The sequence below is a fragment of the Pogona vitticeps genome, chromosome 7, assembly GCF_051106095.1.
Source record: "Pogona vitticeps strain Pit_001003342236 chromosome 7, PviZW2.1, whole genome shotgun sequence".
Taxonomy (NCBI): Eukaryota; Metazoa; Chordata; class Lepidosauria; order Squamata; family Agamidae; genus Pogona; species Pogona vitticeps.
In genome coordinates, this window is record NC_135789.1 from 29,640,139 (window position 1) to 30,740,203 (window position 1,100,065).

At 44.3% G+C, this 1,100,065-nt stretch overlaps 16 protein-coding genes, 6 long non-coding RNA genes and 1 pseudogene across 57 annotated transcripts; 8 read left to right on the forward strand and 15 right to left on the reverse strand.

The window, feature by feature from the left end:
- Positions 1–18,092: 18,092 nt before the first annotated feature.
- On the reverse strand, positions 18,093–30,422 carry MRM1 (mitochondrial rRNA methyltransferase 1). Its single transcript, XM_020786953.3, has 6 exons — positions 30,235–30,422; positions 28,517–29,380; positions 27,591–27,684; positions 24,433–24,553; positions 21,686–21,805; positions 18,093–21,547 (listed from the first exon to the last, which is right to left on the reverse strand). The coding sequence occupies exons 2-6, from the start codon at positions 29,341–29,343 to the stop codon at positions 21,501–21,503; spliced, it is 1,209 nt and encodes a 402-aa protein (XP_020642612.3). The 5' UTR covers positions 29,344–29,380; positions 30,235–30,422; the 3' UTR covers positions 18,093–21,500.
- Positions 30,423–32,017: 1,595 nt separating this feature from the next.
- DHRS11 (dehydrogenase/reductase 11) lies at positions 32,018–50,503 on the reverse strand. The gene is made up of 7 exons (XM_072978531.2): positions 50,234–50,503; positions 38,677–38,886; positions 37,170–37,264; positions 36,324–36,453; positions 35,525–35,617; positions 34,777–34,842; positions 32,018–33,415 (listed from the first exon to the last, which is right to left on the reverse strand). Exons 1-7 carry the CDS (start codon positions 50,363–50,365, stop codon positions 33,374–33,376), a joined length of 768 nt encoding a protein of 255 aa, XP_072834632.2. The 5' UTR covers positions 50,366–50,503; the 3' UTR covers positions 32,018–33,373.
- Positions 50,504–52,841: 2,338 nt separating this feature from the next.
- GGNBP2 (gametogenetin binding protein 2) lies at positions 52,842–78,959 on the reverse strand. 3 transcript variants are annotated; one of them, XM_072978522.2, is made up of 15 exons: positions 78,527–78,959; positions 75,659–75,796; positions 67,667–67,747; positions 66,346–66,599; positions 65,379–65,477; positions 63,635–63,760; positions 62,270–62,383; positions 61,366–61,575; positions 59,270–59,444; positions 58,501–58,698; positions 57,215–57,359; positions 55,770–55,895; positions 55,134–55,279; positions 54,217–54,462; positions 52,842–53,645 (listed from the first exon to the last, which is right to left on the reverse strand). In XM_072978522.2, exons 2-15 carry the CDS (start codon positions 75,749–75,751, stop codon positions 53,442–53,444), a joined length of 2,217 nt encoding a protein of 738 aa, XP_072834623.2. In that variant the 5' UTR covers positions 75,752–75,796; positions 78,527–78,959; the 3' UTR covers positions 52,842–53,441. The 3 variants fall into 3 exon arrangements, with proteins under 3 accessions (XP_072834623.2, XP_072834626.2, XP_078235408.1); XM_072978525.2 differs by lacking the exon at positions 78,527–78,959 and adding an exon at positions 78,255–78,395; XM_078379282.1 differs by lacking the exon at positions 63,635–63,760 and having other exon boundaries at positions 61,372–61,575.
- A 2,214-nt stretch (positions 78,960–81,173) lies between these two features.
- Positions 81,174–83,922, reverse strand: PIGW (phosphatidylinositol glycan anchor biosynthesis class W). Its single transcript, XM_078379283.1, has one exon. The coding sequence runs from the start codon at positions 83,920–83,922 to the stop codon at positions 82,423–82,425; it is 1,500 nt and encodes a 499-aa protein (XP_078235409.1). The 3' UTR covers positions 81,174–82,422.
- MYO19 (myosin XIX) lies at positions 81,397–109,034 on the forward strand. Of its 6 annotated transcripts, none has more exons than XM_078379279.1 (25): positions 81,397–81,510; positions 90,544–90,685; positions 91,642–91,789; positions 92,331–92,479; positions 93,580–93,693; positions 94,836–94,968; positions 96,001–96,070; positions 96,675–96,777; positions 97,479–97,575; positions 98,255–98,331; positions 98,868–98,958; positions 99,559–99,730; positions 100,272–100,345; positions 101,197–101,318; positions 101,438–101,551; positions 102,093–102,269; positions 102,530–102,679; positions 103,435–103,542; positions 103,984–104,054; positions 104,509–104,621; positions 105,653–105,804; positions 106,000–106,129; positions 106,246–106,331; positions 107,523–107,831; positions 108,241–109,034. In XM_078379279.1, the coding sequence occupies exons 2-25, from the start codon at positions 90,626–90,628 to the stop codon at positions 108,367–108,369; spliced, it is 2,949 nt and encodes a 982-aa protein (XP_078235405.1). In that variant the 5' UTR covers positions 81,397–81,510; positions 90,544–90,625; the 3' UTR covers positions 108,370–109,034. The 6 variants fall into 6 exon arrangements, 5 of the variants coding, with proteins under 5 accessions (XP_078235405.1, XP_078235404.1, XP_078235406.1 ...); XM_020786892.3 differs by lacking the exon at positions 81,397–81,510 and adding an exon at positions 88,557–88,691; XM_078379278.1 differs by lacking the exons at positions 81,397–81,510; positions 90,544–90,685 and adding an exon at positions 88,400–88,691.
- Positions 108,685–113,199, reverse strand: ZNHIT3 (zinc finger HIT-type containing 3). Its single transcript, XM_020786903.3, has 5 exons — positions 113,041–113,199; positions 112,176–112,207; positions 110,959–111,051; positions 110,374–110,454; positions 108,685–109,944 (listed from the first exon to the last, which is right to left on the reverse strand). The coding sequence occupies exons 1-5, from the start codon at positions 113,133–113,135 to the stop codon at positions 109,751–109,753; spliced, it is 495 nt and encodes a 164-aa protein (XP_020642562.3). The 5' UTR covers positions 113,136–113,199; the 3' UTR covers positions 108,685–109,750.
- A 2,345-nt stretch (positions 113,200–115,544) lies between these two features.
- Positions 115,545–123,717, reverse strand: LOC110075502 (lysophosphatidic acid receptor 1). The gene has a single exon (XM_078379284.1). The coding sequence runs from the start codon at positions 117,377–117,379 to the stop codon at positions 116,414–116,416; it is 966 nt and encodes a 321-aa protein (XP_078235410.1). The 5' UTR covers positions 117,380–123,717; the 3' UTR covers positions 115,545–116,413.
- Positions 123,718–134,016: 10,299 nt separating this feature from the next.
- CA4 (carbonic anhydrase 4) lies at positions 134,017–155,102 on the forward strand. Its single transcript, XM_020786965.3, has 8 exons — positions 134,017–134,759; positions 147,909–147,962; positions 148,324–148,494; positions 148,886–149,052; positions 150,184–150,273; positions 151,425–151,488; positions 152,143–152,306; positions 152,765–155,102. The coding sequence occupies exons 1-8, from the start codon at positions 134,699–134,701 to the stop codon at positions 152,954–152,956; spliced, it is 963 nt and encodes a 320-aa protein (XP_020642624.3). The 5' UTR covers positions 134,017–134,698; the 3' UTR covers positions 152,957–155,102.
- On the reverse strand, positions 135,241–136,662 carry LOC144584064 (uncharacterized). Its single transcript, XR_013538079.1, has 2 exons — positions 136,625–136,662; positions 135,241–135,440 (listed from the first exon to the last, which is right to left on the reverse strand). It is a non-coding gene; the product is annotated as an uncharacterized LOC144584064 (long non-coding RNA).
- A 7,829-nt stretch (positions 155,103–162,931) lies between the features above and the next one.
- USP32 (ubiquitin specific peptidase 32) lies at positions 162,932–262,337 on the reverse strand. Of its 4 annotated transcripts, none has more exons than XM_072978533.2 (34): positions 262,015–262,337; positions 230,704–230,831; positions 222,672–222,777; positions 221,654–221,772; positions 214,873–215,032; positions 205,993–206,124; positions 205,787–205,894; positions 202,745–202,860; positions 202,130–202,192; positions 201,762–201,845; positions 200,137–200,198; positions 199,690–199,792; positions 192,493–192,655; positions 191,085–191,260; positions 190,605–190,745; positions 188,774–188,933; positions 185,123–185,277; positions 184,609–184,690; positions 183,020–183,094; positions 182,359–182,497; positions 181,887–181,992; positions 180,380–180,553; positions 179,585–179,759; positions 178,632–178,783; positions 177,975–178,089; positions 177,081–177,295; positions 176,289–176,473; positions 175,524–175,610; positions 174,983–175,103; positions 172,638–172,829; positions 171,803–172,097; positions 169,178–169,611; positions 168,399–168,491; positions 162,932–167,390 (listed from the first exon to the last, which is right to left on the reverse strand). In XM_072978533.2, the coding sequence occupies exons 1-34, from the start codon at positions 262,070–262,072 to the stop codon at positions 167,217–167,219; spliced, it is 4,848 nt and encodes a 1,615-aa protein (XP_072834634.2). In that variant the 5' UTR covers positions 262,073–262,337; the 3' UTR covers positions 162,932–167,216. The 4 variants fall into 4 exon arrangements, with proteins under 4 accessions (XP_072834634.2, XP_072834637.2, XP_072834635.2 ...); XM_072978536.2 differs by having other exon boundaries at positions 192,610–192,655; positions 262,015–262,181; XM_072978534.2 differs by having other exon boundaries at positions 188,816–188,933; positions 262,015–262,181.
- On the forward strand, positions 262,090–276,015 carry CHCT1 (CHD1 helical C-terminal domain containing 1). Its single transcript, XM_072978543.2, has 6 exons — positions 262,090–262,245; positions 270,664–270,795; positions 271,679–271,854; positions 273,317–273,416; positions 273,650–273,828; positions 274,448–276,015. The coding sequence occupies exons 1-6, from the start codon at positions 262,090–262,092 to the stop codon at positions 274,596–274,598; spliced, it is 894 nt and encodes a 297-aa protein (XP_072834644.2). The 3' UTR covers positions 274,599–276,015.
- APPBP2 (amyloid beta precursor protein binding protein 2) lies at positions 275,594–320,616 on the reverse strand. Its single transcript, XM_020786885.3, has 13 exons — positions 320,397–320,616; positions 299,223–299,311; positions 297,015–297,166; positions 295,637–295,760; positions 293,948–294,116; positions 292,693–292,782; positions 291,712–291,779; positions 291,499–291,604; positions 290,452–290,576; positions 286,871–286,956; positions 285,595–285,785; positions 284,583–284,748; positions 275,594–283,041 (listed from the first exon to the last, which is right to left on the reverse strand). Exons 1-13 carry the CDS (start codon positions 320,535–320,537, stop codon positions 282,788–282,790), a joined length of 1,761 nt encoding a protein of 586 aa, XP_020642544.1. The 5' UTR covers positions 320,538–320,616; the 3' UTR covers positions 275,594–282,787.
- A 1,149-nt stretch (positions 320,617–321,765) lies between these two features.
- Positions 321,766–323,960, reverse strand: LOC144584065 (uncharacterized). Its single transcript, XR_013538083.1, has 2 exons — positions 323,843–323,960; positions 321,766–323,305 (listed from the first exon to the last, which is right to left on the reverse strand). It is a non-coding gene; the product is annotated as an uncharacterized LOC144584065 (long non-coding RNA).
- Positions 323,297–324,850, forward strand: LOC110075524 (uncharacterized). The gene is made up of 3 exons (XR_002299980.3): positions 323,297–323,815; positions 323,928–324,048; positions 324,585–324,850. It is a non-coding gene; the product is annotated as an uncharacterized LOC110075524 (long non-coding RNA).
- Positions 324,851–327,392: 2,542 nt separating this feature from the next.
- Positions 327,393–350,093, forward strand: PPM1D (protein phosphatase, Mg2+/Mn2+ dependent 1D). Its single transcript, XM_020786824.3, has 6 exons — positions 327,393–328,471; positions 332,860–333,088; positions 334,894–335,018; positions 340,628–340,818; positions 341,012–341,254; positions 348,815–350,093. The coding sequence occupies exons 1-6, from the start codon at positions 327,973–327,975 to the stop codon at positions 349,370–349,372; spliced, it is 1,845 nt and encodes a 614-aa protein (XP_020642483.3). The 5' UTR covers positions 327,393–327,972; the 3' UTR covers positions 349,373–350,093.
- Positions 349,474–352,131, reverse strand: LOC140701750 (uncharacterized). Its single transcript, XR_012080714.2, has 2 exons — positions 351,996–352,131; positions 349,474–351,739 (listed from the first exon to the last, which is right to left on the reverse strand). It is a non-coding gene; the product is annotated as an uncharacterized LOC140701750 (long non-coding RNA).
- Positions 352,132–352,252: 121 nt separating this feature from the next.
- On the forward strand, positions 352,253–763,096 carry BCAS3 (BCAS3 microtubule associated cell migration factor). 5 transcript variants are annotated; one of them, XM_072978539.2, is made up of 25 exons: positions 352,253–352,382; positions 355,231–355,318; positions 356,373–356,427; positions 357,379–357,454; positions 358,801–358,907; positions 365,883–365,964; positions 375,432–375,504; positions 399,268–399,375; positions 403,255–403,331; positions 414,677–414,753; positions 416,441–416,524; positions 424,612–424,782; positions 438,097–438,190; positions 456,699–456,832; positions 471,402–471,666; positions 504,015–504,165; positions 522,372–522,416; positions 529,750–529,874; positions 530,893–531,058; positions 533,503–533,603; positions 551,614–551,714; positions 554,036–554,232; positions 556,018–556,115; positions 737,002–737,218; positions 761,875–763,096. In XM_072978539.2, coding segments are annotated over exons 2-25 (2,676 nt in total). In that variant the 5' UTR covers positions 352,253–352,382; positions 355,231–355,247; the 3' UTR covers positions 761,876–763,096. The 5 variants fall into 5 exon arrangements, with proteins under 5 accessions (XP_072834640.2, XP_072834638.2, XP_072834639.2 ...); XM_072978537.2 differs by having other exon boundaries at positions 737,002–737,169; XM_078379287.1 differs by having other exon boundaries at positions 352,289–352,367; positions 737,002–737,169.
- Positions 615,586–753,987, reverse strand: LOC110075519 (uncharacterized). Of its 4 annotated transcripts, none has more exons than XR_013538082.1 (8): positions 737,480–753,987; positions 736,976–737,160; positions 723,633–723,773; positions 716,892–716,999; positions 651,236–657,481; positions 650,573–650,700; positions 638,000–638,111; positions 615,586–625,951 (listed from the first exon to the last, which is right to left on the reverse strand). It is a non-coding gene; the product is annotated as an uncharacterized LOC110075519 (long non-coding RNA). The 4 variants fall into 4 exon arrangements; XR_013538081.1 differs by having other exon boundaries at positions 620,848–630,853; XR_013538080.1 differs by lacking the exon at positions 615,586–625,951 and having other exon boundaries at positions 630,205–638,111; positions 651,236–651,316; positions 655,159–657,481.
- Positions 763,097–775,765: 12,669 nt separating the features above from the next.
- LOC140701752 (uncharacterized) lies at positions 775,766–797,061 on the reverse strand. Its single transcript, XR_012080718.2, has 2 exons — positions 795,376–797,061; positions 775,766–776,525 (listed from the first exon to the last, which is right to left on the reverse strand). It is a non-coding gene; the product is annotated as an uncharacterized LOC140701752 (long non-coding RNA).
- Positions 797,062–797,809: 748 nt separating this feature from the next.
- On the forward strand, positions 797,810–827,805 carry TBX2 (T-box transcription factor 2). 2 transcript variants are annotated; one of them, XM_020786836.3, is made up of 7 exons: positions 797,810–799,307; positions 801,790–802,057; positions 810,191–810,337; positions 814,505–814,581; positions 815,407–815,576; positions 818,960–819,591; positions 825,619–827,805. In XM_020786836.3, exons 1-7 carry the CDS (start codon positions 798,937–798,939, stop codon positions 826,066–826,068), a joined length of 2,115 nt encoding a protein of 704 aa, XP_020642495.3. In that variant the 5' UTR covers positions 797,810–798,936; the 3' UTR covers positions 826,069–827,805. The 2 variants fall into 2 exon arrangements, with proteins under 2 accessions (XP_020642495.3, XP_020642494.2); XM_020786835.3 differs by lacking the exon at positions 797,810–799,307 and adding an exon at positions 800,523–801,416.
- Positions 827,806–840,748: 12,943 nt separating this feature from the next.
- Positions 840,749–944,612, forward strand: TBX4 (T-box transcription factor 4). Of its 15 annotated transcripts, XM_078379293.1 has the most exons (14): positions 840,749–840,820; positions 847,410–847,628; positions 848,757–848,970; positions 849,246–854,644; positions 856,281–856,353; positions 857,607–857,640; positions 906,394–906,552; positions 911,068–911,162; positions 922,154–922,273; positions 922,839–922,986; positions 933,517–933,669; positions 939,420–939,508; positions 940,973–941,214; positions 942,990–944,612. In XM_078379293.1, exons 4-14 carry the CDS (start codon positions 854,617–854,619, stop codon positions 943,616–943,618), a joined length of 1,770 nt encoding a protein of 589 aa, XP_078235419.1. In that variant the 5' UTR covers positions 840,749–840,820; positions 847,410–847,628; positions 848,757–848,970; positions 849,246–854,616; the 3' UTR covers positions 943,619–944,612. The 15 variants fall into 15 exon arrangements, with proteins under 15 accessions (XP_078235419.1, XP_078235426.1, XP_078235420.1 ...); XM_078379294.1 differs by lacking the exon at positions 840,749–840,820 and having other exon boundaries at positions 846,642–847,628; positions 856,285–856,353; XM_078379295.1 differs by lacking the exon at positions 840,749–840,820 and having other exon boundaries at positions 846,642–847,628; positions 849,246–854,504; positions 856,285–856,353.
- Positions 928,642–1,098,741, reverse strand: LOC140701753 (Fanconi anemia group J protein homolog). 4 transcript variants are annotated; one of them, XR_013538084.1, is made up of 24 exons: positions 1,098,610–1,098,741; positions 1,096,223–1,096,338; positions 1,094,920–1,095,031; positions 1,091,983–1,092,177; positions 1,090,348–1,090,502; positions 1,090,016–1,090,141; positions 1,069,975–1,070,271; positions 1,066,838–1,067,059; positions 1,066,504–1,066,703; positions 1,063,584–1,063,716; positions 1,062,742–1,062,896; positions 1,062,008–1,062,173; positions 1,061,449–1,061,589; positions 1,060,326–1,060,487; positions 1,039,658–1,039,817; positions 1,038,696–1,038,817; positions 1,022,164–1,022,276; positions 1,018,517–1,018,599; positions 1,015,314–1,015,619; positions 1,013,184–1,014,017; positions 1,012,168–1,012,244; positions 1,011,273–1,011,354; positions 960,124–960,271; positions 928,642–930,316 (listed from the first exon to the last, which is right to left on the reverse strand). XR_013538084.1 is itself a non-coding variant. In XM_078379290.1 (23 exons), the coding sequence occupies exons 2-23, from the start codon at positions 1,096,307–1,096,309 to the stop codon at positions 960,216–960,218; spliced, it is 3,984 nt and encodes a 1,327-aa protein (XP_078235416.1). In that variant the 5' UTR covers positions 1,096,310–1,096,338; positions 1,098,610–1,098,741; the 3' UTR covers positions 955,451–960,215. The 4 variants fall into 4 exon arrangements, 1 of the variants encoding a protein (XP_078235416.1); XR_013538085.1 differs by lacking the exon at positions 928,642–930,316 and adding an exon at positions 942,667–945,210; XM_078379290.1 differs by lacking the exon at positions 928,642–930,316 and having other exon boundaries at positions 955,451–960,271.
- LOC140701817 (U2 spliceosomal RNA) lies at positions 995,673–995,826 on the reverse strand (annotated as a pseudogene).
- Positions 1,098,742–1,100,065: the final 1,324 nt, after the last annotated feature.

Consider the following 1,100,065-nt stretch of genomic DNA (forward strand, 5'->3'; position numbering starts at 1 on the left):
CTGTGACCTCTGGTGACCCCTTGGAAGAGTGACCTCCACAGCGTCCTGCCCTCAACTGCCCCGCTCAGCTCTTACAAACCATGATCTCATGGCTTCCTTTATGGAATCGATCCATCTCATATTTAGTCTTACTTTTTCCCTTGGAGACCATCGCCTGCCATCATGGCGATGAAGCTTTTCCACACACCTACTGCACCAATCTATGAAGGGAGCTGTTTGAGACACGGCAGACTTACTCCAATCTCTAAGGTCCGTTGTATAGGGTCATGTTATATCTGGGCAAAAACCAAGGATGGGGCATCAAGTCACATTATCGCTATTTTGGTTTCCCCATGCAAGTGAACAAGGTGCTAACAAACTGAATCAGAACCAGGGCACAAACTGAACCTGATGGAGCAGTTTCAAAGGGCAGCGGGGCGACCCTCCAAAGCCCCAGACTGGCATCCAGAATGGAACAAGGGACCCCTGCATCATCACCACCCCCCTGGCTGCCCGTCAGAGCTGGCTCATTATGAAGCTCCTCCTTACATCCCTCCTTTCTCCACCTTGAGCTTCATTGCTTGGGTTGCTATGAACAGGGTGGACTTTCTGAGCTGAAAGGATGGTTTATCCCGGACGCCTCAGTCGGTAAACAGATAAACAGAACAACGTTCTGCACAAGGACATAAAACAAGCCTTTAAACTGCTGGCACACTTCTTCTTTTTTTGTGAGTCTGCACATGTTTCAAGAGAGATTCCCATTCCACCCAGGTGGACAGCCATGCAAATAGTATATATTCACAAGTTACAACCCATTTCCCCTAACTTATTAACACATAGTCAGGATTAATCAAGCAAAGAAGCACTGAAGCAGGCCCGCTAATTAGTCGCTGATGATAACTATATTTGTCATCCCTCCACAATTAGTCCCCTGTACATTTCTGGAGTTTTAATTGCACCTTGTTCTTCATTTAGACGTCACCCTCCCCCGCCCCCCGTTTGCCTCTCCTCCTAATTCTTCCACAAATTTGACAAAAATTTGACATTAAATATAGATTATCTTTAGATTTTCATAATTAACACAACGGAACCAGCCTTTGGTCGAAATGCTTCCCCTTTGGACGATAAATCTCAGTGTTCCCACCGAGCGGTAGGCTTATTAAACGAGCTGCATAGAAGTATTTCAGGTCTCGAAAAAGGCCGCAGTGCATAGAAATCTTTGCTAAATCCACGACTCCAAGATATCGTGGTTGCCCAGGGGTTGGGTGGCTTCCCAGTGAACTAGACAAATACATGTGGTGGGAAGCCGTTGAGTTGATTCATTCTCATTAGATGATTCATTCTCATTAGTTAAGGCCAGGATGGGCAACCACCAGAATTCTGGGGGTCACCAAACCACATACCAGGACCTGGGAGGGCTGCATCCAATCCCATAATCCACACCTCCAAAAGATTCTTACAAAAATGCCAAGGAGATGAATAGCATTTCTATCCCACTCTATACCTAACATGGCTCTCAGAGCAGCTTATATTTCAATGAAGGAAGGCAAAGCAAGCTGTCTTTTAGACTTACTAAAAAGGCATGACACAAAAGGAAAACAGGATCAGGAGGGTAAAGGAAAATAAGAAAGCTTAGATCTTAATACTATGAGCTTCTTCAGCTTGAAAGAATGGTCTCTGAGTAGAGGTAGACCCTGATGGAGAGAAATGTTCTGGATGCAAACCCCATCATCCCCGGCTCTCTGGAATCAGTGGGAGTTGTAGTCCAAAAAAATCTGGAAAGCACTGGGCCAGGGAATGATGATCGATTCAGTATCACCCAAACGCTAACTTGACAAGTCTGCTGAAGGTGCGATGCCAATATTCAAGTTGGAAACACCGGCAAAAATAAATTTCACACCTCCTTACAGGTTGTGCTTGACGGAGAAACCTGAACATTTCTGTGCCGTGATTGTCTAGAGTTACAAAGAGAGAAATGACATACGGAAAGAGCAGAAGCAAGCCTGCCTGTTTCTCAGCAGCTCTGCATTCCATGTTATCATTTCTGGACATCTTTGCAAGTCTGAGGGAGAGAGATTTTCTCATTGTCGTCGTATGAGGTACGGAGACCACATCTCTGTCATCAAAAGAGAGGATCTGCATTCCTAAGAGAGATGCCACGGATTGGTATCAAACACACAAAATGTATAAAATGCTCATTTATGTGTATTTGATACCTTTAGAGACATAATCGCTGTAATTTAAACAGAGTAAAATGTGAAAGGCTACCACTTCCGACTTGATTTGGTTCCCACCCTCACTACTGCGTGTCTTGGGTATGTAAACCTGTGATATTATATTATTTTATATTATAAACCTTAAATATTATATCTGAGAAAGTGGACAGTAATCCATGAATGCTCACACCCAATTAAATCTGTTAGCCTTAAAGCTTCCACAAGACTACATTTTGTGTTGTAATACAGGGTGAAAGAGACCCTCACACCTACCCCTTCTGAAAGCAGGCCACCTGTACAACTGCTGGTTAGCTGGCTGGCTATCCAGATGTTTTGATAGCTTTCATATAAAAATTAGAGGGAAGCAAAATCCTTAACACACTGCTGTACAACTTGCTTCAAGATCTGAATTCAAAGCCTTCCCAAAAATATGGTTTCCAAACTGGATTTGGAAACCACGCCGCTGTTGTTCGTCCAAACTGCCATGTCTTTTAAAATATCCTGTCTAAAAGGGAGCGCTCACATTGTATTAGAAATACAGATTTCTGTACTGCTGGTTCAGAGAGACCGTTGTCAACAGCCAGCCCTCACTCCATCTGGTCCAATTCACCTCCAACAGGGCCCAGATTAGAAGATACTCAATATATTGACAGAGAGAAGCCAGTCGGTGAAACGTGATGCCCAGTGACCCATTCTTTGGTCTGCCCTGACAGCGTTAACCCTATCAATGCTGCACAAAAGTTTTCTGGACATCCCACATCCAGTTGAGAAGCCAAAGAAATATATTTTCGCGTCACGTGGTCCAAATCAGAGTCACCTTGACCTAGCAAGGTTTGAGCAAAAGCATTGTTTTTGGATGAGACCGTCCATAATTTCTTCTTGCTTTTTCAGATGGCAATTTCCAGAAGCTTCCAGCTCTCCCCTACATGTCACGTAGGCTTGGTAGGATGTGTATCTTTTTTTCTTAATCAGTATCAGAGCATTGCACGATTTAAAATGATGGACATACATAAAATATAGGTAACGTTAAACGCCAGTTAAACACCTTAAGATCATTAAACTGCTTTTGACCAGAAGTGGGCTACTTCAATAGCGCTATCTTGGCCATTTGTTTGATCTTCTTTTGTACTCATGGTGGGGACATAAATTGCATGCCCATGAGTGCTGCCTTGATTGAATTTCTCCACAGTCCCAGAAAAATTGTTCTGTATCTAAGTAGCCTCATTTTACTTGATCATTCCTTAATCTTCCTACTTCTCTTCAAAGTCTATTAAGCAATGTCCAGATGGTTCAGCTAGTATATTGTCCTGGTGGGAGACACTCTTCAGCATTCGTCCCTCTGGCAAGCTATGCTCTTCATAAATTTAGCCTAATCTTTTAGGGTTTAATACTTAGAGCTTCAGCTGCCCTAGGATTGCATCTGAACCATTTGTAAGGCCATATCTGTTAGCTCCTATGAATATTCACTATTACCTTTTGAAAGATGTAGAAGGAGATCTTACTGATGGAGTAGAGGCTTCTTACAGGCAGCCTCTACCATTTTCAGCTGAGAAACATCACTTTAAGGACGAGAAACATTTCTTTCCGGTCTAGACAAATCTGGTCAGTTCAAACAAAACTTAGTTAGATGGACAAACTGCCTGAACAGCCCCATAGTTTGATAAAGAGTCATAAGCTCTTGGAAAGCTCAGCATACCACAGCATGGAAAGTTACTTTTATAAAGTAATAGATGACACTTACAGATCCAAGGTTTCCCAAAAGTTAGTTGTTACCCTTATAGTTTTAAAAAGTAACTCGTGATTCCCCATCTGTCAAAAGCAAATAACATTTATACTTTCAATTACTTTTTTTAAAAAAAATCTGAATTCTTCAACCCCTTGGTCTGTGGTAAAAATCTGATTTCCCTCCTACCATTAAAATCTCAGCAACTAAAACGTTGTCGCTGCCTGAAAAAAGAGAAATGTAGGAGTTGAGGAGGATTAGATGCATAATACATAATACATCAAGAGGCTTAAACAGAGATGAGGGCTTCTTAATATACTATGGCTATCATCCAGTTGCTTCGCCCCAATTTAAGCAGACCCACGGATTCAACGGCATTCATATAAGTCTTGAATTAATTTTCAATAGTTAATTCAACAGGTCTATTCTCTGTTTGAAACAAAGATAGCTGAAGAAATTTATTCATGAATGACTTTCTCTACAATCCAACACATAGCTAAAAAAAATTTTCCAGAAAAATTTTAGCATCAGCACAACAAAAGTTTTCCTGATAGCAAAAGTGATAACTTGAGCACTTCAGAAACGAAAGCAGAACCGTAGTTACAGCAGTCAACAGACAATTTGCATCAGCTAATTACTTTATCTGTTTATGTAATCAACACTTTGAAAGTTCATTACCTGTGTTAATAATGCTGTTCTCACATTCTGTATCACATTTAATTTGGTGTTTATCTCATAGCCAAGTACATGATACATATAAATGAGTAGCATATATATTGTTCTCCACGTGATTGAGAAAGTGGATTATAATCCACAAAATAAATCTGTTAGTCTTCAAGGTTTGAAAATATGTGGGGTTTTGATTTTCGTAATACTGCAGAAGGAGCGACATTCTTCCGATGTAACTAATTACTTTTAAACAGTTACCTCCAAGCTCTGAGTGATTAGGTGCCAGTGTAGTTCCCAGGTTCAACCCTTAGTGTTCCAAGGTAAAAGGAAAAGATTACCTGTCGTGCAAAAGATGCTTATTTTCCTGATACCTCCCACAGCTGCTGCCAGTCAGAACATGCGCTGTATTGGGCTGGATGCGCAAACTGTGGCATGATACAAATACAGTGTCCTAAGAGCCCCTGGGAAGAAATGAAAACATACTTTTCTAGTTACTGAAGGCAGCCAGTCTCAGAGTATGGAAAAGTCATGCGGCATACCTAGGGGATTCTGGATGTTGTTGTCCAAAAGAAAGAAAGAAAGAAAGAAAGAAAGAAAGAAAGAAAGAAAGAAAGAAAGAAAGAAAGAAAGAAAGAAAGAAAGAAAGAAAGAAAGAAAGAAAGAAAGAAAAGAAAAGAAAAGAAAAGAAAAGAAAAGAAAAGAAAAGAAAAGAAAAATTCTCAAGCTCTGAAGGCCCACAAAAATATATTTCAATCTCTAGTGCGATTCGACCCATGTGCAAAATTTGGATTGGCTCCGTCAAGCTCATGGTTGGGCACTTTCTCCACGGAAGAAGCAGCGACCTTATTCATTCTGATGCCAGAAAAACTTGCTTGGGGCCTTGAGTCACACAACTATGGTGACGCAAGCTCCAAGTTAAGATCGTTTTGAATGTTCACTGGCTTTGAATTATCCCATTGGGTTTTCATTCACGTATAACTTTTCTTTTCTTTTTAGGTTCAACTTGTTATGGTATTAACACTATTCTTTTTTTAATATCGCGAGCCACTTTGGGTCCCCTTCTCAGGAGAAAGGTGGCCCATTAAAATGAATGGATGGATGGATGGATGGATGAATGAATGAATGAATGAATGAATGAATGAATGAATGAATAAACAAACAAACAAACAAACAAACAAACAAACAAACCCTGGCATTTGACCGGCCTGGGGATCTCTCTCCCCAAGAGCACTTATTGTCCATTAAATCCATGCCATACAAGAATTTTGCTGCTTCTCCAGAAGTAGGCAAGACAAGACCCCAAGCCATAATATTCACTGCCGTTGGGTGGGTGGGTGAGCAATAAGAAGGATGAAAAAAAGAGGGAAGACAATGAAAAAGAGGGGGGAAGGGGTGAGGGGAAAGACCATCTTAAAGTCCATATATGTGTTAAAAGCAGATTTGGAAGGGGATCAACGGCATGTAATTAGATTTTTATCTCTCTCTTGGTCTCCCTCCCACCTTGTCTTTCTTTTAGTGAGGGTGGTGTGTGTGTGTGTGTGTGTGTGTGTGTGTGTGTGTGTGTGTTTATAAATAGAATTTCCCCCTGAAAGGAACAAGGGAGATTAAATGGCAGGAGAACCCAGGTGTCATTTCCTGAGATGAGAGGCAGTAAACCATGACAGCTCCATCACGGCCGGTCAGGAGATGAGCTCAAGATGGGAAGAGGGGGGGGAGATGGAAAAAAAGGTGATAAAGAAAGAAGCCATCGAGGAGAGGAAAAACTGAGAGGAGAGACCATCGTTTAGCTCTGAGAACAAATAAAAGAGGTTCTTACAGCTCATATATTGTTCTTACCCATGCAGTGGAAGGTTCCCTGTGCAGCTACGCCACGATATACATTTTGCAGCCTTAAAAAGTGAGGGTAAAACATGATGAAACAATTAATGCCACCTTTAGAAGCCGTGCTTCTAGGAGGGACAACTGTGATGGGCCTTGCATAAAACTCTTCTAAGCTCTGAAATTTTGCAGATTGATCGCAGACAAGAGGAAAACACTGGGTTTTGCAGGTCCGATTGTTTATAACCAGAGATCTTAAGGAATTGAAAGAGAAAAAAGATGCTAATTTAGCCCAGAATGTCTTTTTAATCAAGGACCTCCCTTGCTAAAGGACATATGAAGACGGCAGTATCCATGGGTGATCGGTTCTAAAACCACCACCTCCAGTGCTGAAAACCGTGGAAATAACCAACGCTATACATTGCATGATCTCTGGCTCCTTCTAGTGGCAAGTACCAACACTGTGGAAGAGACTTGTCACATGTCTACTAGGAGGGAGATCCACAACAAAGTGGCCACCACCAAGAAGGCCCGGTTCTGGATTATTGATTTCCGGGTCTCCCTTGGGGGGGCACCCATAACAACCTGGACTCAGAGGTGGGACAGGAGAATATATATATATTTGATTGGTTTAGGAAGCATCAAGAATTGATCCGAAGGACAAAGTTCAATCCACCGAGCTTAGAACGTTTCTTAGTCACCATTTTTGAAACCAGGTTTCCAACAATACTGATAATATAGCAGTTCCTCATTTCAACAGAAGAGAGATCCTAAAGGTTTTGAAATCAACTTTTGCGGTTCTCTTTCTGCAGAGTGGAGGCCCGGGATTGCCCTTATGCATGACGCATCTCCTTCATATGCAAATACCTCAAAATGTAAGGCTGATTGTTCCGCTCTCCTATCCATGCGCTCCTGCGATGTTATTATTTGATAAAATACCTTCTCCAGAAATCCACCACTCTTCTGTTCCACTGTTACATGAAATGCCCCAAAAGCTGCATTTCAGGCCCTTCCTGAAGATCATTTGACAGGAGATGTTTGGCACCATTCAGCCAACGATCTGTCTCGCCGTAGATGCACATTATAACCAGGGGTAGAGGGAGAGACGAATCCCGCCCTGTGCCGCCGACGCTCCGGCTTTCTGCCGACAAATACAGTCACAGCCCCATCTTCGGAGATAAGCCGTCCGTTATGTAAATGTTTGTTTAACTCCATTTGCCAGAGGAAATAAAAAAAAGGCGGGGGTGGGAAGTTGGATCCAAAGGCATTAAATGATAAAATGGCATTATTTTCATGTGCATAAGTGTGTTTTGTACCACTGTCACCAATATACATTTGGGGAGCCATGTGGGGATATGGAGGAAGAGAGAATGGGAAAATATGCATGCCAAGATAATTTCACACCAATGGAAAGTTCTTGTCGAGAGCCATTTAAAAAAATAACACCTACAAGGTTCTCTTTTGTGCTAGGTTGAGGATGTGAAGCAGAGGCATACATTGTGTGTACGTCTGGATGCGGAGAGAGAGATACTATATATACATATGTATATGTACCATGTTTCCCTGAAAATAAGACAGGGTTTTATATTCATTTTTGCTCCAAAAAAATGCATCAGAGCTTCTTTTCAGGGGATGTTTTATTTTTTTTCATGGACAACAATCAACATTTATTCAAATACAGTCATGTCATCTTGTGGATGCTGCTCAAGACTCCCAAGCTTTAGCTCCACAGCCAGGGACCTCAACCACTCCTCATATCCTTACAACGATCCTGTAAGGTCAATCAGGTTAGATGTGTGATGGCCCAAAGTCTGTTTCTTGTCCAAGCAGAGATTTTAATCCAGTTTTCTCAAATCCAAGATGAAAATTCTAACCACTAAACCACATGCTAAGTAAGCCACAGTTTACAGCCTCAAAATATGGGAAACCCCAAGAGAGAGAGAGAAAGAGAGAAAACTGCATGTTCTCTTTTGAAAGAAGTTCACTGTGTAAATAATTTCTTGTAAATAATTACTTTCAAGCACTGGAAGGAGACACCACCGAATCCACCAGGACAAAGATCAGCCAATTCAATTTTAGGTTCTCCTCCAACCTTCTTGATTTAAGTTCAAGAAGGTGAAGCTCTTTTCCGTTCAAGATGAGAGGCCACGCCAAGCTCTTCTCACTTTTTTCTTTAAAAACCCAACCGAACCAAACGTTCTACCCTTTAACCTTGAAAAATTAAGCTAAAGTGTTTTTTTCTGTACACATGACTTGCTAAAATAAATTGCTTCCTTCATAATGAACACCCTCTGTTTCCCTTGTGCTCCGGGCAACGCTGGATCAGCGGACACCTCCCTTCTCTAATGAGCAGTTATCGAACATGCTAACGACAATCAGCCCTAATTAAATACTCAGATGCGGAGAGGGAGACCGCATTCCTCCAAAATGCAAAAAGAGAAACAAACAAATAAATTAATAAATAAAAAGAGCGGCCCTCGTCTTCTGTTTTCAATAATTAGTTAACAATATTCCCCGGGCAGCTTTTGGGAATTGAAGGGAGATTTATTCCCATCTGTTTTGACACTCACCCACCCACCCAGGAAAAAAGGGGGGGGAGGAATAGACACCCCACCTTTAATAACCCTATAACCTCCATCTCACATCTTCACCCAGTCTCCAAAGACAAATTGCAATTGTTTCATTTAAAAACGAGGAAACCTGTTAAGAGAAGAACCAGCTCTGAGTCCAACTTGGATGGAGCACAAAGACCATCTAAAACAATAAGGGAAGGTGCCCAAGGATCCAAGCCGGCCATGTTCTTTTTGTCCCTAATCCCACCCTCCCCTTTATATTTCTTGTCAATAAAAATATGGTAGTAATGAATGAAATCAGTAGACATTTGCTGCCTAAGACAACTGCCACACTCTGCCCGACATTAGAGCTGGCCTTGGTTGGTTGAATTGCTTGTTTTCTCCTTGTTTTCAGGTGAGGACGTTAGCATCAGATGCTGTTGCTCCTTTGAACCCATCCAAAATGGAAGGCTGTCTAGTGATTTTTCTTTTCTCGGGGGGGCACTTTTGCTCTTCTCAGTGGCTCCCCATTGGGATCCTCCATCATCTGTACATTTCCAGCACATGCCCCATGTCAGCAACACTATGCCGCCATCTTGCGTTGCGGAGGGGAAACATGGGGCCCAAGCAGCTGCCATTGCAGGCAGCCAAGATGGAGAAGTCCACCATTCCCTTTCCCCTGGCCCGTGATCTAGAGGTGACCCATGACTTTATGCCACCTGAGACAAAGTCTAGGGTGGCACTCTGAACTAAGCTGGCCACTGTATGTTATTTCAGCACCTGCATCCTTATCCACCCCTGAGCTGGTTTAGGAGGTGCCAATGAAGAGTCCATGAGGTTATTCCCCAGGGGGTCACCTGGGATTGCCAATGCTGGCCCCTGACATTTGTCCCCTGAGGTGGGTGGCCCATTTTGCCCAAGAGCAGGACCGGCCCTCTAACACAGTTTCGTTACCTAGCATTGTTTAAAGGGTGTTCTGGGAGAGGGGAAAACAGTAGATACCTAGGTATCTCAGATTTCTAGAGGGTAGCTGTGGTAGTCTATCGTAGGGGGAAACCCAACAATTAAAGAGTCTGGTAACATCTTAAAGACCAGCATATCTAATTCGGCAGGTGCGTTTGCAAACTACCTACCACTGTCCTTGATAAAATGGGGTGCAATCCACTAGATCTTACATCAAATGAGTCCTGCAGGTATTTAAAGGATCACCAGATGCTTCATCTTGTTTCATGGTCTCTTTTCCCATCCAAAGGAAGAAGAGAAAAAGAGGAATCAGTACTGAGGACAGAGAGCAGATTATTATTATTATTATTATTATTATTATTATTATTATTATTATTATTATTATTATTATTATTATTATTATTATTATTATTATTATTATTATTATTATTATTATTATTATTATTATTATTGGTCAGGAGAACAGAAAGCAACCAAGGAAGGGGAACACATTTGGATGATGTTACGGGTCTCCCTCGCGGGGTTGTTCGAAAGGCATTTGCCGAACTGGGAAACCTCTCATAGAAAAGTGAAAATCAGAAGGGGTTCTCTGGTTTCTTCAGATGGCTGCTTTGGGGAACGAGAAGGCGAAGGGGTAAATAAATCTGATAATGATTTTTGAGATGGCTTCCCCCCCTCCCCCTGGCACACCACAAACCCCTAGGTCTGCATGCGAGTCTCCCCAGCCCCTCTCTCCCCTCCCACCCATCCACTAGCTCAATTCCCTATCCAGCAGCCGTCTGCTCCCATAATAGGATCCTGATAGCCAATTCAAGCTGTCAATAGTCAGCCGAGTCACCAGGGAGGGAGAGCGAATTCTAGCTCCAAGCATTCCTGCCCGGAGGATCAATAAGGCAGCTGTGGTTGCTATTGATGCTTCCTCCGTGTGTGTGTGTCTGTTGAGTTGTGTTTTCTGCACTGAGAGCCTGACCAGCGGGGTGGCTTCGTGGCCAGCCCCAACTTGTTGACTGAGCTGACATACACTCCACACCCTGAAAAACCCAAATAAACGTGTTTTTCCTCCCTGCTGTTCAGCTTCTCAGAGACTAAAGATAAGTCTGTTCCTTTTCAAGGGCCTGCTACTTTCACAGGTGGGCTCTTAAATCCATGCCGTGCACAAGAGCCAGTCATATTTCTTTAAAAAATACGCACACAGATACATACGAAACAAAAAACGGCTTTTAAACGCACTTCCAAAGGTGTTTTCTGTCCAAAATACACATTTCTACAAAGGGACGTCTACCTTCTTCCGGGTTAATCCGTTCCACATGCCATCACAAAGTTTGTCCTACAGTTCAGCCAGAATCAACTTCCTTGTAGTTTGGGTCCATCCATTCAAGTCCTTTGGGCCAACAGCCCAACCGTGGCTTGTGTCGTCTTCCATCCAAAGGCCCTTCATATATTTAAAAGATCATCTCTCAAGTCTCTCCTTCTTTAAACGCGCCCATGGTTTCTTCAACCGCTCCTCACAAAGCTTGGTTTCCAGGCGCTTCCCCATCTTCATTGCTCTCTTGGAAACTGATTTGTTTCCATTTCTTCCTTTCTACGCTGGACAGGCCGCCATTTTAAAGCAGGACTTCCTAAGCAAAAGTCTACCATTGGAAAGGCTCTCCAGCCCAAGTCTGATTTAGAGTCAAAGAATCAAAGATCAGGAGCCCTGAAGCCACCCTTTGGCAGTGAACAGGCTGTAGACACCAACAGACTCTGTATAGCTCACCCCGTCACTGTCTTCCCTCCTTGAGTGATCCACGAGGATTCTATTTAAATTATAAGCACCACTCCTAAGCTGTAGACATGACTCAGTGCATGCAACTCTAGGCACGCCAGAAGAGCAAGCAGCCTTCCAGCAGCAAATGTTTAGCTTGGTGAGTTAGGTCTCTGGTGGCAGAGTGAGAGTTTGGGAGTTTGATTCCCCATTGTGGATCCTTTGAGTGAGGCCAACCTGGGTAGCCTTGGGCAAGCTGCACAGTCCTGGGGCAATTCCCCAGGAGAAGGGAATGGTCACCTTATTCAACAGTGCAGCAAACCAGCCTTGCTGCTCAGAGGAAGGCATTCCCTCTTACTCTACCAACTGTGGCCCAGAACATCATTCCCCCCCCAAAAAAAATGCTATGCTGATGGCACCACTGCATGAACAGAGGCCTCCATATATTGCCTCAGAGCTTCTTCTTGCTTTAAAATGGCTGCAGGAAGCTGAATGGCCGTTCATCTTTCAACATGGAAGCTGAATGTAATGTTCATGAAATTATTTCATGGCTAGTAGTGGTCTTAGGTCTGCAGGATTTAGCTTTACAGCTATCTGTCCGGTGGATTTGGGAATAAATATATGCCTTTACAGTCCAACATGATTCATCCTAAATGCCTGTCTCATTCAGAGACACACCGGTTGTTCAGTAAACAATCTCATTTCTAAGGGAAGCACCAGCTGGTCAAGAGTGCTCCCAGAAATTGAATATTATAATGATTTTTTGGACAGGAGGGGGGAAATGATTTACATAATAATCTTTTTGAGAGTCCGGCAGCAAAAATTCCAAGTAAGAAAATGCTTCCTTCTCTTTCTTTTCTTTTTTCAGAGAGAGGATATTTTTACACACACACACACACACACACACACACACACACACACACACACACACACACACACACACACACACACACACACACACACACACACACACACACACACACACACACACACACACACACACACACACACAAAAGTACTTCGGTTCTAAACTCTCCTCTAATTCAGATCCTGAAATGAAACTGAAAATATCTGCTAGCTAGGCAGAGCTCCAAACTCACACATGATAAGGAATTCCTCTCTGGCTATAGCCATCAGACAAGGGATATGATGATACCTCCCACACACCGCCCAGAAAACTCAACCAAAAGACCCCGGTGGAAACCCTGGAGCACCATGTTGGATTTGTTGCGTTCAAGTTTGTTCTAGGCCAGTTTATAGGTTAACACACTGCGCGGCAATATACCTTCATGGGGAAATAAATGCCAGGGCGTTCAGTCGGTTTACTCATTCTTCTAACTACCTGATTTGTGCTTTAGATGTTGTAAAGAAGGGCTGTAGCTTAGAGTGGAACACTGGGGCCAAATTTAGAAGGCACAAAATTCCAGAGGTGAATATCATCATCTTTGTCATCATCACCATCGCCATTATCATGATATGCCGATCAAGTCATCTTGGACTTATAGTGATCCTTTCCAAGATTTCCCAGGTAGAGGGAATACTCAGAAGTGGTTGGCCATTCCCTTCTTCCAGGGGCATCCTGGTACCATGCAGCTTGCCCAAGGCTACACAGGCTGACTCTATTTGCAAGGGGCAGGGGATCCAGCTCCCAACCAGATAACTAAACCACCTAATCTATCCAGCCAATTAATAACCACATACCCTCAAGTCCATTCTGATGGTGACCCTTTCCAGGGTCTTCTAGGTAGAGAGTTCCCAGGGGTGTTTGTCATTCCTTTCTTCCGGGAGTGTCCTGGGGCTCTGCAGCTTGACCAAGGCTACACAGGGTGGGTCTTCTCCTGGGAGGCGTAGTGGCGAACTGAATTCCAAACCTAAACTACTGAGCAATCCAGCCACTGATCTGGAGGTGAACCTACAGGTGAATATTAGGGAAGTAAAAGGGAACCCTGTCCACTGCAATATAATTACAACTATTTAGCTTGTGGTGGTGGCATTTTTATTGCGACACAGGAGGGGAGGTCCAAGTAGACATTTCTGCTTCAGATGCTACAATGATGCGGCTGGCTTGAGGAGGGAAAGGGTAGATGCTACAGACCTTGACTAAGGTTGGTGCCATTTTCCCACTCCCACTTGCCCTATAGTGGCTACAGGAGAGCTTTGCAGATACCCTGAATGGCCAGAAAGGCAAACAAGGGGGTCCTCGATTGAATCCAGCCTGAACTGTCTCTGGAGGCAAAAATGTTGACACTGAGGCTGTCTGATTTTGGGCACATCATGAAAAGACAGTGGAAAAGACAAAGATGTTGGGAAAGGTGGGAGGCAGCAGGAAAAGAGGAAGATCAAATACGAGATGCACTGACTCCCTAATGGACGCCACAGGCTTGAGTTTACAAGAGCTGAGGACAGGACATTTTGGAGGTCACTCGTTCATAGGGTCACCATAAGTCAGGGGCACCTTGATGGCACTTCACAACAAGCCCTAGAGGTCAAGCCTAGTTCACATGACTGGATGAATAGGGGCCAAACACCAGGGTCGGAATGCAAGTGGCCATATTGGTTCCATCCTGGCTCTAGCCTTAGCCTGTTTTGTGCATTGCCTTCTGCCTCGGATAGAGCGGCCTGAGGCCATATACTGTACCTGTCAGGAGAGGCAGGTTCGCAGCCTTCCAGCGGCAAAATTTTGCACCCTCGAATTTTCGTCATCCCGAGACAAAGCCCCGAATCTCCCCCTCCGAGTTACAGCTCTGATTTCTACCCGCAGGCAGCAACAAAGGCCACTGCGTTAAGAACACTGTCATAAAAGTGAGAGGACACCCGCGGAAACATAAAGGCAACCTCGTAGGACAGTTAAATAAAGTGAAATATCACTGGGTAAAATAAACCAGAACCATATTAAAACAATTCTGTTCGCAGAAGTACAACCCGGCAATGGGTTTTCAATGTCGATGTGGATATTCATCAAAGTCCCATCCTTTCCTTCCTCCTTCATTTCAGAACTTTCCATTTTTTTTAAAAAAAAGAAAACCAACAACATTAGATGTGGAAGCCGAGCAGTCGTTTAGAAACAGTGTTTGTATAAAAATGTATATTAGCCGGCAATGCTAATGGAGAGAAAATGCGCCACGATGATGGCGGCTCAAATAAGCACCTCTTATTCAAGGGAGGCATTAATGAGGTTAGGTAAAAAGCTGTGAACACACTGACAGAAACGATCGCCTAATTTATTCTGGTGGCTAAAACGAGCCCTAGCGCATCTTATTTGATTCTCCGTTAGATTTTAACCCTCATTGCTCCGTGGAAGGTCTTCCTGCCTCTTGAACAGGAAATGGGCAGGTTTGAACGCGGGTAGCCCTGTTGATGAATTAGTTAAAAAGTAATGTATTCCTTCTATTGGCCATATATTCGGTATAACTTAGTTACAATACCATTGTAATTTAGTAAGAGGGTAAGGGGCCTTGAAACTGTAACGGTAACTAATCCCCAGAAATGAGATTACGGTAGGACCCCCTTATCCACCGGATCAGTATCCACTGATTCACTTATCCACAGTCATGAAAATATTAAAAGAAAAGAATCTGGAAAAAGCTATTTTTACTGTATATGGGGATTACTTACATCATACAATTGGACAGGACAGACATTAGAAGAGACCAGTCCAATCATTCTAATTTAGCACCTAGCATCCCACAATTGTTTCTAGGAAAGCTGATATACAGTGTATGGAAACTGGTGGACATTTCCTCCTGCCTGATACCACTAGTGTTCAGAGGTGGACTGTATCTGATCATGGAGGTTCAAAAACAAAAGCCCACAATAGAAGCGGTAAACTTTTAAAAGTCTAATTTTTAATGCATTTCCAATCCACGTGTGTGACTTCCATACCCTCGGGACCCATTTATCTTTGTCTTTAATTCTGCTTTAAAAGCTGCTTTATTTCAGGATTTCTCCGAGAGCCAAACAAGCTCTAACATATTTCATATTTTTTTTTAACAAATGCTCTTCTTTCGAAAAATTGTAGTATTTCTTTGTCACATCAATATCTAGCGTGATGGTTTTTTTTTTTCAAAGAAAGATTTCCAGTTCATTAACACATCACTTAATTTGGGAGGGGGGGCCTTTAAAGGGAGGGGGTGACTTTTAAAGCTCGCCATATGTCGCTCCCAACCATGTTTTAATTTTTCCCTTTCCAGTTCACAGTTGGCACCTCGATTCCTTGGCAATTAGTTTCCACTTAGCAGTGGTGACCTCCCAGCTTTGAATCTGTCATCACTACAGCTGGTTCGGAGTTTAACAACACTTTTAAATTATGAAAACAATCCCCCCCACAAAAAAAATGTTCACCGCATTAACAGCAGGGCACGGGGCACCTTCCATCAAAGAGGTGTGTGTTTATATTTCCACTTCTTAATGGGACGTGCACACCTTATTTTCCAAATTAAAGGGAGAGGGACCCACAAATTGGGGGGGGGCGGCGTGGGGGAACCAGCTCGGAAATAAGTGCCAACATATTTTTTAACACGTTGTAGCATATTTGTAAACATCGTTAATCATGGATTAGCAGATGGTAATGTTAATTGCACCTGTGAAAGTAACAAGACCTCAAGGTTGATTACATTTACAAACGCCGATTATCACTCTGGCGTGGCTTGAGAATTCCACGTTACCCAAAGGTACTGTTTATTCTGTATGAAGAGTCTGAGAAGGGAGAAGAAAACAATAACAACAACAAGAACAATCATCATCATCATCTGCAGATCTCTGAAATAAAACCACCAGAACTGCAAAAAAAATGGCAATTTTAGGAACAACACACACATTACACAGATATTTAACGGATACTTAGGTTGTCGGTGAAAAGTTGTATCTGTTATAAAATCCCAGTCAATGTTTTTATGATTTTTGTTTGTGTTTGACTGTGTTTTATATTTTCAAATATTTAAATTATTATTAGGGAGAGGATTTCTATGACGTGGCATATTTTTTCTGCAACCTATGTTTGAGCTGATTGAGTGGGCTTTAAACATGCTTAGGATGATCTGGTGAGAAAGGCAGGATCAGTCGTACACATGTTTAAACTTGCTGATGGGTTCAAATGTAGGTTGCAGAGAAAATGTGAAATGTCATAGAAATCATCCCCCTAATTTGTTGTTTTTGTTGCTGCTGCTGCTGCTGTTTCCAACAGCTGAAAAGCTGCCACTCCATGTATGAGAGGATGTTAGGATGTCAAGAGAGCTAGGATAGAGTATATGGTGTGTGTGTTTTAAATCCGATGCGCCACATAAGGTTGATGGTGTGGTGGATACTGACAAGAGTAGGACTCTGGAGATCTGGGTTCAAAACCCCACTCAGCCATGGAAAGTGACTAGGGTGTAGAACTGGTTAAACCGCACCTTAAATATCTCAAAAACCCTGTTAGGGTCACTATAAGTTTGTGCGGACTTGACGGCACATAACAACAAGAAGGATGACGGTGGTCGTTTCAAAGTGGACATTTCAGGATTTTGCTCAGTTCACATTCACAAGCCAGCCAACCTGAACTGTCCCAATGCAGGATTCGAAAGAAAGTCTGTCCGAATTTACAGCTTTCCAAATTTTGTGGCGTTGTTCTTGACTAAACCCCACTCCCATCACTGTAGACCCAAATGCATATAAGATGTATTTCTGAAAAGATAAAATAAATCTGTTGAGAGCTGGTGTGGTGTAGCGAGTTCAGATCCATGCTTAGCCATGGAAACTCACCCGGGGTCCCCAGGTGTTCTTGAACTGCAACTCCCAGAAGCCTTTACCACTACCTGTGCTGGCTAGGATTTCTGGGAGTTGTAGTTCAAGAACATCTGGGCTACCCAAGGTTGGGAACTACTGCTCTAAAAGGAAGCCTCCCAGTGAGCTACCTTTCCCACAGAGCCCTGGGATAAATCCCAGGAAGTAATGGAATGAAACAATGGCAGAAGAAAGACATCTCTTTCGCCTTCTGGTTTCCAATCTCTCTGTCCCAGAAGGAGAGCCGAGTTCAAATCTCCACGCAGCAACGGTGATCTTGGGCCAGCTGCCCTCTCTAAGCCTCGCCTACCTGATAGGGCTGTTGTGAGGAAAAAAGTAAGGAGAAGCATGCTTTACATCAGCTAACTGAAGGGAAGGTGGGACCTAAAGTGATAAATATACATTCATTAGCCATATAAGTTGTGAGAAAATAAATTCAAAGTATTGTGCTTCTGATACGATTCGTCATATCTTGTTGTTTAATTATTGGCAGCTGCTTCGAACATTTTGACCAAGTGGAAAAGCAAAGGGACAGTTTTAAGCACCGCAACATTGTGAGAGAAACTGCCCTCAAGAAAATTCTGTCTTTACTCTTCCGAAATGGGAACTAAACATTTCCTGCCATTTTGACGACAATAACGGCGTCCAAAATGACGTCCAAACTGAACCCAAGAAAAAACAAGCCCTTTATTTGATTTTGATTTTCAAAGCTTTCATTAACAAGCATTTCAGAGAAGGAATTAATAAACCAAACCAAAAAAAATCCTCAGTTCCCCCCCCCACCGAAAAAAAACAAAACACCTTTTTAGATCCATTTTGTTGGTTAATTTTTTTGATAGGAAAACAGCCCTGAAACAAACTCACAACAACGCGACAAACACAGCGAGAACAGTGGCTTTCAAATTACCATCAGACAATTATGACTTTCTCGTTGGGTGCAAAAGAAAGGGCTGTGTGATAAAACATAAGCAATCAAAAAACGAGTCTCTGATCTTGCTGATGAGCACAGAAGTGACAATTAATGTTCTCTGTTATGATACAGTTAGGATTTTTTTAAAACAAAAAAATTAAACATACATTTATATAACAAGGACTGTTACATTCAGATGAAATTTTTTTTCAGGGAAAACGGAATAGTATATAAATGACATTATAAAATGTCTAGGAAATTCGTTATGGCCAAGGAAGAGCAGGCAACCATCCAATAAATGGATCGCACTATAAAAAGGAACAGAGAAATGAGGTCCGAAAGCCAATTCATCACCTCAACCAGAGAAGACCCATTCAAACGATGGGAATTGCGCAAGTGATTGAGTGCTAAGCAATGGGTGGAAGGAGTGAACTCCAGCAACTAGACTTTAGTGATGGGGGCTTGTGGTCACTCTGATGGTTGCTGGGACTTTTTCTTCCTAACGTTTCAGCAGTCTCTGTGGCCAGCATCTTCAGAGGACAGGAGTTAGAACTCTGTCTGTGTCCTGGTGCAGCTTGTGGGACAGTTGAGTATTTATAGCTGTGGGATCAGCTTTTGTCCTTTTCAGGAGATTGGGTGATTATGATGTTCAGCATGTTTTTTGTTGTTGTGGGTGTATTGTTGTGATAAGGGGGAGAGATGATCTGTCACTGTGATTGATGGGTGTCATTAGCTGGTCTTTTGTGTGCAGTGATCACCGGTCCTTGTGGCTGGGTAGAGTTCATTGACCTTTTGCAGGCTGTGTTTTTCAGTGCTGGGAGCCAGGCCACTCTGACTCCATGGGCAGCAGTGAAGGAACCTGGCTCCCACTTCAGAAGTCCTAAAACTATGGGGAGGGAGAGATAAGGCACAGCACATTGACAGCTGGGATCCAAGCGATCTCAAGGTCCACGTCTCCCTTTATGAGCCTGCTTAGGCTGTTAAGATCATCGGGGGAGGCCTTTACCTCAGTCCCGCCACCTTCACAGGTGTGTTTGGTGGGAACACACAGGAGAGGGCCTTCTTGGTAGCTGCTCCCAGACTGTGGAACTCCCTCCCACTGGAGGCCAAAACTGGTCCCATCTTAATGGCTGGCTACCTGAGTAGGGTTTTAAATGGATAGTTGTGCCTTGCTACTTTGAATGTATCTTTGGTGTTATCTTTGTTTGCCATCTTTTAGTGTGGTATCTGATCCTTTTTAGCATTTATTTGATCCTTTTCATTGTAGCACTGTTTTTAGCTTGAAACACTGTGCTTTAATGATGTAAGGGTTCTTTTTAAGGAGAAAAGCAGGGTAAATTTTCTTAAAAAATAATAATAAAGTTCAGACCAAAAACCGAAGCAGAGTCTCCAGCCTCAAGTGACACAAACGGGGGGGGGGGGGGGGGAAGAGACGCACATGGTGACTTTCTGATCCAAAATAAACCACAAAACAACACTGTAGGGCAAGAAAGAGATCCAGGACAATTAACTCTTTACAAAAAAATTTACATGGCGGGCCACAAAATCCTGATGGAACCTTCAGTTCTAAAATAAGAAATTAAATAATCAAAGGGGAACTGCTGGATAGCTCAGGGGTTGAGGTCTCAGGCTGTGGACCCAGAGGTTGGGAGTTCGATTCCCCCCGTGGGGTCTCCTTGAGCGGAGCTGGACTTGATCCCTAAGGTCCCTTTCCAGCTCTGCAGTTCTAAGATTGTTATTATTATTATTAATTAGAATGGGGTGCTAGCCTACATATCCAAGTCAGGAACACACAGGTACGTTTTCAGACCGCAAGCACACGGGGGAACTGTAGTTACACAACAACACACATCGGCACACTTTTTGGTTATCACACAACACTTAGCCGAATGAACCAGGAGATCTAGTCATACCTCCCATTTCACTATATCCATTTTTCTTGTGGGAAACCCGCTGCCCCTTAAAGAAAAAAAGGGGGGAGGCGAATTAGCAACACTGGACCATGCTAGCCTTCAACAATGTACATTTTATGCATATATTTTTTTAAAAACAGTGAAATGAAGCCTGTGAAAAAATACACAGAAAGCAGGATCAGGACGCCACAGATGAAGTGTGTTTTATTCTCATCTTCTCTTGGGCCTCCCAGAAAGGAGGTTATAATGTCTTCTTCCAACCTATTTCGTTCTTTCGTGGGGTTCCCCCCCCTTCTCCTACAATAGACCTAAATCAAATCATGTATCACCAGCACCCCCACATGGACAGAATAGGGTCCATTCTCTCTTCTTTCAATGCAACTCAACACCCGATTGTTAAGATTACTGATCTATCATTTCTCATTCCCTTGAACCTTCATGATACTGCTTTAAAAACGACACCGCCCTTCTCTGGACGATCAGTAAACCTTCTGTCACCCGCAAATGTGTAAACCCTTCGGACGATGCCCCCCCTCGTTCACACCCGTCCCCCACCTGGATCTCGTGCTTAAGAAGGGAGAGGCCGTCTCCCTCGGCTTGGGTGGTGGTCATTCCACCCGTCCTACCTCACAGGGTCACCGTAGGATAAAATAGGAGGAAAAGCTATGAGAGGTAGGATGCTGATAAAACCAGTAACAATGAATAGGAGAGATCTAATGCTATTTTTACTTACTTACTCACTCATTCACCTCTTTGAACCTCCCTGCAGAAGAGACAGCGGACAGACAAGAAGCATGACGGTCATAAAATGCAGCCATAACAAAGGGTCAAGTTGAAGTCAAGCATCACACTTATCAGAATTAAACAGCGGTCAAACTGTGGATACCTAAATTTAGAGGAGCCCCCTGTGTTTCTCCCCAATAATCAACCATCTCAGAACCCCTCTGAGGATAGTGAACGAAAGAAGATCGATCCATCCGGTACTTTGGTTCTGGGCCCTACAGATCAAAGTCAGAAGTGTTACGTGAGTACATTATTATAGATGTCTCAGTAGCTGTATGGTGGCCGTTTTCAAGGGCAGCACCATGTAAAATGCACTGCAGTAGTCCAGCTGCCAGTTTCTACTCCATGAAATTCCTCCGTATGTCATGAGCTTCCTTCTTGCCTAGATGTCTTCTTGACAAAGGCCACAGACCCAATGGGAAATGTTCCTACAGTTACTGGGTTACTCTCCCTACATTTCTGTAAAAACTTCATGGTGCTTTCATTTTCTGCCTACATATTGAGTGCAAAAGAATTCCTAGGAGGGAAAAATGAAAGAAAGAAAAGACAGATAGACATTAGGAGAGTTTAACTGATTCCAAGCTTTTTGTTTTGCTTTCTTTCTCAAACATGAAATAAACCAAGAGCTGGTTGATTCAAGAGCAGAATTACTTACCAGCTGCAACGGAGACATTTAAACATTCTATCCCAGCCTCTAACTCTCTTCCTGGAGGGATGGTTAGCATCCTGTGACATAAACTTCTTATCTCTGGAGAAAGCCCAGAACCTTCATTTCCTACAAACACAAAAATCACTATTTTAGCCATTTTTTAAAAATCAGTTTTATCCATAAATATCATTTTTTCCCAAAAATAAGTATTATATTGCTGTAATTGGAGGCCTGCACTGCGAGAAAACCAAAACACAAAAAAATAACACAGAAAGTGCCATTCACCATGTCATCTACAGACAAAATAATTTGTGAGGAAGACATACTGAATTATAACTCCTAGGATTTTTGTGGGAAGTCATGATGGTCTACACAGGGTTGCAGCTCCCTCACGATTTGGTCCTAGAAATTTTAGAGGGCAGCATGATGTGTCGGAGAAAACACTCAAATAATTAAAATTAAATCACCAATAGGATTCCGGCCATAATTTTATTTCTTTTAGGCCACCTTTTGCCAATGTGAGTAATGAAAATTTATGCTAAAATAAGTTCTAATATCGAAACACAATTAAGCCAATTGGTGGCTGGAATTGAACCAACAGTGAACTTGTGGATGGCATCATTCCTGTTACCCAGGCACGACAGGATTTCAGCCCTCATTACTGAATTAAGGGTGAACTTTAAAAAAAAAAATCATAACTGTGCCTGTGCCAAAGACATCAGATTATTTCATAACTGTGGGGGGGAACAGGCCGACAGCTATGGGGCAGAAGAGATTTTGCAGGAGGCGGATGCTTTATGATCCTCCAAATTGCACTCGTTTATTTACTTCAGTCCCTCAAATTCTGCCACCGCAACGTTCTGTGTATACTGACAGAGGCAACATCTTCCCAAATTCTCTTGCACTTGACACTGTTCAATTTTCTTTTCGGCTAAGAGTTAGTGCTCAACAGAGAGCCAGCACCGTGGATGGAGGGAAAAACAAAAAGCCGAGGAAAATCTTTACATGAGCCTCTACCAATCAGCCTCTGCTCTCCCTCCACGGAAGAGATTATTCGGATTTTCTCGCAGAGAACTCCCTCGTCCTTCAAAGTAACGACGTCGGCTGTCACCACCTCGCTCGAGTTCCTACTGACGCCCTCCTTCCCGAGATGGATTTCTCCACAGTCCATCATCTGCCCCATCTCTCTCCCCCCCCCCTTTGGCAGCAGTCCCATCGTCTCTGTAATGCAAAGATACCCCGTCCTGCAGAAAGACGCAATTTCCTGTCAGTGGTTCCGCGTGCAATGAACATTTCAATTCAAGATGAGGCTTCCTGCATGGGGAAACAGGGCCATGGGATGGGAATTACAGCCCCATCAGAAAGAAGAAGTAAAAAACCAAATCACCCTCTGCGCCTTCCAGGTTGATGACAAACAGCGGCCGGCGTTCAGCCGAGGAACACCTGCCTTGCTGAAGATAAAACACCAGAACATTTATTTGAATAGAGTGGCATACAGATCTTCCAGCCTGACCTGTAGGTTGATTTAGGGCTTTGGAATGTACCCTGCATTGCCTGGGCCCCGTCGGATTCATCCGGGCCTGGCATCCGAGCCAATCTGTAAGCCTCCTACTCCCATGTAATAGTGGGCTCAAGCCACAGGAAACCAGATTGAGGCTGAGTATCAGGGAAAACTCCTTAACTGTTAGAGCAGTAAGACAACGGAACCCATAACCTCGGGAGGGGGTGAGCGCTCGATTGCTAGAGCACTCAAGAGAAAACTGGACAACCCTCCATAGGATCTGCTTTGATTTGGATTCCTGCCTTGAGATGGGGAGCCAGACTCGATGGTCTTATAGGCCCCTTCCAACTCTTCTATAATTCTATGACCCGACACAGGGAAACGAAAACGGCTGTAACTTTTTCCCGGTTTTGCACGGATGAAAATGGTATTTAGAAATGGGACAGGCCCTCAAAAGGGCAGGAGCCCTGCTGAGCTTCAAACCGCGAGCTTCAAGGGTTTGTACCTTTAAAATTTTGCTTTAAAGGAAAAAAAGCTGAAGCAATTTGAACCCACTCTGATTCAGTCTATGCTCTGGGTGATAAATCGGCATGTAAATCCACTTCATTATAGCCCAGAAATAAATTCCACTCCATTTCAGATCTCATACAGAAATTGATCCAAATTAGCCCGATTCCGTTCAGAAACTGGGGTTTGTCCAAATCCAGAAGTTTACCCTAGTTTTGACTACGCAAAGGTCCACGTTAAGCCTTGATGCAGACTCGTACAATCTCCTCCACAAGAATCCAGATTCTCCCTGGTGGAAGGGATCCCCTTCCACCAGGACGTCCCAACGGGACGCAGAGACTAAAAGGCTGGTGGAGGTCACAGAAGAGGGAGAACTTTGGGAAGTTCCTTTTTTTGAGATCAAAAGGAGCTCGTATTCCTTCCACCCAGTACAGGATGGATATTACAGTCCCTTCTGGAAAGCACGGTTCCTAAGAATAATTCTGCTTCCAGATCTGGACAGTTTTGGCAACTGTAGCCTTAAAAAGGAACTTGACCAAGATCTGAAAGAGAGCCAAAGCATAAAGCAATATTTCCCAAAAGGCACTAGGCCATTTTTAATTCTAGTACTGTAACTTCCATTGCTCCTAGCCAGCACAGCCCACGATGATGGATGATGGGACCTGTGATCCCACACTACCTAGAGGGCTACACGTTACCCATCCCTGGGCTAGACCTGTTTTAAACACCACAATGGTTTACCTACCCAGCATCAACACCGTGGGGCTTGTCCACCGGAAATCTAAGCAGCTCACGATGGGGATGTCATCTGGGGGTCTCTTGGCCCCGATGGTGCCCAGGATCTCCCAGCCCTGATCCGATTTCGTCTTCCAGGGAGAAGAGTTATGTGGGGGGGGGGGGAGAGACAAAGAAGTCAAAAGAAAAAGATAAAAGTTTCCCCAAAGTTTACACTTGGCCACATTTTTTTACAAACAAGCTACAATTCTCTTATTGAACGCAGCAAAGAAGGAAAATACGTCCATGGATTATTTATTGAATAAACAAATCAACCTTTTTTTAAAAAAAAAATCATAGTCTAGAGAAGACTTTCTGTGTTGCAGCTTTCCTCGGCTCCTCCTGACGTGGGATTCTGAGTCCAAGAATCCTCCACTGCTACAGTTAGAGGAGCCTCGACTCATTTGGAAGACTCCAGAAGGGCACAGGCAGCAGACCTGGGACTCTGGACGTTTCAGACGCGGAAAATTAAGCCACAGCCATCAAAGCTCGGGAAAGGGAACGCCAGAGTAGAATAAATGGAAGGTGGAGGAAGACACCATTTAAAGGGGACCAGCATCTGCTGTATCAATGTAAAGACAGTACTGAAGGACCTTCCTATCCATGGGATCAGTATCCACGGATTCCCTTATCTGCTACCTGAAAATACTAACACATACACCCCAAATACATATTTATATGTACTTCCAGGGTGTATGTACCAGAACTGGCCATTAGAGGGAGTCAGAGACCATGCAATGTATAGTGTTCAATACATTCACGTTTTTCGGCATCCACAAGGGGGCAGGGTTGGAACCGATCCCTCCTGCAGATATAGTGGTCCTACCGTATTTATTTCCAGTGTGCTGGCCTCAATATGTGTCAGTGTGAGATGGACAGAGGGCTGAAACTGGACCAGAGAGACCCCAGTTCAAATCCCTGCGGCCTGTGGTTTTCTCTTTCAGACTGGCCTACCTCGCTGGCTTGTTGTGTTTGATTTTTCAAAAAGCTATACTCCTGGCATATTTGGGGGAAATTAAGAAATGCTTTGAGAAACTATACTTGTCTGTCTGTCCTGACCTCAGCAACTGGGATGTGTCTGCTTATCCAAGCTTTCCTAAAAATGGTACCCTATAAACCAAGACCGGGCATACTGTTGGGCCCAAGGGTTAAACTCAATTTTATTGGGGGAGGGGTCCCTTCCCTTGGCAGGCATGGCTAAAGGGGAGGAGCCAACAATCCCAGATTATTTTGGTTTAATGCTCCAGCTGTCAGGAACCCAGCCTCTCTGGCACAAATTAAACCTTAGGAAAAGCACGTGGAGGCTTCCAAATGAGGAAAAATCTGTACAAAAATGGGAAACGATGATGCTGTTCCAGAGACAGGCTAACAGCCATCTAAGGAACTTAGTAGTTGATCTCAAGCCTTGGACCCAAGATATTGTTGTACTTATGTACTCATCATCCCCAGTCAGCATGGGGACAATAGGAGCTGTAGTCCAAGAACATGGCAGGGTTCCTACCTTCTATGTTAAATCTTTCATCCAGAAGAAAGCAAACTTTGGGACCTATTCCTGCTGCCGAGGCTATAATCAAAAAAGTATATAGCGGAAATCCAGAAAGCTGGACTTTTTCCACCTCGTTTCGACCCAAGAAGGCAGCTCTTCAATCTTATTATATATATTTATGCTTCCAGTTCATTCATCGGCGCACAGGGTGGTGTACCCAATTAACTACAAAATCCATTTTAGCTCCCCAAAAAAGGTGGGATGTGAAATCTTGGCAACCTAACTATCTCATTTTCTGAAAAATCGGCAGTTTTGCAGGCCATAACCATGTCGAAATTTATACCCACGAAGTGGCAGAGGTTAAGCTGGCCGATGTGGACCCAATTAAAGAGACAGCCCAAATGTTCATAAATTGTACTTTATGGTAAAGGAAGTGAGAAGCGCGGATGTTTCAATTAAGTAGCAACACCCTTTTTATGGGCTCTTTATTATGTCCTCGCAAAAGGAGGGAAGAGGGCTGGCACAGATCAGACAGAAAGTAGATGTCTGGGTGGTCAGATAAGTAGATAATGGCATTACAGTACTGTATTTCCTTGAAAATCAAACCATGCGTGGACCTCTCAGGCTTTCAGGACTGTCTTACAGTCTCCTTGGCGCTTCGTTATATATCCCAGGTGTCCAAATTTAACAGACAAATGCTCCTCTGGTCATATGGTTTCAAATCCTGCTTTCATTTTGCCCCCCCACCCCCACCCAGATAGAATTCAAAATATTTCAAACGTGTTGCACAATGCTGCCATCATGTGGCCAAACAGTGGTCTCTTTCTTTTTGTCTATCCTCCCATGCTCAGATAAGGATATAAAAGGGGCCTTGCTAGATAAGGACATTGGTTTCCCTTGGTCAACAAATAGTAACAGCTCTGAATTTGTTATTATGATTACAATTATTAAGATTACAATGATGATTATTAAAAATATAAGACACAGTCTTTGAATGGTATCATATAACAGATATAATTTTAACCAAAAACCTAAGTATCAATTAAATACAGTGGTGCCCCGCATAGCGACAATGATCTGTGCCGAAAAAATTGTTGCTATCCGGATTCGTCGCTATGCGGGGGGAAAAACCCCATAGGAACTCATTAAAACACGTTTAATGCGTTCCTATGGGGGAAAAACTCACCGCTATGCGGAAATCCCCCATCTGGCCGCCATTTTCGCTGCCTGGGCGCAAAAACACTGCGGGCAGCCATTTTTTCCCCTGGTGGCCATTTTGGAACCACCAATCAGATGTTTTTAAAACATCGCTATGCGAATATCGGTAAGCGAAACGCTTACTGATCATCGCAAAGCAATGTTTTGCCATATAAAACATCGCAATGTGATCGCTTTTGCGATTGCAAAAACCTCATCGCTATGCGGATTCGTTGTTAAACAGGGCACTCATTAAGCGAGGCACCACTATATTGTTTATGCCTTTTTTTCCATTTCTGATGGTATTACTTCAGAGCTCTCCAGCTGATTATAATATTATATAAAATTACACAGCCTTGTTCCCAATGCCTCGATGACTGTGAGGACCCCTGAAATGTGTTTCATCCACCAGCAAGTTATTATCCTTCTATTATTGTGACTATTACCTTAAGAAAGCTTTGAAGGTCGTCGGTGGCAAACACATCTAAAACTTCCATGGCCCCAGAACTGGCTTTGCTGACGACGGGTGTCAGAGGGCAGCTGTGAGGGAAAGCAGAAGGGTGTTAAGACATCTCCCCAAACTAACACCAAATGTTATCAATTCACAGTGAAGCAGGGGTGTAATGCTCATCATGGCATATCCCCCACTACCATGCCCACCAAGAGATTCCCAAAATGCCATTGGCTGGATGAACCAATCAGTTCTCACAACTTTCAGCTCTGAAAGAAGCAGGCCTTTTGTAAAGCTAATGGCTCTTCCTTGCCATTCAAGACCCAACCACCCCTAGGCATCTACTCTTTTAGCTTTTCAGGGCATTCCCTTGAGGATGACTTCCAAATTGTGCTTGCCCACCCACTTATTCTCTGATGTTGATGAATGATTTATGTTTATTGGTTTGACTTGCTTTCTTATATTTCCTTTATTATTGTTATATTACTTCTCTGTTAACTGCTCAGAGTAGTGCTTCACACTAATCAGGCAGGATAGAAGTTCAAGAAATAAATATATAAATAAATTTAAATTCCGCTGCTTTGAACGCCTTTCTCCACAATCAATACTGCAAGCATTTTTTAAAAAAATTATGGTAGAAGAAGATTCTGGGAGACACCTAAAACCTGGTGTAAATTTCCCAATTTACATCCCACCTTTCCTTAAATGCATGCAAGACAAGCCAATCTTCTGACCCATTTGTCTTCAGTACAACCTTGTGAGGTAGGGCAGGCCAGCTCAAGACCCTCGGGTGAATTCCAGTATTCAGCAGCCGTCTCCCAAGTCCCAACTCAGCAGCTTTCAACAGCAGTCAAAACTAGAAGGTCCCTCCAAAACTCTTTAGATAAGAATATTAATAAATAATATTCTGGAAAGACTGACCTGTTTTTCTGACTCATCACAATCCTGTCGACACCCAGGAAGTGAGCAGAGCGCAGGATCGCCCCCAGGTTCATGGGGTCTAATATCCTCTCTAAAACTAGCCAGAGGAGTTGGGACCCTTCGCTCACGGTGGCGCCCTCACTCTGGAGGGGCGTCCCTTCTTGCCAGCCAACGGGCTGAAGGGGCGTGGCTTCCAGGCAAACCCCCTGATGAACGCCGCCCTTGCAGAGGGCATTCAGAACCTTCCGACTGACCCACTTCGTGGGAATCCCACGATCCTGGGCTTGCTGGGAGAAGTCCATCATGGCGGGAGAGGCGTCGCCTTTGCTCACCTTGAGGAACAGCTGGAAAAAATTCCTCTTTGACCTCTGCAGGGCTAAACTGCAAGGAGCAAACCCGAATAGGATCTCCGAGCCTTCGGTCCTTTCGACAGATAATGGAATTTGCTGGATCCGGCTCTTCTTCCGGGGGAAATCATCATTTCTCAAGTTCACAAACTCCTCGTTGCTGGGTGGCGCATTCTGTTTACGAAACTGAGGCCAGAATTTCTTCACTGGAGTGCCGTCTGCGTCGGTCTTCAGAACGGGATGCGATTTCAAATCCGAGTGACTCTCTTCTTCCTGCGTGGCCTGTTGAGGCCGCGGATCCTCCTGCAAGGAAGTCACTCCTCTCCCATCCCCTCTGCTACGCGGCTTGCGAGCCACCAGTAGTGGCTTTCCCCATCCTGAGAAACACCGGACCGTCCTCGAAGGGCGGTGGTGAGGAAAAGCAGAAGATAACCTCAGAGCATCCCAGGAGGCCAACCTGACATACTGCAAAGGTCCCATTTTTCATCCCATCAAATCCTTTTATTCGCTGTGTGCTCTATTTAAAAAGAACAATCATGATGAAGTTGGTCAAAGCATAGCATAACGTGGGTTTTCCAAATTATGAATTTATCATTTGAATTTATAAACTGTATATATTCAAATAATTTGAATTTATAATTTCCCCCCCCCGGGAAGTTTTCCCTAGCTTTCTTGAGGAAGTCTGATCCAACCGACCGTCCTTCAAAGGTCCTGGACTACAACTCCCATTATTCCTGGAGATGACAGAAGTTGTAGTCTAGTCCACTGCGGGAAGAAGGCTGGGGGTTCTGGTTCAGCATGTCTGATTTGTATTTAGTAAACGAAACATGTCGATGGTCGGCCAAAGGAAGCCCAAGAGTTCCATGGCACTTCCTCCCAGTTCAGTGGCTGCAGGATGAGCGACCATGTCTAGCCTTGGAATATATGGCTGTGATGGATGGCGCTCTCTCTCTCTCTCTCTCACCCATCGACCTCAGGGATGGGCAACTACGGCCCTCCCCATGTTCTGAGCCGGATTCTCCTACAGGGACCCCAAAGATGCCGCTGCTGGCTGGGGATGATGGGATTGGCAGTCCAGCCGCCCTCAAAAGCTCCAGGCTGTACATTTTGCAGCGGTCTCACAGGGGTCATTAGGAAAAGCCTCGCAGCCGCAGCAGGATCCTCGCCTACTACCAGGTTGTTCCAAGACATACCCAGTATCCTAATGCGTGTCCTGTAGGTGTGAATGCGGTTTCCCTTTTGGGTAAACTAAATTTCTAGAAGACCCGTGAAGATAAGAAAGTTTCCCCATAAACTCTGATAAAACCCTGGGAATCTTCAGCCTTGGCACCTCTCTGGCCCCACATATAGTAAGTATAGTTCAACACCTACCGGGTAATCCACGTGGGCGCCCTTTCAGCTCGACCGGAAGTGCCTCCGGCCATAGAGACGAGGCAGAAGTCGAGAAAGAGCGCCCGCGAGCGAGCCCTTGTTCTACAGCGCCACCAGCTGAGCGCTATCAGGAGCGGTAGCCGTGTGAGTCTGTGCAAGCATATCAGGCAAAATTCAAAGAAACAAATCAAAGTAAAACGAAACAAGACAAAAATATATATGCCACTTTAAAGACTATTATATTTTAATGTGAGCTTTCGTGGACAAGTCCACCTGGTCAGACATAGAGAAAAAATATGAAAAAGTATTTCATCGAATATTTCATTCCCCCCCCATGTCTGATGAAGTGGACTTGTCCACGAAAGCTCACATTAAAATATAATAGTCTTTAAGATGCCACTGGTTTTTGCCTTGTTTTATTTTACTTTGATTTGTTTCTTTGGATTTTGCCTGATATGTTGGGCGGTAGACACTCATTTTGCTGGGGATAAGTGAATCAGTGTATCCTGAAGAGTGATTGAAACTAAAGGGTGAACCCATGGAGTCCTATTTTCTCTCTCCTGAGCACTTTCTACTGCAGGTCACAGATTCTCAGCTTAGCAGGCTTACCATACGAGAATAACAGTGGACCACCTTACTAGACTATTGTAGTGATTACAGAAACAATGTATGCAGACATTTGTTGAGCATTCTTTTTCCTTGGGAGCAGCCCCAAAGAATATAGTGAAACTGGCTTTCTGAATGATGATGATGATGATGATATGCTCTCAAGTTGATTCTGAATTGTGACCCTTTTCAGGGTTTTCCAGGTAGGAATATACAGAAGTGGTTGATTCTTCCCGGGGTGCCCTGAGTCTGTGCAGTTTGCCCAAGGCCACCCGGGCTGGCTCTCCTCCTAACGGGAGGGTCAGTGGCGGAATCGAACTCACAACTTCTGGCTCCACAGCCAGAGCTCTAACTCACTGAGCTACCCAGCCAGCTCTTTGTGAATAAGCCTGCACTTAATGGTCTCATAAAATGCTATACTGTGCAAACTCGGTGGGTACTTGTAGCAATCAGAGAAAAAGAAAAAGGGAGAGTGCGTGTAAACAAAGAAGATTGATTGTAGACATTTCTCCCTTTGTTTTTATTTACAATTCCCATTGTGAAACATATCAATATGTTATATCATTTCAGGGGGACCAAACTGCCATCGGGCAACCTGTCTTTGAGGGGGTTTGTGTGTGTATCTAAACACACCTGCTCAGTTTATTCCCTTATTCCCTGAGGATCCAGTTAGAAAACCTGGATGTTACCCCCTCATTCTGCCCTGCTATATATATATATATATATATATATATATATATATATATATATATATATATATATATATATATATATATAGAGCAGGGCAGAATGAGGGGGTAACATCCAGGTTTTCTAACTGGATCCTCAGGTCAGCATTTATCAGAACTGCTGGTATGTAAAAGACAGAATAGTACATGGAAGTATGGAGGGTTGGGTGTAAAGGTGTAGAATTTCCGAAAATTTCCATTTTTTTCTGGAAAAAGAACAGAGAACAAAAATGGCTTTTTTACCAGAAAAAATGGAGATTTTCGGAAATTGTACATCTCTAATTTGGTGAAACAGCCAGTGTGGTGTCATGGACAGAGTGTCGGATTAGGAACGAGGAGACCCAGGTTCAAATCCCGCTCAGAAACTCCCTGGAGAGTAGCCATGGTGGGTCATTCCTTGAATATTTCACATGTGTTTCCTGGGGATAGACAGAGCCAAAGATAAAAAGGATGAATCCAAAATGACTAATATATTATGTCCTAAACATCTTGCTGGTTGTAGGAAGTAGCATTTCAACCTGTATAAGGTGTGGGAGGGAATGTACAAAAGTTGAGGAACCAATGAATGATAATATTACAGGGAAAGGAATGTGGCCATCTGAGGAACTCTGGTCAGATTTGGCCCAGGAGTCTGATGTTCCACACCCCTGAATTGTTTTTTCCTGCTGAATGCCCCAAACAAAAAGAAAAACAAAATTTCTCACAGCTCTAGTTTGGGACTCTAACAACATGGATAGTCACAACAGTTTCCAACCCGATTTTCTCCATCTTTGCTCTTCAAGATTGCTGGAGGCATCCCTTCCGTCTGGTTGTGCAACCTCCCTTCTCCTGTGCTGGAGCGCACAACCAAAGTTAGTGAAAAAAATACTTTTTAAAAAAAATAGCAGTGTGAATCCCTTTAAACATAAACATACCTACGCAACTCTCATAAAGACACCATTTCTCTCCACACCCTATAATTTATAAGAAAGAATAAGATACTATTTCCAAACAGTAATGCTTTTAGCTGAATGTTCACAGTATATAATAGCTGCAACCACTAGTTCATATTACCCAGACAGGGACAGATCCACATTATGGATGTTAAATCATTGTTCCCTCTTCCCAAAGGATCCTGGGAAGTGTAGTTTTGTGAAAGGGGAAAGTTTCCCCAGAATGTTTTTTTTTAAAAAAAGAGAGACAGATGGAATATTTGATATGAAGATTGAAGTGTAGAGCCACTGGACAGGTATTAAGGGGAAAACTCAGCCTCTAGTATTCCCAGAACAAACGGTCTTTGCAGGAATCATATCCATGCAGGAGGAATTGAGATACTGACACCTGGGACGCATTATGCAAAGACAACAGAAAAAAACAAAAAAGGACAGTAGAAACAATTTGTGTCCCATTTAGTTGTGTTGGGACAACCCAGGTGTGTCAGCGAGAGAGACACAGGATTGTTGGATAAACTGCTCCACAAACATCAGCACAGGTCCATCTTGTGTTGAATCTCCATGACATCACTTCTTGACGAGGACAGTGTGTGTTACAGGGAGTCCGTTCTGAAGTCGCCTCCAGAATTAACTTCAATTTAAGGAATGGAACCAAGTTATACAGTCCCCAACAGGCAACCTCGGCAACTCTCTGTTCTGAGTTTACCCCCAAATGGGTGTCGGGTTAGAAAGAGGAAAGTAACGGGGAAATACCGTATTCATTCTTCACCTGCGGCCCTCAGAACGGCCCCAGATAGCTGAAGAAAAAAACCCCATGGTCGAAGGGTCTGTCTCTCTCCCTCTCGCGGCACAGAATCGAGTGCGAATCTTCCACTACGACACCTGCTCGGTCGGCCTCATTTGAATGTCACCGATCTGAAAAAGACCATTGAACACTCGAGCAGTCAGTTTGTCTTTGTGAGGCGATAAAGAGAAAGCCTGAAGAACGACAGGAGGTTGGTTTTCTCCATTCGGAGAGAAGCTTGAGAAAGTTGGGGGATTTTTTGATTGCTGTTCCCAGAATCTTAGAAATTCTGGGAGCACTAGTTCAAAAACAGAATCCGAAATGGCATCCAGAAATGTATAGTTTACAGTCTCCCATCTGGGGACTCTAAAATCTTCCAAGCACATCCCCTTGGCACGCTTTCAGAAATAACAACATGGTGCCCAGCCTTCTCTTCCCACCTCCATGACCCAAATTATTTCACTGCCTGAGGCAAAGGGCAGGGTTTATCCACCCACCCAAATCCTATACATGGAAGCAGAGCAGAGCCGACAAGCAACGTCAGGTGTGCTACCCCACCTGAGGGATGCTTGGGAAAGAAACAGATCTTTCTGAGTCAAGACGGAGTCCTTCCCCTCCCCCTTTATTGTGGACGTCAGTTCCCAAAAGACCCATCTAACATGGCCAGGAGTGGAAAAGGCCTTTGTGGGAGTTGTATTCCAAAATCTCAGGAGGGCCGTGCTGCTGTCCTCTCCTCTAAGGGGCTCCTCCAGATAACAGCTGGCCATACATGAATGCCATCTTGCTGCTTCATTTGACCCCAGGGATGGGAACCACGTGCCCCCTGGACCGCATGCAGCCACCTAATGCAGCCCCATTGACAATGATAATCATGTGCCAATATGTCAATTCTGACTTATGCCAACACGGTCTTCGGGGTTATCTTGTTAAAGAATACACAGAAGTGGTTTTTACCATTCCCTTCCTCTAGGGGTGCTGTGGGACGGTGCAGCTTGCCCACGGGCACCCAGGCTGGCTCTTCTCCCAAGAGTTGAACTCCCAACTTCTGGTTCCTCAGCCAAATACCTAAGCACTGAATTGGTGGAGTCCTCTTGCCCCTCTCCCCGATAACAGGGGAAACTGAGATCTAAAAATGAACAATTTGCCCTCTATTTCATGGTGTGCACCTTTTTGAGCACAATATACCATTTATTGTTTTCAACACTTGAAAGGGCTGTGACTTGCTAAGATCCTGCTCCAATCCGAACGAAAGGGTCACCCTCCAGGGCCCTGTTTTTCTGGGAACAGGAGCTGAGGTGGAGGCTTAAGAGATGCCAATTAGGAACGATGAGATCGAGCGAAGGGAAAACGTCCTCTATTCTCTTCTTGAACTATACAAGAGCCGATGCTTAGTTTCAGTCAGAATTGTACAAATTGCCTGTTCTGAATGGCAGCTTCCAAAATTGACTCCCGGGCTCTCTGGCTACAGAGAGGAACCCAGCTCTCTACCTACCTGGACGTGAGGAGGAGCGCTGAGGACATATATGACCGCGTTGGCCAGATCTTCGGCTTTTAGACACTGGGGAAAAAAGAGGAAAAAGCAAAGTATTACAGATTAGTTTGAGGCTGGAGGGTGGCCATGAGGACAGAGGATCAAGCTTCAAGATACTGTATGGTGGTTCCTGACCTCAGGTCTCCAGATGTTCTTGGACTACAACTCCCAGAAGCCTTCACCACTCGCTGTGCTGGCCAGGATTTCCGGGCGTTGTAATCCAAGAACATCTGGGCTACCCAAGGATGGGAACCCCTAGTCCAACCGGTCTACTCTCAGGCCTTCTCCTGACATTCCCCCAACTCACCTCCTGTTTCCAGTTCGAGATTTTAGCTTTTCCCCCACAAAAGCAACTGGGCCGATGACTGTCCGGCTTTTCCATCAACGGGCAGGGGCAGCCCAAGATGTTTTAATCATACCATCCAGGGGTCATCAGGTCAATTCTGACTTATGGCAACTCTTTTCATCATTTTCCAGGCAGAGAATACTCAGAAGTGGTTCACCATTCCCTTCTTGTGGGGGTAGCTCTGGGACTCTGCCGCTTGCCCAAGGCTACCCAGGCTGGCAGATTAATTCAGGGGTGCAGAACAGATGCACATATATGCCTGCGTATGTGAACCCACACACCCACGCAGCTCTGCCTTTCCAAAAACCTTCATCCCCTCTCCTCTTCCACCAACACCCAAAATCCACAGGCTCCACAGCCTACCATAATGCTTTCATACGTTGCTGCCGCCTGCTCTGGATCGTTATCGTGGAGTTTAAAAGCAAATCCAGTTTCTACCAGTCCTGGAGATATACACTAAGAAAAGAAAAGAGGAAGGGGACAGAAAAAGAAGAAAAGAATTAAAACACTATCCTAGGAGAATTAGCAACTCTTTCCCCCATTACAATGCCAACAAAGTAACCTTTGCTCCGTCATCATCACATCATAATTAGTGCAAAAGCAGGGAAATGCCAGGGGAATATCCCAATCACAATAGTTGATTCAAATAGGCAAAGATGTACTGAAATGATCATGTCTGGACACAGGAGAGGGCCTTCTCTGTTGCTCCTCCCAGACTATGGAACTCCTCCCCACTGGAGGCCAGCCAGGCCCTAACTCTGCTGTCCTTTGGCAAGCAGGCCAAGATCTTTCCCTTCAGGGAGGCTCTCCCTCAATGACTGGTTAGCTGAGTGGGGCTATTACATGGATCGTTGTGCCTTACCGCTTCAAACGTGTTGCGTTTGTTTACCATTTTCTGGTGCAGAATTCATGCAATCCTTTTTAGTTATTTGTATACTCATTTTTTAAAGTTTTTAAATATTGTCTTTTCATGGTCAATTTTTATCTACTATTAACTGGTTGGAATGGCTATCCAGAAGGATAACCAGGGAAGCGTCCTCTATAGCCCCAGCTTTGCCTGATTCCTTTTCAACCAAAAGAGGCCAGATGTTGACCATGGGAGCAGCTCGCCCTGCAACACGGGTGGTCAGAGCTGCAACTCTCTCCCACCAGCGGGACTCACCGTGGCTCGTATATGCGTCCCGGCTTCTCTGAGTTCTTGCCGTAGCCCTTCGGTCAACGCCGTGACCGCGTATTTGGTAGCACTGTAAAAATGCACGACGGACTGAGGGACCACACTGTGGCCATTCATGCTGGGAAGGAGCAGGGGAGCAAAAAGAGCCAGAAGCGAACAAGTGAAAAAATTGTATACAGATGGGGGGGGGGGGTTAATTATTAAAAAGAAACCTACTTTTATTGAATATTTGGATCTGCTTCTAAGGAATGTCTTGAATCCACTCTTAAATGTTTTTAGATGTTTTAATCTACAGTAGATTATCTGTAATATCCCCATATCTGTAGGGAATTGGTTCCAAGCCCCTCCTGTAGATGCTGAAACCATGGATAATAGCACATAAGATGATAAAAGGAAAAAAAATACAGAATTTCCCCCATGTATTACCAGAATTAGCCACTAGAGGGTGCAATGTATTCTTCAGCAACAAAATGTTGTTATATTCTTCAACAACAAAAACACAACGTGGTCTGTGCCTCTTAGTGGCCAATTCTGGGAAATATATTGAGAATATATGTATTTCTCATTTTCTTCTTTTAATATTTTCAGACTACAGATAAGAGAAACCACAGATACCGATTCTGCGGATACGGGGGTGCTACTGTGTAGACATTCATATAGGGAGCTTTGCTGGGGAGAAAAGCAGTAGACAGCTGCTCACAAACAAACCAACCATTTAGGACATGAGCCCCAGCAAAACTAACTTCTGATGTTACCGCCTCCCCACCAGCCCTTTTGGACTACAACACCCATCTTCCCCACCTAGCACGCACCCCCCCCCTCCAGATCTCCCACCTGTTGATGTTAATGATATGGCCATCATCGACGTTTCTCTCTTTCATAGACTGGTAAGCTTCCCGTGTGCAGATGCTGACCGCCATCACATTGACCTGAAAAAGCAGACGGGGAAAGCTGTTTACAGGCACAGCGATCAGAGCTTGGAAAAGTTTTTTTTTCTTGTTTTAAAGGACTACATCACTCACAATCCTTTAGCCAGTATGACATTTCATGCCTTTGAGGAAATGTTAGCTTGGTGTGATGAAAGTTGCAGCTTCCCCCACACACACACACACCTTCCTCCTTAAAAGGGCCTGAGGCAGCTTCCACCAAAGTACAATACAGTATTTAAAAGCTGAAAGCAACAAGCATGCAAATATTTTAAAATAATTAAACAAAGATTATATTAAAAACAGTAAATAAATTCAATACTAAAAGCACAAAGTTATCTGAGATGGCTTGTTTGAAGCATGCTAATCCCTTCAAAATAAAGTTTCACGGCCATGGGGGGGGGGCGGAGGACAGCGTCCAAAGATCAACGCAGAGTCCGGCCAAGGAAGTGTTCAAAGGGGACGGGTGCAAACAAATAGCCCCATTGCCCAGGGCTGGGAGTTCCCCTGCTGGAGCAGGGAAGACCCAGGCGGAAAAGTACTTTGCCCAGAACTGTTTGGGCTGCCAAGTTCCAAACAAACTCTTGGCAGGGCCAAGGAGCAGGAGGAGGATGGAGGTTGTTATCCAGAGCTTCTGGAGGCCAACGGAATGGCAGCTTGCATCAACCCCAAGCAAGATCACAAGGAGTGGTTGGGGACAACGGGAGTTCTAGTGCACTGGGGGCAACCATCGTCATCAAGAAATTGAGAATGGCATTTCTAGACTCCTCAAAGGGAAGCCACAGTTCTTCTTTAAAGGAAGGACTGCTCAGTGGTTTAGCTCTCTGACTGCGGAGGCAGCGGTTGGGAGTTCAGTTCCTCACTGTGCCTCATAGGATCCGAATGCTGCAACCCCCAAGATTCCCAATGCCACTACACCCCTGAATGCAGAGGACAAAACAAGGGCCTCCCACCCCTTGTGGATCTTCCCAAAACATCTGGCTGACCAAAAGGTCCTGGGATAAGAAGGCCTCCTTGGGTTTGTCCCACCCTGCACCCTCCATTTCTCTCAGAATTAGACTCGTTTGGATCCAGGGAGGGAATGGGGCACCAGCACTGTGTCTTCTGAACCTTCTTGGTGCAGAAGCCAGAACAGCAGTGGTGCAGAGCAGGGCAGGGGGAGGGGGAGGGGAGGTAACCCTCCCAACCCTTCCATGCCTTGACCTCCTGTGACATCACAACCCAACCCTCTGACATCATAAGGATCCACCTCTTGGCCTCAGGTTTTGGCCCCTAAATCACATGTAATGGGGATGCTGTTCTGCTGGCTTTAGCCATAAAATCTCTTTGCAAATCCTGCTGCCTTATTGGTCCCCCACGTCGTCGGCCTTGGATTCATTTGGATCCAATCACAAATCCCGGTCTTCTCTACTCACATCAATCATGGTCCTCCAACCCTCTGTCTTGCCAGATAGCAAGGGTTCTGGCCGCGCCAAGCCGGCGTTGTTGATGCACACGTCCACACCTTGGTGGAGGGTCTTGATGGCAGAGAACATGGAGAGGATTTCCTCCTCGACCGAAAGGTCACACTTGTAGGGGATGAGGACGCCCAGATAACCAGCGCTCTGGCACTCCGCTGCCAATTTCTAGAACAGAACAAGAGAAAAGAGGAAACGGAGAAGGTCAAGATCAAAACCGGCCATGACTGGAAGCCCGCAGGGGAGGATCATGACCTTCCTGCTATAAGAGAAGAACAAGGCAAGACAAAATTCAGTGGCAGTTGGGTAGATGGGATGTGTAGTCTCCAGAAAATGAATTATGGGAATTGTAGCCCCTAAAAAAAAAAGAACTCTGGGGGGTTGTAATCCCCCCAAAAAAGAATTATGGGATATGTAGTCCCTCCCAAAAAGCAATTTTCCCCAAGCTCTGAGGAAAGCTGGTCATCCTCAGAAAGTGTTCTGAAAGAGGATCTAAGAAAGAAGGAAACTTTGAAAATAACTGCCCCTTCTTCTTTCCTTTATGGTCTGCTCAAGTCACACATCAGACTGCCCTATCTCTGCCCCATGTCAAGATTTCAAATATTTGTCAGAGACGGCCACCGTGGGGCTCAGAAATCTTCCATTCTGGCTTCCAGCTGGCGCAGAGGGGCCAGAAGCCCTTCTCCTCAGAGATGTGAGGCAAATTCACAGCGCGAGAGTTTTCTGCAAGCCCTAACTCTCCATTTGCACCGTCTTGCCGAAACTGGCCTCCCTCTCGCCCAGAGTACAGTCAATAATAGAAGGAGGGGCAGAGGTGCGGCGGGACAGAAAAACGGAGCTGTGCCCCAAAGATTTAGGAGTAACTAACACATAGCAAATACATCGTCCTCTCCAGCCAGCACAGCTCATAGTGAGGAACGATCAGAGTTACAATCTGGAGAATTATATATTACCCACCCATGTTATAGGGCAGACTCAGATATGGTAACTTTCCTTCACAAGGAAGTAGCTACAACGTTCGATCACATGGTTGTCCTCTTCTGCACCTCTCCTGCATGGTGACCTGAACCTCACACAGTATCCCAGACGTGGTCACTCTACAGATGTGTATAATCAAGGGGGTTCACCTAGATGATCTCTAAGGGACCTCTGAATAATAATAAAAATTTATTGTCATTGTAAGTATATACATAGTATACCCATACAACAAAATTCACAATACCGGGTGCGAGCAGGCACAAATAATGTTCCTAAATCTCTTTATGGCTATCTCTTTGGCCATGGGATGTTAAAAGGTTTTCCCTGTTTTCTCTGAATAAGCAATAATTAATTTTAAAAAAATAGAAACCGTGCCGATCAATCACGATGTTGGTTGTAAGAACCGATCTGTAGTACCGCTAGGTCAGGAGAATTACGGGAGATATTCCCTCAAGAGCATTTAATACGGCGCTTTTGGGATGGCAAGTGTTCTGGCAGAGCATCAGCAAAGCACTCTGAGGCAAAACTGGAGATTAAAGTTCCCACCGTTCAGCCCTGTCAAGATGGAATTGATTGGGGTGGCAGGATAGCTAAGGGTAAAATGGTACACAAACACACACACACTCAAATCAACTCACTTTCCATCCTGATCAATTAAGAGCAAACCAACTCAGAACCCGGGAAGAAGTCTCGCTTTGTATTACAATTCCCAGACTCCACTAGCCGCGTTGGGATTTGTAATCCCACAAGCACTTTTTTCCCCATCTCTGGCTTTCGACGGTCACGGACACCTTTCATTTTGATGTCCATGCTATATTTTAATTGCCATTTTGAAAAGAATTAAGTTAAGCAACGTGCCCGCTTGAAGCCTCACCTCCAGAAAAGGTGGGATGTAAACAGAGTGAGCTTCGACATGAATAAATGTTAAATGTTAAAAAGCACTCAATAGGGCCAGTACAAAAAGCAGAGAACTCGTGATCGTGATCAATCAATGCCACTGACTGTTTTAATTAAAACAAAACATAGCCGTCGCAAAGTCAAATGCAACAAGAGTCTAGAGACAGTGAAAAAATCAACATATTTTGTTTGGCAAGGGGTTTCATGGAGTGCACTACAAGGGTAGCTCAGTGAGTTCGGCACCTGGCTGCGGAGCGAGAGGTTGGGAGTTCGATTCTCGCACTGGGCCTCCTGGGAGAAGAGCCATCCTGGGTAGCCATGGGCAAGCTGCACAGTCCCAAAGGGTCTGCAGAGAAAGGAAATGGGAAACCACTTCTGAACTGGTTGGATAACTTGGTAATTTAGTTATCTGGCTGAGGAAGCCAGAGGTTGGGAGTTCGATCCCTCCACTGTGCCTCCTGCGAAGTATAGCCAGCCTGGGTGGCCTTGGGCGAGCTGCACAGTCCCAGGACACCCCAGAAGAAGGGAATGGGGAATGATTTCTGAGTATTCTCTGCCTAGAAAACCCTGAAAAGGGGCGCTATAACTCAGCATGGACTTGATGGCACACGATTACAGTATTACTATTCTTTTTTAATGGCCTGCTGGAAAGCATATCTGACAAAGGGAGCTGCTGGCGACGAAACCAGGTGCCAAATACCACGGTGTCAAATCATTGTTTATTGTGACTCATAGATTATCCTGCAGACCTTTGATTAGGATTGGATACAAATGAAACCACTGTTGTTTTTTAAACAGAGGAATGTAACTCTGGTCTAGAAATCTTTGACCTTGGTTAAAACCATAACTATTGAGGTGGGTTTTTTAAAAATGCTTCTTATTTTCCTCTGTTAACGGGGGGGGGGGGGGGGGAGAGGAAACAACCTCAGGTCTATGACTTTGATATTTCATGCTTTATTTGCCCCCCATACCGCCAAGCGGTGGAATCCAGACATCATGTGACATCTCCTCTCATTCTGAAACCTTCTCGCAGACATTCGGGGCTGACAGGCCATAGACGGGATGTTCGTTCTCATTAGCATCAAAGCCTTCCAGAAGATGAGGGGAAAAGGGCATCCGCATACAGGGAGGGGGTAATGTTTGAGCTGGCGGAATAATTAACCGTTCTCAGCCAGCCGGGCTGTACATCTCTTCCGTTTGTCTCCTGCTTCCTGCGTCGCATTTAGGGGAGACTTTGGAATTATCAGGATGAAAACCCGATGGAGGGGAAGAGGAAAAGAATTTTTAAAAAGGAAGGAAAATGTTGTGGCCTAAATCCAACAGTTCGCTCCCACCCCTATAGATTCAAGGAATTAGTAAAAGGTCAACCAACACCACAGATTCAATGGGTTTACTCAGGAACTGGAAACAGACTCTTTGATTTTAGGATACCTTTCATGGGATGGAGCAGGAAAATGAGCTGAAGACAGCTTAGACCACAATATGGTACGCTTTTTTTTTCTGGGAAGAAGGCTTCATGGCCAGCTTGCTAAATATAGACATCTCAGCTCTTTTTTCTTTTCATGTTTTCATGACCATTGACTACACCTTTGACTACACAAAATGATGACAATAATTCTGTGCTGTCAAGACAGTTCTGATTAAGGCAGCACTTTCTAGGGTTTTCGAGGTACAGAGCACCTCAGAAGTGATTTACCTGTGGCTTGCTTGCAGCTGAATGAGTGCCCGTTCTAAATCCTGATTTTTACTTCTTTCCGCAATTTAATTCCCACTTTCTTACTGCCACTGAGGGGGCTGAAGGTCACTATCCAAACGTTATGTCCCTAAGACTTCCACACGAAGAAGTTTCAAGCTTTCTAGGAGGACTGTGCAAGGAGAAATAGCAAGACTAGCCTTGATGAGTTAAACCGGATATTAAGGAAATATATATTCTCTCTCACAAATCAATTTTCCTTGCTGGAATTCCCCAGAGATATGGGCCTGAGCAACCAGACTTGAAATCTATGCCCCTGTTCACCTTTCAGTGATCAGTCAGAAAGCCCAACACACTAAATGCAAGATACAAGGACTTTTACCAGGCTCTGGGCAGGAATATGCAGGATTATGCAATGGCAAATTAAGAAAATTGTTCCAAATGCTGGAAACTATCAAGGGCAAGGCTAGCTTTCTTTCTGCAGCACAATCGAGACAAAAGGTGCTGAATCACCCCCAGTGGTACTTAGGAGGGCCTCACAAGGAACGTGCATCTTCTTCTACATGAGCAATTTTTGGTGCTAATGACATTCTTACCCCTGCAGGGCTGAAACTCAGCAGGACAATGAAAACAAGGTGTGCGTTCCCCATGCACCTTGTTTTGGGATGGAAACTTAGGGGTTTTTGCTGCTTCAGCGCCACCATTCAGTGGGGCAGAAGCACAAAAACAAGCAAGGCCACGTGTGGCTTATACCAGCACCTACTTTACTCACTCACTGTTGATATGCAAAACGTTTTGGTCACCATTGCATCCTATCTCATCCTTAAGATGGTTCCAACCACATCATGGAAAGCCCGATCCAAATGATCCCTACCCAAGCTGGGACGACCTCTGTCCCTGACATTTGATACACAAGAACCGATTTCTCTGAGATATGGACTCTCCTCTCTCCTTAGGGCTGCTGCAGCTCAGTCATTTAAGCATCTGGTTGGGAGTTCTTCACTGGGCCTCCTTGACAGGGACTGGACTCCATGGTTCCTAGGGTCCCTTCCAGCTCTGTTAGGATGATGGTGACGATGATGATTCAAAACACCAGGCACAGTCAATCAAAATTATAAAAAGCATTGCTATTATATAACTCATACAAGTTTTAGCCAAAATTCCTAAGTATCTGTTAAATATTGGCACAATATGTATTTAACAGAGACTTAGGTTTTTGGTTGTTGCTGTTGTTGTTGCTGTTGCTGCTGTTATACTCTTAGTGACTGTGAGTAAGATGAACCTTCCTCCCTTAACCATGGCATAAGGAATACTCAAATACCTCTGAAATACCAAGCCGTACACAGCTTTTAACTCACCAGCGTGCTTCCCCCAACTTCTGGTTTCTGATATACCTGATTCTTAAAGCTCTGCCCCACCCCAAGGTCAATGACCTTGCGAGACAGGATTTCAGGAACAGCCGATAACCCCAACAGTTCCTTGGGTGTGTACTGTGGCAGCTAAATATAGATTGGACCTTGAACTCCAAGATAGGAGTCCCTAGAGCTATTTTCAGTAGACATTATCTTTCTAAGGCAAACGGCTACCAAAACTAGCTTTTCAAAGAGTCACTGTTTGCCAAGTTCCTGATAACCCGGCAGGGCCGGCCCTACCATGAGGTATGGTGAGACGGTCAGATTTATGACCTTGTGCAGTAATAAAATGGTTGATTTCTTTGTCCCTGCGCCATTTTATGGGGGAGAAGAATTTGTGGGAGCTTCTGCTACCTGTCTCTTGAGTCCTGTGCCTTTAGGTTTTGGGGGGGGGGGGTGCTGCTCTGCCTCAGGCGGCCAAATGTCTTGAGACGTCCCATAACTGCATTAGAAGAAAAGTGTCAATAATGAGAATGCTTTGGCAGTGGACGAGGCTGCCTTAGGAGGTAAGGGTCGAGACACTTCAGAGTGAGCGTTAGTTGGCCCTTTGGCAACGATGCTGTAATTGTGCATTTCCTCACAAGCAGAAGAGTGCGAGCGAGGACAACTCTGGAGGTGCCAAACACCACATTTCAGCCCCTCCCAAATCCTCTCCTGGATGCATCACAAGGTGGATTCTTTCTGGGTTCTCGCAATAGGACAGGGGGTTAAAGCAAGATGCACCGTGTGCATCTTGTTTTTAGAGTGGAAGTGCATGTCCAGGAAGCTTGTGAAGGTATAATTTGGGGGGGGGGGGCTGAAAAAAATAATAGGATGACAACAGGGGTTCTGGCTCTTCCATAGAGGAGGAGGAGAATCTTGCCTATCTTTTAAACCAGAGAAAAATTATGTGCAATACTTTTAAAAAATGGTCAAGCTGTGGTGTAATGGGGAAGGGGCATGGCCATCAGAAGGAAGCGTGGGAGAAAGGATTGGGACCCCAGGAGGGCCAGATTGAGTCCCAGGGCTGTATGTTCCCCACCCCGGCGCTATGCTTCTGTTCCTCAGTTCTAGTCTGGATGGCGCCTGAGTAGCCGCTGTACCTGTCATAAAATAGGAGGGTGAATTTTTACAGCTGATCGTTCAGATCTTTCTTCCACCTTCCTGGCATGCCAATTCCTTTTCATTCCTCCACAGAGCCGTCTGGGCTGCTCGGCCACAGAGTCTGTAATGCCACGCTGATCATGGCCTCGTTTCGCCGTGAGCTTGTACCTTGGCAGTGCCACCCAGAACCATAAACGGCACCTTTGATCAGGGCCGCTATCAAGGACATCTCTTACTCTCGTGCCTTTGAGCAGATGTCCTTTTCCCAAACCACAGAACTGCAGCAGCACAGCTTGGAAAAGTTACTCTTTTGGACTACCGTGCCCCAGATCTTGCAGCCAAAGATTTTGGGAGGTGTCCTGCAGAAAGGGATATTCTCCCAGCTGTGTGCAAGATTTGCACGGAACTGTGAATAATGCGCACAGATAGGTTTGTGAGCTCCCAAAGGGATCCCTCTTAACAATTTTACAGATTTCTTTGTTTGTTGCCCTTGCTTGGTGCTGTAGAGGTGTCAGGGGCCTGAAGCTTGGGATTCTGTCATGAGAAAAGACAAAATCATCCACCATCACTACCACCACCTAACATTCTCAGCCCAGCCTCGTTAGAACTTGGAAGCACCAAGTATTTTGGTTGGATTGGTCTTCAATGGGCAATTCATATTCCTTAGATCTACAAAATACTCGTCCTTGATGGAGATGCAAACTGGTGGAACTAACTGGTCAATGTAGACCAATGTACCAGTTTTGAACTTTCCTTGCAGGCATAGCGATGGGAACTCCCATGGTTTTGTCGCCTGCTTTTCAAAAGCTACTATGCTACTGCCCGTACGGGAGCAGGATTTGGAGCACAGAAATGAAGAAGAGCAGCTGACAAAACTAGTTTTCTGCTTAGTATTTGAGTTTCATTTTGGTTTTTTGAAATTGGGAGGCTAAAGCCCAACATCAACAAAACCGAAGTCACTTGCTTTCTCCGGAGCAACAGACAAGCTGACTTGTACTCCGAAAGTGGAACTTAGGAATCAGTTGCTAAAAAGTCCAGCTGTAATGGCAGGATTTGAACTTGGCTCTCTCTGATCCTGGGGGAATTGATGGCGCTGCGGGCTAAACCGCAGAAGCCTGTGCTGCAGGGTCAGAAGACCAGCAGTCATAAGATCGAATCCACGCGATGGAGTGAGCTCCCGTCGCTTGTCCCAGCTCCTGCCAACCTAGCGGTTTGAAAGCATGCAAATGCAAGAAGATAAATAGGGACCACCTTGGTGGGAAGGTAACAGCGTTCCGTGTCTAAGTCGCACTGGCCATGTGACCACGGTAAGATTGTCTTTGGACAAACGCTGGCTCTATTGCTTGGAGACGGGGATGAGCACTGCCCCCTAGAGTCGAACACGACTGGACAAAAATTGTGAAGGGGAACCTTTACCTTTACCTCTCTGATCCTGGTTAGCCATTCTAACCACAGAACAATGCCCTTCCAGAAACAGAATGGCAAGCCAAATGATGAGCCTTAGAGATTACAACGAATGGAGCTGCACAATTAGTTCATTTACAGTAATTCTTCTGGCAGGTTTTGTTTTCCTGTTATATGCGGCCCTACCACCCACCGAGGTGGGTTATTAATAAATGAATTAGTGCTGACAATTTATCAGTAATAGACCTAGTTAAATGAACACCACTATTGCAGCTAAAGGCTTCACCACCAGAAATTCTCACCACCCTGAAGCAAAAGCAGTAAAGTAGCAAAAATTTAATATCTCCATATCCCTCGGGAACTCCATGGTTTCGGTGTGCTTTATACCACCAGCTTCTTTCTTATCAAGGAGTGGGAGAAAGACTGTTAGTATTTCTGTGGCATTCTAATAAAACGGACTTTTTAAAAAATACACACCATTATACCACCAAGTATAGATCAGTAGGTTAGGCATCTGGCTGCGGAGCTAGAAGTTGGGAGTTTGATTCCCCCACTGGGTCTCCAGGGAGAAGAGCCAGCCTGGGTAGCCTTGGGCAAGTTTCACAGACCTAGGATGACCCCAGAAGAAAGGAATGGTCAACCACTTCTGAGCGCTTTCTACCTAGAATGCCCTGAAAAAGGGTCGCCATCCATCAGAATTGACTTGACAGGACACAATTATTTATTATATCACCAAGCAACAAGAAGCTGGTGTGTAAATAGATCAGGGATGGGCAAAATGTGTCCCCCATCATGGCCGTGAAAAAAAATAAAAAAAATAAAAATGTGTTATTCTGACTCCGGAGCTGAGTTCGAGATTGTGGCCTAGCAGCTGAGCTATGTAAACTTCAGAATGCCACTAGGAGTTTGGTTGGAGGTAACGTCTGAGTGTGGTTCCAGCTCATGCCTGTTGGAATCCTGACACCCTCCTACTACACTCCATGTTGTGCAGGATTTGGGGGGCTTGTCTGTCTGCACTTTTTGAACTCTTTCCCTTGGTTTTCTCAAAGCAGTTGGACTCGACTCGGAATTGCTCCTTGATATTTAAAGTTTGGCTTCTGGATGGACTCTGTTTTCCCAGACCTCTTCATTGCTTTTACCCCAATTCTGGGCACCCTTCTTCTTCATCATCATCACCACCACCATCCTCTTAGAACAGAAGAGCAGGAAAGAACCCTTATGGTCTGGATCATCAAGTCCAGCCCCTATCAAAAAGGCCCACTGGGGAATCGAACTGCCAACCTCTGGCTCTGCAGCCAGAAACTTAAACCACAGATCTATCCCGCAGTTCTTCCTTGCCAGAGTCAGTTTTCCTGTCTTAGCCTGCCAAGACTTCATATTCGGGACCAGACCACTGGAGGACAGATCAGGAGGCGGTCCCTGAAGTCAGCAAGAGAAGATCATTCCTCAGATTCCATCATCCTACACCCTGCTTCACCCACAGATGCTCTATGAAGCTCCCCAGGTACCATGAAGACACATCAGCCTTGCTGCTGGTCCCCCACAAAGCCCCCCCCCGGCTTCTTCCCTCTCTTGGGGGACAGAGTCATGTGCCTCACACAGCTTGTCCTGCGACCCCTGGATTTGCCTGCTGCCCTCAGGAGTGAAGAGGCAGTGCAGTGTAGTGGATAGGGAACCAGACTGGGACACAGGAAACACGAGTTCATATCTCTGCTCAGCCTTTGGAGGAAGCAAATATAACACCACTCTTTGAACAGCCCACTTGCCTCAAAAACACTAACAAGGTCGCCCACTTCTCCAGTGTTGAAATAAGGCTCAGGGGCCAGTCTAATCAGATTCTATGCGTGGAAGAGGAATGCCTTTCACCTCAGGCTGTCAGGGAGAATTCGGTGGATTGTTACTCCAAGGTCTGCTTGTACTTTCAGAAAGACGTCTCCCCTTTTAAGCCAGCAACATCTCAGAACAGCTTATTTCATCATGTTAACTTCTGAAAATCTCTACTCCGAAGTTTAAACAAACACACACATATATAGCTTGGAAACATCAATATTGACCTCTGCCACAATAGTCCAGTGATATCTCGAATGTGGCCCCCAAGCACAAATAGAACATCCAACAAGCGTTAAGCCTTCAATTATTATTTTTTTTGGAAACTTTTACTGTCAAGACGACTGATTTTTTTTCCAAAACAGTAAAACACACAAACACGTCACAACCTAAATACTGTAGTGCTTTCTCTAAATTAAGAGTCTTCTGGTCTTACCATCTCTGGCTGACAAACTCAGTGCTTTAGGGTCTCTGGCTGCACAGCCAGAAGTTGGAAGTTTGATTCCCCCCCACACACATACACACCTGGGAGAAAAGCCAGCCTGGGTAGCCTTGGGCAAGCTGCACAGTCCCAGGGCACCCCTGGAAGAAAGGAATGGGAAACCACTTCTGCATATTCTCTGCCTGCAAAACCCTGAAAAAGGGTTGCCCTAAATCAGAATTGACTTGATGGCAGATGGTTACGGATCTCTGCTTGTCTGGGGAGACTGCAGGAAGACGCATGATGCCATTTTGACTGGATACTATTCCTCTTCAAACCTCAATGGGCTACAACTCCCAGAAATCCTGGCCAGTACAGCTGATGGTGAAACTTTCCAGGAGTTTTAGGCCACGAACAACTGGGGACCCAAGGTTGGGAACCATAGTCCCACACCACCGGGAAGAACGCAGGCCATCCTTCCTTCCGTATGCAGCTGTGACATCTGATCTCTAGAACTTGGAACCGTTCCCTTCCTGGGCTGCCTTTCCTAGCTGCTTTGCTTTATTTTTCTTTGCTTACACGACACACGACAGAAATTGAATATAGGGCCATTCTCCTGGAGTGATAAACATGCTGTAGTCCTTTTGCGAAGTGCAGGATTGATCTCTGAAAGCAGTCATCATTGGAAGCAAAGTGACCTGGAACAGCCCTAGGACTGTATTTCTTTTTATCGTTTCTTCTTCATCTTTTTTTTTAATTTTTTATTTGGCAATAATGCCAGCACGGATTCAGAAACCCGCTTCCTTCATTTGCAACCAGATCAAGCCTCCAAGAGGCTTCAGAGGCTCGGAAAGAGATCACCTGCCCTAGTAAAGCCATCCCACCTGCACGCCCGAAAGGAAAGTTAAGTGGGGGCCGCCCATGGACCAGCAAGGAGCCCGTCCTCAATGGACAACGCCTGGCCCGAAATTCAAGGCAGGGAGGCACTTTTTTAAATCCGGCCCTACAAGACGAGACTCCTTCCTTGGAGGGGGGGGGGGTAGAAAGGGGGTACCAAGGATGTTCGCCACCCTTTCAAGGCGAGATCAGAAAAGAAGCTTAGAGCGTGCCCCTTGTTTTGAATGGCACAGAAAATCTCTTTAAAAGTATATTCCCCGGACCTAAAGAAAAAAGGGGGAGGATGCTCGGGGAGGGGCTATTTTCGGATCCTTCCCTTCTTCAGACAAAAGGAGATGAAAATCGGAGCAAACCCCCCCCCCCGCTCCTCCTTCCCCGACAGGTGCCCAGCCTCCCCGCTCCCTGCACTTCTCACCTCTCCGACCCAGACACGTGTTCCCTGGGCAGGGAGGCCCCCACGGCGGATCCCCCTCCCCTCCCCACAGCACTAGGCCGGAGGGAGGGGGGGTCCCCAGCATTGTCTCCCGAAGGATGAAAGAGAGAGAGAGAGAGAGAGAGGGAGGGAGGGAGAGAGGGAGAGGAGGGGGGAGCAGAGAAAGAAAGAAAGAAAACTAAGAGGGAGGAGGCTCTCTTCCCCCCCCCTAAAAAGACGGGGCCCCCATCTTTTCCTCCCCTCCTCCGAATCAGTCCCACCCAAGGAGTCCCCCGCCTTTCCCCCCACCCCTCTTTCCTCTCCCAGGGCCCCCTCCCTGCGTTTCGATCTCCCCCCAAATCTTCTTCCCCCTTTTCCTCCCCTTGCCCTCTCCCCTCTTCTTCCCGGGGGGAAAGTCCCCCTTCCTTCCTTCCTTCCTTCCTTCCTTCCTTCCTTCCTTCCTTCCCCCGCTCTCGCGTCTCCGCGCCTACCTCGATCTTGTCCACCCGCCGGGCGCAGCCCACCACCTGCATCCCCCGCTGGACCAGCGCCCGGGCCACCGCCGCCCCGATGCCCCCGGAGGCGCCCGTCACCAGCGCCACCCGCCCCTGCCAGCGCTCCATGGCCCCGCTCGCCCGCCCGCCCCGGCCGGCCGGCTGGCTCTCCGCTCGCTGGGGCCCCGGGAGCGGCTGCCTCAACCGCCCTCGAGACCCCGGCAGGGGCAGCGAGAAGAGGAGGAGGAGGAGGAGGGACGCCGCCCGGCGGCGGCTGCTGCCTCTGATCCGCCTCCCTCCGTCTCCGGCCAGCCTCTCCAAGAAGCCAGAGGAGGGGAGGACACACACACAGAGAGCGAGAGAGAGCGAGATCGAGAGCGAGCCTCCCTGCCTTTCTCCCGAGCCAGTCAAACAGGTCTTGCGGGGGGGGGGGGGAAGGAAGCCTTGGCTGGAGGTCCAGCGGGCCTCCCTCCTGCCCTGCCAGTTTCCCCCTCGCAGGAGGAAGGCTTTCGGGACCACACGCGGCTCTTCTGCCTCTCTCGCTGCTTGGGAAGACGCTCCAGGATGTCCCAAGAGCCGGCAGAGATCTGTGGGTGGTTTGTTTTCAACTACAACACCCATCATTCCGAGAGCTGCCGTCCAAAGAAGAAGAACCACCACCACAGCACACCCGGGGCTCGGTACGGTTCTCCTTGTCTGGTTTGGGTTCAGAAGCTAAGCATTTCCAGCCTGATTGATGTGTGCCTGGAAAACCAAAAATGAATCACCTCCATCATCATCGTCGTCTAAGAATTACAAAGCTGGAAGGGACCCCAGAAGATCATCAAGTCCAGCCCTCTGTCAAGGAGGCCCAGGGGGAAATCAAACTCCCAGCCTCGGCTCCGCAGACAGAACAACTTCAGTGTATAAAAGACCTCCTGCAATCCCAAGAAAATAAATACTATCCAATACCAGAATCTACAGGATTTAGAAGAAATGGAAAGCATCCAAAAAATGACAGGGCTGTTAGATCATTTCAGACTCATGATTTAATGACCATCCAGCCCATCCACCTTCAAGCGTCCCTCTAAGATGGATGCAAGGATGGATGCTGAGTGGCCACAACACATTGAGTTTCTAACTAAGGAAGGATGGACAGGAACCCTCAAAAAGAAGATAGGGCTTGCAGAGAGATTTCAGGATCAGCTGGCATTCACGACCAGGCTATTTCGTAGGGAAATTTGAAATCCTGCCTTCCTGGAAACAACCCGGACTCAAAACATTTGAGTCTATGCTTGGCATATCAGGAGCTGGTCAAGCCAACAGGCTGCCCAGCGGTGAATTTTTCTTTAAAACCGAATTTTTCTTACATATCTTGGCCTCACCCTCCTCCCCAAAGAACATTTGGTCCTTTGACACCTTGATCTTCTCCTTGTTTAAATCCAAGTAAATTTACTTGTGTACACCAGGGGTTTTCTCCTAGAATGTCTATTTAGGATCAGAGTGTGAAATATCTAAGGGGAAGAAGTCTTTTTAAAAAGGTGATAAGCCATACTGTATTCCTGCATCAGACAGGCTGCATGGGAGCTGCTTCTGTGTGTGGCTAAAAATCTAACAATAGGCTGGATTCAAAAATGCCTCAACATTGTAGCCCGGGAGTAGGTAAACCAGAGCGGAGGGGGAGAATCTTTGACGCTTTCATCTACCTACTGCATTTCTTTGTTGAAACCCATTCTGGAAGATTCAAGCAGAGAATCTGCCCAATAGTGGCAGACAAAACCCCCATGAGGGCCCACAAACCATGCCCATCACAGTAGTTCTGCTGTAAGATCCATCTGTATAGGACACACACAAAAGAAAGTTTGTTTTTGTAGGACTAGCAGCAGGAAAAGAGGAAGACCATAGATGAGATGGACTGATCTGCTAAAGGAAGTCATAGGGTTGAGTTTGCAAGAGAGCAGCTGAGGATGGGGCATTTTGGAGATTGCTCATTCATGGGGCCAGAAGTTGGAGGTGACTTGTCAGCACATAGCGGAAGTCCTAGAAATTCCCAAGTCAGTACAGAAATAAAAGCCAGTCTTTAATGAGATTTTGTTCGTGGTGGTGGGAGTGATGCTTCCTATTTATATTTACAGGTACTTATGTCCCGTTCTTTCATCTAAGGAGTTCAAATTGGTATACAGTATATGGTTCTCTTAATAACAACTCTATGAGTTGTAGTGAATTTTATGGCCGAGTGGGCATTTAAACATTGGTCCTTAGTCCAGCACTCATTTCACTGGTAACTCCTTAGACAGAACCATCAACATTTAAAACGAGTCACTGTAATATGTTTTAAGTATATTGGGTATAATAATAATTATTATCTGGCGTCAAGTCCGTTCTGCAGCCGGCCCAAGCCCACCCAGGCTGGCTCTTTTTCCTGGAGGCACCGGGGGGGGGGGGGGGATCAAACTCCCAACCTCTGGCTATGCAGCCAGAGACCTTAACCACTGAGTTATCCAGCCAGCTCAGATATAGTGAGTTTTTTAAAAAAATTAACCCCTGGAAGTTACCACTGCATTGCAAGCCATTTCAAAACCATTTGATGATAAGGACTGTTATCCCTTAGTAGAAACATGCACACTTTTTGTTTTACTATGCATATTAATAAATATTCTTTATTTTTAAATTTTGCACATTGCGCTTCAACATATTACATCCAGAACAATTTCTCTTTTGCAAATGGATGTCTACTTTGTAAAATCTCGAGCTCATTTGTCATTTCTGTACAGAATTATAAGTACAACATTACTTTTGCCACTAAGTTTGTAGGGTTGGTATTTTTTTGTTTTTTGTTGGTTAAGTGTCACAGTTAAGAGAAACATTAAATGAAAGGAAAGAGAGGAAGAGAGAAGGAGAGGTGGGCTTGATTTATGAAAGCCTAGGTTTGCCCTCAATCTGGTAAAAAAAAAAAAAAAACAAAACAACAACTAAAGATGAAAGCCAGAAAGGAGGCGGGGAAAAGATCAGAAATTAAAGGTATTAACTCCACCAGCCTCCTGCAAAGGGGAAAAAAAAAGGAAAACAGGAAAGAAAACAGCCACGTTGATTTTGCTTTTTTTAAAAAAAGTAAGATTTAGTTTAGTTGCTAAAGAAAGGGTTCTTTTTCCCCCCCTTCTGAACAGAGAAAAGGCGCAGTACGCATCTTCAAAATTTCATTGAAAGACAACTAATTTTATTGGGTTTAGTTTGCTCCCGCTGTTGTTAACCAGCCACTGCACACTGGCCCCTTGTGATCATTCAAACGGCAGTATTTGTTAAATTTCTCCTTCAGGTGCTGTCGGTATTGTTCTCTATTGCTGTAGAAAGACTTGTTGTTCGCCATAAAGGACTGGATCTCATCTTGTGAGATGAACATTTCGTCGTCAGAAGTGCATTCAGATTCATCCTGGGGGGCAAAAAAGGTTAACAGGGGTGGAACAGATTGCAAGAAAACTTCCAATACCTCCTGCTTTCATCTTGGATTTAATTGAGGTGAACTAATTTCATTTAGTGGAATCCTCCCGTCTTCAAACCTTTTACACTAGCAGTGCGAAAGCACTTGCAGGCTAAGGACCAAATTAGAGGTTCAGAGGGGGTAACATTCCAGGTGGGTGGAGCCACAGACAAAAGAGCAGGAACCCAAATACAAGCAGAGTCTACCTTAACATTCTTTCCTATCAATAATTAAGCTTCAGGAGAACCGTTTCAATCTTTCTGGAAGGAGGGGACTGACCTGTGCAAGATCTGGGAGAACACAGAGAGGTAGTGACACAGGAAAGGGGGTCTAACCACATGGGGAACTCGGGAGGGCAATTGGCCCCACGCTCCCTGATCTTGGTCTGGAGAATCACCCCTAGTCAAATATGTACTCAGGAGGGTTCCCTGCAGATTATCCGGACTACAGCCCCCATGATCCTTCAGTCATCTGTTCTTGCCTCTGTGGGCTCTGGACACCCCTCCCCTCCCCGTTGACTTACAAGGAGCTCCACCAAGCTTTTTGCACCCTTCCCGGAGTCGGTGGCTGTCTCTGGAGGATTCGCACAGGGTGGCACCATCTTCCTGCGCTCCGACCAAGGCACTGGCTGCCCTGCCTTTTCTGTGCGGCAACACGTTTCGGCGTGCGGGTCTTTAGTCTTGTCCCGGTGGAACTCTGTGTGGGTGGCGGCAGTGCCCGAGGTCTCGTGATTACGCATCTCGACAAGGCAGCTCCCCAGCTGTTGACTCTGAAACACACGCCAGGGTCAAGATGAATGCTGTGGCAAGCCACTCCTGCTCCCCTCCCTCCATCCCAACCAGAGCTTCCAACCATTAGCCTGGCTGGCTTACAGCTTCTGGGAATCAGGAGTCCCATGCTCCCATTTAAACACATAAAGGCACTCTACACAATTCCCCCTAAATTGCTCAAAAACAAGCAGGACGCGAAGTCCTGGGAAGAGAAGAGATCCGGTTCTGTGCTGGAGGGTAAACTCCCGTTTCCCTCCCACTCTCGGCCTCTCCCATCCACCAAAAGCAAGGGCGCCCCCTTCGCATCCGTGGCCAGAATCCTTTGAAGTACTGGTGTGTGGCAGGATATATCGCAACTAACTCCAGACGTAAACCTCCAGCATCTCCAGCTAAAAATGATCTCGGGGGGCCTAACCCAAGCTGCTTTCTCTGCCTGACAAATCCCATGACTTGACATAAAGAAGGTTTCCGTATTTATATGTATTGGTCACCTATGACTGAGAGAGTCATGATCTCTTTCTCCAACAGGTGCTTGAACGGGGCTTCACAACAGATACGTGGATCAGCGGAATGTGTCAGCCCTTCAGCTGCAAGCCGAGGGAAGAGGAAAACCTTTTCCGAGCCCCTGAGATTCCCCTCAAGACAGAGGTCCTCGAACCCCCGCGCTTACATGCTCGGCCTCACACTTCTTATTTTTCTTTTTCTTCTTCTTGTTTTTCCCTTTCAGGCTGCTGTCCTCGGCGTTCGCCCAGCACTCCAAGCAACTGTCCCCATCCTCCTCTTTGTCTTCGCAGCGGTGGATGCAAGGGTCGTCGCCTGCAAGAGAGGACCCTCAAATCAGGGTCTGGCCGAGGAAGGGCCCAGCGGCCGCTTCCTTCACGTGAGCCAAGCTCCAGGGAAAAAAAGGATCAAGAGGAAGGAGGTAAGGAGGAGTCGCAGAGGGGCAAATTCAAGGAGCCCTCTGGCCTTCAGGGTGCCCACCATCCCGTATCCTTGGCTATGTTGGTTGGGGCTTTGGCAAGAGCAGTGGTTTGCAACCTTGGGTCCCCAGATGTTCGTAGACTAAAAAGTCCAGAAACCTTCATCGCTAGCCAGGATTTCTGGGAGTTGTAGTCCAAGATCCTCTGGGGACCCCAGGCTGAGAAGCACTGCTCTAGGGGGACAGACAGTCCACCAGTTGAGGGAACTACGAAGATGGAAAAGGCTCTCTGTGCCACAAACAATCAGGGGAGAAGGTTCTCTCGGGAGCATAAGTTCGTTCAGAGCACTGGGAGAAGGGGGCGAGGGAGGTCGGCTCCCCGCTTACCGTTTTCATCGTGGTTGCAAATTCCTTCAGTGCAGGCAATGTCCGAGCCCTCCCGTGATCCTGTCTCACTGCCCTCCATGCTGGAGGAATAGCCACAGTCACTGCCGTTACAATGGGCAGATAAACCTAGAAGGATGTCAGGACGAAAAACGATTGCTTAGGGGAACAGAATAAAGGCAGCAAAGACTGGAGTTTTATGCCACAAAACACAGAAAAACATCCCAAACTGATATTTAAGGCCTCTGTTAATGGAAGTTCTCTGAGGTCTCACTACCTCCTTTTGCACATCACAATATACTGTATTGTATTTCACAATTCTAATAACCAGACAATTTTAACCAGGGTTCATGTGCTCCATCTACCCAACTTTCCTGGCCCAGCTACAAAGAATTAAAGTGTGTTTTTTGGCATTGGTTAAATGTACCCTTTTGTGTTCTGAAATTGCAAATCATCACGACTAATCTTAACTGCGGCTGATTTGAAACAAGACGACTTCACAACCCATGGTTTATGGAGTTGGCTTGTTCGGAACAAACCACAGTTTAAGTTTAACCAGAGGAAAGAGGTTGGGCTTAACACTGAAATGTGGATAACTAAGGTTGGAAATGAAAGGATGACTTCCCAGCAAAAAAATAAAAAATAAAAAATTTAAAAGGTGAAGGCTGAGCCAGTGAAGAAGCCAAGACTAGACTCATGCTAGTAACAATAAACCATGGTTATAAGTGTTTTTCTTTGGGTAACTGTAAGCACAGACAAAAGTTCCTACAGGTCCTTTTTTCTTTCATTTGCTCTCTTTCTCTCTCAAAAAAACCTGTGTTTGCTAGAAATAACTGAGATTTTGAGGCCACCTCCCTCGGGCCTTCCACCCCTACTGCCATGCCCAGCAATGCACAATGGTGAGAGCCAAAGTGGCAGGCAAAGTTATTCCAACCCTGCTGGACAACGGCTGCTTTCCCCCCCTTCCCTCCTCAGTCCTTTTTCCTCGTATCATGCGGCTTTTTAAATTGCAAGTCTTTGGGGCATTTAACAAAATTGCGCGAGAGCTAGTCCAATAAGGTTTCTTGACGGGAAGCAAGAAACCACCACCACCCCTGCTATAAATGAACCTTTTCAAGTGCAAGGGGCAAAGATATACCACGTCTAAGTCAAGGTGCATTTTCAGAAATACAGTCGGATCTGCTTATCCACAAAATCGGTATCCGTGTATTCACTTCGTTGCCATCTGACTGTGTTTCGTCTTCCCACACCTTTCTGAGGAGCCCTCTCAAGAACTCATGATGGCTCAGGAGTAGTTCAAAAAAGGAACTTCTCTAAGCTGTGGTTGGAATACATGGATGTTTTAGCAAAGCTAAGAAAGCTGCTCTCAGAAGCTACAACGAAGAACACTCGGAATTTTGCTGTTTGTTACGGGGAGGGGGGGGAACAACCTGGCCAGCTTCACACACCTTTCTTTATTTTTGGCGAACCCAGCAGAGCGCCACCGGCAGGACATGAGCAAGAAGTGTTCTCGCTGGTGACAATGACCTCAACACAGTCGCTCCGCTCCTCTGCGCCGCCACAGGCTCTGCAACCACTTTCCAAGAAATTTTCCTGCAAAGAGAGTGAAAGCGAAGACGCATGAAGGGTGACAGAGAGGGACAGACAAGAGACGGGGTGCCTACATGCGCCGGGCGATGAATGTTTGTGTGTCTGAATTAAAAAGGGCACTGGAGAAATTTTGTTGTTCGCTATCGGAGGTGGATCTTGGAGACAGGGGGCTGATAAGAAGATCTCCTCTTATTTATTTTTATTCCTTTTGTTAAAGGAGCAAGCCACGTGTGCGGGGCAGGGGGAACCTCCTGTAACAAACCTACATCACAATACACAGCCTACATTGAACGAACCTCGACACCCGACCCACTGAATTGACGGCTGAACGATCAAGCCCATACTCAGACAAACCCTACTGATTCCACGGGTCTCCTCTAGTTGGGACAAGCAAATGGTCTGGGGTCCCCCCTTCCTTTTTATTCTGCTATGCCAACCTTTGGGAGGAAATTCTTACACAAGGTATTTTTGTAATTCAAAGAGATTTCACATCTTGATGAGATTTTGAATCCACGTTTCCTTAGCCCTAACCCAGCGTTCCAACTGGGGATTCCACATCCTGATACTCTCCCCTCCTCTTTGGACTACGAAGTTGTAGTCTTTGGACTACAACAGCCATTCTCCTTGACTACCAGCCCTACTGCCTTGGGCAATAGGTCTACGTATGGAATCGTTCACAGGTCATGAAGTTGGAAAAAGCACCTATCCCCATTCAAACACACCACGCTTTCCATCTAGAAAGAGACCCCTGTGGCTGAGCCTATTTATCTGACGAGTCAAGAGGAACATCCCAGTTTTCCTGGCATAGCTTGGTGGGTTGGAGCACCCAAGCTGCAGAGCCAGGAGCTCAAATGGCCACGATGTCTCTTAGGAGAAGAGGCAGGCAAGGTCCCCTGAAGCATGCGCAGAGGTTGGGTCATGCGCCCGGCCGCCTGTGTAGCCTTGGGCAAGCTGCACGGTGGCCCCAGGGCACCCCTGAAGGACTGGTGACCCACTGGTGACCCCTTGAAAACCCTAGAAGGGCCACCGTGCATCTCCTCCCCACTAAAATGCTCTCCCCAGAAAAACCAAACAAGCTAGGTCAAGGTGCTTCAGTGGCTGAGGGTCACCCAGTGGGACCCCGTGGGGAGAAGAACCCAAATACCTTGTCCTGCCTCGCCTCCTTCTCTTCTGCTCCCACTTGCAAGGGAGCAGGGGGTTCACAGGCACACTTATTTTTCCTCCTGTTCTTTCGCTTCTGCCGCTTCTTCTCCTGCTTGAGCTCCCGCACTCGCTCCTCTTCGGAAAACTCCTCGCACAGCTGCTCCAGACGGCTGATGCCTTGCACTCTTTCAACGGCCATCTGCAAGGAAACAGGAAACACTCAGGCTGGACCCCTCAGAGCAGACACCGGCCCCACTTTGCATCTGGGGCCACGCCACTGAGGACGGCAAAGGGAGTTGATGGAGCTCTTGCAGTGGCATTCCGCACAAACTCTGTGCAAAATGCAAAAGGGCCCCCATTTGCACAAACAACCCTCAACTAGGATACCTGCTTTTGTTACATCCTTCTCTGTAATTTGCCCAAAATGGCCTCACTGCCCCTTCCGCTTGGGGAGGAAAAGGACCCAGCCACACAGGACTGGATAGTGGTTAAGAAAGATGCAAGCAGCCTATCGAGAGCTTTGAAGCCGCAACCCTCTAAGTCTGGGGCGATCTGGGACATCTGTGCAAAACCTTGTTCTTGTCAATGCAAGAACGGTATCCAAAGTGACATAAAATTCCCCGTCCTCCTCAGCAAGACAGAGCAGGAAGGTGTTGTTTTTCTTCTTCACACACCAGGAGGAGACATAGATCAACCGCCGTAGACATGCCCTCCCATCAGAAAAAAACAACAACATGATCCTTCATGTGCATTCACAGAAGTGCTTGTACCTCAAAGCTTTTACGCAGGGCATCGACACCCAGACAGAAGAGCATCTGCCACGTCTGTTCCTCCGCCCGGAGCTTCTGCCAGATGCGGTGCAGCCGTTCATAAAGGTGGATGCCTAGGCAGGTGAGAACCTCCTCTTGAGCGATGTCTATGGTTTTGGCATGTCTCTCTCTTCTCCTGGAGGCAGAGAGTGTCATGTTGACGGGTTACATTCATGGCATCACCCAAATAAGGAACAATGTGCTACGGAGACTCAAGATACCCACAAGTTTTGGGCAAGCTCCTTGACCCAAACTTTCGGGACACCGAGGTGGAATCACGGACACTTTGTGGTGGAACCAGGTTTAGGGAGACTGCTCCCAATGGACATCTCAGCCACTTCTTTCTCAGTTCAACCACTCCGATTCCCTTAAAACACCACAACGGAATAGACTGAGCTGTGGTGTGGAAATGGAGGAGGAAGCCCAAGACCCAAATCTCAGGTAGAACCTGCTGGGAGAAAAGCCATTCCACTAGCAAAGAAATGAGGCCCTTCCTGGGGACCAAATTCCCCAGAAGGCACACATCGTCATCAGAGTGGTTTCCAGTTTTGTATTTTTCGGGCACTTTTTCCATTCAAGAGAGCTCACAAAATGGGACACCTTCTATGACCTGTACGTGTCTATGCAGGATAAAACACAACAGGATTTTGGCTTTGATCAATTCTTTACACCCCAAAAGTATGTTTCTCAATTGAACCTGAGAGGGGGAGGTCAGGGGAAATGGAAGGCGACTGGAACCCATGAAAAAGAAAAGACCAACCCGTAAGTAGAACCAACATGGTGATTTAGCATTTCGCTAGCTTACTAGAAAAGGAAAAGCGCCGATGAGATTTTAGATAAACAGGTGGCTTTTTAAGGAAAATGAATTATTGTTATTGTCCTTTATAGCTTGATAGTTCATTGTACTTTCAGTCACCAGCCCAACGGCCCCTTGAATGGACACAGCGGCCTCTTCAAGAAGAGCAAATCCATCAAATCGATTCCACTTGCATAAGGACCAGCAACTCAATGGGTCCAACTCCGCTTGGATTTGGGACAAAGGCTGGAATCATTGGTGTGTTTCAGGGGAACATATTTAACTCCTTTTGATCACATTATGGGGAGAAAGCCCTCAGATGGAAGTAGATTTTTTTAAAAAATAAAATAACATTGTTCTTCATTAGATTTTGCAGAACCCCTCCCATTCCCAGATTAAGACTGGGGAGTGATGAAGATCTAAGCCAGTGGTTCCCAATCTTGGTTCCCCAGATGTTCTTGGACTGCAACTCCCAGAACCCTTCACCACTCGCTGTGCTGGCCGGGATTTCTGGGAGTGGTACTCCAAGAACATCTGGGGACCCCAGGCTGGGAACCGCTGATCTAGTGTGTGACTATAGGGGGAGTCCCTATTCTCTTCTCCTAGTCTAGGGCTGTCAGGCGGAAAAAAAAATGTGGTGGGAAGAAGAGAACCCCACACTGAACCGCCTTGAACAAAATGCAGAATATACACATAATAATACAAGAAAATTTAAGAAGATCAGACCCTCCCCCTACAGCGGAGAGTGGGAAAATTCCATAACTGGAATACGGTATCTGTTAGAAATGAAAAATCAAGAAAGCTACTCCCTGCCTCCATTTCTTTGTCTCTATAAGGATGGGCAACCTCCAGGGCTTCAGAAGTATCAGAGGGACCCTACCCATCCACCCACCCACCCAATTCTGTTTTATTCTAAGAGCCCACCACGTCACGCCCCAACGAAGGTAGGGTCCACAAAATGGTGAAAGAGTGAAAAGACTCGGAGGGGGGTCTTTTTAAGAGAAACAAGGTGGGGTGCCGCCCGTGGGAACAGGGGTGCCGGGGCACATCCTGTGCCTCTGTCCTTGTATTGAAGATTCCCCCAAGTCAGCTTTCCTGCCAAAAGCAAGCAGGGAAGGGAGAACCAGAGACGAGCACATCGATACACCATGTATCCTGCGGCTGAAATACACATTCAAATCACCAATTTGCGGTCCATGCTGTTGATGTTACTTTAAAGGAAGCAAAAACGCTAGACAGCCCACTCTAGCAAATTACATACTCATACCCTCCTGCGAACTCGGGTTCGGCGCGGCCGAGGAGGTGGGCAATGAAGTCGGTCTCGCAGCAGACGTGGATGTGCCGCTCGTGCGGGCAGCAGCGCAGCCCCTCGTAGAGCGCCGCGCAGTAGCCTTTCTCCTTGCTGCAGTCCAGCTCACCGATGAGGATGGTGTAGGCCCGCAAAACTTTGTTCTTGCAGTCGGTGCAAAATCTGTTGCAACGTCGGGTGGGGGGGGGGAAGAAGGGGTAAAAAGGCAGGAGTTGGGAAACTTAGTTGCTTGGACTACAGCTCCCATAATTCCCAGCCAGTCAGCATCAGTAACCCATCTCCTCCAGTTTGGAGCATTGATTGCTGTGTTTGCCACGGACACAACCTGTGACATCGGGTATAAAATCAAAGCAAGCACAGCTCCCCTGGCCCCTTTCATTCAGCCAAGCAGGCCCTACCGTTGGGCAGAGCGAGACAATGGCCTTCAGTGGCAAATCTGGGAAGAGCAAGCAGGGCAAAAGCAAGAAATGGCCGGATGCTTTTCCTGAACTCCCTGGCTCTTCCCCACTGTTGGGAGTAAGATTAAACCACTAGTTCGGCTGGATTTGGTATATGGCATGAAGTACGTTCTGCCCTTCCTTTCAGCCAGCAAAGCAGTTCTTAGACTTTGTAACAAGGCAGGAAAAACCCTACATCCTTCGTGGGGTAGCTACCTGTCAGAAGGAACCTCCTAAAAGCCCGGGAGAGTACCTCTGCGTTGGGAGTTCCCTTCCACTCCATGAATCCGCCTCTTGAAAACCAAATCTTACCCAAACAGGGGAGAGATTTCTTTGCATTCCTTCCCTAACCAGGCAGGGGATCAACTGGTGGCGTAAGGGACAAAAGGAAGGTGCCGCTTACCACCTGGGCTGCTCACCTGTGTTTTCGCAGGTATGTTTCTAAGGTTTCTAGAAGGCAGCTAGAGTCAATTAAGACAACCTCGTCCCTGCATTCTTGGGACATCAGCTCCCATACATCCATCCAGCAACCCCTGTGGAGTCGGGGGGGGGGAGAGATAGTTTAGGTTAATGAAACAGAGCCTCCCCCACACATAACACCCAACATCACCAAATACACTCAACAGACCATGATGCTTAACTCAGATACGTCCACGTCCTTTTCAAACTGTCAAGTTTCAATCTCTCTGGAAACTGGTGGCCCTCCAGAAGTTGGACTCCAATTCTGAATTGAAGAGTGAGGGACGATGGGAACTGGAATCCAGCAAACATGTGGAGGACCACAGGTTCCCTACTCTCACTATGAAGCTGTACATGGCTTGCAATCCGGTAAGAGCTGAGAAAAGTTATTTGGGGGATGGGGACTACAGCTTCCAAAATCCCCCCTCAACATGGGTAATGTGGATTCTGGAAGTTGTAGTCCAAGGACTTCTTCTGTCCCTTCTCCCCTCCGTTCAAGTGCCTTAAGGTCATCTATGCAAGCGTTCCCCTGAACACCCCACAAATTGGGTATCTGAAGGCTGGCGACAAAGGGGGGGGGGGCAGAGCCTTTTCAGTGGTGGCCATCTGGTTATGAAACTTGATCACTTGTTGCCTACATTATTTTCCTATCTGGATCAAGTGATGCAATTAAAAAAAAATCCTTCAGGCTCTGAAACAGATCCTGTTTTAGCCTCTGCGGTGTGTGCTAGATTCTTCACTTAGGCAATTCCTGTCCTGTTTACCTGCTTTGGGCTTGGTGGGTTGGAACTTTAAAGTTTTATTACTCAATTTTTGTTTCCTGGTTTAATGGTTGCTGGCTTTCAATAGCCTGGTTGGTGTTTTAAATCCATGTCTTCCTAGAACAAGAATGGGCAACACATGGCCCCATGGGGAAATGTTCTGCACCCCTTGGATTCACTCTGGAATCCTCCCCCACCAAAAATAAAGTTTTCAACATAAAGAAGTTTTAACAGGAGAGTCCTGTTTTTTTTCTCAGATCTGTGACATTCCACTCATTAGCAGTATGGAAAATAGAGGGTGAGGAACATGGGGCTGATCTTCCCCACAGCAGCTCTCAGGGGGAACACCATCACAGAAGTGCACAGCTGTGTTATTGAATTACAACTCCCAGACACCAGCAGGCCAGATCGCCTGTGGAATTCTGGTCGCTGTCATCCCAAAACACAAGACACATACACCGCTGACCACAACGGATCTCCAGACCTACCAAAGAGGCCCACCCTGGCCTAAGTGGACTTGTATCTAATTTGAGCCATTTGAACAAACTTCCCGGCCCCATTTACCTTGCAGTTCCCCGGAAGGGTCCGTAGCCGAATGTGATCCTACACCTGTTCTCCTTCCTCTCGTCTTCACTACTTCTCTTATCTGCACCTAACTTCTCTGTACTCGGGGCACTACCATTCCCTTCGCTGGAGCATATATCATGTCAAAAGAAATTTTAATAACTATGTAAAGGCAACTGTGCATCTCTCTCCCTGACCCATGGCCTCCCATTGCCCACAGCATTCTGCTGCTAAAACCTGCTGACTAAAATCCTATTGGCACAAGTGACTCCGCTTAAGGCTGATGACATCAGAAGCTGCAGATATAATTTTTTAAAGAAAACATTTCTAATTCCTGTCCCAAAGCTTCCAAGGCTCTGGTGTGAACCTGTTTCTCACCAAGAAAACCTGGAAGCCGCAAAACAGGAGGAGGAAGTCTTTTCATTTCCAAAATCACTGCTAGTGGGATCACTTTAGCAGCGACAGCAAATTTCAGTAATTAAAGCCCTTCCCTCTGCCCCATGGCTTCCCAACAATTAAAAAGATGACACAGGAGCCTTGGGGCAGAAATCAGAAATGTTCGATTTTTTTTAAAAAAAACCCACCACAGATGGCAATGGCATCAGCCTTATGCAGTGTATGTTACACCAACAGGATTTCAGCCATGATATAAGAGACTCAGTTTCAACCAGGAAAAGAAAATGCAACACATACTCAGTTAAAGTCCCCTTTCAAAGCAGGAAAAGCAGCATGTTAAATAAGTAGTGAGGATGAACTACAGAAGGACTACAGAATTAAGAGGAGGGGGGAAATCCCTTGCGCCCATAATCATGGTGCCAGGCCTGTAATGTCGTAGGCTGAGCTGACACCTCTTGACCAAAATGCCTGGACTAGTTCTAAGCTTCTTTTTCTTCTCTTTTCCTCTTCTTTTTTGTGCCACCTCACCTAAGAAAGTAAGCTGGGGAACTTCCCTGGCCCTAGCCTTGTGGCACAGTGGTTAAACTGCAGTACTGCAGTGAAGACTCTACTCACAACCTGAGTTCGATCCTGGCGGACTCAGTTAGCCGGCATAAGGTTGATGCAACCTTCCATCCTTCTGAGGGTGGTAAAATGAGTACCCAGCTCACTGGGGAGGGGTGAGAGAACACAATAATGTACTCTGCACAATTAAATTGTGAATCATCCAGAAACTGCTTTAAGCACTATGGGGCAGCACATAAGCAGCACACTTTGATTTTTCCTTTGCTTTACCGCCCTCGACGATCAGTTTCTTGCAGGCTGGAATGTAAATTCCAAGCACAACATGATAACTGGGCACGTTCTTATTAACGCTGCCTTCATCGAAGAGAACGGCATAAGCCCATCTCTGAAATCGGCTCTCCCTGGCTTTGGGTGGGTCCACAATACCAACTCCTTAGTGTTTTTTGTTCTGTTTGACTCTGTTGTCATCGTCGCTAAAACAAATCCCGGCCAGGCAATCTAGGAAGACATTCCACCTATAGCAGGAGCAACCAACCTCTGGGTGGAAGCGGGAAACAATCTGCCCATCTCTGATTTCTAAGCCTGGTTTTCAAGCTTGCCTTCTTAGACTTCGAGAACCAAACATACACTATTTCGGCTACCCCAAATTTCTACTTTTTGGCTCCACTTCCGTTAGTCTACAAATACAGCCGTACTTCGGGAAGATTCTCCGCCCTGTCACCCAGGAGTCTCACGACGCCTTGTTATTTACAAGTGCAATTATTGTTATTTTTAAAATGCTTACCCCAAAGGTTTAGGCTTGTGTGTATCCAAGGAGTGTAGCTGGCATCTTTTGTTCTTCTTACTTTTCGGAATTGCATCTATCATTTCGTTTAATTTGGACCTTTGAGAGGGTAAAAAAAGGCCGGCCAATAAGAAAGACAGGACAACACAGGAGCCTGCCGGCTGTCACTACGTCCTGCTCAGTGTAACATTCATGGCTGAACACATGGACAGTATTTGGGTGTCTCCTAATTCCCTGCCACTCTTCTTTAACAAATCATCATCATCCTAGAACTGCAGAGCCGGAAGGGACCCGACTGATGATGGAGTCCAGCCCCTGTTAAAGAGACCTCATGGAGGAATCGAACTCCCAACCTCTGGACTCTCAGCCAGAGACCTAAACCACTGAGATATCCAGCAGAACTTTTTTCATTGATTAAGCACCGTAGGCTATGCGGTGCTTTTACAAGAACACAGAAAGCTGCCTGACGGTGAGCCAGGGTATTGATCCATCCAGCCCTCTACTGCCGCCTCTGACCGGCAGCAACGACCGTCCTGGGTTCTGGGCCGAAATCACTGCCACCTCTATCTGCAGATCCTGAAAGTTGAACCTGGGGCCTTCTGAAGGCAGAGTGGTTGCTCCATTACTAAGCTCATAGGTCCTGCCTGCAACTTTCCCATATGTTTTGGACAATCACTCCAATCAACCATAGCCAACTTGGCCTAGGGTGAGAGATAATGGGAGCTGTAGTCCCTGTTTGTTTACCTCAATCTGGGTTGACAGATGCTTTCTCTCGGTGGCTCCTGACCAACCCTTTCCTCCAAACCAGAGTTTGGAACAATTATTTCTGGAAAGCTCAAATCCAACGGTTAATTCCCCACCCTCATCAGAGATAGAGAAAGTTCCTTTTATTTTTTATTTTTTTCAAATCTCAACTCTCTGGATTCCAAAAAAGGGCAAGTTGGCCACCCTCGGCCTCAGACCTTACCCATGCACGTAGAAGAGCGTGTAAAGCTTCTTTGCATCTCGCATGCAGCTCGGAGTCACGGAGAGGACGCCCTTCGACCCGACCGTCAGGGGCTCCAGGGCAGGATTCCCCGACTCCACGAGCTGGGAAAACAGGCGCTCCACGCTGCGCCGGCAGCCGACACAGGGGACGAGCTGAGAGAGCGCGCTCAAGACTTCCCGCGAGGTCACCATCATGGCGATATTCAGGTCCTGCTGCTTCAGCATGCTATGCCGCTGAGGAGGGGAAAACGTTCGTTTAGTTACTTTACAAGGTACCATCCCACTGGAACACACAGCACAGCAATGATAAAAGACCAGGGAATAAAATATATACTTTGCTTGCTTTCCACCCCCACGAAGTGCAGCTCTTTCCCTACAGACTGTTCAATTGCCAAATGGCTTATCTAGGGAAGGATTTGTGCTAACAGCAGAAGGATGGGAGCCACCTTAGCTTCCCATGAAAAGCAGCCCCACGCCCCTGGAGCAGCCACTGAAAAAAAAGACCCTTTCCAGGACAGACCAGACCTTGGGAAAAAAGTACTTTCTGGACCACCAACACCCAGGCTAGCCTCCAAAAAGTAACTTTTTAGAGCTCTGGGACCCACATCTCTGCCCCAAAAGTGAGCTTCTCAGAAGGCGTTCACAGGCTAGGTGGTACCAAAAGCTGTTTTTTAACCGCAACAAGGAAACAATGATCACAAACAACGTTCAGGAAGGTACTGGAAGGAGCAAAGGAATCCAAAACTGATAGAATTAATTGTGTTTTAGACTAGTGGTTCCCAAACTTGGGTGCCCAGAGGTCTTGGACTACAACTCCCACAAACCCTGGCCAGGGCAGTTCACGGTGAAGGCTTCTGGGAGTTTTAGTCCAAGAACATCAATGGACCCAAGGGTGGGAACCACTGTTAAGATAGACAGGACCGTTAGAATTCAATTTATTTAGGGCTGGTTGGACCTTTAGCCCACTTGGCACAGTATGATCAACAACAGAGGTGGGGCAACTTGCCACCTTACAGGTGTTGCTGGGACGACAACTACCCTCATCCTTCACCACTGGCTATGCTGATGGGAAGCGATGGGAATTCCAGTTCACCAACCTCCAGAGGTCCATAAGTGGCTTGCCCTTCTACTGAAAGTACTTCCCACTGGAAGTTCAGCTTGAGTGGACCCCCTTCACCGCTTTCCTTACTCCACAGACATTTCTCTTTTAAGCTTCTTCTCCCTTTTTCCTAAACGACCATCACTGGAGCACCTGCTTCTTGAATTCTGACATGCACGACAAGAATGAATTAAAGCAGTACCTGAATGAACTGCTTTAATTGAGCTCCATTATTCTGATGTCCATCAAGGTTTAACATGTTGTCCGGAAACTCCATCACCATCTGCGCAAGAACAAAAACACACTGGTTATCCCTCTGAGAGGAGCTGAAGCCACAAGCCAACTTCACGGGCAGACAATGATCTCTGGTCTCTGAAGCAAACTGAACAATTCGTTGTTGTTGTTGTTGTTGTTGTATGTCATCAAGATGCCTCTGACTTACACTGACTCTATGAGTGGCATCCAAAATGCCCCATCCTTAGCCCCCCTGCTCAGCTCTTGCGAACTCAAGCTTGTGGCTTCCTTTAGGGAGTCAATCCATCTTGTATTGGGTCTTCCTCTTTTCCTGCTGCTTTCAACAATCTGTAGTATCCTGCTGTGCCGTGTTCTTGCAACACAAAACATCTTTGCATTCCTTATCCATTCCGTAGCTTCACCTCTGTCCCCATGTATCACACATCTAGATGCTTTTACACCCCACACACCAAAGTCCAGCACTGGTCAAAATCCTAGTAACCATTACATCCATTACTAGCTGAAGTCTAAAAAAATCCCCGTGTCCATCAGCAGCCCTCGATGCCCCCAAAATAACACAGCCTTGCGCCCATCAATATCTAATGTATGGATTTGCAAACAGAAGGTACACAGGAGTTCAACTACCCGCTACTACAGTGGTTCCCACCCTTGGGTCCCCAGAAGTTCTTGGACTAAAACTCCCAGAAGCCTTCACCATGAGCTGCGTTGTCCAGGACTTCTGGGAGTTGCAGTCCAAGAACATCATTTGGGGAGCTAAGGTTGGGAACCACCGGGATAGACGAAATGATACACGCAGCAATATCTCAAATTTAGCCAAATAGTGATTAGAGCAACACAATGCATTAAAAACCAACCAGCCTCTTTCCCTGCAGTTACTGATTCCTCGACATCTCTTCCGCAACGTCATTTCACAAAGCGCCAGCAGCAACCCAACAGCGCCTTTACCGCCAGCAGCGTCTATGACACTCAAAGGGCGAGCGCAGCTTTTAAGTTAAAGGGGTTGCAAGACCCCACACACAGGAATAAGTGATCTAATAGCTTAATTACAGCAACAAAATTATAGGGCAGCCGTCACACACCCGTGGCAGCGTAATGACCTGCAGAGGAGAAGGGAAAGTCAATTTTCCTGAAGTGCCAATTTATGAGGAGTGTGTTAATTAAAACGAGCAACTCCAAGGTCTAGTTTCCCTGCTCACAAGATGGAACCTGCAAGCTATTTCAAGGAAGACCAATCAGCATTGGCAGCGGAAGGTGTGGCAACGCTTCCTGGTAGATGGAGAAGCCAACAGGGCTCCTGACACCACACGAAGGGTGGGCAAATTAAGGATCTGAAATTTCCAGGACCTTTAGGGAGGCAGGAGGGAGTGTGAAATACAAACAGGGATGAAGGGTCAAACTACAGAGCAAATGGGGCAAAGGGGGGCTTTAGGGGTCGGAAGTAAGAACGAAGGCAAGGTAGAGCAAAGCAGCATCCTTCAAGACATTGTTGGCCGCCGATTCCCAGGCTCCGTCATCACCGGCTATGCTGGAAGGGCTGATGGGGTTTGTAGTCCAGCAACATGTGGAGGGGTGCATCCTGCCCTGATACAGAGAAAGGGCAGCACCAACAGGAGCTCAGAGGAACCGTGTCATCACTTAGGGTTACAAGCAAGTCAACAAGTCCTACCAGGACTTATAACAACAACAACAACCATAAAGGAACGTTTCCAACCTCAACTTTCCTCTACGAAGGAGAACGTTGCTCTCTTGAAAGGTCAGAGGTCACAGATTCAAGAATGAATCATCCAAACCAAAGGCGTGAACTTGGGTTTGACAGAACATTTCTCTCCCTGGGAGAAGGACTACAGGCAGTCTTGGTCTCTCTTCGCAACACACAATGGCCTTATCTTTCCTAAACAACCGATACAATAAGGTCTAAAAAAATGTGTGTCGCAACCAGATGGGCAGCAGCTGTTTTCCACATTGGACCATCCCACATCATGTACCTAAACAGATCACTTCCTCTCTCCAGAGAGAGGGCCACCCGAGACCAAATGCAACCTCCGGGGAAATGGGGTTCTACATGCATAAAACCCCACATTCTGTGGATAGGATCTCCAGGTGAAAGGGGCCAGTAGGGGCTGACGCAAGGAGGTGGACCTTTAAGCCCTCTAGAGCACTGGTTCTTAACCTTGGGTTACTCAGGAGTTTTGGACTGCAACTCCCAGAAGCCTTCACCACCAGCTGTCCTGACTGGGGTTTCTGGGAGTTGCAGTTCAAAAGCATCCGAGTAACAAAGGTTAAGAACCACTGCTCTAGAGCACTGGTTCCCAACCTTGAGTCCCCAGATGTTCCGGGACTACAACTCCCAGAAATCTTGGCCAGCACAACTCGCAGTGAAGGCGTTGGGGAGCTGCAGCCCAAGAACCTTCGGGGAACCACTGCTCTATAGAGACTTTGGACTTTATAATCCCCACCTGCTCCAGCCGGCATGGTGACCAGCAAGGAGGTTGAGGGAAGAATGCCCCAAAGCATCTGGAGAACCAAGGGTCCATCACACTTAAGGAAACAGCTGCTTGAGAGGAGCTTGCTCTGTCAAATTTTGCTGCCAACCTGAGACTACAATCCTGGATTAGATGGGCAAGGATTCTGACCCAGTGGAAGGCTGTTTACTGCATTTCCTTCACTGCAGTGGGTCATTCTTCACAGCATGACCCACTTCTTGGGATTCCTTGTCTATTTAATAATAACCACCATGTGTGGTCAAGTCAATGCTGATTTATGGCGACCCCTTTCAGAGTTTCCTAGATAGAGAGTACTCGGAAGTATTCCCTTTTCTGGGGGGGGGGGTGCCCTGGGACTGTGCTGTTTGCCCAAGGCTACACAGGCTGCCTCTACTCCCTAGAGGCCCTGTGGGGAACCGAACTGCCAACCTCTGGCTCTGCAGCCAGAAACCCAAACCACGGCAGCTGCCCAGCCAGCCCTCAGTCTACATACAACACCTGTAACCTAAGGTCCACCTCACTCTTGCACAGAGATGAAAGGGTTCTTTTTTTAAAAAATCTTAAATAGTTTCTGATGGGGTGGAATTTCTACTGGGGAAAAAATCCTTTTCATTTTCTTTATCACATTAACTCCTGCTGTCCTGAAGCTACTGTGATCTCCTGCCAACAGAGGAAACAAAAATATTGGCAGCTACGTTACCAGGAACAGTAATGGGAGATACATTTCTCGGCTTCATATCTTGATGCAACTTTATTTAATTGGCTCTTTCCGAGCCAGTACACAAACGGGCAGGCAGGGAGAATTCCACCCAATTGGTTTTTTTTTCTGAATTCTCCAAATCAAATGGACACAGGACCCTGTGTACAACGGCACAGATACGGACCAGCTCAAATCCAGCAGCAAATCACAACTAGAATAGACCCCGTTGAATCAGTGGGGATCTGATGAGTCAATGCCGATACACATCCCACTGATTCAACCGTTTCTAGTTGTGACTTACCACTGGATTTCAGCTGTACATGTTCGCCAAAGCAACGTGCAAAAAAGCATATTCTGTTTGAGAAGATTGCAAAAGAAAAAAAATCACAATTTAGGAAGAGTTGTGTGCATAAATACACACAAATGTTAATGTTGTGGAACGCACTGCCGGAGGCTCCCTTCCTCTTGACCTTCAGGAAACTAGTAGAATCAGAGGTTTTTTAGGCGGCCTTCAGAACTATCCTCCCCCTATGATTTTCTTGCTGGCTCTGGCACAAACTAAATTGAGCTTGAATTTAGTTTGCCATTGCCTTTGAGGGTTTCTCTTTTTTTCTTGTTGTTTTTAATGATCCGTCTGTTTTCTATGCATGGCTTATAGGCTCCTTTGTTGCTAGCTGCTCAGAGTAGTGGCTTGACTCTAAATGGGTGGGATATATGGGTAATAAAGAAAGTGGACTTTTCTGAAATGCAGACAGTCAAGACTCTGCTCATGGCCTGTGTTCGAACCCAGCAGATTCAGGTAGCTGGCTCAAGGCTGACCCATCCTTTCAAAGTCTGTAAATTGAGGACTCAGTTCGCTGGAGGGACAATATGTAGCCTGCAAAATTAAATTGTAAATCTTCCCCAGAGAGTGCTTTAAGCACTATGGGGCACTGGATATGAGCAGAACACTTTTTAATCTGGACTTCTGTTAAAAACCCCCATAAATGGGGAGCAATGAGGATGGATACCGTTGCCTGCACCAGAGGTTCGTCAGCAACAGTGGGCAAACGATGCCAGTTGCAGAGATAAGAGGCCATTCTGATTAATACTAGATTATCTCACAAGCTAGAAAAGCACTAGTCTAGGGCTCAAGGATCCCAGAATACATATTAATGCACATCACAATGTTTTTCCTAAATATTTATTGGTTGAAAACAACCACTGCTGAACCTAGCTAAGGCTAAAGTTGACAAAAATTACACCAAGCATTACAGAAATTTACTCACAAAAACAGCCCTCTTAACTGCCTTGTTTTTATTTATTTTCAGCATTTATCTCCTGCGTACTTCCTTGAAAGGGAATTCAACTCAGAAGTATTTTAAAGACCTGAAGAATCAACAGCTACTACTTTGAAACAGCCATAAGGACTGATACGTAGGTTAGTAACACTTTTCACTTAATGCTTTTTAATATGGCAACTAAAATAGTATAACAGAGGAAAGCAAATATCCAGGTATGTGTGGTTGGGAGAAGCCGGTCCGTGGACCCTGGAGGGCTGCACCAGCAACCTTGCCCACCATTTCACAAAAGGTTTTTTTTACAAAAAAATATTTTGAACTGAAAAGAACACTTGTACCCTCTAGTGGCCAAAATCTTTTTTTAAAAAAATTGATGGAGTATGAGGGATGCCCCTATTGTTTAGTCGTGTCTGACTCTTCGTGACCCCATGAACCAGAGAATGCCAGGCCCTCCTGTCTTCCACTGCCTCCCGGAGTTGGGTCAAATTCATGTTGGTCGCTTTAATGACACTGTCCAACCATCTCATCCTCTGTTGTCCCCTTCTCCTCTTGCCTTCACACTTTCCCAAAATCAGGGTCTTTTCCAGGGAGTCTTCTCATGAGATGGCCAAAGTATCAGAGCCTCAGCTTCAGGATCTGTCCTTCCAGTGAGCACTCAGGGTTGATTTTCTTTAGAACTGATAGGTTTGTTCTCCTTGCAGTCCAGGGGACTCTCAAGGGTCTCCTCCAGCACCACAATTCAAAAGCATCAATGACGGATGCCCCTAGAATATGGCAAAATTAAGTACCTGCCGCACCTTCACTTTCAGGGCATATGGAACATTTTAAAAAGAGGTGAGGATTGCTGGGAGCATTGGAGGGGCACACAAGGGCCATCTGTAGCTACACACAACTTACAGAGCCTGCCTTATCTGTGTTGGTGAAAGACTCTACTGTATGTGGAATCGAAAACGCAGTGGTCCCCAACCTTGGGCCTCCAGATGTTCTTGGACTTCAACTCCCAGAAATCCTGGCCAGCAGAGTTGGTGGCAAAGGCTTTTGGGAGTTGTAGTTCAATAACATCTGGAGGCCCAACGTTGAGGACCATTGGACCGGTCAAAAGGCTGACCACAAACCCCCTCATCTAGCTAATCAGCCTAGCAATGATACATCTAGTATGTTGGGAGTCACATCCTATAACATCCTATAAGCCCATTCCTGGTCTCGATGTAACGATCACATGCTCAACTTCATGAGGCTGAGAGATATGAGATAGTGTTTGTAAGGCTGGAAGGAAATTCCAGCCTCAGGAGTAGTAGGACCAAGCTTTTCTTAAAGGAGAAAGACAGAACAAGGAGGGGAGAGCGCTCCTGTGAGCTTCCATTTTGGAACCCTGAGGCAGCCTGAACACGACAGAACCTTAAAGAAACAGATTTACTTTAAAGCATATGGACAAAAGGTGAGTAACACACACCCAAGAAAATGCAAAAGTCACTACCTTGAGATCATGGAGTGAAGGATGATGCAAAGGAAGAAGTGACATGATTTTTAAAAAATTTCTCCTCCCATGAATGCTACCCTGAAAGCATAACAAGTCTCAATAGGACTCTGCATCACAGCTGAGCCTTAACTCTGGCACAGTCTCCTTGAACTTGGCACTCTATGGGCAGACTGGTCTATATACCCCCATCCTCCTCATATCTCACAAACTGGGAATGATGGGAGTTGACGCCTTACAACGGGACTTGAGGGCAGGAGGAGAACCAGGAACCTCATATGCATTCACTGAAGGAAAGGCAGATCAGAAATGTCCCTAATAAATAAAGAATAATAAATAAGTATTGTCTAGCCCAGTGGCCCCCAACCTAGGGTCCACAGATGTTCTTGGACCACAACTCCCAGAAATCCTGGCCAGCGCAGCTGGTCGTGAAGGTTTATGGGAGAGTTCTAGTCCAAGAACATCTTGGGACCCACGGTTGGGATCCATAAGGCTCTCCAAAGGCATATCTCAAGAACCTGAATGACTTGAGAATCTTGTTTCTCCTAATAAAATCCTACCTCCTGCGACAGTAATTTAAAAGGACGAACCTGCCACTAGTCAGAGAAAGGATATTACCTCTGGAACAGATTTTGGCTCGCAAAAAATGGGCAGCAAATTGCTAGTTAGTTGATGTCTTTTTAATTGCATTTTCACTGCCACAGAGGAGCAGTGCGGCTTGTGGAATCTTATGTCATTTCGTTCATTTATTTTTTTGCTTCAGATGCCAGTTGTGACATCCTGATTTTGGCCCTAGGTAGCTTAGCTATAGGGGAAAGGATCCAGAAGCTACTATGCCTTAGACAGTAAATTACCCTGGGTTAAATCAAATGCCAGACTCCACCCAATATTCCGGTTTCTTCCCTTAATCCAACCAAGTAGTCTCATGGCCAGGTAGAAGTTGGAAGGGAAGAGACCCCTTCCCACCACTGAAAAAAAAGAAAATTCTAAAGATCAGGAACTCCATTGTCAAGAACAAAAGCACTAAAAGTGGGAAGGAGGGAAGAGATTAAACAGACACGCCTCTCCCAAAAGCTAAGGGGGAAAACCTGCAGCAATGAGGGGTTTTTTTAAACCCAGAACAATTCCAAAGTCCCAGGTCTAAGGCAGAAATATTCCTCTTTAGGGTATCCTGCCAAAGGCTGAAGATCAGAACAGAACTTTCTGTACGAAAATAAGAACCCAGATTTGTTTCCCCGCTTGCATGGTGGAGTCTGGAAAGATTACATTGCTCAGGCAACACGGAAACCTGGGTAGTAGTAAATTAAGCAGGCGGAACTCCACTGCTCTCCACATGAAGGAAAGTGTGCAATTTCCCTTTTACACCATTGCAAGAGGGGTTGAATGCACAGCCCAGAGGAAAAAAAAATATGCACGGCGATCCCAGGAAAACACAGCCCGTGCACAGGCACAGTCAGAGCCCCCCAACCTTGCAAAGTTCATGAACTGATTTGGAAATTTGGGAGACGGAGAAAGGTGGTGGAAACCCAGGAAATCTTGGCCTCTGGGGCTTTTTAATTTTTTTTTTTTAATGGCAACCCCCCACCGCCACCACCAGAGGCCCGGCCGCTTCTCCCAGCCACCAGCTTCCAAAATGGCTCCGATTATTTTTGAGTTAGGCCTTCTGTGTGTCTCGGTGCGAGGGTTCCCCCTCCCCACCGCCTTCCACTGCATGTGTGCGCACGTATGTGCCCGAGCACTGGCGAGCGGAGGGAAGGGGGGAAAGCGCATTTCCAGGAGCCGTGTGCAAGCTTTGTGGCCCAAGGCTGAGCCCTGGCACTTCCTGGGAGGCCTCGCAAAGCGGAGCCCAAGGCGCCTGGCTTGAAGGGCGGTGGAAAAGGAAGGCTGGGGTGGGAAAAGGGGGGGGGCGCTGGCTTTGGGATTGCAAAACACCTCGGGCTCAAACGCCACCCCTTGCACCCTGCCCGGGTGGAGCTCTGCCCCCCTGGCACCGACTCACCGTAAGGGTGTCATCAATGTAGAGCGGGATCTGCCGCCTCTCGAAAGGAAATTCTTCTTCCCCGTCTCTGCAAACTGCCACCAGCCGCGCCATCGTAGCTCCTGCTGCTGCTCTGGCTTCTTCCTCCCAGCTTCTCGCCTGAAAACAGCCAAACCCCGAGCAAGTAAATACCAACTTGGCCTTCCCATCCACACTTTCGCCACCAGAGGGGTAAAAGCTGCACGCAGCCACCCATCGGCTGATTCCACACACAAGGAGCAGCGCCCAGCTGCCCAGGGCCTGGAGAGAAAGTGGCTTTGGGGTGGGGGTTATAGAGAGGATCCTCTAAAAAAGCCAGCCGGGTCAGGAACCCGGCTGGCTGTGAGCCTGCAGTCCCACCCAATAAGTAACTTTCCTCAAGTTACTTATTTCCAGGGACATAGCCAGAGAATTCATACAGGGCAGCTGCTGACACGGCTGGCAGGAAAGTATCTGGAAATAACAGAGTACAAAAGAAAAAAAAAGACTTTCCCCAAATTCTGTGGCTATTGATGCCTTCATAAATATAAACCACAGCCCCCCCCCCCTTTTCTTCAGAAGAGGCAACTAAAAATACGGGATCACTTCCCACCCATTTCTAAGATCTGGGTTTTTTAATCCCGCAGAGGCCAAGATTTTATCACACTTGAGAGATTTCTAGCAGGTCAGACACAAACTCTTTTTATGCCAGAGAAATGCCCCAGAGTGGGGGATTGGAGGGGTCTGAGCCAGCAAACTGTAGGCCAGGATGAGGGGTTCGGTTAGGCAGGTGCAAAAGTCTTTAGCAAGAAGACAGGCGAGAAAGAGACCTTTGGGCAGCCCCCATGCGTGCCTGCTACAAAGCTTTCTGCACAAACTGAACAGAAAAAAACTATATTATTATTACAGCACGTCCCGGCTCTTTAAACGCTGTATAGAACGGAGAGCAGTGGCCCAGAAAAGGCCTCATTTTAGCCATTAAAAACAACAACTGGACTCTCTACCAGGAAACACAGTCTGAAGTATGTTAATCGTTTTCTTTTCCTCACATGAACAGCTCAACCCGAGCTAAGAGCAACTACTACAAGCAAACCACCCAAGGGTAACTGAACAAATTTTTCTGCACAGAGACCAAGCCTGACAAGGCAGGAAGGGGACAAGACAAGACAATGATGCTAGGTAACTACTGCTCAATAGTCATATAATGGGGTGGGGAGCTCCCCTTAAACGTTTTTTCTGCAGAAGCCTCTTTTCAGCCACCAAACACTCTGTGAACCCAACGTCGAACCTTAGAGACAAGCTGCACCAAGAGCTATGATTTCAACATTCAGAGTAGGATCAAGGAACTTCTGGCACTAGCTGGCAAAGCCCAAGATGAAGGATGATGGAACCTGCAGTTAAAAATATATGGGGAAAAACAAGTTGCCCACCCACATACCCCACTCCACCCCAAGAGCCACCACTTTAAAGCAAAACCAGCTCTAAAACTGAAGTGGTAAAGAAATGTAGTGTTCTTGAACAGGAGTCCTAGGTAACAGAAATTAGTTTTAACGAATTACCCAATAAAAACAACAGTTCCTGCTTTCCTTAAAGTTACAACCATACCAGGGTCCAGTGCATTATATTTTAAAACCTACGTAGAAGAAATGTTTTAGATCTACAACTAAAACAAAGTAGTAATGAATAAATGACACCAATATGTGACACATGAAGCAGGGGGTAAAGCTCATCCTTTCCCCAGAACACACTTATATTTTGCTACTAGATACAGTCACATCAAACTACCACGGAACCCAGCTCTCTAATGAGCCTGCCAGAAATAACGAATTTTCCACAATCATATTTAGTCTTCCTGGGAACATTTTTAGAGAGATGCACAGAACCAAGTGGCTTCCAGACACCAAGTTTGCAAAGGGCCAACAAACATTTTGGAAATGTAAAAAAATAACTACATAATGTTTTGGGTATGCAGGGGTCAGTCACTTTTGCTACTGCTGTTGCAATCAACTGGAAGCTTGACATAGAACAGCAGACAAGGTATTTATCAAGGTATTTTACAGAAACATTCCCCTTCCATCTCCTCTGTTGCTTCACCTGTGCCACCTTTCTTTTAAAAATTGTAAGCTCCTCAGGGCAGGGATCTGTCCTTTGTAAAAACCCCACCCGATCACTCAAAAGTGCTCAAAAGCCAAACAAACTCAAGACCTTTTCTCTCTTCCCCATTTCCCCCCCCAACCCCGAAATTAGAAGCTTTGGGGATTTGAGAAAGAAAAGGGTGGGGGTGGGGAAGCAAGAATTACAGTACAAAGTCTGCATTTTGTGCATTCAGAGGCCAAAAAAAAGGGGAGGCTGCGTGAAGTTTCCCTAAGAATAAATCAAGAATTTTTAAAAAAGGAGGAAATCTTTTAAATAAATACATCAAAAATGAATATTTTTTCCCTGCTCCCCCCCCGAACCGTTGCTTGGCAGTTTGCACTTCTATTTAAATTTACTTTTCCTCCCCCCCACCCCAAAATCCGTTCCTCCCATTGGCCGGGACATTCCTCCCCCCCCAACCGGCCTTTCCTCCTCTGCTTTCGGTAAGGGCGATCAAACACACCTCCAAAAGGCTCGAGACGGGGGGGGTGGGGGTGGGGGTGGGTGCTTTTTGGCCCCTCTCGCTCGCCTTCCCCGCCCTCCCCTCTCCAAAGGGCAACGCCAAGGCCTCCTCGCCCGCTTGGGTTCCGCCCCTCGCCCTCCTTCTTCTCTCGCGAGAGGCGGAAGAGCCCCGCCTGACCCCACCCACCGCCCCCCCCGACCAACCGCTCGGAAGGCCACGCCCCCCTCGGCCCTTCCCGACCCCTCCCCCACCGCTACGCCTCGTCCTATTACCGGCCACGCAGAGCCCCGCCCTCTCACTCAGCTTTCCCTTGATTCGCCCTCTTCTTCTTCTTTTCCCCAAGCTCCACCCTCCGTCGCCCTCATCTTATGTAAATATCCTCTGCGAGCTCCGCCCTCTCCTTTACCGCTACCATTTCCGCTTGGAGGCCGTTATTTTGCCCCCCCTTCTCCTCCCCCTTCTCCTCCTCGCGCTCCCTCATAGGGTTGTGAGGAGGAAAGGGGCGGGGCAAAGAATGGAGCTTCCCTTTTTCCTATATATAAAACTGAGGAAAGGGCTTAATAATCATTTGCGCATGCGCCGGGGACCAGGCGCCCGTTAAGTAACGCGGAAGGACACCTATCAATCAATCCAGCAATAAAGCTAATAACCCCGCCTCCTCTCTCGGGGCGAGGGACGGAGTGTCACAAATAGGGAGCCCTTGAGAAGGCGGCGCGCGAACGCGCATGCGTAATGCGATGCGACATTCTGATTCCCTCAGCCTCAGAAAGTAGTGCGCGCCCCTGAGGGAACGCTTTTCATTTTCAATTAATTACCCAATTCTGTACCTGGTTCCCTGGCAGTAAGGGGCCTCACGCTCCGTGGGGTGTACTTCTGAGGAGACTTTTGTGGCTTTTAGCTGTAAGTCTTTTGCTCACACAGGCTTCCCTCCCAAAATAACTTTAAAAGACTAATTTTTTTTTTACACATGCAGTAAAGCCTCTTTTATTTTTATTACGCAGTAAGACTTCCATTATTTTAACGCCTATGCAGAAAACGCTGCATAGCACTTATATTTATTATTCAGCAAAGGGATTACTTACTTAAAATATTTTATTTATTTATTTATTTATTTATTTAACTTATATGCCGCCCACACTACCCGAAGGTCTCTGGGCGGCTTACAGCATTTAAAATACAATAAAAGGGCAAAATAAAAGGGCAAAATAATTAAAATGCAATTAAAATATATATTCTAAAAATTGCCATCAGACCTACAGCTGATATTATTTCAGTTAAAAGCCATTTTAACCTGCCTTTCTCTTTGCAAAGCACCCAAGGTGACTTACATCATTAAAAAGATGGTATTTAATCTGATTAATGATACTTACACCTTGTCCATACTTATATTTATATTTTTAATACAATAATAGCAATAAATTAATTTCAAATACCATTTTTAAGACTGGTCTAATCTATGCTCTTGTGTACAGTCTGAGGGGCTATAATGCAATAAAATATGTAGGTATGTCATATACAGGTATTACTAATACTTGTGTAGCAGCCTTTGCCTTAAAAAGATGTTTAAATATTAAATCTTAAATATCCATGAACATGGTCCCTCTCCCAGCCCTTACAAGAAGTCTATATGAGGTAGGGCTGATATTTTGACTCCTCAAAAGCAGAGGAAAAATATATGAAATAAACAGAACAAAAGTGTCTGGTGCTTAGCCTTTCTGACTAGCAAGAGAAGGTCCTGGGTTCGAGTTCCTGCTCACCCAGGAACCTAGACTACCTCACTGGGTTGCCGTGAACCCCAATTCCCATTCAGAGCTGAAGCTCTCTGGGTGACGGGCCCTTGTATAAAAACTAGGCTCCATTGAAAAGTTATTGTGAGAATTTTAAAAAGTATAAGTTGTTGCGAATCCCTTGCAGAAAAGAGGAGAAAATGCAGAAGATTAAAAATGCAGAAGATTAAAATATTTTCTGAATTTGTAATTAATGAACACTAACTTCACTGTCATTATTGACACTTATCGTTAACACTCTTATATGTCATTAACACGATCAGGGTCGCTATGAGTCAGTTCTGACTTGGTGGCACAGAAGAGTCACACAAAACATTGTGGAGGCTAAAGAGGGTTTGTGGGGTTTTTTTGCCTTAGGCTGACAACAAATGGAAAAAGTTACTTTTTTGAACCGATACCATAATAATCAGGCTTGTCTGTGTTATTCTGAGAACTGGAGTCTAAAAAAAGGACTTAATGAATATCCACACATGAATTATGTAAACTACCATTGTATACTGATTCTTTTTAGCTTTAAAGCATTGTCTTTTAATGATGCCTTGGGTCATTTTTAAGGAGAAAAGGAGGGTATGTATGTATGATTGAAATAATAATCTGACCGGATAAACCCAAATTAATTATATATAAGTGACTTCAATGTATGATTTTTCTACCAGTGACAGCAGCTGGTAAATATTTTCTATTTATTCAGGAAATCATTTTATGGCTAATAGATGTAGCCTCTTAAGTGCCAAAAAAGTACATTCTATGTGCATCTATTAAGAAGCTGGGCCTATTAAGGTCAGAGGGGGATACACCTAGGTAAGAATGTATAAGATTGCAGCCTTAGCCAGAGATCTGTATATTTCCCCTATAGTAAGTTCCACATACTGTAATAAAATTATGATGAAATTTACATTTCAGTGACCTTGCATAGGATTGTAATGGACAGACCACACATAGGAATCCAAAAAATCAGAAAATACTCAGTCATATAGTGTTTTGACATAAAATGAATTTTGAATTATTTAAAAGGTATAGTTAGAGGACATTATGTACCTCACTAACAACGTATGATTATGCTATATGCCAGCAACGTTCTCCAACAACAACCAGTTAATCTTTTAATTATGGGTAATATAACAGAGGTCAATTGTTAGTTTCATACTCATTCAGTATGAATGACTTACTTTATTACATAGTGTGGAAAATGGCAGATTATCCCATAATGACTTTCGCTGGCCATGGTTCCACTCTGGATTGCTCATTGTTCAGGCCGTGACATCAGAAATGAGGGCCAATCTGGTTTCATTTCTTGTTATTCACACGTCAAAATCCCATTGGTTAACTGTTTGCTTCTTCTTATTCCTTCCTAGCCAATGGTGAACAGCAATCCAACCAGTGACTGAAAAATGACTGTTCCAAAATTGCCAACAGAAGCATCCGTGTTTATGTTTGGTACTTACTCGCTGGCCATGATTCCACCACAGGTATATCTTTCATTACGTTCACCTCTGTTTATTGAAGGTTTCGGAATACAAATACATGGGAACAAATAATGACAAGTCAGTGCGCATACACTGAAGAGTTGCAAAAATATTTTGAAAAAAACACAATACAGTAATTTATTTCCTTTCAGGCTTGGACACAATTAACTGACAAATGACCATCCTGTTTGAGTTCACTACATCAGCAGTATACCATCTTTCTTCCCTCCTGAGTCATTAATAGAGAAAAGTGCGATCACGCATGCAATAATCTTAAGCACTAAATTTCAGGCATTTATAGTTCAGTGGTTTAGGTCTCTGGCTGTGGAGCCAGAGGTTGGGAGTTCAAGTTCTCACTGTGACGAGGGCTGGACTCGATCCATATGGTCCCTTCCAGCTCTAAGAATATTATTTTCATTTTCCCATAAAGTTGGAAAGAAGCCATAAACAGTCTTCTATTTAGCAACCTCATTGAAACAGAGGCAAACACCCTAAAATTAGAGTCACTATCCAGGATTCAATGCTTCCCATTGTTTCAGTGTTCCAGACTTTAGCCCTGGGAGGGAGAACATGGGACCCTCTGGAAGGTATTGGAACACAACTGCCATTATCTCTCACCACTGGCTGTTAAAAAAGGCAACACAACATCTGTGTCACCTGCATATTCCCCCATTCATGCTGTAGTTCTTCCCATCATCCAATAAGAATCAATTATTTGCTTTAAAGGTAAGAGCGATTTCAGCTGGAGAAAGAATAGCGGGATGGTTGCAGGTCAGCTTAGTGGGCCATACAGTACAAGATCTCCAAATAACCCAATACAGAGAGATTCCAGTCTTGCATGCAGAAGATCAGGAAAATTAGTGAGCTTTTGTGTTCTTTAAAATCAGTCTTTTTTACGATACAACCTCAGTAACATTACCACCACTTCAATATTATATTTTGTGCTTGCAATATATGCATAATTAAACAGTTTGTAAACATATACAGGTGCAAAATGAACATGGCAGAGGGACCGTTGCAGTGAACGGTGTCAACTGCCATATTCACAAGGCCAGTGAAAATGTTTGCCAGTACGAAATACAGGAGCTGGTTTTTGTTAACGGCACTGATCATACACCCACTTTGAGGTATCTGTTTTCTGTCCAAATCTTGTTTCTTACTCGTTGGCTGCACAAAATGCCAACTACAAGGAATATGGGCCCCATCCACTAGAAGTTTGACAAACACCAGAATGAGGTCAGTGGCTAAGAAACAACTGAAGAGTGACAAACAGTGAGCAACCATCCAGATACAAAAAGAGAGGTTTGCCATCCGCCGGGATACAGCCTCGACGTTGGTTTGAGTTACGTGCAGACATATAAAGAGGAAGAAAACAGCCAAGAGAAAGGATTGGATGACTCCGAGCCACTCCTTAACTGTGTTTCTCTTTTTTATTAAGTATAAACCGACCTGCACACTAGCCATGTAGATGGCAAGGTAGCCAATGACAGAAAAGATGCCTTCTCTGTTGGCATTCAGAAACCCGTCCCTTGAATCTTTACCATCGCTCCCATGCAAGATGAATGTTTTCAGAGGCAGCATGTTGAGAAGGCATTCATACACTACAGCTAGTGTCACTGCAACAACCCACGCATTGTGAGGAAGGAAGAGAGTCAAAAGTAGTGATGCGGCCATTCGAACAGCAGCCAGTGTGAAGAAGAAGTTCCAGTGCACACCATATTCGGTGACATGTTCGTAGTACTCCACTGCCTTCACGCTCATGAGTCGTCCAAAGCCGAGCACGAGAAGGGGCCATACGCTAAAGAACTGCTTTGCCAGATAAAAGAATTTGCTTCGTACCATACCAGGTTTCAAACGGACTTCAGGACAAACCACAGCATTGCCGAAAACAAAAGAGCCGACTCCGAAATCCATCACTCCTGTTCCGTAGGTCTCCGTTTTGGCATACCTTCGGGGGTATTGAGGAAAATCCACAGCCAGGATGCTGATGGAGGTCAGCACATTGACAAACACTCGGAATGCTGTTATCGAAGGAATGTGCACCGTTTCCAAACGTGTCCTCGAAAAATCGCTTAGAATTTGATTCAGGGGAACTTTGACATAATTCGTTCTCCTCCTGTATATGACAGAAACCAGTCCTGCACAAAACGCAATGATGGAAATTATCACCCAAGACAGGACGGGAGATAAGACTGTGCAAGAGAGCACGGGAGGGACGACTAAAACAGTAAAGTCTAAAAGAAAAAGGCCACTTCTGGAGCACAAAGGGTTTTTACCAATGAGGAAGTACAAGGTCAACAGAAGCCCCCTGGACAGAAGACATAAGGGGGCGAGGGGTAAGCCAATGGAGATCTCCAGCAAGGTAGTTCCATTCAGGTTGCTTATGAAGTCTTGCTTCACTTGCTGCTGTGACATGTTTCTTTCTCTGCATTTTTTTTCAAAAGATGGAAAATGAATTATTATTTACATTTATTGTCCCACCTTTATTCTCATAAGCCCAGTAACTGTACATGGCTCTCCACCCCCCCTCCTATGTATCTTCCCAACAGTCTGAAGGAGGAGTGTCAGGATGAGAGAGATTGATGTACGCAGGGTCACCCAGCAAGTTTCATGACTCAGCACAGACTGGGACCTGGATCTGCAAAATTCCAAGTCCAGCACTCTAACCATTACACCACACTGTTCTTCATTCAGAATCTGCAGCAACCAACCAACACCAGGCTGGGCAGCAGCGTCTACTGTATGACAAAACTTTCTACACCACAAAAGTTCACAACCTAATCCAGAAGCCTCCATCTTGGAATTTAACCATTCTTTTAGTTCTACAGAATTCAGGGTGTTTTAGCTGAAGGATGATTCTGGTCCTGGGGGATTCGTCTGGTATCAAGGAAGGAGACAGGCTTCTGAGCAGGGCAAAACGGCTGGGAGGCCAACCTCTGAAGTTCAGAGGAAGGTGACGTCTTCATGCCTTTTGTGGTATAATTATAGCCTCTCGTTATAGTTTGCTGAGGCGATGACAAGGTGGACAGAAAGGAAGTGTGTTGTGCATCGCAGGCCAGCAACTTACAGGCTTCAGACGTTTTTAGAATTAGCTAAAAGTGAGTCCTTGAGCTATGATCCAAGGTGGCCTACAGCGTCTTGAAATTATACTTGCAACCCTTTACTTGTTAAACTCAGTTTTTGAAGGAAAGCAGGAGCAGGCAATAGACACAGGATACAGACCACGAGACAATGATGGGAGGCACCAGAAGCTCATTGTTGAAATGTCTGCTCTTGCACACAAGGAGACTCGGGCTCAGAACCCCAGCATCTCCAGGTAGCTGGTAACGGGGGGAAAAATATTCTCTGCCTGAGATCCTGGAGAGTTCTACCAAGCAGAGAACAACCTATTAAGACAGATGGACCTGGTGTCAAACAGGTCCTGTGAAGAAGGCTGGACTTTTTGGGTCCTCTTGGCAGGCATGACAAAGTGCTCACCAGCTTCAGTCAGTCTGGGAGAGACATTTTAGCAATGGGTGTTAACATGTATTTGCACAAGACAATTGTAATAAATTAAAAAGCTTACCTAGATCGCTAGTGAAGTATACCAGAGGATTCTGACGTATGATTACTTTTATTTGGGCACGCAAGTGAACACCTGGGGGGGGGGAATTAAGAACCAGGGCTTAATTTTAATAAGAAAAGATTTTAATTTTTTAAAAGAACAATATTTTAAAAATTACAATTTTAAAAATATTTTGAAAAAAAGTATAATTTACAGGATTTGGCAGTTTACACTCATAGAATGATTGCAGTGAAATCGTCTATATTTAATTAGGATCATCAGCCTATTTTTGACAAAGGAAGAAGAGAAGACCTACTGTAGATCCTACAAGTGATTTAAAAGACACATCTCCTAACCAGATTTTGGAAGAGTCACTTTTTTCTAACTACATAATAAATAAATAAAACAGCAAGATTTAAAAGCCCCAGGTTTTTAAGGCCGTTTACAATTCAGTTACCGCCCTCATCTTTTCCATGAAAACATTTCTGCAATACATGTCTTTGTACAGGGCATGTTTTTGCTTGCCAGGGAGAGGCTTCTCTGATGAATCTTTTTATCTTAATTTATTTTTATATTATATGTAAACCGCCCAAAGTAGATCCGTTCTAGATGGGCAGTATATAAAACTAATAAATAAATAAAGGAAGTAAAGATCAGACTCCAACCACACCCTGGTCTCCTAGCACTGCAAAATCTTTAAAAACTATACAGTTCTCTCTCTCTCAGCATTCTCTCTCTCTCTCTCTCTCTCAGCATTACTGCCTAGATTAAGATGGCATCCTTATTCAAAGGGCAGCTTAGGATCTCCTGAAAACTCATAGAAAATTCCCACCCAGTTCAGTGAAATTGACTCCCAGGAATAGCAGTGAAATTGGCCATAGACTGTGTCTCTGTTCCTCCCAAATCTCCTTGTCAAATCTTAGATTAATAGCACATTGGGGGCAGATATCTTTATTTCTCTTTCCATTTTAAGTATGCAGAAGACCAGGCGCACATCAATATCTGCTGTATTAACATGATTTGCTTCTTTTCCTCCTCCTTTCTCCCGTTTTATGTTTTGCCCCTTTTCAAATCTTGCATATTAGACTGCCTTGAAGGAAAAGGTGGCCCCATGATGGCACTTAGTTAAGGAACACACACATAGAAACGAGTGATGTGCAGTTAGGAAAGGGAGGAAGGTTTCTGCAAAGATTCAAACCAGCTTTCCTCAACCTGGCACCTTCTAAATGTTTCGATCTACATCTCCCATCATTCCAAGCCAGCATGATTAGCAGTAAGCATTATGGGGCCTGTAGCCCCAAACATCTGGCAGGCACCAAGTTTGGGAGGGCTGGGGAACCTTTTTCACTCTCCAGATGTTTTGGCCTACACTCTTTTTATCATGGGCCACCCTGGAGTGGAGGAGCTACTCAGAGTTAAGTCCTGAAGCATCCAGAGAAACAAAGGTTCCCCACTGAACCCCCTGATAACCCTTTTAAATATAATTTGTAGTGGAATCCTGTTTATATCTCTTTAGTAGACAGACCGTGAGGTTTCTAGGTAAGCAGGCATGGGATTGCTGTAAGGGAATGAAAGAAACCCAGTGTTTGGAAATGTTACCTCTGAGGAAATTACAATTCCCAGAATCCTATTGCCTCAAGCCATGCTGAGTAGGGAATTCTGGAATTTACAATAAAAAGAAACATTTTCAAGCATTCAGGAAAATGTACAAAATAACAATAGTTGTTTAAAAATATTACCTGCATTATTCAATACACAGCGCTTTGCATTTGAGGACTTGAGAGATCAAAGTATTCTCACCATAATGGTTCGATCCAATTGCATTTGTTTGGGGGGGGGGGAATGCATGTAAAATCCCAGCTCCACAATTCTTGCTGGGCTGCTCATATTTACTTCCTGCAGCCCCTTAAAAAGTAAAAGAGAGATCCGTTTCTCCGCCAGCATTTTCGTCACCAAACAGCCTGCTAAATCGCATCGCCCGATTCGCCAAGACGCAGAGCGCCAAGGTGGCGGCCGGGCACTCACTGAGCGGATACAGTAGCAGCCCCTCTCAAAGCAGAGTTGCAGCCTGCTCTTGTGTCTTGCTTATTCGGTCCAGCTTAAAGAAAAGGGAAGCTTGTGGAGCCTTGACGGCTTGGTTTTATGGTGGCGGGAGCTTTAGTGCCTATTTCCATCTTTAATTTCCAACCCAGTCGCCCTAACATGTCGGTGTGAATGGGGCAATAGGAAAGAAAAATACAGTTACTGTATTACAATACTGTACCTTGAAAGGCGAACCGCGTGAGCTATTCTGGATCAACATCCGCCTCTTCCTTCTTCAGAAGAAACCGATCTTGATCCACAAAAACTCTCGCTGAAATAAATCTTAAGTCTTTCAAGTGGGGGGGGGGACCACAGACCTTCCCTTAAGCAAGCACATTGAAGGGGATGCAGCCCGCTGAAGATAAATACAGTAATAAATAAATCGGAACATTGCTCAAGAAATGAACTCGTCTTTCCTTTTTTTGCGGTTCCTTTTCGGGTGATCTACCTTTTCTCGACTGTGCTCGCTTTCGGCGTGCAAAGGACGAGGTTTCCGAAACTTGGGGGTAGCGGAGAGCGGACGCCAAAAGTGGGATTTTAAAGCCCCGTCTCGGTCCCGGAGTGGGATCGCTGCCTCCGCTCCCGCCGGTAGGGCGAGCCACGTGTTCGCTCGGTCTCCACGTGCTCGGGTTAAGGCTCGGCTCTCGCTTCTGCTCCGTTGCTTCGCGATCTGAAGGGGAGTTAAGCTGCGGGGCGGCGGCGGCGCTGAATTCAGTGGGACTTACTCCCGAGTAAGCATGGCTGGGCCTCTTGGAAGAGGTCGACCTTGCAGCCGTGGGCCACCCGCTGGCTTACTTCCGAGTAGGGAACGCTTCGGATGATGGGGTGCCAGCCACTGAACGAAGCGGGACTTTACTCCCAAGTAAGCCAGCTTGCGGCTGGAAGTCTTCGGTTTTTGTTTCTGAAGCCTGTGGGAACTTCCTTCCAGGGACCCGAGGAGAGCTGCATCCTGCGAAACCTACTCCGCAAGTTTTGGGGCCGGGGCTGCGATCCCACGCACCTTGTCTAGGGATCTGGTAGGAGCCCTGATGGCCGCCTGGGCGAGGCACTTAGTTTCGGACCTCCTTTTGTATTGGGCTTTCTCCCTAGCCAGCGTGGCACGAAGAGTCGGACCACGACTTAACCACTAAACAACAGCAAAAGCGTGGCATGACTGGGGGAGAGCCTGATCGTCCGGGGTGGTGGGGGGGAGAGAGGAAAAAAGGAACTTTTTCCAAGCGGGGCAGCTGAGAGGCGGCGATCTCGCTCGGCCACTTTTCTCGGCAGGGAAGCCTCCGGGGGTCCAGCCGCCGCTCGCTCCCCCCAAATCCGCGCGCACCCAGGAGAGGGTGGATCCCTTCCGAGCCAGACCCTCCCGGGATTTCGCGGTGGGTGGATCCCGCAGGCGGGACACCCAACGCCTCATCTTCCCAGGATGCAAAATCAGGGCCGATTCAAAATTGAGCAACCCGGCCTTCGGCTCCGCCTTTGCCGGGTCCGCCAGCCCGTCGCTGGAGGACGTTTCCTTGCCGCCCGGGTCAGATCTTTCTTTTCCTCTCCGGCCAGATCTCTGGAAGAGGTGAGCCCTTCTGAGCCAGAAGCTCTTTAATATCCAGGGATTTCGTTACTGTAGATTCCTCGTTTCTCCCCTTCCGCCGGGATAACAGCTACCTCCCCCTCCCCTCCTTGGCTAAAGTCCAAGACCCCCGACTCTGGAGCCTAGTCCCACCTGGCTGCTCCCGAAGCAAGAGTACCTCTGAGCATGTCCAAGTTTCCTTCCCATTCTGTGTTTTTGGAACCAGGAGCACTTGGGGGGGGGAGAATAACCTTGCCAAACTATGAAGGGGTGGGGAAAGCAGGACCTGGGGGACAAAAGCAGTGGTTTGCTGAGATTTTAGCATGTGTGGTTGTGCCTGTTATAAATCTATAAATAAGTCTGGCTATTAATGTGTTGCCTGTTATTTTCCAAACTGTTCTCCTTCTGCTGATTTTTGACCTTGTCTTTGGTAAACAATCACTGGGAGTTTGCTTGAACAATAGAATGGATAATACCTTTGATAAGCATAGGAGTAAGAGTAATAATAAGGTTAATATCTCTGGTTTTAATAGAGCCCCCAACTGCTATGGACAGCCACTCTTTTGAACCCTACCTATTCAACATCCAATACAGTATCTTGTTTTGAAATTTAAGCATTTTTTGTTGTTAATACCTTGGGTGTTTGCCTGCTTATTTAAAACATTTATAGCTTTTCTACCTCGTAGATGGGTTTTAGCAATGCAGGGTGCTTTCTCTGCTGGAAGACCTCAGAGTACTTTGCCTTCAGCAACCTGGCCAGGGAACAGTGGATGTCTAATAATCATCATGAATAAAACAGTCTTATAAATAAGCCCACAAAGGCTCCTAGTGATCTATAAAAATGTCTACTAGCTGGCTAAGAGAAAGGCAGCCTGTGTTTCCCATACTGGAACTGGCTATGCCGGCTGGGAATTCTGCACCTTGCGTCCCAAAAAGTAAGTCCTCCCAAGGCTGCACCGTACTAGCCTCGGGGCAGGGGACGTGTTTTGCTTTCAAGTGTGCTGATTCAGAAGAAGCCGGGCCGCCTGCCTGCTCACTCTGTTTCATTGACTTTGAGGTGTAATAAATGAGTTATAGAATTCAATCTGGGTTATACTATAAAGTTTCCTTGTTGTACAGTGTCATTCCAAAAATGAAGTTATGGAAAATTTAAAAACAAGAGGGCCCTGGCTCAGTTGTAAATCTGTTGACTGCTATTCGCTGAGTTTTAATGGACCTGGATGAAACTGCTATTTTTGCAAGTGGGCTGGGTTTTTTTGGGTATATAACTTTCCACTAGCCACACCTGTGCAACAATTCTCTGCAGGCCTTCCTTCTCTTGCCAGCACCAGTCTTTTTATAACAGCTAGGAAATCTGCTTTTAAGGCCATGGAGATTCTATTTTGATTACAGTATTCTTAATTATCTGGCAGTCCAAAGAAACACCAGTTTCATTTGTCTTGCAGACAAATAGTTCTGCTAACTAGCATTTCACTTGCAACTGTGTGTGCGTACATTTTCCGATGCATACATTTTCCATTAAAATAAAGTAACTAAAAGAGTTACTTTGAAAACATCAGCATGCTTTAAGTCTTTGGCACAACATACAGTACTCAGAATGAGCCATAAATCCACATACCCTTGTAATTGTAAAAAGGAAGTAAAATAGATAGTTACACTGGAAAAGAAATAAGTGTGTTTGTCCTTAACGTACTTACACTTGATAATGCAACTTACTTGTACCCTAATTGATATTAAAAGGAATTTAATTGCATGTAAATTATTATCTGCAGGACATCCAGGGAGTTTAATCCAGAGTGGAGTCATAATGCAGGTTACTAAAACGTCTTGAAATAACCACCGTTGTCATTTTTAGGGCACCTGGTTTCTCCTTGCTCAGTGTTTCTGTGATCTAAAGGCCCTCTGTGTAGGGTTTCCAACCCAGTTATTGGAACTGAATGATTTCTCCTGCACAAACCTCAACGTGCCCCAAAATGAGGAGGGAAGTGTCCAAACAGGTATAATCTCATAAACATTAAGAGGGAAAGGAAGGATTGGTAGCTGCTTTGAGTCCTTTACTGAGTATGTGTTAAAGGAAAACAAAATCTTCCAGCTATCCCCACAACCAATGTGGCACAGCAGACAGAGCGATGAGCTGCAGAATGGCAGTAAGTTATTGCTATAAAGAACTTCTGGTTTTTAAAGAACATCTGTATAGATGTTCTGAAATAATGCTCCAAGTTTTATGCCCTTTAACAATCTCCCCACTTCAAATACAGTGGTGCCTCGCTTAATTTATTTATTTTATTTATATCCCACCTATCTAGTCACTTAAGACCACAATGAAAACACTTGACGATGAGGTTTTTGCGATCGCAAAACGATGTCCTAATAGGAAAAATTTGCTTCGCGATCAGTTCCCTGCTTCAAGGAACCGATTTTTCGCTAGACGACGATTTTCAAACAGCTGATCGCTGGCTCTAAAATGGCCGCCCACTGTGCAAAATGGCTCCCTGCTGTGCTTTAGGACAGATTCCTCACTATACAGGCACCGGAAAATGGCTGCTCTATGGAGGATCTTTGCTTTATGATGAGGTATTTAGCCCATTGGAACACATTGAAGGGTTTTCAATGCATTTCAATGGGTTTTTTTAATTCGCTTGATGACGATTTCGCTTAACAGCAATTTCGCTGGAACGGATTTATGTCGTCAAGCAAGACACCACTGCAATGGAAAATAATTTTTAAAGCCACACATACTGTGAGTAATCTAATAAGTTACTCAGTTATTTCTGTGATAGCCTAATGAGTAACAGCAACAAATTACTCTTTATGCACTCTTAAGGAGTAACTTTCCAGGCTCTGACACCAAGGCAGTTCCTGGTGTCCCTTACCTTTTAAGAACTGGTGCTCTGGCTGAAAGGGGCTGAGCAGCACCATAGTATTTGGAATTTTCTGCCATTTCTGCTTTCAGGTAAATGGTGCAAAGGGAGATCTAGTTGTCAGTTCCTGCAATGACAATCACAGTCTTGGGGAAGATGTTGAATCATTTCTGAGTAATGAACAGCAGCTGCATCTCTTTGATGACCTTACAAAAGTGAATCCTGTAACCACCACAACTGGTATGAGTTCAGAACTCTTCAAAACTCTTATGGGAAGGCAGAATTTCCTGGAATGGGGGGCAGTGAGTGAGTGTAACTGCATTGGACCTCCCAGAACACAACAGCAGTCCAGTCCCCTAGGCTCTGCCCGGGACCAATTTAAACTCTAATCCTTGTCCCTGATCAGCTGACTCTTTGGACTGAAACAGCTATGGGGGAGGCTTTTTTGGGAGATTTTAGTCCCCTCCTCACTGCAAAAAAAAAAAAAATTCATTCTTCCCACCTCTGAGTCGGGCAACATGGGGGGGCTGAACTAAGAAGTCCCTCAGGGGTTGGGGGCAACCCCTGCTCCTTCCCTCCCCTCATCTCCCAAATCATCAGAGCTTGGAAAAGTGCACATTTTTGAATGGCACTCCCAAAGTCCCACAGCAATTTTTTTAAAAAAAAAACTGGTTTTCTGAGACCTGTGTTTATTCTAGAAAAGGAGGTTCTGACGTGGGGAGTTTGAAAGGCCTGCTTCGTCTTCATGACCTGTGTTGACCTAACCTTTTCCCTTCCTCAGTCCTGAAGTGCCTACAAGCGCGATACGCCATCGATGTGTTTTACACCAACGCCGGCTGCAGCCTGGTGGCCGTCAACCCGTTCCGCCCACTCCCACGGCTTTACTCACAGGAACTGATGAAGGAGTACCACGCGGCCACCTGCCTTCAGGTGCAAAGAGCGAACCGGTGGCCCTCGGGTTGTCCTTGGCTGCAGCAGCTTCCATCATTCCTTGCCCTTGATGAGGCCGGCTAGGAGTGATGGGAGGTGTAGTCCAGCATGTTCCCCAACAGCGGGCTGAAACAGGAACAGAAGAGGCTGGGCTGGGCTAAGCCAGAGCTTTGGTGTGTCTGGTTCCATGGTGGGGAATATAGGATTATCCAACATCCTGTTCCTCCCCCGCTCTTGAAAAAATCATCAGTCTTAAAGATCAGGCAGGATCCAGAGGCAGGAAGCTTCCAGGGCCGGCGAAGGCTCTTTTACAGCCCTGCTGCTGGAGCTCCTCCCAGTACGCAGCTGCAGGTATTCAGGCAGCAAAGAGAAGGACTCACCTACAAGGGTCTCCGTGAGAGGAAAGAGCTTACTTGTGAGGAGGCCACATCCGTGGGCCCATGAGGAGAGCTTCCCTAGAGTCAGGCTTGGGCCTTGATCCTTCTTCACTCCCGAGCAGTGGGTGGGATGGGGGCTCACCTTGGACCCGACACCTGAACCCCCACCATCTGTCGGCTCTGGCTCCAGATTCCTTGAACGTCCAAGGATTGGCAGGCTCTGGAGTGTCACATTCATTGGGCTTGTCATCACTTTGCTGGAGTCATGGCACTGACCCATGACCTCAGGCCTGGTCCCCTGTTAGCCCATTTCTTTTTCCCAGGGGTCACCGGGCCTCATTCTTTTGCCCACGATTGGATCCGGGCAGGGAGAGATTGGTGGACTGGAGACAGAAGCCTTCACGACCTGCTGTGCTGGCCAGGGTTTCTGGGAGTTGTAGTCCAAGAACACTTGGGTAACCCAAGGTTGTGAAACACAGGCCTAAAGTATGCAAATGAATAGTCAGTGAAGGCAAGGCCAGGGGGCTCCAGGAACTGGCAGAGAACCCCTGTTACAATGTGAGTGTGAGCAGGTGCCCATTGATGCCAGCCTCTGGCCCCAGCCCGTACCTTATTTCAACTCTGGTTCTGATTCCCTTCATGTGAAGCCCCTGGTAGAATTGGCCCTGACTGCAGCCTGTTTCTTTCTAAACACCCCTCTGTGTGCTCCCTCCACTCAATTAGGAATTAAATCCGCACGTTTTTGTGGTGGCAGAGGAGACCTACAGAAATGTCCAAAGCCAGATTCCACCAGTAAACCAATCCATCATCGTTAGCGGCGAAAGCGGTGCAGGGAAGGTAAGGGGAATCAATGTATTTTAAACTCATCTCTCCAATTGGCTGTTGGAAATGGCCTCTTGCCAGCTACATTATCAGAGTGGCATGCATATGCGAACAACAGGCAGAACCTTTTGCATCATGTCAAAACAGGGAGCTTTTCAAATTTACACCAAGTTCCCTACAGTTGGAAAACTTGAATGTTTGCAATGAGATGTAGTGAACTCACTAACATGCTAGTTTGGCAAACACAGGGAGTTGTTCTCTGGTGTTTTTTTAAAAAAGTAAACCAGATTTTTCTGCTTTATCTGAACTCAGAAAAAATGAGTCTGATTCTAATCATCGGCCAGGTTGGAATATAATGCCAAGTAGCCTGTGGTTGTGGTTTGTTGCATTGTCACTTCATGTCGGATCTGATCCTGTTCTTGCAAAGAAATCATAATTTGTAAGCCAGCTACAATTCACGTTAGGGGGCTGTGGTTTGTTATTGGTTTTACACATTCTGGCTTGTTTAAGCCACGGCATAGTTATATCTCAAGTCAGATCTGCGCCTTTGCCTTGGTTTGTTTCTGCAGCTGCTCACCTGGCAGAAGACCTGATGAATGTGGCTAGAGAGAAACAAACCAAAAATGGGTAGAAGAAAGAGACGTTTCTGTGGTCATTTGTGGGACAATTCATGTTTAAAGAAACAAACTGGAGCTAGCATAAACTACTGCTAACATAAACCATGGTTTAGTGCAAGGGTAGGCAAGACATGTCCAGATGTTTTGGAAGTGCTGTTTTCTGCATTCCTCACCAGTGCCTGTGCTGGCTGGGGTGGATGGGAGTTGTAATTCCACAGTATTTGGAAGGGACACCCACTGACTTATTATGAGTGGAGTGATACTGGTTTGATAAGTAGCTCCAGTTAGACAGATCACAATTCTGACTGAATGGAAAGCTGCTTTTGAACTTTGCTGTCGTACAAAAACAAGGGAAAGGGGTGGGCTGTGTTGGCCATTTGGGGCTGAGTGGCATCTGCAAATCATTTTGTATGTATAAACAATCCCATAATGTAGACGCTCTTCGCATGACCTTGCCAAAGCCGTCTTTCTTCTCTTTCACATGAATGTCTGACTAAGTTATTGTCAAGCAGTGGCTTATACCCCAAGCTCTGTTTCTAGACCTGGACATCTCGTTGCCTGATGAAATTCTATGCTACCGTGGCTGCTTCGTCTGCTGTTCCGAAAGGTAGCATAACCGTGGAAAGAATAGAGAGGAGAGTGCTGGACTCCAATCCTGTGATGGAAGCTTTTGGTAAGGATGTCTATTTGAGAAACAAGAAATACACAGCTGTCAATACAACAGCTCAGCACTCAAACTGTATTAAACTGCAGTTTAGGTTAACCATGGATTGAAGTGAAACCATAATTGGTACAACAGCCAAACCACAATCTTTCAGCTGCTTCCTTTTATTTTTCATTTGCTCAACACTCCTATCTCTGGATGCGGTGCTTCCCTTAGAGTGGTGTCTGTAACAATAGCCAGTCAGTTCTGATGTCACTCCAAACCAGGATTAGCACAAAGTAGAGTTTATGTATAAACTTGTAAGAAATGTGCTTTCTGGAATCTGTTCCTCTGGCCAACTATGAAGCACGATTTGATGATTCACATATGATGCCAGACCATTAAACTTACCAAAGATGACACTTCTGAGTTTTTACAGTTGGCAGGAAAGATATTGCAGGCCAGCATTACCCATGTTACAAATCTAAATAGATGAGAAAAGTGGCAACCATCTAGCAAATTCAGAAAAAAACCTCACCTGTCTCTTTTTTCCTTCCTCATCCTTGTTCCATCTTCTGTATTGTGTCTTTTTGCATGGTAAGCCTGAGATAAGGGACTGTCTTGTCCTTTTTTAACAGATCAGCTGCTCTGAGTGTCTTTCTAGATACGTGTGGCCTCGGATCCTGTTGCTTAGTTATGCCTGCAGAAGGCTGGCGCACACACAGAAATCCAAGTGGGGATTTCTTAATTGGCAGTTAGAAGCCACTGCAAGTCACCTTTGCAGGCGTAACTAAGGAACAGGATCTCGGCCACTACAGTGTGTAAAAAAAAATTGTAGGTAAGTTGTGAACATAGTTGCTCACAGCTCGCCTGCTTGATCTCAGAGCTCCTGTGGTGTTAGAGGGATGGCCATCCTTCCCATTTGGACGACATCTGGTCTGCATGAGCCTCTTTGACTCCTACGAAGGGGAAGAACCACACCGATTCGTGTTGTCCCCTTTATTCTGTTGGAATTGGGGGGGGGGTACCTTCCCGGTTTCCCATTCAGGCTTTATTTTGCAGGGAACGCATGTACGCTGCGGAACAACAACAGCAGCCGTTTTGGGAAATACATCCAGCTTCAGTTAAACAGGTATGACTTTTAAAAGCCCACCTATATTGCCGCGAACTAGCAGTCGATGGCGTTACCAGTTACAAGAGATGTGCTTTATAGGGTGCCAAGTTCTCTGGAAATAAAACAGGAAGGTGGGGGGATAGTGAAAAATTTAAAATGTACAGTATCTGGTTTCCAGTCTACATCAACAGAAGTGTGTATAAATGACAGGCATCACATTCTCTCTGCTTTTTCCCTTTATACGCACATAAATATACAGAGCTAAAAGGAGATACAAAACCTGTTTTGTTCAGTGAGTGAAATGTGTGACCTTATAAAATAGACAAAAAAAACAATGTGTGTCCTAGGAAAGTGTGGGCTGAAATATGCACCGATTTTAACAGCTGGGCAGCGGAAGTATCATGTAATCTGATACAGAACTTCCGAGGGACAGAAATCTTGGTGGGGCTCTAAGGAATGGTGTGGAGATGAAACAAGGAGACTTCCACGTGCTTGTCATCCCAGGTCCACACTTTCAGCCTTAGAGCCGAAGTCTGGTCCAGAGACATTCTTGGGGGCTCACCTTCCAGGGGCAGAGTCTTAGGGTGGATTTATCATTGTGTTCAATCCTGACCTTCTCCAGATCCCAGCTTCTAACCAGTGCTTCCATTCAGACATTCCTGCTGGAAAAAACAAGGGTTGCCTATCAAGCCCCACAGGAGAGGAATTTCCATATTTTTTACCAGGTCAGTGCCATCAACATGTCTGTTGATTTTTAATTCAGGCTCGTGACGGTTCCATTTTGGGTTTGTGGGTTGGAGGCTGCGCAAGAGACATCAACCTTTTCGTCTTTCACTGAGGATCCTAGTCCTTCGAATCCTACTGTAGTTTCACACAGCAAGCTCCCCCTAGGGATGGGGAGGCAAAACCCAAAGGCCAGCTTGCCGCCACCACCCACCCTAGGTGCATGCCGGAAAGGTGAGGGGGAATGGCTTTTTGATGTGGGGAGGGGTTCCTCCTGTCCTGATCATCTTTCTCCTCCCCAAGTTCCCTTATTTTTTTGTTTACCCAAAACTGATACTGGATGGTTTCAAGCTTAGTTCGGTTTAACTTAGTTTATTGTCACATTTCAGTTGATAAACCATGGTTTGTATGTAACAAGGTATTAGTGCTAGAATTTTATTGAAGAGCACACAAACATGGTTTGGGTCAGGTATGACTTGGGGTGGGATGATGGCCAAATTGTTTTCCTTCAGTCATGGGAAGGAATTTATGAAACCTAGGCAAACCATTGTTTTGTAAGGATGTGTGAAGTGTGGCACTTGTAAGCAAGACGATTTCCCCTTCCTGCCTCTCTTCGTTGTTTCTTTCCCCCTTCATTACTGGTCTACTCCTTACTGGTTAGAATACGACTGGAGACGAGATGAGCTTTTCTCTCCCCTTCCAGATTGCAAAAGGCGCCACCCTAGAAGAACGACAAGAATGGAGTCTCCTTGAAGGCACAGAATTCTCCTGGCTGCCAAATTCTAAGAAAACTCTAGAAGGTACAGTTGAAAAATCTAAATGTTATAAACCACCCTGAGCCTTTTAAAGTAAAAGAGGAGGAAGTTTTAAGAACAAAGAAAGCAAAACCATTGTTATTTCTTTAAAGTTCTGTTAAAAAACAACACCAGCAACAAAGCATTAGACAGAAACTTTGGGGAAAGCTCTGAGAAGATACCAAGTCAGCATAAAAAGGATAAGGAAAGGATGATTTAAAAAAACTTATGTAAATTAGTGGAGCTCAAACCGTACCTTGCACTGTCATATGATTCCAAACCATGATTTATGTTCAACCAAAGATGCCTTTATATTTTGTATCTCTGCCTTAAGGACTCCCAGGTACCTTTTCCTCAAGAAACCTCTGAGGAAATCATAGTTTGTTAATTTGCAAATGACGCCAAACTATAAATTTGCAAAACCCGTTGCTTGCAGTGCATGGCTTGTTCACCTGTTCACATCTTCCCATGGTGGTTGGCAGCCACTCAGAAACCCCAGTTTGTCCTGGGCTATAAGCCCAGGCATCGCAACAAGCCATGCTTAGGTCTCACAAACTGGCTGGGTTTTATACATTAAAGTTTTGTAAGCTATGCTGTAGCATTAAGGCAGAATCACCTTATTGTCTCATTGGGGATGTTGTTCTGAGAGAGGTGATGTATATGTCTTTCTCTCCCCCCCCACCAGAGGACTGCTTTGATGTGACAAGAGAGGCCATGTCCCACTTAGGAATTGACAGCTGCACACAGAATAATATTTTCAAGGTCAGTTCAAACACGCTTTGACAAGGGTTGGGTTCTTCTGTTTTAAACCATGATGATAACTAGCAGGCAGGCCTGGGACAGACCTTAAGGACTCCCGGGTACCTTTTCCTCAAGAAACCTCCAAGGAAATCGTAGTCCTGCTTTTCCACTGATCATCTTATGCCAAAGATGGGCAAGGTAATTTTGCCAAGGGGTCTCCCATGGGCTGTACCCCATCCCAAAATACATTTATTTCACATTTTTTAAAAACTGAAAGGTATTATAATTTCACTGCTGGTTTTGGGGGGTGGCGGCGTGGGAACACTGGCAATGCCACTCACACATGAGCCTTTCACCTTGCTTGAGAAGGGAATCGCAGTGCGTGGAGGTTTTCCAGAGTGAATCAGATCCCCCACATCTGGCTTAAACCTTCAAGGAGTATCAGTGGCTTCCTCTCCCTTTCCTCCAGGAATATTTGGAAAGCTGGGTGTGTGTTTCTCCGAAACATCCCACCTGCCTGTTCCTCAGTGCTGAATAACACCGTCTCCCCGTTACAGATGTTGGCAGGATTGCTCCACGTAGGCAACATCCACTTTTCTGAGTCAGAGGATGAGTCACAGCCTTGTGAACTCAAAGATGGTGTTGGAGGTGAGAAATGCAAGATCCTTTCTTGTCTGCGGCTTTAGTTTTAGAATCTCCTTGTGAATACAGCAATGAGGCTGAAGTATTGGCACAAAGCATTCCTAACCCTCCGAAGCAAAAAAGGAAATAAAGAAAGAAAAGCCAGTAAAGTCTGGGATCTTCCTTGCCATCAGCTTTTAAGAAGAAAGGGGCAAAAATATTTTAAATAAATAAATTGAAAATTAGCAGCATGAAACATAGGGAGCGGGTAGGGGTGTGTGTGGAGGTGGGAGACAGTTCAGGTCTTATCATGACCCGCTGGCTGGAAACAGTTCCAGGGGCCTGTCTGGAACCTTTTTCCTTGGTGACGGGAAAGGAAGGGCCCAAGGGGGCCAGTCTGAAGTGGAGACGCCGGGTCGCCTTCTCTCCCTCTCTTTGGCATCCAGCTGGAATTGATGCCCAGAGGTGAGAAGGTGGGAGAGTCTGAAACAGCAAAGGGGATGCTATTGAGTGGCAGCTGAAAGAGCCTTTTGTTTTATTTCTTAATCCTATGCCTCTTAGAATATGTTATAATTAGGTAAAATTAAATAACCTGTTGCTTTTGTTGTTTTTAATGAATAAAAACAGTTTTCGCAAAGACTGCTTCCAGGTTGTTACAAGTGGTGGAAGATGAGCTGCTGGAAACACTGAGGATCCGTACGATCACAGCTGGCAAACAACGGCAGGTCTTCAAGAAGGCCTGCCCCAAAGGAGAATGTGAGACGAGGAGAGACTGCTTGGCCAAAGTGATTTACGCCAGGTAAATGCTTTGGTGCTCCCCTTGGGATATGTCGCTGTGTCCGGCCCTTCCTCCCACTCACAAACTTCTTTGCACCCCGTACACCAGCCCTGTGGGGTAGATCAGCCTGGACGAGAGAGCATTCGCCGTCCTAGCCCCATCGGGATTTGACTCCTGGGTTTCCAAGTTCTGCCGTAGGCACGGATGGAGGAATAAAATCTCAGATCCCGTCACCCATCAGGACACTCCCTGTAGCCGCACAGTTTGCCTCTAAAGCTGGGTCCCTGCGGGTCATGTGCTTTGTGAGAGATGGCAATAAAGAAGGAAGGCTTCTAAGTCTCAAGAGGCCAACCTCCGCCCGAGCTGTTCCTTTCCCTTCCGCATCTGGGATGGTTTGCGTTTCTCTGCCTGTGTGCTGCGTACGCGTTCTGTCCTTGGACTTGCCCAAAGCTGAGTCTGCAAATGGAGCGTAAGGTGAACAAGACCGTGACCCCCAGCCCCCTTTGGCTCCACCGCTTTCTGCAGCTGACAGGAGGCGGGCCACATTCTGTTTTTGCTACAGGATCTTTGACTGGCTGGTGGCCGTGATAAATGGAAGTATCTATGCAGAGCCTTCCGTGTGGAGCAGTTTCATAGGTACCTTTTTGTCAAACCTCCCCCCCTTGCATGCAGGCCATTGATGACATTACCAGTTAGTGGAGGTGTGCTTTCTAGGGTGCCAAGTTCTCTGCAGGCCATTGACAGAATTGCTTACACTCTGCACCAGTGGTTCCAGACCTTGGGTCACCCCGGTGTTCTTGGGCTGCAACTCCCAGGAATCCTGGCCAGCCCAGCTGGAAGTGAAGGCTTTTGGCAACTGCAGTCCAAGAACACCGGGATGGGTGTTCCAAGGCGGGGAACCACTGCTCTATCCTAAACATGTATAAACTGTAATTCTGCACCCTCTCTAGCCATTATGTGTATAATGTAAACAACAACTGCAACAAGTATTAAGACGTTGTGCCAAACAGTTCTTGTTACTTTCAATAAAACTATAATGGAAGTTTATAAATAGAAGGAACAGAAATGGTTTGGCACCAAGCGTTCAGTCATTCTTATAACCTTCCTTTATTTGTTTAATAAAAGCACGTGGGACCCTGAAAAAGGGTCCCCCGGGGAGCCTTCCAAGAGGACTAAAGATCAAAGTCTCTTCTTTAGGCTTTTGGTCTTCAGGGCTCAGCACAAAAGCAATAAAGAGTTTGAAAGAGGCGTAGGAGCCCCCACAGTTTGTTCCAAAGTCCCTACGAATTGTCTTTCTGGAAGGAAAGAAAAATCATGAAAAGAGAAGACAGTACGTGGACTTTGAAGGGTATACTTTTGTGTCATGTTCCTTGTGGGATGGATGGAAAGGGCTGATGTTCAGAGTGGCAGAATGGGAAAATGCTGCCTGAACCCTGTGTCTCTTTTCCTCCCGCCTCCTACCACAACCTCGCCCGAACCCATCCCAGGTCTGTTGGATGTTTATGGCTTTGAATCCTTTTCCGACAACCACTTGGAACAGCTGTGCATCAACTACGCCAACGAAAAGCTTCAGCAGCATTTTGTCGGCCACTTTCTGAAGGCCCAGCAGGTAAAGGCCCTTCTGGGGATTCTGCCATCAGGCCGTCCTGCACCGGCTGATGTGAGGTGGGGAGCTTGGCCCTAGGGTCTTCCTCTTCCCTCACCCCACTGTGTGCACTTCCCCCACAGGAAGAATACACCACAGAAGGTCTCCAGTGGTCTTTCGTCAACTACCAGGATAATCAAAACTGTCTGGACGTGATAGAAGGCGCTCCTGTTAGCATCTTCTCCTTGCTCAATGAGGTGAGTCCCATGTTCTGGTTTCCATGTCCAGGCTTTGCCTGATTTGCTCACAAGTTGGGCAACCATGCGTCCGTCAGTCTCAACGTTGTGCTGGACCATTCACGGGTGAGCCGATTGTATAACAGGTCAAAAGCCCCACGTAGGAACTAAAAGTGGGAAAGCCCTAGTTTGTATCTTGCTGAGGCATAAAGCCAGAATGGTGATCAACGAAGGGCGAGGCAGAGAGAAGTCTGACCTCCCTGTGAGTGGAAAACAGAGCCATGCGCCCTGTTTTGAGACCGAGGGAGGCTGAGATGGTGAGGTGCCTCCTCCCTCCTCCTCTGAGCCTCCCTCCTGACTGCCATCATCTGCTCTTGTTCTCTTCTCTCCTTACCACGGTCACCACCTGTTGGCTAATTTGTTTTGAAAAACTGTTTGTGGCCTCCAAATTTCCTTTCTTGTTTGGGCTGGAGCAGCAAGAGGCAGAGGGGCGAGCAGGTCTCGGCAGTGAAAAAAAGGAAGGTCTATGTGTTGTTGTCAGCTTTCTCCTCTTCTTTGACAGGAATGTCGCCTCAACAGATTCTCTGATGCCAGGCAGCTCCAAAGCCGGATCGAGCTGGCTTTTCCCAATAACCCGTGTGTCAGCCAGGACAGGTTTCGAAAGGAGCCAAATTTTGTCATTTCCCATTACGCGGGCAACGTCTGCTATCAGGTGGAAGGCATGGTGGAGAAAAACAAGGTAAAGCTCAGTAAACTTTCCTTGTCCACAAATCCCCTCGAGAGAGAGACTTGAGGGCTGGGAGGGTGCCGCCCCGGGAAACAAGGCCTTACCGCCTGAGGTTTTTTAGGGGGGGAGAGAGACTGTGCAGCACCAAGGGAAATGGAGTGGAAAGAAGATGCAGAGATGGGAAACATTTCATTTTTGGCCCTGCTGACTGTCTTTGTTTACTGTTAAACACAACAAATATTTACAATGATGTGTTTGTTGTTCAAAAAAAGGACCCTGTCCCCCCAGAATTGATTCAGCTGCTGCAGCGCTCCCAAGATCCTCTGCTTCAGAAATTATTTCCACCGAGCCAAAAAGCAAACAACAGCAATGTCAAGACTCAGACGAAGCCAGCCGTTGCCACTGTGGTCTCCAAATTCAAGGTTTGTCCCTTTGGGGGATTTTAAAAATAGATTTAAGCACGGCAAAGCACACTCCGGTATCTTTTCCTTTTCCCTCCGACAGCTTCTCTCTGCCACAGTCAAGGGTAAAGGACTGTATTGGAAACGAAAAGCTACCCAACCATATTTTGAAAATGAAATGAAAACTGAGATTCTCAGCAGAGGAAGCCATGGGCATAAGGCAGAAGGGCTTGGTGTGCTTTGCACCACAGGCCATAGCTTGTAGCTCTCAGGGTGAATTATGTTAATTAAAAGTAACTTATTTCTTCATCATGGTCTCTGTACATTCAAAGACCCATCAGGGTGACTAGACAGAAAATCTCTCAAAGAGCAAACATCACAAGAATCAGCCTCTTTAAATGAATGAGAAACTTGAAACAATTACTTTTTACTGTTAGTGGAAATATAGGAGTGTAGTAAGTGAACAAAAATTTAAATGACTGAACTTCTGCATAAGTACTCTTTGAACAATCCTGTAGAGTGCAAGAATCCTGATAGAACACAGTTTCACAACATATGGACTAGAAACTTGACTTGAAACCAGAACCTGGTTTAATTTTCAGTATTGAGAAGACTGACCACAGCCGCCTTTTCTTTCTTTCTTTCTTTCTTTCTTTCTCTTTCTTTCTTTCTTTCTTTCTTTCTTTCTTTCTTTCTTTCTTTCTTTCTTTCTTTCTTTCTTTCTTTCTTTCTTTCTTTCTTTCTTTCTTTCTTTCTTTCTTTCTTTCTGCTCATAGGGTTCCCTTGAACAGCTGGTGGGGATCCTGAACAGCACTACCCCACACTACATCAGGTGCATCAAGCCCAATACGGATTGCCAAGCAGCTCTTTTCCAAAAAGATGAGGTAATAATCCTCTCAGACCCTTGAGTGTCTGAAGGTGAGCTTGGTCTCTGGTGCTGGACATCGATGTACAGGTTGTCACTCTGGGACCAGCCGTCAGCACTAGACTTGTTGAACAAACACGGAAAGCTGAGCGGGTTGAGGTCCTGCAGGGATGTGCCGTTTGCAAACCCCGTCAGAACCTTCAGGGCATTCCACCCTTTTGCACCCCGAAACCCTTTTTTTCTTTTGAAATTCCTTTCTGTCATCGACTGGGCATGGATGCAGTCCCACAACATCTTTCTCCCCTGCTTCTTTCTGTTGTGCAGTTGTTGCCCATTTTGCAGATGTAAATGCTAAGGCTAAGAGCCTGGTGAGGTTCAGACTAGGCACTTTTTTGATTTTGGAACCCATTTCTCTGGTCGCTAGAGTGCATCTTTCTTTAAAACCACCCTTTCCTCTCAGGTTCTGCGTCAGCTGGAGGCTTGTGGCATTGTGGAAACTATCAACATCAGTGCTGCTGGCTTTCCAATTAGGTAAGAACACACAAATAAAGTTTCACTTATTCCCATTTGAGACTTCTGTAACATTAGATGTATTCACCACTCATAATAAACCATGGTTGGAGGCTTAAGCCATGACAGACAACCAAACAAACCATGGCTTGTTTCCCTCACTGCTGGTTTCTTTTTAGCCCCTTTTGCCAGCTTCTGTTTCAGGGGCAAGGAAAAAAAGCCAAGGATAAGTTGCGATTGTGGTTTCAGACACTGCAAGAACATGGTGGGTAAGCCAGAGTTCTTAACCCAACAGCAGGTTGTGGTTTGTGGCTGGTTAACAAAGTGTCTCATTAGCAGTGGCAAGTTCATGCATCACAAGCCGTGGGTTGTGCAAACATAGGTGTTACAATTTTGCCCTTGTGCTTTCCTTCATAGCCTTTACGTCTTTATTACTCTCTTAGGCTGATATCTCTTCCTTCTCCACTTCGGGCAGGATTTCCTTTGGAAGCTTTCTGGAACGTTATGGCATGCTTAAAAAATCACAAAGGTGGAGCTCAGAAGCCACAAGACATCAAGAAAATGGCTTTCCCCAAGTTTTGGGAAATGGTATGTTCTGAAACTTAAAAGTTTTTCCATTGTAGCATGGAATATGTCTGAAATTAACAGGACGTTCCAAGTTGGCGCTTCCATACTTCTGTCTTTTTCATTTTTCATTTTTCTCTTTTCACTTTCATACTGTCTGCTATGCCTGTGATCCTATGAAAAAGCAGAGAAAGTTGTATTGAAAGATGAGATTTCTGACAGTCTCTCACTTTTAGGTTAAGCAGGAGTGAGCGAAGTGCAGCCTGCAGGACATCTATGCCCCCCACCTGGGCTCTCACTGCAGCAGCCACACACCCCTAACAACCTAATTCCCATTTTTCACTTTAAAAAAGAACTGTTATGTGCCAGTGTCAAAACTGGAAGGTCGGGAGGACTGTCACCGTTGCATTAAAAAAAAACCCCACAAAACCTCAGAGATGCTGTCTCTGGAGAGAAGTGTTGTTATTTTTCTTGGGGTGTTCTCTGTTCACGTTCGTGCTTTTTGGTCTCTCTAGCTCTCCCTGGATTCTTCTCCTCTTGCCAAACCTGCTTTCCTCTACAGAAAACTCTCTTCCAAGCAACCGGCTTCCCTTCTTTCTCTTTGCTCTTATAGAACCAGACCAGCTGGCAAAAGGTAAGCTTCGGTCTGGGCCTTCTGAATGAAGTGAGACAGCAGCCCTCTTCCCTGGTCGGGATTAACGCGATAAGAGTTTTTAAAGCTAGAACTAAAACGCTCCCATTTGGCGGATTTAAACCTCACTGTATGGGCCAAGAGTGACATTTCAGGGCCAGGCTCTTCCTTCTTTCTGCGCTGTCTGGCTTTCAGGTGACAACCAGCAGGGGTTTCATTTCTCAGAGCAGCGTGGAAAAGTTCCTTTTTCCGGTCTTGAGAAGTCAGTGTGAATACTGATTATACTGCTTGTGTGCATGTGAGAGAGTGTTGTGGTCTTAACTTTCCCAAGGATGTGGTACCTTTTTCTAGCACACTATTATAATTGGCATTTTTTCCCCTTTCTTATCTCCTCGGGTGCGGGGGTGTGTGACTCCTCCTGCAGAAGAGGAAGGCCGACCTCTACGCCATACCATCCAGGAAGTCTTGCGGGGCATTGGCCCCAGCGCTGCAACCCTTAAACCTGCCGAGGGCAAGTCCTGTGTTACTGCACCGGTTTACTGTGGCAAAACCAAAGTATTTCTGACAAATTCCATGGTAAGCAATGCTCGTGATGAGAAAAGAAGCTGGTGGTTCAGGAATTGGGCCAGCATGGGTCTCGCCCAAAATGTGACTCTGTGCCGTTCTGTTCTCAGAGATTCACATCCTGGGAATCTTTGAGAAGCAGATTCAGAGCCTTCACGGCTGCGAAGAGAGGTTTCAAATTGTTACTATTTTTTTTTAAATTTGCAGCTGGAGCTACTCGAGGCGCAGAGGGCTGGCTTCTTGTCCGAGAAAGCATTCTGTATCCAGTGTTGCTGGCGGAGATTTAAGCGTCAGAAGCTGGCTAAAGAGAGCCGTTCAGCCACGATCATCCAGTCAGGTGAGAAGGAAAAGGGGAGCCAGGTGAGAAGGAAGGGGGAGTTCCAGAGGCCCGGGCAGACCCCAGCAGATTTCCTTGACCCCGTTTCTCTCCTTCATTCCTACCACCTTCCTCAGCCATCCGCTCGTGGCTAGCCAGGAATCGCTTCCGGAGACTACAAAGGGCCGCTACCGTTATTAAACGGGCCTGGAAGACATGGAAGGTAAGCGAGCCACACGTGGCCAGGGAGATGAAAAGGATAAAGCCCCTTCCTGAGTGGCAGCTTTTAAGCAGGAAAACAGACGTTGACCGACCCCTCTCATGCTGGCTAAACCGAGGGAGGCTGGAGTCCAAAATGCCTGGAGGGAACTCCACAGGAGGGGTGCTGGGAGGTGTCACGTCTTCACCCACCCCCAGCGAATCAAAGCAGAAGTAACTTCTGTAAACAGCCGCAAGAGCAGAAGCAATGACATGAAGCGACCATCTGTATTGGACCCCCTGCAGTTGGGGTTGCCGCACTCCCATGCTTTAATAGCAGCAGTGGGGTTTTAAGCAAATTCTATACGAGGAAGCATCCTGGAGTTTTCTGGAAATGTTTTCTAATTCCGTAGATTAGAATTAAACCGGAGGTGGGCATACAGGAGCACCGAAGCAAGACTGGGATTTTCCTAACCAACAAGTATTTATATCAGCTGACAGTGTTTGTTTTCAAATTTCTTAACCATGAAATAGATTTAGACAGAGCCCATTTTAATAATATGTCAGGTCGACTTGTATTTAGATCTATATGCAGAATTTTAGAAAATCAAAAATTAATAGGATGCTTAAGCATTTCAAAGGCATTTGAATTGCTTAAAAATGAAACCAGTAAGGCCCAGTTAATGTGGTTTAGCATACTCCCACTACAGGATGGCTTTGCCCAATGTCTTGGTTAAATAAAGCCAAACTTTGAAGTGGAAATCATTTCTGTTGAAAACCTTGTGAATATTTGAGCCATGCAACGGAATCGCTTAGCTCCCTCCATGTTACATTTTACAAAGCATGAGGTGCATTAAAAATGGTTAACCAACTAGTAGTCTACTGAAAGTGCAGCGTGCTGAGGGTTCCTTGGGAAGTTTCATCAAAAACATGAGGTTACAATTTTGGAACAATATGCACTGTGATTAGGAAAACAGTGTATTTTAGAACATTTTCCCCACAGAAAAAATAAAGGAATAGAAACTTTTCCGGCCCTCATGACTGCTCTTAGTGATGGCTGATGTTATCAGACCCGGAGGTAGCCTGAAAACCACCTTTTACCTGCCAATTATCCCAGGTCCTCAGCATACCATTCATGATTAATTCAGAGCACACCTACCCCTCAACTCTTCCTGTTTCCTTATTCACGTCTGGAATCCTTTTTCGCCTCCCACAGGCCAAGATGAACATGCTGGCTGCGGAGGAACTGGACGAGACCAATGGAAAACCCCTCCTTGCTTCCTCTGGAGCAGCCATTTCCTCAAGCCAGACTCGGCGCGAATGGGAAAAGCCGTGGCCGTTAGGTGCCATAATCCAGTTCTGGCCTCTCGGGCTTGTCCTCTCAAGTGCCCCCGTGACGGGAGGGGGGCTCCAGAGAGAGGCCGCGCTCCTGATGTGCCTCCGCGTCCTGCAGAAGAAGGATTGGTGCAAGGCAGAGACCAAGCCCACGGTGCCTGGCGTCATCTCCATCAGAGCCATCCCTCAGGTAAGGGCCACAAGAGTCCCCAAAGGACCGGGGCCCCTCCCCTGACAGCTAGAAAAACCACCCTTCATACCTTTCATCCCACGTGGTTTATGCAGCAAAGTATTGCCCTCCCTTTTGCACCCATCTTGTTTCAATGGCTTGTATGTCTTGACAAGCGCTAACCTCAACATCAAGAGGAATGTGTGTCTTTGGCAAGTCTTCCTCCGAGGCATGGTACAATCAACCTAGTTGCAAATTAAGTCTGGTTACTTCCCAGCCATGCAACAAAGGAGGACACGTAGATAAAGAAAACCCCATACTGTGGCAGCGTCCGCGTGATGGACCTGGGGTGCTAATAACTGAACAAGTTCAGAAGCCGAATGCCTGGCCTTTGCCTAGACCCTAACACAAGTTTGCTTTTCTTCCCCAGGGCTCCATCAAATTCCACTGCAAGAAGTCCCCGCTGCTTTATGCTGACACCAGGCCACACATTCACGGCAGCACCATCACCGGCTTCAACCAGATTCTCCTGGACCAGTGTGAGCTGCTCTCTGCTTGAACGTGGACCTGGGCACTCTATGTCTTATTTATTGCACTTTCAACTCTGCCAGCCAAGCCACCTCCTTCTCTTCTCTGTTTTAATGCCCATTTTTCTCTAGAACTGTGCAGGCAGCCTCAGACTTTGGGAAACCAACTGTGTAATCAAGATCCAAGCTCATCCATTCACATTTAGAGAGTTCACATGTTTTTAAAACCATGCCTTTACAGTGACGTTACCTACAAAGAGGACACAGGAGCTATTTTCCTTTGGTGGTGGATGGGGGTAGGGTGGCATCATCTGTTTAAAAAAAAGGCAAGGAAATTCATACCACGGTTTTGGATTTATAATGAAAGTCACCTTTTTAATATCAAGAAGATTCTTAACAGTATTCTTCAACTGCCTCTACTAAACAACTAGGTTGTTCTTGATACAACCAAAAATAACTTTTAAGAATTCCTCAGGCTGATGTGCAGCTGTTCCCCTCAAACTTCTCATTCTGTGTTCCAAAAACCAAACGAGTGAAAGAGTACCAAAGATTCACCGTGCAATACTTTTGCTTGTCCTGTGGTGTAAAAGGTCTTTTATTCTTTTAATCCTGGGGCTCCTTGTAATTTGGTGGATTGGTTTCAAAAGACCTGAACAATTTTCTACAGATCAAGACTTAATAAACCTTGACGATTTTACTACAGGCTTAGCCGTCATTTTGTTTCAATTCCGCTTCCACCACTGTCTCCATTACTGGTCGGGAAGCCCAGTTCATTGCATCTCAGTCCTCCCAAGAACAGGCAGGCCGTACCTTGGCAGGGAGTCAGCTCCGATCCATGGTCTCTCCCTTGTGATTTCCCCCAACCCGACTGCACAAAACAGAAGGACCTGGAAACTGGAGTCCCTCCCACCCAAATTCAAACAGAGAGGAAGAAAAGGAATCAACAAACTTGGGAGCAAGCGCTAAAAGAAGGGAGGTTTGGGACAAAAGAACAAAAGAAAACTGCGACTCTTGGTCTTCCAGTCGCCCACGTTGGAAATCTGGAAGCTGTAACTCAACAGGCATTTTCCCCCAATTTCTAAAGGTTCCTCTTCTTTTATAGCAAACGCTGGAGGGAAAGGGTACGGCCTGGTGAGAGCTAACGAGGGGTGTTCCCCCAGAGTACCTGGAAGATTCCCTGGCACAAGCTGGATCTTTTTCCCCCCACAAAGGATGCCCTTTGAAAATATTTGACTTGGGCTCAAACACAAGAGGTTGGAGCATCGGAACACACACAGAAAGAGAAGTTCCCTTTCCACAAAACCAGGGTGGTGGACGTTTGGAGGGGCAGGCCTGCCCCCGAAAGGGCAGCCTGGGAGTTCTCTTTACTGCCCACCGCAACCCCCCTCGCCCCCACCGGCTCCTCCCCCAATATCAGCCAGGGAGCTCCTCCCCTTCCCCTTCCGGGGGCTCAACGGTCCGCAGGCAGCAGTCGGCAAACTCGACAAAGAGGGGCTCCTGCATGCACGTCTTCAGGAGGGCGTTCTTGTCTTCGGCTCGGTCCACGCTGAGAAGAAGCTGCCGGAGGTGGGGGTTGCCTAGAATACCTCTGAGTTCTTCTGATTCCTCTGGTTTTGTTTCAAAAAAGGGAAGAAAGAAAGAAAGGGTTAGAAGAGAGAGAGAGAGAGAGAGAGAGAGACGCCTTTTGAGGTACACGGACAGGAGCTAAGCCCTCTTCGGTCATGCTGTCAGAGCGTCTAAGCCAGGTGGGCCAAGGCGTGTATGGCTGGCCCTGTCGTCATTAAACGCTAGCCTGAAGAAGGGGTGACCTCATGGCATCCGGGTACTCTCTCCTTATGAATCAAGGATCCCAGAAAAGCGGGGCTCTGGCTTGTGTGGAAAGGAGCCGGGGGGGGGGGGTGTTGAGCCTCCAGTTATGAAGAGAGCCAGCAGCAGGGTCACAAGAAAAAAAAACTCTTCATGGGTGAGCATCTGAAAAGGGGAAACTTGTGTTTGGACAAATAAAAGCCACCACGTTTTCAAACCAGAAAGCTCACCCAAGAGCTGAAGTTTCTGGAGAGGCACCTTATCGCCATCGTCCTCTTCCGTCAAGATATCATCCACAGACCAAGGGCTTCCTAAGGAAAAACCGGGACAGAGTTAAGTGGCAACCTTAACAAGAATGAAACAAAATCATAGACGGCTGGTCACTGCTTTTTGGCAGCATGGTTATCTGGCTCCGTGCTCTGGAAAACAAAAGCAGGAAAGGGCCACTCCCCTACCCATGTTGGCTCATTTCATTTCAGCATCTGGCTGGCTACTGTGGCAACAGAATATTGAAACAGGTAAGACTCAAGCTCCAATCCAACAGGGCAATGATCATGGCAGTCAGTGTGGCTAACTTATTTCACCAGAAATCTTGGGACCTGGATTCAAATCCCCATTCAGCCATGTAACACTGGGTGCCTCAGGCCACCCAGTCACTCTCTCACAGCCTGAACCACCTCGGTTTCTGCCTGAGAAGAAAACAAGGCGTTGTAGACTACCTTAAGCTCAATGAAAAACTCAAATCGTTTTCTGCTACTACTACAAACCTACATAACTCTCTCCTTTAACAAGCAGGCTAGAGAAGTGGTAAATACCTTCAGCGTCCAACGATTTCTCTCTCCAGGTACTCTGGGGAGCATCTGTGTTTGCAGGCTGTGGATGAAGATCTGCTTTGGGCCTGCAATGATCTGTTCAAATGCCAAACACATCTCATTAACTCCAAACAGGAACATTAAAAGTGAAAAATAAAGGCTAGCTTGGGCCCCCTTTGTGGTGGCTCGGCAAATTTGTCCACAAAGTCTCTCCTGCAGGCTCAGGCTTGATTTGTTTACGTGGAACTGACTAACGGTGTGGCATCGTGGTCAGACTCTCAGGGATTGATTGGGACTCCAGAGATCTAAATGCAAGTCCTTGTAAAACTCACTGGGTGACCTTGTGGGGGCAACCACTCCCCCTCTCTCACAGGGTGGCTGTATCTTGTGCTCATGGGAGGGAAAGTGGATTTTTCATTAACAACTCAATAAAGAGTAAGTATACCTATTCAGAGAGGTTGGCTGGTGTTCGACAACAAGACCCACCAGCTCCAGCCCCACAGCATCTGGGGGGGCCTCATGTTGCCCACTCCTGCACGTGGAGCTGATGTAAATTAGAGCCTGTGAGGTCAACCACAGAACCTCTACTTTTACTCCTGCTTCAGAATTAAGCAGGGAAGTGGGTGTTCTCCAGACATCCTTTGATTCCCAACCCATCAAGCTGCACAGAAAAACTGAAATGATGCGATCTGCAGTGGAACAAAAATGGTCCTCCTCTACACCTTGGCCAGACTTAAACAAGGCCCTCCTCAATCTGACCTGGTGGGATTAATGACAGAAAATATGGATTTTCAACATTTCTGCCCAGCATTTGAGGGGCAAGGGGGAAATGGCAGAAACCATGGTGGTTTAAGGAGGAGGAGGAGGCATTCATCAGGGGTGGCAGGGGTGTTTCCTTTGACTTCAGTACCTCTGGATAAACAACAAAACCACTCAAGGAGCACAGGGCAGTCATCCTAACTACTGCCAAATGGAGGGCTTTAGTCCTTTCTCTAGTCACGAGGGCTTCTGGTTGCAGTCCTTGGACAAAGCGGACCCCATCTGCCCAGCCCTGCTAGACACCCTAACACTGCCCCGTAGGATGAGTGGGCAGGTTCCTGACCACTAGGCCTGCCATCCTCTCCGTCTGTCTGTTCAGAATCACCACCCAGAGAGCTGCAGTGGCAGGACTCCAGCAGGGTGGGGGTGGCGCAAAACGGGGCAAGGGGATCTGAACCCACCTTTGTGCTTCTTGCAGCAAGACACGGAGCAGCTGAAACAGAACAAAAAAAGATTAAGTGGATTGGAGACGCAAGTAAAAGGCGAAGGGATGAGAGTGCGTCTGGGAGATGGTTACAGAAGTTGATTAGGGTCTCCCACAGAACCCAACATGACATGATTATACTGTACGTTCTTCCTTCTAGAAAGCTAGCATGAACGCCCAACCTGAAAAATGTTACTTTTTCACAGTTTATTTGCTTTTCCCCCCTTTGTTCTTTTATGATATGTGAGATGTTGGTGCTCTCCCCGTGCTGCCCCCTCCCATTCCAGGTTTTGTCCTTATACAGGTTGACTGTGACTGCAAGTGATTTTATTAGGGTTCTGACTTCATGATAAAGGGGAGGGAGGGCAAGGTTTGGCAGGCAGGGCTCTCCAGATGTTGGACTCCAACTCCCACGATCCCCCACTGCTGAAGACTGATGGGAGAGGGCGTCCAAGAGCATCGGGAGGTTTGCCACGCATTGCCTAACGCACTTTTAAGGTTAATCCAAGATTTAAAAAAGAAGAAATACATGGGAAGGCACTTTTTTTTTTTTTTTTGCAAACCCACAGCTCTCCCACTGTAGGGCTGCCCCCTCTGAGCACGCACAAAGCGTTTCTTCCTCCTACCCATACGCAGCCCATCTTTACCTGCAGACACCCCCTCCAAAAATAAACATACACAAAGACTCAGGACAAGCACATGTCAACCCACCCACGCCGCTTTCCCAACCCAAGTGAGGCTATGCCCCCTGTGTACTGCAACGCCTATCATCCCCTGGGCGAGATAGGATGATGGAAGCTGTAGTCCAAGCCCCATCATGGGCTTCGATGCCTGAGACTCACTATCTCTCCCGGCAAGCCGGGCAGCGGTATTTAGCGACGCTCCGGCCGCCCTTCCCGCAAACGACGCAGCGGCACCCGCCCGCCGGTCTCTCCATGGTTCAGCCCGGGAGCGGGGAAAGGGATCCACGTGGGTCGGGCCCTCGCTCACTTCCGGCTTCGCCCCCTCCTGGGCGGGGCTTCGGCTCCAGGCCGAATCAGCCGCTCATCCGAGCGAGTCGATCTCCTCTCCCCCCCTCCAGCTTTGTGCCCAAGCTCTTAGCCTCCCAATTGGAACCCAAATCGCATTGGTTTGCGGGACCAGCTCAGAAAGAAAGACAGATATTTTGTTTTATTTCTCAGCCGCACCATCTTGTGGCCTTGGCACTCCCTGCTCTGGCTGGTTTCCCTTCTGGAGGTTAAACGTAAAAGATCACAATGGAAACCCAACCCACAAACCGAACTCGGAAGAACTAAAAACAAACCGGTTTAAAAGACAAGAAAAGGTAAAAACGCTAAACCCGACAAGCGCTGGAAAAGGGCGAGGCCAGCCGGGAAAGCCAAAGAGGTGGACGTGGGAATAGCTAAACCTCCCAGGAGTCCGCCTGCACAAGATTAAGTTCCAGCCCCGTTGTTAACGCGCGTTGTGCGCCAAGCGCATCTTGACGTTACTCCTCGCCGGCTGCACGGATGCGCCAGCAGATCTAATTAGTTACGCCCGGTTTAGCTTTTTTGCAATAAAGGTTGATGATTCTGAAAGAAGGAAGTGCAGTTTATTAACTCTACAGCCCCAAGCCAAACAAGGCATTTCCACTCCACCCGACCCCCCGTCAGCAAAAATGATGTAATAAAGGTGAGGAGATAAAAACATGTTTGCTTTAATTAAAAAAAAACAACAACCAACCCTGTGGGACCAAGTCTGACTCCTGAGAAGATGTAGAAGGATTTCCCTGTTTTCCTCCTTATATTGACTCAGGATTCTGAGGTGGATATAGATTAACAGTTTAACTCTAAGCCACACCGCATGCTGTCAAAACATCATACTGTGCACCTCACAACAACTGGATGTTACTTTTATTTATTTTCCCCCCAATCATAGTCTTTCAAACCAATTTTCCATTGAACTGAGAAGTTTCCATTAATGAAAAGAAATCAGGTTATGAATGCATAATAAATCATTTAATAACTACCGCGTCCCAAAATGTTGACTTTTATTTACTATAACTGTTCACATGTCTACTCTGACCCGCATCAAATGAGCTCAAGGCAGTGTAACGGGCAAGGCCTCTCCTCTCTCCCAGTCCCCCACTTTAATTTCACAACACTCCTATAAGGTAGGTCAACTTGAGGGATACAGAGGGAAAAGGAGGGAGGGAGAGAGAGACTGGACACCTCACAGCTCAGTGCAACTTGAACCTGGATCTCTCAAGTCCTAGTCAAGCAATTGGACCACAACTCCCAGCGACCCTAGCTACCATATTGTGTATACAGGGGGTGCTGGGGGTTGTAGTCCAACACCACATCCTTGCTGTAAACTGTCACTCCAGCCCACACTGAATTAAATAAGAGACATACTTCTGTCTTACACATAAGCCCATTTACGAAAATGGGATCATCTGTTGGATTTGCCTTCAAGGCCCAATAAAGGTTGTGATCCTATACTCCATTTAAGTCAATGGGTTTTAGTTCTAAGTTGGCGAGCATGCATGCAATCATGCACTTTGTCCCTTATTCCTTCTCCCTCCACAAGAGTTAAAGCCTGCATCAAGCATCTTTCTGTCATATTGAACCCATGGGATGCCGAGCTCAGAACGGTGTACGGAGGGAAGGTGGGTTGATCTAAATAGTAAACTGTGGCGCATAAGGCTTCCAGTGGAAGACCGCAGCTTCTCTGGTTGGGGAAATTACCATTTCATTTGTGACCCAGGCATCACAAATGAAGCAACAGTGCCCAGCAACAGTGGGGCCAACCTGTGGTCCTCCAAGTGTGTTTGGACTGCAGGACTCCTCGGAAGCACAGCTGGTGTTTCCTCAGAAGAGCCAGATGTTGTCTGTGTTCATGGGCAGCTCGGCTTCCATACCAACAGATATTGTCTCTCCTGGATTTCAGGCTGGAGAACATTACCAGGAGATGCTGGGGAGATAGCTGGGAGTCTTCTGGGAAGCTTGGGCTTCCTCACTGACAGACAGATTTCTTAAAGCCTCATCCAAGACTTAAACCATTATACCACACAGCCTTTCGTGATCAGAAATGAGAAACACTGTTTTTCTGGTCTATAGAAACCCACAGCTAACAATGCCACTGCAATGTAGTCCAAATTCTGGGATTTGTAATTGTCAAAAAAAACCTTCTCTACTTCTGCTCATGATCCATGACTGCAATAAAGGTGCACACAATTTGCGGCTTACTGCATCACTCGACAAATATACATATTACATTTCTACTTTGGTTTTTAAGAAAACAGACCAGATTTCTGTTTTTTTTCCCCATTTTTAAAAAAGAAAATCTTTTCACTATGTAAACCTCATTTTTCCTGTTTCATGAGATAAGCTGGTCATATAAAAGCTGACAAACATTAATGTAATAAATATACACTGCAATCAAATAAACAGATGTGCAATCAACCCAGAAGAAATGACAAAACCCTTTGATTAATAATGAACAACAACCATAACAACAACAATTCTTTCTCAGACCAATATAATACTTTGATTCTAATAAGAAGGGGAGGTAAAAAATGTATTAACAGCCAGAATCATTTTGGGGCTTTATACTGGAACAAGTGTAATTACATAGAGTTGTGACTTGAATTGTTGCTTGCATTTCTCATAAAAAAACAAGTCACATAACTGGCACAAAATGAGGAACACAAGGGGCAACTCATAAATCAGTGGAAATTTGTTGCCACAATTTATGCAATTATACTTAAAGCTAGCGCAAATCCCCAGCAAGATTTTGGTGAAGGTCCTTTGGCAGACATTACATGGCTGGAGCGTCTTGCTGATAACTCACTCTGAAAATAGTCCTCATTAAGATCTTTATATTTTCACCACGAGTAATTCTTTTCATGAATCTAAGTACATGTACATCTTCCAAGTATGATCCAGATGGGAACAGGGAATCCTTTATTACCATCTTTCTTTCCCTTGGGAGCTGTCCAGCCGGTTTGGTGCTGACGTTCATCAGATTTTGAGGTGAACTACTCTTTTTTCCCCGTATAGAGATTTCAAGCTGCAATCCTAGACATGCCTACCTGGGATAAAGTCCCAATAAACATAGCACTGATTCTGAGTAGACATGTACAGGATTGCGCCCATCTTCATGCACCAATGTGGGTATTTCAAGTTGCTTGGATGGAAACCCTCAGACTTTCAGTTCTTCTGGTTTGGGGCACTCTCACATTTTCCCTATAGCTTGGACTTCAATCCGATTGTTGGAAGGGCACCTCAGAGACCTGAGCCTGTCACCCAGCCTCTTCACATTGAGAGTATATATGATGGGGTTTCCCAATGAATTAATGGTTATCATCATAGCTGTCAAGTTTCGGAAGATGTAGATGCCTGGGAAGAGATCTCTGAGGCAGCGCTGAGTAGCAGAATCGAACACGGCACCTACAAAGAAGGGTGTGTAAGAAAGCAAAGTCAGGACCCAGATTAGCACGCTGGTCCTCACAACCTGGATCTCAGCCAGACGGTAGGTGGTATGGTGTTGGCCCAGCGCTCCCATTGACTTATTCTGCTTTCTCAAAAAGCCAATGATGCTGATGTAGGTGAAAAATGGAAGGATCAAAGCCACTGCACTATGAGGAATGGCAATGAAGAGAAGATAGTCAATGCATAGGGGCCCATAAAGAGCAGAGATGTTCTCCTGCTCCAGGCAATTCCACCCCATCAGAGGCATGAATCCTAGGAAGAAGGCGAACACCCAAATGACAAAGACAACTCCTAAGATCTGGTTTCTGGTGATCCGGTGCCTTGTCCACAGGCTTTCAGTCACAGCCAGGTAGCGCTCAATCCCAATGGCCACTAGGTTGTAGATGGTGGCCAAGATGGAGATGATGTAGAAAGTGTATGCTTTGAGGAGGTCCTTGGTCCCAACCATGGTGCTTTCGGGGTTCATGATAAACATGGTGGCAATCCAGAAGCCCGAGGAGCTGGTGAGAAAGTCAGAGACAGCTAAGTTGCAGAAGAGAATGCAGATGGGTTTGTGTAGGTCTTTGGAACATGTCACAACAAGGATGACGACAGAGTTGAAGACCACAGAGGTGAAGGTCATTGCCATTTGAGGAACTCCTAAAGCATACACCAGGGGCCTGCTCCAAATCTCAGTCGTGCGGTTGTGACAGTTGTAATGCTGAATCATGATGGAAATCAGAGCTGCAACTCTGTGGAGGGCTCAGAAGGGAGCTTGGATCCAGAGGCTGCACCGGGTGTGTGTGTGTGTGTGTGTGTGTGTGTGTGTGTGTGTGTGTGTGTGTGTGTGTCAGAAATGAGAGCGAGAGCCAGGAATCAGAGTCCAAAGTCAGAACCAAAAGCTGAGGTCCGAACCCAGGAGTCACAAATGGAGGCCTCAATGAGGAGTCGATGCCAAAGATTGGAACCAGGAGGCAAAGCCAAGGATCAAACCTGAAGGCTGGAGAGAGTACTGAGGACTTCTCCTTCTGTGTCCTGTGATTCCTGATTATGACCTATGAAGGCGCACTGAAATTTTAAGTCAACCGAGACCCTTCTTATTTCCTTGTCTTGCAGCTGGATGAAAAACAGATGGACTTCCAGCCTTGCGGCTCTAAGTGAAGAGGCTCCACATCGCGCATTCCTGTTTCTAGAATACCGCCTGAGCTTTGGATTAAACGTTAACTCTTGTGCATCATAGCATTTTGGTCTTCGTCTGTCTTCCCTGAGGTTGCTAGGATGAACTAGGCAGCAAAAGCATCCAATAAACTCATACTAATCTCCCTGTTGATTCTTGGTCAGGAACCTCAATTTGGCTGTGTGGAGTAGAACTGCACCAATTAATTGCACACACATATGTACACATACATTACTGTAGTGTTTTAAAACACACAGGATGAAATCCTGTTGTCTAGCATAGTAACTTGTACTAAAGTAGGCCTACTGAATCAATGGGGATTGGGTGAGTCAGCTCCTCCATAAGTCCCATGGATTCTAATGGGCCTACTCTAATTGTGTCTTATTTTAGCATATTAAGTCGTAGAGAGCAGATCCATTAAAATCCATGGGATTTATGGAGGACTGCACTCATCCGATCCCCATTGATTCAATGGGCCTGCTCTAGTGTGGTTTACTATACTAAGCAACAGGATTTCAGCCATCCTTGTCTTGTAGCACCATAAACAAGGGATCTCTTACGGTTACCCAAGCTGAGCTGAGCTACTGAATGGTCGCTGCCTGTACTTTTTGCAGTAATCTAGGTTTTTTTGAAACTATCCTCACTCCATGCCACAGTGTTCCTCAGAACATTTTAGTACTATACAGATAAAAGGAACTTCTAATTCATTTTAAAGCACGCCCCATTTCCCTGCATATTATACCTTAGTTTGGTTTTGAATCTATGTGTCCACAGAGAGACCCATGAGAAAGCACCTGATACGTCACAAATCTGGATGTTCCCTTTTGAAGTGGTTGGTGCAACAAAACGCAGCACAAGACCCTTGCATTTTCATTGGGATATAAGCCATTTGCAGCTCTTGGGAGGCGACAAATTGAAAAACTGCTTGCCATTTTGGTTGCATCAAAATGATGGGACGTAGCTGGCAGGGTGTTGATGGACGATTTACATGCCATACTTGGGCAGCAGAGGGCGCTATAGCAAAAGGAAACCTTCCATATGCCAATCCTGCATCTCTCTCTCTCTCTGGAAGGAAGGAAATCCCGCACATTTCACTTCTCTAAAGAAAAACATGTTGCAGGAAGGGTCAGCTAGGCATACGTGGGACCAGCATAAATTCACGTGCAAAGACAAACATTTAAACACAAACAGCCTCGTATCATTAAGCTAGGAAATGGCATGAGCAGCAAATTTGACAGGCAAAATGGGGCCTCAAATGTAACACGTTAACAACATAACAAACCTTCCTTTCAGCGATGAGAAATCCCTAATACTTTCCAGATTAAGGTAACAAGGGCAGGGAACATTGTTTTCCCCAGCAGTGAGAATGAGAGTTTCTGCATTACTCACCGGGGGGGGGCAATTTGTATAGAGTTTGAGCGCTAGAGTGCAACAGTGCTATATAATGTTACAGCATGCATGCACTCTAGCGTTAAAGCACACTAGTCAGGGATTATGAGTTTTAATTCAAAATGTACAGAGAGCACCACATGGCCCAGTCACAGACAATATTAGAAGTAAACTAACAAAGCAATGTAAGGCTGATTCCTGTGATGCCACAGGGCTTCCGTGGAAGCACATTATTAATTGAAAAGAGTTCATAAGGTTGCTACTGCTTCTGTTAAGTGCGCTCATAACCCTCCAAGGAATGTGGTACTATTTTGTTGGTTTTCTGTGAACTAAAACTGAAGAACCAGAGATCCAAAGGAAAAGTGGGAGAGGAAGCAAATAAACCGATATAGTTACCAACTTTTCCCAAAGTGTTATGTAATGACTAAATGCTAGAACTGTAGCGGTCCCTCTGGGATAAGTGATGCCATCTTGCAGCTTGTTTCACAAGCAGTCTGTGCTCCTTGTCTGTCTCCTGCATCTGCTAACGAGACACATTTCTGGGGGGAGAGTGGTGCAGCAAAAACAGCCCTAAGCAGAGTGAAAAGGGGACCTTGCGGTCTCGCCCCTCTTTCCGCCAATCAAAGGTGGCCCATTTAGGCAGTTCTGGGGAATGGAGGGGCCCAAAAGTATCTGATTGCAGGCAATACTCTAATTCTGGGGCAGGGCAAGGTTGAAATAGCTCCAGAAAGAGTTCTGGAACAGGAGGGAGCAGACCATATTCTCCCCATCAACAACTTGAACAACATGAAAAGAGGTCAGAGGCAGAGGTAGCTACCCCACTCCAGAGCACAGAATCTTGGAACCAGAGAACCCCATTCATCATCTTAAAAAAGGCAACTTTTCCAAGTTCTGGGATGCTTGCTTTCTTTGTGAACTCCGGCATCTGCCAAATGGATTACCTTCCTTGTTAGACAATGTCAGTTCCTGCTCGGGGTAAGAAAGGCTAAATTCCCACTGGAAACATCCTTCAAACAAAGGAGTTTTGCAGAGAGTTGTGCACGCATCCAAGTGGGTTGTGCGCCATTGTGAAGAAAGGTCATTTGATCCCAGAAACAAATTAAGGCTGTCCAGAACCGACACACCCACCTTCAAAAAGATTACATGAGGATGGAAGAAGTGCCTTAGGAATCATCCTCCTTTAACATGTCACAGGTTATTGGGTGCTCAAAAAGGTAGCCTGTTTTTGGCAGGCTAGGGGAGTTGGTTGCTGTGGGAAAACCAGCCCTGGGAAAAGTCAAGAGGTGCTTCTCAAAATAATGGCTATTCATTTCTTGTCCTCATTCTGAGGAGCCAACAGTGTGATCTCAGAAACACCATCTCAGCATTGACTCAGTGCCTTCTTAGTGGTTGCTCCCAGGCTCTGGAGCTCCCTTTCAAGAAAGGCTAGGTTTGAACCATCACGTCTCCACTTCTGTCGACAGGCAAAGAGTTTTTCTATTTGAAAGTTGACTACCTGTCGAGAAAGGGGAGCTTTCAACAAAACGTGCTCCATTTTTGATCCCTCCTTAGCATTCGTTATCTTTAAACCAGATCTTGCAAAGTTCGGTCTGTCAAGCAGAGGATTGAGATAGATCTGTGCTTCTCGGCCTCTGGTCCTCCAGATGTTTTGGGTGTCTGTTCCCAAAAGCCCCGGGTGGAATGACAAACACTCAGGGATTTTGGGAAGGGAAGCACAAAACATGTAGATGGCCAAATGTTGAGAACCACTGAAATAGAGGAGTAGATTCTGGGATGCAGCATGTGAGCATGACAGCTTCAATTACCTGTAAGAATCTGGACTTATTTATTTTTTTAATCTCTCCACGATTCCCACAATTCTTATCATAAACCTCAGCTTCCCAGCTGTAAACACAGCTTTAACAGCTGGGGTGAGCTACAGGATATCAATTTCAGAAAGACTAAGATAAATTGCAGGGAAGAATTCAGGGACATTCATGGTTATAAACCATCTCATTTCTTCTTCTTCTAAAGGATAGGGAAATTATACTCTATCCATCATTCCTGGCTAATATTGTTTGGAAATATTGGAAGGAAGCACAGAGAATGGAACATTTATAAATCAATTAAATGTGTAACATGCTTTGGAGTATAAATAAAACAGGACAGATAAAGAAGAATACTTGAAGCAGGTGAAACCTGTTTTTATATGCCTTCTTACCAAGCAATGTCTTTTTTTATAAAAGGAAATTAGTTGGGTTGGGGACAGACACGCTACCCAATTGCACACAGCTTCTTAACAGATCAAATTATTTTAAATTGGTTAATCTGTTTAACGACTACTGTGGCTCAGCTGAAGAGACGGGTGCATTGCAGCCCTCCAGAAGTTGTCGGTCTACAACTCCCAACATCCCTCACCATTGGCTAGGCTGTCTAGGTTTGATGGGTTTTGTAGTCCCAGAAAGTTTGCAGGATCACATGATGCCCTGGCCATGGAGCACACACAGAGAAGCACAGCGAAAGTAAACGCTCATTGTCCCATTATCCAGTTTATGTTTCTCTCACCCCTCTTAAAGCGGATTAAAGTCTTCCTTTTCGGCCATGAAAGAAGGTGGGGGGAAGCACTGTTTGTGATCTTTCTTTTCAGCTTTGCTTTAAGAATCCATGTTTTTTCCTCCAGCCAACTCAATGGAATTCCTACATCTTAAAGGCTTTGACTCCTCGGTGCCCATGTGCCTCCTTCCGACTCTCCTCCAGACGGTGGGCAATTCCCACGCTCTAAAACAATCTCATAGGGATGAAAGATCATAACAACACTGGGGAGGGACTCATCCAACTCATCCTGAGCACAGCAGGACCTAAAAGTCCTGTACGTATCTCAATGTCTGGAGAAAAACAAGCAACGGAACCTGGGATGTATTAGAGAGATTTAAAACTGCCATAAAATTACTGTATGCTGACAGAGCACATTGCATTATGGGGCACGTTGTGTTTGAATTTGTTTTAAAGTCTTGTTTCTTTGTTCATTTGTTTTCCAAAGAAAGAAAAAGAGAAACTCAGAAGATAAAAGCATAGTCCTTGATAGGCCCTTATCTGCACTTTACTAGAAATGATTAAACAACTAAAAGTACACCAGGTTTAAAGGCAAGAGAATGAAGGCGTATGAGCAAATATTAAATCTTACAGTCCTAACAAAGGGCATAACATTTAAAGGAAGTGGCCCAATCTTATTGATTTATACAAACACATAAGGGCAGTCACATGTTCCTCCCGGCAAACTCCCCTTTACACATCCAATCTGGTTGTGAGATCTGGTGTGCATCTGGTTGTGCAAAGGGGAGTCTGCTGGAGGGAGAAAGCTGCGTTTTAACCCCAGCTGGATTTCGTTTATAGCTCTTCATCATCTTGGAAGCTAACATTTCAGTAATGAACAATCCAATCCCAGTTTTATCTGCTGTTACTCTTTCATTCCTTATTATTTTTTTTTAAATGCCCATTTCCACACACAAAGCTATTGGCCATTCTCTACATCACAAAGCAGGCTGAAGAGTTGCCTTTAGTCATGCTGTTCTTTAGAGCAGCAGCAGCCAACAGATCCGAGATCAATTCTGCATCTTCAGCTAGAAGAGAACCCTCCACAACAGAACTACTGGGTTGCATCCATTGGCTTAATTCTCTTTGTCTGGGTTTTGTTGCGCCAAGAGTAGATCTGGGAAAACGATGACCATATCAAGAGGTTGTAACCTAACTTTTCATGTGCTAGCTAGGTGTTTTGCTTGTATTATCTCTAGGAGCTAAAAATGAGAATTCCTCCAAATCACCCTACATGACCCTCCCAGTTAGGAAGGAGTAACAGACTTTGCCTGGGCTCCATCCTGCCCAGAAGAGTACTGTAGAGATAACAGGTGAAAACCCAACCTGTTAAAAGGTGCCAACTGGAAGAAAGCTTTAGCCAGAACAGTGCCAGCTTTGAGGATGAAGCAAGTAAGCCATTGAAGAACAACGTAGACCAGATGGAGGATGAGAAGTTACTGAGAGACGTGAGTTTTATTCTAGTTGACTGTAAATATCTGTATCCTGTCTTTTGATAAGGCAGTCTTCAATACAAAATAAGAATGTTGGACTGACCTTTCATAATACTGTATTTGAGAATCTAACTAAAACACACATGTAAACCAAGAGGTAGAAAACCAAGCACTCAGCCAACTTTTTTTAAAAAAGAAAGAAAGATGAAGACATAGTGTTCTGACATGTCAAAAACTGGAAAGAAGAACAGTTTCAAATTGGCCTCCATAACTCTGAAAGGGCCAGGCAGGTGTTTCTGCAGGACTTGTGACATAATTCCAAAGAATGCTGTCAAACAGGAGTGAGGACAGAATCAGGGTGGATGGCAGAAGTTTATACAATGGTGCTGGGTGTGATGAGAGTCAATGGGTCCATGTTCCACCACAATTCAGGGTGGTTTTTTTCAAAAGAAATTGATTGCCATGCATTTCAAAACCAGACAATAAAGGAAACCACTTCTCTGTACAACATGCAAAACCTGTGGCACTCAATAGTCTTCAAGACGAGCGTGCCTGCTGACAGAGGGAACAAGAGACCATCTGCCGGCCACAGCCCACTGGGTGAGAGGCAGTGGAACTGTGGTCGGCTCCCTGTTGGATGCCAGCCCTTTCTCAAGGGAGCTGGCTCAACCTTCCCCTGTGCTGGCAGGATCAGGCCCTGCTGCTCCCGGCTGCCTCATCTCCTACCAACACCGGCCACCTGGCCCAGGGGGAGAGAAAGGTTTTAACCGGAGCTTCCTTTGGGACCTGACCGGACGAGCGTGCCTGCTGACAGAGGGAACAAGAGACCATCTGCCGGCCACAGCCCACTGGGTGAGAGGCAGTGGAACTGTGGTCGGCCCCCTGTTGGATGCCAGCCCTTTCTCAAGGGAGCTGGCTCAACCTTCCCCTGTGCTGGCAGGATCAGGCCCTGCTGCTCCCGGCTGCCTCATCTCCTACCAACACCGGCCACCTGGCCCAGGGGGAGAGAAAGGTTTTAACCGGAGCTTCCTTTGGGACCTGACCGGACGAGCGTGCCTGCTGACAGAGGGAACAAGAGACCATCTGCCGGCCACAGCCCACTGGGTGAGAGGCAGTGGAACTGTGGTCGGGCCCCTGTTGGATGCCAGCCCTTTCTCAAGGGAGCTGGCTCAACCTTCCCCTGTGCTGGCAGGATCAGGCCCTGCTGCTCCCGGCTGCCTCATCTCCTACCAACACCGGCCACCTGGCCCAGGGGGAGAGAAAGGTTTTAACCGGAGCTTCCTTTGGGACCTGACCGGACGAGCGTGCCTGCTGACAGAGGGAACAAGAGACCATCTGCCGGCCACAGCCCACTGGGTGAGAGGCAGTGGAACTGTGGTCGGGCCCCTGTTGGATGCCAGCCCTTTCTCAAGGGAGCTGGCTCAACCTTCCCCTGTGCTGGCAGGATCAGGCCCTGCTGCTCCCGGCTGCCTCATCCCCTACCAACACCGGCCACCTGGCCCAGGGGGAGAGAAAGGTTTTAACCGGAGCTTCCTTTGGGACCTGACCGGACGAGCGTGCCTGCTGACAGAGGGAACAAGAGACCATCTGCCGGCCACAGCCCACTGGGTGAGAGGCAGTGGAACTGTGGTCGGCCCCCTGTTGGATGCCAGCCCTTTCTCAAGGGAGCTGGCTCAACCTTCCCCTGTGCTGGCAGGATCAGGCCCTGCTGCTCCCGGCTGCCTCATCTCCTACCAACACCGGCCACCTGGCCCAGGGGGAGAGAAAGGTTTTAACCGGAGCTTCCTTTGGGACCTGACCGGACGAGCGTGCCTGCTGACAGAGGGAACAAGAGACCATCTGCCGGCCACAGCCCACTGGGTGAGAGGCAGTGGAACTGTGGTCGGGCCCCTGTTGGATGCCAGCCCTTTCTCAAGGGAGCTGGCTCAACCTTCCCCTGTGCTGGCAGGATCAGGCCCTGCTGCTCCCGGCTGCCTCATCCCCCTCTCAACATGAGCTACATGGCTGGGAGGGAGAGAAGGGGCTTTAGAAAAGTTTTATTTTATATATGTTTTAAATGTTTTTAAATTGTTATTAATTGCCCTCAGTGAAGAAGAGACCCACAGTGGATCTAATGGAACAGGAAGGGGGGAGGGTGTTGGAGGGGGCAGCCATTGAGGTGGTGCTGGGTAGGGGAAGGAATGGCGGTGGGGGTAGGACATGCCCGCGTAGGAGAAGAGAGGTTAGATATCTTACATCTATCCCCTCTTCTAGTTCTACCCCCAACCAGATGGTATCAGGCGACCATATCAGCAAACCCTCGAGCCACACGGTGCTGTTGATGAACGCCAGGTCAGTACAAAATAAAACTGCCCTCATCCATGATGTAATTCTGGATGAGGGGTCTGACCTGGCGTGCATTACTGAGACCTGGGTGGGAGAGGAGGGTGGTGTTCCCCTCTCCCAGCTATGTCCGCCTGGGTACTCAGTCCAGCACCAGGGTCGCTCAGAGGGTCGGGGAGGGGGAGTTGCTATAGTCTATAGGAGTTCTATCTCCTTGACCAGGCTTCCTGTCCCTTTGAGAGGAGGTCTCGAGGGCCTGTATTGTGTGTTGGGCTCGCGAGACAGGTTAGGGATTCTGTTGGTGTACCGCCCACCCTGCTGCGTACCAACAGTCTCCCTGCCTGAGCTGACAGAGGTAGTCTCGGACCTGATGTTGAGGACTCCCAGGCTGTTGGTGCTGGGGGACTTCAACATCCATGCCGAGGCTGCCTTGACTGGGGCGGCTCAGGACTTCATGGCCACCATGACAACCATGGGGCTGTCTCAATGTGTCATCGGTCCGACGCATGAGAAGGGCCACACCTTGGACCTGGTTTTCTCAACGGGACTGGAAGATGGTGGTTTGGATGTGGAGGGGCTGGTCGTGACCCCATTGTCATGGTCAGACCACTTCCTGGTCAAGTTCAGTCTATTAGCGTCTTCTTCCCTCTGCAAGGGTGGGGGATCTATTAAGATGATCCGCCCTCGGAGACTAATGGATCCAGATGGATTCCTGAATGCTCTGGGGGATTATCCGTCTGATATGGTCGGCGCTCCTGTCGAAGCTCAGGTCACCCTATGGAATAGGGAGATGACCCGGGCAGTTGACACGATTGCGCCTAAGCGTCCTCTCCCTGCTCGCCGAGCCCAGACAGCTCCTTGGTATACTTCTGAACTGCGGGCGATGAAGCGAGAGGGGAGACGGCTGGAGCGCAGGTGGAGGAAATCCCGCTGGGAGTCCGATCGAACACGACTTAGAGCCCATTATCGGGCCTATTTCGTGGCAATACGGCTGGCGAAACGGCAATATTTCTCCAGCCGTATTGCTTCCTCAGAATGTCGTCCAGCAGAGCTGTTTCGGGTGGTCCGGGATCTTCTTCAACCGGGAAATCCGGTGGAGGTCCCGGACTGCTCATCAGCTCGCTGTGATGAGTTTGCTATACATTTTGAGGGAAAAATCGCTCAGATTCGCAGTGGGTTGGACTCCACAGTTACTGCAGAATCAGAGGATGTGTCCAGTGCGCCGTGCTTAGGTCCAGTATTAATGGATGAGTTTCAATTGTTGAGACCTGATGATGTGGACAGGGTGCTTGGATCTGTCCGTTCTACCACCACTCCGCTCGACCCTTGCCCATCCTGGCTAATTGGAAGATCAGCCAGGGGGGTTCGCACCTGGGTCCAGGAGGCCGTGAATGCCTCTCTGAGAGAGGGAGTGGTCCCTACCGCCTTGAAAGAGGCGGTGATTCGACCACTCCTTAAAAAGCCTAACCTGGACCCAATGCTGGTGGTCAACTACCGACCAGTGGCGAACCTCCCTTACTTGGGCAAGGTGTTGGAGCGGGTTGTGGCTGGGCAACTCCAGGCGCTGCTGGATGAAACGGATTTTCTGGATCCATTTCAATCGGGTTTCAGGCCAGGTTTTGGTACAGAGACTGCCTTGGTCGCCCTGTACGATGACCTTTGCCGGGAGAGAGACAGGGGGAGTGTGACCCTGTTGATACTCCTGGACCTCTCAGCGGCTTTCGACACCATCGACCATGGTGTCCTTCTGGATAGGCTGGCTGGGTTGGGAGTTGGGGGCACTGTTTTACAGTGGTTCCGCTCCTTCCTGGCTGACCGTGTCCAGAGGGTGGTGCTGGGGGACAGTTGCTCTGCCCCATGGCAGTTATGTCATGGGGTTCCTCAGGGCTCAATACTGTCCCCCATGCTGTTCAACATCTACATGAAACCGCTGGGAGAGGTCATCAGGAGGTTTGGGCTGAGGAGTCAGCAATATGCTGACGATACTCAGCTCTACCTCTCGTTTTCCACCAATCCAGGTGAGGCAGTTTCTGTGCTGAACTCGTGTCTGGACCTGATAATGGACTGGATGAGGGTTAATAAATTGAAACTCAATCCAGACAAGACGGAAGTGCTGTTAGTGGGTGCTTCGCCGGACAGGCTGGAGGGCCATTTCCCCGCCCTGAATGGGGTTACACTCCCCCTAAGGGACAGGGTCCGCAGCTTGGGGGTGCTCCTGGACCCCAGTCTAACACTGGAAGCCCAGGTGGACTCGGTGGCCAGGGGCGCCTTCCTTCAGCTGCGGAAATTATACCAGCTACGGCCCTACCTGGACGAGCGGAGTCTCATGACAGTCACACATGCACTGGTAACATCCCGCATAGATTACTGCAATGCGCTTTACGTGGGGCTGCCTTTGAAGACGGTCCGGCGATTGCAACTGGTCCAGAATCGAGCTGCGCGGCTGGTGAGTGGTGCAGCTGCCACGGAACATATCAAGCCGATTCTGTATAAGTTACATTGGCTACCAGTTGCTGCCCGGGCCCAATTCAAAGTGCTTGTTTTGACATATAAAGCCCTAAACGGCTTGGGCCCTGGATACCTGAAGGACCGCCTCCTTCCATATGAACCTACCCGGCAGTTAAGATCTAGCCAGGGGGCCCTTTTGAAAGAGCCGTCCCTTAAGGAGGTAAGAGGGACGGCTTGTAGACAAAGGGCCTTTTCGGCAGCTGCCCCCAGACTATGGAATGCCCTCCCGACTGAGATTCGTCTGGCGCCGACGCTGATGACATTTCGGCGCCAGGTCAAAACCTTCCTGTTCCAGAAGGCTTTTAATTGAAATTATATTAGCTGTGGGTCTGATGGCAATTTTAATTGTATTTTAATTGTATTTTAATTATTTTATCTTTTGCTATATTGAATTTTAATTATTGTAAGCCGCCCAGAGACCTCTGGGTAGTTTGGGCGGCATATAAATTGAATAAATAAATAAATAAATAAATAAAGATGGTGGCAATGTCCACCAGGATCAATTCATGAAGGGGGAAAAAGGTGTGTGAACAGCCCCTGGCCATGAGGATTAATAATAATCTTAGAATACCATTAATAATCTTTGAATTGCAGAGCTGCAAGGGACCCGATGGATCATGGAGTCCAACCCCAGTGGGGGAATCAAACTCTCAGCTTCTGGCTCTGCACCCAGAGACCTAACCCTCTGAGCAACCTACCATGTTCAGGGAGATGACATGCCATGTATACTATTCAGGGGCCGGCCCCAGCAGAAGACAAACTGAGGTGGTGCCCTCAAGCAGGAGATAATTTACAGGTGGCAGCAGTGTAAGGAGCCGAATACCATATGGCTCATCCTGAACCCCCTAAAGTGGTTTACTGCCTACAGGTCTCCTGGAGCACGCCCTCCACTGCCAGTGTTAAAGAAACGTTTCCTCTCTTGCCCAGTTCACTTACTGGAGGCACTTACTTGACCACAAAGGGAAGCAAAATGCTGGGCTGGAAGTACTCTTTTTTTTCTGATGATATCCAGCATGCTACAATGGTCACATTCTGAAACTAAGCAGGGCCCAGTTTGGTTAGTGCTGGGACGAGAGATCCCCTCCCAAATACAGATCTCCAGGGAAGACTAAGAAAGAATCCTGCCCAGAACCCAGGGAGGCTCATGGCTGCCGTTCATGAGCTTCCCTGGGTTCTGGACCCTACTGGGCTGGATGGCGTCAAGGTCTGATTCTGCATAAGGCAGCTTCCTACATTCCTGAGATACACTATAGAATGTGACAGTTTCAAAGGTACTTTTTTCGGGGGGGGGGAGAAGAAAGCTCTTGCAATCTGATACAGAGGTTGAATGAGAGACTAGGATGCTGGTGGGGTTTGGAGAAATGCAAGAGAAAACAGAACTGGCAGGATTTCATATCCCTACAGCAGAGTTAAGGTGCCGAACTCATCACTAGGACTTCTGCCGGCACCTGGACGTGGCACAGCCCCTCTTTTTCTGCTCTTGCCCTTTTGCCAGGGCACCATCTGCTTGGCTCTGCATTCATCCCCAGTGAAACCCTGGATCCAGTAGCCTCCAGGCTTCTCTCTGGTCTTTGGCAATACACATGCAAATGATCCGTTTATTAACTCATGAATTTCTTGCCAATAAGGAAGGCACTGAGTTTGTCTCTTTGGGGATGGGGGAATTCTCAGAACTGCAAGCTAAAAACTCCTGCTTTCCGCAGGACTGGGGAGGATTAACGGCAAGACCACATCACTAGTACCTGAGTGGAAACTGGGCTCATAAAATCGAACTAACGGGACTTTTTGATCAGCAGAGACAATGACATCTGTCACCCCTTGGAGACTTTCCTTCTTCTACTCAATGGTCCAGAGGTGGTAGGGGATATTTTCCTGCAGACATACATCTGGTCTCAAACAGGTTACTAAGACCCAATAGCTTTGCAAAACAAAACCCCACTCCTGAGGGAGATGCTGGAACTGGTTCATCAATACAGACCAACACAGCAGCCTGCCCTTCAGAAACTGCTTGAACTTCATGCCCTGTTTGCCTTTTTAAAAGTCAAGGCCAGCCCAAGACCTTCTGCTGCCTGAGAAAAGGTGCAGAATAGCATCAAGCTTCCATCCACATCCTCTTCTCCTTCACCTTCCTTCCTCAGCTCACTCGAGGACAAGCAGGAGTTTTATCTGCAGATACCAAATTGAATTCTTGTTTCCTCTTCCCCTTGGGAATTTGTGTGTGTGTGTGTGTGTGTGTGCAGCCGCCTAGAGACGAAGCTGTTTTGTGCTGGGCTGGCTTCTTCACCCTCGCTGTCACGTGTCTCTTGCAGAGCAATGCATACACAGAGAGCGAAAGAGAGGAGAAGACTGGCTAAGGTCAGGATGATGGATGTGTTCTTAAATATGGGGTCCAGGCAATGGATGGAAGGAGAAGATGCTCAGATCTCTAAAGTCGGCATGCTTTCAGAGAGACAGGGTTGCAAAGTGATTAGAGACTCACTCAAGGCAAGTCTTCACCTTGGCAGAATCTCCGAAGAACATTCACGAAATGTGGTGCTGAAGGAGAGCTTTGTGGATAACCCTGGACGTCCAGAAAGGCGTCCAGAAAGTGAATCTGAGAGCAAATAAAGCCTCAATGATCTCTGGAGGCAAAAATGCTGAAACTGAGGCTGTCCTATTTTGGACCCATCAGAGAAGGCAGGATTCTCTGGAAAAGACAATAACGCTGGGAAAGGAGGAAGACAGCAGGAAAGAGGTTGGCCAAATATGAGACGGATTGACTCCCTAAAGGAAATCACAGGATTGAGTTTACAAGCACTGAGCAGGGCTGTTGAGAACAGGACATTTTGGAGAGCACTCGTTCATAGGGTCACCATAATAAGTCAGAGGCAACTTGATAACATAACAACAGCAGCAGCAGCATTTTCCCCGTAGTACTAGGGCAGTAGCAGAGTAAATTGCTTTTTACCCACAATTGATTGAAGTCCTTCATTTTGGTGTCCACATGATGTAGAGTTGCAAGTAGGGTTTAAAAAGTCAGGGGGGCAAAAACACCAGGTTTCTGGGGGCAGGGGAGTTACACCATTGTCAAATGGAGTTCCTTCTTGTTCTGCTTTGAACTGCTCTTGTTGACCCCAGAACCCCACTGCTGCACGCTGATCCGTACACATTGAGGGTTTGTGTGAGCAATCCTGGATAAACCATACCAATAAGTATAAAGACCTAGTGAGAAAACTCATGTTTTTAGTGAAATGGTCAGTTGTCATCATCATCAATTTTTTGTGGTTTGTTGGTTTCTTTGTTTTACATTTTTACTTCTGTATTTTGAGAGGTTGGGTGGGGGGCATTAGGATAAAAAGAGCTGCTGGTCCTATGACCTCTGTACCATATGTGCAAGCCAAAGAAATAACAACCACTGTTAAAAACACCCAAGAAGGGGTTTTAAGCTGTTGTTTGAGCTTTTCAGTTTACAGATTCTGACAAATTCTGTCTACATTAATCAAAGCGTGAAAGCATAAGATTTGGCTGGAAACCAGTCACTTGATTGTACGTATGATTTTGCATATAGACATGGTTCTTTTCTGCCACATGCTAGACAATTAAATTACCGTACTTTCTTGCCTAAAATGTGTGCATTATATGGTTTCCTTTCTAAGTCATGGGACCTGCTGCATGTTCTATTCATAAAGGGCTCCGTGATCTTTTCATTGTAGGGCCTCTAAAGGTCTTAATCCAGCCCTGTCAGTGTGTGTCATCTGGTGACATTTTCTTAACCATGTATTTCTGCTGTCTAATCCCCACCTTAATGCCACTTCCGTTTAGCTTCCTTTTGGGTATCAGCTGTTCCTTCCCTTTGAGAAACCACAACCGGGCTCCCTCCTTGAAACAGACAGACAGGTTAAAAAGTGCGAAGGTTTGAGAACGGAGGCTGGTTGGAACAAGGGAGGGCAGGGGAGACAGGCAGAAGGGGAATGGCCATTCGTGTTGGGACAGAAGTGTCAGGAAGGAAAATACCTGAGCAACCCCAGAATGAAACACCACAATCTCTGGTCACGATAAGCCATTTCTTCGTAGGCTGCGGGGTCAATTGTTTTGTCTGAGGGGGACGCCTGGCTGTCATCAGGAACATGCTGCCCTTTCACAATCTCGCTGCCGCCAAGTGCCTGGGACCTTGAAATGTGGGGTCTGCTGGTCATCTACTCGAAAAGTTTGCATCTGAACCAAAGGATCAACCCAGAGGAAGAACTAGAAAACAAACCAGGAATGCAGACCAAAGGACAAACCGAGACAAGAATCTAGGAGCCTCAGGAAGACCTTGTTGTTCTAACAAGGCGGACCTCAAAATGGGAAGTCTGTCCCATCTGGGGTGGCCTGGGTGCCCTTCACTAAGAAGGCTGGCGATTCAAAGGTTCAATACTTGGAGTGACTGCACACAAATGCAATCTTGTTGTTGTTTTTATCAGCCAGAAGGAGGGAAGTGCAGACGAACCAAGGACAGACCTCACTGAGTCCATAGGACAGACATTGTAGAATAAGCTGATGAACGATGATGCCATAGAGCCACCTCCCAAAGAGGCAACGTCCGGAAGAGTGCCTAACGAAGAAACACAGGGATCCTCTTAAGGACAGGTAATTCTGCTGTCTCTCTATGCGCCTGGAGTACACTAAGGCTCACTCTCTTTATAGACTTATAAAGCAGGGAAAACCCCAGGAATTGCTAGGCTGGATCGCAAGAGCTGAAGCCGCTGCTCCCCCCCCCCCCCGCGTGCCTAGAACAGGAACTCAGGTAGAGGCGTGGTGGGAATGGACGGGTCCTCTGGACTGAGCGGTAACTTTTCAAAGCGGTAGCCATGTTAGTCCGTGAAAGCAACAAAACAAACAAACAAAAAGACAAAAATGTTGTGGCCTCTTAAAGACTAACTGCTCTATTTTAATCCGAGCGTTTGTGGATCAAGTCCCCTGCTTCAGAAATAAGAGAGAGACTATATGGTAACCATTCCCAGGTTGGGAAACAGAAGGACAAAGGGACCACAGTTGTTTCGTAGAGTAGACCCAAGGACTTGATCCACAAAAGCTCACATTAAAATGCAATAGGGCCACCGTATTCATGGAGGTTTGGTTCCAAGCCCACCCACCCCCTTGTCTGATCTGTTGATTGTAATAATGGAACTGAAAACTGAAACCTTCAGCCCGCACCCTGCACCCCGGTGACTACCAAGAACCAAGGGAGTTTTGAATGCTACACCTTGCATGGTCTCTTTCTCTAGTAGCCAGTTCTGGTAAATACATCGTGGACATACGTATAAATACACACAGGGAGGGGGTGTTATTTAGTATTTTCAGGCAGTGGATAAGTGGAGAGTGATCCCATGGATAGAGGATTCCTACCGTATTTAAAGTCTTTAAAGTGTCACAACACTTTTTGTTTTGTTTTGTTTCTTGTCTGATGTGGACTGAGGTTTTCTATACAGTATATGCTATAATAAATAATCTAGGTAAAGTCTGATATGGGCTGAGGGTTTTATCTACACACAGTCTGATACGGACTGATATACAGTCCTTGTTATATCAAATGATAACAAGATTATTTGTGACAGCATGCAAATTTGGGAATTTTCAAGATTTCTTGTCCTCATCCTGGAAAGCAACGATTGAGTCCCTTTTAAGGATAAAAGTGGGATGTAAATATTTTAAATAAATAAGTTAAATACATTTTTGGGTTCATCTCCCTCCACGCTCTAGCCTGGGAGAGGAGAACATGCTGTCTGGTTCTCATCAGCCTCAGCCAGCATGGCCAAGAGTTCAGAATGGTTGGGTTTACATCTCTGGCTTGGGAGCTAGAAGTTGGGAGTTCGATTCCCCCCATGGGGCCTCCTTGATGGGGCTGAACTGGATGATCTCTAGGGTACCCTTCCAGCTCTGCATTTCTAAGATGACATAGTTCATCAACGTCTAGATGACTGCTGACGCCCTCCCATCTCTACACCAACTTGTACATTCGCCCTATGACAAGAACCCAAATCTCTTTGTATTTCAGATTCTCTCAAAACAAAAACATAAACGCGGCTGACATTTCTGCGTGCCGTGATCTTTTGAAGCCAGAAGGAGGGGGTCCGTGGGTTTATTCTTACCTCAATGTTTTATTTCTCGGGCTATTTATTCCAGCTATTTATGTCGCTGCTCTCGTCCCAAATGGGGACCGCAGAGAAAAGTCAAGCTGTATCACAACCTTAATAAGAGATGAATCTTATCTAACAGCAACCTCGGGTCAAGAAGCAACCAGGAAGAAAGGAGGTGGAATGAGAAAGGAAAAGGGGAAAGTTTCGATCCACTAATAAGTTAACAAGTTATCGACTCTGCACATAGACAGGCTACTTTGGGGCCGGAGGAAAACCTCGCCGTGTCAAGAACAACTGCTTAAGGGGTGTGGAGGAAATGAGGATGCCTGTAAGGGGACAGAAACTCTATTACAGTTTATAACTGGAGGAATTTAAAATACACACAGACGCAGACACACACACACACTCAGAGGGAGGAGTTCCTCTCCCCCCCTTCTTAAGGCCAGGAAAGGTGATCCTATATAAAAACCGTGAAACAGGTCTGTGGCCATGTACCCGGACACCTAAATCAATGCAATCACATCCTCAAAACTGCATCTGGAAGAGAGATCATGCATTTACTCCCCTACCTATGCTGGCTCTCCCTTTATTCCCTTGCTGCAGCCAAAGAGGGTAAGTTGTTTTGGTTTTTTGCTTTAATATGCCCTTGTTTACTTCAGGATGCTAAACTCTGATGCTTGTTTACTTCAGGATGCTAAACTCCACTTGTAAATATCACAAAACATTATGTCTGAAATATCTTTGGCAGCCTCTCTTGCTAACTGGCAATAACCGTCATGATTCTAATAGTAATAATGATCCATTGTAATACCGCTTTTATTTTTAACCTATCCTATCAATTCCGGCTTAGCAAGCATAGATGTGTATAATCATATATTTATTGCTCCTTGTTTGAGTTTGCATGTCTTGTACTCTGTCCTCGTCAGGGGCTGTGGTTGCTAAGAGGGACATTTCATTTGAAATAACAGGGATAACTATATATCCACAAATAAATGTTTGCCAAAGTGCAAGTAAAAAAAAATAAAGGGAAAGTGTGGTTTTTATTTCAGCCTCTCTTCTTCTGTTCTTGCAATTTGCCATCATTTTAATGGGATTTTTATTTACTTTTTAATGATGCATGGTAAACTGACTTGTGGGGGAACAGTTAAATGAGGAGTGGAATATGTGATACCTGTATATTAAAGAAAGATAGCAAACATGTGCTTGAAATGAAGGTCACCTATAGATACTTTACATTATCTTCCCATTTTGGTGGTGTTGTGCTTGATGGCATGAGTTACATCAGATTTCACTCTGAAGAAAAAAGACAGACAGAGAGATCTAGCTGGTGCTTTCCAGCCTCTGATTCTGCCTTACACCTCCGTAAGGAAGGTGCAGCTTTCAGAGTATAAAAGATTTAAGTTAGACATCAGTGGTTGGTTGTAACAGAGGAGAGACTCCGTCTCAAAGGTTGTGCATTTGCTTGCGTTAACGAAGTTCAAGCGCCTCGGCATCTCCATTATAAGAATCAAGGGGAACATAATGGGAAAGATCCTTCTTTGCTTAAAACTCTGAAAAGTGGACACCAGACAGAGCTAGATAAATCTAAAGCTTCCTCCGAATTAAATAACTTGCTTAGTTATTAGTTACATTTCATTCATTGAGCTCCAAGGGACATAAACGGCTTCTTCCCTTCTTCCCACTTTTTTGCACAGTATCCCTGTAAGGTAGACCAGGCTGAGGTCAAAGGAAGAGGAATGTCTGGTCTATGGTCACCCAGTGAGTTTGACAGCTCAGTGAGGACTAGAACCTTAAGTACAGTCTAGTATTCTAGTTACCAGACCACCGTTAAATAATTTCCTTCAATATTCTTAGAGAAAACTTTATTCTCCAGAAACTATATTTCATTGCACAGATGTATCTTACTTTTTCTGTAAGAAAGCTCCACCCATAACTATAACTTGGGGCTACCCAAACTCTTTTGAACCCAGTCGCTGCACAGAAGTTTGATGAAGATATTTTTAAAAGCAGGCTTACACAACTTAAAAAATATCCCCACTCATCAAACTGACAAGAGTCCATACTTTTCAGTACATTTATCTGAGCAGTTAGAGAACAGAGGTTTGCCCTGATGCAGCTTGCCAAATCAGAATAAAAGACATTAAACTCAAAGAGTACAGTATTCACTAGATTTCTTTGCAAATAACATCCACCAGCGTTCAGGGGAGGGTTGCTCAGTGGAATGTGTGTTTGAACATGGTAGCCTAGCATCCATAAAGGATGTGTTTATAGTTTTTTTAAAAAAATTATCTTGATATAGCACCATTGTTTAGAAAAACGTAAAGGAATTTGAGGGTGCTTTTCTTGGATAAGAGAAAAATAGTGGCTGAGTAAATATCCTATCTTGCTGTCTGTACAAGCTTGGCAGAGACCCAGAAATCATCTCCATCCTTAAGAGATGTATGTGCATAGATTTGTATGTAGAAAACAAAACTCACCAAAACGGAGAAGCAGCAGCACTGACCCAAGACATCCGGCTGCCTGAGGCAGAGCAGCCTTTGTTACCCTACAGGTAGGCATCCTTGATAAGGTCCCTGGCATCTCAGATAGCTGCCTTGATTTATCACAGGTGGCTTTTATTTAGTTACTCCCTCCCTGGAATGACAAAACAAGAGCAACACATTAAATAAGCCAAAGTTTTGATCTGCTGCCTGAGTCTTCTCAAGCAATAATCCTTTTTAACTCTGAGGTGGTTTACAAAAATCACAAGAATAAACAGCTAAAAAATCAAAAAGGAGCAAGAATGTGTAAACATGAACATCTGAGAAAACAGATGCATAAATCATGTATGACAGATATTTGGAAGCTAAAACGTACACAACAGAGCATACTTACCCCCACACCACAGTAAAAACAAATCGCAAAATCCAGACTTCAGAAATAGAAAGAAATAACCAAATACTTTGAAATAACTACATGTATGCCATAGCATAATTCATACTGACCTCAATCTTTCTGGGTAGTCAACACAACTTGCTTTTCTATTGGCCTTTAACCATGAGGACTAGCAGCATTTTTTAAAATGAATGTAAGAACAACCTCACTTTCAGATAAAATTGTAATCTGGGGTAAATGAACACCCAAAGTGTTTCTTATGATTGCACTTTCTCCAGATAAGTAAGTTGGGAGGCTGAGGGAAAGGGGAGATGATAATGCTTTTTCCCCCCTCTGATTTTAATCTGCTTCCTCGCTTTGCAAGAGCAGTAAAAATATTAAAGGATGAACCTTGCCATTCAGGCTTTGAGATATAAGCAAACATTAACTAACACACTTAAAGAAGAGATTATTAAAAGCTAACAACAGCCTAAGAGAAGTTCATAGTCAAGGAAAACAAACTATATCCACGTTTACTCCTAACCACCCCCCTTTTAGAAGCAACTTCAGGGGCTGCAGGTCTGTTTCCAGGCACAATTCAAAGTGCTGGTTTCAACCTATAAAGCCCTAAAGGGCTTGGATCCAAGCCTCTCTTGCCTTTTGGCAAGGGTCTCGGATGGCTCTGCCCTCAATGACCTCACAAAAGGGCTCAGCCCTCTCCCCGAAGTCTCAGGGACTGGTCCCTAGCGTGGGATGATGCAGATGACTTGACAACCCTCCTCTTTCATAACTGGGCACAATTTTCATTTGGAAAATTCAGCTTTTTGCAGTGGCCCTGCTGACTGCTGGATTCTGAGGACCACAGTCCTAAAAATGTACTTTTCCAAGTACAGCTGTCCCAGGTGGCAAGTTTCGAGCATCATAAAAGGGCATCAAAAAGATGCTTACTTTGGCATAATTGTGTTTTGATGTTCAGGGGCAGAGATGGGCACTTCACAGAGATTTATATTTTGACTGGCTTTAGTTACAAAGCACTTCGATTTGGGTGGGTGAGTGAAGGGGCCATTCTCTCTCTGACCTCAGACTGCAAAGCAGTTTAAAGCAGGTGCTTGGGCACTCTGCACATGCCCAAGAGCCACTGCCCCCTGTGACAAAGAGATTGTGCTGTTCAAATCTGGCTCAGATTCTGGCCTACAGAAGACACAATGGGTCACGATCACTCACCACTTGCCAAACTCTGCCAGTTTAAAGTCCATCACCTTCCTCCGCCCTGCACTGAGCTAGTGTTTTGCTTTGGGTAAAGGTAGTTAATGAGTGAGCAGGAGGTTTCGACCCCTCGCCCCACACCAGCTGGCCCACTTTTCCTCTCATGCTGTACTAAGGATGAACCGGATCTTAATGCGCCCCACCTTCGCCTCCCAGACTTTTCTGCCAGAGTGTTGTGTTGATCCTGACAACACGTTGTGTTGCTGTCATTTATCCTGATCCTATTCAGTTATTTCCTGTTTCTCCAGAACAGGCTGAACTTCCTCCTCCTTCTAGCCCCATCTGATTTATCCATAATGACTGATTTGTTGCATCTACTACTGTGTTCCTTTGCTTTCCGTTTCGTGGCATCCGTGGCTCACCTTCTCCATATTTTAACCACAACCCTGTGAGTTACAGGCTGTCAGATAGAGTGGCTATCCTAAAGTGACCTTGAGGGATTAGAACTTGGATCCCTTGAGATGGGAAACACTATTAGATGGACATAACCTGGAATACTTTGTCCATTTCTGGCCTCAGTATTTCAGAAGGCTGACCCACAACCTTTTGCTAGAACTTCAAGACATTACTAATTTAGGACTATTATTTGCCTTAATAATTCCCTAGGGAATTTGGGCGCTGCCGTTCAAGAACAGTACTGTTTCTAAGCTTTGCATTATGTTCCCCGATCCATAGTTTTTTGACTGCCGGTATTTTTTTACCAAGAAGAGGTAAATGGGCAAGCAGTAATATATCTCCTCTCCTAGCTGCATCTCTCTCCGCCTCATTGTTCCTTATCTGTAAAATTAGTAACCTAATGCACTGATTTTGAAAAAAATGTTTGTAGATTTTGTTGCCTTTATTTATATACAAAGGTGTGTCCACATATTTTTATTTGCCTTTAGTCTATGGCCCATATGCTTCCTCATGTGACCCACATTTTAGGACACAGGTAGGCAGACGGAAGATTAAAAGCGGCTGCTGATTTACTATACATTTGCAAGGATCCGTGGCGCCTGATGATTTTACAGTGAAGTAACAAAAGGGCTCCTCCTTCACCCTAAATTATGTTGTAGAGGGATTACCCAAACATTACAGAGCGGCAGTTATGAGAAGCTGAACTTTGTTAGTGTTTCATATGACTTTTATGACTGAGCTCTCTTACCTCCTATTGATCAATCACAGCACAAAGCAAGTCAACCGACAAACTACAGGAAGTGTGAAAAGGAGCTGTGATAATCAGATGTCCTCAGCACTTAAGGAAGCGCCTTTCCCAACAACAGGATATTTGTGACATATAATTTTGCCCTTAAACAAGTTGGGTAAGAAGGAATGGTTTTGTGTGTAGAAAGACGGGGAGATCCTCTTTTTTCCCCTAGCACACAAAACAAAGCTCTGGGATCTGAATTATTTTCACTACAGCTGAAAAGAAAGGTCAAAAATGATATACAAAAGTAAAAGGATAAAAACGTCCCAATTAAAGTAGGATAGTGCCAAAGTACACTCAAGCAGTGACAAGTTCGATATTGAAGGGCCGGTCCTACCATTAGCAGACAGAGGCATTCTGTAAGTTGGAATTTCCCACCCTTGACCGTTAAGTGAAGTAATGTAGTCCATGGTACTAACCCTTATTTTTTTTTTTTTCAAATCTTTTATGATACTAGAATTCAGGGATGCTCGTAGACACTGGCAGGCGGTAGATACGGGACAGACAATAGAAAATCCTGCTCTATAGAGCACATTATTGATTGGGTTTTTTTGCCTTGGACAGCCTGGATGCCTTTGGATGACGCTGAATACTTATTTGCTAGTCAACACAAGGAAATGAAACCAATGGCAGAAAAAGAGAGCTCCTGAATTAGTGTTTCAAAATCCTCATTAGCAATTTGGCTCTCTGAACAGAGTGGAAACGGCTTTCTCTCTATGTGCCAGATGATGGTTCCCATCATCCGCAGCCACCATGAGAAGTGTAGCTCCATGCTGCCAACTCTGACTGGCAGGGAGTCCACGTTTTCAGACAGAGAAGACTCCTTAAGTCTTACTTGGAGATCCTAGGAGGTTAAACCTTCACAATTCCCGAGAGGCAGATGATGGCAGTTGTTCGTTGTCAGTCAAAAGGTAGTACTGGTGGGGGTGGTGATATTTTCATAGTTCAAAACCAAGTCAAGAAGCAGTCGAAGTGGGGGCAGAAAAAAAAACCCATAATAATGATTTGATGCTGAAGCACCAAGTAGGTACTCCCTTGTTAAATAGGTGTGTCCAGAATGCAACTTGACAGGCAGGAGGGGCTTTAAATGACTGGGTTTAAAAGCATAATGGAGGTGCAAAAATAGTAAATTTGGATTGATTCTTTTGAAGAAAGTTATGTCCTGATGTTGAAGAGATATTGCCGAGGGATAAAACTGTCCTTAAAACAAACAGTACCTTTTGCAGGTCTCCAAAGGATCCCAAGTCATGCCATTGTGAGACAAATTTCTCCAGAACTCTGGAGAGAGAAGCTGAGAACTAGACCTCCCTTCGCATAAGGCTGTGTCTTGGGTTGCTAAGAAAAGAAGGAACAGCAGCAGGAAAGAACTCCCATCGCTGAAAGCATAAATAAATAAATAGATTCACCCAAGGCCAGCCAGATCCATCTGGAACATAGGGGAAGACCGTAACCCAATTGCTTCTTCTCAATCTCAGCAGTAAAACATATAATAGTAAAAAATAAGGCTGGGTCCTGCCCGAACTGTCTCTGTTCCCAGTATTATGAAGCAATAAAGGCTACTAGAAAACTCTATTTGTGAGGATTTCTCATGCACTTGAGTGCCCTGAACAAAACAGGCAGACCTCCGGGTTTCGGAGTTGGGTGTCCTGTCCTGTACGGTTGCCACGTAGATGGAAACGTGTTACCGATGCAACAGTGCAAGTAGATGTGGTATTTTAAACGGCAGGTCCCTGCTGGGGGGGGGGGCCTTCCAATTAACCCTTCAACAGCAGAGCCAAAAGGGAGATGGGATTCCGAGTTAAACATAGACTTGTGAGAGACAGCCATCCCTAAAAGAAAAATATGAAAAACAAAAGATACAATTTATGGACAACGGAGAAGTGAGAAAGATAAAGGAGGAGCATTGTCCTATTTCACAAATAAATCTAGCCATCCTAAAGCAGCTTATGGTGGTATTGGTGGGGGGGGGTGATGGGAGGCTTCACCATTTTTCTCTGCCCACCCTTTGACCTTCGCCACCTGAGACAGCCCATTTGGGTTATAGCACTGGGATGCTGAACCACAACTCAGGAGACCTGAGTTCAAATTCATGTTTGGCCTTGAAGCTCACCTTCCGGCAGCCACTCTGTCTGACAGCCTTGCCTGTCTCTGCAGGGCTGTGGTTAGGTGGGGTTTAAAGGCGGAGGAGAAAAGCCATGGAGGAAGAGCGAAGCATATAGGAAACAAAAAAATTAATTATGGACCATGTTAAATGTAGGGGGGGGGAGTTTGCCACTTTTGTCACAGACGGGAAAAATAAAACTCTAGATATGCTCAGAGGCACTCATTCTCTAGCAATGAGGCCGGTGCTGAAACAGAGCTGGGAGGGCGGTAGGATCTCAAGCAATTTTCGACATCAACGTAACCTCCGGCCCTAAGAAACAACGGTAGCAGCCACAAACCACAGATTGGAGGGAGGTGCATAAAACATCTTTTTCCTCCCTGGTTGCCAAGTCGCCACTGATAAATGAAACAGAACTGTTTGCATCTCTAATTTAAATAACACACACCATTGCATTGTCTTGTTACACAGGAACTAAAGGTGGGGGGGAGGCAGAAATAGGCTAGGAAATGGCAAGGTCGAGGAGGAGGAGGGGGGAGGAATTGTAAATTTGGATCAAGGACAAACAGCAACAGAGATGAAAAGAAAAATTTGCTCAAACTGTTCACTCCCTCTGGCTAACAGGTCAGTAATTCAGACTCTGGGGCCTGACTCCAGCCCTCCTGGGATTGCCCCAGATGGCCACAGCCTTTTTCCTGTTCGACAATCCATCCCAGCTTCGGTGGGTCTGCCCCCCACCCCGTGATTCTAGAAGGCTGAAAGACTTCTAGCAATGCTTAGACTTTCTTGGGTCGAGAGGCTGACCAACAAAGACATATTAAAACAAAATAATGAATCATAAAAGAGTTAACATGGAGAAAGCTGGAATAATGTGTTCATGTACATAAGAAGTATCTCTAGGCTGAAGAGCATCAAAAAATGGTTGACTCCATGCAACATCACAGTTTAAGGTCAGAACAGATACGATGAAATCCAACCTCTGGCAGGAGAGGAGCAGCAATGAGAAAGTGGATCAGTTACTGAGCTTGAAGCAAAACCTTGCTTGGGCCCCATTGATGTTTTTGTAGCTTGGGACTACAACTCCCAGAATCCCCAGCCAATTTCTTGGGTAACCTATCAGCTCCATTTCATATGGCATACTGTGGCCCATTCCTGTCAGCCCTGTGGATCTATGTCAACAAACCATTTCAATGCTGTTTATGCTCATCATTCAGCAGCAGATCTTTTATAAACTTAATGACTCTTAATTGCCAATCCAAGACCAGACCTGAAATACTTTGCATTCCGAGAGATTCAGCTACAACAATACTCCCTTGCAGGGAAAATCAATTTCCCCTGGAACAACCCTGAGGGATTGCAGCTAAGCTCACAGAGAACAGGTGAGACAAAAGGATGGCCTGTTTAGTGTTCCTCTCCTCATCAAAACACGCTGGTACTTTTGACCCGGCAAATCTACAACATCACAGACAGAGATGGGGAAAGTGCAGAAAAATGTAGCAGCCAAGGGGTAGAGTATTACCCCACCATCGAAAAAGTACACACTTTTTTTTTGTATAACAACTGAAAGAAAACTGAAATTCACGAAGTGGGGAGCTTTTAAAAAATATAAAATGTATGCATGAAATACAGGGGAAAGGGGAGAAAAAAGTCTTTGGCTCCATTTTGACGTCTTGCAGTCCAACTGACTGGTAATGATGTCCTTTCCACAAGTGTGGTTTGCACAGGCAAGATATGGGATTAACAGAAGAGGTGCCTTTCCCCTGCTTTCAGTCTGGATTTGCCTACGGGTAGCCACGTTATGCTACGGCAGCTAAACAACAGAAGATCTTGAAACTGGGTGAGGACACACTTTTACACACACACACACACACACACACACACGTCACATGGATTCCACTTGAGGTTCTATTGTGCATGTTTCCATTCTTGGTCTTTTGGCAGAGAGATGTACACACCTGGGGGACAGTGGTGTATGTGTGTGTGAGAGAGATGCTATTTCCTTGCATTGTCCTAAGTTAGGGACAGAGTAAAATTGGAAAGTCTGGAGAGCAATCCACCCCATGAATGAGACGGGACAAAGGGCAGGTTTGTTGTGGGGTGGGAAGGGGGTCCCATTATGCTCTTGTTATCGACTCTGTGAACCCCAAATGGCCTTTAAGCATTCGTTTTCCGCAACAGCTTTCTGAAAGATCTGATATCTTGGGAACAAAAGTGTCTAAATTGCATCATCCCTTGAAAAAAAGAGAGGGAAAGCAGACATCATTTATGGCATTTTGGGAAGGAACTAAAAAAATAATCAGGGAAAGAAACACATAAATCCCACGGGAGTAGCCCAAGACATTTTGCTGCCTGGGGAAACAAATGGAGTGATCATCTACAGAAGGAGACGTCACTGGCTCTTCCATGCTTCTCCCGCCACGGTTTGGGTGGAGGCAGCCCTTCCTTTCATCTGGGGAGGCATAAATATGTGGGGTCCCCCTCGGCCCGAAGACAGACGCAGGGAGGTGGGCATGAATCATTCACCCTGGAGGCTAAGTCCAGTTCATGCCTAGCACAGCAGAATGGGATAATCTGAGAAAAAAAAACACCGCTCATTCTGGAGAAACATAAATCAAAATAGGAGTAACTGAAAAAAAGGTACATTATTCCTAGTCCCTAGTTGCCCCAAACCCCAGTTTTTAAAAAATTAATTTAAATAAACACATACAAATAACTAGAAGGAAAGTTTTTTTTAACCAGGGCCAGTCTTTTGAGGCAGCAGCTTTTGGAAAAATTACTTTTAAACAGTAATTATATACAGTCACAGTTCCAAGGCTGTAAAGAAGTAGGTAGTTACCATCATTATTAATTTTTTTTAAAGACTTGTTGTCTTTTGTAGATATTTCCCCCAAAAAAAGTGCATCAGAATGGGGCAAGCGACTAGCTTACAGTCCAAAACACATTAATAACCTACACACTAGGCTGCGCCCTTTTAACTAGAGCAATAACTAAAACTAGTTAGGGTTACACTGCAGAAGGAATGCTATTATCCCTCATTATGCTCTTGTTCTAAAGTAACTTCAGGCTTTTCTAGATGGGGAAAAATTTCTCCACCTCTTTCTCCCACCTCTTGTCTCTGCTCTTCATGCAGATGCACAAGGCTTACCGGGATTCTTGTCCACACAGCCATTTTAAAAGCAGCCTTTAAAAAAAAACCTACAGTACTCTTCAGAAAATCGAGAAGTTATTTTTAAAATGTTGTTTTTATGCACCAATAAGTCGCATCTGACTTATGACCAATCCGGTGAATTACAGAAGTATGGCTAAAAAAAATTGCAGTCCCTTGCCAGAGAACCGCTCATAAGAGTGGTTCCCTACCTTGGGTCACCCAGATGTTCTTGGACTACACTTCCCAGAAGCCTTCACCACTAGCTGTGCCAGCTGGAATTTCTGGGAGTTTTAGTCCAAGAACACCTGAGTGGGGAATGCCTGCCACTGAACTTTTGTGTGTATGGTGTGTATTTCCCATTTATTAACTGATTGCAAAAAGAAAGCAATATCCAGATTGGTAAGCTGTAAAGATGGAAAGGAACCTAAAAGTAAGACCCCCCACGCAGCTAAATTCTTCCCTGTCCCTCAAACAGCACCCTAAAAAAAATATGCGCCTTCATCAGGGAAATGAAACAAAACAACTCCTACAGGAAATCAAGAGTTTTGTCACCTTGCTTATGCAGTAAGGACTGCAATCAAAAATGGATGCCAAGTAACTCGTTATTTGTCAAAGGACAAAAGTCCGTGAGGAAACAAACTGGACTACAATTCCCAAGCGGAATGGGGGTTCTGGGAGCTGTAGTCCAACCCGAACCTTTTCCAAGTTCTTCCAAGGACACAGCTGGGCACGACACGCGTTGTCCTGTCCCCAGTGCTGAAATTAGATTTTACTGCATGTTCTGGACACAGAAAGGAGGCTGCTTTTTGCTTCAGGCAGGAAAATCTCTTGGGCTGCTGCGATTCCTTTCCCTTTGCCACCAGGCGCTCCCAATTCAAACCGACAGAATGCCTTCAAGATGACAGCGTTCCTCCTTGAGTGAAGGAGAGATGTCAAGCAAAGTCTCAGGCGTTTATGGAAAGTAACAAAGGTCAGAGAGAGTGAGAACAAACCATTTCTTCAAGAAAACTATTCCCCAGCATATCAACACGGATGCCTATCACCACCTCAAATTACACCTGGCTTCCAGGGGAATCTCTCGCTCATCATCCCCAGAAATCTCGGGCTGATTCGAGTGCAAAGGCTGACAGGGGAGAAAAAAGAGACACCCAGCAGGGACATTTCAATGAATTATTGAGTAGGATACAAAATTTCTGCTGACGGAGAAAATGTGCTTTTGCTTGCCTGAGCAATCTCCAGTGACCTTTAAAAGAACTTTCCTTTTTCAAGGAAGATTCTCTGACTTTGGTGAGGATGCTGCAATGCTGTGGGGCTGGGTGGGGACTCTGAATGCACCAATTCTGCCTTCCCCTGAGACTCGTCCTGCGTCACAGAACGAGGGTCTGTTTTCCCCCCCTTCCAAATAACAAGAGTGTCGAAGTGGCAGGTTGTTATAAATAACCCAATTAACTTTAACAAGTTCCTTTGCAGTAACAAAGTTACACTTCGAGGCCCAAAGCTATTTTCCTGGAGCAACTTTCTCCTTTTCAAAAGTTACTTTTAGAGGGGCGTATCCAGTTTTTTGGGGGAAAATTTGACAGGGGTTTTCATTCTCACTTCTCTTTTTGTTTATGTTTTTTTGTAAAGCAGAAAGTAATGCACAAGGAACCGGCAGCGAAGTTAAATAACACAAGTTTCTTTTTCAATAGAGCTGTAGGGTATAATGACATCAAATTATTTTGCGACTAAACTACTGTTGCAAGTAATGGAAACACATTACTTCTCAAGTGTAACTTTCTGAGCTATTTGAGAAAGACTGTTACAAGATCGCCTAATGAGCTTATAAAACAAGCTCTCCCTCATGCCTACACTGATGCCTTAACCACTACACCATGCCGTCTAGAAAAAATGCTGGTCCAAACCAGATAGCTTGCAAATCTGCAGCTCAGAAGGCCTCTAAGTGCTAACAGTTCAACCCGACTGAGCCCAGTCAAGGTCAAAAACCTTAAAAGAGGTGCAAAGTGAGCTGAGGTAGTGATTGTTTTATTACAAAAAAGTGTTTAATCTTCATTAAAGGAAGGTAATTGTAGAGGGGACACATTTTATTGCCCTGTTATAAAGAAGAAGGTTAAAGATTTGTTATCATTCCATAACTTTCCAGTATTTAGACTGGGAAGGCCATATACTTGCATTTAATGTTGTCTTTTAATGATGTGAGCCACCCTGGGCCCTTTTTAAGGAGAAAGATGGATGGATGGATGGATGGATGGATGGATGGATGGATGGATGGATGGATGGATGGATGGATGGATGGATGGATAGATGGATAGATGGATGGATGGATGGATAGATAGATAGATAGATAGATAGATAGATAGATAGATAGATAGATAGATAGATAGATAGATAGATAGATAGATAGATAGATAGATAGATAGATAGATAGATAGATAGATAGATAGATAGATACTTATTGTTGGTATATTCTGCCAAGTGACCTCTGACATATGGCAAACCTATGAATGAGTGATCTCCCAAAGGTCCTGTCTTTAATAGTCCTGCTCAGCTTTTGTAAACAAAAGGGTGTGGCTTCCTTTATAGAGCTGATCCATCTCGTATTTGCTCATCGTCTTTTCCTGCTGCTTTCCACCTTTCCCAGCATTATTGTCTTTTCCAGGGAACCTAGCCTTCTCATGAAGTGCCCAAAGGAGAACAAGCTGAGTTTCATCATTTTTGCTTCCAGAGATCATTCAGGCTTGATTTGAAAAAATGGAAAAGGCTCAATAATGGTAGGATGCTGACTGTCCACCAGCGAGACCAACAGGGAGAAAAACGAGGAAAAAGGGAGAATGGAACAAAGTGCACTGAAAGAAAACATGGTGGTTTGAACACTGGCCACAATCACTACATACTACAATATTTTTAATTTCAGGACCTTCCCACTTATCTGAAAATTAACGTGTTTGCTCATATTCTATATTCCTGAACTGAAACTAGAACAGCACTGCTTTGGAACTTGGCAAGAAGTTTCTAGAAACATTTCTTGCTTATGGGAAGAACTACCAGCTTTTTCTTCATACTCTTCTTTGAAGGTTCTTGAGAAAATTCCAGGTTCTTCAAATTGTGAAAAGGTTTCGTTCTTATTTGGCAGGAGGGGCCAACCATCAGACAATCTTAACAAACAAACAAGGAAGGAAGTCTAAGAGCTGTTTATTATCTCTCTTGCAGGTAAAGAGCACTGGTGCTACCTTTCCCAGAAATGTAAAGAACCAGAATGCAAAGGTAATTAAAAAAAAAAAACACACAGCTTTCCAATGGACTTAAGCCTGCTTAGGTGTATGCTGGATTTGGCTCAAAATGATTGCTCTCTTGAGAATATACCTGTGGCCAAGCTAAGACTACTCAGCTGAATGCAAACACATAAAAAAGAAAGATGCTGTAAATCAAACAGGGGATGTCTGTGGAAATGTGGAAACCATTCAAGGGGTTAAGACTGAATGGGGTTTTTTTTTGGGGGGGGGGAAGACTGCAGCTGATTGATTGACTTGCCAACCATGGTTTGCAGGGATCCATTGGTTCGGGTTCGTTCATGCTCACCTTTTGAAGCTTTTTCTCCTTCCTCTTCCCATCCTGCTCCCAAAAGAACCTCGCCAGTGGGATCAGTTAGACAATGATTGTGGCAAGGATAAGCAGTCCCCCATCAACATCCTCACCAGCAAAGTGGAGTACGACTGGAACCTCGCGCCCTTCCGCTTTGAAAAGTACAACACCGAGCAGTCGTCCCCCTGGACCGTATCAAACAACGGCCACACGGGTGAGAGGCCAGACGTGTTTTGCCCATCAAGGTTGTGTGAACGTTCAGTCTGTCATTTGCCTTATCGTTTACATTTGCTAAGGGGGTTTAGGGAAGCTTGTTTGGTTTTTAAACAGTTCTTTTTGGGGGGGGGGGTCGTCTCAGCCATTCTCTCCAACGCCCTGGAAAGAGGCTTTCCCTTCTAAGTAGAAGGAAGGGGGAAAAATACTTTCCAGGCTGCCCTTTGCAGTCCCCCCCCCCCCCGGGGTTTATGAGAGCTGCAGATCATTGAAAACTGGAGGGCCATAATTATTCCACCCTGGATTTGAGTTTCATTTATAGCTTTCTTTACTGCACACGGGCATAATTATCCTGTGCATAATAACGAGACCAGATCTCTTGCCTTCTTCAGTCCAGGTCGATTTGGATGGCTCGGCAAAGATTGAGGCTGGTGGCCTTCAGGGTAAATACAAGGCAATACAATTTCACTTCCATTGGGGGAACGATGACAGCCAGCAAAACAGAAGGGTCAGCCCCGGATCTGAGCACAGCATTGATGGAGAGAGATATGCCATGGAGGTAAAGACATGCAGAAATTTGCAGCATCAACCAGACTGTTCTTTGTTCGAATCAGCTCTTGTTTTACTGGCAGATGATTCCCGCAGGGCAATCATCACTCTGGAAACTCTTCCAGTTCTAGCTTCTGAACACCCTAATCCTCCAGTTTCTCTGGCACAAGCAACACTTTCCCGAGTAACTTCCATATTTTGAATGTAGACTGCTTTATAGAAATGTACCAGTTGTACACATCCTGCTATTGCAGCTCTCTGTGTACAGTGTTCGCATTGACAATGCTGCAGAACCAGGGCTTCTTTATTAGCAGAAACTTCCCTGTTCCTTCTCTGTTGAGTTTATCTACAGTCTTTATAAGAGAAGGAGAGGCAGATGGCAAGAGTATCGTGTTCTGAGAGTAGCCATCCTTCAGTCTCAAGAGACTACGGTAACCACGCTCTGAATAGAGATCTTGTTGTTCTAAGTCATCCCTATCTGCCACTTTGAGCCATGCCTGTTGTTAGGCAAAGTCTCTTAGGCTTGAGCTTCAATAGGTGATTAAGGCTTGTTAGCTTTACAAAAGACCTGCTCCTGTTCGAAATTTGCAACTCCCTGATTACAAAATTTGCAAAATCTTATCACAGTGAATGGAAACATACAAAATGAGCCCTTTTTATTAGCAATGGATCTCCTTTCATTGGCTTCTGTTGAAGGACACATATCTCATGGAGACACAGGCCTTTCTTATTAGGTGTTAGGTAAATTTCTCTTGAGAACCAGCCCGAATATCATCCTCAGAGTTTTTTTTTTCATAGTTCAACCAGAAAAAGCCAGGAAAACTCTCATAGCTGCCCCCCCCCCCCCACAGGCCAACATAGTCACCGATTAGGACATGCTGGGAAGTGTGGTTTAAAAAAGTAATTTTGAAAAAATTGCTGTTATGTGTTTACTTACTTTATTTCCTATGTACTACTGCTCTAAAAACATTTTGTATTGCATTTTAATGGTGCAGTGCTTAATACAAATTAAGAAATAAAAAGTTTGGTATGCTCTCTCCCCCCAATATTTAAAATAATGTTTTTCAATAGATAGGACTCCTGATTTCTCTTTCATCCACACTTCCTCCCACCCCCTCATCCCTCTCTCCCTTTTTCACAGCTCCATATTGTGCACATCAAGGAACAATTTAAGGATATAAAGGCAGCCCTGGCAGAGAACGGCGTGGCGGTGCTGGGATTCTTCATAGAGGTAGGAAAGGAATTTAGTTTGGTTTTAAAAATCTTGCTTCGAAACGGGAAGCTGTCAGGCTGGGTTGGAGGATTTTCTCAGAGCCCCTCCGTTCTGATGATGGCGCTACAGTTCAGTTTGTTTATTGATCGATCTGATTTATATACCACCCGACTTAGTGGAAACCTATGACTTTGGGTAGTGGGTGCAAAAGAAATTAAACCCACAGTACAGTCCCACAAGCCACAGTCGCTTTGCAAGACGAAACACATTGGTCACTCGGAGAAACGTGATAAGACATTATCGCATCCCTATATGGTTTTTGCACAGATGGTGTTGGTGATAATTTCATTAAAAACAAACTTAAACTTACTTAAATCATGGTGCGGGGAAAAAAGTGACCATACACCTTTACAAGGATAATAAATTCACAGCACATTGTCTTACAAGCTTGGTATCCTTGTAAGTATGGTAGCTGTTGCAGCACTCACTTATTTTGGAGAAATCCCAAGAAGTTTTTTAAAAAAAATTGGTTGAAATATGCTGAGCTGTTTTATCCAATAACCTCTGTTTTATTGCCAGTGTATTACACCTTATCTTTCTTTGGATTCTGTGTCACTGGATGTTTCCAGCTGATAACAGGTTTTAGACAAGCCCAGACAGAAAAGTGATTTTTATAGCATTCCCGGTCTACCTTTCTCACATTGCGTTGGGTTTTCACGTATTATTGAACAACCAGAAAGCTTCCGGGAGTGTCTGGGAAATGCAGAGCAGAAGAGGGGAGCAGCAGAGGCTGCCTTGAGGGGGTGAGGGTGATGACCCTGTTTGTCCAGTCGTTGGACCAGTTTTACTCTGTATTACGAATCTTTGCTGGCAGCAGATTCCACTAGCTGAAGATGTGCATGCAGGAGAGCGTGCATGCATTTCCCCAGGGAAATATGGGCATGTGTTAAAAATAAATTATGCCAAATGGCAAGCTTACATTTTCATTTTAAAAAAAACAACACAAGGTTTTGGCTTCAAAGTTAAAAACAACAACCACCAACTGCCAGAATTGGCCGTCTGAGGTTGGATGGACCAGCAAGCTGAAAACGCAGAGATGGAAGGGGGGTGGGGCGGGAATCAGAATTTCTAAAATGGCCACATTTCAAAATTATTTTTGTCTGTTATAGGTGGGCAAACGGAACGAAAACTACACTCCTCTCATTTCATGGCTCAAAAATATTTCTTTCAATGGTAAGGAGTGGCTGAGGCTCAACGAATGCAAAGTCAGTCTTAAAAGTAACAATACATGACAATAATAAATGTACAATATTTTGGAACTTCCACAGGAAGTTAGACTCCCTCTCTCCTTACTGACTTTCTGCCCTCAGGCAAAATTCCATTTTTATTTAAACAGCCCTTTAGCCATTAAATGACCAAAAGCTGAGCCCAACTTTTAATGCTGGGTGTTGTGTGTGTGTGTTTTGCTGCTGTTCTTTTAAAACTTTTCCAAATAGTTTGACTCTAGTGTTTTTAACATGCTGATAATCAATTTAATGCTGTTTTTATATAGTGACTTAATGTGTTTTTCATTTTGTTCTTTAAAAGATTCATTGTGAGGTGCCTTAGGTCTTACAAGGAGGAGAAGCGGGATAAAAATTAAATGAATGAATGAATGAATAAAATTCAGGACAGAACCAGCTGGGACATTGCAGGGCTGGGGGTGTGTGTGGAAAAGGTAGTTGTGTTCTTGGAGGAATAAAACATATTTTGCTCTGCCTCAGGCAGCAAAATAGCTTGGACGGCACCTGGCCTCTGGACGAAAAGTAGACTAGCAGAAGGGATAATCAGGAGGCTGTGGAGTCCATGACTCTCTCTCTCTCTCTCTCTCTGTGGTTATGTCCTTAGGAAATGAAATCAAGGTGCCAGCTTTGCGCTTGGATTCCCTCATTCCTAAAACAGAGGACCTCACCAGCTTCTACCGGTACACTGGTTCTCTGACCACGCCTGGATGTAACGAGAATGTCGTTTGGACTCTGTTTGAAAAAAACATAGAACTCCAGTTGGGGCAGGTAAGGCAATGGGAAATTACCAAAGAATAAGCAAAAGTGGTGGGTTTTTCCCCCCAGGTTCCTGCCTAGTCACCAAATGTTACTAACTGGCACGGTGTTTATCTCTTTACCTGTGCCCGTCCATGAAGCACTGGCAAATAAATAAATCAACAGTTCCTCCTGCTGCTAGTTAACATTGAAGACTGTTCTTCAATGCAGTCTTGTGCTGTCCAGTTAACTCCAGTGCATTTGGGGAGGGGGAATGGATTCCGATTCACATTCTCCACTATTGAAAGGAGCAGCTTTGAGTGACTTTTTTAAAGGTAGGAAAGCCTATAGACTGGTGATAATATATGGAAAGAAAAGACTACCCCCATAACTCTTGGGCTCCCAGATAGGGAGAGAAATACCACTCTATCCTAGAAGACCGGGCTGCGGGAGACAGAAAATCAAGCTTTTGTTTCCTTGGTGTTTCACAGGTCCAAGAATTTTGGATGCAGCTGTATTTTGGCACAAGCAAGAACGATTCATGGATGGTGGACACCTTTCGGCCAGTCCAGCCTTTGGGTGACAGGATCGTCTATAAATCTGACTCAAACCACTTTTCACCTCCGGCAAACATATTGCTGCTAATCCCCACAACCACGTACATCATCCTTTCTCTCATCTAGGGGAGGGCCGGTTGGATATTTAAAAATAAGTCTTTTAATTACAAAGTTCCCAGTTCTTGAAAAGTCTTGGCTTTAAAAATTCAAACCCCAAAGTTGTGGTGCTGGACTTACATGAATGAAAAGGGACTATAAACCTCACAGCTAATTATAGCTATAGTTCTGGGACATCCTTAAGTCTGACACATTTACTGTAGTTTGATTTGTTTTAAATATATAGAACATATAATCCCTTTCATCAGATGCATGATGTATCATCTTAGGGCCGTCTGCTGAGCAGATGCTGGACTTGGATAACAGATGCTCATCCCAGTTCTAGCAGGGAGGCACAACTGAATACAAACAAAGCCAATTAAAATAAACATGTAGTTTACTATCTCACTTATTGCCAGGCGATGTTAAAACTGGACATCCACAGTTTTGGCAACGGCCAGCATTAATAATAACAATTTCAACATCAAGTTTGCTCTGATTTCCACCCCCACTAGGTACACGGTATAAAATGTATTGGGTTTACATTTTATACATCTTGCAAAGGGAATTTTAAACTTTATTTAAAGGGGGGGGGGAAAGTCAGGGTATCATAACAGAGTCTTAGACTCCTCTAAAACCTAGTACAGTGGTGCCCCACTTGACAATTACTTTGCTGGACGCTGAGGTATTTTGCCCATTGGAATGCACTGAACCGGTTTTCAATGCATTTCAATGGGTTTTTTACTTTCGCTTGACAACAATTTCGTTCTACAGCAATTTTGCTGGAACGGATTATCCTCGTCAAGCGAGGCACCACTGTATGTTTTATTTGATGTAAGGCTTCATGGACTGTAGGTGGATTTCCAAAGATGTGGTTCAGAAGAAGTAAACCACAGTCTGGCCAAATATGTGCCCAATCAAACCTAAAAGTTGCTAAAGACCATCAGGATCTTAGCTGCTTTTCTTGCAACAGACAAACATGGCCTCCCATTTGGAAAAATCATGCTGCCATCAATGCATGAGTCTTAAAAATGCCACACCATGCTTTTGCTTTCTGCAAAACTAGCTCAGCTTCGTCTTTCGACCTATACATTTTCAAGCCGGCTTTCAGGTGACGGATACTCTGCGTTGAATACTCCTAGTTCAGCCACACAGAGAGCTGATTGTACGGGCTAAAACAAAATAAAAATAAATTAAAAAAGAACTCTGGAACTAAATTCTCCTGCAGTAACTAGCAAATAATAACCTAGGAATGTTTCTCTTGGGTTATTATTTCCTGGCACCAATTATGGGTGCTTTTACAGCAGCTTGCTCCAACCTAGTCTTAATTATTACAAGTCACCTATGGAGCTATTCACAGCAGAAGAGAGAGAAACAACACAGTCACATGTAAAATACTGTACAGAACAGAGATATTTTTCATGACAACTCAGTCACTGAAATTTTGTCAACTAAGTGCAACTTTCAGGGGTGATAGACATTGTAATTCAATAGTTTTTAGAACTCTCATTATCTACCTTTGGTCTGCGTAGGTTTCTTTCCTGTTTTTTGCCTGATGCATGGGGCGGGTACAGTTTTCAATCAATGGCTTTTTAATTAACTGTTTGATTAATCCAACTGGTTAATTAATTAAGGGCGCTGCTGAGAACTGGTCGTGGGTGTAAAGGGAGCAGTGCTCCTCTGTTGTATGGAGTCCATCCTTTACACTGGAATGCTTTCCAGTGAGCATGGGTGAAAATAACGTAGAAATAGGGTTGTGTGATATAGCCTTGACCATTTGCCATCAAATCTGCAGGCTCCACATGGGATTGTCAACTCCAGGAGGGGGGGAAACAGTTGCTGGCTTACCGAGTCCTTTTTGTACCCACTTATCTTCTGAAAAGATCCAGGCCCTAACATGGTAACTTTAAAATGTAAAGCAAACAGAAATATTTTCATATTTGCATTCAGTGTAAAAGGAGGGGAAAAAATCTTAAAAGAAAAGCCAAAATGTTTGAGAGAGAGAATTCATTTTCTTAAAGGGGGGGGGGGAACTGTAAGAAAGAACAAATGTATATTTATATATCTGAGGTAAATACACAAAGCTGTTTTCCGTATTTTTGTATTATTTAAGATCTCTTTGTCTGGAATGAGGAATAAAAAATAAATAAATAAATAAAAGACTGCAACGGAGAAATGCTGTTCAGGTTAGTTTCCCGCCACACACATACACACCTTTCCCACCCATGGGTAATCCAATTCCCCCCAGCCAAGCCAAAGAGGCCACCCTGGCCCTTTAAACCCCCAGCTAGCCACCTGTTCCACAACCACCACCCTGGCTAATAATATCTGCCAGGCTGGGAGCTGTCCAGTCGTGTCCGAGGAATCACGACATAGACCAGTGATTCAGACACTCTCTACTCCATCTTCAGCTTGGTTTGTCTCCAGAGAGAATTGGCCAACTACGCCCACGCCAAGAATAGACCCCCATCATGTTGATGTTGGACTCGTGCCGTTTTCTAACTCGGGCGACAAACACACATGCCGAAAAGTATGTTTAGATTTTGACCAGCCGTCCGGGGAGCCTGGCTTAAGGACAAGGGCCGGCCGTTTATTTTATCAGAGATAAACTTCCTCTCTTTGGCCATTCGCATGGCGCCAATTTGGGCCTTCGGAGTTTAGGTTGGCATGCGCACTGCCTCGTTTCCTGCGGCTGCCTTTCTCCCCTGCAGGACATCCACGTTCGTAGACAGGATGAAACAAAAGAACTTCCACTGTTGACTGTTGTGGCAACGTTTTTGGGTGTGTGTGTATGTGTGTGCGTGCACACGGAATGATGAATGAACTCTTTCAAACTCTTAGATGGGGGGGAAGTTACAGGATGAAAGTTTAATGCAGGGCACTGCAAGAAAAAAGCTTCCATCAGACCACATTGTTGAAAAATTTTTAAATTTCTTTTTCTGAATGCTCGTTTATTGGAAGCTATTCCAAGAAAGTTATTGTGGGGCAGTATATGAACAAATTAAACAGATCACGAGGGCCAGACAGGGACGGGACACCTCTGGGGATGAGCCATTGGGCCCCAGCCCGGGCCTGAGGACTGTAACCAGGCTGACCCAAACCCAGGTCCTCTGGAGATGAGTCCTACAGCTTCTGGGAAAGATCCTCACACCAGCGACAGTTAAACCCATACGGAGGACCTGAATGTGGAGGAGGTAACGGAAACCCCAGCCAGAGGAGAAATACCCCTAGGGAGGCAGAATGGAGCAAGCCTGGAACTGTGGGGTACAGGATTTAAAGGAGGTGCTGGAGGCAGTAGGGTTTTTTTAAGATTTAAGAGAGAGAAAAATTAAAGGAACTGATACATCCATTTGAGATTAGGGTGAGCAATGAAAGGGATCTGAAAAGGGTTTTTTTTGGGGGGGGCGGTGAGTTAATTTCATAGAAGTTCAGTTTGATACCCATTATCACTACAAAGAAATACTTTTTTGGACCTAACCGGAAAGAAAGAGGTTGACTATACTCCATGGGTGGGGACTTAAATTGCAGGACTTGGTGATCAAGTCAGACTTTAAGTCACATGAGTGACTTGACTAGGACTTGTTTTTCCCCCTTTTTCTTTCAATAACTCAGATGCAATTCGCAACTCATAACCCACCCTACCTCTCCCTTTTTTTCTGGGGGGGGGACTTGTTTTTAATAGGGACTCGGGACTTGGCAGCAAAGACCCAGAATTAAGAGACAGACCCCAAAACTTGCCGAAGTCCCTGTAATCACACCACTCTGTACAGAAAACCTTCGGACCGTCATATGTATCTCTGATTTGACGGTTTCCATCCTAGATCCTTAAGAGGTCAAAAAGACACTTGTGCACATATCAGGAAGACTTCTTCTGAGAAGTCCTAGATTAAACCGTCTGTTACAGGTGGTGGCTTTTCACCTGGTGCAGATTACAGATTGAACCAGAAAAGAAAGGATCCCAGCTCTTAATATCAGCCTATAAAACACTAACCCAGCTGCCACAGCTACAGATTTACTGTAGCCGTTTGTAAAAAAATTTATGAGCAACTTATTTCAGGCCTTTGTTTGGAGAGCTGGATGGAAAATTCCAGCCAAAAGCTACTGGAGGTGAAGTTCAAAACCATACACCCCCAAAAGCCACTTGCAGCCATCGTTTGACCTCACCTGTGAATTTCTGGGACCTTTGTAATTTTTCTGCACTATGGCCTGAAGAAGTGAACTTGACCCATGAAAGTTCGCTGTCTGCTCACGTGGCCTTTTTTTACATTTTATTTTAGTGGCCAATAAAGGCATCGTCTACTCTTGAATGTACTGTATATACAGTATTTTAAAAAGTTATTCTATGGTATCTCAGGCACTCACATAAAGAGGTAATAAGAGAAACCAGGGTCATAGACATGCATACTCCAACTACTGTATTTACCTCTCCCGTTTATGAGAGACAACTCAGTTCTTTCCAGAACTTGTAAAAGTTAATTTTGGGACATGTTCTGCTTAGGGGATTCTGGGAGTCATCATCTGTATGGTCTGCTTTTTTTAAAAAAAGCTCTGCTTTTCCACTTTTAGTGCATCAGCTTTATTTTTAACCATATACTGTATTATAAAAGCAAGCAAACAAACAAAATGGGAGATGCTCAAGACCAAATCTCTATGCACAATGCAGGGACTCAACCACTGAGTCACGACTACCTCTCAGTCAATATAAGGATGGAAGTTACAAATCTAATTTAAGGAGGAGGTAGACTCCCCCCACTGACACCCCAACATGGCACATGTTCCCTTTTTGTCTACTGGGCAGAATAAGGCAACTCAAGCAATAAATGCAAAAATCTGGGCCATTCTACAGCCCACTTTACCCTGATTGTACCAAGCCACAGAACCTTCTAAATGAAATAAATCTGAATAAAATTCTGTGCTTTTTTTTTCTTTCTTACTTACAATTCATATTCCTTTGAACCCAATCAAAGGAGTAAGACTAACTTCTAAGACCCCCAACAAGACTGGTTGGGTGTATAATTTTTAAAACAACTGGGATAACTCTGGATATACTGGATCGTGAATTCCAACCCTCTAGTGGGGTGTGTGTGTGTGATGGGCTCTGTAATCCAACACAGCAGGCAGGGAGAGGCTGTTTGGAGCACAGGTCTTTCCACTGAGCCGCAGCCCCTCCCTCCTTCTTCCCAAAATATCCTTGCTAAGAGTTAATCTATCCCGTATAAGACAAATCGACAAGGAGCAATTGTGGAAGGAGGTCAATATAGCCAAATATTATGTGAGCAAGGGGATTCTGGGATTTGTTGTTCCCTTAAATGAACTTGCCAAAGCTGTGGTCTTTTGACCTTCCTCTGGGTTTCTCATTAAGGCACCTGGCCAGCCACCCTTGGAAACAGGATGCTGGACTACATAGGCCATTGTCCTGGTCCATGTTCGGGGCTCTTGTTACCCTCTTAAGTGGCGACAAGAGAAGAGGTTGAGGAAATGACTATCAGGAAGTAACTCGGTGAATCAGAAAGGGAGGCAGACGGGCAGAGCAGCTGAAGCAGGTTTATTTCAGAGTTTAGAAGTCTTTGTTTGAGGTCCTTTCTTGGGTGAAAGTAACTGAATCTGCTCCAGCAAGAAACCTCGTCCCTTTTCTACTACCCCCAGTGGTGTAAGCAAGCTTTTAAAATAAAACCACAGCGTTATATACCTGCCACTCGCTTTTTATTATTTATTTATTTTAAATATTTGTAACTGGGAATTTATGTTTGAAGTTCTAGAAACAATAGAAGTAGGAGATAATTTTTAAATGGATAAAAAGCATATATAGCAAACAAAATGCAAGAATAATAGTAAATGGAGAGAAAACAACCTAATCAATGTCAGATTTCTAGAGGAACACGCCAAGGATGTCTACTCTCACTCCTGTTGTTCTTAACTACATTAGAAGTACTACTAAGGAAAATAAGAAAAGAGGAACAAATTTATGGTTTAAAAATTGAGAAGCAACACTTTAAAGTAAGAGCCTTCGCAGATGATCTGGTAATCTTTCTGGAAGACCCATCATGTAGAACAGTATTATGAAACTTAAAGAAATGATCAGTGACTTTGGAGAATGAGCAGGTTTAATTATAAATGAATCACCAAGCTGCAAAGTTATATAAACTATTATTGGAAAGAAATATGGAACAGGAAGTAGTTAAAGAAAATAGGATAAAATGGATGCAGGAATTAGGTAAAACAATTCAAACAGAGGATTGGTTTAGAGCATGGAACAATAACCAAAAACTATTAATAAGTACAGATTTGAAGGAAAATTATATGAAAATATTATATAGATGGTATATGACACCAGAGAAATTGGCAAAGGTGAAGAAAAATGAGAAAGATAAATGTTGGAGGTGTAAGTGGTTATATGTCAATGTGAGCTTTTGTGGATACTTCTTCAGTGAATCGAAAAAGCTCTCTGGGTGCCACTCTCACCGCCTGAGCCTACCTTGCAGGGCTGTTGTGAGGAAAAAGTAGGGGAGGCGGCAAGCCAAGGGGGAAGTTGGGATCCACATGTCAAGAAAAAGTCTCCCCGTGATGTCTTCCTTGGAAGAAGGATGTGAAAGAAATATTAGTTCTTTTAAAAAAATCTTTCAAAGACATAAAAGATTGTTACTCTCCACAAATGGGTCCCTTCATGCACAGGATGGAAGGGTTTCTGGGCATGCAAAGCAATCAGGCCCCCCGACATGTGGGAGTGAAGGTTATGGGGTCCCCCAAAACCGAGAGGTCTGTGAGGGAGGAAAAAAACTGAATTAAAACACATTTATTATGGGGATAAACTGTCTAAACTGTACCTCATGAAGGGATGTGGTGTTGAGAGGGATAGGTGGGAGATTTGTGGGGGTGGGTGTCCCAAAAACGTTGTTTTAGCCTCCCCTTAAATATTAATCTTTTGCACTGAATCCTATTATTTAAATCTTGATGCCACTCCTTCCTTTCTCCCCAAACTGGTCCACAAGATGGAGAAACGGGTCCAGAGAAAAGGCACAGGCCAGAAAGAAGAGCTTTGGTCAAGAGGAGGGCAACGAAACCAAGGATAATATAAAATATACGATGCAAAAGAATTTTCCTTCAAAAGTGAGCGAAAGGTCATTAAAACATGCCCGCCTGGCAAGTTGACTTTGCTTTTGTCCTCAAAAGCCTCATTTATCTTTATCAAAAAAATAAAAAAAAATAATTAAAAAATCCTGCCAGGAGGAGAAAAATAAATGGCAGCCTTCCTTCCCATCCACCCCATTCCTGAGGGAAAAAGTCCTAAACGGTTTGGTTCCCACTCACCTGGGGAAGCCGGCATCTCCTCAGGCAGCGTCCGGCGGCCATTTTGAGGCCTTCTTCCCTCCTTCAGGGGAGGCTCAGGTGTCCCTCGTTGGCAGCTAACGAGGTGCCTCAAAATGTCCCAGTTTTAACAGTAAAACCCACCCAAAGAAAGGCCCGTCTGTATGGCATCGTTACATCACTTTGGTCCTGCTTCCACAGGCAGGATGGCACCTTGCTTGGGGATCCTGGGAGTTGTAGTATCAGGAGAGACCCAACACTTGGGAGGCGCAGTGGCCAATTCCCGGGATTCAGAGCAGGGATGATTGCCTCGGCAAACCTTAAAATGGAGCTAAATGGATATCCAATTTCTATACCAAAGTGATGTCGGTAGTAGAGCCTGAGAAGGCTAATTAAAATATATACTGTATATATATTAAATTAGCATTAAATATATTAAAGCGTTAAAAATATACAGTACAGTATTTAAAACATGAAAGTTCACACAATCCCCAAGGAGCATGGGAGTTATAGGACACACACACATGAAAATTTCCCAGGTTTGTTCGCCACACACTTAAAAGAGTCTCACAGCAGCTTATTACTTAATAAATTGTATTTCACGCAAGATTTCCATCGACCACATGCCTTGTCCAAATCATTTCTTTGCTCATCCATGCTTTCGCTTTTTAAAAATCTCAAACTATCTGTTTGGGCAGGTGCATACTTTGATACCATTTAAACGCATTTTCCGTGCTTCCTCCAACCTGAGAGGCCTCTGTGCATGCTGGATTACAAATCCCATCAAAGCTGGCTGGGATGATGGAGGCTGTAGTTTAGCCTGTCTGATTTCCTTCCTTTCTTCCCTCCAAATATAAATAAATAAATAAATAATTTGTTTAATTATATGCCATCTTTCTCCTTAATGGTTCCAAGGTGGCTTATAGTATTACAAGAAACAAAGATAAAAGATAAATAATAAATTATTGCAATATCAAGAAAGCATTATTAAATAGATGATCATATGAAGGAGTGAGGAAAGCACAAATTTTCTCAAAAAGACATTATTTGAAATGGATGCGGAAACATCTCACAGCTCCCAAAGTGCACTGTAACCTTTGGAAAAGAACAATATATTCTAAATAGATACCTGTTCAAATATAAGCAAGTGCACCTCTTTTACAAAGCCTCCCTTTATAAATTGATTATTCTTGGAAGCCAATCAAAAAGGCTCTTGCCCCAGCAGAGATTTAGGCAGGGCGATCAATCTTTCGAGATAGACAAGACGTAATTCTTCATGACCAGAGAAAGCAGAAATTCAGCAAACTCCTGGCAGAAATTAAAACTGGATCTGTTTAAGTTTGTTGGAAAAATGTAAACTAGACAGAGAAAAAGGCATATTTTATAAAATGTGATGGATGAGGGGGGGGGATTAATAACTGCCCGACCTTCGGACAGCACTTGGCTGCAACTCCCAGCATCCTTCATGCCTAAGGCAGATGGGAATTGCAGTCCACAGGCTACTTTGACATTGTAAATTATAGGATTTTAAAAAAGTTCCAACCCTTTCAAGAGACAATATTCACAAGATGTCTTCAGTCGCGGTGGGTTGCCTCGGCACTTCCTGGGGAAATATCTGCGCCAGCCCAAGACCTGATCCTGGAGACTCCCTGGGGAAAACTTTGGACACATTTAATCCCAGGGCTCTTCCTATAGACCCAAACTGTTGCTCCCTTTCCCAGGACGCCTCCAGGATCAAGCCTTGGGCTGGTACAGATATTTTTACAGAAAGAATGGAGGAAAAAACCCACCAGGGACAAAATAACATCTATTTATCTCTAGCCAGCTGGAGAGCTCAGTGGTTTAGGGTAAGGGGTTGGGAGTTCGATTCCCCACTGAAAGAAAAAGAGCCAGCCTGGGTAGCCTTGGGCAAGCTGCCCAGTGATCCCAGGGCTCCCCTGGAAGAATGGAATGGGAAACCACTTCTGAGTCCTCTCTGCCTGGAAAACCCGGAGTCAGAATTGACTTGATAGCATAGGGTATTTTAACTCACATTAAGTGGACTGGGCATAAATTTGCAAAGGGGACACTACTGCTCTCTACCGGCTGTGGGCCAGCCTGCATCCGAAACCAGGGAGCATTTCTGACCGCAGTTCTGTGGCTGCCTTTTGCCACAAGTTGTTGATTTTTGCCAACACTTCCACATGCAACAAAATGCACGAAATGATAATATGAGAAAGCAGGGTGTTTAGAGACAATGCCAACCATCGGCACATTCCTCCCTCTTTCCGGCAGCATCTGAGTGTAAGACAAACACGGTCACTCTTTGATGCCATGGTTGTTGTGTTTCGGACCGACTCTGAGTTCACAACAGTTTTCACTAGAGGTGTGCAGATGTGTTTTCAAAAAAACCTGCAAATCTGCACAACCGTCTTTATTGTGAGTCTGCAGCTGCCACTCCCACAATAATACTGAATTTCAATTACAACCACTTAGTGGGGGGGGGGGGAACCAAAGGTAGTATTTGGGGACCATTTTCACACAGGAGCATATCAACCTGACACCCTCTCCAGGTAGATTTACCTACAACTTCCCCAGCCAGAAGTCAGTATGTGGATGATGGAAGTTGCAGGCCAACCCATCTTGAGAGAGGGAGCCAGGCTGAGAAAGGTGGATTTAGAAAAACCTAGTTTTTAAAAACAAATATTTCAGGCAATGAACTGCAGCTGCATCCACAGTATTTAATGGGTCTGGATAATATAGTTACAGATAAACAGGTTCACTCCATATACAGTTACTTGGACCTTTTTTTTATACAGTTCATATTCCAATACATTAATAGTTCTTTAAATTATTTACAAAGTAGGTATGTACATGGTCTTTCTAAATTCAGTGCAATGTCATAAGTTTTTTTTATACAACAATATACAAAGTGAATGTGGTTAAAGAGTTAACTTAATAGATTTTTGTGTTAAATTTAGTAATTAATTTAAATTTGTTTTTCTTTTTAAAAAATTACAACCAAAGTAACAAAAGAAGGACAGGTTAAAATGACGTTAGTCAATAGATCGTGATACCTGCTAAAATAGGGGGGGGCCATCCCTCCCCCCCAAAAAAGCATCTGAAAAGAAAGCAAATCTGAAAATGTCTGCAGAAGAGTTCAACAGAGGGATACAGAAGTCATTGTCAGAATCCGGAAATCTCCCCTTAGAAAAGGAAAAAAAAAGGCTTTGATTTCACCCGTCTCATTGCAGGAAAAGCTAGGGGAGAGCAGTGCATCATGGGACTGGTGTTTCCTCCCCACTAGGTCATACTACCCACCCAAATCAGATTCCAGTCGTTGGGGTTTGCATCAACAGCTGGCTACCCCTTTGGCAAAGCTTAAAATCTTGGGCTAGGAATAACAGGACTGAGGCACAGGGATTTAAAAAGAGAGAGAGAATGGGGATGAATTCAAATTTGGCTTCTGAGGGGGTTGAGATTTCCTAAGGGCTGGTTCAGACCCTTGTCCGTTGCTGTGGCCCACAAGGCGGAAGACGGCGTTGACTGTCTCCCTAAGATGACACAGAAAACCCATGACTCCAGATTTTGGGGACAATGCTGCCCCCCCGCCCACAATCCTGTATCATCAGCTCTTGTTTCTGGTCAAAAGTAACTGGCCATCGCACGTGACATCACATGGGATGCTGGTGGGGATCAGGGTGGCCACTAAGAGCCATGTCTTAATTCACCATTCATATCATCCCCACCCCACCCCATCCCGCTCTCGTTTGGGGCAGAGGGGAAAGCATCACACGAAGGGAAGCGTCTGGCTGTTTTAGACCATCCCACAGGTAGCACGGCTCCCAGAAAGCTTAAGTACCGTTGTCCTAAAATCAAACGCTTTCTCAACTTTGGACACAGTGGCTGAAATCTAGTATATATTCCAATGATTCAGTGGCCCTGCTTTATTTAGGACTTTACTGCTGGATTTCTGCGGATGGCAAAAGAGCTTCGGAAAGTTGCTTTTTTTTTTGTGACTACAAAAATCTCCAAATCCATTTGGCTGTGAGATTCTGGAAGGATTGGTTTTAAAAAAAGTAACTTTTCCAAGATCTGTCCCATTCCCCACCATCACTTTCTCTGGCTATGGATGTGAAACCCCCCACGACCACACTCTGGTTCTGCAGTGGGGCATGGCTGACCCACTCTGTGACTTTCTGGGCCTGGAAATTAGGGGCCTCGGTTGGCAAATGTGGAGGTGGGGGGGGGGAAGCATTTTTGCAAAGCTATATATAAGGTTTGGCTCGAAATGGCCACTGAAGGGTCATCAGGAAATGGCAACACCCCCCCCCCCCTGCAGCCAGCCCTAAAGGAGGCAGCCAGGCGCACAGGTGGCAAAATAAAGCAAAGTTGGGTGGGTGGGAGAATTTAAAATAAATGCTGAAGGTCAGCCACAGAGAAAGACCAAAGAGGAAAACTTTTCCCTCCGTGGAAATAAGCTCATGAAGGTTTGGCTTCAGAAAAAAAGAGGCAAGAAAGCACACCGAAAAAGACCTATATAAATAATGTGATTTTGGCTCAGACTGCACCACGGCAAAATGCCAGGAAAACAGAGGGTTCCTCTCTACAACATACTGATTTTTAAAGTCCTCCACCAAGAAATCTACTTAAAAAAAAAGGGTTGACTAGTTTTCCACGGGCCAGACGTTTTCTCTGAAAGGAGGCCGTTTCCTTGCCCCCTTTCCAAGCCCAAATTTCAAATCCGAACCCAAATCCACATGTTTGGCAAGAACTAAATCGGTCTTCCAGTTTTTAAAATAAAGATGGCCTGGCTGTCTCCGGCTCGTTCAGACACTTGACAATCTGAGAAACGACCACCCTTGTCATCAAGGTCCGGCAACCTTATGAAATCATCTGCTGGATGAGAATCCGGATTAAACCAATTAGGGTCCTAGTTCTCCCCCCCCCCCCCAATACCTCTGTAAGAAGTGGATCAGAGGCAGGTGGCTAGAAATGTGGATTTCCACCTGTCTGCCTGGGTAGGTCGAATATTCTTCTGTCCAAAGGCATTCAAAGACCTACCCGCCGCCTCAGACCTCTCCAGGGAAATCGGAAAATTCAGATGCAACCTGTCTTTTGCAGAGCCAGCGATCCAGCATCCGACAGGAACAGACCACAAACCTGCCTGAACGGCGTCCCAGCCCTGATGGGGAAGTTCTCGGTTCATTCTGCTTCTCAGGCGACAAATGAATACTCGTTTTGTTCCCAGAAGAAATGCAAGCCACCGTTTTTCTCAGGGCGATGGCGGAGAGAAGGCAGCCAGTTCTGCCAGGCTGTCAGAAAATTTCGGGGAAACTTCAGCTCCCCGAATACCTCCCCCCCCCCCCCAGGGAGCAGAGCCACGGACCGTGGGATTGTGGAGTTAAGGATTTTTGAGCTTGAGACTTAAAAACACTGTTTTAAATCTCTGTGATCCAGACACAATGTTTTGCTCGTCATAGGAAAACGGGTGGCTAAGTCGCTCCCCCCCATTTTCTCCCCAAACCAAACTACATTAATATAATAAAGTAGGCTTTCTCTGACCTTTTTTTTAAAAGTGCAGTTCTAAAAAACTAAAGCAAAACCCACACAACCAGACATAAAGGGGAAGGTGGCCTGAAATGGGGAGGGTAGTTTTCTCCTTCAACCGGCTAATGCCAGCCGTCTTTTGACCGTTCAGAGAGGCCGCCCCACCTCCATTTTATCTGACGCAAGTTTCTCCAAGCCCTGCCCTGTGTTCCAATTTTACCTTGGCACAGAGATGGCAAACGCTGCCTCTGGAAACAGCCTCCGGAAGTGGCGAGGCGGGCTGCGGACGTCTGGGGAATTGTAGTTTTAAAAAAGCACCTCCCATTGGCACCGACAGTAAACTAGGACTCCCTCTGACTCGGCAGCTGGGTTAGGTTAGAAGGGGCGATTCACATAATCCCCTGTGAAATTCTGTTCTGGAGATCACCAAAGATGATGCCCCTCGCCAGTGGGCTCTGGCAGATTTTAAGGTGGGTCGACGGTGATATGTCTGCACACCCACCAAGTGCAGTTGGCAGGATCTGGGACACAGCTTGTGCCCTCAAGCCAGCAAAAGATATGTAAAACCCGCTCTGTGAACGTCAGGTCTGAAAGGAAGAATCTCCACCACCAATTTCCTCTCCTCAGAACCTCTCCACCGACCCAAGGTCATCTCATCTCGGCTCTGAAAGGTCAGAGGTCTCAAGAAAATAAAAATATAAATTCAGAGCTCATTTTGAAATACACCAGGACAGCACCGCAGCAGACTGGAGTCGAAAAGGCCGTCCTGTTCTCAAGGCAATGTAAAGGAACAGCCATGAGAGAGAAACACACGCTCCAACCGAGACGGGGACCTGCAGGATTAAACAATTAAAATCCCCTAGGATTTTTTTTTTGGTCCTGCGTTCCTCGTCTGGCTGCTGAAAGGGAACAAAACATCGGGGGGGAAAGGAGGTAGGCGTTTCGTGCCGTCGCAAAGACAACACTACAAGTTAATCATCCAAAATCAGAGCAGAGCATTCAAAAGGTCATTCCCCCCATCACCACCCCATATTTTCTTCCTTAAAATGATACAAAAAGCAGCCAGATGAGTCTCTTACGCAAGTTATCCAAGACGTGAATGGACTTGGCCCTCATTTTGCTGGCGCCAAACCAGTTTAAAAGATGGAAGGCAAAAGATCAGGGTGTTTTCGCTGAGGGGGGGGGGTGGCCACGTGAAAAATCTGAACAAATTCAATATTATTCCATAGTGTCAACTGCCATTTAATCAGGGCTATTTTTTTCTCTTCTCCCCACACCTCCCTTGCCACCTTTCTTCATGTTGTGCTTTCTGACCAGGAGAGGAAAATAAAAACAAAGTTAAAACTGCATTCCGCTCTTCCACTTGGTTAAAAAAAACAAATAAACTTTTTGTGTGTGTGTGTCAAACAATGCGGTGGAAGCGACCCTTTTTCTGACCGATGTTGGCAGACACTGCTCATTGCAGGACGCAATACTTCTTGTAATCGGACTCAAAGTCTTCGTCCATGCTGCTGGTGTCAGCCATGTTCTTGCCATCGATCCTGGGCAAAAACTGTCCATAATCCACCCCTTGCTGCTCATAGAAAAGGATGTAGGCAGAGTCCGTGTCGATTTCGTCCGGATGCGATTCCTGGCGGAAGGAGGGACAGAGGGGAGAGATGGTTGTGCGTTTGGTTAAATAAAAAAAAAAACCCTCATGTTTTAAAACACGTTACGGTTCCAAAGGAATCAAGGCTTCATTGCTTTACAGCCCACCAGGCTCTGTGCAAGAGCCTGGATTAAACCGGTCCTAAAAACAGTATCTGACCTCTACAATAAGTATATATAAACAACCAGAGAAACGTGGAATAATAATAATAAAATAAGCATTCTCAAATAAGTGCCAAGCTGTGCAACTGACTTGAAGAGCTTCGGAAGCAGGCCATGAGTTCTGTCCTTCCGCGGCTCGTTTAATTAATGTAGAGGTTGTATAGGAAATAGAGCTGTCTGCGCCAGCTCACAGAAATAAAACTGGACCTAAAGGGGAATTGTTTTTCATCCCAGATGTTAAGGGTTTAAGATACAGATTCGTCACATCTGCATGCAGAGGACAGTCTGTTAGGAAATATACCACGTCTTCCTGATTTCGTCTATAGTGTGTGTGTAATCGGTACCACCCATTTAATTTTTTTTGTTTATCCGGGGGGCACAGGAAAAGGAAGGTCCCTGGTTGTGGCCGGTCCACCCTTTCAGTCTCTGCATTGCATTATTCCTGCTCTTGATGGGATGTCCATCCAGGTCTTCTGGACAAGGTAAGCCAAGCCACCAAGTTCACAACTGAGTCCTGTAGGATCTCCAAAAGCAGTAGTTCCCAAACCTGGGGTCCCCAGATGTTCTTGGCCTACAACTCCCAGAAATCCTAGTCAGCACGGTGAATGGGGTGAAGGCTTCTGGGAGTTTGAGTCCCAGAACATCGGGGGGGGGACCCAAAGCTGGGAACTACTATGACCTAAGAGGGCAAGGAAGGATCAAGGCTTTGCTATCGGACATTGAGGGCCACCTAGATTTCCTCCTGGGGCCACGAGCAGCCTTCGGGTCCCCCCAGAAGGTCTTCGGCTTCTCTCCCCAGCTTCGTGGAAGGGCGTCGTGCACACCTTACCTTACAGCTGCTGTCGTTGTAACAGTACCACTTCTCGTTGGGGTTTTTGGCATAGGTGACGTAGTGACCTCCTCCCATGATTCCTGAATGGCACTGGAAAGAAAGGGCAACGTGTCAGCGGCAGGCCAAGGGAGAACCTTTTTTTGGCCAAGACACAAGCAACACCTCCTTTAATTTAGTGAGGAAAGACTAACTTCTAGTTCTGATCATACCAGTTATTATGTTACGCCCTGGCACCATGTACAGTAGAACCCCCATATCTGTGGGGGATTGGCTCCAAGCCCTCCTGTGGATGCTGAAAACCGTGGATAATAGCAAACCTTTTACATATTATGGCCTGGCTCTCTCTAGTGGCCAGTTCTGGGAATTACATGATGGAAATACATATTTTTATAGCAAGCCCTATGCATACCATGGTTTTTGGCTCCCTTTAGGGGCCACGTCTGGTAAATACATTGTGGAAATGCACATTTTGAAGTTTCTTCTTTTAATGTTTTTAGACCGCAGATAAGTAAAACTGTGGATACTGATCCCTCGGATATGGGGGTCCTGCTGTATACCACTGAGTGGGAACTACTCTTCCAAAATACACAGGATTGGGCCAATTCAGACTGTTCTATCTGCTTGTTTTCCTTCCTTTTAGCCATCTTTGTTGGGTTCCTTCGTTCCACCCAGTTGTGAACCCATCTCTGCCATCCGTGCCAAGCCCTGCAATGGACTTTCCACCCTTCGATGGAATCCTGGCTCTCTGGACTGTTGGAATTTTCCCCTGCACTTACCGAAATTGCATATAGGTTGTAGATGGGGTTGACGCAGATCTCGCCTCTTTGGTCGTCCATCACCTCCTCCTCCCCGCGCATCTCCAGCTGGCCGTCGAGGCTGCCGTTGCTGTGGGCGTTCTGCTCGCAAAGGTAGCCGTTGGCCAAAGTCCCCTGGCTGTCCTGGGGGGCACACAACTCCCCTTGGCTGCCCCCCAAGCCATGACTGTGGCCTAAGGAGTCTCCTGGGTCAGGCAGAACCTTCGCGTCCGGGTCTGTACCGTTCTCGCGGCCGACGTCCAAGTTCTCTTTGCTGCTGGAGAGTTTGTTTTTACTCAGCTGGGGCAGCCGGAGCCGCCCCACGCTTCGGCCCAAAGTCCTCGGGCTTCCAGATGAATTAATGCTTTTGTTAGGCGGGCCGCTGGAGGCGAACCTCCGCCCGGACGACGGAGACGCTGGAATCGGAAAGAGAGAGAGAGAACCGTAAAAGACAGACAGGCAAGTCGGAGAACAGCCTGTATGTGGATAAGACCAAACCAAAAGTTTCCAGTTTTATTATTTTTAAGTGCTGTTAATCCATATTCATGGGGATTCATGGTGTGGAAAGACACACTTTTACAGAATCTCAAGGAAATGGCCGATGTTTGATAGTAAACCTGAACCGTAGAGCTTCTTTGATACGAACGGTCATAAAATACGCAAAATAGCCATATACATAGGTATATTGAAAAGTTTATCCAAAAATGCCTTTAAAACTAGGTAAAAACCTACCATAGCACCAAAAGTATTTGAAACAAGGAGGGCTTTCTTCACAGTTAAGGGCCACTCCCCACCTCACACACAAACACACAATCCTTCATATTTATGGATTGTTTCTGAGTCAGACTTAGAATGCTCTACCTATTAAATTCCTATAACTCTGCTTTTATGTAAGGGGAGTGAGTCACCGATGGCAGGAGGACTGATTTCCCATCCTCGGGAGGAGTTGCGCTTAAGGTGTACAAAATGGACAACCGCCCCCCTCCAGCCTGACCCAACCAAGAGGTGTCCAGAAAGCCAGATCCAGGTTTCAAAAAGAGTCATTTAAAAATTGATCCAGGAAGACACTGCCATTCCTTTGAAAGGTAAGTCACCACTCCTGCTTCCAAGATAGCTGGGAGCCTGGGATCCTCAGGGAGCAGCAAAAATAGACTGGGAGAAAGGGGAACGGGAGCCTTACATCCTCTTACAGCGACCTTTTCCCTGTGCATTTATCAAGTGGCCCTCAAAATGCCCCTTAAAAGGCACACACGTCAGAGCTGTTGCTTTCGGCCTGGAGCAATATCGAATGCGCGCATTGCCCGAGGACTCCCCTGAGAGTCAGTGTCTCTTGTTGAGCGTCTGCTTCAAAAATTCCAGAAAAGATTTAATCATGCCTGGCAGAGAAAAATGCAGCGTGACTCACCCCTGGGCAGAGCGGGAGGAAAAGGAGGGAGGGAGGCACAGCACAAGGAATCATGCAGAGATACAACAGGCACCCCCCCAAAAAGACAGCCACGCTGTGGTGAAGGGGAGGGAAGCCACGGCACATAGGCTGAAGCCCAAGGTTTCCTGATGAGCAAAGAGGCTAAACGGATCGCCCATTCCCACCAAGGTCTCCTGTTTCTTCAAAGCAACTCCCGACGGCGGCTACAAGGAACATGGATAATTGCTGCAACAGCTGTTCCTGTTGTCATGCGATGTATTTCAAGATGGATCTTGGATGGGAATGAAGACCCGTTTGCTTTACAAAAGACCCGACACAGAGAGAGAGAGAGAGAGAGAGAGAAATGGCTGGAAGTGATGTATGGGGATGGACAGGTGTTTCTGAGTTCTCGGCAGGCTACAAGGACTGTCGTGATGAGTGCCTGCACCTATTCACTATCCTGCAGCGCGTATTCTCTCCGGTGAGCCTCTGAAGACAGAGTGTCGTCCAACAGACAGGTCCTCATTTGCCATCCCGCTTTCAAATTGGGCCTGTGTTTACACTCCAGCGACCAATCCGAGAGCAAAGGATGCTAAATGCAAGACACACAGGTGAAGAAAAATCACAGGATGACTGCAGTGTCTGCGGGAAGTCAGTTCCAGCCCTCTTAACGCAGTGGTTCCCAACCTTGAGAAAACCAGGTGTTCTTGGACTGCAACTCCCACAAAAGCCCAGCCTGCACAGCTGCTGGTGAAGGCTTCTGGGAATTGCAGTCCAGCAACGCTTGGGTTACCCAAGGATGGGAACCCCTCCTCTAACGGATGCCAAAAACGGCGGAAATAGCAAACCCTATACAGAGCATGGTCTCTGGCTCCCCCCAGTGGCCAGTTCTGGTAAATACACAAGGGAACGACATAGTTAATATTTTCAGGCAGTGGCTAAGTGAATCCGTGGATACAGATCCTGTGGATAAGGGGGTCCTGGTGTATTATGAGAAACGGATCTCTTTCACCACTTGAAGGAGTCCCTCTTCCAGAAGCAATGCAAAATGACCCTCCCTCTGCCACAATGACCATTGCCACTGCCAAAAAGCGCTGGTGTGGCCGAATCCTGCGCCTTTTGTAGCAGAGCTAGACAGAGCGAGCTTCCGCATGTGAAACCTCCCTCTGCTTTCGGCACAAAAACCTTGGTCTCCCTCCTACCTTTGCTATTATTCAGAAGGCTCGAAGCATTGAGCGAGGAGGGGCTTCGGACCAGGGCGTCCCCCTCCCCAGCCATCGCAGGGTTCGGTGCCTCTGTCCTCCGGCACTCCTCCAGGAAGCCCTGTGGCTCAGAAAGGTCGTCCACTTGGAGGGCCAGAGACTTCTGGGGCCAGCAGTTCGGATCTCGCGGCATGAGGAAGGCACTCGGGTCAAAATTCTCTCGGGGAAACTTGACAATTTTCTGGGATTTTATCCAGCGCCCGTTGACGAACTGGAAGCGTTTCAAGTGGATGATCTGGGGGTGGAGAAACGAGGAGGAGAGACAACGGGGTGAATACTTTCTCTCGAGTCAGGGCAAGGAAGCGTTTGCTCCCCACGGAGTGGATTACAACTCCCATCATCCACGGGCTATGCAGGCCAGGGTGCAGGAGAACTTCTCTCATAGCAGCGCCCTGAACGTGACTGATCTTTTCTGATGTGAGAACCGGTCTATTCTGGAGAATAACGGGATGGGAGAACTCTCAGGGGAAAACCAGATGATCTGCTACACGAGGAGCATCGCTCCACCATCAGAAAGTTGCCAGTCTGATGGGTGTGTGTGATGAGCACCCTTCTCTGTCTAAAAACCCAGAGGGGCTCCCGGTGATCAAAACAGGCCTCGCAATCTACCTCCCTCAAGCCAGCGCTCTAGCAGTGTGTTTAGACTACAATCCCCATCATCCTCAGCCGGCATCGCTTTGATTGAAAGGAGAACTCTTGTCTCGGGAAGTCTCCCAAAATTACAATTCCTTCCTCCTCTTCTCCAGAGAAGGCTCAGTGGAATTCGCACTCGTACCAGGATAGGGGGAAGCCTCCACAGGTCCAGTTTCTTGGTGGCCAGGCAGTGAGCCTTGCATTTGGAGCAGTAGTACATCTCGTCCTCCCCGAGCTCCTCCTCGCCGGTGAAGGCCCGCAGGCAGCTGTCCAGGTTGATGGGCTCCGCCTGAGCCCGCCGGCTTTGCTCCACGCTCTTGTGCTCTTCCGCTATCTGCGGGGGGGGGGCGGGAGGAGGAGGAGACACAAAAGAGGAGAGGGATAGCACGACGTCCCACTCTTCTTCTGCCAAGGTGGGCAATTTTTTTGGGGGGGGGGTGTCTCGGGGGTCCCCATCCCCCCTCCGGGGTAGATCAGGGGCCACCCCCAAGGGACGATCCCATTCTTATGGCCGGCGATTGCTCCGTCGTGGTTGTGGATCTTTTTTATAGGTTGAGTTTTTAAGTTGTTTTTTTTCCCCCTTGTTTCATGTTCTTCTCAGTTGTCGTTTCTTATGGAATTTCGGTTCGCGGGGTGGATTGCTTTCACTGTAAGCTGACCAGAGCAAGGGGGGGGGCAGGCTAGGTGTACGGGCCAAAAGCCAATTAAATAAATAAATAAAACCCCACAACAGGTGTGAAAAGTTTGAGAAAATACAGCTTGGATTTTTTGGTGGGTTTGGGAGATTTTTGGGGGTGAGAGCTGGCGTGCTGGGCACACCTTTCTAACTGCAAAGCCTTTTTAACCCTTCAAAACTCGCTGGAGCAGAAAATGATTTTTGTTTTTGACCGGGGACGACGTGATCACCCACTGGACTCTCTCATTTTACAAAGGTCCGAGCTCACAATCTGCAAGTTTCTTTTTCCTAAGATCTAAGGAGGGAACAGAGAACCCAGTGTGATGCAGTGGACAGAGTCACAGACTAGGACCCTTGGAGTCCTGCGTTCGAATCCCCGCTAGCCAGAGAAACTCATGGGATGTGTGTGGAACTGGTAAAGCCGTTCCTTAAATATCCCACTTCCCTTGAAAGCCCCATTTGGGTCGCTGTGAGTCGGTTCTGGCTTGACGGCACGCAGAAACATAAGGAGAAGGGAACCGCTGAGCTTGAACAGACCGAAAAGCCTTTAGAATTGGGCTGGGCACAGCGAGACCCTCCCGAACGACGGCTCCCATCCAGCCCGTCGTCAGCGCAGCTGCTGGCAGAGAATGATGGGAGCTGTGGTTCTGTATTTGGACAGCCCCATGGCCATCTTCAGTCCTGGGGGATTCGGCCGTCTCGGGTCTCCTCCTCTCTCGCTTGCCGAGATCTCAGAAGGAGCCCTGAGGCGCTCCGAAGGGACTGTCAGAAGCTGTCCCAAAGCGTTTCGCAGAGACAGCTTGAGCAGCCTGACTCGACGCGACAGCCGACAAAAGCCACCGAAGCCCAGACGACACGGGCGGCTCACGGCCAAGATGCCGGCAGAAGGCCAGCCCCGTCAAGCCAAAGAAAAAGCTCCCGGTCTGGGTGGAGATCGTAAAAGACCAGCAGTGTGACAGAAAGATGTGAGAAAACAGCCAAAAAGGAACAGTGTAGAGTTGGAAAAGCGGGTCCATCAGGGACACAGAAGAGGGACTTCTCTGCTGCTGCTCTCAGTCTGTGGAACTCCCTCCCACTGGAGGCCTGGCAGGCCCCCTCTTGGCTGCCCTTCCGCAAGCAGGCCAAGACCTTTCACTTCAGGCAGGTTTTCCTTTACATCACTGGTTCTTAACCTTGGGTTACTCAGGAGTTTTGGACTGCAACTCCCAGAAGCCTTCACCACCAGCTGTCCTGACTGGGGTTTCTGGGAGTTGCAGTTCAAAAGCATCCGAGTAACAAAGGTTAAGAACCACTGCTTTACATGACCGGTTGACCAAGGGGATTTCTTTTAAAAAGAGATTATTTTATTCTGTTGTTTAATTGTGTTTTTGATATTGCTCTCATATTATGAGTTTTAATATATCTGTTTGATGCTTTTCAAATACAGTAATAACTTATTATTTAGCATTTTACTTTGTTTCTTTTAATACCGTGAGCTGCCTTGGACCCTTTAGGATGAATGTAGCAGATACTCCATCATCCTCTGGAGTAGCTTGTCCTATAATCAGAAAGCTCTTCCTGTCAAGAAGATCTGCCTAAGGTTTAGGCAAAATCTCCTCCATGACTACGGGAGCTACCTTACAGACCTTGACAATGCTGCATTGGCTAGCGGCCTGATTCGCTATAAAACACGGATCTGTGTTCCGAAGGAGGGTGAAGATAAAAAGCAACAGACATGTACCTTTATTGTTGGAGTGTGTGTGTTTTTTTCTTCCTTTACCCTCCCCATCCCGCTTCCTCTATGCTCATCACCCACTGGGGAAATGCCTTACCCGTTCCTGTGACGTCTGGTAGCGGAGGTGAAGCGCCGTGGGGTCCCAGTCGACGGCCAGGTTAGCGTTGCCCATGTGCGCCCTCTCTTCCGTGCAGTCGATTTTGCAGCCGTGGCAAAACCTAGACGGGAACGATGGAGGGAGGAGGTGGCAAAAACAAAAGGGGGCGGGTGGGGCAGCTGTCCCATCCGGACGCAGCAACAAAATGTTGTCACGTCCGTTGGTGCAGAATAACGAGAGGGGGGCCATCTAAGAAAAGTCAACCCGGCTCTTCACAGAGCTGTCTGTTCTTTTTGTTTTTATTTATGGACTCGATTTAGAGGCTGGCCATCGAACCAGAAGCCCCTCAGGGGGAGATGCAGGGACCCAAGACGAGAAGGGGGCAGAGGGGATGATGGCAGCAAGCGAAGATGTCCCTTGGCTGAGGAAACGCAGCCCGAGCTCAACAGAAGCACACAGCTCCCGTTTGGGGGGGCCTTCGGCTGCTGGCCCCCCATCTCCCGCCCTCCCCATTTTCTCAGCTCCAGGGACTGTGCCTTACCTATACCACGGGCACCACGCGCAAGAGTTGCCGTCCTTCTGAACGACCCGCAGGGTGAAGGGGTACTGGTAGCCCATGCTGTCATCGCTTGAAAAAAAAAGAACAGACAGACACAAGGAGCACCTGACAATTATTGTCAAGGGGTGACGTCGCCAACGATGCCTAGAGGTGCTCATTTATCTTCCTTGGCAAGCGGGTCAGTGGGTGGGTTTCAATTCTCAAAAACTCTTTTTACGGGAGCCCGATTCATTCAGAGTGATCAGACGGGTTACTGGGGAGGAAGAAATGAGGGGGTGGGGGGTGTTGACAAGGCGGCCCCTTGAGAAGCAAGGGTGTGTGTGTTGTTCAACAGAATATCACCCACCTCCAAGAGAGAGAGAGAGGATCAGCAACACAGCAGTCCTATAAAAACGGGTCTTTTTTAACTTAAAAAAGGCGCCTTGCCCCCTCTAGTGGCCATTCTTTTTTCAAAACAAACAAAAACAAAAAATCAAAAACCCAACACATACATACATACATTAGAGGGCACACAGTAACTTTTCCTTTTAAAATATGCATGTGTGTGTGTGTGGGGGGGGGTTGGGGGTGGGTTCCAGGGGGCCACCCCTGCTTTACCATATCAAACAGACTCTTTTCTCTCCTAACATGCAGCTTGGCTCGCTTCCTTAAGATACCTACAGAACTTGCCCTGCCAGTATCCAGCCGCCATCCCGCCCACTCCCACTGTGCTGACCTCTCTCCCCCCCCCCGCAACCCTGAACTCACCAGTCCTGAGCGTGGTTACTGGCTTCCTGAGGAGGGAGAGGACTCGCAAGGCGGGAGACCTGGATCCACACCGCGTCGTACAAGTCTTTTTTCCGTGTGCGAACCGTGCACGGGACAATCAGAGGCATGCCGAAGAGGCTCGGCCGATTCTTTTGAGACGAAAGGAAATACATTTCCGTCCGCATCTAAATTCGGTTTGGGGGGGGAGGCAAAAAAATAAACAAAACATAATCACAAAATGTCATTTACCTTTGAAAGATTGGGAAGGAGGTGCACATGGCTTTGATTATTTAAGCAACTTAGTGTTTCCTGTCCACAAAAAGTTATCAGCAAGCACAGCTAAGGGCAAGGAATGCTGGAAGGTATAGTCCAGCCATTTACAGAGGCCCCCAGCTTGTCCAACCTGAAATGAGCCAGACACAGAGCCTGGCAGAACTGGGAGAGGCCTTCCATGGCTCTCTAGAGAGACAATGCCAGAGGGAGAGAGAGAAAGGATGATTACTGAGTGAGACTAGGAGCTAGAACTGGCATAAAACGTCTTCCTGCTCTCTGAAACATACTTCTGTTGTCATGAGATCTAGCAACTCAGTTTTCAAATTTAAAGACAAACCCCAGAACCAACCCTGACACTCGCATATAAATCCGAATCTCTGAGACCTCCTGGAGCCAAAAAACAAGCTCATAACACGATCTACCCTTTTCCAAAAAAACAAAAAACAAAAAAACCCCAAAAGTCTCCTGCCTCTATACATCTGTTTACAGCTTGCTGACCGTCTGTAAGTCTCTACGAACCATTTTCCGGTGGACCGCGATGATGTAACCGGTGAAGGGGCTGTCAGAAGACGGCGAGGTGACGTGGCCGTTCGCGAAGGAGCCGGGGAAGCCGTTTTCCGGTCTGCACGGCACCACCGTGTTCGGCATCCCGTTCGGGATCAGGGTGGAGCGGGGAAGATCGCCGTTCATCAGCACGCTGACCATCCCGTTGGCCGATGGCCCATTGCTAAGGTCTTTAAGAGCCAAGGACAAGGACGGAATTAGTCGTTCTGACACCCGTTTTTTCAGATGCTGGCGATGCTCACGAAACACACAGAGACGCCACGAGAGATTCAATTCCTTCTCTCCCAGAATCCACTAGAACTGTGCATCATGTGAATGTGTTACATGGGGGGGGGGGAACCTAATATGGGAACCCACTCTTCTCGCCCATCCTTTTCCTGGTGTGTAATCTATTATGTTAATACAGCGCTTTTCTTCCAGTAAGCTTAAGGCAGAGTATGCGACACTCACGCTTTACGTTTTATTCTCTGCTGGGCAGGGCAGGTGGAGAGAAAGTGACGACAGAAGGCTACCCAGGGAATAGGCCAAAATCTAGCCAGCTGGATAACTCAGTGGTTTAGGGATCTGGCCACAGAGCCAGAAGTTGGGAGTTTGATTCTCCACCGTTTTGACTCTCCTGTGAGTAGAGCCAGCCTGGGTAGCCTTGGGCAAGCTGCACAGTCCCAGAGAACAAGAGAATGGGAAACCACTTCTGAAGATGCTCTACCTGGAAAACTCCCTGAAAAGGGTTGCCCTGAGTTAGAATTGACTTGACGCCTAATGATGGTGACGATGACCTTGAAATCTACTAGTACATCAGGTAGAATATCCGGCTGGAGACAACCAAAAGACCAAAAGGTTTTACCCTACCTGTTTGCACAGGACTTGAAGAGGCCGACGTGGGAGACCCAGGAACGGGGATCTCGAACGCGCACAAGGAGGCACTTGTAGAGTGCCGAACCTTCTGGTTGTCCTGAGGAAAGTTCTTTCGAAAGCAAAGAGAGAGAGAGAAGAGGAATGAATGAGCATTCTGGATCCCTGTAAATGGACCACGCTGTTAAAGCCTGTCCTTTCCCCCAAAAACACACGCACAAAACATTTCTTGTGGATCTCTTAGGATCTGCAATCACCCTTAATTACCAGTTAATAATCAGTGATCAGTAACGGCGACGACAATTCGGAGAAGTGCTCAGCAGGCCTCGCATCACTTCCCATCCTACACCGCCACCCCCCCACACACCGATGACAGCGGTTCTGCGCACTTTTTGACAGATTTCCAACACCTCGGGGAGCACCCTAAGGGGCTGCCAACCGTTTAGACTAATATTTCCCCAATACCTCCTCATTAGCCACCCATCAACCTGGCCCTACCAAAGAATTCAACACCCCCTCCGGTAAGAGTCCGGCCCCGCAGCATTTGCTGGGAGCGCGCGGCACTCTGAAGCTCGAGCCGCCCTTCTTAGACCAAGCCCGTCGTTCTGAACACCGTGAGTTGAAAACAACGGCGATGGGTGAAGCAGCTCGTACCTTTATGTTGGAGCTGTGTACTTCCGCCAGCAGGATCTGCTCCGGTTTTAGCCCACAGAGTTCGCTGAGATGTTTTTTCAAGCCTGTGTATTTCTCGTCCATATTCAGCCTCAAGCCGTATCGGACTGGGGTGCTCCCATCCAACTTAGTAACTTAAAGAGCGGGAGAGGAGAGAAGAGAGAGCTTCTAAAAACCTGATTCCATGATCTCAAAGGACCGGTTCGTTCTTTCTGCCAAACAAGCACGTGGCGTGTCCCTCACTTATTTAAGCTGCGGTGAATTCTAAATAATCACTTTCAAAGGAGAGCAGAAGCCTTCCAACCCATCAAAAAAAATCTTTTCAAAAAACAAAAATCACACGCAGCCAAGTTTTTCTACACTTCGTCCTGTCAAGGTCAAGCATTTTTGTCTGTTTGAAGTCAGTTCTTTCTGACTTCGGATTTCTTCTACAGGAGAGAGGAATTGTATTGAAAGAAACCTGTAGGGCCTTCCTTTCAAAGGTTATGAGATCAGTTCTTCAGAGGTAAGCACATCAAAGCTCAGAAAAATGACTATAACACCCAAAATCCCCACCCACTAGCACGCTGGCTCAACATTCTGGAAGCTGTCCAAACAGTAACGTTTTCCAGTTATGCAGCAGACAAAGGCCTAGCTAATATTTCTATTTTTAAAAAGTGTTATAAATTTCAGTTCATTGATATTCATCACATTTTCCAACTATATGCCTAATTTATATGTGAAACCTAACTATGTATATTTGTGTATTATACATACAGAAAAGGAATGGTTTGCGGTGGGGGTTGTGTGCTGTAATTTGCCCAGTTAAAAAGACGCAACACAAAAGGAAAAGGCGACGGGGAGGGAAAAGGAAAATGTTTGTAGGAATACTTTGTGACATTTGGGGGCAGCTAAAAGGTAAAGCTTCCAACTAGAACCGGAATCTTATTACTCACCTATAATTTCTATATGCATGTAGCTGTCCATCGGGAGGGGCAGAGATAAAAAATTAAAAGGGTCAAAGCGCACGCTGATATGGCCACAGGTCTTGCATTTGACTTGAGACCTCAGCTGCCCGTGGAATAAGTCCACCACAATGGAGCGGTTTCTTCTCAGATGATTTTCCCAGGCCTGAAATAAACGGAGCAAGAGGAGGAGGAGGAGGAAAGGAAGACGGTAAGGATGACATTTAGGTGCTCCCGGATTTGGCCGGCTACAGCGCAGTTCTCAACCCCGGTGGCTGACTTGTATATATGGGTTATTTCACATCAAATTGTTGGAGAAGGGATCACACCATGGTAAGCAGTGAGTAACAACAGTAATATCAATAAAAAACAATGTGCCAATTTTCTAGGCCTAGAAATTAACACAACGCACAATTGATTTTTTTAAGCCCCTGAGTCACATGCTTGCAGGAGACTCAGACAAACTACAGCAGACTCGGCACCACAAGCCTTCCTTCACCACTTAAGGCCACTTTCTTGAACCCAGGGCCTCCTCTCTGCAGGCACCGGACTACAACTCCCATCATCCTCACCAAACATGTCCCCTGTCCTTGCTGTGTGGACGATGGGACCCCTGGTTCAACCGATCCAGAGGTGGGGCTTGTTTGGGGGGGAAAGGGCTGCTTCAAGGAAGGATTCGGTTGAAAGAATGGGGAGCAGTTTCCCTAGGGGTGGGGTGGGGTGGGGGTCAGGAAAGGAAGCTTGGAAAACCGGAAAAACCTGCGCCCTCCAGCCCAGCCCGCTCACCTCCGCCGCCACCTCCCAGTCTGGCCGGCCGTCGCTGTCTTTCAGCTCCACGTAGGGTTTATCGTGGACTCGGTTCAAATCTTCGTGGAGGCCGTCCAGAAGAAACGCCAAGAGTTCTTGCGAGTCCTGCTGCTGGAATCCGTTGAACCTGGGGGCGTACTTCGCGATCGTCCACTGTTAAGGAAGTAGACGCGTCCGTTCATTCATCGGCTCAAGGGGCTCCTCTCAGGGGCAATCCAACCAGGAGCCCCCGGGGGATGACGCACCAGGGTGGGGGGCGGCTCATGTCAAGACCCCCCACAGCATGGCACAGCCCTTTCCCGAGTCGGTGGGAGCCCCGATGAGCTTGAACATCAGAGGGCGAAGCGAGCTGCTTCTTCCGGCGACCACCCGCTTGGGCGGAAAATCCACGCGGAAAGCCACAAAAGGCTCACACATCAGAATGAAGCCGCCGACGGAGGTCTCCGGTTTTTGAAAACGCACACCACCACCCAAGCCAACGGCCTCCCATACTCAAGCAAGTCACTTCCGTTTTCTCAAAAAGACCCCTCTGGATCTAAAAGAGCTTGGAGACTGGTGGGAATGTGTGTGTGTGTGTGTGTGTGTGTGTGTGTTTTAAATAGGACTACTGTTATTTTTCTTGTTCTTGTTAGTTCAAAAGTGTTCTTGTTCCGGTTTTTATCTATTAGCCTTAGCAGTATATTTGTCGAGTTCTTGTTATATACAGTATATATTGCAATAATATATTATTTCAGCTTCGTTTCTTTTAATCCTGTAAACTGGCCTTGGGTCCTTCTTAAGAAAGATGGCGTATAAATATTTTAAATAAACAAACAGATCATAAAAGTGCCTCTACGTCCTCCACCTGGGGGAGCAAGAGGGCCTAGGCATTCCCCCCCCCATTATATCGACGGAGGCTGTCTAACCCGCCCCACAGTCCAGTTTCTTCTAATTAGTTAATGTGTCATCAAGTTGAATCCAAGTTTTGATGGCGGCAGAAGGGTTTCCAAGGTTTTATACCCGTCCCAAAGGCCAAGTGGGGATTCAAACCCACGTCTCTTGAGTCCTAGTCTGTCCTAGGCTTTACTCTTATCACTTGACCCACGAGACACCACCCTGTGTCCTCTCCTGAGTGCTAATCTTTAACACGTCCCCTGCCTTTTCCTCACTCCTACTCAAGGGCGGCACATCTGTAGTACTCTTGACTTAGCCTGAAGTGGAACCGTCTAGGAAGGAGTATCCCTTAGGTCCAATGCTTCTCCAGATGTTTTTGGACTACAATGCCCAGAAATCCCGGCCAGCACAGCTGGTGGGGAAGGCTTCTGGGAGTTGTAGTCCAAGAACATCTGGGGACCCTCGGTTGGAAAGCACTGCCCTAGAACATCACCTTCCTCTAAGACATGCATTACACATCTGGATTTCTGAAATGTCCCAAAGTTCTATCTCAGAAAGAAGAAAACCACACAGTTTATTAAACCTCCAAATAAGACCGGCTGCTCCTCCTTACCCGCAGCTTTAAAGGTGCGACGTTCTTCTGAGTCCCGCTCCACAGCTCTTGAATCAAATCCCCGTAGCATTTGGCCATGTGCCCTTTCATCCCGATGGGATTAGTCCTGGAATTTAAAGACGGGATCCATCAAACCCCTTGGTTACCTGTTTGCGCCTGCTTTTCAAACAGGGAAGAGGTGTAAAGAAGCCTTGCCTTCCACGCCACGTGGTTGTCTGCCAGGGTCCCGAAGCTGCACCCAGGACCACATGTTCAGAGCATCCCCATTTAAAATGGGAGAGAGGGAGGTGCTCCCTCCTGCTTCAAGCCACAGGCTAGCCGTAGCTCAAGGGCCATCTGAACCCAGGATTTACATGGCCATTCAGAAAAGAGCAAGGGTCAAAATCCCGGACGCCTAGGGCGGTTCCCCATGCACTCCTGGGAGCTAATGGGAGCGTTTCTAGTCCTCATGGTTCCAAAACGCGAACGTTACCTGTTGAGCTCGTACAAGTGCCTGCCTGAAATGAAATACTCGGTGAGGGGCTGGGTGTTGCTGACGCACTGGATGCTAGAATTCATGAAGCAGGTGTTGCCCAGATTACTCAGGCCGGTGGCCCCCTTTTCGGTAGGAACTGCAAAGAAGGAAAGAGATTTTAGGTTCATGGATGGATGTCTGCCTACGCCATGGACATACATGCTGTTGTTTTTAGGTCCCGTCAAGTCACCCTCGGCTTAAGACTGGCTGACGTCCCTTTGGAGCTTAGCTGAAATTCTCACGGATTTTCCCAGGGGTTACCAATGGCGCCTTTGCTCCAGTGGGAAGCAACTGGGGTAATCAAGACCCATAAGCTTTACAAAAGACCTGCTCACAGGGGAGACGAAAAGGGGCAGAACTGGTCCTTGGGTGAAAAATCTAGGAGGATGATTCAGACGCAACACGGGGATTAGAGCAGGAGTCGGGCAGTGACACTGTCCATTAGGAGAGGAAACGGTAGTAAAATGGGTTTATTGACTTTGAGAGAGAAGTGGTTTTCCCAGGGCTCAGGAAAGAACAGATTTTGGACCTTCTCGTGGTGACAACTTAAGGTGAGTGCCTGTATTTCAAAACCAACCCTTTCCCCGATGGGTTCAGCATGGGTTGGGTCTTCACTTACCCTTGTGCCGGTCTATTTTACTGCTGTTTGCGATGAAAGACATCTCCTCCGGCCAGCTCATGTCTTTGTTACGAACTGCAAAAACAACCCCCCCCACACACAAACACAGCCGAGTTTAGTTGTCAATGACTCTCTCGATTTAAAACTGAGCAGATCATGAAATATGCAGATACCGACAGGCGCGAGGAGAAACTTAAATATATAGAAGGATCCCCGTTTACAAAAGAAGCAGATGTCTTCGTTTGCCTCAGCACAGTGAGTAAAAAAAAAGGGAAATGGCTATTCATGTCAGCCCGAACTCGTGGGAAGATCAAGGCAGAATAGGAAGGTAATTACTATCCAACTAAAAGAATAAACAACACAGGAAGTTCTTGCAAGAATCAAGATTTTAACTGCCCAAGCAAAAGAGCGAGTGCTGCCACCACGTTGAGGCAGAAGAGGAGACAGACGATGGAATGCAACCCCTATCATCCCCGACTCCTGACTAAGGCAGATGGGAGTTGCAGTCCAGGAGCATCTGCCAGGCCACAGACACCCCTCAACCCTCTCCTATTCCTGGAGACAGGAAACGTGGTTGTCTTTTTCCATCCACAGATCCCAGAATCCCCTCGTTGGCGTTTTGGGGATACTGAGAAATGTTGTCCAAGCTCCGCATCAGGGACAGGCAAAGTATAGCCCTCTGGATTGAGTTGGACTACAACTCCCATCGTCCCTTGCCCACAGGGAAGCACACCGGGACAGCCCTACTCTGCCCATTCTGGCAGGACCCGTTCTCCACTCAGCTGCTTCGACACGGCCTCCCAAAGCCTGCCCAGGAAATAAAAGGGTTTTTTAAAATAGAGGGATCCCAGCTCCTCGAAGGAGCATCTACCTGAATTCTCATGGACCCAGTAAGTACCGCTTCTCTTTTAAAGGAAAAGAACCACTGCCTTTCCTCCTTTCTCCTGCAAGGGAGACAGGACTCCTCGGAAGACAGCACGGCAAAGTGAGAGCCCCTGTGGAAGACTACCAAGGCGTGGGGCAAAGAGACTCCCTTCTTTCAAATGCAGAAATCAAGAAAAGCAGGGGTGGGTGGGCTGAGCAATTTTTAACAAGGAGGGGCAGAAGTACCCAGGAATTGCAAGAGAGAGGGGAGGGTGGGCCACTTGAAAGCAAAAAAACCCAGCTTTCACAGGAGAGCCCACAAACAAACTCCTTGAGTTCTCCTGGGAGGCAACCACCCCAGATCTCTATCAAGTCCAGGTTTGACAACATCAAATTTGCAAACAAATCCCACATTAGCAAAGGAATCCGGAGGCTTGCTTCGGGCTGAAGCCTCCCATTTTCGAATGACAGAATAAAGTCACACCCTTGTCTTGAATTTCTAAGCCTTCCGGCATCTCTTCGTTTCCACTCCTGTAAGCTCTCTGTTAAAGGAAGATAACGCCATCAACGCATAGTGGGGTTTAGCCCTCAAGGCAAGCATCTGGGGAGTGGCAAGCACAAAAATACCTGCAGGGCAACCCACCCCTCAAGTATTTCTTAAGGTGCCATCAGACCTTCTGCTGATGAAACGACCCCTGTTCGCTTATGTCCTCCTTTAAACCCACCTTCTATTATTAAGTGCTGCTCATCTTGGATGTTCAGGTACTCCAGCGTGTGATCCTCGTCATCCAGAAGCGTCAGGTAGTTCTGCAATGAGAAACCGTGGCAGTGGGTTTCCGTTTTAGGGCCCTGGAGGGGTAGGTCTGGCTGTCTGTCCATGCAAAGAAGCCTCGGGGGCTGTTTCGTGACAAAAGCCTCTGCTAAGGCAATCCTCCGCGCTGCCGTCCCTTTCGCATGTCCGTCACCATCTTAGCCCTCTCTCACATGGGGCCACCCTCCTGGTTTTCAACAAATCCCTGGGGTTGGGCAAAGTAAGCACTGCTGCCTCCCAGATGCTTTCAGACTTCAACTGCCATCATCCTTCACAGCTGGTAATGCTGCCTAGGGGGGATGGGAGTTGCAGGCCAAAACGGGGAGGAAGGGTGGCCGGCCCCCTTCACCGCCTTGCCTTACATACACTGGGCCGGCCTGAATGTTTGGTGTTTCTTTTTTTAAACCAGGGACCCCTTCAAACTTTACCTCACTGTTGTACAGCCACAGGCGCATGTCCTCTTCTTTGATCCGTAGCCTCTGCGACAGGTACTCATGGATCTCCTGGATGGTCTGCATGCGACTGAAGCAGCCGGTGTAGGCCAAGACCCTCTTTAAGGGAGCGCTGGGCGAGGGGACATTCCCTGCGTTTACAGAAGGGAGACACACACACAGGCCATGGCTATGAGTGGCAGCGGTAGAAAAGGATGCGCTCTATCAGCACAGCACTATGTCACTTTTCTCAGGGCAAAGGCAAACCCTGCTTTTTGAGCCGGTCGCTGACTCACTAATGTCTCTGCATAGGTTTTCAGCATCCCAAATGGTGAGTCACCAGATAGGGCTGGACCACAACTCCCACCGTCCTCCACTCCCAGCTAGGCTGCTCGGGGTTCGGGGACTTCTAGTCCAGCGCTTCTTGGTGAGGCAGAGTTTGGACTCTCTGTCCTAAGGCACGACGGCAGGAAGAGGAGGCAGAAAGCCAACCTCGTTTGATTCTTCCCCTCCCAGCGGCTCGATCTGGCCGTGACTTCAGAAGGGCAATTCCATGACAGATTTAAACAGCATGAGAGATTTCGTATCGTGGTCCTTCCAATGGTAAAGGGCCTGAACTTTAAACCATCTTGAATTCTGTAGCTGAACGCCCCTAAGCCTTTGCAGTGGGGGTGAGCTAACTAGAGGTCTCCTGACCTCCTTCCCCATCTAAATATGGCATTTCATGACAGTCACTGTAATTATTTTATATGCACATCTGTAACCTGCAGTAATCGATGACCAGGATCCAGCTGTGTACCTCTGCTGGATCCCGCTGTTTCCCCACAAATGGGTGGTATTGCCTCCCCCTGACAGACCCCCTCCCCATACCCTAAAACAGCGGCTCCCAACCGTGGGCCGCCAGGTGTTCCTGGGCTCAAACTCCCAGAAGCCTTTGCTCCCTCCTGGGCTGGCCGGGATTTCTGGGAGTTGCCGTCCCAGGGCATCGGGGGACCCCAGGTTTGGGAACCCCTGCCTTCAGAACCCTGCTCTGGGGTAGCTGGAAAAATCCTCGGGAGCAGGTTTCGGGAGCCGCGGAGGGCTGCCGGCTGATGAGAGGGGTGGTGGGGTGTCCGTCCTCCAACCAGGAGAATCGAACATTTTGGATTGGGGGTTGCGAACTCAACTAGCGCATTTGTGCCTTAAGGCAGCAAATTCCAAACCTCCCGTTGGATGCAAAAACGAGCCAGGCACCAAGACGTCCCCCGCGTGCACCTCTACACAGGCAGTCCAAACTGAACACAGCTCTTTCTTTGCAAATCGGCAAAAGCATCAGCCCCCCCTGCCCCCACCCTCCGCCAACGGACCCGGCTGCCTCTCCCTTTACCTTAACACACCAAGCAAAAAAAGGGGCTGTCCTTCCCTTCAACGAACACACAAACGAAGCAATTTTACTGCAATTTACAAAGCGAGAGGATTAGGACTAAGATTACAGCAAGAAAGCGTCTGTTTCGGGGGCGGGGCGGATGGGCGGGGAGATTTGAGATTAATAACTGATTCGTAAACCGTTAGTGCAGCGCAGAACAAATCCCAAATCAAGACTGGAAGGCAGCGTTTTGAGAAAGCCCACAAATCGGAATGAAGGACTTGGGGCACGTCCAAGGCAGAGCTGCTTTTGCTGTAGGATGATGCCCAGTGAGATTTTTGAAGGCCAATTAGCTGGTGATTTGTTAATTTTTTTTTCTGCCACAACTGGATCAAGCAAACCAAGCTTGGAACCAAGAAGATCCTGACTCCTTTCACGAGGTGGCAGACCAAGCAGTGGCTTACAAATAATAGTAATAATCAAAGATTTAGAATGAGCATTGAAGCAAAACTCTTATTAAAAGCTGAGAATTCATCAATATTTTCCTTCTGTGCTTGGAACAGCTATGTTTTCGAGTAGGAAGAGCAGTGCATGGGATTCGGGCAATTGTTCGATGTTTTTTTTTTAAAGAACTTTCTGGAGATTTGCTTTCCTCCCAACTGTTGGGCTTATGAAGGCAATATTAATTTGTAATGATAGGAATTCAGCATGGATCTGGGGTCAAGGATTATGAGAGTAGAGCAGTGGTTGGGTCACCCAAATGTTTATTATGTTGTGATTTTATTTAAAATGTTATTTGCTGATTTATCATGTTGCGAACCACCCAGAGTGGCCTTGTAGCCAGATAGGTAGGTAGGTAGGTAGGTAGGTAGGTAGGTAGGTAGGTAGGTAGGTAGGTAGGTAGGTAGGTAGGTAGGTAGGTAGGTAGGTAGGTAGGTAGGAAGGAAGGAAGGAAGGAAGGAAGGAAGGAAGGAAGGAAGGAAGGAAGGAAGGAAGGAAGGAAGGAAGGAAGGAAGGAAGGAAGGAAGGAAGGAAGGAAGGAAGGAAGGAAGGAAGGAAGGAAGGAAGGAAGAGAAAAGATGGATGGATGGATGGATGGATGGATGGATGGATGGATGGATGGATGGATGGATGGATGGATGGATGGATGGATGGATGGATGGATGGATGGATGGATGGAATCCCCGACAAATGGTGAATCGACACCTATGTCAATCCCAACCACTCAATGGGTCTAATTATTTTTAGGGATGAGCGGCCAAGGACATGGTTCTACATCCAGTTAAGTTACCTGATCCTGACACCTCGGTTTGGAAAAAAGGATGAGGAACAAGCAGTTCTCCGGATGGGATGGGATCACAGTGCCCATCATCCACAGCTCTGCCGGCTAGGGCAGAGGAGAACGGTAGCCCCACAACGACTGGAGGGCAAACATGTCACCCTTTCCCAAATCAGGTCACAGTGGACGAGAAAGGCTTTTCTTGGCTGAAGCCTTGGGCGAAACACGCCAGATCTTCCACTGACGGGATTCCTTTTGCCAAGGAACCGCCCCTCAAACTGGAGGAGCGCTTTGCTGGGAAAGGCCAGAAGGTGGGAAAGGCCAGTTTCCCGGGACTTCAACTCCCAGAATCATCCAGCTACCATGAAAGCTGAGGAAGAGTAGCAAAGAAGTTCCAAAAGAGAGGGACACACACCCTGGGCTCAGATTTTTTAAAAAAACAGCACGAGGCTTTCCTCCTTGACTTTCGCTTTTATTTCATGAGTACGGGTTGCTGCGCGGGGAGGTGTCGGCTGGGTCTCAGGATGTCCTCCAGAGGCCCTGAGTTTCAGTTTCCGAAATCTCCTTCCCATCGGCCAGGCCGGCGGAGGCTGCCGGGGACCGGAGGCCCACCTCTCGGAAGCCACGAGCTGAGAACCACCCTGCTGAAGAAGATCCGGAACCCCAGATGACTTTAAAAAGTCTTTAAATCAGATGGCAGCCTACACGGGATTTATTTATGCCTGCACGGTTCAAATGATTTACTGCTCCTCTTTTATTTTTTCCTTGAAAAGGAAAAGAAATGACTTTTGATAAGAGTTTTTTTTCTTTTTTTAAATCATTCTTTTGGAAAGGGGAAGGAGGCGGCCAACCATCACCAACCCTGCTTTCGTATTAAAAAAAAAAAGATCTCGTGAGAATCATAGGTAAGCACGGTGGCAGCCAAGCCGTTGAACCCCCCCCCCCCCCCGGGGTGGTGAGGCCGGCCCTCCTTGGCACCCGATGCGGGAGGAGCAGTGAGATTCTTGCTGTATTCTTACGTTACCTCTCGGCAAATGGTGAGGAAACATCCTCAGGCTCATCATACCCATGTTGACCCAGATGTTGGACTGCTGCGTCCGGGCGGCCGGCTGTTGGCGGAGGAAGAGCAGGTAGCGCGGGAACAGCTCCAGTTCGGGCAGGCGGGTCGCCTTATTCCGGATCACCTGCGGCAGGGGGTGGAAACAAGGAGAAGATTCTCCGTTACGGGTGTCGCGGGAGGGCTCCAAAGGCGACCAGCGGAACTTGGGAGAAGTTCCTTTTCTTTTTAAGAAGGATGCCAAGAAAGAGGGACGGGTTCAGAAGAAGGCAACGGGGGTGATCAGGCCAGCCTGGAGACCAAGCCCTAGGAGGAAAAGCTGAAAGAATTGGACACGTTTAGCCTTGAGAAAAGAAGACGGAAGGGAGATAGGAGATCCCTAAAGACTTGAGAGGCAGTCCTACGGAGGAGGGGCAGGATCTGTTCTTGATCATCCCAGAGCATAGGACATGTCATCATGGGCTCAAACTAACATGAAGCCAGACTGAGGCTGCTTATCAGCAAAAAATGTCTTAACTGTTAGAGCAGTACGACAACAGAGTCAGTTGTCTCAGGAGATGGTGAGCGCTCCGGTGCTAGAGGCGTTCGAGAGAAACTAGACAACCGCCGGTCCCCTTGGCCAACCGGTCATTTAAAGGAAAGCCTGCCTGAAGAGAAAGGTCTTTGTCTGCTTGCAAAAGGATAGCAAGAAGGGGGGGGCAGCCTGGCCTCCAGTGGGAGGGAGTTCCACAGACTGGGAGCAGCCACAGAGAAGGCCCTCTCCCGCGTCCCCACCAAAGGCACCTGTGAAGGTGATGAGACCAAGAGGCAGGCCTCTCCTCATGATCTTAACACCCGAGGAGACGTGGTCCTTGAAAAAAATGTGAACCCAAGCTGTCCACATCAGCTTAAGCCACACCTGCTTATGGACATGTTGAGGCTTTGTATGCACTCTGCACATGCTCTTCCTCCTATTCCCACTGTTTTTTTCCTTGACGATGCAGAGGCTGAGGGCGACCTGGCGCAGAAAAAAAAAAGGCCTGGCCCTTTTCAGGGCAAGAAAGACACTCGTTTCCATGGTGAACGTGTGGGAGAAGCTTGGTGCCAAAAGGGAGCTTTGTGGCTCAGGAACCGACAGCGTCCAACCCTGAACAAGTTTGGCCATAAACATCTGCCTGTGCAGAGGGGCTGAACATTGTCTGCTGCAGTGGGAGGGTTTTAAAATGGTTTTTAATCTCAGTTTTAATCTTGGTATAACCTTAAAGGGTTTTTAATATGGCATCTATATGCGCTTTTAAACCTGTTATTTGTTGTATAGTTTCAGCTGTGGCCGGCTGCCTTGGATCTCCTTTGGGCCAAAAGGCAGCATAAAAATACAATATACAAATACATAAATATTAAATAACTTATTTTTAGATACGCCTCGGTTCTCCAAACTCAGACCTGATCTGCTGGATAGCTCAGTGGTTTAGGGGGTTTCTGGCTGCGAAAGCCCATGGTTGGGCATTTGATTCCCACACGGGGCCTCCTGGACTGAGGCTGGACAAGATGATCTATAGGATCCCTTCTAGCTCTGCAGTTCTAAACGGATGAGGATGAACCAGGGGTACTTGCTGCAGACACATCAACATGGTGAACTGTTTTTAACAACTGAGGGTAATGGGCAGGAAGGAGGAGGGAAGCCAAATAGGCTCTACCTTGAGATCGGTGGAAGAAAAGTGGGACAATAAATGTCACCCAGAAATAAAATAAATGAGAACGGGGGAGAGTTACAGGCATGCAGTCACTCAGGCGAAGGACGTCCCTTTTCAGTACTTACCGGTCTTGGTAAGGACAGATTTGCGCCGTACCAGTGGTAAAGAGCCCTCCACACTGGTTCGGGGACAATTTCATAATCCCTCCCTTGAATTAACTGGGGGGACTGTTTCAGTCGTCCGCCTTCCAGAGTCAACGTTGGAGCCTTCGAACACAAAAAGGGGTGGGGTGGGATGATCAAAGAGGGTCACCGTCTGATGTTTCAGCCCTCCACAGCTGCCGAAAAAGTTATGCAAGCCACGGATTGAAGGAACAGAAGGGTCAGGAAGACAGCCACGGCAAACCGCATGCCATGGATGGGGCCACGGGTGCCTCTAAACAAGGGAGCAAGGGTCGCGCATGCCCTGCCCAGATTTCTATTCCACTCTGGCCAGGTGGGGATGAAGCGTGGCATAAAAACATTTTTTTTCCAAACAAGCAAACTGGGTTCCGCAATCACAGAAGTCCTTCCCACGGGGTATCCGTGGGCTGACGTCACACTTACCTTCACGGGCTCTTGCGTCACGAGCGGCTGGTTATCGATGGCTCCCGGCCGCTGCGGATTGAGCTGCAGCAATATATTCCCGTTAGACCCTAGGAAACACTGATTGTTGTTATCGGAAGAGTTCAGCTGCCGAGCGAAAGACATTTCGGTGCTGGGAGTGGTTGCGTAAGGGAAATCTGGAAGCGGACAGAGGGGAGACGAGGGCTTTAATTTCGCAGAGCGAAAGCCAGGGTATCAGTAATGTTGTGCCCTAGTTTATGGGTGGCAGGCAAATCATTTCCAATATCCAGTTCTATGTTTTTGATTTCCAAATTCTTTGAGCATCCTGGCTTCCAGAAAAGCTCCTATGAGATACTAGCTAGAAACGACTGCCATTTTTCATTTTTTTTAGTCATGGCTTCTCATGGTTTGTACAGTCTCCGATCCAAACCTAAGCTGAATACATCATGCCATTGAGAATGGTTTTCCCGTAAGAGTAAAAAAAGATCTGTTTCTAACAAGCTCGCCATGCTCTGCATGTTGCTTTTATTTTGTTACTGGCCATCAGCTGTTAAGCACCGGCTTCATTTACACATCTGATGGCTCAGGTGCAGAGCTTTGAAGGAATGGTGTTTCTAGTAGGAAAACACTATAACAGCCAGAAAAAAAGGATGCTCAATGGGAGCATCTCTATAGAGGCCTGATCTTTATTTAGTCACGCTAACTCTGCCAACTGCTCCAGGGAAACCAGGGCTGGCAATGAGGGGCAGAAGAGGTTTGCTTTCTGTGGAGTCTGTCTCGTCCCTTGTAAATGGTTACTGACAAGTTAAGTCAACTTTTCATTTGCATAACTCCACCCCCCTCATCTCCATAAATCTTCTCCGGCTCTACGTGACACAGAATAGCAACAGGATAAGAGTACGTCAGAGCATGTTAAGAGCTAACCTCATTCTTCTGCTTCAAATCTGTTTTTAAAACCCACCCTTTGCACTACCTGGCCCGACCCACCTTCCGGCCCCACACTCTCCCAGCGCCACGCATTACTGCAACAATAGCCTGTCTTTATTATCTGCATTTATATTACACCCTCTTTTCCATTCATGAGTTCACGGCAGTAAATGTGGCTCCCTTCCTCCTTCCTTTATTTTCACAACGGCCCTGTCAGGTAGGTTAGGCCGAGACAGAACGACTGACTTCAGGCAATGCAAAAAGCCTCATGAGGACTAGCGCCCAGCTCCTCCATATAATCACCCAACTGCACTGGCTCTCTACAGTTCTTTGCATGCCACCTGCGTCGCTGTCCCTTCACTGCTATCCCCATGTCAGATTATCATTTGCAAACTCTTAACTGCCCGCCCTTTTTCTTTATCCTTCTATGTGCCCTGTCGTACGAGGGTAAGCAGCGGGGGTGTCGTCATTTCATGCTTACTGCTGCTAGTGGTCTCTGAGGCTTCAGATGCGCTGGAAATGTTATCTGAACACTTTTCTGCTCTCTCTTCTCCCTGCTCTGACGTACAGGCAGCGGGACCCAGGAGTGGACTCTTACCTCCGTGTAAGACGGATGAGGGCTCGATCACAACAGGGCTAGCATCCTTTAAAAAGAGAGAAGAGAAGGACAGGTTACTTACCTGTAAACATGGTTCTTCAAGTGGATTCTCCATGAATACACACTAATGGGTTAAGTCAGCACTTGTGCTGGCCTCTCGGAATCTTCTAGAGCTGCAAGAGAAAAGTAACAATGTTCAGGTTGCCCTGCACTGAGCATGCTCAGCCCGCCAACGGCTCAGTTCCCCATGTCCGCCATGTGAAGAGTTGGAAACCAGAACAATCCTCAGTGACGGACAAGTGGGGAGGCCGGGCGGGACGTGTGTATTCATGGAGAATCCACTTGAAGAACCATGTTTACAGGTAAGTAACCTGTCCTTCTTCAACGTGGTTCTCCATGAATCCACACTAATGGGTGACTAGCAAGCACACTTACAGGATGGCGGGCCGTCACTGAAGCAGTGAAGTCAAAACAGCCCTTCCAAATTTGGTCTCTGCTTTAGCCCGAAGGTCCAACTTGTAGTGGGTAACAAAGGTAGAAGCATTGGACCAAGTAGCAGACCGACAAATCTCTTGGATGTCGATTCCCCTTAGCAGGGCCGTAGATGTAGCCATGGCCCTAGTGGAATGGGCTTTGAGACCCTCCGGCACAGGTTTCTGCAGCAGTTCATATGCCAGAGAAATGGTAGAGACTAGCCACCTGGAGAGGGAAGAGGAGGAAGCAGGAGAGCCTTTGCGGGGCCCATAAAAACAAAGAAACAGTCTGTGGGCCTTCCTGAAATCTTTAGTCCTGGTAACATAATAGGCCAGTGCTCTACGAACATCTAAAGCATGGAGCATGCGTTCGACTTCTGTAACTGCATCAGGAAAAAGGGTTGGTAAGATCAACGGCTGGTTAACGTGGAAGGTAGACACAACCTTAGGCAGAAAAGTCACATCAGGATGAAGGACAACCTTATCCTTAAAAAATTGCAAATAAGGAGGATCGGCACGTAGGGCAGCTAACTCACTAGCTCTCCTAGCCGAAGTAATGGCCACCAAAAACAGTGTCTTGAAGGACAAGAATTTCAAGTCACAGGAGGCCATGGGCTCGAAAGGATGCCTTGTAAGACAATGCAAGACAGTCTGCAGCGACCACTGTGGTATTGGTCTTTTGGCCGGAGGGCGCATGTTGTCAAGTCCCTTGAAAAAGGTCTTAAGGGTTGGGTGAGAGAACCATCTGGATGACTCTGAACCCGGAGGTTGAAAAGCCACGATAGCTGCAGTGTAGACCTTCAGCGTTGACTTAGACAGGCCCAAATCGAAAAGATGTCTGAGGTATAACAGCAGAGTCGATAAGGCCACAGGTGAGGAATGCAGCCGACGTTCCTCAGCAAATCTGAGAAAATTTCTCCACTTGTAGCTGTAAAGCAACTTGGTGGCAGGTTTCCGTGCCTTGTCGATGACCTCTGTCAATGATGGGAAATCCTCCACGCAGTCAAGTGGAGTGCATCGAGGTCTGGATGGAGAACATTCCCCCCGCTCTGAGTGAGTAAGGTGGGCTGCAATGGAAGAGTCACCCTGTCCACTGACGCTTGAGACAGAGTGGAGAACCACGGTCGACGTGGCCACCAAGGGGCAATTAGTATGGCTTCTGCCCTCGTCTGTAGTAGTCTGACTATGACCCTCTGAAGAAGTGGCAGAGGAGGAAACAGGTAGATGAGTCCTCTCTTCCATGGTACCATAAACGCGTCTCCGAGGGAGCCTTGTCCTCTGCCCGCGCGGGACGCATAGAGTGGACACTTCGTGTTGTATTGCGTGGCAAACATGTCCACCAGTGGATGTCCCCACCGTTGGCAAAGGGTGGTGAACACCCTCTGGTCCAGTTGCCACTCGTGGGATTGGAATGGGCGACGACTGAGTTCGTCCGCCAACTGGTTGTCTGATGTGGCCACATGGATAGCCACTGGAAAAATGTGCCTCAGGTAGCACCATTCCCAGAAATGTACTGTGAGAAACAGCAGAGACTTGGACCTCGTGCCCCCTTGCTTGTTCAGGTAGTACATCGTGGTGGTATTGTCCGTTACTACCTGTACAGCTGTGCCCCTGAGAAGAGGAAGAAACGCCCTGAAGGCCTTTATCACCGCTAGCATCTCTAGATGGTTGATATGCAGGGATGCTTCCTGTGGGGACCACAGAGCATGTATCTGGTGATGTAGACAATGGGCTCCCCATCCCATCGGGCTGGCGTCCGTTGTCACCTGTATGGTGAGTTGTAGAGGACGAAAGGGTCTTCCGATTAGTAGATGTGGAGGAAAGAGCCACCACTGTAACTGCCTTGCAAGTTCTGGAGTGACCCTGAGGCGCTTGTGATGACTGTCTGTCACAGGGTTGAACAGGGCCATCAGCCAAGATTGTAGAGAGCGCATTTTGAGCCTCGCATGAGGCAAGGTGGCCGTTGTTGAGGCCATGAGGCCTAGCAGGTGTTGTGCTAGCTTTGCAGATACCATCCTCCTTGGCTTGAACTTCAGAACTGCTTTTCTTATTTTGTGGACACGTTCTGGAAGTGTGAACAGGCGGGCTTGCACGGCATCCAGCCTGGCCCCTATGTAGTCCATCACTTGAGAGGGTCGTAAATGAGACTTCTCGTAGTTGATGGATAGGCCTAAGGCCTGTAGGGTCTGCAGAACTTGATGAGTGTCCTGGTAGGCTTGGTGTTTGGACTTTGACACGATCAGCCAATCGTCGATATATGGGTAAATTTGGATCCCCTGGAGACGTAGATAAGCTGCCACTGGGGCCATACACTTGGTAAAGGTCCGTGGGGCGGTGGAGAGGCCGAATGGCAGGGCTACAAATTGGTATATGGTGTCCTGGAAGATCAGTCGAAGGTACTTTCTGTAAGCCTCGTGGATTGTTACATGAAAGTAAGCATCCTTCAGATCCACCACTACAAACCAATCTCCTTTCTTGAGCAGGTGGACGATCCCTTCCAGGGTAACCATCCTGAACTTCCGAGGATTGAGGTAGGTGTTGAGATCTCTCAAATCCAGTATGGGTCGAAGACCCCCGTCCTTCTTTGGAACAGCAAAGTACCGGGAGTAGAACCCGTTCAGAATGTCCCTGTAAGGTACCTTCTGGATGGCTCGCTTCTGTAATAGAGTGAGAATCTCTTCCTCTAGGATGGGATCGAAGGATGTATGCCTGACCCATCCTAGAGGAGGCAATTCTATAAACTCCAGGCGGTAGCCGGAGCTGATAATGTTCAAGACCCAGGTGTCTCGAGTGATCTTGCACCAGTTCTGAAGGAAAGGAGAGAGGCGAGTCAGAGGGTGGTGGATTCGGATGCTGACTGGGAAGTCAAAGGTATTGTTTGAACTTCCGGCCAGAAGGCTTGAATGACTGGCGTTTGCTGTGTGTCTTGAAGCTAGAGGCGGAGGAAGAAGCCTGAGAAGATCTTGCAGGGGGTTGTGGCCTGAACTGGCGATAAGTGGAGGTTGTGCCTTGCTGGTACGACTGTTGTTGAGGCCTGGAGCGCCAGTGAGGTTTTGAAGGCCTCGGCTGTTGCTGTATGGCATAAGATTTTGCCGTTTTCTTACTCTCGTGGAGGGACTTCAGGTTTTCATCCGTTTTTTCGCTGAAAAGACCAGTAGCATCAAAGGCTAAGTTCTTAATCCTGACTTTGATGTCATCCAAGATGTTGGCAGACCTTAACCAGGCGTGCCGCCGCAAGGTAATGATAGATGCCAGATTTCTAGCATTGGCATCTGCCACATGCCGTGAAGCCAGACGTTGATGCTTAGAGACAGTCTGTGCCTCAGCATAAGCATCGAGGCATACTTGCCTGATGTCTTCTGGTGCCACTTGGAGCGCTGGGAGTACTCTCGCCCAAAGTTGTTTTTGATAGGCCCCCATGGCCACCAAGTAGTTGAGGGCTCTGAGGGCAAAGGTGGTCATTGAGTAGAGCCGCCTTCCAAGCACCTCGAGGTCTCTTCCTTCTTTGTTAGTTGGAGTCGGGTGACCTTTGGTGGGCAAACGTCCCGCACTAGATTCCACCACAAGAGAATTAGGGGCTGGGTGTTTCAGAAGGCACTCTGTTTTCGGGCCATGGACCCGATACATGTTCTCAGTCCTCCTGGAAAAGGTGGGAGAATCAGCTGGATGGTCCCAATAACCAGTGATGAGATCCATGAGTTCTGGCACATAAGACAGGCTGACTGGACGAGACCTGTCCTTGTGAATGTCCCCAAAGATGAGGTCATCCTCACGAGAAGGAGATTTTTCCACCTCCATCCTCAAGGTAGCAGCCATTCTCGCGACCATCTGAGGATACGATGAAAAATCCTCCGATGGAGATGACGGATGGATATCAGCCGCATCAGACCCCAAAGGTTCAGCAGGCACCGGTGTCTCCAAGGAGGCGTCTGACGTACCTTCGTCCTCGTGTTCAGAAGAGGAAACCGAGTCAGGTTCCTCCTCCTCCTCCAAAAGCCGAGGGGCGACAGGCTGTGGTATGCCCTCTGTAGGCTTGGGAGGTTTAGTGGGTAACGGTCTACTCGGGTTCGGTAAAGGCGCCGCGGGCTTGTCAGCAGGTGTCGGTGTCGGGACACTGGGCTTGGTAGACCGACCCTCCGCCGGAGTAGCGCGGTCCTCGATATCTGGGCGAAGGTGCTTTCGACGTCGACCCTTTTTTGGAGGCGGCGTGGTGGAAGTAGACGAAGAGGAAGAGTAGGTCCTCTTCCGTCGATGCCGTCTATCCCTCGACGTGGAAGAGGAATCAGACGTATAGTCCCTTTTATGTCGATGACGGCGGCGAGACCTCCGTCTCTCATGGCTGTCATCGGAGTCCGATGAAGAGTACTCTCGACGTCGATGCTTCCGACGTCTATCACCATCCGTAGTACGCTTTCGCTTGCGATGGCGCTTAGGCTTCTTAGGGATGGTGTCCTCCTCGGTCTCGAGCGTTGGGCGTCGAGGAGGGGCCGGTACATTCGGGTCTCCCGGTCTCCTCGGAGAGGGTGTCGGAGACTTAGTAGCCGGCGATCCCGGTGTAGACGACCGGGATCGAGACGCCTGCCCAGGTAGAATTGGGCTCCGAGGCGCATCGGTCAAGCCAGAGATGATTTTGTCAATCTGGCTTGCCGTGGGAGACCTCTCGACGACGACCAATGGTTCTTGTCGTGGAGGAAGAGAGGCTCCGGGCTCCGACGCGGACTCTCGGTCCCTCGAAGAGTCCTCCAGGAACGGAGAAGGGAGTGAGGAGGAGATGGGAGGCACTACCAAAGTAACCTCCTTCGATGTCGATGCTCCCTTCAGCTTTTGCTTCTTCTTTTTCAGGTGCTCCGGCTTCGGGGGAGAGATGGAGGCAGTCGACGCTGAGGTAAGTACCTTCTTGGACGAGGTTTTCGTCTTGGATTTGGTTTTCGCCTTTTTAGGGACGTCCAGGACAGTATCCGATGAGGTGGATTGGACTACCCTAATCTCCGACCGTACTGAGGAGGAGGATTGGGCTACCTCCATTTCAGATGGTTGAGAGGCCGACAACGTTTGTTTCCAAAGGGAATATCTGAGACGTTGCTGCCGAGCCTTCAGAGTCACCTTAGTGAAACTTTTGCAGTGCCGACAGTTGGACACGGAGTGGGATTCTCCAAGGCAGTACAGGCAAAGAGAATGTCCGTCCTGGAAAGGGAGTTTCCGGGAACAGGCGGTACAGAGGCGAAAGGGTCCTCTCCTTGGGGATGGTTTGTCCTTTGGAGGCATAGACTAACCGGTAGATGGAAGTAGACCAGGAGTCCCAAGTAACTGAGCGTTTACTGGGCTTGGTGAAAGCCGGTAGACCAAGAGTCTCGAAGGCTATGGAGCTTTCGACGGACGTGGTGAAGGCAAGTAGACTAGGAGTCTCCGGTAAAGGGAGGTAGGCCAAGACACCGGATGCGAAAAATTGAAGAAATCCGGTAGGCGCGTGGCGCACCGCAGGAGGCCAATTACCGTTGATCGGTATGACCAAACGGCGCGTGGCGCCTCAGAGGGTGGTCTGAAAGGCCAATTAGGCCAAAGAAGGTCTGAGGAAAACCGCCAGAGGCAAAAACGAAGTCAAAAACCAGTCCAGAGTCAGGGCAACAACAGGCAGATCAACGATTTTCAGGAGCTCAGTCCGAGAGGTTCCAACTTTCACAAGCGGAAAAAAGGAACTGAGCCGTTGGCGGGCTGAGCATGCTCAGTGCAGGGCAACCTGAACATTGTTACTTTTCTCTTGCAGCTCTAGAAGATTCCGAGAGGCCAGCACAAGTGCTGACTTAACCCATTAGTGTGGATTCATGGAGAACCACGTTGAAGAACCAGATATAAACAGGAGGGCAAGACTGGACACACACACACACCCCGAGGGAATGCCTCTCTACCGCAAGAAACTCCTTTCATGGGCCTGTGGGTCTCTTGTTCAATTCTTCAAAATCTCCCCCCTTTCAGCATTGTTTCAGCATTTCTAAAATTCTCAAAAGAGATCTAACTGCATCAACCTTTTAAATCCACAGCTTGTTTATTTCAATATTTCATTTCTTTCGTGATTATCTTTATTCAGCGCATTTATATGCTGCTTTGACTCCAGTTTGACCCCTCAGCATCGATGAGTCTCTAAAGAGCCCAAGATTTGTAGGAATGATACATGGCTTGGAGGAGACTAGAACCCAAGACTCAGCCCAGCACTCTTAACTGCTACACCACCACCACCACCCCGGATGTGCCCAACATATTGATCTAACTCCAAGAAACCTCAGCTTTCATGGGGTTGTGGAGCCAAGCTGCTAGTCCTGGTGGGAGACTCCATGAGATACAGCGGTCAGTGGAAGTAGCTGTCCAAATAAGGTCTCTAGATGATCTCAAGAGAAGCCCAGCCTTGCCATCACGGCATCCGTGTCAGGCTGCACTCTCCAGACCGCTGATCTAATAAAACACCCTGCTGGGTTTGGGGGGGGGGGGGGAAGAAACCAGCTGTTCGTCCGTAATGGAGACAGAGGGACATTGACAGCCAGCTCTGTCTCTCCTTTTCTCCGCTGGTCTACTCCCCAATGCGACAAGAGCCGTGCCCTTGGGCGAAACTTACATATTTCACGTATTCTTTCCACTGCTGCCACCATGGCATCGCAACCAGGAACCAGTTGTGCCCGGGCTGAAGGCCGTACCTACTTTCTCGTTCTAGCCAGCCCCTGGGGGGGAGGAGGAGGAGGAGGAAGAGAGGAAAGATCAGAGACGGGTCCAGCCACAACGACAACAGCAAAGTTGGGGGGGTGGGTGTGTCTGGATATGGCAGGAAAGGGCATGGCTGGGCTGCAAATCCCATCATCCTGCCGCATAGCCCACGCCGGCTACACCTGATGGGACCTGAGCGTTCTCTGGGCCCAGACAGATGGGAGCTGTAGTCCGACAGCGAGAGCCGGGAGGGGTTTTTTGTCTTTTCACCATCCGGATGGCAACCCCTCGAGGCAGCGGGAAAAGGACCGCAGGCAGCCATTTTCGAGCATGAGCCACGGGGCGGGTTGGAGAGACCTACCTGATAATCTGTCCTTCCTCTTCCGGAGTCGCGGGTCTTAAACCTAAGACTATGTGGCAGACCTAAAGAGAAAAGGAGAGGGAGGGGTGTGGCGGTAGAAAGAGGAACGGCTGAGTCGCACACCGCAAAGCCCATCTGGGGCTCAGAAATGAAACCCGAGCCTTGTCTGTGGGCTTCCCATTGGGGTGTCCGGTTGGCTGTGGGGTCAAGCCAAGACGCCTGACCCTAAAGGCCTTTGGATCGGGTGCCACGGAATGGCTCCCAGTCCTAGGCCTTGTTAAGAGCGAGGCATGCGTAACCATCGGCTGCTCGGTTGTTTTGAGCATCCCGTTCTTGCGGGAAGCATTGGATACAGAGGTCTTGATCAACACTTGCTGTATCGCTGACCAGCAGAGGTGTGGCGATTTGCGCATTTCCAGACTGTCCAGGATTCGGGGAATGCGACACGGGTGGCTGGAGAATTCTACTTTTTGGGAGTCCAAAAACTCAACTCTCCCCACCTCTGCTTGCCAGCGTCTCCTGCTCGGCTTTCAACAAGGCCGACGAAGCAGAAGTAGTTCTTCTCCTCCTCCCCCCCACTTCATCCTCAAAACAACAACCCGATGAGGCGGGTCAGAGTCAGAGAAAGCCAAAGGTCCAAGGCGAGTTTCAAGTTTCGGTGGAGAACAAAACCAGGATCTCGCAAGCACCTCTTGGAGAGGGTAACCACTAGACCACACTGCCCCAGATAAGAAGCAACTCTGCGATGGATCAGAAGGAAGGTAAAGAGTCTGCGCTCTTGCACTTATTTTATTGAAAATATTTTGAGCCCCGCCTTTCTCCTGAAACAAAAACGACCAAAGGCAGCTCACATCATGGAAAACGACAGGATTAAAAGCTAAATGCAGTAAATGAATCAGATGTTAAAGAAGAATTAATAACTTTATATGAAAAATGTAAGGTGAAAGCATGATGGGGGGGGAAAAAAAACAGATTTCAAAGCGACAAAATATACACCATCCCACCTGCGATCTCTCGGCCAGCCCTTCACTAAAGGGAAAGGCAGCCTGGAGAGGCGGGTCTTGGCTTGCGGAAGGACGTCGAAGAGAAGACCTTTGACACAGGAGGGGGTAGAGCGTGGCACACTCTCAGGTTCTGGAGATGCCATGCAAAGCCCCCCCCCCAAGGCTGTTTCTGTTGCTCCTGAAGCAAACCGTAATAATCCCCCAACTAAAAATTGATGTGGTCTTAAATGGCCCTCAAAGCTTGAGAACTTTATCCATAGAAAGCGCCAGGGTGTTGCTGAGCCACCGAAACACCTCTGGTTTCTTATGCGTGTCTTGTTGCACGGATGCTTCTCAAATTTGAGATGAAATCAGAGCGCGTGCGCCCCCCCCCGACACCAACAGATTGGGCCTGGAGGCATCCCATGACGCCGCCCCAACGTCTGCCGACTCAACGCGGCCTTGGGCAGGCAAAGAGAAGCGTCTTGGAAGAAAACAGACGGAGCCTGGAACGCATCAGCCGAAGAGCTGACGGAGCAACCTGCCATCCTATGCCGGCAAAAGGAGGCAGGAAGGCCCTTGGGAAGGGAGGGGAGGGGGAACATTAATTGCCATGCAAAGGAAGGTCTGTTGGAGACAAACCTGGAAAAGGAGATTCAGGAATTCGTTGGCGAGAGCACTCTTCACGCTCCAGATCTGGTAATCCTCCAGAGTAAGGTGGCCGAGCTGAAGGAAGGAACGAGGGGAAAAGAGGGGAACTGTGAGCAATTGTAACAGCATCTCCTTCCAATGCTCAAAATGTTCAGTTGACATGAGGGTACTCACAGCATATGTGTGTGTGTGTGTGGGGGGGGGATAATAATGCAGGGTGGATAAAAATCAATGATTAAGATAAATTGTGACACAGCCCTGAGCAGGTTTAGACCTGGTCCTGCCAGAAGATGCTCACGATCAAGGATACTGAGATAACCTCAAGGATAAACAACGGCCACACATGGTCCTTTTCTTACCTTGGTGGTGTCATGTGCCTTCAGAACATCTTCTACGATGTCGGGGGGGTTCGTGTGCAACTCCTTAGGAAGGGGAGGAGATGGGAACAAAGAGTGATGCAAACATGGCTAGAAGAGTGACTCAAGGCTACGTGTAAGCGGGGGGGGGGGGGAAAGACTATAATCCTGAGTTGGCTTGAACTCAACAGGTAGACTCATAGAATCAACCGGCCTTAGAAGAAATGTTAACATTCAACCATTTGTTCAATGGAACTGGGGGCACAGTTCAAGCCACAGCCAGAGTAGGCCCACTGAAGTCAACAGGGCTTTGTCGTGACTAAGTGGAAGCCACTGGTTTCAATGGGTCTATTTTGAACAGAACTCCATCTGGGTACCAAAGAAGTCACTCTACTGATTTTATGACTCCACCGATTGACAAGATATAAAGGTCAGTTTTGTTGACAGGAGTTGCATTGATAATAATGCACAAGTAATTACACCACCCTGCACAACCTAAACAATGCAAAGATCAGCACGGATACGGTGGTCCTGTTATACGTATGCTTTCTCCCCAATACCCGTGAAGAATAGCTCTTCCTCTCTTTTTAAAGCCAAGCAATGCTGATAGCGACTTACAGGAATGTCATCAGTACGATTATCTTTCCAAACTTCTAGAAGGGCGATCATCATCTCTTCGAGTTCTCCGCGGGACAAAACACCGTCCCGGTCAATGTCGAAAACCTTGAAGCAAACTAAGGAAGAGAGAGAAAAGTGGTTTTCCAAAGATCTAGAACTAAGGAGCGGCTGCAGCAGCCTTCCAAAACGCGGGGTGCAGTCTAATGGGCCGGACCATAATTCCAAGCACAGCAGTAGTCAAGCCACTTGGGAGCTTTATTTTATATTTCTAATCTGTTGTAAGCCTCTACGAGGCCTACTAAACAATACATAAATTAAAATAAATTTAACTTAACCATGGGCTTAGTATGAAGACGTTTAATTACGTCTTTTAATTTTATACTTTTCTCTGTGTTTAAGTGCATGCATTTCTTAATCTTTTCGTCAGCCACACTGAAGCCCAATGGTGGAAGAAATATAGCACAGTTATTAAGTCAGTCAACCAGTTCATCAGTAAATAAATTAAACCCGCAAACTTTATCCAATGCCTTCATGGCTTGGCTGTCACTTGTCATGTTTTATGTATACGTTTATGAGGTTGTTTTAACTTTGATTTGGAAGTTGCCTTGGAAGTTGCTCTGAATGACAGAAAAGAGAATATCAAGTTTAAAAATAAAATCTGAACTACAGTAGGGCTGTGAGATCCCCGGGGCGTCGGTTCCACGCCCCCTCCTACGGATGCTGAAAAACGTGGAAGTATCAAGCATTATGCACTACATGGTCTCTGATGGCCATTTCTGGCAAATAACCCCTGGAAATACATATGAATTGGTATTTCTGGATTTTTTTTAAGTTATTATTTTCAGCCAATGGATAAGGGAAAAGCAGATACTGGTCCTGTGTGTGGGGGGGGTCCCTAATGTAATTCTTGGTAATCAGCCCTGTAACTGTGCATTCTCTCACAAAAGGGCTCCCATACTGAAAATTTGTAAACCATACAATGTGTTCAGATGGGGAAACTGAAAGTGAACGTAGGGCTTGGAAAATGAAAGGCATGGATATGGAAAAGCAGGGCAGGGGAATAGAAGAGATGGAAGGAAAGAAAAGAGCAGGCAAGAAAGAGTCTTTCTTGATAATGGAGCAGCTTTAAGGAAACTGGAGGACGAAAGCTACCTGCACAGCTTGGAAATATCGGATGAAATCCTGGTGCACTGTTACACCAAAGGTGCAACTTTTAGAGGTGAATTGCCTCAGGTTAAGAAATCTCTGTAGACATTGCCTGTTGCATGCCGAGTCTCATGACTCAGCATGCAACAGGTAATGTCTATGGAGATTTCTTAACATAAGCACTTAGCCTTCAGGAGTTGCACTATTTGCGTAACAGTGCAACAGGATTTCAGCCATTCATTTTTTTAGTCTATAGCTCCCAGTATCCCCCAGCTAGCTTTGGGGCAGGGGATTTTGGGTTCAGCAGTCCTAAAAGGTGGCATTTCCAATCTTCACTACCTGAAAAATGAAGGAAACAAGAAGGCAAAAAGAACCAGAAGATACTATAACATAGAGGAAGCTCTTTAGTTCATTTATATATATATATAAGCAAGTTAACTAGTATTTCCATCATGCAGGTGCTTCAAATGTATTATGAATACTGAGAAAAACAAGTGACTGCAACGTGAGCAGCAGTCTCGGGTGGTGCTTGTGAATATTTTATCAAAGAGAAATTAAAATTCACCAGAAAAGTAAGGTTACTGGCAATCCACCAACAAGATGTCCTTCTCAAGAGAGCTGATGGCACATGGCATGAATACTCAGGGTAATGTTTTGAATTAATACAGGCTGCAGATGATTAGGAATTAGTATTTAAAAGCCCTCGTATTAAAAAGCCATCACATGTGTATTCTCAAGTCCGCATTCACTTCTATGGGGAAGAACAGCGGAGCAAAGAAAGAGGCCTTTAAAAAGTTCGTAAAGCAAAACAGAGCGGCTGGGTTTTTGAAGGTGACCTTAGCACCATTTCACATGTCGCTATGGCTTGCCAAAAATCTGCAAATCACTTTTTGGGGCACTTCAAATCCCAACATCCACCACCCAGCATGGCCAGGGTGAGATCGTAGTCCAAATCTGCCCGGGTTCTGCCACTGCTCACACTCACTCACACATACAGACACACACACGAGGGAGTTGTAAACTGATGTGTACGTGCCGCATTGACGCTCCGGGACCCAGAGCGCCTGTTTAAGCCCTGCTTCGAGTTAGCTCAGAAGATTAATCAAATCTACAGGTCATAAAAGTAATAACATCACCAGAAGGAGCAACCAAGAGCTTTAAATCCCACCCATAAATTCTACTCGTTAGGTAGCAAACGCTTAAACTGAGCCTTCTTTAACCTAGCGCGTTCCAGATGTATCGACTTCCAGCTCTCTAGCATCCCCACTCAGCCTTGCTGGGGACAATGGGAGTTGTAGTCCAAGCCACTTAGGAAATCTGCTTAGAAAGGCGAGCCCTGGCTGCTCCCGAAAACATGGTGAACGGAGTATGTCCCTTTACCTTCAAGGCCAGTAAATATGGCAGTCTGCCTCTCCTCTGAAGGAGATTTGAATACGAGCACAGTGATAGTCCATAAAGAAAGTCCCAGAAGAACATCTTAAGTCAGGGCTGGGGAGCCTCAAACCGCTGCAACTTACTTCCCGTATCACCTTTGTTAAGTTTCCCAGTTTTTGTATGCGGTGGGAAACATCTAAGGCTTAGTTACTAGCAGTCAAAGCTTAGACAATTATATGATGCTTTGGGAAAGGATGATCCATTTGGATTTTCTAGACTCTAAAGTCCTAGAGTTCTCCGTTCCAGAAGGTCCACCTAGCAGGCCGATCTTAAATTTAACTCACCTGGAGAAAGGCCTAGCTCAAAGGCTTCCCGGCCTAGCTCCAGCCTAGCTTCCTGTTAAAACAGGAAGTTGCGGACAAACAGGCGCCCCTCTGGCCAAGGAGCAATCTTAAATGCATGCTTCAAAAGAATACATGGGGCTAAAAAGCCCTTGGGTATTCATAATCACACATAACTCACATTTTTGTCTCTCAGCCAAGGGTCCTCTGCAGCACGCCGAAAGGCCGCAGGAGATTTCTTTGAAGTCTATGTGATTGTCGCGGTTTTCGTCAAAAGCGTTGAAAAGACCTGCAAACGGTCGGCAGCAAAAGCAGCAGATGTGAATTCAACCTGGCACAGAGAGAGAGCGATTCCACCACCACCAGAAATCTAGCAATTTTCCATACCTTCGCCCAGTGACAGGTGAATGGGAGGAGAAACCAAAGGGCCAAAGGTTTCCAAGTCAAAACGCCCCGTCCGTGACTGAGCTTTCAGAAGCCAATACCGTTTCTCGAGATCAATGATATCTGATTCTTCCACTGCATTGGGAAAAAAAACACAAGAAGATTAATATCAGGCAACTTAAATCCTAGTGTTTTATGTCTGCATGCAAGAAGCAGATGCTTTGCACGAGTCGCAAGCTAATTAGGTACTGGCCCAAAAATCTTGGCTGCTTTGGAGTAGAGCGGAGAAAACGTCCGCAGATTCTCTTGCTGTTGTTTCCAATCAGCGACTGGAGACAAGAGGCTATCTTGGGAATTCAGCTCTAGGCCACTGAGCTCTGGCTGGCAGCCTGCACTTTCCAGTGCTTGTGAAACAGTGTACGGGAACCATGGTGCCACAGCTGGATAACAATCCTATAGAGCAGTGGTCCCCAACCTTGGGCCTCTAGATGTTCTTGGACCACAGCTCCCAGAAGCCTTCACCACCACCTCTGCTGGCCAGGATTTCTGGGAGTTGAAGTCCAAGAACATCTGGAGGCCCAAGGTTGGAGACCACTGCTATAGAGCACTGGTTCCCAACTTTGGGTGACCCAGGGGTTTTTTGCACTGCACCTCCCAGAAACCCTGGCTGGCACATCTGGTGGGGAAGGCTTCTGGGAACTGGAGTTCAAGAACACTTGGGTCGCCTAAGGATGGGAACCACCGAAAGAGAGAAAGGTTATTCAGTTACACAAAAATTCTTAACGTGTATTTTCTGATTCACAGCTTGCAATTATAAAGCATTTATACACTAAAATTGGAAGGTCTCGACCATATCCTTAACCAAGCTATTGAGCTTTGAAGGCAGCATCTTGAGTAAAGAAGACAACGTGCAAGCAGAAGATCTGAAGGCCACGACCGGGATCGGGTCCGAGACAGACCCAGCATTTTCCCAATTAAACTTCTGTGAAAGTTACAACGGGGCTGAAACAGGGACACGTTAGGCATCGCCTAAATATCCCATGACAAAGCTGCCTATATTTAACCTCCCCCACGTGTGATCTCATTCCCAGATGGCCCTCAGCCCTTAAAACCCATGCCAGCTTCGTAATAGGATTAAGCTTCAGGTCTGTGGACGGGCTAAGCTCAAAGAAAAACAAAAAAACACGAGGAAGGAATAGCAAACGAAGATCAGGCGAGGCACGAGGAGAAAACACACAAACGTTTATACCTGGCTCGGCCCAGGCTGTCTGTTCAGGGGATCATGTGAGACCCAGAGAGCAAACGGGATACAGTGTAGGATTTCCCCCTCCCGACCAAGTTGCAGTGAAAGTACCCCAATAGCGTAGGTTGTGCTGGGCCTCCGACACCCTCCCTCCCTCCCTCCCCCCTGGATATGTGGGCCTGCATTTCTGGATGCAGGCACCCAGGACATGGTATCGTCATCACCCTCAACATCTTAGAACGGCAGCTCTGGAGGGGGACCCTCTGGATGATCCAGTCCTGCCGCCGTTGGGGAGGCATAAGGGGGCGGGCGGGAATCGAACTCCCAACCTCTGGCTCCTGAGTCAGAAACCTAAACCACTGAGCTATCCAGCTGTTCACAGACGACGTCTCGATTCCTGAAGTACGAGGTCACTTCCCGTTGACATCTGTGGGGCGTTTTAATAAATGCCAGCCCTGTATTTCTACCACAAGGTGGGGCGCTCTGTGTGGGCCCTTTACGTGGGCCCGGGAAGGCAGCCACCCTCTGCCTGAGCCTGCCACCACCAAGGGGAGCCACGACAGGATCCCTCCCAGGAGGACCACATGCTTCCCAAGAGAGTCAAGAAGAAAGGGCCAAGTAAGTTCTCAACGGCTTCCGCTGATCTGTGCATGTGTGCTGAACGTCGAATGAATTACCACTCCCAGAAATCCTGGCCAGCACAGTGAGCGAAGGCTTCTGGGAGTTGTAGTCCAAGAACATCTGGGGACCCAAGGTTGGGGACCATTGTGCTAGAGCAAACCACAGCAGGGTATCAGCATGGGAAGTGCTGGCTCAAAGCCACAGCAACCAGATAGACTCCTCACGGTGGTATCACCCAGCCAAGTGCCCTTTTGGGGTGCCGGACTAAACGTCCCATCATCCCCTATCATGGGGATTTAGGAAACTGTAGACCTGCAAGGGCCCGGGTCAGGAAAGGCTACCATGACATTTTCTTCCCAGTTTCCCGAAACATCTAACAGAGTTCTTCTCTTTTCCCTTTTTCTTTCCTTTTTTAAGTGCAGAAGGCTTGTGATCCAAAAGAACGGACTTTGCCATTCGAGAGCTTCCGATTGAGTCTGAGCGCTGCATTTTTCTCAATCAGTTTTCTGATCCAATGAGTCAAATCGTCAAGATTTGGCAACTACACTGGCCAAGCTGTCTGCCAAACGCACAACAGTCCCCAAACGGCAAGAATAAATAGAATACAAAAGAAGAGGAAGAAATGGTCATTTCATGTACGGATCAGTAAATGAAATTAAAAAAGAGGAAATTCTGCTGGAATGTTATGCATTATAGATATATATTTTACTATGATACTAAAATTGTCACTTTTTACACACCGTTGCAAAACTGCAAAGCCACAACCTTGAACCTAGAAAAGTAACTAAAAGGTTTCAGTTACGCCATGGAAGGAGAGCAGTTACGCCTTTCTTATATCATACCTGCAGTATAACATAGCTATACCTTCATCAGTGGTGGGGAAAGGAACCAATTCCAAGTAACTCGCTGTTTGTAACTTGTGACGTCTAAGCTCAGAATAAAACCCGGCAAATTGAGAGAGCAGTTAGTTATAAGGACAACTTATCTCGAAGTCAAGGCAAAAGGGTTAGCTTGGAGTCACAGCAAGAGTGATGGAGATGAAAGATCATAGCATCTGGCTGCCCGTAAATTCATGAGATTACCCTCAAGCAGCTATTTTCACTGTTCCAGCAGGGTAGAAAACCGAGAAGCCGAAAGTATGCTGAAAATTACAGGCTCCACTTTCTGAAACCAAGTATGGGACTGTACGGGGTGAGCGGAGACCTGCTACGGCTGACTTCTGTTTTCAGACTTCATATGTCTCAGGACTTTCTGCGGCCCAGATGCCACTTGTCTTCTAGAATCCACACTCAGGCAAAGGACAGCAAATGCCTTTGGAGCTGAAGGGGTGGGGAGCATGTGCCCTTTGAGAAAACGCCCGGGGGGGGGGAATGCACACTTCTCAAATGCTCATAAACACTGCTTAAGTCTGCTTCAAACGTCCTACTTTCGGCACATCACAAGAAGGCAGGATTCTCTAGAAGAGACAATAACGCTGGGAAAGGTGGAAGGCAGCAGGAAAAGAGGAAAGACCAAATATGAGACGGACCGACTCCCTAAATGAAGCCATAGTCTTGAGTCTAAAACAGCTCAGCAGAGCTGTGAAGGACGGGACACTTTGGGGATTGTTCATTCAGTGGGTCGCCAGGAGTCGGAGGGACAGGCCATATGATTTGGAAAATACAAAAAAGTACACTTCTTAAACTTCACAGCTGCCTGCCTCTCCATCCCCAGCAGTAAAAAATAAAACAACCACCAGTTAGGTCCCTGACAACTCGCTGCCGTTCAACAACCTGCTCGTATCTACTGCCTCACTCTACCTAAGAGCAGGGCCGGCCCCGCTGGAGAGCATCCCTGGAGAGGATCCTGGTTTTGTTCAACTCTGATCAGGATTTCAAATCTTGCTTCTCTCTTTATGCCATCATAGCTTCTTTAAAAACTTCGGAGGAGGCAGCTGTAAACAGTAACATTACAAAGCATCTAGACCAGTCTCCCAGATTCTTTACTTCCTTCCTGTACCCTGTCCCTGTTTAATTTACCCCGAATGACGAGCTGTAATAATCTCACCAATGACGTATACTCTTCCTCTGACATGTACGCCCAGCTGTCTAGTGTATTACACCTAGGAACACGTACCCCTCCATACACACCTAGGATAATCTCCCCTTCCGGGGACGGACGGACGGACGGACACACACACACAAACACACACACACAGCCTGCTTGGGTGTTTTACCCACCTAATGGGGCAATTCTCCTTGACTCACAACAGTAGCAGCATACCATATTCCCATCATTGTAACCGTCTCCGGCCTCCACCACCAATTCTCGCTACGGGTGACCCCTACTGACGCCGGTGGTGCACCGACACAAACCGATCCGGGTTGCCGAACGAGCCGACCCTCGGCCCACGGGTAGGCCGGGGGTTCTTGTCCCGAACGAATCCCGCCATTCGGTCGCTTTCAACGCGGCAGCCTACCCAAGGGTTTCGACGGGCACAAGAACCGGCTAAGGTGACGAGCGACGACCCAGAAGCTAAGAGGATCAGAAGGTGGAAATAGGGGGATTAAGCTACACCGGGAGGGTTTTGCTGAGCGGGCAGGAAGAGCCGGCGGAAATACTTTCATCCCTCTTCCCTTCTTGTATGGAGTGAACACACCTGCAGGAAATTATTCACTATTTCTTCCCATTACGATGTAGACATCCCCTAAACCACCATGATCTTTTAACCAAATCACTTAAGAGAGAGCGAGACAGGGAGAGAGCATCCAAATAAAGATCTGGAAATAAGTTACTAAATTCCAAAGTATTTATTAGCTCACTTTTCCACATACTGTATATCTATACAGTATTAGTAATCCTTGGTTCATGCATGTTCTGGAGGGTGGGGTTGGAAACTAAGTCTTTTTCATTTTATAAGAGCTTCTTTGCCCAGCAGTCAAGTGGCTGTTGTTACTCGCCACAGGTGACCAGGTGCGTCTCTTCATTTACGGAATAAATCCAATTCAAACCAAATTCAAAGTTATAGATTATGACAAACAAATCCCCTCCATACATGGCTTGTGTTCCAGGCTGATTGAAGGGCTGTACATACACCCAACACGCCCAAGAGTCTCCTAATTTTAAGTTCTTTAAGGCCTTGTCTGGGCCTCACCAACTTCCCAGGCATATCTACTAAGGATTCAAAAGAAGATCTTTTAGGTGGATGCTTTCTGACTGTGGAACTCCCATCCACAGGAAATAAGGTTGGATTCCTCTCCTCACCCCTGCCAAGACCCTTCTTTTTAGCCAAGGTTTTGGCTACTTAGAGGGCCTTAGAATGAAGTTTTAAACAAAGAATGCACACTTCTCTAAATCTGTTTCTTTTAAATGTGTGTTCCCCCCTCAGCTCTTATTTTTATTTTTTTCTATGCTTAATGGTCTTCTAATAGACGTTTCATAGGCCAAACACCCTGTTAGACAGCTCTGCCCGCCCAGCAGGCACAATGTCACTGGAGCTGGCAGCCTGCCGCTAATTAGAGACTCCCTTTTTCGATTCAGAGCTGCAAGCAACTGCGTCTCATTGCAGGCAAGCTATGTGCACCACAAAATCAAAACAGGAAGTCTTTAACCAGTGACAATCTGCGGGTAACAGCGTCATTCGCACTGCACAGGCAGATCTACCCGACATGATACTGGGCATGGCGTTTTTAGTATTTTAATGTATGTACCTGTCTATCCACCCACCCCATTGTGTAAGCCAGCAAGGCTCCCTCACTTGGGCAAGGGCTGAATATAAACTAAATACACACAGGGCTGAGTATTGTTGCTGTAAATAACAAATTCATTTAGTACATTTTCTGTAGGTCCTTTAAGGTGGGCCACATAACCCCCACCACCACCGCAGCGGATCACATGCAAAACAACACATCCCCCCCCCAACTGGTCTTGTTGTTCAATTCCTAGTTGTCAGTTTTGAGCATCTAAGGCACACGCCCTTGTGGTCTGATCCCTGTCAGGCCCAGCTCCACAATGTTTAAAAAATGCCACAGTGCAAGACATCGCACAAGGATTTTGCAGTGATTTATGAGTCACATCGGCTAGAAGGATGCTGCCGGTTGCCTTCCCAGGGCGCCCTTCGGCACAGAAGAAATAAAGGCGTGTTTGCTTCTATCTCACCACCCCCCCCCGCTTAAATGGCCGGCAGCAATCCATTCCCGTTTTTCTGTTTTCACACAGATTTATGGCCCGCTATGGACTAAGGGTTCGGAGCAGGTAACGGCTGGCATAAAACAGCCACAGAGACGTTCGGCTGTCAAAACTGCACAGCTCAATTTAGGAGAGAAGAGTGTGGTGTTAGAACTGAAGAGAAGAAGGGGTTGAGTCAAGAGTCTTGACATAAACTGAATCTGAATACTTGCGTAGCCCCGTAAAATATCCCACTAGGAAAATCTTCCACAAAACAGACGCGGTCAGAATCCTACCAGCAATTTATGCACACGTGAGTGAAATCATCCAAGTGCAACCGGCGTCTTGTTCGCTAGCAGCAATTTTGCAAGGTGTCTCGTGCGATGCCCCTTATGCATGCTTAAGCCAGCAACAGGATTTCTGCCGTTTCTTTCCCTGTTCGCTGCATTATGCCCCACCTTTCTTCCAGTGAGCTCAAGAATAAATATCCCAGGTCTACCATGTCCTTCTATGAACCCTATGTGGGGAAACCTGTAAGTCAGTGAGTGACCAATGAAGTTTCGGGTGAGGACCTGAATCTCAGAAGTCTCTGGCCTGTCTCTCCAACTCTTGGGCAACACTGCCTCCCTGAAGAGCCTTCTTCATGAAACCTTTGAAACTGGGGGGAGAGGAAGGAGGCGAAACAGACCCACTGGTGGTGAAACCCCTGCTCCCCAAAACAGAAGACCCAAAAAACAGGGTGGGGAGGAAGATTTCCCCCTTAAACCCCCCCCCGACTATACTGACTTTCAGCTCCAATTGCTACGTCCTAGAAGGATATTTACGGTTTAAATGAAACGGAACAGAGTTTGATTAGAAATGGCTCATGAGTGCAATGCAACGTGAAACTCCAAGATTTTTTTTTAATATAATTTTGGGCCAGGAAGAAACATAATTAAAGTCATCCGCCTTCCAACATAAACGTTATTTACAAGTGAACATTATTTTTCTTCTTCTTAGAAGAGCAATGTTTTCTTGATATCTTGGCTCATTAAATAAATGAAAACGGAGCTACCGAAGCTTCGCAGGAAACGCTTGGTGTTCCCCCTACCCCACCTCTTGAATCAAAGTTAATAACTTTTTCCCCCCATATTAATCAGAGCTATTTTTCATGCCTCTGCAAACGTTACTCAAGTAGGCTCAACCGGAAACAGAAACGAGGAACGGAGTTTAAAAGTTACAGTAAAACATCACTTGAAAGCAGTAAGGAGGTATAGTTTGCCACCAGCCAAGATAGTCCATGCCATGACTTAATGTCTAAAAGTATCATCATCATCATCATCATCATCATCATCATCATCATCATCATCATCATCATCATCATCATCATCATCATCATCATCATCATGTGCCGTCAACAAAATTCTGACTTATCAACCCTTTTCAGGGTTTTCTCTGAGTACATATACACAGAAGTGGTTTTTACCCTTCCCTTCCACTAGGGGTGCTGTGGGACTGTGCCACTTGCCCAAGGCTACCCAGGCTGGCTCTTCTCCTGGGAGATTCAGTGGGGAATTAAATTTCCAACTCCTGGCTCCACAAGCTGGATACCTAAACCTCAGAGCTATCCCATCAGCCTAAAAATATAGTCATTTTTTTTTTAAAAAAATTGAACTGAACTCACAATCTTGGAAATCAGAAGCCACCAAAACGGCAAGAATAAAGCCAAACACAACTATGGGTCTCTTCTAGGAGAAAGGCAAAGTAAAAAAGAGTTTTAAATAAAATAAATAAAAATCAGATTGTCCAAGACTCCTTGAAAGCGCCCTCAAATTTAGCGAGGAAAACTCTGGATGGAATTCTTACGATCCTTGTTCCCAGAGCTTGGCGGCCAGCACAAAAAAAAACCCCACTCTCCCCTGCTGCTGGGCCCTATCCACCATTCTTGGGTGCGCGCGCATGTGTCCAGCCTCCAAAGCAGAATAAATTCCTATTTCGCTTGTGTGGGAACCCGACAAACCCACCTTCTCCTAGCAAAAGTTCCAGGACGTGCATTATTTCATCCTTGTTTTCTCTCTCCAAGACTCATTTTATTAAGCTCAGACAACCCCAGCTATATTCTCAATTCCTATGCAATCATCTCTGATAATCCACCGTCTAGGGTTGTCTCGCTTTTCTCTCACTGCTCAATCTGTATTGTGCATGTCATAAAGGGACGTGTCTTATGACCTTTGCGATTGAATGGGATAAAGAAGTAGAATAAAGAAGAGAGATAAGCACCGCAAAAATGAAGGGTGAAGGGAAACACTCCCCGGTCTTAAGCTCCCGAGTAGCCATAGATAATTAATTCTCTCTCCTTTGTTGGGGAGGAGGGAGAAGGCAGCGGTTGCCTAGCGACTAGTTTCTGCCAGTCACAAGGAGAGTGAGCGAAAAGAGGACATGTGCCCATCTACCAGAACCATGGCTCCGTGACCATGAAACTTAAGACATCTGAAACTTGGTGTGCATACTAAGCGGATCTACAGACATGCATCTGGAGCCTTATTCTGTAACATAGAGGAATTGTAATTGATTTTAATGTGTTCTGCAGTACCATCTTTGGACATTAGGTGGCAGGCTTTCCTAACCAGAACACAGTTTTGCAGTTAGCGTCAAGCAGGGGCGAGGGATGACCCAAAGGCGAAGATTATAAACTAGCTCTGTCCCCGACTATAGGCCAGCCCCACTCTTATGGGCATGGCATGGGCAAACCTTTTCTTTGGAGGAGGCTGTAAAAGTGTACCACAACAGTAGATATACTTAGGAAGCATGTACTCATAGGGCCACATGAAAATCAAGCCCACCTATGCAGGCTGGCCCAAAAGAAAGTAATTACGACTGGAAGAGTTACTTACAATGTGTGACTCCGGCCAACGTTTGATAGAAGGTGGGCGTGTCGCTGTCATCCGTGAGGGTCACATACACCCCGCCGGACAGTAGCCAGCGGGAAAATGTGAAGGCCTCTTTGTTCTGCAACAGCCAGTTCCGGAACTTCTCGTAGTTCACCTTTTCACCCTAAAATGAAACCAAAATGAGGAGTGAACGGTTGGCGATCGGAGGGATCGGAGGATAGAGAGAGGCTTCAGAAGGAATCATGAGCGCTCTTCTTGATGTCACTTTCCAAATCCTTGAAAGGTAGTCCTACAGAGGAGAGGCAGGATCTGTTCATCGATCATCCCAGAGTGCAAGATACGTAATAATGGGCATAAGCTACAGGAAGCCAGACTTAGGCTGATTATCAGAAAAAAACTTCTTAACTGTTAGAGGAGTACGACAACGGAACAAATGACCTCGGGAGGTGATGAGAGCTCCAAAATTGGAGGCATTCAAGAGAAAACTGGACAACCCACCATCCGATCTGCTTTGGTTTGGATTCCTGCACTGAGGAAGGGGTTGGGTCTTATAGGCCCCCTTCCGACTCAATTATTCTGTGTTTCTATGATTCTTTTGCCCAAAAGGTATTGGGTGTCAAAAGGGTGTTGGGATTCTAATTTACTAAGCCGGGTTCAAATTCTAGTGCTTCCTTCTACCACATCCCAGACTGCCCGGCTCCTCTGTGTCAGAAAAACGACAGCAACGGAAGCAGCCAAGAGGTCTCTGAGCACTGCTGTGACATCACAGCAGCTCATCCAATGGCGCTGAGAGAGGGGCATTCAGGGGCAACGGCAGAAAGGAGCCAGAAATGACTTGCAGAAAATGAAAGAATCCCCAATTGTCTGATACACAGATGCACCAGGCAGCCAGCAGGTAGTAAGGAAAACCATGTTATCAAATGTAGTCCTTGATGTGTTTGAGAGAAAAATTCTCTCTCTTTAGAGTAGCTCAGAGTTGTTATTCTTTCTCTGTCTCCTTGTAACGCAACCATGTCAAGAGTGATATTTATTTCATTTTGGCTTTTTTTTTAAATAGAATTTTACACATTCTTCAAGCACTCCAGGTATCTTGGCTTTTGAAGCAGAGGGTCTTGAAAGACACGGAAAGCCACAACAGTAAAAATAAAATATAGTAAATCCAAGCTTTCCATTAAAAAGGGCTCCCTGTGTTGCTTTCTTTCTTTTTTTTCACCTTATGGTGCCCAGCGGTCAGATCCTGCCGCAAACACGCTTATCAGCAACGCGCAGCTTGGTAAAGAAGAAATATATTCTGCGCGCCAGGCCAGGGAGAAACCGCACAGCTCTCTTGAATGTAATTATGACAAAGTCCCGTGGGCGTTACTTCAGAAAGATCCGACTACAAAGAAACGGGTGTCTTTTTTTTTCCCGGGGTGGCGGGAAAGGAGGAGGGTGCGAGAGGCATCGGGTCTGAGGAGGAAAGATTTTGTGATGTGCTCGTCAGGCGGCTCTCGATAAGGCATCTTGGGAGGCTTGCTGGGAAGGAAAGGCCGAGGCTCGGTGGGAGAGGGTGTGCTTTGCATTCGTAAGGTCTTGGCATCGCAACTCTTCACATCTCCAGGCAGGACCGGGAAAATTTTTGGACAGGAGGAAAATAAAATCTGCCCTCACACAGGGCACTATTTGAGAAAACGGGGGGAAAAAAGAACCGTCAGAAGGTAGAAACACCAAATTATTGCAAGACAGAAAGGCTGTCTCTCCCCCTGTACCACGCATGGCCTTGGAGGGCCAGCCACTGCTTCCCTCAGCAAAGGTAGAACCCCCCCTCCCCAACGCAGGAGCATAAAACTCTGACACTGTTCAGAACAATGGCGCCGGCGCCCCCCCTGAGATTAAGAGGCGGCCGAAAAGCTAGCCGCCTATTTTCATTTCAAAAGGAAATTTGGACAGGATGTTTTTTTTGGGGGGGGGGGCAAAAGACAAACCTGGAGGTTTTATGGCAGACGCCTTTACAACCCTCCCCAATCTTCACAGGAGATGACCTGAGCCGACACCGCCAATGTTTTAATCTGGGCGGCTCGAGTGGCTACATTTTTTTTTCCTGCTTCGGCGGAGGCCCAGATGTTACGGATACCTTAAAATGCCGGCTTGGTGGCGAGCAGTGGGTACACTTAAGACAGATCTAAACAGCTCCCTTGGAGCGCAGGAGAGGGTGAGGCCAAAGACCAGGAAGGCTACCGCTGAGATGGAGCAGCCAACAAGGGTGCTGGACTAGGCTGAGGTTCTATTTCAGCTTTTTTCATTTCCGCAAGGAACTGCGAATCGGTATACTGCACGCAGAGGACAGCAGTGGAAACGGGTGAGCCTGACGGCAGCATTTCTGGACAGCATGGACATCAACAGATAAGCTAGCATACACAGTGGGACCACCATATCCGTGGCATCGGTACCTGTGGTTTCAGTTATCTGCTGTCTGAAAACATTAAGTTAAAAAAAAAACCAGAAATCTGTGTTTCCAAGGCGTATTACCAAAACTGGCCACTAGAGGGAATCAGATAACATTCTCTCTATCTTTCTCTCTAAGGTTTGCATATCTGCATCTGGGGGGGCTGGAACTGATTCCCCACGGATACTGCAGTCTAACTGTAGCCAATTTATTCCAAACTGGTAACTGTGACATTATCCAGTGAAGCTTGACTATCCCTTCAGGTTCAGCCCTGGAGAAGTCTTCTTCAACTTCTGCCTTCTGAGACCTCACCAAAGACGGCCTGCTCGCTTTGGGGCATCTTTCCATAACCCTGAGAGCTAGAAACTTAACTCCAGACAACACTTCCTGAAAAACAGAACCGAGATGCTCAACCGGAATTCTGCGCTTCCCTTTTGAAAGTTTAGTACTTTACACTGCCCCAGATAAGAGGCAGCAGGAACAATGCCCATTCCATCTCGGTTCCTAGCCAGAATGATTTATTTCATCATTTCATCTACAGAACGGCTGATCTCTCCATCGGCCCCACGGCTGTCCACTCCGGCAGGGGTTCTTCTAGATCTCAAGAAGTTTCCACCTTTCCTCCTCAGCCGTGAAAACAGAGGCTGCCTCCCTCGCCCTTTCATACTTTGCTCCACGAACTGTAAAGGCATCGTATTTATTGCACAACATTAATATATACTGCCTTTCTGCCAGTGTTCTCTCTCGCTGGCGATAGTTCATAGTTCTAAAATAATGGCATGCAGCTTTATAGGCATGTGATAAAACGAGGAAAAGGCCACGGAGAGGGGAGCAGGATAAGGGTGCTGTGTGCAAGGGCTGGCGGGTGAAAGAGAAGACATCAGAAGACGGATGGAGGGCACAACGCGGCTTCCAAAGTAGCATATAATTAAATTTGGAAGCACGGGCACTACCCATTACAGTTCCCCATCAGCAGCCGCCACCCCTTGAAAGTCCAAAATCACATGCAGCTGGTGGATCAGACCGTACCAAGAAATAAGGAGCATGTGGTTTATAAAGCTAATAGTCCTTGCCCATTCAAGACCAACCCACTCCTAAATAAGCTGTGCTATGACTGGGATGGCTCGCAATGATCTACCGCTCCTGGGGGTGAAAAGCAGACTCCCTGCTACTCGGAAAATCAGAGGGTGTCAACCCCACAAGCCCTGGGACTACTACATTATGGGATCCTGCCCCTCACTCTGAAGCAGCCAATCAAAATGGCTGATGACAGAAGCAACCCTGGGGAGGCAGGGGGGGTGACATGATGGCACTTGGCCCCACTCCCTCCATGTATGACTGGTGCGCTACACAGGCAACTCATTCTGCATGTGGAAAGGCATACAGCACTTAGCGCAAGAGGATGGATGAACAACAACATTGTTCCATGGAACCTCTGATGGTCAGCCTGCTATATCGCTCAGGAGAAGCTGGTCCCCCTTGCTTTTGAGGGCAGGAGGAATAAGAGTCGGTCACGTAACATAGAAGCAGAAGAGATTATTATTCCAGCCCCATCAAAGCCAGGAGGGTGGGTGGGGGGAGACTGAACTACATCCCTACTGCGAGATTAGCCGCTGAGCAAAGAAACCGCTTTGAAAGAGTACTGCTAAGCAAGTCAATAAAAGTAATAACCCGCCACCATTAATTCAGAGCTCGGAGAGCACTTATTTACTAAAGGGTTCGCTGCGTAGCGTTCATGGTTTTGTAATCCTGTGGAAGAGTTTGCTGGCTTAATCAATCCGTACAGGCAGCTTGCCGATCCCAAGAATCATAAACAGGCCAATCAGCATCAGCAGTCAAGGGGGACATGTGGCGTTCCAGATCATGGTGGACTACGGCTTCCATCATGCTTAGTCACCTCCTGCAGTGGCAAGGGTTTTCTGGAATTACAGAAGGATTATCTACCCTTCCAATACAGCAGCGGTGCCCAATCTTGGGTTTCCCCAGATATTCTTCGACTAAAACTCCCAGAAGCCTTCACCACTAACTGTGCTGGTCAGGATTTCTGGGAGTTGTAGTCCAGGAACATCTGGGGACACAAGGCTGGGAAGCAGTGCATTACAACAAAGATTTTGGGATCTGTAGTTCAATAAAACAAACAAACACCTTCCCATGAGATTCAAAATATTCTTTAGGCACCAAAGCGAAAGTTGTTTTATCTTCCTTGAGTTTTTGATCCCTGGCACCTTGCTCTGCAATTATTACTGCCGGTTGTGTTTGCTCAAGGCAATTTGCTAATGGCTTTCTCCCGTTAATTTCATTTCTGAGCTCCGAAAGCCATCTTGATTGCCTTTTGCAGAAAGACGGGGTAAAATGGAAGATTTGAAACGAAACCTGACCCCAGCTTCTAGAGAGACAGAATTCTGTATCCGGGAGCCGTTTTCTGCCTTTTTAAAAACAAATCAGTTCTTGCACGTCGCCCTGAGCTTCCACGAGGATCTGTTTCCAGAACGGCAGCCAGTTTACCTTTTGCTTCCGCATGCAGAACAAAAAGATCGAAGCAAAAACGAAAAAACCAAGGCACTGTGGCCCTTTAAAGATAGACAATTTATTTCCGGGGGAGCGTCTACAAAACAACTTATAAAGAGGGGAGGTGTTACATACAGCACTGATGTTACCTGTCTGTCATGGGTTTGGAGGGAAAGTTCCATCCTATGGGGAGTGGAAGGCGGGACATCAGGAGGAGGGGCTGTACTGTATATATATGTGGAGTTTGTGTGGAGAGCTGAAGGAGAAGTTTAGGAGAGCTGAAGGAGAGCTGAGAGAAGAAGCTGGAGTGGGAGTCTGTGTGTCAGACAGGGTACTACTGTGTGTCAGTCAGTACCAACCTGATAGGTTCAGGTGTCTGTATGGGTAGCCAGAACTGATAGGTTCAGGGTCTGTGCTTTATTGAAAGGTGTTCTGTGTGAACCAAACTGGTGTATGTATGATTGAGACTAAGCCACGTTACTGTATCTTATTCACTTGATCATTTTATTTTCCCTGTGTGTTATTTAAATAAACCTTGTTCTTTTCGTTGTATGGTATACTGTGTATATACTTACAATGACAATAAATTATATTATTATTATTATTATTATTATTATTATTATTATTATTATTATTATTATTATTATTATTATTATTATTATTATTATTATTATTATTATTATTATTATTATTATTATTATTATTATTATTATTATTATTATTATTATTATTAATAATAATAATAATAATAATAATAATAATAATAATAATAATAATAATAATAATAATAATAATAATAATAATAATAATTATAATCCACCTCCTCAGACCCAGGGAGTGAAATATTTAGCCAGAGGGCGTTGTACACAGGGGTGCAAATCTGTACCAGCGTGCAAACGTTGACAATCACAGTCTCGTGCTCTTTGCAGGATGCAAAGAATCAGCAGGTCTCCTCTGTGATCGTATGCTGAGTTCAGCAGCTGATGGGAACAGGGACTCCAAAAAAGAAGATGAAAAAGGGTGTGGAGGGGGGCCGCAGGGAGACCTGCTGGCATACACAGCTAGTAAAGTGGCCCTTAGCCAAAGAACTCCTCCATCTATTTTGCGCTGGGCAGGGAGAACGCGGGTGATCCACTTCCAGACAATGGGGAGTTTGGATTCGATTTGCGCAGCACAAGAAGAAACAGGCCGATGTCATGCATTACATTCTAAGTCTTGCTTACAGGAGGTCTCGGCATGCCAGCGAGACGCGCTCTCCCACTGCTTCTGATAGAAAGCCTTTTAATGAGCCGTTGTGCTGGTCAGACAAACAGGCCTCCTGACTATGTAAAGGGGAATAGGCTGGGGGAGGGGGACACTTTTTCAAAGCTGGGGTGTTCCAGACTCCTCCTCCTTCGCCACCCCACCTACTCCAATAAGGCCAACAATTCTACAGAACCCAGGATTTGATCCGGCTTCCCTACAGTACATAAACGGGTTTCGTTTTTGCTTTTTCAAAGCTGCCTTGGAAAAAATGGCAGAAAAATGGTGGAAATGCAAAGGCGATCCTTTGGTTTCGGCGTGAACCAGGATGGACGAGACCAAGACTGAAATCCCTCCTAAGCACTGACACTCGGCGCACGATTCTTAGGCCTGCCAATCGCTCTTGGAGCCTCACCTACCTCGTAGGGCTGTTGTGACAACAGAGAAGAGGAAAACCATTCACTCTGGGGGGAAGGGAAGTTATAAATATAATGGATGACAAAAATGGTTGTTGTTGTTGTTGTTGTTGTTTTTTAAATTTAAACAGGACTGCCTAGTCAAAGTATCTGCACTTTCTCCCTGTCATCAGGTAAGAACTGTGGGACGTACCTCCACAAAGCATTTCTTAAGGGACTCTGGAACTTTCCCGTCGACCACCAGAAGCATCCTCTCCATCTCTTCGCGGAGGACATAGCTGCCGGATTCGTTCGAGAACAAGCTGAAAATGTCTAGGGAGGAACAAACAAAGCCGGAGGAACGTTACACTTAAACCCATCGAAGCGCCATCTGTAAACAGAAACGTTGGGTCCCCGCTGATTGTTCGGTCTTTCCAATGGGGAGAAATTACCAGATAGCAAAAAATAAACTGGATAGATGGTTTTCCTCCTGCTATAAACAGGAGGCACTCCGGAGCAAGGGAATTCTGTTCAAAACCATGATGCAATAGAAATCATGGTTCAGCTCCATACCACCGACCAAGCCGTCCTCCTCTCACACACACCCCAGCCACTGCTTAAGGAAAGCTCAACTTTCCATAGCAAACTATATGACGGGCATAATTTCTAGCATCACTCCAACAGGATTTAGGGCCGGGGGGACGGGACACTGTAGACCTCCAGATGGTTCCCCCCCCCCCGGCCTACAATTCCTATCAGCCCCGGCCAGTCTAGTCAAAGGCAAGGAATGACAGGAACTGAAGCCCCAAACACCCGGCTGAGACACTCAGAATACTGGGGGTGTCAAGAAGACAGACTTCCAAATAAGCACCAATTTGAAACTTTTGACTTAGTACCTCCCCTCTGGATTGGAAAAAGAATAATCCAATTATTTGCATTTGGCTTTAAAAGACAATTAAATTGTCTTTAAGGGGAAAAAAACAGAAACCCCCCCCCAACAATGGGCGTTGCTGCTCACTTAGAGCTTTAAAGCCTAAAAGCAGCCTTAGTCGAGTCGCCAAGGACACAGAGCTCAGACAAGGACTGTTTACAACCTGGCTAATAAGGGAATTAATTCAATGATCGCGAAGACTCTTCTCTGCTCTCTGTTCGGGCGGGCGATCTCTCCTGCCCTGCCTAGCTCTCAGAGGTAGAGGTAGAGGTAGAGAGAGAAAGAAAAAGCGGGCACCCACATTTCGCCTTCTCTTCATCTCGTCCCCGGGTCAGGAGCACTAAGCCCACAATCAGGTTGTTGAAATGGAGTCCCTTCGAGGTGCCGCCAAACGAGCAGTAGATGAGCTGCGGAGAAAAGAAGGAAAAAATTTAAAGCCTGACGTCTCTGTGCAAATGAACCTGCCGCCGTCCAGCGGCACGGAGTAGGTGGGGCCCTTCCCTCCCTGCCACCAATGCCTCTAGTTTCCTAGAATTCCTGCCTAGAATTGACCTAGAATGACCTAGAATTCCTGCCGCTTTTCTCTACACTGCACTAAATCCCGCCACGCCAAGTAGGGGGTAGGGGTTAGGGGTAGGGGCCCAGCCTCAACCCTCTGTGGGCCAGATGGCAGCCTCCTCCACGGGCTGGATCAGGCTGGCCAGCCACAATGTAAGGATCACGCGAAACCATCTGGAGGACGGGGGACTTAAAGAGGGCTGTCCATTAAGTGTCACTCTTCTGGGGCTTCCAAACCTCATGCAGGGGCCAAGCCTGGCCACTGCCAGGAGGCAGGAACATGGAGGCACACTCTCAGTGGCACAGCATACGGCTGGAAGGGGAGGGTGCCCGGGATCCTTCGCAATGCCATACAGACGTCTGGGGCAGCCCCAAGCCGTGCAGCAGCCGAGCCGCAGGAACGGGGGGATCAAATCACAAGACCTGCTGTCACGTCGGACTTCAAGTCACACCGGAGACTTGACTCGGGTGTTGTTTTTAATTCAATGACTCAGACTCGACTCTCGACTGTGAACCCACCCAACCTTTCCTTTTTCTTCTGGGGGAAAAAGTGTGTTTTAATAGGGACTCCGTTTTGGGACCTGGTACCAAAGACTCAGACCTGGGACTCTAGACTCCAAGACTTGCCCCCCTCCCTGGCCAGCAGCCTCCCCACTGACACCACAGGACAGACTCGCCAGGACAGGCCACAATGCATGTTCTTAATTCACAGACCATGATAACGGTGCTTATCCTCCCCTCCCCACCCCTTAGGCGACAGGTCCTTACGACCCTTCTTGACTCATCTGCCCTCATACACAGACCTTATATCATGTTTACCCCTCGGGCCAGAGCGCTAGGCAATTATTTATAGGGCAGAGAGTCATGTGAGGAGACCCGGCCGGCCAAATCTCCCCCCCCTCGCCCGACCGTTCTTTAAAATAACCCGGGCACCTCCTGCTTCTACCAGGAGCAAAGCGTGGCGGTGGAAATGCCAGATGGGCCCCCGCACGTCAGTCATGGCTGAAGTTCTTTATCTCAGATTGGTTTATTTATGCAAAAGAGGTCCCCTAAACTAGAATTCCCCCACAGCCTCTCAGGGAAATGCAGATCACGGCACATAAAAATGAACGTGAAATCTGCCTCTTACACACACACACACACACACACACACACACACACACACACACACACACACACACACACACACACACACACACACACACAAACACAGAGAGAGAGAGAGAGAGAGAGAGATCGGTAACCCTTTTGAAGATCGTGCTTGTATTTAAGCAAATGTGATACAGGATCATTAATAGACTTAAAGGCTACCGACCTTCTAAAATTCTCCAAGTTAAGATCCCTTTGTTTCAAAGATGCTGAAGGTTTTTTGGGGGGTGGGTTGGGTCGAGGCACGTATTGACATGGGCCTCTGGCTCCCTGTTGTTGGGTAATGGTTATTTTAGACACCATTACAACGAACTGAGATTGAAAATAATGGCCAGATTCCATCTGGCTACAGCCTTTCCCAGCCTTTTCAAAGGCAGCAGGAAAAGAGGAAGAGCAAATACAAGATGGATTGAGTCCCTAAAGGAAGCCACTGGCTTGAGTCTGCGAGAGCTGAGCAGCAGGAGTTGGAGGACAGGACATTTTGGAAACTGCTCACTGATGGGGTCGTCAGAAGACAAAGGCAATTTGACAGCTCCTAACCATTTTTTAGATTGTTTCCTTGTTCGCTGGCCTTTCTTCGTACGCAATCCTCGGGTGTCTTACAGAAGGAAATATGGAAATACTTCCATTTACGAACACATTGGGTGCCCACTAGAAAGCAAGAAATGAGGGGGAGGAAACGGACAAAACCCCATCAACAAAAAGCTTCCAACATGTTGAACAAGAGGCTTTATTCATTAAAAGGGAGCAATGCATTTCAGCCAACTCACCATGGCCTGTGGGGCTTGCAAAAAATTTTTTTTTAAAGCCAAAGTATAATTTATAAATAGAGCATCTTCTGCCCATTATGACACCTGTTTGCCAGTTCATGAATCTTGGAACCAGGCTGCCAGGAAATCTCTGTAAGCTTTCTTGAATTATTCGCACATATTAATCACTGCGGTTACAGACTTCAATATTTCTAACGCCTGTCTTATGAAATGTTTTCTCATTCTGAGAACCGTTAAACCCCCCCCCCCCGCCCCACTTCTTCCATGTAACAAGGCCACGAAATAATCACTTGGCTGAATTATTTCCACAGTTGCAGGTTTCCTTCTTGTAGACTTGGTACATCAACGCTTCCCTCTCCCAAAAAGTTCGTCTTGATGTGGGAATTTCTGTTTTGGAGTCGGTTTTATGCAAAAACCAGGAGACCGTTCCATACAAGCCAAACCTGGCCAGGTCGCCCAAGGAATTCTACAAAAACAAGCTCAGTAGGTGATAAGGACCGGGAGACAGGCAGATCTGGGAGAAGCAAGAAAGTTCGTGCTAATTCGATGGTTCCTTAGACGGTTCTCAAGAGGAGAAGAAACGGAAGGAGGCAACAAGCCGGAGGATGCTTTGGCTGGCCATGTGGAGGCAAACGAAGAATTATAAGGAATGATCATGTGCCGGAGATGTGACAGCCTTCAACGCCAAGGTCAGGCTACGTCTTACAACCAAACACATGATTAGAAGCTGAAATCACCACCGGAAAAAGGGAGAAAAGCAGCTGTTGGGAGGATCAAATTTCCAGCTTCTTGCGGAATGTATTTTCCCACATCACGTCTCCTCTTCAGTGTAGACCCCAAGGGACCTGAGACTCCCCAGAAGGATGTACATGCAGTGATTCCCCCTTTGCAACATGCCGCTTGTCTGTCCCGGCGTTCTAACCATTACACCGCACTGCCTCAAGCTGGTGTGCGCATGGGTTTCAAGCCCTGTTTATCTCAAACTGAGCCTCAATCTTGGCGCCCCTGAATCTGGTTGACAAGGATAGTGGGGGCCCCTTTTTCTCAGAGCCCCGTATGACCCGCCTGCTGAACAAACTGCAGCAAGATGATTGTTTTTCTGTTGCTGTTCAGCGGCGGCTGCTGTTTTTTAATTTCACTTTGTACTACTTCCATTGCTGGTTTCTTAGGGTTTTGGAATTTAATTTCTTAGCACAGAAGACTGGATCGATAAAAAAAAGCTTCTGGTCAGAAGAAACCAGGGAAGCAGGCAACTTGACGTGGGATGCTAATGAGGCAGCCTACAATCCTGAGAATCAGGTGATCTCCGAGCATCGACGCCTCTGCCTCTGCCGGCTAGACAGATCTCGCTGCTTTCATCTAGGAGCTGGGAACCAATCTTTTATCCAACTGTATTGACTTGATGGTTTTGTCCAGGCTGGCGCTCAGTCAGCACACCTTACTTCGCTGCCAGAGGGAAGTGATGACAAGATGGCGGTCGGTCGCTCAGCAGCAGGACAGTTCAGGGGACGCAGGGCGGATTTTGTGGCACACACAGCTAGGCCCCCCTCCCTCCAAGAGAGGGATGCCTGAGAGCCCAAACGACAACTTGACTGTTTCCATCCTCTCTTTCCTGGTCCACAGGCATGTATCACCCCTGAGACATTTCCTTCCCTCTGCCCGAACACTCTAGAAACGTTTTGTGTTTTTCGGCTCCTGGAATTCTCGGCCAACTAGAGCGGCTGGAGAGACACCTGAAAATTAGCTCCTGGGAGGCCCTTCAAAAAGAAAACAGGAGGTGTGTGGCTGATTTGGTTGGAAAAATGATAATTTTGAGTTCCTAGAACCCCACATCCAGCATAGAAAAGAAGGGACTTTTCCAAATGGTCTTCTGCCTCAAAGCGCAGTTCTTCGGCCTCTGAACCAGGCTACGACACAAACATTTTTAAACACCGGGTTTTCTGGACCTGAGGTCCAAAACCCTGCAGGGACCTTTCTTGCTGACAAATATTATATTTCTTGCTTCTCATGGACACCCCGAAAATATCCTCCTGGCCAGATGGAGATCAATCCGCAGCCCACTTTCAAGATGCAAGCGGCAACTGTCAACACTTTAAACAATTAAGCTGGCAGAGCGCTTTTCACAATATCTACCCACCCTCCCTGATTACCTATCAAGATTTCTCGGTGCTGGAAGAAGGGGGGAAAAAAGCTGACAGCTCCAAACCAAACATGCTGGCGCTGCAGAGTTCAACCTGTCGGCTGCACTGATGGTTCTGGGAAAGGAAGGAAGGATTGCCTCTAACTATGTGAGCTGCTGAGAAGCAACGGCCAGCCTGAATGCCAGGACACTCTCGGACGCAGTGCGAAGTTTACAAGAGTAGCTGTTCCAAGGATAGGGTCATGGAGGAGGCTGCCCGCTATGTCTCTGAAGGATGCTGTGTTTCTCAGCTTGTCCACCTCCAATCACTCTCCAGTGGAAGGAGGCTGTTATGCCATACATTTACATTGGATTAATTCACTTCCTCTCCTAAGGAAGGGCTCAACAGGATGCCCTGGCAGCAGCAGAGGCTGCCCGCTGGATCTCTGCAGGAGTTTCTGCCCTGGCCTGATCTCCTGCCCACATTCTATACACTAAGGGTGCAAACACCGGGCCACTCAACGGCACAGCAATAAACTGGCACTAGTTTAACTAGTCGCTGCTTGCATTCCTCTCCCCTGGTCAGTCCTTGAGTTGGTGCCTGACAAGGAATGCGAGCGGGAGCTCCTTCACTTCACTGCTGCAATTTACGCTCTTGGGCTTTTCGATGGTGTAAAAAAAATCAATAGGCTTCTGGCCGCTGTAGGTTTTAATTGAAACATGCAATATCAGAATAAGCAGCGACCACGTGGGAGTTTGCAGTGTCGTTCGGCTCTTGGGCGAAACGGCATGGTTGCCAAGACGGTTCCTATTCTGCACAATGAAAAATCCCAGCTTCTGCATGCAAAGGATGCAAATATATCACACAGTATGGTGGCAAAGCAGGCCAGAGCTTCTGGAATCTGCCATTTATCTGTTGCCCTCGAAGGATGAAAGTGAAGGGCCATACGGATGCAGAGGGAAAATAAACGAAGCACAAAAACCACATTTTCTCCATTGCATTCAAAAACCCTTCCTCCACTAGACCATGGCCACTTAACTCTCCCTTCTTGCTCTCCTTTGAATTACAAGGTCTAGAAATTTGGCTTGCTTTTCATTAAGCCCAGACTCTGTGCCAGTTTCAACATGGAAGCGAACATATGTGGCCCCCTTTTGTGTCTGTATTCTGTCCCTTCCCATATTTGTGCTTGAAATCTGCTTTTCTTTCGTATGTGCACAGTAGCGCGGGCAAGAGATGCAGGCAGATCTATCAATAATGGCTTCTTCAAGTGACAAGAGAAAAAAAAATCATTAGCCCATTTCGTCTTGAGATAAATAGACTGCACCTCATTCTGACTTCGCTTAATGGGAGATGCCTAATCATTCATACCAGGAAAATCAATAGATGTGCATCTCCCAGGCAGCCCCCAGGATGGAAAGCGTTTTTGAAAAAAAATTATTTAGTACGAGCGCCTGGCATTTTCTGAGCCTTAACTAGAAGCTGTCTTTTCTTTCATGTTTCTGTTCTGTAGTAACTAAGGCTAGCTAGCCCGGAAAACCCAGTTGCAAAGATTCTGTGACTTTCAAATAGTCTTTGATTGGTTTTTTTTTTTTTAAAGCATACTCTATTATTAGTTCTGGGGTACAGGGCAGAGTCGGCTCCCTTAAAAAAAGTAAATAAACACAAACATTGTGACTTAAGAAATGAGCTCACAGAACAAGGACCACGAGGTGGTTCTCTGAGATTCGTGAAGGTGGCAACGAACCAAGCTAGATGAGTACTTTAACAAAAGCAAGGCGAAGCAGAGCGCTTTCTAATAAGCAGAGCGGTCACCCAAAGGCCAGGGTACCTCTTTCGCCATTAGAGGGGCTGCCTGCCTGTGTCCAGATTCCGCCCAAGGTCTGCCAGCTGCCAACCCCTACGTGAAACATGATGATAGCCAGCAGAAAACATAATTCTTTGATTGCTATTTCAATTTCTGGCTCCTGGAGAAGTAATTAGCCAAGAGATGGAGGCAGGTCAGAATCCTACCCTAAGCAGATAAACAAGCTGTGAAGAATGGTCTTTACTAGCAAATTCCCACCTCTTCTAATGTGCAGGTAAGTATTTCTGTTCTTATAAGGGTCTCCTGCAGGATCGCCCTCCCTGGATTCACATATGTGTCCTGTCTCTAATCTGGGCCCTTTTAAGGGATACTTAAAAAACTGCTCTTATGTCACCACCACTGTGGATTACACTTAAATGAAATGGATTTTAAAAGACAATTTAATTTTTTAATTGGATTTTTTTTTAAAAAAAAATTAAATTGGGATTTAAATCACAATTTAAATAACTGATTTTTAACCACACCTCTCAAACCCCCATGAGGACTAGAAACCTGGGCCTGCTTTTTTTAAAAAAAATAAACACAAGCTGGATTTTTCAAGACACTGAAGGGCAGACACCAGGCCACTGCCTACAGAACTGGGGCCCCTGAGAATCCACAAGCGCATTTTCTACTCTGCATTGATTTTATCAGTACATATTACACATGTCACAGATAAGAGGAAATTGGAAAACTAAAGGAATTCACTGAGGAGGGGTTTAAACATTTATGGATGAATGCTTGATAAGTGGGAAAGGAGACGCTGTATTTGTGTTCACTGCCGCTATCTGCTGCATTATTCAGAAACCTGCCTACCTAGCTTCGCCGGAGCAACGGCACAAGTGTTTTATTATGTAAATTAGTTTAGGATAAAGATTTCTCCAGATTCACAAGTACGTTTTCCGGGATCAGCGTCAGTTATCTTCCACGTTTGCAGAAGTCTGAAATGTCTACCCCTTTATTATGATTTCAAAAGGTATATGTAGTGATTTTTTTCACCCAAGAATAACATTTCCAGTTTCCAGCTGTGACACTCGGGTGCCACATCGTTAACTGGCACCACTGCCAAGCCCCCACAACGAAGAATCCAAATATATAGGGTGCTGTGTCAATCCACATCAACAAACCAGGTCTAGCAGTTTGGGGCCCCACAAAGAGCAGGTCTTGAGTTGAGTGTGGGTGGGCATGGGGGAATGGCCATTTTCTTTTCCACTCCATATCTCGTGCCAATCTCATGCTTCCACCCTTCACTTTATCAAGTCCAGCACTTTCAGTCTAGAGGGGTGGTTCTCGAACTTGACTCCCCTTGGATTGCAACGCCCAAAAACCTTCCCCCCCCCAGCGGCGCTGGCTGAGATTTCTGGGAGCTGTAGTCCAAGAACATTTGGGGACCCAACCCCTAGAGGGAGGGGGGGAAAAGGAAACGTCAGCACAGTGGGAGCCAAGAAGGGTCAGCACTTCAGAATCAATTGTAAATTGTCATTTGAAGATTTATGTAAATTTTTTTGTTATTATATTACTTGTCTATGTTATACTGGAAGCCGCCTAGAGTGGTTGTATAGACCAGATGGGCGGGATATCAATCAATCAATCAATCAATCAATCAATCAATCAATCAATCAATCAATCAATCAATCAATCAAATAAATAAATAAATAAAGTCCTGTGAATCTTCACGGCCCCACCTCTACGCAGTGGACATAAAGGGGTCCCAGAACAGACCTGTACGAAGAGCTAGAAATCCCAATGAGCTAACAAGGACAGAGGATTTTGGCCAACTTAGGGTGAGAAATACTGAGTGATGACTTGAACACAGGGTCTTGAACACATGACGATAACTCCCTCCAAGGTTTGCGGAGGAGGGTAGAGGGGGGGACGCACGACGGTCATTACCTCTGCAACCTTCGGAGGGACTCCATCTCCGAGCACATCCCTGATGAAGCAGAGCTGACTCATGTAACACGAAAGCCCGCAGGTCCTCTTGAAGGCATCTTTCAGCCGTTTGATTTCGACATCCGTAACTGGATTGAAAGAGGGAGGGAAAAAAAGCAGGGTGGAATTAGGTAATCAAGACAAATTTTATGATGTTTAGTTTCATTTTATGGAGCATATAAATTACAATGCACCTTGTAAGCCTCCCTCTGAGCTTTTATGACACTCTACGGAAAGATAGCTTCAGCTACGATGAGCCAAGCAAAGGAAGTACATACCACCACCCAGGTCTATACCGAGAGAATTAAGACATAAACACACATCAGGAGCCCTACACCACCTTCTACACGTCCCGGAGGAAAATCAAAAGCCCGACCTGGCTAGCATTTACCCAATATAGGGTCAACTCCAAAATGAAACTAAACCACTGTTGACAATCCTATCATAGTGAATGCCTTGTCTCCACCTATTTATAACTCTCTAAGTTGTTTTGATTGTCCCCATTGCTGTAAACAAAGCTTATCTGCCGGGTTGGCATCCTCTAAGGTCTCAGAAGTCTAGCAAGATTTTTTTGAGTAGAAAAGTCTATTGTAACAGCAGTCTTTGCCATTCTCCAAACTTATATCCCATCCAACTATTGTGAATACCAGCAGTTGCACCTGAGCTAATAATTCGACCATATGGGAATCTGGAGGAAAAACAAAACCATGATTCCACAAAACAAACGGTGAGGTCTGGCATTTCAGGGTGGTGTTCGCCATTTTGTTTTCTGCCCACTGTCTCAAGCTGGAGAACTGTAGGATGATGGGAACACCATCTCTCACTGCAGCATCCCCATTTATTACACTTTAAAGGGGGGCTACTACCACACTACTTGGTGAACCCCATCATCATTATGGGAGAAGCAGCATCTCCACAGGAGAGTTTCCAACAGGAGTGTTTTTCTGAGCTTCCCTTTAAGCATGGAGGTTACTTGGCAAACTTAAATTCGGACTAACTAGTCTCCAACGCAGCAGGCAAGGAAAGTTTTTGAACATGTGAAGAAAACTGCAAAAAGATATTTCCAAAATTGGGGCCGAGTAGGGTGCTGAAATATGAAAACAAACCATCCCAAACTGATCAACTCAGCAAGAGGTGACACAAACGTAATTGGGTGAAATGGAGACTAAAAGATATGGTTGCTGTGCGATGAAGGGTTTTATTGCTTTATGGCATCAACATTTGGCACAGCAGGTTTTACTGACATCCATCACATAACCTGGTATCCATGTGGATGAAGGCTGGTCGGGAAATATATTTCATAATTTAAAAAAAACGCCCAATGGGTCAAAGTACGGTACAGCTGACACTGCTCTTCTCCAACCACATCATGTTCCATGAAAAGGCCATAGGACGTCATCTGCTACAAAGACAGGACATGACAGCCCGTCAAGTCAAGTCATTGATCTAGTCCAACATGGACTAGATCTGAGGTTCTCAACTGTGGTCCTCCAGAGGTTTTGCACTTCCAGACTCCAGAACCCTTGAGCCTGGCCCATGCTAACGTCCGGAAGGCCAAAGGCTCAGAACTAGGAACCTGCCTGTCAGCCGTCCCAACCTTGCATCCCTGTAGATGTACGGAACTGCAACTGCCATAGCGCTACACTCAGGATCTCACACAGAAAGCTTCTCCCACCCTGTCTTCTAGAGGCAAAGCACAGGGTTTAACAAGCGGATGGAAAGTCATGTTTTATGAGGAACCCATAATGCAAATGATACCTTTTCAGCAACCAGATTGCTGCTGCTCAGATTAAGGAATTTGTTGCACTGCACATTATTAAGGACTCGCATGACCAACATGTCAGAAAAAAAAACAGCCAAATACTCTCTGGTTCTCCCTAGTGGTGAACTCTGATACTGCATCTCAGAAAAAAATTCTAACCATTGCTGTCTCAACATAATCACAGAAATCTGTCTTTTAATATATGAAATCAGTTGTCCCTTCACCCAATAGTCCCTGCTTTGACCAGTAGCAGCTTTCTAATACCATCAGAAAGAGAAGAATACTTCCCATCGTATTCCACCTGAGCCTTTGAACTGGAGATGTCTTGGGTATGAACCTGGACCGTCTGCATTAATAATGTGTGCTCAGCAAAGAGCCCCACCCCTACAAACTGTCACCAGTGAAATTTGCGAAGGAGAAGCCATGACAAGAACATGGGATGCATTCCACGTTACCGAACATCACAATGGGGTGAAAGGAAAGAGATAAAGGCGCAGGGCTCTTGAGAGCAGCTATAAGGTCTTATTTCTTGACTAGGCTTACTGAAATCAACAGGAGCGCCATCCCATTCATTTCCCTGGATGCAAATACGATCGGCTCCCTAGACAGCCTGCTTCTGTAAAGGAGGATGGGGTTTTAAAAATGAAACCAAAAGCAGATTCAAGCCAACAACTGGTTCCCTGGATTGAGACACGGCTAGGAAATGATATGCATGCGGCATCCATCTCATAAGACAAAATAACAAGATATCAAAGGGGGAGGGTGCAAATCAGATCAGATGGAGTCGCTTGCAGCTTGCGACACTGACCTTCGGTGCCGAATTAGCCATGTGCCCCTGAGAGATGGGAGCCGGCAAAGACTGCTTCCCCCTCTTAAAGCAAGACTCCTGCACCAAACTGAAAATGGTGACACCATAAATATTGTTAAGAAGGGGAAAGAATAGATGGAGCTATTCATCAAGACTCTTCAAACGCCGCCATGTCGGCCCCTCCTTCCGTCTTCTCCTTCTGCAAGTGCCCCTGGCGGTAAAAACATAGGCTGCCCATTCTTGTCTGCACTCAGAAGGCCGTCCGCAACCACAACGGAAAAATTTCCGAGTCCCGGGGACAAATTCTCATCCGTCTACCAGTCTCCCCCCCATCTATTGCCAGCAAGCGCGCGCACCATGAAGACCGAACCGCCTGATCTGGACTCTTTCCAGGAGGCTGATTTCAACTGTGTCTTTTCCAGTCAAGGCTAGGGCATATCTGGGAAGCTAGATATCTGAAGCCAGCACTTCCGATTCTGATTTTTTAAAAAAAAAAAAATACTGCAAGACCCATGTTCGAATCCCAGCAACTGAAGTTAAAGGAGGGGAAACAGGGAAAAGGTGATGGGGAAAAGACTGGCCAATATCTATGGCTTCCCTGCTTTGGAAGCCTCCGGCAGATCTACAAAAGCTATCTGATTTGTATCCGGTGCCTACTGCCATCCATTTCATTATTGCAGACAGAATTTTAATAGCTAGGACGCTTTTGTTTACATACTCAGAAATGCTATTGATTTAGTTCGGCACGGCAAAGGATGTTTTCTCACCCACTTGCACATGAGGATTTAAGGCCCATTTCCCCCATTTCCACTCCGTCTGCCATTCCCATGCCTGCAAAACGTAGAAAAGCAAGCACATGGGCTAGTACGCATTCAGCCAATATATCTAGGTTGCCCAGGCTTTTTCGATTTCATTCGTCAACTAGTCACCCAATGACAATCTGTCCCCACCAAACACACGCGCTGCGTTTTATTTATCCTTGCCAACCACAAACCTGTGGGCACTTTGAGATGGTTCCACTAGGAACAAGGTACAGTATCTGCAGAGAATCAGCTCCAAAGACCCACTGCAGATGCTGAAAAATGCGGACGAAGCGAGCGCTATACACAGCATTGTCTCTGGCTCCCTCTAGTGGCTAGTTCTGGTGGCTACACCATGGAAATACATATTCCAGTAAATACTGTACGTATTTCTGGGTTTTTTAAAATTTATTTAATATTTTCAGGCAGTGGAGAAGTGAATCCATGGATGCTGATCTAATGGATGAGGGTGGCGGCTATAAAATCAGAAGGCAATTTAGAGGGCCACTTAGTGGAGGATCGCCAGGTTAAATGCCGAAGTAAATAATCAATTGCTAGAATTGAAAAAAAAAGCAGCCACCAGTTCTGGGGGGGGGGAGGGATGTGCTGCCGTCAAAGGAGGAAAAGAAGTGACTCAATGTTGAACTGGAGGGGAAATAAATACGCTGGGGCGAAGGAGAAAGCTTCAGATACACGCACGCACACACACACACACACACACACCGTCCTTCCGAGGTGGGCCATGCAGGATGGATCTGGAGCATGCCCTGAGCAAGCCTGTGGACACAGAACTTTCTCTCCGCAGCCAATACAAAGTCGACAAAATCCTCAGTGGCTCAGAAAACGGGACTGCAAAGCCAAAGATCTGATGGATGGAAGACTTTCTAACCTCAGATGTTGGCCTCCCCTTCTTGTTCCTGATCTGCACATTTGCTGGGACAGGCTCCCTCTTTCCTTTCTCCCCTTTCGGGCCAGAAAGTTTGCAGCCCTTTAGAAAGCCGCTTAAGGGGAGATGAGCAGGGCTGAGCCACTCCCTTGAGGCTCCCTTGGGCAGGCACTCAAGCGAGAGCTTCATTAAGTCTAAGGGAAAAACTGCTGCCTCAGCTAAAATCCCCCTACGAATCATCATCACCACGGTCCTAACAGATCTTCTGCCCGACGCAAACCGTGAGGATCCATTTAGCGATCGAGACGGCAGCGAACGAAGGAGGCGGCTGGAACAAATGCATGGATGGAAATCCACACCCAGCAGGCAAATGCCATTTCAATCAATATTAGGCGGTTCCTAATCCAAAGTCTCCCACCCTTTTTGCCTCTAGGGGACGGGCAAGAGGCTGCAAGACTACAATTCCCAGAACCCCTCCATCATTACTTAGTATTATATAAGAGATCAAACTTTCCACCAAAAACCTAAGTACCAGTTAAATATCAGTGTAATCGATGTATGCTGTTCCAATATTGCCTTTTTTTTTCTTTTCTTTTTTTTGTAGGTCTAATAGTGTTATTGCTCACTGGAAGGACAGACCCTGAAGCTGAGGCTCCAGTACTTTGGCTGTCTCATGAGAAGAGGAGACTCTCTTCTGATGCTGGGAAAGTGTGAAGGCAAGAGGAGAAGGGGGATGACAGAGGACGAGATGGTTGGAGAGTGTCATCGAAGCAACCAACATGAATTTGACCCAACTCCGGGAGGCATTGGAAGACAGGAGGGCCTGGCGTGCTCTGGTCCATGGGGTCACGACGAGTCGGACATGACTTAACGACTAAACAACAAAAAATGGTGTTATTTCTAAGATCTGCATATTTTATAAAATTTCACAGCACGGGCCCCAAAATTGACTGTGCCTGGGTTTGTTTTGTTTTACAATAATGTGGCCATTCCAGGGGATGCCAGAGTTGAAGATAAAGAACTGGAAAACTTAACAAAATACAGAGACCTGGCAATAAAAATGACTCGCTCGTGGATGAAACACATTTCAATTTGAATGTAGAAGACCCCAGATTTCACTCCCGGGATTTCCAGATAAAACATGCCAGGTAGCAGGTGGCAGGGAACATCCTCCCTTCTCAGACACAGAGCAGAAAACACCCAGATATAAGTGACTCTGAGTTGGCACAAGGTGGCCACCTTTCTTCGGAAAGGCTGTATTTACTTTTACATTTCCAGGGCTTTTACCAATGCATTACTGTATTTGCATAAAGGCAGCCAACACCCAGCCTTTGCCCCTTTTGAATAAACAGAAATCTGCCAGAAACATCTCGCTGACCAGCAGCTGGAAAATTTTCCCGACCGTTCGTGGGTTACGAAAGAAGACCAAAGCAAAGCGTGCTGCTTCCACGCTGCCCCAACAGCACTTAAAGAGTCTCAACTGCAATACTGCAGTTTAAGCGCTGCCCCTCTAGACTCCTCACAAGTAAAGGTGCACCATAAAGGAAAGGAAAGCAAAACATGTGGAAGAGAGAAAACAGGGGAAACCGAGAGCATTCAAGGGAGCTAAAAAAAAAATGAACCTTCAGCTACCAGACAGAGAGGAAGCTAAACAAAGCTTCAGACACAGGGTAATTCGGCAAATAAAGCTAGAGAAAATTGCTTAAGCCCTGTTTGCCCAAGTTAAACAAGGAGCAGCCAGCGCTGGAAGATCCGTCTGCTAGACAAAGAGATGGTGTGTGCATTTTCTGAAAGAAGGCAAACACTATGACGATGACAACACCCATATTATATGGTTTTAGGACATGTGGCTTTGTTACATGTGCTAAAGTGAGGTGCAGCTATTTTATATGCCGCTGAGGTTATGGTGAATGTCAGTTATAGTGAGGCTAGGCAACCTGGCCCTTGGCCGGGTGTCCTGGCCGGGTGGATCTGATTTAAATTTAATGTACATTTTGAAAAATCAGATTATTTTTGCTGATTTAAAATTTTCTAATTGATTTTTAAAAACAGCGATTTAAATTGTTCTCTTTTTAAAAATTTAAATAAACACAATGATTTTTATCCACCCTGTGTCCTGGTTGACAAATCCCATAACCCCTCACCGTTGGCCCTTCTGGTCTGAGCTGGTGGGAATTCACAGATATACGACACAGGCCGGCACTCCTTTTCCCACAATGCTTAGGTTTGGATGAACCTATTCTTGGACTACAATGCCCAGAAGGCTTCACCGCTAGTTGTGTGGGCCAGGATTTCTGGGAGTAGCAGTCCAAGAACATCTGCGGACCCCAGGTTGGCAACCACTGGCCTAGACCATCCATTTTTGCTGAACTTTAAATCAAATGAGACTTCAGCCATTGAATGAAGCCAGGGAAACCTGAGTCACATCCAATGCGATGCTTTCCAATGGGCGTTCATAAACTGGTTTATTGGCTTTTCCAAAAATGCTATTATTCAGACTACCAATCCAGCAGGGGAGGTAAGCCACTCAAGGCTGGTGGTCCATACAAAGACACTGAACATCGTTGCAACTGTAAATACTGGCTCAGCCCAGCAGAAGGCAGATGACACAGATGTGGGCTGCAATGCTAAGAATGGCAAAAATGTAGTTTTTAATGAAAGCCTTGAGATTTACCAACCAGAGGCTGCTGCAGGAAAACCCACACACACACAAAAAATCAAATAATCCTGTTTCTGAGCATTCAGACGAAAGGGTGCTCTTCAGAAGCCTTCCTTCCCCCACCCTCTGATTCACCCTTTCATGCACAAACAGAAAATGGGTTATCTCAAACTTTCTACGTTGTGCCAAAAGGGTTTAAGAAAGAGAGAGGAACTTGGCCCGTCAATGTGCACAATCCCTTACTAGTGACTTCCATCGGTCTCAAAGCTCTGTAGGTCCAACGTACAGAATCAGAGAATAATAGAGTTGGGAGGCCATTGAGTCCAATTCCCTCCTCAATGCAGGAATCCAAATCAAAGTAATATCCGACAGACGATGGTGCGATTTTCTCTTAAATACCTCCAGCATTGGAGCCCTCACCACTTCCCGAGGTCATTGTTTCCATTGTTCTACTACTCTAACAGTCAGGAATTTTTTCCCGATATTCAACAGAAATCTGGCTTCCTGTACCATGAGCCGACAGTAATTGTCCTGCACACTTAAGATAACCGAGAACAGATCCTGCCCTTCCTCTATATGACTACCTTTGAAGTATTTGGATAGTGCTATTGTATCTCCCTCTTCTTTTCTCAAGGCGAAACATGCCCATCGCAAGACAAAGCATCTCCAACTCTGCTTTAAGTGGCGAAAGTAAGAGAGGCACCATTGTTGTTGTTGTTGTTGTTGTTGTTGAAGATTGGTGAATCAGAAACCCATGCCCATCTACTGCAGATCAGCCCAAGATTGGCCATCAGATCCGGATGTACCCTCTAATCACTTCTGGTTTAGATGCTGCTCCGGCATGATCACAACACTGGGCAGCAATTCTAACAATATTAAGTGAAATATTTCTACAACGCATGTAAAATGAAATTGCACAAATGAGAAGTAAGGCAAAAAGGAGCCGCAGCTCTCTTTTTTAAAGGCCCCCACATGCTTTCATAAATTTATTATTAAAAATGGCAGTTACAACCCCCAAAATTCTTTTCTGCTCCTCGAAGCCCCAGATGTGGCAGATTTGCAGGAAATCCCAACCCACACCCATACCCTGGGGCGGGGGGGGGGGGAGGAAGAGAGGTATCTGGAAGCAATTCAAAGATTCATAACAGGTCTAATCCCGGAATAAAAGGCGCAGCAGAAAGAGCAAGGGTGAAGGAATCAAGGACATCAAGGCAAATAGAAATCAGTTTCTGGACTATTCTATGTGTCGGTGGGGTTCTGGGAACCTGACCTTCCATGGAAAAAGTCAACTTGGAAAGAGACAAACTCACACCCTCCTTTTATCTCCTGTTCCTGGCCACTTCCAAGAAAGAACACTTCACTGTAGGTTGTTGATGCTCTTCAATGACAGGGCACTGATTAAAAAAAACTTGTAAGCTTATATTTTCTGAAATCAAAGCAGCCTCAAAGGGAGATCTAACACTTGGCCATCCCTCTTTCCCCCCAGGATTATGCAGATTTCGGACCAGGGAACAGGCGCAAGAGATTGTGGGTGACAGGGTTGAAAAAGGCCCATTGACTTGCACAAAGGGGACTTAAGAATACCTGCTTGTTGGCTCTTTGTAGGAGAGACCGTATCCCTGTGCTGTTTGCAAAGCTTTGTAGGTCTAGCCTTGAGGATGGTGATGGAGAACTCTCTCTCTCTGTTTAGGTGTAAGTATGAGATGGGGAGATTAGCTTCCTTATTTTCTGGTGTGTTATCCTTGAATGCTATAAACCTGTAACCACATTTCCTTCTGTATTTTGAGAAACCTTTTCTTATACAGGAATTTTATCCTTTTCGATGGCCCTTTTTCTCTTTCTTTCTAATAAATTACAAAAATGCTCTCAAGCAGTGTGGTCTGGAGTTTTGGCTGAAGAGAGGTGGTGGTGGAACTGAACGCCAGGGCTGGCCTCAACCAGATCCTGAGAGATTCCTGGGTGTTTGTGTGGCAGCTACCTTCACCAGGCTGATGCGTGCTGGCTTTTGTGCGTGCCTAGCCTTGTGGATTTTGGGTTCTGGACTCCCTGGAACATCACCTGGGCTGGGAGAACTGGCAAGTCGAGAGGAATTCAGAACTGGGGGGGGGATTATAGCCATCACCACAATTGACTCTCCTTGGGCTAAGCAGCTATGAAAGGGGAGTCCCTGACCAGGGGTCCATGACAGTCGGAAATCCAAAGGTTGCTTAAATTACTTGTTCTGGGTGTTTGATTCAACTTTCACAGACAGAATATTAGGAACGAACCCACAAACACACTTTCTGCCATTTTGATCTGGGAGGATCAAAATTTCCTTTATCCCAAATTCCTCCACAAACTAGCAGCCAAAGCCTATTATTTAACAAGCGGCAGCTTTGCAGGTTTGATACCAATCTTGCGGGGCAGAAATTAATCTCCAGTGACTAAATTATCTTGGCTGTAATCAACGGCTCAGTGCTCCCTCCCAGGAACTCCTGTCCTACTTATACATGGAAATTGCTGCTGGAGAAAGGACACCGTTGTCAGGCTGATGGCTGTGTTTGAGAATGAGACCAATTTTCTGAGTATTTCCACACACACTCCAAATAATTTGCTAGATCTGAAACAAAGAATATTTGAGAGGGAGATCAGCATCTAGAGCTCGCCAGCTACACCTCATAATGTAACTACAACTTTCTAGTTATTTTTCCGGTTACAGTCGTGCCCCGCTTAACGATTACCCCATATTATGATGAATCTGCTTCACGACGATGTTTTAAATGGGTTTTTTTCGCTTTGCGAAGATCAGTTCCCTGCTTCGGGAACTGATTTTTCGCATTTCGATGATCAAAACAGCTGATTGTCGGCTTTTCAAAATGGCAGCCAGCTGCTCAAAATCGCTCCCCACTGTGTTTTTGGACGGATTCCTCGCTCTACAGGCACCGAAAATTGCCGCCCCTATGGAGGATCTTTGCTGGACGATGAGTTTTTCAGCCCACTGGAATGCATGGAACTGTTTTCAATGCATTTCAATGGGCTTTTTAAATTTCGCTTTATGACATTTTCGCTCTACAGCGATTTCACTGGAACGAATTAACGTCGTTAAGCGAGGCACCACTGTATATTATGGGGATGCAACCTCGGCTGATACTACAAGAGCAATGTCCATGGTTCAAGTACTACCTGCTGGTGCTATCGTCTATAATACTAACCTAGAAGACCCCACTTTCCTCTGACTTGGTGTATTGTCAGAACTGAACTCAGACTAGGAAGCTCCTGGATCTAAGTCCACCTTGGCCAGAAACTCACTGAAGTGACCACAGGCATCCGTTGTTTCATCCCCCAGCCTCACCTCAACCCAACAGTTAATCCTGACCTACATTACACAGTGGCTGTAAGGCTAACAGCTAAGTATTACTGATGCTGCACCAACTCAGTGTAACACTCTTTCCTGCTTTATAAACACAGCCACTCAAAATTCTAAGCTAGGGAAAAGTCGAGGTTATGGATCTGTAGACATTTATTCGAGCCACAAAAGAGGGGGGAAGTTTCCCAAAGAAGACCACGTTTTCCGACATTTTGGATCAGCCACCCAAACCGAGCACTCTTGAAGGGTGTAAAATATCCCCTTCTCTCAGTTGGCATGGCCAACGATGGCCAGAAATGCTTGGCATGAGAACTCTGACACATCTGGAAGGCGTCGGGATGGGAAAGACTCTTTCAAAGAGAAAGGGAGGCGATAGGCGTGTGTGGATTATGGCTTCAAGCCAACATGATTTACAGGGAAGATGATTGGGTGCAGAGTAATTCATTCCCTTGTACATGATGCATTTTATACCTCTCTTCCCTGAGCAGACATGTCCTTCCACGAGGAGCTGCTGGACAAAACTGAGGACACAGATTTGTTCAGTTTTCAATGGCATTTCATCCATTCCCTCTGCTACCAATTTCGCCATACGGAACAAGGAGTTGTTGAAATTTGGTTTGAGGTGGAGGTGTTGCAGAAGTGAGGGAATGATCTGCAGCAACATATCTATTACTGGAAGATTTCCTACCTGCACATCATCAGAACCTTTCACCCGTCTCGCTGCTCTTTTCAGTGCCTAATCCCTGTGGGATTAGACCAAAGATTTATATAATCCAATATTCTATGTACAAGAAATTATATCAGGCTTTTCATTGACGCAAGCCAGCAAGCTCTCTCATTCCTCGCAATCAAGCACCACAGTGATTTCCTGCTTCTATGTCAGGAAACTGAGGCTTCTCTGAGGTTTGTTTGATCAGGTTTATCCCACTGTGGTTAGAGTTTTGGACGGGGACTAGCAAGACCCAAGGTTCTAGTTCTCACTATGTCATGAAATTCTCTAGATGGGGCTGGGACTCTCTCCGAAAACCTGACCTGCTTCAGATGCAGTGTAGATAAAATCAATTATTATTTTGTTTAAAAAAATCAATTTAAATTGTGATTTAAATGTTTAAAAATCAATTTTTGGATTTAAATAGTTTTAAAAATCTGATTTTTAAATTTTTTTTCCAAAGAATTTGATTTAGATCAAACCCCCCTCCCCCTTGCTTATGGGGCTGATGTCTGCATAAAGTGAAGAAAAAGAAAAGCACAGCTTTTCAATCATTATTGCCCACTCACACCCGTATGTCACCGCCTGACAGTAACCCCAGATACGGCAACGCTGAAGGTGAATTCCTTTCACATAACTCAAGATCTTTTTTTTTTGCCAGAGAAACTCCAATACAAAGAGCAAACATATTCCTGATAGTCCCGACACTTGGGAGAAAAGAGGGCCACCTGTTCACCAGCAGGACAAGAAACCCTGGAGAACGCCGAATGGATGCCAAGAAAACCAATTCTAAGAATGAAACAGCCCCCAGTCTGACTTTGGTAAATGACAAGAACCCTCTGTTTCAACAGAGTTAATCTGGAAGGGCAAATACTGCAAAAGGCTTGGCCATTTTTAAAGTTTCCATTTCTACAGTCGCCTTTCCCATTCAGGTGTTTTATCTGAATATCTACAAATGTGTTAAATCACCACACACCAAAGAAAAAAGAGAGAGAGTGCGCACACCCAACCCATGCACTATAAACAGCGCAACCCGCATGTCGCTCATGAGACGGTGGCCTCGTCGTCCTGCCTCTAACTCTTCAGGTTGCGTTCCGAGTGTCTCCGTTGGAAAGGCACAAGATTTTGTGGTGAATATTCAAAACACAGAAAAGTTATTTTCAGGGCAACGAACAGCGAATCTTTGGGCCAGCATGGCCACTGAATGATGCTGCCTTTATAAATTGTCTTAAGATTCCACAAAGCCATCACAAAAGCAGAAATCTTCTCAAGAGAAATAAATAAATGCTGTAATACAATACCTCCCCAGGTGTTCTTGGACTGCAACTCCCAGAAGCCTTCACCACGAGTTGTGCTGCCCAGGAATTCTGGGAGTTGTAGTCCAAGAACATCTGGCGGACCCAAGGCTGAGAACCTCTGGTCTAGAGAACCCTAGACAGACCACATCATCTTCGTATTCACGGATGATAGATTGATACAGTAGCCCTCTTCTGAGGATCTAGCTACTGAGCCTTGGGATTGCAAAAAAGAGAATTGTGTTAATGATCAAAACAATTTCAACCTAGCACATCTGCAAAAAAATAAAAAATTTTCCACACAATTCTGGTCATCTGTGGTGTGCATAAAACGTCCCAAAGGAATCGAGCAGGAAAACTCTGCAGAAGTTGGTTCTTAATTTCCGCACATTTCTGCCGTTATTATTTTTGGACACCAAGGACGACAACGGGTGCGTGGGCAGGCGAGCGATTAAGACATTTTTCGAGAACTTGCGTGAACAGATCCACAAGGCCATTTTCCAAACCGACAGACAGCAGCAGCTACTCCCACTGGTCCAACGCTCAAAATAATTCTGTGGCGCCTATTTTCAGAGATTATCCACAGTGTTCCAGTCCTTTTTCCCCCCCTTTCAAAGAAAGTTTTTAACGGCCCAGCACAGCTGGCCTCGTCAAAAAAGAATAGAATAGAATAAAGGGAACAAAGAAGAGAGGTTTTTTTTGATAAGGCAAACGGAACATGAGAAAGGAACAGATACAAGTGAACGAAAAGGCGAAGACAAGAAAATGAAACCTGGCAGAACTTTTAGTACAGAGGAAGAGAGCAAATGAAAACAGAAGTCCCACATGGGGAGGGCGAATGGCGAATACAGGGACCTGCGAAACCAACTCTTATGAGGTCAGATACTTGGTCCATTTCTGCCAGCATTGTCGACTCGGGCTGGCAGCAGCTCTCCAAGGTTTGAGGCAAGACTCTTGCATGGTGGTCCCCCATCCAAATGCTTCAAATGAGGCCTATGTCAACTATGAGACCCAATGAAAGCGGGTCAATGGATCCATTTGTCAACCGAAAAGCATGGCGCTCAACTGCTTGGCCAAGTTCATCCTCAGGCACGCGCAACGGCATTGCAAGCAAAAGACGACCGTGAGGCAAAGCATAGACTAGAGGGGACAGCTCGCAGACATCTCGCCCCCCCCCGAAGCAAAATAAACGGTGGGTGTGGAACGGATAGCCTTTGCATAGGCTGGCTAGAGGTGGAAAGCCTTCGGTCATCCAGATGTTACAAACCACAGCAACTACCACCCAAGATGTTGAAAGCTCAAACATTCAGAGGGCCAAACATCTGCTCCCCAGGTAGAAAACATAGAAAACAACATCTGTATTGTTCAAGACCTCCTGTGATCCAAAGGCAGAGGTGCTTCTTTGGTTCTGACGGCCAAACTCCGCCCCTCGGCATCTTCTTCTGCTGGCCAGGGCCAAAGGTTGTGACCCAAAGACACCATTAGGTTAAAGCTTCAACTGCCATTACATCTTAGGGACTCAACCGGGGGAAAACCTGAGGATGGGGGTCTCTGGCCTCCAAAAAGCCAGATTTAGCCATAGGGCTTAAGGTTCCTCACCCCTGGTGTAAATCCAGTTTCCTGCACAGCCCCTCATTCTTCAGCATACACTGGCAGTAGAAATACAGCAACCAGGGGCAACTCTACCATTCAGTGTCTTTAGGTGCAGAGACCTGTGAAACGTGCCTTAGGCTGAGAAGGGGACAAATTAAGTCTACCAAGGGAAAGGTGGCGTCATACAAGGTCATGGGGCATGCTGGTGTCTAGAACCTCTACATGCGCCGCCTACACAGGATCAGGTGGGTCCGTTGCTGGGCCTCAGGGTTTGCTTCCTAGAAGAAGCCACGTCAGTTACACCAGCTTCCCAGCCCGAAGGCACCAGAGCGCTCTCTCTTCCAAGCACGCAGGCATTATCTATCGGAGCTTGGAGAAGAAAGCCCACGGCTGCATTTCAGAACTGAACGAAGGCTTCGAGGAGTTGCTGCTGCACGCCCCCTGCCACGCATTAAAAACAGAGGCACACAACCGGAGTGTGTACATAGGCGCCAATCTCATGCCACTGCTCCAGACTTAGGTGGCAGTAGCGCAATCAATGTAACTTCCCAATTATGCAAATTAAGCCAACAGGTAGGGGTAGGGGTAGGGGTAGGGGTAGGGGTAGGGGTAGGGGTAGGTGTGTGTGTGTGTGTGTGTGTGTGTGTGTGTGTGTATTCTTCTATCAGGGCAGCGAGACATTTCCGTCCCTTCTCTTTAGGAGCATTGGTTGAGCTTTAGAGATTTCCACAGATTCTGGGGAAAAGGAGAACGGCTACCTTCTGCTGGAAATAAAATAGCATTAGAAGAAGAGTCCACAGGAACGGAGGTGAGGTGGACCTGAGGTTTTAAATTATCCCTTCCCCTTTTTCCAAATTTGTATTTGTTCTTTTAAAGAAATGGCATAAAGGATTCCCAGTTCTGGAAGCAGCGAGACAGACCATTTTATTTAGAGCTGATGTTTTAGGGTGTGTGCATTTGTTACCAACATAAGCATTGTTCGCTGTTCATTTTCTACAGGTTTGTGATACCAGCTGCCTCAAAGCAAAACAATGAGAGTAATCGGCTGAGAACACTCAAGTGTTTAGCACATTTAATTTATAATTAGAAAACAAAATCAATTAATGCCAGAAGACGTAAGATGCAGAACAAAGAGGGCTTGAATTTTTTATGCAAATTTATAATCTTTGCTTGGAAGTAGAATTGCATTAGCCAAACACGAGTACAAAATTTATGCGAGTCTCCGAACACATTTATTTGTCGTCTCTAAGACTAATAGCAAATGATGGTGCATCTCTTCCAGTTTCCCATCAGTAGATAGAAACCACAAGTGAACTAATACGTCTTTCCTTCTGTTTACTCTTTTTTTTGCATTATATACAAAATAGGATACCAAATAAAAGTATACAACTTTAAACGCACATATTTGAAAAATGCACAGACAAACCTGTCTAAATCAATGAAGAAAATGCATACAAAATGTTTACATTAAGAAAAATGGTGTTGAAAAAAAATACACATATGCATCGCAAAATATGCATCCATGTAAGCACAGACAAAAAAAAATCTTGCAAACAGCTACAAAGGAAGGGCGGGAGGAAAATCCAGGTGAGAATTGGAGAGAAAAACACACATACACACGAAGAACTTAAGACAGGATTTTCCCGTCCTTTCTTGCCTCTCCCATGGATCAATCGCCCTTGGGAGACTTTCCATGCGCCGCAGGCGAGCGGAAGGAAACCCTAAATGGCAAGAGAGAGGTCAAGTGATAAATCTCTTCTGTGCACCAAAAGTGGGTGCGTGGGGAGGGAGGCGACCTGTTTCGGAGACCACGGCTTCCATGACTACCAACCACGCGCCCTGGCTTCCAGCATCTCCCCCACGTTGCAACATCTGCTCGTTTCCAGATGCCCAACTTTAATATAGCAAAAGCGGCAGAAGGCGCGACACCCCAACTTCTCAAAGCGACTGCAGTTCTATTCTTGAAATTCACAGATGCTGTAAAAACGAGGATCTATATATACCTTCCTGGTGATTCCTCCTTTGTCATATGGTGCTGTTTTTAGTTCGACTGGGAAATATCCAGTTTTTAAAAACTGCATCTTTCCTTATCCGGTGGCACATAAAAAGAGACTGACCGTCCTGCAGACCTTCGGCAGCGCTTATGTGTTGGGAGAGCTGCATGGCAATGTTTCTGAACCACAGAATCCCTCAGGCCGGTGGCCAAAGGGCACGCTGGCTGAGGAACCAGTCTATAGTACAAGTAACGTTGCCTTCTTTTGGCTGTTTCGTGGGCTTCTTTTCCAACTCCCTTCAAGAATCCAGACTTCGGGAACGCAGAAAGCCCAAGCTGAGGTTGATAAATCCAACTTGGTAAGACAAGGCTGCCTTGTTCCAATCTCCCAAGATTGGCTAAAAGCGGAGGCTCCTAATGAGATTGTCCAGCTGGCAAAATCTCAGGCAAAAAAAAAGTGGATACAGAGAGAAGCTCATGTTCCCGGCGAACCCTCCCCGAGAAAGGCTACACAAGAATAGCAGTTGTTTTCAAAATTTCTGAGAACAGAGGCAGTCGGTGGGTTTCTACTTGGCTACACGGGCTTCATAGTCTCTGTGTGGCTGTTACTCTCCATCATCTTCTCCTTACAGTGGTGCCTCACTTGATGATGTTAATTCGTTCCAGCGAAATTGCTGTAAAGCGAAAATGTCATAAAGCAAAATAAAAAAGCCAACTGATATGCACTGAAAACCTTTCAATGCGTTCCAATCGGCTGAATAACTCACCGTCCAGCGAAGATCCTCCATAGGGGTGGCCATTTTCCATGCCTGTAGAGCGAGGAATCCGTCCAAAAACACAGCCATTTTGAGCAGCCGGCGGCCATTTTGAAAACCCGACGATCAATTGTTTTGATCGTCGTAATGAGAAGAATCGGTTCCCGAAGCAGGGAACCGATCATCGTCAAATGAAAAAAAAACATTAAAACATCATTTTGCGATCGCAAGGGCGTGAAGCGGATTCGTCATTATACGGGGTAATCGTTAAGCGAGGCACAACTGTATCTGTTTTCCTCTTGTAAAGGAAGTGAAGGGGGACAGAAGGAGTTACTGGGTGACGTACAGTACCTCTGGAACAGCAATCAAGAACAGAACAGTGAAGCCAATTCTGAGCATTTTTCTCCCAGGAAACCCTTGAAGAATTGACTTGACTATGTTATTAGAAATGTCTAGAAACACGGAAGTGTGCCTTGCGGAATTCTTCTGGAAAAGAGAAACAGAAAGCTTCTACAATTCGCTTCTCATTTAAATTACGGTATTTATTTACTTTAAGCAAATCTAATATGTCCTATAAAAACAATCACTCAGCCAAAACAATCTCAAACTATTCAACTGCTTTTCAACAAGAACTCAGGAAAACGAAATCCACACTGCAGAGATAAGCACCTTTTAAAAAAAAAAAAAACAGGTTGCTGTTTAAAAATATATTAAAGCCTACATCTTTATCTCTTAAACATGAAGTCAGCTACTGAGTGTACCCACTGAGCTGAAGTCTGCTCTTCTGTATAAAAGAACCACAGAAACGAAAAGCCAGTTTTTTAAAGTACCAGCATTTCTTCATCCTTTCAAATCCATGTTCCCTTGAAATTTATGATGAATAATAGACCCAGCATGGCCCACTGTGGATGATGCAACAAGCTAGGTATTGAGAAAACAAAAGTATAATGCCCTCAGCCAGTTTTTTAAAACTATATATACAGAGATTGCAACATCGGCTGCTTCCCCAGATCACACACAACTCCTGTACGTCCTGCTGTTTGAGAATCACTGTCTTAAGAGCCTGTAATTTAAGCAGACTCACAAGACAAATGTTCCTATGGCCATGCTTCGCAAGACGAATGTTTTCCTTTTTCTTTTTGTTCCTGCCTCATGTTTGCTGATTTTTAAATGTTTTTCTATGATGTTTAAAAAGTTAGTGTTAAATCATCTGCACAACATGTATGGCTTTAAAGAGAACTTAATAAATCCTTTGTAAACCAAATGTGACTTTGTTCTGACTTTTTTTGCCCATAGGAATGCATTAATTAGATATCAGTGCATTCCTATGGGAAAACATGTTTCGCAAGATGAATTTTTCGCAAGACATTATTAACCGCGGAACGAATTAAATTTGTCTTGCGAGGCAGCACTGTATTCCCTTAACCCGACAGCCCTATAAGTAAATCCTAGCCACAGCCTGAAACTTGCCCACCACCGGACTGCATAATAGTGGGGGATATATGACCCCATATTCCTGTTGAACTACAACCTCCCTCAGCTCAAGGCAGCACAAGTGATAGTGATGGGAGAAGAGAAACATCTGGAGGGCCGAATCGTCCTGATCTCTCTAGCTCTGTGCTGCTCAACCTTGGGGTCCCAGATGTTCTTGGACTACAACTCCCAGAGTCCTTCACCACCCGTTGTGCTGGCTGGGATTTCTGGTAACTGCAGTTCAAGAACATCTGGGTTACCCAAGGTTGTGAATTACTTCTCTAGGAAGAGTCTATCAAACTGTCTACTCACTCCTCATACACTTCATTTTAAAATAGTGACATTGCCTCATTATGGATTTTGAAACTTGTTTTTAAGGGACCGGGGTTACCTTTGTTTCTTATGCTTCCGAAGTCACCAGCTGAACCCAAATGAAGTGTACATCAAATACAGCAACATTACTTATCAAATATGCCTTACCCAGACATTCCGCTGGTTGCAGCAGGATTTTATAAATGTATTCTTTTAAAACCAATGAAACTTTATCGTTAAGTTCCCTTTTTCACTTCCCCTTCTGGCAGAAACCAACCTATTTCACACATGCAGGCATTTGAGGGATTTTTACAAACGCAAGAACTCCAAAGTTGTGAGCAGACTACAAGGACGTCATGGAGTTCAGTGGCATTCGGTAAATCAAAATCTATACTGAGTAAACGTTGCGGGTTTCTTGGCCTTAGAAAAAGAGAAAGAATTTATTTTTAGGCTTAATTCTATACCAGAAGAGTGTCAGGAATAAACCTGAAGGTGAGAGGTAGGAAGTTGTGGTTTATGGAGAGACGTTTGCCAAAGGCCGGCCATGCTACTGCATATGGGCAACCCTAACCACTCAAGCTGCCTTTCAAAATTATAGGGAAAGATGTGCCGATTAAATTTCTTTTTTTCCTGCATTGGGTACGAAGCTGCCTTCGAAGACGGAGCTCCAAGCAAAATTTGCTAAGAAAAGCATAGCTACAAAATAAAATGTGTTTCCACTCTGCCAAGCTTATGATTCACTGTTAATGACTGCAGGCAATTCTCTTTACCTCCTCTGTCACCTTCGTTTCCTCTTACCCTTAATCTCCTCTTGTCAGAAATTAAAAGAGGGCTATTACTGGAATGTTAACAAATCAAGGGTCTTCCTTGGTTACCAACCAAGAACAAATGTCAAAAGAGACCAGGAACCAGACATGGTAGCCGCAGCAACAGGGAATTATTAAATGTACTTGTTTAAACAAAATATCTGTTGCCCAGAATTTAAATCAGCAATAAGGAGAGAGAAAGAAATGCATTATTGGGAAATTAAAGGAATATTATGGGATATATTAAAGGGCTCTTCTTCAATTATTTATGTTGTTGTTTAGTCGTTGAGTCGTGTCCGACTCTTTGTGACCCCATGGACCAGAGCACACCAGGCCCTCCCGTCTTCCACTGCCTCCTGGAGTTTGGTCAAATTCATGTTGGTTGCTTTGATGACACTGTCCAACCATCTCATCCTCTGTCGTCCTCTTCTCCTCTTGCCCTCACACTTTCCCAACATCAGGGTCTTTTCCAGGGAGTCTCCTCTTCTCATGAGATGGCCAAAGTATTGGAGCCTCAGCTTTAGGATCTGTCCTTCCAGTGGGGACTCAGGGCTGATTTCCTGATTTTCCATGATTTATACTGACTGTCAAAAAGGAATGATACTGTATTCTAATATGGAAAATCAGTAAGAAATATCTCCAGTCACTAGGGGGCAGGTTTTCCCAACCAACACATACGTTTGTAGTCGCTGCAACTTGAAGCCAGAGTAGAGCAGTTCAAGGGACAGAGTTAGAAGGCTGTCCCTGAATATTATTGTACGGAAACATGCAGCTATTGGAAAGGAGCACATAGACTCTCCCTTCAGGGGTCTGTACAGACCATCCCAGGGTTTCAGTGTCATCAAGTTAAGAGCAACTGCAACCAATGCAAAGACAGGCATGTTGGGAACATGTGTGATGGTATGTATCTCTAAACCTACTTAGCAACTGTAAAAAAATATTAAAAATTGAAACAAAACAGTTGAACAACACTGTCTTAAAAATAAAACTGTTAAACAAAGCCATTTGACTACAGGGTATTACCGTACTTTCATAATTTTGAATGAAAAAAAAAATAGTTTTAAAACTTTTGTGATAACTGAGTCTTTTTCTGATATAGGAAACTGAAAGTAATACAAAGAGTCTTAAAAGTAACTTTCCAGCTGGTGGACTGTACATAACTTAGATATTGCACTTTAAACACTGCAGTAAGAGAAAAGAATAATGGTGTTCCCTTTTGCATACATGCAACACACACCTTACACAATTAAATCCCACTCCCATGATCAAACAAAAGAGTTGGACGTACAGTAATATTTCGAGAAAGGATTCAGTGCTTAAAGAAAAAATTATAAGCAAGTCCAATCAGAAAATCTACATATGATTCACACTTAGCTATGGTTAAGAGGAGCAGTATTTTTCTGTCCCCAAAATTAACTCGCCACAAATAGCAGAATTAAAGAAATTGGGTCTTCTTTTTTAATTGCTTGTACAAGCTTTCAGCAAGAGCTAGCTTTTGCTGGCAGGCTTTATCTTCTCACTGTCTAAATGACCTTTTCATAGGCGGGAGGGACATGAAGGAACTTATACAAAGCATATCTGAAGCAGAGCAAACATTGCACTGGCATGGGGCCATCAGGACCCTGTTTACCTTAAAACAAAGGGAGTTCATGCAAAACAAGAGGTGGGCAACAGTCTTCAAACACGACCACGCAAGCAAAAAAAAATCAACTGAGATGCTAGGGGGGGTAAACGCACCCAGATAATTTAAATATCTCAGTAGGCGATAACTAACCATGTGCATGAAGAGTCTGTGACTATGTGTAGTATTGGTTGAGTTCATGAAAGGCTCATTTCCCCCTTATCTCGAGAAAGGTGGCCTATAAATGAAACAAATGAGCAACAACAGCAACAATTTTTGTGGAACAGAAGACTCAAAATGTGGAACAACTTACAACAAAGACCAAAAACAAAAGGACAGAGAAAGTGCTTTGCATGCAGAACACCAGCATCGCCTGTAGGGTGGTGAAAAATATATATTGTTTTTTACAAAAAATCAAATTGATTTAAATCATAATTTAAATCAAAAAATCATTTTCTCCTTTAAAGTGTTAAAAAAAATCCATTTTGTTTAATTTAAATTGTGATTTAAAGCATTTTGAATTTGATTTAGATCCACCCAGATTGCCAATTAATAAAATCCTGTTGCAAATACAGTGGCGCCTCGCTAGACAGTTACCCCGCATGACAGTTTTTTCGCTAGACATTGGCTTTTTGCGATCGCTATAGCGATTCTCAAAACAGTGATTCCTATGGGGGAATTTTGCTCGACAATGTTTGGTCCCTGCTTTGCAAACCGATTTTCGCTAGTTAACGATTTTGACAGCTCCCTCCGCGCTCGCAAAACAGGTGTTTTTGGGACCTAAGCTTCGCAAGACAGTGATTTAAACAGCTGATCGGCGGTTTGCAAAGTGGCTTTCCTATGGCCGATCTTCACTAGACAACGACGATTCTTCCCAATTGAAACGCATTAAACAGGTTTCAATGCATTCCAATGGGGAAATGCTTTTCGCTAGACGATGATTTCGCTAAACAGCGATTTCAGTGGAACGGATTATCATCGTCTAGCGAGGCACCACTGTAATGAGAAAGAGACTTTTCTGACCAAGACTCAGGACAGCTGTCACTGGTCCTGGAAGAGAAGAGTATCACAAAGCGACAAGTTTCCTTAGAGGCCAGCTAAACCACCTCTTCGAAATGTCTTTCCAGTCATTCTGCTTCTCACGAATAGCCATCCAAATTCTAAAACAAGGGGCTTTCAATAAGGGAGAGGACCCCACGGGCGAGCGCCCTCCTCACCAAACCAACCTGTCGCCCTCTAAATGGTGATGGGCTTTCAGTCCCATCGTCCCTGATCTTTACAAGTGCTGGACGGGGTCCAAAAAGATCTATCGTTGACTGGCCCTGACTGGAGACAAACATCTACAGTGAAACAATTGCCTGATAGTCTATGAGCTTTGAAAAACGAGCCTTTAAGAAACAGGCATATGGTTTTGATTTAGAGGCGTCAACCTTCATAAGCCCAGGCTGTCTTCACTAGCAAACTCAAAGGCAACCGTGACATTTCGAGAAGGCTGTAGTATTTCAATCACAAAACAGACACAGCGCCCGTCACAGATTTTTCTCCCAGGATGGAGAAGAACACAGTGATGATTCATGACCAGTTTGGTCAATGACCCTCTTAGGGTAAGTCTTTGGAATATCTCAAGACTATCCGCTGGAAAGGGTTGAGAGGGAGGGAATGTAAGGAGGGACCCAAGCTTTCAGGGTTAGCATTCGTATCCCTGGTGGTGATATCAGGGCTGTACCGCTTCAGACTGTCCCGGATGGCACACTTCAATATGGCGCAAAAGGGCGAACAAGCTCTCACTGGTAACAACAGCATTTAATGACATGTTAAGCTTAAACCTAGGCTACACAGGAATGCCTGTGGTAATACTGGAAACGAATGCGCCTAGACACCCTGTCTCATTATGTGCTACTCTTTTTCTAGACCAGCATAGGAGATTTCAGTTCTGGGAGACAACGTGAGCTGACTGGAGAGAACATGGGATATGTATACATAGCGCTGTTCCCTCGGAGTTGCGTGCCCGTGAGGTGCTCGATCAGGGCTGCTCAGCCCAGCCAGTGTTGCTGTCCATTTGCTTCCGGTCGTGACCAGAGCGCCGTGCGCATGGGGGCGAGGCCCCCGCCCAGGGCGCTGGAAAATTAGAGGGAATGTTGACACATAGCCAAAAGATAAGCAATATTTATTTGTTTTGCTGCAGAGAACTCTTGAGAACTCACATCTTGTCCAGTGCCCTTATGCACGCTGCTACAGCAGGCCGTCCTAGCCTTTCGAAAGCCCCAAGAAAGAGTCTGGAAACCCTCATGCAAGGGGTGTCTCATCAAAGAGAGAGCACATAAATTTATTGGCCAGTATCCTATTGCAGATTTACACCTGAATAAATCACAGCAGCAAACTGCCAGTAACAAAGGAGACACTGCTTGCATTCTCAGCCAAATGCCAGTTGTGCAACTTGGCACTTGACTGCAAATGCAATCGGCAACTCGTTAATCGCCACCAACTCACCATGATTTACACTATGACACTTACACCACCAGAACTCCTGCAAGGGGGTGAGTGGGACTTTTCTTTCTTTCATAGCAGCCTACATCCAAGTGTGTACTGTGGATTGGTAAAGGACAGAGAGAGCAGCAGAAAGCGCCTGATACAAACAGTCCATATAAATTGAAGCCCACCCATACCTTTCGACGTTCCCAGTTCCAATCACCACCACAGCCAGTCAAAGCTAGGAAGCTTCGTTTCAAAGCTCAGCTCCTCTTCTCCATCCCAAACACAGAGAAGAACTAATGTCATCCAAGAGAACAACAATCTTATACTTTAGAAAAGGTGAGATGCTAGCAAGGCTGGGAAGCAAGATATGAATCACAGACTAATGGCAGGGGGCTGCTGCAAGGGTACGGGAACGTCAGGTGGCTCCCCAATGTCACGAGACAGCTGCTGATTTGCAAAGAAATCCCAGCCCCCTCCGCACCAACAAAAATGAATGGAGGGAATGCTATAAGGATCATTTTCAAACTCACTTCTCAAATTCCCCGGTTCATTCACAAGAACCTCTCCGTTGGAGACATCCGTCATGGGAAACCCATGCCAACAAGGTCCCTGCGGCAGTACGCTTGATTCTGGCTATCTCTGAACAGTCACTTTATATATCCAAATAATTAAATAAATGAGTTTGAGGGCTGCCTGTCAGCTGTGTGTTTCAGGAAGAAACTTTTGGCATCCCACTCAAATCACAGGAGAAATAAACAGAACGCCTCTCTCTCACACACACACAATTCAAGGCTATTGACGATTGCAGATGCATGTACGCCAAGGCATTTATACAGTGGTGCCTTGCATAACGAGCGCACCGTTTAACGACGAATCTGCATAGCGACATATTTTTTTAGATCGCTAATGCAATCACATTGAGATGTTTTAATGGGCAAAACATCGCATTGCGATGATCGGTAAGCGTTTCGCTTACCAATCTTCGCATTGCGATGTTCCTAAAACAGCTGATCGGCGGTTCCAAAATGGCCACCGGGTGCCCAAAATGGCCGCCGCAACCATTTTCGCGCGGTTTCCTCGCTTACCGAGGGCGCAAAAATGGCGGCGCTATGGAGGAACTTCGCTGAACAATGAGTCTGGGCCCCATAGGAACACATTAAACAAAGTTTAATGCGTTCCTAATGGGTTTTTCCGTTCCGTTTAGTGATGTTTCCACATAGCGACAATTAATCCAGAACAGATTAACGTCGCTATGCGGGGCACCACTGTATTTAGGATTTAACATCCAGAGTTCTCTAGGTCAGGCATAAACCCCAATAAGTTCGGGGAATGTTACTCCCAAGTGAGTATCGATACAGGGATTTCAGCTCTGAATTAACACACAATGCCACAGGTCTCAGGCTGTGGAGCCAGATGGTGGAAGTGCACTTTCCCCACCTTTTCTCCTTGATGATCCTTAGCGTTCCTTCTAGCTCTGCAGTTAAGAGGTGATGAGATAAAACAGGCAGCTAACCATATACTGTACATTTCCTGCATCCTTGGGAAGAGAAACTAGGAAAATCTAGACAACTAGTCTGCAAATTACTTTAAAAAAAATGTTTTGCCAAGTGTCTTAGAGCAACTTGCTCAAGTTGGTGTTCCCCAGATGCAATGACCGATCCCCCACCTCAGCCTTAACCACCATCCCCTAGGTTGGATGCTTCTTAGTGACTTCATAGGATTGGGGGTCGGGGCACGGTTAAACTCAAAAGGAACTTTAAAACAAAACCCCAAAATGTGAATTAAACTTGGCTGCACCTCTCCGGTGCTCCCCAAAGAACCATATCTGGTCAGCTATGCCTTGTTCTTTGGATCTAAATCAGCTGCCGGACCAGGTCTCCGTCAATAAACCAGGACTCTTCACCTGAATGTCAGAGCTGTAAGTAGCCTGGTCTGGGTCGGTGGTGAGATGTCACAACTGATTTTCTGAATATTCAAGCAAACTGGTTCTTTGTCTCCCTGCACCCACCCAATAAATCGGGCCGATCAGAGGTGAGGATGTTGAGGCTGAAAAAATGTTCCTCTGGGCTCCACTTCTGCGAGAATCTTTGCAGGGCAGAATACAGGCAGCATTCAAAATTTAGCACTTTAAAAATAGGGCGTGCCTTGGTCTAAATCTAATTTTAGCCCAACTGGAAAAGGGCCCCTGACATGAATAATATTTATCAATCAACACGAACGCACGTCCCATTGATTTCCATGGGTCTTTCTGAGTTAGAATTAAAACCGAGGTTCGCTCCTAATCTCTGGCTTCTGCGACGATTACGTTTTTGGACAGAAAGGGGAAAATCCGAGGGTCTCGGTTTTCCCCTGGTAGATGTGAGCCTCACTTGAGATAGACAACCAAGCAAAGAACTGGTTGCAGGCTTGCTCTAAAATGAACTGGCAAAGTTTAACATGGGAGGCAGGAAAAATCCCCCACCCCCCAAAAAAATCAGAAAGCTGCCAAGGTAACCCTTTGCATGGATGGAGCTTTCCACAAGCCTATGTAAAAGTTTTATTTTGGTGACATGTAAACACCCTGTGGTCTACTGCTGCGGCTTATAGTGTCATTGTGGGGCTGGAACCAGCACAGCTGAGGTGCCTAATTTGTTTCGCATACTGTTTTCATACACACATGCGCGCGCTCACGGAATGAATCACCAGCTAGGTAAACAGGCAAGTCCTTCAACCAACCCTTAAGCGGTAAAAACCAACCAAAACACCTTTTCTTGGGAATGACAGCTCGGAAAGAAGAGACCACTAAGGAGGTTGCCGACGCAGCTCGCATCACTAAACAGATGTGCCGTGTTCAGGGGCTTCTGGTTTTGCCATGAAACAACATCAACTGGTTTCAAGCCTGATTTGTGTCACTTGCCTCACATCTCCAGGAGGTCAACACAACCTTGCAAGGAAGTGAACAAAAGATACAACTTATGGACTGATACTAGTCCTTCACTCAAAGAAAGCACACTACAAACTTCTGCAAGAAACTTCCTTCTTGGTGGTTGCCTGGATGTTGATATTATTCACCCCAGGAGATTAGCTTCTTACAAGCTTGGACACAGTGGTATTCGTTCCACTCCCCCCCCCCTAGTTTTTCTTCAATCTCCTCCTGCACTATATGAATTTCAAGCCAATTTTCACATCTCGTGTTTTCTTCATTTCCCTTTTTAAAAGATCAAGAGGTTAAGTTTCACAACGAAAACGCAACCAGATTACAGCGCGCGGAAGCCCCAACGAAAGTTCACCTCCACTGCTCTACTGATAAGATTTTCATTGCAGAGTAGGATTTGATTTAAATCAAGGCAACTGTATTTTAACGTGGGGTCAGACCTTTAGAAACAATTAACAGCAACCACTGGGGGGGGGGGGAAATAACTGCTCACCACATTAAAATTTAAGGGCACAGACAAATTCTGCCATGGCTGATTTAAAATAATAAAAAAACTCAACCATTTTTGGAAAATTTCAAACCACACACCCATGCAATTGTGAGAGTGACAGCTGAAGAGATCCACTGATTTAAAATTAAATCTTGGCCTTGGGATTGCTGGAGTCATTTCATATAAAAATAAGAGCAAACCCTAACCCCTACACCGCATTGCCTCTTCTTATAGATCAAGTTCCTTTTACAGGCTAATTTAGTAAAAGTATAATCACACCAAAATGCCCAAATGAGACGTTTTCAATGTGTGGAAAACCTTGTTTCTCCCAAAACCTACGTTCTTTAGAAAACGTCCCAGAAAATGGTAACATGCAAGATATAATAATTTACAGTCCGGTCAAACCCAGCAATCTCAAGAATTTATACATCTGTGACTAGAGCAACCTTTGTTCTGTCAGGGATTTTCTGCACCTGTTTCAGAAAAGGAGCACAAAGATCACAAACACAACATTAGGGAACACAACAGTCACACCCCCTGTTTTATCAAGGGAACAGTACAGGCTGCTCCGAGTCCAGCCACGACCGTAAGGCAAAGGGCAGATTTGATTCTAAGAGAGAGGCAGACCAAGCCAGCTTCTGTCCCATAAGGAAGTAGGACCCTCGGAGGCTGCCTGATGTCACGCCATCGGAAACGAGGGAAACCCGGGGTGTCCCAAAGGGACGCCCTTGAGGCGGGAGGGTGGTCTTCCTCCATCCGGTGCTGCATCTGACCCAGCCTCTTCCAGGGCAGAGGGCCAACCAGAGACTGCTTGATTAGAGAAAAATGCACGCCGTCCAAGACTCAAGAGCCGGCGCCAAAGGGGTGCCACCAGAGTGGGGTCGGTGGCCAGCTGCGGCCCAACATCACCGCCCACTCAAGCCCCGCTCGCTTCCGAGAAAGCGGAGGGTTGCGGCCCCAGCGTCATCCGCCCTCGCCACCCTGTCTCGGTGTCAAAAACGGGCAAGCGCTTTGCACCGTTTTTGCACCGACAGGCACTGACAGCTCAGCAGGGAGGAAGGGGGGGGGGGAGAACATACTTGGCCGGATCCTTCCCCTTCTGCCTTCCCAACGTGACAGGGGTTTACAAGCCGGCTTCTGCTCTCACCCAGTAGCTCAGTTCTCGTTCTGGACTCTGCACATGCCCACCCAAACACACACACACACACACACACACACACACACTAACAATCCAGCTGGTACAGTCTCGCCAACAGGCATGCCACGGTTCAGTCCCGCCACCTGCCTCTCTCTCCTTCCTCCATGGCTCTCGTGAGCATTCCTTCTCCACGTCTTCTGCCCTGAAACCCTCTTACGATCCTGGCTCTCTCCTCTCGCCCGGCAATCTCTTCCTCTCTCTGCTTCCTCGGCCACTTCACCTTAAGGACCAGCCTCCCCACCGCCTCCCTTCTGCAGACGTCTGCAACCTCAAGGCTTCCACGCGCGTTTCCCTGACGCCCCCTCCCCTTTTTGGGATGCTTTCGACACCATCCCCACCCTCTCACTCCAATCGGTTCGGGCCTCCCTCCGGACTGGGGCTGCCTTACGTGCGGTCATGTTGACTTGCGGTGACCCTAACGGGGGGGTTTCTAGCAGAAGTGAAATATTTTCAGGGGTGGTTTTACCAGAGCTACCACTTCCCCATAAAATTTCCATGGTTGAGGGAAGATGTGAACACATCTCCAACCCCTCCTCTGCTTCTAGTTTTTCTCTCTCTCTCTCCACATTCTCCCACAGGAGCTTAGCTTCTCACCTGCAGGCCCACCAGGCCTTCTCCAGATTCTGGTGCTCTCTGCTTATTCTCCTGATTTATTCCAAACATCACCACCTCTAGGCTCTCCCCCGAGGCCTCAAATCTTCCTTCCCGGAGCCTCTCCCAAATCCCTGATCCTACAACACTGAGCCCAGCTTCGCTGATCCGAAGCCCCTTCCTCGTTGTGGACTGCCTACGTACTGGAGCAAATTACATTTACAGGAACCACGAGCGACACCCAATCCCCCCCCCCGACTCTCTCACAGCACCCTCCCGTCAGTCGCACCCACAACAAACTCTTCAGAAAATGTCACTCCAGGTTTGTTGACTTCCTTCACCCAATGACTCTTAGCACTAGGGACTCCATGGACAGCTCAACCAACCACCGAAGTGATCCCTTAAAGGCCCAAACAGAAATTTTATTATTATTTTTTCTACCAGACAGGTCTCTGCCAAGCCCTGCTTTAGCCACAGCTATCAACTGGTTATCCATTCTCTTCGCCGTTCCGTAATATTTTGCCCCACCGTTTCTGACTTTTTGCCTTTTCCGTTTCCCTTTTCACGCTGCCAACCGAAAACAGATTTATACGGCCACCGTTTCGTAAAACCCATCAAGATCGGTGCCTGAATTATGGGGTGCTGGTGGTAAAAAAGGCCTTCACAAAACCCGCAGTCTCCCATGTTAACCAACGCAGGGGCCTCGTACTTTCTGAAGGCGGGCGGCTCACGTGCGTTAATCTGTTTATCTATGCTTTGATGTGCCTCTCACCCACACACTGCCTTCGAGAACAACCACCGTCAAGCCCTGTCACTCCGCCAGGACAGTTAACGGCAACAATTAAGCCCATCACCTTTGCATTTAGATTACATTTCACAATTCCCTCTTCTCCCCTGTTTGTATCCCAGATTCTTTACTGATGTTTTACTCCCTGTACCTATCTGATAAAAGCCAATACACTGCCCATTATACTTATCTGTGCCAAACCAAACTTGGCAATCAGCCAATGTTTATTACACAACCGAAAGATCATTGCACAATGAAATAAAAATCAGATAAAACAATCCAAAAATTGTTACATTTAAAACCGTCACTTAACACTAGACCTGTACAATTTAGAAAGACTTCACATCAAGGGCATCCAGAAATCTCTGCACTACAGGCTAAAATTAACACAGAAAAAAAATGTTGCTGGGCAGCATCTGGCTGCAGGTTAGGAGTTCAATTCCACACTGTGTCTCCTGGGAGAAGAGCCAGCCTGGGTGGCCCTGGGCAAGCTACCCAGTCCCAGGGATACCCCCGGAAGAAGGGAACAGGCAGCTGCTTCTCAGCACTTTCTCCCAGGAAAACATTGAAAACGGCTGCCATAAGTCGGAATCGATTTGAAGGCATGTTATTATTAGTATAAAAATAAAACAATGATTTTAAAAAATACATATCTTAGTTTTACTTCCAGTTCAATTAAAAAGCCCAGGAGACAGTAATATAATATTTGGAAACCTGTAGCATAGAGGTGCAGTATTTGGTGTCCAGGCCACGATATATAGTGCATACATTACACAGCGTACAGTATACACTATATATCTGTCTGATCAAAACTTGCCCATCTTTCCTGTGGTCACGTTGACTCGAAAAAACAGCAATGGGCCTTTCTGGCCCTCTAAAACTCAAACCCTGGTCCTGCTTACTAACTCATTGAAGGATGACAGTATTCCCAAGCGTCAGCTGGCAACTTATACCATGTTTTGACTCAGACAATACTGGCAAAATTGACCCCCCCACCCAACCCAGTGAGTTCTTCTAGTCAACAAGCCACGTCTCAGCAGCCTTGCCCCCCCCCCCACGCACACCCTCAATTGCTCATGTCCCACCCGGACGCATGCCACGGCTTCCACCACAGTCCCACGCTGGGGGGGGGCAGCCTGAGCCACATCCATCCATGCATCTGAATACCCCTCCTCGCACAAACGCACACCAGTACCCGTCGTGATTCGCACGGATGGAGTCCTCTTAACTCTCCAAGAGGCTTCAAATATGGAACCTTAGGAGAAAGGGACCTTGGGGGAGGCCTTCTCCTTCTCTGGCCTCTCTGCCCACATCCTTAAGCCCACATTCTGGGGGCAACCACTCGCCGTGCTCCCCGCCAAATCCTCTCTCTCTCTCTCCCTCCCCCAGCAGCTATCCTGCCAGGGCTCAACCTCTCCTTCCCGACAACCACACTGCCAGCCAACAGCGCAGAAGGGGAGCTCCTGCTCTCACCCTGGCCTACCTCGCAGGGCTGTAGGGAGGACCAAGCGGGGGAGCAGCAGGTCGGCAGCTCCCGTCTCCAGTTGTGGGACGCCCATCGGCACGGGAATGTAAATAAGAAGTCGGTCCTGCCTCATCTTCCTATAAAACCCCAAGTATTTCCCCCACCCCATCTTCTTGGGGGCACACCTGTCTATTTGCATGCCTCGTTAGCTTAACACCCCCCCTTCTCAAAAACCAGAGAGAGAGAGAGAGAGAATCACCCCTCGGGCTCAGCCCATAAAATGATGGGGCTGGAAGGGGGCCCCTAAGGCTATCCAGCCCAACCCCCCCCCCGCCTTGATGCCAAGGCCTCCCCCCACCCACTTTCCCCCTCATTTGCATACCCCCCTTCACTAGCCGGCCTCATTAACATACCCCCACCCCCTTCGCCCCTCTGAAGCCACCTGTCTCCCCCCCAAAGACGCCCCTCCCCTTTATTTGAATACCCTCCCCCTCCCCCTCCCCCACAGGCCCCGCCCACCTGCCTTCCACTCACCCCGGCGCAGGGCCTCGTCGTAGGTGAGGAAACCGATGCGGGACTCCTTGTTGCCCATTGCGTCGCCCTCAGTCCATGGCGGACCGACTGGGCCGCCTCCGCCGCCTCTTTCCGCCCCCGCCCCTCCCCGGCTCGCCTCCGGTCCTAACGCCTCCGGCTCTCCTGGCCCTGGCCCTGGCCTGGCCTCGCCTAGCGCCGCCGCCACCACCGACGCCTCCGGCTCCTGAGGAGGCGAGTCGCCCCGGCCGCTGCCGCCGCCGCCGCCGCCGCTTCCATGCCGAATCACGTGACGTCGCCCATTAACTGACTCCGCCTCCGCCTCCTCTTCCTCCCACCCACCCTGCCCTCTCCGCAGGCCCCGCCCTCCTCCCCGAGGGGGGGGAGGGCTGTCACGTGTCGAGGGAAGTGGGCGGAGGAGGGGCCCCTCCCTCGGGAGGCGGGGCGGCATCCCTAAGAGGTAAGGAAGGAAGGTGGGCTGGCGCCTCCTCACTTCCGGCATCCCTTCGAGCCCGGAAGGAAGGAAGGAGGGAGAAAAAAAAAGGAAAAAGGGCGGCGGTCGCTTCAGAACAGGGCGAGCGTGGACGAGGGAGCGGGTTGGTGCGAGGCTGCGCCGTGTGGCTTCCCTGTGCATGTTGGCAAACAGCACCTACGCCTCCACTCGACCCACTACCCCCCCCCGCACGGGGGTGCCCCTTTATGTGTGTGCGACCCTACAGAAATCTCTCTCGATTCCCAGCCAGAGTAGGCAGCAAACCCGTTTGCTCCGTAGCAAATCAACCGTTGCCTGGCATCTGTTCGCTCGCTACATGTGCTGCGGTTGGGACTTGAAAACACACAATTCCTAGTGTACTGTATTTATGTCGATTGCCGTGTGTGTGTGCGCGCGCACCTTTGTTCAGAAAGTGAGGTGTGGGCACATGTACGTGTCTTTTTAAACTGTGAATGTACACACCAGGACAGCCACCTCTGTATACACTTCTGCGTAGGTAGAAATAAAAATTTCGAATGGACGGATCTAGCCTGCCCCAATCTTGAGGGGGGAGACTGGGCGTCCTGGAGGAGAAATACATCTTGTTAATTCGCGACCCAGCCGATAGCCTGACTCATTTTCCCCTCGAGCTCCGTTGGGAACCTGAAGTGTACAGCCACTGCTGTTTGACAGCGCCCTCTTTCCCCCTTTTGCTTCGGAAGTTGGCCCCTCCTTCCACGGGCTTTGCGCATCACGTGATAGGGGCAGGGCGCCCCCCCCCCCCCCGTTATGGTCTGATCCCGGCGAGAAAGGAGAGAGCGCGCTTTTAGCCTAAGCCGGCCTGGTATTCCGAAGCCCATAGAGATAGAAAATTAGAGTGGCCCGGTCTGATATTCTTCGACCCCAAACTTGGTGAGCACAGCTTCCGAGCTCCACTATATCTCATCTGGTGTCCGTCTACCATCTATCTCTATGGAATTACCCGTCGGAACTCTATGGCTCCCTAAAGGAGAGACCGGCGGCCATCTTATATTACGAGCAGGAGAGCGGGCGATTCACAACATAGAGATCCCAAAATAGTAGAGTGACACGCAGCAGACACCTCCTCAACCCTTAATGCACAGTGTATGACCTTCTGTGTTTAAATTAAATATACATATGGACCATAGTTTTCTCCGTAGGAGTGGCTATTCCTTTAACATGCCTGTCGTGGCAGGAACTAGGAAAAGAGAGTTAGGAAAAACAAAACAGGTTACAATATGTACTGGGACTGTGAACTGAGATTTCTTTCCAATCTTATCCAAATTTCTAGCCTTCAGAGATCTGTGGAAGCTGGAAGTGCTACCTTGGCAGTCCAACTGGTCTAGAGAACATCAGGTTCAGAGAGGCAGATGTCATTGGGTACAGCAGGGTTACAGGTGGGATTCTGACATATGGGGTGAACTCCAAGTCCCATCATCCTCTGTCTACCTCAAGGGGCGTTGTAACCCTAAAATAAGGGAGAGTAGAATCATGTATAGCAACTACCTTGATCACTTGGAGGAAAAGGCAGAATGCAAAATACTTGTATTTAAAAAAGTCTGCAGGCATTAGAACGGAAATCATGTCCTTTCTAGTATTGTTTTAAATGAAGACAAAGACCTATATACGTTTTTATTTACACCACTTACGTGCCCCTTTTTATTTTGAGCTAAAGAATAAGTGTGGGACCGAGGATTAAAATCAATACCAAGACAACAAGCCATCGTAAAAAATCAATTCACTACAATTCACAGAGAAAGAAAGAGAGAGAAATATAGATCATGCAAGCCCCCTCAAAAGCTAAAACAACAATACAAATTTTGAGATGTATAGATTTAACTGGATAGTCTTGAAGCTGCCAAAACAAGAATCCTTGATGTTGCTGTTATAAAAACTGTAATATTGGGGACCCTTGGAAAAACTAAACTCTCACAAGCTATGAAGGTTTTTTTAATCTTTCAAAAATGCTTTCAAGAAATAGGGGGAAAATTATCTCATAGAGTTGAAAATTTACCCAGAATGATGATAGCTTTTGTAATGTGCATTCACTTTAAACAGTTCACAAATAAGTATCATGTTCGTCACATTACTTCTTTTTTTTAGAAACAGAAAAGTATTTTTTTCTCTCTCGTGGTTAAAATGGTAACATGGAAAATCTCCTGGGGTTTTTCTTCCTGTAAAATGCATTTTCTTAAAAAAAAAAAAAAAAAACCCAAACTAGGAGTATACACTTCTCCACAAACTGGATTTAATGTAAATATATAGATACGGAAGATGAAAACAGATTAAATCTAAACTTCTAGGAATTTGTGTGAGAGGTAGAATTCACTAGGAGGAATGTTTGAACACCCCAGAAGGTGATGGAGAAAACACTGCACCTTATTTCCCCATATGAACGTGTTATTTTACTATTTACTATTTATTAGTCATATAACCCCTGCCTGTCCTCCAGGGAGCTCAAAGCAGCATAAAGTGATTCTCCTCCTCACCATTATCCTTGCAAGTGTCTCAGCAGGTAGATCAGGCTGAAATGACATGAGTGATTATTCGCCCAAAGCTACCCAATGAACGTCATGGATCCACAGAGACCGAACCTAAACTCTGTGTCTGCTATTCTTAAGACTACGCCACTCCGGTGGATGCCTCCAACATCTGTTTCAGTGGTGGTGCCGACTGAAGCAAGGGCCAGAAAGAGCGCGCGAGTTTCATCTTTCAACCTCCAGTTTGTATTTGCTGCTTGAGATTTTACTTGGAGAGAGCCTGCTTTCGACTTCACCGCTTTTTGGTGCCCACACGGCCATTGTATTTCTGGACCTTTACTGCAAGAGGACACGCAGGTTGTCCAACGTTTTGTGGTCCTCTGGAGGTCTGAACAGCCCTATAAAAAATTACTGATTGAGAAGTTGAGGCAAAACACCTCGGCTCCAGAATCTCATCTTGGGAGTGACATTTGCCTTTGCCCTTTCTTTACACGTTCGCTTTGGAATCCGACCCCACCTTGACCAGCTTTTGTATTTATTTTGTTCACACATCATGGAAAGCTGTCCGATAAGAAACAGCAGGCTCGTTTTAAAACAAACATTTTCACTGTAAGGAGATAAGATTAAAGCTGGGGACTCTTACAAGGGCCTCATGGCTTTCTTCTTTCTTGTGGAACGATGGCAGTAAAAACTAGCATTTCTAGTTATTAACGAGAATTTGGAGAACTCTTGAGTCTTCTTTTTTTATTATGTTCCAATCCAGCTTCAAGTTTTTCCAGAAAGAAAAGATTAGCTGGAACAGAGAATACTATTTATTTATTTATTTATTTATTTATTTATTTATTTATTTATTTATTTATTTATTTATTCATTCATTCATTCATTCATTCATTCATTCATTCATTCATTCATTCATTCATTCATTCATTTATTTAGTTAGTTAGTTAGTTAGTTAGTTAGTTAGTTTATACCCCGCCTATCTGGTCGTTACGATCACTCTAGGCGGCTTACAACACAAATATAAAACAGATGTATATATAATAGGGAAAAAATAGTTTACACAATTAAGAGAATTTCTACAAGAAAATGGAAAATCATATTAAAAAATGAGGGGAAAGGAATTAGGAATTAACTGGAGGGGGGAAGGCCTGCCTAAACATCCATGTTTTCAGTTGATTTTAAAAAATGCCCAGCGAGGGAGCTGAGCAAATCTCCGGAGGTAAGTTGTTCCAGAGGTGAATCAACCTAAAACTAGTGCAAAGCATGTAAAGATAAACTCTTTTAAACAAGTGAAGACAACTATTATAGCTAATTTGAGTAACAGGAAAGTGATGTTTGTTTTAAAAATGGCAATGAACTATTTTAGAGGCTTAGAACTATATGTGTAACTAATTCCTTTTTAAAAGTAACCCTTTTTAAAAAAAAATCCTTGATGTGCTCCCTCTACCTCTGCGAATTCTGAAAAGAGGAACAGCTTCAAAAAGTTACTTTTTAAAATTACACTCCCTAGCAGGTGTGGCCAATTAATACTTTTTAATCTTCCTTCTCGCATTCTGTTCCCCATTCCTCAAGGGATAGATGAAAGGTTGAAGGAAGTTCAAAGAGATCTGAAAGAAGTGGGGGGGGGGAAACAGAAGTGTCTTCTTGAATCACCTTCCAGGACAAGCCAAACCACGACCTTCATAAGCAGCCTTACATCACAGGAGATGATATGGAAAGAGATAAGGAAACAGAGAGGCAGGGAATCAGCCGGCTTTCACAGATGGGCAAATTGCAGAACCTGTTTCACTGGCTGTTAGATGAAAAATTTGCTCAGGCTGAGTGGTTTTGAAACCTGTACCTTGTATCTTGTTAGCACTGGGGTTGGCAGCTAGAAGCCTGGCTGCTTGATCCGGCCTGGAAGGCCATTTTCTCTCAGTTCTACAAGGGTTTTCTTTCCAACGAAGGTGTGGCAAAAGCACAAAGTATTCTAAGTGTCGGGAATTACAGAATTACCGTTCCCCCCATATTGCGAGAAAAGCAGCCTGTAAAATGAACAAAAACACACAAAGCAAGATTGCACGCACTAATTCTGCTGTGATTTATTCTCTTCCTCCTTTCCGTCCTAGATTTTATTCTTGCAGCAACCATCTGAAGCAGGGCCGGCTGAGCTAATACATTGACCCAAGCTGTAAGGCTGAGTGGGGATTCGAATCTGGGGCATGCTGGGGCTAGTCTAACATGCTGACCACTTCACTCAGCTGGCCCAAACGCGAGAGAAAGACTGGCACCGGAGGAAGAAGGAAGTTCTCCTCTCCCTGATCATACAAAGAAACACTTCCCAACGTCAATTAAGACACCAGGCTGGTTCTTCCTCAAATGAGTCACCAGTAAATTAAAAGGGCAAAAGTCTCACACGTTGCTGAGCCAAGCAAGGTGGATCAAGCCAAACAAAGTGGCTTAAGTAATTTCTGTTATTGACGTGTCTGTGACAGAGTACCTCTCTGGCACTTAATTTAGTTTTCCCAAACATCTGATAATGGAGAGGGACATTCTGTGCTCCTGAATTCAGTATCAGTCTGCTTTCCTCGTCTACTGCTCGGCAGTTTAAGTCTCTGGCTGAGGCGCCAGAGGTTGGGGGTTCGATTCCAAGGGTGGTTCGCTTCCCCTCGGCCTGATTTATTAACCAGACCTGTCTGAGATCTGCACTCTCTTGCCATAGATTTTCTCTTGGAGAAGGGTGGGAGAAGTTACATTCTCAGATTTACAGACGTTATCCAGACAAGAACAAGATGCTCAGGTTAAGAAGGAGCATCTTGTATTGGTCTGGATCACATTAAACTGCCTCTCCCTTTATCGCATCCAGCGGTTCCGGACCTCGGCTCCCCAGATGTTCTTCGACGGCACCTCCCCCCCAAGCCTTTCCCCACCCACCAGCTTCGCTGGACAAAGGTTCTGGGAGTTGTAGTCCAAGAACATCTGGGCTACCCAAAGTTGGGAAGCGCCACGGTCTTACACCAGCGATAAAATGATCCCATCCAGCTTTGGAAGCTAATCAGGATCAGGCTGAGCGCATCATAGGACAGGGTACCATACCTCTCTAGGAAGGTCAGCAAAAGAACTCTGTCTGAAATTCTTCAGGGAGATGGACCAGTGATTCAGGAGAAGGCAGGGCCCTACGTATGTTCCTGTATTCGAAGTCCAAGTCCAAAATTTAAACTGCTTCACTAGGCTACCTATACTACATTGTGCAGTGGTTTAAGTATCTGGTTGGGAGTTCGATTTCTCACTGTGCCTCTTTGACAGGCGGCCGGACTTGATGACCCATAAGATCCCTCGCAGCTCTTCAGTTCTAAGATGATGATGATACAAGCCAGTGTTGTTGTGGAATCAAGGCTTGCAGGCTTTATGTGCTGGGACTTTTTTTTTGTAAATTAAGGGTGAAATACTGCCCTTTTCCTTATGGGGGATCCTTTTAATGCAATGTACTTGGGAGAGACCTGATCTGGTCTGGGCCATTAGGATCCAGTTGTCGGACAAAAGACCAGCACCTGGGAAAGATGGAAACGGAGGCATCTGTTTTGTGGTTAAAAACCAACAGATCAGCCTGCCTTTTGGGACTGAGGTGACGTGCAGGGCAATGGGATCTAAAACAGCAACCTGCTGCGTGTCAGAATTTTCTATTTAAAAAGGCATTTCAAGAGAGACCAGCAGGGAGACAGGGCAAACCTGTAAAAAAAATAATTGCGATTGAGGGTGCATGAATTAAAAGAGTCAAAGCGTAAGAGAGAAAATGTTGAAATGCAAGAGAAGTAACGCGGAGTGGAGAGCTGCCCGAGGGCAGTGGCCTCAGGACCTTTCAGGTCCGGGGGGGGGGGGGGGGAAAGCGTGGAGGCTTTTGAAAGGGAAGACTTCTTAGCAGCTTTGAAACGGAAGAAAAGAAACTGTCCAGGGACTTGGAGGTGAAGAAAATGGACCGAAAAAGCATCATGACCTTTGAGAAAGAAATGAAAAGGAGAGGGATTCTGGATTGGATTGTTATTTTATTTAATTTCCCACCCACCTACCCGAATGAAATCTTGATAAATGTTAACTCTAGCACTGCCGGCCGCAGAAAGATATACCCAAACTTGGAAAAGCGCCGTGTAATAAATCAGTATCAGGCAAATTCAGTATTGAGTCAGAAGCTTCTTTTGCGACCCATCTTATTTATTTCATTTATTTATTTAATTTATATGCCGCCCACACTACCCAAAAGTCCAGGGTTGGTAATTGCCCTGCTTAATATGACTGGGGGGGGGAGAAAGAAAGAGAGGTTCTTAGAAACAAGTACACAATTCTTTTCATGCACTTTTATTTTAAAAAATAATTCATATATTGCAGAATAGCCAAAACCCACCAGCTCTTTCTGGCTGTTGATAAGACTGCTGGTGGCCGATGCCTGTGCGTGTGGCATTGGAAGGGGAAAACAGAAACATTCCCTAAGACCACCCAATATTTTTCTCTCAGCTTCACAGCCTGTCTGGTATCCCCCCCAAAAAAAACCCCCACTAACCTATTGTTCTGAAAGAAAGCTGACAAGAAAATATTGATTTATTTGAAATATGGTGCTAAAGGAGAGCTCTGCTGATACCCTGGAGTGCCGGAAAGACAGGTAAGAGAATCCTAGATCAAACCAAGGCAGAACAATCTCTGGAGGCAAAAAATGCTGAAGCTGAGGCTGCCCTACTTTGGGCGCATCCTGAGAAGGCAGGATTCTCTAGAAGAGACAATCATGCTGGGAAAGGTGGAAGGCAGCAGGAAAAGAGGAAGACCCAATAATATGAGATGGACCGATTCCCTAAAGGAAGCCACAGTCTTGAGTCTACAACAGCTCAGCAGAGCTGTGAAGGACGGGACACTTTGGGGATTCTTCATTCATGGGGTTGCCAGGAGTCGGAGGGACAGACTACATGATTTGGAAAATACAAAAAAAGGAAACTTCTTAAAACGTCGCAGCTGCCTGCCTCTCCATCCCCAGCAGTAAAAATAAAACAACCACCAGTTAATCTCTGACAACTCGCTGCCGTTCAACAACCCGCTCGTATTTACTGCCTCACTCTACCTAAGAGCAGGGCCGGCCCCGCTGGAGAGCATCCCTGGAGAGGATCCTGGTTTTGTTCAACTCTGATCAGGATTTCAAATCTGTGTTGAATCTCCGTTTCCCTCAAAGCTATCTGAAGAGCCAAGATTTCCTTGTCCAGACCCCAACGGCCTCCCTCTTTCGCCTCCGGGGAATGTTCTCCCCGCTTTTTCAGTTGCTGTCGGAATTCGGAATCCGTTGGCTTCAGAGGTGAGGCCACAAAGGGAGGCCAACTCCCACCTGGGCTGAGCTGGGATCTTCAAAGCTCCTTTCATCCGAGGTCCTCTTGGCCACCATGGAGTGCCCAGGAAACCAGGGAGAGGAAGAAGGTGGTCTTTGGCCAACCGAGAAGGCGGGAGAAGAAAACACCGGAAGAGCGGTTGAAGTGGAAGAGGATAACAGAAGCTGCCAGGTCTGAGTAACGGGGGTCTATTTCTGCGGCTAATTACAAAAAAAAAGGGAAAAGGGGAGAAAAGGACCCCCTTGTGGCTTTAAAATTTCCTAAAAAGCTACAAGGCAATGGACTGTGGTCTGAAGCCAATTCTTAGTCCCAACTATTGACATACACATTTTTCTAGGCAGCTGCAAGCGAGTCTTCAAACAGCTGGACCAAGGAAGCATCTTCTGGGGAAACCCTTGCCAAGGTCACGCCCTCCAAAGATGGTCTCGTCTGCTACGCGGAAGGACTGACACAGGACACATTCAAAATAGTGAGACCCGCTAGGAGTTCGAGACTTAAAATGGCAGCTAGACCAGAGCAGATATAGTTATTTTTCCACAAGTAACAAGAAACCGCTATATAATTCCCAGTTCCTTCCAGTAGGCAGTTACTGCCATTACGTTTGTGGCTGTTAAAAAAAAGTAACTTTCTGTATCCCTTGCCTTTATGGATGCAACAGACTATCAGACAAACCGATGGGTTCAAATTAAATCAAGCCTGAACTTTCACTAGAAGCTAAAATGAGCAAGCTTGAGTTATCATCCTTCGGACATATCCAAGGAAACATGACCCACTGGAAAAAGAAAATAGTGTTGAGGAGAGTTGGAAACAGCAGGAAAAGAGGAAATCCATACATGAGAGGGGTTGACTCCATAAAAGAAGCCATCGCTTTGATACTTAGCAAGGCTGTTAATGCTAGGATCATAACCAAAAGCTAGCTTGAGGGCGTGTGATAACAAACCCACACCCTGTTGCAGAGTTTCGAATTTCTAATAAAATTCCTTTTGTTACACAGCAGAAGTACAGAGATTTGCAGAGAATAGCTTCAAGCTCCCCAAATAGTCCTCTCCTGTCTCATTAACAGTCTCAGTAACTCGCTCAGAGACATTTGTAAAAGAAATGTTTAATTAATAATTGTGAACAGATCAACAGCAAGCTAACAGCATTGTTTCCAACAGACTAAAGAGAGGGAATGGAACACTCAGCAAAGAGGCGGGGCTCCCTTTGAATTCAGCGTTGGGAGGGAACAATTGGTTAGCGCTGGATTGATTGACTGTTACCCAGAAAGGTCCCTCCCAATCACTCAAACAACAGGCATCATGCGAGGTTGCAAATAAAACTCCAACAGGCCCTTCTTCTCTTCTGCTCCCCAGTGCAAAGAATTCTTGAGACCCTATAAGAGGTGCCTGCGGAAGCTTAACCTGCCCAAAGATCTTCCCGAGGAGAAGAGGATGCATTGCACCCGAAAGAACCTCTTGATTCTCGGAGATCACATCAACGTGTTCCTTCAACATTACTGCAAGGCGTGGGAGATGAAGCGCTGGAAGAGGTAATGGGCATTGGCCGGCTGTAAAAGCAAAGCACAGCCAGAACTGGGATGTAGGAAAATTTTGTTCTGTTTCGGTAGGAGAACACCTGGTGTAGAAATGGGCTTTTCCAGAATCAACTAGTTGTTAGTTGCCTGCGGATGCTGGAAAATGCAGATTATAGCAAATGCTGTAGTGTTCTGGATAGCACATGCCATTTTAATAGCCAATGCTAGACATAGCATGGTCTCTGGCTCCCTCTAGTGGCCAGTTCTAGTAACTTTACCTTTACAAATATATTTTAATACAGTATTCTTAATATTTTCAGCCTGTGGATAAGTGAATCAGTGGATAAGAGGGTCCTCTGTACTCAGGATGCAGGGGGAGTTGAAGACGGGACCATGGGATAGTAAGAAATAGATCACAGGTTACAACTCTGCATTCTGATCAGAATCCTATAGGGTAGGTCTCAGGGCACTAATCTTTTGTTTGTTTAACCAACATTTAAAGTTTTATAATTGCAACTTGTTTCTCAAGCATCAAAAAAAACCCAGACAAGATCAGCTCATGTAATTTGCATGGGAGTAAATAATTACTGCATTATTTATTTTCCATTATCTTATAGATCAAGGTAGATGGTGGCTTTTGAATTTGCTAAGCGCTGCAAACAGATAACGAGATACTTCCCCCCCCCCGCTTCTAAATGAGTTTGCTCTCTACAACAGCACCGTGAAAGGGGGAAAGGAGAAGATTTATGGAAGGGGGGGGGGGCTGGGCATGGCTTGCAAAATTTAGCAGATCGATACCATCTATAGTTCAATACCTTGTTAAGCAAGAAAACCATTAAGCATTGTTAACGTCCATCAGATGTGACAGGTCTACCACGGCTGCCTAGAAAAATAAGTTACTCAAAGGACAATTATAGTAATTGATTCTGTCCAGTCCGTCAGGCGGAGCAGAGCCCCCAACGATTGTGTTCTAAATTAAGTCAAGTCTGAACTTCCATTAGAAGCTAAAATGACCAAACTGCGCTGTCATCTAAAAGACAAGCAAAGCAGAATCCTTGAGACAATGAGAAATTGGGGGACAGCGGTGGAGGTATGGATTGCATTCTCTGGAAGGCGGGCTGCAGCGTGCATGGCGACTACAATTTTCAACTCCTCCTTTGCATTCTTCTAACCATAGTCTAGAAAAGACAATAATGTGGGGAAAAGTGGAAGGCAGCAGGAAAAGAGGAAGACCAAATACGAGATGAACTAACTCATAAAGGAAGCTCCAGAGTTGGGTTTGCAAGAGCGGAGCAGGGCAGTTGAGGACAATTTGGAGAGTGCTCATTCATGGGGTAACTTTAAGTCAAGGATAACTTGACGGCACAGGAAAGCAAACCCCCTCCCCCCCCCCCGACTAAACCACTCTCTGGCTCCCTTTTTCCATGAAAAGAGGCAAATCTTTAGAGGGCTTGTTTTTTTTTAACCTTGGCTTTAGGATGCTGTGGCGCTTCGTCTCCCTCTTCTCCGTACACGACGAAAAGCAGCTGTGGAAGCTGTACCGGTACAGCAAGAACAACCAGGTGGCTAAATTCCTGGTAAGGAGGACCCACGGGACACGCAGGGTGGGAGAGATTGGCAAGAGGTCAAGTTTTTTGACAAAAAAAAACCCCTGCTCCCAGCCAAACGATAAGGGATGATTTGGTTGGCAGGGGTCAAGTCAAACAATATTTGGGGGGGGGTTTCCCAATGGGGCTTGGTAGGCCACGGGGCACCTCTTAACGAGCATCTACACCTTACCACAAAACGTGTGTTATGGATTTCATTCCAGAAGACCTATATCCGCTTGGAAAAGCCTGCGTCGTCGGCTCTCTCCAAGGACGGCAGCCTAAGGAAAATGTGCGAGAAGTGGGGTCTCCCCAAAGACCCGTCGATGCCGGGGAAGCGGAGACAGGGCCATGCCTTGTATCTAAGCCGTGACCAGCCTGCAGGAGGTTTCTCGAAGAAGAAGTAAGGGGTAGCTGGGAGGGATGACCAGCAGGCCTAGTGGCACCATCAGGGCATGGCTTTGGGGCAGAGGTCCAGGGTTGTTCGATAAATCAGCAAGAGGCATTCCCTCGAATACGAGGGAGGTTGGGTGCCATAGCCCATTTTTTAAGGAACTGAACTATTTATTTAAAAATTTGCATTCCGAGACTCATAAAAATTATTTTTGGGGGGGGGCAGGTGACCATTCCCAAAATGGAGGATTCTGGGAACTCTAGTTCTAAATATAAACATGTCAAGCCCTGTGTGTGACCAGCTTCATGGTAGCCTTTAAGAAAGATGATGAAATCCAAATCTAATTTACTACTGATTCCTGGGGGGTTTGGGAGACAGAAGGTAGCTTAGGAGGGGAGTCCTTCAGAAAAGTCACAATCCTGACTCCCAAAGCAGTGCTTGGAAAAAGTTACATTTTTGGTCTCCAGTTTCTAGAATCCACTGGTCTTGCTGGCTGGCTGGATTCCGGAAGAGGACCCCTAAACAATGTTTTCCAAGTTCAGAGGTCATATTTCTTCTGCAGACTTTGCAAACAGCCCTACCTGAGGTGTCTTCAGACATATTCACAGATTTCACACGGTCTTTTCAGGTTCCGAAAGGCTTCTTCAACCACTGGAAGAAGCCAGGAAGAGGCTGAGCTGATGATGGACCACCGACCTGCGTCTCCTGCTTTTCCAAGAAGTGAAGGAGCAGAAGTTCCTTCCGTGTCTCAAGAAGTTTCTCCAGAACCTGATCCTTGATGGATTCTACATGACTAGGAGGAAGGGAAAAAAAAAGCTTGATAGTTTGCAAAGTAGACTTTAATGGTACCTAGAGCCAAAAAGATAAAAATACACGCTTCCTTAAGTAGCATTTGTGGCATGTATAATTAAACTTTTCCTACCATACGTACGGGGTTGGGCAGATTGGTGTTACGGATCTGTGGCCAAAGCTGAGCGACGTGCGGTAGATGAACAGTGATTCCGGGTGCCTTGCTTGTCAAAAATAACAGCAAAAAAATAATAATAATCCAAATCCTGCTGCTAGAATGAAGAAAGCTTGAGTTAGGCATCTGGCTGAAAGCTGGGAGCTCAGAGTCCCCACTGTGTGTCCCAGAAGAGCCAACCTGGGTTGCCTTGGGCAAGCTGCACAGTCCCAAAGCACCCCCAGAAGAAGGGAAGGGTCAACCATTCCTGAGTACTCTCTTCCTGTGAAAAGGGTCACCATAAGTCTTGATGGCACACAATTTTCATTATTTTTTATTATTACTGGGACGATTGAGGGAGCTTTGTTCCGTTCTGGCACTCACACCCAGAAGCTTGGGATTAAGTCGATACAAACAATTATTTGCCTGTAATTAATTCCAAAGTCCATAGTTAAGGAACATATTTAATGGGATGTTCCAAAACACCATAAAATCTTTGCCAGCTCTAATTTTAGAGGAAGCATCTGAATCCAGACGAAAATGGAGCTAAAGTGACATCTAGCGGCCACTCGCCTGCTGACGCTCACTTTCTTTTAATTAGGGTCTGAATCCAACTGGCCAACTCGACGAGAGGAGAGCCCAGTGAATCAATGGGCTTTCCCGTAAGTGTTGCCTCACTGTCCAGCAAATTAATCAGTTAATTAGCCAAATTAATAAATTAATCAATGGACCAAGTGACTGGATTTAGGCTCATGCCTTTCCATAATGCACAGCAAAGCACGCCCACAAAACACCACCAAAAAAAAAGAAAAGAAAGAAAAAGCCAACAACGCAGGAACACTATATTTATTAAGTCAATAATTAATTTTAGCAATACAATTACAGAATATCACAATGTTGGTTACAAACATACTCGGTATGGTTTGATGGTTACAAAGGATAAAATCGGGCACTGCAGTCCGGTGCGATGTCAGATACAAAAAAAAAAAAAAAAAAAAAAGCTTGACACAAAAGAGAAGGATGATGGCCGAAGAGTGATCAAGATGCCTTCATATAAATAAGTGTGGCACAAAAGAAAGGGGATTTGGAGTTGAGAACCGCGGGGGAAAGATGCGCTCGCTTCGTTTGCTTGCTGTCTTCGTGTCCAGCAACGCTGATGATGTTACAGTGAGTTGATTTATATACATATTTTTAAATCCACTGTTTAAAAACACTTTTTTTAAAGTTCCACGAAGCATTTTGGAGGGGGGGGGGGAACAAACAAATAGTACTGAACTTGGTAATATTCCATAAAAAAATGTGAAAGTTCGTTCACCTCCAAGACATAAGGTTTTTCTCTCTCTTTTTTAAAACTGATTTCTTTAAAATTTTCATGGCAACATTGCTTCCTAGAAAGGAATATACATATATGTAAAGGGAAGCCAGGGGGAGAAAGAAGTTACACATAGGATACCTGCAACGGTTAGTGATCCACAGAAAACTTGTGTGCTGTACAGCAAGTTTCTAGATATCTCTATATATTTATATCGTTTATATATATATTTATATATTTTTTCCCCATCTTAAATTTTTTTTAGTGTTTTGAAACAAAATCAGAATGTGCACTTAAAAACAATTCACTAAGGCCTCTCCATGCTAAAAGGTACCTAGAGTTGCAAAGAAAATTATTTGCTAAAGAGAACTTGGAAATGCATACTTTGATATAATCCGATGGGAAGAAAAAAAAAGGAAACAGTTTTCACTGCCTTAAAACATTCCTGAGTTTGGGGAGGGGTACGACAAAGCATGACCACCAGATCCATCAGAAAGCAGCCCCCGCAAATGTTCTTTCGTGACATTGATCTCTCCCTCCAACAAACAAGCAAATGTCCTGGAAAAAGAATTCCCCAAAAGGCTAAAGAGGTACAACAGGCCAAATTGCATCAAAGACTTTGAAAATAACCACATAACGAAAAAAAGAAGAGACTACGATACAGACTTAATGAACACAAATTTTGCAATTCGTAATAATAGCACTTGATCTGGCAAAGATGGGACGAGGGTGGGTTTGAAGGAAGGCTCGTGGACACGAAGCAAAAGGGATCGAAACCCAAGGGGCTTCTTTGCGAACGGCGAGGGGCTCGGCGACCGGGCGGACTGGGGCACATCCTGCTACGGCAATGGTCCCCAACCTGGGGTCCCCAGATGTTCTCCTTGGACTACAACCCTCAGAAGCCTTCACCATGAGCTGCACTGGCCGGGGTTTCTGGGAGCTGTAGTCCAAGAACGCTAAGGGCCCAACCTTGGGAACCACGGCGCAACCGGGCTGGCTTCCATCATCCTCGCTGCCAGGGGCACCACCGTGGATCCCGCAGCCTCTCTGGAGTAGCTCTGTCTCTCCTTGTGATCTGAGATCCTTCTCCTACACGTATTTCTTCTCCCCTGTTCTAAACAGAGAGGGCAGTGGGGACAACCCACGTTTGACACAAAATAATTTGTAATTTGGTTGCTGTCTTCAAAAACAGATTTTAGGCACAACGCATCAGGTGTCGCAAGAGGTGGGGAGGAGCCCCGGCTAATTCCCTCCTTTCTGCACTGCTCGAAGCTATGTCAACATTGACTTAAGTCAAGCCCAACAGGAACCTGTATCTCCAGCCTGCCAATCCCATTAAGGGATTAAAAGAAGGAAAGAAAAGATTCAACCCATTTTGGAAGCCCCATTCATTTTTCAGTGGGAGATATCTGGACATTACCCGTATGGGGTTCGAAGCTCTTAAATCAGATTTTTCTTTAGAATGCAGCCCTGTTTGGGCAAGATTTTCTACCGAGCCTGCTTCAGGGTTCGCCTTCAACAAACATGTTGAAACGGATGGACTGAGCTGGCAGGAAAACATCCCTCAAAGGGCCGTGTGTCACCTGGGCAACAGGGCGATTTAAAAGTCCATTTAAACAATTCTGCTCTCCTGCCGTCCCGGTCCACCCCAGCCAGAGTAGGGTTTGAACAAGTAGTACTGCATGCAAGTGAACAAACTCCTAAACTGGAAGATGTTCTCAAGAGCCGTCCATTCCTTTGAAACCCGGTTGTTTCACTCCTGTGTAGTGAGTCTTCAGTGGGATGGAAGTTAGGGAATGATAATAATATTAATTAATAATAACCTGTTAGCTCCCTCTCTTCTTATTCATCAACCCTGGTAACCCTCGATGCCTACAATCTGAAAATGTTCATTTTTTAGAAGTTGGGGGGGAGGAGGAGAAAGTAATCAGTGACTTCCTGTTCTACTTCAGACAAAAACATGACAAGAAGGCTAAAGGAAAGATGGACCTGCAAGCAAAGCTGGGGTCCCCAACTATTCAACCATTCACGACCCCAATTAAGAAATGAATCCGATTATTATTTCACAACAATCACATCAGAGAAGCAGCAATCGGAATTGGTTCAAGAAGCTGCAATGCTTAAGCTACCCATCAAGGTTTAATGAGCACGGAACCTTTTAAAAACTCTTCACAATCAAATTACGTGTACGGGAAGCAGGCAAGAAGCCGGAAATCTCAAGAGCGACGAAACAGACTATGGAACTTAATGCCCATGGTTTGTTTAGCGTGACATCCAAGCCCAACATCATGGCTTGTTTCTCCTACCCATCCAAAGCCAGAGAAATAAACAGAAGGCAAATAAACTCTGGGTTATTTCTTGGTCTAAAGAAGAAGGACTAGCTTGTCTGGTAGGGTTTTTTTTTTAGTATCACAGGAAGCAAACCACAAATGCAAGACCTGTCGGCTGGGACTAGCTGCAACCGGTCAGGTACATCTTTACTTTACTTTAATTAGATTTACACCCCGCCCCTCTAGACCAGGTCTACTCGGGGCAGCAATGCTTCCCAGACCAAGGGAAGAGGGTACAGAATTCCGACTTGCCACTGCCTGCAAAACGTGACTGCTGACTGTTTTGCTACCTCTAACATTATTATTTTTAAAAAATTAATTTACTTAAAAAAAAATAATTTTAAACAAAATTTATAGAATCAGTTGCACCAAAAGTCTGAGACAGCAACGTCCAGGTGGCCTCAAAGCCAGAATTATTTTTTTCATGCAAAGTTTACAGTGGTCCACGTATACACATCTATGTTGACGAATCAACCAACCAACCAACCAACCGATCGCAATTCTGTCCATTACAGCAGTGATCCTCAACCTTGGGCCTCCAGATGTTCTTGGACTACAACTCCCAGAAGCCTTCACCACCACTTCTGCTGGCCAGGATTTCTGGGAGTTTAAGTCCAAGAACATCTGGAGGCCCAAGGTTGGGGACCACTGCATTACAGCACGAACTGTACCGGACCTTTCCCTCTATCACAACTTCAGTGGCTGCCAACAGTACTACACCAGGGCACGACAGAACGAATTCTAAAGAGAGGAAACTCAGTAAACATCAATTTTCTGTATTACAGAAGGTAAGTTGTGTTCCTACGTTCTTTGTTGCACTGGAGGCGAGACATAATCCGGGCAATCACCAGAATAAGTAACAAACAGAACAGTACGTGGCTGCACACATCTGGACATAGTATGACTGTGAACACTCAAATCTGCACTGGGGAAGTTTCTTTTTTAAAATCACATCAGTTTGGGGGGGGGGAGGAACATCAGCAACCTTAGGCAACAAGTATCTTGTTATTTATTCCCGAGTAGCTCCACTGAGAATAATGAAGCTACACCACTACATTTAATAAGAGGAATTTCTGCTTGACTTATTACATGCGGGATGGGAATAACACCCTAAGTTTCTTTCCTTAGGGAGCCACTGCATGACCAGGTGTAACAACCAGCCCAAATAGCAGCTCATTCTGCTTGCAGGACTGCTCCTGAGCGATCCCAAAAGCACTGGGGTCTTCGTTTCAGTCTGAATGTTTTTAATAGAGCTTTTCTCCTTCTTAGAACAATGGGGGTTTCTTTCTTCCTTAGAACAATCAGTCTCTTGTCTTAGTTTTTCCCTACAAGGCCATTTAGTCAGCATTATCGTTCTCGGGGTGGGTGTCTTGCTTCCATGATCCCAGGGGTGTGCATCTGGAATGCAACGGGGGCAGTTAACACACACAAAGCAAAACCACCTCATTTAGTGATGGGCAGTAGCAAATAAAAATAAGCTTGTTTATGCCTTTTTTTAAAAAAGGAAGAAAACACCAACCCTCTCGTGAGTCCTTATTATACTCGCAATCATAAAAGATGAGCTGAGGCTACCCCACTGAAAAATTACTCTGAAATCTTGGACAAATTTGCATTTGACTTTCTGACTGGAAGTGGCTTGAAACAGGAAGTCTTGTCTCTTTTTTTAAGGAACCAAAGACAGCCTTTGAATTAATTTAGTCCTGAATGGGTTTTCGGGGGCGAACGTCCATTTCGGGGAACATTTCCGGTTAAAAGCAGCGTTGGTTGAGACGGCCAATGGGGAGAAACATCAAAACAGAAAATAACAAGTATTCTCATCCGTTTTCACATAGACACACTCTGAGCTTGCCCCGTTGCGTATAGGGCATCTTATCCCCCACCTTCACTCCATCTTGGAGGGGGAAAACTTCCTTATTGAATACCAGGAGTACAATCCCTTCCCCAGCTAGAATTCTGACCGATGATACATTAAAAGAAATTAAGCCCGTCGCCTATCTTTTGCAGGCTTTTCGGAGAACCTACCAAAAAAGCACCACGCTGAGAGGTTGCGTCTGACTCTCACAGAGAAGCCAGCTAAAACGTCACCTTCCTGCGCAGCTCCGAAAACTGAGGAAGGTGGCGATTTCTTTGTGACATCTTCCCGAATCCCCCCAGCCGGGACGGCCACTCGGCGGAGAGAATTCTGGAGTTAAAAGAAATGTTAACTTTTCCGTGGTCAGTTTGGGCAACCCGCGAGCCTCTGCCGATTTCTTGTAATACGAAGACCACTTCCAAGGTCAACGTCAAAGTATATATATATATATATATATATATATTTTAAAGGCACTAGTCTGAAAACAAACAAAAGAATCCCTACAAGCTTGCAGTATTCCATGGTAAAGCCAAAACTATTGCTTTAATAAAAGATTAGGAGAAATTACCCATAGCTGTCGGCCAATGACATAAGATGCACACTTATGACAGATTACCTTCTAACCCTGGCACAACCTTCACCAATTAAAACAAGGGAATAACGTCTATTCCGAATATTAGAGAGGCAGGCACCTGCTATCCAGGGCGAGCCCCCTTCCCCGGGCAACATATAAATCCCCCTGAAAATAGGGGGAGGCCATCCCCAAATACATACAGAGACCCTGTCGCTTGGCCCCTGTACTAAGAACTGAGGTAATAATAAGGAACCCCCCCCTCCACTTTCTGATCTAGGTGAGTAGATGCTATGAGAGGTTTCTCAAAACTTCCATTATTACCCCCAGAAGTTAAAAAATTATTTGTTAAAGAAAATTAAAGGGGGGGGGCAGAAACAACACAAACACACACACACACACATACATCCCTCCCCAAATTAAGACAAGCTAGTGAGACAGGCAGAGTTTTGTTTTGTTCTTATATATCTGACAGATTCTTTTCCAAAATTTTTTTTTTAAATTAAATATAAAGTGGATTCTGAGCTATGTTTTTTGTTTTTGCTCAACATTTAAAAAAACAAAAAACAAAACTAGGATGGACAGAAGGGAGGAGATAATAAAAAAAGACCAACTTGTGCTAAAAAAAAATTTGCTGCAGAGCAAGCTGAGCAGCAAATTATCATCTCCACAAACGAGAATAAAATCAGACCAGATTCTTGACCAACATAAAATACTCTAGTGAGCACAAGCACGTCAGAGCCTTTAGCGAGAGCCTATTTCGAAAGAGGAGGGTCGGAAGAAGGGGAGGCAATTTCCGAGCTTTGCTTATGGCATTAACATCTAGTTTTACCTGTGCAACCTTAGTATTTTAAAAGACATGCCGTCAGAACAGCCAAAGAACGCCGAAGCTCCTAGCGATGCTGTCTATTACACGTACGTAAAGTGTTATTACTGGAAATGCATCCTTAATGAAATCTTTCTACTGGATAAACGTGACTCTAGAGAGGGGTCAGAAGGGGAAAACAAAGCCATTGGTCCATGACTCTTTCTAAAATACAAGGCTGGTCCGCTTTGAATTCTCCTGGTGCTGGCACAGGAAAACGGCCGACTTTTACGAAGACAAAAAGAAAAGATAAGAGGGGCTAAGAATAAATAAGCTATCGGTGATCGCTTTCCGGTGAGCACTGGTCCAGTTGAGATGCACGACGGCAGAACGCCAAAGGGCGGTCCCGGTGGCAGCCGAGCGCGGTTCCCAATCCAGTGCTGCTTTTTCTCGGAGTAAATCGTTTGTCACATGTCTCGATAAGGCAGCATAAGGCAAGAAGTGAGAGTTTTCCCCCCCTTTTGCGAACGTGCGAATATCTGATGGATCTTCTGCTGATCCATTACTGAGTAAAACCACCTTTAAAAAAAACACACGTTGTAAAGCAAGTAAACAAATGACTTCCAACGGTCAGGAATACGTGGCAGCCGATGCCCTGCTTTCACAATGAAGAATGCAACTCTTAAAAATCATTAAAGGGTTTTATTTCTCTCTTTTAACTCTTGCAGAAATCTCCGGTAAAGTGGCTCCTTTTGGACAAAATAAAAATGAAAAATAGAGAAGATCGCTAGGGATGTCTACGTTTTTTTCCTTTTATATATGTGTGTAATAGGTTTATATCTTTTTAAGTTGAAAAAGTGAGCCAAAACGAAAACATGCCGTACTCATGCTGGTAAGGATTTTTTTTTTTTTAGCACACATGTTGTCTGTACGGTCACTCCATCAAAAATCAGGATCATCCCCCCCCTGAACAGGGGGATAATTAATTTATGGACTGGACCAGTGTTTCAATGGAAATTTTACAGCCCCTTCCAGGAGGAAAAAAAAAAATAAACTACATGGTTTCAAATTTCACAGTATGACTTTTCCCATGTAAATTCGGGGAAAACAAAAAAAAGAAGAAGAAATAGCCATTGGGAAAGTTGACCATGTTCCTTAGCAAATTTGTCCTTCAACGTTTTGAGACATCAGGAACGACTGGACCACTTCCTCGGTGGACTGAGGGCTGGTGCTGACGTCTTCCAGGGCATCCGTGACCGAAAACTGTCGATCCCGCAACCGGTTCCAGTTGGCCAAAATGTTGTGATATTCAAAGACTTTCTCGTAATTGCCAATCGAGTTGTACAGTTTAATGAGCCCTCGGTAGTCGTATTCTAGTCCGCTGTAGCCTTCCCCAAACAGCTTCTTTCCTAAAATGGGAAAGAGAAATAAGAATGAAGCAAGACTGCTGGCTTTTAAAAATAAAACGGGGTTCGCTGTTATCGCTTTTGGCATCCACCGAGGGGGGCCTTCGGCTGATCTCTCCATGGATAAAGGAGTCCTATTATTATATATTAAAAATGTTCGTGTGTTTTTAAAAAATGATTCTTTTCCCACTCTTTCTTTGGCTTGTCTTATAAGGAGAGAAGGCTACCCTTGTTCGAAGTCCAACCTCTTCCTCCTCCTCAACCAAGGGAAAAAAAAGGAAGTATAAATAACCTGCCATCCAAACGCAGGAGATGATTCCTTCCCTCCACTCTTTTTAACCACCCTAGCGTGCAGAAGCGGCTCTGGACAACATGAAAGTTTGCAAAGTTCCATTAGATTAAAGCTGATCCTCATAAGGACATTGCTCAATTGTGGATTTTGGAAGTTGTTCTCTTTCTTTAAACACTTTTTCAAATCCTCTTTTCCTGTGCCTTCAGTTCCGCACCACAACCCAAATAACTCCTAAACAGACATGGGATATTCGTAGTCTTATCCCTGAGATGCCAATATTCGCATTCGGATACGAATACGAATATCCCGTATCTACTCCTAAATGTTTCCTTACAGCTGTCCACTTTTGCCTTTGCTTCCTCGACGAACTTCGCCTGGGTTGGATCCAACGACCGTCCTAATGTCTCCTCTCGCTACGCACCTCTCCTGGTATCCTTGGAGAGGAGAAGCTATGTAAACAGATGGGAAAACAGAACCATCTTTTCTACTGACTAGTTACTTTCCTTTCATTTCATGATATTTGGCTTAGGAAATGATCTATTACTTGCTCTGGTCTTCCTTTTGGAAAGGAAACACGACGTTAAAATGAATAAATGAAGGGAAAAATTGGATCACACCCACTGTAGGTTCCCTGAAGCAAAAACCAACCCTTCGTGCTTTTTAAATGTGCTTACTTTGTAAAGCACCCTAAATATATTAATCTTTACTTACTATATAAACAACAGTTTATTGGTTTCATCAATGCGATCTAACAGTCGGAGTGTGAGGCTTAAACCCAACTCAACCACAAACCTCCCTTTGGATTGATCACATGCTTTCTTGGCTTCATCTTTCTCACACAGTTATTAGGAGGACAAAAATGACCATCAATTCTTTAGAGCAGAGGCAAACCCATTTCAGTGAAAACTGGGGCCAATTTCCACTACCTGTCTAAACCTGATGTCTTAATGCAGGGTAAGAAAAGGGCAGCACTGAGCAGGTTCTTAGAATGTAACCCCCAGCATTCTTGACCACGTTTCTGTTGCCACTACAGGCTGATGGGAGTTGTACTTCAACAAAATCTGGAAATCTCAACTTCGACCACCTTGTTCCAAACATTACAGGTTGGCCTTCCTATCCCCTCCCCTCATAAACAATTAGCACACGCAGGGAAGGGAACAGACATTATCAAGCCCACTTTTAGTTGTGCATTTCCCAGGATACATTACGACACCCAGCTTCTGTGCTAATGCAAGCCTATGAGTTGACGCACCGATTGCTATGGATCTCAAGTAAAGCTTCTCGGCGTTTTCATACTGATTCATGTCGTAATTGTACAGCGAGGCCAAGTGTCCCACGGAAAGAGCGACTTCGTAATCCTCTTGGCCGAGAAGTTGCTCCTTGATCTGGATCGCTTTGATATGCATTTCCTCCGCTTCCTGAAACACAACCACAATGGGACATCCTCATTATTGCGGCCACTGATTTTTCACATCATGCCCCCAGCATGTGTGTGCAAAAGTGGACAAGGGTTTCTACTCCCGCTAGCGTCTAGCCTGCCATTCCTACAGAATGAAAGTTTCAAGACAAAGCTGGGTAGCTAGTCATCCCTCCGTCGGAAAGACGTAAACAAAAGTAGAAAACATCTTATATACAAAAAGCACGTTTCACACGCAAGTCTTCACAGTATTCAACAATGCCACACGAAGGCAGAAAAACGTGCTTGAATCCTTATTTATTAGAACAAACTTCCAAGCCTTTATACGAGGGAGCCATGCTACCACTGGGTGTGCGAGTTAGAGAATAAGATTTCCAAAGACCCTCTTTGCCTCTCGAAGAGATCAACGGCAACGTAACGTGGATCGCACTGAAACCAAGTGAAGTACTTTAAAAAAAAAAAAAAAGACTCTGGCCTTTGAAAATGTCAAATGTTAATTCTTGGAAATGAATTAACTCACTGCTTTTTTCCCTCCGGATTCAAGAATGAATTTTATGCTGCTCCTTTCAAGATACAGCTTCAACAGGGGTTGTGTTGGACTGTATTAATGTCAGCAGCCCCGGACAGGGCGAGGTGCTGAATGCATCAAATAAGGCAACCATTGAATCCTGCAAGAAAACAAGCACATGTGTGCCTGTCGCTCGTACAGAGGGCGGAATTCTGACCCTTGCTCACCATTTTAAAATGTGCGAGCCTGGCTGAGTTTAAAAACAAACAAACAAACAAAAAAACACAAGACAAAACACAATTAACGAATATTCATGGCCCTGAGCTGAGTTGCAGTTACCTTAAACTTCCTCATCGACTGGTACAGCCGGCCCAGGTTGCCGTAGTGTTTCGCCGTCTGCACGTTGAACTCCCCGAAGGCTTTCTTGGCCAGCTGGAGCGAAGACAGGTGCAAATCGTGGGCTTCCTGGAGCAACCGCTGCTCCGTTTCCTTGTTGTGGCAGTCGATGGCGATCTCTTCCAAGATCAGCGCTGGCATGGCAAAAGTGGGTGGGTGGGGGCGGGGGTGGGGGGAGAAAGCCACGTTAACCCAGCCCGTGCATTACAAGTGACCCTATTAAAGAGGAATCTGCAGTACACTAGGACACACACATATCCCCAATCCATAGAGGACTGATTCCAAACTGGAAAATGCAGATTATATCAAATGCTTATTATAATCGTGAACGCGACACTTGGCACGGTCTCTGCCTCCCTCTAAGCAGCCAGTTCTGGTGGCGTCATCTATATTTATTTTTGGGATTTTTCCTTTAATATTTTCAGATCGTGGATAAATAAATCAGCAGATACTGATCTTGCAGATAAGGAGTTCCTACTGCACCAAGAGCCCTTCCACTCGACACTTGCTTCTTCGTAACTCCAGACTCTTCTGAAGCTCTATGGCAAGCTCAAATATACCTGCCGTGGAGGCACAGACCCCATCGCCACTGCACAGGGAAGGAAGGGATCCCAGCCCTGCTGCTTCCTCCATGACCCTTTCCCCTTATGCCTCCCCTTCCATATTCCCCTGCCCTTGAAATTTCTGACCATGTTTTCGTCATAAGGTCTGGAAACAAAAGCATCCCGTAAAACAGTGGTTTTTAACCTTTTTGAAAGAAACGCCCCCTTGAGCCACTGAGGAAGTTATCATCGCCCCCCTCCATGAGGTGATATCTTTCTTACCTACCTACCTACCTACCTACTACCTACCTACCTACCTACCTGCCTGCCTGCCTGCCTGCCTGCCTACCTACCTACCTTGTCTCCCTCCCCACCCGGGTGCGAGACAGAGGATGAGGACCCAAGAGACCCTTTCCTTCCACCCGATCCACACTCAGTGCTCCCCTAAAGGAGAAAGGTGAGACGTGGCAGGTAGAAAGAGCTGGATCATCTGGCGGCAGCAGCAGCACCGGATCTACTGCCAGCACTGTGTTTGGCTCACTCCAACGCCCCCCTACCGCCCCCTTCTGTTCTTTCGCCCCCACACCGCCCCTTTTCGTTCTACCACCCCCCTGAAAAATGAAATCGCCCCCTGGGGGGCATTATTGCCCACATTAAGAACCACTGCCGTAAAATACCTTTAACTCTTTTGGAGGAAGCGAGGAGAAGATGATCTTCTGGGAGGATGTGGGTGATGATGCCGATGGCACGTTCTGCATGGAATCTGAGACCAAGCAAAACAGGAAGGTGAGGAAAATATACCGCCTCCCTCCCCCTTTCCAGAGTGATTTCGTGGTCAAAGCAAAACAAAGCAAAGACTTAAAAAAAAATAACAGGCGTCACATTCATTTAAAAAAAGAGAATTTCCAAAAGTTGTTCTATACATTTCTGTTTATCCATCTTAGCCCAGAGGTGGGAACAAGAAGACATGGATCTACCGGTAGCTCTCCAAAAAAAACAACCTGCCACAGATCAGCGGATGTTTGATTATTTGACCCGTTTGAAGCTTGCCCAATTAATTATCTGACAATAACAAGTAAAAAGCCTCCCCATCACCCCAGCCACAGAGATACTGAATTAGGGAGCAAGAAAAGATTCCTGAGGGGTGTGAGCAAGAAGAGTGGGTTTCTGCAAAAAAAGGACTTCCGAGCCCCGTTCGAGCGCTGGTTATGGACTCCAGGGAGGAACCCCGAGGTCCTTGATTCGCCGCCTTGATCAACTCACTCTTTTGGACTCTGCTCTGGCTGACAGATCCCAAGGTTGCAAGGACCAGAAAGGCAGATGCTCCAGGAGGAAAACCGGCCGACCTCTGCGTTACTGTACGTGGCGCGGATTTAGGAACACAGGCGGGGGTTTAATACACACCGAGACAACAAAGCAGAGCCCCGAGTTTCAGTGTTTCCATGACAGATCTTGCCCTGCCTGTGGGACTTCTTGGAAAAGGTAGTTTGCTCCTTCTTTTAAATATATATATAAAACGAGACATTTGTCTGCCAGCTGGTTAGGAAGGGGAGAAGATTCCCCCCCCCCCGTGGTGAGTCAACACCTATTTTCCGCTCCCTCCTGTCATCTTCGGCATCACCCAATAAAGCTGGCTGGGCTCGAAGTAGACAAAAGGAAGCATAAAACATTAATCCTCGGCAATGACCTCAAGCTATTGAAAAGGGTGATGACACTGGCTGAAATCCAGGAGCAAGACGCGAGTGGGGCAGGCCCACTGAATCAGTGGGGATTTGCTTCTCTGTCCAGTTCACTCGTGCGATGGGCCTGCTCTAGCGGTGCCTCGCGACTGGATCCCAGCCACTCACCCGGCAAGGCTTACAACAAAATGTTGCCGTGCGTGCGAGGCTCCTCTGCAGGGTTCTAGCCAGCTAGCTATGCTCTCTTCTCGGTTACGTCACTATTTTGCTCCGTCCTGCTCCTCTCCCGTTAAGCAGTCCACGTCCTTTGCACCCTGAATCGGTTCCCACTGGACCGCTCGCATGGCTCTCCCCCTCGCGAAAGTCTTCCTCGCAGTCTTTGTTGGTTAGTTTTTCTCCAAACGTGGGGGTTCCCCACCCCCCAAAAGCCGGCTGATACCGTCCCTCTCGGGAAAACAGCAAAAGACGGGCAAGGCAAGAGCCATTAAGGACAACAGCCCCAAATCTATCAAATGACTTAATACAGAAAGCAAAGGTCTCTCTGGCAAAAGCTGGGCAGGCTGCAGGCTTCGTGTCCTCTCTGACACCTTGGGAAGGCCTTCGCCTGCGCCCTTGCTGGGACAAGCGAGGCTGGACGGCTTGGCGTTCAGGCTGGGCGACCAAATCACTTGTTCCACCCACAAAATCCCAGTTTACAATGTGTTTTGTCCGTCCTTAGCAGGCCTTGTTCTGCCAACGGCGGAGAAAACAACGTGGCTGTTGTCATTACGTGCGGTCAAGTTGTTTCCGACTTATGGCCACCCTAGCACGGTGGTTTCACTCTCTGGCTGTGGAGCCAGAAGTTGGGAGTTCGATTCCCCCATGGTGCCTCCTGATTCACCATTCCTTTCTGCTGGGGGTGCCCTGGGATTATGCAGCTGGCCCGAGGCCATACAGGCTGTCTCTACACGCGGGAGGGATCAAACTCCCAACCGCTGGCTACACAGCCAGAGACCTAATTTACTAAGCTACCCAATCAATGTTTATAGACCTTCAATTCCCATCTCCGCTGGGTTACATTCCGCGCAGTGAGATTTTATCTACCGTGGTTAATGATGTATAATTCTGATTTAGGCACTGATAACTGGGATGTCATGGCAGAACTTCAGGGGATTAGCACCGGCTGTCCAAGTGCCTCCAATTCCCATTTGTCTAACGAAAGAAACAATTAAAACATTTCTCTCTCCCTCTCCATTAGCTTGTTGAAAGAATGTGGGGTGGGGTAACAGCGAGGAGAAACAGGAGCCGATTTGCATGGAGAAAAGGACTTTGAAATGAGTTCTGGTAGCAATTCCAAATTCCTGGGATAAAGATGTTGTCAAAGGCACCCAGCCGATTCCTTCTTCGTGTGAAGTCCGCCTGCCCGGGTCACTATTTTCTGCCTGGTTCTAAGTGGCAGAGTCCCGGGTGCAGGTTAAGCCCAAACGGATCCCACGGGCCTGATGCCCTGGCCAGTCTGGTCTCAAGAGACGCGGTGCCGCCAGGAGTTGAGAAGGAAAGGCCATCGCTTAATGGTGTCTCGAGCGGGGAGTGGATTGGGCAGAAAGCAGGTCAAGAGAGCTTTCTTTGGCCAAGGTGTGAGCTGCAACTTACACACCATGGACACCCATTGCCTTGAGAAGCCCAGGATCGGACACCCTCTTCCCCACCCACCCCGGTGCCCTGCTTGCCGATCCACCTCATTCCTATGCAACAAGGAACATTTCTGATGCCTCAACGCCACGCAGCATCTGCATCCCACAATCAAGTTACTATACCGAGCGACATTTCTGTGGTTTCAAATCTGCATAATGTATTCCGACGGCCGAGGTCTAGGCTGCCTCGGTTGCGCAACCCTCACAGCCGACGTCCGGCAAACAACTGCCCGCAGTTAACAAAGGGGAGCTATGCTGGTCTCTAGCAAAGAGAGAGCCGATTCAGAGGCTTGAGATCCACAGGGAAATGGATAGCGGGAAGCAGCCTGCCCTGGACCGCCACACTTTAGGAGACACAAAAAGACAATATATGCGTATTTTCCTTGTCTCCTGCTATTAAGAAGCCCCCTAATGTAGAAAAGTAGCACTTCAGGAGGTTAAGCCCAGTCTTGCCATATTAAGATTTCTAAGATCCGGAGGCCTGAAGGGAAACGTTTTGCCAAGACACACTCAAACCATCTTTTGAGTAAGCTGGCTCAAAGCACAACAACCAGATGCATAATTTAAAACATGCACAATTTAATGAGCACACAGCGTAAATGAAAAATGGACAGCAACTCAAAAAAAAAACCCCAAACTCTCAGGGAAAGACTCTACCACTGCAAATCTCTCCACGCTGAGTTCTGAAGTGGTTCAGTCCTTGCAAGACTGCACGGCATGCTTTTTCTGAATTACAGGGAAAGGCGGAAGAGTTTTCCCTGGAACTTTCCCCGTTAAGCGGGTCTGGAAGTGGTACGGTCCGAAGAGAACTGTGCCACAGCTTTCGGACACTCCAACTGGCCTCGACAAACTAAAAGAGACAAAACAAAACCCCTTTGGGGTGAAAAGGGAATACACGATACTCACAGCGCATTGTCGAATTTTCCCGAGCTGTACTGGTGCACGTAAGAGGAATAAGCCAAGTCTTCGTGAGCTGTCGCTACGTGGATATTTTTGCCCCCAAACACCGACTGCCTGATGTCCAGTGCTGTCTGAAATGATTTTGTGCAAAGAACGGGCATCAGTTACGTTGGCGGCATTTTCAGATGTTTCCATAACTACGCTATGCTAAATGTGTGAAGCAGGATGGGGCAGCATACATTCTCCGCAAGGGGAAAACTAGCACACAAGGGAGAAAAGTTCTCTGGCAGCCCTTTCCCTGTGTTGCAGTTTTTCTACTTGCCAATGACGTTTCAAGAAAATAAAGCATTTTTTAAAAAGATCATCTCCATTGCCATGAGGATTGAAATGGCAAAATCTATTCAACCCTCAAGGATCTCATTTCTTCTACCTCTGTCTTCAGGGCTTGTTCCACTGGTCTGGATCAGGCCACCTTATCACGTTCTTCCTATATTCTGCAGAAGGTAGTTGCATTTTTGGATGCTGAACCTGAGTCTGGTCTTCACACATTTATAAAAATTATAATATTAATAATAATTTTAGAACTGCACAGCTGGAAGGCACCCTATGGATGCTTTACATGGGGCCAGCTTCTGCACATCACTGACATTCAAACTGCTTTCTGCGGCAGGAAGTTAGATAAATGTTTGTTTATTTAGTCCTTTCTATACAGATTTTAATTCCTACAGCTCAAAACCATTTGCAGTTTTGCCACGTTAAAACCCATTTTCAAAAAATCAAATGGGGATAAAACAGCCAAGTAGTTGATAAAAATAACCAGGAGTAAATGACTTGTCTGGTGATCAGAATACCCGGGCACTCAAATAAGTTCTCTAATGTGGGTAAAAGCACCCTGGAGTGAGCGGCTGCCTGATTTCAAGAGGGAGACTATTACACCGGGAGAGGGTAAGAAGGACCTATTAATAATATAATATTAACTTGCAATAACGAATCATTATGATTTCAACATGCAGCCCCCCCTACAGCATTCCAGACAGAAACCCAGAGCCATACCTGATAAATTGCAACGGACTGGCATATATTGTCTACGTTGAGTAAATAAAACCCATAGTCTAATAGTGTGTCTGAATATTTAGGGTGTTTGGCTCCAAAATGCTCCCTAGAAGATAAAAAAAAAATTATACACACACACTTATACCATAGTCAGAGGTACAGAATATAGAAGGAAAAGCATGCAAAGAGTATTTAGATAAAAGGTTTACTCACCGGGCTAGGTAGACAGCATGTTTTATCAACTGTTCTGCTTTTTTAAATTCACGTTTGACCACACAAGCCTAAACCAGGAGGAAAAGAACGCAGGCATGAGAGATGGTGAACATCCCTTCACAGCTAACGGTGGGCACGATCCAGAACCACCGCCACCTTGAAAGGTGCTTTGGGGAGAAATAGGGGCTGGCCAGAGACAACGGGGAGGGAGTGTCAGGGAAAGCCCATAGGGCGACAGCCCTCAAATGATTCTAAAAAATGTATAAGCCTTGTGCAATGTGTGGAAAATCTCAGCGATCTGTGAGCGCTGTGATGCCGCTCAAATTAAGCAGGTCTCAGCTACCCATGCCTCCCAATTGTGCTTTCGGTGGCTGAGAAATCGCGTATCGCTTGAATCCAGAGGCAAAGATTTCCATCCTGGATGCTCTTCCCTGGCTTTAATTCAAGCTTGAGAAGAATACAGTTCTTTCCCGCCTCGCTCTAACTTTGTTCAGTGGCTGGACAGTGGTTTAAGGACCTCGCTAGCAGCTGGGGGAGTGTGACATGTCCTGGACGTCCTGGGGTGAGGAGGGAGATCTTGCTTTATCTGTTCCATTCCAATCAGACCAGCAAACTGGCTAAAAAGGTGAAGCCTTTTGGTGGGGGAGGAAGTGGCTCGCAGCCAACATTCCCTCTAAGCTGTGCAGCGCTGCATCGGGACCGCACAGCCGAGCCATTTGCTTCCGGTTGTTGCCGTAAGCCAGCGCGCACGGGGCGGGGGCCCCTGCCCGGCGCTCTGGAAAACTAGAGGGAACGTTGCTCACAGGGCCCTCACAATCACAGAACCAAGATGCCGGCAGAATTTGTGGTAGTGGAGAATGACAGATAGAAAAAGGATTTGTTATAACCAATCCCCCTGCGCCTCCACTCATCCAAAATGGGAAACGGTGCCCAGCCCTGCTCTACCGCGTACAGGTATATCTGCAGAAGGGTTAGAGTCACCTTTGAAGCTTGCCGCAAAACATCCACGACTACTTTTACGGGCAAACCCACCGTGATCTCCTTCATGGCTTCTATGCACCATTTGTAAGCCTGCGGAACAGAGAAGGACATGGTTGATCCCATGTTCGGTACCTAAACTTTAAGGGACACACGGAGGTTAAGAAACAAAACAAACCGAAAACTGGTCCCTAATTAGCCATGATTAAACTTTTAGAAAAACAACAACATACAGACACGTCGATCGACGATCAGACCACCTTCAAGCATCAAATAGGAAGGTGTCATACAGCACACTTATGCAACCTAGAATGTTGTGATAGGAGTGTTGCTTTCAAAGAAAAGTGGGAAAGTGGCAAGAAACAAACAACCCCCTCCCCCCCCAAAAAAAATCATCCTCCTCCATGGAGGCGACCGCCTCCCCTCCAGCATGTTCTGAGCAAGTCTCCCCGCCCAGCCATGAAGGGGAATGGCAAAACAGTGCTGGAACAGCAGTGGTGTTGCTGGCATGAGCCTTATCTGTTGAACTCTGGCCTTCTGGCTAAAGAGAGCTGGCCCTTAAGCCATCACTCTGCAGGGGATTATGGAAACCTCGCCCAGTCCCCGAAAACTTGGCTTTCGAACTCTGAACGCTGAGGAAAGGCTACTGTAACCTGGGCATCGGAGTGTCACTCTTGCGGGGCTCAGCCGAGGAGGGTGTGTTGAAATCAGGTGAAGAACAGCATGTTCCGACAGCAATACCTCCTGGCAAACTTGGGGGGGTGTGTGTGTGTGCGAGAACCTTGCCGGAGAACTCCAGGAAACAGCAAGCGTGAGAGTACACAGTGGAGGGCATGAACTCTACCTAAGTTCCCAGCTGCGTCTCGCCACGGCCGAGAAACGCTTCCGTTCCTGCAAACTCTGGCCTTCGAATCCAGGCAAAACCCTAATTTTGGACTGGTTTCATTTCAGGGTGCATTTGATCTAGAAGATGAAATCCATTTTTGAAAAACCCCATTTTTAAAGCATACATTGTGATTTAAAATCACCACTTAAATTATTAAAAATGGGATATATATGTTTTATTTCAATAGTCCAGTATATATATATATATATATAGATAGATACTGTTGCTACATCTCAGTGAGATACCCTTTTGTCTGCCCAGATGTTGCTTTCAAGTTAACCCTCAGGACCTATTTCTTGGGGGGGAATACCTCACCGGCAGGAACAGATTTTAGGTTGATTTTGGGTCTGAAGCCCAACAGAACAAGCTCACCTCATCATAATGGCTCTTGGCGAAGAGCAGAGCGCAGAGTTCTCCGTACAGGGCCGCTTTGTTAGCCTGCTGGCCGTGCTTGGCCAGCTTGTCCATGTAAGACTGTGCCAGTTTGAAGGTCTCCTCTCCCAAATGGTATTTACAGTTGCCGTTCCGAACGTGCAGCAACCTACGAAGGACATGGACAACCTTGAAACCCCGTTGGGTCACCTCCTGCTTATGGAATACTTCTCCATGGGATAATTAAAACAGCATTACAGGTTTGCGATCTTGGATTCCACCCCGCAAAAATACAAAACCAACAAGCAAACAGAGACCCCCAGAAGCCTAAGAAGGTAGAGAGGTTGAGGTCTTTCACCCTGGCCTTAAGCTCTTTTAAGCAATCTTTGAAAAAACCTATGCTGACACACCAGAAGCAGGACACAATAAACCTCCTTAGCTACAGACCTGGGATGGTTCAATAAATCAGTGAGAGATCCATCCATCCATATACTTCTCTTCCCCTCTCTGAGATGCTTTAATGCAAAATTCTGGGTTTGACTTTTTAATACAAATTTCTGCAACCCTTCCAAATAACAACTCTGCAGCTCATTACTAATGTTTTTAATTGTACAGATAACTAGGATAGGAATAGGGTTTGGAGCTTTTTCTTCCCCTTAAATCAGGAAGGTTTTCTTTTAAAGGGCAGCATACAGCACTTCGGGTCAAGACAGTTACGCAGTGCAAGGGACTGCAAGAAACCGCAGCTAAAGCCAACGTCAGCACAATCTAAGGGCCTACACGTCCGCGGTGGAGAGGGACTGCAGGAGGCCCTGGCTCTCACGAGACAGAGAGAGAAGGTCACCTCGTTTGCACATCATCAGCACAGGGCAAAGTCTGGCGAACACCACAGCCCGGCTCCTGAACGCGCACCCCCTACCTCCTGACCCCTGAAATTCAGAGTATGTGCAGAAAGAAGAAGAAGGGGGGGGGAGGCCTTGGCAGGCAAGAGAAAAACAGGCTGCAAAACACAGAGGTGTTGTGGATTTTCGATAGGGTTACTCTTGTGCAGCCACAAGCATGGGATTGCACAGAGACAGTGAAGAACACTTATGCATGCCCTACCAGGAACTTTTTCCCATACTTGAATCACTAACACCGTCTCAACACCCTCGTTGGCCACTCGCTTTTACAAGGGAGTCAGCTTGGGGAGGAGGCGGAGCCAGTCATGAATCCGCCCCATCTCCCCCCCCGCTTCTTCTCCCCATTCGGGAGTGTAAACACCCAGGGCTATCACATGACTCTGGAGGGGTCCGCTCGTTACTTCTTAGTGAGTAAAACTGAGCTATGTGATCTCCATTCCAACAGGCGTCTTCAGTGCGGCCAAGTTGGAACCAACTTATAGGAACCCGAACAGGGCATTCAAAGTGAGACAGAGTCCTGGCCTGTAACTCTACCGTTACACCACACGGAGGATCTCTACGTCCCCCCCATATACTTAACACATTTAGCAAAAATAGATTTAAAAGAGCCACACGTCATGACAACAAGTAAAAGTACTTTGGGGTGCGTAGACTAGTAACATGTCAAAAACTCAGGTCAAGAACCACCGAGAACCAGCTGGGTCCATAGTGGCATGCTATCTATACTATCCACAACTTGACAATTCTTTTGTACGAATCCGGGCCGGCTTGGCAGCGGCGCGCTTACCTGACGCAACACTCGACGGCACGAAACCAGTGGAGCATCTCATCGTGGAGCGTGCACAACTGGAGGCAGGAAAGGAAGACTTTCTCGGCGTCGCTATACCACCCGGCGTCCGAGAGGAACCCTCCTGCAAAGCAGACGGGGACCGAGGGTTTAAAAAAAAGGGGTGGGGAGCTTTTACAGGAAAGGGGGTGGGGGCTTGCATCTCAAAATGAAATCTCTTTATTTAGATTTTTTTTCTCTGGCCTTCCAAACTCTCACAGGAAGAGTCTGTTGGGAACTCCTTCTGGGGTACGAGTCACAATCTGCCCTGGGCAGGACTCTGAACACGCTGATGTGAAAAGCGGGACAAAAGGTACAACGAGGACCTTATGTCACCTAAAAACACAGGACGTTGCCTTACACTGAGTCAGCCTAGTATTATTAGCTCAGAGCGACACCCGGGGCTCTCCAGGGTTTAAGGCAGGCATCTTTCCCAGCTCCATCCGGAGAGGCTAAGGATTTGATCCAAGACCTTCTGCTTTTCCTGAAAGGGACAGCCGGAAGGCACAGCTCACTGAGCCAGAGTCTTTAGAGGACCTGGACTTTTTGCAGTTTGAAGCTCCTTCACAAGACCTTTTAAGGCCACCGGAGACACTGGGGAACGGTGAGTACAAGTGCCATGTTAAGAAACACTCGGTGCACAGAACTCAAGGCAGAGAGGTGCAATGGTCAGAGGCCCAAAACAGAGGTGCTCCAGTGCAAAGCCTGATTTTGCAACCCAACTCTCCAGGCGAGCTTTCGCTAGTCAGACACACACAGACACAACTAGCCTGCCCTCCGTCACGGGGATGCTGAAACTCTCAAGTGAGGAAGACTTCCTGTAGGCCCACCTTAAAAAGTTGGCACATGAGCAGCGTAAACAGTAGATGACCAATGCATGGAGTGACTCAGCACAGTGACTGACAGGAAGTCCCTAATTTTGCTTGTTTATTACATTTTTTTTCATTCCACACCTTTCCCTGAAGATACTCAGAGCAATTTAATATAATTCCGCTCTCTCTCCCTCTGATGCTGACGACAACCCTGCGAGGCAAGCTAGATGGTGACGGCCCTGCTTGCTGTCCCAGAGTCACAAGGTAAGCTATTACTGGCAGGGTTTGGAGCTGAAAACCAAATACCCCAAAACCGCTCTCTCACTCTCTCATTTTAGGCAGACTCTTAAAGTATGCTTAAGGCCAACCTTCCCTCTGCCTCTCGTTCCCTCCACGCTGTTCTCTTACTTTTCACATATCCATCACAAAGGGTTGAATAAGCAAGCCAGCCTCATTTCCCAGTTTCATCATCATCCTCTCTGAATTGCAGAGCTGGAAGGAAACCCAATGGATCGCCCGCACGTTACCTAAGACAAAGCCAATCTGGATCGCCTTTTCCTTTACGGCGGCGTCGGACTCCGCGATGTAGGAGCACCTCCGGCTGAACGAGTAGGCCAAGACGGAGGCCACCTTCACGCCATGATCCATCAGCGCTTGAAAACAGTGGTGAAGCAGGTGCCTGGAAGAAGCAAAAGAAGAAGCAGCAAGAAGAGGGTAAAGGCTTTTCCCCCACCTCGATCAGGAGCACGAAGCCACACACAGGACTTAACGTCTCTGACTGGCCACACTCTGCTCGATCCAAGCGGGGGGGTGGGGCTTACGTCAGGGTCAGAATCATGCGCACAAGGAGAAACGTGGCTCTGAAAGCAGGCCTCCGAACACACACGCAAAAGAAAAAGGTGGGCACCCCCCCAGCAAAACCTCAGTGCATCAGGAGACAGGATTCTCTGCAAAACAAGCAAAGATACCCCCCATCCTCTCTTTCCCTCTTTCTCTTTTTTTAATTAAAGGTGATTTTTATTTGTGTGTGTGTGTGTGTGTGTGTGTGTGTGTACATATATGCGCGCCTGGCCAGCCACAGCTGTTACGTTTCACACTAGGAGAGAAGATTCATGCACTGTCCTTCTTGACAGGTCAAAATGCCCAAAAACTAGTGCAAAAAAAAAAAGCCCACAATTTCCACGAAAATCCCAACACAGCCTCCAGCCTAGATTTACAAAACAGGAAGCAATTCATCATTCGGAATGCAACACGAGGACAGCATTAGCTGTGCAGCAGGGTGCCAACGACACAGAAACAAGGAGCTCTTGAAATCAAACAAACTGCACACATATACACACCGCCTACTCCCCCATCTCTCCCACGCAAAAGTAGCTGGAAGAGCCATGTGATGGCCATTATTTAGCAGGCTCGGAACAAGAGCATTCCTGCCCTCCCCCTTGCAAGGCCAATCCTGCCTGAAACACTCAAGCCTGCTGTCAAATATGCTGACCTAGAGGGAATCTACTACGGTTAACCTCTTCTTGCTAGAAGACAGGGTTCCAAAAATTTTAGCTGCTTTGCTAGAAGACGACGTTCGTGTGCAAAGACGCTGATGTGCTGAGTTGCCTCTCATAGGCCGAGATCCTGTTGGGTAGAGCCTGTCTGCGTAACGGGAACGCCGCCACTGGCAGAAGCAGACAGCATCCGATTCAAAGCTTCCTTTTGTGATTTCAGGCCACACGCAGCGTTGCCACGCTGAGAACCCTGAAGTCCAAAAAGGAAGCCTTGATTCAGCCAGTGATCTGCCACTGCCAACAATGTCACTCTTCTTGCACAGGTGGAGCTACGCAACAGGATTTCAGACCACTATTTCATTCCTGGACACTCCCCCTAAGGAGTAACATTGTTTTAAACTCAGCTGTTTCTTTCATGTGGATTTTTTAAAAAAACTCTACTTGCATCCAAGTTTCTTGTAAAAAAAACAAAAACAGGAAGCCCATGCATTTCAGAAACACAGTATTGTACCAAAACAAAGCAAGCCAAAATATTGGACAATTAAAAAAAACTACAATAACGTTTGAACTGAAGTTGATTCTTGGGGGGGGGAGTCACAATTTCAGTAATAAACAAAATAGAATGTGCCGAAATACAAAACCAATTGAATTAAACAATATTACGGCACAAACATTTTAAGAAAGGAGTAACAGAGCACAATACAGTACTAGTAAAAATTATTTTACACACAGAGGGAGAGAAAGAGAGAGAGACAGCCAACAAACAAACCCAGATTTCTAAATTCCTGTTTCATAAACCATTTACTTTTCCCATGTCATTTTAAACTAAACACGAGGTACCCCAGGTACCTTTCATACCAATATGGAAGGTACCTGGGTTAAGTTGTAACTCATCAGGGAACCCCGATAACAGTTCTCTTTTTTGAATTGAACAAGGCTTTTATGAGGACATGCTAACTCACACAAAACCAAATTAAAAAACATAATCTTCACACCACAACTATAATTTAAGAGGTACTTCTTGCAAAACGGTGGATGTGATTCACCCAAAGCTATCTACTAAAAAATACGCTGATTCTGATACAGAACGAAGAGCGTGCTCAGTTATTCCCAGTGAAAGCACTGATGTTTTAAAGAGTGCTCAGCAACAGCTGGACGGAGGACAAATGTTTTACAGGAAAAAGAGCCCCTCCAAAGTAAAAAATAAATAAAATAAAATCATTTTCAGCTTGGAATTACCTTTTATCTAAAGCTCGGAGCACCTTTGCAAAAACTTCTAGTTCACAAAATTCACTACCCAGTTGACACAGCCGGCCTTGTTGGTAAAGCTGCGGGAAGAGAAGGGGGGGGGGGAAGAAAAAGAAAAACAGAAGACCAGAGTTAATGACTTTTACAAAGTGAAAAATAAGCACAAATGTGAACCCTTATGGATGGCACACAATTTGCTCCCACTCAGGGTGCGGCTGTCCTTCTAAGTCACAAATACCATTTTGTGCATGAACCACACTAGAAAGTACAATGCAGAATTTTAGCAACCTACAGATGTATGCGTACGTCTCGCCCATTTTTTTTTCTGGCGAGACAAAAAAGAGCTGTCCAGAACGTACAGCGCTACCCGCTGGATGCAGTGAGCTGAGTATTTTTCCCACAGGACACAAGAATGGGTGGCCGAAGCTGCATTACAAGACAGACGCACTATATGGAGATTTTGGAGACAGGTTCGCGTCTCCTTTTAGAAATGTCGTACGCTCTTTCGCAGAATCGCGAAATACTTGAGTTGGAAGGGGCCTCTATGGCCATCGAACCCAACCCCCCCCCCGCATAATGTAGGAATCCAAACAAAAGCAGATCAGACAGAGGGCTGTCCCATTTTCTCTTGAGCGCCTGTAGCGTTGGGAGGGCTCACCACTGCCCAAGGTAATGAATGGGTCCCATTGTCGTACTACTCTAAAAGTTCAGACGTTTTTCCTGATACTCAGCCTAAATCTTCATTCCTGTAGCTTGGGGCCATTATTAAATGCCCTGCGCTCTGTGTTGATCAAGAGCAGACCCTGCGCCTCCTCTGTATAATAACCTTTCAATAATTCGAAAAGTGCAATCCTCTCTCCCCTCGGTCTTCTTTTCTCACAGCCAAACCTGCCCAGTTCTTTCAGTCTTTCCTCCTAAGGCTTGGTTTCCAGTCCCCCTGATCATCATTCCAAACCCGAGCCCCTATTAAAAGCAAGCTTTCCCCCCTTGAAACAAGGGGGGGGGGTGAGTCTGAATCACGTCTGAGTCACTGGGGGGGGGGGAACTGAGTCCAGTCCGAGTTGAGTCACTGGTTCGACATAAATCTTGACCTGCTGCCTTAGAAATGCTTATCCCTCTCTCACACTACTAGCACAGACAATAAGAAGGCAAGGGTTGTGTGTGGACGCAGATCATTTTCATCATGGGAAGATCAGAAGGGAAAACACTGGCTACTTAAAACAGCCCAAGGACCCTTCCAAAGAGGTTGGACTGACCCTCCCAGCGGTCAACACCAGCGGAGACATGGATCAAGGCGGAAGGAAGGTGCTGTCCAGCCACCATGGACCTGGAGGACCTCAAGCTGCCAAAAAACCTGACTTCTTGGACTACAAGTTCCAGCATCCCCCGGTCAGCATGGTTGTGACAAACCCAGACCTACTGGGATCTATCACACAGTTACTAAGCTGCCACCAACCATTCCCTATAATAAGTCACACAGACCAGGGATGGATTTTTAAACAACAAAAGAATAAGGTTTATTTTAAATACAAACAGGGTAAATAAAACAATCAGGTGAATAAAATAAAGTAACGTGGCTTATTCTCACACACACAAGCATACAGTTTGGTTCACCTAGAACCTTTAACTTAAAGCACAGACCCTGAACCCATCAGTTCTGGCTAACCCACAGACACCTGAACTTATCAGGTTGGTACTCTGACACACAGTAGTACCCTGTCAGACACCCAGACTCCCACAACAGCTTCTTCTTCCCCAGCTGCTGCTTCGTCCCAACCCAGTGTCTCACAGTCTGTCTCAGCATCTACTCTTCACCACACAGGCATCACATATTTATACAGTACAGCCCCTCCTCCTGATGTCCCGCCTTCCACTCCCCATAGGATGGAACTTTCCCTCCAAACCCATGACAGACAGGTAACATCAGTGCTGTTATGTAACACCTCCCCTCTTTAAAAGTTGTTTTGTAGGGGGAAAGCTAAAAGTGCTTTTCACCAAAAAACAACCTGCATAAAATACACAACAACATTTATACATACCATATAATACTTACATATACTTACACTCCAAGTTAACCATAGCAAATATGCATTTAAACATTTTACCATATACAGTACATCAATTTACCTTTATTAATACCAACCAAATTCAAAACCAGGTACATTTTAACTTTTTGTTTTCATTATATACATATAGTCCATGTTCTTTCGCCGTCTTCAGTCTTCAGGTCTTCTTGATAAGGCGTCAGCAACACAGTTCACTGACCCTCTGACCACCTTCACTTCAAAGTCATAGTCCTGTAAGTTCAAAGCCCACCTCATAAGTTTGCTATTGTGGGTTTTCATTGTCTTTAACCATTGCAATGGTGAATGGTCAGTACACAGAACAAAATGTCTTCCCCAGATGTAAGGCTTGGCCTTCTGGATCGCGTAGACTATGGCCAAACACTCCTTCTCCACGGTTGCCAAATGTCTCTCACCTTTTTGAAGTTTCCTACTCAGGTAGGACACTGGATGCTGGTCACCATTCTCATCCTCCTGGCACAGAACTGCTCCTACCCCGCTGTTAGACGCATCGGTGTAGATGATGAACTCCCGGTCGAAGTCTGGAGCACGCAGGACAGGATAGTTGATTAACGCCTCCTTCAACCTCTGGAACGCCGCCTCACAGTCGCTGGTCCACGGGATGCGGTCATCAGCCGTCTTCCTCGTCAGATCGGTCAGCGGAGCCGCAATCTCGCTAAACCTCGGGATGAACTTTCTGTAGTAGCCCACCAACCCAAGAAATGATTTGACTTTTTTCTTGGTGTTGGGTCTGGGCCAATCACGAACAGCTTCTATTTTGGCCTCCAGGGGTTTTATCATTCCTCCCCCTACCATGTGACCCAAGTATTTTATTTCTGGGCTACCCAGCTGACACTTGCTGGCCTTTACTGTTAGCCCTGCTGCACTTAACCTCTGCAGCACTAACTCCAGGTGTATCAGGTGATCTTCCCAGGTATTACTGAAGATCCCTATGTCGTCAATGTAGGCCACTGTAAAGTCACTGAGCCCTGCCAAGGTCTGGTCCATCAGCCTTTGGAATGTGGCTGGTGCATTTCTAAGACCAAAGCTCAGGACTCGAAACTCATAGAGACCAAAAGGGCTGCAAAAGGCAGTTTTTTCTTGATCCCTGGGATCAATTCTTAATTGCCAATATCCCTTTACCAGGTCCAATGATGAGATGAACCGACAACCCCCTATGGTTTCAATCAGGTTGTCTAACCTGGGCATTGGGTAGGCATCAGGAGTGGTTACACGGTTTAATTTCCTGTAATCGACACAAAACCTAATGCTCCCATCAGGCTTGTCCACAAGGACTATCGGAGAGGACCAAGGACTAGAAGAGGGGACGATTATGTTCTCCCTCAGCATTTCGTCCAGCTCCTTCCGCACCTTGTCCCTATAGGGTCCCGTTACTCGGTATGGGGATACTGCCTGCGGGGGTGCATCCCCTGTGTGGATCCGATGCATCACTCCCTTCACTATCCCCGGCTTGTTGGAAAACACCTGTTGATATTTACTAAGCAGCATTTTTAGTTCTTGCTGCTGGTCTTGGGTGAGTGCAGGACTGATCTTTACCTCCTCTGGGTTGTATTTTACTTCCCCTCTACCCTCCCAGAAGGGTAATTCAGCTTCCTCACTCTCAGCTGCTTTTATCGCGAATAAAACCCTCTGTTCCCCTCTGTAGTAGGGTTTTAGGGCATTCACATGAACCACCCTCCTTGCTTGGTTCTCCTCCTGCTCTATTAGGTAGTTCAGGTCTGACATCTTGGAAATGACCCTATATGGTCCTGCCCATTTGAGCTGCAGTTTGTTCTCTCTGCAGGGCCTAAGCCAAAGCACTTCCTCCCCTGGGTCAAAGTGCCTCTCTCTAGCTTTGTGGTCATACCATGTTTTCTGTCTGACCTTCTGAGCTTGCAGGTTTTCTGCTGCCAGCTCTAGATTTCTCCTTAGGTCATTCATCAAGGTGTCTATGTATGTCACAACGTCTTGTGGGTCATCCTGGGTGATCTGCTCCCAATTTTGTTTGATCAAATCAAGGGGCCCTTTCACCCCTAAGTGTGCAGCAAACATGTCAGAGTGACCCCTTTGTAAAATCATGGGGCGATACTTTTCAGGTACCACCAGCTGACTTCTGATCCCATCTCCCCCTTTTGAGATATTCCTCAGGGTTTCTCTATATAAAATCCCCTTTTTCTCCAGAAATCTCACTGGGGTTTCAGGTGTTAGCTGGGCGTCAGTCACCTGTTCAAAACACTTTTGGAGAGTGGCGTCTGCCTTTTGCTCCTGACCAAATCTGCTGTCTGTGGTTAAGGTTTCCACCACAGCTTCTGAACTCCCCTCTGCTACCGTCTCTGGCTCATCATTACCCCCCTGAACTGTCCCTGTGGTGGCTTGTGAGCGTGTAATCACTAGCACCCGTTTCACATGTTCAGCCAGGTCATTTCCCACGAGCACGGCTGCTGGCAGAGTCGATGAAATCGCTATCCGCCAATCTCCCCTCCAGCCTTGAAAGTTGACAGGTACCTCTGCTACTGGCAGAGAGATTACCTGCCCCTCAATACCTGCCACCTTCATGCTCTCATTTGGGATTATAAACTCCCTAGGGATGATATCTGGATGGCACAGGGTTACCTGGGAACAAGTGTCCCGCAGCCCCCTATACTGACGGTCAAGTATTCCTACGTCCACCCCTGCTGTCTCAAACAACTGAGAATCTGTTTTTATCAGCAAGCAGCGCTTTACCTCCACCAGAGGACCATTTTCCTCAGCCTGCTCAGCAGAGGTAGCTGTTCCAGACTGAGTCGCCATGGCAACAGGCTCCCTCAGTGACACTGAGCTTTGCTCTTTCTGGACACAGAACACAGCTTTTGGCTTGGTCCCACTAGAATTCTGAGGCACCATTCCTTTTAGCTGCTTTAATTTCTCACACTCTGAGATTAGATGACCCTTTCCCTGACAGAAATAACATTTTCTGGTGTATTTTGATTCTCTCTCATCTTGTTTTGGTTTTCCCTCCAAAATCTGAGGTCTTAGTTTCATGTCTGAGGGCTTCCCTTCACCATGGGCCCCTCCCCCTTGCTGGCTTTTCCCTTTTATTCTCAAATCCATCTCCTTTTGCTTGGCCTCAAACTCAGCCCTGATCTGTAAAATTTCTTCCTCAGCCCTTGCTTTTATCTCTTTTACTTTTTCTTCAGTCTTATCTCTGATTTCTTTTAATTTAATGTCTTTTTGCTGAGTATATTTTTCAAGATCTTGCTCACTTTGTCTGACCTGAGCCTCATACTTTTCCTTCTTTGACATTTCTTCCACTGATAAATTGTTAATAAACTTATTTAGGAACTTCAATTCCAATTGTACCAGTCTAATTTGGTGTTTCAGTTCCATCTCTTTTATCCTCATGGCCATTCCCCTTTTCTTGGCATCTGCCTCTGCCTGACAGATTTCAGCTCTTTCTTTTCTTCTGATTTCCATTTCCCTCACCCTCAGTTCATGCTGTTGGGCTAGGAGTAATTTTCTGAGTTCTGGGTCCTGCTCTCCTGTGCTGTCACCTTGCACTGAGCCAAATTCATCCTCAGAACCTTGGTCAATCTGGGGGTCTTTCACTTCACCCATGTCTGTTACTTGACTTCGAGTCAAGGGCATAATCCCCCCTCAGAACAGGCTGCTTTAAAAAGTCAAGCCTCAAAATAAAACGACCACTTTTTTCCTTCTTGCCTCAGAACCAGCTCTCCTAGAGATTGCTGCTGTTCTTCAGCACTAAATTTGCAACAGTATCGAGTCAGAGCCTACCCCCCTCTGCTGGGCCTCTCAGCTGGCAAGCTAGCTCACTGTTGCTACGCAGTTTTGCCTCAGCGTTTTCCCGCCAAAATCAGGCTGCCTCAGAGCACCTTAATCTAAGTCTCCCCAGTTGGCACGTTCTTCTACTAGTGCACCTCCCCGTGAGGTACACCTAGAAGATTACCTACGCGCCTCAGACTGTCCCTGACTAGACCCCCCTTGCTCTGGGCACACTTGCCAAGGCTTTGCTGGACCGCTGGACAACTGGACCAGTCGTATCCCACACGCTGGACACCAATCAATGTGACAAACCCAGACCTACTGGGATCTATCACACAGTTACTAAGCTGCCACCAACCATTCCCTATAATAAGTCACACAGACCAGGGATGGATTTTTAAACAACAAAAGAATAAGGTTTATTTTAAATACAAACAGGGTAAATAAAACAATCAGGTGAATAAAATAAAGTAACGTGGCTTATTCTCACACACACAAGCATACAGTTTGGTTCACCTAGAACCTTTAACTTAAAGCACAGACCCTGAACCCATCAGTTCTGGCTAACCCACAGACACCTGAACTTATCAGGTTGGTACTCTGACACACAGTAGTACCCTGTCAGACACCCAGACTCCCACAACAGCTTCTTCTTCCCCAGCTGCTGCTTCGTCCCAACCCAGTGTCTCACAGTCTGTCTCAGCATCTACTCTTCACCACACAGGCATCACATATTTATACAGTACAGCCCCTCCTCCTGATGTCCCGCCTTCCACTCCCCATAGGATGGAACTTTCCCTCCAAACCCATGACAGACAGGTAACATCAGTGCTGTTATGTAACAATGGTCAATGAGAATTATTCAGGAAGACTAGGAGAATATGCACCTATAGAGGCAGCTACTTCTGACAAGCAGATGATGGGGGGGGAGGGAAACAGCCAGGCACCAGTGAAAAATAAGGTTTAGCAAAAGAATTTTCAAGTTCTCAAAATTGCTTAAGTGAAAACTATAGGATCTCTTTGCTTTTACCTTTCTTCCTTTGCAAAGAATGTTTCTTCCTTAAAAGGGAGAAGGAGGAACTCACAAACCATTTTTTATTGTGCTCCACCCACCCCCATTTGTAACACCCATGTAAACCATTGGGCTTCAAAAGTGCCGTTCTCCTTGAATTGGCAAGCAAAGTGCATTTCTTCCACCATTTTTTTTAAAAAATAGAGCATAAGCCAACAAAAATGTGTTTACTACCTCGTATGTTTCCCTTCAGTGAAACAGTGTACTGTTGTAAGGGAAACAGAACTATGAGACCTTACTAGAAAATGCACTCCTGTCAAAAATGTCTATATGTCTATACTAGGCAATGCTTAAAAAGAGAGAGGGCAGGAGGGAGGACTGTACACATGTGTGTGTATGCACACACACATACAGGCAGGCAGATCGATAAAAAATGGCTTGCTTTTTGTTATCACAGGAAGATTTCTTATAAAACCTCTATTTTATAGATCAATTGTCTATTTCAAGTTATTTTGCGTGTTTTTGGGTGGGCTATCTACACTGATTAGCTATGTTCTCCAAAGTTTCCAAGCTTCACCAGAAGAAATCAAGGATTATAAACCCACCACTGACTAGCTACCTGAGAGAGGGTTTTTTTTTTTTTAAATGGATGGTTGTGCCTTACTCGTTTTGGTGGTAGTTTTTCTTTATCACCTTTTAGTGTGGCATTTGTTTCATCCTTTTTAGTATTTGTATACCTACTGTTTTTTTTAGCTTTAAACATCGTCTTAATGATGCAAACCGCCTTGGGTCCTTCTTAAGGAGAAAGGCTGGGTAAAAAATACTTTCAATAAATCCAAATAAATAAATAAACCATTTGTACATATGCTACGAGCGCTGCTGCTAAGCTAGGGATGGTCTCATCAAACAGTCTGCAAACTTGTTTGCCTCACGACCTGAAGGTAGTTCTTACTCGCCACAGGTGAGTCGAGAGTTTGACTCTGTAACTAGTCGAAAACTCATTGGCTTGGCCTCGACACCAGGGCAGCCTACGCTTCTCCCTAACTAGGGTCTGAAAGTAGAAGACGTGGTTTGAGCTCCCAAAATGACAGAAAGGAATCCCCGTGCGCTAATTCGGCATCTCCCTACTCACTACACCAGGGTCCTCTTGCAGTGGCTCCTAGAGGAAATGAAACCACTCTAACTAAAGGATGTAGATTCAGGGATCACAACATACCCTGTTTAATATTAATCATGGTTTCCAAAAGCTCCTTCGGACCACTGTCTTAGATTCTGGTTTCGTAGCCAAGTGCAAGCTGCAGTTTGTCAGTTCAGACACACACACACAAGCACAGCCCTTCAGCCATAAATTCACTGCAATATCAAAAGGGAATCATGTTCTATATGGGGCCATTGTTTCTATGCATGAATTGGCAATGCCATTTCACTTCAAGGGAGGGGGAGGGTGCTCTGGGCTTTTGATTTCACTTGCCACAACGGCAATCTGGCCCTCAGGACCCGAATACCTTCTGGGTTGCCACATCGAAGGCCTCGAAGCCGGCCAAATCCAAAATCCAGCCAATCACGTTTCGTAATTAACGAAGCTCACGGCAGGATCCTTGAATTCTTATGCCCAACATAAAACTCCGGTTCAGCACGCAGAAAATGCACGGGAAATCTTTAATACTTTCCTTTTACAGCAACTGCAGCGACAGGACATCTTTAACATGCTTTTCCTTAACGGGGAAACAATACTTGGCGATTTGTTGATTAGCGGTTCTTAGTAAGTACCCTATTGCCTAATTAAAGATCCTTGGAGAAGAGGGAACCTTGGATGAAGACTGCCAACCTGATTGTCTTGCAGCCAAACAGAGAAGGAGGGTCATTCCCAGGGGGGCAGTTGAACTCAAAGAAAGTTTGAGAACTTGTTTACTTAAATGTAGTTTTTCGGTCCATCTTCCCCACCCACCAAAGTCTCCCCTTACCGGCCCCTCCAGGGATAAGAGAAAACAGAACGAACCCAATGAGAGCTTCGCTGCTTGCGGATTTGTCGGAATAATGTGTTTTAAGGGGCCAAGTTTACCCAGTGAATTTTGTGCGGACGGGAGCCGGGACCTTCCAAGACTCCGTTTGACACTCCTGTTCAGTGATTCCTGTTCAGCGGTTCCCAGCTGATGTCCTTGGACTACAACTCCCAGAAATCCTGGCCAAAACAGCTCGTGGTGAAGGTCTTTGGGAGTTTTAGTCCAGGAAGATCTGGAGACTCAAGATTTGGAACTACTGCTCTAGTCAAGGCTAAGAACTTAAGGTTACAATCCTATGATTATATATTTTAGAGTTAACTACCAATAAATTTAATGGCTCGGTGTAGCCATAGATGTTCTTTATATCCTAAATTCTGTTTACTCCCTTGAAAGGTTCCTTTAGAATGCTGTGGACCTTGTCACATGTACATCGGCATTAATCCTGATCAATAGCTCTACAGGACAGACATACAACCTCTGCTGACAAATCCTCTTCCAATTGTGGGTTCAAATGATAGTAAAAGGAAGGTTAACTCTGGTTAGTACAGATGAAACGTGCCGTACATACGCATGACGCATTCCAGAGCTAAAGCAAACCATGGGAAAAGAAGGATAATTTCTTAAGCATGAAAGAGGAAATGGACACAAGATACTGCTCCTTCTCTCCCAACACACTGAGATGAACTGGATGGATCGCACCCAAGAAGCAGAAGTCATCACAAGGAAATGTAACTAGAAGGCTAGCGTTAATTTTACTAGAAATGTTGCAAGAAGCACTCCATACATTTACAGGTTATTTATCAGACACACAGCCTGGTTTGGTTGTTTATTCAGCAGGTCCAATGACTCTGTTTGTTAAACAAAAGACACACACAAAAGGTCTAGGTGAGCAAATTTGTATCCAACAAGAAGGCAGCTTGGGTTTCCAACAACCTTATTAGAAAGCCTGGCACCATGTTACATAGATACTAAATTATTTCCCTTAAACACACCAAAGATGCATTTTAAAATCCCCATGTCTCTCTGAATTGCCCCAATGACCACCACAAAATGGTGTTCTTTTAAAGTGCTAAAGTTCCTCTGGCTGTAAAAAGTAAACTGAAGGACTAGCATGAAGTCTGCAGGAGGAGGAGATGATGACAAACAAACTCTTGAAACCCCCCTGTTAACACTACTCTGCACCCCATCCACCTAGCTGGCTATCACGTGCCATTTAAATGATATGTACACTGGAAAAACAAAATATACGGATCAGACCAGGACGTTGACAGGGATGGTGAATCTGGCGCTTTAGACTACATCGCCCAACACCGCGGCCTCTTGGCTATGAAACCTGGTGTGATCCAGACTATGTACAGTACTATTTTCCTGCTCCATTCTGAAACATCTCAAGGTTCAAACCGATAGCCTTCAAGCCCAATTCTATTGGTATGTTTTGCTCTGCTCCTTTTACTTTTAGGCCTGCTCTCTACAGGCACGTAGTCCCAGAAAAAAACTTATTTTTATATTAGTTTGACCTTCAAAATAGTGGTGGTGGGGAAATCCTTGATGTAAATGGAACAGCTTTGGGACAGATCACTCTTCAAAACCACTGGGTGAGAAGCGGGGAATATATTTAAATACCCAACAATTCAAGCTGGTCACTGAATGGCCGGAAGCAGCCTTCTGCCGAAGTTTCCCCGATGGTCTCGAGGGTTACCAGTTCGAAATGAAAACCACGGCCAGAAGGATTCTACTGATTCTACTATAGGATTAAAGCCTTTAATCACAAATCCATGCTGTTCCTGCAGGAAGAGAACAGCACGGCATCCTCTCTCGGGCTGTTACCACTTCTCTTCTCCTAATATGTTGTTGCCTTCTTTTTATTTTAAACCCCCCCAGATAATTCCCACGCAGCCCTATAATCCTGCTAGGGTTTCTGTTGTTTGTATTGTCGTTCCGTCCCAACCTCCTAATCATATTTTTGCAAATAATATTACCCACTCTCTCTCTATCTCGCTGGAGAAACAAAGATAACGGGCAACAAAAGGAAATCCGTTTAGCGGGTGGCAGGAGAGACTAAAGGAAACGGGAGTGCCCAAACAGAAGTATATAAGGAGACGAAGAAATGGGTCAGGCAAATCTAGTCAACGAGGGTTAAAAAAAAAATTCTGGATGCTCATAATCAAGATTCTGAATGGCAACAACAGAAGCACTCTTGATGGCTCCTCACAAATGTTATCCAGATGTTGTGTGAAGTTGAGTAAGGGACTGGAATTTAAGAGATCCAGGTTCAAGGGCCCATTCTACCTGGTGACGCCTAGGTAGACCATCACAGTCAATGGCTTTCTCTCCCACATACTCTCTGCCTGACAGTCCTTTACAACAGTGGTCCCAAATCTTGGGCCTCCAGATGTTCTTGGACTTCAGCTCCCAGAAATCCTGGCCAGCACAGTTGATGGTGAAGGCTTCTGGGAGTTGTAGGCCAGGAACATCTGGAGGCCCAAGGTTGGGGACCACTGCTTTACAACCCCTTGGCTTCACCGGAGGCAAGGTGCGAGACTAGGGGAGTGAAAATCGATATTTTAGCGGCTTTCTCTGAATCTCGTCTGCATTTTCCCCCCTTGTCATAATTTCCTATTGGGTCGTGAGACTCTTGTCATCTTCTTCTCCCACAGAAGTGTGTATGTATGTAATTTTGGCCTGCTGTAGCACATTCTGTACTCATTTCCCCCCGGCTGCTTAAGACTTTTCGTTCACATTTCTCAAAGACGCACATTTTGATTCGTCCATGCTTATCTGTGTACCGTCGGAAAAGTAGGGGGAAAGTACAGAACCCACTGCATGCAATTTCTTCCCAAAGAAAAAGGAAGCCAAAATATATACGCAAACTTCCACTAATCACAGACCATGAATTAATGTAAATTTATTGACTTTTTTCATTAATATATAATTTTTTTCCTCATTTCCATAAGATTCCAGATTAACTGATAAAGAGTTGTTGTGGTTAAGGACAAGCTGGTACCAATATTGCCGTTACTTTGGCACCGACTGTGTCTTCGAGCAGTGATACCACAGCTTGGTTTCCAATTTATCCTTTCCTTTGTTTGCAATGTTGGATTTTTCCCCCCAAAGAACTTATTTTAAGATGCTGTACTTCTATTGACTGTTTGGATCAGATCCAGAGATCTGCTGAAACACAGCGGGTTAGAAGTAGTTAAATAAAGAAACACATAAATAATGGAACAGTGCCCCCCATATCTACGAATGCCATTTCACTCTGTGACTAATTCCCACGGATAGAGCAACTCAGCGTTAATGTATCTAGTCATTAAACACATCCGCCTTCAGGTAGAGGGCAGAAATACATGTTATGACAGTGCCATACGTTCCTGGGACTCCAATCACCCCCCCCCCAAGTCTCTGCCTATACTGCCTGGAGTCTAGTAACATCTGGATTTATTTATTTTAATTAAAATTATTTGTATCCCACCTTTCTCCTTAAAAGAACCCAAGAGGGCCACAGGTTCCCAATTAAGATGTAAGCGGGCGATGTGACCTAGTATAAAAAAGCCTGCTGTAACTTCGAGGTTTTCTTTCAGCGGAAGGTGTCATGGCCCAAACTAGCCTCCCTAAAGGATGAGTCCCTCCAGCCATTTCTTGCTGGCCGTCCTGGCTGGGGTGGGTTGCAACCCTGAACATTTGAAAGATCTCAAAGCTGGGGAGTGCTGGAATACAGTTTACTCCAGAGGACACATGACCAATTAATTATCTTCAGCTTGGAAATTTACAGACACACAAATGGAAAAATCTGAAAAGCAGTGGAACCAACAGCAAAGGAATGCAGACGGTACAGTCCCACACAATTTATTTTGCATAATTTTAATTGAATAGCGCTGGGCTGTGCTTTACACATTCCATTGTCACTCAATGACATTGTGGTTTGTTTTTTTCACCTATTCTTATTCTCTCCACTCATGTAAATTTACACCCACCTGCTCAAGATAAGGATTCATGCACTTGAAACCTGAATGTGTGCTTCATCAGATGCATAAATGCAGATCCTCATCTCAGGAACGCAGGAAACTGCCTTATCCTGAGTCAGGTCATTGGTCTATCTAGACTTTTATTGTTAGCTCTGACTGGTAGCAAACGTTCTCCAAGGTTTTGAGCAAGGTTTTTAACTAGGTTTTTAACTCGAGAGGCCTGTTTTTTCTTGGTCATCTCCCACCTGACTACTAACCAGGCCCAATGTTGTTTTTAGCTTCTAAAGATGGATGAGACCCCATGTGCTCAAGACCAGTTCAGAATATTCTACTTCACTAAGTTGTGCACTGTAACATTTATTACAAGCTTGCTGACTCTGCAATAGGGCTGGTGGCTGCTACATTTTCTTATTTGCCAAGTTCTGATCTTTTGTGAGCAGTCCATGTCCTGAAATGTGCAGAAACTGACCACGTAAAACAAGGTATGTGTCTCAAAATGAACATACGTGCACACTGATGCACAAGGACATGTTCTCTGAACTCCTAAAGGTAATGTGTGGCCAATACATCTTTAGTGATATATTATTCTTTAATTTACCTTTCCCCCTACTTTCTCCCCTAAGGGAAAAAAATCGACTATTCTCAAGATAAAACACACAAAGGAGTCTGTGCCATATTTGCTAAAATAGCCTTTTCCCACCCAAGAGCCACTCCAGATGTGTGGCACCATAACTTCCAGAATGACCATCAAGAAGAGATGATAGGTGCTGCAGTTATCAGCATGCTCCAAGCCCACCAAAAACCCAACTTGGGTTTGGCACACAGCGTTTCCTCCCAAATTTCGTATACAGTTTCTTAACAGGAGAGTGAACAAGGCGATTCCTCCAACACAGCTTGAGTTTCAGCTAGATCTATGGCATCCACCATTTTTTGTACAACAAATTAAAGATACGACCCAGCCATCCGATCGAGATCTCACTTGCTCAGGATCAGAAAAACTAACGAGCAGAGCACTGTATGGAGAACTGTGGATTATTCTCAGAGGTGGGCTAAACATTGGGTTATTCACTTTTTAAGTGTCACTCTTGGCTGCTATGCAGTCCTGCTATAGAACAGGCTTCCTCTTCAATAATACAAAATAAGTGCATTTCAGCACCGAAGGAAGCTCAGGATCTCCTGGCCAAACTGTGAGTTATTTGCAACAGACTGGCGTGGCTTTTGGGTTACCAACCGCAGCAACAGAACATCTCCACCTTCCAGCTTAGTAAACTGGAGCGGTAACCAGGCATAAATGCAGATGTGGACGGGCTGAGAGCTCCATTCGTTTATGCACTCAACCCTTGTCCCCAGACACCAAATTGTTCAAATTCCAATCAGGATTATCTTCTGTATCACCCTTCAGGGTTCTAGTAAAAACAACAACACCCAACAAATTAGGTTCTGTAAACATAAAACCTGCCCTCCGTGTAATATCAAGTCAGCGACGTCGGCGCTGAGCAACACAACTGGAAACCTATTAAGTGAAATGCTCTACCGTGCATTGCTTCCTAGACTATTTTTGACTGCTCTGTTTCAGTTGAGCAAAACTAATGTTTTTAAAAGCAAGGATTGCTTTGTTTCTAAGATTTAAATCTACTGCTTCCTCCAATGAGTTTAAGGGAGCCAACATGGCAAGGATGATGGGCGTTACTCCACTTTCTCCTCCTAAGAACCCTGCGAGGCATGTTTAACTGGGCTAAGACCACCCACTGGATTTCAGTGAGTGGATTTATAAGGACAGATATAAGATCAACACCGCTCATTCATTCTTCCAGAGTCCTGAGAAATGAATTTAGAAGAAAGCCACAAACCTCTCCTAAAATCTAACTCCCAGTGGCTCCAGACAAGGACGAGACCATGGTAGCAACACTGGGGACAGAATGTTGTGTGGAACACAAAGGGATCAAGCTGGCTTCCAGTTATGATTAAGGTCTCTTCTTCAGCAGGCTCTCTTCAGCAAGCAGGCGTACGTAACATGAAAAAAAGTCTTGGGTGCAGAAAATGGAGTAGGATTAATAAGTTATGTTGCTTCTACTTGTCTAGCGACATCAAAAGAAAATAAACAACATGGGGGGGGAGGGAATATGCCAATAGCCTGCCCCATTTGCAAGAAGTTCAGGAACATCGCGTACAAGTAAAAATTTGAATATTGTGTACAAATCGCATTAAGGCTACAACGACATGCCTGCATACCTGGAAGTAAACTCTGAAGAACCGGCTGAAATTTACTTCTTGATAGAGATGTCTGTAAAGCTACAACCCCACACCTCCACACCAGAGAGTCAGCCACACATGGAATTCAAGGGGAATAGTCACCCACCAAATATAACACAATGGATCTGCAGGAATACTGGCACAGTGGTTACGCTAAGAAAGCATACTCTCACCCCCAGTCCAACTACTCTCACCTCCAGTTTCTTCATCAGGATGCTGGAACACAGGCTGGGTGCAGTTTTCTCCCCATAAAACCAGAGAACCACAATAAACACAATCCTAAGATTCACTGATTTCTTGGGAACTAAACAAACTAGAGCATCAACAGTGCCTGGACAGTGGTTTTTTTCTCAGCTCCTAGATGGGCAAAGTGTGGCTCTCAAGGTGCTGCTGAACTGCACCTCCCTGCTTTCTTCACTACCGAAGGGACACACAATTCCAACAATATTTGGGGAGCCGTTCTTTGCACATCTGGGTTTCAGCCTCTCCCTCTGCAAAGAGGAATGATGGAATAGGGTTCATAAGCACACACTGGTCCTCCTAGAAGCCAGGATTTCATGGCTTTCAAGTTGTAGAATTGTGACTGATGGGAGATAATTCAGAGGTAGCCACATTAATCTTTTGCAGGGGAAAAAAAAAGAGTGGTGGCCTCGTAAGGATTAACAAGATTTATTTCTCATAGACTACCATGGACAGTTGTCAACTTTTTCAAAAACATGCAGTGTAGCCATAGTTAACAGGCGTTTATACATAGAGCAAAGCAAAAGCAAAGTGTGCTGCTTATATACTGCCCCATAAGCGCTTCAAGCACTCCCTGGGCGGTTTACAAGTTATTTATACAGACACCTGTATCAATAGGATTGGAATTCACGGATTCTGTTACTTGTGGTTTACTGGAGCCCTATATACAACTTACAAGGGGGTGGACTTTGTAGGCTTTGTCTTCCTTGTACGTAATATATAGGGTTTGCTACTATCCGCTGTTTCAGCCATTTGTAATAGATCGTGGAATGCAGGGTCCCCCACTGATGCAGGGTCCTACTATATTTATAGGGCATGCAAAATTAATGCTAGATTCTTTTCTGAAAGCACACACAGGTTCAGTTTGCTAAACACAAGCTGAACGTACTTATATTGGTCTGAAGAAATTTAGAACATCTGAATATTTTCTAACTCAAGGTTTTTCCAGAAAACCCACATGACTAACAGAAACATTAGGTCCCAGACAATCCAGATGTTCAAATCATGTGTCCCAATTATGACTTGCACATATTTAGGTCTAAAATAACCCAAGGCATCTTAGACAACCAAAAACTGGTATTTATTTGAAGTACAGGAACATCCCACCTTGAAATCAGCCTGAACAACTGTGCTGTCCCTTGCATTTTGCTGACATCTTGAAATCTAACATATTTCCATGACTCTAGAAACAGAGTTCGCATTCTGAAATTTGTATTTTTAGGAACAAAGATGGCTTTGGAAAAAAATATATTGATTCATTAATATGGAAACAACAAGAGTAATAACAAAAATGCCTGTCTATAAATAGCTAGTCTCCTTTGGTGAGTCAGATTTCTCTTTGGGGGACTAGGCAAACAAAGTTTGTTTGGTTTTTTTAAATTGGAAGCCAGTTGCGCTTTCTTCTTACCAGTTGTCAGGATGCAATAATGCAAGCTAGAAAAACGTGTTCTGTGGGCCAGCAGACTTTCCAGACTGATTTGCAAACTTTGGAGTCTTCTCTACTTGGAAAATTTCTGAAAAGGGGTGCCGTATGTCAGTATGGACTTGACGGCAGATGATGCTTTAGCCTGTGTTCTCGCACGACTCTATGATATAGAACCACCATTGGGCTACCATCATTCCTGCCGCATTTCAATGACAACTGCAACAATACCATCGATTTCGGGGGCAGGAAGGGAAGATGCCACCCTAAACTCTTCTGGCCAGGATGCTCTCCAACCCAAGATCCTACCGGCCCCTAAGTTGTCTCTGCAACAGGCCATAAATACGCAGAACAGTTTCATAAAGTTTTGCAAGTTACCTATAATAAAGCAGCTTAAGAGGAGGAGAAAAGACCATTGTTGCAAAAAGAGCTACAGATCTGCTCCATTCCATCCTCTCTCAGGTAACAGTAGCATATGCAACCTGCAACAAAATGTCACACAAAGGGTGTCTTCATTCCCCCCTTCTCATTTTCAATTTTACTGCCCACCCAAAAGTTCTGAAGTATCATCAGTCCCTATCAAGCTGTTCTGTAGGTTTCTCTCCCTTTTTTAAAAAAAAATCACGTACTTCTCTAAACTTTGTAAATTTGCATAAAACACTGTCTTGTCTGTGGGCAGTGTTATTTATGGCCACATAAGCCATAAATAAGCAAGAAGAAGGAATGATTGAAACCGCACATTCTATATACAGATGCATTAAATATAAGTAATGCCAAGATGCATACATCTAATATCAAGAAGCCAGAATTTAGGAAGAATATCAGGAAAAACTTCTTAACTGTTAGAGCAGTACGACAATGGAACCAATGACTTCGGGGCCCAGGTGAGCACTCCCAAACCTGAAGGTCTTCAAGAGAAAACTGGACCACCTTCTGTCAGATATACTTTGATTTGGATTTCTGCATCAAGCAGAGGGTGGCCGCTTGATGCCTTAGAGGTCCCTATGAACTCAATTATTCTATGATTCTATGAATAAGCGGACTGCTTGGTTATCACAACAGCATTTTTGATACATTATTGTTGGGAAAAACAACAAAGCTTGTTTATGCATTCAATTAGCACTTGCTCTTGCCAAAAAAAAGGACACCCTTTTTTTTAAAAGTTCAGTTTCCTGCTTTTTTTTTCCACCACGAGCTAGGCACGTGAGCTGTGATATATAGGTCTCCGTTAGCTTTATGGCAAATTCATCTTCTCCGACTTGCATAGATTTTCCTGCCTCTGACAGAAGTCATCCTTCCATTGCTAAATATTGCCACCGACAAAAGAGAGCTTTAATCTCTATTGCAGTGACACAGAGGGGAGGGGGAAATCCTATTTTGCAAAACAAAAAAACACAGTAGATATCTGTAAGATACTGTATCTCGGGGGGGGGGGGGGGGACAGGAATCAGAACCTACTTCTCCTGCACCAAAATGCCTGGATTAAAATGCTGTTATTTGACTGACTACGCCTAGGTCCTCAATGGTGTGCCCAAAATCCGAACGTGACTTAAATGGATCCTATTACAAGTCCGTCCCTGTTTCATTGTCCTTTTAGATGAGGTCAGTGGTGAAAGTAAGGGGGGGAAGAGGAGAGGATTTCTCTTACTCCAGATATCTTGTAAAACTCCTCAGAAGAAGAACTGGGAATATACTGCAAATGTAGAACACAAACACAAAAATGTTGGGAGGTGGGAAGAACCAACAATCAATTCCGTTAACTTCTTTAAAAGGTCACATATCGATATCTACCCCCCCCATGCGCTACCACAAAACACCACGTAGAAGTTGAATACATTATCTCCCTTCTCCCAGAAATAACTCTTTTACCTGAAACATTTAAGGAACCTTGGATAAAGGCAGCAAGGCAATATGCGACAAAGCAAACAATTAAGATTAGTGTCAGAGAATGAAGACATCCGTATGAAACCCACAGAGGATTATATAAGGGTACACGGTTATTCTCCCAGAAAATGCCAAGCAGCATCAGACACAGGCTTGGTCTAGAGGGCGTACTGTTTGCGATCTTCCGAAAAGGCCACCATCGGTGGCTAACTCAAGAACCGGAGACTGTCATAAAATCAGCTGAGACGATAACTTTAGGCAGAAAACAGAACAAAATCGAGAGGCAAGTCCCCTGTCTTAGAGAAACATTTCCCAACAGAAATCTAGTAACTATGCTAGCTGGGAGATTTAGGAATGTTTAGAGATGAGGAAATCTGCAGTTCAATATATCTGGAAGGTACCCATCAACGGAAGCAGGCTACAGACCAAAGCTGGTGGGGGGGGACACACACCAGTTTCTTTCTATTCCTCCCGTCTAGATTACTTCATCGTTACGTTAACCGGTGTAATTCATCGTTATAAAGCATTTTGTACTCCGAAAAAACCAAAATCGCACAGCTACAAGAATACAGGTCATGTTACATTAAAATCTCACCCCTCTCCCTATACAGGTACTCAGCCATTATACAATAGTATTCTAGGTACTGTATACCTCTGCAGTGTGGGGCAGAAGAAAATAATTAATTAGATATGTAGGAGTACTACATGGTTATTATTAAATTAATAATCGGACCTATAATTTAATATAACATACCCTAAAGGAAACACATGCCCTAGGCCTAGAAATTAAGTTCCTGAAGTAAAGAAGTAGAGAAACAAAGGAATACACTGGGAAGTGGGCTATTTTTTACATTGGGGGGGACACACACAGGTAAGCAGAAGAGGGGCAAGTGATTTATATTAAATCACAGGGAAAATGTATATAGGAAGAGAGAGGTGATTTTGAGGATGCAAACTTTAGAAAAGCGTGAAAAGTAGGGGGATAAAGTTTCTCAGATGCTGGGGGACCAGCTAGTGGGATATTGAAAAAAACACACACACAGGAAACGAGGGGACAGTTTTACAGTAGGGGGGCAAACGGGGTGTCACAAGAGTTGATGGGAAAGATGGTAGAGAAAATACAAATTAGCTTCCACCGGAGAGCCAATTCTTAAGTCCAAAGGGAACAAAAAAGGCAGGCAAATAATTTTGCAGGAGAAGGTAGGTGGGAACAAACCAAACATGCAGGAAAAAAAAGATAACTAGCTTTCCAGATTTGAGCAGGGAGTACCATTTTACAGTAAAGGCTGTGCAGGGAAAAATAGGAGGGCGGCTAAGCAAGGCATTTTTAGGATGGAGGGGAAAAAGGTTCTTTAGCGAGAAGGGGCTATTAATTAATTTATTTTGTTCCCCAGGAATGGGTTGGAAGGACAAAGGGCAAAACAGGCAGAGGGGAATATCAAGGCCAGCCACCCTGAGGGGGTGCAAAGCAAGTGAAAGGAAAGAAGAAGAGGGGCCAATTCTGGAAGAAGAAGAACCCTTCGGAGTTAAGAAGAAAATTGTAGCTTGATAGGTAGGATCCAGTGAGAAAATATATTAAGTAAGAAGGTAGGAGAGTATAGGATAAATTTGGGAAGGGACAGATGTTTGGTTAAAGAAATAAGGGAAAAGAGTAACTCTGGAGCTCAGATCAGACAAGGAAGGGGGTCCGAATGATCTCCCATCAATGGGCAGGAAGACAGCAATTGGGGGGAAGGGGGGAGTTTTGAGAAGGGGGGATGCAAATCATTTCCCAAGAATGGGTGCCTTGTGTGGATGGGGGGGGTAGTTAGATCCAGATGGGGGGAACATAACAGGACTGCAAAGTATTCACCCTTGAATGGAGGGGTTGCACCGATTCCTACATACAGTATATTGTATACATACGCATTTACATATTTGCATATATGAGATAGATAGATAGATAGATAGATAGATAGATAGATAGATAGATAGATAGATAGATAGATAGATAGATAGATAGATAGATAGATAGATAGATAGGGCAACTGGGGGGGGGGGGTGTCCAGCAGCAAGCCTGGTTCTGGAAAAAAAAGGGGAGGGCAAGTCAATGCATGCCCCAGGAAGGGGGCACAATTAAAGGGCTTCTCCTCGTGGGGAAGCCATGCCTGCGGGGTCTCAAACGCCCCTCGGTCTTTTTTTTGGGGGGGCGAGGGAAGGGAGCCTCCATCTTAGCGGCCCCTTCTTCCCCCAAAGACCAAGCGGTTAGGGGCACAAGGAGGTGAAGGGAGCAGAAAAAGAAATACCTCTTTTTTTTCCTCCCCCCCCCCAGGCCGGGGAGGGACGATGGCAGGGGTTTCCCTTCCTCCCCATCCACACGACCTCTCTGCCCCCCCCCAAACCCGTGTCCTCCACACCCCACCCTAACCCACCTTGGGGAAAGGGGCCGGGGGAGGGAGGCAAGGGTGTGTGTTTGGGGAGGTGGGAGAGAGGAAGATCCCCCCCCCAGGCTTGGGGAGGGGGGCGGCGAGGTGGAGGTGCTGGAGGGGGGGCGCCAAGGTCCGCCGGCCCTTCCTCGACCCACCTTGTAATAGACGTCGAACTGGATGTTTTCGGGCAAGGAGCGGATGTCGCGGCGGCGAGCGCGGCCGTAGCTGTCGACCACGGCCGAAATGGCGGTGTTGTAGAGCGTCTCGGGCACCCACTCCAGCTCCACCGCCGCCATCTTGCGTGTGCCGGAGAGAAGGGAGGGGAGGGAAGGGGAGGGGAGGGGAAGGGAAGAGATGGGAGACGACGACGACGACGACGCCGGGCGGGAGGGCGGACGGGCGGTGGGCGGTGGGGAAAAGGAGGAGGAGGAGGAGGAGGGAGAGGACGACGAAGTCCAAGAAGACGGCAGAGGCGGGCCCTTCCCGGCCTCCTCACCGCCGCCGCCGCCGCGCGGCCTACTCGGGCCTCCTCGCTCCGCCCAGCCCCGGCCCCCCTCCCGGGCAGCAGCCCCGGCGCCTCGCCTCGCCTCCAGCCGCCGCGGTCCGGGCCTACTGCTCGGGAGGGAGGGGGGGAGCCGCTGGGGGCGCCCCGGGTGCGGAGGAGTGGGATGAAAGGAAGGAGCTTTCGTTCTTTAATTTGATTTAATTTAAAAATTTTCCCTTGGGTGCGATGCCTTTTTTTGGGGGGGGGGGAGGTGCGGAACGAGTATGGGAGCCCCTTCCGTCTGTTGGACGGGGATATGGGTCCGCTTTTCCTCCCTCTCTGGGGGGGGGGGAGTTTAGGTAGGGGGAGGAACGGCCGCCCCCTTGGCGAAAGCCGGCCCTCAGGCTGGGTCCCCGACCCATCGTGACGGCCAAGGCTGGGCTTCCTGGTCGCTGCCAGACTGTGGAACTCCTTGCCACTGGAAGCCAGGCGCCGAACCCCCACCCGCCACCCCTTTGCTGTCCTGCCTCAAGCAGGCCAAAGATCTTTCCTTCACTAACTGGCTTGCCTGGGTGAGATTTTGAGAGGAATTGTTGTGCCTTACTGCTTGGGCTGGATTTTTATTATTATTATTATTTTTAGCCCTATTTGTGCTTTCCGTTTTGGGGGTTTTCGATTTCACAGAGTAGCATTTGGCTTCCCCCCCCCCTTTTAAAATATTTGTACACTTTTGTTCTTAGCTTTCATATGGCCTCTTCATATAGTCCTTGTCCTTAGCTTTAAACATTGTCCTTTAGTGATGTTAACCCCCATCATACACAGTACTGTTGTTTTTGACTTTTAAATATTGCCTTTCATTTTGTTGAGCCCCCCTGAGTACTTTTTCATTGGAGAAACGCAGGGTAAAATACTGTATAATAAATTAACTAAAAGAACCCAAGGCTCCAGGCTCGGGGTGAGTGACTTGGTAGCTTGGCTAAACAGGTAGGACTGGAGTTCGCCGGTATCACGTGCCTTATCACTTCAGACCAACACAGGTCTATTTTTAAAAAAATATTGCCTTTATTAAAATTAAAGATTTGGTTACATCTAAATCAAAGAAAGCCATAGTTGTAGTTCAAAACCAACTCCAACAATTTAAAAACACATAAGAGGCAGGACTTAAGAACACCACTGAAAAATATAATCAACTTCCTACTCTATGTAGCCCTATCTCTCACCTAGTTCTTAGGATCCAGATGGGAATAGCAAAGGCAGCCGTCTGCCTGCCTTCCTGCCAGCCATTGGATGGACAAAGGGAGGAAAATTCCTTAAATAAAAATAAACCTATACACAGTATATATGGAACATTAGAGACACTTTTAAACTCCGTAACAGTCCAGTAATACCATGAGTCTCCTTGTGTTGTCGCCTAAGCTTTGTGGGCTAAAGTCCGTTCTCTTATTTAATTGTAATTGGTTACATCCTCTTTTTTGCCTCTGTCCAAATTTACAACCACTCTAAAATAATCTCATCTTTGAAAAACAAAATAAAACGCAACCGAAACAGGGAATACTCTGATGTCATCTTGAATAGACTACACCAGATTTTCAACAAGGCATCAAGTTTCCTTGGCTCCAGACCACTGAAGTGAACTCTCTTATCCTTGAATTATTATTTGGAATTATTTGTTTGAAATCTCAGAAACCCCAAAGGAATTTGCAACCGTCCAGTTAAACACAGCCTTCTTGCGGCACCTTAAATAGGCTAGTATTTATAATACAGAAGGCACATTTGTAGGTTATCACAGTCATCAACTGACAGGAACTCAATTATATAATTATTTCGTATGAACCTTTCTGTACCTCATTTATATCCATCCCAAAGGGGTCTACAGTACAACAATACCATACATCAGTCCATTTAAAAACAGTTTTATGACAACAATTTCTCATGACATGACCTTTACAATCCATTGAAGTGAGTTCTCCAGGATCCATTTAACATTTGAAGGGAAAAAAACATGCCTGCACCAAATTTATTACAACCCAAGTGTTCACAGAAAATAAAATGAATTTCTTTAAGGGTGTCAGAACCCCATGAATATGTGTGGCTCAAATCTGTGCATTTTTAAATCATCACATATTTTTTCATTCTGTATCTGTTTCCCTCAATTTCAGAGCCAGTTCAAGACATACTGCCCGATACAGAAATGGCCTCCTGCCACACACCACCACTAAGTAAAGATGCATAACACTGAAAGCCAACTATTTTGGCATAAGAGGCACAAAAAAAAAAAATCCCTTAAGCATCTGTCTTTGTCCTTGGAAGCAAAATATATATTTTTGTTACATTAAACCTTGTCCTTCCTGCAGTAAGCTCAAGGCAGCCTATATGGCTCTCCGCGCCACTTAACAACAACCCTGCGAAGTAGGTCAGGCAGAGAAAGAGTAACTGGCCCAAGGTTACCTAGTGAGATTATTTGCTTGGAGATGATCAGTTTGGTGGTGCACTGTGAACCTCATCATCACCACCACGAATGCACATCAATGCTGCTGCAGATGCCACCCGCACGTCCATGGAGAACACCTTCCATTTATGCTGCAAGTTATAAATGCAGATGTACAAATGAGAATGACGTAGTGGGGTTGATGTCCCATAACGCTACCTTAGGCTGCAAGATGCAGAAACTGCTTGGGAAAGAGGAAACAGAACTAAATTAAATATCCAAAGCGCTGACATTTATTTCACTGGCACTTAATTTGGACCGAGGCTTGGGTTTTAACACACTGAATCCTGAATCTGAGGTGGTTTGCCCCTGGAAGAAGGCATGGTTTCTCAACAGCTACAGAGTTCATTGGGCCCTTCGCTTAAGCAACCACAGCCAACTTCTATGGAGCTTATCTGAGGATGTCAGGTTTTCTTCTCTTGCATCCCTGAGAAACTCCATCCAATCCTCATTACTTGGGGTTTAATTCAAAAGTAGGTCGTTGCCGTAGAGATGGGTTTTAATGTCTTGATTTTGTTTCTCTGAATTAGAGAGAAAAGCAGGCGGTGCCAACCTTGGGAAGCACAGTTTTGCAGCCAGAAATATCAACGCAAAAGTACACAGTAAGTAGGCAGGATTACGTTACCCACCGTTCAGAGCAGCTTTTCTTTCCTGCAGAGTTTTCAGCCTAGTTATCTTGACAACGTTATGGTTATTTCTGGCCCCATTTGACAGGCAGACGACTGGGGAAGCACTGAGGTGGTGTTTATAATGATGGACCCTTGGCATCGATGGTGGATGGTCCAGGCCTCTGAATCCTAGAAATGCGACACGGTGGCTAAGTTCACATGTCATGGTAAGTCGAGTTGTGACTTATTTCATTCTGTTCTGTTAATGTATCAATTCATTCCCACAAACAGCGGTTTCTAGAAACAGTGTTGGGTAATAGTTTTATTGGTGAATAGAAAGGACTTCATTTTAATCAAAATTATGTGCATTTAAATTGGCTTAATTTAAAAACAAAAAATGTGAATACAATGTGTGTATTTTTAGTCTTTTTAAAATTGTTAGCATTACATTTTTATGCTGATACTCTCCAGGTGCATGTATTTCTATTTCTAAAATCACAATCATCATCTTAAGGGACCCTATGGATCATCAAGTTAATCTTAATTGTAATACTAGTTGTCATTGAATGACCAAAGTGATTAAATCAACAGTAAAGCTTATCTTGGCTAGATACTGAAACAGGAGGGTCTATAGTTAAAATACAGTTAACCATTGTCACATCACATTAGGATCATGGTTTATTGTTGGCTTGTTTGAACTACGGCTTATTGCTCACATGGTAATGCAAAATCGTGCCTTGTCCTTGACTTGTTTCCCTGCCAGCTCACCTTGAAACAAGAAGGGCTGGCCGAAGGAATACCCAAGAGGCAGACCGGAGAAGGGGAGATCAAACTGTGGCTTGTTTGACCACCTGTGAAACAAGCCATGGCCAACACGAAACATGGTTTTTCTTCTTAAGAACTACCTCTTCAGAATTAGAACTCATAATTCTGTAACTCATGTAATGAGTTATTTATAAGATTACTTGAAACAGCAATATTCCAGGTTCTGGCAAACATTTCCCAAGAAATAAATAGTTGGACAACACAGCTGTTCCTGTTGCTGCATTTTGTAAAATATTAATTTGTACACTAATAGAATTTTTTTAAAAAGGATCCAGTGGATTATACCTCTTTGAAAATAAATGATACCTTTACTTCCAAAAGCCTGTGTAGTGTAATGGCCAGACAAGGGTAGATCCCGGCCCTAAATGCTCACTTATCCATAAAACTGAAGGAAGAACTTTTGCTCCTATCCTTGTAGCGCTCAGACTTTCCTACCTGGCAAGGTTGTTGTTCAGAGATTAATACGAGAGCGCCACCTGGAGCATCTCGGGGGGAAAGGAAAGACACAACAGAAAAAGCCATTGTGTAAAAGCCAGTGAAGGACTGAAGAGATGCCGGATTTATGAATTTAATTAATTAAACGACTCCTCTCGAGCCCCGCCCCCCCACTTCCAAAAGGTTCTGCCTTTATAAGCTTCAAATATCTAAGATTTTCTTGTTCGACCGTGGTTTCCAATCTGGGCTCGACTAGTTTCCCTTCGTTGCCGTAGCAACAGCCTTGCCGGCTGCCACCCCGAATGTTGTCGACGCTTCTTGGGGGCTCCTCCCTCTGCAGCGTTCTTATGGCGTCACTAAGTCGCGTCGGCCCCCGCCGAGGTTGCGCTGCTGCGCACGCGCATTGCTTATTTCCCAAGCCGCCCGCCTCCCTGCCGTCTTTATTGGTCCGTTTTGAGTCCCTTCCCCGCCGACGCTCTCTAAGGATGCTGGGAAGCGTGGCGGATAAAGCGGGGGGGGGTTAATTCTATGGTGTCAGAAAGCTTTCTTCTGATTTTCTTTCATAGGCTTTGTTTTTGGAGCTACAGATAAGGATCTGCCTCCTTTCTTTGTCTTTCCTTTTGAAGGTTGGGGTGAAGGTCAGGGTTATTCTGCATTTGGATGATGTAGTGGTGCGTTCAAATTAATCATACATTATTCCTCCATTTTTCAAAATTTAAGTTATATTGAGCGCTCAGTTTGCAGCAATGTATATTTTTAATATCTCGTCCATATTCCAGCTTTCTGCATAGCTGGAACATGCCTTTCTGCATTGGATGTGCTTTGTGATATCCTGGTCTTTATTCATTCACATACAGCCCTTGATGCAAGATATTCTCGATGTCTTAAAATAAATAAAGCCATTTAAAACTTTTATATTCCCCCCACGGTGGCCTCTGTTAAAGGTGCATTCTGAAATCAAGATTTAAGATTTTTGTTGCACGTGACATTCTTAAGGAAGCTGCTCTGAATTGTCTCTATGCTAACTTTTATTGCATGGCTTTGATTCTACTGTTCGTTCACCCAAATTCCCAGGCAGTGTATTTGCTAACACATTGCAGAGTTTTCGCTGCAAAGATGAGCAGATGTCTAAAATCCTTGGTGTTGTGAAAAGCACTATTAGATTCTGTGAACGCTTCGAGAGTAGATGTCAGAATTTATAGCTAAATCCAAATTAAGTCCCAATTAGAGAACATCAATTGATAGGAATGGGAGATATTATTCAACACTACAGTAATTTCCCTTCTTCAGAATTCTGCTACTTATACCCATCGGCATAAACCCATCATCTTTCATTTTGGGATGTTAAAGCCATTTTGGGCAAGAACCTGATTTATTCTGGGATGTTTCCTTAGCAGGTGCTGTGGAGCATTTGAAAATTGTCTTCCTGCTGTTCTGTCTTTACCTCCTTGGAAGACCGTCTGTTTCCAGAGAAGGTGCCTGTCCTTAAAGGTGCTTCCAGGTCTCTGGTCTGATACCACCAGCCCCGCAGCTTGGAGGCATTGATTTTGGGGACCAAGCAGGGCCTGGTTCGTATTTGGGCCAGAGACCTTTTCACGTTACCCAGGCATCGCCAGCTGGGGCTGGAAAAGATCTGCCAACTCAGATTTGACAGTCTTGGAACAAGTGGATTCTTTCTTTCTTTGGGTGGGCCAAAGAAATAAAGAAGTAGTAGGAAAATACATTATTTTCTCCCCAAAGAACCTCTGTGGATTAGGCAAGGCAGCTTGTATTTATTTATTTATTTGATTATTGTTAGGCTGCTTTTCTTCTCAAAGGGGAGAGCCAATAACACCCCCTTTGCCTCTGACACAGCTTGCAAGTTGGTTTGGAGGGACCTGATTTCCCCCCACTCCCCGTCATGCTGGGGGGGGGGAAATCTGAGCCCTAAACAGGACCTTTTCCCAGCATTGAAAAAGCACCCTGACCTTTGGAAAAAAAGAGGCAGAGGGTCCGCTTCCCTGTACCCCACTTCCCAGGGGAGGGCGATTGCGAATGGAAGGTACGGGCCCGTCGGACCTGTGAGAGGAACCGGCTCTTGAGTAGGTAAACAGGAGAGGGCGCAAACGTCAACAGATCAAAAAAAACAACAACAGATGAATCGAGAAGGGCTGTTTTTAAAAATGCACATTCCAAAGAACATTGGCGCTCGTGGGGAGGCGAGAGGAGCGAAAAGAAAGGGAGGAGGGGGGCGGAAAGAGAGAGGTTTTGGGGGGGGCAGAAAGGAGGAGGGGGAGTTGCGAGCGGGTGACGGGAGGGGGAGGCGGGGAGAGCGGAGCGCGCGCCCTCGACGCGGACGGGACGGGCGGGCGGGCGCGCGCGCGCTTCCCTCTGGAACGTTGGGCTCCCCGGCGTTCCATCGGCGATTGTTTCGGGGCCCTTTTCCCCGCCCCCGCGCGTGTTTTTTTTTTTTTGATACACCGCCAACGTTCTATCCCGCGTGCGCAAGCGCAGAAGGAGGAAGAAGGGGAAGGGAAAAAAAAAAAAGAAAACAGCAGAGGAAGAAAGCGGGCATGTCTGAACGGTGTCTCTACCGCCGCTTCTGCTTCCTCGGCGAACGTAGCCAATAAAGTCGCCGGCCGCGACGGCTTGGAAGGAAAAGAGGGAAGGAGAGGAAGAGAAAGGGCCCCGATCGAAGAAGGCCCGGTTGGGGGGCAGCCCAGGAGGGCCCCCTTTTGCCTCCTCTTCCCCCCCCCCTCCGCCGCCTCCCTTTCTTCCCTTTCCAGCCCCCCCCCCCACACCGTCGCTTCGTTCCAGGGGAAGGAAGGCTCCGAGGGGGGTGGGAGGGCAGCGGCGGCGGCGGCTTCGGGGAAGCCCTGGCGTGGCTCCTGCCTTCTCTTCCCGCCCCTCGCATGGAGGGTCTCTACTCGCTGGGGGTGAGCCTCTTCTCGGACCAAGGAGGCAGGAAATACATGGAGGACGTGACCCAGATCCTGGTCGAGCCGGAGCCCGACTTGGAGGAGGAAGAGGCCGGGGCCGCCGGCGCCCTGGAGGGTCCCTGTTGCCGCGGGAGGAAGACCCGGGCGGGGGCGGCGGCGGCGGCAGGGGCGCGATCGCGATCCGAGCCGCCTTCCTCGGGACCGGCGCCTTCCTCCTCCTCCTCTTCCCCGCCGCCGCCGCCTCCCGCCGCCCTTCCTTGCTCGTCGCCTCCCCTCCGCCGCCCGCGCTCGGTGGCCTTCTTCGCCGTGTGCGACGGGCACGGGGGCCGGGAGGCGGCCCTCTTCGCCCGCGAGCACCTCTGGTCGTTCATCAAGCAGCAGAAGGGCTTCCGCTCCCGCGAGCCGGCCGCCGTGTGCGCGGCGCTGCGCAAGGGCTTCCTCGCCTGCCACCGGGCCATGTGGAAGAAGCTGCGTAAGTCTCGCCCCTCGGCGGGTGTGTGTGTGTGTGGGGGGAACGACTCCCTCCCGTGGACCCCCCCCCTCGTTACTCTGGGATCAACCCCCCCCAGGGCGGGCGGGCACAGGTTTGCGCCCCTGGCCCACTCCGATTGAGGATCTTCCCCCAGAGGAGACCCATCCAGCCAAGCGAGATTTACCTAAGTGCTGACTTCCCGTTCAGCATGGGATGGATCGGATCCCTTTTACTTGGGAGGAACACATGGGATGTAAGCTATGGGGCACAGCATGACAGCTATCCCCCCCCCCGCCGCTGGTCCTTAGTATTAGATAAGGGGTGTGTGTGTGCTGTTGGGATTATTGCTACACCATGCCCTTCTTTTCTTATCCTTTTTAAAAAGGATTTCTCTTGACTTGTTTTGTATTTGTTTCTTTGTCTTGTATCCCATTCCTTCACACACACACACACACACACACACACACACACACACACACCTGAAAAAAACATGAGAACCCAAGGTTGGGGGTCTAATTTTTTTTTTATTTTAAAGAAAAGCACCGTTGGAAAGTGTCAATCAGTTTTCAATGTTAAAAAAGAGAGAATGCCGTTGAAACCCTTTCCGAAACCACTTTGTAGATTGAATTCCAAAATGTGCCCTTAATTGAGTGAGTTTAGGATGCGGGGGGGGGGCTGATGCTGCACACTCATCTGTGGAGGCTCGATTTGTGGATGAGTGTGTTTGGTAGACAACACCCTGCATACCATCCCATAACCTGCCTCTGTGGATTTTTGTTGTTCTTGTAGTATTCAGATGGGTAAAAGCAATCTGGCTTTAAAGATTTCTTGTGGGCAAGATCAGAATTGGTACAGTTCATTTGGGATTGTTTTTTTAAAACTGTTGCAACATAAGAGACTTAAACTGAATCATGTCCAAACAAAAAAACTTTATATTTGAAGGCTGTTGCAACAGTGGTTTGTCGTTCCGCCTCCTGTTAGAGTGATAGGCACAAGACAGACAGATCTGTAACTGTGTCTTCTGCTCTCAGAAACGAGTTCCACTAAATGAGCAGGCACAGCTCAGCTAGGTGTGTAGAGCCTCGAGGAGCAGGGGGTTCAGGTCCCCACCGGGCTTCTTGGGAGAGGGGCTGGCTGGAAATAACCTGAGGTGTGTGTATCTGATGGGGTGATGTGTCCTCCTGACCCCTGTGCAGCTTTCAGCAAACTGGGTGGTCGTAGAGCACCCTCAGCAGGAAGGATAGCCAGCCACTTGTAAGTACTTAATACCCAAAAATGCCCGAAGGATCGCCATAAACCAGAACAATTGGCATAAGTCAGAACCGACTGATGTCACATGATCACTGTGAAATTAGTTGGGAGCAGAGGGCATTATCTATACCAGTGGTCCCCAACCTTGGGCCTCCAGATGTTCTTGGACTACAACTTCTAGAAGCCTTCACCACCACCTCTGCTAGCCAGGATTTCTGGGAGTTGAAGTCCAAGAACATCTGGAGGCCCAAGGTTGAGGACCACTGATCTATACCATTGGTGCACTGTAGCTCAGTATTGGCTACTCTGATCATCAGCAATGGTTCTCCTAAGGCACATGCATGCAAGGATCTTTCCCATCACCTATCAGTGGGGGCTGATGGGGAGTGAACTTGGGATCTTCTGCATCTAAGGCAGATGGTTTGATTCTGATCTATGTTCCTTTATCCAAGAAACCCAGTGGCTTACCCTCAAATTAAATGTGTTCAGAATGAGGGTCTTACTTAGGTACTTTCAAGTACGACGTAAGTCCACTTGAAACACGTATATCCAGTTGGAGCCTCCTTTTATACATCATTGTTTACCCATGTGATTATGGATTTATGCCTGGATTGATTGCCCTGAGTTGGATTCAGCAAGAGGGCATAGAATAGTAATTAGCTGGAAAGGAATTTGGAATGACTTGCATGTCAATTAGCTGGCTGGCTAGCTCAGTGGTTTAGGTGTATCTGTCTGCAAAGCCAGAGGTTGGGAATTCAATTCCCCACTGGGTTACCCAAGGTTGGAAACCACTGTCTACGCCAGCTTAGCATGGTGAAAACCTGGTGCGGGGCATAAACTACAGTGTGAAAGCCTTAGTGTGTTTTCCTACCTTGGCGGGGAGTTGAATTAAGTGGCCCTGGGGACCCCTTCCCATTTTACGATTCTATGATTCCATTAATTCTTTGAATTAAAAACAAGACCCGTTTATGAGAATAGCCTTATTTGTCATTGTCCGTCAACCTTGCCAAAGAACAGTTGGGCATGTTGGGTGTTCGAAAACAATTTGTACATCTCGTATCGTCCGGGTGATGGTGCCTTTTCTCCTTCCTCCGCCGGGTCTTCGCTCCCTCCCTATCCTGGCCTCCCGCTCGCTTTTTGTAAAAATAGGGTAAGTGCAAAATTAGCTGCAAGCTTTTCTAGCAGACAAACAGGCCTGGATTGAATTAGGGGTGGGAGGAGAAGTGGCCAACATATGCCTTGTGAGCATGCATGCAGGCTCGTAAGAAAGAAAGAAAAACATGTGGGGCGTTCAGAGTTGAGATTTCTTTCCTTCATGCTGCGCATAGTAATTTGGGATCCCAAGTATTTGCCGAGGGGTGCTGATTTAAGAGGGGTGCGTGTTTCCTAGGATCAGGGCGAGCACCAGGTTGAGAAATCTCCCTGTGCCACTGGTCCCCAATCTTGGATTCCCCAGATGTTCTTGGACTACAACTCCCAGAAATTCTGGCCAGCCCAGCTAGGGGTGAAGGCTTCTGGGAGTTGTAGTTCAAGAACATCTGGGGACTCAAGGTTGAGAACCACGGGGCTGGACATTACATGTTACTCTTACTTTGCTTCTTGTTAGTCAGTTTAACTTGCTGACGCCACATTGGATGCTCCCAACACAGAGCTAAACATTCAGATGTCATCGGCATGCATAGAAAAAGCACGAATCCTTTCTGCTTTGAGGGAAGACAAGATCCCGGGCAAGATCAGACGCCACACGACACAGTTACCTTGCTGAAGCTCAGCAGGCCTGCTTTTGGTTAGTTTCCAGATGGGAGACCTTGTTGGGTGCCTCTCCCACTCCACATGCTGTCTGAGTACAGAATGACGTGGGATGTTATTGAAGAACAACTCCTGCCAGTCTCCGATTGCATGGTTGGGGATGGTGGGACTTGTAGTCAAACCTTCCTAGAGGGGCCCTGTTGGCGCATCTCTTCATTGCTTCCTGTTCTTTGGTCGGTCCACCTGTTCTGTTGCTCCTTCGACAGGTGACAGTGTCTTGGCATGGGATTGCCTTTGTAGGAGTTATATGACCGGCAAGCCCTGGCATGTTTAGGCAAACGTAGATCTTGGCATCGTTCAGCGGGATTTGCACCTAGGTAAGCGTGGAGAGGATTGCAGCCTCTTTACCGGAGAATAATCTGGAAAGGTCACAGTTCAGAAATCCGCATCGGTTGCTGATGCTTTTATCAAACGAAATGGGGAGTTGCAACATAAGTTTTAGCACAGTTTTCCGACTGGTGGTCTAGCCTGGAATTAGGCCTTCGTATGGAAGAATTGGTTTGCTTTGATCCAGGAGAAAAGATTGCCTGGTTTTGCTTTCAGCGAAGATTCGCTGACAAGACTGTGTTCTTCTCTACACACTGTTTACGTCTCCTGATCATCTCTGAGAAAGGCAAGTTGCAAATGAGAAAGACTAGATTACACGTTGCATTTTGATGGCTCTCTGTTTCGTACATGAAACACATCTATGTCCGTGAAGCTGAGTTTGTTTGTTTATTTTGAAAATACTCCTGGTTTAAAAACAAGACTGCAGAGGTCAACTTGGAGGGGAAATGAGCAAAGTAACTATAGGGAGACCCCACATTGATTTCAAACCCCTCTCCCCTGGGGCAGATGATGAAAAACATGGACGTATTGAATGCTATACTCTACATCAGTGGTTCTTAACCTTTGTTACTTGGATGCTTTTGAACTGCAACTCCCAGAAACCCCAGTCAGGACAGCTGGTGGTGAAGGCTTCTGGGAGTTGCAGTCCAAAACTCCTGAGTAACCCAAGGTTAAGAACCAGTGCTCTACATTGCATTCTCTGTAGTGGCCAGTTCTGATAACAACACCCTGGAACTATGTATAAATACAGTATACACGTATTTTGGTGGGGGGGGGGGAGGTATTCTTTGCAGGCAGCAGATGTGAATCAGTGGATACTGATCCCGCGGATAGGGGGTCCTGTTGTATGTAAAAGCTTTTCTAGACGGGAGCCTGGACATAATTCTAACTTGTCCAAGGTGATCTGATGTCCCTGAATCTGATTTGCATCTAAGCTGTGTCTTTCCATAAAGAAAGACACCCTCAGTTAAACTTTGTCTGTTCCTCTTCCTTTTCTGCAGCAGAGTGGCCAAAGACGATGACGGGGCTACCGAGCACGTCGGGGACCACCGCCAGTGTGGTAATCATCCGGGGCTCAAAGATGTACGTGGCTCACGTCGGAGACTCAGGGGTCGTGTTTGGAGTTCAAGATGACCCCAAAGATGACTTCATCCGGGCCGTGGAGGTCACCCAGGATCACAAACCCGAACTTCCGAGGGAGAGGCAACGGATCGAAGGTCTCGGAGGCAGGTAAGGAAAGCCTTGCGTCCCCCTTTTGATGCTCTTAGGTAGGAAGAGCTGTTGCAGGAAATTCCCTGATGTCACATCCTTAAAATGTTGTTCTTTGCTAACAGAGATCCTGTTTTAGTTGCCCTCTGGAAGCCGTATTTGTAGCAAAACGGGGTGAAGAACATTTAAGCGAAATTCAAGGAGGTAAACGGAGAGAACAACAAAAAGTTGCCTTCCGTTGACTGTTGGCCATGTTGTCTGAGGCTGACGGGAAGGGTATCTTAAAACTTCTGTAAGATGAGGGTGATTATGTGTATTTGCAATCTGGCTATCTACAGGGCGGCTCACATCCTGCCTGAAAGCAAACGGCTAACCCCTGAAAATTACAAACCTTTTAGATCACAAACTAGGTTGAGAAGTGCTGGATTATAGGATGGGAGTGCAGGACTGTGTTCGGGATAATGAATGCATTTAGGAGCTTAGAAAGGTTGCGGAGTTTCATAAATATTAGATTGTATATTAATGAGATCAGGATGGAATGAGATGTAGAGGGAGAAGGAGTAGGTGGGGGGGCATCCTGCTGAACCACAGAGTCCCCGTTGTTTGGGGGGAGGGAAACGGGTCCTCTTTCGATCAGAAGGAGGTTTCATCAACATGGTGCTCATGACATGTTCTAAACATGCATTTGGGAGGAGAAGAGCCCATTCCGACTTTGTATTTGCGATTCGCACTTTTTATAAACTGCTCTATGCAGAGATATACAAGCATGTATTTTCAAACATTTGTTGCTTAATAATCCGGGGCAACTTCAGTGTTCATGGGGAAAAAAATATTTTCAAACATTTACGCTGCAATCAGGGTGCATTTTATTTAAATCACAATTTAAATCAAGATATTTATTTATTTAAACCAGATTTTTGGACAATTTAAATCAAGAAATCGATGTTTTGATTTAAATTGACTTGTTTAAAATTTTTTATCCATTTGATTTTTAAAATATTGTTGATTTTTATCCTCCTGGCTCTGTTACTCTCTACCCGCTTAACCTAGGGGAAAGCCCAGTTTTGCTGAAGGATTAAGCACGTTGCCCACATCCTTTTTTCTTTTCTTTTTCGGGGTGTGCATTTGTTTTGTTTTAGTCAAGGGAGGCAAAGCGAAAACATCATGAAATGAGAGCAAACGCGTCCATTTCATGAGAACATCTGGAAACTTTAATAGTAGAATGGTGGGGCTAGAACAGACTTTGTTCTGATCCGAATTTATGATCCGCTTTGACTTTTCGGTATTATGTAGCATTTCCATGCACACACACACACCCCGAAATTGGGTAGGCAAAGGTGTGAGAAAGGCACGAAGTCTTAATTTCCTTGCTGTCATAGTGACGAGGAGAACTTTGTGGTTGCCGTACGCTGTTTCTACTTCCTCCCACGGAGCAGGGCCAGCTCTGTGCTACAGGAAGGGGGTTCAAAATCCAAAACACCCCGCTCCCCTATGGCTGTCAATGATCATCTCCCCTTCTTTCTCCTTGCCCTTTGCTGCTGGTTATCATCCCAGTCAAACCGATCAACTAAAACAATTACAGTAGTCGAGCAAATGTTAAATAAACTACGAGGACATGTTTAATTAATTAGGATCTGTTAACTGATCGTGTTAATTGTGTTCATCCCTAAAGGGATTAAATTCACTGAATCAGGCGAATTGTTTGAAATAATTAAGTGTCTTATGAGCTGCGGAAATATTTCCTTTTTCTTAACGGCCTTCCTTTTGTTTCCTTTCCCCTTTCCCTCCGTTTATGTCGCTCTCTCCCTTTGCCACGATTGTTTCAGCGTGATCAATAAATCTGGTGTGAATCGGGTTGTGTGGAAAAGACCTCGCCTGACCCACAACGGCCCCGTGCGGCGGAGCACCGTCATCGATCAGATTCCGTTCCTGGCCGTGGCCCGTGCCCTTGGTAAGGAGCCGTGGACGACACAATGATGTTTTCAGCCTATTCTTTTTATTTTTTTTAAGTCCTGCTGTCTTGCAAAACCTTTCTCTGAGTGCTTCGTGAGTCGATAAACGGAATACATTGGATGGCATCGTCCGGTACCCTGAATTCGCCGCTTCCGGCCGGAGCTAGAGGGAAGCCCCAGCTGCTTCTGCCCCCCCCCCACCGCCCGCCCCTCCTGCTTCTCGGACGCAGGTGGCAAAAAGCTCCCTCCTTTCGGGAGAAGAGGCCGGGCGGTGCTTTGGGTGGATGGCCGGGTTCCTGATGGGGCCGCCTTCGCTGGTGGTTCCCTCTCGGGATCGGTCCTCAATCCGGAAGGGGGGGGACTGTGGCCACCCGCCGCTCTGCCACGCTGGACACGGCCTCCTCCTCCTTCTTCTGAGACGTGGTCTGTTCTGATTGAGTGGCTTCCTGCGACAGCCAGGCCAGACCGCCTTCCCTTCAGGGCCTCCTGGAGACCCTGAAACAGACGGAGCTTTCTTATTCCGAGTCCGCTCGCCATTTTGTTCGTTATGTTAATAGCCTACCTTTTCTAGAAGAGGCTCAAGATGTGGCGTGCAGGGCTGTGTAACTCCCCCTTTTCACACTCCCACAGTGACCCTGCGAGGTAGGCCAGCCCGAGAAAATGCGGCTGGCCCAAGACCACCCATTGAGCTTCACGGCTGAGTGGGGATTTGAACACGAGTCTCTCGAGCTGCGCTGGCCGGGGTTTTGGGGAGCTGCCGTCCAGGAACCCCTGAGTGACCCAAGGTGGGGAGCCCCTGATCTCTCATAGTGTCACCAAACTGGTAAACACATTGAAAACGGACCAGAAAAAAGCAGGGGATGGGTCCACATTAAAATCTCTGCTGCGTGTCCTCCAACCTTTACTGGTGCTTTGGGTTTTCGGAATGGAAGAGAAAAAGTTGGTTTTTCTCCTCCTTCGCCCACATTATATGCTCGTCTTTTCCCCTGCCAAAGAGACCCAACGAGGGGGTCCCTACGTCAAATCAAGCCTTGAGGCAAAAATGTTGGCACTGAGGGCTGTCCGACTTCGGGCGCATCATGAGAAGTCAATCATGCTGGGAAAGGTGGAAACCAGCAGGAAAAGAGGAAGGCCAAACGCAAGATGGACGGACTCCTTCAAGGAACCCACAAGCTTGCGTTTGCAAGACCTGAGCAGGGCAGTTGAGGAGAGGCTATTCATTCATGTGACTTTGACGGCACCTGACAATACAGTATAACAACAACCATTTCCCCCTTCTCTAGGGTCAGATGATCCTCCTCACAGGGGGGGCGGGGGTCCGGAGTAATATTGCACACTTGGGTTTATTTCCGGGGGAGATGCTTTTAAAGGGGAAGTAGAGGCAGCGGCAAGTCTGAAAACAGCAAAGCAAGCCTCGGCCGAGCACGATACAGAAATCTAGTTGTCGGGAGGGAGCGCAAAAGGCAAAAAAATGGATCTCTCTCCCCCCCCCCTTTATTCCTATTGTAAGGAAATGAAAGCCAGATGGAGCGCAGCAGATGGTTCGTATTTTAATTATACACTCTGCTGAGTTAACTTAACCCTTCCGTCCTCCCAGTTTGCCGCCGCGTCTGAGAAACGGGGGGCGGTCTGAGAATTAACGAATCCCTCCCCCCCCCCCCCCCGGGATATGGTCACCGCCTCTCGTTCCCAATTAATGCGAAGACGAACTGGGCTCCCACCCGTGTTGTCTCATCAGGAATGCTGCTTCCTGAAAAGTGAGCAAGGTGTTGGGTGTTTGGCATGACAGTCCCCCTCCCCTTGTGGTGTGCCCTTGAAAGGGCTGGGTGGGAAACGGGGTGTGTGTGTGTGTGTTGGCCGTGCCACGTATTTGTAATAAATTGCAAGTATTGGTCTCTATGGAAATCTCTATGGGACTGAAACTGTGTGTGTGTTTCTGTGCTCCCATTTTACAGACGGGAGGGCTGAGGCTAAGCAATGGTAGCTTGTGTAAGCTCAGTGGGGGGATGCTAATAAGAGCCCCGATCTTTTTCCTACATTTTGACTCCTGGAAAATGGAATATTATGGACATTATTTCTGGAACTGCGTAGAAAGTGGCGATTTTTAAGAATCCTGGAAGTTTCTGCCATTTCCGGGTTAATTATTTTTCCTCCCGTGGTTCTTTCTCAGGCTGGTTCATCAGTTGGTGTATTTGGGTCTTGTTGCAAACAGGAAATTAGAAATTGGCTGGTTTTGTAGGATGTGTGTAGGTTCCCTCTCTGACTCCACATACTTAGCCGTTTGAGACCTTCATCTTACAGAGATGATGAACCCATCTCTGTGTTTCATGTCTAGAACCTTGTAGATAGAATGGATGTTCCTTTGAATCCCTGGAGAAATCTAGGCTGTCAGGGAGATGTGTGGGTAAGAACCCTTTCATGCTAGTTTTCCGTGGGAAGGGAATTGTGGTTTTTGGGGAGGGGGCAGTAGGGATTTCACCCATGGGAGCCTGTGCTGGAGAGGATATTACTCAGACCCAGGATGGCCTTCTGAGCAAGAACGAAGCCACAGCTGAAACGTTCGTCGTCCTGGCCCACTCCCAGACTCCCTGTGTATCCAAAACAGATTTTCTGCTCGCGTATTGATTTCTCGATCTGTTGCTCATCCGTTTCTTGCACATGCACACTGTTGCTCCCCAGCCTCCCCCTCTGCTTTTCCCCCATTGTTGGAAACAAATGCCCGATGAAACAAACACCGTGACATAATCGGAAACAGAAAGAGCCGTGGCTGTTTCGGTGCGCAAAGCCAGGCCTGCGCGGCCTCAGCTTAAATCTGTGGTGTTCCCTTTTGCACACCTGTGGATCTGTTTACGTTGCCAAAAATCTCTTCCATCCCTTCTTTTCTCCTCCCTTTCTTCCTCTTCCAGGGGCCTCTCGGGCTTAGATTGTGTGACATTTTCTTCTTTAATAGAAGAGAGAGAGAGAGAGATTCCCATCTCGGCTTCTTTTGCCAAGAGTTCATTATTCTCAGCACAGTCCTCTTTCCTTCAGACCGTGATTTCTCATCCTTGTCACCGTATTTTTCCATGTATAAGATGCCCCCATGTATAAGATGCCTCCCAGTTTTCTAATCCAAAATTAAGAAATCTAAGTGGGGCTTAGCAAGTGTAGGGGGAAAGGGATCAAAGTGCTGCAGGATCGCTTCGATCCCTGCTTTCCCCTCCCCTTGTTTTTGTTCTCTCCTCAGCTTACTTCTGTGTATAAATTTTAGTCTAAATATTTTAGACAGAAGTATAATCTTATACACGGAAAAATACGGTATGTTCCGTAAGAAATAAATTAGATGCTGTCTTTGCATCTCTCCCTCCTTCCTTGTTAACCTGAACAACAGCCCTGTAAAGTAGGCTAAAGCTGACGAAGAAAGGAAGAGCGACTGGCCTGAGAGAGGTTTGGAACTTGAGCGTGCAAACAGTGAGAACGTCTTGTCTTTCCCTTTACATGTCTGTTTCAACTTTGAGCTGTTGCTCTGCCATGCTAGATTTCTACATGCAGGGGGTGTTTTTGTAAAGGAAGAACATTTACATCTCAGATCCGAGGAGATCCTCTTGACAGCGGTTTCTGGTTGAACCTCGAAGGTGTGCGCTCACCGCCACAACGCCTTTATTGTCCCACTTTTCCATGAACTCGTCTGACCTGATAAATAATGAGCGCCGTGTACTTTATGCCAGGGAAAGGTGAGGGGAAACGCCATCTGTTGACTGTGACCTGGGGAAAACACATAATGACATGTGTTCCTACGTGTTCCCGAAATGACAGCTTTGGTGATGCCCTCAATTTAGTGACAGGCGCTGGTTTGCAGACATGGTGGCTGTTCTATTCCTAGACGGAGCCCAGCGTGCCGAAGTCGAAATGAGAATGGATCAAATTCTCGGCAGTCTGTCTGAAAAACCAAATCTGAACACGGTTGGCACTTGCTCCACTTAAAAGCGGGCTGTGTCCCCGGTTACCCGAAATCTTCTTGCTTTTAGAAGTGTGGTGGATTGGCTCGGATAAGACCTTTTTGGGTGTGATCCGGTTACAGCTTTTGGGGCCTTTTCTCCCTTAGAACAAAATGAGTAAGTCAGAGGAGGAACACAGTATAGGAAAATCAGATGGTGTATGGTGGGGGAGCAGTGGACACAGATAAGTATTTTACCAGTTCACCCTCTCCAGTAACTCTAAAATAACTAATAAGAAGTCACCTGATTTAAGCTTGAAATAGCTAATATTTGCCTAGGGTTTTTTTTTTAATGAAAATGTTTAAAGATAGGGTATTGCTGTTCCGGACCTACAACAAGCAAATTTGGCGAATTGCCCCAGATTGCTCCGATATTTCTCTGTAGATCAGTTTTAGATACTGTGCAGAGAGGCCGGTTTCTTAACTCTTTTTTCCCTTGTCCTTTTCTTCACCACATTGAACAGACTAACCGGAGCAGAGTGGCCCCTACGAGAGTGGCTGAATCAAAGAGTAGGGAAAAAAAGAGAACCAGTCGGCTCTTGCAGACCTGAGCAGTCAAAGGAAAGTAGGAGAGCAGTCAGAGCGGGCCTTTTTTGGTCCTTCCCTTCGCTGTTCGAGTTGAATCTTTGTGTGCAGTGATGTCCTTGCATGTCATGCTTTTGAAGGCTTAAGAAAGGGCCAGACTCTGTAGAACGACCCCTCCCAGTTCCTTCACGTGTTGTTTGCTGTGATCAATGGAAATCTCAGCTGCTCCCCTGTTTTCCAGGGCTGCGGGTCTCCACCTTGGGTCACCCAGGTGTTCTCTCGGACTGCAATTCCCAGAAGCCTTCACCACCAGGCTGTTCTGGCAGGGGGTTTCTGGGAGTTGCAGTCTGAGAACCCTTGGGTGACTCAAGGTGGGGGAACCCCACTGGTCTCGGGGCTTTCCATTCTCTGCTGGTCCTGTTCTTCCTTCCAGAGCTGAAAGATAGTTGTCGGCATGCACGTTCTCTCTCTCTCTCTCTCTCTCTCTCTCTCTCTCTCTCTCTCTCTCTCTCTCTCTCTGTTTTTCCTTTTGCATTTCTGCTCTAGCGGGACTTGAGCACCCCCCCCCCCATCCTCCCATGAAGAGCAATTAAACGTGTTCTTGGCAGCCTCCGCCTCCCCAGGCCGATGCCTTGCCAGCACATGGCAGGTGTAAGACTTCCTTGCAGGTGGATATGCTTACGAACCCTTCAGCCGCTCTACCAAACCACACCTCAATGGGGTTGTGTAACCTGTTCCACGTCAATCATCCTAAGAGCAGACTCAGGTGGGGAGTGACCTCAACCATGTAGCTTCCAAAACAAAAGCAGGGGATGGGAATTCCTCTGTGTGTGTGTGTGTGTGTGAGAGAGAGAGAGAGAGAGAGAGAGTGATGGGACTGTGCCAGATACTGCGCTTTTAGATACAGTATCTCTACAGCCTGGAAACGGGGATGAGCACCACACCCTAGAGTCGAACACGACTGACTTACACGTCAAGGGGAACCTTTACCTTTACCTAGCATGTTGGTGCCATCAACGCTCTATCCTTGGTAACGAGGGCCCTTTTTCTTTAAATAAAAGTCTGTGTGTCTCTGTTTGGCTTTCCTTTGACCCCTTTCCCATCCAGGTGATCTGTGGAGCTACGATTTCTACAGCGGCGAATTTGTCGTGTCTCCTGAACCCGACACAAGCGTACACACCCTAGATCCTCAAAAGCACAAGTATATCATTCTGGGCAGTGACGGACTATGGAACATGATCCCACCACAAGAAGCCATTTCCATGTGCCAAGACCATGAAGAGAAGAAATATTTTATGGTCAGTGTGAGTTCCAGGTCTCTCCCAAGAGTGAGCTCTTAAGGTGGGGGAGGTGCGAGGGAGACGAACGGCAAGAATCCCTGTTTCCATCTTAGACTTCTATAAGTCTAAATTCACAGATGACCACTCGAAGAACCAGAGTCACATGTAAGTAACCTCTCTTTTCTCCTCCTCTCTGCACGCATCACCCAAGGGAGAGCACCAGCAGTCTTTGGCCAAAATGTTGGTGAATCGGGCCCTGGGGCGGTGGAGGCAGCGCATGCTCCGGGCGGACAACACCAGCGCCATCGTCATCAGCATCTCTTCGGGGCGAAGCCATCAGAGCAGCTCGGAAAGCGACGAGGAGCTGTGTTTCAACCTGGCCGAGGGCCCGTCGTACAGCAGCCCTGAAATGTGGATGATGACGCCTTCACGCTGTTCCACTCCCCCTGTCAAGGTAAAGGGGGGGGGGGGGAGAGGAATTGCCAGCTTGCATGAACTTTAAGCTAACATTAACAACCATCCGTTCCAGCAAAGACTGAGCAATACCCCGGAGAGATGGCTTGCAGTATCATCTGAGAAAGCAAAACAAGATTTTGAATTCTGCAAAGGCCCTTCCATAAAGTGAAAATGAGGATACAGGCAGAAAAGTGAAAATTTAGTTCTGGTGAGCTCACAAGAGCTGAAAGTAAACTAAAATTCCAGGATGGATCCTGCAAACCTGGAGAATGAGGTTCAGGCGTGCTGGTGTTCATCTCATGGACTTTTATCTCTAGGGCAATGGTTCCTAATAATAATTATAATTATAATAATAATAGAAGCTTAATTAGCTCTCCAGGTACTTTCAGTTTTGGGTCCCCCCCCCTTTTCGTTTTGTGACTTTGAGTCAGTCTGTCAGTCTTGAACTCAGCCCTGAGCTACCTCATGGGCTTATCGTGAATCTACCTTGATTGATTGATTTTTTTTCTTTAGTAAATCTCAGGGCAATCCTAAACAATTGGGCAAAGAAGTCAACAAAACAGACCCCGCCCGTCCTTCCAAACTTGTCTACAGCACACAGATTAAGAGAGAGCTCCTGTTTAAATCAGTAGGAAAAAAAAGCTTTAGGGTGTTTCTACTCGTTTTGGGGGACTGGGGAAGCCCGGATGAGCTTCTGCCCCTAGGACCAGATCTACAGCTCCGTCTGCCCTCTTGTAACTTAAGGGACCACTGCAAGTGACTCAAAAGTTTGCCTTTAACAACTGGACAAAAGACGTTTTTCTTCCCAGCAGCTTCGTTTCCCACCTTAGCACAACAGAGAAGCCGTCCATTTGTCATTAGTTTAATTGGTTTTATTAGGCTCGTGTATCACATCTTTTGCTCATTGGACTGCTTTGTTTTTATCATCCAACGGGCAAAGTCCTTCACAATACAAAAGATCGTGCTTCCTCTTCCTCCTCCCCCCCCTTTTTTTTTTGTGTGTGTGTATGTGTTTCGGCCGTTGTTGTCCAAACGGAGCCTTCTGGAAACCCTTTGTGCCATCCTGTTGTCGGCGGAGTGGCGGGGGGAAATCGCACGCTGTGGGGCGCTTGGAAGCAGCTGGCAATTACCGCAACAGGCTCTGAATAGCTCTTGCTGCTTTGATGTTCCCTGGAGCTTTTCCACAGCGATCTTTGTGGCAAAATGGAAAAGATGAGACATTGAATGCTCTGTACAGATGCAGCTAATAAAGGAGGTGGTGGGCTTCCTTTCCCCTTCTTCCTCCCTCTTTTATTTCTTTTTTGTGCTCTTGCCCTCTTCCTTCCTTCCTTCCTTCCTTCCTTCCTTCCTTCCTTCCTTCCTTCCTTCCTTCCTTCCTTCCTTCCTTCCTTCCTTCCTTCCTTCCTCCATCCCTTCCTACCTTCATTCCTTCCTCTTGTCTTTATGTTCTAAATTTCTCTTCTCTTTTTTCTTTCTTTCTTTTTTTGTTCTTTCTTTGTTTCCTAGACTTATTCTCCTTGCCAGTTCTCTTTCCCCCCCTCTTTTCAATGTCCATTGTCTCTCTTCCATTCATCATCATCATCATCATCATCATCATCATCATCTTCCTCTTCTTCTTCTTCTTCTTCTTCTTCTTCTTCTTCTTCTTCTTCTTCTTCTTCTTCTTCTTCTTCTTCTTCCTCCTCCTCCTCCTCCTCCTCCTTCTTCTTCCTCTTCTTCTTTTTCTTCTTCTTCTTCTTCTTCTTCTTCTTCTTCTTCTTCCTCCTCCTCCTCCTCCTCCTCCTCCTCTTCTTCTTCTTCTTCTTCTTTTGCTCCCTCCTTTTCTCTTTGGCACTCTCCCCCGCCTCCTTTTTTAAAAGTATCTTCCAAAAAGTACGTCCCCCTGAACAATATAGGAAGCTGTGCCTCTAAGCCCAAAGAGCCAGATTTTGCCCCCCTGCCTTCCTCTTGTGCTTTAGAACCAAAGGATAAAGTCCGGAACAAAAGGGCTTAGAGCCAGAGGGTTCGCCTTTCCCAGTTTGGGACAGAGCAGAGGCTTCTGTTGGTTTTGCACTCTGTGGACACTCCCTAACAAGTAGGGAGAGGAAAAAACCCGGAGCTTAGAGGCAGTCCACAGCTGATGACAGTCACCAGAGGTGATGCACTGGCGATGCTCAAGCTCTTTGCTTTCTTTGGGATAAGCACAGAAACCGAGTGGGCTATTAAAGAGTGACGGAGTGACCCGTCCTTCTCAAAGTCTGGCAAAGTTGTGTCTTTTGGACTTCAAATCCTCAAATCTCCGAGCCAAAATGATCAGTGGTTGTGGCTGATGGGGGGGGATTTGGGATGTTGTCATCCAAAATAATAATAATTATTATTATAATAACAACAACAACTGCTTTTAGTCCCTTCCTTCCTGACCACTCCCATCTGCTCTTGCATGGAATCCAACAGGCACACATTTCACCTGTGTGGGATTTCTGGTTTCTTAAATATATGCCGTCGCTTAGGTCTGGCGCGCTCTCTGTCTCTCTTCATTCTCAGTTCTGGTGTCTGTAGCTTGGAGGTAATATTTACAGGATTGTAGCATGGTATTGCAACCTGTAAACAGGTAATAATAGGTATTATCATCAGCCGTCAAGTCAATTCTGACTTATGGCGACCCTTTCTTACGGTTTTATAGGTAAGCATCCTCAAGGGTGGTGATCCTTCCCTTCTTCCAGGGGTGCCCTGGGACTGTGCAGCTTGCCCAAGGCCACCCAGGCTGGCTCTCCTCGAAGGAGGAACAGAGGGGAATCGAACTCCCAATTTCTGGCTCTGCAGCCAGAGACCTAAACCCCTGAGCTATCCAGCCAGCTAAGCAACATGCTTAATGAAGAGGTCCCAAATTTGTCTCTGCCTTTAACTCATTTCGTTTGCTTTATGCAAATAACAGGCTCTCTTAGCTTTAGCTCCCACCTTGCACGAGCCCTTCCTCCCCACCATGTAGAGTCTAGGGCTGATAATCCTGGCTCGCCTTACAGGATGGTTGTGAGGCTTGCAGAATACTGAATGAAAAGGAAGGCATTTTGAGCTCCTGAAAGGCGCTGGACTAGCCTTCAGCACCTGGTACTTTCTGTGTATTTTGAATCCCATTTTCCTTGGTCAGTGCTTTTTAAAGGCCGATGGCAATCGTCCACCAAAACATGACGGTTGTGCGTGTTCCAATAGTAGGTAAGCGTGTGTTGTGATCTGAGAACGTTTTCAGTAACTGGGTGCCTTCTGTCCTCCGCAGAGACCGTGTCTGTGGAGAAGGAGAGGCCAGAGGGCGCAAGGCAAGACGGGGGCAAGAAACAGGTGGGGCCTCGGATTGCTCAGAGTAATGATCCAGAGGCAGAACCCTTGACTGAGGTGCAGAGGAGAATAAACATCATAGCAATACAGCTTTGGGACCTCTGTGCATTTTTGGGGAGGGGTCAGGAAGGTGGGGTTGGCGGCTCTAAGCACTGGATGCTGGCTGTGGGTTCTGGGAGGGGGCGCCCCTTCTGTGAAAGCAGGAAGAAGTGCATGCATGTCGAGTTGGAGGCTCGGGAAGAGGTACCCGGACGGATCCGGGGACGTGAGGCGCAAGCGTGGAGCATGGTGGAAGCCCCACTGACCCCAAGGGAAGACTCCTTTTCATCTTGGAATGGAATATGAGCCAACAGGTGTGATGCGGCTGCAAAACAGGCCAATCCTATTTTAGGATGCATTAACAGATGCTTAGTTTCCAAATCCCGTGAGGTACTAGTTCCCCTCTATTCAACACTGGTTGGATCTCATTTCGAGTACTGTGTCCAGTTCTGGACACCACACTTGAAGAAGGATGCCAACGAATTGGAACAAATTCAAAGGAAGGCAACAAGGATGATCCGGAGGGGTGGGTGGGCTGGAAACCAAACCTTATGAGGAAAGGGTGAAAGAACTGGGCATTGGTTTAGCCTTGAGTAAAGAAGGCTGAAGGGAGATAGGATAGTACTCTTCAAATCCTTGAAACGTAGTCCTACAGAGGATGGGCTGGATCTGTTCTGGAATGAGCCACAAAGATATAGGGGGTCCGAGCAGAGCGTAGAAAAGTTACTTTTTTGGATGAAAGCTCCCAAAAGCCCCCAACCAGCCGAGCTGTAGTCCATCTCTAAGCCCTGAATGCTGGCTGTGGATTCTGGGCTTTGTAGCCTGCAAACCTAGTTCTTTTGAGCTCTCGGGATAAGTAACATTCTTTGGTCTCCTAAAGGAGGCCTAAACCCTGTAACGTAGGACAGGTATTATTATTTTATCCCGGATTGTGTGTTTGTAGGGAAGGCTGATGCTCCGAAGTATCAGGTCAAAACCCACCTGGGAGTTTGGAATGGGGGAGAAAGTTGAACCAGGGTGTTGACGTAGGACACTGGTTCCCGACCTCATGTCCTCCAGACATTCTCGGACTACAGCTCCCGGAAATCCTGGCCAGCACAGCTGGTGGTGAAGAGTTCTGGGAGTTTCAGTCCAAGAACATCTGGGCACCACCTACAGTGGTGTCGGATGCTGTTTCACCGCTAGGTCTTTTGGCCCACGATGCTTTAATGGGAACTGGGGGGGGGAGGCCTCATGATTCACGTGGCTCGGTTCTCTGCCTCGAATCAGTCAATTCAAAATCTGAAGGACCTCGCCAGACAACCTGGTTGGTTCTTTCGTGGAAATGCCCGTGAATGAGAAAGGGGAGATTTTGTTTTCCCCCCGTCCTGTCTTAACTTGGGTGGCTCTCAGAGAGCAGCTGAACTGGTCTTACCGGACGATCTTGAGAGTATTTAATTTCGCCCGGTCTCCTCCCTCGAGGTCCAGACCATCGAGCGTAAGTGGGTTACAACAGCACAGTTGCTTTCTTTTTGTAGCTAGATCTAGAATCCTTTCCGTGCTCATGGGTGGGAGGGAAAGAATCCTGCACCATTTAGATGAGTCTCACGGGTATCGCAAGAGCTAGACTGGTGCGGTGGTTTCGGTATTAAATCAGCTCAGAAACCACAACTAGGGTCTAGCTTAGTGTGAAGCTGAGCAGAGGAACCCTATGGCCCGTTGCCTCTTCTCAGCCTAACCCAAAAAATGTGATTAATACTGATGTATATAATTATGCATGAATAATAGTGCATTTAAAGTATAGAAGGAACAAGTGGGACCTCTTTAACGAAACGTTTCAGAGCAGAGACCCTATTGTGTATAATTTCCCATTATTGTGTATAATGTCCAATCAGTCTTTGCTGGAATTTTACGTGTGTGTTTGTGTGCCTTGTTTGGGGGGACACGTTCGCCCAAGTTTCAAGAACTGCAGTTCTGTGCTCCGGAGTGGTTGACCCTTCCCTTCTTCTGGGGGGCATTCCTGGGACTGTGCCCGTTTGCCCAAGGTCACGCAGGCTGGTTCTACTTGCAAGAGGCATGCCGGTGGGTGGGTGGGAATTGAACCCCCAACCTCCCTCTCTCTGCAGCCAGAGATCTAAACCCCAGAGCTATCCGACCAGCCTCTCTGTACTTATTGACATGGGAATCAAACCTCTTGAGACCGAGTGGGGCTTTCTCTCGGACTGTAGCTTTTTCCTTCTGCTAATAAACCTGTTCACCAAGCAACAGGGTTTGGGAGAGGTGGGTGAGAGAGAGGGAATAGGATTGAGTTATCCCGAAAGGGCGCATCGCATGTCGGACCCCAGAGAAGGTGAGCTGCATCACCTGGCCTTTTTGCAGTATATTTGGAAATGGCCCTCACCTTCCTCTCTGGTTGCACTCTTTTCCACCTTTGCTTTAAAGCCCAAGGTGGTCGCCCCAAGATACGGGAGGCTGAACTGCCCATTGCTGAAGCCACAGCAGGCAAGAAACAAGCACTCTACGTTTCCTGCAAAGGCTGACACGTCAGAGTTTGGGGAAGTTACGTTCTGGATTCCGGCTCCCAAAACTGCCGCCACCCAGCTAGCTTGCACCCGTTTGGGAACTATAATCCAAAAAGGGATATTTCCAAACTCTGCGAGGCAGCAAACAAAAGAGAGAGAGATACAAATAAAAGAAAATAAAAAATTAAAAGATCCCCATGCTTGATAGAAACACCCCCAAGTTTTGATCTGTCGAAAGGAAACACATCTCAGATGGCCAAAAGCAACAGGAACAGCCCCTCCAAATTTTGTGGGTTTGGCGGACGCTGCTAAAAACAGATTGTCTTCTTAAAGAGAGGAATTTGGGGAACTGTAGATGTTTGGGCGGTGATGATGTGGACTTCCCTAAGAAGGAGCTGAAGACCTTGGAGGCTTCTGAAAATTCTTCACCCCAGCCTGATGTATAGAAGAGGAAATGGTCCTTCATGTGTCCTCGCTTCAACTTCTGTAGGGCTTCAAAGATCGGAACGATGACCTCTTCAAGGACCGTCCTTTATCATGTGCAATGTAGTAGTCAAGATGCCATACCACAATAGTCCAAAGATCAAAATTAAGACAGCCGGAAACCTGAGTTAGCTCTGAGTATATACAAACTTGTCTATCTGACAGACTTCATCTTTGTAAACCTGTTTGTTTGGTCTTTGTCTTTCGAGAAGATATGGAATGCATTCTAGGTTTCTCTAGAAACAAAGTGAATGGTCAAACGTTGATGGTCCCGTGGCATCTTAAAGACTGACACATAGTATAAGCTTCTCTGCACCATACTCACTTCAGCAGCAGTGGTATCTAGGGCTTTCTCTGTACATAAAATATGCACCATTCGGGGGGTGCAAATTGGTGGTAGTGAATTCTAGGGAAATTAAATACAGATAGTACCTGTAGTGGCAATTTCATTGTTGACACTGCTCATGCATCCAACAATGGCTGATGGCACGACACACCTGACGGTAAGTAAAACAAGCAACACATGTTGTGTGATGAAAAGAAAAACATCCTCATTTGGACCTGTAAAAACTGTCAGAAACTCCCTGATGAGTTTCCAAAGATCTGCTAATTTTGAAAGTGCTTCAGTATTTTCCCTTTTTTCCTTCTCTTATGTCAGCTTGTTAACAAATGGTATCTCAACAGACATATACAGTAGGACACCTGTTTCTGTGGGATCAGTGTCCACAGTTTCACTTGTAAACAATCTGAAAATAGTAAAAGAAAAAAATGAGAAATTTGTTTTCACATATATTACCATAATGAGTCACTAGAGGGAGCCAGAGACCATGCTATGAATACGTGTTAGTGAAGAATACATAGCATGGTCACTTGTGCCATCTAGTGGTTAGTTCTAGTAATGTGTGTGAAAATAATTTTTTTCTGCTTTTTTCCGTTTTACTGTATTTTGTGTGTGTGTATGGTTTGCTGTTATGTGGCCTTTAGTATTCTCAGGAGCTTGGAACCAGTCCCCAGCAGATATGGGGGTCCTACTGTATTGCAGTCTCCCTTTGTGGCATCGCTTCATAATGGCTCTCATGGGAGTCAGTGACAGGAAGTGTATTGGCAAGCCGAAATATTAACCCCTTAAGTTAATATTATCTGTCCAATATCCCTTTGCTGCTTTGGACAAAGGTTGGTGATTCAAAAGATAAAAACCTCTTTCTCTTTTTGTATTCCATCAGGGTTTAGAAGAGGACCTCTGGCCGCAGCTGAGCTCACCCGAGACTGTCCCTTTACTCATGAGGAGCTCTGTCGTGTTGAACAAACCGCCTGAGCTGCCCGGCGAAGTGGGCCAGGGAAACCTACCTTTATTGGTAGCGTCTTCCAAGGAAGGAGCCCTGCGGGAGGAGAAGGGCGACAGACCCCCGGGACTGAGGGGACGTGAGGTGTGTACCCGAAGCCCACCGGGGACCCTCTCTCCTTCTAACTCTGGGAATGCGGGGACGGACCCAAAGTCTCTCAAGGTGCCTCTGAGCGAACCCTCCAAAACCCAGGAGTCGGAACGGATTCCGTCCGCAGCCAACTTCAAAAGGACTTTGGAGGAATCCAATTCGGGGCCGGTTGTCAAGAAACCCAGGCGTGGTTTGGCCCGGAATGTCGGGGTCCAGCCGGAAAGCTTGTCCCCAGCACCCCAGCATAAAAACCCGAAAAAGCTCGCCATGCGCCGTAGCCTACGAGGACAGAAGAAACTGGGGAACCCTTTGTTCCAGCCACCCAGAAAAGCCCTTTGTGTCTGCTGAGGAGGACGCCTTAACAAAGGCAGTTATTTTCAGTCTCCTTTTAAGTTACAAAATTTGGGTGCAGGTCATTTGGAAATGCAATTATTCGCTTTCTTGTACACTTTTTATTTTTTTTTTAATTTTTTTTTAATGTAGAAGACTTGTGGGTTGTTGTTTTGGTTTTTGTATCCAAACAGCTTTATTCCAACCTTATACTCGTTTGTGACATACCCTGTGACTTTTTGTAGGCATTACTAGGACTGTAAAGCATACTCTGTTAAAAAAAAAAAAAGTGTATACATTCATATTCTTTCATGCCACTTTGGTCTCCCCACCTAAACTTTCCCTGGCATCGTTGTTACAACAGGGCTAAAAAAAGAAAAACCACACACACAATGCCACATTTTAATTTTGGACAGTGGGATTTTTGTGTCTAGGTTGGGAGGGGAGGCGGTTGGTTTAGTACAAAGTAATGAATTTGTATAAAAATTTCTCGTGGTGACCTCACAACTTTTTAAGAAAAGTAAATTATTGAACCGAATGGAAGATAATGTATTTTCGTAGTACTTAATACGTTTTGCTTGGAGTGTGCCCTATTAGAGTATATAATACTAGGTCTATTTTCTTTCTTTCTTAACTTTTAGATTTCTCTATTCAGAAATGAAATGTATACTGAAGAGATGCTGAGTCTTCACACAGCTAAATGCTGGTTTTCTGTATTTAATTAAAATACTATGCAGTACTTTTCTTGGTTGTATTTTTTCCCCATTTGATAAGATAAGGGAACAATATTTATTTCCATTATTCTTCAGTCCCAATTCTTAGGAGAGTTTATTAAAAAGGGTTATTTTTAAATGACCAATTCATAAATGCTACACATTCTTTTAAAGGCAGAAGATTATTCTCTTCTGCCAGTAGATGGCGCTCTTTATTAGAGGTCCCCAGTCCTAGCGCCCTCTGTCAGTCACCCTAGGTATTGTCAGGCTTTGTGATGACAGCGGGCACCTTAAGTTCAACACCAGGGGGTTACATGGACGGGGAAGGCTGCTCTTGCAGGCCAACTTTTTACCCAAAGTTCTTGAGCTATTTTTCTTTGCAAACGTGGCCCCTGGATACTTAGCAATGAAATAAAAATGAACAAAAGCTTTTTGGTTCCCTTCCTGATTATTTTGTTTCTTTTATTTGGTGAACACAAGAACCACAGCCCAGGGTGACAATCAGAAAGCAAGGACGCATTGTGAGCGATGCAACAATAATGGCACAAACTAATGGTAGAATGAGATCCCAGTGGGTATTTTTGGTTAGGACTCCATTCAAAGCATGGTCTCATGTGCCATCTAGTGGCCTGTTCTGGTAATTATGCATCTCTAGTCGTTTTATAGGGATGTGGTGGCGGTGCGGGTTAAACCGCAGAAGCCTCTGTGCTGCAAGGTCAGAAGACCAGCCATCGTAAGATCGAATCCACAGGACGGAGTGAGCTCCCGTCGCTTTGTCCCAGCTCCTGCCAACCTAGCAGTCCAAAAACGTAAAAATGCAAGTAGATAAATAGGTAGCACCACAGTGGGAAGGTAACGGCGTTCTGTGTCTAGTCACGCTGGCCATGTGACCACAGAAACTGTTCGGACAAACGCCGGCTCTACGGCTTGGAAACGGGGATGAGCCACCGCGCCCTAGAGTCGGACACGACTGGACTAAATGTCAAGGGGAGCCTTTACCAGACATTTACCACGTTATGTATAGGAAAAGACTTCTGGGGATTTTCTTTTAAGACAGCAGATAAGTGAAACTGTGGATACTGATAATGCAGATATAGGGGTCCTGCTAACTACATAAATGTACAAAGGGCACATAGATTTTAAGAATAAATGTGTAGGAGGAATATAGACGTGATCTGTTTCACCAAATGAAGGAGGGTCACGGCTCCTTTAAGACTTCACCAGTTTTATTCGGTGGGTGTTTTCACATTTTTAAAAGAAAGGTCCAAAGTCATAGCTGAAGGAGACATCCAGCTCTTGCAAATAGACCGATGGCAAAAATTGCACAGGTATAGCTGGGGGTGAGCTGCACCTGACGAATTCCTGACTGCAGCTCAACTATATTTTAAATCTCTCACTTGACATTGCTTGGATGCAAAACTCTGCTTCTGTTTTAATTGACATGGTAATATGCAGTGGTGAGCTAGCAGGGCGGGGAACAGCCTCCTGAAATTAGGAAAATATTTCATAATGGGCCTGAAAAAAAATCCCCAAGTGATTTTACACCGGAAGCAAGTAGCTGGAGGCGGTATTGCCGCTCTAGGATTTTCATCTTCCATGGTTCATCTCGGCGTCCCTGGGAACGCTCTTCCGGGTTTTGCGCGCTGACGTCACGCGCGTCGCCTCCCTCCGCCTCCAAGGAAAAAAGGGAAACAAGATCTTGTCAACAGCGGTGGGCGTGGCTTAAGCAGACGAAGCCGATTGGCCCCACTCATTTCGTTAGGGCAGGCCATGACCCGCCTTCCTCGGGCTCGAGGACTTTCTCCGCCCACCTTAGGGGCCCGGATGTAAACAAAGCGCCCCCACCCCCGATGGGCGTGCCCAACGTGTCACCCTTCCTCCTCTCCCTCTTATGCCTGGAGAAGTGGACTTGTTCCTCCGAAGCTCACCATAAAACACTGTGCAGCAGTTCGTCTTTCGGGCGCCATAACGTCTTCGTCTCATTTGTTTGTTTATGTTTTGGTGCTGTTTGTTGCCACGCCTCCCCTCCTCTTGTTTCTCTGACGAGGACCGAGCTCTCTCAACCGAACTTGAATGGGGGGGAGTTTGCGATTGGGAAATAAGCAAACACTCCGAAGCGGCAGGCGCAGCCACCCCTAGCGTCCAATCCCCGGCGCCCCTCTTGCTCGGGGATTGGAGGAATTGGCCGGTCTGGTCCCACCTCCTTCTTCTCTCTATTGGCTGGCGGCTCGGTGGCCGGCGAGAGGGTCCCAAACATTGCCAGCGAGGGGGTGAAAAAAAGCTAGAAAAAGGGAGGCGAGGTCCGTCCCGCGCCGGTAAGGAGCCCGGAGGGAGGGTGAGGGGAACAGCCCGGAGCGCGAGCGGTGGGCGGGGCTCCCGAGGAGGAGGAGGAGCGAGGGAGGGAGGAGGGGGGATGCTGCTGACCCAGAACAGCCAAGGCGAGCGCGGGGGAGGGGTGGCCGTAGGGGGGAGGGGGAGCTGTGAGGGGGCAGTTGTGAGGAGCGTGGCAGTTGTGGGGAGGGTGGCAGTTGTGAGGGGGGGAAAGGTTGCTGAGGGGAAGGGGCGGTCAGGGGTGAGGGGAACAGGGGGGAAGCTGTGGAGAAGGAGTGGAAGTGGGGCTGGCGGGGAGACTCCGTGAGGGGGGAAAGGGCGCTTGTGAGGGTGTGTGTGTGTGTGGAAGAAAGCTGTAGGGAGATGGACCCTTGAGGAGAATGTTTCATTTATTTTATATATATATATGCCCTTCGCCCGCCTTTCTCCTTAAAAAGGACCCAAGGCGGTTTATAGCATGAAGGTTTTTTTGGGGGGGAGGGGGCGGGGAAGGAGCCCTGGGAGGCTGTGAGGGGGAGACAAAAGTGAGGAGGAAGGTCAGCTGAGGAGGAGGACTGGGGAGGTGTTGAGGTGGCCCTCAGGGCATAGTTTTTTGGGGGGGCATTTGTGAGGGGAAGGGGAATTTGGGGCAGGGGTCGTGAGGTAAAAGCTTTGCCTGTAGAGAGCTATGGTGCCCCAACCCAGGTGTTCTTTAGACTACAATTCCCAGAAGCCTTCCCCACCAGCTGTTCTGGCTGGATTTTTTTCTGGGAGTTGTAGTCCCGGGACATCTGGGTGAGCCCAGGTGGGCAACCCCTGCTGTCTAGGGGGTGCTTTAAGGGGGGAAAGTGTGGAGTCAAAGCAAGGGTGGGGAAAACTCTGGCTCTAGAGCAGGGGCTCCCAACCTTGGGCCACCCAGGTGGTCTGGGACTACAACTCCCAGAGACCCCAGCCATCACAGCTGAAGGGAATGGTAATCAGGAACACCTGGGGGGACAGGGTTGGGAGACCTTGCCCTGCCTAGAGCAAACTAGCTTAGGACTTCCAAGGTCTCACAGGTAGTAAACTGAGGAGGGTGATGGTTTTAAGCGCTGGGAGAGGGCCGAGGCTTCCTCGGTCATGGACTCAGTGGCAGTTTGTAGTCAAAGGTGTGTGTCTGTTTGTGCCTTCTGTGTTATGCCTGTAGTCATAGAAATATGGGTGTTTATCACTTGTATAAGGAGGCTGTATATGGGAGGGGGGGGGAAATGTGGTAGTTTAAAGGAGAGAGCATAGGCGGCGTAACTGTAAATTATGTGGCAGTAGGGTGAAGGAGTGTTTATGTAGAATAGATAATGTTTGTATTTATATGCACATGCCATTTATTTTTATTTTCAGTATACAGATACATACACACACGGGCATACCGTGTTTCCCTGAAAATAAGGCAGGGTCTTATATTATATTTTGCTCCAAAAAACACATTAGGGCTTATTTTCAGGGCATGTTTTTCTTTTTCATGTACAACAATCTACATTTATGCAAATACAGTCAGGACTTATTTTCGGGGAAACAGGGTAACTATAGATCCATATAAACACAAATGTTTTCCACCTCCTCTAATCTGCTTTTCTACTAATAGTGATTGGTGAGGCTAACTATACAGTATATTGAACACCAATAAGTGTAACACTCAGAAACAATAGCAGTGTTTTTAGGCAGCTGTTACATCAGTGGATAATTCCTTTATAAATATCACAGTGGCATATTGAATAAAATACAAATAAACTAACCTACGCTTATATTGGTAGTTTAGAGTTGACTCAGATTTAATTCAGCTGTGCTCCTACATGCGAATGAAAGACTTTGCCTGCTGAAATGTCCCCTTCTGTGCATTTTTTTTAACTTACAGGGATGTGGTTTTCTTTCTTGTCTGGTCAGCATAAGCAAGAGGCACCAAGTGTCACCAGTGTTTTTGTTTGTTTAAGTTTATGGCCTTATTCCACTGCCAGTCCTGTTGTTCATTTGCGGGTCAGGTGGAGTGGGGTTTAACTGCAGATCCTGTTGCCCCCTGCTGGTCAGTGTGCTGTGGGCAGGTTTGTTTTGATCACATTCTTAGAACGCCTTAAAATTATAAAAATAATGGGTGTTTGGCATTAAAGAAAAATTGAAATTTAACGGAATTTGGAGAGATGCAACTTCCTTTTCATGCTTGTTTTTTGCTTGTCTGGGGAAAAAAGTATTACTGGAGAAAATGTGTGGTTGTGTATGTATGTAAGTGTAGCAGTCCCACACATATCTTTTCAAATGTGACTGTACTCTGAAATTTTTAGAAGCCCAGCTCACAACATATACCCATGTGAGTAGTTTATGGTTTAAAACTAGAGTGGGGAATGTGTGGTCCCAGATATTGTTGGACTGTAGTTCTCATCAGCCCTGCCTAGTATGGCCTGTCGAGAAGGATGATGAAAAATTCAGTCAAATCACTTTAAGCAGGCCACAGAGCCCTTATCCCTGACTTTATTTTTAAAGGGCAATCCAGTGTTTATGAAACTTCTCTGCCTCCTTCCTGGAAGTAGTTCTTATACAAAACTGCATCATTCTGCAGCCTCTTGTCCTCCAGACATGTTGAACTGTGATGCCCAACATTTTTCTAGCTGGTTACCCTATTGTGGTTAGGGAGTTCTGAGAACTGTAATCCAGGGTAGCTAGAAGGTTCAAGGTTGAGGAAAGCTGCAGTAGAGTGTGTGTGATGTAGGCCACTTAAAAGGCCAAATGTGCTCATGTGCGTGGAGGGAAGGTCCCCTCACTGAGTGGAAAACTACCAGATGTTCTATAAAAATAAAGTTAACAAAAATCTTCTTCTCCCTACAGGAATCTGTAGACCAGCAATGGCTGCTGAATCCCCCCGCCGACCGAGCCGATGTACTGGAGGAATCGTGGTTCGTCCGCAGGCTGTCACGTAAGTGTTTGAACACTGCTTTTGTAGATGCAGTCCTGAGCCATTTCATATGGAATTGCAAATGAAAGATGACATTTTAAGAGTGTGCCATCAACATCGCTAATACTGATATTTGCTGAAGATATTTCTGTTATGTCAACCCTTAGCGGGGTGGGGAATGTGTGGCCCTCCAGATGTTGGGCTCCCAGAATCCAAGCCAACATGGCCAGTACTTGGTGAGAGAGACTTGCATCATAGTCCAAAAACATTTGGAAAATACCCTAGTCTCCTTCCAAAGTTTAATGCGTTCTCTAATTTATTGATAACTTGCAAGACATAACTTGCATTATAAATAATAGGTATGTAGTGGGAGAGTATTGTTCCTATTGGTGTATTCCTAATGAACCAGCTTTTAAACAGTCATTTGCCATCTCAGAAGCTGAGGAAGCCTATTATTCTGACTGCAGGTTTCATTTAGGTTTTTCTCAATTTGTTATCTTAAATAACATAAAGACTCTCCTAGCATCTTTGTAATAGGGTTTTGCACATTGCCAAATAAGATAAATACATTACGTGTTTCTTACTTTCCTTAGATGAGGGACACCTTGCTTTGACTCAGACAAGCTCTCAGCCAAAATATAAGATGAGACATGTCTCGTGTGTGATCACAAAATGTAATTTTTTAAAAAATCAGTTTTTCCATCTTGTGGACTTTAGTCAAACAGCAAGATGCAAAGCTAACAAATGATTTTTTAAAAAGTGTCATATGTATGAATATTTGCTCAGGATTGTCTAATGTTTACGCACTTATATTTGAGCTTGATTGGGTCATATCAGCCTTTCTATTGATTAGGGGGTGTCTATATGCTTGTATGGACATGGTTGTCCCTGGGATATTTTTTACTGTGTGGCACTTTCAGGTGTATGAGCATTTAAAGTGAAGAAACTTAGTCTCTCCTGGAAATGTCACTGTCACTTTTTTGTGACCTTAATAAGTTGTATTTCAGTGTAGTTCAACTGTATTGGGGGATATGTACGGGCAATCATCTTTCTCAATTTCTTTTCCACTTTTCAGGGAACAGTCATATATGGAGAGTGTTGTTACATTTCTGCAAGATGTTGTACCACAGGTAAGCTTGAATTTTAAGAGCACTAAAGTCATGTTTGTTTTTGTTAAAATACATAGCCTGCTTCCCTGCCTTCTAACCAATATAGGGAATGGAACTGGTCTTAACATTTATACTATCAGTCCTGCTGTCTTGCTGTATTTTATTTGATATAATTTTTATTACTGTATTATTATTTAAATTGTTGTTTGTTTTATTTTTATCTTGATTTTATACCATTGTGTTTATTGTTTGGAATGGTGTATGTTTAGTATGTAAACTGCGCAGAGTGGCCTAGTAGGCAGATGGATGGTATAGAAGCCAAATAAAGAAACACACACACACACACAGAGAGAGAGAGAGAGAGAGAGAGAAAGGTAGGATCAGTGGCAATTTAAAATGCAGAAAAACACTGAGGAGTCTTGTCGTTCTAACAGAAGACTGTTTAGTCAACTATAGCTTTATGTTGTTGTTTTTTTAAAAAATGTATGATGGTTTTGATTGTTTGCCAGGGTTTTAAAAACATTCAACAGCAAACTCACGTTATGAGTGCGAATAAGGTCGTAGTCATAATGGAAGTCTGCTGGGAGGAATTCCAGATGCCACCCCCCAAAAAATATATAAGAAGTAGGTCTCAAATGCTACACCCCCCACAACTCTCAATAAGGACTGAGCATACTCACTAAGCATGAATTGTAAATTGTCTAATGGGAGGAGGATTGGAAAACTGGGCAGGAAACAGAGTAGCAGCTTTTGGTTAGAGTGGCTGGTTGTCTGGAACCCTATGTATTCCATTTAGAATAGAGGATATAGGTGTAACATTTTGTTGGAAGTCCCTTGTGATTTGTTGTCTTACAGATGTAAGTCATTCCATGGGTCTCTGTTAATGACTGCAAATTCAGTGTAGTGTCTCTGTTTCTTTATTAGTTTTTAGGAGAAATACTTTAAACTTTTTTCTCTTCCTCTTTCTTGTAGGCCTACAGTGGCACAACTCCAATAGAGGAAAAAGAGAAAATTGTATGGATTAGATTTGAAAATTCTGACTTGAATGGTATGTTTCTCTGCCCATTTGCAGGTTTGCTGACTTTGTTCTCACAGTATGAATATGTTTAAAAGTGCTAATTTTCACTTTACAACTCTGAAGGTTTTGGAATCTGTGTTGTCTGAAGGTCACTTTCTGCTATACATACAGTTAATGCTACCTCATTCAACATCTGAAAGTCTGCTTCAGGTTATTGTTGCCCCTTGAAGTGGGCAGGGATCCATCATGAGCAGGACATTCTGCACAGCGATCCAGGTTTAATAGAGTCTTTCCCTAGAAATGTTTCCCAGAAACCAAAGCTTTGGTCCATGGGATCACAAAGAGTCGGACATGACTTACCGTAACTACTAAACAACAACAAAACAGTCCATAAAAACGTAGATGAAATAGAACTTGTTAGGCAACGGACCAGCAAGGCTATCCCTAGGAAGTAACTAAGTATGTCTTTGTCGTTTTAAAAAGCGGAACTCTCCCAATTACCTCCCGATGAACACTAGATGTTGCTCAGGGTATTAAATATTGAATACTTGCTCACAATCTTGAATAGAAGCAGCAATGTATATATGGTGTACCTGAATGTAAGAGACTGAAATAGAAAGTGAGAATGGAGTCTATGTTAGTGAACAGGGGTCTGAGACAGCCTTCTCGAATCTGGTGACCTCCAGGTGTGTGGAACTGTAGCTACCATTATCTCTAGCCTGCAGCCCCAATATACCTTCAGCCCAGCACATCTATCTGAAAGACAGGAGGTTAGGAAAAGGTCAGTCTAATCAGCCAAGCCCAAGTATCTTATAAGAATTGTTGAAAAATCACTTTAGCTATCATGCCTTTCAGAATCCAGTGAAAAGACTGGGAATCAGCTGTATTAATAGGCAAAGTGCAATGCACCTATATTATTGTGAGCATTTACAATATTCTAACCAAGTGCCATAAATGTGGAGTGTCTGTTACCACTTGCTGTTCTCTGGTATATATTTGAGATGCAAAAAAGAGTTATCTTCATACATTTAAGAAAGTTATTGGTACTTGTTAGTATATTATAAAGTTGCTCACGTATTAGAAATTTTAGCTAACAAGTGTACATATTAAAAATATAGGAAAACCAAGCAGAATTTGTCTCATGATTGCAATAATATTTTAGCAAAATAGCCTTTGGTCACCTCTTTTTGGATTTTGTAAATTCCCAGTAAAGGCTAACAAGGACCAAGCCCTGCCAACATGTGTTGCTAGCTGCCTGGAGCTGTACGCTAGCAGGCAGGGATAAAGAGAAACAACATTAGGGCTTTTCTAAACACTCATGTATGTATGTATGCAGTAATAACATTCCCACCTGGGTTTTTCTCTGTAACCTTTAGATATAGCAAGGAATGTGGAACTGCATGAGATGCACAGCACTGGCAACGAACCTCCTTTACTGCTAATGATTGGCTACAGTGATGGGATTCAGATATGGAGTATACCTGTAAGTAACTCCCTTAGTATGAGATTGTGCATATTCTTCAGGCAATCCTGATTCTGTCTGGTAGTATTTTGTAGCGTGTTGAGAGGTGTGGGATCAGACATCTGAGAATCAGACGAAGAGTTCTGTGGTAGAAAGTGTACAGAACTTTGACGATACCCTGAACTGAAACTAAGATCTTTTCTGTTTATTGCCATTGGATGGCCACTGAGAAGGCCCTGTGCCATCCAATAGCAATAAAGCACAGGACCTTCCTAGTGGCTACTAAGCACAGGGCCTTCCCAGCAAATGCCACTGGGGCAGTAGAATGACCTCTCCATACAGATCTGCCTAGCACCATCTTTATGATTTTGTCGTTGTTGTTGCCAGGTGAAAACCTTATTATATCAGTATAGTGTAATGGTTAGAGCAGTGATATGTGACTTGGTTAAGCCAGATTCAAGTCTCTACTGACCCATGCCTTTAGGCTAGTCATGCTTGTTCAGACTCACCTAGAGCACAAGGTTGTTGTAATGAAGACAACAAAGCGGTGAGGCGACAAGCCATGGACACTACTTGAGCTGATTGGAGCTGGTTCCATTTATTGTAAGGAATTAAACACACCACACAGAGAGAGTGTGTGTGTGTTTAAAAACATTATTTAAATTTTTACCCCAACCATCTAGTGATCAGGTCACTACTCTGGGCAGATTACAACATCACAACATAGACATAAAATAAAATCCAATAATAATCAAATTAAATCATCAAACAATATGAAAACGAAATCTAAGCTAGCTGAATATAAAAATAGTTGAAACAAAAGATGGTGGCAGAACAGAGATAATTATTTAAAAAATAATGGAATATCAGTAGAAAACAACATTAATCCAGGGTAAGGCTGTGGAAAGCCTGCGTGAACAGCCAGATCTTAACTCATTTCTGGAGCTAGGATGGAAGGGGAATATATTTGTGTGATGTGTAAGACATGGAGAGAGACAGTCTACTGAAGAAGCTCAGTCTGTTTTATTACCAAGTCTGTGGTATGAAGCAGGGGTGCATGTCTCTAATACTGGGCTAGTCTGACATGTTTCCTTAGTGACAGGAAAGAAGTACCCAAAAAACATTTGTGCTCCTTGTTTATTTGTATTGTAAACAAAGAAGGGTCTCTCTCTTTCTTCCCACTCCCTTTTAAAGGACTGTGCTGCTGCAAATCATCATTTCTGTCTGTGAGCATTAGGTGTCGCTAAGATACTGAGTTAAAAACCAGCTTGGCTCTCTCAGTGTCTGGAGCAGCGGAAAGACGGTTAGGAACAAAGAAGTGGGTAGACAGAAATGATATTCCAGATCTTGTTTCATGAGTTGGCGCCCAAGTAAAAGCAGCTGATTTTCATTCTTTCTGCCTTCAGAGGATCCTTTATGTGTGACTCGCCTGCTGAAGAATGCTGGCATATTTTGGGAGAGAGGTGTGTGCGCTCTGTTCGTACAGGACATGGAGGATGCAGGGCTGTGCTCAGTACAGACTGACACCACCCGAAACAACCCAACCCCCTGATTCCTAGACAGTCTGTGTTCTTCATGGAAGTTTGCACGTTGTGTCTGAGCTTCTCAGAGGATGCCATCCTCCAGTAATCAAGGAGGCCCAGATCTCACTGGAACTCGGTGTGAAATGGAAATGGAAATGTTGAACTGTCCAGATGTTTTGTCTTATGACTTGCATGAGCCCCAACCATTACGGTCATAATAAGGAACTAGAGGGTCTAAAGTTATCCCCAACTGTTTTTTAAAGGTAGTTCCTTAAAGCAAAGAGTTCCATAGGCTGCCTTCCTCACGCACTTCTCCATATCAGTTAGTTTGCAGAAAAACACAAGCTGCCTTGAGTCTCAGTCCCAGGTGAAGGACAGGATACAAGTGAAACAAGTGCCCACAGATTGCAGAAGTTTTTTGGAGTGTGTTTCAGGCACTGGCTCAGTTTCCAAAGTGCATGGGCCCAGCCTGCTTGTCCATTGTGACCGACGGATCCTTAGAAAGCCTTACTGCTCCCGAGAATCTAATTTGAAAGCCAAATTTTAGTCTCTCACACCCGCTACAGTGTGATACATACCTAAAGTAATGCACAAGGATATTGCATTATCTTATCTGTCCTCTGGAACAATGTGGCGCTGCCTCATTTTAAAATCTGTGTTTAGAAGTTTGCCCTTTCCACTCCTTAAAAAAAAAAAGCCCTAGAGCTCCAGTCGTTTCACACAGTGCACAAAGCTGCACACTGAAACTAACTTTTATCTGAAGTGCTGTGCTTTCATCCTCTGTTCAGCCGGACACCTATTCAGCACTTAATAAACTAATGTGCTCCAGGCAAACTGGTTTGTGTCTGAGTGATTATGAAGTGTTTATGACAGTTCCTAAGCCAACACCCTCCATAATGGTGTTACACAGGATTTGGAAACACTTCTCGGCCCTTCCTTTCTGATGGTGTCTCTCTCCAGTCTGAGAAGTTTTGCATTAAATCCTCTCAGAGTAAGATCTTTTGACTACCAAAGTGTTACTTGCAAATGGAATATCCCATTTAGATTTGCTTCAAAGGTCTCCTGTAACAGTTGGGCCAAAGTAACAGCTCAAAAGATATGTTTTTTTTTAAGTGTGGCATATTAATCTGTGATGCCCAAGAGGAAGCAGTTTTTTTTCCCCAGCTTCTTTTTTGTTTTCTTTCCAAGAAAAAGTGTGTGTCTGGGGGGGAGAAGGTTAAAAGCTGTTTTAAAAAAGAGAGAAGAAAGAAATAAAATTGCCTGTTTGTGGAATGTAATCAAACAAGAGTCGTAAGGTATGATTGGTGAGTTGGGTAATGTGAGATTTTATTGGAATTAGAACTTCATCTTCCTCCTCTTCGCTCCCCCTTATCTCATATTTGGAAGTTCACATCATGACCAGAAAACATTTGGAACTAGTTTATCTTGCACATTAGAGAGGTGTGTGTCCGTGTGTGTGTGGTGAAACTATTACTGTTATTTTTCCGATTTCATCTGTATCAAAGAAGTTACGAAATGCCGTGTCTGCATGAAAAGCTCACCCACATTGTTTGAGAGAAGAAGTTCTGCTAAATTTTAGAGAAATGGGAAGACTTGCTACTTTTTTAGGAAGGCTGTTGAAAACAGAGCTGAGGACTTGTGTTGATGTACTGCCCAGTGTCATATTCTACATGACAATGCTGGAGGGTTATTTTGTGCTAAATTGCGTGTTATGCTTCAGTATACAGTATACAGTACAGTATATATAGCATAGACCCAGGGTTTGGGCCCAAAACAGCACCCGACTGGTAGGGTAACTGCAGAAGTGAAATTTGATTTGGAAAATGGAGATCATGCAGTAATTAAGAGTTAATTGACATAATGATACTGTATATTCTTGCAGAAAGTGGGAGGTGATTCCCTCCCAGAAGGTGGTCTACTGGGTGAAGCAGAATCATGCTACAATCCCACTATTACCTCTGCACCGAGCACGAGTTATTCATTCTTTTCAATGTCCCTGAAGAAAGTTTAAGAAAACAAATGTGTTGTCATTGTCTTGCTTTAGTAAATTAAACAGTATTAAAATTGGGAACTGGTTTAGCCAATTCATCAGCTGCTCAAAAGAAGAAGCCACTACTGTTTGTCGACTCAGTTGAAGGTTGCCAAATTTCAAGACTTTGTGGAGACTCCTCCAATTTTCAGTGGTGCCTTTCAAACCCTGTCTGCCAAAATAATGAATCTCTCTTCTCTTATTTAGATAATTAAAGTGTTTCTCCGGCCTTCCCACCCTGCTGTTCAGCCCATTCACATTGAGATAAATTCCCCTGGTGTTGCTACAGAAGAGGGCACCTTTCAGCTCATTGCCTAATGTTAAAAGAATTTTTCACTATACAGTGGTGCCCCGCTAGATGCTTACCCCGCATGATGTCGAAATCGTTTGACGATGACATTTTTTCCATCGCTATTGCGATCGCAAAAACGATGGTTCCAATGGGGGAAATCTGCATTACGTTGATTAGGAGCCTGCTTCGTGAACTGTTTGTTCACTAAACAATGATTTTTCCGGTTCCGCAAAATGGCTTCCCTCCCTCCGCAAAATGGCTGCTTTCCGGACCCCTGCTTTGGAAGACAATGATTCTAAACAGCTGATTGGCTCTATGGGCAATCTTTGGTGGATGATGAGGTATTTCCCCATTGGAACGCATTGACAAGTTTTCAATGCATTCCAATGGGGGTTTTTTTTGCTTGACGATGATTTTGCTTAACAGCGATTTCAGGGGAACGGATTTTCATCGTCAAGATGGGGAATCAGAAAAATGGATGAAGATACTGGAGAGTGAGAGCACAGTCTTTTTTTTTCCCCTTCTCCATCTGTTACAAAAATATGTTTCTTTCCCCCTCCTCATATGAAAGTTATTTTCTATGGTTGGAAAATATTTGTTCGCACAGCAAGAGAAATGGGATTCCTTTTGTTTTGTTTGTTATGGATTTGAGCTGGTATGCTCCCAGACAACAAAGTCTGTCATCAAGAATTAAGACAGTGATTCAGATATATCCTTGAAGTTTTTTTTTCCTTTTTTCCTTCTTTTAAAAGCACTGGCCACGGGTGTGAAAGGCACCGATGGCATACCTTCAGTTCCTCAGTCTTTCCCCCCTTCTCACAGATGGGGTAGGGGTTTACTGCTGTACTTGGATCTGGTATGTAAGCTTCTTGCACTTCAGATGTAGGACTCAAGCTGAACAGCCTAGATTTTAGTCCTCTTCCAGCCAAACTTGTCAAGTCCCCTGCCTACGGTTGCGGCTGTCGATCTGTCCTTTGGTGGGAAGAAACACCTGAGGCTGCTTTTAAGCCTCATATTCCATTCTTGAAACCTGTCTCAAAAATGCCTGTGGCTTTTTGAAAGGCCAAAGGGAAAGGTGAAGGAACTTAGAATTGCCAGAGAATTTCCATAAGGGAATGGTTGTGTAGCTGGAATGTGTCTAGAGTGATAGCCATGAACAGGTTTTTCTGCAGGTGCCTTTTGAACAATTCAAAGCTTCCTTCCCTCCATCTCCTCCCCACAAGCCCTTTTAACATCTATATTTTAGCTCCATTTGGGAGACACTGAAGAAGCTAGCTGGCTTGGGGATTAGGGATATAATAGACATCTCCTGTCTTCTCTTCATGTCTGAAAGTACAGTATCAAGCTTTACTCAATGGAAGAGATACTGTTTTCCATGGAGAAGGGTTGCAACTCAGACATTGTCATCTACAGCTAAAAGGATCAGTTTTTTTGGGTGTTGGTGCTGGGAAAAAAACGTTTTTTACCATTTTCTGAAGATTGATACTGAGCTTGATGGGCAAATGGTTCGAACATATATAAAGTGCTTCCTCTTTATGATTTACGGGTTGGAATGGTTGTTCATTAATAGGGCATTTGATTTGCATGTGGGAAGTCCGCAGTGCAGTTCCTGACATCTCGATTTAAAACAAATGGAGCAATATTGGCCCTCCAGGCTTTGGGCCTGAATTCTTGCCACGCCTATCTAGATTGGGCAATGCCAGAGAGTATGTTTTGTATGTGAAAGCAAAATTTGGAGGTGGAAATATTTGTTGCCCATTGCAAAAAAAAAAAAAAATTTTTTTAAAGGACCATCAACCAGCATAGTCCAATCAGAGAAATTATGGGGCCTGCAGTCTAAAACTATCATGGGAATTACCTACCTCTGGGTTACATGGAGGAAAAGTAATGTCTGCATTGCGTCACAGAGATTTCTAAGGGCTACTGATTTACTGACGTACGTAATTACAAGTGCAATCACAGATATAAGACAATGTAAGACTATAAGATGGTTGTTGTGGGTTTTTTGGGCTCTTTGGCCATGTTCTGAAGGTGGTTCTTCCTAATGTTTCGCCAGTCTCTGTGCCCGGCAACTTCAGAGGACAGCACTATGTCCTCTGAAGATGCCGGCCGCAGAGACTGGCAAAACGTTAGGAAGAACAACCTTCAGAACACGGCCAAAGAACCCCAAAAACCCCCAACAAGCAGTAGATCCTGGCCGTGAAAGCCTTCGCGAATACATTAAGACTATAAGACTTTGATATTTTTAAGACCATAGAACATCTATATCAAACTGCTGGATTGTGTTGTATCATCCTGGATTTATAACTCAAGCTATAAGAAATGAGTGGAAAGACAAAACAGTGGCAACAGTTTTGAGAAGTTAACTTAGAAGTATGGCTTAATATTTCTGGATTTGTAAACACTTTGTTTTAGCTTGTGTTTCTAATGCGATAAGTTGCTATTTCCCCAACTTCTTTCTTTATGTCAGCATATTGGTTTTAAAAACATCAGTCTTATTACATCTGTTTTAGAGTTCTCAGCAATTTGACACACTACTTCAGAATGTTTGCTGGTTTCCCAGAAGTTTTATGTTCTGCATCACATCCATTACAAACAGTTTTGAAAATGCATTGTGATGAGTTGTTTGCAGAAAGTCTGGAAAATATTTATTGACCATTTATGTTACTCTGTTGCAGCAGAAAGTTACATACAGTCCTGTAGCATCTTAAAGACTAACAAATGTACTGTATTGTAGTCTGAAATCCTGTTATTACGCATAGTATAGGCTGCACTATAATTAGCCTGTTGAATCAGTGGGTATTTGGCAAACCCATTCCTCCATAAGTTCCACTGATAGAAATGGGCCTTTTCTAGTTGAGACCTGTTTAAATAAGACACAACTAGAGTAGGTCCATTTAAATCCATTACAGAGGCCTTGATTCACCAAATCCTCACTCATTTGATGGGACCTTCTCTGGTGCAAAATATTCTGCTAAGCAAGAGGATTTCAGCCGTAATATAACTGTTTGTGGACTGTAGTTTATAGTCTTGATTCTGCTGATGATCAATGTTTACCGCTGGGCTTACAAACCTACTTAGTAAGGGTGTGCACCTTTGATTTCACTAAAGATTTCACTAAAATGGGTGTGCTTCTTTATTTTCTCATGCAGATCAGCGGGGAGGCTCAAGAACTCTACTCGGTTAGACACGGCCCAATCCGAGCTGCGCGGATCCTGCCGTCTCCGCAGATCAGTAAGTGCAGAATTCTATGTATTAACACACATAACTTTTTGTGCTGTGACCACCAGCAATCGTAGTTGAAAATATAGTTGTTCCTTCGTTCAGATTTTCACACAGGCTTAGAGTGGAATCAGATGAAGACAGCCTTGTTATTTCAGTCATGTGTGTAGCTTATTCAGGGGTGAGGTCTGCTGCTGTTTCTTAACGCCTAGAGGTGTAAGCCCTTCTGCCCTTCCCCATCTTACCTTTCAGTCAAGTTCATTTTGGTAAGAAAACCAATTTCTGCATTGACTTTGGGGTGGTGAGGGAGGAAAATGGAAAGTGTGTTGTTCATTGTGCCTATACAGCCCCTTTGTTGATAAAGTTAGCTGTCCCTCACCCAGCGTGGTGATCCATAGTCTGAACATGAACCCTATCCTCCATCGAACAAATAACAGTCCAGTCACTGTGTGAATAGAACAGGCATGTGATTACAGAAACATGGCTCCTGCTGTTGTTACTAGCTTGGCTGTCAAGGTCAGCTAACCTTAAACCAGACCAAAGCTCTTCTATTCTTGATTCAGAAAATACCAAGTTAAAGGGGGAATGAAGGGAAGGAGCTGGTTAGACACGAACCAATCCGAGCTGGTTTAGGATTATTGGGAGATCTGAAATAAGTTGGATGCCATATTTTTGTGATTTTCAAACCACACCCCCAAATTTTTGTTACTTGTAAGTGCATGATGTCCACGGTTAAATTGGTAAAACAGATCAGAATGCCCTAATCTTCGCTGTGACCATAGTGGAAGCAAAAGTGAAATTGATTCTCTGAGATTTGGTTAAATTTATGATAAATTGACAGGCAGGTTAAATTTATGATAAATTGGTGGACAGGAGAAGAGTGTCCAGAGTTACTGTTAGCATGCCAAAAGCTCAGATAAATAATCTGTGGCAGGTCAGGTTGGAAATGGCATATCAATGTAAGATTGGAGAGAGAATGAATTCCAGTTGTTGTGGAAACTCTGTGTCCCACCTGTGATACAAAGAAACTGGTTGGGAACAACTGAACAAATGAACCAGTGGCCTAGTTCAATAGGAGGCATTCATGTGTTTGCATACATAAGGCAGTTTAGGCCAGTGTTTAGGCTGAGATAGGGCTGGAAAGAGTAGCCTGTTTCCTCTTACAGGAAGGTGCTCTAATATAGTGATATATGCAAAACATGTTGTTTGCATACAGAAAGTCCCAAGTTCAGTCCAAGGCATTGCCAGTCAAAATAATTTCATAGAGTAGTTGATGTGAAAAGCCACCTCTCTGCCTGTGACCCTGGTGTTATTCTGCCACTCAGAGCAGGCAAGACAGAAGCAGACAAACTTGACTTGCAGTTAAATGGCTTCTGACACCTATAAACTATCAAAATATTTTCTGCAATGAAGCAATTAAATTTATTGAGTGCCAAAGACATGAGGTTATGCTTCTTCCTTTTCTTCATCTTAAAAAGACTGAAATTTGTGTGTATGCTTCTGTGGCTTTACAGGTGTACTTTGGAAATAAGAATTTCCTGTTGGATGCAAAATCTGTATCCTGGGAATCTCACCTTTAATTCAAATTCAGGTTTCTAGCCCTTATGGTAACAGCAAAGAGCTAGGGAATTAATTGCAACTTTGTATTGTCAAACCATTTATGGATGGTTTTGATAGTCCATTGCTGTAATGAGAGAATAATTTAAATCGCTTTATGCTAAAGTAATTGAAGACTTTTTTTACCTGTGAGTAAGTCCCACTGATCTGAGTGTGTTTACTTCTGATTAAGTTTGCATTGGTTTTACTTTGTAAATTATTATTTTTGAAAATATATTTCAGTTTCTCTTTACACCGCTCGGTAGAAAGTATATAATCTTTGATTAAAAGCAACCAGATGCGTTATTGAGTGGGATCTGGAATCAGATGAAAGTCAAGCTTGTAATAGGAGGTCTTGGATAGCCAGCGTATGGAGCCAGGATCAGGAGAGGAATAAAAGAGGTTTTTGTAACGAAAAAGCCGATAGCCATCAGTGGTGCTGAAACAGCCTTTTACTGGGAAGCTATTTTTAAAAAGTACCCTTCGATGTGGGGGCTGCCAGTGGATAGATTTGGCGTGTTCCTCGAAAGAGATCATAGCCTGAGATAAGCAACTCATTCCCAGGTGTGAAAAGAAAAGCTCCGGCTTTTAGCTCAGTGGCTGTTTCAACATCATAGCTTAATAGTTTGTCAGCTATGTTGCTAAAGCCCTGTAATCCTTTTGATGTCAGTCCTCTTAGCCGAATCACACTCTTGGAAACATAAAGCAAGCTCTGTGGAAGACTTTATTTTGTGCCTGGGCTTTACCAAAGATATTTCACTGTTATCTGATAGAGCAAGTCTTATAACATGTGCCTCTGTGTGTTTCCATGGATTTAAAAACATAAGAAGAGCCATGCCGGATCAGACCAGAGATTTGTCTGGTCCAGCAACTCAATAAAGGCCTCTAAGGAGTTCCCAAATGGGATATAAGCCCAGTAACACCATTTTACTCGTATTCTTCAGCCACTGGAATCCAAAGACATGTTTCCATGAAAAGTCATTGAAAGTCAATTCAAGTCAACCCCCCCCCCCGAAAGCACTAATATAAGTGAGACCAGACTTTCCTCACTTGGATGATGAGAAAAAAATACTGATAAATCAGTGCAAAACTTGGCCCTTCTCTCTGAACAGATGCTTTGTCTGGATAAGCCCTGATCAAAATATTTTCCCATCCATTTTCTCCACACAATTCATAATAGTCGCGTCTCTCATTACTTACTTTGTTTATAAAGCTAAACAAGTCCAAATGTTGTAACCATTTGTCATCACAGCGGAGTTGCTCCATCACCTTGAATACATGGGTTGCCTTTTTCCACACCTTTGAAGATCTGGCTAACAGTCTGGTTCTCTGCCTTCCAGACTTCGCAGCAACAGGATCGAATTCCCGTTGGTTTCTTTGTGATGGGAAGTTTTTACATCTGCTTTGGAACTGCCCACTGTAGAGGTTTCTGGGAAGTATTATGTGTAAAGTTATGCAAATGTAATATGTAGGTTCACTGCTAGACCAAGGATGCTTCCATGTAGAGGAGTCCTAATATAATCCATCCAAAAGCAATATGCAACTTTTCTGCCTTTTCCTCTTTGAAACATTTTAGTGGGGAGGAAATAAAACAGATTGATGATGTGGTAGGAAGAAGAGCATGTCTGGTCGCCTGAAAAATGCCATAAACATGGTTTGAATGTACAACAAAAAAATTATGTGGAAGCTGCCTAAAAGTCGTAGAGTTAAGTAAGAGTTCCTTAACTGTAGGTGGGATAAGCCTAAAACCTTGATAACTCTGGTCTACCTAGTGTTTGATTCTTAGGTTAAACTGCAAATTTCCCCATCCTGCTAAAAACTCTACCACCTCTTATAAAACTGCAAAATCTTTTGTGTCTATGAAAACTGGGAAGAGAAATTGCCTTGCACTGACTCCTCCAGCTCAAAATAAAGATATGAACTGAAATGTCTCACATGGCCTTGGATTAAATTCCAAGTTATACAGCATTTTGTATTGCTCACATCTGTGACATGTTTTTTTTTTTAGGCAACCTCAAGGGCTGACTTAGCGTGTTTCTCTGTGTTAAATAAAGTAATAATAATAATTTAGGTTGCTCTGTAAAGGAAGGCAGATGTTAAAATGCTTGTATGTGGTCAGACATCTTGGGTGGCTGTAGGTTTTTCCAGTCTCTTAATACAAAAGTAATTCTTTAGCAGATGTACTTCATAAACGTAACTTGGTAGGTGACTCAGTGGTAGCAGCGTTTAGGTGGCCTAAGATGACTAGGTAGCTTATTAGACACTATCACTTAAGTGATGTGTTTCAGGTTTGACCAATAGCACAGTGAAAATGTTCTACGTAGACCCTGAAGACAAATTACCGAATGTAATTCTTGCATGTTGGAACTTTTTTTTAGAGCAGTATATTAAAATGTGGGCAAAGGTTCTAATGAAATCCATATTTGAAACCCTTCCTTTACTGGCGTGCTTCATTCTGGGATTGATCTTTTATATATTGTTAAATATATAATCTTGGTTGCTCAGCAGTAACCACAATAGAACCACGCGTTTTCTGCTTCACCTGCTCTTAAGCTTCGTCTTGGAAACCTTTGGCTGTGTTAAGAAGTTACAAACTGCAGTCATAGTAATTTTATCCTCTTATTCTAGAATTTGGGGCCCCACCTTGACAGGGACAGCTTAGAAATTTTATTGCCTAATGTAAAAATTACCCAGTTTATTAATAAGTGCAGAGCGATAAAGTCAATGACTCCAATAATGTTAATGTCTTATATATAATTTCCTTAAAAATAGTACATGGTAGAGTAAGTGCAGAAAAGGCACCAGGTATGCACTGTTTGAGTTCAAAGGGGGATTTGGAACCAGGGAAGCATTATTCTTCATCTATATACTTCTGGAGAAATGTCACAACAGAAATATGGAAATGTACTGTATTCTTGGATCCTCTTGAGGAGAATATATCCTCTATGTAGATACCCACCTTTCTCTTCAAGAGGATACATTTCCATATTTGTGTTGTGACACTTGTCCTGAAGTACATATATGAAGAAAAATGCTTCCCTGGTGCTTAAACCCATGAGCTATCCATTTATATTTTAATATATATTAAAATATAGCTGGATAGCTCAGTGGGTTCAGTATCTGTCTTTAGAGCCACAGGTTGGGAGTTCAATTCCCCACTCTGCCTCCTTGACAGGGATCCCTTCCAGCTCTGCAGTTCTAAGATGATGATGTTGGTGATGATTATTGCATAAACAATACATACATTTGCTTTATTGTGTGAAAGAAAAACTTTGACAGCAAGCTGATGGGGGACGTTAGTAAACAGAGTCCAAAACCCTATTGCCTTGTCATGCTAGCAGTGCACAAAGGGCGCAACCGTTGGAAGTAAACTGCCTCAAGTTAAGGAAGCGCTGTAGACTCTCTCTCTTACATACAGAGCAGCATGACTCAGTGTGTGACTTGAGGCCATTTGCCTCCAAAAACTACATGATTTGTGTAGCTGTGCAAGAGGATTTTGACAAAAGGTCTTGATTCAAGAGACCTTTTGTCAACAGACGTTTACATAATTGTTAATATAATGTGTGCTGGCAACCAAAAGCTGTAATGAAAGAGGAAGGCAAATTACAGGGAAGCCAAAGGTAAAAAAAAGAGAGAGAGAGAAAAGGTAAAGGTAAAGGTTCCCCTTGACAATTTTTGACCAGTCGTGTCCGACTCTAGGGGGCGACGCTCATCCTGCTCTTCAAGCCATAGAGCCAGCGTTTGTCCAAAGACAATCTTTCCGTGGTCACATGGCCAGTGTGACTTAGACACGGAACGCTGTTTACCTTCCCACCGAGATGGTACCTATTTATCTACTCGCATTTGCATGCTTTCGAACCGCTAGGTTGGCGGGAGCTGGGACAGGCGACGGGAGCTCACTCCGTCGCGTGGATTCGATCTTACGACTGCTTGGTCTTCTGACCCTGCAGCACAGGCTTCTTGCGGTTTAGCCGACAGCGCCACCACGTCCCTGAGAGAGAGAAAGAAGTGTGATAAAGATGCATGCTCCTGTCCCTGCTTTTGAGTCTGCAGTCCAGGGACATGGTGAGAGAAACGTTTTGCTCACTGACTCGAAGGAGGATACTGTTATCAACAACAAAGTTCTCAACAACATCCAGTATCCAGACAGTACGTATTTGTTATTGACAGTGCAATGGGTTTTCAAAGATTACTCTGTTAAGTGTAGATGAAGTAAGCAGCGATGATGATTTTAAAATGAATGTTAAGGAAAATTTAGTTTACGGCAACCAGTAGAAAGCAAGCGGCCCAAGAAATGCAGTGAAAGATCAAAAAGGAAAGTGTGAAAGATGGTGATGAATGTGAGTGCTTTGGAATTGGGTTGAATGGACGGTGTGGTCACAGTCATGCACCGAAAGTCAAAATTTAAATAGTCTGGAATGACTTCCTTTAAGTGAGCGATTTAATATGGAAGAAAAAAAATTCTAATTCTCTTTGAGAATCTGTTTTATACAGTGCTGTGTGTTTTTGGTTCTACTATAAGCACAAAATCATGAGCTTTAACCCTGGCAACTACAAAAGAAGATAGAGGCATTTGAAATTTGATTTATCCAAATAGAGTAATTATAATTTAATGCCTTTTCCAGGGTTTTTTTAGGTAGAGAATACTCAGAAGTGGTTTAATATTCCCTTCCTTTTGGGGGGATGCCCCAGCACTGTGCAGTTTGCCCAAGACTTCATGGGCAGGCTCTTCTCCCGGGTTTCTGGGAGTTGCAGTTCAAAAACATCAGAGTAACAAAGGTTAAGAACCACTGGCTTAGAGGAACAACCCAGAAGTGCTCTCTTTAGGGTGAAGGGGTTTCTAGCATTTAAATCCAGCAGACTTCTGTAGTCTAGAGGAGTGATGCAGTCTGTTGTACCCCCAGGCCCCCATCTCATGTGGCTGGACATGAAGGCCAGGCCAGCACCGAGCCAACTGTGTGAAAATGCTCTAAACCATTCTTGGCAACTGTTCCAGTTGTTTTTCCCCCTCTCTATTCCTTAATTGAGAGATGGTTTGGTCTGACAAAGCTTGTGAAATTCCCTGCTGCTTAATGGAAACTTTCATTATGTTTTGTGTTCATTTCTGATGGGTTGAATGATGACAGACCTCCTTTTTTTTTTTAATGATTTCACTAAATGGTATTGCGGAGGAAGTGGCGCCTCATTGGCAGGGGAGACAGTTTTCATTACTTTAATTGTGTGGTTTATCAGGATTTTCAGCTTTTTGGGTTGGGGGGTTGAGGACAAAGAGTTAAATGCAATAGTGTTATGACAGAATTAAAAGCATTTGGAATGAAACTGAGTTTAAAAGGGGGTGGGGTTAGGGTCTTTGCAACAGGATTTCCATACCTTTTGATTTGATGGATTTGGCAAGCTATGGGCTTAAGGAAAAAATTCCCCACTAATTGCCATTTGGCATCATGTACAACACACTGTACAGGTGCTGGTGTGTCGCAGCAGTGAGTTGCACATATGAAACAAACACGATTTCAGATATTGAAAATAAACCTGTAATCCACTGTAACTTGAAGGGATTAAAATCTCCTCTGTCGCCCACACATATCGCTGGTGCGAGAGGATGCAGGACAAGGAATGTCTCTTCTAAGTATTTGCAGAGGCCAGTGCATGCAAAAGGTATTTGTCAAGCCACAGACAGAGCAGCTGTTAGCATCTTCCTGTGTACAGTAAATTCTGCACTTCTAATGAATAGCTTCAGAAGGGTAATTAAAAAAAACCTGTGTGTCTGGAAAATGGTCATGGAAGCTGATCATGTAAAAAGAAGAAAAGGGGGATGTTTTGAACTGAGGGTCTGTTCTCCAATGCTAGTGGAAAACTAGGTTTCAGTCCTAAAGCAAACCAGTCCTTACTTTATTCTTTCAAAGCTACTTCAGCCCTTTGGACTCGTGTTTTGAGCAAAAATGCCAAGAGAGTGTATGTATGATTGCATGTGTGTACACGTGTGTGCGTATGTTTGTGTACATATATAATCTGTGATAAAACGTCTATCCTTATTGTCATGTCAGATCCCTCAGTTCCAGAGGAGGTTAGGCAACTGCCTCAGCCGACGGATGCTGAGGTCAGCAGTGGTCTATGAGCCATTCCCCTCTTGTGCAGGACAGAAGGGTGTTTGCCAAACAGGCTGCTCATGAACTAACTTGCTTTATTTAGGGATGATGGAGGATGCTGTCCTGTTACAGTGTAGAAGGAAAGCTAGCTGACTTTTGTACTCAGAATGCGATGGGAGGCTATTTCATTCTGGCACCAAAAAGTCTCGAACAGACCCTGATTGATCGCCTACTCCAGGGTTCCTGCCAAGCTTGTTTTCCTGTAAGATGTGCGGGTCTGTAAAGGGTGCAAACAATTCATATGCCTGACCCCCTACCCCCCAGTATACCATTTTCCCTTTACATTTGGCTCCCCATATTTTTTTGCTGCTATCCTCTTAAGGTAATCTTCATTGACATCTTTTGGAGTTCTCACCTTCCATTGGTGCTGTGATTAATTGATTGATTGTATCCTTGAAAGTTTTAAATCTCTTTCTTGGTTCTCTGTGGCACCTTGGTCTGGCTGCATTTCTGTCGGTACATAGTTCGCTATGAGAAAATGTCTGCTTTGACGTTGATAATTTGCTTAGCCTGTGTTAGGATTTTGCAAAACTGTATTTAAGAAAAAGTACATTTCAGTATACAGTAAAAAATATTTGATGCAACTCTCTTTATGATTAACAGTTTTGATAGAAAATGGGCTGGGAGCGACAATTAGTTGTCCAAGTTTTCTTTTGCTAAGTTTTTTGTTTTTTAAAGAAGAGTTTCTAATGTTGATCATCATTGATATGTATTATGCAAATGTGACTTGGAGTAGGCATCAGTGGCTAAATTGTCTCTGTGAGTCATTAAATGTTGAATAAACCAAGACATAATTGGGAGGAGGAGATTCCATAGATGATTGGTAAACCTTTTAAGTGCACAATTTGTACCCATGCTCTTTAATCTTCTCAAGGACTGCTGAGTGAAAAATCTGTCTATGTGTGTTAATGGTTTTTTCTATTCAGATTATTTCAGATTAATGCATTTTCAAAGTCTATAGTTAAACTGTGAGTTAAGCTTTGTGGGGAATGGATTTTCAGTGATACTTTCAGTTGATCAAATAACCTGGGATTCTAAAGAGAAGCAAATCCTACTATTACCAAGACCCAGTACTTCAATTTTGCAAACAGCAGCATTCATTTTATTTTTCTTAGTTTTCCCTCCATGACTCAACAAGACGTGTCTTCACAAATCACAAGCACACCACAACATTTATGTATTTATTGTACATACCCATGTTTTTCCCAAAGTAGTGTACATAAATCTTGAAATGTAGCATAAAATCTAAAAGATGCAGTGAACAGCCACTGTATCAACATTTAAGACTTTAGAATACATCGACCTTTCTCTGCTGTTATTGTACAAGGTCAAGCCAATATCAGGCACTTTCATAAAGACAGTGGATACCAATCATATCCCTGGGAATGAGTAAAGTATTGGTTACACTGATGCAATCATATTTGTGAACATAGGACCATGAACATAGGTCAAAACCTCATTTTGGTGTTATTTGTATAATAACCAGTGGGTAATACTTCTCATAAATGAATATAATTATATATAGTTATGCAAAAATTGCTTGGTCCTTTTCAGGCATTGTTAATAGTTTCATAACCCATCCAGCCTCTGACATATAATCAGTATCTGTGTACCTGTTCACCCAAGGCCAGTGGACGCCCAAACACTGTTGACTTGTGGGATGGATATTTGTTTTTATTGAACATTGTAAATAGGAATGATTAGTTAATTTGTCTTTGCATTTCTTGCTCTGTTCAGGTCCTCAAAAGTGTGATAACTTTTCTGAGAAGAGACCTCTTCTGGCCGTTTGCAAAAGCATTGGATCTTCTGGGTAAGATGACCAATTTCAGACAAAGGGATGTGTAAGATAGTGGCAACAAAACCAACCAAAACTTCTTTTTGTGTGTGTTGCCTTTTTCCATAAGGTAAAATGTGTAGCCTTTCTTTACATGTTAGCCCTCAAAACAGGAAGTCTGCCTGAGAGAGTGATTGTGACTATTCCACGGTTATCCAGTAATCTCCACGATTGTTCAGAGATTTTAACCTGTGTCTCCCTAGCCTTACTCCAACACTAATCATGCCACCACTGGTTCTCTTTAAAGCTCAACAGTTTACTGTATCATAAGGCTTCAAGAATATGAATCTGCTTCATCAGGTGCATGCATTTTTAAACTTTTTTTTCTAAGAAAATGCTTTAGCAGACATGATTCCAGCAGCTATCTGATGCTTCCTCCCATCCCACAAAATTATGTCCCCCATCATTCAATTTCAGTATACAGTATTTTGTATTCATGTATGTAGCAAAATATTTGCTCCCCTAATGGTAAGTCTTTCTGTGGGGTCCCTCCTATATTTAGTAGTTATGAAGTCTCCTTACGGCCCTTCTGACTTCCTACCCCCATTCTAGTTTCTGTTACGGTATAGTGAGTATAGGATAGGACAGTCTGTGTTTTACAGGAAAGTGAAAATTAGTTTACACTTCAAGAGTTGAGTCTGTCTCTGGTTCAGATCAAATGTGTATTTCTTCCTTTTAAAATATTATCCCTCCAAGCATGCAAACCTTTCAGCATTAACATGTCTAATATATCAAACCTGCAAAAAAGCTGTGCTGTTTCTTAATAAAGTTATTACAAATAAATGAAGAAATAATAGCAAGCTAATTTGCCAAATGCTGATAGAGGTGGATGTGCATTACAATAAACAAGTAGTCTTTTTCTCTTAAAAGCACACTCTTTCTAGATACAGAATCAGTGTTTGCTCCAGCAATGGCCTTTGTAGTATGCTCTTTCTGCAGCTTTTCATATAGGTAGCCGTAAAACAGTGCTTTCATTTGGATTTAGAGCTGTTTCTGTGTCAGGACCATGGATAAAATTAACTGCAGCTGCCTGTGAGCATATGAGTCATCCAAGGAATTCTGCACCAAGGTAGTCCAAATTCTGTGCCAAGAAAACCTGAAATGTGCCACAATATAAATTATGCAGAGTAAGCATATGTACCTAGTTTATTTTCCTTTGCATGGAATTGAGTCACTTCCACTTATCACAGGGTGGACAAAGTTATAAAGAGCTCTCCAGTACTAAATTTGACCAGTGGGAATGTCGTACAGCCAAACTTCTAGGCTTCCTGAGATTCCAGAAACTATTGCTTGCATTTCCCTCTAGTGTCTCTTTGCATAAGGATTAGAAATTTGCTCTCTTTTTTTCTTCTTCGAAAAAGAACCTTAAGAGCTGGACATGTGTTCTTCAATTTTCATAAATAAGAAAATAAAATAAAGCTAGCCTAGGTTCTGTGCCCAGTATAATGTTCCGTACTTTTCTTGCAATTCTGTGGAATCGCTGCATTGCTACCTCCCTGTCTGTGAAATTGTCTCGTGTGCACATTCTCCTCTTGATCTCTTGAGACTAGCTTATAAAACAGAGCTAGTGGATGGCGCCTATTATGTATTAACAGTCCCCAGTGTAGGGGAGCAGAGAAAGGCTGTTAAAACGTTGTCTTTTAGGATATGTTTATGATTTGCAATGCTATTTACATTGGTGATTATATGCTTGTCAGGATGTTTATAGTCTCTGAAGCCGTCTTTGGTCAAAAGGACTGTTTGTGCTTCTTGGACTCTTGAGTGGTACTTTGCAGTTATTTGTAAAGATTTGTCATTCATTTGCATTTCCTAGCTCTCATCCAACCCATCCACTGAGATAGTATAAGGAGATTCTAGAATTAGGCCCATGGGCAAAATTCTAGGAGAGTGTTTCAAAAATAAATTTCCTTGTGTATATTGTGTTTTTGGGAAGAAGAAGAAGATCTGTGTCACGGAAAGCTGGGCTCTGCCATCAGTCTCATGTATGTGCTTTTTGCTTTGATAATTCTGCTTCCTCTAAAACAGTGGAAAGCTATGCTTACATCTTCCTCTAGCTTTGAGATTATTGCAAACTGTTTGGCACCCATGGTTTTAAAAAACATTTTCTTATAACTATCATTAGGACTTCTCACATGCGTTATATATGTCTTTTTTTTTTTGAGGGGGGGAATGCAGGGTGTCGAAAGTATCTGAGGATGCTAAAACTCTCAGGGTTGGGTCCTTGGACTGGGTTTTCCAGGTTCTTCTTTTTTTTATTTTTATTTTTTGTTATTATTTTGCTTTTAGTGGCTTCTTATAGCCAGATCTATTTTGCTGGCAGCATTGGTGAGCTTTCCAGAAAAACCTTTGTTTACGGTGTCCTGTGCTGTATGCCAAGTTATTATGATAAAAATCTGGAATAGGGACCCGAAGGGAATCAGACTTTCTGTAAAACTGATGGACTTGCCCTGTTTCCCATCCCACCTTCTGCTACAGCTGAATGGAAATAGCTATTACTGAATAGCAGCTGACATAGGGGAAAGCTGCATATCCACTCCTTATCCATCCTTTGATTAAGGCTTCCTTCTTCACTCGAGTATGACACAGTAGTGCCAAAGGATTCAGACTCCAAATGGTACTTTCCTGTCTTCCCCCCTTACTCAGAACCATGCTTAGATTCATGATGATGACCTGGAATCCCCCAGGTAGTATGTGTATGTTTTTTCTCAGACCAGAAGACAATCAAAGGGCCCTGAGGTTTGGTATTCCTCATAAATAAGTCTTGGACAAAGCTTTCGTAAGAAATTTTGTCAGTGACCTGCAGATTAAGTGTCCCTTGCTGGTCTACAACACATTATAACACTGCTTTCAAGCGAATCCTGCTCTAATACCTGTTACATAAACAGCAGTGGACAGCATGACTGATGTCATGGGCCCCACGTTCTAAGCAGGTTGAGGAGTTTAATCACTTTAAAGAAAGTTGTGGACTTAGATCTGGAAGCAGCACATTGCAAGCTTTTCCAGGTGAGTGCTGCAGATGAAGGAAAAGCCTGCTTCTGTGGATGCTGTCCTTACCACCCATAGCCCACCTGATCATCTCTGTCTCCTCCATTTGGGATGAAGAACTTGGGAACCTGAACTACATTGTTGATTCTCTAGAATAGTAGACACACTGATGGAAGGGCTGCTTTTGTGAGTTAACATCAGACACTCTACAGACCACCTGCAGGTTTAATAAATAAAATCCACCCTTTCATTCTGTCCTGCATCTTGTGTGTTTTGCCTTTATAGAGATGGAGTAAGCACACACTGTTTAGATTTCATGTAAAGCACTAGGATTATCTTAAACTGGTGTGGGTCTGTAGTCCTCCAGATGTTCTTGGACTGCAACTCCTATCAGTCCGACCAACACAGGCAATGATGAGAGTTCATTGATGGCCCAGTAACATCTGGAGGGCCACTGCTTCCCCCATGCCTGTTCTGTGGGCTAAGCATATTAATAATAAGTGGGAAAATAAAAAGTAGTCTTTAAATTTGTGTCTTGGCAGTGTTTCTTTAAAAAGTTTTTTCAAGGTTTTCTCTTCCCAGTTATCCTTGTAAACCTAGACTCCAAGTTGTGACTTGTGGGGGTGTAAGGCAAATAGCCAGACAGTATTGAAGTAGACTCATAATAAAATTTTTGGGGCTATACATGGTTGACTTTTCCTTGTGTGTGCTCTATTTCTGGGGGTGGACACATGAAACTGTGGATGCTTCTCAAGTCTGGGGAAATGGTTTCTCATTTAACTTAGGATAATTCCGTGCACATTCCTGTTTGTTATGTGAGGGGTTTTTATTTACAAACACATCCACAGAACTGTGTAACCATTTCTTACAGTTCCAGGAACAGCTGCTGAAGCTTTCTGTTCTCAATGTGCCTTTGATAGATATCAAAAGGCCAATGTTTTGTTGAAGGATGATGTTCTCATAGTAAACACCCTATGCAACATGTCATCCAGCAAACATAACACAGCTCATCAGCCCCAGAATGTGGGCCAGTATAAGGGGCTTGATAAACCTTTCCTTATCCTCCTTATTCTGCTAACAGCTTTCAGAATAAGGCCGTTCTACTTCAGGTAACTTCAAGGAAGGAGAATGACTTAGTGGAAGAGCATATGCTCTGTCTGCAGAAGGTCTTATGTTTCAACCCTGACATTGCCAATGAAAGAGTTAAATAGTGGCTGATGATGGGTGGAAGGCAGTAGGAGAGGAATATATCCATTTGGGAGTATTAGTGGCACTGTGCAGCTGTGGGAGTGTGTCCTGAACTCTACGCTTCAGTATCAGTCTCCACTGTTTCACCTCCTACTCCACCCGTATCCTAATTCCTCAGGTTTAGCCTAGGTTCCGACCATTTTTCTGCACCAAAACCCAGCTACTAAAATGTGAAAGTTGAACTTGGTGTCTTCCCAAAATAACCTCAGTGTGTGTTTATTATTTGGATCCTAAGGAGGTTTTTCCTGTTTCAGCCCAACTCTCTGCTAAACTGTTGCTGCTGCTACTACCTTGGTTTGTCAAGTGGCTAAGTTGTCTGTGCTTTGTCTTGCAAAGAGTCATTCCAGGGGGCAGCGGCTTCCTCTGTTGTTTTGCTACACATAGTCTATTTGCTGGACATCCTCATTCGTATCATTCTACTGACTACGTGTTTGGGCAAGAAATGATGTTGCATTTGAGAGAGCAGTTTTATCCTCATTTCTGAATTGCCATCTAGCAACTCTTGGTAAGTGAGCTGGTCAGCAGCCCGAATGGTGTGAATCACAAGGACCAGGAAGAAGAAAATAAAGAAATTGCTTTTGTGTAGCTGTGTTTCCTCAAGTGGTCATTTTGAGCTCACCCACCCACCTCTCCAATGATGTGTCATTGCTGTTAACGGAAGGGCAGACACAGAAGAGACATGTTAGCTGAGACACACAGGAGTGTGCAGGGAATATGAAGGGAGGTTTCCACCAAAAACTACTCAGAACTGGTCTCTGCATAGGGGAGGACCCATATGTGTGAGTCTACAGATGACCACTTGAAGAACCATAATTACAGGTGAGCAACCTGTTCTTGCCCCCTCCTGTTCCAACCACTGGAAAGGATGCTGCCTTGAAGTCTAAATGGGAAACAGATTGCCTTTTCTGGCAATCGTTTATGGTGATGGTTTTGTTGCTGCATGGGCTAAGTTGGGCCTTTGGTTATAAAACCGGCAAACTGAAGGAAAACCTACTCCACCCCCACCAAAAGAAGCGAGGGGAGGAAACCAGCAAGATGAAACATCTGCAGAAACTGTACTGATGTTCGACCTCAGAGAAGTGGTGCAGAGGTGAGGAGGCAAAGGTGATGTAGCAGGACATGCCTCTCAGGACAGCTAGATGAAGCTTTGAAGCCCCGTGGGACAGAACTGGTGTGATTTCCCCATCCACCAAAAAGATAATTACTTTTCCCTTAATGCAGGATGTGTTCTGTTCCATTATGTGCAATAGCAAGTGGTGAACGGTGTTATTTTTATGGTCTAGAAGGAGCAGAAGTGGCTAAAGTAGCTCTGGCCCATCTGCGTTGTATTTCGGCATCTCATTGTTAAACTCGTTAATACTAAAAAGGTCTGATAAATCCTCAACGTTGAGACTCTTGTTTGTTCTGAAGCTTGTATGTCAGCAGGACACCCAGAGGCTTCAGCGGACCTTATTGTTCCCAGGTCTGCTGTCAGCCTGTGGCATCTGCAGAGAGTGATGGGAACCCAGCAGGGTTCATGGGTCATGTCTATTCTTTTTTTTTTTAAAGAATCCCAGTTAGCATCCAGTGACTGGCTTTGGAAGGCCCCATTTTAGTGGCCTTTCCCATAGTTAATCTTAGAGTAGACCCACTGAATCAGTGGACTTACGTAAGTGTGTGTTTAACAAGGCCAATTCATTCAGAGATCTCTAGCTGGGATAAATAGTTGGATGTGGGCCTTAAATTTCCTCTGTGACTTCGACAGAGTGTCATTCAGGAGAGTTGTGGAAATTTTAAAAAGCAGCCCCTAACCTGCGTGACTACCACTATTTCCAAATAAGCATCTTGGGGCCACGCTGACATGAAAAATCCTGCCCACTAGAGGGCGCTTTGCTTCCAAAACCTGGAGCCCGTGAATAATAACAAAGGCTGCTGTCTGAGAAATGAACTATAATTTGATCCATCTCTGCCCCAACATTTACCACACCATAGTGCTTTGGGTGGCTTATAATCATCATAATGAAGAATAGAAATGAGAAATGAAAACAATTTTAGAGAGAGAATAATTTGGCAAAATAAATCCAAACACAATTGTAAATTAATTGAATATGCAAACAGTTACATTCATCACTATAAATTGCACAATGCCCTAAACTGGTTTAAAAAGATATGTCTTTACACCCTCCCTAAAAGCAGCAAGAGTGGAAAGTGATTGCACTTCTTAGGTCAACCATTAAGCTGGATTTGAACTTGGGTCTCTTAGCTAAGTAGCACTTTGGAAAGCACTCTTCCTCTCCAAGTTGATGGAAGTGTTGCACACATTAGGAAATACAGGCTGCGTCTCTGTGTCTGCCCACCGCATAATGGAACGAAGAGCCTTGTTTTTTGGGCATGGCAAGGTGGAGAAAGCTTCAGTCTTGTGGGAGCTGTTTTGTGTTCCCTGCCCTCCCTGAACCAGAGACCCTCTACTCAGAGCTGTGGGCAAATATCAAATTTGCATATTGTTCTATTACCAAAATTTGGCAAAGCTATCCATCCTCCCCAACCCACCCCCAAAAAACCCACAGCTCGTTAGCCCCAAGCGGAGCATAATTTAGGATGCTTGCCGGGGGTGTGCGTGTGCATTTTGTTGCAGCTGCTGTTTGTTAATGAGGAGAAGTAGTTCAAATCACCTGTAAGCCCTGCCATGTCCAAAGCTACCTGGAGGCTGCACTGGTATTTTTATGGCTCTTTTTCTTCTGGAATAAGTATCCCAACCGGTCAACAATTTAAAGTCACAGTTAGAAATACCTAGAACTTAGAAAGCTGACACTGCCATTTCCACATCCCCCATGATAAGTGCTGAAGGGCAGCCATTCTTTATATGCTTTCTATTATAGACATGTATGCAATGGTGCTATTTTGGTGTGAAAAAAAGCTGGTGTTTTGCAATTAAGAAGCAAGCATGTAAGCCTACATCTGTCTGCTTATTCACCATCCTGAAGTTTGATTGTTGGTCATTCACGAGTGTGAATGTGTGCTGTGAAGAAGGCACAGGACAGTTACATGGTTAATCCCTCTCACACGTACAGTGCATATTTGTTTATTTCCTTGGGCATCGTTATCTTTAGTTACCAGTTAGGTACTAAGTATGAGTTGATCATTGGTGCGGTTTAGACATACTTGGGTTTAGGTTTTCTGTAAAGTTCAAGCTTTTTCCAATTTGGCAACTTTGGATATTTCTTGGAGTCAGTTTATTAATATGTGTCTTGGAAGCTGTTAACATTAATAGTCCGGTTCAACTGCCGAACGTTTATGGAAATGCTAATGTTTAGCCAAGAAAGCAGGCAAAATATTTTCCCAAAAAATAATCTCATGTTTAAAGCAGAACTTTATTACCACCTTCATCGATTTAATGCTATTTTTTTTAAAAAAAATTAATAATAACTCATTGCTGTTGCATTGCAGGCCAGCCAGCAGTGGTGGTTCCTCATGGGAGATTCCAATTTTCATATGTCAATCTGTGGTTCATAATGTGTTTCTTTTAAAAGTTTCTTGTTGTGAAAATGACTTAGAAGTGGCGAATTGGGGAGGGGGAGTGGATAGATCACCCAGGCGAAGGGAATTAATGATGATGAATGAACCTTTTATTCACAGTTCTCCTCTGTCATCTCTGATTAACTCCACATTTTAAAGAAACTGGATTGTCTGTTTAGAGGGAGAGTGGGCAACATGTGGCCTTCAGGACTGGAGGTGAGAAACCCACGGCCTACGGCCACGTGCACCCTCCCGAAACGATGCCACTGATGTTTCGTGGCAGGCTGTAGAAAGTCCTTTGAAAGAAATTTGGTGGAAAATTGGGAGAATCCCTTTAAAGCAGGTGCTGATTTTTCAGGGATGGCTTGCAAAATGACGTATCGGGGCTCAGCCCTTCCTTCACACCCACCAAAGCTGCTCACTTCTGCCCTCGATGTTGGAATCAATTATCATCATCCCAGCTTGCCTGCTTAGTGGTAAGGAGTGATGTGAGCAGCCTTTAGAAAGCTGCAGGTTTCCCAGCCCTGAAGGGCATGTGGCTGTTCTGACCTTGAAAGATTCTATCAGAGGTGGCTTCAGAAATCTGAGGAAGTACCCCTTTGTATTCAGAGCTTGGCAACTTGTTTCGATGTATTTGCACCCAGTCCTCCTTCTGGGGAGCTTGGGAATGTACACACGGGCCTTAGCTACTTCTCTCAACAGGTATTTCAGGCAGGTGAGGCCGAGGGGTGGCTGGAGCCAGTTTTCATTGCTGGCAAAGTTTTAAAGCTTACAGAGGCACACATCTCTCTCAATGAGGGAAGATACGGAACCACTATCTTTTTTCCTGCAAATAAAGATTTTTTTACTTTGGTTACAGTTTTGTAGCATCTTTTGGAAGAGGGCAGTCATTCTTTTTAACCATCACATCTGTGTCATCTCCACATGGGCCATAATCCAGGCATCTTTGTTCTGTTGGAAAAAGTAAAGTGTCTTTTAAAGTACATGACTCCTAAAGTAGCACTCCATCTCTCCTTTTTTGTTTTTAGTGAACTGCTGTAAATAGGCACGATAAAAACATTTGCAGAAATAATCTTGTCAACTGTCATGTGATCCTCTTGCATCTCAATATTTTTTTCCCTTCCCCACCCACCCCCATTTCATTACTATGCCTAAAAATAGGTTTACGTTCAACCTTCCTCCAAATTAAACACACTATTGGGACCTATAGGGAAATCTCTCTCTGTGTGTGTTGTCTGCACTCAGGTACTGGAATCCACCCAACGAAAACATAAAGCAACAGCCAGCTCAAACCACAGGTTCCATTTGCTTTCAGACGTTTCATCTGTGGTTCAGAAATGGCTGAAGGTGGAAGAAGAAACGGGGACCTTTAAAACAACTCTGAATGCATAGATTTAGCAAAATGTCTGCCACTGGAATTCCAAAAGGGTGTGTACTAAGTGATGTGGCATCAAGCCTCTGGGCCCTCGGGACAGGTGGGAGTCACAAATCTAAATAAAACAGGAAGTTCTGGGATGCTAATTTCTTCATCACCTTGCCCCAACTATAAACAACAGTAGAATGGGCAGCTTCTAAATCAGGGCTTCCAAAGGTGGGAGATATTTCTCCCCTATTCCCAAGGAGGAAGGGCATACAGGGAGCCTGGTTTGCCAGTCGGAGAAACGATGGTGGCATGATATTCCCAGTTTACTGCATGTGACTTCTTGAAAAAGAACAAGACTGGAGACACTTTGGATGTCAGGAATTTGGAAATATTTGCACAACTGGAGGACTTTCCAACAGTCAGCTTGGAGTGCCTCATAAATGACATGGAAAATGACATTTTCTTGTAGGAACTCCAGGCCTGTGGGGCCCTCCTCCATTAACCATTCATTTATCTTGTCTCTTTCTTTGCTGGCATTCTGTCATCATTTGGAAGCCTTTCCTATCTAACAATCTTTTAATTCAACCCCCCCCCCCCACTCATACACACATACACTGTTAATCTTTTTATTCGATTTAATCTTAGCTACCTAGTTTGTGGTTTCAGTGCTGCCTCCTCCCCCCCCCCTTTTCTTCTTCTTCTTTTGCTATGGATTGATAATCTTTTATCCAATCATTGGTGTGTATACAGATATACACACACCAATACTTGGAACATTGTTTTTAACAGATAATTTATCACTTTAGAAAAAGTGGGAAGGTATTTGTTAACATTGCTAGTTATTTGTTATTTAGAGGCTAACTTACTAATGTGTTACTTATTAGCAGTTTTTGTATACAGTCTAAGGGCCTAACCAAAGATCAAGACTTCTTAATAAACCAGCTTTGTGTAATACCTATTTCAGAAAACTGGGTTATTAATATCTGTCATGGAAGGCTAGGTTATTAATAGAAGATAGACTAGCATGATTTCTATTTTTGAAATTATTTTTTTTATTGGCACTTTTCAGCCAACTTAGGTTTCTCCATGGAGAAGGATTATAAACATTTGTTTCAGATAAAATGGCCAAAAAATTCCTGTTCACTATCTTGGCTAAGCAAGGCTGACTCAGAAGTAGCTTTTAGTGCCTCAGAGGAGTTGTGTGAATCTGTAACCTCTAAATCAAGCACTACAAAATAGCTAGTAAAGAAAGTGAAAGTGGGAGCAAAGAAACAGTCAGTCCTAGTCTGTTTAAATTTAGGCAGGGGAGGGCTGGAGCCATGGCCACTTGAACATTGAGTCTTGCCCATGTCAACACAAATAAAATACTAATTGCAGCTAAACACAGTTAAGATGAAGGACATAATACATGGATGATGACAAGGAGAAGCTAAACCCAAACTTCCTAGAAACGATTGCTTGCTTCCAATTCCCTTTATCCCAGGACGTGCCTAATAAAAGAAGTCCGCTCCCTAATTATTTGTAGGGAAGGTGATGCCCATCCAATGTCTTCTTTGGCCTGTCATGGTATCAAGTTATTTGGTGATGGCGTGCCGGGATTTCTGGATATAGGGAGAGCGAAACTTGAAAAGTCAAGGAGATGAGATTAAGGATTGAGGATTAGCAAAATGTTTTTCTTGTCATGTTCTGGAGGCAATAGGGCAAAGCATCCCCCACACAGAACATAGACATCTATACCACAGATACGTGAATAGGTCTGTGCAAGGACCCACATAATTTTTTTAGGAGCTTAAATCTTTTTTCCCTCAAGAAGTGATGATTCCACTTTAGATCTGGCATAGCATAGGCATCCTTCAGTCTCGAGAGACTATGGTAACATGCTCTGAATCGAGGAGTGTCCTCTCCAGAGCATGAAGCCCGGGTAAGGTAATATGGAGGATAGGCTGTTACCCAAGCAGCAGATCCCCCCTCTCCACATTGCTGAAATGGTCCAATGGAAAGGCAAGAGCCAATACGACTGGTTCCAGCAACGTCGCAGGAGTTGGCAGAACGACACATGCTGCCTTCGGGACTCCAGCTCCGGATTTTGCCTCGAGGTTAACTCCTGAAGCCTTTTCCATGAGTGGATAAAGCCACAAGGCAGTGGAGGTTTGAAATTGGAGTTTTCCTTCTCCTAGATGGGCTGCCTTCCATGGCTGATGAGCCCCACCTACCCGGCCTGCTCTTTAATAGTGCAAAAGTATGATCTGATCCTTAAAACTTTCCTGACTATCCGGCTTATGCAAATCTCATTGGATTTCCTATTTACCATATTAAGGCCAGATATAAAATTTGAGAATTTCGCGCGCCTTTAGGCGCGCATTCCTGGGACACGCTCTTTTAAATCAGGAAGTCCCACCCCTAGGCCACTTTAGATCTGGGATGATGTTAAAAGATAGAGTATCCTGGAGCTTTCAGAGGTTTCTGCCACAGTACATGCAAATGAGCCGTGACCTGTGTGAACTAGTTCCTTTTTCCACGGTCGCTGTCCTGTGCCGCCTCATCTTCTTTCGGCCCTGGAGAACTAAAAGCAAAACATCAGATTGAGAGCTTGTAATTTGCCAGATGAGGCCGTCTACGAAATACAGGTACTGTTACTTCCCCAACCAAGAAAGGCAGCTTTTGGAGTAGATAAATTTTTAAGGCCCTCAATTGGACTTGTCCAAAGACTATCCAACCCCTTCTCTTACCCAAACCCAGGTTCACTTGAAATTATTAAATAATGTCAATGTTATCGAGTTAATTAGAAGAAGAACAAATTCTGCTGAAGAAATGTGTTTTCAATATGGCCTTTCTCGTAGTGGGGGAGGAGGTAGAGAGGATACAGTAGAAACCAGCAAATGAGAGGAAATCTTATTTCTGGCAGCTCTGCAGACATGGAACTGTGGTTGAACTCTTTACCCTAATTATGTCCTTGCTAATGCCCAGAGCAGTCTGGAATCAAAGCATCCCTTCAGGCCTTGGGAAGTCTATGATGTGGCCAGCGTTTGTTGTGCGATGCGGGTTACTTGAAGGGGAGGAGGGGAGGACAGAAACGGCCCTGGAATATTGTGACAGCATGCTTCCCCCCCCCCCCCCCGTTTCTTATTTTCCAAAATTTTCTCAGTTACCACCCACCTTACTTGTTGCCTACAAAAATAGTGTAATTGTTTGCATCTGTGTGTTTTTGTCCGCTTTCCGAATAGCTGTTATAAATCAATATGACAGAGAAGCAAGTAAGCTCCTTTCATCCCTCCTTGCTTTCCCCCACCCCTTTAATCGGTACTGTCTCTTCCTTCTTTGTGTTTCAATCTGCTGTGCAAGGTTAGAAGGCAACCTAACACCCTTTGATACACAGCAGAACAAAAGAGGAAACAAAAACTAGCCCTCTTTTTTCGAGCTGGTCAGCAACATGCATGGTGTAAATAATGGTCTCGGATAGCGTGGCTGGCTTTCATTCCTGCTATCTCCCAAAAGCTCAGCATAGGTTGTTGTTTATTATTTTCTTTGGTATTATAGTTTCATTCTGCTGCATCTTCTTGTAATGCAAGGTGTGCTACATGTGGCTCTCTCTGTCTCTTTTTTCATCCTCACAACAACCTTACTGAAGTTTGCTAAGCCTAGGTGGTGACATGCGAAGGCATTAGATGTGAGCTTCATGGATGAAGTAGAAATTTGGACCAAGATCTTCTCATTCTAGCTGTAGCACCCAAGGGTTGGCTGACTTCATGCTTGCAGGATCTCACTTACATGGATTTTACTAGACATCCACCAGTTGGCAGTGTTGTAAAAAATGACCTGTATGTGGCTATAACTCTAAGAATGAAGGAACCACATGAGTCTGAGCACATGGTCAGCCCAGGAATTTGTGATTAGGAGCACAATTTAGATGGCATCTTTTTATGCACAGATCTACTCTTTATCCCTCCAGCATTCATTTTTTTAGCAATCTAACTCCTCAGATTGAACAGGAGAGCTTTTTTGCTGTTGTGGAAGTTGGATACTCTTGCATGTTGACCCAAAGACCTGTATGTAAGATTATTCTTTTAGATTTTTCAGCTGGGTTCTAGTCACATTTTTTACATTGTGTCCATAAACTTATGGCCTCAATATCGTACTCTATGTCCGAAGAAGTGGATTGCAATCCACAAAAGGCTACCCCAAAATAAATTTGTTAGTTTGAAAAATGATTGTTTTTATTACACAAAGTGTTCCCAGTTGATTTTCTACACACTCTGCACTAGACTGCTGGCTTTTGACTACATGCATAATAACTCTCCTAAGCTCTCTCTGGTCTCCTGATTTCCTAGTAATAACTCCCCAAAGAGTTCAGTACAAGGTCTGTTGGCTTATTGTTGCAATACCCCCGTGAGCCACAATCACAGAACTGGAAAAGACCTCGTGGTGTAACCACCCAAGTAGGTTGGGGTGGTTTCCATACTGGTTTCACATCTCCAGAGTCCTTCTGGGTGTAGTCTTTTTTAAAAAAATGTTTCCAGCTCTTAAAATTGTAACTTTGAATTCTTATTATTCTATCGTGGTAGAATTAAATTAAGGCTACCACCTTTATAGGAGTTGGGAACTGTATGGCAAGTAGGTATAACACTATCTGCTCCAGTCTGAGAGTAGGTGTACGTGTTGAATGTGGTTAAGCTTTAGACCACAGACACCAAACAGTCTGAACTGAGGGTGGAAGACTGGGTTACTAGTGGCAAAGAGGACAAGTAGCAGCTCACACACACACACACACACACACACACACACACACACACACACACACACACACACACACACACACACACACACACACCGCACACACACACACACACACACACACACACACACACACACACACGTCCCCCAAGAAAGACCAGGATCTCTCGGGACATGATAACCCCTGAGACCTTCAGGAAGGCATGCATGAGGGCATCTTCTCTGACATATGACCATTTATGATTTATCCTGCAGTATATAAATCTGTCTGTTCAAAGAACTCAGTATGGAAGTAGCCCCTTGTAGGCAGGTTTGAACAGTCAATTGCCAAATATCTGAATATTCCTTTCTGACTTATTCTTGCTCACTTTGCAATGTCTCCCAAAAAAACCCCAAAACGTATCATATATTTCTGTGTATAGTTTTGAATATTTTACATTTTGTATACTGTATATTTTAATGTCAAAAAAATCAATAGGCTCTCATCACCTTATAGGAATTTATGTTGACATTTAATACATTCTTTCAAATGTTTCTGACTTTTAAAAAAGACTTTATATATAGATAGATAGATAGACATAGACATAGATATATATATGCTGAAGTCTGACAATATAAACTTTTTAAAGAAATTGATTTGCAGTTCATGTGCCTTGGCTGACTGCAAAAGCCAGGCCGGCTGGGTCTCTTAACATCTTTAAGTGGCTATGCAGAACTGCTGTGTTTTGCTTTCTTTGCTGGCTTAGGAAAAACTGACTGCTAGCAAAAGTCAGAGGAACCAGAGCCAGCTTTTAGTGCCACAAATTTTTCAGCATCACCACCGCTTTTTATTAAACTCTGTGGCCGTGTGCAGTTGCTGTGCTTGATGTACAGAACACAAGTTTTGTTTGCTTGGGGCTTGTTGTTTTGATTCTCTCTAGAATGTTAAGTAGAGCTTTCTTCTAGGTTTTTTTCCCCCTCCTCTGTTGTGGCAGCCAGGTTTTGTTTATAGGATGTATTGTGATATATATTTTTAAATCCCTTTGGCTGGCTGCAGGTTACATTGGGCTGGAATTCTTGTTTTCACTCTCTTGGGGCCTTTGTAGTGGAAGTTACTATGATGTCCTATTCCATACTCAACCACAAGGTACTGTCAATAGATATAGGAAGAAATGAGGTTGCTGCCTGAGCCAGCTAAATTACAGCCTTGAACCTATGTGTGTTCCTTGCATATTCTAGTCAGGAAGAAGTAGTTGTCTTGTCTGTCTGTCTATCTATCTATCTGTTTATCTATCACTTTATTTAGCAGTTTCCAAATCTGTTCATTTGTGGCCACACTTTTTAAAACAGGCAAACAACAACTCCTGTGGCCCTTTATGATATGGACATTTTTATAGGCTTAGCTTTTGTGGGTTGTAGCCCATTTCATCATGTGAAATAGTATATAATCCATAATGGCGCATTTCACAATAAAAGTGTTAGCCTTTATGGTGCCATCCTCCAAGATCTTTTCTTTGGATGATTAGGGGGGGAAATATAGTGCAGTTCTCTAAAGATTGTACTCTTACAGAATGTGGGAAAACAATCATAGATCTGGATTCCCCATCTCCCCACAAGTATACAAACATGAAAATGGACAAGATCCGCTATCAGAAGATGGAAAAAGCATGCCTTCCTTGAGACCTTGGAGAAATACTGTCAGTACAGGGTGTGCTAATTTTGGTGGACAGGTTGTTTGACCCTGGTATTAAGCAACTTCTGGTGTTCAGGAAAGAATGGAGCAGCTTAGTGAAGAAATCACATTGCTTGTTAACTTGGGATACACCTGCCCTTTGACACAATGAAAATTAAGGTCTTCTGCATGGAGCTGGGGTGTGAGATTCAGTCTTGATTTGCCAGCTTATGCCTTCCCTCTAACCTTGTGCTCTTGTCAACCATCTGTATAACAATGTCCATTTCCAAATACTTTTCAGCTAATATAGAGCTCAGGATGCAAAACTGAGCCCTAGAGAGGCAGGTGGGAAATGGAGATCAGGCTTTGGGATGAAGCACTCTAAGGGATATGAAAATACACCGGCCTATCAAAGATGATGATGACGATGATGATTCTGGGGAGTCTTGATGGGTGAACTCTTAGTCTGTGTATTGAAACAGACTCTGTTATGTACATTATGTAATTCAAAATGGGATTGAGGAGAAGGCCATAGCAGCTGAGGACATGCGCTGGGTTTGTTTGGAATGGAAAGCATGGCTCCAACTAATTTTTGGCGTGAGGCAGGCTTCGGCAATGATGCTGGCTTGTGCTTCCTTTTACAACTCAGTGAGAGATGGTGCCCCACGTCACAATAGGCAGGAGACATACTTTTGTGTATGAAAGAAAGAGAGCATAAGACTGAGAAAGAAAGACATGGTAGCAGTGTACCGACACATATTGAGATAGAAACAAAGGCAGGCTCACCTACTCTTTGAAGTTTTTCTCAGGAGTTAGGCTTTTTGGTTTCATGATCCCACCTTTGGCCAAATTGACTGTTTTGTTTGGCAGATGGGTGGTTTGGCCTTGGAACTTTGGCTATTAACACAATATCCAAAAACCAAATCTGGTAGCATTTTACCAAAAAAAAAAAAAAAAAGGCAGAAGCAGCAGAAGAAGTGCTCTTCATAGACATTTCGTCATATATGTATAGTGTTGAAGGCTGGGAGTGGAGTTATCCCATTTTAGAAGTGCTAGGAAAACCTAGGAATCTTATAAATGGAAGGCGTTGGCAACCACCGTCCATAAGACTGCAAGTTGGGGAAGGGGCGATTATAAGATGAAAACCTGACTTAAAAGCCCTCTCTGACTCTGTCTGCCAAGCCTTGTGTCCTAGTCCCGGCCCTTGGGTACAAGTGTTTTGTGGTTGGGCAGTTGTTCTGTTTTTGATATTTTTAGTATAAATGGCCAGCATTTGTAGGACCATATAATGGAAAGGTGTCAGAGGTTAGTGCGTTGTATACCACTGCAATCTCAGCCAAGGTTTGGGTCCCCTTCACCTGCAGCTTGTGTGGCACTTCCCAGAAGTTCCCATGGAAAGGAATGGGACTTTTTCTGTAATGGAAATTGCAGACATAGAGCCCTCTACCTCAAGTGAAGTTAAAGCTACTCTACCCATAATTTTAGGGTTCTAGTTTAGGACATGATCCATTGACAGTTTGTGCATACTGTACCTCCTTAGTACACCCGAGGCCCAAATAACTGAACTAAGCTAACAGGCAGTTTGGTATTCTTTCTGTTCCCTCCTCCCTCCCTCTTGTGCATGTGTGTGTTCTGAATTCTAGCTTTCACATTGGTGTGGGAGGATTCTAATTATTTTGGGGTACATCATGCTTTATACATTTCAAGTACAGGATGTCTTGGGTTGCATGCATACCAAATGTCAGGTTTTGTACCCTGCAATTTTAGTATTATGGATGATGTTGGATTTATGGGTCTGACTCTGAACTTGAATGGTATTCGTGGCATGTTCTCCATATGAACCAGACTCCACCATTAAGGAACCACACCCACACCCAAACCCAAACCTGAGATTTTAGTGATGAATTGTTATTTGGGTATTCAGAACACACACCTACTGAACTGCTCTCCTGCTTGCTGCTTTATAACTGTCTAGTGCTGTTAGAATTTACACCACGGTGGTATAATTTTCCCCCTTTTAAAAACAAACACACACACACACACACACACACACACACACACACGGTTGGCCCAGAGCCAAATTAAACTGAGTAATTTGAATCTTGTTTCAGCAATTTCACACTGACATATGAAAAAAAAACTTCAGCACTTTCTCTTATCTATTTTTTCATACCTACGAATCTCTGAAACACGCTAAGAAAGGTGGAGTACTGTGAAGAAATTTTGATGTGAAGTGCAACATGTGCCTAAATTCAATTTTAATTGCATATAAAGTAGACCCTTTGATATAGATATGACTCGTTAATACTGAGTTCAGTTGCACTGATTTCAGTGGGCCTATTCTAGCTGTGACTAATATCAAATTTGGCCCGTGAAATTGCAGAGGAAGATGCACAGTATTTACTTATGAAATACTTTCCATGTCTTTGCTTGACTCTGCACAGAAGGCAGCAATAATAACAATCAACCATATAAGAGAAAAAGAACAAAAGCACTCAGTCGACCAATATCTGTGCTCCCGAGGGTTGAAGCACTTCTGAATGAGCCAAAAGGCTGGATTTTTTAATGGGTGAATTTGCTAATAAGGACGTGGTTCATTGCAATGCCACCAAGATGAAGCAGAAGCCAATAGGCTTCCGTTGTTGACTGTTTATCATTTTACTACCACAAGCATGCCACAGAGGACCTATTGAGGAGTCCCTCTTCCGGAGTGGTCCTATCATCAGCCACCTCTTTTCTGCTGTCCCCATGGCAGCATCCCTCCCTTTTTTTTGCAGTTGTTGTTTGCAAACAAAGCAGCTCCCTCCACATCTGTTTTATATCATTTCTCTCTCTCTCTCTCTCTCTCTCTCTCTCTCTGAACTACAAAGCTGTCAGGAAAACACTGGAAAGAGTGTTATCTTGTATATAGGCTTCTAAGATACTTGATAAATCAGGACTCTCTTTTTTGGTAGCCTCTTTGCATTATGATTATTCTGCTGAAGCTGCATTGTTGTTGTTGTTTTTGGTTCGTTTGATTGATGTGCCTGCCTTTGAACAGTCTCCCATTATGGCAGCTCTGTTGTTTGAATGCCCCCCCCCCGAATCTCCATCATTATCCTTTAATAGCATAAGCTTGCGTATATGAATTCCAATGGATACATCAAACATACTATTAATTCCTTGAGGCTTGATATATAGAACAAATTAAAGTCTATTTTAACTGCACTGTTGTTTATTCTTTTTTTTAAAAAAAATTAAAAACAGGTCATGAGTATGTGAATCTCTCTCTCTCCCCGTATGTGTGTGCATGCATACTCCTTTATGTTACTAATTTACTAATTTTTCTGTGTCTTTGCATTTGGTTCCCCAGCCCACAACGCTAAAATGACAAAACAAAGTGAGATGTTCACTTAACAAAACTGTGTTTTGGCCCTTGTTTGATTAACCAAACAAAAGTTCAATCTCTGGATGTGTTTTTCCAAATTTAAAAAGAAAAGTATGCATTGTGAAAGGAAAACAATGAAGGTTAGCTCAATTATTATATGTTTGCTTAAACCGGAAAAACTGAAAAGTAGAATTATGAAATATTTTTACTTCTAAATGATGAATAAATAACTTTCTGGGGGGGACTGAATTTGCCACCATTGCCGCTGGTGCCACCAAAATTCAGTGGAAATTGCAGCTGCTCTCTGTGGTGTAGGGGGATGCAAGAGCATCCTGCCATGCCACAAAAAGCTGTGAGCCTAGGAAGCAAAAGTAGGCAGCACAGTGTTGATTCCTGCAGTGCTGCACAATCCACACACACACACAGCGATCTCCCTTTTTTTTAGGGAGTGGTGAGTAATGGTGAATTTAAAGTAAGTGTTAAGCAAGGGAATGGGGGAGTTTCTGGAAGGGGTACCAATTTCAGAGGATGCCATTTCTGTGAAATAGGTTTCTTGCCAGAGCTAAACAGAGGAGCACAAGGGTGGACTAGCAGATTTTTTTTCCTATTGAATTTCATTCCTGCAACTTGTTCTCCGGGAATTTAAGACAGAAGAATTACCTGACCCAGTATTTCCAATATTTCCTCTTCCTCCCGTTAGAGAAGACCTAGCCTTTTAACTCACAGCTTACAATTTGGGGCACCTTTTTCTGATTTAAAAAAATAAGTGTTTCCATGCCTCTTTCAATTTGTGTTAGGTTTGAACAGTGTTGTGCTGTGTTGTATCTCAGTGACATGCACACGCTTTGGGCAAATGCCAAATTTTGTCCTGATACAATTCCGGACAGATTTGCTATATAGCAGGGGTCTCAAACATGCGGCCGGGGGCCATTTGCGGGCCCCCAGATGATAGTTTGTGGCCCTCACCTTGCCTGCCCCCCCAAAGTGAACACACATCCTCTGCTGTCGAGAGTTAAAAAAAGCCTTGCCTCACTCGCCGGCTGTCTCCCAAGACAGCACCTCTTGCACCATCCATCCAGAACTGCCAGCCAGCCCACCTGTCTGCCGGCTAAGGAAACTCCTGGGCGGCTTCCTCGGGCTCTTGCTCCGCTTGGGGGAAAATCTGATGCAGCCCAGCCTCACCCAGACTCTGCCTCCAGCGGCCCCCAGGTAAATTGAGTTTAAAACCCCTACTATATAGAGAGCAAATCTCTATCATATATCAGCCATCATTTGTCAGACCTCAAAGAAGGTTGAACAGAGCAGTTTTCTCAGAACAGTTTGCCCCATCTCCTCTGTAAAACAAAATTCTGAAGCTAGGGACGATGACTGTTCATGATGCCAAGAAATTCCACTATGCACAGTTTCATGATAGGACTCACCACCACAAGATGGGGCAATAACTGCTGAGATAGATGGCTTTTACCAAATAATTAGGCAGAAATCCAGTTATTCTAACTATAGTAGACCCATTGAATCAATGATGTGTCAATTTTCCGAGTTTGAATGGATTAAATTTAGTTTCTTGTAGTTTGCGATCACAATTGTACTTAGGCCTGAGACAGAGGCCAGAACTTAGGAAAATTCCCTTTTTGGACCACAAGTCTCTGAACTCCTCAGCTGGAGGAGTCTGGGAGTTGTAATCCAAAAAAGTAACTTTCTCAAACTCTAGATAAATGGAAGTCTAACAGCAGTTATTGACTATGTTAGCTAAACAGAGCTATCATGTTCACTGGGAGCATATCGCTGAATGTTGAATGATGGAAACAAACTGCATAGAAGGCTGTCATCTCCAGTACTTGATTTAGAGCTCTTCCAAGTAGGGTCGGCTAACCAGTATATAGAAAACAGAATATGTATTAGATTTGCAGGCCTGTTGATATAATCCAGCATCCCTCCAGATGTGTTAGACTGTACTTCTCACTATCCCCGACCAACATAGCATGGGATGACTGGGGATGCCATCCAAACATCTGGAGGACTTATCCACATCTGGAAATTAGAGAAGATTGGCCTTCGCCTTCCAAACTCTTCTGTTCTCACAGATGTGATTTTAGGCCAGAGTTGTCTGGGTGAACTGTGGGGCTCAGCAGCTAATTTGGGCACATTCTCCACTTAATGGCTGTGGCATGAAGCAGCAACTTGCATGTGTGAATCAGAACATGGCCAATGAATCCCCGCAGATGGGACTTTTGCACCAGGCAGTGTCCATGCAGTTCTCAGACCTCCATTACAGTTCCTTGAGTCTCGACACAGTTGTGTATGTGAACAAACTAGTAGAAGAAATGGCTTTGAGACTCCTGGCACAAGCACCAGAAACTGTGTGTTAGTATTTTTAACATACCAACAATATTTTTAAAATATTTTAATCTTAATTATACTGTTATAATGGATTTAGTCTTATTTTAACATTTCTATCATTTTTGTTTTGAAAAAACTTTTTAAACTTGCTTGGTTCCGGTTCTAGGGCAAAAGCCGCATACGAATGCAGTAAACCAACCAACCAAACAAGAAATAGACTATAGCTATCCTATGAGAAGATTTCCTGAAAGATTCTATATGTCCCTAATGTAAAATGACAGCTCAGTCTGTACTCACATATACTGTAAGTTCCATCTATTTTAATGGAATTTCTCATACACGTATGTAGTGAAGACCACAGCCGAATTATATCACTTCAGGGTATATGGGATTGCATAGTTAAATGTTTCCACACAAAAACAACAGCAGCAAAAAAGAAAACAATCAACCCATTGATAATTTCTCTGTCAAGAGAGTAGCTAGAAAAGCTGCAAAGCTGCCTTAAGACATCTAGTTTTCAATGCCCAGGGATCTGTTACTGTTTGAAATTGAAGAAATGTTCAGTTGCATGTTGTTTCCACATATGCTCCTTTGGGCGTACAACCCACATGCACCTTTATAAACCTCCTTGTCTCCTCTCTGTGTGCACCTAAGCTGTTGCGAAGACCCTTTTCTTAATATTTCTTACTTTCTTTTAAAAAAGAATTTTAGTATATGTATGTATTTACACAGCTGGTCAGTTTATGCAACTTCCAGTGTGCTGGGCTATGGAAACCGCCAACCCTTTTCTGCACTCGCTGAGGAGGTGGGGATGAAAGACTTGGGGGGGGGAAAGGTGTCACAGGAGGGACCTGCCAGATCAAAGCTGCTTCCTGGCTTGCAAAATGGTGTCTGTTGCTCTCCCTTCAGCCTCTCGTATAACATGCTGCACTCTTTTCCGTTAAAAGAAAGCTGGCTTTCTATGAAGGAACAGCTGGAGAACCTTATTTATATTAAAATGATAAAAGCGACACGTGCTTCATATGAATTTTGTGTTGTTGTTAAAACAAATAACGAGTCTGTTAAAATGACCATGGGTTCTTTGTACTTGGATGTCGTGAGCAGCTGCGCCGTTCAGCTGTTGGGCCGTTAAGACTGGACTAAGCGTTCCGGCAACGTGTGTGTTTTTTTGGCGTGAAATCTCAAGGCTTTCGCCCACCCAGGATCCTTCTGAGTGTCCATGTGTCAAAACATGGAGACACAAACTAAATGTTGCAGAGATTTGGGCGGTTGGGGGGGAATATCAGAAAATTTCACCCTTCCTTTTTCCGTACTTCGTTTCCCAACCACTCTGAGTCATTTAAAATGTACAAGATGATGCAGTGGTGTCCCAAATTCTTGCCACCTTTGTGCAAACAAGTTCTCAACGTGACATTACCTCACACATTCAACTTACCTAGTGAAAGAGGGGAGGGTGTTAAAGATTACTTTTTTAAAACCACCATCCAGAACCCACCAAGTTGTTATTTATCTTTTGCTTTTATTGGTTTAAGACATTTTTATTCTATCCTATTCTTGGGTCCAAAATGTCATAGAATGACTTACATACAATCAGTAAAAATGGGTCTGCCTCAAGACATTTTGCTATCTGAGGCTGAGTAGCAAATGCAGCCCTTCACCTACTGAGGTCAAGATGTGTAGTACACAAAGCCAGATAAGTTATTTGGACACAGAAGACACAGTTTCTTCAGTACCTCTCTCAGTGAATGTGCACTAGTAAGGAATTAAATGACTTAACTCTCAGCCATCCTCTCATGATATCCAAAATGTGCTACTTTGGGTGACCAACTCTGCCTGTTGGTGAGGTTAGAGAAGACACCTTTGTCTGAAGGTTTTTAATCCAAAAAGGGAAAACAGGAGAGCAAAAAGGAATTTTTAAGAAATCATAAAACAATGGGGGAAAATAATTAGATCTCTTGCATAGTTTTTCTGTCCTTACATAATTAATTTTGCATTTCTGTCCAAAGAAGTGGGCTACTATCCCAAAAACGTAATGTTAAAGAAAATTTCTAGGTTTTTAAGGCAACACAGTACTTATTTTTTTTAACATCACTTTTCATGCTTTGTTACTGTGGAGAACAATAAAAAGTTGTTCGGAGCTACTGAACTGCTGAAACCCAAGCTACATCTGCTTCAGTATGCATCTGAATCTTATACTCATCCCTTTTTTTTATTTTTTTAAGCATTTCAAAGACTAGGAACCTGTGCATTTGTGCTTGCATGCTGGTTAGATTAAAACTATTGCTTTTCAGGAAACTGGCTTTTCATCTGAACTGCTAATTATTTGGTGTCACCTCTACTAAAGGTGAATCTGTGTTGCCTCTTTTAATTATTGTATTTTGTATTTTTAATATTCTATTGGTCTTTCTCTGTTCAACTGCCTAGAAAATATCTGTTGATGGATGGCCATATAAACTTAATAAATCAAGTTCTGTTAAGTCAAATATGTTTCAGATTTAAACAATGATATAGTCATATAGGTAATAACTAAGCATGTATTTCTCCTATTTTTTCTTTCAGCACCAGCCCTCCTTATTGTTGTGTCGATCTCCACTCCTTGCGAACGGGTGAAATGGTCAAATCAATTCAGTTCAAAACACCCATCTATGACCTCCACTGCAACAAGAGGCATGTGTTCTTTTCTTTAGACACCTTTCTCTTCCAAATGTCCCGTGAGTTGCAGTTTTGCCAGGATCCAAATTGTCAGATCTGGGTAGTTTACAGATGTTCATTACTAGCCAAATAATGTATCTCTGTACAGTATGTGTGTGTGTGTATATATATAGTTGTGTGTATAGGATGTATAGTTTAGCACTAGGTCTTTGCGTTGCATGCAGAGGGACTCAGTTCTCTCTCCAGCCTCTCCACCTGAACGGACAATGGGTGGTAAGGGTGGAAAAGACATCTCTTTGAACAAAACCTCGTTCTGCCTTCCCCAGACAGCTATTGCCAGTCTGTGCAGGGCATTCTGCCCTAACCCAAAAGACTAAAAGGCTTCTTCTACTATGGGAGTCATACCTGATGGGGATGATAGACGTTTGTCATGCAACACATCTGATGGGACACTAGACTCTAGAAGGGTACTGTAGGCAATGGGTGGGCAACCTTCGGTCCTCCAGATGTTTTTGAGTTCCAAGTGCCGGAAGCTGTACCCAACATCTGTCTCCCAACAGTCATAGGTGTAAACGTTCCAGGTTTACAGATCTTCTCTCCAGGGTCTTTGGAAGCAAAGTGGGGTATGAATGTTATGAATAGCAAGGGACCTCTAAATCAGCTGTATTTAGGCTATGCCTTGGTGGAGTGCTGTGGTGTTTTTGTTGCTCAATTATAAAATGGCTTTCCTATTGCTCTCTATCTAATTTTTTTCATTTGCTTTTTTTGTCCTTGCACTTCATGTCCTGGTAATCATTTTAAGTGATTTATTACATAAACCCTATTCCACCCCACCCACCCCCAATTCTATTGTGTAGAGGGGGATGGGAAAAACAAACAAAAACACTTTCAGCAAATAAGTCAAGGCTGTTATGCCTGGCAGATTTGCAATAAAAAGCAGCAATGTGATTATTTTTCTGGATAAAACACTTTTTTAGATTAATGTGCCATGTGCCTTTTAGTGGATTTTCATCTTGAATCACTGGGGGAAAAATAAATGCTTTTAAAAAGAGAAGAAGAAAAATTAAATTGCAGGAAACATAATATCAATTTTATTAAAGAGGTACAACACTTTTTTTTCATACTCTCTGCTAGTTCACTGATAAAATAGTATTACTTAGGTGCCTGTTTGGGGTTTTATATTTCCAAAAGTGGGAGATCAAACTATTTTATCCTTTTGACTTTCACAATTTTAGGCGAACCCTAATGCATCATAACACCTGGTAGAATTTCATTGAAACACTGACAGAATACTCCTTTCTAAATATTTAGGAACTCAAATAAGCACCATCCCTTCATTCCTCATTAAGTCAGAGTTATTTTTCTGTGCCATCTCCCTGCCCATCCCATTTTTGTTTTAAACCACTTGGCCCGGTTAAGAGATTTGGATCTCTCTTGATTGATGTAAGAAAGGCATTGCAGTGATTTGGATTTTGGAATTCCTCCATTGTCTTAGCTCTTAAGATATGTCAGCATTCTCTGGTCTTGTACTTGGCTGAGGAATTCTGGGAGCAGTAGTCCAAAAATAACTTTTCAGAGGTCTGGCATCTCTCCCCAGTGCTTCTCCTCATCTTCTGCTGTCTCACAGAGTGGAAGATTTTAATTGGCTAAATATGCACCTGGCCCCAGAATTTTACTTCTGTGCTCTTTTTCTGGTGTCTCTTTTAGTCTTTTGAGGTACTTCTAAGTCTGATCTGAACCTCCCAGAGACCAAGAACAAGTCTAGTTTCGTTTCCTACCCATATTCATATTTTACAAATCCAGGATCTTTCACTCCACTTTTGGAAATGCATTTGAAAATTCCAATGAGTTCCACATTGGAAACTAGTCAAATGAAATTTTTACCCATCCGTGTTGGCCAAACTTAACAGGGCCAACTGTTCCAGTGCAAAGACGGAATAGTTGGAGGGATCTGCCAGCTTCATTTTTATCTGCATTCAGCTAAAGACGGTGGTAGTGGTGATGATGATCACCACAATCACAAATTAAAAAATCACACTCTTTGTGCTGCATTTACAATGAAATGTAAGAAACTTGATAAACCCATGTAGAAAAAAAAATTGAACTGAGTAAAATATTTATTCAATCCTGGTCAAGAAAACGTGTTACTGTTTCTTTTGCTGCTCTTCCCAATTGTTCAGTAGCCAGGGTGTGGGTAAGTGGATGGGTGCGGATGGAGGGGGGAAAAAAACCCATCGGATTAAAGGTAGAAAGAGGATTTTGAAAAAATAAAAACAAAAACCTTATCTCATTTATATAGAAATGCCTGTCCTCCCTATTTAGTGCCTAAACTTTATTCACAACAGCTTACAACAGATTTAAACCCTAAATCTCTCATATAAAAAAGTACATTCAATAAAAATACAGTGATACTTCTGTGACAGAAGGGACCACAGATAAAACACAACATTTAGGTAAAGTATCAAGTACTTTCAGCAAAGCAGAGAATCCTGCCAAAATAAAAGTGTCATCATTAGCTGTTGAAAAACAACCAGGGGAGGGAGTGGGATGATTGGAACTCCAGAAGGACGAGCTTTCTACATTGTCTGTGCATCTGTTAAGATCACCCCATCTTATTTAAAGCTTAGAAATGATTTGTTTTAATTCATTGTTTTTCTTATTTTAAAAAAATGTTCAACCATTTTGAGCAGTATTATTTTAATGTTAACTGGCAGTGACATTATTTTTTTTTGTTTCATGGGATTACTTTTGAAAGGATATTTGACTTTTCTTATTATTTTAACTCATTCATGGGCATTTTTAGTAATTTGAAATGCCCTTCAAAAGTTACCAATAAATAAATAAAGTAAATGTTTCCAAGCAGTTTTGACATCATGAATTAAATGTCTTTAATAATTTAACATGAAGTGGGTTGGTGCTAAATGCTAGTATTTCCAAGCGCTTAACTCTTGTCACCATGAGCCATGCCTCTGCCCTAGAGCACAGAGAAGAACTTTTCCTTCTCCGATCATTGGCATAGAAGGAAATCTGAAATCGCAAGTCTAAAACAGGGCTGGACCCGTTCTTCTTAGTGTCCCATTTGGGCCGTTTTGCTGAATCAGGTGACACTCACGGGTCCTTTCATATTGTAGTCAGAATCCTCGAATAATAGAATAGGAAGAATCCCATAAGGATAGTAAGTCCAACCCCCTGCTCAATGCAGGAATCCAAACTAAAGTATGATCATAGCTGATCATCTCCATCATCCGAGCATCTCTGGAGTATACAGTCCCAGTCAGGGAGGGGTGTGATAATTTTGAGTGGCACAAAGGCACAGTGTTGAAACTGAAGCTTTGAAAGTTTTAAAATATGCCTAATGGAAGCTGAACGTCTGCTGGATGGTTGCAACAACAACAGTAGGTTGGAGCAAGAAATGCCCAGTTCTTCAGCAAAATCTCTTGGAGAGATGTTCTGCATTTGAGCCCATGGATGTCCAGCTACTCCAAATCTTGCATGGAAAGGAAATGAAATTATGGTTTGTTTTCATTTAAAAAAAAAAACTTCACACATATTTCAATTTTTTTTTATCCCTCAGATGGTTGTGGGATTCCTTCCATGTTTGTGTGACAGGGAGGGAGAGGGAGGGAGGGAGAAGAAAAGGAAGTCCATTTGATTGAGGGTCACTCGTGTTGTGAAACTTGCTGTGTGGCCTAATTCCATAACATGGTTTTCCACGCCACTGGTCCAAACAATTTACTGTTTCAATTTACTGTGTTAATAACATTACAGGAAGATGGGAAAACGCTGGCAAAAGGTATTTTTTACAACAGCTTTACATCTTCCATGGTGTTTAATTTTGCCCGTATCTCCTGGAATGTCTTGATACTTCACGAATTCTTCTTTTTATATTTTCAGGATCCTTGTGGTCGTCTTACAGGAGAAAATAGCTGCCTTTGACAGTTGTACCTTCACCAAGAAGTTTTTCGTCACAAGTAAGTTTTTATTTACATATTTATGTAAAGCATTTTGTATCCTTCTCCTCAACCAGAGAGACTCTCCAGCAGTGACTTTAATATTAAATAAAACCGAGTCATTCTATGCTTTCAATGCTACAGTCATGACATGGCAGGAAAAAATAATAAAAAGGTATGGGCTGGAAAGAGGGAATGTAAGCAGCCTGGTGGGATCAGTACCACTTTTTCTTATACAACTGGCTAGAATGGCTGCCTGAGTTGTGTTTCTTTGCCTCCGTTTCCTGATAAGTTAATTGGTGTGAGTTTTGGTTTCAAATATATTCTAGGTTTACAGTGATTTTCAGGATGTCTTGCAGCAGCCGGATGGAAAAGGCAGAGCCATTTCTAACCTTCACCCCACTGTTTTGGATCACATATGATGTTCCTCAAGTATTACCCATCTGGGGCTACAGATGCCTTTTAAAACTGTATACCACTTGGATAGCTGAGAAAATGGTGTGTGTCCCCCCCCCCCCAATATATCGCTGTTCTTTGAGGTATCGAAATGAGAACTTTTGGCTCACAAGCAGGGTTATAACTGGCAGTAAGACCTTTTCGGTGGTAGCTCCTCAACTGTGGAACCTCACTCCTGTCATAGATAACAACAGAATTGCTTGGTTGGATGTTCAGGCCATTAGTTCATAGGTGGGAATGAATGGTTGTTTCAGATACTGCTTTTATGTTTTATAATTTAGCAGCATACATTTACATGCCGGTTGTGGGATAGCCATGCCTTCTCCTTCATCTCAGCCAACACTGAGACGGAGGCAGCTCAGTTTGAAGCAAACCAGTAATCAAATATGCCTTTTCCTGAGTGGGATGGCAGCTGAGGGATGTTGTTTCTGTCCTTCACGCAACCCCATTCTGAATTTCTGTCCTGCATTTGCCGCCAGCATGGAATTAGGTAGGCTGGCTGGAGAGGAATGGAGCCAATCTCTTTCCTTCTACCAGTCCCCCATGCAAAATTCTTTGTCTGCTGTAGCAGTCAGGTGAGTTGATCTATACACAAGCGAAGCTGCAGTATGCAGTTTTACACCGGGGGGGGGGGGGGAACCACACCCAACAACAGCAGTAGCAGCAGCCATGCCCCAAGTATCAAAACTTATGGGGATGTTGCATCTTTCATTTATGCTGTCACCAGCTTTGAGGACTTTCACGGAAAAGCAGGCTGTGCATTTATGAATAAATAAGCATGTGCGTGGCAGTCGGCTTCCCCAAAGAGATGCCCCTATCCTGGGCTGTGTGATGACAGCAGAATCCCAGTTCAAGGGGAAGCAGGGAGATGGAGGTTTGCCCTGAAAGAAGTGCCAACTTTGCTCGTGTAAGCAGAAGTCTGTCTTTTGCCCCAGATGTTAAATGTAAACTCTTCCGACCTTTCCAGGAGGACAAACTAGGCGGGCCCCTGATGTATACTTGTTTACTGGTGCTACACCATGTCCCCCACCACCACCACCACCACAACTGAGGATGCTTGATTCCAGGCTTATGCCAGGAGGAGTTTTTTTGTCCTTAAAAGGAAAGCTGCAGCCAAGTATGCTTAGAATTTAATCTGGGTAGGGGGGAAATGCATTGCATTTACTCACTCTTTGCATTACAACATTTTGCGTGAGTGTTTTCAAATGGGAAGCAGCCGCTTTTCTACAAAGGGGGGAAAAATAAAAATGCTCTGTGGAGTAATCTCAAAGTTACCAATAGGTGTCAGTTTCTTCCCACATCATAGCCTGAAGATTCCCTAAGAAGGAAGACTTCACTCTCAGTTGCTTGTGACAGCTCAGCAAAGACTAGCCTTGATTTTGAAAGCGGTTGGTGTTTCTTCCAGGCTCTGTTCAACCCCACAGTTACTTTCTTTGCATCAAAGTGTTCATTAAAGTGTGTACATTTCTAGCATGTATACATTACTGAAACAGCAATGTCTACATTGTCTTGAACATGTCGTGAGAATGGCTGATGGTCAGATTCCAAAAGCTCTCCTGTATGGAGAATTAGTGCAGGGGAAGCGTCCCATAGGGAGACCACAGCTGCGATACAAGGATATCTGCAAGCGGGATCTGAAGGCCTTAGGAATGAACCTCAACAGATGGGAAACCTTGACATCTTGACCGCTCAGCCTGGAGGCAGGCGGTGCAGCATAGCCTCTTCCAATTTGAAGAGACACTCGTCCAGCAGGCTGAGGTAAAGAGGCAGTCCTGAAAGCAGCAAAATCAGGGAGCTGGACAAGGGACAGATTTTATTTGTCTTCAGTGTGGAAGGGATGGTCACTCTCAAATTGGCCTTCTCAGCCACACTAGACGTTGTTCCAAGTCCTTCATACAGAGCACGTTACCATCGTCTCTCAAGACTGAAGGATGCTTAAGATTAAAGTGTGAAATCAGACCCATGTGGTGCAAATTTCTCGGCTTGGCTTATTAAAACACGTTAAAGAAAAACATGGAGAACAATGAAGGAACCTAGAGAGCTGCTTATATTGAAGCAGGGCCAGTCTTGCTAAACCTGAATGGCAGGAGTACTCCAGGGTTTTATTTGCAGAACTATTTCCTACCTTGAAATCCATGGTATTCCGTGGAGGTCTCCCATCCCAATTCTAACCACACCTGTCCCCGCTTAGCTTCTGAAATCTAACAAGGTTTATGTTCAGACTGGGATGATGACAGTGGAAATGTTGCATGCTCCTCTGAAATATTGCTTAGATTTGAAAAAATTGGCCTGCCCATTCATTTAATAATTGGTCCACATACCCATTTATCAACTCACCTTCCAACATAGCAACTGGTGAAGTACCAACAATTCCTACCTAGGAGAGAATGTTGTTGTCAGCTGCCCAGTTTCATACTGTGACAACACCAGTACCGCCATTAGCTACACATGCTCAGTTGGCCAATGATCGAGACGGTGGGAAAAGATGCAAAGCAGGCAGAGATTGTGATACAGCATCATCATTGTAGCCAACTGCAAGTAATGGCCCAGTTTCTTCCACACTTGTCAGCTTCACATTGATGGGCTCTTAATCTCCAGAGAAGAACATGACGACTGGAGCCATTATCTGGCACCAAGTTTCTATGAATATGGTAGAGTTTAGTCCCCAAAGAGAAGCTATTTTCTGGCAGAATTTAGTTGGTTCTATATTAAAAATGATGATTCTGCTCATGTTATGTCAAGTTAAATTGATCCATTATTTATTAATGTCAGACTGATGCCCATTTGAGGGGGGGGGTGTTTGTGTGTGTGTGTGTGTGTGTTAGCAAGGCGTCTTGCAATGATGGACATCTGTATAAGACACTCAGGAGGAGAAAATCCATCTGCTTTTCTAATATTCTTTGAATATTGTAAACCTTAAGTACTTTCTGTCCCCAAAAAAGAACTCAAACATAATCCTCATCTACGTAAGCCAAATTAATTTAGTCCAGTTATTCCCGGCATTGAAACGACTATGTTCTCTCTTTCTGTCATGTAGGTTTTAAAGGTAAGGACTCTTTCAGGAAAAGGAAGTGATGTTAATTCAGCACTAGCGTGGCTCAGTATGTAGGCAGACTTCTAGAAATTAACCGCTCAAAGCCCTAGGTCTGAATGAAGAAATGTGTCAGTTTCCCTTTCTCTCCGATTCACACTTTGTAAAAATCTGAGTTCTTTCCATTCTAGATTTAAATACATTTTTTAAATGTTGGTAAATTCTCCTCAAAAATGGACCAAGATGAAATGCTTACCCATATCTATGCAGAAACCTCAGTCCAGCTAGATCCTAATAATAATGTTGTGCCCCCCAGGTTGATTCCAACTTCATCATGATCATCCCAGAATTTTCCTAGCTAAAAAGGATTCAGATGTGTGTGAGGGTTCGATCTTTGGCTCCAAATTCAATTCAAAGTTAAATCAGTAGATCTGTGTTGTTTCAAAAGAGGTGTGGGGTTTATTGGGGAATTAAACAATAAACATGATTGTTAGTCTTTTCTCCTTCTGCCAACGGGTCCAGAAGGGGCTTCCATTCATCGAACAGGAACAGGTTTTTATAACTATTGCCCCTTGGTCCAGGGAGTTCAACAGGGATCCAGACCTTTACGGTCTGCCTCGTCGAGCCTTCCAGCGGGGGCACGGTCTCCTCGTCCAGATCTTCATCCCATAGGATCCATCTGTCTGGGTCTCGGTTCTCCCAGGGTCCTCCCTGTAGCTCCTTCTCTTCATCTCTCTTACCCTCCATTCCAGTCTTTCTCTCCTTTCTCTCTCTACCCGTTCCTTCTCCTCTCTCAGTCTCCTTCTCCCTCGCCTCTGTTTCACCCCAATAAGAGGGTCTAGGGGGAATCTCTGCCCTTCTCCTGTAATTTGCCTCCTCCTTTGGCACTCTCAATCTCACCCATAATCCAGTCCAAGGATCCTGCATCCACGCCCATTCCCAACCGGGCGGTAACTGCTCCTCCCTCCTCTCTACTTCTCCCGCCCCTGCTTCAAACTCCACACTCCTTTTTGTCTCTCTTCCTGCCTTTTCTCCTTGAGCCTCCCCTATCACCACTTTCTGTACATCTGCTGTCAACTCCTCTATTACTGTCTCCCATAGAGGTTCCACTGCAGGTTCTGGTACAGGTCTGGGGTCCACTTCCTTAGCTCTGTTGTTGAGGAGGGACGGCTCTTCAGCGAGTTGGGTATCCTTCTCGCCCCCTGTCTCACAATGTCGTTCACCAATCCCTGTTTCATCCTATCCTTAATATTTTTTTTCCAAGTGTATGTGTGCATTTTCTATGCACATTTTGGAATCACCACCTTCTCCTCAGCTTGAATTGTATAAGCTGCTGTTGCAGATCCTCACCATGCATGGAACATGCTCTTTACGTATCCCACTAGCATCTTCCAGTAGCCGGGCAATTGTATTAGAGCACCGCTTTAAAAAACGTCTCCATGAAAAGGATGGTAGGAAGTGTTTCGGCTTGCTACCTTGCTTAACATTAAAGCCTTAACAGAGGCTGAATAGCTTTGACTTTTAAAAAATTCATCCTGTCTTCCAGGGACGAGTGTTGGTGCCGCTTCCTTGTGCAGCTGCCTTTGATTAGAAAACCACTTTAAACTCCACTTGCCCTGTTCATGTTGAGTTTTAAAAGGCTTTGTCACAAGCGGCCAGGCAGCTGGAGGCAGCGAGCGCCCGGTCTGCTTCTCACACACTTTCTAGAACTGGCTATGCTGTAAGATGGGCCCAGTGTTTCTCCAAAAATGCTGAACTGTACTTTTGATTTAATTATTTTTAAAGTACAGTAAAGCGGAGAAAATAAAGTTACAATAAGAGCTGAGATGGAGTAAAAATATTTGAAAGTAGGGAAGAGAGCCACACATGCTGCTCAGAGCTCATTAAAGGAAAGGTGTGTTGTAACACATAAACAAAAAAACAGGGTGGATAATACTTAATGTGCCACAATTGCTTACCCTAAGACCATCCCCTCCCCCCACCCGCCTCCTGTGCCTTTTGGCTATTTGCCCAACCTCTGGACTACATGGTTTACCCAGCTGCTCGTCTCCTGCTTGCAGAAGTGTGGGCCTGGAGCTCAAAAATCTGAATTGATTGAGAATGTAAAGGTAGGGCTGGGAAAAATGTTTGCACCAACACACACTGAGTTTATATAATGAATGGTGTCTGTAACTGTCGTCAGAGTGGCATACACCTCTTTTCAGTTTTCTGTAATCTGTGAGAACTGGGCGCATTAGATTCCCTTTTTTTCAGGTTATGTAGAAGTAAGCATGCAGAGTTGAAAATGTGTATTTGAAAAAAATGTGTTTTTATTTATTTATTTATTTGATTTATATCCCGCCCATCTGGTATAATTATACCACTCTGAGCGGCTGACAACAGAACAAATACAATTAAAACAAGACGAATCCATGAACAAGGTGCTTTTGAAAATGAGGAAAATAAAAACAAATGTGCTGTTAGGAAAATTTTTATAAAGATTAGTGCAAATGTCTGTGTGGAGGTTCTTAGAAATACAACAGTATAAATTGTCGGCTCTTCATGTCCTTATTTTAAAACTGTTATGAGTGCAAAGTAGACCTGCAGAGAAGACTCTTACTGAGTGTCTTTATAAGTCATGGTTCTGCTAAGCTCAGTCCTTGTCGTGTGAAGCAGCAGCAGCAGCAGTGAAAAAGCCCTCTTTTTCTGCCCAAGATCTCAGAGAATCATAAAATACCACAAGTCACAAAATAGAAAGTGCAGGGCTGAATGGAAAAAATGGCTTTATCATGCTGTGTAAGCCATCTTTGTATGTTTCTCATAAGTCTTGCCAAACTGCACCAGGAATTAGTGTTCTCATGTGAGCATAGTTTTGGTTGGAGTCCTTGAGAAGAGAGGTCAAGGGCGGATCTGAAGGAAGTCGAAGAACAATGGAAGATGCTCTTGAGCTGGGAGAGTGATGGCATTTCTATAGGGCCCTTCATCTCAAGGGAAAATTTGTAAACACATTTGCAAATTTTATTACTTCATACCCTTTATAAACAAGTTTAATTTATCCTTTTCTCTTCTTTTCTTTTTGAGAAATAAACAAAATATTAGTTGAAAGGATTCAACGGTTTGTTTGTCGTTGTCTGGTAATAAACAGTATCATGCAACAAAGCATTCCCTCCTATTCTTTATTTATTCTGTTCCCATTCTACACCTCTCTTTCTCTTGATCTATTTCCATTTTGGTCACATTATCTGCCTGATGGAGGGTGGTGGAGTCTTCTGCGGATAACAGGAAGATCTTTGATCTTTTAATACATTTGTATGCCTCATGCACCCGACGTCTTTTATGCTCAAGGGTTTCTTATAAACTGTAATTTCTGGGTGCAGATTGTCAATGTAGCAGGAACAGCAAATGTTTTATGGGGTCAGAGCTTGTGGGCAAGATACGCTTTCCATACAGAAGATTCCAGAAGTCTGCAATTGAACATTGCTGCTTTGGATTCCTTTACTCTTCACTTGCATTCCCCCATAAACTCCTCCTGCCATAATTTAGTAGTTGACCCGGTGGATTGTTTTCAGAAGTTGAACAATGCTGCTTGGCTCCCTCCATTCTCTTACTTATTTATTGGGTGTTAAATATATATAATATATATAACCCTATATATATCCTGCCTTTCCTCAACGAGCTGACGGTGACATGTGTGACTCTCCTCCTCTCGACTTTATCCCCCCCCCCAATAACCCTGTGAGGAAGTCACACTGAGAAGTGGTGTACAGTCCCATTGTCCTATATTCATCCTACTTTATCTAGCCATAAATTGGTGATATAGCCAGTGTGTTATATGCAGAAGGTTCAAAAAGACTACAGTTCTTCAGTCTGTGTCCCTCTGTATTCATAGGCACACACTTAGAACCCAGTGTTCTAAAATGTTTTCTTAAAATGTTTCCCCCCAGCAACATGATCTTTGTTACCTGTGACTGGAGGAAGACATAAAGGAATCTGTTGTTTACATACTAGGGATAGTCTTGATAACTCACACACTTATTTTTTTTAAACATGCATTCAAAATCAAACCTTTACCACCACCTGAGAGAGCTCTCTTTCTAGATGCAGAGTCTTTGTGAATTTCGTTGTATGGTATACTGTGTATATACTTACAATGACAATAAATTATATTATTATTCTTCTCATCAAGTAAGACCCTTTGTTTCTCTTTCCCAAGGGTAGGGCACAAGGATTACCTGAAAAAGAAGGTGTCAAATTCAGTCATCATGGTCTCTAGGGCAAAGTATCTCAGGTTAGCAGCAGAAGGAATGAAGAATAGCTCCTCCTGTTGCAATCAGAAAGCCAGGCTATGTAGGCCAGTAACTAAAAGTCTCATAAAGAAACTAGAGGTGGTTTTTTTTCACATGTAAGGATTACTGCTGCTAGATCAGACCAAGGGCCTGTGTTCTCTTTCTGACAACAGCCAACCCGATGCCTTTGGGGAACTTTGAACAGGAGGGTGACAGCCTTTCCTGGTGTTCATCCCACAACACCTGATTTTCAAGGTAGACATCCTCTATATGTGCAGGTAATAATGACTAATTATAGTTACAGTTATATCTTCCCTTTCCTCACATGCACTCGGGGAAGCCTATGTGCCTTTTGTCACTCACTTCCCACCTCACTCAGGGGTTTCCACCTCATGTTAAATTTCAGATTTAACCATGATGTCTGCACCAGCATTTCTGGTAACTATAGATGGTTCTCAAATTATGGGATTATATGGCCCTGGTCAGAGAAGGCTTTCAAAACACAGCTTGGTATGGTTTCCAAATTTACTGCTGAGGATGCAGTACTACTGACTATGGTTCAGATGCAAAAGAAGAGGAAGCAGTGCTGGCCTGCTCCCCATCTCCTGATTACTTTTAGGAGAGCAGACAGTGTTGGAGCTGCACTTGGAGAAAGAGGGAGAGACTTTTAAAAAAATAACCCACAGGCATTTTCCTTAAAAGGATGGGGGGGGGGGGAACCTTGTCTGTTGAAGAGGAGTCTTTGGGGAAACCCAAAACCAGAGTAAGTGGGATAAGATGAAAAGAATGATAGATGTCATTGGCATATAATTTTAAAAAGCCTTATGGAAGGCACTGGAAGAAGGGAATGATATAAAAGTCCTTCCTCTCCCACCTCCCCCTATTCTTTCTTTGGAAGACTGGAGGGCAAGTCCGTTTAACAGTGTATTAGCTTACCTTGCATATCGACAGAATGGGTCAAATATCCTTTAAGCTTGTATGGCCCCCCCACAAAATGATGTATAGGCAAGTCCAAACTGGAGACTGTCTGTAACTTCAGACTTATTTGAAGCAAACGGGTTTCTTCCCCTCTCCCCAGACAGTTCCGATCTGCAAGAATTTATGATGAGAATGTGCTCCGTGTGTACCCACCCCTTTTGTGTCCTTACTGAATGAGGACACAGAGACCCGGTGATTCATCACGTTTTTTAAAATTATGATGCCCAACATGGGAGAATTACAGAAGGGGAACCCCTGGGGGACTGAGCAAATACTGCATGACATCACGTCTTGAAAGGGCTTCAACCTTTGGGCCAGGGGTGCTTCAGTATTACATGGTGGTGGAGGTGCATATTTATTTATTTATTTTATTTTATTTTATTTTATTTTATTTTATTTTATTTTATTTTATTTCTATCCCGCCTATCTGGTCATACTAGACCACTCTAGGCGGCTTACAATTGGAGCAACAATAAAATTATTAAAAACATTACAAATAGACAAAAATGGAAATCAAAGAATATAAAAGAAAAATCGTCAGGGATTATCTGTTGGGAAAGCCTGCCTATACATCAGTGTTTTCAGTTGTTTCTTAAAAATGCCCAGTGAGGGAGCCGCGCGAATCTCAGGAGGTAAGTTGTTCCAGAGGCGAGGAGCCACCGCCGAGAAGGCCCGATTTCTGGTCTTCTCCTTCCGGGCCTCTCTCGGCGTCAGGCTCCTCAGCCTCACCTCCTGGCTCGCACGGGTGACACGGGTAGATCTAGGTGGGAGAAGGCGTTCCACCAAATATTGAGGTCCTAAACCGTTTAGGGCTTTGTAAGTAAGCATCAACACTTTGAAGTCGATGTGGAATCGGATGGGCAGCCAATGCAATGCAGCCAGAGTGGGCGAGATATGTTGGTATCTTCTCACTCCACTGAGTAATCTGGCCGCAGCATTCTGCACCACCTGTAGTTTCCGCAGCAGCCTCAAAGGTAGCCCCACGTAGAGCGCATTGCAGTGGTCTAATCTTGAGATTACAAGCGCATGTCCCAAAGTGTTGAGAGCCCCCACATCAAGGTAGGGTCGCAGCTGGGCTATCCGCCAAAGATGGAAAAATGCGGTGCGGACCACGGACGCCACCTGGGTTTCCATAGTGAGCGCCGGGTCCAGATGAATCCCCAAGCTGCGAACCCCATCCCTGGCAGGCAGGGTCACTCCCCCAAAAATGAGGGAGTTTCCCAAATCCCCAACTGTGGGAGCGCCCACCCTCAGTACCTCCGTCTTGTCCGGGTTCAGCCTCAGCCCATTCTCCTGCATCCATTCCCGAACGGTCTCCAGGCAGCGCTGAAGGGACAGAACGGCATCTCCATATGGGGTGGAACAGGTAGAATCACTGTGACTTTTTGATGGGATGATGAGGACACCTGCAAGCTTATCAAGCTCTTCTGAGTGCAGATGCAAACTTTGCAGTAGCTCCAGTTGGGTAGGATCAATGGCTTCTTGTAACAACATCATTGCTTCTAGCAACAGTCTGTTGTTGTAAACTATCTTTGCTGTAATATGAAATGAGTGATTAAAACCCATATGCTTTATAAAACACCTGCTCATGATACTCCTGCTAGAATTGGTTTGCTGATATACATCGACACAGCTGCCTTATTGGACTGTCTTTGGAGCCTGGCTATAGGGATTGCCATGATGAGAATCTTCTCTTTAGAATTTACTGCTATACCACAGTCTAGCAAAAGAGGTACTCTTGTGTTAATATTTATTTGGTAGAGCAACATCTTAATACTGTTGTTCATGTTGCATGAACTATATATTTCCTGGAGTACGGTGGCTGAGTAATACATAGTATTTATTTGCCTGCAGTTCAAGCTTCCTTTGCTCAGCTGGCTTGGTTTTTTGGATTAGTCTGTGGGAGCTAAACACAGGCCTCACTTGCTTGTCTGATTGTTTAATCATTAAGCTGTACTGGAGTCATATCTCTGGAACAGTAATGGATTTCACCATATAAAGATGTGATATCTGTAAAGTTAATATCTGTAAAGTAATTTGACCAACAGACTTGAGAACTTTCCTTCTTAGTTCACTTCCTTGGAACCCCCCAACTTCTAACCTTCATGCACTTTGTACATATGTCTGTGGGGGAGTATATAACGAATGGTGTTGACATTTCTCTGTCTCTCGCTTTGTCTGTTCCTCATTAATTTTGGGTTCTGTCTCCCTCGCTTCTCTTCAATACTGTATTGCAATATATTGTAAGAATTTTACTGAGTAGCCGTAATATGCCTTTTTAAATGTTCAGTGCTTTAGGATGCTAAAATATTAAAGGGTACTCCATTCTGTGCAAATAAAATGTATCGTTAAGTCTGCAGCCATGGAAGTCCTGTCCATTTCAGACCATTCAGGGCAATCTATTCTTGGGTGCGCTGGAGGGCCACTCAGTTCATGCAGAGAGCTTACTCAGGCCTATGGTGCACCACTCTTTCCCTGACTGAACAAAGGATACACACTAGAGCAGCTGTGACCCTGGGATCACGGATGGTTCTTAAGCTCTATTCAGGTGCAAAAAGGTTGGCTTTTCTTGGCAATGCATGCAGAGTTCCTTGGAAATGCAGCTTTCTCATGGCTATCTTTTGGATATTTTCCAGGCTGCTATCCTTGCCCAGGGCCCAACATGAATCCCATAGCTTTAGGAAGCCGGTGGCTGGCCTACGCCGAAAATAAGGTAAAGGATCAATCCGTCGGACAGTTATTCACTTCTCTCTCCCCCTCCATCTCTCCTTACCATCTCTTCTCATGGACACATGCATTTGGTCCAGCGCAGCATGAAATGTCAAGGATGAAAATCTTTTTTTTTTTAATTTCCTGGGCAGTGATTAAGAGGATACCGGCATAGGGGCTTGGGTGTTAGGTTCCCCAAATCACACTTTTTATAGTCATGATCGTATTATTACCATATATGATGCTTTGCAAACAGCCACAGTCCTGTGGATCCCACACTCTCCATTTGGGCAGTGAGGGAAATAATAGGTAGCAAGGAGCGAAAAAAGGAGCAATGGCTGCATGAAGATAATTGGATTGAAGTTTGCCTTTAATGGCAAAAGTTACACAGACAAATTTGAGAAAAACAGCTTTGCAAATGGTCCTGTGCAGCTTAAGAGTCTGCGGAAATTCATTCTGCTGGAAGCTGAACAGAGAGCTCACCGCCCCTCCTGCAGCACATGTCTGCTTTTTTATCCTCAGGTGCAAAATAAGGGACTTCCCTTGTCCAGCAGTCCATTTGGTTCCTGCTTCATGAGGACATCCTGTCTCAACTGGGTGGAATTCTTGTTCAGGCTAATGCTTACATTCAAGGCTAGAAAAGATTGTGGAAACAGTTCATTTATACCTTTAAATATATCAGCAGCCCATACTTCTTTCCCCACAAGTCTTTCCCCCAGCTTTTAAGAATCTTTAAAAGCCTCTTATTAGCCTCCCTCAACCATATGCTTTCCAGATCTTTGGGATTTCAGTGCCCACCATCCTGTGTTGAATGGGAATCATAGAAGTTGGAGTCACGCATGTCAGGTTGGGGCCAGACTGTAGAAAACTGGTGGCTCAACATGCTTCAGTCCCTTCTTAGCATGACAAGAGCTTCATGCTAACATGGCTTAAAGGCTGTATTTGCTCAGATTTATTTGCAGAAGAGAGGGATGTGGTGGCGCTGCGGGTTAAACCGCAGAAGCCTCTGTGCTGCAAGGTCAGAAGACCAGCAATCGTAAGATCAAATCCACACGACGGAGTGAGCTCCCGTCGCTTGTGCCAGCTCCTGCCAACCTAGCATTTCGAAAGCATGTAAAAATGCAAGTAGATAAATAGGTACCACCTCGGTGGGAAGGTGACAGCGTTCCATGTCTAGTCGCGCTGGCCATGTAACCATGGAAACTGTCTTCAGACAAACGCTAGCTCTATGGCTTGGAAACGGGGATGAGCGCCCTAGAATTGGACATGACTGGATATTTGTCAAGGGGAACCTTTACCTTTACCTATTTGCAGAAGAGTTTCCAACCTTCACATCCTCTGCCCCTGTCTCCCTCCTTGCCATCCTCTCCTTTTAAAAAGTTTGTAGTAACATTGAGGGGCTATCCATCATGCAGTGGAAAACCAAACATTGTAACAAACATGTCCGCCTGTGTGGCACCTAAAAGATTATTTTCAGAAGGGACAGAAACAACAGCAAAAATACGTTATAGCATCTTGAAGCCTGGAGATTATTGGTTTGTTATGGAATTTCTTTCACAGTCTGTAGGAAAAGGACAGGCTGAATATGGGGGGAGAATGCCATGCATGCAAGAGGCCTCTAAATGTATTAGAAGAGCATTCCATTGATTAGGAGTGACACTGTCTCTCTCTCTCTCTCTCTTTTTTTATAGTTGATCCGATGTCATCAGTCCCGTGGAGGGGCCTGTGGCGACAACATTCAGTCTTATACCGCCACAGTCATCAGCGCAGCCAAAGTGAGTACAGCAGGAATCATTGGGCTGGTTGGCTTGTTGGCTCATGTATGCATTTTTTTTATTTAAAATGTTTTTTAACCAGCCTTCATCAGATCAGATTTCAGGATTGTTTGCATCATCAGACTAAAATCACAGAATCATAGAATAATTGAGTTGGAAGGGGCGTATAAGGTCATTGAGTCCGACCTCCTCCCCAATGCACAAATCCATATCAAGCCAGATCTGACAGATGGTTGTCCAATTTTCTCTTGAATACCTCCAGTGCTGGAGCCCTCACCACCCCCCGAGGTCATCGGTTCCATTGTTGTACTGTTCTAACAGTTTTTCCTGATGTTCAGCTGAAATCTGGCTTCCTGTAGCTTGAGCCCATTATTTCGTGTCCTGCGCTCTGGGATGACTGAGAACAGATCCTGCCTCCCTTCAAGGGGTAGGACCAAAGAACTGCATGTATATGTACATATACACACAGATACCCCCTGGGAAATCACACATTTTGACATATGAAGCATGCACACCTGCACAGGGTGTCTCTCAAATATATGAAAATGCCTAGAGAAAGTCAGAAGAAAAGGTTGTTTTTTTCTATTTGGCACACAGAGGTATGAGTGTCTTCATGGAGAGCATTTCGTTCCGTAACAAGTATATAATTGCAAAAAAGTGGGGGAGAAAAAGAGAAGAGAAAGAAAAGTCACCTAGGAGAGTTGCACGGCTCTGATAGAATAGGTACATGGAAGAAGAGCCTTGTTAGAAGATCTTAGCTTGGTGTTGGGGAGGGGGAGTGATTCTCTTCTATCCCCGCTCTTTGACTCTCAGTTGCTTCTCCTGTCCTGTCTTGTTCAGTTCTCATTCAGGCCTGTTCTGCACCTTCAGCAGGTAGAGAAGGACGGTAGAATGCCAAGATTTTGGGGGGGTGGGAGGACAGAAATCCTGTGATGCTTCAGACTGCAGATAGATTGATCACAATTTATAATGCCCGTATGCTTTAGAAGTATTCTTCTGCCTATAACAGTGCATTTTGTTTTCCTGGCAATAAACAAAGCACAGCCCTAGTCAGGGAGAGGGCTGGCTCTTGCAGGCTGTGCTTCTGCTATATCGTGTGCCAGCTTCTCACGTGAGGGGAGAGAACACCGTGGTTTCGAATAAGAGGAGTCAGAGAAGGAGCCTTCAGTTGGCTGAAGCCAGACTGACCTCAACAAACTGACCACACAAAGCAACCCTCTCAGTTGGAGCGGAGGTCTTTTCGTTTCCTTAGGAAAAACAAATAATACATTGAAAAGAAGAAAAAGAAATGTCTGTCTGGTAATGATGGCTGTGTGTGCCAACAAAGCTGCCAGAGAGGGCTCAAAATCACAGGTTTTTCACAGCACAGTGCAAAATGGGAATTACTGCTTCCCTCTGTGTGTTTCGGAGAGCAGGGAGAACGTTGTGTGAAGTTTTTACGGTCTCTGCTAAGCCCCACCATCCTTTGTGATGAGGCACAGCAGTCTGTTCCCCTTAGTTGAACTGGCAGTAGCACTGTGTTGTTTTTATCTGTTGGGTTTCTTTTTTTTTTCCCAGGGTAACTAGCCTTTTTGAGTCTGCCACACTTAAAAAGAACTGAGAAGTAACAAGTTACAAATAATTAGGTTTTGTGCAATTTACTTGCTTTTTAGGTAAGAAAGTAGAATGCGTATGTTCAAAGCTGCTCTGCTGGTAAAGCAAGCAACATTTTCTACTTACATTCAAAAGGCACTTTTTAAAGTGACATTTTACAGTGCTTTTAAAATCATTTCGATAGAATTGTTTCAAGCTCTAATATATTACAGGTCTCCACATGTTGCTACTGCCACCTCCATTACTGCTGCCATTTCTCCCTCTCTTCCCTCTGCATCACCATCATTCTTTCAAGTGCTTTCAAGAGTCCCAAGCTCTTCCCTTTCATTATCCACTTGTAGTATTTGTGACAAGCCTGTAGTACAGGTTGGTCCTCTGATTCTCTGCTTTGCATACAGAAAAGGGCAGCAGCTTGTCAGGAGTCCCCTGCTGGGTTCTTGGGAGAGGTGAGATTGTAATGGTAGACTTCCTCCATTGCCTCTTCTTCGCTGCATCATGACACTTCCTCTTGCCTTGATAAAATAATTTGGTGTTAAGTCAGTGGAAAATAAGGGAAAAAAATAGAATGTCTTGAAACCTTTTATGGACAGAGCATATATCTGGTAGTTTTTAATAAGCATCCTTTTTGTGTTTGCTTCTGTTGAAGATGTATTAAGCTGTAAAATCTAAATCCGGTGTTGTTATTTTCCAGGCTAAAAATAAAAGGTTGCTCTTCTCAATGTCAAACACCCAATCTGCACACGCATATTTCTTTGTCACCTAATAACATCTGTACTCATTTTTGTGTCTTTTAAATCCCAAGCTGGCAGGGTGTTCTTTTTTTAAAAAAAAGAAGGGCATCTGTTTTCTCTTGTTACCTGATAACTCCTTAATGAGTTCTAACAGCTTATGTGAGAGCACAGCCATTAGCACTAATGGATTGGGTGGACAGCTGATATGGCATGGGAAAGGTTAAAGATAGATATATATATATGCTCAGTACACCAGGGGATAAGTGACGTGGAGGTTTCGTGCTGATATTTAGGGACTAATGGATCGTGTCAAATTGGGACTCACTTTTCTTATTTTGGTTGCTCTCTCTTTCTCTGTTCTGCCACATTGTGTGGTAGTCATTAGGCACATACATATTCTGTAGCTAGAGTATGTGGGCCCTATGTCTGGAGCAGAACTTGGAAAACTCCTCAAGTTGTGAGAGAGAATTCTGGGAGCTGTAGTTGTCGTCCCCCCCCCCCCAAAAAAAAGGCATGGGAGAGAGGACACAGTAAAAGAGCTATCCCTCTGATTCAATGGAGTTGGCAAGCACGTCGTAGGCTGGGCTTGCACCGGCTGAACATGTGGAAAGTGAATCTGGGTAGAGGCCGTTACTGGTTTAATCAGGAGAAAGAATTTTAATTGGTGATGGCAAATTGTATTCACTGAGTTGATGCAAACTTATTCAGTTCTAAAACAGTAGAAGCCCCAGCAGTGGAGGGGAAAAATGGATGGGGGGGTGACTCTAAGCTTTTAGATCATGTAGTCCAGCTCATTTCCCATGTTTATTTATTTATTTATTTATTTAATTTATATGCCGCCCACTCTACCCAAAGGTCTCTGGGCGGCTTACAACAATTAAAATTCAACACAATAAAATATAAAATGATTAAAATATGATTAAAATGCAAATTAAAATTTAAATTGCCATCATCAAGACCCACAGTTAATGTTATTTCAATTAAAAGCCTTCTGGAACAGGAAGGTTTTGACCTGGCGCCAAAATATCATCAGTGTCGGCGTCAGGCGAATTTCAGTTGGGAGGGCGTTCCATATTCTGGGGGCAGCTGCCGAGAAGGCCCTTTGTCTACAAGCCATCCCTCTTGCCTCCTTGAGGGATGGCTCTTTCAAAAGGTCAGTGTTATTGGTCAATGTAATTGCAACCTTAGTTCCAGACACTGAAATCAGTGGAAGACATGTTATTTGTGGCTAATAAGCCCTCTTCATTTCAAGATTAATCAAGATTAATACTGGATTTAATTAATATTTAGGGGTTCTTTGTTGTTGTTTTTTACTTTTAGTAAAAAAGCCAAAAAATCGGAACTGCAAAACGAAGTTCACAGCTTAGATCAGAACGATGTGGCATGTGGTTGTCACTGAAAGCAGCAGCCCTCAGTCTCTTTCTTCAGGGATATAGAGAAAGAAAATATGGATGGTGAGGACCTGGTGGTCTGTGTTTCCTGCCCTCCCATAAGCAATAGTTTGTGAGGCTGGATAGGGGATCTCTTAGTGTTTTGATACCATGCTCTAAAATTAATATTGCTAGACTTTATTGGGGAGAATCAGATGGGAGGAGATGGAGACACAGAGCTGCTGTTCTTAGCCAATTGACTTTTGCTGTTCTTAGCTCATTGACTTCCTTTTAACGTGTTGTACAGAATTCATTTGAAACTTTGATAGAGGAGAGATCAGGGGAGAGGGAGAGGGAGAATGAGAGAGAGGAAAACAACCAAGTTGTAATATTCTTACATGCCCCGTGATGTGCTTGTACGCCTCCAGTAACAAAGCATCTTCCGTCTGCATAAATAAATTAAATGAAGCTCTTTCTAACCTGCTCTTTGATTATATCATCTCTCTCCCTCTATGTAAAATTTACCGTGCGTTTATAATGCAGTTCCTTTCCTGCTGCCTGGAGTATTGCATCTGCTCGTAATTACAGACGTTTGTTTAATCGCTTGTGGATTATAAAATGGTAGTGATTAATGTCTTGTCGAAAACAGTAGTGGTGTGTGTGTGTGTGTGTGTGTATGCGTGTGTGCATGTAGGAAACAGGATTTTATTTTATTTTGCTTTCTCCGATGAAGGCCTTTCATTTCAGTGAATAGTACTTCTTTTGAATTGCCGCACCATTTTCAGAATAATATTTTAGGAGGGTTTGAACAGACCCCTCTACAAACTGAGGGAACACATGCAGCACATAGTAAGGCTGAATACAGAGCCTTATCCACCCCTGGTGCCATGCCAGGCTGGCGTGCTCAACTCATGAACCTCTAATGAATGTTACTTGGGAGAAACTCAGTGGGGTATGAGACCAATTTATTTAAGATATTGATATTATCCTTCACTAGGGGCTCAGGTTGAGTTACTGGAAATGACATTACAAAAATACTCTTTCCTACGAGTGGTGGCACCCGTCTCAGATGTCAGATTTTGGACACCGTAAAGGGCAGATCTGGGACTCTGGAGGATGAGGGCAGCTGTCTGTTTTTCTGGATCAGAAGCCATCCCGGAAGGAGCAATGAAGAGAAGGGAGCAAGAGTTTAATTGGGCAACACCTTCACTGCAGAGGTGCCTGACTCAGACTCAGCAGCCAGCTCCAGGACGATGACCCTTATAGGCCTGGCGAGCTGGGATTGCCCCTGGGGTCAGCCACCCTGTGCTAAGGAACCCTAGCTGGTAACTTAAACACATAGAGGCTGTGAGGCATGCAGTACAAAAAGTACTGGTGATACAGGCTGCGAAGCATGGTGCCTAGCTCAAGACACAATATTAGAAGGAGCTGGAAAGAACCTTTGGCCTGCCAGATGTTGATAAACTGCTGCTCCTATCAAGCTTTACTCTTGCTCTGACTGGCTGTAGCTGACAGGAGCTGGCGTTCACCAGTGCCAGACCTAATCCATAAAGCCCCAATCATTGCGATGTTCTCCTGTTCAAGCCCCTTTGAGAGGAAAGAGAACTCATCCCTACCATGCTCTTGTGGAGAATTCCCTCTTTATTCCAAGGAGATGTTCTTGTTCTGTCTGTTTTACTCCTCTTGTTCTCTGCCATGGACACGAGGTATTCATGAAGGAGCCTGACCTCTTCCTGCTTGCCACCATCCCGTTTCTGGGAGTCGACTCCGATTTCCTATAACTCGGACCTGTTCCTGATACAGATCCGCTGGAGGCCAAAGTGTTATCTGGGGACTGTCCTCCCTGGACAGTTCACTACATCAACAGGCCTGCCAAGGTGGAGTTGTATATTTCGTCCTACTCCTTCTGTGTCTATGCCTGTATCTTCCAAGAATTGTCAGCATGCCAATTGTTTAAGGATTTTATTTCTTCCCATTTGTTGAGAGGGCGAGTTGGGAGTTGGGGAGACAAGGCACGAATGACAGGATATACTGTATCTATTACTAAGAGACTTAAAAAAACCCAAAGACTTTTCCTTTGATAAAGGCTGGCTCCGACTTTCCTTTCCTTTTTTTTTTTAAGTGGTAGCATCTCCATTAGCATTAATGGGGTAAGTACATCAACCGAGGCATCTCAGAGGTTAATCGGGCTTCCTGGCTGAATCGGTGCCGTCGATACACAGTGGCGCCTGATTCTGTTGGCCCTTCAGAGGTTTTCCTGACAACACACTAACAGAGTCTTGTGTGTAAGTCATTTCCCCATGAATAATTCAAGCCAAACGCTCGGCTGCTAATTGATGAACACTAATGTGTTTTCTAATCACTGCAGTTTGAGTTTTTAGCACTAAACAAAGCAGTTGGGATCGATCTGTGGCTTATGCTCCAGTCCGTGATCTGAACCAGTTCCCTCCTTAACCCCTGCTAACTCTGGAATTTGAACAGGGAGCCTCATTAGGTATTTTCATCTATCAACTCTTCTCTCACTTCTGCCGCAGCTGGATCTCCTTCAGTTTATTCCTTCAGTGGCGTGGAGGTGCTGGCGTTAAGCATTTAGGCAGAAATGGGTGGACTTGGCTTTCTGATTCCATATCATCAGACTTGAAGATAGGCACAGACGTACCTGGAATATGTTACTGTACTTAAAAGAAGATGACACATTCCAGCAGACTCCTAGGGTAGCAGGACTGGACTGAATGTGCTGACATTCCAGCTGAACACGAGAAGAGGTTTCTTCAGAATGACTGTGGAACCCGTTCCCTAGGTGGAGGAGCTTCCACTTTCGGTTAACTCGTCAAGCAGAGTGCTGAGCACTGTTCTCTTTTCAACATGTGCTGCTAAACTTTGGCAGTACTGTACAGGTTAAGGCCATTTTTATATCAAGAACTCAGCATTTTTGCTCTAAACGAGGTTCACAGAAAGAGCTATAGAAGGTGCGTAGGTGTAGAATTTTGCTGTAAAACAAGAGAAACAGTTGCTGCAGCAGAAAGATTTTTATATATTGTGCGGGAAAAGTTCATTCCTCAAAACAGATGACTTGGTCAACTTGCACTGACAAGATGTTTATATATTTATTTATAGACCACCTTTTATGTTTACCATTATCAAGGTGGCTCATAATGTATTGAGACAACCTTCTAAGAACTTACTGTGGGCCATGATATCACAGTTTAAAGCATTGGGCCATTTTTATAGCTGCAACAATGGTGGATGAAAAAAATCAGCAAGGGAAAATCATATGAAAAAAAAAACAGCAGCATATCTAGCATGCAGAAAATAATAAAACAATAGCATGAACAGTTAAACCAGTGATTAAATACCAAGCATAAATATTGGCTTAAAGCTGTTTTGAATATTCTTCAAAGTCTGTTGAAAAAACTTAAGTGTGGGATAATATATGTCTGTCTAGTGAGAGAATTCCAAACGCATGGGCCCACTACTGAAAATACCACATCCATACTGCCTACCGGTTGAATACTTTGTGGTGGGAGGCCCACAAGCCAGACCTGAGAGAATGTCAACTGGTGTCATATGGCTTTTGAAAGGTGTTCCTGTCAGGAATCTAGCTGCCATATATTGCACTCACTGCAGCATCTAAGTCATTTTCAAGGGCAGCCCCACATAGAGTGCACTGCAGTAGTCTAACCACAAAACAGCTGGGTCCTACAAAGGCAAAAACTGAGAAAAACTGATTTACCAGAGACTAGTAAACTATGGCAGCACACTTAATCATTCCTCTGCTGTGAACTGTTCTTGCAGGATTCAGGGCTATAGCAGTGAATATATACCATATGAGTTAAATACCAGGTAACATGTGTACAGAGGGGTCAGACTTGTCCAATGAGCTACCTGGGGGGGGACTGCAGAGGCTCAGACCTCCAGTGCATCGATCAAGACAAAGGCAAGCACAACACTGATCTTTGCAGTTGGCAGGCAGTCTGGAATTTTGCGATATCCCAGGCCAGTGCAAATATGAGGAGCCAGCATGTGATTAAGTTATTTTAACTATATTCGAAAGAGTTCTTGATACTACCTGGTAATCCATACACCTTGTACATGGAGTGTACTTTTTCCCCATTACGCATTTTAAGTGAGCATGAACACCCCTTTCTATTATGCATTTTTTTTTTTGCAATTATGTGTATTATACATACTTCTGTTACCTTTTTATATCAATTTCTGTGTGTTCTTTGTGCTACGCTTGTTTTGAAAAAGAAGATACAGTTTAGGAGCACAAAGAGTTTCACCTTTGTTCTTCGGCGGGTGTTTACCACGTAACTTCATGGCTTATACATGGGACAAAACAAGCAGAATGGTAACCGCGTGTTTTGTGTTGCTTGTTCTTTTTTAAATATAGACAATAAAAACTGGGCTCACAATGGTCGGGAAAGTCGTGACGCAGCTGACCGGCACTTTGCCCTCAGGAGCAACAGAAGAAGAGATCTTAGCTCACAGCAACACTCGGCGCAGTCCCTTGGTGCCTGGAATCATCACAGTTATAGATACAGAGACCGTTGGAGAAGGGCAGGTAAGGACATTCCACCACCACCCTCCCAAAAAAAGAAAAACACCGAAGTCTTAATGTTTCACTCTGCCCATTTGTATTGAAACTCACGAACCCTCTGGAAATAATTGCTTCGGAGATTTGTCTTCTCTAGAACCTGACTGTTAAGAGGTTAAGAGGCTACAAAGGTTAAGAGGCCACTGAAGCAAGCTGGCTTTTGGAAGAATGTTTTGTAATGTGGCCCATCCTACGATGTGGGTAATGGTGGGTGGGTTGTCTCTTAGAGTAGCTTGACTGATGCTACTGATTCCCTGGTTGTCAAAACCGGGAGTGACAAAGAGTTCACTTCTAGTTTTGGAAGCAGAGGGGAAAGGACTGTGGCCTTCGAAAGGTGCATCTTCTGCCATGGCCTTAAAACAAACAGCCGTGCCCCCTAGAGGCTTCTTCATTTTTTAGGTGGATCCCACCCCTCCCTCCACTGGGCAGTAGGGACTTCCTTGGGCCGGATGAAGACCTTGGAGGCTGCACAATTGCCCTTCCTGGTATAGACAGCCTCACATTCATCCTTATGTCACCACATTGTATCGTTTATTTCTTTGTTCTGTCCATCCCTCCCCATAGGAGCTCAGCGGTTGAGTTCAATCTTGGGCTCAAGTAGCCAGCTCAAGGTCGACTCGGCTTTCCACCCTTCCGAGGTTGGTAAATTGAGCACCCAGCTGGCTGGGCAGGTAATGTGTAGTCTGCATAAATTGTAAACCACCCGGAGCATGCTTTAAGTGCAGTGGGTTGGTATATACGTAAGTATCACACTTTGCTTTTTACAGGTAGGGCAGAGCCATAACACAGGTAATTCTGGCAGAATATTCTGGAGGAATGAGATAGAACATGTCACAGTACTCCTGCTTTCTGTGTCAGCCCTTTGTTAATTGTCACAGCTAGTTCCATTCCAGACTGTCAGCTTACTCAATAATTTTGTACCCATCCTTAGAAAATATGGCCCTGTATTTGTTTTGATTTGTTTTTCATCAGGGCTAAAGTTACTTGTCCGTGGTCTGGATTTATTGAGCAGGAAGTGCTAATTGGGAAGGAATGGAAGCCAGTTCATGTGCAGCTAGAGAAGGATGATGGAAGTGACATTTTTGACAATGCCAAGTGCAAAGTGTCACTCTGCATCTTTCTTCTAGTTGCCCAATGCTGATATTGATTGGGGGTGACCAGTTGGGATGTGGGGATGGACTGATGGCAGTGACGAATCCGTAACAGAGTCTCAGACCTGAGGGCTCAGCGCAACTGCTGCTAGAGAGAGAAAGAGACTAGACTCTTACTGTCTCATCGTTAGGTTAAAAAAAAAAGGTAACTATGTTTTTATGAAGTAATTAACCTCACAAAGGGCAGCAGTTAGACAAATTGAGAAGTGGGCAACATTTCCAAAATGAGGCATCATCACCAAGAAGGCCCATTTCTTGTTGGATACCCATTTTGTCATAGAAGGCAGGAAAGGATCCAGAACTGTGCCGCCACCAAAAACTCTTTAAGAGGCCGTGGGTAGCCAGTGATGCTCCATAAGCAGAGGCAACGTCTGTTCCCCTCCATTTTCATCACAGTTACAGACCTGCAGTCTTGATAAGGTGAAGTTTCCAAACAGTCTTCAAGGGCAGCCCCGCATGTAGCGAATTGCAGTAAGTGAACTGTTATGTATTAAGGGGATGAATAGTTGGTAGAGATGTTAGAAGCCTTGTGGCGCAGTGGTTAAACAGCTGTACTGCAGCCAAAACGGTGGTTATGATCCAGAGTTCAATCCAAGGTAGCCGGCTCAAGGTTGACTCAGTCTTCTGTCCTTCCAGGGTTGGTACAATGACTACCCAGCTTGCTGCGGGAGGGGGGTGACCAATGTGTAGCCTGCATAATTAACTTGTAAACCACCCAGAGAGTGTTTTAAGCACCATGGAGCAGTATGTAGGCAGCACGCTTTGCTTTTGCTTTGTTGTTGATGATGCTAATTGACTGCATTGTATCCCACCTCTGCTCCTAGGAGTTTGGGTGGTGTTCATTCTTCTTCTCTCTCTCAGTTACAACACTCATGTGAGGCAGATTAGATAGAGGGATACTAACTGTTCCATGGTCCTTCCTTGAGCTTTAGAAAAGACTGTGGTGAACAGACACCAATCTCGTCTTAAGTTCTAGCCCAGAGTTCCTAACGCAGAGGTACATAACCCCGATGTCCTCCATATCTTTTGGACCCACATAAATCCAGACTAGAATAGTTCAGGAATAGGGTTAAGGGAGTTCTAGTCTAAAACATCTGGAGAACAACAGGTTGCCTGCCCCCTAACTCACTCGCTTGACCCCACTAACTCATAGATGCACTGGAGCCGCCTCTACTGTACCTTCAGTTTGAATGGTCCTGTGTACAACTTCGCTGTGCTGCTAATCCTCTTTCCCCACATTTTGCTAAAGCCACGGTTGCTTGTTCCAGCTCTCAGTGTGCAGCTTGGAATTTAAGATTTTCTTCAAAGAAATATCTGATTCATTTGACCTCCAAGGGCCGACTGTGTTAAGTGCACAATAACATGGAAACCAAGGAGGAGGAGGAAACCCCCAACTATTTCATTTAAATTTTTTACAAGGTTTGGTTCTCTTAGAATCAGACTCTTGGACCATCCAGGGTTTATTATGCTTTCCTGGAAAATATTCTCTTGGCTTTTCCTATAATGCCAAGGGGGAGGAAAAAACGGCAGAAAGAAATTCTACTTCATAAATTTCTCATGAAGCCTTTTTTAATGCAGTCATTATTTCTGACATTCAGTGTCTGCACCCAGACTCCTCCTGCAATAGCTTTAGTAATAAAATGATTTATCTTAGTTTTTAAGTTGCCTTATATATGATTTAGAGGATTTTTGGCTTTAATGAACTTGGCCTCTGATCTTCCTAGTAATCGTGAGCTAGCCTGCTTAATGGATATGATGAAAAGTGAGGAGGGGTACTGTGTGAGATACGGAGTCAGTGCGTAAAAATCATTGTGCTTGAGTTATTCAAGCAGAGCTGAAATATAAATAAGACGTTATTGCTAAGCTGACGGTTGCTTTTGTGTCTAAAGCCCCTGAAATAACACCACATAACTGCAGATTGGCGTATACACTCTGTTCTCTGATCATCACAAGCCAGAAATAACACGCCAGCCCTTGTACTGCTGTGCCCTGGGATTTAGAAACACCACAAGAATTAATGATTTAATACTTTCCCAGTGCTGAGGATGGGCCTTAGAACTTTGCAGTTCGATCTTCATAAAAGGATAAAAAAGATCTCGCTCTGTTTCCTCGTCTCTCGGCTCCAGAGCTTGGAAAAGTTCTGGTTTTTGCACTACAGTGCCTACCATCCCCACAGAGCTTTGGCCATACCCAACAACAGATTCTGGAAATTGTAGTTTAAAAAAGGAATTCCCCCCCCATCCTACCTAGATCTTTAGCCTAGGAAGGTTCAGGGGCAGTAACATAACTGAGGGGGGCCCAGTAGGTGGGTCCAGAGCAAAAAGACAGAGATCCAGAGGGCCAGAACACAGGGTCAGGGGAGGATGGGTGATCACATTATGGAGCAGGGAAGCAAAGAGGTAAAGGCAAAATAAGGGAGTAGGCCAGTATTTGGCTGTTCCCAAAGGCAAATGGCTTAGACTGAAGACCAGGCTTGGAGGATTGCTTATATGGAGAGCCAGCTGGGCTGCGATTGGTTCCTCTGACCGCCTGGTTCAGCTAGGATGAAGGCAAAACTGTCATGAGGTTATCAGGGATGCTGCTGTAGTGTGGCATGGGGAGAAGCCGATGGTCCTTGATTTGCCTCTACTCTCCGCTTCATACTTTATGCTCAGTGATTATGGGTATCCATTATGTCTCTAACCAAAAATACTCTAGGTTAGAGACATGCGAATGGGTGTTGTTGTTTTTTAAACTACAGTTCCCCATGCTGTGCTATCTGGGGAATTCTTAGAGTCTGATTCACCTTTTAGATCAGGAATGAGCTGGCAGTATCACAGCAGACAAGCCACTATTACCCACTGGGAAAGAGGGATAATAAGATTATCATGAGCTTAATTGAAATGAAGGCTTTGGACCGAGAGGTTGGGATTTCGATTCCCCACTGGAAGTAGAGCCAGCCTGGGTGGCCTTGGGCAAGCTTCGCAGTCTCAGGATGCTCCCAGAAGAACGGAATTGTCAACCACTTCTGAGTACTCTCTACCTGCGAAACTTTGGAAAGGGGCACCATAAGTCAGAATTGACGCGACAGCACACAACTGCAATTGAAATGATTTACATGCAGGACCATTGTGTAACATACATACTTTAAGTGACTGAGAAGAACTGTGTGCAAATCTTTAATGCAAACTCTTTAAGTTGCCTCCTCCTCAGCAGTGTGGATACTGTGCACTGATGTTCAAGCTCACGAAAACCTGTTATTTCATGAGCCGCCGCCTTAGCATTTTGTCATGGCACGCTAGTGGTGCAGAATTCATTTCTGCTTCATAAAAAGGCAGCAGCAAGAACATGACGGCTCCTTTCCTCCCTTTCCTCGCACAGCATGCTGTGGCCCAGGTTTTGAGAACTGCCACTGGCGAAATGAACAAAAAAAGGCAGACACACGTCATTTCCAAATGGAAACTGAGTGAGAACCTGCCAGCTTTGTCTTCCCTTCTGCCACAACAACCGTTAAGAGTTGAAATGTGTGCAGTTATCTGGGGAAGGTTGCTCAGGCCATGAAAGGATTCCACTCCTCTGAAACCTGTCCTTTATTAGAAAGATGCCCTGCGCTCGATGCATGCAGAGATCACTTCAGTGCATTTGTTCAAATATGGTCATATAAAAATCCTCGTTTGATCTTTTCTCGGCAATATCTCAGTGTGTCCGGAGAAACATCTTTAGTGGAATATGCGTAGGAGTTACTTTGGCTTTTTAATTTTGTTCTCCAACACTTTTATCACCAAGTTATTATTCCTCCCCCCACTCAGACATTTTGTATTCATCCTTGTGAGTTGAAAACGTACAAGTGCTCTGAGGCTGCTGTTTAGAGATGGCTATTATAATCATCAAATAAAAGAATCCACTAACAGAAGTGAACAGTGATAGTGAGCTGCAGAAAAGGCAACAAGTAGCACGGGTCCTTCAAATGCATGGGTTTAAAACATGCATTGTTGTTCAGTGATTACGTCTGTGTCCCGTTGCGTCTCCGAGGCTCCTCTGCGGCATCTTGACTGCGTTGTGAGTGTTGGGTAGGCATTGCACTCAGTTCATGTGAGGCAATAACAAGGCCCGAGCCCTTGAGTCAGGGATGCAAAGGAATGGGACATGGTTCTAAGAACAGAGCATAGCGTTTGCAAGGCACCCACAGGTTTTTTCCATTGCCAATGCGCCAAGTTCTGACACCATGATGTGGGTAGCATTCCCTGAAGTTAGTAAATTTGAAAACCATGCTGCTCTGAGCTGTTTAGGGCAGAATATACGGGTATTTATCCCAGCCTGTGGCACCCAGGGATTCCAGCCTGCCTTGGGTCCTTTTGGGGAAAAAGATGGGAGAGAAATATTTTAAATAAATAAATAATGGAGCACAGACAGAACCCTTGAAATAGGAAACTGTGGACTGAAAGAGGAAGAAATCCCCATCTCCTTTACTTACGATAGAAAACCAGCAGTGCACTGGAAGAGGAACATGCTTATTTGTTTACTTGCAAGCCTTCCTGGTCCCTCCTTATTCTCACTTAACATCCTTGAAGAGGATTGGGATTGAATTGGAAGAGAAATTGATCCAGAATCACACAGAAGATCTGTATTCAGACATGAGATCTGAACTTGGGTCTAGTTGTTCAGACACTTAAAAGTGATTACACAGAGACCATGAGATATGTGGGAGAATAAAGGTTTGTTTTTACTCCACCAGCTCTCAGATTTTTTTTTCCAAAGGAAAATGTTTGACTGAACCCTGTTAATGTAAACATGGGGGTGGGGTTTAAATTTTTGCCTGTGGTAGGAGTTTACATAGTAATGCTACATTTTAAAAAGAAATAGCCCCTAATGCTGTTAGTTTTTGAAATAGAACTGTATTACTTTTTTTAAAATAAATGTTGAGTTATTGGACTTGGCTGTTGCGTTCATATTTGAAAGCTGAATAAAAATAATTACCGAGAAGCCCAAATAAGCCTGTGGTCAACCCAAATACATTAACAACGTTTGTGAGCTTGTTTAAACGTCCTTTTAATGAAGTGTTAGTAAACTTTTCAGTTAGATGTAATGGCTGTTTCTTTGGAGCCATTAATTAGCTGAAATGAGTAAAAATAAAGATATACAGATTTCCTCTTCTTTTTTTCCTCTGCCTTCCCCAATTGAATTAAACACATAAACTTTTAGTGGCTGGAGTTATGTTTTCTTTTGACCTTTTGATTTTTGACTTAATGAATTCATTGGGTGGGACCACCCAGAGTTGGTCAGGAATAACGACCCGTTTTAAAAGTTTGCCATTTGGAACCCGACTCTTAACTTTGCTTATCCTGCCACACAGCTGATAATGAATGTATGGTAAACTCTGTATAATACCTGCAGATGTTAGCTTTTTGGACTATAGCTCCCGGAATTCTCTAGCCCTCATGGACGCTACCCATCTCATGCTAGACTTGGGGGAAGTCTGGAACCTACAACCCCAAAATCATCATTTCTGCAATGTCCAAGGAGGCAGAGGTGCCATGTGTGCGTAGTTGTGTGTGTGCATAGTTGCCATCATGCAACAAGGCGGTTGGTGCTTAGACGCAAATTAGCTGGAGTGTGTGCTCTCCAATCAAAGCTTTCCACCTGTCCAAAGGAAGGTCAATGGTTGAAGGTAATGCGTGGGACATGAGCTGTAGCTATAACTGAGCGGATGGGTACTAGAAGAGGAACCTGACGTGCTACAGGCAGGTAGAATTGTTCTTTTGCCCTGCAGACTACATGTCTGGCATTGTATAAGAGGCACAATGATCCTTCCTGCATTGTGTCTTCTAATTCTGGATTACTGAGAAGGTGTAAGAGCAGTGCATGTTGTAGCTGCTTGTTCTAATCAGAATTTGTTTGTTTGTTTGTTTATTTCTATTATCAGTACACTGTCTTTCTCCCCATAGATTCAAGGATATTTTGTATTATTTATATGCTACCTTTCTCTTAGTGAGGAGACCCAAGGCGGTGCACAATATTGAAACAAGTAATGCTAGAAACATAGTAAATTGCCATTGCACTATGATGACGACAATAAAATCCATTAGGTATATAAAAACATTTAAGAACTTTAAAAGCAGCTTACACAATCGGAGACCAGCAGTCAGGGATTCAGTCATAATTATTAAAAGCCTGCCAGAAGAGGTGCATCTTCGGCTGTCAGAGGAAGGATGAAAGGGAGGAGGCTAACCTAAAGCAAAGGGAGAGTGTTTCCACAACTTGGTAGCAGCCACAGAGCAGGTGCTCCCTCGTGTCCCCATCAAACATACCTGGGAAGGCATAGGGACCAAGAGAAGGGCCCCTCTTCAGATCTTAAGAGCCAGGAAGGCTCATCTGGGAAGCTGCAGTCCTTCCAATGGGCTGGACCCAGACTCTGTAGGCACTTTGAATTGGGCCTGGAAATGGATTGGTAGGCAGTGCCGTTGTGTAGTGGGGTGTTGTATGCTCCCTATAACTGGCCCCAGTCAGCAGCCTGGCAGCTGCATTTTGAGCCAGCTGAAGTTTCCGAATCATCTTCAAAGGCAGCCCCATGCAGAGTGTGTAATCCAAACAGGATGCAACTAAGGCATGTGTCAGTTTGCCAAATAGACATTTCAAGGAATGGGCACAGCTGGGGCACCAGTTTTAACTGTGCAAATGCACTCCAGGTCCACACCAAAACCTGAGCATCCAAACTCGGGGCTGAATCCAGAATTATACCCATGCCTTGGACCCAAGTTTTCAGAGGGAGTGTAACCTCCTACAGCACAGGTTGCATCCTTATTGCTTTACCTGCCTTTCGATTGACCAGGAGCACCTCTGTCATGTCTGTATTAAGTTTCAGTTTGTCTGCCCTCATCCAGTCCATTGCTGACAACAGACACTGGTTTAGAACCGAGGCAGCTTCCTTGGAGTTAGATGGAAAGGAGAGAGATAGGGTTGAGAGTCTTCAGCATAGTAGTAATACTGAGTCCCCAAACTCTGGACAACCTCTCCCAGTGATTTCATGTCAGTGTCAAAAAAAAACCCCCCAAAAAAACATGGTGGAGAAAAGAGAACCCAACACAGGCCGACACCCCTGCCACTGAACAGGAGTCTCCCGGCATCATCTTCAGAGTGGTCTAGCAAGAACCCACTGGGACAAACTTCCCCTGTCCCTTTCCCAGCATAGATGATCTACCAAAGCAACTAAAACTGCTTCCATCCCATAGCCGAACCTGAAGCCATATTGAAATGGATCTGGATAATCTGCTTCATCCAGGAATTCTTGCATTTAAGATTTATAAAAATACAGCCTATTTCTTTTGAAGTGATGCTATTCATCATTCCCCCCGACCCCACCTGCCCCATATAACTGGGAGCAAAGTATCAACATTGCTGGCTCTTTTTAAAAGTCTGCTTGTTATCTGTCTGTCTGTCTGTCTGTCTGTCTGATTCTGTCTGGGTATATATATTAAAAGCAGGTGGCAGTTATTAAAAACCAGCTGAGAAGTAAATGAGGAAGGATGTGTTGTTGAAATAGCTGCACACCTAAAGGCGCCGTATCGAAAACTGCACAATGAAAATCCTGGATCAAAGTCTTAACTGCTTTCCATGCAATGGTGTGCCTCTGTTCTTTCTTCATAATGCGCTGCTTTGAAAGACGGACAGTACAGTGGGAGAGGGGAAGGGCAGATTGCAGCAACATCGGAAGTTAAATCCATCGGGGTTAGGGGTTGATTTAAAAAATGCAGCCAACGAAAGATGCTTATCGAGTATCAAGAATCTATGAGAAAAGCCGCTCTTGGGTTCAGGCCAAAAACCTAACAAATAAATGACCTTCCAGCAATAAAACTTGAACCTACCATGTAGACTTCCATTGGCTGTTAGCACCAGTGTTTATTTACAGCAAAATGCTCTTTTCACTGATAGTAATGTGTTCTGCTACCCTTGGCATTGACTTCCTCCCCATCTTTCCCCCACTTTTTTAATCTACACATTATAGAAGAATTCACTTTATATAAAAAAGCAACAGGATTCCCTCTGAAACTAATACTGTCTGCCTTAACTTTTATTAAAGGGGCTCTGCTTTTTGTCAAGAAGACATTTTTTGTTGCAGATTAATGGCTAAGGCCAAGCCAGGGGCTGCTCTGAGTTTATGCTGGATTCTATTAAAACTAGAGGAACAGTTAATGTTGCCGATTTATCACATTTAGCCTTTTTTCCACTGATGTTTGACCTTAGCTATAATGTTTTGAGGTGCTCCTTGTTTTTCTTTCTTCCTCTGTATCTTTGTATCCTTTGTTGTTCTTGCACCTCTTAAAAAATTAGAAGCTTAACATTTCTTTGGTTCTACTTCCACAGATGAATGTCTTTTTTGCAACTTTAGTTTAATCAGGGATTTACAATGAAAAACAAGAGCAATACCTACTGTGTTTCCCCCAAAATAAGACAGGGTCTTATATTAATTTGTGCTCCAAAAAACGCATTAAGGCTGATTTTCAGGGGATGTTTTATTTTACAATCATGTCATATTCTGGTTGCTGCACAGTGGTTGAGGGTGGGGTTTCACTTAACTATGGCTTATTTTTGGGGTAGGTCTTATATTAGGAGCATCCTGAAAAATCGTACTAGGGCTTATTTCCAGGTTAGGTCTCTAAAATCAACTCAAGGAAAGAAAAGCACAAATATTCATTTCTGCATCCATTTCATTAATTATACAGCCAGTTTTGAGACCCTTAATACCAGAGGGAACACACATTTCTATCATAAATATCATTGTTCACTGTCCAAGAAGCCATCAGCTGCCACAATAATCCATTATTGTTCAGCTTGAATGAGGATCCAAGTACATTGCAGTTTTCCTCCATGATTTGTATTGGGATGATTACAGTTAAGTTATTCTAATCAACAAGTGCAAGGAGCTGCCTTAGATATAGCCATGAGGGCCTACAAAGTCTGAATGTAGCACACATTTCATTCTTCTCTTCTGTGGAAGATAAATTCAGTTCTCAAGGCTTTCTCTTGCACTACCTGGAGGCCACAGAGGTCCTTTTCACCTCTATGCTTAAGGTTTTGTTGTAGCTCCAACTTATGAATTGTCTTACCAGGTCTTGTGCTTTGTGGAACATCAATACAGGCTGGTAACAATGCAAGTGAGCTCCCAGAGATGAGTCTGTTCCTGTTGGAGTTTGTTGGAGAAGTGAAATCAGGTATCTGACAAAATGAGTGATGCTTGTCATGACTCTATAGTGAGGTGAAGGCAATCTTTCTTCTTTTTTTTTCTCCTTTCTCTCCTAGTATCTCAAGAGAATCAAGGAACTTTCTGCCATAGTGTTGCTGTGCTTTACACAGGATAATGGCCAGATTTATGAACCTTGTCTCTGAAAGCATTTTTATAATGCACTCTTCATGATGGCAGTGACAGCACAAGGCTTGGGGTCGGAAGAAGGAGTTGCTGCCTTGGGTATGTGGGAGGGAAGGAAGGCAGTCTTAAGAACTTGATGTATTCAGAAGTCCTAACACTGGCTTCTCCATACCACAAAGAATAATCTTAAATAAGACTTCACTGTCTTTGTTACCACCTTGTATGCTTGTTTGTTTGTTTGTTATAAGTCTGATCTGGATGCTGGACATTTTGTTTCCTTTCTACCTTCCACATTAGAGCCTTGGAAAATATCCAGAAACTGAAATAGTCCCAAACGGGTGTTTTTCTTGAGTAACCTTAGTGGGGGAGATAGGGTTCATATGCAGGGATGTCTGAAGAAGGATTTGAACCTTGGTCCCATCCACGCAAACACAACATTCTTATCCAGACTATGATCTTACATTCCACATGGTGATCTTTGATGACTGAGGCACTTCGGCTAGGTCAGACTAGGCCTGTTTTCTGTAGTTTAGAAACCAGGGAGGGGTGGATCTGCATCTATCAGTATATTGCAGGATGATTGGCAGTGAATCGGTAAAGATATCTGACCTGGGAGAGCAATGAAAGGGCTCCTTTTCCTACCTTAAAGTATTCTGCTGAAATTAAAAATCTTGGAATAACAATGAGTGGATTGTTTAAGGGGTGCCGTTTCAAACTCCAGATGTATTATTGAGTTCTAATTCTTAAATTCATTTGCTCCAGGCTTTGATGGGTGCATTTTGGAGTTCCATTTTAAAAAAAAAAAAGATCATGTAAACATGATGTTTATTCAACTTGACTGTCACCCATGCCTTTCAAACTGCTTTTCACACTGGTTTGAATTCTGCACTGAGGTGGACTTATAAGGTTGGTTTAGGATTCCAGGAAGAGGTTTCTCTCAAAGACAGCCAGAGCTATATAAACTGTGAGTGGCACAGTGAAGTCATCTATTCCTTTGGTCAAGAGTTGAACATCTACATGTAAACACTTGGTCCTCCTATGGAGACCACATACTGTATAATATAACTGAAATTTGTCCATAAACCAACTTTTTGCTACATAAGCCTCTTTAATACTGTAATGTTTTCTTGAAAAGTCACATGGAATGAATGAATGAATCTTCATGCTTTCTGTGTACTGTACATATTTGTTACCTGTGATTAATTGCCTCCTAAATGCATTTCCAAGTAAACCTCTGATGAACTGTGATGGGCAGAAGTGTAAAAATGTTGAAAAGACAGGAAAACTGGATTGTCTGGACTTCAAAGTCAAGGTGTACCATGTTTCTGTGCCCCTGCCAGTTAAGGATGGAAACCTATCAAATATATTTTCTTACCTACTCAGCTGTATTCTTCTCATCACAGTTATACTGCTGATGACAGATGGGGTACTCTTTTTTTCTCTTAAAACCTTTGTGGAGTATCAAATATGTGAATTCCTCTCTAATAAAATCTAGGTTCCAAATTTTTCATTGCCTGTCAATATCAGAATCAAACAGAACAATATGCATCGCTATGTCAGTAACAGGTAGAAGGTGTCAGTATGGTCTTCCTCCCTTATAATAGTCTTCGTATCCATAACAGGGATGTACTAACAATCCCTTTTGCTTATTGTGAATTTAAATGCCATTTCTTTGCACAACTAGTGCTTGTGTTTGTGACAGAGGTGTTGCCTCCTAGAGAGGAAAACTCATGAATATGAGTTTCATTGGGAAGTTGTAGGTTTGTCAGCTTCTAAACTGAAACCTATAACTGTTCTTTTAGTGGAACGCAATAGAGTTACTATTGTACCAATATATATGGTCTGTCTGGTAAGAATATAGGATGCAGAACTTAGGCGGGTGGTGGGGGAAGGTTCTTTGGAATACAGTGTCAGAATTACTCAACCAGCATGGTCAGCGACTGTAATGGCTGGAGGATTCTGAGGCCAAAAAAGAGAGGAATTTTTCCAAGCACTAGAAACGAGGGACTTAATTAGGCCAGTTTCACTATGAAACAAGCACACAAAAAGTCAGACAGAAAACATCGGTCAAAATTGCACAGGGTACACTGAAGCTAAATGATACTCAGCCATATATCACCTATTTAGTAACACGATTTGCTGTAGCTGGCAGGAAATTACAATATCCATTTTATTATTGGTTTTTAAAGTCCTTAATTATTAATTTTAAAACAATGCACTTTGTTACAATTCCAAAGTGATTCCAAAGTAGACTGCATTTTATTTTATATATTATAGATTAATTTGTTCCACTTCGTAGTCATTGTAATGGACCTCAGTGAGATGCAGTAAAGATTGGTTTGCTCTTGATACTGAGTTCCACCCATTTCCCTGCAGCTCTCCACATGTTGCTGAACAAAATTCCTAGCATCTCCCATCATTGGCTGTGCTAACTAGGGCTGCTGGGAGTTGTGATCCAACCAAAATATGAAAAGCTGCGTGTTACACCATTGTGTTATAACACAAAGTCACATAAATGCATAATATAGATGCATTCCATTTTTTCCTTGATTCTGGTCAGCCTTATTGGTTCCCACTGGACGCAGAGGTGAGGAAGCCTTAATTCATGTGGGACACTATTGTGTGATGTTTCCCTAACTACAGTTTAGGAAAAAGCAATAGAATAATTGATGGGGTATTTGGTATGGTGACTGTTAAGATAGCTGTCTTAAATCATCAGGTTGCAACTATTAGCTGAATAAAATGCAGACATGACTCTTGCCTTCTGCTCTCTCTGTTTTTATGCAGGTGCTTGTGAGTGAGGATGTGGACAGTGATGGCATAGTGGCTCACTTCCCAGCACACGAAAAACCCATCTGTTGTATGTCTTTCAACCCAAGTGGTAAGTGCCTTGGTTTCAGTTCCATTATTTATTTGTTTGCAGAATTTTTATCCCACTTAGAAAGGTTCTTGCTTATAATTGGTTTTAAAAGTTCCTGCCACAAGCTTACGTCCTAATGTGTGTGTGTGTTCTGTGCTGTTAAGTTGGAACTGACTTATAGCAACCCTAACAGGGCTTTTAATCTAATACACAGCACCGAACAAGAAAAATGGGAAGGGGGGGGGCGGAAATCATGTTGTCTTTCAGTCAGGTAGGCAGAATGGCCCAACATCCCTCAGGCATTTTGTCTTTCTATAGCCTGAGAAATCTCTGATGTTGTGTGGAGTATACACCCAAGTAGATATATGTAGAATTGCACAGTTTTTCATGAATTGGGAAACCAGAGGGAAGGGAGAAAAAGGTCCTTCTCAAATCAAAAGAAATGGCGTGACCCATAGCCGGCTGTCTATCTCTTAGCCACGCAGGCAGACTGTGAGCATTATCTTTGCCTTCGGTCAAGACATTACAGATAAGTATCTGTAGGAAATGGATATCTGAAAAATAAGATAATTGGTAGCTTCCCTGTCCATGATGTTTTCAGGTGGAGAGTCTTCTCCTCCCCTTGCTCGAAATGCTGTTTGATTTCTTTAGGTTTCTGCAAATTTTCTCCTAGATTTGACCCAACTCATCCTTTTTGCTCTTAATGGTTAACCTGGAAATGCAACTCAGATTTCTTTCTTAGTCTATTTTTTTTCCAGGCAGGCAGGGGATGGAGAGGGGGTTGGGGAAGAGTTATCTGAAAACAATATTTAAAGCCTCAAAGAGAGCACCTTTGGCCCTCGCCTTCCTTCTTTCAGCTGAATAAGGCTTGTGGGCAGGTAGAAAGCATCCTGCCCATGCCATTTCGTCCAGCCAACAGTGTAACTTGTTTATTACCCTTCCTACAACAGAGTAATAACTTTTTGATTGACTGCACGGCGGTCAGCAAAAAGGGGCTGGGGAAGATCAAGAGCTTCCGCTTGCCTAAATTAATGAGTTCTAAACTGAATTAAAATGCCTTGAAGAGGTTTGAGATGAAATCACATTTCAAAAAACAAAAACGGAATGCATGTCCTATCTCCTACTTGCAGTGGCCGGTCAGACTTATGTCTGACAGCCCATCTGTTATGTCAGAACTCCTTAATAACTGCACATGGTTCAGAGTGTTGTTGTTCTTACTGTCCCTGACAGAAGGGGGGGAGGGTCTATTTTATCATAGCATTTCTAGATCTTGTGAAATGATTACTTGAAAGATTTGTGCTGGCACAACCCATTCTCAGCCTCTGTGTCTGGTGCCACAGTTCTCAAACTGGGGAGTGACCCTCTGCAAGAGAGGGAGGGTAAACTAGCCTTGCTAAAACTCATAACACAAAAGTAAAATTTCTTACTAAAAATGCAAAGCTGAGTGTGCAGCAAGGTAACGGATTTAGGCAGTTTTTGGGGAAGATAGTCAGTGGGCTTGAATGACAGGTTAGAGCACTATATTGTGGAGACCTCTTTGTGTTTGGCCACATTAGTGCCGAGTTATGGCTGCCATCTCTGAGCGGCACTCCACATTTAATATCTATATGATAGGTAGTTGGCTGGCTGGATAGCTCAGTGAGGGAAGGAGGGAGGGAGATAAATAAATGAATGACTAAATAAATAAATATTGGTTCCCTAGGTGGGCAGGGGCTTTGCAGTGTTACATCTTGATCAGTCATAAAATATGAGAATTGTGCTGCTCATCTTTATTTCACATTTAAGGAGGTGAGGCTGAGTATTACTTTTTAAAACATCATGTTCTTGTTGTCTCATTCCATTTCCTCCAAGCAACTCAGGATAGAATACACCCAAAGACCCTAATTAATTGCTTCACTGGTTGGACAGTGTCATCGAAGTGACCAACATGAATTTGACCCAACTCTGGGAGGCAGTGGAAGACAGGAGGGCCTGGTGTGCTGTGGTCCATGAGGTCACGAAGAGTTGGACACGACTTAACAACTAAACAACAACATCAAGATAATGTTTGCATATACTTCCATCATTATGGTATCATTAAGGTTAGCTTACAAGAAAGTAATCACTACGCCAGGAGTCGGCAACGTGTGGTCCTTCAGGTGTTGAGATTATGGCTCCCACTGTCCTCCTTCATCAGCTTTACAGCCTAGACTGATCTAGAGAGATACAGGCTGTCCCCATCTGCTCTAAGCAGTTGCCCATCACAATAATAATTTTAAAAAACGCAGTGTACACATACAATGAAACAATAAAGCCAGGGTGCTCACAACATTCCTGCAAGAGCATCATATTTCGGAACCATTAGAAACCAGCTCTCCCCAAATCCAGAGTACACCATCCATTGGCTTCTGTCTTGCTGAAGGCCACCCATTGAGCCAAAAGGTGATTTGGATCATGGTCTGTCAGATCACTGTGCAAACTCCATCAGGCTGCCCTTCCGTTAAAAGTTTCATTAGAAAGGTTTAAGCCTAGAATCATCTCCCTTATTTAAAGAGTCCTAAACAGTTTACAAACATCATGGATGCGACAGTGACCCCGGATAAAAACACGCCTGACCTGTAAACGTAAATCCACAAGGGAAGGCGCCTTGGAATACAGTTTGGGAGGTCGTTGCAGATGGAAGAAATCTACACTATAGGGGGCTGGATGATTAAGATGTTTATGAATTGGCCTCCAAGCCCTTAATGTTGTACACGAGGGTCTGCCAGGAATTCTTAAGTGTGTGTAATCTTGATAACAAGAGGAGGAGGGAAAGGATTAAATTGTTATCCAGTTGATTCAATTGCTCCATCTTTAAGCCAGACTAGACTAAACTGGTGATTTGTCTAGACTCTAGTCTGCAGGAGCTGGTGAGCGTCTCCTGTGTTATTGAACGTGCAGTTATTAAAGACATCTTCTCATTTCGGTTGGAAGTTGCTGAGCTAATAACTCCAGAAGTTATTAAACTAATTATGTCTATCCCATCTGTTTCCACCACAAGTGGTTTAATAGGACATTGGTTTTATGTGGTCTGAGCAGTTCTGGGAATTCTCCACTGTTCCATTAGTTTCCAAAGAGGTGGCAAGCCTTCCAAAGGAGACACGACGAGGCCTAGTCCAGACTCCACCGTTTACTGCCTCAGTGATGCTGCCATTCCTGTTTGCATAGGGTAGAAGGTCAGAATTAGCACAAGAGAGTTCCTGTCATGTCTCTTACAAGAAATGCCCTGCACGGATGGTGTTATGTCCAGTTACACTCTAGATCCAGGATTCAGCAGCAGCTATAAATGCTAGCATGACAAGGAGGGATTATGACTGGAGTGTGTATGTCTTTTCTTGGTGCTGAATTACTATTAATGGTCTGCGTGTGCTTAGCCCGGAAGATCAGAACTGCCATTCAAAAGAGAACAGAAAGTCTTTGCTGAGGCTAGAAATGCAGAACTGGAGCCCTGCTGGCCTGTAGCAGCAGTTTCTGACTTTCAGCTGAGAATTTGCACGACCACAATCCAGCCATGCCCAGATTACCCTGATTTTGGCTGAAACCAAGCCTAAGTTTGGGCAAAAATGAGACTTATAGTGAAGAAAAGTTAAAGAGGCAGGCACGAAACAGGGTGCCCCCCCCCGGTCTGTACTGGGAGACTTGCAGAATCCTTGCTAGAAATGAGGACCCGGTTCTTATCATCTTTGTCAAAGCTACCACACAACAAAAGGAAGATTCTCTGCTTCTGGGAAGTTTTGACCGGGCTCACTGGTTCAAAGCAGGCATGAGAAGATGCTTTCCCTGCCTCCCACAGGCTCTTGGGTCCAGTGTGGCTTCCTTCGCTTCCTCTAAAAAGTAGTACTACACCCTCCAGGCCTGACTCTGATGCTGGCTTCTCCATTTAGTTTCGTCAAATATTGGGATTTATTTTTTTTGCGTGTTGCTCTTTTAAGAATTTATACTGTGTACTGTAACTTTCAACAGTTTACTTCTCATGTAGGAAATCGCATGCTATGTTGTGGTCCTGAGTCATGCATTACGGATTAACATTGTCTTAATATCATTTTGTTCCATGATCTAACTTTTTTTTAAAAGTCCTTTCTTTGCTGTTCTGATTCCTTGGATCTTGCAGGGTTTATATTGACCTGAGTCTGTAGTCTTTATGAATAGACCGCATTGAAGCCTGTTTATATAATGCCATTAGCACTTAGCTGTTAGCAATTATACAGGCCCTGCAAAACTATTTTCATAGGCTGTATAATAGGGCTCTTAAAAGCAGTGGAGCTACTTGTTAAAAAGGTATTCAAGTGAGTTTGGAGAAGTCTATAAAACAGAGACATAAAGACTATTTTTTTAAAAAACAAACTTCGATTTGGAAAGAGATGGTGTGCTGTAGCAGCAAAGACTATGACCCCCAAGGTGTCACCCATCAATTAAATGTTCCAAGGTAAACTGCTATTCTCCTGGCTTCTCTTCTATAATTGGGGCTTGATTAGCACAGGTCTACTCTAAAAGGCTGTTTGTGCCTTGAAGATGCCCAAGAAGTGAATAGAACACTTCAGGGCACTTAATTTATGAAGTGTTCTTAGATTATCCTCTTCCTATATTGTGTGATTCCATACCCTACTTTATGCTCTTACATACCTTATAGGAATTGGGTTGAGCGTTGCTGTGTCCCTATATGTGAAATGTCGGCAGGTACGGATCAAACTCCATATACTTCTACAGCTGGCTTTCCAGAAAGCTTGCCTGCTGCGACTGATCTTCTTATGAAGGAAGCTTGTCCAAGTTGCTACAAGGCTTCTAAATGAAAATCTAAAGAGTTGGTGCTGAGGGCCTTTAGTACAGATCTGCCTTTTCCAATACAATGCCTTCCTGTATTTTAAGCTACAGTTCCCAGAACTGGGGGAGGCATACAGTACTTTCATGTTACTGCATCATTCTCTGTTCCTTTTAGGTATCTTAGCTCATGGGCATTCCATGTGCTTTTAATCTGTGAAGGTCCTGGACTGAATCCCAGACATCTCCAGATAGGGCTGTGTGAAATCCTTGGATTTTTAAAATTGAGCCAGGACAGTTAAGGCTGTGTCAGACTGATACACAACTGTGTAATATAGATCACCTTCAGTATAAGGAAGATGTTCCAAAAGGCCCATCACTCATGTTCTTCTGGGTCTCCCATTGAAAAAAATGGCTTGGTTCAGGACCTGCTTTTCCATTCAACCCCTCCCCCGTTCTTTGGGGTAGCACCCATGGAAAATTAAAATGAATATTTTTTTTACAAATTTAAATTAAATTGTGGTGATGTAAAATGGCAGCATTTGTGGGGGGGCAATTCCCCAGTGCTGAGGAATACATCATTAACACGTGGTGAAACAAGTGTGTGTGTGTGTGTGTGTGTGTGTGTGTGTGTGTGTGTGTGTGTGTGTGTGTGTGTGTGTGTGTGTGTGTGTGTGTGTGTGTGTGTATATATGGCTTCTATTCATGGAACCTGAAATTAAAGGATGCAGTTAAAAGGCTGTTGTGAGCTGGCCAGTTCAACAGCTGTATTGAGTTTGTTTTTCAATTTCCCAGTGCCTTTCTTGTTTATTAGCTGTGACTCTGAGGTCAGAATTAAAACAAACATTTTAATGGCTGCATTTACAACAGTTGGCAGCGGGCTCCCTGGGTCGGCACTGTGATCCGGATTCAGGGGCTGTATGGGTGGTGCACAACGGCCCCGCCAGACTTTCAATACTGTCGCAACTGAAGAAAACTTCCTTTCCAGTCTCTGGAACGTTGCTTGTAAACCACGCAACTGATAAGAATCACACAATAGGAACTTCACTTACGTTAGTGGAACTGAACTGCATTTCGTTTTTCATCGATTTAGTTTTGGTTGATTGTTTGTTTGTTTGTTAAGGGACCCTGGGAAAGAACAAAAATGGATGTAAGCATTTTTTAAAAAAGTACATTTCAGTGGTTTCTTTTCCCAGATCTCAAAGATTAGGAAGCCCTATAGGAGTCAGAATTAAGACTGAAGAGGAAATGGGTTCGTGCTTGCTCATGGAAGTGAACTATAATCTCTTTGGGGGAAAAAATCATACGTTGAGATTCCTTCTCGGCTGTATTTGGGGGAAAAATTTCCTCAAACTATTAATGGTAAAAATATTCCCAATTCAGATGAATTTGAAATAATTGTGCCAGCCATCTTTGTTTCTCCATTTGTTCTGCTTGGTACAAAAGGGTCATCTCTGTAGGTTTGTCTCATGGTTGCTCCTGGCTAAGTAGGGATTCCCTGTTTGGCGATGTGCTCTCATCCCAGATGTCATGCAGAGTCTGTAGCAAGCGAAGGCTGTACCTCTTCCGATGAGCCATTTAAAGAATTATATTGGTTAAAAGTGATGTTAGATGAATTTATTTGGAATAGCGTAGTCAGTGAGACGTGTTAATAACATCAGTTCTATAGCTCACGGCAAAACTTAAGCTGAGTCTAATTAATTACTGTTTGTAATTAGACTCAGGCAACACAAGACCCACCAAAATGAATAGGAATGGCTCGTATATTTGGGACTTAGGAGGGTGAGCCTACTCTTAAGAAGAACGAGGAGGCCAGCAATGTGACAGAGGAGAAATTTATATCCACACAGCCTGTAAGCTCGTCTGCAGCCTTCAGGGACCTTGACGCGTAGAGGAGAACACTGTCCCATGGCCAACACTGAGGAAGGATTCCGCTTCTATTCCAGTCAGCTTTTGTACGTACATAGCACAAGGTGGTGGAGGCACCATCTTATCCTTTCCTTCAGGCAGTTCAATGTCTTGGACCAGCCTTGTGTGGAAGGAAACGGTTGTTTTAAAGGAAAGTGAGATAACTTGCATCTTCATTACATCCCCTTCTGTGGTCAAATGACAAGTATGGAATGTATAAATAGACAGAAGCCAATGCACCAGGGTAGTCTTTGACGTTAAGACTAGTACTTCTCATTCTTTAAAGCACTGTCTTACAGGTGCTGATCTATAACAATGAGCTTTGGTAAACTATTTATTTTGTGTTTAATGTGATTAAACACACAAGGGTCCTGCTAGGTAGGAGAACTTAAATTCAGGAAGACTTAGTGTGCTCGAACTCGTTAAGAATTCTGTTTTTAGTGCACGCAATCATAGCCATGTCCTGACCTCTAGATAGAACACAGCAGTTAGAGATACACTGCTGTGTTTTTTGTCTGTTTTATTTGATTACTTGTTGATAATAGCCATTGATACATCTATACATGTGTTTTATCCTTTAAAATAACAGCTGTGTTTTAATCACAATTCTAGTAGTAGTAGACTAGTAGTTTCCTAACATCCATATTTGTTGTTTAGTCGTTTAGTCGTGTCCGACTCTTCGTGACCCTATGGACCAGAGCACTCCAGGCTCTCCTATCTTCCACTGCCTCCCAGAGTTGTGTCAAATTCATGTTGGTTGCTTCGATGACACTGTCCATCCATCTCGTCCTCTGTCATCCCCGTCTCCTCTTGCCCTCACTCTTTCCCAGCATCAGGGGCTTTTCCAGGGAGTTGTCTCTTCTCATGAGATGGCCAAAGTATTGGAGCCTCAGCTTCAGGATCTGTCCTTCCAGTGAGTACTCTGGTTTGATTTCCTTCAGAATGGATAGGTTTGTCCTCCTTGCAGTCCAGGGAGCTCTCAAGAGAGACTGTCAAAATCATCTGCCTCGCAATAGCTACCAGTGTTTTTAAGTGGAGAGCTTCCTTGAACTTTCTTGGCTCCCCTGCTGTTGGAAGTAACTGTGGCAATATAGAATGATCATTCCTTCCAGTGGCAGAAGCAATATTTCAGCTTTCAATTTTTAATGCCAAAGCTTAACCCGGAGCTATAAATGTTACGATTTGAGTTAAACATTAGTGTAGCAGTAGATAAACACAAGTTCTGTGTTGCCGCTAGCTCTGTTCTTGCGGTTTCCCTCATTTAGCAGCACTGATGTGAGTTCAGTCTCAGGCTGAATTTTCACCAGGTTCAATTTTTCAGACAGAAACCAGTAATTTCCATAGCGTTGAAATGTCTCCCACATTTTTTTAAAATTCACATGTAGATTGTGAAAAGGAATGGTACCTCAGCTGCCTCCTCCTTCGACTTGTAGATGGAGCCATCCAACCAAGGACTGTGCAGCAGCTGGAATGGTGTCCCCTCACTGCATAGCAAACCGCCTATGTCTGTATCAGCAAATTGCTGAAAAAGGAGTGCCATTTTCAGGAACTGCTGAAACTAATTTGTCCAAAAAAAACAACAACAACCCACGTCCTTGTAGTTTGGATCTAATTCTGAATTGTTACATCTGACACTGTTTGATCTACCATTTTGTCACTTGCTGGTTGGATGGAGCAATGGGAGTTTTTGGGACAAGGGAAGGCTGCCACAGGCATAGCAAGAAGCAAGCGGAAATTATATTGGAGCATCAAGGAAATAAGGGATTATGCCATAGGAAATGGTGACGGCTGATCTGTTGTCAGGGTTAGGTGGAAGAAGCACAACTCAATCTTGGTCTACAATGAACGGGTCAGGACTCATAGGTCAGTCACACCATGACCTAACATAGTTGGTGTTATTGCTGTCTTTGTTTTGTCTTGCTTTTTTGAATGAGAAGGAGGGGAAACAGAAGCGGAGGAAGGCACAAGAAGATTATTTTTATCATTCCGTAGAAGTGAACATTTCAGTGACTGCTTGTTCTCCAGGAAAGAAAAGAGAGTAAAAGCAGTAGTTGCCCACCTCCCCTTTTTCACACAACGGAGGAAACATCAGGAGTCCAAATCCAGGCCCTATTCTAGGCCAGTTGTTTGTTCCCTGGGATTTCCTTGGTGTCAAAGGCATTTATGAGCTGCTGACAACAGGGAAAGGGAAAATTTGGTCCAAATGGACCAGCAAGGGGAAGAACTCAGCAAAGCTTGGTGGTGGGCCATAGGGTTTTGTATGGAGAAAGTCCCAGCCTCAGCAGCTGATAGCTGGAGAAGGGTGAGTTTCCAAATCTGGCACAATTTCCTTTTTAACAACTCCAGTGCTATGTACCTGGTCTGCTCTTTAAGCTTAGTGATGCTTAAACAGCAGTATGGCGTCCTGGTGTGGGGGGACTGTCTGACATGGAAACTTTCAGAATAACTGGTGCATATACTTCTATATCAGGGATGGACAATTTGGGTGAGTCCAGGGACCAGTTTTTCTCAATAAACTGCAAGAGAACAAGTTCAGCTGAGATGTTAAAGTACACTGGGAAGATCTGGTTCACTTTTTCAAAAAACCTGATGTCCAATAAATATTTTTTTTTCTTCTATTGTAATTTAGTAAATAATTGATCTTCCTTTCCACAGGCATCACTCCTGCAGGCCAAGAGCTGTGAAATGTGACACGTCTAAATTTTAAACAGAAATCACTTCTTTGGCTCAGAAAGAGCTTTTCCACCCATTAATAACAGGGAAAATTAATGTTCGGCCTGCAGTAAAAGAGATTAAACTGTGTACCCTGTGGATGCCTGACTGCACCTCTAACAGAGCTGAAATTCCTCTGGTTAGTTAAATGTGGTATATTGAAATACGATGGTGGTCTTGAGTTAATAGTTAAAGAAATTTAAATTGGAATTTTCTCCGCAGAAATGTTTTCCCATTTATCAGAGTAAGTAGGCAGGCAAAAGCAAAGCAAAGCACAACTTGCTAGATATTTGGGAAGCCTCAATAATGCTTCACAGATTAAGCAGCCCATCATCTACTACATGATATAAAACCTGTGATTTTATATCACATTATTTTAAAAAGAAACCACAACGATTAATATTGTGGCACCTTGAAGTCTAATCAGATTTGTCTGACATAAAGTTTGGTAGACTGCAGCCCCATGGGTCAGAGGCGTCTAAGGAACTAGGACCCAGTCCATGAAAGCTTATGCCAACAAAGACTTGTTAGTCTTTAAGGGACTACAAGGCATACCCATTGTTTTGCTGCAACAGACTAATATGGGAACTCCCCTGGATGTTTCTGTTATTTTTGTGAGCAGTAGGTAGGCAACGGCAGGTATTCCTGGAAATCAAAAGTTTCTGCACTACCAGAGCTGTTGGGCAGAGAAGAAAGTCACCTGCTCTTGCAAATGGGACAGCCCAGTCTTTCTCATAATCTAGAAGTTCAATAATGTCAAGAAGTCTGTCTGGTCATGTTTCTGCATTCTGAGGACCTACCTTTGCTACCTTTGCTCTGTGTGATCTTGTGACACTGAAGAGGAGCATACCAAGTTCTTTGCTAGCCTCTTAAACTTTCATTTCTTATTCCATGGACTGGATCATCAGTCACCTTCATCTTTCTGATATGATCGTCATTCTTGATAGGGTTATATAGAAAGGTAGATTAGAGATCCCGTCTGCAAACATGGCCACCTCACTACTTACCCCTGTCTTCAGGTCATTTATGAACCTGGTCCCAGGACAGATCCCTGGGGCACACCACTTTTCACCTCTCTCCATTGTGAAAATTGCCCACTGACACCTACTCTCTGTTTCCTGGTTTTTAACCAATTGTCAATCTATAAAACAACCTGACCTTTTATCCCCTGAATTGCTTTTTCATTACCTCCCCACATTGGTGAGTTGCCTATTTTGTGTGTGACTTGTTCATGAAAGGGCGGGTTACAGTAGCTTCCACGCACTGTGTCTGTGCTTGAGCAACAAAGGCTTCAAAATCAAATCTTCAGTATTTTAAATACAGTTTTCTAAAATCTAAGACAATGTTTCCCAGGCTTCTGTTTGAACAGTCATGCTTTTTCTTTGAATAAAAACTTTTGACATACTTTATACTGACATACAAAAGAGTTTACTTTTAGATCATGTAAGGGTAAAATGCCTATAAGAAGAATCCTGCTGAATTAGACCCATAGTCCGCCAGGTTTCCAGCAGTGTCAAACCAGATGCTCCACCGAACATGGCATAAAGGCACTGTGACAAACAGCCTTTGAACTTCATGATTCTGCAGAGTCTTCATGATTAATGACCACCTTAGTCCTCCATTTATTTGTTCCATCCACCATAAAAGCAATCCAAGCTACAGACCTATGGAGAAGGACTGTATGAATTCAGTACATGTCATGTGAGGAACGTTCAGCCCTCGCTGGAGCCCTTTCTGAGGGCAACTACTTCTGTATCATGGGTAATGTCCCATGTTATTACAGACAAACACAGCAATAAAGAAGTGTTAAATCATACTACTTGGGAAGCAGTAAGGCCAGAATGGTACATTGTGGTAAAATTTACTTCTGCAAGTAGGAAGTTTGGACTAGGTGGAGCTTTGCTTAAGTTATTTCTCGCTGTGTACAAGTAGTCATTTCATAGCATGCACAGTTTGGAAGCAGCTGCTTTAAGGAAACCATTTGCAGAGCTTTGAACATGTTGAATTCTTGACTCTGATTATAGAGATGGCCTTAGAGGTGCAGGGAAGCCTGTTTTTCTTTCCCAAATGTTGACACTCAAAGTACTTGCGTCTTGCTGACACAGATCTTGTCAACTGCTCTGCAATTAGAGAGGTGTTATAAATAGGATGTACCAGAGATGTCTGAGCTGTGTTGGTTATAGATTTCTTTCTTTCCTTTCCTCTCTCTCTCTCTCTCTCTCTCTCTCTCTCTCTCTCTTTTAACGGCAAATACCCAGCTGAGATTTTCTACCCTTTAATTTTGCCTTCTTGGGCTAACCAACTGACGCCTAGTTGAAAAGACTTATGTTGCTACATGGCCGCAGAAGCCGTTGTTAGCCGTCTCCATCTCACTCAGGTCCTGGAGCCCTTTCTGCGTCTCATCAGCAACTTTAATCCCACCCTTGAGGGCCAACCTCATCTATCAAGGAGAAAAGAGGGGAGGAAGCTCTCAAGTAAACATACAGCAGTGCCTAAACTCCTAATCACTCACAGCTTCCGCTTCCAGGCCCTATAATTAGAAGTTCTTCTTTTTTCCTTGTATTCCCAGTTGACGCAAATTCTTTTTGTGGCTTGGCACCTCTTTTAGGGCGTGGGTTTGAGTTTATGGCGAGGCCGGAGTCTGGTTTAGTCTTCTTGATACTGCAGAAATAGCTCTTAAGCCACAGTCTACATCTGTGCCCATTTTTCCCTTTTATGTATATCTCCTCTGTATTCCCCCTATCCACCTCTCAGACCTAAAAGCAGCTTCTTTTCTCCTCTGCAGAACAGTATGTTTTCTTCGTTTTTTAAATAGGAAATTAAAGTAAATGGATTGGTCCTCTGGAACAAACACAATGTGATTTTTTGATACAACAACAATAGTGTGCCATCAAGTCAATTCTGACTTATGCCAACCTTTTCCAGGTGTATTGATTCCTCCCAAGAGTGCTGTCGCCATCTTTGGCGTGGTCTGAGAGTTGAAACCTGTTATAAATTGAACTTATCTTGCATACTTGAAACAGTATCATAGTATCTGCATAACTACTCAGTTAATAAATTCTCATGGAGGTATTACATAGATGCAAGAATTTGAAACACTTACTGATGTTATCTAGGTGGGTGAGTGGCAGTTTCAAAAATAAGCAGGAAAGGCTGGCGAATGAATTCTTGATTACTGTATTCCCATCTGCAATAAAGTGCTCCGAAAGCACACCACTGGGGATTGTGTGTTATGGAGAAAGATACGGCTTTCTCTAAACATAGCACCAGATTAAGAGGTACTGGGAAATGGGGTTGAATATGATGAGGTGTATCCCAAGGTGCCATATATTATTGACTGATTTCCCAATAAACCCCTGGTACCTGGAGCTTCTGGGTCTGATACACAGACCAAGGTTAAGTTCATGTCCCAGCTAGACTCAATGTTCAGTGGAGAGCATGGCAAATACCCACCTAGAACCTTTCTTTTTTCATAGGAATGAAATTAAAGTAGAATTGCTTCTAGTAGAACACAAGGATATAAAAGGTGACCAGCTAAATCAAGCTATATTTTCTTCCCATTAGCCTAGATGTTTTAACTGTCTGACTGTGCTTAAGATGACTTTCTATAACTGTGGAAGTTTGGTATTATGTTCTTTTGTATGAATCTAGTGAAACACATTAACAATCTGAGGTGCATCTGGTGGGCATGGGAGAAAGTACCATTTCACTTGTGGCATTCAGACAATGCAACAGCCTCCTTAGAAGGTACATCTGGTTCCATCATGGCCTACCATTCAGATATGTCTCCTGCTATGAAGACTGCAGTGGAGTTGTCTTCTACTAGTAGCAGTGAAGCCATTCGACCATGTTATCTTCACTAATATGTACAGTACCTTTTTTTTACAATAATTGAAACTGCAGCTGTTATACTGTTGTTGTTGTTAAACTGCTGTTCTACCTTGTATGCACTCAGTAGATGCAAACTGCTGGAATAATTAAAGACGGAATTAACTCAACATTTTAAAATGCTTAAGCATTATGGTTCTGTTGTGCACTCATCTACTCAACTCCGTCGGCTTCAGCAGAAGTATTCAGGAGTTAAAAAGTCCTCAGTACTTCTGCTGCTTGAGAGCCAAAATGAGCGACTTAAATAGTTGAGCCACAAAAGCTGGAAACCAAAACTTCACAGTGAGAAGTAACGAGAGATGGAAAATAGCATATAAAAAGAAAAATGTATACACATCTGTGTGAAAGGAGATGAACATTCCAAAACCTCAGTGATTTATTATTTTGAATAACAATGTGGAAAGTGTGTGTGTGCGCGCGCACGCACACACACACACACACACACACACCTTAGAAGGTACATCTGGCCCTAAAGCTGCCATAGTGGCCCTAAAGATTGATATGGTCTCTGTCAGTGCTGTGCCCTTAGGTAGCGAAGCAGCATGGGTCCCAGATGGATTTGGATCAGAGCTGAATGGTGCATTGGATGAGATCTGTAAATGGAATAAGGCAGGAGATTCAACTAAAAAGGAGGGCTGGATTCAAGTGTTTTGGAGCCCTACTCTGAGAAGCATTCCATATTTGCCTGTAATACTATGTTGGATTGCAGCCAAGGGTTAAGGTAAACTCTTGTTTGATGAACAGTCTCTTATTCAGACATGGTGACACACAGCCGATTTCTCTGTTAGCCAGGCAAAGGGCCAGATCGGATGCTGTCCATCTGTCTGTTGGAAAAAGGATTCCTTTCCCTCCTGCAGTTGCCATATCACTGTCCATCTCTTTACTCTTTCAGCAAGCAGAAGGATTACTGCTGAAACCATTAAAAAAGACTAAGAAGAAAGAAACATCCATGTGTTAGAACTGAAACTTGGTGTGCCATATGGATTGAGTTACACATCCAAGCACATTTTGCTTCCTTGAGTCAAAGAGGTGTAACACATTTCGTACAAATGGCACTAATATAAATATACTCCTTGAAAAGTCAGCCTTGAGTGAGAAGTGAATCAAAGATGGGCTTATTTTTGTGACTAAGCCATTACATTTGCCTGATTTGCATATGCAGAATAAATTATGTATCTGCAACCATTGTGTGACGTACACTGGCTCTCGAATTATGGTTAGTCTGTGTGCAGGATTTACAGTAGTATACTGTGAAAGATTTGCAAAGAAAGAGAGAGAGATTCTCACAGAGATATTTAGTTATTTATGGGAAATGTCCTTATACTGAGACAACCTGTTAGTCCATGTTGTTCAGAATTTTCTACATTGGGCCCTCCTGAGGCCACTGGACTCTAATACTCGCCAGCCTTCCAGCTTGACTCCATAATGAGACATGATGAGCACCGTCGTTTATTATTCTTGGAGATGCAGAGGTTCCCATTTGGGCTGACTGTCAGTGTTTCTCCAGAAATGCACAGAGAAATCTTTCTTAGCCCTGTTGCAGAGATCAGGGGCAGCGTCTAAGCCTTTTACATTTCATTCGCATGTTCTACTCAATGAATTATAACCTTTGATTCTTTGTGCCTCAGACATCTCATATTTCTAGCATTCATTGAGATATTGCACCCTGCCAGGAGAGGAATTTCACGAGGTGCAGTCTTTTTACAGCCTAGCGGACCATCCTTTCCATTCTTGCATTGAGATCCAGCATTTATACAAGTAAAGTGGGGCCATTTTCCATCTCCGTCTACCCACTTCTTCCACCCTGCCTTGGTTGAATCACCACATGGAAGAAAGAAAACGGTACTGAATGTTCTTCCTTTGATGTGGGTGGCCCCAATCTGACGCCTAGAGAGTTCCTTAGTGCAAATGTTTAATGGCTTGTACGTATGTTGTTTGAAGGTTGTCCACTTTTAATTCCAGGAAAGCAGCAGCTCTCTCTCTCTTGCTCTGTCTCTCTGTCTCTGTCTCTGTGTGTGTGTGTGTGTGTTTGTGTGTTTCCCCACCACCACCTAAACAGAATAAGTGAGAGTTTGAGTACATATTGTATCCCAAGAATAGGACACAGCTGACCAAAACAGTTCTGTAACTATGCCCAAAGTCTGTCTTTGTGTCCGATGAGAGAAAGGCTCATCCAGGATATCTAGGATGGGATCGTGAACAAAGGTGCATCAGGAATCGTTCCTACCCCGCTGGTGGAGGTTAAAAAAGAAGAAGCTGTCTAGCGTCAGCTTTGCTGTACCCCAGACCCGAGCCAATGAGAACTAATCCAGGCCTTTTCTGCGTTGTTTTTCCTTCTGTTTCTCAGCCTTCCTTCTGATGGAAATGATGGCAGAAGAGCTTTTGGTGGCGGGAGGGGGGAGAATTTGGAGATTCTGTTAATATGGGTATAGATCTCATGGCAGCCAAAGGTAACATCTTAAACAATGCGCTTGGCTCACAGACTTGTTTGAGGAGGAGGAGGCAGTCAGACATTTCCAGATTTCTCTTGGCTGTGAAGCTGGTTCCTCAGTCTCCCCAAACTGTTTTTCCAGTCGATTCTTAAAATCGTGCCTTTTCTTTAGGCCTCCTTCATCTTGCCCAGGTGAGAATCAAGACTGTGCCTGTGTGTCGATGTGATGATTCTTCTCATTTTTAAAAAGCAAAATGAGGAGGCTACTTGTGTGTGCAGTGGGCGGCTTTTCAACAGGGCAGTACCAGGGTGGGTGCAGTTCTATATGCTTTGCCAAAGGCAACATGAATTTCTTTGCCAATGGAAAGTGATTCTCTGACAAGCTTCCTGCGGTTCACCCCCCCCCCAAAAAAACCCACACAGGGCAAGAAATCAAGCTTGGAAGACCCACCAGATCCCGTCAGTTAAGAAGGAACATTGTGAATTTTGTCTCTCTGTGTGTCTTGTATCGATACTAAGGGAATAAGCTATCCAAGGCGGTGATTTATATTTCTATGCAGAAATCTGGAACTGTAGGTGTGTGCCACCCACACCCGGGGCATGGGTAGCAAGGAGTCCCTCTTCAGCCATGGCCTCCATACATTCAAGACTTCTAGGGCTTCTGAAACTAGACTTTATTAAAAAGGGGAAGCAGGTATAAAGAAAGGTTGGGTGCCAGCTGCACCCCATACTGCCCAAGCCTGAGTTCCACTCTCTATACTCGGGCTTGATTGATGCCAGGCTTTCCAAAACAAGCCGAGCTAACACCCTTTAAGGAGGGTTTTAATACCTGGACAGTCACAAGTTCCTGGGACCCTCGCGTCCTTCCTGCCAGTGCCTCTGTTGAGTCTAGGTGGGGCAAAGATGCCTAGCTGGGCTCCATGGCCTTAGAGGGGTCAGAGGTGGGGTCAGACTGAATATGGTGTAGCTCCTCACACCCTCATCACTTTGCCACTTCAACTTGGACCCATACCATGATCTATGGGTTCTGTGCTGCCGCAATGCTTGTCTTTCCCCAGGTCACAACACGACTCCAGCTCTTCCTCCCTTAAACTGGGTTTTCAACTGGGCCGAGTCTCTGTCCCCTCGCCCAGGTGTGGTCCATCTGCCTCCTGCTTCTTTTTTCCCACCCGGGTCCTCCATCTTCTTCTGTGCACTACCCTCCTGGCGCCTACCTGCTAGAGCTCCTGACCTTCCGAGGGGCACAAGGTGAGGGCAGACAGCCTGCCAGGGACCCCCAGAGCAGCCCCCTTAAAGCAGGCGCTCATGACGATTAACCCCAGAACCAGAGCCAGCCCTTTCCATGCAGGAGAGAACTTCATGCAGTCAACACTGTACTCCACTGTAGATGTCACTCTACCCTGTATGCATTGCACGGGAAAATCATTACCGCGTAGGTTGGCTAGCTTTTTGGGGAATTTGTTTGCCATTATTGACCTCCTTGTTGAGAAAGTTCATTGACAAGCTTAGCAAAAGATTTCCTTGAATGATTAAATTCTACTAAATAAATTATGCAAGCCAGAGAAGTTTGCAGGAGTGCTAATTCTGTTGCAGGCACTGCCCAGCTCTAGTAAGAGTCACAAAGCTTCTCAGGACAGGTTGCTTTAACTGCAGAGGCACGAACTGGGGGATGTAGGAATGGTCCCAAATCTCTTTGACTTTGTCTTTGCGCCCTGGAAGATTTTTGTCTGGGAGGGGAAAGGGAAAGGAGAAAAGAGAAAATTGCAATCTTTTTGCTCCTTCGGGAGAAGGGGGAAAGTTGTGGATGCCAAATACAAACAGTCTAAGAATGGTTTTCTCAAGCAAAGCCAGTAGCAATTTTGTGCCTCCCAAAGGGCCTGACAACTTGGTTTCCCTCTGCCCAGTAATTATGTTGCATTTGGACGAGAGACTAAACACATTCTCGGAGGGTACGGAAAGGAAGACTGATTGCAGCCCTGGCTTCGAGGTGAGGCTTGACATGGCTTGAGTAGATAAATCATCCATCACCACTCTCTCGCTTTTGCAGCTTTCACCTTTTTGCCAGGAAACGTCTGCAGTTCTTACCAGAAGGAAGTCTTTCATGTGTGTGCTGAAATTTTGGATGGCACGTTCTCTTTGCTCCAGTGCACCACTAGTGGAGCTAAGAAATGCGCATCTCGAGAATTTCGTTTTCTAAGACAAAAACCAAAATTAAGTCAGACCCGAAAAATCTAAATCCATCTTGTTGGTTTCTTACATGGAAGTGCTAAGCGCTTGGAAACCGAGTTGCACTGAGCGCAGAAGGACCTACCGCTCAATAAGTATCCACTGTTAATCAGCTTACCTCCAGCATTTTAAAAGTGTCCTTAAGCAACACATGGATAATAACCTCAGGTCTCATACACTCCTTAGCTTCTCAGTTCTGTCTTCTCCTTTATTCAGACCTTTAAAATTGAGTAGGCACTTTAAAAGGTTTTAAAGTATTACATATATAATAAATGTACTGTATATTATGATATTATATACAAAATATTTCAGAAGTTCTGTCGTCCTTTCCAAGACCAAGGAAAGTTCTAGTCTGCTTAATGAATGAAGAATGGAACTGAAATAAACTATGCAAAAAGAACCTTAAGCGAATTGTTTACAAGTTTGTGACACAGGCCTTGATTGCAGACTTCTATTTGGGGTGTCGGGTCAGATCCAAAAAATATATATATATGTACTTGTTCAGACTACTTTCAGGACAACTAAATGCCAATACATGTTTGGTGTGTCTGGTCTTCTCCTCTTAACCAGTTGTTTCCTTTCTTCCAGGTATGCTTCTAGTCACGGCAGATACACTTGGCCATGATTTCCATGTCTTCCAGATTCTGACCCACCCTTCATCATCTTCACAAAGTGCCGTCCATCACTTGTACACATTACACCGAGGGGAGACAGAAGCCAAAGTGAGTTGCAAAAGAAACTACTAAATGTGTTCTTCAATCTAACTTGGCAATGAGGAGCGTGGGTGTCCTTGGAAAAAGCTTGTCTCACAGTTATGTCCGTGCAAGGCCACTTATGATGGGTGTGGGTGTTCCTCATCTAACAAGCTTGTACATTTTAACAGGAGACTAAAACACGGCTGCAAATACTTCTAAAATCAGCAAGTGGCTATTTGCAAAATGTTTTGATTTTGGTTGGACCTTTCCATTGAAAGAGGGCTGAAATGCCAAGATGTTAAATTCATGGACATAGATAGAGGTCTGAAAGGCAAAGTTGTGAGACCTACTACATGGAATAAATTTGATGGCCTTTTTTTTTTTTTTTGCTAGACAATTTATCTCAGAGTGCTTGCACAATAAAACTCTTACTAGTCGTGGCAGGTCCTGAATGGCGGATACACAATGTAGAGTCTCTTGCTGTTTGTGTAAAGTTAAACAATTGCAAAATGCCTCTGAGAATCCAGTGGAAGGTGTTGCCATTGATTACAATTCTCTTATTGCTTTCCAAGGAGTTAAGCCCCACTGAAATAAACAGGATTTTTCCTTTCTGATTGCTGTTGCGTCAGATGACACTGTCAGGGTGACAAGTTGTGTCTTCCTGACCTAGCACTGAGTGACTTGGGGAAATTAGCATTTTGGCTTGAGCTTGGGAGCAAATAGACAGGTCCTGTAGTGGTGCAGGATGAGTACTGTATTAGGTTGCTGGACCTACCCAAACAAGTTAGCAACTGCATATTCTGCCAGATAGATTCTGGTTTGTTTTCAGAGGAGCCCCATGTAGAGAGCGTTACTAACATTTTGTCTGGAAGTGGCTAGCCACTGTTGATTTTTTTTTAATGCCTGGCTACTGACTGGTCATTTGTGCCTCCATAGGCAGAGCTAGGTACCCAAGATCATTCAGACTACAAACCTTCAGTGGGAAGGCAACTCCATCAAGAACCATTACAAACCTCTATTGAGATCAACAGTCTTTAAAAAGCAACCATTTTATCTGGATTAAGTTTTACCTTCTCAGACATTCTCCAAATTGCCTCTGGACATCAATTAGGAATTTTCACTGCCTCTTGGGAATTACCAGTTTAGAAACCAGAAATGGAGCTTGTCGTTATACATGCACATTGATGACACCTCTGCCTAAATGTACAAATAACTTCCTGGAAAACATTTTGGGTTTGAATGAGCCCAGGTTCAGTACGTTTTGTGTCAAGGCTGAACTGGAAAATTAAGTGTTTGCTTTAACTTTGTCCCAACTTTCTCCCACTGGAATAACTGGCATTTGAAATGCTGAACTTTGGCTGTGAATAGTCACCTTTTTCCTCCTAATCCTGTTCAGTGTCATTGCCTGACTGTTGCAGGCAGTGACACATTAGTGAGATAATTAGACCTGGCCCATCAGGGGTCTTATAGTGAATGGCCTGATGTCACTGAGGGCAAGAGAAGTCAAGTGAAGCTGAATTAGAACAAGAAAAGGCCATGTAAGTGGGTTGGTGTGTTCTTCAGACATGTAGAAAAATCATCAAGGAAAGGGAAATGTAGTTGCCAGTGTTCACAAAAAGCTGTGGGCTGTATTGGCTTGTCTATAATTTATTTAAATATATGCAATTTTAAGTTGGCCCAAAGACTGGGGTTGAGAATGAACTTTACACCAGTTGAAATGACAATAAGAGGTAAGCGTATGTATGCCTAAGCTGCTCTGAAACCAGCCATGTTGGCACCCTAGTTGACAAAAGGTATATGTTTGGGTTTTACAGCACTCTCCCCCTCCAACACGCTTGATGATGTCTGCCAACCATGCCAAAGTTGTGGTTGAAATTGCCAAGGACATCCTATCATTTTGAACATTTGTGTAATTGCATGTATGTGTTTTTAGCTCCTGCGTGTAGCAAAGTACATCCACCTCTGCAGTGAGAAAAACAGGGCATTGACAATGCCTTGGGCTGCAAACAGCTTGTGTAAACTGTTGTGTGACAGGCAAGGATTTTTGAGGCTGTGTGTTCAGTCCAAAGTCTATAATTCTTAGCAGCGGGTGTCTCGCTGTTGCCACTGCTGTATTTACATGCAACGGTGCTTTATAGACAGACTCGCACATAATTGGATGTGCAGGAATCGTGAACCGTGTGTAGCTGCTGCTCAACAGAGTTGATGTGGATCGTGGGCCTTAACATACTTTTCCATTCTTCCCAAACTGAGACTGAGCCACATATGTCTCTTCTGGTTTTGGTGGCTATAACTCTCCCTAAAAGTTGAGAGTTATTTGGCAACTTTCTGTGAAAGGTGGTGTTCTAAATATGCCTTTAAAGATGAAGTGGTGGAATTTGACAAGGAGGGGGGAAAAGGCTTTTCCATAGCCAGTTAGTTGTACTATTTTTATACCCCAGTGTATAGCTGGCAAGCCTCTAAGACTGACCTACCGATGCTTTTAAAAAGAAGACAAAACACCCCCCACTTGTATTTACATTCTTAAAAGACACAATCTGAAAAAGATGCAGAAGGAGAGAATATGGGAAGAAATAAGAAGAAAAAGGATACTCTGGAACAGGTTTTTAACATTATGAGGTTTCTGAACTTGGTGGAATGGCCGCTTGGTAAAAGCTGGAGAGACGTGGAGTCTTGATGGAGCTGTTGCCTGTCAATAGGGTGGTCCTGTTTTCCCCATAAGCAATACTGAGGAAGGTTGTTTTGCTAAGGAGTCAAAGCTGATGAACAACGCACAATACCTTACAGGATCTAAGAGGACAAATTTCCTTAAAGTAAAACTCCCGTCCAAACAGGGAATCCTTTTCTAGGCTCCTCTGCACACCCAAGTGAGATAACCCCAGATGCCTTCCAGGGGGCCTGCCCCAACATCCCTCAATCACACCTTATGACCAGCAGCTCAATAGCCAGTGTGGGTGGATGGGGTCACTCCAGAGGCTAAGAACCCTTTGTTGTCCAAAAGGATGCCCCAACCTGCAGTTTTGGTTGGCAGGATAGGAATTAAGAATTCTCTTCCTGTCTCTTGCTCTTCTAGAAAGAAAAAAAAAACCATTATCCAGTATTGCTTCACAGTGAAGATCTGATAGCCGGGATATCTAGATATACATTGGCCATTAAATGAATATTTTGAGCCTCATACCTTGCTGTTCCAACCCCCCCCCCATGTCTGTGGAAACTGGAATGCTTGAAATGCCTTGTATAGGTGCTGAGCATAGTGATTACTAGGTAAAGGAAGCACACCATGTTCTGGAGGTATGCTGTCTTCCTCTGTAAACAGATAAAAGGTTTGGTTCTTGGCCCAACTGCACTTGTCTCTTTGATCTTTGAGTGTAAACACACACACATGCGCGCGCGCACACACAAAGTTATCTTAGCCCCAGGCAAATAAACGCAGCGATAACAAGGCAGGCTGGTGGCCAGAAAACCTGTGTAATCTCCTTGCCATCCGACTCCTGCTTATTCTGACTCCCCAGCTGTTGTCACAAGCAAGATTGCCTGAGCCTCCTCAAACAGAGAGGGCTGTGTCATCGTGCCGCTGGGTTCCCCTGAAAGGCGGGGCTGTTTTCTCAGTCTGTTCAAGATTGTTTTTCCCTAACACAAATTCTGTCCAAAGTATGTTTAAGGTGAAGCCTCAGGTACTGACTGGAGTTGTTTGTGATTCATTATTTCCTTTTTTTAAAAAGTGTTAGGTTTTACAGGCTATGAGTTGGTGGAGATGTGTCAACCCTGCACAGGGAGAAGGAGTCAGTGGAGGACAAATCCCATCTCAAGCCTTGTTGGCATTTCCAGTGTTGAACCTGTTGAACTAGCTAATGCCCTTGTAAACAAAATATTGCTTTCACCATAGGGATTCAGAATTTTTGTCAGGAGCTGACGGAATCTGACAGCCAATGGCTGCTTTCAGTTGAACCTTGAAAGTTAAATTTATGTATGACTCTAGGGTGGTTTCCCCCAGCTTGGAAGAGGAGAGGTTAATGGAAAGGAACATGATCAGATTTGCTCTGCTTGTCTACTAGCTGCTCCTGGCCTTCTTTTAGACCAGTGGTTCCCAACCTTGGGTCCCCAGATGTTGTTCTTGGACTAAAACTCCCAGAAGCCTACATCACTAACTGTGTTGGCCAAGATTTCTGGGAGCTGTAGTCCACGAACATCTGGGGACCCAAGTTTTGGAACCAGTGCTTTAGACATACTGGCTGGCCATGATCTGCAGCCATCTGCTTCCTGGTGAACAAAAGAAATCTTGACAAATTTCTCATTTTATCTGCTTTGACTTGTCTCTTTTGCACATGAAAAGGACTATGAGTATTCAAAATACTTTGAGGGGACACCACAAAGCCATTGTTTGTTGCTCACATGGGGGTGGGGTTGATGATAAAAGGCAAGAACTATAATAATTGGCTGGTGTCCCTTTAGCCGTTCTCAGGAAAAGAGAGGACGGTTGATCAAGACTCGGCCCTTCAGATGATTCCCAGCCTTGTGACAGGGACAATCGTTTGCTCCTCTTTTCAGCTCCCAAGTTGGATCTTGGCCCTGTGCTGCTAAGGTGCTACTTCCTAGCATTGCTCTTTAATCAGGGTTCCACATTCCCACACAGTGGAAGAGGGATGCTGTGGACCTCTGATGAGTGGCTCAAGAGTCCTGTAAGTGACCGAAGGCTATCCTGAAGGAGCCAGAAGCTGTGCTGGAGGCCCAAATAAGAAGTGCATAAAGCTAGACTTGAGTATTTGAGATTTGGGAGGCCTTGTGATACGATACTTTTGTTTAAGGCACATGGGCACACACAAACAGACATACACAGGCATGCCGCTGCCACCACCGCCACCACCCTGTTCACTTTTACCAGCCTAATGTCTTTGGTGAAGCACGGAATGTGACATAGCATCTCCCTCGCCCCAGATTGCCTACGTAGCAAACGGATCAGTCTCCCCAACCCCAGCCTGATCCTGCAGTACTCGGACCATCTCTTCTTCCCATTGGTATCTTCTTTCTTGTAATTGACATGAGAATAAAACTTTAAACGGTGGTTTCTAAATGTACTCAGTGTCGTGTTACTCAATAGGCCCGTGATTGCCGAGTGTATCTTTTCACTGATCTTTAACGGAAAAGGTAATTCTGTAATAAGCAGAGCTAGCTGGGCCCGCAAAAGCGCTTGTCTCCACGGTGTCTTAGAAATGGCCTAAAAAAGGTGGAGGCTATGTCTCCCCAATTTCTGTGAGGTGATGTATAGTATTCCTCTGAGCTTAACGCTCGAAACACTTACACCTGAAAATCCTCTTGCAATACTTGAACAAAACTCTCACACCGAATGCTTCTGCCACTAGGGCCAAGGGCAGATCATCTGGAAACAGCATCTTTTACCAATGGACTCCTTTGTGGGTAATGTCATCCATGGCCCCGGAATCAATTCTGAAGCTGCACCTTGTTTAAGGAAGCATAGTTACCATCATCATGAACACACCTTGGGAGCCAACTTTCCAACTCCACTTTTTCCAGGCCATCGTTCTGAAATACCTCCTGAAGGAGACCAACTATATAAAGAAGGATTTTAATACGTATGTATTCCTGAATTAAAGGATTTTCCTTTAATGTAGGAATAGATACGTACGTACACACATACTTTATTATGGTCAAAGAATAAATAATGTGATACAGAATAAAAGAAATAAGCAATGTACAGTATGGAAAGCAGTGTGTAGTAGGGTTCTGATGACATTTTTAAAATGAATAATTTTGCATTTTAATTGATTGATTAAAGATTTTATCCCATGACATTTCCAGATAGGACTGGGAAATAGCTCTGCTTGAAACCCTTGGGAGCCTCCACCAGTCGGAGTGGGCAGGACAGAGTGGCCAGTGGTCTAGCTTAGTATAAGGCCTCCTCTTTTTGCTTTATTTATTTTTTATTGAAGTGTTTTACCTATACTCTCCAGTCAACTTGTGTATGTATTTTGGAAGCAATGCGTTGGAAAAATAATAGTCATTATATTCAACAGTCCTGTCATATTTTGGTCCATGCCTTTGGGAAAAAGAAGTTTCTAAATGCTACTTCTGAGCTGTGCCTGGGCTTATAGGCTCTGTCTGGGTAAACTGACCCTTGGATTGTTGTGTTATCAGAAGCTGATGTCCCCAGAGCGATTAACAAATCTGAGAGGGGGATGAAATTCCATGCGGTGTGCTTTTTACGCTGCCTGTGCTTCTCCTAAGGTTTGTTTTTGAACATAGGACCTCTGTTTCCATTTCAGCACTTGCAAGTTGGTGTCACCTTTGCTGAAAAATACTTAGTGAAACTAAAGAAATCCTAGATTTCATTTTATACAGGGGAAAAAATGATACAAAAGAAAGAAACAATGAGACAGGAGGAAGAATTTAGAGGGAAGACTCTAAGAACACTTTCTCCAAGTCAAGAATAAAACCTGCAAGCCGAGGATTCTGGAAAGCTGGTCCTCCCATAACCTTCACAGGACCAACAAATTTCATAGAAGCTGGTCATAACTTCTAGCTTGGTGGGTTCATGCACTAACATAGTTTTATAGCTGAAGTCAGGGAAAGAAATAACCATTCCTCAAACAGAAATGTAAAGCAGAGATGGGGAACCAGTAGCTCTTCTTTGTTGCTTGACTGCAACTCCCATGATCATTCAGTGTTGGTTTCACTGTCCAGGAATGGAAGGAGTTGTAGTCCCAACAACATTTTCCTGAAGGGCCACACACGCCTCACTCCTGGGAGAACATCTGACTGTGAATATGTCTTGCAATGTTCCTCAACCTGATTCCTCTCCAGAGATGCTGGATTGCAACTTCAGCCATGTCCCAACTACCCTTGTCATTGCTTGGGTGATGGGTGTTGTAGTCTGACACACGTGAAGGGTAACAGATTGACAAAGGCTGATGTATTCCACATCACAATTGACATATAACAAAGAATTGTTGCAAAAGAGGAAGCAAAATCAGGATGGGAGGATTCATCCATTAAGGTGTCCAACAGCTTAAATAGGATGTTTCATGGATCTTGAATGCCTTTTTTGGTGGAAAAACAGTCAGTAAAATTACTTAATAGATATAGGATGGAGTCAAAGTATGTGTGTTGTATAGAGATCTACACAAATGTTTTCCTGAGCATTGAAAGCCTAATTATTTTGGAGGGTGGGTGCTGCTGTGAAATGGGATAGTGAACAAAATGGTGCAGAGGCAGGCAGTAGATGGGAGAAACTGGAAATCAACAGCTTCTAAAAATGGTGGGTGTCCCAACGATTAAGGGAAGGCTTCAGGAAATAATCTTGTTCAACAAAAGCATTATTTTCTACCTGTAAATTCAGAACGAGAGAATGCACAACACAGCCATACAGTGTTCTTAATGGAACAGGAAGCTGTGAGGAAGCCAGCTTCTGCATTTCATGGCCTAAGTAAGTGTTACTTGGCCTGAGATATTGGAAGGAATCCACGCTGAAATAAGTCTAGCAACCTTCATAAACTCAGTGACCGAAGAGTGTTTGGACTAGTGGGACACCCTGTACTTGAGTAGTATAACTGGGACTATTAAGCAAATGCTGACAAGTTCAAGAGTGGCAAAAAATCAGGCTGTCATTCAATACTCGCAAGAGGTTTACAGCCAACAGCACCACCTTCCACCGTTCTTTGCAAACACCTTTTGGGGTTAGAAGATTGGTTTGGCTCTGGGAAAGTTCCTTCATTTCAACTGCTACCAGATGCTTAACAGTGCCTGAACTACAAGGAGGTCTTCCAAAAGAAATACCGAATAGGTTTCACTGGGGACGCTCTTTGGAATCCAAATAAGGCGTTGCTGGTCGCATGTAAAAAACTGGAGTTCCTCTAAAGCCAAATGCAGAATGTCCAGGAGGGGCTTCCTGTGCTCAGATTAGGATAATTCACGCGGAATATGCTTCCTGCAGATAAAAAGTATGAAGGGCCGAGGGAACATGAGAAGAACAGTGTGGGGGTAGCAAAGCTAGTTACTTACCTACCTACCTACCTTGTAGCCAAGGAAGAAGTGAAAGCTGCATGATTTGAATTTGGGTTCTTCTTGCAAAGAATGTGGCCCAGCAAAAGTTGCCATTTAATGACTGATCTGTTGACATTCACGTGGCTTGAGTAAGGATTTGAATCCAGGCGTTCTTAGCCTACTTCATGCAATGGTTCAGTATGACCTTGTCCAGCCCAGTGAATCACAGTTCTGACCTGTATCTGAAAGTCCTCCATTGCCCCACTACTGTTTTTTAAAAGTATTAATGTAAATATATGGGGAAAATAAAAAGCCCTGATGGATTTTTACTCTCCAAACATAACCTCACAATTAACAACAAACGCAGAGAGATGTTATAAATAAATGGAACGCTTGGTACATTAGCCCACAGGATGGCCATAAATTGGAAGGCTTTAGCATAAACTTGAAAAAGCCACTAATGGGATCCTGTGCTACTTGTTTGTGATGAGCAGCAAAGAACCCCCGTATGATATACACCCTCAGTGTGGATAACAACAGTCTCACATGCGAGCCTCTACAACTCAGACATACTGTGCCACAAGTTCCTCTGTTCACACAGCACCCAAAGGCTTGTATTTTGAGAAGACAGCTGCTGCTGAGATTATATGGGGTCTCGGTCCCATTTTAGCTTTTTTCATCTTTGGCTAGCTCTTTCCGTCATATTCTGAGGAGTCCTTCAGGATAAAAAGCTTGCAAAGGATTCATTAGAGACACTTGCCTTCTTCAAACTTTCTTTCTGTTGTTTCTTAACCCAAGGCCAGTTCCACTACTAGGCAGTAAGATTTGGGGGAGTGTCCAACATCAAGCAGGACTTGTTTGCTTCAGTGCTCTCTCACAACACCTCAAGTCAAGGTGTTTTGCAATGGCAGTCACCCCTCCTTGAATATTAGCAACATACTTTATTCTGGTAGATCCAAGTTGAAAGGCATCTACGGTATATACATCCCCTTCCACCAGAGCCATAGTTAGCACATTTTGCACCAGAGGCAAGACTGCGAACTTATGCCTCCAACTCCCCTCGCCACCTCCTTTTCATTGCTTTCCCAAACACAGAGAGAGCGACTGAGCTGGCAGCATGGAAAGAAATACATGTGATATCATGCGAAGTTGGGAATATGCAACACTTGGCTCAATTTGAATGTGTAAGCTCTAGCCAGTCATTTCCAACCTTGATAAGCTCACTGTGCTTTGAAGGAGTACATAGGAAAAGGCCAGGTCTACAAGGAAGAAGTACCTGCTCAGTTGCAGGCTCTGAACATGAGCAAGAGGCCTGGGAGCCCTTCTGTCAGCTTTGTGCTTCCGCCTCATGTGCCTCACCCATATTACACCCCTGCCTCACATGCACCGAGGTACTCTTTGTCCTGTATTTTGTTCATACACAGCATGACCATGGGGATGGTGGGTGGTTAGTACTACTCATATTTTTATTCATTTTAATTGAAAACGTCTAGAGTCAATGGGTCCTCACACTTGCCCCAGCTACTGAAACCCACCCAATCAGTAGACTTCTGCGCTCTTCTCCTGGGCCTCTCATCCCTTGGTCCAGACATAATTCTTTTTAGAAGAATGTGGAAGATTAGGCACTGACAAACGAATTCTCTGCTGGTCATCTGGAGTCACTGAAGAGTGTCAACATCAGTCTTACCAGGAGCCTCTTTGACAATGATGACTTGCTAGCCTGTGCCAAGGACAGGGCAGGGCATTTGAGTGGAGGGATGGTGGGGGTTGTCAGTATCCTCCTTGGTGAACTACTTTAGTGACTTACCTTCTTTGTCTTCCAGGCAAACAGCTTGCTGCGAATCACATGCTCTTTCAAAATCCCTTTTTATTTCAAAGGCTTTAGATATGGGTACTTACAGGTCAGCGAATCCTTGTTGCTTTTGAAGCACATTTCTGGAATACTTTTGTGAAGATTTGATTGTTGTCCTCTTCCCACATTGAGTGCCCGCTGCATTGTGAAAGCCAACTTTGTCAAAAGCATTGCCGAGTTTCATTTGGAGCCCTGTGCCATTTAATAATATAATGAAAGCTAATCCCCCTTGCTCTTGTGGGCATTTGTTGCATTCAAGCCCCATTCACCCTATGGTGGGTTTATCCAAAAATATTTTCATTCAGTTGTTGCTGCTTTGGATTTTTCTTTGGATGAATCACTTGAGCCCAAGTTGCTTGAAGTGGTTTTGTCTGTCCTTAAAAGAGGAGGAATGTGATTTCCATCTCAGTGCTGTGTAAAACAGACATTGAAAAAATCCAAATCCTCTCCTGGCTTTAGCTTCAAGACCCACATAAGAGGTCATTATATAAGTGGGGAACTCTTGGCTTTGATGAGACAGCTACTGTGGAAAAAAACAAGCCAGCTCTTAGTGATTCAAGGAGCTGCCTTCTGCTGAGCCTGACCACTGGTGGTTCTGTCCCATTACTGTCATCTCTGATTTGATTGACAGCATTTGTTTTGGCTTCTCAGTCAGATTCCTTGTTGTACCCAGGTTCTGTACAATTAGGAAGTGGCTAATGTGCCATCATAAGGGAAGAAGAGTTAAGATTGCAGCGCTAAACACACATCACCAGGGCTGACTCTACTGTGAGGCAAATGAGCTGCCCGAGCTGTCCACCTCATTTTGTCTAGCAGCACGGCTGGCCCTACTTCCGAAAGGCAGTACACAGGACAGCTTAAATGGACCCCATTCTTAGGCCTTCCCTGTTGCAAAGCCTGTGCTCCTTTGGCAAATGTGGCCTTCGAAGTGGTAGTTGTGTTCGCCTGTGCACACATACGTCAACAAGAAACGGACACGCACACACAGAAGAATAAGAAGAAGACAAAGACATTGTGGCATCTTAAAGACTAATTACTATATCTTAATGTGAGCTTTCATGGAACAAGTCCATTTCTTCAGTTATAAAAATAAGAATATAGACACTACATGGCAAAATATACATGGCTCTAAGATAAAGCGGTTAATGGTAGTTGGTAACTTCAGCTTGTAAATGTTGTAAGTCGTTGTGGTGTTTCACACCTAGTAATGATTTAAGACTTGTTTGGTATTCAGTTGTTTTTTTTCTTTTGAAGCTTTATTCTTATAGGAAATGAATCCAGAGAGAAACAGCTGAAACAAAATATATACTTAATAACTATCTCAATTGATTAAATATTAGCCATAGATTCTTAAGCCATTACTAAATGTGAAATACTACAATACTTACGTTATCTGCTGTCATCTTCCATAGCCAGGCTCCTTCCCACCCACAGCCACCCTTACAGAACAAGCTTCAAGGTAAAGTCAGTGATTCTTTACTCATTACCATATGTAGCTTCTGCTGTTGTTTCTATAGCCGAGAGTTTTTTTAGCCACTAATCATTCTTTCTCCATTCTTATTGTTATGTCTGAAGAAGTGAAATTGTTCCATGAAAGGTTACATTAAAATACAGTATAGCAGTTTGTCTTTAAGGCGCTACAATATTTTTGTCTTCTTTACATTTTTGTTTTGTTTCGTGTTTCTTGTTAATATACTTTGGCAAAAGGTTACTCTACAATATGTTTCTCATTTAGATACATTTAAAATATGCCCCTAGAGTTTTAGAATAAATGTCCGCAACATATATTTTTAAAAATGTTTCATAATTTCTTGGGTGGTATGGCATGGTTTCAGAGCCTGTTAGGTTGCCTCACTTCTTTGGTTTGGCCAAATCATCTCGGGCTCACTTATCATAAAGAGAGGTGTCCCTGTTTGCCTCTTTCAGGGGTTGGGCTCTGTCTTCTTTGAAATAACCCTCTGCAGAAAAACCATAACTGCTGGTGGTGTGGCGGACATGGTTGCTTGCCACTTCTAAGCTGGAATTTCTAAAGTAAAAAAAAAACTTTTAAAAACTAGGAGAAGTTGCTTGATACTGAGTGAGCTGATTAGTTTATCTAGCTGAGTGTCATGTACGTTAATTGATAGTAGTTAGGCAGTACTCTTTGCAGATCACTCAAAAGTTATGAATAAGTCAAGTACCTCTTCATCAAGCAAAGTTGGTATAAATGTTGAGGTTCAAGCAGAAAATCCAAAATATGATGGGTATGTCTCATGCAGCCAAACTGGTAGGAGGGCAAAAGGTCATTTTAGATTCTATGTGAGACAAGTTAACAAAGCTGTTATAATTACAGAGTCTGGATCTCACCAAAGAGGAAGGCTGGCTTGACTTTCCTCAGATTGATGGTAACACTCTTTCTCAACGCAAAGTTACTTGGGAATGCCAGGACCTAGAAAGTCTACAAGCCTAACCTGGAATAAGAGGGAAAAGGCCCACTGTGGATTTTGATGCTTAAAACGTCCTTAATCTTCAGTGCAATCCATTTAAACTCTTGGTAGCTGTCTGTGAAGAACTTTTTTGCATCTTAATGAATTGCCCCAAAATGATTACACACTGTAGCTGGAAAGATATGGGCCAGCTCTTCAAGGGGAAGGGTGGATTGTTTTAAGTAGAAACACAAGTGGATGAGGTATTTTTCCCCATGTCAAATAGTGCTATCAGGGCAACGTATACCATAACTATATGCCAGTGTGGACAGGCCTTAGTCTCCTAGTGGTAAGGGTGATTTAACTGAAACAGAACCAAAACTAGTTAAAAGTTTCCAGCAGTGCAAGCATTGGATCAATTTTTACCTATCCTATTTTCTTACCACTGAACTGTTTAGATTATCTTGTGGTTTCACAGGGTAGGCACCTAGAATGATCAGTGCTCATTTTTCAAACCACCAGCTCTGCATCAACTGCAACTCTAATGATCCTGCATTGGGAAGTCCAGAGGTCTACCTCCTAAAGGCCCCCTTTTAAATTTTTAAACACAGGCCACATCCCAAACTTTGGCACAAATCTGTCGCTTTTGCTGGCAAATATTTACCTCTCATTTTTCATGTTTCCCCAGATTGAAAAATGAGCGAGCAGCTAATAATGTGTCTTGCCTGCTGTAAAAAAACAGCACTCGAGTCCAAATTCATTTTTAAAAATGCACCCGGCTCCTGTGGTTTTTTGTGGCAATTTCTTTTCTTTCTTTTTTTTTCGTGCGCATCAATTTTTCTTTTATTGAGCTGGGCTCTTGACTTAGCCAGAAAACATTTTGAGCTGTTCTTAAGGTATGGAGTTGCTTGATGCTGTATTAAATTCTTAGTAAAAAATGGCTTGTTCTTGCCTTTAACGAGGAAGGTCAACCTTTTGACCCCAGAGTTTGAACCCTGATTTCTGGCCCGCTTCCGAGCTTCATCCACTAAATTAATAAATTATCTCTCCTATCATGCATTTGTACAGGGAACGGAAGCTCTCCTCTGTCCCATGCCACGCTCAGCTGGCTTTTGAATGTTCAGCAAGGGATGCCCAGAGGTGGTGCCATTCAAGTGATTCTTTTAAGACGACAAGAACCGTTACATTGGTTTCCCTTTTGGAAGCAGACTCTTAAGCTTAGCGCCATTGTCTGCAGCGCCCTCGTATGAACAAAGAGCCCCAGAATACACAGAACCCTTTGCTACTCTTCTACCAATGCTGGTTGTGACAACAGGCCCAGATTCACCATGAGGCAAAATAAGCACAAGCTTAGGGCAGCAGCAGGGGAAGGCGGCACCGCAGAGTTTTTCTCAGTGAACCATAGTGCAAATGGTGCACCCTCCTTAACAAGCTACATCCATCCATTCATCCCTCCCTTCCTTCCCTCAAGAGCCCCAAGAAATCCACCTCCTTACCTAAAGCAATTGAGTGTGAACCAGCCAAAACTAGAAAGGATAAAGACTCACCTAGCCAGAAGACATAGGTTTTGATTGAAACGATCAATTCTCATCATCATCGCTTAGCAGGGAGTTTAGAAAAGCCTAGAAGAAGGCCGAAGCCCCAATTATTTGCTTCAGACTTGGGAGTGTTTGCAATCTCCATGCTTAATTGCTGGGTTGGGGTTTGGGGGGTTTGATTGTTTGGACTGCAGATGGATTAGGAAGCATGCCTTCCTGGCTTTTGAGAAGAATGGAAAGGAAAGGAGTCTCTTTTGAAATCTGTTTCTCAGCAAGCGGCTCAGGGACCAGAAAGGAAAGGTAGAAATGGTGATATGTAAACCTGAAAAGGGAGAATATGTAAAAATAGGGTTGGCTGCACTGAGACTTCGGGATTGGGTTGGGCTGCTTAGAGAGTGGAAGAAAGAAAGAGAGAAAAGGAACTTTGAAATGTTAGTGGTATTGCTAATGCAGTAATATTAAATTTATAATGCTCAGGTATTGAGATAATTCTAAATAAATTCAATGCTTAATTATTTTGCTAAATAATTATGGTGTTTTTTTTTAAGCGAGCTACAAATTGAAGTAATGAGAATCATTGACTGCCACTCATGAATAAAGTTGTTGGAGTTTAAAATAATGAATTTTATAGTCATGGTTGAAATGTAACAGATTAGGGGTATCAACTATGTTACAGGCAGACCTCCTTGAATTTGTCTGATCCTTTAAGCTGTGACTCTGGGGCCAGTTTATCAATACCTGTCCCAGCTCCATAACGGCACGATTTGATGCTTCCTCTCTTCTCTTCCTGTTTGTTGCCCCAGGTCCAAGACATCTCCTTCAGCCGCGACTGCCGCTGGGTGGTAGTCAGCACTCTACGAGGCACCTCTCACGTCTTCCCCATCAACCCCTACGGAGGGCAGCCCTGCGTCCGCACGCACATGTCGCCACGAGTGGTCAACCGGATGAGCCGCTTCCAGAAGAGTGCGGGGCTGGAGGAAATTGAACAGGAGCTGACGACCAAGCAAGGGGGCCGCTGTAGTCCTGTCCCAGGCCTGTCAAGCAGCCCATCTGGTTCACCTCTTCATGGTGAGTACCGACCTTTCATACAGGTAGAGAAGGGAAGCAATTCCCAGAGAGGGGTGGCCTGTTGAGCAAGAATGGGCCCAAAGCATCTGGAGAGCAGGATGTGCCCAGGGTTGCGTATACATGTGCTGAAGTTCGGCCAATGAGCCTCGATTCTACCCTGCAGTAAATTTGGACGGAAGGTCAAATGGGGAAGATTCAAATTCTAAACAAGCACTCTTATGCATATTAAATAATAGCAGTAACAAAGTTCCAGAGCTAGATTCTCTCAGATTTTATTTTCATGAGCCTTTCAAGGTCTGTACTCCGTGCTGCGTTTCAAGGCAGTTACCTAACAATTGTACTGTTTCTGGTCAACAGTAGAAAGAGAGGAATCTTTAGCCCAAGATGAAAGTTAAATCACAGGAAAAGGTGGGCTGGTTAGGTTTTTGTTCCCTCACAGCTCCCTTTGGCAGTCATATGGAAAGGTTGAGGGACAGCTCTGTATAGCCTCAGTCTGGCCTTACTTGTGTCCAGTTACACTGTTCCTTGCCAGAGAAGCCTGCTTATGCTACGTGTAGGCACCATACAAATTAGGAAAGATTGCTCGCTCAAATAATTTCTCCTTGGTTTTTTATTCAGGGGTAGAGGCAAGCAGAGCTACTGATGCACCGTCCTCAAATTGTCTGAAAATTTAGTCCATGTACATACAAATAATTCCTTGTCCATTCTGGTTGCTTCCTCTGTGTTGAATTTTAGCTTGTAAGCTCATTAGGACAGGATGTTTTTCCTTTGTTTTTAAACTGCTCTTTGTATTGGGCATCTTAAATATCACCACTACCACTTTGGTTTCTTGGAAGCAAAATAGGATTTTATGAAGTAGAATCCACATCATCTTGTGGAATTCTAATTTCGATAATGCCTCAGAATTGTAACAATGATGAAAATTATGTTATCGCCATCGTCGTTATCTAGTCAGCTTGAAATAATGCTTCATGTGTAAGAGGAAGTGGACTCTAGTCCGATTTTGACAATGAAAATGACTATAAATGACTTAGTAAGTAGCAGCACTACTTTTTTTTTTTCAAAAATGTGATCATGGCATAGAATCAACTGGGATCTGCTCATAGTTGTGATAATTTGCAGTGGGGTGAAAAGGATTAACAGCAGTGAGGCATCTATAGGGCAGACAGGAGCGAAAGTCCAAAGTATCTGGTGCACTTCTGGTTTAACAGCAGCAACACCTCAAGGTCCTTGTCCCCCAGTTAGGCTGCTGAGATGTAAACCATTTGGTTGGGAAGCACGAGTGCACTGTTGTGTGGAAGAACTTCAGGTTCATTTGTTTCACAGCAATGTTGGCTCTGTAATCAGCAGAGGGGGAGCTCCGGTGTATGAAAGGGTGCAGCAGGTCTCAAAGGTGGCCTAGGACTCTTCGTTCAGTTCACTCGTGAGGGTGACGACAAACCCCTGGGCTAAGCATGCACTCGGAGGCATTTAGTTGCTCCATTCCAAAGGTGTAGCCATTTCTCTTAGCCACCAATGTCCGGCCGACTTTTTTGGGGTTCCTAGTGAAAGAAAAAGGATTTTCCTTGAAGCATGCCTGGCCTCCATGAGCTACAGAGCATCTTGCCCTTCATCCATTGGGTAATGGGCCCGTCTGAGATGTTTAAGCTAAGGTTGCCATGCTAAGGTATCTCTCCAGGTGACCCTACCACCCAGCTTCTCTCAAAGCTGTGGTTTCCTCCTTGCATTACACGGCAGCTGTCGATTATGACATGCTTGGAACAGACACCAGATTGCTGTAGACCATTATTATAACACAATCATTTTTAACTACTGACATCATATAGAGAACAGGAAGGAACGATCAATGTCTGTAGCTTTCATCCCTTGGGTGTCTGCTTTTTGTCAAGGGGAACTACAGTAAGTTGTCGCCTTTATCGGTTTTCCAAACACATTTGAAGTTTTTTCTTTGTAAACAGACCTAAGCGTTTGTTACTCAAGAAGCATCTGAGAGGTTTCATTTGGTTTTGATTACCGTGACCCAGAAATGTTCAGGGGTGGACTGATTACTCTGCTGAAACTAGCGCAAGCTGTGAAGGGAGATGCATAGACTTTTAAAAGCAGATTTTTTTAAAATGACATATAGAATTGAAAAACCTTTGGGGTTTGGAATCCTCATCAGATGATCTGAAAATAGGCGCTGATTTCATCAAAACTCTGCTGGAATCTCATTGGCGGTTTTGGGGCATTAAAGAGCTCCCCCCTCCAGCCCCATCTTGCACCTCCCTCAGGATGAAAGGGTTCCCTAGGAAGCTTTGGAACCTTGTAGGGAGGGATTGGAAACTTTTCACTCCAGCAAAAAGTGCCATAGCTAATTACGTCATCAGTATTGCTCAGCATAAAGTTGTACAACAGGATTCTGGCCTTTGAATCCTTTGCTCTCTGACGCTCCTCTTTGGCAATGCCACTTAAGAGTGCAAGTTCCTGTGTTTCTGTTTTGTAGTTCTGAGCAAAAAATGGTCTATTGCCTGATTTGTGCACATGAATAGGTGTCTTGGGGAGAATTTATGATGTATATTGAGGAGGGAGAGGTTGAACTCTTCATCAGACTCTCTACTTTTGAAAAATAGTCTCATCTGTCTGCTAAGAAACTACAGGCTAAATAAATCTGTATAACTAGTTCATGCTTGTGGATGAAAGAAAGCAATGGACTGAAGTGGTTTTCTACAGCAGCATTAAAATAATGCTGTTAGATAGCACAGTGGTTTAGGAATCTGACTGTGACGCCAAAAGCTGGGAGTTTGATTCCCTTCTGTGTCTCTGTGCCTCCTTGGCAAGGGCTGGACTTGATGATCCATAGAGTTCCTTCCACCTCTGCAGTGCTAAAGTTATATATATATATATATAATCTCAGACTATTGAGAGAAGGGCCATTTTAGCCAATATATGTGTGTGAGAGCGAGAGAGAGCTCAGTGGTGATCAGTTGAGGGGCAGCTTGTAAAAGAAAATCATCCTCATCTTCAAAAAAAAAAAAAAGATTTCCGAACAGTTTTGCTCCAGCTCTTTTAGGAGTTGCAAAAGAATGGTGAAGAATAGGCCTTCTTGACACTGGACTTTACATTGTCAATGCTATCGTCGCCAGTCCAGTTTATGAACTGATCCATTTGTTAACAGCACATCTGTTACGGCTGTTGACAGTTGCACAGAGGCCTGTATCTCTAGGATCCAGCTGTGCCAGCTTGGAAAGAACATTCAAAATTTAGCCAAGGTTCAGCCCTCATTGTTTTCCAAGATGGCGCCTCCACCCTTGGTTGCATATACAGAAGCTGATTTGACTGGAAGTTGAGTAGTTGAAACTTACGCCAAGATTCACAGTCACAGGGATCCCCCAGCATACCCAAATGCAACAGGCTAGTTTAGGTGGTACGGGAACAACTGGTTAGCACTCACTGTCCTCCGAGAGAGCCAGGGGACTTGAGAGGATTGGAGGCTGTCACCATTGTTTCCTACCATCTGCCTGCCTGGACAGTTGCCTCACTCTGTCTAATGGCAGAGTTTGGACAGAATGGCCAAAACCCTGCTGGGTTTTTATGCAGCTGCTGTAAGTTGCCACAAGTTGAGCCTTTAGCATAGGCACTGACTGCTGCCTCCCAGGTCATGCAAGCAAGTGCTTCGTTTGATCCAGCTCTTTGTCTCATCTGGCCCTTTGTGGCATCTGGCCACCAGCTGCTGCTGCTTTTCCAGTAGCATCCAGCCATTGCAAGTGGTCACGACTCCCCCCCCCCCCAAATCTTTTGCTGTCGCCATTCCTACCCATCACGTCTGGGATCCTGAGAAACACATCTCTAAAGCATGGCAAATAAGGACAGTCCACGTGACTCCCTCCTTCTCTCCCGCCCCCCGAGTAGTCCTCTTATCTTTCAAGTGCATTAGGTAAAGCGGAGGGAGAAAAAAAAATCTATTTATGGTTTTATTCTGGGCCCATCTCTAAATTGTTTACTTGTACAATATAAACCCTTTGATTGAGGCGGGAATTCATATCACAGTAAATGAATGAATGAATCACTTTTGGCTCTTGCCATGTTCTTCCTCTAAGCAGGAAAAGACAGTAAAGGAAACAGTTAACAAACATCTGATAAGGAGATGATTTCCTTTGCACCTGTTATGGCCAAGGTGGGTTTGCTTTTTTGTTGTATAAGTTGTTTTTCCGTCTGTGAATCCCACCCTGCTGTATTTTTGTCAGACTTACCATGTCTGCATCACGGATTGTCTCAGCAGCAAGTTGTGACTGGTTGGGGCCTTCTGCTTTTGCAGAAGGTGAGCCCTGCCATGCTGCCATATTGCATAGGGCAGAAGAACTGAAGCAGACCTCCCTTCTCTACACTGCTGGCTTAATAGCAGGCTTGCCGTATTTTTATTCTTTATTTTTAGAATCAAGGAGACAAGGTGACAATGAACCTTTTTACTGGATTTAGTGGTTTGTCCCACTAAAATATTGATGAGAGAGTCACTTCAGATTACCATTATCACTTTCCAAATGCAGACACAATGCCTTTACATATGTTTTGTCATGTAATTTGTTTTATTATTTTTCAGTATGGTAGCCTTGACAGTGGCCTTGGAAGCTTTTAGCTGAAAAATGGCATATGTTGTCCAGACACACACACACACACACACAGGGAGAAGTGTGTGAGTTTGTGAGTGAGTGATTGTGTTCCCTTCACAAGGATGGGGCTACATCCTTTATTTGTTTATTTAGGGATGTGTTTTCTCCCTTCTCCAAAACTGGAGCCTCTCTCTCTCTCTCTCTCTCTCTCTCTCTCTCTCTCTCTCTCTCTCTCTCACTCAAACACACACACACACACACACACACACAAACAGACAAATATTAACACTAAATAAATACACTATAATATTAAAATTGAAGTAAAGGCAATTTAAAAGCACCTCACTTAGGAAAAAAAACTCCAAGTGCAGCTCTCAGCTATTGGAAGCTTCTTCCTCAGCAGCAAATCAGTTGCTCTTACATCTGTGTTCCCCAACCTTGGGCCTCCAGATGTTCTTAGACTACAACTCCCAGAAGCCTTCATCACCACCTCTGCTGGCCAGGATTTCTGGGAGCTGAAGTCCAAGAACATCTGGGGGCCCAAGGTTGGGGACCACTGACTTACATCTTCCCTGTTGAGCAAAATGGTCTAGATGCCTCTGGATTCCGTTTTTTGGCCAGTGATACCAAGGCAATGTATGTCAGTTTTGTCTTCCATTCTTGATCCTCACAACCAAGGTATGTAAGGTAAGAGAGTGCCAAGTTTTCACTGCTCAGAAGTGACTGGAACCTAGACCTAGGAATCCCCAGTCAAACCCCAGTCTGACTGCTGTGTCACACTGGGTCTCCATCAAATCAGCTTCTGCTGCAAATGGGTCAATCTTCCACATTTCTGAATCTTAAACCAGTTAGAAGAAAATTGTTAATAAATGCAGCAACCATAACAAAAGGTATCCTTACAGAGAGGGGAAAGGAGAGGAAGAGAGCCTTCTTCATCCAAGGGAAAGGCATCCATGTTGAAGGGAAGGAGTTAGTTTGGGGCTGCTGGGACCCTTCTGACAAGTACACACACATACACAAACACACACACACCATTGCTCCTATCACATTCTGGTCTTGCATCCTGACTCTCCCTTCTGTAATCTTCTCATTGTGGGTTTCCATTTTACTGTCTCACTCTTTGCCATAAAAAGTTGGCTGTCGTTTGCAGAGTAGTTGTGTTTAAAACATAAACCTACCCCTGGAACAAATTTACATTGAGGTTCCAGTTGAGGGAAATTACAGCTTTTGTGGCTTAGAAAGCAGAACACTCTAACCTGGATACACTTAAGAAAAAGGGAGTGCATGAAATCCCTGAAGGTTCCTGTGAACCCAGATCACAGGCCCTTTTCCAGGGCACTTCATTTCTGTTTAAGTCTCGGCTCTAGCCATGCTTCCTCTCCAGCAGGTTTCAGCAGGTGTGGTTGATCCTCCCGTTTCCCTGCACCAGATAGGATAGATTCATTCAGTTTGCTCAAGAGGTAGAGATTCTCGAAAGTGACCTCTCTGTTGTATTGCTTCACAAACCATGTTCAGGGGTTCCCTTCTTTCCGTCAGTAGGTATTCCAAGAGCAGTCACCATTGTACGAAAATAGAGATGGCCTTTTGCCATTTCTGAAGTCTTCCCCTGTGTGTTTTTTTAAGGGAAAGATATTTTTTTGGTTTATTTAAAGTATTTTTACTCTGCCTGTCTCCTTGAAAAGGACCCAAGGCAGCTTACAACATTGAAATGCAATTTTTAAAACAATGAGTCTACAACAGCGATGGCGAACCTATGGGAACGCATGGCACAGCTGGCACGCAGAGCCCTTTCTGCGGGCATGCAAGCCATAAGCTGCCAGCTCGCTACTCCCCTCCCACAGCCAAACCTAAGGAGGCGGCTGCAGCCGTGAGGCTGGTGCTTCAACAGGCAGCAGGCCAGGATCCAGAGCAGCTGGTGCTGGCAGCGGATCTGGAGTGGGGTCTCAAGGCACTTCTGTGCCCGGGATTCCCCCTTGCGCTGCCACTTCTGGTTCTCAAAAAGTTTTGCCGCCACTGGTCTACAACATTGTGTATATATGCTTTGTATTTTAAAGAGAAGAAAAAATTAAAAACAAAGAAAAGAAAGCACGGTGAGGCCCTGATCCAGAGTGGGAGTCTGCCTTTGCTTTTTCATCTTATGAAATGTTAAGCCAGTTTCAACACACTTTTAAAAAGTAGTATGTTTATTGGAATGTGTGGTTTGGCCCTATGGAGCCACTGAGTTCAAGCAGGATTGCAGCATAATCTACATAGAATTGCAAAGCTTTCCTTTAAGGGAAGAAACAAGCATCTTCAATCCAGTTGCTTTTCTTCCCTCCCCTTCGCCCCCCCCCCATATGCATTCATTGGGGGGTAAAAGCAAAGCTGCTTTACGAGGGAGAAAATGAGGACAGAATCCAGAGGTTTGATAAATATACAAATCTCAGAATGCCTGCAATGTCTCTCTGTCACGATGCCCAATTTCCCATCCCTCCCCTCGCAGGATTCTTATGGGAAAGCATGCTTGAAAGACATGACAGCTCCCGTCTCCTTTCCTGAGAAACAGATTGGCTTCCTTTTAGCAACACTCACTTAGGAAACCACCTTTTAGATTGTAGCAGACCTAAAATAGTCCCTGAAAAAATGAGCTGGAGCAGAACTTGAAGTTCTACAAGGCAGTTCTCTTCCAAATGGTTTTTAATATTCATTGGAGAAGGGGTTGGTTGGATTTTCTTTGTGCCTCAGTTTTTCTGCCATCTTTTTGTTTTTCTTGTGTGTTATTTCCTGCTGTGTTCCTTGGAACTTCAACATGTGGGTTTTAACCATTTGAAGCCATTTTATCACCCTGCATTTGATGAGAGCTAATCGGAGCTGCTTTAAGACTTTCTGCTGCTACTTTTTCCCCACATTCACTCCCCTTTTCAACAGCAACTTTCCTCACTTTCCCAACTGTTACATTTAAAGCTCACATTAGAACTTTTCTTTGACTTTCAGAGTGCTATAAATGAGGAGTGGGCCACAAGTCAAGCAACTACCACCAAAGCCTGTTCATGGGATGATAATCTGTATAATCACTTTTATATGTACAGAGCTATTGTTGTATACAGCACTCTGTAAGCAAAGTCTAAGTACATCTGTATACACAAGAAGGATACAGACTAATATTAATGACAGGGAATGCAACCAAGAGATCTCAGGGAGGATGTTCGTAAGAAGGTTAAGAAAAGCCTCAGAATAACAATTAAATTTGAATTGAATTCATGGCACTGTTGGCAACACTCCAGGGTTTCCTAGGGATGTAGTATAATATTCAGAAATAGTTTCTCAGTCTCTCTTTCTGGTGCCAGTCTGGGACTGTGCCGTTTGCCCAAGGCCACCCAGTGTCAGGGCATGTAACTCCCTTAGCCACCCATGCTGTGGGTGATCTTGGCTGGCCCCTCTACTGGGAGGCATGGTGGGGATTCAAGTTCCCAGCCCTATAGCCACTCAGCCCAGTCCACTGAGCTACACCGGCTTTTCAGTGACGAGCCCCATGGCTCAGTGATATAGCAGCAATTTGGGTGCGAATGGTCCAAGGTTCAGTCCCGGACTAGGTAGAAGCCAGTGGGAAGTGCTCGTCTCTACCAGAGAGCCCTAAAGAATCATTGCCAGCCAGAAGAACTCTTACTGGGTTACAGGGTGCTTGTTTTGCAGGACGTAAGCCCTGGGTTTGGTCTATGATAAGGCCAGTTGATGTTCAGAAACTCTGATGAGCACTACCTACTCAGAACGAATGGTGGTGGGTTGAATGAATGTGATGCCCAGTTGCACATCAGACTCAGGAGGATGGCTGCTAGTAACACCCCTTTAGCAGTGTAACAGAGGAAGCTGGCTAGATGCAGTCGAGTAGTGGCATAGGAATGTCCAAGAATACATTTCCTGCCACTGCGTCTGCTGAGGGAACGCCTGCAGATCTGCCAGGATATGCAGGAATTCCTAACACTAGGGATTCTGGGAGGTGTTCTAAAGGTGCGTTCTTGGTTTGTGCATGGTGCTGGCCACGTCCGGGGTGGGGTGGGACTGCTCCAGTGTGCGCCAACCTGAGAGTTGCACCCTTAGCTACATGTAGTCCAGCCCCTTCCCTGAATCAACCTATTTTTAGAAAAATATCACCTGTTGTGGTGAGCGTGCTCTCTTTCTGGGAAACTCATCCGCTGTTGCTGTACTTAAAACATAAACCCAGTATTTATATACATGTTGTAGAGTGTTCAGAGTACTCTGTTTACCTTGTCTTAGGCATGGGGAGCATATAACCTTTCAGATATTGTTGGAGTGCAGCACTCCTCAAGCCATGTTAGCATAACCAATAGTGAGGGGATAATGGGAATTGCAGTCCAGCATCTGCCTTCTAGGAGAAGGAAAACTCTGACTTCAAACCTCCACTGCCTTGTGGCTATATCCACTGATGGAAAAGGCTTCAGGAGTTAACCTCGAGGCAAAATCCGGAGCCAGAGTCCCAGAGGCAGTTTGTATCATTCTGTCAACTCCTGCTATGTTGCTGAAACCAGTTGTATTGGCTCTTGCCTTTCCATTGGACCATTTCAGCAACGTGGAGAGGGGGGATTTGCTGGCTGGGTAACAGCCTATCCTCCATGTTATTTTACCCAGGCTTCGTGCCCTGGAGAGGACACTCCAGCTTCATGTACAGCGTCAAAACACTGGACGCTGTTCCAAGTTGTCTATACAGAGCACGAGCAGTCTCTCGAGACTGAAGGGTGCCTATGATCTGGAGAGTTGCATGTTCTCTGTCTCTGGCTTATCCTGTAGTAAACCTGACTGCATCGTTGTGTGGCCGGCCGGTACTTAATGCCGATCTGGGAGGAGGGAGTCGGAGTCTTAAGTGAAAACACAGCTGGACTTCCTCAAGCTGAGGTTCCCTGCAACTCCACTTGGAATGTGCTGCTCTAGATGGGTGCAGGGGTTACTTCTCCCACCCCAGAGTTTAGAAAAGGCTGGTTCACACAAGCACACACAGTGCCAGTGGGTGCAAATCAGCTGTTAAAACAAGGGTGAGAGCCTCATCTCCAAACACAAGGTCTTTGCCCACAGCATCAGGTTTATACCTTCACCAACAGTTCATCGGGAACCGAGTACGTTGAGAGTATATGCCCGCCGCCACTCTCAGTGGGTGTCTTTGCAGTGGCTTGATCTCAAAGGAGTCTCCGTGCATGGTGAGAATGCATTCCTTTTGCCCCATGGCCAAAATAAAGCCATGTAGCTTTTGTTACGCTTCTTCCGCCAGATGCCCAGGGAAAATCTGGTTTCTTGTTCCCCAAGAGGAGTGGAATGAGTGCCTCAGGAAAAAAAAGAGAGAAAAAAAAAACTATGCCACAAAGTGTTTGCTGCTCTTTAAGGTGTCATGGAAGAAAAATGAAATACAAAAGCTTCAGTGTCTGCAACACCTGATGAGAGGGACTGAGAGAATTTAGCCCACAAATAATGGTGGAAGTGAGGTTTGGGGGTGTAGAAGAGTTATGTCTGGATCACCCTTGCACCCCTTTGTACTTTATATACCAAATGAACATAATTCAGTTCAATGCAAGCGAGAGCCAGGTCGCTTGCTTAAATAGACAGAACTGGCCCCATAACATCTAGCAGAGCTTTCACTGTACATGGCAAAACAGAATCCTTGCTTTGAGCGAACACTAGGATGGTTAAGGGAATATCCTCTAGGGGGTGGTAGTTTCTCAGCTTTTGCCACTGGTGCCTTGGAGGTGAACCCCCTTCCCCCCCCCCCCCAGCAGCAGTGGATGTGTGCTGTAGACTAACGGCCGATTTATGATGTACGAGGTAGCCGTATTGTTTTTTATCTTGCCGTTCTGCGATACGAGAAGGCTGTCACAGCCGCTTGTTGACTTCTTATTTGAAATGTTCTGGGAGCAGTTGTTTATACATTTGCCTCGGAAAGAATTTGCCTCCGATACCTTCTCTCTTTAAATTCCGAATGACATTAGAAACAACTAAAAAAGCTCTCTCGACGGTCCAGCCACATTCCCAACCGGCAATGCTTGTGAGTCCCTTTCTCTGAAAGCTGAATGGAGGACAGGAATGAGGTGGTAGATGTTTGGACTGCTCAGCTGCAAGAACTATGGATCATATTTTGTTATAGTTTTGCCCCCATGCACACAGAGACAGTTAATGTTTTATGCATAGCCACCATTGGTACTCCTCTAGTGCATTTTATTTGGGGCGGGGGGGGCATTCAAAATTATGTTCTTATCATCAGCGATTGCAAAACAACATACGTACAATATTCTGCAGTCCAATTCTGCTTTAAGGGCTAAACAATTCCATAGCGTGTGATGTACTAATCAGAATCTCTGCTTGCTGTTTCTAAAAAGTAACAAGGTATAGTTATAGCTCACAAACCTCAAAATAGTTACTGTTACAGTTACTATTTTCAGAGCTAATCCTTGCTGTCTCGCTGTACAGAACTATCTTAAATCCACTCCTTTATCTTAGTTAGGCAACAGTTACAGGAAGAAAAATCTAAATAATCAATGTTTTTCATAATAATTTATGTGTGCTAAGCAAAAAAATGTGCAAATACATAGATTTCCCATGCCCAGTTTTCCTGTTTTAGAAAGCCAGCCCTTTTAAAAATTATAAATTTATTTTCCTTTGAAAAGGTACTTAAGGTACAGGAGAGAAATCGTTGAAGACTAGAGATTGGTGAGGAAGATCCAGGCTCCCACAGTAGCCACTTCTTCTATTGGTCAGTTGTGACTGTTGTAAGATATACATTGGAACTGCCCAAAATTCCCCCCTCCCCTCCCCACCCACCCACACATGTATGTGGGACTCTTAAAACTAGGTCCAGCTGGTGAGGCCAGTTGGGCCGGGAGAGTCATTCAAAACTCAAAATGGATGGGTAGACCTTTCCCTTTACCTGTAGCTGGAGGAAAGGCTAGAGGGAAGAGGCTATCTGGCAGTTGAGGGGCTTAAAGGCCCGACCAAGAGAGCAACCACTGGTTTGAAGCTGAGCAAAATCTTAAATTCATTTCTACCCTAAACACTCTGGTGTGTAGAAAGCAGATACAGCCATCATCTGAGACTTCTGCTGACAGTGCCTTAGTGTACTATACGAGTCCTTTCCCCACTCCCCATCTTCAGGAGCCTTAACTCTTCAGACAGAGAATGCCACAACACCACCTTTCTCACAGCTTTGCCATCCGTAGGTTGATCTTTGTGCCTCGATTTGTTATATAAGGAGGAAGAGGATTTTGGACTTAATAGAAGAAAATTTTCCTAGCGATAAGGAGACAAACTTTGAAACAGCTTGAAAGAATCACACACATGGCTTGGCTTTGGTGCTCACTGAAAAATTGTGAGGATTTTCCCCCCTCCCCTCCCCTCCCCTCCCCACCCACACGTGTATGTGGGACTAGGTCCATTTTCCTTTTTTAAAGAAAAGCCCCTTTGACACTTCTCATGACCTGACTCATGAGTTCTGATGCAGAGCCAGAAAAATAACAGTAAAAGCAGAAGCTGCAGCTGAGAGGAAAGTAGAACATGGTCTTGGGCACCTTGTCCCCCCTCCCTGAACAAAATGTAGAAATAAATATCTTTCTCCATGCCAGATCCAGACATGGTTTGTTAAAGTAATCTCTACTGTGCTCCCTTTCTGGTTCCATCTCTTGTTGGTAAGATCTTCTCTCCTGAGGGTGGAAGGCAGCCCTTCTACAGGTTCATGTTAAGTCCATGAATCAGATGGGGCTTCTGTGCTGGCTCAGTTTATGACCATTTAGTTAGATTGTTAGATGTGCCACTCCTGCAGGCCCGGGTGCCAGTGTGAACATTGAGGCTCACGAGGATCTAATGTCACGGATGAGAACGTTAAGCGATGGCACAAAAAGTTCACCATAATCTGAATGTGCTACTATTTCATTAGGTACATGGTCTGTGTTCTCCTCATACGTATTGAAGTGTGAACAGCATTCGTTCCTGACACTGGAGCGTATTCACTCAGGAGTCCTCCTGTGGGGCTGGCAAAGCCCCAGGAGCAGAGCTTGGAAGCCTTGCATTTTGGATGCCAGCTCACAGAATCTCTCAGCCAGTATTTTCTGTTATGGGTGGGGGATTTTAGGACCTGGCATCCAGAAGAGATCCTCTCACACAGTTTGACCTACCTCACAGGACTGTTGTGGAGGCAGGGGAGGGGGAGGGAAGGAAAAATCATTCCTTGCGCTCTTTGGAGGAACACTTACACTTACACTTATTTATTTATTTATTTATTTATTTATTTATTTATTTATTTATTCATTCATTCATTCATTCATTCATTCATTCATTCATTCATTCATTCATTCATTCAGCTTATATACTGCCCATCTAGCAGATCAATTCTCTGGGCACTGTACAACAAAGAAAACAAAGATAAATTATGAAATTACTATAAAAAACCAGACTATGTCACAAAATAAGTGATGTCTAAAGTCTCTTATACCCTCTTAAACATATTGTCATATTCCCACCAGTGCATCACATCGAAAGTAGAATGTGGCCCATGCACCTATCTTACGATACCCGGGGGATTTCTGGAGCTCCCTTCAGTGGGTGAATGCAAGAGTATGTTTCTCGGAGCCTCGCCAGTCAAATGTGGTTTGTGGGATCACGGCCATAGACCTAGTTCCAAGCCATTGGCAAACTGACTCAGACGAAGCCATGTGAATAGAGAAAAAGGAAGCACAGTGGATTTGCATTTAAAATGCAGATTTAATTTTAAAATGCTTTTTATTTATTTATTTAACCACACACAAAAATGACTTGGCAGTAATATCAGAGCGCTCTCTCGCTTGCTCTCTCTTTCTGAGGGCATGTGTGTCTCAAGTACTATGATTGTCAGCTGCCTTCTATGTGCTCTCTCCCAATCTGTTTTGGTGAGGCAACATTTCCTTCACTGAAATCCTCCATCTGAATCCCAAGCCCGTTGTTTCTCTCGAGGACGCCAACATTTCCTCTTCCAGCACTTGCAGATTTGCTGATTATACTGGATCAGGTCTGAGAAAAGGTCAGAAGGGGAGGGTGAAAGTCCTGGAAGCTGTAACTGGGATGTTTTTTGTTTTGTTTTGTTTTTTCATTCTTACATTGTGAATGTTTTAAAGTGTTGAACCAAAAAAAAAAAAGGTTTAGCAAAATAATCATTCATAGACACATATTTTCTGCACCACCACCAAACTCCACACTAAAATAACACACACACACACACACACACACACACACACACACACACAGAGAGAGAGAGAGAGAGAGAGAGAGAGAGAGAGAGAGAGAGAGAGAGATCATTTTGTGTTTGTTTGTAAAGAGGGGAAAAACAGCAATGGTTTTGACCCAAGCGTCTGCATAGAAGGCACAAGTAAAAGCATGTTGCCCACCCCACCCCCGCCAATATATTTTAAAACTTTGTAGTTGGAGCACAACCTGTTCATCTGCTACTGTATTTTAAATACAATAAGATCACCTCTGAGAGCATGCAATAAGTGTGTCCTTTGTCACTGGAGCCACCACAGCCCAGCAAATGGACATAGGTAGCAGAAAGGCGGAGGGCAGGGCTTTCGGCTCAGGTACTTTTCTTCCAGGCCAAGCACAAGCTGTGGCAAGCCTCTGTAAAATTACCCACTCTTGTCTTATAAAGGCTACTCCAAGGAGGCAGAAGCACAGGGACGGCAGCCGAGGATCTGCTGGTCAACCTCCAGAGTAATGTGCAATAGATCAAGCATTCCTGACGCCTGCTTTTCTCACAGCATGAGTGGGGACCACAAGGTTGCCTTCATGTCCTGCTGGTGGACTTTCTCTTGGGGTATTTTCTGGAAACAAAGAGCAGTGGGATAGAGAGGCCTTTGACACCGAATAATCATTCTGAACCTTGCAGGTTGTCCCCAACTCTCTGCCCTGGAAATCAGGATTTAAAGCTTGCTGCTCATGTAAATGCAAGCCGTCCAATGGACATGTCCCAAAATGTTGTACTGGTTTCATGATGGGGAGAGGCAAGAAGTTGTGCACATCATAGTTTACCTTATCTGCTATTTGCTTAGAATTGTAGCACTAAGGATGAGGAACAAGTTTGCTTTGTTGGCTTTTTAATGCAAATTAACTGAATTCACACTTCCCAACAGAATAAGGAAACTGGAAACAAAATTCTCCTTTCTGTTTCTCACATTTCTGACTGCTGTGAAGGGGTCCAGGTATTTAAAGAAATTTGGGGAAAGTGCTCATAAGTTAAGGTAGAGAGTACCGTATATGAAAATACAGATAATAGAGGAAAGTGTGTTGAAAATGGCCATAGTAGTCTTTATGGAACTATGTGCAATCCTTTTGGAAATTTAAAAATATATATTCAAACGGCTGCAGAAACAGACAGAGGAAAGTTTTGTGTAGAAAAATGTGAACTGGAAGGTTTGCCTATCTTTAATTGGCCCCTTTACCAGGTGTTACCTACACACTTTCATCCTTCTTGTGATATGGACTAGAAACTTGTACACTGTGGTGGTGTTTTTTTAATGAAAGGTAAAATTCTCCACAAGCTGAATCCTGCAGTTTCTACATGTCCGCAAGATTGTTGCACACACACACAAAACTATCAAGGTATATGAGATATTTAACGACTGGTTTCACCATTGCCAATCCCAGGGCATTTCCATGGCAGAGCAGGGATTTGAACCCACTTCTCACGACTCCAAATCCAACATTCTTAACTTGACCCGCCTGTCTTCATAATACCCTGCCAAGGAAGCAGGATTATGAGCCATCCAATTTTTCCTCAGGGAGAAGGGATGGGTGTTCAGCCAGAGGAAGATCAAACCTCATGGACGGAGGCTTTGCAAATGGCATTACCTGGCTTTTGCTCCTGATGTCTTTTGCACAAACGCCCAACTTTGTCAAACACCCGTAAATCTTGCCTAGTTTATTTTCCTTGCAGCATCTGTGTTTTATAACGGCACTTTTAATTTGTTTTTTCTTTGCCTACTGAGATTTCTTTTGTCCGACGTTTTCGGGCCTTTTGCTCCCCGCTCCCGCTGTTACAGAAGTGAAAGAAGGAGGGGAAAAAAATCCCGAGTGGAAGCGAGCAAATGAGTGATGACTAACTTGGGAATATTTCATCCACAAAGTCAGTCTGACAGGCAGCTGTCCCTTGTGCAAGCCACAAAGGCAATTGTGGATTCCCCACTTCTCCTTGCGTTTTTAATCCTCGTCTTAATCCATTTTTCTGATGTGCACTTGCGGTAGAAAAATGTCTGGAAAAATAAGGGTTCGGAATGTTGAATGGATGATACAATGCTTTTGACTTCCCCCACCTCTTCCGAAAGCACAAAGCATGCAAAAGAAAATATATAGACTATTCCCACACCCACTTTCAGCTTGTAAGTTTGCATTTTAGGGGAACACTCTGTCTGTTGTTATTAGAATGTGTTTTGAGAAAGCAGATACAACGCCAGCTCTACCGTTAGGCAGAGTGAAGCAGTGCTCTAAGGTGGCACATGCCAAAAAGCTGCAATGGCATCTGCCCAGTTGTTCTTCCTGAACTCCACAGGTATCCACCTTTGTTGGAGGGCAGAGCTAAGTGCACCCCTCAGTGTACCTGGGATCTTCTAATTAGGGTGTCTGCTTTATGTATCACCAGAAAGGAAGACATGCGTCCCCCAAAAGGATCACAAAAGAGGAACATTTGCATAAAAGTTGTGTATGTTGTAATTTAGGCAGAATTAGAAATTATTATTATTATAATTGAAATCAAATTACTATTCATCTCATTCAAGTGGGAGAGAAGTATGACCCGGTAATGTGTACATCTGCTGAGTCTGCTACCCAGGTGTTCTCAGTGGATGGGCAACTTCAAGGTCCCTCTTCTCCCTCCTCATGATTCTTTAATCTTCAAATGAGACTGGAGTGGGACAGCTCTTCAAACCGAGACACGATCAAAAGGAAAACTATCATTTGGAGGCACTTTGAATGGAAGATGGTCCACACTGGAAATAGGACATGTGGACCTCCCAGCCCTAATAGCTTGCTGTCCCAGGAGTACATGACCTCATTGCCAGTGATGGAAGACCATTTAGCTGCTCGTCCAGCAAGCTTCTGCAAATGGACTTGCAAAGGTACACATTCTTGTCTTTCACCGGGAATCCACAATATGGCTTTGATCAGCCCATCCCCTCTAGAGCAAAGGGTTGGTACACTGTTTGAATCTCTGGCCTGATGCAACCTATGCCTCAATGCAGGAGCAAGGCTCAGACTTGACACTGTTGTCGTCCTAAAATATTGTTGCTCGCCTTTGCTGCAAAACTCCATGGCTGTAATGATGATCCAGATGAGTTGACAGCCAGGAACGTATTATTTGCTTCACTGAGGACAGGAAAGTAAGCCAAAGGTGAAAGAGACCTGGGAGCTTGTTGGAACCTCCCACCCAATGAACCTGGAAGTGGGTAGAGCTATGGTGAGTCCATGGTGGAGCCTTGGCACAAGAGACACTTACCAGTAGGCTGTAGAAGCTTCCCATAGAAGAAGAGCAGGACCAGCTGTCCCATGACACTCTGCTGCCTGAAACCTTAAACAATATGGCGCTCCTGCCCTTCCTGTTCTGTGAAGAAATGCCTACTGGACTTGGAGTCAAAGCTTGCTGGAATTTGATAGCCTCCTTTATTGTATGTAAAGGCAGTGGGCTAGTGTGGAGAACAAAGGGAAAGCCCGGTCATACACAGTTCCTTCTTCTAAAACCTTCTCGCTGCCTCCCAGCATCCATCTTCTGAGATAGCTGCTTCATTTGCTTAAAGGTAAAACCACCGGTGCCCCTCCCATTCCTCCAAAAAAGAATGTATCATATGGTCATTCCATGGAAATGGGTTGAGTGTCGGCAGTACCTATAGGACAACCCAGGCTCAGCCTCCACCTAACCCGGGCAAGCTCCAGGTTGGCCCAAGGAAGCATCTTGCCTGAAACTCCGGCGACAGGGCCTCCATCAACCATCATGGAAAATCCTGAGCCAGAGGGACCAAGGATTGGCCTGGGACTTGTTGGTGTGTGAAAAAAAAAGAGAGTACCTGCTTGAATTAAGAGCTGACAAGATTAGCAAAGGAAGTCAGGTTTGCAGAAAAATGAGTTATGGTTCAGCAGCTAGGATTGTGTCAACAATGCCAGTGTTGTATGAAACACGATACAATGTTCCATTTAGTTTTGCTGTTGCATCTCTGTTGTGTAGTCATGTAGCGATCCCTGGAATGGCAACAAGTACTGTACATAAAAGAATGGAAGTGTCCTAAGTCTGCAGGTAGACCAAGGGCTGCACGAATTCATGAAAAGGTGCTGACGTACATCAAACACCCCCCCTTCAAATGAAATAATGGAGGGCAAGGAGTGCCTTAACCTCATCCAGAGTGGAGCTGTGACACTGCACAGGTGGGAGGGAGAACTGTTGTCAGACCAATGGTTAACCAAGAATGCCAGGCGATTTGCTTAGAAAGTTGATTGAACTCTGAGACCAAGGTTAGAAAGTTAGAACATTCCATATTGTCTCTGCTACTGTTCTCACTGCTGATGAAGACCCCGTCACTCCAGTGGTACATTTCCTTTTTCCTTGCCGTTTGCATTTTAAATAACTATTTTTGCAATCCCTATCTAATACTCTGAAAAGGGTGTTGGCTGGGCTGAACATAATCCTTGACCAGTTTTTTCCTACGAGTGGTGTGGAGTGGAGGACTGGCGAAGGAGAACATTTCAGTCTGACACTAGGGTCTCCATCTCATCTTTGCAAAAAGAAAAAGCATCCTTGAGTGTTGGAAGACCAGGGCTGTTGGTTGATGCTTGTTCATTATTGTCTCTTCTTGTGTTTTTCAAACCAAGTGAAAAACAAATGCCACTAAGTGCCTCCTTGATGTTCCCAATAAAATACAAATTGAAACAGATTTTTTGCAGGAACCCCACCCCACCCCACAACACAAAACTCTTTACAAATGTGAAAAGTGTTAATCCCCTTCAATTTTAAGGTTAAGTTTTAAATGAAATGCAGAGACGTCCTACATCCTGCAGGACTTGATGTGTGGTCTCAACGCAGTAAATGAGGTAGTTGTGCCAGTGCATCATTTTATTTCTGTCACTTTGGGATCCCTGAATATTACTCTCTGACAGGTACAGGGACCAGCCAGAGGCTGCAGGCTCTTACCAGGGCATATTTTTGTTACCAAATATGCATGAAGGTTTGTCTTCCTACCATCCTTTAATTTGAAAAACTAAAATGAAGCTCTCACTCTCCCCATGAAAGACTCTATTTGCAAGCACCCGGAGACCTTTGCATGAAGGTTAAAGGGCAGGATGCAACCTAACCATTCAAGAGGAAAGAAAGCCACCAGAACATTCAGTGGATTTCAGTCTTTGTGTTGTGTGTGTGTGCTGTGGAGTTTGTGGTTTTCCGTGAAACTATTTGGGCTATATCTGGCTAACTCTGGAGGCTACCCTAAGTGTTGGATTGGGGCAAAAGCGCCTCTCTCACTCAGCTTGCTCCTTCATTCTGTACTGCTTGAGAGGCTTTTGCAGGCCATGATGAGGGGGGGAAAGGAATTCTCTGTGTGCAAGGATGTTATGTTTTGTGTATATTTGTTTCTTTTTGTTTGAGTTCATTATCTCACAATCTTGTTCTTTCTCTGGGCCTCCACCACCTCTTGGCTCCTCTTACGTAGTAAGCTGTTGCTCAGCCCATGGACCCAGATATCTTCTTAAACTGCTCTTAGTGGCCCATGAGTCCTCCAACATCAATGAGTGATTTTAATAGAAATTCATACCTGCTCTGTGCCTTTTAAGAGGTACTGTGCGCAAAACAGAATTCTCTCAGACTACATCTGGCCTTGCCTTCACAGGTGTTTGGTGAAAATGAGATTGTTGCGGTTATGTTTAGGGGGGAGCAGTTTTTGGTACCGAGGGGGGGGACAGGAAACACGCAACTTGGCCACTGTCTGGAAATGATCCCAATTGATTGCTCTAAAGGTCTATGCATTTTTTCTTTTCCTGTGGTTGTTAGTAAGCTCTCCGGATAACCTGATTCCTTTCTGTAGCGCAGTGCCATGCACATGCACGCGTGTGTACACACACACACACACACACACACACACACACACACACACACACACACACACACACACACACTGCTTTCAGTTGGAGGAGAGCTGTGGCATATTTGTTGCCCTGTCCTTTGACGGCTTGCTTGGGAGGGCAGAAAGACAGCTGACGCTTGACTGCACTCTTCTGGACTTTTGGCCTGTTCAAGAGAGGGCTTTGCGGCCACTTGCTATCCCATTTTGTTTCCTTGGGAGTAGCTTGCTTGTTAGAGCCTGAAGGGGAGTCGATCCCCCCCTTTTCTTCCCCCACCCTCACCTTTATTACTGAGTGTTTTCTCAGGCCCAGATACAATAGCATGCCATAAAGTCTCCCCACCCTACTTTCTGTTCCTTTCCTCCCCTTTTAAAAATTGACCTGTTAAATATAATCCACGGAGTGCCACTTCATCCCCGTCGCAGGAACACAATGTAGCTCTTCTTGAATGCAAGATAAAAGAGCTGCCGGAGTGCATTTTGCTTGCTCCCCACGGCTATGCAATTAAGAAGTTAAGGTTGTATCTTTATGGTGCTGACCACGGTGGCGTTTCCCATTTGCGTCTTTCTCTGTGCGTCCTGTCTGCTTTCTTCTCCTAGTTAGGTACCGTTAAAGTGCAAGACATGAGAAATAAAAAGCTCAAAACATCGCTCTCCTTTCTAACCTTATTTGATGGTGGGCTGTAGCGCTGTTCAAGAGGGAAAAAATAGTTGGTTCACTTGAAGTGAAGCTAAAAATTATTCTACAACATGCAAAAGACATCAGGAGCTCCAACCCTGATTTGATATTTTTCCCCCAGAAAAAGCAGAAGAAATAACAGTAAACATAAGAAGAACCCTAAAGATCCATTTAATTCTGTTCTGTTTCCCAACAAACAGAGTCCCCCAGGAAGCTTGCGAGTGAGGCATGAAGATGTTGGCCCTCCCTGTCCAGCATCTGGTAAACTGCCTCTGGATGTAGAAGTTTGATTAACTCATAGTAATGTGCTCCCTCTTTTGTCTTTGAGCTCTTTGTTATAAATCCAACCTGACTATAAAAATCCGTATCCGAATGCTGCCATGGACCCATGGTGGACCTACTTTCATAATTGTGTTACATATATTTCTACTTCCCCATCTAAAAGAAGCATTCATTTGCAAGCTAATTTTCACAGAACATTTCCTGTTGTAGTCGTGGCAAATAATGCTCCTCGGTTCTCTTAGTTTCTTAAAGTGCTCACACCAGAATTTTGAAAGCAGCATCTTCTATATTTCGTTGTCAGAGCTTGTCGTAACCAAAAAGCAAAACAAAAGCCACCAGGCGGACTGCTCATCTTGAATTTGATAATGGGGAAACAGAAGGAGTTGTGGAATAGAGTGTGAGAGAGTTTTTGTATCTGAAAAGCCTAACCAGCAAGTTAAAGAAAATTTGTATAACAGTCAAAATTAACTGATGGCTTAAAACCACACTGAAAAGTAGGATAGGAGACAGTGGTTCTTGTCCAGGCCCCTCTTGCCTCTGTCCACTCTTCTGTCCTCTTTGTGTTTTTTTTAAAAAAATCTGCAAACTTTGCATTTACCTTCACATAATCAACACACACTTTAAAACACATTCTGTTTCAGAATGTGTATTTCTTTGTGTAATTTTATTTTATAAACATTTTGAGCCAAGAACTGTGTTGGAACATCCAGAAACCACAAGAAATGGATGGATAAGTAAATCGCCAGCTGCACATGAATGCAGGAGATATTGGTTGGGTCAGTTCACCTAGGAGTCTGCAGAAATTAAAGAGGGTGGTGGGGGGAATGCAGTATGAAACTTTTAAAAACTTGTTCTCCTTTCCCCTGACCATAGAGCAGAATTTCTTAATAAGTACAATGCTGGCATAGGGTGACTTGTCAATGTCTAAATTGTTTTTCTTTTCCTTTAGTTTTCCTGTATTTCAGAGTTGTTATCAGAGAGTGTGGCTATTTTCTCCTCCTGCTAGAATACAAAAGGCATAGCTATAAATAAGGATCAACATCTTCTAGAATATCCTCAAATGAAACGGAAAGGTTCCTTGTTGCTAAGTTCAGGATTGTAGATTTTATCTGGGAGGATCTTAATTGTTCTGTAGCTTCCTTTTGGACACGAACTCCTGTATTTAACCTGTTCAGTTCTGTCTCAGTTTGGACTTCTACATACATCAAACACAGTATTAGAGGAATCTAAAAGCTAGGCTTTAAAAAAAAAAGAATAATTGTGTCACAGTGTTGCAATATATAGAACAATTGTATTCATATTAATTTATGAGACATTTAAAAAATAAAACATTTCTAAAACATTAATGTTTCCCTTTATTGTGTGGTTCTGAGCATGGAATTCAACTCCTGTATTTGGATTTAAATTTAAAAAGATAAGTTTGTAAGTCTCACGAGTGAAGATATATTTAAATGTTTTTGGACAATGCCTGCTGAAATATTAAAAACTGAATAAGATTTTGAGTGGTTGGGGAACAAAGTCTTACACTTTGCTTACGTATGTTTAAAACCCCCCAATGAATTACATAAAGTGTAAAAAACATTATACACATCTGCTTTTTTAAAAATACAATTTATATATATCATAGAAGTTGATTTATGTTGATAAAGTATTTTGTATTGGATTGGATTGTTTTATAGTAATAAATACAACTCTGGTTGTATGTACGTTTTGTCCTGTGCCTCAGCTTTTGACTATGGGCCTATCAAGTCTTCGAGGTTTATTCAGTGGGCTAAATTCAGTTTTAGCCTCAACTTTATTAGGACCTCCATTAATATAGACTCATTCAGTATTATGAATTCCCATTCATTTCAGTGGGTCCACTTTAGTTGAAAGTAGAATTGGATTTTGCCCAGTGCTTTTAATGAATAATACAAATTCATAAACCTCTAAAACAGTATCACTTATCCAGCTGTTTGATTTTGTGAACAGGGTGCCAGTTCAATTGTCAGTTCTGAGCGGCAAAGAGATTTAATTGTTGAATCTCCCCTCACCCCCAGATTTAAATGAGGTGAAATACATGTAACAATATTTTAGATAAGATATTGAGTGGGGGTTGAAATCAATGGACCTCAACAGGAGTACTTGTGATAAATCTTTTTTTAAATGCATAGCAATAAGTATGGCTTCATTATCAACGCACATTAAAAACACAGGTGGACAAAAAGTGGTACTTGTCATAGGGAAAGTTTGAAAATTGTTGAAGCTGTTAAGTTAGCCGAGGACAACACATTGAAGATAGAAATATATGGTTACTGACCCCTATGTGGATACAGGAGACACTGCAAAATGCAGGGTCATGTAAAGCTACAGAAGCATCTGGAAGCTATGTTGAGGTTCACAGATATAAAGACAAGGGGCCACACTAGGTGAGTTGGAGGAAATCCATGAATGGATTGCCCAGTGTCTCATCCCCCCCTACTCCACCCATAAATCTACCAGTTCCCTCATCCTAGGGAACCTCACCTCAAGCTGCTATTACCTTTGAAAAGAAGAATATACGGACCTTATTGTACCATTATCTTATCTCCTCTTTATCTTCAGGAGTCCATTCTTATCAGGGTATTGTGAAAGAAAAAAGGCATGAGGAAACTCAGTCATAGAGTTTTCCCAGTAGGCTACATGTCGTTTTCTGCATTGCATGGGGTTATCATTTCCTCAGGAATAAAGATGCTGCTCAGTGAAATGCAAGCTTCTCCTTAATGTGGTGCGGTATTTTCACATTGTTAATGGATAAAGAAATTATTTCTCATCTTTCTTCCATATGGTTATAGCAGTAAAACTTGTTGTCAGTCGGATTACTGCAGGTTTGAAGTACTGATTGAGTTACTTGGGTTTTGTTTCTATTTGCTTCTGACAATGCCAGTGCAGGATTTTTTTTTAGTCTTTTCAAAATTTGCAATAAATCAGTGCTAAACACCATGTGGTTCCCAAGCCAATTTTTGAGCTCCCCTAAATCCCATAATAGTCCTGATTTCAAAAAAGTTATTCCGAAACACAAGGTGAAATAACAGCAGTACATTTTCAAGCCACTTTCCCATCTTATCTCTGATTATTTTAAACTTAACGCCACCTTTGATCCAAATCTATAATATATTTTTTTTGCCTCAATTAACTTCAATTGATTCAGGAAGTTTTCACTTGGATTAAGTATTTCCTGGTTTCCAACCAGGTTGTTTGGCAGCCAGAAACTAGGAAGTACTTCATCCAAGTGAAGACTTCCTGAATCAATTGAGTTTTGTTTTGTTTTTTAAAAAAAACAGTTTTAAATAAAAATAAATACTGTAATAAAAAAGTTTACCATTGAACAAGTTTAGACAAGGTGTAGTAGGTTTAAAATTGCTGCAGATAAAGGCAAAGAAGATGCCGGGAGCTATACTACTTTTTCAGCATTTTCTCCCCTAACTAAATTTTCTTTGTTTGGTATGGTTTCGTTTTTAATGACAAAGTTGCACCCTTTGGGCTCCTGACCAACTTTGAATATGGCTTCAGGCCCAACTGAGATCACCTGCCCCCCCTATTAATGATCAATATAATAGCAAAATACCTAGAAAAATATGAATGTCCATATTTTTAAAAAGTAGAAGGAGAGTTTGTATCATGGTGGGAGCCAGGTTTTTGGACAAAGTGATTGGTGAGATGTAGGATGAGAAAGGCTGTGAACTTCTTGCTGAACCCCAGTGTTAAGATTTTATCAAGCAATAAAGAAGTTTTCGGAGTGGCAACTGAGTGTACTAGTCCATTTAGCAATAATCAAAACCAGAAGCAAAGCTATTGTGGCTAAAACTACCACCACCACCCCCCCAAAAAAAGCCTGAGCTTTCTTCAGTTAAAATTGGCTTCTTGAGACATAAGAATATTTATTTATTTATTTATTCTATTTAAATCAATATATATATATTGCTTTAGCCTGTTCTTGGTCTTATCCAAAAAAGGACACAGTATTTGAACCCTGGGGATTCTGAAGAAGGAGATTTTGTGAACCATTTTCAGTTGCCTTATAAAAATGAGAAGAGTTTAAATATTCAGTTTGAGAAGATAAACAGTTAAATGTTGTACACTTCTGAATCCGTTTTGCACTTCTGATGAGGTCTTAGAGATTACGTAGGCTGCAATACACACTGTACTTCCCACAGGCCACATACTCTGGTGCCTTTGTCAAGATTTACTTCTGAGTAAAGATGCTCCCTTAAGCCCAACTACGTGTATATATTTGTGTGAAAAATAAATATCTCTTTGGACAAAGAGCAGGTTAAAACACCTGAATGACTCCGACCAGCCAAATGTTCTTACTGTTCTTTGTAGTTATGAAAGGCACATTTTAAGCATTAGCTCAATTAAAAGTACTGTATTGGCAAGATGTTTCTGCAGAAATAGCCATATTTCTATAGAAATTAGCCTTTTAATTGGAGGTGGAAGAGCTAACAAAAGGGACAAGCATGGCTATTAAAAGCAGTGGAAGGGGTTTGAAGAAATAACTTTGAAAGTTAGTGGAGATGATCCATTTCTGGAAGAAGGACCTGGGTTATCGAGATACGTCCCTTCTGTATCTTTGCTGCATCTGCTTAAGCCCTGTTCTGCTTTGCAAGTGATGAAGGCTTCTTTTGGAAGAAGCATCTATAAATAGAATTGAATTGTGATTGAAAGGTGGTTACTATAGTGTCATAAACTCTACTCTTCTTCTTTATTTTATTTTATTTTATTTTTGAGCAGGGGTGCAAGGAAAAGCAGGACCTCGTCTTACAGTTCTGAGAGGGTGAAGCAGGTTATAGGGGGAAAATCCTGCTGTTTGCCCAAACAACATTTTATTTTCCAGTCTCATTTTAAACAACAAACTTCAAATATATTTAAAGAAAGGCATTGTTATTAACAAATGTAACTCACTAGATACATGTATGTCCGTGGATATAAGAGAGAGGTGAAGACAGATTTAAGGCTCCCCTTCCTGTGAATAGTCACCATTGAACTGAGTAGGTCTTGTTCTTACTGATTATTTCTGACCACCATGTACGGTTGTACACCATCTGATATTACACAACACCCATGTTCTGAACCCAACCGTCAGTGGTTAGGACACCTTCCTCCCTTAATTCCTCTTTGGATGGATCTGCTCCATCATTTGCATTTCCTACAGATATAGGTATTCTGCAACCTTTTCTGCTCCAGGAAAGTGGAAACAAGCTTTGTGCCATCTTGAAAGGCTAAGGAGACGTAGGAGAGCATGAGCTTAAAGGCCCTTTCATCAGATGTCATCCTCAGCTGTGGCAAATGTACGTGCGTAGGGTTTGAGTCGGAAAAGAAAACATTGGCCAAAGAGCCATGATAGGCAGAAAGTAATTAAAATGCATGTGTATTCAGAAGAAGCATGTAAGCATTCACAGTTTTAAAAAAATGGCTTGTCTTCTGCAGGTATCTTAGGTTCTGCTAAAGTTTTAATCCTTCAGATGTTCTGGTGGTATTAACTAGTTTCCTTTTTGTGTCCCTGTATGCATTGGGGGGGGGAGGGAGGAATGAAAAATGGCTACTGGTAAAGGGCATCTAATCTTGTAGACCTTTTGCCAAATTTTACAATTTGGTATTGTTTAGTTGGAAAGGGCGTGCTCTGCCAGAGAAGCTGTGCCATTGACAGAGTTCTCAATATCTGTTTATCAGCCTACCCCTGAATGTCTGTGTAGTGATATTATGAGCTCCTGTCTCCCTGTGTTCCACTGTTTGTAGAACTAGCATGTTCTGTGAGACTGTGAAATAACTACATGGCATTGAGCAGGCCACTCCTTCTGGTATCGGAATTAAAATAGAGTGTTATTGCAGAAAACAAAAATTTCCACTTTCTGAGTCACATATAAAGAAATGAAGGGTTGCAGGCCGTGTGCTTTATTTTGACATTTACAGGCAGAAATGATTCTTCCAACACGTTGGTGGGCTGCAGCAGGTGAATTCATGCAAGTCAGATTTCTGGCAGACTGGAGGCATTTGTGCCTGAAGAAGCGGAAAGTTGATGGGAGGATTTTTTTGAGACACATTTCACCCCGTTTCTTTCTGCTCTTTTCTATTCCTTCCTTCTTTCTCTTTTTAATATTCTGCATCAGGATAGGAAGTATATGGCATTTATTTTACAGAGCACATAGAAGGCCATAAACTGATTTATACCAAGTGTAGAAAAATATTTTAGTATACCAAGTGTGGATTGCTTGATTATTCAAGCTGTTCAGTACTGGTGGATGATAGCTGGGGGTGGGGTCCGCGTTGTTCATTGCCAGGGGATATAGGTTTTCTTTCTGTCCCCACCCCACAATGAAAACCTTCAACCACTGCTAGCAGGAAACTCCTCCATATCGGCTGTAAAATATAAAACTCAACAAATAGTATAGTAGATTTTTCCATTTTAAAATGTTGGGATACATTCTCTGGCAAAATATTACACTGGGTATTTAAAAGCGACCCCGGAAAGTTGCTTTAAGCCCCTTTTCTTTCTAAAGCAAGAATAAAATGAGAGGCTAATTAATAAAATCTAGTTATCATTTTTTTGATAAAGGCGGGTGCTTTTAATGTAACAGATACAACCTCTCCTTTCCCCACTGTTTTCTTTCTTATTTAAAACAATAGACAGAAAATGTGTGAATGCAGTTTCAAGCTCTTTTTATCATTGGCGAGCTCAAAATGTATGTCCACCACAGCCCACCACGGCATTTTGGGTTGTTGTTGTTGTTCCAAACTAGTTCCCAGGCCTCGGCTACCAAAACTCAGTTTGTGACGGGGTGCAAGATCGCTGGAATCCTGATGCGTTTGGTTGGAAAACAAACATTAAAGGGGGGAAAAAACCACAGCAAAGCAATGGTTATGTGCAGGATTAAATGGAAGGGGGAAAAAACCGAGAGTGGGGTGGGGAGGGAAGCCTTGAGTGTCTTTAAGAAGATGAGTCTTTCATTAAGACCTTAGCTGGCCCCCACCTCCCCAGCGTTCCCTCTCCCCTATCTTCAAACCATCTGAAGTACCATTATAGCTTTTCAAACAGCTTCCTGTGAGGAACCCTTTTTCTCCAGCCTTGTTATTCTTCCTTGAAGGGATGGGGAGGAGGCAGCTTCCACTTCAGTGAGAGTTTTGGACGCTTTTGCCCTGAGACTTGTATAATATATCTCTACAAAGCCAAAGCTTTGTAGGGACCGAATTCAAACATGGCTCCCTTTTGAATCCATCCATCCCCCCCCCGCACCCCACCTCCCCAGTTCGCCGCCCATCTCCTCCGCCTCCTCCTCCTGAAGAAAAGCCACAATTTCACATCGTTGGGCGGGCAGGCGGGCGCAGAAAAACAAGTTAACAATCTAAACCTTTTAATTCAGAGGAGCCTTGTCCCTTTTTGAGTGCTTTTCAATCTCTTGTAAACAGCCGAGGCCTCTGCTTCCTTCTGCTCCTCTTCACCTTTTTCTTCCCCCTCCACTTTTCCCTCTCCAGTTGGTTGTGAAATTTGGAGTTTGTTCCTTTTCCCCTCCTTGCCCCCCCTTACAACCGGGACTGTTGACTGGAGAGGGGTACACAATGGAAAACAATGATGTCAAAATTGGACACAACATCCTATTTTACCTCTTACGCCTTCCAGATTAGATTTTCTTTAACCTCTCTTACCGTGCCAAATTATTGAGGCACATAATACATGGCTGTTGTTGCTGAGGCACATATTAGGTTGCTGTTGTTCGGATTGAGATACAAGTTTAGTTTAGGGCCCTTTTTCTTTTTGCTGAAGGAAAACATTTAAATTTCATGTTACAGGAACCGTGGCATGTTGGAATAATTAAGGCTGCAGTCTTGGGCACACAGACAAGGGATCCTGTCAAACTCTGTGGGCCTTGCTTCCGAGTAAACATTAGCAAGATTGGCTGGAAAAATAGCTGATGTTACTCCAGTCTCTTCCTGACAAAGGCATTTGGTTTTTGCTGTCATTTACCAAAGATTGGAAACTTCTCTCCCCAGCGTTCTAGAATATAGTCCACCTGATCCAGCTAAAGTTTATATGCTATTTCTAAGTGTCATTCCTTTCTATCCATAAATGCCTGTTTAATTCTCTTAGTGGGGTACGTCCTCAGTTGAGCAACAGATGACTATCAAGTTTACCAAAACATCGATACATAAATAACTGAAATGATTTTTTTAAAAAAATGAAGAAAAAAGAATCCTAAGTGCAATTCCAAAACCAACACTTTCTTTGAGGTTCCTTCCTTCCTTCCTTCCTTCCTTCCTTCCTTCCTTCCTCCATGCATGAAGAATAAGAGTATGCACTCATGACGCCAGGTCTTATATATGTTGCTGTACAACATATAGGTGGTGAAGGAAATACGTACAGTATATCATTTCAGGGCTCAAAACTGCTACCACTACAGGTTAGGCACCTGAGCCATCCAATCTGTGTGCAACTTTAATTATCTCTACTTTTCTCTCAGTAATTCTGAACTTTGGTGTAGAATGAAAATTAATTAAGTAGAAAGAAAGGACAGTGTGACAAATATTGAACCGAACACAACCAGCTGTTATATGAAACCAAGCTTTTCTCGGACACTTGCATTCTGACAGCACGATGTTGTTGCATACAAGGCCTACTGAGAAGCAAGCCCTAGTGATTCCTGTGAGATGCCCTCCCTTGTAAGCGTGTCAGATTGCTGTCGGAAGGAAGGAGAAACAGACAAAAAATTGAGAAAAAAATTGTAGTAAAATCAGTTCTTCTCTACTTGGACAGAAAGTGCAGGGAAGGATATTGGGTAGAGTGCAGAAGTAACACTATGTTAATGCTCCAGTAGAAATAAATTAGAAAAGAAGAACGGTCCCGAGGAATGGAACGATCAAGGGAGACAAGAATATGAAATCAAAGAGGAAAGATAAGAAGGAGCAAGAGAGAGAGCATATGCACTTAAGTTAATAATGAAATCATGGCTAGGATTGTAGCAAGATCGGTCCTGATGCAATAGGTGAATCAGAGGTCAATCGAGTCTGAAGGGGGCACATTCAGAGATGCGGGGAACTAGTTGGTGATATGGATTGAAGAGGGGAATTAGGAAGGAAAAGAGCGAGACAAAGGCATAGACAGAACGACTAAAGCACATTAAAGGGAAGTGGGACGATGTGAAGCAAGGCAGAGGAGAAAAGGCATTCATTGGATTCCAAGCTGGAGATTAAATGTACAGTACAGTAAAAAAAAATTTTTTTTATTATAAATTTGCTTTGGGGAGGGGGGGCTCATCTATTATCTAAAACCAGAACACTCAGAGAATCATGAAATTGCATTCAGCTCACATTTACCTCAGTACCAAATCACAGATATCAATTTTGCAGCTACATGCATTGAGGGACGCTCGTCACCATGGTAGATATACGCGTGGTGGTTTAGCCTTTCAAAGAACATTCCTGTTATTTAGGTTTGGAGCAGCACATTTTTTTCAATTTTTTTTGTTCTAATTAGGTTCACAGGATAGAGTTTAATATTTCCAATACAATTGCCAAAATACTTTTACAATTTTCTTTCAAGAGCTGGATTTTGTTCAGGGAGTAAATACCCTTTTCATAATTAAACCTTCTGGATATCTGTATTGTCCATTAGATCTCGTGTTGTTTAGTGAATGAATGTACAATCAAGAAACTGTCCCGCACTGTTTCAAACCTCATTTTAATTTTAGTTGTGGGTTGTTTGCTTTTTTAAAATTAATGTCATTTAAATTGGTTTCATTTTGAAAGAAGATAAAAGGAATGGAATGAGGAATCCATATTCAATTTTATTTTCAGTAGGGCATTGATGATCATTTGCAAGGCAGATTAAAAAGCCAAACAGATAAGGGGATTACCCACAGTTTCATACTTGGTTTTGTGCTAGGATGCTTGAAGAATTAAGTATTTACAAATTAATATATTAACAGATCTAATGAACACTTTTTGAACTAATTTTACTAAATTTCATACTTCTAGGAATGGCAGAGCATAATTTTTGTCAGTTTAAAACTATCAGCATGAAATATATTTTGGGAGGAAATATACATTTAAAACTTTCTAAATATTTATTTTTAATTTATTAAAAAAATAATTCAGGTTAATGCTGAAACAGATTGGAGTGGAATAGAATAACAGCTAAACGCATGCCAAAATAACATCATTTAGAAATAGTAGCTCTGTAGGAATGTGAAGAAATCTTGCTGTCAGGGAGATGCTAGATCAGACAGGACTTTGCAGTATGGTGACCAGATAGGAATTTTTATCTCTAACATCTTTTGTTCAGCACACTTAAATCCTATTGATTTAAGGGGATAGGCAGAATTAATTCTGCAGAATCTGATATTCAGTGACCTTTACTCCCCTGTGTTTTACGAGTTTGCCTGTTTGTTCATTTATTCAAAATATTGGTCCCTTCCGGCTCTGTAGTTCTCAGATGATGATGACTGAAAACACAAGTTCTCTAGGCAGTTCACTAAAGAACAAAATTAAAGAAGTCACAACTTTGAAATCCAGAACACTAAAAACTACTGAAAACTAAGTTATGCTGGAGCTTCCAAGACATCTCCTTCTGTAGTTCCCTACTTAGATCTTATGGTCTTCCTGCAGCTAAACCTGCCAAAGATCTACAAGAGAGAATACCTTCTTAGCGGTGGTCCCCTCTCTGTGGAATCCCCCTCCACAGAGAAGCCTTCTTATCAGTAATATTGCAGCCCCTTGGGCACCAAGTGCCAATCTTTTTATAGCATTTTAATAAAGTGGTTTTGTGCTTGCAAGTTTTTGCACTGCTATAAAGATCTGAAATTGCAAAAACATGTTATTAAAAGCCTGGGACGACCCAAAGGTGGTGGTGTTTTTGCTGGTGGTGTTTAGTTGGGATTTATTATATGCTTCTGTGGTCTCATTGATGCTTCTGGTTTTACTTTATGTTTAGCTTTTGTGTGGCCCATCTTCATATTTAGCTTTTGTGTTGTAGTTAAAAGACAAACTACCAAAATAATTAAATAAATAAAAGAGATAAATACCGTATTTAATAGGGCCGCGATCAACATCTGTGTGAGCTGTGTGTAGCCAAAACTACATGTGGCAGTGAAATCTCCCCAGTTGTGTTAGAGCTGATATGTCTTGTGTATCTGCTCTCTGCACGTGCAAGTGTAAGTGTGTTGAAAAAATTAATTCATGTCTCTGCAGGTATTAATTATTTTTTTAAATGTGTAGATATAGAAAGGCTCAGCTCTGGCAAGGATGGAAATGCACCCATAAAGTTACTGGGCAAGCAGTACGAACATTTTTATTTAGAGAAAGTAGCTTTGTATCTCCTGGTAGATGTCTGTGTGAATAGAAATTACAGTACAAGGACTTCCAGCTTGCCAGTTGTTTAACAAAGGCAGCGAAAAGATGACGCTTTAAATGAGCCTTCTGAAATGAAGAAAGCTTAAAGGAACAAGGAGTAGAATTATGTGTGGAAGGACTATGTGCTCTGTTCGTTTATGATATTCAGAACATGTTCCTGGCTCTGTATTCTTTAATTCTGCATTTCTGTCTTTTGTACTAAGCTTTGGTGGGAGAATGTTGGGGTTCCTAAAGGAGTTTTTTTTAAAAAAAAATCTTCTGGCTCCTGTTTAAGTTATATAAATAACATTGATTCTCTCTCTTTCTTCCCACCCCACTCCACCCCACCCCGACTCCATCATCAAGGAAAACTGAACAGTCAAGACACTTACAACAATTTCACCAACAATAATCCCGGCAACCCTCGTCTTTCACCACTTCCAAGCTTGACTGTAGTGGTACCTCTTGCTCAGATCAAGCAACCCATGACTCTGGGAACTATCACCAAACGTACTGGGTAAGTGGAGTGCGTTTGAATGGGGATTTGTGTTCATGCATGTCTTTTAAGAATCGGTTTGATTTCCTTTGCATAACCTTTCGGAGTGTGTATTCATAGTTATATGAATATCTCTGTTATGTACTCTAAATCTGCAAACCTGTGTAGCATTACTATTGAATAAGCCCTATTGGACGCTGTTAGGGCTTACACCTGAGTAAACATCCATATAGGCATTGAACTGCACATTTTCTTGATGTGTATGTCACAGAGGAGACAGTAGAATAACATGAAACAAGCATGCAAAGAACTCCTGGGCATCTCAAAAACCCAGTCTAAATATTTGTCCAAAATTTCCAAATTTTCTCTTTTTTTTAAATGGCTTGCTTTTTCTAAGCCATGTAAAAGATTTGTTTTCTACTTGAAATAGTAACTCCATCAGAGGATTTCTTGGCTACTACTAAGCCATTGGTAGCATGTTTCTGAGCAGCTGAATAAAAACATTGTGTATGTAACATACTGCTCTGTGGTTCTAAATTTTTCACTTCTACTGTTATTTTTCAAAGCCTTGTCTTTTTTATTTTCTGTCCATTTTTGTCTGCCTGCAGCCTTCACTTTTCTGATACTTGACGTATATCATGGTTGAGTAAATTTCCTTGTTTAATAGATTTTTATCTCATCTTATACAGTATTCCCTCTCTCAACACAACTTAGAAAGTGGAAAAAATGCAATATAATAAAACTGTTAGCAATTTGAAGAGAGATAATTAATGATTAAAATAAGCTGGATAGGTTAATGATATTAATCAGTGTGCTACAGCAAAGCTACTAGAGAGTGTTGTAGCATTTTAAGGGACTTGCATGTTTCATTTCACATAAGCTTTCATAGACTGTAGTTCACTTCCGCATCTGATGAAATGGAGTACAGTCCACAAAAGCTATGTCAGAGAAAACCTTTTAAGCTTTAAGATGCCAGAAGACTCTGACCAAACATGTAGTGTGTTCAGACTAAGCTATCCATCTTCTATGTTTATGGTCTTTCAGGCAGTCTTTCCACAGGCCCGCACAGGTTGGGCTAAACAACAGGTGAGAAACCTGCAAACTGGTGCCCTCAGTGCTGTAAGCCACACATTACATTCTGCCTTGGACAGAGACAGTGTCCAGTTCATAATTCATCACTTTCAATATGGCAGATATATGGTTAATGTGACTGTGATAAAGGCTACATTTGCCAAAGTTCCATATCTGGATTCCTACATGGTTCCTTTGGCAGTTATGATTATCATCACATTTTCAAATGTTTTCAAATTTCACCCTTTGTAACTCCTTCATTTATGGTGCTGGTGATGATATTATTGTTACATACAGCACTGATGTTACCTGTCTGTCATGGGTTTGGAGGGAAAGTTCCATCCTATGGGGAGTGGAAGGCGGGACATCAGGAGGAGGGGCTGTACTGTATAAATATGTGATGCCTGTGTGGTGAGAGAACACACACTGATGAGAAGCTAAGCAGACGAAGCAGCAGCTGGGAAGAAGGAGCTGTTGTGGGAGTCTGTGTGTCAGACAGGGTACTTCTGTGTGTCAGAGTACCAACCTGATAGGTTCAGGTGTCTGTTGGTTAGCCAGAACTGATAGGTTCAGGGTCTGTGCTTTAAGTTAAGGTTCTGGGTGAACCAAACTGTATGTATGTCTGAGTGAATTTAAGCCACGTTACTTTATCCTATTCACCTGATTGTTTATTTTTCCCTGTGTGTATTTAAATAAACCTGATTCTTTTTATTGTTTAAAAATCCATCCCTAGTCTGTGTGACTTCTTATAGGGAATGGTTGGTGGCAGCTTGGTGTAACTGTGTGGCAGATCCCAGTAGGTCTGGGTTTGTCACATTGATTGGTGTCCAGCGTGTGGGATACGACTGGTCCAGTTGTCCAGCGGTCCAGCAAAGCCTTGGCAAGTGTGCCCAGAGCAAGGGGGGTCTAGTCAGGGACAGTCTGAGGCGCGTAGGTAATCTTCTAGGTGTACCTCACGGGGAGGTGCGCTAGTAGAAGAACGTGCCAACTGGGGAGACTTAGATTAAGGTGCTCTGAGGCAGCCTAGTTTTGGCGGGAAAAAGCTGAGGCAAAACTGCGTAGCAACAGTGAGCTAGCTTGCCAGCTGAGAGGCCCAGCAGAGGGGGGTAGGCTCTGACTCGATACTGTTGCAAATTTAGTGCTGAAGAACAGCAGCAATCTCTAGGGAGAGCTGGTTCTGAGGCAAGAAGGAAAAAAGTGGTCGTTTTATTTTGAGGCTTGACTTTTAAAGCAGCTTGTTCTGAGGGGGGATTATGCCCTTGACTCGAAGCAAAGTAGCAGACATGAGTGAAGTGAAAGACCCCCAGATTGACCAAGGTTCTGAGGAGGAATTTGGCTCAGTGCAAGGTGACAGCACAGGAGAGCAAGACCCAGAACTCAGAAAATTGCTCATAGCCCAACAGCATGAACTGAGGATGAGGCAATTTGAAGTGGAGGAAAGGGAAAGGGAAAGAGAAGAAAGGGAAAGAGAGAAACAGCGGCAATTTGAAATGGAGGAAAGGGAAAGAGAGAGACAGAGACAATTTGAATTGGCATTGGAGAGAGAGAAAATGGCGTTTGAATTAAAAAAACTGGAACTGATGAACCAGAACAATAATAATAATAGGGATTCTGAGGGAGGCCAACTGTCTAAGGCTGACCTGAAGAAATTCCCTGTGTACCACAAGGGAGATTGTCCCGAGGTGTTCTTTTCCTTAGTGGAAAGAGCGTTTGTGGACTTCTCAGTGAGGGAAACTGAGAAGATGACCATCATGCGATCTTTAATCAGTGGTAGCCTGGCTGCGGTTTATGCCGAGATGCCTGAGGAACTGATGAAAGATTTTGCAGAGTTTAAAAAACTGGTGTTTGCCAGACATGGGATAAATGCAGAGCAGCTGAGACAAAGATTCAGGTCCCTAACCAAGAAGCCAGAACAGACTTTTACCCAAGTGGGGGCCCAATTGGTGAGGCTGCTTGAGAAATGGCTATCGCAGGAGGGGACAGAGACCTATGAGCAGCTTAAAGACTTGATAGCACTGGAACAGTTCTATTCAGTCCTGCATGGGGAATTGAAATTCCAGGTGAGGGAAAGGAAACCAAAATCTGTGGCAGCAGCCGCAGAGATCGCGGATTTTATTTCCCAAATAAGAAAGCCCTTGGGTGAGGGGAAATCTGTAGGTAAACCCAAAGAAACCTACAGCAAGTACTCTCAGGGACCAGGGAAAAGCCAGCAAGGGGGAGGGGCCCATGGTGAAGGGAAGCCCTCAGACATGAAACTAAGACCTCAGATTTTGGAGGGAAAACCAAAACAAGATGAGAGAGAATCAAAATACACCAGAAAATGCTATTTCTGTCAGGGAAAGGGTCATCTAATCTCAGAGTGTGAGAAATTAAAGCAGCTAAAAGGAATGGTGCCTCAGAATTCTAGTGGGACCAAGCCAAAAGCTGTGTTCTGTGTCCAGAAAGAGCAAGGCTCAGTGTCACAGAGGGAGCCTGTTGCCATGGCTACTCAGTCTGGAACAGCTACCTCTGCTGAGCAGGCTGAGGAAAATGGTCCTCTTATAGAGGTAAAGCGCTGCTTGCTGATAAAAACAGATTCTCAGTTGTTTGAGACAGCCGGGGTGGACGTAGGAATACTTGACCGTCAGTATAGGGGGCTGCGGGACACTTGTTCCCAGGTAACCCTGTGCCATCCAGATATCATTCCTCGGGAGTTTATAATCCCAAATGAGAGCATGAAGGTGGCAGGGATTGAGGGGCAGGTAATTTCTCTGCCAGTAGCAGAGGTACCTGTCAACTTTCAAGGCTGGAGGGGAGTTTGGAGGCTAGCGATTTCATCGACTCTGCCGGCAGCCGTGCTCGTGGGAAATGACCTGGCTGAACATGTGAAACGGGTGCTAGTGATTACACGCTCACAAGCCACCACAGGGACAGTTCAGGGGGGTAATGATGAGCCAGAGACGGAAGCAGGGGGGAGTTCAGAAGCTGTGGTGGAAACCTTAACCACAGACAGCAGATTTGGACAGGAGCAAAAGGCAGACGCCACTCTCCAAAAGTGTTTTGAACAGGTGACTGACGCCCAGCTAACACCTGAAACCCCAGTGAGATTTCTGGAGAAAAAGGGGATTTTATATAGAGAAACCCTGAGGAATATCTCAAAAGGGGGAGATGGGATCAGAAGTCAGCTGGTGGTACCTGAAAAGTATCGCCCCATGATCTTACAAAGGGGGCACTCTGACATGTTTGCTGCACACTTAGGGGTGAACAAAACACAGCAGAGAATCACACAGAATTTCTACTGGCCTGACATAGGGAAGCAGATCAGGGAGTTCTGTAAACAATGTGATGTGTGTCAAAGGCAGGGGAATAACCGCGACAGGACCAAAGCAAAGTTGTGCCCTTTGCCTGTGATTGACACTCCGTTCAAATGCATAGGGGTGGATATTGTGGGACCTTTGCCCAAGGCCACAAAGAGGGGGAACAGGTTCATCCTAACAATTGTGGACCATGCCACAAGGTATCCTGAAGCCATACCCTTGTCTAACATTGAAACTAACACAGTGGCCGATGCTTTGGTGGGGTATATGTCCAGGATGGGATTTGCCTCAGAGATAATCACAGATTTGGGCGCATCGTTCACATCAAAGCTCATGAAACGCTTATGGCAAATCTGTGGAATTAAGCACAAGGAAACCACTGCTTATCATCCTGAAAGTAATGGGTTAACTGAGAAGTTCAATGGGACTCTAATGCGCATGATTAGGGCTTACTTGGCAGAGAATCCAAACAATTGGGACCAGAAGCTGCAATCCCTTTTGTTTGCTTATCGATCAGTGCCACAAGCCAGTACCGGGTTCAGTCCATTCGAACTTTTATTTGGGAGAAGGGTGAAAGGGCCCCTTGATTTGATCAAACAAAATTGGGAGCAGATCACCCAGGATGACCCACAAGACGTTGTGACATACATAGACACCTTGATGAATGACCTAAGGAGAAATCTAGAGCTGGCAGCAGAAAACCTGCAAGCTCAGAAGGTCAGACAGAAAACATGGTATGACCACAAAGCTAGAGAGAGGCACTTTGACCCAGGGGAGGAAGTGCTTTGGCTTAGGCCCTGCAGAGAGAATAAACTGCAGCTCAAATGGGCAGGACCATATAGGGTCATTTCCAAAATGTCAGACCTGAACTACCTAATAGAGCAGGAGGAGAACCAAGCAAGGAGGGTGGTTCATGTGAATGCCCTAAAACCCTACTACAGAGGGGAACAGAGGGTTTTATTCGCGATAAAAGCAGCTGAGAGTGAGGAAGCTGAATTACCCTTCTGGGAGGGTAGAGGGGAAGTAAAATACAACCCAGAGGAGGTAAAGATCAGTCCTGCACTCACCCAAGACCAGCAGCAAGAACTAAAAATGCTGCTTAGTAAATATCAGCAGGTGTTTTCCAACAAGCCGGGGATAGTGAAGGGAGTGATGCATCGGATCCACACAGGGGATGCACCCCCGCAGGCAGTATCCCCATACCGAGTAACGGGACCCTATAGGGACAAGGTGCGGAAGGAGCTGGACGAAATGCTGAGGGAGAACATAATCGTCCCCTCTTCTAGTCCTTGGTCCTCTCCGATAGTCCTTGTGGACAAGCCTGATGGGAGCATTAGGTTTTGTGTCGATTACAGGAAATTAAACCGTGTAACCACTCCTGATGCCTACCCAATGCCCAGGCTAGACAACCTGATTGAAACCATAGGGGGTTGTCGGTTCATCTCATCATTGGACCTGGTAAAGGGATATTGGCAATTAAGAATTGATCCCAGGGATCAAGAAAAGACTGCCTTTTGCAGCCCTTTTGGTCTCTATGAGTTTCGAGTCCTGAGCTTTGGTCTCAGAAATGCACCAGCCACATTCCAAAGGCTGATGGACCAGACCTTGGCAGGGCTCAGTGACTTTACAGTGGCCTACATTGACGACATAGGGATCTTCAGTAATACCTGGGAAGATCACCTAATACACCTGGAGTTAGTGCTGCAGAGGTTAAGTGCAGCAGGGCTAACAGTAAAGGCCAGCAAGTGTCAGCTGGGTAGCCCAGAAATAAAATACTTGGGTCACATGGTAGGGGGAGGAGTGATAAAACCCCTGGAGGCCAAAATAGAAGCTGTTCGTGATTGGCCTAGACCCAACACCAAGAAAAAAGTCAAATCATTTCTTGGGTTGGTGGGCTACTACAGAAAGTTCATCCCGAGGTTTAGCGAGATTGCGGCTCCGCTGACCGATCTGACGAGGAAGACGGCTGATGACCGCATCCCGTGGACCAGCGACTGTGAGGCGGCGTTCCAGAGGTTGAAGGAGGCGTTAATCAACTATCCAGTCCTGCGTGCTCCAGACTTCGACCGGGAGTTCATCATCTACACCGATGCGTCTAACAGCGGGGTAGGAGCAGTTCTGTGCCAGGAGGATGAGAATGGTGACCAGCATCCAGTGTCCTACCTGAGTAGGAAACTTCAAAAAGGTGAGAGACATTTGGCAACCGTGGAGAAGGAGTGTTTGGCCATAGTCTACGCGATCCAGAAGGCCAAGCCTTACATCTGGGGAAGACATTTTATTCTGTGTACTGACCATTCACCATTGCAATGGTTAAAGACAATGAAAACCCACAATAGCAAACTTATGAGGTGGGCTTTAAACCTACAGGACTATGACTTTGAAGTAAAGGTGGTCCGAGGGTCAGTGAACTGTGTTGCTGACGCCTTATCAAGAAGACCTGAAGAATGAAGACGGCGAAAGAACATGGACTATGTGTATATAATGATGACAAAAAGTAAAATGTACCTGGTTTTGAATTGGTTTGTATGAATAAAGGTAAATTGATGTAATGTAGATGGTAAATGTTTAAATGCCTAAATGGTAAATGGTTAACTTAGAATGTAAGTATAAGTAAGTATAATATGGTATGTATAACTGTTGTTGTGTATTTTACCCAGGTTGTTTTTTGGTGAAAAGCACGTTAGCTTTCCCCCTACAAAACAACTTTTAAAGAGGGGAGGTGTTACATACAGCACTGATGTTACCTGTCTGTCATGGGTTTGGAGGGAAAGTTCCATCCTATGGGGAGTGGAAGGCGGGACATCAGGAGGAGGGGCTGTACTGTATAAATATGTGATGCCTGTGTGGTGAGAGAACACACACTGATGAGAAGCTAAGCAGACGAAGCAGCAGCTGGGAAGAAGGAGCTGTTGTGGGAGTCTGTGTGTCAGACAGGGTACTTCTGTGTGTCAGAGTACCAACCTGATAGGTTCAGGTGTCTGTTGGTTAGCCAGAACTGATAGGTTCAGGGTCTGTGCTTTAAGTTAAGGTTCTGGGTGAACCAAACTGTATGTATGTCTGAGTGAATTTAAGCCACGTTACTTTATCCTATTCACCTGATTGTTTATTTTTCCCTGTGTGTATTTAAATAAACCTGATTCTTTTTATTGTTTAAAAATCCATCCCTAGTCTGTGTGACTTCTTATAGGGAATGGTTGGTGGCAGCTTGGTGTAACTGTGTGGCAGATCCCAGTAGGTCTGGGTTTGTCACAATTATTAGGCTGGTTTCCCACCAACTACCCATCAAAGCACTTTATGCAACATGACCTCCTAAAAACCACTCAGCATAATATTGAAATTTCAGATAAACACACACACACACACACACACACACACACACACACACACACACACACACACACAGTGCACAATGACATCATAAGTTCAAATAGCTGACAATCAATACTGAAAGAAGCAGAGCAGCAAAATCGTCTCAACCCAAAGGCCATGCAGAATAATACAATTTTTGTACCCTGACGAGAAGTCTGCAAAGGCATGGGAAGGGGATGGGGTCACTGAGAAGCCCCAGCTCAAAGGCATCACAGCCAGTCTCTGTGGCCGGCATGTTTAGAGGACAGCACTCTGTGCTCTGGTGTAGTTGGCTTGGGAGTGCAGTATTTACTGCACTCCCAAGTTGGCTGGTGTAGTTGGCTTGGGAGTGCAGGAGTACTGCACTCCCAAGCCAACTACACCAGAGCACAGAGTGCTGTCCTCTGAACATGCCGGCCACAGAGACTGGTGAAACGTTAGGAAGAACAACCTTCAGAACACGGCCAAAAGCCCAAAAAACCCACAACAACCATTAGATCCCAGTCGTGAAAGCCTTCACGAATACTCTACTCTGTATTTCTAAGATGGCCTGGAAAGACAAAAGAAATCTGGGTGCCTTTGGGCTGCTGTTAAGATCTCTGGGGGAGCACCCCACGAGAGCCCAGCATGATTCATATTGACCACTTCTCTGTTGTGATAAACAGGCTCATTCACTGGTATACTGTATCTATTAGTTGTTCAACGTCAAATGTCCTAGATTCCTTGCTTTTAACAGTTTTCCTTACAACGCTCTCTCTTGCTCACTGTCTCTTCACCCTCCTTTTTAAAATCATCTCCCTTCCTCTTCAGAATCAGTATGGGATTCGACCAAGCATTTCTATGAACAGTTATGTCAGAAACTTAATGTGCTGAGTTTTGTTCTGGTGTCTCTGTTCTTAAAGGAAGATAACTCCTGTGTATTTTGCATCTGCCAATACCCCATCCTAAAAATGTTTGTTAGGTAGTGCGCTAGTGTCCACCATAGATGTTTAATGGTGATGGTGTCCTGAATATGCAATGCCAAATTTAATTCCTTTATCTGTGGGTACAAGAGTGATAGAGGCCCATAGAGAAGAAGGTGGTAGGAGGCCTGAAAAGTTAGATGGACTGTACCACTCCACATTAAGGGAAGGGAGATCTTATTTTTGAATTCACCCTTCTATTTATTATTATTTATTTGCAGTATTTATGCCCCACCTGTATTTAGCCAGAAAAGGCTGCTGGATTAGCTCACGAAGGTAAATGACCAGAGAAATAAGTAGTTAGATAGTCTGTGCTTGCAGGTTTGCCGGTCTGAATTTAAGACACTACACACAAGGAATAAGGGATGGGTTGGGAGGAGGGGAAAAGGAAAATGTTCTTCTTTTCCTATGATAACCAATGAGATCTAGCGGTTTGGATCACCTGATGAAACGGGTGCAGCTAGGAGGGGGAACCAACGGCAGCTGGTCTTGGCAGAAGTGATGGGGTGCATTTGGTGCTTTCTTTCTGCAGTTTTTAAAGTAGCAAAGCAGGAAGGATAGAAATTAGGACGGAAACTTTGTTCCTCATGTATGCATGGCTTGATCTTGAGTTGAGTGGGTTTTTGCATTGAGTTCAAAACACTGGGGCGAAAAAATCCTGAAGAAGTAACTTCTGTCATTCTACTATGCCAGGATCCCAACTCATTCTCCTGTATGTGTAACATAGATGTGAGCAACACTGAGCTTGCAGACCGGATGTGATGTTCTGCCCAACCCTCCACAGTCATCTGTATTGTCCTTGGAACCTCCTCTTCCAACTCTTAACAAGCTGGCAGTTTTTTTAAATAGATATAAGACTAAAACAGGGCATGTGGAGAAGATACGCCTCTTTTTAAAGGAAATCTGCATTCCCACGAGTGGTTTCTGTGAAGCCAGAGGAGGGTTTTCCCCCACTCCCAGGTGCTACCATGCTGCAAAATTCAGCAAAGGTTGAGGCGCAGCCTATGGCGTGATCCAAGGGACTCAAATGCCCTGGCCGGCCGACCGTAGAGCCAAGAAGGGATGTCAAACAAAGAAGTGAAAGGGGAGTTGCGCAACAATGCTTCTGCTGCTCCCGGGCCAGTCTTGTTTCCTTGTTGAGAATCGCCTCCCTTAACTTGCTTTCGTATTTTTCCCCGTGTGTGGCTATGGCTGTCTCGGAAAGGGTTCTGCGGAGACACGGAGAACCTTGCCCAGCTTGCCTCACTCTGCCAGGCCACGGCTTTAGCTGTTGCTCCAAAGGGTGGAAAAGCAAATGGAGATTAAGGAGGGCTTTCCTCCTCTGCCATTTCACACAATATCTGGTGTTTGCTCAGGAAGCCGCAGGGCTGAAATACCTCTGCTGTTGCAGGCTGCAGCTCCAGAGTCGCTCACGGTTGACTTCACCCTCTTGCCATGTGAGATAGGCTAGCTAAACATTGAGCGGCTTATAATAATCTTCTGAAGATCTTTTAGGACGTCCAATGCTTGAATTGTTGCCCTTCAACTTCTAAGAGAATAAAGAAACATCCTGGATATTTTGTTTCTGAGCCTCCCCTTCATCCGCCCAAGATACATCAAAGTGGACACGCATTTAAGGGCTTCTCCGTAGACACAGAGGCTGCCATGCGCGTATGTGACTTCTGTCGGTGTACCCTTAACATATAGAATAGGAAAGGGGTCCCCTGCATGTGGGAGGCTTCAAAGGGACTTCTAGTGGAGGCACGGTTCGCACAGCCAGACCCATATAACCTTTTAAATTAGCAGGACAGTATTTATGTAAATGTCTTGCTTTGCAGCCCTGTGCTTGCCTCACAGAGTTTGCGAAGGTTTGTTTTTTGTTTGTTTGTTTGTTTGTTTGTTTTGAATTACGTTTCTGAAAACTCTCCAAGCAGAACCCACCATAGACAGGAGATTCTTCACACTGTAGTCCAATAAGAATAATGCTAATCATCATCATCAACAACAACACTCCCCAATATAGTTTAGGAATAAATGTCATTCAACTGGATAGGACTGGGTTCTGGATGGGTTCACACTGTCCTTTTGAAATAAATAAGACTTACAAGTGCTTGGATTTGGCTGGGCCAGGACCTTTACCTTTACTGATTACATTGAAAAGATAATATTCAATTTAAAAACAGCTGAACACCCAGCCTAGAATAGAGCTTCCTCACACATCTCATTGGCAGGACAGCCAGACGTCCAAACCAAAAAGCAGCTACAGAGAGAAATAATTTTAAAGCATTGTTGGAATTTGACAGGCCTTCCGCTTCTTGTCCCCCAAATCCCATGCACATTGCTTGAAATAAATAGGGGAATGTTCAAAAGCAGTGGGAGGGGATTTTGAGGCTTTTGATGAGATGGTGCTGGTGGATCAGGCCCACTGACAGCAAGCAGGAGGAAAAAATGTGCGTCGGGGAGGGGGGGAATCAACCTCTTTGTGGAGCAAAGAATGAAGCAGAACGCGGATGTTCCCTCCAGCTTGGCAGGGCCTAAAACGGCCAAATTGAGACGGCAGCCTTAACTCGAGCCTCCAGGGGGCAAAGCGTGTGTTTAACATATTTAACATCTGCCCTTCTATTTCTCGAAACAGAGAGAGCAACCGCGAGCCTGTAATAGGGAGGCAGGACAGGGACCATCTGCCTGGCACTGCGAAGTGTAGTGCACACGCGCGTGGATTACCACAAATGGCAAAAGACAGATGTATTTACACCTATGTGGGCAACACCTTGAAGCTGTGCTCCGAGGAAGCGCGCTCCCCCCTCCGCCCGCCTGTCTCTTTCAACAGCTGCATAACCTTGGCGGCTGTGCTTCAGTCAGGAGAAAAGCCTGCTTGAAACCCAGTGGAGGTTAACAACTGTCTCCTGTTCAGCGGGGGGGGGGGGATGGCGGGGAGGGCCAAGTGACAAGAGTTCCTGCTCCCTTCCCCTGTTCGCTTCATGCAATCTGGAAAATTTTATGTGCTTACCTAGACACAGTCTCAAAAGCGATGCCCCAGTCATGTACTCAAACAGAGTAAGTTCCCTTTTTTTTGCATTGCCAACCGCCAAAGAGCCTCAGTAGCTGGTGGATTCTGGGAGTTGTAGTGCAAAGGAGGAGCTGACCCAGGCTCTGTCAGAGAATCATAGAAAGGGATCCCATCATTAAGCAGAAAGTGAAACACCTGCCTCAGGTGGAAGATGCTATTACTCCCAGGTATTCATTATTCCTAGACTCCCAGACTGATCTCTTCTGTTGGAAGACAGGGATGTGTCTACAGCCCAGTTTCCTCCTTGGGGACTAAAACTGCTCTAATCTGGAGGTACTAGCAAATGCGTGCAAATTACACCAAATTTTAAGTTTTTATATAGATCTATGTCAAATATGGATTTCATTGCACAGCATGAGACTTCCACATTTTTTTTTATGAAGAGCTGTCAAAATGCCAAAACTAAAGCACAAAAACTTCTGTAATCTCCTCCTAAGCAAAGACATACACCCCTACCCCAAATGAAATTTCTGCCTCTGATACGGTGGAACTCATTGCCAGCACTGAAGACATTGCCGCTGCAGACAGGTTCTGCCTCAGGCAGCAAAAACTCCTAGTCAGGGCCCTAGTCTGACACTTTAACCACTAGGCCGTATGTTTATTTGGACCACAGTACAGTACTACAAAGTGTTTTTGAAAGCCAGAAACACAAGCCGCAAGGCCCTGAGCACCGCACCCAAGCTTTGTATCCCAGACCCGGGAAATAGGGACTCGTACAGAGTAGAGGTAGTGGAACTCCTCTAAGTTTGCCGAACGGAAAGAAGAATGCAGATAACACTTCTTCTTTTTTTGATGTGGGATCTGGCTGAGATGTTATCATCTCGTGTACGATTTGTTCATAAAATCACTGATATCCGTTTGATCTCTTTTGAACTCTGGAGACTTTAATCCTTTCCAGGACCTATTAGTGGTGCAGATGGGAGAGAAAAGAGGAGCAATACCAGCTGAATAGGAAATAACAAGGGGAAACCAAAACCAAACTCTGAAAAAGGAAGACAGAAATCTGAATTAATCCCCTTGATTTCAAGCACACAAAATAAATCAAAGGCAAAACATTTATGGAAATTATTTTCACAAATAATAATGTTTCGGAAGACTGCGTAAGATCTGTGAATTTAAATATGTAGCCGGCTTTATTCCAGAGGCTGTGGAAAGATAATGGCATGGTATCAAATTTAGAAATTTATGGTTTTCCTTCCTTAATTATCATAATGTATGACAGAAAGTGTTTGGAGATAGGACTGAAAGAAAGGCAGAAAATGTAACCCCTTTCCAAAATGCTTCCCAGAGATCCCAAATTCCTTGGAGGACTAGAAACTTGTGTCATCTCCTCTTAGGATTAAAATAAGGAATTGTCCCGAGTTTAGTGGTAGAGGACACTCTTTAGATGTAGAAAGCCCCATGCTTATCTCTACATTTCTCTTACTCCATGGGCACTGGATGGGTGCGTGAATGCCTGTGAAGTATAGTGACAGCTACCATCTTTTTCTGCTTGAGTATGTTCAGTGTGTATGATCCATCTCTCTTGATCTCTTTGGCTGGATAGTTCAGTGAGTGAGGAGCCAGAAATCGGGAATTCAATTTCCTACTGTGCCTCCCAGCAGAAGAGCTAGCCTGTGTAGCCTTGGGCAAGCTGCTCAGGCACTCCTAGAAGAAGGGAATGGTCAGCTACTTCTGAGTACTCTCTATTTGGAAAACCCTGGAAAGAGTCACCGCCAGTCAGAATTGATTTGCGTAGTGATGCCCGATGCTAGCAGGGAATTTCTGCTACATAGATGTATGAGTCTGACTTGCCATTTGTGCCATCCTGGAACGGTGTTGTTGTAACGGGCTAAGAAGCACACTCTAGTGTGTTGTACATGGGGTTGCCCCTTGGAAGCCTTAGCGTTTGCAAAGCACGACTACTTGGATACTTTTGGAGGGAGGCAGGAAATCATGTGCCAGCTTTACTGGCAGGTCTTACACTTCTGCACCCAACTCAGAACACGGCTGTTCACAATCAGAGCCCTGAAGTTCTGATGCCATGTCCTAGCGCAGGTTGCTTTCACCGGTAGCAAAAAGCATGCTGTCGTACCTCCTGAGATCTGGTTTGGAAGCCCTGCTCGTGTACCCACTCAGCCTGCGCCTTTCCCCCAAAGAGGGTTCAGGGCAACACACAAAATAGGATACCTAAGACCCACACCAGAGGCCCTGCTTGTATGCTTCCCTGCCAGACCTTGGGCCAAACCAAGATTGAATTAAATATTCCAGGTTCCCCCAGGCAGCATCCATTCTAGCCATGGTGCCCGTGAAGCTACCTGAAAAGGTAACCCAGGCTTTGCTGCCTGACTTTCAAAAATAATTGGGTTGGTGACAGACTTGTCAGCAGTGTCCCCACCCACCCCTCTTCTGGAACTGTGTTTTAATCACTGCCCCGTTATTGATTCAATGCCCAGGCCACCTCCTTGCAGATCTTTAAGTAGCTCCTAAAAGCTTGCTTGCTTGCTTGCTTGTTTGTCTGTTTGTTTGACTTGTATCCCACCCTTCTAGTGTTTATAACAGCCTTGATTGAATGCTTTGGAGTGTATGATGCTATTTCCAAAGAATCAGACACACTGGGAAAATAAAAGAAAGGGTGGAAAAACAACCCAAAACTATTGTGGCACTGGCAGTTTTATTTTGATCCATGAAAGCTCACACTGAAATAAAATTGATAGTCTTGAAAAGCTGTAACGTTCAGCTCTCCCCACCCCCTTTTTTCCTCTCTCTTTCTTGCAAACATGGTGCGGTTTTGTTTCAAATGTTTCAGTTTCTCCGTTGTTTCTATTGTATTTTATGGTGTCTCAGAATGTTATTTCTTATTGTTTGCTGCCTGGGAGGGTTTACCTTAAAAGATGTTTATAAATCTCCCAAAAAAAAAAAAAAAAAAAAAACCTAATGAACACAGACTCAAACAATGTAACAATAAAATACTGAATAGTGGCAGAAAATAGGATACATGAGGAAATCTATTTTTAAAAAAAGATATTTTAAAGAACTCATTCAGAAGGACTTCAGTTCAACATCCCAATGCCTTTCTTTAAAAAGGAAGTTTCTTCCCAGTTAGTTTGGGAGGTGAGGCCATTAAATGAAGAGATGGGGATTATCATCTTATCCAATTGATCTACTAAAGGTTGACACCGGAAATAATAGCTTTAGATTTCCAATAATCCCCTTTTTCCCCCGGGAGTTTCAAAAACTCTAAATGAATCCATAAAAACAGAGAAAGAAAGGAAGATTCAGGGGAGGTTCTCTTGGGCTGAAAATAGCCATCATCTGCTGTATACAGCCAGTGAGGCCAGTGGCTGTTGGATGGCCCCGATGGTTCCCTTGGCTTGACATTGCTATGTGATTGTCACCCAGCGCAGCCATCTGGTGCTGTCGATTCAAGGATGGCTTCTCCTGAAAATGTTGTACAGTGTCCTTTTTTATTAATGCACATTGCGCCATGTCATGTGTAAAGCAGCTCGGGAAAATGTGCTCAGAGGGGTGATCCCAGACATGAATTCTGATGGCAGAGATTGTTTCTGACCATATTTTGATCAGCCTTGTGCAAACTGTCAGCTTTCCACCCCCACCCCCCTGAAAAAAATCTTTGCTTCTCAAATTATACTGCGGAGGCCATAATTCACCCTCTGCTCATTCAAACCTCTATGAAGATGTCAGGCAGAAAGTTGCTTTGGCTTTGCTTTCGTTTTCTGAGATTTTCCTTTCTCTCGTCTTCCCATCAGCCAGATCTGTGAATACTGTATTTGTGTTCTACATTTAACAACTTAAAATGGGCCGTCCACACACTTAAGTGCCCTGCACAAATTCCAGTATGTAGTGCTTGTCTTATTTTTCACAATTGATTCTGGTGTTGCTAGTCACAGTGAGAGTAAGGAGTTATGCAAGACGCAGAAACTCAAGTCTAAAAGCTTAGAAAAGTTACTTTTTCCATTATTAGCTACCATGTTTTCTTGGGAATTCTGAGAGTTGTACCCCAAACTGAATTTTTCCTAATTTTTAGCCGATTCAGTGGGCTTTGTCCACAAGCTAGCTGACATAACTCTGAAGATGCATAGTGGAGGAGTGATATATTCTTGCAAAATTACAACACACATATAATCCCACATTATCAGATATTTACTGTGGGAGTAGGAGAGCTTGTTAAATCAGTTTCTCCAGTCAGGCTGTTAAATAGAAAGGAGAAGCATAAAATCATTCCAATTTTTTATTTAAAAAAGACAAGTTAAACAATGGCAAAGGAAGTTGAACTTTGCTGGCTCAGTGGAGATGGGCTCTAACTCTGAATTCCAGATTCCTGAGAGTTGGATCCTAAAGGATGTATAGCTTTTAACATGTAGCTAGCAACTACGTCTATGCCCTCTCACGGTGAATGTTTTAGCACGTAGTCTCTGTTTTGTGAATCTTGTCTGACAAAATGGGCAGGTGCCAGGAAAGCTCACATTATAATAAAGGAGTTAGTCTTTAAGATGCCACAACATTTTTATTTACTGATAGATTTTGTTTTGTGTTTCTTGTTTAAATGTTGCACCGACTAGCACGGCTACAACTTCAGTTATTCGCCTTGGGCGCTCTTCTTGGTAGATCACATTACCTCTCATTTCCCACTTTGGTTGTTTTGTTTTTAATTGTTACAAGGATGGGGTCCCCAACCTTGGGCCTCCAGATGTTCTTGGACTTCATCTCCCATAAATCCTGACCAGCAGAGGTGATGGTGAAAGCTTCTGGGAGTTGTAGTCCAAGAACATCTGGAGGCCCAAGGTTGAGGACCACTGGTTTAGACTTCCTTCTGTTGCACGTGACAGTGTCAGCATCCATGTAAGAGGTGGCAGGAAGATGACTGGTTTTCTGGAGGATGAGTTGAGTCCAAATGAGACATGAGACTTCTACCTTGCTGGCTTTTTTTGTGGGGGGGGGGGACTGTGTGTCATGAATTGGCTTTGAAGAGGGAGCCATTGTGGCCATGCCCTGTGTGTGCGATTCCTGCACACCTTTCCCTTGCCCATAGTGATACAACTGTGTTTAACTACAACTCCCATTCTTTCCAGATGGCACAATATGTGATTTTCTCCTCCTGTCTTTCAAATGTATATTCTTGCATCTGCCCCACAGTAAGGGCTTACCTTATATAGATTATAGATAGCCCCTTATGAAAAGCTGGATTCTTTCAGAGATGTGATTTTCACAGAACTTCTTGCCTGTGGAAACAGATTTGAAAGTAAAACCCATGTTTCAACCCAGAAGACCAAGCACAAAGCAAAGCAAGCTGGTCTGAAAATTATAGGAGCGGCGGGGAGTTCCCTTCTATGACAATCAGATACGTTCAGCTCTTAAGGAATCCTCACTCCCAGTGAAGGACTTCCAGAAGCTCTTCTGCCCAAACGAAGAGACAGAAGAGCACAGGGAGGTCTTAAGCATGTATAGTCGGAACCAAATCCTTGCGGAGATGAGTAGCACTAATTTTCCCAGGTAAATTTTTTTTAAAGCCTTAGTTTTCCTAGTCAGGCAGGATGTACTACTTCAGGCAGTAAGTGGCGGCTCTCATGACTGAAAGCTCTGCCATGCAAACAAACGATTTTCCACGTAAATAAACCCAAAACAAAACTGAAGGAAAGGTGAGCCAGGTATACAGTAATGACAAAGAATTTGCTACTTGTACTTTCATTCCTCTTTTGCAGTGACTGAGACATAACAATATTATATAACAACTATAATGGGTAATGACATCTCGCTGTTTTATTTTATTTCATTCTGGTTACAACGTGAGTGGGTTCACTAATGGCCGTCTAGTTCTGTAACTAAAGGGATTGCTGATAACGTGTTCTCTTCTGTACGATTTGAAACCATCTGACATAGATCCTGGTCTACTACCTCTGTGGATGTAAAGCAAACAAGGAGGAGATTTGCAACACCTTAATCGTGCAGTGGAAGCTGAGCCACAATTGTTCTAGGTGCTTGGGGGGAATGATTTTTTAATAAGTTTTAATTGTGTGGCAAAAAAGTAAAGGCCAGGATGGCACCATTTGATGGCATCAAGGGCAGAAGGAGATTCACCAACCAAGGTGCCATGGCCAAGAAAGCCTTCTCCTGTGTCTCCATGTATTGTACTCCTCTCCCTCAGCATCCTCGTGGTTGGACAGGTGTACATGGGGAGACATGCTCCCTCAGATATATTGCCCCCAAGCCATTTTGGCCTTCTGTACTCACAGACTCAGACTGGAAGCAGATTGGCAACCAGTGTGGCTTTCAGCAGCAATCCAGCATTTATTGCAACACTGGGGGATTTTTTTTTTTTTTTTTTTTGGCCTCCTGTTGCCTTGGGCGAGACAATGGTAGTTTTTTTCTAATTTAGAAAATCAACAATGTTTTTAAATATATGTGTATGTTTTGGAATGACATGTTTTGACACTGTTGCTTGTTGACAATGACCTCTTCCATCTAATTTCTGTGCATTTTCCCCCCCACTTCCACACGAAGACCTTACCTGTTTGGGGCAGGATGTTTTTCCATAAAAGCTCCATGGTGAGTTCAGTTCAATCCCAGCATGCCTTCTAATTATTTTGCTGTACTCACTAGAAATTACCACACATTGCTTTTCTTCTTCATCATTGTCTTCTTAAAATTGCATGAACTGATTTATTCCTTACATGGAAGCGATGTGTGTCTGAGGGCAGAACTAAGCGTGATGCCCAACATACTTGCCTCTACCCTGGTTGAATTACTCTTTTCCTGCCCCTTTCATGTCTAAAGCCACCTGTGTATCTTAGTATGTAGCATGCTTCCCCAGTACTGCCTCAGTGGTGGTAAGGATTGATGGCAGGTTCCCCCTTGGTGAGTCTTCCCCTATTCTCGTACCTCTTCGCCAGGCTTGCCTGCTACTCTGTTTGGCACCCTTTTAATCAGAGCCAGATGGCAGCCCTTTTAAAGTCATGCAGTGTGCTGGAGCCGGGCTACACCAGAGGGAGTGTCAGGGAAAATTATGATGGGCAACTTAAAAAAAATTAAAATGGCAGGAGGTGGAAGATAGGCAATCATCAGTAGGCCTCCAAGAATGCACAAATTTCTGAAGATGTTCAGAAGTCACACCAGTGCCAACGAATTGCTTAAAGATGTTAGCTAGTCACACCAGCGCTTCCAGATGAGGCTTTTATTGTACAGTAAGCACCGAGTTCATTCATGTCATTTTATGGGGACTTCAGACATCATATATCATCACAACATCAGCATCAATTCATCCTCCTCCCCGTCTCCCACCTCCTCCCCCAGTACATAAGAAATCCATTAACAAGGCAAAATGGCTGGCCAATGACTTTTGATTGGTAACCCTCTCTACTAGGAGCCCTCTGTGTGGGAGACCTTGGTCTACTTGCCATGGTAGCCAGCAGGGGTGTAGCAGTAAGTACATGATAGATCCTGCATTTCCAGAAATGCATCATAGTGAGAAAAGGAGTAGGAATTCTACATAGAGTTGCTGTTTTCAGCAACCCCTCACATGTATAATGGTCAAGCCAGCAGCCTCTGTTACCCTTTGTGGCTGTGGCTGCTCTTGGCGTTTTCTGCGTTCAGTGCAGTCTCAGGGATCTGCCCGAATGGCTTCTCTAAAACTCGGAGATAGCATGGTATCGCCCACATCACCCATGCTTGTCACATTCTTCTCAAGCAACAGGGAGCTTCATTGGAGGTGCCAAAGGCCTTTCCCAGATACTGTACTACTTTTCTGAGGCAAGCAGACGTTTTTTCCAGTCTTTTTGTTTAGATGAAGGGCTCGACAAATAAGCAGTATTCTGTCCGGTTGCTCTATGAGAATAGTTGCTTCCACCTCCACCTTGTGTTGTTTGACTAATGAATGCTAAGATGGAAAAATGATGGCCACACATTTTTTCCACTTGTCTTGAAACTTCTAATTTTTATGCCTATAATGTTACGCAATAAATGTGTTGCTTGTAGGTTTTACAGTTTCATCTTGTCATATAGTGCTCTCTCATCTCAAAAATGTTTGGATAAACCAAACAGAGGTCTCCAGGTGTTTCAGGGTCTCTAAGAAGCTATCACCAATCCACACTGGGCAGAGGCACTTGTGGGGAAGAGAATAAAGTCAATGAAACCACTTGGGGCATTTTTACTCCTCCAAAAATAAAGAAAATAAAAACGGTGCGGCTGCAAGAGTGAGAGAGAGGCTGCAGCACATCTCTGTTTGCATAAAGCCATGCATGGCATATTCTGGGAATTACAAGGTGGAGGGGAATGGGTTTGTCAGCTTGGATGTGTGTGAACATGGTTGATCTCTCAGCCTTAACCCTGCATTCTGTTCCATACTTATTACAAGGATTTCTGAGAGGTGAGGAAACTTGGAACACTCTATAAATTGCTGTGCAGTAATATTACTATTTTTATTAGAGCATTTCTGGTAACTATGGTGGGTATGCTTCTCCCCTACCTCCCATATCCTTTCATTAAAGAAATGGCCAAGAAAAGAAAACTGGACTTGAATCGTCTGTCAAATACCTATCCGTGGTTTTCACTAGGAGGAAGTTAGTAGAGATTGTTCTAAGCATCCGCCAGAAGGAGTACAGTCCCTTGTCAACTGGGGATGGCATCGGCTTGAGTCAAGATTAAAAGCACTAGATTAAAGTGAAGAATATATGGAATGTAATAGACCTTAAATCATTGAATATGTGCTCACAAAAGTCTCTTGTGGTCCGTTTGATGCTGCGGTTATAGCGCGCTCAAGAAAATGAACCACTGTCTGCTTATGCAGCAATTGGAAATTTCTTCTTCCTTTTTAAAAGAATTGGGGGTAGGTGGGGGAGATTTTATATTTTTAAGTCAGCATGTTGTTTTCATTAAAGCCTTAATGAGACCTAAAATGAAGTCAGCAGAATCGGGCATAAATTTGTCAGCTCTGTGTTGAGTAAAAATAAATAAATGAGGGCCTGTAATTATTTTTAGCGGTTGATTTTAAGCTTTAAAGAAACCGCCACTGTCAATAAGTAAATAAATAAATAAATGTGCCTCCTTCCAGAGGAATTTGGAATATGCCTTTGTTTGGGAAAAGCTGCTTAATGGTTTCAGAACCACCATGAAAAGCTAAAGGCCATCATCCCATCGGAAAGCTCTCGAGGGTGCAGTCACCACTGAAAGGAAGGGAGAGCTCCTCCAAAGGACAGCAGGCCTCTTGAGCAGCTGCTGTTCATTTCAGAGAAAGGGCTCCTAGAGCTCAGTGGACAAGGCTGTGCTTTACGCGCAGAAGGACTGAATCCTTAACTTCTGGATCACACAGGGGTTGGTTTAGGTCTCTGGCTGCAGAGCGAGGGGTTGGGGGTTCGATTCCCCACTGTGCCTTTTTGACATGGGCTGGACTTGATGATCCATAGGGTCCCTTCCAACTTTGCAGTTCTAAGATGATGAAGAAGATGATGATGTTTGTTAACTCTGAGGAAGGTTGAGGAACCCTATGGAGCTCCAGGGAAGGATGGCACCTTGCAGGCATGCTATTGGTCAGTGAAAACATGGAATGGAGAACCCATGGCCAAGGACAATATTATTGTGGAAGTTGTAGTCCTCCAGAGGATCTGGAGAGGCAAAGGTGTCCCAGTTAGCTATTGTTGTAATCTACAATGGCCCTGCCGTTGCACAATTCACATGAAAACGAAGCAGGGAGGAAATCGGCAGGATGCTCTCAGTTGCATTGGTTATATTTTGAGATCGGAATAAATGATTTAATCATCATGGAGTTGAGGAGAACCATTCAGTACTGCTTTCAATATGACAAGAGCCAGGTTTTTATGGCTAATGTACCTGTTGTTAGACCTATAAGACTGAAACTGCTATCATGCTATTTCTGTGAGTTGTCCTGTGAAATATGTAGATAGGCAAGTGAGCTCATGATTGAACTGTCGTCTAGTCCAGGGATTTCCCTTGTACTCAGACAGAGATGGAAAACTTTATTTATTTATTTTTGACTATGACTTCCAGCATCACCCACGACAGAGTTCACATCCCCAAAAAATCCACATTTCTCACCTTTGTTCTGGGGCTATCAAAGCCGTTCCATGTTTAAGACAGGGAGGGAAGCCAAAAGTTCGCCTTGCAGGTCAGATGCCCAGGAACATACTATGGCCCCAAAGAGGTTGTTTCTCAACCCGAAATGTTCTTCAAACAGGAAACCTTTTGGTTGCCTTCTCCTGTTTTTGGGGGGGGGCTTTGGCCAGCCTGGATGGGCCAGGCTTATCCTGAGCCTGGCGATGTTTCCCAGAAGAGACATTAAGTTGCAGTTTTCATAACTCATCACATAGGACACCTTCGCCATCGAGGTCTCCACGTCTAGAGAGAAAGAGGACAATACTGTCCGGCTAGTTTGTTTTTGGCTCTTTGCCACAAGAGAGCCAGAATTGGAATGTTCAGATGGTTTGCCTCGGTGCATCTGTGGGAAGGTTACATGGGATTGGTTTCACTTGGCTAGTTGGGATTTGCCACTCGGAGCTCCTGAACTGGAGTCGAAGGCCAAACTTGGCCAGGTACATTAATCCCATGGGCACAGTTAATATACAGGTACACCTTCTCTCTCTCTTTCTGTAGTGAATCACAGTGGTGGAGGTGGTGGAATAGCATCAGGATTGGGGGGGGGAGTTCTGTCCTCCTCATATGCTCCCAATTGTTGCTCATTGTTCTGGAATGGGAGCTTCCAGTGTATCCCTGTCCGCAGTCTTTGTCCCTAAACATGCTCACACCTCACAGGATGGCTGTTGACACAAAATGCATGCATGCTGACTGCATTAATGAAATTAACATGATGTTTACTTTGGAACCTCATGCACTAGCCTGGAAAACAACTGGGTTTTTTTGTCAGTCGGCAAGGGCGATTTAAATGGGGACATATCTATAAATACTCCAGGGTGACACAAAGAATGGGGAACTCGAAAGACAGGGAGCATGCCTGTGGGTCATAGTATTAAAAATTCTGTTGTAAAACTTTCCAATATGGATTTGATGATGCTGGTATCAGATCTTCTGTCCTTTCTCCCCCATCCACCAAACATTTTAAGCAAGGATAATATCCCTTGTTTTTCCCCCTTTCCCTCCTCTCTCCTTCTCACTTAAGCTTAACCACAAAAGTAATCATGTTTTACAAGGCTGCCTTTTTTCTGTCTACAAAACATCATTCTTGAACTGAAAATGTTTTGGCACTGGAAGCCGGGGCTTCAGTGTGTGCTGGAGAAGACGTTTGTTTTAAAGACGTGGTGTAAATAGAACATACTTTATTCCATTTCCTTTAAATCTGTTTATACTTGTGTTGTGAAAAATCATAACTCTTTGGGGGCACAGAGGGCTTGGGAAGCAACTCCGCAGCATGACCTTTTCTGCTTACTGTTGGCTCCCAGCGAGCTGCAGGAGATAGAAATAATCCACACGCCCATCGCTGCTGTGGAAGTCCACGTAGTTTCTTGTTCTCACATGGCAATAATGTTGGTACGTATCTGCTTGTAGGTGGGGAAGTTGTAAAGGTGAGTAGGTAACTTCCAAGGATGGAGGGACAAGAGTGCTATCTCCAGCATCTACCAAGGACTGTACGTCCATCCCCTGCTGTCACTACCCCTAATTTGCTGCTAAGGATGATGACGGCAACCACAATGGCAGGGAAAGCCGCAGTTGCAAATCTGTCGCTGCACACCTTCTTTTCAAGCAGAATCATTCCTGTGAGAGACTTCCACCAGCACAACGCCAGTTGTAAATAAGGCCTACAATGTAGGCCAATGTGTGTACATTAGGAGCACAAACCCTGTTTTTAAAGGACAGCAGCTTCTTCTTTTGTCACTGTCACCCCTGTGGCTGCAAATCTGGTCACTCTCCTAGGAGCAGTGATGACTGAGAGATCAAAATTAGTGGGGGGTCCACATGTTGCATGTCAGAAGTTACTTCCCACAGCTCTGGTAATTTGTTGCCCTCAATTCCTGTTGTACTGAGAAGAATACTTCAGTGGACATGGGGGGGGGGGGACTAAGTTACTTTTTTTGGACTGCTGGAATCACCCAGCTGGCATGGCCGCGTCGGCTGGGAATGTACAAGGATTGTAGCCGAAGCTGTAAATTTTCCAAGCTCTGATTATTTCTAGGCTCTGGTTAGCCTTGGCAGCTTTAGGAAAATATAGGAAAATTAGTGCAGCAATATAAGATGGGTGTCTTCTCCGTAATGACTCACTCTTGCATTCTTTACTTAGTCTTCTTAGTCCATCATTCCATTGATATCATCTTGCCTCAAAAATTCTTTTGTAGTCTTGTTGATTGAGACCTTACTGTCTGGAGAGGCTGGGGGATGAATGCGAGACTGTATGTAATCCGCCCTGTACAAGTTTCAGTCTTCTGCTCTTCCTTCTTCTTTGGTGCTAACCTGGAAGCATACACAGAGGTTTCTGTTGTCCCATCTAGATGCTTTTTCACTCCTCTGTCAGAAGTGTTTGTCAGTTTCCATACACTAAACCTAAACCTTTTCTTTCAGAATATGCCATTACCCCCTTTCTTTTCATTCACACACAGCTCAGCGTTGAGACAGCTTCATAATTTGCCCTGTTGTGGTTTCTTGGACACTGGTTTCTGGTGGAGGCTGTTCATCATCATCATTTATTAGCTCCATTTATATTCCAGCAGTGAGTTCAAGGTGTTTTACCTGGCTTTCCTCCCCCAACTTTATCCTCACAATATAAGGTCAGGCTGAGATACTGTGGCTGACCCCAGGGTCACGTGATGAGTTTCCTGGCTGAGTGAGGATTGGAACCCCAGTTTCCTGAGTGGTAGCCCAGCACTCTAAACATCCATACTGGGTCTAGCTAAGAGTCCAGAAGGTGAGTTAAGTTTCCAAGAAAGACAGATGAGAAAAGAGAAATGGATAAATGAACAGCCAAGAATGTGAACTTTGACCTTCGTTTTGCTGCATTTGAGACTGCTTTAGAGTCTCGTTCTTTCAGGCATGCTTGCTTTTTGTGTATGTGGATGCTATACCTCTTTCTCATACTCCATGTCATTTCGCCTTTGCTTGTGTTCATATTACGTGAAAAGCTGACAGTTTCCTTGATTATTAAAATCTGTTTTGTGAATAGGAAGAAGAAAAACCTCCTTTCAAATAACGGTGACACTAACCTTTTCAGAATGGGATGTTTTGAAAGGAGCTTTCCCCGAAACAGAAAACCTCCAAATCCATAGGGATCTGAGCCCAAACCACTCTCAAGTTTGGGTCCATTTTGATATGGCAGTCTTTGGACAACATTGCCCTGTTGAGTTGGCAGTAGCATGAGATCCTTAACACCATCCCTTGATGTATAGAAGAACTAATTGTTTGAATTCACATACAGTATAGGAACAAACAATGTGTTCTTTTAGTGTATTACTTTTAGATGTGGTTGTAGAAACATAGCCTTAGAAACAAATGTCAAAATTCAGGCCTTGTTTTTCTGTACCCCACAGTTTGGAGCACACATTTATCTTGAGTGCTAACTATGAAAGGGGTTAATTCTTAGCAACTGATTAAATATGTCATTTCCTCCGTACTCCCATTGCTTCCTGATTGACAGGGGATGGTGTAGCCTAAGAGCATCAGTTGTAGTTCCTCGCCTTTGTCACTGAGCAAGAAGTCAATCAAATAACTCGAGCTATTTCTGCTCCTTATATAAGGGATGTTTAATTTGCCTTTTCTGAAATGCTGAGCAGCCACTGTTCTGTCTTCAGGCTTTATTGATTCTCGGTAGTTCTGAGAAAAGAGGTTCCTCGGCCTTATATTGCACCTCAAGCACAAATTACTTTGGTGGACAACTCAATAATAATTACAGTATGATCTCTTTCTTCTCTCTACCTCTTTTTCAAAGCAAAAGCAAACCAGCTCCACAAATTTCACCCAGCAAATCTGTGGGAGGAGAATTCTGCGTCGCTGCTGTCTTTGGGTCATCGAGATCTTGGTTTGCAAGCAACCCGGGTCTTAAGAGAGAGAAAGGTTTGTGTTTTAATACAGGTCAATAACATACAGATAATATATAACGAAACTGCCTTATATTGAGGTTGACTGCTGGTCCGTCTACCATGGTCTTGTCTTCTCTGGCAGACAGTGGTTATCCAGGCATCTGCTTTAAGCTAGGATCCTTTTCTAACCAAATCATGTTGGGGTTTCTACTCGTGCTTTGGTTTTGAATTGCAATACGTGGCTGTTTCTGTTCCCCCCCTCCCCCGTCACCAAAGAGGAAGTGTTGATGAAGGCAGTGGCAGGGACAGTTCATTTTAGTTTGCAAACCTGGCAAGAACAGAGTAACAGAAAATGCCAAAGCTTTTCCTGCCAACTCTCTATGTGCAGCAAGAGAGAGAAAGAGAGAGAGAAGACATCCAGTGGTACAAACAATATTCTAAAGATCCAAAGCTGACACATTTTGGATATTTTGTGTTTTCACATCCCCTTCTTCTCCTTTTTCTTCCCATTCATCTCCCCTTCCTCTTCTTCCTCCTCGTCCTTCTCCTTCCCATCCTCCCATTCCTTCCTCCTTGTTTCTTCATCCTCTTGTTGAAAACTTTAGAAATATTGCCAGCCAGATTAGTTGTATTTATTGACATGTTGCCGTCAATGTCTTGGGCTTTTTAAAGAATAATATAAGGAGGGAGGGAGGACCTTTTAAAAAGAGCTTCCTCTCCTTGAGAAGCTTAAGAGTTTCAATCTTGATCAGGCAGCTAGATTGGTCAGGTGCTAAGAAAAAGACTTGAGACAGGAATAATAGCAATGTAGCTTTCTCTTGCCCCGGAAAGTGGAAAACTACTCTGAATTTTGGGCAGTTTACAAGCCATAGACCTCTATGGGAGATGGGCATTAGATCTCCTTTGATTTTGTAGAACATCTTTTATGATGAGTAAAGCAGGTGATAATACTGCTGTTCGCAAGGTATTTATTAAGGTGAATGCCTTTTGAGAAGTTTGTTATTGAATGAAAAAGAAATAAATCTCTTTCAATTATTCTCATTCCTCAACAGATCAGTCCAAACAGTTTGTGGTTGAGTCTCTCTACATCATCAGCTGTTATGGTACTCTTGTGGAGCATGTCTTGGAACCTCGGCCACTCAGCACTGCGCCTAAGATCAGTGATGACACCCCACTGGAAATGATGACTTGCCCAAGGGCCAGCTGGACGCTAGTTAGGTAGCCAGTCCTTTCATACTAGCTGTTGTTGTTTGCATCTGTATATGTAGTAGGGATGTAAAAAGCTATTGGTTCTGTTCTATCACCATCCCACTAACATTCTGGATCTATCTCAATTCCATATGTGTTAAGAGACTACAGAGGGTGGGTTGTCCTGCATCAAAATTGGTGCATATCCAAGTACACGTTCTGCCTAGTGTTTCTGACAATTTATTTATTTATTATTTATACCGTTATACTGCACCATGCTGAATAAAGAAAACAACCAAATCCCACCCAATCCAAAAATATAAAATAAAAAATAGAATATAAAAGGCCAACAGGTCTAAAAAAATCAAGATAGCAGCAATGGACAAAAAAGCTTACAAAATATAATAGTCAAGACTAAATCACTAACAATTATGAGCCGAGGATATCCTGAAATGCCTCCCTGAAAAGCAAAGTTTTTATGTGCTTCCTGAATATTAGGAGGGAAAGGGCCTAGTGCACCTCCACAGGTAGAGGATGGATAGATAGATAGATAGATAGATAGATAGATAGATAGATAGATAGATAGATAGATAGATAGATAGATAGATAGATAGATAGATAGATAGATAGATAGATAGATTGATTGATTGATTGATTGATTGATTGATTGATTGATTGATTGATTGATTGATTGATTGATTGATTGATTGATTGATTGATTTAGAGCCTTCCCTCCTTTGAATGAAATATGTTCCCAGAATTCCTTAGCCATGACTGGGGATTCTGAGGATTCCTATCCAGAAAAAACACCTACTCCATCTCCAACTTCAAAACATCATTGCCTGTCTGATGCTCCCACAATATCACAATATGTATAGACCTAGATCCAGGTTCCTCCCTACTGTCTCAGGACGCATTATCTGAACAGGGCTCCCCTCAGAATGCTCTCCTTGGTGGAAAGGCCATAGTGGCTGATTTCTCCCTTGCTCCTGCAACCTCCTTTGCTGTTCCAGAGAAGGGCCCCTGATGCCTCAGAGTAGTTTTTTTTCCAGAAAAGGTGGGAACTCACGTCTTCAGGGAAGGAGTGAAAAGACAAAACTTGTGACTGCTTCCCTTCCCCTGCCCCCCCACCTCCTTTCATCAGCCACGCTCCCCTAGATTGGAGTTCCATTCAGAGCTAGGAATCCAGATGTTTGAATCTGTGTATGTAGTAGGCTCAGGATCAGACTCTGGATTCTCTACCAGGTAGTGTGTATATATTGTGTTTGTTCAGTGAGCATCTGTGCACGGAGGAAAGCTTAAAAATGGGAAATCTTTCCTTTTTCAGACTGCAGTTAGTATGCTCGTGTTAACTGTGGGAGTCTGGGAGTGGCGATCTAAAAACGAAGCATATCCCATTGATGGATTAGCTAAACTCTGTGCAAAGAGGGTGACAGTTGAATCCTTACATCTCTCCTTGGAAATAAGTCTTTCTGACCTCAGTGAGATTTGCTTCCAAGTCAGTGTCACTTGGATAGCATATTGAAGTACCGTATCTGCAATTTTTTGCCCTGTTCCAGTAGAGGGGGGGGGGGGAAATGAAGGAGGAAGGAAGACTGGATGGCTCCACAGAGAGGTCCCGTGGGCCAGATCAGACTGGAGAGTTTCCTATTTGGTCTTCAGTGACATACAGTGAGAGTGACTAGACCAGCTGTCCTACACTCATACCCCAAGTTGGTGTGTTCTGAAGGCTGTTTCGAGAAATGAAGTCTAAGTTACAGAATTAAAATGAAGAGGGATCCGCTGATAAAATATTGTCAGTGCTTTTGACATTTTGAAATATTTCTCCATTGATTTTTATTCCGTTTTATTTTTGGTACTCTCCAGTCTTCTTCAATGCTGGCTCATTCTGGGCCCGAAGTGATCAATACGTGATTTACCAAGTGACTGACGAGCGGCCAGCCCTCATTAAAATAACGAACATGCCGTCTTTTCAGGGCCATGATGGTCAAAAGGAGCCACTTGTAATGGGATTGCAGATTCAAGCCAGATCGATGTCCTGCAACTTTATACAACTTAGTTTTCGCAAATCAGACACTAGTCGGAGGCATCTCCAGTTTGGCAGGACACCAGTGCTCCCTTGGTGGAAATGTGTCAGGCCTGAACATCATATGATGTGGAGAATGTGTGCACAGCAAACCCGCATCCCTCCCTCCCTCTCTCTCTCTCTCTCTCTCTCTCTCTCTGTGTGTGTGTGTGTGTGTGTGTGTGTGTGTGTGTGTGTGTCTGCGTGATTATCACAGCTTGCATAGGATCACACTGCTCATTTCCCCTCTCTCCATCTGTCTGTGGAATATTCTACCCTTGTAGCAAGTGACTTGAAATAATTATAAACACGGCACTTTCTTGCATAAATAATCAGGATGCGATGACACAGATGCTGATTTTCCCCTTCTTGAAACTTAAATATTAATATGCTCGTGTTGTTTTCGCAGAACTCCCCAGTGGAATGAACTGCAGCCACCCTTTAACTTGAACCATCCGCTGCTGCTCGCTGCAGATTCCGTGCAGTGCTACCAGTATCTTCTCGTTGGCTGTGAGTAACTTTGACGTCCCCCTTTTGAAGGGGCAACAGCTGGGTGTCAGGGAGCAAAACCTCCAGTCCTGGAACTGTTGCTATGGCAGCTGTTCAGCTTTGGATGTCTGGCAAATCAGGGAAATGAGCAGGAAAATGGCATGGAATTCAAATAAAGTATGTGCGAGTGGGGGTGGGCGGAGTATAAAACACTTTGTGTCTAAGGAACCTAGGGCATCTTATAAAAAATCAGTGCACATGTATACATCAGTGGCATGTGGGTTTGTTTTGCTCAGATCTGCCAATTAGGAGGAACTCAGACATTGATGGCATCAGGTAGATTGTAATTATATTGGGACAACTATGACATACGGTTGAATTATCACTCTTGGAAAAGAGAATGCAAAGAAGCACTCTTTCATAAGCCACTTCAGAATAAATAAGAGGAGCTGTATCAGAGGGTCATGCCAACAGAAATTATTCCTGCTTCTTTTTTCTCTGTGTTTAGGTGTCCTTTAATGGCACCTCATTATGTCATTAATGTCATTTATTCTGGATGTTGCTTCCTACCCACCCACCCCCCGGTCCTTCAGCATATTGGCATTGTTGGGCAGCTGCGGGTGTCTCAACTCAGCATCACAGGAGGTCCGACTGAATGCTTGCTCTTATAGTTCCTCTCCTCACCAGCGCTGTGTGGTTGCGTCCGATACCCTTGTTTCTGTTTCTCATGAGGTCAACAATAGAGTTTTGCAACTCAAGTCATAGCCAACTCTATAGAAAGACTAGCACGGGCCAGTTCATCAGCCAGGAGACTAAGACTGGCCTGGGGAACATTTGGCCCTTCAGATGCTGATGGACAGCAGTTCCCATTATTCTGCCACATGAGCCAGGTTGGCAAAGTCCACAGCACCTGAAGGGATAATTCCATACTGTGGGGTTGTGTCAGTTTGGAATATGTGTGTGAGAGAACAATTATACATTCCCGTCAGAAGACAGGATAGAAAATAAACACACACAAACTTTGGAAGTTCTGTTGGAAGCTGAAAGTAACTGCACGCCCACGGATTTTGATGCCCACAGATTGGAATGCTGTAGTTCTCGGACTTTTTCAACTCTGGACTTTGCTTTCGGTAAACACAGCTGAAAACGATGGTTGTATTCAGGTTGCTTGCTTTCTGGAAATTCAGAAAATAAATCAAGAAAAGTACCATAGCTCAGGAGCAAATCGCCCTCTTTGCATGCGGGAGGTACCCGTGCTCAGTCCACTATCATCTCTGGCTAAGAAGGACGAGACAGGATGGGGCAACCCTGTGTCAGATCTGCTTTAACTTGGATTCTTACATCGAATCGGGTGCTGGACTCAATGGCCTTATAGGCCTCTTCCAACGCAGTTATTCTATGATTCTGCCTCAGGGTTTGAAGAACGGCAGCCAGTCAGAGTGGACTAGACCATCAAATAATCTGATCAGAGCAGAGGATCAGAGCAAGCCAAAGAAAAGAAAAGGGTTCGCTCAATGTTGCAAAGTGTTTCAGAAAAAGGAGATCACCCAAACCACCCCAGGGGGATGCTGGTGTTGAAGAAAGAAACAGCAACATCATTTCTTAGAGCACACTTGAGTACATAACAAGACACACACACACACCCAAAAAATTATGGTTGTTTTAAAACAAACTTACAATGCAAAGGCAGACAAAGCGTGGGCTTCTAAATGGACTACAAGCCCCAGCATTCCCTGCCATTGTCTGCTGCAGCTACGGCTGACGGAACTTCCAATCCAGCCATGTCTGGAAGCCTGTGCTTTGCCCATCCCTGTCATGATGTATATGATGAAAAGACTCAATATATTGCAGTCCCTAAAAAGCATGCAAAGGTAACTGAAGATTTTAAGCTACCCCAGGAAGACAAGGTAGCCACGGTGCCCAACTCACTGTTCCCAGAGGTTCCAGAATTCTCCAGAAAGATCAGAAAATGCAACTGAAGTCCAAATCTGACAGGAGCTTAATGATCTCTTTCTGAATTGTCTGTAATTCTGTGGATCAGCAAGACATTGGAGGTCCTCTTAAGCTTCCTGATGGGCAGTTCATCACACAGATTGAGGCACTCCCTCAAATAATTGAGGATAAGACTAATGAGGATGATCAAACAGTTTTGATATATGTTTGCTTCAGTTAGGCCAAATTTATAATCCAGTTTTCCCTCCGCATTTATAGGGCCTTCCGGTTTACTGTAAACATTAGCATTTTGCCAATGAGGTCATTTTGAAAGTCCCAATCTTGCCCTTCAGAGGACTGCTGTGTGTTATGTGCCTGCATGTGTGTGCATCTTCTTTTAAATCTCTTGGGAATTCTTGGCTTGAGACGCACAACTTTCATTTGGCTCCCTCAGACACTAATTTGTGCGTGAAAACCGAAGAAGTGGAGACTCTAATTTAATATCGCTAGATCCCAGGCAGCAAAGTGGAAGCGCTTAATCCAATCGGCTCAGTTGATGGCAGGCCTCCCCGGGTTTATTTCTCATGTATTGGCAGACGTCTTTGGTGCTATCTGGTGCACGTTGCTATGGGGAAGAAGGCTAATTTTGCTGCAAAGGGGAGAAAGAAAATAATAATCATAAAGAAAATCAAATGTTTATATGGAGCAGGTTGATGGGGGCTGGGGAGGAGTGAGGACAGAAGTCTAGAAGGAGAAGTCGGCCTACTATGGAAATAGTATGGAAATAGTCAATACAGCTCTATTGTTATTTCCCTTTCCTTGTCTAAGGTGGATTAAAGGTGACAATCTCTGCTTGGGGAAATGTCTTAAGCTTCAGGATCTAGTAAATGGAGTACGAGCTCAGCAGATCTGAGACCACGTAAAATTAAGATGAGAGTAGCAAAGGGGTTTTTGGGGTGGGTCCTCCTTTTCAACTATCTTGCAGTGGGCTGAAGCCAGTGGGTTGTCCTGAGAAGGGATGACAGAATCAGCCTGAGTTCTGGATCCCCCTGCCTTTCCTCCTTTCTCTTGCCTCAAGGAGGATCAATGTATAATCCAGAGGGTCTCCTCATTTTGATCCATGGCTTTCCTTCCAAAGTTGAAGCTTTAGGCCAACGTGGTCCCAGTGCAGTGATCTGAATAAGAAGACATGAGGACACAAAAGGCCCAGCGGTGGTTGGAAGCTCTTCCCTACATTGTCCTTCTTTTTCTTGGACCATCAGCTTCAAAGCTGGACATGGTTCACTTTTGTTGCTGCAAATGGCGTTCCTGTTGTGCCAGTGTCTATTCAGTGGACATAGAAACAGCTATGGCTAAGTAAAGAGGCATCCACAAGCCTTTGGTGCTGCTGTCCGTCCTTTTCTTGTTCATTTATTCTTCTCCCATTGCAATGATAGCTTTCGTCCACATGTGATTATTCTTCAAAAGCTTCTATATCTTGGGTTGTCTTGGTGATTTCCTCCACACTGGATGATACTGGAGACTCAATTCAATGAGCCTCTGCATGGCAAAAGCACAAGTATAAAAAAACCAAAGAAACAATAAAAGGCCCGGTCTGATAACATAGCTGCAGCTATGGTGAGATACCAACAGAGTGAAACAACAAACCAAAAGCCAGTAACTAGAACACACAGTCTTAAAATACAAGGAAAAGGCCGTGTGGTCCCCAAGATTACACAAATGCAAGGAGTGAGTGATACCTTTTATTGGACCACTAAAAAAATCAAACAAACTGCAAGCTTTTGTCGAGAAAATTCCACTTCTTCAGGCTTAGCGCAACCCCTTCAAAGTACAGGGCTGTTACTGCTGTTGTTTTGTAATCTAATCTTGAGTATAGCTGGAAGTATGCAGTTCAGTTTGCCAATAACCTTGCCCCCACCCTTAAATCTGAAGTGATGTACCTGTTTGCTTGGGCCACTGAACTCCATCGAATACAACCACAGTGCCGGTATTAACCAGCATGTATCCTTTTGTCATTTGTAGTGATCGGAGGATTCCTCTCCCTTTGATTTGGATGGTATCCAGTTAAACCAGGTTAATTAGAGTGATCAACTGAATGTCACTTGGTGGTTTGAAATTAAGCCAACTTAAAATTGAATGTCTTCCAAATCTATAGGCCCAGCTGTGTTCCTTGCTGGTTCCCGATGCCAGATCCTCTCCCTACACAATTGCCGCCATCCTGATAGACAAGAGGAGGGCAATAGGCATGGGAAGGCCTCACAACAACTCCGGGGCTCAGTTTTCGGACATGATCCCAGCCATGTTCACGGGAAGTACAGTTCCCATGGTTACCAGTGGATAGAAGGAAGGCCAAAACAATTCCCGTTCAAACTGGCCTGTGTTCACAAACGGACTCTAGGTGCAATCCAGAATTAATCAGAGGATAGGCAGAGTCTAGAAATTTTTCAGGCTTCTCCCCTCATAGTTTTGCCTTCTCTTCCTTACTGTCATACATTTTGTGTGAATGACATCATTGTCACAAATGGGGTGCAGACAACTTGATATGCTGTGCTCTAATTTTATAACACTGTCATTTCAAAATAGCCTTAGGTTTTGGTTTAAAAAGAAAACAAAACCAGAAAAACAAAGCAAAGTTGATCTGGCTCTCGTAGAAAAGCAAAAACAAGAAGGCAAGACCTTGAGATACACTCTTCAGAAGTATATTGTACTGCATTATAAAATGCTAGGGCAATTAGATTCCATTAAATACAAGAAGATGGCAGAAGCCACGGGTGGGGGGGGGCAACCCTACCTGAATTGGCTTCTTTGTCTCCCCACCCCCAGGGAAATATCTGTTAAAACACAAACGCTCTGCTTACCTGCAGCAGCAATGTAATGGTCTCACATTAGCCGTGGCGGCCTGCGGTTTGATGCGCTATCGCTTCCGTCAGTATGTTTAATTGCCAGCAAACGGCTAAATGGGAAGTGGGGGGGTGAATGACCACGGCTGTCTGCCGTGTGAGCGGTAAAAGGGATTCTGGCGCCATTTCAGGGTCGTGATTTGTATCTGTCTATCAGTGTTCAGAATGCCGCCGTTTTCTCTCTGTTTCAGACCTCTGTATAGCATTTCTGCCAACTGTTTGGCTCCATTAAGTGGGTGGCGGTGGGGCAGGGAGGATGGCGGTCGTGGGGAAGGGGGAGAAGGAGAGGAATAAAAGCCTGAATGGTCGGAGCCGCAAGGGGCTAGGATAAGCCCTTTCTTTGTCCAGGCTTAGAACACTGCATTAGGTCTCATTATCCATTTATAATAAGTGACCTTTGGCCCCCCCAGGGTCATTGAAGAAATACTCTGTGTGCTTTTCTAACAGAAGATACCCCTCTGTCAGACGACAGACGCAACAATGAACTGTCTGAGGGTCCGGTCGAAGGGTATACTTTGGGAAGAAAAAGGTTTATAAATATACAGCTTGATGCCAAACCCTTTCATCTCTTTTAGAGCCGTTCAGAGCCCACCAGGCAACGTCTTCCTTTGGCCGTTGGGGGGGGGGGAGTGAATCTTAATTTTGTTTCAGTGTTCCTAACTCTGCCCTTGCTATTTCGTCCCAAATTTCCTTGGGTGTGAATTTCAGCGGCGTTTAGTGAAAAAGAGGATCTTGTTTTGGGGGGTGATGGTGAAAATAAATGCAAAATGATGGTTGCAAGAGATTTTGGCAGAGAAAAGGGAACAAGGAGTGTCTTCAGGTTATCTGGATGGCGCAAGTGTTCAAAAGCCTTAAAGAGGATAGGGGAGTGACCAGTGACGCCTGCTGTTAAAACATGAAGGAATGTAACTTACCTGGGCTTTTTGACCTCTTCTAAGCATTTATGCGAAAGGCTATTGTATCTAGCCCAGGTCTAGGTAAGGTGAGGCTTCAGAAACGTAAGAAAAACTTGGCAAGGTTACAGTTTTGGATGACAGCTTCCCAGAATCTTGAAGCCAACATATTTTGTACCTCGGTATGCCTGGTTAATCACAAGGAAGATATGAGCCAGCAGTGTGAAACAGCAGTTTTTTTAAAAAAACCTAAATCATTCTCCATTTGGGCTAACAGTAATAGTTTCACAGTAGTCTGTCCTGGTCAAGTCATTTCTGAAGCATGGTGCCCGGTTCACGAGATTCCCCAACCATATTTTGGAGGAAACCAAACTGGAATACAAAAAAGATTATGTCAGGACTTAACTGCTGGGTCTCAAAAGCTTGTGAAGGATCAGAGAAGTTGTTTCCTGAGCATCTTGAGCTCAAGACCATTTATGGCTATGTAGGACAAAACCTGTACCTAAGATTGGGCTCAGAAACATACCATCCATCCCACAATAATACATGGAAAGAATTGCAGCCTTTTGTAGATTGTGCATTAATTTCTGGGTTCTTGTTTTTTAGCTTCAGTTTCCCAGAATTGTGTCAGAAGGAGAGAGCACCTTTAGTTTACGGGCATTCCTATCTTCTTGGTCAGAAAATATAATATAACATAAATATATATATTTATGGAGGGGGCCTACAGAAATTAGGAGGATGGCAAGAATTAATATATTAACTGGTGTACAGCATTCTTTGACAAATTGCTTACTAAATACATCAAAATTGATTGGCTGTTGTGTGTGTTCTTTTTTGAATTGACAAATGAGTGCATTAAGGGAAGGAGAGAAATCCATTAATTACAGCTGCCCTCGACCGTTGGAAATATAATGATATAAATATAGATTTCGTTAAAACAAACAAACAAACAGCCTTCCCATTCCCTCTGGACTTTTCTGTAGCATTTTCTGGTAAGCTTACCTGGCAGATCTTCACAATGAAATCTCTGTGGGGAGACCTTCAAGGCAGGATGGGTGTGATTGATTTTGAAATGGTAGAAAAGAAAAGAAAAGAAAAACCCACGTCTCCTTGCTGTGTTAAGACAGAAGATCACATTCCACTGTACAAATGTTTCAAGCTTTTTTTCCATTTGTGATCTTATTTTTCCACATTGACTGGTCTGGCCGTAAATCTGATATATAAGGGATGTGGATCCTTTCTTTCAGACTCCCAAGTCCCAAAATTCCCCAAGAATTCCACAAGCAGAATTTTGGGAATTTCAGCCAGCAAAGAAAGCTACAATTTGCTCACCTGCTTCCGAAAGTGTGTGGCCTCCTCTGGCCTGTGCTATTAGCTGTCCTTAAGTATGTGTTTGTGGGCTGAAACTTTCAGAATTCTGCTTCTGGAATTTTGGGAGTGGGATTCAAAAAAAGTAAAAGAGCACACTCTTGTCTGAAACATCTGGAGGGCCTCAAGCCGAGGAAGGCAAATCTAGAAAGCAGCACTCCATAGGATAGGGAAACAGCACCAAGGACATAGGGAATTCAGTTACCTAATCTGTGCATTAGATTATTGTTGTAGGCTGTTTAATTTTACATTAGTATCTGCATAATACCTCGGGGATTTGTTTTATAAGGTTAGTAATAAATCTCAGTAATTGAAAAATAAACAGCAGCAATGTCTCCCTAGACCTAGAGTTTCACTCAGCCTCCTGCAAGCTGTTGTCCAGATGTGTTGGTGAATGATTCCCACTAGTATACTGGCTCGGGTGATGAGAGTTGTAGGCCAAGACATCTGAGAGGTCTTGTTTTGAGGGATGCTGTTTTAGGTACCCTTTTCCATCTGGGCTTCTCCATCTACCACCCATGGCCAACAGTGCCCATGGAGCATGTAGGAATTCATGATGTGCTGGTGTATTGAGCTTAACACATGTTGAGTGTAAAGTCTCATTTTGCTCTAGAACCCATAGAGTCTTTGAAGACCAACCCTTGGCGCAATGTGCACACAATATCACCTTGTGCTGTTGTCCAACTGGCAAGTTAAATATTCATATTTTCTCCACTCACCCTCTTGATGTTGTGTTGACTTTTGCTTATTGTGAAATGTTGCCTCAAGCTAGCATGGTGTTCTCTTCCTGGCAAAGTCATTAAGCCAAGCAGCATCCTTGTCAAAATGTCTTATCAGTTGGTTGTGAGCTAATTGAAAGCCTAACTTGTTTCTTTCTCAATTAAATCCCAGTTCTTCTGTATAAGAAAGCCTTACACTGCATCAGAACTAAAGAATGGGGTTTATCTCTGTATTTATTATTTGCATGTTTAGACCATCTAGTCACCAGAATTCTCAAGCCAGTACAGTATACAAAACATTAAAAATGCAACAATAAGTAGAAGCAGCATATAGTGCATTTAAAAGGAATATTTATCATTCAGAATATGCTGCTCTGATTCCACAATTTGGGAAAAAAAGTCAGGATATACTGTAAATCAGGTAGGTAGCTAGGTAGTATATTGTACTATTGTGTGAAACTAGGACTCGGGAGATCTGGATTCGAATCCCTGCTTCATGATAGAAAATCATTGGGGAGGGAGTGGATGGCAAACTATCCTTTGAATATTTGAGATCTCGAAAACCATATTAAGTTTCCCATAAGTCAGAAGTGACCTGGCCATACTAGTTGGGTGAAATAAGAATGCAAAAAAAAAAAAAAAAAAAAAAAAGAAAGAAAGAAAGAAAGAAAGAAAGAAAGAAATTAACTTTGAAGCAAAGTAACAAGTTTACCTATGTTTTTTCCACTTGGGAATTTGTGATAGTATTGTGTTATGACATAGTATCGGTGATGTTATTGCAGTCACATGGATCAGTTGGCATAGATAGTAGAGTGGCTAACAACCCCCAAGCACACAGCTGTTTTTGCAATGGGAGGAGGTGCTCACCTTGGAAAAGGAAAGTGACTGAAAATGAAGGGGCAGTTTCCACTTCAGATCCACTCAGAACCCTTCCCCTGACAAAGAACAGGGTAGCTGAAAACTATTTAGTAGATTCACGTCCACTTTCAGAATATCTCTGAATGGTGGCTGAGAAAGCCAGAATGGACTGTCTGAACCACCCCTTCCCTCTATTTTTTTTTTGTAGACCCCAACTTATTGTGATTTCGCTATGAGGAAATCTAGCCCCATGTTGCTGCCCAGGCCTCCTTACATTAAGTGGTAAGGTCACCGCGATAAGCGCTTTCATGTCTTGATGTAACCTTTTTGTAAGCCAGCCTGCATTACCTCTCTTTTACTTGAAAGGCAGCTATAAGTGGAAACGTCAGCCTCTGCATTCCGTGGGGAAACGCGAAGGTTGTGCGAGTGTGTTTCCCTCCTCCCTCCTTAAGACCTGACTGGTGTTGCCCTGTTCCTGAAGACAGGGAGGTTAAGTGTTGAAAGGAAGTACAAATAATAATTCCTTTGCCACGCGGATGATGGAGCGAAATGAGTAGAAACAGGGCCCGCTCCCTCTCCTCCATCGAGTTGAACTCTCTTGGACAGGTGGCAGCTCTCCAGGGTTCTAGCGTCCCCGCTCCGTCTTGTTTCATAGCTGCCAAATATATTTGAAGGACTGGACCAAAACAGGGGCTTCTGATGCGGATGTGGAAATTTAGGTACCTCTCTGGCTCTGGTATGCACCCAAGTTAGTTGCATCTTAGTCGTAAGCACAAGAGGGCTGTCCAAAACACACCTTTCAAACGCTCCAACGCTGGAAGTAGATCTGAGGGCAAGGGTATTAAAATAACTTTCAGATGCCTACGGAACAATAATAACATGCTGAAACGGTTCTTTTGCTGGTCTTGCTTGGTCATCTGGAACTTCTTAAAAGACGGTGGTGGTTGGAGAGAGTTTGGGGAGGAGGAGGGGGATTCCATCAACACGGAGAGGTCAGCTTTCAAAGCGGCGTGCAAGGATTTAGCTGTGCGAGTCCTCCTGACGCTAATGGGAGTCAAACGGCTAAATCCCCGCGCTCCGCTTTGAAAATTTACTACTAAGCCTCTTGACTTCTCACTACATGCTTTGATTGTAACAGTAATCCATGGTTAACATAATTTTCCCGACAATAATGTCAAACATACTTTTGAAGTCGGTGAATTATAGAAAGAGTTACCTCTTCCGTAACGCTTTAAAGATGGCCCCATCAGGCTGATTTCACAGTAGGCCCTCGCTGCTGAATTTAGTCTTCAACACAAGAGGAGATTGTATGTGTTGCCAATGTTTGAATCACTAGTTGCAAGGCTGTCCACCTAACCGAGCTGACTTTCATCACTGAGGCTATTTGTACCTTTCTGTATAAACTTTGTTCCTAAATTCCCAAATGATTTTAAATATGGCTTGGAGCCCTTGGGCGGGCCTGCACCCCATGCAACTCATCTCCCCATGCATTGTGTTTGTTGTGTGCCTTCATGTTGCCGGATTCTGCTGTTTCCACCAGAATTAGCAACCACTGCACATCCTGCAGCTCCCTGGTGTGCTGTAAAGCATGCTTCAAAAGATTGATAAATCATCTAGACCAGGCTTATGGTACCAGAGGCGGTTACAATGGAAGCACAGAAAAGTCCCTATTCTGCTGGCATCAGATACTGAAGCATAGTGCTAGATCTCAATTGCTGTTTAGCGAATTGTTTGGATTGCAGTATATGTTGGGTTGTTATATTGAGCGATAAATGTGTGGGAGTGAACTCTCTTAAACCACCAAGTGCCACAAACGGAACCCTTCACATCACCCATTGTCAGACCATTGCCAAAACATTTCAGTGGGAAGACATTGCATGCCATTGGCAGAGAGCCATCCAGAGTTTCCCTGATCAAATAATGAATCACAGACCAAACAGCTTGCCTGCTGCATGAACCAGACATGTGTGTCAAAGAAGGGACTTTCCACCCCTCCCCATAGATAGATGAAGCCTGAAGTAGCAGAGTTAGAAGCCGATACCGTGAATTTCATTCGTGATTGCTCTGTGTGGCAAGCTGTGTCATCACATTTAGATACCAATGGCATGAGTGCATGACTGATCAACCAAGGTGTACTTGGAATTGTCTCTGGGTAGCACCGATCCCCCCCCCACCTTTGGGAAAAGTGAGTCAACAGCCTCAAGGAGCATATGCAGAGGTGGCAGGGCAGTAAACTCTTCTCCACGTCAAGGCAAACTCCACCTATCCTGACTGACCATTGGGATCTGGGACAGGAAGAGCTACACAAGACTTCTGGTCTGTAACCATACCTGTAACAGGAAAGCCTTCCAGGCAGCTGTCTATTTCTTAGTTCTCATTCCCAGCCCAGTCTCTCAGTTTGGGCTCAATTCTTGGTTCCATTTTTCTATGCCTCAAGCTCCACCTTATGGGCCAGCTTGCTTCTTGTGCCCTTGATGAAACACTCATATTGAGCAACCTCAGTATTTCTTTCAACAAAAGCTGAAAATGTATGCTTTTGGGAGGGGGAGGCATTTAACTCCCATAATCCTATAGACCACTTAGTGCCATGGTGATTCTCCAGAGGTATAGCTCTCAACATTTCTGTGACATCCATTTCAACTTGGTGTGCACCTTACCATGGCAATGGCCTGCAGTTTCAAGAAATTTAACAGCTTCATGTGTTAAAGATAAATGGCATGGTCTTTAACAGATGTATTTCAGCGTACACTCTCATGAATGAAAATCCACATCTTCAGACATAGGAAGTTCAAATACTATGTCCCTTATATTTAGACATATCGCAATGATGGTAGAGGTCATGTCCAGATAGGAATGCAGACAACAAGGCCGTTATATTTTATTTTATTTTTAAAAACACTGTTCTCTTCACCTTCTATCCCTGAGATTTCCCTGCAACAAGACCAGCTGGAACAGGAATCTTGCAGACTTCTAGGCAATCTCAGGCATGCTTCTTGCCAAAAATGTGCACAAAAGATTATCGCATTCCTGTACAGGATTAGGTTTGAATGGAACCCTGTGCAGGTTGGTGTCCTATCATGAGCAGTATATTGCTAGTCATGCACGGAATGGGCATTATATTTTCATTCCCATTGATTGTCATCCAGTTTTAACGGAGTCCAGGATGAGCATCCACCACTTTGGGTGCAGAGAGGTACCCACAACCACAATTAGCAGAGTACACGGAATAGAACTGTTCAGCCTTTGAGATATGGTGCAAAGTGCTACTTTCTGAAGACTCTCCTCACCACCAGGGGAATCACCTGTGTCAAAGATCTCTCTCTCTCTCTCTCTCTCTCTCAAAAAGGATCTCCCCCCCCCAAAGTGTAGTTCATCCAAATCTCATACCAAAAAATTAAAGAAAATTGTTTTGCCCATGGCATATACCAAGATGTCTGTTACAGAGAGATCCCGGAAATGGCCAAGTGGTAAACAGCAGTTACAGCAGACTGGAGACGTGTGCAAAAGGGGACAACAAGGAATGGAATAAAACACCCCATAAGCTTCTGGGGTGCTGACTTTAGAGGAGTCGCATACAATGGAGTCATCCATTTATTATTCCTGAATAGAGAGTAAAAGGATGGTTCAAAAACAGCACTGAATGGATACAAAAAACCTCAATGAAAAACAGCATCCTTTGTAGAAGTAGATATTAGAATGCCTAAACTGGTAATACCCCTCAGAACGTTGTTGTCTGATTCATAGCATTGTCTTTCCTGTGAGGTGTAACAAACACTCTATGCAGGAAATCATTGAATGGTAGAGAAAACAGGATGACATTCTGTTTTCCATGACTATGAAGAGGATTTTGGATAGCCCAGTTTTTAAGTGGACACCTAGAAATTTGAATGAGACAAGCAAGTTTTTGAAGACCCATGTGTAATTGAGTTACATCTTTCTGAGGTTCACTGCACCTCCATGTTGGTGGCAAAGCTCTGTACGTTGTTGCCTCATTTATTAAAAAGGGCCACTATATTTCTGTGTTTTTCCTCTCAAAATTGATGCAGCTCTTACTTTCAGCGTGCTGCAGGCTCACAGGCATGCATTTCAGGTCCTGGAGATGAGCTGGCATCCTTGCCGGAATGCCACCTTACAAGATAGCTAGGGGCTCATCTCCGCTCCACAATGTCGAATTTGTTCTGTGGGAGAAGCAAAGCACCTGCGGTTGTTGAGAACCCACCATGTCAAAGATCTCTTTCCAGCAAACACACAGAGATGTCTGTTTTGTAATTATACCCTGTCTGTGACTGTCCTCCTGGGAGGGATGTAATGAGAGGAAAAGGAAACCAGATCCTTGCATTGAGCTGCTGATAGAAAACCTGAAAAGATTAATAATTGAACATCTATTGTACCCTTGCGTCAGAGGGCAAGGAAGAGCATTGACCGATAACACGAGCAAAATTTGCTGCTTTGAGACGTTTGAGTTTCTGCCTTTTGTTTAATTGCTGCCGTGTAATGCTTCTGCTTGGACCGGAACCAAACGTGATTGTTGGCATTGTTCTGACTTTTTTATGATGCTATCCTGCTTTCTTTGAGAAAAAGCAGAGTTTTTATTTTTATCCCCCTTTCCCCCAATCCCAAAAATAAAACTTCAAAAGACCCTTTATGACTTTCTGTTGGGGGACCTATAATTTCGCTGGGACATTGTCGTACAGCTGTGTGGACCCAAGGCTGCCATTACACAGGTCTTTAGTCTTGTTCTCCGTGGCTGTTCTTTCATTCTTAAGTTAAAACCGTCAGGCATCCCAACGGTAAACTGGAATTCCTTTCAATCACTAGGACGGGAAAGAGAAGAGCTTCAGCCGTGTAACAAGGATCAGATATGTCGAATGCTGAGCCATTTGGTCAGGGTAGGACAGGGAAGGAAAAAGAGAGAGAAAATGGAACGGAATACCTTGTAGGAAGGAGTGGCTGGCAAAAAGCACTTCGTGCCGCACTTATAGTTGTCACCCCTTGAGACTGTACAGTTCACTTTCTCACTTCCCAAACCAAAAACCTCAATTCCCATCACAGTCCAGCTTTCCCTTTTTAGCTACTAGGTTTGCAAAAGGCAGAGGAGTACAAACCACTTGGGGGTTGGAGGGAGCACGTTTCGTATACTCGTAATCTTTACATTGTTTTGTGTTTTTTAGGTATGTATTTTTTTTTGTTTTCATATTTGTTTTCTTCATCATCATCTTCCTTCCTATCAGAGCATTGCACAATTTAAAATTAGGACGTATATGAAATATGGGTAAAATTAAAAACAACATGCTAAGACTGTGCCTTGTGTTTTTGAATGGTAATAGCAATGACACCAACAATAATAGGAGCCTAGCTAGCAATGACACCAACAATAATAGGATTCCTAGCCTGATCTTCATACCGTTCCTTCCCTTCAAGGAACCACAGAGGAGTGGCAGAGGGGGTAGTTCCCCGCCCACCACTGTATTTATCCAGGCAACACCCATGTGAGCAAGTGTTCGTGGTTGTGGCCTACAGTCACCTTGCGAACAAGCTGGATGGGGATTGGAACCTGCCTCTCATTCCCCCGTCTGCTTGCAACCACAGCAACATCTTGTCTCTCTTTGCAACTCCCTTACGCCAGGTCGGGTTGCCTTTCTTCACCCAGTGTGGCCTCCTCCTTTGGCGCTTGTTCTACAAAGCACTGGGGAAAAACAGACTCTTCACACATCATGTGCGACTTGGAACATCTTCTCCCTGGAGGTGACAGATTGAACACGGGACCTTCCGCCTACGCAGCCTTCAGTCTGCCACCGAGCTCCAGGCCCTCCATTGATCTCTTAAGATCGGGGTCCATTGAAAAAGAGTGCCCAGAGTGACTCATGCTTTGTAGCGCATTCCTCTTTAGGAAATCAGACTTTGAAGCCTCGGTTCTTTCCTCAGTAGGACAGGCACTGACCGTACTGTAAGCTCTCTTGACACTCATTTTAATGACCGAGAGAAATGCGGCTGGGAGCAAGCTTTGAAACTTCCCTCTCTTTCTGTGACCCCATCATTCTCTAATCCCAGACTTTCCTTCTTTTGACAGCCCTTTGATGCTTCCCCTCTCCGTATTCCCACACACATTTCATCCTCTTTAATTCTGGATGTTCCACAGCTTTAGTCAAATCCACCATTTCCCAAAGCATCCTGAACCAGAGGGGGGGAAGTCCCACACCCTTCTCTCTCTCTCTCTCTCTCTCTCTCTCTCTCTCTCTCTGTGTATGTTGGTGTGTGCATGTGTCTGTGTGCTCAGTTATAGATTTCACTTAACGGTGATGAAGTATGGCTCTTCAGCAAAGCAGCTGCTTCTGAGATGTAAATCATCTGCTTCCACCTGCCAAAAAGATCTCGGCCAACTTAATTGTCAAGGCAGTTTCAAATAAGTTGCATTAGCATCAAGGCAACTTGATGGTTACGGCTCCTCAGGCCAGCAAGAACTGCTCTGTGTTCAAGGGCGGCCTGCCCAACACTGCCTGAGGAGAGGTTTTGTCACTGCAGCTTAGCTTGGTTCCTGCATCTCCTCAAGTGGACAGGCTTTTTTCCCCTCCCTTTTAACTTTGCAGCAAGCGCTGTATCGTTGACAGTGGCACTTGTCAAGGGAGTGAGATGCCTCAGGAGTTGTCAGCTCTACTTGAAGCTGCTCTGCAGTCCCTTTCATGCTGCCATCTGAAAGATGCAAAGAGCTAGTTTGGTTTATTGTGCCATCCATGTCGTGAGCCAGTTCCGAGCTAGGGATGAAAAGGAGTTGCGTACGTTGGTTTCAAGATCCTCTACTGAAATACCCCTTTTGTACTCTGCTCGGCATCATGAGGCTGTTTCTGAGACAAAAGGGGTCTTGCCATAAAATCTAGCAGCTTGGCAAGGCCCAGGGTGTATTTTGGAGAAATAAAATATGCACAAAGTCATGTGTGCATTTGAAAAACGGCTAAGAGGGCACAGCTGACGAAAATAGAGGAACAGACCTGAATCAATGGGGAATATGCATAGTAAAGAAGTGTACTAGAAAAGATGTGTGCAGAAAATTTCATACTAGAAATTAAAGCACAGTCTCACAAGAAATGGAAAAGAAAAAGAAACATGGAATATTTTTCTTTCCTATTCTGACCGTTGCTTGATTTCTAAAATTAGAGGTTCTAGGCTTCAATTTGATCCTTCAAGGTTTGACATGCGTTTGTGTGGACACTTTTGCAGAATAAGGATAGGAGAGAACTTACTCTGACCTGCATTATTTAAGTTAACCAGTTCACTTTAAAAATGTAGACCCAAATTGATTCTCTCTTTTTCTACAGTAAGCCAATCTGTGCGAACTATATGGATCATTAGTAGTAGTTTTATTTATGTGCCGCATTTCTCCCAACAAGGGACACAAAGTGGCTCACAACATTAAAATTCACTCAATTTAAAAACACAGTAAGTTAAATATTAAAAGATAAATTAAACAATACATGATTAAAAAATTAAATTACTATGTGGTTATACATCACACCATGTACTTCTTTGAATTTTAAGATGCAGTAGAAATGATATGAGAGCATTCTTGTGTTAGGGGCACAAAATGTGTGTGTTGGGAAAAGAGATATATGAAAACAAACAAGATGTTCCATGTCTTTTCTTTAAAAAAATAGCAGACTGTTGAGGGTGGGAAATGAGCTTATGACTCATATGTACCATGAATTAGACTGATTGGTCTATTCATAATACAGACAGAAACAAGGAACATCTCTCTAGGTAGCAAAATAAAATGTACACACACAGTATTATGAGTTTTAGAAGAGGTGGCCATGTTGGTTAGTGCTAGCATATCAGGCAAGAACGGAAGAAACAGAAATAACGCAAGAACATTGCGGCACCTTAAAGGCTTGCTGCTGTATTTTCATGTGGGCTTTTGTGGACAAGTCTAAGGCAAATAGTTATACATTTATATAGGAGGTCATTGTTGGAAGAGACTGTATTTTTAAGAAAGAGACTGGTTCCCCCCCCCCTTTTCTGAGCACAAGTTGTAGATCGCATGGCGTTTCACACCTGGCAATCCCTTTTCAGCATTGTTCTTCTTCAAAACATTTCAGATGGCATATATACAGTTTCGAAATTTTTATCCTCTCATCAGTGAATGTGAAGTTCCAGGTTCGGAGTTTTATTTTTCATTTCAGAAATGCAGACAAGTGATGTGGCTTCCTGAGAGTGGGATCTCTTGAGGCACCCCTTGATTTGGACCAAGGCTACACTACTTGGGTGGGATGGGGAGTGTTTCTTCCTTCTCCTCTATTGTTTTCCCAATTAAAAAAATCACTCCTCAAAGTCATTTGCCATTTGAAATATGCTTGTTGGCCTGTCTTTTTCAAAGAATTGTGGGAAATCTTCCTCACAGAGATCCTGCAGTTTATCTCTTCGCCTTTGAGGTTGGCTAGCCTGTATCATACCCTGTTCCTATTTAACCAAGGTCCTGAATCAGCAAAACCAGGGGTGAAGGATCATAGATTGTACAGCAGGCTAAGCGGAATGCAGTTTCCATTGGACCAGTGGTTCTTAACCTTTGTTACTCAGGTGTTTTTGAACTGCAACTCCCAGAAACCTCAGCCAGCAGAGCTGATGGTGAAGGCTTCTGGGAGCTGCAGTCCAAAAACATCTGAGTAACAAAGGTTAAGAACCATTGCATTGGACCACCACTGATATCTTAGAAACATATGCAGAAATTTCAGACTTGCTTGTGTTTATACCATCGGAGGGGGGGGGAAGAGGGAACCGCATGATAGATTATAGCCTAAGTATAATAGGACCACTCCTATTATTTCGTACAGAGGCAGGAGAAACCCATAACTTTCCAAATTTTTAGAACAACAGTTCTCATAATCAGTGACCATCCGCCAGCTGAAGGCTGATGGCAGCTGTGCGAGGCCATACAGGGGGAGACAGCTGCTGCCCGCATGCTCGGCATTTGTACCTCCTACTGGGATGTCTTGTTTATTTATTTATTTAAAATATTTTTACCCCACCCTTCTACTTAAAAGGAGCCAAGGTGGCTTACCTCATGGTTGGCTGTGAGGGAATGGTGCTGGACAAACACGCTGTTGGTCTGATTGGACTCTTAGACTTTTATTGTTCTCATCAACTCTTCAGAACATGGAGAACATACTCTGTTGGACTACAGATCCCAGAGTCCACCCAAGTTCCTTTTTGGAAAGTAACCGCCAAGCTCTGTCAGACTTACTCATGGTTCATAAGCGTTTTCCTACTTTAGAAAGCCATATTGCAATTTTTTTATGCCACTTGCTTTCTGACCATTCTTTTACCCGCTCCTGATCCCACCCCTCTTCTTTCCCCCCCCCCCGTCCCACAGTGGTTCCACTTGGAAGTCCAGGACCCATCACTCGTCATGAATCCTACGACAGCTTAGCATCGGACCACAGTGGGCAAGAAGATGAAGAATGGCTTTCTCAGGTATGGGAGATGCTATGCTGGACTCTGAGACAAACAGAGACATTTGCAGCCCCACCAGATGTTGCTGGAGTAGAGTTTCCATCATCTCTGATCATTGGCTAGAGTCTAGAGCTCATGGTATTTGGGACCTAAGAACATGTGGAGCACCCCAAGTTCCCCAAAGTCTCCCTGGGGAGATGAGGAATCCTTTTTCAATCTGGGGATCTAATGCCTGTGATAAAAACATCTTAAGGGTGCTTATTCCCAAGCAGATGTGTTTATAAATTAGGACAGAAGCAGCACTTCAAGCTTATTGCTGTAGGTCAGTTTATGTTTTTATATATATGGGATATCAAATTAAGGCGCTCTGTGCCTGTGCAGAGCCACCCCTTTAAAACTTTCACAGCTGAGAACTCGGTGGCTTCACACCCACCCACATCATCGCACATGCTCTAGCACGCCTTTTTCTCCGTTCTGTTTCATTCCCCCACAGCAGCCACACCCTAAGTGAACCTCTCTGATAGTTTGCCAAATATTCAAAGAGATTATTGCTGTTTTATTATTGTTTGTTCATTTATTTGTTTCTTTGCATTTGTTTAGTTGTTGCTTAATGTTAAAATAAAATTACTCAAGTTCCACTTGGGGCTCTGCATGGAGATTGCTTAAGATCCTGGAGACTGGTCAGTTTTAGGCCATATAGAACAGTGGGAGCCGCAGAAAGGCAGGGTATGAACAAAACAAGAGGACACAAATGCTGAACGACCAGGACCAAGAGTTTGGCCTGGAAAAGAGTGCTTCTTATTTTCATTGTCCACACCCACTTCCATGGACTTCAGTTTTTGTTTTAGGGTGGGGGAAGAAAATCAATTTTCAGACAGCCTAAAGTTTACCCATCACAGCTATATTGCCTTGACCAGAGATAACAATTATCCAGGTTTAATATTAATTAGGTAACAAATCCCAAGTAAAATTCCTATGGCCAAGGAGAGCCTCCACCTGGATGGACTCCAGTGAATTCCATGAACCATGATGTTCTGGACACTCTCTGCAATTGTCAGTGCATCTCTGCAGCCACTGGACGCACATGAAAGTTGACAGCTAGCCAGTTTGGGAAATCCACCGGAACATCGTGTTTCTCCTCAAAGGGAATCCTTTGCAGAAATCTTGGGGGCTGCTCAAGGTATATTCAGGGATGCCTAATTTTTACTTATGCAGTAATAACGGTGGCATCTCCTTGGAATACAAAAGATGCTCACGATCCCCCAGCCAGCCACTTCAGATTAAAGCCCACAGAATGTTGTATGTTTCTTCCCCTCTCCAATGGAAGTGTTGTTATCACAGTAACAGCATGCAGCAAAGAGACCCTGCCCTTTGCATCCACTTCTCAATTAGACGAGTGTGTAATGCATGCTGTCATTGGGAAGTAGAGACAATATGTTTGTCCTACACACGGGCAGGGGAAGGAGCGGGAACATCTGGCTCCTACCCTCGGTGAAATGGCAGAGGCATCTGTTTACCTCTCGGCTCTTGCGGTGGCTGATGGTTTCAAGCTCAAAATATACAGAATGCTTTCGTCGTGGCCTAATTTGCATGAGGGTGCAAAAGAGCTGCTTGCGTCAGGCCGACAACCTGCATTACCCCAAGAGAAGGGGAAATGTAGATGGAGAATTGAGCCGCCTGGATCCTGTTCCCTCCCAGGCTGGAAAAGAATCACCCAACAGCAAGATGGTTTTAAACATGAAAAATTACTTGCTATAACAATCAAAAGTCACCTGGAGCATTGAAGTTCCAGCATCTGAAGAGAAAATGGCTAAACCAAGGAAACACATATGTTCAACTAGAGAAGCATCACCAAGAGGAAGCAAATGACTTTGGAAAGCCATATTCAGTGTCGATTTAGATTTGGTAGCCTTTGTCCTTCTACGTGCCCCTCCTCCTCCTCTCTTTTGCATGCATAGCAGATATGTGAGTTTTTGCAAATCCCTTAAAATTCTTGGGGAAAAATAAAACAAAAGGCTGTGACCTAGCATATCAAGGTAGGTGTCAAAAAAACAACACTGGACAACATCCTGCAGTGTTCTTGGGTATCTAAGTCCTGGTCATCCATCATAGAAGAGGCCAATAAGAGCACAGCCCTGCTTTGAGCATGATCTACCAATCTTCTGTGTGGTCTTAAGGATTCTGAATTCAGTTCTCAGTCCGCTTATAATTGAGTTTGCATGAAACAGGTGCAGAAGTGGTAAATCTAGACAGAATTCTGAATGACAATCTTTCAGGGTTTCATTGCTACCCTATGCTGGTCAGAGTCCCACCTTAATGTCACTCATGTGCTTCTCTCTTAGGTTGAAATTGTGACCCATACTGGGCCTCACCGCCGCCTGTGGATGGGCCCACAGTTCCAGTTCAAGACCATCCACCCTTCAGGCCAAACCACTGTCATCTCTTCCAGTTCTTCGGTGCTCCAGTCACACGGCCCAAATGATACCCCGCAGCCGCTCTTGGACTTCGATACAGATGATCTGGACCTGAACAGTCTCAGGTTGGAAGCATTCTGCATCGGTGGATTTTACAAAGAGGGTCTTTCCTGTTCCCCCTCCCATTGGGCCCCAGCCAGCCAATAGTTAACCGACAAAATGATCCCCTTGCAGATGAAGACAAAATGAATTATGAAGCAGGAGGCTCTAATTGTTGGTTAGCCTTGATGACTATAGATTGGCTCCATAGCTTGCGCATCTATGAAACATGACTTGCAAGCCAGAAGGTGCTATATTAAACCTATGGTGCTCAAGATCTCTGTACTGGGAGTACATCAGGGTATAAATGAAATAAGTCAGTAATAAATAAATTGTTGGCTTGCCATAGGGGTGACTAAGGGATTGGTTTTAGCTTAGGTCTTACATACTGATGCTTTCTGTACAATCTTAACAGTCCGTCCAGCAATCATCAGTGGGCACATTTGAACACAAGGAAGGACTGAGGTAGGGCTTGCAGTATTGGCTGCATCCGTAAATTAGAGTGTGGGCAAAATGCAGCCCTCCCTATCTCATTGGCCAGACACACTCTCAGCATTCCTCACTGTTGGCTGCGCTGGCTGGAACTGATGGGAGTTGTCATCCAACCCAATCCAGTGTGTTTCCCTTTGCTCGTGCCTGATTTTGAGATAATATCTTTGCACTGTTTTCAACTGAAAAAGTTCCCAGAGCAGTTCATGAAGACAGTCCCTGCCTTTAAGGTTGCAACCTGGAATTTAAGTGGCACAAAAGGGAAAAGGAGAGGGGGAGGGAGGAGGAAAACAAGCATGCTCAAAGGCCAGTTCTTACGCTGACAGTTCTTAAGGTGGTTTGACCAGATTGAACTGGTTTGAATAGTCTGACGGAGTGGCTACCAACTGCCAGTTGAGCAAATGAACCAAAGGCAGGTGGAATATTTCAGAAGAGCGGATGGAATAGACCCACCTCCCCTTTCTTTCTTTCTTTGCTGCCACTGAAGAGAACAGCTCCTTCCGGGAAAACACCTCCCCTGCTCACACCCATTGCCTCATCTCTTGACTTCTTCAGCCATGTGAAGGATTCTGTCCAAATCCACTCTCACTATCCACTCTGTTAATATGTGGAGGGTGTCATATGTGTCTGTGGATTTATTAGGTCCATATCTGACCCTCTGTCCAAGGCAGAGTTGGTTCCCACCTCCATCTATACTGAACGTGAGTGGATGAACCTCCAAGACCACTTAGTGAGCTTTATACCAAAACACGAATGATGCAAAGCTGCCTTAATCAGACCAGTGGACTATTGCTGACATTGACTTGGCAGCAGCTCTTGAGGGTTTCGAGCCTTTCCCCCCTAATTCTGCCTGCAAATACAGAAGCCTTTGGCATGCAAGCCACATACCCTCTCCCTAAGTCATGTTCTCTCACTGTACGAGCAGATGGGAGTTTGATCCCAGGTCTCCCTCTCTTTTTTTGGTCTAACCACCATCCCACTTCGTGCAGTGTTTTTCTCAGAGTAGACCATGTCTAGATGGGCGGCATATAAATGCAATAAATAAATAAATAAAATAAATTTATCTAGGGCAAAAGGGTCCCTCAAGCCATCTCTGCTTGTCCACATAAGCTGTTTTAGAGAAGAGGTGCTCCTGAACAGGTAGCGAGAACTGCTGCGATTCCAGCAGTCCCTTCCTGTTTGTCTGGGATGACAAAATTGTGTGGCAACGGTGTTGTTCCAGACATCTCCCGCAGCTCGATTTTTTGCAACGTAAAACATAGCAACACTGATCTCCATGGGCTGACATTTAGATCCAGTAACTGTTGTGGTTTATATTTCAGGATCCAGCCTGTTCGCTCCGAACCCGTGAGCATGCCGGGGTCGTCACGCCCAACTTCTGACCGCCGAGGAATTCCAACAACCAGTGATACTACCTCAGGTAGGAAAATATGTTTTGAACGAATGTTTCTGGCTTTCTTAAGCCGCTCTTTGTTAGTCGTGTATTGATGACTTCAAACTTTCACCGTTGTCAGATGAATCTAGTAAGTTAATTTTTATTATGGGTGATTTGGGGATGATTTGTGTTGAGGATGCCCATTACGTCTTTTGCTGATGTACTGGGAGTGAAGCAGGTGGCCATGTGATCAAAGAGTAGTGAACAATTAAGACATTGCACCCGTCATTGTCTTTTTTTAGACAATGTCCTGTCCTCTTAATCTGCCTCCAGAATAATGCTTCTTCAATAACAAGTGAACCTTACACATTATGGAAAAAAAAACAGTGTTTATGCCGTCCTTGTGAAAATATCTAGCGATAATGCTGTTGGTGCTTGTTTCTTAAAAGAATGAGCTACAGCGTGGCTTTTGATGTGTTGCTCTCAAGCTTTGCTTTAAAAATACCCTGGAAGTCAAGGATATAAACCAGTGTCATAAAAAGTAAATAAATGAACAAGCAAGTCACATGTGCATAGAAAGGCTGTGCAGAGAATCTCCTGGTTTAAAATGCAGGCATCCATTTTACCCAGTGCTAGGGAAACAAAGCTGTTCTTGAACAGATAATTCTAGATTTTGTGCAATGTTCCTGGTAAGGAAGGCTGTGTGGGAGGCAGCGGCTTAACACACTTGTGGATAATGCATCCAGTTAGCTGAGTTTACAGCTTCAGTTAGCTGAAGTAAGAAGATAGCAGTATAGGGTTGTTCTAGAAAATGCTTTTTTTAAAAAAAATTATTTATTAGCAAAATGCAACCATGACACTTGGGAAATCATTATACTGGTTATATATTCATTTTGTCTCCTGTTAAAATCACTGAAACAACACATCACATTTTGGGTCAGGAGCGGTGCCTGGGCACAGTCCACGTATATCAGGTGATCTCACTGGATTTCTACCCCTAGCTCAGAGCCTGGCTCAGGAGGAGTCTTTGGAGGCAGAACAAAAGCTATGGTGATTGCGATCAATCTGGCAGGTCCTAATCAACGCCTAATTCACTAAAATACAGATCTTGCTTGAAAAGAACACACCGTCTTCTTAATTCTTAACTTCCTTAATCTCTTAATGTCTCCTCCTACGAGATAGCGGAGTGTTTATCATTGATCACAGTAGACAACCTTTTAACTCTATTGTTGACGTGTGATTTCCACCAACACCACCTCCCTGCATGCGTTCAGTGTTGTTGTTGTTGTTGTTGTTGTTGTTGCTGCTGCTGCTGCTGCTGCTGCTGCTGCTGTTGTTGTGTTCCTTTGCTGTTGGGCAGCCCCTTAGGCCCTTTTTTTTTATGGAGAGCCTGCAGCTCTCTTGCCTACTTCACTTGCAGAAAGTCCTAGGTTATCTCTAGTCAAAAGTCTTAAGTTGAAGGACATGCCTGCACAGGCTGGGCAACAACACCCAGTATCCTTGGGCAGATGTCAGAAGCTCAGCACCTCAGGGTGGCCCATGGGTGGTTTATACGATGTCAGCATTGAACAGTTGTTGGTCAGTATCTAGGTTATGCTTCCAGTGCGCTGGACATTGAATTGTTCAGGGGCATTGTGAAAGAAAGTAGTCCCTCGGTGTTTGCCTTTTGCTTTTTAAAAGATTGCTTTTATAGTCCTAAATGGTCTTAAATTACTTAATTGGTGCCCTAGTCTGTCCCACTTAATCCCAGGGCTGATCCACCACCCTGTGGAGAGTGGCTAGTCAAGATGAGCAAATGGATGGACCTGGCAAGAGGCCTAGCTTCCTCGCCTCCTCCAGAAGGTGCTGTCTGCTGTGTGTCCTCCGTCTGTTCTGGACACCCAAGAAGGATCCTTGGCTCTGATCATAGGATGCGTGACAAGGTGAGAGCACCAGTGGGCAGGATACGTTGTTTTGCTGCCTGAGCTAAAGAACAAAATGGTGTTCCATAAACAAGAGCCAGTTGGATTAGCTGTTGAATTTCGCCACAGACTGGCAATAGGGTAGCATTCCCTCACCCCCAGTCCTGTAACCAAGAGGCTGTTTTAGGGTGTGGGTGACAGGCTGTGTGACACACACGCCTCCCTATTCTCCGAATGTGGGGAGAAGTCAGGAGGAGCTCAAGTCACAGCACTCCCTGCAGTTGCCTCTTCAAAGGGCTGAGGGGGGTATGCAAAATGTCTGCATGGGCACCCCTGAGGCCCAGTGCCTCCCTCCAAGAGTTCCATGGGATCTTGGCCTCGGCAGAGCGGCCGCAACATGACGATCTCAATGGGAACCCTCCTGCTGGCGCTGCATAGTTCAGCTAATTTGATTCGGAGACAGCCTGCCAGAGACCAAGGTTACATTTCTGCCAGAACGTCTGCCTTTGTATGAAGCTAGGTTTGATGCTGCAATCTGTAAAGGAGATTAATATATTTTAAAACGGGACGCTTGACCCAGCCTGGTAATAAATGTCGTCTTTGGTTCTGTAGCAGTCACATTTCCTACCTTCATTTCTTAACACGATTTGAACAGATCTCCTGTTGCGTTGTGCGCTGCCCGTTGCCAGCCATTCCTTAATGTCCCTCGATGTTCTTGCTTTCCATCGCATTGTAAGAAACATGCTCACAAGGTGAACGTCGGTACTAGCGTGTAGATGATGATGATGATGATGATGATGATGATGATGATGATGATGATGATGTTTGGAGTACAGCTCCCAGATTCTCCAGTCAGCCTGTCCAGTGACTGTGGTGACTGAGAATTCAAGGAGATCATGGAGCCCAGAGGATAGCTTCTCCAGCCTCTGCTTGGTGTGGAGATTAACTTTGCCCAGGCCAAGGTTAGAAGAGGGGGGAGCTCCCCAGTAGGACAGTTTGGGGATAACTTCTGCAGACTCGTGGTCTACCCTTTTACCGCCGTTGTCCAAAGACAAAGCCAGCCCAAGCCTCACATTTTTAATTCAACTGCACATAGCTTACGGAGGTTTCCGCACTGCCGGATTTTCTCCAGCAAAATCTCTCACAAGTGGAGTTATTAAACACACAGCATTAGCAAAAACACTTGGGGCTTGAGGGGGATTTTAATCTTTAGTGATTCGGAAATCCCTAGAGACTGCTGATTGGATTGAGGTTTAAACTGTCAAAGGAAACTGAACCACATAGAGAAAATTGATTTGTGAAAGTTGTTTAAAGGGGACTGTGAGGAGGAGAAGCTCTCAATCCCCCTCCCCTCTCTCCATCTCTCTCTCTATCCTTTCTGTAGAAGCAAAGTTCTAATCCAGGCACCACACAAGCTGCCAGGTGTATTTATTGAAATGTTTTAATAATTGCTTTGTAGCCTAGTATTTGAATAATGGATGCTGTAACCTCGCGGGCAGCTGCTCTAAGCTGGCAATGCACAGGGTAATGTCCACATTTCACTGCAAGTGTCAGAGTAGCTGTGGTGCTAAGAGTTCAACAGGCAAGCTGGGATATCCCTCGCTTGAAACCTCGTCCCAAACACAAATATGGCCTTAGGCCAAGCCACTGTCAATAAGCTTCTGCTCCCCTAGTGTGCTTTAGTATGAAGAGGAGGGTGAGTGGGGCCACCCCATGGCATTTTGTGGCCTGAGGCAAAGGGGGTGTCCCTTCCTCCCCATTCCTCCTCATACAGAAGCCAACTGGAATGGCAAACAAATCTTCCTTTCATCAGTCAGGGCCCTCCTGTGTGCCTGAGTGTAGCAAGCATATAGAGAGGGTGCAGGACAGGTGGCCTGCCGTTCTCATCTCTGCCCTCCCATGAAGGGGAGCAGCTAAATTTCGCTGCTGTTGCTGCTGCGGAGTGAAGCAGCCACCTTACTCTGCCAAGCCGAAGGACCCGCCCTGACACAGGAGGGACTGATGCTAGAGCCAGTCACCTCATTCACTACCTCTCCCACTTCCCCAGCAAAACAGCATTCAAGGAGATTCCCCATCATTCAGCTGAATCCAAAGTGAGTTGTCAGAGAAAGACCCGGAAGCCAAGATGTGCAGAGGCGGGGAGGTGTATCGTGTAGGCAAAGCCAAGGAATGAACCCAAAACACGCCAGAGCCAAGAAGACAGCAGTAGCTCCAATGGAAGTCCCCAATCAAAACAGGAAGGCTGCTGCAGGCTTGCCTAGCTGGGAAAGCAGAGCAAGCCAATCAGTAAGACTTCACTGCTGTAGGCTGTGCTGCCACTTGGCCCTGTTTGCCCAGTGTGAGCTCACCGTACAGTTGCACAGAGGACCAAGGATGGCCAGTTCTCACTTCACTCCCCTTCCTGATGCACAGTCCCCGTCGCCGCTCCCCACCATGGACAGGCGGGCTCATTGGCATGTCCTTTGAAAACACTGCATGCGAGTGCTCGTAAAAGCCAGGGATGCCACTGTGGTTTGGGTCTGTTCTGACCCCAGATGCATTGGCTGGGGCTGCTGATCAACAATATGTGGAGAGCGGCACTTTACCCAACCTTGCATGACATGGCTAGCATGTCAAAACACACTGTACGTGTGGATGGAATACACCTGTTTCTTCAGATAAAGTGTGCCATCTGGGCAAGTTGCTCAGTCCCAATTGAGTGTAGTCCTCTTGGCCAGTCTGGGGGTGATTTGTGTCTCTGGGCTTCTGAGGGCTCATTTAGTTCTCCCCATCCTATTAACCTTTGCATGTCTTGGCTTATTCGCTTCACCAATGCAAGAAGCGAGGTGAAAATGAGGAACTCCCCCAGGCGTTCTGGGAAGCCCATAGCACATGCCACAGAAGGGTTCCTGTAATGCTTTCAGCATCTGTTTCTATATTAAAATCACCTTAGTCAAAGCTAAGACAAGCAAATATATGCCTGCACTCCCACAGCAATATAGTGCTGCGATTACACCTCGTAAGTTTGCTGGAGACAATACAGAAAAGGTTTGTCAAATGTGCTTCCGATAGTCATACTTCACTGAAACTCACCCGTCCAAGCAACCTGAATCTTGAGTGGAGTTTTGATTAGAGAACTGGAGTGCTGCAATCTTTGCTTGGGTGGTTCCAGGGTTTGTTTGTCTGTTTGTTTTTATATGATCTCCCCTAATCTCTCCTCATGAGTCTTGTGGAGTCAGGGTTGCAGCCAGCCTGGAAGATTTGCACCCAATGTATCTGCAGATACGGCGTTGGAGCCTGCTTTGATAGAATCCCTGCTGGAGTGGTCCAGATAAGATGTAGGTGGAGAACATACTGGACGGCAGCTTCAGTCTAGCTCAGTACTGCTTATGTTGAAGGATGATGGGAGTTGCATTCCAACATCTGGAGGATATTATGTTTCCCTTCCCTGGAATTGAGTGTGTGTATTTGTCCTGCCAGGGACGTGGTGGCGCTGCGGGCTAAACCGCAGAAGCCTGTGCTGCAGGGTCAGAAGACCAGCAGTCATAAGATCGAATCCACGCGATGGAGTGAGCTCCCGTCGCTTGTCCCAGCTCCCGCCAACCTAGCGGTTCGAAAGCATGCAAATGCAAGTAGATAAATAGGGACCACCTCGGTGGGAAGGTAACAGCGTTCCGTGTCTAAGTTGCACTGGCCATGTGACCACGGAAGATTGTCTTCGGACAAAACGCTAGCTCTATGGCTTGGAAACGGGGATGACACACACGTAAAATGACGTAGGTGACATGCCTAGAGCCTTTGGCACAACACCTTCATTCCAGGATGACGGGGGATCTTTCTTCTAGTGAAGGCCTCATTTCCTTGGGGCAGTCTGGGAAATGAAATAGAAACGTAACATTGGAAGAGACCTTGCAGAGAATTTAGCCTGCTCCTTGCTATCAAGTGAGAGACGGGGCTGAAACCAGATCTGTCTAGGATGATAATAGATAGAAACCCACCCACCTTCGCACCTCTCTCTGCCTTTTGCCACCACTTTCTTTTCTGTCTTTCTGCTATTGCAAAGTATGTTATCACACGCCCTTCTTTTTCTTCCTTTCTTCTCGCTCCTCCTTTTCTTTGCTTAATAATCTGCCAGAAGGTGAGAGACGGCTTTGTCCGGCATCATTTCAAGACTTGCCTTGGAGAGCTTTGGAAGTTAGGACAAAAGCTGTCCAAAATTAGGCCGTGGGCTGCAGCTTTCCGACCCTTACCTCTATGTAACTACATCCAACAGTAATAGTTGTATATTCCTCTGCTCTTTGCCACTGTCTCCCTAAGATGGCCACGTACCATTCTTTATAGACTGCAGTCTTCTATTTGACACACTGTCAGAGAATGCTCCTTTATATGAAGGTAATTTCCATAGAAAGTGTTTGGTGTAAATAGCAAAAACACTAGGAAGGCAGAGGAAGGCACAGTGAATTTGCCCATCGACACTTCACAGCTCCTGGACCCCAGGCTGAATGAACAAACAGTTGGGAAATGTATTTACATATTTATATTCAATACATATTTCATTTAAAAGAAAACCAATGATTTTTAAGATTTATTCTCTCTATATATAGATAAATTGGAATGTGGAGTTTCTCTGTGATTTGGTGTAGACTTTTTTTTTTAATTGCAATCACTTCCACTTTTCAGGAGGATATCTGTGTTAAAACCAACTTTTGGTCTGATCCAGGATGGCTCTTCTTAAGTTTGTAGCATCCATTTTATTTCCACTATTGGGTGCCAAAACTGGGTGGGATGTGTTGTGTTCTGGATTGGCAAGATGCCGTTGGAGGGCCTCTTCCTGAATAGCCTTTCTACTTATTCCCTTCTCCCTTTCTCACTCAACATTGTCTCTTGAAATATTTACTGTAATGCAGCAAACAAGGGGAGCTTGGAATCGGAGCCTCTCGTTTCCAGATAGCTGCCTAGCGTGGTGTTCTACAGTAAATCCTGAAGCTTCCTGCTGAGGCTGCCAAACGCACGTCCAGAATGGCTTTAATGTTCTTTGCTGTGACCAGTTTATTGGAAAACTGCCCCCCTCACTGGCTCTTTATTTTATTTTGTGAAGGTTTGCGGAGGGTTAATAGGTCATAAATTTTTAACTACCCATCCCGAACCAGGAAGTGATTATTTTCTTATGACCCATACTGCTCCTGAGACTCCTGCGCTCCTCTGAAGATGCTTATCAAGCCCTTTGATTGCTCGTTGCTTGGAGATACGGTGCTAGTGGCGCCTTCCCTTATCGAGGCCCATCTCTTGGTCTTGCCATCAGAAAGTTGCAAGTGTGTGTTTTTCATCTTTAATTGATCTCACAGCACATTTTATAGACACCCCCCCCCCGCGCGCTTTCCTTCCTCAATTTGGATGAGCGCTCTTCCTTTTGTGTTCAGTGGAATGGCTCGTTCACTGATTTTTTATGATTATTATTATGGTTTTTTTTAAAAAAAAATAGCAGTCATCATGCTGGAATAAGGAAGGGTAATTGATTGAAGGCTACATGACTCCTGCACAATCACCGTCTCCTATTATTATAACTCTCTGGCACGGGAAGCATGTTAGAAGGCTAGCATGCTTCCAGAGCCAGTTGTGGGCCTCCAGATATGAGGCCCTGGTGTATTTCCTTTGGCGGCTGCAGCAGATCAATAGACGTGTACCAGATTTGCATGTAAAAAGTCCCTGGTTTTGCCCTGAGCGTCTTCAGGTTGAGTACCTCCTGCTTGAGACTTTAGCCAGCCATTTCTGTCAGTACAGACCAGGGGTGTACAGCTGACACTCCTTCGGAGTTTATGTTTTCCTCCTATGCCTTCCATACCCAACCCACATCTTGTTCCTAGATTCCCCTCATGCAACTGTTTCCTGGTAGTTTCATACAAGTTGCTCATTTGAATGAGGAAGAGCAATGGTCATGATGGTCTCTAGGGAATGAAATAATTAGATTTCCCCTTCCCACCTCCTGCCATTGTCCTATGCATTCTTCTCCTTCCCAAGAAGATAAAGAGAAAGCTCTCAATTTCCTATCAGCAAGTAAACAGACAGTGTGTGTTCATATATGCAGATGTATGCATGATTCCTTGTGTGTACCGCCACATCCCTGGCCATGACCGTCCTTTGGAAAGATTGTGAACCCATGCAGTAAGCTAGATGAACTGCCTGGATATAAGGGCCCTTCCCTTCCAATTCCGAGACCACAAAGATCCGGCTGGCTGTTGAAGGGGCCAAACTGCTGCTAGTATAAGGCATAAGGTGCCAAATATATCTTTAATGCTCAGACCTCCAGCACTGGGTAGCATGCAAGGCATGCAGGCACTCTCCGACATAAACACCCTTGTGGGCCTGCCCTCAAAGAGTGTGTGTCAAGTCACCTGCCTTGTTACATCATGAAATCTAGATGTGCAAACAGTCATCTATCAGGTCTATATAAACAAACATGCTAGCAAAAGCACTCAGCTGATGTGCTGGTGACAGCCTTCAAAGGGCCTCAGCAGTTCAACATTTCGCTATTTAAAGGCTGAGCCTTAGGGCTGGAATTTCAAATATGGCATGGAAAGTGCTGGGCCACTACCATATCATTTTATGATAATATTGACATTATAGCTGGGTGGGGGGCGTCAGGGAAGAAAGTTTTAAGCTTGTGGCCTTCAACAAGTTCATATCAGAATGAAGGGACAGTTTTGTTATCCGTTGGGGACCAAGAGTGCCCACAAGAAATTTTAATAGGTGGTTAGATAAGGGAGGTTTGATGGATTTAATAGAATCCAGCGGTAGGAAAAGAGGAAGGGACATGATAGAGGATTATAAAATTATGCATGAGGTGGAGAAAGTGGACAGGTATATGTTTCTATTTTCTGTTGTAAAACACATTTTCTGTTGTAGAATATTTAGAATATTCCAGGGCCAGCAAGTTGTTAAAGGAAATAGCTGCATGCCACATGTGTTGCATTGTAGTCATAAGTTAACCATCTGCTTTCTGCATAATGGAGGATATTTTCTCAGCCCCATAAGTGAAGCAATTTCCATAGCTACTTCACTTAGTTTTTGTGCATGGAATAGAAGAGGGTGCTAACTTGTTCTTTTCCTCTGTCGATGAAATGCCTCCTAGCCTAGACCCGAAGCTGTGGAATTTGTCCTCAAAAAGATTCATGCAGATTTATTGACGTGATCAGTGGTTAATAACAGGGACGTAAAGTAATCTCACTGAATTCTCCATTCTTGTCAATTTAGGCTGTCTGGACAGGATACAACATTTACATGATGAGGTTTCAAGCTACAGTGGGGTCTTGACTTGAGAACTTAATCCGTATTGGAAGGCGGTTCTCAAGTCAAAAAGTTCTCAAGTCAAATCTGCATTTCCCATAGGAATGCATTGAAAACCATTTGATCCGTATCTACTCTTTTCCGTCCATAGAAACTAATGGGAAGCTGCTATTCCGCCTTCGACCAATAGAGGGGGATATTTTGTTTCTTTTTTTCTTAGGTCAAGAAAGGTTCAAGGAAGGCAGGGAAAATACAGCCCAGGCAGTACCAGGCAGTCTGAAGACTCCCAATCCACTCTCTAAACGCTGGGAGGAGTGAGGAAGCAGACAGGCACCCTTTTCACTGGCCAACAGTTAACCGAAAGTTCAAATTTTGCACTTTCCCTGCCTCCCACGTGGGTTTTTTTCAGTTCTTAACTCAAATCTAAGTACTTAAGTCAAGTCAATATTTTCCTATGAGAGTGGTTCTTAAGTCAAAATGTTCTTAACTCAAGTCGTTCTTAAGTCAAGACCCCACTGTATATCATCTCCAGTGGACATGATAGGCAAGAATTCCCTCCCCACCCCTCTTCAAATTTTCTGAAATATATACAAAATATTTCTGTGGCAAAAAGCAGAAGAACTAGCTTATTTTTTTAAAAAAAGATACAAACAACCCATTTTATGCTTCAGGTTTTCAAAAGCCTACGAAACAAAGCAGCAACAAGCAGTTTCCCTCAGCTTGCACAACTTACACAACTTGCAGAAAAATCACTGAGTCATTGGCACCAGAAAATTTCTCACCCTCTTGATTGTCCAGAATGTCAGGTTATGGTGTGCATGGAGGGAAGAAAGTTCTCCTCAAGGTCTTGTTCTGCTATACAAAAAGCCAACAAAACCTGGAAGCAGCTCTGCAGTAAGGGGGGGGGGGGTTGGTTGGGTTCAACCTGAGGCTGGCAGAAACAAGAGTGAGCGGTTTGGTGCCTGGATAAGTGACAAAAATGATAGCATCAAAAATATACACTGTTAAAAATTTTGTTAAGGAAAAACAACCGCCAAGGGGGTGGAGGGGAAATGGCCCTTGGGGCAGTTGCAAAGAAAGAAATGGGTACAGCTGGAAGCAAAGTGTTCTAGTGTCTCAAGGCAATAAAACGAATTGTCCCCGATCATGTGCTGACCCTGAAAAAAAAAACCTGAAACTTAAGTGCTGGCAAATACGACATGGTGTAAGCGTGATGGCTTTTTCCCCCTTTCTTTTTGGCTTATTGCTTGTATTAAAATCAGTGAAAGGGGGGGGGTCTTCTGAGGTGGCCAGTGCTTCTTTAAATGGAAAATATATACCAAAGAAGTAACTGAAAAGCCCTTCTTCTTTATTGGAAGGACTCACGTACTTCCTCTGGAAACAACTGACAGTTCATGTGCATTGAGGGGAAAAAATATCCTCAGAGATAGAAGAGGCATGGACATGACATTAGCTGCTCAGGACAGGCAAGGGCACAAATGCCTGGTTTCAAATATTTAGGGTTTTAAACACATTATCTGAAACAGAGAATACAGCAGCTAGCTGTTGGTAGCCCGGACAGAAAAGGAACATCATGATCGCTGTGACTGTATGTACGGAGCACCCAGTTTTCACTGATGCTGTTGCTCGAACTACCACGTTCATCAATCAGCCTTCCCGCAGTAGTTTTGAAGCAGTGGCTTTTAGAAGTCCTACCTCCAGGCAAATCCTCCTGCCCTGAGGGTAATCTGCTAAAGAATTCCTGTGCTTCTGTCATGAAAGCGACCACTATACTTGAGGGTTCGAGGATGTATGCTCAGGTATTGCCCTGTTGTTGATAGAGTGAGGCAGTCCTTTCAGAAAGCAGATGTGAGATGCATGGTGGCAGCTCCCCATCATTCCTTGTGAGTCCCTCGGGTTACTTGGCCCTTCGTGATTCCCCCTAACCTGGCCTGCTTGTTTCGCTCGCTGTAATGCTGTCACTTCACCAACATTGAAGGAGGATTCAGTTGGAACAACTTTATCCCCAGAGCGAAGAAGATCCAGCCAGCAGCCAGAGCCAAGCAATGAACAGAATCGGCAGGTCCCAGTGACCTGCATGCCTGCTGTGTTCACCACGGATGGGCTCTTCTAAGGTCCCTCACCTTTTTCCTTGGGAGGTTGTTTATTTTTAAATAAGACTAGGGTTGGACAGTCCTGCAAATGCAGGATAATTTCAAAAGAAGTGAAAAACGCAGACCCATCCAACTGTTGGACCTTGAAGAGTTTGGCCCTGTGGCTCTTTGAAAGGGATGGAAGGGACCACTGTGGTGTTGACCAGGCTTCTCCGAGGCTTGCAGTCTGGCCTGCCATTGGCTAATGACTCCAACATAGTGCAGTCCTGGTTCCTCTCTCTCTCTCTCTCTCTCATTCTCTCTCTCAGTTTCACAGACACCTCTTGCTTGCATCAAGGCATTAAGCTTCCACCACCCTGTTCCTCTTGGGCGCCATCAAATATTTATCCCCAAACGCTGTACAGTCAGTCAGAAGTGCTGCTGGAGAGCCGCAGAGCACAGCTCTACTCTGGTAGCGGGGGATGTGTGAATGCAGCCAGCCGATGGAAGGCGTCAGGGAATTCCCAGGCGGCCCTTATCGCCGCTGGCAACAACCTGACAGGGCTGAGCGGCCACTGGTTTCTGATTACTGGCATGAAGAGAGAACCAAAAGAGGCCTGGCGTCGTGAACATGAGGCCACTGCGCACATAGTCCTACTTGGCTATAGAACTGTGTAATTAAGATGTCCTGAAATCCTTCACCTGAACCTGTAATTACCTGGATGGTATCAAGGAGATTGGTTGTTACGGACAGTGGCTTCATTCAGGGCAGTTGCTGCACATTGGTGACCTAAGTGAATGGGGGCTGGGAAGGAATCCGCCCCACTTTCATGTGCATTCATTGCACAAATGGAGACACTTGCATCTGAGCATGGTGGGAATCGAGGAGGGCCAGAACTCAGTGGTAGAAGGGGATTCCAGGATCTCCAGTTAAAGGCTCTCGGAGTCTGCCGTTTCTATGGAGAAATGCTCAGGTTCAACCCCAGACATCCTAGTAGAGCTGGTAGCTGGCATCTGTAGATAAAACTTAACTGGGGCTTATTTTGGGGGTAGGGATTATATATCCTAAAAAATTGTACTAGGGTTTATTTTCAGGTCAGGTCTTATTTTCAGGGAAACAGGGTACCTAGTAAACCCTGGAATAGGCCACCATAAGTCAGACTAACGTGACAGTGTGTAATTATAATTAAATTGATATCCTGACTCAACCTTGGTCACTGCTCCTCAAGACTCTGAAAACCAATTCTGTGTCTCTCTACAATGAAGTTGGGGATTTTTGCCCCCTTAAACTAGGACTGACTATTGTAATTAGCAATGGGCAGCTGCTAAGAATATCATGCTCTCCAAGTCCAGCAGCATCCTAGGCAGAGGTAGGGAGCCAAGAAGTGCTGGTTAAGGAAGGAGGTTGAAAGAAGCTGAGCCCCTTCACTCAGCTGATGATTATTAAGCTTGAGATATCCCAAGATCTTCCCAGAAATGCCAGTCTCCATTTTTGGTTTCTTGGGGGTCTGGAATATTTCTTCCCAATCCCTCATGAATAAATAGCAGTAGAGCCACATTAAGTTGGAAGTCACTTGACAAGACACAATAAGGTCTTGTTCCTCACTTAAGAGGTGCATCATATCCAAGTTCATGATTGTGGAGAAACAATGGGATGCTAGGCCTCGGGCCGGACACCTGCTACAGAGTAGTACATTTTAAAGCTTTGCTGCCCTCAACAGGGAGGCAAAGCAGGCAGGTCAGAGTCAGACTCCTTAATTTTAAAGGACTCCGCTGACACTGAACTTTCCTTGAGAAAAGTATTCTGGGCCCCCCAAGCTCTGTCCGGGGTCCTGAAAGATCTAACATAGGCCTCCCCATTTTTCAGGATTCCTGCTGCTGTTCCACTGGAGGAGGACACTCAGGCCTCTGCAGCTGAGCAAAGCATGGTGACAGTGAGCCCTGCCCTAGATCACCGCTCCTACTCGTAGTAGAGTATTGGTCTCCCGAGGCTGTAGTTCAGCTGCTGGAAGCCATGTGGTTTCCCCCTAATCCCCAAGAAGCCGCCTCTAGAGAACTGTGGGGAAATTAAAATGGTGGATAACGGAAGGTGCCATCCTGAGGACCACTACCATAAATATATTTTTTAAAAAACAACAAAACATACTATTCTACCATAGTGCAAGGCCAAATTTGCAAGTGTAGGTGCCTCTGGTGGACCTACTAGAATTCACATTGCCTGAAGACTCCTTCAAACATTGAGAGTTGGCTTTGCTTTTATCTTGCTTACAAGGATCTATGGGGCTTAAGCTGGGCCAGAGAAGAAGGCATTTCTGGCTTTGGTTAGCTTGGCTTTATCTACCCAATTACTGAGAGGCGAAACCAACGTTCCACAGTCTTTAAATCAACTCAAAATTGGAAGAAAGTGACTGGTCGCACGTGCAAACATTTAAAGTAGGCCGGCTGAGGGGGCTTCCTACGAGGAGAAACGTGGTCAAGCTAGTGTTCTCCGTCTTCCCTTACGCCGCCAGCCACCGTCTCCTGTGATTGATGATTTTGCCAGTTAATGGGGCTCAGAGAGCCCCGGACTTATTAAACATTTTAATAAGGGCTCTTGCGCAAGAAAAAGTCACTATTCTCAGCCAGAGCCAGCCAGAGCCGCTGCACAATTGAGCCATGAATGAAATTTTGATGCAAAACTTTGATGGCTGGGGCCGAAGAGCACAAGAGACGCCAAAAGAAGCACCCCAGTGTATGTGTGAGTGTTTTGGTAGAGAGGCCAGAATATTACACTAATGAAAGCACAATAACTTGTCCTTCATTAGTGGACAATAATTGTGTTTGGTATCACATATCATGAAAAGAGGAAAATCAGGCTGCACCTCAGGACTTAGAGTGGGATCTCAGTCTCTGCCTTTGTTGTCTGTAAAATGGGTGTGATAATTCCTGCACGTGAATGGATTTCTCATTCATCTGTAATCATTATGTGCTGCCAAGTCAGTTTTCAGGGTTTTCCAGGTCGACAATACTCAGGAGTGGTTTCCCGTTCTCTTCTTCTGGAGGTGCCCTGGGACCGTGCAGCTTTGTCCAAGGCTGGCTCTACAAACAGGAGGAGCAGTGGGGGATTGAACTCCCAATCTCGGATTCCACAGCCTAGAGACCCCTAAACCACTGAAGTATCTGATGACATAAATCCCAGTCTGCAAGAGTGCATGTTGAATTAGGGCGGTGCAGGGATTTGCCTGGAGAACTGTCTGGGCTGCCTCAATTCCTCACACTTTTGCCGTTCCTTTTGGGTGTCTTTGCTGTTTCTTTGGCCAACAGGAGAATAAGATGAACCAAGTATTGGGCCTGATGACTTGAATCAGGAGCTTGAAAAACTCAGTGTGGTTTCCTTGATAAGCCAAGCCTTGGTCCTGCATCGCTGAGAAGAAAAGTGCTGTATTCCCCTGCTTACTAATATTTATAATACAGTAATTTAGTCCCTGGATTCAAGACATGTTAGAAAACCCAACCCCACAAAAAACAAACCCCAAACTGACAACCCAAGTTGTGATACGGTGGGTGGATAGAGACTCCCTTTGTATTTTATATTTTTATGAGAAAGTTGTGAATGACAGCTATACTTCACTTCTCTGACACACACCAAAAAGCATTATTGTTTCAGCGAGTGGCATCGCTGCCCATAAAACATTGAAACTGAGACAGCCGTGCTGAAAACATAAACAGCGAAATAAGTAGATGACAATTGTTGTGTTTGCTCTCTCACAAAATAAAGCTTGAACTTTTTAACCATTGAGTGTCCATTAAAGAGATGACATTAAGCCTTATCTGCAGGAGTGTCTGTTGAACTGGGGCCATCCTGCTTTGCGGGAGGCTTGGGGAGAACATATGGGGGTATTAAAAACACCCTCTCTTTTACATTTTGAGAGCAGGATATGCAACTTTTAAAAAGGGAAATGTAATGAATGTCGTCTGCTCCAACCAAAAGATCCCCTTTGGAAGTTAAACTTTCCGTCAAGACTGAACACGTTAATGGCTTCAAAGTTCGGGCTGTGCCACTCCTCCCCAGAAGCTGTGTCCACCACATGCATACAATCAGCAACAGAGGTATTCTAACAATTGTCAGGGAAGAGGGATGAAAGGATGAAAAAAACACACACACACAAGCCACTGCCAGAGGATAGTGGAAGTTGTACTCTCACACATCTTGTTGGCGTCACATTGGAGAAAGCTGCCGTAGGATATAACACAGCAGTTTGCTTCCAAAGTCTAAACAGAGAGTTCTCTTCTTTGTTCCAAAACAATTGCTTTCAAGATGTAGGCCTCACACAGAAAGGTGGACTGCAGTACCCTTATATAGTCTCTATCCCTGTAACTCTGCACTTCAGGAAACATCTGTTGAGTTACAGGTATCAGAGAGGCTGTTCTGTGGCATGTAAACCAGAACCCACAAAAAACACTATGGTAAGTCTGCAACAAGCCATCTATATTAGTAACACTGCAAGTTTTATTAGAAATGCATGGGGTGAGCTCAATCTGCTGTGGATCTTTACAGGAGATCAGATCATCTCCCTGGGCAATGATCCAGTGAAATTGGAAGCCTACCAAATCCAAATCTCAATACATTCTTGTTCACCCGTTTAGAATCCGTTGGCTCTGGAAACCAAACCCTAGGGTTGGAAAATAAAGTCACTGGCTTCACATTTCCCTGTGGCACAATATCTATTTCGCAGCTCCTGAAACTGACAATGGAATAGAGAGAGCATCCTGTCATGAAAATCCACACATCAAGACTTGCAGTGTGGCTGTGGTGGTTTTGTATGCAAAACGGTGTGTACATTTTTAAATGTGCATGGCTAAGGCCAGTGCACTTGGGATAAAAAGGTGGATCCTAAGAAATGCAGTTTCTTTGATGAAATGGCAGCTTTTCCTAATTCCCATAATGACTAAATTTTTTTCAGTGACCGGTATTCTGCGTGGAAATGCTGCAAGTCCAGTTCCTGATGTCTTGCTCTGCACAGTGCCAGGGGGTACACCCTAGAGGAGGGGACCTAGAGAGAACACCTTAAGATTGAACTCTGGTCTAATCATGGGGACCCTATGGGACACTGAAAGGTCAACTTTATGCTACAGAATAACATAAAGCCCATAGCTAGGCGGCTGTTTCTTCTTTTGGGCACCCAAGTTGCTCAACGACCAAAATATTTAATGGTGGCTCTGGAAGGAGTTACAGTATGGATTAGTTTTCAGAGCTGCCTTCAGTTCACTAAACCTGCTTTGCCAGATGCAAAATGAAAACACGCTGGTTGTGAAAGCCTGAGATGGCCTATGATCTTTGTTTGTGGGGTTAATTAATGCTATTACAAATACAGAAGGCTACTTTGCCTAGGGAAGGGGGCGGGGGAAAGGGTTCGTCTCAGTTTTGACGGTCCGGTGACTTATTTTTTTTTGTTTGATTGCAGCCTTTGTGAAATCGTCTTGCTTAGGTAGGGTTTGAGGTTAATAGAGGTGGAAAGTGTTGATTCTAATTAGGTCTGACGCCCCAATCTTCCTCTGCAGAGCAGTTCATGAGTTAGGGATTCCCAGTGGACTCTTGCAGAACTGCTGCATTTATTGTGCTCAAGATAAAAGAGCTCCCAACAGCTTCTAAAGAGATCCTCAAATCCTCCCCTTTCCGCTTGCCTTTATAGATTGTGTATATATTTTTAAAAAGAATTTGTAACGCCATTTGGGGAGGGCACTCTTTGTATGTTCACTGCATTTTGCTCAGCAGCTGCTGATAATGGACTCCTGATTGCAAAAGGAAAAAGGAAGGTTCAATTAGGAACATAAGATGTGCCTTAAACCGTTGGTTTGTCCAGTATAGTATTTCAGCTCTGACAGGGGTTTTCCACAGTATCAGGTGTTTTTTTTCCCTACCTGGAGATCCCTGATATTCCTGTTGGTCTCATTCCAGTTGTGACCCTGCATGGCTTGCCAAATTAAATGAGACAGAATATATTATGTGGAATGCAGCACTGCTCTGCCTATGCCCTGGAATGCTATGTTGTGAAGATGTTGATGGGGAAACTAAGGTTCGATATGGTGGCCACTCACAACTCCTCACTGATGCACCTTCCAGTGGTGCATTCAGCCAGTATGCAGACTGATGGACATGATATGTGCATCTGTGTAATGGATGCCTATGCTGACATGATGAATCTGGGCTTCTGGAGGGAGTGTAATTCATGCACACATAAATCGCAAAAGGAGTGTGGCTGCCAGGCACAATCCTTGAGAGAAAGGATTGTTCTTGCTGCCCCGCCCCTTAATATATAAGTAGGCCATTCCTGATATGCTTTACTTGCAAAGAGGTATCACTGACCTGGTACATGGGTTAAAGAATTCAGCCAAATAGTCTCATAAATTCATTTTTAAATGAGATGAACTTGACAATTATCCTCATAAAAACTAAGCAGTTCTGTTATTTACAATAATGATACTCAGATATTGAAAGAAGGCATATCTGCTAGAGGCCCTGCCTTGGTTGGTTTCTCTCTAGCTACACACACACACCCTTGATGTCTACTCAAATAGTTTTCTCTTCAGCAAAACCCCCATCCTAAAACATGAGTTTGGCAGTACCCAATTGGTATCTTAACAGCTGCTTTGATTGTGCTGTTAAATGAGAAGGTGGTTTTATCTTCTTTTTTTTTGCTACAACGTGGTAGTTTAGTCCTGAAGGGCAAAAGAAAGTAGATCATCACCTTCTATTGAAATATACGTGATCTAAAGGAGAGCAGCAAGGATTTGTGGCTCAGAGGCTGTTCTCCATGTTCACCCAAAATTATCCTGTGAAAGTGAAGAAGGGTTGGGGTAACCATCAGTGGAATTTTGTGTGGAAAGACTGTGAATTCCTGTAATTCTAGCATTCAGAATAAACTCTCTGGTTTAGAATGCTTTAATCTTACATGTTTTTCAGCAGGCTCCAGCTGGTGGATCTCAGGGTTCTAGCTGAAAAAAGGAAATCCCGCAAGCCTGAAATCTGGCTTATCTTGACATAGACACATCATACGTTGATTGTACAGAGGGCACTTTTCCAAGAGCTTCCATGACTCTGGAGGCAGCTGTGCCATAGTAAAAGCCTTTCAATTAAAACATGAATGGAAGCAAATGTATTTAGTCATTGGGTTTTTTTAATAAGGATTTTTTCTGTGCTCTTCTTTAAAAGTTTGACAAAATCAGAAGGGCAATTTACAAAAGGGATTGAAATGCTGCTGAACAAGGATTGACCCTTATTGAATTATTGTTATTGACCCTTATTCAATGAAACCTCATGGAATGCAGAAGAGCTAAGGAGAAAGGGCCCACTCTTGAAAAAGTCCAATTTTTTGACCACAACTCCATAATTCCCAGAATTTTCTGGCCCAAATGGGCACTTCCCACATTGTCTGGTGGAAGTCAGGAAAGGACAGTTCAAAAAGGCTAATTTCCTAAGCTCTGAAAAAAGGCAGCTTACTGTTATAATCAGATGATTGAGTTGTGACCCCTCCCCAGTTAGGATAATTGAAATATAGACCCTTCTACAATTCAAATGAGGCTAACCCTAAAGTAACTTTTTGAAAAGGAAGAAAGAATCCTTGCATGCCACTGTTCTATTTTTTATCTGTTTCCCTTTTTGTTTTCAAATATAGCATATTGTAAAACACAGAGAAGTACATTTTCCCCATAAAAACATAGATAAAAAATTCACCATATCCTAAGTGGGCCGTTTCCCCTTTGATTTGAGTCTAAAACATGGATAAAGGAAAATCATGCTGCAGCTGCATAATGCATTTTACAAAAGGACATATGCGTGCATTTAAATCATTTACATTTTGTCTTTTTGATTTCTGTTATTTTTAAACCCACATCTTAGCAAAACAGCAACCACTGTAGAGTTCCCAGAAAGAGGAGATGCTTGAAAGCACTGTATTTAAAGTTTGATGCAAAATAAGGTGAGATAAATTGGAAGCGATGTTCTTCCCAGTTTGAGATTTTTATTGCGAAGTTTTGGCCTTAAAATGCTGGAACTTGAAAAACTGTTGATTGCATGTTGCAGCAGTAGAAACTAGATCCCAGGCAGCTCAAGATACAAGAACAGCTAAGGATGGGTAGAAATCTATTTCCGGTTAGTGTTCCTTTGCATGGATTATCCATAATTTTTAGCATCTCTGCTTCCACATTAATCTACAGTGTAAAATATATTAAAATACATATTTGAGTGCATACATAACTATATGTCCCTGTAAAAATACATATTTAAACACAGGTTTTGATAATGTTTAAATTAAGAATCACTTTGCAGAATTGAGAGAGGATGTGGATCCATTCGTTTACTGATTTTAAATCTACTAGTTTGCTGTAATTTGGTAGATTATTGTGTTTAGATATGAACGGTGCAGGCCAAGTTACTGTTGAGCTGGGAAAATAATTAATTATTAGGAGCAGGTTATTTATAACTAGATTCATTCCAAAGAATGAAAGTGTAACTAAATTATATCATTATTATGAATTAATGAGGGACGACCTTTTGCGGCACAGCTGTACTTTTTAATATAGTATTGTAGTTATGGGGCTGTTTTACTAAATTGGTTGTTATGTGTCATCAAGTCGGAACCGACTTATACCAACCCTATTAGGGCTTTCAAGATGAGTGAGATATTTAAGGAGTGATTTTACCTCTATTAAATTGTAGAGGAGGGATAGCATAGGGCAAATTGTCTTTTACTTTTTCTGTTCCAAAACGCAACAGAAAGCCTTCTCTTTGAGTGAACATTGAGAATGGTTGAACTGTCCTATCAGATGCTATGCAGGAGACTGATAAGAATTGCCTGCAATTTTCTACAATTAACAGCTAACCAACCACAGAGACATAGAGCAGACTTGCCTACTGTGGGTTGTACTAATTATGTCAAGATTTTCATTCCGAAACTACCCCTATATAGAAAATGCCATCCACCTACAAAATTAGCAACTGAAAGGGAAGGAATCTTCTCTAGGCTGTGTCCTAAACTGCTAGCTTTCCACATGCAAGGATGTTTTTAATTCCTCTGCAGCCTGAAGTGATACAACCCAAGACGTAGGCTCCCAATTTCAGGGAGTACTACAGCAAAGCCACCCAGCAGGACACAGAAGTTGACAGAAAGGGCTGGATCAAACACTGGTGGGAAGGAGCAACGGAAGGAGCAAAGCATCACAGAGTAAGAGGCATCATCGCCTCTGGTCACCAGTGGAGATTCCCAGTTCTCACCCACAGATTTGTTCCTGCATGGCTGAAGGGGCAGTCCTAGATCAGAGATGGTCAGGCAATATGCCTTCTGGTGACCCCAGGGGCCAGAACCTGGGTCTGCTCTGGAAATAAAGAAATGAAGTATTTGAGCACAATCAAGTGTTACAGAAAGCAGAATTTAAATAGGATGGGCTGGTCCTGAAATTGTAGGCAATGCTGCTGAACATCTTCCCCAATTTATAGCAAAAAATGAAAACCGTTAATATATGCAGGAGAATTAAATGGCAATATGGTTATCTTCATTATATTAATTCAGGCTAAAAAGGGAAGGATGATATCCCCCCCTCCCCAGAGAACAAAGAATGCCTAAAACAAAGAACACTAATGCAATTAAACAAACACACACATTGAGACACAGCCTTTGACCTACCAATGTTATACATACTGGCAAATTTTGGGATTTTAATTACAGGTAAATTTTATCTAGGGATTTCGCAACTCCTGTGTGTGTTCCCCACCACCACCTGTGGCCAGAAGTGGTACACTCCGTCTGAAGTTATACCACTTGTTGTCCATTGGCCCAAAGTCAAAACCGATCCTATATGATACTGCAGTATAAAAATCAGTCCTGCAGAACATATGCTTTGAGGCAGCGGCAGTTGAATTTCAGCTCCTGAAAAGGTGACAACGCCTGTGTTTGTCATTTACTTTAACATTCTATCTATATTTTAAGAGGGCTGCAGGGTTGGGAAACCTCTCGCTGCCACGCTTTAAGCTAAGTGGAGTCGACAGCTCAGCGATGTGGAAGGCCATTATCTCACCTTTGTGCTTCTAACTGCAGCCACTTGCCTTTTCCTGTTTTATAATACATTCCCCGGGTGGCCACAGAGAAACTTTTTAACACCTATTGGAGACATTAAATAATCAGCCGTGCCACAGCAGTGGGCCTATGAAAATTACATGAAGGGCAAATCAGTTTTCTCTACTTCTCTCTTTTAAGGCCTGCATATCTTTCCTCATTCCCAACCTGTCCCAAATTTTAATGTATTCTGTTTTTATCCAGCCTTCCCTCCAAAGGTGGAGTTCACAAAATGCCCACTCTGTTATTTTCGCAACAACCCAGTGAGGTAGGCTATGCTGAATGGAAACTCAGGGTCACCTGTGAGCTTCATGGTTCACAAGGCCTGCACATGCTTAGGTCTGGATCTTCCTGATGATTGTCCGAGACTTTTAGCAACTTTATCAGCTGTTTCCAATCTGCATCTTTTCCAGAATTTTTAAAGGCCACAAATCCCATCATCCCCCATAGCACAGATAATGACTATGAAGTATGGACACGGCATGGGGAGAGAAAAAAAAACCCAGGTATTTAGAAGACACCATGGTAGGGAAAGCTGAACTGCAACAAACCAATTCATTTAGAGCTAGGAGAAAAATCCTAATTTTCCACCCTAATCTTTTGGTCCTCTGCCTTTCAGCAACATCCAGGGCACAAGGGCAGTTTGTAGCCGGTGCCGCCTCCTGCAGCCCACTTAAGGAAGCCCCTTGCAAGGGGAGCTGGGAACAAAAGCTCTTCGAACGTTTATTGGATGGAGCTACAGTATGTGCCTTTCTTCACCTGGAGGGGGCTCTGTGGTTGAGCATCTTTTCAGAGAGATGCCTATGGATAACCTTCCAAGTCTCTGAGAAATCAAGAGATTCCTGGTTTGGGTCCCTGAGCACCCGGGATTCAGACTACGGCAGTTACAGAGGCCATGCCTTGAAGCCGAAGCGTATCATTCTTCCATTGAATATGCTCCCAAACATACATTTATTTTGGTGGTTCATCCCACTGCATTGTAGAACAGAGATTAGGGGCTGTTTTTAAGAAGTCACGGTTGTCCACCTTATGCATGCGTTCTCTTTTTCTCTTTCCTCCTTTCTCCCTTTCCCCTTGAACAAATAGAATTCTAAGTTTTGATCACCTCTTCCACATCTCCAGGCAATTCCAGGTGTGGGATTGCAGCAGGTAATTTCCTGCAGCCCTGTTTTGTAGAGATGTCTCTCTCTCTCTCTCTCTCTCTCTCTCTCTCTCTCTCTCTCTGTCAGAAGATTATATCTGCTCACCTGGCCTTGGTGGTGACAGAGAGACCCTTTGTTTATTCATTTAGGAGGCAGATTAACCCTAATGAATATGGTTTCCTGGAAATGGATACAGAGGACAATGGGAAAGAGAAGGACTTGGGAGGGGGAGAAACAGGGCAAATGCCCTTCTCTTTCTTCACTTGTAAATAATGGCTGCCTTTCATAACAGAGCTTTTTTAAATCAGGAAGGCACGCAAAATATGTCAACAACAAAAAATATATATATTCCCCATTTTAAGCAACATTCTTTCATTTACAACTAAAAGCAGCGCTCGGGCACATTTCCTTTGAGCCGAGACCTCTGCAGTTTGTTTTTCTATAGTTAGTATGTTCAATCGCCTCTTCTCTTTCTGCCATTATTTGAAATGGAGATGTATAAAAGATTTGACGACATGCATTTTAAAAAATGTATATGCCTGCAGTTAACAATATTCCCAGTTGCCACGGGATTTGTGTGTGACACACACACACACACATACATATATATGTTCTTGTTTTATGATGCTTATGGGTTTTTTTTCCAAAAGCATTCACACCCAGCATGACTTTGGTGGAGAGAGAAGGGCTATATTTTTATATTATTCACAGTGGAAGCCATGCATGCCTTTCTTTGGGAATGCCATTGATTTTTACATTTCTTTGCCCCACAGAAGCATAATCCACAATAAATTAAGATTCTAGGGTTTTGGGTTTTTTTACTCCTCTTGGCTGAGCTTCAGCTGTCTCTCTTGCCACCTGTCTGAGCTGTTGTATTATGCGTGCAGGCCATCCAATATTCTGCTGATAGAAAATAGAGAGAGATGCTTATAACAACCTTATTCCCCCATCCAGAGCCATGCTTTGAGCCTTCTTTCCCCCTGTTTGTGTAGACCAAATTTATTAATGGATTCCCCCAAAAGTCTGTCCTGTAGTGACCTACAGGAAGAAGGGTGTCTGTCCTTTTGCTTAAAGAAAGCTGCTAGAGAAAATCCTAGTTGTCAGTTATTTAGGTTGTGAGCAGAGTCTTTGACTGCAGTACTGCAATTTAACAACTGCACTATGAGGCTCCTCATTTTCTTAATAATAAAAAAGCTGTCTCTGTGCGTGAATCCATGCATGTGTCTGTGCATGTTTTTATAATTGATACATTAAAGGGCACCTTAACAAACACATGCCCCCAATGAAGAAGGTATATTTGTCCTCACTTTTGAAATGTATGTGGTAGGATTTAGGAAGGTTGTTCTCTCCACCCCATCCCGATCTTACCAAGCACTCCCTTTTCTTTTCATGAATTGCACAGCAAGCCTGGGGATGGAAAAGACAGCAAGCTGGTCTTGGGTGCAAGGGGCAGCACCTCCCTCTGGCAACATACATATCCTGTTGGTGATTTACGTACTACTCAGGGCAATGTGGGGACCCCATGGGGCATCAAGCCCCCACCAGCAGCAGGGCCCTGGAGAGCCCATTCTAGGCCCCCTCTTAGGCTCCTTACCGACATTGTGAGCCTAGGAAGGCGGCCTGCGTTGCTGCCGGCCTTTGGTCCGGTGATTCAGTGGCTTTTGGAAGGGCGCATCAAGGCTTTGCTGGCAGCCATTGTCTTGTTGGGGGGAATCCAGTTAGTGCAAACAATGTGTGTATATTAGCTTAATCCCTGATCACAAGCCACCAAACCAGCCGTGGACACGAGCAGAAGCAGCGTCTCTACTCTGCCAAAGAGGGGAAACATTTTCTCACATTCTTCTGTGAACAGAACATGAGATACATTATTCCCAAGGCTTGGATGTGTAGACGCAGATGTGAAAACCTCTTTAACTTCCAACCAAACTTTTCCAGATCTTATCACTATAATTTATTCTTTAGCTCCCTGAAGACAAAGTGGGGCGGGGGGGGGGAGGGAGGAAGAGAGAATTCCCTGCCCCTTGTCTTTTTCTCCTTCGCTTTGTATGATGGAGGGGGAAAGGAACAGTTTTCTTTTCTGTCCGCCACATGCTCTGCATTGAAGTGGAGTACTGTTGGCTTTAGCATGCTGGCTTTTTTAGTTGCCTATAAAAACTTTATCCTTTCAGGCAGCAAGTGAAAAAACAGAATTTATCTTTCTTAGCGGGGGAGGAACACAAAAGAGCTCTCTCCCACCCCCCAGCATCTATGTGCTGTAACATACGCCTTCCAAAAGAAGTACACGCCATGTTTCAGAGATAGCCGTAAATTCAGAATGCATTTGTTTGCTTTCTGCTGCAGATTGTTCCATTTTTGCAGAAAGCATGTGTTTATCTAACCTTTTGCCAAACTTGAGAGTAGCCAAAACATTTCCAGAGGCGTGAATTGTTCCTCTGGCAAAGGGTCTGGACGTTTCATCCAACTGTGCGGGGTGGAGTGGGGGAACATTTTCTGTCCCGCCAGTTATAGAGGTCACTTTGCCAAAGAGGCTTTTAAAAGCTCAAGTTAGGTAGGAGGTGTTGTGCTATACCATCTGTTAAAAATAGCCATCGCAAGAGGTCCACCAGGGCTGATTCCGTGTGCCCAAGTGTTGAGTGAAGCTTGAGGCCGCCTCGTTGCCCTTTGCTCCGCGATCCTGGCTTTCTGTGATTGGTCACGGCTATTTTGTGTGACCCTGCCATCGTGTCCCAGAGTAGATCCGGGCACGTGAGGATTTTCTGCATGTTGCATTTCCGGACTTTGTGCAGGGGGGAGGCGAATATGTTTTTGGGCCACAACTCTCCAAAACTATCTGGGGAATTCTGGGAATTGTAGTCCAAAAAAGTGACATTTCGAAGCATTGCACGTTTCAGAGACAATCAACCTTTTTCTCTGCGTTTCCTGGACTAATGTGCAGACCGGAGTGGCCGCAATACTTTGTATTTAGCTCTTCCCCAAGTGTTGTGATGCCCCTTTTCGGCTCAATGTGCACATTAAAAAAGGATATTTTAGGATCACACTGGCTTAGGAATAACATTCAAAGGCATACCAGGTTTTTAAAAAGACATTGTGTGATAAATGGGGATCCACAAGGATACAGATGCATGAATTCACACATCCAAAGCCGACCTGGACTGAAATTAGCTCAGTAGGTGACCTTGACGTCGGTGTGATAGGTCCCGTCAATGAATCGGAAGAGGTTTAGAATCAGGAGTGTGAGCCTAAGGAGCTTCATCTTTTGCTCATGTTCCAGATCTTTTTTTTTTTCAGGCACGGAAAGGAGCTCAGATTTTGTGATCAGCTGCACTTTGGAGCATTTGGTTGGCCAGGTCTGGTCTAATTGTCAGGAGCCAAGCCTTCTTCCCTCGCCGAGTCAAAGAGGCAGACCCTCGCTGCACTCCAAAAGCAGTGGGTTAGAGCAGCAGCTCTGGAACGATGGCCCAAATGTGACCAGTGGCTGAATGCCCCCTCTGCCATCATCACGAGGAAGGAGGAGGGGGATGATATAAATGACATCATGTTGTTGCACGCTCTAGATCCAAAATGCGTATTGTGCATTTTACAATTTTTTAACATTTTACATTTATATTGCTCAATCCATATGCAGCATTTATTGCTATTTCTGGTATGTCAAATGAGGGTCTGTTGCCAAGATCCTTTTGGAAGTAACCACTGGATTATGAACCTCTTCTCTTATGGCGGTCTTCCAGTGGAATTCCCTGCCTCAGGCAGTCCGATTAGCCCGGCTTCTTCCCAGGTTCTGACGATCAAAATGCGTATGAACAGGATCTACCATGCTTTTTTGGAGGGGGGGAGAGTTGGAATCCAGGTGAATTTCTCAGCTGTGGTCCCATTCTCCCCACACTCCCATCAAGGGGTGAAGAACATGTGGCCCTCCAGATGGTGTTGGACTACAATTCCCATCAGCCATGCCCTCCAGTGAGGGATGATAGAAATTGAATTCCAACTGCATTTGCAGGGCCACACATTCCCCTTCTTCTGTCTACGCTATTTATTTCTACTGCTATTCTGTTTTGAAACAGGCACAAGATTTATTAGTACCTAGTGGAACCCCAATAATTTCCACTGTTGTTTGATCAGCAGCCGTGCATGACAGGTGAAACTGATTCTGTAGTTTGTAAACTTTCTGCTCCTGTTTTATTTTCTGGGCTTTATAATGTCAATATTTTATAGCATTTTGCTACTGTATTTTATGGGTCATTTATAAGCTACTTGATGGGAGGCAGGATTTGTATGAATGGCATACAAACAATATTATTTTGCAAAGTTCTGAGGGTGTTGGTCACTCAGCATACAGCACATTTATTCCTGAGGGCAGCTTGAGCCATCTTTCTCTCTCTCTCTTTCCCCCCTTGGAGTTCAGTTTTCTTTTCTTTCAGAGCAAACCCCAAAGACAACAGTGATTATACGATTTTGTATTTTAAGTATTTTCATAATCCAACATAAATTGGCCCACCCAAGGATTATGTCTGTCTTCTAAAGATGTGTTTATACAGTCCTTGGGTGAAAGATTGCAGAAGCTGAACCACTAGTTTGGAAAGCTGAGCCAGACCAGGAAAAAATCAGCACACAATTTGGCACTTATGGAGACTAAATGATTTCCTTTTTAGCTGCTGATTTCTACTGGGAAATGTATCCTTGGACTGGAAATTACATCCGGAAAAATGTTTATGTAGTGTTTTTTACTTCAAATGACTGATTATTCCTCTAACCTTTAACACACACTGTGTATAATTTTGTCCCCTTGTTAACTCTTTCCCATCCCAAGTATTAAGCTGTTTACTTAGGAAAGGAAATGCAGCTAGTAACATTGGCTTTCCTTTCTTTCTTTCTTTCTTTCTTTCTTTCTTTCTTTCTTTCTTTCTTTCTTTCTTTCTTTCTTTCTTTCTTTCTTTCTTTCTTTCTTTCTTTCTTTCTTTTTCAATGTAGCACTTCTATTCCACTTATTTGCTGCAGACCCTTTGCTTCTTGGAGGTGAAAATCTTGTGATGAGAATAAACTAAACTTATTTTGTGTACAAGTTCCTGGAAAAGGGGGAAATAGCAGATGTGGTCACTAATATACCCTCTAAAAGCCAGTAGACTTCTCAGACCCACATTTCAAGAGTCCGGCTTTCCACTTTTTATCAAATACGTCACTCTGTCTCCCTTTAGCTCTTAACTATCTTCTGCAACCTACTCCTTTCTTTCATTTTAGTGTTGGAGGTGCCGGCCTTCTTTTGGCAGGGAGGTCCAGCACTGAGCCCCACCCCACCCCGCAACCATACTCACTTCTGCTTTACAGACATGTTTTGCAATGCATTGGATGAGGAATCAAACTTAAGACCAACTCCTTTCTGAGCCGCCCTGAATACCCATCAGCCTTTGGGGAAACCTAACAACCACCTGTCAGTAACCCATAGCGCCTCTTCTTGGCCAGTCCATGTTGCTGCTATTCAACATAGTGGATACCATGTCAGCATATCTTTTTTTCTGCCACAGAGGGGCAGATAGTAATCTCAAGACCATGGCACCTTGGTGTATTCTCATTGCTATAGAATGACCTAGAAACATGAGGATTTCAGCTGAAGGAAGACTCTCAAATTAGACTCTGTTCACTTAGTGGCAACTTAGACTACATCTCAGATTTTCTCCAGCCTTGTTAATATAAAGATGAACAGACTTCTCCCAATTTCCCTCTAATAAAGAAGATGAGTTTACAGATGGATTGTATGTTTTCAAAGTTGTAGGGTTAGATTCTGTTGGCCAGTGTCCAGTTGAGCTTCCAGTGGTAGAAAGTCCCACCAGTATAGTTGCCATGGGATTCTGCTGCTTGTACAACCACTTCTGTTGTGCAAGTCTGGATATCCATTAAGAAAACCCACTACGCATAAAAGGCACTGTGTCGTGGTACTGTGTTGGTGGGACTTTCTGCTCCGTAGAAGTCAAATCAATAGAAGTCACATCAACAGGACACTGGACTTTAATTTTATCACACTTTGTGGCTAAAAAAATAGCAAATTGATGTTGATCCTAACACTGTGTGTTTCCAGAAATTATTCTTCGTGAAACCTAAAATAATTGTGTTACGTCTGCCTCTCCCTCTTCATTCTGTCTTAGGCATCATGAAGACACTGTGACTCTGACACTAAGCCTGGTTTTGGGTGTGTGTGTGTTTGTTTTTGTTTTTTGGTCCCCTTCATTCTTTTCATATCAAACTAAACTAAAGATGCCAAAGGTTTATACATGCACTTGTCCTCTTTGCTTGGCCTCATGAAGGTTTGTGTTCAAATAGATGTGTTATTTGTTTTATGGCCCGTGTGGCATTTGGAAAGTTCTATAAAGAGGTCTTTATAGGACTGACAACTAAGTTGAATCAGGGAGTCAAAGGCCAAAAGAGAAGCCGGGCATTGGAGCTGAAGAATAAAGCAAGAAACAGAGGAACACAGAGAGGCTCATTGGTGCCAAAAAGACATCCTTACCCAGACAAAAGTCCTGCCTAAACCAGAAGCCTTTCAGAGCCCTTCCTGTCCCAGAGGTCCAGTGCCAGATTGGGCCAGTGCCGGGCAGCCCAGAGACTATGAGTATTGTTCTGCCAGTCAGTTGCTCTGAGCTGCATCTCACCACATAGCACAGCTTCACACAGCTCTAGTGACCTCTTCATTCTGCCCTGGACCATAGGCCTGGAAGACCATGTGAAAGGCATAGGTGCGGTGGACAGAAGAAGACAAAAGGCAGCAGTCCCATGCTTCATGACAAATTAGCCAACTGACTGGTAGGACAGTGAGCTAGCCTCCCACATGTGCATCTTCTCACACTACCCAGAAGTATTATCCTAAAATAGATAGATCAGGAATGCTTGTGGGTTTTTGTTTGTTTGTTAGTTTGTTTGTTTTGTAATCAAGAGTTTCACATAGTTTGAAAAAGTAATTGTCCACAGCATCTTCTCCCCATCCCACCACAACAACTCTACTACTGTGCTCAAAACAGGTTTAAGACCTTTTGAGAACACTGACTCTTCAAGTTGTTCCAACTAGCTTGCGGTAGATTGGAGCCTGGCAACTGACAGAGAAAACTTTTTTCACTTTATTCCTCTGCCTTAAATATATTGACAGCTGTGTGAAATCCCTCAAACCTTGCGAGATCTGGTGATTGGTTTAGATCTCGCTTTAGTTTCTTTACTTTTTTCTTTCTTTCGTCTCCCCCTTCATCAACTTGGAACACAACAGAGTCTCTGGTGGAAACCACTGACCTTCCTTATGCTGTTTCTTTTACCGTCTCATCAGACATCTGGAAATCGGCATGTCTGCTAACCGTTTCTCAACATGATTTTGCATTTAGATCATGCCACTATCTGCTGAAAGTTTTTTTGTCGGAGGGCAGAAAAGGGGCTTCATTTGGGGGCAGTCAGCTGTAAGGGGGGAAATCGGCAACTCCTGGGGCTGTCAGAAGGTCAAGTGTTGATGGTTGATACGGTCGGTACTTCTACTAAACATATGTTTAGCTCAGAAAAGCTGAAGCTTTCCCCAAAAGTTTGGTAACCATTAGAGTACTTCTGAAGTCAGTTCCGGATATCAAGCCTAAGGTGGAATGAAGGGGGGAGTGAGTTGGGAGGTGGGGGCAGAGAAGAGGATGGAGCAGGACCGAGTTTCCACGAAAGGGATTTGGAAGTCTGGCAGCTGAATGCATCTGAGGAGCGACTCACGCAAGGCTGAGCAAGGCAGGAAGAGCGTCGGAAAGCGCTGTTTGGACAGCGGATCATCGGCTCAGGCCTCGAGCTGTGAACTTTTCATGCATCCAAGGCCAAATAGCGCCGGACAAGCCACCTGAGGGCTTAAGAAGGAGAAAGGAAATTAAAGGATCATTTAAGTGGAGCAGGACCAGACTTTCTCTTTTTAAAAGCCGGCCATCCCCCTCCATCTCCCATCTCTGCATAAAGGAATGCTGAAAAATGAGGAATTCTTTGAAGTGAAGGAGCATAATTGTCACAGAATTTCCTCCCCCATCCTTTTTCTTGCGTTCCACCTTGATTACAAAAACTTCTGTTCCAACAGCTTTTAAAAAGATATGGATAGAAATATAGATAATCTTATAAAAATCAGGCCAGAGCCGTCTCTGCCTCATCTGCCTTAAAACTCCCATACTGTAGAATATACACACTCTAATCCAATGGTCCCACACTGTTCCACATAAGCTGAACAATACCTTTGGTAAACTTGTTTATCTGCCTTGTTGTTTTATAAATAGGCTGGCCTTCCCCAAACTGCTGGCCTGACAATTTTTTGAATTACTGTTCCTATCAGCCCCTGCCACTGCATAGAGTCAAGGAGTTCAGATGATCTGAAGGGTCCAAATGAAGCTGATCTAAATGCCCCCACTTAACTGCACATTCATTAATATTGGAAGATCCACAATATACTTTTTAAAAGGAGCCATCTTGTGTACACTGTTTCGTGAACGATTTCTAAATATAATTTTGATATTATATAATATAATATTTTAGATGTAATAAGCACATAGATAATGGAGGCTAGTTGGCTAGTTAAGGCCGCATTAGACATGACACTTAATACAGACCAGGCAACCATTTTAGGCAAGGCAGCACAGGGTGGGAGGTGGCAGCAAAGTGTTAGAGCAATGGGTCCCAACAACTGATGGCGAAGGCTTCTGGGAATTGCAGTCCAAGAACACCTGAGTTGACCCAAGGTTGGGACCCACTTTGTTTGAGGAAAGAGCCATGTGTCTAGCTTTAAACAGGAAGTACCTCCTTTCCTTGTATGCATCAGAGGTGTGCAGATGAAGAAAGTAATATCTTCTCCCCTGCCCAGGAGCAGATTCAGGATCGAACGGGGCAAGTAAGGAGACAGGGGCTAGGATGCGACGGGTCACATCAGGATGGTATGCCTCAGGGGCTTAGCTGCAAGAAAACCTTGTGCGTTGAGTGGGTAGAGCATGTTGGATTGAGATCAGAGCCCAAGGAGCATTAGGAATCAGCTGGTTCTGGTTGTCTTATACGTGACTCAGAGCTTTGGCTGCCTAAAGCAAAGAACAAGGTGGTACTTTCTTCACCTTTCCTTTAAAAAACACAACTGATTAGACAACCAGTTGGATTTTACTTCGGTACTGACTATGGGACATCATCCCTTACCATAGCCAAGGATAGTAGACCAGGTGAGCAGAAGGGGATAGGCCTTAAGACATACACATCTCTGATCTCTGAGAAAGGACAGCATACAGTGGACAAAGGAAAGACAGCCAGGGAATTGCTCTTGCTGCTCCCCAGTATCTGCTGCCTGAGGCCTCAGTCTGCCTAACGATCAGTTTTTTTGTGGGCACCTGCTTTAGAGCTGAGGATTATAAATATTGCCCTGACTTCATCGCTGCAACAACCTAGCTAGTTCACAGCTTAAGGGTGTGTGTGTCTCAAGAACATTTAAATGCCGCTTTTCTACTGATCTTCTGACTCTGGTGCCTCAGCTGCCATATGAACATCCCACTTTACTTTTAAATTATTTTTGACTGTGCAAGTCCTTCCAGCAGAAACCAAACTGCCTTCCTTCCTTCCTTCCTTCTATCATTAGCTCCTTCCATCCTTCCTTCCATCCTTCCTTCCTTCCTTCCTTCCTTCCTCGGGGCTGCATCAAGCTTCCAGGTTTTCTCCGAGCCTCTCTCAAGGCCTGTGATTTTTGCTGTTGTTTTTTCCTGGAGAGTGCTGATTAGTGACTTGCGGTGAGAGAAACTGATTTATCGCAGCCGAGAGCCGCCCCTCAGGGGCCGGGCAGAAACACTCATGAAAGAACCCTGATTAAAAAGAGTGGTAATGAAGACAAATGCTTCAGAGGGAGTGGAGAGCACGCAGGGCATTGGCGTTCCCAGAGCTCTCTCCTCTCCTGCTTTTGGAGTGGTGGTAACAGTGGCCAAAGGAAATCTCTCTTCCCCCCCCTCAAAAAAAAAACTTTCTTGTTGTTTATTTCTCATGGCATTGGAAACATTTTTCCTTTTCCTCCTGGGTGTTCTAACTCCCACTTGTTAACTGCTGTACATGTAGGGTTGCAATTAACCCTTGGCGAATGCTCCCCCACCCCCATCCCTCTTTATTCCCCCACTTGGTACGTAGAGAAGTATTTATGTTTCAACCTGACTCAACTATTTTCAGATATCTTTTAACTTGATGGCTTCCTTTGAGTTCTCACGTCGTTAAAAGGAACTTTATTTTTCCAATGGTCTGTTCACACCAGACTTGGCATTTTGATAAGTCTTCCCACAGACATTCTTTGATCCTTAAAAAGTAAGAAACACGATCAAAATGTATTTGTAATAGTAATAACCATCACCCACAAAAAAAAAATGACAAGAAATCCAGATGTAATATATAGACTAAGATTCAAACATTAATCATTGGATTAATCAACCAAAGTTGTCTGTTAATTTAGGCTTCAACCCAAAGTGAACAATTTGGGGGAAGAGATCTCTTTCCTCTATGTAAATATTTTAGGTTCTGGCTGTTGATGCACAGGAAAGCTCTGTTCAGTATAGACTGTGATTCACATTTACCGAATGTGCCCTTCTTGAATCAGTTGACAGAGAAGAATGTGGCTATCCATCGATAGTCTCACTTTCTAGAATTTTGTAATGCAATTCTCAGTCATAAAAATGTATGTGTAAATGCATATTTATGGATGGAGATAAGGGGACAAAATATGCATTGCATAGAAGAAGACTGCTTTGATGTTTATTACACAAGATTACTTATGCAACTGTGTACAACAGATGAATATAGCACATTATCACATGAAAATGTGCATGAATATTTGTGTGGTCTCCTTTTTTAAAAGTTAAAGATTGATGTAAAAAATGGGAAGGAGTTAACTGAGAATTCTGTAAAAGAAAAATGGTGTGAGACCCAATTGATGAATTGTTTACTCCCGTTAGTTATCAAGTTGTTGTTGGTTTTGTGTGCCACGAAGTCACCTCCAACTTATGGTGACTCTATGAATGAGGGATCTCCAACATGTCCTAACCTCAACAGCCTTGCTCAGCTCTTGCAAACTCAAGGTTGTGGTTTCCTTGATGGATTCAATCCATCTTGTATTTGGTTTTCCTTTTTTCCTGCTGGCTTCAATCTTTCCCAGCATTCTTGTATTGTCCAGAGAATCTTGCCTTCTCATGGTGTGCCCAAAATAGGACAGCCTTGGTTTCATCATTTTTGCCTCCAGACAGAGTTCAGGATTGATTTGATCTAGGACCCACTTGTTCATTCCGGGGTATCTGCAAAGCTCTCCTCCAGCACCACATTTCAAGCAAATCAATGTTTTTTTCCTGTCAGTTTTCTTAGATGTCCAGCTTTCATTCTGTCTGTTGTTGATCAGGAACACAGGAGTGGTTTAGGCCCCTGGCACTTGGGCTGGCCAATCCAAAGGCTTGACACAGGCCAGCTGTTACAGTGCAAGATCCAGTTTTTGACTGAGTCCTGAGCAAACCAGAACTCTAGGTGCGTCTTGGCCTCAAAGCTAAAGGATGCTTGGATGAATTTCTGAAAGGGATGCTTCATTTCTTTTGGCTGTTTCATGTGTCTGACAAAACAGGCTGTTGTCCACAAAGGTTTGTGCCATGATGATTGACAGCACAGCCATCAAGGTAACAGTGCTCAGCATTTCAGTCTTTGTTCTGTCATCACCTATTGAGTACTTGGGTTGCCAATAGCCAGCCTCAATTCCCAGCAGCATATCGCTATTCCGGACCTGATAAATGTTGGCAGATACAAAGGATGTTCAATAAATGTCCTGAAATAGCCTGGATGTTCTCCTTTTTGCAAGTGTTAAACTGAGACTCAGACAACCGTTCTGTCAGCTGAAGTTTCATCTCAAAAATTAGGGCGGCATTTCAGACACAGTGCCCTCTTGACTTTGGGAGCTGCCTCAGCAATATCCACTGTTTTCCCCTCAAAGAAGAACTGCTGGATAGCTCGGAGGTTTACGTCTCCGACTGTGGAGCCAGAAGTTGAGAGTTCGATATCTGCACTGTGCTTTCTTGACACGGGCTGGACTTGATGATCTGTAGGGTCCCTTCCAGTTCTGCAGTTCTATGATGATGATGATGATGATGATGATGATGATGAAGGTCCCTAGAATGATGCTTTGTTATGAAATAGCATTGTTACGAAGTAGCTTCAGGAGGAAGATGAGTAGCAAGTAAAGTTCTGCAATTTTGGAAGAATTTTGTTCCTTGTGCCCTCCATATATACAAAATATGGACACATCCTCCCCCATCCCCTATTTTTTCCACCTGGGAACAGGACGGAAAATTGGAGATGGCCTTTCTTCTCAGCTTCCTGAAACTCAGTGAGGAATCTCATCTGTTTCCAGCAACTGGACAATTTGCAGGATGCTGCATTGTTCAAAAGCTGGAGGGGAGCAGATGATGAGCTGGTCCAACTTTTCCCTGGTTGGGTGTCTGCGCGGCTCCCTCCTTTTTCTCCTTGGTGACTTCGCCAAAGTTCTTGTGGGTGTCAGAGAGCTCGTTTTCAGGCTGCTGTAGTTGCACTCGTCAGAATGCATTATTGTCAGCCACCCACTAATTATCAGGAAATTTATAGCTGCATTAGGTAAATGTCACTTCACCGCAGTGGCCTGGAATAAGAGTGTTTTCTGCTCTGAATTAGCACCATCGGCACATCGCAGGGAGAGTCCCGCCAAGTAAGCTACAGGCTTTATTTATGCACAAGCATGTCAGTGTGGGGAGAAAGAGAGAGAGAGAGAGAGAGAGTAGCGGAAAGAGGGTGTTGGGCTTCCTTTCCTTGAGAAAGAAGGAGGCGGGTGGGATAACACTTCAAGATTCAAAGCCGCCTCCATCTCTCCTGGGTGATGTGCTAAATACAAAAGCCCAAGTGCAAGCTAATTGGATAGCCAATATTCTTTTGGCCCACCCTAGTCAGATGATGCTCTGACTATCCAGTAGTCAGTTTTAGGATCTGAAAAGGCATTAAATTCCAGACCGGCTCCCAAGGGCCCACTGGATTCTGTTAGTTGCAGCTGATAAAGCTGTTTTGTGCCTGTGTCAAGCTCTGCTATGTGAAAGGAGCCCAACGCTCTTCCCACAGAGTGTTGCACGATAGCAGAGGTTAGTACAGTAGGCTGTTGATTGACCACACCATGCTGTCGGTAATGTCGCTGACCTGCTGTCATTGCTGTTAGCCATGAGCTTGCCCCGTGCTTGTTTTGCCACTGTCACCTCTCGTCTGCCTCCTTACCATGTTCTCTAGCGAGGACTCTGGGTCTCCTTGCCCCATGTAGGAGCTCTCAGTGGAAGCTGCTAAAGGCTAGTGACACTCATCAATCACATCTAATGAAATAAACTGAGAGGCACTCAAGAACAATCAGAATTCTGGAAATTTCTTCTAAGATCACTTCCAACTCTTAGGATCCAACAAGCATCTCAAACAAAGCGAACACATCCTTAACATTCAAGAGTGCTTTGTACATGTCCTCAGAAAAATCATCAGCAAACTTGTCTGTGTTTGTAAATTAATCAAGAGCTGGGCTGTTCCTTCTATGAAAGTTTTATCCTACTGTTTCTATAAGAAATGACCTTATATAATTAGGTATGTTATGGCGCTATGAATTGATAATAGATATAAGATGGTTGTTGGGTAATACATGATTTAAAGTGCCATTATATTCTAATATGGGAGAAGCGTACTGGCAAATGCTGATGGAGCAAAAGGTACTCCCCCCTCCCCCTAAATTTAATCCGATCGGTCACTTTGAAGACGTATTACCCATTTGCTGTAAACAAGAGGCAGACAGAAAATGAGATAATACAGCATAAAATAGCTCTTCATGCAAAATGGATGCTGTTGTTTCATTGCAGTTTACTGCTAAACTTTGATCATTCACGGCAACATTTCTTCAGGCAGGGAGTGTTGAGAACAGCTCTCTTGCTGATTCTTTTGATTTGGTCTAAAATGGCAGTAGAGGTCAAGATCCTAACTATAGCATGGCACACTATGTGAAACAGCAAAGCCAATTAAGGCATTGGGATTGATGTGCTAGTTAACTGAGGATCAGAGATGAAATTGTTATTTTTTAAAATATAAGTAATTTATAAAAATACAGATACATTCAGTACCATAGTCTTCCTGGCTGATGAGATTCTGAGATTCTCTATGCATGTGTAGACCAAGATATGCAAAGTTTACATACCTTACCTTTTCAGAATGAGGATAGAACTCTTCTGTCAGGTATGTTAAATTAAAGCTTCCCATTCTGTGGAAAAATACCAAGTTTGGGGGAATAAACAACCAAGGAACAGGTAGATGGTTTAAACAAAAGCATATGTCTGCAGAGTTCAGACATTGTGCCTAGACAGAAAATGTGAAATAGACTCCCACCTGCACAGGAAACTGTAAGTGGACAAAACCAAATCCTGTTTCTAAAGGTTTTTGTTGTTGTGACATCTTATCAGGTCGCTTCTGATATATAATGACCCTCACAGTTTTTTTGAGGTGTATATGAGATAATCATGGAATGAATCTTCTTCTGTCTACTCACTGCCCAGTGAGCTTCTATGGTGAAGCAGAGATCTGAGTGCAGGTCTTCTGGGTCCTCATCTGATCTTCTATTCCCAGCACAACGCTGGCTCTTGAAAGGATGTGTGGGGCTCCTGCTGTCATATCAGTAACCAGGTCCTTGTTTAGAAGATGTTGTCAGCATCCCGTGTAAACAGTTGCCAGTTGTCCAGGATAAAACAGGTTGGGAAGGGGCCTATTTATGAAGAAGAGCTGCTCTGCCTGATAAAGGCCCCCTTTTATTTATTCATTTTTATTAAGAGTTTTATTAAGAGTTATATTTTCTTCTAGGTCCATAAGTCAGACTCCAAAGAAATTTGCACTAACTCAGAAGCTTGGTTAGGCTCACAGAAGACGCTTGAACCAACCCAGGATCATGTTTTGACTCTTTTCCTTGAACAAATGACCCTCCCCACAAAATATCTAGAGCTTGAACATGTTGCTTTTCTGGACTTCCTCTTCCAAAACAAACAAACAAACAAACAAACAAACAAACAAACAAACAAACAAACAAACACCATTCATTATAGTCTTGCTCAGAAATGGAGTCCAAAGACATACGTTTTTTCAAGCTTCACAAACATCTCACATTCCTTGTGAAATTCCCCTCGTTTTCAGGCGAGACTTGTCAGCATGGTGGTAGAGGTGGTCGGGGTGGGTTTGCTGTTTGAAAGAAGCACACCTACAACCCCTTTTTTGGCTTCGTTCCTCGCAGTTTTGCAATTCCTGGCCTTCAGGCCGTCCTTTCTGTGGTGTGGCTTTGTGTCCCTACATGAATGGGCTTTGCTTCTCAAGGCTTCGGAACCAAGGGTTTTCTGTAAAGTCTCAGCTGGCACCTTTTTCACAACACAGTCCACGTGTTCAATGAACACAAAGGGCAAGCAGGGCCGTGGTTTCAGTGTGCCTCTGCATATCAGGGTTAGAGGATGTGAGGGCTCACGAGCACTTATGCCCTGATGGTGGGCTTCCCATAGGCATTCGTTAGCCACCACGTGAACAGAATGTTGGCCTTGGATCGGCTTGTGATCTAATCCAGGGTGGCTCTTCTTAGGCTCTTAACAAAGATTTTCAGTGTTGATATATCAATGCCAAATTTGACATGATTGACATCAAGGACTCTCATTAAGAAGTTCACAGGGGTGAGTGCAGCCAGTCTCATTTAATGACACTATGGGCAAATAAGGCAAAGAAGTAGTAATGTGGTAGGCCCTTTAGGTCTTTGACAATTCCTGAATTCGATGCACAGCCAACTGAACATTAACCGGCAAACGTCGTAGCCCTCAAATAGTTATTTGAAAACATGACTTTTAAAACTCTTGTTCCTAGCTTCCGAGCTGCACCCAACATTAGCTGGTGCAGAATCTGCCCTTTTTGTCCCTCTTCATTTACCGTAACCCAACTGCACGGCCCAAAAGTTAGTCTACATTTTTCAAAGAACCATTAATTCCTATAAAACAATGCTGAGAAAGTCTGTGGCAAAGCAACGCACACTGCTTGCTTCTCAGGTGGTTAAATAGGATTTGAAAATAAAAAGGCAGCCACTGTTTTTGTGGGTCAAGAGTGTTTCATTAATGCTTTTTCCTCTCCAGCGTTCTTTTTCCTCTGCTCCCTACTTATTCTGAGTTGTTTTAATACCAGAGAAGTGTATAAATTGATATTAAAGTATGGCATTTTGAGAATGTTTCAACTCAAGGTCAAACTTGTATTAAAAACTCTATTCGTCTGGGCTAAAACAACAGAGCAACTGAAAAGACTTCAGTGCATCTGGGTCCAATTACCAGTTACATCCTTGACCAGGAGGAGAACAAGGCAGTCAAGCCAGAGAGTTCATGAATAATGTCATCACGAGGTTATCCACCAAGAGAAAGGAGACAAATGGTCAAAAATTAGTCGATGGGAGGCAACATGTCCCTGTGATCTTCATATCTAGATGGCCCAAACAGAAATATGAGTTCCGATAAAAAGAAGAAGTTGCTTAAAGTGGCAGCAAGGCTTCAGAACCAAGGGTTTTCCGTAAAGTCTCAGCTGGAACCTTTTTCACAACACCGTAGACGTGTTCAGTGAACACAAAGGGCAAGCAGGGCTGTGGTTTCAGTGTGCCTCTGCATATCGGGGTTAGAGGATGTGAGGGTTCACAAGCACTTATGCCCTGATGGTGGGCTTCCGATAGGCATCTGTCAGCCACCGTGTCAAATCCGGCATTGAAACATCATCACTGAAAATCACATGGATTGCCACAGTCAATAGGAGTAAACAGTAAGAGAGGCAAAATATACTGAGAACTCCTAGGGAGAGAAAAAAGAGAGAGTAAAGGAGAATTATGCCCAAAAGAACAGTTGAAGTCATTAACTGTTCTTTTGGGCATAATTCTCATCATCATCTTAGAACTGCAGAGCTGGAAGGGACCCTATAGATCATCTTGTCCAGCCTCTGTCAAGGAGGCACAGTGGGGGAATTGAACTCCCAACCTCTGGCTCCACGGCCAGAGACCCTCTAAACCCCTGAGCTATCCAGCAGTTCCTGATGGAAATTTGTTTCACAACAACTACAGACACGTTGCTGAAAAGGACACTTTTCAAGGCTTGTGAAAAGGGAGGCAAGAGGAGTCAAACTTCTTTTGGGTGCAGCCGGAAGAATCCGATGCGAAGTCAGTGCTTTCAGAGGAAGTGGCACAGAAGGGGGGGGGCGTTTCTCCCGGCTGTCTCGAAAGGCCCCCTCCATGCGCCCCACCAAGCAAGGGCTTAAAACCTTTTTAGCCCTAGGCTGTGGAGAGCCAAACTATAGACAGCGAGACATCCAAAGTCTTTCTTATCAGAAATGTTCACTCAGAGTCTAACAACTGTTAGGCCAAGATAACAACTCCAGGCCAGCTGTCAAATGTTTACCATTATCGTAACTCTCCCCAGGGTAAGATGCGACTTTGGCTCTCCTCACCGGCAGTAATTTAATTTTTCCTTCATTCTGACTCGGAAATGGCAGCAGTATTTTGGGGGTGGGGGGGCACGGGGAGGTGTTGTTGTTTCGTTTTGTTTCAAAAGCTTCTTCTCCCCCCCTGTTCTTTTTTCTCTCTCCCGATTTTCTTTCTAGCCCCCCCCCTCTCTCTTTTAATTTACTCTCTCTCTCTCTTTTTGGATGGCTGAAATATTCCTTGCAAAACCGTTTCCACCAGCCTTGAATCTTTTTTGCTTCTACAGTCTTCACCTTTTTAACTGACGGCTCTGCAGCTCGTCACCAGCTATGCAAACTGACAGTTCACATCCTGGGGCGGCCGCAGAGCCCCCGGCCTGCAGAAAGGAGCAGCCTGACTAAATTTACGCTTGCGAGATCTCTTAATTCACAAAAGCGTTTGCTCTAGTTCCTGTTTTCCGCTGCAGGGGCTATCGCAGGGGTGTGTATGTGTGTGTGCGTGTCCGCCTGTAGATGTATGTGTGTGTGTGTGTGTTGGTGCATTGGTGTGTGTGTGTTCATACGGCAGGGAGGGTAGCAGGAGAATGTTTGGGAAAAAAGAAGACTCTCTTAACACTCTACTGCATATACAATCTTTGGAGATGAAAAGCAGACGGAGACATTTCCAGTCATCTTGCTGATGGAAACAGCGGTTCATTGAACTGTGCAGCTCACCACCAGACCCTCTTGCCATTTGAACGTGCTAATTTTGCTTGCCCCCCCTTCCTTTTCCCTTTTAATTGCTGACTCTCTTTAAAGCTGAAAACCCTTATTTTTTTTCTCTATTTTTTTTTCTTTTGCTAGACCAGACTATGAAACTAGGGTGGCCATCTGTTCTCTCTTGCAAAGGAGATTCCTCTGTTTGAAAGGCTGGCATGGGATGATCCTTCTGAGGTCAAGCCTGATTTGAATAAAAAGAATCACAAGGAAGTAAATGTTAGGGGAGCGATGGATGGGAGGCCAGCAGTATATGGACAGCAGACTCTGCTGGCATGCTGGTCACAACCTTCACCCCCGGTGAAGACGTGTTGCATGTACAGTGGTGCCCCGCAAGATGATGTTAATCCGTTCCATTGAAATCGCTGTCTTGTGAAAACATTGTCTTGCAAAATGCGATTCCCCATTGGAATGCATTGAAATCCATTTAATGCGTTCCAACGGGGAAAATAGTTGTCGTTTTGCGGGGAAAAAGCGCCGATCAGCTGTTAAAATTGCTGTCTTGTGAAGCATTGGCCCCGAAAACACCCGTTTTGCGAAGCGCTGATCAGCTGTTAAAATCGTCTTGTGAAGCATCAGTCCCGGGGGGGGGAACGTCTTGCGAAGCACCGACCGAAACATTGTATAGCAAAAATCGCCCACAGGAAACACTGTTTTGCAAAGCACTATAGCGATTGCAAAAACTCATCGTCATGCGGATTCGTTTTGCAAGGTAATTGTCTAGCGGGGCACCACTGTAATTCTATTTAAACCAATACTTTCTTTCTCCTTTTAGTTTTTTAAAGTGATGTAGTTCTTCTTTTGGGTGAAATGTGAGTGCCCACATTCATGAAACACGTAACAGACCTATGTTACTGCTGAAATTTCATCATTCTTTTCCCGCCTGCCCAGAATGTTGCAGAGACAGGGCTCTGCATGGAGGGTTGCAAAGGGGCACTGAGGACTATGGCTCCCACTATGCCCAGAGGACGCCCTCCCCATGGTGGGGCTGCAGGCAGCAAAACATTTGAAAAGAAAAGAGAGAAGCAGAGAGAGAGGTGGGAAGAAATTGGCCGACTGCCAAGAGTAATGCAACCCCTGGAACACTTTGAAATAGTTTCCTTTCTCCAAATCGGAGAAATTTTCCCCCTACTCCGTTTTCACAAACTGTGAACAGAGCAGAAAATCTGGGGACTGTTTTCATAACAGCCCTAGCTGACTGCTTGTTTCCACCCTCCAAGGATCTCAGGAGAGCTTAAAAACATGGTTAGAAAATTACAAAGGGTCTAAACAGCCAGGCTTTGCCTTGTTCGTTTGTGATGGCGGAATATGTGTGTGTTCTGTGCTGTCAAGTTGGAACCGACTTATAGGGACTCTAACAGGGCTTTCAAGGTAAGTGAGATATTTAAGGAGTGGTTTTACCAGAACTTCTCCTCCAGTGACTTTCCATGGCCGAATGGGGATTCAAACATTCTTCACAGTTTTAATCCATCTCTCTGTTCGCTACACCACACTGGGGATCCCCTTAGGGTCCCCTCATGTGATCGTGTACAGTCTAGCGTGGAGTATCAGGTGCCATGGATGTACAACGAAAGAGGGCTGTCACTCACATTATCCTAGGTGTGGGCTTTCTGAAGGCATCAGGTGCTAACCATTGCTAGGAGCAGGATTTTCAACCAGGAGGAAGCCGTCTCCAGAGATGTTGGGCTCCAGGTATTTTGGACTATAGCTCCTTTAAGCCTCGACCCTTGACTGTGCTGGCTGCACCCCTTGGGAGTGGTAGTCCAGAACAGCTGCGGCGGCTTACCTACCCTCCTGGCACTGGATTAGACAAGCCTGGGGTAGCAAATCCATCAAGGCAGCTGTTGATGTTATTCTTCGTAATAAATAAGAACAGAACCTCTGTATGCAGAGGATTTTTGCCTCTGAATACCAAATGCCAAGATCAAGTTGGCCAGTGAGGGCTGACACCTTGATGCCTTTTCAGAAAAATGGCAATTTATCACTGGACTGCAGAAAGAGCCCATGCATTCCTGAACTAAAACATTTACCTCCCACCCACCTATTATGGACTAGGGATTCTTGCTAATGATTGTTTTCAACAGTTTGGCTCAGGGCAGTGTCATCTTGTCTTTAGATAGTAATTAAAGATTTAAAACAGGACTTATGAGTGGTATTTTTAAAATACGATTTTAGCCATTAGTATTAATTTTACACGTCTTTCTTCATCCCTCGCCTGTAGATGATTTGAAGAATGGCATGAGAGATTTGAAAAGAGGGGGCAAAGAAGGGTCAGACGTATCAAGCGGTTAGATTCTAGCAAATGTAAGGATTTCTGGATGAGTCGAACGGAACACGTTTTTAGGAGCAGAAAATTTTAAAAAGCCCTGCCGTTTTGACTCAAAATTGCCTTCCTGCTCCCAACCACTGTTGTCCTTTCTCATTCCCTATAATAAAGAACTAAGGATGAAAGTGTTGGGAGGAAAATCCTAGAGGAATCTCCGGGTAGCTCGACAAGGTTAAATTCTGCAGTTGTTTCTCTTTGAAGTGGATGGCCGTGAGGTTAATTGCCAACACTGCTTGTGGGAAAGGTGGTAGCAATTTAACAGGACTGTACAACTGGCTGCCACTCAGATGAATATCAGGTGTTTGTGTATTTTTTTTCCTAAGAGGAAGAAGTGAGGGAGGAACCCATCCACCGACTCCCAAGAATGAGAAATTGGGGTTGGCTTGCAGGTGTTTGGGGGGAGGGAGGGAAGACCCGAATAAGTAACCAATAATTCCTTGTTTTCTTAGCCAGTCGTCCTGCAGTTGGCCAGGAAGTTAACAAAAGTGTATTGATTGGTCAAGAGGATCGCTGACTGCTGCAATTTTTATTTTATTTTAAATTGCTGCACACTGATCTGGAAGAGAGAGCAATTCCAGGAGTGGCCTCCACCCTCTTTTCCCTCAATCCCTCCAGTATCTCTAGTCGAGAATTATAATCCCAGTCAATAAATGTGGCTCCTGGACCGGGAGCTTCTCCTGTATCTTTGCTCATTTGGCTTCCTCGGACGCATCGGCCCTGCCATTAGGCCTAGCGAGGAAGCCACCTCCAGCGCCGGAAGTGTCTGCTACTGGAGGTGTCAGGCAAGGGCAGTTAAGTATACAGTGTTTAATTTTTTACAGTACTGCATGCGCTTCCTGCCAGAGGGGGGCATTTGCGAGGTTTTTTGCCCTCACAAATGGCAGCACTGGGCTTGGTGGGCAGTGGCATGATGACTGCCACACCTCAGGCAGGAGGAACACGGGTCGGGCGATGCCAATGCAATGCATTCATAACGGACGATGCAGCAAATTCCCTTTGGAATGCGGCCAGGAAGGGCAGCCCGGCCACTGGGAGGGAGGCAAGTGGGCAACCAGCTCCTTTCAAACAGTCCAATTGACAAAGCCTGCCTGCAAGGTTTGCCTATTGCTGTCGGACGAGGCATATTCTCTGGCGATGGAAGTGGTCGTCGGTGTGTGAGGAGTTAGTTCTGGATCAGGAAAGACAGAAGAAGAGAACAGAGCATTAAGAAAAGCATGCCAGAGTCGCTGAAGCCTGGGATCTTCTCTAGCTCTCCAGGCCCTTGTCCTCTCCTGCCCTGCAAGTAGGATCTTTCCTCGCTCCTTGTCGGCCTCTAGCCCTGGGGGTTCTGTACTTCTTGACCGGGAACATGGGAGAAGGCACCCGTCGCTGGTCTCTCCCTCAGGCGACAAAAATTAGCTCTGGGCCAATACAGCATAAATCTGAGATGGTGCCTGTCTGTTTCGACCCCCTCTGCCCACGCTGTCTTTTTGAACCCAGATCCTGCTAGGTCCCCTTGTTCTCAGTCCGGTTGTCCTCGTCTCCAAAGCTCTTTCCTGGTGTTTCTCAGTGTTCCCCCCGAGTTCCTTCCTGTTTCCCTTTCTCAAACATAGCTTCCATCCATTGGAGAAAGATCTGAGGCCCAGAAGAACAAAAGCAGGCAGCTCATCTCCCAGGTCTTAACGCACCATGTTTCTGTTGGCCAGCCCAAAATGGCTTTTACTCATGTTTCACCACCACATCACTTAACTGCAATCCGTTCCTTGGTTGCTCCTTTATTAAACCACAGTTCCTTCCATGCTGCTGTCTCTGGGTGCGTGTGCGTGCGTGTGTTTAATAACTCTTCATGTTATTTATATCCATTTAACAGATTTAAGTGACTTTGGTTTCCAAGCGGTAATTGAAAGAGAAATTATTTTTTAATATCTCTATCTTGCCCTACAAAAAAAGAGAACAAAACAGAACAAAAAGCCAGGCGTCTGGCTTTTTCAGAATATCTTAGCCTGCAATTTTCACGCTTCTCCGTTTTGCACTCTCTGCCTCCATTCCCACAAAGCACTACTGTTCTTTATCCTCCCCTATAAATGCTGTCCTTCACACAATTCCCAAGACTTAGAAAAAGCGCCGTCTGTTTTTTCACTTAAGCCCAAATCTTCCTGCGAACAGGAAGACGCCTTCCTCTGAAACCTAATAAACATGGACTGTCACTTTGCTTTGACTTCGCTTGGCAAGGGTCTCCTGTGCCACAGACTTGAGGAGTCACTGATTATATATTGGCTGCATCCAGCCAAATTTCTGAAATAATTTGAAAATCCAGGCTGTCTAAGAACTGATGCTTCTAGTCAGGTGGGGCCAAGCCAGACAGCAGCCGAGTGCTCTGTCTCTTTCATTATCCTTCCCAGCATAATCAGGATTTGCCCTCTGAGTTAAAGAACAAAAAAACAGCCACCCCCACCCAAGCTCTAAATTGACTTATATGTCAAAAGGGAGAGGCTTACTTCGTATTTTCGGTGTGTGTTGGGGGGAGAAAAACTACGATTGTGGCTATGCTTGTGAAGTGGAGTAAGGAAACACACTGCCATCTACTTTTTTGGACTACAATTCCCAGAAGCCTGCGTCTGGCAGAGCTATGTAGTCACTGGCCATATTGCTGGGGGAAATGCTTGTGCTAGAGCTCCCCAAAAGTCGTTTTTCAAAGCTCTGCACTCATCCTCGTGTTCTTCCCATCATCATACTTTACATGATTCATTGTAGACCTGTCCCACAAAGGTTTTTGCTAGCCTTATTAATATTCTCATCCTTCTTCCAAATTAAGAGGAACGTGATGGGACCTTAGGAAACCCGGGGTTGCCTCAAAGAAATTCCTCTCCACTTTCAGGAAGGTTTGTAATGTCTTGGAGCTCCACCAGAACAGAAAACAAGTAGGGTGTCGACTGTGCAGACCTTGTGAAGGAATGAAGCCTCTCAGTATCCCTCTGCAAAATGGGTATAATTAGAGCAGCTCTCCGTATAGGACCCTCTAGCCTGAAGTGCCGTCGCCTAGCCGGGCACTTGGGTCTGTGTCTTCGGTAGGGCAGTTCCTTCTTGAACCTGGCACCATTTCCCCACTCTGCCAAATGGTAGGACTGGCCCTTGCAATATCTCACAGAGAGCTGTGTATCATTTCTGGCAGCTTTATAAATAAATTCAAGAGAAATGAGTAGCCTGCAAGAAAGAAAGAGAGAGAGAGAGAGAGAGAGAGAGAGAGTTTGCTAGCATACCAGATACTGTCAGCTTACAAACCATTTCCTGCTGATCTTGGAGGGAGGACGCTTCTGTCCTCTGACCGCCAACTTAGAGTACATCCAGAGAGGCATATAAGCTTGCTCTTTTGATTGCTTTTGGTGTTGTTTAGTTCAAATCATGCATCCCCACATGTTTTGACTTAGCGTGGTCCACATCTAAATACACAACTCTGTCACACTTGGGTGTGGCCAAGGACAATAGGCTTGATATAAGAGCAGATTTAATTCTTAATGGGTGAGGTCAGTCAGAGTAGAATAAGCGTTTTTTTTTTTTTCTCTGATGATGTGGTAAATCAACTTATATCCTGCCCTTCACTGTAAGACATTTCCTGGATGGCTTAGAAAAATCACATCTAAGACAACTAAGTGTTGTGGGGTTTGCAGGGACAAAGTGCCAGGTTTTGTGGATTAGCAGGGGGGGGGGGTTATCATCTACCACCACTTCCCCTTTACCCGGACATTTAAGTGTCCTTCACCAGTCATATATTAGCTTATCCTAATGCATTGGGTACTATGCTATAAATTGCAGGTGTTCCATTGGAATGTACATCCTCACTTTTGATGTTTCACAAGAGAACGAAAACACACACATACATACACAGAAACACAAACGCAAACATTCCTGTGGAACGATGGAACATTTTTTGGCACTCTGAACAAGAATGGCAAGAACAATTTTGATAGAGATTGCATAACTCAAACAAATTATACAGAACCACAGGAGCGGCTGCCATGATGCAGGGACTTGTCAAAGTAAGAAGCCTTGGTTGTGTGCGTGCGTGCGTGCGTGCATGTGTGGGGTTTGCTTCCCAAAAGAATCCATTCCATGATTTCTGAGAAAGAATTTGTCTTGGTTACTCCAGAAAGTACCAATTTCTTCATAAGTTCATTGGGAAGACCAGAACTAGAAGAGGGAGACCTGGCAAGAATGTAGTTTTAGAAGAGGCAACCATGTAAATGATAGCTGTACATCTAATCTGTTGATTGTACAAATAAAATTTAATTTAATTTAATGATAGCTTTGTTTGCCTAGGTCATACTTTGAATGCTCTTCTTTCTGAGTCTAGCCTTGAATCTCTTTCTGTCCAGCCATGCTTGTGGATCTGGACTAGAGTTTCCAGCTCTTCTTGCTGACAAGCTCCTCACCTTAACAGCTGAATGATGGGCAGGTAGAACAGGATCACTTCTCCACCCTACCTGGGAACTGGCCCTTGCACATGGGTGAGAATTTTGTTTTCCTTTATTTCTTTTTTAAAAGAAAACTCATCCAAAGCTGATGAACAGAAAGTACCTGGGATTTTTAAAAAATGGAATGTGGGCAAAATCAAAGTCGACCGTTTTGACAAAGCTAACCTTCAACCCGTAACAAGAATAACTTAGCCTCACTGATAAGGACCCTGTGGTGGGACTTGTAATGTACAGAATCCTCCCATTGACAGATTAATGGCATTTTTAAAAGTCTTGACTTTGTTTTAATATTTTTTTTAAAAAAATCAAAGTGCAACAGTAATAACGGTTCTACTGAGCAATTTGCCACTTTGACAACCACTATGCACAGGTACCTGTTGTCCCACAGTGTGTGTGTGTGTGTGTGTGTGTGTGTTTGCACACAAGGCTACTGCAGCCCCGCCGTCGGAATTTATTTGCTGGCGACAGACAAGCACGCGTGAACGTTTCGATGACTCCGGCTCACCTCCTGCTTTCATTAGGGTTGGGCGAGCCAATCCCAGATGGCGTTATGGAAATCAGCAAATGAAAACCATATTGATCGGCCTTGCAAACTAATGTGAAAAAGCTGCTCCGAAAGGGGAAAAGGTGGAGAGGCGTGTGTGCTCCACTGTTCAACCCGATAGCCCCTCGTTAAGGGCCTTTAATCATTTATTAATGTAAACCCACTCCTTCCCTTTCTCCTCCGTTCCCTTTTCCTTTCCACTCAAATTACCTCGGCCATAGAGCATCCTGTTCCGTTTATCTTTTAATGTTTCCTATATTTAATTTATTTTTTAAGTTACAAGTTAAATTTTATTACAACATAAAGAATGCATTCTCTCAGCATCCATCCTTTCTCCCTCTCTCTCTTTTTCTCCTTCCCTTTTTGTTTTGTTTTTTAACTGCTTCAAACGGCCAGATCTGTGATGTTCAGCTTCATCCCATGCATTTGAAATGTTAGCGCCCTCCTATATTTCACCTTTTTTCACAACAGAGTTCACACATTCCCATATCCAGAAACATAACTTTTTTTGAAATACGTCTCCCTGAATTCCCTCTTCAAAATAAGTACAGCCATGGTAGCTGGAGGTTTCTGGGGAATATAGTCCCCAAAAAATCCCATTTCCCCTCTCTGGTCATGTCTCCAAAGTGCAACAGATAACTCCTTTTAATGGTTTTGCATGTTGAGAACTGCATCAGTGGGTCAGATGAAAAGTCTGTTTAGTGAGGGGTCGGCAACCTGGTGGCTTCCAGATAGATGTTTTCTGCTACCAGTCCTAGATGACTTGGCTCATGGGGCCATTAATCAGGGATCATAGGGACTGTAATACTCAATATGAGATTGTTCGCCCCTAGTACAAGAAGTGGAGCATGACACTGTGCTGTGTTAGAAGCCGTTATGATTTCATTCTTGTGGCGGAGGTCGTGGTTGTGACCATCAAGATGAGTGTCCACCACTACCACCAATTAAAAAGATGGCTTTGCAAGTATCAGAAGCTTTTTATTTTTTGCAGTCTTGTTTTTTGACTTGCTACCAAATTTGGAAGATTCCTTTCCAAAAGTAATTCATTACAATTCCAATGCCCCAAAATTGCTTATTTAGCATTGTGGTTGCTGTTTTAAGTCACTGCTTCCTTCCTTGTTAGTCAAAATAACTAAAGTCATTGACTGAAATTATTTTTAGAAAATAATTAAACAAACTAAATAAATAAATTTAAAAATTTGCAAACAACAGATTTGCAAAAACCTTAAAAATTACAAATAATTTAATTATTGAAGTCACAGACCCCTATAATGGAAAAAAAGTTTCAATCATATCACAAAAGGAGTATCTTTCTCTGCAAGTAACCAGGGGAAACAATGTTGGTTAAACTATTAAAAAATGTTGTAAGTTTAAATTTTTCATTTATTATTTTTTCATTAATATTGATTTTCATTAATTTTTGTTATTAGAGGGTTGTGACAAATATAGTTTTTCTGCATCTTTTGAGAGTAAGAAGTGTACTATGCCTCAAGAAGTAATACATTTTTTAGATGTAAATAGCTTAAGTGTGCACAATTTTAAAAAAAGACAAGTATAAGTGCACAAAGAGGTTTTTATCAATGGGGGAAATGTGTAAATAGGGTAAAATGCATAAATTATTGCATACCTTAAGAAAATGCACATAAAAAGTTTAAGCAAGAAAAGCAAGGTCTTGCAAACCCAGAGGATGGGAAAATAATGCAGGTGTGATTAAGAGAATTAAGTAAAGCCAAGATATTTCTACAGGTAACTCGTTATTTGTAAATAATGAGCAAGTTTGAGTCTTCTTGAGGAGAAACGCAGGGTGTGGATATTTTTAATGATTTAAATCAATGAATGGTAAACAGTTACATGCTTAGGCCCCAGCAGTCCTGTTAAGTAAGTTAGGTTGTATGTTAGTGCCTGGGGTAACACCACAGCAGATGATTAGGGATTTGAACTCAAGTCCCTCCAGTCTTTGCCCTAGGCTTTAATCACTGCCCTGCGCCGGGTTAGGAAGCAGGCCTCCTTCATGTCACTGCTATTTACTTCCAAGGAAAAAGGGAGAGGGGCTGAGGACCACGCCATGTGATTGCAATTCCAGATTTTGAGGGCAAAGGAAGGGGGCAAGGATTCCCGGGAGACCCCCTCCCCAAGATGTGCCTGATGATCTATTTCAAAACTATGTGGATAAAATGTATTCTGTCTTTCCGCTTCCCTGAACACTCACTCACGTCCAAGGCCTTCCCTCCCTCCCTCCCTCCCTCCCTCGTTTGCTCTTGGATTTGTGTTGTGATCCAACCTTTCCGTTTTTCCCCTCCCTTCTCGAAACATCAAACAGCATATAAATTACAGCCAGAATGCTCTCTTTGGCAGCCAAGTGAGGCTTGTTTGTGGCAGAAGAGCAGAGCATTAAATGGCAAGAGGACCACGAGAACCTCTTCTCTCTCTCTTCTCTCTCTCTCTTTCTTTTTTACCCCTCCCAACCCGCCCCTGTTCCCACTGGGAGTGTTGTTTATAGAGCATTATAATTTATAACTGAAGAGAGTGGATTTAATTTCAATGGAGGGGGCTCGCCAGCAGGGCGCCGGCCGGCAATCATATGAATCAGCAAGCTGCAAACACGATTGAATGGAAAGTATTATCGCTGGCCACAAACGGACAGTGTTTCTCCTTAAACAGCTCCCTCGGTGCGGGAAGATGCTGTCTTCGTTCATCTATTTTACATATCTCACTCCTGTCTTAATTTGGCCCTTTTCGTCGTCTTCCTCTTCAAATGCACGTCCATTTTCTGATCCCTCTTGCTCTCCTTTCTTTGACATTAGGAACTAATTGCCCTGCTGGACTTGTGAGTCTTCAAACCGGCTCCCTCCCCTCCACTTGGCCCTCTTCTTTGTCTTTGGAGACGTGATGGGTTGTGGAGCTCTCCCCGAGCCTGTCTTCCCATCTTCTTCTTCGGATCCTGTGTACGGCAACTTTGTATGGGAAGTGAAGTTAAAACATGCAAACAAGACTATGATCGTCCATTAGCATTAATATTGTAAAATAGCCGTCAGATTCAATCATAGGGAGTTTTATTTAATCATGGCTGTTTTGTGGAAGCCTGTGCACGCCGTCGAAGCACAACTGGGACTGCGGGTGGGGCGGCATAGGATGGAGAAAAGCCTTCTTTTAAAAACTTTGGCTATCCTTGCTCGGAGAGGCCGAGCCAACTTTGCTGTAAACCCAAGTCAAGGAAGGTGTAGACCTCCGGGTCTCACTGGACTTCAACTCTCAGCAGCCCTTGCCAGCACAGGGAACCGCGAGGGCTGATAGGAGTCATATTCCAGCAACATCTGAATTGCCACGTGTTTGTCATGCTGCAAACTGTTCGCCGTTGCACCCAAGGTCCTTCTAGTGTTGGCCATGCTGACTTGGCACCACCTCTCTTAAAAGTTTCAGGCAGGGCTGTTTCTTGGCTCTGCCAACCAGGACTGGACTGTGTAAAGGCTCCAGTGTCAGCAACGGTTGTGTGGACAGCAGTGATTGGTTTTCTGCCTCATACTTCCTTTGAAAGCAAAAATATATATATTAAAATACGAAATATCTGGCTTTGATCTTCTAGGTTAACTACCAATGAAGAGTAGCTTCTCTACAGTGCTTGTTCCTCCTCCCTGCCATTAAGAGAACTCTGTAACCTAGAGTTAGTGTCTCGGTTTGATTTGATTTTTTGCCCTTTGGAGGTATCTTCCTTTTGCATCATGGTTTTTAGATTGGGTTTTGTCACTAATCTTTGGGAGTTTGCTATTGGAAACCTCCACCCCCTTTAAAAAATGGCAGAAGAGTGTGGTTAAAATAATGGTGCTAGTGCTGGTGATATTCTGCACTTTTGAATCTGCTTATATGTAGAGGCAACAAGCATTCATGACCTTCTGTTGTGTTTTTGTGTAATCACTACTGGAGCAGAGAGGCTGGAGAATTTGAGAAGGAACACAAGACTGTATGTGATCTAATTGCCACCTATAGGGCAGCAGAGAAGCAAACCACCCATGTTAATTTGTTTAAAAATGATTTTCAGACTGTTTCATCCCATCCTGAGACCTTTTGATACAGGCTTGGATATAAACATTTAAGTGAATCTGAATCAATCTGATTTTTTCCCCATAAAAACCTATTCTGCTAAAGAATTCCACCTGTTTCTCTGTAGCATTGTGCCACCCTCTCAAGTACTAGGATAATAGTCTGAAAAGCTGCATGTTGAATTTTTTATTTTTATTTTTATTTTTTGCTTTACTAGGTGGCTTACAACCTTGTGTAACGCCACTCCAAGTTACAGATTCACATGGGCTTGTGGTAAACCTCATTCAGTTTATTGGTGGGCTTTGATGAAACTTCACAAGGGCGCTGAGCGGTATGCAGCAAAAATTGCAATTTGTTCACAGAGCAATGAGCAGAGCTGAATCGGGCTAGTTTTTCCAGAGTGCCTGCAGTAGCCTGGCACGTATGTAGGGTGGAGATAAGAGGGAAGAGCCTTTCCCTCAAATGAACAGATAAACCACATGAGGGGAAGAGGGTGAAAGAAATATCTCAGTGAATAGAGAGGCGAATTTCTTAACAAGCACTTAAGCATATATCCCAATGACGGAAAGAGCCCAGGGAAATGCTAGGAGTATAAAGAGATCCACAAGGTTAGAAGGGAAGTCGAGGAATTATTTCATGGAGGTGTAGATGGTGTGAGCTCATTGTTTTATGGAGAGTGAGAGTATCAGCAGAGGGAAGAGAGATTAATACCAAAACAAAGGATGAAACGAGGAGATAGATTGGATGGACAAGACCCAGGAAAAAAAAATAAAGGAAGTTATCTTTGGCACCTTCAAGACTCAGATTTTCTTTTTCTTTGTGATGAGCTTTCATGGATCACCTCAGATCCCTTCTGGTGAAATCTTGACATTTATGGAGCCAGTTCCAGGTTTTCTAGGCTCACAAACTCACAACAGTGAGAATGTATGATGGGGCAAGTGGAGGGAGACTGACAACCAGCAGGCCTCTTTGCCCATCACACCCTTATTTTGAGCAGGTTTTTTTTTTGGGGGGGGACGGTGATCTTACAGTGTGTTAACTAGCACACTTTTCCATATTTCCTTAGAACATTGGTCCTTATGGGAGTGGATTATTTAAAATTGGTTTTACACACACACACACACACACACACACACACACACACACACACACACACACACACACACACACACACACACACCATTTTCACAAAAAGCCCCCAAATGCACCCAGTCTCTCATAATTGTATGCAAAATATTTGAGCAACCAGGTTAATTAACTGTGATCAGCCGGGTGCAGCTGTTCTTCCACGGCTAGATTTGGTGTCCCTCACACCAAGCTGACACAACACACGGAGGGCAGCTCAGTTGGAGCCCCGGAAACTTGCTGGAGGTGCAAGGAGAGGCTACCTACTAAAATGGACTTCACAGACTGAAAGTGGCATGATATAAAGTCATTGAAGGGCTTTGCAGTAAATCTCCCAGGGTGGCATCCGCGTGTCTGTAATTATCTGATGGTGTGACTTGGCATCAGTGAAAGCCCCATGAGCCTCAGATCAAAACATTTTATGGAACATTTCAAGAGGGGAACCAAAAACCCAGAAGGACATTGATTATTGCTACAGATGGGCCAGTACAGTCAATCGCATATGGTTGTAGTTATCCGACAGTGTGACTTGGCTCTAAAGGATGGAATACTTAAGAGGGGATCCTGGACTGGATAGGGTGGATGCCTCGGCTCATGCATCAACAGCTGGCGTAGGATTTCGGAAAAATTACTTTTTTTGACCATATCTCCCAGAATCCCAGCTGGGGGATTCGGTTAGTTGTAATGCAAAAAAAAAAAAAAAAAAAAAAAAAGTAACTTTTCCACACTCTGAGCTTTTTCAAATCCTTTAAAACTACATTGGGATGAATGCAATTTGCTGTCCCAATAAAATGTGCTGAATTAGTGAGATTTACATCAGTGTTGATTGATGGTTTAACAGTTCATTCAGTGGGTCCACTCTGTTTGGGACCAGCAGTTTGATTTAGGGCACAGCAGCGGGATGGGTTTGTCACTGAAAACACCCTTCTGAATGGCACCACACTCCCAGTTAACCACTCTTGCCAGGATCTGTTGCTAAACCCACTGACTCCGTGGAGTGTGTATGAGTGCTAGCTTACCATTCAGCACTTGATGCAGTGGTCTGTTCTCTAGAGAAGACTAGTAACAGGATACCAGCATCTGGGCCCAGCCTGCTACAACAGAAGGTGTCATCATCAGGATAGAAGGGCTATTGGCAGACTTAAAATGGTGCCCAATTGTGTATCTCCCTTGGAAATAATTTTAGTCGGGCTGGAGCCAGTTCGGAGAACCAGCAGAGTTCCTGCATCTGATGACTGCTTTCTGATTAATTTGAGGAGAATGCAATTAACTGAGACTGTTAATAAGAAACTGGATCTAATCTGAAATCCCACACCACTCTTTCCCTTAGCAGCTGTCCTGGGGACCACTCAAAGTTGAACATAGGTAAGGTCTCCTTCCTGTCTCAGTATGGCATCTGCCCAAGCTTTTTGCCCAAGATCACTGTTTTCTGACCAACAAAACTCTCTCTCTCTTTGCCACGTTCCTCCCCATAGAGGACCCAAGGCATCTCACAACAATTAAAACTATACAATAATCAACCATTTTAAATTGCCATAGAAACAAAGGCTGTGGCAAGAGCTCTAACTTGGGTTGAGCTGAACATTAATTGAATGGGTTCTAGGCATAACAATATTCCATCACCAGCTAATAAAACAAAGCAGGAGATTTGGGTAGGTGGGAGACGCACCAGCCAAGTTGTCTCATCTTTCTGATCCAGTTTCAAAGGCTGGCCGATGTGATGCCTTTTTCAGTTGCAGTTTTGGGAGAATGTACATGTTCCTTGAAATAGTGAGCTATGTCCCACAGGAGTTATAGGCCAGCCTCTGCTTTCTGCTCTTGCTGCAATTCTAATGTTTTCTAGCAGGTGGAGCAGATGCTGGTAGAGGAAGCCAGCTGTCTTCTGACCCACAAGAGTTACCTGATGTCCATATTTCTTCATTTACCATAATTAATACCTTGTTTTTCCACTGAACTTGGTAAACTAGCACTTGGTCGTTTCCTTTCCCCTTCCGGTTTTCAGCAGCTCTTGAACAGAGAGTTCAGTAGTGAAATTCAGAGTTTAAAGGTTTTGCAGGGTTACACAGAACACAATGTCTTAATAAAGCTGAAATCAAAAGGCCCCATTAGACTACCGCAAACAATTTGAAGAGCTGTGTTGAGGCACAGTGGAGCATTTTGGGATTTTCGCCAAGTCGTAACTCTGTGTACAGTGGTGCCTCGCTTAACGATGATAATTGGTTCCCAAAAAATTGCTGTTAAGTGATTTCATCGCTAAGCGAAACACGGTTTCCCATAGAAATCCATTGAAAACCGGATAATCCGTTCCAATGGGAACGGATTGCCGTCCTTAAGCGAAAATCACCATAGGAGACATCGCTAAGCGAAACACGGTTCCCCAATTGAAATGCATTGAAACCTATTCAATGCATCTCAATGGGGGGGGGGGGGAATTACGACAAACTTAAAAAGAGTCTGAACAAAGTCAAATTAGTTTAACAAAGGGTTTATTAAGTGCACTTATGATTTCAAGCATTCTAAACATTTTTAAACATTTTTAAACATTTAAAAAACAGCCAACATGAGGCTGTCAAAACCATCGTTAAGTGAAACAGGGGGACCCAAACTGTCATCGCTATGCGAAGCATGGTCCCAAACATCGCTATGTGAAAATTGCCCATAGGAACCATCGTTAAATGGAGAGCAAGATCGCTCCGAAAAAGTCATAGCTAAGCGATTTCATCGTTAAACAAAGCAATCGCTAAGCGAGGCACCACTGTATTTTCATGAATATGTTAAGTATATGAATCAATAAGAGCCGAGTGTAGCACTAAATTGCTGGTTGTTCTCTTGACATCTTTCATTGTGTAAAGGCCGTGCAGTATTAGTTGAGGGTGCTGGGAACTTGAATCCAGAGCCTCGTTGCCTGGAACCTGGCCCAGAGAGCAGACAGTTATGCCGTCAGACCATCTAGAGCAGGGGTGGGCAATTAATTTCTATAGGGGGGCCATATGAAAAATCTGAACTGTGTTCGGGGGCCAAACCAACTTTACTTAAAAAATAAACTGAAACAGTGATGTTATGATTGTTTTTATTTTAAACTTGTTAATATTCATAAATACTAAAGAGGCTTTTTTGCGGTATGTTAAAGATAAACAACTGATCAACTTTAGACAAAAAGCTATAAATGGTTTTGATGTTCAAAACTGTCCAAGGGCCGGACAGGAGCAGCTCGCGGGCCGTATGTGGCCCTCAGGCTGCACTTTGCCCAGGTCTGATCTAGAGCCTTCTTTTGGCACTGGAGGGAATAGCAGTCACGTCTTTTGATAAATTTTATGGTTGGTGAGAAGGTACGAGGATTCCCCAGGCACGGAAACCAAAATTCAGAAGGCAGAGCATCAGATGGAGTGAGCAGAGGAGTTGTTGCTGGCCAGTGGACCTCGCGGGTGGAGTGGGAAACATGGAAGCAGCAGCAGGAGGTTTCGTGCAAGGTGAAGATAGTGGGGAGGGGGTCGCTCCCAAAAGGTCTGCCTGCATTTGCAAGCCATTTCACCCCCCACAAGGGGGCGGCTGACTGGAACTCAGATCATGAAGCAATATAGCCCTTAAGACATTATAGTCTCAGCCTCTTTAAGACCTCCTGGCTTAAAACCTCCAGGAAAACCAGCTGGAATCCACTTTGAAAGATCTTTTAATACCAGTGAGAAATGCTCCATCTGGCTTCCAATCAAAGTTTCCGAACAGATGTCAAGGGCAGCCCATGGGAAACGCATTGCAGCAGTCAAATTCTTGTAAGGTACAGAAGCAACCTGTGAGCCTTTTCCTGTGACTTTGAAGATATTCTCTCTCTCGCTGTCTCTCTCTCTCACACACACACCCCTAGGGTGTGTGTTGATGGGGGGAGCAAGGAGAAAGCCATGGCTTGTGATACTTTGATACATATTAATCTTTCCATTATGTTCTGGGTTGTTCTGCGCAAGCCCCTGCATTCCACTGTCTCTCCGTTCAGTAATTTAATTAGGACGGCGGCTTGGAGATCTTGCAGCTGATTAGAAGCCGTGACTTGCTTGAGAGATCAAGGAAGCAAATTGATAAACGTTGGAGCAAAGGTGGGCTAGGGTGGGAAGAGAAGAGGGGAGGCCTGCCCTACGTGTTTGGGCTCTGAGTGAGTGATCAAGGTCAGCTCTGGTTCGTTAACATCTTCTGGCACCCTGGTTCATTATAAATAATACTCCGGCAGGTTGCCCTCCGTCCAGGATTGCTGTTGACATTTGCTAGCAAATGCTACTTTTTAATTATAGTGCTAAAAAGTTAGGAATGAAGGGGCATTCCTAAAGGCAGGGTTAAAACGGAGTTTCCCTTAGTATTGGATAAGTTTTCAAAAATAATTTATTTACCCCACCATCAGTGGTAGTGTAACTTTATAACCTGACTCGTTGGTCATGATGCAAAGGTCCTTTTGCAGCGCCCCTCTGTCTCTTTTTGAGCACGGTATCGCCTGGATTGGGGGACGTGGTGGTGCTGCGGGTTAAACTACAGAAGCCTCTGTGGTGCAAGGTCGGAAGACCAGCCGTCGTAAGATCAAATCCACGCGATGGAGGGAGCTCCCGTTGCTTGTCCCAGCTCCTGCCAACCTAGCAGTTTGAAAGCATGCAAATACGAGTAGATAAATAGGTACCACCACGGTGGGAAGGTAACGGTGTTCTGTGTCTAGTCGCGCTGGCCATGTGACCACGGAAACTGTCTATGGACAAACACTGGCTCTGCAGCTTGGAAGCATCGCCCCCTAGAGTCGGACACGACTGGGCTAAATGTCAAGGGGAACCTTTACCTACCGCCTGGATTAGAAAAGGGGTTCTGCCTGGGGCACCTGCTCTTGGGAGCAACCCTAACTCTGATACCTGGCCACGTTCTGGGCCAGGTCCTTTTCAGGTGATAAGACCAAAAGCAACAATAACAATGCATCCCATTCATAAAGCACCTCATTTACTCCATTTATATGTCTTCTGCCACGACTAAGCTGGAGATATTTTTATGGCTATTTTTTAGCATCCAAATTTAGTTTGCCCTTAAAAATGTATTTTTATTTTGTTACCTCCTTAAGACTGGCTTCATCAGAAGCTGTCTGTCTGGAGAGAATGAGGCAGAGGTTTCTGCAAGATTTCCACATTGTGTTTCTTCCAATTATGCCTTTTACAGAATTCACTGTGCTTCAACCTATGTAATTTTGCCATGATCCTTACAACAACCCTGTAAAGTAGGTCAGCGTTATTTTTGCCGTGTTGCAGACAAGAGGCTTGAGACACAGTCTTACTTTGGGCTGGCAAATACGTACGAGAACCCTATTACCCATCTACTGTCGTGCAAAGGGAAATTGCATAAGTTGAAGTTGCCCAGGAATGCCTGGAGCACCTTGCAAATGAGGAGCAGGTTGCTTCCAAGACTTTTGTGATGTCACTTGAATTGGCAATAGATTCTGCCCCTCCAGCTTTCAAGGTCTCTAGTCCTCAAGACGCTGGCCCGACATGCCCAACACATTTTTCCGCCAGACGCAAAGGACAAGATGCTGGCCCCTCCCTTCCCCCAACAGGATTTGCAGTTAAATCTTACATCAGCACTAGCCATAGGATACTGTTCTGCCACCACAGCCAAGGGTACCTCTCTGGTTTATGGAGTAGAGCAGTGGTTTTTAACCTTTTTGAAAGAAACGCCCCCTTGAGCCATTGAGGAAGTTATCACCGCCCCCCTCCCCGCAGTGATGATATCTTATTTATTTATTTATTTATTTATTTATTTATTTATTTATTTATTTATTTATTTATGACACTTAAATCCAATGACCCCTGAAAACAAAATTCAATTCTAAGAAAATGAAATGCCCCAAAAACATTTAATGATTTAGTTGCAAGCGAATTTTAAGATGCAAAAAGAAATATAAAAAGGGCATAAAAACAAACCACAATGCAGGAACTAAAAATTTCAAGACAAAAACTCTGAAACTAAATTAAGATTGGAGGAAAATATATATTCATGCACACTGTAAAAAGGCTGCAGCCATCTTAACAGGTTTGGCTTGCTCCAGGGCCCCCCTACCGCCCCCCTTCTGCTCCAGCGCCCCCACACCGCCCCTTTTCGTTCTATCGCCCCCCTGAAAAATGAAATCGCCCCCTGGGGGGCATTATTGCCCACGTTAAGAACCACTGGAGTAGAGGACAAGGCTTGTGGTCCACACTGCCCTACCTTGCAGGCGAAGGCCATTGCCAGACGGAATGGCTCTGCTGCTCCTGTGCCCAGTATCTGATGTCCGACACAGTTGCCAGATTCTCCCTGGGGACACGACTGCCCTCGTGGCCGCTCTTCACAGAGATGCCCTCCGGTGGGGCAGCCTTTACTTGCCTGACAGTAAGGAGGTGCGAGTCTTGGGCCTGTATAGGAGAAGTCGAAAAAAATGCCTTTTATATCTCCTTGTCTTGAGCTGTTTTTCCGTTCAGCCCAAAGATGCAATCTTGGATGGAGTCCTGCCGACAGATAGAGGGGATATCTCTTGAATATCTCAAACGTCGATGTTGATTTTAAGCAGCTTGTGAATTGGGCAATTCACTACCTGTGTTGTCTTGCTTTTTTTCTCTCAAGGAAAACTAGATCTCTTTAAGCTTCTGCACGTGGGGCACCAGGAAGCCCAGTCCCTGAAGCAGTCAGAGAGGGGCCCCTCCTTGACTCCCCTGTTCTTCAGCCCTTTGGTGCTTGTTGGCATCTCCTTGCTCTCCACATTTCCTCCTTCTCATTAGCCTCCTCCTCCTCCTTCACAGACCCCCAGACCCCTGGCACAGACGAAAGGCGGCCAGGACACCTGGACCCCTTCACGCCCACAAGGCTCTCTTCGCAGTCCTTCAGATGTTCTCTGATGGCCCTTGTAACTAGGCACGTATGGCATAGCCTTTGCCACTGCTAACCCTTCTTCAAACCTAGTTGCTTTGGGTTTTTTTTTTTACCCCCTGTCTCATCATCTTTGGGCCCCCTCCCATCTGGTCAGTTGCCTTTGCTGTTGCTTTTCCATAGGCCCTCATCTCTAGACGTGAAGTGAACTGGTGTTAACCCTCCCTTGTTTCTTTTGAGAAGATGTGCCTTCCAGAAAGACTTTTTCTAAAGTCCTTTTCCTGAAGGGGAGCTGCGAATAGCTTTGAGGTGAACGTTGTTGTGTGTCTGTGTTGTTTTAAAAAATCTAGAACAAAAGAGTTTTTCCCCTACAACAGCTGTGCAGTTTTATTAAAAATTTAGAGAAATCTTATGTGTCTAATCCTTTGAGCGGATGTGTAATTACTTGGCGAGGGCGCTTACACATGGATAACCTAGCTGTACTGTGAGACAAGATTCTTATGTTTAATTTAAAGAACCGGGGCTTCTGCTGTGGAGATTATCGACACCAAGCCTCAGAAAGGAACACACAACCCAAACCGACTGCTCTGCGTTTTCATTTGTTGCACAGATGTTAGGGGCCATCTGACGAGCAGATAGCGGTACATCCAAGACAGCAAACAGGGGCATAAAGATGTGCATTAGCCATGAACGCCAGCCTCGTATTCAGTGGTTCTTCCCTTATTTCCAGGCTTTTCCTACACTGCCTTGTTTGACACAGCTTTCCTTTAGGCGGCAGCTGTAGTTCCCTGTTTCCTTCATTCTTCCATGTTTGGCTTGAGAGCCTGCCTTTTCTCAGTGTAGCTGGCAGCCATATTGAATGGGGTGCTGAATCATAGAGATGGAGCAGATGTGGGAGCCCTGTAATTGAGCCTTCTGTTCAATGCAGGTAAACCCAAAGTAAGGGTATTCCTTAATATCAGGAGATGGCAGACTGTTCTCTGCTTTAAGGTCTGCAGCAAGGTAGCACCCATCACCCCTCTCAGTCATTGATTTCATGGCCTAACGTCTCTTGCCATCAGGATCTTTTGCCCATTCAGAAACTGCTGTTTGGTAGATTAAAGCCACTGGTATATTCATTTTCAAAAAAATTTATTAAACTTTCCTGCAGTTGTCTGTTCTACCGCTCTACAATATTTACCATTAGGAAAATTGTATTTGAACTAAAATTTACATTCTGTACCATCAGCTCAGCTGAATAAAATAGCCTTTATTTATTTAATTTTTGGCAGAAGATGTGCATTAGGGCAATAACTTGATGAATCATGTAAGAGAAGGAGATAAGGAAGTAAATCTTAGAGGAAGGGGGAGACGGGGCAAAAATTAAGGTAAGGGGCAGATATGCCTAGTAGTTTAACTCTTTGTTGGGTTGGAAATGAGTTCAGTTCTTGAAATTAAAGACATAAAATGCAGTGAGTTATAGGAAAACAGTGGAAGAGGCATATTAAGCTGGTATTTAAGCTTCACCATCAATTGTTTTCGTCTTTTATTAAAATTAACCGACAAAATCCTTCCACTCCAACCAAATTGCTTTGTTTAATTGGAATACATCTCATGTGACTTACATATTAGTCAAACAGGGAGAACCAGAAACCTGAATAGCTCCACTATATGTTTGTCTTGTGCAAATGAATATGTGTTTAAAACAGTGCTCCTGGATTTATTTATTTATTTATTTAAAATGCTCTAATGAATTAGCGGAAAATGCGCTGCTGTGAACAGCTGTTGTGTGTTTGCCAAGCATCTGCTGATCTATTTGTTTCTCATTCTTTTGCTTGCTTGATTTCTCTCTCTCCTAGTGAAGCTACAGACTTTCCCCCTTTAAAAAAAACCATGCTCCTATTGTAAAATACAGTATTATGAGATAATTTATGCATAAGAACATGTGACCTTCTGGGTGGAGAACTGCACTCCCATCAACTCTGTCCAGTAGAGACAGTGGTGAGAGATGATAGAAACTCCAGTTCCAAAACACACAGGGCACTGTAGTAAAGAGCTCAATATTGTTTTTTACACGCACACACACACACCCCTCTACCCTTCTTGGGGATGCAGAGAATTCATATAGCTTAAGCAATACAATGTGAAGATTCCTTGTTTATGTTTGCCTAAGAGAAATCACACCAGTCTTGGTGGCAAATTCTTCCTAATGAATGAGGCGCTGGTTGTGTTCCTGGGTGTGATCCTGACCACATGATGAGCTGCACATCCAGGAATGAACCAGCACCTGGTCCATGAGCGGCCATTTGCCACCAGGCCTTCCACAATTTCCATAATGCAAACATCAGTTAGCAGTAAGAGGCTGGCCAGCATGAGTGCAATCTTACATGGTGGATATTGCGCCAATATTGTGTTCATGGACAGATGGGTGGATGTAGGTAGAGAGATAGATAAGATAGAGCTACCTCTCTATATGTACAAACATAGACATTCACATACAGCAAGTGCATGCACCTATATTATTTTTGGACAAGGACTGTATGTAAACCCCATCCTTTCAAGAGTTAATCAAGACACCCAAGCTGTGCTGATCTTGTAGCTTTAGCAAGCCTTAATCTGTAAGCTTGATTACCTCCTAACCTTCAGTCGCCTGACGCAGCAGGAGGCGGCTGGGGGGGGGGGAGGCAGTGTTCCACAGCAGCCTTTGTGGCATCCTGCCCAGCTAGGACTTAAGGGGAAATCATTTGGAGAAGTGGGAGCAGTGGGGGGGGGGGGAGAGGGACGGGGCTTTTGGCATTCATGCAGCACACAGGGAAGGGTGTGTGGAAAGTGGGAAGCCCCTCTGTTCTGGATGCAGTGGACCCTCCGAGGCTACCTGCCCTGCGCCGTGGCCTGTTTCTCCCCAGTCATTTTGGGCCTCAGAGCACTAAAGGCTGTCCCACTTTTGCAGCTCTCTCTCTCTCTCTCTCTGCGCCCCTGTGGCCTCTCGTGCCTTTGGGCCTCCTGATGTCCCCCATTCCCCCCCTTTGGTGAGGGCTGTGGCTCGGCTTACTGTGTAACTTCGCAGGTGCATTCTCCGACTGGCCCTTTTTGATACCACCAAAGTGGCGCTCAAGACAGGGTGGCATCAGCAGCCTCTAAGGAAAGTCAAGGTTGGCACAAGAGTACTCAAGCTTTGTGGGAGAGAAATCTCAAAGGAGAAGTGACCCTGCCCCAGACGGCGGCATGAGTGTGGAGGTTTCTCAGTGGTTATAAAAACTTGCTTTACTCTTTGGGGAAGGGAGAAAGAGGAACAGGGAGTGTTCTCAGAAAGGGCACGGCTGGCAGGCTGAAATCACAAACGTCAGTTTTTGCAGCGTTTGTCTTTCTCACCTTTCTGTTGCAGTACAGGATAGATTGGGGTATTCAAATTACAGTACTTGCCAACAGAACGGTGCAGCGTTATAGAGACATGTGTGGCAGATAGAAGAATCTGGTGCAAATCATTCATACTGTTGCACCCAGAGGAGCAGTTTTTAATTTATGCACAAGAACTGCATTCCTGGTTTTCAACCCAAGCGGCTGTATTCTGTTTCCAGCATGGGATGGCCAGATGCACCTGGCTACTCATCATCTGGGAATTAAAGATAGGAGAGGAGGAGACTGGTAGTCCACCCTGTCTGGAAGATGCTGACTTACTGAAGACTAGGGTATAGTCTTTGAATGTTAAAATATCAGTTTGGCCTTTCTAGGGAAGTGTTGTTTTTCTGGAACCGCTATTGAGAAATGCAGTGCTCTGCTGTGCTCCTTCAATGCCTTCCCGCTTGAATTAAGCCATGTAGAACCTGGACTTACAAAGCTGGAATGTAGCATAGAGACAGGTCATTCCCAGATTTTTCTACCGGTTTTGCCAAGGTTTTGGGGTGTGATGTTTGGAGAACATGAAGATGTTCGGGTTGACCACGATGTGACCTTTGAGAATAAAAACGGTGGATGGGAAGGAGCTGGCTGTGAATTGCAGGGGTTGATATACTCTCATTTAAATAGAAATGGCCTTCATTTAAAATATGGTTCATCCACCGGTCAAACCGTCCTGACTCCCTTTAATTGAATTAAGATGGGCAAATGAGGGATGTTTGCAGGCCAGGGAAGGGGGGAAATGTTCCACAAATCACAGTTACTCTTCCCCGGATGGTGTAAAACAAATCAATTAGAAGCATGTCAGGGGAACCTTTTGCGCGCGCGCACACGCACACACACACACACAACTTTTCAACTGAGAATGTTTTGTAAAAGTGGAAATTTAAATTAGAGGAAAATAAATTAGATTTTACCGCTCCTCTTAATTTGATTTGTTGGGGGTGGGGTTCTAGTTTTACTCCTGAAAAGAAGTAGCCAGCACTTAGAATCTAGATGGATCGTGTATTTACTTCTTTTTCCTTTTCCGTAACTACTTGTTGTCACAAAATATGTCCACACATTGTGTGCATGTCGTTGAATATCTTAAACCTCACTGAAAGTTAACCATCTGTGAGGTTTTAGTTGTTTAGTCTTAGAATGAAGAGCTATAAGAGTAGATGTAGGGAATGGCTGGGGAAAGGGGTTCAGGGTGGAAGGACGACTGAAAAACTCAAAGCCCAGCAAGGATATTTTTTCTTATTCATATGCCATCTTCATTCCTTTCTGTCTTCTTATGCATCAGGGCAAGATGGTCACCTACACAGACATACTGCGGCCCCAGTTTTGTGAAGTTTAAGAGACTTCACATCATTACCAAAATCTGGAATTTTTTTTAATGTAGTGGAAGCATGTTCTCTTATTTAGATAATCTAAATCTGGCCATATATATGCCCAATCATGAAAACCTGTTGACAACAGCCTTTGTACCACAGCACTGGAAATGTTCAAAGTTGGGAAAGGAGTACAACAAGGCTGTATATTGTCCCACTGTTATTTAACTTATATGCAGAATACATCATGCGGAAGGCCGGACTGGAGGAATCCCAAGCTGGAATTAAGACTGCCGGAAGAAATATCAACAACCTCCGATATGCAGATGATACCACTCTGATGGCAGAAAGTGAGGAGGAATTAAGGAACCTTGTAATGAGGGTGAAAGAGGAGAGTGCAAAAAACGGTCTGAAGCTCAACATTAAAAAAAAAAAAAAAACCTAAGATCATGGCCACTGGTCCCATCACCTCCTGGCAAATAGAAGGGGAAGAGGCAGTGACAGATTTCACTTTCTTGGGCTCCATGATCACTGCAGATGGTGACAGGAGCCCTGAAATTAAAAGATGCCTGCTTCTTGGGAGGAAAGCCATGACAAACCTCGATAGCATCTTAAAAAGCAGAGACATCACCTTGCCAACAAAAGTCTGAATACTGTAGTCAAAGCTATGGTTTTCCCTGTAGTGATGTACGGAAGTGACAGCTGGACTATAAAGAAAACTGACCGCCGAGGAATTGACGCTTTTGAATTGTGGTGCTGGAGGAGACTCTTGAGAGTCCCCTGGACTGCAAGGAGAACAAACCTATCCATTCTGAAGGAAATCAACCCTGAGTGCTCAACTGGAAGGACAGATCCTGAAGCTGAGGCTCCAATACTTTGGCTGTCTCATGAGAAGAGGAGACTCCCTGGAAAAGACCCTGATGTTCGGAAAGTGTGAAGGCGAGAGGAGAAGGGGACGACAGAGGATGAGATGGTTGGACAGGGTCATCAAAGTGACCAACATGAATTTGACCCAACTCCGGGTGGCAGTGGAAGACAGGAGGGCCTGGCGTGCTCTGGTCCATGGGGTCACAAAGAGTCGGACATGACTAAACGACTAAACAACAATAAGTGGAAATGTTGTACAGTACTGTGTTTAGATAGAAGAGAGACCCTTCTCGGGTGTAGCACAAGATTTATAAAATGCCCTCAGAGGCCTTTGTTCATCGCACTAACCCTCGTTCTTCACCCAAGCGTTTTTGTTTTACTGGGTCCTTCCTTTTAACATGTTTCTAAAATTATTTAAACTGCTTTAAAATGCTAATACTGTTCTATATTCTTTTAATGCGATTTTTATTTAATGTACCCCCTCCTGAGATTTTCCAATACCGGACAAAAATACACATGCACAGTAAGAACCAGTGCACACAGTGAAATCAGGGGCATTTTATCCATTTGGATAAGTCTCTTCACTCCCTTTGTTGGGGTTAAAAACAAACATTTGTGCCCCTAACACATTTTGATGGCCACGTCAAGTGGTCATTGACTCAACACACCAGGAGAGTGACATGCTTCAAGTGAAAGGGTTACAATGTTAAAAAAAAATTCTAGACACCATTTTCTCATATATTTCAATAATATATAAAATCATGGTGGATGAAGAGGGACGAAGTCTTGGTTGCCTTACTATTTAGGGCTTTTGGGCCTCCATGCCTTGTGCCAGAGGCAGCACGGTTATAAACACCAATGCTGTTCCCAGGTCAAAAGGTTACCATTGGAGGTTGGGCAGAGGTCACTCTTCTATTAGTCTTTAGTCACGGCAATCCCGGCCTCTACTGCCCACTGCCTTCAAGCCCAAACGGCACCATGCAGCAGATGGGGCCCTTTACAGTTCGTCTGGCTGAACCATGTTGTCTTGGAGCAGATTATTCTTTTCATTCAAGAAGTGCCAGGATCCACTCAGAGTTGGTGACAAAGATGGTGTTGAAGTCCAATGATAGTCACCAACTTAACACCAAGTTAAAGCAAAGTTCCTTCCAAAAACTTGTTCTGTTGGAAGGATTCTAATGGGTAGCATTTCCTCTTACCACCCCGAGCACACAAGCCGTCTGCTGTTGGAGGCTGAGCAAGGCCTACTGAGACCTCCCAAGTGCTTGCATGTTTATATAAGCATATACAACACCTTGGGTGTTATATGTCTCATGAGTCCCCACCACCACACTTTGCACTTTTGTTTGGGAGACAGGAAGGATGGGCCTTGTCTGCATGTGCGCACGCGTGCCAAACAACAACTTGCAAATCCTCTGCTTTAATTGTGTGACAAATCCGATTCCTGGATTGTGGCAAGAGATCCCACAAATGGTGTGGGCCGTTAATTTCTCAACTCAGGGTCTTGTGGACGGGCCAGATGGCTTGGCAACAACGCGTCATCCCCTACCGTCGCAAACACATCCAGCCAGAGGGTGGGAGGGAAAAAAAGAAGATTGAATGGCGATTTCACAGATTTTTTCATTAGTTAATCTGCACTAGAGAGGCTTCAAAGATTCCATCAGTTAAGTCGCTCAGCACTTGTGGAAATTCCTGGCACGCCGTGCTAAAGCCGGTTTCCAATCCAAGCCACAAAGCTGGGCCTTAAAGCGGCAAGTTGCTAAGGAGGGGGAAAAGTCATCCCTCAGTTCAGATAGATAGATAGATAGATAGATAGATAGATAGATAGATAGATAGATAGATAGATAGATAGATAGATAGATAGATAGATAGATAGATAGATAGATAGATAGATAGATAGATAGATAGATAGATAGATAGATAGATAGATAGAGAGTTGTCCTAGTGTTGGTGAGAAAACAGTGATTTTGGACAAAAAACTTGAGCAGATGCCATACTGAGACAGGAAGAAGACAAAGACTCACCTCAGACAGTCTTTGAAACTGGATCACAGAAGATGAGACAACTTGGCCGGTGCGTCTCCCACCTACCCGAATCTCCTGCGTTGTTTTATTAGCTGATGATGGAATACTGTTATGCCTAGAACCCATTCAATTAATGTTCAGCTCAACCCAAGTTAGAGCTCTTGCTGCAACCTTTGTTTCTATGGCAATTTAAAATGGTTGATTATTGTATAATTTTAATTGTTCTGAGATGCCTTGGGTCCTCTATGGGGAGTAAGGTAGCATAGGTAGGTGGGTGGGTAGGTAGGGGGAGAGAGAGAGAGAGAGAGATTTCCCCACAAGTGCAACATTAATGTCATTAATCTATTTCACCTTGTATTATTTCCCCTCCTCTCCAAAGTGTGTGAATGAATCTTAAAATAAAATAAGGAAAGTGACACATTTACTTAGACTAAAGAGGATAACACATATCTTGACCAAGAGGTTTGAAAGCCAAGCTTCTTAGAACTATCGTATAGTTTTTCATACATTCTCAGCAGTGGCATTTCCAATGCTCATTTTTGCACCATTTTGTTTTACCGCCCTCATGATCCTTGTTTCCACCAGCCTGTCCTCCTATTTTAGCTCACTGAATGGAGCAACCCATGTGATTTTTGTTGGTGACATCACAAAATTATGTCTGATGTGCATCTGCTGGCTGCTGGGAGCTGCAGTCCAAAACCCTACTTTTTCCAAGTTCTGTGTGAGATGGCAAAGGAGGAGCGAAAGGCGAGTAAGAAGCACTTGGCATGGAGTGAGGAGAGACACAGAACAGCAGATAGTACTGAAACAGAGTGAACGTTTGATAAGCTGTGTGTTTTTCCCCCACCCCCTAGTAATCTGTGTCTTTTGAGATGAGTTATCAAAATTAGGCAACATTTATCCTGAGCTTAGTTAAAAATAAAAGAGTGCTATATGCAGTGCCTAAAGTCAGAGTGGTCTGGACATGCATTTCAATATATTTTATTGCTCATGTGCTTTGTTCCTCTTTATCATCTGTAGAGTTGAGCAACCCTGGCCCTCCAGACAATGAGCACTAACAATAGGGCTATTAACGGTCTTAGAAACCAGGAGCAGCATCTTGAACATGGCTGTGTAGCTCATGGCAACCAGGGCAGAGCTTTCAGTCCAGAAGGCACAGGTGTGTCCTAGGAGGATGCAATAGCCTTCTCGCCCCCACATTCTGCCTGTATTATCTGCAGCTTCTGAACCAAGCTGGAGGGTAGTCCCACGTAAAGGATACTCAAGTAATCCAGTCCTGAAACATTGGCCAGGCTATGTTTATCAATAAATAGTGATTGGTGTCATGCTGGCCGGAGCTGGTTATAGATGCTCTTTGCCACTGTCAAAAGAGCTGGCCTCCGGTGACAGAGGCAAACTCAAGAGCACCCTCAGATCTCACACCTGTCCCTTTTAGGTAGTTCAGAGAGCTTTATAGGCTCTCTGGCGCAAGAAGATCAGCCAGCTCCCAGACCTGGAAATCACCCATCGACAGAAGCTCCCTCTTTGGGGATTCATCCTAAACAGATTAGCCCTCAACTAGTCCTCCTCTGCATCCCGGCAAGTGGAACAGGCAGCGAAAGCCACAACTGATGCAGATGTAACCGAACAACTGAGCTTGTTTTCACCTGCCTGTTGATGATACAGTATTCTGAATCTCCAAGTGGCCCTACCAGCAGCTTTATACAAATGTTAAAAACCAGTGGGGACAAGAGCGACCCTACTTTTAGTCAATACTTGTTATTAATTAGTGGTGTGTTTTTTTACTGTTAACCACCTGGAGCACTTTTTTTGGTAGAAAAGTGGGTGATGTGAAGAAATAAATACATTTCCATGTCATGGGGCTGCTATGATCTCCCCACCATCAGACCGCCCCCTCGCATGCCTCCCTTGTATTAAACAATCATCTGGCACAATCTGTGAGTTCCCTTCACAGGATCAATTATTAAAGGGCCCTAAAACCTTCTGTTTGGATCATCTTGGCACCACTTTAAGCGTTAACAGTAAATTTATTTTTAATTAAATCTGTGCAATGAGAATAAAAGGGAGGCCTCCTGCCTGCTGAGCAGAATGGAAGTGCCTCGGTGGGTTACCATCAAGAAGCCCCGTCCTGCTTCTGAAAGCTGTTAAGAGCTCCAGTTCATTGTGCCTCAAACTTATCATTAAATGCCATTTGTCCTTTCTAGAGGATCCATATTGGATTAAGCAGAACTTCTCAGGGATGGTAGGCCTGGAAAGGAATATGAATAATATATAAATGGGACAAGCCAATCTGTCAGTTTCAGTTCCTCTCAATTTCTCGTTTTAACTCTCTTAAGTTATACTTTCCCATTTCCCGCAGAATTTGCAACTTTAAAAAAAAGTCCACATGAAGACGGGGGTACGTTTTGCTGCACATTTTCCTAATACTGTATATACATTTGTGAAAAGAGCAAATGTTGAATTATTATTTCATTCTGGTTTGTTTGTTGTCTTAAGGTATGTGGATCATTCTTATCAAAACAAAAAACAACCAAATTCCCATATTCTCTCTCTTTTTATTCAATTAGAATGTGTCCCTTTCAGGTAAAATTTATTCCCATCAATTAATTGGCTAAATTGATTATGCTACCGATCCTGCTAATTACAGATTGCAGTCACATGCACACTTACCTGGGAGCATATATGTTTGTGCATAGTCAACAGAATTCTATAGGTGTTTGTGTACATTTTGCATAAGTTGCTTTGGTTAATGGCAGGTAATTAATTCATGAGGTCTTGGTTGTGTGGCTGGGTCGTGTCCCCTGTGGTGCAGTCAAGTCGCTTTCTGCCACCTTGTCAATTAGCTGCAATTAGCCAAAGCAAGTTATGCAAATTGTCAGCAAACAACACTAGGAGAAGCAAGCATACTTTCAGATTAGCAGGCTTTAGATCTAGCTATCCAGGCCTTGTAGCAGCATGCAAAGATGCAGCTAGAAAATACTAAAAGGGAATGGTAATGTACACCCATACATTATTTTGGAGTCCCTTTTTGTTTTAAGATGAACTGAGGGCAGTTGTTGGAGGGTTGCAGTTAAACTTTTGGAAACACAAGTTATATTTCAAAAACATCAAAAACTGAAGGGAGCCTGCCCAGGGAGACCGTAGAGCCTCTTTATGCTGGGTGTGTTTTTAACCACTCTTTCCAGCTCAAGAATTGGTGACATTCGCCCAGAGGGAAACACCGGTCCCTTCCATCACACTGTGCATCCATTGTCTTAACTGTCAGGGTAGCAACACATACCACTGTTTGCATAGCGTGCTAACTTTGTCCGGGTCAGTTCTAGTCTGTGACTGCTAAAAATGAAAAACATGCCCTGGTCGGGATAAGAGCCGGGTCAAACAGCTGGCAAAGGATATGGCAATCATTTATATAAATATGCTTTCTCCAGCTCGCAAAAAAACAAAATAGAACCCCCCCAACCCAACAGCTGGGAAGGGTTGAAAGTAGCCTGAAGGCTGGTTAGTTCCCTTCCAGATGGGAAGGTTAGACTGAGGCTAGCCAGGCTGTTCCACGTAGACTTCCGATTTGCATTAGAAATGAAAAGAGAGCAGGGGAGGCCAGAGGAAGCAAAGCTGCAAGGGTGTTTGCACTGTTTTTCACCTAACTTAATCAAATAAGCAAAGAGTTTCCGAGGCGGAAGGCTTGCATTTATTTGGTATTCACGCTTGGTTTTTTTTCTGTGTGCTTATCGTGGAGTCTGCTGCGTTCCTTGCCCGTTCAGAGGGCGAGGCCAGGCACTGTGGAGACGTTCTTCCCGAATAATCCTGCAGTTGTCTTAAAGCAGCCACGTGAGAATCTGTGTGGCGTCTCCATCTTCAATTCAGCCGTCTGGTGCAGGAAGCAATTCCTGTTCCCTTGGAATTCAGAAATCAGCAGACACAGACCATTTGAGTCATTTGCTTTTTCCCTGCAAATTAAGTACTTGGATCATTTCTAATAAAGACCCAGGCCCAGTTAAACATAGCCATTTCCTCCCCTTCAGGTCACTCTAAAGTCACACATCATGGGGGGAAAACCAGAGGTGTAGGGGGGGGATAGTCTGTGCTATCCATGGAGGCTGTCTGAGAGGCACAACACCATGACAATGGATCCTCATACTGGGGGAAAACCACGGCTGTAATAACTGGTAGCCATTGGCAGTCTTAACCTCCACGAACTCCCCTCTATATTTAACAGAAAGAAACGGCTTCCATATAAAGGATTTTTATCTTTCTCCCCAGCCCTGAAGCGTTAAAGTTCAACAAAACGTGGCAGTTCTTATAGTCAGTTTGGAATATGTCAGGGATGGTCCACCCTGCTCCCGTAATTCGGCTCCTGGCTGTACCTTTCCAAGGGACCATTTGCTGAAAGGAGAAAGTGCCAAAGCAGAACAAAAATCACGACTCCATAAGAACTGCACAACTTCCATGTTGGTCATTAAGAAATTGAAATCCTTAAAGATTTTGGATACCTTGGTTCAGTCATCGAGCCAGATGGATACTGCAGCCAAGAAATCAGGAGGAGAATGAGAATCAGAAGGGTAGCAATGAAAGAAGAGTATAAGGATGTGTCACTGGAGACCAAGACCAGGATTACCCACACTCTTGTATTCCCAGTCACTATGTATGGGTGGACAAGCTGGACATTGAAGAAAGTTGACAGGGGGAAAATGGTTTCGTTTCAAATGTGGGGCTGGAGAAGAACTCACAGAGCAATAGTGTTAGAGGGGACATACACTGCTCAGTGTTTCTTCCTTCATTTTTGCTCATTTAGGGGGCTGTGGTGGCCTTTGGTGGGTCTGAGGGGTGCAAAACTGACTGCAGACCCTGCCCACTCTGGAATGGAAGAAGAATTTCCACATTGTGAGGATACCCTGAGCTACAAAACGAAACCCTCCTCTAGATTTGTAGTAGATCTCCTGTTCTTGGGTCCAAGGCCACACATTGCAGTGAGGCTTCCTTGAAGCTTGAGCTTCATAGGGTGGCCTCACTCTGTAATAATGGGCGCGCTGTCCCTCTTTCCCACCCCCTCCCTCTTGGCAGGGAGCAGTCAAATGAAGTAATTTAAAACTACCTGGAGAACATCCTTCCACCTTACACTTGGGCCCTGAAGTCATAACCCCTTGACCCTAGAGGTTACAGGTCTAGTGTTTTTTCTTTCTTTATCCTCCTTGATTCCTTGGTATCTGCCCACTTCCTCCTTGACATTAAGAGCCTTGTTACATCAGGAAATTAGAAACACTGTCGCAGGCCTGTCAGGCGGCTGCCATCACCTTCCCAGATCAAGCACCTCTTCACCTTTCTAGAGAAGAGCCTCCTGCTTTCAGATTTGAACGGCAGGCTTAGATATTTGAGTACAATTTTAAAATTTTAGTGTGTTCTACTGTACATGTGTTTTCATAGGGAGCGCTGCTGTTATACATTTGTATATTTCATCTCTCTGTTGTCCACGTTCAGTTTTCTTTCCACTAACCTGTTCTAGCTTGTTCCGGGAGTAAAGTGCCACCATTTCATCAAGCAGTGTGAAGCCCATGGGTCAGTCTTCATATTTTGGAGCTCATTCATGAACTGGAAAACTGTAGCTGCCCGTACCATCCCAGTATGTTTGAAGTCTTCATAAGAGTGCGTGAAATGTTCACTTTGAATTAATAGCTGAGAACTTTGCACTTTTGACACTTCTGAATATGACTCTCCCAAAGGAAGCGTTAGACTATGTCCCCCTCATTAAGAGATCACTTGGTATTAACGTGTGAACGAGAGACACAGCTAGCTACTACCAGTTGCTTTCACTTCCTCAGTTAAGGGCAAAGTTTCAAAGACTCCTTTTTTGACACAAATCCTTTATTTTTTTTTAATTTAAGTGCTTCCTTGCTTGTGTTTTAAAATATGATTGATTTGTGCTTGTTATCAGAAGCATGACATTCCTCACTACATATGAGTTAATCTTTTAAAAAATACTGTATTTTCAAAATACTCTTGATAATGCAAAAATGGCCCTTAGATCCCTCAGTGAAGCCTCAAATTGGAACATTAGTAACAGTGTTACTTTTTTAAAAAAGAATATACAGGATAGTAACATGGTTACCTCCAAAGTGACATGTTAATTATTACATTTTATTTCCAGGCTGTGATTCCAGTGCCCAAAGTAAGGCAAGAGTTGGCAACCAAACCCCTGTGGAAACCATATCAAATTGACCCATTGCTTAAACCTTGTTGAATGAAGACAATTATCATAAATGTAAATTGGAAGTTGGAGAGCGAAAGAGTCATGCGCTGCATGTTGTGCCATACAATTGTGCCCTCTCGCAGCTGGGGTTTTGGCAAAGTCTTGCTCCTGCTGTTAAACATGGTGACCTTGTTCCCTGTGATTTACTAACTGTTTCACAAACACTTCCTCGCTCTGTGTGGCTCAATATATTCTCCGAAGTCTCAGCAAAGGCTCTTATCTGAGGCCAACCAGCTTTTGTTTACATCTTTTCCAGATTTTTGTTTTCATTTTTTTTCCAGAACAGAAACTTTCTCCCTTTCCGGTGTTTTATTTTTTGAGTCAACACATTTCATTGGTTTATTTGTGCAAACAATCCATTCGGGTACAAGGTAGTGCAGCAGATCCACATGGAAACAGCTCCTTTTCTAAAAATACAGATAGGGTCATGTGAACCAGCTCAGAATCATCTTGACACATGGACTTTTAAAGGACCTTTATGTTTGCTAGTTGATTTTTTTCCATAATATTCCAGGCTGTGTTTTTTCTCAACTTTTTATTCCCACATTGGTATCTCCAGAATAGAACATGAATGTTAAAAGGCTGAAAAAACAGGAAGAAGCCTTTCAAAATATCACATATATCAATGTTAAAAATAACAGTCACCTTTTGCCTAGTGTGTCTGATTTTCTTTGAAAACTTCTCATGCAAAAGTTCAGGAACCAGCCCATGGCATCTTGCAGGCATTTAGGACCTTATACAGGCAGTCTTTGTAACCGCCGGCATTGGCTATTTTTAATAGAGACGAGCAAATCGGACACAGTAAATAATCCAGCCAACATAGATTTAAGTGGTTGAGGGGAGCGTTGAGCATCATACTTCCGCTGACAGTGTGGGATCACACCTGTACATACTCCTCACAGCTAACTGCAAATAAATTAAGTAGCATTATTACTGCATTTCTGCCCTAGAGAACCTCTTTCTCTCTTTGGTCAAATAGTGTTTTACATAATTCGAAGGCATGTTTTTAACAGATCTTCAAAAGTTATGATTAAGAAGTGTTTAGTTTCTATTACTGTAGAGTTACAAAGGCTCCCAACAGTAGTCAATTGCCATTACAGTCATACTTTTTTACTTAGCCTTTCCCCTTCAAAGGTAACTACAACATTCACTTTTTTAAAATGGCTGACTGCTAGAAGTTGCTGGCTTATAATACAAGGTCTGATTAGTGCCAAGGCTGGCATAAGTTGAGGACAAGACGTGACAGGCTTCCTAGGATCACACCATTTGGAGGTTTACCGCCTTTGAAGCGCTGCAAGCTGTAGACCTTTCCATGGGCATGTTGGAGGGTTCTCCACAGAAGATAGTACCCTTCGCGAGAGGAGCATTGTGTGCTCCATCCTAACCTTGCTTATTCCCCCTTTTCCAGAATTAGAGTTGCTCTGCTATCACACTTCTGCTTTCCTCCTTCCTTCAAGAACTTCTTAACTGTTAGAGCAGTATGACAATGGAACCCATAACCTCGGGAGGTGCTGAGCACTCCAACGCTGGAGGCATTCAAGAGAAAATTGGACAACCATCTGTCAGATCTGCTTTGATTTGGATCCCTGGACCAAGCAGGGGTTGGACTTGGTGCTTTAGAGGCCTCTTCCAACTTAATGATTCTATGATTCATGGAGTTCAGATGCGTGGGGGTCACTCCATTTTTTTCTCAGGACAGTGCTTTGGGGCAGGTTGATCTGGATGATGGTGAGTTGCTCATAGATGCTCAGTGGAATTGGGTAGCTTCCCAAATCCAGCCAGTTACTGAACCCAATACTGTGGCTCTCCACGAGCGCCTTCACACCCACTCACTCAAGCAGTCAGGGGTTTTCTCCAGTGTATTGTCATCAGCATTAGGTTGCTTCTCTTCAGTTCTGTCCGTGGGGTGATCACCACAGCCGCCAAATGCAATTGGGTTTTGGATTTGCCTTTGAGGTCTTGAATTTGAAAGTTACGCTTGCAAATTAAGTTCAAGAGCTAAATGGCCATTTGATGAATAAAGGTGTCACTGGGTAAATGGACTGATGGATGAAATCTTCAGCCAGGGCAAGTCTTGTACTGCCCTCACATGAAAGGAAGTAAATCTTCCTTCACGCCCACATTGACTAAGAAGTACTTCAGTGCTTGCTAGCACAAACAATGGCTATTTGAAAGGATAGGTGTGAACGAGCCCTCCCGTCCCATTTTCAGTACCGTTTGCCGTTTGCTTTAGCTCACAAACCCTGCCTGAAATATGGCACCCTTAGCTCAGAAATCTTGGAAAAGACATTAATAGAGCGTTTGCCACAATGAGGAAATTCAGTGGCTCGGCCTTTCTTTTGATGGCTGTTCCAGCGATCCATCTTTGTGAGCAGACAGGAAGCCGAAAAGACTAATGTTGGGCAGATGACATATCCTTGGTTTCAGCAAGTTGGCCTTTGGGATATGCAAGCAGCTCGGGCGGACATAGAGGCTACATTATGCTGGCCATCCGCTGGAAGCCCGAGAAGTGATTAAGATGCTGGCACTAAATAAAAACTGCCTATTGAAGAGCCCCTGCCCCGAGGACCTAATTTCAGATCAAATTTTGCGGCCCCGCACAGGAACAATGACAGCCCAGTGCTCTCCCATCTCCTTTTTTGTCACGTTGTACAAAGAAACCCCCTGAAACCCTTTTGGGAGAACAATGGAGCCCCTCTGGATTCGCAGCCAGGCCCGAAGAGCAAGAGAGGGAAAGAGCCCATAGAAAAACACGTTTTAAAAATACATTTTACACTGCCCTTGACATTTTGAAAGAAAGGCGGAACCTGCCTGTTGGAAATTCCATCTGCCCTTTTGCCGGTGGGCGGGTGGAGAGAGAGACGTTTCTTCCATGGCCTCCAGAACACCTCCCTCTTCCTCCCGCCTACTTCTCGCCTCCCCCTTCCAAAATCTCCAGTCAACTTGATCTTTGGCGTTCTGGCCCTTGTAAAATTGGAAAGTTCAGAGGAGCAACAGCAGAAGAAATAATGGTGGCACTTAATGCGACTTTTGTTTTTAAAATTGCTGTAAGAGAAGAAGATAGAAAAGGACAACTTTGTGAGACTGGGCATTTTGGTTCCAGCCGTGGACAATCCTTATGGGTCAATCTCCATTCTGGAGATAGGTGGGGAAATGCTTCTTTTTTCTCTCTCTCTCTCAACAAAAAAAGCACCCAACAGTCCACCAATTCACTAGAGTTTCCATTCCAAGAACTACAAAGGTAGCCATCTTTAAAAGTCAGAATCTTTGTGGCTGAAATTAGCATAACAAGCTGCAACTAGTAGGCCTAGTGAATGGTGCTTACAGAAGAGTTGGTTCGCCAAATCCCCACTGATTCGATAGGTCTAATCTAGTTGTGAATTACTCTTCTAGGCAACAAGATTTCAGCCTCTGTGTGTGGCAACTGTGGCTGTTTCCTGTCTTGAGAGTCCACATGCTGTGACCTGCATTTGCTAGATCTTTCTCCTCCATGAGGCCAACGACAGTAATGGTGGCCCAAGTTCTCCTCTTTGGCTTTCTCCAACTATATCTGGTGTTAGGAGGTGTCCTTTTTTTGGAGAGACTCTCCTTCTCTCCCCCTCCCAAATCTCTCTCTATCTGAAGGTTTGGTTGCATTGTAACTATTGCCAGATGACCTGAAAGTTTCCTTGGACCAAATGGCCAGGTAAAAAAATCCAAAAGAAAAGAGAGAGAGAAAACACCACCCAGATCAGAATATTTCTGTGCAGGCTACTGTTGTCTGTTAATTACTCGCTTGCTACCTCATCCTTTAGAAATGGAAGATATTAGGGCCTGAATTCTAGATGTCAAATAGATGCTCAATCCCAGGGTCCAAAACCTTTGATTTGAAGTGGAGCTGTTCTCATTTTCACTGGAAAATGTAATGGAATAAACCAGTGGATACCTGCTTACAAAACTTGTGCTTTATAACCACAAACCAACAGTCCCTTATCTCTCTTTAAGATATAAAACTGTCTAAAATTACTTGCTATTTTCCTTCAATTTTTGCTTTCTGATCTACTTTGGGGGACAGGGATGTGACTTCTGATAGCCCCCTGCTCTGTTCTCTTTTTAAAAAAAGAAAAATAATAAATGTCGTGAGAATTTGGCACAGCTCAGTTGCAGTTGCCTCTGAGTGTGGTGAACCTGAGACCATATGTTTCAATGTTGAAGCAATTTAGAGTTGGAGGTATAATTCTGAATGTCCTCAGCAGAACGTATACGAAAAATACCCAGAGGATCAGAGCTCTACAAGAGAGGGAGAGAGGGAGAGAGCCTTTTTTTAGCACTTTCCCCATAGCAACAAAACTGCTCCACACCAATAATTGTATCATGGAGCTTCACCACAAGCCTGCTGACAGCAATGGTGTGTTTTCCATGTGTTTTGGTTGTTTTGTTTTTTAAATATCCTTTTGAGGAGATTTGGGGTTTCAGAAAACCATGGGGGGGAGGAGAGGAACCACATTTTCTCAAATGGTTTAACAAGACCTACATCTTTCTGACTCTAACTAAACTGTCCAACTAAATAAGCTGAAGGTAGATGTCCCCTGAAGCCAATCACCATTTACCCCAATCAGACCCCTTCTCTTGCCTCCATCTGGACACCAGATTCATTTCTTAATGGTTTCGTACAAAAACATGTATTGTACTTTCAAGCAAATGCGTAAAAATCTCAGTCCAGCTGCAGTTGAATTGTTGGTCCCAACTCCAGTAGCGGTACTGAGCTGATGGGAATGTCCTACGCCAACATTTTTTTATTTGGTGGCTCTGGTTTTAGGCTGAACCCATTACTTGGTGTCATTTTAAAACACACACGTACACACACGCACGCACCATTAAAAAATCTCAGTAAAAATGGCGCAGATTTACAAAGCCATATCCAGACCCTAGAGGCCATGCTGGTCTATGGGTAGGAGCTGGAGGATGGTCCAAAAGTGACGCTGGGCCAGGACCGTTCATAGGAGGAACAAAGGGGTTAAAAAAGCAGGTAACAATATACCCTGTTTTCCCAAAAATACGACCTAACCTGAAAATAAGCCCTTGTAGGGTTTTTCAGGATGCTTGTCATATAAGTCCCATCCCAAAAATAGGCCCCAGTTAAGTGGACATTCATTGTGTGAAGTGACTTCCATTTCCCTTTTTGTCGTTGACTTAAGTAAGACATGGTGCTTTGGTACAGGCCAGACTTCCTCCATCTTGCATGCCTCTATATGTATTGACTTACAACTCCCATCATCCCAGCCAACATAACCCCGGCAGACTGCATTATTTGCAGATGATGGGAGATATAGTCCAGTAATCTGGAGGTGTGTGAAATTAGTGAAGGCTGTTCTAGATTATTTAATAACAAATAGTTGAAATCTAATAATCAAGAACCATCCACGTTTATCTTCCAAAGAGGGGAGATTAGGAAAAAAAGACTTCTTCCTGTCCCCTGTTTGCTTTCCCCCGCACCGCTTCGAAATCAAAGTGGACCAAACACAGAGCGAGGTTAACATATTCCAGTTTTGAGAGTGCGTCTTTTCATTCACTGCCGAATGTGGTTGTGTGGGCATTGCACTGATGTGGGAAACTCTTTTCATTGAAGAATCTGAATATTGTTTAAGGAAGTGAATAATTGCAAATACGCTTCTCTGTGGCACCAAGGCAGGGAACAAGTGAGCCATTCTTGGGAGGAATACTGAAGAGCTATTGTCATCCATGGTGTTTCAGAATGAGAGAGAGAAAGAGAGAAGGAAAATATTCCAAACTTGACAGATTTGTATCCTAAATTGCCTCTTTGCTCCTTCACCAGGGAACAACATCCTTTGGTCAGCAGGACCTGATTCAAATCAAGTCCTCAGATTAGATCAGACACAAAGGTCTGAAGGTAGAGTGGAAATTTTGAAAAGCAGGTTAGACAAATTAGGTTTTGCAGTACAAAATAAAATGCCACTTTAGGGAGATGGTTACTTCAAAGTCAGAGCCCTTGAGGGCAGAGCCACCTTCCAGAAAGGTCCCACCCCACAGTTTGGGAAGGCATCCAGATCCTTCAGCTTTGGAATCAGATTCTCCTTCAGTGGCAGAGCATGAACTTTACCTCAGGGATGGGCGATCTGCAGGCCTCCTCCAGACCTTTTCGAAGTGAGAGATCAGCTGGAGCCATCCCGACCAGGAGTGCCCACACAGGGCATGCGAGCAAAGGCCCTTTGTTGCTCTTTGCTGAGAAGCTCCTACTCAGGGGCTCCTCCTTCTGACTGTAGTGGTTCCAGCTAGTTGTCACATGTCACGACTGCAGACAAGCCTCTGCTTTTATTCTAGCCATTCATAATAACTGTCTCCACATCCACATGCTTCCAATAATGGTGGTTATTACTGTGTTCATCCCTATCTGGTTCCAGCAATTTTCATTTCAGCTAGACGTATGCTTTCTTATCAGGCTAGCGGGCCTTAACTGCCTGTTCAAGTTAAAGCCACCTAGGAATACTTTCCATTAGAAGAAAGGTAGTACTGTACACAACAATGTTTTGGGAAGGCCTGCTTCTCCTCCTAGCTGTTGTGAGGGTTGCAACTAAAGTCAGATTGAACAGAGAAGCCCAGGAGAAATTTCAGAGGACTCTCTTGTCCCTGCCAGTCAGAAAGTCTGGGTGGTTCGACCCTGCGGGACTTGATTCTGTAACATCATGGCAAATTCCCCTTCCAAAGGCTTCCCATTTTATAGCTGCGGCTCTTTCTTTCTGCTGCAAATGCTGTATGATAATGTAGATGTTGTGCAAGGATGTTCTCCCAGGTGGCATGAAGAGGTTAGCATCACCTAGATATAAGGGCTTATTGTATAAAACATATAATTTGACAGCTAAGAGGGTATGAGTTACATCTGTTGGGTGGTTCTGTGCTTTGAAGGAGGCACATCGGCTTTAGAAATGCTTGCAGAACATTCTTCTTCTGTACCAGACCTGAATGTTCACCTTAGAGGGCCATATCGAATAGATCAACCTATGCTGGGCCTCTATTGTACATAAAATATGACAATTCTCTTCAAACATGGAATGCTATAGCCTTAAAGCAACTGTCTCAATTTAAGATGGAACTGCCCACCAAATTCCTTATTCTGAACTTGGAGTCTTGCAATGCCAAGACTCACTGTTGACACTTCTCCCTCATTTGTGAGATTTCCAAGCTTCCCCAAAAGTAAGGTCCCTTTGTTGTTTATATCCTTTTGCCCCATCCATTATTTTGTACAGGAAACTACCAAATTCTGTGCAGTCTAATGCTGTTCCTGGGCATCCTGTGTAGGAAAGATGCCATTCCACGTGGGAGTTGCAGGCAACCAATACAGCTTGATGTTGCCTCATTCCCATGCAGTTTGCTGTTTCTTCACCTCTTTGGAAGTGAATTTTGTGCACGAAAGACAACCCCTGCACAAGAGTTATAATCTGTAGAGGTTAGCATTCTTTCCAGAAAAAAAATGACCATGAAACTCCATCGCCTCAAAATAAGTTGTGCAGGGTACACTCATGCAAGGAGAAAAGAATGATTTCCCCTCCCCTCCGTCTCTTTCCAAAAGCAGGAGGCTGTGAAATATACATCCCTAATCTAGATCAACTTTAAAATCTGACAGAGCCTGCAAGCTAGTTTAAATCCCTACCCCTAACTAAACATGATTAATTTTACACATCCTCTGGTACGTTCTTTCCTAATCCACTCCAGTGCTTGATTTAATTTTCTCTTTATGTAAAGCCTGAGATTCGGCTCGACCAGAATTATTTCAGGGATTCGGTACATATGGGTTATTACTTTCTTTATCCCCTGAGTGTTTTCTTCCTGCCCCCTGTTGAAATCCACTGAGGTTGGAGCAGGGACGGTGGGGCGGGCTGAGAGACTTTGAAAGCTATTACAGTACTTGCAAGACTTGGTAAGCAGTTATCATGAAAAATGGGATCTGATGATTGAAAAGATATCACTGGGGAAGATGCTAGTGGAGACGTACCTTAATGGCAAAAACTGCCCAATGTTAAGAACTGTTGTCTAGTTGTGATTTTGCATTGTTACCTTGGCTGAAGATTCCTCATTTAGGTTGAAATAAGGAGGAGCTGCAGGCTTAATACAGGATATGGCTCTCTCTTAGGCCTCTGTCTGCATTGAATAATCCTGGGTTCCATTTCTTGAAAGAAGTAAGAATGGTGATGGTAATCATGATGACAACGACGGCGAAGGTGAATAAGTTGTGGTGAATAAAACATACAAATCGTCATACAAAATAAAAAATGCTATTTCATTAGATTCAATCTCATACAACTATGAACAAGTCACAGTACAAAACCTTAGTAACCATTCGAAGAAGCAAGTCAACTTTAATGCACCCACCCATTCAATCTCCATGGCAGTGGAAAGGTCTTGGAAAGCATGCCTGAGTAAGACATACAGTGTGATGTTTAGGCAGGCGATGATTCGTTCATCTAAATTTAATTTAGTGGTCCATACTGCCATTTTGTTTTTAGCATCTCTACCAGGATGGGTGGTGGGGTACAAAGGGGGTAGAGAGCAGTTATGAAAAACCAGTGGAGAAAGTGGGGTAAAAGCTTTGTTTAAGAAGTCCATGGTGTCTCTCTACTATCCAGTGTCCCAGAACAAGGCCTTCTTGCCAGGAACAGAGCCAGCGTTACAAAGGCAGAGGTCTGGGGTTTGGAAATGTAGTGGGAGAATGTCACCCCTCCGCTCTTTCAGCCTCTCCGTTTACACTTTCCTTTTTCTTTCCTTTCCCAAAGGGACTTCCCAAGGGCCACCCGGAGTGCGCAGGTTCTTAACTGTCTCTTTCAGCCCCGACTCTTCTCTGCTCCCCTTCTTCCCTCCCACTCTCCAAACTCAGGACTGAGTTTGAGGTCCATCCCATCCACCGACCCTGCCCAGTATTAGGTCTATGATATCGGAGCATTTTGCTGAATATTTTATTGACCGTCTGCTTGCCCTGTGCGAACCTGCCTGCCATCCTAGGTTTCTCCCTCTCTAGAGATGCAACGTCACTTCCAATTAGGCACCAGAGCATAAATTTCCCCTTCATATTTCCTGTGAATAAAATCTCATCCCAGCAGGCAGGATGCTGTGCCCAAGTGCATTGTGGGATTGCTTGGAGATTGAGCATAGAGAGTCAAAGGCACAGAAATGGATTTAAGGTGGTACAGATAAGAATTGGGCTATATGGAAGAGGTTTCTCCCAGGAGGTGGGGGGAGGCTTGCTTGCATCTGAAGATATTTTGAGCAACCAGTGCTTAATCCCCTCTTTCCAAATCACTGCGCCCAATACTGAAGTCCAAAAAGAAACAAAACCAAACTCAAATTCCATGAACACCTCTCCCATCCCTTGCCAGTAAAAATTAAATGAAATGGAAAACACAAAAATAATGAAGCAAATAATAGGTCATTTACATTCCTCAGTACACCCAAAACCATTCCTCAAGATTTTCACAGTGCTTGCTAAGTGGAGGCAGAGTCCATTTCAAGGAACCACAGATTATGGCTGGGCTTTGTACGCAAAAAGAGTTTTTACTAGTTGGCAAGATTTTTTTTAAAGAAGTACTTCTGAACACATGCAGAGTGCATTTCCTCTTCCACCCACCAAGGGGCAGCCTGCCCCTCCCACAAGATAATAGGAAAAGCCCCATCAATCCAGTCCTGAGTTCCTACACGTCTTTTCCCGAACATCAGAAGTTGTGCCCCCTTTCCAGGGGACCTCATTGCACAGGAAACCTGATTTTCAAAGGTTCAAGGACACTGTTATTTCTTCTGTCCCACAGAAATCTACTCCATTTGTTTTTCTTTATTTCCTACAGCAGTTACCCTTTGCAGCACTCCTTCCTTCCTTCCTTCCTACCTACCTACCAACCTACCTACTCACCAACTTAGGAAAACTTAAGACCATAGTATAAGTTTTGGGTCTTTTTAGAAAGTGGGCATGTAGAGGAGAGAAGTCAGTTCCAATTATACATTTGACAAACGACAGCAAAGATGGAGATTCATAGAGAAGGACATGGCCACAAAAGGACTAAGTTTTGAATCTGACTGCTCATTCAATTATAAAGCCCACCTTCTTTGTCCTTAATAATAATAGTTTTTGAAAATCATCCCTCTCAAGTTGGAATGATGCAACGCAGGTCCTGGATGGAAAAGCATTTAGAAGGAATATATTGCCATTATCACTGGCAGAGAATTTGAGTTCATGGAGGAGGCAACAGAAAAGGTGAGATGGGAGTAAAAACACGGTTGCATAAGAAAAAGAAAACCAAACTGAGGAGTAGCAAAATAGGCAGAAGTGACCCAGCTTTTGGTCCTGCCAACATGGCTGGTAGCAAGAAGATTCTGCAAGTTGTAGTTGAAAACCGAAACTTTTCCAAGGCTCATAGGTTAAAGTGGAAATTGAAAATGGGCTCTTCACAGCTGTGTCAGAGAAGAAAATCACGCTTAGATTAATAGGTTCTTGAAGTAGGCCGCTTTCTGAGTTATTGGAATTCAGTGTCTGGTTAAGAGCTGGTGACTAATCACATTTTAACTTTATTATGAGCCAGAAAAATAAACTTCTGTTTAAGAAAACATTAATATTCTTTAAAATCCAGTGCAAATCCCAAAATATGACAGTGCTTGAATCTCACTTCCCCTGCTAGCTTAACCCTGAGCTCCCGAAACCAGAAGAAAAAAGGCTCTTGTGCTGCTTCCCAAAGACAGACATCTTTAGGGACAGCAAGAGGCAGTGTAGGATACAGTGAGTGGGACAAGCGACCATGTCTTAGGGTTTATGCCCACCTGGCCCTTCAAGCAGCAATCTCCCGGACCACAGCCATCCTCAGTCACTGCCCCCAAAATGCTTTTTTTCCTGTAAAAGCCTGCCTCCATTACAGCACATTCACAGTCTTGTTTTCAAAGCTGTTACAATGAGGTGGCATCACCTTTATCATGGAATCTGCCAATATGTATTGAAAATTGGGCCTTGTGGCAAATTGATTACTATTTGATATGATTCTCATTTTCAGAACAAACAGGCTGAAAGGCAGGGTACAAAATTAAAAACACTGCTTCCTCTGCTTAAGAGTTGCGTATAACCATCAGTAAAGGAAACTATTAAATGCAAAACAAACAAAATTAAAAACACAGAGGCCAAATCCTCAGTAATATTAGCAACTCTGTGGCTAAAACCCAGTCATCAGTTGCAGCTTGAGGAAGCCCATTAAATCACTGAGAATTTAATGAGCCAATAGCCATGTAAGTTCCATTGGTTCAGTGGGGCCTGCTTTAGATGCAACTTGCTACTGCATTTAAGTCAATAACCTAAGTATAAGAAAAAGGTCGCACCAATTTGATGCCTCCGGGGGGCCTGGCTGGCTCTCTGTAGAAGATTGCCTGCTCAGGACAAAGTGGCAAGCCAGAGTGTTGAAGGGTTCCTGCTTCTGACAGAGTTTGGCCCCTGCGGATTCACACCACGGGTCTATAGTGTCATAATCTGTATTCACTGCACTCAGCCAGGTGGATGAAGATTGGTATTTAACTGACAGGGTCACAAGAGAGCAAGAAGTAAAAAGAGAGAGAGAGAGAGAAAGAAAGAAACTGTGTGTTGTGTGTTGCGTTTTCAACTGGTGGCATCTTGACCCTTTTTCCTTGGACAGGAAAAGAAACCTCTCACCAAAGGTGCTCAAAGGGCCAGCACCGCCATGTGCAGTGGCTCTGAAATAATGGGAAACAAATGACAGTTCCCTAAGGAAAAGCGGTGGCGTATCATCTCATGTATAAAATCTTTGCACATTCAGGTGAAAATCGGCCCTTTAGACCCTCTGAAGCTTGGTGTGAAGGGAGCGGCAAGGCCACAAGGCCCGCGCACGAGCATATGGATGGCTGAAGGGTGTTATGTAGGCACGGGCTGAATGCGTGCAGGGACCACAGACTCCCGGATTGCTAACATTTGGTTTCAAGATGTTGCCGTTTTCTCTGGCAGTGAAAACCTCCGTTGTGCGAAACGGGCTGGGTGACGAGGGGCATCTGCCCCAGGCGCAGTATGGTTATTGAAGACCGTAGACCATCTTGACAGTCGGAGTCTGCTGGATTGTGCAGTGTCTTCTTTCAGGGGCATTTTTATTGTGCTCTAGGTGGCAGATGAAATGCTGAGTTCCAGGTGCTCAGAAGATTAGCAAGGGCAGTAGGCTAGGCAGCGACATGCCAGGGCAGCCTTTTCTGGGGGCCCAGCAGTACTTTTGAGCGGAGCTCCAGGGCTTCGAGTGCAGGAACGCTTCCCAGTGGACGGTGTCCTTAGGTTTCTTTGACACGCTGTCGAAACTGGAGGGGCTGGTGGCAAATCTAAACACGCAGGGCGATTCTTGAGCAACAGCTTGTTAATCTACAGTGGTGACAAGCCAGTCCCTTGACTTTGTTTTGGAAGCAAATGCCATGGTGCCAGCTTTAGGGAGCAGGCAAGTGATTTATGGTTGGATGGGACACAATAGAAACCTGTGCTTAAAAATAATGGTTTTTCCCCCTTCCTCTTCCATTTGTTTTTTGGATAGGTGTCACACACCTCTGGGCAGTCCTCTTTCTGGAAGGCTGCACCCATTATGATATGTGTGTGTATCACTAGAAAAGGCTGGTAATAACATTCAGTCTGACCTTATGTGCTGTTGCTTCAGTAAATTGGTGTGTAAGATGGGGTGCTAATTTGGTTGCCCAGTGTCCTGAAGGCACAGAGCTAAGATGTGCCTGACAGATCAGGGGTTCAAACCAAGCTTGAAAGTAATTAAATGCAAATGTCAAGATACACGTCATGAATTCCTTTTTGTAGTAATAAAAATATAACTATTGTAACTTGTACAGAGATAACTACACTTATTTTGTGTTGAAACTGTAACTTTTAGATTCTTGTGTCCTTACAGGGAGTGGCCTCAACTCAATGATGGGAAGGGTTCAGATCCTGTTTATGTTACTTCTTGTGCTGCTGCACTGAAATGTGTTTTTTAAGCAATTAAAAATAACTACTTAATTACTTTTTAAAACAAGAAAGCAAATTGTGTGGTTTTTTTTAACCGTAAAATTAATGTTAGCTCCATTTGAACAATGCTCTGGAGTGATAACTGCAACTAATTACTGCTTTTAAACTAACTTCCCAAGCTCTGGGGGCAGCCTTAAGGAGGCTGATTGGGGGCAGAGATCAAGAAACATGCAGACCAGAAGCAGACCCTGATGGATGTGTAAAGTGGAGTGAAAATTGTAGTCTCTCAACTCAAGTAGGGTCTCTCATCCTGAGATTTTGACTCTTGCCTGGAAGATCTTGAGAAGGTACCTAAAAACAAGACCTTACAGTTCTGGACATTAGATTCTTAGAGCCAGTATAAGAGCACAGGCAGGGGAAGAGTTATTTAATTATTTTCTTCCAAAACAGCTTGAGGTTCAGTGTGGTGTGGTCTGTTCAGGGAAGGGTAGACTACTGCTGCTGCCACGATCTGCCACTGTTCAGGCCAATTCACTGCTGCTTAAAATTTGTGGTGGCTTTATAGACTCTCCAGATTCAAAGGTCGTCTGCTTGTGAGTTTCGAAGAGTGTTGCCTTCATTTCCTATCTGTGAGCTTTCTGGAGACGTTAGGTAGGCTGTTTTGAGGTTGTCCCACATAATGGTCTGAACTAGAAGGTTCAGCAAAACAGATCAAATGCGCTCTGGTTCTGTAGGGGGAAGGTTTGGAAAGTGGTAGGGTTCCCCCCACCTTGCCTCCCCTGGAATTTGCTACCAAGTAAAAGTTTCATTTCACTAACCATGGCAAGAACCATGTCAAGGCAACTTCAGAAACCGTGGGTGTCCACACTTGACTATCAAGTTGCAGGAGCAGTGGGTTGGAATGCAGCAGGCAGACCTCCTGCCCTGTCGACCAAGCACTGGCAGAAAAGCAGGCTGAGAGTTTTGGCCTGGCCAGTCCACACGCTGCAGGCTTGCTGCCTGAAGGAAACTCTGGGGCTTCTGTCCTTTGCCACATCCCCATCCTCCAGCGATATAATTTCTGTTCAGGGAGGCGAGCTTTTTGCAGGTTAGGCTCCCCTCTGAGAAGCCCCTGGAAGTGCTCTGATGGTGCCTTGTCGTTGACCAAGCAGACATCCAGGCATGTGGACCATTGCTATCTTTAGCTGCCCTGCCAATATCCTTGCGCAACATCAGGAGCACCTTCAGTTTCCCCCTAAAAGAAATTCAGGCCAAAAGGTTATTTCCTCAGATGGGTGACGTGACAGATAGCCTGTAGTTTGCCCACATCTCTGGTTTCTTCGCAGCTCAGGGAGGTTATGAAATTTTGATGCTGGAATTAGGTTGTTGCCCATCTTGTACCTCTGTGCTCATAGTATTGACAGTACCACTGAACCGCTTCAGGCGGAGAGCATCTCAGCGATGGCTCGCCTCCTTCAGTTCTTCCACTGCTGACAACATCAGAAGTGTTTTAACAGGGGTTTAATGGGCAGACTCTGCGGCTCCTTAGAGAGCTGCAAATAGCTGCTGTGAAAAGGAGGAAAGGTGGTGGGGGGGAGGAGAATGGAGAACAACTCCATTCGGCCGCAAGGAGCTTGTTGTGGCCTCTTCTCCAGATGCTGCGTGCCGAGAAGTCGTGTAGCATCAGCACCAGTGGCAACAATGGCCAAGGCTGCAGGTCTCATTGAGACTCCTGCTTGTAGGCAAGAAACAGCTTTTTTTAAACCCCTTTAAAACATTCTTGAAGCATTTCACCAACAAAATCAAAAAAGCCTTGAAAATGAATTGGAGGTGGGGCAGGTAGAATGCTGGAAAAAATCAGCTTGGATGTAGCAGAGGAAAATGGAAAAGGCTTGCCATCCTCTGAGCCCATGTGGGCAGAGTAAGCGCGAGTGAGTTTGATCAATAATGTAATATGCAAAGCTGCTGTGGACACACTAGGAGGTGGCTGATGACGTTACCGAGCACTCCGTAGCATATCCCCCACACTCAGCCGTCTTTGTCTGGCCGCCAAGGCTATGGCAGAACAAGAGAGTATGTCCAGGATAGAATAATGAGTATGAGCCACCTTTCTCCAGGATGGAGGGGATCACTACCACCAGGGAAGACCCGTTGCGGCCAGTTTCAAGAGGGTCGATTCTATGCTCCTTGTGTCCTGCTGCCAAGAGGTGGTAGTGCAGCGTGTCCCAGTCACTCACAAGGTTAAGTAATCCCAGCCTAGGAAACCAAACAGCCACCACTGCAACCACTGTGCAATATGCACGGGAGGATGAAGCTTGGAAATCAAATTTTTTATATCTATCTATCTTGCATAGGTTAAGCTCAGATGATCCCTTGACAAGAGTAATTCAGAAATTGCAGGTTTCCAGTGAGGAGGCTGTGTCTTCCATTTTACCAGCGTCTGCAACTTCTTTTGAACACACTTCCTTTGGTGTTCTTAAAATAACTTTAAAGACATTCCCAATGTTCCTGGTTGAGTGTGTTTTGGGGTTACCATTCCTACAATTTCTTCCTTTGGAAGCTGTTCTGCAGCTCCCGTTGCCTTTCTAACCTCGTCTGCCAACTTTTGAAATGTTTCTGGGTTATGACATTGGCTGCACCTCCTGAGGTTTTCGTTGTTGTGGTCCATGCGCATGCGTGGCTGTAGGGGCAGCAGCTACTGGCGTGTTGAGGAACAAGTGCAGATTTGGTAGACCACCCAGTTCAGTGGATCAGGTCCCTTCCCAAAGCAAAGCCCACAGAGTCAGAAATTGCCAATACTTATAGCTCACTGGTAGAGTGCATTTGGAGGATCTTGGGGGTTCATTGATTGCCATGTCCTTTTGCAAGGATTTCAGGTAGCAAGTGGTGAGAAAGACACCCGGAATATCCATTGCCAAGCCAACGCATTTTATCACCTAAGGCAGTGGAGGTGAGGACTCGGTTTTGTTGGGGACAGTGAATCTCCAAGTCCCAACATGGGTTCAGCACCTTGGATACCTCCCATGAAGCTGAAACTAAGACACAGAACAGGTGTGTCGACTCCACAAAATTGGAGTCTCTGGCCTCCACTGGCCTGAGGACAAGATGGTATCTTCTCTCATTCCATAGTCAAAAGGCCATCTGGGCTGGCAGTGACTCTTGGTTCAATTCGAGTGGTGGGCAATATTCCCTCAAATTTTCAGCCCTGCTAGGCAGGGCTTCACCCCCCATGCAGGGTTCGGTTTTGTTGCAACCAGAACAAGAGGGGCTAGAAATGCTTGCTTTGGGTGTGTGGAGGAGGAGGAAAGCTGTGCGGATTGGGGTGTAGTCATGCGCCATGCACGCTTGCACAGTCACACACCTTCGAGGGAACTTTGGTGGTGGGTCAGCATGCCCCACCCCACTGGAAGGTGTGGTGGCATCAGGTGGCCTAAGGGGCATTAGGCAAGGCCTATGATATGGAGCTTTTTCCAGCAACATCTTGCTGCCACCTCTTACTATCTGCCACCTGAGGGGACCATCTAGGCCTCCCTAATAGTAGAGTCAGCTTTGCAGGCAGAATAGACAGTGCTGAGCTGGGCAGACAGAGGATTTGGCATCATGAAAATAAGGCTCCCCATGTTCCTGGTTGAGTGTGTTTGGGTGTTACTCTTCCTATCATGAGTCTTCAGGATGCAGCATGATAGAACCCCCAAATATCAAGTCTACTGAGGAGTCAAAGGAGAATAATAAGCCTTTTCTTCCGCAGACATCCACTGCCCCACTGGGATGACTTGTTTATTCCTTCACTCTCCACTCCTGAACCTCTTTCATATTTTTCAGACAAATTCTATTAGGGCTGCTGCCGGACGACTTCTAGTCAGTCACACTCATTTCCCCTTTTCTATCAAATCTCATCACACATTAATGAGGATACAAGCAATCATGTGCCACAGAGATGCTGTCTTTCCCCCGTTGCTCCCACAGCCAAGTTGCAGATGGCCCTCTTGTGTTTTGGAAGTCTGGAGGAAATGAAGATCATCCACATTTCATTTGGCTTCCCGACGCATCTTCCCAGGGCTGAGGTTTTGGCAGCCTTCGTCTTGCATGGGGTTATTTATGAAATGGAATATTCATCCTGCACCGCCGATGACAAGCTGACGAGCTTTCCATGCAGTTCAGTGGCAGGATTGGTTCCAGTTGCGCACAGCCACTCAGTGTTACCTTTTGTGTTCTTATTGGCATAAACTGGTGCAGTACCTTCACTTGTTACCGGTCCTTCATTCATCATGTGAGGCAGCTCAACCCAAGACTGGAAGTAACTGGTTATGGACAGTGTGTTGTGTCTAATGAACTCTTTTTACCCAGTAACAAAGAAATAGCCAGATTACATCACTGTTGTAACTTATCAAGGGGAAACTTTGTTCCTTTTGTGGCATAACTGTAACCTTTTAGTTACGGTTACGGCTAACAGGAGTGTAGCCTCATTAGATGGTGAACGAGAATATCAAACGGTTGTTATCTGGCTTCTGCAGCCATCCGCTGCCCTGTTGTCCATATTGAGGCAACTGTGAAGTGGCTGGAAAGACAATATAGCTTTTGCCTATAATTCAGCCATTTTGAAGAATAACCCAATTCTAATTACATGTAAGAAACAGGCAGGTCAAGAGTTACTTTGAGAACTATAACAACCACCACAGCAAACCAGTGTCCCACATACAGGATGTTGGCTCTCACCTGTAACACCATTCAGAGTTCGGAGCTAAATCTCAAAGAACACCCTCCTTATAAGGTCTTCCTCACCCAGATTTATTCTTCCTTAGGTTTTAGCTCCCAGTTCCCAGCAGGGCTGGACATACCCTCCCATTTATCTCACATTCCCATATTTTAAACTGAACTCAAGACATGTGGATTTGGGTGAAATTCTCCTAGACTAAACTGAAACGAATTCTCCCCCAATTGCATCAGCCGGTAGGTACGGCTGTTCTCGGTGGGATGAGGACCATGTTTTCCCCACTTGCCGAGTAGTCTTAAAAATGAGGATCCTCATCTTGTGGAGGTGACAACCCAAACTGATCCCCTATATACTTGGAGGGACATATAGTGCAACCCAAACTTTCAAGCAGAAGGCACTCCAAGTCTTGGGATTTTCTAGACAACTCCCACATTCAATTGTTAGAAATGTTTCTTTCCCTCTCAAAAGTAAAGGAAGTTGCAGACAACTCAACAAAATCCCCAGCCATCCTTACTTTTGTGGCTGCAGGTGGACTGCTTGGGCGAGGAGAACTGAATGAACTCTTCCTTCATTCGCAGGTCTTACCCCCCTATCCCATTGCAGTTCCAGAAAGGCTGCTAAGAAACATTGCTTCCATCTTTGATTCCGTTGGCTCATTTTGCTCGTCCCTATTCTTGCCACTTCTGTTGGCTCCTGAATTTGTCACTCTACTCCATCTTGAGCACCATTTGATAAATGATCGACAATAACCAAATACATTTTCAGTTCTCATGCCCTGCCTCTTCAAAGTCAAAGGGGCTCCACTTATTGAGATACACACACACACACACACACACACACACACACACACACACCAATCCAGAAGACTATTTAGTAAATACTTAAACCCTTCTGTCACCCTTCAACTCATGGGGCCACCCACTTGTCATTATCCCTACAACCAGATATCTGATTTAATTTTGCAACGGTAGATTAATGCTTAAAATTGCAGAGCTCCCCCCCCCCAGTTAATGGTCAGTAAATGACTTGGGGGAGGGAGGGAGGGAGGGGGCATGGGATTCATCAGCCTTCTTGTCATTTTAATTCCCGTTTTAAGTTGTTCTATAAATATGTCTTTATGGATGTCGTTTGACTAGCTTAAAAACATCTAATTGGGACCAGTTGCTTAAATCTCTTTGGATCAAGAAGGCTGTAATAAGCAAAGAAAGGGTATCTTATCCCTCCAATCCAGAAACGCTTAGCAACTGGTACCCCTGATGCATGTATAATCAGTTTATTTTCAGTTTCTCATTTCATCTCTTTTTCAAAAAGAAAAAAAATCCTTTGCCTTCCCCCGGTGTGATCTAATACTTCACTTTAAAGGCTGTGTTTCTTCTTATCCTTAAGATCGTCAGCTTTAGAAATGACAATGTAGAAAGCATAGGAGCTTAAGACGCTGAAAGGCTTAAAGAGTGTCTTATTACTGACATAATGATTTCCCTTCTATCATAAATGTGGAATATAACAGTGAAGTGGCCTTCCAACGTGCTAACGATTTGTCTCCATTTGGATCTTACTATTTTGATTTTGCTTACAATCCCTGCTGGAGGTTAAAGTAGTCTTTGCAACAGGCTTTTTTCAAAATCCAGTGAGTGCTGTCCCATATCCTGTTGGTTTTAGTTGTGCACAGATCCGCCACCACCACTTAACTAATATTCTGTCCACCAGTTAGAATCTCACCGTATGAATTGACTGGAGAGAAAAATCCCCCCCCCCCTTTTTTGTATGCAGAAGTTCTCAATTGGTACCTAGTGTTTTAGTGCAGGCATGCTCTCGTTCTGCAAACAGCACGCTATGCTGAGGGCCTGTGATGGGTGGAAAGATGGCGGAGGGTGCTTCACTAGAGATGTTGTTCCTTCTGCCACATATACTGAGGAAGATAGAGGCAGCTGAGTCAGACCCTTAGTCTATCTAACTCAGTCTTGTCTGCTCTGACTGGCAGCAACAGCACTCGACCATTTCAGGCAGGGTTCTTTCCTAGCCCTGCCTGGGGATCTCTGGTATTGCTTGGTGGTCTCCCACCCAACCACTACCCAGGCCCAACACTGCTCAGCTTCCAAAATCTGCTGAGACCAGTATTTCCAAACTGGTTAGTATAACTTGGGACTCCTGGCTTACATGTCTGGGGAGTTGGAAGGCCCAAGGGAGAGGAAAGACACAACCCCCCCCAGCAAATTTCAAGAGTGGGGGATGAAATACAATGAAGTAAAAATAATGATCCTTCATTGAAGCACCTCTTGGTGATTATAGTTCTTTTTTAGATTGATATGATGGGGTGAAAGTGTCATTGTATTTGGAACTTTTAGGGTACAGGATAGATAGCAATCATATTTTCCCCCAGGTGGCCCCATTAGCACAATCCTATATCATCAGATAGCATTTCCCTCTGGAAATGGGGGAATGACTGGCAACCACCATGAAAGGCGCCAACAGTATGGCATGAGAGAGGAGCTACTCAGCCTTTCCACAAGCAAAGAAGCATAGCACGTCTGGGAGGTTAAGAATGCTGCTCTGATGTCACCTGATTCTTCAAACCAGGAAGTTTCCATGTGGAGCGTTTGAACTGGTTAGAGCTCAGTTCTCTAAGCACAGCCCTTGATGGGACCATGGACAAGACAGGCAATATTTGGGGGGGGGGCTTCCACAGACCATCCTGGTGGTCAAGAAAACTTTTTCACTCACTTGAGCTACCAGCTCATTTCTGTTTTCAGTCCAAAAAACCAATCAAACCCTGCAAGACCCTTTCCACCACCCAGCCCAAAACCACGCTGCAAACCCCACTCAGAACAGTTTTTAAAAAGTAGAAAGCAGCACCTTACTAGGCAGTCCGAAGCCTCCTCGGATTGCACACTCTCTAACTGCTGGGGCAAAAAAGCTACAAGGAAACAGCCTCTTCACTACCCAAAGGTTAGCAATTTGAATTCCTCACCTTTTTTGCCTGCCTTTTTCTGGTTGTAACTCGAAGTTGCAGTAGCAAGTCGAAGCAAAATTTTGCCGCCGGAGCTAGTTGTAACTCGAAATGGTCATATGTCGGGACGTTCATGAGTCAAGGCACCACTGTATCAGGAGAAAATGAACACCTGAGACATCCATCTAGCACCTAATTAGATTTGTTAGTTTAATTTGTGCAGATGTGGAAGTAAGTAACATTAAAGCAGAGAACAAGGAGAATACAACATTTTGTGTTTCGCGAGCAGCAGTCGCTCCATAAATTATCTAATTCAAAATACTGAAGAACTACCCTACTCTGGCAGGTCAGATTTTGAGGCAGCTGAGTTTTGGAAGGAAAACTTAGGGTATGTCACATACCGTTTTATTCTAACCATGCTTGTCATCACCTGCCTGCTCAGCAAAGCAAATAATAAAGGATCTTTATTATTCCAAAATTATGTAACTCGAAAGCATGACAGATAATTTAAAACAAGGGGAGCTCAAGAGCTGTCCTGTTTCATTTGAAATATGCACCTAAAAGTAGCTTTACCGGTACCTTGGCCCATTAATCTCAGATGTATTTTTTGAAGGCCGTGACTGTGTAGATTAGGGAGGGGGGAGGGGTTGTAATAAATCTGAAGCTTGTGTTTTGACATCTTACCTTTTGCATAACGTGGGTCATGTCCGATCGGTGTCCTCTGCAAGGCGATGTTGACTTCCCCTTTACTTAGGAGATGAAGAGCTGGTTGCATGGAGCCCGGAGCCATGGAATAGAGGATGCATGGTGTTTAGGAAAGAAGTGCCTTATCTCCAGCCTCAGTCTCCACATCTGTCAAATGGGATGAATGACTCCCAATTTACTTTACACCATTGGGTGTACAGAAGCAGACTCTGAAGAAGTTACTTTTTTCAGGACGGCTGCTCCCATTATGGTTCTCTCTGCCAGCACACTGGCTGATGACTTGGCCATTGATGCCACAAACTTTGAAAGGCCATTGAGCGTTGGTGTTGAATAAATAGCTAAAATGTGTGCTGATGAGTCCAGCAACCAGGACACCAGCAAAGTGTGGATGGCGAAAGAGTCAGGCAGAGGCCTGAGTTCAAATGTTGAGTGAGCTATGAAACTTAACTCAGTGACACGGGACCAGTCCCTTCCTTGCTGCCTAACCTACCTTAGAAGTCATCTGCCATGAGTTTCTCAGAGGAATACCAGGGCATGGGAATAAAATAAATAAATAAACAAATTCTGAAAAATTGCTCAGCTTCATTAATTCCATTAATTCAGGTCTGGAGAGGAAGGGGTAGGAAAGCAACACTGCCGTTTGTCTAGGAGAACATTCCTTCCCCTACTACAACTTCCATCATCCAGGAGCTGGTTGCTATAGGATGTGTCATAAACAACCTTAGGGCAGGGGATAGATGAAGTGTGGTACCTCCCAGATATCCCATCATCCCTCTCCCTTGGACTTACTGACTAGGGCTGGCAGGAGTTACGCCCCACCAGCACAACGAGACTGTGGCGAGAGGACATTCTTTTCTCACACTTCTATGTCTCATCCAGTTTAATCCTTGGGCGTAAGCAAAGCTTGGGAAGTTTCTCTTCAGGACTAAATGTACCTGAATAACCAAACCAGCATGGGCAGTACTCGTGCCGTCTGTGGGATCCTGGTAGCTACAGTCCAGAAAAGTAACTTTTCCAAGCTCTGAACACGGGGACATTTGCAGATTGGAGTATCTGTTCAATAGCGCTTCCCTTTTGGAGGCTCCCAGGGTTTTCTTTCGGGCTTCGGTACGTAAGAGAAAGAGAGACGGTGGACCTGGATATACTGGGTAGTTTACCATAGATCAGCAAGGATTTCTGATCACAGGGTTTGGTTTTGTTTTTAAAGAATAGCAACAACATTACCATTTATACTTCAGAAATAAGGAAAGGCTGGGGTGACCTGGACTGAATATTGATGTAGAAAAGTTCTGGCACTAATTGCTGTTAGTTTAGACGAGGGTGGGAGAGGGTGTTTTGTATGTTTGTGTGTGTTCTTTTTAGGATGCTACATTAGGATGTTGTACAACTGATACAGTGATACTGTAATTTCCAAAGGGGAGTTTGAGTTCAGCAGGTTAAAATGTACAAGTTCAGTCCCAGTATTATTTGGGGATGTTCACACTTCTGCATCCCAGTAGAGAAATTAGATACTGCGGCTTTTAAAACATGGTTTACAGGTTAAAAGAAGGAAAGAACAATAAAATTCAACTGCCCCAGAACTTTTAATGAGTTTTGCAGAAGAGGTTTTTACAACCATAATGTCCATTAGCGGATTTGCAGGATGTGTTTCATTGCTTAGCAACCCCAGAGCTGCTTCTGCCATAGCTCCAGTCTAGGCTGCCAGCCCTAACGTTAGGCAAAGCAAGGCAGCCTCCTGAAGCAGTAGATGGTGGGAAGCAGTGCAGGCAGTGCCAGATCTTCTTCTCATGGGACTTTCCGGCTATTAAAGGATGGAGCTGCGTGGTACACAGCCTGTCCTGGGTTTGCTAAACTAGCTCCCTAATTCTTGGTAAGGCCCTATACAAACGACTCATCTTCCCCATACATTTACTGAAAGAGAAAAGACGCAGGATCCCTGGCCTGCAGTTCCAGAACAGCCCTATGTTTAGAACAATAACCTGTGGACCAGGGAGCCCTGGTTTCAAATTTCCACCCCAGTCACAAATTGAGTCCCTGTGCTCCCCTTTGAAGCCTCCTGGTACTGCTTTGCATGACCATAGAGTTCCCAGAGCACGGCCTGGCGTTGGGAGAAGGGAAATTTCTGTCCCACGTCAGGTGACCCCGTCCCTTGATGCTCAGTATGTGAAAGTGAAGAAGCAGAACCTGGAAGCCGAGGTGGTCGTTCCATATGGCTTGGAAAGCCTCCGCCTTGAGATCTCTAGTAGCTACTCCTAAATCAGTACAGCTACTACTGACATGAGTTGAATGTTTGTTGTAAAGCAATATTCTGTCTTAGTTTGTGTTTTTTCCCCCCCTAGACTTGCCATGTAAGTGTACAAAATAACAGCACAGACACAAAATGCTGTGGTATTTGAATTTTGTTTCAAGATGTGGAGCCAGACAAATAGAAGTTTAGTTTGCACCTTGGGCTCTTTTCTTTTGTGATCGCCGTTTGGGGGTTTGGAATGAAAAAATGTAAAGGCTTTCTCCGCAAATATAGGGGAGGGGGGGATCACATGCTTCCAGAATTGCAGGAGGGGAAAGAACCAAATTTGTTGAGAATCTTTCATCAAAGGCCACCCTTACCCCCTCTTCTTAATTTTCTATCTTCCTTTCAGCAGTCCGCTATGAAACCTCATGACCTTTTCACCTTTCAACTTCGCCTGAACTTGGAAAGAAGACTTGTGAATTGTAGAGTTGTGGGGGGGGGGGCAGTAGGAACAGAAGAATGGGGAGAGAAGAGGTCTGATTGTATGTTACCGTAACAGTAATACTAGGAAAATAATCCTTCTCTTGTACATGAGTTTTTGCTCCTGCAGCCTCCAGGGGTAATAAGCTCATGTGACATGCCAGAGAGCTAATACTGGCCTATGGTGATATGTTGTTGGGTTTCTGTGTGTGTGTGTCCCCACTCCTGCGTCTTTTCTTTTGCTGTGTATTTAAACAAAGGCTGATTATCCAAACAAGAATTTAGACTGCAGCGGGCATCCCAGTCTAAGTGCTAGTTAGGAAGACCTGGGAAGTTCTAGGAGGATAGAAGGTTCCTTGTTTGGTAGAGGCAGTTGCCATGGTCTCCCTGGAGCATGCTTACTCAGAGGAGCCCTACCAAACTCAGTGGGATTTTCTCGCAGGCAAAGAGGTATAGGATTGCAGCCTAAGAAGTTTAAGAAGAAAGCTTTGAGGAATGTGGTGTAACTATAAGAAAGGCGTATGTGTGCGTATTAAATCCGTGTGTATGTAGATAGTGGCAAACCTGCAGCATTAGAAAAAACCAACTGTGAAACTATACTTTGTCAGATAAGTAGCAAAAAGTTAGAGGACTAACCTGCAGCCTCTACCCGCAAGATTTCACCTATTCATTTTTTTTGACCAGCTTACAAATTTGAAACATCTGGGTTAATGTTAATACATCAACACTGATGTTGAACAATAAATTAACTCATTAACATTAAATAGGAATGGATATATTCACTTGTTTGAGAAGTGCTGGCAAGAATAACGAATTTCAGCATTCTTCCTGTCACTGGCAAGGATGGTAGGTATCTTCCTGGTGGTGTTGACAGAGCCCTTCCATCGGCAAGAACTATATTTTCAGCAAACCCACCCAAAATTGCACATAAATTCCTTTTTGTTTGCACAGAATTCTGCCGTTGTCACAACTGCGCAGATTGTGCAGATTTCCCCAGAACTAGAATAGCGCTCAATGCCTTTAAGAATTCCAAGCACTGAATGGGTTGTTGTTTTTCTTAACAACCTGCCATTCTTGTGTTTTTATACTCTGAGTGTACTTTGCTTCTCAAGGGGAAAAGACACTAGAAACATTTTGCATTCATTACAGAGACTGTGAGGGGTTCAGGCTACAAGTAAGAAACCTCACTGACCTTTAAAATTTCCTGTCAGGTACATTGTCATATCAAGACATCCTAAATGAACAAAAATGAGAATTTAGTAAGTATTCTTCCTATAAATTCTTAAGAGAAAACAGTAACTTTCATTCAGCATTTTAATCACTATGAACATGTTAACGTAATTATATATTTTAACCAATTAAAATGACAATCAATGACTAGTGATCCCCTGTTAATTTAGATCAACCTGAAACATTGACAAGACGTATAACATCTTTGCCATAAAATATTAGCCAGAATCCTATTGCGCAGCTCTGCTGGCATAAAGGCCAATGATGTCATCTACCATGAACTGTAATCTTGAGTTTAAGCTTTCCTATTCCCAGCTCCTAGTTTCTGAGGTTCCCTAGGGATCCCTTTCAAAGCCTTGAAATATCTGAAAATTGCTGTCAGCAGTCTCAGTCTGGATGGTAAGATCAGTGGGAACTATTTCTAGAATTGCACAACAGGATTCTGGCCAATAACATGAGCCTCAAGCCTCTGAACTGTGTCCTGATCAGAGTCCTATTGCTTAGTGTAGTAAACTGTACTAGATTTGGCCGACTGAATCAGTGAGGATTCAGTGAGTCATAAAAGTTTATTTGATTTAAATGGACTTACTCTAACTGTGACTTACTATATTAAAGTGACTGCAATTTATTACACTAAGCAACAGGATCTTGGCTGTTGTCGCCAGTGGCCTTGGAAAATGTTGCCCATCTCTGTGTTATGGCCAAGTGTCAGCCTACTGGCCTACAGATTGTTGCAACTATGGTGAGTTCCAGGGTTCATGTGGGTATGTTAAGGTTTCCATTAAATAGGTCAAGCCTCCCACCCTTTGATTAACACAGCAACAGAGAAATTAAACATTAACTCACCAATTTCTTCTTAGGTTTCTTCTCTCCTTCCAGAGTTTTGCCCAGAGTAATCTACATCTGAAGAACCTCAATGTTTATCTTGATTGAAAATCTTTTTTAAAAGCAAGTTTTAAACAGGAGAAGGCTAATTTCCTCTCCATCTAAACAACCAGTGTTGTATACGAAATTTTCTCCCAGACCATGATGCCATCATTGCCTGAAGGGATTCTAAGCCCCACTTTTCATCTTCCACCCCTCTAAGAAATCACAAAGCAGTATCCAGACCAGGCATATGATCAGGTCTGCTAAGTTCATACAATAGATAGCTTGGCTGAGTTGCTTATTGTAGTCAAGGTTTAGCATCAGAATTAACATCTCCGTCCAGATGCACTTCCTTTAAGTTCCAGTCCAAGACGTTTTGCCGCCTGAGCTGCTGCCCTCTCTATTCAGCAAATTCAAGGTGGCTCATATCCAATCCCAACTAAGTTACTGTATTTTGGCAGCAGAGGCTTCTCTCTTCACCTGACAGTACAAATATCAAAGTAGCTTCTCATAATACCCACATCTGTTGCCTGAAGTCGCTGCACATCCTACTTCCCCCCCCCCACACACACATATTTAATGCCAGATATTGTAAGGAGAGGGTGAGGTAACAGTCCTCACCTCCATTCTTTTCCCAGCATGCCACCTGGCCTGCAACACATCACACTAGGGGGGAGAGAGGATCCAAAATCATTCTGGGAAAAGGAAGATGGCCATCTCTTCTTTTCAGAGCTTTTTGTTTCTCCCCATAAGGAGAGACTCAAGGAACAGTAGGACTGCTCATATAGAAGAAAAATGGCCTGTGTGAATGCAGTCTGCAGGAATTGCCATTTAATTTGATAAAAATGGTATCCGTTCCCCTTTTTTATGCCAAAAGGAGCTTTGTTAGTTATTACTTGCTCTGCTTCAAATTGCTTCTTGGTTGAATCAAGTTGCCTTACACTGCAGTGAGATGATTGAAACAGCACTCTGGCAATTTAAGAGGCCTTGGTTTATGACCTTAATTCAAATGTTGGTTGGTCGTACCTGGAATACCCATCAGGATGCATACCGATGGCAATAAAATGCAGAAAAGGTTAGCCACATCAAATTGAGTATTTAATGTGAGACTATGGCCAAGTTGTTGACAGAAGGAATCTAAAATTTTACAACCTCCTCTCTTCAGATGTTCTGAAAATCATTTTGGTTGCCGACAGGGAGTCGACGAAATGTGGTTTGAGCATAAGTGAAAGGGCTTTATTTTTCATTGTGTGGTTTTTGGTCCAGGAGACTTACCTTTTCAGCAGTGTTTCCCCAACATGTCTGTTGACTATAAATGGCATCCTCTTCTCCCTGTTGCTCCTCCCTTGTCTTAGGCAATTAATCTTCTCCTCACTCCTTGGCTTGGTCAAGCCATACCAAGGTTACCAAGGGAATAACTGAGGGGAGGAAGTGGAATAAAAATTCTTAAGTATGGCAGGAAGTCATCTCTCTTGTCCTCTTGACGGGAGCACCCAACATATCATTTCCTCTCCTCCTGACTTTCAGACTAATTTGATTTTTAAAAGGTGAACCTGAATACCACAGAGATGGTGGCGTGTTGGTGGAAAGTGTGGTCAAAAAGCAAAAGAAGCCAAGGAGTGAAAGAAATTCTGTTGGCCCATCGCAGCTAAGCTTGACTAAGAAAAAACAGAAGACTACTTATTTGGGTAACCTTCCTGTTGTGACAGATGCAGTCCTGGATTCTGCTTGAGGGCCTCAGCTTTGCTGAAAGGAAACCAAAGGAAATTGCCCCAGTGTAGAAACTGGAGCACTCTTAAATCACCAGCAATAATGCAAATGTTTTTGTTTAAAAGTTCTAAATCAGTCAGTCAAAATTCTTCTGCATAAATGTGATGGAAGGGAGCCAAATGGATGCCCTGGCACAAGTGTCACTGGGGCTAAGCAGGTGTCGGCTGAATCAGTAATCTAGACAGGAGGTTGGTGGCACAGGGGAGGAGGAGAGACATGGGAGCAGGAGAAGACAAACAAGCAAGCAGGATGATATGCTTGTTTATGTATTTGTTGTATTTATATCACACCTTTCTTGCTTCAGTTCATGACTCTCATTTTCCTAGCTCTATAAGGCTGATCAGGCTGAGAGTTTCTGGACTAAGGCCACTCATAGGGGACTTGAACCCAGATCTCGCAAATCACAGTCCAGTACCTGTGACTGCTACACCCCAAAGGAAATTTTGAGTGCAAATGGTGGTAAATGGCCACCTTCATTCGTGAGCATCAGTCCTTTTACATGGGCCCCATTCATTTCAAGTGTGAAGACTTATTATTATTATTATTATTATTATTATTATTATTATTATTATTATTATTATTATTATTATTATTATTATTATTATTATTATTATTATTATTATCATCATCATCATCATCATCATCATCATCATCATCATCATCATCATCATTAATTGATTTGATTTGATTTGATTTGATTTGATTTGATTTGATTTGATTTGATTTATATACATGCCCATCAGCCTTTAATTAATCTGTTTCTTTCTTATTTGCTGATGGGGGTATGGGAGCGGTATTAGGACCAGACAGAAACTAGACTCAGCTTCTTTCATTTTCCCAAAGTTCAAAAGGTTCTTTCTCAGGCAGTTTAAGTATGAGACATACCTGCATATTTCCCCCTGATGTGCTGAGGGGCTTGCTGCTTGGAACATGGGTGGGTTGGTGCCTGGACTTTCACCATTCAGGTGGCTTGCGTCTTAAAATATACATTCAGTCTGCCTGGCAAACATCATGGTCCCAAGATCCCAATGACTGGGAAGCTGAGGGGCCCGTTCGCAGACACAAGGATTTCCTCTTTTCATTCAGGCTACGGTGTACCCAAGAGCTTTGTCTACAGATGCCACAACAGAGCGGAGAGGTGAGACATATCACAGATAGGAGGTTCCATGTTTGGGAACCATAAATTCTCCACCCTGTGGATAATTGCTGGGGTAAAGGGGGAGATCAAGGCCAAAGAGGTCATGCTGGCTGAGGATGATGGGAGTCAAAGTCCAGCCCATTTGGAGGGCACCAAACTAGGGAAAGTCTGGTTCTAGCGGTGCCACCTATAATTTTGAACATGCCTGCACACCCAGACTTCATCTTGGGCAATCTTTCGCCTTTGGCAAGTGTCCATCCAAATTAACACCCTGGACAAAATACTCTGCCTGTGACACATCGAGTTATAGAAAGAACATCTAATGGTTTCCAGGGCAAGACATGAACAGTGCAAAGGATTCCAGTGGTGTTGGTGCTGTTTGTTTGGGTGATCCAAATTTGTGGCACAGTTTACTCCCCACACCACCACTTTTCTTACTTTCTGGAAATAAAGGAAAAACACACAACACACTACGTTCTTTGTGCCTCTCCCATTACCCTCCACTCTCATGGAATTCTCCGTAGTAATTACTGTTGACCACAATACCACCTACTGGTGAGAATGGAGCTGACTTTGGGCCAACTCAGCTTTATTGCTGACCGCAGCTGCTTTCGACTCCAGCAGCTGTTTCTCCTTTCAGGCAAGACAGTAAAAGTTTATTGGGCAGCTCGCCGTCAAACACTACATGTTGTCCCCGGCCAGCAAGGCAAAACTGGAGCCATGTTGAATTACAGGCCGACACCCTATTATGATATTGGCCTCTGCTTTTCTCTCTCTCCTTCCTGCTTCCCCCCTTCCCCTTGTACATTTCCTGCAAACGTTGGGAGGGTCCAATCTGAGCCTTGGGAGCAGGCAAGCCAGGCTCCAGAGAACATGGAAGTTGGATATTTCTAGGTTTGCAGAACCGCCAAACTGGGGAACCACCCCAACTGTGCTGCCATATTCAGCATGCATGAGGCAGTCGAAAAGAGCAGACTTTTGAGAAGTAACAGGGGATGGTTGGCTTGAATCACCAAAATGTATCCAGGAACATTTTCTGGACTCTCACTGGTCTTGCCAATCAGGATGGCCTTTGGACCCTAAAACAGAAAGAACCATAAAAGGCTTCCTGTTCAATCTGGGGGTTTTCATGAGGGACAGACACGTCAGTGCCATGCACTCGACGGTATTGCCTTCAGCTTTCACCTCTGAGCTTAGACCATCTCCACTACTCCATCATGTTGCTCCTGGTTCCAGGCTCAAATCTGACAACTGCATAAAGCTCAGGCCTAAAGAAAGACATAATGGAAGAGTACTTCTTTTGCATACTCTGCCTCATCAAGTGGTCTGCTGGTACAGATCTAAACCCATGGGCTAAATCCAATGTTATTGTTCCAGCTAAAGTAGATTCACTGAAATTAATGGAATTTGTTGGTCACTGCTATAACATATAATATTGATTTCACTGGGCCTACAATGATTTAGCCTAGCTGAAGGAAGACATTCAACTCTGGATCTCCCCTTTCCTTGTTTTCTTTTCCTGCCGCTACTCACTGCTCCATGGGAGCTGAGCATGCTCGGATCTGACTGGGCTCTTTTTCTGCAGTAGTTGTTTGCCCCCTTACAGGGGCGTGTGTGTTTAAATGTTTGTATTTCCACAAACCTCACAATTCCCTCTAAGCATGCTGGAACTTCCTGCTGATTCTTCCATTTTGGCTCCTTTACTGTTGGCACATGTTACTTGAGTTTGCTTGTTAACAGGAGTGATTTTCCCCTCTAAAAATTATGTTCAGACAGGATTATTTCCTGGGGCAAATAGTTAGCACTCTGCCTGACCTGCCTCCCCAGCTCTCTGCAAGAGCAGAGAGGGCGGAAAGCTTCAACCCAAACAAAATGGATGCTGTTTGGCATGCATTTTCTGAGTGAACTGGATCTGAAGACATGCCTGACTATGTGGAGCCAAAAATAAAGACAGGACACCATGCAAGAAGCAGCCTCTGATTCAATGAAATCCCTTTTTGTGTGAGCACCAAATCTCTTGATGGTTAAATAAATTAACATTTCTACATATTTTATAGAAAAGCTGTGTAACAGAAGGAGATGTAGGATGCATCCCAGTTACCTTTCCATCACCTCTAGTTCCTCACAGTCCATGAATCTAAAACTGGGGTTCTTGCTTCCCGCTATAGATCGTCAGCAAGCAGAGGCACAATGGCTTCTGTGCTAGGTCCACCAGCTGCTATCACAGTCAGAGGGACCCAAAACTTGGGAATGTTTATTTTTGTACCAGTGGCTGGAGGATTCTGGGAATTGCACTCCAAAAAAGTAACTTTTCTAAGCCCTAAAGACCACCTTGCAATATGTTATAAAGTTGTGCTGAGCCAAATGCTTTTCAGAAAGAGGTGGAAATCACTTTTTTTTCACATGAATTGGGCAGTATTTGGGGACCAAAAGTGGGTGTGTGAAATTACACACCTTCCAATTTTGTTCATCACTGCCCCTTCAATTATTACTCATTTGGATTTTTTGTAATGAAACAGTCCTCCACACGCTATACAAAACTCAGATGAAAATGGTAATAAAACTACTATGAAAGGAATGCATCATAACAAGAAGATAAAAACAGAAAGCAGATCATTTGCCATAACTAAAACAGAAAACATAAAAAAACCTCCTGAAGAATATAGTCTTCCATGGCCATCTGAAAGCATAATAAGGAAAGTGCAAATGCCAGAGATGGCACAGAACCAAGACTCACAAAATGAAATAACTGGGACCTTTTGTTGAATGGAGACAATTGTATCATCTGCTAGCCAACTCCCTTTTCTGTTTTCCTTTCCCATGTGAGCTCAGCTGAGATTCTGCAATGTACAGGAGGAACAGAAGCTTTCTCCAACAACAATGTAGTGTTCCCAGCTATTCTATTGTAATCCAAAGTATTGGCCAGGAAGGTGGTTTTGGTCTTAAATGGGCAGTTAAGAGCCTTTAGCCTTACAAATGGCCTGCTCCTGGCAGAGATGAAACTGGCTGATTAGGTTACATGGATGTGGCCATGACCTGCCTTGGCAGTGTAGCTATCGAGGCTGTTGGGATGAGTCTGTGCGATGCAGAATATTACTCTACTATGCTGTGTATGCACATAAACACACACACTTAAATTCCATGCTTTTCTGAAAAGGCAGAGTGGGGCTGCCTTTCAAGTCATATTCATAGCTTGCAGTCCAATCTTCTGAGCTGCTTCAGGTATTAAGTGGCTAACGTTTCCTGCTGCCATTCCACTCTGCGCAAAATGTTATGAGAGGATGTTTTCCCAGTCATCTGGGAAACACTTGAGAAAGACCCCCTGTACCTGTCCTGGTTCCCTTACACATATATACACACTTCATGCTTCGGATCCTACAGTAAGTGATTGAGACTTAAAATGCAAAGGAACCTTTTCCCCTATATTATTTTCTCTTAAATGCTTTTGCCAAATAAAGTCCTCATGTGAACTTAATTCAGATAACTTCTCTTCCCTCCTTTCAAGCTCTCCAACCAACTGTAGCTAAATCATTTCACTTTTAAAAGCATTCTCACACACATACACAGCCTAGGAATGAAAAAAATCAACCTTAGCTGTAATCCAGATTTGCTTTCAAGGTATGAAAGGATAACTGTATTCTCTCTCTCTCTCTCTCTCTCTCTCTCTGGCAGGGATTGAGATTGTAGAAATCCATTCCCATCACTGAATACGCTAGCCACAAAGGAATAATATTTATAAATCCAGTTACTTAAAGGAGCACCATTATTTTTGCCAGATGTATACGATCCTTCCCCTTGTATAAAGCAGCCGTTCTGGGCCCTCCCCCCCCTTTTCCCCCCTTTTTATTTATAGAACTCATTTTTCTGGAATCAAGTGTTTTATAGCAAGGTGGAGATTGTAAAGAAGTTGTTTGTAATGAAAGTTCCTCTGTAGCCAAACCCCCTTTCCAGCTTTGTCTCAGAAATGATCTGACGCCGGCCTTTATAGGGGTGGCATTTTGTGGAAAAGAGGGGGTGGAAAAGCAAGCGGGTTGAAGTTGGAGAGGGACCCAGGGAGGCAAGGGAGGAGGAGGAGGGGAAATCTCATAAAAATAGTTGAGCTCATTCACCAGTTATCAAGAAACAGATACTGGTCTTTTATAACAGGGAGCACTCAGAAGTATCCGTGCTCTTAAAAAGGCAATTAAAACCTTATAACTCCAGAACTATAAAACTTTTCCCCCCTTTTCATCTGGAACGTCGAGGGCCGATTACAATGCATTAATAACTCTTTTTTGTTGTTTAGAGTTCAGGGGTTTGATGGCTTCCAAATGCGAGGCCGTGTCGGAGGAGTCCGGTTTCTCCCTCTTTTTTTAAAAAGAGTGCTTGTAAAAAAAGGAAAGCAAAATGTGGTAAGATTGTTATGAAAAGCTAGTGTATTTAGGAAATAGCACTTAGTGGGGTCTCTCTGAATGCCTGCCAGGTCAGGAAGCTGAAGTGCAAGTCTTGGCCTGGGTTCAGACACGCCCCCCCGCCCCGTCTTCTTGACCACACAGTACGTCAAAGAATATGTCACGCGCAACCCCAAGCAGCTCTGCCACGCCTACAGACCCGCTTGGCACAACTTTTTTCACATAGCCCAAAGTGCCAGAAAGAGGGGAGGAGGGAAGGGAAGGGAGCAAGCATTCCAGAGCAGAGGGAACATACTTTAAAAAAGAGAGAGAGAGAGAGAAATGAATAAATAGATCCACAAAGAAGGGAAGGAAAGGCCTGGGAATTAAACATTTGTTTAGTTCTTTTGAACATATTTTCCACCCCCTGCAGAGCAGAACTCGGCCAGTTTCCGGCAGGATGAAAGACTCAGTGCCCTGACTAGATCGACTTTTCAAGAGCTCAAAAGAACCGCAGGTCCCAGAATGCCCCCCAGGCTGTGAGCTCTGCCTCCAAGGTTGAGGCCCAACAGTTGGAACCAGCCGCACAGGAGCAGGGTAAGGGGCTAGAGCTAAGGGTGAGGTGGACTAAGGACCATCCAGGCCAGCATCCTGTTGCCTACAGTGGCCAACCCTACACCTGGTCCACCACCAAGGGCACAAATCCAGTTGCCCCCTCCTGGTTTTCCTTCAGAGCCGATCTCTCGGCCAAGATGGCCATTAGCCAAGCTAGCTGGGTACTTCTGGGAGTTGCAATCCCATTCGGGGGGGGGGGGGTTCTGTCTCTAGACTCAGAAACATACAACATCTGAGCTCAGAGGTTCTGTATAGACTTCATAATTAGCAAACCTTGATAGCTTATTTTCCATAAAATTATCTTAATCCCCCATTAAACCCATCTGAGTGGCATCCTTGGGGCCACATTCCGTGGCAGCCAGTTCTGTGGATAAATGTCAATGCACTGTGCTAAGAAGACATGCCTTCTTAGTCTATGCTGGAAGCTACGAGGACTCTCCAACATTTGCTCTAATAAGAAGACGAGACAGCATCTCCTTCCGGTCCGTCTGGGTTGGCAGCTGAATTTTGCTCCACCTTCCAACAATGGGACTTTGTCATTTATTACACCTGAAGGCATAAGGTTAGTGTCAATTCTACAGAGCATGCCATGTGGCACATAGATCTCTCAGGCAACACCTTGTTGTCACCTTCCAGCATTTCTGCCCAACAGGAGGGCCAGCTCTGGAAGAGATCTCAATGAGTAACCCAACCCTCTGCTCAACCTTGGATCTCCAATGTGTAGGCATCCTTCAGTCTCGAGAGACGTTGGTAACGTGCTTGGAACAACGTGTAGTGTGGCTGAGAAGGCCAATACGAGAGTGACAATCCCCTCCACACTGAAGACAAATACAATCTGTCCCTTGTCCAGCTCCTTGATTTTGCTGGTTTCAGGACTGCCTCTTTGCCTTGGCCTGCTGGACAAGGGTCTCTTCAAATTGGGAGAGGTCATGCTACACTGCTTGCCTCCTGGCTGAACGCTCAGAGGTCAAAGTTTCCCATCTGTCCATTCCTAAGGTCTTCAAATCCCGCTTGCAAATCTCCTTGTATCGCAGCTGTGGTCTCCCTCTGGGGCGATTTCCCTGCACTAATTCTCCATAAAGGAGATCTTTTTGAATCCAGCCGTCAGCCATTCTCATGACATGCCCAAGCCAAGGTAGACACTGCTGTTTCAGTAATGTATACATGCTAAAAATTCCAGCTCGTTCTAGGACTATTCTATTTGGAATTTTGTCCTGCCAGGTGATACCAAAAATACATCGGAGACAACACATATAGAACGTGTTCAGCTTTTTATCTATTTAAAAACATTGATAAATTTCACCTTCATCTAAAGATGGCTTCTAGTGCAATGCATGTAATAATTCTAACAATGAATTCAATAATCAGCATATAATATCAATTTAAGATAGTGACATAAAAGAGTTATTGAAAGACAGAGCATCACCTTCAGAGGGATTGTGTGTTACTGTTACTTTCACTGGATAATCTGACCTTCTAATTAGTTAACCTACCTAATAACAGAGCTGGGCCTGTTTGAAGATGAGAGACAAATCTCTCTGCAAACTCATCTCAACATCACCATTATGCCAGGAGTTCTGCCATTCCAGTCAAAATTAGTTGTACAATGTCATGATCTGGGTCAACACCTTTTAACTCATTTACTTCAGCAACTCTGCATTTTTGTTCAGATTGTATTAAAAACAAATGACTTAGCCTCCCACTTAAAAATGACATATATAAACCACACAATAGGGTCTTAAACAATGATCTGTATCAATAGCTCAAATGACAAATAATGTCAAAGAGGACCACCTTAGCCAGACTCCATGTCGCTTGTTTCTTCCAAGGCATTTCTATGTCTGAGCACCCGCTCACATCAATATTCATGTATTTTCTTTATTTCTGGCATTTATCAGTCTAAATATTAAGGTTTTTTTCTTAATAACTCAAATGTTTTCCACGAAGAAATGGCTGTGAAATTCAGCTGTGACATCTTGAACAGAAAGAGCTCAGAGTGGAGTTTTCCTGTTCAGAATGCCAGCCTGTTCCCCATACCCTTCCTCAGCACACTCCATTCCACCAACACCATCCCCTTTTGTCTTCCAGTATTTTCTCAACCAACAGCTGGAAGTTCACGCTGTCTGAGAAAGTTGAGTGCTAGTTGGACAGTTTTTCTCCCCTTAAACCCCTTCATAAAGATTTCCTCAGTCCCCTTACCTTCCTCCTTGCGCATGGCGGGTCTCATATGGAAGGGAGGACTTATCAACATCCCACCCACCCCAACATCTCTGTTGCAGAATAGTGTACCAGCCCAAAGCCATTGACCCCAACTGGGGAGGGGGGATGACACAGGCTGACACTTCCTTGTTCTCTGCTAGGCTGGTTGTTAAGAGAGCTCACACATCTCCAGAAGAAGATCTACTTCTGTAAATCTTCTGACAGTTCCCTTGGGCCATTTACAACAGCCCTGTGAGGCAAAAAGGGGTTATTATTCCCTTATCGACAAATGATTGAAGCTGGACAAGATACTTCGTGCTTAATTGCAGGAGCAAAATAGGTGCCAGGGCTCTTCCTGACTTTCAGTTTAGAAATAGTTAATGGAAATAAGTCAGTAAATGTGGTTCCAACAGATTGACTGTGAGTGTATGAGAGAAAGAGAGAGAGAAGAGAGAGAGAGAGAAAGCAGATGAGCAAGGGTCTTAAGTTGTTTTCTGGCTTCAGAGAATAACTCATTAAATGCTTAGAACAAAGTTTTCTAGTGCTTTGAACACCCAGCCAAGGGTTGTTGCAGTGGTAGCTCACACTCAATGAAGGTCTGAACACAGAATGCTCCGCAATCAGGCAATGTGCATCTTGATTATTATTATTTTTTTAATGTATAAATCTGTGATTAAACTAGCAGATGTTCCTGGCGTGATCTTAGCTCCTTAAGGCATTTCCTTCTCCCCCGTTTAGTTTTTGATTAAAAGACGTGTTTTTGATTCATTGTTCACCAAGACTGGATTCCACAATGTTTACAATTCACAAACAGCTCACTTTGAGGACCTCTAGGAGGGGATGTGCTTGGAAACGTTACTTTTTTGGACTGATTACAACTCCCAGAACCCTGAACCCTGCATGGCCAAGTAACTTTCCCAAGCACCGGGAAGCTGTCAGGGTTCTCAGAAACCTTTGGTGCTTCAATACAGCTTTAGTTCTCTTTTGGAAGGATCCCAGGCCAGGTAGAGTGAGGCCATGAGTACCAGATCCTGATTGATCCGCAAAGGCAGCTAATGGTTAATTAATTAAATATGTATTTTTTTTAACAGCTGGGGGAGTAGAGGTGCTTGTGGGAATTTTTACCTCCTGGACCTAGGTAACCTAACTGGCTTTGGTCACCACGCACCTTGGCTTGCATGGTTGAGGGTCCCGTTTGGTGCTGTGCCTCAGGCAACAGAATCTCTTGGGCTGGGTGGATTGGAAGAAGGTTGTGCTGTTGTGTAGTGTACCCACTTGTGTTCTGAGACATCTATAAAGGTGGAATTTAATAAATCGTAAGGATGGGCATTCAGGGATGCAGAACCACCCTGGTCTGGTTGAATGTGCACTGATCAAAAGTTGCTTGAATGTTCAGGACCTGTGGCTGTACAGTAATGGTAAAATTATGGACTGATGTCAGAAAGTGGGTTCACAGCGTGGCCGAAGTGAAACTATTTTGTGGCCAATATTATTGGCAATTTTGAAAAAAGCACCTTTTTAAAAAAGAGTTCAGCGCTCCTTGCTTACTATTTAATTGCCTTCATTTGCTCTCATTCTTGGTTGTTCTCGCTTGCCCTTACTTTCTCTAATCATCATCTGCCCTTAGTGATCAACTGCATGACTTAATCTACTTGGATACATAGCACTGCACTATCATCCAATTCACTTCGTTATCCTTGACTGGCTGGCATCACTCACAGGACTTATGTAGGGGAAAGGGAGGAAGGTACGTGAACGACACCTGTTACTATTACAGTGGACCCTTGACTTACAGACGGCTTGACTTACAGACTTTTTGAGTTACAGACTTCTCTGGCTGCAAAATTTAGGTTTGACTTGCAGACTGAGATTTGACTTACAGACCAGAAAAAAACCAAAATGGAACAAAAACGGCCTGTTACGGGATTAATCGGTTTTCAATGCACTGTAGGTCAATGGAGACTTGACTTACAGACTTTTTGACTTGAGAACCGCCTTCCAATACGGATTAAGTTCTCAAGTCAAGACCCCCACTGTACTCTGAGGCTGTTTTTAAATGTTACTTTGTTTATTAATTGCATTTGTATCCCACTTTTCCTTCAGAGAGCTCAAAGCGACATACTGTACATTGCCTTCTTCCTCTCAATTTTATCCTTACAACAACATAACAAGGCAGGTCAGGCTGAGAGAGAGTCAGTAGTAAGGACATGAACCTGGACTTCCTGGTTCTCAATCTCTCCCTCTAACCAGTACACCATGCTTTTTCTCAGCGTAAGCCTACTGGACTTAAAGGTTGTGTAGGCAAGTGAATCAGAGGCCTGTGTGGCAAAGAATCCAAAAACAAAATTGCAATTTGTGTTCATTCCCCCGAACTCCATAATATTTTCAGCTGCACCAAAGCAAATATCAAAATTGCATAATATTCACTCATGCCGTATGTAGTATCCCCCATTCTTGATTCGATCTTTGCATCACCTTTAGAGCACAGATCAAGATAAACAACCGGTCTTTGGAGCTCTGGGGTGAAGCAGAGATTTGAACTCGAGTCTCAAGCTCAGCACTGTCTATTCCACTAGACAGTTCATGGAAACATGGCCTGTTAGGCAAACATACTTCTGCAGGCAGGGATGGAAACCAAGACCCTTTACTGAAATTTTAGGTAGACCTAAAAACTCTGCTTTCCTTTTGCCTTTGGTTTTTCAGACAGACACAGGAAGACTCAGCAAACAAGTGAGTAAGCATAACATTTCTGCAATACCATCCACCCACCCACCCACAAAAGGAGAGGCTTTTTATTTTATTTTTTTACAGTGGGAATGTGTTACAAGGCATTCTGCCTTTGTCGCCTCCCCCGGGACTCCCAATGAGAGACAAGGAGGCTGACAGCTCTTTTCCTGTTGTAGGTCAGAGCTTCGAGGAACTCTGCAATCTTCCCACCAGCTTTTGCTCTCTCCTGGAACTCACGGTTAAAATTAGATGTTGGCTGAACTTTGACGGGTTCACTCTGAAAGCCGTTTTCAGAGGCAAAAGGACAATCCTTTGCTACCCAGATGCCTTTTCTCACAGTACCAGTTTGGGAAACCAGTAGCATGGGGGTGTTTTTTTCCCATCACAACCGGCTTTTTCCCCTCTTTTTTTCCCCTGTACATCTTCATTAACAAGAGATCCTAGGATGCAGCGTGAAGCTAGAGGTGTGCAAAATCTTAGGCTGCTCTAGAAATCCTTAATCAGTGTAGGGTTGTTGTTGTTTTTTACAGTCCCTCCACCCCTCCCTGCATTTAACACAGTGAAGCATAATAGACCATTGGGGAGAGCCAGAGATGATCTGGGGAGAAACATGGCAGCCTCTGAGAATTTTCTGCTTTTCTCAACACTTCCAACCCTTATTCCCAAAACCGTTCATTACTCCAAGTAATAAAAAGGCCCTTCTCCACCATTTGCACCAGCCAGACATTGAAGCCCTGGAAAGCACAAAGGTCCTCCATGCTTTCCATAACCTGAGAAAGGCAGTCTTGCTGAGTGGTATAACTGAGGGAGAGGGGATAATGTTCTCTGGCCCAGAGTTTACTTTTTTGTAGCCTGGCCCTTGGGTCACTCTGGGAATTGGCCTTCCCAAGCAAACCATTTCCCAAGCTCTGCTGAAGGGTAAGTCTGAGTGGAGTGACAGAAAAATCCGCAGATGCAGGAATGCGCTGGTGTGGTATCATGGCTAGAGCATGAGTCTGGAACTCAGGAAACCCAGATTCAAACCCTGACTCCACTATGTAGCTTCCTGGGTCATCTTAGGTCCATCACTTTCTGTTGGCCTAACCCACCTTGTGCCAGCCAGGTGTGTGAACAGGGAGGGGAAGAACCTCGTATGCCTCATCTTGGCTCTCTGGCAGAAGGGTGAGATGGCAGTGTCATAAATAACAGTTCAGCAACCCTGAATCAAGGAGGCTACATGGGATGCCCAGGCCATAGACGACATGGAGCCAAAGTCATCCGAGAGCCCCAAGTTGCTTCAGTCGACTATAACCTGAGTCTATCTGCCATCCTGAGACCCAAGCATTTGGGCTGTCTTCTTTAAAGGAACAGAAGCAGGAAAGAAGATGAAAGATCTTTAACATGAAATAAATCCTTTGGGTGGCCCATGAAACGAAAGCAGAGGAAGGCACCTTGGGTGGCAGTATTTGTTCCACAGTCACATCAAGGTGGCTGCGCTTCCCATGGAGGGAGAAGTGACGTGGACTGTATGAAATGGAGAGGAGGGGGGTCTGTTTAGTCTCTCCAGCGCCTGCCCATTCATAAGTCATCAACGTCTTATTTTTTGGGATGGTTGTTAATTCAAAACTCAAAACAGCTTCTCAGTAATTGTGTGTGTGTGTGTGTGTGTGTGCGCGCGCGCGCGTGCGCACGCGCACGCACACACGCATGTGCGCCTGGTCAGTCCAAGTCCAGATTCTTCTGGCTTCTTGCAGTCATTTGCTTCCCCCCCCTCTTGTCCACATCTGTTTCTCAGTCTCATTACCTTTCTGTTGTTATGTTCATTAAAAAGAAGGTAGGTTGTGGGTTCTGCTCCATTCCACAAATCCATTTTTAATCCCTCTGTGTTATTAAAATATCTTGAAATGCTTGCCACACAGGTACAGAGAAAACTATTTCTGCCAGGTCAGATGCTTTGTCAATTCAAGTCCCACTGCTACCCATTCCAGAGATGAGAGGAATTACTTCTTCTGGACTACATATTCTAGAACACGCCAGCCATGTATGGCCAGCGGGAATCTCAGTTAGAAGGCTGTCCCATACACTTACTGCCTGCAAAGCTTAACCAGAGATGTCAGAGTCATTGGCTCAGGATGCAGCTGGTTCCAGGTTCAATCCCCAGCGTCTCCATGTTGCATCTTGGGAATGTGGATATTAATGTAAATGTGTTGGCAATCCGTTCATTTTAAATAGCTAGGAGAAGGCAGTAAAGTCAATTATTTGTTCATTTGATTCATTTTTAATTACTTATGTTTGTTATAGTATTAATCTATCATAAATTGATGTAATTTTAATCTGTTTATTTTGTTTGATGTACTCTGCCCAGAGTAGTCGAATGACTAGATGGGCGGGATATAAATATAATAAATATATGCATTCTTTATCATTTTTATAAAATCAATTAGAATTTTTAAAAATGCCCACCAGTGTCCTAGAATTATCCCTCATGTTATGGAATTTAACCTGTGTAAAACAAGCTGGAGGCATTTAGGAGAATACAGTATTAGACAGCCATCTGTCAGATTTGCATTGATTTGGATTTCTGCCTTGAGCAGGAAGTTGAACTCAATGGCCCTACAGGCCCCTTCCAACTCTTTCAGTCTATAATTCTATGATTACTCATTACTCAAAGTTAGCATCACTGGCGTTTATCAATGATAGTGATAATTTTTCAAATGGTTGCTGAAACTATTAATGAACTGGGAGTAATAAATTAGTTTTCAGTGAATTATTTACAGCCTCTCCTCTAGCTACTATGGAAAGGAAATCCGAGTCTGCACACATATGCAGAATGGGAGAAACACCTTGAAGAAGCCAGACCCTCAGAGAGCCACAGTGTCATGAGTGGGGCACAGGACAGAGTTTGAGTGCAAGCCAAGTCCTCTGGGTGAGGCCCAAAGAGTATTCAAGATTAGAGGGCAAGCCAGGTGTCAGAACTAAAGAGTTCAAGCAACCAGATTCTGGGTAATTCAGGGGGAAGTGGCTGTCCATTAGGATCAGAAGAGGCCTTCTTGTACTTCCTCCAGCCTAGAGAGACTAAAGGGCAGCCCAAATGGGCAGAGTCAGCTGGGAAGCTGTAGTGGGAGAGCTCGCCATATTAAGATGCTGTAAGGAGACAACAGGACAACGGTCAGCAGTTCTCAGCATCCTGTGGGTCAGCGTTAACAGTACTGTGCTACCTGAACAAGCGGTACAGTGCAAAAACACTCACCTTCTTAGGACCTTTGGGAGCTGGACTGTGTCAGGAAAGGCATGTGGGTGGTCAGGGAGTGGGTGGTGGTGTACTGAAGTGGTAAAGCAAAGTGGGTTTGTCCAGGTTTTCTCTGCCGTGGAGTGTCACAGACATGCAATGCTGGCAGATTGGTGGAGGAAAGCTCTCTAGGCAGCTGACCCTCTCTCCCTTAGCCAGCCTCATGGCTTCAGGTGCAACAGAGGATACAGTCCTGTTGCTTGTGTTGATGCAAGATTCAGCTGGCACTCCACTCATTTTTTGTTCCTGGGCTGGAGAGAAGATAGCATTTTGTTCTTTGCTTCAGGCAGCAACTGCCGTGTGGTGGCCTGATTTAATCCTCTTGTTTACCTGCCATAATATGCTGGAGGCTCTCAAAGGTCCAATGAAAGGACAGCTCCACAAACACTTTCTGCAACATGCCCTGGAAACCAGGCCAGAAGGACACTTTTCAAGGATGCCATGGCCTCTTCTTTGAAGTGTCTTTGTTTCTGTGAAGGGGTCAGAAATCTGTCTATCTCCTTCCTGCTCTCCTAAATCATCTCTTCCCATCCAGCCTATCCACAATCCCAAACTGGGCTTTTACCCAGACCTGTGGGTTGTGGTGGGATTAATTGAATCAATAAACATCAGTTTATGTTCCAGTTTAGTGGTGTGATCAGCTATCAGATTCACAGTGCTAAAATAACATTTTGTTAGGCCACTTCATTGCAGAGTTTTTGAAGGCGCAGAAGAGATCTGAAATCCCTGGAGGAACTTGACTTGCTAAACAGAGCAAGCAGATTTTTTTAAGGTGAAATAAGGAGACATGCTTTTTCTGTCCTTTTAAAACCTCTTCATTTTGCAGAAATATGTATTTTTCAAGCTCCTGCTAGATGACAAGTAAAAAAAAAAACCTGGGTGATACTTAATGGTGCTTCTATAAATGGGAACCCTATTCTGGCATTATCAAAAGGGTGAGGATGGGGGTATGTTTGCACATAAGCCCCATCCCTCACATCCCAGCCATCTCAGAAGTCCCGCAGAGTTTTGTGTGTTCAACTGAGTGAACTTAGTGTTTTCGGAGATCAGGTCAATCTTGACCCTTCTCTTCTTTAGCCAGTGGTTTGTGCTTTCACTCACAGAGACAGAGTGCTGAGACTCAGTGATATGGTCTGCACACATACCCATCTTGCCGCATGGATGTCACACTTGTGCAGCAGATGAGCTTGGACAAAGCAGCAGGAAGGCAACTTTACCTGTTCCATACTTGCCATGAGTATTTCTCCCACTGGTAGGTCTCAGTATTCGGACTGAGAGATAGGAAAGCGTCATAATCCCAAGCTATTCAGGGCTTTCAGTGTTACCACTGGTTAGGCTTGTCAGTTGATCATCTGTGGTTTAGATGTAGAGGGGTAGCTTGTTGGCCTCTGTGCCATGCAGCTCTTCTCAACCCAAGCCAATATGGTCAGTGGTGAGGGAATGATGGGAACCATTTGGTGCCAGGGAGAAAGAAAGAGGGTGCTTGACAATAATTTGTTTCCTGGCTCTGGTGAATCAAGCTTATGTTCCTCCTGTGAAATTACGCTCTTGGACATGTCGTAGTGCAATTAAATGTTTGCAAATGTCTTTTCCATGTCACTTGCCAAGCTAGTTGCCTTCCTGGGTTTGTGGGGAGATGCATCTAGGAGGCATCCATCCTCTCCCTTCTGCAGGAGCAGAGCAAGGTCCCTGTGAACGCTGGGCCAGATGTCCCGTTGGCTTGAGGTTGGAGCTTTTTTGAGAGCATCTGCAATGGTCCTCGTTTGGTGTCGATTGGGCAGTCTTGGAGGGAAAACAGTACTTGGCAAATTGCGACACACGCCATTGTTAAGTATCTGTCCCACATATCAGTTGCTATGTGCAAATGTTGACTCTCTCTCTAGTCCCCCCAGGGCATGTTTGTGTTGAGGTGAATGCCGTATTTATTGTGGGAAGGGTTACAAAATCTGTTCCTAATTGTATACCAAAGCCCTTGGTGCCATAGAGACTAGGAGACATTCATGTCTACCCCTTGTGTAACGACCAAGTGTGGCAGGTAACCACAAGCCGTGGGTTTGGCTGTCTCTTCCTCAGAACTGGATAACAACACTTTTTTGCTTCCCCTTCAACACTCTCCCCCAGCAAGTTTAAATATCGGTTTTGCTTGGCCAGTGTGGATGCTGGCAAAGAAACATATTTTTCCCTCTTACCAAGATCTTAATCTCTTTAATCTTGGCAACTTCCTTTCTACAAGTCCCTGCTGTTGAAATCCAAGCGGATTCATGGTGCGTTGGGGTTGAGTGGGTGGGTGGCAATTGAAGTATAGCTTGAATTCCGCCTCGTGTACATTTCTGGCCAGTGCGAGGAAGGAAAAGCTGGATGTCAGAATTTAGGGTTGCTTTGCCCACAGGATAATAGCAAAGCACGAACTTGGGTTGCTACAAGCCGTCATAATTTGGGAAGTCAGATGTGCTGCTTCAGCACTTCCGTTTCCTCCAATCCATATGTACAAAGGGCTGAACACTCTGAATGTTCCCATGTTGGTTCTTGATGGCTTCTCACAGGGCTTGCAAGACACTTCTCAAGGCTGGCCTGTGCATAGACTTAGGGGGCAGGACCAGAAGATGGCAAGTTTGAACTCTGGTCAAGGCCTGAAGAGGAGTAGAGGTCCTTGCCTTTACATGGTTACTAGCTCCCCTTTGCTCCAGCCAAAGATAATTCCCCATATTCATGTCTCACCGTTTTGAGGTGGTGGGTAGCCCATTGAAGGTGACAGGTCTGAGCCCCCCCCCCTCAAATCCAGGAACCAGCACTGGCTGGGTTGAAAGTCATATCTCAAGTGGCACACCTGGTGACAAGTCTGTATAAATGAGATGATTTGGGGGGTAAAGAGGTGCCAAAAGAGGTCATTGCTGGGCCATAAGCTCAGGGACAGGGCTGGTCAAACTATGACCCTCCCGAGACAATTGAACTCAAATTCTTGTGTGCCCCAGCCAGCCTAACTCAAAGCCCTGTCACAGAGGGAGAGGATGGCTGTCAAGACAGAAGATGAGCCTTGGGAACGGCTGCTCCCTTCGATGGCTTTCGTTCTCAGTCCAGCTCTCTCTGTGTCAGCCTATACAGTACATGCCTGTATAATTCCCAAAGGGATAGCCTTGCTAGCCTCCTGCAGCCAAAACAATACAGAATCCTGTGGCACCTTAAGACCAAACACATTTATTCTACCTTGCTCTTTTGTGGGCTGTAGCCAGAGAGATCAGAAGGAAATTAAATGCAGGAGGTACAGACAAGTGACAATGACATAATCAAGGCTGGTCCTTCACCAGACCACAGGCAGTAACACAAACATCCTAGGTAAGCCTCTGACCTCACCGTTTGTCTACAGTCCCTTCCTAACTGTGCTTCCTATAGGTGGGCCTCAGCTTCTGGCTAACACTCTGCGCATCTAATCCACAAAAACCTGGGTTATGATAGATGTGTTAAGCTTTGATGCCATAGTACTCTTTGTTATATCTCTCCGAATGCATGTATAACATTAAAACTAAAATGTTTCGAGACAGAACAGCAGACAATGAAAATCAAAAATATTTCCTCCTTGATTTAATGCCGGTGACTGAATCCCCCACCCCCCAACACCTCTCTTCCCTTTTCCCACCTCTGCTGCTGTCTTTCTCATAATTTCCTCCTTAAGTATTTGTTGGTTTTCTTATTTAGTAACTTGTCCAAGCCGTGGAGTGGGTGGGATGGAGGGAGGGTTGGGGAGAGGGAGATACACAGCCTTTCTGAGGGTAGGCAGGAAGCTGGCAGCGAAGCAGTTAAACATTTTAGCACGCAAGCGGCCAGCAGGAGTTGGTGCTTTGGAGTAACGGGGGACGCCAGGCTGTCTCTAAACTTTCTGGCCCTCCCCGAGTGCCTAGATGAAGGAAGAGCCCTCCATAAATCACTGGAGATTAGAGTCGCTGCTCCTCCAACTCGGCAGGCCTGTGCTGCTTAACGTCAAAGCCTCACGTATTACTTTAACAGCACTCCTTTTCTTTATTAAATCCACTTTGAAAAAAAGAAAAGGAAAGAAAGACGAGAAAAAAAGAAAAGGAAAGAAAATGATGATCTTTCCAGTAAATGGGGAGGAGGCCTGAAAGGATTTAGAAGGTATCTGTTAGGTTACATTACAGAGACTAATAATCGTTCAGGGAGTAGGTAACATTTTTTTGCACCATTTCGGAAAATGAGCTGAAGACAAAGATTCTAGAGTGTTTTTTTTTTCCAAAAAACTTTTTTGCCACGCAGTGAATTTTTACAAAGCCCAGAAGCAGCAGCCTCTCTCCTGAGTATGTTTTTAAAGGTTTGATAATGGTTCAGGACTGCTTTTGTTTTCCTTATCCTATGCACATATTCTTTTGCTGTCCCTTGGCACTCTCCCTCTCTCTCTCTCTCAATAGGTCTTCCAGTTTTTTAAAATGCTACAAAGCCTGCTAAACCTATTTGATTATAGGTTACAGTACATACATTACAAAGCTGCAACCCCACTTTCAAACCACAGTCGCCTCTCCAACAAACAAAACATAGATGTTTAGTTGATAATTCTTGTTTGCTTTCTGCTTTCAGCTCCGAACCAGCAAAATACTTGAAAGGTGCACTAAGTACAAATGCAAGAATAGGCAATACTGTACCTTTATAGGCCACTAATAAAAAAATAAAAAAAATCATACAATACACAAGGTTTGGTTGGTAAATCCCACTTATTTCAGTGGTTCACTAAGGGAAGCAATGTTGTTGTTTTAATATTTGCACAGTTTTCAGCATTCAGCACATCCTACCTGAGGTTGAACGTTTGGCATATGCCAAAAAATCCAAAAGTGATTTCCTTGCAAATGTCAACAGCCACCTGGATGAGATTGCCAGCATTTGCCAGCGAATGTACATTAAGAAACGGCCACTGACATCCTAAGAAAATGATTCTGGACCATTTTCTTGGGATGTTGCTTAAATTTGCTAGGCTGCCTGTGGAGGGTGGACTCTCTTGTTATGAGGATACAGTGAGCAGGAGAGTGACGTACCCTGCTTTAAGCTCCTTGCCAGAAAGGCAAAATGCAAAAGTAATAAATAAATAATTGTAAATTTCTTTTGATTTATCCCTACCCAGCCATACATATACTTAATGACTAAACAACAGCAAGCCATACATACCAAGTTCGAAAATGATCAGATTAAAAGAAACCCAGGAGTTTAATTTGCCATGCATACATCAGAGGTCTTTGAAGGTCAATTAGGAAATGACTCCTTGCTTGCAAATGTATTGGAATTCTAAATATATGTGTTTCAAAAGAAGTGTAAAACAGTTTTGACAAAAGTGTTTAAAGCACTGCCTCCACATCTAAAGGACCCTTTTAGTGTCTGTGAAAAGAAAATATTTTCCTGAGTTTCTGCTGCTTCATTTATAAGGGACGGGGATCCTGTTGCAAGATTTAGCTAAAACCCGCATTAGATTTTATGAACAAGTGTTGTCACATTGACCTTTTCTCTTTAGGCCTGACCATGGCTTTCTTCTTTGTTTTTATTTTCTGCACCCTTAAAAATACAACCTTAAGCACAATCCCAATTAAAGATCCAGGATGTTAAAATTAACTTGTCTGAGAAGAAACCTACACAGTTTTGAATCTGTGATACAATCCATTTCCTTAGATTTTGTTTTTGCCTCAATCCTGTTTGTTTTTTTCCCTTGGTCACAGCTCATTTGAAGCTTTGCTTTTTCATGTGTGTTCCGAAGCTTGGAAATAGTTCACACCTACAAAAATGTGGTGAGGTTGTTGGGTTTTTTTTTTTTTTTTTTGGCAGCTTTGCCAAGGGAAAGATGGACATTGTTTTGCTGCAGATCCCATTCAAAAGCTGAGTGGGAAAGCTAGCTTTCCTGCTCATTTGGGGTCTGAGAAACAGTTTGTAGCGATTGCCTCTGTGGGTGTTTTTAGCCACAAGGAATTGTTCCTCACTGGCTCCTCCCCATCCTTCCGTTCCATTTTTGGTTTTTTTTAAAAAAAAAAATTAAAAAGCTATTTTGAAAAAGCCTGAATACTTTAAGTAACAGGAAGGTGGGAGGTGGGAAGGAGATTAAGTATTGCAAAATTAGGGCAACTGTTTTGAAGCTTGTCTGTATGACTGTTTTAAGATTAAAGATGAAACGATTAACATTTCACAAGTATGTCAGCTTAGGGAAGGAGGAGAGCTGGTCCTTTGGGGGTGTGATGGTTGGAGTGGGAAGGAAAGAGCAGAAGGTTATCGTAAGAGTGTAAGCAGTGGTCCTGAAGCAGTCTCTGAGACCTACCGTTGCTGTTTTATTAGGAGAGAACAAGTCCATAAAAGGAACAGGACGTTCAATCATAATAGAGCCGGGTGATATGAAAGCAGTTGACAGGCTGGCTTCAAAACCCATTTAAGATCCAGGCAAAAAGTTGCCCCACCTAATACGTTGCAGCTGGTGGAATTGTTTCTGAGGGAGGGAAACTGACCCTTGCGTCCAGCATTTCTGGTTTCTGCGCTACAAGGAATATCAACCCTTTCGAATATTGGAGGAAAAAGGTTTGGTACTATACACGCATCCTGGCTTGGCTGGGATGTGTGTCTCACTATCTTCTCCATCTAATTTCTACATTTAGACCAGAAGGCAGAGGAATGTTTTCGAGTGTTTGGAGGTTTGCCGTTGCGGAATAAACTCCCTAAAATAGTAATTGTTGGAGCAAAAGGACTGCTGCAAATTCATAACATGAGTGAGCCCGTTCTCCAGCTTGGGCTGTGGGCTGAAGTGAGGAAATTGAAAAAGAACTCGTATCCTGTCCCTGAAGGTCAGCACTTAAGATCAGAAGAAAAAGCTTTGCTGGATTCAAGTCAGGCTTTCCCAAATCTAGGCTGGTCACTATGAGAAAGATGGCCCTGGACTTTGATGCAATCCAACTCAGTCAGGGCTCAGGCGTGCATTAGCGACACAGTGAGTACTCTGTTGGAGCAGCAGACCAAGAAATCCTGTCTCTCAATCAGATCAAAATCCACCCTGGCTGGGTTCCCTAGGTGGCCCATTTCTTTTCCCAAAATACCCTCATTTAGTTGTTTCTCAGCTTTTGTATGGCACGTCCCCCCCCCCAGCATCCCGGCATTCTAAAATGTTGGAATGCTTTTCCTAAAGCTGGTTCCTAAAGTTGCACCATTGTAAATTAAGCTCTGCTACTATTCTGCACCCCACCTTTTTGCCCTTGGCTTTTCCCACCCCTAGTTTATAGCTCCCAAGATCTCCTCTGATGTAGAATTCAGTCCTCAAGCTAAAACAGATCTCACCGTCTGGAGCAGGGCTCAAAGGCAAAAGCATACTCTCATTGTTGCTTCGCGGCAACTTGTATCAAGGATGGCACCTGAGCTGGACCTTCCGCATAGCCATTGATAAAACTGTTCTTCATGAATTCACTGGGTTCCCTTTTCACATAAGTCACTGATCAACATAATATCATGTGGCAGCAAATTCCACTGGCTGATTAGATCCTGTATAAATATGTTCCTTCCTTTGTCCCGAATCTCCTGCAAAACAATTCCATTCAGTAAAACTGAGAATCCTGGCATTACAGCAGTGGAAGAAAATTGTTTCTCTGGCCTGGACACAGAATAAGGATTTTTCCATCTCCTTCAATATGATCCTCCTAACCAGAGATGCCTGACATTGAATCTGCAAGGACCTGCTACATGTAAAGCTGGGACGTGATTTGAAGCACTCTTGATTAGCCCGTACAAATGGTTAGTTCACACCAAAATAGAGTTGTGGGTGATGTTATCCGAGGCGACAACCCTGTGATGTATTTAATGGGTTGTGGCATTGAAAAGGATGATGGAGAACCCCACTCCTCCTCTATTTTCATCTACTCTACCATTTAATTTTTTTAGTATGTTTTTCTATTGATGCATCACTATTCTAGATAAAAGAGATACATTGGTGCTATTATGTGCACCATGTTAGAGAGATACGTTGGTATTTTTCTGTGTCACTTTATTTAACAAAAAGGAAGAAAAAGTTGCCATCATCCACTGGATGGTGACTGCAGGGAAAGGTGGGAAAGATGGCAGGAAGGAGTGTCATTAATTGAAAGGAGGACAAATTAGAGCAATCCAAAAATCTGTCTAGATCCTTCTCATGGGAGAAAAAAACACTGATTAGTGTAAAACAGAAAGATCACTCAAGTGAGAGATAAAACAGAACCCACTAAAGGTAAGAACTTTTGAAGCACAAACCAGAGCACCCCAACATCCACCATCTGGACATGCCCTGACATCTCTTTCTCCTACCTATTTAAAAAGTACTGGTTTGCTTTTTAAGTGCTCAGAAAACCACATTTTTATTTTTACCGACTTCTATGCAGCTCTCTTGTTTCGGTCATCGGGAATTCAAGCAATTTAAGCAAGAAGAGAGGAGTTGAACACAAGGGTACTGTCTGTCATCCCACCAAACAAGATACTTTGGGGGATTATAGACCAATTTCACACTTAATATAGGCATGACCACCATAGTGAGGGGGAGCGTACATCAGGGAGAATAAGCCGGAACCTTTATTTGCCACTAAACCTTCTGAGGGGTAATATTCTAATCAGCTGGCTGAAATGGGATATCTGGAAAATGAACTCATTTTTAAGTAGGTCACAACATCTGTGATTATCTTGTTGGGATTACTAGCCTGATCATACTGTTGGGATCATGTACAGTTTCCCGTAGAACCTTGCCATTCTGTAATGGGCTTGTTGTACTGCACTCGGGATTTTCCAAAGTAGGCCTCCTCCTACAATGAGGTCTGTGGCTTGCAGGCTTCCTAAGTACTCTGGGAAGATTCTCCGTAACTCCTCAAGAGGTGATCAGTAAGCAGGAGACAGAATGTCTTAGAGTTCTGAAGGGCAAGGACGAAAGAATCAGAAGAGTTTTCAAACACCCACAATGGCTTCTCACCCACTTCGGAGCGTGATCCACGATATTGACATTTACCTTTTAAAGCCCTCTGTGGCTTGAGATCTGACTCCAGCACCAGATTAATGGACAAGCTGAGTAAGATATAGTTTTGAGGCAACAGATAACCTGGGGGCTATCATGTGAAGTGGTGTGGGGAGCCTGAGGGTAGTATCCTTTCAGCTGCCGGCCCGCCTTTTGAATCCTCCCTGTCTCCAAGCTTGCTACATTCAAGCATCCATTTATGTAGTCTGAATCCTGTCTGTAAGTACTGTACATGGTTTTGAGGACTGTCCAATCCAAGTCCAGTTTCCATATTAAGAACCCTAAGAAGGAAGGCAGAGGTCTTGAAACTGCCCATCTACTGTTGTTAGCACCTGGATAGCAGGCCGAGGGAGCCCTCATCAGGTCTTCTTCACTAGGCTGACACTTACTGTATTTCTATTTAAATCATGATAATCAGTTCCAAATGGGCATCTCTTCGTAGAAACTAGTCCTTTCAAATTGTTCTACCAATCTATTTCCACTTTTGTGTTCTAAACAACACATTAGGTGCTCCCCTTGGTTGTGGACTTCTTTTGGCAGTTTCATTTCCAAACATATTTAAAGATTTCCAGCAGAATCATTAATTTTGCCAGAGAAGGTGACAGAAGGAGGAGATGAATAAGCAACGGCATTTCTCTGCAACAAAGCTACTGACACTTCACTCCACCTTGCCCACACACCCCCTCCCAGTGGTTGTGGAGTGTTGAAATAATACCAGTGTGTCTCTGGGCAAGTCTTAAGGCAGCTGGAGCATGGAAAGGGTTTACTTTGGACACACATGCCATTCACTAGGCACCCAAAGGCTTTCCTGGGACATCGTTTTCCTTAATTGCTGTAACCTTTGCCCTCTCCACTTATCATTCTTAACACACCGCTGGCAAAGTGTTTTCTCTCTGTCTTTTTCTCCCAATATGTTCAAGCTCTTTAACCTAGAAGGGAACTAGAATCCATGCCCCCATTACTCTTTGGTACTCCTTTTCTTCCTCTTGTCTCCCGGATGCTTTTAAAAATACGGTTAAATACCAGTCAAATCATTCATCCTCCTCTAGCACTTTTCCTATGCCTTTTTAAAAAATTATTAATCTAGATCATTTTGTAGTGAAGGACGGCTTAAGATATTGGTTGGCTGGCTTAGTAGAGGTATTTGTAAATGGCACCAGCAACAAAATGCTGCAACATGGAATCAACAAGCCAGCTATGCTCTCTTCCACGTATCGTATTTTGCCACAACCACTCCAGGTTTCTACCTGTACACTGCCTTGGTTGAGCTGTTTGCAGATTGTTTCGTCCTCTTGGCCCTTTTTCTCTACAGATGTTTCATGCTTGCATAAACCTTGGGAGTCCGCCAAGGATGCTGGTGACCTCTTATGTTTCCCAGTGGCCCTCTTAGCTGTGAAAGGGGGTCCTGCCTATCTTTAAATAGCAAAGGAATCATTATCAGCTGAATGAAGTTACAAAGTCGCTTCCATAAATATAATAAAGGTAATATTAAAATTGGAAATAAAGTCTTGGAAACCACTTTAACTGGGGTGGCATCGCCAAGAGGCTCCCATCCCACTTTAACCTGGGACACTGGAAAGTACCATTATAAAAGTTTGTTTGACCTTTTGGTCATTTCATCTTCTGCAGTCTAAAGTATAACACTACAGGAACAATTTTATCATATGATCTACCATTGTTTCCCCTGGCCTGGAATTCACAGTTGGATGATTTGAAAGATTATCTCACTACTTCTAGGAGCTCTTTAGCCCAAGCAATGGCTTTTCATCTTTGTGTTATTTCCACAGGTTTTGTTGTCGTCTTCTTCTTCTTTGTCGTCTTCGTCGTCGTCTTCTTTTTGGCATCTCCCTCCTGGGAGGTAAATGCCGCTTGTCCTCTGGAACACAACAGCTGGTTCTTATGTGCGAAGGCAATCCACAGATTAACTTGACAAATGTATTACCAGTTCATTTCACAAGATTGAGAACCTAAAGGATATTTTTAATAGCGTTTTGACCTTGATCAAGTGCAGCGACGACAACAAAAATCCCGTAAAATCAAAAGAGGGGGGGAAGTGTCCTCATTCCCACGTCTAACCTGTAACTTACATATTGCTCTGCTTCTGTGCAGCTTCAGGTTTGCCTCTGGCAGTTCTTGTCGATTCTGGTGTGAATCTGAGACTGTAGAAACAGAGTCCTTTCTAGTGTGAAGGGTACATTACTCAGTTCCAGGTGCAGTGATGAGAAAGGTGTCAGTGGATAATACTGCATCAACTTTTTAATGAGAACTTTAGAAAATTATTTTTAGAACAAAAGTCTCAAAATCTCCCAGTCAATACAGCTGTTCTAGAGTCCAAAAAAGCAACATTTCTGAGTTCTGAATTTTGCAGAAAGCCGGTGCTAAAGTCTCAGCCTAGGTCCAGAGAGATCCAGATTCAAGTTCTTCCTATGACTTCACACTTCCTTCCTGATTTAGAAACAGCCAGTTTAATCTCTCTGAGAGGGATGCCGGGATGAAAAAGTGGGGGGGCAGGGGGAATATATGTCCCTCAAAATTCCTTGGAGGAAATGCCTAATACATTGGACCTTTGGGATAAGATAGCACTGCAAACCTCAATGCTGGAATGAGGAACTGGCAGTTTTCAAAATTTTAAAACTTTAAAACTTCCTAAATCCAGTTGTGCATTATATGTGCTGGGAGATGCTCATGTGTAACTTGATATACATATATTCATTTTTCACATGGCTGCCTTGAACAACGCACTGTTGTGGCAGCATCATAAGCCATAAATGGCAGTTATCTTCACACATCGGCTTGATAGCTAGTGTCCTTTGGTGTAATTCTAGCATTCTTCTTATTCAAAAATATGTTTGTTTAGTCTTAAACAAACAGTTTTCTTTGCCATTAATTTTTACCCTGAGATTTTCCAGGGAAGTCAAGTCAGTGATCTAGTTTGGTCTGAGATGAGAGGATTCATCAAATTTACATAATCAAATCAGACCGATAGTCATCGTCTAGAGGATGAAGATGAAGCTTTGGCCGGGTACAGGATAGTGGCAGCCATTTCCTTGTCAGCAAACACTGGCTGATAAAGAAAACACTCATATATCTGACACGTCGTCAGCTCTGTGTGTTTACTTACAGCTGGTGGGCTGGCTGCTACTGCCACCTCTGCTTTTTCCTTGTTCCAGGAAGAGAGGCTTTGCATTGAGGCTCTTTCGACGCCCTGTCGAGTCAAGTACGGTGGGCTCCACTTGTCTTGGGACAACATTCCTCTGCAAGGGAGTGAGCACTTGTAGGACACTTTCAAAAGCGCACGTTCGTTTAGTGCACAGGGCAGAAACCTCTTGGATGATACTTATTTTCGATTGATAGCAAAAGAATGTGCGCTTGTTCTATTACCGACATCTGGTGGTTTTGGCTTCACATTTGGTCTTCACCTCATTGGTTCTGTGTCAGGGTACAAGAGACTACAGCAATCATAAATAGAGTTAATTTCTTGAGACTGACCTATGAATTTGACCTTCTGCCCTGAACATCACTCTGCCAGTGGACCTCAGTGCCCCATGGTGTCTGATAAGAGACAGACTATTGCCCCAGCTGACTATTCCTCTTCTTACCTGCCCAGTGCTTTGGGGGAAGCAATTTTGCACCAGAAAAAAAAGGTGAATGAGAAGCAAGTACTTATAGACCCCTGTGATTAACAAAACTTACAAAATTACCCTTTGGACTACAAATCCCTGAACCAGCTTATTGCAATCCTGTGCTATTGTGTACATTGTACAGATGAAGAGGAAAAAAAACTGTGGTGCAGCAGAAAAGCAGTTTGCTTCATAGGAGAACTGAGATTTGGACCGTGGATATCTGGCTGATTCGCTTAAGAATCACCCTATGCCAGGCTATAATTCCCATTATTACTTGAGAGTAAGGCAGAGATGATGGAAGTTGTGACCTTTTAAAGGAGAGAGAGAGAGAGTCTCTGCCAAGCTGATGCACTCCAGATGTTTTGACATACAACTCCCATCATCCTTGGGCATTGGCTGTGGTGGCAGCTGGGCTGCTGGAAGTTATAGTTGAAAACATCTGGAAGGCACCGCATTGAAGGTGAGACTCTCTCTTTCTTTATCATATGAAGTTTCAACCTCCTCCTTTCTTTCATGATGGGGCCTTCCCAAAGCGCCCTGCAGAAATAAAAAACAAAAAGGTGGCAGGATTAATGGCACATGCCCGTTGCTGTGACCTCAGTGCCATTTTGCAACATGGCATCGTCATTACCGCATGTCAAGTTACCGCATACTTTACACTTGAACATCTGAAGGGGGAAATGGATGGCAAGGCTTTCTAAAAAATACCCGCTGGGGTTGGGAAATCAGGCTTCTAAATCAAGAGCGTTACACAGACACTCATCAAGTTTGATGAATCAGGGAAGGTATGGTAGTAATTACTACAAATGTTTCCAAAGAACCAAGCTCAACCTACATTTTGCAGGGTGAGGCTGCCGCTGCCGCCAACTGAAGCCCTGTTGTCTTCAAAGGTGCCTCCTTGGCTCTTTTTTTTAAAAAAACAGGCTGTTGGTCGTCCTTTGAATGATGAAACGGCACTTTCTGAACTGTATTGCTGAAATGTATTATTTGGCAGGAGAGGAATGCGCTCAGCACACTGATGTATAACGCTGTCAGGGGTCTGTTTTCGATCAACGATTCCTGCTATGCTTATTAAACAGATTTATACAATGAGAGTCTCTAATAACAAAAACCATAACCTTCTTTATTATGGTGTGTTATTTATGATTCTTTAGGCTTTCCCCCACCCCACCCCCAGCTACCTTCAGAAACACACATCCCACTTGTGTTCTCGTTATTGTGCATTTTATGAACTGAAAAAGCAACCTTATTTGGGGACTTAAGGAAGTGCCCAAATGCTTTCCCCCCCCCCATCTAACTCTTTTTTTTTTATCCATCAGTGGGACTGCCATTCAGTTCTGATCAAGTTGAGCCTGGCGCAAATTTCTGGAGATAAGGAGTGAACGTCCTTGAAAATTTTCTGGGGTGGGGATGGAAATGGGTGTGGTAAATTCACCAGTGCTATCAAGAGTTCCGTTTTTCTTTTCCAAAGGCCCCCAGAAATAGCATTTAAGTGATGACATGACAAGGCTTCTGTGGGATTTTTAGAAGAGAAAAAATGGCAACAAGATAGTCACTGTTTTTGCCCCATCGACCCTTGAATTTCATCCCCTCCTCACATTGCCAAAATGTATGCCAACCATTTCACCATGGATGCAAGAAAGGTGGGGGTCTGCACAAACTTCCACTAGAGAAAAGGCACATTTTCAATGTACTTGATATTCCCATTTACGTTCTTAGGCCACCATTATCCAGAAGCTTGAGGTTAGTTATAATACTGCACATACGTCTTTCCCTTCTCAGTGACTGAGCTGATGTGACATCCTAAGATATCTTTGGGCAGGGCCCTTGCATGGAGAATGAGTGCTTTACCCAGTCATAGAAACTGTGGGGCAGGAAGAAGAATTGTCTGTAAGGAGGAAGAACTGTCTTTAAGGAGGAAGAATTAAGGTGATGCTTAAAAAGAAAGATGGACTTTTTAAAAAGAAATTGTTTTGCCGAGCCAATTTGGAGATTTGCTGGAGCCTATTGGAAGCCGTGTATTGAAACAACATTTCTGAATGAGGAGTTACTGTACAAAGAGAGCAGGCAAGTCCATCAAGACCTACCATTTGAATGACATGTAGGAGCTCAATAATTCCCTCAGGACGTGATTTCTCAAGAACAGCTAAGCTAGTCCAGGGGTTCACTGTGAAGAAGCTGGAGAGAGGGACAAATACACATAATAAGCAGGGACAGGAATCCCTTGGATAGTGAGAGTCCACACTGCTGGTAAGGATTTACTGGCACAGAACAGAACTTGGGCAAGTTACTTTTTTGGACTACCATCCAGGAATTTTGGGAGTTTTAGCCCCAAAAAGTAAGATTTTGACGCTCTGGTTCAAGAATGTATAGAAGTAAACATGTAGTACAGACACATACACGCAGGCCATACTGCCATGTCTAGCTATAAATACAAATAACAACCTAGAAAGTATATGAGAGGAAGTGCATGGGAGCATGCCAATTTCACCTATTTGTACTAGGTTCCTACAACTGAGGATGGCTGATCTAACCACCTCCTCATAGCTAGTGAGCCCAGATTCTGCCATCACCTCAAGTCACTGATTATTACAAAGCCTCCGTTGGTGACTACGAAACATGTGCCTGATGTAACTCCCCAGACAATACTCCTTCTTCTGTTGGTCAGCACTGGGCCATCTTTACACAAATTTACCATAAATTCATTTCATTATTAATCAGCATAAAAAAGATTAAATGGATAAAGCTTGTGTTCATTTGTATCCTTGGGCTTCAAGGCAATGTCAAGTTCTAATCCTAAATAAGGAAAGTCTTTATTCCCCAAGAAGTTTTACCAGCATTTTCCTCCTGTCACATTATCTGTTTGAAAGCTCAAAATACCCTCATTTACTAGCTAGCAAGTAAATTTGTTTCTTCCTTCCTTCCTTGCCTTCCTCACTGCTCTCTGTCTTCAGGCAAACAAGTCACAATACAGCATTTGTGGTCTGGGTGGAAATTTATAACAAGAATCACCCATCTTTTTCTGTGCTTTGATTCAGCCTGTGCTGGTTGGGATAATGGCCAGCGCCTCAGCTTCAAGTGACCATCTCTGAAATTTTGCTCCTGATAAGAGTCACATCATTGGCTTCTCACAAATCTTACCAGAAGGATGAGTAAGAGTATCCTTAAAAATCATACTAGGGCTTATTTTCAAGTTAGGTCTTATTTTGGGGGAAACAGGGTATCATCAGCCCAAGCCAACATGCCAAGCAGTCAAGGATTAAAAAACTGGAGGGTGGCATGTTCCCTACCTCTGAGAAACATCTAAAGGGTTCCTTGTTCTCTACTTCAGAACAAGCCTCAAGATACCTTCATATGCTCCTCCAAGAGTAAAAACCCTTTTTCACACAATGGCCAAACTCAGCTTCAGAGATGTTTTCAGGGGCCATGTTCCAGTGATATACAAGGTGAAAAGAAAAAGCATGGAGCCCAAGCTACAGAACATTTCAGCTTAAAACATCTTGTAGCAGTTTGCAGACTTTTGCAGTGGGGAAAATCCCATACTACAGCTGGGAACCCACTGAAGAATTGTGTAATGAGGAAGGAAGTAACCCATACATGAACTTGAATTGTTGGGATTGACACCCCATTGTCTATAGCCAATTATTTGTCCACATTAGAATCAGTGGGAAATTGGTAAGTCAATGTTTATTTAACTGCAATTGATTTAATGGGTCTCCTGTAATTAGAACAAAAGAATTAAGCTCAGAAGGGCCAGATTTTGCCCCACATCCTGATACCTACCATCTGGAAATCCAGAAGAAACAGGTTTCACCTGAGCTAGTGCCCATTGAACACATTTTAAGGCTTCTTGGCTGATTGTTCAACAGCAACCAGGAAGCATAAAACCAGGATTGCTTTTGGAAAAATCAGGTTGTTTGGAGCATGTGGCGCAAGCTCAGTTGCTGATGCTGCAAAGATTTTTTCAATTTTTGTTTCCTTTTAGATGTGACTAATGGTCAAAGAATCAAAAGCAATACAAATCTTGATGAATTGGTGGCTTGATTGTTGTAAACTGAAACCTTAGATATGTATGTGTGTATAAAAATGTGGCACTGCCAATGACGTGTCTCTTGGCAATTAATTCCTGGCCGTCCATTACTCAAAAGTGCAAGAGCAGGGAGGGGGGAGGAATAGGTGGAGAAGTTCAGAAGTTTCCTTGAATTTATGTGTCAGCTTTTGAAACGCCTGTTTTTCTGTCTTTCTCAATGATGATAAATTGAATATGTGTAATTAAGAAATTCAAAGATTCCAAAAAGAGAGGTCGGAGCTCGCAGGAAGGGGGTGGTGGAGGGAGATGGCAACATGGGCAATGAATTACAAGAGTTCTTGAAGTTCATGCCTTTGAAAGGTAGAGTCAGGGTTGTTAACGATCTTCTTCACCTTTACCTTTCACTTTGAAAAGGAGGAGGGGGAAAAGGTGGAGGGAAAGCTTTGAAAGACGAAGGATCACAGGACAGTGAGAAATGAAACCTGGATTTAATACTGCAAATGTCAAGGAACAAGGTGCCTGTTTTGCATTTTCACATCACACAGAGGTAGTGAACCCAGTTTGAAAATGATATGTATATTTTTATTATTTGTGTTGTACGAATGATGGGGGTTACCAGCGTCACACTACCAGAAAAATGGGTTCCTGACCTCCAAATAACTCGCCATGTTTAATTTGACACTAAAAGAACTGCAAAGGTTACTTGACAAGGATGACTATAACATTGTAGTGATCACAAGCTTTGTGGGAGGGGGAATTTTAACTCCACAAATCCACTAACCTGCTTGGACAGTGGCCAGTTTGGCTAGGGGATTCTGGGAGTTTTCAAACAGAAATAATTTCCCTCAGTGCTGAACAAAGGGGAAAGGCAGTGGAAAGACACAAAGAACATGATGAGAGGAAACATCAGCTTCATTTTATCTACTCAAGATGAGCTATGATATGGTGTGAAGACTGGGAGTCCTCACTAGGGTAGCTAAACCCCTCAAACCAAGAGGATGACAGAAGCCATAACTTTAAGAAATGAAGGATCAGGAGTTAACAAAAGAGCTTCAAGGAAAAAAATCACTGCGTGCATCTGAGTGGAGCCTGGCCTGGAGAGAGCCGGTATCATACAATGGTGAGAGCATTGGACTGGGACATAGGACATTCAGATTCTAATTCTCTCTCAGGTGTGAGACTCATTAGGTAACCTTAGTCCAGTCTAAGTTAGAACTGGATATGGAACAACTGATTGGTTCAAAATTGGGAAATGAGTACGACAAGGCTGCATATTGCCTCCCTGCTTATTTAACTGATACGCAGAATACATCATGTGAGAGGTAGGACTGGATGAATCCCAAACTGGAATTAAGATTGCCAGAAGAAATATCAACAACCTCCGATATGCAGAAGATACCACTCTGATGGCAGAAAGTGATGAGTAATTAAGGAACCTTGTAATGAGGGTGAAAGAGGAGAGTGCAAAAAATGGTCTGGAGCTCAACATGAAAAAAACTAAGATCATGGCCACTGGTTCCATCGCCTCCTGGCAAACAGAAGGGGAAGATATGGAGGCAGTGACAGATTTTACTTTCTTGGACTCCATGATAACTGCAGATGGTGACAGCAGCCACAAAATTAAAAGATGCCTGCTTCTTGGGAGGAAAGTGATGACAAACCTAGACAACATCTTAAAAAGCAGAGACATTACTTTGCCAACAAAGGTCTGCATAATCAAAGCTATAGTTTTTCCAGTAGTGATGTATGGAAGTGAGAGCTGGACCATAAAGAAGGCTGACCGCCGAAGAATGGATGCTTTTGAATTGTGGTGCTGGGGGAGACTCTTGAGAGTCCCCTGGATTGCAAAGAGAACCCTGAGTGCTCACTGGAAAGACAGATCCTGAAGCTGAGGCTCCAGTACTTTGGCCATCTCATGAGAAGAGAAGACTCCCTGGAAAAGCCGCTAATGTTGGAAAATTATGAGGGCAAGAGGAGAAGGGGACGACAGAGGACGAGATGGTTGGACAGTGTCATCGAAGCAACCAACATGAATTTGACCAAACTCCAGGAGGCAGTGGAACACAGGAGGGTCTGGCGTGTTCCGGTCCATGGGGGTCACAAAGAGTCGGACACGACTTAACGACTAAACAACAAAAGTCCAGTCTCTCTCTGTCTTTCAACCTGCCTCAACAGGTGAGGAGGACTGTATACAAACTCATTATTAGAAGAAACGAAGGATATGAATGTCAATAGGTGAAGAGATAAATAAATAATGGAGTCAGATCTAATAGCCTGAGTTATCCAGCCAAGCAAAAGATACCTTATCTCTTTCTCCTTGATTTTGGCTCAGCAGCATGAGATGTTACAGAAACAGAATGAGAAAATGGAACTTTCTGGCAATTTTATTCAAATTTGTTTGATTTGTAAAATTCCCAATGGCTTACCTCCCCTTCACTGATATACATTGCAAAATAGAGTTCCATCAGCATAAATTTAGTTGAGAGCGTATGTAGACACAGGAATTCCCTTAAGTCACGCCTAGGGCATGGGATTTTGACCCAGTTGAGTTCTGTTGGGCCACTGTGGTATTGATGGGTTTCTATCAGTCATCTAAGAGGGCGACAGACAAATAAACCAGTACTTCCAGAATTCTCCCAAGATAAATCTGGCTAGTTCCAGCTTTGCTGAATTTCAGAATCAGGACTGCAATATTCCCTGGCCTTTGGTTCTTAAAAGTGGTGTTTAAAATTATTTTAAACCCATTTTAAAGGAAGATGTTTGTGTTACTCAACAACATTTTGAGGATTCTGATGGACAGAGAAGTGGTGATATATCCTTTAAATATGATGATGATGTTGTTGTTGTTCAAAAACACCAGGCACAGTCAATCAAAACTATAAAAACATTGACTGGTATTATATAACAGAGACACGTTTCAACCAAAAACCTAAGTATCTGTTAAATATCCGTGCAGTATGTATGCTGTTCCTAATATTGCCAGTTTTTGTAGCTCTGTCTGATGGTGTTATTTCTGAGATCTGCAACTGCTTATAGTACTGTGTGAATTTCTTAATTTGTTCCCAAATCCCCGATGATGATGAAGAGGAGGATTAACCCAATATTTAGTGGTGTGGGAGGTAGCAAATCCAAACTGGCTATAAGACCATGGGAGAAGGTTTGCTGAGTGCACTGAAAATCTGATAAGGGAGACTTTTACAACCAATCCACCCTCTTGAGTCATGTTCCAACCGTCACCAGTTTTGGGGAAAGCCCAGAAGGACCTCCCAGCCTGCCTCACTTCTGCAAGGGTGTGTCTTGAAACTGACAGTACAGGGTGTGTATGGCAGAGCCAAGGCTGGCAAAAGCTGGAGCTGAAGGCCTAATGCAGCTCTCATGGTGCACTGTTATGCAACCATCTCCCATATAATGACATTGGTGAAGGCCAGGATCAGCATGAGCAATGGCTTGATGTTCTCTCCTTGCGTACAAACAACACAGGAGCTGGTAGGCCCAGCAAGATGGCCAATCTCCGTGGAAGCAGAATTTGTGTTGCTGAAGAAATTGGCATCATCTGCTGCTGAGCATTGCTTTGATGGGATATGAATCCTCAACCCTGGGGCCAAATCTGGGCTTCCTAAGGTCCCAGTCCCCTTTTACCATGACACTAGGTTTTTATGGTTTCCTAGTTCTGTATTTATTTATTTATTTGGCATTTAGATGAATACCCATCTAGATGAATATACTGTGGGTGGTTTACAGTCCAAAAAAGCAGTAAGATTAAAAACATCAGTAAAACAAGCAAACATAATCCAAGATGGAAAAAAAAACAGGGGAAGAAATTATGTAATGTCAGGAGGGAAGTTTTGTAGATTTTCCCCTTCCTGTTACAAAAGGTTAAAATGTCTTGCTTAAGGCAGAGTTTTAAAATCCTCAGGAATGTTTAGTTTCACTAAGATTGAAATGTGGCCCCAGAAAACCTTTCTAGAGTTGAATTTCAGGCTGAAAGAGGTTGGTTGTTGTGGGTTTTTCGGGCTCTTTGGCCATGTTCTTCAACATGACCAAAGAGCCCAAAAAACCCACAACAACCATCAGATCCCGGCCGTAGAAAGCCTTCTACACTGAAAGAGGTTCTTCATCCTTGCCTTTGATGCTGATGGCTTTCATGGTAGCATCAACCCAAGCTAGTTGCTAACATTTTCTCTTAGGAAAATTAAAATAAATTGTTATATTTTTAAAATAGCATTACCAGCCTGGCTAGTATGGAAGCACTGTTGACATTAGCATAGATGGCACCATCGTACATCCTTTCAAACTCCAATGGGAAATGCCTTTGCCTCTGGGAAGAGATCTATTTATTTTCAAGCATCTGGCCTTGCACAGCATCACGACACTGTCATGAAACTTCTGTGAGACTGTGTGATGGGTTCTCAGATAAAGATATCCCGAACAGGATTCTGTCTACCAAAGAAGCCGCTCTCGCCCATTCAAATGGGTGCCATCCATTCCAGGATATAGTACTGTACTGAGAACCCAAATGAAGTTACAGAAGGAGATTCAAGTCTGCACGTTTTACAATACACTAGTGTTGCTGTGGTTTTTACAATTAAACTGGAAACAATTAATTTGAAAACTGAAAAGTGGTTAGCTCTGACTTTTCTTGTATGCACTATAGAGCTAAAACCCACACAGTCTGAGGCCCCCTAGATCGTAGCTTTCATCCAGGGAGCAGATGATCCTTCACCTCGCCTTGTGGCGCAGTGGTTAAACCGCTGTACTGCAGCTAAAACTGTGCTCACGACCTGGGGTTCAAATCCCAGGTAGCCGGCTCAAGGTTGACTCAGCCTTCTATCCTTCCGAGGTCGGTAAAATGAGTACCCAGCTCGCTGGGGGGGGGGGCAATGTGTAGCCTGCATAATTAAAAAGTAAACCGCCCAGAGAGTGCTTGAAGCACTATGGGGCAGTATATAAGCAGCACGCTTTGCTTTGCTTTTTATCTTCCCAACAAAACCAAAAACCTTGGAAAAGTTACTTTCTTACACTATAAAAATGCCCGTGCAGATGACAGTCTTTTGGGAGTTGTAGTCCAACACAGTAAATTTTTCAGGTTCTGATTCAATACTAGTAGCCATAGGGGCCCAGTGGATTAGAGGACAAATGTTTGTGTATGCTCAGCCTCAATCATCTTAAAGTTTTGTTTTGTTTTTTTAAGGTCTAGCTTAGCCTGTGAGCTCACCTGACAACATCCAAGCTGTAGGGCACGTGAGAAGCCCAAGCTGAGGTTGCATTGCTGCACAGCAAACCTTAGTGAGACTGAAAAGGTCGTAAGAAGGAAGCACCCTGTCTTTTACCCTGCCTACTTGGGTTCGCAACCAGTCTGCCCATTGCGGAACAAGCTCACAAAGCTGTATTGCAGCTTGTCAAGATTGCTCTGTACTACAAAGAGGCCTCACTTGAAAAAGAGAGGAAAATAGTTAGACAAATGGCATTTCAAGCTCTGTAGGTTTCCTTGAACAACTTGAAAAGTCATTTCCCATCTGAAGAAACTGATTGATGACTTGGGGAAACATGGTGTTGTACAGCAGTGCCAAAGTTCCTAGAGCACAGTTTGGCTGTGGATTGGATCTAAGCTTAATTGCACTTAGCAGTGAAATCAGTGGAACTGCACTTTCCAGTGAAATCAATGGGACTTCTGTCTCTCCTGCTTCCCACTGAATGCAGTGTGCCTACTCGAAACATGATTCAGTATTGATTCTTGTCCCATCTCCCCCCATTCAAAATGAACAATTGAGGGCTCCTTGTCCTTGAGGAAAGAGGAAACATTCTCACCGAAACATGGACTTTTTTTTACTGTGTAGTAACTGAAGCATGTTGCTCATCCTTCAAGTGTAATTTCAAGTCCTTAAAAAGCCATGAGCACTTCTTTATCAATGTCCTCATTCATGCCCATTCAATTTTTCACACACTGGTCGTATTTGCTTTGCCATGAAAATGCTGAAGAAAGACTAGGGCGATGTCTGCCTCTTTACTGGTAGTATTTTGTTTTGTTTTCATTTTGTTCTTGTTGAAACAACAAGAGCAACAAATAGAGGAATGTGCTTCTGACCTTGGAGACGGATGCAGCACGGAGGCTGCTAATTGAGAGCTCCAAATCCTTCTTCCTTTGTTTCACCTCTTTGACAACCCCAAACTATGACCAGCATCCCAGAAAGATATTTGCTGATGGTGCCCATGATGTTTTCAATTGAACTCAGCCAGAAGCAATCCCAAGCAATAAAAGACTCCATAGAGGGATCGAGGGAAAGATCAGACGCCAGGAAAGCCAGCAATTAACCTATGTGCCCTCACCTCATGGAAGGGTGGCCTGTAGCATTTCAGGATATGCCTGATGCCAGCAATTGCTCCCATCCTGTGGATGTGACTGTTCCTCATCTACAAAACTGAACAAACTGTTGAGCCATGTACTTAAAAGGCCAGGGGGCCTGGATATGGTAAGCCTTGCTTGGGTGAGTTGAGCTTTAGGCAATTTTCAGAGGGATCCAGGAGCCTGAAGTCAATCCAGAAGACCAGACCTGAAGGCCAAGCACCGCTGGAGCCAAAGGGCAAAGCCAAAGTACACTGGAGTCAGAAAGGTCATTGTTGCTCGTGGCCCAAACGGAAATCAATTTGTTGCCTTTCTTTTCTAAGAGGACCCAGTGACCTTCAGTGGTGGGTGGGGGCGCTCCAGATAATACTTCATGACTCATGAAGAAGCTTCAGTAGACGATTCTGTAGGTAGGCTACCACACAGAGCAACCAACCACAAAGCCCAGTGCTGCACGTTCTGACTGTAGTGGCTCTTAATAAAAAACAAGGCTCCAGTATTAGAATGACCCGTTCTCTTCAACTTGAGGGTGGGACGATAACACAGAGATGCTGATGGCTTCCTTTGGCAATAGAGCAAGAAGAGTTGGAACTATACAGCACTGCACAGGCTCTTTGGGACAAGGAAGAATATGTGACATCCCGGCTTGATCTCCATGGGAATCCCTTCCTTCAACCACAGCTGAAAGCGACAAACTCTGTTATCTGAAGGATTCAAGGTTTGTTTCATGTAGCACCTACTTTCTTAAAAATCCTCTCCTCTGTACCACATTTCTGTGTTCTCCCTATCTCTGTTCCCTAATTTTCTCACTATAACATAATGTTGGATTGGCATAGTGGGACAGAGAGCTTTCTGGTGCTATACAGTACATCTGGTAGAGGAGAGTGGGTGCCATTAGGGTGTGAGAGCACAGCGGGATGGAGGCACTACTTCCTGCTCCTTCACTGTCAGCTCAGAGCTGCAGGCAACCGTCAGAGATGAACCAAGAACCAGCCATTTCACAGCAGATCAGAGTCTCAAGTGACAAAGGCAACCGTCAGGACTAAAGGATGAATCAGGAGGTAGCAAACCAGAGGCTAGGACACAAGGATAAACAATGCAAGAACATAACGGAGCTCAGGAAAACATCTATGTTGAAATAAGGCTCAACTGGAAGAGAAAGCTCTTTATACATCTTCCAGCCTAGTATGGTTTAGTCTAGGGCCTGAAGGCACTTCACTTCCTAGCTGTTGCTTTTGTCAGCAATTCACCAGGTACGACAGGGATGTGTCTCTAGGTTGACTCCTGGTCCTTTCTTACTGATATACATCATTTGAGAGCTTTGTTATTTAAGTTTTTCTGTTAGTTCTGTACTTTTTTTTTAATGGCTAGCCTATGGTCATAATAAATGAATAAATGAATTGGTAGCCATGAATTTTGCTGGCTCACTCTGAAACTAGGGATGGAAAGTATTTCATTTGATTAGAGATACAGTACTTGACAAAAGTAGCATTTTTGTGCTTCCTGAGACTCATTTCAAAAAGAAATATGTCTCACCTTGAGAATTTGCAGTGCATGTGTCCAAGACTTAAAAGAGAATTTTCTAACAAAGTCTGTATCAAGCTATGCATGCATTATACAATATGACTGATTAAACTCAGTACAGTTGAAAATGTATACTCAAAAATAATTTGGGCAATCAGGAAAATATATAGCTTAGTAAATGCACATTACAGTATAAGAAAATATGCAAAAATATATACAGATTTCATTACAGCAATAAAAAAAAATTTCATAACCTAATGAAAAAGAAGGATTGGGAGAAATTGCTGGTGATATAGAAGACTCTTGGAATACACAACTCTTATTCCACACACTTTCTGACTATTATAAGAATGGAATTTTCCTAGTATATTTTGCATTTCATTTATTTTTAAATTTTAATCTTCTTTAAATCCAAGAAAACATTCATTTCTCTGTCTGAGGAGTTAGCTGATCTGAGGTGTGCTGCTTTCAGTTTGGTAGCAAGATTGCTGGTTTGTGTGTCTTTCCCCTCCCCGTACAGGTTTGACATAGAACGGTCTAGAAACCCCCATGGTGCAGTTGGAAAGGTCTCTATGTGAAAAATCACAGTTGTTTTTCATCAATCATCTTTACTTCTGCTGTACCATTTGGGGGATAATGGTACTGGAGCAACTGTTTTTTTGTTTAGTCTGGGTTTTTCATAAGGATAAGCTGCGAGACCAAAAGAATGGCTTGTAATCTTGGTAGAAAGCCAGTCTTCGCTGAAGGAAAAGACAAGGGGATTGCAAGTAACTAGACATTTCAGAATTAAGGGGTCGGGAGCCATTAAATAGACTTTGTCCTGAAAACAGGTTTTATCCCACCCCAGTGTTATGCATCCATGGATTTCTCTGAATGTCAAACTAATGGAAGTTTCATTCAAGTAACAGGCTTCTCAACATTCATTTAATCTTACTGTGCCCTTTCTCTGTCCCAAGACAAAATATCTTCTATCTTCACGGAGTGTGTTCTGTAATGCTGGGCTGAACTTTTGAACTGTTGAAAGTTTAGATCAAATTGAGGGAAGTGAAGTCAGAAGGATCTCTTCTCTTTTGAGTGTTGGGGTAGGTGCCCATATGTTTTTCTCGATGGGGTGACATTTATGAGAGCTCTTGCAGTGCCAGTGAATTGAAGCCTCCTTGTCTCAATTCTCTCAACCAATTGTTTGGAGTCCTAAAGTCTCTCCACCCTCTGTAACTCTACGAACCCTGTGAATCAGGGCATCCTTCCCAATCTAGAAATTGCTGCTCAGAAAGGTAAATTTTCCAAACTCTGAAACTACCAAACAGTGCTAGGTTCAACACTGTTTCATTAAATGTTTCCACTTTTCTTGTTCCATCTCCAGTCACACGTCAGAATTGCCAAGAAACCAAATCAAGGGCAATGCTAAGCAGTTATAATACAGTATATGATTCATTTCAGTGCACTAGGATGGGAGAAGGGGTGATGAGTAGCCTTTGGCCTCTTATAAGGGGATTTCAGTGTCTTGTATTTAAGCACCCAGCACTTGGGATCTGCAGCCTTTCTTTTTGTCCTACTCCTATACCAAAAAACACCTGCTTAAGTGTTGTGAAACTGCCACTTAGGCTCGAGTAACTGTCAGCTGACATCATTGGCCAGTTACAGACTACATGGTTACATAAACACCATTTGAAGCAACTTATTGCTATGAGCAATGAAGACAGCAGATCATTGCATCTTGCCTGGTCTCCCTTCTCTAGAACTCACTAGCCCTTCTTTCAATCTCTCATACCCCCACTGATGATCGAAATCTGTCTGAAACCACCATAAAAAAAAAATCTCAGAGCCCCACAACAAGGGGAGGAATTCTTGAAGTCTTATTTAATATACAAAGACAAAACAGTCAGGACTGTTGATTTGAATCTTACCCTTGTCTGCACTAGATCTGCACGAGCCAGTCACGGCCCGGATCCCTTCTGAGCCCTGACAGTCACCCAACCAACTGCTGCTACCACTGGGGGAGATAAATCTGCCACATTTCCCTGACATACAACATTTGTGTGTGAAAGACAATAGGCAATGTGGTGTAGTGGCTCAGACGCTTCAGTAGGACTCTGGAGACTCGGGTTTAAATTTCCACTTGGACTCAGAATGAGCTCCAACCAGTTGTATGTTCTCAACTGTACCTCACGAGATTTTTGTGAGGCGAAAGTAGGGAGGAGGTAGGCCAATAATTCTGCCTTGCAAGAAAGGAGGGAAATAAGCGTCATAAACAGATAAAAAATAAATCAAGAAAGACTTCCATTTTTTTCGGGAAGCTTATTTGCTTCTTAACATGTTTGCCAAAGAGACAATCACCTGATTTAAAAAAAAAATCCAATGACTTTGATTGGCTTTAATGGAAATACCACTGTGGGTGGTAATGACATGTTAAAATGGACTTGTGTTTTCCCCCCTTTGAATGGAACATTTGCTTGGCTTAAGAGGTTTATTCAATTATCAGTTTAAACCATCCCTTATATTTTGTCATTTGGCAGAGCAGCTTCTCGTGCGTTTAATAGTTTTATGCATTTAACGTTTAGTCCCTTAAGTGGACTCTGATGGATGGGACTCGGCTGCTTCCTCAAGACAGCAGCGGGACTGAATATAGGGAATTGTTGGGATGAAGGAGCCCACAAAGGGAGGCAGTGATTCTTGACATGGAGGGGGCCAGTGTTTGCATCCGGCTGAGTTCCTTGATCTGCATTCGTAAAGGTTCATGTTCCCTTATCTGGCATTACCTGTTGGGTTGTGGCTAGTTGTTGTAGCTACTCGGGAGAAAGAAGGTAGAAATCTCAGGTAACTGCTTTGGGGTGGTGGACTGTGAAATCTCCTCAAGTGGCCAAAAGCCTCTCTATTTAAGTAAAGTGGATCTTATGTTGGCAAAGGATTCTAGAAAACTAACCTTTCCCAGCTCTGAGGAGAATGGGATCTTGAATTTTATATTATTTTTGACTAGACAGACCACCAAAAGTCTCCAGAAATATTTACCATTAAATTCAGTGACTTGTTTTTAAAAATCAGACTGTCTCTTTTTTTATTCTTCTTGTCGAACTTCATAAAGAATGGTAATAATTCATATAAACACCATGTGAAATGCATAAACAAAGCTATATAAAAAGTGAGTACTGTATTCTGATGTGCCAAGTTTAAAGAATGTCCAAGAGAAAAAGAGGACCAAGTAAAGAAAGAACATTTCTTTGAGTCCTTTTCAAAAGTTTAAATTGTGATCTAGAAGTCTTTTTAGACAATGCAAGGACTAAGGACCAAATTCTTGTTCCATATGGAAACAAGAACAGTTTTTGTGCAAGTATGCAGCTTGTGTAAAACGAGGATCACCCCTGCTTTGTTGCATGGACTTTAAGGACTGAAAGCACTAGAGAGGTTCTTTGTGTGTTTTTGAACTTCAGTTAGTTGTTCTGTGCTTCCTGTTTGTATGGCTTTGCTTCTCAAATGGAAACAATGCTTGTTTACAACTCACCAATGTGCCACCTGGCTATTGCTGCTGCTGGCTGTGTGTGTAACAGATTTTCTACCTTATTTCCATGCGACTTCTAGACATACATGGATGCAAGAAAGCACACATGCGCACATACTGTTCTATGTGATCTTGTGAATCTTTAGCCTAGCAGGAGTTGCAACAGTTTTCCGGTAGACTCCCACTCTGAGTGCTGTAGTAGCCCATTATCCGTGATCATTTTGCTAATGGAACTAATCTTCATCTTCCTCAAAATGCTGATGGGTGCATCCATCAGTTGGGTTATACCAGGTGGTCTCCTGCAAGCACTCTCTTTGTCGTAGGCGAAACAGCCACATTCCGTCAGGCGTTGCCTTTAGAACAGAGCGCTGGCTTGCGAATGTGTGGTTTCCAGCCAAACACGACCACCTGCGAGCCGATGCTGGTGTTAGCAGTTTTCGCTTTGCCATAATTTAAATCCAGCTGGCTTATTCTTTTGAAGTTCGTTCCCTGACATTAAATGTTAACTGTAATTTCTTTTGGCCCAAGATGGGAGTAGTGCATTTTTTTTTCCTGTCTGCATGATAATCATGGCCATGCTTGGGCCAGCTCTGCTCAACTATGGCTTGACCCATGGTTTCAAATAGTTTGTGTTCTCCATAACTTCCTTCAGAACAGCTCAAAATAAAAATATGCATTCCAGGTGGGACATCTTAAATAAATGGGGAATTTGGGTTATATTGCAAAATTTAAGCTGAGCCAGTCTATATATCACAGAAAATGAGATGGGAGAGACTGGGCTGTACCAGTACAAACTATCAGGTTAAAAAAATATACATTTTTAATATTTCTAGTGTGTCTACACTGTCTAGTGTGCCAAAACTTATGTCCCAGACCTAACCCCCAATGTGTCCAGTTTAAAAAGGAGTGGAAGATGTATGGTGTGTGGGTTGCATGAGGCACTCCCCATTTTTTACCCCTTCCAGTTTGTTTCGGTACTGATGACAGAAAAGCACAGTATTGCCTCTGGAACAGAACATGGGGGAAGCATGCACCTTGTTTTCAAGGCAGTGCAGCCTACCAGAAGCCTTCTGAAAGGGCAATTCAGCTTAAAAACAAAGTGTGTGGATGTTCCCTACATGCCTTTGTTTCAAAGAGGAAATGTGGAACGCTCTCTAGGAGAGGCCCTAGTAGGATGAAAAGTACCCAGCACAAATTTTAAAAGTCAGGTAGTAGAAAACCTTCCTGCTTGAAGCTCCCAAAGGCATCTTGAGACAGAAGTTGGCATGCTTGGGATAGACAGGTAAAGCCTGAGAATGTTACGTTGTTGAACTAAAACGCTAAAACCCACCTACTGCTGCTCTAATAGCCATTCTGGTTGGGAATGAAAATTGTGGTCCAGAAAAAGCTGCTCCCCCAAGCCCAGAGCAGACAGAGAAATGATCTAACTTGGTGTTATGATTCTTGGGCTGATGCTGCAAAACTGCCTTGCCTTGCCTTCTCGGGCTCGCTTTTGCCCCTCTGGAGGTATTTCTGTTAGCATTGTTTTGACATGTGCTCACTCGCTCTCTCGCTCTCTGAGTGCATCAGTGATGGAAGGGGCGTTGTGACCAATTGAACTGGATCTCCCCAGGGGAAGCTAATATTAGATATACAGCCCACTTCTTGTAAGGCCATTGTACAACTCTGGCCCACTTTTGCACTGGGTTTGGGAAGAGGAAGAATGCATTACCATTCTTCAGGGATCAGTAGAAAGAATAATTAAATCTACTTATGTATTCCAAGGCCAGAATGTTGACACTACTTTTTCATATTGTCTCTGCGACTAAGCAGTGTAATTAAATAATATGTCAGAGGTATTGATCATACAGTTTTAAATTCGTGTGATATATCGCCAAGGCCTTTCATTATTGGAAGGTAACATGTTATTTATTTATTTATTTATTTTTTAAAACTGGCATGCCATCTGTCTTACAGCATTTATCTTGGGGGCTGCAATGGGTTTTCCTTCTAATAAGCCACAAATTTTGATGACTTGTCTTTTTTTGTCAGTCAGTGGAGCAATATTTTTCTTCTCACCCACCCTCAGCCGAAGCCCCCTTTCAAGTCTACAGATTAGAGAAAAATAAAAATGGGTGTGCATAATTTGATTAGGCTTTTAAACAACATATAGTTTCTGTTATTTTTTAAGTCTACAAGGAGGGGGCATTCTGATTCTTTTTACACTGTCATTACAGGAGGATTAAAAACCAGATAATGAACAATCGTTCTATCTAAGTTTTACCTTTTCTGGGTAGTCCACATACAACAGGACTGTGAGTAGATGAATAGTCAAGTATCTTAGGAATGACTGGTCAACTTGATCGATCAATTATTTGCTTTTTAACCAATTACTTGATTGAATACAAATAAATGTGTCATCTTATTGAGTTGTAGCCAGAGTTAGTTATATTTAGACAGATCCACTGAAAGATATGGGAATTAAGCTAGTTGTGATTTATATAAGTACAACTTATTTCACTGGTTCCGCTACAGTTACTGTATGGCTTGGTTCTACCCAAGAAAGCCTTGGTATAGGTACTTTTTAAAAATATTGTTGGAATAGGCAGTTATTTCTTTCCCTAAAATTCCTTTAATTTCATCACACACTCCGTAGTAATGTTCCAGACCTACCCTGTTTCCCTGAAAATAAGAAACCAAACCTGAAAGTAAGCCCTAGTATGATTTTTCAGGATGCTTGTAATATAAGCCCTGCCTTCCACCCTTGCGCAGCAACCAGAAGATGACACTATTGTATTTGCATAAATGTAGATTGTTGTACATGAAAAAAATAAAACATCCCCTGAAAATATGCCCTAATGCTTTTTTTGGAGCAAAAAATAATAAAAGACCCTGTCTTATTTTCGGGGAAACACAGTATGTATAGCCTACAAAAGATGGACTGAGAACCCTAAAGGAATAAAAGAAGAAGAGATGTCACAGCTAGAGTATTGGACTGCGACTTCCTGGGTCCAGGTTCAAGTTCCTTCCAGCTGTGTCACAAAATGCCTTGGGTGCTCTTGAGCACCAGTAGTCACTCAGTCACTCTCTGCCTAACATGACCGAAAGGCTGTAGTGAGCATAACTGTGGAGAACCGTGTGTGTGGTCTTGAACTTGCTGGTGGAGGGAATGGACTATGAAGGTAACTAAGAAATAAAATGAATAAAAGCAGGCAGAAGAAAGGGGGACAGAGATTAAGCACCCATACTACCATTTAAATTCCTCCCTCCCAGAGAGTTGCATTTATACCTGAGCAGACAATTTCTCCTTCTAGCTCACTAAGTGTTGTTTTCTGTGACTGGAAGCTACCTTCCCTCTTCCCATGCAGAGAAGAACCTTTTCCCATCACCTGTTCTAACCCTTTAAACTGGAGGGATTGAGCCAGGAATTGAACCTGAGACCTTTTGTAAGGAAAGCGAGGGCTCTGCCACTGCGCTGTGGTTTTGTTGCTTTGCAAGGCAGGAAAAAGGACTAGTTTCACAACTGTGGCATTGTGTCTCCTTTCTCTACTGCTGATGAAGAAGCTGCAGCTAACACACTTAAAGACCCCTCTCATAATTTTTAATTTCATCTCTAATGTCAGTTAAAATGATCTAAACAAAATTACAGTACTTCTGAACAAACACATACTTGACTCAGTTCCCTGCCATTGAGAATCTGCTGTCATCCAGGGCTCACTTAATCAACTAAAGTTGTAGTGCATTAATCTAGCAATTAAGCTAGTAAAACAGAGTGTACTAATAATAAGAGCAAAATGTAAGGATGTCATGACACATCTGGATGCACACAAAACTAAATAAGACAGGAATGTAGCAGCCATGATTCTTTCTGTTTGCCCTGCCCATATCTAAAATAGAGACCAAGTAATGGGAGCTTTTAATGTCAGAAACAAAGCATAATTACTTTAAAATGAATTAGTTACTATTACTCTTCCAAGCCCCCCAAATAATTTGTTACCATACAATTTTAAAAAAACCACCATTTCAGCTGTTTCTTATTATTCAAAAATATATAACTAAATAAGTTATTTTAGATATTTTCAGGTATTTCCGGAATGCTACAAGTCACAAACCTAAGGTACAAAATACACATTAGGTGCAAAACCACATAAAGTCTCTGTGACTGCAAAAGCAGCAAAACAGAATTAAAGTTTCCCTAGGAAAGCAATGAACTTTCTTGTTAGGTTCCAACAACAGCTTAGCTATGTCTTAGTTACTATCCAAATAAATTTAAAAGTTACTTGTGATTCATAAGGAGTTACAGCTAATCGCTGGTCACAATCCTGAACACTCTGCCTTCCTTTCCCACAGTCTGTTGCCCTCAGCCCTTTATTCCTAGTGTATGCGAAATGGGGTGGGGGGGGGAGAGAGTGAATAATAGACACCATGCCATTTTTACACACAAACACACACACACACACAAATATATATTCCCAAATGCTTTAGGATGGTTTTTGGTCATGTTTAATTAAGGCCACAGAGAGGGAGACAGCTTCTGCTGTTAAGAGGAAAACCATTTGGGCCGCCCTGTGGGGGGAGCTTACTCCCAGTGGGGCCCATCTCCCTTTTTTAAAAAACCTGACATGCCCAGCAATACCTGGTGACTTGGTCCAGGAGACGCCAGTTCCAGTCCCTCAATGCCCCAATAGACCATCGTGGCAGGGCATAATGGAAGGTAGAATGACTTCTTGCCTACTTGCCAATGCCCATCACACCACGAATAAACTGCTTACGGCTCAGCTCACCCAGAAGCTGTTCCCATGAAAGGTTTGTTTGTCGAGGGCCCCTTCAAAACCTGACCGCACATGCACTTGCTTAGAAGGCGGCTCCGTTTTTTTAAAATAAGGAGAATACCGGAAAAACAGACCTTTATCCCTGTCTGTTTTTCTTCTCTTTGGCAATGCTTGCCATTGTTATAAACTATTTGAGGTTAAGGAAGGAAGATCAGTGTCCACATATGTTCAACTAATGTGCCTCCACCCCAATTGTGTCTAATATATAAAGGATCACATGGCTACTTAATGTGGTCACCCTGCTATTTCTTGCCGTAAACATAAATATCTTTTTAAAGGATGTAGCTAAATAGGCATTTATATCAAGTCTCTTGGTGCTTTGCCCCTCCACTCTGCATCCCTCTTTTCAGTAAGAACATAAGCTATGAAGATTTCATTCAGATTTGGTGGCGGAATGCATGCATTAAGATTAAATTTCCATCTATTTTTGAAAAAAAAACTATATATTTCCCATGCTTTGCTGTGCCAAATGGGCCAAAAGGGTTTTCTCTTCAGCCCCTGGGGGCTGTCTTAGCCTTGAAATCTAAAGTAACAGATCTTTGTTCTAATGTGCTTTAGGAACCTGACCTAAAAAAGTGTCGCTCAGGAGTCTTGGAAATGAGTTCCCTCCGACAACTTCTGAGCTGATTGTGTGTTTTAGGGGAGGTTAAATGGGTTAAGATTCTTAGCTGTTCCAAAGCCACTGGAGTGATTCCTTATTAATCTTTTTCACCCTCTAAGACATCATCTGCAGATCAAGGTGGATTTAGTACATAGGATAACATGGTTGGCCGTTCCATAACTATCCGCCTTGGCTTCTAAACATTTATTTTTTTTAAAAAAAAGACATACTGTAGTGTAACAAAAATACAAATGCATTATTTAAAAAAAAGTGGGAGGAGAGAGAGAGAGAGAGAGAGAGAGAGAGAGAGAGAAGGAAAGAGACCTATGCTTTTCATGCTTAGATTCTGGGGTCTGTTGTGCTGTGCTCTAATATTCATCACACTGGGCAAAAGGGTGTTCGGAGCCTCCCGAATGTAGCTGGTGACCTCAATTGCAAAAGAAGCCCGCCTGCCTCCTGCAGGCTCCGTCCATCCTGGAAAGTGCGGGCCCCTGTCTCCAATTAGCCCTTATTAGCAACAATTGCCAGGGGAGCCCTGTTTTGTCCCAGACAGCTAGTGAGACAATTAAAACCGGTAGCCTCACTTGGGGGTCGCTTAGTCAAGTCCCCTCCCCAAACCTGCTTCTTGTGATGGGTAAAACTGCCACACTCTTTGAATGAGCAGCGGTGTCAAAGTGTAAACATCCTGGGATATTTTTTTTCTTCACTGGGGAAATGAATTTCCTTTTCCTGCCAGGAGGGGAGAAAAGCAGCTGGCTGGACTCGGGGTGGGGGGTGGGGGGGGACAGGGACCAGTGATAGTTAGAGACGATTTATGCCTCCATCTGGTAGACACTCTACAACATTCAGCTTGGCTTCTGCTGGGAAGGTCACTTTGCTGCTGTGAGGTTAGGTGTTCTCCATCACTGACAATGGTATTTTGAGAAAGAAAGGGAAATCCAGTTCTCCTTGAAAAGGGAATATATACCTTTTCTCATTGTTCCTTAAATGTCCTCTTTCTAAACAGGCTGCTTGTGCTGTGGCCAGCAATTGAACAAGCAGTCTGCAAGAGAAGCTGTGGAAATATTTTATCACTTTTCACGGGAATGTTGGGGACAGAAAGGGGAATAAGACTCACCAGTTTAACTCACATTTTGCCACACATCTGTGTAACTAAAATCCTTCATGCTATCTGACAGGATCTGAATTATCATCATCAGGGCAAAGAGCTACAGCAGCAGTTAATTTAGAAAAGGCCTTTATATCTATAGGAAAAACAAACAACCCCCTAAAGAAAAATAATCAGCCATCGTGGCTTTTCTCCTTTCTGCTTTGAGGTCCTTTCCCTTCTGTCTCATGCATCTTAGATAGTAATTGATTTCTGATTTTTCTGAACCATTTTGAGGGGCTTTTTAATTTGTGGACAAGTAGAATGATTTTTTTTATCATTGATATCACTTAAAATAAGCCTCATTTTGTATAGGAAGTAAGGTAACATACATATCAAATCAGTGAATAAATGATATGAAAGGAGGTGAGAACAACAAAGGAAAAGGTTTGCACACCGTGTGAAGGAAAAGATATCCAATGATAAACCTACAAAGAGACAACAAACAGGTCAAGGAGGAGGACCTCTCGCCCACAAAAGAAAAATGAGTTTTTAGCTTCTTGGATAAGCACGGTCCCATTTTAGTTCTGAGTAGACCCGCCAAAATGAAAACGATCTATTATCACTCACAACTTGCACAGTTATAAATAAGTGGCATTTGATTTCAGTGCATCTTTTCAAAGTGAGACTTAAATTGGACATCGCCCAACGTGACAAGAACAGCAGCAGCCAACGCAGGATTAGATGGACTACCAATAAGAATGCAGCAGTGTACAGTTCATCAATCCCGTATTTCAAACCACAGGGTGACTATTCATCACAGGACACTGTGTATTTCTGGCAAGCTTACTGATTCTTCACCTTAGCAACTCTTACAACGTCTCACGCCCTGTATATTATGGCAGAATCAGGTACTGCGTGTCCAAGCCCAAAGATCTCAACTTTTTTTAAAAAAAAAAAGAAGTGCAACTGTTAGCTGCCAAAGAGAAGGTTCATGTGGTGTCTGCAAGTAAACACAGTCAATACTTGCCAAATGTTCCTTACATTGGGAAGGGGGATCTAAAACAGCAGTGCTGTGTCTGAGATTCGGCAGAGCCGCCTACTAGTCAGTGCAGCCACACCAAGCTAGACGGACTTGATTGAAATAGCTGTTTCTCGGCTGAGATAAGGCAGCCTACTGTGTTCTCCTATTGCCTTTGTTGTTCTGATATACAGTCCATAGGGTACGGAAGGATCTGGTCTCAGGACCATCATCATTACATCCCAGTAGCTCTTTCTGGCTTCTTGAAGCAAGAGGCTCTTGCAACTTTTCCTCTGGAATTTGTCAGAAATGTTGTCGCTCTCCAGATTTGTTGCAGCGCATCACATGAGACAGAAACAAGATCAGTGGGCTGCCAATTAGGTATTAAACCTTCCTCCCAACCCTGGTCTCCAGAGCAATTTTCATGGTATGTTTTGTGTGTGGGTTCCTTAATTACTTCTAATCTGACTTGTCTTTCTAATTGAGGCACCTAGCAGCTGTTTAGCAACCAAGGCTCTTAGCTCCTAATTTACATTGCATTTGGCACCTGACCTCAGATGGCATACGTAAAGCTCTTAGACGGATCATCCAAGCTTCTTGTTGAGAATTATGGCGCCACAAAAGGGTCAGTGGTGTGAGACAGGACAACTCAAGGTGCGAAGTGCTGCAGTGGCTAACACCCTTTACCTAGCTGAAACCGGCAATCCCTTAAATGGCTGATCCAGGGTTTTAAATCAGGATTCGTACTACTCTCCCTCCTGTTCCACTTCTCTCATCCTGGAAAGGATGGCAGGTTTTATTTTTATTTGTTCTTGCCTGTTAACCTACAACCATCCAAACACAGACACGCACACGCATGCCTGCCTGTCTGTGCAACTTAATTTAAAGGGCTGGGGAGACACATCATTTCACACATGATTCCACCCTGTGAAGCTGTGTCTAATTGAACAAATTCAAGCAGCAGGCAGAATGGGCACTGCAGTTGGGTGGGATGTTTTTTCAAGATTGATAAATGGCCTCCTATTGTTGAGGAATCACTAGCAACAGACTTGTTTTGCTCTCTGTGCCTGTCCTTCATTTCTTCACACACTGTCTGTGCCTCACTCCATCTTCAGCTTTACAGGAGCTGGCTAGGACAGGTAGCAATTGACTAATGGCATCGAATGTTCCCAGTCTATCCCATACCAGTTTACCCTCAGCTGGCATGCCTTTCAGAGGGGTAGAACTATGGGCCTGTGGTGCCTGGAGATGATGGGTACTGTACTCTACCAGTGGACCACACTGAGGACAGCTGTCCTTACCATGGTGTTAAAAGACACATGATACAGAAAGAATCTACAGATGGGCCAGAAGACGGATTGAGTCGTCAATCAATAACTACAATGAAAATCATATTCACAACCCTAGAGATGTTTCCAGCAATAAACAGGCTTTTGTGAATAAGAACAGCATGCCAACTGGGAGCCAAGATTAGCAATGCTGACTGACTAGGTCCAGGAGATTCACACATTTGCCAAGATCACTGCCGCCTCCCCTTTTCAAGACAAGCAAATGGCACACCACCTAAGCAAGGCTATTATTTTCACTTTGACAGGGAAAACCCTAGGAGTCCCACCATTCTCCTTATCTTTTCTTACATTTTTCATGAAGTATAATTTTTTAAAAAAATGCATATCCTGCTTTTCATCTGGTGAAATTAAAAGAGGTATTCATGGCTCTCTGTCTCTCCACCTTACACTCACAACAGACTTGTAAAGTTGGTGAGGTTGACTGTGTGACCAGACCAAAATCACCCCAGTGAGTTTTGTAGCCCAGTGGGAATTTGAACTTACGTCTTCTGAGCACTCATCCAATAGTACAACCTCTGCACAACACGGACTCTCAGTGTGAAACCTTCATTTCTGTATGAATATCACATTTCTTATTTTCTACAGAGCCAGGGCAGAAGTTAGAACTCCTACTTCTTGGGCAAAGGGTGCCAGAGGGCTTGAGTTAGAAGGCCTCTGGGGATTCTGGTAGTTGCACTCTTAAAGTAATTTTCGGGCTCTGAGTTAGAATAGTAGGAAGCCATATAATATTATATGGCTGAGCCATATAATACCTGCCACTTTTGATGTCACAGGAGCAGTGAGAGCACCAGAACAATATGTAGTCTGACCCTTATCTGGGGAAAGTGTTTGAAATTAAGAGTTTGTGTAGCTGCAGCCCTGGCTGACAGAAAAGCACCTCACTTTGTTCTTTTCTTTCTTCTCTGTCACTACAGTATCTGAATCCAACTGCCCTCTCTATCATTGTTTGGGTCCCTCTGTGGCTAGCAAAGGCCCTATCAATGCAAAGTTTCACTTCCAAACCTAAAGATAGACTAAGAGATGAAAAATGTGCAGTTATCACATTGGCAAATACGTTCTGGGAGTCGTAGTCCAAATTATCCAAGTTCTGGAGCAAAGGCTGTTAACAGGATCTCAGATCTCATCAGCAAAAAGATGAGTTCCCAAAAGATGAGAAATACAACTGCAGGTACTGATATTAGGGATATAATATGAACATCTGAGCCAGTTATGAGCCAGTTCATATAATATGCACATCTGAGCAGCCATCTCTGAAAGCCAGTTCTTTTCAGTAGCTGCTTCCTGACCTCAGAACATAGGGCTCTAGGTTGCCATCTAGAGCATATCTTACATTGTGGGTTAATTAAGGAGGGGAAATATGATGCTTCAGGTAGTAGAGGACCAGATCTTGGCAAGCCAAAGAGAGATACTAAGGGTGTTCTGCCCAGGGACCATCATATTCTGTTGCTACACTGGGCCTCATGAATGGTCCTGGCCTTTGGCGGTGGCTAAATCCAACCAATCATTTGCACCAGATACTATTGGTGAGACAGCTACTGAGAAGCTACTGGTGCAACTTCCTGCACTTTACCTATTCAAGAGAGAGCCAGAGAGAACAGGCAGATATTTCAGCACAGCTATAGCGATGTTGCTCCTCAGACACCTTTAAAAGGGTACAAGTCCCAGAGGTGAGCTCTATTAAATGAGGACTTGTAATCTCTTTATTCAGTTAGCTAATTTGCCTAGCATAACAGCTTCACCAGGACTTTGAAACATATCGGAAACACTTGACGTTAATTACTGGAACATGAAAGCGATCCCATAGAGCACGATCAACAAGAATAATTACCAAGGAACTTTTAATTTTTAAAAGAAGGTGGGAGAACCAAGGCTACTGAGACTATGAGTGCTAACGAAGAAATAAAACTGAGTCTCTCCTCTCCCTGTATGCCATCCAGCAAGTACTTCATTTTGTATACCTTGAATCAGCGTGGAAAGGCTTTGTCAGCCTGAAGGACCAGTGTAAACAGTTTTATGTGGAGAAAGACTAAATCCAGTTTTAGCCCCAGTGAAACTTCACCTATTAAAATGACTGACATTAGGCCCATGGATTGCAGTAGTTTTACTCTACTCGAAAATGAAAATAAAATTCACCTAAGACTGTATGGCATTGATGATTAGGTTTCTCACACGTCAGACTGATACGCTCGTACAGATCATAGCTGGACATCTTAATTAATGGTGGAATGTCTGTCTTGTGTATACAGGGTTCCCCAGTTCAATCTTTGTCATGTCCAATTGAAAATACAAGGTAGAAGCTGATGGGAGAGACATGTTCCAGCCTGCTTCTTTTGCCGTGTAGGCTAGCTAGAACATACTACTGTATCTGCCTTGGCCCCAGTTCTCTGATTTGGGAACTGTGTACAAAAATGAAGAATACTGTATACTGTTCCCAAGAAATGCAATTTCTTCTCCAACTACTGTCAAGATTACAGCAACGTTCAGGGACATCTGATGTGGGGTAATGGATGCCCTGCTAACCAGAAAGTCCCAGTGTGTTTCAATTTTGTGATCCAATATACCTCTGGTGTCCAGTGAACAGAGGTCTCTTTGGTTCTGTGGGAAGACATTGCATGGGCTGTTTATGGAGCACAATTCTGATCTTACTGAAGGTCCCTTAAAATCCTGTATTCATAGTGATTGATGGATGGCATCTGGACTGATGTAATCCCAGTGTCACAGCAGTGCCTTGAGGTGGTTCTTCTCCGAACAACAAGGGTTGATAGTCGACCTGAAGTGAAGCCTTGGAAATGCTGAAAGGGTCATAAGTCAAGGAGCGGCAAATCCATCCATTCCACTTTCTCCCTTATTCACATTCCGAGAGTTTGGTAAATTCTGATAAAGACGAAAGGAAAATGAAATTCTCCCTGATCCCTAAACATGAGTAAGAGAAAGGGCATTTGTGCTGCATGGATTCAGCAGCTCCAGCTGTGCAGATTGAATTGTTCGGCAGCAAATATTCACCTAGACGGTTGTGGTTTCCTTGCACCACTAAAGATGAGAGTGTCAGCCTTTTAATCCTTACTCCGTCAGAAGTTCACATGCAAGGGAAGAAGTTTTTCTTTTATTTTTGGAACACCCAAGCCACCCAGTCAAAGACTGCATGAAGAAGAATGTACTGTAGTTGCTAGGATAAAGGCCAATTGGAGGAGCAACTGTCTATAAAATCATGCATTCTTTCGACAGAAAATCCCTGAGCTGAATATTCTACACTCTAATACAAGCCGCACACGACATCCCTTTGGGTATCTCTGGGTTGCTGCTGAACAGTCTCGGATAAAGCCAATCGGGCTGCAAGGCAAAGGGAAGCTGTTCTGTCTTGGCCACGCCAAAGAGCAAAGTGAAGTTCAGATATGAAAGCCGACAATGTCGGGGGAGAATATTAATGTATTTATTAAGCAATCGGAACCGTCTCCTCTTCTGTTTTTGCCAGCATAAAAGAAAGCTACTTGATGTAGCGCATATGGCTTGAAGGGAGTACAAAGTGAAGCGTGTACAAGGGAGGGAGAGGGAGAAGGAGAGAACGCTCTCATCCCTTGAGGTCATTGGTTCAAATCCAGCCCCAGCAAATGCTGAAGGATGTTCTGATCTGACAGCTCTTTGGTGGCCTGTTGCAAAGGATTTGGTGGTTTCTGACAAATCTTGGGTGGGCAGGTGTCCACGTTACATTTGGCAGGGAGTGGTGTTCCCGCCTGGCAGCCTTGGCAAACGGCATTGCAGAAGGAGCAGCTGGAAGGTTGGCTGCTTGATTGGATGGCAGGATGTCATCTGTGGCCGGGCAGGCAGCAGCCGAGAGTGAGAAGAGGCGGGAGAGCTGTCGGGAGCAAGCATGTCAGGAGAGCCCTGCCAGATCAGCCCAAAGGCCTGTCTGCAACAACCAATCACTCACTAATTATTATTTAAAAAATTATCAGATACATCACCATCGTTCGAAATCAAAGACAAAGGAATGCCTCATACTGATGGGCATTAAAGGCACTGCCACTGATGTGCGCCTTCTCTGGGCCTTGTTCTTTCCTGCTACAAAGAAGACACACCATTGTCTGCAGTGATGTAGTGAAACTAACATCCAGAGGATTGAAGCGCCGGGCCTTTTTGGTTAGCGGGGCAATGACATTTGCCTTCTGCCACTGGGATTCCCTCTTCCTTCTCAGTTGGCATCAGAATTTCACAGTAGCTGAATGTATTTTCCCAGCAACACCAGTTTGTTGTGAGCTGTCTCTGTTATAATGCAAAGCATTTTGAGGCATCTGGGTCTTGCATGGGCAATTAAGACCCATGAGCTTTACAAAAGACCTGCTTCTCTTTCAGAAGGAGTTGGTTTGTCAATATACAGTGACACAAATACCAGGTTTTCAGAACTTTCTTGAGTAAGTATGAGTGTTTGGTCCATGACAACAGATTCTTTACACTTCAAAATGTAACAAAGTGTTGGTCTGGCACTTGGGAAATTCAGGTTCAAAACATGACTTGAATGTGAAACTCACTGAGTGATCTTGTTGAAAACAATTAATGAATAAGGGCCAGCAAATTAATTTTTTTACAAATCATTCCCAAACTGTAATTAAAGCCTATTATTTCTTTAATTTAAGACTTTTTTTAAAGGATAGTGATACTCTAATGGGAGAGAAAGTGAACTGACAGATGTTGCCATCCTAACTCTCAGAGCAGAACTGGGGGCTGTCATAGCAACCTCCAGCCACTTCCTGCTCTTTCAACTTCAAGCAGGTCGGCCTGTCCAAACACAAGCTGGAAATGGTCCACATCTGGCTATCCGAGAGGGACAGCAGCCAACTTTCCTTTTTGCTCTTTGCTGTGAACACACACTGGTGGGTGGGTATGCACATGTGTGTGTGCATGCACACACAAATACACACTCATAAGCAACAAACAAAAGTTCTGCATCTCACTAATTGAATACATGGACTTCCCATTTTTGTGGAAACCACACTCTTAGTTTTTCCCTCCATGTGCAATTAATAGGACTCTTGCCTTTTGATCTCATCCAGTCCAACTTGACCATGTGTTTGTGGTAATCCGGTAGATGTATTAGACTTGAGGTTCTCCAGGGCATGGCCTAACCCTTCAGTGAGAATGATAGTATCGCCCTGAGCAGCTTTACACATCCCTTTCGATGTCATCTTTGGCTGACAGCAGCTCCTTGGTGGGTAGAGCCTCCAGTTTGCCAAGTCTTTGGAAGATCAGTTCCGAGTAAATATTTCTGTTCATGTTACAGTGCCAGATGACGGTATGAAACAAACCAAGATTTCCTCAACTTGTAGTAAGATAAGAACCTTTTTTCTCTTCTAAACTTAAATGGGAGGCACATTTTTTCAAAGCTTTACCAAATGATAGTTCTTCTCTCTCTCTCTCTCTCTCTCTCTCTCTCTCTCTCTCTCTCTCTCTCTCTCTCTCTCTCTCTCTCTCTCACACACACACACACACACACACACACACACACACACACACACACACACACACACACACACACACACACACACACACACACACACACACACACACACACACACACACATTTACAGCAGCTTGAAGGGAGGGGATTGAAACTATATTTGGAGGGCAGATTTGACACCCCTGCCAAAGAAAAATCATAATTCGTGATAGAGCACTTGCTTTAGCATGGAGAATAATATCCCAGGTTCAACACCTGCCATTTTCAGGTGGGACTGGGAAAGAGCCCTCTTGTAGAGATTCCTGTTGCCAACCGGTCCACACATTGGGTGGACAATATTAGACACTGTTGCTGTACAAGTCCCATGGTTTGTAACCAATGCCAGCGGAAGCTTATAGTAGGCAGGAGTCCAGAGATATCTGGAAGTCTCCAAACTGAAGAAGCGCTGAGAACTAAAAAAGAGCAGAGTAAGATGGCAGTCATGAAAGGGAGCAGGATCAAGAGAGAGAAAAGAGCTTAGACAAGGTGAAACAAGACTGGGAAACCCTGAAGCAACACCATGATCAGAAGAACCAGAATTATAACCAGGCCAGGTCCAGAAGAACCCATGGGAGGGATTGCCTAAAGGTGGCACTTTGCTGAGACATCTCTGTTTCACATCCCCAGACATGCAGATGGCTGTGCCTGGGTCTAAGCATTCTCGTCATCACTCTGTGTGGCCTGCAGCACGTACAGTTCCCTGCCCTGAGATGCTTACAGTCTAAATTGCAATACTAGGGAGGGAGAGAGAGAATCAAGGTAAAAGGAAGGGAGTGTGCCAGAGTAACAAGAAAGGGGTATACTTGGTTCATATGTAATAATACCTTGCATTTGAATATTGCCCTGTGTGTCCATCATGGGGAGAAAGCACAAATGGCCTCGCTTATTTCCAAGCGAACACACATCAGGCTGGTCTGTTTTGAGCCTTTTTAAAAAAATGAAATTAAGATTCTCATATCCTAGTTCACGCATTGGGATTATTTTGGCAATATCTGTAGCCAGTTCTCCGGCATGGGTCCCTGTTGGTTTTAAAAGTGATTAATACCATATTCTGTTGAATCTAATCATCTATTTTAAACAGACAATCTACCTTTTCCCAGATGGAGACTGACCCTCAATTAGTCGAATTCTTCAGTTACAGACCATTTTAGAAGTCTTTATGTGAAAGGTTTCCTCAATGTAGGTGTTTTCTCCTTTTCTCTCTCTCTCTCTTTCCCTTTCTTTCTTTCTTTTTCGAATGCCCACAGGGAACAGTGCTGTAAAATACTATCCTAAATTGTTCCCAGGCCTCATGACGGTCTGATTAGCTAAAAAGTCAGAATGAGCAACCAAGCTGGGGGTGATGGAAGAGGGCAGGATTTTGTAAATGTGGAACAATGTGACAATGATCAAATTACCAAGGTCCGTAGCAGTGTCAAGTGCCCCGTTAGGGCATTTTTTGTGGTTGAACATCACTGGATGACATCCAGAAAAGAAGTTGGAAACACACACAATAAAAAAAATGGCTGACCACTTATTCAATGCTACAGTTGAAACAGCTTTCTAACTCTGGCTGGACTGTGTGTGAGGTGAGGTGCGGTCTGGTAATATTACCAAAGAGAAACTTGACGTTGTGTGAGCTGTTTTAAGCGTCCTTTGATCAGCTGTCTACTTTTTAATAAATCTGAACTCCTAGTATGTTTTCATTTCCAGGCTTTTTGAACAGTTAAGGCATTACTGGGGTGGAACCAACCTTAAAAAATGAGGGGTTTTTTGGACTACAGCTACCAGAACCACATGGGCTGGGGAACTCTGAGATCTGTAGATTTAGAAAGTAAACTTTCTAAACTGTGGGACAGAAAAGAAATTTATTAAGTTCCCATTTCCTTATAAAAAAAATTTGCAACTCCCTATAACTACCAGTGGTATAAAACCCATGTTGCCTCAGAAAACAGTACATTTATGGAGTAAGTGACATGTTTTTGTGAGTTCAAAAATGTTTGTAAAGCCATGTGGGCATGTGCATCTGACTGAGAAAGCATATCTTTGGAAAATGCACACAAACATGCTTTAGCCAGTGAGGAAGATATGTGCACTGGGGAAATGCATACATAAAACGTATCCTTAAGGCACACTTGCATGCTATAACATGTGTGAATTTCACTGCAAAAATAAAAATAAGTCTGATACAGAAGTTATCACATAAGCTGATGCAGAATTGGCAATAAGCTCATCAAAAGTACACATTTTCATAAAGACTACACTGCCAGCAAAATCAACAAATATCTTCCCATAAAATCTTCCCACTTTTTCTTTCATCATTCATTATTCAAGGATGCCTGCCTTGACATTATTGTAGGCCTATTCAGGAATTATCCATTCATGTTTACTCACCATATGTTCAGAAGAGTTCTCTAGAACTCTCTTCTCCACCACCACCAGACCATCATCACTTCCTCCAGTCTCCTGTATGTGGAGGAGCTCTCTCTGTGAATTGGGACTCTGGAAAATGATAATAAAATTTATTTGCAATTATGTAATCATAAATATAAATAAATAAATGTATAGCGTATGCCCAGCTCTTAATCTTTCTAAAATGTGCTTCATATGTACAGTTAATGATAACATCGTCCTCCTCATCCTCCACCTGCTGCTGAACTGCATGTTCCTTGATGAATAGAACATGCCTGTTGGACCATCCACTCCCTCTCCCCTGAGCCTCAAACAGAATCTGAGAGTAATTTAAACTCAATCTGGGTTTGCATTTGAGGGCCTTCCTTCCAATCAGTTGGAGAATGACAACCTCTGAAGTCAGAATTGTTTTAACCAAATGCATTTAAGATTATTATTCATAAACACACATGTTATGGCTTCGGCTCTTTCACTTCTTTCTTTTTACAGCCCTATAAATCGCATGCAGAACACAAAGGCCCCTGCTTCTCAAATAAATGTTTTGCAGCCGTCGTAAATTATCTTTTTCTTGCATTTGTAATGAAAGAGAGGGTGGGGGGTAGGGTAGAGTGACTGTTTGATGTTTTATAGCCTCTTCCCTAAAATGTAAAAATATGGGAGATGGAGCCAGATTTTATCTCGTCGGGAAATAAAAAGTGAAATTGTTTCCTACTTCAGCTTTCTTCCCCTCCTCTGCACCCAGTTCTCAGTTTTTGCAGTCTCAGGAAATATTATGGTACGGTTGGGTATAAAAGTGTACAGTATTCACTATATGTGAATACCTTAGTACCAGTTTTTGGAACTGCCATCCTAAAAGAGATTAGGAAGCTTTAAAAAAAACAACAACCATGTTTCAGGACTGTCCCAAGATATTTTGCTGCCCGAGGCAAAGAGTGAAATGACACTTCCATCTATTCCACTTATAGAAGCCAGTTGGAATGGCTATTGGATCTTACTTCAGCACTGGTGATGGGGCAGCATCTTTGTTTCCTGGGAGCAGGGAGGGGGGTAGCAGGAGACTAATGTAGGGTGTCAGGCAGAGTGTAAGGAACACACAGTACCATTTTGTTCTTCGACAGAGGGTGGCAGCCAAGGGGCTTCCCTGATGCTCCTTTCTCATCATTCAGTATCCACCCCTTGAGGGACCAATCCACTCTGACTAATGGTAGAGCCGGCCCTGCCACCTTTTATCATAGGATCCAGCTATCTCTGTCACGCCCATCCCTCCCAGGGACAGTTCTCTATTACAATACTCCTCGCTTCTGGTTTTGGAAAGAATTTTGAGGAATCCCTCAAAGATATTCATGTATGTTTGATACAGTTCTTCTTCCTCGAATTTTCAGCTCTGGAGAATGAGAATTAAGAAGAGAGCGTAAATCTGTGTCTTGCCACTAGAGCACATATGTGCAAAATATTACCAATATTAAAATATTAAACCAGACCAGATCAGACTTTAGAAAGATTCCTTTTCTGGACTCCAATTCCCAGAATATCCTAGCCAGCACTGGAGATCCTTCGAGTTGCAATCCAAGAAATAATTTTCTTCCTAACCCTTCTTAGGGGAGTTTTGATCTGAATGAGCGATAGCTCATTTAGAGGAAAATTCCCTTCTCTGCCATGCTATCAACAGGCACTCTCTTTTGCATCTGAATTCTCTGGGCTGAACTCGTGTTGTACCGTCAGATCCTTTGCATAGCATACAGTCTGGGAATTACTGAGTGTCAATGTATGCAATGAGAATACTGTACTGGAAATTTGCAGAGTGTGACAGGGACTAGCCATAGAAATCACTGGGTGACTGTGGCCCAGGCCTTCTCTCTCATCCTGACAGGACCTCACAGGATTATTGTTCTGAGGATAAAATGAGAAGAAGGATGAGGCCCATGTACATCGTCTGGAGCTCCTTGAAAGAATAGTTGGACATGTGCATGACCAATAAATAATTATACCAGACAACAGGCCAGGAAGAGCTTTCCCTAACGTGCAATGGGTCCAGGCAGAAAAGCAGCTGAGAAAATGTCCCTTGCCTGTCAAGCAGTCATATGTGCTTTATTGTTATTTTTTTTAAATCTTGTGCTATTGAAAAATTTTGTGTTTATTTAAACCAGTGTCGCCTAACCCAGTGCTTTTCAGACATTTCCGACTACAGCTCCCATCAACATGGCCAGGGGTTAGTTGTTGGTTGCAATTGTAATCCAAAATATCTGAAAAGTAGCACCTTGAGGAAGACTAGATTACACGCCCAAAGAAGACGACCCTGCCCCAGCCTGGTTGTCCTGGAAGCCGTCTTGGGGGCGGGGGGGGCGGAAACCTTCCAGCTTCCCTAGTTTGCAAAGCAAACTTTTGCCTTGTACTATTTACCTTGGCAAATGCCCCACCAGATTGATGATCTGTAAAGTGGATTTGTTATTTGGCTGTTTGCTTTGGCAGCTCTTGAAAGAGAGGGTTTTTCTCTCCCCCCCGCCCCCGATTACAGTCCCAGATGTCATTGCATATATTACTGTTCACTCTAAGTTTCTCCTAAAGTTTTAATTTCCACTACAAATGCCATTAAGCTTTCCTTCTCTTCCCCCACCCCACCCCGTTTGCACCACTTCAGATACCAGCAACCAGGCTCCTTGATTCTCTTACTGTTATTTTTATTGTCAGCTTCCTTGGGAATATAAGAACGAGCAGAGAAAGTCTGCAAACAGGTTCTATGCAATGCTGTCAGGCATCTGAATATAATTAATGGTTTTTCTCTTAATTGAGAACATAGCAGCTTGTGTTCGTTGCACAAAAGGCCATCCATACACTTCAGTGCCGTAAGGCACAGGACAAGGACAAAAATGAGGTGCTATTTTATGCAAGGCACAGCTTTTGTTTTGAAGGCTAAGTTTCTAGTCCTTGGGGGTACTGAAATTTCAGAAGCCAAGGCTTGTGTATCTGCTCGATACAATATTCATTTTTGGGGCACAGGACTCCAGCATCATAGTCCATCCCATGAGAAGCTAAATCAGCACACAGTGTATTTCAGTATACTTGTTCCCTTCCCTAACCTTACCAGTGCAACCTGCCTTGACGCCTGGACCAAAAAGTTTCCCAACCTCTCTGGAGCAAATTCTTTAGGATTTACAGAAAGGATTGCGGAGAGAGAGAGACTGCAAGACAGAAGGCTCACCAGTTCTGACAAAACTACCAAGAGCCAATAGAGGTTCATCATTAGATCACAGTCCGTCCCTTTGGACCGCTTGACACATTCTGCTTTGCCAGCCATTTTAAACCTTTTAGGGGATACAACGCAGAAAGCCATCGCCCATTCATTGTACTATCTTCAACTCCTGCTCTGTAGCTGAAGAAGTGCTTTCCCCTCACCTGTAACCTGATCCCCTCTAACTGGAGATGGCAGGGATGGAACTGCAGACCTTCCTTATGTGTGAAGCTGGTGTTGCAACTATGCAGAACAGCCATGGATCATGATTCAAGCCCTAACAGCTCTTTACTCCTGAGAGCTGAGCTGAAATATCATTGAAAAGCTTCTTAATTCATTCTTCTCCCATTTGTCTGAACCATCACTGAGGATTTAGGCGTCTTTGGGCCTTATTTCATTTTTCAAACTTGTCTAGGCTGGATTGTCCATGTCAAGTGAGGAGTGCCATCAAGGTAAAATTGGGGGAGTAGTGAGCCAGAGAAAGAGACCAAGGCAGCTTTGTCCCTTTGGCATTCCCCTACTAAAGGTAAAGGTAAAGGTTCCCCTTGACAATTTTTTGTCCAGTCGTGTTCGACTCTAGGGGTGGTGCTCATCCCCGTTTCCAAGCCATAGAGCCAGCGTATTTGTCCGAAGACAATCTTCCGTGGTCACATGGCCACAATTTCTTTTGTTTGCTATTTACCTTGCCGTTCCCCAAATGTAATGGAAACAAGGCTAACAGGTAGAAAGAGCTGGGATGTTTTGATTGGCAGGGATGTTAAACATCATCTGCCACTCCTCCCCCTTCCATCGCAGCTTCCTTACAGTTCTCTGAGTAGCTGGCAAAAGTCTACAAAAGTAGATAGTGTTATTATTGATTATGTTTTACATCCCTGTTTCTAATGCTCCATTTTTGGAATGGCTTTGTCTGGAATGGACTGTTGAGATCCATTAGCTTCACAAAAGACCTGTTCTTGGTGGAGAGGAAACTGCTAGCTTTGGCTTGTTCATCTGGATCAGCATGAGAAATTAGATTTTTAAACTCTTCCTTGGGGCATGGTATGGGGACTGCCATGATGAATGCCTGTTTTTGAATTTTCACCATTGTATCACTGCCACTATGCAGCTTTCTAGATGCAAAGGGATAGTGCTCACATATAGAGAAGCTGACAGCACCTATCCCCTCTATCTGAAAATCTTCCTTCTACCAAATACTGTAGCTCTTTCCAGCCTCCTAGATGTCCCACTTGCCAATATCTGTTTCGGACAGTCCTCAACCTCTCCAAGGACTCTGCCTTTAATGCCTCTGTCACTCCATCAATGCCCCAGTGATATTCCTCCAGACACTTTCACGTCTCCATTCTTTGTCCTGCCAGATGCTAGACGCCAGTCTGTGTGTGCAAGAGGATTATGGACAAGAACTACCTGGGTGTATTTTATCTCTTCGTCGGTGCCTCCAAACCCTTGTTTCTTTCACAATGGGTTACTTAAGGCCCCAAACACTTAAGCTTTCTCTTTGGTGTTTACCAAATTCCCTGAGTCTTTATAAGGGTGAGCCTTTGAGAAAGAGAGAGGCTGCAGAAGAGGTGACAACCCGAAATAGCTGTGATCATGAGCAAACATGTCTGTGTTTTAAAAAATTAGTATTAGAGTGGAATGTTTGAGGCTTGCTTTGTGACAGAGAGCAGCTTAGAGGAGGGAGGTGGTCAATTTTTGTGGATCTGGGGACCAATTTGCTAGAATTCACTTCTGGTTTTGAAAAGTCGTATTTTAACACACACGGGAGGCCTGCAACTTGTTTAGAAGGTGAATGTTTAGAAGTTTCCTGGTGGCTTCACAAAGGGTGCAACTACACTGAATTACCCTTGCTGTGGTTTGATTCACGGCCTGTATTATGTTTGTAATTGCAGTCAGTGCTCACACAGGGGCTGCGGATTGCTTTGGAGTTTACCATTCATTCTGGATGTGATGCAAGTTGCATTCCAGTCCACAGCCCCTCCTTCTTTCCTTCCTTCCTCTGCTCCCGCCTCTGCAGTCCTTCCTTTCTCTAGTCCCATCTCCACTGATCTTTTTACAGTTCCCTGTGAAACTGCTTACTCAAGCCTCAGACTACAACATTTCTCAAAAGATTTTCTATAGGAAAATAATATGGAGAAGTACTTCACAGTCTAAGAATACAGATCATCAACGGTTTGAACAGTAATTCTGCAAAATATATTATAATCCACGTGTCAAAATAATTCTACAGCAGGGATCGCCACTTTCTTCTTCCCATCCATTACTCTTTCCCATACTTTCAAGTAATGCATGCAGGAATCTGGTCACAATTTATCATGCCAATAGTTTAATTTATTTATTAGTTATTTATTTATATATATATTTATCCCACCCAACTAGTGGCAGAGCCACTACTCTCGGTGGCAAACTTTATGTAATCACTTTCAGACCCATCAGTTAAGTAATTATTTAAAGCACTAAACTTTTGCTTCACAACAAATGGGCCTTCCCACACGATCTGAAGCTTACTACATTTGACAGCATTCAGGACTAACACCCAATCACCCACATTAAAATCATGGTGCTTCACTTTTGTATGCCCCCTCCGGGGGCCAGAATATCACGCCCCGCCTATATCACCAAAACACCACCTACAGACATACCCTTTGTTTTTATAAGAACATACCAGAACTCGCCTCATAAGGAAAAGCCAGTTTGACTCATTCCAGCTTGAAAAAATAAAAGCCCCCCAGCAGCAATGGGGGGGGGGCTGAAAAGGCTGAAACAATTCAAAACACCGTGTGTGTCATCCGGATACTTCAATTTCACCTGGTTTATATGTGGAGTACATCCCACATCCCCAATCTAGATGGGCAGGGTAAAAGTTGAAAATAAATAAATAAAAATCCTATGGACTTTGACCATGCAGTCACAGTCAAAAGTGGAAATACCCTTCTTTTTTTTCTTCTTCTTTTCTGAAGAAAACAACTATGGGATAGGGATGTGGGAGGCTGGAGGAAGGACTTTAAAAACTGTCTTGGGAACAGCATTCAGCCTTATGGCTACACTTTGACCACCCATGACATAGGGGCTGAGAAAGTTACATTTTTTTGAGCTGGAGCCCCCGCCCCCCGAAAATAACTCTTCTGAGCCCTGGAACAGCTTGTTTCTCTTTAGAGTGATACTGGAGGCTTTGGAGCCTGTTATAATCAAAGCAATCTCTCTTGTATGTGAATTTACTTTTGGTGGGGAAGGCAGAAACTCCTTGGCCAGATTTCTAGTGGAAGTCCCACTCTCTTCCTCCAGCCTCTTACTATATAATAAGCAAAATGAGCTGATTAAGGACTCATTATGCTCTTGAATAGTTTTCTTAACTGTGTAAGGCAACTGAAAGAGACAGATAGATAAATAGATGGATTCTATGTTAAACGTTTGCGGATTGTGGGGGGTTTGGATGAACTGTTTTTAAAAAAGAAACACTTCCTGTTCTTTTGTGTTTGAAGTGTCTTTGCACTGACCTGTCAGGGTTGGATTCATCCATATGGAAGTATTTCTTCAAGGTTTTTTTTAATCATTTAAAGGAGTGGGGAAATACAGATCCGATTTGCAGATGTCTCTAGTTTTGTTCACAGACGACAAGTCCGGCTCACTGCAGGTTTCTGTAAAAATGAGTCATGATGAAATGAAGGGGCACGCATGGTGGAAAGAAGCTACACTTTTAATTGCTCAAGAAAATGTTCCTGCTATCATGAAAACCATTCAGACTGTGGTGCAGGGTGCTGCATTCAGCATTCTGAAGAGTCTAGCTTTATTTTTATTTTTTTAAGTAAGCTCTTCAGTCTTGTGATGGTAAAATGTAGGCTTTCTGAAAACTCAGAAAGCTGAAGAATAAGAAAGAGCTTGGTGTTTAAGGCTTGTATTTAATTCATTAATTTAAAAGATTTACCACCCAGTTGGCAAGCAACCATTGAGGCAGTTAACGAACATAAAAATACAAAACAATCATAAAACCTCATAGAATAAATTCAGTTGGAAGGAGCCTATAAGGCTATCAAGTCCACCTTCTCAATGCAAGAATCTAAACCAAAGCAGATCTGACAGGTAGTTGTCCAGTTTTCGCTTGAATGATTCAGGAATTGAAGCACTCACCATTTCCTGAGGTAATTTGTTCCATTGTTGTGCTGCGCTAGCAGTTATGATTTTTTTCCTGATATTCAACCAACCAAACACTCCTTTGCTTTCCCCCCATTAGTATTAGGTCCAGAATTGGGGCGGGGGGGGGCTAATATTGAAATGGTACATTTTGCATAATCTCTGCAATTCTATACAGCGTACAAAGAATTCCTTTGTCCTTGATTTGGAATTTGAATGTGAAGTTTGGTGCAAAATGTTTGTATATGTATTTTTAATGTACACAACCATCGTAAGACATTTACTGTACTAATATGCACTGTTCAGTTATGTAATTTGCTAGAAACATAACTATTTTGTGACAGTTCATCTATGCCCAGCGGGCTTGCCCATGTGATTTATCCCTGGCCACCAATACCACCAATATTTTTAGACCTTGATTTTAAATTTCCACTTTGTTGGTGAAACTTTCTTCCTGTGCACTAGAAGCTCTAGAGGTAAAAAAAAAAACTTATGATAGATAGGGTCCTTTCTCCTAACTCATTCCCACTCTCTCTGACCAGGCTGAAACTCAGGTGGCTGTACATAGGGTATATTGCTGACTATACTTTAATTCCCCTTAAAAAGTGTCTTTTAGCACTGGCATTATAGTACAGTATCTGCCTTTAAAAGAAAAGAAGGAGGAGGGGGCAGTCTTACTATTCTTGTTTTTTATCTTAAGATCTGTCAACACAGCAAGAAATTCCAGCTTGAATCAGTTACAACAATGAGTTACAATTTGAATATGTACCCATAAAAATAAAAATAAAAACCAGAAGAGTTATAAATGCCCTTTTAACAGTATCTCTTTAAAATTCTGTTATTTATGTAGCAGCACTTATTGTGAAAAGGAGCTGTGAGTGGGGTCACTGAGCAAGAAAGTGCATTTATTTAGCTGAAGGCCATACTTCTGGCCTCACACTCCACCCCTGCTGCCCCTCATGCAGGATGCCCTCTCCCCTGAAGTGACTAACTATTCTCTCGTGTTTTCCTTTATACCAGAAGCATCATCCTCATTCCTCATGGATCTCCTCGTGCCCTAAATTAATGGCTCTCGTTCAGTGGTATATTTAACCAAAGCGGAATGCTGTTTCAATGTATTGAAGGCTGTTTCAAACATTTCCTCAAGAATCAAGGTCCTAGTCAACCAAACACAACCCTAAACTTTCTTCTGTGGGGTGACAATTATTGTTACAATATTTTATTGTAACAATTATTGTCAATAAATGATTGTTATATTTTTGAGCTACTAATGCTATTCTTCTTATTTGTTTGTGTTTAATTCCAGTAACAGTACAGTGGTGCCCCGCTTGACGATTACCTCTTTAGACGATGAAATCGCTTCACAATGAGTATTTTGTGATCGCTATAGCGATCACAAAACGATGTTTGTATGGGGAAAATCTGTTTGACAACAATCAGTCCCCTGCTTCAGGAACCGATTTTTCACTAAACGATGATCTAAAAACAGCTGATCGGCAGCTCTCAAAATGGCTCCCCGCTGTTTTGCTGACCTCATTTCGCAAGACAGGGAGCGGAAAATGGCCGCCACCATATGGAAGATTTTTGCTGCACGAGCAGGTATTTCCCTCATTGGAACACATTGACCATTTTTCAATGCATTCCAATGGTTTTTTTTTTCCGCTTGACGACGATTTCACTGTACAGCGATTTTGCTGGAACGGATTATCGTCATCAAGTGGAGCACCACTGTACTGCAGTTTTTTTTAATGTTCCTTCAAACTTCAGTGACAGGGGCCATGGAAAAATACATGTGCCTTCTTAGAAAAAAGCAGGGTTCTGTATCATGGTAGGCCTCAGGTTCTTTGAAAGTGTGATTGGTGAAATATGAGATATAAAATGTAGAGAACGACTAACATCAACGACTGTGCCCTTACCAAGGATGTAATGAATATTCACAAATTTTCATTTCCTCATTACAGATGATTCTGTGATGAAAAAAACTGTTAACTGCTGTGAGAGTTTTGTGAAAAGCGTGTATTTTGCACAAAATACCATTGCCAAAATTCATACTGGCTAATTACACCAACATAGGTGCAGTGATGTAAATTATGGCAGCAAATAGCCACTAGCGAACAAGTTGCCATTTTTATGCGACAAGATGGACAACCTTTTAACTCGCATCCGTTCACTACCGCAGTTTACATGATTGCACTTCTGCCAGCATAGCTAACCAACAGGATTCTCATCAGTAATTTTTGCCCAAAAATACTTCCATGGTTTTTTTTACAAGGAAAGTCCCCCAATGCTAGTAGTGGACAACAACTCTCATAGTTTTGCCAGCACAGAGAACCCTTTCAAACTGTTTGTTCTCTTGTGCAAGAAAGTTCTTACCATCCTGTTGTCCCTTATGCCAGCAGCTTTGTTTCAAATGCCCATAAATGTCCTGCTTTCTTGAATGCCTCTGACCTTTCCTTTCGCTGCACCGGTGCCAAGATTTTCCTCTGTCCCTTATTCAAGGATCTTGCTCCCAAAAGGAGTTGGGGGGCAGAGATTGGTTGTATACAAATGCATGCTCTGTGTTATTCTTGTTATTCTCAAGGCCTTCTTCCTGCTTCCTCCATTTGGCATCGTTTTTCTCCACTTAACTGAGGGCGCGCATGCCCAGTCACACAGACTCACGAGGGTAAACTTGCCTGCCCTTTGGAGTCCAGCCTCTCCCATGGAGGAGAATGGGATGAGTTAAGTGACTGAAAGCCGGAGGCTGGGATGTGCCGGCTGCAATTATTTTTTCACTCCATCATCTCACCTAGCGATGCCACTCTGCCTTATACAGCCACCAGATGGCTGATGAATAATATAAGTGACAAGGGCAAAACCTCTCAAATGCATTCAGAGGAGGAAACTTTGAGATGCTGAGGCCTGGCTGGTCCTCTGGCTCAGGACCAGCTGTGGCTTTTTATTATTTTTTATGCCTTCCATCAAAGCCAGCAAAAGTCCAGGCCGAGCTGTTGCCCTGATGGAGCCAGGGTTTCTAGGAAAATAAGGCTTCCTGGGGAACCACAGGAACATACCTGTCTTGTTCTAGTTGGAATTATTTCTCACTGCCTGGAGCATCTGTATCGTCTGTGGCTTCCCTAACCTAATGACCACACTAGAAAACATTTCTGAAGTATCATTTGGTCCACAAAGCCCTGTGCAACTGTTCATATCCTTCAGCACGACCCAGCAAAGTAGGTCAGCCTTGAGATTGAAAGAGAGAGAGAGAGAGAGAGACTGAGCAGGAGTAAGAATCAAGCCCATACATACAGTATTTGGACATAGACAGATTAAAACAACCAGTATTCACATGGCACATAGTTAACCTGTGTAATTTATTACCACAGGATATTGAGATCGCCACTTACTCTGTGTGTGGGTTTACAGCCCACCAGGTTTGACCTGCGATATTTAGGTTGTGGTATTAGGGTATTCAAGGGATGTGGTGGCGCTGCAGGCTAAACCGCAGAAGCCTGTGCTGCAGGGTCAGAAGACCAGCAGTCATAAGATTGAATCCATGTGACGGAGTGAGTGCCCGTCACTTGTCCCAGCTCCCGCCAACCTAGCAGTTTGAAAGCATGCAAATGCAAGTAGATAAATAGGGACCACCTCGGTGGGAAGGTAACAGCGTTCCGTGTCTAAGTCGCACTGGCCATGTGACCACGGAAGATTGTCTTTGGACAAAACGCTGGCTCTATGGCTTGGAAACAGGGATAAGCACTGCCCCCTAGAGTCAGAACACGACTGGCTAAAAAAATTTGTCAAGAGGAGCCTTTACCTTTTTTATTAGGGTATTCTGCTATTATTGTCAGAAAAGTCTATTAATAACAAAAAAACATAATGCTTAACTTTGAAGGGAATTCCACTCCCCTGCCAAACACACCTTTGAAATGGTTGTTGTGGGTTTTTCGGACTCTTTGGCTGAGTTCTGAAGGTTGTTCTTCCTAACGTTTCACCAGTCTCTGTGGCTGGCATCTTCAGAGGATAGCTCTCTGTGGTCTTTGAAACATTGCCTGGCATGTCAGGGCAATTGGTGACATCAATGATAACATACCAAATGGGGCTTTGTATGGCAGTGAACTCTACTTTTCTGCCCGCCTTCTGCTACATGTGCAAGGCAATTTATAAACTATATTTTAAAAAAATATTTTTTCTCGTTACCACTATCACCCTAAAGTCATACAGCACTAATTCAAATGTTTACAATGTCTTGTCATTTCAACACTGTTTTCTTTGCTAAAGAAGGAGCGGTGTGCATGCTGCGGCAAAAGGGATGGATGGACGACAATGGCAGAGAAGGGTGAAAGGGGTCTGTGTGATGTGTGGACACTCAAAACCTACCTTCCCCGGATAATTAAACATTTCTTTATGGATTGTGACAGTGATTTAAGGGGCAGGGTGTCTTTATTTGTCTCTCTTGGTATAAGAGAAAATCTTTGTTATTCCAAACAATCAGTGAGGACCTGTCAGGTTGTTTTTAACCCGCCCACCCACTCTTATTTGTGAGTAGATCAAATTCCTTTCTAAGGCATTTTGTACACAGCCATTTATGCACATGCAACAGTCCACGGGGGGTTGATCAGCTCACCAATAAAATCTGCCTGTTTTCTTAAGCAAAGTGAGGTGGTGTGCTTTTTTCAATTGCCTCAGACAAAAATCAGTACATTCCCTTATTCTTCATGGCGCAATGCCAGCAAGATAGAACTTATGAGTCCCAGACTTTTTGGTGAGATGAGAAATTACTTATTATAAAAACCAGGACACAAAATGTGCCGGCTTTAAGTACTGCTCAAAGTTACTCATCAGCTTACTAAAAGTGCCACGGAATGCAGCAGCACATACTGAGAGTGGGGTATCTGTTACATCTATAGCACACTCTTCCTCTAAGGAGCACAGTAAAACTGCGTTTTTAGCTCAGCAGCAATTCCGCAATGTAAAATCAGCAGAAAGGGTATGATTTGCTTCAGGAGCCCTAAAGTTTGTGTTGAACAAGAGGAAAAGCTACCTGTTGCTAACAGCAGTTCAGCCCAAAGAGCAGTTCATAGAATCATAGAATAATTGAATTGGAAGGTGCCTATAAGGCCATTGAGTCCAACAAACCAGTTACCTTGAGGGTGGTAGATGTTTCTATGCTGGGGTTCTTCAACCTAAAGTTGGATGGCCATCTGCATAGATACTAGATACTTTAGAATTCCCAAAGAAAGAGTTGGACTAAACATCTTACACCCCCTCCAATTCTATAATTTCATACATTCCAAAGAAAGGCAACTTTTCAGCTTTATTACATATTATTTTCAGCTTTATTACATACATACATACATACATACATACATACATACATACATACATACATACATACATACATACATACATACATACATACATACATACATACATACATACATACATACATACATACATACATACATACATACATACATACATACATATGGGTATTCCCTGATTACCTTTGTCCAGACTAAAACAGACTTTTATCTAGGCCTCTTTGGCTGACACATTTGGTGAGGTAGGCTGGGCTTGACGCTGAGGAAGAGCAGACCCTCCAGAAAGGAGAATAAAAGGTCAAGAATAATCCAAAAGGACAAGCTGAGCAGATCTGTGTGTATATTGGGTTTCACATATGAAACTCAGTCATGATAAAGCGGATGGCTTTGGATACATCTACTTTGATTAATGAAAACAGTGCTCGCTGTCGACCCGTGGGTTTCAAACTTCAAAAGATCAGTTAGGATTAAGAAACAGTTGGAGGGGTGCGGGGGCGAGAGAGTAGCTTGTTCATAGCACATCTCAGGAAACTGGTTCTTAAAATGTACAAAAGAAATCCACAAGAGGAGTTCTAGAACATTAAAAAAATGGCAGGTTTTTTTTCCCATTTGAAAACTGGAAAATAAATTATTTATTTATTTAAATTATTTTTGCCCCGCCTTTCTCCTTAAAAGGAGCCAACGGCACAATCAAGAAAATAATTAAGGCACAGCTGGCGGTGGTGGAAAACTGGGCTGACTCTACGTGGTCTATGCTCATGGAACACCTTCTCACTGTCCATTCTAGGGTCTTGTTGCTCTAAAAAGGAATTTCAGCTGAGGAGGATTTTGAACGTGCTGATTAAATTGGTTAAAAAAAAGTATCAACAAAGAAAAATAGATTGTTCTGAAAACAAAGCTGCTATTTTAGGAAAGCCGAACACCCTGTGAAAAAGAAAAGTGGAACACTTCCTCTTAAGGCAGGGAAAGTGTGGTCTTCCAAGTGTATATGGACTACAGCTCCTTACCATTTAGCCATGCTAATTAAAGTTCATGGGAACTGTAGTCCAGTAATATCTGGAGAGCTGTACGTTCCACATCCCTGTTTCAGACAATTCCTGGATGGTCTAGTTACTTAGCCTTTTAAGAGGGAAATTCCTACATTCCTTCCAGGCTTACCTGCAAATATATACAAGCCACTGAATAAGCTCAGCCAATTGCTTCCAAGATTTCAAAGCCAAAGGCCTGCACCTATTCCCAGTTTCCATATCATTGTGTTATGTGGCAATGAATGGCCTTTTAGCAGGAGCACATCGATATTTGTAGCTCAGCTACAAAGCAGTTCTGTGAAATTACTACTGAAGCAGCAGAATGGAAAAACTGACCATTATTTAGACTTAACTGCTGTAGTGGCTATTTCTGCAAGTGTTTCCAGACCTTATCATTCATGCCTTTAAACCTCAATTTATTAAGAATACAGTAATACATATAGGGCAAAATGTTCCTGAGGTTTGTCACATATCATAGATAAACCACGAGTGGGGGTAGGGTTGGGGATCTTACAGGAACCATAATTAATGGGAATTATTTAATATCTCTTCAAAATCCTTCGTTGCTTTGCTAGAGTGGACTGTCAGGGATAGCCTTCTTGGGAGTACATGAACCATATGATGGAGAGAAGCCAGGCATGCCTAATGGTAGCCAACTTCTCCACTTGTCCTGGATCTGAGGCTTTAGGAAATGATTAGGAGTGAGATGTTAGTCCTCATGGACAGCATCACCACAGCATCTATACGCTTAATGCCCATATGGTGATGATTGATGTGTGAGGATCCTAAAGGTGTGTGAACAACGCCTGGTGACATCTCAGAGCTTGGGTGAGGGGGATAGTCAAGTTTTACCAACATCTCTGAAGCAGGATCAGTGCCCCATGTATAGCACTCTGACCTGCAGAAATGCCTGACGAAAGTATGCAAAACAAAGTCGTGAGAAGATGCTTTGTTTGGTCAGAATCCCAACTCGCACTGTAGGATACTCACAGTTCTCTTTTCTGCTTATGCTGTGTCTGTTGCTCTTAGTGATATCTGGGCTCAATAATTCAGTGTTAGAAATAATGAAAGATTAAACCAGGTGAGGATTAGTCTGGGGACTGAGCGAAGCCGATCACCTTAATCCGAAATGCAATTCCAAAAGCTGGGTGCAAAGGACGAGGTTATCATAGTGCAGGGAAACCAACATGGGGAGGGGGACATCAGAAAGCTCTTCTGTTTTCTGGAACCTGGTCCAGATGAACCTTTCTCCTGTGATGTCTGCAGAGATGTGTAGAATTATTATTTATTTATTTAAAATATTCTTTACCACACCTATCTCCTTAAAAGGATCTGAGGTAATAGAGAAGAATCTGGCTTTATTTACAGAGTATAGCTAAAGGTTAGCAGAAGGCAGTGCAGATTTTGGAAAATGCCTTCTAATGGACCACTTCCTGCAGCAATCCAGAGGTTGGAAAAGTTACCTGTTTTTTTTTTTTTTGAAAACAGTTCTTGGCATCTCCTCATCCTAAGCTCTGCTTCAGAGAGCCTGACTGCGTTTGAGGGGTGACACTCAACCTTTTCATGCATTTTTTATCCTGCCTCAGAGCTCAAAGCAATGGACAAGTTCAATTAGAGATGGCATCCTGAGAATGCGAACTGTAATAAGAAAGAAATCTGTCATAAAAATCTTCCGCCAAAACTACAGTGGGTCTACACTACACAAAAGAGGCTCATGATGATTACTTCGTGATGGCATGGATGGATTTCTGGGGGCATTTGGTCCCAGAATTTGGAAAAATGGCCCTACTGATCAAGAGGATTCTGGGAGTTTACTATTACTGTAAATTTGTCCTGAGATGGTCAAATGCATTTTAATGTGTGTGGTTTTTTTCAAATGTAAACGTAGGTACAGCAAGTGACAGGATTTATTTGCATTTAATTGCATATTTGGTATAGTGTTTGTTGTGTTTTCATTGCATATTGTAAACCGCCCAGAGAGTGACAATGCTTAACGGAGCAGTACAGAAACTGAAATAAATAAAATAAAGAGATAGTCCAACAGAAGTTAAATTTCCAGGCTCCAATATTAATATATGAATACAAAAACAGATCATTGGGCTTTCCTAGTGGAAACACTCCAATGGGGCCATTTTACCTTCTCAGAATGATGTTGTGTCAGGGACAGTTTGTGATTTTTTAGTTACTCGCAGACCCAGGAATTTTTTAACCTTTTTTTTTTTTTTTTTTGAGATTAATAGGGACCCAGGGCAAGTACCAGCCCATCTGAAAAAGTGTGCAGCGCCACCAGCCACACTGAAGTGCCATGTGCTGAGGCAACACCACTCCAATTTAGACCTTTGCCAGGCACAATACATGAATTAGGTTGTACACCTGATGTGGTACACCAAGTGTTTGTGCTTTGTCATTTATCTGCATCAAGGTCTGGCAACTCTAGGGTATGGTGCCACAAAAATGTCCGTGTAGCATCCTCAAAAGAACGTGCATCAGAAAAGGAGGAGGGTGTCAGAAAATCAGGCTTATTGGAACATCTGCGAAAATAGGTTAATGTCTTTGTGTGAGATTCATTACGAAGTATGAACATGGCGTGCCATTATGGGGGAGAAAGTGGAGAAAAAGATAAAGATGGATTTGCCCAGTCAAAGGAGTCAGTGCTTTTCCCCAGAAAGCTTTTTGGCACACTTAATCCCCTGTGCCTGCCTTTACATTAATGCTCACGCCTCGAACATTGCCATTAAGCACTCTTCACAGGTCTTCGGGCTTGACTGGGGAAGCAATATTAGCCTTGTCTCTTCTGTTTTCACTCAGCCATCTCTGAAACCAGAGTCGGTCTCTCTCTGAAGTTTTTATTTGGGTGCCTCCACGGACACCTTGGCAGGGCATCAAAAGCTCTGTGTGATGTTATTCATAGGCCTGCTTAAAAGGAAGGCGAGGGTGTTTGGGTTTCCCATTTTTTGAAATGTGATAAATGCTTCATTTCCCATCACCCTGGGAGGATGGAATTTTTGGGAGACTCTAAGAAAATCTGCCCTTTTTCCTTCACTGGTTCTGGATGGCACACTGAAGAAGGATATCAGCAAATCAGAACAGGTTCAAAGGAGACTAGCAAGAACAGGGTGCTGAAAACAATGAAAAATTGGAAGAGGCGAAAATATGTGGCATTGAGAGAAAAAAGGTTGAGGAGCAAAGTGATAATCACTGCCCAGCTACCTGAAGGGCTATCACATCAAAGAGAGTGGAAAATATTCTCTGTTGTCCCAGAAGGCAAAAGTAGCAAGAATGGGCTTAAATTACAGAAGGGTACATTTCAGTTGAGCATTAGGAGAAACATTTTGACAATAAGAGCAGTTAAATGAAAGTATGAATTCCCTAGAAGGTTTCTAAACTGTCATCTGAAGGCTTCAAGTAAAGGCTTGCTGGCTATTTTTTGAAGATCGTATAGACTTAAAATGAATGGATGGATGAATGGATTGATATTGAACATTTGTAAGTTTGCCTGGGTGTGTTATCATTCACATTTTTGGACATGTCTATTTACTTTCTGGACGTAATGGTTAGAGGGTTGGCATGGGATTTGGGAGATCGAAGTCCCAGTCCCAAACAAGCTATGAAGCCAGCAGTCTCTCTCCAGGGCAGAGGAAGGACTTTACAAACACCTGCCACCTGATCTTAACAGAAGTCACCAGGGATCAACCCAGCACTTTCTCCATGTGGTCTGCTACTGAGCTGTGACCAGTGACGCTCCCTAGGCATTAGTCTGAAGGTGAAAGAAAACAGCTTTTCACATTGAAAATGCTGTATAAACAATGACAGGAGCAGCTGTGTGACATGATCTAGGAGAGATGTTTGGCCAGGGTTGGAGGAAGTGCAATCCTCCAGATATTGTTGGACTGCAGCTCCCAAAATTCCTCACAATGTTGGCCAGAGCTGATGTGAGTTGAAGTACAACATCTGTCAAGTCACACTTTGCCTATCCCTGCATTAAACCGGAATTGTAAGCCGTGTTAACTAAATGTGGGATTTCCTATTTCTTGGTCTTAAAACCCCAGATAGGTCCCCTTGCCTCATGACAGCTAGGCCGTCAAGACCCATGTATGCACCATTTTTATTTATTTATTTATTTCATTATGTTTTGGTCCAGGCCATTAGAGTTTCATATTATCTCTCCTCTTTGCTGATGCATGGATTAGCTGGCCGGGCTGAGTGTTTACCACCAGTTATCGCCCAGTACTTTGGACATTATCAGAGGAAGGGACGCCTGCCGCCGGGCCTGGTCTCTCGCCCTTTCTATTACTACCTGTCAGAGGCCAGGAGTGAGCTGTGAAACTGTACAGTCGCGGCAGAAGTGCAGATAGTTTCTGACGGCTGATCAAAGGGGAGCACCAAAGGCCTGATAACCAAGGATGTGTTTTGTGCAGCTTTTAACTTTGAGAAAAACACTTACATTTGTCTCTCTCCCCCCCCACACCCACACCCACACCCACATTCACACACACTGCCCCCACCCCAACCTCAACAGGCTGGCAAAAGCCAGGCCTGCTAAATGCTACATATTCAGTTACCTAATTGTTGAGTGAAATGGCATGCGATCCAAGCGTCAAAGCTTGAGCTGTAATCTCATTCCAAGCAGGGAGTGATTTAAAGTAAGCCTTCGCAGCAGACCTGCTGTATAATAGACTCGAATAATTTTAATTTGTACTTTGAAGTGATCTGGGGTCCACAATCTAATCTTTGCATTTAGTCAAACGTCATGTCCTATTTTTTGAATTAGGAAACAACTGCGAGTTAAAGGAATTATTTTTAAGTAGCCTTTCTGGAGAGTGTATAGGTTTTCCCTCGATCATCTCGGACGGAGTCGAGAATAGTTGCACATGTTCCCACTTTCTCTCATTCACTTTCCTTCCTCTCTCTGGTTCTTTTAGACACTCTACCTTTTAAAAACCCATAACCTTTTTTCATAAATGTAGATATCTCATGCTCCCCTGCCCACCACAATGGTATTTAAAATCTAAAATATTATATCTAATAACAGTGAATGGGAAAACTTCTGAACACATTCAGTGTTAATCCACAGGGCTCACCAAATAAAGCTGATTTTGAAGTGGAAATGGCAAATAAGTATGCTCTGGTAAAATGTGGGCAAGTCCTTAACGTCCTTCCCATTGGATGGATCAGGAAACCCTGAAGTATGTTGCTGACTTTTGTTTTTGTTTTCAATTTTAAAGAGCACTGATATTAGGAAGACAGCATCTTCAAGGGCTGATCCAGATATTCTTGTCAGCTGAAGGCCTGCAAACATGCATTAGGAGCAGGGACCTTCTCAGCAGGGCACCAGATCTATGAAATGTTTTCCAGGGAGATCTGCTGCCCCAATTTCAGGTTCAAATTTTTTATGCTTTTCACTGAGAACACATTCCACTGAATGCAATGGACTTATATGGACTTTGTTTTGAGTAGAAATACATAGGTTTGCACTTTTAAGTGCTGGGCCAAGCAGTGGCTCTCTCATAAAGCCATGGTTCTTTTAGATCACCCAAAAATCTAACCAGAGGATAATAGTATTTTTCTACATCTCAAGTCCATTGTTACATGATGCTGCTGTGGGATATGATTTCTATGCTATTTATTTTATTTTATTGTCCTTTCGTGTACATTTGATACTTCACTGTAGTCCTCGATATGTCTATTCAGATATATATTGGATATGTCTACTACCATTAGAGAGATAAATATATAATATTTATATTAGATATTTGTACTTGAATTCAAGTCCTGCTGTCATGTCTTTTTAAGCTTGAGATTTCTCCCTAGAAAGTATACAAGCACAGACTATACAGACTATAGTCTTAAACTACAATTCTGTAAACAGTTACATGGCAGTATGCCCCACTGAGCTCAATGTGATTTCTGGGTAAACTTGCATAGTATGGCACTGCTAGGGATCTTCATGATTATTTTGAAAGAGAGAGGGAAACATAAATGTCATGTTTTGGTGCAGCCAGAGTTCACAGGACCAAAATGACGAGACTTTATAAACCACAGGGATAACAATGCCATTTGCTTCTTGCATCACACTGAATTTAGCTCCAAGGCAGGGAAAGGGAATGAGTTTTGCCCATGAGAATACATGGTTCCAAATTATGCTTGTTGTAACGCAAAGTATTTGTGGATGGCTTAGTGCTGAATACGCGTCGAGGCCCATTGGCTTTATAAAAGATCAGATGCTAGTGGTTTGGTGATGTGGCTCAGCACGGTAGTTCCATTTTTGGATTCTGGTTCTGAGGACATTCATGATGAGCACCTGCTCTTGAGAATTAACTGCTACATTACTACAGTATATATGTTAACAGATTAAATCGGTAAAATAATGTACCTCACCTCTTTTCTTTCTTTCTTTCTCTAAGGTGCCTTTGACCGAAGTATGACCCTCCTGGAAGTCTGTGGGAGCTGGCCTGAGAGCTTTGGGCTTCGTCACTTGTCTTCCATGGAACAAACTGACGAGGGCCTTCGCGAACGGTTGGCCGATGCAATGTCAGAGTCACCTGGTCGGGACATAGTGGGATCTGGCACAGGTACAAAGAAGCGGTGTTATCAGGAATCACATACGTCTCTCACCCAATGGTGATTTCCTTTCACTAATTTACAATATTCATTTCCTCCCTTCCCCCCTCATTGTTTTTGTCTCTTAGGACACACACACACATATGCACACATGCACGAATATGTGTGTGCGTGCCCCCGAACACCCTGAAGTACTTATAAAGCTGGGAAAGTTACTTTTTAAAACTGTAACCATTTTCTTATAATTATAGCCCAAAGCCCCCCTGCCCCAAATTAACCCAGTTACTATTAACAAAGATATTTGTTTCCATAATAAGGTACCTTGACATTTTTAGTCCAGTCGTGTCCAACTCTAGGGGGCCATGCTCATCCCGTTTTCAAGTCAGCGCTTGTCCAAAGACAGTTTCCATTGTTACGTGGCCAGAGTGACTAGGGAACGCCGTTTTACCTTCCTACCTAGGTGGTACCTATTTATCTACTCGCATTTGCATACTTTCGAACAGCTAGGCTGGCAAGGAGCTGGGACAAACGATGGGAGTTCACTCCGTCGCGTGGATTCGATCTTACGACTGCTGGTCTTCTGACCCTGCAGCACACAAAGACTTCTGCGGTTTAGCCCGCAACGCCACCACGTCCATCATAGTTACATCAAAAACAAGAAGTCTCATGGCAGCTTGAAAATAAATTTTGGTGCAGCGCATTTCAAAGTAATTCTCTGCCTTCGTGTTATACATGAAATTCCAAAATAATGAAGGTAGCTGCTATATGCTACTTTTTCCATCATCATCATCATAATACAGTAATAATACTAATAACAATAGTATCAGAGTGTGACAAGTCTCTATTTAGGTACCAGTCACACCTAAATAGTCAGCCCAGACATCTTCTCTAATTATAAAAGTAACTTTAAAATTATAGTTACACTGCAAAAAGGAGTGAGGTTATCCCTTCTTACGTTACAGTCACAACATAAGCTAATTTTACCTCAGTTCCTGCAAATGGGAACTAATCTTCTCATAACTGAGGCCTTCTGAGCATCTGGCTGCCGGACCAAACCTCTCCGGAAAGCACCTCAACCTGGCTGAAGGCCTGGGTGTGGCGCACCCACCTGGAAATTTCCGGAAAGCTTTGTGGAGGGAGACTTGAGGCCTTGTCCCAACTCTCCTGCCCCCCCCCCAAGCAACCCAATCTCCATCCTTAGGCCCCGGGAAACCTCTTGGTGAGGCGACCGCCCTGAGGGGAAGAAGGAGATTGGAGGGTGGCTCCTCTCAGGGGGCTCCCACCCCACCCCTTGAAGGGCCTGGGGGCTTTCTGGGCAATGGAGGGAAAGGGGACAGTGGCCACCCCTGAGGTAAAATTCTGCCGCCTTGAGAGGGGGAGGGGCGCCATGTTCTTTTTTTCCCCCCCTCAGACCAAAATAAGCCTAACATGGGGAAAGCCCTCTCCCTGAAACGCCTCAGGAGCAGGACACAGAGCATGAAAGCCTTATGTGTGTGGGGTTTTTTTTTTTAAGGGCAGTTCCCAGAATGCCTCAGCAGGCACAGCCTGAGGTAAAAAAAAAAAAAGCACCAGGAACTGCCAGAGTTGGAAGGAGGGGCCTCATTGTGAGTGACAGGCTAGAGGGCCGAAGGCTGTGGATGAGCCCCGCCCACTTCTGCCACCCATTGGCTGGGTGGAGGGCTATGGTGTCTGAGGTGGCTGTTACCATGGCAACAGCTGTGGCTGTTCCTGACCCTTTCCCTCTCTTTCTATGGCTGCTCCTACAGGGCTGGCCCAAGACAACTACGTAGTCACTGCCCACCCAACAGGGTCCAACACCTCTAGCTGTAAAAGCTCTCACTCACAAAAGTTCACACTGAAATAGGGCCCATTAGACGTAAAGGTGGCACAATATATTGGGGTTTTTTTTGTTTTATTTTATTTTGTTTTATTTTGCTTTCTTTCAATCCTTATAGAATTGTGTGGATCTGTGGATTGCACCCAAACAGATTTTTCCCTCCTTTCGCCCCTCTTAACTGTCTCCATTGGTGTGGTGGTGTCCTGTCCTTCTTCCGCCTTACGTTTTACCAGGATATTAACATAAATACATATATTGTTTAATATATGAGCAAATGGTACTGTTTAATACTGTGAATATTCAACCTACCAAAAAAAAAGGGAAAAGCCAGAAAGATGCCCCTACCCTTCACTTTCACCCTCTCAGCACCCAACAGAAATCTTGTCTTCTTGCACGTTCTCAGTGGACCTGGATTGACAGCAATGTGCCGATGAGTTTTTGGGTGTGCAATTATCTGTCCTTGACAAAGTGCTGGCTTCTGTAATCCAAATTAATCCATCTTCATCAGAGTCCATTATTGTGATAAATTAAAGGGCCCATTAATGTAAATGGAATGGCACTCGGGAGATTATGCAGCGCTCAAGAGGCGTTGGGGATGCTGGGATGCGAAGCAAATTGTGAATGCTTTCAGCTTTGTGTCAGTGGGATTGATGTTAGGCGAAACCTTCCGCCCAACGCAAGGGTTTGTCCAGATTTGTGTTGTAAGGTGCTGCTAAACATCAACAAACTGCCTAGGGTAACAACTTCAGGGGAAGCAAGGAATCTGCCGAAATTATCTTCAATGGCACTACTGAGGCACTTGTTCCAAGTCTCGCCCATCAGGAATGAGCTGATGTGATCACCAAATACAGCAGCAGAGTAATATGTGTTTAATATCATCTTACAAAAGGGACAGAACTCTATAAAGTCCAGAATCTAAAATTAACAGAGTCCCAGTTTCATCAAACTCAATTAGAAATCAAATAATCCTGCCTCTACTTGTTGTATCAACTTTCTGGAAGATTTTAAGGACAGCGAGAAGAGTATTCTTTCTGGAACAAAAAATATATAGTGATTTTTCAATGATAAATCATATTCTTTGAGGCTGGGACATTAAAACAGCACATAGGGACTGCCCCCGAGAACTCGATGCACAACATAGTATGGAGAATATACAGTAGAAGTTTTGTTCCCTCGTAAATACCAAGGGAGTCTTCCAGTGTAACTGACCTGTCAGAAAATTTAGGACAGACCAAAATAAGCCCATCTTCATTTACTATATTATTACACTGGTATAATTTGCTGCTTGATTGCTTTGTGATGGCTGCTAGATGTTGAATGGAAAGGAATTTCACCAATTCGTTGGCCAGAATTCTACGTATCAGCAATAATTGTACACCTCCATTGGGAAAACCATGTTATTCTTTTCACCAAATTGTTACTTGCAAAGGAGACACTGGTGGGACCCCCTACACTTCCAGGAACACAGTGAGTAACCTCCTTAATGAGTGTCAATTTGCCACCAAGATGCATGTGATTTCCCTTATGCAAGAAAAAAATCACCAGTAGGATTCAGGCCAGTGAAGAATCTATAAATAGCAATAAGTGAATGACGGCTATGGGCAGCTTCCAGTTTCAGAGGCAGCAGAGGAAGTAACAACAGGAGAGAACAGTTTGCGGATTGTCCAGCTTGCAGGTTTCGTGGCATCTGGCTGCTTACAGGGATGGGAACAGAAAGAGGACCATCGGTCTTATCCAGCAGAGCTACTCTTATGTATTCCCTGGTTGATTCTCATTGTCCTGCAATTGCCCTAGTGCTGAAATACAGAGAGCTAAGCTGGAGGACCAAAATAGGATCACTGTGAATTAAGGTTCAAGTATAATCACCACCAATGAATTTTGAAAAGACTTCTCGAGATCCGTGGGAGGTGTGGTATAGGGAACGTTAATTGAACCAGGTCAGTTGGTCAATGTTATCCAAGAATTCTCTTGGATCCAGTGACCTACGTTGGTTTTCCTCTAGGGCTCTGCCATGTTACTGTGGCAAAACATAGCTTGTTAGTGCGGTATTTCCACCAACCCCAAATCATATACTGTAGATAAGAAAAGATCCAGCATACACTGGAGTAGAAATCAGAGGGTGAATAGAAAAGGAAGGGCTGCTTAGTTTTTGGAAACAATGGATTGACCAGATGTGGAGGTGAGCTCCATCCACAAGATCAAGTTGGCCATGTTGAAATGTTGGGTGAAATCACAGCAGAGGCACCTGGGGGTGGGGGTGGGGGAGTCTTCGGCCTACAGAGAGCAGAGCAATGGTTTTGGGAGCACATATTAAAAGAAACAGCCTGTGATGAATTCTCTGGAGATCCCATTGAAACTTTGGGAATCTATAATCCGATTAGCAAGCGCTACTCAAGACAAATGGCCGTCTTGTGATGCTTTATCTGAAACAGAATTGCTGGCCGCCCTTTCAACTCCAACCCATTCTTCTAAGACCCATAATATTTACATGGTTGCTGAAAACATTTGGCTGAGGCAGCCATTTGTCTCCCTTTTATGTAAAAACTCTTTTTTTGCTTAGTCTTCATTTTCTCTAACACTTTTCCACCTAGTCAGCTGGAGTAAATGATGCTGGGGGGGTGGGGGGGGGAAGGCTTCCATCGAGGGACGCCATAAATTTTTTCTCCATAACTGTCTTTCTGATATTGTCTGGGATAAGCATTCCAGTTCCTGGAATGTACTTGTTTTTACTTCTTAGCAGACATGCCACCATTGTCTGCGAGCAAAATAAGCCGATATCTGTCTCCGGGACATGGGTGGGGAGCCTTCAGACCTCCAGGTGAGGTTGGTTGACAGAGCCATAACAACTAGGCTTGGTACCTGGGGCTTCGCTGCCTTATCAGTCAAACTTATAGCACAGGGAACTGGCACAGGGAGGAAAGCATGGAGGAATGAGGAACAAAAGTGGGTTTAGATCAATTTGTGGCCATATTGGCTCCTTGCTGAGTTTGTCTTTTTTGGAGTGGGGTTGCCCCAGAGTGGGACGGTAAGAGGCTATATATGTTCGTGAGGTGGATGGGGTTGTGCCTTTTCCAGCTCCACCTGGTTGCACCCTCTAAATTTCAGCACCCTGGATCCAAACCCTAATTACAGCTCTATTAGTCGTCAGCTCCCATCAGCCCTTACTATCTTTTTCTTCAGTTTGATGCATAGTCCAAGCAGTGTCTGGAAGGCTACACCTGGACACCATGAATTGGGGAAAACTCATTTAAAAATAGTAGACATGATTTATTTCAACTTCTGACGGTGCAGGGATATTTTCCATGTTGACTTCAGATCGCTGACTTCACATTAACCTTTTAAAAAAAGTTAACATTTTAAAAATGGTTCTCAAGGATGCTTAGCAAGCAAAACACTTTGAAACCAGGCCAAAGAAATAAAGAAAGAGAATCAATCGGAGATTTCAGTCTTGGTTGTCTTAGGCTTCAAATGCATTGCCTAGGTGAGAGGTTAACAAGGATTTTCTCAGCTCTGCAGGCACCATATGGAAAGACGCTTAATCCTCGTCTTTTATTATCAGAGACTATACTCAGCATGGAGAAGTGGGCTCACAATCCCCAAATATAGAAAAGTAGTACAGTATGTCAGGAAAAATTACTTTGCTGGAATTTTTCTCCTTGACACGCTGGCTTTCTAGAGGAAGGGAATTCCCCGCCACAACCCAATGGGTGAATTTAAAATATGTGGCTCCGTTACCTGTGCATTTTGAAACTGCTGAGGTCTTAAGAAGTCTATACTCTTTGTTTTCTTGGAAGATATCCAAGAGGGATAGAACATTCCCTGGAAAAATACTGCTTGATGTCAAAGCATACCCCACTTGGTTGCTGCAGGGTCACTCTAAAAAACTTAACGGTGTCATAATTCCAACGTCCTTTTTTACAAGTCTGCACATTTGAATCAGTCCAATCAGTGATGTTGTCAACATCCTTTTCATGCTGGAAAAACATAAAGCTGTGAATGTTAGATTAAAAAAAAAAGACCCACAAAAGTTGTTGCGTGTCTTTAAGTCATTTCTAACTTACAGCAACTGTAATAAGGTTTTCAAGATATGTGAGATGTTTGAGGTGTGGTTACGCCAAGTGGGGGTTTGAACCCAGGTATCCCGAGCCATAGTTAACACACTTATCCAATTTTTTTAAGGGGACTGTTTGAGTTTGAGTTGGTGGGTGTGTTTTATCTGCGGGGAGATGAGTGAAGGAAATACTTGGTAGTTGGTGTGGGGGGTTTCATTTTTTTTCTGGTGTGTTACTATATTAAGAAACAAAAAGCCAAACCAATCAATCAATCAATCCAATCAATCAATCTGGAAGATGGCCATTCTTCCGAACAGTCGCCTTTGATTGTGAACATATACACTTCTATCAAAGTATTCAAAGACCAATTTAAATTGTGTGGGGTTTTTTTCCAATAGGAAAGTGTGTTTTTATTTAACTGGTTCATCAGTGAATGAAACAGTGAAAAAAAAATCATTGACCGATCAAACTTTTTTTCCCCATTAGCTCAGAATTCAGTATCCCCATGCAAACTCACAGCAGCAGGCGTTTTGGAAAACCTCTGTAATAAATAGTTACACTCGTCAGCAGAAAACCCATCTGCTAAAAATTGCGTAAAGACATTCAGAATTATTGTACACGAGCATCAGCGTTACCTCAACCACCAGCACCGTCTTTTTCCACTTGAGACTTCTCTGACTTGACATAAATAGCATCGGCTATCAGACAATGAAAGGGAAAAAGTAGGGGAGGGGAGGGAAGGAAAACCTATTTTCAATCTGGTTTAAGCAATGAAGCTGGTTACACAATTCATTTAGGAAATGGCCTTTCAGCTGTTTTATTCAACAATCTGCCTGGGGCTTGTAGTCTCACTCCCTGTCTGCTGTTCCTTGGCATTCAGCATACAAAGGAACGTTTAGCACAGGTAACGAAAGTCCTTTTTTCCCTGTGAAAAATGGAAATAAACAGAATCCAAGCCCAGAAAGCACACATTCTTCTGTCTGCACTGCTTATCTGTGTTTTTTTTATGTTACTGTGAGCCACCCAGAATCTTAGTTCTAGCAAAAGGTAGGACAAAAGGCGCACACACAACAGAATTCCGTAGCTTTCCCCGCATCCAACGTGTATTGCGTTTTTCAACAAGGGAAGCTCCTGAAGATTTTGATCAATGCAAGTTCTGAAGGCATCCAACCTCCATCTCCTAGAACCGTGGTTCCTGACCTTGAGTCCCCAGATGTTCTTAGACTGCAACCCCCAGAATCCTTCACACCAGCTGGGTAAGCAGGGTTTCTGGGAGTTGTAGTTCAAAAACTTTGGTTCCCCACCCACCCCCGTCATTTAAAGTTAGGTGACTTCTGACCCGAGACGGCATTTTCTGTGTTAGCACACTGGCTGTGGAATCCCTTCTCCAAAATTGATTATTTGGCATCAGCTCTGAAGTCGTTTTGATTCCAGATGAAGCTCTTTTAATTTCTAGTACGTCGTTAGCTATGGTCATGGTTTTCCGGTGGATGCATTTGTTTATACCTTGTTTATTAGTTACTTTTCTATCCTGTCTTTACTCCATGGAGCTCAAGGCAGTAGCGATGGCTCTCTTGTCCTCATCTGCTTTATCCTCACACAACCCTGCGAGGTAGGTCAAGCCGAGATGCACACTGCTATTTCATTCTTCTTGCATTTTAAACACCAATGGATTTAGATGAGCTTCCTAATTCGGATCAAAGCAAGCCCTGATCTGTGACTTGCCTAATGGGAAGCCTCCTCGGGGGGGGGTGATTCTCGGAAGAGCTTCTCTGGAAAGTTGTATACGCTCGGCAGAACACGATGGGAAGTGGATAGAGCCATAAGGAAAGCATACAGAGAGACAACGGGCTCTCCAGAGAGTCTCAGTTGGTTTCCCATTTGTTTTGGGAGGGATTGCCTGATCTAGCCATCATCAAGTGGCCTGCCTCCAATGGAGGGCATTTGAAAGGAGAGCCGGTAATCATCCAGGGGGGCAACAGTGACCTCCTGGGTCTTCAGGTACAGCATTCTTTTATTTTATCTTATTAATTGATGCCCTGTGACATGCTAACATATTGCAGTCCTCACTTTAGGAATTATCATTAAATAAAAAAAAAAAAGGTTGGATTTTGAATATCTTCCAGTTTCCACCTTGGCTTTGCTGGGGATTTTTTTTTTCAGATTTAACTAATAATAATAATTTTAATAATCATCATTATTCTAATAATTCCTGGCTGCCCAGCGTGTTCGCCCCTTTCTACACCACCGAGGTGAGGAAGCGTGCTTTTTTCTACAGCTCCCTGGAAGCTTCCGAAAGGAAAGCAGTCATTCCTGGCTACACAGCCCTGGCAAACAAAGTTTGTCCTCCCACTTTGGAATGACTTCCAAATCTCTGGAATCTTGGCTACAGACCATTTTTAAGGCTTCCCGGTGGGGGAGAGAAAGCATGGCCGGGCGTAGGCGGCGAAATGAGCGATTTCCTCTTTCATGCTTCCGTCGGGGGGGGGGGTGGGTTGAAATCCGAGGGGAGAGCTCTCCTCTTCTGGAGTTCCTCCTGCTTTTCAAGCTTGGCCTGACGAGGACAGCGGGCGACAGTGGCGGCGGCGGCTAAAAATATTTCCAGAATCTCATCCAAGAAGCTGCGTGTACTTCCTGGCTTTTCCGAAAGCCCAAATATGCATCCCTTTGTAGGACATGTTTACAGTAGAAATTAATGGTTTCATTGCTGTGAGTCCTGCTCAACACTAACAAAGAGGCAACGTGCTGGGTTTTTTTGATGTCCCAGGAGTGTGCTGTAAATCCAGAATGAACTCAGTCCTCATTGCCACAGGGTCCTCCGTGGGCCACATAGAGAGCTTGAAAGAAAGATTTTCTACATTTCTGTGACAGTGTACGGACAGCTATGGGAGACCTCCAGTTTCGGGAAGAGTTTACCTTCAAAGATCAGGCAATGAGGACAAGCACCAAAAAGCCACCTCATGCCAACACACCGAAGGCGTCAAACGGCCCCATTAATGTGCATGAATTACATCCTTTACCACTCTGTTTTGACCGCTTCCCTGCTTCTTTCATAAATGGCAGGCATACCTAAAAAGTGCATTAAATGATGCCAAAGTCGTAGAGAAGATAACAAAGCTTCAGGTGGTTGTTGCTTCATCTCCTTCCTGAGCTGCTTCAGCTTGGCCTCGTTGGCCTCCTATGGTGGCTGCCTTTCCGCTTATGGCTAGCTGGATGTGCGCATGTGCCTTTATGCACAGAGATTTGTTACTTCCTGGCAGTTACGATCCTTTGCAGTGGGCTGAGTCCTACACGTGGTGGCCTCCATCCTCTGGCCTGCCCGTCTCAGCCACAGTTCATCGTTCCTCACCATCTCCACTTCCAGAGTGCCACGTTTTGGACAAACTGGAGGGGCCACACATTGCAAAGGATATGCAAGCTCACCAAACAGGGAAGGAGCAGCATATTTATCACACTTCCTTTAAACTACTTCCTGGTTGTGTGCAGGAGTCTTCCCTTTTTGTCCCCAATTGCTTTTTTGGTGCGCCTTTTAAAACATTTCCCTGGGGGGAAAATAACCACGGCGGCGCATGCAAAATGGTTGATGCTGGAATATTTTCCAAGATTTTGCAACCCGTTGCAGTTATGGTCTCATTGGCGTTTAGAAACCAAACAAGAGTTTCTTGATTATTATGATTCTTTCTCTCTCAACCTCTCTCCCGCCTTCCGTCTTTCTTATTTTTTTTTAAGTCAAATTTGGGATTCTGTTGTTCAGAGCAGAGAGGTCACAAGGCCCTAATGCATTTAGCATTGACTGCCCTCTCTTGTACTGCTTCTATTAGTCAGTAATTTGATTTGTACCTATTCATTTGCAGGCCCTGCAGGAGCACGGAGCTGGCCCGGCGTCTAATTGGTGCTGTCTCTATTTTAGCCTCATTAAATTAGCCCTGACTCCCGGCCACTTGGTGTCTGCGCTTGTCTGTCCATTTATACAACCTAATGTAACACAAAATTCATTACTGATCACATTACTTTCAACTCTGAAGCCAGCCTCGTGATAAACATTTTCTTAACCCTTCCCTCTCTGGCATCCAGAGGAAAGGAAGATGCTTTCCAGAGAGACATAAACAGAGAGGGAGGAGAAAAATTAGAAAAGTGGGCAAAGCCAAAATAAAAGCCATTTCTGAGATGTGCCGTTATGCTTTGAATAGGGCAAAATGGCTCAGGAGAGGGCGGATATGATGAAAATGGATTAAACTGGTATGAAGCTAGTTTTGAACACTGGGCAGGTATTGCTGGGAGCTGAAGACCTGAATGTATAGTTCGATGTTGTTCCCAACCTTGGGTCCCCAAGTGTTCTTGGACTAAAACTCCCAGAAGCCTTCACTACTCACTGTGGTGGCCAGGATTTTGGGGAGTTGTGGTCCAAGAACATCTTGTACGCCTAGTTGAGGTCTGGGGCAGATGTGCAAGAATATCACTATCTAGTCAGTAGTAGGCATAATTCACTCCAGCCTGCCCCTAGTTTCTGATCTTGGAACTTGTGCTTAACCAAGGAACCTGATGCACTCATCATCCAGTTGTGAATTTTGGAATTTCTTCCTCACATCCCTAGCTCTGTAATGCATAGCCTCAATTAAGACTTTTTCAGAGCTGAAAACTAGCTTCCGCTTTGTGAGATTTTAAACAACTCTTGCGTCTGGGTCGTGTACAAAGATCGCGCTGCTTAATTCTGTTTTGTTGGGTGTAATAGTTGGGTGTTGATCTTTACAGATCCCTCACTTTACCTCGTAAAGTGCTCAGCTGGTTCCGAGTTTTTATGGATCTTTGCAAGCAAGCATCATCACTGGATCCAGTTCTTCATCACCTACTCTGATCTACCCTTCTCTTTAAAAAAAACACACACACAAGAATTGGCTTGCTTCTGTAAGTGTGCAGTGCTGGGTAGGGACACAGCCATCTACCACCATGTCTTTCTCCAATGGGGGCCCTGGACATTTTAATTTTAATTTTAATTTTTTTTCCTGGCAGAGAAAGGTGCTTTATCTGTATGGGCACTTGGAAAATCTGGCTTCCTTTGTACATCTGGTTGAGACCTGGACCAGCCTCCATTTATGACTGTGCTGCTGTTATGTATCTTCTAAAAGGAAAACACTCAAAAAGTAATTTCAAGAGCCCTTGTAAACAATGCACTGTGCTCATTAAGGAAATAGTGGACAGAAAGAACCAGGAGGGAAACAGTGTACATCGTAAAAATTGTTCAGCATCAGGGTTTTTCGGCGGGTTGCAGAGGTATTCAAGTCGCATTAAACAGTCAGACGGACTTTAATTCAGTCATTTTCATCAACGTAATGGAAGGGCGAAGGGCAAACGGGTTGACGTTGCACAGAGTATGAGTCAACTCCCTCCGTTCGTAGCCACACCTCTGCCTGCCACAGACAACCAAGGGTCATTTAACGTCACAAGAGAAGCTTCCTTGGAAGAAAGAAAAAAAACTTGTTTCATGCAGTACTCTGATTCATGAGTTGACTGATCAGGGCTAGTCTGGTGCAAGTGGATAGAGCGTTGGCTTGATAGATCTATGTACCATTCCCTACTGAGCCACCATACTCACTGGGTCATCGTGAAAGATGGGAAGCTGCTTTTAAAAAAAGTAACTAATATAGTGAGAAGACCCACAAAAATAGGTTTCATTAAAGTTACAAGATTATCCCAACTATCATTATACTTAGATATGTCCCGTTCATTCAGTGGGTCTATTCTGTTAAGGATTGGCAATTGGATTTAGGCCATAGGATTTTTTTAAAATAAAATTTGCATTTGCCTGTTTCTCAGAAATAACTAAATAGTTGTGCTCAGTTGCTTTAAAAATAAGAATGGTTTTCATTCAGCTGCACAAGGCAATATGCTAGGCACACCACACTCTTGTAACTATAAGAGTAATTAAAAAGTTATCATTGCACTATAGAAGTGGAATAGTTATTCCTCGTTAAGTTACAATTGTGGTATAAGGTAATTGAATTCTATGTCCTGAGAAAAGGGATTAATAACAGCTCATTATTTATTTCTTCCAAGTTCTGCAGATCCATGTAGCATTTTGAGATATTAAGATTTAATATCGGCAGATAAATTGTGTAAACACATTTAAAGACAATATGAAGAACAGCCTTAAGGCAAAAATCTTCTTCACCTTAAATACTTTACTTTTAAGGAAGAGAAAATTGATTTTAAAGGATCTTTATTTAATGCAAATAATATTGAAATTAGGGGGAAGTCCAATATTATTATATAATAATATATGAAAAGAGATATATTATTGAGTTGGATGTTGCTTCCTATAGAATACTATTCCTGTACAAGAAAGAACTAGAATCAAATTGCACATTGAGATAAATGTGTGTTTCCTGTTCTTCAAGTGTTTTCCTCTCAAAGACTTGTGCTTGAGCAATCAGACTTGGAAATGAAGGTTGTATTTACCTCTTGATGACCAATCACAAGAAGGAAACTGATTTTCAATATGCAGGATGAGGCAAACACGTGCTTGGAATGTCAGAAGTATTTTTCTCTTAAGGAAGAAATGATTTTGTTGTAAGCCGCCTAGAGTGGTCGAAATGACTAGATAGGCGGGGTATAAATACAATAAATAAATAAATAAATAATTTTATTGATGTGTTAGCTAGTTTGGTGCTTCTTGAGCAGGCATTTATTGCTACTTCATGTGTGGGAATTTATTGAACATCCTTCTGTCATTTTTGATGAACAGCTCTCTCCTGTGTTTCTTTGCGGGATGTGGGGAAATCAGCTGGCAGCTACTTTCACCACCACCTAGCTCATCCCTCAATCAGCTCAAGTTAAGGATGAGATTTTTAGATTTTCTGGATCATCAGTACCATCATTCTGGGAGCTCCACCTATTTTATGGACACATTACAGACACCTAAACGTGGTGATGCACGTGGAAGAAAGCCTTGAATCGGAAGACATTGAGGAGTAACTAGGCCTCGCTCTGCCCAACAATCAGATGCAAGAGGAATCCAGACGTAAAACAAATCCAGAAAAACTAAGGCCAGGACATGTTGTAATCTAGGCTCTTTAGATTCACTGAGATTCCTATTGGGATTCTTTGGCAGATTGGAGGATTCTGGGAGTAAACATTTTCGAAGTCCATTTTCCAAGTTTGGTGAGTAGACAGGATTTCTTAAAATCCCATCAAAAGAGGTTAGCTGACATTTTAAAGGCATTAGAGGACCATCATTCCCGTCCCACCAGCCCACACAGAAAGGACCCTATGAAATGATTGACTTTTCTTCATTAACATTTATGGGCAGAGAGAATGTCACTCTCAGACCCGTTAAGAGCAAAGCTCTCTTTTATTGAATTCTTCTGCTGTGTTACTGAGGCTAATTACATTTTGCGTCGCAAATAAAAACCAGATGACTCTCGGGACAGGCGGGCAAACCTCCTGTGAGTGAGAATTTATCTGACGATCTGGGTAAACAATGTCTCATCATTTAACAGTTATTGCAAATAATGGCTTTCCGAGCACTTTTTTCCCCCCTGTTTGCCGGGAGTTTGTCCGGGCGTGGATGTTTGCTGAGAATTTCCAGGCATCTGGATCTGAGAGGAGGCATCTAGAGTTGTGAGGTCTATGTGTTGCCATTGTGTTTCCTCCTTCCACCTCATCCAGTTGAGATCCCACTGTTCCAAAGTACATTTTTGCTGGAGATGAGGTGCGTGGCCACCACTAGCCCAAGAGAACTGCAAGGGTAAGAATGGGTGAACTTCAGGCTTCAGTGAGGTCCCCACTGCATTGCTATTTCCAGAGCTCTGAGATCCACCAACCAAACCAGAGGCAAAATAGACATGCCCTGTGGTATAGAAAAGGGGCATCTCAAGCCCTAGTAGAAGCAAGCTTCCAAGATCTTCCCCCCCCCCCCAAAAAAAATCCACTCCTGATTCCCCCGCCACTCCTTGCCTTTATTTTCACGGAAAACAAATATAAAGTAGAACCGGCCTTTTGAGTGGTTGCTGTAACTGATCAGTGGAAGGTTAGAAAGTGTCACCGATCTGCTGCTAATTATTCAGAGATCTGCCAGGAGATACTGTAATAATCTACACTCTCTCCCATGCCACATTTGTTTGAAGAGAGACGTTATTTCCCTTCCACTAGTTCCTACCTGGTTTCTTCTATCCATGCATAGCCTCTTTATGGAGGTAAAATGTAACCAACTGTGACTTGGTGCAGGAGCAGCTTTAAATCACACCCCCAATGGCCTTTGCAGCTTACGTTTGTACTTGCCTTAAGAAGCAGATCCCTCACAATCATCTGCCATGAATTTGTGGGACTTCCGTGTGGTTACAACTTCTACCATGAGTCCCAAAATCATTCCTGTCCACTTTAGATATGCTTGGATGGCCTCCCGGGTGGAATGTTTTGCCTGCTCTCAGATTTTGCATTTCTTAATGTTGAGCTTTTTTTGCGTTTTTCCCGATGTTCTCCTGCATTTTTTTAAAAACGGTACGTATTTTTGTATGTATCTTTATATGCATTGACTAAACTGAATCTTTGTCCATATTTTTCAAACATGCACATGTTTGTCTGCTGGCAATAGTGTGCCTGTCGTTTTGCGTGCATTTCTTTCTCCGAAAGACACCTAACGATGCAGATTTTGGAGGTAGAATGCACTGCATCTCACAAAACTTGGGAGTTTCAAAATCAGGACTTCTACTGAGAGTGTTGAACCTAGGAAACATTTCCTCCCTCTGGACTTTCTGGACTTGTTTTTAATTAGGAATCATTTGGGGGGGGGGAGAGAGAGTGATTTGCAAAGGAGTTGTTTCATGATTCCTTTACTCCTGTTACTCAGTTCTGTGATGCAGGACAGTTCTCAAAATGTGTCTCATTGTCCGAATGTGGGATGCGGAGAAAGGAATGTATCAGTTGTTTATTAACTCCTTCAAACTTCACAAAAGGTCACATTTTCCTCAATTGTGGGTATGTTATGGTGTGTGGGTCAGTCGTTCAGCCTGGTCACATTCTCCCGATCGGCTGGGAAACATCAAACAGCTGCAGCCTTCCCATCGATAGCAGAAATGTGAATCCAGAACTCAAGTTTTGCTTAATTTCAACCAACTGTGTTTGAGCGTGGAGTCTTTTTTTTTTTTTCATGATTATACTCTGGTCTGTATCCCATCAGATTGCAGCTAGGGGATGGCACAAATTCTCATAGTCTTTATGGTTACATTACTTTTCTGCACCGACCTTTAGTGTACGGGGTTCAGTTCTATTCTTAACTTAAAAATGAGACTCCCTCTCTGTTCTCTAACAATTTTATCACAACCCGCCATCCTACAGCTCCTTGAAGTGCCTGGAGTAAATTGTTCCCAACCTCGGATCTCCAGATGTTCTTGGACCACAACTCCCGGAAATCTTGGCCAGCACAGAAAGTGGAGAAGTCTTCTGAAAGTTTAAGTCCAAGAACATCTGGGGACCTCAAGTCAGGAACCACTGCCTTAAAGCAACAGAGTGTGTAAGCACTCCAGAAAGTTGTGGGTCCCTGCCCCCTACCCCATCAGGACCCTAAAGCTTGAGAAGGAATAGACAACATCTCTTATTTTGCAATGAGCGGTGCAGGCCCCTTCTTTTCAAATTTAAAATATCTGGCCTTCACTGACAATCCATAGAAACGTGAACAAATAACCAGTAACATTGCAGTAACTTTGGGCGTGTAACAATTTGGAGTTTGGTTTGCATTCCTGTTAAAAAAAAGTAACTATGCCCCTTTTCGGTTGTTTTGGACACGCAACCATAATGGAACGTTACTGTACTTTTTTTGCTCATGACCTCCAAGTTCTCTGCGTCCTATGGAGACTATAAGTAGGGAACTTTTTTTAATGCAGAAAGGCGTAGACCACTAAGACTTATGCAACAAACACACATCATTGGAAGTCTAAATGGCAAGACCTTAGAAAGATTTTGCTGATTTTGCTGAGTGTGTAGGGTAAAACATTAGCATATTCAAGAGATCATGTGTTCTCCATGCCTTCTTGTTTAATGTGTGCTGCGTTGGAATGAAAGGCTTGTTAATGGACCCAGTAACCAAAATAACCTCAAAACTGACGAAGAAGGGGTGGGGGTGGGGTGTCAAGCCTTAAACATGAAATAGATCACCATCGTTTTGAGGTTAAAGCTTGTCTGAAACCCCTCATTCAGTGTATCAGCCAAATTGATGCCCAGACCATGAGGTAATTTGCCTGATTTTTGTAGTTTGTACATATTTTTCCACATTCGGCTTTCTCAGAGACATCAGAAGAGGTCTAGGATCTTGCGACCGCGTGAGGCCAGCCGCTTGCCTGAGGGAAGCATGTATGTCACAGTGTCCTCCTACTCGTGTACCTTCCCTCAGAGTTGACTTAATGGCAGTAGAAAAGTCTTCTCCCTCATCTGAACACACGGTGTTTAGGGCAGGGGTGAGGAACCTTTCCCCCCTCTCTCAAGGGCCCCGTACCATTGATAGATTGGACTGAAACAATGGATATAACCAGAGAGAAATATAGAAGGGGGGCATGAACTTACTCTGTCTCTTTTCACCTCTTCATTCTGTCCTGCGACCTATGCAACTTCCAGTGACGTAGGACTACTTGCATTTTGCGAGCCGTCTGAACTTTTCGCTTGCCAAGGGCTTTTGAAATTAAGATGTTGGCTGCTTGGAGCCCTAGAGCCTCATATGGCCCACCTACTTTGGCACAGTAAAAAGTTACATTGCCGCTATAAAGTTAGGTAGTTGGGCTGCGCAAGAGACCTCAAATTAAATGCCTCCCTTCTTTCTTTCTTTCTTTCCTCCCTTCCTTCTCTTTTCCTTCCTCCCTCCCTCCCTTCCTCTCTCCCTTCTCTCTTTTCCTGCCTTTCTTACTTCCTCCTCTCTCTTTTCCTTCCTTCCTTCCTTCTCTTTTCCTCCGTCCCTCCCTCCCTCCCTTCTATTTTCCTCCCTCCCTCCCTTCCTCCCTCCTCTCTTCCTGCCTTTCTTACTTCCTCCTCTCTTTTCCTTCCTTCCTTCCTTCTCTTTTCCTCCGTCCCTCCCTCCCTCCCTTCTATTTTCCTCCCTCCCTCCCTTCCTCCCTCCTCTCTTCCTGCCTTTCTTACTTCCTCTTCTCACTTTTCCTTCCTTCCTTCCTCCCTCCTTCCCTCCCTCCCTTCTCTCTTTTCCTGCCTTTCTTCCTTCCTCCTCTCTCTTTTCCTCCCTCCCTCCCTCCCTTCTTTTCCTTCCTTCCTCCCTCCCTCCCTTCTCTCTTTTCCTGCCTTTCTTACTTCCTCCTCTCTCTTTTCCTGCCTTCCTTCCAAATCACGCAGCAACAAAAACATTGAAATGCGATCACCCAGGCTATTGTGGAAAGAATTGTTCCACTGAACACTTGCTTCTTTATCTGGTGTACTTTTAACCTTCCAGAAATTGTGCCGAGTCAAACCTGGAGACGATCCAGAGAGAGAGAGAGAGAGAGAGAGAGAGAGAGATGAAACCGAAGCTTTGACAGACTTTAGTTGTCCGTACTCTTTTTAAAACAACACGATGCGGGGGGGGGGGGAAGGCGAAACCACACAGCCCTAAACTAAAGCTATTTTTGTAAACAAATGGAAGCAGAGTGAAAAATGCTTTTAAAAGCTTCCTCCCCTGAAACTATCTTGCAGTCTTTTCAGGAGGTGAATTTGGGTTTTTCTTTCAAGCAGGGTCTTCTTTACAGCTCAGTTTATATCAACAGAAGCTTGATACTCGGAGGTGGAATGTGTGGTGGACGTGGATTTCATCAAACAATTAAAGGCTTGCCTTCTTTTACTATTCAAGCAGGTTTGTTCGTATTCTGCAATTCTGTGATCACGCCCCTGAGTTCAAAGTAACAAGAGGCATGAGATGGTGTGTGGTTTGGGGGATTCATAGAGCCTCAGCAATCTGGGGTTTGGCGAAGGGAAAGAAACTTCGAGTTTCTAGTCCTGAGGAACGTGTTTCAGCCTAATGTGCTGCACAGAACATTATGAGGATAAGCCATAAACCTGAACTCAGGACTTGAAGGAGGGAGGGACAGAAAAGGAGCTTACCCCACCCCCTCTATTACTATTCAAGGAATAGGTTGGAGAGGCATGAATGGGCAAAATTTGGCAAGATCTTGGGGATTTTGATTTCATTAAGGACCCTCTCCCTCCGCCCCCAACTTTTCTGTCTGTACTTCAGACACTGGCTACGCTGACTGATGGACTGACTGATAGCATTTCTACTCTGCTGAGGCACTCGGAGCAGCTTACACTGTATATTATATATATATATTATATATATATAAACAGAGATGGAGTCTCCTTGCAGGTTCTAAATAGACATAAGAAGAAATAAGAAAACAACTCAGATTTTTTACAAGATTCCTGGGGATGATGCAATAACTGATGGATGGCACTTGCAGTGAAGTATGTAATTTATTGGGAGAATTATAAGGGAGGGAAGGACAGAAGGATGGAGGGATGACCATACAACCTCCCCCTCCCAAAAAAAAAAGCTGTCACCCCTGCTGCCACTATTGCCGTTCTGGCTCCTTTTAGAAAGCCTGCCAAGTGCTGGGTCTGGGCATCCTTCTGCGTAAGCATTTGAGAAGAAAAGGGAGCATTAGTTGAGCTCCAGAAGCTTTGCGCTGTGAAAAGTGACTGACGTGTGAAAACGAGGCTGCAATTAGTTCTTTCCACCAGCGCTCCCTCATTCAGTCCAGGGTCACTCCTTCAGCAGGCTGGGCTGTTGAGCCTAACGCGTTGTGACAGGTGGAGACGATGACCAAGAATCCTCGAATCCAAAGCCCCGGTCGGCCCGGCCGGCCGCAGCTTCTCCAGCTGCTTCTCTCCCCTCCTTCCCTTCCCCGCTGCCGCCACATCATCGGGGGGCCCCCGACGATCATCGGATCATGTCTCCTGGCTTGCCTCTCTGCAGGGATGCGTGAATCTCTTGGCTGGGGAGAAAGGATGGACCTGGGGCTGCCGTTTGGCCTTTCCTTTGACTCTTCTTGCTTCTCCGTCCCTACATTTCCTTTACATCCTGGAGAAACTGTTTGTTGGAGCATCTTTTCCAACAGCTTCGGTCAGGAGAAGCACAAGGAGGGAAAAACCATTAAAAAGAAGAATGCAGACGAGAGAGGAGAGTCCACCATTCAGCCAGCGAGCGAGCGTGAGGAAGGAGCTGGCATGATTTATGATGCTAGCAGGCAACAGAGGCCTATATAGATTCTTGCTGTCCTGCGCAAAACTGGTTTCACGTTTAAGCAGAAGCAGGCTGGGACCTCCCATTCCCTTTCAAGAATTCCACGTTGTCCTGTTGTCCTTCGACAGCTCTGGGGGCTCTCACTCGTTTCCCCCATTCCTCATTTTTCTGCAGACTTCATCTGATAAAAGCTTGCTTCCCTCCCCTTGCAGATCATAAAACCCGACGCAAGCCAACATTTGTCTATTCCAGCTGTTCTCAGGCTTTGTCCCAGCCATTTGTCCCAATGTTTGGAAATGTGCTTTCCATTTCCCCAGATGAAAGTAAATCAAGGTGTGTAGAGTTGGTAACATCTGCACGTAGCTTCTAACCATGAGGACTAGTAGCTTTAATTTAGGGGAAGAATCACAGTGAATATAACAGCTCCCTACGTCCCTCGACTGAAACCCATAGAGGTCGCAGTAGAGAAATGTAGGGAGCTGTTATATACTTTGTGACTCTTCCCCATAATGAAAGATACTAGTCCTCATGGATAGAATTCGGACTGGTTTAACGGGAACATAAGAAAGCGACTTCTTTGATCCATTCAGCTTAGTGATCTCTTTACTGGCTGCTGTTGCTGCTGCAACAGTGGTTCTTCTCAATATAAAGTTTCCAGTCCTCATTGTTCTGTAGAAAGGACTGGTTTAACCTGGCGTGACCACAGGAATGTGACTTACAGGTAGTCAGATCGTTGACCTGTCAATCCAGGGTCATTGACACTGATCACCAGGTGATATCCAGGGATTGGAAGGAGCAGGGCTTCGCCAGGGGTAGACTTGGATCCATTTGTATTCAAGCGTGAACTCTCCACCATTTTTCCAAAAACTCACCCTGGAGAGGCAGGTTGGAATTGGGAACCTCCTCGTTCACGAGAACCATAATTCATTGAGCCCTCACCATGGACGAGGTGCTCAGACCTTAGGAAGACAGAGGTGAATCTAATGTTAATCCCTACTTTCACCCATTGAAAGGAACGGGCCTTGCTAGGCACAAGTCATGTCACTTCCATTGATTTCCATGGGTTTCCTTTAATTGAGACTGACATTGGATTCTGCCTGTTGGTAAGGCTTTGCCCTCTTTTGCACCCTATGCTGGGAATCTCCACTCCTTCAGTTTACCAGATCTCACCTCCTGCTGTATTGGCCTGGCCACCATCATCTACCCCCACCCTGCCATGTTTCAAATTCAAGCGGTGTTTTTGGGGTGGTGGTGGAGAGAAACAGTGACCACTAGGCAAGGGAGCTTCCATTGAGCACTTTGGTCTCTGTATGGCATCTTCTTGCTTGGGGATACCACCCTTCCATCTGTGATACGGGTGGATCGGTAATTATATTTTTAATCTGCCAGTTGCTCGAAGGCAGGGTTGAGCATCTTCTGGGGAGTGGCCCGGAAGTGCATCAGATGTCTTTTATCAGATAGTATGGCAGCAATAGTCAAATGAATTTTCAAAAATCCAGAAAGCGGTACAGTCCTACCCATCAGAAGTGGTACAGTCCTGCGAAATCTTGATTTTCCTCCAGGGATCAAAGTCTCCCACATCACCACCACGCCCATTTGTGTGGGCACATGGGCACCTGTAAACATGAGTAGATCCACCGTGTGCCGACTGGGAGCAAACGGCTGGATAGCTCAGTGGTTGAGGCCTCTGGCTGCCAAGCCAGAGTTTGGGAGTTTGATTCCCCACTGAACCTCCTTGACAGGGGCCAGAATGAATGGCCCATAGAGTCCATTCCAGCTTGGGAGTTCTAAGATGATAATAAGATGATGGTGTGTGTAGAAAAGTCTTTGAAGGGGGGGGCAAAAGGAAGAAGGGGAAAAAGCCATCCCAAAATAGCTCCGTGAGGACCCAGCATGTGCCAAACATTGGCTGACTGAGTGTCATGGGATGAGACCGGAAAGAGTGTGAGGGACCTGCAGGGGGAGTGAGCTGAGAAAAAGCATCAGTGGCGGGACCGAACCCTGAGCAGAGAATCTCTCCATAATGGTAGCATTACATGGCTGAGTCTCCTTTGTCTCTGAACATCCTCTTGTTGTTGCGTGGAGCTCAAGCCGGCGGAACGAAAAGCCACTCTCATGCACCAGAATTCTTCAGGAAGTTTGCACGTTGCAGCAAAAATCATAGGGGATCTTGCGGCCTGGCAGACCTCACCGTTTGGGGGCAGAAACCTTCTCGGTGAAATAGCTTGGATCTCAGGAAAGCTCCCACCAGGCAAAAATTGGGTCGTCTTTAGGGTGCCACTAGATTCTGTTTTCCATCATGCAGCAATTGTTGAGATCAGACAGGACCTACTAGGTGGTGGTTCTGTGTATGCAGATTTGCTCAGCTAGTGTGGATAAGTCACGTCACTCTCTTTTCTCATTAAAAGAAAGAGGAAGCAGGAAGTGAGAGAAAAAGAAGATAGGCCTACCCATCTACAAAATCTGGAAGTTACAAAAATTAACTTTTCTCGTCTCAGACTTCTAAGGACATGCAGTGGCAAATTTCTCCCCGTTTGGGATGGAAAGAACATCTCACACAAGGCGAAACAGACAGATTTCCCACTTCCCTAAAATTTTTCCCTAAGATTTTAAAATGTAATTTTTATTTTTGTGTTTTTTTCCCCACCCCGGGACTGTGTCACCTCACCTGATAGTACGCCTAGGTCAATCCTGAATTGTTATGAATTTCACCTGGCCTGAAATTCATAGGTGTTTCGGGACGTCCATCAGAGTTAAGTAATTAAGCTTGCGTTTTGATGGACTCGTCACAATTTTTTCTGTCCTGCTTATAATTGACGCCTCGTTGCTTTCTCTTGCGTGTGGTTCGAAATGTGTTGCTTTACAGGGATTTCCAATCTGTCTAACCTTGAAAGCAGAGGTGGCTTTTTTTGCTTTCTGGATGGCTCTTCCTCACACTTGGCAAGCTGTCCCAGGGTGGTTACGAAGAGTGGCTGGTATTGATCTATTTGTTCCCAAAATAACATTTTTGGAGGAGTCTGAAAGAAGAGAATTGCCTTGTTGTCTGGGGAAGAAAAAGATGGTGGAAGAAAACAGGTTGAAAGAAAAAGGACGAGACCTGTGCATGGAAAGTAGCCACGGAACACAGAGATCCTAATGAAACTGGGATAAAAGGATGTGGATCCACCAATAGAGAAATCAATGCAGTCCACAGTGGGAGAAAAAGATGTTTTGAGGTTTGGCCCTCTCTCTCTCCAGTTGCTCAAGAACTGCACCCAAGTTGGGAGAGAGAGGACAAGCCAGAAGGTTTAGTTGTGCAAAGACAACCTAGAGAAGAGTCCACAGTCCTTCAAATCCAGTAGACCAGGAGTGTTCTAGGGCAGTGGTTCCCCACCCTTGGGCCTCCAGATGTTCTTGGACTTCAACTCCCAGAAATCCTGGCCAGCAGAGGTGGTGGTGAAGGCTTCTGGGAGTCGTAGTCTGAGAACATCTGGCGGCCCAAGGCTGGGGACCACTGTTCTAGGGAAACTGTAGCCCTCCAGATGTTTTAGAGTACAACTCCCAGAAAACCTTGCCAGTGACCATGGCGGGTGGATGCTTCTGGGAGCTGACGTCCAAAATTTGTGGAGTGTTGCAAACAAGGTCATCTAGCCTGATCCAGAGGTGCTAAAAATAGAAATCGGGACCATCTCCACCCAAAGGCTGTGTTTGCCCACTGAGTTTTGGGCCTTCTTTTACAGATAACCGCCAGTCCTTGCGTTTCCGCATAAATAGGAATGTGGGAAACTGGCTTCCTAGTTGCCAGCTAGTGGTCCATGTAGAATGGTGATTCCCAAGCTTGGATCTCCAGATGTTCTTGAACTACAGCTCCCAGAAATCTTGTCCAACGCAGTTCGTGATGAAGTCTTCTGGGAGAGTTTTAGTCCAAGAACATCTGGAGACATCCTACACTCGCTGTCTGTTGCTCGCTAAGGTTTCTAGGTGGGATCTTTGCCAGCCTTGAGAACTAGGACCTTCTGCACATAAAAGCAAGTGGTCTATTAATGGGCTTTGATCCCTCCCTGTGAGTTTATGTCCTAACATTTCTGCATCTTAGAGCCCTTTTCACTCCTTTCTGCTTTTGGCTTGACAAACAAGCAGCATCCACGAAAGGTTCACACTGTTTCCCCTCTCTGGTTCTTCTTCCTATTTTTCAAAGAAAACGTGAAGATACAATCTTGGCAGGCCTACACGCACACACAAATCAATAATTTAAAAGAAGAAGAAAAGGAAGAGAGAAAGATGGATAACCTCATGTGGAGTTCAGAAGCCGACATGATGTTTGGGGTGGAGCATTCGCCCACATTCCGTCTTCCTGCTGACGGCTACCCATGGAGTGACGCGCGATGGATAACCAAAGCCAGCTGTGTGTGAGGGAAAGATAAAAGGGCCAGAATCAGACAGGATAAGACCAGCATTAGTGAGGGATATGCTGCTCATTGCCGAGTTAAATTGCTGGGTTTTTTTGCTTCCTGAACTCGTGGGAGAATGAGGATCATGGGAGGAAAATTAAGAAGTCTTTGGTTGGGTTTCATTTGGTTTGGTGTTTTTCCATGAAGACATGCACGACTTTAGGTAGTATTAACAAGCCGGCCTTGGGTTTTTTTTTACGGCGTTTAAGGTCACGGCAGCCTGTTTGGTCTATCGATCAGGTAGGCCAGTGGGGAAAAGGTGGAAAGAACGTGTTAGAAATAACCAATCAGTGGAAATGAGCTCTTTTCCCCCCACTAACAAAGGTATCACTGTGTTCTGTAACTTAGCAAGGGATGACTTAACCCTCCTTTGGGGTGTAGCTGTCATGTTGTCGTTACTTTCTTGGTTACAGGATCTGTTCTTAGAGGGTGTAGAAACCGGCGCCTATGCAGCCTTGTGCTCTGTTTGTGAACGTTGTGGCGATGTCCCACAGGCCAGGGGACTATAGCAATCCAAATACTGTATTTATTTACTCAAGTCTACGGAGCCACATGAGAAAGAGACCTCAGCTCCAGGACTTTTCATAGCTGGAAGGAAGAAGGCATTTCCATGGGTAGTGCTTGAGCAAAAATGCCCTCCTCGGTGGGGTAGGTCTCTGACTGTGGAGCGAGAGGTTGGGAGTTTGATTTTCCCCGTGTGTCTCTGGGGAGAAGGAGCCAGCCTGGGTGGCCTTGGGCAAGCAGCACAGTGATCCCAGGGCATCTCAGAAGAAGGGAAGGGTCAACCACTGATGATAATTCTCTACCTGGAAATTTAGATGCCTTCAGGCTAAAAGATGCTGCCATTTTGGGTCCTACCCTTTTACTTTAAGCCCCTCCCAATGTGGCGTGTGAGACACACACACGCCCCCAAAAAATCTTATATCACTCTCCGGTTGAAAGAGGTTCCCCCATGATAGCTCAGTGGTTTAAGTATCTGGTTGCGGAGTCCAAAGCCTGCCTCCTTCCCTCCGTTCTATACACACACGTTCCACTGCATATCCCCACACCAGCGTGTGTTAAGGTCAAGCCATGAATTTAAAACACTCTTCTTAACCCAACAGTTGGCCAACTACGGATGCTGCTCCTTGACTTTCCTTTTTAATTTCTTCTTAACACCTGGGTTGTGGGGTTTTCTTTTTCTACCGCAGAGCTTCAGCGGGAAGGAAGCATCGAGACCCTCAGCAACAGCTCAGGTTCCACCAGCGGAAGCATTCCACGGACCTTTGACGGCTACCGATCGCCTCTTCCGACCAACGAGAACCAGCCCTTGAGCCTCTTCCCAACCGGTTTCCCTTAAACGAGTCCCAGCCGTCCTGAACAAAAATTAGACGGGCCGAGAACCCAAAACTTCCCACAAACTCTCCATGTGCGTTTTATCCCAGTGGTTGGCTCTCGTCTTGGAGGACGTCTTTGTGACCCTGACGAACGTCGTTGACGTGTCTGCTTGCGGCCCTTCTGGAACTGTACAAAAAAAATTTTTTACCAAATATCCTCCATACCTACATAGGCTGGATAGCTCAGTGGTTTAGGTCTCTGGCTGTGGAGCCAGAGGTTGGGAGTTCGATTCCCCGCTGTGTCTCCTGGACTGGGGCTGGATGTGATGATCTATCAGGTCCCTTCCAGCTCCGGAGTTCTATGATGATGATTATCGTTATTATTAATACAAGGAGAATTTCCTCCTCCTATAATCCAAATGGCTTTTCAGCATTCCCCCCCTCTCTTCAATACAGCAAATGGCTTTTTGAAATAACTATTTTGAACCCTGCGTGTCCTTTTAACGGTTACCTGCTATCCAACGCCTAGGGGCAAGCTGAAACCGGTACGCTAAACCTGAATTTATTGTTCCCATTTCTTTGGATGTGAAGGGCAGTAAGAATTACTGCTGTTGCCGGTCCTGTAGGAACTCACATGATACGGCCCAAGAAGAGATACCCCAAAAGTCACGAGTTATGACTTTGCATGAGGCAGAATGCTTTTTTTTTTTTCTCCAAATATCTGAAGCCGTGACAGATAAATGGGTGGAAGTGAAAGACTGAAGGATTAACTTTAAGGGGACGGTGCTGTATTTAGGATGTTGCTAATCTTGTTTACCCCCACTCTCTTAGTTACACCCACCCACCCACCCTCCCGCCATCCCGTAATGAACTGATGCCAGGAACTTTACACGCAAGGGTTATTATTTTCTTTCTCTTTCTCTTTGTCCTTGGGAAAGATGATCTGCAGTGGTTCCATGTATTTTAGAACTGCATTTTAATTTGATTAACTTCAGCTGCAAATCTCTCATGCCGGGTTAGGACGCTGTTCGCTGGAACTCCTTCCCTATGTCTGTCAAAAGCGCATGTGGTCATAAATAAACATCAATGGCGAAAAGATCTCGTTTACTCTCGGGCTGGTGTTCGCAACAAAGAGAATTGTCTACAGACAGGGTGGCGCGGAACTCCAGGGTGGTAAATCCACAGCATGGAGCACCCGGCCACTGTGGCTGGGGGATTCTGGGATCTGTAGTCCCCAAAGGCAACTTTCCTAAGCTCCTTAGAAAACAAAAACTGTTTTACCCACACACACACAGAAACCCATGATCCACCAACTCAGACTCTGGCAGAAAGGACACAGAACACTTGATACTCAATCTTAAGTCTCCAGACGTCCTTGGGATACAACTCCCAGAAGTCCTAGTGCCCAGGGTGTGTGGAACTTGTAGTCCGAGAACATAACAGGGGGCACTGAATTAAAATACTTGAACTGAGCTGAACTCACATTCCCCCTATGAAGTTTTATAGTTGCCTTCAACCTTTAGTCATTTCGACATACTTAATTGGGAATGGGAGGTTATTTTTAAAAAAGAGTCATTAAATAACTGGGCGCTATTGTTCTTTGTTGACTTACAGCTAGCGTTACCATCTTCCCACTTCTGCTTTTTAAAAGAATATCAAAACTATTCCAGTTTGTCGTTTATTGCCTTTGTTAAATACCTTTTTCTGAAAATGGACTCTTGGCTTACAACAGTGGAGAAAGAAAGCAATGCAAGTGTTACATCTGTCTTTATTTATAAAATATCCTTTCAGTCTTGCCCTTACAAACAACAACACATAGGGAATGAACAATTAGCTTGTGCCAATATTTAGAGGTGGCCCATCTCATTCTGCCAAAGGTCAGGGCGTTTAAAAAAATGAATGAAGCTGACCCTCAAAATATCACAATGTTGGGATCCAGGCAGGCTTGTGGGGGGAATTATTTAATAGCCACAAGAACCACAATGAAAAATGTCCTTTCTCTTGTCACCAGCATCTCCTGGAAGAGAAATCTGGAAGGAAGTTTCAGATCTTGATCTTAGGGGTGGCAGGCTACTAAATAACATGACGCTAATTGACCTTCCTGAACCATGAGCATGTCATTATGACTGACCAAGAGCATCTTCATGTCATCTTCATGCTTCTGAAGAAGCGAGTTGTGATTCCCCCTTAAACTATTTTTTTTTTTAGTCTTAAAATTGACACGTGTCTCTGTGTGCGTGTGTGCAAAGGCTCTTTATTTATTCATGTATTTAAAATATTTTTACCCCACCTTTCTCCCTTAAAAGGGACCCAAGGCTGCTGACGTCATTAAAAAGACAATATTTAAAAGCTAAAAGCAGTAAGTATACAAATATTTTAAAAAGAATTAAACACAGGTTATATTAAAAACGTAAATTACATCAATCCTAACAACACATTTAAAAACAGCAAGGCACAACAAGCCATTTAAAGCCCCTCTCCGGCAGCCAGTCACGAAGGGAAAGACTGCCTGAAGGGTAAGGCTTGGCTCATGTCAGGGGAATTCTAGATGCTGAAATCAAAAGTAAAGAAAAGTAACTTTTCCATGCCTGGATTTGCCCACTCCCTGAGACATCAATGCATAATTATGTGTTATGCCCCTAATATCCTACAAGTACATGGATGACTTTACATAGACGGGATCTCAGCTTGATCTGCCTGCATTAGGTGCTGTTATTATTGCAATTTCCATTTCCTCAACCCCCTTTTTTCCAACATTAGGCATCTTTGGAGCATCACATCTGGTTCTGTTCACATTAGCAATGTTATTCTCCTCTGTGAAGAATGTAGCCTTTGACTGTGTGGATCCTGAGAAACTATGGATCGTTCTAAAAGAAATGGATGTTCTTCGACATTGGATTGTTCTCATGTCTGCTTTGGACAAAGGTGTTACTGTTAGAACAGAATACAAAGAAACAGAATGGTTTCCCATAGGCAGAGGTTTCAGACAAGGGTGTATTTCATTTCTCCTGCCTGGTCAATCTATATGCAGAATATATCATTTGAAAAGCTGCTCTGGATTCAGAGTGAGCAGGAGTGAAAATGGTGGGAGAATATCCATGGGGAGGTTACTTGCAATAATTAAAGGAGCAAATTTAAAGAAGAAATTGCAAAAGCAGAATTACAGTTGAATGTTAAGGAGACAAAAGTAGTGACTGCAGAAGAACTTCATAACTTTTACGTTAATGACATTGTTGAAGATTTTCCATACTGTAGGGCAGTCATAATTCAAAACGGGGTCTGCCACCAAATCAGAGAGTTGGAAAGGTAGTTATGAAGAAATTAAGGAAGATCCTTAAGTGGACTTGTGCATCACAGGAGAACATGGCTCAGATCGTCCATACCATGATATTCCCAATTACTATATATAGATGTGAAAGCTGAAGAAGGATGATGAAAGGAAATTTTGATTCAGTCAAAATGTGGTGTTGAAGACAAATAAGTAGGTTCAGGATCAAATGAATCTGAACTAGGCCCAGCAAGGTAGAAAAGGTTCTGCCAACTTTCAAAAAAACCCTTTTCTAGTGTTTTGTTTTGTTTTTTAACGGAGAAATTTTGAGTCACAAAACAAACAGAAGTGCATCCAAACTCACAAATCTTATAACACTTCCTCAGCTTCATGGCAGATGGATTGAGCTAAAGCAAAATTGATCTTTCTCTTCTCTGTGAAAGAGAAAGAAAGACACACATTTTCTCTTTGGCTCAATGTTGTAGACTTTGCCAAGTATTAAATGGAAAGAAGTCGTGTGTTCATCTTAAGAAACTGTTAGAAAATTGGGTTTACAGTATCACATTCGTGTCTCTTGCCATTTTTTAAAAGTTCACAGTAATAGCAACAAAATACTTCAAGTCTTTATTCGTGCTTATTTGCTCTTGTAACAGACTTGTCAAAATGTGCAGAAGTCATTTCCAAACTCCGTACTGGGAGGAAACCCACTCATTCGGAATGAATCTACACACTCCCATATCTTTTAATAATAATATATTATATTATACACAGGCATACACTCACACACCCTAGAAACTCAAAAACACCCGTTCACAGAAGGTCAACGTTTCATGACGCTCTCTTTTTCTTCCTTTAAATCAAGCTCTGTTTCACCTGGCCTTGCATCAGCAAAGTGTGTAGCTGCACAATGTATCTTACCCCAAAGGAAAGGCAACAGGGTTTGCCAACTTTCTTAGAGCCTCTGCATGAGTCCGTGTTGGTTTCCAACTGGAAGCTGTGCTCAATGCAAGTAACTTAATGGAGTGAGATGACAGCCGGCATCCACAGTGTGGGAACTTAGCATGATTATGAGGCAACGGCCAAGGCATACAGTATATTGTAGGAAAGAATCACTCCAAAGCAAGGCTCTGCCAGTCTAAGCCCCGGGAATTTCTAAGTAGCAAAGACTATGTTATAATTCCCACTACCACCACCTATGACTTCCCTGTTCCCTCTCAACCCTCACAGTAGCTGGGGCAGAAATCATTCCGAGTAGACGTTGGTCTAGATGGATGGGGTATAAATTTAAATAAATAAATAAATACACGCATGCATACACGCATGCATACACGCATGCATGCATGCATACACGCATGCATACACGCATGCATGCATGCATACACGCATGCATGCATGCATACATACATACATACATACATACATACATACATACATACATACATACATACATACATACATACATACATACATACATAAATTCCAGGAGTAATATACTGTTGAAAGCAACCCCTGTTGTAATGCAAAATATTTGAGGATGGTTTAGTCTGGAGTGAGTCATCAAGAGCTGTTAACCTTGCAAAAGACCTGCTCCTCAGTTCTTTCTAGGCACTGATCCAACTACTTGCCATTTTTGATTCTTCTTATGGGGTGGGTGGCTGTGGGAACTGTTACAAGGAATGCTCACATTTTCCACTGCTGAGCTTCTTGATGGGACCCTGGTTCTACTTTCTGGTTCTTACAGAGTTTTGGTGTGGCTCTCTTCTAGATATTGACTAGACAGGCATTTAAATCTCAAGCCTGGCTGCCCTGCCATCCTATCCAGTTGGGGCCTGACCCATCTATAGAAAGATCTCTCAGTTTCCTCTCCTATCCGTCAAATCACGGATTGAACGGTGCAAGGCCCCGGACCTCGTGAGCAAATGGAACAGCGAGGTTAAGCCCATGCGCTCCAGCAGAGAGATTTTTTAACACAGTTCATGCCAAGGTCAGTTTCAAAAGTTCAATCAAAATCCAGATTAACACATTCAGAGGGGATTCTGGGAGGCTGGCGTTTCCTCGGGTGTGCTCCCTCCTTTGCCAAGAAGTGACTGCAAGGGACAAAGTTCCCCGTTTCCAAGCGAGGAGAAACCCCCTCCAGCCGCCTTGCATGGTTTATTTGCTAATTCTCTATGAATGAGAGAGGGAGAGGGAGAGAGAGTCCTTACGTCCTGAGCTGAATCTTTGAGAAAAGTATTTCTGAAATAGCGAGCATTAAATCATGGTGCGCTTTTCAAAGAATTGTTGTCACACAGCCATGGGGAAATTCCCATTTTTTGCAAAGTGTCCTTTTGAACCAAACACAGATAGATGGATAGACAGATATACGAGGGGAAGTACAGGGTAAGGCAGTACCTGGTGATGTTGCATCTAAATCATTACAGGGAAAACAGCGTCATGGAGGGGCCAAATAGGCGCCATCTGTCCTACAGCCCTAGTTCAGGGGTAGAATTGGCATACAGTCGATTCTGGGTTCAGTTCCCGGTTAAAGGATCTTCGTAGGGGCTAAGAAAAACAGACCGGCCTGCTTGGGCGCCAAAGAATGGCTACTGGTCATCATGTCCCCTGGCAAAATGGGCCACCAAGCTACATTCATTGGGGAGGTGGTGAGCGCTCCAGTGCTGGAGGCCTTCAGGAGAAATTTAGACAGCCACCTGTCAGATCTGCTTCGATTTGGATCCCTGCCTTGAGCAGGGGGTTGGACCTGATGGCCTTAGAGGCCCCTTCAAACTCCATCATTCTACGATCTGATGATTCTCTAGATTTAAAAATGCAAAAGCAGGAAAGTCAGCCCTCCCCGGTACCAAGAAGTTAAGTGAATTCCAAAATGCCTACGACTGAATTCAACCAACTGAATGCAAAATACGAAGGTTGTAGGGACAGACACATTTACAACCTGATCACTTCCCTGCTAGAAATACCGATTAAATTCAACGTACTGCAGATGATGATCATCCTTGTCATCTTTGAACTGCACCTTCTTTTCAGTGCAATCTGAGGCATGGACCAAGATCTGCACATTTCTCCCTATTCCAGAGAGAGGGTGCAACTAACAATATTAACAAGGCAAAACATAGCAAAACTGGGCGGTTTTCCCAACCCTAACCCCAGAAACCACCCCCCTCCCGGCTGATGCAGGGTTTTAAACGCCCTCCTCCTCCCATAGTAACAACTGGCTGAGCTCCCCGAATCCCCCTCCAAACAAATTGTCTCCTTTAACCGAGGGTTGCCTGTAGCTCACTCCTTCGAATAAGGTGGGAGCCTTCTCATAAAGCTAGGATCAAGTTTCATGAGTGAGTGTGAAATATGACTTTGCTAATCTTTGCACTCCCCTTCCTCCCTCCCTCTCTCTTTTTAATAAACACACCCATGTATTATTGCCCTTAAATCATATCCAGGGGGGTAGAGGTGGGGTGGGGGGTAGGGGTGGAACGGTTCCCTCGCAGATGGTTTTAGATGGCAAAGAAAGGTCGGCCAGCCGAAGCGAAGTTCAAATTCAAGGCATGTGCGCAGGGAAAGAAAATCTATTCTGTGAGTGAATCAGAATGAAGTTAAATTACTTTCAAATCCCCCCCCCATGTAAAACAAAATATCTCCTCCAGACAAGTGTGTGTGTGTGTGTGTGTGTGTGTGTGTTTTGTTTTAAAAAGCAGAATATAACTGTTTCTGATACACTAGTTTCAAAATATCTTTGATTTACATACCTATTGCATATATATTGCTTTTTTTTTTTTTTTGGTAACTTTTAAAGAGCTCAATGAATCCAAATGGCCCTCTTCTTCTACTTCCTCTCAACGAGCCTTTGAGGTAGGCCAGGCTGTCCTGGTGTCAACCCAGGAATCCCCCCCTTGGGGCTCAAACCTTAATTGCTTTACCCATTAATGTTCAGGGTTTGCAAGGTCAAAGCACCCAGGCTTTTTTGATTAACAGGCTCATCCCTTGCCCTCACTCCCCTCCCCTTGAGATTTCCCTGATCTCTCCGGCTTTGGTCTTCGGTGGGCAAATAAGGCCCATTAGCCTTACAAAAGACCCGTTCCCGGTAGGGCTACAGACTTCTAGATGTGTTGATAGGGATCAAAAGCAGGAACCACTTTTGATCTCTGCTGGCGTGCCAGACTCGGAGGCCTGTCCTGAGGTGTGTCTGCCGCTGAGACGTTACAGCTACACCGTTGCCCAATACGACACATGAATCAGAACCAGGCCAGTTTCAGTTCAGGTCCTGAGCTTTGATGCACCGAAAGGGTTTTAGATAGCTCACAGATGAGACAGGCCATCTTCCTCCATTTCCTGTTGGCTTCCCCTTTGTGCGTCTGAGATACTGTAAAAATGTTCCTTTTCCGCCCGTTAAGCTCTGATCACCTCTCCTTAATGTTTCACAGCTGCTAAGTTTGTTTTTTAAGAGGAAACATCCAGACCTGTACGCAGTTCCCAATGAGAATGTCTCCACTTTGAGGGTTCTTCAGTTTTAAGACCCAACAAGATGTTTGTGTAACAGCTCAGGCGCCCATCTTGTCTGAGTTTTTACAACTCCGTGTGCAGCTTCATTTACTCACTTCCTTTCCAACGGTGTGTTGTCGCGCCACAACACCCAGGTTGTGCGATTGGTGTGTTCACGCGCTGTATCGCTCACAAAATATCAGTGTTATCCTATATGGCAGTGGTGTCGAACTGTGGCCCTCCAGATGTTCTTGGCCTTCAACTCCCAGAAATGCTGGCCAGCAGAGGTGGTGGTGAAGGCTTCTGGGAGTTGAAGTCCAAGAACATCTGGAGGGCCACAGTTCGACACCACTGCTATATGGGGTAGGGTTGGGGGAATCTATATGGGATCCATCCACCTAGCCCCACCTCAGAACACACTCCACACGGACGGACGGACAGACAGATGGACACACACACACGCACACACACACACACACAAAGGATCAAATTCCCTTTGACACCTCCTATAGGCTGAGACAGGCTTAACATGTGTGCAATTTCACACTCGGACTAATCTACGCAGCAGGCAAACTAATCCTGTAATAACCAGCAGATTTAGTTGTAAAGCAGGCCACCGATCCAGAAAGCCCCCCAATGGCTCTGTGGCTAAAAATACTTCATAGCTGAGATGCAGTGACAACAGCATAGCATGTGTGTATGCACACACAGAAGAGATTTGCTTCCTCTGCTATATTTTTTTGGGGGGGAGGGACAAAGCTGTTTGCAGAATTTTACTAATCCTCCATGTGTGTGTGTGTGTGTGTATGCAGAAAAATCACAGCCTAAAAATATAGAAAAGAGGCTGAAAATATGCCTTGTCCACCACATCGAAAGCAGGCCTGTGGTCGGGAGCAAATTGCTTCCTGATCATCACCGCCTACTGGTTTTAGCCGCTGGGATGACACAGAATGATCACAAGTGTTCCAACTGTTCAAAGAGGAAAAGCCAGACTTGGAATGTTGAAGTATGTGCAGCTGCTACGGAGGCAACAGATGGTAATTTGGGGGGTGGGGGGCCATACTGCCAGGGGTGGGGGTGGGGCTGTTGAGCCTTGTAATCCCTCCAGAAGAGTGGTTTCCCAAACCTCCAGGGCGAGCGGCCAAATTTTCTAAGATGAAGGACACAACTCGGATAATGGTTGCTAGATGAATATTAAAAATGGTCCAGGAAACATGGTTTATTTAAAGTGAGCATCTCATTCCACAGGAGACGTCAATTAACTTCAAGATGATGAATGCCACAGGTGTCTATGTCTTGATGGAGGGTTCCTAGCATCTAAGACTAACCCAAATCAGAGATTGGAGAGTAGAGAGATATCCGGGGTGTGAAGTAGGTTGCCAGATAAATGTCTTGCCTCTTTCAAAAAGCCAGTTGCAGACTGGACTGCTGTTGATGGCACCATGATATATAATAACGTTTTTTGGTGCATTGTGTTTGAACCACGATTTAATTGGCAGCATGATGGGAAGTGAATTGTTGTGGATTTACTGGGGAATCGTTGGCCATCAAAAGTTGACACCTGCAGCTGCTGGCCTCTCATGGGCTGAATAAACCATCCCTGAGGGAGGTCATTAGCCTCTCCATCTGGAGGTCCAGATGGATGAACGGTTTATATCTAGGACAGAATGAAGAGGGCCAACCAATCAGGGAACTAACTGCATCCAGCCATAGGATCCCTTGTTTGCCAGCCTTTGGTTCTGGCAGGTCTCAGGGAAGTGACTAGAATCTCCTGCAGCTGGAGAATTCTGGGATTGGTGCTCAAGGAACGTTACCTTTCTCGGCTTTGGGTGCAGACCATGTGAATTCACTTCTACATCCTTACTGGTGCCTTTGAAAGCCACTTCGCTCAGGAATCAGGCTGTAAGGTGGGCATGCTCTTAAGGTTGGCATTATTATGAGGCAGCTGCCTCAGTCTGCAGATTTTGGGTGTCCGTTCAAGGTAACAAAGTGACTGACTGACTGACTGATTTATTGATTGGGTTCATATTTTTTAATTGCCAGGGAAGGAAGAAAGTCCCTCTGGTATTTTTCTGTCTTGCATACCTCCCAAATAACTTGCTTATCTTTGGATGGCTATGTGCCTTCGTGCGGGGGAGCAGGAAGCACTAGGGGCTATGTAGTCTCGGGCAGCAAAATGTCCTCGGGTGGCCCTGCTTAGTCCCAATGGAGGGCATGTAAGATTGTGATGTCAGCTCTCTTTGAAGGAAACAGAGCCCAAGATAAATAAATATTATTAACTCCGGACTTAGAGGAGCAAAAGCGAAAGAAGATCCGAAAACCTACCCCTTTGGGACATCCTCTGAAAAACGAGGCCTGGGAAAAGTTACTTTCGTCAGACTGCAACTCCCAGCCTTACATGTGGTAGTCCAGCATCTGCACTTTGTCATACGGTTGCAGGTTGTTGACAAGCCCGGCTGGCCCACGTATCCCATGTGAGACCGGAGGGTCATCATCTGTGAAACTGAAGCTCAAGATCTCCGGGAAGGAGAAGATAGGGAGAACCCGGCTGTCTTTGATAAGAACAAAAGAGGCCACTGGCAAGTGACTGCGGAGAAGCCTTATCTGCCCTCCCCCTGTATTGCTTCTATGGTAATCATGCCCTTGCTTTTTGCCTATCAGAGACCCGCCGATTATAAAGGCAGGGGTCGCCAGCCTCTCCCCCGTTGATTAGCCAGCTCTTGGCCTAAAGGTGTGTGATAACCCTAACTCCCCAAAGCTCTTCTCTTGCAATGCATTTCTCTGCCACCCACTTTCTCTCCCTCCTTCCCTCTCTTCTTTTCTCTTCCTCTCTCTCTCTCTAGTTCATATTCAAGCTTTGCAAACAGCCGGCTCCTTCACCCACCGCCCCCTTGAAGATCAGGAGAGGACCTTTGCTCAGTGGCGGAGTGTGTGTCAAGGGCTGGGCCACTGAGCCTCCAGAGACAGCTCTTGGGTGCCAGAAGGCCAAGCTTTGAACTGGGATTAGTGGAAGATGAATGTAGAGTCTTATCACTAACAGCAGTGCAATACTACAAGTAGCAAGTAATGCTAAGTATTACTACCAAGAGCCATGGTGCTACTGCAAGTAATATTTAATGACAAGCATGACTCCTCGCTGTACTTCAGTGTGACACAGCCAATTGTCCACAACATGACTCCCTGGAATCAACAATCGGGCCGAATGAGGTTATGTGACAGCAGGAGAAGAGGAAGAGCAAATATGCGACAGACTGACTCACTCAATGAAGCCAGGACTCTTGCATTCATGTGACCTGTGCAAAGCCCTCTTGGTCAGTCAGGCTCTAGTATTACAGCCAGGGTTTGTAATGGCTGTGAAGAAATGTGAATGAGGATTGATACAACTTGATCGATCAATACGGAGAAATCATATCCGTAAAGCTAAAGAGATGCTGATCAAGGATCCAGAAGTAGAGAGCAGAACCTAACAGGAGAATGAGAAGAGTGGGGAAAGACTTTCAGTGTAAAATTCAACAGGACAAAGACTGCCATCCGGCCTCCCCTGTAACCACTTTCAAATCCTGTACTCTGTAAATGCGCTAAGCTGTGTTTGTCTGCAGTGAACCAAGAATATAGGAATATGTTATCAGATCTTTGATCCACCTACAGTACTTCATTAGTTCCGACTCTGACTGGCAGCCTCATGACTATCCAGGGCTTTTAGGCAGAATTCGTTCCTAGCCCTATTTGGAAATCCTGGAAGCCACAGTTAATCTTTGGTGTCCCATCCTAACGCTAACCAGGCCTGACCCTGATGAACTTCTGAAACCAGACATGCTTAAGGAGTGTTCAGAACAGGTATGGCCATGAACTTAAATGCGTGTGTATCCACTTGTGTGTGTGTGTGTGTGTGTGTGTGTGTGTGTGTGTGTGTGTTTGTGTGTGTGTGTGTGTGCATTTTCCTGGAATACTTGTGCAACGGCGAAGAAGGCTGTTGACCAAGAAACACCACCGCAGCACCGTCTGCTCTGAGACATGTTTGCTTTTTCATTAATGCAGCTGACGGCCCTTCCCTTTGATCTCGGTGATTCATACATAACGTTTGGCCTGCAAACTTGAGTCCAGATGCTGCCTTTCGCTTCCTTTCCCCCTGAACGACTGGTGGGTGGCTTCGGGATTTCTCAACGATGACATACATCTGCAGAGGAAGACACGATGCGCAAAGGCGAGCTTCTAGACTCCGTTTCCAACGAGTTTCCCCCAAAAGCACCTTGAAGAACCACCCACAGATCTCCCACCACTTTTTGGTTCAGCGGACCGAGTTTAGAATTCAGGGCTTCAACACAGGCCAGAGTGTCCCATTCTAAAGTCCACCCCATCCTTCCTGGCTTGCGTGAGTTGAGCCACATCTGTATGAATAGTAGCCCATTCTTTACCTTCAACCAGAACCTTGGGTCTCCAGATGGCCTTGAACTACAACTCCCATCAATCCTGGCCAGCACAGCTAGTGGGGAAGGCTTCTGAGAGTTGTAGTCCAAGAACATCTGGGGACCCGAGGTTGGGAACCACCAGCCTAGAAGATGCAAGATTCATCTCACGCATTGAGGATCATCAACCCTGGCTTCTCAACCAACATTTTCAACCAAGGCTGAAGAACTCCCTCCCTCCATCTATGGTTATGCTGGATAGAGAGGATGGGTGTTGGAGTCTAACAACATCTGGAAGGCCAGATGTTTCTCCATCTCTGTCATTGCCTGTCCTGGTTCATATGAACATCTACTCATCTGATAGGAGGGGATTGAGGCCAAATGCTTGCAAATGTTCACGATTTACCAAAACATTGGTTTTCTGATGTGGGTATTTGGATACTATGTTTTTTCAGCCTCAGGACTCACATTATAAGCATTCTGCTAAGCAACATTCTTAACCACAAATTTTAAGTTAGGGCAAAACATCCTATCTTAAAAAACATTCCAAGCCTTTCCCCCTTCACCAGCTTGAAAATTAGCTCTGTGTTGTGCCATTCATGATAAAAACACTGTGACATTATTTTAAACGTTGACATTGTCTGATGTAGCGGTCAAATCCTACGCCCCAGTGCATGCCATCCATCCTTCCATTGCATGTCATCTGTCTGCTTCTAGTTACATCTAAGCTCTGGTTGAGAGAGGCTCGCCTCTACCTATTTAGACCACAGACAGACCAAGAGGGGCTTCCAGATATGGCTGGACGACAACCCCTCAATCTTCTCTGTGTTGCATCTGGAGAGGGCTGGTTTAAGATCTTCACAGCATCCACGGTTACCCCGGCCACATCCCTCCCTTTGCCCAGACGGATGTCTTGTGAAGGGCTGCTTTGATCCTCGGCCGGGCCATGTAAGAACATGGAAGGCAGCAGGCGGAACCTCTTAGCCTCGTGTGAAATTCACCCTGGTCACGAGGGCCACAGGAAGGCTTACAGGGCACTTGGCTTCAAGATAGGGCTGAAGTGGGAGGCAGGCCTGAGCTCGTGGGGGGGGGTCATTCCCATAAGGAGCACAAGGCTTTGAAGCCCTCCGTCAGAAGGAAGCCCCCACTGAGACTGCAGCAAGTGTGTTTTGGACGGGGTACCGAGCAGGAACACCAAAAGATGCTATCCCTTTGATGTCTTATTCACTGTTTCTTCTTTACTCTCATGCATGCCCTTCCTCTGGTGAGCACAGCCTGGCTCTCCTCCCTTACTGCACCTTGTCCTCAAAATGACCCCCGTGCGGTCTCAATGGGGACTCAAACCTAGATTTCTTCCTGCCCCAGTCCACCCCTCTTGGTCACTGGATCTCAAGTGAAATATATCCGTCATAAGGCATTGAAATGATACCTTGTTCTCTTCCATGGATGGAACAATTGGGCCCATGGTTGTTGAGCCTGGAAGTGGAAGGCAAGACATCAACTCTCTCTGAGGCTTAGTGGGAGCAGCTGGCCAGTCAGTTACCTTGAAATCCCTAATAGGGCTGCTATAAATTGGTTCCAACTTGATGGCACATAACAACAACACAATAACAGCATATATATAACGGCCAATAAATATTTTTATTCATTTAACAAGAGCAACTGAAGGAAGTGTCAGTTGAGTTGTTTTGCTGAAACTGTTCTGTCTGTCTGTCAAGTAAGTGCAGGTGTGTTTATGTGATTCACAAACAGAAATATTTAACCAAAACTTTACATACAAATACTCTTAGAATATAGTCTTATGTGTATACACACACATACATATTTGCCATACACATACGCAGTTATTAGAATGATATCCCCAAAATGCTCAGAGTAGTTTCCAAGAGAAAAACACTGAATTGATTGCAGTTTCCATCATCCCCATCTAGCCAGTGGAAAAAGCCTCGGGTGGCTGGAAATCTGCCTTGCAAAGTGGTTTGGAACGGTCTGGCTCCCCTGTTTTAACAAAGGTTCCTTGAAACTAGCAGGGCCTTTTAAAGGCAAGGAGGTGGCCCCCTGTGGCGTCCAGGAAGCCGTTGGTTCGAATCCTTTCTCCTCCACCCGGAAAGAAGGTGCTTTAATTCGGAGTCAAGCCACTGCTCCGTTTTCCCCACTAGCTTCGTGTCCTCTGCGTTGGCTTGGGAGGTGGTTTTCTAGGACCCGGATGGTCTGTTTCCCGTCCCATCGATTCACCTGTAGATAGTGAGGAATCTGCGAGTTAAACTACTCCCGCCCCACGTGACCATGGGGCAATCATCTCCTCACCGCCTGATCACAGGGTCGTTGCGAAGGCAAGGGGCGCGAGGTGAGATCCTCTGCCAACCAGCTTCTAATTCCTTGAAAGAAAAACAAGCAAAAGGTAAGGGGAATGGAAATAACTCTGCACATGCTCCATGGAAGTATCGTCCTGGTAGAGAATTGTTTCCAGGATCTTTTTGAAGGCCTGATATAAAAAAAAAATGCCTATGAAATCGCTTGGGCTTAATTTCCCTAGAAAAATGCTCGTTTTCTAGTGTTATTGTTTTGGGTGATAGGTTTTGTAGTCCAGATCTCAAGAGGGAAGCTTCCTCCGCGCGCACTAACCTGTGATGCCAATGGGGTTTACAGTGTATTTCTGGGCAGGCGGAGGTTTGCTTAAAAACGCACCTCGCCCCCACCGGGAACAAAGGTTCACTCATTAAAAAACACACACACACACCCCAGATATTGACCGATGCATTATTTGTCCACATCCTGTTTAAAGATTTGGGGTTCCGAAAACCAAAAGAGAAAGAGAGACTGGAATACCTTTTTAAGGGGAGGGAAAGAGAGATTTACAGATTTGCGCTAAGTTTCTCTGGGGTTAAATCCCAATAAATAAAAGGAAATTTACTCCGGAGTAGACATGCCTAGAACTACGACATGCATCGCCTACGCCGGTCTGAGAAATTCTGACTAGAAGGGCGTGTTGACGAAAATCGGTTTCCGAAAGCGGGGCGGAGGTGGGGTGGGGGGTTGTGACATAAAAGTACTTTATTTTTTAAAAAATTGCTTAATTTTAACAATTACTATCATTTTGTGAAAAGCAACCAGGTTCAGAGATTATGGAGGCGCAGCTTCCCAGAGCGGAGTTAAAAGGGGATGCCAATAGAGTATAGCTCCCATCAGCCCCAGCTTTCAAGGACTACAAATCCCAGCCAAGGATGGGAGTTTTAGTCCCCGATTATCTGGAGGGACATATACTCAATTTTTATGTTAAACACCTGCGGGTAAACGGTGTGGGGTGGGACGCCTCCATTATAAACTTTCAAAATGCATGGATGGAAAGTGTCTTTATTAAAATTTACCATAAATTGATCAACTGTGCAAATTTTCTAGCTTTGTAGAACTGTTAAGCATCTAAGGTGGTAAAAGAGAGAGAGAGTCAGAGGGAACCAGACAGGGGTCTACTCCAAAGTTGAGCCTACTTTTGCTCCCAATATATAAGGGATGGCAGTCCACGAAACTCCCTCCATGGGGTGGGTGGATGGGGAAACCCCTTTTACAGCTGATCTGGGGAATAAATCTGATAATTAACAAGTGCTGGAAAGCATCAGTTGTATAAAAATACTGTTGTGGCAGCTGCGATGCGGCGCTCGCTTACTTGGGAGTAAACCCTACTGGATTCAGTGGGCTTAATTCCTGATCAAGCATGGATCAGTGTGATTCTCAGTGTGGTGTAAAGGATAGAGGATTCGGGAGGCTTGGGTTCGAATTCCGACTCAGCCATGGAAACAAATCGGGGGAGCGGAACTGGTAAAGCCACTCCTTAAATGTCCTACTTACCTTGAAAGCTGTTTTAGGGGGGCTATAAATCGGTTCCGACTTGACGACACAGAACATCGCGCGTAATGACCTTGAATGGTAAGCCTTTGTTACGGTATTGTTGTTATCCCGCTATAACTATCGGCTCGATGTTGTGCCGTTGGTTCTCTGCCCCGCATAGAATGCATGCAAGAACCTACAGGTTAGGATAGCCTCGTGGAGAACCGTTCCAACTTTCGGGGCCTGCATTTCTTTTAAAATTTGGAACCACAAGCCCAGGAACCGGCCCTGAGGAGAGTTTATCTCCAGCTTTCTCCAAAAAGTTTACATACAATTTCCCCCTTGACAAACAGTCTGGGAAAATGTGTTTATAAAGTTGTTAAACTCTGGATAAACTTCAGGGAAAAGAGTGAGGAGGGGGGTGTCTCTCTCTCTCTCTCTCTCTCTCCTGGCGTGTTGTTATTTTCCAGAAAGCTGGATTACTGGAAACATTTTTCTTTTAAAGACGGAAAGAACTCTAAACAGTCTGAAAAAGGGTGGGTGGGAGCGAGAGGGAAACCTCGATGGGAAATCGATTAAAGAGAAAGACTCTTTGAATAAGGCTGGCTGATAAGGAAAAGGCTCCTTGTGTAAAAGTTGATGTTTTTTCCCTAAAATTATGTCATTTATTTAGTTATTAATTGATCATTAAAGCCCAGCAGGTAGACAGGATATTAAAGGAAAAAGGACCCGGGAGGGAAGAGGAAAGCGAGTCTTTAGTTGCCCGAGGGATGACGTCACTCCGGCCTTCCGGTTCCCATGACGTTCTTCTTAGCTGCCTTTTAGACTGGGTTGTTTTATGGGGCGGGGGATCCTTTGGGGTAGCAGCATTGTTTAAAAGGACTTTTTTTCCCCTCAACTGTGACATAAGATGTGCTTTTATGATAAGAGAACATTAAAAAAAGACGGGGGGGGAGAGAACGGTGATAGGAAAGAGGGAAAAGCTTGTTATTGGACAGAGAGAGTGTGCGGAGAGGGGAAGTCCCATTGAATGCAATGGGCCTGAGGCAGCCAGCCTTAATTCTTCCTCCTTAACGTCTTGTGGATGCCCCCCCCAATCGAGCTGGGTATTCAGTTCACCAACCTAGGAAGAATGGGGGGGGGGGGAATTGTGTCAGCCTTGAGCTGGATACCTGATGCTGTGGGGATCGAACTCAGGTAGTGAGCACAGTCTTGACTGCAGTTTAACCACTGTGCCAGGATATAGTGGAATGAACTGCCTCTCAGGGTGGCAGGCTCTGCTTGGTTGGAGGTAAGGAAAGGTTAGATAACCACTACTTTAATTGTGTCTTTTATGCTCTTGAGTGGGGGAAGCATAGGCTGGAATCGATGACCTTTGGGTGCCCCCTTCGCCACTACAATTTTGTGATTTCTTGGCATTTTCGATTCTGTTGTGTGTGGATCGCTGGCTCCTAAAGGGGATTAGTAGCTGCCTACCTACCGCCTTTGAATCACGTTCCCAAGACAGCTTATCTAAAAAGAAAATGCCATCTAAATACCAATATTTTAAGGGGGGGTGGTAAGAATCTTATTGGTAGCCTCAGATCGTTGCATCCGTGGGATTTTCGTGGGCATTGACTTGTCATGCAACAGCAGATTCTGTAGGATTTAGATTGATGCCCTTCCAAACCAATACAGATCCTGCCTAATTCTGAACTCAGGAGTGCTTACTTCCGAGTAAACGTGCCTAGAGCTTGTCTGTAAAGATGCTCTATTTACGATGTTTCTGTTGCGCCTTTCTTCCGGGAAATTCAGGGAAACCTAGATAAATCCCCTAGTTTTTTCCTCAGGCCAACCCTGCGAGGTGGGAAAGGGAGGTTTACCTAGTGAGTCGAGGCCCCGCTGTCTAACCACTAAACCGCACTGTCTGTCGATTGAGAAAGGAGGGCATCAGACCAGAGGAGCTGCGTCTATGGGTCCCGATCCCGAATCTATGCACGTTTGCTCGGGAGAAAATCTTAAAGTTTCCAGGACACCTACTTCAGAAATCAGTGTGCAAATACTTGATCACAGACTTCGGAGTTTGATTTATTTGACTTCTATGCCGCCTTTCTCCCTACACTGGGACTCCAGGCGGCGCACAGCGCAGGAAAAGAGAACGACCGCTAAGAGAGGCTGCTCGTACATTCCTCCTCAGTTGATTTTTGTCTTTGCCTGTCTGAGGAATCTATCATTCTTCCGCGATTCCCTTGACTCACTGCCTTCGCAAATATGGCCTGCCTGTGGTTTTTATTTTTTTTTATTTTTAATTAAATTAAAATAAATTTCAGCGGGGAAGTTGATCGACTGTAAATGGACTTCCTAACCGCTTGAGTCCAGGAAATATTTTAAAGGGATTTAAAAGACGCTAGGGTTGCGTGTCAGCCCACCAGAACTGTGTGTGGGGGTTCTTTTTATTTTTATTTTTAAAAACGGGGAAAATGACATGTTTAAGGCTGCAGTCCTACGAGTTGGCTGCCAGACCGTACATCATCACCATACGGAGTCTAACTTGATAATAAGGAGGCTAAGGTTCCTGTTTCAATCAAGAGGACTGGAAACGTCATTTCTCTTTAATTTAGATTAAGGACCACCGCTCAGCGGGGCAGTTCAGCTGCTTTGTCTTGGTTAAATAATCCACAGCCAGGTTACAGAATAAAATAAGGCGTTCTTTTGCGTTTTGCCTACCGAGAGATCTTACCCTTGGCGTTTTGGGATTCCTGTTTCAGGAATGTCCGACCTGGGTAAAATACCGGAAAGCTGAGGTTCACACGTGCCCTGTAACACACGCGGGACAGGAGCAGCACTCCTCCATTGCCATCTTCCTGGTGGAACTGACAAGTATCGGAACGTGGGAATCGAATCCTTTTAGAAACCAGGGCGTTTTCAAAGGACGAGGGCAGCCTATTGGAGTTGGTATCCCCGTGATAACCCAGCCGCACAAGCGAGTCTCTTAAGAACGTGGGAAGCTGACCTATATCGGGGTCAGATTATCCATCTAGCCTAATACGGTGTATTCTGGCTGGCTCTTTCGGATTGCTCCGTGGTGCTTGTTTTTTAAGTGGAAAGCAGTGGGATTGAACGGGGAAGGAAACGCATTTAAACTGCTGAGTTATTATGGGGCTATAGTTCCATTTAAGCACACACTATACTTCTAGTCCTCATGACCTTGCTTTAAATAGGAGCCTCTACCATCTTATACGAAATTAGACCACGGTTCCATTTAGCCCCGCTGTCTTTGGCGTCGGTCTCCACGTTCTTAATTAAATATAAAATTTTCCGAACATTTGGCCCTTTTCCGTAGAGATACGGAAGACCTAATCTAGGGCGGAATGGCTGAATAATTTAAGATCCCTCCACTTTGTCACGCTAGTCATCGAATAATGAATCTGCACGTGCGAACGCGGCCATTACTGTGGGAACGCGGGTCTACGGGCATCATTGACACGTGCGGCTGAAGCCACCACAAGGAGAAACAGTTAGAAAGCAGGCAGGAGCGAACCTGGTCAGTAACTTAGGCCCCTCTGGCAGTTCCGTGTATTTTTTGAACTCAAGTTTTGTCTTTACTATGAACTGTGCTTTTACAGAGGTCGGGAGGCCCGGGGCTTGTTCGGGCTGCCCTGTTGACATCAAGGAACCTTACTTCCAGAGAAATATGCTTAATTACGTGATTGGCACTGATCATGCTTACTTTAATCATTTTTCCCATATGGAAATAGGGTGCAATGGTTAGAGAACTGGAGATCGAAGGGCGAGTCACTCATGAGGCTAGGAACCTCATTAACCTTGAATCCGTCTCTATTTTTTCTGTCTCAACGTGACCCCACCTCACAGGGCTGTTGTGAGGAGGCGGGCAGACCGGTAAGCCGCTTTGAACTCATTTGAGGAAAAAGTGAGTTACAAATCCAAGATAATAGCGGATAATACTAAACACGTTCTACTGGGAAGTAAACTTCGTTGAGCTTAATGAGGCTTACTTCTGAGTAAGCCTAAGTGCCTAGGATTGGGCTTTATGGGCCAGAGAGCTAGGAAGCAGGTTCTAGGTGTATAATTGATCCCAAATCCAATCAGAAACGGTGACAACTTTTCCTTTTGTCGTGTGAACGGGCCGGATTCTAAACCGGGTCTGAACCACGTGAGTTGAACAGGAAGAGGTATAAACTTTTTCCCTTGGGAAACAGAGTGATCTGAGGACTGAATGGGTTGGAGTGAGTTAAGGCTGCGATTTTGTCCTCCCGGAAATAAAGGTGTCCTTTTAACTGGGCTAGACTCGGATCTAGAATCTAGGCCCCGCGCTGAAGGCGAGTAGAAGTCTCTGCCCGGCCTTGTGTTCAAAAGCCAGTCCCACTGCGCTTCTTGGGAGCGCACTTCCCCTGCAGTGGGTTTGTTTCAGGTTAGCTGTTTCCTCGTTTCTTGCTTGTGAAATCGTATCCACCTTTTATCAAAAAACAAACAAACAAACAAAAAACTTTTTCCTTCTTTCTTTTCTTCTCCTCTCTCTTAAAAAAGAAGAAGAATGTTCCCACGCCCGTTTCCTGACTTCACAAACTTGCGGCCCCATATTTATCTCTCTCTCTGTTCAGATCGGATCTTGAATTCGACCTCTAACACCCTTAAACACCTCGCGATCAAGGATAAAAGCGTGACACGTCAAGGCAGAAGCGCGTCAGAGCGCCTTGCCACCCAAGCCCCTTGGCTTGAATCCCTATTAACTTCCTCTTACAACGAACAGCCTGTTCTTTGCAGCCTGCAGGCAAGTCCCACCGTATTTAAAGTGGGGGGGGGGGACTTACTTCCGAGCAAGGCGGAATCACGGCTGTCAAGGCTCGAAAGCGCGAGAACTGCCCTGTGACCAGCAGACTCTGTTGACTTTCTCCCGAGTCACGCGTTTAGGGGCAGTCTATGCCTCTCATTAAAAATAATAGAAGATTCCGCCTCCTGGATTCCTTTTCCCGGTGCAAAAATGGGGGTTCCGACTTTAAAAGCTTCCATGCTACCCCTTCTTGTTCCATCCGAAGAGAAGACAGCAAATAAAACTACATTTTAGCGCCAATAGATACAAGGAATACATAAAATGATCAGTTTCTTCCGGGGTGCGTCAGTTTCTCCTCTCTGCTGAGCCCCGAGGGTTTTATTTTAAAAAAATTCACCACCTGCTGATCTGAGATCTGTTTTTTCCAGAACTCCTTCTCTTCTCCTTTCTTGTTTTATTTTTTTTCCTCCAATGAAGAAGGGGGAACCCTTCGCCCCCCTTTATTTTACCACGGTTGGGGTTTCCCAGGAGAAGTGGGTTAGAACAGAGATAGCTGGATACACGTGCTTTCTTCTTCGTCTGAATGATTTTTCTTCGGTTGAATTCACATCCATGTCTCTCCCTCTTCACCCAAGCCCACCCCCTTGTCAACATCAACACAAGCACATCTCCTGGGATAATTCCCCTCTCCGCAGTCCATTATCAGTTGGGAGAGTAAACTGGTAAGGCTGGGTGGTGGCGGTAAGGGCAAAATACAATTGAATGACCTGGCTAGAAATTCGGTATATTTTCCTACCTGCGCACACCTGAAAGGTTGATACAATCAGATCTGGAATGCATAAACCCCATTCTAGACATATCTACTCGGAAGTAAAAGTCACTGCGTTCACTTAGGCTGGCTCCCAAGTAAGTGTGTTTAGCCTCTCAGCTTTTAAAGTAGTATCATTTATTTTATACAAAATATTTTGCCCCGCCTTTCTCCTTAAAGAGAACCCCAGGCGGCATACATCCTTAAAAAGACAGTATTTAAAAACTGAAAATTGCTGACGACTGTGATCCTTTCTTTATTAGATTTATTGATCCATCTATTGACCTCATCGTGAATCAACATGTTTCAGAATTAGGGTGTTTTTTAAAGCAAAACAAAGCAGACCCCTGAACCGGAAAGGAAGGATGCGGAATTCATAAATATATCCGGATTCCTTTACTCTTTTATGCCTGATTATCTCGCCTTTGGAAACCAATCCCGCTTCAAAACCAACCTAGAACAGAATCAAGGGAGGTCAATAAATCCGATATGAACACGAGATGTTGAACGGATAGGCCACACCAGCGTTGCGACAGCCAAATGTTATTTTCTTCACCTCGCCCCTCAAGCTAATTTTTTTAATGGAGAGGGCGGCGGACTTTTGAAACTCTAGCTGACAAAAGTCCTGCCCCGTACTTTATAAAAGATAATAATTTGTTCTGATTTGGAGTTAGGTTTTGGGTTAATCTCGCTCTCCTCCTTCTCCTTGCATAAAACGATAAAGAGGTCTAAGGAGGTCATCAAGTCAAACCTCAGAGGTTTTTCTGAAGATATTGGATTATTATTTTAAAGGGGATATTCTGGGATTATGTAGTCCCCCCCCGAAAAAGTACTGTAACTTCTCCAAACTTTGGCTTTCTTAGTCTTCTCTTTCAGCAGGAATTACAAAACTTGGATACCCCCACTGCTATCAAATCTCACTTTTCCCAATTTCTGACCTAATCCCGATTCGTTTTCTAAAACTGGTTTTAAAACGGGGTTAATACTTCCAAACCGGTAGGAATTCGGAGCAAATCGGCTGCCCATCGAGATAACGTTGCTCCCGGACTAGGACACAGATTCAGAGGTGTATGTAGTTGGTTCTTTTGTCTTGCGCCCCCAGGGGAATAGACCGAGCGAAGCCCGGGTGGAAAAGAATTCAGACATTCTGGACTCGAGTTCCTTCTGCATAGCCGAATAAGCTGGAGTTGCTCCGAGTCCTTGCAAACACATGTAAATCTCCTTTGGTTCCCCCCTTCTTTTTTTTTCATTTTAGCAGTATAATCTTCAGCTGGGAAAGACTGCGTTCCCGTTAGAATTAAATTTCTAGGAACTAGAAATCGTTACTAATCTACAGTATTGCAAATCGCTGGGACAACAAACCACCGGTGTATTCAAATCTTCAGCCCATTAGACGCCCAAGGGGACTCGTTTTTCCATAATTCCTGGCTCTCTCCTCTCCCCACGATGTATTTGATGATAAAAAAAAAAAGGGGACACTCTTCGGAGGACCTGAGTCAGGCCTGGCACCCCTTGTTGCTTTGTTCCTTCTTTCTAGGGTTAATTGTAAGCCTCCCGGGGCAGAGGACTATTTTCTTTGCTCTGTCTCTGCCTGTTGTCCTGACCCCATTGCAATTATCGATCCGCTGGATTTTAAATATTGATTAGACTGTAAAAACACTGGTAGTAAGTGTCAACTTTCTACTCCTCTTCCCACCCTCCTTTTTTGGTTCCTTTCTTGGGACGCTTCATGGATCATAAATCATCCTTTACTGTCCCGAAACGCTTACAAATTGGTGAATCAACCCTCCAGCAGATATTTTGAGCTTGTCCCATTCCCTTGAATTATTTCTAGGTTGCAAATGTCTCTCTATAGACTCTCCACGGGGCAGGGGGGGGGGAGGAGAAAGAGGTCGCCTATGCAGTTTACCCATAAACATTCATATCTATTGTCTACATCCATACATTAATATTAGTACTGTACTGCATTCATTTCCCAGGCAGACGTGTTTGCCGCTTAGAATCTGGTGGCCAGCAAGTGTTATTTCGAGCCTGCTCCTGTTATCTTGAATAACTGGCAAACCGTTTTTTTTAATGGGGTGTCGCTGAAATCCCTTGAATTATGCTCCTCCCCGTATTTCCTCACCCCAAACCGGGCACCAGGTATAGATAAAAGCTGTGCTTTGGTGTGTGGGTGTATCTTAGCGGGTGATCTTAGCCCCCAACATTTCCTGTTTCTCCCGAGAGGCGAAACATGTTCTCCAAAGGGTACCCTGGAGTGATTTGGAGACTCTAGTGCACTCTAGACATGGTCAGGGGCACCATAGCCTCCGCCCCTTACTTCCTGGGGTCCCTGGGGGGAGGCGGGGGGGAGAGAAGGGGGAAGGGGCGTGCTCAGCCTTGGTGCTGGCAAGGGGGGGGTTGAGTGCTGTTTGGCATTAGGCCAAATTAATCTGTCTTAAGGGCAGTATCTTATTATTCTAATACTACCGTATAACTCATCTCCCCTCCCCTCCCCTCCCCAGTTTAAGGGGAAGGGGTTGAGAGAGGGGGGGGCAGGCCGAGAGGCGATCGCAGGGCAGGAGGGGAACCCGTTCTTATCACCTGATTCCGTGTATACAGAGATGGAAGTCTTAATGCACTTCCCCTGCCTGATTTTGGGAGGGGGGGGCAGGCAAATAAAGAAAATCGTGAACCATGTCGGGATCGCTCCAAAAACGCCCCTTTTGGCCTTTTAAAATATGACTGAGCCTCCCTATATAGGCGATTTCTGGGGGCCCTGAGATGCCTCCCGCCCACCTTCGCGTCTTGACGAACATTTGAAACGTGTCCTTGCTCCAGTTCAGCGGAGGGGCGCGTCCTCTCTTTCACCACCCGTGTATGAATTGCGTCTCTTGTTTGGGGGTGGGCTAGAAATTTCAAGGGGTGGGGAGGCGAGAACCAGAGCCTTTCTACTTTCTTTCTTTCTTTCTTTCTTTCTTTCTTTCTTTCTTTCTTTCTTTCTTTCTTTCTTTCTTTCTTTCTTTCTTTCTTTCTTTCTTTCTTTCTTTCTTTCTTTCTTTCTTCTTCTTCCCTTCTCCCACTCCTTCGTTCACTTTCCAGAAACAATTTGAATCAGCGCGCCGATCTAAACCGGAGTTTTCTCGCGTTAGGAGGAGGGGGGGGCGCGAAACCGCATTTAAAATGAAGCCGCGGTGGGGTCTCGAGGTTTTGACCCACGGCCGTTCCTGGATAAAACGGGCTGATTTCGTAGTGAGACTTATAGGCTCTGAGAAATTCCTGCTCGGACAGATGGGCCTTGTAGTCCGTCCACGTCCAGAAGTCTATTCGCAAGCAAGGGGGAGCGCCCTCTCTCCCCCCACCCCCAGCTCAAACGATAGGGAAAATCCCTGTTCGTTTCTCCTCAGGAGTAAGTCCCATTGAGTGTAGTGGCTAAGTGAGCACTGGATGGCAGCTTTACACGGAATTATTGACCCATTAGACCCGTGGGACTTACTTCCGGGGAAGCATCCCTGAGAAGGAACGGTGAGGGGATAATGTATATACTGTATTCCTTCTCTCCTCTCTTCAGAAAAGTCTCCCCTCCCTCCTTATAAATAGCGTGAAAGAATAAAACTTATGCCAACACACCTGTAATGTAATACACTCTCTCCCCCCCCCCCAAAAATGAGGCTTCCGTGGGCGAAATTGGGAAATCGTTCTTTACCTGAAGGTGATAGAGAGGGAAGAATTTTCACCTTACTTCCCAAATGGATCTTTGTTTTTAGTTCAGAAAGCGACCCCTCCCCCCCCAAAAAAATACCTGTGGAGCACCTTCTAGGAAATGCAGAGAATCCTACTTAGGTTAATAATAATAATAATAATAATAATAATAATAATAATAATAATAATAATAATAATAATAATAATAATAATAATAATAATAATAATAATAATAATAATAATAATAATAATAATAAACAAACAACAACTTTAGGGATTTGGTTAAAACTTTTATCTGAGTTATATAATACCACTCAATACTTTTACAGTTCTGATTTATTATGCCTGTTGTTTTATTATAATAATAATAATAATAATAATAATAATAATAATAATAATAATAATAATAATAATAATAATAATAATAATAATAATAATAATAATAATAATTTATATCTGAGCTATAAAAGTTTGATTCATTGAGTTCAGTTTATTTAAGACGAGCAGCCTGGATTGGTGGCTGTCTGGATTTTTAGCTCTTATAAGAAGGTCGTGTGGACAGTGAAAAATGCCTATCTAACTAATCAACCTATAGTTATTACGTAGTTAAAAAGGGGAATTTTGCAAATATGAAAAATAAACGATTCCGGTTTGGGGGCGAAGCCTCTCTTTAGAAAGGTGGGAGTAAACCGAGCAGAGGATCGAGGGCCCTCCAAATGCAAACGTGCTGTTCACTTCCTTGAGAGAAAACCTGCCGGATCTCAAGAGGTGGGGCGCCTTTGCCACCGGCGGCGTTAAATCCCATGGAACGCAACGGGGCCTACGCTGGAGTAAACTTGGCCCGAGGGCCTCGAATGCGGGGGGTGGGTGGGAATAAATCGCAGCGGGAAGAAGCGTAGTAGTAATAATAGTAATAATGACAACAACAATAACTACAACAATGGGCACAGTCCGAAATATTGTATGAACATTGACTGGTATTAGTTAATTTTAGAAATCTGGTAGGCGGTGGGGTGGCCTTTCTCCCTCCTCTCCTCCACCCCCGAACCCTCCCCTCCTTGTTGATCTGCTCTGGGTACAATCTTCCATCCACTTCCTATAGAGTTTGAGCTGATCCGGAGAGGGACCGTGTTCCAGGAGGTGGGTGGGTGTGTGTGGGGGGGTATGTGTGGTTGGGAGTGCTAGGCGGCCGGGAGCGGAGATGAGGTTGTCTGTGTGGGGGGGTGGCTGATTCTGGTGAGAAATGTTACTTCCCTCCATCATCCGCAATTTGTCTAAGTGGCCCGGACAGGCTACCAGCAGCCCCGCTGGCTGAGGTCAGAGAGACCGGGTTGCTCTGAAGCTGGAGCAAATTGGGAGAGGTCCCCCTGGCCTGCCTCCTCCATTTGGGGTGGGGTGGGTGGGTGGGGGAGAAGCTAAGCCCCAAACCAGGGGGGTAAGGAGGGTTGGGGAAGGTCCGCCATGTGACATGAGGGAAATATGAAGCACTTTGACAGGTCTTAAACGGCCTGGCGCCAGGGCCGGAGTCTGCCGGGCTAAATATAGACAAGGGACGGAGAGAGGAGATGGCCAGGGATGGAAAGGGGGTGAAAGCTGGGGGGGGGGGGGGGAGAGAGAGAGAACGACCCTCTGAGAGGAGAAAGGGACAGCCCCCCCCTTTGGAAACGCTCCTTCTTCCACCCGCCCGTCGCTTTTTGCCAGAAGGATACACTTTTAAAAAAAAATAATAATCATTTTTACGCATCCGCTTGCGTAATGTTTTACGCACCCGGTTTTCCTTCGTTTTCTTTCAAAAACGCGAACTTCCCGGGTCTTCCGCCTCCAGCGTTTCTTGCTGGGGGGGGGGGAGGGCAGCATCGCGTCTCTCTCTCGCTCACATCACGCGCAGCTAAGCATTAATTTCACCCTCTTTTCAAGATACCTCCGTCACTCCCAACAAAGAGGGTCTTCTTGCGCCTTCGTTCCCCTCCTCGTCCCTGGTTTTTATATCTTCTGGGTGGCGAGAAGAGTCGTAAGAAGGACGGTGAACAACCGTGCAGGAGGTTTTAAATTAAGATGCTCTGATTACAAATCTCCGGATAGCTGCTAAAAAAAACTGCTTTTAAATACAAACTTGGGTTATCTATGATATTCTTCTGCATAGAGTTATTTTTTTTCCTTTGGGACTTAGAAATGTGTGCCATGCCTAGGTAGATTCACGCAGCCCTGAATCCTAGCCTGGAGGCCGTTATTTTAATTTAATTATTTTAAATCGTGGAGGAGGCGAAGGAGGTGATTTTCCTCTTGCTTTCCCATTTTTTTTAAAAAAATATTTTTTACTTTTAAATCAAACCAAAGAAAGCCCGTCTCCCTCTACAGAATAAAAACTCAACGGCACCAGTAAAACTTGAAATAAATCTGTGCCATTCCCCCACCCCACCCCTGTCTAGCCCAGAATCCCTGCTATGGGGTGGAGGGGAGGTTGAAGGAAGAGATGAGGGAGCCATGAGGAAAGAAAGCCGCATTGAAGAGGACAAGATAAGTTATTTAGAAGCCCCAGAAGGTTGTAGGCAGAGAGAGAAAGAGAGAGAGAGGGAAGGAGGGAGAGCCAAGAAATTATTAGATCAAAATACACTTGGGAAACAGAGTAGGGGTGGAATGGGCCATTCCAGCTTATTGGTGGATTAGGGGGGAGCTTAATATAGAAAATGGCTGGGAACTGAACTTTTGAGTATGCGATGGGAGGGGGGGCGAAATCTAAATCGCCATAATTTCCCCGTCTATTAAACCTCCATTCTACTGCCCTGGTGACCATATTCGACCTGAAGCTTAAAGTAGGTCTGCCTCACCCCACCCATGTTTCCGTATGGTGTAAACTGTGGCTGGCTTCTTCTAACGTACACATACAGAAATTAATATATTATTTACATTCATATCTACACAGAGAGAGAGAGAGAAGGAACAGCCTGAGGCCCGTTCAATGCACAATACTAGATTTACTCTTAGAAATACACCAAAACAACTGTTTCAGCAACACCTCCCAAAAAAAAACACCTCCTTAAAAATATATATATAAAGACAATTGTATATGGGATATGTTGCATTTTCCTTTATTGATCTCTCCCGCACACCCACCCACCCCGAAAGAGTGCATGGCCGTGTATACAAAATAAATACAATAACTGGAAGGTGCAAACACGAGAAATCAAGATACACCTTTATCAGAAGACCCCCCCAAGGAGAGAGAACGCACCTGTCATGGCATCAAAGGAACTTTAATTATATAATGAATCTGTTTATATATAATAACACTGTATGAATATATTTATGCACAATGATACACACATATGCATAGGGTCTGGAAAATATGGAAAGATTAAAAATTATTTATGACCCAAAAGTGATCTTCGATCTAATTTCTTTCCATGGGAGAGGGGAGAAAAGTGGAAGCGAGACACGCTGCTGACTTTTGCTCCCAGAACATAAACAGATTATACCGCTCAGCTCCTTCCTCTCCAAAAGCAGGTGGAATCCCCTTTTGCTCTCCGTAACCCTGTTTATTTCTGGCTTGGTTTGCTGCCTTGCAATTATTACATTGATTTATTTACATTTACAGGAGTTGGGTTGGATGATCCACAGGATCCTTTCCACCTCTGCAGTTCTAAGATCATAAGACTTAAGAAACCCACTGAAGGATGCCGTTTTCCCCTCCCAGGAATTAGGAAAGGTTTTGTCTATTTAAAAAAGAAAAAGAAAAAAAAATTTAGAGGTTCTTCATGTTACATCTAGTTACCTGGAAGGAAGCCCCATCCCACCCATTCCTGGAAAAACAATGGAGTTTTCTTCTCAGAAAGTATAGTTCCTTCATTGGGGAGGTCCTCATAGGGGTTTACTTCTAAGGGAGGACCCAATCCAGTTCACGGAAGGATGCTATGCCCATTGATTTTGAAGAGAAGGTTTGGAATTCTGCCTGCCCACGACATTTGACGTTTGTCAGATTGACATCAGGGAGAACCGGACTTTTTCCACTTGTCTCCGATTGTGGTAAAGTGACCTGAAATAAAATTAACTTTTCACACACCCTTCCTTCACCCCTCTCTTGATCCTGACCCCCTATCTTTAGAAAAATAATGGTGAAACAGGGCATGTGGGTCCAAACTGTGTCCCCTTGGAAAATTTATTTAGAAGAAAAAAAAACGTGAAAGGCCTTCGTAAGAGGGGGGAAATGTATGTGTATCAGTGTTCTTTCCTTGGATTTGCATTTCTCTTTAAAATCCTTCCTGCCTAGAGAAAGGGGCTTCACCTTAAAAAGAGGGGGGGGTAGATGGGTATATTTGTGGTGGGGGGGGTTGTAAATAAGATCAGTGTTTACACATTTCAAAGTACTTTTTTTTTTTTTTTTTTAAAGCAGCTTATATAGTTATTCTTGGCGGTGGTTAAGAAGCACCTTCTTCCTAGAACAGAAAAACACTCCTGTTTTCCCCACTCCTCTGGTTATTCCTTAGCTGCTTTCTGAGTGACAGTGCCCTATGTCAAATTGTAATTTGCTTTGGAGTAAATCCAGTTGCAACCTAAGAATCAGAGCTGGCTTAAGATGCTAAATATGAACGAGAATCCCAACCTAAAACCAGGTGGTCCCCCTTATGTGTCCTGTAGTTATACCTGAAATTCTGGCTCACCCGGCCTGCATCCGTCAGGTCAAGATGAGCCATATCGTCCTTGAAACCTCCTGCAGCCGTAAATCTTGGAGACTTTCAGGTGCCACAGGATTCTGTGCCTTCTGCTGAAGTCAGCTAACATAGTTATCCCTTTAAGAAAGGGTGTGACTTGAAATCTAGGCTTGGTAGATAGACAAGCGAAAAGGTGTCCTTGCTTCCCTCTAATTTGTGTGGTGAATTCTGGGCCTGAAGGCCAGAAAATATATTTTTTTCCCAAACTCGAGGGAATATAATATTCCTATTGAAGCCTTGCATGGCAATGCGCAAGTCATAACAGTAACTGGGCAGTGTGGCCCTTCTTCACACCGATGCCTCTTGTGTGTCTCTCCACACACGCCCCACAACTGGGAAAATAAGCAAGAGGGCTGGAAGGGTGACAGGGGGTTAGATCCATTCAAAGCCGAATCATGCGGCTTGCTCTAGATTTCTTCTCCATTTGATTTCACTGTCTGCTGCCCCGCAAAGACCTGAGAACACGGATTGGTTTTTTTTTCCTGGATCTCTCTTGAAACATATTTGCCCCAGAGTGAGTGCGAACATAAACTTTAAGCTAGGGCATTTCCTTGGCCCCATTCTCAAATTTCTCCTGCCATAAAGGGGGGGGGGGATTCTGATGGCTTTGTTCACTGCCTCCCTCTCCCCCTCCCTGCCAGTCTGCACTAGTTAGCCCAGGTTGTCACCAACTGGAGACACTCTGTCCATGCTCAAGGTGCTGCTTTATCCAGGCTGTACATACAAGGCTCAGGTGAAACCCTGGCAACAGATCCGTGTACTGGGGGGGGGGGGCTTCCCCGGCGTCCTACTCTAGATCAATGAAGTCAATAGTCAGACGGAGGTATTTTTCAAGGGAAGGTGTGAGGAAATGAATGAGGAGGTGGACAGGTTAATCCTACATACCCAGGTACCTGAGAGCAAACCCCATTGAACTCAACACGGTGTACTTTGGAGTAATCATATAGAAGAGGACGTTGTAAGCTTCGCCCTGTACCTGACACACATCCCAAAATCTTTCAGGTGTGAATTGAGGAAGGCATCACGCGCCTTGGCGACGGGAGTCCTATTTTTCCATTCTTTATGTCATCACTAATTAACAATATTATTAATCTCATTATTAATTATTAGTTTCCTGGTTATTATTAACCTATTCCCCTCTCAAAGTCTTAAATGTGGATTGTGAACTCCCCCGGGGCAGCTTGCCGACTTTTACGATTTCGTTATCTAAAACATTTCTGAGCCGCCGCCTTTCTCCCCGAAAGGACCCGAGGCGGCTTATCCGTCAATCTTTGAGGTTCTTTCTAGCCCCAATTCGGTCTGGGAATGAGAGGGACAGAGGAATGGTGATGCAGAGGAGGGAGGGACGGGCGGGCCTAGGTTTCTACCTCTCCACTCCCCCCCCCCCACAAATACACCTTTCTCTCTCTCTCCCTCTAAGTCTGCGGAGAAGCGGAGGGGGGGGCGGCGGCTGGGACAAGGCAGCGGATCCTCCTTCCACCCGCTCGGTGGACGATTAGAGGCGGTCATCTAGGGGTTAGCCCGGCTGAAGCGAGCCGACTGTGCAAAAAGAAAAAAAAAGCAGAGAGCGAGCAGAAAAGAGGGGTGGGCAGCCGGCCGAGGTTGCTCAGTCCCTGCAGAAAGGCGGCGGTGGGAAGTGGGGGGAGACACAGCTTGCACGCCCCTCTCTCAGTTGAAGCGGGGTGAGCAAGAGGGGCCAGAAATTCCCATGCGCCCAGATAGATCATCAGAACCTTGTTGGCGGTGGGTGGGTGGGTGTCTCTTTTTTTAAAAAAATTCGCTTTTACGCAAAAAAAGCCTGTCGGACGCCTTTGCGCAAAGGGGTTTTATGTACAATACATAATTTACAAAAAAAAAAAAAAGAGGGGGAGAGGAAGGTTCTGCGCTCTTGTCACTTTTTAATTGTGGACACTTCAAACTCCTGGCGCCAAGGGGCTCTTGACTCAACTCTCCCCCCTCCTCCCCCCCCCCTTTCCCTGACGCCAATCAGGAGAAATCTCCATGTGGACACTAACTAACACAGGGCCGTCCTTTAGGGTGGGTGGCGGGTTTCTAAGAGGGGCTGGTCTGGGAAGCAGAAAAGAAAGATGCGTCTCTCTCTTGTCCTCCCCCCCCCCCCAACGCACACACGCACACATGCAACAAACACATCACCGCTCCAATAATCCCCGGTCAAACAAACTAGGCTTTCTTAAAAGATCGCCATCTCGTCTCTTTGCAATTCTCTTGCTCCCCCCCCACTCCCCCCACCCGACTGCCCTATGGGGCGGGCAGGGGGAGGAAGACCTTAAACCAATCCCCTTTACCCCAGAAAGATGCGGAACAAGCCGCGATCCTCCGCAAATAAGGCCGATCCCTTAAAAATGGGATTTAGGAAAGGTACAAGGGGGAGAGACAAGGGAGAGAGCCTGAAATGATGATGATTTCAATAAAGAAAGCCCATGCCTCCCTCTCCCCCCCCCCACCCCTCGTCTCTCCTTGGAAAACCCTCCAGAAGAAAATAACAGAATGCGTCCATTTCAGTTTCAGTCTACAGATTCCTGGGCGGGCGGGAGGAAAATATATTGAAAAAGATTTCCAGCGAGAGCCTCTCGTCTCCAAGTCCAGATCAAGGAGAAGGAGGGGAGGGGGACCGGAAAGAAGCGAAGACCCGCGATCCTAGGAACGGCACTGACTTGGGATTTTCTCTCGAGTAAACCAAGGGAATGCGAATCGGGGGTTTTCCTCCGTGGCCGCCAAGCCAGGAAAAGAGGTCGGAGGAGGTGAAGAGAGACGGGAAAGTTATAAAAGGGCCCAATTAGTTTGTGAGGATCAGGAAAGGATTGGGGTAAGGATGAGCGAGAGGTGTAGAGTTGAGGGTGCCCCCCCCGCCCTAGCGCTGGGATCCAGAAATCCGTCGAGCCAGAACACCCGAGAATTTACTGGCGGGTTTTTTTTTAAGCCGTTAAAAAAATAAGTCCCAATTTAGAATATTTGGAAGGGGACGAGATTCCCAATTTTCTTCTGGTTTATTTATAGGGGATGCTTAAAATCCTTGGGAAATGCAAAATGCAGGAGTTTGTGGGTTGGACGCAGTATCATCTCATGACCCCCTCCCCTTCTCGCCCGGCCGCTCGACCCCCACCCCACCCCAAATTCAAGGCTACGCCACCGTTTCGGCCGCCTTCCCGTGTGAACGCGAGTTGATTTCCAAGGCTTGAACTCCCGGGTGGGGTGGAGGGGAGGACCGATCGTGGGTCGGGAGTTTCCAACTCCGCCTGCGTTCACACGCGCCGGAACGCGTGTTGAGACCGCCGGGGGGGGGTGAGGGGGAGAGGCCGCCGGGGATTCTACCGGCTTGGGTGTCTCTCCCAGCGACCCCACTCTCCCCCCCACACACAAGATCGCTTCGCGCAAGATCCTACGCCCTTGGAGGCCCCCCCCAACTCACTCACCCCGCACCGGTATAGGCCTGCCGTGAAGACTTCCTCGCCCCAGTCCGAGCTTCCATCGCCTGTCTGGTGCTTGGGAGAGGCGGTCTTAAAGCGGCGATTGCCCCCCCCCCCCCATCTCCTGAATACGCCAAGATCCACTTCGCTCCCCCTCTCCCTACGGCTCCCCCTCCTCTCCCTCTCCCCCCCCCCACAAGCCACCGCTGTAAAGACACGCATCCGGCTCCTCGGCTCGCCCCGATCCGGCTCGCGGGAGATGGAGCGGTGTATTGGGGGGGGGGGAAGGCTGCTCCTTGCTGTGGGTGGGCCCTCTGCTCCCTTTCTCTGCCGGAAAGCTTGCCCCCTTTCTTCCTTTCTTTGCGGGTGTGGATGAGAGTCTTTCGGCCCCAAGTGCCCCCCCTTCCCTTCCTTTCTGAAATTTGGGACCGCGGGGGGGGGGTGCGTGGAAGAACAGAGGGTGGTCGAAGAAGGATTCTGTGTCGTCAGGAGAACGACTATCATTAGGTGCCGGGTGAGATAAGAAGTGAAGGGAATGCTGTAAAATCATTGCACTGCCAGTGTCTCAGTCCCCCTCCCGTTAAAATATTGCCTCCTTTTTTGGGGGGGGGGTACTCAGGAGTAAATCCAGCCGCTCTCCTCCTCCAGCTCCGGCGGCTGGGGGGGGGGGTTCTGGGGAGTGTAGTCCGTCAACATGATAACGTTCCCCAGTTGTAGATCTCCGGAGGGGGCCAGCTCACACAGCCCTGCCTTTAAGCAGGCTTACTCGGGAGTAAATCCCCCTTGCGTTCATCTTCACTTGGGGTGAAATATCCGAGAGTCATCGAGGCAGCCGGTTTACGGAGAGCAAGCCTAGAGAGATAGCTTTGCTCCGGAGTAAAGTCGTAGTGCGTGCGAAAGGATTTACTCCCGTGTAAACAAAGCGTTAGGATCGCGGCCCAAAGCCTGGCTCGTTGGCCGCCGAGCTCCCTTTGAAGGAAAGCAGAGGAGAACGGATCCCATGCATCCTGACCCAAGTTGCGTTTTTGTGTTCCAAGCAGATATTAGGGCTTGACAAAATTAGAGTTACAGGTGAGTGCAAGAAACGCGCCCCCCCCCATTATAAACCTGCAACCCAAAAACCATCACAACGGACTTCGGCATTCATGCTCCTCGGGGCAGCTCTCTGCCTGCCCAAAGACGGCTTTGTTCTTTTCGATGTTATTCCTGCGCCGCTTAATAGAACGCACGGACTTACTTTGATTCAATAAGAGAGCACCGAGGGCGGTGAATTATATATGGCAAGCAAGCCTGCATCCTTGCGCCCGAGAACATTCAGTAGGGCTAGAGAGACACGCGGGGACTGGGCAAACGGCGAAGGAAGGGTTCCCACGTTCACCGACCTCGCGAGTCTCCCTATTCACAGGCAGGGAGATTAGAGGACGGCTCAAGTGTCCATTCTGGCCAGAGGGCACCCACTGAAACCCACGGGCTCTTCGCCTCCAGCCCTATTGACTTCAGTGGGTCTCCCCTGAGTATGGAGTCATCCGGATCCAGCCTCTTCGGTGCGCCAAACTCTTTTCTAGACACGGGAAAGGCTGGTTTCCGGGGCGGATGGAGAAGGATCAATATCTACCCCGACAAAATAAACAAACCAAAATCACCCCCGTCCCCGAGACCTTTTAGGACCCCCCCTTGCCCCCTCACTCAAACGCCCCCTCCCCCGTTGACTAAAGGCTTCGCCCTCAAAGCGGGCTGGTGCGCCCGGGCGCACAGCGTGGAGCGGGCGCCCCATCTCGGCCTCGGCTTCCGAGCGCCTGGGCCAGCAACCCGCAGCGCTTGGGGGGCGGAGAAGGGGGGGGGACCTTTTCTTCCCTCTTCAGCCACGAGGAGAGAGAGAGAGAGAGAGAGAGAGAGGGCTCTGGAGGCCTTGCCTCTTTCATTGGTTAATATTTTATTCTGTTGACATGTTTTCTTACTGGCGATCTTTCCAACACCTTTTCTTCTTCTCTTTCTCCTCCTTCTCCTCCCTCCCCTTTTCCCTTCCTTCCTTCCTTCCTTCCCTCCCCTCCCTCCCTCCCTCCCTCCCCGATTTTGGCCGGACCTGTCAAAAACCACGCCTCTCGGCCGCCACAATTGGTCTGCACGGGCGTAAAATCCACAATCAGATGGGCTTGGCTCATTAGGGCGGAGTGGGGGGGGGGAGAGAGACAGAGAGGTGGGAACGCGCGGTGGCGCGCGCGCGCCCGCGGAGGGGATCGGAGTGGTGTGGGGGGGGGTTGAGCCAGCGAGCGAGAGGAGGAGAGGAAGGCTGGAGGAGAGGAGGGAGAAAGGAGGAGAGAGCGAAGAGGTGGAGGCGTCAGCGAGGGCGCAGAGCCGGGCGAGATATAGGTCCCCCTTTTCACACGCACACGCGCACACACACACCTCACCCAGATCGAAACCCGTCCTGCCTCTCGCTCTCTTTCCCCTCCGCCTGGGAAGCGATGAAGCCTCGGGCTCCCGGCTCGGCTGGCGGCGTCGGTCCAAATCCGGAGGTGCTTGATCCTTGACTCTCTCTTCCCCCCCCTCCCCGCCCAGCCACCCCAAAGCGCCGAGGTTTGGTTTCGGTTTGGGCTTGGCGAGCGAGCGACGCAGGGAAGGCGAGGCTGGGCCGGCTGCCCCGTCGGAAACGGGGGGGAAAAGTCGTGCGCCGAGGCGAGGACAACCGGCGTTGGCTTTCTCCCTCCCTCTCTCGCTCAGGATCGAGCCTGCGGGGGTGTTTCCTCCCCCCCTCCCGTTCCTCGCTCGGAGGGGGAGGCCAGGAGTTTTCTTTCAAGCCTGCAGGTTGGGGGGCACCCGAGGCTCCCCCTGGACTCCCCCCCCTTCTCGGCGCTGAGCAGATCGTCTTGAGCGGCGCGTTTACACGGCGTCGCTTTCTTCGGAGGCGTTCCGAATTCACGCCGGCGAGGGGATTTCTCGGGGTTGCGTTTTTCTTCCGCCCGCCCGCCTGCCCCCCCCTCCAGATCTGGGGCTGAAGAGCAGCCCAGACCCCCTTTTGGCTTCCCGTTCGCAAGAAAACCCGGCAGGACTCACCGGCGCCTCGGCGACCTCCAGAAGAAAACCCAGGTTCCCTCCGACCGTTTCATTGATCTCCGGTGCCTGGGGGAGAAGAGGGGGGGCGACATCCTCCTTCCTTGTCTCCCCTCTCGTTGGGGGGGGGGAGGAATCTCCCCTGATCGCGGCACCCCAGAAGAAAAAAACAGGGTGGAAATGGACTAACCAGTCCGCGGGAAGGAAACCCAGCAAGGAAGCGAGACCCTTACGCGCGCGCACAGAGACACAAAATCCCCAGAAAGCAGAATTGAAATTGACCAGCCTTTCGCCTGAACTCGCAGGGAGAGGCGTGTGAGTGAATCCGCGCTGGGCTTGTGGGCGGGGGGGGGGAACATTGCAATTGACAAGTCCAGCGAGCAGCAGACCGTCGCCTCTCTCCTTCTTCTTCCTCCTCCTCCTCCTCCTCTTTCGCCTCCCGCCCTTCGCCGGCTCCCCAACCCCTCCCTCGCTGGAGGGATCGCCTTTTTTTCTCCGGGAACCGTGGATGTCCTGATGCGAGACCCAGCTTTTCCGGGGACTGCGATGGCTTACCACCCGTTCCACGCGCCCAGGCCGTCCGATTTCCCCATGTCTGCTTTCTTAGCGGCCGCCCAGCCTTCTTTCTTCCCGGCTCTGGCTTTGCCTCCGGCCGCCCTCACCAAACCACTGCCGGATCCCAGCCTGGCCGGAGCCGCCGCCGCCGAGGCCGGCTTGCACGTCTCGGCGCTCGGGCACCACCACCAAGCCGCTCATCTGAGGTCGCTCAAAAGCCTGGAGCCCGAGGAAGAGGTCGAAGACGACCCCAAAGTGACCCTGGAAGCCAAGGATCTCTGGGATCAGTTTCACAAACTGGGCACGGAAATGGTGATCACCAAATCGGGAAGGTAAGGAGAACCGGCTGCTCTCCGTTCCGCCTGCGGTAGCAATAACAGTGATGATAATAATAATAGCATTTCCCCCCTTTGTATAAAAGTAGCAGCAGTTAGCAGCAACAAGAAGTAACTCGTGAATCAGCTTGATTTCTAAAGAGGTTGCAGAAAATCAAGCTCTTTCTTTAGCCCCATTCAATTTTTAATATATATATTTTAAAATATATTCACAATACATATTTTCCACCCCAGAGCATCTGAGCTACTCTACTGCCAGTGGATCTCCCTGAAACCAAATGGAGTTTCTTTCTAAAGGGTTGCTCCTCTGTGGTATGGTTGGGCCACTTTTCTCCCAAAATAAGTACATAAAAGGCCTGCCAAAATCCGGAGAGGGTTTTCTTTAAATGGGATTTAGGAAGACCGGTGGTTGTGAATTTTCCACACGGACAGGAATCTCTCTGTTGGGGTTAGAGAGAAAACATATTTTAAGGACACTTCCAGGCACTTAAAAAGTTTTCTTTTAAATTATTATTATTATTTCATAATTTGAGCCCCATAATCTTAAATTACATTTTGTTTACAAAGTGTTTAATTGTTCTGGGGTGTTGTTATTTTTTTTTTTTAATCCCTTTTGGTATCTGGCTGATACCTTCAGATCCTTGTCCTTTTCTCCAAAATAGGCTGATTTCGTCAAGGAAATAATATAGGTTTTTGGTACCCCTGTAGAACAACTCGGATCCCTAGACTTTAAATGCCATAAAGCCAAAGAGCAGGACGACCCGTCCGATCCGAGGCACGCTGACCAGCGAGCAAGCGCCCCTGGAAACCTTTCAGAGTAAAATCAGGGATCAAATGAAGGGAAGGCCACAGAAGAACTTAGGAGAGGCAGCTTCTGTCCTCATTGTCCCCTCTCCAGAGTGTTACTCGTGAGTGCAGTTTCTGGAAATAATTCTGACCAGGTTCCCTTCTATAACCTGCAGTGGGATCTCAAAAACCTAATGGAATTGAGGGGGGTGTCTGTTAAATTACTATATTTTTTCCATCTGATTTTTGTGAGAGGCGAGAGATCTATGGCTTCTGCTCCCCTGGTGTCTTTCTCCAGATAGAATCAGTGGGGGAAAAAAAACTCTTTTATACTTAAGACAGGTTTCATCCATTTCTCTCCTCTTCCCCCCCCCCCTGCAAAGGGGTGTCTTTACTATTTTGGAATTTGCTCTTTGCTTCTTCTTTTTTTTCCTGGCTAGGGTCGAGCCAAATTTGCCCTCCTGAAAGAAAAGAAGAGGGCCGGCTGGGGCTTTGGTTGGTGTTTTTGAATTCGACAGGGCACCCCTGGTAGCTGTAGAATTAAACAACATTTTAAAAAAACACCCTGCAGACATGTAACTGGGTCACTAGACCTCTATATGCTCTATCCAGATTATAACTTCCTTTTGAACCTGGGTTTTTAAATCTCTAAGCAGGAACCTCTTTTATCTATATCTTTTTTTCCTCCCCCCCCCCTTTTCATCTTTGTTTTGGTTAATCAGTTCCTAAAATAGAATTCCAACTTGTACACGGCGGGCCAGCCGGCGTTCGGCCCAAGCACTTCATAGGAAATCCCATAGAATGGGATGTGACTGAACCACAGAGTAAAAACCTGTTTCTAAAGCAGTCAACCCTGTACATAGGAGCTGGGTATTTGCATGGGAAAAGAACCGTTCATTTTTAGGGTGTTCCGCCACCCCCCTTTCAAAAGTATATCCTGCTGCAAAACAAAGTTTCAAGTTTGCTCCTGTTTCACAGGAAGGGAGGTATATGTTCCTTTAAATAAATAAATAAATAAATAAGCGAAAGGTTGATGATTAAACCCTAGCCGCTTTTAATTTTTTCCCCTAAGGCCTAAACAGAAGAGCTGTCCCCTCAAAAACTGGGTTTACTCGCAACTTCGTTAAGGCTCAATGCAGTCTGGTCTACAGATCCCCTGTGATCCCGGATCTGTGATGGGTCAAAGTCATTCCCCGGATGTGCAGTGGGGGTAGATTTCCCCTAAGATTGTGTGTGTTTTAGGATCAGCTGAGATCCTATTCTTTTTTTTTTGGCAGAACGTAACGTCAGATTCTTGCGACTCAGTGGGTTTACGCAGAAGTAAGCCACACCAAACTCTGTACCTTCCCCCCCCCACACACCCCAACCTGTCTTTTTCAGCTCCTTTTTTTAAAAAGGGGGGGAGATTGAAGCTTCAGGGGGAAGCTTTTTATGAACACCCAGCTAGTCCACTGTAGTGGACTAGTTTGGAGGCACAAAAAAAATATACAGATCTGAAAATTTTAATGGACAGTTCTGGGGTTGCTGGTTTTGCCTTGAATTTAAACAGACAACCCCCCTTGTGGGTTTGAGGTTTGCTTCCCTTCTTTCTTAGAGTGGAATTAATATTATTATGTTTTTAAAGGAGGGGTGGAAATGAGCTTGCTTTAAAATCCGGACTGTTTCCCCCACACCGTTCTCTCCTTCCCTTTAGGCGCATGTTTCCACCCTTTAAAGTGCGAGTGAGCGGCCTGGATAAGAAAGCCAAGTATATTTTATTAATGGACATTGTGGCCGCCGATGACTGTCGCTACAAATTCCACAATTCTCGCTGGATGGTGGCCGGGAAGGCGGACCCGGAGATGCCCAAACGCATGTACATCCACCCGGATAGCCCGGCCACAGGAGAACAGTGGATGGCCAAACCTGTAGCTTTCCACAAACTCAAGCTCACCAACAACATATCGGATAAACATGGCTTTGTAAGTATTTTAATTTTCCTCTCTCTTTTCGTTCCTCCCCTTTGCTTTCCTGAGTCAAAACAAGGGAGAAAGGGGATTTTATTTATTTATTTATTTATTTCCGGGAGACTGGCAGGCTGCGATCCGGGTCCCTTTGCCCTAGGGACCCGACACCCCCCCCCACTCCTGTCACACAATGGACACGTGTCTCTATCTTCAGATAATCTCTCCACTGGGAAACGGAGCGCAGGCGGGCAGGCCGGCTTTACATACAGCCCAGCGAGGTCAGATGGTCTGAATCGAGGCGTTCAGTCCCCGTTCCAAAATCTGGAGGCCTTTTACTTAATGAGTAAATGGAGTAAACACGGGCAGGCCCCGGCTGTCGTCTCTACTTCTCCCTCCCCTGCCCTTCAAGCCAGTGTTCGCAACGGAACAGGGTTAGGACCACTGGTAGCGGCGTGTCTGCAAAGGGACAACTCCGTGTAGGGAGAGACCGTGCGAACGGATCGGTCCCGTGGATGACTGACACCTTGTCACCTCGAGGGAAAAGCAAAGGGGTAACAACTTTATCCCTTTGAAATAAATCTGCTGGGGTTTTTTTTTTCCGCCCAATAGTGTATGATCAGGAATCAATGAATCCTTATGCCTTCTCTTTTCCTATCACTGCTTTAAAATTCAGAGTCACACTCGCTCACCCTGTTTTGTGGTAAGCTGGTGGGGAGGGGGAGGGAAGGAAGAACAAAAGCCTGAATTATAGGATATTTAGTCTACCGTGGACTAAATATCCTATAATTCAGTGGCATCCTATATGCCCCAAGCCTGTGTTAAGGGACCTACCGCTGTAACAAGTGCTAAGGAAGTGAATTAAATTCTATTGATGTTTTCCTTTTTGGGTTGGGGTGTTTTTTTGGGGGGGGGCATTTGGAAATCCAGTGAAAGCTGCCACCCTTCTCTGAACAAGAGGCCCAAGGTGTCCTGAAGATCAAGCCAGTCTGATAACGGTTACAACAGCAAAATCTAGGGCCAGCGTTCAGAGGAATAAATATATGGGGTTTTTTGTGTGCCCACTAACGTTTTAGAGTGCACATGAGAATGGGGAGGGAGAGGGGGGACCCTAGAATCCACCACACCTCGACACCCTCAGGACTGACTCCTGAGTAAGCCTGCTGGGCACAGCAGCCCTTACGATTTAAGGATTCGGGTTTCCATGCTTAGAAACCTACAAGTGTGTGGGGGGGAGGGGTATTTGTGTGTGTTTGCAGTTACCCAAAGAGGATTCATAGGGAATAATTTTCTTCCCCCAAAGTATACCTAGCTAAACTTTTTTACCTTAAAAGGGTGCAAAACAGCAAGAAACAAAAACCCAGTTACCCCAAAAACCCTCTAGCAAAAAACAACATGGGGGGGGCATTCACAACCCCTTTGCGCTACCCCATAAATTGAAGAAGCAGGTTTCTACAAGTTTCCTTTGCTTTGCCTCTATTTTTATTTCGATTTGTCTCTGTTTCTCTCTATTTTGAGAGAGAAGGTGCCGACGAATTCATTCCGAAATAAATGTGGTGTTCTTTTGAAAATTCTGCACTCAGTTCTGCGATCCAGGAATGGCTCTGGGGTGGAAATGTAGAATTAGTCCCACCCCCCCACCCCCAAGTAAGGAGTCTTCTAACTAACTCCTTAAAAAATGAAACAATTTCTAAATGCATTTGCTTTCTAGACTGGAACCCACTTAATACATATAGATAAATCTATAAGGTGGGACAGGAGTCTTTGTTTGATTTCAATAGGATTGACACGACTACCCCCTCCCCAGGAAATAAAAAAATATTTTAAAAAAGATCTCGAAAGTAAACCTGTTTCCACTCCTAACACTGGGTTCTTGTCCATATGAAATGGGTGGGGATGAGTGAGAAATGAAAGATAAACTGATGTTTTATTTTGAATTGAGGTTACAACTCACAGCGTGCTTTCCTACGAGTAATTTCCACGGAAAGTAAGTTTTACTTCTGCATAAAGAGGTTCACAGGCTTGCACGGTGTATTGTGCAAATCACTAAGAAGTGCAGGTCGTGCAAATCTGGATAAGGTGGTATCAAAAAGGTTTTTTTTTTTGTTCAAAATGGGTTTTTTTTCCCAGCAGTGTCCAGAAAAGGACCACAGGTTTAGACCAGGTTGGGGCAAAGGCCGATATGTTTAATATAATTGGGAAGGGAGAATTAATTGATTAAGATCTTTTCACTGGGGCAGAGGCATTAAGAAAAGGGGAAAGGGGGGGAAATATGGGGATAATTTCCATAAATCTTCAGGTTTTTCGCTGGGTGATGAATGACCTCTCTTTAAACCCAATTTAAGAGGTTACGGAAAGGTGTGGGTTTTTACAGAAGGGGTGGGAGGCAGGAAGGGGGGGGAAGGGCATAATTCACTTTACAGGTGTCTCTTAAAATGAAAGTGAGCCAGAAGGTGCCTGGTTTGGTCTCACCTTAGCAAATCCGAGACAGTAGGACCCGGTTTTTATTCGGCAGTTGAAGTCCCCTTGTGTTCCGTGCGGCTTACTCCCAGGTAAAAAGGTGGCGTAGCCTGAGAGGAGGAGATCGAGCGGATTGGCCAACTCGCGAGCAGGCAAATGAGAAAGAAAGATTTCACAGGCGCCTAGTTTTCAGGGAAACGCTTTTTCCAGTTCCCCGTTACTGTTGCAACCCGGTTCAATTTCATTTGTAACGAAGTTTTTCCCACCCCCACCCCATTTCCGAAGGGTTTTACTTCGGAGTAGACGCAGAAGTTGTTAGAACTTGAAATTAGCAAAACGGGGGTGTGTGGAGAGACCGAAGGGACCCGATCCAGCATAAATGAAACCTCCTTCCCCGGCTCTGGTTATTAACTTGACTTCGGGGCGAGCCAGGCGCGTAAACACGTGTCTGACCCCCCTCTCTTTGGTTTCTTCGTTCCGTCGAAATCAGTGGGCTGTGCGTGCTGAAACCGGGCGGGTTTACTCGAAAGTAAACGCGCGGGGGGGGGAGGAGGGGGCAAGGCAGAAGCCCTCCAACGTGCTTAGGTGGAGGTGAGTTCCAGTGATGGCATCTGACGGACCTTAAATAACCAAGCCCAGCGCACGTGTATTTTCTTAAAAGAGGGAGTGCAGGGTGGGGCTGGAAAGACTCTCCTAAGAGGAAGGGAGAGGTTTCCAAAATTGAACCGTTTCTGGACAAATCTGCTCTTAGAAGTGGAGAGGCGCAGATGCCGCGCCAGCCAGGACGAGAATGTTAAAACGTTCAATGGCCTGTGAAATTCCACCAAGGGAAAATAAATAAATAAATAAGATTAAATAAGTCAATAAAACGGGGGTACACTTCCCTTCCGATTATTTTACTCGGGTGTAAAATCCGAGGGTCCGACTGCACTGCCAGCGCCCCTCTTGCGTGTTCTTTCGCTCTTAAATCAACCTCTTTGGTTTAAAGGGAAGCAAAAACAAAACAACAACAACAAAAAAATACTCCGCACCATTTTAGGAGAAAAATCCCCATGGATCGATCCCCACGCGGCTGCTTTCCTCCGAGAAAACGGTGCTTCGATCTGGTTGCACCCTTTGAATTTGCAACCTGGCGGTGTGTGATAATTATCATCACTCCATTTTTCAGCAGGCTGGGCTCATGAGCGTTCTGAATCCTGGGTGACCTTTTCTCATCTATTTCCAACTATAAAGGGGTCTCCTTGCAAGCAAGGACGTGATCCCACACTTACCTGTGGACATCAGACAGGATCTCTGGATAAAGCAGATCATATACCATGTGGTGTTTTTTTTTTAATCCCCGTCCCCCCCCAGTTCATTCCTTGGGGTTCAAGCCGATTCCCTTACACGCAGTTTCAATGGGCCTGGTTAGGATGGATAGAGTGAGTTCCTCTAGACGATTACTCAGAAGTAAATTCCCCCATGGGATTCAATGCAGTTTGCTTCATGCATCCGTTGAGGTCGTGATGGTGGGGAAATCACAAGACAATGGCTACTCTGAAGTAAGTCTCGTTGATTGAAACGAGGTTTGTTTCCAGCCTTGAACGAAGCGATCCAACCTCTTGCTGGAGTTGGTGGGGCTGACTTCCGAGTAAACGTGAACAAGAGCCGGCTCCATGGCACGTTTTTCGCTCGCTGGGAGACTTTGCCTCAATATCGGTGTCGTTTTAATAACAACTGGGTTTTTATAGAGTGCCCGTGTGGATCGGATTCTAGGTCAGGCATGGAGTACCTTCAGGATGGCCCCTCGCCCTCAATTTAAACTCCGGCGTCTCCGGCTTAACTGGCGCGTGGATAAGATGGCTTGTAGGGAAGTGGGTCGCCACCTTTCTCCCGAGCTGAAACGCCCTGGACTTTGGTTCTCCGGATTTACAAACAGGAGGGGGAAACAGACGGGAAGGGCAGCTCGTAGTCTTCCCCACGTTTACTTGGAAGTAAGCCGCACAAGCTCGGGCCAGGAGTCAACGGCCTACGATAAAAATTGTTTTCCTGCTACCTGTTGACAAACAGGTCCCGTTCTTTGCAAACAGATCCATTTCCAAGGCTCAGAAAACCTGAGGTGCGCCTTCATACGCCCGACTGTAGCTTTCAGCCGAAGTTTGTTGCGTGTAACGTGTGAATGCGGGTACTCTTCGAGGCGTAAGCGACACGGGCTATTTAAGGTCGCAAGTTTCAGTAAGCTGTCTGGGGCGTGTGTGGAGACAGAAGCACATTGCATTCGCTAGGGCCTACTCTGGAGTAAATGATTTTTTCCCGTGAATCCTGAACATCGGACGTCAGATTTGATTTCTCTCTCCTCCCCCCCCCCCAAATATATAGGTATCTTATTTATTCACGCATGGATGTAAACAATTATAGGTTGATACTTTAAATGCGGCTTTATCTCGATTTAACCGAATGAGGAATCTAGGTACTGTATCACTAAGGAAAACTCCTTCACTGCTAAGAAGACGGCGATAAGAGCCTATTACTACCCCAATTAATAAAAGGAAAACAGGGGGGGGGAGGTTTCCCTTCGAAATACAGCTAGCAACCCCCATTCATTTCAATGGAAAAGCGAGGCACCTGTTTGGACCTATTGTGGTCACTGGGTCTGCTTCCGGGCGGTCCTTTGTCAACCTAAGCTGGGTTTACTTGCAAGTAAGCGTTTGGATCGCGTCTTTAGGCTTTGGCTACTTCTGTTGTTGCCAAACCCTGCAGCTGTCAGGGAGAGTGCCATTAACAACACCGTGGCTTCCTCGCGAGTAACGGTGTGCCTATGAAAAGCTTCCCCGCGCCTCTGTTTTTTTCCCCCCCCCTCTTCATACAGAAAATCCTATTGGGTTAAAACAAACAAAAAACACCACCAAAGATGGTAGGATGATTGTAAAAGGAGAGGTCCAAAGGTGAAGTCAATACGGTTTACTTCTAAGTAACCATATGTGTCTGAAGTTGTTCTCTTCATTATAGATGATGTTTCCAAATAATTATGCGTGAGTGGCACGTTATGGAAAAGCAGAATTATGCCTTCATTTGTTTAACAGGTTAAACCTGGAGTCCTTCAAAATTATACAAGAGACAACAGTTCTTCCTTGTCATTTCCCCTTCCCGGATTTTAATCCTTTTAAATCCAAAGAAAGTAACTGTAATCATCAGAAACGGGTCAATGTCGCTGAACCATCATTATTGATTATTAGCTTAATTCCGTGCATCGCACACCTAAGGGGCATTTCCTTTCGGACTGGAAACCTCAATATTTATTCTGTTCACCGCCCTTTGCACCTGAATGCCTCCACGCTTACTCAGAGGTAGACCTCCACCTTTTGGTTCAATGGGGATCCCTCTCAGAACACCGAGTTTTAAAACAAGTGTGTTTTCCAATGGAAACGCTCAAGTGGCTTTGAAAAGGGGAGAGGTACACTGGCATCTCCCCGTGCTTGCTCGTGAGTATGTTGCCTCTACAAGCCCTGAGGAAGGTTGGGTTGGATCCTCCCCTTCTCTCGCTACAAACGAATCCAACATGTTGGATGGTGTGTGTGTTTTAATCGTCTCATGTTGACTTCCCAAACTCTATTTAGGTGAAGAAACTTGCAAGAGAGTAGGGGGGAAAAAACCACTTGATTCTTATTGAGGATCAAGGCCCGGTTGCCTAGGCAGTCAACTGCATGGGACTTCTGTGAAAAGCTATCCTTGATTTTTTTTTCCAGGCAGAATTGACTATTTCAGATTTGTGTAGTAGGGCCCAGCTCTCCTTAAACGTGTGTTTAAAATATTTTTGTATGAATTACAAGTAGTCATTAGTAATCGCAATGATAGTAATAAAAGCTTCCATCACAGGCCTTAAACTTGCAGCCTTTATGGGGAATGGGGTGCAACTCAGGAGTAAATGTTCAGGCAGAACCCACATCTGCCTTCTTCCCAGTAAACTGAATAACGTCCAAGATAAATTATGCATAGAGTTAATTTTGCTTAGAAGGAAGCAAACCCATAAACCAATCACCCATGGGTGCAATGGACCTTACTCCTGAGTAGACATTCGCCCTGGGGGGAAGTGTTGGTAAAATGGACTTGCTATTTAAATAGCTCACATTTTGACATATGAGCCAGGCCAGGTGATATACAGTACACTTTTTAAAAATCCCACTGAGCTCCACTAGAAATTCACCCATTAAAATTTTTAAAAGGTGGATTTCTAGAGTGCTGGCTCCAGCTACTTCCTAGTTATTCCCATTAATTTTCATAGAAACGTGTTACAAAATTATCTAGATGTCTCTCCTCTATTTTCCTCAGTGTGGGCCTTCTTTCTATAGGAGCAGAAGATTTTTCTGCAGGGAGGAAAGGACAGGGGGGTGAAAAGAAATAAAGATAATTAACTCTTTGCATGGATTCTAGGCGGTCGGCCCTAAATAAACACCCCTGCTTTCCTTCCCTATCACACTACACATTCAGTGGCGAGGTTGCTCCCCCATCATATGCTTGCCTTCAGTGTGAGCATATGAGAAAATGAGAGGCAGAGATTATATCAAACTAGTTTTTTAGAATGCAAATGAATGCCCATGGAAAAAAAAACTTTGGGAACAAGTTGTGTTAATTCAGGTCTCATTAAGTTCAATGAACTTTCTCTTCATCTTGCTCATAATTGCACACACAATCCATACAAGTCGACTCAGAAGGGCATTAAATTAATCCCGTGTATGGCTGCTCCTCATTCAGTTCAATTGAATCTCTTCCCTGTCAGGCTGAAATCCTGTACACACCTCCTTGGGATTAAGCCTCTTTGAGCCCAAGAGGGATTTCGGTTCTAATAAATGCCTCTAGGATTAATCTGTAAATTGAGGAAGGTTTACTCACAAGGAACCTCTATTTTGTCCAGTCCTCATTTTCCCCCTCACCTCAGTGACACAGATAAGGGCCATTTTTTAAAAATAAGAAACATGGAAATCCATCCAGCATGTATAACAGACTGGTTAAAAACATAAAAAGAAAAAGCCCTTCGTTTCACCTACAAATCTAGTTAAGAGTAGTCCGTTTTAAATGGTCTCTTAGGAAAACACAGAGTTCCCCCCTCATTCTTGGCTAAATTCCAAAATAAAATTCTGATTATAATATTTTTAATCCACTGCTCTTTGTTCAGTAGAGCTGGGCACCTTTTATTTGGTAGAAAAGCCTGGTTTCAGCAGGTCTTACTCACGAGGAGGTGGTATTGAGGTGGGAGTGGCCTCATATCAGGATCACAGGCCTTCTACAGGGGTCCCTTCCACCTCTCCAGTTCTAAGATTATATAAAGATGTGGCCATGTGTGAGCAATTTTGAAAAGATCTCTAACTATCTGGGATGATAAACTCAGTTCTTGACTTATTCTCTAGTTCTTCCTTTGGTTCTTTCCTAAATAATTGCCAGGATAAATAAATATCAGCTAAGGGGTGGGTGCGTGGGGAAGAAATTATTTCTTTTAGCCCCCTCTCTAACAAAAGAGGCTTTACTAATTTAAAAAACAACAGGAAATTTGCAAAAGGAAATATCTGTTTTATGTCTTGTTGCTTACGTCCTTATGGCTCTTATTTAAGAAATTTGAAAATACGTTTTGCTTTACTTCCTGATGACTCTTCACTATATTTCTCTCTCTTCCCCCCCCCCACACCTTCTGCCCTCGATCCCTCCACCTGAAAACAGACCATCCTGAATTCAATGCACAAGTATCAGCCAAGGTTCCACATCGTCCGGGCGAATGACATTCTGAAGTTACCTTACAGCACCTTCCGGACCTACGTGTTTCCCGAAACGGACTTCATAGCAGTGACTGCTTATCAAAACGACAAGGTAAAGGGGAAAAGAGAGGCCTGATGTTGTATGGGTGTCATGAGATCTGGGCTTGTCTTACTCCATTTTTAAGGACTTTCCATTTCCCCCCCCCCCGCCAAAAAAAACATCTCTCCCAGAGGTGGACCGATTTCCCAGAAATTTCACCTATGCTAGGGGAAAAAACAAACCAAAATAAACATCTCTGCTATGCACACCAGGGACCTGATTATCCATGGTGGATCAGGCCCAGGCTGCAGGGCAAACCATTTCAAAAAGACATTTTTCCCCCTTAGTCTTCCACCAGCAGCTGGTAGTCAAATATAGACTGCTATTGCCTAGGTAGGCTCCATTTGCCAATGAGGCTCCTATTTATTTGTCTCTGGCTAGACAGCTCTCCACACAGCCCAGGAAAGATTCTCAAAGGGTCCTCCTCATTCTCCTAAGGGTCAGAGAAAGTTAGAAAGGGGGGATAAAGGGATATATGTGTATAACCTCTGTCAAACCTGGGAGAAGTTGAGCCGAGTTCCGGAAGCAAAGAAGGCGTGGGGAATAAGGGAACATGTTGAAAACCCTATTGCCGCCCCTAAAAAAAAACTGGAAAGGAATTTAGCAGTGCAGTTCTGGACAGATAATAAGGGGCAATTTAATATATGGATCTTACTTCCGAGTCAATAGGCAATGACTTAGCAATTGTTTTTAGCTGCATTTATTCGGAGGTGAAGTGTTTATTCCTTGAGTCCAGCAGGATTTCCTTGTGAGGAAATATGACTGCCTGGCCTCACCCCGGGCCTATGAATTTCATCTTCTCAAAAAATGGTTCCTTTTGAAGCTGATTTGCTTCTGGAGCTCATTCGTGATTTGGAGATGGGACCGGGGGGGGGGGGGACTTTATCAGTCGGATTGAAATTTGGTTTCGAAGGAAAAACAAGACGAAATTTTTGCTGAAGTCGTTGGGAGCCTGCTTTGGGGTGGGGCAAGAGGAAGTCAGGAGCTCCTGGGAAACACACACACACACACACACACACACACACACACACACACACACACACACACACACACACACACACACACACACACACACACACACACACACACACACACACTGCTCCCTTGGTCTTTTGCCTGGGGTTGCTCCCTCTGCGGTGGGCCCTGCTTCGGAATAATCGTTAATCGATTATGAACTTTGCCATAAAGTTTACGAGGCAAACAAGCCCACAAGGATGTTTCTGGACGGCTGTCAATTAGTCCGGGAGGCAGCCGGCTGGCGGTGCAGTGGGGGAGGGAGAGAATACCCCTCTGTGTGTGTGTGTGTGTCTGTGTTTGTGTGAATAAAAAAAAACATCTTGACACCTGACCTCCAGAGATGGCTTCCTTCTGAGCTGCGGAAATCTTATTCAGATACATCTCCAAACAGCCTTCGAGAGAGTGTCTATGTGCCATTAACCCCTTTGGCAAAGATATAACTAATTAACGAATTACGATTTTAACACAAAAAAAATCTTTCAGTGGAGACACCTTGGGTAGGTAGACATGGATTTCTTTTGCCTTTCTTAGGTTGTGCAAAGCAAACTGTCTTCAGATGTGAAAAACAAGTCCAGAAAAACTTAATGTCTGGTTCCTTCCTCTGCACTCTAGGCCATAGAAGCAAAAACTTCAGATCTTGGGGTTCCCCACGCCACCCCAGCTCTGAACAAGCCTCACTCCCCCAGCCCTGATGCCCTCCTTTGTTGTTCTGGTTGCTTTGAACGTGAAATCCTGCCCAACGGCAGGAGACAACCTTAGTTATTGCGCCCTGGAGGACTAGATTTCCGCCAGCGTGGATGGCCCTCCAGCACAAGAGAACATGCCTTGTAGATAAACCCTGTTTATAGCACAGATCTGTCTGTATTTGCATGAAAAGGAATTGCATCCAGTCTGATTGGGCTTACTCCCAAGTCGGTGAAAGGCTGAAGCCTTCAGGGGCCGAGTTAAGCCCCATCGTGTGAAAACATGAGGACTAGCATCTAGAATAGAAATATTTAATTTATGCTCTCACTTGGAAGTAAATTGCATTGATGTTTACCCAGTTTGATCCAGAGAAACTGGGAAGACACGGCTCAGAGTCTAGACAACTGAATCTACGGTGTGTCCCTATTTCTGTAGGGTTGTGTTGTTATTGTTACGTGCCATCAATTCGCCTAAGACTTATAGAGATCCTATGAATGAAGAGATCTCCAAAATGCCCTGTCCTCAACAGCCCTCCTCAACTCTTGTACACTCAAGTATGTGGCTTCCGTTTAGGAGTCGGACCATCTTGTATCTAATCTTCCTCTTTTCCTGCGGCCTTAGACATTTGCCAGCATTATTGTCTTTTCCAGAGAATCATGCCTTCTCTTGATGGCTTTGTATGACAGGGCTATATATATTCATCTATACCTAATTCTGTTAGCGCCCTCTCTGTTCTAGCTAGACAGAACAGGGCTGCGCTTCAAAAAGGCGCAAACTGAATCCTTGTTTGGGAGCTTTTTAAAGTTTAATAATAATGAGTTTAACATTTTGTGTGGAAAATAAAATATCATTTATGGTGCAATTATGGGAATATCAACTCAGAAAACTGGCTCCAAACCTAATAGATATTGCGTCCCAATTAAAATGTACCAAAATTGTTGTGCGCGTTAGAACAAAATCTCCGTTTCCTCTCTTATAATTTAAATGGATTGTCTGGAAACGGGCAATGGATAAAAGCAGAAGCCAAAGTGGAAGTAACATTCAGAACGTCCTGCTAAGGAGTTGGGGGTGTCTGATTTGGCCTCTGGTTTCCAGGGCATTGAAAAGGAAAATAAATAAATCCACAGGGAACTGAAGGGTGGGTGAACTGGACCCTGAGCCTTCATGTACAGTGGCAGTCTACCTTTCAGTGCCAGACACAAGAATCTAGCAAGCGGTCCCTTGGTTTCCTTCCTGCCGCTGGCGAGTCTCCAGGACTAGATTGAGCAGAATTTGGGAAAGTGACAATTTTGGATGACCGCTCCCACAATCCAGGTGTTGTCCAAAACTGTAACTTCCCCGAAACTTTATCCTGAGTGGATCCTGGCGCCCAAGGTCCGCTGGAAAGGGGATGCAGGAGGAAGGTGATTAATTGATGCGCTTCTCGGTGGGGGGGGGGGGGGAGAGAAATATACTCCGCTTGGGTTTCCCAGCGGGATTATTCCGGTTCTAAATGCGCCGCTTGGTTTCGGAACGAAACCTTCCGCGACGCCGGGAGGAAAGGGCGGAGAGAGAGAGCGAGAGAGCGGCGGAGGGCCGAAAACGAAAAAGAGAATCGCCCCATCCATTTTTTAACGCGCGGCGGGACAGATTACCGAGCCATGAATAATGGAGGCGCCTCCCGCCGCCGGCGCTTCGGAGAGACGCTGCGGGCGCGCTTCCCCGACTCCGGATCCGGGACCGCCGTCTTTTCAACAACGCTGCCTCTGTGCGTAGCTCCTTGCCCCCCCCCCCCAAGAGGCCCGTGAGAAACGGGGGGCCGGTGGTTGTGTGTGTGTGTGTGTGTGTGTGTGTGTGTAGGCGATTCCTATTATTAACCCCCCCCCTCCATGAATAATTCAGGCGAAACCTCGAGCATCATTTTTAATAAAGACCGCCGGTGCGTTTAAACCGGAGGGGGATTCGGAGCGCTTTCTCTTCCCTCCTCTCCCTTCGAAACCCGGAGCGGAACAAGTGGGTTGGTGGGCCTTGCTTTTCGGGCCACACCGGAGGGGGGAGTCGTAGGGTGCTACTCGGGGATGATGGGAGCTGGAGTCCATGCAGGATAAACCTATCAAAGTGCAAGCTACCTAGTGTCCTGTTACTCTGTAGTAAATAAGAAGAGGGAAATCCTCTTTACCTCTTTCAGGAACTGGAGTAGCCACTGGGTGCAGACAGGATTGGCTTGGGTTATTTAATTATTTGCCTCTGATTTCTTCCATTCTTAAATCACCGGGATCTGAAGGGGTTGGGGGGATGGTTTTAAAGACCCCCCCCCCCCGTCAAAGGCTTCTTCCTTTAAAAGATGAGAAATAGCATTCTGATTTCAGAGCTGTCCAGCGCCTAGCACATTGTGGTGGATGGGCGAAGGAGCCCTTAAAGGCAAGCCCAGAGAAAACTGCTTTTTTTTTTAATTAATTAAACGTTCCCCCTCTTTTGCTCTTTCATTGTTCCTCCCAGATCACTCAGCTGAAAATTGACAACAATCCCTTTGCGAAAGGATTCAGAGATACCGGGAATGGGCGACGTGAAAAAAGGTATCATCATCATCATCATCCTCTTCCTCGGAGCTTTGAAAGAGACCTCCCTTTTTCCTCCTTTCTTTTTCTGTCTCCATCACTCCCGTAGATCAACAGGGTTCTCCACAAAACTGGGCACCAAGGGTGTGTCCTTCTCATCATCCCCTTGCCGTTCTCTGGGGAGGATGAGCACTGTAGTCCACCACATCTGTGGGGATGCCCAGGGTCAGCTCAGGTGTGTTTTTTCAGACAGACTGTGCCCCCCCAGTATAATCAGAAGCAGGATACTGGCCTCTTAGATTGCTTTAAGTTCTGGATCCTGCTTACAGGGCATGTGTTCCAGCCAATTGGACTGGGGGCCTGGACTAGAGAAGGTCATGGTCTTTGATCCATCGGAAAAGCAGTTCCTACCTTCCAATCATCAACTGCATTAAGTCCCATGGTTGCCAATAGGTCTACTCTACTCAGGATTTAAGAGGGGATTTTAGGGTTGTATTCTGTGTTTTGCAGTTTGAAGCTTGCAGTGAATTGGATGTGAGCCCCCCCTTTGCAGTCCAAAACCCTTCTGACAGAGGATAAAATCAAGGCAGAGGATTCAAGAATCCATGATAAGCCTTGAGGATGAGCTACAATTTTAAACGCCCCTTCTGCCTTTCCTGGAAAAAAATCACCCCTGCCCTGTTGCTAATTATGAAGGGTGTGGGGTAATATTTTTCTTTTTCCTGGCTATGCCTTTGAAGCGAACCAAATGAAGTTGGGTGGCGTATTTGTGTTGTGCAGAATGTGTGACCATCTGCTAAAGCCTAAAATAAGAACATCTCCCCCTCCTCTTTCTTTGCAAAGGAAACAGCTGACTCTCCCCTCCTTGCGGATGTATGAGGATCAGTGCAAACCGGATCGTGATGGAGGTGAATCGGATGCTTCTTCGTGTGAACCTGCCCCAGTCCGAGATTCACTCCACTCCCCTTTGGGAACAGCACCCAGCCCCTTGAGACTCCATCGCAATAGCAGAGGTAATGATCCTTTCAATATTATTATTATTATTATTATTATTATTATTATTATTATTATTATTATTATTATTATTATTATTATTGAGCTTGTGACTAAAATTAGTTGTTAAGCTGTAAAAATCCACTTTCTGTCTTGGTCTCCCATCCATTTACTGACCAGGCCAGACCCTGCTTAGCTTCCCAAATAAGAGGAGACAATCTGTGCTTAGAGTGGTATGAATACTGTACACTGTATTCCAGTCAATGGAACTGAATAAATATGTTTAGGATATTCCTTCCCTGTAAAAGGCGAGGAGGAAGTTGAATCGAAGCTAGTCCGGTTGGCCAAGATATAAATCTCATCACCTATATTCCTACATAAAGCTGGCTGGATAGCTTAGGGGTTTAGGTCTCTGACTGCGGAGCCAGGCGTTAGGGGTTCGATTCCCCACTGAGCCTTCCGGGAGCAGAGCCAGCCTGTGTAGCCTTGGGCAAGCTGGACAGTCCCAGGATTTCCCCCAGAAGAAGGGAATGGCAAACCACATCTGTGTATTCTTTAGCTGGAAAACCCTGAAAAAGGTCCAATGATAATGATGATATAGAGGAAAAACCTGCAAGCTTTTCTGTGCCTTTTTCATCGTCCGCCTTGCCTGGATCGTTGTGGCGGTCGTTCAGCGGTTTGTGATTCCTGTTCACTCTCTTCACCCAGCTGATGAACAAACACCAGGTTTTATTGATGTGCTTGTCTTGCCTGGCGAATGAACACAGAACATTTGTTCCTTTTTTTAGAGCGCTCGCCTGCTTTCCCTGTGCAAACCCAAGCTGCAAAATCTAAGCCTTTGTAATTTTAAGACGTAAGACAATCCAAAGAGATTTTTTTGTGTGTGGGAGGGGGAAGTTGTAATAGATTTAGCTCTATTCCAAAGACGGGTTTGTGCAATCCGGAGACTATGCCCTGGTTTCCTTGCATCCAGTTAGTCAATCGCTGAAGAGTTCAATATCTGTATCTCCGGATGTGCCCACCCGATCCAGCTACTTTTGGAAGCAAGCTGGAGGCTGGTGTGCAATTCCCAGGCTTATATTTGTGCTGGGGTGAGCACAGTCTGGCCCTACGGATGTAGTGGAATGCCAGCTCCCCATATGCCTCACCAGTGAGTATGTCCTCTTGGGCCAAGGCTGTAGCAGACCAGTAACCTCACGAGGGCTGCCAGTTGCCCACCCCTGATCTAAGGACTGAATTTTTAAGGAAGGAGGAATGCACAGACCTGCTTAGGAGGTAGTCGTGCAGGAAACAAAGGCCCTTACGTATGAGTAAACACGATGAGACCAGGGCTGAGAGCTTGGCAGTAAATCTCACAAAACTCTTTGGCACTCGCAAAAAAACGTTTATTCATGACTCCTGCTCCCACCTTTAGTGCCAGATACAGTCCTTTTATGACTCAGTTTTAATTTCGCTTTCTCATTTCAACAAAAGCAAAGGAGAACAGAATTTTTTTTCCTTCTGCGAGGAGTGGATTACATTCCTTGTGCCTTTTCGCTCTTGAAAAAATGATCATTAAAAAAAATAAAAAGAAACTTCTTCTCCCTTTAGATGATTTGAGATGTCAGTTCTCCATTAAGAGGGGGGAAATATCTATATTTTATCATCTCTCCCTCTTTTTATGGTGGCCTCACTACTGTGGATAGTCCCTGCCAGAAGAAGTGGCCTGATTCTCTACTGCCCTCTACTGGCTGCTGCAAACTCACTTTTTTGTTTCTGGTCCAGAAAGATAAACGATTCTTTCCATTTAAGTGTTCAGCATTTTTATATCTCTTCCTTGCTGCACGCTTGGATCAACCACAGAGACCAGCCGAGGCATTTTATCGCAGTGTTATGAAACTGTGAAACTTTCTTGAAGACTCTTAACCGTGCGGAAAACGAAACAAGCCGAAGTTAAGGTCTCTGCCCCCGTCGGCTTGCAAATAAGGATCAAGGTGTCTTGAGTAGCACCAGTGAGCGGCTGAAAGTGGTTGCCATCTTTTTACGCCTGCCCGGCGGAGGAGGAAGAGCTTGGAATGAGTCGATGGATGGCCAGATCAATGGCATAACATTGATTTGAGAGTATTTAATGTACGCGTGCGAGTACATAGATTTCGGACTGACTCCTGAGTAGAAGCATGGACAATCCGGTTGTAAATCAAACTTTCATTCGAGGAAACTTGCTAAGCGTGCATTCATTGATCGGCTCAAATATGAGTCCTTCTGGCCTGTACTTTTAAGAGCAACGCGGGCTTGCCTTGGGGGAATTGGGGAGCAAGGTGCGTTACAGTAAACGTGTGCCGTGTTCCGGTTCTTTATTCTGCACTCAGAAGGGAGGTATTAAAAATGGCCTCTCTTTACAACCGTCCGTGCGGAGGTCTCTACTCTGGAGAGTTTAAATTTAACTGACTAGATTGCATCAGGTCTTAATCCACGCACAGGTGCCTCCTAAGACTTTTTGCTGCCTGAGGCAAGAAGCAAAACTGCTTTTAGCTGCACCAGTCTAGGGCAATCTCCCCCAATCTATTGCCCTTTCTTCCCCAAAAAAGTGGTGGGACTCCAACTCCCATCATCCTTGGCAATGCTGGTTGGGGCTGCTGGGCCACCGGTTTCCCACTCTTCCTCAGTTTTATTTAATATTCTAGTCCCCTGGAGTCCACTTGCCATGGACACGTGTTCTTTTCTTTTCTTTTTTTAAGAATTTGTTTTGAAAGTAAATTTCCCATAGATCTATGGGTCTGATAGCTTTGTTTCCCCCTCTTATTTCATGTGATGGATTGAGGGGAGAGGAAAAAAAGAAATAAAAAGATCTCATGTGATTTTATTTTCTGGATAAACAAGAAGCAGAAGTAGCACACTTTGGTTGTAAGTGGATCGGCCCTGTTCTGGATGACGGAGTGGTCAGGAAATGTAATTCTTCGCCCCAGTTTCTTACTGTCTTTCCAGATGAAGATTTTTGTATGACTTGAAAGCTTGCACATTTTGTGCATTTAGAGTTGATCCTAATAAAGCAATGGAAGCGTGGCGATTAGGGCTCTTCGGGCTTTGCCCCTTTTTTAGATTAACCCTACCTCCCCCACTCACACCTGTGGCCTTAGCCAGAGGCAGCATACAAGTATTACATAGTAAAAGTCAGTGTGGAGTACTGGATAGTGGGTTGCGCTAGGATTCCAGAGACCTGGGTTCAAATCCTGCTCAGCCTTGGAAATTCACCATTGAGAGTGGCAAGGGTAAAACCACTCAGCAACAATATGTGATGACAATGATGGGGGAGAAAAACACCCCTGCAGCTTGCTCTAGGCAAATTTCCTTTAAAAAACACAATTCTAGTATGGATGGATTCATTGTTTGTCTTTTGTTGTTGTTGTTTTCTTGGCCCGTACAGAAGAGAAGGGCAGCGATCAGGAGCTGGACAAAGCCCCGGAAGGAAAGAGGCCCAGCCCGGATCCTGGCACCTGCAGCCCTCGGAGCAGCAGCCTCAGCCCCCGGCTGCCGGGAGAAGAGAGGAGCAAAGAGCGAGGAAGGGGCAAAGGCCAAGAGACCCCCAAAGAGGGCGGCGAAGGGGCCGTCTTCAGCCCCTTGGCCTTGGAGAAAGACAAAGTGGAGGGTAGGAGGAAGGACTCGCTGATCCAAGTGCCCTCGCAGGAAGGGTCCAAGAAAGAAGGTCCCGGCGACTGCGCCCCCCTGGGGGCCAGCAAGGAGTCTTTCGCGCCTCTGATGGTACAGACGGACAGCCCCCCACACCTGAGCGCTGGGCATTTGCAGAGTCTGGCCCTTTCCGGCCTCCACGGGCAGCAGTTCTTCAATCCCTTGAATGCCGGGCAGCCTTTCTTCATCCACCCGGGACAGTTCGCCATGGCGCCCGGCGCCTTCTCTGCCATGGGCATGGGACACTTGCTGGCCTCCGTGGCGGGCGGAGGAAGCCTGGAAAACGGGGGGCTTTCGGCGGCGCAAGGGCCGGCCGGCACAGCCACCCCCTTCCCCTTCCATCTCTCCCAGCACATGTTGGCTTCTCAGGTAAGAGAAAAGCCGGGCCACCGTGGACTGGTATTCAGGGTAACAGAGTTGTTATTGTTATGTGCTGTCAAGTCGTCGTTGGTTTATGGCCACTCGATGAAGGAGCCATCTCCAAAATCTCTTGCAAACTCAAACCTGGGGTTTCCCTTAGGGAGTCCGTCCATCTCCTACTTTGTCTTCCTCTTTTCCTGCTGCTTCCCACCTTTTCTGACATGATTGCCTTTTCTAGAGAATCCGGTCTTCTCACAATGCGTGGACCGGGGCCCCTAGCTGAGCCGCCCACTCTTTGCCAGAGAGGTGAAGGCTGCAATCTTAGGGATATATTAGTTGGCCAGCAAACGCAGTGAGATGGCTTTTGAGACATTTTTTAAAAACTCGGCCCAACCAAATTGCTTGGGGAGAAAACCGACGAAAGAACAAACTTCGGTCTACTTGTGGTAACCAAGCAGAAATGAGTACATCAGTTTAACCCACCCACTCCTGATAACTCGGCTCTCTCGTAGGAGGCCATGAAATCAAATAAAGAATATCCACCGCTTGTGAGAAAAAGTGTGAGTACATTTTTCCAGCGTCTGGACAAACGGTGCCGCCCTGTCAGTAATTAAAAACCAGTTATCTGCTAATGGGTGGATTACAACACCCTGTGGTGTTTTATCTGCTGCAGGAGAATTTATAACAGAAATTTCTCCCGTAGATTCGCAAGTCGCTCTCAAGATAATCAATAATGAATATGTTCAGTGGAGATCTATCTTCACATCTCTGATGAAGTTGTTATTCAAATTTCAGCCCTGTGGAGGAAATGCCAAAATATGCAGATGGCTCAACCGGACATCTTAACTGCATAAAACCTTGCATAGCTGGGAGCAGATATCAATTCCTGAATATAAGTGTTTATGTTGTAAAATATTCCTTCATCACCTGTATGGGTCAGGATACAGAGATTTTAGTGATCTGACTTCTGAGCTAGGTGTGAGTTGTGAAGTTCGGTGGTTGCTGATGGAGATGTTGCTCTTGTTCTGGCCCAGCCTCAACTTTTCCCTCTGTATAATGGGCCTAAATAACATCCACCTTCTGTATTGTGGCTTTTATAGGAATGACTGATAGGGATTCCTGTGATAGTTGTGTTGTTTTTCTCTGGCGGAAATAAGCTGGGGTTTGGTCTAGGCGCTTCCAACGTTAGCTGGGTTGGTTGTCTTTCAATCCTTCCGACTCAGAAAACATGTTTGGATCGACAGATCTGCCCTGATCTCCCTCTTGAATTAAAAGAGAATTACATAGTTTCATGGAGATTTAAGACTCTCTCGATGGCTGTCTGTAGGCAGTACCTTGGGGAATGCTAAGTGAAATAGCGCTATTGCACTTGGGAGCTTATCATGAGCACCTGGTTAATTACAGTGAGAGCAGAATGCAGAACTAGACAGGGTTTTGGTCTAACTGGGGGATTCTGGCGGTTGTAGTCCAATAAAGTTCTAAACGCTAGTGAAATCTATTGAGGGCACATTTGATTTCAATTTTAAATGATTTTTTTTCCTTACAATTTAAATTTTTTTTAAAAAATCAGTGTTTAAAATATAAATCCTGATTTAAATCAATTTGATTTTCATCCACCTGGCTTGCGGTATTTCTCAAAAGAGGAGAAACCAGCGTGACTGTATATTGTCATGTTTGCTTTCAAAAGTGTTCACGCTTCATTTTTTTTTTAAAGAAATATCAGAGTCGTGACAGATCTTTGCAGAAAGACATGCTTTTGGGTTTGACAAAGGTGTTTTTATTGGTTAGCTTTGATTCAAAAATAACAAGGATTGGTGAGAACAGTTCCTGTCACTCATAATGCGTTTTGCAATATCTTGTTTAAACTGGGGAAAGGTAGAATGGGAAGGTGACTGCCAGGAAGGCATTGAGGGGCTTACGATTTGTTCAAAATTAACCATACACGTAGTCACCTACGGCGAATAAAGGTCGCTACCAGGCGGATGACTTTTGGTTACCTGAAAGGTGCATTGCTCTCCACGTACAGTAGTACCTCGGTTTACAAACGCCTCGGTTAACATAATTTCTGGTTTACGAACGGAAATCCATTGAAAATTTACCTCAGTTTACAATTTTTTTCACAATATGAAACAAGTTTCCCCAGGATCCATGGTGCCTGCAGGTTTATAGCGGTGCCCCCATTCCTATGGCAAACTGTGTTTCGGTTTACGAATTTTTCACGTTATGTAACGTCCTGGAGAACGCATTAATTTCGTGAACTGAGGTACTCCTGTATATGTGCTTGCCGTACTCACAACAGAAACTCGGGCGGGGAATTGGACTCCACGTTCCAGAGTGTCCCCACCAGCACAACCTTCGGCCCCTCTGGCTAGGAAATTCGTGGACCAATTTGTGGTCCAAATTGATTTCCCTAGATCCGTGTTTGTATTGCAAGAAAAGCTCTCAGAATTGTGTAAGGGGTGGGTGTCCTACTGCTTCCATGGGCTGTGTTATGTCCGACAACCACACTTCAACCACTCTTGTTCTAAAACCACACATGACAAGAATTTGCTAAAAAACACATTCGCTAAAGAGAGGGCTCCTCACAACTGATTTAAAGGCCCAAGTCAATGATTGATTATTTGCCTTCTCCGCTTTCATTTACCTTACTCTGCACTTTACCAAATCAAATAAATAAATAAATAAATAACAGATGCTTTCTTTCCCCAGAAGTTCAAGAATAATTTGCAATTGAGCCAGTTTTTTTAAAAAAATTCAGAATAAAACTTCTGTCTTGTTTTTCTGTCCCAGATCCACTAGAGGATCAAAACAGCTCCAGAAAATGCAAAGGAGCGTCCTTTAATTCACACTTTCACCAATTGGGGCTCCCAAACCGATTAATCCATTAAACCTTTCAGAGGCCGTCTTCAAATAAAATTGTGCTTATCGCTTCCACGAGAACACGCACCATTAGGACAGGCTACGAATTAAAAGCAAAGCGTAAAATTGGATTAAGTCACGCAGTTGGTCATTGACGTTGTCATTTAAAAAGTCACATGGTCGGAATTTTATTTTACATGCTTTTGCTTAAGATGAGCTGCTGCTTTTTTAAACGAATTGTATAATTGCTCGGCCATCACAAAAACTGGGAAACTATTTTGTTTTGGGTGCTCATGGAATTACGCAAACCCATTGATAATTGCCACGAATTTTGAGTCCTAATGCTACTACACCCATTTAAAATTGGAGGTGGCTAGCATTATTATTATTATTATTATTATTATTATTATTATTATTATTATTATTATTATTATTATTATTATTATTATTATTATTATTATTATTATTATTATTTTAAAGCTTTTAATTGCAAAGCTTACTGCCTTAATTCTTTGTATTGCATAACAGACAGGGTCACAGCAATTTGGCTGAGATTTTTTTTTTACTAAGCAGTAGGACACATTCTTTTCCTTAGGGTCAAATATGGCGTGGACAACAAGGGGAGAAGAAGAAGCTCAGACAGAGATAAGCGTCCCACGAAAGAACTAGCTGGAGCTGCAACTAAATGTTGCTGCACCAACTGTTTTGGTTCTAGGTTTCAGCCATAGGCTTTCTCTCCCCACTCATCTCCACTGTCCCTCTCCCCTCCCGGTCAGCCATCTTCCTGCTGCCGCTGAGCATGCTCAGTTCTTCTTCGGCCATTTTGTATTCTCTTGATATTCCCACCCATTTCCCCCCTGTGGGTGGTGTTGGCTTGATAACCACCACCATTGCCAGAAAAACTGACATGGAAGGAACAAGATGCATTTATTTTATTTTATTTTATTTATTTTACTTATTTGTGGGATTTGTATACCGCCCAACTTTGTGAACCGCAACTCTGATGTTCTCATTAGGAGGGTTAACGTATCTGTCCTAACGGGTTGCCCTCCATTTCCTACTGCATCTTCAGCTTGCCCATGACTTGTTTATGTGGAGTAGGAGAGAAGGTCAACTATTTCCTGATAGGAGGCAAATGGGGAAAAAAATATTCTGCCGCTCAGAACAAAGGAAACTAAGTTAGAGGGATTCAGGCACTGGGCAAATATAGGGAATATCTCGCTCATGGGGTTTTCGGACTGCAGGATGCTCCTGTTTAAACCCCAGGAAGATATTATGTGGTCTTGAACTTTCCTTAGTAGCCCAAGAAGCTGTTGCATGGAACTGTACTTTGTTTTGTTTTGTTTGTTTGTTTTTGAATGCAGCAAAGCACAGTTCTGTGCAGCTGAGCTGTGCTTTGCTGACCGGGAAGCTGATGCGTCGCTTGATGTGAACTTTGCTATATAGTCCTGGACGCTGTTGCTTAGAAAGGGGCCTCTCTGCTTTTCTACACCGGATGCTGTTGTGCCAAAGGGAGCTGGGTTTTGCAGCCTACGACATGGTTTCGTGAAACCAAACTGTGCTTTGCGACCGAAGAAGCTGTTGCATAGAAATGAGTCACACTGGCCTGTCCAGGAAGCAGCTGTGTGGGATTTTGCTCTGTTTGGTGGTCCTTTCCAGAACTGAGTTTGTGCACGGTGTGGGGTAAATCCTTCTCTGCCCGAGAGCGATCTAGCACCCGACAACACTTGCAGCGCTATATAGACTAAATGTCTGACCTATTTTGAGAAACACATACAGAGAGAGAGGTGGCTCCAGACTGATATTCTGCACAGCAAGTTTTATCTTAATTGCTGTACAGCTGTGCAGATGATTGCATATGATTATTTTCTCTACCTCAAAAACTCACACACTTTGCTGGTGGCCACAGCAAAGCTGACTGTAAGCCATCTATTTCTTGATTTTATTATAAATTCTTTGACTTTCCCTCATCCCAGGCCACTCTGTAGGGAAATTCTAAAACAGGGTGAGATAACAGCGGTAAAATATGGCAGAGGGATAAAACAAGATAGGAAATAAAACAATAACTAAGCCATTTAAGTTCGAATTAGACTGAACCCGGGTTTCAAAATTCTCCTTTGACTGCGAGAAAGTTAGTTAGCACCAGTTGTGTTCTTCCTGGGGGGGGGGAGCTTAAAATTTTTTTAAATATGCTACCACTGTCCTGAGTCAAACTCACACAGCTGCTCTGGAGACTCGGCCCTCCAAATTAACGTGGGATTTCAACAACCAGCATCCCCCACTGAGAGCTTTCCTGGCAGGCCTGATGGGATATGTAGTCCAATGGCATCTGCAGCACCACACACACACACCCCGTCATGTATGCTTTCTTGCTGAAATCAGTACGGTTTTGCTATGAGTATAACGCTGCTGTTTATTACTCCACTTACCTCAGCGTTAAGAGGTTCCTATTTTTTTTTCCAGCTGCCCTCCGCAGTAATGTGAGGGTTTGCACCCCCAGTCTCACAAGTAGGTGTGTTAAAAAAACACACACACAAAATGAGATTTCTTTAAAAATAAGAAATCTTTGCCGAAGCAATTATTGACCATTCCTTTTAATGGTTGAATAATAGAGGATCTTCTGTTAAGTATGCAAGTAACTAAGACAAGGAAAAGCAAACAGAAAAAAGAAGCTGTTATCCTTTGCTGTGTTATAACTTTAGTTATGCCTCTGTTACTGGTAAAGGGAAGTTCTTTGCCCGTAACTTCTGATCAGTACCTCCCATGTTCTAGTTTCATGGTTAGCAAGTTCACAAGGTGAAACCTTCTCTTGTAAGAAGATAAATCTGTTCCCATCGTTCAGTTTGGGTGCTGAGCGCATTTCTTCAACTCGGGGTGGTGGCGGCAATGTCTGATGGTCCGGTAACCATTTTGAGGCTGCGCAAACCTCTCTCTATTTGAGCTTCAAAACTTGGAAAGGGGCATGCCCAGAAGAGCCGAGGAGCCCAATGTACCCTCTCGATAAAATGTCTTTCCCCCCTGCACTTCTTTTAGGCTAGAAAAGGTGTGTTGTTGTTTAAGGAAACGGAAGGTTACTTCCTGTTGCTTCAAAACAGGGCCTTTTCGGGGGCCACTCTGTTCTAATAACAACCCTGGTGGTTCTGTATGGAATCTCACATGTTCCTTTTGTCGTTTCAGGGAATCCCGGTGCCTACTTTTGGTGGACTCTTTCCTTACCCGTACACCTATATGGCAGCAGCGGCAGCGGCCGCCTCAGCCATGCCGGCGACCAGTGCCGCCACCGCCAGCTCGTTATCGCGGAACCCCTTCTTGAGCAACGCCCGTCCTCGCCTGCGTTTCAGCCCCTACCAGATCCCGGTGGCCATTCCTCCCAGTACTAACCTCCTCACCACTGGCCTGCCGACGACTTTGAATGCAGGATCGGAAGGTTCCAAGCCTGGAAGCAGCCGCGAATCCAGCCCCCTCTCGGATCTTCCCATTCACAAAACAGGCAGCCAGCGGGGGGCATCGCTGTCCCCGAAGGGGTCCTTGAAGGATTCCATCAATGAGCTCCAGAATATCCAAAGACTGGTCAGTGGTTTAGAAACCCAAAGGGAGGTCTCTCCAGGGAGGGAGTCCCCCAAGTGAACTGCCTGGGGAGGTGGCCCCCACGAAAGGGCTGAGGAGACACCGGGGAGAAGATGATGTGTACAGCACAGTATAAATATTTATTTTTCAAGCAAACAAAAAAAACAACAACAAAAAAGGAGGAGAGAAGTTAAAGGTGGAGTGAGGGAAAGTACTCATAAGGACAGCCAGGCATGGCGCCCTAAGAAAGACACCCAGATGGCACCTTGGTTGAAGGAGGGTCAGCATCATCGGGTGGAGAAAACTATTCCAACCCTAGGTTCTAGGTTACACAACTTTTGAAGTGATTGCTTCCCAACCACATATTCTCTGGCCTTGGTTCTCGAGGAATTTAGAGACGGCCCTCTGTGTTATTTGCAACGGCTCCCTTTGCTGGAACAACAGCTCTCTTAGAGAAAAAGGCAACGTGGAAACTCCTGGAGATGATCGAATGGAGGATCTAGAAGGCGGCCATGGTGCAAGACAATCTAGAACGCTGTTGTGGTGGGAGTTGATCTCGAAGGCTGTTACAGTGCGTAATCAGAGGCAGGCCGTTGGCTTCTAGACATTTTTTAAATAAAGGAACCACCACCATGAGAAAAGCATTGTGCTCACCTGTACCTGTAAAGGCGACATTTTAAAATATGGGTGTTGGTTTGGTCCCTGTCATCTAAATCAAGTTGACTGGATGGAGAGGATGTTCCTTTTATTTTGTGGTGTGTGGTTGTTGTTTTTTTTAAAGTCTACAAACTCCAACAGATTGAACGTGGGACATTTGGTTTGGGAGTCTGGCTATGTAAGAGGGGAAGCAAAGTTACCCTCTGTTCTTAGATGGACATTGGACAAAAATGAAGCAAAATTCAGATGTTCAATACTGCGGCAATCCCTGTGACCTTCTTATCCGTCGCTGTTTGGACGCCTACCTGTGTACCGGTTTAAAAAAAAAAACATTAAAAAGAATAAAAAGAAACATAATATTTATGGAATAAATGGTAATGTGTGTAAATAAGCTATACGAATCCCAAAATATGCAAAAATTGGTATTAATTTATTTAGAGTTGTACATTGGAAGTGTACATAATCAGAGTTTAACTCATTGCATTTCATTGTTCCCTCTCTCTCCCCTCTTCCTTTTATGTCAGCATACATCTTGTAAATGAAGGCCAATTTAGCTCTTTGTGAATGGAAGGAAAATACTGGGTTTTTCTTTTGATTTTTTTTTGTGTCTAAATATAAATATAAATATATATATATATAAATATATCTATATCTTGTTTACCCTGCCTGTTTGCTGACAATCAAATGCCATCATGCCACTTTGGATCGTGAGGAAACGGAGAAGGGGATACCGGTTAGATCCTTTTAAAGGGAATTACACTCCGTTCCAAAGATATCATCCTTTAAAAGAACAATTCGACAGGGAATGAATGAATGCAGGAGAGAAAAGAAGGAGCTATTCTACAAGGCAGGGTATCAAAAAAAAAAAAAAAAAAAACAAGGCAGGAATTAATCCTCAGGTTTTTATTTTTCACTCCAGAACAAAAACACACACAAAAAAAGCAAAAGTGGAAGAAAACTCATTACAAACCTTTTAAAAACTATACTGAAATTTGAAAGATCACATGAACAGTGTGCTATATTTTAATTTTTTTTTTAATGACATGATTAGGAAAGTACTGGTTATTTGGGCGTCTGTTCAATTTCTTGGGGGGGGGGAATGAGTCCTTTCACATCTTTCAATAAAAAATATTCAAAGAACGCTTTTGCTTGGTTCTCTAATCACTCTCTTCCTCCCACCCTATCTTTCAACCCTGGAATGTATAAGAACATTTAAAAAAAAAAGCCGTCGTGTTTATTTTGTTCTGTTTCGGCCTATTTTTTTTTTCCCACGGGAAGCTCACAAGCAGGATGTGAACGCTCCTGCGTTCTCATGGTCCTTGCTCCTGGCGTTTAATAATCTGAGGGATAGACTACTCCTGCTTGTGGAGGTTCCATTTTGATATCGGAATAAATCTCTGCCAGGAAAACGGTGCCGGATCAGGGCAGAGGTCTTTAAAATGTTGGAGATTCTGGGTGCTATGATCCAAAGTAATGTTTCTGAGTTGTAACCTTAGGCTCTCTGCCTTCTAAGACTTCACTTGTTACTGTTATACCTGTTCCTTTTAGACCTAGATGCTTCTTCACAACTAAAAATCCACATCTTGTGGATTTTTTTTTTAGTTTGTTCAAAAGCACATCCAGCTTTTTAACAAACACGGGGTAATATCAAATTAAACTCAAAGTGATGTGAGCTGCAAGCAAAATATAACAAATGATTAACTGGGTCTCTCTGTTAAGCCTTGCTGGCATTCCGAGGGTACCGAGAGCGAGTCTCGGAATAGCCAGCGAAATCTGACTCGCTGTTCTCGAACACAGGTTGGAAGAAACTTGCTCCAGAAGCTGCTCTTTAAATACCCATTTGCACCCCAAAAAATTCACCCCTAGCAAGCTCTCAGGCCCCAGTGCACAAGCAGTCAGCAGAAGGGTCAGTTTTCTCAGGATCAGGCCCCTGCAGCCAAAGGACAGAAAGGTCCCTGATGAGGAAAACATGGAGCCTCACAGGGATGAATGATAACCCTTTAAACCCTTGGCCAACTGGAGGGACCCCATCCACTTCCCTGGAGGTCCCTGGCTTGTAGAGCTGAGCCAGCCATGTGTTTGGACAAGACAAGGCGGCGTTGGCTGGCCGGGATGGGGCCAGAGCCCTGGACAGGCAAGTGAGGGGGGGGTGACTTAAGGGACCAGTTGCTCAGCCGGCCTCCTTTGGCTCAGCTCTACGAGGCTGTTTGGGGGGGGGGAAGTGGCCACTATACCACTATTAACAGTTGAGTTCTTGCCGAGGAACTGTGGTCCTGCCACCACTGCCGGAGGGGGGTGCCGGTGGGGGGGCCACACCAAGCTATTATTGAAGATTGGGGAGTACTCCATTTTTTTGTAGGGCTGGGGGAAGAGTCTGTGGAGGCCAGAGACGGAGAGGCGCAGCTGAAGGGACAAATCCAGGTGCCACGATCCGTGGAAACATATATATATATATACACACACACGCAAACACCCTTGCAAAATGGCACAGGAGCTAGAGCGCTCTGGGTTTTCATCCAAACTTTTATAGGAGCTGGTGACAAATTCACGGAGGTGGACAAAACCAGGAACTTTGATTGTCTCCTGGAGTAAAGTTTGGACGAAAAGACAGACCAGGTTCGTGCCCACCCTACCCTCTACTCATATTGTAGTCACGCTGCATTTGTTTGCCTTCCTAAGAGTCAGAACACGGAGTGACTTTGTGTTCCAAATACTGTATTAACTATTTATTCCATGAAACAGGCGGGCCAAATCCTTTTCCATCCTTCTCCTTTCCTCTTTGTGCTGGGCGGCTTTGAATTCTAAACAAAGCGGTCCAGTATTTCAGAGCTGGTTTGAAAGACGTTGCTGCTTCTAATACTATTTTGCCTTTCACTAAACAGGTCACTTAGGTTTTAATATTCCTTCAAAAACCTGCAGTACCTGTTTGATACCAGTTTATAATGGACAAAGAAAACATATTTCTGGAAAGGGGGCTTTCCTCAAACCACGTAAAGCATCACTCATAATTTCTACTTCTGGCATCTCTTCTTATTAATACACTGACTTGTTCAGCTTCAATCCAAGCATGCTTTTAAAAAATCTTTGTTTAAAGAAGCAATAACGGAGTTTATGAATGTGGAAAATTTCCTTCTTTTCCCTTCCCAAACTTAGAGCCTCCCGCCCTTGTTGTTTCCCTGTGCTTTCTCCCTTTTAGGACTATATTTTTTCTCCTTAAAAAAAAAATAATAAAAATATGTTTGTTATTATTTTCAATTAGGGGATGTGTAGGAAGTCTGCTATAAATCCCAGCGGGTCTGCATTTCATTTTGATCAGGAAAGATTAAAATGCTTCAATTCACATCGACATCCGCTTCGCATTACAAAGATATAAACGGAAAACGGTAGAGGGTGGGGGTTATGATTGATTTAAAGTGACAGCCACAGAAAAGCTTTCTGAGAAAAAAAAATTGGTGGAGGGCAGGTTTGTATGGCTTTTGCTATATTTAAACAAAACAGCGCAACAACAACAACGTAGGGCCCTCATAGGCCATAAAATCTTCTCTTCCTTTCCTTTTGATTCTCGCTGCCAATGTAAATGGCCTCTCTTTGAAAATGATCTTTTGCCTTAATTATGTTAGCAAAATATGCTTCTCATCCTTGCAGAAGGGAAATTTTTGACTTTTTTTTTTTTGCTTGCTAAGCTCTTTGGGATGTAGATCCCACTGCCTTCTAGGAATAAAGTGTGTGCCTGTGTACACACACACACACACCCACACCCACACACACACACACACACACACACACAGGACTAGGGCTAGTGTTTTTTTTATTTATTAATTATTTAAAACATTTGTTACCTTGCCTTTCTTCTTAAAAACGGACCTGAGGACTCTTGTTCAAAATGCACTTCTTACTTTTTTTTTTGGAAAGCAGTTTTGCTATTAGATGCCCTCGAGAATATTTCCAACAGTAGAAATATTCCACTTTTCAGGCACACTAAAAATATTAGTCGCCATTAACACAATATTTAAAATAGAACAACTCCCTTGCAAAATTCAAAGCAGGGCAGATTTTAAAAGATGCGTTTCCACTGGTCTGTGGAGACTGAGATGTTAACAAGGTGAACCAGTCAAAAAATCCCGCACCCCCATTTTCTACCTGTGAGTAAGACTCATTGAACTCAGTGGAACTTGCATTTGAGTAGTTCAGGATCATGCCTGAAATTCCCCAGGGTCTCTTTCTACTCAAGAGGGAAGCCAATTTATGCAATTAAAATATTTTTTTTACTCCACTTTTCTCCTTTAAAAAAAGAAATGAGGTGTCTTACTTTATTAAAGGCACATGATTGAAAGCTAAAAAAACAGTCAATTATTCAAACATTTAAAAACCACCCAAATTAATAACATGAAACATGTTAGCTAAAAGCATTCCGAAAACAGATTTAGAAGCCACAAAACAAGAACATTTAGTTTTAAAACCTCTCCTAGCCAGCCAGAAGGCTTTGATTTTGGTGATGTTCAGTTCATTCATAGCTCGAGAAACGAGGGGAAGGGTTACTTGTCAGAAGTAACTTGGCATTTGTAATTACTTACTTTCCAGCTCTGGGTCCACCACAAATCAGCGAGGAATTAGAGATGTATGTTCTAAAACTTGGCTTCCCTGAAAGGAGGAACAAGAGTTAAAATTTCCCTCGCCTGCAAAAAGGGATGCTAGCTACCAAGCTGTCTGGAGAACATCTACCCAATTAGCACAGTTTTAAGGGCGGTACAAATCATTCATTAGCACTGGTAATGAGGGCTCCAGATTGGTGGCAATGGGGGTGTTATGATTTATATACAGTATATATATCTGGGAAGGTCTGGGACACCGATCCCTTCACTCTGAATTAAACTCTGAAACAGAAAACAGCAATGATACTTCGTTTTTTTGGGTCAAGAAATCTGTGCTCCAGCAAAGGCCCAGCTGGGAAAAGAGATACTTATCTATCTATCTATTTTTATTGATTGGTTGGTTGATTGATTGATTGATTGATTGATTGGGTCACAGCGTTCCAAAATGGGACTTATTTGCAGGGTTACCTATTGTATTTTGTAAATGCATTTGTTATGTTTATATCGCTATTTATTTATTTATTTATTTATTTATTTATTTATTTATTTATTTATTTATTTATTTATTTATTTATTTATTTATTGCTCCAAAAACCGTTTTTTAAACGTATGGACTGGACTGGCCTGCCTCACAGGGTTCTTGTGAAGGTACGGAAGGGAGCTGGTACGGGAACTTCTGTATTCCTAAGAGCGCAAGCCTATACAGAGGTTGACACGGAAGGAAATTCCACCGTGTTCAATGCAGTGAGTGATTCTTACATGGGGCATGCATCTGTTTCAGGATTTAAAAGGCTTTCCCCCCCCCCTCCAAATGGATTATTGTGCTCTGTTGTTTTTAAATGTGTTTTTTAGTATTGGATTTACCGTTTTTCATACAATCCCTGTTTAATTCCTGTTTTTAATATTTCTGTACTTACTGTTTGTGGCTTTTAAATATTGTCTTTTAATTGTTGTAAGTCGCCTTGGGTTCTCTTAAAAGGAGAAAGGCAGGGTAGAATATATTTTAAAGATATAAATACATAAAGCCACATTGGAAGAACTCCTAATATTTATCACAATGAAATCTCACCTACATTACAGAAAGGCAGACTTTTCGTCCTCTTTACTGTAAACCATTTCCCTGCCTGGAATTATTTCTGTCCCCAGGCCAGTCTCTCTTCCCTCCTCCCTTTTAAAAATAAAAATTCTGAAATGGAAAATTTATCTTTTAAAAAACATTTCCTATCATCTCTTCCTTGGATCTACCGACTGCAAGATGTTACAAAATAAAATCTCTCTCTCTCTCCCCCCCCCCCCCCGTTAAGTTCAATTGCATCGCTTTATGGTAAAGCAATAAAGGATGACATAAACAACTTCTTTTCTTCACCAATTATCCTTTTCTCATTCTCTGGAAGATTTATTAGTCAAATTGCTTGTTTTGGGAAGACCAAGAGGGGAGAAAGCCAGGGCTTGGCAGCTCCTCGTGAGTCAGGCGCCCTCTGCCGCCCAAAGCTTATGAGTTAAATGTTTTCTATTTCCAGGATCCCATCACAAAAAATAAAGAAAGACTAGGAAGGCAATTAACAACAACAACAACAACAACAATAATAGTGGTGGTGGTGGTGATGAAGATAATAAATCGTGAACAACAATGGAGAGTCACGAAAGACATTTGTGCATTCAAAGAAATTTAAACTTATCTATTTAATTTAATTTTTTTGTCTTATTTATAGGCTGTCTTTCTCCCCATAAAGGGACTCACTCGGTTAGGATCCTGACAGCCATACTGTGAGGCAGATCCGTTTCTTATTTTTGCCACCCGTTTGCACAGCCTGCAAGTCTTTCCTACAGCGCTTCCTAGCCTCTATCCATTTTTATTTACCCACAAGGCTCCAGGCATTAGGTCACCCAGGGCATTGTGGGAGAAAATGAGAGCTACTCCCCCTCCCTGAGCAGATGCGACACCCAGGGGCCTTCTGGGTAAATAAAACGGGGGAAATGACGGCAGCAACATGGGGATGCCTACGAATCCGGTTGGATTTGCAACTCCTTCCAAATCAGGCTGTCCAGGCAGAGAAAAAGCCCAGAGACTCTAACCAGTCTACTACACTGCCTCTCAAGTCCTGCTGGGGTTCTGGAGGTCCCCAATTCCCAGTCTAACCCTTGCCCTGAAGGACACTTTCTGTTTTAACTTGCAGATGGATGCCCTTCAGGATGAGAAGCCTGGGAGGAAAACCCTGTGCTAGACCAGATCTGCTAAGACTCGGCTCGTGCTGATGTCTGCAAGATAGGGCTTAACCCAGGGGAGTTCTCCCAGAACCATTTGATCCTGCCTGCTTAGCTGCATGGGTGTGTGAGGGTTATCGTGTTTCCCCCCCCCCCCCCCGGCTTCGGCAGAAGGTAAGACCTTAGCACCTGTCTCTTTCTCCCTGTGTTCGGCACAGACAAACATTTAAAATTCCTCCTCTTTATTTATCCGTCTTTCCAGTTAATAGCTTAAAGTATATACACACTAAGTGGTTTATTTTTGGCAGCTTTCCGCTCCCATACCCGACAGGATGATGGGTACGGTGGTGGCCAAGAAGTGAGAAACCTGTAGCCTCAGTCAGTTTTGTTTCCCGGAGCTAGAGTAAAAAAACCCCACAAAAACAGTTTCGTTGGATGTTTTCACAGCCAATGACCTATGAAATAGGCAGTGATGTATAATGGTCAGAGAGCTTAACTGAAGCATGAAATCCCTTCTGGGTCATGACACTCATGAACTGATCATAAATTTAAAAAAAAGCTTACTGTCTGTTCTGAGAACGTTTTCCCTCTAAACACTCACATCCTTCAAAGCTGGTGCCTGAAGAATCAGACTGGCAAATGAAGCCCCTGCTGTCTCTTAGTGACCAATCACAAAACAAGAGCAAGTGAATTCGATGGCACCACCACGGAGCTTTCTGCTTCTAATGAGGAGCTAACAATTGAAATCCTTGCTAGGTGAATGTGGCCCAGTTATTTTTCCCTTTGCTTGATCTACCCCTCAGGATTGTCGTTCAGATAAACAAAGGGCAGAGGAGAGCCCTGTGGGCCACCTTAATCTCCCTGCAGGGAGGGTGGTTTTAAATACAGTTAATAAAACAAACTTCTCGCAGGTAAGAAGTGTGTGTTCTTGTTGGTTTTCCTCTTTGCCTAGCAGAGGTCAGGGCCCGAATTATACCCACAGACATCACTGCCCCAAAGAATTCCTTTAATCAGCTCTACATCCAGCTTGTTGACTCAGAAACAGAAAAAGGCCTTCCCTGATCTAAAACGCCAGAAAGCGTTTGTTCTGTGGGTTAAAGATATACCAGATGTCCTAATTCAAGGGTAGGTTACCGGCCGTTCAAAGCACACCTCCCTGGCTGGCACATGTGTGAAATAGGGATCCATGATGCCGTGCATGCGCCAGCATGTGTCTGCGCATGTGTTTGAGCGACCGGTTTGATCTTCTCTCTTGCTGGTATTTGGATGAACTGCCAACATTGACTGCAAAACTTTCAAATTCTCCTGCGTCCTGCGAATAATGACATTAAAGCCGTGCATATGGTCCCCCCAACCTGGTGTCTCCACAACAACCCCACGAGGTAGGCTAGCTAGAAGAGCCTTAAGTGTGCAGTGTCACTGGATACTCTGCGCATGAGTGTGAATCTGAATCTTTCAGTCAAATACTGCACAACTCTCCTTGCCCGGGTTTGAACCCTTCAAAAACTTTATTCCCGCATCCTTTTACTCTCTCTCTCCATCTTCTTTTCCTGCTTCAGAGACTGTCTGACCATTCCCCGCTATTTTCTGCTTTGCCAAACAGGTGTGGCAGGTTTTTGAAACCTTTCCACAAAACCCTACCAAACCTGTTTGTCCCGAGGGCAAAAATAAATTAGGCTTGAGTAAAAAAAAATAAAAGAAAAGAAAGAGAGAGAGAGAAGAACATTTTTTAAAAATGGATTTTGGGGGCTCCCTGAAAAGTAATCCTCACCCTATATATTTGTGGCGTGGCCCCCAACAGGCGGGGGAACTTCCCCACGCGTCACAGAAAGGGTTAATTGTTTTTTTCTGGCATTCAGGGTGGAGAAGGGAAGGGGGGGCGGCCAAGAGCTGGACGCCTGGCCTTGGTGGTGGCAGACAGTCCTTTGTCCAGAAGCTGGTGGCTGACGCCTTCTGCGGCCGCATGAGGCCCTCGCCTGGCTCGGGGACAAAGGGAGAGCGGGTTGATCTGTCAGGCCAGGCTCCCAATTAGAAGGGCCTCGCTTGTCTTTTTCCAAATGCATTTTCTCTCCCCCCCCCCCTCACATCATCCTCCGAGCTTTTCTATCTGTCCACTAACCCTCCCCCCCCTCAGATTCAGGGACGGCTATTGTCTGTTATCTCCCAATTAACAGCATTGCACACTCAAGGGGAGAAGAGACCATTGTCTGGGGTCATCTCACTGAGATGGGAGGGGCGAGCGTGCGTGCGTGTGTGTACACATCTAGATATACATCGGTGTGTCTGCCTGCCTATCATTCCTCCCCTGTCTATCCATCGCAGACGAGAACCTCTCTGCTTTCCCCATCTCTGCTGTTTCTCTCTATGTGTGAAGTAACTAGTTGCTAGTAACTAATTACTAGAATTGAAATGATTAGCTTGGAAGCAACCTGGGACAGGTTATAAGGGATTAGAAACCAAGGACAGTCTGCCGCCACCAAGAAACTAGTCCCTCGTGACTTGTAGCAGGTTGCTTCCAAGCTAATTATTGCAGATCGAGTAACTAGTTACTGGCAGATAGTTACTTGTGAGTAATCCCTTGCATTACAATTCTAGCAAAAATAACCAAGGCTTGAATCCAGATCACAGAGTAACTTTGCTATCTGTCCATGTTGCACTTTGAGGGATCGGAGCAGAACTGAATTAGACTTACTCTTGTCTTCTTAAGTGTAGACTCGCCAATTGGCGATGGAATCTTCTCAACCTGGGATTTGCACTTGGTTTTACGTCATAGAGTCTTGCATCACCCTGAAGGCTGACACAGTTTCTCGGGCCTAAGTTTCCGCGGATAGCCAGGGGAGTTCTTCAAATGCCCCTGACAAAGCAGGGGGCAGTTCATCAAAACTCATGGTGTAGGTTGGCTTCTGTTACCCAATCCCAGAAATTAGCATTCTTGTTTTCATCCTCACTTCGTCCCTCCTGATGGGAATTTCCAAGAGGCCGATCTATGATTTTGCCGCCAGCAAATGAGCAAACAGGCTCGTGGCACCTGCAAGAGTAGCACATTTTTTTATTCCGTGTACAGTATGTGCTTTCCTGATTTTGTGCCCTTTTCATCCTACGTGCCTGATACAAAACCTTTCAAGGCGCCTGCCACATAGAATGTCAAAAGGGGGGGGCAAAAGATTCTGTTCTTTTCATGCGATAACTAAAAATGCAGCTATTTTTATAGATGCAGCAGGTGTATTTTTTTACCCTGCCTTTATTTTATTTTATTTATACCCCGCCCATCTAGACCAAAAATCTTTCGCCTAACAAGGATCCGAGGCGGCTTTCATCATGAAAAATAAACTACAGTATATTAAAAGCTAAAAACAATCACTTAGTAAGCAGAGTATTTTTTTTAGAAATAAGTATTAAACAAATAATATTAGCAAGCATCGAGGAAAGCATGACTAAAACAGGTTTAAAAGCAGCTGAAAAAAAAAACCCACAATACTCTTTTTTGGATATTGGATGATAAAGGGAAAGTGGCTTAGCTTTTGGAAAATCACAATTCCACAGAGCATGTTGAGATCTCACAGTTCAAACCCTCCCCGCGCCCCCCTAAATTCAGCTTCCCAGCTCTAACCGCTAGGCCGCACTACCCCATGTCACAGACACCCGTCCTCCACCCTTGGCCTCATGATTCGTTTTTTTGTCTGTGGGCCCCCGCGCGTTCTGTTTTCCTTTTTCACTTCCTCCTCTTTTGTATCACCTCTCTAATTAAAGCTGTTTCACTGACGCCGGGCGAAACTCATCACAGTTTATTAATAAGGTCAGAAAGCTTGAGGCTCTTCTGTGGCTGTTTCTCTTCTTCAAGAAGGAGAAGCCGCTCGTTAGGGATCTAACAAACGATGCTTGTCTGAAGGGAGCAGACCCAGAGTCCCAGAGGCAGTGATAATAACGGTGGCACTTCTTTATTCATCAATCACGTTGATTTCCTTTGCCACTCTCCAAAATGTTCATTGGTCCTGCAAATACCTTCACTACACCCCTGCGGAGGAGATCAGGCAGTAGGAGAATGGCACGCTCAAGGCTCATGAAAGGACCTTCATGCCCATCACTTCCTCTCCCGTCTCCAGTCCCCATCCAAGTCCTGGCCATCAACTTGCAGGGTGTCCGTAATCAAGGTGACCACAGATAAAACAATTTTCAACTCTGTTGTTGCCCTGTATTTGTTGTCTTCGTTTTTCTGCTCCTTCTGCTTGTGTTAGTAGCAGAGATTGCGTTTTGTTTTTTTAATTTGGGATACGATTTTAAAATTGAAACTTTACTTGGGATCCAGTCTTGCATAAAACTGTGTAAAATCTTTAAATAAATAAAGCATTACCCCCAATTTGCAAGTGAACGATGAAAGAATAAGGTTGAGAGATCATAGCTAATGTAAGACTGCTTAGAGCAGTAGTTTCCAACCTTGGGTCCCCAGATGTTCTTGGATTACAACTCCCAGAAGCTTTCACCACTAGCTGTGCTGGCTAGGATTTCTGGGATTTGTAGTCCGAGAACATCTGGGAATCCGAGTTTGGGGAGCACTGGTTTAGAGGGTTTGTCGGTGAGGTTTCAACTTGGCACCTGAGTTTGTAACTCATTCTCTTAACTGCTGGTGTACTAATTCACCTGATATACAACATGGCTTAATTTTTAGACATCACATCAAACCATGGTTTGTGTTAAACACAGTTGAGAACGAAATCCTTGGTTTGAACTTCTGAACACACAGTAAGCCATTCAATGGAGCTGCTTCCTCCTTTCATTTTCCCATCTGCTCAAGACTTCTGTGTGATGACTAACCATGATAACCATGATCATGCAGCAGTGGGACATTGCCATCTTTTATTACTTTCATGTGTCACACTTAAATTTAGTTATGTTTCTTTGACCATGGCTTAGCATGATATCTATAGCTGAACTACATAAATCACATCCCAACCTAAGTGTTTCTTAAAATGCATACTTAATTTCTATCTGCCTGATGTTTTCAGCACTGGCTTAATTTCTAAATTCTTTCTAAAGTGAATGGCTGAAATCCAGAACTGAGTCGCAACTAAATTAGGCCCACTGAATCAATGCAGCAGAGGAGTTGGCTCAGCAAACGCCCATGATTCAATGGGCTTACTCTAGTTGTGACTTAACCATGGGATTTCAGCCACCAAGAGCTAAACAAGTGCAATATTATTACCACACTCCATATTTCCCCTTTAATGGCATAATCCCATCACTCTGTGTGCACATGTATGTGTGTGTTTTAATTTTAGTTAATTAATAAGAAACCACTCTGTCCGCAGGAGAAGAGAAATCTGGAAGAAGAGACCGCCAGCTTTATTCTGGCATGTGCAACCTGAGCCAATTACCTAGCGATAGGGCCGGCCCAACATTGAGGTTATTCCTAAGGAATTCAGTATAGGGTCACCGCTTAAATGAATATGATGCAGAGCAAGCCTATGACGGTACGAGGTGGGAAATTCTAGGCTGGTCAGGGAACCATCCGACACATGTCGTTGTGTTTCGTGGTTGTGGGATTCTTCTTTTAATCGGACAGTAAAGAGCTGTAGCAACATTATCTGCACAAACCACACAGTTGCACAATAATGATCTTTGGTCTACATAATACGGGCCCTTGTAAATGTTTAGCGCAGAGGTAGGAGCTGCATCTCCTGGAGGCCACCTCTGGCTCCCCCAAATGGAGGCAACGCGGTCAACCTACTCCTTGTTTTTGCAATGAAATAAAATAAAAGCTGGTTTCCTCTTTTTCCCCCCCAAATTAAAAGTAACACTCTAGGGAAACCCCACACAGGGTTCGGAGGCCAGAAGCCCCTTGCTGCTCTCCCACCGTAGGTTTCGCACAATTTTGATCGAATTTCTAGCACCAGTTGGACAGTGGCCGGAATCTCAATGAGGGCTAGCCACATTGTGATCTAAAATCCACAAGACAGGCAAGAGCACCTTTCCTCCTTCCTGGGATGGCTTTATTGTCCTCACAAAGCCCCCCAGATACAACGGGCAGGAGATTACAGAGGCAGCCTTAATCCCGAAGGACTGGAAAGCAGTGGCCGTCTTTGCAAAGGAAAAGACAGGAAGAAAAGGGGGGGGGGCTTCTTCTTCCCCCTTCCTTTGCCCACGTTTCGTGTGAGAGAGTAAATCCGTCTGTTTCGAGGAAGAAAAACGTGGTTTGGGGTCTCAGGTCAGTATCCTGTCACTCAATGAATGAATCAAAAATGCCTGCAGTGGAAAAAAACATTTCCCACTGTATGGCATCTTTACTTAATACTGTAGTTCCAAAGGAATTAAATACTGTATATGTGCCTGTGTTTACATATGCAATACTCTCTCTCTCTCTCTCTCTCTCTCTGTGTGTGTGTGTGTGTGTGTGTGTGTGTGTGAGAGAAAGATATTGAGAGAGAGAGAGAGAGATTTGTGTTATACACAATACAACCTGTGTCTGATGTCTGATGTTCAGGATGAATTTGAACAACACGTTTCCTGGTTATTGAATATTTGGCAAGGTTTCCTTTAAAAATGGGGTCATTTCATAGTCCTTCCTTGACTTTTTGTCTCGTTTGATCCTTGGAGTCTGATCCTCCTGCAAACATTTTTTTTTTGTGCTCAATGGGATTTGCAGTCCAGGATGATCCGGAGAGCAGTGGCCCAGCCCGGTAGGATGGGCTTTGATCCATGAAATCCAGTTTGGATTTACACATATACATGTATATACTGTACACATTCATCACCATCATCATGCAGTTTGTTTGTATACTGCATTTGCCACAATGCAGTGTGTTCAAAGCTATTCATAAAAAAAACCTGTACAAATACAGTATTAATTCTGATCTGTCATAACACTAATAATGTATAAATATAACATTAATACATTTATATATGTATTAATGCTATGACATCATACCATCACAACATCTTACCGGAGGTTCAGTAAGAACAACACACACCATAGGCCCATACTAAGATTAAAAGTAAGCTGACATTATGATAATAATTAAGTAGCTCTTATTAAGAACCTTGACAGAAAGAAAATGGGTTTATATTGGATTCACAGCAAAGAGGGGCAAAAGAGCCATGTTGCATTTAAATCAGAATGGCAATTATTAGAATATTAAACATGGTATTCTGCAAAAATTCCAAAGGGATTTTTTAAAGTGTAGCGTGTGAGTTTATTTAGATTTGCAACTCAGTGTTGACTATGACAGAGATGCAGATGGTTCCTGTCTGTTGTAAAACCTGGTTTGTATTCCATGTATGTATTTCCTAGATCAATCAGGCATTTTCACGGGTACGCTCTCAAGACAGATCTTCCCCTCGATGAAGCAAAGATTCACATTCAGGTAAGATTATGATCAACTAGCTGTTTGAAGAGTGAAGCTAGGGAGGTTTCCAGAATCACAGACTGGAAGGGGTAGTTAATGGATGGTGGAAGGAAGGGAGGGAGTGATATTAATGATTCAATCAGGACAAAAATAGAACTGTGAAAATCCCAACTAATATCTGTCTCATCAGAATATTTATTTTAAATAATCCCAACATTTTCTTAATAGAAGAAAGAGATAAATAGAAACCAGATTCCATTATTCTAATTTTTCACCTTTTTTTAAAAGAGAGGGTTTTTTTTTTTTGGCTGATGCTAAATAAACAAATAAGTAAAAGCAAATATCTAACAATGAATGAAAAACCAGTTTGGCAGCCTTCTGAAATAATATTTAAGTTCTATCCCCGGCCAAACTCCCAGTTGTCTGTCTATAAATGCATGACTGCCAAAAAACAAACCCCAAAAGACATTTGTAAGTCATATTTACACTTGGAATTCTGAAGGGAAAAGGTTGAAGGCTTGCTGATTTTTCGGTTAAAGCCTTTTGCATGGACATTTTAAAATGTTACATGTCATTATAGTTCAATCAAACCACACAGGGGCGACCGACTAGCAATTCCACATCCTACCACCAGATGTCGCCCAATATCAAACTCCAGAATTGACAGGTCAACTCTTTATATAGTAATAGGTTATCAACTAATTTCCCATTTGATATAGGTCAGATCCTAGGCTGGCTGGTGGATTCTGGGAATTGTAATCCAAGAAAGAAATGTGCCCATACTCTGGTCAAAGTGGATAAAGTAGAGGTAGATTGGGGAAGTGGGGGTTAAAATCATATGGAAACCATATTTAATACTACAGTTAGTATCCCATTGTGATTCTGAGCTAGAGAGGAGACCACTGAAGCAGTTGCTTGATGGTAAGTAAGAGCAAATCCCACTCAGTCAATAGGTCTACTCCAGTTGGGACTGGCAATAGGATACAGGCCTATGTTTTTGATAATTTGTTGTTGGGTGCTGTCAAATCGGAACTGACTTATAACGAACCTAATAGGGCTTTCAAGGTAAGTAAGGTATTTAAAGAAAAAAGCTCCAAAATTGACCAATTACGCTCATTAGCAGTGCATTCATCTCCTGCCTATTCGCACAATGAGACTCTTAATATCTGGAGTCACAAGTTCTGATGATTTTTTTAAGGACAACAGCAACAACAATAATAGCCTTAGAATTGCAGAGCTGAAAGGGACCCGATTGATCGTTGAGTGCAGACCTTGTAAAGGAGACACAGCAGAGAATGCTGCTGAGATGTCTAAAACTACTAAGCTATCTAGTAGTTCTGTTGGGGTCCTCGTTTTATTAGCAGCAGTACATCAAGAAGGTACAAGAGTACCCACTTGATGCTGGATGTAGATTTACGTGTTGAATTTAGCCAGGGCAGACTGGCAAGAATTTTGCATAGTTCGTTTTTTTTTTATACAAATGTACCCAGATCGCGCATTTCTTCATAAATGTGGCAAAAAGAGAAAGTGTGTTTAAAAAAAACACAACGAACCTGAAGCTGGAAGAAAGCAAAGCTAGTCGTCCCCACATCCATTTCTTGTGGAAATGAGGAGAACCCAATCCGCAGATCCTCTTCTGTGCACCATAAATAGAATAACTGAGTTGGGCCTATAAGGCCATTGAGTCCAACCGACTGCTCAATGCACAAATTAAAATCAAAGTAGATCTTACAGATGGTTGCCTAATTTTCTCTTGAATGCCTCTAGCGCTGGAGCACTCCGTGCCTCCTAAGGAATTAGTTGCAAGATAATTGGCTCCGTTGTCATACTGCTCTAACTGTTAAGAAGTTTTTCCTGATTATTCAGCTGAAATACAGCTTCCCGTAGCTTGAGCCCATTACTTCATGTCCTGCACTCTGGAATGATTGAGAACAGATTCTGCCCCTCTTCTGTAGGACTGCCTTTCAAAAGTCTTTGAAAAGGGCTATCCTATTTCTCCCCCACCCCCAAAAAATCTTCTTTTCTCAAGGCTAAAGATGCTCAGTTCTTTCAGCCCTGGTTACCCTCCTCTGAATGTGCTCCAGTTTGTGCTGGATCTAAAGAATAAATGTCACCCGGGTTCCTCTTTCCTCCGGCCGACAATCAGATGGGTCGGGCCAGTCAAGAAGCAGAAGCACCGAAACGGACGGAACCTTGCAGGTCATCTCCAGAGCCATTCCCAACTTCGGGTCCATCTATATATATTTTTGGAACGTCAACCCCCAGAAGGCCTGGTCCTCATGGCCGATGATGAGGAACTCTGGAAGTTCTGACCCCACAACGTTTGGGAATGACCCCAATCCCTTATTTTGTGGAGGATCCTTGAAGGGGCCTAGAGCTGCAGCTTCTTCGTACAAGTCCCTTCTTATAGACCTCTGGGAAGGGAGGCCCAACCGCTGGCAGGCCAGTCCATCAACCACCATCTATTACACTTAGGCAATTCTAGGAATGGTTATCGCTTCTCGCCTTGACCTCTGGAGCAACGGAGAACAAGTTGGCTCCCTCTTCTGCAGGACAGGCTTCCAGAACTGTGAAGACCGCAATTCCATCTTTTTTTCTTGGACTTGTCCTTTCCAAGCCGAACAGGATCATCTCTTTCCACGGCTCCACAAGGGGACTCAAGACTCTCCCGGGGAGACACTCTGTAGGAGACAGCCCTGAGGTTCGTCTTTCTCCTGCTGGGCAGAATGAAAGGATGTGATGTCGATCTTTGGCTCCTGTCCACTGGGAATCTCGCCACTAGGTGGAGTGTGAGATTTTCTTTTCTTTCCTCTTTTTTTGGAAAAAAAAATCTATTTCATTTGGGTGCGATGGATTCCCTGGTCCTATGCAATACACGAGAAGGAGGAGGAGGAGGAAAAAGTAGAAGAGGAAGAGGACAGTGAGGAGGAGGAGAAGCAAGAGGGGCCATTTCATTGGTTGGCCGGATTCTGCTTTAATATGATTGGCCGAGAGCTTCCGTTGATCATCCAAGATCAAAGCAGGGTCAAGACATCCCGGAATATCCAAAGCCTATAATGATAACTCATTGAGTTGGGCATCTGGCTAGGGAAGCAAAGGCTGTGAGTTCGATTCCCCAGAGTGCCACCTAGGAGAAAAGCCAGCCTGTGTGGCCTTGGGCAAGGTGCACAGTTTCATGGTACCCTTAGAAGAAGGGAATGGGAAACTATTTATGAGTATTCTCTGCCTGGAAAACCCTGAAAACGGTCTCCATAAGTTAGACTTTACTTGAAGGCACACAATTATTATCATTATAATACAAGCACATACATGCACAATTAATTAATTGCATTAATTTGAGTATCACATCAACCTGGCCATTGGACATTGGTCATAGAAGATCCAGCTGCAGTGAGCCTGCTTTTTCTGCCAGAAAAGATACTAGCGTGCTCTTGATAAGTAAGTACTTGAGTTTGTTTTCCTCGTCCCTCCCATTCGCTCTGCCTTTTGTGCTGTGTCTCTTAGACATGTTGCATATAATTCACTTTTCCTCTTTTGAAGTATTTTCCAATCTTTTTTTTAAATCATGTCACCTCCCCAAACCTGGAACACAGTCTGGAGAGACTTTTGTGTAGCATCTACTCCATATTTTTGTTGTTGTTGCTGTTCGGCAAAAAATTATATTTTGTTTTTTAAAAAAAACATTTCTAAAACATTTTAAAGGTTCTTTTTTAAAAAAAAAAATTATTTTCCAGGACGTTTGTTTTTACACTGCCTGGAGCTCTCTCCCAGCTTTATTACTTTGCATATTTTATGGGTCTTTATAATTTGAACCTTAAGAAAAAAATTAAACCACCCCCGCAGTTTGATTGAAGAGGCATATAAAAACGGCAATCTTAAATAAAATAAAAACGTTGGCGTCCCCAGCTGACATGGAATAGAGGCAGATGCTAACGTTCTAACTTTCAGACTTTGCAAAGAAGTCGGAGGGTGAATGACTGAGAGGGAAAATGTGTATAGGGAATGGGGGGGGGCAGGTCTCTCTTTTTTTTTTCCTCCGAAGTTATTCCGTCCGGCTCCACGTTTCACCGCTGCTACCACCAAATGTCTCCCAGGAGTTTCTCTGGAGCCTGGAGGTCTTTCAGCCAAAGGGTTGACTCCAAATGGGGGCTCTGATAGACTCTGAGCCCTTTTGAGATTAGAAACCTATATTTCTGTCTCTTTTTTTCCCCCCATCCCAAAGGCCAGCGTGCAAGTTTGGCTCAAGACTGACTGCAGACTTCTTGGCACCACGGACTCCATCGCTCGAGTAACCTTTTCCCCCTTTTCTGGAAGCTTGTTGTTAAGGTTTATGTAGTGTTTTTAGTGATGGATGGGAGAATTCTTTTCCTTCCCCCCGTGACATCAGCCAATTAAATGAGCGAAATAGAAAGACATGCACATGTATTAAAAAAAAACACCTCAGTGAACATCCTGGTTTTGAAATCTGGCAGATATATCTGGCTGTTCCCCTTCCTGCCCCAGGTGAAGTACAATTCGTGAAGATTTTTTTTAGTACATTTCTTAAGAAATTTGCAGTGAACAAGGGGATTCTGGGACCTGTAGTCTTCAGAAAATATTTCTGATCATGGGTCAAGATATTGCTTCTTCCATCAAATCTTCCTTTTGAAACATGGAGGCAATTTCTGGCCCTCCAGGGGTTGTTAGAACGCACTTCCCATCAGCCTGCTCCAGCCTGGCCAGAGGGGAGGAGCGATGGAAACTGTAGTACAACAGCTTCCAGAGAGTGACACATGGCCTATCCATGTTGTTCAGTAGCCTAGTATTGTAGAAGCCCTCTAAATGATCCTGGCTGGATTGCTCAGTGGTTTGGACCTCTGCCTGCAGAACCAAAGGTTGGGAGTTCGATTCCCCCACTGGGCCTCCGGGGAGAAAAGCCAGCCTGGGTGGCCTTGGGCAAGCTGCACAGTCCCAGGGCAAACCCCCCCCCCCCCGGAAAGAGGGAACGGGGAAGCCACTTCTGCGCATTTTCTCCCAAGAAAACCTTGAAAAGGGTTGCCGTAAGTCTGAACTGCCTTAACGGCGCCTGATTATCTTTATTATATACATAGAGAAAAACTTTGCTGGATTCCAAGTTTGGGCAAGAACTTTACCAAATTTGCAAATCCTTCAGAAACCCAGTGGAAGGACTTTGAGATGTGAAAAATAGGAGTGTGGAAGAAACCAGAGCAGTCAATTTAGCTCTTCAAAGTCTCGTTTTGAATCCCTCTGCATTCAGCCAGGTTTGTGGTGCTGAATCAGGACGTCCCAGCGCTTTCTGACTCAGTGGCCCACTGGTCCAACATGATCCTTTTTGTGCTGGGGAGCACTCTACCTATCAAGTCGGTCCTCTGCCAATAGAGCAGTGTGTCATTTAGTTCATTTTCCACATGAATTTCTTCCCCCAGTTTTGCAGAATTTGGCCCAAAGGCCCAACCCTACAAACCCTTGAAATGTAAAATATACGAACATAGAAGCGGGCAGTGCAGCTAGTCCTCAAGACTATGCCTTGATTCCAAAATGAAGATGACAAGGACCAGAGATTAATCATAATATAACATCTTTTGACTACAACTCCCAGAATCCCTAACACATTGGCCATCTTGTGGCTCTGGAACACTATGCAAATTTTTCCCAGAAGGGGAAAAATTCTTAAACACTTTTAAAGATAGTTGTTTTGGGTTTTTTTCCCCCACTGCCAGTCAGCAAGACCCTCCCCCCCCCCTACAGAGACTGGGTTGCCTGGGAATGGTTATGGGGGAAACCCTTAACGATGACATTTTGGCCTCTCATTCATGAAAGCTTTTGCTATTCTCAACTTACTGGTCACTGAGACATCACAGCCTTTGGTGAAGGGGAAGATATGGAGGCAGTGACAGAGTTCACTTTATTGGGCTCCATGATAACTGCAGATGGTGACAGCAGCCCCGAAATTAAAAGACGCCTGCTTCTTGGGAGGAAGGGGATGACAAACCTCGAAAGCATCTTAAAAAACAGAGACATCACCTTGCCAACAAAAGTCTGAATAGTCAAAGCTATAGCTTTCCCTGTAGTGATGTACGGAAGTGAGAGCTGGACCATAAAGAAAGCTGACCGCCAAAGAATTGACGCTTTTGAATTGTGATGTTGGAGGAGGCTCTTGAGAGTCCCCTGGACTGCAAGGAGGACAAACCTATCCATTCTGAAGGAAATCAACCCTGAGTGCTCCCTGGAAGGACAGATCCTGAAGCTGAGGCTCCAATACTTTGGCCATCTCATGAGAAGAGAAGACTCCCTGGAAAAGACCCTGATGTTGGGAAAGTGTGAAGGCGAGAGGAGAAGGGGAAGACAGAGGACGAGATGGTTGGACAGTGTCATCGAAGCAACCAACATGAATCTGACCCAACTCCGGGAGGCAGTGGAAGACGGGAGGGCCTGGCGTGCTCTGGTCCATGGGGTCACAAAGAGTCAGTCACGACTAAACAACTATAACAACATGTGGGGTATTGGCCGACATTTGAGTTATTAGCTATGATTCTCTTGCTGGGTGTGTGTGTGTCTCTGTTTGTAGGTGGGAAGTCTGAGCATGGACATTTCCATCAATCCACAGAAAATCGGCCATCGGGGAAAGGTGATGCAAAGCGAACATTTCAGACGGGGAGAGAAACAGGCGGGAGAAGTGAAGAGAGTCCAGAAAACAGACTTCGGTTCTGGCATTTAAGCTGGAAACCCTCCTGCTGCCTCTCCTTTGTGGACCAAACCATGTGTGAACAGTAAAATTTGGTGCGGAAAAACAGATCTTGAGAATGTTATAGTCCCAAGAGAATTGGTGAGTTGGAGGAGAAGAATCTCAGAAAAAACTTTCAGTAGTAGTGGTGGGGGGAAATGTTGCTCTGTAATTCCTCCTCTGTGAAATGTACATTTAAAAATCTTTTTTTGCCTGCTCTTGATTTTTTTTTCATCAGAAAAAAAAATGAGAAGGACGTTGGCTTTCCAAATCCCACCCACCATGCCCAGTAAGATACTGGTACCTTCTTATATGCAAATATTTATAGCAATTGCCGTGCTGTCATTCTATATCGTATATATCTTTTGCTATATCCAGTTGTCCAAAGACATTTTCCAAGCTGTTACAGAGAACCGTACACACAAAGCTGTTCTAGCAGTTTTCAACTACTTAAGGAGCATGTCTTTTGTAAAGCTACTGGATCTTAATGGGCTGCTCAAGCTAACCCCAAGATAGGTTCCATTACAACAGGGAAAGTTCACAGCAATGCATTGCTTGGGAAATCTGTCCCTTCCCTGCTTCCAGCTTTTGTACGGATTGTAGGGGAGATGAGAGGAAGTTTTCAGGCATCTCTGAAGGCCATAGGCTGCTAAAAGTAGGCATGGGATTTTCAGATTGGTTGGACTACGGATTCCATAATTCTCTTTTCTGGTAGTTCCCCTGGAGAGAGAGGCACTTGTTATGATGTGCCATCAAGTCGCTTTCGACTTAGAGTGATTCTACGAATGAGCGCTCTCCAAAGTGTCCCGTCCTTCACAGCTCTGCTGAGCTGTTGTAGACTCAAGACTATGGCTTCCTTTAGGGAGCCGGTCCATCTCATATTTGGTCTTTCCTCTTTTCCTGCTGCCTTCCACCTTTCCCCGCGTTATTGTCTTTTCCAAAGAATCCTGCCTTCTCAGGATGCGCCCAAAGTAGGACAGCCTCAGTTTCAACATTTTTTGCCTCCAGAGATGGACACCTTAAATGCATCTGAACTGGAGAAAGGGCAGCTGGGGGATCATGGCTTAGGATAGGCCTGGGCCTACTCAGAAACAAAGCTACCCCAGTGCTAGCTGGGAGCCTCTGGCTTTTAGGCAGAACGAGCTGGCTACTTCAATGGGAGTACAGTATTGCGAAAGGCCAACAAATTGAGGTGCATTGAATTTGTTACGATTATATTTTTACTGGCAGGTAGAGGCTGGTGCATTTGTGAGATCTAGTGGCCAGCTTTGGCTCTTCTGCCACCGGATGCGGGTGCCACAGAGGCGTCGTGGGCTGCTCCATCGCAAGCCACGCCATGCCTTGGCCTGCCTGTTTGCAAGGGGGAGGTTTTCCCACTGCTCATCTCATGGAGCTCAGCTCCTGCCTGAAAGTGGACAACACAAAATGTTGGATGGGATGAAAAGTAAGTGGATGGAGAACTTAAAACTAAGCGGGGGGGTGAGAGAAGAGGGAGGACGCCTCGTCTCCTCGGGGGACCGGTTGCTTTTGCTGCCTATTTATCCATCTGTAAAGTAACTGCATGCATCAGGGTTTCTCGTCTGAAATGAAACCACTGACTGGGGAGGGTTCGAAGACGGAGGGCGGGGGGGGGGGAAGAGGAAAGGAAGGGTATTCTTGCCAGCACCTGTGTTCTGAACTGCGAATTCTTCTTCCTCCCTCACCATTGGGTGCCATCAGTAACACCTTTCGGCAGAACACATCCCTGCGAATCTTCAGCGGCCAGAGGTGTTGATGACAGCATGGCCCCGTTCTACAGGGGGGGAAACGGGCCCCCATCCTTTACTTGCCAGGTAACCGGAGGAAGAGAGAGTAGGGAAGGAAATGACTTTAAAAGATTGTCCATTCTGGACGGATATATCGGGTCTTTCTTTTCAACGTGGAAATTCTCAAGGTGGAGTGAACGCCGGCCGAATGGTTCCTCTGTGGCTCTCGGACAAACCAAACCCAGAGGTAGAGGAGAACTCTCTGAACACCCCAGCAAGCATGGCCGGCGATTTGTCACCCGGCTACCCTTGCTTACATCTGAGTAGACATGCCCAGAACTGCGTTGCTGATGTCGGATCAGTCAGATGAACTGCCATCCCCACATATCTGCTGTTTAACACTGCTGTCTTCGTGGCCTTGTAAGATGGCAGAGATAACGTCACCGTTTTCAGTGATAAAAACAATTTCAGGGCATAAAAAGTGAGGGAGGGAGGGATGGTTTGATGAAGGTCACTGTTCCCTTATTAACAGAATTTTAAGTGGTCTGTGTATTAAAAACAAACGAGTCCAACCAAGGGCTTTCCAATAAATCCAGCCAGCTTTTACAATGTATATAATCTCTATAAACAATCTTTCCCCCTGTTTATGCCGACAGAATTAGGTACAAAGAAAACTCCTGGGCAGGAAAATCAAACATAAGGGCTTCGAAAGACTAGGGAAGAGTCTTTTTAATTTTTATTTTAAAGAAGATAATCTTTAAACTAGAAGGAGCGATACATGGGGAAGTTCCTTCTTCTCAGTTACGACTGCTTAAAGCCCCACTGTGAAGTCTGGTGGATTCTGAGAACTGTTATTCGTCCTTTCTAAATACTGTATGTTTATATGTTTCGGCACCTCTACCAACCTCGCAGAAGCGATGTCTTCAATGTGTGATGTTCACAGAGACCTCTAGTCCGACATTTCCAATGTCAGAATTGGCAGCTAGTATGGTCACCTGGAGGCTTCTGGAAGTTTCCGTATCCATGGAGCCGTGCTATTTTGCCTAGATTGCACTACCTCAGGCTCAGGGGGTACCACCTTGAGCGAAAGATACCATTTCAGGCTGAAACTGGACGACAGAAACGTAAGAAAGAAGTAGCTCTTCTGTCTTACAAATAGAAATGGACCAAAAACAACAACAAAACAAAACATCTGCATTATATTTTGCAACTACTATTTCCAAAAGTTCCAAATAAAGTAATCCTAGAACGAGCTGGAATTTTTAGCATGTATACATTACTGAAACAGCAACATCTACCTTGGCTTGGGCATGTTGTGAGAATGGCTGATGGTCGGATTCCAAAAGATCTCCTGTATGGAGAATTAGTGCAGGGAAATCGCCCCAGAGGGAGACCACAGCTGTGATACAAGGATATCTGCAAGCGGGATCTGAAGGCCTTAGAAATGGACCTCAACTGATGGGAAACGTTGACCTCTGAACATTCAGCCCGGAGGCAGGCGGTGCATCACGGCCTCTCCCAATTTGAAGAGACCCTTGTCCAGCAGGCCAAGGAAAAGAGGCAGTCCTGAAACCAGCAAAATTAGGGAGCTGTACAGGCGACCAGATTGTATTTGTCTTCAATGTGGAAGGGATTGTCACTCTCGTATTGGCCTTCTCAGTCACCCCAAGTCCTCCATACAGAGCACGTTACCCTAGTCTCTCGAGACTGAAGGATGCCTACACTAACTATTTGCCTTTGTTCAGTTTGAGCTTCCCGTTCTGTTTTGTTTTTCCATGGTGAACGAACTTCTATCTGCAGTCTAGAATGGTTACAGTCCAATAACCGTTTTGCCATCACTGGATGTTCTTCATGTAGACGGTGGTTCCTCGGAGACGATGGGACCTATGGTAAGAAGGGGCTGAGTGAGCCTAGAGGAACAGGATAAAGCCCTATTGTCTTTTTCACATGATTTGCTCAGAAATATATTCCTGGATGCTTCCAACAATGTGCAAATTTATCTCTTTTGTTTTCACTGTATTCCCCTCCCCACCCCGAATCCCATCAGCGTATTCTTCCAGGACTGTGTTGAGCTCAAAAGAGTTCATTTATTTTTTTCCTCCCTACTGAATAGGTTGCGAGGATGGTTAAACCTTAAATGTGCATTTTCCATACCCATTTTTCAAGGGCATGCATTTTGCCCTCATTGCCTCACAAACTACAGCACCCTTGCGTGCATGTTTGAAATAGATGCATTTTTAAAATTGGGCATATTTTGTAACAGTATGTATGATTTTGTGCACATTTTTTTATTTCCGTGGCAAGTCTCAGAAACGTATGGATTTCCAAGGTGAGATGTTTTGATCCTAGTACCAATATAAAGAGGTAGGAATTAAATATTTCCCTAGAGAAATGGAGCCTCTCCCCAAATTTATTTCCTATCCGTAGTTCCATCTGCTTGCTTCAAAAAAAGACTCTCTCAAGCTGTTAACAGCCAGAATCCTTGTGATTAAAATGAGGCTTAAAACCTTCAATATATGTTTCCCATCTAAACATTTGATTATAATTTTATAGCTTTCTTTTTAACCAGATACTCACAATATTGGAAATAGCTTTAGGTTAGAGGCGGTGTGTAACTGTTCCAGTTTTAACAGGGACACCAGCGTCTATATATAGTGAGCACCAAACATTTTATAAAATACATTTGGCAGCAACCATGTTGCAGTATATTGTATACCACATAGATTAAAAACACTTTTTCCAGTTCGTGGCCAATATAAAAAATATTGCTTCCCCCCCCTCTTTTTTCTGCCTCCTCTCTAGAGAAAAATCTGGAAACTGTTATAAGTAAATAATAATAATTGCCATGGTAAATCTGTGGGTGACGACATAGAGAAGTCAAGCGATGGTCATACCCCCACATTCAGTCCCGGGTCCTAACATATTTTAGTAACTGGCGCCAGATCACCCAGTGAGCCTCATAAATGTGGTGGAATCTGAACCCAGATCTTCCCAATTTTCATCTAATCCTCTAACCACTACAGCATACTGGATCTGTAAAACAGTGACGATATCAATCCTGTCATTGAAAATGGAGATCGTTCTGGGTTTGGCTACTGCAGACTACTTTCTGGCAACCTCGCAGCACAGCAGAGGCAAGAATAACAGGCTACCTACCTTGCAGGGTTGGTGTGAAACTTGTGAGAACTCAAAGAACATGAATTATCTGTAGGGCTGATAGTGGCTGTACTGGAACACAACTGGTTTATAGAATGTAACCCCCCAACTTTTGTATAAACTCTAAAGGGATGACTGAAGTGTGGGAAAGTCTATAGAAAACAAAATTTGGTAGTCCTCAGGGTGTCACAAGACTCTATCATTATGTCTGGTGCTGGTACCAACAACTGTAGAAACAGTTTTGTAAAACTACGCTTTGGACTACGACGCCTAGCATAGACACTGGATTCTGGGTGTTGTAGCTCCTCCAAAGTGAACTTTTCGACACTGTCTATGCACACTCCATAAATCCCACAACTAAAAACACATTAACTCCAAAGGACTAGCATCCTGTAATTACCATGTTTACAATGGCTTTATAAGTGTTACAGAAAAGTTACTCTCTCAGTTCCTTCTCTTTCTGCCCTCCGGACTTATTGAAGATAGATTTTTTTTAAAAGATTAACCTGGGTGCCCATAGAATTCTCCAAAATTGGAATTTACTGAGGTAATCAAAATGCATGTTTTTAGATCAACATGACAAACTTGCTTCAAATGGGTTTTTTAGCTCCATCAATAGGCCCGTCTGAAAGGACAAACATAGTTGAATCCATCATATTTATTGCATTTAATCAAAACTTGATTTTGGTTAAATTTATTCCATATGCATTGTGTATGACGTGTTCCCATTTCAAGACCCAGGTCTGTAAATATCGCTCTTGTGCGGGAGAAGGTTCAAATGCTCGAAGAGTGAGCGTTAACAAGATCGGGAGTGTTAATCTACAGCCGAGTCCAAAACGGGGAGCTGGTGTGGAGTAGCCGAACTAGAGTCAGACTAGGACTCAGGAGACCTGGGTTCGAAGCTCTGCTTGGCTGTGAACTGGGGGTCACTGCACCCACAATTTTTTGGAAACTTTATTAGAATTGCCATAAGTTGAAAGCGATTTAACAGAAACAGGCATAGAGCTGTGTGCTTAAGGGGGCTGACGTAGGAAGGGCTTTGAATTCCTTCCAGGTTGGTTGTGAGTATACAATGGACAAGACGTCATCGCAGGCTGGCCATGGCCCTCTGGGGATGACAACGAGCGGCTTTCAGAAAGGGTTGGACTACAAGTCTCATCGCCCCCTGCCAGTGGTTGTGCAAGCTAAGGCTGATGGGACTTGTAGTCCAGCTTTGTGTGGACAGCCACATTCAGCGTTCCCATTTCTTAGGAGAATAACAGTATAATAGTGTGTGTGTGTGTGTGTGTTAATTAAGGTGATTTAATTACATTTTTGAGTTTATTTTAAATTTTATTTATTTATTTGTTGGCCCAAAGGGGATTGAATGGTGGTGAAAGAGAGGTGAGGCAGCATATATATATATAAAAATCGAAAGGGGTGTGTGACGCCAAAATGTTTGGCAACCTCTGCCATAAAAAGGAGGCCCTATAAATCTTTGGATAACTGAATATATCATGGTGTTCTATAAAATCTTTGTAGAATTGAATATACTGTATAAACAAGCCAGCCAGCCAAAAATCATAAATATATAACCTTGTGCCTTTATTTTCCTTTCTGTTTCCTCAAAACAAAAATTCTGGGAATTGTAAAGGTCAGAATAGAGCTGAGTAGATTGGGGGGGGGTTGGACTACAACTCCCAGAATTCTGTGAGGCAACCTCTCTAGTGCGACTAGGACCTGGTGTGCTGCCCAGGGAATTCTGGGAGTTGCAGTCCACAGCCTCTGCCTCGCCAAGTCTGGCAAATTCCCTCTGAGGGAGACGTTGTGTTTTCTCAGGGAACTGCATTTCCCAAAGGCCTCTGGGGCATTAAAAAAAAGGAGGGAAATTTTGAATATGGATACCATTTAATACCAAAATGTAGCTAATATACCTTTAAGAATACAGTATACCTTTTTTCTCTCTTTCCACAGGTGTTGCTTATTGGCATTTAAAAATTAATTCTGGTGGTGAGGGGAAGGAAAGGCTACACCTGAGGCGACTAGGCCTCAGGCCAGGCAGAAAATGGCTGACCTGAGGGAAGGAATATTCTTCCCGGTAGGCTAAAACAGCACCCTTTTTCTCCAGAAACATCATTATTTGGGGTGCTTGTAATTATTAGTGTAATAAGAACAAATTCTGCAGGCTTATAGTGGGGTAGAAAAGAGGAATGTTTTGTAACCACAGTCCAGGAAAAAGTAAGTTTATTTTCTGGGGCTTTTGCTCGATTTTAGGGTGTGTTTTGTTGTTGTTGTTGTTGTTTTCCTTCCCAGGCCTTTTCTTCTTACGTGAAGGCCATTGCCTCAGGCGGCAGATTTTGGGGAGGTGGTACCCAAAAAGTAGCCCATGTTTAGTTCTGGAGTTTTGCTGCTCTTTATTTGCTGGGAAAAGGGGTTTGAGGGAAAATGTACCTCAGGTGCCCCAAGGTAGGCTCAGGGAAGGGGGGGAGGGAGCCGTGGGCGCCGTTGCTTCAGGCGGCAAAATGCCTTGGGATGGCCTGTGTCTATCTCCCCATCCCCCACTTGGTAAAAATGTCCATAAGCTTTTCCAGGCAAGCCCTAATGGAACCCGGTTTCTGCTCCCTGAGGCCTTCCTTCCCCTGACGGTTTTCCCCAGTTGCAAGCGGACGTGTTGATTATGCTACAACATTTATAAATGTTATCAAACGTTTATGCTGGAAAACAAACAAGGGGGGGGGGAATTTGTTATTGGCAGGATTGCAATTAACTGGTTTATTTTAGTGCGGGCTTTCATGGACTACAGTCCACAAAACGTCCTAAAATAAAGACTGTCTGTCTATCCCATGTTCTTTTCTGTCTGTCTATCTGTCCGTCTATCCATCTATCCCATATTGTCTGTCTGTCTGTCTGTCTGTCTGTGTATCAAAGGAGGCAACTGAATGACAGTAGAGTTTAACTGCATATATGTATACTGTATTAAATTGAACTGTGTTGGATTGCTAAGGGGTGCATTTTATCCATACACACGCCAGTATAAATGTTCAGGTGCTGGACAAAGGGCAAGGAAAGCCGGGTTTCATTCTCCACTGAGACTTGCAATTAACTTGAATCTCATTGTACGGTAGTTCCTCTCCTACCTCTCAGGGTCATTGTTAGAGTAAAACCAATGCATTGTGGCCCCTTGTATTGTTCCCCCTTCCAGATGAACCCATTTTCCCCCAGTGAATTACAACCAACTTCCACAGATTCATGGGGATGTGTCTGGGAAGTGTAGGTTGTGATCTACAAGATCTGTTGCTGAAACAAACATGGACAACATTTTTGTTTTTGCTGAAACCAACTAGTAGACTACTTCTTCCTGAAACAGTTGGGATACAAATGAGTGCAGGGGGCAGTAAGGAGACCAGAAAAAAGATAAGAAAATAACAAATGGTCTGGAGTTCGTTATTTCTAAGCACTCCGGTTTAATATTGCTGTTATTCCCCTCCAGTAATATCGGAATTATCGTTGTAATATCCGGGAGGCAGTGGAAGACAGGAGGGCCTGGCGTACTCTGGTCCATGGGGTAACAAAGAATTGGACACGACTTAACGACTAAACGACAATATCGGAAACAAGGAGAGAATCCCCTGCAGTGAAACTTGAATTGGGCTGTGTTAGAATTACGTACTTAGACAGAGGTTAAGGATTAAATAAACCTCCCGAACAGCTGCAGAATAAATTTTTATTTGAAAGAAAACAGCAAGGGTTAAGTCAAACATAACAAGTAGTTTATACTCTTCTCAAAGGGAAGACAAGAGAGAATCTAAACGTTTGCAAGTGGGTGGATATTTTTGAAAAAAAAATAGATAAATTATTCTTTCTATCTTTCTAGTCAGAAAAAGGCACATTACTACCGCAACAGAAGCAGTTGTTAAAGAAGGACCTTTATTTTCCATTATGGATGGGTAAGTATATTTCAAATTTATTCTTCACTGGAATTCTGAAGTCTAGATATACATGGAAAATGTTGACTTGGTGGGGAGCCAGGATATAAAATGGCAGTACTGGGGTGGGGCTAATAATATGAAACGGGGGCCAGGGTGATGTGAGCTGGATTATGAGCCAGCATTCATGAAGTTAGAGGACCAGGATTTTTGGATCAGCAGGGATGATGATCTCGCGTGGCTCCTTTTCTTGAGTTCCACATTTCCCTTGACCTTATCTTAAATATCTTACACAGTGCTGCAATTCTTACCCTGTCAACAGAGAGAGGATTTCATACACTGTTAAACATGATGGTTAGTAATACCTATTGTAACGCAAAGGCTTTTTGTCCGGTTTGGTCTTGAATAAAGAGTAAAGATCCATTAGCTGTACAAAAGACCTCATTGTGGTGGTAAGAATGGCTAGAACTGGTTTCTTACTGTACAATAATAATAAATACAATAACCTGCATCTGTGGCCTCCTCTTAAGGATGAGTCTGTCAGGAATATTGTAAAAACCTTCACTTCTAAATGTAAACATGTGATAAATGTGCAATTGAAGAGTTTGTGCTTTTATAGAAGATAGTTTAATTACAAATATGTATATAATTTTCATTAAAATGTGTTTCATTTATATGTTTCTGCATGCTATTATCTTAAGCAAAGCGTGCTGCTTTGCTTATCCCGAGTTACACTATAAAGCCTCCCATAAATCCTAATAATATGTGGGTACTGCAGCAAACCTGTGGTTGTTGGACATTCATTATGCTCTCCATCACTCTTTCCTGTATTGTTGTGGTGCTGTTTTTATGCCAGTGTCAATCGGCCAGTACCTTTGCATGTCTGTGCTGCTGCTGTGGCTACCTAAGGAACTATGTTCACAACCTGAACATCAGACATTAAAAACAATGATGATAAAATTTCCCATCTGTTGTTCAAGAAGCTGAGGTAGTGTTCATTATCCCCTCCTATGTAAAGCTCAAAACTAATTAATTACAAATAATTTAGTAACTGGTGACTAGTTTTCTTTCAGGCATCGTGGAATATGACAAGTAATTGAAAAAGGTGCTTTACAGATATAATTAGTAACATGAGTAACAGTCACTTTTAATACTTTTTTTAATAGGAGGTGGGTTTTTTCCCCTTTCAGATTTTATGCCATACTATTTATCCTAAATGGCAAAATAGATGTCCTTTGATTTTTATCTTTTGTGTTTTTATTAATATTTCCAAGGTGCAGTGTCAGAATTGGCCAAAAGAGAATACCAGTGAGTATTTCTTCATGTTTTCCTAGCAAAATGGTAACACCAAAATTCCAGATAAATAATAAGCAACCCAAAGAATTACTCAAGTAAATTGAGCAATGGAAAGCAAAGAGTAACACAACAGGTTGTTTCTGAAAATGTAACACTGTGAGCTATGGTCTCACACAGACCCTCCCAGCAAGGTAAGCTAGGTTGGGGGAAAGTGAACAGCCCCAGAAGGATCCAGTGAGTCCATGGACAAGTGGACGTCTAAACCTGGGTCTCCCTAGAATGCAGATACTGTAATTTACTTGTTTGGTCTACAGAACCCAGACTCCCTACTCACTATGGTGACTTTTTCAATCCCTGAATCTTTGTGTTTTATCTGGTGCTCTAAACAATGCATCAAATCGAGAACCTTGATTCATGCATTTAAGGAGCGAAATCGTTGTTCCAGGTAGTCCCTCCAGCCCAGTTATCATCATCCTAGAGCTGCAGAGCTAGAAGGGACCCTGTGGGTACTTCAGCCTTCAGTGACAAAGCTTTCCTGGGCTTAGAGATGTTCTTCAAGTGTGCGCTCATGCAGCCTTCCATCCTGTGGCACGAATATATAGATACACACAGATAGCTGGCTCAAGGTCAATTCAGTCCTCTATCCTTTCAGGTATATTGAATATATATACAGTATATTGCTGGGGAAGCAACGTGCAACCTGCATAATTAAACTGTAAACCACCTGGAGAAAGCTTTAAGCACTATGGGGTAGTATATAAGCGGCACACTTTGCTTTGCCTCGCTCAAGGTAGGGCAAAGCCCTGGCTCCAGGTATGCCCCATCCGTAGGTTTGTGGCAGTGCTTAGAAATAAAACCACATAAGTGTAACCAGAATGTTTCTGTATTTGAAAGGTTTGTGTGTGTGGCAGGGTCCTTCTCAAGCCAGCTGCATGTGTACAGCTGCAGCTGAGGGGAATTAAATTGAAAAGGTACAAGGTGAGGCATGGAAATCATGACGTGCGAAGCGAAACGGGAAGCCTCGGCTCTAGCGGGGAGTCGCCACAACGGCTACGAGGTGTTCCTGATTCTGTCATCAGGCCCTCAGCCTGCTTTTCCAAGGTAAATAGTCACATAGTAAGTGAGGGTCAGAAACTAACGTTCATCAGCAATACCATCATAATCCAAATGAAAGAGGCTGTGAATTGGGCATTCTAAGGATTTGACAATCCGTCATTCTTTTCATTTCCATTTCTAAGAATCATAGAATAGTGAAGTTTGGAAGGGGCCCGTAAAGCCGTTCATCCCAACCCTCTGCTCAAGGGAGGAATACAAATCGTAGGATATCTGACAGATGGTTGTCCAATTTTCTCTGGAATGTCTCCAGCGTTGGAGCGCTCACCACCTCCCAAAGTCATGGGTTCCATCGTCATACTGCTCTAACAGGAAGTTTTTTCAGATAGTCAGCGGAAATCTGACTTGCTGTAGTCTGAGCCCATGATTACATGCCTTGTACTCTGGGATGATCAAGAACAGATCCCGCCCCTCCTCTGTATGACAACCTTTCAAATATTTGAAAAGTATTATCATATCAGCCCTCTGTATTCTTTTCTCTTAACACTCGGTTCCTAGATGTTTGAGCTTTTGAAGATGCTTTTCAATTGCTAGCTTTAAAGAAAATCTCAGTTTCTTTAACTGTAACATTATTATTGGGTTTTTTTTTCCTGTAATGTGTGCACTTTCTACATACATTTCAGTATGGATATTTTAAAAAATAGATTAAACCAATAGCTTAAAATTGCAAGAGATGAGATTCTGACTAAACATTAGGAAGAATACAGTATCTGGACTATAAGAGCTGGTCAGTGGTGGCACAGACTATCTGCGAAGGTGGTGTACTCCCCTTCATTTGAGAGATTTGGAAGTGGTTGGATGGCCTCCTGCAATAAAGCTGGAGACACCAGCACAGGCTGGGACTTGAAGCCTGCAATACTTCTCCTTCACCATCCATGGAGGCTGTACCGCCAGAACTATAAAAGTAACTGTAAAGTTACAATTACATTGCAAAGGAGTTAAGTTATCCCTTGTTAAGTTGCAGAGTAACGTAGTCATACCTAGGCTATTAGGAAAAAATAAAAGAAAAGCGATTGCAAACCAGTTATTTGTAAATAACAAGTTAGCTGTAACTATGTGCTCCCATCTTCTATGCGGTATATGCATGTATGAGCCTGAGAGAGGGAGGAGGCCAACACTGCCTGTAAAATAGCTTTTCTTTAATGGCACAGTCTTCCTCTGTTTGGATAAAGAGTAAATGCCTTGTGAAATGGCATGTTTTGTCTTTACAGCCCCCAAACCTCATTCTTGGTTTTCACATTACCGCCTTTATTGGGTTCTCCTTTGGAAAAGGTTGCCCTCAAGTGCTGACTTAGATAGTGATCTGTACAAAACCAGCATCTCTTGGCTCTGCCTGTGGAACCCTATAGCGCTCGTAAGCATGTGTCGCCATTTTCCACGTTAGCCTTCCAAGGTAATTTCTTGGATGTCTTGTAGATATTTCTCTCTCTCTTTCTTTCTCTCTATCACTTTAAAAGAGAAGAGGTGTGAGAGAGGAAACACAACTCTCTTCCACCGACTGCTGCCAGAAACTTTCTCTCTTCTTCCTGCTTTTTAAAAAGATTCCCTCCTTACTTATACAGTTCAAGGAAGATGCAGCTAAGCTTCCTGGTCTGTAGCATTTTATGAGGTGGGGAGATTTTCCTGCCCCATGCAGCCTCAGTGATGGAGTGGACTTAGAACTGTCGGGTCAAAGCACTCGGACTCTTTAATTTGAAGGGATAATTACGTCGTCTGCAAACGGTGCCCATATCCTTGGGCTGCCTTCTCTGTCTCCTCTGCACTTAGTTTTAATCCTCAAAGTAGCTGGCATGTGTGTGTGTGTGTAAAATGGTTTTTCCTAGTGGCAAAATACCATTTTGGAAACGGAAAGTATTTTGAAATGGCTTGGGACCCAAATGAGTTATTGTGACCCATTAACTGTACAAAAGGCCTACTTGCGCCGATGAAAATAATAGATGTTCCGGAAAATGGATTACGTTGGTTTTCAGGAGCAGTAGGGAACATACTTTACCCACTTCTGTTATTATGGGTCATCTTCTTCGAAAGAAGAGAGAATATGTACTGGGACTTTCATGGATATCTTGTAAAGACTGTTCTCACACGTAATTTGTCTGTGACAGTTCTGTCTTGTTCTTCCTCGTACATGACTTCTCCTTCCAGGAAGGGATTTAGCTTGGGGGCTAGAGCACCTTCTTGAAATGCAGAAGGTCTCAGATTCAATTTCCAGCATCATTCCTACTGGAAAACGTAGAGACGTTGACTGCCAGTCACTAGGATGCATGGATGATGGTACAACTCAACGTAAGGAAATTTCCTTTGTTGTGTCTCTTACTCTAGATACAGCCCTATGAGGTGGTCTTTAATGAGACAAGAGTCTTGGGTCTCTCTCCTTCCAGTCTGAGGTTCTAACCACATGGGCGCTCTTAGCATCAGCTCCTCCTAAATCTTGCAGCCCTGAGCCAGCTGTCCACTTTGCCCTTTTCTCTCCTTTGCCAGCAGAGTGCCGAACTTTTTTTCTGACAGCTCCCACCCAGTCTCTAGGGCTCAGTACCTACTGCCACCAGTCGCCATTAAATAAACCATTTTAGCTTATTCAACCTCATTTTCTAAAACAGAGGCTGATGTGTCTCTTTGGGGGAAGTAATAGGGTTCCTTCCAGCCCTGAAATTCTAAGATCACTAGGAGCTGCCCATAATCAATGCCCATTAAGACATCTTTTCCTCTCGCCACCTTGAGTTATTATTTAGCCCTACATGTGAATAGCACCGCCCTGTGTTCTAAAACAGCCATTCTTAACGGGGGGGGGGGGGGGAGGACACGGGACGGCACATGGCCCCTGACACATTTGAAGGGGGCCACAGATTGGAAACAATTCTTTACACACCTTATAAGATTTGTAATGCAACCTACACAATCCTGATTCGGCTTATGTGGCCCAAAAAAGGATGAGAATGACTTTTCTAAAAGATAAGAGAAAGAAGCCAAGAAAGCTGGGGGGGGGGTTGTTTCTTTTGTTTAAAAACAATTTAGCCTGCTTACTCATCTGGTAATGCCAAGCCGAGTTGGATTTTTCTTGGTCCAAATTGCTAGAGACTGCAGGGAAGATTTGCCATAATCTTCTGAGAAGCTCTTCTGTTGTGGGTTGACGTATTATTATTCTAAACCTTGACTCTGGTGACAGGGAAAGTACTTAACCTCCAGACTTCCTGAGGCTTCCTCGTCCTTTTTATAGGATGCTTGATGCTGGTGTTTGAGTGATTTCATTGCCAACTCCCCTGTTGTTGTTTTTTTTTAAACAGCTCACTGTCCAATTTTGCTTTTGAGCCAGCCAGATTTTTTCAGTGGTGCGTCTGAAGCGCCTTGCCTTAAAGGCTGCGTTCCAAACATCGTTGTTTCAGAAATTGGTGGTTGAGGAGTGAAAATTGACCTACTGAGCCACCTTAAACCCAGAAGGAAAGAAATAGACTTTAGGTAGTGGGGACACCAACATTTGCAGTGGTGCCTCTGTATAGTGGCTTTCACATTTGGAAATGTGATGCAGAATTATTTCAAAACCATCGCCTGAGCTTGTTTTGAAGGCTTATAAATGTTTACTCTTTTTTAAAATGTCTGTCTCTTTAAATCCATTGAAGCTTCCCTTTCCCTCTCTTAGATTTGATAGAAAGAACTACAGTACTGGCTCGCTCAGTGATTTAGGTATTTGGCTGCGGAGCCAGAGATTGGAAGTTCAATTTCCCACTGTGCCACTTTGACAGGGGCTGGACTTGATGATCCATAAGATCCCTTCCAGCGGATGCTACTGACTATGGATAGGCAACATCTGTTTTTCCCTTCATGCTTTTTTTTTCTGTTCAAATCAAACTTTAAATCAAATCAAACCATTAGGAGTTGTGCAGAGCTCTGTGACAATGAGATGTTTTTAGTAATTAAAGGATCCCCGCTTCTAATGACATGCTATCTGTGATATATAACTTGCCTCACAACTGTGACTTTCCCAAGCTAACACTGCCTACGCATGGTCCATTAGCTGTCCTTAAGTGTTGCTTTAAACAAATAATAATATGAAATCCAGAATTCGTCTAAGACATTTTGCTGCTTGATACACAGGCCAAGAAGGCATTTCCCATTCTGTAGTAGATGACTCAAGTCCACTTATCTGTATGACTGAATATCCTTTCGAGTGAAGGCTGCTTTGAAAAAGGAGTTCTCTGGCAGCTCTTCAAATGGAGGACTGCCCTTCAAAAAAGAGCATCTTAGGTCATCCTAGTAGGTGAACAAGCAGTGGAATAAGCAGTCCTTGGATCTGATTTGGCTGTGGATCCTAAAGGATTTCTCCCTATGCCATAGACTGGTGGTTCCCACCCTTTGTTCCCAAGATATTCTTGGACTAAAACTCCCAGAAGCCTTCTCCACTAGCTGTGCTGGCCAGGCTTTCTGGGAGTTGCAGTCCAAGAACATCTGGCGACCCAGGATTGCGAACCACTGCCCTAGACAGTGCTGCAATTCCACTTTTTTGCTCACAGCTGAGAAGCAGTGGCTGTTCATTGCTTCTAAAAGGGGAACCTTTACTGCACAGTATTCTTCTACATAATACCTGCAGAGCAGACCCCACCATGGAAGAGGTGGCCCGCTTTGCCGACCCCTTCTCCCGCTGTGTGCTGAGGGTAGCTGTGCATGAAATTGGTCTCTTTGCAAATCACAGGTCTTGACCTAGATCAAAAGGAAAAGTTGAGGCTTTGCATCACTCACCTGCATGCTTCAGCAAATGATTTTTTCTCACTTAGTGGGGGAAGAACAACACAAGGCTTAAGCAGTGAACATCTGACCCTTGATATGTAGTCGTTTCATCATCTGGAAGGTATTTTTACATCACTCTTTTGGAGCAGGGAGGCAGTTAGAAATAAAGGGATTTTCTAAAAAAAAATCCCGTTGTCAGTGATAGGAAAGGTGGTAGTGGGAGGAGATTTAGCAAAGCGATCACGGCTTTAAAGATTCTTAACCCTGCCAGTCATCCATTATTTCCTACCTAAGCTTCAAGTGTAGTTACACCCTTAGTTTTTTGTAACTTTGAAAGGAAAGAAAGCAGATGACAAAAATTCATCTTTTTCAACAAAACCAAGAATCCTGTGAGTCACCTTGAAGACTTCATAATATTATTATGGTCAGTTTTGTCCACTGTGGCCCTGTTCCCCAGAGGCATTTAAAAAAAGATATGAAGTATTATTAATCATCAGCACTTGACAGTCAAGACAGATTTGTGAAAGTGGTGAGTGATTTCAACACACTGCTCTTCCTCCTTTTGTCTCCCCTTGTTTTATCTGTGTTCTTTCACTCCTTGGTGACAAGGCATAGTTACCAAAAAATGTCACCACTCATTCAACATGTCTTGTGGCTTATCTGATGAGTGATGATGATGATACCAGGGCTGTCTCCCAGTCTCTGAATAAATGCCTGTAGACTTCTCAAAACATACACCAAGATTTTGCCAAGATTTCAAAATCGGTTGGTGAGGCTGATTGGTTGGATGTATTAACGTCTCCCTGGCTGTCTTCCTTTTGTCTCTCCCTACTTTTAAATAAGTTTTTTAAAAAATGAACAGAGCAAGTCACAATTTTTTGTGAAAGAGGTGGAAAGAAACCAGATCAGAGATTGGAAACGTTGCAGCTTGGGATGACAGTACCCCTAAATGCACAGCGAGTGTTGCTGATGGTCAGTTTTAATTCGGGAAGGGGTGAGTTCTGAAAGTTTTCATCCAAAAAAATTAATTTTTCTGAGGCTTGGGGTGGATTCTGAGAGTTTGCACCAAATCCCCCCCTCTTTTTTAAAGATTTGATTCCAAAACAATACTTGTTTGAGATGCGTTTAACAATAAATTCTAGGACAATAGGCTTGGTCTCTTTTAAATTTTTGTTACTGTGTAAAGTGTCTCGTACATCAGTTGTGTTCACATGGATGTGAAAAACATCTCTGTCTCCTAGTCCACTGGTTCCCAACCTTGGGTCCCCAGATGTATTTGGACAACAACTCTCAGAAATCCTGGCTAGCACAGCTAGAGGTAAAGGCTTCTGGGAGTTTTAGTCCAAAAAAATAATAATCTGGGGACATAAGATTGGGAACCACTGTTGTAGTTGATCACAAGCTGAATAAAAGCCAGCTGTGTAGTGCAGCTACTTAAAGGGCTAAAGCAATAGTAATACTGAAGGAACGGATTTATAGTGTCTTGATCACAAAGGGTAATTCTTCTGTTGATCAAGCATCATCCAGCATATGTTTCAAGTGCTTTCTTTCTCAGTTCGCAGAAGGCATTGACTACTTTGAGCAGATCTCAAACTAGTCAATGCCCTTTGTGGGCGTTGTGGCAAATCAAAAGTTTTGTTCAGCACAAGCCTTTGTGGGTCGGCAACCCACTCCTTAAGATACATAGAGGGTAGCCTCAGTGGACAGACATTTATATAAATGGAGAAATGTTATTTATGACATGAAAGGTAAAAGAATTGTTAAAAGTCCAGCTTTATAATGGTTCTTACTGGAGGCCATTAAAGGTGATTAAAGCCTGCCTTTACCTAAACAAGGAAAAGGGAAGGATGTTGACCATGGGGTGAGGTTCTGATTGGCTGTTGCCCCTCTCCAGGAGCTCGGGAAGTTTTCCCTGGCCAAAGTTAGAGGAAAAGAGGGAGGTGATAGCAGAACCCTACTACTGTAATTACAAATAAGATTAGATGCACAAGCAGACTGCCTCCCTAAAAATTGGCACAGCATCCTTAAAGTGATTTCCAAGTTAGGAGTGGGCGGGAATGCTTCTCTTTACTTTCAATGAGAATTTATAAAAAATTGGCAAAGTTCTTCATATTAGGGAGTGAAAGAATTTAAGATTAAATATATCTGAATCTGAAACCAAAACGGATAGATTCTTCGGAGTAGTTCCAGAATTTGGAGTGCTTGAACGTTTGGCTTTCAAATCCACAATAAATTGTTTTATTGTGGACTAAGGATACCAGTAAAATAACCCAATCTTATGTAATGGATAGATTGTCGGACTAAGACTCTGGAGATCGGGGTTCAAATCCCCACTTGGCCATGGAAACTCACTGTTTCATTGCATGTTGTCAAGTTGATTCTGTCTTATGGGGATCTTTTTCTGGGTGGTCTAGGTAGAGAATACACAGAATTGATTCGCCCTTCCCTTCTTCTGGGGCCTTTCTGGGACTATGCAGCTTTCTCAAGGTTACACAGGCTGGCTCCCTTCACAGGAAGCAAAAGTGGAGACTTGAACTCCCAACTTCTGGCTCCACAGCCAGAAATCTAAACCACTGACCTCTCCAGCCAGTGAAGAAGAATAAAGTCACACACAAAAAAAAGGAACTTAAAGTTGCACACCACACATTCACCCCATTCTTTACTAAAAGGGCGGGCATGGAACAGCAGTAATACATAATTCCAGATATATAAATTCTGCTTTGTAACAAAAGAGCAAATCATGTATAACATCAAAATCTAAGGAGGATTTCAGAGGAGGAACATCTTGGAAGAATTCCTAGTGAAGGAAGCTAATAATAATAAAAAAAAGGATGTTAGACAATGGACCAATTTTGCAAGGTGGAAGTACTGCGTTTTCTTATGTAAGGTGGACATTTACCATTATACCATCTCTGTGTATATGCATATGTGGACATAGCAACGTTATTGATAAGTAGTCATAGTTTTCATCATGTTTTTGGAATCCTTAGCAGATTTTTTTTAAAATCTGGCTCTCCAATGTATCTAAACATCTGCATTTCTACATAGCAAAGTATTATGGGGTGACATCTGATACATTCAAGTGAGCATTTTAGGTTTTGAATTCAGCACAGGCAGTGTTGACGCTCTTTCTCCTCGCTTTAAGAGTATGCCAAACCCCTACCCCTTACTTAACAAGCACCCAATAACATTTTAATCAACCCGGGGTGATTTTTCATCCTGTGTGTGGCATGGCAATGTTTTATTTGTTGGGCCTTTTTGTTTTGTTTTGTTCCAAATGTTTGTGTTTTTTAACGTTACTGTAGCGATTTGAATTCTGCTGTCTTTGATGTTTTTGGAAATTTGTCCATAACAAAATTAAACACCAGTGGAGAGATAGAGGGCCAGCCTTCATTTGAGCCAAGAATTGTCAGCCACCTCAGCAGCTTTTGGGTGAAAAGTCAGCAAAAGGTGAATTATTAATTTACTGTTAACTGCAGGAAGAGAGCAAAGGGCCTGAACAGATTTACCCCCGCCCCCCCCTTTTTTTCTTAGCATGAAACTAGGCATTGGGCATCTTTTGCTGCTCCAGCTTAGGTATCAAAATATCTTGGCAGCCCTAGAGAGAACAGAACTGGTAGGAAGTTTTTTTTACATAAATAAAGCACTGTGCATTCTTCCCTCCTGCAGTCCTTATGAGAAGAGTCCTATAATATAGGTGAGGAATTTCTATTCCTACCCTGCTCGCTGGAAGGACTGAAGCTTAAAAACCCAAAGACGTGGAATGTCCCTTAAACCTGCTGCATAATAGCACTGACTTAATCTGTTGCACCCTTGTGCGAGAATATCCACATGAGGTATAATCCTACAGAACATTTTACTATCTGCTCACATGCATCATTGATGGAATCTGTTGACCCCGCCACCAGGACACACACTCCAGCCTGAACAAAAAAGAAGGGCTAACTTTTAGAAAGACTCCCTCCTTTGATTGCCCTACAAGTAATTATATAATCTTAGAACTACAGAGCTGGAAGGGACCCCGTGGATCATCAATTCCAGCCCCTGTCCAGGAGGAACGGTGAGGAATCAAACTCCCGACTTCTGGCTCCGCAGCCAGAGACCTAAACCACTGAGCTATAATTATGAGGTTACCTGATCTCCAATCTCTGAGTAATGCTACCCAGTTTGGCTTCTGTTCACTTACATTGATTACCACCCCCTCTAAACTTGGTACATCAGTTTTGCTAGTTATACGCTGTTGTTTTTGATTCCTACTAAGTAAAGGGACTTGTCTGTTCCATGTAGAATTAGGAGCTGATCTGACTAATTTCTGAACTTTAGAATTTCAGAGATTAGGGGATGGGGTAGCTACTGTTTGTTTCTGTTTGGACCTATATATCACCTCACTGACCTTAATAACAGTCTGATTTATGCTTAACTGGGATTAAGTTCCCAAAAACGCAGTGAGATTTACTTTGGGGTAGATATCAAGCAAAAACAAAATAAAAATAAGACAGAAATGTTGTGGTGCCTTAAAGACTAACTGCTGCATTTTAATATGCGCTTTTGAGGACAAGTCCACTTCCGCAGACAGGTAGATTTGTGGATGCTAGGATTCTATTGAAAAAAGGCAGGCTTTCAGTCTTAGTAGTTTTCTCCCTCTCCGAGTGTTTCTTTTAGTTAATAAATCCAGCCTGATAAAGAGTTCTGGAGAGCCCTAAAGCTTGTGACTTTGGGTTGGTCCTATTTAAAGGTATTGTTTGAGTGTGTATTTTGGATATATTTTTTCTAGTGAACTAATATGATTTACTTGCTTGGTTTTCAGAGCAGACCTGTAAATGAATGTTCACTCTGTTTCTGTCAGCGCTAAATGCATGCTTTCTGAATAGGCCACTGTCTGAAATCCAGACTGTGCTTGGTCCCTTCTCATCGAGATGCTGCTCTTACTCTTTTTGCGTGTTAGAAGAACTTTGTATAACTCTGAAGCTTGCGCAGGGTTCTTATACTGGCTGGCATAAATTTGATAAAAGATGTGCTGCAGACACCGAGAAATCTCTTAAGTGTTAAGTGACCTTGTCATTCCCTACCTCCCCATGCTGTTTTCCAAAGAGTTGCCCCAATATCTATTTATTTTATTGGTTATATTTATACCCATTTTTCTTCCAGTGAAGTCAAGGGAATATACTAGGCTGTTCCCATCTCTCTTTTGTTGTTCTTAATTATGTTTTGTCAAATCAGTCCTGATTTATGTCCTGTCTTCAACAGCTGTGCTCTGTTCTTGCAAACTCCTTTATGGAATCAATCCTTCTCACATTTGATTTTCTCCTTCAACTTTTCCCGGCATCATTGTCCTGTCCTGCACACCTTGTCTTCTCCTGTTGTTCCCGAAGAATGACAGCCTCAGTTTCATCATTTTATTACTCCTAGAGGGGAGTTCAGATTTGATTTGATCTGGGACCCACTTCTTTGACTTTCTTGCATTCCAGGGTATCTACAAAGCTCTCCTCCAGCACCACATTTCAAATGGATCAAAATTTCTTCACTGTCTGGCTTTCACATCTGTACACAGGGGTCAGGAATACAATAGTGAGGGTGATTTCGGTCTCTCTTTCATCCTTGCTGTAAACTTGTAAGATGAGAGGCACAAGTGACTCACCTAAAGTCAGCTTCTCAGCTCCATGTGGGTCAAAATCCAGATCTTTCAAGTCATACACTCTAACCCTAAAAGCATGTTGGCTCTCAAAAATTTCACCTGAAGTAATATCAGAGGCAGAGGTTGGAGTCCTGCAGAAACAACCGTGAACAAGTTCGTGGGAAGTTTCAACTATTTACTTACTTATTTGCTCTGTTTATTTTTAAGTAAAAATAGTTAAAATGACACAAATAGGTTTGGTTACATTTCTGGAATGGAGCAAGGCTTGTCATCCCCTGCTCCTCTTCCCTTTTTTGAACTTCAGCTGCATTTCTTACAATTTTTTAATATTTTGGAGCAGTTAAAAACCTTTGATGCTTTGTTTAGACACATCTGCAGCGCTGGCTGTTCAGAGAGAAGAGACATAAGGGAAAGCTTCTGTGGTTTGCTCCAAGTTTACCATGTTGACAGTTGTTGTTGTTTTCTGTGTATTATACAGTGCCTCCTCTCTTGCACTTTCTCTGTAATATATAACCTATATGATTCCCCCCCCCCTTTCTTCGTTCTTCTTCCATCTTTTCCCAAGGAATCTAAAGAGGAAAGTTCAAAGCAGTATGTCCTGACAGTGTTCTGTACAAACACTCACTTTCTCTGTTTACATTGCAGGCATGGTTTCACTTTTTAAAATAATACATTAAAAGAAGGGGAGGGGAAGACTTCCTAAAGCCTGTTCAGAAAACAGTATTTTTGCTCAAATGGGGGAAATGGACCCTATATGAAAATTGAATCTAATTGGAGGGGGGAGGGGGTGCTTTAGCTTCTGAGGAAAAAGAGAACTTAAGATATTTATAAAGTGATAGATGGTATGGGGAGGAAGAAAGAAAAAGTTTATAAAATTATGGATCGCATTGGGGGACACAGCAATCTAAATCTAGTCGCTGTTCCAAAATAGAGGGAAACTGTTGAATAAAGGGGAACATATTCCCACATAGATCACCTCATTTGCAATTTCAGTTGATTAAGTGAATTGATTCTTGCTGAAGCTAGCAGTTGAACTTAGACCTGAGAAATTACTGAGGGTTAAATTGGAACTTTCAGTCGCTCATTTAAAGCTGATTGCCTGTAGCTCTGCATTCTGTGCACTGAAGCAGTGGAACTCACTGCCACTAGGTGTAGTTAGGCTGGCCGCCAGTTTAGGTGGCTCTCCGAAAGAAAGGAGGGAGGGGAGAAGGGTTGATTTGTCCTGAGGTGAAGGTCCCCCTACATTCCGTGTGCAAAAGTTGACTATACTGGCGATTCATTTTTCTTTAACCCTGGAGGAAGCATCCACAGTCCTCTCTGAAATCCCTGCTTCCCTCTGTACAAAGATAGAACTGGCCCTTCAAACACTGAGGACCCACCAGAAGAAGGATGCCATTTTTAATGCAGTTTTCTGGCCAGTCACTTTGCTAGCCTGGAACGCTGGATCCAGTCCTGAAAGGACTTTCTAAACAGCAAGAATCCAACTCCCAAACTGAACGGTGAAAGCTGCAATCGGATACTCATATGAGTAAGAGAAGCCTTCTGAGCCAGGAAGGTTTTACTTTTAAGGAAAGGAGACCAAAATCATTTCTTATTTGATTCTCCCACAGGGACTAATCCAGAATGTCATCCTTTGTCCACTTACTCAGAAGTAAGCCCCGTAGAACTCTTGCGGACAAGTAGGAACTGACTTTCCACTGAAATCAGCAAGCATTGAATCCCCATCTGATCTCAGGCTGCAGTTCCAGCTTCTAACGGAGGTGCTGCGTATAGACTTTGCAGTTCTGGAGGACCCTTGATGTATCTGATGAAGCGGCTTATAGCCCACAAAAGCTCATGCCTTTAAAAGAGGGTTAGTCTTCAGGATGAGGCAGGTTGGCCGGTCCATTAAGGAAAACAGGCTGCCCCACCCTGAGGCTGAGTCAGGCTACTCCCAGGCAGACCATTCCTACCTGCCACCTTAACACAGGCAGAGGATCAGACCCTGCCTATCTTCTTTTGCTAAACTCCCAGCCTTATCACATTGGGGGGGGGGGGGAGGTTGGTTTGATTATGATGGTAGAAAATCAGGTCATGAATATAAGTGGCTAAGCCAGCTGTGAAATCCAGGCATCAACAACAGGTTACTGGCATTTCTTATTTGGGGGCAAGGTGTATTTTTCTGTTCCTCAGCTAAGTAGTATGAATAAATGGGGCAGGGTGAGGGAGCGTCTGAAGGAAAGCCTGTTTTCCTGAGTGTCTGCGCACTCTGTGTATGAATAACTGCTTTCACCTCTTCTTTTGCGCGTTACCAGGGGCTTCACCCACCTACCCCAACTTTGGGCTTCTGTGCCTTCTTCCCCTTCCAAACATCATGGATGCCAGCTTCTGCTCTAACACAGCCCTTCTTTGGGGAATCCAGAAGGCTTAACTGTGGCAGAATTGTGGCCCTGGTTTTTAATGATCTTTGCATCGTTATGGAGAGGTGGGTTTTTTTAACAAAGTTTGTTTGCTTGTTTTTTGGTCCATGTGCCTTTAAAGAAGTCCTGTTTGGTTCATCCTATTGTTTTTAAACTATTTATCAAAGTAGGGCAGAATACTAAAATTTAAGTAGCTTAATGGGGTACTGGTATTACTGTCCTAATGAGAAGCAATTTTAATTGTTCCACTCTTTTGAGATTGAAGAGGGCCCATGATTCAACTATTATAAAACTTCTTGTTATCTTTTAAATATATTTTTCAAAATTATCCCAAAACAACTAAACTCCTATCTGTCTGAATAGTTTTCTTTCTGCTAAGATAATGAAAGGGGGAGGCAGAACAATTCCATGTTTTCTGTTGTAAAAGGAGTCAGTTCCAGTTTAAATGCTGTTGTATGTGGTTTTTTTTTACAATTCATTTACAGAGTTATAGGACTAAACTTTATGTTTGAGAGACCAGGGGGAATAAGGCAGCTGGAGTCTCAAGCAGGGGTGCAAAATATGAAATTCTCAGCTGCAGACCTAGAAGGCTTACGAGGGAGTAAGCTGTATTAGGCCCGGTAAGGCTTGCTTGTCCATAATAATATATGGTTGTCCATAATATGTGCATAAGATTGCAATAAAAAACTGCACATTTACCCAGATGTAATCTCCACTGGATACAGTGTGATTTAATTCTGAGTAAGCAACCAGGGGGAGAGATTGCATGGCTGTGGCTCTATGTGGCTTTGACTGAGGGCAAATCAAGACTGAGCGTGATGGAATTTACTTCTGAATAAACCTTACATAAGATTGGGCTGCAATAGTATTATATGTGTGATGTTCTGTTACTCAAAATGTAGATACCTACATATTAGATGGATCCCCTTCCAAGATATAAACTATTAAGAAGCAAGCCTTCTTGCATTTAGTGGGGTTTGCTTTTAAGTAAACAAGCAGAAGGAGGAGACTGTAAACTCTTTCTGGATTTCAGCATAATCCTCTCCATTTCCTTAGGTGCCCCAAGACTCATGCCTTGCCAGAATTTCCATCAAAAGAAATGGATGCTGGTGGGGGGGGGGAGAGAGAGAGACCTGATAAATAGTACCTCTGCAGGACAAACAATTAGACCTGTGGGGATGGGTGGAGAGGACTTGTGATACTCTGCCAAACCTGAGCATTTTTAGCTTGAAGACATGTGATATATATATATATATGTGTTTGTGTGTGTGTGTGTGTGTGTGTGTGTGTGTGTGTGTGTGCGTGTGAAGCTAATGGGACTTATGTGTGAGTACACATGGAGAGGATTACACTTGTAAGGTCCCATGTTGATGGGAAAAGTTAAGCATCTCACATTTATGAGAGGCAAGAGTGCTTAATTTGGGCTGGTTCATACCCTGAGGGTTTTTTTAAAAAAAAGCAAATAAATAAATTCCACATCTCAAAGGAGTTTGAGCTTTAAAAAGATGTAGCAACTTAAAATTAATTTGCATGGCAAATTTTTGCCAGTTTGGACGGGCAAAAGAAAAAAGTTTGGGTTTGATTTAAGTACTCTCTTAAAAAACACACACACAACGGCCACACAACGGCCACCTTGAGGATCAGCTCTGTTTTCCTTGCTAAATTTTGCTTCTTTAGTCAGAAGGTAAGAGCAGAGGGACAGCTCTCTTCTTGTGGCCTGTAATCCTTCTTTTAAAACTCTGTACAGTGTTTGGATTCTTTTGTTTTGGGGTGGAGGGGGGGGGATGCGTACTGGGCCATGGCCTGGATATGTGTCCGACTGTCTCTTTTGCCCTTGATGGCTGCTCAAAAAACAAACAAACAAAAAAAACCCTAATCAAATAATCGCAGAAATTTTTTTCAGATGTTTGGGAATAAATCACTGGGAATTTAATTAATTGTTTCACCTTTCTCCGGTCATTCCTTGTTTCCAGATCTTTCCCCCCATTTACTACCAAAAGTTGGAGCTGCAGGAGAAAACTGGTTTACTCAGCTTCTAAAGGTGTGAGGTCTGGAAAAGTTACACACATGCACACACCTCCAAAAGTGTGGAGCGACACACAGAGGTACCCCTGGGGGGGGGTTCTTTCTCGGAGGGGGTTAGAGAAGAGGGGCACAGAAGGCTTCTTTTTCTCTTTCCAGACCCTCCCCCCTTTGGTAGACCAAACATCTCCCCCACCATGTGGGCTGTTTAGGAGGGTCGGAATCTGAAAGTTTTTGGAAACGGATATATGAAATTCTTTTGAAGAAGGGCCCTGTGCTACTAGGAAGCTGATTGCATTGTTCCCCTTTGCTCCCAACGAACACGGCTGGCACAGCCTCCAACAATTTACCTGGAAGTAAATGCCTCTAAAAGGAAAAGGTGGCAAGAAATCCAAGCCCGTTTGTTTCCTTTTACATGGGAGCAGGCTGCAGAGCCTATGTGGGTCATCTTTGCAAACACTGGTGTTGTAAGGACCGGAATCCCATTGGCCTGGCTTCTCCACCCCTTGATAAAGACACACTCAGGGAACAACCACATAGCCTTTATTTATAGCCTTCTCTAGGAGATGGTTAAAATTTCCCTCTTTTCAGGAATCCCGCGGACACTTAGTGTGTGAACTTACTCTAGAGTAAGATCCCTTAAACAGTGAGTCGGGAGTGTTGTGCTTTTGGCGTTGTCCAACGCGTCTGGGAAGGGTCCGCCCATGGGTACAGGCGAACCGCGATCCTAAACGCATTTCCTTCGCAAGTCCCAAGATAACTTTCTGGGAATGATGTGGCTACAGGTGGGGGCGAGGAGCAATTTGAAGCTAGCAAGCCTCCCCTTTATTCTCCTGACTCAACGCCGTGCATCGCGGATCCGCAAGGACCCTCCGCGCTAGCCAGCGTTTGATTTCGGAGCAAAGCCCGGAGACGTTACTTCCTCGTTCTTTCTCCTTTCCGGCGTGGTGGGTCCCCACAGTCCCTGGTAGCTGGCGATTCTGGGGATGGTGGTGCCCCCAAAACCAGGCATTTCCCAGGTGCGTGCGTGAAAAAGTAAAAACGAGGGATGGAAGAGCTACAGAAATATTTCTAATTCGTGAATTTAATGTGTTAGGAAGAACACGCCGCTGTCTCCGCCTTTAGGAGTTAAAAACTCCATTAGGTACTGTATTTTCCATAAGGATTTCCTTTTTTTTTGTGATCTCCTACTTCCGTTGGAAAATGAGCGGTGCGATGACGTTTCACGCTATATATATACGTGATGTGGTCTTTTATGGTATAATAAGTCCGTTCCTCAGTTTCCCCAACCGGTTCGGAGCCCCGCCTTGCTTTGGACTATCGCAAAACGGGAGGGACAGCCAGATGGCTTTAAAACAACCCGCCTCCTTCTGTCAGCAGCGTGACCTGCGTAATCGGGCCCATTGGTTAGAAACTGTAAGCACCTCGGGGCAGGAGCTGATGGTTTTGGCTTCGGGTGCTTTCATTCGGCGTTTCTAGGCACCATTTGCGTCTAGCTTGGACACTTCCGGGTGGAAAAGGGTTTTTGAAACATCAGATCTGTCGAAGATCTTAGGACAAGTTCTTTAATCAGAAAAAAGCAAATAATTTTAAAAGTAGATAGATTATAGAAGGGGTGAATAAAACTAAGTTCAGTTTTTTTTTCATAAATTGTAAATGATCCGTTTCGTTTTTATAAAACGTTAAAGTTATGAAAACTTCCCCCACCCCAAATCACTCGCCATGGATGTTCTTCTGAAAGCAAATTCCACCTGAAACTTACTCGAATCAAATTTGGCCTTACTCAGAACTGGATAATTAAAAAAAACAACACCTTAAATTGTCTGAGAGGGGAGGAAATACAGTAACATTAAATTCATACAGGCAAACGCAAGAGTTTCATAGACAGAACCTTGGAAATTATTTGATGGTACCAGGCCATTAAAAAAAAATTAAACTTCCGATACCAGAAAACTACACAAAATAAAAGTGCAATCCTAGCTCTGTGTACCTACTGAGAAATAAGCCCCACGGTGTGTTCATGGACTTTTAAAGTCTAATACAGTATAGGATTGAAATCCACGACTGCCAATCCGGATGGTCTTACTCAAAAGTAAGCCACATTCCATGCAAAGAAACAAGCCCACCCCCCAAAGCTTCTCTCCCAGTTAGTGCCTAACACAGCATCCTAAATTCAACCATCACTATTTATTTGGATCCCCCCTGAAAGCGGGTGGGTTCTTGCATTCAAGACACGTGTTGGGCACTTCCGCACAACGAAAATATACTTCGATTTTACCGGGCGGTGGGAGAAGGGAGACCTTCTCTCCCTTTTGTATCCAAATTGATTGTTCCTAGGCAGCACACCTCAAACCACATTTTAGAGGAAAATATTCCCGCATCTCTTGCCCTTGACTTCTTTTCCTTCTTTCAACCCACGTATAAGCAACAGGTAACAACTTAACTTTATGCTATGGAGTTTTCCTCTAAAATGATTTTTACAGGAATTCTTACCACCGCCAAATTTCTCTTCTTTTTTCTCCCCCCCCCCTCCTTCTTCGTCCTTTTCCAGTCTTCCTTCCTTCCCCTCCAGGATCAATCTCCAGACAGTTTCGGGTTATATACATAAATATATTTAAGGTCTGGGGCGAAATGGTTCATTAAGAGACTGACCTGAGTTTACGTTCCCCCCCTCCCTTCCAGATTTCCTTCTGTTCCCAATTTCTGCACCACGTGACGGTGGGAGTGCGTTTAGGGGGTTTAAATTCACTGGGGGGGGCTTAGTTTTTAGAAGGGGGGGAACCTTGTCCCATAAAGAACAGTTGGGATTTTTAAAAAATATCATTGTCTTTGAGGCAGGGTTCACACAAAATAAGATTTCTTGTATCTCTTTCGCCCCCCTCCCGTTTTTTGTGGGGGTGAAAAGAAGTTTCACTCTCTTTGGAATTGACTTAGGAAAAACTGAGGTAAGAGAAACGCTCCATATCTTATATGAATTAAGAATGTTGACGGGGTCAACAGTAACAAAGCAAGAGAACAGGGAACTGTGTATTATTTAATTTACATTTTTTTAAAAAGAGCGTCACTGGTTTCTCATCTGTGTACCGCAACGCTTTGTGATTTTGTTTTGGTAAAGAACTAGCGTGCAGTAACTAACCTGTTACCTTCCCTGACTGTCATCTTTTCAACGGGTTACCTGTGATGTTTCAGTGGCATGTTATGCGAAGACAGGATACCAGCCACAGCCCATTCAAGTCCGTGTGGAAGGTCCCCTTGATTTTTTGGGGGGGAGAGAGGGGGTGCCTCTGCTATTTTCCACCCCTAATCGAACAGGTTTCGCTCTTTTCCGTATAAACATCGTCTCGACGGTTCCCATGATCTGTATGAATATAATACATAGCTGTCTGAGGTTAAGCTTTAGAAACTAATCATTGTGAGTGTAGCTAAAGAGGTCAGGCAATTTGAAAACTAATTTATTGATGTATTTGTGGTGGGGTGTTTTTTTTAACAGCCCAGTTCTACAGGGACAAAGTATTAATTTTTTCTTTCTCTTCTTTTGGTTTCAAAAGTTTCCAAAATTTTTCTTCCAGGAGTACACAGTTTCCAAATTACAAATACTATCAGCAGTTTTTTTTGTTCCCTCTATTTTTATGTTCTCCCCCACCCCCCATCTTCCTAAATTCCTTTTTCTCTCATCGCCTCTCCCCTCCCGTCTTATTCTCCTTGATTTCTTTTCTCCCCTTTAAATCTTTTATTTTAGTTTATACTGTGGGTTGTTCTCTTGGTTCCAAAACTTTAAGGAATGCGCTAGATAGGCCCCGATCCTGTCAAAGGTAAGCACTTGTCACATCCCTAAGAGACCCGGATTAAGGACGTGATTCTGGCTTTTTCTATTCTGTGCATATTGACTCGGAAGTAAGTCCCATTGAGTTCAATGAGCTTTGCTCCAAAACGCGTGGCTATTTCTAGCCATTTTTTGCTATTTGTATATGTATCTTTAGAATTTTAATATTTTTCTTAAGTGTGGGATCTAGAGACAGACCTACTAATTATCTCTACTCGGAAGTAAGCCTCACCTCCTCCAGTGGGAACAATTTCTAATAAAAATGGTTTGAACTCCAGCTTTAGAAATCCTTAACTTAGTTGAAATATTGGTTTGTTTCGGTCAATGTTTCAAGGATTCGGTGTTCATTTCAGGCAACGATACACATTTAAAACTTTGAATTATTGAATTATTGACCAGGTTGAAAACGGGTTTCTGGAACTGTAATAGAGAATAACCATTTGTTAGATGAAATTCCAGATATATAAGAAAGAAATTTTATAGACCTCTTCTATCTTAGCTGTTTTCACACAGATTTAGATGCCAAGATCAAGTTGAAGGTTTTATTAGAAGAAGTAGGACGCTCGGCTGTACATGGTCTCTCCTAAATGCCTCATTTAGAACTGAGGTCCACTGATATTGTTTCTAAATACTTGTAGATAAGAGGTAGGAAGTTACTGGGGGGTTTTATTCTCCCTTTACACACACACAAAGATCTTTTAACTTCCATTTTTGGCGAGAAAGCAAGGAACAGTTGGATATCCTGGGAAGAGGGGGAAAGCAGCCACAGAACTCCGAAGCTACTCTGTATTTCTGTTTTAATGACAGCAGGGATAACAATACCGTTTTCAGCGAGGAAAAAAAATCCGAATTCATGCGCGCCGTCCTCGCGTGGAAGAATTAAAAAAAATAAACTTAAAACACAATTGTAAGGATTTTTCCTTACAGGACACAAATCCTCCGCTTAGACCAGGACACTTGGAAATGGGTGTTGGGGGGCGGCGGCTGATATTTTTAATGGGGATAACCCCTCGCCTCCCAAAAAATCTCCGGTTGTATTTTGTAGTAGCAGGGAGTCATAACTAGAAACAATTGGAAGAATTTGACGCTTGGATTAGGCAACAACCCCAGTTTACTTAGTACGTGTTTAATTCCGCGTGGGGCTTTACTTCCGAGTAAACCTGCTACGGATAATCAGGCGTGCCCTTTGGATTTATTATTTTAGAGGAGGCTGCCCGGATGGGCGGCAGTGGAACTTTTACTGTATGTCTAAATTAAAGATGGATTATAAGGAAACTCGGATACATCACTGTAATGACTGCCAGATTCTCAAAGCGTGTTTAAAGAAGAATTCTCCTGGTTTGTGAATCTTCACTGGAGGGTTGACCAACCTGTTTACTCCGGAGTAGGCCTAGAACAAGAAGTAGCCTACATTCAGGTCCTCCAACCCGATGTGCTCTTACTAGAGATTAAAGACCAGTAGAGCAAATTGAGACTTTCTTCCGTGTAAACAAAGTTGCATGTAAGCATCCTTGGGAGTAATTCCCAGTGAGGATACCCGGTGCCAAATCACCAGGATGGGGAATCAGGCTATGTGGGGAATATAAGGTGTAGGTTCCTTCCACATGTTGCATGTAGAAAAATGCAATTTTTAAGCCCGCATTGGAGATGGCTCGATCGCACGTAACGAACCTCCCTAAAGCCACCTGACCTTAATTCGAAGTAAACATGGTTTCGATCGGGTTTATTCCGGGTCGTGGAGTCCCGGAAGAGGCTTTGGGGGTCAAGTTCGTCCTCCCAAAGGGGGGAAACCGTCTCTGAGATAAGCAAAATTGACTCTGAAATCATTCCCAATTGGTTTGCTGTCACATAATGAATGTTAGGAAGCTGGGATGTTTTCCCCTCCAAAGTTAGTACCTTGTGAAAATTGGGGTGCACTTTTTAAAAAAAAACAAATCTTTAAAGAGGAGTTGCTGAAATTTAACTGTCCTGGGTTTCTTTCACTAAAAGCAAAAAAAAGTAATTTCTGAAGAACTGAACAATTTCCAACTTGTTTTGTAACATTTTGCGTACAGTAGTTTCTGATAAGGACAGAGCCCAACTATAGAATTTAGATATACTGTACTGTATATATATATATTATTAGTATAGCTGATTACCGCGATATTTTACACAAATATATGGTAAGCTAAACGTGTTCGGAGTTTCTGTTTTCGAGCCGACAAGATGCTTTATTTAATGAGGGAAAGGGGAAAAGTCCCCAGTGAAGAAGAACTTTTTATTTCATTTAAACTTGGTAAGGCTGCAACGTTATCCTACGTTTCGGTGCTTCTAAGAAGCTACATAGCCCATCTCTCCGTGCTTGTTCTTGGGAGTCTCAAGGAGCAGCTTCAATCCGTTCCTGTCACTAACCCGGGTTAAATCGTAGTTGAGGTGGCTCTTCTGTGAGTTGTGGGATCCGAGGGCTGGACCTCCCTCTGATCTTGCCAACCGCGTGTTTACTTGGGAGTAAAGCAGCACCTCGGGGCATACAATCAGTCCTTATGGATGTTTACTCGGAAGTCAATCTCACGGGGTTTATTGGGGCTTACGCCCACAGAAGAATCACCGCCTTCCATCCTCCAGGCAAGGCAGAGGCTGAAATGCTGAGGCCTTTTTCGTGTGTGTGTGAGTGTGAATGTGAGTGTGTGTGAGTGAGTGAGAGAGAGAGAGAGAATTCTATCTTCGGCACTAAGTGAATACTCTCCGTTGAGTTCTCTAATATATGGTGGTTAGTAATCAAAATTTGGTGCTAAGGGCTAGTATAACAACATCTGGTTGAACTTTGTTGAATTTCTGTTTCTTTCCTCTAACTCCCTCCCTTTTTTTTTAAACACTGGGTCTGATCAAGAGTTCTGGAGCACCTGAAATTTTGCACACTTTTGTGATATTTTGGTAGGATGTCCTTCAGTTGTAGATTTCAGTTTTTCCTTGGACTGCCAGGGCTAACCTTGGGTTTTAAAAAATTGTTTCCATAATCATTTTCATATATGTTTCCTTCTGTCCTCTCCTGGGTTTCTTAGCCGCCTCTCTCTCCCCCCCCTTCCCTTCCTCCTTTTCTTTTTTCATTTTAGGTCTTTTAATTTTATGCCTGTTTTCTTCCTGTCTTAACTCTTTCCCCTCTAATGTTGGCCCAAATCCTGTTGCTTCATTCAAGACATCGCACTAGAATTAGGCCCATTGAATTCATGGGGATTTGGTAAATCAAGTCCTCCATAAATTCCATTGATTCAATGGGCCTAACTCTAGTGCGATGAACTATACGAAACAACAGGATTTGGGCCGAGGTGTGTAGGGCTAACAAAAGTTAGCCAGCTTTTGAAGAAAAAAGAGATGCCTTCCAGGAGTTACATGAAAGTAGATCCACCCACTGCCTCCAAAAGTGTTGCTCTGTGTGTTTTTGTGTGGGTGGGTGGGTGGGTGAGAGGTTGAAATCAGGTACTGAGCATTTACTCCGGAATCAGTCCTAGTCACCCGAAATTAGAGTCCTACCACAATAAAGGATTTCTGGATCTTAACTCCTCCTCCTTTGTTGTAGTTGTTGGAAATAATACATGACGGCAGTTCTGGTGGAGAAAAGAAGGGGCTGGATTGGAAATATTCTAATTTCATTCCTTACCTTTTTGCCAAGCGGATGCACGAAATTATGATTCCTAGAACTGCTGCAATTTCTGCAGATCTGCCTTTTCTGAACTCTCAAACCAAATGGGTTCCAAGCCACATTCCCGGCAGGGATGGGAAGGGGACCACTCCTGCAAAAGTGTTCCGGGTTTGGTTGGTGCTTTGTTCAGTTGGCCGCTCCTTCCTTGCTCCCGATTTTCTTCTGTTGCTTGGGGGGGGGGGGGTTATGGATGGTTGTGGGGCAAGGCTGTCTAAGCAGTCACCCACCCAACCCAAATGAACAGGGCATTCCAAGGCCCAGTCAATAAATGCTGTAATTTTGGATAGATCTAAACTTTTTTTTAAACAAATTATAGGGGAAAAAATGTTAACTCCAGAAATGGATCTGTTTTCACTTGGGCAAAGTAGAAATAAAAGACGAAGGCAAGTCCTGCAATGTTCAATTATGTCCCATTAATTTCCGTGTTTATTCATTTATTTGGTTTATACACAAGCTCTATTTGTGCAAGCACTACACTACACAAGCAGTACACCACAATAACGTGCCACCCAGAGTAGACCTTTGGTCTAAATGGGAGGGATAGAACTCCAATAAAATAAATAAATAAATAACAAAACAGTATAGCAATAGAACAATAGTAATCCTTATTTTTAGGTACCCAGATCGCAGGATGGGTTGCAAATATTCACTTTGTGTGTGTTTGTGGGTATATGAAGAGTTTGGAAAAGTTCACAACTCTCAGAATTTTGAGAAGTTACTTTTTGGGATTAAAATTCCCAGGATTTATTCTCCAAACTCTGAATCATATATATATTGATAAATTTAGATATTGTAATCTTGTACAGCAGGAGAAATTTATATCTGTGTTTTTTCCAAGGCACTTTTAGCACAAGTCCACCCCTCCTTCTAAAAAACATGAACTCATCAAAGTTTAAATTCCTTTCTTCAAAACCCAAGTGTGTTTATGTATTTGTTGAGATGAGGGTGTGTGACAATTACACAGACCTCATTACAGTTTAAAGCCACTCCCATTTTCTTCCTTTGCTGTTTGATTATTTTAACCTGGAAGGGTTTATTCCCCCTCCCCTATTAATAAGAGTGGCTTTAACAAAAATAGACACATCTTTCCAATGACCTTTTAACAAGTCCATAATTTCTGAGAAAAGAGGGAGAAGATTTGAAAGACTACAGTAATTTCAGGACCCCTCTTTTTCCCCACTTAGAAGCTCCCTCCCCCCCCTCCCTTTTCTTGGCCTCTTTCTGTCTCAGAAGGCCTTTATTTATTCCCAAGAAAATTTTGTTGCCCCTTTGCTAGACTGCAAAATTGGTAAACCTTTCTTTTGACTGTCCAGTGGTGCAGGCTTTGGAGCACGACAGAGCTCTTCCTCTGATGTTCTCCTGTACTTTCTCTTGCCCTCTTTTTTTTTCCAGGTTAAAAAAAAATGACTTGCCCTAGGCGGTATTACTAGCTAGATGTGCAGTTTGGGAGGAAAGAAAGACAAGAACTAGGCGGTAGCAAATTCAGAGGGTTCCCCCCCCTCTGAGGAGTACAAAGCAGTGAGTCCCTTCCTGGTATGATTCTCACAACAGCCCTACTAGGTAGATTTGGCCGAGAAGAGAAGGGGGGACTTCCAGGGTTCGCAGCTGGGAAGATTCTGAACTGCAGTCTTAATTCAACTCTATGGAAGCTGCACTCATTTGTTGTGTGGCTGTTTGCTATCGACACCTGTGACACAGGTCTGCACCCCCAGGCAGCTTCCAGTGCAAAAATGGATTTGGGGGGGGGGAGGAGGAGAGGGGAGGCAGGGCTAAACAACAGAACAATATGGAGCAATTTTAGACTGGTTAACTGACATAATTTAAGGTTTGGATTTGAAGCCCCTTTAAATGCTGATTTAAAAAAACCAACATGTTGCTTCTTGTAGCCATTGCTAGCATTGCTAATGTAAGAAATGGTACATAATCATGATTATGATGGTGGTGGTGACGATGGGGTCGAAAAATTCCTGGCCTGTGCTGATAGGCATATACTTTCTGCCCTGAGTTGGTAGCGTTACTGGGCTTGCCCTTCCTCAAAGCTACTGGATCGACTATTAGATTAGTCTGTAGAATAATTCGGGAGCTGGATGGAGACCTGTGGATCCACCAAACTCTTATATGAATCAAGACTTCATTGTGTGATTGTTGTCTTTGTGTTTTGAGGGTTTGGGGCACCCCATTGTACCAAATCTTAGTGCTGATGTATTTCTTTTCGCTTTGATTCTCTTCTCCCCACCTCACCCCAAATCGTACCAAATCTTTATGGGTTGTAAGGGTACGCACTTTCCCAGTTACCACAGAACTTGAGCCGATCTAAAAGGAAGCGGATTTCAGCTAGAAAATGTAACTGGTTCAGGTCATGTGGCCGTTAACCTCTTAATCTTTTTGGAAAAGAAAAAGGTTAAGCCCCTTCAGGTTGATAGAAGGGTAATGGTATGAATACCCCAGTTCTTATTTCACTGTTTAGGCCTTGGATTGTGGAGTTTTGATCTGTGGATCTTTGGAAATGTGTTCTGCTTTATTTTTAATATTTTGGTGTGCTTCTTTCTGCTCATGCATCTGGCTGTAGATCTCTTTCCTCAAAAGGATAAGAATAATGCTATTACCACTACTATTATCAGGCTGAAGGGTTAAAGGGCTATCTAGGGGCACATTCAGCCCATTGTAGGACATTAGATTTGACCCAGGAAAAATAAGTTGCAGTCCTATATAAATTTACCTGGGACTAAGGTTCATCATGACTTACTTCTGGGTAGACACAAAGGGAATTCTTCGAGTGTCCTAGGTTTCTTCACAGGGCTAATTATATAGTGTGTTATACCTGTGGGGTGTTCGAGTTCAGTGGGATTTTGTTCTCCCCTTAACCAGATCAGTGTCTGTCCCACTCTTCCCTAATTGTTGTGCTAGCCTAGAATGATGGACATTGTAGTCCAGCACATCTGGAAGACACCAGTTTGGAGGATTCTGAGATACAGGATCGCATCCTTGGACAGTGACATAAAGAATGAAGGTGCCAGCGGTTCCTGGCTGTGATTATAAATGGAGCTTCCATGTCCAGTTATAGTCTATCCCTGAATTTCAGCTGCTGGAGGGGGAAATTTGGGGAAGGCAGTAGGCCATGGATGGAAATGAAATGCCTCTGGATTGCATTTTGGCGTTTTTTTCTTCTGTCAAGGTGCCCTCAAAATGTCCCCAATGTCCTTAGTTTCTTGTGCACTAAATATTTAAATAATTCTACAAGTTTAAATAATCAAGGATCATTTCAGTTAATAATTACATATAAATTAAGGATCAATAATTAGGTAATATTAATTAATATCAATAATTAAAATTTCAGGGTTGCCCATTTTACCCAGTGTGCTCCAAGGATCAAGGCACTGAGAATTGCTTTGGGGAGGTGGTTCGCTCTGCCACAGATCTCACAGTGTAGCCTTGGGCATATTCTGGGCTCTGATGGTCAGTCTTCCTATCTGTAAAATGGGTATGAAGCCATTTATGTCCCTAATAACAGCGTTGTGTCTCTGGGAAATTAGACTGCCATTTTAAATGAATGAACAGACTGTGCACATACAAAAGGATGAAACAAGGATTAGTAAAGTGCCAGAAAAGAACCTCTAAGGATGAGGAGAACTAAAAGAAAGGTTTTGTCGTGGAATTTGTTAAATTATGCACTGTCTCTAGAGTAAAAGAGAGAAATAACTCTTCTTCTGCTCCCTCTCATAATGATGCTAGGACTTGGGCTCACCCAGTGGAAATAATTAGCAGCCAGTCCAGGTTTGGGGGGGGGGACAAGAAAGTATTTCTTCACCCCATTCCTAATAATTAATGTGTGGGCTTTGCACCCACAAGCTGTAATGGTAGCCATGAACAATGAGGACAACTTTCAGACTTGGACTGGAGGAGAGTAAGTCTATCCATTGTGAAAGCTGGATGGAAACCTCGTGTTTCCATCCAGCATACCTCCAAAGATCAGCTTCTGTGGATGAAGGGAGGCGGGAGGCTCTACCTGCCCTCTCGCTGGGGGGCCTCTTGGGAGGTGGGTCCGAAGAGGAGGGCTGGGGGAGCCCCTGGCATTCATCCAGACACTTTTCTAGGGGTTCCTTCCCCTCACCCTCACCCCGCCACCCCGCTTTAAGATGCACGTTGTAGACAGGCTTTGGGTGTAGACCAGGGGATGGGAAGCCGTACCTGTTGAATAGCCGTCTGCCACACTGCTCTTTAAAAGCCAGGTGTTTTCTAGCTAGAGGGAGGTGGGAGAGAAAGCCCCTTTCTTCAGGAACTGATGGCACCCAGCCTAACTTGAGTCGAGATCTGGGCCTAGGTTGAGCACCCAGGCCTCTGCTATCCCTTCGGTGCTTCAGCCTGGAGGCAGAGCTCTGTGCCCTGGGTTCTGCCTCCCTTTGCTTGTGCTCTCCAGATGTACCGTAATTTAAACCATGATGTGCCTCTCTGACCCCCACCTTCTTCTCCTCTTTTTTTTTTTTTGCAAGGAGAATTCAAAACAGTGGGGTGGGTTGTTGGGGGAGGGATGCAGAGAGAGAGAGAGGTTGTGTTGTCTCTGCTTTTAAGAGAGAGTTACATACATGGAGGACGATCTGGTTTTTTTTTTGGGGGGAAAGAGGGACCTCAGGTTGAGACAAAAGTGTAAGTGTGTGTGTGTGTATGTGTGTGTGTGTGGTGGGAGAAGAAAAAAAAGGGGGGGCAGTTGTTTGGAAGCTCCTGTGGCCAGATTCTAGCAAGAGCCCTTCAAGATTGACAGCAGCAACGTCAGCACATGAGGGGGAGGGAAGGAAGGAGGGCAGTCAAGGCTCCAAACTGAATCTGTCTCTCTCTTTTCGCTCTTCTCTTTCTTCCTCTCTCTCTCCCTCTCTCTCTTTCTCTTTTTATTTTAATGGAACACTTGAAAGAGTGGATCTGAGGGCTAAAATGAAATCTGGGGGAACAGATGCGCTGCCTCTCCATCTGTGATAACTTCTCACTGGGTGTCTTCTTTTTTTTTGTGAGGGGGGGGAGGCAGAGAATAAAAAAATTATAATAATCCAGAATCAGAACCTGGGTTCTGTTACTGCATTCCATATATATTTAATTTTTTTGCAAAGGATTTGGGAAAGGAAAAGGAAGGTGACTTTTTTTCCAAAGGATGCTGAGCCCCGTTGGATGCTTTTGATGAAGAAGCAGCAGCAGCAGCAGCAGCGCGAAACTTCTCCAGACTTCTCCCAGTCTTGAGCCTCCAGCGATTACTGTGAGTCAAGAGCCTCCCTCCGCTCCCCCCACCCTAACCCTATCCCTCCGGAGGCAAGGCAAGGCAAGGCAAGGCAAGGCAAGAGGTAGGCTAAAAGGAGGAGATGTGGAAAAGGGTGTGTGTGCTCTAGATATAAGGCAGTGTTTACCTCCTTCCAGTCCTTGCCTGTTAGAGTCCTTGAATGTAGACTAGGTGACTTGGGGGTGGGGAGGAAGGACCAAAGGGAAAGTACAAGAATGTGTATCACAGCTCTTTTGAGCACCACAGGCTGAGAAAGCAGGAAGACCTACTTCTGTGATGCCCGGAGAACCAACACTACGTTTTCATGGTTGACTTGTGCACCTTGGACAACCTCCAGTTTACTTGAAATAATGGCATGTCTTCCTTCCTTAAAAAAAATTAAGCACCCCCTTTTATGTATTCCCTCCCCCATCAGCCCCTCTTCAGTGTGATGGCGGGGGGGGGTAATCTTGTGTGTATGTGTATGTTGTGGATGGAAGCATTTTGTCATTTATGTCTGGGGAAGGGGAGGGAGAAAGAGAGAGTCCTGTTTCTATAAAAGCTATTTTCCCTGCTTAGGTCAAAGGCCTTAAGTGACAGTGTTTCAGGGAGGGGGGGGGTTGGGAGTCTGGGAGCCCTTGGAGGTGACACCTGTGTAAATTTCTGGGGGAAAGGAAGGGGAATGGTGATCTGAGAGACCATCTGTAGGGGGGGTTGTTTTCTTTTTCCTTTTTTTTTTAAAGAGCATCCTAGATTGTGTTGTGGCTAATTTTTCCTTCTTAAAATTGTGGGTCCGTAATGGGATTGTGGGAAATTATCCAACCCCCCCCCCTGAATTTCAAAGTGTCCCTCGCCCCTATTTATATAAAAACAAAAAACTTGATGCCCCCCCCCAGCTGCAGCAAAAAATCCGAAATTTATTGGAAAAGAACAAATGTTGTCTTTCAATTCCCCTCCCCATGCTTTTATTTTTCACATTTCAAAAATATACCCTACACTTCTGGAATTTAATATGCCTTGCAGAATCTCTGGTCCTACAGAACCTTATTCAGAGGTTGCTCAGAGGAGCCTTGAGTTCATCAGAATTTACAGGGCAATTCTATTGGATGTAAGTCAGACCCTCTGAATTCAGCAGAGCCTGGCTCCTAGGTGAGAAGGTATGCATTACCTCTTAATTCAACTGGCTAGTAAGATTTTTCAGATTGCAGCATCAGATTATGGATAGTTCGGACCTTGTTCCACCGGAACACAAGGAAGATAGATATAGATCTAATCTAAATATCGAACTTGTTTGATGCATCAACAGGTCTTGGCAGGACTTTTTTTTTTTTAAAGAAGTCCCCAAATCATCAGGGCTTGCAGCTTAATGCAACAGCGGGAGATCCGGAAACGGAATCCAACGCAGAAAGAGAAATTATTTTGGAAAAAAAAAAGTTGTTTCCCCAAGCAGAAAGGCTTGGGTATGGAAATCGCCGGAAATCAGGGAGCCCCGTGCTGCTTGTTCAAAGCTTTTCAATGTACTCCCTCCCTACACCGACCGGTGAAACTGACAAGGAAATTTGTCAGTATCACCGCTCTTGTGTTGGGCATGTTCCAGATGCCCCGTGGAGGCGGATTTGCAAGAATAACAATTTAAAACATCTTTTTTTTTTTCGGGGGTGGGGGTGGTAAAAGACCTGGGCACCGGCGCGTGCGTAGAAACTGGGGTCCCTACCCCCACCCTCGCCTTTGAACTTCAGGCAACTCCTTTGAACTGCCTTTCTCTGGTGGTGATGGGGGAGAGACGTAGGATGTAAACAAAAGCGAGCACTCGGTGTATATAAAGTGTTCTTAAACCAATGTGATCAGGTGTGTGTGTATACACATAGAGGTGGAGATGTGTGCATAGGGGGGCGTTTAGATGCGAGGCAAGCGGAAATTTATTCGGGAATGTAAAAATGCGGAGAGCAAAGAGAGAAAACGAGCAGGTAGTCCGTTACATTTTTAAACTGGAGAAGGCAAGGCCACGGAGGGCAAAAGTCGCCCTAACTAAAATATGAATAATAGTGACTATCTTGCAAGCCATTAAATATTTCTTATACCTGGTGGAGGGGGAGGTAATTTGGAAGTGGCGCCTACTAAGGAGAGAAGCAGCCCTTCCCCCACATGTTGGGTCTAAACCGTTGCTCTTTTTAAAACTGGGCGTTTTTGTTTAGGTGGAGAAGGCCCCTTAAGTCTCGCTGCGTTCCGTAGGCCATATCCCTTCCTGAAACCTGTTGGATTTAATGTAATATATAATCCAGTTTGTGCTTAATATCAGCCGCTGCTATCTTAATGCATTGCTGTTGCTCTCTGGCATTCATTGAAATAATTGTTATGATGAAAAATCCCTTCATTTTCGTGTTACTTTTTCCGCCTTTGTAAGAACTCTGTGTATGTTTGAGTGCCTGGGAGAGATTGCAGCAATTTTATTTTCACAGAGCGGGAAACTGAGTCCCAGGAATCAAACACAAGCTACTAAAAGCTGGCAAATTTTAACACTTTTTAAACTAGCAAATCTGCGTGCTTAACCTGAGCGTAAATTATCTTCCGAGTCGCAGGATTTAATTCGACTGAAACGTGCCTTAATTCACGGTGTAAAAATGAGGACTTGTTCCCTCCTATTTTGTGCCCAGTGATTACGGATTAACCTTCCAGGAAATCTTTAGATTTAGTTGAGAGTAAGCAACGTGCTGCTTCTGTCATGAAGCAGGGGCCCCTCCCCCCCCAGTAAGTAGTGGTAGTATTAGTACTAGTAGTAATATCAACAGCTAGTAAGGTCCTAATTCTACCTGGTTTTTAATGCAAGTTATGAGAAGTCCAGGCGCATGTTTCCTTCTTAAAACTATTTTAATTCATTCGTGTATATACAATTTTATTGCAAACCAGCTATCCAGGTAGTTATTATTCCAGCCTTCAGTATATTTACTAGAAAATAAGTGAAAGGCTTAGCTGAGTTTTTTAGGGGTTTGCTTCTCAAGAAATATTAGGCAATAGCCACCCTGTACGAGTCTACTCAGAAGTAAGCCTTGGAATTTAGTACTGCTTCCTTTCAAATAGGTTGGTGTCCGGGTGATTCCGAATCGGACTCAGAAGCAAGCCCTATAGAGTTGAATAGTGCGTCTTTGAGATTGTATACGATTACTAACTCAAGTAAGCTTTTGAAACAAAACTGAAAAGTTGCTTTTACAAGGCCTTTGGTTAGTTTTATTCCGTCTCCTTCCCCACAAAATGAAAAACCAGTAAAACTGGGCTGGATAAATCGATCCTTTAACTTACCTCTAAAAATAAATAAATGCAGGATCCTTCCTGCCCGTGAAAAGGTCAGAGCCTGTATTATACAAAACTTCTATAAATATACTTTAATTTTTTTTTTTTAAAAAATTAGGCGGTTCAGAAAACGACGTTTACTGGATTCGACGTCATTATTTTTTAACGACTTAAAAAAAAAATCCCCAAACCGTTCTGGGATGGTGTAGCCACTGCACTTTAATAAGAAAAAGTCTGCTGGTTTTTTTCCCTCCCTTTTAAAGCTGTTTTCTAAAGTGGATTACTTCTTCTTTGGATTATTTCTTCTTCTTCTTTTGAAAAAAAAAACGGTTTCTGAAGTTTTTGCAGAAACTAGCAACCCAAACAGATCTGAATTCTGCTGGGATCGCCTTTCCGTTTAGACGTGTCGTTAAACCGTATAAGGCGCTTGGGTTGAAGCCGGAGTGGGCCGGCCCAAGTTTGGGGGAACTGGTAGCTGGTACCCAGATCCTAAACAGGTTTTACTGGGGAGTAAACATCCGCTTCCTCTCTTTCCGCGGAAGAGCCTCTACTTCCTCCGGAGCAGGAAAACGGTTTCTAATGAACTCTTCGGGCCGCTTCAGCGGCTGATGGAGCCCTTAGGTAGAAATAGTCTCAGTTAAAATCGGTGGATCTGACTTCCAAGTAGGTAAGTAACGCGCGGGTTTTATTTATATCACACGGTGTTCCCTGTGTCGGCTCAGAAGTCATTTTCAGTCCGGTTTAGGCCGTCAGGGTCACGCAAAGGATTTCAGGGTATCTTCCACTGTGAACCAAATAGGATGAAAAACGGTGCGAGTACAGTATCTAGGATACGATCTATCGACGTTGGAGTCATTTCGGATACCATCCATTTCCCGAGGAGAAATTACAGTAAAATGCCATGCCTGTCTACTCAGGTGGAAGTTCTTCCATGGATTTAATGCCAGGGAAAGCTTTCCTAGAGCGTCGTTTCGGTCTGCAACTCTATTGGCAAGTTCACACGGAACTCCCTGACACTTCCTTCTGAGTAAGCATGGCACCGCTCATCATATGCTTAAATATTTCTGGTTAAGTGCAACAGGGCTTAGAAGTATTTGGGGGTCCTTACATAATGTTCAATAGTATAACCTTGTATGTTGGACTTAAATACAAGGAATTTTGGTGTTTGAAAGAAGATTGTCTTAATGAGGAGGAGGATTCCTGGCGTTTAGAATTGTACAGGGAAGTCAGAATCTGTAGGTTATCGGTTTATGTCAGTCTGTGGCTGGATTGCTCAGTGAGTTAGGTATCTGGCTATGGATCCAGAAGTTGGGAATTCAGCTCCCCCACTGACCCTCCTGCGAGGAGAGCCAGCCTGGGTGGCCTTGGGCAAGCTGCAGGGTAGCCCCAGGGCAGTCCCCGGAAGAAGGGAGATGGGAAAAGACTTCTGAGTCTGTTTTATTTCCATCGGGTGTTGCTTCAGGATCAAGTTCCTAGGCCTCATTGCATTTGCTGCTCTGCTGCCTTAGGCACCCGGACTGTTACTTCCAAACTGAAGTGAACATCCTAAATATGCAACATGGAAAAGTTGGATCGAATCTCTCCTCCCCCCCCCCCCGCAACCGCAGGCGCTTTTGTAAAACAAATCTGAAGTATCTATTCCCAAAGACTCCTTGGGATGCTTTTAGGTTATCTCGAGATGTTGTATAAGCTTACCCATGTTTACTGGGAAGTAACATTTTTGAGATTCAAAGTGGTTTTATACTTAACGGAGGGTATGATTTGAGGCTGGCTTTAAAACCTTGTATGGGCTAAGTAGCCATTCCCTATCTGTATTATTGGACTAAATAGAATAATTAGTCTCAACTAGAGTACAACGCCAGAGTGAGATTTAAAGCAGCACTTGGGGGGGGGGGTTCCCATAGTTTCAGTGGGTCTGCTCCACTTCAGGTCAACAACTGGATTCTGCATCATTATTTTTCTTCGCGTTCAAAGTGGATTTTGAAGCAAGCACACGCACATTTTCTTGACATGAAGTCGACTGGCGGCTTTGGAGCTTAAAGACTGAGCGTTGGTGTAAGGCCAGCCAGAGAGGAGGAAGAGGGGGGCCGATCCTCAGCAGCAAAATGGGGATTTATTTCGAGGGAAGGCAAAGGGAGAGAGGGAGCCGGCCGCGCAGGCCCTTGCTATGGGGCGGGGAGGGGGGGGGAGGTTTTTTTATTTTCTTTTTTTTTTAAAGCACCCCACCCAGCTACCCCAAGCCAGAGAGAGAAAGGCCGGTTTCAGGCTCGCCATTGGCGCGGCTTTGAAAAAACAAACTCAAATCTGGTTCCAGTGGAAACCAATGCGAAGCGTGGAGGGAGGCTGGGCGTCGGTTTTCCAGCTGGGGAGGGAATCGTCTCCGCCGCCAGTGACAAGCGCCTGTTTGTTTGTTTGTTTGTTTGTCGAGAATCCTTCAAGCCGCCAAAAGATTCTCCCCAACTTTCCGGGGTCTCCTTTTTCGAATCGGCCAAGCGCTAGTCCTCGGGTTCAAGGCTGGAAAGCGGCGCCCTTGCTTCCGAAGGAAACCCAGGCGGGAGTCCGGGCTCTGCGGCTCCCCCGCCGGATCCTAAGCACGGTGCTTACCCTGGTGTAGAAGACCCCTGCGTCCCAGCCAGACACGTGTGCGTGTGTATGTGTGTCCGGAAGGGACGGGGAGAGAGCGAGTGAGGTGCTTCGGGAAGACTATTCCTTGTGAGCAAATTTGCCCCGAATTGTTGTGTCTAGACGTAGCTGATGCGCATCAGTAGCGGCTTTGCTTTTGGGGGACACAATCCGTTTAGGTTCAGAATCCGCATCTTAATCCAACATTGGCGATTTGTGAGCTTTTGAGTATTCCTGAACAACATTCACACCTGAGAGAAAGGCGGCTTGAAAGATATTTAGATACCTTTTGATTTCAAAACGGGCATTTCTCTCTCTTTTCACTGTCCTTTAAGGACGGGTTCTTGTTTTTAAAGGACAGGGAGAGAGAAACTTTTCTCTAAACACCTCAAAGGTTCAATTGTGTGTTTCTACACGGGAAGTGTGAATCCGTGGCTGGGCTAACACCTTTGAGTTGTTCCTGCATCGCGCAGCGCCTTCCGGCCACCCAAAGGACGAGATTTACTTGGAAGTAAGAGACACCTTGAACTCAAAAGCATTTCGGTACTCCGAAGCGTTTTGTGATTTCTTTCTCGCCAGCAAGACAAAGTCTTTCAAGGAAGCCAGGAAAGCGAGTTAAATGAAAATAGTTAGCACACATCTTAAACGAAACACAAATGAGAAAAAAAAATCATCCCAAATGAGTTAAGCATGCAAAATTCTATACATGTCATACAAGAAGCAGTTGTCATTGAATTCGAGGCATTGGCACCCAGATATTAGCTTGAAAGATGCTTACTATCAGGTAAACAACCTCACATTTGCAGCCAAAAATTAAAATATTAAACATTTCCAAGCCATGTTCTTTAGCATTTGGCCAGCCTTTGCACAGTTACTCTGGAGAATTTACTCTCGCCTACACCAAGAGTAACAATCCAAGGCTATCTTCTTGTGCTTGTTTGGCTAGAGGTAATTCCTAATCCCCCCCCCCCCATAGAAGGAATTGTGACGATCAGGAGTCAAAAATGTATCCTCTTAAACTGAATCCTAAACTGTATTTCTCTCCCCCCCCCCCCAAATAGTCTCTAACTGAAATTACTACAAGCTTCTGCAAGGAAATTTGGGGGGGGGGGTTTCCCCAAGGTTCCCTTGCCTGGAGGTGAGCTTTATTTGAAGTGAATTCTAGGGGCTTGACTTTATTACCCAGGAAGGCTGAACCACGCTTAGTAATAGTACTATAATAGTACCTTTGCAATCAGGGTACGATTAATTTCCCAATGAGATCTTGTTTGCAAGTGAGTTTAGGTGGAGGAAATCATGGCCTGGGGAGCTAGGGGTGGGAAAAACACCCCTTTCCCCAGTCCAGCTTCAGTTGTCATGCAGGCTGGATTTGTTTGTTTTATTAAGAGTTGTTTGTTTCATTAAATTCATATGCCACCTTTCCTTCAATGAGTTCAGGGCAGAATTCCCTCCCTCCCTCCCTCCTTCTCTGTTTTATCCTGGAAATAATTGTAGGAGGTACATCTGGCTGACAGGATATGTTAATAGCCCAGTGCTACCCAGCCCAGGTAGGATTTGAACCCAGGTCTCACGGCTCCTAACTTTAACCGCCAAGCTGTATTGGCTGTCCGGGGTGATTTCCACCCACTAGGTTTCTAATCCTGGCTATACTCTCAGTAAATATGAATCAGTTTTGAATTAATTCTGAGCAAACATTGCTAGTCTGAGCACACCAATTTAGGCAGTGATGCTGAGCTGAAGAACTTGGGGTGGAACTTGTTTCTGAGTAAACATGGCTAGGAGGGGTTAGAAACTCATTTTTGCAGGTCCTGTTGCCACCGCTTTGGTGCCCTTCTAAAACCGAAGTCTGAGGCTTGCTGCCTGAAATGTGTCTGAACAACACCCTAAAACAAGATCAGGACCTAAACCCACTTACTTACCATCTGGTGTTGTTTTGAGGTGAGCTTTTGAGCCACCTTGGTTGGCAAAGCCATCTATAAATGCTCAAAACATAAACGGAAGACTCTTAAATCTCAGATACCTTTGAAATGCCCTAAGAATTAGGTATGATGTAAGAAGATCTCTCTCTCTCTCTGTGTGTATGTGTTTGTGTGAGAGAGAAAGAGAGAGAGAGTTTACTTCTCAGGATTGGGATCACACTGGTCCTTTGGAATGGCATGGACAGTTTCTGTGTATAAGAGATGAAATTGACTAGACATTTTCTTATCTGCCCACCTTTCCTATCCAGGCATTCTATCATGTTGTCAATTTCAATATTGATTTCTTTTGGAGGGTTTTTTTTTTTTACTATCCTGTCCCTCTCCCTTTAAATACAACTCAGAGGAAAGCTGTCTGTCTCCCCTCGTTTTTTGGTAATCTTTATTGCTTTTTTCCCAGTATCTGTTTGATTCAGAAGACACGTCCTTTTATCTTAACTGTGGCTCACCGTTCGGATGTTTACACAGAACATCTCTCTCTGGTCTGTCCTTAGCATTATTGCCAAAGTTAAAAATGGACTCTTTAGATAAGGGGTTTTGTGGAAATAGGGGCAATATTATACAGAGGAGGAGGGGGAGGGACTTTATACCCCCTTTTCCATCTTACCAAGACCAGACTGAATCTAATAAAATGGTTTAAGGAGGAGAAAATTACTGCGCCACATTCTTTTCTTAAAGGCGAGGGGAAATTTATTCCCCTTTACTTCCCAAATTCTGTATCATAGGGGGTTTACCTTTAAAAAGAAAATCGCTTGGGGGGCCAGATCCTATCTGTGTTTAGTCCGAAACAAATCTCCTTGAGTTCCAACAGCGTTTGTTTCAGCAGCAAAGGGTAAATAAAGATTACAGCTGTAGAGTTTTATTTTAGTTACATGCATATGGGGTGTGTGGGTGCATGTATCTTGTGCAGAGAACACAATGCCATGTTATCAGTAGGATGAAGCCGAGGGGCAAGTGTGCATAGTTTGTTTTACACCATAATAAAATCAGATGTATAATTAGATCTCTGGCTTGCATGTGTGGATGAGGTCTAAAGGTTTGTAAAGTGAACAACAGAGTTTGTAAATAAATCTGTCAGAAACCTAAAGGAATAGTCCACATGGATTTTGGGTTTTTGAGGAATATGCAATAAGGGGGTTGCAACTTAAAGTAGCATTACTAGGTCCTGCACTAAGGTAAATTATAAAGTTCCTTGATTTCCATCACTCCAGCAGCCTGATCCCTGCCTACTTTTACCCTGGAGTAAGCCCCCACCCCCTGTTTTTCAGCTTTTGATTTCGGTAAAGGATTTGGTGGTCAGAAGATAGGGTTAGGGGAAAAATTGTGAACCTAAGATATGGAGAGGCATTTTGGAAAGGCTAGTTGTTGCCTGTCCCAGAAGGATAGGACTCCTTTATAGTGGAAAAGTTAGGTGTTAGTTTGCATCTGGAGGGAAGCAGTGAAGGAAAACTGAAGGTATAAAATATTGGGGCTTTAATTCATTAGGGGAGTTGACCATTCAGTCTTAAATGTTATGGAAGATTTGTGATCTGAAATGCATCATATTATTATGCATTTTAGAAATAATATTTAAGAATTTAAAACAGCAAAAAATTAGATATTAGGAATGAGCTAGGGAAGTACTTTGATAGAAAGTATAATTCTCTCTCTAGAATATATATATGTGTGTGTGTCTCCATAAGAAGTTGACAAATTTTTAAAATAAAATTGATTTACCTGGGGCAGAAAATAACCATGTCTTTCTATTATCATGTGTATCTATTATCAACAAAATAAAATAAAAATGGCTCTGGCCAGCTTTGCCATTAGGCAGAGTGAGGCAGCTGATTCAGGCAGCAAGTTGTTAGTTATTAATTTGTTATTATAGTTTTATTGCCAGGGTGCTTGTGGGATTTTCTGTGTCAGACGCCAGACTAACTTGGTTATTATGGTTATTATGCACCCCTGATGCTAGGGAGGGGGGAATGTTCTGCTTCCAGCCGGGCAGCAAAAGATCTCGGAGCAGCTTTGGTTCCTGGCAGGAAAAGGCGGGAAGGTGGCCGATTCCTTGCTTGCTGGAAGCGACAGAGAAACCCCCCCATCGATCACCTTGTCACTCAGAGCCATTTATTTGGGGTTAAAGTCCCACGTTGATATCAATCTTACTTAAGAACAAATTTTCACTGATCGTGCTTAAGGAGGATGATTTTGACATCAGTGGCATTTCAGTTTTCTCTGCGATTTTGCAGATAGATTACAGCTTCAATGAGACTTACTCCAGAGGAAACCATTCCTAGGATCAGGCCCTGAATGAACTTAGGGAACTGCAATGCTATGCTTAGTTGCTGAAGAGTAAGCCAATAGCATAGGGCTTATTTTGGAGTAACAATATGGATTATCCTGCAAGCATTATAAAATGCATTCAAGTGTGTTTTTTGACATTCAGATAAATATGCATAGGCATATTCAAAGGGTTGAATCTATTTGTTAGTCCATCTAATAAATTAAGTGCCTTGTTTTAGTGGGATTTATAGAAATATTGACCCACCAAAGTCCTTCTCAATCCACAAGTCCACTCTATTTGGGATAAAAAATTGGAATTAGTCCAAACTTCCTAAGTTACAATTTTTATCAGTTTCCAGTTTCAGAACATCCTTGGTCCTTTCAGTGGAAAGTTGATGCAATCCAGTTTAACTAGCCTTTTTGACTAGCTGTGGTTTGATCCCTCTCTCTTTACCTCCTTTTTTCTGCTGTTCCTAACCTGAATATTGCTCTAGTATGTTAATTCACAGCTGGGCAGTCTGAATGCCTTCTTGTGTTGTATAGATCACCCCGGCCCCCTTACAGAAATAAAACCTATTCAGGAGATGTGTCATGTCTGAATTACGCTCCTTTAGGTTAAAAGAACTGTGTCTGTAATCGGAGATGCAGTTTGTTTGTTTTTATTTATTTTAAAACATTCAGTGAATAATTTAGCGTTCTGCTGAAGCTTCAGGAATGAAGGACAAAAGAGGGAATTTGGGAAGGGGACCTTTAAATATGTTTTCTACCACCTTCCATCTACAGAGACTAGATTCATGTATTTTCTGCCATCATGTTTTAGGGTTTGATGTTTCACTGTTTTTTGTGAGACTTGAGTTTTGATTTCATTTTTGTATACTACCTAGTATTCAAACATTTAATTTTAATTGCCATAATTCTGTGATATGAAATGATAACACATCAGAGGTTATAACACACACTGACAGCAACTACAGAAACAGTATGTACAGATGGTTGTTGGTATAGTGGAGCCAGGGTTTTGAGGATCAAAGATCTAGGACTTTGTGGGCAACAGGGATTAAGATACTACTTGTTACCCTTCTCAAGCATCCCTATTCCCTGTTGTTATAACACAAAGTATTGGTGGGGAGAGGCGTATAGCTTTGTCTTGAATGAGCAGTTAGGAGCCATTAATTTTACAAAAGATGAGAACCTCATTTATGACGCAGGCTGATCTGGCCCTCTGCATTTGCCTTATTAGAGCAGTTGGCTATGGGTGCTGTTCTCAGGAGCCCTTCCGCTTCCTGGGTAGTTCAAGAGTTGAGGATCTGGCTGCAGACCCTGTGGTTGAGAATTCAATGGTGGTTTACCACCACAATGTTGCGGAATAGCTTAAGGCATGGGAAGCCTAAAAGAGGGAAAGGCACCTTGGTGATAAGAGGTTAGAAATTGCCATGTCGTCATACATCTTGCAAGGCAAAGAAGCTGCCCTTCTCAGAGTGTTGAGCAGTTAACTTTTCTTTCCAAAGAGTCTTTTGGCTCCTTAAAGATGGAGACATTTTATTTGTCATGAACGTCTGTGTGGAGTTCTGATAAGGTAGGCTGTAGTCCGTGAAACCTGTTTTGGCTGTTGACAGCGGCTATCTTTTGTATATGTGTATGTGTGAAAGTTGTGCATACATGCAGTTCTGCCCTTGGTAACAACTGGTCTTGTGGGTCTGATACAGTTTTCTAAAGCAGAAGTCATGGTGGACTGAAAAAAAACTGGGCCAGTGACTCAAAACAGCTTGGTCTTGAATGAGCAGTTAAGAGCCATTAACTTTACAAAAGATCTGCCCCTCATTTATGATAGGGACCTCCGTGGCCCCAACCAAGTGATAATTCATTTTGACATAGCCAAGCATGCAAAACAACAACAGGTGAGCATGTTGGTCTAATAGGTAATATTAAAAAGTCACGAATGGGTAATAAGCTTTGCTTAGAAACAGGCTGGCCTCGATGCTGGATAAAGGAGTGTTCAACGACTCAAAAGCTTGCGTGCTGCTTCCGTCTCTAGTCTGTGCTCTGCATAGGAGTGTCCTCTTAAGAAATCCGTCCATTGTACCTAGACAGATATTTTGGGTATCTTGCTTCTTTCTGCATCCCCCAAATGTTGTAACTTCTATGTGTGAAGAAGCGTTCTAGACAGCTCGGAAGCTCGCCTTATTTGTGCATACAGTTTTGGTGAGCCTGTAGATACAGCATTGCCTTTCTGAGAATTTTGTTTCTACTCATAAATCATACAGCTATATTTTTTTTAAAAAATATTACTTTCTGATCTTTTCCATCTTTGTGATGCCTTAGTACCCCCCCCGCCCGCCCCCCCCCCGCCAAAGATGATTCCTTGTGGCTTTTAGTTTTACGATTATTTGCATCACTAAAAGCCCTTACACAAGTCCCAGGGGGTGGTGCCTCTTTCCTCACAAGTATTGCTCAGGATTGCCATCCAAGTTTTACTGCAACCAGCAGAAGAACTTAGTAGAAACTTCCTTCATGAGGGCCAGTGTCAATGGGCCTGACCACCACTGTCCACTTCAGAATTTGGGCAACGACAAGATCTGTAGAAAATCAGTTGTTATTGTTGTCATGTGCCACCAAGGCCCCTCTGACTTCCAGTGACCCTATGAACGAGGGACTTCCAGAAGGTCTTATAATCAAAAGCTCTGCTCAGGTCATGCAAAGTCTTCCTTTATTGAGCAAATCCATCTTCTTTTTGAGTCTTCCTATTTTTCCTGCATTCTTCCAAAAATTCACAGCATTTTTGTCTTTTTCAGTGAGCCTTCCTTACCTTCTCATGATAAGCCCAAAGCATAGCAGCCTCAGCTTTGTTGTTTGATTTTATTTAGGATCCACTTGAGAAAGTTGATGTTTGATTTGATCTAACAGCCACTTGCTTGTTGTCTTTCTGGTGATCCATGGTGTCCATGCATCTCTCCTCCAACACCATATTTAAAAAAAATAAATATTTCAAATAAATGGATTGTTTTCTTGTCGGCTGTGTACGTGTGTGTGTGTGCAATAGAGTTTAGTAAAGTTACTTTTTAAAAAGTTCAGTTCTTTGAATTGCCCAGGATTGGTGGTTGGGGAGATTTATGTAAGCCATTGAGGAAGTTTATTATAATTCAAGAAAGTTTATACGTAAATAAATCTGTTAGTCTTTAAAATGTCACAGTAACTTCCTTTTTTGTCTTGAGGAACATGTATAGCATACATAGCTCTGAGAATATCTGTCATCAGAACAGGTTGCCTCACCCTGCTTAATAGTAGAGACATCCTTCCTTTAAGCTTCCCTAATGAAACAGCTAAAATTACACGTAATAGTTTGGAGCCAGTGTGATATAGTTGTTTGAGTGTTGGATTGAAGAGGCCCAGATTCTCATCTCCACTGAACCCTGAAATGGACTGGGTGGCCTTAGGCCAGGCACTCTTGGCTTGACCTACTTCACAAGCTTGTTGTGAAGAGAAAATAAGGAGCGGGATGCCCGCGCACACAGGGCATGTTTGAGGAAAAGTGCACCCTAAATATACCCACAGCTACTGTACTTCTATTACTTTTTCTACTTCCCAGTATCAAAAGGTACCTTAGAGAAAGTTCAGTAACAAAGTCTCCATAATGTCTGAGGTGGGAAAAAAGAGAGATAGTTCCAAGTCAAGAACAGATTATTGACATACATTGAGGTCTCTGTTCATGTAACCGCAGAGCATCACACCATCATGTATAAATATCATCTGTGATGCTTTCCACTGAGGTTTTGAAGCTTTGAGAAGCAGCTCATATAGATCCAGTGAACGCTGATACCAAAATGGTGTCCCAAAATTCTGAGAGTTAGGATTAAATGTGAGCTTTATGCCCTGGGGAGTAGAGGTTACGTAAAGTAGAGCACAGACTTAACCCATAACCCAATTGTTTTTATTTATTTTATTTATTTTCATTAATCCATGTCACCTTTTCTTCTGATTAAGGGAGCTAAGGCAGCTCAAGAGTTATATATAAAAATAACCCAAACTGGATAGAACCACAATATATTATGATACTAAAAAACAATTACACATACAAATGTATTAAAACAATTCATTAAAGCTGGTAAAATCTCCTTAAGAGAGAGCAAGCTCAGTGGTTCGTTACCAAGCACTGATGTTGTTTAGGGACGAGAGAAGCAGTGTTAGGGAAGAAAAAAGGATTTTTTTGTCCCACAGATTTCCAAGGGTTTATTTGAAAATGAGATGGATAATTGTTAAATAACACAAACACACACACGGCTTGTTTGTTGGCTTGCCTTAAGGCTTATGGCTTCTGTCCACAACCTAGTCTAGCCGCTTCTATTCCACAAAATTAGGCCAAGTGAGTTCCCGGTTGGCTCTGAACCAAAATGAATTCAGATACAATGTGAACCAAACCTAGAGCGTGTGGCTTGAGTGTTGTTCGTGCATGAACGCAGTGATGTCATTCTCATTGGAAGCATGTTTTCGTTTTTAGTACCTTGGGCCTCATCCCACAGACTCGCTCCCACTCCGCCCCCCCCCCCAGCTTTCAAAAATATTAGATGGATGTCTGATTGATTTCCAGAGCAAGGCCTGGCATTTTGCTTATAAGAATAAGACAACATGCTGAAGGTCGGTCTCCACAATGTTCTAAGTCACAGAGTATCATCCTACCACTGCTCAGTTAGGGACGGCTTCAGCATGCCATTGTATTTACTCATCATGAAAAATAACATTCAAGTTCTTCATGGAACATTTCCTCCAATGTGTGCGAAAGTTGTTTTCTTCTGCTCATGCATTCAAGCTGGTCTCCTCCTGGGGATCCCCAAGTTTCTCCAGTAGCTCGTTAAGAATTCTTCAAGGAGAAGCAAAGTCCTGACTAATAAGGTTCCTAATTTTCCCAGTGCAATGGATCTTCTTTGCGGTTGGTTAGCCATTGTGAACTGCTGGGTCTGACTGTGCTTTACTGTCAGGCTGTCTTGATCTATGAAAATCAGCTGCAAAGTTCAACAAGCTTGGCTGGAACTGTAGTGGAATAAAAATACACCCGGGTGCTAGGCTGGGCAATTTCTGGGGCCTCTCCAGATATAGTTGGACTCCAACTCCCATTAGTCTGACTGTTTGTAGAAGCCAAGGGAGCCAGAATCCAACGAAATCTAGTGGGACCATGAATTTCCCCATCATATCCTCAGGCCATCATAGAAGTGAATGTACAGGTTCTCCAGCAGTTTAAAACACACAAGGCTTGCTTCTTTATTTATGACACTTGAACTCACACCTTTTTTTAAAAAAAATCATGTTCGGAGGCAAATGGTGTGTGGCCTGGAGAGACCGCTGGTTCATGTCTTAAGTTGGTAGACAAAGTGCCAATTCCAGGCAGAGGCAGGTGATCTGAAACATTCAGAAATTCAGAAATTCAAAGAAGACAGACAAGGTGACGGGGTGGTATTTGGCTGGGAAAAGAGAAGGAGGGGTTTGTTTAGCGCTTCAGTCTGTTTGGTTCAGTCCTCAGACTCAGGAACGAAGAAGGCTGGAAAAGAAGAAGGTTGAGGAAATATATTGAGCTAATACCATCCCTGGCCACTTGCAGGGGGGGCGCCACCGCACAGTAGAGACCCATCCTCTGTCTTAGAGCCGAACAGGAAGTTGGACACACGGAACCTGCTTCCAGATTCTTTTGTTTCGTGACCCCTGCCACCTTTCACCAAATAGGAATCTTTTAACTAGTAGTAGTAAGAATAAGTTACTCACAGAGCCAAATCTTTAAAAGGCTCTAGAAAGTGGTAAAGGCACAAAGACAGCTTAAGAATAGTGAGATACACACTAGATTTCTTCCTGCTTCAAGGAGTTGTATTTTTTGTGATTACAGACTGCCGTTTTGAGGATGTTTCAGCTATAACAGGGCAAGTTTTTCACTGTGGTGACTAAAAGGGGACTCCGTTTGGAGAAGCGATGTATTTTGGAATGCTAGCAATTGTGAATACACAAGAGAGAATGTTACCAATTCATGCCTGTTTATGAACTTCCCAGGAGGACCACCTCATTGTCCCTCTGGAAGCGGGACACTTGGGCCAATCCTAAAAGTTGCATTTTGTTTGTTTGTAAGTGTGTTGCTTTAGATTACCACCTGTTGTCAATTGGTAAGATGCTGAAAAGTGATAATTCATCTCCCTCCAGGTGTTTTTGGCACACTTTTACCAGTCCCATAAAGCCACCTTCCAACTTGCTTTGTCCTTAGATGATGGTGGTTTCAACAGCAAGTTGGTGGCTGAGGAGAGGTGATGAGGAACATAGTTTATAGGTTGGTCTCTCAGACCTGATATTTATTTTCAACATTGGCAGACAGTAGCTCTGTAGGGTTCCAGGGAGGGTTTCCCCCAGACTTCCCTGGGCATGCCAGGAATTGGACCTGAGGCCTTCTGCATGCAAAATGGTGGTTTTTGTCTTCTATTTACAGCCCTTCCCAATGAAAGTCCATCACTTTTGAACTTGGGGCACCAAGCAATGAATCTTGGTCGTGATCTAACCTGACTGGGGTGGGTCGGGGTGGGAAAAATTATGGAATTCTTTTTGAACTACAACTTCATTTTCTACATTTACTCAAGGATTCTGGGAGCTGTAGTCCAAATAATTCTTCCAATGAGGCACCGCCAGTTTTTCACTATAGCTAGGACCAGAACTTTCTGCTTGCGCTCAGTATCCCGTCAAATTTGTTGTTTGGTGGGGAATTAATCTCTGAACAATGAATCTGAACCTATGAAGTATTGATAACTAGCATTGTGTCATCTTATTCAATGTGTATCCCAATCTTTTATTTATCTGTTATTCGGAGTGTTTTGTGTCAGTAACCACGCCCCACCCTGAAATAATTGCAAAATATCTTCTTAAAGGGCAAATAGATTAATAAACAAGATTAAGAATTAACTTCTGCTTCTTTTAAAACTGGGAGTGAGCAGTTAAAAAGAGATGCCAGACCTCCAATATTCCTGCACAAAGTTATTTTTCCCCCATTTTAAACCCAAGGGCAGATGTGATCTCAGTGGTCATTAGCCTTTCCTGCTATATCCTTCCTTTGGACACAGCCTGATGTGACTTCTGTCTGTTATGCTGAGCTTGCCCTTGCTCACCAGACATGTCTTGAATGACTTCCTGTCTGTGGCTGCAAGACTGGGCGAGCCCCTGAGCAGCTGGCGGGCCAAGAAATATGGCAGGTTGCGCCGATCATGGTGGGTTCAAGTTGTGCAGATCAGTGGTTATCCACTGAAGCTGGATGGTGCAAGATTTGAGACAGACTAAAAGGAGTTAATGGACTTCATTGTCACAAGATGTAATGATAGCTGCCAAATTTGGGTGGGTGGGGCCTTTTGAAAGGAGACTGGTACATTATGCAGGTTAGGGCCATCAATAGCTACGGGTTAGGAGGACTATGTGTCCCCTCCAAAGATAGAGACAGTATCCTCATATCTGTTAGCTGCTGAGGAAAGTGAGACAAAGGGTGCCATTTCCCTCACATCCTTCAGGCAGCTTTCTCATCACTACCGCGTAAGAAGAAGGTTGGGCTAGACCTCGACATGTTCTTGCACTAAAACTCCTAGAAGCCTTTGCCACCAGCTGTGCTGGCAGAGACTTCTGGGAGTTGCAGTCCAAGAACATCTGGACACCTAAGGTTGGGGAACCTTGGGCTAGAGAGCTCTTTGGTGTGATCCGTCATGGATCATCTGATGTTTTAAGGCTCTTAATGCTTGTGTGGCAAACATGACTCTGGAAAGAAAGGCCTTTTCTTCATGCACTCTTTAAAAAAATTTAGTCTGCCCATTTTAATTTTTAAGCCCCAAAACGTAACAGGGGCATTCCTTGTGCCTGAGTGCTGCTGGTCACTTCCCCTAACTTTGTGAGCCTGTTGTTTATCTGTACAATTGGGCCTGAGTTGGAAAGGAAAGACCAGAGGAACAACGATTCTCCCTTTACCCTACAAAGCGGGCCTTGGCGCTGTTGCCGCCACTCATGTGACTTTGCGCAGTCGAGTTTTCCCCCATGTGAAAATTGGCCATTGGGTTCCCTCCGCTGACTTCAACCAAAATTATTCTCCGCTCAAAACCGAGGAATCGGTGGAAAGGACGGCCATGTTTTCCATCTTTAGGAAAGAGTGCGCGGTGGAGCTGGCAAGTCTAGCGTGGGAACGGCGTCCTCTCTTTCCTGCTGAAGATCTAGGAGATAGGACAAGATAAGAGAAGACAGGAGTGAGCGAGATGGATGCAGCTGCAGAGAAGAAACGTCCGTCTGTTTCCAACCCATACTCAGTGTTTCCATCTGAACACTCTGGGAATTCTAGCACAGACGTGGCGCTGGAAACTGTACAAGAGTGTAGAAGAGAACACACGCTTTGATTCCTAGCTTGTTCCGGTAGAGCTGGGGTAAGACACTGTTTAAAACCCCGAAGCGCTGCTACCAGCCAGGGTTGATGGGTGGTGGAAAGGCCAATGGGAAGACTTGATAGAAAGCTGTGTCCTGTATTCTCAGCATGAGATTATTGGTGCTTTTGCAGAGTCATTGGTTGATCTATGTTTGCAAGGTAGGCATGTCTTCAGAGGCATCGGTCCATGAATCTAGGTAGAACTAGGAAATAATTTTTCCTGAAGGCCAGGATTACTTTTGCTGCCAGCCCGAGTCGGGCTCAATAGCCTTATTCTAAGGCGGGTCCCTCTACAATTAAGATTGCAGAGAGGTTTATATGCAGGATGTGTAAATTGGTCAGAACGGTGAGGTCAGACTTTTGAGCAATGTGTTTTACATTAATGAAGAGTCTCATGATGAAGTGAGTTATTGTGACACAAACTTTCATAGGATGCCAATTTTTTTTCCTCTTCAATGCGTGGTGACTGCTGGCATAGTCGTCTCTAGCCCATAAAAGTATATGCTAGTTTTACTGCAGGCGCTAACGTGTTTTTTAATGCTTGGATTTCAAATTAGTGTTTTTGTGACTTGTAAAATTTACCACAAATATGAGATGAGCATTATGACCCCCAGAATTCTTCTCTGGCTCAGATTTCAATCTGAGAAAGTTTTGAGTCCTCTCTTCCTGTAGATGGTCCAGCTCTTGGGAATATTACGTTTCCCAGGGCTTCTATCTTGGAGGAAGCAGAAGGAGAAACCTCATTTGTGCCTCTGCTGGTGGAGCAAAAGTATTCAAGGTAATCTTCTGATACCCTCATGCTGTGCAGAATGAAACATGGTCTGATTTGGGCTTGGGATGGAATGGGTTAATTTTGATGGACTAATGCCATGAAAGAGAAAAATTGTTTCTCACGCCTGAGCAGGGGTGCTTTGCTCCAAACTCTTTCGTCTGTTGGGTTCTGCAGGAGCAGGACGGTTTCTCATATTTGCTGCAACAAATTAGCCTCCATCCTGGGAAAAAAAAATTAGGGTGTCAATTTCACCGGTTGTGGGCGATGAAGCAGAGCTGACCTATACAGCCCCGCATGGTGCAGGAGGCCAGCCGGGCCCCCTGTTTGCTGGCCTTCCGCAAGCAGGCAAAGACCTTTCTCTTCTGCCAAGCTTTCCCTCTGTGACTGGCTGCCTGCAGGAGGTTTTTAGATGGATTGTCAGGCATTATTGCTTCCACCCGGTCTTTAGTACTCCTTGTGTTTACTGTTTCTCAGAGTGGTATTTGTTTGTTCAATATGTATATACTTACTATTGTCTTTCGCTTCAAGTATTGTCTTTTAATGATGTAAACCACCACTGTATACTCATCATTTTCAGCTTTAAACATTGTCCTTGAGTGGTTTAAGCTGTCTTGGGTCTTTTTAAAAGGAGAAAGGTGGGATAAAAATATTTTAAATAATAATAATAATGCTTCCCATCACCACAGCTGATACAACTTCAGGGTAAGACTCTCCTTCACATGGGCAGTTTGGAAAGCTATGGATGGATTTTAAAAAGAACCTTCAAAAACATGCTTTGCTCTTTCTTTCTTTGTTTTAAGGAAATGCTCCAGGACAAAAGCTTGTCTGAACCAGAGGATGGGTTTGCAGCACCTCAGGCTCCCGTCCATTCCGAGACCACCACAGGTTCCCCCGTCCTTGGCGTAGCGGGAGTCAGCAGCACGCCTCTGAGTAGCCCACAGGTTCCTGATCCTGAGCAGGTATGTGTCCCATTTGAATGTGTCCTTTGAGAGACTGGAGTATTGCTGTTTCACTTGGGGAGGGGGGGAGGAAATCCATGTAAGGACCACTAATTCTAATTATTGAGCCCTGCCCTCCTCCGGAAAATTATTTTGTTGCTTACTGGCTGGAGTGAAGATTAGGAAATAAAGGAGACTTGATTTTCTGGGGGAAAGCTTTGTCTGATAGGTCAATCAAGAGATTCTCGCTGTCTGTGGAGAAGCAAAGAAACTCAAGTAAACACAATGGGTGTCTCACTTCCACAGCCGTTTTTGGAGAGGAGATGAGAGAGGGCTTTCTCCATGCCTGTCCTCAGACTGTGAAACTCCCGTCCACTAAAGTGGACCCCTTCCTCTTGCCCCTCCGCCAGGAAGCAAATATGTTTAATTAGACAGACTTTTGGCCACTGACCAGGTGCTTAGAAAGGGTCTTTTTTGATGTGTCAATTTCCCTTCTTTTTCTGATTGGCTTTTAAATTGTTTTACTTCTCTCTGGCTTTGAATAAGATGTTTTCTTTCTTTCTTTCTTTCTTTCTTTCTTTCTTTCTTTCTTTCTTTCTTTCTTTCTTTCTTTCTTTCTTTCTTTCTTTCTTTCTTTCTTTCTTTCTTTCTTTCTTTCTTTCTTTCTTTCATATATAGTATAACTAATTGTGCTTCTAGTTATATGTTTTTAATTCATGTGGCGAGCCTTTTTGGATCCTTTACTGGAGAAAAGCAAGGCATAATAAAAGAAAATAAATAAAGATTGATCAATACCAGCCAAGTTATTTTGGCATATGAAGTGGAAAATGCCAAAAGTTATTCTCCCCTCCCTGGCAGTAAAAATGCAGTAACAACCAAGTATTTAACTAACTATTGGATGTCCCTTCGTGACAGTCAACATCTGTTGCCCTGAGGTAGTTGATTCACCTTGTCCAGTGGCGGGGCTGGCTCTGAAAAGGCAGGTTGATTTTAGAAACAAGGGCCATAGTTCCACTGTGAAGCTCCTGTTTCACTTGCAGAAGGTTGTAGGTGCAGCCCCCGGTGCCTGTAATTTAAAAACAGAAAATAAAACAGAAGAAACAGCTCGTCTAGGAAGGACTGCTTTGGAGCAGCTGCCAATCAGAGCAGGTGGCACTGGGCTAGATGGACGAGTAGTCTAGAGTTGATGTGAAGCTTTCTGTGTTGAAGACGGTCTTCCTTAAGTGGCCTGCCTAGTCAGGTTGGTGCATAGTGCTTACAAATGTCAAACAGAGGAGTTGAAAGTCTTTGCTAGGACAAGGAGGAGCTGGCATGTTGTGTGTCAGTTACTCAATTTACATGGGAATTAATTGAATAAAATGTTAGCCCCTTCCTTCCTGTGGGTATCAGTGGCCCTGGAAACTCCTGAATAGTATTTTGGTTGGAAAGAGTCCCCCCCCCCGTTTAAAATTGTACAGTAATTTGAAAGGAAGTGTCCTGTGTATTCGCGAAGTGTCCTGTATTCCTCAACCAGTTTCCCATCAAAGGAGATTGCCTTGGTGTATCTCAGTATGATTCTTCTGTATCTTCTGGCAATTCCTGCTTCCCTTCTGCTTCAATTCTGCTGGAGCTGGCTGATGTTAACTATGGGTCCGTGTTGAGTAAATCCTTCCAGCTCTGGATTCACAGCAGCACGACTCTCCTGCAGGGAGAGTTTCGTGTCTCTCGCTTCTCTGCATGAGTGACGGTTCTGCACTTGCACACCTTCCTGCCAGTGTCTGTTTAGGATGGATAGTGTCCATTTGTTAAAAGAAGGTTCAGCGATCTCTAGTATAAAAGTGGTGGTGGAGGAAGAGGGTGTCCGTTGCCTCCCTACGTGCCACGCTAGTAGGAGACACGACCAAAACCGGACATAGGCAGGGTAACAGATGTGATTTTATAGTTTCATCTGGGTACAAATACTGTTTCCATCCAGTCACCCTTAATCCTCAGCTTGTTGAAAATCAGCAAGTGTGGGAGAAAGGAAGGAGGAGGCATAAATATTTGTGACCTAGGATATAGATGGCTGAGTGGAGGTGGCCGGGGGGGGGGGTCCTCTGGACTGAGGGGTGCAGGGCTGTACTTGGCCCACAGGCTGAATGTTCCCCACCCTCTGTGTTGGGGCTGATAATTTGTCATCATTCTTTTATTGCATTAGTATCTCACTTTTTCTTTAAGAGGCTGAAATGAGGTGCAGTTGTTTCCGTGTCCCTCTTCACTGCTACCTTGTGAAATAGGCAAGGTGACAGAGAGTCACCCTAACATACACCTATAACATGCATGACATTTTGAAAAAATAAGCCATATCCCAAATTTTACTGCAAATAAACTCACTCTCTGAAGTTCGACTAACACTGACCAGTGCTATCTTCTTTGGTTTTCTGTTTTGTTTTTCTTTTTTCCTTTAAAAAAATCGTAGTCTTAATAGGAAAACAGAGTCTGACCGCCTGGTAGTTTTATGTGCCAAATTATATAAATTGCAATATGATTTTTTTAAAAAGAGAGAGAGAATTATAGATCCTGCCATTTTTATGCAATAATTAAATATAATTATGCACCTTTATGCCAAAATGGGAGGAATGACTGTAAATTACCTTGCAAATCCACCCTGCCTTCTTATTGGCTAAATCTATTTAGTAAGTGTGTTTTTATAACGTGCTGACAACTTTCCTGTATCAGAATTATAACCAGTCGTATAAAAAAGGAATCTGAGATGTGAAAGTGGGGGCAGGCGGAGCTATTTGCTGCTGAAGCAATTTTGTTTTTTTTTCAAAAAGTGCTGTTATAAAATGCAACATGCATTTAAGCAATAGCAATTCTCCCTGAGGTTGTGAAGCTCAATTCCGCCTCCCCCCCCCCCCTAATTTGCTCTGTTGATTGATAGCTAATTAGGGTGAGGTGTGAGGGTGGAGAAGCAAAGACAAATTACTGTACTAGCAGAAGAAAAAAAAAGGGGGGGATGTCGTGAAAAGTCTAAGAACATTCAGACTGAAAGGCAGTTCAGACAGAACTGGGGGAAAATGAATGACTACAGCTTCCACAATCCCCTAACCAGCATGGCTACACTCTCTGGGACATTCCAGACATTGTGATTAAAAAAAAAACTGCCTCCATACAAACCAAACTATCAGCTGTTAAGTACCAAAAGAGAATAGAGGGAAATAAATTTAGCTGGCTGGTAAGACCAGAGCAAGTCCATCAATTACTGATTTACTGTTAGCGAATATTCATAAGTGGCCTTCAGCAGGCTTTGGTCTTTCTTCAAAACAACTGTTTACTTATTGACTATCTTATAATATTTGTTATGTCTTATTTTGGATCCCATAAGTATTGCTGAACAAAGAAATGGAAATTTGTCTTGGCAGCGTTGACAACTATATTATACATGTTTACACTGCAATTCTTTAAGCATGTAATCCTAAACAAACTGACCAGGGAAACAAGTTCACATTAAAGTAGCAGGATTTCATTCCAAGTAAAAATGTGTAGTGGTGTAGACAATGTGAATCCCCTGTTGGACTGTAATGCCTATCATCTCCATCCTTGGCTCTGGCTGGCTGGGGCTGCTAGGAATTCAAAATTATTTGTAGTCCAGCAATGTATGGAGGGTGAGATTGTTACACAGATTGTTTATATATATGTGTGTGTGTGTGTGTGTGTGTGTGTGTGTGTGTGTGTGTGTGTGTGTGTGTGTGTGTGTGTGTGTGTGTGTGTGTGTGTGTGTGTGTGTGTGTGTGTGTGTGTGTGTGTGTGTGTATATATATATATATAAAACGATCTTGTCACACTAAAAGAGTCACTGTTTACGTATGTGAATTTCATTTTTGGAAAGAAAAAGTAGCCAAAAAGTGCTTAACAAAAAATGGACCTCTTTTAAGCCCATCTGGCATTTATGGTCTACTTTAAAATGTAGCATCTCATTATTATTTTTTTTAAATAAAGATCTACAGAGGTTGCACCTCAAACCTGGGTCATTCTGACTCCTAAGTAGGAAGAAATGGCCTTGATCACGAGCTGGGTCCAGCCTGAGGTGGAGCAGAAAACAGCTGGCCCAAGTCAAGGTACCTGCAGCCACGGTGTTTTGACACATGAGGCAGGAAATTGCCAAGGTATCCCTCCTGCTTCTGCCAGGAGAATGGCAATAGCACATAAAAAACCCCCAAAAATCCTAACAAGAGGTTGCTTTTTCATTTTACCTGAAATCCCCAGCCGGAGGCGGTTGTCCCACTCTCCTTTATGGTAGAGCCAGTCCTGATGTGTGCCTTACAGAGGTGAAGAAGTGTGAAGGTCACAACTTGACTGAGCCAGAGTTGGGGGAAAGTCACCTGCCAGGTTTTTCGGACCTTTGTCGGTCTCAAGCGGAAATCAGTTCTGCTTTCCCTTTGCTTCTGAAAATGCAGAATAGAGGCTTAAGGTTCTGCCCCTAACCTGTTACCCAATAGCTGTGAATTCCTCTATCTACATTTGTTTGCTGCATAATATAGTCTTTTCAATTTTTTTTATTTCCCTTTTTGGAAGACCATTGAAAACATCAAAGTCTACCTGCATGAGAAAGAGCTATGGAAGAAATTTCATGAAGCTGGCACAGAGATGATCATCACTAAAGCTGGCAGGTAAGTGCTGAAATTCTGCTGTGTGCTTAAACAAAATGTTTACATTAAAAACACACACACACACACAAAATACCTGGCACTATTTATCCAGTCTTGTTTCCATTTTGGAATTTAAGGTAGCATGCCAAACCATTTCAAATCTTTTAACGTTCACACGCATACTTTGCTCCCACTATTAAGGATCACTTCCTGAAACCTATTTTTCACTCCTGCATGCTTCTTAATTCTGGCTTATGCTGGAGTCTGACTTTGGGCAGTTTTAAAACCAGGAGCATGGCATTTCTTTTGGTGATCTATATTAACAGAAGAGCATCATACAACAGGGTTCTACAAGTTCAAAGTACACCTTGACAACGGTTGTGTTGTGTACCTTTGTATCTGCCTGCATACACTGGTGTCAAAGACGACCCACATACTCCCGACTCCCTAGATTTAATTTCAGAAACTCTGCGGAAAGGAAGTCGAACCTTACATTTTGTTGCCCAGTACATTTTGTTGCCCAATACAATGACCCTCTAGGCAACGGACTCTGTGCCCAGACCTATACGGGTGTCTCTGGAAGGCGAGGGAAGAACAAGGTTATATATACAGTATATAAATTATATATATATAATTTCAGCATATGCACATACCTACACTGACTAGGATCCTGTTTGCTTATGTGATGGCCATAAGTGTTTTCTTCATGGCCCCAGTTTTGCAGTGGCTGTTTTATTGTGCCACTAGTCATGCAAAGGGCAGCCAATTGGGGCTGGCAGAAACATTGCACCTCTGCCTTCAAGCGCCTGGTTTTTCTCTGGCTGGCGTTTGGCCGCTACGTTCCAGCGATAGGCATGGATTGGTGCCAATTCGGGTCACCTCCTGCGTTGCAGTTTTGCCCTTTCCTCTGGACACCCTGCTAAGTTATTTCAATATGGAGACCAAGTAATTTTTTTTAAAACAGCTTCTCTTCTCTGACGAATAATATAAGGCATATAATGAGATATTAAATAACAGACAATGTGCTGAGTCTAGTAAATGACAAGCATTCCAGCGAGGCAGCTGTGGAGAGAGGAAATGGAGAGGCAATTGGCCAGCAAAAGTTACTATGAAATCAGTGGTTGGGTTAGGTAATTTTGGACGCCGGACTTAGAATACCTTCTGTGCGCTACTTTATCTCCTTCCAACGGTTGTCAGCCAGCCCTGCTGTCTTTGAGGGCCCTCTTGTACATCTTGTGGAAAAGGGCCTTGGACAAGTGCCCCCTTACCCTCTTACCCTTATGGCACCAACCCCCAGTCATGAAGTCTGGTAATGTAGGCTTTAAGGGCCACTCTCGTTTAGATTCCAGTGTGTCTTGCTTCAAAATGGGAACAGCCGTGTCCCATGTCACCTTTAGCGACGCCTCCTGCTCACTCTGGTTACCAGAACTGGGGTCCAAAGATCGCAATAGCAGCATTGCTCGAAGCAGGAATATCTTGCCCTGGCAATCCCTTTGTTTCCTTTCTTATATTTGGTGAACGGAGGATCTAGATGAGAGGAGTGTTCCCTTTAAAGATTGTGGTATGATATGAAGGACGACTCATGTGCCCATAAAACATCGTTCCATCAGCTCTTGGATAAAAAAAAAAAACTCCTGTTGAAAACAGGGCCATCTCACAATGGAAGGCCAGTTCTATAAATTATTAAGGATTTGCCTCAAGCTTCTTACTTACTTACTTACTTACTTACTCCCTCCTAGACCTGATCTGCAGAAGAAGACTGAAAAAAAGCATGCAAACTGCATGTTTCAATGGGTACGGCAGTGTTGCCAAAAGCATATGATTTATAAAGTGGAAACATTTTTAAAATGCAGCTGCTATCTTTCTGATGTTTGACTGTTTTGATTACAGGGGGTGGGAATGAAGAGATTATTTCATATTAAGAGATCATCAAAAGATGGGAGAGGGGAGAGGGGAGGCCAGTTTATGTTATTACTGAATTCCCTGAACTTTGCATCAAATGGTTTGACTCCTTCATGGATGAAATATGGTGTGCAGAAGTATACAAGGTTTCAAAGGTTGCAACACATAAATCTCTGTGTTTTTCAAGTTCCAGAACTAAGTGATGACTTTATTTTAGCCTCCGGGATATCTTTTTTTGGTCATTGTTTGGAAAATATGCATTAGATTCAGTCCCTTCTCATTCAGGACCTGCTCCTGAACCCTGGGGGCTTTTGAGTAACCAGTGTTTGGAAGAGGGCAGAGGTCTGGATGGAGCATCGGTCCACTCCAGTAAGACTCCTATGAGTTGTGCCTAGTGATGTAACCCAGAAAGGGCTTCCAAGGTCCAGAAGGAAGTTTTGATTAACAGGAACAATGTTCCTCTGCCACCCCTGTCAAGGTTCCCTTCTCTTTCTGAACTTAACTTAGATCATCACATCAGCTAGGGCGGAAATGGATCTTCCCAGACACGGGATGTTGTGAGCTGTCTCTGTTGCTAAGCGAGCGAGGGCTGTACCAGATGGCATTTAAACTTCACTGTTTTTGTCCCTTTTCTGTCACTTGCTGATAGAAGTTAATGGATTTACTAGGAGTTATATCCTTATGGTGGTGGGTCTCTACTTTAGCACTCTATGAATGCTGTCCTCCTCCTTCCTAGCAAGGATCCGCTGTTGTTCTTACAATTCACTTATACAGTACTTCTTTGTGGTGTGTTGGCTGTTGCTTCGTTGCGCTCATTGTTCATTAACAGTGAAGTCTTTTTGGAAGTGACAAAGCGGTTAACTCCACCCTATGGTACAAAGTGGACCCAAAAAAATACCTTGAGGGTGCCGGGCAGAGAGAAGAAGGTTAGGGAGATAGTTGAAAAAAATGAAAGAAAGCGAAAGAGAAGGAATATCATTCAGACTTTAGGAAACAAATCTGGTACAAACAGTGCAGAACAAATGGCGTGACAGATATTCCTGATTTTGGCCTGGTTAGCTCTTGGATATGCACTGAAAAACCAGAACTCAGAAGTACCAAGTCTCAAGTAATGCAATCTGTAATGATTCTAAACAGTATATATATATTTGGATATGAAAAAGTTCCATCTGAAAAATGACATACTTAATAGGAATCAAGCTACTCTGTGGAGGTAATTAATAATGCTTTCCAGTTATTTTTAAAAGTAACTTTTAAAGGGCATTTAGACAAGGGTTTTCTGCTGTTCTTTTGCAAATTCTGAATTATCATCCCTGGAAAAAAGATATTAAAGAAAATTAATGAGCAAAGCAAGATAAAATGGGTTTTTAAAAAGATGCTGAAGAAAGTAATTAGCAATATGACAAGCAATTTTCAGACATTTTAGAAAGCTGGCAGTAGGAAAGTCAGCAGAGAAGTGGAGAATAAAACTGGAATAATTAAAGAAGTTAGAAAATAAAAGCAATCAAGGCCAGGAACTGAAAAAAAGCACAGAAAGTGAAAATAAGGGGATGATTACAGGTCAATGAAATAAAAGGATTTTTTTTAAGTGCTTAATTTTGGCTGGGTGGTATTCTTAGCAGAATTGATGCAGCACTTGTCCAACATGAGAACCAATGTTATAGACTAAATTAGGTAGATTAAAATCAGATATATTCAAACAGATAGACAAAAAAAGTGTTCATTGGGCAAGAAGGAGATTTGAGATTTAGAGCTATCACTCTGCGGTGCGGCTGATCATGGACTTGGTGCCATTCAGCAAAGTCGCTCACGCTGCAGGGTGGGTGGTGAGGATAAAAGAGCGAAGAGGAAGGATGATGTACATTTGTTCCTGGACTCTTTGGGGGAGGGTCTATTAGAAGCCTAGTGAGTGATGAAGCCACTCCAGAATGCTTCACAGACAGGAAAACTGGGTTTATTCTCTCCCATCCTCTGTCCTGCACCGTTGGTGGGCGACGGTCTTACCTCTGGTGGCTGCGTCTTCTCGTACAACGTCCTTCCAGACCTCTTTTAAGAGACAATCCCTCGACAGCAGGGATAACCTCTTTCTGTCTTTTATGGGAGCAGTTAAATTGGATTATGAAGCTGAGTGGCGTTGTTAACTGCGATCCCACTTCTAAGATATTTATAGAGCCTTTTTGAGCTTTACCTTTGAAAAGACTGGGATCTAATTTTAGCTCTGTTATGGTTTGGACTCTGTTGGCATGGAGAGGATTTTTCTTTTCTTTCTTTTTTTCCTTTTTGCAGGGGGTGTTTTGAAGATATTGGTGATGGAAGGTTCAAATTTGGTAGGGAGAGCAACCGAATCCCATATCTTTCCTTTAGATCAAAGCGGCTGGAAATCTTCACTTAAATCTCTTGCATAGGATAGGATGGGTTAACTGTCTTTCATGTGGCTGAGGGATGGAATATTTTAAATAATAATAATAAGAGGAGCCGATGAGAGGGCCAGCCTATATAAAAGCACATTCCCAAATGTTCAAAACAGAACAAGGCAAACCGCCTAGATCCTTATGGCCCGGCCACCAGATAAATCGTCCTCATCTGTCCACAAGGCCATGAGTTCAAGGTTGTTGCTTGTGTTTAGGGAAAAGAGGATTTGTGGGGTTGAAAAATGAACTAGCAATGAGAACTCCTGCTGAACCTGTATTGTTTGTTATTCTGCAGTCAGGATCCGGCCTGAGCTAAGCCTGAACTTCAAAGAGGGCAGCCCTCGCTTTGTATATAGAACGTCATGGCAGAGTGGCACGGACGATAAGAGAAACTGGAGATGGGAGAAGCCTGGGAAAACGAGACCGCCATTGGAAAGGCTTTGATCTCGCCAAAGTATTTTCTGAAGGCCATATTCTTTTGCTCCCTTTTTAAAGTGTTTTTTTTTTTTTTAAATCAGGAGAGCTTGACTTGTTGTATCTTACATGATAGGCTGGATGTAAACTTGGCTTTCAAGTGGCGTAGACTACAGAACGAGAGGAGCAACCTTAAATTCTCCACTAAGAAAAGCTGAATTCTGTGCTGTTGTAGGAATTTTCGACTCCTGGAATTTTGAAAGTTTTGCTCACCACACATCATTTGTTTAGCTCTTGAAATGGAGGGAAGGTGGCAAACAAAGTCCTGCACGGAGCAATAATCTGGCCATCCTCTCGTCAGACTTTTGAGAGTCCACTAAACCTTGATCCTGATATTTTGAACCTCATCTTAAGGACTAGATACTTGCCTCTCTTGTTTTAAACTGCAGAATTGTGATTCTGTGCACAGTGCTGCTTTTTACACAGTTGTAGAATTGCATGCCTCCTGGGACAATAGCTTCAAGAGGGCACATCTTACTTGCTCACTGAAGCTTTTGGTCTTTTAAGGTCTCGATTTTAGTGCGCAAGGATTCTGCCATTTCCCTCTTGGCACTGCTGCTGATTCAGCTGCCGGTAAACTGGCAAGGTTTGTGCAAAAGCAGGCAGAGATCTCTCTTGGCTTGCCAAAAAAGAATGGTGGTGTTCCTTCCCCCTCAGTACTCAGCGATTAAAAGGCTGATCAATCTCAGCATGGGGAGTTTGGCTTCATTTCAAGAACCGTTGAATATGGCCAGGAATTGTGGGACTCCTACAATTTTTTTTTTAAAAAGCTGATTAAATAAATAGAAATCCCCTAAGTGGCGTCTTCTTTAACAGTTCATTTAAAAGCCATTTGTGATTCTCCAAATGTGCCTGGGACAAACTGATCTTAGGAGGGATCACTTCATTATCAGAGCAAATAAGTCACTCGCACTTCATCGCTTAGCTATTTTAACCCTGGCCTATTCTTCCTTCTTTTCTGACGTTCCCTCGGCCACCAGTGAAGCTGAGCTTGGCTGGGCTCGCTCAAGGATGCCAAAGTAATTCAGTTACACAAAGGAGACAGTGCATTTTGTGCCCTGGGCTAGAAACCCTCCTGACGACCAGTGGGGGTGTGGAGGGCATTCGGGCCTGGCTTCTAAGTTGAAGGCCAGTTTGTCCGACCCTCGGAAGATATTTTGCCACTTGGGGTGAAGGATGTGATGCGCCAGTTCCCATTCCATGTATTAAAGCCAACGGGGCTATCCTCTGAGCTTAGTCACCTGAAGCCGCTGCCTCCCTCTGTCTCATGGGACGAGGGCTGGTCCTGACAATTTTTGCTTTCATGATTGTAGTATGCTAGCTGCTTCTGTGCTCTTCGGCCCCGGTTTCTGGTTTCATGAACCCCCCAAGACTGCCTTAGTTCTCCTCTGTGTGACTTTCACATCCTTTCAGATCGTCGTTATGAGTGCTCTCTCAAGTCCGTTTCTGGCTTCCGTTGCTAGGAGCAGATTTGGTCTGGGAAATACTACCGATGGTTTTATCTTGAAAAGAGTGTGCAAGATGAACGGGAGGTTGTTGCTTGTCCTCTGTACATTTTTTTTCTGCTGGCTTTCATGGAGACCATAGATGGCCAGGCAGCAGTTGCGACAACGAGCAGAGCCTTGGGAAGGGCGTCAACCATGGGGTCCCTGCTGAGAAGCGTGTCTCAGCGGATGCTCAGTGATGCCAACTCCAAGTGCCATGGCCAACAGCTGGACATGTGACCATCTTCAGAAAATTGCAGCCACGAAGGGTGACAAAGGTGGCAAGTTGTGTCAGACTGGAGGAGAACCAGTGCCACTGGGAAATGGGAGGAAGTATATTGGGTTGAACCCTGAAGTATACAGTACACAACATTTTTTTTTAACATTAGGGAGCATTCCTTGTAAGCTGCTGTTGCCCCCACCCAAAAACAGCTCAAGAAGACTCGAAATTTTCAGTAACAACACAAAAGTTGAGGGTAACTAGAAAAAGAGAGATTCGAGGTTCCTTGCTAGGTTCCTTAACAGCTTTGTAGTATTTTGGGAGGAGGGCATGAGAAGGCCATCCAGCTGGAACAAAGAGCAGAAGTGCCCTTGGGGGCAGATCTGTGTTTTAGAACCAGCTGGTCCCTGAAATCCATCTTTGTGATGTTGCTTAAAAAAATTGACTCCAGTTTCTTTTGCATTGGCTGGTTTCTGGTGTTGGTGGTTGAGTTTTAAGAGGCATTTCCTTTTTCTCTTCTTTTGAAAGCTTGTATTCTAAGGAGGTTCTCTTGGTTAGTTTTTATCTGAATCTTTAATCTCTGGTTATATTTTACCACTGCGTATTACTTAGAGATTCAGTCTCTGGAGACAGGATGTAGATTAAGTTTTCCAAACTCTGCCTTGATCCAGCTTGGCTTGGAATTTAGCATTATTTTCCCCCATAGCCAAACACATGAAGACCTTAAATTGGATGAAGACCAATATATTGCAAGTAAAAACCCCACAAATGTTGGCTGCTGAGGTCAAAGTTCGCTCACCTCTGCTTTAAAATTTACCCAGAATCCTTTGCAGGCATGCAGAACAACTGACCCCTTTCAAATGCTTGAGGCAGTGTTTGTGGGCAGAGATTACAGTCCATAGCTCTCCCTTTTTTGGCTTGTTTTGTCAACTCTGGGCATGGATGATAAAACAGGAGAAGAGGCAATAAAACAGGAAAATAATTCACCGTCTTCTACAGAGTTTTCAGCCTCAACCAGGGATTTCTTGTGGCAGCCAATAAGGTGTTGTGATTGGGCTGGGATGTCAAAAAGAGCTTCAAGACTTCTCTTAACCCACCAGATGACCTTGCAGCAGTCACTTTTCCTCCACTTGACCTATCTCAGAGGGTCGTTGTGAAGATATAATGGGAGAAGTTGCAGGAGGAGGAGCATGATGTATGCTGCCTTGAGATCATTAGAGGAAAGAAGAGGAAATAAATATGACAGATAAATCAACTGTAAGGTGCACCTATGACCCATCTCTCTGGGCTTAGCTTCTCGCCCTCCAGTGGATGGTGGATTTTATGTCTCATCACTCCTCATCATGAGCCATGCTATCTAGGGCTTATGGGAGTTGCAGTCCAGCAGGATCTGGGGAGTTGCTCGGTTAAAACATTATTTACATTGTTTATTTATTTAACTTATATGCCGCCCACACTACCCAAAGGTCTCTGGACATTAGTTACCTTCCTAGGTCTCCTTTCTTCCAAGGAGCTCAAGGTGTTGTATATATTTTTATACCACTTTTCATTTAAAAAACAAAAACAACATCCAAAGCCCTTTACACTATTAAAAAGCCAGGCCTTGGAATAAGTTCAACAGAAAAATTATAAAAAAGAGTGACAAAATAATCCAACAGTAAAATGGTTTATTAAAATCATGTTGTGGCCAGGTGACCACAAAAATTATATTTTGGGATGACAGATCCTAGGATTTCCAAGCCAGTGGGGCCTGTGGACGTTGTGACCCAAAGAAGTAACTTTTCCAAGGTCTACTCTTGGTCTACAGTTCGGGCAGGGTCTTTTTCTAATGATGCCTGATGAAAGGCAGTTTGGCGAAAGAATAAAAAGAGCGAGCACACATGAAGTCACATAGAAAAATGAACCATGGTGTCTGTGTGGGTGGGTGTGTGCTGTTTATTTTACCCACCTTTTCCATCGAGCCAGAAAATCTGCACCTGAGAAAACTGGAGAATGACCTATTGTTATAATTGAACATGGACAAAGGTTTTGGCTGAGTGCGGAGAAGTTGGATCCGCTATTGAAATAAACAGCTCCGTGGGTGTCTCATTCCAGCTGGATGTGCTTTTCTTGGTACCTCTTGAGCCATATATTTCAACCAGGGCAAGAGAAAACATCCTACAAAGTCCAGTCCTTTCCCGCTTCCATGACTCCCATTTGCTTGGGCGACAGTTCTTTTCTTCTGGATTATCCATCCCACAATAAGAAGCTCATGAGTCTCTTTCCTTTCCCTTCTTTCCTGTCGCATCCTTTTGCCCCAAGCTTTTCACTGAAAAACTCCCTGTTGCCAAGAGGTTGGAAAATATGTTTTCATTAAGAAAATTAAACCAACGAGTCCCTGACGGATGCCAAAATGCAGCAGCTAATAACCATGATGAAATGTCAATGCGTAGCCAGGACCTTTAAAACAACAACAACAACACTGCATAGCCATTGGTTTTTCCTGGAAAAGGGTGCAGAAAATTGGCAAGATCCAGCAGCCGGTTGATCCTGCTTGATTTGTTGCACCGAACGCTACCAAAAGCCATTACAGAACAGTCGGAGACTTAAGCAGCACCTAACATCAGATGCAAATTCTAATTTGTTATCCTTAAAAGAATTTCAACTGTATATATTACCGTTGTGCTTGAGCTCCCTCTATTTATTTTAGAGGGCTATTTTAAAGGAACATTATAAACTCTGACTTGTCTCCTCTATATGAATTCCATATGTTGAAGCTTAATTTTAAATGCCATTAAAAAGCACTTAACATTTACAGTATATTCGATCTCAGCTCCCTGAGCAGCCTGGATGTGCTACAGTTCAGAAAGCTCTTGGCGGGCAAGAGAGCAGAAGAAAGTTTTCAAGAAGCTGGGCTCATAAATATCTTTGTAGAATCTTCCAGGGCTGTGTTTAAAATCATGTTGAAAAAATACCTAATGTGTCATTTGAAAATAATTTTTTTTTAAAAAAATTCAATTTTGATTTTTTTTTGATCCAGTTATTTCTTCGTTTGTTTGTCTTAAAACCGATGTAATTTAAAATAACAAAACAGAAATCAAAGAAACCTTGGCCTTCCACACTGTTTCTCCCTCCTTTGAAACCCATGAATCCATTTTGCCGAGTTTGGAAGCTGGAATATGCTACTGTATTTATACAGGTGCTTACCTGCGCCCAAGGTTAAGAGCAGTGCATGCATGACTTATGAATGGGAATCAAAGATGGATTTTTTTGGTAAACCGCCCCCTTTCTGAGGCCGAATTAATTACATGGTAAACACCTGGAATTTTTGCAGGGCGTCGGGAAAAGAGACGATTCAAGAGGGCTTCTAAAAGGAGCCCATTTTGTGGACGCCTGCCCAAGCGGTCACAAAATGGCCGCGTCGCCGACAACCATCGCTGGCCCTTCCAAACAGACACAGACTGTTCTTCTGTCCGCACGGCTTTTCTTCCTGTCTTTATTCAGTGGCTCGTACAGATCTCTCTTTATGAGCCAAATGAGAATGTGTGACCCAACCAGGTTGTTGCAGAGGGCATTCTTTTTCAAGGCGGCATTTGTGAAGAATTTGAGGGTGGTCTCTGGCTCTCTCTTTCAACGCAGAATTAAAGAAAAAGCGATGCATCGAAGGGGGAGTTGATGTGGTTTTCGTTCAGCCGGGCTGTTGTGGGTTCCGAGTGCCACATCTCCTGACGGCTCGGTGTTTTGCTGCCAAGGAGGAGTTTCCAAAGATCTCCAGACTCCTTGAGAATATGTTCTGCTCATGGCAAAAAATGGAAATTTGGGGAAGAGATAAAGGAGGGAACGACACGGGTGTGGGGTAAAGGGGGTCAGCAGGTAAGCCGCACAGCGAGTGTCACCTCACTGCAAACTCCTTCAGCGACTCACGGCAAAACATGCTGTTATTTACTCAGTAGAAGGCTTTATATGAAGGAGAGAATTGACCTACATTACAGGGTCGTGATAAGGGTAACTTATCTGTAATATGTGAATAAATAACACTGCCTTACATTGCAAGACTGTTGTAAGGATAACTGATAGATTCAAGCCACTTGACCTTCAGCTTTGTTGCCTGGTAGGGAAACTAGTATCTAGTACTGTATAATGGGGAAAAACAGTGTATTTATAAGCCATGTTGAAAAAACGCACACATCTGTATATGTAGATAGGTATGCACACTAAGATGGTGAGTACACCAGATGGGGTCTTCTCTCGCACCCTCCCCCTCAAGGGCCATTAGGGGTGCTCCTTTTCGCATGAGCTTCTGGTGGGAGGCCAGGACTGCCTGGTTCTGTACGAAGTGTGGAAGTGATTTCCAAGCTGGCTTGTAGTATTATTATTTGTGTATAAAGAATATTGGATTTCAAAACTAGTTTTTGTTGTTATTCCATTCTTTAGGAAGCCCCCCCCCCACGGGTCAATATTAGGCCTTTGCATATCAAAGAAGCGCATTTGTTTGCAAATGTGGCTGACAAGCTAATCTTTGTCTTTTGTCTTTCTCCTAAGGAGAATGTTTCCCAGTTACAAAGTGAAAGTCACGGGAATGAACCCCAAGACAAAGTACATCTTGTTGATTGATATTGTCCCAGCTGATGATCATCGATACAAGTTCTGTGACAATAAATGGTGAGTTCCATCACCTTTATTTTATTTTATTTATATTAATGTATTTATATGCTGCCTTTCTCCCCCTAGGGGACCCAAGGCAGCTCATAACAGAGAAAACCATAAACCAAACACAGTTTCAAAAACACTTTATAAGTATCCTATTAAAAACAATTAAAACCTGGATTTAATATGAAAAACCAAGCATTCTTCAAGATGGAGCATTTGTTCTCCAGAGTTCCCCTCCTGAACACTTTCTCTTGCACCAAGGAGTGCAGGCTTTACCCGGATTTACATCCAAACTTCCCTTTAAAACACCCTTTCTTTTCTCTTAAGAAAGCACTTCTTTTTAGGGAATCCACAAGAAAGAAGAAATCTTTGTAAAACATTTAAGAACCCAATCTCTCTCTCTCTCTCATCATCCGCACCCATTTTCATGGACTGCAATCCACTTCCATCTGATGAAGTGGGCTGCCGCCCATAAAAGTTTGAACCAAACAAAAATTGTTCACCTTTACTGTGTGCCATAATCATCTTTGCCGTCAATGTCGTGAAGCTAAACTTGCCACATTTGCTCTGTTTACAGGATGGTAGCGGGAAAGGCCGAGCCAGCCATGCCCGGGCGCTTGTACGTCCACCCGGACTCGCCGGCCACGGGGGCACACTGGATGCGCCAGCTGGTATCGTTTCAAAAACTGAAGCTCACCAACAACCACCTGGACCCCTTTGGACATGTAAGAGGAAATGCACAGGTTCTCATGTTATTCTGCCTTGCCAAAGATGCTACCCTCCTTGTAGGCCGCAGTTGCATATTCTGGTCTTCTGCTAATCTCCCCCTCTCTGCACTCCCCCATCTCCCACCATCCACATAGTACTACACCTTTGGTGATGGGGAGCCCGAAATTCCATAGCCTGCTCATCTAATATGAAAATAATTTTGGATGAGGTTTCTGTGTTAGCCTGTAGTCTGCAGCAGCAAAACCAGGGCGTTGTCGTACCTTAAGGGCTAAGAAAATGGGTGTTCGGTTTTGTCACCTGCTTCTTCAGATGTATCCAAAGACGTTTCGCCACAGATTCACAGACACTTTATGCCAAATGAGGTGTGTTAAGTCTTCCAGGTGCCACGAGACTCTTTGGGCTGGGAGGTGGCTCATCTGAACCGTACATCAAATCACAATGCTAGTGATCTGTCCCTTTCTGCCAGCTGTCAGCCTTGGGTGCTAATCCATCACAAGCACTCTGCGTATTCCTTTGCTACGGACACTGGCAAACAAGACGTTCTTTGTCAACAAATTTTTTTTGTTCGTCCTGGTGGGTGCTGGTGTGGTTGCAGTGGAGACGAGGCCACGCGTTTAATCTGAACCTTTCCATACAGCAAATGTGCTCCGAATTTGCACACAAAGTATATTTGAATAAACAGTCTCATGGTGTTCCTGGCGATCACAGAGTAAAACACACGACAGTGAAAGAGATGCCAGATCTCTAATGCTTCTCTTTTTCTCCCTTCCCTCAACCATAAATATATTTTCTGTTCCAGGCAGCCTTGCAAATAGCAGTAGGCTTAGGAATGCTATGAGAAAAACAATTGTAACTGATTAAGGATGTGAATTCTTGCTAGTCTCGTCTTTCCACGTAAAGACAAGGCACTGCAAAAGCATTCTCGTCTCCAGCAAGAGGGGAGCCACCCTCCCATTTTCTCTCAGCCTGAGCAGCGTCACCCCATGCGCTTTCCCCAACCGGCTACCGTCTAGATGTGTTGGACTGCAATTCCCATAAGCCCCGCCAGAATTGCGAAAGGCGGTTGGAACTGTAGTCCTCACACATTTCGAAGGTGCTTGTTTGGCTGGGGTGGGGAGCCGTTGCCATGCCCTCCCCTGGGATCTGGGCCCAAGCCAAGTGAGTCAATGCCAGCTCACCAAAAGGCAACCCTGGATTTGGGGTGAGGAAAATGTTTGTTACAAACCACGACAACCCATTTCGGACATGACCAATCACAAATTCAACAAACAGCACAAATTCAACTTTGCAAGGAAGCAACTGAAACTGGATCAGTAACAAACCACAAACACAATCAACATGAGTAGGATAAGCCAGAACATTACAGCAAGCTTTATTGAGCTGCATCTTAAATGCTGCAGGTCAGAGAGACAAGTGGGTGGTATCCCTGATTCTGCCACCCCCTAGGGAAGGGACAGCAGCAAGGGGGAAACGCCGGCTCTGTGTGTGTGTGTGCGTGCAAAACTCACAGTGATTGTGAACAGAACAATCTTAACAGAGGTTGGAAAAGGAGGAAATTAGTGATGGGGGAGCCACCACAGCTTAGACCCTGACAGGCATGTGCCGGCTATGACGAATATGATCTGTTTCCTTTTTTAACCTCTTACCCGCTTTGCAGGTTTTTGCTTTTTAAAAATTCCCTCTCCCATTTTGACTTTGCAGGGCTAGGGGAAAGGGGACTTTGAATTCAGTTTTACAAAAGACCGGGTGCTCTCGCAAATGAGAATGGCGAGCGTTGGTTTGTTGATAGGATTTGACGCAGCAGGCAGCCTTTTTCACCCTCCTTAAGGTGTGCAGTTGTGGGGTTTGTGATGAGTGACTGTAACTGCTGGTGATAGTCTTCAATATCATGCAACCTGGTTTGACTGTCATGCAGGTTCTTCAAAAGGGAGACCAGAGTCAGTTGACAACTGGTTTTTCTTGTGAGTGCAGAAAGTTCGACAAGGACCTCGTGTGATGTCCTGAGCCACTTAGGGATATAAATGGAATATAATGTTCATTCATCAGTAATCATACTTCATAACCCTCCTTGGTTGACTTCCTGGTAGATCCCTTTAGTAGGAAAGAGGGGACCTCTTCTGGTAAATGCCAGTGAATGTGAGGTAGATGCCAGAGGTTCATTGTAAGCTTAGGTCAGGGACCAGCCCTGTTGTTGGACAGAGTGACCGGACTGCCTCAGGCAGCCACTCTGATCGTCCAGGGCACCTTCTGTGGCAGTCGCTCCTCAAGGAGAGTGAGGAGAGAAAGCAGAGTGGGCAGAGTACTTGGAACATCAGTGCCAGACAGGGTTGGTTCACATGAGATGAATGAAGGCAATGACTGAGGGGAAACACGGATAAACACAGATGATCTGTGTCCTTCTTATTTGTTGGGACAGATCATGAGTATGTGGAAAGGGATGGAAAAAGACCAAATAAATACAGTATGTATGCATCTCTTTTCATTTGTCCGAACCTGAAGGGCCCATCTCTGGCAGCCACCTGCTGGAGGGTGGGATGAGTGACAGGGGCAGCCTCCTAACCGTTCTGGCTCTTCCTGTTTTAGAAGACAGCGCTGTCTGTGCTGATCTGAACCCTGATCTGGGAACCCTAAAGTATCCATCTGCCTTGCTGTTGTGGTGCTTTTATTCTTGTTTCGACTTACATACCGCCCCATAGTGCCAGAGCACTCTCTAGGCGGTTTACAACATAATTATACAAACAACAGCTTGCCCTCCAGCATGCGGAGGACTCCTTTTATTGAAACCGGAAGGAAGGCTGAGTCAACCTTGAGCTTGCTCCCTGAACCCATAGGGATGAAACTCCAGTTGTGAAGAGAGGTTTGTCTAGCCACTGTGTCACCCTTCCTATCCCAGTGTGTTGATATAAAAATTGCTTACTAGTCCTTTCACCGACTATGGAGGTGGGGTGCTGGCTTGTCCTTCTCTTCAGGCAGCAAAGTGTCTTGGGGGGCCCCCCTTGCCTTGAGCCTGCTGCTTGGAGCTATGGCAGATCGCAGATATGAAAACATTTTGGATTCCTTTCCATCCGGCGCAGTAGGAGACTCCAGCAGCTCTTCCACGGCAGATGGTTGAAGAGACATTTATCAGCCCTTAAATTTTAGACATCCTTTTAAGCCACTTCTGCTTAAAAGCAAAGTCCTTCCTCTTAGAGCAAGACATTAATTTATGTATTCCAAAATCTTTACATGCATGGAGATAATCAGCCTGACAAAACTTCTTGATTTATTCTGCTCTTCCTAAGGGTGGTTAGGGATATAGCAGGCTTAAGTCTCTTGACAGATTTTGGGCTTCTATGTTTCTCCCCTATTTTTATTATTCTTATTCTGTCTCTATTTCCCCCTTTCTTTCTTTCTTTCTTTGGACAGGGAAAAAGGAAAACGCTTTTTGAAACATACACAAGTCAGAAATTCTGACACAACCAGGAGATATCCATTAATAATGCCAGGTTTATTTAAGCTGCTAAGGATCTAACTACTGTTGAAAAATAAGACAGGATCCTTGGATAGGAAATCCAATTAAAATAAATTCACAAAAGTTTGCCTGTAAATGAAGAAAGTCTATAAAATATAGTGCCTTGCAAAACTTTCAAAATAGGTTTCTTGCCTCCTATAGGTTAGGGAGGGGTATGTGCCTTACATTCTATCAGACTTATTTCCCAATGGTAGCCACTCATGAAAGCAGTTCCGATGTCAGAAAGGATTGGGACATGCACTTAAAATCGTACGTTCAAACCTGATTATTAGTACTTGTTCAGAAGCAATGCTCTGCCTAGTAGTGAATGATGTCTATGATGGCACATGCTTTTCATCACTTCTGTATCTTGCATTTGGTGTGCTTTGTTTTGTGATGGGTCACTGGAAGAGAAACAGAAGGCTCTGCAAAGCCTGCCTTATAATATAAACACTTCTGTGGAAATCATTACAATGGAGAGAAGACATATTCATCGCAGGACTGTGCATTTCTTGTAACAATGAGTTTGAACCAGCAAGACTGATAAATATCTCACTCAGTCAGGAATTGGGGCCCAAGCAGCTCCTGGCTCTTTGCTTGTCCACCTGGGCCCACCCTGTAGCTAGCAGAAGGCTGAATATTGAAGAGGTCTGAGAGCAAACAATTTCAGATCACACCCCCAAAGGCATCAGGCTGTATCCTATAAGTAGAGGCAGTCCCTCTGCCCGGGGTACAGTGAAGGTCGATTGACTGTGCTCATAAATCACTGGGTACTTTTCAGAAAATTGGGTCTCGCTCCACCACTGATCAGAGTGAGTTGGACTGCTCATGCAGCAGATTGGGGGTGACACAGACTAGCAGTGAGTTGTTCTGTCACTGTATTGTTTTTGACTGCCAGGGAGGGGAGAGATGTGTCTGCAATTTGCTGCCTGATGTGTCTCCCATTGGTTAAGGGAATAAAAAATGAAGAGAGACTTCATTGGGTAGGAAAACAAAAAGGAAGAGCTGGTCATTAAGAAATGCAAGATCTCATTTCTTGGGCACACAGTTTGTCATGACAAATGTAACATATTAGAATACATCACTGAAGAGAAGATTTAGGGTTAGCATGGAAGAGGTGGAAGATGGACTTTTTGGAGACTAGCTGGATCTGAATAAAGAACAACTAATCCATATAGCGAGAGAGAGAGAGGTAGAGACATGCCATGGCTGCAGCTCACTCATTAGTTCTAATGTTGGCAAAAAATTATAGAAGAGAGATCAAGAGCAGGTTGACATGGTGGACAGTTACATGATTCTCAGGGAGAAACTATTTAAAATGCAGTGTCGGCATGCTGGTGTCTCTCTTTTTGGTATTAAATGGGTTAATTGCTATTATGACACCTGACCTTCTTTGGAGAATCTGCAAGTGCTCTTAAAATGGCTTCCCGAGCTTTTTTTTCTTGAAAGCCAATGTTTTTCTGGCAATTTTAAGGGAAATTCAGGATTTTAGAGTTAGCAAGGTGGCCTGATCAGACTTTAAATGTTTGGAATGCAGTTGCTTCTCTTCCAAACTGAGATCCAATTGTCACTGTCTTGATTTTCGGAAGAGAAACTAGCAGAAAACTAGCTGAAATTGACCGGACTGTGTATACAGCACTAAACAAGGATATTTTAACTTCTCTAGTCTTGGCTCTGTGAACAAGGATTTAATATATATTATATATTTTATAGAAGGATCTCAGTTTTACAACCCCACTTATACTCCCTGGCCTTAAGAACATACAGTATATTAAACTGTGGCTGTTGTCTTTAATAAAGGTCCTGGTGAAGAGCTCTGTGTAGCTCAACTGTCTGCCATACCACTAGCGATGTAGACGAGATCTCCTGGGAGCTGAAGTGGAAAATATCTGGAGGTCCTAAAGCTCCCACTTCAGGTCTAAGAGGTTGTAGGAATGAGGCTGCACCAGTGAGGAACTGTACAAAAACGGGGGGCACGAATCCTATTCTGAATCCAGAGGGCCCTGGGGGGTTCCAACCACCACATCTCTAGGGAAGGGTGGAAAAAGAGTGTTGTCCCAACCAACCGCCAGAAAAAGGCAATCAGCCTCGAGTAGACGGTTTTGCTCTAGTGGTGTCTGATTTGGTAGAAGGCAAATGAAAAATGTCCCACACTCAACCACTTTATAGGATTTTAATTACATTTTAATGATTATAACAGAAACCGGGTTTCTCGTAACTTTCCACGTTTCTGTTGCTGCACTCCAGAACTTGTGGCCTTTCTCAAAGACTTGCTGGTCTTGGACTTCTGATCCGTATTCTCAGTTTTTGCATTACTGTATTCAGTGTTCCCCAGCCAGCTGCCCTCCAGGTGTGCAGGACTGCAGTTCCCATCATCCTCCACCCAGCATGGCCAACACCCTTTACTGTTCTGTTACCTACGCATTTGACACACCGCCTGCTACTCTCACAATACAGGAAGTCGAGGCAGCTTACAAAAAGCTTAGGAACAGGTCCAGACTGAAATGTGGAAAGCAGGTATAGATACAGAACAGGCGAAATGTTGCGGTGCTGAAACACAAGTAGATACAGTAATTCATAAAGTTAAAATGCTAGTGTTGTTTTTTTTAAAAAAAACACAATATAGAAGAGTACTGCACCAATCTGTCGAAACCATCAGGGTGAGGCGGCAGCGCTAGAATCGCTGAGGGCATCAACTTAGGTAGGAAATAACTCAGACCCCCCAAGCTCTTAGCACGTGTGTATGGTTTCCTCTGATATCCCAAATGTTGGTTGGATTCTGTGCCTTCATTTTCAGAGTGGCTAGAGGCGGATGGGTGGAGGGGGGGCATTTTAAAGAGAGAAGCTGTTGCCACTCGTGGTATACACACCTGGATGGAGGTGACAACCGGCCCCGACAAGCCTCCATGGGAACCGTCTTCCTCCCGGGGCCTCTGCTGCTTCTCTTCTCCGGTGTTCCCCTTTCGTGGTTGGCAGGTCACCCACAAAAGCCGTGCCTTTTCTCCCCCTCTCGGTTTGTGCAGTTCTGTAGAATTAACTTCCCGGCCCCGTCGACTCCCTCATCCCCGAGCAGCCATGAAACGATGGCTGCAGAGCCTTCCGCAGGCACGCCGGGGGCCGCTCACCGAGCCGCCGCAGAGTTTGCGCCCACCGCCCGCCCTCCCTCCAAGTGGCTCCAGGCCAAAAGGTTTTACAGGTCACTGTGCCACCTTCCCCCCCCTCTGTAAAAGACTCCCGTTGGGCTCAGGTCGGTGTCTCTTTCTCTCCATAATCGCCGACGTCGCACTTGCCGGAGGTGCTTGGAAGAAAGCGTCGCCGTCCCAGGGGGGAAGAGTTCAGTCCGGAGTCTTCAAAGCCTATTAAGGAGCCGAAGCCGAGTGGGAATGGGGTGTCAAAAATAAATTAAAAAATCTCCAGGGCCACGTTGGGCTCCCAGAACTTTGCTTCTGTAAGAGATTGTTCACGTCTTACAAGGAACAGGAGAGGGCGTGCAAAGTGGAAGTATAATATTATGACACATTTTTATAGTGCATCGGTTGCAGGGAACGTGCTTTATAACTTCTGCCTCGCTCCTCCCACCCTTTGCTGGTGCGTGTGTGGGTGCGCACGTGTGTGTTTTGTAAAAGCCTTGAGATTCTGCTGGGTGGAAGTTCGGGTTTTTCCAAGGCAGCGTATCTCGGGATCAGATGCTGGAGGCGAATGAAGTGCGCCGCCTGGAAGTTTCCTCCTCGGGAGTCTCCCGCTGTCCCACGTTGGGCACCGCGTGGGCAGATCTTCTTCACCACAATAGTTAGGAACCGAGCCTTCCTTTCAATGAATAGTCGGCCCTTCAGTGCCTGCAATCGGAAGCAAATAACAGGTGCAAAATGATAGCCTTGACATGGACACATACCGAAACGGATTTTATGCTGCCTAATTAAGGGGACCAAAGGTTCTCCTGGCAGTTTACATTGACAGATAAAAAGCATAAAATGCACAGATCAATAAAGCTGGCTAAAGGGATTGTTTTAGATTACGTACGACTCTCCGGATCTCCCAACCAGGAAAGTCACAGGCCATCCTGGTTGGGGGGACACAAGACTTGTAACGAGCATAAAATAGAAAGCAGAAAATCTAAAACCAGTAAAAGCAACAACAAGAGCAAGGCCAGGCTGAAAATAATTGACAGGGAAAAACAACTATGCAAAGATTTTTAAAAGGGTTATTAAAAAGCAGAACAATAAAGACTGATGGGTCTTAGAAAAATTTATCTGCTCAGGGGATCTTATGTGCTCCCAATCTACAGCAGTGTAGAGTTCTAGTATTTCCAAAAAACCTGCTTAAAAGTAGTCTTGATTAATTTGGCTGTGTTTCATCCTAAAGAAAACAAAGCCAATCTGCACCTCACCCCTTGTATTAGTTTCATAGGGATGGCTTCCCGCAAAGAATCCTGGGAATTGTAGTTTGGGAAGGAGGTAGACCATCCCCCCCCCCGAGCTTTCCCTTCAGAGAACTACTGCACCCGCGTTTTGTGGGAAGAAGGACTAACACAGAGGGAGCCAACTCGGTGGCCTCCACCAAAACACCCCACCACCACCTTCCTTCCTCATTCTGCACTTCCCTCCCGTTTCCTTGTTGTTTCACTATATTGTCGGCATTTTGTCTTTGGGCTTCTTGGAGTTGCGGCCTATTTCCTGTAATGCAAGTTCCTGTGAAAAGTATTGCTTCCCAGTGATGGCTGCCACACAAATTAATTCTGCCAAGAGCAAGCTCAGGTGGTGATGAAACCCAAAGAGGCTAGAACTTAGTTGACAGCATCATTAAGAGAGAAACCGCAGAAGCCTGTGCTGCAGGCTCAGAAGACCAGCAGTCGTAAGATCGAATCCATGCGATGGAGGGAGCTCCCGTCGCTTTGTCCCAGCTCTTCACCAACCTAGCAGTTCGAAAGCATGTAAATGCGAGTAGATAAATAGGTACCATCTCGGTGGGAAGGTAAAGCGGCGCTCTCTAGTCATGCTGGCCACGTGACAATGGAAAACTGTCTTCGGACAGGCGCTGGCTCTATGGCTTGAAAAGTGGGATCAGCGCCGCCCCGTAGAGTCAAATGGGACTGGACTAAAAATGTCAAGGGGAACCTTTACTTTTACCTTGCCTCAATTTGCACATGACAAATTAGATCACAGTCGTCGTCTGATTGCTTGTTGTTGTTTAGTCGTTAAGTCGTGTCTGACTCTTTGTGACCCCATGGACCAGAGCATGCCAGGCCCTCCTGTCTTCCACTGCCTCCCGGAGTTGGGTCAAATTCTTGTTGGTCGCTTACTGGGAGATAAAATATATTTGTGAGCCTGACTTTGATCTTGGAGCACATCGTTTTGAGAGTTGCAGCCCTTGAGCAAAAATGTTGTAATGCTCATTTTCCTTAATGTGTGATTTCATGCTGAGAAAGAAGACAGAATCAGCAGGTGTGAGAGAATCCAAAATTAAAAAAAAAAACAAAAAACACCAAAAGTAAAAGGTGGGCAAAAAGCTGTCTAAAATTATGAATATGCTTAATGCTCATTAGAAGCCAAGAAATGACTGTCAACTAGAAAAAAAAACAACTCAGGATGGGGGGGGGGTTGTACATGAATTGGGATATTTGACCCCCTAAGGACTTACAGCGTCCAGGTGAAAAGTGCAATTGCCCCGGGACCTTGAGCTTAAGCCACCCTTGTTAGACAGAGAGAACAGATTGCAAAATTTTGTTTCCAGTCCTCTTTAAAAAAACCCCATCAGAATTAAGCCTGTTGAAATAATTATGCAGACTAACCACTTTGGAATTAATTTCAGAATCCCTCAAACGCTCACCACTGCGTAGGTGTGGGCCTCAGTTCCAACAGTTTGTTTCTCCCAACAGCACATGGCCAAGCAGAGAGAGAGAGAGGTTTAATCCTGCCTTTTCCCTCCAGCCAGGCAGCAGCCAAATGGTTAAAAGAAAAAAACAAACCCGTGTGAAGTTGATAAAATGCCAGAGTCTTTCTTCTTCTTCTTCTTCCTCAGGGAGGTTGGTGAGGGGGAAGCCGGGAGGCTGCTCTGGAAAATGTCATCAATAAAAACTGCATTTAAATGGTATATGATGTAGCTGGGCTACCGTGGGCAGAATTATATGCACTCAGATGAAAAAGGGCCTTAAAGCACCCATTGTCCATAAAGAGGAGAGAGGGGGTGTCTTAGTGATCTGGAGAAAAAGGGGGCTTTTTTGCCTCCTCCTGCTCTCCCCCCCCAAGAGGTGCCTCCTGCTCTCCATCAGTATCAAAGGTGAGCATGGCTGACGGGAGACGGAGGAGCAGCAGAAGGAGGCCCCTCAGGCAGCGGGATCGCCACTTGATATCCAGGATATGCTGTCCTTTCCCCCTTTGTTTCTCCCCGAACCTGTATCTGACAGGCATCTCGTATAAATGTGCAATACAGAGTGAGGAGGCTTGGGGGTGCAGCCGCAAAGGGGCTAGGCCAGGGACCCCCGTCGGTTTCCGTGCTCTTGCCACACCTGCCTCCAGACATGCCGGGCTGCTTACTAAGACCCTCAGCGGGCACCCTTTCCAGGCGGCTTGTCCGAGATGGGCAACCTATGCCTGTTCAGTGGTGGTGAAATTTCAAGACAGGGATGAAATCATACTCTTGGGCACCTTGATGCCTGCTTGTAACGATTTTGGCATCAAGTAAATGTCTTTAAAAACAAACAAACATTGTGGCACCTTAAAAGACGTACAGGTTAATTTCAGGGTGAGCTTCTTATGACGGTGGTCGACTTCTTTGAACACCTCAATGAACTGTAAACAGAAGCTTGCGCTGAAATAAATCTTTTGGTCTCCAAGTTGTCCTAACTCTTGTTTGTATTTTTGTGGCATCTGCTGGAACGGGCCAGCGCCGTGACCTCATTCCATCCTTCTCTTGTGCACAAGAGGATCGACTCTTGCAATCAAAGCTGCACTTCACTGCCGTGTGTGGCTTTTACAGATTGCTGCTCTTAAAATCAGCTTTGCTCCGTTCTTCATGACCTTCCTTCCTTTGCCCTCAGATTATTCTCAATTCGATGCACAAATACCAACCGAGACTGCACATTGTGAAGGCGGATGAAAACAACGCATTCGGTTCCAAGAACACGGCTTTCTGCACACACGTGTTCCCAGAGACCTCCTTCATATCTGTGACATCGTACCAGAATCACAAGGTGGGTGGCAGTTCTTCTGGTGCGCTTGTGCAACCGCATTGTCTTCCAATTCCATTTTAACCCCTTTCCCCCTTTCTTCCCTCCCCCCTTTGCTGACAAAACTAAGATTCTGGGTTGTTGAGAAGTGAATTATTATTCTGGAAGAGCAAAGGAGTAAAGGTAACTATAGCAGAGGTTTTTCAGGCTTTGAAATGAAGGGCACTCATGACACAAGATAATAAGACTGGAAGACATGAACTTGTGAGATTGTCACCCAAGCACATAGTGCTGTGAATTTCAGGGTTTTAGAGGGACTCTGGGCCTCCAGAATAAACAGGCATCTTGTGATGCTGTTTCTTTTGAAAGATAAGAGTGTTAACACAGAACTTCAGGTATATATTCAAACCATCTGGTTAAGTGTGAGATTACAGATAGTGAGTGAGGCTGAGGGGAAATTAAACACCCAAAGTCCTGATAGTGAGAATTACAAATATTGGCTGTTCACCAAACTGGTACTGATAAAGCCAACATACTGACACTAAGTAAGCCAGCGCGCGCACGCAGTGTATCTACTTGGAATTCTGGATAACACTTCATACATCTGATGAAGTATGAGTTGTGTTCCAGGGAAATTGACAATATAATGCACTAATTGATCCTTAAAAGTTCCAATGAACCGTTGTTTCTCCTTAAAGAAAAGTCTTTAACTTTTGGAATAATACTGGAGATGCAGAAGCAAAGAAATTGTAAGCAAGATGGGGTATCTGTGGGCCCCAAACTTGTGACAATGAGCTGGGTCAGCAGCTGGGCCGAGGCACGTTCCCCCCCCCCCCCGTCCATTGGTTTGTTCAACTTTGCAAGGCACTGCCCCCCCCCCAAAAAAGCCTGGTGTTTGGAAAAGATGACACAGTGGAACCCTTCCCTTGATGCAGAGCCAAAATAGGCGACTCTTCTTCTTCAGTTGAGGGGGTTAAATGGTAGGGGTTGTGCTGTCATGTCATTACAAGAGAGGAGGAAGGACACAAATTCAGAATTAATTAGCCCCTCCTTCCGTTGGCCATCCCACCCTACCCGTCCACCCCATGGGCACCAGCCACCACTGGGGGTGAAGACAGGTGGAGGGGAAGTGGTTCTCGGCTGCTACAGGGTGCGTAAGACTTGAGCTTTTGGGGGCAACATGGCTGTGGGGGCCCCTCGGGCGATACAGCCGGGCATTCAAGTACCTGAACTGGGTGATTTATCACAGTGCAGGCTGTGAGCTGAAATTCTCTTTTGTACACACCCACCCACGCCTGGCTTTGCTAAAGCCCACTGGATATGGCCCAGAAGAGGAAGCAAAGTGTGCTGGGTTTTTGGTGTGTGTGTGTTTTTTAAAGTATTTTTGGCAGTTGCCGCCAGTCCAGCAAGAAATGAATCAAAGGCCATAAACTCTCAGATGTCATTCAAAACAGCAACCAAACCTAATAATGACTGGTAAAGCCTAGCCATAAATCTACAGTGAAAAGTAATTACGGTATATGTATTTAGGGAGACATACAAGGAATGTTACTATAAAAGCAGAGTTAAGAGACTGCCTTGCAGTCAGAACATGAAGGAAAAGAAGGATTTTTGCAGTGGGCGTGGAAGACAGAGCGGGACAGACGAGGAGCGCAGAAAAAGAGTTTCAGTTCTTGTCCTTGTGGTGGGTTTTCATATAATTTGTGAGTTTGTTCTGATTGTACGCGTGAGGGCAAACTGTGGATTTTCACACCGGCCCGGGGTTGTATGTGTGCCATCAACTACTCCACAACACACAAAGCAGCGATGATCAGCAAACTTGCAGGGTCTATTTTGATGTGTGTTTTCCAACCCCAAAGAACGATGGTCCAAATTACTGTGTCTTAATACAAAGATGCAAATTTAGAACCAAGGAAGAGCCATTTTGACACCCATTTAGCCTGATAATGTTTTCAGTATGAATAGTGAGTACCACAATTTTTTTAAACCCCAAATTTAATTTCCTCAGAAGAGGTTTTGGATCCAGCAGTCTTAGTTTGGGAGGGGGGACATCAAATAAGTTTTTTCTGAGTCAAAACACCTTACAAGCCTGTTACAGACTACTCAGATCTACGTGTCACAAAGCTGCCGGTTGATTCCTCTCCTCATCTCATGATGAAGCTGAAAAACATTTGCTGCAAAAGAAGCCATGTGCAACAACCGGGTAGCGTTGAGTCTTGTGAAATCTGTGCCAGAAGCTGGGGGCTGCAAGGGGGGCATGGGGGCCCAGATAAAGAAGAAAGGCTGTCTGAAAGAGAAGCGCCCACGATCAAGGAAAGCATGAACGGGCGCTCCCGTCCTCCTGCGGTCTTTAACTTGCTTAACCTATAAGGCAAGGTTGTCAGTTGTGAAGTGAAGCTATCCAGAAGCAGGTTTTCCTTGAGTGGCTTTATGGAGAGAGATCACCTTCAGGTCTCACTTAAAATGTCAGTAGTAAGGAGAGGGTCATATTTCTGCACAAATGACCCGGAGATGTACGGGTTTCTCAGCACCCGGGCTTCAAAGCTCCTTCCCTCATGATGCCATTCACAAACGGGGCCTGTTTGTTGGCTTTGTTCAGTTCCCGGGGCTGAGGAAGCCTCTCCTCCCCTTCATAACTGAACTACCGTTCCGGTAACCATCTGCTGCACCAACCAACCAAAATAGGAAAAAGGAGTCTGGCGCAGACTCTGATATTATTACTATCAGCAGACTTTTAAACTGCCTTTTCTGGACAAAGGATTCTTGTGAATTACGACAGCACATTCGTAAGAGCAACAAAGCTGAAGTGAATTTTTTTACCCCTCCTGCATAGCAGTCCAAGAAGTCCAGAATTCCCCCTTAGCATGGAGCCGCTCCCAAAGGGAATGAAATTCACTCTGGGGTGACCCACCCTGTGGCCAGTTTGAACAGTGATGTATTTATTTATTCTGTCTGCAAAGGATGGTCTGGCAACTAGGAGAGCATATTGTTTTAAATTTGAGTACGTTGCCACTACGGCGCCAGAAACGAGGGCCTCGTTCCCCTGGGCTTGCGCAGACGGCAGAGCGGGGACACTCTCTGTGAACCTTGGCTGCAGACGTATAGTCGTGCAGCGTGACGGCATGTCCCTAGGCCGGTTATCTGACAAAGCTGGCAAGCGCGTCCTTAATAACTGCATGTAACAGTCTGTCCATCTTGCTTGCGCCTGTTGGCTTGCTTATGGGCATTTCGAGTGAGGTGCCTGCAAACCTCTGCCACTGCAAAGCATCTGTTCGGGGATATTAGTAGAATCCTGCAACTGCCACATACACTAATTTGGGGTCAGCAGAATATCGACTGACTCTATCAGAAGGGATTAAAAAATGTCTGCACTTATTAAGAATCTAGTTATCCAGCATTCTTAAAGAGGGACAACAGTGTGGCAAACTGTGATTCCAAGGGTGGAGTTATGGGTACCTTTGGTAGAATGCAGGATGTGCTCCTATCCCTAAACTTACAGTCTGGGGGAGACTTTACCTTTTGTCTCCAGCAGCAAAATATCTTGGGTCTGCCCCAGATGAGAAACTGCCTTACACCAAGATCAGACCCTCCATTTACTTAGCTGAATGACTGTAGACCATTTTGGCAGGTCTGGTAACCAATCTGAGCTGAATCCACCTGCTGCTGCATGCTCCTTTCCTTCGGCAGTGGGACTCTTTCCCCTTTTCCGTGTCTAGAAAGCGGGTGGATTTTTGGCCTAAAACAAGGCACGCGAGGGTGATGTTCCTTGTTTAAATGAGACATGCCGGTTCTCCTCTACACTGAAGCACCTCTCTCCTGTGCACCTGGTCTTAGTTCCAAAGGGGGCTCGCTTCACTGCCCAGCCATCCAGACAACGGGGGCGGCCAGAATAGGTGGATTGTGGGCGTGTTCCCCGTCCCTCGTCTGTACCAAAGAGCAGCTGTCCAAGGTTCTGGCTGAGAGCCCTTCCCAGTCGGGCCTTCTAGAAATGTCAGATCTGTAGCTGTTTGCAGGTAGAGAAAGGACTCGGCCACCGAGCGGTCTCTCTTGGCCGAACTGGGAACCGTGATGGAAGTGTGTGGTGTTTTTCCCCCCACATCCCCCTGCCCCAAACAACCTCTGTTCCAGGGGCCTGCAGGTCTGGGTGCCTCGAGTGCCCAAGAAAATTTTTTTTGAAGAAGAATCATCGCAGTTTTTCCTGCACATAATGTAATGCCAGGGCTTGGTAACTTAAATCTGGCAAGTTGCCATTATGGTGATAATATCATTGGTTTGACTAAAATTCTGCACAGCTTGGAGGAATAAAGGGTGCTGGAAAGCCAGAATATTGTAATTTCAGAGTACTGGAACTACAAAGAGTGCAAGCCATAGGGCCCACAAATGCCGCCTCCCATATTTTGCATATAATGTCAGGAATGTCTTGTGACAGTGACCTTGCTCAGCTGGAGAGCCTGCTAATTGTTTTGCAATGACTGTAGTAAACCATTCAAGCCTCAATTTTAAAAGCACTTTCATTTTCAGGGCTATTTTTTTCTATACTCACCCCTAATGCTTTTAATTCTCTAGAAACAATACATTTCATCCCTTGGCATAAGAGGTCATTCTGAGTACTGCTGAGCTTAAGAAGCTTTTGGCCCAGACTTTTGGAGTAATAGGGACACAACTGTACCTTCTGGAGATTGGCTGAGGATTCCTTATCCCCTAATTTTTTATCCTCCCGTGCCCTGAAAACAAAAAAATCTGCCATCAGCCACCTGGAGCCTATTTTGTGTCTCTGAAAGAGAAATCTTCCCCAAGGTCATAACATGTGATTTTCCTCACCTCCGTATCTTGTATCTACCATGTGGCTGCTGAAAAGGATCACTATCAAGCCCTAAATGGCTTGGGTCCAAGTGATCTCAAGAAGTGTATCTCCCTTTATGAGCCTGCCTGGGTGTTAAGATCATCAGGGGAGGCCTTTCTCTCAGTCCCACCACCTCCTTGAGTTTGTTTGGTGGGGACACAGGACAGGGCCTTCTCTATGGTTGCTCCTGGACTTTGGAACTCCCTCCCACTGGAGGCCAGGCTGGTCCCATCTTGGCTGTCCTTCTGCAAGCAAACCAAGACCTTTCCCTTCAGGTTTTCCATTAATGACTGGCAGCCTGAGTGGGGTTTTTTAATGGATGTTTGTGCCTTTCTGCTTTGAATGTATTATGGTATTGCTTATGTTTTTTGTATGGCATTTGTTTGACCCTTTTTACTGTGTTTCCCCGAAAATAAGACAGGGTCTTATATTAATTTTTGCTCTAAAAAAACGCAGTAGGGCTTATTTTCAGGGGATGTTTTATTTTTTTCATGTACAACAATCTACATTTATTCAATATATTTACATCATCTTCTGGTTGCTGCACAATGGTGGAGGGCGGGGATTTAGGGCTTATTTTCAGGGAAACAGGGTAGCATGTGCATATTCACTGTTGTTAGCTTTTATATTGTCTTTTAATTGTTGTAAGCTGCCTTGGGTCCTTTTTAAAGAGAAAGGCGGGCTAAAATATGAATGAATGAATGAATGAATGAATGAATGAATGAATGAATGAATGAATGAATCCAGGTTTAATTTGTAAGTTTGATTGTTGTGGTGCAAATCTCTGAGGAAAACCTGTTGTGGAAGGGGAACATGGGTTCGTTACAGGCAGTGTGTCGCAGGGAATCAGATTTGACTGAAAGAGGGAATAGCTGGACCCCGTGTTCACAAACCCAGGGGCTCATCTGTTTTATTTCCCTTCTCTTACAAGATAACACAGCTGAAGATAGAAAACAACCCGTTTGCCAAGGGCTTTAGGGGAAGTGATGACAGCGACCTGCGTGTAGCAAGATTACAAAGGTGAGGCTGAAGGGAACAGAGACAGAAATCTGTGAAGTGGGCTAAAATAAGTAAACAGAGAAAGCCAAGAATTAAACCAAGTTTTCCAAGTTGGATTTCAAAGACTTTTCCAGGGCACACACAAACTTTTTATCATTCTATCCCTGTTGAAGGAATGGTATACTTTTCTGAAACATGGCAGGAGAGGGGATGTTTTAATAAACAGGCACTTTTAAGAACTTTGTTCATCTCTTGGCGTTGTTTGATCTGTTTCCAGTGCTCTCCCTTCTCCCCCCCCCCCCTGCTTAAAATCAGGACAAGGATCTCTCCCTAGACATGGTTTGCCCTTCCTTTCCCAAGGGGGCCAGAGGTGGGTAGGGGAAAAGAGATGCCTCGTGTCATGACTTTTTGCAATAAGTGTTGGAAGTGGCTGCCACACGGGTCGTCATAACTGGACATGTTGTGCCACAGTTCCAGTGGCTCGTCCTGCACTCGAGCAGACCTGTTCAGTCAATATTTGAGTGGTAAGTTGACACTTGGGGAAACCCCACTGATTCCATGGCTTCACTCTAGTGGAAACTAGCTTTGGATCCAGTGGGGCTGAGTGATAGCTGAATCTTTCTGTGTGGTTCTTTTTGAATCTCTAGTTTGTCTAGTCCTGAATATTGGGGTGGGGAAGCTAATATTGATCAAATCAAAACCAAATTGAGGTAAAATTCACATTGCCCCTTACAGTACTTTCCTGTTGTCTGAAATGGCGTGGCACAACCACCAATAGCTCTCATTGGGGGGGGGGTTATATTCTCCTCTGGCTAGATGGTGCCCTCTGATTCGGTGCACCAGATTCTGCTAGATTGGATCTTCTACAACGGGCAAGCCCATTTACTGTCCTTGGCAGAAGTAGGCAATCCTAGGGCGCAGGCCAAGGGCACCCACCCACAGATCTAGGGCTGAGCTGTCATTTCGAGCCCGGCTCTCACAGGCTGAGGAGGAAACTTAGCACAGCTATATTTGCTTGAAGATGACTTCGACCTTGTTCCCCAGGATCTCTGGGTTAAAAACGAGACAGGTAATGGGCAAGACTGAAGTTGGAGGCTCTGAGTAGCTGCTGGATGTCAGTGTGGATGGTAGTCAAGGTCTGGAAATGTTAGGGCCTACTTAGGTGGTCTGGACCACAATTCCCACAAACCCTTTCTCCTGACTGTGTTGCCTAGAGCTTCTGAGACTTGAAGTTCAAAACATCAGTCGAGATTTTTAAAATTCCACCTTCATCCTTCAGGGTTTTGGTTTGTGATTTTTGCTATTTTGGGTTTTAAAATTAAGATGTTAGCCACCCTGAGTGCCTATGAAGTAAGGGAAATCAATGAATAAGTAAATCAGTCACTGCTCATGCTGCAGCTACTAATGAGAATGAGACCAACAACTATATCAGTGCCTTTGTCCGGATGAATCCCTGAAGCCGTCATTATCGGTTTATGTTGGCAGTAAAGAGTACCCCGTCATCTCCAAAAGCATCATGAGGCAAAGGCTGGTGTCCACTCACGGCCAGCTCTCCGGGAAGTCGGACGTCGGCTCGCTTCATGGGAGTCACCAGGGCCTCCAGCACTACCAGTACGAGAACGGCGCCCACATGCAGTTTGCCGCCTCGGACGCCCAAGACCTGCCCCTCAACACCTTTGCAGCACAAAGAGAATCGGGGCTCTTCTATCACTGCCTGAAGCGACGAGGTAAGGGTCTCCTCGAGAGAGGGAGCCGAACATGAAGCCGGTGGGGGGGGGACTTCCAAGGCAGGGGGTGCGGTGCCCGTTGTCCGAGGACGATGGCAACCTTACTGCATCTCCAGTGATGGGAAATAAACAAAGGATGGCCCTGACTGGCTGTGAACTTCCTGGGGTGGGATATCTCAGTCACTCTGTCTCTTTAACCCATGGACCCTGAGAGAGCTTTGAGATTTACAACAGGAAAGGTACAAGAAATGCCAGAAAAGGGCCTACAGATACAGCATGGCAATACAAGCAGTAACAGCAAGCAGTAGGGCATGACCGTTATGCCATTAGTCTCTAATATGAGAGACTGCATTAGATTTAATTGGATACGCTCCTTCGCTCTTCAGAATCCTTATCTGATAGTGCAGGATCAACCCTGTCATCCTAAATACCGCTCCGATGCAGAAATGCCCCACGGACTCTCTGGGGTTAACTTTTGTATAACTGCGTTTAGGATTGGACAGTAAAAGACTTTGGAAACGTGTGGCTTTAACGTTAAATGAGCCAGGTGGCAATCCGGTGGGTAAGAAGGACAAAGCAAGCCGTTAATCGTTCCATTCAGCCAATTTAATTCTCTGGCAGAGATTCATTAATACTGTATACTGTAATTTATATGCCACTTCCGACTGTAAATATTAATCGGGGCTTCTTAATCGTAGAATAGAAACGCTCAATCAGGAAAGGCACCATGGAATACAATCTTCTGCCAGTGGCCAGAGCATTATCTTTGCAAGATGGCTGCATCTTTTTGACATTAACTCCTGCCAGACTCTCTTTTAGAGAGCTTCAAGACCCCGTGAACCTGTCAAGAGCAAAAATACTAAAGCGTTGCAGTTTGCTTATGATTGAGATGAATTGAAAAGCAATCTACCGGCTGCAGGAAAGCAGTAGGCCAAAGTCCTTTAAACTTTCAAACGCTTCAAATTAAGATTGATGGGATTAGCTGGGTGCTTGCCAGGCCTTGCCTTTTTGCTAATAAGTGGCATCTTTCAGAACATGAGATAATTGGATTAGGTGGGAAGGGAAGGCCAACACTGAGTCTCCATAAACCACTGACCACATCAGTGGTGTTTTGTGGACCTCTGCTGAGGCAGATCTTGGAAGCATCTAGTTATAAAAACTGGTTACTTGAAATGAATGCTTTTTTGCAAAATCTAACTGTAGTAATTAAGTTACATTGCACATGTAAGGACTAATTTCTGCAGTGTATTTTTTGTAACTTTTATGGTGGCGGGACTGTGGCTTCATTTAATGATAGAAGTGGCATACAGTCAACTAAAAAGGAAGCATTTAATGTACAGTGCCCAGAAATAGGAAAGAAGAAGATACTCTTTTAAAAAGTAAAACTACTTACTGAATCTTTGAATCAACTCCTTTTTAGAAGTAAATTTCTGCACTCTGTTGACCCAGCTGAAATCATTGGCCTTAGTTGCACCACCGTCTCTGTTAAGACTGATATAGCATGCTGACTGATAGTCAGCACGGATACCAATGTGCTGATCACCATGTTGTCAGGTTTGCTTCTACATTCCCAGGAGGGAGAAATGTGTTAGTTTGCTTTGGAGACTTTAAAAAGGCGTTTCCCCAGGATTTTAAGGCCAGCCCTTCTTTTCTGTACCTGCGGTCGACATGATTAAGCGAATCTTGTGCAGGGGAACGGGGGTGGGGGGGTGGGGAAGCCTGGCCTGTGCTGGGCTCTGTGTCACCAAGTCCTCCCTTTGTTTGTGTGTCCACAGAAGGTGCCCGGCATCTGGACCTGCCCTGCAAGCGTTCTTACCTGGATGCCTCTTCTTCTGTCGGGGAAGAGCACTACTTCCGGTCACCCCCTCCGTATGACCAGCAAATGCTGAGCCCCTCCTACTGCGGCGACGTGACGCCGAGGGAGGCCTGCATGTACTCTGGCTCGGGTGCCGACATCGCTGCCGTCTCCTCGGTGGAAGACCTGCCTCCCCCTCCTCCCCCACCTCCTTTGAGCTGCAATATGTGGACCTCGGTTGCACCTTACACCAGCTACAGCGTTCAGACAATGGAAACGGTTCCCTACCAGCCCTTCCCAGCCCACTTCACCGCCACCACCATGATGCCGCGCCTTCCGACCATCACAAACCAGAGCGCCCAGCCGCCGGGCAACAGCCCCTTCGCCGTCTACAACCAGCTCTCGCAGTCTCAGGTCCGGGAGAGAGTCCCCCCGTCGTCCTTCCCCAGGGAAAGGGTGCACCCCTCTGTGTGCGAGAGGAAGCCCCCCTCGCCCCACTTAAGCACGGCAAATGAATTTCTGTACTCACAGACCTTCTCGCTCTCCAGAGAGTCCTCTCTGCAGTATCATTCAGGGATGGGGACAGTGGACAACTGGACGGACGGATGACTCTGTCCGCCGGGCGGCAGCAGACACAAGAATTGCGGCGGGACTAACTGCTCCGGGACAATGTTTGCTCAGTGTTTAAATACCTGTGGGTAACTTGCACTTCCGTGACACCTACAGAAAAACCTGCATTTCCATTGGGGGTTTGTGTAGCCACGAAGCTCTGTCCAAGATAGAACCCAGCTGAGTTTTGGAAGGGTGGAGGGAGAATCCAGTCGTGCGTCTAAAGGGACTTCGGGCTCAGTGGCTTGGACCCATCAGTCATATCTGTCTGGTCAAATATTTGCCTTCTAGAGAAACTCTCCCTTGTTTAATTCATGGCAACCCTTATTTAAAAAGAAAAAAGAAAAGAAAAGAAAAAGGAAGGAAAGCAAGCAAGTCTTCCACACACACAGGCCATTCAGCAAAGGGCCCCCTATGTATTCTACCATTTTGCAGACGGGAGTCAGAGAACACAGAACACAGAGAGAGCGAGGGTGTGTGTGTGAACAGAAAATGCAGTGTACGGTCCCAAACGTTCCTAACGCAGATTCAATACACATATCCAAAGTTGTCTCTAACGAGGGCCGGGCCAAATTGGTTCAGTTCCAGAGGGTGGATATTGACCCTCTTGTAGGACAATTATTTTCCAGTAGAGCAGTGTGTGCTTCTTAACACCTGCCCACCCCACCCCAGGCTATTTAAAAACCTCTCTCCTTCCACACAGTGACTGGGGTGCGTGGGATTTCTTGGGGTGGCTGTCAGTTAGCGGAGCTCGCTCGCTCTCCTCCCAGAAGATCCTGGGGTGGCAGAGGGTGGCACACTTAGATCTAGCACCACCTCAGCACCTTTGAGGAGGAAAAGGCCCCAAGGCCTTCCTCATCTGTCATGGTAACAAGCCAGGGGCTGCTTGGTCAACGGTAGGATGGAGAAAACCGTCACGCAGCTACCAGTGAAAAAAATAGGGATTCATTCCTATTAATAATTAGTACAATGTTAATAAAGGCCTGAACAAAGATTGTCCCGTTATTAATAAGTGGATTACAGAGCTGAATTTGCCTAGGCCAGATAGATAAACAGAGAACACAACTCTTGGATTGTTGCAGACAAAAATCTCCCCATAAGGAATCACCGGAATTGCTGCCAGGGGAACCGGGCGCTCCCGCAACTCCCCTTCTTTCAGGGAAGCGTCCCTTGAGGGCTAAAAGAGCACAAAACAACAACAACAACCACCCTGGCTTGACTTGAGTCTTGCCCCTCTTGCTTCAGGACGGCACCCCATGGCACTAGGAAGCCAGGCTTTGCTGCCAAAAATTGCCGCCCTTGTGCCCTCCCCTCGGCTGTCTTCCGTTGTACAACTGGGCACGTGGCCTTGCTGGGCTACAGAGGAAGGCTTCGGTGGTAGCCAAGTTGGCGTTAGGTGGGGCATAGGGCACCGTTGTGAGGGCCGCTGGCCTCAAAGTTAAGTAACGATGTGATGGATTGCCATCTTGACTGTCAGTTCTGTGGGCCTGGCAGCGTAAAACACCAACCCTCCAAAAGATGACCCCAGTATCACAAACCTGTTAACATCCTTTGATTCCTGCTCCTGTTCCCCCTGCAGCCTTGTTGTGTAGCTGAAATAGCAATGAAACGGCAAGGGTTCTTGAGATGGTAGAACATATTATTGCACCTCTGAGTATAATTGAGGGTGTTTGCAGTTCGAAAAGAAACAGCATGGAAAAGAACATTAAAAAATTCCCTGCAAGTAGAAAAATCAGCACAGCAAAGAGCAGGACTCTGTGCTTTTTCCCTGATACGCTATTTTTTCCCATGCAGTAAAATATAATTAAAAGCAAACCAGAGAGATGTGTTGAGAAATGGCATCAGCCTATTTGCAGGGAACGTAGGAAGGTGCCTTACACCAAGCTTGCCCATCTCCTGTCTACTGAGACTGGCTTCCCCCTCCCATCCTGGGTCTCTGACAAAGCAAACGGCACCCAGCACCTGCGACCTGGGTTTTTTTTTTCCTTAATTGCCAATTCCAGGGACTGAACCCAAGACCAGCCATGGTCAATGCACCTCAATGGCTCAACTGCTCTTCTCTGCCCTGTGACTGTCAGCCTCTGGTGCTCTAAAGGTCTGGGACCTTCAGTGCCGTCCTGCCCAGAGCCGCTAGGAGTCAGAAGGCCAAAGGCTGAGAATCACAGGGCAGGACTCTGCCACCTCATTCCCCTGCCCCAGGAGATCAGGACTGAGTAAAGATCTGGGGGTGGGGGGGGGGGAAGAAGGAGTTCAGTGGGCGGCGGAACAAGTCACACCAATGATAACAGCTCAACAGTGTTAAAAGCTGCAAGACGGGGGGGGGGGCTGGAAAGTTAGTTTTTTGGATGACAGCTTCATGGCTATGGGCCCCGCTGGCTGGGGATTCTGGGCGTTGTCATCCCAGAAAGTAATTTCTCGAGTTTCTGGATCGTAGCATTCCAGGTTGTCTCTGGGCTTCGCACAAAGCTAACGAGGAGGAAGTCAAACTGAACTAACCCAAGCAACCTTAGGACCTCTTAAGAATCCACACAAAAACATCTGCCAGGAGCCTATTGCTGAATTCCTGCCTGGCCCAGACTGGTTCTCTCTGTGACAAAAAGAGGACAAGCTACCGAGAGGTTTATTGAATGGTGGGTCCACGCCAATGAGCAGGGCTGGGAAAGGGAGATTCTCCCCTCCCTGCAATACAGAGGCCACTTTAGAAGTTTATTTATCATTTGGAACCACCATACAGTCATTCTTGCTCAACTGTATGCATGGCTGGTTTGGGGTTTTGTAATCAGAATTGGGAAATCACTACAAGTGTTGCATGCGAATAGTTATTTATATATATCTATATATATATAATTATATATCTCTCTCACAAATGCAGGCCCACATCTTCCATTCAGCTTTGCTCTTTAAAAAAAAACCAACAACAAAGTGCCTAATAAAATAATGAATGTTGCAAGGGACATTTTTTTAAAAGACAACTATTTAAGATTTTTTTAAAAAAAACATACACCTTTTTGTGATGTAAAAACTAAGAGTTGGTTAGATGAAACATATATACTAAAGATAAATCTCTATTAGAATCCACGTTAGATAAAAGGCAATGTGGCCCGTTTTTTTTAAGGCTTTGTTACGTATGAACATTTTATTTTACATATCAGAACATAAAAAAAATTACTCCTATAAACTGTCTCTGGATGGCTTTCAATAATTTGCACACCTTTCGTGGGTAGAATTGCTCACCAATTCTTCAGCTAGGATGGGAACCTTTGGACTTCAGATGTTTGGCCAGATGCTCTCGTTATATGTCACCCTCTGTCAAGCTTAATTTCCAGAATTCATTCATTGGAAATGTCTAATGCTGTGTACCGCCGGGTTCTATGGAGGCCTTGGCACCAGATTAAATACCCACAATATGGCACAGCAATGCACCGTTAGAGGCATGATAATCCCCCCCCCCAAAAAAAGAGGCTGTTACTTTGGTGTTGATTGTGGGAGGCTTGTTGGTGTTCCCTGTCTAGGGGCCAGTAAGGAGATCTCCATATATTTTTCAGCCTGAGCAAGAACAGCAAAGCTCACCCCAGCTAAATCCAGGTGTGCTGATCTCAAAAGCAACTAGCTACAAATAAGAAAGTAATTATTACAATGTAAAAGTGCGATCATTAATTCCTTTTTTTGTAACAACTGAGACATAAACTAAGGTTATGAGTATGACTTCCTAGAACAGGAGATAACACACCGCTTTTTGTAACGTGCGAGGATCCTCGTTTCATAGTTTCATGGGGTGGCCTCCATACCTAGGTACGGTTCGTGCTGCAGGTGAGCAACGCCTGGAATTCTTGTGATTTTAAAAAGAAAAAGGTCACTTCTGAACAGCAAAAAAAAAAAAAAAAAAAAAAAAAAAAAAGAGAGTAGTAATAGTAGCCTGGACTGGACTGCTTTTAAAAAACTGCAAGTATAACTGACTACTCTGGGGGTCTTGGAACTACAACCACCTACTTTTAAAAAGTAACTTCCAAACTTGCATGCCTAAAGCAAAACATACAGCTAGCCCCTGTCTCCACACTGCTCTGGCAAGGAAAATAAAATGGGTTGAATTTAGACCCAGCTGTTAAAAGTCGCAGTGGTTTTCTGACTAAAGTTCTAGTTATGTTAAAGGGTCTGCTCTTAGTTGTGACCACATCTGCATCCAGCCAAGAAATAAGAAATTAATGAGTGTTTTAGAAAAGCCTTTTCATGGTGCTAAAATCTGCTCCTCGAGGCAGTCGTCCCGCTGCCCAAAGGGCTTAAGGAAGGCCTTCAGATTCCCCCAGGAGGCCGCAGGTGAGACTCCTGACTTTGCTTCTGAAAAATCTCCTGAATCCTGGATCCAGTAAACGTGATCTGGGGCTGAGGAGTGTATTATAGGGAAAGATCTACCCTGGTGAAAAGCCCTCTAGAAATAACAAGTAAGGTTCCCTGAGACAGAAACGAGATGGAGCCACACAACTACAGTAGTTTTCCACATGGTTGTGTCTTTTTTTTTTCCCCCAGGATGATGATGATGGTGATGGCTTCTATTTTATCCTGGCTTACCTTCAGTGTACTTAAGCTAATGTGCATGGCCCAGCCCCTCACAACGCCCGTGTGAGGCAGCACAAGGTCCAACGGGAGTGTGTGACTGACTCAAAGGGACTCGTGGCGCTTTATGGTTGAGTGAGGGCTTGATGCTTGGACTCCTAAATCCTAGACTATCAGTTCCAGCCACTGCAGCGCCTGAACATAGGAAGATTTCCATGTGAGGGAATCGGCAGCCACGAGGTGCCCAATCTTGGTGCTTCTGAATACTTCCATCCATGAGCTGGATGTCAAAAAAGGGCCACACTGGCAATAAGAGTTGCTTTTGTTCCTCTTCAGTGCAGTCTGGGCTGCACCGGGATATAATTAATCTGAATTTAAATATAGCTCATGGAGAGCAGTTTGATTCAACAGTGACTAGAACTGGCAAAAAAAAAAAGCTATTAGATCGGATGGCACTCATCAGAAAAGTTACTTTGGCCAGTTGGCGCCAGACAGAGCTGCTATTTTAGAAAAGCAACTGAAACTGCAAATATGAAGAGCATTTTGTTGGAAAGGTCCACAACTTTGCAAACTTTACAATAATGGCCAGTTTAGAAGTAAAAATGATTCAGAATTCATTGTGCCCTGTGGCTAAATACCCAGAGGCTCCTTATTTGTGATTCAACTTCCATTTCTGGTGAAAACTAAGATAGCGTGTGGTAGATCAGCTTGGTTTTCTTTTTAAAGTCCAATGACTATGTCTATTTTGGTATGAGCACCTTTATGCAAGGAAGGAGGGTCTTTATAGGGTCTCTGTGTTCTGGAGAGCCCTGGCTGGGGATTCTGGGAGATGTAGTCCAAAAAAGTAATGGCTCAAAACTCAGACTCTGCCTGACTCTCTGCATAAACATTGTGGGTCTATTTATGACCCAGGAATCAGGGTGAGTAAAAGCCTATTTATTTGAAAGATGCTCCTTGCCTTCTTAGGTCTTGAGAGTGGAATTGGTATTTTCAACACTGGCCTTTTTCTTATTGGTGTGCTACCCCTGGCTGTTCATTTCCTTTGGCACCCATGGCTTTTCTACCAATATTGGATTTGGCCCCCTCTTTCTGTAGAACAAATATTATAGCAGATTGCCGAGGACCTATACGTCATGTTAAAATAAGCCAGCAATTAAAGAAACTAAATTTAATCCATGGATTGGCAGGGGTGGGGGTGGGGGGAGGAAGAAAAGAAAGAAAGAAAGAAAGATGGATTTGCTGGCACTGGCAATTCTTGTGTTCAAGAAAAGCCAACATCTGGAATTTTAAAAAAGTGTTCTTTCTGGCATGGATATTTTCTTCTGAAGGAGGAGAGGGTCCTTTTCTCTCTCTTTTTCCACTTTCTGGAAAATATGGGCTGCTCCGCATGACTTTTATTATGCCATTAAATAATTCTTATTGCAGCTTGTAGAAAAAAAATAAAGTCTCCTTTGAAGGGAGAACCTCCCGATGGAGGACGAGAGGGCAAAATGCTCCATAAGGGAGGAAATCCGTAATTTCTGTAGGCCAACCAGGATTCCCCCAAGGCTCCCAAGGTAAGAAGAAGAGGGGAGTGCCAGTCCTCAGCCACAAAACTCTTACGATGGAGCACTAATGGCTACTGGGCTGGAATGACACTACAGCACCCAGGATGTCCAGGCCTGCCTAGTCGGGAAAGGCTGATCTAAGCCCTTATTGTCAGCCCTGAGGTCCCAAGGGGGAGAAGAGCCTTACACTGGAAAAACACCAGTGAAATTTGTTTTCATCTTTTTGAGGAGAAAAGCTGGAAGGAGAGGGGAAATGCCCTATAACTATAATTTGTTAAAAGCAGATGCAACAGTTAACCATGGTTAACATAAGTCATGATTTGTAAAACCATTTACAGCTGTAGTTCCATATCCTGGTTTTGTACTTAAGGCTCAAGGACAGTTCAAGGAAGCCTCTGCTATTCCGGTCGCCTCCAGATGTTTTGGATTACAGTTCCCATCTCTTATAACCACTGTTCAAACTGCCTAGGGTTAATGAGTTATATTCCATACACCTTAATGGCACTGGGCTACCAAAAAAAAAAAAAAAAAAGGTAGATGTTCGGATTCATACTTCACCCAAACACAGAAATTAGGATCAAATTATCTGCTTACAGCCAAAGTAGCACACAAAGAGGAGGATTAAAAAAGAAAGTAAAATCAATATACTGTATGATTATGTTCTGCGGTTACAGACACAGAGAAATTAAAGCCAGTTTTACTTTTGGCAGCAGTGTGGTAGCAGTTGCCATAAGTTACAATGTTCTTGGAAAGCCACCCTTACGGTCAAATTTCCACCTAGTGCTTTCTGAAAAAGAGGCCACTGCAAATAGAGTTTGTTCTCTTAGCTTGCATTTTATCCTGCTGCTTCCACAACCAATTTGGAAGGCAACAAACGCAGCCCAGGCTGCAACCCCTTGAAATCCTGGCAACACACATGGTCCATTTCTCTGTTTTTAACCAGAGTACTCAACTTTAACTTCCAAAATGGTAAGGGATTGGAGATGATAGAAATTAAGACATGCAATTCTGAGCTTCTGGGAGTTGTGGTCCCCCCTCTATATAAGGGATTATGGGAGCTGTAGTCCAAAAACCACCAGGCTTCCCATTTCTGTTTTAAATCCTATCCTTATAGCTGTCAAAATGGAAACCATGTGATAAAACAAAGTTGAATTCTAGGGTCAACCTAATCAGCTGGCCTTCAGAGAATAGTGGAATAATCATGGCCTGGATTTAGCACTCAGGGCATTATGTCATGCAGTGAAACTGAAATAACGAGCACACGCAAAGGGCGCGTTCTCCTCTGCTGCTTCCAACTTTGGATCCTTTTCCTCTTGGCTGGCAGAAGCAACCCAACATCTGCATTTTCAAATGTATTTTGGGGTTTTAAACAGCTTTTTTTTGGTCATCTTTCAAACCATTCCCTTTGCTTTCCCTTCATTGTCCTAGAAATGGGATGTCCATTTGGGAAGGCAATGAACTTGCTTCTACATTTTTAGAAGTCTAGAAGTTTCACTGCCTGAGCCAGCAAAATTAAAAGCTGGGCAGAACCACATGGCTTTTCCTTGGTGTTTAAAAAGACGTAGACGTTATCAATCATTGGATTTTAGCCTGGGACAAAATTCTTAAAGAGATGGTACGACCAAGAGTTTGGGAAAGTTACTTCTCTTGGACTACGATGGCTAATAGTTCAGTCAAGCTGTGGCGTCTGGGAATTGTAATTTTAAGGGGACTCTTCTGAACTCTGGCAGCCAGCTGCAGACTTGAGGGCCTTCCTGCTCTGGGTGCCTGAAGCTCTCTGTGTCCCTGTTTAATTTAAAGAATAAGGAAAGGCCACATATGGTAGTTCCCAAATATATGCCATTAAGTGCTCTTGGATTTCAATGTCCAGAAGGCCCAGCCAGCATGCATGGCTTACAGGGAGACCTTCTGAGATTCAACAACTTCTGGGCAAACCTCAATTTGAGAATGGTGAGGGACAGTATTCCATGGAAAAGGGGTGGGGAGAGACTTGTGGCCCCTTCCTGATGTTGCTGGACTACAACTCCCATTACCCTTTAAATGTGTTCATGCAGGCTAGGGCTGATGAGAACCCGTCCAACCTCCGGAGGGAGAGTGGGCTGCTCACCCTTCCCAAGCTTCGGCTGTTCAAATCTTGGAGAGACTTTGGCTCATACCTCAGACAACATCTGCAATGTGGCAAGATAATTATGGCTTAATTAACTACGATGGTTAATAAGCAGCAAACCTCAGGCCTGCTGCGACTTGGCTCCTCTCCTCCCTCTCCCTTCCCCTCCTGAGCCAGGAACGTCTCGCAAGAGGCCGCGGCGGCTTCCGAGGAAGCCCTCCGTGAAGCCCGGTCCGGGGCGAAGCCCCTCTCTCTCAGCATGGCACGTGAATGGGCCACAGGTGGCAGGGCCAGCTCTCTGGCGGGGTTGTGGATCTCAACCCCCCCCCCGAATGTCCTGGGCCAACGTACCATGTGGCGAATGGGGGATAGTAGAATGGAGGCTTGTGAGGTCTATTTCATCACCGTGGGTGGGTGAGGTGAGCAGCAGACAGTAGGGGTGAATCCTGATCTCAGGACTGGAGTCCAAGATATTTTGCTGCCTGAGGCCAAAGACATGACAGTGTCCCTTCTCTCTCCAAGGCAAAAGCCGCCTGGTGAATCTTACTTCTGTGCCTGCCATGAGACAATGCCCTCCTTCTTACCCGAGGTGGGAGGGGAACTGACGGGACACAGAACGAGGCTGTGTTGTTGTTGTTTTCAAAATGTGGGAATGGCGATGGAAGAGTTAAGAGGAACCATTAGGAAGCTACTGCCACTGACCCCCTCCCCCAAATGGTACTCCTAAGTGGCTACCTAAGAGTAGGGCCAGCTGACCCTTCCTCATGATGCTGCCTGATGATACCCATGTTGGTGAGGCATCGAACAGTCACAACAAGAGACTTAACTTTTGCTGTCAACCAGTGAGGTGAAGCCAACCACAAGAGAAGCAATAAAGGCCTTCTTTACGGAAGTCAAGAGTGGAAGACCCTCTTGAAGTGTCGTGGGGGGGAGGGTCACACCGCCTTTGATGAAGAGCAAAGAGCCCTCCCAATATCTAATTAGCTCATTTTCATTGCATCCGATGTGTTGCTAAAGGGGGACTGTACACACGGCAGATGTGGTTTACGACACCCCAAGGTATTTTATAGAGGGATTGTTAGCACCCCCTTAAAAATGCACACACAACAAGTTGCCTCAAGTAACATTATAAAGAACAACACAATGCTACAATCAGGAATTAAAGCAGGGGGGGAGGAAATTACACAGGCAAGATGACTGAATGCCTCAAAGTTGCTTCGTTTCAGCAAGAAAACAGAAATGCGGTTCTCCGCAAGCCATAAGGAACCAATCAAGGGCCATCCTGAGAAGGTGATGAACTCTCAACATGCATCAGAAAATAATGGAAACCAGCAAGGGCTGGTTCCGTCGGAGAGAAAAGCAGAACGTGGGAGCCATCCAGAGACGGCAGCCCAAACAAAATGGATGCTGGGACAGGTAATCAATTCAGTTTAAACAGGTGACCGAAGGCACCGTCTCTCCCTGTCCTGAAGGATTAAAGCATCTTTCTCCAACGCTTGACTTCAGAGGAAACCTCAAAAGATCAGGAAGAAAGAGAGAAAATTAAGGAGTCGATCATGCCCACCACTTTTGGAATGCGTGCACATTCTCCGCATCCTCCTGCTCTTTTAAGAAAAGCGGCCAATCTGAAGATTAGATAGCTTCCTTTCCTAGCCATTTATCAATATGAAGCAGAAAAGACAGCTCGGAAGCTAGGAAAAAAATCCGGCTTCCATGGGGATTTCTGTACAGTATCATTCAGACAAGATTTTGTAACTAAACACACGCACGCACGCACACACACACACACACACTCCTTGGCCCCCCACCCCATTCATGGGGCGATAATCACTGGCTTTATATACATTTATTTCTCTTTTTTTGAATAGAGCTGGGATGAAGACTTTTCACAGATACTTCATTATTGCATTCCCAAGCCTTCTTGTCACATTTAGCTGATGCTCAGGACCCTCTTGGGTCCCAGTGTGATCCCATAGTGTGCTACAAGTCATGAACTGGAATTTAAGAATGCCACTTTAAGAATGTCTGTTAGCAAAATATGGGCAAAAGGGTGTATAAACACCCCAATTTATGTACCAATTGCATGTAAGATGGGAAATGTATACAAGTTTTCACTCAAAAATTTTTTTCCTTCAAATCCTCAAATTTCAAGATGAATTTAACTTTACGGAACTTTAAACTGAAAACACTCTCAAAGCCTGGCCAAGACTGAGCTTGAGACTGTGAACACGAGAGAGAGAGAGAGAGAGAGACAAACCAAAATGTAACAATCTGTTTCCGTCTCCCAACAACATCGTGCTTGAACGACAACCTTTGTATGTGGTAGTTGAGACAAAGGTCTTGGCTTGGCCAATCCCAATGACTAAAAAAAAAAAAGAGGTCCCGTGATTCCTGGGGGAGGTCCGGGTATTATTGGCAGTTCAGATCACATTTTGCAACAGTAGCTGCACCCCAAACAGAAAGAAAGAGCAATACTCCAAGCTGAAAAGGCGTTTGACCAGATGAGCTCAAGAAAGCTTTGACAAAATATGTTCGTTCCTAAGGTAACACTAGACAGTATTTGGGGGAATCGAATCCCTGGCGTGTCAGGTGGGGTGGGAAAGGACCACCGCTGGAAGTCTAGGAGAGCGGCTGCCAGTCAGTGCAGGCAGTATTGAGCTGAAATGGAGACAGTCTGGCTCAGTAAAAAACAGCATTAAAGGTTCTCATTGGGTGCAACCCAATGCTTCCCAGCACTCTTGTCCACAGTCAAGAAATACGTCACTGTGGGGACAAGATAAATATTTTGTCAACAGGTATCCCCAAACGGATGCTTTCTGGAACTTTCTGGGTGGCAACCCCTATTCTCCCCCAATACCGGCCAAGCGGCCCATACCATCTGGAGGGCACTAGAGTGGAGAAAAGACACTTGACAATCCCCCCCCCTGCCTACTGGGAGGTTCTCCCTTCGCAAACAACCCCTCAACCTGTTTTACTGCCCTTCCATTACCCCTCCTCTTTGTTGCTTAACCAGAGAATTATGGTTGGTGGTTACATATAAAGAGCAAAAAGAATCGTTCTACAACTGCCGGTTGGATATTCCTCACAATGGAGGAACTCAGAAAACCCATCAAGGTTTTGCTAATGAAATTCTAGCCGAATTCCACGCCGGCAACCAGATCTCTATAAATTACCCTCTGATGCTTGCGAGGATTATTTTAAAAAGGGGTCTGTTATCCTGCAACTGTTTTTCACCCCCAGAAGTCTTCATACTTATAGGTAATCTGAGGCTCCTTAAAGGATCAGCGGCATAAGCAGACCAAAATGGAATCCATAAACAGCTGAATCAGCCCGGGCATCATTCCCTTTCATCTTCGGTGAGCCGGAGGGGTGAAGTGGAGGAGAGACCATTTCTGGCGGAGCCCGTTCAGTCTCTGGGTATCGTCTATTCATGCCCCTCTTGGGAGCAACAGGCTGCAAACGCAGCCGGATTCCCTTGGGGACACCAAGATGGAGGAGCCAAGCCACCAAAGAGGGAAGTGAAAAGCACTCAAGAGGCATAAATACCAAGTTTGGAAAAGGGTGGGGACACCAGGAAAAGATTATGGCACCACAAAAGGTCTGCGGAAGAGAGCATCTTTTTCGGCAGGGGCAGGTTTGGGCTTTTCTAGCAGAGGGCTCTTAAAAGGCTTCGTACTCAGTTAGGGATGGAGATGTTGTGAGTTTTGGAGTCTTCTTGAGCTGTCGCTTCTGGGCCTGTTCTCAGGCTCCAGACCTCCGGGTCTTGGCTGTGGGATGAAATAATCTCTCCTGGACCAGATCAAACTATCCTGGACTGCACCGACTGTGATTCATGCAGGTCTTCGCTTCTTTAGATTATTTCAAATCCACCGATTTAAAGATCTCCAAGGAATGCTGGAAAATTTCCACCTAGAGCCTTCCACTGAACTCCAATTCCCAAGATGCTTTCGGGCAAGCAACAGCAGTTACACCATTTTTCCCCAAAAAAAGATTTCTTCTGACAGATACTCTTACTCTCAACTTAAAAAAACAAAACACGTTTTTCTTGTTTTCAGCACCTTCTGGCTGAGGCCGATAGTAATGAACCAAAAGCTTCATTTGATTTCAGTGTTCTTACAATCACCTCCCAGATTTTAATGTGGATAGTTCAGTATTTGCAGTGGCATGAATTGCCCATGGAGGAGACGCAGCCTCTGAGAAAGCCATTCTGTCTCTTCAAACTGTACTATTATTCATTCAAATAATAATATCACGGATAATAATCTGTAATAACAACAAGAATAAGGAGGAAGAGGAGGCTTGGTTCAAACCTCCGTGTCACTGAAACATGATTTAGGATCATCACCTGCCTTCCTCATCCTCCTCCCAGCATCCTCGGCCTTTCATGAAGCCAATTTCCTGAGCGCTCGCGTCTGTTCCATGGGAACAATCCTTTCTCAGTGCCCCTCTTAAGTTGTTGATCCTTTAATTTCCTCCCCCCAGTTCCTGCAGGCAAACGAGGCCTACGTCTTACGCGGTGCCTCTGTACTAATCACTTGTGGCAGATGGAGTGGAAAAAGAAATCGCGCCTCTGCGCTTTGCTCTGCGCTTTGCTACCTGTTTGGCCATAAGGGGTCACTAAGAGGCATGAAAGGGCACCCCTGATTTAAAAGCCAGCGGGCTGAATCTCTCTCCGGAGGTTTGGTTTGGTTTTTGTTTTTAAAAAATCAACAACACCCTTTCTGTTCAAGCCTACCCTCTGCCAGAAAAGCCAGGCCATGGAGCGTTGCTCCCACGGCTGCAGGCCAGGGCCGGCCCGACCATTAGGTGAAGCACAGCAGCCGATCGGGGGAACACGGGTGGACAACCACATCTTCCTCAAACCCCAGTCATTCCCTTCTGTTTTGGAAGGCAGGCCTGAACAGGCCACACCGTGTATCCTGCACAGACTCTGGCCCTATGACCTGCATGAATAGTACAATTCAACGGCCAACCTGGCCTTCTGCTCTGTGTGGAGTGAGTGGGGAGAACTTGTCCTTCATTTCAGGCATCAAAACATCTTGGGGCCATCCTGCTGATCCTAAAGCTTACAGTGAAACTCTATGGCGAAGCAGAGGAACCATGAAAAGGTCTGGGGCCATATCCTGTAACCACAGATTACATCAGATGTTCCAGAAAACGCAGAAATAACAGGACGGTTTCTCATAAAAGCTTTTTGGGAAGCTAAAACCATTTCCAGGGGTTGGTGAGGGTTTGTTGCAGGGGAGAATCCCATCCCCTGGAGGTTCCCTTTTATGCTACAAAAAATGCAGGCACAAGAGTCTCAGCAATGGCCTTAAAGTCATGCGCAGCCCCCAGACCACATGATCTCCAACTCTTGCTCTCTAGCATGAACTAACACGGTGACCATTATTAGTTGGCAATAACAGGTTGCTCTAAGGTAAAACTTGATCCCTTTATCTGTTCAATCTGTACGCAGAACATATTGTATGGAAAGCCAGACTAGATTCAGATGAAGGAGGAGCGAAAACTGGTGGAGGAAACATCAATAATTTAAGGTATGCAGATGCCACCATCTTACTGGCAGAAAGCAGCAATGATTTGTAGCGAATGGAGAAAGTGACAAAGCAAGACTGTAGTTGAATGTTAAGAAAACAAAAATCCGGACTACAGTAGAACTACACAACTTTAGCATTGACAGGGAAGAAACTGGAGTAGTTGGAGATTTTGTCTATCTTGGTTCAATCATCAATCCGAGTGGAGAGTGCGGTCAAGAAATCAGAAAAAGACTGAGACTCAGAAAGACCGCAATGAATGAAGTAAAAAAGATAATGAAGTATATGGAGGTATCACTGGAGACCAAGATCAAGGTCAGCCATGCTCTTGTATTTCTGATCATCATGTATGGGTGTGAAAGATGGATTGTAAAGAAAGCTGACAGGAGGAAGGGAAAAAAAGGATTTGTTTGAAATGTGGAGCTGGAGTAGAGCTTTGCAGCTATTCTGGATAGCCAGAAAGATGAACAAGGGCGTCCTAGATCAAATCAAGCCTAAAATGTTGAAGCTGAGGCTGTCCTACTTTGTGGGCTCATCCGGAGAAGGCAGGATTCTCTGGAAAATACCATCATGCTGGAAGGCAGCAGGAAAAGAGGAAGACCCAATATGAGATGGATTGACTCCTTAAATGAAATCACAGGGTTGAGTTTACAAGGGCTGAGCAGGGCCGTTGAGGAAGAAGGCATTTTAGAGATATCTCATTCATACGGTCACCTTACTCCAAAGGCACCTTGATGGCACATAATGACAAATACAGTTTTTCAGGATGCAGGGGATCAACCAGGAGGTTTGAGAGGGGAGATATTAAAAATATAGAGGCTAAAATCCTGTTGAGTAAATTATGCTTGTACAAAGGTGGCAGCATCAACAGCACAGGGAGTCTGGTATCACCTCCATGTAGGCATAACTTAGTCCACAGGATTTAGGCCACCAGCTGGAAGCAAAGAACTCAGACTTCTTATAACTTGCCTCCTGGTTTCAATTCAAAGTCTCTCTCTGTGGACTAGAAACTTGGCTAGGGAGATGGCTGAAATTCCGAGAGTTTATAGGTGACAGCACCATAACGTGGAGTCCAGAGCGCCAGCTTTTGCTGAAGAACAGTTCGTCTCCATGGCATAAAAAGGACTGACAAATGCAGCGCCCGTTGATTTATGTGCTGCTAATTCCTTCCTTAGACATCAGATTTTGGGTTGGCCTGATTGCAGCGGGAAAGTCTCTGCGCACGGATCAGCCCTGGGCTGGGGCATAAGATCCTAATTATTTGAAAGCCTTTTGTTTTCATAGTATGCTCTCTGTTTTCTTTTTTCTTTCTGTCTATTTTTCAATGTGTTCAGATCAATGGCATTTTAATGACTTATTAAACTGCTTTTTTACAGCAAGTTGTCTGTTTGGTCTTGCTGCGCGGGGCTGCGTTTGGGACCACAGAACCTTTTCCCTTTTAGGCTAGCCAGGATGTGGGAGAAAATCACAAACATCCATATGACACTTCCTAAACATTTTAGGCGTGCACGCACAGAGAGAGAGAGAGAGAGATTGAGAGAGATAACTAGAGACAAGCAGGTATGGAATTCAAGAATTCCTCTGGCTCACATCAATCCGGAGCCTCGTTCTGTTTGCAGCACAAATATGACAAACGCTCCAAGAGCAGGTCATGACAGACTGCTTCAAATTCTAAAACAGACTGCCCCTGAATACGGGGTTCCATTTTGCAACCGTAGGTAGGTACAAATTCCCGGGCTTCCCCTGCTCTCCTGGCTAACTCATGATTCAAGCAATGCAAAGAAAACAGTCTTGATTAAAGGGGGGCGGGGGGGCAGGAATTATACTCAATTTTCTTTTCAAAGCATTTACAGAAATACAGGGTTCAATGATTAATATCCAACCCTTGGCCAATACAGGGAACCTGCCGCTGAGCATCCCTGACGGATGGCCCCCATGACCTCTGCTTAGAAACCTTTTCATAGGCAGTCCATTCCGCTGTCAAACTGCTCCTATCACCCGGAAGCTCTTCCTGGAGCTTTTAAGTGGTACTTACTGGACTACGAGACCCAGAATCCCACAGCAAACATGGGCAGGTTACGCTGCTCAGCTCTGTGTCTTTCTAATGTTTAGTCAAAATCTCCTCTTCTGTCATTTGAACCTGTCCAGTTATTTTCTTCCTGGCCCACTCTGTGCAGCAACAGAAAACACATTTCTTCCGTCTTCTACGGAAGAGCCTTTCCTATATTTGAAGCTGCTGAGCTGGGAGAGGGAGAACTGAAAAAAAGGACATACTTCCGTGCAAAAGTTGAACTGTGGAACTCCTTGCCAAAAGATGGTAGCTTCCAACTTGGATATCTTTAAAAGTGGATTAGATAAATTTATAAAGGATGAGGCCATTGGTGGCTACTAGTCAGGAAAATTATATACAGTATTATCACATCAACTCTCTGGCCTTAGTCCAGTTTAAACTAATATCAACATGTTACTTATTTTAAAAAAAATCTGGTCATTTTAATTTCTTCAGATTAAAGTATATTCTCGCAATACTTTGAACTTTAAATACTACTCAATTTGAAGAAATAAACCCAACCCAACAAGTAAAAGACCTCTTTGTAAGATGTGAAGTAATAGGCAAAGAAGCAAATTGATTTGAAAAATAAAATGCTAAAATGCTCTTCTGACAAATAAATGAATCTGAAAATACACAGTACATATCCCAAAGTCAACAGGCTTTTCAAATTACTGTACTAGAGAACTCTCTAAACATGAAAAGAAAAATTCTACCTGGGATAAAAAATCAATCCGTCATTCATCAGTCTTTCCAGTTGCCAGGAATGAAGAAATTCTTTCGAAATGCATGGAATCTGAGCCAACATTCAAAGTTCGGTAGTTGAAGGACGCACAGGAATTAACTGAACACTGAAAGCCAAACCTATGAAGGGGGATGCAGGAGAGGGAGGAGACAATAACATTAAAATCTGAATTATTTTACAGATAACAATCTTTATCTCTCTTTTGCAATACAATGTTGAAGAGGAGTATTTGTCAAAAAAGAAGTTACGCTGGCTTCATCATGCCAGTAGCAGTATTTATTTATTTTAGATTTTTATCTCAGCGGACATAAACTGGGGCCAGCAACAGTTAATGCAATCAATAAAATGCAATAAATAATGCCAGTAATAAAATGTCTAATAAAATTAATTAATAAGCTGAGATAAACAATACAGCAATGCCAAGATCAACAGCAATTGAAGTCATAAAATAGCTAAACCATCTTCATTACATCTTGGAAATGTCAGGGATTCCACAAGAGCTCACTGTTTTGAATTGGTCTGTCCACTGAAATATATACAGGCTGGAACAGGTCTTTCTAAACGAGCTGGGGGACAGAGTGCAATAACAAAGGAGCCATCACCACAAAGTCCCCTAAATCTTGTATTGTCTGGTGACGGTACGTCTGATAACTTCAGTGCATGGAAAGTAAGTTGAAGTTAGTTTTAATGAATATTTTTCATTAATTTGTAGTATTTTAGGAGTTGTGACTTTGTAAATTCTGCTGATAAGGTATCAAGTATTCACAGTGAAAACTTCTAAAGCAACCTGATGGGCAAAATATTAAAAAATTGGCTGGAATCTTCACTAGGGGCCAGTTCAAGATATTTTGCCACCTGTAACGAAGAGCAAAATGGCTCAGAGATAAAGAAGAAGAGGTAAAGCAAGCTTTTGGCTAGTGCCTAGTTGGATATTTTGAGTTGACATGGCTTAAAAATGCAACACTTTGTTTTTTTAAAAAAAGATTTTGGATTTGGCAACTCTGTTAGTGACGACATTCAAGATTTGACTGAGAAAATGGTCACTTGGTGAGTGAATTCAAAAAGCCAGAGCCACTCTTCAGGCATCAGGTTAGCTTGTGGGGCTTTGCGGAGATGGTGTGGCACAAAAACTATTTTCTCCCACACTTTGTTGGCTGCCTCCAATATCTTCGCAATGGTTACTCCACTCTGCCCAACAGTAGGGCCGGCTTTGGTCTTGGAAATCTCAATCCATCTACTATAAACCTTTTCCAATTAAAGGCTTCAGGCCCCTGCAATTTCCAAGGAAAACTCCATTGCTTATTATAGTAATATCTACCCCTAGACACTTAAACCCGTTTCATGCTGGAATAATTATTGCAGCTATTAGCCAAGGACATTGGGAACTGAGGTGGGGAGGAACAAGATAGCAATCCGTGACAAATTCTTATCGGCACCTTTGCAGGCTGCCAGGCGGAAGCCATGCCGAAATCTGTTTTCATCTGGTTTCGATGTGTGACCCTGGGAGTCCCATTTGCAGCATTTTTCGAGGGAATGCCACAACAAGGAGAATGGTTGGAAGCCAAAGGGAAGAGGCATGGAACCGCCAGCTGGGTTTGGCTTTAAGAAAATAATAATTATGGGCCCAGCGATTCATTCCAGACAGAATAATTTGCAAGGAGCAACGCAAGCTTCTTCTCCTGTGACAAGCTTGGACTTCTGAGGCCACTAAGGGACTTTTGAAAAGAAATGAAAAAGAGAAAAAGAAACAGAAAAGCAACAAGTGTAGCTGCTATGCAGGGATTTCACCAGCGTCTGGATGGATGTTTTGAGTTAACACAGCTTTAAAAAAAAAAAGGCCAGCTAAAAGTCAGCATGCCAAGAATCAGGCAAGAGGTGTGTTTTTATGGCATAGTCATAAAACCACAAAATTAGTGGCGGAGAATGGAAATTCTGACACATTCTTGATATTAATAGCAGGAATAAGCAACGACTTTTTCTCTCTTCCAACCCCCCCCCCCCCCCCCTGTGGCAACACAGTCTGCTTCTGTCAATGGGAAGGACCAGCCTCAACTTCTTAGCAAGAGTGCGATGCTATGGATTTCAGAGTTGTGGGTCGAAAAAAGCTTGGGAAGAGGGGAGTGTGATCACTTAGGGATTTCATCACTTAATTGTGTTAGGGGAAGAGAAGGGTGATGTGGGAGCTATAGGTTTGGTTTGGGGAGATCCAGGTTGCAAGCCATCACCTGTTCAATCATTCTGAGGACAATCCTTACTGAACTGGGTGTGGGTGGGTCCTCCAGATGCAGAAGACTACAGTGTCCATCATGCCATCCAGCCTGGCCACAGCAATGAGAGAAAATGTAAGTCAGATATATCTGGAGATGTCCCCTGAAGCCAAGGTATTAAAATGCTTGGATTCAGGAATTGAATTTTATGGGAAATTAAATTTTATTCATTTCTTTAAACTGTATTTATCCAAATATGTTTGTATCTAGTACTTTGGCTCCAAAGTAACCCATAATGTAGGTCTATTTATTTGGATTTATTTTTTAAGTTTTAGATCCAGTCCTTTTAAAACAAAAAAGGTGCCCAAGAGGGTTAGTAGTCAAATCCATAATAAACCAAGGTGACACAATACTATGTACCTAAATTTTTTAAAAAAATCACAAAACAGCAAACAGTTATGGACAAGGGGTTCACACTGGCACGGAGTATAACCAGGACAGGAAGAAGTTGTGGGGAAAGAGTAAGATATTCCAAGGAGAGGCTTCACCTTAAAAAAGTTTTTCCCCCCTCCTTGGGGAAAAAAACCTTGAGAAGTTAGGAAACAAATCCAATATAAGCACAGTTCTTTGGAAATGCCTGACCCACACTGATGCATCTTTGTTCATCGGCCGTTTCCTTTGGAGGGCCGAAAGACAAAACAAAAAAAAGAAAAGCTGCACTGCAGGCAGAGCACAGGAAAATTAGGAGCCCCCTAGTCGGCTAAAGGCTTCAGGGCACCGCAGGTCCATGATTTCTTCTGCACCCTAGTAGCCCCAAGGTGGGCAGGTGGGTGAAGGACTAGGATCAGAGCTCCAGCACTTCTTGGACCTTTGCTTCCATGTTTATCTTCAAGGACCAGGCAGACACTCCGGGCTCACAACGGGCAACCTTGGAGGTGGTTCCCGTATTTAAAAACACTGTGCTGCTTGCTACTGTGTGCCATCAAGTCTGAAACCAGCTTCTAGTGACTCCGGCATGGCTTTCAAGGGAGGCGGGGGTAGTTTTGCCAGTTCCGCGTTCCCCGGGAGTCTCCTGGGCTGAGCGGAGGTTTGAACCTAGGCCTTAGTCCATCATTCTACCCACAACGCCACACTGGGCAGTGTGTCTCTCTGAGAGGGAAGAACGATGTATTAAGGTTGCATGGTCAAGAGAGAGCCAAGTTCCTAGAATCCGTCAGAGACGGATAAGTGTGTACCTTCAGCCCTGTCTAGACAGAGAAATGCAGGGTTCCCTCCCAGAGTGGACAACAACTCTGGAAGGGGATGTGGCTGGCTGGGTTGACTGGCTTGTGTGTGGTAGGCTCAGATTTCAAGCTCTTTGGAGAAAGCCAAATAATCCGTCAAAGGCATCCCTCTTCTGAACTTGTGGTAACCCTGCTGGGGCAAAGCAATGCCAGGCTGCCAAGAACTGGGGGCGGGGCGGGGGGGGGGGGGAAGACTGTGTTTCTTCAAGGTCAGCTGTGGCTGGATGGAGAAACCCACACTCATTCAACATGGAAAGGGCTGTAAAGAGAACCTAGTGGTTTCCAGTTTAATGGTAATTTTGATTTTGTACTTCTGAACGAAAACACAGGTTCAAAACCCACTTTTTGACGAACTGTGTAACAGAGAGTCAGTACACAGTCCAAAAATGTGTATATAACTAGGTGTGTTAGGAAGAACTGCATGTAAAAATGTATCCATTAGCACAAAAAGGTATTTATTATGTAAGGCACTTACTGGGAAAATGTGTACATCAGTGAGACTGCATTAAAAGGTACATTATTAGGAGAAAGTTATGAAAAAATGCACATATATTTTAATACAAGTTTGTACGAAGACATGTGCGCAAAGTTTGTGATGTACCAGATTTAAGATGGGGAAAAAGAGAAGCAGAGAAGAGAATTAACATTATTTCACTGTGATCCAACTTGTTTCACAGCAACTTTAAACACAATATGCCCACCTTAGCCCTCCAAAACTGAGTAAGTTATTCCAACAACAAATTATGTCCACATGCTATTGTCGGTACCAAAGGGAACATTAAACAGAAACATCTATTACGGATTGGACATAATATTATTCTATTATCTCTTATGGATTGGACAGCATCTATTATGGACTGGACAGAAACAGTTAGACCAGGATCTAGGATATAGTTCTTCTGATCCTGGTCTAAAAAATGGCCTGTAAACCACACATTTTACTCTGTGACTACATATGAGCAAGCCAAAGTTTGTACAAATATAGGGTAAGGGTTTGTTTTTGTCTCGTTGGGCAATCTATAGCTTCCTTGATGTTATTGGACTATAGTTCTCATCAGCCATAGCTAAGGGGGAATGATAGGAGTTGCCATCTAAGAATAGCTGGAGGGCAGCAAACTGCCCCCCTTCCCCTCTTTACACACATGGACATATGGTGAGAGAAGGGTTAATATGAGCCTGGTTGTACATGCAGCAGACCATCTAATTACCAGAGCAATCACAAGTACACTTCACTCGTTGGCCCCTTATGGCTGGCATTTACATCCCAGTTCATATTAGCCTTTTGTTTCATGCAGGGAACATCGGGAGAAAGCTAGATGTTTTAAACCAGGCCAGACTTCTTCTCTCTCCCCCCCCCCCCCAAGTTCTCAGTCAGACAACTGCTCAGAGAGGAGACAACCGATGGTTCCCCATATGTTTTGAGTCTGGATACGCCTGTTCAAGAATATCCCTGGGTCAAGCCTCAGAATTCTTGATGGCAGACAGTCAACACCAGCTTTGCTATAGGGCAGAGACTGGAATTCAGGCCGAAACGAGCAGCCAATGGCTGTTTTGTCTGTGTTGTAGTTTTACTCGTGATCTCCTCTATCTTCTGGGCCGAAATAACATGGTTGGCTTCAAAGTAAAACCTCAACGGGGACAAAATAGCCACTGGTTGCTTGTTGACTTGGTGCACACCCAATGGCAGCCACCATCAGATGGTCCACCATGGAAAGCCAAGCATCTGGGGCAACCCTTGGAGGCAGTATTGCATATGTCGGATCAGCAGACCCAACATATACAATATTCTATTGTATATGTTGGGTGCCTTTCCTTTTCTTCATCTCTGAAAAAAATCCATTATTCCATCATGGATAAGAATTCTCCCCACAAATCTGGATGTTCCTTGGCAAATATTAAATTAACAGCTGATGGGCCATTAGAATGACACGGCCACCTTGAGCTTCAACCTGGTCACCCACATTATCTGTCTCTGGAAGGGATCCAGAGCTCAGAATTTATTTTGAGGTGAACTACAACTCCCAGAATTCTCTGACCAATACAACTATTTGCCATTCCAGCCAGGAGATTCTGGGAGTTGTAGTCTACAAATCAAGTGATATTCTGAAATTCCAATCATTAGACCTTGGACTTCCTTGACACAGTCTCCTCCTCACTGTGGTTTTTGCATGCGGCTGTCTCTACGCTAGCTGAAACTGATGCATTTCTGTATTTTTTTTAAACAGCACCTGGCATCCTTTCAGCAAATACAGGTTAAACCACAGCAGTACCAGAATGAAGAAACCTGCATCAAGGGTGCAATGGTGGAGGTTGGCCAATTTTGCACAGAAACAGGACTCTGTTAAAGCCAGAACCACCCCTCCCTCCAAAGATGCCAGTTTAAAAGATAAGGGAAGAAAGATAACTCTCCATCTGGAATTAATATTGATTATTTTGGGGGGAGAGTTGGGGGGCATCCTAAATTCTCCACCGTTTCCAATGTTTCCCGTTTCACACAATTTAACTACCGAAACCTCTTGAGATTCTGGGTCTTTAGACGGCAGAGTCAGTGCGTTTCACAACGATGAGGCTAATGTGTCAGGACTTGTAAAATAGCTCTTAGTGGTAGACTTCCATTTAGGCTAAGACGGAAACGGCCTTTAAACGGTCATGGCTTTAATATCTAGTCCATTACACTGGAGCAAGGTCTTGTAAAGAGTCAATTATGGGATACTTCTGATTTGACCCACATGCAAGGGAAATCCGCTCTTTTGCCTTTAAACGGCTCTAGTAAGTGTCCTGTTTAAATAATTAGTGACACTTTTTCTTTGATCAAGTTGATTTGCTTTCTTATTCTTTTCTGTTAATTTGGAACTTAATCCATGTAAAATCCAGGGTCGGCTTTAATCTGCACTTCAGAAACTGTTCTTTGTGGGGGGGGGGGAAGCCCCCGAATAGCATGAAGTTACCGAGAGATTTTCCAGAAAACGTCACCAACATTCCCCACCCCAAGACATCTTGAATAAGGTAGATTTTCTGCATCAACGGGAATGTTTATCAAATCCAGAGAATAACACAGAAAATGTGGCAAGGCACAACATCCCAGGCATGGTGATACATAATACAAAATAAGCAATGGCGAACATGTGAATAGAGCTGGCTATTTAAAAGGACAGCTATATTGGGGTCACGTCTGCTGTGGGAGCCACCCCTCCTGACTCGTTATAGGTGTCCAGATAAAGCTGTCCTTAGTCTCCATCATTTCAGAAAGAAATTATGTACCCATTTGAATTCTCCCTTTGTGAAATATCTTTCTCCCCGCAGATGGAAACATAACCCTTTAGAGAGAAAGGACCGACTTCTTGACACACTACTTTTTTACTTGCTGGGAGACACCCGTTTGGGGAAGGCCACATCATGTCAGTGGGTGCATGTCCCAAAAAGTTCCCCACATGAACGCATATGATTCCTACTACTCTCGGGTGCCGGCCGGGGCTCCCTGCGTAGTCTCCTCAAGCAGCTACTCTGCTCCAGACAGAGCCTTGATTTGGGCAGCCCAATTGAGCTCTGATCAGAGCCCAGCCCGCTGCCCGGTCCTTCTTCCCCGTCAACGCTTTTCAAGTCACAACCCCTTCAGACGTTGCCCTAGGGAGTGGCCATCTTCCACAAGTATTACCCTTCGTGTAGTGCTGTCTTAAGGCATTGTGGGAAATAAAAACGACAGCGGCTTAGCATCCCTTGAGCTGCTGCCCTTCTTGAGGAGGGGAGACTGCTGCTGACTGAGGATCAGGCCCATGAGATGGCACGAGGCCAAAGATCACTTCTGAGCCCTGAAATATCTCTGCGTAATTACTGTAGTATGATTCGGGGGTGGGGGTTTCATCTGCTATGGGGGTCTTTTCCTCTTTTTCCCTAGAATCGGAGGGGTGGGGTGCAACCAAGGGAAACACAGTGGCTCCTCCTCTTGGGGTGTCTGATTCACCAACCAGAGCCCTGTGCAGAGATACCTGCCACTGGGGCTGTAGGTGGGCGGGCGCCAGTCCTGTTAAGTTGGAAGCAGGAGACCCGCTGGGTGTCTGTGCTGGAGATTTAAGATCTGGAGGACCTCTGCTGTTCAGATCATGTAATGCAAGGAGCGTCTGCTCTCTGCTCTTCCATCACACTCAAAAGGCACCAGATACGGTCAATTACTGTAATTAGCCCCCCTGGATGGCTGAAACAATCAACCATGTTCACTCCATGAACCAAAGGAATGCCATAACTACAGCTTGAGAATAATTCTGCCGCCAACCCTTCAGTTTATTCTCCTGCAGATCCAACTGATTGGGGTGGATGAAGGCTGGGAGAGACATGACAAGATTTTTCTAAAGTTTGCAAACTGCTTTATGTTTGGAAGAAACAGTTAGGACATTCAGTATTCCTGATAATCTCCTTTAAATTTAACACCTACATGGCAGGGCCCTATCTGGGGGCAAAAGGTCCAGGAGGGCTGCTTTATATTCCTAAAAGTTCTCTAGTTATCTCCCATTCAAGTACTACCCAGGCCCAATCCTGCTCCGCGTCTGAAATTTAAAAAAAACCCAACAACACTGGTTGGCTTTAGGGTGGCCTTCCATCTGAACAACTAAATCGAGAGCTGGATTACAGAAACAGCCATTGAGAGGAAAAGGAAAGACCAAAGGTGAGCTAATTTTCTACTTGCACAGGGCTACGGAGCACTACAAAATGCAAGGACTGACGAAAGGCAATCTAATCTGCATAAAATCACACCCGCATGGGTTCCTTGCTCAGTGGGTTGTGAGTTATGGAAGCACTGCAGAGAGACACACTTCAGAATGAGGTGTGGAAATCAGGTAGCGCGAGTTTGGTTCGGGAGAACTGGGTGTGCCATTTTGGATTATGGGGGACTGATGGCATCTGGAGATCCCAGGCTAGGAAGCACAGAGCTAGAGGATTTGAGATTGTAGACAGCAATAAATAGGGAGTCCAGCAGCAGGCTGCATATTTAGTTTTCTTTGAATGTGCAGGTTTTTCTCGTGTACAGAGGGCACTGAAAACCAGCCCTTACTCTACTGGCACCTAAACGGATCAGAGCCGTGGGCAATTTTTCGTATGGCTTGACTGGGATGGGAGCAGTGTCCGTGTCTGGAAAAAAGGACAGAGGGCACTAAAAAAGCAGCAAACGGTGCTACCTCCCAATGCTCTGCAAGGAAATCATCATCTGAGTGGATCTTTTTTGTTGCCATGGCAGCCTTAAGATAGACCAGTTTCTGGAGGAAGAGGAAGGAATGAACTGCCTCCGGGATTGATGCCACTTAAGCATTAATGCTAATCTAGATCCAAAAATAGTCCCCTCCCATCCCCATTCAGACTCTAATACCCCAGTGGACACTGACATATTTTATCGTCTTTGCAAACCTTTGTGTCGAGGTTGAACGCAATATCGCCCTAATTTCGCAGCCAGAATAAGCCAGGCAGAGAGAGAGAGAGAGAGAGAGAGAGAGAGAGAGAGAGAGATGAAGGATTTCGCCAAGATCTTACAATGTGTTTGAGAGAAAAGAGCAATAGGAAGTCCGAGTATAACCTCCAAAGATCTTCAAACGACCAAACCTGGGTTGGAACCCCAGATACTGTCTGTATGTTCTCTCAGCCTGCTCGGAATCACACCAAAGTCAATGGCGCTTGGTGGTTCAGCGTCTTGGATGGTGCCTGGGGAGAATCTGAGGTGGTTCGCCACTTTTGGGGTGAGGGAACCCAATAAAGCAACAACATAAGAGCTCTGTGGGATCAGACCTAAGGGCTCTCTAGCCGGCACTCTGTCCGCACTGTGGTCAACAGGCACCTTAATGAGAAGCCTACAAAGCAAGGCATGAGGGCAATTATATCCTCTCACTTGGGCTTCCCAGAAATCGGATATTCAGAAGCACTCTGCCTTCATACTGGATGTAATTTATACAACCATTATGAGCAGTAACCCGGTCCTCCAAGAATTTGCCTTTCAAGCCACTGGTTGGTAGCTTTCACTACCTCTTGTAGTGAATTCCATCCTTTACATCTTGTTACAGGAAGCCAGATTTAGGCTAAAGATGAGGAAAAACTACAGTACTTAACTGTTAGAGCAGTACGACAATGGAACCCATTACCTTGGGAAGTGGTGAGCGCTCCAGCAAGAGGCCTTCAAGAGGAAACGGGACAGCCCTCTGTTAGATCTGCTTCGATCTGGGTTCCTGCCTCGAGCAGGGGATTGGACTTGATAGCTCTACAGGCTCCGTCTAACCCAATTATTCTATGATTTAATGACATGCCCTGTGAACAAGCACCCCCTTTTATCTGTGGTGAAATCTCCATAAAACAATAAAGAGAAGCTATCAAGAACAGGAGGAAACCTGAAATGCACCACCCAAGAGCATACTGAGAGGATGGCTCCCACCGCCCTGTGGGCCCCCCTTTTAGGCAGGGGCTTCCTCCAATATCCTGATGACGGCCATCCTGGACGTTCACCAACGCTCCCCCTCGTCCAACCGCCAGCTCAGCTTTGTGCGCTAACACCATCTTTAGAGACCCTGTCCTTGACCAGCAATGGACCTTGGCAACCTACACTCCACTTCCCACTTAAGCTGCAGTAAGCCCGAGAGCAGGAGGGCCGCGCTGACATATCGGAGTGGAAAAGATGTTTGGATTAGCCGAGAAAACCCACTCCAAATCTCCCACGATAAAACGCCCTCAATCCTAATTGCTAACTTTCATCTCGTGTCTTAAAAAGCCTTGTTGCCAGCTGATATGCCGATCCTGATCAAGTGGTTTAAGGTTGATAAAGGCAGCTTACCGGGATCTATCCCCACCCCCCCACCCCCTCGTGTTTCTGGCCGACAGAGTGGCTCAATAGGATCCAAGCTCCGAAAGGTGATTATCTGCCTAAAGGAAGGAGGCGATGAGCCCCAAGGACAACCTTGTTTGTCAGTTTGCGCACTTAATCGGAACAAAGCTCCTAATGCTAAGAGCTTCTCTGTCTTATCAAAAATAAAACAAAATCCGCTTTCAAATAAATTATGCTACTGTTTGGAAAGAGGGAGGGAAGAGACGAGCAAAACTCTAGGAAGAGTCGTAATTGAATTAACTTTTTGCAGCTACTCTGGGGGGGGGGGGAAATAGGCAATTCCATGCTGAATGGTGTCAATGGGGAGGGGGGGCTTCCGCTGATATTGCAATAATTTGGTGTCGGAACCAGCTAAGGTCTGGGGAGACCCAGGTTTGAGTATGTACAGTACTATGAAACTCAGTAAGCATCACTCACTGTCTACCAGTACATGATGCACATGCAGAAGGACCAGGGCTGGCCCTTCTCTAATGCATAGGGAGGTGGCAAAGGCAAAGGAGCAGCAAGGCCCCCCCCCCAATTGCTCCTCTGGCCTTTCTGGCAACCTGGTCTGCCACCCCTAAGCTGGTCTTCTGCTTTAGATGATGTGAAAGATGCCATCTTTTCACCAGGAACTGCTTTGTCTAGTTGTCTTCTTGGGGGGGGGGGGGGAGAGCAGGAGGTAAGCATCATCTTGTCTTTCCACTCCGGCAGAAAAAATATCTTGGGAGAGCATAGATGAGGAGGCAGGCTCAGTCCCCTACCTCTCCAGGTGGCACTGAGGAAGATCTGTCTCAAGCGGTGGAGAGACCACACCAGTCAGTGTGTAGACCATATTGGCCTAGCTGGACCAAGGCAACGATGGTACCATCCTATGTTCTGGCTTGCCTGGTTCCCTCTCCTTCTGCCTTTGTGGATATGAAGGTCTGCACCCTTGAGGGCCACCGGGCCAATCTTCAGCAACATCCAGAGCTTTTCGGGGGACGCATCCTCTGCCCCCCTGTGTGCAGCCCTGGAAGCCAGTTGTAGTCACGAGTGCACCACCTCTCCCCATACCTGGTGCTCTTCTGTGGCAACCTGTATTGCCCCCCCTTCCTATTCCAAACAAGCAAAGACGGCCATCGGCATTCCAGAGGGAGCAAAGAAAGCAGCAACGCCATTGTGAAGAAGCAGAAAGGCGGAGGCAGAAGCCAGGAAAAGAGAAGCGCAGGCAGATCCAAACCTCCCCAGTGGTTCACCGAAAAGATCCGAGGAGCCAGATTCGAGAGAATCGTACATAATTGCCATTCTGTTTACTGGGTCTGATGTGAAATGTAGAACCTACATCTACATTAGCTGCTTTGATCGAGAAGCGATGAATGACATGTTCTGGCAATCAACAACACATAACCATTTGAACGGTGCTGAATGATGGGAATCTAACTTTTAAGCAAAAGTCTGAGACAGGTGAGGATTTGGCTTTAGTTCTTTTTTTCCCCCTACCAATTTTGGTAGACCTTCCCAAATTTCTTTCTACTTGAGATGGAGAACAACTCAAAGTTATTGTTTTCATTTTAATTAATGTAGGACAAACTCAAGCCAATAGTTCCACCCATTCAAGCAGGGGACCCTAAATGATGAGGTGTCTGGCATTCTCAGTTAGTGCCAAATAAGGGTTGTGATCTCTCCTTTCACACACACACACACCCAGTGGCTCCTCTTTTCTAACATCTATATATATGGTCCTCACTGAACTTGATTCAGTGATTCCCAACTACATTTTGAAGGTTTTACCAACATTCACAAACTTCTTCACCTTCAGCATTTGAATGTGAGAGCTTGAGGCTTAAAGAACTGGAATATGTGAGAAAGCCGCCCCCTTTCATTTTAATCTCCTTTATTTCTGTTATTTGTTTGCCTGATTCATGGACTGCAATGACTTGATTAATAATGACCGCGACGATGCCAGTACAGAATACACACTTCTTTTTATTCCATGATGAAAACAGATTGAAGTCAGTGGCTAAGACGAGAAACCTCTCAGTGTAAGCTGGTGTGTAATATGGAGACAGGCCTAATTCTTCTTTCAAGACACGAGACTGTCAGAGCTAAATTGCTAATGCCCCTTAACTACATTAAGATAACACCGAGGGTATAGGCTAGTGGCTTTATCGCTTGCCTGTGCTCTCCACTTTCATAATGTGATTCTAATGCAACGAGACCAGTGTGTGTGTGTGTTTGTGGGGGTGGGAGTGTCTGCTTTATTTTCCCCATGTTATAAATTTAATATACAAAACATTATTTTTTTACTGAACATCTCAGAGGTTCATCCATTTTCCTTTTCACTTTCTATGACCAAAGAAAGAATAATTTATTTTCATAAGGGCCTCAGGGGCACCAAAGAAGGGAAAGAAAGAAAGAAGAAGAAAAAAAGAGCAAACCAAGAAAACTTATGTTTGTTTGTTTGTTTCTGCACAAGGGAAGTCTCCTTCTTTATAAGTTCAAGTTTTGTTAATTAGCCATTCTGTCTTAGAAGCAAGATGGGGAAAATAACGAGCAGGGATTAAAGTTGGCTGATATTCAGAGGGGAGCACTGGTGAACAGGGAAGCATTAAACATCTTTCCCTGAACAGTGGTTTTGCCTTCCAAATTTCACGCCCTTCCATATTATCACTAAGAGAAACGTGCTTTGGAAGAGTATCTACTCTTGGTAATGAACTCCGAACATAATTTCCGTGGCTGTTACAAATGCTGTTAATGTCTCTCCTTTCCTGCAAAACATCTACAGGCATAAACATTTTATAAAACAGCACGATCTGCAAGTGTTTGAACCAGGAAAAATTACCCATGTAGAGAATGACTCCTCAAATCCCTCCCACCCCGGCCAGCATGGCCACACACACACACACAAAGGAACTTTTCCAAACTTTGGAACAGAACAAAACAAAAATCTCAAGAGTACCCCAGATCTTGGAACAAATGGGGGAGTGAGATTTAAACTTCCACTTTCCACTCTACTAATATTGGACAATAATAAGGGTTGTTGTTGTTGTTGTTAGGAATAAGACCATTGTCTTGCATAGCTGAAGCAACACACACACACAAGGAGCTGAAAACAAATGGCTCTGTTTAGCCACACATCGTTTTGCACCTCAAGAGACGACAAAAGATGCAACTGGTAACAGCATTCGGTGTCCTACTTTGAACATTTCAACTAATCCACTAGGAAACACCCTAATGAGGGCTCATCTCTTTGCTTTGCAGCTCCTGAGGAGGGGCAAACGTGAAGATTTAGCTCTTCAAGTCTGTCTCTAAATCTTCTAAGTGAAAGATGATTTACAGCTGAGCTAACAAAAATGTGACCCACTCTGGAGTCTGGAAAAGCTCAACCTGATTTCGGTAATCTTAAATCACGGGAAAAGATTTCGTCTCACGGATCTTGGATTCGTTTAACAAAAAGAGAGGGATGGGGAATTGGGAGTCTTATTGTGGGACATTCATTAAATTATAAAAGGTTTATGGAGCTTTCAGTGGTGGGAGACTGTCAAGCCTTTTTGCCTGGGAACCAAGGAAAGAGAAGGGAATTAAACCCTTCAGGATGGGGTGGTGGTGGTGGAACCAGATAAGTATATTATTCTTTCACAGACACCTCTCTCTCCCCCATGATGGCATATATTAGTCAAAATTTTACGAGGAGTGAAAAAAGTCAAGCTCAGCTATTTTAATTAGGAATATTAAGAAGATGGGTGACTTAAAAGTTCAAGCCAAAGTCTTTGCTGTGGGTGATGGAAGCACTTAAAACACATATACAGCCCACCAAGTGACCTTGGGCAATCCTGTTCGCCTAAAATGGAGCCTGAGTAAGGTTCTCAGTGGTTTCAGCTTAGCAAGCTGGCGAGAGAACTAATTTGCTGGACAGGCAAATGAAAGACGTTAAACAGCTTGTCCACCGCTGCTACTAAATGACAATTAAAGTTGTCTATTTATTTGCAACATTAATTATACCTCACTTTTCGTCCAGTGGGCTCAAGATGGTGCACACTGTTCTTCTCCTCTTTTCTTACAACAACCCTGTGAGGCAGGTCAGGATGAGCGAGGCAGTGACTGTCCCAAAGTCACCCAGAGAGATTCACAAGTCCACAGGGACTAGAATCCCCATTTCCCAGCATTCCAATATATATATGGAAATGCTGAAGTTCTAACTTCAACCCCTATCATTCCCAACTTGTCCGCATCAGCCATATGAATGATGGTATCTTTTATTAACACTGGAAACAGATATTCAAAGAAAATTGTATTTCCTGCTCTTGCAGTGTTTTAATTCCAGCAGCGTTATCCTTTTTGTGATGTGTGATCTGCAATCAGACCTACAAAGGAAGTTTGTGCTTGCAGGCCACTGGTCAACTAGGTGTGTGCTCACAAAGCTCCCAAATACTGTACCCCGCCCGATTCAGTCCTTCCTGTCCTTCTAGCTGTATCCTATGTGGCTCTCCAAGGTCCCACCAGGAAGAAGATAGCGTACGCTACGATGGATTTGTCTGTCCAGGAACGTGCAACATGGGGCAATGGCGAATCTGCGTATTGTGAATGTGGCAAAAAGAATGTCAATCTGTCAACATGTAAAGATGTCCAAAGGACAGATATGCATGGAGGATTGGCAGAAAAAGATGGCACTTCGCACTTGCAGGACATACTAGCAGAGTGATTTCTTTGTAACTGTTGTGGAAATCTTGAGTCAATACTCTGTGGGCTGAGACCCACAGCTCTATGCTACTATGAGGGGAGGGAAGGAATCCGACGCTTATCTCTGATCAGTGACTGGAGACGACATCAGGAAGTCCCTCTGCACGAGGCTCTCTGTCCTAATCGTGAGAAGGGCAGACAAAGCCAGCCACTCTCGACCAGCATTAGCACGTGGTGGATTTTTCTCATTGAAACCAATTAAACTTTATTGCCCGATCGATTTGAAAGGGTGCAGACTGAAATGAACTCTCTGCCGATTAAAAAAAAAACCTAAAAGGGCTTAGAAAGGGCTAACGCTTGCCACGCTGTGCCCAGGAGCTGGGTGGTTGTGAGAGGCACTGCGGGATTTGTTTCGTTACAGCTGCCTTCTCCTCCCTTCCTGGCTGCCTTGCTGGTGACGCTGGCTTTTAACAAAAGGGGAAACTGCAGAATGGCACGGCAGCTTCTAAGCTTCAGGATCCCCACACAACAAAAGGGGGGGGGGCTTTCTAAAGCTTTTACCGTGCTCTGTTAAGCAGTGGCTGCTTCCAATTGTACTATTGCAGTCTTCAGTTCCTTCTTTGGGGAGCTGCCAAGAGCACTTTGGCAGGGTGGGGAGAGCTTCACAAAGGTGGCCATCATCCTTCCCCTTTTTTCGCCTTCCTGCTCTTGGCTGTTAAGAATCACTTTCACAGCTCTCTGAGAAGCACATTTTCAATTCTATAAATGTGTTTCTATAAATGCATTTATAGAATTGGAAATGTGGAGATACTTGGCCTTCAGCTCTATAAGCAGAACTCAAAGCAAGGCCAAGGGTCTAGATAATGCTTTGTCTCAGGAAGCCGCTATCACGACCCTAGAAACTGCTCTTGTTATGAAGTTCAATAGTTCACTCTCTCCCCTTCATCAATTTGCAATATACGACATTCTTCGGCTGTATCCAATGAGACAATCTTGAACTTGTTCCTATCAAACGTTACATTTGGAGGGGAAGATTACATGCATGTGCACTGATCGTTACATCTATTTCATGTTCATGTTATTATTTATACTTTGCCTATCTCCAGAAAAGGACCCCAGGCGGCTTACAGTGTTAAAATAAACAATATTAAAAGCTAAAAATACAACAAATTGGGACAATTTACTTTGAGAGGGAGCGAGAGAGATCGCCAAGTGAGGGTCAAAAGCCATGCTGTTGTTATGCGCCTCAAATCGGAACGGATTTAGACTGACCCTAGTACTGCTTTCAAGGGAAGTGAGGTATTTACGGAGTGGTTTTACCAGTTCCACTACCCCAGTGAGAGCTTCCATGGCTGAGCAGGGATTTTGAACCCAGGCCTCCTGAATCCTAGGCCATCACTATCCACTAAACCACACTGCGTATTCAATGGCCATTAGGGGAAGAGAAGTGCTACTTAATAATAGTTGCTAACTAATGGGCATTGATGGTCAAATCTTGCCCATTAACTCTTAAGAGGGCTGGTGGTAAGTAGGTAATCTACCGGGGGTGTGGAAGATGAAGAGAAACATTTGGAAAACAGCAGCAAAGGAGAGAAAAATCTGAGTCTCAGAGCTGATAGGCAAGTGGAAGCTTAACAGTTTGTGCTTGAAAGCCCACTCGTTGCATTTCTGGAAAAGCTATTCTGCTTCATAGACCCTCCATCTCTTTTTCTAGGTGGGCATCCTTAAGTCTTTCCAGGGGAGGAAGAGGGTTGGTTCATGACCTAGCAGAAGTCCACAGAATCCCTCATACTAGAAGAAAATTTTGCTTAAAAACAGACAGTCGTACTTCCAGACGTCTTTAAGGGGGAACGAATGTCAATTTTAGCAATACTACGGAAGGATGAACCTTCTGGGGAACTTAGAAGAACCTTTCCAGAACTGTCTGTTCGTTTCCAGTGTAGGAAAAAAAGGGGGGGAGTGCATCCCATGGAGGTGGGAGGAAATGGAGTGTGTGTATGCTGCATATTCTCACTCCTGTCTCAGCCAGGAGAACCTAATTTTTCTCCTTTGCCGGAAGAACAGGTTTGTATACAGATTTTAAGGAGATGGGCTTCCAGAGTTCAAGCCGTGCCTTCATCACTGCATCTTAAAGTGGTAGGGTATCTAGCCAAAACAGCCAATGATAGTGGACGATGGGAATTATCGTCCTGGATTGCTGGACGATCACTCCCATCATCCACTATCACTGGCTGTGTTGGCTAGAGACGATGGGAGCGGCCATGCAGCATCAACAGAAGGCCCCCCCCAAGTCTCTGATTGCCACCGCACGACGAGGAAAGCCCTCGATCTTAACAGAAGAGGTTTGCGGGGAAAATGCATAAATGCCAATGGAAGTCAGAGAACTCAGCAGAAAGACTCCCGTAGACCTGGTTCTCAGGCAGGTACCTGGGAACGGAAGCTCATCTGTTCACTCACCTTTCTGCGTGTGAGCGAGAGAGCTTTGCTGTTTTCAATAGCCCTGTTAGCACACCTGGCAAAACATTTTTCTATGCGGGTTTTTATTCTCTTCTCTGCTTTGCAGCCACATTATAGAAACCAGCGTACAAAGGATTCTTTTCTCTTTTCTCTCCCCAACACAGGTAGTTTTTGAACGTCCTCCTTATAGCCATTGTTCGCCTGGGCGCATCTGAAACCCCTGTTGTTTTTGCACTTCACCTTCCCTGGAAATCTGAGGGCAGTTCAGCAAAGCAGGTGTCTGAATGAAAGCAAGTCCCTGAAACATTACAATGTTTGTGTTGGCCAACGGGCGTCACCCAAAAGATCCGAGCTGCTGAATATCCATTGTGATTTTGCCACACTGAAGCCGGAGTCGATACTGAATGGAGTTTTCATCCTGGACGTGGGGCGGGTGGGGAAGAGCAACCTCTTTCATGCGCAACATATTTATCAAGCTGTGATCCCATTGTTGCTTAGCCATTGTTCGGAAAACAACTTAGGTGGGCAGTGCTGAGCCCATGCTGAAAGATCAGAATCACCTGGGATCGTTTGAAGAATGTTTAAGAATTGATCTCGCTTGACTTTGAACTTTCTTTTGCTACGGACATGAAAGGTGTGCTCACCTGGGACTCAAACAAGCCCGGAAAAGGAAGCAAACTGCAAATTCACTGGGTAATCTTACACTTGCTTGGCTAGAGCAGAGCACTGCCCGTTTAGCCCAACACCAAGTCCTTAAGCCGGGATGCTCTCAAGCAGACCATGAAGGGTGACAGCTTTTTCTTCTGGATTGCTATAAGCCTTTCGGTGGGGAGCCCAGTACCCAGCTGCAGAGCCAGAGGTCAGGAGACTGACTCTCCACTGTGGGGGGAGCCAACCCAAGTAGCCTTGGGTGAGCTGCACAGTCCCCAGATGCCCTTAGAGAGAGGGAATGGAAAATCACTTCTGAGTCATCTGTAGCCAGGAAATCCTGGAAAGGATCACCATAAGTCAGAATTGACCTGATGGTGCAGAACTATTTGCTATATTTAAACCAATATGTCTAACACCGGTTGGTAGATCATAGGAGAATTTTCCAGAATGCAAAGGGCATGTAGAAACTCTTTAGAAAGCTAAGCAGATTCAAAACCAGAGAATATTCTTCACATCGTAGGTGGGCAAGGGGTGTCCTTCCACATGTTGCTGGTCTATAGCTCCCAGCATTCCTCACCTTTTGCTGCAGTCCACCAACATCTGCAAGGCTCCATCTTGACACCCTGAGAGATACCTTCACCTTGGAGTAGAAATTGGGGCCTTCCGGAGGTTTAGATGGCCATGCTCACTGTTCCTCACCTAATACCGACAAGAATACCAACCAGCAATCTCTAGAAGGTTACAATCATCTTCTCCCGATTTTACTTAGGCAAATGTGACAGGAGATAAAGACGCTAGCTTCTCTTGCCCACTCCATTCCTAGACTGACTGCTCCCCCACCTTTCCATTTGCCACGAAGCATCCTTAGCGCACCAATCAATTACAGCAGGGCTTCTCAATCTTGGATCCCCAGGTGTTCTTGGACTGCAACGCCTAAGAAAACTTGGCCCGTACAGCTAAGGGTGAAGGCTTCTGGGAGTTTTAGTCCAAGAACTTCGGGGAACCCAAGATTGGGAGCCACTGAATTATAGCCAATTAGAGGCGGATGATGGGGGTGTGAAGACAAAAGGGAAGCCTCAACTACCTCGTTTCCTGCTGCCCTGGAAGCCTTTGAAGTCTTCCAGCATCTTCGCTGGTTTTTGCCTTCCAAATATTTGTTGCCAGGGGTGTGAAGGTACCTCAGCAATGCCTCATTGCTCAATGAGACAAGATACCTGGGCATGGCAAGAGAGATGATCACAGATTCTTTAACTGCCATGAGAATTCTTGTCTCCAGTAAAACAGCAAAATAACCTACATTCCCCCTATTGTGTTTTTTATATTTTGAAAAGAATGTGGCTGTACTAGGTCACAGAGGAAGACAACACAAATGGCATTTTCTGATAATGCAGGCTTCTCAGAAACGTACAAAAATCGATCTTGCAAAAATGAAATTTCTGATCATCTTGCAGACAGGAGAAAAACTCATTAACTCTCTTGCTGACCACAGGAGAACAAACCAAGCCAGGATATACATCCTTTCATCACAGAGTCAGTCTCCGGCAGCTACACTTAAAAAAAAAAAATCCTTGGTGACAGCATGGAAAGTCCTTTATCTGAGACATGAGACAGCCCCCAGCAAACAAGAGTTAACAATAATGGAGCAATATTCCAATTCAGTACATGGCAGTATATGACCTCTCCTTCTCCTCAATGAATGTGACAAATCCATTTTTATTTCATCTCTCACTAGATCTGATGGCAACTAACATCATTCATACGTTAAGTACGTGCTATGTGAAGAAGGCCTTCTCTTTGCCTGCCCTCAATTTCCGGACAGGCACTTTCACAAGATGACCCCCCCCCCGAGTTACTTACAAACATTGAACGCAAAGCTATTGTTAGTTACAATCCAGCGGAACAACAGTGCTATAAAATGAAACATTAGTGCATGCAGGCAAACAAACAAACAAACAAACAAACAAAAAGAATAAACAAACAAAAAGAATATCCTGCCAAGATAAAGACAGCAAGTAGGCTATTAAAAGGGTTTCAAAGACTGTTAAAAGCTGAAGAGAACAGGTTGGCCTTCATTTCAGGCCTTAAAGTCTTGGCAACAGCCAAACAAACGGGAGGAAATGCACTCCAAAGCAGTTCTGCCCCATGGTGCGTGTGCATGTGTGGGGGAAATCAACCTGTTTGAAATAACGCAGAAAGAAGGAAGGAAAAAAAAGAGAGAGAGAGCCTAGAGGTAAGTTCAAGACCAGCAAGATTTACTACAGCTTCAGCTTTGGAGTCTTGTCAACTTTGCTACATACAGTACGTTCTAATCTGTCCTGTTAACAGCCTGATCTGCAGTCTAATGTTCACAAAATATTTGGCGAGGACAAGGAACAATGAGGATTCAAGCTTCGACCTGATGATATACACGGAGGGGTTTGCTTCAACCAGGGTGGACCTCAAAGCGAAATAATAAGATTAGTGCTCTGCTGCCACCTACAGTTGTATCAAACGCCTGCCTCTCTCAAGTTCCTGGTGTCTGGCCACAAAAGATCCATGAGGAACGGAGAGCAAGGAATGGAAAGAGCCCAGCTCTAGAATTGCACCGTTCTAACCTCTGAGGCAAACAAGAGGAAGCAACTGTCATCTTTGTCAATGGACACCCTGGCGCTCCCATGGCACTGCTGACTAGAGCAGTGGTTCTTAACCTTTGTTACTCAGGTGTTTTTGAACTGCAACTCCCAGAAACTCCAGCCAGCAGAGCTGATGGTGAAGGCTTCTTGGAGTTGCAGTCCAAAAACATCTGAGTAACAAAGGTTCAGAACCAGTGGGCTAGAGGATAGGAGCCCTAGTCAACAGCCGGGAGGGCATCCAGGAACACTGGTGAAGGCCTGGCTCATATTCCGTGGTCACAGGAATGCATGTTCCCTGGTGCCAGTGTGCAGGAAGGGGAGGCACCTTGTGGGAAGGGAGACGGGTTTCCAAGAGAGTTGATTAGAGGATAGATTAACCCCACCTCGGGGCAGCAGTCTTTACCCACCAAGGTGTGGTTCCCTTCCTAACATCGTAATTCTAACTGCAAGAAATTCCCTGGCCACCTCACAAGCACAGCAAAATAATTATAATAAAAAAAATCCAGGGGACCTCTGAGTCGACTACCAACCCCACCATCCCCAGACAACACAGCTATTGGCTGTCTATTAGGGTGTTGTTGTTGTTTGTTTGCTTTGTTACCAGCCAGAGTAGCAGTTTGCTCGATGGGTGCTACAGAGTGCACAAAGCCGGCAAAGACAGTGTTGTGCCTTCTGATGCCCTAAACTGGCTGTTCCCCCAACCCTAGTACCCACCAGATGTGCTGGATTAAAACTCCCATCATCCCTCCCCTCTAAGAGGCACGACTGCAGAATGCACTGGTGTGGATTGATCTGGTGGGCACTGGAACTGAGTTCTCTTCATCAAGAGAGGACTGGCGATGTTCCCTCTTGGAGGAACCATGGGCCGTTCCATCCATGTTTTGAAAGTAGACTGAATCTCCACCACAGCACGCATTTGTCCTGAGACCCAGATGACTGTTTTTCAGTCTCTGAATAGGCAGCTTGTGAGAGTGATCACGCAAACCCTAAAATAATAATAATAATAATTACAAAATTGCCAATTGTGCCAAATAGTCTTCCCTTCTCTGCGGGCAATGTTTCTTTCTTTCTTTCTTTTTTAAATCTCCGTTGTTTCCAAAGTCAAAAGAGGCATTATCTGAAATGACTTTGCAAACTTCAGAACAAATACTCACAAGGCTTTCCGTGAACTTTTTCCAACCCCTCACTCATCTTTCAGCGGTGCTCTCGTTTTATCCCTGAGCTTTAAAACAAACAGAAAAGGTTGCCAACCGGAGCTCTTTGGGATGGTAGGGCTGAGATTTGTGTGTGTGTGTGTGTGTTGTGGGGGGGGGGAGCACTAGCATGTCAACAACTATCAACAGTTTATGCTGCCACTGTAAGGCTAAATGGTTCCCCGCTCCCGACTCGATGATGGGAGGGAAGCAAGGAATCAAAGGGATACAATCTAAACATTTTACAGTTTACTTTTAATAAGTCCTTGTTGTCTATCTAAATTTGCTCTGTAAACGGGTCAGGAGGTTGTATGGTAGCCCAGTTCCTCTGGGAAGACTGTGCTAGAATAATGCCTTGGGAAACTAGTTCTCTGGAGTCAAGAAGATGCCAACCAAGGCTATGCATTAGGGAAAATCCTGCTGACCAACAATGGAACAAATGGGCTCGGAAGATGACCAGCTGTTTGGGTTTCTAAATAGACGCTGGATGGCCATGTATGAGGGGGTGTTTTGGCTGCCGATTTTCTGCTTTATTTATTTATTTTATTATTAGATTTAATACCCCACCCCTCTAGACGACGTCTACTCGGGCGGCTTACATGAATAAAAACAGAACAATATAATATAAAATCCTCTAAAACACAGTTTTACCACCTATTTCTAAGCAGCATATGCTTCCAAGGGGTCGAACTCTCCAGCTCTACAATCCTATTCCTCTATGAGTGCTTTGGAGAAAATCTTAGCCATTTCTTAGTGTCTTGAAAGTGCAAAGCTGGAAGGGACCCTATGGATCATCCAGTCCAGCCCCTGTCCAGGAAGCACAGGAGGGAATCAAACCCCCAAACTCTAGCTAGAGACCTAAGCCATTGAGCTATGCAAGAGTTATCTCACCAACATTCTGATCAAAATGCGGTCCCTGGAGTATTATTAAGATTTTTTTTGTTTTCAGCGTAAAGTAGTCTTTGACCAAACAGCTAAAGTAATGCCTTCGATCTGCTTGGCTGCACAATCCTATGCCTGCTTACTCGGAAGTAAATACTGTACTGGTGAACCTGGTGGAGTTTGGTCCCTGACAGAGCTTAGAAACGTTCCCATTTTTGGCTACCAGTCCTGCAGAGTCATGCTGGCATGACTTGTAGGCATTTCGGATGTAGCTAAAAGATGGTAGACCAAGTATTGTTTGCATGGGTTGAAATTGCTGATTGCATTTCTCCACCTCGCCTGATTTTGATCGTGTGCATTCCCCTTGCGAATTTGGAGGTTGGGGAAAAGAAGCAGAGTGTTAGCATCAACTGTTATTTCCTGTTGTTTTGGGGTGCGAAAGGCCGTGAGGCTGCATTTCGGTTACAGAAACAGTAGCTCCCCGCGTTTTCCATTCTGCAGGATGAGAACTACAGATCAACTTGTTCTCCTGCAAGTGTGTTGCAAGAGCAGCCCCTAGGCTTTTGTATTTAAAAAATTAAAAACAAAACAAAACATCCAGACATGAAGCAATAACATGACAGGTGGCAAGAGAGACACGACACCCCCCCTCCGAATGGGGCCTCTGAAAGTGATTAAGGATTTCTTAAAGCCTCCTCATTTGAGTTCTCAGAATCACATGTAGGAACAGCAAGCTCAGATTTACGCTGGATGTGTAAAATCGTCTAAATTGCAAAGCTTGCTCAGTGCCTCATTAACTCTACCCTTCCTGGCATCTTACAAGACCCAGTAAGTTTCTGCCTCAACGCACTCCCTGCAAGCGCCCAGACTGATGATCTCTGCAGTTTAATCACATTACCAAAATAATGATAATAGTAATAATAATAAATGAGCAGGCGATGTGAGTGGCATGGCCTGGATTTCTTCTGTCAAAAGATTTGCATGTCAATCACTGGCTATCCATACAGCATCTGTTTACAATGACCGTAAGTCACTCGCCATTAGCATCATCATAAATCTTCGACAGACACTAACCGGAACCAAGGTCCCCTATTTCCTTACGTGTGAATTATGGTGTTTTGGTTTAAAGTTCCTGTGAGCTAACTGCCACTGTCTGTCAGTGCCAAAACACAACTAGATGAGTGCGGCTCTCCAAAAGCAACCAGGTATACTACTTTTCTCTCTGCATTTTTCCTCCTTTTTTTCTCTGGCACTTAATTTTCAGCTGTATTGATTTTGCAGCATTCCACTGTCCAAACGCTTGCTTCGCTTCAGGATGAGCGCGAATCTCATCAAATGTGGCTGAATTATTAATAAAGGCACATCTCGGATTCCTTCACCGTTTCCCTTGGTCACGTCTTTGTGTTTCTTTCCACTTTCCCTCTGTAAAAGGCTGCCAAGTCCTTCAAACACTGGCAAACATACAAATTCTGCACATTTTACAACCAATGGAGAATGACAGTCGCAGAGAGTTGAAACAGGAATGCTTTTACGTGCTCAAAAGGCACAGAAACACAAGACAGTGCGGTGCAGGAACCAAAACGTTTATATTCCTGCTCAGCGGCAAGGCTCCACAGGGGGTTAGGAATGATCACAATGCAGTGGTACTTTTGCATACAGAAGGTGTATGTCTGAAATGCAGCATCTCCAGTTGACAGATGATGGGCTTTACCTTGGCCTGATATCCCGGAGAGCAGGTGAACATCAAGAGTGGGCAATACTAGGAGAAAGAACAAAGTAGCTACTGACACAGCTGTTGTTTTGACTTAACTTGCAGGGCTAGGAGAAAACAAAAAAAATATTCCTGATTTCCTGAAGCTTTCCTAACACAAATCTTGCATGCTGGATGGGTGTGAAGAGGCAAGTGGGGAAACTTTTCTGGGGAAGGGAATTTAGCGGAGCTACCAAAAATGAGGATGTGCCTAGACATGATTGTCTAAATCCAGTTGGTTATCCACCCGCTGAACCAATGAAATTTACCTGACTGTTGACTTCTCAAGTCCTCGTTCAATGAAGAGAATCTGTTCTAGCGAGGATTTAGAACCAGAGTTATGCTTTTGCTGCCTGAGGCAATGCAGCAAAAGGCAATCTTCTCTACCACGTAGTTTTGACACAAGAATTGGGGGGGGGGGAATCCCTAAATCATTCTTCCTATCCTTATTAGAAAAAAACAACCCACCCAAGATTAAATTCAGCAACTGGTGAGTTGCAGTTCCTTCCTGTGCCCATAACCAGTTGCTTCACTTCGCCTAAAGGTAGAATCAGCCCCGGACAACAGGAAGAAGGGAGGAGTGCTGTGGCTCAGAAGCCCTGTGTTTTCCTACCATACTGAAATATCATTTTAACCCCACTCACCCCTTCTGAGATCTTTGATAGTACAAAAATAAAAATCTGGAAGTAATTGTAGCTGGCCGTGATGCCTTTCATCTCTAATGAAACCGTGGTGATTAAAGGGGGCGGGCGGAAGGACTGACCTATGATACTCAAGGAAAAGAGAGCCAAGGATAGGAGCCGTGTTATGCATAAGCCATAAAGTTTTGCCCTGCATAAACAAATCTCTTGTATTTAACCCTTCTTGTGTGCTGACAGATCACAGCTGAACATTTCTTCATGCTGACACTCGGCCAGCAGAAAACAGGACTTCAGTAGGGCTCACCCAACCTTGTCCCACAGCCATATCATCACTTCCAGCTTCTATCGGGAGAAGATGCAGCTCAGTAGTAAGAGATATGCTTTCTACTGGGGCTTCAAAATAACACTTTTTGGGGGGAGTACAATTCCAAAACAGGTGGGTGGTTGATGAGTTCTGGGATTTACGGTCCAAAAAAACATAAAGTTTTCCAGCTCTGCTTTACACTCTGAAGGCCCCTGGTTCAAGCCTTGGAATCAGTGATCAGGAGAGGGGAGGACATCTTTTGTTTGAGCTCCTGAAGCTAGGTTGTCGAATCAACTTTAAGGAGTTTCCTGCATTTTGAGGAGTAGTCGTCAACGGCACTAATCAACTGAAGACGTTTTGCCCATTGCCTTAATTTCTTAAAAGCAATCGTCAATTGCAAAGGTTGAGTCCATTTCCTATATTTCTATGAGTAACAGTCAGTCAGCTGTAGACATTACCACCACATTGGCAATTCGGGTTGAAGGAAGCATGATATAATCCATGGTTTGGTAGGTCTGGTGCTCTCCAGAGATATCAGAGGGGCAACATTTTGGGAAGGCTGGTGTGATAGGGCTTAAAGGTTTCTGTCACTGGTACCCAGACCTAACATCTGTGTAGAACTGATTTATTTCTTAATGAGCACAATATGCTAAAACCAGGAGGAGGTTTTTAAAAAGACACACACCCTATAGAAAATACAGAAATGAAACATCTAGTGGAGTTCCTATAAAGTCTGGTAATTTTTACATTTACTAGGAAGCGAATGGTGACTTATATCAACGCCAAGTGATTTAGGATAAATTTTGATGACCAGCATAATCCCTTTTTCTAAAACCAACCAACCAACCAATCAAACACAGATTTATCTAATTCATATACCACTTTTCCATGGCCCAAAAAACCTAATAATCCCAAATGTAACTAAGCATTAATGATGCAAATACTTTTAAGAACACTCACATTTTAAATATACTTATTCACTCATGCATTTGCTTGCATACAACAATCACTGTCGTCTCCCCGCATCCTGCATGCCAAAATTTGTAAACTTCTCATGACAGAGACTTGTAATTTGTTGAGGTTACTCTATAATCTGCCCCAGTTTTGATGGTTGTTATTCTAAAATATTTATTTTAAATTTATTTACATCCTCCCTGCTTTTTCATGAATCATGCCGGAGGCAGGTAACAAATAGAAATTTTAAAAAAAAAATTAACAGCAGCCAAAAAAATAATAATAATAAAAAGGAAAGAAGTAAAATTTTTTTGAAACCAATGAACAAAGCAAGCACGATGAATGCCTAACAGAAGAGCAGGTGAAATGTTTTTTACACAAAGCAACAATATAAACGTAAGCATTAACAACGTGTCAAAGATGACAAAAGCTAACAATCTTACAAGCTCAGAAGCCTGTCGAAACAAGACATTCTTCACACAGTGGTGAAAAGACATCATCGGTCTATCTAGGGAGTGTATGCTTTCACGTTTGTTTTTTTTTACAGGGAGAGGTGAAAATGAAAATAAAAACGACTCTCTTTCTCTCTTTGTCCCTGCCAGGAATAACTTATGGCTCTCCCAGGCTGTGCAAAGGCTATTTTAAAAGTGCCAGGGTTTGTATGGTTGGTTTCAGTCTTTTTTTGCCACTGTTCAGGTGATGCGCAGCTTGAGCTGATAGAACCAGTTTCTTTCCCCCTGCTGGTCCCATACTTTCTTTTTTTTGCTTCTCCTGAAAATCGAGTTTATTTCCAGGGTTGGTTTGTTTCTGTCACAGAGGCGTAGTTTATTGCTATGGCATTTGGGATGGGAAGCTCAATTTCTGTCTCCAAGGCAATTGTACTGAAGCCTGCCATTAGCTCATCAACTGGATGTAAAATCAGCTTTAAAAACAATCAAGAAAAAAAGAGCACAGAACAAAATACGCAGTAAGGAAGTGGGTTTTTGAACTGTTTTTCCTAGAATCTCAATGGGAAGTGATTCAAAAAGGCCTAACTTTTGCAGTGCAGGATAGATGCTAGTCTTGGTATGTCCTATTCTTTTGGGGAGGGGCAAAGTATGAGGAACTGTCACCAACTGGGGTAGATCTGTTGCCCCCTCAAAAATCTTAAACATGGGGCATGTTCATATCAGAACAGGCCCTTGTTCAAGGATCTCGGTCCCTTCACTGGGGGTTTTCAAAAGCCAATTAAAAACTTGGTTGTTTAAACAGGCCTACCCCCCCAGTCAATTAAGTCATTTTCCTTTTCTCTTTCTCTCTCTCTCTCTCTCTCTCTTTTTTTTTTTTGTATACCACCATCTTGGAAACCTTTTGTTTAGAACTTATTAGTATAAATGCATTTTATATGTTTTTAACTTGTTTAACTGAATGTAAGCCACCCTGAGTAGATGTTGTCTAGAGGGGCGGGGAAAAAAAAATCAAATAAATAAATGAATGAATGAATGAATGAATGAATGAATGAATGAATAAATAAATAAATAAATAAATAAATAAATTTAGGGCAAAGTCCTGAAACCCGAAAGAAAAGTCTTGTGGCACTTTAAAAACTAATGTTTCATTTGGCATAAACTTTAATTGACCTCAGTTAAGCATGTTAGACTTTGCAGTGCTATAAGATTCTCTGTTGTTTTTGTTGCAACACAACTATTATGGCCACCTCTGTGGAAATCTTCCCAATCCTAGTGTATTCTGGATATTCTGTGTCTCATAACCCCGCAAGGGCTTGGGGAAAATGAGAGTTGTGGCCTAACACATCTGGAAGGCACCAGATTATGGAAGGCTAGTTTGGGGTTTCAGAAGTCATAACCAGCCCTTCTGCTGGCCAGGAAATGAATGAGAGACTAGGCCTTTGATACCAGTCCAGAAACCAACGGAGATGACGATCAAAGTTTAACAGATCACACAGCCGTTGGCAAAGCCACCCGAAGCACACGCACCTCCCCTCTCTCCTCTAAGCACCGCTTTGTGCTCTCTCTTGTCCTCTCCTGTCAGCTGATGGAAGCACCCTCTGAACGCTCATTTTGTCAAGCAATTAGCTCACCCGTCTCCAAGTTCAACTGCTCGGTGCCTGAACATGCTTTGGCTTTTCAGCTCCCAACGCTTGGCTTCTTTTATTGGCTTAGAAGAGTCAATGCAATGGCGATGACTCATCTTTGCTTGAAAGACAGATGTCATTTGCAAGTTTGGTTAAGCATTAACCCTGCTCTTTGGGTAGCAAAGGTTTCTCTCCCTCCTCCCTAACCCACTCAGTGGCTTTAAAAAGGAAGAAGGGGGAGAATTATAATAATACTCAAAGACACCATTCATTATGACCTTAGTCAAAGAGGCTGCTGAAAGTAAACACCTGCACTAAGCCATAGCTGGAGAGGTATTTGATCTCACGCTTTGCTCTTGATTTGAGCTAGGACTCTCTTTGACAAGGCAAACGGCCTCTCCCAGGGTGGTACATATCAGCCTCTCCAACTCCTGTTGTGTAGCCCTGAAATGCTTAAATCTTCTATTGTTGAGTCCTATCAATAATCACGTTCAAGCTTTCAAACAAATACATCTATAATATCATGTACTGTCTTTCTGGCCTGCGTGAGCTCATACCTGCTCTAATCCGCTCAAGACAAACGACATACACAGTTCTAATGCCGGGAGATCCTGTTACCGACAATTACCAGTTTTCTCGTTATTTTCACAGCACTTAAGGACACCGGGAGGGGGGAAAAGGGGGGGAGAGAAAGGCTTTATTTCAGAAAAAAGGGGAGATCAATAGCAGTTCGGAGCCAATGAAGTTGTACCCAGATGGATTATGTGTATTTAGACATGATACCCTCCAGCAAAGGTGCAAAGTGTTGCCTCAGTGAAAATGTACAGTAGTCACACCAAATGAAATACACTGAAGGGCAGAGAAAACTATGGAAGGATTACGTTTAAACAACACATGAAAGTATGCGCGCGCGCGCGCGCACACACACACACACACACACACACACACACACACACACACACACACACACACACACACACACACACACACACACACACACACACACACACACGGCTGGTGGAGGACAACTTGTAAGGGTCAGAAAAAGAAGAAAATTCTAGAAGGACACATTTTCTTAGCATTCTTTGTATGGCTAATATTACGAAACTGTGCAGTATTTTCGGGTAACTTTTAAAATGCAAAACGTAAGTTCTGATGAAGGCTTGGCAACTTTTTATAAGCCAGCTCCTCTTCTAAATTACTTACATTTCATTAATTCACGTAATTTATTTGCTTGCATAAATTATATCTCACCCAAGGTAACAAACATATCCATATTTCTTTTTCCTTATGATGAAGACACATTTTTGTGTGTAAATATAAATGTACACTTCCTTGAGCTTAATTACATCACAGAGAGGAAAAAGGCTGATTCAAGGCTGACGTTGTCGAAGCAATAGAAAAAAAAAGATTTTCTCCACCTCCCATATAAATAAATTTGCCTGGACTGACAGCTGACTATTATGGGATAGGGTTTGAGATGATGCCCTACAGAAAGCTGGCAGGCAGTGCAGTTGAGAGAGGCAGGACAAACCGAGTGAAAACACACCGCTCTGTCCTCTGAAAGGGGCAAAAGTTTCAGAGGGTCTAGTGGGGAAGAGTCCTGCTGTAGAGCCCCCCCCTTCACCTCCCGCATCTGCCCCTTGAGTTGGGTTGTCTCACTCTGCCTAATAGCAGGGCCAGGCCCTGCATGGAAGGAAGCAAATGTCCGAAGCAGGAAACCCCTCTCCAAATTATGAGCAAAACTGGAAAGTGCACATTTCAATATCTTCTTCGTGAAAGCCTGCACGTACAAATGGGGAGCTCAGTTCTCCATTGAAAGGGCTGGTACATCTGCACCAGTCTATCTAATGATTTATGAACGTGCTCCAGCTACCTTTGAGAAGTTCAGATAAAGTCAGAAAAAGGGGGGAAAGAGAGAACCCTCTTCATTCGCCAAAATAAAAGTTTGTTCCAGAGGTGAGCCTTTTAGAGAGCAACTTTACCACAGAGAGAGCCAGTATATTCAACCACATTCTTCTCCAAAGCACAGGAGGCGAATTAATATCCAATTCACATTGAAACTACCACGTATAAAACACAGTTAATGGGAATACGCGGTAGAATAAAAAGAATAAAATAAAACTGGGGAACAGACAACTTTGGTATGCTAACAAAATTTTTACAGTCCAGAGTATAGTTATTATTTTACTGTCCTGTTCTGATGGATTTATTTTCTTCCTTCCCTATAAACCTCTTACATCCAAGATGGATATTAAACGGGATATGTGAGAAATAAACTAGCCAGAAAATCTTTTTATCAATACTAGGCTCCCAGGGCCAAACCCTCTCAGCCAGATGGAAGGGAAGCACATGCCAGCAGGCCGGCGGGACGAGTTACACAAACTACTTCTATGAAGAGTCTGTAAAGAGGCTAGGGAGCCAAGGGGACACAGCTGAACCTACACAGACCTGGAAGCAAATTCCAATGTGGTCACCTTCCCAGCCTTAATACTATTTTTCTTCTCTTTTTTTTTCAAATCACAACTTCCAAAATCTCTCACCTGGTGGGGCTGGGAAAGGATGTCGTCAGAAAAACCTCGAGAGCATCAGTTAGGGAAAAAGATGCTTTACAGCAGTGGTTCCCAAACTTAGATCCCCTGAGTGTTCTCGGCTTTGTTTAGAAGTTTGATTTCTCAGATGTGAAATTCTGCCTAATCACATTTATCTGGAATGTGCTCTCTAAGCTCTAACGATGTGCTATCTTTAGCTTGTTGTTTGGTTCTGAAAGTGGTCAAAACGGGGCTCTAGTGAATCAGCAAAGAAAGAGATAAGGTATGGTTTGGGCAATTTGAACTAGCTCATTCAACAGCCCTAGCTCGTTCTTATTTATAATATATTTCAATTCCTTCTTTTAAGCAACCGCACACCACTGGCCATGTATTTAGCCCCTCAAACTACTTTTTGCAATTTAAAAAAGAAAACAACAGCATTTAAAATTTATATCAAAAGCCTGGACAACTCAGATGCAGAATAATTTTCTAAGACCTTGCAAAACTCATCCACTAAGACATTGCAGAACACTTCAGACTTCACCTGGTTCAGAAAAGGGAACAGAGACCAAGCAAGCATACTAAGGTCACCCCCAGCTCTCACATCAAGTGCTGTATCAACCTACAAAGAGTTTCTGATGTGAATCTAGAGTGTTCAGAATTTTATTTTGGTTCATTTTTTATAAGAATCTTTCAAAAACGTCTTCATAAATTCAATGGAAAAAACTTTTAAAATAAATCAAATTTGGAGGAAACAAATCTGACAAACGTGCCCATCCTATGGCTCAATATAACATTAACATATGAACCCAGTAGTATCTCTATAACTGAGAATTGAAGATGCAGTAACTAAAATCTTAGTGAGCAAAAGTATGTCTACGGTACCCATTTAATATTCCCCTCTCGTCCCATAGAAACGTGGATCTGTGCTTTTATTTAAACAGCCTTTTAAACATATTTTTAGGATAAAGTATTCATTCCAAGGCAATGTTGTGAGTGGGAGCCTGGGAACTGTGGGCCATCTCAAATGGCAATTTCCAAGACAGAGGAGTAAGTGGCTTTCTCGCTGTTCACATGCCTTAGGATTAAAGTGACAGAGAAGTTTTAAAAGTGCTGTAAACTTGCTGAGCACATGCCTTTGAGAAGGCATATCCGTGGAAAGAAGTTCAATGCTAACTAAGTGAACAATTTCAGAAGAAACGATACTCCTTCACCTCATCGATTCTTCCCACTTCGCATCCGCAAACACATTTTGTGCTGTTTTAGGACATGTGCTCATTTACGTAGGGAAAACTAAAATGTGCGAAATTGAAGATGCGTCTTCAAACACATAACGGCTGGGAGATCATGCTTTTTTTGGGGGGGGGGAAACAGGAACAATTCTAAAATCTTATGATTCTACTTAGATTTATAAGGTGAAACTGGGACTTAATAATTATCAGAGAACGCTGGGGAACAAGAATGCCCAAGTTAGAGGTCAAAGTATAATGAGAGGAAATATCCTTGGATTTTCCAGGGTGCATGATTCCTTAAGTTTAGTCAGGGTGGCAAACAAGGTAAATGTGACTCTTTCCAGTTGGTTTCAGTGATAACGTTCTGTACCGTTTTCCTAGACGGCGTATCTTAAATTACAAGAAAGCACATCTACAACGGCATATACAATCCCTTGGTGAGAGTGAAAAGATTGTACTTATTTGAAGGGCTGTTCAATACCTTTTCAGCATGGCTCTCTCTCTGAACAAGGGGCGGAGGGGGTGGAGGGAAAAAAAAAACTTGAAAAGTTTTTAAACTGGGGATTTAGTCACACTTCATCAGGATCGCGTTTACACGGGCCCAGCCGAGCGGGAGTGAAAGTTTTACTGTCAGTTCACTTTGCATGTGCTATTACTAATCCACATGAAACCTGCTGGGCGAAAGCCCCAAGGTACAATCAGTGTTAAAATGTTGTGAAGAGAGTGTTTAAAGTCGAGGTTAAATGAGCTTGGCAAGGCATGGGTTTTGTCCCATGACAAGCGGAAAAGTGAAAACGGGCAAAGGTGGGGAGGAACAAGAGATGGGCCGTAAACAGGACAGGGTTACAATCCAAGGGTTGCCAGATACATTTCTCGAATCCTTTTGTCCAATGAACAAAAATAAATTCTACCATTCTTATCCGGCAGTTAGGCTACCAGAGTATCAACGAGCAAGAGTGACACTTGGAAGTCCGGGGAGAGAATACGGGCGACCACGTTTACTACAGATGTCCTAAAGGCGAACCAGGATCAGGGCTGATCGCATTCATGTCATGCTAAACGGTTTGCCTGAGTGCCCCTTTTCTGTCCTAGAGGGACTTTTTAACCCCTCTTTTGAATGGGGGAGAATGTTTAAGCGTGTAGGTCCAAAGAGGGCCAGACGGTCTCTACGAAAGAGGGCCCTATAGTCTCCTACAGCGCTATTTCAAGAAAGGTTTAAGAGGTTCCAGCTTGAGCAAGTTATATTAAAAGTAAGAATCGGAGGGATTCTCACACATATGTGCATACATCTTCTGCACCCTTCGATTTTTAAAGGTTTGTTTGCAATCAGAGCAAACTTTACACCAGCATACGGTACTTGGTTCAGGCCTTTAATGTGGATTTTTCATTTCTGCAAAAGCCATGCCGAGGAGGAACGGATCTGCAAGATCCATTTTCGGGTGGTGTGCTCTCTCTCCTCTACACCTGTGCAGGGGGCGAGCACTACAGATCTACTTTTAGTCAGGAGGTACTGAGGAAAGTGCCACAGTAAAGCTTTCAGGAAGTTTTAGGAGCTCTGTAAGTTTGGCTGTTCTGATCAATTCCATGCAGTCATCCATTGAAATTTCACTCAGCAATCATGAACTGATGAAGCCCCTTCCTTCTGGGGGAAAAAAAAACCCCAACATTCTGGCTGGACTTTAAAGGGCTTGGGGAGTTGAAGGTTGAGTTTTCACGGTGGCAAGAGGCGGCCATTGGAACAAGAGAGAGCCATCTGTTTGTCATTGTGTTCAGCCAGCCATTGTGATCTGGCAACTATATATATAAAAAAGATAGAAGCATTTGAAATGTGAATTTATTGCAGGATGCTAAGAATTTCCTGGATCGAGATGGCGACTAACCAAGAAGTACTACAGCAAATGAAAGAAGACCAAGAAATCAAAGGACACAGAAAGCTGGAACATTTTGTCATGTAATGGGAATCACAATGTATGGACTGTTACAGCTGATGGTTCAAGGTAAAATGAAGATATGCAGGAAGAAAAAGAATTTGTTGGCTGAAAAAAGCTTTGGGACAGGTACAGAGAAAACATGCCATTCTTTGGAGCTGATGCATGCAAAATCAAGACAGCCATGACAACATCCAGCCTTTGAAAGAAGACAAACACAATAATCATAATGATCAGGAGTGTCTAGAGTACTCTAAGTAAACTACATATTTGGAAAAAAAAAACAGGAAACATAAGAGGTAATATATTATTGTAGTCTTAATCTTCTGCTTTAAGGATTTAATTGCAAAGTGATTGTGCATTATAGTAAACTGGCCTAGTGTAGCAAGAAATTGTAATTCAATAAATAACAACAGTTAATTATTGTCTGGGTAATAGGAAATAATAATAATATAATTTTGATTGACTGTACCTAGCATTTACTACTACTACTGCTACTGCTGCTGCTGCTGCTACTACTACTACTACTACTACTACTTATACATGAGCATAGCTAAGGAGAACTGGCAGCAGCTCCTTGTACAAAACATCTAAGCATTATGAGGTCCGTTGTACATAGTTTTATAGAATTCATGGATGCAGAGAAACCAGCAAAAGGACATGAAAAATACAGGTGGTTTCCTGGGTTGAAGCTGTTGTGCTTCTTGGGTTTCAAAGACCTGAGTTCCAATCCTCACACCGATGCAGAGCTGCGCTGGCCCAGCCTCTTTCTCCCCATTAGCTCAATCTACTTCATCAGGTTGTTGACAACAGAATATTGGATAAGGGAAGAAAAGAGCCACCCATTTTGCCCCTGTGTTCTTTTTTTATTATTATTATTTTTATTCAATTTATATGCCGCCCACACTATCCAGAGGTCTCTGGGCGGCTTACAATAAGTATCTTTGAATAAGTTGTGGGGAAGAAACTTAGTTTATCTGTTTTAATGAATAAATAAAGCAGTCTATAAATGCCATTTAGGTTTTTTACTGAGCAGAAAAACATGTGATTCTTAACGGGTCCACAGGAATTTTGTAAACAAGGGGCAACGTGCCATAAAGTGCGGAAGCGGGAAGATCCAAGTTCAAAAAGCAAAAAAAGTAAAGTGTGCTGCTTATACATAGCCTCATAGCCCTTAAAGCCCTCCCCGGGCTTTAAGCGCATAATTACAATTTAATTATGCAGGCAACACACTGCCCCCCCCCAGCAAGCTGGATACTCAATTTACTGACCTCTGAAGGATGGAAGGCTGAGTGAACCTTGAGCTGGATACCCGGGTCGGGGCGGAATTTTGGCTGCAGTACTGCAGTTTAACCACTGTGTCTTGAGGCCCTTTTTTTGAAATGCAAAAACCCATTTAATACGCAGTCCTCAAACAGAGGACGTATCAGATATTAAACTGATAAGAACAGATACAAGTCTAAACTTGGCCATGAAATTCACCGGCTGATTTTTGTGTTAGTCGCTTCGTCTCTCACAGGACTGTTAGTGTAAGGATAAAATGGCGAGGATCAGGGGCAGATATTGAGCTCCTTAGGGGAACCAACCAACCCACGGGATGTCTGCTCACCCTTTCAGAGATCTGTATGGATTTATTGTCCAGAAAGCCTGCAACAACTGTTTTTAAAAAGCACGGCTTTAAAAATCATTTATGTTCAACAACACAAAAGCTCTCTTTTTTCCTCATGGAAAAGACATCATGCTGCACCCATCCGGCAAACTCTACAATGAAAACTCTCTCTCTCTCTCTCTCTCTCTCTTTTGGCTAAATAAACAACTGTGGTTGAGAGAATCACTCCATGAACACACAATGCAAGCTCTTGGCTTGTTATACTCCTATATGCTAGATTCCTTTTTCTCCTCATCTAGCCATTGAGTGCTCACTCTCTCTCTCTTCCATTTAAATATTTTCTAAAAGCTTTTTAAATACAACACACTGGTCAGCTTTGACAGAGTCCAGTTATTTTAGGAGCAGACTAAAAGGTGTAGGGTTCTTCCTTCCGAGAGTCTCTGCATAAGCCACCCCGTGAAGTGCTAGGTCTGCACCGAAAAGTTAACTTGGAGAAACGTCGGATGCCTGGAAACCTAACTGTACTCTTCGATTATTTTCACTCGACACTTACACAAGCAAAGTGCACTCCCAGCACAATAGGAAAATCTTTTTAAGATTAGCATCTAATAAGGGGATGCATAAGCTGTGTAGAAAAATCTGAACAGCTATTGGGGAAAGCAAAGGGAGAAATTATTAAACCTACTGTGTAAGAAATCACGGGGCCACTAGAACGTGATGGAAAGTCTCTAAACTAAAACACTTGATTCTTGGGTTCATATAAACACACAACTACTGCAAGCTGGATTTATTATTTAACGGGTATTCTCTATCACTTAAACGGCATGCATGCACATACTGTATATAAAGCCTATTTCAGGAAGCTGTGACTTCTGACCTGGAAGTCTTCCTCTTCCCATCCACCTAACGAGAGGCAGGTTGCAGTTAATTGGCATTAAAGGCAAGGCAATTTTGTATAATCTCAAGACCATTATTTTCTCTTTTTTTAGTCTCACTTCACAAGGGCTGTGTCTGGGATCCGTGGAAGAGACAACCTGCATTTGAGAGACAGCTCCAGTTGAATATCAGCTATTAGTAACACTCCAAAAACATATAGAATAACAATGGTGGCAAACTAATTACGATCCACTGGTCAACATTAATTGCCGAAGACATCAAGGACTGACATGAAGGGCACTGAGCATCCTTTAATAATCCTTCTTGTCTAGCAGGTCCCAGTGGCCAGCCTGGGAGGGTGGAATCAGTCTGGGGCCTGAGGTTACTCAGATGTTGCGAGAAACAGTTCAGTGAACATAAAGGGCAGCAGCAAGCATCCTCAATGGGCCCCAGTTGGAGCCTTAAATACAAAGGGTTCTTTTTAAGGAGAAAGGTAGGATAAAAATATTTTAAATAAATAAATAAGCACTCCCCTGTTGCATAGTGAGTGAAACAGAGGAGAGTTTTGAGTGTAGAAGGCTCTGTGGACACCTAAGAGCACATTCCTCAATGGAAGCAAAAGGATCATGCTGCAAAGTCTCTCTTTGGATCCCATATGACATGTGGCAGGGTATCGCTGCAGCACTCTATCGCTCTCCAAAATGTAGTTGAGCCAGGGTTACGGTCCTAGGGATGATTGATAAGCAGAGACAGTGATATTAGCTGCCACTCCCTCAGGTTTCTGCATTCCCCCTCAACTTGGCTAGAGTCTTGGGCATTTTCTGGATCTTCCCAGCAGTATTACTGTGGTTGTTTGGTTCTGAATGAGCAATTTAGAGCTATCAATTCTACAAAAGACCTAGTCTGGTGAGAAAGAAATAAAAGAAATAAAAATGTGGCAAATATTTTTGTATGTCCATGCCCCCCTCCCCCAAATATCGAGACGGTCATGATGAACAACCATGTTTCAACAGTTACCACTATATCAGTATGTATCACATGGCTGTGCAATGACCACGCTCTTGCTACCAAGGCTGAGTGTACGATCTAGCACAAGTGATACAAAAACAGAAAGTAAAGGAGAAGTGAAGCAGAGAATAAGATTTATGATGTTCAATTATTGCTGTTTAAAAAAGTCTTCCCTCTAGGGTACGGGCAGTTAATATATTGTACTTTCCATTACCTGGTACAAATATAAAACATACCTGAAAAACACATGTCATCCCTATAACATATTAAAACAACAAGAAAGGGGCCACGGCAGGGTTTGATACATTAACTGTCGTTCACTGATGTTGTGCCACATTAGTTAACAGCAAATTAATATCATCACACATATTTTATCCCCCCCTTACGTCTTACAAAGGAAAAATTAGACCAGAAACATGGAATCCTAAAACTCCCATATTAAATTCCTGTAAGTCATAATGATGCACAATGAAACAAAGATCAGCTTAGCCATTTTGGCGATCCCTGGAGGGTTTCTTTAAGCCACGTTAAGCTCTACCTCCAACCCCCAAAGGCCGGTGTTACGATCTTGATTCTACATGTCACGCACGTGTTTTATGAACTGCATATTTTTGCTGCACTCACTCTGCATGCGCTCGCTGTGATCTGAAGCCAGGACTTTTCATCGGCACCCAATTGTTAAAATAAATTCAAGCAATGCAATAGCTTTTGGGTTACGTCGTTTTTAAGAAGCGGCAGAAGCCTGCCGTGTTCCAACATACGCAAATATATACAGTTGAAATATATGTCATCTGTTACGTATTCCTATTTGTGTATGGATCGTAAGCATTCAGATAAGTGCCCCCTTTGTCTAATAATTGGTGGATATATGTATCACTTTTTTGTCCGTCAAAGCGATGTACAGTGGACCCTGTACTTACGGAATTAATCCGTATTGGAACAGTGGCTGCAAGTTGAAAAGTCTGTAGGTCGAATCTCCATTGACCTACAATGCATTGAAAACTGATTAATCCCATAACCGGCGGTTTTTATTCTATTTTTGTTCCATTTTGGTTTTTTTCTGGTCTGTAAGTCGATTCTCTGGCTGCAAGTCGAATCTAAATTTTGCAGCCAGAGAAGTCTCTAACTCGAAAAGTCTGTAAGTCGAACCGTCTGTAAGTCGAGGGTCCACTGTACAATACAGCTCTCTGGCTTGTTGCTGTGTGAGTCCAAGAAGGCTTTGTTGAAACCAATGTTGGGCAACAAATAATTCTTGTAGAAACACCCACAAAAACACAAGCGTTTGCCAAAGGACACTATACACATGGTAAAAGTAGATGTTGTCTAGAGGGGCAGGGTATTAAGCCTAATAAATAAATAAATAAATAAATAAATAAATAAATAAATAAATAAATAAATAAATAAATAAATAAATAAATAAATAAATAAATAAATAAAAACAAAGACAATTCTGCTCATAACTTAAAACACAGATTCTTTTAAGCATTCTTTAAAAGCGTATTTTGAAACCAATTTTAACACCAATTTGAAACACCAAGGGCTGACTGTGGAACCTTTGCCGCCTTGGGCCCTTTATTGGGAGAAAGGCAGACTATAAATAAAGCAAATGTATAAAATAAAGATCAACTATAAAGTCCTGGCTACCTGCTGGAAGCTCAAAATGAGTGGCATCAGAATGGGTTCCCTTGACAGGAGGTTCTGTAAGCTAATGACTGCAAAGCCTCTGGGTCAATTATCATACTTTTCAGAGGTCAATATTTTGGTTGACAACGTTTTTGGATTTATTTATTTTTTTTGGCAATTCACTATCCAAATGATGAACAAACCAATGGACAATAAATAATAAAATTAGGCAGTCCCATATGGGAGAGAATCAGACAAAGAAAGGCTAAAGAAGCAGCCTGCGGGAAAAGCAGCAGGGAAGAAGAGGAAGAGAGAGAGGCCCATGGATACAATCATCAACCAGACGCTAGCGGTTTTGACAAGTGTCATTAAACACAGCCGAAATAAAGCTGCTGCCTTCATGCACCATGTAGGGGAATTCCAAGGAAAGGCAGAGCTGGTCCATGCTAAATCTTGATCCTCCGATACAGTATAAGGAAATAGTTTAAAGAAGAGAAGGAAAGAGATAAGTCAACATCCTTTCTCAATTATCCACAGAACTTTCAAAAGGAAAGGGGAGAGATCTCACAGCAGATGGTGGCACTCCCAGGGTTATTGCCTGGTATTTTGGTTTTTAAAAAGCACTCCCAACCTCCCTCGAGAAGCACTTAGGTGGAAAAATAGAGTGTGTGGTCGCTAAATATGAATTGGTAGCGATTCCTGTGGGGATGAGAAAATGTGTTTTCTTTTATTTCCCCCATATTTGAATTTTTCCAGTTTCCAAGCGAAAACTAGTTTTGTTTAAGCCTCAAGTTCTTTCTGTCTGAATTTGAGAGAATTTACAGTTTGGTTAAATTCTTCCTTAACAGGCATTCAATTCTTACTCATCTACATGGCCAAACACAAGAACCCTGGGTATTATGAGGAGGGTGAGAAGCATCCACATAAATATTAAAGACAAGAAGTGTCTCAGAAAAAAAAAGATATAGCTATCTTAATTCAGCAGTAACACAGCTATAAAAACAACAACAAAAACAGACATGGTTCACAAAGCCCCAATGACTATGGGGACCACTGAAGTATGTTTCATCCACAAGCAAGATGTTTTGATTGCTAATCTCTGTATTTTGTTAGTTTTTCCAATTCTTTATTTTCAACTCTGGCAAATATAAAAATACATATCAAAAAAATTTCACACAGTATTATAAGCCGTTGAAGATCTCAGAAATAACATTATCAGAGCTACAAAAAAAATGGCAATTTTAGGAACAGCATACATACTGCATCAATATTTAACAGATACTTAGGTTCTTGGTTAAAACTTGTACATGTTATATAATACCAGTCAATGTTCTTTGATTTGTGCCTGGTGTTATTTTTAACAAGAACAACAACAAATTAAAAAATGGCAACTTCTTTCCTATCTGATTGTGAAATTTGCCAAATCTTTATGGCACATTCACATCAAAAGCGAACTGGAATTCAATTCTCGGCCCTCCCAAAAGTTGCGCAACCAGGATAGACCAGAAAAGCTAGAGAGACTTTCTGAGTGGAAGACAACCACCATAATTTTGGGAGCGAAGGAGTCAAGCCATCCATTCCTAACATTTGCACTCCATAGTCCCTCAAAGGAGCTCAGGTTACTGTTCATAGGGAAGGAAATCTTAGCAGGTGTAGGTATGTTGTTATCCTGTTTCATATCATAAACCATATAAGGAAGGCTAGGTGGGGAGGAGAGAAAGAGAGAGGGGGGCTTATGATTACTGAGCGAATCCCCTTCGGAGTAGGGGATATCAGCCAAAACGTCTTCCCTCCAAATTAAAACTTTATCCACTACCCCACACGGACTGGAGTTCTTCAGTCTGGCAGGATCACATCCTAAGGTCTTTTTCTTAAAAAACTAAAAAAAACAAAGGAAGTGATCGCCACGCAACCTCTCATCTTCAGGCCGATAACGGAGTCTGGGGACTCGGATCCTTTATTGCAGTTCGCCTAATGATTTCCAAATGTTCTTGTCCAGCTTGTGTGGAGATAGAATTTCTATCACAGACAGCACATCCGACCAAGAAAGTAATTCAATCTAAGTTGCGCCTGGCAATGTTTCCACACTCTTGAAGTGTAAGATGATGTTTTTTGGAAGCTACGATAGACTGCCTCTGTTTACTGTACACACTGGGCTGTTTATCGACAATTGTAGAAGCGGAACGCCAAGGAACTCCTGCCGTGAACACCACTTGAGGGTTGCGGTTAAGAATGCACAAAGACCCAGGCTGCATCCAAACAACGCCTCTTCTAGCCGACTCTTCGGTTCCCAAACTAGTAATTCCACCCGGAGTCCCTGGGATTGGGAGCCACGCTGCTTCTGGCTCTGCAGTTCACACACAGCCACCCTTACCTAGCAGTCACGGGTGGCCTCCACAAATCAGAGCCTCTTTTAAAGACGACCACATTGGCAGTTATCGTTACATCACAGAGTAGTGAATTATCCGGTTTAACCATGCGCCGTGCAAGGAAGTCCTTCGTTTTGTGACGTCAAGTCCCATTTGGCTTTGAGTGACTGTGATAGGTTTCCAAGATAAATAAGATATTTCTACCCGTGCCACCCCCTGAGTTTCCTGGGCTGGATGGGAATTTGAACCCAAGTCTCTGGAGTTCTACTCTGCCATTGTATCCATCGTGCTTCACTTTCTTCTATCTGTCCTGAATCTGCCACCGTTCACCTTCTGAGGATGTTCTCATTAGTTTCCACCATCTTTTGGTGAACTAGGGGGAACTAGTCGCTCTGCTGAAAGTACAGAAATGTGATGTATTATATTCTGTCTGTATCCCGTTTTGCTGCAGGTAGGGAAGAAATGTTCTATTGACTAAGATCTCATGATCTCCAGCTTGCTATTGCACAAATAGCTGTTTACTCAGAAGTGGGTTATGCTCATAAGGAGGGACTGGTCCCCTACTTGTACGAGCACCAAAAAAGCTTCACTGCATGCACACTGCAGTGTTATGTGTGTGTGGAAATGAGCAAGAGGCTTCTGCCTTTCTATTCTTGCTATTATGGTGGACTTCAAAATAGTTTTATTTCCTATAATTCTTTTGTTAAAAGTACTTAGGAATCATTTTTCTGCCTGCTGGGGAGCCGAGAGCAACGTGCAAGAAAATCACAAACTAAGAACAAAATGGGAAGAGAAAGAGAACATTCTTGAAAAAAGCTTTAAAAAGAAAGACCGATAAACTTAATGCACAGCCTGGTTTTTAGGAAGCCTATCCATGCTGGAATAAATTAATAAAATATAGCAAAGGTGACGTTGCCCCAGAACACACCTATACCCGAAGGCCACACTGTGTTGATGTTGCACTCTCGACAGCTCTGATGTTTCCCGAAGTGATAACAAAGAGGGGGTTGTTAATGGGACAATAAAGGGGTCAGGAGCAACGGTGCCGCGATTGCGTCATACAAACACTGGCAGGCAACAATAGCTGCTCATTAGAATAGAGCACAGTCAAAATTCGCTATTTGTCATTCTGGCATCTGTTTGCCAATTCTGTTAAAGCAGAAGTTAATAACACGAACAAGGGTATTGATAAGAAACGGGCCCATTTTAAGAGTTGGTTCGGCTTTACTTCAAACTCTTCCCAAGTGCACCAAACTATTACTTTAATTGCAGGGATGGACAAGCAATTGATAGAGTGACTTGAGAACAAAATAACCATACAGAATACAAAAAAACATAAACAGCTAACACGCCAAGCACACAGCAGCTTACTCCCTCCACCCGTCCGCACTCCCGGGCATACTTCGGAAGCCATACTGTACATCAAAAGGCTTAATTAGAGATGAGGAGCTTGGGACATCAGCAGCTCAGCCAGCTATTGGAAAACATGTTGGTTATAAAAATGTTTAAATAATGACGTACAGGAGCCAACATTTGCCACTTTAATGGTGACGATGGGATCCGACTGTAGAGGGGAAAAGACATACACAACTAAGACCTGCCGCTAAGGAAAATGTGAAATAAGATTTCAGACGTCATGAGCACAGAGGCCTGTGTATTAATCAAGCTTTCTCTATTGTTTCCCTCTCCTTAAAAGAAGTATTAAACACTATTTTTTTAAAAAAAAGAAAGTCTAGTCTAGGAAACTCATAAATAAAGGTCCAAGAGCTCATGAGCGAAGAGAGGGCTTTAGGCATTGCAGTGAATCTGACTTCAGAGGCCAATAAACCAAGTAACGCTTCCAGGCAGGTAAGGGTGTGGGTTTCAAAAGGGACTGTGTCCTCCGGGGCCACACAGAATTGTAGTTGGGAGATGGTCAAAGAGGGTGAGATTTGACCCTGAGTCTTGTAAGTTGAGCCCCAATCTGGAGTTGGCAAAGTCCACTACATTTTTCCTCTTAAGAACCCTGGAAGTCCACAGTTATCTTTGGTTCTGCTGTCAACGAGGGATCGGATATTATGGCCACTATGAAAAAGGGCCACTACTGAAGAACAACTCTCCTGTATATCTGCTTCTTCTCTCCCACTGGAAATCTACACACGGTTCTAATACTTCAAGACTCAAACGTGAAGGAAGACAACAGAGAGCTGGAAATATAGGTTAATACTGTCAACAAGAGTTTAGTTGGGAAAACCTAAGCCGATCCAATGATTTTCGTCACGTCTTTTCGGGGGAAAAAAAGTTTTGTCTCCTCCTAGATTTGTCTACTCACACAATTTTCTAAACCAGATTATAAAGCTAAATCCACAGAAAAACCTTAACGGATCAGGATTTCATTTCTGGTGCCGCAAGAACTTCAGTTGTGGCCAAGTCTTATCAGCTATGCTGGCAGACAGATTACAGAAGATACGCTTTGGGATAAGTACGAAGCACTACCCGGCTTAAACCAATTACGCACTTAGGGGCAAAGTTGTCAAACCACAGATGACTGCCAAATCCGTACATTTAATTTTCTTGGCACGTACATATTTCATGGGGAATTATACTGCCAGGGTTGGCTTTGGGATGAACAAAGACAGCTGTTTAAAAATAATAACAAAACTTTGATTTAAACCATTACGCAAATAAGCACGATGTAAAACAATGATGCTGAGTTTAACATAACGAATGGCACAATATTGAGGTGAGGAAGAAGCCAAAATTTGGCCAGCTTGACATTGGCTTCTCTTCCTCCAAGGCAACACTTTGGCACTGCGTATGTTTACTTGTTGATGGATATTTCCATTAATTATCTTGACAATTGGTTCTCAGCCTCTTTTAAAAGGAGAAGCTGTGTATGAGCCTGTCTGTTGTACAATAATCCTGATCTGTCCTAATTATGCTTCGTGTAACTGGAGGCTCAAAAATGGAAGGCGAAGAAGCATGCAAGGATAATTTTAGTTTCTGGGTCTTGATTCTGTCCTATTACAGCACCCTTAGCTTCCAAGGGATGTTTGCTACATTCTTGAAACGTATAAACACAACCAAATATGGAGGAAGGAAAAAGGATAAATATTGTGCAATCTGACTCATATAATTAGCAATTATTCTTTGCACACACTCCCCAATATAAAATCCGTTACAAACTGAGGGAAAAGAAACATTAATGAGCCACTTCTGGAGGTCCTCGCCCCGTGTAATGCGTTTGCATAATAATGAGGCCCAATCTGCTTAAAAAACACATAAAGGACAAATTAATAAGGTTGTCATCTTTTTTTTGCCCGACTACGCTTAATACAGTTTTCGTAATCTGCTCAAGACAAAGGTCAGTCGCTCAGACGCTGCCGATTATGCATTCGTGTGGCAGATGAAATCTTTATTAAACAGAATGATGAATCTGATTAACATGCGATAACAAATATACAGTCTGCAGGGGGAGGAAAAATATGACCGCCGCCACCGCCACCTCCTGCAAGCATCCTTCACATCGACTATTAAGGCTTTACTCAGATTGAGGTCAGACTGGTATTCCCAAAAGGCGCATTAAGCTAAAAGTTTGCCAAATGTGGCCACAATGATGAACAAAACAATATCCTGTCGTGTATATTTTTTTAAAAAGCAGCTACCTCGACAGCTGACGGTCTAATCAGCTGCAGTTAACAAGTCTTTAAATAAATTTAGGAAGTGGGGCAGGATGAGGGGAGAGAGAGAAAGAGAGAGAGAGAGAGAGGAAGAATCTTTGTAAGAAAAATAACATATACCTATCTAAACACAGGGGAAGTGTTATGGGATAATCAGCAGCAGATCTCGAGAAACACAGAACACAGACGGCGCCGAGTCCCTGCAAACACCTTGTGTTTTCGGGCTTCCCCCCCCCTCCATTGCTGGCCGACATCTTACACTGAAGCCCAGGACCTCCCTAAGTCCACTCAAAGAGATTTCCCAATTTCCCAGAATTAAATTAGAAGGCATGTTTCACTTTTTAGGTCTCAACCGCTTTATTTTTCAGAAGAACGGAAGAGTAAGAAGGATCCACCTTCAAATGAACCAAGGAGTGCAAGAAAGCTCCTCGTATCGTACCAGACTACCTGCCCACTTATGCCTGAGTTATTTCATCCAACTATTGTCCAGATGTTGTGGATTTCAACTCCCAGAAACCTTGACTGAGGCCATGCTGACTGGGAACTCTTGAGTTGACATGGAAAACATCTGGAGGGTAGGATGCTTTTCTAAAACAGAGTTGCCAGGGGCCTTCTGCCTTCTTTCTTATCCTCCTCAGAGCCCTTCTCGTCTTCCAAAGTGCCTCCTAATTGGAGGAGAAGCCACATACCCAGAGATGCTGGCAGCCTTCTTTGAAGGTAGACAATTTGGCTGCAGAGTTCTGTAGTTTAGGTTGAGGGTTCGATTCCCCAGCTGAGTCTTCTGAAAGCAAAGCCACGGAATCTACCTATTGGGCAATCTTTAATCCAGGTTAGAACGTCTAGTCCGACGGTTCCCAACCTTGGGTCCACAGATGTTCTTGGACTACAGCTCCCAGAAATCTTGGCCAGCCTAGCGAATGGTGAAGACCTCTGGGAGTTGTAGTCCAAGAACATCTGGGGACCCAAGGTTGGGAACCATTGATCTAGCTCACTGTGGTCTCGTCTGATAGGCACTAAACCAGGATAAGGGAAGGGAGAAATTGAACCGAAAACATTTTGGATCAGACCAAAGGCCTAACTAGTTCAATGTTATGCTCATCTGTTGGCCAACTGGCCACCTACGGAAAACCCACTAATAAATCAAAAGTGCAAATGCATCTTCAATTATATATTCACCAGGAATATATGCTACCCTTGACACTGGGTGTGATATACTGACACACTGACTAGTAGCCACTGACTTCTCTATTCTTCAAGAAATTATCCAAGCTCCTTCTAAAGACATGTAGGCCGGCAGCCATTACTGCATCTTGTGGTAGGGGATTCCGCAGCTGAACTACATGTTTTGTAAAGGAAACCACAGGCTTGAGTTTGAAACTGCTGAGCAGGGTGCTAAGGAAGAGAAGGTCCTTTTGGAATTGCTCATTCATAGGGTTGCCATAAGCCAGAGGCGACTACACGATACGTAACAACACCATGTAAAGAAACAGTTCCTTTTACTTGTATTGAAAGCACCATCTTTTAGCTCCAGTTTGTGGATGAACACCTGTGATAATACTTCTCATAACTCTAACTCCTAGCATCCTTCACCACTGGATAAGATGGCTGGGGATGATGGGAGCTTTTTACAATTCCAGGGGTTCACCTATTGCCCAATTTGGCTCCAAGAATGGGAAGGGGCGTTAACTGGGCTCTGCTTCAAGCAGGAAAATATACTAGAAAATATACTAGATCTTGGCCTTCTACCTGATATCTTTTAACTTTCCACTGGACTGTAAATCAAATCATGAGAAGCAGTAAGGACATGAGTATTTTTTTTTTTAAACCAAATATTTTCAGAAAAAGAAAAGATCTGAAGTCAATTTAGTATGTCAACAATGTCTGAAATTCTTTACTGTAGCTTTTTCCTGTATCTTTTTCCTCATAAACATACACTACCCTAGAATTAAAGATATCTCTCATGCCAAACATTAGTCAAATTTTACTGCATACAACTGCAGACGTCTGTCTAAAATGCAGTTTTACAGCTAAAAGGTCAAATTTCATGAATGAAGCCTTAAAAAAAACCCCAAACCCTTGAGGACACACATTTTTGCTATAATATTTGCTTCCTTAATCACTCAGATTTCCCATTATGGGAGATACGGTTAAAACAGGTTGCCTTTTTTTCCCTGTTCCTTTTTAAAGGATCTTTTAAAATGCTGAACTTCATAAATCTCATTTATGAAAATTATCACGCTTATAAAACTGTGATAACTACTAAATAAAGTATATTTGAAACCAGCGGGATTGTTGGGTGCTGATTCCTGTCCAGGCAACTAACGATGGAAATTTAAAATAGGGCCTAACATAACGGATCACTTACAGGGCAGCTTTATAAAGGAGTCACACTGAGTTCAGTGGGGTGTACTCCCTGGTTAAGTGGGTATAGGATTGCAGGCTTCAACTCCAGACCGCCAATTATTTCCCTCAAATATGAAATGTCCTACGATTATGGCTGATGGTAAATTATCTCCTTTTTCATGTTCCTTCTCAAGAATCTTTCCTGTTTTTTTAAAAAATGATTTTGTGAGGGCGCTTGCAAACGCTGACAAGCCAAATCAACTGATCCGTGCTTTTGCGCGACTGCCGTTTCTTGCTCCTACAGAGTTCTGCTACGTTACTATTTAGGCAGAGCTCTTGGTTCGCAAGGAGAGATGTGGTTTTGCCAAGGATGTCAGGCGGCCACGGTTTGACTTGATGGCGCTCCAAATCATGTCTGCAAACCAAATCAATGGATCACCTGGCCGCAACCAGCTGGGGGTCACAGGCAAAGGGAATAAACAAGCCCGAGAAATATAAGGCAAAGAAAGAGGGAGGTGGCAGCAAGAAGCAAAGGGAAACGTGTGGTGAGGAGGAGAGAGATCCCCCCCCCCAGTGTTCTGTGTTGAAAAAGAAGAGGACCCCTGAGGCAGCTCTCACGCAGGAATGGCAGAAACGTTCTGATTGCTTTTCTGGAAAAACAGATTTTTACCCCGGCATTCCACGACACATTTGCAGGGCTGCAAGCATGGATTTTAGGAGTTGCTACCCGGCAAAGGAGCTATTCCAAACTCCAGTTCGGGGTCTGGCTGTCTAATCGTTAAACAACTTTTCGTTAAACAGCAACTCCAAAAGGACCTTCTCTTCCTTGACGCCGAGGGAGGCCCAGAAGGAAAAAAAAAAAAGAAAAAAGAAACCGGGCCTTCTTGGTGGTAGCTCCTCGCCTCTGGAATAACCTTCCTCTGGAGATTCGAGCAGCCCTTCGCTGCACATATTTAAAAAGCAACTGAAAACTTGGATGTTTGTGCAGGCCTTCCCTCCAGCTAATGCTTGATTTTTTTTCCTTTTCCTTTTTTATATTTCCTTTTTCCCTTCTTTCATCTTGATTAACTTCTTTATTGATGTTTAAACTTTGTTATATTTTATATATGGTTATTTATGTTGGTAGCCACCTAGAGTGGTCGTTTGACCAGATAGGTGGGATAGAAATAAAACAAACAAACAAACAAACAAACAAGAACTCAGAATCCAACAGAAACTGGATCAGCAGAATTAATAAGCAGCAAAACCAGAGACGAGTCCAGCTGCCCTGCTGTGGCCCGGTGCGGAGATGCAACCTCTAATAACTAACAAGACTCAGTAATGGATCCAGCACAACATCTGGGGAGTCAGCCTTCACCCGTCCCTGCTGCAGAGCTTGGAAAATCTCCCGGATGGCATGGGCAGTTACTGGGGGATTCTGGGAGCTGTAGTGGCTCCCCAAAGCCACTTTTCTAACCTATCTCTAAGCACCTGAGTTCCCTGGGGCTTTGTGGTGCCCTCCATGATTTACAGAAAGTGGGCTGGCCGGCCCTTGAAGAGAAGGCTCCATCGTTTCTCTAGCCCAGCATTTCCCACCCACTCTCAGAAACCTAAGGTAGCACTGTGGGTGGTTGAGGCTTCTGAGAGCTTTAGTACATCTGGGGTCCTAAGGTTCAGTTATAGACATTTGGAAGCAGGATTGGGGGGGGGGCATGAAGAGAAAGAGGAAGCTTCAACTACCGCATTTGCTGCTGCACCGAAAGCTTTCAAGGTTTACAGCAACCTGCTTCACTTTGCCCAATGTTAGGGACATCAGGGGAATCAGGTCACCAGTACCCACAACGTCTGTGCCCCTGCTAAGTTAACCCACGTGGCTTGCACCTTCTGCATTTTCTCTTTTCTCTGACCCCCACTGTTTACCATTTCTGTGCCCTCCAACCATGCATGTAGACACCTGCCAGCCAAGGATAACAATGTGTGCACTGGGCGAAACGAACTGTGTCCATCAAAGATAATGCTACAATAAATTTGTTAAGCTTTTAAGGCGCCATGAGACGTTTCTTGTGTCTTATCCCGAGAAGCCTTTCAAAACAGGTTTGTGACAAGTTCTGATGTTCAAAAAATAAAAACAAAAAGGAAATTATGATCCCACTGGACACACATGAAGCCTTTGGGCATGCTTAGAGTAGCTTTTGGGATCCTGGCCAAGGTTTATACCGTTTGGAAAACACTCTTAGGAGCTCGTTTACCTCCTGATTTAACTGCTGGCTGATAAGCTGTCAGTGTTTCCTCTGGGTGTGCAGGACACACTTTATGCATGATGCTCATCATCCTCTCCTGCAAAGACAGCCAACACACAGCAGCCACCCTTCAAAGACTCAGCAGCCCCTGGCTCTGGAGGGCAGAAGAACGTCTGTGCTATTTTTTTCTCTCCACTATTAAAGGAGGATGTTCGAAATTTTTCTGGAATTAGAAGGCCAGAACGTATATTGTAATTTGGAAACACTCTGTGTGGTTTTATAGGATACAGAGCCTAAATAATTAAACTGCCAACTGCCCAGAGAGTGCTTTAAGTGCTATGGGACGGTATATAAGCAGCATACTTTGCTTTTTACTTATGTGAGGGTGGCAGTGGCAGGGGTTTTAACTGAATGTTGTATGGAAAGTGGTTTGAAATAACTGTTTGTATGTATGGGCAAGGAAATTACCAGAAAACCTACAAGAAAAATTGGCTCTGTTAATGAAATGATAGCATTGGTCCAGACTGGCAGGCAGTGAGACAGTGGAGTCAGGACTCATAGGATTGGAACCCACAGCTTTCTGAGTAGCAGGGACCACAATATCATTCAGTCATGTTTCCGAGTGTAGCGACAACCTAAGAGAAAGGGATCTCCCTAGGAAGAGTATGCTCTTCTAAGTGATCTCTGTTGTTTAATGGTTGCGATGTGGGGGCTGGCTATGGAGACAGAGTGCCTGGGCTTCCAAATTTAGCATCGTACTGCTGTCGGCAGGTGGAGGAAGGCATGGTTAAGAGAGGAAGACTGGACACTGGCAGGAGCCAAGGACTAAAAATGATAATGTTAAATTTAAGCTTTGAGAAGCTCCTTGGGGGGGGGATGGCAGGACAAACACGGTTAAATACGTGGGGATTTGAATCTGGACATCTAGGGGTTTAATACTCCTAGGCTGGGATGGACAAGTGGGTCTACTTTAGTTCCCCCCCCCCGACTTCTAGATATTCTGAATTCTTTGCACGGAAGAGAATTTTGCAAATTCTGGTGAATTCTTATTACAAACAAACAAGCAAAATTCTCGCCCATCCTATCCGTATTTTGAAATACTCTGGTGGGGAAAGCCTCCAGAAAATGCTCTTCAGTTCAGTAATAGCTCTTGGTAGGAGGATCATAATGAGCAAATCACATATTTAACACGTTAAGAGATTATTAGCAAGATCTTACCAGATACATTATGCCATGTTTCTCCACAGAGAATACAACAGTGTCCCGGCTTGCAAGTTAGAAGACTCTCGCCATTTCCTTCCTCACCATGAAAAAGTAACAGAGACATAAGCTAGCATCCTGTAGTGTCTAAATGGGCACCATAATAATTATTTTAAGAGTCAACCTATTGTTCTCTCATCACTTAACCCACTGACGACAATCGCAGGTTCAAACCAAAATAAATTAATCATTGCTCTGACAGCCCAAGCCCATTTGGATCAATATTTTATTGCTTCATCGGTAATAAAAAAATATGTATCCTATTAAAATAAATGACTTGCTCAACATGCATCCATTATACAGGAGTATGTTTTATGCCCAGCCGCTCACTGCTTTAATGAAGCTGGATGGAAGAACGGGTGCCTATCCTGGCTTATTAACAGGTTTACGGAATAGGGCTAGTTCTCATTTTATTCCTAAGAGTTCAACAGGTGCCATTACATGAGCTGGCCTGCCGCACTTCCTTTCCACACCACTTGGTAAGAGGCGAAGCTCCAAACCATACGGATTCTTCACCCTGTGAGTTCCTCCCCATGGGAATGTCAAACCGACATGGAAGCCCAACGGCGAGCAAAGGAAGTGTGTCATGGACTTGTCCCCCCCCCCCCCCCCAAATACATCTAAGGTGTACAGGACGCTGTTATTTTCTTGAGGCTTCTACACTGAACAGGCTAAATCAGAAGGGGTACAAACCTTTAAACTCTATTTACACAACTTAAGAGAGCATTAAACTGGACGTGTATGAACCAAGCCACAGAACAATACCCTGCTGCATTATTTCAAACTGGTAACTAGATTACCAACTATTATCAGAGACTTAAATCTTCTTATTTTATTTTTTGTCTATCTTTACCTGTTGCTCAATGGAGTCACCTCCCTTACTAGACGGTTTCCTGGTTCTTCGTTTAGAGATTCTTTGCACTTTCAGCCCTTTAATAAAGTCAGGATTGGATTATTATTTTGTGGCCTCGAGCAGTTAAGAAATCAATGACTTAAGTTAGACATCCCCAAAATTATTCCCAAAACACACATTTTCAGTATGCCAGACAGCATGATTCCAACTTTTATTTTAAAAATTCTATACAATTAACGTCCCATTTTACTTCTTTCTTTTTATATATATAAAGAGAAGATATATATATGCAAGATATATGGAATCTAAAAAGTCAGGATCCACATTTCTAGGTGTATTCATCTGATCTAGAAGAGAAGTGGGAGAGATAAACTTTCCCAAAATGGCACGTAAAATCGTGTGGCTGATGGTTTGTGGGACCCCCTCAACGCTCCCCAGGACTTATTAAGCTACTGCATTCTGGAGAGGACCTTGCACACCTCTGATCCCTCCTCTTTATGACAGGGAACGAAATAAACCATGAACTGGGCTGTGACATATTTATCTGAAAACAGCACTTTTATGATCATTAAATCCAGTTCTTTCTCTAGGAACAGGCCAGTGAGATGCCACGCCTCAAATATAAATGTGACAATTAATTTATTGACTTTCTTATGTAGCAGGGGAATGGGGCTGCATAAGATGCTTCTCCTCACAGCGTATGAGCCTCACGATTCTATATCTGCATTCTCTATAGATTTAAGAGAGCAACCAACTAATGTGGCAGGAGATGCTGGGACTGACTTTTGGCCATGAAGCGGAGCTATGTCTCTCTTTCAGCTTTTCCCCACACACACCAGTTTGCTTTAGATGATTTTTACTTATACACTGTTTCCCTTACTTTGGTTTACAGAGAAATAGATAAATGGCACCTTTCCTTAAGATGAGCTAAAAATTACATTTCCGTGATTCCTTTTGAAGCCAGAATGAATGATGGGTTTGTTTCTACTGGCAACTGAGCTGAGACATGGACACACCTTTGTTTCGTGATCGCGAAAGTCTGCTGTTCTTTTTATCTGCCTCCTGCTTGGCTTCACCTACGCTACTTCTGTCTTGAACTGCACTAACAACATCTCTGTTCCTCTCCCTGCTTGGGAGGATGTCCTGCCACCCTCCACTCGCTTTGGCGGTCATCTGAATGTTGGCTGTATCCACCGGGCTGGGAGCCCCGGTTCTAGTGGCACCGTCTCCTGTTTCTACTTCAAGAAAAGATGTAGCTGTTTCAAATAAGGTCTCCGCATCACTCCAACTGCTAGCTTGCCATTCATTTTTCTGCTCTGCTGACTCAACATCGTCGTAAAGTTCAGGTGTGAAATAGATACTGTCATCGCCGGCATCTGTTTCTGTAGCTACCTCTGATGTTGAAAGCTCAACGTTTCCTCTCACCGGAGAAAATGTCACATTCCAACTTTCTTTGTGAGAACAGGACGGCAGTCCCGTAGGATGTTCCTGAACAACAGAGATGATCACTTTTCCAGCAGGAAGATCAGGAGAGTGGATTGTTTCCCCAGTCGGCGTCAGGCCAGTTGGCTTGTCTTCCTCCACCAACGATATGTCCTGCAGGGAGCTGTTTGGAAGAGTCTGGCGTGTTTCATCCACTGGCCCCTTTGGCTGCCATTTTGTTTCAGAAGGGCATCCCTTCGTCACTGCAGTCAGAGGTGTTGAAGCTGACGGGTTACTGAAAGACCATTTTCTACTGCTAGAGGTGGGCTGACTACTTGATTTTTCCTTCTTGTTTTCAGCAATGGACATTTTGGGTCTGGAGTCCACAAGATTTTCCTGCTTTATCATCTGAGAAGGTTGGCGAGAATCTGGAAGAAAGGAAGGGGACATAGAACTACAAAGCACAAGGATGTAGTGCAACCTATCATTTTTTCTAAGACACCACACCTATCAGGACAGAGGGTGTCCTGGTGAAAGAATAATTTATATTGGTGCTTCCCAATCTTGGTGCCCTAGATGTTCTTGGACTAAAACTCCCAGAAGCCTTCACCCCTAGCTATGCTGGCCAAGATTTCTAGGTACTGTAATCCAAGAACATCTGAGGACCCAAGGTTGGGAAGTCCATCTATCCATCCAGTTCATCCTGAAGTTTCTGACAATTGTTTTTTTAAAAAAAAAACATTTAAACAAATACGTACTTCCCCCCGCCAGTACTTTTCAAATTTTTTAAATGGAGAATTAGAAACGGTACAATTGAGTGACTTCCAGCTCCTTTTTCCTGGGCCCCAAACTGTAACTTCGGCTTTTGTAGGTTATTCATGTTGAAGTAACTGGTTTGAATGACATGCCATCATAGAACTGTATTTGTTAAATGCATCCACTGTGGAGGGGGAAAAAACCCGGCTGCTCAACAAAGTGCCACTTCGTTAAGAAGTGCTTAATCCCTTCTTTCCACTCAGGAACAAAGAAACCCATGTGTGTGGCCAAATGCATCCAAATGAATACAAACACACATACCACACACACAAATTCCTGCTTTCTAGCAGCAAATCAACATTGTCAAATACCAAATACTATTTGGGAGGGGGAGATTTGAAGGAGCCTGAGATGAGTATGTTTATCAAAAGGGGACATGAGTAATAAAAGGTTGATAAACTTTGCTGTATTTCAGTGGCAGAGCCCCACCGGCCTGGGACCCAAATTAGACACCTCTCATTTGAAGGACCAAGTAGGAAGTGACGGGAAGGACCTTTCTCTCTGCTTGAGATCCCAGAGAACCAACAACAAAATAGATAATACTGGGCTAGGTGGAGAATCATTATGGCCAGCTATGAACTTCCTACATTTTTAAAAAAAGATCCTGCTCTTGAGGAACAACAACTGCAACGAAGTCGAGCAAACAGTTACAAAAAAAAAAGCTCCCCAGAAATATTTTAGGACACTATATTGAACAATGTTGTTGTTGTTGTGGCTGTTATGTGCCATCACCATTCTTGCAATCCATGCTGAAACACTGCACTGGCAGTGAGCTCCAAAAGGTCCTGCCATCAACGCTCCTGCTCAGATTCTGCAAATTCAAGGCTGTGGCTTCCTTTATCAAGTCAACCCATCTCACATGCAGTTACATTTTGGGGTTTGAATAAGTTTCCCGAAGACTTACTTACTTTCTTTCATGTTGGCTATATTATGCAACGGATTTGGCACTGACGGGTTCGTTGCGACGATGTCCTTGGGAGGCAGCGTTTCCAGGGTTGATTCTTGGGGTCCTCTTTGGACAGTAATGTCTGATGACGCATTTAGAGACGTTCCCTCCAGAAAAGAGCTCGAAGCCGTGGCTCTGTATCCGTCACAGCGCTGAGGTGAGGAACCATTACAATTCTGGTTTGTCTTAGCAAATGTTTCCAAAGAACCGAGGGCGTGATCAAAGTTTTCATGGTGCTGGATTTGCTGGCGAATCCATTTTGATAACCCTTGAAGAAAACACCGATGGTCAATGGTGGAAGAATGTCAATTCATTATTGCTATGAATTGCTATTAAATCATCATTATCATAATTATTGCAATAAGAATTCATAAGTAACTATGATGACTGACTGACTGACTGACTGACTGACTGACTGACTGACTGAATGGATGGATGGATCCCTATATACAATAGGACCTGGCTTTGTCATTTGAGAAGATAAGTGAAAATTAGTACAAGACATATCGTTGGCACCAGGCTGGGGATGGCAGTACTACATTTGTGAGCCTAGTTCCAAGTTACTTGGCTTTAACTGCTGCTCACAGTTGAAGAGTTTTATAGTCTATCTCACTGAGATTGCAGGCTGCATCTTGCAACATGTCTTAGACCAGTAGGAAGAAATGGCCAGCCTGGGGTCATTTAGGCCACCAGGAGTTCCCCATACAAGCCTGAGATAGTTTTTTTTTTTTATAATCTCAAGATAATAATAATCTTAGGACTGCAGAGCTGGAAAGGACCCAATGGAACATCAGGTCCAGCCTCTGTCAAGGAGGCACCGAGGGGAAATCCAACTCCCAACTCCTGGCTCCGCAGCCAGATGCCTAAACCACCGAGCTATCCAGCAGTTTGTGTTTCCCTTGTATATGGGCACCTCCATTTTCTCCTGTAGGATCCACAACTTTCCTGTGTGTTGTGTTGTCAAGTCAGAACTGACTTATAGTGACCCTGACAGGGATCTCAAAGTAAATGAGATATTTAGGAAATGCTTTGACCCGTTCCACATCCCCTCAGTGAGCTTCCATGGCTGAGCAAGGATTTGAACCCAGGTCTCCTGACTCCTAGCCTGCCACTCTATGCTCTAACTACCCTATACTGGGTATCACACAGATTCCCCACCCTGTATATGTAACTTTCAAGGCCACTAGGAAGATTGGTAGGGCTTTCTTCAGTTTCAATTAAACGCAAGCCTATTTTTTTGCATTCTCCACCTCATCTTGCCTTGTTTCAACAAGAAAGGTGTTACCGAGAATCGGTCTTGCAGGTGCCGACTTGCTCTAAATAACCACCACCGTTTGCTGCTTCTAAAATTACTGTGAAAGATTTTAATGCAAGTCAGCGTCGCTCTTACGACCTTCTCTGGGGCAAGCCAACACGGCTGTTGTGATAGAATCTGAGCACCACCTACTGACAAGACAAAGACAGTATTTCATAGAAGCACTGAAGGTGAAATAAGCGCCCTTCGGTCTTCACATTCACATCCTAATTTTTAAAGCATTTTTTCTTTCTGACAGATAATTCCTGTAGAGATGGACCCATCCACTGACTTATCAGACGTGATTAACAAATGCACACGGAGAACAGTACTGTCCCATTAAAGGCCTCTGAATCAGAACTCAACCACAAGCTGCACATAGATTTTAAGGAATACTTTTGGGAGCACTGAAAAAAAAAATCTCCTTTTAGTTGATTCTTCGTTTAAGAGAAAAAGAGTAAGGTTTGCCTAATTTCTGCCCGCCGTGAGATAATCATATATCAATATTCCACTCGCTGAGTAATGCCCTGGCATCATCCCGTTCAGTGCACGCTCTTTGATGAGGTGGGGTCATCCGTATGGTTAAACTAGGAAGAAGGCAGAAGTCATGGGCAAATGTTACCTAGAAGACGGGTCCCTGGGGAAAACAATGGCTCCCAAAGGACTCCCCTTCTTTAAAAAGGAAAACAGCAACATTATCAATTGGTCTTCCTGGACATTTTTCTGCCCCGCCAAGATTTCTACTTCCTATCCAAAAGCTGAGCCAGGAGTATATTCAGCACACTTATTCCACTCTATAAAACTAAGTCAGTTATGGGCTAACACTCACTGTGCAGAAAGAAGCAAATGCAAAATTCAACCTCTAATCATATTTTAGTAGCTCATAAGGCTGAGTGATAATGAATATTACAAAGGCCGTGTCTATGTTTGCCCTTCTCAAAAACTCCCTACAGACTACTTATTCATTCCCAGCGATGATTTTTTTCTGGGATGGTGGCTTGTTTTGATACAATGTCAGTGTTATTTGTCATAAGGACTTCATGAGATCAATATTTTATTTACCTATTGCTGCATTTTTAACTGCGAGATTTGTATCCACGCCAGCAAAGCGGGAAGACTAAATACGTCTCCCCACTCTGTCCCTATCATGCTTTAATTCACAATTCACACTGTTAACGCATGAGCTAGGAGGCTGCTGTGAACGGCAGGCTAAAACAACTCAGACCTGCAACGAAATGGGGCAGCGTTATTCTCTTCGCGTTAACACGGCAGAGAATGGAAGGTGGGACGGCCTTGGTGCAGCAATCCAAGAGAAGGCAGAGAAAGAGATCCCAGCCAAGAGCGAAGTGTGTCACTGATATACCTCTCTGTAGTGTTTAAAGCACTCTCAGAGCGGCCTGTAATCCATTATGCAGACCACACAATGCCAGCCCCTATCGCCCCAGCAAGCTTGATACTTAATTTACTGACCACAGAAGGATGGAAGGCTGAGTCATTCTCAAGCCGGCTTCTTGGGACTGAACCTGGGTTGTGAGCAGAGTTTTGGCTGCAGTATTGCAGTTTTACCGCTGTGCTACGAGACTCCACAAGGGCTCAAGTGTTACAAAGGTCCGCAGGCCACACATGTTCATGTCTACGCTTTGGGGGTAGGCGGGGGGGGGCACACCTGTAACCTTTCTCCACTCCTCAGAGTTTTAGCTTTGCATCTAAAGGACTCCCTGTGACCTTAAGCAAGCGTGCACGGAGAAAAACTCACTACACCTCTGAGCCCCCATGTTTCAGGCGCATGGGTATTTCTTGATAGGACTTTGGTAGTGTTCGAAAACCAAACACTTTCTATCACCCACGTCCAAAGCCATGAAGAATCTTACCAGCGATGTATTTATCTGGGTTCCTTCTGAAGCGGTCGTCAACTAAAATCAGTGCCCCCCAATCACTGCGGTGGCGAATGCACCTAAAATAGAAACGTGAGAAAAACAAAACAAAAGTGCTCTTATTCGAAAGGTAGTGCTGTATTATTATTTGGTTCATTAAAATTCTTGGGACAGCAGAAGAAAGCATCCCACTCTGCTAGCCTGATGTTTTAGGTAACACAAAAACACGACATAGACTCGGCGCAACATCAAGGGGTGGGAACATCTAACACCCATCATGTCTGAGCCCACTGCAATGGAAATTCACACCAAGGCTGGAAAGAATTACAGGCGGGACAAATGGAAAGGCCTCAGCAGAGTTCTGCATTCCAGCACAAACGTTCAGTGATTTATTAAGAGAGATTTGTATTTATTTCATCTCTTGGAATGGGAAAATGGATAATAGACAGGACTCTTAATTCCAACATCATGCCTGCTCTGCGAAGGGCACTTAGGAAAAACGTGTAGGATGAGCATGTTGGACTAGAACTTGGGAGACGGGTTCAAATTCCTACTTTGCACAAACTCACTTGGGGCCAGTCACACCCTTCCGACCTAATCTAAGTCGCATGCTTGTAGGGAGAGCCAAATGAGGTGGAAGGGAATGATGTGAGGTGGTCTTGAGCTTGCAGGAGGAGAGGTGGGATGTAAGTGGGACAAAGGGATAATAAATGCACCTTCCAGCCCACTGTGCTTTTCAGAACCCTGAATCTTCCAAGGACGAAACCCAGCAGCACAGATTTCACTGGGCTCATCTGCAAATCTCTTTTTGACTGTGGTTTGGGCAGAGGCATTTCCCCATGGAGGGTCCCTTCTTTACCGATGCTGGTAACTCGAATAAGTTCACCTCCTGGACATCCTGCAGGTGGCCTTTCCACGAAAATCTCCATCACCCAGGGAATGGGGGAAATTGCTAGCAAAATGAAAGCCAAGCTCGTGAGCTTTTTCCCTTTATTTCCCCCCGCTGCGCTGCTGAGGCATGTAGTTAAAGCAAATGTGTCAGGCCCACTGGAGACCTGTCCCACACCTTTCGAGTCAAGCAATGCAGCAAGATTTCACGGCAGAGTTGCCACCTGGCCATGCGCAACATCTGCCATATTCCCTCACTCTGCAACCATCCCATTTCACGGACTCAAGTTACTTCGTAGACAGCTCAAGGAAGGCAGAAACGCCACACCGGGGACCCGCACTAGCTCGCTTTAATCTCTCTCGGAGATGGCGTGGTGTCAGCTTGTTTCCAGAGCTTGGAGAACTTACTGCCTTCGATGGCAGTTCCCAGAATCCCCCCATGAGCTCCATCTCAAGTCTAAAAGCAAAGTAAGGGAAATCAGCTGTATTACTAAGTCTTCAGCGTCCTGCAACCAACCTTCCCATGACCCACGTCTATGTGAACTTCCACTGCGAGGCAGACCTTAACTGTGAAAGCTTATTCTTGAAACTTGTCTTAGGAATTGAGAAGGGACTGGGACTGAGGAAATTTTGCTGGAAACGCAGGACAGAGATGGGCAAAGTTATCATCAAAATTACACTGATATAATCACAGCCAGAGGAGCCGGAATATTTGAGCACCTCAACTCTTTGGGGCTATCAACTCTCAGAGATTTGTGCAACCAGTGCTAGCTTCATTGCTTTCATAAAATGTTGAGTCCATAGATGCAGAAAACATCTCGCCCTCCCACTGGTCAAGGAGGGGGGGGAATTAGATTTATCTTCCTTGTTGGCAAAGATGCGACAAGTAAGGATTGATGTCCCTAAAAGGCACAGATAAGAACAACAGAAATGGGTGGTCTTGCTTTTTCATTAAAATGTTTTGCCCAACTATGCATTTCACTTTCAGAAAAACCCAGGTTTTTTTTCCCTTTTTAAATGAATCAGCTTAATACTCCTATCAATACCATTTTGAAAACAGCATTGCTAACTCAGTTCTGCAAAGCATCCTTTCCGTTTTAGTTAAACCAGTGTACAAGATGTTTGGTCTGGAGGGAATGCAGGTCACAAATGTTTACAAGGTTGCGGATTATAGTTCCGAGTCAATGACAGCAAAAAGAAAGAGCTGTTCAGTTTGGAAACTGGCTTTTTCACTGAACAACAACAAACCCTGAAACAAATCTGTTGGGTCTTACACAGAAGCTGCTTTGTCATCGTTTTAAACACCTATTGAGGCAAACCAAAAGGCATTCTGGGGAGAGAGCGGGACGTGTGTCTGTTTTAGCAGCTATTCCATCAACACAAGATTTCTAAAACGGGCTGCCTTCTCAGCCCCTGGAAAGCAAAACCCAGAGACCTGGATTGTGTGTCCCCCCCCCCCACACACACACTTATTCCACCGGCACTATCATGCTCTCCCTCTTTGTATGCGTTGTTCTTGGTCGTTGTGGGAAGCTCTTCTCCAACCAACGACGGAGTGCAAGGGAAGAAGCTTTCTTGGCTATAGCATCTCGGCAACAAAATACTCTCTCCAAAGAGGGTACCTATGTGGACTTTTTGCTCCGGGAAAATACATGTTTGTTTTCCATGGTTCAAAATTGTTGTAAGCTGCCCAGAGACCTTTGGGTAGTGTGGGCGGCATATAAATTAAATAAATAATAACATGAATAAAGTAAATAAAATGTAGTCCTAAATTTACATTGGTCACTTCACTGCTGTTGTTGTTATGTGCTGTCAAGTCAGAAGCAACAGTCTTTCAAGGTAAGATAGTTTAATGAATGATATTATCTGGATTGCCACAGCCACCCACCATTCGTTTCCGTAACAGAGCAAGGATTTGAACCCAGAGCCTCAGTCCATTATTCCATCCACTGCACCACACAGTGTATCAAGTAACTCCATTAACTGCTATTATTTTTAATTTTTTATTGCGGAATTGAGATGAAAAAAGTGATGTGGGCAGTAGCATATATGGTTATTATTCAAAGAATAAAAACAAATTATGGGATATAATCTCAATTTAACATAAAACTCCTATGAAGCATTCTATCCCTACTCACATCCCAGATGGAGAGGACGTGGACCGCAGCTCCCATAATCCCTTGCTCAGGGTTATGCTGGCCAGGACTTCTGGTAGCTGAAGCCCCAAGGAATAATACTTTCTCATCCTACCGTATGGTAACACTTTCTTGGTTTTAAATGCTTAATATCCACATTTAAGATTGATCCTTGCTTTAGTGCAAGGTTAATAAGAATGCTGAGTAAACAGCCAACGGGACTTTAGAAATACCAGAATCTTGTTAACAAAACACATCATGGAGAAAAGTACAATCGTGCAGCAGTCTTATCTCTCCGGCAGGCTGCCTCCACTATCGTTTGTGCGACCTGTCAGTTGCTTTGTTTCCTCAAAAATAAGACCTAATGTGAAAATAAGCCCTAGTATGATTTTTCAGGATGCTTCTAATATAAGCCCTACCCCCAAAAATAAGCCCCAGATAAGTGAAAACCCGCCCTTCACCCTTGTGCAGCAACCGGAAGAAGATGGCATGACTGTAAAATAAAACACCCCCTGAAAATACGCCCTAATGCGTTGTTTGGAGCTAAAATTAATATAATGCTAACTAATGCATGACAAGATCTTGGTCCAATGAATTAAGGCATCCTTTCAGTCTACGCACCTGCCCAGGGCTTGGTTGAGAGCCCTGTAGGCCTGGATTTCATACCACTGGCTCCCTGATAAAAGCCCTCTTGCTTTTGAGTGTTGGTCATTGTATTTCCTCTTCAGTTCAACCTGGGGAAATGAAAACAGACAATTGTACAAGCAGTAATTGCTTAATCCATCAAAAACAGACTTACATTTTCCTGGCTACTGAACTATTCCTATCGTTTATTTATGAACATTAATAAACAACTTATATCTGAAGATCTGAAAATGGTGTACAATGACGGAAAAACCTAGAGTATACAAGAAGGCAAAACTTTCATATTATCTGCAAAGCAAATGGAAAGCTAAACACTGCTAGGCAGACTTGCAAATTGTTTTCGTTGTTGGGGTGGTGATCGTTAAACTAACTGATTTTAAAGATCCACATAAACCAGCAGAGGTCCAGGCTCCTATAGTGCTTAGGTATGTATTTTACACCTCTGTTAAGCTTCTTCTTCAGAACTGACAACTCCAGATGTCTGTTTATGTACAGAAACAATACTGAAAAGCTTTTTGTGCATCTGTCTGTCTGCAAGAAACCCACCTACTTAGGGTCTACGTTGTTTTGGAAAAATAAGATCCAAAAATGTTCCTGATAGCTCTCGGGTTAACAGCGGACAAGCTGGTAGAATGATTCATATACCCTCTGGTTTCGAATACCTTTTTCGTATTATTCATGCTGATGTCCTGCTCCTCACCATCTCTGCCTGGTTGCAGAAGTTCACGGCCTACCAAGTGCTGTGACACTTGCGACACAAAGATCACCTAAAGCTGCCTTAGCATCCTCCCGGCTGAAGAGGAATCGGCACCTCCTCTCCATCATAGGTCGAGAGCGAGAAAGTCAGATGGGTTCCCCCTTAGGCACGACACAAGCTCCCATTTCACTCTTCAAAGGAGGAAGATAAACACTCCCGGCTGGTAAGTCCACGGGCGATCCAGTTTGTCAAGCTCAGCTCGGCATTTCAACAGTGAGGGAACCCACATGGTGTTTCGTTCCCTCGACTTCTTCATCCTCTCTACACATCACGGTAAGGCGGCCAGTCAGTCACAAACAGAGATGGGAAACATTTTACTTTCTTAAAGTGCTACTCTCTAAACCCCGGAGCGGGCATGACAACATGCTGACCTCACCACCTTGCCAATTCAGGGAATGGGACTCACACCCTGTTTTGTGGCCACAACCCCTGTTTTGAAAGCAGATGCCGTTGATTTAAAGGAGCGCCGTAACCCATGTAAAGGGAAACAGCATATTTTGCTGCACTGGGTCAGATTAGGCAGTTCTGTCTGTGGGAAGGCCAGGAGGAAAGGCTGTGTGTTGCCCACCCTGAGTTATAAGCTTATTGCAGTGTTTCCAGGCTCAGTGTAGCACCACCACCACCTAGGTAGGGGATGGCCATGTCTGGAACACAAAGGACAGCTGGGAAGCAGCACAAGGACCTCTTGTAGATGTTCTCAGAGGATTGGCATGCTCGCCTATTGGTGGCACCTTAAAGACAAAGCCTGCGTTCCTTACTCCCAGCTAGCTTCACCGAGGGAATCAAAGTGGGGAGCACAGCCATTCTATCAGGCCGTCTGAAGGGCGACCTTGCTGTTTTCCTCTACCCTCCCCCTCCCTTTTGCCTTCTGTGTTGCGCTTTTTCAAGACAGTGAGCCAGCCAGTTGTCTTTTATTTGGCGGTACGTAAGATGTTCTGGGAGACCTTTTGGCTAAAGGAATGGGGTTGGAAGCTCTTTAAACAGCCATCAATGAGAAAAATATCCTTGCAACCCCATTTTCAAAGGCAGGGAAGACGCTTAAAGTCAAGATGGAGAGGAGCACGGGATTATTAAAAAGAAAATAGCTCAGGCCTGTTCTTCTGTTCTCCAGACCCGTTCTTCTAAGAGGAAAGGGAAAAAAAACTACACAAAGGCAGGTTAATTTCACTGCTCTTTTGTTCTGTATTAACCTTTTAAAACTGACAACTGAAAGGACACGCTTCAGGAGAGAAAACAGAAGACTTCTAACCACTTCTGACAGGTAACTTTCAACTTGAGTTTGGGTAAGGATTCCTTGCTTTTTATGTTATTTTATGTGCTTTATGCCCTTTAAAAACAGCCTGTCAAATTTACAGATTCAAACTTTGCAGCCAGAAAATAAATTCAGTTTGATTCCACAGATCTAATATTTGTTACTGTCACTCAGGATTTATTGATTGAGGGCCAAAGGTTTTCCTTATTGTGTCTTGTCGTTTGTGGAGCAAGCCTTACCCGGAACAGGCCGTGAGATGCCCGCGACAATTTTGATTTCCAGATCCGTGTTAACTCTAGTGTTTCAAATGATTGCCAACACTACATATATGCACCCAGAGGGCACAACGTTAGCCATGATTAGAAGTCAATGCTGTAATATGCCCGTGATGGTGAAAACTTTGAAATGGCAGGTTAGCTGCTCGTGGTAACAAAACCATTTCCTGTCCCCATTCCGGGAAAGGAAAGTTGTCCGCTTGCCTGGGATTAAAAGGGACAGGAATGGAAGGCAGTCAAGGACAGGGAATCCAGAGTCCCAGCAGGTGTGGAGCTTCCAATGTTAAGCCCCCGTATGCCTGTGCATGTGCTCTCAAAACATAAGTAATACTCCACCATAACTGCTTGCCTGTGAAATGTCAATTTAAGGCCCCAATGGCTGTTCTCGAAACCCTTCTTGTTGCCTGGAATGTCGTTCAGTGACATGGAACCTTTCCTACCAGCGGAAAGTCTGCAGTTCATTTCCTGGCATCTATACACAGGGCCGGAAAGGAAATCCGGGCCGTTCGGGCCATCCATGACAGATAATAGCAAAATCAATGAATCAATGGGTCTGAGTGGATACAAGGCATCTACGGAGCTTCCGTGTTTTCCCTACTTAGTACTATTTTGCTGTTGTTAACTATAGCTCTCAGAATGCCCCTGCTCCCTGGGGATGATAGGAACTGTTGGTCACAACAGGAAACTTTCTTCCCCACCTTAAGGCCTTATCCAAGACATCTGGGTAGTTGAAAATTCCCTCCCCCAGTTAATATGCAGCAGGGACCTCCTGTACAAATCCTGGTGACAGGCCAGGAGGTCTTATGCAAAACATCTGTCCAGTAGGTTTGATTTCCCACAGTGTCTCCTGAGACGGAAGCCAGCCTGTGTAGCCTTCGGCAAGCTGAAGAGCCCCAGGGTGCCCACGGAAAAGGGAAATGGGGAACCATTTCTGAGTATTGTCTACCTAGAAAACCATGGTGAAGTCACCATAAGACAGAATTGACTTGATGACATCCTAAGATGATAATTTGATAATTGGTGTGTGTGTTTGTGTGCATGTACACATAGGGGCGCAGTAGGATTTCTTAGAGAAATGGACCTGTTCCTTGAGCCTCAATTGCTGATCTGAGCCACGGCACACATTGTAATCGCCTTGTAATGACTGGGAAGACAGGATATCATGATTTAATGACATTTGCAGGAGAGAAGAAAACAAAACAGACCAGCACAAAATAAGCTCCTGCACCTTACCAAGGGTTAAGCCTTCCCGGCAAACCACGTAACAGGTAAAAGGTCAGCGCACGTCACCCTAATGCAATCAGAATCCATTTCACTGTCTAGGTTTGCATTATCGGGCATCGCCATGACGCCCGATTCGACATGACATGGTGCATATGTGGAAAAGCCAGCGTCTCCTGCTAGCAAATATCCTAAATGCGCAGTAAACCACAGGCTAGAAGGGATTAGTTAAAATGTCAAAAGACAGCCCTTCGACAACTACCTGTTCATCCTTAAAAATATACTCCTCGCTATCAGGCATGCTTTGTGGACAAAAGAGCTCCAGCGAGGGAAAGAGGGGGCGGCAGAAGGCCTGTGGCGAGTCATGTCGTCTTGTTGCTGTCAGAGAGATTAGGCTTTGATCTATCTGGGAGGTCACGGTTGCGTTCACATTAGCCGGAGTCTAACAGCATTATACCTGTTAACCACTGTTTCCTTTAATGCTTAATTAGGCAGACCTCCCCTACAACTGAACGTTAACCACCAGCTCTGCCCTCCCCCCATTTACATTCCCCCCCCACCATCCCACCCTGAACCCTGCACCCTACACTGCCTGATGATCCTCCACCAAGCCCCGTCAGCTGAGATTTTGAGGGGTGGGGTGGGGGGGGGGAAAGAGACAGAACAGGCTGTAAACTTTTGCTTCTTGCTCCCTGAGCCAAAGAGGGCAGAGAATGTCAGCCTGGGTCATGGTGACAGTGCCCTGTTGGGGCAGGGTTTTCTGCAGGCCAAAAAGGTAACGCGGCATTATGACGAAGAGGCTCACCAAAGGGGGAAAGAGAGATGGGTGCAGGTGGGGACGGGAGAAAGAGGCCAGATCTTCGGGGTGCTGAAAGAGGAAGGGGGTGCTGAAAAGACAGAGCGCCACCTTGTGGACTCACGGAAAACTACAATTCCAGCGACCAGGCCCTGGATATCCGAGTCCACCCTCGAAGCATGCCTACACTTTTAAAACCCATTTTTATGCCGGAGTGCCAGGCCATTTTACTTCCCACGATGCCCCAAGGGCAGCTTTACTGAAGGTCACTGTCTGCCCTTTGATGAGACCCATGAATCTGCTGTGGCTGGCAGCTGCCCCACTCGGTCAAAGACAAGGGCTGGCCCTGGCTCCATCAAGCCGCACGTGCGGCAAAAGAGGCTGAGGGATCCTTTCAAAAAATGACGCCACCCTGTTAGATGCGTCTCTCACTTTGCCAGAGGAAGGACTGAGCCTTATCTTTTGCCTGCCAGCACAATTCAAGAGGGTTAGAGGGAAAGGAAGAGAGACCGAAAGACATCCAAACGCCGTGGGAGACTCCCGGGCACATCACACTGGATCGGTACTGAATCTCTGGCGAGGAGAGGCGTTGCAGCAAGTTTCCACCACTGCCACTGGGTGAACCTCTTGGGGCCTCTGTGACACTGGAGGGGATCCAACCCTGCAGGCCTCCCTCAAACCTCCATCTGGCCCCACGACGGGCAGACCCAATATGATCCTGGGGGGGGAGGGGGGGATCTGCAGAAGTCCCAGATCGAGCGCCTAATCCTCAAAAGAAACCGTGTCCAACGAGTGGCTGTAACAAAGAGGAGGGCTAGTGAACGGTAGGGACTCAAAATCTTCCAGATAATTTCACAGAAGTTCAGCCGGTTGGCACTTTGGGTGGCCTCAAATCAGCTGCTCTCTCTCTCCCCCCCCCAAAGCCTACCACAGAGTTCTCATGAGCGCAGAAGGAAAAACGTGTAAAGCTCCCCTCCCCCTTTCCCCCTGCATATTAAAAGCATTGGAGATGCCATGAAGAATAAGAACGTGGGACGCCTGTGACAGCGGGCCGGCGGGGCTCAATGGGTGGCCTTGGGCAAGGCAGCTTGTTTAAACGTACCTTGCCAGACTCAAGATAAGAACAGCGCTGCCTCTCGAACGTTTGGGATGAGAAAGCCTAAATATCTAAATCCCCTTAAAACGCTCCTAGTCTCCCAATCTGCGAATTTACAATCAAAGGAAAGACAAGCATCTCATCATCTTCTCAGCTGAGGAAGGACAAAGTTCTGTTTGGTTTGACCCTGTGACGGCATTCAGACGTTCAAGCTGTCAAACGCTGTTCCCCCCTCCCCCCCGCAGCTCCTGCCCGGGACATTTTGCTGCCCGAGGCACAGCAGAAGATATTACTCCCAAGTTGAGACACCCGGTTTCTAAAGCCAGGCAGGTTATTTTAGGAGGATTTCGCCCTAGGTCCTCCCTCCCGCCGGGAGGTTAAACATAGAATAGCAAATTATATCATTCCATGACACCCAGAATCTCTGCCTAACCGCAGGGCCAATCTCTGCCTCCTTCCTTCCTTTCAACTCAAGATTCCCAAAATGGCATGCTGCAAAGGAGACTGAGTGTCCCTTTAAAAAAGAAAGAAAGAAAGCAAGAAAGCTACTGAGTTAAGAGGGATGGAGTCCCCGTTATGCTAGACAGCGAAAGGGGAAAATATCCTGATGCCAAGGAGCCATGGCACCATGCCTGAGGTTTGGCTACCAAACAGGGACATCCACGAGTCATTAATTCCCGGGTGGACTTCCCTGTCTATTATTAGGTGAGCGCTCACCCATTATTCTTCGAGCTGACTGAGAATACTGTACAGTATCCTGGACAGCCCAAGAGATTTTGCTGCCTGAGGCCGAGGGCAGAAGTACTCCCTCTTCTTGTGTTACAGAAGACAACTTGACTGGTAAGTACACTGTTCTTTAAGACTGCCAACCGGCCAGGTTCTCCCACTACACCCGAGGGGAGCAAATGTGTTTCGAGGTTTAGAACACGCTTTCTTTTTCAACAGTTGTTTAGCTGGGGTATCTCAGGAATGAACGGATTGGGGGGGGGCGCTGCTTCCTTCCAGTATTTGCTGCCTGAAGCAGATGCCTCATTATACCTATCAGCAGGGACGGCCTCAGCTCAGCCCTTGGGAAATGTTGGGTTAGCACAATGAGCCATTTCTGTGTAAAACCAATGTGATTCTACAAATATGGGATGCTAGATGCTGTAAGAAGGTTACCGTACCCTCAATGTAAACAGAATGCAAGATCGGGGCATGGCACCGTTTTATTCCGGAGCGATAAACCCTTTTGAGGAGCAGAAGTTCAGCTCATTAAATAAATATCAGGGCTAAACTTGTTAAAACATACAGATTCAAACCATTAAGGAAAAAACTTTGCCACAGTAAAAATAAACACATTGTCTGCCAGACACTCCGGCAGAGCGGTTTTATCTTCAGCCAAAGCAAGAAACCTTTTGACCCAAAACAGTTTAAAGCAAACGCAGGCTGGAGTAGGAAGAATGTGCTCCAGAAACATTTTCCGTTCGGTATCAGTGTACTGTAAACACAATTATCAGGGCAAACCATTGCAGGATAAATTTTACTGACAAATTATGGATCTTAGACTTTGTACAGTGCGTTGCCTCAATGCAGGGGGGGAAAAATCCCTGTATTTCTTTCTTTCTTTTCTTTCTTAAAAAAACAGGCACATTTTTAGAATATGTGAAAGAGGCAACTTTAGGATAATCCGAGGCAGTCCTCAGTCTTTCTAAATGTGGACTGCTGGATGGGTTAAAGGTAAAGGTTCCCCTTCACATTCAGTCCAGTCGTGTCCGACTCTAGGGCGTGATGCTCATCCCCGTCTCCCAGCCGTAGAGCCAGCGTTTCATCCGAAGACAGTTTCAGTGGTCATGTGGCCAGCGCGACTAGACCTTCCCACCCAGGTGGTACCTATTTATCTCCTCGCATTTTTACATGCTTTTGAACGGCTAGGTTGGCAGGAGCTGGGACGAGCGACGGGCACTCCCTCCATCACGTGGATTTGATCTTACGACAGCTGGTCTTCTGACCTTGCAGCACAGAGGCTTCTGCGGTTTAACCCACAGCGCCACCACGTCCCTCTCACTGGGTGGGTTGGGAGAGCACAATTTATAGTCAGATTCTCCTGAACCATTTGCATTTAAATAAAGTGGGTGTTTTGGGAAGAGTTGCAAGAGAAACTAACTGAGAACCAAAAGAAACTATGGTCCAAAATGGTTACTTTTCTAACAAGGTTTCCCCCTTTCCTCCAAACAGAGAAGAGCGGCTATGCAGAGATACAGAGAGCCATCTCAACAAATAACCTTTATGGATGGGCAGGAATTTGAACCTGTGTCTCCCCTGTCCATGTCCACAGCGTATTCTGCTGGCTCCTCAGTGAAATGGTTAAGCCAAGTTCAGTTGAACCACAGTTCCTAACTTAGCAAGGCCCTTCACACCTCTGAAATGTCAGGAACATGGGAAGGTTAATCTCTCCTATTGGGCCGCAACCTTATCATTTGTGGCTTCTATGTTCGCCAAAGAAGCAAATGGAATGGTTTGACTTGCAAACTGCTGTTGTTTTAAAGGGCTTCTGAAATATAAATCGGAATATAAACTTGGCAATACTCTGTTTTTTCTACAGCATTGGTGGACAACTGAGAAATGGTGAAGGCGACCTCCGCAGTCTGCCAATCCCAGTACTGTCACCTCAGGTAGAGAGAGGATCTCCTGCCTGACACGGGTTCCTTTTTACTGCAGATGCTGAACAAGGGAAGTTACAACCTCTCTGTGCAAAGCGGATGCTCCCTGACTGAGCTATGGGACCATCCCTTTCAACCTCCCTGCAATTCAGGATCTGCGGAGGGTGTTCGAAACACACTTGCTGCTCACACACAGTGACAGGAGTGCCCGTGGGTTAGGCCAGGAGAAGACAAGAAGACTTCTAGATATAGCTAGGATTGTAACTTCCGTTGCCCTTCACCCTACGCTGGCGATGGGTAAGGCTCAAGGTGATTCAACCAGTCTAACGATATCTAGAAGGTCACATATTACTGAGTCCTTTCCCTGCAATGAGGGAAAACATTCTGGGTTCTTCCTTGAACACAGAAAATCTGGAAAATATAATCATTATGTCCTCTGCCACTGAAGGAACATGTTCTCCTTTGACATTATTCCTGGTCATTTCTCAGTCTCTCCCCCCCCCCCTTTTCACTGTGCATTTGGGTAACAAAAGCTAACATTTTCGCATTCTTAGGGTTGGCATCTAACAATGCAAGGGCGGAGGGGGGGGGAAATGGCAAACCACTCCATTCCTATATGAAAACGACATGAGAAATAAATGCTTAAGATTTCACATGTCAAAAGAGCTTTGCTTCCACCTGAAATAGCAATAATTACGCTCCTTCACAATGCTGTTCACCACCTAGTCTCTCCTCTCGGTGACTGCCAAGCAGCTGTAAAAGTCAGTTACTGTGAGAAAGTGAGCCGTCCAACGGCCGTCTCTTTTTATAAATAAAAATCTTTTTAAGTAGGAGCCATATTAAACACTGCAGCTTTTAACCTCCTCCCCAACCTTCAAACGGAGGGGTAACATCTGTGAGAATTAAGGCTAAATAGTGCATGCGTAAAGACTTGGGCGGCCGCAAGAGTACACTTCAAAGATCCCGTCTCCTCCTCAGTGGAGTCACTAAAAGCTCAATCTGTGCGCACACACATGCCTCTATTAGTCTTCAGGGGCTCAACGATTAACGGGAGGCCTGGTGGCTTGGGCTTACTGGGAGAGCAAGCTGCAGAACAGACACCGAACACTCACGGCAGGCTACACGGAGGTTGCCACGAGTCTTTCACACACATATGCCGCTTTATCGAAAGCATCCCGAAGCAGAGCATGCGGCTGTTTACTCAGACTTTGCTTAAGAGGGAACCACGTTAACTATGGACAAGCAGGCAGGGTGGTTAAGGGAGGCAGGGAGAACTGATTCTCTGATCCCCTTAGTATGGTTCCCCCCCCCAATTTGTCTGGGTGCTTCTGTGTTTGATAAAAACAGGGACTAAGAAGAGCTTACAGGTGTGTACAGAGTGTGGGCACCCACGCATGGATACTCGTTTACTTCTCTCTTCTTTTGATCTATGCTGCTTCCAAACTATGGAACTCCGTCCCACTGGAGGCCAGGCTGGCCTCACCTTTGTTATCTTTCAAGCAAAGACCTTACTTTTCAGGCAGGCTTTCTCTTAGTGACTTAAAGAGGGGAGTTCTTAAAATGGGGCTGTTATGTTTTTGTTGTTTTTTAAAGGGTTTCCAATATTATATCTATTCAATTCTTTTAAAATACTGTAATACGTAATTTATTGGTTGTTTAGCTTTTTCGAATTGTTTGTTTTAATACTGTAAGCCAATCTGGGTCCTCTTGAGGAGAAAGACAGGATATAACTAACTAACTAACTAACTAACTAACTAACTAACTAACTAACTAACTAACTAACTAACTAACTAACTAACTAACTAACTAACTAACTAACTAACTAACTAACTAACTAACGTAAATATGCACAGCTAAATTCAGAGAACCGCAGAGTAATCATGGATTTTCAGCTAGCAAATATATAAAAAATATTTTGCGTTGGGGGGGGGGTAGTGGAATTATTTGGCAAATAAAATTTCTGACTGGTTAATGTGTTAGCAACAAAATTAAAAAGTCCAGAAAATATTTCAATATCCACTCCTAGCCATACAGGGTTAGGCAGATTATTTTTACATGTACGCCTTGAAAAGCTATTTTTATGGTTGCGACCCTGTGGAACACTAAGGAACGTGGCCCATATGGCCTGAGTTGGTAGTCAGGGGTCATCAGCCAAAATATGTGAGTTGATGCATTTTATTTATATATGTAATTTATTTGCCAGGATTCTCCCAAATCAAAACAAACCATAACAAAGTTTGTAAATAAAAAGTGATACTTTAAAAGGACACGAGGAAGAATTTCATTCAATTCACACTTTGATAAGAACAAAACCACAGTCACACATCCTGAACTGGTTCATAGCACATTCTCTCTGTTTCCTTCTTCAATTTCATTTTGTTCCTATTAAAATCAATGAGTCTGGACTAATCTAAAATTATAGAATAATTGGGTTGGAAGGGGTCGATAAGGCCATCGCCTCCAACCCCCTGCTCAAGGCAGGAATCCAAACTGAAGCAGATCTGACAGGTGGCTGTCCAATTTTCTATTGAATGCCTCCAGCGTTGGGAGCCCTCAAAACCTCCTGCAACTTGCCTAACTGACATCAGTAGAACAGAAGTTGAAACTAACTTAATCTGGATTCAAGCTATGGTTTAACATTGTATTACAGGTCTATCCAATCTCACTAGAATCTCACGAGAATGAAAATATATAAATCCAAATAAATAAACCAGATATGATAGAAAAACATCAGGAGGCTCGTGGAAGAAGGAGCCAACACCCTTGTTTTTAGCCGCCTGAAATCACTCTAGGCGGCCATTTTACAACTGTTTTGCACGACTTCTTCTGTATCAGAGATTCTGGGCACTGTTTTATATATGTGCACATGCTTGACCGTCATCCTCACTCCTAGAAGGCATTTTTCTGCCCTACGAATGACATTATAGGAATTCATAACAGCATGGGGCAACCAGTATTTTAGCCCAGTGGTTCTGAACCTTTGTTCTAGAACCTCAACTCCACATGCCTTGATGGCTGGCTATATTAATTTCTTTGTCCTTAGAGTTGAAGCCAAGAAGAATAAGAGATCCAGAGGCTGAGAAAGGAAAAGCGAGTGGCCCCAAAAAGCATGCCTTCTCTCTGGTCCAGCACTCTAGCTATTTTATTTTGCAGGAGTAAATTATGAGAAGGCACAGGCCAGTAGTAGACAGGACTATGGACAGTGTTGAACAGGACCCCTGTTTGCTTGCTCCCCCATCACCCTCCTCTCTTTCTCTCCATCACTCTTCTCCTTCTTCATACCACCTCTTTTCTTTCCCTTTTTATTTCTCTGTTCTCTCTTTCAGGTGCTTCTTCACTCCCGCTTCCCTGCACACCTTCTCTCCCTTCCTCTTCACCCCACAGACTGCCAAGGTAGAGGGGACACATCACCCCTGCCAAAGGTCTAGTTCAGTGGTTCTTAACCTTTGTTACTCAGGTGTTTTTGAACTGCAACTCCCAGAAACCCCAGCCAACAGAGCTGATGGTGAAGGCTTCTGGGAGTTGCAGTCCAAAAACATCTGAGTAACAAAGGTTAAGAACCAGTGGTCTAGTTGCTCCAGCCACTACCCTACTTTGTTCTTGTTGTTATGGGCTGCTAAGTCGCCTCTGACTGATGGTGGCCCTATGAATGAGCACGCTCCAAAACGTCCTGTCCTCAGCTGGCCTGCTCAGCTCTTGTAGAGCCAAGCTTGTGGCTTCCTTTAGAGAGTCAGCCCATCTCATATTTGGTCTCCTTTCCTTCTGCCTTCGATTTTTCCCAGCGTTATTGTCTTTCCCAGAGAATCCTGTCTTCTCATTCTGTGCCTGAAGTAGGACAACCTCCATTTCAAAATTTTTGCCTCCAGAGACAGTTCAGGCTTGATTCAAGGTAGAATTCACTTGTTTGTCCTTCTGGACGTCCCGAATATCTGCAAGGCTCTCTCCTCCATCGCCACATTTCAAACAAATCAGTTTCAAAAGGACCCTACTTTACCCCTTCCTTTTTCTTGTTTCCGCGTTCTCCAACATAGCTTGAGATTCAACTCTTTCCTCTTTTGAGCCCCGAATCCCACTGACAAAGTAAAGCAAGAAGGCTTATATAACGGTCTCGCAAACCAGGAAAACAATTTCAAGGGTTGTCGAGCGACAGCAGGGCAGCCTCTCCAAGATCCTTGAAGTTCCAGGGCTTCGACAAACCACGTACATAGCACATTCACCCCGGGCCCCATCTACTCATCATCCTCGTGCGGGCTTGGAGGGACTGCGAACAAGGGACTTGATTAAAATCTAATGCCACCAAAACTCTCCTCTGAAGAGAAAAAAAAATCCAATCCATTTCCAGTGAAGTGGAAGTGAAGAAAAAATCAAACAGCTTCCCTGGAGGTACGACGCGGCTGCATACGCTCTGCGCCGCCGCGTCTAAGGTGAAGTGGTAAGTGTCAGTCATCCTTACAAATCCCCAAGGTGATAGCTTCACTTTTAAAGCCTTCAACATACTTTGACAGGAAAGTAAAAACTTAAAGGTCAGCACTACCTGCTAAGGACAAGCTAAACACAAGAAAATTACTTCAGATTTTTTTCTCTCCTCTTGGATCAAGAAAGTAAACTACTGAAGATGAAAAGGCAAACTTTGCCTCCGTCGTTCGGCATTTTCTCCCAAGGTTTTTTTGTTTTTTCTTTTCTGGCCGAAGGGCTTTCTCTGGGCTAAAGGGTTTTTATTTTTTTAAAACTGGTGCCAAGGTACGGAGATTAATGTCACACCGGGAGAGGCGATATGCCCCCCTCGAGCCCTGAATTTGAACTTCAGTGTTACTGCATTAACTGCCGTCTGGCAAAGGTATTTTACAAGGCCGTGTAAAAACCGCGGGCAGCCTCCAGCACCCCTTAAACTGGCAATTTCCTTTTAATATTTCTACACTGGAGTTATTGAATGATGCGGTGGCATTCTGGCACAATATTCATACTTGAGAAATAACGTCTGGCAGTAAAAGGGTGATCATCCTATTAGGGCAGGGCATTCTGTTATTCTTGGATTCCGACTCCAGCGTTTCCTTACCACCGGCTGCACCAGCTGCGTGACTGATGGGAACTGGAGTTGAATAACATCTGGAGGGCCAAAGCCTCTTTCTCACACTGTACTGGAGAGAATGACAGATAGGCAGATACTTCAGTCCCGTTTTGCTAGCGGATCAATTAGACAAAAGAAAGGCTCCCATCGGCTTCTCTGGGATCGGTCGCGTTACCGCACTGGACACTTTGCGGCGCCCATCTCCGCCACTCCGGATTCGGGGATCTGAACCCGACTCCCTTTCGATCGGCCGAGGGCAACGGAGGCCATCGCCCATCCGTTCGAAACGGCGCTCGCCTATCTCTATACAGATGGGCTGTATAGAAATCAAATACTTATGTGACGCCCTTAAGGCATGACTGGAAATCCTTTTTTTCTGTCGAAAGCTAGGGATCTGTTGTTTGAACTTTTGGGGACTCCGAAAGGAAGCTGCCCCGGTGCTTCCTGAGAGGCCCAGGTCTTTGTGGGAAAGAGAGTCTCATTGTCCATTAGGTGCTACAGACGGTCCCTCCTAAAGAGCTATGCTTCTCACAAAGACCTGGGCCACCCAGAAAGCACAGGGGCATTTCCTTTCTGAACAGGAAGCAAGGCTTGAGGTAATCCTTGGTCCGTATGAATGGCATGTAAGTGCTTTCCTGTAGGTTGGAAGTCTGAGAAATCTGCATGAGGAATTCTGGGCGTTAAAGAGTCCAGATAGACTGCTAGAGAGGTAGTTAGACAGGCAGGCAGGCAGGCAGAAACAAACACCAGGAAAAAAAACCCCGTCTTGCTCCCTCAGAGGAAGTTGGCAAGACACCGGCTCCTCCTCGTGACCATCCAAAAGCGTGAGTGAATCCGGAGGTCACCCAGGAATCCTGGGGAAACAGCTCAGACAGAAGTAGGCATATCGCTTTGATGTGAAGCCACCCAGAAGCTGTCATTTGTGTACAAATAAATAAATAAATAAATAAATAAATAAATAAATAAATAAATAAATAAATAAATAAATAAACAAACAAACAAACAAACAAACAAACAAACAAACAAACAAATAAATAAATAAATATATTTTTTTAAAAAAATCACTGGCTGCCTGATCTTATTGATTCTTCATCAGGGCAGTGAAGAGGGGCCAGGTCATGAACCTGAGAACAGTTTGCATCATTAACAAAATCCTGAAGCAGTGAAATGTGTAACTGAATCAATGTACTTCTTCACGGTTCACAAATTATGTTGCTAATCTACCATCGTAAGTTAATATTTGAACCATGCTGGCTATTGTTTAAAGACTCTTTATAAAAAACGGAAAGGCAGCAGCAAGTCACGGCAACTGAAAGTCTGTCAGCTAAAAGGAAGCCAAGAGCTGCTTAAATTTATATTTAGATAACACTTGCTTATTCAGTATTATCAACTTCTATGTACTGCCTCCCTTTCTTTTGGCTGTAAGTACCTCTTACTGGATTATGATCTTTTAAGAGATGCTTGAGAAAGGTAGAATTGAATAAACCCTCTTTGGGAACACGAGCTTAAGGGTTTGCACGTCAGAGCTGCCCATTCTCGACATTCTGCAGCGCCTTTCAAGCCCTGGAGAGTAAGAACAGTAAATCACAAGCCCAACTCACCAGGACAATCTTGGCTCCAAATAGCACATTTTCCCTACCTCAATACTGTACTGAAATTCCCAGAGGCGAGTAGAGGAAATCTGGTCACAGCCAAAGAAGTCGTTTTTTTTGGCTCAAGAAGGCATTTTCCTGCTTCTCTGGAGCCAAACTCCCTACCACGGAGAGGATCCGAGCCTTGCGCTGGACCCCTTTCACAGCCTTCTCTTTCTTTCAGCTGTAACAGCCAACTGCTGGAGATTACGGAGGGTAATCTGTTTCCATAATATACAAAAGCAAGCACCAAGGCTCTAAATACTATCTTCCTTTTCTTCCATGATGTCTGAATGGAAGAACAAAGCAACTTTCACGTGTTGGTGGAGGGAGGCCTCCCGAACTCTGCTCAATGATACCTAAGATGCCAACACCAAAGGTGCCATCTTTTTCTATTTTATAGTCAATTGCTTAAAAAACATTAAATTAATAGTAAGGGGACCAAATGTCTATTAAAAATAAGCCGGAGTTGGAAGAACGTTGGAATCTAACCACTTTATGTGTGGTTCCATCCAGGCTCTTAAACGAGTATCGGTTGGGGTTTTTAAAGAAGACATTTATTAGGGACTGTCTCTTATCTTACACTGGAAGGCAAACAAACCAGGTCACTTTTACTATCTTTTGGGTACAAAATTCTAGCAAAAAGGCACCCAGAGATGATGAATGCCAGAGGGGCTTGTCAGAGTCTCTACAAGTGAGAAGTCACACTAGATATAGACCTGGGAATGACTTCTAAGGGTCATTTAGTCCTGCCCACGACCAAGGTGGGAAATCCAACACCCAGACACACCGCTCGATGTAGGCCCACTCCAGCCCACCCCCTTTCTGAGCCGGTCCTTTCCATATTTCCGTCAGGAAACTTGTCCACGAGTCTAGAACAAAGGGACGTCAATGCCTCTTTTAATTGCTTTTTCAACACCTGGTTGCTCCCATAAATATTATTATTATCATTATAAATATCATTATTTGTTTAAAATATTTTTATCCTACCTTTCTTCTTCAAAATAATCGAAGGGGTTTTAAAAAAATGTTATCATCATATTGCTTCTGACTTCTAGGGAATTTCCCAGGGTTCCCAGAGTATAAAGTATTTAGAAACTGTCTACTACTCTCTTCTTCGGTGTGTGTGTGTGTGTGTGTGTGTGTGTGTGTGTGTGTGTGTGTGTGTGTGTGTGTGTGTGTGTGTGTGTGTGTGTGTGTGTGTGTGTGTGTGTGTGTGTGTGTGTGTGTGTGTGTGTGTGTGTGTGTGTGTGTGCGTGCGCGTGTGCGCGCGTGTGTGTGCTTTGGGACTGCATAGCTTGCCCAAGGCTACCCAGGCTGGTTCTTCTCCCAAGAGGAAGAGTTGGAAATCAGACGTACATACCCAGGTACAGTACTCTTAACCCACTAAGCTATCCTGCCAACGTATACAGGGATATTTCACCATAACACACTGGGAAACAATATCTTATCCCAACTACTCTGAGGACTATAGCAAAGCAAAGAGGGAAATATGACACTGCCATTACTGTTTCATATTCTCAGTTAATGTATACTATTATCTTGGTAGATCCGCCACCATCCCTCAAAAGGCCTGCAAAACCAGTGACGTCTTTCGTTCAACTGATACTCCGTTAGAAGAAGATAAATCTAGGACAGGTTGACAAATAAACTGCCAGATGAGTAGAAAATTGATTTTAAATCACAGGAGTGTAAAATAGTTTTCACAGCTCATTCATGTATGAAAAATAAAATACTGGAACTTGATAAACATTTGTGTCCATGTCCTACCTGAAGGTCCTTCACATTTGGAAACGGAATTCCTATAGTTACAACTGCCCGGGCATTGTCGTCAGAGAAATCCAAGCCTTCGCTAACCTTTCCTCTGCAGACAGCAATAAGGAGTGCGCCATCTTAAAAAAAAAAAAAAAGAAGCAATTCAACATCAGGATCATGTTATAGTTTGAAATTTTGGATAAGCGGCTGCTTGAAAAGATCCCCACATCCACCTTCCAATATTTCTAGAAGTAGATTTCTCGGACCTGGTGACCCCCAACTTTCAGAAGCTAGCAACACGCTTCGGGAATTGTAGTCTGACTAACCCAGAAGGCACCAACTTGGGAAAGATGGCCTTACGGCCTCCCTCTTCTACAGCACTTATAATTTCAAAGTACTTTTTAAGTATCTTTTCTGTCCACCACTTCACCCAGAGGAAGATACTAAAACACAACAAAAAGGCAGAACAGAAACAAAACACTTTTTGAAAACAGACCACAAATATTTTTTTAAAAAATCTGAATTTTAAAGAATTCAAAGCCTGACAGAATAATGCCGTTTTGATGGTCTGTTGGAAACTTAGTAAGAAAGGAACAAGACCGAGAAATCCATGATCAAGATGCTGCTGCAGGGAAAGCCCTTATCTGATTAGGGTGGTGAGACAGGCGACAGAACCTTGGTTGAAGATCTCAAATTCTATCCTATTGATACATCTATAAACATAACACTGAAAAAAGACATGTAAGTGTGTGTGTGTCTGTTTGTATGCACAGGAAAGTGCAGCTCTTCGAATGCTGCTGGACTCCAATTTCCATCATCCTTCAACATTAAGGGTGTGATGCTCCAAACGTCCGGGACTGATGGCAACTTGCATGTCCTGAGACATCAAACATTCTCCATCTCTGCCCAAAATCTAACTTTCAGCCTCAGCGGGTAGATTTTTCCAAGTTTCTGCACATGGACTTGGAGCTGCTCACCTTTCCCTTCTTTACATTTGATGGCGTCGTAGTAGATCTGCAGCAGGGCATCAAAGTCCGCCTTGTCGCCTCCTTTGGGCTCTGCAATTACCGTCTTAATCAGCTCGAGCTTTTCCCACAAGCCAGTGTGGAGCCAGCGATCTTTCAGCTTATCTAGCATCTCAAGAGGAGAGAACAACAAGGAAAAATACAGGTCTGTAAATACTGATTCTCCCCAAGAAAGGATATGCAAATATACTTAGAACTTGGGAAATTTCCCTTTTTTAAAAAGACTACAACTTCCAGCCCCCCGCCCACCTGAGAGGACCAGTGGATGAGGATTCATTTTTGAAATCAACGATTTTTTAAAAAAAATATAGCAGGAAAACAACAGGGGCAGAATCCCAGATGTGGGACTGCAGAGTGGCCGAGAAGAATAGGGCTGGATGTTATTTGCTAGACTTTGCTGGCTCAGGCCCACTGAAAGAGCTTAACCACGTCTGTAATAAAAGTAATTCCCTTTGGTCTCTATTGTCATTTTGCAAGAGACCTCATGCTCATTTTATTTACTCTCGAGCCTTGCCTGATTCCAACCCACTCCAGCTTCAATTCTTGCAAACTCGAAAGAGTATTGCTTTTGTGCTGTGCAAACTCATCTCTCTGGAACTTTCCCGGAATCCCCTGGGCAGGCCCCAGCATCCCTCCATTCTTAACCCAATTACCTCCACAGCAACCTCAGATTGAAACACAAGACCCTTGAGTATCCAGGGCCATCTACTGAGGGAGATCTCAGGATGTGCAGAAGGAAGCCTGGAGTGGAACTGTGGAATTTACTACCCTACGGTGTCATGACGGGTTTCAATCTGGATGCATTTAAGCAGTGATCAGAGAAATTTGCAGAGGATAAGGATATGAAAAGCTCCTATCATGAGTGTGATTTATGTATGACATTTGTATCCCACTTTCTTCTACAACTGGAGTAGCAGCGATATTCAAGACAGTAAAGAACATTGGTTAAAAAATGAACAGAGCCATTAACAATCACGTAAGACAAATCGGACAATGAAACAAACAGAGCAGCAAAACCATTCAGCTATTGTTAAAAACAAAATAGATTAAGATCAGGATTAGCGTGCTGAGTTAACATAAGAGGGACAGTGACGTTGCATTAAAGTTTCACTTCCAGACTTCCCACTGTAGGAATAGTAATTTGTGGACGAGAAAGGCCATTCTTGCGATCTTGAACTCTTGCATGTTCACTGAGAATCACTTTAAATTCCTGACTCCACTTCGATCCTTGTTCCCAAGAGTTTGACGCTGTGTAGGTGGCTCCTCCTTTCCCCACCTGATGCTCACAACAGCTCTGTGAGGTAGGTCAGACTGATCTGAGGTCATGAGTCTCATGACCTGGATCTACCAGTCGCAGCCTAAAACTCTTAACATGACTTGAACATAATTCACTCGCTTGAAACTACTTACATAGGCAAAAGAAGAAATGGCAAGAAATGGATAGAAATGGAAATATGGCTAGAGCTTTCAGATTTTCAGAGGAATTCTGAAGACGACAGAAACAGTTGGATGGATACAGGGGTGTCAGGCAAGTGTTATCCCAGTATCTTGAGTGTATCCAACATGTCTTTGCATCTCAGAAACACCATTCAATCAGTGGGTGGTTTGCTTTTAAAGCCTTAAAAAAAAAACCCACACACTTTCCAAGGCAGCAAAACCCGCATTAGATTGTCTTCATTTGGCTGCCCTGGGGGAGAAGCCTAAAAAAAAAAAAATCTGAAGAGTGAAGATTATTTCCAGCTCTGTGGACGACAGAAAAATGCAACTGAGCATCCCTCACTTTTTGCCCCCTCGAGGCCAACACTCCAGGCCCCTCAGCAGCAGCTTTGGATGTCTCGGCAACAACAGTCTCTGTTATCACAGCGTGTGTGGGTTGCACAAACCTACCATTGGCAAACTTTTCGCGTAACTTTTAAAATTCACCCCAGTGAGGGGAGTACAGTGGGGTTTTGACTTGAGAACTTAATCCGTATTGGAAGGCGGTTCTCAAGTCAAAAAGTCTGTAAGTCAAGTCTCCATTGACCTACAGTGCATTGAAAACCGATTAATCCCGTAACAGGCCGTTTTTGTTCCATTTTGGTTTTTTTCTGGTCTGTAAGTCAAATCTCAGTCTGCAAGTCAAACCTAAATTTTGCGGCCAGAGAAGTCTGTAACTCAAAAAGTCTGTAAGTCAAGCCGTCTGTAAGTCAAGGGTCCACTGTATATAATAAATCAGCAAAGATAAAATATTAATAGTCCACACACACCCCCCGCGCTATTCTCAAATTCTGGAATATACTCCCAAAAGAGATTTTTTTACTAGCGACTATTTCTTGCTTTCATGGCACCACACAAGGAAATTTTATTATTAAATCCTCCTGAAAGACTGGCGTCATGGCTGGCCATACTGAGCTGGATGGATGACTGCAGAGGCTGGAGCCATGTGGAACTGGTGCCAACAGATGGTATCCCTAAGATGTTCCTCTCCGTCTCAAAATCCTTTATTTTCATGGGACCAAGAAGGAACCCAACAGTCCAAAAAAGCTCATTTTCCCCACCGCTATCGGGGACAATTCGTGCTTCCCCCAGGGTCTGAGGAAGAGGATGCCTTCTCTGGAAGCACCAGCAACCCCCTCAAAGGGTGTAGAGCAAACTTGGAAGCAGATTTCCTTAAGCCCTCTTGACTCGAGGACTCCACTTATTGGCCGGAAGAGCATCCTTGTGAGGATTTAACTCTTGTGTTCTACCTGGCCTGAAACAAATTTCATCCACAGTGAGCTGTCCATGGTCCTAGACTGATTCACCTGCTTCTGCCTTGTAGGCCAGAACACAGCATCTCTGTAAACTTTATGCCTCATACAGGGGGTCAAACTATATACAGTGGTGCCTCGGTTAGCGTTGTTAATTCGTTCTGAAAACAATCGCTGCTAAGCTATTTCATCGCAAAGCGAAACACGGTTTCCCATTGAAATGCATTGAAAACCGGATAATCCGTTCCAATAGGAACGAATTGCCGTCCTTAAGCGAAAATCGCCATAGGAAACATCGCTAAGCGAAACGCGGTTCCCCAATTGAAATGCATTGAAACCTATTCAATGTATCTCAATGGGGGGAAAAATACAACAATTAAAAAAGAGTCAGAACAAAGTCAAATTTGGTTAACAAAGGGTTTATTAAGTGCACTTTATTATTTCAAACATTTTAAACAGTAAGCTTGAACTTTATAAATAACAGAAAAACATTTAAAAAACAGCAAACATGAGGCTGTTTAAACCATCGTTAAGCGAAACAGGGGGCCAAAATTTAATCGCTATGTGAAGCATGGTCCGAACCCTCGCTAAGTGAAAATTGCCCATAGGGACCATCGCTAAACGAAGCGCAAAAACTCTCTGAAAAAGTTGTCGCTAAGCGATTTCGTCGCTAAATGGAGCGCCCGTTAAGCGAGGCACCACTGTATTACGGCAAACCCATGGGTAGAAACCTATCTGTGTTCCAGAGAGGGGATTCAGGTAGGCCTCTGTAACTGAACCACCATTCTTACAAACAAAGGCTAACAGACTCAGAGACAATACAAGCTAATTTGGAAACTACAATCGTGAAAAGCTTTTGCTGTCGCCATCAGACATCTATCAGCACTTGAGGAATTATTTTCTCCTAATGACAAGCAATCTATTATGCATAATTCAGTTGAAGGATATTTGCTTCACGCTGATCACTGTTTATAGTGCATAGACGTAGAATGAAAAATAAACAAACATTTCACCGCAGGCCACTTAGCTTTGGAGAGACCATCATGCCCCAAAGTTTCTGGGTCACCCGTCTGCATCCCATGTTGAATTCAAATAAGCCATCTGCACTTTAGTGCACATGGCGAATATAAGACAAAAATGGAAAGGAAAACAACAGCTCCGATAGCAACTCGGTAGAGGGGTAAGTGCTACTGAAACGACTGTAATAAATAAAACTGAATAAAATATATAGCTGCCATGCCTCCCCGGTACTGCTACCTCAAGAAGAGGGTTAGCCAAGATAAACAATAGCACTCTGGCCTGAAAAAGCAAAGGCAAAGTCAGGCTTAAGGTTATAAGTCACAGAAAGAAGCCATTAACAATCAGAGCACACCACTTTTCCGCTCAGGGGAATAATAGTTTTCACAGTGTGAGGCAGTCTATATATGTTTTATTAAACTCTTTGGAAATGGATTCTCCAAAGGTTCCATAAAGAAGAGTAAGACCTCTTCCAAAGAGGATGGGGAATGTATTTGGGGGCTGGGGAGAATTCCTGTTCACCTGCATTCAATGAGGTCTGATTAATATTTTTATAATGCAGAGACAGACGCAAATCCTCTTAAATTATTTCCAGCTTGTATAATTGCGAAGGAGCAAAATTTTTGCTACGCCCATAAGCAACTGTACGCAGCATCCCTTCCATGCCCAGTCCATCCATTTTTATTAGCTCTGCGGGATAGTACAAATGTCACCACCAAGACTTCTGAACTGAGGTATCTACTTCCTTCCTGAAAGTCAGCAAAGCCTGCACAAATTGATCACTGTTGTTATCTAGCTGCACCATACCCATCATCATCATCATCATCATCGTCGTCGTCGTCGTCGTCGTTGTTATTATTATTATTATTATTATTATTATTATTATTATTATTATTATTATTATTATTATGCAGCCACATCAATAGTGTATTTCAAAGAACAACATAAACTGAGGCCAGGCCTGATATTTTGCCTGCTGTCCAAAATCTAACATTCTGACCTCATCCCACATCTCTCTCTCTCTCTTTCTCTCTGTGTCTCCTCTCCCCACAAAGAACTGTGAATTTCATTCCCCACAAGGAATTTGTGGAGTAAATTTAGGTGCGCTGACCACACTGATTGTTCAAGGGCTCGGATTCCAAATTATGAAAACAAAACTAAAAAAAAGGAGAGAAGCCCATGAACGGCATCAATCCAATCTGCTTCCAGACACCACAGATTTTACCGTTGTGGTTATGATCCTGAATGAACAGTTCCAGTGATCGCATGGAAAAAGGGGGGAGAGGCAGGAGAGGCCATTCAAATAAATAAATAACCAACCAACCATCCAACCGCAGGACTGGCGCTCTCCTTGGTGCAAAAAGTCAGACGCACTCAAGGGACTAACATTGATCTAAAAGCTCCCCTCCTTTTCCCGCCCCTCGCCGACCAGAGCGCTTCATGTGCTTCCAACCAGATTTTTCTTTTTGAATAAGCACTGCTTCAAGAATTGCGGTGTCTCTCCAACGGGCTGGAAATGTGTTTGAAGGGTCAGACACAAGTTCCCTCCGCAGTCAGCACAAAACTTTGGAAGCAGAAGAAAGGGGGTGCCAGACCGGCGGCCTGATGAGAGAGCTCAGGTGCAAGAGTCGGGGGGGGGCAGAGCTGGGGGCCCGCAGGTCCCCCTCTTCATCTCCCCAAAACATGCAAAGGGACACTATTTCAGCAAGAAATTCCAAGTCTCAAAGACACGCTTACAAAATGTTTTCATGGAAAAGTGTTATACGTGCCGGTTGGATGTACTGTCCTTATCAGATCCAGAAGGGTCCTTTTTACAGATCTTTCCCCCAAAGAGCTTCCATTTGGTGAAACAAGGCATATTTTTGGACTCTTCCACCTCAGAGATTGATCCTAAATATCTGGACAGTTTCAAGCCAGAATAGTTTACAAGTGCAGAGAGCTTAAGAGATCTTGATTGATTTTTCTGTCTGAGCTGTCATCTATCTGCACTTATTTCACCTGGTTTCCACAGAGAAAGATGGGACAGACAGCAACTCTGCCGAGATGGGCCGCCTTTTGCCTTCTTTCCTTTCCCTCTTTGACTCCAGCTCCTTCACTTCAGATGGATCAATATAACAAAAATTTTATAACTTTTAAAAACCAGTGCCTGAGTTGGCTTATTTTCCTCTTCTGTTCCTGATCCCCTTCTCCTTTTGCATTATGCCAATTAGACCACAAGCTCTGATTAATGCAAAGTGTGCTGCCTATATACCACCTCATAGAGCTTAAAGCACTTTCTGGGTGGTTTACAATTTAATTAGACAGGAAACACGTTGCTCTCCCCCAGCAAGCTGGGTGCTGAATTTACCAACCTCAGAAGGATGGCAGGCTGAGTCAACCTCAAGCCAGCTATGGGAGCCCGTTGGGATCAAATTCAGGTCAAGAGCAGAGTCCTGACTGCCAGTACTGCAGTTTAATCACCACACCACCAGACTCCAGAAGTAGGGCTGTCTTGTGTTTGAATCCCTGGAAGTTGTCCACGTGGGACAAGTCCTCCGGGCAGCAATATTAGCACCATGACCAATACCATTTCTTTCGGAATCCTTTTCTAAGAAAGACTCTAGATGAACCTAGCTTACGGTTCAAATCTCTAAAAGTTAAAAACAAGAAAAAACTGCATATAATAGAAAGCAAATATTGTTTCCTCCTGGAAGCAAATTGCAGAGATAATCAAGGCAAGTATGGATTCATTTGTGCCCATCAAACACTTATAAAAATGTCTTAAACTGGTGTTGAAAATATAATAACGTTGGGTAGTAAGTCATGGTAGAGGTAGCTGTTGTTGTTTTATAGATCTTTGAAACTGGGCTTTGCGAATTCTGACTCCGTAGGTCTGAGGATGCTGCTTAATCTGCCATTATCTTTTCCATTTAAGAATTTAAGTCAATAAAACATCTGGTGCAATTAATAAATTATGACTTTTGGGGGGCATTATTCTAGTGCAAAAAAGCCACACACACCCCAAAAAACCCAGAAATCCATATAGAGCTAGTCAGAGCACCTTGAGAAACCTGCTTCCTCTCAATGCAATAAGGAAAACCTAGCTGTATTTCAGAAGATTCCAGGGTACAGTCAGAACTTCTGCCAGGCATTAAGTAAAGCTCGCTGAACCTCAATGTCACTCTACGCGAGCAGTGGGTACGCCCCAGGGAGAGGACCGACTCTCTCCCGTGCGGCTGCCTTTTGCAGGGGAAGATCAGTCACAGTGACCATGATTGTGCTCAGAAATATTAAGTCAGTATACAAAAAAAATTACCATATGTCCACCGCCACCAAAACCATCATAAAACACGCCGACAAGTGTAAAGAAAATGGGGGTTAAAATCAGGGGTAAGCTCTCCCAGGCCGGACACACAAATAGAACTTCAGAGAAAGAAAAGAGGGGAGGGATGTCACACCCCCCACAACTGCATAATTAAATCAAGCCCAGGACATGGCGATAAACTCTGTATTATGAACAAGATGATGATCACCGTGTGCACACACTAGCACAATAAACAGTGAATAATTCATAGTCAATTCTGAAGATAGAGTATGCATCACTCAACTTGTGGAGAACGCAAGGGGATTTTGCTGGTATGATTTTTTCTTTAGGGACAATGACAAAGTGCCACTCGCCAGCAGGAAACTGAAGCACTGAACTATGTTCCATGTGCCATAAATCAACACGGCAGCCCACAGGATGTCTCTCCGGTACCAACATACCATCAATTTTTCAATAACCCCCTTAAATAATGGAAAATGTGAACAGCGACAACAGTAATGAAAAATGAAATGTTTTGCACGACAACGACTCAGGAATAAGGCAGCTAATATGCCCGGCCTGGCAATGAAGCAGAGGTTTTATGCAAAATACTGGGCACTCCTGAAGCTACTCTACCTATGTGGAACCTTATTGTCCGAGGCTACAGTATGATCCATAAAAGTGGTATAATTCAACCAGTTTAACCCAAAGTTTTGTGGATTTCAAGTTACTTAAGGAAATGTACCCCATATTACAGAGAGAAAGAGAGAGAGAGAGAGAGAGAGAGAGAGAGAGAGAGAGAGAGAGAGAGAGAGAGAGCTGCTGCAACTGAGGCACATGTATCTTAATTCTTGCCATCTGAGTAGTAGAGGGGGAAATGGAAACAGAAACCACAAATTTTGTAATGAGTCAAATAAAATGTATTATTCTGATAGAAACCATCTTGCTTCTGCTGTGATTTGTCTCCGCCGTACAAGAACAAAAGTAATCAGCAGGACAAGCAAACTGTAGACCCACAAAAATCCTTCCTCATCTGCTCCTCTCAAAAAAAAAATGGTGGGTGCAGAAATGTATATTAAATTTGAGCTTTACCTATGTCTCCAGAATTATTATATGCAAGAATGATTGTTCCCTAATTCTGCAAGATGCTTTACACACCACTCTTTGTACAACAGAGTTCTTGGCATTTTTAATAGGCAAATGTTGCTTTAAAAAAGTATTTCATGCCTTCCAAATGAGGAAATATTTTATCTGAGCTTTTTAAAAAGTCTTTCCTCAAGTTCCCGATTTCTCCACATGAAAAACTGAAAAATGGTCAGGGGTGATTGAGAACGAAGAGCTTATATATGTTCATGGTGCTACAAGATGCCAACTGTTGGTCTTCAAAGTGTCGGGAAGCCTCAGATTCACAACAGTTAAATCTTAGGTTGAATCCAGGCCCCTGGAGTTCCTCAGAGGCTCAGGCGACTTTCCTTCCGCACAATATCTCGTTTGGTGGGTTCACAGCTTTTCTGCCCATTCTAAAAGGCAGGAATGCCTCTCGTTCAGCCTTCTTAGTGGCGGCAAGAGCTCTAAACTAAAATAGGTTGGAATACTTGGCTCTGCTCTTCCAACTTTGGCCTGGTTTGGACCTTCTGAGGACTTCTTTGCCCTTGGTCTGAAAAAGATTACCTGCCCTTCAGCTAAAGGTGATTACATGCAAAAAAAGAGGACCTTGTAAATGCATGTCCAAGCTTACTTGGAGGAGGTCATGGAAGACTATCAATTTGGCAACAGAATATTTGATGAAATCAACTGTTACCACTCTGGTAGATAATCTCACTATTTCCCTATATGCATTAATTAATAATGAGCCTCCATGATTGGCCTGGAGGGGACTCAAGCATTATAAAAATGGTGACCGGGCAACCAAGGCCAATGGGTTCTTTTACATGAAATTAGATGAATTTGTGAAATTGTGATGTAAAAGGAACTTCAAGATAGGCCAGAGGTCTCTACACTGTACTGTACTCTACTGCAATGTGTAGCCTGCATAATTAAATTGTAAACTGCCCAGAGAGTGCTTGAAGCACTATGGGGCAGTATATAAGCAGCACGCTTTGCTTTGCTTTGCTTTGAAGTGTGGTTAGATCAAAGCAACCCAAAGCAAGCCATGTAAAAATGCTGTGTGGCAGCATCTAGCTATGCTTCTTGCATGGAAAGATGATATTCCTGACTCACTTTTCCTTTTGTCAGTACAACAGACTACTTGGAAAGAAAAAGTGATCATGCTTGCCAACAGAGTATAGCACAGACCAAATCTCTCACTGGTTAAATTGTGTCTTGCTCAGAAGAATCTATATGTAAAACGGGTCAATCCAAGTGGAAATTAGACTGCATGTTAAAACAAGCCGCTTCGATCCTCTTCAACAAACAGCAAGGAGGAGAAACACAACAAATCACAAATTCTTCCTTTCTGTCCTGGCTGCTACATGAAGGAGATAGATAAATTAACAGGGCAACTAAATATTTAAGGGAGGCTGCTATCCCAAATGTGAGATTCAGTGGGAAGAAGTTCCCTCTGCCTGGGTTGGATGTGATTTTTTTTTCAACCCAATGGCCAATAATCTGCCACTGGCTATTGCGATGGATTCCCCTTTATGGGACAGGAAGAGGTTGCTGGGGAAATATGCTCCCCCACGCCAAGAAAAAAAGGCAGGTGCTAGTAGGCACTTCAGAAAGGCATAGCCCCTGCAGTGGTCCTAACACACCAATATATTCCAGCCTCTGGGAGAGAAGATGGGAAGCCAGGTTCCCTCTTCTACCAGCACTATGATGCTTAGGCTCAAGTAAAAGCTCTGTGTATGTGTGTGTCTCCCCAGGAATCCAAGCAGATGCCCCACATTTAAAGTGCTTGGCATCTCAACAGGGATTCAGTCAGTGTAACCGCAGGCTGTCTTCTCACTCACCCAGTCTGTGCCATTTCCAAGTCCCTGAGATTGCCGCCTTTTACAGCTTTCTACACGGATGCTGTGCTTTTTTTGTTTAAAAACAACAACCCACAATTAAAAGCCACAATAGGGTTGTTGAGGGGGAAGGGCGGAGTGGAGAAATAAACAAATTTTGTTTCTTTTTTCCCCTGCGAGTATCATGATGATGCCTCCTTCAAATAGGTTGCTTATGAAAACTTCACCACTTAAAATAATTCAAAAGCACTGTCGTCTTCAAATATTGATTTGTTTGTTCTAAGGGGCTCTGAGCGCCTGCATCATGAGCGCTGAGAATTAGCTTGGAACCTCTTAGCCACAGTTTTAATCTTTATTTCATTCTCGGTGGCAGGATTCTTGCTCTCTCGGCTCTCAAAAAGAGCTTTTTCAAAAGCCTGATTCTAGTCACAGCAGCCGAGTTGTCTGGATGCGGCCATTCAAATGACAGTTGTAGTCCAGGATCATCTGGGGACCCAAGGTTGGGAACCACTGCTCCATCCAATTCTTAATCTTCACCTATTCACTCTTTTTTTGCTTTAAAAGGAGGATGCCTGACAGAGAAAGGATCAGCACAGAAATGAATAATCCACCCAAGTTTTGCAGTTTTGCTTTCAGAATATTTTGGAAGAGTCTGAAACTTGGGCAGTGCATACCTACCCACACCGACACTAGTGGTAGTCAATCAAGCAAAACAACTTGCCTTGACAGATTAAAAACAACAAAAACAAACAAACAAAAACCAGGATGGAAAGCAAGACAAAAAAAAATAGTCAACTACACTTTGCACAAGAGCGTCTCAATTTTAAAAATGCAAGAGCTATTCTCTCTCCCGGCTCCATACGTAATAGCATTCCAGTCCTCCATGTCACGTCTTGTCTTACCGCCTTGCTGACGGTAAGACTATGCTGTTGGAAAAAGACAATCTTGGTGGGGCAGAAACTGATCTTCTAAAACTGGTGGAAACTTCCTGCTCTCTCTCCTACAACTGATACTTGCAGGACGGTTTTTAGGGGACTCACAAGCACTGAAGCAGGTGCCTTGATGCCAAACGGAACGATGCCAGAAGCTCATCTACTCCGCAAGTCAAATAACACAACCAACAAATAACGTATCTACATTGGCCTTCTCCTATGCATGGAAGACTTACGCCCATGGGTTTATCGTATGTCAGATACACCAATTTGTTCATTTTCTCTTTGATGGATGGTAATACACGTATTGTGGGTGGGAACCAAAAGTCAGGACACCAGATTATCATAACTGGAACTAACAATTTACTCTCTCTCAATTCCTACTGACTCTGCTTGTCAGGAGTAACCCATCCGTGACCTTTCAACATGTAGTAATAAATTGGGACACTCAGCACTACTCCAAACTCGCTGTTCACCAAGAAACCGCAAATTACAAATATAGTACAGTACCTGGTTTCCCCTGAAAATAAGCCCTAGTATGATTTTTCAGGATGCTCATAATATAAGCCCTACCCCAAGAATAAGCCCCAGTTAAGTGAAATCCCACCCTCCACCATTGTGCAGCAACCAGAAGATGAAATGACTGTCTTTGAATAGATTGTTGTACATGAAAAAAAAAACATCCCCAAAAATAAGCCCTAATGCGGTTTTTGGAGCAAAAATTAATATAAGACCCTGTCTTATTTTCGGGGGAAACATGGTAGCAGAATGCTTGTAAATGGACAAATATCCTTCTTGGGAAAAGTGGGCTTTTAGTGTCTGTCCTGGTGGGACTCAACTTCATTGATAGAGCACTTGTCAGGACACAAGATACGAAAGCTTTTCCCACTGAGTTCAATTGGCCCAAGTGTTATTTCATTGGTTGTTTATGTATTATTTACAGTTTCATCTCATCCAATGAGTTCAAGGCGGCAGAAAGGACTCTCCGCCTCTTCACTACAACCCTGTGAGTTACACCGAGCACAGAGACAGACAGACTGGCCAGGCCAAGGTGCATTTGGTGTCTTGAAGACTAAATCCAGCCCACTTGAAATCTAAATCTGCCAAGTGTAATCTCAAACTCTACACCCCACCCCTCTACACACATCATCCTTCCGTTCTCTCCTCCTTCTCTCTCTTATTTCTTTTCTCTCTATGTTTCACATGCATCATGGAATGTCTCTCTCTCTTATCTGGATATTGTCATTTTACTGTCTTGAACTTCTTAAAAACAAGCCATCTCACTAGGGAGGAAATCAGTCAGCATCAGGCCTAGTGGGGAAACCCTGCACTTGCTCAATGTCTGTGGCTTTTACACAGTTCCAGATGTTCCACACATTAATAATGCACTAACTCAAACCCTCTTTTTGAAACTTTAGAATGTGCAAATTGCATTAAAACCTCTTTGCCCTCATTAATGGTATTGTTACAATCCCAGTCTTCTGGAAAATGTTTTTCCCCTCTTTTTTTCTCTTTTTTGGCATTTGTTTAAACTTTGTGATGTTGCCATTGACTCACTTTAACAGCCAGTGCTCAAAATCTTAATGCTTTTAAGCCTGGACTGAACAGACTACCTTCTCTCTCTCTCTCTCTCTCTCTCTCTCTCTCTCTCTCTGGATAAATTTATTGATCTTAATTCATAAAACTCTTTTCTCTCCCGTTACTTTCCTGATCACAACTCTTTCCCCGCCACACACACACACACACACACACACATATTCTAATTTGTTCACTTCAGTATTTAGCAAACTCTCGCTGCTCAGGTTGATCGTTCTGCAAGGTAAACCAAGGACCCCTTGAATCCTGAAAGGAGTTTTGGAAGAGACCTACTGCTTTATAAAAGCAACTTCAAAAACAAGAATTAGGAGTTGGCGCCTCTTCAGTGTGTTTGCCAAGGCATCCCTGTACATTTCAGTAGCTCAGCAATGTTTCTAATGTATTCATACAAACGCTAGTAAAAGATTAAGTCTCCATTTGACAAGTGCTAGATACTCCTAATGGTTAAACCTTATTCATGGTTGGGATGGCCCAGCTGTAGCAGACTGATGCTGCATGTATATTTATTTATTACTCTATATAGCTGCCCAATAATAGGAAGTTCTCTGGGTGGAAACAAAATGAGGCCGCAGAACAGTGAGACAAACATGGATGCAATAGGAGAAAAGGATTTTTAAAACTGAAGACCTAGTTTAAAAAGCACTGAATGGCACCAGAGAACATTAGCATTTTCCAAAGGCCAACTGAAGTGTTTAATACTTGAGCAAGGCAGTAGACTACAATTTGAAACTGAGGGAGTACATTGCATTGTGGGGTGGGGTGGCATATAAGTTAAATAAATAAATATCTCGTGGTACTTAAGTTGAATAAATGAGTGAATGGATGGATGGATAGACGGATATATCCCATGGTATATAAGCTGAGTGAATGGATGAATGAATCAAATTTCTGTGATATTTTGAAGGGGTAGTAAAAGACACAGAATTGAAGAAAATGAGAGGAAAGAAAGGACTGCGTTTTTGCTTGTGTGTGTGTGTGTGTGTATGTGTGTGTTCATAAGAAGTGAAAAGTAGGCTTCCCCCCCTCCCCCCAACCACCACCAATGGGAACTTAGCAGCAGATGCAAAAAGATAGTTTCAGGAAATGTTTACATAAAAACCACACTATGAGAAAGTTAATTTTGGCATCTTACAAGGAGACTCGTTTCCATCCTAGTGGAAAACTCACGATGGGCCCAAGAACGTAGTTGAGAAAAATGCACTTTCTCTGAATTAAGATTTGCAGTGGTTGGAAGTACAAAGCAAGACATGCTCGCTGTCTCTTTCTCTTTTGAAAGGTGTGCAAAATGCCTGGACTGAGGAGACTTCTTCTCCTCACATTTCCCAGCTGCCTGTTTCACTATTACTTCCGTGAGCCTAATACAGCCATAGGCTGGAATACCTATCCTGTTCGTTTGAGAATGTAACAGAAAAGGTATTCTTGGTGGGAAGGTCTTGGAATTCTCTTCCCCAGGAGACTCTCCAAAGTCTGAGCTGGTGGAAGATCCAAAGTGCTGCAAGATGTTTGATGACTTCTTCCTTTTTTAAAAATTAAATCTTGAGCTGGCTTTCAGCAACCGAGGAGGATAAGGCAGGTTGAAAGGCAATAATGTTCATATTATAACCCGAAATGAGCACGTAACTTATCAGAAGTGCTACAACCCCAGGAGAGAACAGCCGTAATGATGTCCCGCCTCTGGCACAATGGGAACAGGAAGGAACGAAGACATCGGTCCCAGACTCAGCACCAGTTATTTCATCAACCCATGAAGACAGGACGGACCCCCTCACATGCTCCCCACTGCTGTTAATGGGAGCAATAAGCTCAAGGATCTGCGGATCATTGCTTACAATGACCCCACAGAATCTCTGTCATCTTGCCTGTTTTTCTAGCTCTCCCTTCCAAGGCTTGAGGAAACACCCTTGCTCAAATTTAGATGTAGATTTTGGGCACATATCTTGAAATGCAGAGAAGCGTAGGTGGGGGTGGATAAAGTAATTTAATGGGTCCTGTGATTATTGCTCCATTACCACCCCTTTATTCTATTTATTTATTCCCATTGCCCAAAGATGCCTGAATGTGTCCACAGTTGTCACATTGAGGAGGCTCCTTTCTTGTAACTGATAATGTTTACTGAAGACAGTATTTCAGATTAATGTATCTGTCTGCATCATTAAAAAAAAAAAACCTGGCCCCATCTTCTCTTATACCAGTAACAAAAGCCATATTTAGCTTAGTGAGATCAGTGCACAACAGAGCCATGAGATCAGTGTAATTTAAGTATTAAACTGGCAGTGTTCTTAAAGAAGTTAACGTTTATTGGTTTTTTTCTTTTCCCTGAACTTTGCAAAAAATGTAATTGTATAGTAATTTTAGTTCATTTACTTTGATGAAGTTTTTATTTAAAAAAAACACACAATTTTGCTGATTTTGGAAAGAAGTTCAAGCAGATCCTATGAGAAAGCAGATGTACCTTTTCTAAGACCCAAGATGCAACGGTATATGGCTGCATCCAACACTATCAGAACTTCAGGGAAAGAGCAAGGATCAGCAACTCCAGGGGAAGCAGGAGGATCCAGGAGATACATCACAGTGGCACAGTGGTTAAAACGCTGTACTGCAGCTAAAAACTGTGCTCACGACCTGGGGTTCAAATCCCAGGTAGCCGGCTCAAGGTTGACTCAGCCTTCCATCCTTCCGAGGTCGGTAAAATGAGTACCCAGCTTGCTGGGGGGGCAATGTGTAGCCTGTATAATTAAAAATTGTAAACCGCCCGGAGAGTGCTTGTAGCGCTATGGGGCGGTATATAAGTACAATAAATAAATAAATAAATAAATAAAATCACTGAATCTGGGCCTAAGTGGCTTATTGACATTTGAATGCTGTGCTTCCTTCTATTCTCCCTCTGAAAAAAGACATTTCAGATTATTATTTTCTAATTCCTAACTTCCAAATATTGGAAATATGTATATGACCATAATTAAAAGTGTGTCTGTGTGTGTGTGTGTGTGTGCAAATAACGTTTTAAAAAAGCTATCTTGTTGGCAATAGCTCCCAAAGTTTTCTAGCAAGCATAGCTACAGGCCACACTGGAAAAAAACTGGGAAATGTAATTAAAAAACAACCCCACACTGAAACAGATCAAAGAGGGAGATCACATAGGAACAGATCAAATATTCATTTGATAGCTCTACTGTAGGGGGAAACAACTAGAAGATTTAGCTCTTAATGCTCAGGAGGCATCTCTTCCTAATTTAAATCCTCAAACCTGTTTTAAAGAGCTACTGAATGTTGCACAAACCTCCGGGGGCATGGGGTTCTGAACCTGTCCCACCCCCGCAAGCTCCTTGTCATGTCTACTCCCCTTTGCTCACGATTTCCTCCTGAACGCCACAGTGGCAATCTGGCGCCATCTTTGACGTGACACAACAAATTGTTAGCTAGGAAATAAAGTTGCCACTCCCTTTCTCGTGCATATAAGATAAGGCAGAGAAATGCTTCCTGTCTCATTCAGTCTGTTTTGGATTTGGCCCAAATCAAAATTCAAGCAGGAATGGTGATAATCAAGAACGGCTTGAGAATCTCTGAATGACAGAAAGAATATGAAGAACATCTAAAGACTCTGCCACATCACGACCATCCGCCGAGGAAAGTTCAGATCTATAAGTATGATGAATCATCCCTGAAAGTTTATAAGCGCTTTTCTCCTCACTGCGTGGCTTTGACTTTGATATGGCACATATTGAATGAATCATTCCAAGATACAGACACCAGGCAGGATGCATTTAAGTGCCAACCAGTTGGCGACACGCATCCTAATGATCCTTATCTTAATCTTCTTTAAAAGCACCTTCACCTCCGGAGCGATCTTTTTACTTTTCTTTATAGGGTACGCTTGCCAAGGGAGCTACTGATTTTACCATAAGTGTTTTTATTGCTAACATCAGTCCTACCTACACACCCCACTCACTATAATGGATTCGACCTTCTGAATCTCTATCTCACCACAAATGTTCAAACAGGGGGGGATTAATGTTCACATCCAGAACAGAGCAGGCTGTTTTAAAGGATGTTTGAGGTAAAGTGTTATTAAAAAGGTGTTCTATGGTGTGGCGTAATTTAAATTGGGAAAAGTGCCATCTGTGGTCGCCCTTTTGTATGTGAATGGGGGAGGGAGAGAAATATGTGCATTTGTAAAAATGTGAAAGCACTATTTCAAGACATATTATTTATTGCTATTGCCATAACAAATGGGTTTTCCTCGCACTTGGGGCCAGACACATATTGTACAGTCTTTTCGTGCTCTCCAGCTAAATTCTAGACATGGGTGAATTCTGGAAATGCATATTACTGAGCTAGTGTTGCAAAGCCAGATGACCGAGAAAGAAACAGTCTGTTTACCACACAAGAGCAGAAGGAGAGGAATCAGGTATTAACCCTGGAGTCCTCTTACCTTCTCCCTTTAAAAAAAACAAACTTGCTCTGTGTGCCTCCTCTATATGCAAAATAACAACACACCTAGTTTAATCCAGCCTGTGCACTGATATATCACAGTAGCAGGTTCAATAGGCGGAAACTCCATTTCTCTTGCTGTTTCCCATAACTCCCTACCATAGTTGTCTGGAGACAATCCCGACCCACGATAGGACATAACCAGCACATCAGTGATTACTTAAGGACTACGTATGCTAGGATGGGACCCTCTCCACTCAATGAATTTTGAGACAGTTTGTAAAAGCTGCTTCTTATCCTCACAATCCCTCCACAAACGGGATTAGTGGTCAATAGTGGCCAGTCCGGCATTAGTTGGAAGCTTTGAGGCAGAAGAGTGACCTCAGCTCAGATCTCGAGCAGAATAGCCCCGTGAGGCTGGAAAAGGTGAAGCAAGGGTGAATAGACTCCTCCTTGCAGAACGGTTGACTGCACTGGATTGTTAGACAATATTTCTGAGATACGTTTAAGAGAAAGCTGCAGAACAGGTGGCACCACAAAGCCGGCACAGCGCTGACAATCCAAGCACAACGCAAGAACATACACACTCTTCCAGACCGCTGATTTCAAAGGGAGGAAAATAAACTACAGCAGGAATTCAGGCAAGAGTCAGTTCCTGCCTTTCCTGCATCCTTCCAGACACATGTTGAGAGAAGAAGAGGGACTCTCTAGATCCAAAGCCCTTCCCAGCATGTCCTGAGAGCTTTTTTGGAAGAAACTTGCTCTTGGAGATGTTTGGAAAGAGAAAGCCAATGAACAGGTGGCCTCACAGAGATGACCCAACACGCGGGCTCCAAATGCAGTTCTTTCTGAGATGGGCTTTGAGACGCAAAGTGCTCGGTACAATTATCATCTGTGTTGAGAAGCCAACCCCAGGAGGAGCGGTATGTTGCTTTAGACCTCTCGGCAGCCTTTGATACCACAGCTCTGGAGGGGTTCCTGATGCACCCCTGGGCCCTCCTAGGCATAAGCGGGAGTGGCACTTGAGTGGCTCTTTCCCCCCCCCCTTCGCTCACAGGGGGAGGTGCCGTGGAATCACTCAAGACCTGGCCCAGAGACGTTCTCTCTGGTGGATGGAACAAGATTTCCTAGCTGTCACTTTGCCTCTTGGTCCAATAATGGCTCAAATTGACTTTGAAAGTTGTAAGGGGAGGGGGAGGCACAGGAAGGGGAAAAGACCTGGAGAGGCAGGAAGAAAACCAGATGTTGATTTTGTTCCATGCAAGGGAAAAAGAATATCTGCATCGCAATACTAGCGTACATTGCTGGGAGAGAATTAACAAGGAGCTGCTGCCTGTCAGCAAAAAGACGCCTCTCGGCCACATACGGCAATCACTTAAGAGTTGTGCTACTACACAGAAGGGGCAGAAATGCCACACAATGGCAACCTGGTATTGATGTGGGCACCACCCACTTGGCAACCCAGCCCATATCTTTTTTTAATTGTTGCTGTTGTTATCATCATTACTGCTGTTATACAGAAATGGGAACAGATTGCTCTTTAAATCACAACTCTCAGAGTTTTCCAGGGGTTATGTTGTTGGAGAAGTCCAAGAATTGTAAAAACAACAACCCAAACCCCCTTATTTTCCCATCTCTGTTGTTGTTGTTGATATTTCATCCTAGAAATTTAAACTGATTTGTACGAACGAAAACACACACACACACCGAAACAAACAAATCGATCCAGAGGTACAAGGTCAATACAAGTTACTTGGTCAGGTGTGCTACCCTTAAAAGTCAAGTCTGCGCCCACAGATTTGAAACCTTTTAAGGAAGTCTGCAGGATCCTCATCTTTTCTCCCGTTTCTTGATTCTACAGTCCAATGTGGTCACCTAATGGTCATTTTCTGCAACTGCAAGGGCCTTTTACTACAGTTTTCCCGGGAGAGCAAGTAAAAGTAAGACAAGTCATCGCTTGACATGAGGAAGATTAGAGCAGAGTAATACAAAAACCAGGCGGGACTCTTGACTTCCTCTTTTATGAATTTCCACAAAGTCTGGAAAACACCTTTATACCCCCCCTTCTAGAATTATACAAAAGAGGAACATGGCCACAAACCGGCAAGTGCAGGGAAAATTGTTGTCCACTAACCCAGTGGTTCCAAACCTTGGGTCCCCAGATGTTCTTGGACTACAATTCCCAGAAATCCTGGCCAGCACTGCAAGGGGTGAAAACTTCTGGGAGTGGCAGTCCAAGAACATCCAGGTGACCCAAGGATTGGAACCACTGCCCTAAGACATTTCTCTCTGCTCTGCCACAGGGATAAACCAAACTGAAATCAAGTCAAAGGGTTGTATCCTGGATGTTATGACCTGGTTGACTGATAATGTGCTTTGCTTCTATGTAGATCTGGTGGAACCAAAGGGGATTTGGAATCATGAAGAAGAAGGCCTCGAATATCACCAAGCCCTTCCCACCAGAAGAACTATGTGATATGCCAGGTATGAAACAGCCTGGCAGAATTAATTCTTACAACTTGAGAGAATCATGACAGTATTATTTGAGATTATTGGTCTGCCATCCCCATGAGTCCCAGCCAGACAGGCTAACTGCTAGGGAAGATGGGAGGTGCCCCTCAACAGTCGCTGGGAGACCCTTATGTTCTTCATTTCAGGCTTTAATCCTTCCTCGGAAGAAAGCAAAAGAGCTGCATGCTCTCAGAAAAGCCCAAACCTAATAGCACTCAATCAATATGAAATGTCAAACACAGTTATCAGGTAATGAATGACCTTTAATCCTTTTAGAGCACCAATGTTATACATGGTGCTTAGATCTTAAAATGTTATCCCTGTAAGCTGACAATTCTCAAATTTGAAGAATTTCCTTACAACGTTAGTGGCTGGACTCCCCCAGTATTTTTTTTAAAGAAAGAGCAGAGATGGCTGCTGGCATTTAGCTGTTGAAATTTAGCTCTCCCTTCAAAGTCTAAGAATAAAGTTGGGTCAATAGAAAGGAGAGCGAGTCAGAGGGTTAAATTAGGACTCAGGAGACCTGGGTTCAAATTCCCACCTTGGCCATGAAACCCACCATGTGACCAAGGGCCAAATTCTTAGAAAACAAGTTGCCCATTTTCTAACAGAGTTATAAAAGACCAACTACAAAAACAACAACAACAACAAAAAGACAGCAAATACTGTATGTTCAGCAGGAGAGCAAACATGCTGGGCAAAGGATCATCGGTTCAATCAGAGGCATCTCTAGTTGTCTAAGAATCTGGAAAGTTGCTATTAGAAGCAGCAGCTAAAACTAGGCTCAATGGACCCACAGTCTAATGCAATATAAAGGAAAGTTTGTATGTTTCACGCATATGAGTTGGCATTTATGAGGGCTGTTTTTTAAACTAGGGTTGTGCTCTAAGTAAGCACACATTTGAAACAACCAGCCCAAACCTGCTTTGTGTTAAAGTGTGTGGAACCTCACAGAGTAAAATGCTGTGCCATCAGAAGAGCCCTGAAAATCAATAAGGAATAATCGACTTGACTCAGAAGCAATGAAGTCTACATAGACAGATCTCTGACAAGTGGGCCACAATATCTTTGATCCACAGGAACGTGGGGCACCCCACCATCAGGAATAAACAATCCAACCTCCGAAGAGCTTGAAATGGAAGAGAAGAAGACCTGTGAAGGTGAATATTTCTTTACCTTGTAAGACGGCAAAAAGCACAACACCCCTTGGCCGATGGTCTGACAAATCGACAGCAAAAGCTCGCCCACTTCATCCTGGAATTCATAGGTTTCTGTGTGCTGGAAGGTCGCACATAATGACCTGCCTTTAGGGCCGGCTCCGACAGTACCAACCCATACCTGTTGGGAAAACATTCATCTCCTAACATTGGTAATCCAATCTATTCAAGAACACAATAGCAGGAAAGAAGAGAAGGGCAAGGATGGTGGAGGGAGGGTTAGGGAATTAAGACAAAACTAATATGGTAAAATGGATTAGGTTAAGATCAAGGTTCCCCTTGACATTTAGTCCAGTCGTGTCCAACTCTAGGGCGCGGAACTCATCCCTGTCTCCAAGCCGTAGAGCCAGCGTTTGTCCAAAGAGTTTCTGTGGTCACATGGCCAGCGCGACTAGACACGGAACGCTGTGGCCTTCCCATCTAAGTGGTACCTATTTATCTCCTCGCATTTTTACATGCTTTCGAACGGCTAGGTTGGCAGGAGCTGGGACAAGCGACGGGAGCTCACTCCATCACGTGGATTCGATCTTATGATGGCTGGTCTTTTGACCTTGTAGCACAGAGGCTTCTGCAGTTTGACCCGCAGCGCCACCATGTCCCAGATTACCAGACTTTTTATTTTAAAATAAAGTCACAGTATTTCTGATAAACGGTAGCTTCCTGAACAGCTCGGCATTTGCTCACCTGGGGCAAGCAGTAGGCTGTCAGACTCATTACTAAAATTGGTGGTGGAAGAAGAGCGATTAGTGTTTTTATTCACTGATATAACATCACAAGCCCATATCAGAAATATGAGTTCCACAAATGCACTGGGATTTATATCTCTCGTGATTTAGCTATTTTTTGTTGTCGTCTTTTCTCTTTACATAATGATTATAAGAGTTTGAAAAATTAAAATTTAAACATGTCTGTTTCCTGACTATATTATTTTCTTACACACAAAAACATTACACTTTTATCACCTTCCTTGTGCTCATAGTATAAATACGCTGTATAAATTTATCCCCAGAAAACATAGATATTCCACCTCCATAGCTTACCTACAACTGATCTAAATTTGGTGCCATATGAGAAAAGCATACCTGTGATTTCCTTATGACATGGTTGGCTTCAAGCTGAATGGAAAACTTTACACCAAGCTCAGAAGAAAAAGAGTCCATGGGGGAAAGCGTTCCAGAAGTCAAGACAATTGATCTGACATGGCCACTCAAGTCGGAGAAGGCCTAGAGAGAAAGGTTATTGACAAAATTCACATTCTAGTTTCCCTTAATTCTTTATATTAATCCTGCACTCAGTTACCTACGTGTTATTCCTTAGACAGGAAAATGGCACTACAGGGAGGTAACAGCAAGACTGGGGTGATGCCAAGGGTTTACACATGTACCATATATATATTCTTTAAAAGAAAAAAAGAAGGTACATGTGCAAACCCTTGGAAACAGAAGATTCCCGGATGGATCTCTGGCATCTCCAGTTAAAAATCATGTGGCACCAGGTAATAAAAAAGCTTTTTTTTCTCTTTCTCCTTCTCTGGCAGATAGCAAAAGCATCATTGCTTGCAAAAGCAGACAAGCCTCCTAAATTCCAGATGCCCTAAGATTGTCAGTATACGCAGCTGTTATTCTGCCACAAGTGGCTTACCACAGTGGGATTCAAACACCAGAAGTGCAGCGTATGGACAGCCGTTTTGTGCCGTGCTCTTTTCTTAGATCGGGCAAAGAAACCTCTCTCATCTGGAGTATCGACTGGATTTTCATTGGTCCAAGCGTATGTTTGCTGCAGAGCGACTCTGTAATCATCAGCAAACCTAAATCGAACCAACACACAAAGGCTTCAGTCAAATAAAGCTAAAACTTTAATATGCAAATATAATAGGGACATGAAAAAAACCTCAGTCAGTTGATCTTTCTCTAAAGCACAGGTGGCCTTGAAACACTGAAGCAGTCTGCTAGGTTTCCGCTAACCTCAACAAGATTGCTTTAATGGAATAATGAAAAAAATAGTGCTTTCCCTCCCTCACATTTTCTGCAATTTCATAAAATGTCTCTTGGTATAACGAGTGTCTTTTCCTTTTGCCTTTGCAAGGCAACTGAATGAGGATCTGCTGACTGAGCAAAAGACACAAACAACCCATTCAAGGCTTTTAGTTCTTATAAGCCCAGACAACAAGGCAACCACTAGAGTTCGCAAAAATCATTGCAATAAATGTGAAAACTCTCACTAAACCCAGCAGAAAACATCTTACTATTGTGGAAACAAGGGGGGAAGCGGGATAGTTCCCCCACCCACCCCCAAGAATCAAGCGTGTGATGATTTACAAGCCTGGTAAAAATAATTACTCAGGTGAAAAGGATTGCATTCATAGTTTCACTGACCTGTGGTTTTCTTTAAAAAGATACTGCAGGACCATGAATAGGCCTTTAAGGACAATCTGAGTTGGAGGACTAATCACTGGAACAGAAACGAGTTGTTCTCCTCCATGGAAAAGTGTTACTTTTTCTTCCTTTTCAAGCACAGCTGCAAGATGTTTCTATAGAACGCAGAAGAAATGAGCTAGGAAACAAACAATAAACTAATCCAAGCCCCACACAATTAGTTAGATGTAAAGCTTCGATGCTCTCCCTGGCATTTTTGCAATTAAAATGGTCTCAACTGCAGAAAACTGAGCTAGAATCCACGGCTTCAGAATGTTATTATTTTTAACAACAAATCCCAGAATCCTCCAGCCAGCCTCAAAAATCTCACAAGTTGGCCAAAATGATGCTGAAGCCTCACAACCAACACCAACACCTTGCCATATGGATTAGGAAAATACTACTCAAAGAACTATGCAGTCTGTCCACAGTTCTCAGAGAAACTGAATAATGAATCTGCTTCCTAGGTTTCTTGCTCTTTACAAGCCACAATCAAGAACAAAAGGAACAAGCAAAGGATCCCGGTTTGGTTACCAAATAACCACGGTTGGAGGAATCCTGGTTTGTTTCTCCATTTCTCCTAGTAGAAGAACCCAAGCAGGGGTGTTTAATTAGGCAGCGGGCACTAGAACATTTCCCCAATTTGAGTAAGTTATGTCAAAACTGGTCCATCGAATAAACTTTTATATAAATATATAGGATTGTTATTTGAGTCAGCGAACTCAATTGTATTGTTTCTGGCATGGTATTCCTAATAATTATAGCTTGATACTGATTCTTTAAAAATCATTACAAATTCTTACCTGTAAGATGGGGAAAGTCGCATCTGTTATTCCCATCGTATGGAAGAACATCACCATCTGCCTTCCATTCCATACTTTATTAGCAGTCTCATAACCTCTCTCTACGAGCTGATCACAGGTTTCTCGTAACCAGCTGTAAATAAACAAATGCCCAAGGAAGAAGGAATCCAAAGTTCAATAAACACACATTTTTACTTCATCTCAGGAATGGCAAAATCAGTCAACTGCTCTTATGTACACAGTTTGAAACAATTAGTAAAGCATGGTTGTCTTTGTGGTAAGCCCCTGCCCAAGGAAATCTGACTGCAGTCATCACAGTCATTCTGAATTGCCTATTTCATCTCATTTTGTCCCTTTGTTGTTGTTTTTTGCTTCTCTGAGTGTAATTTTTTTTAAATTCGCAGTGTTCCGTGTGATCTATATGCTGGCCTTTAAAATTATTGTGCTGTCAGTTTTTAATGTTTTAGTTGTAGGCCATATTTGGCAATTTGCATGAGCTGGAAAAGCAAAACATACTATTTTAAAATTAAGATTTGCAATATTTTAGGAGCAGATGAGCCCCGAAGTAGTATTCTACTGTATTGCAACAGGTGTTATTAGACCTAAACAATTGCTGAGTGATCTTTACTAAGGATCTGTTTTCAAAAAATGCAAAAACCCATCCTGGATAAGGATAAAGCTTTGCTATATAATCTTCCTAACTTGTTCTTTGCACAAAAAGTACCCTGAAAAAATCATGTCAGTGGTGTATCACCTTCATTCTAAATGCAGATGTGTATGGCTTCACAACAGATACACAGAAAACTTCCACTTAAGGGCTAGGATTTCACGTAGTGTTTGCCTAAATGTTTGCCCTTCCAAAGGGGACTATCCGCATATGTCTCCCAAAGCAAAGTGGTTTTGAGACTAAGGATGCTTTCAAAAGCAGTGGGCAATATGGAATGAGAATGTTAACTGCTCAAAAAAAAATGTTTTAAAATATTGCTATGCGACCTGTAATAGTTCTTTAGCAACATATGCAAGTTTTGAAGAAAAAGAGGGCAGATGTTCTTCAGTAAGGGCGCATGTATCACAGAAATAATCAAATTAGGATTTTCATAACAAAGTTTGACTTACTAATGGAATTATAATGGGGAGGGGTGGTGTGTTTATTCCTAACACTACTACTTGGGCACCCACTGTATTCCAATATGGGTACGTAGATAACATAGGGCTCTCTACAACATCAGAGGTTAGCAAACTGCTTTAGCAGGTAAAAACAGGCTGTCCAGACAAGGAGCTTTGACTCTAAGAGACCCCTAAACAGGGAAAAAGGCAAGACAGAAATTAAAAGAAAAAATGAAAAAAATTATGAAGAACTGTAATTTTTAATGTAGTTAAAACTTGCCATAAATGACAAATACAATGGCAGAATGCCTAGAAACATGTGTGTCTTCCTCAATTTTTCTTTAAACAGTTTATATCTATCAAAGAAGGAATCACAGCCTGTGATACATTGATTGCTGGGAAATAAGGCTGAGAACCACTTGGGGAATGAGAGTCAACTAAGGGAGGAATTATGAAACACCAAACAGTTTTAGAGATACAAAAGGCCATACTGTATGTGCAAAAGCTTACAAAATATGTTAAACAGCACTCTTGCAAAACTGGATTTCTAAACTGGAGATCTGTCACATTATTTCCAACATGTTCTTAATCGTTGGGTCATTTTCTCTCTCTTCTTCTGCTTTCCGCTTCCTGCTTTCCCTGCTGTTGTCAGACTTGACAGGAAGATCAACCTGAGTTTTTCTGATAAGGTTAAAAGGCTTGAGGCATTCAAACTCTTCAACAACGTTCCTTTCCCATGTTGCAAAACATATATTTTCCCCTAAAAGAACCACCATGGAAGATTTTTCCACCAGAGAGCGGGAAAATTTCTCCTCATTTTCAATCACAGGAGAACCATGAACATTCACGGTACAGAAAAGATGACAAGAAAGCATACTGAACGCGCACAACTAACAGAAACAAGTGTCTGCCGATTTGGGGGGTTCTGTTACAAAAAGTGGTTTTCTGTACCTCGTTTCTTAGAAGTTTTGCAAACTAGTTTGGATAGCCATGATGATGTCTAGTCTCTTGTAGGTGAAGAACTTTTTCTTTTCTACTCCTAAAAACTTTGAAGTCTGCCTCCAAAGTTCTCAGGATGTTAGTAAATATCATTCAACAGTAAGGTAAAGGTAAAGGTTCCCCTTGACAATTTTTGTCCAGTCGTGTTCGACTCTAGGGGGCGGTGCTCATCCCCGTTTCCAAGCCATAGAGGCAGCGTTTGTCCGAAGACAATCTTCCGTGGTCACATGGCCAGTGCGACTTAGACACGGAACGCTGTTACCTTCCCATCGAGGTGGTCCCTATTTATCTACAGTACTTGCATTTGCATGCTTTTGAACCGCTAGGTTGGCGGGAGCTCGGACAAGCGACGGGAGCTCACTCCGTCGCGTGGATTCGATCTTACGACTGCTGGTCTTCTGACCCTGCAGCACAGGCTTCTGCGGTTTAGTCTGCAGCGCCACCACGTCCCCCACATCAACAGTAGAGTTTGCCTAAGTCTGCCAACATCTTTCTGTTATGCATGAGAAGCTACCCTTTTGAACATATAGAGACCAGTGTTTCTACCATGTCCCAGAATCCCCATCATCACGGCCACTGCCTGTGGGGCTTTGGAGGTTGGGTCTGGCCCTGCTGGCGGTGAATTTCTGGGAATTCTAGTGGGAAGAAGGGGAAAAAAAGCACTCCTCTCTTGTTAAATCCTGACCACCTCTCTTCTGGTGGTCTTCAATATGTCATCATAATAGAATTACAAACAAGAAATTCATCATCACAGTTCATTTTGACGGGAGGATGGAACTACCACCTGTCAAAGCAAAAGTTTTCTCTTACTTACTTTGTCAGACTGTAGCAGACGGCACGCAAGGGCTCGTGGTCCTTCTGCCTGATGTTGTTGTTCACCATTGTGTCCAGCTCTTCTCGAGCCAGGATGAGCTGTGCCTCTGTGACGCTGTAACTGGCGGACTCCCGCGCACAGTCCTCAATGTTATGAGCTTCGTCTAAAATGACCACCTGACCTTTCAGATTGATTTCCATCTGTACATAAAATAAAAAATAAAATACAACTCCACTAGGCTTTCTAATGAATGAATGAATGAATGCCCTCTTACTTTCCTTAACAAACCATACAAAAATGACATGCAGAAACCCCTGCCTGCAAGCAGACTTACACTCTCTCTTATCTGTGGGTCCAAGAGATAGTTGTAAGGGCAAAATACGATCTCTGCCTCTGCCATTAGAGAACGAGCCGCAAAATATGGACAGGCACGTAATTTCTTTCCCAGGCGCACTAGATCTTCTATGTCCCAAGCTTGGTTCTTCTCATGGGCAGACGGCAAGAAGTGAGATTCGCTCAGCTTATGGACTCCATGGAAGTAAGAACAAGTTACACCCTGGAAGCAAATTGTGTTCAAAAATAAATAAATCACAATTTGAACATACACCACCATGAGCCACGTTGGACTCTCAACATAATAATAATAATAATAATAATAATAATAATAATAATAATAATAATAATAATAATAATAATAATAATAATAATAATAATAATAATAATAATAATATAATTTATTGTCATTGTAAGTATATACACAGTATACCATACAACGAAATTCACAGACACCCAGAGACCAGACACATGCACACACATAACATTCCCCAAACACTCCCCACCCACTAGAAGTCCCCCACTAAAAATACAAACACCTACACCTCAGGCCAAGTAACACAGTCCAACTAATTATTCACTACTGGTGGTCTTTAAGCTCATTATTAATTGCAATTATAGCTCTAGGATAAAAACTATTTAGAAAATGTGTGGTCCGAGTCTTAATTGTTCTATATCTTCTGCCAGACGGTAGCAGTTCAAAAAAGTTATAAGCAGGATGGGAAGAGTCTCTCAGGATGCTGTGTGATTTTAACATAGACACAATTTTAGTAAATGGCATTTTAGGAAGACAAGTGAAATCCAATACACAGGCCCAGTAGGAACTTTTTCTCGTTAGTGAGATGAAAAAGGCAGAATTAAACCGCAGTAGTAGTTGCATACTGCTTCCTCTTACTCCATCGGAATCGGGGATTAATTCTTTCTCTCACAGTCACCCTATGTGCCCTGAAAATATGCTCTGGAAAGACAGGAAAACCTCTCGGAGAAGGTTTTTTAGCATCATGTGGTACTGCAGAAGAGGGAAGTTCCAAATCCAGCATATGGAAGTATATCTTCAAATATTGATCCAACTGAGGCTGCTGGTTTGTTCAATAATTCCAGCTAAAAAAAAAGGCCTCAGTTCTCCACATTTGGATGTAACACGGATGCAATGGCTTGCATAAAAAGAGTTTCTGAGCTCCATCCTCTAGTGTGTTTAAGACAAACACCATATAGAAGGGTGAGAAAGAGTTTCACAAGCTGAAATCACTTCCATGCCTGTAGATAATTCTGTGGAAAAACAGTTCTCATTAAATTAGCTGCGGCATCATAATTTTCTCTCTCTTTCAGCTTTTGTTTTTTGTTTCTCGTTGATATCTCCTAATCCAACAAAGCACTTTCGAGTCTTGTTGGATTCCAACTCTGCACATTTGTTTCTAAATCACATTTTGGTACATCCGAAAACAGCTAAAGGCACAACCCATCCCTGAAAGTCTGTAAGGCTTCTGCAACACAGAGAGGCTGATAAGAAGGGGAGAAAAACTTGTCCATGTTAAGCCTTTAATACAACCCAAAGGGGAGGCTTGGCGGATGAAGTGTTATCACACTTTGCTCTCTCTTCACTCACAGGCTGTCAGTTATCCGTTTATCAACTAGTGTTTGCAACATGGTCGGGGGGGGGGGGGTGCAACAAGGGCACCTGACGCGACCGTGTTAATTGCCCCTCATTACCACTACAGTTTGCCGCAAGGCCTGAAGGAGGAAAGGCCCAAAGACCTAACACCTTCTTTGCACTTGTCAAGTATCGGAGTCACTTGAAAAGGAGGAGAGAAAGAAAGGGGGGGGGGAGTTGTCAACAGGCCGTGAAGCACTGGGGGCACGTTCCACAGAAGAGACTCAGGCTTAGGAAGGAAAGGGCCGCTGCCTTCAGGCTGGCCGTACAACAGAAACAGAAATGCTGGACTAAGACTGAGGAGACAGGGTTTTGAGTCTAGGTTCAGCCAGGGTTGTTGTGAGGATACAGTCAAAACAAATCAGGTATGTACATGGGGGGGAAATAGAGAGGAAGGAAAAAAAAGAAAAACAAATGTCAGGATCAGGTAAGGGGAAATCCTTGTTAAATATGGTGTACTAAAATGTAGAGCCAGTGTGGCTGTAATGATTAGGGTGCTGGGCTGTCATCTGGGAGGAAAAGGTTTGAATCCGCCCTGAATTCTCCAGGGACTTGATGCCACAATGGCCACTAAGTTGAACAGGGGCTTGCAAAACTTCACAGTTGATGATTCTGTCAACAGTTGTGGTAGAGAAAGTGGGTGTGGTGTACCGGTTAGAGTGCAGAAGAGCCATGGTCTAGTAGTCCCATCGAATCATTAGAAGTATGAGCCCATGAACCTGGATCTCATAATTCTCTTTTAAGATGATCTACCTCTCAGGGTTGTTGTTATAGAGACAGAGGAGTAAAAAAAAAGATTTTGGCAGGTCTCCTTTTGGGGGTGTGGTGGAAAGGCAGAGTAAAAATGTTTGTATGGGTAGAAATGTGAAAGAAACACAGTCCGTGAACTGATGTGCAGGAATAATGGATTGAGTGTGTTCCCATATCAGACGGCTGTACTATCCATGATATTGATACAAACGCTCCATGGTTCCAGTGGGAAAGTCGCAAGCTACCTTTTGCCCGTCTTTTGAGCCGTTGAAAAGAAGCTGTTCCCCATTCATCCCTTCCGATAAACGGAAAGAAAGGAGATAACACTGTCTCGCGTGCAAAGTTACATCGCACCTCTGAACTGTGATCACCTAATTCTTCAGGAAGACAAGTCTAATTAAAATCAAGTCTCTCTCTCTCTAGACAGACTTCAAACCATCTGAACGTTATTCTTAATGCCACTGGGTGTTGTTTTTTTTAAGTGTTTTTTTTTTGTACTGAGGTGCACTCATAGTAGAAATCAAACTTGGATATATCTGACATTTTAAACCAATAGCCCCCTGAACATGCTTACTGAACCCTTGTTTCTCAACTCTAGACGTAAATCAATGAAAGGAAGCAAAGCATTGCCCTTTTTCGTATCCCACCCCACCCTCCAAAAGAGAGAGAGAGAGAGAGAGACAGAGAAAGAGAGAGAGAGAAAGGGAAGGAGGGAGGGAGAGAAGGAAATAACTTACATTCTTCGCTTCCAGCAGCTCTACACATTTTTCATTCTTACTGGCACAACCAGAAACCTCTGGGTGAATACACGTGTGGTCCCGACTAGAAAGAATGGTCATGCGGACTCCAGAATAGGCAGTCCTCCGCATTTCTCTCGTGATCTGAGTGATCTGCTTGTGGGTCCGAGTTCCAAAAAATATTTTGGGGACATACGGTTTCCCTCCATTTTCCGTCTTCTTGGCATCAGCAGCCTCTCTGGCTTTTTCCTCAGCTGCAGAACAGGAACACTGATTGCAGGGGCCGGGAGACGGGACCTGTAAGCACAGCAAAACCTCATTAAGAAAATTATCCTACATGTATTCCTCTAGGAGAGTTTCAGTTTATCCACTGCAAACTAGAGAGCAGTTAAAATGGCCATTAAGCATTCAGTTTTAAACAGTTATCACATAAAGTGATCAACAACTACTCTCAGAAATCATGCATTAAAATATCTGTGAATATTTATTATTTAATCTGAAATATATAAACTATTTAATATATATGTATATATAAATTAATTCTAAACATTTGTAACCTGCTCTATATCACAGGATCTCTGGGCCAGTTACAAAGCTGTATAAAAACAATTTTAAAACATAAGTTATTTAAAGTAACTTAAAATCAAATAGCAAAGAAAAAAAAGTAAAACATTCAAGATGAAAAACACCACACTAAAAACTATGCAAGCCCTGATCTCATTTTGGAAAAAAAATGAATTCTCACTTATCCAGAACTGACAATCAAAGATTCATCACTGCACTATCTTGCTATTTTAATTACCATTTCCAATAAAGATACAGACAAAATTACAAAAATTAAAAACAGTTGTCATGTTAGTAGAGAAAATGGAAGGGGAGGGGAGGGAGAGAAGCAAAATACTGTGGCACTTGTAATATATTTCAGTGAGTTCTTAGTGGATTTTGACAAATGAAAGAAAAGGAATTCTGAATTCATTAAGGGCTTGAAGCAATTCTGTTTATTAAGGAGTTATCAAAGAGAGATGATATTTTGTTAAATTCTCCACTTGTAAATGTTATTTTATTAAAAAAATACAGCTCCATCGGTGAAGCCCTGCTGCTAGGTAAATGCCTGCCCACGTATTTTTGTCTTTTTAAAAAAAGTTGTTGTTTTTTTTTAAGTAGAGCCAGTTCTCTCTATGGAGGTGCAAATATCTGCTGTGGCCATTTATCCACTCTGGCTGATTGCCCAGCTGCATTCCTACCTGGATAAGAAACGCCTCACAGCCGTGGTTCATGCATTGGTAATCTCTAAAATAGACTACTGTAATGGTCTCTACGTAGGGCTGCCCGTGAAGTTGGTACAGAAACCTCATCAGGTCCAAAACGCAGCAGCCAGACTGATTACAGGTATCAGCGGATACAAGCATTCAAGGTGCTGCTCTTAACCTATAAAGCGCATAATGGCTTAGGATCTTGATACTTGTCAGAAAGTCTCTCCTATAAAATAGCTACCCATCCATCCCACTCACTCCCTGCAGTCCTGGAGGCTAAAAATCATGAGATCTAAAGAGGCCTAAGGAGCCAAAATTGGGAAACCTGCTTTCTTGTTTGTGGCTCCTTCCCTCTGGAACAAGCTTCCTGCAGAGCGTTGCCAGGTGCCTTCCCTCTCACTTTTCAGGAAGTTAATTAAAATCAAACTGTGCAAAGCTACATTTTACTAGCATTTTAACTAATTGACCTGGGATCTTCAAATTTGTTATGTTATGTTCCGATCCCCAAATTTAATTCAAATTTGTTTAATTTATTTAAATTCAGGTGTTTTTTTAAATTAATTCCGCTAGAGAGAGGTTTTATTGCATTTATTGCCTTTTGTGGGTTTGCTTGTATGACTGTAATTATGTTCTTTGACGGACTGTGAACTGCCCAGAGAATGTTCGCATTGATGAGGTGATATAAAATAATATACCAAATAATATATCAAATAATAAAGAAATAAATAATAAACAAACAGGAATACTGTAGAAGAAATCCTGAAAGGGAATGATAATGCTTTGCAAAATGTTGCAACTCCTGCTTGTTTTTAATGAATACAGCAAAGAATATCAAATTAAGGTGACTATGGATGGGATAAAATAACTAATTACTTTGCCACTTAAACCTCAACACTTTGAATAATTTTTTTTGTAAAGAGGAAACTGATCTTTAATGGGTGGAGGAACCAGAGCACAATTTGAACAGTTCTGTGCACTAAAGCAAATATAATAAAAATAAGAAATTCAAAACCAGCGTAGTCACTTCAGTGTTTAAAAAAAAATGACAGGATGACACAGGGAATGGAACACAAATGTTTTTGTCAGCTCCACAATTTCTTTCTCCCTCTCTCTTTTTTAGCCCCCTTCTTAATTGTAATCAGTAAGATTATCCATCATAAGCAAATGCAAAGTCACTGTGTGCATCATGCCACAAAAGCAGGGATCAACTGTCTCCTGGCCTTCGTCCTGTGGAAAAGCGGGCTCGAATTACCCTCCGTCCCCACTCAAGCTTGTCCACTATTAAATATTACAATACGCAATAGAATGGAAGTAAATGCAACCCTTCAGGAGCTGTCACTCACGGGGATAAAAGGCTGGCTGACGTGCCAAACAAACAGGCCGTCCAAGCAGATAAAGTTACCAGCCGTGCTAGAATTGTTACATTCCTCTCTCAGGTTGCCAGTAACAGCAGATTTCATTACGGTGTGCTGCCACATTAAATAGCCAGTTCCAAATATCCTGCCTTCTCTATATTGAATAATTACTTATTCACCCAAAGGATAAAAGGAAGCATGATGAATGGGGCCCTTGTCAGCGGCCGAGGAGGAAACAGCTGACGGGGAGGTGTAGGTTACATGCGCGGCCACATCGGCCTCCGTGGTAGATTCACACAGAAGAAAATCGGGATTCAAATTCTACTGTGTGATATTTCTTGCCCATGCTCTGTTTTGCTCTTGGGGGGGGGGGAGAGGGAGGAAGGAAGGGAAGTGGGGAGGGGAAGGAAAAAGGAAAAACCATACCTGCCCCTGAACCATAGTTAATGCTTAGGATGCTGATGGCTGGCTGTGTTTCTCTCCAGCCACTGCCTTTTTGTTTGGCTTATTGGCCTGTTTGAGCTTATGACTGAAGCTGGCATACATCATTGATCACTTCCGCTTCCCTCCCAAGCATGGCGAGCAAAGGTATCCTGAGGCCTATTTACAGGCTTATTCAGACCATTTCAACTAGTTCGTGACTACTACAGCCCATCATGAAATATCAAGGGGGTAGGTGTGTTAGCCCATCCAGTTGCACCGGGGGAGGGGGAGACACTGTCTTAGGGCACCTGAACGTTCTATGGGGCACAGACTGTCAAGGGATAGAGATGATGGTTTATGTCAAATAAAGCGCACTTGTCTTATCGGCCCCATGAAAATGTTTTTCTCCGTGAACTATTTCTGCCATCACCCTTCACCACCTGCCGGCCTGGCCAACAGAGATGAGAACAAAAGCTGAACCACAGCTGAAGGGTTCTGCTGTATCTGTCCTTCAGCCTTGGCTAAATATCGCTTTAACCAGTCTGGATGAACAGCTAAGAACAAGTGCAGGAAGTGGGTTGGGTTGGGTTGGGCGGGGGGGGGGCGGACTACACTGGGTTGACCAAAGGGGGGGGGGGGAGAGAAATATTAACGACTAAAAAGGTACCCTTTTGAGAAGAGGAAGGTGCAAAAGGAATATGGGCACCAACCCACAAAGGGGACCGCCAGGAGGTCCCCCTGCCAGAACCGACACTTCCAGTCCCCACCTGTTTAACCAGGCAGAATTAAAGCACACTTAAGCTTTAAAGGACATCAAGTTTAAGAAGTCTCGTAGCATTTGCCCCACACTCATCTCCAAGTATGTATATATGTATATATTTGTGTAATGGGCTGGGTAGTTCATTGAGTTAGGTCTCTGGCTGCAGATGTTGGGAGTTGAGATCCTCCCAGAAAAGCTAGCCTGGGCAGCTTTGGGCCAAGCAGGAGAGTCCCAGGGCGGCCCCAGAAGAAGGGAGTTGTAAAACCCTGAAAAGGATCACTGTAAGTCAGAGCTGACGGTGGCACACAATTATTACTTTAGACATACACTGATGTCCCAAACTATAAACTATTTAGCTTTTCTCGAAATCTGGCAAACTTTAAATTTGGCACGGTGTAAATCTAGACTATCGTGGTCAAAAGGGGCATTAGATCTGACCGCCAATGTTTCCTGCTTCTGATTCCAATTCTTGAGAAATGGGTCACATATAAACAACAAGCAGTCTTGTGACACCTAGGTACTAATGAATTTACTGTGGCATAATTTTTTGTGGACTTGTATATATATTTTTTGAACATGGGAAAAACTATGCTGTAAGAAAGAAGTGAGTCTCACAATGCCGTAAAACTCTGGTTCTGCTATAAATGACTAACACAAGTCCTCCTCTTGAAGCCAAGTATGCAACATATGTCACAGCAGAGAATAAATATGCACATTGATGCTGTAATCTAAAACAAGAGGATCAGAAAGTTTAATTGACTTGAAGTAAAAATATGAATGCCTTCCACCAAAGGTTTTATGGGAGGTAGGGAATTAAAATGTATTTGGCATTAAGACACTTTAGAAGTATATATAAGGGTATAAAATAAAGACAGGAAAAAGAAACTATGAGGAACTAAAGAAAAATAATATTTTTTTATAGGTGACCTTAAAAAGATTTTCTTAAAAGGCTTGAAACTGGCATAATACTACCTTTAACAAGCACTTCACCCTCCACTGCAGTTTTAAAATGTTACCTTTACTCTTTTTTAAAAAAGTGCAACATCAGGAAAGTAGTAAACCCCATCTGATTTTACAGTCACCAGTAAAATACTATGGAACTGCTCTGCAGTAGTCATAACATTTCTCTAAGCCACAGACGCCACCAGCTTAATAGAAGGGAGGACATGTATGGGAAAGTTAAAATTATAATTTTAGCAACTGAAATTTGTTTTATTTGTATTCGTGAAGAGGGATCCCCCCCTGCTTTCTGCAAAAGGGCAACTCTTTGATGCTGAAATGTTTATACTTTAGAATCAATTAAATTAAAACATGCTATGTTTCAAAACCTTATCTATTGCCTGACCACCTTATCTATCTCCTGAGAAATCTATATGTGGGACAGGAAACAACAGTTAGAACTGGACATGGAACAACTGATTGGTTCAAAATTGGGAAAGGAGTACGACAAGGCGGTATATTTCCCCCAGCTTATTTAACTTATATGCACAATACATCATGCGAAAGGCTGGACTGGAGGAATCCCAAACTGGAATTAAGACTGCCGGAACAAATATCAACAACCTCATGTAAACATGGTCTCTTACAACCAGCCTTATATGTTTGCTTCTAGGGAATACGAATTCATATCCTCATTCTTTTGTTTATCCCCCTTTCTCTGGGCATTGAAAATATGGTGTGGGATACTAAAACATAAGAAGAACACTAGCCCATCTTGCGGAGGATTCTGTTCTCTTCCATTAGGCTTATATCCTGTTTTTAATCAATCCTCTATTCACAGAACAGCGATGTATGGTCGGCCCGGTGCCTGGCGAAAGGCTACCCAATAAACTGCAGTGGACAGACCCCCCTGGCTATCCCAAGTCTCAATCCAATGCTTCTCAGTTCAATCCAATCCAGCATGGTTTATCACCATTGAGAGAATTATTCTCCATACAGCTCTCTGACCTCTTTTTGAGCCACCTAGTCTCGCAGCTATCAACACATCATGTGCCCGCAAATTCCAGACAGAAAGTTCACGAAGCAAAGAATGACCCTTTGTGTCTGTGTTGCCACTCCAGTTTCCAGAATTATGGGAAGAAAAAGCACTCTCTGTTAGTTTTCTTCACATTGTATGTAACGGTATAAATATCTATTAAGATGCTCTTTAGCCACTTTTCTTCTTAACAACCAAGCCCCAGTTGTTATACCCTTTCCCATGTCCGGATAAAACATTGCTTCTAAACTTCTGTAGCTGAAGCATGACTTCAGCTAAAAACAAAAGGTACACTTCGTTCTTCAACAAGAAGATTCTTCTTAGAACATGAGGAGGAACTGGTCTGCCTCACAAATGATAAATTATCTGGTTGTAACCAAGCTCAGGAAGAGAAAATTAATTTATTTACGCCTTGACATTCATCTAAAGCAGAGCATTATCATGAATGACAGAAGTAGGTAGCAACCGATTACGAAACCCGTAACGCACAACCACAAAAATAATTTCTTTTAAAAGAAAAAATTTAACGAATAAGAACAGTCTAACGTTACAAAACAGACCAGCAGCATTCTGGAAAACTAGAGCATTGGCTTCAATCTATAAAAGCAAAAATGCAAAGCAACAATAACCATCCCACATAAATAAACATATTTGTAAGAACAGGCTAAACTGAGCATACCCTCTGCCATGTCTCCATTTGGGATTTTTATTTGGGGGTGGAAATTCTTCTGCTGCAACCCTTGAGAGGGCAAAGGTGCTCCCAAGCAAAGAATTTTAAGTATCTTTCTAAACTTTAGATCACCAGGTGGACACACGGCAGCTACCAAAGGTCGTAGATAAAACTGCAGGCTTTCATAGGTAGTTGTTTATGTGAACAGAAAGCTTGACTAGAGACGGGCTTTCGGCTTGTCCCAAATCAGCAATACGCAGTTCTTACCCTACTATCTCCAGTGAATGAAGATGAGAAGGGCTAGAGCAGAACATCATACAGAGAGGAGGCACAACGGGCAGATTCCTCCGGCGGAGTGAACCCACAAGCAGCTTTCAATGTTTTTATTTATTACTTACAATGACGGCAAGTTCTTTTCTAGAGTACTGCTTTGGGAATGGATGGCTGTAATGACTGATAAGCCACAGTAAACTCTTTTCCTTATGTAAAACAAACCAATTTTTTAAAAAAGGATGCACATGATGATAACCAGTTGCATCATATTGCTTCATGTTGTATTCTATTTTGCTACAGTCTTGTGATGAACCATTAGGCTGGCCTTATTTTGCCAAGTTAAACGATCTGCTCCCCTCCATGACAGACGAAAAATGCCTTCATAAAAGCCAGCACACTTTTTCAAGGAAATCTTACTCCTTCTTTTTCTATACAAGAGTATAGGCCGAGTAAAAAGAAAAACACAACTGTTTAAGAACGTAATCTTGGAAAGTCCTCTGGTTTTTAGATTCATTTTTTTCTTTATCTTTTTTAAAAAATTAGACTGAATTATATTTTTACTCAAGCTTAACATGTTTTTTTAAAACTTCTATATGAGAAAAACTGAGAATTCAAAAATTAAAGATTCTTTACATATCAGTTCATAGTTCCCACTTGAAAAGAATGTTCCCTTATTCCAAGATTTCAAACATACTCTTAAAAAGCCAGAATTTACCAAATAATGTTCACCAGTACAATTTTATGATGTTGCCTAGCAAATCTAATGCAGAATGTAGTTCTACCTTGGATCTGTGCAATAAAAACAATAACCCACAAAGTCCTGGGCTTATGCATTCACTTTATGGTTGCAATAAATGAAGTACATTCACGTTGGTGGCCAGAAGCACGCAGAGGCCAAAAGACTGAGCAGTTTCACAACTCCCAACAAACCACCGGTAAGGTGTTCTCTCTTATAAAGATCTCACAGGAAGGGTCAAGGAGTAAGAGGGGGTGGGAGAGGACAGCGTCGGAATATGGCCTTACTTGCAGCACCATTAAACAGCTTCAAGTTGTCCATCCTAACACTTGAAACACTTTATTGGGAGGGGTGCTTAGGAAAATATCTGGGGCTGTTTCAGGTGTAACTTGGAGCTGAAGTGAGGGCGGGGGTTAGAAAGCCTCTTGGAACTTACAAGTTACTTTTGGAGCTGTTTTAAGGAATGCAACTGCTGGGTTCTCTCTCCTTGCTTAAGGTGCATCTGCATTCAAAGGAAGACTCTCGGTGTCTCAAAAGGCTGGCTTGGGGGAGAGGCCTCAGCGCCCATGGCAGTTACCAAAGCCAAACACGCAATGTGAAAATGGAACCCGAAGCATCTTTTCTGGAAGGCGTGGAAATGCAATCCGCGGCGTGATGGGGATCCGACCTCTGTCATGTGACTCCTTCTGGACTTTGGGACCCCTCTAGAAGGAAGTCTGGCTGAACGTCTAGTTCTCTCAACTCAGCTCTACCGCAAATCCTGTGGCAGGAGAAGAGCGCTGGAATTCCCACCTCAATAAAGTGGCAGAGAGTTAAGTCAAAGAGTACAAGGAAGAAGAGCTTCATACCAAGTCAGAGGATTTATGCACTAGCCCAGGACGATCTAGTCTTCATTAGTAGGACTCACAAAAACAGGAGTCCCTTGTCCCTCAGTCCTTTTCCTCTGCTACCTGATCGTTTTAACTGGAGGTGCCAGTTAACCAAGGACCTTATGCTTGGAAATTATGCACGAAACCCATTGAGTTTTGGTCACAAGATCTTCTCCTTTTCACTAATGGTGCGACAGACTACAGGTTGAAGTACATTACCAAGAACTGAAAGAGGGATCAAAATGAAGAACCCAATCTTTACCTCACATGATTGTGACCCTTATAGGTTAACCTATGTTTTCTGTGGGAAATAATTGCCTTGCGTTTCTATAATCACTGTGTGCAATTTTGAGAGTCTCTCAAAACATGCCAGCGGTCAAATAGATAAATAAATAAACCTGACAAACTCTAACCATCAAGGTTTATTATGTGTTTGAAACAAAGACCTGGAAATAGCAGACTGGGGGGGAAAAAACCCATCAAACATTGGGCAACTTTGCATCTAGAAAGTACAGCTGGCTGCCAAATCTATTACACACTTGCTATCTGGCCAGCACATAATTGAATCCCGATTATACAGATGCTAGAAACTCACTTATAGCTACGTTAGAAATCTCTCTATCATCACATAATGACTGAGCTCTGTTTGATCAGATATGATTCTCATAGCCATTGCCAGAGGTCAATAAGATCAGACAGCAGTGGGGTGGGGTGTGTTGGGGGACAGGTTTTGAATGGCTAAGCATAGTATTAAAAATTGAACTTGCCATAACCTTATTGCACCTTCAAAACTAAATGTTGAGGTCAGGACAAAATTTCTGCTCTTCTTCCCAGCTCCAAGGGGTTAGGATATCTTGGAAAAACTGAGGAATAGCAAGCCTCATATTTTCTCTCGGTCTTAGAGCAAGGTGGGTGGGTGGACTGGGAAGCATTCTGGGACTTACAATTTACTCTTCAAGCTCTTCAAGCAATGCAAGTGCTGGAATCTATCTCCTCACAAATAACTTTGCACTCAAGGAAGGAAAGGGAAAGATTTTTATCCTGAAACTCTGGACAGCCACTGCCAGTGAAGACCTGGCTCTCCAGTTGTTGTTGGCCTGCTAATCCATTTTCAACGAACAAGTTCCAAGTCATGGGCAGGATATATTAGCTCAACCTAGCCAGACCTACTTAGAAAAGCTGAGATGTGACTTTCAGTCCACATACCCTACTTTACGTAGCTCTCCTAAACATGGGATGGAGACTTTTGGCTTTCCAGATGTGATACTGCCAAAATCCACCAATCTGAGCCATTAGGACCACTAGCCAAATCTGACAACAGCTAGAGAACCATAGGTCCCCACCTTCACACACCATAAATATGAAGTCCCTTCCATTCTTGCACAAGGAAACATCCAGAGCAGTGGTTCCCAACCTTGGGTCCCCAGATGTTCTTAGACTAAAAATGCTAGAAGCCTTTCCCACTCGCTATGCTGATGTGGATTTATTGGAGCTATAGTCCAAGAACATCTGGGGACCCAAGGCTGGGAAGCACTGGCTTAGAGAATCAAAGATTCCTGATCTGCCATTGCTGGCCTGCAATTCTGAACAATCCCAGCCAAGATTTGAGTTACCGCCTAAATCTTGCAGGACCACATGTCCGCCCAGTCCCATGAAAGCAAAAAAGAGTAGGGTACATAATCTGAACAAGTAAAACCTCAAGTTGGGCAATGCCACTTTAGAAGTCGGCTTTTAGTGTAAAAAAGAAAAGGAGATGGCACTGGGTGGAATGAAGATCAGCATAAAGGAGAGTAGGGAAAAAATTGTTGAGGAGGAAATATGATTATAAGTTTTTAGTTTAATTTCTGTTATTGAGTAAATATTCATATAAGCAATGAAAGTGAGGCCACAGATGCCTAATAAGGAGTTTTCCCTCTACTGATTAGAAGCATCAGCGTCCTGAGTCGCTGACATGAACCACCACCAGAAGAAGGTAAACAGTCAAGCAGATAGATTTCATGGCCAATCCAACATCCTAGCTTCCCCTGTGCCGAAGGACGTCGCTGCCTGAGATAAGCCAGCTTAGAAGGTCAGCGGCTATAAAGGCGAAGAACTGAAACATCAGAAATGGAAGGCAAAATCTAATGTGAAATAAAGCTAAACAAACAACAAGGTCATGATCCTTGACATAAGAAGCGATAACAGCATTCATGATATCCCCCATCTTAATATCACTGGAAACAAAGCCTGCTTGATGGCGAAGGCCCAGTGTGCGAAATCTCACACAAGCCTACCCTGATGAGATAACTGAAGTGGCATTATTAAAACTTTTTCTTTTTTTTAATAAAAGGCGGGAGGGACACAACGACTTTCTTTTAAAAAGGTGTAGCCTTCAGTTTCTTGATTAAAAGCACACAAAGCAGCTGTTTATCCACTCACCGTAACCAGCAGGTGAACCCGATTCAATATTTATCACGGGCTTTCACAGATCACCGCTACCCGAGCAAACGTTTTAATTAAGCCGAAGCTTGCTTCAAAGAGCTCATTCAGGACATCAATCAGCAAAGGGAAGGGATCGGATACTGTGTCAGGTGAGAGTGTGTAACACAAATCCACAACTTTCTTCGTCCCATCGGCAGTAAGGTAGTCTGCCCGAGAGCCCGCACTCTGATTGTTAACAGACTGCCAGTCCCCTGGAATGCGTAACTGAAGTCACTCAGGCCCTATTGTGAAGGTTGTAAGCAATATGTTAAACTGCAATGGGCTAGCACATTAAGACAGATCCTTTTCACAGCTGTTTCTTGATACTCAGAGTGTTTGTTACACTACTCTCCATTTACTGTTTACTTTCTTGCTGGGTGGAAACCAAGTGGGGGCAGGGATTCCTCAACAGGTGTCCCAGTTTTTCTGGGGGAAAAACAAACAAACCCATTACCACACCACCACAGGCTGTGAAGAGACTCCATCGTTTTTGGTGGTTTTGGAGGAACAGGGATAACAGGGGAGAAGTTTCCAGGGAGCTGGAAAAAAAAGGATGTCATAAACCAACTGTAATCACAAGAGTGCAACACAACTCGTCCCCTGGGGGCCCAGCATATGACACCCATGCTGGAGGTAACATCCTGTCAAGAGCTGAAGGCAACAGTACTCTCTGCAAGACACAGATGGACAACCTGTCCAGATGTTGCTGGGATAAATTCCCAGCTGCTCTATCCAGCTCAGCCAGTGTTGAAGGATGATGGGGGTTGCATTCTAGCAACACCTAGAGCAGAGGTCGTCAGCCCCCGGTCCGTGGCCCGTGCCGGTTCGTGGCCTGAGCCAGACCGGGCCACCAAGACAGACCTCCCACCCCCCTGCACCCACAGCTGCTTTGTGCATACCCCTTCATGCCTGCGCCTGAGTGCCTGCACGAAGGGGTGGTGGTGGGACGCGGGTGGGCGCATGCACAAAGGGGTGAGGCAGCGATCGCATGTGCACGCATGCTCCCCCACTGCCTTGCACATGCGCCCAAGAGCACGGGGGATGCCCCGCCTTCCTCAGCCAGTCTGTGGTCCCGAAAAGGTTGGAGACCGCTGACCTAGAGGACTGCACTTTGACCATCCCATTTTAGGCCAGGGATGGGGAATCTTTGGTGTTCCTCCCCCCCATTGTTTTGGCCCACCACGCCCATAACACTTCACCATCGGCCATGATGTCTGGGGGTTCTGGTAGTTCAAAACAGCTGCCAGGCCAAACGTGTCCCTGGGCTGAAGTTCCAACCCTGAAGGCCAGCACACCACCCTCCAGCTTGAATTCCGGCAGCTGACTCTACGAGCCCAGGAAGACAAGCGTGGAGCTATGTAGCTCTTCCAGCCAGGGCCGCTCCTCAGCCTGAACAGAAGGTGGCAAGAACAAGGAGAGGGTCTCCCGGTGCCTTGCCTCTCCCACCCTGTAGCTGAACTCGCTCTGGACATGTTTCTTGCCTCTGGCCCCTTTGATCATCTGCCTAGTCTGAATCCCAACCCATCTGTGACAACAATTCTGGCACTCAAGAGCTTTGCATGGTTTTGCTTATAGTAGGAGGAAAAAAGCAAGTCGGGGAAACACAATAGAAGTCTATAAAATGGCACGCAGTGTGGGAAAAGTGCATAAGAAAATGTTTCTTCCCCCTCTTCCATAATATTAGAAACAGCCATCCAATGAAGCAGAACGGTGGGAGATGCGGCTGATGAGCTAGCGCGGGATGAATAAGGTTCTTGAATTAATCTGAAGGACTGCTGCTATTGTTTAAATATGAAATATATGCATATGCTGTGTCTACTGAACTACACTATTTATGTTTGAAGTTTTACTGTTCCCCAAAGCTGCCAATCATGTTATATACAAAGGTTTCCCCTTTAAAACAGCCACCCTTTTGAGATAAAAGGTCAGGTCTAAATAAAGGCTCGGTGCCCTTTTAACTGATAATACAGAAGCACTTGTTTTCAAAAAGGCATGGCCCTCTGTTTTCAAAAAGCCCTGCTCCCCTCCCCAACTCACCCTTGTTCCATTTCTCCCCTTTGCTATTTCCTCCTAGGCAATCCATGCCAGGTCTTTTATAACTGAACAAACATGCATTAATTGTTCTGTTGAAAATGCATGCCCTGCAGACTGAAGAACAGAGCAGTTAGTTTCCAAAACTAACACATTTGTAGGTTGAAAGGGTTCCACGGACAGCCTGACTTAGGTAATACGATGTTAGCCAAAGGGAAAGCGAGAGGAGGACCCTTGAAGGACTATACAGTGAACAAACACCAGGCAGGCAGAACACACCACCGTTGTCGTGCCCCATTCAAGAAGTCCTAAGAGGGAAAGAGTTTACTGTAGTCTTTTTTACTGCCTTACTTTGGTCCCATTTCCTAAGCCGCCAAGCAAGCTTTGCAGTAGCTGCCGGGAACAGACCATTTCAAGACAAAGAGCAGAAGCGAGTGGACAGGGAGCCAGAGGCTAGCCCCACAGTTTCCGCCTGGCTATCTGCAAGGACTTTTCTCTACGCCCAGGGGTTCTTGGACTGCAACTGGCAAAAACCCCGGCCAGCACAGCTGATGGTGAAGGCTTCTGGGAGCTTGCAGATCAAGAATACCTATGTTGCTCAAGGTTGGGAACCACTGCTCTAAGTGCTCTAGTGGAGGGTTTGCGTGAACAGTGTAGCCCAAAGGCTGAGAACTTGACAGGGGGAAGAATTCCACTCTCTCATCCCCCAATAATGCACATGGTTTTTTTTTCATGTAGGACATCTCAGGTTCAACCCCCATCATCTCCAGACAGAGCTGGGAGAGATCTCTGTCTTAAACAGTGGGTAGCAGAGTTAAGTGGTGTAGACAATTCTTGGACTAGTTAGGGCAGTGTTTGGTGTAAATTAAGTTCCAAGGTTCTTAAAGCAGTTGTCGGGCATATTTTTTTTTGTCCTTGGGACAAATTCTTGGGCGGTGGATTCTAGCACTTGGTGAGGCTCAAGAATTTCAGCTCAATTTTTTTTAAGAGCAGGGGTAGAGAAAGGATTTTCAGCCTCTGGGTGCTGTGGAACTCAAAAGCCATTAATCTGCAACTGGAACTCATCCACCCTGTTAATATAGCAGGGGTGGACAACTGGTCCATGAGCTGCTGGTGGGGCCCCAGGGACATTTTTGCAGCTCCAATGACCTTCCCAAAATGAATAAATCATTTTTACAAACATCAGTCAACTTCTGTCCCGGGAGATACCAGGGACCTTGGGGGTGCTTCCCTAAAGCATCCCAAAATTTTTTTAAAAAGGTTAGTTTGGCTGAAAAAAATTCTAGGCTCTGTGTGTCCTGTGAGCACAAATTTACACCCCTCAACACTCTGATGCACCAACCCCTGGATGGTTCAGTGCTGCCTTTCACCATAGAAAAAGTGTATTTCCCTAATCATGTTCTGCCTTGTTTCCTTCTCTTGTCTCCTGCAGTATCAACCTGAAATAATTAAGCCCTTTATTCTAAGGAGATGATTAAGAACTAGATTGTAATTAACTTTTTCATTAGTTCAAGCTTTAAACAGATATTGAAACCTGAGTCTTGTGAACTTTAAAATTTTGAACAGACAAGGTGAAGCTTGCAACACGCAAAAAAGGTATAGGCCAGTGCTTGCAAAAGGTGACCTTGGCTTCAGATTTAGAGACAGACTGGGATGTGAATCATGCTTCCAAAGTTCAGCGTCCAGGAATCTATTTTAAATTGCAACTTTTTATTTTACATACTGTATTTCTATTTTGTTATCCCAGGATGAAGAGATTTATGGAGTGCACTCCCACCTCATTTCATGAAATGCAGGACAACTGTTCTACGAACCCCAGATTTTGAGATTTTTACAAGGCCATATTTATGTATGATAAATTATATCCTGATATCCATGAGGGCCAGAAACTTTTTTTTTAAAAAATGGAAGCAGAAAATTTGAATATCTGAATTCTGTGTCTAGCAGTAAATTTTTTTTCCTATTCTGCATCTACAAAACAGCTCCTCAAGGCAACACTGCAGCATGAACATCTGTAAGAAACCATGTTTTCCCAACATAATATGCAGATCATCTCATAATCAGTTTAAAAATGATCAGCAGATAGGACTACCTTGACAAAATCAGAATTTTGTTATTTAATGGCGAGGGGCACAGTGAAATACTATCCGGTCTTCTTTTCTTTTTGCAAACATACTTATTACTGAAAAGCTTCCAAAGAATACAATGTATCCACTGGCACACAGCAATACATCAGGAGAAACAGTGTTAATAAAGATAAGATAAAACAAGACCCAGTGGTGTAACGGCTTGAGATACAAGAACTCAGGTTTTACTTTTTCAGAAAGTGTATTTGTTAGAAAAAAGCTAGGGAAAGTAAGGTTGACAAATTTCCCTAACCCTACTCAAGAGGCTTAGCTGCCCGACAGAAATTTTTAAAACTCCAATTTCAGCGTGATCAGGAAAGGCGTAATCACACACACATCTAGTGCCTCTATAAATTTGCCTGGAATTTCAAATGTCAGTTTATCGAATAACAGCTTCACTCAAGTTTTATGAATGGCGAGTGCACAAACGGCCACTTCAAAGCACAAACAGATTCCTACTACAGGTGACAATTTTCTTTTATTCATGTTTTACTATCCAGAAGCTCGTTTAACAGGCTAGAAAACCTCATATACGATAGCACCAAGCTGAGGTTTATTGTTGCTAGTTGTACAGGTGCTGAACTGCCTCAGCTATCACCGATTTTTGTCAGGGCACTTGAAAGTTAATATTTAATATATATTTATACGGTTCACATCTTAAATCAACAGCACCCCCTGCTGGCCTCCAACGTTCTTGAAATTCAACAGCACCAAATCCAACCAGGCTGTTCTGTAAGCTGGTATCATTAATGGCCCCTTGTTATTGTTTAGTTGTGTCCGACTCTTTGCGACCCCATGGACCAGAGCACGCCAGGCCCTCCTGTCTTCCACTGCCTCCCGGAGTTATGTCAAATTCATGTTGGCCGCTTCGACGACACCGTCCAACCATCTCATACTCTGTCGTCTCCTTCTCCTCTTGCCTTCTCACTTTCCCAACATCAGCATCTTTTCCAGGGATGGCCCCTTAGACGGATACAGATGCTCTCCTGCCTTCAACACAATCATTAAAACACTCCAAATCATTGTCTTAGGGCATTCAAGATTCCAAGCCCAGCCTGAGCTGAGCCCAAAGCACAACGAAAGGGTTGTTTTAAAACACTGTTAAAAACACCCATCTAACAATACTTAAGATTCTGGAGACAAGCCTCGTCACTGTTTCAAGGACAAAAATGTAGACTTTTGTGTAAGGAGTCAGCTGCAAGCAGCCTTCTGCTGTCTCTAATCCAAGGATTTCATGGCGTGAGATCAAGAGAGAGGCCCTTTTCCCAGTCCTGCCAGCCTAAGAGGCCCTTCTGGTGGGAATGGCAAACAGGACTTTTTCAGTGGCTGAAAAGGCTGCGAAACTCTCGCCCAGAAAAGCAAACCGATATCCAGAAGACCACCATTCACTCCGTAGGCCTAGCCTTCCCACAATGCTTTATAGGCCAATCAATACGCCTACACTGTGTTAAACAAAACAGATTTATGCAAGTAGGTGTGTCATATATTATTAAAAGTTCATGCATTGATTTACAGGGCAAGATGGGGTTTTTTTTCCTGCTGACATGCTTTCAGTGAAAATGGGAGAGGCGAGGAGAAATCAATGGAGTTACCTTGGCAGACAATCTGACCCATTTGCATTTAATGGGATTTCAAAATTATTCAGTACTTAAAGAAATAGCTTTCACTTGAAATACCATTTTGAGTGCTCGGCAATAAATCACTTTAAATTGTTTAAAAGGTACCAACCCTGCACTTAACTGGTTTTAAAAGCTTACAACATCCTAGCGAAAGGAGCAGGCATTTGCGCTGAAGTCAGAGACATAAGCATCTTGTTTCTTACCCTCTGCAAGGAAGGCAGGGCCTGCTTTTATCACCCTTCGATTATGGGAGGGTGGTTTTCAATTTCTCTTGGCTAAACATCCAGGCACTGAACACTCCTGCAAGTGAGCTGATGCTGGGTGAGGGGTGCATTCAATGTGCGCCTTCCCATCGGTAATGACTCATTCACCTACAGAACTTACTGCAAGAGGTTACATTTAAAGGCCAAGTGGTTTATCACAGAGATGGACAAGCTGTGTCCTTCCAGAAGTTGACTGCCCTAGCTGGGGATTATAGTTGAACAACATCTGAATTATCACAAGTTGTTAACCCCTTGGTTCTTCAAAATTGACTGTGGTTTGCCATGTTAGCTTGCACTAAACAAGAGCTTGCAAAATCATGGTTAAAATCCATCCTAACACATGAAAACACACCAGATAATTGTGGGCCAGACTTTTTCTTAATTTGATCTACCTCACAATAAAGTAACAATAAAGTAGAAATGATAAAGCAGGGAGAATGAGAGCCACACGCATCATCTTGAGCTCACTGGAGGAAAGGTGGTGTAGCCATGAAACTAAAATTATTCAGTGTTATCCAAACTTGATGAACAATGATCTAACATTATCTATGGTTTGTTTAGAACAAATCAGCCTTATTTTAGAAAGTTGATGAATAAAGCAAACAACTGTGTACATTTCAGAGATAATTCTAAACTGTGGTTTAATCAAAGTTGGAAGAAAATGATTCTAAACTCCTCCCTAAAGTAATGCCTGCCATTTTGTCCAAACAGATAAATTCTATCCCATACTTTCTTTGCAAACTAGGATCCCCGTGATACACAAATGCCTTCTTCTTCTTCTTCTTCTTTTTGTTGCTCGTTAGGACAGTAAACTCTGAGTTGCCTCAGACCAGAAAAAGAGGGAAGGAACTACTGATCATGGGCAGAGGACAAAGCCAGTCAACAATGGAGCCATTTTGCCAACTTAAAATTCCAGTCACAAAGAGAGAGAGAGAGAAAGAGAGAAAGAAAGAGAGAGAGAAAGAAAGAGAGAGAGAAAGAAAGCGAGAAAGAAAGAAAGCGAGAAAGAAAGCAAGAAAGCAAGAAAGCAAGAAAGAAAGCAAGAAAGCAAGAAAGCAAGAAAGCAAGCAAGCAAGCAAGAAAGCAAGAAAGCAAGAAAGCAAGAAAGCAAGAAAGAAAGAAAGAAAGAAAATTTTACTTCAAAGGTTGGCTATGAAATCTAGAATGTTCTGGAGCCCGAAGGGACAGGATTTACCCGAAGTCACTATTTGTGAAGCAATTTGGCTGAAGGAATCCCTATTGATTTCCTATAACTCTCAGCTCCACCACTGGAGAAGTACGCTAACTATAGAAACAGCTTAATTGTGCAGTCACTGATTTTTCTGTTAGACACTTACAGCAGCAACAGCAAAAAATCAATACAAGCTGCCCAACTTATTAAGTCCTTGTGGCAGCTGAGGTCATTAACCTAAAGCAAAAGGGCCTGGGCGGGGGAGGAGAAGGGAGGTCAGCAGACACTCCTCCCAACTTTTTCTCCACAGATAGCTCAGCTATTCGTAGTGCACCTCTGAGAAGAGAAATAGGGGGCTGTTACCCCACATTAACCCCCCCCCCCAGCTAAAGCAGAGAAGCCCATCAGGCACTTAAGAAGGGTGCAAAACATTCCAGTGATGCAGAGGTTTTGCAGAGCACAGTGCCAGCTGCACACCTGAAGGGTGGTGACATTTCCTCCCTTCCAGGGGACAGGATCAAGATGCTCCAGGATCAGGTTTAAAGGTTAAAGGAGCTTTGACACCAGAAATTTTCTTATTGACTATATTGCCAGCTATACTCAGAAAAAAAAAAAAACAAGACTTACTTGACCTTACACCTGATAACTGCAGCTAGAATTGTATATGCCAGTAAGTGGAAGGCTACAAAGGTGCTGACAAAGAAGGAATTTATTGAGAAGACTTTGGAACTAGCAGAAATTGATATTTTGACAGATACACTGAATGATAGACTGGATAATAATAAATGGGAACCTCTTTATACCCGGATGAAATCTACATCGATTTATCACTCTGGTTGCAATGGATAGAAAAGTAGAAAAAAATACAATAAAAATCTTTATTTTTTTAAAAAAAAACGTGCTCTAGGATCAAGATGCTCAGTTTCCTCCAGCTCAGCGTTTTCCAAAGTCAGGTCCCCAAACAATGTTAGGCTTCAGGACAGAATAGCCTGTGGTGAGGGATTCTGGGAGTTGGAGTCCCATAACATTTGGGAGCTTGGAAGTTAACAATCGCTGCTCTTGATGAATTAATATGGAGCAGAATAACATGACGGCTGTATTATGGATTAAGTTACCAATCAGGAGTATCCTAATCAACTTTTGCTCATTTACAGCATATTTTTCCTCCAGACGGAATGACGCTTATTCCCAGTGATGTCTTTAGGCTTCATGGGTTGTTAGTGTGATATGACACAAGTGTATTTTAATGCAAAAAATTTCATTTCCCTTGGGCTGAGAAAAGGACTTTTTGTATTTACTGGAAACATGCTACACAACACTATTCAGCTTCAAAAATGGGAACCTCCATGGAGGCTCACACAGCTTAAAACCATAAACACCCTGTTGGGTCCCTATCCAGTTGAAGACATTTTTTATTCTGCCATTCTTCTTGGGTGGGAACATACAGATAAATCCGAATGGATGAAAGTCAAACAATTTACAAGCAGGATCAATAATCAACACACAAAACAGAACGTCACAAGAAAGTCAGGCTAACCAATGCCCAGTGGAAACAAATGTGCTTCATCCAAGCACATAGAAGCCAGCAGAGAAGTAACCTGGGAAAGAGATTCTAAAAACAGTTGCCTCCCCTAAAAACAACCACCACCACCATGCTCCCGGCAGAGAATACCGAACGTCTTAAATGGGAAGAGTGTGCAACACCAGAAAATAGAGTAACACATCTTTGAAAAATCACTTTCAGCTCCTGTATATAAGTCTCTCCCCTTTCCAAACTTCGATATATTGAACAATCTTTGGTTCTGTTTCTTAAACAATGTCAACACTTTTTGAATGGACTAGATCTACATCACGAAGAAAAGGACTAACCCACTGAAGATGACGCCTTGCCCATAAAGCTTGCCATGACTGATGCTGGAGTAACAGCACCTTGAAATCATGGCTGTAGCTGAAAGGGGAAGGAGTGGACAGGAAGATATGGAAAATTCCATACAGCTGTGCTTTTAAAACAAGGCAGTCTCTCTTTACCATTTTTCACCCCAAACTATGACACTTACCACTTTGGGAGAGAAAGGGGTAGCATTTGTAGATGACACCATTAAACCTCCAGTTTTCTTCTGCCGATAAACGTCTAAGGCATCAACAAAATGAACCCCCTTGTCCTGTCGGTGTCGTTTTGCTGCCTACAAAAAAAGAGAGGCCTTAATAATGGGTATCCTTCAAAGAAATAGCCAGAATTAAGGGGACAATTAACAGCTTATTTTAAGCAATCAATTAATCTGTGCAGTTTCAGTTGACATGCTGATAGATAATGAAATGGTCACCCTCAATGAATGGATTCCCTTACTTGAAAAAGGATTAATTTTACTCTATAGTAAAGTTTGCTCACTTGCTCTTCCGTTTCTAGTGAACGGATCCTTTTCTTATCTACTTTAAAATCTTCATCTTCGCCTTCATGCAAAGTTGCTTGCCGCTTTGCAGACAGCTTTGAAGAAAGGGTGACTTTTGAGATGTCCCTCCCAACTGAAGGATGGGAAGTGCAGCCTGTTACAGAAACAAGAAACATACAAAAATAAAATAAAATAAAATAAATAAATAAAAGGGAGGGGGAATATCAAACTGTCATTTTGTTATTCACTAGAACAAAAACTGGAAATCAAAAGAACTCCAGTAACAGATGCTACGCCATGCACACCTCTGAGCATAATTGGGTTTCTCTCAAGAGGGGACAAAAAGCCCCAAAGAAACTATGCTTATTTTATTCTTGGCAACCTTCCTGGATAGAAAGAAATGCATAAAATAAAAACAAGCTTTTTTTAAAAAAATGTATCTCTAAATTGATGTCACTGGTTGTTGTCCAGAAAACTCGGTACATATGCTGCTAACATGAGCATAGATTCTGAGTACAATGGAGACAGATCCATGTGCTGAACAGTATCTACACAGAGACCTCTTTTCTCCACTGAGACAGGCCTGTGGACAGAAAGCCTCCCCCCCATCATTTATTTTTTCCTTTTCTTCTAGCACAGCCCTCCCAACCTCTCCCCAATACAGCCAGGTAAAGTTACTCTTGGGACTTCAGATCTCGGAATTCATCCAGCCATCATGTGCCCTGCTTACTCCAAGGAGTTACAGTGGTGCCTCGCTTAACGGGCGTTCCATTTGACGACGAAATCGCTAGACGTTGATGTTTTTGCGATTGCAAAACAATGTTCCCTATGGGGGAATTTTGCTTTGCGATGATCGGTTCCCTGCTTTGGGAACCGATCATCGCAAAGCGATGATTTTCGGCCAGCTGATCAGTGGTTTCAAAATGGCCCCCAGGTAAACAAAATGGCCGCCCGCTCTTTTCTGGCACGGATTCCTCGCTCTACAGGCAGCGAAAATGGCCGCGCTATGGAGGATCTTCGCTGGACTGTGAGTTTCAAGCCCCCAGGAACACATTAATCGGGTTTTAATGCGTTTCTATGGGCTTTTTAAAATCACATTACAACGTTTTCGTTTTACAGCGATTTCGCTGGAACGAATTAACGTCGTAATGCGAGGCACCACTGTATATCATCCAAAAAAAGGAGAAGTTCACCAAGTCCTTCTTTCAAGAACATCCTCCCCTAAGCCTTTTGGTATCTCTGTCACCTAGTTTTGCCATGTTTTAGGTTTTTCTGTTTAGACAGATCTTGACTGTTTGTTAATTTTAATCAAATTACGCAATAATTTCTTTGTGGTGTTGGGCTATGTTCATTTCTATTGTCAACTGTCCAGAGTAGTGCTTGCCCCTAAATCAAGTATACTAAACAAACAAACAAAATGTTCTTGGAACAAATTTGCGGCTTAGACCACAAAATTTGGCAGCCCATAAGAACAGTTAGCAAGTAAATCACAGCTGTTTCGCCCTTTATAATTGCAAGGAGAACTCTTGTAGAGGTTGAGCTAATCTCTACTGTGACTCTTGACAATCCTGCCCTCAAAGGACACAAACACTAGACAAAATCATCAGGGAGTTTCCCCCGTCCCCAAGAATCACCTTCATGGCCTGATGCGGTTCCACTGTTTGTGGGCGTCCCTGTTCCACTGCTGGTGAAGGAATTAGAAACGCCTTGGCCCCCTTCTGCACTGCCCTGGCTCTGAGTTGCAGGTCTAGCATGGCAGCGACAACGGCATGGCATCAAGGCTTCTGGCTTCTTGCATTCTTTTGAGCATGAGGAGTCAAGAGGCCTTTCTGAAAAGACAACAATGGGTGTCCTGTGTTCAGACGCGGCTGACTTTGGAGGGAGCGAAAAGGACAACATTTGGGAGATTTCCCAGCTATGTGCTGACTTCCAGAACTTAAAAATATGAATTTTTTTTAAACACCCAAGACAGCATGGCAAACTCTTGCATTTCCCACTTTTGGACTGAGCAAATATAATGAGGGTTCCATCAACCAAGCAGAGCTTAAATATCTCTGTGGCAAACCTGGTGTACAGGGCTGCTCTGTCCAACAGCCAATTGAAACTCTTCAGACAGATTTGGGTGATTATTGCCTCCAGATTTCTTTTCTTTCTTTCTTTCTTTCTTTCTTTCTTTTTGCCTACAAATCCCATCAGCATAGCCAGCAATGAAAGACGATACAGACTGCAGTCCAACTGCATAGTTATCTGCTACCCAGCTGAGATGTCTTGTTTATGAAGTGACAGCACCTCGGGAATATACCTGCAAGGATCAAAGCAAAAGCTACAAAGCTCTACGGTCACAGACCTCATTTGACCTTCTCATCCTCAAACAGGGCAGGGTTCCTTTTCAGAAGACTCATAATTCCTCTTGCGCCCAGGGACACAGCTGTCCTTCTGAATTGTATGCTAAGCGCCACCATGGAGCTCAATAATGAATAAATGACAGACAGCCCCTACGTGAATAATTTACAGAGCCACAAAGGAAAAAACCCAACACAAAAACACAGACATTTTCCACTTGGCTGGACAGCATAATTTTCAAGCAGCCAGGGGCATTTTCTACAAACAGGGTGACCAGAGGCAAAAGGATATAATGAGCAGACTTGTATCTAGTGAGTCACACTGTTGGCCTGTTTCACACAGCATTGCCTACCATGGTGGAAGACACTGGCCGTGTGTCCACAAACAGTCATCCAGGAATAGATCTTTTAATCTTAAAGATGCTACATGAGCTAACATGACCACTCCTTTCAAAAAAAAAATGATGGTTGCTGTCCAAGTCTTTTAAACTGAGATTTTTTTTCCTGACTAGTCTGGAGAGAACCCCGGGATAGGACCTGGGACCTTCTGAAAGCAAGGGATCTACAACTGAATTACAGCCCAGGAAGGTCTCTGCACTTTTCCCAGTTGTGGTTTGTGTGCAGCTTGCCAAAACAGAATGAAGGAAGCTGACTCCCTTGTGAAACCCCTTGCCTTATCTAGCCATTAAAAGATTAATCATCATCATAATATATGATCCATCATGTTGATTCTGACTTATGGCTACCCTTTCCAGGTACAGAGTACTCAGAAGTGGTTTACTAGTCCCTTTTCCTCTGACAGCCCTCTGAGACTGTACAGTTTGCCCAAGGCTACACAGATTTGCTCTTTTTGGGGAGGCACAGTGGGGAATCAAACTCCCAACCTCTGGTACCCAACCCAGTGAGCTATCTATCTACTTCATTAAAATGTCCAGCGTCCCAAACCTTTTCACTTTCAAAAGTCCCTGTGATTAGATTCTGCTAATGTCCAAAGATAGCCACAGTCTTACACATAAACTGCAACAATTCAAGCTGTTTTGTTCATAATTGTCTCTTAATCATTTATACTCTCCATGTCTCACCTCTGGAAAGATACTCAAGAGAGCTTGTGCTCTCCAGCAAAACAATTTGCCAAGCATATAAAATGACAAAACTCTTCTTTAGAAAAAAGTTCACATGGAAGATACCCAGAGCAGGTTAAAAGACAAGCAACGGTGTCTACAAAAGTATAACATCAGAACACTGACAGATTAAATGCCTATGGAGTAGAAAGAAAGAAAAAGATTTTCAAGAGACTGCCCCCTGCCTATTTTTATTTATTTATTTAGCTATCAACACAATTCATAATTGCCCACAGTCCAAAAAAGCAACTCTTTCCAAGCTCTGTGGCTGATGCAGTGAGAGATTTGGGCTTGTCTTATGGGCTGTGTAAATATGCCCAAAGCTGTTTGCGTGTGTTTTGAGAGGGAAAAGAAAATATTTTAAATATTTTTAAGCCGATATTTGAAAACATTCTGACAGCACTATCATGCACCAATATCCAGTCTTCAACCACCAGCAAATGCATATCAAATTTAACAGTTTAAAATAAAAAGAAAGTGTAACACTTCATCGCAAGATGTCAACTTCAGCCCTTAGAAATGGATTATAAAGCTGCAAGGAAGGAATATCATATTGTTATCTAGACTGGCATGTCAGCCATTCTAGAGAGCTTTTCTAGCGTCAGATAAGAAACAAATGCTACCTGTGTTGCTGCTTAAAAGAAAGAACAGGATGGGGCTCCCTTCTGTTTTTTGACACAGAAGCCAAATGGACTAGCAGTTAAATGTTCCATCAATAAGACCAAGAGAAGAAAATCATCCACTGACTTTGAAGGCTAGCTGAGAGGCCCCAGAGCAGGCTGCTGTGCGACACACAACACTTTCCTTCCATACCAGGACTCTTCCTCACAGCATCCACCACTTGAACAATCGTCACATTCTATCACTCCGGTTCCCAACCTTGTGTCCCCAGATGTTCTTGGACTGCAACTCCCAGAAATTTGGGGAGCTTGGGGTGAAGTCTTCTGGAAGTTTTGGTCCAAGAACATTTGGGGACCCACGGCTGGGAACCACTGTTCTATCTGACTGGCCGTGGCTAAGTCCCATTCTCAGGTGCTGGGGTCAAACCCCATGGTCTCTGATACAATACAATTAAAAATACATAAATTTATCACAAAACAAGGCTCACCATACAAGGACTGCTGCCAGGACAAAGCAGAGCAGAGCAATGCCAAACTTTTCCCACTTCCAGTTGGACTCTCCAAGAGGCAGTGTTGCTTGGAGCTTAGCCCCTTGACAATCTGGAAATGAATACATAAATCTAAATACATAAATCAGAGAACTGTAAGCCACCTTGAGCTGCTGATTTTCTACAAAAATGATTGAAGGCTTTTTTTAAAAAAAAAATGTTTCTTTACATAATCTGAATTGCCCCAAAGAAAGTAATGCATGTTTTGGAAGGAATATATAAAAATGTGGAGGGTTAGGTAGAGTCATATATTCATAACTGGTGACCCAAGAACATTAAATGAGGAGCTTGAAACCAACTTGCATACTGTACTATCTCCATCTAAGAAGCAAACCTGGTCTCAACATTCACATCCATGTGAATTTGGGACATTAGTAATTGCCATAAGTTTGGAACTATCCACAAGAACTTGATGCACAGCCCTGAAGAAGATTATTTATCATCCAAACTTTAAAAAAGAATTCTTAATGGTCGATTAATGGTATCACATGTTCCTGCATTTGTATAAACTCTGAAATGGAACACTAGGCTATATTAAAGTCCACGTTGATTTCAGATTTCTCAGGAATGTGCAAACATTTTGGTACATTCCTTTAATAAAGAAGAAATACTCAAGTCCAAGAGTCAAGCAGGCTTGTTCCCATAGTTCCAATCTATGGTTTACTAGGAATATCTCTGAGCCAGACCAAAACCTGTGACTGATATAACAAACATAACTACCAATGCTGTCCTTTTCGACTGAAATCATTCTAACTGATTTTGCATTTTGAAAAACACAAATCCACCACCAAACATATTAAAAACAATAACAGAAATGACCAAGAGGAGAACAGGAGAATATCAGGGAAGGTAGTGCTCCTGGGCTTAATTAATAGTTAATTGTAAAGTTCATGGTACTGTGTCAGCTGTAAAGGGCACTGTTGTGGCTGTGGCTGTTTTTAATAAACATATTCTCAAACTGGTTGTTGTGGGTTTTTCAGGCTCTTTGGCCATGTTCTGAAGACTGTTCTTCCTAATGTTCCTAATCAGATCCCGGCTGCGAAAGCCTTGGAGAATAAACTGCTGGCATGTGAGATATAGATTTAAAGGAGAATTAGGAAATAAAGCAGTAGTGGCAACAAGTCACTGAGGGTCCAGGCACCCAACAAAGCTTATGTCACATTTTAAAATAAAGCCACTTGGGTTATTTGTATTGCAACGAACAAATTCTGTCCAGTGAATCTGGTTCCATACCACCACTTACTGCATTCATCATAGCCAGCTGTGAAGGGTATGCCTTGCAAGGGAACAGAATGTTCACACCCCCAATAGTGTATGCTGATGATGCCATATTCTTGTTTATTTCTTAGGACACTGAACCTGAAAAGAAAGAAATACTGTAAACAAGTAAGACCTACCACCATACAATTACTGCAGGAACATGAAGCAAATAAAGAACGAGAGAACAAAGGCTCAGGGAGCTGAAGGCCATAATTTGTTTAATTGTGTGTTAATAACATGACAATGCATTTATATCACCTTTTTAAAAAGCCTTACTGTGTGCAGTCCTAATTTGTGGAGAAAGAAAAGTTAGAACTCAGATTAAATCGATTAAATCAACACCATCTAAATGACATTTCTGTTTGGAGTTACGGCATCTAAGTCAACCCATAGTCCGTTTATGATATCCAACTTCCTGTAGGAAAGGAATGAGATGGGGGAAAAAGCCACTTGTTTGCAGCTGGCAAAGAACTACCGGTACGCTCCAAAATGAATGCCAAAGGCTGCCTGATATACGACCGATTATTTATTTGTTTCATTTATTTGTACACCACCTGATTAGTGGAAAGCACAAGATTTGCCCATCTTGCTTAGAAACATCTAAATAGAAAGCAGTTTTGCAGCATTTACCATAGGAGTCTTTCCCAACCCAACTTGGGAGATGCCACAAATTCAAAACAGGTGGATTGGTTATTACTGTGTTACAGCCTTCGTTCCAAAGTCCAAACCACTCCACAGCATAAACACGACGAAACAGTGAAAGTAATAGTAAATACAGACATATCTTTATTATTGTTATTATTACTAAGATATATATTTTTAAATTCTGAAAACCATCAAGTATAGGAATAGGGAAGAGAAAGCTGGAACATAAAAACTAAAATAAACAGGCACACACCTACTTGTGACGTTCATTCACACAAATACCATCTTGTTTTGGGAGGGTGCAAAACTATACAGTCAGTATATTTCTGCAAATAAGCAACAGCCTTTTTTTCCACACCAGAATATTCTCTCATTTCAATATTGCTGAAACATGGCTTCAAATTATCAACATTTGATAGGATCACCAATAATTTAACTCATCATTTGCAAAGATGGCCAAAACAGAGTTTGTGTCAGGAAGGGGAGCAGGTTTATTTATTTTATATTAAGTTTTCCATTAATGACTGATTGCCTGAGTGGGGTTTTTAATTAGATGGTTGGGATTTAGTGCTTTCAATGTATTTTTGGGTGTTGGTTTTCTTTACTGTCCTTTAGTGTGGCATTTGTTTGATTTTTTTTTAGTACAGTATTTGTAATACTTTTAGCTTTAAATATTGCCTTTAATGATGTAAGTTGTCTTGGGTCCTTTTAAAAGAGAAAGTCAGGGTAAAAATATTTTAAATAAATATATTGAATTTCGGGGGGGGGGACTGTGGGGAACCTCCAGTACAGGCTCTGTATTTAAACATTACACTATATATGAAAAATTATATATAATATACATCTTTTTAGATGGATTTGTTATTTGTAGCCGCCCCGAGTAGACATGGTCTAGAGGGGCGGGGTAAAAATCAAATAAATAAATAAATAAATAAATAAATAAATAAATAAATAAATAAATAAATAAATAAATAAGTGTGTGTTTTAGTATAGCTTGTGCTTCCCATTTCTAAGCAGGATATTTTGTTTCTTTTCAACATTTTTATATTTAAGTGTTTTTAGTTTTAATTGCTGCCTTTCAACATTGTACGTCATCTTTGTATACTCATTGTTTTGTTCTTAAATATTGTCTTTAAATCCTGTAAGCCACTCTTTCTAAGGAGAAAAGCAGAGTAAATAAATATTTTAAATAAATATACATTTATATGTACAATATTTATATTGCATAATCATTTTTTTTAGCTTTAAATATTAACCTTTCAATGATGTAAGCCGCCTTGGGTCCTTTTAAAGGGGAAAAAAGCGGAGTAAAAGTATTTTAAGTTAATATATAAACAGAATTGACATATAAAGCACGACATTTTTAAGCACGCGTTTTTGAGGGGAAAACTTATGGTTTGACTTTCCCTCAGGGTCACTTTTCTGGACAGTTTTTACCTCAACATTAAATGTTTATATATTCGGCTTTAAGGAAACACGGAAGAGGAGGAGGGCAGGCGCCATTTCCCCCTAAACCGCCCTGAGTTGGAAGAGCGGGATTTGCTATTCTCTTATTACAAATAAAGAGGGAAATGTCGTCCCTTCAGACATTTAAAAAAGGGCGCGAGAAAAACAAAACGCCCCCCTCCACAGAAATGGGTCAGCCGTGGGGTTCTCCCCCGCGCGCGAAATGGACTCGCCCGGCGCGCGTGCCTTAAGAGTCCCACCACCCCGCGTAAGAATTACCTCAGCGCCCCAGCCGCCTTCGCTCTCTTAAGGGTCGAAATCGTTCTTCCCGCCTGCGTTGAGCCCGCCCCTCCTTCCGGCGGCTTGATTAGCCAATCATAGGTGTCAGCGGACCACCTAACAGCCAATGCAGAGCCACGGAGTTAATCCCCCCCCCTCCGCCAGCGTTTGCTCCCTCCCGGAGATTCACATCTAACGCCCGCTTACCGTTGCTTCCGGGTTTCTGCCGTAGCCTAGGAAACCGTTAGCTGAGTGCGGCCTAGATACCTTGGAGCAGCCTCTCCTCGATTTTTCTAAGAGAAAATGCATTATGGCAGCCTAGAAATGGCTGGTTAAATATGACAGCCAATATGTTATCAACTGGTGTTAAAATGCAACTGCCAGTAATTTTAGCATTGGAATGAAAAGGTTGAAGTAGGAGAAACCTTAACTTTCTTAGGACTGTGTTGAGAAAACAATAACTACTTATTTAGGTCTTTTGGGTGATTTTATGAATTTTTTTCCCCTTAAAAGATTGAGACAATGCCCGTTTGCCTACTTTAAAACGTAACAGCTAAAATTTTAAAATTAGCATTTTCTGGCACAATCAAATGCTGAACAATTCTAAGCCACCACTTTAAGGAATGATTTTTTATTTTTAAAAAAGGTTCAAAGATAATTGTTTTTATTTTTGATACAAACGACATCAACGTGTTTATAGTGACCTCTTCTGGCTAGTAGAGATTTTTGTTTTTTAATGCACTCCAAAGCCTCTGCTGGTCATAATTCCTTTTTTTTAATGGAACCATCAGGTTTCAGATGCAAGAAAGCACACTTTGCTTTACAAAATGGGTTCAGTTTCTTCAAATGTTGTTAAGTCATGTCCGACTCTTCGTGACCCCATGGACCAGAGCACGGCAGGCCCTCCTATCTTCCACTGCCTCCCAGCCGGCTGCAAAAGAAATATTTTCAGTTGTCCTTTTAAGCCAATGATAGGAATAATTTGAAGAGATTTCAGGGTTTTTTTGTGTGTGTTTTTTTTCTGCGTGTAGAAGGAAACTGGACAATGATTTTTTAACCCAATTCTCCTACTCTGACTGGCAGCTGCTTTTCAAGGATCACATTCCTGAACCTCATACCTTGTCCTTTAAAGTGGAGGCAGATTCAACCCAGACCTACTAAATGTAAAGTCTCTGCTTTACCCACTGAGTGATGTGGGCACAGCTCCTGAGAGACATCAGAATATATGCTTGTAACTCACAAGCTTGTTCCAAAGCTCTGTTGCACAAGAATTTAAATGTGCCATACTGTATGTAAAATTCGACCATGCCCATTCTACACCACTTCCTCGCACACAACACAGCCCATTTCCAATCCACTATTAAGTTAATATCCTCAGGAAAAAAAACAAAAAACTGGTCCACTCCCCTTCATGGCTCATTCCCTTTCAACAGTCATAATATCTGTGAGTATTCCG

Coding starts and splice junctions, on each gene's coding strand:
- TBX4 (XM_078379293.1), top strand. CDS start 854,617: ATGTTTTGTAACCACAGTCCAGGAAAAA. Junction 906,553..911,067: donor AGGTTCCTGATCCTGAGCAG/GTATGTGTCCCA, acceptor CCTTTTTGGAAG/ACCATTGAAAACATCAAAGT. Junction 922,987..933,516: donor ACCTGGACCCCTTTGGACAT/GTAAGAGGAAAT, acceptor CTTTGCCCTCAG/ATTATTCTCAATTCGATGCA.
- MRM1 (XM_020786953.3), bottom strand. CDS start 29,343: ATGGGACCTTTGCAGTATGTCAGGTTGGCCTCCTGGGATGCTCTGAGG. Junction 27,685..28,516: donor GTGATGAGTCAGAAAAACAG/GTCAGTCTTTCC, acceptor TTTCCCTCACAG/CTGCCCTCTGACACCCGTCG. Junction 21,806..24,432: donor CCCCACGGTGTTGATGCTGG/GTAGGTAAACCA, acceptor TTGTGTTTGTAG/GAAATGAAGGTTCTGGGCTT.
- GGNBP2 (XM_072978522.2), bottom strand. CDS start 75,751: ATGGCGCGGCTGGTGGCAGTTTGCAGAGACGGGGAAGAAGAATTTCCT. Junction 59,445..61,365: donor GAGTTCGCAGGAGGGTATGA/GTATGTAATTTG, acceptor CTCTGCCTCCAG/GAGAAGAGAGAGACATGCCA. Junction 55,280..55,769: donor TTGCAACCACGATGAAAACG/GTAAGCGGGGAG, acceptor CCTCTCTTGCAG/GCGACGACCCTTGCATCCAC.
- BCAS3 (XM_072978540.2), top strand. CDS start 353,456: ATGGTTTTAAGCGCTGGGAGAGGGCCGAGGCTTCCTCGGTCATGGACT. Junction 355,319..356,372: donor GTTCGTCCGCAGGCTGTCAC/GTAAGTGTTTGA, acceptor TCCACTTTTCAG/GGAACAGTCATATATGGAGA. Junction 438,191..456,698: donor TATGTCTTTCAACCCAAGTG/GTAAGTGCCTTG, acceptor CCTTTCTTCCAG/GTATGCTTCTAGTCACGGCA.
- MYO19 (XM_078379278.1), top strand. CDS start 88,548: ATGCAAAATCAGGGCCGATTCAAAATTGAGCAACCCGGCCTTCGGCTC. Junction 101,552..102,092: donor TCTTCTCCTTGCTCAATGAG/GTGAGTCCCATG, acceptor CTTCTTTGACAG/GAATGTCGCCTCAACAGATT. Junction 102,680..103,434: donor CTGTGGTCTCCAAATTCAAG/GTTTGTCCCTTT, acceptor TTCTGCTCATAG/GGTTCCCTTGAACAGCTGGT.
- PIGW (XM_078379283.1), bottom strand. CDS start 83,922: ATGTCACAGCAGCAAGTGAAGCAAGACTTCATAAGCAACCTGAATGGA.
- CA4 (XM_020786965.3), top strand. CDS start 134,699: ATGCATTTACTCCCCTACCTATGCTGGCTCTCCCTTTATTCCCTTGCT. Junction 149,053..150,183: donor GAGAGAGATATGCCATGGAG/GTAAAGACATGC, acceptor CCTTTTTCACAG/CTCCATATTGTGCACATCAA. Junction 150,274..151,424: donor TGCTGGGATTCTTCATAGAG/GTAGGAAAGGAA, acceptor TGTCTGTTATAG/GTGGGCAAACGGAACGAAAA.
- TBX2 (XM_020786836.3), top strand. CDS start 798,937: ATGCGAGACCCAGCTTTTCCGGGGACTGCGATGGCTTACCACCCGTTC. Junction 802,058..810,190: donor TATCGGATAAACATGGCTTT/GTAAGTATTTTA, acceptor ACCTGAAAACAG/ACCATCCTGAATTCAATGCA. Junction 819,592..825,618: donor AGCACATGTTGGCTTCTCAG/GTAAGAGAAAAG, acceptor TTGTCGTTTCAG/GGAATCCCGGTGCCTACTTT.
- DHRS11 (XM_072978531.2), bottom strand. CDS start 50,365: ATGGAGCGCTGGCAGGGGCGGGTGGCGCTGGTGACGGGCGCCTCCGGG. Junction 38,887..50,233: donor GGCGGGTGGACAAGATCGAG/GTAGGCGCGGAG, acceptor GTTCTGTTCTAG/AAATTGGCAGCGGAGTGCCA. Junction 35,618..36,323: donor GGACGCATATACGAGCCACG/GTGAGTCCCGCT, acceptor TTCTTTTCTTAG/TGTATATCTCCAGGACTGGT.
- LOC140701753 (XM_078379290.1), bottom strand. CDS start 1,096,309: ATGGCATCATCAGCATACACTATTGGGGGTGTGAACATTCTGTTCCCT. Junction 1,092,178..1,094,919: donor CTGGCAGCAGTCCTTGTATG/GTGAGCCTTGTT, acceptor TTGTCTTTTCAG/AAAGGCCTCTTGACTCCTCA. Junction 1,018,600..1,022,163: donor CTCAACCAAGCCCTGGGCAG/GTGCGTAGACTG, acceptor TTTCTATTTTAG/GTGCATTCGCCACCGCAGTG.
- LOC110075502 (XM_078379284.1), bottom strand. CDS start 117,379: ATGATTCAGCATTACAACTGTCACAACCGCACGACTGAGATTTGGAGC.
- USP32 (XM_072978533.2), bottom strand. CDS start 262,072: ATGGGCAACAAGGAGTCCCGCATCGGTTTCCTCACCTACGACGAGGCC. Junction 221,773..222,671: donor AGATGAAGAGAAGGCGAAAT/GTGGGTGCCCGC, acceptor GTTCCTCCCTAG/ACATTTTCAGCTTGTTCTCG. Junction 183,095..184,608: donor GCAGCACTTAATAATAGAAG/GTGGGTTTAAAG, acceptor TTGTTTTTGCAG/TTCGTAACAAAGACATGAGC.
- APPBP2 (XM_020786885.3), bottom strand. CDS start 320,537: ATGGCGGCGGTGGAGCTGGAGTGGGTGCCCGAGACGCTCTACAACACC. Junction 299,312..320,396: donor AGTTCGACGTCTATTACAAG/GTGGGTCGAGGA, acceptor CTCTTCCCGCAG/CTTTACCAACAAGGCCGGCT. Junction 291,605..291,711: donor CATGCTGTCTACCTAGCCCG/GTGAGTAAACCT, acceptor TTTATCTTCTAG/GGAGCATTTTGGAGCCAAAC.
- ZNHIT3 (XM_020786903.3), bottom strand. CDS start 113,135: ATGGAGAGACCGGCGGGCGGGTGCCGCTGCGTCGTTTGCGGGAAGGGC. Junction 112,208..113,040: donor CCGGCTTGCCGGGAGAGATA/GTGAGTCTCAGG, acceptor GTTCTGTTTCAG/CTGCTCCGTGTCTTGCTGCA. Junction 111,052..112,175: donor TTGCTGCAAGAAGCACAAAG/GTGGGTTCAGAT, acceptor GCATTTGAACAG/ATCATTGCAGGCCCAAAGCA.
- CHCT1 (XM_072978543.2), top strand. CDS start 262,090: ATGGCGGACCGACTGGGCCGCCTCCGCCGCCTCTTTCCGCCCCCGCCC. Junction 262,246..270,663: donor CGCCTCCGGCTCCTGAGGAG/GCGAGTCGCCCC, acceptor ACATTTTTCTAG/GCAGCTGCAAGCGAGTCTTC. Junction 273,829..274,447: donor GGAGGTTTCTCGAAGAAGAA/GTAAGGGGTAGC, acceptor CGGTCTTTTCAG/GTTCCGAAAGGCTTCTTCAA.
- PPM1D (XM_020786824.3), top strand. CDS start 327,973: ATGGAGGGTCTCTACTCGCTGGGGGTGAGCCTCTTCTCGGACCAAGGA. Junction 328,472..332,859: donor GGCCATGTGGAAGAAGCTGC/GTAAGTCTCGCC, acceptor CCTTTTCTGCAG/CAGAGTGGCCAAAGACGATG. Junction 333,089..334,893: donor ATCGAAGGTCTCGGAGGCAG/GTAAGGAAAGCC, acceptor CGATTGTTTCAG/CGTGATCAATAAATCTGGTG.